The 1153433-nt window shown below is 39.3% G+C and overlaps 12 protein-coding genes, 4 long non-coding RNA genes, 1 other non-coding gene and 2 pseudogenes across 31 annotated transcripts; 12 read left to right on the top strand and 7 right to left on the bottom strand.

The window, feature by feature from the left end:
• Window positions 1-169370: 169370 nt before the first annotated feature.
• CCDC71L (coiled-coil domain containing 71 like) lies at window positions 169371-173631 on the bottom strand. The gene has a single exon (XM_047850588.1). It carries the CDS (start codon window positions 173567-173569, stop codon window positions 172862-172864), a length of 708 nt encoding a protein of 235 aa, XP_047706544.1. The 5' UTR covers window positions 173570-173631; the 3' UTR covers window positions 169371-172861.
• A 118724-nt stretch (window positions 173632-292355) lies between these two features.
• LOC125147859 (uncharacterized) lies at window positions 292356-295365 on the top strand. 3 transcript variants are annotated; one of them, XR_007145331.1, is made up of 2 exons: window positions 292356-292366; window positions 295151-295365. It is a non-coding gene; the product is annotated as an uncharacterized LOC125147859 (long non-coding RNA). The 3 variants fall into 3 exon arrangements; XR_007145329.1 differs by having other exon boundaries at window positions 295130-295365; XR_007145328.1 differs by having other exon boundaries at window positions 295114-295365.
• On the top strand, window positions 294051-295118 carry LOC125147848 (heterogeneous nuclear ribonucleoprotein A1-like). The gene is given in 2 exon segments (XM_047825178.1): window positions 294051-294093; window positions 294096-295118. Coding segments are annotated over 2 exon segments (969 nt in total). The 3' UTR covers window positions 295022-295118.
• A 5027-nt stretch (window positions 295366-300392) lies between the features above and the next one.
• LOC125147858 (60S ribosomal protein L9-like) lies at window positions 300393-300972 on the bottom strand (annotated as a pseudogene).
• Window positions 300973-345825: 44853 nt separating this feature from the next.
• Window positions 345826-378991, top strand: PIK3CG (phosphatidylinositol-4,5-bisphosphate 3-kinase catalytic subunit gamma). Of its 4 annotated transcripts, none has more exons than XM_047849020.1 (11): window positions 345826-345953; window positions 348132-350138; window positions 353784-353849; window positions 353955-354180; window positions 355946-356049; window positions 360132-360278; window positions 361833-361923; window positions 363177-363307; window positions 364301-364412; window positions 365886-366043; window positions 377730-378991. In XM_047849020.1, exons 2-11 carry the CDS (start codon window positions 348144-348146, stop codon window positions 378006-378008), a joined length of 3309 nt encoding a protein of 1102 aa, XP_047704976.1. In that variant the 5' UTR covers window positions 345826-345953; window positions 348132-348143; the 3' UTR covers window positions 378009-378991. The 4 variants fall into 4 exon arrangements, with proteins under 4 accessions (XP_047704976.1, XP_047704974.1, XP_047704977.1 ...); XM_047849018.1 differs by lacking the exon at window positions 345826-345953 and adding an exon at window positions 345995-346148; XM_047849019.1 differs by lacking the exon at window positions 345826-345953 and adding an exon at window positions 346194-346331.
• Window positions 378992-392754: 13763 nt separating this feature from the next.
• Window positions 392755-403000, top strand: LOC125160245 (uncharacterized). The gene is made up of 3 exons (XR_007150181.1): window positions 392755-392833; window positions 397831-397968; window positions 402821-403000. It is a non-coding gene; the product is annotated as an uncharacterized LOC125160245 (long non-coding RNA).
• Window positions 403001-498415: 95415 nt separating this feature from the next.
• Window positions 498416-599638, top strand: PRKAR2B (protein kinase cAMP-dependent type II regulatory subunit beta). Of its 2 annotated transcripts, none has more exons than XM_047841892.1 (11): window positions 498416-498979; window positions 525605-525640; window positions 562475-562527; window positions 570054-570137; window positions 580895-581001; window positions 583993-584146; window positions 588716-588817; window positions 590565-590639; window positions 593989-594054; window positions 594188-594456; window positions 597690-599638. In XM_047841892.1, the coding sequence occupies exons 1-11, from the start codon at window positions 498670-498672 to the stop codon at window positions 597709-597711; spliced, it is 1278 nt and encodes a 425-aa protein (XP_047697848.1). In that variant the 5' UTR covers window positions 498416-498669; the 3' UTR covers window positions 597712-599638. The 2 variants fall into 2 exon arrangements, with proteins under 2 accessions (XP_047697848.1, XP_047697841.1); XM_047841885.1 differs by having other exon boundaries at window positions 498431-498979; window positions 594188-594326.
• LOC125156179 (thioredoxin-related transmembrane protein 2-like) lies at window positions 526254-527301 on the bottom strand (annotated as a pseudogene).
• LOC125156163 (basic proline-rich protein-like) lies at window positions 595932-608511 on the bottom strand. Of its 2 annotated transcripts, none has more exons than XM_047841956.1 (2): window positions 608149-608511; window positions 595932-596351 (listed from the first exon to the last, which is right to left on the bottom strand). In XM_047841956.1, the coding sequence occupies exons 1-2, from the start codon at window positions 608484-608486 to the stop codon at window positions 596294-596296; spliced, it is 396 nt and encodes a 131-aa protein (XP_047697912.1). In that variant the 5' UTR covers window positions 608487-608511; the 3' UTR covers window positions 595932-596293. The 2 variants fall into 2 exon arrangements, with proteins under 2 accessions (XP_047697912.1, XP_047697916.1); XM_047841960.1 differs by lacking the exon at window positions 595932-596351 and adding an exon at window positions 607327-607591.
• Window positions 607749-637687, top strand: HBP1 (HMG-box transcription factor 1). Of its 2 annotated transcripts, none has more exons than XM_047841866.1 (11): window positions 607749-607797; window positions 616235-616418; window positions 618392-618620; window positions 622087-622225; window positions 622593-622704; window positions 622791-622903; window positions 624979-625135; window positions 625805-625949; window positions 632785-633102; window positions 635230-635371; window positions 636589-637687. In XM_047841866.1, exons 1-11 carry the CDS (start codon window positions 607783-607785, stop codon window positions 636604-636606), a joined length of 1572 nt encoding a protein of 523 aa, XP_047697822.1. In that variant the 5' UTR covers window positions 607749-607782; the 3' UTR covers window positions 636607-637687. The 2 variants fall into 2 exon arrangements, with proteins under 2 accessions (XP_047697822.1, XP_047697832.1); XM_047841876.1 differs by lacking the exon at window positions 607749-607797 and adding an exon at window positions 608080-608099.
• COG5 (component of oligomeric golgi complex 5) lies at window positions 628004-951152 on the bottom strand. Of its 3 annotated transcripts, XM_047841851.1 has the most exons (23): window positions 950999-951151; window positions 946093-946232; window positions 941890-941947; window positions 936783-936837; window positions 936612-936681; window positions 913021-913141; window positions 813380-813510; window positions 779141-779306; window positions 770751-770863; window positions 770418-770495; window positions 732552-732633; window positions 716902-717106; window positions 705474-705635; window positions 702941-703040; window positions 679323-679433; window positions 677513-677575; window positions 668230-668333; window positions 663777-664014; window positions 657642-657718; window positions 647672-647798; window positions 646912-646991; window positions 638579-638741; window positions 628004-630324 (listed from the first exon to the last, which is right to left on the bottom strand). In XM_047841851.1, the coding sequence occupies exons 1-22, from the start codon at window positions 951090-951092 to the stop codon at window positions 638624-638626; spliced, it is 2493 nt and encodes an 830-aa protein (XP_047697807.1). In that variant the 5' UTR covers window positions 951093-951151; the 3' UTR covers window positions 628004-630324; window positions 638579-638623. The 3 variants fall into 3 exon arrangements, with proteins under 3 accessions (XP_047697807.1, XP_047697806.1, XP_047697814.1); XM_047841850.1 differs by lacking the exon at window positions 628004-630324 and having other exon boundaries at window positions 636919-638741; XM_047841858.1 differs by lacking the exons at window positions 628004-630324; window positions 638579-638741 and adding an exon at window positions 638750-644693 and having other exon boundaries at window positions 950999-951152.
• On the top strand, window positions 869738-872764 carry GPR22 (G protein-coupled receptor 22). Its single transcript, XM_047841923.1, has 2 exons — window positions 869738-869808; window positions 871438-872764. Exon 2 carries the CDS (start codon window positions 871463-871465, stop codon window positions 872762-872764), a length of 1302 nt encoding a protein of 433 aa, XP_047697879.1. The 5' UTR covers window positions 869738-869808; window positions 871438-871462.
• A 24-nt stretch (window positions 951153-951176) lies between the features above and the next one.
• DUS4L (dihydrouridine synthase 4 like) lies at window positions 951177-967643 on the top strand. Its single transcript, XM_047841907.1, has 7 exons — window positions 951177-951382; window positions 956180-956316; window positions 960772-960893; window positions 964041-964158; window positions 965211-965333; window positions 966086-966312; window positions 967107-967643. Exons 2-7 carry the CDS (start codon window positions 956201-956203, stop codon window positions 967352-967354), a joined length of 954 nt encoding a protein of 317 aa, XP_047697863.1. The 5' UTR covers window positions 951177-951382; window positions 956180-956200; the 3' UTR covers window positions 967355-967643.
• Window positions 967644-970317: 2674 nt separating this feature from the next.
• Window positions 970318-1026313, top strand: LOC125156157 (B-cell receptor-associated protein 29). Of its 2 annotated transcripts, none has more exons than XM_047841933.1 (8): window positions 970318-970428; window positions 970876-970984; window positions 974554-974654; window positions 979079-979229; window positions 980866-981001; window positions 987364-987472; window positions 1018594-1018694; window positions 1025177-1026313. In XM_047841933.1, exons 2-8 carry the CDS (start codon window positions 970893-970895, stop codon window positions 1025210-1025212), a joined length of 726 nt encoding a protein of 241 aa, XP_047697889.1. In that variant the 5' UTR covers window positions 970318-970428; window positions 970876-970892; the 3' UTR covers window positions 1025213-1026313. The 2 variants fall into 2 exon arrangements, with proteins under 2 accessions (XP_047697889.1, XP_047697898.1); XM_047841942.1 differs by lacking the exon at window positions 970318-970428 and adding an exon at window positions 970608-970677.
• Window positions 990851-990982, top strand: LOC125161415 (small nucleolar RNA U109). Its single transcript, XR_007150618.1, has one exon. It is a non-coding gene; the product is annotated as a small nucleolar RNA U109 (small nucleolar RNA).
• A 25645-nt stretch (window positions 1026314-1051958) lies between the features above and the next one.
• On the top strand, window positions 1051959-1103662 carry SLC26A4 (solute carrier family 26 member 4). The gene is made up of 20 exons (XM_047849340.1): window positions 1051959-1052122; window positions 1054091-1054230; window positions 1062762-1062872; window positions 1064481-1064665; window positions 1065681-1065845; window positions 1073845-1073997; window positions 1074908-1074990; window positions 1079547-1079694; window positions 1080637-1080750; window positions 1084583-1084660; window positions 1084802-1084897; window positions 1086292-1086398; window positions 1088822-1088891; window positions 1090890-1090982; window positions 1092143-1092238; window positions 1092850-1093080; window positions 1097198-1097252; window positions 1098347-1098492; window positions 1100938-1101021; window positions 1103240-1103662. Exons 1-20 carry the CDS (start codon window positions 1051959-1051961, stop codon window positions 1103261-1103263), a joined length of 2343 nt encoding a protein of 780 aa, XP_047705296.1. The 3' UTR covers window positions 1103264-1103662.
• LOC125160406 (uncharacterized) lies at window positions 1080295-1082828 on the bottom strand. Its single transcript, XR_007150244.1, has 4 exons — window positions 1082715-1082828; window positions 1082551-1082618; window positions 1080850-1080918; window positions 1080295-1080718 (listed from the first exon to the last, which is right to left on the bottom strand). It is a non-coding gene; the product is annotated as an uncharacterized LOC125160406 (long non-coding RNA).
• Window positions 1103663-1117458: 13796 nt separating the features above from the next.
• Window positions 1117459-1130824, bottom strand: LOC125159570 (uncharacterized). The gene is made up of 2 exons (XR_007149821.1): window positions 1130687-1130824; window positions 1117459-1118425 (listed from the first exon to the last, which is right to left on the bottom strand). It is a non-coding gene; the product is annotated as an uncharacterized LOC125159570 (long non-coding RNA).
• Window positions 1129929-1149240, top strand: CBLL1 (Cbl proto-oncogene like 1). 4 transcript variants are annotated; one of them, XM_047848048.1, is made up of 6 exons: window positions 1129929-1130011; window positions 1136150-1136317; window positions 1139580-1139677; window positions 1140331-1140414; window positions 1143089-1143162; window positions 1145691-1149240. In XM_047848048.1, exons 1-6 carry the CDS (start codon window positions 1129963-1129965, stop codon window positions 1146724-1146726), a joined length of 1509 nt encoding a protein of 502 aa, XP_047704004.1. In that variant the 5' UTR covers window positions 1129929-1129962; the 3' UTR covers window positions 1146727-1149240. The 4 variants fall into 4 exon arrangements, with proteins under 4 accessions (XP_047704004.1, XP_047703997.1, XP_047704011.1 ...); XM_047848041.1 differs by having other exon boundaries at window positions 1139577-1139677; XM_047848055.1 differs by lacking the exon at window positions 1129929-1130011 and adding an exon at window positions 1130747-1131041.
• Window positions 1149241-1153433: the final 4193 nt, after the last annotated feature.

Here is a 1153433-nt window from a genome sequence, read left to right as displayed (position 1 = left end):
CAGTGTGGCTTCTTTTCCCATCAATACCTCCAAAACAGCTCTTTCAAGGTCCACCAATGATGTCCACTTTCATCTATCAGGAAACCCTTTTCATTCCTTATCATCCTTGACCAGACAGCAGTAGTCAACAGTGAGGACTCCTACTTCTTTCTTGAAACTATTCTTTCTTCCCACATCTTCCATGACACCACAATCTCCTGGCTTTTTACACCTCTCTGGTCCCTCTTTTGCAGATGTATCAGGTCATCCTTCTCTACTTGATATAAATAATGAAGATTCCCAAGGATTTGTCCCAGAACCGTGTCTCACTTCACTCTAAATTCTTGTCCTGCCATATTACTTATGCCTGAAGCTTCAGTAACAATTTAGACACTGATGACCTTCATTTGTACCTTCAGTTCAAACTACTCCAGTGAGTTTTTCTGGATGTTTTCTTTCCATTGGCATGCCTAAAATGCTCCATTTTGATATCACAAACTCCACATGTCTAAGAACAGACTCATGATCTTCCCCCCAGTACCTGGTCCTTTCTACTATTTATTTTTTTAATTATTAATATTATTTTATTAGAGAGAGAGAGAGAGCGAGAGCACATATGTATTATTTTATTAGAGAGAGAGAGGGGGGCAGAGAGAGATGGAGAGAGAATCTTAAGCAGGCTCCACACTCATCACAGAGCCCAACGTGGGGTTCAATCCCACAACCTTGGGATCATGACCTGAGCCAAAATCAAGAGTTGGATGCTCAATCGCTCAACCATTTGAGCCACCCAGGCTCTGCATCCACTATTTTTTATTTTAACTATGGTCATAAGCTTATGCATTCATCCAATTGCACAAGCCAGAAGCCCAAGACATGTTCTGTGATGCCCACTACCCACAGCCAATCCATCAACAACCTCCAAACTATCTCTGTTTTCTTCTCATCATTTCCACTTTTCTATCCTAGGCCAAGCAGCCATTAAATCTCATTCACAGCACCGCAAAAACTTCCAAACTTTATCTACGTCTACTCTGGCCACCCTGCAATCCAGTGATTAAACACACACACACACACACACACACACACACACACACACACACTTATGATTTTAAGCTAAAGATCAACATCATTGCACGAGAGTCTGTTGTGATCTTGATTCCTTCCTAGTCTTTTCTGCCATCTGCCACTTCCACTTCTGTGCTCCAGCCACACTGGCCCTCTTCCTGTTTCTCAGCCAGAAAAGCACCTCCTCCTCTTTAGACTTCTGTGCACTCAATCCCCCTCGGCCCCAGACACCTGCCTCAGTCCACCAATCACACATTACCAAGACAACTTTATTCAGATCTCAGTCCAAGTATCACCTCTTCAGGAATATTTCCCCCCACTGCCCACCCCTAACCTTGTGTAACTCAGGTTTCTTTATCATACACTTTTAGGGAATGTTATACTTTTTCTTCTTAGCACTTACCTCAATTTGTGATTATTTATTCATTTAGTGAGGTAATTTGATTAACATCTGCCTCCTCCACTGACTATAAACTTTGAGAGGAATTGTGTCAAACCACGGTGTCCTTCTATTTAAATTAGTGCCTGTCTCAGGGTAGGGTCTCAAGTGATATTTGTTGATAGGAGAAATCAGCACCTCTTGATCCTACTCTAAATAAATCTGCTTTTCATTGTACACCATTCTAGGTATGTTTTGTAAATCTGTTCTAAATATTTTCTCTCAACACAGAGCTTTTATTTTACTATTTTTTCCTCTAAAATCTCTGGTATTTCAGTCCACTGTGGGCTGAACTGCCTTTTTAATATCCTTTTCAATGTGTCTGTATAACGTGGGGATTTTATTTGCAAATGTAGATCCACAGCACCCTGACCCCTACAGAACTTCTGAGCCCATACATCTCTGGGTGGGGTTGAGGAATTTTTTTTTAACAAATACCACTACATAAATCTTCTGCACACTAAAGTTTGAGCACAAATCCTTTTTTTAGTTCAGACTAGCAATCTAGAAGAAAATGTATTCTTATCCCTAAACAACTTCTATATAGACTTGTAGACTAAAGCCTGCTTCTAAGCTCTGTTTTACAAAAAGATCACATTTTTTTTTGCTTCAGTAAATAAGCAGAAACAAAAGTGATGGAACCGAAAATATTGATGGCTTACCATTGGCTTGACCCCAAAACCATATGGAACAGTAAGCCAAAGGAATTCCAACATGACAAATGAGACAGTGAGCAAAGGGTTTGGCCAGAAGTAACTCCTGAATATAAATCTGCATTAAAAATTCAAGCTAATTCCATCTTGTTTTGCAACTTGGTATTTAAAATTTGCTTTTTTGCTAGCTCAAAAAGACTGACAAACAAGTTTGGTTTCCAGCAGTCAGGTAGGTGAGTTTCTATCCATTCTCTTTTGCATCTTTTCAGGCTCTTTGTTAAAAAAAAAAAAGACTCAGATTTTGAACACTGAACACTGTTCCTGGTAGAGCCAGACCTTGTAATGGAATGCAGGTAGCTACACTTTCTAACTGTACAAGCAGAAAGAGAAACCAGAAAAATATTTATTCCCGACTGTCAGCAGTTGGGGGTCTGTCTGCTTGGTGGACCCATGTGACTAAGTGGCAAATATCTGGGAGGATAAACAGGAAGTATCAAACCATTTAGGGCAGGCTTTGAGATGATCTGAAGTGGGTCCTCTTTCTTCATTTTGAAGATACTTATGGGAAACCAAATGGGTCTCAAGAGGGCAGTGATCTGTCAGCATTCCACACCTCTGAACTTCCCTATCTGTTCTGCAGGATCATCAGTCACGTATGAATGTATGTATGGGTGTGTTTATTTAAGTTCATTTATTTATTTTGAGAGAGACAGAGACAGCATGAGTGGGGGAGGGGCAGAGAGAGAGGGAGACAGAGAATCCCAAGCAGGCTCCACACTGTCAGCACAGAACCTGATGTGGGCATCAAACTCACCAAACTGTGACATGATGACCTGAGTCAAAACTAAGAGTCGGATTCTTAAGTGACTGAGCCACATAGGTACCCATCACTTATTTATTTATTTACTTGTTTATCTCTGAACCCAGGCTAGAAACCAAGGCAAGGCCATGGGGAGAAGAATCAAGGGGTTGGGGTCACAGTCAGAATGGATACCAAAAGCTAGAATCAGAGGTAATGATCTGTCAAGTGTGTAGGTTACTAAGTTCTGGCTTGTGATTCACAGCTGAAACATCAGGAATTGTAGGGGAAATGTCCTTGGATAAACATTCAAGGATAGTGAATTATTTTCATTTCATAATCCTTATCTGGGAAAGATTTTTGAGAATTTCCCACAATCTATAATATACTTATTTATAAATTATATGTAGATGCTACCCTAGTTTTACATTATGAGCATTATAAGACAAAAACAGACACTGAATTAGTCTACTAGAATACTGAAATAGTAATTTCAATGTATTTTCCATATCCCTAAATATTGTTTTATTGCACTCAACTTCAGAGACCACTGGTTTAGACACAGTTGCTTCTATATGTATGCAAATGAGCTAGACTGAGAGTAGGTTTTCTTAGTTGTATTTCTCCAGAGTTTTGGCCATTAAGTTTTCATTGCAATGCCACAATGGACTCATTCTTGTTGATATGGGAGGGACTTCATTATGAATCATGAAAAGGTTCACAGCAGCATTAAGTAAATAGGAAAAAAAAAGTCAAATGTTAAACAATAGAGGATTGGCTAAATAAATACTGCTGTGTTTGCATAATGAAATGTTTTATTTCCAATATAAATGAAAGTTTCAAGGATGCTCTCATGCTATATGGGTTGAAGTGTATCCTCCCCAAATTCATATGTTGAAGTCTAAATTGCCAGGATCGCAGAATGTGATATTATTTGGAAGCAGGGTTGTTGCAAATGTTAAGACGGTTAAGATGTCGTTATAGTGGAATAGAGTGGACCCCTAATCCAATGACTGGTGTCCATATAAAAAAAGGAAAATTTGCACAGAGGGAGATCACCATGGGAAGATTGGAGTTATGTTTCCATAAGCTTAGGAACAACAAATATTGCTGGCAAACCACCAAAAGCAGGGAGAGAGGCATGGAACAGATTCTCCCTCACAGCCCTCAGTAAGAGTTAACTCCACTGAAAACTTGATCTTGGACCTCTAGCCTCCACAACAATGAGAAAATAGATTTCTGTTTAAGCCACCCCCAGTCTATGGTATTTTGTTATGGCAGCCCTACCAGAGAAAAACAGGTGCCATACTAGGACACCATGTTAAATTAAAAAGATATGACATAAAATGCCTATGTAATGTGATCCCATTTGTGCACACATACTCACATACATATATGTAGAAAAAACCCTGGAAATGTTATTGTTTCCCTTTGAGTTGTGGGTACCTTTTTCTCCATTTTCCCCCTATATTTTCTAAGTTTTCTGCAAAAGGATTAATGTTTGTGCAGACATCTATACTTTCTAAGTGTTTAATTTTATAATAAAAAAATTTTTTAAGCTTTTAAGCTTTTTGTTATGTAAAAAATGAATTACTCCAAAGAAAGTATTTCTACTGCTTCTAAGGTAGATGATGATGACTACATAATTCAGTATGGAAATCTCCGGGATGTATACTTTTCCCATTGTGTGTGGTCTGAAGTTCTTAATGAACAGACACAATTCAGCCATCATCCCTGATGTTCAGCCCTGCTCAGTCATCGTTGACCCTCTTCGTTCTTCCCTTACTCATGAACACTCTTTACCTAGTAAAGTTACTGGATGTTCATAAGCTTCTGCTTCTTAATCTGTAAACTGAGAGCACAGGTACTCTGCCTCCCTCAGCTCAAACAAGATTAACATATATGAAAGTGTCCTGATGAAAGATATAGCCCAACAACCAAGAGGCGGTGGTTGTGCTAGTAACAATGCTATGGAGGAGTAGCCTAACCCCTGACGTGGCTGTCTGGCCTGATTTAGGAGCAGACAGCTGGGAACTCTACTGTGCAGTGGACGCTCCATCCAGGCAGCAATAGCCACCGCTAGAAGCTCAACACTGCTTCATTGACAAGCCTGGGGGCCACCTGCTTATCACTGACATTCAAAGACTCTTTCATTAATGTGAAATAGACATGGTTCCTGATGTCTTAGCTTTGAAAGACCTGCCCACTTCTCTTGAGAACCTCATTCCTCAGAGTTTAGCTTGCCTGCCAAATCAGATTCTCTGCTTGGCATCAAAACTTTTCTATTCTTTGGTTTTTTGGTTGTTATCTTTTTTTTTTTTTCTAAATTAGGCTTCATGCCCACTGCTGGCCCCAGTGTGGGGCTTGAACTCATGACTGTGAGATCAAGTCGGATGCTTAACTGACTGAGTCACGCAGATGTCCCAGTCCTTTTCTTTCCTTTAATAGGAGTAGCTATAGTAGTAATAGTAGGCACATGGTATAGTTTCATCAATTGACTTCCTCTTGCCAGGATTTACAGTCTTATCCTGTCACTCAGTGGTTTTTACAAGGAGCTCAGGACATATAAGCAGATAGCACATTAATAGCTGTATTTTTTTATTGTTTGTTTATTTTGAGATAGTATGAATGCAAGTGGGGAAGGGGGAGAGAGAGAGAGAGAGAGAGAGAGAGAGAGAGAGAGACAGACAGAGAATCCCAAGTAGACTCTGTGCTGTTAACACAGAGCCCAACTCCAGGCTCAATCCCACCACCTGTGAGATCATGACCTGAGCCAAGATCAAGAGTTGGGAGCTTCACCGACTAAGCCACTCAAGCACCCCGTTTGGCAGTATTTTTTTCTTAAAAAACTAATTTTTCTCCCAAGCCTCTCATATATAACATATCCCAAAGAAAAAGATTTTGAAGGGAAAAATAAAAGATGGAAAAGTATAAAGCTGAGTAAAAATTCTGTTTTCTCAGTTCCCTAAGATCACTGATATCACAAAGAGAATGACTTAACTTTATATAACACACATTAGGAAAACAGAAGACACGTGAGAAACTTTTGCTGCACATCCTAGGGTGTAAAGTTTCTCACATGTCTTCCATTTCCCTGATTCAATTTTGTCTGCTCTGAGGCCCCATTTCATTAGGCTTTTAGGAAATTCCATGTCAGTCATTACTGTGGCTTCCCTCCTCCCTCTAGATTCATGCGAAAGTTTCTGAGTTTACACAGATCAATATGTTTGGGGAAGGCCACTGTGCCATTTCCCAGTATGCTGGGAGGAGTTCAGGATGGAGGTCACTGATGCTACCCAAGGATCACCCCACCCACCCACACAAGACCCTTTCTGGTCTCCTCTAAGCTCTCAACACTGTCCAGGTGTTTTTACTCCCACCTCAGAACTCAAGAAAAGACACTCCTTTCTTCCTAGAGCCAGTTCTTTGAAAACAAAAGCTTCTTAATTTCACCCTGAGGGTAAGGACAGTTTCTGCTCTTCAGGGTTGGAAGTCTGCATTGCCCTTTGGTTTGGTGGTGTAACGGAGAGAGTGAGCTGGGATGAAAAGAGAAGACATTATATTCTTTTCTTCTTCTACACTAGTCAGAACAAAACACAAGCAATATCTCAGTAAATAATCTTCCATTTTTAGAATATTCAAGGATTAAAGGCCCATGTGTTTTTGGAAAGGAAAAGAACTTAATCCTGAGAGCACCCTAGGCAGTTACCAGGCCATGGTTATCAATGTGAAGGCCTGTCTTCACTAAGATTGGCACCAATGTGTACCCTAGTATTAAAATCACATCCTCCTCTTATTGCCTAGTGAGGGTAAGTGGAGGTCCGGGCAGGGCAGACCACCAGAAAAGGAGCATGGTTCAGCTGGTACACAGGCAAATTAGAACCTGGAAGTTCTGGTAGCTCACAATCTCCCGGGCCCCCACAGCCTGTCTCCGTGCTTTGTTTGACTATTTCAATCAAGGGTATTGCCTAGGGAGTTGGCATGGTCAAAGGAACTAAAGGGATTTGGGGACCTTCAAGAGGCCTGTGTTGTAATACAATCACAACTGTAGGACCCTGAAGCCCAGCAGTGAAGGCTTTAGTGGGTGATGCCAAACAAATTAACAAGATACAGGGTTTGTCGATGCAGGTAGGGTGATGTGTGGGGTGGTGCTGTGCAAAACATGACACAGCACCCTGTCATGTGAGTCAACCTAGGAGTTCCCTCAGCAAACACATCTGCCCTAGCAGGCCTCCTCTGTGGCACATGCTTTTCTTAACTCTACTTTCCACGAGAATCCACAACATTTTATTGTGTGATTTTGCCTCCCACAGGAAAATAACTTTGGTTTTGACAGAATATAAAAATTCTACTTGTTTTCTGTAAAGTGTTCAAGCAACATAAAAGAGTAAACAGATGATAAAGGAAACCTTGTCATGATTTCATCCACGCAACACCAGGACATACAAGTGCCCAGGTAGGCCATGATAGGCCTCCTATGTCCTGATAATCCTTAACATATAGTCTCTTTCTTGACAGGAGTGGCTTGGTGAAAGTGAAATCTGTTTATGGTATTCATTGTTTTATTCCCAAGGATACTATTCCAACAGGTAGGATAGAATCAGTCATCATGAGACATCTCTCTACTTAATGAGTTCTGTGTGGAAAATGCAATTAACTGCTGCCATGTTTCTGGTTGATTCCAATGATCTTTTAGGAGCCTTATCTGATTTGATCTTTATTCCAGCTATGACCATAGGCCACAGAAAAATCCATTTTTAAATGTTTGGTATGTATTCTTCCAGATTTTTGTTCTAGGCATGATACATTTACATGCACAAACTACCCACAAAAGGGTAATACTGTATATACTGATCTAACTTTTCTTCTACTCAGCTTCTCTGGGAGACAGGAATACTAACCTGAATGGGCCTAATTCTGTGACACTGATGAGGTCAATGTCAAAGTCAAAGGTCATGCACATGGTTCTCTCTCTCTCTAGACACCCTCTTTGTGCTACTTTTCTTTAGGTGTGGTGACCTTAAGGCTGGACTTTGGAGTGCATCCAAAGTCTTGCTTTCTTTTCTCTTATTTATGTGCTCCAAAGTTTGTCATTTGGATCACAGGTGATAAGATTGAGGCTTCTGAGGAGAGACCCCACCTAATCTTGGATATAAGCCTCATAATCCAGCCCAGTTTACCAGAAAGCTCTTCATTACAAGACTGATCAAGAGTAGTGGTAAAGGAGTGGTATCTTATGCGAGATTTATGTTTGTTCCTTGAGGTTTTCGCTCCTTCGTGAACTTAAAAGTGGGAATAAGTGGCAGGGATAAAACAGGAGGTTAGCCTTCCTGGGTCCCATGCTTGTCACCTCATTGTTTTAAAACCTCACATTCTGGGGCGCCTGGGTGGCGCAGTCGGTTGAGCGTCCGACTTCAGCCAGGTCATGATCTCGCGGTCCGGGAGTTCGAGCCCCGCGTCAGGCTCTGGGCTGATGGCTCAGAGCCTGGAGCCTGTTTCCGATTCTGTGTCTCCCTCTCTCTCTGCCCCTCCCCTGTTCATGCTCTGTCTCTCTCTGTCCCAAAAATAAATAAACGTTGAAAAAAAAAATTTAAAACCTCACATTCTTCACTGTTGTATTTACATCATGTTACGTGTGGACAGTTTCCCACAGCAATACCTAGAGACCTACTTCAGCTTGTAAATCATGACTGCCACAACACCATGATACACTGTCCGGATCCCCCTTCAGGGACAGGTATATTGCCCCAGACCCGGGAATGCTGTCTGCAGACTGCCTCCAGCTGTCAGTTATTTCAGGAAGTGTCAAAGTTGTGGAGCATTGTCTTGCCCAAGGTCACACACTTCCTGGGGTAACCCACATGCAGGGACTGATCAACTGGGAGTATAACAGTCAGGTCATTATGGGCAAATTCAGAGAAATTCTGACAGGGCTCCCCTTGGAGTCCATCAAAGCTGTCACTGAAGATTGGCCACATGCTATAGCTTTGAGCAACAAGTTATCAGCCCAAGTCTGATAGCAACTTCCGGGAATTTTCTGTTTTCTTGACAGAAATATTACCTATTCTAATTGGTTTCTGTGAGTGGCAGAATAATGCCCTCTGACAAGATATCCACATCCTTATCCCTGGAATCTATGACCATGTTACCCTACACAACAAAAGGGATCTTACAGGTGTGATTAAGTTAAGGCTCTTGAGATGGGGAGATTACCCTGGATGATCCAGGAAGGTTCAACATAATCATAAATGTTCTTAGGGAGACAGGAGGCTCAGAGTTAGGGAAGATGTGATAAAAGAAGCAGGGATCAGAGATAAAGTTTTGAAGAGCTAGGCCATTGGCTTGAAGATGAAGGAAGGGGCTATGAGTCAAGGAATATAAAAGCCCCTAGAAACTGGAAAAGGCAAGGAATGGATTCTCCTGAGAGCCTCCAAAAGGAATGCAGCCATGTGAGCACCTTGGTTTTAGCACGCTGTAAGTGATTTCAGGCTTCTGACTTCCAAAAGTGTAAGATTATAAATTTGTGTTTTAAGTCTCTAAGTCTGTGGTAATTTGTTAAAGCAGCAATAAGAAATCAGTATAGTTGGGGCACCTGGGTGGTTCAGTTGGCTAAGTGTACAACTCTTGATTTCAGCTCAGGTCATGGTCTTGCCGTTCGTGGGATCAAGCCCTGAGTCAGGCTCTGCACTGACAGTGCGGAGACAGCTTGGGATTCTCTCTCTCTCCCTCTGCCCCTCCCCTGCTCACACTGTCTCAAAAATAAACAAGGTAAAACTTAAAAAAAAAAAAAAAGAAACCAATATAGTTTCCTTTCCCCTTTTTCCTCCCTCCTGTCTAGGCTGTGTATAAAATGGATGAACTACAGCAGCTACTTTGAGATTATGTGGAGGAAAAGGTCCAAAGACACACAGAGAACTTGCCTTGAAATCTTTCAGCCACTGAACTAATGCCAGTAATTTCCTACCTCTACATTTCCTGGCTTACAAAGAAATAAAGCAAAAACAAAAGAAAAAAAACCCCTCTTTTCATCTTCATATCACTTTAGTTACATGATATGTGTATGTGTGTGTGTGTGTGTGTGTGTGTGTGTGTGTGTTACTTATAAAAAACTATTTCTAAGGTTATATTCCAAAATGTTCACTGAAGTTCGTCACAGTTTTGGGTGTTGTTTAACTTCCCTGCTATATTTTGTTTTTGTAATAAACAACATTGTTTTAAGGAAAAGGAGGTGAGAACAGGAAAGATTCACCAAAAGCAGTTTTGATAAGCACCAATGTCTATCTGTGAGTTGAAGAAAAAAATAGAGAAAGACTGGTCAATAACAAGAAGTTTCGGAATGAGAAGGAGATGTTGCAAAGGCCAGGCAAGGCCAGAGAGGTAAGTGTACCCTCATAAATTTATTGTAGTGGAGTCTCACGAAAGTGAGAACACCACCCAAAGACTCAGAAAAGTGCTTATGTTGGAGTGCCTGGGTGGCTGTTGGTTAAGCATCCGACTTCAGCTCAGGTCATGATCTCACAGTTTGTGAGTCCAAGCCCTACGTTGGGCTCTGTACTGACAGCTCAGAGCCTGGAGCCTGGAGCCTGCTTCAGATTCTGTGTCTCCCTTGCTCTCTGCCCCTCCCCCACTTGTGCTCTGTCTCTCTCTCTCTCTCTCTCTCTCAAAAATAAAATGTAAAAAAAAAAAATTAAAAAAAAGAAAACTGCTTATGTTGTATCAACAAATAATATAAAGCATTTAGTCAAAGCTATATATTGTAATATTTCCTAATTAATGCCATGCTTTCAGGGGCGCCTGGGTGGCTAAGTTGGTTAAGTGTCCAGCTCTTAATTTCGGCTCAGGTCACGATCTCATGGTTTGTGAGGTTGAGCCCTACATTGGGCTCTGCCCTGACACCATGGTGCCTGCTTGGGATTCTCTCTCTCCCTCTCTGCTCCTCCTCTACTCACGTTCTCTCTCTCTCTCTCTCTCTCTCTCTCTCTCTCTCTCTCTCTCTCTCTCAAGTAAACAAACTTTAAAATAAATGAATAACACCATGCTTCCATAATCATGTCATTCTCACCTTCCCTGTTCCCCTCCCCTGTTTTATCGCTCCTGTGGCACTGCTCTGACACTCCCTATTTTGACTTTCATTATCAGTCTCCCTCCCCTAGGATTTAAGCTCCATGAAACAAGGATGTTTGGTCTCTTTTGTTCGCTGTTCCACTTTCGCCTCCAACAGCACTTGGCACACCATAGGTATCAGTAAATATTTACCCAATGAGTGGATGAGCCACACAGCAAGGGCTCGTAAATATCTTCTGTAAGTTCAGATAATAAACACTTTAGGTTTTGCAGGCCAAGAGGCACAATCAAGAATATTATTGAGGTCCGTGTGTGACAACTATTCAAAATGTAAAAACCATCCTAAGCTCACAGTCTTGTGAAAAGAGGCTGCAGGCGGGGTCTGCGCTGAATGCACTAGTTTGTCAGCTCCTGAACTGGAGGATTAATAACTCCACAAAAATGAAAAATGCCCTTCATCTATCTTGAATCTCACACATTTCTGGCACCTTTTGGGAACTCAGCCAATGCCACACCTGTGGAAGCGACATGAGTTACCAATTGTGTCTTTATAGAGTAAGAGCTAGCACTCATTCCGGTCTAAATCTTATGATAATTCAGGGTAGGACCAGCTCACACCAGTGTTTATTACTAACGGCCTGTTCTGTGCAATGCACTATGCCAAGACCTAGTGGTATACTTAATGTTTAAAATCCAGCAGCAGAATTTATTCTTAATGCTTTGACAAAAGTAGGCAATTGGATTCGGTTTACTCAGGCACCTGAATGAATTCCATATTAAAATTGACATACGGGGTACATGTTAAAAAAAAAATGAGTCAGAGTTAGCCTGATTCTACAATAGTGTTGGGCTAAATCATATTCTGTCATATTTTTTCACTTGCCAGGATGTTTTTAAGGTTTATCCATGTTTCTATATATACATTAATCTCCTCGCTTTTAACTACGGCTTAATATTCTCAGGATATATCCACCACGTTTTACGCATCTTGTTGTGCAATGGTGGCCCCTGTGTGGCAACTACTCCCCTGTGACCAAAACCACACTGTAATGAACACCATCTCCTTGGGGACCTGGGTGAGGTTCTATCACGATGTGTTCCTAAGTAGGTGCCCTTTTCATTAAACTTAAATCTTGAATTTTGAAATAGTCGAATTTTGTGCTTTTATTTTTTATTTTTTTTTAATGTTTATTTTGAGAGAGAGACAGAGTACAGGCGGGAGAGGGACAGAGAGGGAGACACAGAATCCAAAGCAGGCTGCAGGCTCTGAGCTGTCAGCACAGAGCCTGACGCAGGGCTCAAACTCACACACCATGAGATCATGACCTGAGCCTAAGTCAGACGCTTAACTGACTGAGCCACCCAGGCACCGGGTTCTTTTAGGTTTTTTGAGAAAAACATCTCTTATTCAGAGGACTTAAAGATTCTATTACATTGTTTTTGTCCTTTATCATTTTCTTCTTTTATATTTAAGTCTTTAATCCACTGAAGATTATTTCTGTACTTGATGTGAGACCCCATACTGTCTCCACTATTTTAGTAAATGTCTACTATTCTATGCCAAGTTTGTATATATTAATATTTATGTGTAATATATGCATATTATAGTGTTTTAGGAGGGAATGGAAGAGAAGGCGAGGGACCTGATAAGGTTTCCAAAATATATAAGGAAGAACAAAGGTCTACAAAGGCAATGCCACGGAAGAAAAACTTACAAGGTTTTACAAAGTCTGCGTGAAAAAAAAAAGTGGTACTTGCAAATAGACTAGAGTAACAAGAGCAGAGAACAAAATCGAACATCCCGATATCTATATATTTCAGCTTTCTACTTTGTTACCTCCAGAAAACCTCTACTGGAATTTTGACTGAAATTTCAATGAAATTATATATTTGGGAGTCAATTGATATCTCTAAAATGTTGAGTTGTTTCACTCATGAAACACAAAGAATTCTTTTATCCTTGTTTTATTCTTTCGGATGCAATCCCAGAACTAGTCTATGAATCAGGGTTCAGTTAAGAAAATGAAAACCACAGGAGACATTTCAAGTAGGTGGGGATTTCATTTAAGAAATTAGAAACCTACACAATTTTTGGAAGGGTAGGAAACATGAAGATCAGGCAAAAACTTCAACTGTCTTTCAGGGAATCCAGAGGAGCAAGAATGTAAGGAATTGCAGGAATCCCTGGAATAGCAGGGAAGCTATTGTCATCTCAGCCACCTGCCGCCCCCAAAGCCTTAGGTAGTTTACCCAGAAGTCTGACAACTTCAGGCCTGCCAACGGTCCCCACTTCTGTCCACTGCCATTACCGGGGGAATTTTGGCTTTTCCTCTTACTTCCCCTTCCAAATGTCAAATTCTTCTGACTGGCAAAATCTAAATCAGAACTCTCCTGGCAAGAGATATGGATAATACTAAGTTGACAAACAACAACCCGGCACAAAAGAAAAAATGCTTAAGAAATGTGATTTGTGACAAGTTAACATTTAGAATGTACAATATCAAAATTATTTTAAGTATGATTCAAAGGAAGCACATTTTAACTGATTCAGTGATGTCGCATATCATTTCACTTGGAAGCAATACAAAGATAACATTTGCAGACTTTTAAAATACAGTGGATTTTTCGCAAGGAGTTACTATCTCTGCAAAGATCACATACGCGATGTGATACAGTGATCCCGCACTGTTCAGCCCTTGCTGTACCTTGATTAAACTGTGTCTAGTTAGAACTCCACAGTTGAAAGGGCATGAAGAATTTGATGACTGCTCAGGCAGTAGCAATAAAAATGATTCATAGTCCTAAAGTATAAGTAGGATTGTTATCCAGCACAGGGGTCTTCAAACTCTTCTGATAACACATCCTAATCAATAAAGATGCCTTGGTACACACAAACACCGAAATTAAAAGAATGAAATAGAATTATACAGGTTCTGACATTTTCTTCAAGCATCCCAATGGATCGTTTTAGGAGGCCCTGGAAGTTCACACACTCCATTGGAGAAAACACTGACTTGTCTGCTCTGTGGGTATTTTCTCTGTATCCCCCATCAAACTCCTCAAAGCCAGAAACTGCAAACATGTTGACCATTACATACAGCACAACACCTGGAGACCCAGTCAATATTTAAATTAAAAGTCAGGTTCACATGAATGACATCATGGCTGCCAGGAGAGGGCAGATGTGAGTAGGGCATAAGGAAATCCCTACCCAGAGATCCATAACATGGAAGAGGACAACAGCTGGAGCAAAGTGGGGTGCAGGTTCTAGAAAGAACATTGAAGAGAGCCAAAGAGCTATGAATGGAAAGAGAAATGAAACATCCATTTACAACCAGGACACAGGAAGCAACTGCCAAAGGCACAGTAAGAAAAATCTTGGGGATTTAGGCATGTGTGGCTCATCTCAGGGATGGAAAAAGGAGAGAGGAGGAGACAGGGAGAGAGGGAGGGAGAGAGACAGACGGATAGAGAGAGAACGAGTGAGCCAGCAAGGGAGCTCTAGTCCTGAAGCCAAAAGGCTCAAAGCCAGAATCAGAGAGAGCTTCAGTGTCTATCCAATCAAATTTCAGGAGCTGGGCAGGCACTGTCAGAGCTTCTAGGACTCAGAAGTTTATAAGGCAATTATCATGAAAATATGCCTGGGAGTGAGACTTTTGAGACAACAAACCATTATTCTCAGTCTTGTGATTTTTGATCTTGAAGATTCTTTTATCCTTTCCAACCTAGGGAAGCACGTGAGGCTCTGGCACACTGTTTGAAGTGTTACAGCTCAAAATACAAGTAGTTCTAGTGCATTGCCTGGCCGAGAGCACTCATTCACAGAAGGTGTTTTGAACACTGATTTATCCTAGATGAAGGGCACTCTACAGAAGGACACCACCTATAAAGTACACCATAGGAATGAGACCCCTCCCCCCCTTCCTCACCCCGTTTTACACAATGTGCAGGCTTGGTGCCCTCCTGGGACAAGGTGCTGTTCCAGGCCCCAGGGACACAGAATTGAATGAAAAAGAAGCCTCATAAGACTTACCTTCTAGTAGGACAATAACCAGGGAGCCAACGAATAGATATTAAGTTCCAGACAGTGATAGTCCAATGAGGAGAACAAAGCAGGAGATGCAAGAGAATGTGCTGATGGAGAAGGCTGACTCTTCTACAGAGTAGCGAGAGACTTGAATAATGTGAGCAACCCCCGTGAATCTCTGAAAAAAAGCATTCCAGGGAGAGTGACTAATGAGTGCAAAATTCTTAAGGAAGAGCTGCTCTTGGTGTGTCTGAGGACACAGCAGAAAGGTCAATGTGGTTGCAGAGGATTAAGCAAAGGGACGAGTGTTGAGGAAGTAAGGTTGGAAAGATAAGAAGAGCTAGACCTTGAAGGGCCTTGAAGGTCATTGGTGAAAAGTTGAAATTTTCATCTTAGTGTAGGTGGGGAGGTGGCGGGGGTTGGGGGGGGGGGGCAATCACTGGCTGTAGGAGCCTGAGACAGGAAGTCATGGTGTGCTGAAGCCAAAGAACTGACTCAAATTTCTAGCAATTTTGTGAACCTCTTGTTAAACACAACCATTATGTAAAAATCAAATGGTATATACTCACAATTAAATAAATTATATTGAAAGCAAAGCTCATAAATAATGAAAAGTCATTGCTTCCTAACTATTTTACTCCATTTAACCATTATCTATGACATTGAAGGGATGTGTATCTTTTTATCTGTAGTGGGGAAATACAGGTGCCACTGTGCCTCTCTTCCCAACTTCACGTTCAGTGGGACTCATGTAGGTAGCTTAAAACTGGCCACAGCGGGAGTATTTACACTGCAGAACAACAAAGGCTACAGAGCAGGGCTTCTCCAGCCTCCAGAGGTGGCTGTTAAACATTCACCAGTACACCAGTGACCACAGAAAAATGACAGAGACCTGGGAGGTGATGGTGGCAGAGCAGGTGGCAGTGGTAGAGTTCCACATGACCCTCAGGTGGAGTCAACAGAACTTGCTGATGTACCAGATGTGGAAGGTGAAGAAAAGAGAGGCATAAATAAGCTAAGACTTTGAATGTGAATTTGGATATGGGTTTCTGAATGTGAGAACAAGATAGAAATCAACTGCTATTGTAATATACTAATTATACAGGTTCTTGAGAAATTCTCCAGGGCTTTCCATCAAGGCTTTTAAGGATAGGTATCCTTTCCACAACAATAATCACACACTTGATGCAGGTGGAAACTGAATTTGGTATCTGCATGGTCAGGCTTGGCCTTTATTTTCCTTGTATTTAGCATAGGCCATGGAACATAAATGTGGTCAGTGTCTGAGGCAGTCACACCCATAGAATAGGATGGACTCCTATGTACTTGGGAATCTACAAGAAAAGCCTTAGTGATTTCATCTGAATCTAGGTATTATTAACTTGAAAGCCATAGCTGAAAAGAACTGAGTCACTTAATGAAACATGGGCTTCTGTATTTCTATGTACCTGCTGGGCTATTTTCATTGGTACTGAAGGCTGTGCTTTTTGGGAGATTACATCATATGGCAAAAACACTTTGTTTTTAAAGAAAATTAGACCAAGATTTGTTTGTGAATTAGCATTTCCATTTTAGTGCCTCATTTGGTGAGAATGGGAACAGCATGTAAAAGTTTAACTTTACATGTCCGCTAGCTGCCTTCTACGACCATCCTTTGTAGTTGATGGTCTCATTGATCACACATAGTAGAATCTCAAAATATATTTGATAAGTTGATGTCTCATCCATCTGCAGTTTTATTCTACTGCATCACTTGGCTTATTTTCTTGAAAGCACTTATCACATTTTTAATCAGCTTCATTACTTACTGGCTTACTTATATTTTAGGGTTTTTTTTATTCATTTAAGTAATCTCTACACCCAACGTGGGGCTTGACCTCATGACCCCAAAATCAAGAGTTACATGCTCCTCTGACTGAGCCAGCCAGTTGCCCCAAGTGGCTCTCTCATTTGATTTTCAACTGTATAAGCACAGAGACCTTGTCTGTATCAGGCACTGCTGTAGTTATAGCACCTATTACAGTGATTAGCACATAGAAGAATCTCAATATATATTTAATAAATGAAAAAATTATTTAAGTGATGAGCACAGAAAGGCACAAAAGTCCTGAAAGATGTAAAAGGCATTTAACTATTTCGTGATTAGCAAAACTTCCACACTATATCAAATAAACAGCTACTCTGCTGAGATCTAGTAAACAGAGCTGCGTGAATGAAACACATAAACCACTCCTATTTGACATGCTGAAGAACATCTTGTTTGAGAGGTAGGGGACAGGGTACCTCTACAATTTTGGAAAGTGTTATTATTTGTTGCAAACAGAATCCACTTGAGTTAGTTTTGCAAAAAGCGAATTTATTAACAGATATTAGATAGCTTGGTATAGTAGAGCTAGAGAATCAGGCTTGGATCCAAGGACAGGTCCCTAAAACTTAGTGTTCCCTGTGGCCAAACACAAAGCAAGCGGTATGCACTGATGACACCGTGCGCTGCATGCTGGATGCTCAGAGGTTACTGCACCCCTAGAATAGAACACAGGTGCAACTACTACCTCCAAAGCATGGATTCTAGGTGGTGACTGATCCTTTACATCATTCCCTTCTATAACAAAGTCTTATTTGAGTATACCTGGTGTCAGAATCTATGCCCACATGTAGATCTCAGGTAGAGAAGGAAGAGATTCTTCCTTGGAGAAGAAGGCGGACTCCTAACGTGGAAATTGCCAAAATAGGAATGACAGGCAAATCACTTGAGACGAAAACATGACACGTACCAAATTACATCCACTCTTTCTTCCATATTCAAACTTGCAGAGTACAACTACACTACCACCATAAACAACAAAATGGGCAAGTCAACATAACCCAACTCTCCATTGTACAAACAAAAGCACATTATCCTCGCCTCAAAAACAATCGCCTCTTATTATCTTATTATCCTCGCCTCTTATCAATTACTGCATCTGCTTCAAGTCCAGGATCTTGGGGTGACAGACCTTTCTCCTCTAATCTGTCATGACTTTGTCTGTAAATTCTGAATCCAGTAAGCTAACCTATAAATTTAACCAATACATTCTATATAATAAAGAATAGGAGAGGGAGAAAATGGACAATTATTTTAAAAATATATGATAAGGAAGAAAATATGAGTAGGCATCATTATCCACACTTTTGAGTTTGTGCACATATCCGTGATTGATCTTTATGCCTTCTACCCTCAGTATTCATTCCATGTTCATTGTACTTAGTAAGCACATCAGGTGGTTGGGGTTCCTCTCTTAGTAGACTGAATCACACCATCCTTCCTAAAGGACTGAGCTCTGGATAGTCCTGCCTATGTTAAAATGCTATCATCTTCTCATAACTTTCATTGCAAGATACCCTGTACCAAAGGGTACCATAGGAGATTCAACATAACATTCCCTGCCCCCACTGTATATCCAGAAAATAGTTTTCTTTCATAATCAAGAGCAATTATTCTAGCCAGTTCCAGTTTATTTTTTGCCTGCTTATCCAATGGCATCTGCCTGCTTATCCAAAACATCTGGGCAGCTGCCTTAGCTCCAATTCAGTGGAGCTATTGTTGGATGTCCTGGTGGAAGCATTCCTTCCTTGGGTACTCAGACCTCTAAACCAACAGAGGCCTGTATCATGGGGCTTGGAAGTAAATACTCTGTGAGTAATCATGAAATGTGCCATTTTCACCTCTATCCTTGATTGCCCACCACATGCCTTGTCTAGGGGAGGAACTGTTTTGAGTATTATAGAAAGGTAGAAGAGGCTCTTGTCTAATTTGTTCTTGTAAAGTCTTACCAACAGCTTATTGTTTATAAAGCCACTGTAAATGTTCAAATATCATTCATTATCAAAGCTAAATTCTTTCCCTCATGCATTCGTGTCTCCTTTGGGATTTTTCAATAAACAGCCCTCGACACTTCCCAGTCATATTTCATTGATATCAAAATTATGAAATCAACAGAGGATGAATCCATGGAAATAATCAAAGAATCCTATAATCCTTATAGAAATCAGGTATCCAAGCAAAGAAATGGCAAGGGAACATTAGAACTTTTATTTCTACCATTTCAGAATATTGGCCTGTATTAGTCAGCTTATCCTAGTTGGTAACAGACAGTCCCCAATCTCAAAGGTTTATAACAAAAAATAATTATTTCTTAGTCACATTACATACTAGCTTCAGTTTGACTGTGTCTCTGCTTCACATCTCAATCAAGTATCAGGTAAGAACAACAGAACTGGCACATCTTAGGACATCCAATTCAGATGGCAGAGAGAAAAAAGAAATGAGAAATAGCAGAATCTCATAAAGGATCTTAATATTTTGCTCAAAATAAACAACAACAAAAAAAGCACAAGTCAGTTTCATTTACATTGGCCAAAGTAAATCAGATGGCCTGATGTTGGGTGGCAACATCTTGAAGTCCGTGGTGGTGGTGAAGTATTTCTCTAACATATAATTGAGAACAGTACAAGGTCCCCTAACACTAGTATTTACTCAATTCAAGGCAGAGTAATGCAATTTAAACTACAATATCTTTTTAAAAGATGTTTTATAGTTTTAACTTGATTGGATTAAAACAGATTTAAAAGATTAAATATTTTCTTGGGGCTGTTTAACTTCTTCATATTTTTCTTCCATAAAAGGCAGCAATCAGTGAGCTGTTTTATCATTTTTTTTTTTTACTGGTATTAGAATTTCAGCACAAAAGTGCTCTCCAGAGCATCAAGATGTTGACTTTTCAGTCTCCATTAATACACCATAAAGAACCCTAAGATTTAGGCCAGAGTATTATTGCCATTTATGTTCAGAGAGGTTAAATAAATCTGAAGTCATGGTCACATTCAACAGTATATGCTGGGTTCAAATGAAAGATTCAGATATTTAACGCACAACTCTTCCCATTTCATAGTGATAAATTCTTGTTATTTCCTTCTTACTGTGTGAATTAAGAACTTCTATGATTTCTCTGTACCTTTGGTGATTTTGAACCTCCTCTGGGATTTACTTAAGGAAAAGCCTATGTCCTTAATTATGTCACTATGAATGCTACCATGGTATATTCGGCTTCATGCTAGTGATTACATGTTTGACCACAAGCTTGGGAGAGAAAGACCTAATATAATGCTTGAACCAGCTGCTGCTAGAGACACCAAAATATGTTATATTGTTTCTATCAGAAATTTTGATATATTTCATTTATTTGCTGTTCTGAATTGATCAAAAAATACTCTAAAATTCTGTAACAGATCTTTATGTGTGGAACGTGTGTGAACGGGATGATTAGCATGGAAAATGCTCAAAGAAATCAAATTGTTCTTCAGTTATCACTATGATTATCTTCCTGTAGAGGATACACATTACAAGGGAATTTTTTCTTTTAAATTTCAGCAGGCAGTTGATAATTTACCTTAACCATATTGCATAAAGCACATTGGGGAATTGTTGCATGAAGGCACTGACTGGAAGCTGCATCTGGAATTAATTTTTATATTTTAAAGTACTCTAAAGGGATATACTTTATAGGCTTTACTGCTCAACATAATCCACCAAAGGAACTTTTTTTTCTGCATGAGGAATGACCAGGAATCCTCATTTAACATACATGGTGAATTTATAAAATTTAATGGAAAAACATTAGCAGTAGATGTCTTGTCATTAGGGCTTAAAGTAGCCTATGCAACCCCAGGTTTTTTTGTTTTGCTTTTAAGGAAACTTGGGAAAGGGTGATGAAGAACTTGAAAAAACCATCCTAAATACCATCTGGAAAATACATACATGGGAATAACCTGGAAAGGTAGAGAGGTAAGAAAAGTAAAAAGGAAAGATTTGCCTACCAACTATTAAAATACACTATAAAGTTATAGAAATTAAAAACTAGTAAGGAAACAGATCAATGGATCAGAATGGAGTACCAAAATAATCCCATTGATATATTAGAATTTAGTATATGAGAAAGATACATTTCAAATCTGTGGGGAACACATGGTCCACTTACTAAATAATATTTTGACAACTTATTAGTATTCTAGGAGAAAACATTTGGATTTCTGTATCACTTTTGAACCACAAAAATTCCATACAGATCAAGGATTTCAATATTAAAATACAGCATTGAAAATAAAAAGTACTAATCATAAGTTAATTTTTTTTTTTGAGAGAGAGAGAGAGAGTGCAAGTAGAGGAGAAGCAGAAAGAGAGGGAGAGAGAGAATCCCAAGCTGCCAGTACAGAGCTTGATGCAGGGCTCAAACTCATGAACCATGAGATCATGACCTGAGCCAAAACCAAGAGTTGGACACTTTACCAACTGAGCCACCCAGGCACCCCGAGTTAATATTCTCATAATATCCTTTGACTTTTCTGTATTTGACATTAAAATATAGATTTTATCAGCAAAAGGACTATATTTACTTCAATACCCATTTTATCCCTAATACCTAGCACAGTATCAAGCACACCCAGAGAATAGTTCTCAAATAAATGAAATTACTGTTTATCACTTAGGATTATTGGACACTAATGTTTTTTTCTTTTCTTTTTTTTTTTAGTTAATATAGAGTGCAATAGTGGTTTCAGAAGTAGAATCCAGTCATTCATCCCTTCTGTACAATACCCAGTACTCATCACAACAAATGCCCTCCTTAATGCCCATCACCCATCTAGCCCATCTCCCACTTACCTCCCTCCATCAAGGCTCAGTTTGTTTTCCATCGTTAAGAGTCTCTTGTGGTTTGTTTCCCTTTGTTTCCCCCTCCCTTCCCATATGTTCATCTGTTTTGTTTCTTAAATTCCACATAGGAGTGAAATCATATAATACTTGTCTTTCTTTGATTACTCATTTTGCTTAGCATAATACATTCTAGTTCCATCCATGTCATTGAAAATGTTAAGATTTCATTTTTTGATGGCTGAGTAATATTCCTGTGTGTGTGTGTGTGTGTGTGTGTGTGTGTGTGTGTGTGTGTACCACATCTTCTTTGTCCATTCGGCAGTCAATGGACATTTGGGCTCTCTCCATAGTTTAGCTATTATTGATAATGCTGCTATAAACATTGGGGTAAATATACCCCTTTGAATCTGTATTTTTGTATCCTTTGGGTAAAGGATCCTTTGTATCCTTTTGTATACCTAATAGTGCAATTGCTAGATCATGCCGTAGTTCTATTTTTAGTTTTTTGAGAAACCTCCATACTGTTCTCCAGGGTGGCTGCACCAGTTTCCATTCTCACCAGCAGTGCAAGAGGGTTCCCCTTTCTCTGCATCCTCACCAACACCTGTTGTTTCTTGTGTTAATTTAGCTATTCTGATAGGTGTGGAGTGGTATCTCTTCATGGTTTTAATTTTAATTTCCCTGATGATGAGTGATGTTGAACATCTTTTCATGTGTATGTTAGCCATCTGTATGTCTTCTTCAGAAAAGTGTCTATTCATGTCTTCTGCCCATTTCTTACCTAGGTTGTTTGTTTTTGGAGTGTTGAGTCTGATAAATTCTTTATAGATTTTTGGATACCTCTTTTTCAGATATGTTGTTTGCAAATATGTTCCCCCATTATACAGGCTGCCTTTTAGTTTTATTGACTGCTTCCTTCACTGTGCAGAAGCTTTTTATCTTGATGAAGTCCCAATTGTTCATGTTTGCTTTCATTTCCCTTGCCTTCAGTAATGTGTCTAATAAGAAGTTGCTCTGGCCAAGGTCAAGGATACCCATTCTCACCATTACTATGTAATATAGTACTGGAAGTCTTAGCCTCAGCAATCATACAATAAAAATAAATAAAGGACATACAAATTAGCAAGAAAGAAGTCAAATTTTCACTATTTGCAGATGACATGATACTCTATGTAGAAAACCTGAAAGACTCCACCAAAAAATTGCTAGAACTAATACATGAATTCAGCAAAGTCGCAGGATATGAAATCAATGTAGAGAAATCTGTTGCATTTCTATACACCAATAATAAAGCAGTAGAAAAAGAAATCAAGTTCAATCCCATTTACAATTGCACCAAAACCAGTAAGATACCTAGGAATAAACCTAACCAAGGAGGTAAAAGATCTGCACTCTGAAAACTATACAATACTTATGAAAGAAATTGAAGAAGACACAAAGAAATGGAAAAGCATTCCATGCTCATGGATTGGAAGAAGAAACATTGTTAAAATGTCTATACTACCCAAAGGAATCTACACATCTAATGCAATCTCTATCAAAATACCACAGTATTCTAGACAGAGCTAGAACAAGCAATCCTAAAATTTGTATGGAACCACACAAAAAAAAAGCTAAATAGCCAAAACAATCCTGAAAATGAAAAACAAAACTGGAAGCATCATGATTCCAGATTTCAAACTATACTACAAAACTGTAGTCATCAAGACACTATGGTACCGGCACAAAAACAGACACATAGATCAATGCAACAGAATAGAAAACCTAGAGATGGACCCATGGCTATATGGTCAACTAATCTTCAACAAAGCGGGAAAGAATATCCAATGGAAAAAAAGACAGTCTCCTCAGCAAATTGTGTTGGGAAAACTGGATGGCGACATGCAGAAGAATGAAACTGGACCACTTTCTTACACCATACACAAACATAAATGCAAAATGGATGAAAGACTTAAATATGAGACAGGAAGCCATCAAAATCCTAGAGGAGAATACAGGCAGCAACTACTGCTTCTTATAGTGGGACTGCATATCCATTAGTCCTGTTTGAGATAGTTATGGCAAGGAAGGAATCTAAGGGCAGCCTCTCATCATTTGTAGGTAAAAGATCAATGAAAAACTCTAAATATGTTCTGAGGTAGATTGTTGGGGCAAATAAGAATTGGGTAGGTTTTGGGGAGCCTGGGTGGCTCAGTCGGTTAAGTGTCTGATTCTTGACTTCAGCTCAGGTCATCAACTCAGGGTTCATCAGTTCGAGCCCCCCACTGGGCTCTGCACTGTCAGTGTGGAGTCTGCTTGGGATCCTCTCTCTTCCTCTCCCTCAGTCCCTCCCCTGCTCACTCTCCCCTGCTCCAAATAAATAAATAAATAAATAAATAAATAAATACTAAAAAAAAAAAAAAAGAATTGGGTAGTTTTCTTATTACCCAGCCAGTTACTCTGCAAGCTTCAACAAGAGTCAGTTCTGCTGAATTACTGAAGTGCTGACACACTGAGAATTTGCTTTTTCTATTGCCATCAGATTAATGGACAGTTTATAAAGCAAACCAGAATAGATGCTGATTGATCTACATCTGAGCATTGTTCTCTTGTTTTAACCACAAACATCAGTCTTTGCAAGGTAGTATGATCTAAAGTTCCTACCACTTTTCATGTCCAAGAAGAGCTATATGTATGTCTTAGAAGACCTACAACAAGAATGTCCAATATGGCATTCTCTTGTTGATGATCAACCACCATGGAGTTCATTCAATATGGTAGAGCAGAACATATTGTTCTTACTGTTGTTATTATTGACTAAAGTTCCTAAAGACTAATCATAATGACAAATGGAGAAAGCAACAGTCCCTTTCACACCATTACTGCTAAAACAGAGTCATCCAGTGTTTTAACACTGTTATTTGTAGTGGGTAGAGCATAAGCATACCCAGTTCCAAACCCTGATTTAGATGCACACTAGGGCCACCAGAGGGTCTTTTTTGTTTTTTTTTCCTATTTGAGAGAGTCAGTTGAAAACTTGTCCCTCCTGGCTTGTTCACTGCTAACTCAGGACACCAGGAACCATAGACACTATAAGATCACCTCCCAGTTTGGTCCCCATCCACTTGTGCATAGCCATTGTCCCTTGATGCCAGCCTCAGGGAGAGAAGAGCAATGTTAAGAGTTGTGAACATAAGGGGCGCCTGGGTGGCTCAGTTGGTTAAGCGGCCGACTTCGGCTCAGGTCATGATCTCGCGGTCAGTGAGTTCAAGCCCCGCATCGGGCTCTGTGCTGACAGCTCAGAGCCTGGAGCCTGTTTCAGATTCTGTGTCTCCCTCTCTCTGATCCTTTCCTGTTCATGCTCTGTCTCTCTCTGTCTCAAAAATAAATAAACGTTAAAAAAAATTAAAAAAAAAAAGAGCTGTGAACATAAAATGATAAACTCTCTCAAGCCCATCAAGAAAAAAAAAAAAAAACCCAGATAATCTAAAGGATTCATACAGGAAACCAGAGTGAAGGGTTGAACTGGAGTTGGTAGAAAAGACAGTTAAGAACATAAGCACAAGCTGATGGCTGAGTAGTCCAAGGCCTAGATCCTTCCATTAGACCTGGAATCAAGTGTAAGAACAAGTAAATCTAAGTCCTTATACTGGAAGACACAAAGGAGGAAATTAGGAGACATAGACATGAAAACTGAAAGGACATTATTGGTGGGCACTTGGGTGGCTCAGTCGGTTGAGCTTCTGACTTTGGCTCAAGTCATGATCTTATGGTTCATGAGTTCAAACTCTGCATTGGGCTTGCTGCTGTCAACATGGAACAAGTATCTGATCCTCTGTCCCCTTCTTTCTCTCTGCCCTCCCCTGCTCATGCTCTCTCTTAAAAAATAAACATTAAAAATAATTAAAATGACAGTATTGGAAAGAACTATCAATCAAATAAGGCACTTGGATTGGTTAAGAGTGTTATGCCCATGCCAATTTTTTCATTTTGATATTTGTACCAAGTTTATGTACAACAAATATTAGGGGACACTAGATGAAGGATATATAGAACTTTACTATTTTACTTTACAGCTTTTCTAAAAGTCTAAAATTATTTCAAAATTAAAAGTTAAAAATTTTTTCTTCAAACACCTTCAAATCATATTAGTGACACATCGTGAACACCATGGGGGCTTTAAAGCCAGACAAATTTGGCTTTGAGTTCAGGCTCTGTCACTTTCTGGCTCCATGAGTTCAACAAGCCATTTGTCTTTCTGAGTCTCAGTTCCCTCATCCACCAAATGGGGAAAATAATCCCCATTCTGTAGAATTGCTATGAGAATTAGGGGTAATGTATATTAACTATGGAGCACAGTGGCCTTTACAGAATTTTTGGTGCTCAGGAAGTGTTAAATTGTTGGTTCTTAATAAATGTCTTTGAATGGCTCCCTAATTCTCCTCAAATTAAGTTCCTATTCCTGAATATGACTTTCTAGCCCCTTCACAGCAAGTCCCAAACTGTCCAAGCCCTGACATCCCAAGGCACCCATGGCCCAGCCATCCTAGCCAACTGCTCATACCTCGACATACCCTGTGTTCATTCCTTTATATACTCATGTCATCCCCTCTGGATGCATTATTTTCCCCCCAAAGGGCTGAAAGTATAAAATAAGCAAATGTGGTCAGCCAATGACCTGGGTTTGAGTCTAGCTTGGTCAAGGATTTAGTGACCTTCAACAAATCCTTACCTTCCTTGTCTCTCTGTCAAAATTGAAGCCTCCATAAAGTAGGATACCAATAATAATACCTTAAAGCACAGGGAGGAATTAATGGATCTTGAGAAAGTACCTTGTAAAATGCAACCTGAACCTAAACACCTAGAGGTTCTCAACCTGAGCTGCCTACGAAAATGACCAAAGGCGTTTTTTTGGTGTCATCTTGACAGTCTTTTTAAAAAAAAATTTAAGCTGCCTGGAGGATTCTAAAGTGAAATCAAACCATGGTGACCTACTGATCTTAATTTAGTGCTTCTTAAAGTGTGTTTTGGACCAGCACCATCAACATCCCTTAGTAAATTGTTAGATCTGCCAACTTTCAAGTCCCACCCCAGACCTACTGAATCAGAATTTCTGTGGGTGGATCCCAGTAGCCCATGTTTCAGCATGTCCCCGGATGGTTCTGAGGTACAGCTAAAGGATGTAAGTGTAAGGTTAATGTGCGCCTTAAACACTTCTCTTCTCTGCCTGAAAAAATATGACTTACACTTCATGGCCCACCCTAAATGTTACTTCCTCTGCAAGCGTTTTCTACTCTTCCAGTTCGGAACTTTTATCAAACCTCGAGGAGCCTGTCTTACTGTGGGACTATTTCTCTTAAAATGCTTATCATAGTGTTACTTCTTGTGTTTATATCACAGCCTTTCCTAAAACCTTGGGAGTTATTTAGGGTAGAGCCCATATTTATATCCTATTCCACAAAGAGTAGGTCATAACCCACTATGTGTGAAAGCTGCTTAACAGATGTTGAATTGAAAAGATCTCTTTAAATCTCATTGAAGAAAGACTTAAGAGTAATCTGAGGATTAGCTGGTATTGAGAAAAAGAAGAAAGCTAAGTATGAAAAAGGGAAAATTTTAATATCTAAAATATTCTTTTTCATATAATAGCTACTATGTAGCACTTGCTATACCCCAACACCTGATCTAAGTGCTTTAAATGGATTATCTCATTTAAGTCATACAACCACCATATGTGGTACCTATTATTACTGTCGTTATCCTTATTATTGACATGGCAACCGAGGCACAAAGTAGTTAAGTAACTTGCTCAAGGTCACACAGCTTATAAGTGGTTGTTGAATTTGAACTCAGGTAATCTGGCTGGCCACCTGGGCTCCTAAATACTTCATGCTACTACCATTGTATGGCAATGTATTATCGATCCATATTATTATCAATAGGCTTGTCTTCTGTTTTACCCACAGAAACTATAGATAATACTCAACTATCAACCTTTCCTTACCCAATTCTCCCTAAGATAATGATGATATGGCAGACATTCATATACTGCTTTCTATGTGCGGGCTGTGTTCTAACTGCTTTATAAATAAATTTATTTAATTCTTCAATGATTCTATGAGGTAGGGTCACCCTACCTCACCCCCCATTTCATATACAAGATGAAGGAGGCACAAAGAGGTTAAATAGCCTGCTTCAGTCATACTAACAGTGAATCATGAAACTGGATCTGAACCCAAGCAATCTGTGTCTGGGTTCATTGCTAAGGAGCCTGCCAAGGAGCCCTTCGTTGGTAAGGGGGTTTGGAAACCATGTTCAAAGAACTAAATTGTATTGTTGTTTTGTCATATTAATGCATAGGGTTGGTATGAGAAATATTTTATCAATAAATAGAAAGCACTCAGAGCCTAACACTGTGCTAACTGATGGTTATTACTGTTTTGAAAGGTTTAGATAGCCCATCTAAACCTATCAGATCACAAGTCTGGACTCCTAAGCTCCATTTGAAAAACAGAATATCATGACCTTTTTCCTGTGGGATCCTAAAGTAACCATGGCTGGCTGTACCTGGGCGAGGGAGGCAAGCCTACTTTTGGTTTTCTTCCTAAATTTCCTGTCAGAAGTAATATGGAGTCACATGTTAAGTAAAGAACCTTGAGCCGAGACTCATCTAATGCCAAAGTATGGTCATGGGAATTACAGTGTGTACCTCTGGCACAATGTAAACAACGATTTGAACTAGTGACATACATCAGGGTATACCAATCCATGTGTGCTCAACTGCCTTTTAAGTGAAATATCCCATTGAAATCCATGACTGTAATGCTCTGCCCCATGGCTGATTAAGGCCAAGAAGTCAAGGCCATCTGAGAATCACTAATGCCAGAATGGGAAATTCTCTACAGAGCATTTATTTGCCTTCAGAGTCCAAGCTTTAGGGAGGCTGGCCTGCCAGATTTTATTCATATGGTATATAACCACCAAACATCAGCACCCAATCCTTTCTTAAATTTGTCAACTTAGTGATGGATCTACTGACCCAATCACCAAATCTCCCTGTCTCTCAATAACCATGCCTCTCAACAAACAATGTTTGATTTTCACTAGCCAAAGAGAAAGACTCCCAACTTCTGTCATTTCACTGGTGCCAACTGAAACTTCCAGCTCCTCAGGCTGGTCCTTAGTCTCTAGGCTGAGAAAAACCTCTCATCTATTTGTTTCATGCCCATCTCTCCATGCTCAGCTATTCTGATTCTGAATCTGTGCACCTACCTGTACAATATTTCACTCAAGGGAATGGGGTCTTGTAAATGGAAGGATGAACCTTCCTTTCTTCAGTCCATTTAAAAGAGTCCTAGGAAACAGGTGGCAGGTTATGGATACTATATGAAAATTTCCACCCCAGATCTTTAAACGAGAATTTACAATAATGATTATCAACCCTGGAAGCAAATTAGAATTATCTGGGAGAAATTTTAAGAATGTGTTCCAGGGTTCCAGTTCAAGATGGCAGCATAACAGGCTCCTCTTCCTACAAATACACCAAGCCTACAGCTATGCATGGAACAAGTCCCTCTGAAATAAACCCAGAAACTAGCTGAGCAACTCCTATATACCATGGATAGGAGGTAAAAACCAACACCAAAATGGGTAGTAGAGATGGAGACACAATCTTGCCATAAGCCCAACCCCCAGCAAAGTGACATATAATCGGGAAAGAACTCACAACTCCCAGCTTCTCCCTGAGAAACGAAGGGTTTGGACTCAGACAACTTTTAGGACTTCCACCCAAGTAATGGCCCCCAAAAACCTAGCTCTGAGGGCAATGGGGCTTGAATCCATGAATCCATAAGATCCACAAGGCTGTAGGAAACAAATGGGCACCTGAGGACTCACAGTGGTTACCCACCCAGGGCTCATCATAGAGGCAGCAGATAGGAATGCCCATCTCTACTCTTTTCCTGAAAAGCAAAACAAAACAAAATAAAACAAAAACAAAAAACAAAAAAACAACTTTTTGCTTACCTTACAGTCACAGACTGAGGGTCAGGCTCCTGATTTAACACAAACCTAGGGACAGACTACAATCCTCTCCAGAAACTGGTGAGACAGCTTGGTATCATCTTTGTGGTCTCCCTCTACCCAGCTTGTGCACACATCTAATCCCCTGGATCTTGCAGTTACTTTCCAGGGGATTCATCCCCTTGATCACCTGGCTTTGTTGGCCAGTGGGCTTGTGTTTGCAGTTTCAACAGGAGTGTAGCAGATAAACAGTACTTAACTGACTATCCCCTCAAGGCTTAGAACAGAGGCAGTAGTTGGAAATGTCAGTTCCCAGTTTTTCTGTGTATGAGACCTATTTTCCCACCTTAAAAGCTCCATCCTGAAGGTCAGCTTTCAAATTTAATATACATCTATGAACCACCTGCTGGCAGTACCACCTTTGGGCTAGGTCTTTACCCTGCACCAGGTTGTTGGTATCTCCCTAAAAGAAACTTTTGCAAATGTCTACAGCTGTCACCCATGGGACACACCTCTTGGTTATCTGGCTCAGCGCAGAGGGAACAGAAAAATACCCATCACCAAGTCTTTCTCTAAAAGAAGTCTATTTGTATACTTTAACACATGCTGCCTGAGGGTTTGGCTTCCAAACAGCCTGCATGTAGGTGCTGACTGAGATCCTCCCATTTGGGATGCTGACAGATCTCGACACAGCTCAACTCCTAGAAGATACCAAGAACAAGGAAAGTTGCTTAGACAGTCACAAAGTTTTGAGGGACAATTACAAAAGTTTGAGAGCTAGGGATAGGCTGATTGATAAGGTTCATTTTTTATGGAAGATCATCTCCTTCAAGAATGGGAGAAGTGGCTATTTTATCTGGTGCACAGAAAACAACACAGAGAGTCAAGTAAAATAAAGGATCAGAGAAATATGTTCCAAGTAGAAGAACAATATAAAACTTCAGAAGCAGACCTTAAAGAGATGAATATAAGTGAGTTACCTGATAAGACAGCCAAATAGTGGTCATGAAGATGCTGACTGAGGTCAGAACAATGTGTGGAAAAAGTGATAATTTCAACAGAGACAGAAAATATAAAAAAGGACAAACAAAAGCTCAAAAAATATAATAACTGAATTAAAAATTCAATAGAGGAGTTCACATTAGAATACATTAAGCAGAGAAAGGGTTAGTGAACTTGAAGGCAGGGCAGTGGAATTCATTCAAGCAGAGGAGAAAAAAAGAATGAAGATAGCTTTAAGAGACTTATGGAATACCATCAAGTAGACCAATATGTGCATTAAAAGGGATTTGAAAAAGAGAAGAGAGGGGAAAAAAAGAGGCAGAAAGTTATTGAAAGAAATAATGGCTGACTGGTTATGTTTTTGGGTATCAAGTTAGATAAGTTCTTTATAGATTTTGGATACTAACCCTATATCTGATATGTCATTTGCAGTTATCTTCTCCCATTCTGTAGGCTATCTTTCAGTTTTGTTGATTGTTTCCTTCACTTTTTATCTTGATGAAGTCCAGATAGGTCATTTTTGCTTTTGTTTGCCTTGTCCCCAGAGATATGTCTAATAAGAAGTTGCTCCAGCCAAGGTCAAGGCCTGTGTTCTTCTATAGGATTTTCATGGTTTCCTGTCTCACATTTAGGTCCTTTATCCATTTTGCATTTGTTTTGCGTATGGTATAAGAAAAATAAGAACAGAGAGGAGGGCAGCCATAAGAGACTCTTAAATACAGAGAACAAACTGAGGGTTGCTGGAGAGTTTGGGGGTGGGGGGATGGGCTAAATGGGTGATGGGCATTAAGGAGGACACTTGTTGGGATGAGCACTGGGTGTTGTATGTAAGTGGTGAATCACTAAATTCTACTCCTAAAACTATTATTACACTATATGTTAATTCTCTTGGATTAAATAAAATTAATAATAATAAAATTAATAATAATAATAAAAGTGGTCTAGTTTCATTCTTCTGCATGTTACTGCCCAGTTTTCACAACATCCTTTATTAAAGAGACTGTCTTTTTTCAATTGGATATTCTTTCCTGCTTTGTCAAAGATTAGTTGACCATGTAGTTAGTTGTGGGTCCAATTCTAGGTTTTCTATTCTGTTCCATTGATCTATGCTACTGTTTTTATGCCAGTACCATACTATCTTGATGACTATAGCTTTGTAGCATAGCTTAAAGTCCATAATTGTGATCCCTCCAAATTTGCTTTTCTTTTTCAGGATTGCTCTGGCTATTTCAGGGTCTTTTGTAGTTCTATTCAAATTTTAGGATTGGTTGTTCTAGGTCTGTGAAAAATGCTGGTGGTATTTTGATCAGGATTGCATTAAATGTGTAGACTGCTTTGGGTAATATAGACATTTTAACAATACTTGTCCTTCCAATTCAGGAGCATGGAATCCTTTTCCATTTCTTTGTGTCTTCTTCAACTTCTTTCATAAGTGCTCTATAGGTTTCAGAATGTAGATCTTTTTCCTCTTTGGTTAGGTTTATTACTAGGTATCTCATTGTTTGGGTATACTTGTAATTGGAATTGATTCCTTGATTTCTTTTTCTGCTGCTTCATTATTGGTATGTAGAAATGCAACAGATTTCTGTATGTTGATTTGTATCCTGTGACTTTCCTGAATTCATGTATTAGTTCTAGCAATTTTAACAAATAATCCAGTTAAGAAATGGACAGAAGACATGAATAGACATTTTTTCCAAAGAAGACATCCATATGGCTAACAGACACATGAAAAGTTGCTCAACATCATTCATTATCAAGGACATACAAATCAAAACCTTGATGAGGTACCACTTCACACCTTTCAGAATGGCTAAAATTAACAACACAGGAAACAACAAGTGTTTGTTTTGTTTCCCCAGAGAAAGGGAACCTTTTTGCACTATTGGTGGGAATGCAAACTGGTGCAGCCACTCTGGAAAACAGTGTGGAAGTTCCATAAAAAGTTAAAAATAGAACTACCCTATGACCCAGCAATTGAACTATTAGGTATTTACCCATAGGACACAAAAATACAGATTAAAAGGGACACATGTACCTGATATTTAAAGTGGCATTATCAACAATAGCCAAAATATGGGAAGAGCCCAAATGTCCATCAACTGATGAATACATAAAGAAAGAAGGAAAAAAAAAATAGGGAAGCAAACCTTAAGAGACTCTGAATTACAGAGAACAAACTCAGGGTTGATGGAGGGAGGTGGGCAGGAGATGTGTTAAATGGGTGATGGGTATTAAGGAGAGCACTCATTATGATGAGCACCAAGTGTTATATGTAAGTGATGAATCACTAAATTCTACTCCTGAAACCAATATTATACTATATGTTAACTAACTAGAATTTAAATAAAAATTTGAAACAAAATTTGATACAATACAATAAACATAAATTCAGCACCTTTAAATAATAATAATAATAATAATAATAATAATAATAATGGCTGAAAACTTCCCCAACCTGAAAAAGAAACAGACATCCAGACCCAGTAAGCACTGAAAGTTTCAAATGAGATGAATCTAAAGAGACACATGCCAAGACAAATTATAATTTAAAAAGTCAGAAGTTAAGGAGAGACTCTTAAAAGTGTCAAGAAAAAAACCCACCTTGCTACATACAAGGAACCCCCCATAAGACTACAGCAGATTTTTTTTTTTTAGCAGAGACTTTGCCAGACAGAAGAGAGTCGCATTATATATTCAAAGTTGTCCTTCAGAATTGAAAAAGGGATAAAGAATTTTCTAGGAAGCAAAATCTGAAGGAGTTCTCACCACAAGACTGGTCTTAAAAGTAATGTTAAAGAGAGTTCTTCAAGTTCAAATGAAAGGATTTTAAGTAGTAACAGGAAAACCGATAAAACTATCAGGGACACCAATAAAGTTAAATACATAGTTAAATTCAGGATACTCTAATGTTGTAATGGTGATAGACAAATCACATATAAAGCTGGTATGACAGTTGTGAGACAAAAGTGTTAAAAATAACTATAACTTGTAATTTGCTAAGGGAAACACAAGATTAAAACATGTAAATTGTGACATCAAAAAGATAAAATGTTGGGAATGAAGTAAAAATAAGAGGTTTTGTATAAGTTCAAACTTATTATTACTAAAAACAGACTATTGTAGAATGTTTTATATAAGCCCCATGGTAACCACAAGCAGAAAATTACAACAGATAAATGAAAGAGAAAGGAATCTAAGCATACTACTACAGGAACTCATCAAATCACAAAGGAAGAGAGTGAGAGAAGAACAAAGGAATTGTAACACATTCAGAAATCAATTAATCAAATGGCAATAGCAAGTCCATACCCGTTAGTAATTATTTTAAATATAAATGAAATAAATTCTCCAATTAAAGACACTGAGTAGCTGAATAGATAAAACAACAACAACAACAAACCCCAGCTATCAGCTGCCCACAACAGAGTCACTTGAACTTTAAAGATTGAAATAGCCTTAAAGTAAAGGATGGAAAAAGACAGTCCATGCAAATGTAAACCACAAGAGAGCAGAGGTAGCTATACTTATATCTGACAAAACAGCATTTAAAACAAAGACTGCAATGAGATAAATAAGGTAATTATATAATGATAAAGGGGTTAATCCAACAAGAGGATATAGTATCTGTAAATATATATGCATCCAACACAGAAGCACAAAAATATATAAAGCAAATATTAAGAGGCTTACAGGGAGAAAGAGACACTGATACAGGAGTAGTGGGGGACTTCAATAACTGCTTTTCAATAATGGATAGATGATTCAGAAAGAAAATCAATAAAGAAACTTTGGGCTTAAACAGCACATTAGACCATATGGTTGTAAGAGACATTTATAGAACATTCCATTTAAAAGCAGAATACATATTCTTCTCAAATGGAACATTGGAACATTCTCCAGGATAGCTCACATATTAGGTCACAAAACCAGTCATAATGAATTTAAGAAAACTGAAATCATATCAACCACATTTTCTGGTTTCTGGTATGAAACTAGAAATCAGTTACAAGAAGAAAACCAGAAAAACAAAACTGTGGAGAATTTATATATATTCCACTCTGGAAAACAGTATGGAGGTTCCTCAAAAAATTAAAAATAGAACCACCCTATGGCCCAGCAATTGCACTACTAGGTATTTATCCAAAGGATACAATAGTGCTGATTCAAAGGGGCACATGCATCCCACTGTTTATAGCAGCACTATTGACAATAGTCAAAGTATGGAAAGAGCCCAAATGTCCATTGATTGAGAAATGGATAAAGAAGATATGATATATATATATATATATATATATATATATATATACACATACATACCATGGAATATTACTTGGTGATCAAATAGAATGAAATCTTGTCATTTTCAGCAACACGGATAGCACTAGAGTGTATTATGCTAAATGAAATAAGTCAGAGAGAGAGAGACAAGTATCATACGATTTCACTCATATGTGGAATTTAAGATACAAAACAGATGAACACAGGGGAAGGGAAGAAAAATAATATAAAAACAGGAAGACAAACGACAAGAAACTCTTAAATACAGAGAACAAACTGAGGGTTGCTGGCAGGGTGTTGGGTGAGGGGGGAAAAGCTAAAGGGGTGAGAGACATTAAGGAGGACATTTGTTGGGATGAGCACTAGGTATTATATGTAAGTGATGCATCACGAAATTCTATTCCTAAAATTATTACATTATATGTTAACTAACTTGGATTTAAATTTTAAAAATAAATAGATAAATAAATAGATAGATGAGAAGAAGAAGAAGAAGAAGAAGAAGAAGAAGAAGAAGAAGAAGAAGAAAGCCCAAAGTTAGTAAAAGAAAGAGAATAATAAATAGTGTCTGAATGTAAATAAAGACTAAAAGAACAATAGAGAAGATCAATGTAACTAAGAGCTTGTTCTTTGAAAAGAAACAATATTGACAATCCTTCAGCTAGACTAACAACAACAAAAAAGAGGATTCACAATCAGAAATGAAACTGAAGTTACAACTGATACGGCAGAAATACAAAAAATCAAGAGACTACTACAACAATTAAATGATTCAAGCTCAACAACTTGGAAGAAATGAGTAAATTCCTGGCAAAACATAATATTCCAAAATTAAATCATGAGGAAATAGAAAATCTGAATAGAGCAATTCTTAGTAAGGAGATTGGATTATTAATCAAAACCCTTCCAACAAACAAAAGTCCAGAAACAGATGGCTGCATTGGTGACTTCTACCAAACACTTAAATAATTAGTAACAATCCTTCTCAAACTCCTCCAAAAACAGAAGAGGAAGGAACGCTTCCAAATTCATTTTACAAGGCCAGCATTACCCTGACACCAAAACAGACAAGGACAGGAAGAGGAGGAGGAGGAGAAGACTAGTAGTTGTAGTACAGACCAGTATCCCTGATGAACGTAGAGGCCAAAATCAACAAATGTTACCAAATTGAATTGAACAATACATTACAAGGATCATACATCATTATCAGGTGAGATTTATTCTAGGCATGCAAGGATAGTGCAACATCTGCACATCAATCAACGTAATATGCCACAGAACAAAACGAAAGATAAAAACTATATGATCACTTCAGTAGATGCAGAAAAAGAATTTGACAAAATCAACATCTATTCAGGATAAAAACTTTCAGCAAAGTGTCATAGAGGAACATAATAAAGGCCATATATGACAAATTTACAGCTAACATTATTCTCAACCCTGAAAAGATTTTCCTCTGTGATCAGGAACAAGACAAGGATGCCATTCTCCCTCACTTTTATTCAACATAATATTGGAAGTTTTGGCCAGAATAATTAGGCAAAAATAAGTAAATAAATAAGTAAATGAATGGATAAATAAAATAAAGTTCATCCAAGGGGTAAAAAGGAAGTAAAACTGCCACTATTTGCAGATGACATATCATATAGAGCAAACTTTAAAGACTCTACAAAAAAAAACCCTGTTATAATAAATTAATTCAGTAAAGTTTCAGGATACAAAAATGAATGTATGAAAATCTGTTGCATTTCTATATGTAATAACAAACAATTGGAAAGAGACATTAAGAACATAATCCCATTGACAAACTGCATCAAAACTAATAAAATACCTAAGAATAAATTAAGAGCTATACACTTAAAACTACAAGATATTGATGAAAGAAATTGAAGATGACAGAAATAAATGGAAAGATTCCATACTCAAGGATTGAAAGAATATTATTAAAATACACGTACTACCCAAAGCAATCTACAGATTCAGTGCAATTCCTAGTGAAATTCCAATGGCATTTTTCATAACAGAAAAAAATCTTAACATTTTATGGAACCACAAAAGACCCCAAATAGCCAAAGCAATCTTAAGAAGAACAAAGCTAGATATATCACATTCCCTGATTTTGAATTATATTACAAAGCCATAGTAATCAAAATAAGATATTGGCATAAAAATAGACATAAATCAATGGAATAGAGAGCCCAGAAACAAACCTATGCTTATATGGTCAATTAATTTAGGACAGAGGGGGCAAGAATATATAATGGGGAAAGGATAGTCTTTTCAATAAATGGTGTTGGAAACCTGGACAGCAACATGCAAAAGAATGAAATTGGACCCCTATCTTACACAATTCACAAAAATCAAACCAAAATGGATTAAAGACATGAATACAAGACCTGAAGCCATAAAATTCCTAGAAAAAAACATTGGGGTTAAGCTCTTTGACACTGGTCTTGGCAATGAGTCTTTTGGAAGTGCTATCAAAAACAAAGGCAACAAAAGCATAAATAAACAAATGGGACTACATCAAACTAAAAAGCTCTGCACAGCAAAGGAAACCATCAACAAAATGAAAAAGTAATCTACAGATTGGGAGAAAACATTTTCAAATCGTATATCTGATAAAGGGTGAATATCTAAAATATAAAGAACTCATAGCAAAAACTTGAAAGCAGTAATAATCTTAAAAATAGGCAGAGAAATTGAGTAGGCATTTTTCCAAAGAAGACATACAAATGGCCAACAGTACTTAAAAAGGTGTTCAACATCACAAATCATCAGGAAAATTCAAACAAAAACTACAATGAGATATCAGCTCTCATCTGTTAGAATGCCTATCATCAAAAACACAAGAGATAACAAGTCTTAGTGAGAATGTGAAGAAAAGAAACCCTTGTGCACTTATGGTGGAAATATAAATTAGTGTAGCCACTGTGGAAAATAGTGTGGAGTTTCCTCAAAGCACTAAAAAGAGATTATCTGATGATCTAGCAATTCCATTTCTGGGTATATAACCAAAGGAAACTAACTATCTCAAAAAGATATCTGCATCCCCATGTTCATTGTAACATTACTTATAGTCAAGACATAGATTCACCCTCAGTGTTCATTAGTGAATAAATGGATAAAGAAAATGCAACACACACACACACACACACACACACACACACGACTATTATTCAGCCATAAAAAGGAAAGAAATCTTGCCATTTTCAGCAACATGGATGGACCTTGAGGGAATTACACTAAGTGAAATAAATCAGAGAGAGAAAGACAAATACTGTATGGTTTTGCTTATATGTGGCAGCTTAAAAATTGAACTCATAGGTAGAAGAGATGGGTGGTTGCCAGAGGTAGGGAGAAGGGAGTGGGGGAAGCGGATAAATGTGGTCAAAAGGTATAAACTTCCAGTTATAAAATAAGTAAATCCTAGGGATATGATGTAGAACATAGTGCCTATAGTTAACAATAATACATTGTACACTGGAAAGGTGCTAAGAAAATAAATCTTGAAAGTTCTCTTCATAAGAAACAATTTGTAACTATGTGAGATGATAGATATTAACTTACATGGTGATCATTTCACAATATATATGTGATCAAATCATTATACCGTACACCATGGACTAACACAATGTTTTATGTCAATTATATCTCAATAAAACTGGGACAAAAATATAGATGTTCCAGTTCCCAAATCACTTAAAACAGATTCTCTGAGATCATAGATTCTTTGGCATAGCCAGGGATAAGAACCACTGATACAGGACCAATGTCGTTTACAGATGGAAGGAACCTTAAAGACCATGAGTCTACAAAGACTTAAAGACTGTAACATAATGCAGGGCTAGTGATCTGCTTAGTCCCTAGAGTTGGAGCAGCTTGTAAGGGACAGGCATCCCTATAGATCGAATACTATGCACTAGACTCCATCTGGCATCTGTGGCCCTACTTACCTAGAACATTTTCTCCCATGACGCTATGGTTAATCAAACAGGACTTGAGGAGCCAAGTCCTGAGGTGTGTCTATTAAAATGTGTTAATTGGTTGGTTTGTGACTGTTCATTTCTTTTAAGGATATAAATACCAGAAAATATTTACAAAAAGAAGGAAAACTGGACAGAGATCCAAAATACCAGTCTCACAGTACCATAACAAACTCAAAATATCAAATAACAATTTTACTCAATTTACTCAATAAAATTAAAGAAAACTTGGATAAATGGAGAAAGTTATTATGCTCCTAGATGGTAAGGCAAAATAGGTAAGAAGGGCAGTTTCCCTAAAATTGGGAAGTTTAAAAATTTCCCAGTCGGGGCGCCTGGGTGGCGCAGTCGGTTAAGCGTCCGACTTCAGCCAGGTCACGATCTCGCGGTCCGTGAGTTCGAGCCCCGCGTCAGGCCCTGCGCTGATGGCTCGGAGCCTGGAGCCTGTTTCCGATTCTGTGTCTCCCTCTCTCTGCCCCTCCCCCGTTCATGCTCTGTCTCTCTCTGTCCCAAAAATAAATAAAAATGTTGAAAAAAAAATTAAAAAAAAAAATTTCCCAGTCAAAATCATAATGAGATATAAAAGCATGTAGCTTCAATAAGTGATTTTCATTTGAAAAAGTGAAAAATAAAATACTGAAAAAGAGAGAACAAGGACAGTGAGTTTGTAGTGCCGACTTTTAATGTGTATTCTATGTCCACAACAATTAAAATTATAACAGTGAAAGAATAAGCATTATAATTGGACAGAAAAAACCTTGTGAAAAAAAGTCCAGTGTGTTCAATAGTATAAGAAAGAGAGCATTTCACATCAGTGGAAATATAAAGGATAATTTTTTCAATATATGGAAAAAAGACAGTCTCTTCAGCAAATGCTGAGAGAACTGGACAGCAACATGCAGAAGAATGAAACTGGACCACTTTCTTACACCACACACAAAAGTAAATTCAAAATGGATAAAAGACCTAAATATAAGACAGGAAACCATCAAAATCTTACAGGAGAAAACAGGTAGTAACCTCTTTGACCTTGGCTGCAGCAACTTCTTAGTAGATATATCTCTGAGGCAAGGGAAGTAAAAGCAGAACTGAACTATTGGGACCTCATCAAGATAAAAAGCTTCTACACAGCAAAGGAAACAATCAACAAAACTAAAAGGCAGCCAATGGAATGGGAGAAGAGATATGCAAACCGCATATCAGATAAAGGGTTAGTATCCAACGTTTATAAAGAACTTATTAAACTCAACACCCAAAAAACAAATAATCCAGTTAAGAAATGGGAGGATGACATGAATAGACACTTTTCTAAAGAAGACATCCACATGGCTAATAGACACATGAAAAGATGGTCAACATCACTCATCACTAGGGAAATACAAATCAAGACCACAGTGATACACCACCTCACACCCTGTCAGAATGGCTAAAATTAACAACTCAGGCAACAATAGATGTTTGCAAGGATGTGGAGAAAGGAGAACTGTTGGTGTACTGTTGTACTGTACTGTTGGTGGGAATGCAAACTGGTGCAGCCACTCTGGAAAACAGTATGGAGGTTCCTCAAAAAATTAAAAATAGAACTATCCTATGATACAGCAACTGCACTACTAGGTATTTATCCAAAGGATACAAAAATGCTGATTCAAAGGGGTACATGCACCCCAATGTTTATAGCAGCACTATAAACAGCCAAATTATGGAAATAGCTCAAATGTCCATTGACTAATGAATGGATAAACAAGATGTGATATGCACACACACACACACACACACACACACACACACACACACACACACACTGGAATATTACTCAGCGATCAAAAAAATGAAATCTTGCCATTTGCAACAACATGGATGGAACTAGAATGTACTATACTAAGTGAAATAAGTCAATCAGAGAAAGACAAATACCATGATTTCACTCATATATGGAATTTAAGAAACACAACAGATGAACAGAAGGGAAGGAAAAATAAGATAAAAACAGAAGGAGACAAGCCATAAGAGACTCTTAAATACAGGGAACAAACTGAGGGTTGCTGGAGAGGTGTTGGGTGGGGGGATGGGCTAAATGGGTGATAGGCATTAAGGAGGGCACTTGTTGGGGTAAGCACTGGGTATTGTACGTAAGTGATGAATCACTAAATTCTACTCCTGAAACCAATGCACTGTATGTTAACTAACTTGAATTTAAATATGTAATATCAATATTAATATATATATGGACACAATTAGTTCAATATGTGTAAACAATTTTTAATTTCTATCTCAAACCATCCACTAAAATAAAAACAAATGAGATACAAAACAGTTAATACTTAAGATTATAAAAAACAGTAAAGATGAGCAAAAGATGTAAATATACATTCATAAAAAAAGAGATATGAAAAAGTGCTAAACATTAGTCATCACTGAAATGCAAACTAAAACCACAGAAGACACCACCCATTAAAATGGATAAAATTAAAAACACTGACAACACCAAGTGTTGGCAGGGATTTAGAGCAACTGGAAGTCTTACATATTGTTGGTGAGAGTGTGAAATAATATAAATTTTCTTTAAGTTCTAGCAGTTTCTTGTAAAACTAAACATACTCTTTCCCAGTGGTTGATCAATTCTACTTCTAGATATTTGCCTAAGGGAAATAAAAACATATGCCCATACAAGGACTTGTGTAAGAATTTATTTGTAAGAGCCAAGAACTGAAATCTGGTATACATCAACTGGGCAATAGTAATATTCAACACAATGGAATATCAACAGTAAAAAGGAATGAACTACTGATACTAAAAAATGAAAATTTTAGAAAGTTGAGTGAAAGAAGACTTACATAAAAGTGCATGCTGAATAATTCCATTTAAATGAAGATCTAGAATAGGTAAAGCTAACCTATAATACAAAACAAAACAGAACAGTGGTTCTGAAGGGGCATGATAGGTGATGTTAAGGTGCCATTTCTTGATAGGATTTTGGGTTACACAAGCGTATGCATTTATTCAATTCAGCAAATGCATATTTTAAATTTGTGCATTTTCTGCAATACTACTTGGCAATGACGATGAATGAGATCTGGCCATTTGCAACAACATGGATGGAACTGGAGGGTATTACGCTAAGTGAAATAAGCCAGGCAGAGAAAGACAGATACCATATGTTTTCAATCATATGTGGATCTTGATAAACATAACAGAAGACCATGGGGGAGGGGAAGGGGAAAAAAAAAGTTACAGAGAGGGAGGGAGGCAAACCATAAGAGACTCTTAAGGACTGAGAACAAACCAAGGGTAGATGGGGAGAGGGGAAAGCAGGTGACAGGCAGGGAGGAGGGCACTTGTTGGGATGAGCACTGGGTGTTGTATAGATACCAATTTGACAATAAATTATATTAAATGAATAAATAAATAGATTTTGTACATTTTCTTGTATGTAAAATTTACAAGATTTTTAAAAACTGAGTATTTGCCTATGATTTTGCTGTAACTTGTTCATCCCAGATTCTAATTCTCTGCTCTTTCTGGAAAACCCAGTTTTGTGGTTAAAAAAATTTTTTTATGCTTATTTATTTATTTTGAGAGAAACAGAGATAGTGTGAGTGGAAGAAGGAGAGGCAGAGAGGGAGGAAGACAGAGAATCCCAAGCAGTTTCTGCACCATATGCACACAACCTAATGTGGTGCTCCAACTCATGAAACCGTGAGATCATGACCTGAGCCAAACAGAGTTGGATGCTTAACCGACTGAGCCACCCAGGCGTCCCCCCAAAAGCATTTTTTTAAGCTGTAAACAAATATTATAATTCAGCTTATGCTGAACTATTTAGGGTGAAGTGTACTGACATCTGCAATTTACTTTTAAATACATCAAAAAATACAGTAAATTGATAGACAAAGATGTATAGAGAGGTAGCTATTTGGTAAATAAAGTATAATAAAGTATTGTAATGAACAGAATACGTCCACATCCTAATTCCCCTGTGAAAATTAAGTTGCAGGTGGAATTAAGTCAGCTAATCAGTTGATCTTGAGATAGGGAGATTATCTTGTATTATCGGGGGCTGGGGGTGGGGGGGGAGGCTAATACAATCACCAGGGTCATTAGGAGTGGAATTGGGGGCAGGAGAGGAGAGTCAGAGAGATATTTAACTATGGAAAAAGGTTCAGAGAGACCCCAGTGGTTGGCTTTGAAACTGGAAAATGGCAGGCATGAGCCAAGGAAAGCAGCAGTCTTTAACTTAGACAGCCATCTCTATAAAAACACATGATTATCAATTAACAGGTTAGTGACCAGAAATTTTTCAAATCAGTTTGGAAAAAAGAAAAACCCTACTACAAAAAAAAGATGTGAAGAACAAGGAAAAATCACCAAAAGATACACAAATAGTCAATAATTTTGTGAAAAAAAATATTTGCCCTTTATCAGTACTCAAATATATTCAAACTGAGATGGGAATTGAACAAGGTCTTGGCAAACCTTCACTTTTTGTTTTGTTTTGTAATGACAATATGAGTAAAGACACAGTAAAGGTATATCCTCGTGTGGTCCTGGTGAGACTGAAAAATATTCAGACTTTCTAAAGTGTAATGTTTTTATCTTAAGTGTCTCAAACATGATCTGTGAGCTGAAAACTCAATCTTCAGAAATTTCACAGGGAGATGTGAAAAAAAAGGGTTTTAAGTCTAAGCCTACTCATTATAGTTCAAAACAGTGTAAGCAATCTGAACATTTTACAAAAGAAAGATGATTAAATTATGTTTGATACATAAAATGGAAAACTATGCCACCATTAACAGTATAATTTTTTTACAAACATTGAATAATAGCAAATGTTACTGCTGGGTTATAAAGCCATAGATAATGTAATCTCAGTTTTTCCTTAAAACTATATGTATACATAATATATATTAGAAGGAAGCCTGGGTGGCTCAATTGGTTGAGTGTCTGACCCTTGCTTTTGGCTCAGGTCATGATCTCAGAGTCGTGGGATCAAGCCCCACATTGGACTCTGCACTGAGCTGAGCGTGAAGCATGCTTCAGATTCTCTCTCTCCCTCTGCCCCCTCACCCATTCTCTAAAAAAAAAAAATAAATAAATAATAGAAAGGTTATACACATAATTGTGAGTGGTGGTTATCTCTCGGTGGTGGGGCTAAGAGGCTCCTTTTATTTTCTTTTTTAATATTTTTTGCAATATTAGTCTACCTAACTGGAATGTAAGCTCCTTGAGGGTAAGAAACAGCTCCTGTTCACCATATCTACAGCTTCTTACCGTGTCTAGCATAGGAAGGATGACCCCACAAACCTTGATGAACTTATAAATTGAATAGTTCTCTATTTCCAAATCTTTTGTCATCAGAACGTTTATAATCAAATTGTCTTAACACAAATATCTTTTTTTAGAGAAAAAACAGTAAGACAAAACACAAGTAGATTTGTGAGTAAAAATTTAGCACAATTCAAATGCCCAGTAGTTATTTAAAAAAAAAAGTGTTTGGTGACCATTAGAAAATGCTTATTATAGGACATTAAGGAAAAATTAGGAAATGGAATTATACATGTAATATGATCTCTATATGTGAACAAAAATCTCATAAATAAAACACTTATAATGTAAGAATAGGAACTGTACTTTTTGGAGGCTAGAAATATTGGAGTTATCTTTTCCTTTTTTATCCTTTATCTCCTTTCCAAACTTTTGACAGGAAGAATGTATTATTCATATAGTCATAAAATGTTTAGGTTAGATTCTTAAAAACTAAAATACCTGAAGGAAAAGATAGCAAAAGGAAATGGTTAAGAAAAGAAGCCAGAACCAAACTGGGTTGGAACCTGGCTGTGACCTTGAGCATTTGGTTCAACTCTGCTTCCTTTTCTGTAAAATGAGGAAAGAAATAGAACCTACCTCACAAAGTATATCATGATAGTTGTTTTTACTTGATTTTAAAAGTTATTACTAACATAGCACTTAAAACAGCATCTATCACTCAATAAACACTATAAAAGTGTTTGTTAAAGTAAGTAATTAATGAACCAATTTCTGGAGAATGGAAAGAGCCACATGATAGCCATATTTATTTTCTTCTTTTGCTCCTTACTTCCCTTCCTTCCCTCTTCCTTTCTTCTGTCCCCCACAAGTTCTTTTCCCTGTGGAGAAGGACATGTATGCATACAAGGTGGAGCAACAGATTATCTAAGACAAGATGATTGAGACAGCATCAAACAAAGCTTAATGATGGGACAGAATATCAGAGATCAGAAATAACGTGCTGATGTTTCTGTGTGTAATGATAAAAAGAATTTGGGGTGGGGGGAGGTAGGAGACTAAAGACAAGATGAGCTAGAAGAAGGTCAGAGACTCAAGGCTTCAAACCTCAATTATATCACATACCCAGTGGTGTATCATATAACCTCAATAATATCACGTACCCAGCCTAGCTTGGATCATTCCAACTGATGCTGTGAGGCAGTTCGTGGGAAAGGGATGTGCCTACTCCTTCCCAGGCAGCCCTTATACCAAAAGAAAGTTGTATGCAGACTGGTGAGGCCCTGTCATCCCTACCCTATTTACCCAGTATCCTCAGACATTTCTCTACTCAATTGCAGCTTCTTGATGTCTAGGTTATACCTGCTCTGAGTCAGTGTGGAGAACCCCAGTGGATTTCTCACTGGGGTGACAGCTCCCTTGTTTTCTCTCCAGAATGGCACCAGCATGTGGAAAAAAGGAAAATATGTATCTCATGTTGGTTCTGCTTCATTTTTAGAGAGCTACCTTTTCCTCTTCCTGTAATAATGTGTAAGCCAGCATTATTCTCTATAGTTGTACTTGCTGTGTCTGTTTTTAACATTCCCTTTTGAAGAGTTAACCACAAATTAATCAAATTCAAGTAAAAGGAAGATGTAAATGAAATCTGCAGTCATACATCTTCTCTAGACAAATCTCAGAAAGTTGAAAATAAACAATTTAACCTGCAAATCAGCTATACAGGGAACACTAAGGCACCCTTTCTTTAATCTTTTCATACTACATCAAAACCCTGGCTTCAGATCAGATCTGCCGAATGCTTGCACGCCAGTGAGCTTGGAACCTATTGCAAGTAAGTCACATTACTCTTCCTTAAATGTCAAAACAGCGGGTGCAGCATCTCCTGAGAACCGTAAACAGCCTGCAGAGACTTAATACCAAGATGAAGGCTTTCCAGATATTGGTTCCAACTAGTCCCCTCTTTTTACCATTTAATTAAGATTATGGTTTGGATATAGCTTGAACACTTGTCAGACCATTTTCACCAGAGTTCTTAAGCCCACCTTCCTCTGGGTCCTTTGAGGAGGACTTTGTGATGCCCCACATTTGGACCAAAAGGGTGGCAGTTGCTGCCCTGCAGTCCCCTAAAGAGAAGCACAAAATCCACCTAAGTGAGCAGAGAGCCAAGAATTAGAAAATACACAGCTTAACTTTAAGCTCAGAGAAATTTCTAAAAAGAGTAGAGTCCAGCACAGTGACTTCCCCAGTGCAGTTCCCAAAGCAACTTTCTGCTATAAAAAGGAAAAGCTGGACCTCATATGTGTTGCATAAGCATAACACAGAGTGGACTGAGGAGGCCCAGCACAGAAATCCGGAGCTGGGGGTGTCGAATGGGATCAGGAGGCATGGAGCTGAGAGCAGTTGGATGTCTATGCCAAGCATGTCACACTCAGCCTGTAGTGAGTGATCATGGCTTTTGGCACATAAATAAACCAATTAAGCTTAATTAGCTAATTAAACTATAATCCAGGCTTCTGATTGTCTAGCAGTGGTTATGGTTCAGGGTATTTAGAGTTTATCTATTTAGGGGAACTTCTTATAAACTGAAGAATAACCTGATTCTTAGCCAGTAGAGAGGGTGTTGGTCTGGGGGAAAAATACATTTTATTTTGTTGGCCTTCTCGACCCATTCCATCTAAGCCAAAGACAGCAATTAATTGCAGAATTTCTTTTGTTGGCTCATGTCATTTACCATGTTTGTGTGAAGGCAGTATTAAGATTGATGACCAGAACTTACACAGAATTTTGTCTGGAATATGGTTCCCAGTTAGTCAGCCCAACATCAAAGCGCGTGATCATAAACAAACACACACACCAAACCACCACCACCTGGATTTTGCATCAAGATCACCCTACAGAGTTGACTAAGTCTTCCCTCGGGTACTTATAATCTCAATCACTCATCTGCTAGATGATACAGTTAATAAAACAAGAATGCCCTAGAGCTCTTCTCTAGAGAGCTCATCAGAAACTGTGTTGTCAACTTACCTACACAAGTAGATTCGGGATTGATTCAACAGAGGCTGATATAAAGTGGCCCATCTTTTATTCCTTTTCAGAGAAAATACAACTTCACAGTGGGCAATATGGCTGGGAGAGCTTATCAAAACTCAAAGTACCTTCCCCACAGAGACATCTATTTGGAGAAAGGATTTACTATCAGAAGGATAACAATTAAGACTAAACAAGAGGGGTTTTCTTGGTGGTATTAATGATAGGTGCCCTCAAGTTTTGCCAGTCAGAATTATGCCACATTTCCCACTATGGGCACATTCCAAAATTATGTGGGTAACCTGGAGAGTTGGGGCTCCTTCTCCTGGCTCAGTATTGAAGGTACTCTGACACATTTGATCTTTTGATCCTCTTTTCAAATTCCATGGGACATCAGCCTTCTGAGATATTCTTGCTCGTGCAATTTGGGCTCAGCTACCTGAATTCCTACATCTTTTCACGAAACAATTTCTCTAGCAGGGGGTGGGGGAGGACTACTGATCATTGATTTCATCTCTTATATGTTGGTTCTTCCAAATTTCAGTCTCTGAGAGTAAGTTTAAGCTCTCATATACAACTTTGCTATCTTTTAATTATCTTCACATCAAAAAATAGATCAAAATTCGCAGTTACAGAATTTGGACCCATCATGCAATTCTCAGTGTTAGTGTACACTGATTAGGTGAGGCTGAGAGGGACTCAATCTTTGGGCCACACAACTGAACATTTTAATTCAGAATTCACCATTCAACCATTTGTCCTTCACCCACCACGAACTTCCTGGGGCTCTTAAGTTTGGTTACATTAATCAGACATCCACTCCAATTATCTTAAATAAAAAAGTGGTGTTTGGGGGGAAGGGCTCTCAAGACTACTCCTCACAGAAACCAAAACAACAGGCCTAAAGTGAATGGAAACTGGAACATGGAATCTGGCCATGAGATTGCTGTTTCTGAGTAGTTTGATAGATTTTCATCTCTTTCTGATGATCAAGGGCTGTGGGGTCACCTCATTCTGCATTTTCACCTCCTCTCACCTTGGTCGATTTCCTTTAGTGTATATGGTTCAACTAGGCCATCAGCTCCAAGGTTATAGGACTTACATAAATCTACAGCTCTGTGTTCCAAAAGTAACTTAAGATGGACATCAAGATGAATACATGAGGGATGAAAAAGGACTAAAAGAAGTATGGTAAGTCTATTCAAGGGACTGAAGTATAAATATGGCTCTGAACTTATAGGGTATTTTTACTGATTTAGATAAGGATTTTTTAAATTTGCTACTTGATTTTTAATACACACACAATATATATTCATTTCGTAGTTCAGCCATAACAAAGTGTCACAAATGGGTGGCCTAAAGCAAAATTCTGTCATCTCACAGTTCTGGAGGATAGCGGTATGAAATCAAGGTGTGTTCGTAGGGTTCTGCTCCTTCTGAAACATACAGGGGGCTATTTGATTGCCTCTCCTTGTGGTTAGTCAGAATCTTGGCATTCCTTGGCTTATAAATGAATCACTCCAATCCTCTCCCTTTACATAGCATTCTCCTTCTGTGTCTTCAGATCATCTTCACCATATGCGTGTCTGTCAAATTTTCTCTTTTTTACAAGGACACCAGTCACATTGAATGAAGGCCCACCCTAATGACTTCATGTGGATTTGATTACCTCTATAAAGACTATTTCCAAATAAAGTCACATTCTAAGGTGCTGGGGTTTAGGGCTTATCTTCTTTTAGGGAAACAATTCAACCCTTAAATCACATAACTTTATACAAAAGTATAAATGTGATCATATGCATAGAGTTTTATTTTTAGTGAAATTTTTTTGCTTCTTTCCCCTTAAACTTGGCTCTGTGCCTCCCTTCTCCCTTTTCCACTTTCATGCACCTTGATCACATGGCCTTCTTCCCCTGACCAAGGTAACCAATTTTTACAACCAAATTTGCTTCCTTCCTTACTGTTTTCTGTACTTATATCATCTCATTCAGGTACACATACACACCTCTGTCAATTCTTATCTCTCAAAAATAGAATCATTCTATGTACTTTTCTCAGTAGTATCTTATGAGGATTTCCTCCAAATCATCTGGTTTAGTCTTAATTCCTTTTTTAAAATTGATTGCAAACATATTCCTTTATGTGAGATGTATCATAAATTATTAAGCTAGTACTCTGGTAACGGGTATGCTCTTTTTCCCTGTTTTTCCCCTCTGACACCATGCTGCAGTAAACCTCCTTAGACATATATCCCTAAATATGCACGAATTTGTATGGGCTATGTTCCTTGGTATGGAATTTCTGGGTCAAGGGGTACATGTACTTTTTATTTTAATAGATGTCAAGTTTCTTTCCCAGAAGATTTTAGCATATCACACTCACCAGCAAAATATGAGTACATCCTCCTACCCCCACCAGCATATGGTATTATGGCTCTTTCTGCCAGTCATAGTGTAAAATGGTGTTTTATCATTAAATTTAATTTACCTTTCTCTGACAACTGGTCAATCTTAGCATTTTATGTTTGTTGGTGTGTTGGCCATTTGATTTTATTCTTCAGTCAACTGTTCATTTGTATATTTTGGGTATCTTTCATCATCTCATTTTTTCCCTCAAATTTAAGAGTTTACATTAGAGATACAAACCTGTTACTCACATTACAAATAATTGTTTTTCTATTGGCTTTAAATTTTTAAAAAGTATAATGATGTTGTCATTTATAGCTTCTAGTTTTGACTCTAAACAGTCTTTCCCACCCTTAGAAAGATCATGTAGCCTACCAATTTTTAAACAATCACTTCTTTGTTATATTTGTTAAATTTAAATACTTAATATATTTGAAGTGGATTTTGCCATGTAGTATAAGGTAGAAGTTCAATTTTATATTCTTCCAAATGGAGAGCCATTACCATCTATATCTTACATCTTTTCTCCATGGTTATATACTAAATCCTTGTCCATATTGGGATTTGGTATCTGGCTCTTTCTAACAGCCAGTTCAAAGAGAAAACAGAAAAGACTGGAAGGGTAACTGATATTTTAGCCATGATACCATTTGGGTTGTGAGATTTTAGTTAACTTATTTATTCTTCATCTTGCACAGCTATGTATTCTGATTTTTCCTAGAATGAGCATGCTTTACTGGTATAACAAAAATAAATGGAGGGGAGAAAACAGTTAACACAACTAGTTTCATCATCCACAATGTCCTAGGACAAAAACAAACTTCAGCTGGGAAGCAACGCTACTATTCCTGGAACAGAGACCTGAGAAGGTTTCCTCCCTGTGGAGGAAGGGGTGAGGGGAGACAGGCAATAGTTTTATTCCCAGAAGACCGTGGAAAATCTCTTTCAAAGCCAGTTTGTCCCAAGGAAGAGACGGATTATGTTTAGGGAGGTCATTTCATTTTGGCAGTTCATTGTGAAATAGGTGGTGAGGTGGTGATTTAAAGCGTGACTGGCAGCCAACTCGTGTTCAAGCGCAATGAGTTTAATTGATTGGAAGAGCAGGTTGTTCTGAGGTGATGTAATAACCACTAGGGCTGAGTGTTCAGTTTCAACGTGTGAAATGATGCAATAATTGCCTGTGTTAAACAGCAGCTAAATTACTAGCAGCAATTTAAATGCTGCAAACAGATCTTTGAATTGGCCATTAGAGAGCACATTCAAATTATGTGAAAGTGACCTTATCACCATAACCCCAGGGTAGAGGATCTGTCCCTAAGGTGTTAAGGGTCAGTTAAAGTTCTGCAGTCTCTGTAAAACAGTCCCATGGTGCCAATAAAACCTCTGCAGTAAATTTGCAGAGTCATGGTTGTGGATTGCCTAAAATAGTAATAACTTGTGGGGTCCCCTTCCAGGGCAAAATAACCACCACCAACACAGCCCAAGTAACCTGAAGAATCTCCCCCAGGCTTCTCCATCTGGTGCATCACCTTAGGGAAGGTCAAAGTGTGAGGGGTGGGCCAAAACCTCCTTGCAAGGCCTGGCACTTGGGGCCTCAGGGACTAGGGGTGGGATGCAAATAAACATGTGTTCTGGAATTCTAGTTAATGCAGGAAGAATCCTAAAACAACCATGAGCAGTTTCTCCTAAACCTTTTTTTTTTTTTAATCTTGAGAGAGAGAGAGAGAGAGAGAATGAACAAACCTGTGCTCCAGGTGGGGAAAGAGGCAGAGGGAGAGGGGGAGATGGGGAGATGGTGAGAGGGGGAGAGGGGGGGGGAGAGAGAGAGAGAGAGAGAGAGAGAGAGAACCTTAAGCAGGCTGCATACTCAGCATGGCTCGATCCTAGGACTCTGGGATCATGACCTAAGCCAAAATCAAGAGTCTGATGTTCAACCTACTGAGCCACCCAGGCGCCCCCAAAACCACTTTAGTAAGGGCAGCATCACATTTCTTGGCACTGCTTCTTATACCACTCCTTAGAGCATGCAAATGGCAGAACGCCAATGCTGGGCTCAATAAAATTAACTAGGTGGGAAGCCACAACTTAGTGGTCCAGGTAGTCTGTTCCCTGAGGGTCTGCTAACCCAAGGATAAATTTTACAGTGTTAGAAATGCATTTCCTTCAGGTAATCCTCCTTAAAATACTACTTCTCACAACTAAGTCCTTGACAATTACTGACCCTCCATAAATTTGAGATATTTCCTGATGTATTTTTGGAATAGGGCTATCCAATGATGGTGGTAAAATGCAAAACTAAATGTTTTGGCAATCAGCTAAGGGAGGGGGGTGGAAATGACACTCTCCTACTGACAGCTGGAGGGTCTGATGAGGTCTGCATGAAAGGCCATTCCAGAGGTGATATAGGGATGGAACAATTTTGGGCTTCTTTATTATGAAACAAAGCTAAGGCTTTAGAGTTTTGCTTTATTATAATCATAATAATTTTCATCTAAAACATTTTAAAGCAGGTGTTCTCATGTATCCACCTGGACCATTAAACAAATAATAAAAATTTCAAAGCTCCTATAGTTGTTTTAGTTTAGAGAAATAAAATAGAGCTTCCTGGTGTACCTTCTAAGACAAATTGGCCAGGAGATAAGTGGCTAGTTAAATATAGGGGGAGGTTTTCCAAATTTTTGGTTTTGGAACTATTTATATTAATGAGGTTTATCTCAGAAATGGATAAAACCAAAAGTTCCCTTCTAGGTAATCCCCTTGAATTATTTTTACTTCCCATCACTTAATGAAGGTGGCCAGGTTTTTAAATTATTATTATTATTTGAATATAGTTGACACACAACGTTACATTGGTATCAGGGTATACAACAAAGTGATTCAGCAATTGTATACAAGATGCTATACTCCACAGTGTAGCTACCATCTATCACCACACCACACTGTTACAATACCACTGACTAGGTTCCCCATGCTGTACCTTTTATTCCCATGACTTATTCATTCCATAACTGGAAGCCTGTACTTCCCACTTCCCTTTACCCATTTTGCCCATCCCTCCATCTTGGCCATGTTTTTTCACTTGAGTTTTTGGTTGCTTTTTGCTCTTTACTACTTTCTCCCCTTCTTTCATAGCTGTTTATTTGCTAGTAGATAGTCTTGAAGCTTCAGTCCCAGATGTGCCAGACCATTATGCAAGTCATACTAGTTTAAGTTATTAACAACACCCTTGATAGCATGTGAGAAGAGAAATTCCCTTCTCAAAAAACAGGAAGTAGACTTGTATAAAGTTCCGATATGCCAGCAGGGCATTGAGTGAGTTTGTGAAGCTCCAGGTCTCTCATGTCCTAGGAGCATGGCCTGTCCTCCAGGATTGGGAATTCATTGTTTTCCTTGGAAGAATCTGATTTTCTTGAAGTGATGGGATAAAATAATCCAGTTGCCAGTGTTTCCAACTTCCCCACACCCACCCCAAACAGTTACTTGTCCTGTCCCTTCCTCAATTCTACCAGTCAGACCGGTTTTCCCATTTTGTGTACAAGAATCAGGTGGAAAAGCTGAGGAGGAGGGGAATCTTTAAGTTGAAGACAATTGTGTTGAGGGCTGCTGTGGTATATGAGAGGGTGGAATTGGATAATTAACAGGGAACTTTAAGAAGAGCTGCCGAAGATTTCTGCATGGCCTTCATGTGGAACAAAACAAAAAACCAAAACAAAACAAAAACAAGTACAGGACTTCATTTATTCTGATCAGTCTTGGAAACACAAACAGTGTCTGCTCTTTTCACCTGTCCTTCACCTACTCCCCCCTTCATTCAGTCTAGCAGCCTCATTTTCTTTTGGTGGGAGGTGGTCACCTTAGCTTCAGACTCTGAAGGTTGGGCAGGAAGCTTCAACCCCCTCTTCCACATCCCTGGTTTTAAGGCCAGCATATGACTCTAGCAGCCAGTCAGCACCCCTTTCCCAAGTCCTTGGAGTGTGCTCAAGCCAGTGAATAGCACTGCTGCTATTGGGTGTGACCTGGGACACCAAGATTCACTTCACCATGTATCTTAGAGCCCTCCTAGTGGGGAGGCCAGTGCAGTACTGGCATAGAAACCAGGGGTGAAGATAGATTTTTAACAACACAATGGGAATCCAGGGGTGACTGAAGTCCCTCCACCCCTGGCTTCCTTAGTCATTATTAAGTTCCCCTTTTGTCTTGATCTTATTTATGTTGGGGTTCTCCCCACCCCCTGTAACAGAGCATTTCCAAGTTCAGTGCTATTTTGGCCACACCCCTTTGGGGAACAAGTCATGTGGGTGTGAATTATACCTCTTATAGCTTTCTCTCATTGGCGTTATTCCCCTGGAACTAATAGAATAAATCTCTTCCTTCAGACAAGTGACTCCTGTCACAATCTCTCTAACACTCTATTCTTCTGGTTAACATTCCCAGTTCTTTTGTATTTTGTGGTATTTACTCAAAGAACATAAAGGTGAAAGATCAGATATCAAGTTCTCTCCTCAAAAGGGTGGGAGGTTCCTCATCTCTGAGTTGCTTTTCTTTGGGAACATGAGGACTAGTTGACGCCCTCAGCATTCACTTCAATAAAGAAGAAAAGGACATTCCAAGTGAGCAGTGTCACTTGAGCCACTAAATTTTAGATTATTACCTGCAAGACATATCAGCATGACCCATATCATTCACTACTTACACATAAGTTAGCAAATAATGTACTTTAAAAATAATTTTCTGTAACTTCAAAAAGATAAAAGTTCTCTCTTGAATAATAGGGCTCTCATTCACTGGCCTTCCATTCTCTCTTAAGAGGGAAAAGAAGAGGAGGGTGCATCCAGGATTATAACCAGCAGACTAACAAATGAGTGAACATCCATCCATCATTTGTGCCATGAGGTAACAATGGTAGGGACCACTATACTGGATCAGGAGCCTTTTAAGGAGGGGGTTGAGTTTTATTTGTCCTTGTGTTTTCAGAGCCTGGTTCAGAGCCTGACAATGGTGTATATGAATAATGAATGAATGATGAACAGATGAATGAACAAGTGTGTGCATTCCTGGGGCAATAAAGAGAATAACTTTGTAAGAGCAAGGTTACCTTCTACCAGATTTCTCACCAGAAACTTTGCAGGCCAAAATGTAGTGGTAGGATATATTTAAAGAATAGTCTTCCAAGCAAGGTTATCACTCAGAGTTAAAGGAGAGATAAAATTTCCCAGACAAGCAAAAACTAAAGGAGTTCATCGTCACTAAACCAGACTTACAAGAAATGTTAAAGGGTCTTCATTAAGCATAAAAGACCATAACATAAAATATACAAAAGAAAATATCACACTGGTAAAACTAAACATGCAATAAAGGCAGTGGATCAGCCACTTAAAAAGTATAAAGGTTGAAAGACAAAAATGGTAAAAATCAACTGTAACCACAGTAAGTAGCTAAGGGAGACACAAATCAAGATGTAAAATATGATGTCAAAACATGAAACATTGAAGGGGTTGGGGAGTAAAAATGTAATGCTTGAGTTGCTCAAGTTCAAATGCATTCTATCAGCTTAAAATAGATATAGATCAATATATATGAACCTCATGGTAACCAAAACCCCAAAAACCTGTGATACACAAAAAAATAAAGAGAAAGGAACCCAAAAATAAACCTAAAGAAAATCATCAAATCACAAGAGAAAAGAGAGAGCGGCCCACAGAAGTACAAAAATAACAATAATTAACAAAATAGCAATAGGTACATATGTATTAATAATTGTTTTAAATGTAAATGTGCTAAATTCTCTAATCAAAAGACATAGGGTGGGTGACTGAATGGATATAAAAAAAACACAAGACTGGGGTGCCTGTGTGGCTCAGCTTGTTAAGTGTCAGACTCTTGATTTCAGCTCAGGTCATGATCTCATGGTGTGGGATCGAGCCCTGCATCTGGCTCTATGCTGACAATCAGCAGTCTGCTTGGGATTCTCTCTCTCTTCCCCTCCCACATGCCTGCTCTCTCCCTCCCTCTCTCTCTCTAAAAATAAGTAAATCAACATTTTTTTTAAAAACCCCACAAGACTCATCTATCTATACGCTGCCCACAAGACACTCACTTCAGATCTAAGGACACATGCAGACTGAAAGTAAAGGGATGGTTTTCCAAGCAAAAGGTAATGAAAAGAAAGCTGGAGTAGCCATAGTCATATCAGACAAAATATATTTTAAAAGAAAGATAACAAGAGACAAAAAGAGTATTACATAATGTTAAAAGGGTCAATCCAAGAAGAGGATGTAACATTTGTAAATATTTATGCACTCAACACAGAACTTAAACATATAAAGCAAATATTAATAGACAAAGGTAGAAAAAGACAGTAACAACAATAGCACAGGGTTTTAATACCTCGCTTATATCAAGAGATAGATTATACAGACAGAAAATCATTACAAAAACAATGGCCTTAAACAATACATTAGAGCAAGTGGACTTAATAGATAAATACAGAGAATTCCATCCAAAACCAACTCAATATACATTATTCTAGAGGGCACATGGAACATTTTCCAGGATAGATCACATGTTAGACCACAAAACAAATCTCAAATTCAAAACAACTGAAATCCCATCAGGCATCTTTTCCAACCACAATGGTATGAAACTAGAATTTAATCAAAAGAAGACAAATGGAAAAAAAAAATACCACCACATGGAGACTAAACAACATGCTACTGAAGAACCTATGGGTCAAAGAAATTAAAAAAAAATGCCTGAGACAGATGAAAATGAAAATAACTTTCCCAAATCTATGCAATGTAGCAAAAGCTGTTCTAAGAGGGAAGTTCACAGCAATACAGGCCAACGTCAAAGACTAGAAAAATCCCAAACAATCTGACTTTACAACTAAAGAAACTAGAAAAAGAGGAAATAAACCTAAAGTTAATAGAAGAAAGGCAACAAGATCAGAGCAGAAATAAAATAGAAACTTAAAAAATAAGAGAGAAGATCAATGGAAATAAAAGCTGGCTCTTTGAAAAGACAGACAAAACTAGGTCAACCTTGGGGTGCCTGGGTGGCTCAGTTGGTAAGCATCTAGCTCTCGGTTTCAGCTCAGGTCATGATCTCACAGTTCATGAGTTCAAGCCCCACATGGGGCTCTGTGGTGACAGTGCAGAGCTTGTTTGGAATCCTCTCTTCCTCCCTCCCTCTCTCTTTCAAAATAAATGAATAAACTTAAAAAATATATAGGTAAACCTCCAGCCACATTCACCAAGAAAAATAGAAGGTCCAAATAAATAAAATTAGAAATTAAAGAGAATTTACAACTGATACCATAGAAATAAAAAGGATCATGAGACTACTATGACAATTACACACCAAACTGGACATCCTAGAAGAAATGGATAAATTCCTAACAACATACAATCTTTTAACACTGAACCATAAAGAAATAGAAAATCTGAATAGACCAATTAGTAGAAGGGAGATTAAAAAAATTCAAAAAACCTCCCAAACAGAAGTCCAGGACCAGAGAGCTTCACTGGTGAATTCTACCAAACATTCAAAGAAGATTTAAAATGTTTTTAATGTTTATTTATTTTTGACAGACAGACAGAGTATGAGTGGGGGAGGAGCAGAGAGAGAGGGGGAGACACAGAATCTGAAGCAGGCTCCAGCAGCCTCTGAGCTGTCAGCACAGAGCCCAACGCAGGGCTCGAACTCACAGACCACGAGATCATGACCTGAGCTGAAGTCAGATGCTCAACCAACTGAGCCACCCAGGTGCCCCCAAAGAAGATTTAATACCCATCTTCCAAAATATTAAAGAGAAAGAACACTTCCTTTTAAACTCATTTAATGAGGCCAGCATTAGCCTGGTACCAAAACTAGATGAAGACACTACCAAAACAAGAAAAGTGCAGGCCAATATGCCTGAGGAAAGTACATGCAAAAATCCTCAACAAAATATCAGCAAACCAAATTCAACAATGCATTAAAAGGATCACATACTATGATCAAGTGGAATTTATTCCAGGTATGAAAGAATATTTCAACATCCTCAAATCAATCAACCCACAAATCAATGTGAGGTACCACATTGAATAAAAATTGTATGACCACTTCAATAGACACAGAAAAAAAATTTGACAAAATTTAACATTCATTGATTATAAAAACTCTCAACAAAGGGGGTATAGAAGAAATGTGTATCAACATAATAAAGGCCATATGTGACAAATCCACACCCATTATCACACTCAACTGTGAAACCTGAAAGTATTTCCTTTAAGATCAGGAACAAGAAAAGCATGCCAACTCTCCCTACTTTTATTCAACATAGTATTGGAAGTCCCAGACACAGCAATTACACAAGAAATAAAAGGTATCCAAATTGGAAAGGAAAAAATAAAATGGTCACCATTTGCCATTGATACTGCATATAGAAAAACCATAAAGACCACCAAAAAGTGTTAGAATAATTCAGTAAACTTGTAGGATACAAATTTAACATACAGAAATTAGTTGCATTTCTATACCCTTATAATGAGCTATCATAAAGAAATTAAGAAAACAATCTCATTTACAACTGCACCCAAAACAATAAAATACCTAGGAATAAACTTAACCAAGAAGGTGAAAGATCTATACACTGAAAACTGTAAGAAACTGATTAAAGAAACAGAAGAAATCGGAAGATATTCCATGTTCATAGACTGGAAGAATATTGTTAAATTTTCCATACTGCCCAAAGCAATCTACAGATTCAATGTAATCCCTATCAAAATTCCAATGGCATTTTTCACAGAACTGGAACAAGCAATTATAGAATTTGTATAGAACGACAATAGATCCTAAGTAGCCAAAGCAATCTGAAAAAGAAGAACAAAACTGGAGGTATTACAATCTCTGATTTCAAGCCATGCTACAAAGCTATAGTAATCAAAACAGTATGCTACCTGCATAAAAACAGAAATACACATATCAATAGAACCAAATAGCCTAGAAATAAACCCACACACATATGGTCAATTAACTTATGACAAATGGGGAAAGGACAGTCTTTTCAGTAAATGGTGTTAGGACGACTGAACAGCAACATGCAAAAGAATGAAACTGGACAACTATTTTATACCATATACAAAAATTAACTGAAACTGGATTAAAAACCTGAATGTTAATGCCTGAAACCATTAAATTCATAGAAGAAAACATTGGTGGTAAGTTTCATGACATTGGTCATAGCAATTTTTTTGTTTTTGATTTGATTCCAAAAGCAAGGGCAACAAAGCAAAGATAAACAAATGGAATTATGTTAAACTAAGAAGATTTTGCTCAGCAAAGGAAACCATCAGCAAAGTAAAAAAATGACTTATTGAATAGGAGAAGGTATCTGCAAATAATACATCCAAAAAGGGGTTCATATCCAAAATATAGAAAGAACTCACATAACCCCATAACAACAAAACTCCCCAAACAATCCAATTAAAAAATGGGCTGAAGGTCTGAATAGACTCTTTCCAAAGAAGATAAAAAGATATTCAACAGGAACATGAAAAGATTCTCTTCACTCATGAGGTAAATGCAAATCAAAACCACAGTAAGAGATCACCTCACATCTGTCAGAATGGCTAGTATAAAAAATATATAAATAAATAACTGTTGGTCAGGATATAGAAAGAAGAGAACCCTCATTCACCATTGGAAGAAATGCAACCCCTATGGAAAACAGTAGGAGGGTTCTCTGTGTATTTCTGTTTTTGTGCAGGTAGCATACTGTTTTGATTACTATAGCTTTGTAGTATGGCTTGAAATCAGGAATACTACTTGGACATTAAAAAATAAAATCTTGTCTTTTGTGACAACATGGGACAACATGTGACAACAGAGACTGCTATGTAAGTGGGAAAAAGTCAGAGAAAGACAAATACTGCATGTTCTCACTTATATGTGTAATCTAAAAGGAAAACAAAGAAATAACACAAAACACACCTAGACTCAGATACAGAGAATAGAGTGGTGGTTGTTGGAAGTAAAGAGGAATGGGGGAGGGAGGGAGTGCAAAATGGGTAAAGGGGATCAAGAGATACAAAAACCACCAGTGATAAAATTATTAAGTCACAGGGATTCAATGTACAGCATAAAAATATAGTAAATCAGATTATATTCATTTTGCATGATGACAGAAACCACACACACATACTGCATTGATCAGTTCACCACGGATACAAATGTGGAATCACTATGTTGTATAACTGAAACTAATAGAATGTTGTCAATTATATTTAAAAAAAACCATATATATATATTATTTTGTGTGGTATATACACACACAATGGATTATTCAGCAATTGAAAAAGGAAATCCTGCCATTTGGATAAGAAATATGTCAGAGAAAGATAAATAGCATATAATGTCACTTATATGTGGAACAACAAAAACCCCAAGTGTATAGATATAGAGAACAGATTGGTGGTTGGCAGAAGCAAGGAGTGGGGGTGGGAGAAATGGGTGAAAGCAATCAAAAGGTACAATTTCCAGTTATAAAATAAGCAAGCCACGGGGATGTAATATATAGTATGGTGAGTGTAGTTAATACTACTGTATTGTTTATTTGAAAGTTGCTAAGAAGGTGTATCTTAAAAGTTGTCATCACCAGAAAAAAAATTTATAACTGTGTATGACAACAGATGTTAACTAGACTTATTGTGGTGATCATTTTGCAATATATACAAATATAGAATCATTTGGTTATGCATCTGAAACTAACAGGTTATGTAGTTACATAAATCATACTCAGATTTTTAAAAACTGCATTCTTCAGTCAATTATTTGGAATTTGAAATGTATTTGTTTTCATAAGATGGTATATCCTATGGTTTGCTTTACAGTCAAGCCCAGATACTATGGTTAAAACAAAACAGGAAAACACGACCACATCAAAACTCTGTTTCTCTTAATCAGATTTTGATGAGGCAGAAAAGAAAAAAAAAAGATAATGTCAGTCCTCTTGTTTGTTTAGTTTTATTTGAGATCTGAAGAAACAGAATGAAATTTTCAAAGGTTTTAGACATTTAAGGAATCTTTTATTATGTCCATTTACACTTCTTTCTTGTTCTTAATGCTATAGTATATCAGCCACAATCAGCCCATGGGGATAAGGCTCAAAACCAGAGGGAAAAGAGTGAGAAATTTTTGAGAAAAAACTTGGCAGGAAATTAAGGATAAATGGGAAAGAGAAAAGGAGTAAAAGGGAGGGGTGTGTTGTGATAAAGAATTACTTGAGGAGTAGTTAACAGAGCTGAGAGAGGAGGAAGATGTACGCAATTACCCTGAAAAGAAGGTAGCACAGAAGTGGGCAGAAATCAAAATACAAATGCCTTTAAGGGCCAGACAGGTAAATAAAAGAATCAGGCTGAGTATGAAAGAATTGAAACAGTATGCAGTTTGGCAAATTGGAGAGTTTCAGAAACTCAGATTTAATTTTTTGTACAAGGAAGTGTGTCCAAACAAATATATCTACAAGCTGAGTTTTGTCTGTGGGTCACCTTTCAGAATCTATGGCAAAGATATTAAAAGCAGAAGATCTGGAGTCAGACTGCCTAGGTTCACATCTCTGTTTTATTACTCAGTGGTTCTGTGATCGTGGTTTTCTTATCTGTGTAAAGATAATCTTCACGTCAATCCTATGAAGAACTGAGTAAGATACTGCAGGTCAGGTGCTTTGCACTGGCCCAGCAGACTCCTGGTAAATGCTTGATAAGCATTCACTAATGTACTAGCCAGTCTGTTTGTTTCTGTATCTCCAGTGCTTACCATAGTGCCTGGCACATAGTAGGTACTCACTAAATGATCGAATAGATGGATGAAGAGAAGAGAAATAACTATAGGGAGGAGATGCATGGTCACCAAGTTCCCCCATATGAACTTTGAGTCAGCTCAGGCTAGTGCTTGCTATGCTCTGTTTCAGACAATATCAGCAGGTCTATTTCATGAACTTGAAACCTTTAGAACTACAATGCAAGGAGTCTTGCTTCTGGTCTGTAATGTTTAATTTTATGTGTCAACTTGACCAGGCCATGGGATGCCTAGATGTCTGATTTAACATTATCTGGATGTCTGTGAGGGTGTTTCTGGAGGGATTAGCATTTGAATTAGTGGGCTGAGTTAAGTAGATGAGACCCCTCCACCTCCAAGGTGGGTGGATATCAGCTAATCTTTTGAGGGCTTGGATAGAACAAAAAGGTTGAGAAAGTCTGAATTTGTTCCCCACTGGACTACACATGCTGGGGCATCAATCTCCTCCTGCCATCAGCATTCCTGTTTCTGAGGCCATCAGACTCAGACTGGAATCTACAGCAATGGCTGTCTGGCTTTCATGCCTTTGAACTATACCACCAGCTTTCCTAGGTTTCCAGTTTGAAGGTGGTACATCATGGGACTTCTCAGCATCCATCACCACATGAGCTGATAACTTATAATACATCTCTAAGTGTGTGTGTACACATACACCTCCATATCCTCCATATCCTATTGGTTCTGTTTCTCTGGAGAACTCAGACTAATTCAGAGTCTAGCCCTTTACTTTTACAAATAAGGAAATCAAGACCCATAGAGCCTAAAGCCAGGGTGTGCAAACCCGAGAGCCATAAATGAAGAAATAATTTTTTATATGTTTGTGTGCTTCAGAATGCAATTATAGGAACTTTGGCCTCTGAACAACATGAGACATAATGGACCATATTTATCCTCCCACCTGAAACTACTAAAAAAGTAGGCAAAATATTGAGGAAAAAAAATGTTTTCCAAGACTTGGACATCAGACAACTAAGGACTAACCAGTGGACGAAAAATAAAGTGAGCTCTTGTAGAACTCCCTTCTTACTGGGTGAGTTTTATACTCAACAATAGGGAACACAGAGTCCAGTAGATTCCCTGAGTTGAGAAGACAGACCTAAATCTGGGGACACAAAGGCAGCTCAAGTTTACAGGACAGAGTACTAGATAGGAGAATGCCGCCAGACAGAGAACTTGGAAGTCTGAAGAGGGTCCTCTTTGAACACTGAGCAGACTACTGACATGTATGTAAGGATACTGCTGGAGGCTAAGGAGGAAAAACCCACCTGAAATAATTAGAGGGACTCATACAAGACCTGAGATAGTGTCTCATCCTATAAGTCAGACTGGAAAATCTCAAAATTCATGGGGAACTAGGTATAGAACTCAAGAAGTCTCACCTCAGTAATGGGAAAGAATCAGCTCTAGACAAAATGCTGCTTTGGTCATGCCTTAAAAAGCTTAAGAGCCATGGACGGAGCTTGAGGGCATTATCCTAAATTAAATAAGCCAGACAGAGAAAGACAAATACTGTATGTATAGTATCACTTTTTAAAAATTCTACATCAAAATCCTAGAAACAGAGCAAAAAAGTGGTTTCCAGGGTGTGGGGTTGGGGGAAGGAGGGAAGGGATGGTGAAAGATGCAAACTTTTAGCTGTAAGATGAATAATTTCTAAAAATCTAATGTAAAACATGTGACTGTTTGGTTGGTAACACTGTGTTACATAATTGAAATTTGCTAAGGAAGTAGAATAGTTCTCACCAAAAGAAAAAAACAAAAATATAAACCGTGAGGTGATGGATGTGTTAATTAACTAGATGGCAAAATCCTTTTACAGTGTACACTATGAATATCAAATCACTACAATGTACACTTTAAATATCTTATAATTTTATTTTTCAATTATAAATTCATAAAGCTGGGGAGAAAAAAAGCTTAAGAGTAAGATCTAAAAGTGTTCCCCAATAACTTTGCATCAGGGAACATCAAGACTATTTATAAAACACAAAGATATCCAGCATCCAAAAAGGGAAAATTCACAATGTTTGCTATCCAACAAAAAATTACCAGGTATGCAAGTGAATAAGAAAATCTGACCCATGAGAAGAACAATCAATCAAAACCAATCCAGAGTTGTCATGTTAGCATTAGCATACCAGAACATTAAAATAGTTATCACTGTGTACCTTATATTCAAAATACTAGAGGAAAGATTCAGTACTTTAAGTGGAGAAATTAATTTGAAAGAAATTAATTTGAAGACATAGCAATAGAAATTAACTAAGATGGGGAGAGGAGTTAAGATGGCAGAGTAGTAGTGAGGAATCTATGCTCACCTTGTCCCTTGAACACGGCTAGATAAATATCAAATGATTCTCAGCACCCAAGAAATCAATCTGAGAACTGAAAGAATAAATTGCACAACTGAGGGAGAAAAGAGGACATATCATAGAAGGTAGGAGGTGCAGAGATATGATTTGGGGGAGAAAAGAATCACAGGTGCTGCAGATTCACAGGTGTGATCAGGGAGGAGCCCTGATCACAGAGAGAGGTGAGGTGATGAGAGAGAGAGAAAGAGTATGAGCAAGTGAGCACAGCACACACAGGATTGCACAAGAAAAACACTTTGCCAAAACCATTAATTGGGAAAACAAGAGGGACTGATTATCTCAAGCTTTTACAAGCAGCAGAGCTCAAAGTCTGAAGTTTTAGAAGGCCATGCCATTGCCAGAGTGGAGCCTGGCAGGCATAGAGGTGCTCCTGTGGAGGATCACAGAGGCCTTGGAGAGGAAAGCATGGACTGAAGATCTCCTGGTTTGTAATGGGAGAGACAGTTCCCCTTCTTGGAGTACATCCAGGAGAGGTGGCTTTGCCTCATAGGGGACAATGAGCCAGCAAAACCATTTTTCTGCCCTGTTCATTAGCATAGGAGTAGAGGCACCTGCAGAAGGCAGCTAACCTGGACACTGGCTTTTTGTTGCACTTTACCATAATCTCCAAGCCCCTGTGCATTCGTGCAACTGCCCCTCTAGGACAAACCAGCACCAGCCTGAGCATGGCAAGACCCTCCTGGAGAAGATCAGGATATGTCAACCCTGTGCTGGGTCCCTAAAATTTGAGTTTTAAAACCTGGTCAGTGCTCCTGAGAAGAAACACAGGAGCACTACACCACCAGTGGGCAGATGGCTCAGACACAGCATGAAGGCAGGGATCTGAAGGATGCCTCAGACACATGAGGAGAGATTGTTTGCTCTTCTATGGGGGATTCCTGAACAGAAGTGGGTGTGAACTCCCATCTCCAGGTATGAGAGTGGGCTGTTGTCATCTTACCCCCTGCCCCCCATCAGTACTGATAGACTTCAGTGAGCAGCACAGTGCCAGTAGTGGAGGGCTTGAAGTACTTACACCATGTGCCACCCCCATCTCCAATGAACCCCACCCTACATTCTGCATGTGCTGTTTTTTTCCCTTGTTTTGAGAGGGAGAGCACATGTGGGAAGGTGTACAAGAGAGTAGGAGTTGGGGAGGGGCAGAGGGAGAGGGAGAGAGACAGAATCATAATCAGGTAGCATACCCAGTGGAGAGCCCAACATAGGGCTTGATCTCATGACTGTGAGATCATGTCCTGAGCTAAAGTCAAGAGTCAGACCCTTAACCAATGGAATCACCCAGGCATCCCACAGGTGCTTTTTATTTTTTTTTTATTTTTATTTTTTTCAAAAAGGCTTTTTGTGTTTTACCATGAAGTATGATGTTTACTGTAAGGTTCTGCAGCTGTGACTTATAAGGTTAAGGAGGTTTTTTTTTTTTTTTCAATTTACAGTTACCAAGGGTTCTTATTGTGAGTGCAAGTTGGGAAATTTTTTTTTTTTAAATTTTTTTTTTCAACGTTTATTTATTTTTGGGAGAGAGACAGAGCATGAACGGGGGAGGGGCAGAGAGAGAGGGAGACACAGAATCGGAAACAGGCTCCAGGCTCCGAGCCATCAGCCCAGAGCCTGACGCGGGGCTCGAACTCACGGACCGCGAGATCGTGACCTGGCTGAAGTCGGACGCTTAACCGACTGCGCCACCCAGGCGCCCCCACAGGTGCTTTTTAACTAGGGCAAGTGTGCCTGAAATCCAGAGCAACAGTGGGCCCTCTCCACCAGAAGACCAGCATAAACCCCTTGCATGTACCAAGTCTACTGACCACAGAGTGCTACAAAGCTTCAGCTCTATGGGAAACAGGATCTGGCTTCTTTTAACAAGCAAACCAAACCTGACTTAGTTAAAAATCGCCACACTGGACAAGGTCCCCAAATGCTTCCCACTGCAGACAGGGAGAAATTCTCCAGAGGACTCACTGGAGGGAAAAAGCAGCCAAAACACAGCAGTGGAATGCACACAGCATGCCCCAGAAAAATTTCCTCAAGCGCCAGGCCCTGGACAGTATAGGACCTCTAAATATAGCCATTACTCTCAGGAGCAGGAAATATAACAGGCTTTCCTAACACAGAGAAGACAGAGACTTAGACAAAATGCCAAGACAGAGGAACTCATCCTCAAAGAAAGAACAAGAAAAGGTCACAGCAAGGAATCAAATCAAAACAGACATAAGTAATATGCTCGAACCATAATTTAAAACAACAATCATAAGGACACTAGCTGGGCTTGAGAAAAGCATAGAAAACACCAGGGAGTCCCTTACTACAGAGGTAAAAGACCTAAAAACTAGTCAGGCCAAAGTAAAAAATGCTACAACCAAGATGTAAAACCAATTGGTATAGTAACTACAAGGATGGAAGAAGCAGAGGAACGGATCAGTGATATAGAAGATAAAATTATGGAAAATAATGATGCTGAAAAGAAGAGGGAAAGAAAAATATTAGATCACAAACATAGACTTAGGGAACACGTGACTCCATAAAGAATAATAACATTCATATCACAGGACTCCCAGAAGAAGAAGAAACGGAAAGGGGGCAAAAGGTTTATTTGAGTGAATTATGGCTGAAAACTTCCCTAAACTGGGAAGGAAACAGACATCCAAATCCAGAAGGCAAAGAGAACTCCCATCAAAATCAATAAAAGCAGGCCAAACTAAGACATATCTTAATAAAATTTGCAAAATACAGAGATTTAAAAAAAATCCTGAAAGCAGCAAGGGAAAAGAAATCTCTAACTTACAAGGGATGACAAATAAAGTTAGCAGCAGACTTTTTCACAGAAACTTGGCAGGTCAGAGGGAGTGGCATGATATATTCAATGTGCTGTATGGGAAAACTATGCAGACAAGAATACTTTATCAGCCAGGCTGTCATTCAGAATAGAAGGAGAGATAAAGAGTTTCCCAAACAAAAACTAAAGAGTTCATGACCACTAAACCAGCCCTGCAAGAAATATTAAAGGGGATGCTTTGAGTGGGAAAAAAAAGACCAAAAGTAATGAAGACTAGAGAGGAACAGAGAAAATCTCCAGAAACAATGATTTTACAGGTAATATAATGGCACTAGATTCATATCTATCAATAATCACTCAGAATATAAATAGACTAAATGCTCTGCCAAAAGACATAGGGCAGCAGAAGTGGTAAGAAAGAAACCCATCTATGTGCTATCTATAAGAGACTCATTTTACACATAACGGCACCTGTAGATTGAAAGTAAGGGGATGGAGAACCATTTATCATGCTGATGGATGTCAAAAGAAAGCTGGAGTAGCCATACTTACATCATACAAACTAGATTTTAAACCAAAGAGACAGAGGAGCCAAGATGGCGGAACAGCATGGAAGCTTTTTGTGTGTCTCATGCCCATGAAATACAGACAGACCAACACTAAACCATCCTACACACCTGAAAAACTGATTGGAAGATTAACACAACAATCTGCACAACCTGAACCACAGAATTCAGCAGGTACACGACACAAAGAGCTGAACTTGGGGAGCAAGAAGCCCCGAAAGGAATTCACCCCAAAGAAAGAACATGAAGAAATGACAGCCAGGGATTTAACCAACACAGACACAAGCAAGATGTCTGAACCAGAATTTAGAATCATGATAATAAGAATACTAGCTGGAGTCGAAAATAGATTAGAATCCCTTTCTGCAGAGATAAAAGAAGTAAAAAATAGCCAGAATGAAATTAAAAATGCTATAACTGAGCTGCAATCATGGATGGATGCAGCAGTGGCAAGAATGGATGAGGCAGAACTGAGAATCAGCAATATAGAGGACAAAGGTATAGAGAATAACAAAGCAGAAAAAAAGAGGGAGATTAAGGCAAAAGAGCATGATTTAAGAATTACAGAAATCAGTGACTCATTAAAAAGGAACAACATCAGAATCATAGGGGTCCCAGAGGAGGAAGAGAGAGAAATAGGGGTAGAAGTGTTATGTGAGCAAATCATAGCGGAAAACTTTCCTAACCTGGGGAAAGACACAGACATCAAAATCCAGGAAGCACAGAGGACCCCCATTAGATTCAACAAAAACCAGCCATCAACAAGGCATATCATAGTCAAATTCACAAAATACTCAGGCAAGGAGAGAATCATGAAATCATGAAAGGGAAAAGAAGTCCCTAACCTACAAGGAAAGACAGATCAGGTTTGCAGCAGACCTATCCACAGAAACTTGGCAGGCCAGAAAGGAGTGGCGGGATATATTCAGTGTGCTGAATCAGAAAAATATGCAGCCAAGAATTCTTTACCCAGCAAGGCTGTCATTCAAAACAGAAAGAGAGATAAAATGTTTCCCAGACAAACAAAAATTAAAGGAGTTTGTGACCACTAAACCAGCCCTGCAAGAAATTTTAAGGGAGACTCTCTGAGGGGAGAAGAGATGAAAATATATATATATATATATATATATATATATATATATATATATATATATATAAATTCTCAAAAGCAACAAAGATTAGAAAGGACCAGAGAACACCACCAGAAACTCCAACTCTACAAGCAACATAATGGCAATAAATTCCTATCTTTCAGTACTCACTCTAAACATCAATGAACTCAATGCTCCAATCAAAAGACATAGGATAACAGAATGGATAAGAAAACAAGATCCATCTATATGCTGTTTACAAGAGACCCACTTTAGACCTAAAGACACCTTCAGGTTGAAAATAAGGGAATGGAGAACCCTCTATCATGCTAATGGTCAACAAAAGACAGCTGGAGTAGCCATACTTATATCAGACAATTTAGACTTTAAAATAAAGACTGTATCAAGAGATGCAGAAGGGCATTATATCATAATCAAGGGGTCTATAGACCAAGAAGACCTAACAATTGTAAATGTTTATGAGCCAAATGTGGGAATACCCAAATATATACATCAATTAATCACAAACATAAAGAAACTCATCGATAGTGATACCATAATAGTAGGAGACTTCAACACCCCACTCACAACAATGGACAGATCATCTAATCAAAAAATCAACAAGGAAACAATGGCTTTGAATGCCACACTGGACCAGATGGACTTAACAGATATATTCAGAACATTTCATCCTAAAGCAGAATATACATACTTCTCCACTGCACATGCAATGTTCTCCAGAATAGACCATATACTGGGACACAAATCAGCCCTAAGTAAGTACAAAAAGATCGAGATCATACCATGCATATTTTCAGACCACAATGCTATGAAACTCGAAATCAACCACAAGAAAAAATTTGGAAAGGTAACAAATATTTGGAGACTGAAGAACATCCTATTAAAGAATGAATGGGCTAACCAAGCAGTTAAATAAGAAATTAAAATGTATATGGAAGTCAATGAAAATGATAGCACCACAACCCAAAACCTCTGGGATGCAGCAAAGGTGGTCATAAGAGGAAAATATATAGCAATCCAGGTCTTCCTAAAGAAGGAAAAAAGATCTCAGATACACAACCTAACCTTACACCTTAAGGAGCTGGAAAAAGAACAGCAAATAAAACCTAAAACCAGCAGAAGACAGGAAATAATAAAGATTAGAGCAGAAATTAATACTATAGAAACCAAAAAAAAAAAAAAAAAGAAAGAAAAAACAAAACCAGTAGAACAGATCAATGAAACCAGAAGCTGGTTCTTTGAAAGAATTAACAAAATTGATAAACCACTAGCCAGTTTGATCAAGAAGAAAAAGGAAAGGACTCAAATAAGTAAAATCAAGAATGAAAGAGGAGAAATCACAACCAACACAACAGAAATAAAAATAACAAGAGAATATTATGAGCAATTATATGCCAATAAAATGGGCAATCTGGAAGAAATGGACAAATTCCTAGAAACATACCCTACCAAAACTGAAACAGGAAGAAATAGAAAATTTGAACAGACCCATAACCAGTAAGGAAATCGAATTAATCAAAAATCTGCCAAAAAACAAGAGTCCAGGGCCAGATGGCTTTCCAGGGGAATTATACCAAACATTTAAGGAAGAGTTAACACCTATTATCTTGAAACTGTTCCAAAAAATAGAAACGGAAAACTTCCAACCTCTTTCTATGAAGCCAACATTACCCTGGTTCCAAAACCAGACAGAGACCTCAGTAAAAAGGGGAACTATAGACCAATTTCCCTGATGAACATGGATGCAAAAATCCTCAACAAGATATTAGCCAACTGGATCCAACAATACATTAAAAAAATTATTCACCATGACCAAGTGGGATTTATACCTGGGATGCAGGGCTGGTTCAATATCCGCAAAACAATTAACGTGATTCATCACATCAATAAAAGAAAGGACAAGAACCATATGATCCTCTCAACAGATGCAGAGAAAGCATTTGACAAAATACAACATCCTTCCTTGAAAGATTTTAAACCAAAGACTATAACAAGAGATGAAGAACTACACTGTATCATAATAAAGGGGCCTATGCAACAAGATCTAACAATTGTAAATATTTATATTCCCAATTTAGTAGCACCCAAATATAGTAATCAATAACTAATATTAAGAAACTCATTGAAAGTAATACAATAATAGTAGGAAACTTCAACACCGCACATATAGCAATGGACAGATCATCTAAGCAGAAAATTGACAAGGAAACAATGGCTTTGAATGACACACTGGATTGGATAGACTTAACAGTTATATTCAGAACATTTCATCCTAAAGTAGAAGAATATATAATCTTTTCGAGTATACACAGAACATTCTCCAGAATAGATCACATACTAGGTCACAAATCAGGCCTCAGCCAATACAAAAATATCAAAATCATACCATGCCTATTTTCTGACCACAACATTATGATACTTGAAGCCAACCACAAGAAAAAATTTGGAAACACCACAAATACATGGAGGTTAAAAAACATCCTACTAAAGAATAAATGTGTAAACCAGGAAATTAAAGAAAAAAATTAAAAACATGGAAGCAAATGAAAATGAAAACAAGACAGTCCAAAACCTTTGTGATCCAGCAAAAGCAGCCATAAGAAGAAAGTATATAACAGTACAGGCCTTCCTCAAGAAGGAAGAAAGGTCTGAAATACACAACCTAACCTACACCTAAAAGAGCTCAGAAAGTAAGAGCAAATAAAGCCAGCAGAAGAGGGAAAATAATAAAGATTAGAGCAGAAATAAGTGATATAGACACAAACAAACAAAAACAGTAGAATGGATCAATGAAACTAAGAGCCAGTTCTTTGGAAGAATTATCAAATTGTTAAAACCCTAGCCAGACTTATCAAAGAGGAAAGATAAAGGACCCCAATAAGTAAAATTATGAATGAAAGAGGAGATATCAAAACCAACATCCAAAGAAATACAATTCTAAAAGAAGACTAGGAAGAATTATATACCAACAAACTGAGCAATCTGGAAGAAATGGAAAAATTCCTACAGACTCACAAATTACCAAAATCAAAACAGAAAGAAGTAGAAAATTTGAACAGACCCATAACCAGCAAAGAAATTGAGAAGCAGTAATCAAAAATCCCCCAACAAACAAGAGTCCAGGGCCAGATGGCTTCCCAGGGGAATTCTACCAGATATTTCAGAAGAGTTAATACCTATTCATCTCAAACTGTTCCAAAAAGTAGAGATGGAAGGAAAACTTCCAAACTCATTCTATGAAGCCAGCATTACCTTGATTCTAAAACCAGACAAAGATCCCAATAAAAAGGAGAATTACAGGCCAATATCCTTGAGGCATGGATGCAAAAATTCTCAATAAAACACTAGCAAATTGAATTCAACAGTAAGAATTATTCTGAAAGAATTATTCACCATGATCAAGTGGGATTACTTCCTGGGCTACAGGGCTGGTTCAATATTCACAAATCAATCAACATGATATACCATGTTAATAAAAGAAAGGATAAAACCATATGATCCTGTCAATAGATGCAGAAAAAAGCATTTGACAAAATGCAGCACCCATTCTTGATAAAAAGTCTCAACAAGGTAGGGACAGATGGAACATACCTGAACATAATAAAGGCCATGTATTCAAGACCTATAGCTAATATCATCCTTAATGGGGAAAAACTGAGAATCTTTCCCCTATGGTAAGGAACATGACAAGGATTTCCACTCTCACCATTACTATTTAACATAGTACTGGAAGTCTTAGCCTCAACAATCAGACAACAACAACAACAAAGGCATCCAAATAGGCAAAGAGGAAGTAAAATTTCACTATTTGCAGACGACATGATACTCTGTAGAAAACCCAAAAGACTCCCCCCCCCAAAAAAAATGCTAGAACTGATACATGAATTCAGCAAAGTTGCAGGATACAAAAATCAATGTACAGAAATCTGTTACATTTCTAAACACTAATAATGAAGCAGCAGAAAGAGAAATCAAGGCATCAATTCCATTTACAATTGCACCAAAAACAGTAAGATGCCTAGGAATAAACCTAACCAAGGAAGTAAAAAATTTGTACTCTGAAAACTATAGAATACTTATAAAAGAAATTGAAGAGGACACAAAGAAATGGGAAGACATTCCATGATCATGGATTAGAATAACAAGTATTGTTAAAATGTCTATGATACCCAAAGCAACATACATATTTAATGCAATACCAATAAAAATACCACCAGTGTTCTTCACAGAGCTGGAACAATCCTATAGAAACTCAAAGGACCCCAAATAGTCAAAGCAATCTTGAAAAAGAAAAGCAAAGCTGCAGGCCTCACAATTCTGGACATCAAGCTACATAAGAAAACTGTAGGAATCAAGAAGGTATGGCCCCAAAACTGACACAATGAAACAGAACATAGAAATGGACCTACAGCTGTATGGCCAACTCATCTTCGACAAAGCAGAAAAGAATATTAAATGGAAAAAAAATCTCATCAACAAATGATGTTGGAAAAACTGGACAGCAACATGCAGAAGAATGAAACTGGACCACTTTGTTATACCATACATAAAAATAAATGCAAAATGGATGAAAGACCTAAATGTGAGACAGCGGAGAATCAAAATCCTAGAGGAGAAAACAGGAAGCAATCTCTTTGACCTTGGCAGGAGCAACTTCTTACTAGACACGTCTCTAGAGACAAGGGAAACAAAAGCAAAAATGAATTAGTGGGACTTCATCAAGATAAAAATTTCTGCAAAGCAAAGGAAACAATCAACAAAACTAAAATGCAGCCTATGGAATGAGGGAAGATATTAGCAAATAACATATCTGATAAAGGGTTAGTATACAAAATCTATGAAGACCCAAAACCAACCAAACTCAACACCCCCAAAACAAATAATCCAGTTAAGAAATGGGCAGAAGACATGAATAGACATTCTTCCAAAGAATAAATACAGATGGCTAACAGACATATGAAAAGATGCTCAACATCACTCATCATCAGAGAAATACAAACCCAAACCACAATGATATATCACTTCACACCTGTCAGAATGGCTAAAATTAACAATGCAAGAAACAACAGAGGTTGGCAACGATGCAGAGAAAGGGAAGCCCTTTTTCACTGTTGCTGGGAATCCAAATTAGTGCGGCCACTCTGGAAAACAGTATGGAGATTCCTCAAAAAGTTAAAAGTGGAACTACCCTATAACCCAGCAATTATAGTACTAGGATTTTACCTAAAGGATACAAAAATACTGATTTGAAGGGGCACATGAACCCCAATGTTTACAGCAGCATTATCAACAAAAGCCAAATTATGGAAAGAGCCCAAATGTCCTTTGACTGATGAATGGATAAAGATGTAGGGTGTGTGTGTGCCTGTGTGTGTGTGTGTGTGTGTGTGTGTGTGTGTGTATACACATTTTTATTTTGGGTTGTGGAATGAATCATCTGAGTTTCTATTATTTCTTATGGGGAAATTCACTTTGATATGTGTTTTAGATTACAAGAATGTTTCTAGAACAAATTATGCTCACAAACCAATGTTTTACTGTACTTAGGTATAAATGTGAAAAATAATATGTACAAGATCTATATGATGAGAACTACAAAACTCTGATGAAAATCAAAGAATTATATAAATGGAGAGATAGCCCATGTTCATGGATAGGAAAACCCAATATTGTCAAAATGTCAGTTCTTCCCAGCTTAATCTACAGGTTCAATGCAATCCCTATCAAAATTCCATCAAGTTATATTGTGAATATCAACAAACTGCTTCTAAAGTTTATATGAAGAGGCAAAAGACCCAGAGTAGCTGAAACAGTATTGAAAAATAAAGTTGGAAGACTGGTACTACCTGACTTCAAGGCTTATGATAAAAGTTACAGTAATTAAGACAGTGGTATTGGCAAAAGAATAGACAAATAGCTCAATGAAACAGAATACAGAGTCCAGAAATAGACCCATATAAATACAGTCAACTGATTTTGACAGGTAGCAGAAGCAATACAAAGAAGCAAAAAGTGTTCTCAACAAATGGTGCTAGAACAACTGGACATCCACAAACAAAATAATGAACCTAGACACAGATATTACATCCTGCACAAGAATTAAACTGGATCGCAGACCCAAATGTAAAATGTAAAACTGTAAAATTCCTAGAGGATAACATAGGAGATCATTCCAAATGGCAAAGATTTTTAAACACAATATATCACCAAAGACACCATCCATGAAAGAAACAAGTGATAATTAATAATTGGTTGTATACAAAGGAATGAAGGGCACCAGAAATGGGTAGAAGTCCTTCTCTGTAACTTGGCTTTGGCAGTTGTGAGTTTGTAGTTTTCGTTATTCCTTATCACAAGGACCAACATCTATGTTTATATAAGTGATACACTGTACAAATATAGGACTCAATCCTACCAATCATTCCAGACTTCAAAGGCTTTCTCTTTTGAGGGTGATCTTAAGGAAACTCACTGCACAATTTCAGCAGTACAGAGGGTGAACTTCTTTGACATTTTGATCTAGTAGAAAATAGTGTAGTGACTGAACCAATTCATAAGCTGAGGTATCCAAAGAGAGGTAGGCTTGAACAGGCTTGGAAAGATTTAGTTCACCTTGGAAAAACATGAGCCTGACCAACCATAGGATCACATCAATCTATTTATTATGTTTTATTACATTCATGGCACCATGCCCAGTATTGTAAGTGTGGTCATCCTTTATCCACACTGTAACACAATGGACAGGTAACCCAAAATCCTTGTATTATAATTTTATTCTCAAATAAGGATAACATTGCCTAGCTTACAAAGCTGTGACCAGAATTAAACAAGGCACAGAAAGTCCTTGGCACAGTTCCTGACAAATACTAGGTATTTCACAAATAAATGCTCTTTCTAATATCAACTCTCTGGTTTTCCATTAAGCTAGACTGTTCTCCAGGGGAATGATGGTTGAAGAGTCTAGAGTCTTGCTGTGCAAAGTGTGGTGTTAAGATCAGCTGCAGCATTGCCTGGGAGACTCTTAGAAATGCAGCAATTGAAGATTCAACCCAGATCTACTGAATCAGAATTAGGTGATTTGTATGCACATTCAAGTTCGAACAGATTCCTAGAAAAAACAAAAACAAAAACTATCTTTCCCAGCACCTACCTTTCCAGCCTACACAATATCTCTAAACTCCAGAGCATTTCTACCTAGATAATCTGCCATCCCCTTTCACCCTGCTTCTAGGTCTCTGTGCTCCTTCCCAGTCATTTTCTCCAGCAGACAAGAAGAGGAAACATTTGTCCAAGCCCACAGCCTCTGTTCCACTGGTTACAAAATGGCTACAATTCTTTAGCCACCCTATATCTATACTTGTTGCAATGTGACTCTGTGGCTCCTTCCATCAAGAGGTAAAGTCTATTTCTCCCAGGCCTTGAATCCACTGGTGCTGTGACTTGCTTGGACACAGAATATGATGGAAGTGATGGTGTGCTGGTTCTGAGCTTAGGTCTCTAGAGACCTTGCACATTTTCACTCTCTCTAGGAATCAGGCCACTACCATGTAAACAAACCCAAGCTAGCCTGCTAGATAATGAAAGACACGTGGCCTGGTCACCCGTTGACTCATCTGACAGCCAGCCAACAGCCAGATGTATGAGGCCATCCTAGACCAGCTGGCCCAGAAATAGCCAACTGATACATGTAGAATGTTTAAAAGCTGATTTTCATTCTGGTCAATAATTCTGCCTTCTATCAGACCAGAGCCTCAGTTACTTTTGTATTTTAAAAGAGTCAAAGCAGAAAATAATAAAGATCTCATATTTTTCTTGACACAGACCTTGAGAAAGAATACAAAAGAATTTATCCACTTGCATAATTGATTTTTTCCAGGCTTACTGCCAATTGGAAGCAATTGGTAAGAACAGTATTAGTGTTATAGTTGCATGCTAATGAAAGACTTCACTAAAAACCTTAGTTATGAAAACCTTACCTATAAACCTGATGCGTTTTATACTAAAGAGAGAATATACATGCCTGGAAGGCTCGTTTACAAAAGAAACTTATTCTAGATACTGAGTTAATACCAAAATGATAGTATCAAGTACGTCACTATGTCTAGGCATATGATAATAAATGTTTTAGTTAGAATTAGGCTGGGTTACAAGTAATACAAAGCCCCCAAGCAACATGGTGCCAGGGCCCCAGGCTTCTTCTATCTGGTTGCACTGCTATTGGTGGACTTGACCTCATGAACCAAGATGGTAGTATGTGCATTCTGAGCAGCAAGATGAAAGAACAAAAAGCAACAAAAGGCCCCCACATCCAAATCCCCCATAACTCATATAGCACATACACACCATCAAGCATCAGTAAAGCCATCATCTTATTAGCCAATCAGTCACCAGCCACATCTAGCTGCAAGGAAGGCTCAGAAAAAGAATCTCTACTTTGAGAGGCCACGTGCCCAGCTAAATATTGCATAGCTACAGAATTTGGAAGACAACTAAGTCTCTGCCACAAAATGCTTAATGTTATCATTTTATAGATTTCTACTATGTGCCACTAAGGGTATCCATTAACTTTGAAAGGAGTTGGATTCCTAATTATTTTGTTTGTAACCTGAAAAGCAATTCCTCACAAAAAGAATGTTATTTCTAGTTGTTGGGTTACCAGACCAATACAAAGTCTATTTCAGTCTACAGTGTCTTTGAAAGATGCGTTTTCATCTATACTCAATAACCCCCTATTCCATCATTTTAAGAAAAAAAAATACATTTTTAGTAACTGCAGATTGTCTGTCCTGGTCTCAGGAGAAGAGCCCCCTGAAACAGCAAAGGCTGAAGGGAAATGTAGATGTCCTACATTTGCATCAGAGAAAATAAATCTCCCTGTCTGGGGCATTAGTTATTCTCCAAGTTGTGACATAGGGAACACAGGACTGCAGTAAAAGATGACCACACTATGTCCCATTTTAACCTATTCATACTTTGATGGTCATTGGAACTATGCTCCCGGAGACCATGCGGCCTAGACATGCTTACACTATCCATGAAGATGGGTGCAGTGCTGAGCTAGGCAGTCCTCTGGCTTCACTCTGCCCTTATTCCAGGTTTCACCAAATTCAGCTGCAGGAACATTCAGCATCTCATGAAGGCCAGTTGTTGGCCAAGTCCACGATTGGCCTCATCTGAGGACTCTCTATGTCTATGTGAAACACATCTGCATCTCCAGAAATACAGAGACCAAGAAATTGAGAACAGAGCAAGACAAAGAGACAGTAAAATTGGAAAACCATGGCAGTTGAATTCTGTCATTTTGTAGACATGTAGGTTGAGTGGGACATAGACCATGAGGCATTTCTAACACATAGATCTTTGGAATGATTTAATCTTGAAGTTTATGTTGTTTCCTGCTACTAAACACTTTGCCATTGGTGACAGATGTCTTTCATGATTATCCCTGAGAGCTTTGCTACTTTGAAAGCTGTTGATTAATGCATCTGTCTTCTCCTCCTTGGAAACCTTTACACTAGGCTGCTTGGGAGAGTTTATTGAAAAGTCTTTGTATTTTTGAGCCCTCTGAAAATTCATGTTCAATTATACAGACTATATGGGGAAGAGAAATAAAGGTTTCCAGGAAAAAGTTTTAAATGGGCATAACTTTTTTGTGGCCTACTCTTTAGAAATTTGCTTTACTAACTGGTCAAAGGACATGCCTAATGTTAACATAGCCTCCTTTTAACTCACTTTCCAACAGAGCAGGGCTGGGTGGCTTAGTTTGTTTATTTAAAAAAAAAAAAAGGACAAAGGTTCTTTTGAGAAATTGTGTTTTGATTTGACTTCAATCCCAAGAAAAGTCCCAGAACTTTCCTTTTAGTGTGTACAGAATTACTTTTTTTATTGCATTTCATTATATTGGTAGTCAGTGGGACAAATCTGTCCATAACTCCTCTTGCTACTTGCTGTGGGGAGGCTGTTGTACTGTAGATACTACCACAAGGTTCTAAGAATGGGAACAATTTAGGGGCACGTGGGTGGTTCAGTCGGTTGAGCATCCAACTTCAGCTCGGGTCATGATCTCTGTTTGTAAGATTGAGCCCCACATGGAGCTTGCTGCTGTCAGCCTGCCAGTGCAGAGCCCACTTCTGATCCTCTGTCCCCTCTCTCTGCCTTTCCCTTCCCCTGCTTGTGCTCTCCCAAGAATATTTTTTTTTAAATGGGAACAATTTACACCAGTCCAAGGTGACACACAGCTGAAAGCAAGTGAGATCGGCATTGTAAGATCCAGGCTATACATGACTTCTCTTTCAATAACCAAATAAGCACTATAATCTTGCCCAAGATATGACTGAACTTCCCTCTTTTTCCCAGGGCATTCAATACCATATCATATCATATATCATATCATATCAATACCAATTGCATATCAAGGATAGCAAGCCCTATCCTTCTGTGGTTATGGTGTCTCAACTTCCTTTCCTCCCAAGGATTTTAGAGATATTAAAAAAAATCTATTTTCCAATAAGTAAGGATTCAGAACATAAGTATCCTTGTATAGCACCTCTCACACACCAATAAAATAGGCTAGTTGGTTTGTCCCTTGGTAAAAAAAAAAAAAAGTAGGAATTATCAAAATATTTGACAATACATGAAACATGGCAGTATGGCGGTCATCAGTCCAAATGGATCTGGCCAGTATGTCAGCTCTGTACCTACCACAGAATGTTGGCCCTGTCACAAGTGGGGAGACTTCCCCCATGACTGATCTCCAGGTTGCAAGATTCTTCCCTTGTTTCCATATTTCTTTAAAAAAAGGGGGGGGGCATAGTTCTTTGTGGCCTGGGGCTCTTTATTTTAGAGGCTTTATTCTTCCCTCTTCTGGAAGTTTGAGTGACAGTCTTTAGTAACTGGTTAAGGCTGAGAATCTATTTGTAAATTCTACACACATTTGTCATTTGTAGAATGCCCCCTACTTCCAAATGAGTCACCAAGCCTTGTCAATTCTACTTTCTAAATAGCCTCAAATCACTCCCTCATTTTGTCTCCCCCACAACTTAGGCCAGATGTGCATTATGTCCTGTCTGGATTTCTCTTAACTAGTCCCCTGGGCATGCCCTTCTAATCCAGCATGCACACACATACAGTGAGGGTCTTCCAAGCACAAATGTGATCGTGTCACATCAGAATGTTGCTCTGAAGGAGGATAAAAGCCTCTAACATTTTCAAGAAGTTTGTGATACACCCCCACACCTCTCCCCCACTCCCCAAAGGCCAATGATGTAAACAAGTGCAACTATGCAAAGCTCCCTGAAGGCACAGTTCTTTCTCTTGTCTGTGAGGGCTTGAACTGCTCTCTCAATAGGGAGTGTGGTCTGGAGGTCTTACCTGATCTCTTTAGGACTTTGTCCTCTACCATCTCAGAGCCTCACCTCGAGACTTCTATTGAGGTGTTCTTTACAACCATTACCCTGCATCTTTGTCCCAACACCTCACCCTGCAAAGTGGTGAGACCCCAAAGGGTGGCAACATTTAGGCACTTGAGAGTAAATTAGACCTTTACTTTCAGATTGAGTGGATTAGTACAAAGAACTTGGATTTAGAGTCTTAGGAGAATACTTATTACCTGGGATAAACTTGGTTAATTCACTTAGTCTCTATGAGGGTTGGAGCATATGACATTGTCATTTTTGTAAGTCAAAAGTGATAAATAATGGAGCGCCTGGGTGGCTCAGTTGGTTGAGCTTCCAACTTCGGCTCAGGTCATGATCTCACGGTTTGTGGGTTTATGCCCCACGTTGGGCTCTGTGCTGACAGCTCAGAGCCTGGAGCTTGCTTCAGATTCTGTGTCTCCCTCTCTGTCTCTCCCTCCCCAACTTGTGCACTGTCTCTCTCTCTCTCTCTCAAAACTAAACATTAAAAAAAATGGGGGGGGGGCGCCTAGGTGGCTCAGTTGGTTAAGCATCTGACTTCAGCTCAGGTCCTGATCTTGTGGTTCACAGGTTCAAGCCCCCCATCAGGCTCTGTGCTGACAGCTCAAAGTCTGGAGCCTGCTTCATGGATTCTGTCTCCCTCTCTCTCCCTGCCTCTCCCCTGCTCGTACCCTGTCTCTCTCTTATAAATAAAACATTTAAAATTAAAAAAAATTTGAAATGATAAATATCAACAGTTTCATATAGTTTAACCTAATATAAACCAAAATTTCCTGCCCTGAAATGCAGCTATCAGTCCCCACCTTCCAGGTCTGCTCTGAAGTAGTTTCATAGAGTGGTTAAAAGCTTGGATGGTAAATTCAGAACAGGGTTAGTGTTCCAGCTCGGACTACCAGCTGAGTGTGACTCTGGACAAGTTATTTGTCCCTGTGGGGCCTCAGTTTTCTCATCTATAAAAATCGGAAAACAGCAATGTCTTCTCCATAGAGAGGTTGTGAAAATAATTTGCATGAAGAGTTGAATTGGCAGCACTTTCTAAATGGCAGTTATTATGAGCAAATACAATATCATATATGGCTCACTTTGTATAGCTTAACAATACAACTCATTTGCAACGACCATTTTGTTGATGAACAAGATCTTTAGATCCAGAATACCTTCCTCACCATTTAAGAGCCTCCATTTCCACTCAGTATTGATCAAGATCCTGGATGGATGCATCTGGATGTTGCTTCCTTCTCTCTCTTTGCCTCCTGAAATGTGCTACCATCAGGACCTCAAGTGGTTGGAAGAGAACTACCAGAGACCCCAGAACCTGCCTCATCCCCTTTCTCAGATTCCCATTAACTTCTGAAAAAGCCAAAGAGGTCATCAAAAAGCAGTACTCGGACAAGTATGTTAAGAGGCTCTTTTATTTGCCTCTTCACCCAAGTTTACCCAAAACAGCAGCTAAACCATAGCTGGTGCCAACAGTAAGTCATAAGATGGTTATGCTACTTTGTGAGGTGTATCCTGACTTGGTCTTCATGTTTACAAGGCCATGTGGAGCCCCCAGCTTGGGTCCCCAAACTGCCTTACCCACCAACTGCACTCAGTACTCCACAGAGAAAGACACCCACAAAGTAATCTCAGCAGCACAGGCTGGGTCCAGCATCTCACCCATCTTTTACTGTTCCTTTTTCCTGACTCTTTAGCAAAGGCCCATTGGAATTGGAACGTGTGGCTCTCCTCTTGTCTACCTCAGAAATGGCCTGGTGATATCTAGGGCTTCTCTGATTTTGAGGAGAAGCTGTTATCTTTCTGAAAGTCTTCACACTGAAGTCAAGTGTGTGGGAAAGAAAGACATACATTCTCTGAGGTGGCCCAAAGTGCAAGTGCAGTGGAACCACAGTACCAGGTGCCTTGAGCTTGTTCTTCTGTCCTGGGCTTCCTCTGACTGGGTCTGGCTTTGTTTGAGCCCCTGTTCTGATAACAGGCCTCTACATGGTTAAGGTAAACAGCGCCACCTATTCCCAATTCCACAAGCACTGGCTGGATCATTTGCCTGATACCTCAGGTCTAAAGGTGAACACCTGCCTAGCTCCCACCAGCCTTCCTAAGGGCCATGGCCTCCATCTTGAATCCCAACCAGAACTGAAAAGAACTGTCTGCTGTATGACATGGTACAGTGTGGGAAATGGCTGGTGTTCACTGCTGGAGACAGGAGAATCAGTGATCCCAAGACAGGGAACAAGAGGTGAGAGAAAAGTTAAGAGGAAAGAGTGGAAAAGAACATCCAGGGGGAAAAAAGAGAGGGGACCTGAGAAGGGGACATCCAGTACTGAGCTCTTCTGCCTCAAATAGTTTTGAGGGATGGAATACAACTTCATTTTACCCATTTAATTATCAGAGGAATCCCAGAGCTTTGAGAGAGTGAGAGACCAAGACAGAAAGTTACACTAAGCATTCCTTCTCGGCTATTAATTTATGTTTAACACAGGGTGTGCACCTGTGAGCCAGCAAAGACACTCCCAATTATTGCTTTTAAAAAAATGTCTAGCTTTTTTCCACATCCTTGCTTCCTTTCTAACTTTGCCAAAATGCATACCTTGAAGGAGAGAGTCTTCAGCCTGGTCACAGCCACTGTGACATCTTGGTCTACAACTGGTGCCCCTAGATTTAGCAAATGGTTAAGATAGCTCTGCACTTGATTCCAGGACTTCTCCCTCTGTATGAGAACGTTCTCTTGATTGGGTCAGTTTTCTGGGTCTATTCAGGAAGCATACAATGCATATCCTCAATCCTTTATCACAAACTTGTTAAAATATAAATTTACCATGTTTTCTCCTGTTTCTATCACTATTTCTCCTGGCAGGATTTGCTTCCTGTAGCATTCCATTTCTAACCTCTGCCACTAATAATCCACTGAGATCTAGGTATGCTAATAATAATGACAATAGTAGCTAATATTTGCTAAGAACTTGTGATCTGACAGTAGTGGTGCTAGGGCTTTATAGATATTATCTCATTCTCACAATCTGTAGGTGCTGCTAACTCTAGACTTCTATTTCTAGCAATATGACAGAACAGAGATCTTGAGAAGCCACTTATTGAAAAATACCTAGAAATGATTTATGAAGTATAACAAGCTGACTTGTGAATATAATCTGAGCTAGAGAGAAAGAAGGATTTCCCGAGGAGTGAAAACAACAAAGAGGCTTAAGGCCATGGTTATCAGCAAGCCCTAACAGCTTCTGGCTGCCCTATGGCATTGGCTGGTCTTCCCAAACAATAAGTTTGGGTTTTAACAGCCATTTGAGAAAGGAAGACTAAGACTTGAGCTCACTCCAGGTAGAAAGTTGGAACTTAAATGCCTACGTTAGAAAAAAGAAAGTTAAAAAAAATCAATCTAAGCACTCATATTGAGAAATTACATAAAGAACTACAAATGAAGTCCAAAGAAAGTAGAATAAAAGAAGTCATGAAAAGCAGAAACTAACAGTACAAAACATACACGTGCCACCTAACATTAGAGCCCTTGAAGATGCAGGTCAGTGGAAAGAGGGGATTCGAAAAAATGCTGTCTGCTGGCAAAGGGAGGCTACAAAGAAATTTGCCTATCTTGGCCTTTTTCTGGATTAAGGGCCAAAAGCTATTGGAATTCATAAACACGAGCCTCCCCTGAATCAGATCAGATCAAGCAAACAAGCGAATAAATAAGCATAAACAATGCATTAAATAAATAAATAAGCATAGACAAAGCCCAACTTGCCTAGAGCAACCGCAACCAGCAAAAGCAAAGGCAAGGCCTCTGACACAGGACATACCTCCAAACATGCTCCATCTACTCAGTCAGGGGAATGGGAGCCCAAAAAGCCATCACATTCGGTGGCTCCTCCAGTCCTTGGGACCCACCACCATCTCATCCTTGAAAACACTAAAAAATGTGGTGCTGGGACCAGCTCCATCAGTATCACCTGGAACTTGTTAGAAATTCAAATCATGGGCTCCAGGTCAGACCCACTGACTCAACAACTCCAGGGATGGAACCCAGAAGTCTGTGTTTAACAAGCTTTCCAGGTGATTTTTATGCACTCAGTTTGAGAAAATTATACCCCTTTTTCTTCCCCAAGCCTGCCACCAAGACAAACATCTTCAATAAGTTCCAGTAAGATTGGGAATTACTGCTCTAGATCTTAAGTGTATCTTGTACCTACCAAACCTTAACAAATACAAGTTTTACAACGCCACAGAATTTTCGGTTTTAATTTTTTTTTAAATGTTTATTTTCGAGAGAAAGAGAGAGAGAGCATGCGCGTGCCTACGCACATGCAGGGGAGGAGCAGAGAAAGAGGGAGACAGGGGACCAGAAGCAGGCTCCAGGCTATGAGCTGTCAGCACAGAGCCCAACGTTGGGCTTGAACTCATGAACCAAAAGATCATGACCTGAGCCAAAGTGAGTGCTTAACCAACTGAGCCACCCAGGCACCTTGTAGAATTTTTAGTTTTAAATCAGTTGAACAAGCAAGTCATTCTTTTCATGCTTTTTGTTCATTTTTTATTTTAAATCCAGCATAGTTAACATACTGTGTTATTCTTCCCATATTTTTTGTACAATAAAACAATAGGCTCTTTAAATATGTAGGGTTTCGGCTTAAAAAATGAAATCTTCTCCAATGATTATTTATAATCTATTTATGTAATAATTAGCATATGACTGAGAGATACTAATTACTTTAACATGAATAGAGCAGACATTTACATATATTATAATGCTAATAATCTTCTATTTTCAGTCCAGAATTTGGGTGTATGTACTGTGTTTTTACTTGAGTAGAAAAAACCACTACCTCTTAAATAGAATGAACATTGATTCTGTTGCTCTGAATACATGAATAATTTTGAAATTAGGGCATTTTGCTTGGGACACAACTAACTCATCTGGTCACCTCTGATTCCTTTCACTCTGAGTTGTTAGTTCTTACTTAGAGTTGTTCATAGTATTTATTTCAACTTCATGCAGGTCTGAAATGGTGACAGTTCTCAGGAAAAATAATAATTTTATTTCATAGAGTCTATGGAATCATGTTTTCTATTCCATATTGTTATTTCATCAGAAAATGTTTTCTGATGAAAAATCTCCTATGTCATATTGTGAAAAAGATGGAGAGGACTTGCTCCTCTGGCGACTGGGGGTCCTATGCATTGGTAGAGTTACTACAAACTAGAGTTGTAGGAATCTAGAATTGAAGTAGATAGTTTATTTAACATTTTTTTTAACATTTATTCATTTTTGAAAGGCAGAGAAAGAGCGCGAGTGGGGGAGGGCAGAGAGAGAGAGGGAGGCACAGAAACAGAAGCAGTCTCCAGGCTCCGAGCTATCGACACAGAGCCCGTCGTGGGGCTCCAACTCATGGACCGCGAGATCATAACCTGAGCTGAAGTCTGCCACTTAACCGACTGAGCCACCCAGGCGCCCCTGGAGTAGATTATTTTAAAATAATAAGGCCCTGGATATCTTGCCTAATTTCAAGATTTCTGATGAATGCAATCAGTGATCAGAAAGGTCTTTTATAACACCTCCTTCCATTCCTTCCACTATGCACAGTGGCAGGGTCTATTGGCACATGTGCAATAGATGTAAGAGTAAAGTTATTCTGAGAACTACCATAGGTGAAGCAAATATTGCTAGGCATGCTTCCTGTTCTGTCCAAGCAGTCCTTGCTGGGGACTGAGTTTCAACCAGAGTATCCTCCCCCAACATCTCCTGTTCCTTAAAACCAGTCCCTTGTTTACCTTAAATATGTTATCTATTCTCCAGACCCAATAGTCTAGCCCTCTTCTCTTCTTGACAGAAGATATTTGGCCCAGGGCATCCAGGCAAATTCTGGCTTCTGCCATTCCATCTCAACTGGCAGAAGGATGAGTCATCACAGAGAAAAACTCCACCTCTACTACCAAAATCATATGCATCCCATATTCCTTACCCTCAGCATCATCAACATCTCTTTCATGTCCCTTACCTCATCTCCAACATTAACACCCTCATCAAAACTCCAATGAGTCATGAACATCAATGCCATCATTGTCATGATCTCCCATGCCATCATTGTTTTCCACATGTTAAGAAGTAGTGTGATATGTTATAAAAAGAAAAGGAGGTCTGAAAGCAAGCTAAAATACTTTCAAATTATGGCTGTAGCTCTTACAATGTGTAAGAGGTTGGGCAAGTTCCTCACCTTGAATGTTTTTCCTTGTCTGTAAATAATGGGGATAATACCTTCCTCACATGATTTTTGCAAAGATTGAATGAGGTAAAGTACATAAAACATCTAACACAGTAAGACTCCTGTAGGTGTTCAACAAAAGTTGGTAATTTTTGTATATTGTTGGAATTCAATAAACACAGAACATGTAACTTAACAAATGAATGGACAAAAGGAATTAATGTTCTTAAGGAACATTTCATCAAGGACAGATGTTGTCAAACAAAACCTTTGTTATTAGCTGCCTCAATTAAAGCAGGAGTGGGGGGTCCTGAGCTTACTCAGACTCCTTTGTCCTCTTCAGTGTTTACCAGGTCAACTTTGCCCTGAGACTTCAAAAAGTACAGTGTGAAAACCACAGACTTAGGCCCTATTCTGCAAACTAAATTTTATTATACCCTTGATCGAGGTTCCATATGTTTTTTATTAGTTCTATTTTCTCTTTGTTACTAATATAAATGAAACCCTCATCATTACATCTTCTAACTTGTATTGTTGTTGATATACAGGAATGTTGCCTTTGTATATAAATAAATTCTCTTGAAAATTCTAAAAAACTGTATTTTCAGTTTATTCTCCTGAGGTTTTCCAAGTACATAATCACATTGCTTACAAATGATGATTTTATCTCCACCTGGCCAATATTTTTATCTCTTGTTTTGCGTTTTAGAGTATGCACCAGAACCTCCAAAATAATGTTATATAAAAATGGTCATGATATGCATCCTGGTTTAGTTCTTGATTTCGCTTTCTTATAGACCAGTTTTTCACTACTTTGTTGCAGGAGTCCCAACCCGTGAGATTTTGATTTTATTGGTCAGGGGTAGGTCTCAAATATCAGAAGGTTTTAAAAGCTCCCTAGGCAATTCTTTTGTTCAGAGAATTGAGATCTTCATCCAGGTAATTTACCATGGAGTATGATGTTGGCTGCTTATTTAATACAGAATATCCTTGTCATGTTTAGGAAGAATTTGCTGTTCCAAAATGTCTAGGGTTTGTCTGTTTGTTTATTTTAGAAATAGTGTTGCAATGATCTATTGAGATAATTACATTATATATATATATATATATATATACACACACACACACACACATACACACACACTCTTATTGGATACATTAAAATGATGTATTCCTAGGTTAAACTCAACTTGGCCATGGTGGATAATTCCATTATTGTTCAGAGTTCAGTTTGCATTTATATTTATAATTTAGAATGATGCCTTTTTTTTCTTTGTGTGAACATATACATTCATTATTTTGGGTAGAGTTCTAGGAGTAGAGTTGCTGGGTCTTACAATAAGTCTGTTTTATTCTTTAAAAAGTTTCCATATTGTTTTCCAAACAATTGTTTTTTTTTGTTTTTTTTTTTTTTTTTTTTTCAACGTTTATTTATTTTTGGGACAGAGAGAGACAGAGCATGAACGGGGAAGGAGCAGAGAGAGAGGGAGACACAGAATCGGAAACAGGCTCCAGGCTCTGAGCCATCAGCCCAGAGCCCGACGCGGGGCTCGAACTCACGGACCGCGAGATCGTGACCTGGCTGAAGTCGGACGCTTAACCGACTGCGCCACCCAGGCGCCCCAAACAATTGTTTTTAATAGATAAAGTCAATTTGTATATCTTACACATGATCATTATTTGTATTTATTTTCTCCAAAATGAAAATCTTTCAGAAATGATTTGATCAAAAAGTTAGGTCTCTTGTTTTTTTCATTAATTTTGAAACTTTAGTCACAAAATTGTTATAGTACTTTAAACCATGATTTTAAAAAACTACCTCAAAAATGTGATTTGATATTAGATAATGTAAAACCCCTTAAATATTGATTTGTATAAAATTGGGATGACAAGTTTTGAAGTCAATATCTATAAAGGTTCTCAAATTCATTCCATCTGAAAATATTGCCAACATTGCCAATTTTTTTTTTAATTTTAATGTCTCAATTTATCTTTTTTTTAAAGTTTATTTATTTTGAGAGAGAGAAAGTGTGCATGCAGAGGAGGGACAGAGAGAGAATCTGAAGCAGGCTCTGCACTGTCAGTACAGAGTCCGATGTGGGTCTCAAACTCATGAACTTTGAGATTATGACCTGAGCCAAAATCAAGAGTTGGCCACTTAGCCGACTGAGGCACCGAGGTGCACCAACATTGCTGAAATTTTCAGCAGCTTTTCTTCATGAATGATTTGTCCATTAGCAACCCTTTCATATTTCAAATACTGCTTAGAACATTGAAAGAAAAGCCAAAGGCTCTACTTACATCAGACAAAATACTTTAAAACAAAGACTATAACAAGAGACAAAGAAAAACACTATATAATAAACACTATATAATAATAGTAATAATAGTCTTTAAAACAAAGACTATAACAAGAGACAAAGAAAAACATTATATAATAATACAATAATTGTAAATGTTTATGTACCAAACATGAAGCACCCAAATACATAAAACAGTGAACAACAAACATAAAGGAACTAATCAATAATAATACAATAATAGTAGGGGACTTTAACATTCCACTTACATCAATGGACAAATCATTTAAACAGAAAATCAACAAGAAAACAATGGCTTTGAATGAAACACTGGACCAGATGGATTTAACAGATATATTCAGAACATTCTATCCTAAAACAGCAGAACACACATTCTTTTAAAGTGCACATGGAACATTCTCCAGAATAGATCACATATTAGCACACAAAATCAGCCTTAACAAACTCAAAAAGATCAAAGTCCTACACAAGAAAAAATATGGAAAGACCACAAATACATGGCAGTTAAAAAACATGCTACTAAACAATGAATGAGTTAACTAGGAAATAAAAGAAGAAATGAAAAAGTACATGGAAAAAATGAAAATGAAAACACAATGGTCCAAACCTTTGGGATACAACAAAAATGGTTCTAAGAAGGAAGTTTATGCAATACAGGTCTACCTCCAGAAGCAATAAAAGTCTCAAACAACCTAACCATACACCCAAAGAGCTAGAAAAAGAACAATAAGTGAAGCCTAAAGCCAGGAGAAGAAATGAAATAATAAAAATTAGAGCAGAAATAAATGATATTGAAACTAAAAAGCAATAGAACAGATCAATGAAACCAGGAGCTGGCTCTTTGAAAAAGTCAATAAAATTGATAAATCTCTAGTCAGACTCATCAGGAAAAAAAGATAAATGACTCAAATAAAATCACAAAATAAAATGAACAAACGAGAGAGGAGAAATAACAATCAACACCACAGAAATGCAAACAATTTTAAGAGAATATTCTGAAAAAACTATATGCCAACAAATTGAACAACTTAGAAGAAATTAATAAATTCCTAGAAATATAAACTACCAAAACTGAAACACAAAGAAATAGAAAATTTGAACAGACTGATATCCAGGAAAAAAAATTGAATTATTAATCCCAAAACTCCCAACAAACAAAAGTCCAGGACCAGATTAATTCTACCAAACATTTAAGGAATAGTCAATACCTATTATTCTCAAACTATTCCAAAAAGTAGAACAGGAAAGAAAACCTCCAAATTCTTTCTATGAGGCCAGCATTACCCTGATATCAAAACCAGAAAAAGACTCCACTAAAAAAAGAGAACTACAGGCCAATATCCCTAATGAACATTAATGCAAAAATACTCAACAAAATACTAGCATACTTAATCCAACAATACATTTAAAAAAGTATTCACAATGATCAAGTGGGATTTATTCCTTGGTTGCAAGTGTACTTCATTATTCAGATCAATTAACATGATACAGCATATCAATAAGTGAAAGGATAAGAACCACATGATCATTTCCATAGATGCAAAAAAAGCATTGAACAAAGTACAACATTGATTTATGATAAAAACCCTCAACAAATTAGATTTAGAGGAAAAATACTGCAACATAATAAAGGGCATCTATGAAAAACCCACAACTAAAGTCATCCTTAATGGGGAAAAACTGAGAGGTTTTCCCCTAAGGTCAGGAACAAGACAAGGATGTCCACTCTCATAGTACTGGAAGTCCTAGCCACAGCATTTAGATAACATAAAGAAATAAAAGGCATCCAGATCAATAAATAAGAAGTAAAATTTTCACTATTTGTAGATGACATGATACTCTATATAGAAAACCCAAAAGATTCCACGAAGAAACTGTTAGAACTAAAGAACACAGGATACAATCAATGAACAGAAATCTATGGCATTTCTATACACTAATAATGAAGCAGCAGAAAGATAAATTAAGAAAACAATCCCATTTATAATTGCACCAAAATAATAAGATATCTAGGGATAAACTTAATCAAAGAGGTGAAAGACCTATACTCTGAAAACTCTAAAACACGGATGAAAGAAACTGAAGACAACACAAAGAAATGGAAAAACATTCCATGCTCATGGATTGAAAGAACAAATAATGTTAAAATGTCTATACTACCCAAAGCAATCTATATATTTAATGTAACCCCAATCAAAATACCAACAGCATTTTTCACAGAACTAGAACAAACAACCCTAAAATTTGTATGGAACCACAAAAGACCCTGAAGAACCAAAGCAATCTTGAAAAAAAAAAACAAAACAAAACTGGAGGCATCACAAATTCTAGATGTCAAGTTATACTACAAAGCTATAGTTATCAAAACTGCATGGTACTGGCACACAGTAGGCACATAGATCAATGGAACAGAATAGAAAACCCAGAAATGAACCCACAACTATCTGGCCAATTAATATTTGACACAGCAGGAAAGAATATCCAATGGGAAAAAGGCATTCTCTTCAACAAATGGTGTTGGGAAAACTGGACAGAAATATCCAAAAGAATGAAACTGGACCACTTTCTTACACAATGCACAAAAATAAATTCAAAATCGATTAGAGATCTAAATATGAAACTTGAAGCCATAAAAATCCTAGAAAAGAACACAGGCAGTAACTTTTTTGACATTGGCCAAAGCAACTTTTTCTAGGTATGTCTCCTGAGACAAGGGAAACAAAAGCAAAAATAAACTACTGGGGCTGCATCAAAATAAAAAGCTTCTGCTCAGCTAAGGAAATAATCAACAAAAATAAAAAGCAATCTACAGAATGGGAGAAGATACCTGCAAATGACATATCCAGTAAAGGATTAGTATCCAATATATAAAGAACTTAGAAAACTCAACACCACAAAACAGAATAATTCAATTAAAAAATGGGCAGAAGAGAGGCACCTGGGTGGTTCACTCCATTACACATCTAACTTTGGCACAGGTCATAATATCATTGTTCGTGAGTTTGAGCCCCACGTTGGGCTCTGTGTTGACAGCTCAGTACCTGAAGCCTGCTTCGGATTCTGTGTCTCCCCATCTCTCTGCCCCTCCCCCGCTTGCACTCTGTCTCTCAAAAATAAACAAACATTAAAAAAAAAGTTTTAATGGGCATAAGACATGAACAGACACTTCAAGAAGACATCCAGATGGCCAAAAGACACATGAAAAGATGTTTATCATCACTTACCATCAAGAAAATGCAAGTCAAAAGTACAATGAGATATCACCTCACACCTGTCAGAATGGCTAAAATCAACAACACAAGAAACAACAGGTGTTGGCAAGGATATGGCAAAAAAGGAACACTCTTGCACTGTGGGTAGGAATGCAAACTGGTACAGCCACTGTGGAAAACATCTGAGGTTCCTCAAAAAGTGAAAAATACAATACCTTAAGATCCAGCCATCACACTACTGGGTATTTACCCAAAGAATACAAAAATAATAATTCAAAGGGATACATGCACCCTGATGTTTATACCAGCATTATCTACAACACCAAGATATGGAAGCAGCCTAAGTGTCCATCAATTGATGAATGGATAAAGAAGATATTGTGTGTGTGTATATATAACGCTAAGCAAAATAAGTCAGAGAAAGACAAATACCATATGAATTCACTCATATGTGGAATTTAAGAAGCAAATGTGAAAAAAAAAGAAAGACAAGTCAAGAAAAGACTCTTTTTTTTTTTCAACATTTATTTATTTTTGGGACAGAGAGAGACAGAGCATGAATGGGGGAGGGGCAGAGAGAGAGGGAGACACAGAATCGGAAACAGGCTCCAGGCTCTGAGCCATCAGCCCAGAGCCTGACGCGGGGCTCGAACTCACGGACCGCGAGATCATGACCTGGCTGAAGTCGGACGCTTAACCAACTGCGCCACACAGGAGCCCCAGAAAAGGACTCTTAATTATAGAGAATAAACTGATGGTGGGGAGAGGAGTAGGGAAGGTGAGTGAAACAGGTGATGGGGATTAAGGAGTGCACTTGTCGCCATGAGCGGTGGCTGTTGTATGGAATGGTTGAATCAATATATTGTACACCTGAAACTAATATAACACTTTACGTAAAAAAAAATTAATTAAAAAATAAATCGGGGCATCTGGGTGGCTCAGTCGGTTAAGCATACAACTTTGGCTCAGGTCATGATTTTGCAGTTTGTGGGTTCAAGCCCCACATGGGGCTCGCTTCTGTCAGCATGGAGCCTGCTTCAGATCCTCTATTCCTCCCTCTCTGCCCCTCCCCTGCATGTGCTCTCTCAAAAATACATAAAACATTTTTAAAAAATAATAAAATACTTAAAAATAAGTTAAATTAAATTTATGAAAAAAGAAAAACCAGACTTTAGAGTACTTAATTAAATTACTGGATTTTCTGATATTTTAGGTACCAGGAAATTAAATTTTGTGCGTATATGTGAATTATGTTTTTTTAATGTATTCTGTGTCCTGTTTTAGTAATAATAGCAATAATAATAGCATTATGTTTAAGGGGTGTTTGCTACATTCCAGATATTGTTCTAAACTCTTTATATGATTATTATATTCATTTATTAGTCTAACATATGAGAACTGAAGCACAAAAGCATTAAAAATTGTGCCTATGGTCATACAACTAGTATATGGTAAGATGGGATGTGAACTTGGGTAAGCTGGAACGGGAGGACACTATTTCATGCCACCTCTCAGTGTCATCACATGCCACCTGTGTGACCTTAGGAGCAGACAAGTTCCTTAACCTCTGAACTTCTTCAATTTGCTGATCTGTAAAAGGAGGATAATGGTAATCCCTCCCTCATAGGGCCCTTAGGAGAATTACGTGGATTACTTGTGAAATGCTCAGAACCACACCTGCAATGAGTAAGAACTAAGTTAAGTGTTAGTTAAAAAGATCCCAGCCAGGGTGGCTGGTCCCCAAGTCTTACCCATTGGCTCTGGTGTCAGGGTTATGGGGTTATGCTAGTTTTAAAAAAATGACTTGAGTAGCTTTCATTCTCTTGCTACTTTTTCTTAAACCAGTTGTAGTCATTTACATTTTCTCCCAAACATTCATTTTCTATTGGCATAGGTACATATGATTTTTTTAAATAACAAAAAGCTCTATACTGTTACCATGTTTTACTTGTCTAATTTTGTGCGCTTGAATTTTCTGTCTACACACACACAAACAAGTTTTATTTTACTGACTTTTGTCTCGGTTATTTTTTTTTTAAGAAAAAGTTCTTGTAGGGGCGCCTGGGTGGCGCAGTCGGTTAAGCGTCCGACTTCAGCCAGGTCATGATCTCGCAGTCCGTGAGTTCGAGCCCCGCGTCGGGCTCTGGGCTGATGGCTCAGAGCCTGGAGCCTGTTTCCGATTCTGTGTCTCCCTCTCTCTCTGCCCCTCCCCCGTTCATGCTCTGTCTCTCTCTGTCCCAAAAATAAATAAACGTTGAAAAAAAAAAAAAATTAAAAAAAAAAAAAAAAAAAAAAAAGAAAAAGTTCTTGTATTTAAGGAAAACATTTAACACTTTAAATTTGCCTGTGTACAGCTTTGATCATATCTGACAATTATTTATTGGTGCTATTCCTAATCAATCTGCTTTTTGGGTGTTACTCCAATCACTTTGTTCGGTGAGCTCCTTTTTGGGTCACATTTGTTTCTTCACCAATGGCTCTCTCAGACTGCTGTCACCTCAGGGGTTTCTCTCCTAAGACAGACAGTCTCTTGACTCAGTTTATCTCCTTCCAACAAATGGCAATTATACGTAACTGCAATGAAGGAAGGGAGATCAGATTTTCATGAGTCTTCCTGATCCAATACATGATCCAGGCTCACAAAGTGACAACTGAGAGTTCTCCCATACAAACAAGAAATAATTAGAAATACAATAAAAGAATTGGTGCCATTTGCCATAACGGAAGAAAAAGGAGCAGGAAGAGGGATGGAGGAAGGAAGGAAGGAAGCAACTTAATAAAAAACAAGCAAGAAATATATAAAGAAGACTTTCAGATAACTTTAAAACTCTTCTGAGATTTTTTTTTTTTTAAAAAGAGCTTAATCGGGGCGCCTGGGTGGCGCAGTCGGTTAAGCGTCCGACTTCAGCCAGGTCACAATCTCGCGGTCCGGGAGTTCGAGCCCCGCGTCGGGCTCTGGGCTGATGGCTCAGAGCCTGGAGCCTGTTTCTGATTCTGTGTCTCCCTCTCTCTCTGCCCCTCCCCCGTTCATGCTCTGTCTCTCTCTGTCCCAAAAATAAATAAACGTTGAAAAAAAAAATTAAAAAAAAAAAAAGAGCTTAAATATAAATATAGAGCTATTCCTTGTGTTGGAATAGGAAAAGTTAATATTGTAAGAATGTCAATTATCTCTAAATTAATATGTTAATTTGTTGCAGGCCCAATAAAATATTGATTTTTTAAATCAGAGCAGCTGGTTCTAAGATTTTTGTATAAATATCAAAATTCAAGCTCAGCCAGAAAAAATTTTCTGAAAGGGAAGCATATGAATTAGGCAAGTTCTACTAGATAATAAATCATGTTATAAAGCAAATGTGGTTAAGCTCAATGAATGAATCACCATAGAGAATCCAGAACTAGACTCCAAAGCATATGCAAATTTAGTATATAACAAAGGTGACATTTTAAAGAAAATGCATTGTTCAAATAATAGTAATAATAATTCTATTCATAAGGTTTTAATACTTTTCTTATAAATGTTTTAATTTTTATTATGCCATATTATTATATGTTATAATATTTGTTACAGATATTATACATTTTCTTATAAAAACGAATCTGTAAAATCCTAGGAGAAAACAGGAAAGTTATTTTTATATTCTGGATTGGGAAAGGCCTTAATATTTACTAAGCATTTGTTGCTAAGGAATTTTTAAGCACTTTACATATTTATTTATTTCATTTCCACACTATGGATAATGTCCATTTGACAGAATAGAAAGCAAAGCACAAAATAGGTAAGAAAACTTGTTTTTTTCCCCATAGCTCAAGACAGAAGTACATAATCAGACAGTTTTACTCTAGAGCTTGTGTTCTCAACCGTGATGATAACAACTGACAAACCCCAGAGAAAAAAGAAACAACGATGGAGCCCAGGGGCAGGTCCTGGGCTCAATCCCTCCTTGGCCTTAAAAGGTAGGCAGTATCTGACTGCATATGTCCACAGATGGGTCATTGTTAGCACCGGCATAAAAGCGTCTTGGCATTATTACCTAACCTGTGAACAGGTGGCAGGATGGTCCTGGTGGCAGAGAAAGGTACTGTGCCCACCACCAGGAAGTGATGTGTGAGAGGCAGTCTTGCAACCTGGTAAATTAGTTATGTTGGACCTGGCAGGACCTTACCCTGGAAATACAAAATGCCATTGTAAACGACCTATGTGTTTCCCTCTAAGAGGAAGAAAAAGCCCAGGAGGCAAGCTTACCCAATATCTGCAAGTGGGATGGCTCCCGGCATGCTTTGTTTAAGATGTATCTATTATGTGGATCAAAGTAAACTACAACTTATGTAGGTAGGATTTTATGTGTCAGAGGGTTCGTTTTTGTCAATGCTCCAACACAGTCATCTGCAGAATCACTGCAAATCTTACCTCACTGTCTACCCAAGTTATATTCCAGATGGAGAAAATACTTTTATGTAAGTCAATCTATAAAGTCCTAGGAGAAAACATGGGAGAATTGTTTTTATAATCCAGAGTGAGAAAAATCTTTCTAAATTAGGGCTGGACATTAAGCTCAGATGTTATAATAGAGAAGGATCATTTTTACTATATTGAAATTTTTTACATTTTGTATAGAAAAAGTAAAGTCAAAAAAAACAAATGAAAATTAGGGAAAATATGTGCACCACCTACAGAAGACAAAAGGCTAATTTCCATAATCCTTGTATTGCTTTTTTTTTTAAAGATATGCTGTAAAACAAAACAAAAATCCAATAGAATGAACAGAGGACACAAAAAGGAAGTTCACCAGGAAACAAGCATAAATGGCTTTTTTAAAAAATGTAAAGATGTACAATGTCAATTTTAGGAAGCAATTTAAAATAAAAATGAAATACTACTATTCATCTGTTGGACAAAAATCTTTGGTAATGCACAGTATCAATAAGGGAAGAGGAAAAAGACATTTCAGAAATGTAATTGGCTAACTGGTACATCTTCTTTGGAGGACAATTAAACATGATAATGGTAATAATAATAATAACATATTTATTGAGTATTTGCTATGTTAGGCAGACACTGGTCTATTTTAGATATTTTAATTTAGTCATTCCTCATAACAACCAAATGAAGTACTTTCTATTATGATTCGTATGAGAAATCAGAGGCAGAAGAAGATTAAGAAATGTGTTATGAACAGAGTAGCTGAAGTTCAAACTCAGCTTGCCAAGCTGGACAATATCCATAAAAATTCAAAATATTTATACCTTTTATCTGTATACATTCATTAGGGTTAGGTTTGGCTGGACAACACAGAAAAGAAAATAACTATGATTTCAACAAGGTTAAAGTGGATTTCTCTCCTGAGTAAATGAAATCTGGAGGTATGCAGTTCAAGACTGATAGGACAGCTATATTCTATGAAGTGCTCAGAAATCTAGTTCCTTCCAGCTCTTGCTGAAACAATCTCAGCTCACTTGCCATCCAAAGGGTGTGGCCCTATAGTTCAGGGTCCAAGGCAGTATGCAAAGCACATCAAAGAATAAAGGACAAAAGGCATGCATCAGCTGTCTCTCAAGTTTCTCAGAAGCTGCCAAATGACATTTCCTCTCACATTGCTTTGGCTGCAAGAGAAGCTGGGAAATGTAGTCCTAATTCTGAGTAGCCATAGGCACAGCTCAGCACTGGTAATAACCATGAAAGGAAGGGGGTGAAGGAATGGATGTGGAGGAGGTTCTTTCTGTCCTACTGATACCACAATTGCAGTTCTAAGAAATTTTCCAACATTTGTACAAAAACATAACAGATCTTCCTCAATTTAGGATAGAGTCCCCTCTAGATAAAACCATTGTAAGTTGAAAATATTCTAAGTTGAAAATGCATTTAATACACCTAACCTACTGAACATCATACCTTAGCCTAGCCCATCTTAAACGTGCTTAGAATACTTGCATTAGCGGACAGTTAAGAAACATCATCTAACACAAAGCCTATGTTATATTAAAGTGTTAACTGTCTCATGCGTTTCACTGAATACTGTGCTGAAAGCACAAACACAATGGTCGTGTGGGTACAGAATAGGGGAAGGGGACTAAGAGGTACAAACTTCCTGTCATAAAATAAATAACTCACAGAGATGAAAAGAACAGCATAGGAAATATAGTCGATATTATAATAACATGATGTGACAAATGGCGATTACACTCATAATGGTGAGCACTAAATAATGTATAGGATTATCAAATCACTTTGTTATACACCTGAAACTAATATAACACTGGATGTCAACTATACTTCAATAATAGAAAATGAAAAATTAAAAAAAGCATCTATTACAATTGTTATTCAGGAAAGAAAAAAAAGATTACGTTAAATGTCTGATTGTTGTTTTAGACTGCATTATGAAATACGTTCAGATTAAGATGCTGCATCAAAACGTTCTTGTACCCGGGGGAGGGGGAAGACATCTAGGTATAAAACAATAGGGCATATTAAGGAAATCGCTGATAGTTGATCATGTGAGAGCCTAGCAGCATGAGCAATTGGCCCAGGACCAATAAGGATGCAAAGGTGGGGGCAGGGGCTGGATGGGAAAGGCCTTTTCTATCATGCTGGAGTGTGGGGGAACCACATCTTGGAAGGCAGTGATGTAATAAATTGTGCATGTTAGAAAGATCACTCTAAGGGGAGTACAGATGTGAGATCTGTCATGAGACTACTGCACTGATGCTAAGCAAAGATAGAGAAGGGTGAGGCATACAGGAAATGCTGAATCAACAGCCATAGAATCAACAGAAGTGAGGTACTAGTTGAATCATGTTAGTGAGGGAATGAAAGGAATTATACTAGGATAAAGAATAAAAAATGGAGAAGGCAATTTGGGGAAAATGTGTTAGTTTGAGGTTATTTGTGTGATGGCCACTTAACAAAGTCTAGGACACAGTCAAGAATCAGAATGATTCAACTTCCTATTTTTATTTATACCCTATATACAGTGTCACCTTCCCTGCCCTTTAATCCATGACCCTTTGTCTCCTTCCCACTCCAACCTTGCCTAATTAACACCCACTCACCCTTTAAGGATTAGCTCAAGACACCACCCCATCTGAAAAGTCCCTCATGACACTTCATCTCCTTCCCCTGAAGGCTGAATTAGGTGGCTCTTCCCCTCACACTCTTATAATCCTCCATGCATATTTTGATCATTACACCATAATATCTGTCTCCCCTATATGATTTTAAGCTCTTTGTGGGTAGCACCTACATTTTCATCTCTAATATCCCCAGCATATAGCACAGTGCTTGTTAGGATGCAGTTGGCTCTCAGTGATTGTTGAATGAATGAATGAATCTAGAGTGGGAATAGGAACGTTTTTGTCTCTCAGACTGGGGTTGAGGTATTGGAGGGTGTTGAATGTTGTAATTATGGGGTCTGAGTGAGAGTTTGAAGATGTCTACAATCTAAGTTCTATCTATGAAATATGAATCATTTCCCAAGAAAAGGTGAAAAAGATAGGTTGAGGGAAATTATGGAGGTTTGGAATAGCTGCTGTGAGGAGTGGAAATGGGAAATGATCAGACCCCTTTAAGATTGGCAAGGAGCCCTAAGGGTCAGCTGACATTGGCAACCATAAAATTACAGTGAATAACCCTAGTTACTGTGATTCCCTGTAGCAGCTCACTAGGTTGAGTGAAACAGAGGAAGGGCTGACAGAGTAGGGGACTCATCCAAGATTCAAGGCCACCAAGGCAGATGCAGCAGAGGGCAAGGAGGCTCCAACACAAAGTGACACACTGTGGGGTATACACTGGATTAGGAAAGGAAATAGAGCCACGAGGGACAATATACAGGGAAACGAAAAGGAGGGGGTAGGGACCGCAAGGCTGAAGAAGAGAAGTTGTGAAGTCAAGGAGTGGAACACCTGGTCAGGGGAGGCTCTTTTGAGAGATCCAGCAGGAGACATGTTAAGTTTGAGATTCCAGCAGGAGACATCTGGGTGATCATAGAGCCCAGAGCACCACAACAGAAGTTAGCTACCGAAGGAAACTGGCAGTTAAGGTTGTGGGAGTCTGAAAATTTAAAGAACACTGAAGCTACATTGCTGGACCAATTATACTAGGATTCTGAAATTGTCCACAACAGAGGCAGGAGCAAGGTGAGAAGAAATAAGAGTAGGAAGGAATTCCAGAGAGTTCCATAAAAAAAAAGGGTGATGCTCTGGGATTAAATAGATGGGCTAAGGAGGATGGAGGCAGGAATTTCAGGGGAGTAGAAAGATCATGGACTGGAGATGGTAACAAGGGGCCTGTACATCACTGGCCAGCCTCTCCCTTAACTCTGAAGGAATTTTCTCTCTGCTGGAGCAAACTCTCCAACCTCTAGAACCTAGACAGCCTTTATCTTTGTTCTCCATTCTGGCATCTTGATTCTGCTTTCTGAGACATCTCTTAATTTGAGTCTCCAGTCTGGTGCTCTTATTTCATTTTTTCATGGGCATCACTATATGTCCCAGAATGTTATGATCATCAAAACTAATCTGGCCTGTTTTTCATTCCTTCGTGTGACCAATAGGACCAACTCTAGTGGACATCAGCTGAGTTTCACTCCAGATGATAATGGACCAACAGGCCACGCTGCCCAAGAAATATACTTGCATCTTAGAAGATCTTCCCAGAAATAACAGAGTTACACAACCCACCTGACAAAGGCAGCAAGTAAGGCAGCCTTCTAGGGACACTTCAAAATGCAACAGCTATGTGTTTTCTAAGACTGCTTCTTTTCACATGTAAGCAGGTAGACCAAAGCCAATGCTGTAAATTATTTTAAGTTAGGGAATGAAAGGAAGATAAACTGTCATAAAGGTATTTTAAACTGTTGGGAACAAGGGGTATAATATGAGTGTTCTAAACTCACAGTCATTTGTGCAGGACATCCTATGTTCCCAGGATTTTAAGGTAAGCAACATGTGGTCTTCATAGTAGAAAAAACTCCATTCTTGACATCCTCTTTATGCTCTGCCAATACATAGTCACCATGAAAGCTGCCTGACATCTACTGAAAAACCCAATTAATAACAGATGATAATTGACTACCCATAAAATACCATGGTAGGCATGTGTGGGCAAAGGCTATGAAGTATAGAATATGGTCCCTGCCCTTAAGAAACTTGAAACGTAAAGGAAAGCGAAGTGAAAACAATAAGAGTCAGAACTGTGTTAAAATAACACTACTTCTAGTCAGCATCAAGAATCAGATATTTTATTGCTTTGGAACTATTAACATTGCCGCTGTGTTAGAAAGTTCTCTTGAGTTTTAGAATGTTGTGGAAGGTTGGCCTTTTCTGAGTACGGGCAATTCCCAAACTTGTGCATTGTGACACCAGCCAGTCAGATCAGCAAGCTCCTTACCCTCTGCTTCCTGCAGAATGAGCTGGCAGTTTTGTCTGTCTACGACACCACCTGGCTTAGCAAAGTAGGTCACATTAGGGCTCTTGGCTCAGAGACAATGAGAGTCAGTGGAACATGCTGTAACTGAAAGAGACTATGATGATATCTTCCAAAGAGACTTTTAAGAGTAGAAAGGCCAACAAAAAGATTATAGCTATAATCATTCTTTTTTATTTTTAACTCATCCTTCTCTTCCTTTGTTATACAGCCTATCCTCTAGCAAAATACATAAATTCAACACATTTCTATTACTTTGGCACAGAGTGTTGTAAGAAACAGTATGTTATGTAGTGCATTTTTACAAAATCCTTCTGCATGTATGAACTCTTTTGATCTTCAAAGCAAACTCTATAGAAGTGAAAATTATTGACACAATTCACATAAGTTCATTTGGGGTTTAGGGCCCATTCACTCCACTGCAGGTGAGTTAGCAGTTACTTTTTCCACCCTCATGGCAGGAGATCCTCTCCTTATAGAGCAGCTGAGTCTGGTTCTAAATGTCACCACTCTTTCTTTTTCTAGACCCTGCCTATCCTACCCGCCAACTCCTTCACTCATTCTCTCCATGGAATTCGATTCAATTCAATTCAATTCAATTCAATTCAATTCAATTCGATAGGCAGTTAACAAAGGCTAACCATAAGCCAAACTGTATACTAAGAATTGCAATGACCAAATTGACACCCTCAAGGAGTAGCCAAATTAATTAGGGAGACAGGGGAGCAAATTATTATAATATGGCAACGATTACAATAGAGGGTTGCATGTGGCACCACAACAGTTCCAAGAAAGGGAGCAATTAACTCTGCCTGGTAGGCTTAAGTAAGTAATGGTTGAGTCAAAAGTTGAAAGATGAGTAAATAGGGTAGAGAGGGCATCACAGACAGATACAACCTTACCTGGGCAAAGGTAAAGGAGTGGGGAACTGCAAGAAGTTCAATCTAACTTCCTATTCATATTAACACCCAATGTAATTGGAGAAAAACACACAAAAGTTACTTGAGGATCACTGACCTCAAGTGAGGTCACAAGACTACTCACCCCTAGACTACTACTTTACAACTTCTTTCTCTGCAAACTTCCACCTGTTCCCAATCCTTTCTTCACTCTGGTCTTATAACTTTGTCTATTACTACACTGAGAAAATCAGATCAGTGAGAAGAGAATTTGCAAAATCACCTATCACATCTATCATTCCATCTACATCTATTCCCGTGTGCTCTGCTTTCACCAACATTAATATGAAGGATCTGTTCATCCCTCTCTGAGTCAATTATGTTTTGAACACTAGACTCAAGGCACTCTTGCTCTCTCAAGAACATTGTTATAAGCAATTCTCCCCCACTCTCCCACATCATCATTTCCATCAGCAATATGGAAAATACAGAACACTTATTTCTTGAATTTTAAAAAGAAAAAAGAAAGTCCTCTCTTGACCCTGCTTCCTTCCCTTCCCACTACTGCCTCATTTTTCTCCCTCACTTTGTTACAAAACTCCTTGAAAGAATTGCCTTATCCATTCTCTACAGTCCTTCTCCAATTCTCTGTTGAACCCACTCCAATTAGGCTTTTCCCCAGTGCTACTGAAATGGCTCTTGTCACATGTCAATGAACGCCACTTCACAAAATCCAGTGATTACTTTTTATAATTTTTGAAGTTTATTTATTTATTTTTAAAGAGAGAGAGAGAGTGAGCAGGGGGGGAGGGCAGAGAGAGAGGGAAAGAGAGAGAATCCCAAGCAGTCTCCACACTGTCAGCATGGAGCCTGACACAGGACTTGAACCCACAAACCATGAGATCATGACCTGAGCTGAAACCAAGAGTCAGAAACTTAACCGACTGAATCACCCAGGTGCCCCTGGTGATCATTTATTTGACTTCTTCCTATTTGACTGCCATCAGCACTTGACCCATTTGATCCCTCCCTCCTCAAAACACATTCTTCACTAGGCTTCCTGGACTTGAGGTCCTCCTCCTGTCTCTCCTCCTTCAGTGGCCATTCCCTCTAGTTTCCTTTGTTGGTTTCTTCACATCTTTCAGAACTTTAAGAGTTCTCTAATTCTAAACCCAGAGCTCAGTCCTTGCACATCTTCTCTCTCTTCCAAGGTGATTTCATGCAATCTCCTAGCTTCAATACTAAGTAATCCAGCCATGAGTCCTGCCTGCACTTCTCAGTTCTAACTCCAGATGCCTATATCTAACTGCATGTTCAACATGCAGCTTGGATATCTGATAAGCATCTCAAAGTCACCATGTTAAAAAAGCAACTCCTTATATTTCCTCTAAAAGCCATGATCTCTAACACACAAATTAAAACTACCTCCATCCTATGGTCCAGGCCAAAAAACCTTGGTGTCATCTTTGATATCTTGTTTTTCTCATACCCTACATTCAATCCACAAGCAATTCTATTATATCTACCTTTATAATATATACATGATCATAATCCTTCTTTGTCCACTTCTTCCACCCTGATTCAAGCTACAGTTACTTCTGGATTACTATAATAACCTCCTGATTTGTTTTACTGCTTGTACACTTGCCTCCCACTCCATCCTACTGCCCAGTAGCCAGAGTGATTTGTTTAAAATGTAAATTAGGGCCACCTGAGTGGCTCAGTTGGTTAACCATCTATCTGACTCTTGATTTGGGCTCAGGTCATGATCTTAGGGTCATGGCATCAAGCCCTGCATTGGCTCTGTGCTAGGCGTGGAGCCTGTTTGAGATTCTCTCTCTGTTTCTCTCTCTCTCTTTCTCCCTCTTCCCCTGCCCCTGCTTGCACTCTCTCTCTCTCAAATAAATAAATAAATAAAATGTAAATTTGATCTGACCACTCAACTGACTTTCAATCTCATCTAAAATAAAAGCCAAAGTCCTTATAATGACCTTTACATCCTTCATGATATGCATCCCCACCCATATCCTCTCTGACTAAATAAATGAATGAGTAAATGAGTGAATGAATTATAGAAAAGAGGAAAATAGGATAAGAGTAACCCTAGAGAGTTAGTCAGATGATGAACAACCTTTTAACCAAGCCAGGAAGTGGCTTCAGATTTATTTGAATATAATGGGTAGTCATCAAAGGTTCAGAATTCTAGTACAATAACTATCTCCTGTAAACTGTTTCTAGGATCCAATTCATATGTCACCTTGTATACCAGTCCTGACTCTCTACCAATTGCCCATTCTCCCCAGAAATCCAGCCACAGGAAACTTTTTGCTACTCCTTTAATGTATCATCTTTTCAAACTTCCATGCCTTTGCCTTGTTTCTTCTGCCTGGAATGCCCTTCCTTACTCTGTCTATTTGAAATCTGTCTACTCTAAAAGATTCACCTCAAGTGAGTCTCATTTTTGTAAATCCTCCCTGGCTGCCCCAGAGAATCATGTGTTTTCTTCTTTGGACTTCCAGAGTACATTTATCCACCTCTATTACAGATGTTATAAACTCACTATAGTTAATTTGTTTACATAGTGGCAAATCCCTAGAGGACAAGGTCCATGATTAGTTCTAGATAAGGCCTCTGCTCTTTGCATACAGTGTCTACAACCTAGTACATGCTCAATACATGTTTGATGAATGAAAATGAGGTAGAAAAACAGAACAAAAATTAGTAGAGGGACTATATAAGAGAAACCAGGAGAGTGAAATGTCATCAAAAACAAAACAAGAGGTATTTTCAAGAGGTAAGGAGAGTTTTGTGTTTTGTTTTGTTTCAGAGTTTTAAATAAGCTGACAGATATCACTGTACTTAACAAGTAGGAAATATGTGGAATAAAATAGTCAAGGTTCAGTAGAATATAACAGAAATTATCTTCTATCTAAGCAGTGATTTAATATGAGGAATTGGGTGTTCAAAACACCATGAGAAGGGTTGGTTTAGTGGGGTAGAGACTGCATTTTCCGAATCCAAGGACGACACTGCAGAATTGTCTTGCCAGAATAACCCCAGCCTCTTCTGTAATGAGAAAGCTAGAAACGGAGGCCACCAGTGGAACTGTTGGCTCCAGAGCCACTACAACTGCTAGGCCTGCACCAGCCAAAGCAAATGTCCTATACACTGTCCCCTGATACCAGTGACTGGCCCCTAAATCTCTGTTAATGCTACCACAGGAAAACACATCTCCATGACTAAGTGCATTAGTTTTTAATTGTCATGTAACAGATTACTACAAATTCTTAAAACAACACTCATTTATTATCCTAATTCTGTAGGTCCAAAGTCCAAGCAGACTCACCTGGGTTCTCTGCTTAGGGTATCTCTATGTAGGAGTCAAGGTGTCAGTAGGTTGGGTTCTTATCTGGAGGCTCCAGGGAGAAATCTACTTCTAAGCTCTTTTGGGTTTGGCAGAATTCAGTTCCTTGCAGTTACAGGACTGAGGTCTTTATTTTATGATTGTGGACCAGGGGTCACTTTAAAATGTAAGAAGGCCATTCACAGTTCCTTCCACAGGCCTTCTTACAGACCCTCCCATAGCATCACAGCTGGGGCAAGACCCTTCTGTGGAATCTCCCTCACACTAACTCTTCTGGCTTCTGTTACTGTCTCCAGCCAGAGAAAACTCTCTGCTTTTACATGAGTTTACATGATGAGATTAGGCCCACCCAGACAATCTCTCTATATAATACAACATGACTAAAGAAATCATATCTCTTCATATTCATGGGTTCCCACGATTAAGGTATGGAACTTTGGGGGCTATTTTTTAGAATTCTGCCTACCACATTGTGTTTGCCAAAAAGTAAAAAAATAAAAAGCTGTAGAACCAATAGATATGTCTTTCACATTCTGAATTAGTCAATATTCTCCAGAGAAACAGAAGCAATAAGATGTATATATATAGAAAGAGATTTATTATAAGAAATTGGCTCACATGAGTGTAGACACTGACAAGTCCCAGGATCTGCAGGGTTAGCAGGCAAGCTGGAGACCCAGGAGGGCTGATTGTATATTTCTGGTCCAAAGGCTGGCAGACCTGAATCTCAGGAAGAGTTGATGTTTCAGTCTGAGTCTGAGGAAGAGACCAATGTCCCAGTTTAAAGGCAGTCAGGCAGGCAGTAGGAATTCCCTATTATCAATGAGAGAGTCATCCTTATTCTATTCAGGACTTCAATTGATTGGATAAGGCCCACTACATTAGGGAAAGTAATCTGCTTTACTCAATTGTACAGATTCAAATATTAACCCCATCTAAAATACCATCGCAGAAGACCCAGAATAATGTTTAAGCAAACATCTGGAACTCTGTGGCCCAGTAAAGTTGACACACAAAATTAACCACCATATCTTCCAAATTTCATGCAAGTACATGAACTGGATGAACCTAAGTCCTATCCAGAACCCCAGCTGCAGAGGCATTAGGCAGCTTGGGAAGGTGCATTAGGACAGTGTCTTTCAAACATTTTATCCCCAATCTACTATAAGGAACACATATTTCACCACAACCCAGTAAAAGCACACACATACACATACATATAAATAAATGAAACAAGGGGCGCCTGGGTGGTGCAGTCGGTTAAGCCTCCGACTTCAGCCAGGTCACGATCTCGCGGTCCGTGAGTTCAAGCCCCGCGTCAGGCTCTGGGCTGATGGCTCGGAGCCTGGAGCCTGTTTCAGATTCTGTGTCTCCCTCTCTCTCTGCCCCTCCCCCATTCATGCTCTGTCTCTCTCTGTCCCAAAAATAAATAAAAATGTTGAAAAAAAATTTTTTTTAAATAAAAATAAAAATAAATAAATAAATGAAACAAAATTTCATGAAATATTGGTTAGCTTTACCACGTGTAATGTACTTTTATATTTTATTTATGGTTCTATTTCATTTTAAACCATGCTGATCTTGATTCACTAACTAATTTCATGACCTTCCAAAAAACAAGGCATCATTAGGAAGGCAGACTGATCTTGAGGGTCAATCTTTGGGAAGTAATATTCCTTCAGTTACATGTTTCATAATGTCTGATATGTAATACTCTATTAAGTTGAATACAATGGGCTTTCAATTCAGTCTCAAGACATACTACGAAAATTCTGAATCCTTTTACAGGGGTAGGTCCACAACTATCCAATAAAATGAAACAACAGATACCAAGGGATGCCCTTTTGCTGTCTCCCACCCTATTCAGGAAGGCCAAATTCACTCTAATACAGGGGACTTATTTTTCAGGGAGCAAATGACCAAGGGAGTGTTCATGCGCAAAGTGCAGACATGATGAATTATTATAAAGAGGTGTTGAAGCATGTAGAAATTGTCCACTTCTGTGCCACTTATAATAAGTGCTTAACTCCCTTGCATTATTATGTCAATGCATAAGGCACAGTTTAGAGAACATTATTACTCAACAACAGCAGCTCTTGGGTTTCATGTTTCTGTTACACACCCCCCTAGAGTGAACTGTGTCTCTGCAATAGTTAAGGTCCTAAAGAAGAATTCACCTACTTTGCACTGCTTGGTCTCCCTAATTATGCTGTTCTCCATGGAAATGACTTACTTATTTAAATGCTTGGCTTTTATTCCTTGGATAAACAGTAGACATATTTCTGAGTGCAGAATTTCTATTTAAGTGTACTTATGCCCTAAGCAGATTATAGGGATCCGCTCAGGGAGTCAACTTGAATTGATCCTCTTCATGTCTATTGCCACATCACTGGCAGAGTTTCACACAGTCAGATTTAATTCTCTCTGACTGAGAAAAAATGAAGAATTTGGCCTTCTTCAACAAAGATCATATTATGGAGTCATCTTCGTTCAGTTGCAAAAGATTGTGAATGAGGAGACAGGGACATTATATGATCCAGGAAGTGAGGTTGTAGGGCTGGCTTGTGGTGGTTGTAACAAAATCTCAACATTGCATAAAAACTAGAAAACCTTGAAACCACTGAAACTGTGATGGTCTGGGGACTCTTACCATATGGATTGTCAAAAATCTGGATATATGCTCTATACAGAAGCAATAAAATTCATTCATTTAATATAAATTTAATGAGCATATATTATATGATATTTAGAGCTCTACTATAAACACAGAAATGATCAAGACAGACCAAATCCCATCTTATATAGTAGAGGGAGGCAGAGGACCACTAACTGGTAGACAAGTTATTAACAAATGGACAAGGTAAATGGAGTACTGGGATTCAGCCAGCTCCAAGTTGCCTAAAGCAAACATATGCTCTGTCACCCATCTCATCTATGGACCATAGTTCTAAGAGTTGTGACACATTTATAATTGCTACACATGACAACTGCCAGGGTATTTCCCTTTTTCCCCAGTAACATTTATTTTTAAGAAGTGAGGTGAGTTATTGAGAGATACTGGGGATTCTGAGAATCAGTGGATGCTGGTGGACCAGGCATGAAATAGCAGTCCTGGAGGTCAAAAGGCACAATATCTAATCATGTTTTCTTTATAAACAGCTTAATTAAGGCATAACTGATATACAATAAACTGTACATATTTCACATACATAATTTGCGGGGCACCTAGGTGGCTCAGTCGGTTGAGCATCAGACTCTTAATTTTGGTTCAGGTCATGATCTCAGGGTGGTGGGATCAAGCCCTCTTTTGGGCTCCACTCTAAGCGTGGAGTCTGCTTAAGATTCCCTCTCTCTCCCTTTGCCCCTCTTCCCCACTTATGAATGCTCCCTCTAAAAAAATCTAATAAATAAATAAATTAATTAATAATAATAATAATAAACTATATAATTTGGTAAGTTTTGATGTACATATACACCCATGTATACATCGCATCAAGGAATATATCTGTCACCTCTAAAAATGTCCTTGTATCCCTTAGGTATCCCTCCACCCCCCCACGCCTCCCCAATTCCCATTCCTAGGCAATCCCTGGTTGTTTCCTGTCACTATACATTATCTTGCATTTTCTAGGGGTGGGGGAGTTGGCTTCTTTCACTTAGCATTTTGAATTTTATCCATACAATTGTGTATGTCAATAGTCCATTACTACTTTGTTTATCCATTAACATGTCAGTGGACATTTGAGTTTTTTCCATGTTTGGCCTATTTATTTCTTTTCACTTGAGAGAGAGAAAGAGAGAGAGAATGAGTGAGAGAGCGCAGAGGGAAAGAGAAAAAAGAATCTTAAGCAGGCTCCATGCTTAGTGTGGAGCCCAATGTGAGGCTCAATCCCACAACCCTGGGATAATGACCTGAGCAGAAATGAAAAGTCAGATGCTCAATGAACTGAGCCACCCAGGTGCTCCTTAACCTATTGTAAACAAAGCATCTATAAACATTCATGTAAAATTTTTTGTATGGACATATACTGTGATCTCTTTAGGGAAAATACTTGAGAGTAGATTTGGCTGAGTCATATGCTAGGTTGCATGTTCAACTTTTTAAGACACTATCAAACTGTTTTCCAGAGTAGTTTTCTCACTTTTACATTCCCATCAGCAGTATATGAGAGTTCCATTTATTCTGTATCCTAGCTAACACTTGGCAGCCCAGTCTTTTGACTTTAGACATTCTAGTGGGTATGAAATGTTATCTCATTGTAGCTTTTATTTGCATTTCCCCTTATGATGCTAAACACCTTTCCATATATTTATCTGCCATATATATATTTTTTGGTAATGTGTCTTTTCAAATCTTTTGCTCATTGTTTTTTGGATTATTTAGCTCCATAATACTGAGTCTTGAGAATTGTCCAAATGTTCTAGATATAAGTCCTGTGTCACATATATAATTTGTAAATATTTTCTCCCAGTCTCTGTCTTGTCATTTCAAATGTTAGTTCTTTGAAAAGAACTCAGTTTGATAAAGCTCAATCATATTTTTTTCTTGTAATGAATCATACTGCTGGTGGGGTAGCTAAGAAATGTTTGCCTAATCTAAGATCGTAACAATTTTATCCTTTAGGTACTTTAAAAATGTTGTCCTACTGTATTCTAGATTACATTGGTTCTGATGAGACATTTGCATTCATTTTTATCTTTTTCCTCTGTATCTCTGGATTGAAGCAATTTGATTATGATGTGCCTTGATGGAGTTTTTCTCATGTTTCCTGTCCTTGAGGTTCATTGACCTTAGTGGATCTATGTGTTTATAGTTTTCATCAACTTTGAAATTTTTTGTCCATTATTTATTCAGTTAGTTTTCTTGTCCATTCTCTTTGGAGATCCAATTACATGTATATTAGACCATCTGAGGTCTTATTTTTCCCATGTGTTTCATTTTAGATGGTTTCCATTGCTATGTCTTTAGGTTCACTTATCTTTTCTTCTGCACTGTCTATATGCCATTAATCCCATTCAGTAATCATAGACCAGATTTCTCATTTTAGTCATTGTTTTCATCATTAGAAGTTTGATTTAGCTCTTATTTATTAGTAGCATGTCTCTATTTAACATGTTCAGTCTGTCCTCTAATTTCTTGGATATATGGAATATAGTTATAATAAGTATTTGAATGTTCTTATCTATTAATTGTATCATTTGCGTAATTTCTGGGTCAGTTTCAATTGATTGATTTCCCCCTTCATTATGGGTTTTATTTTCCTGCTTCTTTGCATGCCCGATAATTTTTTATTGGTTGCCAAACATTGTGAATTTTCCCCTGTCGAATGCTGGATATTTTTAGATTCCTGTAAATATGCTTGGTTTTTGTTTTGGGACATAGTTTAGTTACTTAGAAATTGTTTGATCCTTTCAGGTCTTTCTTTTAAGACATTTTAGGCAAGGCAAGGGCAGCACTCAGTTGAGGGATAATTTTTCCCCAGTACTGACACGAGACTCAAGTATTTTCCAAATGGAATGTAAATTATGAGGTCTTCCACACTGGCTATCAGGAACAGGCATTATTAGTGACCCTGTGTGACAGTGGGTATTGTTCCTTCTAATCCTTTTGAGTTTTTCTGCCCCTGGCCTCAGATAGTTTCCTCATACACAAGAATTGATCAATGCTCAATTTAATACTCAAGGCAGACACCCTGTTGATCTCTGGAGTTCTCTCTGTGAGCAACTTTCTTCTCTTTGATATTCTGCCCTGTGAAATCTAGCAGCCTTCCTGAACTAGTGACTCCTCGTCCACAATTCAGGGAAACTGCTGGGCTTTGCCAGTTTCCTCCTTTCTATACCAGAGCCTCAAAACTCCACCCAGCCAGTAAGTTAGGACACTAGGGATCACTTTGTTTATTCCCCAACATCAGGGATCACTGTACTTCATTGCCTGGTGTCTGATGTCTTGAGAACAGCTTTTTCATATATTTTGTATACTCTTTTAGCTGTTTCCAGAAGGAGTATAAATCCAGTCCCTGTTATTATATTTGGCTGGAAGTAGAAGTGTTAACTCCAAATTACATTTTAATATTGAGTCTTACTTCTCTGGTTTCGTTTTTTATTTTTTTTTCTTCTTCTTAGATGGTAGATTTAATGTGGACATATGGAGAATGACAATTGCTAGACATGGGGAGAAACTAGAAGGGACGAGCTGGCAGATGGGAAGTATAGTTAGAAAAAAAGGAAAAGAATGCGAAAAAGCAGTCAAATCTTAGAAAAGGCATTGATGGAGATTATCAAAGCCATTTGAAATCCCAGCTCTCACCTTTAACACACATAATATGTGGCTGAAGGAGAATTCAAACTACTGTCTTCAACTTGGAAACTTGAATCTGCCAGTGAGATTTACTAATTTTTACTGGTCTTCATAACACAGCAACAAAGGCAGAGCTTGAGAATTTGTCCTCTATTTGTCAGAGAGAAAAACACTAAAGTCACCCAGAGAACAGTGCCTGGGTGAAAACTAGAAGTTTTAAATGTATCTTTTTACTGCTTTGTTCAAATGATTATTTAGCAGTGTTCGCCTTGGGAGAGAGCAACACATAGCACAGAAGAAAACACACTGGATGTGAAGGAGTATAGGGTTATGGCCCAACACAGTCACTAATGAGCTATGGGTACTTGAGGAAGTCATTTTACTTTCCTAGGTCTCAATTTCCTCAACTGGAAACTGGAATAAGGACTCCCACATGAAGGGTCATTGTGAGATTAAATGAGATGATGCATGTCAAGTTTTACAGAGCCTGAAACTTAATATTACATGTAAGGTTCTGTGTATTACCTCTTCTAGAGGGATTTGCATTCTTTTTTTTTTTTTTTTCTGGAAGTAGAGGAATCTGCAATTGCATTGTCAAATAAGAGGTGGTTAGAGGACTGGCTTACTGGTCTACCTCCTTCTACTCATCCAGCCATCCTGGCCTGGGTTCCCTCCAAATTAAAGAATCAATGTCAGAAGACCTGAGATTCACGCCTAGGTATCTGACCCCAGACAGAATATTAGCCTGTCTTAGCTGTTAAAATGGGGATAATGATAGTGTCTTCTGTGGAGCACTTGTTCTGTGTTTTCAGGTTCTGGATTAAGCACTTTGCACATACTATCATTTAATCCTCATGACCCTTTGTTATTATCTCTATTTTGTAGATGAGGCAACTAAGTTTCAGAGATGTTAAGTAACTTGTCCAAGATCACACACAAGTGGCGTGACTGGGATGGGCACGAACTCTGCTCCTATGCCAACATGCATGCTGTCACCCATGTTACACTGCCTTCCCATTAGTGTGTTAAGGATTTGGTGAGTTAAGGGCTACAAGTGTAAGGTAATATGTAGCATGTTGGTGCCCTAGCTAAGATCTTCTTCCCTTCCCTTACCCAGAACATTTTCATATTAACTGAAACACCAGTCCCTACACAACACAACTTCCCTCAAATTTTTCTCAAGGCAAAAGTTGGTCACCCTTGCATAGACCACCCATCTCCTACTTCTTAGAAGGCAAGGTGGGCCTTCACATAGGGTTTTGCTGCCACATCTAGACCGTGGCTCCACCACTTTGAATCACTTTGAAAAACTCCTGGAAGACTCTTGCACCAGCTGACAGTCTTCATGCTCCATCTGCCTATCTTCATCCCTGTCATCTGCTACCCAAGCCACACACATGTACTCATTAAAAATGTTAACACCTTACTCCTGGGCATTCTCTGCCCAGATTCCTGTCATCACCTAGATAATTTCAACATCTTCACTGATGATCTATCTAACACTTAAGTTTCATGGTTCTTAGGTTTACTTCCACTTCAGTGCATTGCCTGCATTGACTGCAATTATATACTGCTCAGAATATAAAAAGCAACTACGTTAGAACTTAAAAGTTAACAATAGGAGGGGCGCCTGAGTGGCTCAGTCCGTTGAGCGACCGACCTCAGCTCAGGTCATGATCTCACGGTTTGTGACTTCGGGCCCCACGTCGGGCTCTGTGCTGACAGCTCAGATCCTGGAGCCTGCTTCAGATTCTGTGTCTCCCTCTCTCTCTGCCCCTCCCCCACTCGCACTCTGTCCCTGTCTCTGTCTCAGAAATAAATAAACATTTAAAAATTTTTTTAAAGTTAACAATAGGAGGTGAATAGGGGAAGGGAATCAAAACTTGAAGAATGACCCTGTAATGGTTATTACATTTCTACTTGAGCGGGCCATGGGGTGCCCAGACTAAACATTATTCCTGGGGGTATCTGTAGAGTGTTTCTGGATGAGTTTAGCATTTGACCTGGTGAACTCAGTAAAGCAGACTGCCCTTCCCAGTGTGTGTGGGCAGCATTCAATCTACTGAGGTCCTGAATAGAACACAGGGCAGAAAAAGGAGGAATCCATGCCCCACCCCTAGTCCCCACCAGTTCCTTCCTCACTGCATAAGCTGGGACATCAGTCTTCTCCTGCTTCCTTGGATTTATGCCATTTTCTCCCCTGTTCTCAGACCTTTGAACTTAGATTGAATCATACCACTGGCTTTTCTGGGTCTCCAGTTTACAGACAGCACATTATGGGACTTCCCAGCCTTCATAATTGTGTGAGTGAATTCCTCATATTAAATCATATACTTATAGTCTCCTATTGGCCCAATTTCTCTGGACACCCCTAACTAATCCAGACTTATATGACAAATTTGTGTTTTCCCTCTTTTGTCTCCAGTGATTGACCTGAGGGCAGCTCTAATGTGAAACTCTGAAGTGGGTAAAGGCAACAATATGTAGAGAAAACCTATCTTCCTGGCCAGAGTCTCATATTAGCCAGAAAATGTAGAGGAAATCTCCTGGGTTTTTTTTTCTCTGTTTTCTTCTCTTTGCCTTGCCTCAAGAATATGTTGCCTCAAGAGCTACAACGTAGTGAAATGGGCACCAAAACCCTAAGAGAAAAACCCCATTTTTCTGACCAGAGATACCAAGAAAAGCAGTCCTACAGCACAGAGGATGAGGGAATCCTATTTATATATTTATTTAGCTATTTCTTTTTGCCACTTCCCCCCCCCCCCAGGGGAAACTGAGTGTAGCAGAAATGTGCAACAGCAGGCTAAATAAAACACCAAAAGAAATCCTCGCTTTCTGGCCAAAGGACCAGATTTGGATTTTCTTACTTTTTGTTTTTCATTTTTTTATTTGAATGCAGTTGAAATACAATGTTATACTAGTTTCAGTGTACAACATAATGATTCAACAAGTTTCTACAGTATACTATGCCCACCACAAATGTACCTACCGTCAATCACCATACAACATTATTACAATATCATTATAATGTGCCTTTTATTCCCATGACTTATTCATTCCCAGACTGGAAGTCTGTATCTCCCTTTACCTATGTTGCTCATTCCTCATTCTCCCTCCCCTTTGGCAACCATCAGGTTGTTCTCTATTTACAGGTTTGATTCTGCTTTTTGTTTCTTTATTCTTTTTTTTTAATTCCACAGATGAGTGAAGTCACATGATATTTGTCTTTCTCAGTCTGACTTACTACACATAGCATAATACCCTCTGGGTCCATTCATATTGTCACAAACGGCAAGATCTCATCATTTTTGGCAAGACTATAATATTCCACCATACACTTATACCACACCTTTATCCATTCATCTATTAGTGGACACTTAGGTTGCTTTCACATCTTCACCACTGTAAATAATGCTGAAGTACACAGAGGGGTGCATATCTTTTCAAATTAGTGTTTTTGTTTGGGTATATACCCAGTAGTGGAATTATTGGATCATATGGTATTCCTATTTTAAAATTTTTGAGGAACTTCCACAGTGGTTTCCACAGTGGCTAGACCAATTTACATTCCCATCAACAGTGTACAAGAGCTCCTTTTTCTCCGCATCTTTGCCAACACTTGTTATTTGTTGTATTTTTGGTTTTAACCATACTGACAGGTGATATGTCATTGTGTTTTTGATTTGGATTTCCTTGATGATTAGTAATGCTGAGCATCTCTTCATGTAGCTATTTGCCATCTGTATGTCTTCTTTGGAAAGAAGGTCCTCTGCCCATTTTTTAATTGGATTGTTTGGTTTTTTGGTATTTGGTTGTATAAAGTCTTTATATATTTTAGATATTAATCCCTTACTGGATATATAATTTGCAAATATTTTCTCTCATTCATTAGGTTGTCTTTTTATTTCGTTAATGGTCTCCTTTGCTGTACAAACCCTTTTTATTTTCCTGTAATCTTTTTTTTTTCTGCTTTGTGAAATAAACGTGATTTATTTGTGACACTAATACCCTCTGACTTCCTCTATGCATTTTAGTAATTGTGATTTGTTCTGTGTTCACAAGTAAATGAAGAAAGTAAACAAGCTGGAGCCCAGAAGCATTCCTGATACAGGTGAGCTGTGTTGGCAGATGAACAGGAATAGATGAACTGAGTGTAGCAGATTGTATTTTCCAAAGACGGCTACCACAGTATCTCCCATCAAATGTGCTCTTCTGCAATGTGATCCTGCCATTTCCCCATCAAGAAGTGAAGTCTCATTACTCTACCTGAGGGTGGCCTTTGTGACCTGCTCTATTTTGCTGTAATCTTAATAGTTCTTTTTTTTTTCTTTCTTTCTTTTTTTTTTTTTTTTGCTTTTGTAACCCTTACCTTAGAAGACATATCTAGAAAATGTTGCTGTAACTGACGTGAGAGAAACTACTGTTGTTTACCCTTCTAGGATTTTTATTATTTAAGGTCTCACATTTAGGTCTTTAATCCATTTTGAGTTTATTTTCGTGTGTGGTGTTATAAAGTGAGCCAGTTTCATTCTTTTGCATGTAGCTGTCCAGGTTTCCCAATACCATTTGTTAAAGAGACTGTCTTTTTCCCATTGTATATTCTTGCCTCCTTTGTTATAGATTAACTTACCACATAATCATCGGTTTATTTCTAGGCTCTCTATTCTGTTTCATTGATCTATGTGTCTATTTTTGTGCCACTACCATACTATTTTGATTACTTACAGCTTTGTAGTACATCTTGAAATCTGGGATTTTGATACCTCCAGCTATGTTTTTGTCTTTCAAGATTATTTTGGCTATTCAGGGTCTTTTGTGGTCCCATACAAATTTTAGCATTATTTGTTCCAGTTCTGTGAAAAATACTTTTGGTATTTTGATAGGGATTGCATTGAAACCGTATATTGTTATGGGTAATATGGACATTTTAACAATATTAATTCTTCCAATCCATGAGCATGGAATATCTTTCCATTTGTTTGTGTGATCTTCAATTTCATGATTGTTTTTATGGTTTTCATAGTACAGGTCTTTCACCTCTTTGGATAAGTTTATTCCTAGCTATTTTACTCTTTTGGTGCAATTATGAATGCTGTTGTTTTCTTAATTTCTCTTTCTATTACTTCATTATTATTATATGGAAACACTACCAATTTCTGGGTATCAATTCTGTATCCTGCAACTTTACTGAATTCATTTATTACTTCTAGTAGTTTTGGGGGTAAGTTTTAGGGTTTTCTATGTATATTCTTATGCCCTCTGCAACTAGTGACAGTTTAGCTTCTTTACCAATATAAATGACTTTAATTTCTCTTTCTTATATGATTGATATGGCTAGCACTTCTAGTGCTACATTAAATAAAAGTGGCAAGAGTAGATATCCTTATCTTGTTCTTGATCTTAGAGGGAAAGCTCTCAGTATTTTACATTAAGATGTTAGGTGTGAGCTTTTTAACATAAAAAAAAGTTTTACAAAATAGTATTTTTGTTATGTTGAGGTATGTCCCCTCTAAGCCTACTTTGTTGAGAATTTTTATCATGAATAGATGTTAAATTTTTTCAGATGCTTTTTCTGCATGTATTGAGATAATCATATGATTTTTACCTTTGTTTTGTTGATGTGGCATATCATGTTGATTGATTTGAGAATATTGAACCATCCTTGATTCCCTGGAATAAATCCCACTTGATCATTTTAGTGTGTTGTTGAGTGGGGTTTGCTAATGCTTTATTGAAGACTTTAAAGTCTATATTGTTTGATATAGGTATTGCTACCCTGGCTCTGGGGTTTTGTTGTTGTTTACTTTCATTTGCATGGTAAATGTATTTCCATCCCTTCACTTTAAGTATGTGTGTGTCTTTAGGTCTGAAGTGATCTCTTGTAGGCAGCATTTAGATGGGTGTTGTTTTTTATCCATCCTGTCACCTTATGTCTTTTGATTGGAGCACTTAGGCCATTTATATGTAAAGTAATTATTGATCTGTATGTACTTATTGCAATTTTGTTCTTTGTTTTCTCATTGTTTTTTGTAGTTTTCAGCTTCTTTCTTCCTTGCTCTCTTTCTTTGTCATAGATGAGTTTCTGTTGTGCTATAATTGGCTTTCTTTCTCTTTATTTTTTGTGTATTTTTGTGTTTTGAGTTTGTTGTTATCGTAAGACTCACATATAACATCCCAAGAATATAACAGTCTGTTAATTTTATGGTCATTTAAGTTCAAACACATTCTAGAAATTTAAAAAGAATAACATTTTTTTACTCCTTCCTCCATATTTTATGTATATGTTGTCATATGTTACATCTTTTTATTCATAATTCTGTAATATCTAATTGCACCTATTTCTTTCCCCTTTAACATTTCTTACATGGCTGATTTAATATTGATAAACTCCTTTATCTTTTGTTTGGGAAACTCTTTATCTCTTTTTCAAATCTTAATGATAATCTTGCCAGGTAGAGTTTTCTTGGTGGTAGGTTTGTCTTTTCAGCACTTTGAAGATATCATGTCACTCTTTCCCACCATGCAAAGTTTCTGCTGAAAATCAGCTGATAGCTTTAGGTGTTTTTTGTTTGTTTGCTTTTGTTTTTAATCATAGGTAAATTTTTGCTTCTTTCTTATCACTTTTAAAATTATTTTTTTATCTTTAAACTTTGACATTTCAATTATTATGTATCATGGTGTGGATCTCCTTGGGCTCATCTTGTTTGGAACTCTGTGCTTCTTGTCCTAGACATCTATTTTTTTTCCCTAGTTAAGGAAAGTTTTCAGTTATTTCTTCAAATAATTTTTCTACCCCTTTCTCCTTCTTTTGGAATCCCTATAATGTGAATTTTTGCTCACTTGATATTTCCAAGGGATCCCTTAACCTATCCTCATTTTTTAAAAAATTATTTTCTTTTTGCTGTTCATCTTGGTGCTTTCCATTAGTCTGTCTTCCAGATCACTGATATGTCCTTCTGCATACCCTAGTGTACTGCTGATTCCCTATAGTGTGTTTTTTTATTTCAGTTATTGTATTCTCCAAGTCTGATTTATTCTTTTTTATATTTTCAGTTTCTTTATTAAAGGTCTCACTTAGTTCTTCCCCTTTTCTCTGCAACCCAGTGAGCATCTGTTTTAGTTCTTTTCTGGGACTTTTTTCTAATTCCGTCTTTTAGAGCATATTTCTCTGCCTCCCATTTTGCTTGGCTTTCTGTATTTGTTTCTATAGATTAGGCAGAGCAGCTACTTCTCCTAAACTTGAAGGAATGGTCTTGTATATGGTTGTCCCCTGTGTAGACTGTGTGTGGCAGTTGGTGACTTTTGCTGGCTGGCTGAAGCCGTGACTGGCCTGGACTGGGGATCCTGGGGCTCTCTACATATCAGGTGCCCTGTCAGGATAGCTAAAGCTGAAGTGAGTGCAGGCTGGGGTGTCCTGGGATTCTGTGTATTGAGGATACCCTGGCAGGACAGCTGAAGCTGAAATGGATGCAAGTTGATATGTCCTGGGGAGCTCTGTACAAGGGGGTGCCCTGGCAGAGTGGCTGGAACTAAAGCAGTCTGTGGGTCAGGAGGTCCTTGGGCTCTCTACACAGAGGGTGCCTGGGCAGGATAGCTGAAACTAAAGTGGGTACCAGCTGAAGGGACTTGGAGCTCTACATGCAGAGGACACCTTGACAAGATATTTGAAGCTGAAGTGGATGTAAAGTGGGGTGTGCCAGGACTCTCCACCCAGACAGTGCCCTGAAGGGGCAGCAGGAGCTGAGGTGGGGTACAGTCCAGAAATGGATCTTTTACATGCTAGTTGCTCTTTGAAACTGCAATTTTTTTAAGAAAAAAGAAAAAAAAGCATGGCTTGTGTGTGTGTGTGTGTTTGTGTGTGTGTGTGTGTCCCAGTGCAATTGGCACTGGTGTGCATTGTGGGCCTGGGCTTACTGAGGCAGCAGGCCAGCTACAGAAACTGGATCCTGCTCTGGTCCTTGCTTTTAAGGCGGATGGAAAATGTGGGGCCTGAGTGGCTCAGTCAATTGAGTGGCTGACTTTGGCTCAGGTCATAATCTCATGATCTCGCAGTTCATGAGTTTGAGACCCACATCAGGCTCACTGCTGTCAGTGTGGAGCCCTCTCTGGATTCTCTGTCCCCCTCTCTCTGCCCCTGCTCTGCTTGTGCCCTCTGTGTCTCAAAAATAAATAAACATTAAAAAAATGGTGGATAAAAAAATGTAAACCTGTCATTCTCCAGTCCCTGTGACCCAGAGAGTGCTCCCATGGCTCCTCTGTTGTTGTTGGCAGAATTCTAGTCCTCTATTTTATATGCCAGTTGCTCTTTTTAAACTGCAGCTTTTTTTTTTTTCTGTGCCCAAGGACAGAGGAGTCTGTTCCTGGTCTCTCAGTACTATCTCTCCCCACTTCCCTTGGCGACATTAGGGGTGAGGGTTCCCTTTGTTACTGTCTGTTTTTCTTGCTGTTGTCTTTTGATATTCTATATTTTGTTGGGCAGAAGCTGTTCAGTCAGTCCTCGGTTCTTCAGGAGGAATTGTTCTATCAATAGGTATAATCCTGAGGGAGCTGGACAAACTGGAAGTACAGCTCCTGGCTGGCTCACCAAATATGTAGCCAGGGAGTTAGGGTGCAAAAGCACCTAGCTCCAGGGGACCCAAAAAGACCAGGTTTGTCTACTCACCACTGACAAAATCCAAAGGCAGAGGAACTAGTGGAGATGAAACAAAGAGGGAATTTATTCAGTGAGGCCAACACCAGGAAGATAGCAGATTAACATCAAAGACTGTCTCTAAAGTACCAAAAATACTTCCAGGAATATGTAAAGAAAATGTGGGACAGGGGCGCCTGGGTGGCGCAGTCGGTTAAGCGTCCGACTTCAGCCAGGTCACGATCTCGCGGTCTGTGAGTTCGAGCCCTGCGTCGGGCTCTGGGCTGATGGCTCAGAGCCTGGAGCCTGTTTCCGATTCTGTGTCTCCCTCTCTCTCTGCCCCTCCCCCGTTCATGCTCTGTCTCTCTCTGTCCCAAAAATAAATAAACATTGAAAAAAAAATTTTTAAAAAGAAAATGTGGGACAAAGGTGGGTGGGTACATGCAGGTGGGCAGTAAAGGTCAGGTTGGTCATTGTCTCAGAGTTGATGGTGGAGTCTTATTGGCTCAGGCCAGTCCTTATTGCTTGAGGGGTAGTTTCAGTTCCCATCAGGCGTTGCTTTGCCCTCAGGGTCTTTGGCCTGAATTAAGAGACAAACTGGAAAGAAGAACTTAATCAACTAGAAAGTTAAGGTCAATATGGAAGTAGTTGAAGTCCTCTTTCACCTAGGAGGAGGTGAGTTCAAGGTCTTCCTATACTACCACCTTGGACTGGAGCTAGAATAGGATCCCTTTGAATGTGGAAAGTTTGGGAGAAATCCAAGAAAGGAGAAAATCAAAGAAGGGAATCTCCCAATTCTGTGTGCAAATCGTCACAAATACCAGTACCTCCCCTGAGCACAAGCATGGCATGGACAGAAAAGGCATAAAAAAAGGCTTTCAGATTGGAAAAAAAAAAAAAAAGAAAGAAAACTATCTCAACTCTTTTATTTTTTTAATTTTTATTTTAGAAAGAAAGAGTGAGCAAAGAGGGTGAGAGAGAGAGAGAAAGAGAGAGAGGGAGAGGGAATCTTAAGCAGGCTCCATGCTTAGCACAGAGCCCAACACGGGACATGATCCCATGACCCTGGGATCATGACCTAAGCTGAAACCAAGAGTCAGACACTCAACTGATTGAGCCATGCAGGCACCCTGAAAACTATGTCAACTCGTAAATGATGTAATTATCAACATCAAAAGAATCCTAAGGAGTATACATCAATTTTCTAGAACTCATAAATAATTTAATAAGCCCCAGAATACTAGGTCAATATATAAAAATCAGTTTTATTTTTATACATTGGCAATGAACAATTAATATGAAAAATTTTTTAAGTACCATTCAAAATCATACCAAAAATTGAAATACTTAGATTTAAATCTAACAAAACATGTACAGGATCTGTATGCTGAAAGCTACAGAAGGCTGATTGGAGAAATAAAGGAAGATATAAATAAATGGAAAGATATGTCATGTCTATCCATGGAAGCCTCAGAATTGTTAAGATGTCAATTCTCAACTTAATCTATAGATTCAACATAATCCCAATCAAAATTCCAGAATTTTTTGTGAATATCAACAAGCTGATTCTAAAATGTGTATGAAAAGACAAAGGAACTAGAACAGCCAAACAGCTTTGAAAAAGAACAAAGTTGGAGAACTCACTTTACCCCATTTTAAGACTTACTATAAACCTACAGTAATCAAGGCAGTGTGGTATTGAAGAAAGATGGACACATAGGTCAAGGAGACATAGCAGAGAATCCAGAAATTGAGGCTATACACGAGCATAGTCAACCAATTTCTGACAATGACACATAGCCAATCTAATGGTAAAGGGGATATAGTCTTTCATCAAATGTTACTGGAACAATTAAATATTCACGGGCAAAATAAATAAATAAGTAAGCATTGACCTAAATTCAAAACTTGTATAAAAATTAACTCAAATAGATTGTGGATGTAAATGTAAAAGTGTAAAACTATAAAGCTTTTATAAGAAAAAAGGAGGAAGTCTTCAGAAAGTAAAGTTAGGCAAACAGTTCTTAGACATGACATGCGAAAGCATGATCCATACATTTTTTTAAAATAGTAGTTTGGGCTTCAACAAAATTAAAAGTCTCTGCCCTGCAAATGACACTGTTAAGAGAATGAAAAGGCAAGGTACAAAATGGTAGAAAATATTCGCAAATCACGTGCGCATCAAGAATATATTAAGAATTCTCGAAATGCTAAAAAACCAAACAATCCAAATAGAAAATGGGCAAGAGCTGAACTGGCCCTTCACCAAAGAAAAGGTACAGATGGTAAGTAAGCATGTGAAAGGTTGCTTAGTAGCATTAGTCATTACGGAAATGCAAGTCAAACTACAACTTTACACCCACAAGGAAGGATATAATAAAGTAAGACAAATAATAACAAGCAAAGAGGTGGAGAATTTAGAACCCTCATGTATTGCTGGTGGAAATACATTGCTGCTTTGGAAAAGTTTGGCAGGTCTTTAAATAGTTTAACATAGAGCTACCCTATGACCCAGCATTTCCACTCCTAGGTATATACCCAAGAAAAACGAAAACATATGTCCACGCAAAAACTTGTACACAAATGTTCATAGCAACATTACTCATAATAGCTAAAAAGTAGAAATAAACCACAAATGTGCGTTGCTGGCGAATAGATAAACAAAATGTAGTATATCCATAAAATGGAACATTAGTTGGCAGCAAAAGGAAATAAAGTACTCATATGTGTTACAACATGGAAGAAGTTTGAAATCATAATACTGAGTGAAGAAACAAGTCACATATTGCATGGTTCTATTGATATGAAACACCTAGAACAGGAAAATCCATAGAAAGAGAAGAAATTAATTGTTTCCAAGGGCTGGGAGGAGGGGTGAATGGGCAGTGACTGCTTAATGGGAACAGGACTACCTCTTAATTGATAAAATATCTTGGAAGTAGACAGAGGTGATGGTTGCACATGACTGTGAATGTACTAAATGCCACTGAATCTGACACTTTAAAATGATTAATGGTTAATTTTATGTTATGTAAATTTTACCTTGATTTAAAAAAAAAAACAAACCTGAAATCTAGGGTCAATCATCTTAACTACACTCTCATGAGCACTCATAGTTCATTTACACTTTTTGTCTTCTGCTCCACTGGCTCTTACAATTTCCTGATCGTGGATTAGCCTATCCACTGATGAAACCCTAGTGGTTCTGTGACTGTCAATCTTTGTGAGACCCTTACCAATACCAGTTGCAGAAGTTGTTTCAAACTTTTACTGCCCTTCTAAGCTGTAACCATACCCCTCCTCCCAAATGGTGTTCATCTTATACATGCAGAGTAAGTAAAACTATCAATCATATGGTACTTAGGGGGAGCTCAATAGTCCACTGAGTAGATGAATGAGCACTCTACTCCTACATGTCACTACCACCACTAGCAATATCTGTATCCTTTGCTCCCTTTCCTCTTGTTCTAAAAAGGAAGTATTTGTCAACACGCCTCCTTCCCAAACTAGCCTGCCTGTCACCTTCCATGCTTCTTAATGCCCCCAGGAGGAGCCCAGATTCCTTATGGGACATTTCCAGCCTCAGTTTCCTTCATCTCCTGTCACAGGGACTGTTCTCCCTACACCCTCACCCATCACTGCCCTTTCTTCTACCTTGACTTGTATACTCAGAGTCAGCCTTTAATACCTACCTCAATGCCCATGAAGTCTTCCCCAATACCTTTAGCTAAATCCCTACCACAGGATTTGACATTGATTGGGAGGTTATTGGTAACAAGCAAAAACCATCAGGAAACTTCAGGAAGACAGACTCAGTGCAATAAGTTACTACATTTTCTCTCTCACTCATGAGTGGATGGTGGAGTCTTCCAGAAGCTACACAGACTGAATGGAGATGCAGATATGAGAATCCAGCTATCTTTTATTAAATCAATCATTAAAGAGATTAGCACAAATGTAAAGCAATGCTCATCTTCTCACTGATTTCTTTTGGAAAATATTGTTATTTTTCATAAAAATATGTTATTTGTATTAACATATATTGATTTTATTGCTATTTTTAAATGATTTAAATATTTTTGAAATTTCTTGATTTTAATTTTAATAAACATCAATATATATGATGCACATAAACAAAAGTTCTTTGGGGTCCTTAATAATTTAGTACAAAGTGGGTTCTGGACCAAAACTATTGAGAACCTCTCTATTCTAGGATTGCTAAGCAGAGCTGTGGGCCTGCATGAAGCTGAGTATTGCATATGTGCAATGGAGCTGGTTACTTGCTTTTCTTCAATAGCGTCTATTGGTTTTGGAACAGGAGGCGGAACAAGGAAAATGTACTTTTGAGTTGATCCACTACTGAGGTTTGGCAGAGTTACTATGGGCAGACTAGGTCAGGCTGTCTTGTTCTTCTAGATAAGATGGATAAATCCTGTCATCTTAATAAACTATTCCTCACATTTTGCAAGAATTGGGAAGATTAAGAGGTTCCTTAACCCCGAATTTCCTTTCCTTCACAAATCCCTTTTGAATCATTTTAATCTGGTTAATTATGTACTCAGAGCAGTTTTTCCAGCTTCTTATGGTCTAGCTGTTATGTTCAGTGACATAAACAAATACCATCTATTCAATTTCATTGTTTGATCCGTCTCTGAGGATATACTCTGAGGGGGTTACTTCAAGTAATGGAGTCTGTTAAATTATGTACCCAGTTTCTCTGACTGGATTATAAATTTCCATACAGCGTGGATATTCAATAAAGGATTCCTGAAGGAGATGGGATGTTGATGATGATTATGACAACAGTGATGTTGATTCATTGATTCATTCAACAAATATGTTTTGAGCATTTAGAATGAGATGACACAGTCTAGACACTGAGGATTCAGCAGCAAACAAAAGGAGTGAAGATCCCTGTGCTCTTAGTGCTTAATAGTCCAGTGGGGGAGACTGACAAAGATAATGGAAATAGAAACTATGGTAGGTAATAACAAATGCTAGAGGGAAAAAGGTAAACAAATCTTGGAGACGATATTATAAGAATTGGGGTTAAGTGTGTGAAATACTAGATAGGGTGACCAGAGAGGGTCTTACTGAAAAGGTGACATTTGAATAAAGACCTCAAGGAAGTGAGGGAACTACATGGTGACAGGAAAGTGATCTAGGCAGAAGGAGCCACAAATTCCCAAAGGCAGGAGAGTAAACTTGTGTACTGATGGGAAGCAAGGAGGCCAGTGTAGCCAGAGAAAAGGAGGAGGAGAAGAAGAAGGAGGAAGAAAAAGGTGGGGGCTAGGGGTTAAGTAGACAAAAGAAGAGGACGAGGGAGAGAAGGATGCCAGCAATAGACAAGGTGCACAAAAATTTGCTCATGCCAGCTCCTCCCCCTCACATTACCTGCTGTAGTTCTTTTTCCTTTTTAATTGAGATACAATTGACAGTCCTTACCCTGTTTTCTACACCTTGCAAAGCTCATTCTTTGCACCTAATGGAAGCAAGAAAATGGAAAACCTTAAATGATCAACAGTAGTGTTTAAATAAGTTATGGCATGCTATGTGACCTTTAAAATTCATAGCCCTGCAGAACATTTATGACTTAGCAAAATGCTTACACAACTAGATGACAAAAGGGATTCAAAGCTATGTAGCTAATTTTGTTTAAATGCATGTACATATACCTCTTCCCAGAGGATTATACCACAGTGTTAGAAGTGCTTACCTCCAAGTGGGGTGGCTCAGTGGGTTAAGCATCTGGCTCTTGATTCTGGCTTAGGTCATGATTTCACAGCTTGTGGGCTCAAGACCCATGTTGGGCTCTGCACTGACAGCATGGAGACTGCTTATGATTCTCTCTCTCTCTCTCTCTCTCTCTCTCTCTCTCTGCCCCTCTCTCGCGCATGTACGCTCTCTCTGTCAAAAATAAATAAACTTTAAAAAAATGTTTAGAAGTGCTTACCTCCAGGTGTTTGAATTATGAGCATTTTTCTTATTTTCTAACTTTTCTGCAATAAACTTATATTACTATCATAATCAGAACATTTCAAAGTAAATTAAATGATTCAGTCCAGTATCAGCTGAATCAATAAAATGTTTCAACTCATAAATTTATTAGGTACCTTCAAGACATCAAGGGTGGTTTAAAATAGTCCAGTGTTAACCCTGCTAAGGTCTATATTACAATGTGAGTCTGGGGGTACCTGGGTAGCTCAGTTGGCTGAGTGTCCAACTTCAGCTCAGGTCATGATCTCATTCATAGTCCATGAGTTCAAGCCCCACACCGGGCTCAGTGCTGTCAGCACAAAGCCCACTTTGGATCCTCTGTCCCCCTCTCTTTGCCCCTTCTCTGCTTGTGTTCCCTCTCTCTCAAAAAATAAACATTAACAAATTTTTAATTTTTATTTATTTTTTATTTTCTTAATGTTTATTTATTTTTAAGAGCGAGGCGCAGAGCACTAGCAGGGGAGGGGCAGAGAGACAGAGACAGAGTTGCAGAATCCGAAGCAGGCTCCAGGCTCTAAGTTGTCAGCACAGAGCCCAACACAGGGCTCAAACTCATGGATTATGAGATCATAACCTGAGCTGAAGTCAGAGGCTTAACCGACTGAGTCACCCAGGTGCCCCTAAAAATTTTAGAAAAGAAAAACCAATGTGAATCTATAAGATATTACATTTGTTTGAAAATCATATAATTGGCTTTATACCATATGCTATTTGCTTTAGAATAGACTTAAATGAACAGATTTCTTAGACCCCCATTTACTGTAATTAATATATTAGCTTCCAAAATATTATCTTAAGTAGGTCTGTCTCCAAGACTGCATCACATTGAAAAAAACAAAACAAAACAAGAACTAGTAGCAAATCAAGACCCATAATGATAAATGACACCGTAAACTTTCATTATTATTATTTTTCACCAAAGAGCTTCTTCCAAAAGATTATATTGTTTGTTAATATAGTTGAATTTCTTTAATTATTTCAGCATATAGATTTGAGGTCATACTGAAATGATAAAGCAAAAACATAATTTTATGTTGTATAACCTTAGGCTTCTAACTTTGCAAAGCTCCAAAAAGAGAACATTACCAACACCATGAATTCTCTCCCTGTCATCACTCCCCATTCCTGCCCCATCTCCCTCCCCAAACGTAATCAATATCCTGACTTTTAACAACATAGATTAAATTTGTCCATGTTTGAATCTTATAAAAATATAATGGAACAATATACATTTATTTAGGTCTGGCTTCTTCCAGTCAACATTATGAGGCTCATCTATGCTGTTTTGCATAGCTATAACTCAGCTATTGGTACTGCCATATTGCATTCTCTTGTGTGAGTATTTAACGATTTAGTTATCCATTTAGTTACTTTTGATCGACATTTGGGTTGTTTCCAGACTGGACCTATTGTAATGAAGGCTGTTATGAACATTTCCACTCCACTGTGCTCAGATTGAAGCACATCTGCTATAGCCTGTTAATGTTTAGTTAGCTTCCTTAGTCTTAAACCCTGGCTGCACATTAGAATCACCCTGGTGCCTGGATGTCAGTTCCACAGAGCATTTTAATTTGAGCTTGGGTTAAGAACCACTAGGGTAGATGTTGAGATCCCCAGACAAAAGGAGGAGAGGAATCCAGTTCAAAGAATTCTGAATGGTTTCCAGAAACAGGACAATAAAATGCAATGTAAAAATTATGTTGTGTCCATATTGATATTGCTTTCCTTTTTTTTTTTTTTTTTTACTTCAAGCTCCTAAACAAAAAGACTACATATACTGGCTTTATGATACTATAAATGGCTTCCAGATTATTTTGAAAATTTCCCAAATTCTCAAAGAAAACAACTTTAGATATGCTTTAAAGATATGTGTGCTATGATATGGCACACTTGGGTTGGGGGTTAGGGTATCAAAAATCTAGACAGACACTAGTTTGGTATCCCAGCTTCATAAATATTGAGACTTGAAAAGGCAAGAGTTAATTTTCCATGGTCCAGATCACAGACCAGAATTAAATGAGATCTGCTTAATAGTTATTGTTACAACTGAAAATTTGGTTGGTGCTATTTAATTCCCTGGTTTCTTGAAACTGTTTTTTGGATCCACGCCCAGAAGCTGTCTTGATGAATATATTTCAGAGAATGAAAAACAAAAACAAACAATGTGACTCTAGAATGTACAGCACAGATAGCATTGAAATATCACAAAGCTCTAAAAAATATGTTCTTCAAGTTCAGTCTCCAATATGCATTGATAGGTAGGAGAAAACAGAGGCCATGACATAACTCTTTTGTGATATGTGCAGATATGTGCAGAAACTTAATATTATTTATGTGCCATCAGGTAGTTGCTTTTAGTTTGTAGTGTAAACATTGTTTTAAGGTTGTACCTGACCCAGAATATCTCTTCAGCAGGCTCCCCTCCCACCTGACTTGACCAAGAAACATTTTTAAATTTTGACCATGTGTGAGGATTTATGAAAGTTTCTGGAAGCATAGAAAGACCTCATCCTTGTCTTCAAGAAACTTACAATGTAAGTGAGTAGAAAAGACCCATACTCATACAAAGAAAACTAAGATTTCAAGGTCAAGTTTGATGTGTCAGAAGAAGTCAACTGAGCTGATTGATCCATAAAGGCTTCTCAGAGGCAGTAGCATAAAGAATCTTAAAGGATGATCAAATTTCTACTTGGCAGGCAGGAAGGAGCAGGGCATTGCAGACAAGAGCAAAGGTGCAGGAAAAAAAAATGGGCAGATGTTCAGAGAACAATGAGAACAGCCCTGTTGGACTTTGACATTCTTTTAAAGCAGTGGTTATTAAAGATTTGCAACGATAACTAAGACTGGGTAGAAGATGATGTACCTAGACAACCCAACAGTTCCATACTCTTATGTCGAAGGTCTTATTGCCAGCAAAGAATTGGAGACCATCAACTAGACAATCAAGATGGTAACAACTAGCAATTTGGTAGAAACAAAACAATGAAAAAAGAAAATCCTAAGCAAAATTCTCTAAGTATATAAATTAATACCCAATTAATAAGCAATTGAAATCCATGACCAACTTAAGACCACTCTTGTGATGCTCTGTTAGTGGGGCACTGTTTTCAGTTACTCAAGCAGGAAAGAGAACTCACTGTCAGTCCTTCCCTCCTCAACCTCTTTCCTGTGATCCAACCAGCAGCAGGTGCTCTCACCTCTGCCTCCAACTTACGCCAAGCCAGTGGTTTCTCACCACCTTCTGCCTAGTCTCCCTGCTTTCTTTCTTAACCTCCACGCTTCCCTTCCCACCCAAATCCCAACTCATTCTTTTCACTGCAGCTAGAATGTCATCTAAAAATCCTGAATCTGAGCAGTTCATTCCTCCACTTAAAATACTTCTATTATCTCCACTGTACACAAAATAACATGTAGACCCTGTAACATGACCACAAGACCTTGGCGGTCCTGCCCTGTCACCCCTCTAATGCCATCTTTCCTCATGCTCCTTTTCATTAGGTGATTGGGACCTTCTCTTCTGGTTTCTCAAAATAGATCCACTTTTCCCAGGCTCCACTTGGAATGCAATTTGTTTTTGTTATTTTCCTGACCAGCTCTTGGTATAGGTCAAAGCTTAAATAAAGGACATTTCTCCCCAAGAAGGCTGCTTTGACCAATCCTCTAAGTTTTGTTCCCTGTGTTATTCCTTCTCATAACCTTTAGTCCTTTATTTCATGGCATTTACCACAATTTGTAATTACACATATAATTTTTGTATTTAAGGTTTGAAACATCATGAAAATATGGAGCATGTATGTTTGGTTATCACTGTGTACTTAAGCCTAACAGCCCCAGACACCTAAGGTGTTCAATATGTATATCCACAATGCATGAAATGGGGGGATTTCAACTACTTCTCTGTGTGCTAGACTACAATATAGATTAAATATAATCTGTATTCAATAATGTATATAATCAATAATCTCTACCACCAAATTTTAGTATTCATATATAAAAAAGGGAAGGGTAACATCCTTCAAGCATAGAAGAAAAATTTTGCATTGGTGATAGCTTATATGGTGAAGCTGACACTTTGACCTACAAAAGGCCCCACCCTTGAGATACAGTACATATGCATGTAGTGGGAAATATGAGGAAATCAAAACAAGGATACAGTGTTTATTGAGTGTAATGTTTCAGGCTGTCTTCCACATGTTTTACAGGCATTACCTATGATCTCACACTATCCTGAACTTAGGTATTATGCTCCCCATTTACAAATTGGAAAAGTAAACTCTGAGAGATTATTTGCCCATAATCTCAGATCTGGTTGGCAGAAGAAATTGGTAGGGCAAGGTCTTTTTAAAAATCCACAATTATGCCCAGTGTAATCTCTATGAAATTAGAAAAATAGTGTGGAATTTCCACCTCTGTAGACATTTCCCCCTTTGTTTCAAATGGCATTTACCAATTCTCATCTTATTTTTCTCAAGAACCATAAATGCATTTTGAATAATAAAAAATACCATTCAGGAATAAACATTTTCTGAACCCAAAGTTTTGGTTGGAGAAACTTTAGGATATTTTTAAAAATCTAATTAAGATAAGTTTATAAATAGTATGTATCTGACCCAAATGATAAAAAATAGCCTTTGACCCACATACTTGGGAAAAGCATGTGGCTCCCTGGTATGTGCCAGCGAGTCTGTGGGCTGGGTGAGCAAACATTTAAGCATGAGTAAGAGCAATAATGGTTCCTTTGGAGCTCCTAAATGCATTAGCATGTGCTAAAACCATAAATATTCAAGGAGATGCAGCGCTGGAAAAGACAGAAACCCAAGGTGACCTGGCACGAAGCAGGAGATGGACCGAAAACTTCGAAACTTCTTCAGACTAGGACATTCTGAGAATCCTGGAAAGGAGATAGTCTGCAAAAAAACCCAGGAGACCTGCCAGGTAATACTGACTTGAGGAATACAATTAAATTCCTTTCTTTACAAGTCTTAAACCAAAGTTGTAAATACCATAGACTATTTTACAGAGAAATGCTACATTCTTGTTAGATGGAAAGGTCTTCCTATAAGAATTAGGAGAAAGAGAACTACTATATGCAGTTTTATATATTTTGTTTATTCCCTATAACTCTCTGAAGGTGGAATTATTTCTCACTTGCAAATGAGGAAGCTGTGGTCTAGACAGTTTAATTAATTAACCCATAACCACACAACTTGTAACAGGACTGGGATTTGAACATAAATTTCTTGACTTCAGATAGATAACTCCTTCTCTGGTAGTCAACTGTTGAGCATGGCTAGAGGAAGATTGGTGGATTTATCATCTAATGGGGAAAACTACAGAATCACAAGATTCTGCATTATATAATTTCATATAATTTCAGCATTGTGTCATATTTACCTTTACATTCCTTACAGTGCTGAATGCCTCTGTACTTAATGTGTTGGTAGGATGATGGATGGATGGATGGATGGATGGATGGATGGATTCCCTTATTCCTGGGCTATTCTGATCCCTGTCTTTTCCATATTGAGAGACTATTTCCCAGAGGACAGCAGGCAAGTACAAATAGTATAATATTGTGTCTCTTCCTCTGGGCAAAAGCACAGAGGTGAAAGAGAAAACAATTTGTCACTAATTTTTTAAACCACTTTTCTGGTAAGTTAAATACTTGTGTAGATTATCATAGTAGTTTCCATCCTGTGAAGAAAAGGAGCATCTCTCCATTTAATTTGAGGAGGTGAACTATACCTTTTTTGCAGCTGCTATGGTCCAGTGAATATAGAGAGTACTGCACCTCTTTATGTTAGGGTGTTCCACTTCCCTTTCTGGTCTCCTTTTTGCAAAGTAGTGCACCTACCATTAGTCCAAAAGAGCTAGTTTTCCTCTCTCTAACTCAATGCCACAGATTTAATTCTTGCTAAAGTCAGTTTCAAGGTGCCCAACCAATTTTTAAGGTATCTAAAGCAGGCTTCACGTCACCGTTGAGGCTAAAGAACACTTCAATGAGATTCAGGCAGTATCATTTTTTCCTAGTCCTGGCATTGTGTAACACAGAGTGGGTACAAACAATGGGGAGAGGAAAGTAACTGAGGCCATGATTAGAAGAGCCCCATCTTCATACTGGTCTTGGCTCCCTTGTGGTAAGTGGGGAAGGCATTCTTGTGAACTCTTGTGAACAGGCTGACATCATTAGGCTTGTGCAAACATGTGTCCCACTCTCTCTCTCCTTCTCTCTTTCAATTTCTCTCTCTGACTTCCACATCTCATTGCCATCCTTATTTCTCCCAGAAGACTTTGTTTCCTTGTTTGATATTTATGTTTGGTTTCTGTAGACTATTCTCCCTTGGCCAAGGAGAGTCTTCTTTTACAATCTTTTCCAGGAGGGAGTTTTAAATTCTGTTCAGGAAGTGCTTGAGAATGGTAATAAATCTCATCTCCCAGTCTTTTTTTTCTTAAAAGTTTCCAAGTATCAATTTGGGATTGTGTAATCAGTCATTCTTGTTAGTTACTAAGTAGAAACTGATATTCACAAGCAATGTCGTAAATTCATCAAATGGCAAAGCCTGTGGGTCAGGAGACATGAAAACTAATCATACCACTCTAAATAGCTCCAGCATCCCAGCTACTGTCTCCTGCTGGCTTCTGAGCAGGAGAAGCATGTGGCCATAGCTAAAGTTGGCAAGAGGGTAGGGGTGGTCAAGGCCTTTTCACCATCACATTCAGGGAAGGAACATGGTGACAAGAGGCAATTCCTTGCCTTAAGAAATATGGGAGAATGTGTGATTTTGAAGAATGTGGGAGACATTCTTTGAAAAGCTAAGTCATTTGTCCAATTCTAGGTGAAGATGGAGAATGGAATGTCTTGTGGAAAACTGAGAGGAATTCACTTTAGACAATGGGAAAATTATTTAAAGTAGAAAATTACAATACAATTGTGTGTGTGGGCATGTTTCAAGGGGGGGGGCGGGGAGAGAGAGAGAGAGAGAGAGACTCTAAATTCTCATTAACAACAAATACTCTTCAGAGCACCAAATATGACCTAACTTTAAAGTCAGAAGGAAGCTATTTCCCAATTTGTTCCAAATAGCCAATTATCAGATAGAGCTTTTTTCTAGGTCACCACCTCGGTGGAACAACTGCTACAGATGTGACCCGCCTGTTGGGCCCCATCATGGGTGCACAGTCACTCCCAAAAGATAGATTTAAGTCCTAACCCCTGTACCTAGAAATGTGACCATATTTGGAAATAGGAATTTTGCAGACATAATTAAGGATTCTGAGCTGAGGTCATCCTGGATTGAGGGCGGGCCCCAAATCCAGTGACTGGTGTCCTTATAAGAGAAAGGAAAATGTTATTTAACACACAGACATGGGTAAGAAGAACTGTGAAGATGGAGACCAACACTGGAGTTAGGCCAGAAGCCAAAGAATGCTGAGGGTTGCTGGGAGCCACCAGAACCTGGAGGAGAGGTGCGGAACAGATACTTCCTCAGAGCCTTCAGAAAGAACGGCCCCTGCTGATCCTTTTGGGGGTCTGGCCTCTAGAACTGTAAGAGAATAAATGTCTATTGTTTTAAGCCACCCAGTTTGTGTTCATTGGTGGCAGCAGCCCCAGGAAACTAACGCAGGCCCCAAACCTCAGGTCTGAGCATAGAACAGAATAAGAAATGATGTATAGAAAATACTATGTTGAGCTACTGCAGGAACCTGTTTTACCAGGATTTATATGATACTTAACTATGAATAACTTCTATATTAGACAGAAGGATAGGTCTAAATTCTAGCAATCTGGTCTGAAATCTCTATAACATTAAAGCAAGAGGCCAGAGGAAAGACCTATGTTCATATCCTTGGTTGAATTCAGAATCCCTGAGTAGGCCCATTGGGGTTTTATCTGCGGGAAAGCCCTATAAGGCTCATGCAGACAGTGGTTGGATCCATGGCACTGGTAGTCATCCTGCAGGGCGAATGCTTCAAGTGGGTGGAGACTGAGGGTCACTCCTTCACTTCCAGGACTATATCCGTGCTGGGGAAAGTACTTACACTAGAAGAGGAGGAGGGAGCAAGGGAGACCAGGCTTAGGCTGCAAAGGGGGACAATGTGGGAATGTAGCCCAGGTTTGCACTTTCTACTTTATTTTCTGGCCCTTCTCCTTGTGTCAGGTAGAGAGGGGCAGAAGTAGACTGAATGCAAGTCAAATGATTGGTTCAGAGCCAGTGCAAGTGAGGCTATGAGTGTAAGGTTCTGTTGGGGACTGATGGGCAGTGGGAGAGGGTGATTACCTCTCATGGCTTGATGGCTATCAGAACAGAGCAAGAAGTAGCCACCCACCAATGATGGCAGGGGTGGCCATTTTGAACATTAGTTCAGCAACAGAGGCATCCACGTCTAGAAGAAATATCACAACAGTGACCAGGAAAAAGCAGGGGCAAGAACAATGGTGTAAGTCACTTCAGAAAACTCTATGGAACCCTCAACTAAAAGAGACATTAGCTGCTTCTAGCTAATGAAAGCTGGAGCAAAAGGCCACAGTGAGCTCTCACCTCATACCCATTAGGATGGCTACTATAAACACACACAGACAGACACACAAAACAAAAAAACAACCCCAAAAAACAAAGTAACAAGTGTTGGTGAGGATGTGGAGAAATTGGAACTCTTGTACAGTATTGGTGACATGTAAAATGATTCAGCCACTGTGGAAAACAGTATAGCACTTCCTCAAAAAATTAAGAATAGAATTACCATATAATCCAGCAACTCTACTTTTGGGTCTACACCCCAAGCAATGGAAAGCAGGGTTTCGAAGAGATATTTGTACACCTATGTTTATAGCAGCATTATTCATGATGACTGAAAGGCAGAAGCAACCCAAGTGTCCATTGCGAGATGTGAATGGATAAACAAATGTGATATATACATACCATGGAATATTATTAAGCCACAAAAAGGAAGGGAATTCTCACATATATTATAATGTGCATCAACCTTGAGGGCATTCTGCTAAGTGAAGCAAGCTAGTCACAAAAAGATAAATATTGTATGGTTCTAGTCATTTGAGGTACATAGAATGGTCAAGTTCATAGAGACAGAAAGCAGAATGGTGCTTGCGAGGACCTGGGAAGAGTACAGAATGAGGAATTATAATTGAATGGGTACAGAGTCAGTTTTACAAGATGGAAAGAGTTCTGGGGATGGATGGTGATGACAGGTGCACAACAATGTAAATATACTTAATACCACTGAACTGCATGTTTAAAATCGCTAAGACAGTAAATACAATATGTTGTCCGTATTTTACTACAATTAAAACAAAAGAAAAACCATTACTTCCTTCCCACTTCTACCCTGAACACCTACACACACTTCACAACCTTATCCCCACATCCCCTAGCCCATGTAAGTCTAGGATGACCTGAAGAAACACAGTTCACATTCCATGCTGCTGAGTGAAGCCTGAGGCTATCTGTTCCTGTATGACTAAATCTATAAAATAAATTGTCCTTTAATGTTAGGGCCAGATGGGTATCATAAGCCATCTGGAAAATAAAAAACCTGGAACTCAATTTGACTCCCTGTCTCCTTTGTACCTATCACCCCTTGGCCAGGTCTTATTCTTTCTGTCTCCCTGGTATGTTTTAGATCTATCCCTTCCTCTCTATTCATGACTCTAGTTCAAGTCTTCCAGTTGTGTTTGCAACAGCCTCCTTATTCATCTCGCTGCCTCTAGTCTCACTCCTCCTAGACTCTTTCCCAGGGTTGCCAGAGGGATCCTACAAAATAGCAAGTCTGAGCATGTCCCCGCTCTGAGAATCTTCTAGCCATTGTCAGATGGATCCAGGATGTGCTTCCCAAGGTTTGAAAGGTTGAGAGGTTCTCCCCACTCAGCCCCATTCTTGGGACCAACCTTGCTTCCTACCTTCTGCCAATTCCCAGTTCCTGACACTATCTTCCAAATGTTGCCCTCCAGCAATATTAATAATCTTCTGACATGCTATCTCATGTCTATGTTTTTTCACATGTTTTCCCTGGGTCTGAAAATACCCCTCTGACTTGCCAACCTGACAGACTCTAGTTAGCTTTCTAAACTGAGCTAAGACCAGAGACTTCTCTTATCTCTCCATTACACCTCCATCCCACCCTGAATAAATTTAACCTCTCCTCCCTCACCAGTACCTCTTTCATTTAAACATAATTCTATCTACATGTCACATGGCTTGAGAATTCTTGCTTTTTTTATATGCTTCACTTCCCTACAGAACTAAGGTTTCCAAAGACTACTGCATACTCAGTACATGATAAATGTTTGCTAAATGAAATCTGTTAACGAGTTCAGCCCATTAAATTATCACAATAAGATTTCAGACATAATTATAAAATTAGATCACAATTTTATTATAATTAGTGACCATAAATATTACTTTATTAAAATTAAGTGACCATTATTATAGAATTTCTTGTCAATCAAGGAATTTTTACATTTTCAAGGAATTCCAGACCCCACCTAATCCTGTTTCTCAGCAAATTATATTGAAATATCAGGATTTGGGGCCTGGGCATCCGTATTTTTTTAAAGCTCTCTAACTGGAGGAAAAGACTTCAAAACCACTGGTAGCCATATTTAAAAAACTCTGACCTGATGTATTCACCTATGAGTGGGCAGTAACTTCCTACATCCATCCCAGGAAGACAGACATCTCATTACTTCTTAGTTTATTTTTTTAACCTCTGGGACACAATGCTAGAATCTCCCTTGCCCTATAAAATAGCATTCCTCTTTAAAATAAATAAATAAAATCAGGAGTTAAAAGAAACTGGTAGCTATCAGACTTTCTCAAATAAGAGATTGTTTTTATAATTTTAAAACAGTTCTGAAGTCCTTTTCTGAGCATCTGATCTTTTTATCCCCCGTGTGGAATGATGTTTTCTTGATTTGCTATCTGTTTGAAAAATAGTTTCAGCATTAGTTTCCTAAGAAGTGTGGGGTCATGACAGAATGAGCTGGCTAGCAGAGTTTATTTTTAGCTTCATGATTCTGATCCAAGCTCAGAAGCTAGTGGTAACACTCAAGTTCTTTTTCCTGACCTGACACTTTCTATGCTTGTGGGCAAATCATCCTTTGCAGGGAACATCCTACCTCTGAAACGTTTGCTTGGCTACAAATATTTCTTAGTTCCCAAGCCAAAGTGAAGCCTTTAACACCCCTAGATACAAAACTCTGAGAGGTCCTTTCAGCACTGTTGTGGTCTGTACAATGAACAAGGGCATCTGTAGGAGGCCATCTGGAAGGAACAATGATTAGGAAGATTCCCTTGGGAATGTTCTGAATCTGAAAAACTGCATGTAAATCCTAAATTCTGTCATTAATTTAAGAAAATATCACCTTTTTCCTACAAACTTAAATCATGTTTATTTAAAATTTCAGGCCCAAACTGGAATTCATCTGTCTTTTACAATCATCTAAAAAACTCGTGCCTGTAACAGAGCAGAAGCAAAGAGTATTCTCTGACTTCCCATTTGCCCTAAGATGCACCCTCACCCATTTCTGGATGATCTTTCTTATATCCATCCTTTCCTCCATTTCTCCATTGCCCCACCCCAACTGCCCCCAAATGTTATCTCCATCTCTCTACTGTTTCCTTCTCTTTGGCATGACCAGGACTCACCCTCCCAGCTATAGTAACAAGCTTAACTAGTTCTCTTTCTTGCTTTCTATGGCTGCTGTGCCAAATTAACCACAAACTTGGTGACTTCAAACCATACAGAGTTATTCTCTTATGGATTTAGGGGGTCAGAAGTCCAAAATGACTTTTTTTGAGTCTAACGTCAAGGTGTGGGTATAGCTGTGTTTCTTCTGGAAGCTCCACAGAGAATCTATTTCTTTTTCACTTCTACCTTCTGAAAGCTGCTAGCATTCTGTGGCTTATTGTCCCTTCTCCTTCTTCAAAGTTCATCATTCCTGTGTCTGCTTCTGTCATTCCACCTTCTTCTGCCTTTGACTCTCCTGTCGCCCTCTTATGAAGACCCTTGTGATTATATTGGGCACACCCAGATAATCAAGCATAATCTCCACATGTCAAAATTCTTAGCCTAATTAGATCAGAAAAGTCCTTTTTGACATATAAAACAAGACATTCACATATTTTAGAGATTAGGATGTGAATGCCTGTGGCAGAAGGAGCATTAATCTGTCTACTTCATGCCCTAAAGCTTTCTAGCCAAGTACCATTTTTGATTACTTTCTCTGTTCACTGCTAAAACGGATGGAGTTGAATTGTACCCCTCACCCCTGCCAAATTCATGTCCACCTATGACCTGAGAATGTGACCTCTTTTGGAAATAGGGTCTTTGCAGATGTAATCAGTTCAAATAAGATGAAATCATACTACATGGGAGTGTGTCCTAAATCCAATATGACTGACATCCTTATAAAAAGAGAAGATTTGGACACAAAGACACAGGTAAGAAGGTAGATAATGTGACAATGAAGGTAGATACAGGAATGATGAAGCTACAAGCCAAGGAATACTGAGGATTACTGGCAACTACCAGAAGCTAGAAAGAGCCAAAATGGGATTCTTTTCTAGAGGCTTCAGAGGAAGCATGGCCCTCCCAACAGCTTGATTTCAGACTTTTGGTCTCCAGAAGTGGGGATGAATAAATTTCTATTGTTTCAAACCTCCAGTTTGTGGTACTTTGTTACAGTGGCTCTAAGAAACTCACACAGATGGGTTGAAAAAGAGGCACCCTATTTTTTTCACGTGCCAAGCTGACATGTCAGCTGACCAATCCTTAAACACTTTCATTGTCCCATTTAAATGTACAAGGACCTTTGTAGATGATTGGCTCTGTGCCAGGGGCCTCTTCACTTGAGGACCACTGACTGTTTTCTAGCACACAGGGAGTTAAGAGCATCTAGGTCAGGGGTCAGCAAAGAATTTCTGTAAAGGGACAGATAGTAAATATTTTAGGCTTTGTGTACCAAGAAGCAAAATCAAGAATGTTACATAGACACTTGTATTTAAGAAAGAAATTCCCACACTTTTTTTTCCGACAAAATTCAAAACATAATCATAATAATTTGGTTCATTTTTTGTAATAAATCTATAATGTAATTTTTTGCATAGGTCTATAACAAGAAGAAAAAAAAATCCTTTTGGGGTGATAACATTTCACTTAATTGGGGCTCAAATGTAATTGGCGCATCATCATTGCTAATGCTCAGCTGTTAATATGGGTCTGTAATGAGATTTTACCTCACTGAGTATTTCAATTCAAAAATGAATATCACATCTTTGGAAATGTCTTTTCACACAGGAAAGTACTGCCAAATACTGATATCAATTCATGAGCATATAATTTTAATTGAGCATATTGATTGCTTGGAAGGCATTTATAGAGTTCTATTAAATTTTTCTATTGATATTTGTCTTTTAGCATATCATTACTTTGCAGATTAATCACTTTCAATTGAAGGTTAGATGGAAACTCCTCTATTGCTCAGTTAAATGGATTTTAAAATATGGAAATCTTTTTTGCACTTGCATTTGGGTCCAAAAACTGCTGCTGGAACCAAAGTTTGAACTCAGAAAACATATCCACTGCAAATTTGCATGGAAATGGAGATCTCACTTCTTGCTTTATCTTTTGACACCACTGTAAGAGTATAAGGCTGAGACTCAATGTAAGTTGTCAAAATGACTTACAGCAGTGTAAGTTTTCTCATATGAGTGTTGTTTAGCCTTATGATGTTAGTTTGAATTCATTAAGAGGCACCAAGAATGTAGCAGAAACCAATTTTCAGAGCCCCTCAGTGTTCCATAGTAGAGGCTAAAGGCAGTTATTATTGCAAAAAATTTCAATCTTAGCCCTGAGCTCAAAAAATCACAATAAAATTTTACCACTGCCATTTAACTGCTGTGTGGCACAAGATGTTCAGTTTCTTTTTCTGGCAAAAATTCATGGACCCAACTATAGTTACATCCATGGGAGCAAATGAGTTCACCAACGGAGCTACTGGATTGAGCTACACATGATAGATTCAGATATTTTTGGCAAAGTACCTGCTAATGAATAACACAATAAATAACCACAGGCTTTAAACACTTTACATTCATTACGTTTCACTGAAAGGCTAAAAGTCTCAACCAGTTTATTTTCTCTGGACACATTTCTTTGTCTGCTGCAATCAATCAGGATTTTGTTAACTCACCATTGGTAAACAGCTTCCCTTGCTTGGCTAACAAGTGGGTCACTCGGGTTCTTTGGGCGCAGGCTCGTTTTATTGTTTTATTTTTGGAAGAAATTCTTCTGCGATGAGACATTGTTTTACATTTTTCTAATTTTTCTAACCATTGCTTTTCTGTGAGCTAGGAATATTGTGATGATTAATATGGCTGACATATATTGTATTCTTTTAGCATAACTACCTCATTGCACAATAAGTAGAATGCTTTGCCATCTAATTCTAACAAAATAATCCACACTCCATCATGTCTTTTACTCATGACCCTGAGATCTAGACCTGAGTTGAGATCAAGAATCAGACACTTAACCAACTGAGCCACCCAGGCATCCCCTCCATTGTGTCTTAAGAGCATGATTCAAAGCCCACTTTTCCTTTCTCGTTTTGACTTAATAGATATTTACTGTAAATGTAAATAAATAAATGAGGGGAAGAGAAAGAAAGAAGGAAGGAAAGGAGGAAAGGAAGGAAGAAACAAACAAAAGAAAAGAAGAACGGAAGGTAGGTGGGAGGGAGGAAGGAAGGGAAAAAGGGAGGGATGTTATCACGTGACATTTGAAATGCTGTTGAATTAAAACTACATCACTGCAATTTGCAGTATCCCAAGCATTAGTCCAAAGTGATGAGAGTGCCATATACAGTCTTACAGGGGAACTACTCAATACTGCCATTTTAAAAACAAATGAGTATGGCTAAGTTCCAAGAAAACATTATTTGTGACAGTGAAATTTGAATTTCATGTAATTTTCATGTGTCATGAAATATTCTTTTTTTTATTTCCCAATCATATAGAAATATAGAAATCATTCAGCCTGTGGACCATGTGAAAACAGATGGTATGCAAGATACGGCAGGTCAGTTATAGTCTGCTGACTCCTCTGTAGGTTCTTAGGTTATTTCCAAAGTTCATCCTGCTCAATGTCATAAGATGCCCTTGAAAGAGTAGTCTTCTTAGTCACTTCCTTTGCGCAGGACACCTGTATACTACTGTTTACTTGAATATTTCCAAGGAAGGGCTATGAAATTTATTTTAAAACTACACTTTGTTTTTTATCATTTTGTCAATTTTTTCTTTTGTGAAATTTATTCTTACTTTATTTTCTTTCTGTTCGCTAATTGTTTACTTTTTTAAAAAAGTGACAGAAAGCACAGAGTTGGAGGCCATAGTGTACTACATTACCTGGGATTCACACAAAGGAGGTTTGCTTTTTGACCTATTCATGTCCTAAAATATATATCCCATGACAGTCCGAGAAGGTTCCCAGTTCCAACATGCAAAGCATTTTGAAGTCATCACTTTCATCCTCACAACAAGATAAAAACTGAACAAACTGAAAATCAATGACTTCTTAGATTCCATCAGAAAACTGAGGTCACAAAGTACCACCCCAATGCTAGAGAGACAGAATAGAGAATCAAGGTTGAGATTAGCGATACTGGGAGCAGAAGCCACTAGTGCTAGTAACTGGTAGGAACCTTTAAACCATAATTGATGTACTCCTGGAGGTGAGTGTGAATTAATTTCAGACATAAAACCCCCAAGGGCTCAGTCTTAGGGAACTTCCCCACTTTTATGGGTTTTACCTCTAGAAGCCCATCACACTTTCAAGGTAAAGATTGGAGAAAATTTTCTCTTATCTATCATTCAGGCTCAGGGAGGGAAAAAGTAAACATTTTGAACTATATCCAGATTTTTTCCATAAGAAAGGCCAGCCATCAAGGAAACTACCAGAGTCTTAGCCAGCCTGGTGGGAGGACAATTAGAAAACTCCAGTCCCCTCTAGCCTTCCTATCTCATATAAGAGGAGAAAAAAGGCTAAGAAATGTTTCAGAAGGTCATAACCTAGAAACTCAAACCACCAAAAATATTGAGATTTAATATAAGATTATAAAGTATTCCTGCTCTCTGACCTACCACCACATCAACTGGGCTCTAGTATAATAAAAGTAGATTACAACTGAGAGAAACATAAGACACGAATTCTCTTTTTTGTGAAAAAATTCTTAGGGAAACCCAAAGACAACAAGGGGAACAAAGAAACAAGCTTCTGGAACCTATAGCTACAGAGAGCTAAACACAGACAGGATCCTAGCCAAATTAACATAAAAACTCATTCTAAAAGCCTGATTATTTCACTTCCTATTAACAGACATACCATGTCTGTTAACATACCAAAATTACAAGGCACACTAAAAGGCCAGAAGAAAACAGTATAGGAAGACAAAATAAGCATCAGAGCCTGAATTAAAGATGACACAGATATTGGAATTTAAAGATAGGGGGTTTAATTATGATTAATATGTCGAGGATTCTAATGGAAAAAGTAGACAACATCCAAGAACAGAGGGGTAATGTAAACAGAGAAATGAAAATTGTAATAAAGTAAAAAAAAAACACCTTATCTATAGAGAAAAAAAGATAAAAATTATATAGGATATCTCTTCAGAAACTATACAAGCAAAGACAGTGTAGTGAAATATTTAATGTTTATTTATTTATTTTTGAGAGAGAGAGAGAAAGAGAGAGAGAGCATGAGAACACAAGTGGTGGAGGGGCAGAGAGAGAGGGAGACACAGTATGCAAACAGGCTCATTCTCTGAGCTGTCAGCATAGAGCCTGACATGGGGCTTAGATTCACAAACCACAAGATCATGACCCCAGTCAGATACTCAACCAGCTGAACCACCCAGGAGCCCGTTTTGTAATGAAATATTTAAAGTGTTGAAAGGACAAAAAGCACAATGGAGAATTCTATATCCAGCAAAATTATATTTCAAAACTGAAGAAAAAATAAAGACTTTCTGGGGTGCCTGGGTGGCTCAGTTGGTTGAGCATCTGACTCTTGATTTCTGTACAAGTCATGATCTCATGGTTCATGAGATTGAGCCCCGCATCAGGCTCCATGCTGACAGCACAGAGTCTGCCTGGGATTTTCTCTCTCTCTCTCTGTCTCTCTCTCCCTCCCCCCTTCAAAATATATAAATAAACATTTAAAAAAAGAGATGTTAGGCATGGAGGTGTTACTCTTCCCAAAGGCATCTGAATTTTACAATACCTCCCATTCTAAAAAAAACAAGAAATACTTTGTCAGACAAAAATGGAGGGACTTTATCACTAGTAGACCTGCCTTGCAAGAAATTTGAAAAGAAGGTCTTTTGAGGGCACCTGGGTGGCTCAGTGGTTAAACATCTGACTTTAGCTCAGGTCATGATCTCACCATTCATGAGTTCAAGTCCCACATCAGGTGAACTCAAGCCCCACTGCAGGTGAGTACAGGCCAAACTTTGGGTGATTCCCCTCCCCCTCTCCCTCTCTCTCTCTACCTTTCATGGGATTCTTTCTTTCCCTCTCCCTCTCTTTGCCCCTTGTTCATTTGCACCCTCTCTGTCTCTCTCAAAAGAAAGTCTTCAGAAAAAAGGAATATGATATAGATTATAGATCAGAATTAAGATCTATATTAAAAAAATAAGAGTATTTGAGTAGGAATAAAGGAAGGTAAAATAAAGTCTTTTATTTTTCTCATTCCTAATCAATCTAATAGATAACCATTTGTTTAAAGTGATAACAGCAGCAATATATTGAGTGATCATAGCACATGGATAAGTGAGGTAGATGACATCAATGTTAGAAGGGATGGGAGGGAGGAATTGGGAACACTGTTATAAGGTACCTGCACTACCTGTGAAGCAGTATAGTGTTATTTGAAAGTGGACTTTGATTAGTTATAAATGTGTAATGCAAACAAAGGGGAAACCACTACAGCTTTTTAAAATAGAAAAGTATAATTAATAAGCTGAGAGAAAGAAGAAAGTAGAATATGCCAACTGCTGAATTAAAATCACAGAAGGCAGAAAAGGGGGGAAGATTGAAAAGAAGCAAAGTATAAGTGCAGTGAATAGAAAAAAGTTACGAACATGGTAGATATTAATCCAACTATATCAATACTCACATCATATGTGAATAGTCTCAATATACCAATTAAAACTCAGAGATTGTCAGAGGAGGTCCCAAAACAAGATCCAACTATATAAGAAATCCACTATATCCAACTACATAAGAAATTCACTTGAAATATAAAGATACAGATAGATTAAAATCAAAAGGATGAAGAAAGATATATCATGCTAATACTAATCAAAAGAAAGCTGGAATAATTATATTAATTTCATACAAAGCAGACTTTTCAAACGGAAAATTCAGAGAGATAAAAGAGGGTCATTATACAATGACAAAGGGGTCAGTTCTGTAAGAAGACATAACAATCACTAACTTGTCTATTCCCAACAACAGAGAATGAAAATACTTGATGGAAAAACTTTTAGAACTTCAAGGAGAAAGAGAAAAATCCATTACTATAGTGGAGACTTCAACACCTGTCAGTGATTGACAGATCCAGGATATATAGTTAAGGATACAGCTGAACTAAACAGTAGCATCAATCAACTAGATCTAACTGAAATGTACGGAGTACTTCATCCAAAAGTAGTTGAATAAACATGTTTCTCAAGTTCACACAGAACATTCACCACCGCAGACCACATTCTGGGCCATAAAACACATCTTAACAAGTTTAGAAGAACAGAAACCATACAAAGTATGCTGTCAGGCCACACTGGAATTGAACTGGAAATCAATAACCAAAAGATAGCTGGAAAAATCCCCAAATATTTGGAGATTAAACAACATACTTCTAAATAACACATCAGAGAAGGAATCTTGAGAGAAATTTAAAAGTAGTTTGGACTAAATGAAAATGAAAATACATCCTATCAAAGTGTGTGGGAGGCAGTGAAAGCATTACTTAGAGTAAAACTTATAGCATTGAATGCATTTATTAGAAAAAGGGGAAAGATCTTGGGGTGTCTGGGTGCTCAGTCGGTTGAGCATCCAACTCTTAGTTTCCACTCAGGTCATGATCTCATGGTCATGAGATCAAGCCCCTGCATTGGGCTCTGTGCTGAGCCTGGAGCCTGCTTCGGATTCTGTGTCTCCCCCTCTCCCTGCCCCTCCCCTGCTCACGTACATGCTCTCTCTCTCAAAATAAATAAACTTAAAAAAAATAGAAAAGGAGAAAGATCTCAAATTAGTAGCCTAAACTTTCACCTTAGGAAAATAGAGGAGGAGGTATAAATGAAGGCTGAAGCAAGCAGAAGAAAAAAAATAACAAAAAATGAGAACAGATATCAATAAAATAAAAGATAGGAAATTATTGGAGGAAATCAACAGAGAGATCAAAAGATGGCTCTTTGAAAAGATCAATAAAGGTAATAGACCCCTAGCTACGCTATCCAAGAAAAAAGAAGGCACAAATGGCTAATATCTTAAATGAAAAAGAGGTAACCGCTACTGATTCCATGATCATCAAAAGGATAATAAAAAATATCATGAATGACTCTATGCCCCCAAATTTCATAACTTAGGTGAAATAGATCAATTCTATAAGACACACACTCTGGGGCCCCTGGGTGGCTCAGTTAGTAAGCGTTTGACTTTGGCTCAGGTCATGATCTCCCGGCCCGTGAGTTCGAGCCCCATGTCAGGCTCTGTGCTGACAGCTCAGAGCCTGGAGCCTGCTTCAGATTCTGTGTCTCCCTCTCTCTCTGCCCCTCCCCTGCTCCCACTCTGTCTCTCTCTCTCTCTCATAAATAAATGAACATTTTAAAAAACTTAAAAAAATAAAACACACACTACTAAAACCCACACAAGGAAAAATAGATTATCTCGACAGGCTTATATTTACTAAATAAATATAATCAAGATTTAATAACCTTCCAAAAAGAAAGCATTAGGCCCAAATGGTTTCACTGATGAATTCTACCAAACATTTAAAGGAAAAAATGATGCTAATGTCCTATAATCTTTTCCTGAAAATAAAAGCAGAGGGAAAACTTCCTCATTCTAGGAGGCCGGCATTGACAAAACAAGAGAAAGACATTATAAGAAAGGAAAACTGGAGACCAGTATCTTCCATTTACATAGACACAAAATCCCCAATAAAATGTTAGCAAATCAAATCCAGCAATGTGTAAAAAGAATTATATACCCATAACCAAGAGGGATTTAGTGCAAGTATGCAAGACTGCTTCAATATTCAAAAATCTATTAGTGTAATCCATCACAACAGGCTAAAGAAGAAAAATCATACGATCTTAACAACAGATGCAGAGAAAGCATTTGGCAAAACCTAACACCCATTCACAAAAAATAAAAAATCCTCTCTGCAAACTATGAATCCAGGGAGACTTCATCAACTTGATAAAGGACATTTGTAAAACAAATGCAAAAAAAAAAAAGCCTACAGCTAATATCATAAAATTTTCACCATTTTTAGTGGTGAAAAAGGGGACACTTTCTGAAATCCTACTGTAGCTTATTATGAAGAGGCCTGATAGGTGAAGACACCAGGCACGATAGCCTTCCCTGGAATACCTTCATGGGCTTACTTACAAAACAAAATACCTTTGTGTATACTATCATTTCCTAGAGTGAGATCAATAGCCCCTCAGTAAATAAGTTCCTACTCTCATCTCTCAAATCATTTCTTTGGACACTCCAAGCAGAGATCCCTTCTTAAATAATCTTCTCACCTACCTATGATATGACACACCCCCTCCTCCCAAAACTTCAGCCTTCAAAGTCCACACTTCCCAAGATGCCCTCTTTACCAGTTTCCCTATTTCACTTACGCTTATTCCCAAGATACAATCTTATTATGTGTCTCCTCTACATAAAAACATAATCTGCCTGATTTTGAACAAAAACAACTCAAAAGCAGGATATTTGCTCTACCTTCCCTATCCTCGCCTCACAATGCAGCATTTTAGAGCCCATAGTAACGATGAAGACAATGATATAGGAGCACACTCAGAACAGGTCTGTTTTGTTGAATTTTTGCTGGTTCTGCTACAACACTAACTGTTGATCAATTAATAGTTTGTGATCCCATCTTTAGCAGGACCAAGTATTTAGAATATAAGCATCTTGTGACACTGAATGGTACATTCATGTTGTCAGAGGGAAGTCATGCACCAGCCCAGAGCTACTCAGAGTTACTAGTGAAATACTTGGAGCCAAAAAAGTCCCTGCAAATGGCATTTCCGTTTTCATATTCTGTTGCTTTTTTTCCTGCTTTTTATATTGTTGCTTTTTTTTTTTTTTTGCAAATCCAGATGATGCTACAAATCTTAAATTTTTAGTCCTTTGTTTAGATGTGATTTTTCAAAACCATGGCTGTCTAGTTAACACTGGCTGGCTGCAGGGAGTTTCCAATTTCCATAAATGCAAATTAATAGAGTCAGCTAAGGAAACAAACTTGAAAGCCTGATGTTGCTGAAACCCCAAGGATAAGCCATCAGCTGGTTGAGAATCAATGAGAACAAATTAACTTTACATGGTTCATAAACAGGAGCTTCTTAAATTTAGCTTCAATATACACTCCACATAATAAATAAATGACAAGAAAAGTAAAACAGAACCACAGCAATGACAGCAATATATGCAGTAGAGAAGACCCTCAAAGAGATAATACATGTTTTTACAAGTTGTACACTTCACAGCTTTGAGGGTTACCATTCACACTATAGTCCACATAAATCATGCCTCCTAGAATTGTGCAGTGTACAACTTGTGCAACCATAAGCAACAACCTGAAAACATTCAGATGCTAGTATAGAATAGCAAATGAATGAATAAAGAGTACAAATTTATGTCTGAAGTTATAAGGTTTATAATTTGGATTTACTTAAAAGAAAAAAAATCAATAAATTGGGCTTCATCAATATCAAAACTTTTGCTGTTAAAAGACACTGTTAAAAGAACAAAAAGACAAGCTGTGGACTGGGAAAAAATATTCCCAACTCATATATCCAGCAAAGGTCTTGTATCCAGAATATCATATATTTAAGTACACGAAAAGATGCTCAACAATGCTAGCCTTTAGGGAAATGCAGATTAAAACGGCAATGAGATACTACTACACATCTAATGAAATGATTTTTTTAATGTTTATTTAATTTTGAGGGAGAGAGAGAGACAGAGTGTGAGCAGGGGAGGGGCAGAGAGAGAGAGAGGGAGACACAGAATCCAAAGCAGGCTCCAGGCTCTGAGCTGTCAGCACAGGGCCCGACATGGGGCTCGAACTCACAAACCATGAAATCATGACCTGAGCCGAAGTCGGACACTCAACTACTGGGCCACCCAAGCACTCCTGAAATATATATTTTTTAAAGACAATACCTAATCCTTGCAAGGACTAAGAGTGACTGCAACGTGCATGCATTGCTGGTGGGAATGCAAAATGTTACATCCACTTTGGAAAATAGTTTGGCAGTTTCCTGTAAAGTTAAAACCAGACGCTTATCATGTGACCCATTAATCCCACTCCTACGTATTTACTCTAGAGAGGTGAAAACTTATGTTTATATAACAACATGCACACAAATGTTTATGGCAGCTCTAGTCATAACTGACAAAAACAAAACAACACAAATGTCCTTCAGGAAATGAATGGTAAACCCTGGTATATCGATGCAGTGAAACACTAAGAAAATGATGTGTTGTAAAGGTATTATGTTGAATGAAAGAAATCAGTCTCAGAAAGTTAACGACAATAAGTGTCCATTTATATGATATTAAAGATGCAGGTAGGTGGTTGTCAGGCCTCAGTGATGGGGAAGGGGGTGACTCAACATGAGGGAATTCTGGGAGGTGATGGAACCGTTCTCTTTTTTTCTAAAGTTTATTTATTTATTTTGGGACAGACAGCGAGTGTGAGTGGGGGTGGGGCAGACAGAGAGGGAGAGAGGGAGAATCCCAAGCAGACTCCAGGAAGTTAGTAGTGCGCAGAGCCCCATGTGGGGCTCAAACTCAGGAACTGTGAGATCATGACCTGGGTCGAAACCAAGAGTGGGATGCTTAACTGACCAAGCCACCCACGTGCCCCAGTGACTGAGCTATTCTGTATTAGGATTGGGGTGGTGCTTACACGAGTCTATACATTCATTAAAACTCACAGCACTATGCACCAAAAAAAGTTATCTTTATAGAATGTTAATTAAACAACAAAAGGCATTTAAAAAAAAATCCTAGATCTGTCCTCATCTCATTTCCCACCTCCACACTAATTTCTGTCATTTTCACATCTCCTGGCCAACTGCAGTGACTCCTTACCAGATTCCCTCCCAATTACAATCTTCAAATTTGTGTTTCTAATTAACTTATTATGAAATATTGCTGTTGTACAAAATGTTATAAAGAAAAAAAAATCAGCCAGATCTAAAAGCTGTACCCTCCTTAGATTACGCATGTACACCACTCCCTATGGTATTGCTAATACTGGGACCCAATGTGAAATTAAAATAAGCAGCCAAGGGGAGCCTGAGTGGCTCAGTTAGCTGAGTGACCAACTCTTAGTTTCAGCTCTGGTCATGATTTTGCCATTTGTGGGTTCAAGCCCCAGGTCGGGCTCTGCACTGCCAGCACAGAGCTTGCTTGGGATTCTCTCTCCCCTCTCTCTCTGCTCCTCCCCCTCCTCACACACACAGACTCTCTCTCTAAATAAACAAATAAACATTAAAAAAATAATAATAAAATAAAATAAGCAGCCGAAATAATATGGGTTTATAGTATGTTACACACTTATCCCATAGTTCAAACAAAAGCAACGAAAACTTGACTGTAGTGCTGGAAATAGGTTTTTTTTTCTCTTATACCCAGCCCATTTTGCTCACTTGTGGTTCATTTCTGTTTCTCCTGCCCTAAACACTGTGCCCACTGCCCCCAGCAGGTGCTAACCTAGTCCTAGTTGAATTGAATTTCTAGCTGTTTCAAGTCAGTACCTTCTTTATCCTGTTGCCTTTGTCATGTGGATCTGGAACAAAAGTCAGTGAAAGAATGAACACCCCAGGCCTGGCATGACAACACTAATGCCTGGAAGAGTGCAACAACCTCCCGGAGACAGCAACTATTAAACAATTAATTGTCTATTTAGGAAACATGAGCCAGAAGATGGAAGAAATAGAACTTCCCAAAGGGATGCTTAAAAAAAAAAAAAGCACTGGCGTTAAAATGTGAACAAAAAGTGAAACAAAAGAATTTTATCTCAATATTATTGCAGGTGTTTCTGGATGGACTAGACGAATCTGAAGCAAATGATTTCCAAATAACAAAACAACGTTTTAAAATATGCATTGGTAGAATTTAGCAGGTAATCAGAGCTGCAGAAAACTACCTTTATGTGGGAATAATTAGGATACCCTAGCTATTCAGAGGAGCCACACTTATTGCTAATAACTGATGCTCAGGTGGTGTGATCATTCTATCACCCAAAACTAATTAAGGGTCTTAAAAAGGAGGAGAGAACCCACACAGGGCAACAGAAATGGCTGAACAGATGGGGTGGCTCAAGGGCTCAGTGAAACAGGAAGCCTTCATCACAATTAGCCTGAAAGGCCGGTGAACAATTAGCCTGAAAAGGCTGGTGATTCAGGCGGGCACACAGGCCTCCAGGCCCCCTGACAGGAGTGCTGAGAATATAAGGAGCCAAGAGATGAACTGACAGCTACTGAGCACTTCCTGTGTTACAAGCACAGTACCTGATAGGAGCCTCCCAATCACCCCTGTGTGCAGAAGAAGGAATTGAGGCTTATAGAGGCTTTGTCATTGCTCAAGGTCACACGGCTCAGAAAGTTATGGAGATGGCCTTTAAATCCAAGCACTCTGACTCCTTAGTCCATCACCTGCTGTCTCCAGTATGCAAAACCAAGCTTCAGTAACTCTTTTACCATCTTTGATAACCAGTTTCACAAACACAAGTCTTGGCCTGTGCTCAGAAAATTTCTTTTTTTGTTTTTTGTTTTTTGAGAGGGCAGAGGGACAGAGAGAATCCCACACAGGCTCCACCCTCAAGCAGAGTCCCATGCAGGGCCCTATCTCACCATCTGAGCTGAAACCAAGAGTCATGAACTGAGCTGAAACCAAGAGTCAGGTGCTTAAATGACTAAGGCGCCCTGGCGCCCCTATGTTCGGAAAATTTCTACTTGCAACCCTCTCTCTCGACCCCAAATCAGAATTTCTTGTTCTCAGAACTCTGGTCTTTGAGCTGGGATAATATGAAAAATAAATTTTAAAATGAATAATTGGTTAACATACTAATATGTTTTCCCTTGATCTTGACAATGTGTTTACAACTATCAGAAAATAGAATGTTATAATAAAGACATAGATAGCTCTAGTTTCACTCATGGAGACCAGACCCTGGAGGAGAAGTTTTGGGCCCAGAACATGATTTTTAGTCATTCATCCCCATAAAGCCAGAAAATAGAAGAAATAGAACTTCCCAATGGGATGCTAATAAAAATGCACTGGAATTAAAGATGAAAAAAAATAATTTTTTTTGGACTGTGTTAGGGTTGCTAGTTTCTTTTAGGTTGCAAGAAGCAGAGACCCAATCAAGTTGTCTTAAGTAATGGGGGTTTATTTTAAGGGTGGATGTGGAAGTAGAAAGCATAGGATTTTCAGCTTTTGGACTAGACCACATGGAAAAAGAGGAACCACAGCAGAGCCAGGCTGTTTTATATTGATATATATTTATATATTATATATACATTTTATTTTATATATATAATAAAAGTATATTAATATATTATATATACATTTTATTTTATATATATAATAAAGGTATATTAATATATTATATATTAATAAAAGATGTATTCAGAAAAACTGAATGCCCATACAGCAAAAAAAAAAAAAAAAAACAACATAAATCTCAACTTCACTTCAGATCATACACAAAAATTAATTGAAAATGTATCACAGAAGCCTAAAAGCTAAATTGTATAGATTTAATCACCTAAATTGTGATTTGGGGGCAAAGACTTCGTAGATAAGCCACAATGATAAACCATATTCACTGGTTGTCACAAATGAACCATATTTACATTAATAAGAAGGAAAGTGGGTTGAGTGTATGTGAACTTTTTGTGTTATTTTCACAATTTCATTTATAAACCTAAAATTATTCCAACTGAGAAGTTTATTACAAAAAAGCATTAACCATAAAATTAAAAATAGCTAAGTTGGTAAATTGAAAACTTTTGCTCATTAAAAGACACCATTAGGAAACTGAAAAGACAGGCTATAAACTGGGTAAATTATTTGCACATCACATATCTGACAAAGGAATTGTATATAGCATATATAAAGAACTCTTCAAAACTCAGTAATACGACAACTCCAATTTTAAAAGATTTAAATAGAGATCTCACTAGAGAAAATGTACAGATGGCTTAGAAGGACATGAAAATATACTTAACATTAATTACTAGGAAAATGAGATACCATTACGCACCTATTAGAATGGCTGAAATTTGAAAACAGGCAATTCTATGAGTATAGAGGATGCAAACCAGTTGGAGTTCTCATTGCTAGTAGGAATGCAAAATGGTACAACACTTTGAAAAAGAGATTAGCAATTTCTTAAACTTACACTCACCATAAGACCCAGTAATCCTCCCACGATGTCTACCCAAGAGAAATAAAAATGTTACATCCTCTACTCAATGGTTCACAATCGTCTGAAACTGGAAACAATTCAAATGCCTATACCAATGTAGCAGTGCTCCACAATAAAAGGAGTGAAATACAGATGCACAAAATACAAATGAATCTCAGAGATGAAGGAAGCCAGATGCAAGGACAACACACTGCACGATTATCTGACATTCTGGAAAATGCAAAACTATAGCTCGCCAAAGACCAAGAGTAGAGGGAAAGTATTGACTACAAAGGGCAAGAGGAACTTTTTGGGGTGGTGGACTCTATGTCTTGGTTGCAGTAGCTATTGAATGACTTTACACATTTGACAAAACTAACCAAAGTGTGTACCTGAACATGGAAAATCTTATTGTATGTAAATCATACCTCAAAGGATTTTTAGCTATTTGATTAAAAGAAAACTAGAAATATATCTTCTATGTTATATATTCCTTCTCTTTTTCATTTAACATCAGAGCACTAAATGAGCTAAAAAACATGACTTTAACAACTACATAAAATTTCATTGTGTGGGTATATTGTAACACAATTATTCTTCCACCACTGGACATTCTTCATTTCCAATTTCCTTATGTATGTTGTTGCATGAACACCTCTGAACACCAGTTTAGTCTTTCATCTCTGATTATCTCTAATACAATATCTCTAATACATCTAATACATCTCTAATACAATATCTGATTATTGTATTAGAACAAAATTCCAAGTGTGAAATTACTGACCCAAAGGGTATGAGCAGATTAAGGTTCTGAGTATTTATTACCAATTTGCTCTCCAGAAAAGGTGGAAACAGCTTACATGCCCATCATGATAAGAATGGATCTATATTAGAAGTCTTAAATGTATCTTTTTAAAAACATGATCATACAAGAAAAGACTTACTGTAAGTATTTGAGGGAGTCAAGTTGGAGTTAGAAAACACCAAACTAAAACATCAGAAAAATATCTATGTGTAGTGAGAAAATGAACAAATCTACAGAAAAGAGGATCTTCTGTGGAATTTCCAGGAGCCCTTTATAAGCAAGGTTTTCTTAAATAACAGTTTTCCTAAGAAGAAAGACTAGTTTTGGGGTGGCTGGGTGGCTCAGTTGGTTAAGCATCTGACTTTGGCTCAGGTCATGATCTCACGGTTCTTGAGTTCCATCCCCATGTCAGACTCTGTGCTGACAGTTCAGAGCCTGGAGCCTGCTTTGGATTCTGTGTCTCCCTCTCTCTCTGCCCTGCCCCCACTTGCACTCTATCTCTCAAAAATGAATAAACCTTCAAAAAAATTTAAGAAGACAGGCTAGTTTTGGGGTGCCTGGGTGGCTTAGTCAGTTAAGATTCTGATTGTTGATTTTGGCTCAGGTCATGATTTCACAGTTCGTGGGATCAAGTCCTGCCTCAGGCTCTGTGCTGACAGTGTGGAGCCTGCTTGGGATCCTCTCTCCTTCTCTCTCTGACCCTCCCCCACTTGCACTCTCTCTCAAAATAAACATTTAAAAGAAAAAATACAGACTAGTTTTTTCCATTTATAATACATTACTTTGTTTAACAAAGATCAGTTAGCAAAGTAATTCGTCAGAATCCTATTTACACTTCTATTTTCAAGAGCAATCATGAATTTCAACCAAAATATCTCTCTCCTTTTAGCCATCAGCACCACTCGATAAGAATGTTGGAATTTTGACAATCATCTTTCACCATAACAAATACCATATTCCACAACAGAATCCTAGGCTCACAATAGTTTTTCCATGTGCTGGTCCCTATCTTCAAATCATAGTTTATGTTAATAGATGACTCTCCTTTATATTAGAAACAGAAAAACCTTATGCATTAATTTTCTAGTGATATCCCTATTCAGACATTAGCCTTGCCATAACTAAGATAAACATTGCTTACCAAACACTTTAACTAAAAAGTGACCAAAACAGAAGAACCAAACCTGGGCAATGTTCAGTTTCAAAATGTCCTCATGGTGAATGAATTGCATTTCTGAACCTCGGCCACATGATCCTGGGGTTCTGATCATCATTGTGCATCACTGACTTAAAAGATAAACAATGTCTGCCCGAATAATTCCATCGGAAGCCCTCTTTTCTCAATGGCTCATGCAGAAAGGATTCTGATTGTATGGAATCCATGTAAAACTTTAACCTGCATCATGAAGTTGTGAAATAGAAAGAATCCTGATTTGCTAACATCCTCACAGTGTGTTGGTAGTTGTGCTATGAACTCAGCTTCCAAACCTTTTACTCTCTGTACTCACCCCATTCTGCCTTGCTCTCTGCTCCACATTGACTAGAAAAATTCATTTGACTGTGCATTTCAGGTTTCTCCTGCCAGAATGCTCAGTCTGTGAAATGAATAAAAAAATCACACCAATAAGGAATGCCTGGGTGTTTCACTTGGTTAAATGCCCAACTCTTGATTTCGGCTCAGGTCATGATCTCATAGTTCATGAGTTCGAGCCCCACATTGGGCTCTGCACTGACAGCACAGTGCCTGCCTGGGATTCTCTCTCTCCTTCTCTCTCCACCCCTCCCCTGCTCACACTCATGGCTCGCTCACTCTGTCTCTCTCTCTTAAATAAATAAACATTTTTAAAAACTCACACCAATAAATACAGAAAACAAAATGGTGGCTGCTAGAGGGGAGGGGGGTGGGAGGATGGGCAAAATGGGTGAAGGGGAGAGGGAGACACAGGCTTCCAGTTGTGGAATGAATAAGTCACCGTGATAAAAAGCACACCATAGGGAACATAGTCAATGGTACTGTAATAGTGTTGTGTAGTGACAGATGGTAAGTATGCTTGTGGTGAGCATAACATAACATATAGAGTTGTCAAATCACTATGTTGTATACCTTAAACTAGTGTAATATCATGTGTCAACTACACTCAAATAAAAAAAAAATCATACCCATGAAGGTGCCATTCCAGACCATCTTTAATACTCCACTACATCTTCCAGAATTCAGAGACCAAAGCCAACTTCTCAAATGAAAGAAACATATTTAGAAAGATTTTTTAAAATAATGGACATCAACTTTTGGATCTGATTTTATTATTAATGTTATTAGTATTAATTTTAGGACCTACTTTTATTTTTAAGGAAAATGCCCCATGATTTGAGTCATTTGAAAATGATTTGAATAGGCAATCAGAATAAATATCACACTCCCTTACTGGGATCCTCTCTTTCTCCCTCTCTCTCTCCCTCTCTGTCACACACACACACACACACACACACACACACACTCACACACGCACACATACCTACTTCCCACGGACTGTCAGGAACCTCTCCAGGGTGCCCCTACCCCTTCATGGCCACTGCCAGTACATGAACTCCAGCAGCACTCAGGACCAGACATCCTTACTAAGGCCTGCAGAGAACAAAATGGAAGGAAACAGAGCATCTCTCAGACCCACTGTCTGCCGCTCCAGTGTACTCCCTCCTGCCAGGTCTCCCTGCCTCCCACCCCACCCTACTGTCACAGCCCCTTCTATAACTGCCTAAGAAACCTACCTTGTGTTTGATTCCTGCAGCAAAACACAATAAAGGTCCAAAAAGGTCTCAGCCCTTCCAGACCAATGAGTCGGCAGAAAAAAACACTAGACCAAGAATCTGACTATGAGAATTCTCATCCCAGCTGTACCGCTTCCTAGCTGAAGACAGACAGTGAGGCTCTCAGCCAACAAGTCTAGCTCCACATTTGGAGGCCTATACCCAACTGCATTTCCTCCCAGGTTTGGGGACTCACCCAATGACTTTGTCTCTTGAGCTCCTTCTGGACTGTTTTTGCTTTGTTTAAAATATCTAGCTCTAGAATCAACTAGCTTTTGAAACACAAATATGCACGATTCACGGAGATAATAGACACATTCAGGAGTCTGTTCACTGCAGTCATCCATATCCCCAAAGCATTGAATTCTACCCTGTACATAATTAGAGAGAAGAAGCAGGCAGACACCTGCCCAATGACAATGAAAAAGAAACAGAAGGTGATGGAGTGACCCACATGATGTAGTAGCTGCAAGCCCAGAAGTCAAGAATCACCCACCAGCATCACCGAAGCAGGGGTTTACCTCTAGAACAGAGTCTGGCACACGGAGGCCCTCAATCATTTTTTGTTGAGTGGGTGAATAAAGCCACAGGTGGATGAATGAACTGAGAAGCAAGCGAGCAAAGCCTGGCAGAGGAAAATCTACCTGTTCTACTGGGTTGTAAAGAAAATAGGTGCTTTTAGCAATACCAGCCAGAGGGTAAACATTATAGGGCAGGAGAATGAGTGAATTCTGTGGATGGAATTTTCTCTCCTGATTGCAGGGAGCAGCTGATCCATCCTCCAGCTGTGAAGCCTATGGCAAGTGGACACCACGTGCTGGGGACAAGAAGTTCAGGCGTAAAGGAATGCAAGTAGCAACTCCCCACCTTTGCTAGAATGTCAGCTTCCATTTACAGACCCTCCAAATGCCCCCTTGCCCTTCCTTACCGCCCCCCGCCCCCGCTTACTCTCACATATTCTGTCCTTACTGCAATCCTGCAATCCCTGGTTCCGTATCCATCATTCCATTTTGTTTTGTTGTGTTTATCAGCTCTGTCGTTTATCTACGTAAAACCTGGGAATTAAAACCTTAAAAGGGGTGGGGGCGCCTGGGTGGTTCAGTCCATTAAGCATCCAACTCTTGGTTTCTGCCCAGGTCATGATCTCACAGTTTGTGAGTTCGAGCCCTGCATCAGGCTCTGTGCTGACAGCGTGGAGCCTGCTTGGGATTCTCTCTCCCCCACCCCACCCCCCCGCCCCTGCCCCTTCCTGGCTCTCTCTCTCTCTCTCTCTCAACAAACAAACAAACAAACAAACAAACATTTAAAGGAAAGACTTTAACAAAGGTGTTTTGGAGGTAAAAGGGAATTGGAATATACTCAGAACCTAGCCTACGCCATCATCCGTAGCAGTCTAGAGAGCTGACACTGTTATATATCAGAAGAGGTGCCTGCCATGGGGCACACAGGATTCTAACACAGAGAGGCTGTAGGATGGCACCTGCGGGGTGGGAAAGAAGGGTTTCAAACTACGTATGACTCCTGCTGCTTACGTTTGTGGGCTGCTTTTGTACTGGCCTACAAGTAATTTGAGACAAATGTTATGTGAAATAACCTTCTCTTTCACCTGCCATGACAGCTCTAAAGGGAAGCACATCCGATGGCTTAAGATGTAAGCCAGACTTCCCCGAGATCCTCAGCCAAACTAAACAGTCTAATCGTAGGAGCATAGGGATTCACACTTCTGTTCATTCATTCATAAACTTACTCATTTCACAAATATTGAACACTCAGGCTATACACTCTGAGAAATACAACAGCAAGCAAAATAATATTCTTAAATTGATTTTTTTCCACCTTGAGATTTCATGGTCCTACAGTATCCAGTTCTATATCATGCAGGGCATGATTAATTTATTTCACTTCTTCCGAAGATGTTTCTAAAGATTAGCAGAGGGAGTGGGATGTGACAGACATGGGTTCAAATCCTAGCTCTGCCACATAGGTGTGATATTTGACAAATTTCTTAACCTTTCTAAGCATTAGTTTAGTTAGCTGTCTGTTAAATGGGAATAATAACATGTATCGCACAGGACTGTTAGTTTTGCTTGAGAGAAAAACAAGTGTGAAGTGCAGAGAATCGTACTGGTGTATGGTAGGAACTAAACCAATGTTAGTTTGTTCCCTCTGATATCCTATGGCTTTCTGGTCATCTTGCTATCAGTTTGTACTGAGGGCAAGTCTTGTGCCTCTCTGTTCACTTGAACACCCTCTTGCACTCAACCACCGTCAGTGATTTTGACCTCATTCTCCCAAGTAAGTCTGACTTTGACATGGTGCTTTATAGAGTACACCTGTTCTTTGCTTTCAACACGGCTAATGTGAACATTTTAAGTAAGCAAGCAGAGACTTTGTAAACTTTTTTACATCACTACTAATAAAAGCTAATGTTTATTTGACTTGCAGCTAAGTGAGTTCCAGGCACTCTTCTAAGCATTTTTACCTGTGTTGCCACACTGAATTCGTGTGAGAGCTCCATGAGGTTGGTGTTATGCTCTGCCTTTTTTTTTTTTACAGCTGAGGAAACTGAGGAACAAAAAGAGGAAGTAGCTTGTCCAAAGGTCTGCTGCTAGAAAGAGAGCAAGGTAGGATTTTGGAACCCAGGCAGCCGGGCTCCAGGGGCCACCCTCTTAATCACTGAGCTGTAGTGCTTCTTGTTAAGGGACTTAGGTAGTGATTTTTAAGTGGTATTGGGGTGCAAATAAGATTGTAAAAGGTGGCAAGATTTCCAGCCAATTCATTTGATCACAAAATGGTAAGAATTAATCGAAAGTTTATTACATAGGTGTTTGTAAAAAGAGAGAGAGAGAGAGAATCTCCAGTAGAGATTTCTTCTATTACGCATAAAACTGAAGTGACATAGGGAGTTCTTCTGTAAAAATTGGCAGCCGAAACTCCATAAACACACTGCATTCATTCAATATGTACTGGGTCCTTTGCACCTGGCTGGCACTATAGTAATGACGCACAGATGAGAAAGATGAGTCCTTCCGTAAGGAATACATGGTCTAGGAGGGGAGCAAGGGCTACCTAAGGGGGTTAATGACAACACAAATAGTGTGAAGAAGAATCATGGACACACAAAGGTGAAGGAGGCACCCCCCAAGACCCTTTCCTTAATAAAAAAAAAAAAGGAACAAGTTCCCTTAGAATTCTAGAGGGATCCTTCCTGTGGGCTCCCATGAGTGTATTTTTCACTAAGTCCATAACAATTGAGAGCTGAGCCCTGCTGAGCCAACCTCTTGCAAGACAGAACCTTCCTCTGCTCAGTTGGCTTCAAGTAAACCTGGGTATTCTGCACTTCTATGGTCTCCCTCTCCCATCATCCAACCTCCGGCCCTCTCAATGCCTAGATTTCGAGAAAAATCAACGTATAAGGTCTAATCAGACAGTTCCTTCCAGAGACAGGGTCTCCACCATGCTATGGATTATTTCAATAAAACCCCGCCCATGGTCTGGACAAGGAACTCCAAGATAAAAATTCAAAGTCTCCTCAAAATGCTTGGTTTTATGAGAAGTTAAATCCACTGAGCTTGGGTTAACAATAGTCAACATTATTCCCAATCTCAAAGCTGGTTTTGTACAAAGGATGAAGAGAAAAAGAATTAATATATAAAAGACTTTTAAAAAGTTCAGCTTTAAAATGGCAAGAAGAAAATATGGGGGGAAAATGTCTTTTCATTTCATATTAAGAGACAAAGAGAAAACCTTCAGCTTTGAATAACAAAGGAATAAGAGCAGTACACAAAGCAAGCTTTAAAGATAAGTTTTATAATCTTATTAGTAGCAACTTTTTGGAACAAAATTTACAGATTATGGTATTTGTCTAACTCCTTGCTGCCCTAGGGAAAAAATACTTAATTGCCTAACTTTTACCTGAGTTCATGGCTATCTTTCCTTTTATTTTTTAAAGCACAGCTTATTTTAATTAATCAGATAAAAAGTTTATCTTTTTTTGATGACAGAAATATGATTTACACTCCTGACCTTCTTATTCCCCCTGGCAGGTACTCAGCATGCTGCCTTGCACATGTATTTACTTATGTGCAAAAAATAAAAAAATAAAAATAACAAAACAAAAAAACATTGGTTTATTCATCTTCCACAGACAGAACCAACTCCTACCGGAAATAATAAAATATTTGGGCACTGAACATGTCAGTGCTCTTAAATGTTCATATATTCAATTTGAGGAAAAGTTTATTTGACAAGTTTGGTCAAATGCCCAATAGAATGATGCAAAAAGTAAAGAGAGCTCTGGAAAAAGAAAAACCAGCATTGAAAGGTAATGAAAACTTGGAGACTAGGATCCAGATCTCAAAATAGCTCTGAATGTGTACTCACAAAGACTTAAAGAGTTTTGATAACCAGGTTAAACACAGTGCTTTGAAAGTCCAAAGAGCTATAACGTTCTAAGGCAGGGTTTCTTAGAGTATGGTCTGATACCTCTCCCCAGTCAACAGAACCATGGACTGCTTAGTTAGTAAAGGTACAGATTCTGAGATCCCACCCTTATCTTTTTAGGTGATTTGACAGTTTTTCAAACTGCAAAGGACACACAAGGCCCACTTTCTTTAGCATAAAGTTTAGGTTATTTTGATAAATGGATGAAAGTGACAAAACACAGCAGTCCGCAGGGAGAAATGGAGCCTTGAAGTGCTTGAAAAGCATACTGTCCCCTTTCTCAGGCAGGGCACAGACACTGCTCAGTGGCCCCAAAACCAGGTGCTTCTGTCTGAACCAGTCCTGCTACCCAGGCCACAGTCAACCATAAAGATTATCCAGAGAAATGACCTCTATCTATATCTGCTAGAGACTCACTGACTAAACAGATTCTCACTGCTGCTGGGGCTGGGGCTGGGGCTGGGGCAGGGGCAGGGGGAGCGGGGAAGAGATAAAGGAGGGGGGTGGGGGGAGCAGGGAGGAGAGAAGCAGACAAACCCAAGTGGCCAAGAACTGGATGGGATCCACCCTAACTGCTACCACAGCCACGTCTGAAGTTTCCAGAACTGATGATGCTACATTCAGGGCCACCATTGTTTTGTGATGGTATTGCAGTGGTTATATGATGGTAAGAATTAAACAAAATGAAACCTGTTAACTTAGTATGCATTGGAAAATGTCAACAAGAAGACAAAGAAAATCCTTGGCTTTCCCTTCACTGGTAATTACTAATAGATATGAAAGCTACAGTGCCTCCTAGGAGGCAAGTTTCTTGCCAACTGAAGTACAACGCTAATACAGGAGCACCTTCCAAGGGTCCATTCTGAGAGTATACTGTACAGCAGGGATCTTTAATGTGATTTGAAAAGTCTGGACTGGTTTCTCCATGACCCACAAGTATCAGATCCCAGAATTCTTAGAAGTTTGCTTGATGCATTGATAAGCCATTTGCTTGATGCGTTGATAAGCCAAGGAGACCTAGTAGGGGTTTTGGCGAAGCCACGTGCCCTAGAAATATGACAGCTAATTTTTGACTTGGAGAAGAAAAGGAATGACTTCAAAAAGACATCAATCATTCCACCTCACAGATGCGCTGTGAGCCTTACATGCTCATACATATCATGCATCTTGAAGAGGGTAAGTGGTAAAAATATTGGTATTATTAGTGTTAATGCCTGCTCACATTTTTTCCAAGATTTTGTAGTAGGACATAAAGAAATTGGCAGCTCTGCTATTCCATTTAGCTTGCTGCCATGACATTGCTGCCTTAATGGAGTGCAGCCTACAGCCTGTTTTGTGAGTAAAACTCTCTTTGTTTATGCCACTGGTGGCAGCCTTTCTGGAACAGCTGAACATGTCCCTAACTGATACTACTTGCATTTACTCAATGCCATTAAAATATAGTCTCACATTTCATTAGCACAAATAACATCAATAACATCACCCTTATTGAAGGTGAAATCATTAGCAATAAAATTGAACCCGATGACATTGGAGAAAAGATGCCAGAAAGGTTTCCTAAATGAAGTAGAGTCTTGGAGAATCCCAGAGTTCTGTGTCATAGGCATACCCCCACAGAGTAAACTGTGGGGCTCTGTTACAACATAACTTGAAGTTTAGGAGTATTGTTTCTCATCAGTCTTTGAAGAAGCCCAGGGTAGAGAAGAGTTTACTTAATCCCAGGGTGTAAAATGAAAGAGGGCTTTGGACCCACAAACTCCTACAATCAGTAAGTAGGCTGAAACAACCATGAGGCTACAGACACAGGCTACCTTTCATGAGAAGGAAAGAATGACTTAGCTCCTAGCAGGAGCTAGAGCCATGGAAAATCATTCCCAGGCCTTGAGACCCAGTGAAGGGACTGCCTACCTGTGCCAGCTGAACTTCAGAATTGCTATGGACCGGTGACTCATGAGAACCTCCTTCGTTCCTTTTCCAACAGCAGCATTTATTCTGGTTATCACGTGCCCGTGTTGGTTGTACGCTTAATTCATAGGTCTTCAGATTGAGAGAAAGTGTAGTCAAAAACCAGTGCACCCAAGGAGACTCATCCACACCTGGACCTAATTTAGATAACAATATTCTGGACTTTGAGCTGATGTTAAAAAGGGTTGGGGCTTTAAGAGGGAGGATTCTTGGGATGGGGTGAGGATATTTTGCATGCAGGATGTAAGTCAACAATTTGAGGCCAGCAGGCAGACTGTGGCAGTCTAAAATATGTTCATAAATTCTCTTTTAAGCCCTTCATAAGGTATACCTTCATTCCCTTTGCCTTAAGCATAGGTTGGGCTTAGAGAATGATTTTGAAAATAGGAGAAGGTGAAAGTGATGGTGAGTCAGAAACACTATAAAAAGTAGATATGGTAGTTCCAATGGTGTTATGGTCGGGGGACAATCTAAGGAAGGGGCATCTGGCCATTACAACCTAGAATTCTACACCTATCAAAATTATCAATTAAATTTGAGAGCAGATTAAAGATATCTTGAGACATGCAAAGCCTCAGAACATTTGACTCTATTCATTCTTTATTAGGAAGTTATCTGAGGGTGGACTCCAGCAAAACAAGGAAAGAAGAAATAAAGAAAAAATATAATTAATAACAGCTAACATTCACAGAGTGCTTATTTTTGTGCCAGGCACCGTTCCCAGTGCTTCTCACATATTATTATATTTAGCCATACAACAATCTTATAAAGTATATACAATTACTATTATTATCTTATAGATGAAGAAATAGACTTATAAAGAAGCCAAATAACTTACCCAAGGTCACACAGTTGGTAAGTGGTGGAAGTAAGAGTCAGGCAGTCTGGCTCAAAAGCCCAGGCTTTTAAATGCTCCCTACCTTCTCAGAGAGTCATATTACCATCAAACCATGGAAACAAACTGGGACAGTAGCAAAGGAAAACCCCAGGATGAAAGCTATGAAGCAGACCTACTGAGTTACCAGGCTAAACTGAGGCAGGAGGAGAGAAGGGTCCAGTAAGACAACTCTGAGGGAGAAACAAGATGATGTCATAAATGGCATGATTTGAAAATGCTGAAAGAGTATAAGAAAACAAATAAGTGCAATCAGAAAATTAAGGAGAACCCAAAAAATATCCATAAGATGGTCTTAGTCTGAATAAGCCAATGGAAATATGGTGTGGTTTAAAGCACTGATGGAGTACAAAGAAAAATAATCCATTTCACCTTGATGCCAGAGCTGTCCTCATTCAAGAGGTCCAAGAATTCCAAGGAAGGAGTAGTAATTCTAAGATTTGCATATTATTTACATAATAACAATAATGTAAACCATTTATTGGTTTTCAAGTTTTAGAATCAACCTATGAACAATCTAAAGAGACTTGATTGCAGAGCAGAATACCAATGTTAACAACAATGACAGAAGTCCAAAGCTGATAGGAGAGAAAACATGCAGAAAGGATAAGGAAGACATTTATCTTACAATGTAAGATGTGAAAAATGATAGAACAAGTAAGAAGTAAGAAGTCTCTAGTTTAAAATTACATCTTGTGGAGTGCCTAAGTGGCTCAGCTGGTTACGCATCCAACTCTTGGTTTTGGCTCAGGTCATGATCTCATGGTTCATGAGATTAAGCTGAGCATCAGGTTCTGCGCTGACAGCATGGACTCTGCTTGGAATTCTCTCTCTCTCTCTCTCTCTCTCTCTCTCAAAATACATACATACATACATACATACATACATAAAATTATATCTTGTGATGGTTAATTTCATGTTTCAACTTGACTAAGCCACAGGGTGCCCAGATATTTGGTTAAACATTATTTCTAGTGAGTCTGTGCTGACATTTCTGGGTACAATTAACATCTGAATCAGTAGACTAAGCAAAACAGATTGTCCTCCCAAACACTGGGGGGCCTCATCTAATCTATTGAAGACCTGAATAGAACAAAAGGCAGCATAAGACAGAATCCACTCTCTCTATCTGACTGTCTTCAAGTTGGGATATTGGTCGTCCCCTGCCTTCAGACTCAGACTTGGAATAGAACATACATCATAAGCTCTCCTGATTCTTAGACTTTTGGACTCTGCCTCGAACTAAACCACTGGGTCTCCTGGATCTGCCCTTCTCAGCCTCCATAATCCTGTAAACCAATTCCTACTGATACTGAGTCTCTGGAGAACCCTAACTAATACACATATGTAACCTCATCATCCATTATGTCTGTTTGCCCTCAGATCCAGTTCCTGGACTGTGTTTCCTGGGTTCCTTGCCAACTGGCTTCCAGAGTGGTTTGACCAATGGAGGCTTGACTGGAGAAAGGGAGGAAGGTATAAGCTCAGATATTTTTCTCTCTCCCACTCCATTTTCTAGCAGTGATTTTATCTCCTCAGAGATTCTAGCTCCTTTCCCAGCAGCCTCTTCTTCCATGTTCTCAGTTCCTGCTAGGCATGGTTCTGAGTTTCTCCAGCCCTGGGGGGTGGAAACAGCTTTCTGATGATACTAATTCCTGATTGCTTCACCATCCTCTGTGTGGCTTCTGGGATGTCCCATCATGTGTGTAACTATTTAAAATACCTATAGTGACTCATTGGCTGGCTGGACCTGACTAAAACAGTATAAAGACAGGAATTCAGTAATATATCGGAAGGTAAGGAGAGAGAAGACAGGTGGCTTAAATGACCTATACATTATCTTCACATAGGAAGTTAGTAGACGGTGTTTAAAATTGATAAATCAATAAGAAGCAGTATAGTATATTATTTATATTTATAAAGACAAACAACAAAAGAATGAAAACCTGGAACAGTTAAAAGTGTCGCCTCAAATAATGGAGACAGTAAAGAGACCTGTGGTTGCCAGGGACTCAGGGGGGAAGAGAGAGATGAATAATAGATGAAGCACAGGGAATTTTTACAGCAGTGAAACTATCTTGTAAGACAGTGAAATGCTTAGAATCATGACATCGTGCATTTGTCAAAACTCACAAAACTGCACAACACACTGAATGCTAAGATAAACTTTGGACTTTAGTTAATAATGGTCTTCATATTGGCTCATCAGTTGTAACAAATGCACTGCTCCACTGCAAGATGTTTACAATAGGGGAAACTATGTGTTGGGGGCGGGGAGGGGGGGCAGGAGGGAGAACAGGGGAACTCTCTGTACTTTCCAGTCCTTTTTTCTGTAAACCTAAAACTGCTTTAAAAAATAAACTCCCTTAATGAAAGGAAGGAAGGAAGGGAGGAGGGGGAGGAGGGAGGGAAAGAGGGAGGAAGGGAGCTATCTAAAAGCTATGGAGGAAACTTATATGTGTATTACTACGTGAAGGAAGCCAATCAGAAAAAGCCATATGCTTTATGATTCCAACTATAATGACATTTGAAAAAAACAAAACTACGGAGATGGTAAAAAGACCAGTGGTTGTCAGGGTTTAGGGGGAGAGAGGAAGTGGTGATAGGTGGAGCACAAGGCATTTTTAGGGTGGTGTAACTATTCTGTATGATATCGTGATGGGAGATCCATGCCGTTATGTATTTGTCAAAACATGTGAAACTATACAACACAAAGAGTAAACCCTAATGTTAATTAATGATAATGTGTCAACCAATAGTGGCTTATCCATCAGTGATAATAAATGTACCCACATTAATGCAATTAGTAATATCTATAGAAACTGGTGGGGGTGGGGAAGCTCTGTATTTTCTGTGCAATTTATCTCTAAACCTAAAACCGTCCTTAAAAAAATAGCCTGTTTTAAAAAAACCCTGACTTAAAAAAAAAAAAGTGTTGCCTCTAGGGGAGAGGTGTTTGTGGGTAAAAGAGAGAGCCTTTTGTTTTTTATTGCAAGTCGTTATCTGCAATTTAGATGTTGTGGGTTTTTTTTTTTTTTAACCATTTGTATACAATACTTGGAGTGAAATTTTTCAATTAAAAAAGAAATCTGTTTACCTGCCAGAATAGCTAAAATGAAAAAGACCAAAAATAGCAAGTGTTGCCAAGCTTATGAAGTACTCAGAACTCGCAGGCACTACTATAGAAAAAAGTTCATGTAAATTGGTATAACCACTTTGGAAAACTGTTTGGAGGTATCTTACCAAAGCTGATCATTTGGATGACATGTGACCCAGCAAATTCACTCCTGGATAAACACTATTTTCAAAAATGTTCACCACAGGACATGTCCTATAATGTTCACGGAAGTTTTATTCATAATTGCCCTAGGCTAGAATCTACCTAAATGCCCATCAAGAGTTGCAGAAACATTGTAAACTATTCACACAATGGAATTCTATACACCAATGAAAATAAAGGATTTGTAACTACATACAATAACATGAATATCACAAACATAATTTTGAGTGAAAGAAGCAAGGTATACGGCACATAATTCCATTTCTATAAAGTCTAAAAACAGGCAAAAGTTATTTATGCTGTAAGAAATCAGAATAATTGCTATCCTGAAGGGGAGATAGACAGTGGCTAAAAGAGGCATATGGGGTCCTCTGGGGTACTGGTAATTTTTTTAATGAGTGCTGATTCCACAAGTATATTGAATTTATGCAATTTCATCAAGCTGTGCTCATAATACTTTTAATAAATATATGTCCTTTTAAATGTATGCTATGCTTCAATAATCTTACTTAATCTGAGTGCAGACCTCTAAATCATACCCTTTCTCCTCTACTCATCCACTAAACATTTAAAGAATACATACTTGAAAAAATCCTAAAAGAGAGAAATGTATATACATTTTACATAGTTAATTTCAGTACTTGGAAGAATCTCAAAGTTAACATTTCTATGAATACCTTCAAAAGCAAGCGAAGTTCAGTTTTGAGACCACTAGAATATTTACTAAAACTTGCTTGGGAGCCATACTGTCTTGTGTTGTTATGAGCACTGCTTTCCAGTTGGGCTCTGGATATGTTCATGTAATAAATTACAGTTTAGGGTGACTTTTACCAAGACAAGTGAGTGCTGACGGTGAGAAGTCATTGCTCTTGCGGAATCTGCAATCAGGCTCAGTTTTGAGCTTCTTACCACTGGATAACTTCCATCTAGGGAAATTCTTTTTGTGTTAATTTCAGCTACTGCAACTTTGGCTTGCTCACCAATTTAGAATAGATTGTTATTCCTCGTGGGGGGCGGGGGAGGGGTGGCATCAAAGCTAAATTACAGGCATTAGACCCAAAATCCAAAGATGAGTGTGTCAATGCTTCAAATGTGAGGATATCTTCTCCTTTTGGTAATAACTTTCTGCTATTTCAAATCTAACTACTGCACTCATTTGTTTCAACACAGGAAGTACAAAGCTCACACAAATTGCTTCTAATTTAGTTTTGTACATGTAAATTCACATGGCTTTGAAGCAAACCTTACTGAATTTACTTGAAGTGAAAACTTAGTGTTGAAATTTGGCAAGTTCTTGATCAGTAACTTTTTTACTTTTATAGATTCTCAGATAGTTTAATATCCCTAACAGCATATTTTAAATGTCTTTCAGAGAAATGATAAAAAGACCCCAAAATTTCTAAGGAAGTCTAGAAAACCTCCAACAGTGAAAACTACCTAATAAATCAACTTAATCTAACCTCCTGCTGTCTTCAATTTAATTCACCCACAAATTACCTTCTCATCATTTGTCTTTTGCCTTTCCCAGACCACACTCTATTTTCAGGATGCTAAACTCCCAAAGGACCACTCAGCATATACACTTATTCTCAGTACATATGCCTCCAATTAATAGCATTTATTAAGCATTTCCTATGTGTTCACCCATTAACGCCCTTTTTAATCCTTTCAATAGCCCAATAGTTTCTTTTACTAACCGCATTTGATGCTTGAGGAAGCTAAAGCACAGAGTTTCTGTAACCTACCTAAAGTTCGGATGGTTCCAAGTGGCAAAGCTTTAATGCCATCCCAGGCAATGTGATCCACAGCTATTACACTGCTGCCTCCAATTCTCAGATACGAAGACATATTCAGGCCACATAATACTATGAGTCCTGCCCTTCCTAGCACTGCACTTCTACCCTCTAGACTGTAATGAAAATTCGGGCTTTACTTCTGTAGAACAGCCTTTACTGCTGCTACTCATATAGAGCACGCTTACTTTCTTTTATAATATAAAAAAACGTGAGTGTGAGACCTTCTATCACCACCCCAAGGAGGTTGGGGTCAGGAGTCAAAGTGAATTCTGATGCATTTTTAAAGTCTTTATTAAGCTGGCAAACTGGGTAATGGTTTGGGCTTGGGCATGAGCACTGTCTCAGAGATTCACTAGATCATCAGAGTTGATACTGATATACTGTTGACTCCCCAAATAGCATAAAACACATATCTCAAGACTTCCTGGATTCTGAAGTTCACAAAAGAAGTCAAAACTTCTCACATCGCCTTCTAATTCACATGCAAACATAAAATCCCATTTCAAAAACTCCCCAACATCATTAGAAAAGCCAGACACTGTATATTCTCTAAAATTTATTTACAGTTAATAAATTAAAAAGAAAAGTACAACCAGATTGTAAATCTTAATCATATGCGCACATCAAACTGTCCAAGAAAACAATTCAGTTCCATTACAAACAATTGCCTTCTAATGCACTTAAGACATAACAGTCTTATCAAAAAATATTTTAAACACAGCAATAAAGTAAATATTATGTATATATGTCCATTAAAAACACCAATTTAAAGAGTGCTGTGGCAATCCTTGAAACAACAAAAAAATTTTGAGTTCAAAATTGCTCACATTTTTTTGTATCCAAATATATTTAATGCATTTTTATTGAATAGTTTTCAGGAAGATAGTACTATTGCTTGCACACAGCAAATCAATACGTGTCAGCCACCAGCTTAAATTACACTTGTCCAATCGGGTACTCAAACTTGGACAAAATAAATACACACCACCACAGCGACACTTTGCACTAACAACAATGAAGTTTGCCCTCAACAATCATAACATTACTGAGTTCCGTAAGGAAAAATAAGTTGCTGGTTGACAAGTTGAAGGGGGATAAAAATGACATCAGGAATTCAAAAGGTTATTTCAGGTGCCGGTCACCACATTTAGGCACTCAAGCATAGCAAGGTGATAAACTTCCTCCTTAACTTCCCCCTTTACTTGTGCCATATGAGATATAAAGGTAAGAGAATGAATAAAGATTATGGGATTTCTTTCAAAAAACTATGTACAAGCTAAGCACAGACTCACTTTAGAAGACAGTAAATGAATGCCTCATCAAAAAGGCCACCGTGCCAAGTTTCTTTTCACATTCTGCCCAAAAGTATCCATAAAATACTTTCATTTTCCTATTAATATACGAATCAACTATATTAGTTGTTTCTTCACATTGTATAAGTTGTAAAACAACCAACTTCAGCAAGGTTTTGCTAAAGACAACTTGGCAAAAATAAAGATTTTTTTACATCTTGTTTTGCAAACTAGAAACGGCAAGATTTTTTAAGAGACCAGGTAAATAATATTAAATTTAGGATGGGCAATCAGATCCAAACTGAAATCAGATAGCCCGGATAACCCAAAGCATTAACGCAAGTTCAAGTGCACTAAAGTAACAAGGCATAGGAAGAAAAAAAAATAAGATTCTCAGTTAAGTTTAAATAAATGCATGGTGTCAATGGTTATGTTTCAATTTTGTGCTGAGCAAAGTTATCCTCCCAGCTACATCTAATTTCAAAATCCTCTGGGAAGCTATCTAGATAAGCTATATGTTGAAATTACATTCTAATATGGCCATTGGATTTATTTTTTAATTAATATAAAATTATATACAATAGTGAAGTGGTACAAATACGTATTTTTTTCTCAGGTGCTAATTAGCTAAAAAAGGTAATGGGGGGGGGGAAGAAAACCCTATGTATTTGAAATACAATTGGCAATGGAAGCTAATAACCAAAAGAATATATATAAGCTTCCTATCACACAAATATAATTTAACACTCTCCATCTTCTAAGTAATTATTCACTTTTATTTACTCATGTGACAGTATTTGTAGCAACACATTATCATTGAGTAGTGAATAAAAGAATATGAGGCTTACTGGGTAACTGGCATAAAGTCATATATATATAGATATATCTTTTTTTTCCTTTTTTTCTTTTTTACAAAACAAGAACACTGAAATTAAAGTCACAAAACTCCTACTATGAACTATTAAACTTGAAAAATTCATTTCAGAAAGCTATGCCATTTGAATTCTAAAAACACAAGAGTCAAAATTGCAACTCTCATTATTCCCCTAAGAAGCTGCCAAGCAGAGAGAAACCTTAATATTGAAGATTTCATAGGTCATGTTCCAGCCTGGTATGGATGGTTCCATGGCAGAATACTCAAATTTGAAATAATAGTGGTACAAAATCACTACTTGACCCTTTAGATATTGCAGTAAAATCTGGCTGCGGCACCACTGGCTAAAAACCATTAAGTCTTGCTGCCACCAATGACCGAAGGCACTTGGATAATCAAGAATTCCACACTGGGCCATAGGATATAAACACTATTATAAAAGTGTAAAAGAAGGGTCAGTACTCTTGTGGCTCGCCTGTTTGATTCCTGTGGTCTTCGGCTGTCAAACAAAAGACCAATAACTGCAAACATAATTATGAATGGAAACGAGATAATAAAGGAAACTCGTGAAGCAAAACAGTTAACTAACTGTCATGATGTTTATAAGAGTGACTGATAGTAATCTGGACATTTCTGTTACCCAACAACAACAACAAAAACAAGGGAGGAAAACCTATTTTGCCCAAAGTTAACTTCAACCAGTTATCTGATACCAAGAAATGCCTCCACCCCTCTAGATCATTAATACTTCTGAGAATTCCAATGGGTATTCTGTTTGGCATTTTGGTCACCGCGCATACGCATACTCATTTTTCCTATGCGATTTCCATTTTAAAATAAATTATCCTTGAGATATTCCCAGATCTGTATGTTAGACTAGTACAAGGAGGCCAAATCATTTCCAATCGGATTCCATCCATCTCTTTAACCAACACCAGTTCTTTGTAATTCACTCATTCTTTTTTATCACAAGCCATGTGGTTTCAATGCACTTTAATTTTATTCACTTAAAAAGAATTTTCACAAGTCAACTTTTCCTAAACAAAACTTCATGAGTTTCTGCCATTTCCTTTAAGAGCTCAGTAAATATAAACATTAAATTTCAATATAAAATCTTTAGAAACACCTTAAAAATGTTTAAACAGTTGAACTTTGCATCTCTTTGTTTGTAATCACTGAGCCCATGAAATTCAAAGCCATACAAATCCCTACATTATTAACAGTCATACGCTTGAATTTCTTAGAAAATATCCTTGGTCAAAGCTTTGGAATCCAGTTAAAATTCGGAAACGAGTGGGATTCAGAATACCCTGAGCACAAACTAGTGCAACACCTTTCAACACATATTCGATCTTTCGTCCAGAACGAGGGGTGGCAGTCAAAAAAGAAAAAGTGGGGCGGGGGGAGCGGGGAGGTGGATGAACAGCAAGTAAATTCTAGCTTTATTACACAAGCACGAAACCAAATTCCTTTGGAAAAAAGAATGACTTCTTCGGAGGGCTTCCAGACCAGTGAGGTAGAGTCCAAAAGGGAGAAAACGGATCTGCCCCTATAGTCCTGGAGACGTCTCAATCTGGGGTTAGGAAGAAAGGGGGCCACCCTTGCGGGTCCAGCTGTCTCCTCCCTCCGCAGACCCGGTACTGGGAGGCAGCAGAGGGCACACCTGCCCCGGAGTCCCAGACGGCGGCGCCGCATCCCGGGGGCGCGGGCCGGGACCATCCGGTGCTTCTTCGCCCGTAAAGTGCACTAGGGAACGCGGTCCCGGCCGGATCTGTAAACACTCGACTGTCACTTGTTCATCCCCCCAGGCGGAAGCCGTCCCGGGGCGGAGGGGGCCGAGTCTCGCGGAGGGGGCCGAGTCTCACGCCCGGGGCACCGGGAAGCGGCGGAGCCTCACCACGGGTTCCAGGTTCACTCGCAGGACTTGGCGCGCCCGGCGCCGCGCCGCCGCCAGGCTGCGCTCGCCCCACACGTCGCCGCCGACGCGGATGGTGGGGAAGGTGGTCAGCGTCGGGGTGGCCGCCCTCCAGATCTCCTCCAGGGTGCGCCCCCCGAAGCAGGGCCCGGGGGCCGCGGGCTTGGGGGAGCGGCTGTCCTCGGGGGCCGGCGGCGGCGGGGGCGGCGGCGGCGGGGGCGGCGGGGGCTTCCTCCGGCGGACGGCGGCCGCCCGGGCTCCGCGGCGCCTCCTCCTGGCCGCCGGCCGGCGCGTCTGGCCGCGGGCGACGGGGGGCGGCGGGGGGTCGGGGACCAGGGCCCGGCAGGAGGAGTAGCCATAGACGTCCTTGCTGCGCAGGATGTGCGGGGAGAACTGGTGCTTGAGGCTGCAGAGGAAGCTCCAGAGCTCCGCGTCCGAGCTCATGAACTCCGTGCTGCGGGGCATGAACAGCTTGAAGGCGTCGCCCAGCGCCTTGGTGCTGTCGGCCAGCGACAGTTGCGACCGCGAGTACACCACCTTCTCCTCCCGCGCCTCCAGCTCGGCCCCTCCTCCGGCCCGAAAGCCGCCGCCCCGGGCGGCCGGGGCCGGGGCCGCCGGGGGCCGGCGCCGCCGCCTCTTCACGCTGCGCCGCATCGGAGGCCGCTCGGGGCCGCCCGCGCTCGCCGGCTCTCGTCGCCGCCGCCGCCGCCGCCGCCGCCCCCGCCCGCGTCCAGGTCCGCGGCGGCGGCCGCTGCTGGCGCCTCCGGGCCGGCGCGTCTCTCGCTACTTTTCTCGCCTCGGCCGCCGCCCCTCCCCCTCCGAGGGCGGAAGACGCGGGTGAATATCCTGCCGCCCGGTACAAGATGGCGGCCGGCGCCCACCCCTGGGCTTTGTCATTGGACGGCGCCTCGCCCCCTGGTTTCTTTCTTCTCCTCTCTAGCCTCCTTTCGCCCTCTGCCTTTCTTTAAATGCGCCCGCCTCAGGCCCCTCCCACCACAGCCCCGACTCCACCCATTGGGTGCTCTCAGAAGAGGGGCGGGGACTAATGGGGGAGAGGCCAGTTCCTGGAAGATGGTGCTGGGGTGGGTGATGGTGGTGGCCCTTGAACGCCAGTCAACAGTTGGGTGGGTATATGGAGAGGCTGCCATGTCTACGGTAAGGGGTGGACTTCATATCCACCTTGGGGAGGGACCCTTTCAGAGTGAGTGGGTGCATTTGTGGATTGAGCTGGGAGATCTAGCAGTCTGCATAACAAAGGGAGACCTGCCCAAAGGCTGCCCCTCCTATCATAGCAAGAGGATTGGGGGGTAAGTCTAGAGGGAATGGACCTTTCAGGCATCCCTTCTAAACCTTCAAAGATCTCTTTTGGCACCTTCATCCAACTCTTCCCTCTTTTGGCCCAAATCCATTTCAACCAACCACTAATAATCCAGAAGCACTCAGGTAATATGGGCAGCATTGGTGGGACTATCTCCTTTTAGACAATGGAACCATCTTCATATTTAAGAGATACTCTGCTTATCAGGAAAGCAAAGGCTATTAAACCTATAAAACTACTCTTTGCTCCAGTTGATCAAAGATCAATTGCAACAAAGCCATTCTCCTTAATGAAAGTCTCTGTGTCTTTAAATAGTAGTCTTTCTAAATGAGTACACTTCACTTTTCATTTAGCTTCAATATGTGCCTTTGCAGCACCATCTTTATCACTTAGAACGTGGCATCACAATCAAAGAGGTTCCGTTGATAGCAACACATTGTTAAGAACACATTCCCTCCTGTATTTGAAGGGAGGACTATAAATGTTTATAGAGTAGTGGTCATTTGCTAATCGTTTTTTCTAGCCTACTTGGCACTCTAGTGGGCCACTCAATGTTTGCTCAGTAAATCAATAAAATACTGCTAATTATTTGCAATGAACTGAGAAAGAACGATATAGTGAAATCGCTTAGAACAGGACAATTTTATGTTTTACATTTATAATGCAATTTTCTCTCAACTCCCTTAAATTTTTAAGGCTAAAAAAAATCTCTTAATACTTAGAACTTTAAGGTATGCATGCAAATTTTACCCTTCAGTGAGCATCTTATTTTGCAGTAGAAAACTGATAAAGCACAGAAGTTTTGTGATTTGCATACAGTTGCTAATGGTTCCCTCCAATATTTGAGCTGAAAGATACCAAGTTCAATCTCCTTATTTCACAGATGAGGAAATCTGGACCCACAGAGGTTCAGTCATACAACTTGTTGACAGCAATAACGGGACTATATAGTTTAGGTTATTGGGTTCCTAACCTAGTGATCTTTACATTTCACTAGAGGCTTTTCAAATGCTGCCATCCAGACTCAGAGGTTCAATAGAAAATGCTTAATGCATGAGTGAAGTCACAAGGGTCAGAGCTGTACCCCTATTTCTACTTCCACTCTACCCAGAATTGAGTTTTTATCAGTTTTATATTGGACTTAACAGATATTTTGTCTGAACCAGATAATACTTTGTTCAGTTTCAGTAAAAACTAAACCAACCAAAACTATTCTGAAAGCTGTTTCTCTAACACCAGAATGCCTTCTCCACACAATGGGCTTATGGCAAAAACAGAACTTCCTATATGGAGACCAGTTCTCTACCTACCAAAATCATGGCAACTTTCTGAAGAGAAAATCATTTTCCTAGAAAAGCACATCTGATCGCAGATCAAGATTAAGGAGCCAATTCCCAACTTCCTAAGTCCTTATAAAGAAATGATATTAAAACTTTTTACATCACAATTAGTTCTCTTGGTAATTCTGGGAACACATAGTAATGTGAAATTTGAATAACTTCCATTGGAATGCCCTTGCAGACTGACATAGAAAATTGTACAGAGTGAGCCAGCTGAATGATAAGGGGACTTCATAATAAAAGAAGAGGGTAAAATAAGGATTTATGTACTCCTGGCTTCTCATCTTGTTATTCCCTTCCTTACAAGTTAACATAAGTACTTTTAGGGTCTTTTGCCAAATAAATACATAACAGGCATCCCTACAAACTTATAGAGTTGATTTTGATTAAGAGGATGAATCTCTTTTTGACATAATTTTGACTTTAAGAAAACATAACATCTCAACAAATTGCATAGTATTAAACAGTTCTTTTTTAATACACACTCATTTAATTTACTTAAAATGAAACTTTTTATGAAATATTTTTAGGAACTAGCATCATGTTAAATAGTTTAAAAAACCACATACTTTTAAATTTGATATTATTTGCTCTATTCTTCTGTTTTTTTTATTTTTATATTTCTTCTTGACCTCTATCTTTTGATTAACTCAAATCCTTATCCATTCTCTATAAGTAAGTAAAGTTTACTCATAAAGATAACAATACATTCCTCCTAATTCCTGGGACTGTCCTGAGACATTATAAAGTTTATGGAAAGTTGTCAAATTAAATTTTTGTTCTTAAAGAATGACTGTCTGAAATCCTGAGTTTATTCCATTACCTCTCAAGGGGAATGATGCTCCCTATAACAGAATACTAAATGGTGGCTGGATAAAGAGAATAAACAGAAAAAAAAACAAAAAACTAGCTGTAGCTGTACATTTTCTGAATATATGTTACACAGTTAAAAAATAAATCCAAGCAGAATAAAGTGATTGGAGAAAACTAAAAGACATCACCTAGCTATCTAGACCTCTCCTTTAAGATTCCATATCTATAAAATAGTTTGCTTATTGAAAAGTGGCCAAAAAATAAAAAGTATATGTAAGAGTACACAGTCAACTAATCTATGATAAAGGAGGCAAGAATGTATTATAATAAGGAAAAGGCAGTCTCTTCAAGATATGGTGTGGGAAAACTGGACCACTTTTTTACTATACCATATACAAAAATAAACTCAATGAGTTAAATACCTAAATGTGAGACCTGAAACCATAAAACTCCTACAAGAAAACATAGGAGCACCTGGGTGGCTCAGTCAGTTGACTGTCCAACTCTGGCTCAGGTCATGATCTCATGGGTTGTGGGTTCGAGCCCTGCATTGGGCTCTGTGCTGACAGCTTAGAGTCTGGAGCCTGCTTCAGATTCTGTGTCTTCCTCTCTCTGCCCCTCCCCTGCTCGCTCGCTCTCTCTTTCTCTCTCTCTCTCTCAAAAATAAATAAACATTTAAAAAATAAACATTTAAAAAATTGTAAGCTATTTTTTAAGAGTATATATAAATAGTTGCAAGCATCAGTTTTGGAATCAAATAGATCTTTATTTAAAAAAAGAAAACTTCAGGAAAAAAATATCCTCAGACATGGTTTTTAACTTTTCCAAGCCTTACTCTCCTTATCAATAAAATGTACATAATCTCTGATTTAATTTACTGTTTTGAGGATTGGATGAGAGAACATTTATAAAACATTTACTATAGTGCCTGGTTCACCGTAAGTATCCAATAAATAATAGCCATCCTTACTTTTCTTGTCTAATCATGAGGATTTCATTTGACTTAACAAACATATTTCAAACCCTGTATTTCAGTGGGAGTCTAGAGATTTTTTTAAAAAGTAATAAGTTGTTGAGGGGTAAGTAAAATGCCAGTGCTAGAAGGAAGTTTAGATATCATCTAATGAGCCCAACACTCTTAATTCAGATGAGAACACTGAGATTGCAGTAAATCTGCTCAAGTTCACATGGCTGGATAGTGGAAGACTATGAACCAGAATGTAGGTTTTTGTTGGTCCAGAGATGTTTCAAACATTCTTGTATTTAGTCTGAAGAGATAGCATTAATTTTTCATTTGAATGAAATTAAATAGAGCATGATTCATCAAAAAAAAAATTTCAGCCTTCTCATTAGAGCCATTCTAAAGTAATTTAGATTTTTCTACAAGTTATTTCAAAGCTCTGTTATGCTCTAATTAATACTGCTAATGTGAAATACACAAAGACCGTATAAACTGAGAGACTAGGACTTCCACTTCCAGGAGGATGAAATACATTTATTTTCCCTATTCCTCCTGCTACTTACAACTTTAAACTCTGGACATAAAATGAACATTAGAAGACTGAAAAATGGAGAGGAGAAAGCAAACAGGCTAGGGACCTCAGAGCCCAAAGAACAACAGAGCAATGAGTTCCCTGGGTTTTCATTTCTTCTCTTTTCTACACACATCTCAGACTGATTGCTGGAGAAGCCAATGACCCAGAAATGCCAACAGATGTAGATACAAAGAGCCCCAACAAAATCTTGTTCTTTCTAACTATAGGATCAGGAAAGAAGTAACCTAGCAAGACTAAAAACTTTTAGAAAATAATAATCTACTATAGCAAAACACCACCCAAAGAAACCTGTGGCTTTTACCCTCCGCAGGCTGTAACACGGCACCCACTACTCATGCTGGATGGTGTCAGAGAAGGCTAAATACTGCCCATCCCTGATGGGCAGTAAAGAGGCAATTCTTTCCCATAGTGTCAGTGGAGACGATTTGGGGAGCAGTAACAAGACACTCTACCCCTTACCAGCCAGGGATCTATCAGCAAAGGTCTGGTGGGGCACTAGCATGCCCACCTCAATGCAGTAGTAATGAGAAGCCTCTTTCCCTGACTTAGGTGTCAGTGGAGCCAGAGTGGGAAACCTGGACTCCTACCTAGCAGTACTGTGGCAGCATCCCTCCCATTCCCGGTTGGTACAGTGTTGGAGAAAATCAGCTAAAACAGTTTAAATAATATCCACAGTCTCCTAACACAATATCCAAAATGTCCAGGTTTCTATTAAAATCATTTATCATACCAAGAGCCAGGAAGATCTCAAATGGAATGTAAAAAGACAATCAATAGATGCCAACACTGAGATGAGAAAGATGTTAGAATTATATAACAAGATTTTTAAATAGTCATCATAAGGACTTTAATAAGCAATTATGAGCATTCTTGAAAGAAGCATAAATAAATAAATAAATAAATAAATAAATAAATAAATAACTGCTGTAAAGAAATAAAACATCATAGCAAAAAACAGGAAATATAAAGAAAAACCAAATGGAAATTTTAGAACTTAAAAATGTAATAATTGAAATAAAGAACTTAGCAAATGGTCTGGTCTCAGCAGCAGAATGGAGAAGACAGAGGAAAAAATTGGCAAACTTGAAGATAGACCAATAAATATTATCCAATACGAACAACAGAGAGAAAACAGAGTAATAAACCAAACAGGACAGAACCTCTGTGTCATCAGAGGCCTAGAAAGAGAGGATAAAGAAGGTGGGGCTAAAGAGCATGTGAAATAATGGCTGAAAATGTTCCAAATTTGGCAAAAGACACAAACCTACAGATTCAAGAAGTTGAACAAACTTAAACAAGATAAATCCAAAGAATCCACATCAAGACACATCACTGTCAAACTTCTGAAAGACAAAGACAATGAAAACCATCTTGAATATAGTCAGATAAAAATGACACCTTAACCGTAAAAGGAGAAACCATTTGAATGACCAGATTTCTCATCAGAAACCATGGAGACCAGAAGGAAGTGGCTCAACATTTTTCAAGTGATGAAGGAAAAGAACTGCCAATCCAGATTCCTATGCACAGTGAAAATATCCTTCTACAATAAATACAAAGGCAAGGCATCCTCACATGAAGCATAACAAAGGGACGTTTTTGCTAGCAGATCTATTCTACAGTAATGGCTAAAGGAAATTCTCTAACAGAAGAGAACCAATAAAGAAGGAACCTTGGAACAACAGGAAGAATCAAAAACTACAATAAGCAAAAATATGTGTAAATATGATAGACTTTCCTTTTCCTATTGAGTTTCCTAAATTATGTTGGATGGTTGGCATGGACTGAATGTGCTCCTCATAAGTTGAAGCCCTAATCCCCAAGGTGGCCCACTCCCCACCCAGGGTCTCTGAGCAGGGTGAGGTCCTATTCCTGTAGGGCTGATATCCTTATAAGAGGAAGAGAAAACAGAGCTCTCTTTCTCTCTACCATGTGAGGACACAGAGAGAAAAAGGTTCTCAGTAAATCAGGAAAAGGCTCTCACTAGGGACTGAATCAGATGGGATCTTGATTTTGGACTTCTCAGGCTCCAGAACTGTGAGAAAATAAATTTCTGTTGTTCAAGCCACTCTGCTGTTAGTATTGTGTTATGGCAGGCCGAGCAGACTCATACAATGGTTGAAGTAAAAATTATAACATTTTTAAATGTGGTTCTAAATGTATGTAAAGGAAATATTTAAAACAAATATATTAGAAACAGGGAGGATAAAGAGACATAAAAGGAGGTTAGGTTTCTATGCTTCACTGGAACTGATGAAACGACCCCAGTAGAGTGGAATAAGTTATATATGTATGGCATCATACCTAGAGAAGCCACTAAAAATTGATAGAAAAAGATCTGCTCAAAAACATAGATAAATTGTGATCACTGCAGCAGCACATATACTAAAATTGGAATGATAGAAGGAAGATTAAGAATGTACAATGGGACCAATTTCTTGCATTATACACAGAAAGAAACTCAAAATGGGTTAAAAACATAAATTTGAGGCCTAAAACCACAAAACTCCTAGAAGAAAACATAGGCAGTAACCTCTTTGACATTAGCCATAGAAACACTTTTCTAGATATGTGTCCTCAGGCAAGGGAAATACAAACAAAATTAAACTATTGGGACTACACCAAAATAAAAAAGCTTTTGTTTTTGCCCAGCAAAGGAAACCATCAACAGAACAAAAACACAACCCACCAAATGGGAAAAATATTTACAAAGCATATAAGGGGTTAATATCTAAAATATACAAAGGATGTACACAACTCAATACCAAAAAGTAATCTAATTTAAAAATGCACAGAAGCCATGAATAGATAATTTTCTAAAGAAGACATACAATGGCAAGGAGACACATAAAATGAGATATTACCTCATACCTGTCAGAATGTCTAGTGTCAAAAAGACAAGAAACAAGTGTTGGTGAAGATGTTGGGGGAAAAAAAGGAACCCTTGTGCACTGTTGGTGGGACTGAAAACTAGTGCAATCACTGTGAAAGACAATATATAGGTTCCTCAAAAAAATGGAAAATAGAAGTATCATACAATCCAGTAATTCCCCTACTAGGTATTTACCCAAAGAAAATAAAACATTAATTTGAAAAGATATATGCACCCCTATGTTTATTTCAGCATTATATACAATAGCCAAGATATGGAAGGAACACAAGTATCTACCTATAGATGAATGGATAAAGAAATGGTATTTATATTATATTATATTACATTTATATTATAATAATTATATTATTTTATTATATATGATATATAATATACTTTTCAAAGATATATTATATATTATATATAATATATACCATTTCTTTATCCATTCATCTATACACACACAATGGAATATTACTCAGCCATAAAAAAAGAATGAGATCTTGCTATTTGCAACATGGATGGATCTAGAAGGTGTAATGCTAACTGAAATAGGTCAGACAGAGACAAATGCCATATGATTTCATTCATACGTGGACTTTAAAAAAACAAAGCAAACAAACAGAAAAAAAGAGATAAACAAAAAACTTAGGCTCTCAAATATAGAGAGCTGGTGGTTACCAAAAGGAAGGCAGGTGGGGGAAAAGTAAAATAGGTGAAGGGGAGTAAGAGTACACTTATACTGAATGAACACTAACATACAGAATTGTTGAATCGTTGTATTGTACAACTGAAACTGATATAACACTGCATGTTCATTATACTTTAATTAAAAAATAAATAAATTTTTAAAATTATAGATGAATCAGAATAGAATTCTAAAAAAAATGTTTAAAGAAGTCAGAGAAAGGCAAGAAAGGCAAATAAAGAAATGAAAAATAGAAAATAGGCAGAAATCAAAATAAGAAGATAAATCTACAACATAGCATTGTATATTAACATTTACTGATGAATGATTGATCAAACCAGAAATTGTCCAACTGGAAAATGGACCAAGAAACTGGTCAGACTTGAAAATAGCCAGGCCTGAAATTAACCAAAATTCTTTGTTCCTCAGGTCTAGTAAAAAGATTTCTCTTATGCTTAATTAAAGTCTACTTTCAATTTCTTTTTACCCATTGTCAGTCTTCTAGAGCTTCATAGAACCTATCTCAAAAAGTAAATTTTAGATTATCAAAACTTCAAATTAAGCAACTTCTTCATACTGTTAACTCATATTAAATTTATTTATTTATTTTTTTTAATGAAATTTATTGACAAATTGGTTTCCATACAACACCCAGTGCTCATCCCAAAAGGTGCCCTCAATACCCATCACCCACCCTCTCCTCCCTCCCACCCCCCATCAACCCTCAGTTTGTTCTCAGTTTTTAACAGTCTCTTATGCTTTGGCTCTCTCCCATTCTAACCTCTTTTTTTTTTTCCTTCCCCTCCCCCATGGGTTCCTGTTAAGTTTCTCAGGATCCACATAAGAGTGAAACCATATGGTATCTGTCTTTCTCTGTATGGCTTATTTCACTTAGCATCACACTCTCCAGTTCCATCCACGTTGCTACAAAAGGCCATATTTCATTTTTTCTCATTGCCACGTAATATTCCATTGTGTATATAAGCCACAATTTCTTTATCCATTCATCAGTTGATGGACATTTAGGCTCTTTCCATAATTTGGCTATTGTTGAGAGTGCTGCTATGAACATTGGGGTACAAGTGGCCCTATGCATCAGTACTCCTGTATCCCTTGGATAAATTCCTAGCAGTGCTATTGCTGGGTCATAGGGTAGGTCTATTTTTAATTTTCTGAGGAACCTCCACACTGCTTTCCAGAGTGGCTGCACCAGTTTGCATTCCCACCAACAGTGCAAGAGGGTTCCCGTTTCTCCACATCCTCTCCAGCATCTCCTGATTTGCTCATTTTGGCCACTCTGACTGGCGTGAGGTGATACCTGAGTGTGGTTTTGATTTGTATTTCCCTGATAAGGAGCGACGCTGAACATCTTTTCATGTGCCTGTTGGCCATCCGGATGTCTTCTTTAGAGAAGTGTCTATTCATGTTTTCTGCCCATTTCTTCACTGGGTTATTTGTTTTTCGGGTGTGGAGTTTGGTGAGCTCTTTATAGATTTTGGATACTAGCCCTTCGTCTGATATGTCATTTGCGAATATCTTTTCCCATTCCGTTGGTTGCCTTTTAGTTTTGTTGGTTGTTTCCTTTGCTGTGCAGAAGCTTTTTATCTTCATAAGGTCCCAGTAATTCACTTTTGCTTTTAATTCCCTTGCCTTTGGGGATGTGTCGAGTAAGAGATTGCTACGGCTGAGGTCAGAGAGGTCTTTTCCTGCTTTCTCCTCTCCTCTAAGGTTTTGATGGTTTCCTGTCTCACATTTAGGTCCTTTATCCATTTTGAGTTTATTTTTGTGAATGGTGTGAGAAAGTGGTCTAGTTTCAACCTTCTGCATGTTGCCGTCCAGTTCTCCCAGCACCATTTGTTAAAGAGGCTGTCTTTTTTCCATTGGATGTTCTTTCCTGCTTTGTCAAAGATGAGTTGGCCATACGTTTGTGGGTCTAGTTCTGGGGTTTCTATTCTATTCCATTGGTCTATGTGTCTGTTTTTGTGCCAATACCATGCTGTGTTGATGATGACAGCTTTGTAGTAGAGGCTAAAGTCTGGGATTGTGAGGCCTCCTGCTTTGGTCTTCTTCTTCAAAATTCCTTTGGCTATTCGGGGCCTTTTGTGGTTCCATATGAATTTTAGGATTGCTTGTTCTAGTTTCGAGAAGAATGCTGGTGCAATTTTGATTGGGATTGCATTGAATGTGTAGATAGCTTTGGGTAGTATTGACATTTTGACAATATTTATTTTTCCAATCCATGAGCAGGGAATGTCTTTCCATTTCTTTTTTTTTTTTCAATGTTTTTTTATTTATTTTTGGGACAGAGAGAGACAGAGCATGAATGGGGGAGGGGCAGAGAGAGAGGGAGACACAGAATCGGAAACAGGCTCCAGGCTCCGAGCCATCCGCCCAGAGCCTGACGCGGGGCTCGAACTCCCGGACCGCGAGATCGTGACCTGGCTGAACTCGGACGCTTAACCAACTGCGCCACCCAGGCGACCCTCTTTCCATTTCTTTAAATCTTCTTCAATTTCCTTCATAAGCTTTCTATACTTTTCAGCATACAGATCCTTTACATCTTTGGTTAGATTTATTCCTAGGTATTTTATGCTTCTTGGTGCAATTGTGAATGGGATCAGTTTCTTTATTTGTCTTTCTGTTGCTTCATTGTTAGTGTATAAGAATGCAACTGATTTGTGTACATTGATTTTGTATCCTGCGACTTTACTGAATTCATGTATCAGTTCTAGCAGACTTTTGGTGGAGTCTATCGGATTTTCCATGTATAATATCATGTCATCTGCAAAAAGCGAAAGCTTGACTTCATCTTTGCCAATTTTGATGCCTTTGATTTCCTTTTGTTGTCTGATTGCTGATGCTAGAAGTTCCAGCACTATGTTAAACAGCAGCGGTGAGAGTGGGCATCCTTGTCGTGTTCCTGATCTCAGGGAAAAAGCTCTCAGTTTTTCCCCATTGAGGATGATGTTAGCTGTGGGCTTTTCATAAATGGCTTTTATGATCTTTAAGTATGTTCCTTCTATCCCGACTTTCTCAAGCGTTTTTATTAAGAAAGGGTGCTGGATTTTGTCGAAGGCCTTTTCTGCATCGATTGACAGGATCATATGGTTCTTCTCTTTTTTTTTGTTAATGTGATGTATCACGTTGATTGATTTGCGAATGTTGAACCAGCCCTGCATCCCAGGAATGAATCCCACTTGATCGTGGTGAATAATTCTTTTTATATGCCGTTGAATTCGATTTGCTAGTATCTTATTGAGAATTTTTGCATCCATATTCATCAGGGATATTGGCCTGTAGTTCTCTTTTTTTACTGGGTCTCTGTCTGGTTTAGGAATCAAAGTGATACTGGCTTCATAGAATGAGTCTGGAAGTTTTCCTTCCCTTTCTATTTCTTGGAATAGCTTGAGAAGGATAGGTATTATCTCTGCTTTAAACGTCTGGTAGAACTCCCCTGGGAAGCCATCTGGTCCTGGACTCTTATTTGTTGGGAGATTTTTGATAACTGATTCAATTTCTTCACTGGTTATGGGTCTGTTCAAGCTTTCTATTTCCTCCTGATTGAGTTTTGGAAGAGTGTGGGTGTTCAGGAATTTGTCCATTTCTTCCAGGTTGTCCAATTTGTTGGCATATAATTTTTCATAGTATTCCCTGATAATTGTTTGTATCTCTGAGGGATTGGTTGTAATAATTCCATTTTCATTCATGATTTTATCTATTTGGGTCATCTCCCTTTTCTTTTTGAGAAGCCTGGCTAGAGGTTTGTCAATTTTGTTTATTTTTTCAAAAAACCAACTCTTGGTTTTGTTGATCTGCTCTACAGTTTTTTTAGATTCTCTATTTTTTATTTCTGCTCTGATCTTTATTATTTCTCTTCTTCTGCTGGGTTTAGGCTGCCTTTGCTGTTCTGCTTCTATTTCCTTTAGGTGTGCTGTTAGATTTTGTATTTGGGATTTTTCTTGTTTCTTGAGATAGGCCTGGATTGCAATGTATTTTCCTCTCAGGACTGCCTTTGCTGCATCCCAAAGCGTTTGGATTGTTGTATTTTCATTTTCGTTTGTTTCCATATATTTTTTAATTTCTTCTCTAATTGCCTGGTTGACCCACTCATTCGTTAGTAGGGTGTTCTTTAACCTCCATGCTTTTGGAGGTTTTCCAGACTTTTTTCTGTGGTTGATTTCAAGCTTCATAGCATTGTGGTCTGAAAGTAAGCATGGTATAATTTCAATTCTTGTAAACTTATGAAGGGCTGTTTTGTGACCCAGTATATGATCTATCTTGGAGAATGTTCCATGTGCACTCGAGAAGAAAGTATATTCTGTTGCTTTGGGATGCAGAGTTCTAAATATATCTGTCAAGTCCATCAGATCCAATGTCTCATTCAGGGCCCTTGTTTCTTTATTGACCGTGTGTCTAGATGATCTATCCATTTCTGTAAGTGGGGTGTTAAAGTCCCCTGCAAGTACCACATTCTTATCAATAAGGTTGCTCATGTTTATGAGTAATTGTTTTATATATTTGGGGGCTCCTGTATTTGGCGCATAGACATTTATAATTGTTAGCTCTTCCTGATGGATAGACCCTGTAACTATTACATAATGTCCTTCTTCATCTTTTGTTACAGCCTTTAATTTAAAGTCTAGTTTGTCTGATATAAGTATGGCTACTCCAGCTCTCTTTTGGCTTCCAGTCGCTTGATAAATAGTTCTCCATCCCCTCACTCTCAATCTAAAGGTGTCCTCAGGTCTAAAATGAGTCTCTTGTAGACAGCAAATAGATGGGTCTTGTTTTTTTATCCATTCTGATACCCTATGTCTTTTGGTTGGCACATTTAATCCATTTACATTCAGTGTTATTATAGAAAGATACGGGTTTAGAGTCATTGTGATGTCTGTATGTTTTATGCTTGTAGTGATGTCTCTGGGACTTTGTCTCACAGGGTCCCCCTTAGGATCTCTTGTAGGGCTGGTTTAGTGGTGACAAATTCCTTCAGTTTTTGTTTGTTTGGGAAGACCTTTATCTCTCCTTGTATTCTAAATGACAGACTTGCTGGATAAAGGATTCTTGGCTGCATATTTTTTCTGTCTAGCACCCTGAAAATCTCGTGCCAATTCTTTCTGGCCTGCCAAGTTTCAAAAGAGAGATCAGTCACGAGTCTTATAGGTCTCCCTTTATATGTGAGGGCACGTTTACCCCTTGCTGCTTTCAGAATTTTCTCTTTATCCTTGTATTTTGCCAGTTTCACTATGATATGTCATGCAGAAGATCGATTCAAGTTACGTCTGAAGGGAGTTCTCTGTGCCTCTTGGATTTCAATGCCTTTTTCCTTCCCCAGTTCAGGGAAGTTCTGAGCTATTATTTCTTCAAGTACCCCTCAGCACCCTTCCCTCTCTCTTCCTCCTCTGGGATACCAATTATGCATATATTATTTCTTTTTAGTGTATCACTTAGTTCTCTAATTTTCCCCTCATACTCCTGGATTTTTTTATCTCTCTTTTTCTCAGCTTCCTCTTTTTCCATAACTTTATCTTCTAGTTCACCTATTCTCTCCTCTGCCTCTTCAAGCCGAGCTGTGGTGGTTTCCATTTTGTTATGCATTTCGTTTAAAGCGTTTTTTAGCTCCTCGTGACTGTTCCTTAGTCCCTTGATCTCTGTAGCAAGAGATTCTCTGCTGTCCTGTATACTGTTTTCAAGCCCAGCGATTAATTTTATGACTATTATTCTAAATTCACTTTCTGTTATATTATTTAAATCCTTTTTGATCAGCTCATTAGCTGTTGTTATTTCCTGGAGATTCTTCTGAGGGGAATTCTTCCGCTTGGTCATTTTGGATAGTCCCTGGAGTGGTGAGGACCTGCAGGGCACTTCCCCTGTGCTGTGGTGTATAACTGGAGTTGGTGGGCGGGGCCGCAGTCAGACCTGATGTCTGCCCCCAGCCCACCGCTGGGGCCACAGTCAGACTGGTGTGTGCCTTCTCTTCCCCTCTCCTAGGGGCGGGATTCACTGTGGGGTGGTGTGGCTCATCTGGGCTACTTGCACCCTGCCAGGCTTGTGATGCTGGGGATCTGGCGTATTAGCTGGGGTGGGTAGGCAAGGTGCACTGGGGCAGGAGGGGCAGGCTTAGATCGCTTCTCCTTAGGTGATCCACTTCAGGAGGGGCCCTGTGGCAGCGGGAGGGAGTCAGATCCGCTGCCAGAGGTTTGGCTCCGCCGAAGCGCAGAGTTGGGTGTTTGCGCGGAGCGAGCAAGTTCCCTGGCAGGAACTGGTTCTCTTTGGGATTTTGGCTGGGGGATGGGCGGGGGAGATGGCGCTGGCGAGCGCCCTTGTTCCCCACCAAACTGAGCTCTGTCGTCAGGGGGCTCAGCAGCTCTCCCTCCCTTTGTCCTCCAGCCTTCCCGCTTTCCGAGCAGAGCTATTAACTTATGACCTCCCAGACGCTAAGTCGCGCTTGTTGTGGGAACACAGTCCGTCAGGCCCCTCCGCTTTTGCAAGCCAGACTCGGGGGCTCTGCTTGGCCGGCGAGCCGCGCCTCCGCCCCGGCTCCCTCCCGCCAGTCCGTGGAGCGCGCACCACCTCGCCGCCCTTCCTACCCTCTTCCGTGGGCCTCTCATCTGCGTTTGGCTCCGGCGACTCAGTTCTGCTAATCCTCTGGCGGTTTTCTGGGTTATTTAGGCAGGTGTAGGTGGAATCTGAGTGATCAGCAGGACGTGCGGTGAGCCCAGCGTCCTCCTAGGCTGCCATCTTGCAAAAACCCCCTCATATTAAATTTAAAGTCAAATAAAAATCTTAAATCTTTGTCCCACATGAACATCTCCAAAATTATATATGCTTTGTACTGTACTGGGAAGACTTTTACACTTATCCTTATTAAATTTCATTTTGTTAGTTTCACTCTAATATTCCTGATTGTGACACTTTGGGATCTGGATTCTGTTATGTCCAATTTTGATTAATCCTTTTAAAAAATTAAACACGCGTCCTTCCACCTTAACAAAGTCATCAATTAGCACAGCTCAATGAGAAAAGCCTATGTCATATAAAAATGACATTTTTACATATAAAAATAATATTTTTACATATAAAATATAAAATTAAAAATTTTAATAAAATTTTTACATATAAAATTTTTACGTGTAAAAATAATCAGCGAGTTAGGGACTATTAGTAACAGATTGGAAAAATATTAACATTTAGAATCATAAATGTGGAAAAAGAGAACTGAGTATTAAAATGAATACTAGGTGAGGGATGCCTGGATGGCTCAGTCAGTTGGGTGTCTGACTCGATTCTTAATTTCAACTCAGATCCCAGGGTTGTGGGATCAAGCCCCATGTCGGTTAAAATCTCGGCATAGAGCCTGCTTAAGATTCTCTCTCTCTCTCTCTCTACCCCTCTTCTCCGCTCATGGTCTATCTCTCTAAAATAAAAAGAATAAAAAAAATTTTTTTAACGAACAGATGAAAAGAGTCAACAAATTAGTCCCATAAATTTAAAAACAATATTGCTTCTTAGACACATAAATAGGTTGCATGAAGCCCAGTAAAGGTAATTGCTCAGTTCAAGGTTAAAATGATAAAGCTGGATCCTGAACCAAAATTTTCTGATTCAAAGACTAGTATTCTTTTCCATACTGTTTCTCCCTGCTCATAGTAAAAACAATCAATTATTTTGAAGCAAATCTTTTAGTATCTAAGATAGAATCTTCTTTGGCTATCTTTATAACTTTTGCCTTCCTGTTCTCATTTGATTCTAATTTTAGCCTTTAGTGACATGAATAAGCTAGATAACCCTTTAAGACAACATCAATGTTCAAAATCTTTGAACAAAAGGGATAGAAAATAAATTACTTTTCAAAGATGAGAACACATAGAAAGTAAAACATTATGGGCCAGTAGTTTCGACTAGTTGGGGCAACAAGCCCATGAAGCTGATGCAGTGGCCCAAGGTCCATGGCCAAGGGCCCCTAACAACTGTATCCAGTGTGGGAGGTGCCAGACTGAGTGAACACAGAATGCTCCTCAACTGGGACAAGAGCTTCCATAGCAATGGCTTCATTCAGCAGTGGCTGCCACATCCAGCCTGTGCACTGGAAAATTCTCAGGGAATAAAATGTTTTTATGACTAGGAAAAAGGAAAGAAAGGGAGAAATTAGACTGATACTAGTTTGTAGGCCTTTGAGAGCTACCAAAGAACCCTAGGCTATAAGCTCAAGCCTGTGCTGCCTTAGACACTATTTGCCTGCCATTCAGTGGTGAATTAAAACAAAACCAAGAATAACCACTTAGCCCTCTCATAGCCTCTCCCCTCCAAACCTACCCCACACAAGAACTAGTCCCTGGCTAGACAAATTCACCTCCTCTGTTGGAGGAGCTTTTTATTAGCCATGCACAGAGGGCAGTCCACACTAGAATTTGCTTAGAAGCTTATTCTTACTACTTCACCATTATAATCATCATTTTACCCAATTCAACCCAACCTCTAAGGATATGACACAATACTTGTTTTTTCTGCTTTGTACTCTAGAGAGGGAAACCAGGATGGTTGAACTTCTTGTAGCCATCTTGCAACTGTGAGACAAAATCATGGGGATGAAATGCAAGCGGAGGATGGTGGGAAGGGCTAGAGTCTAGAGTCTCAAGGGCATTGTTGATAATCAAGTCAACCCTGAGACTGCCCACCTCCAGATATCTAGTTAAATATCAGTAAATGTCCTTGTGACTTCAACTACTATGTGAAGCCAAACACATCCTGATACAGACCACCTGGTTATTGTGACATGCGTTCCATCCCCCACCCCCACAGATGTCAAACTGATAGTAATCAGAGGGGATGTGTGGGGGGGGGGTGAAACAGGTGATAGGGATTAAGGACTGCACTTGTGGCGAGCACTATGTGTTGTATGGAATTGTTGAATCACTATATTGTACACCTGAAACTAATATAACACTGCATGTCAACTAACTGGAATTTAAATTAAAACTTTTCAAAAAAGAGAAACAAAACAAGACGAAATATGTGGAAATTTCCCTGTCAAGAAATTCCCCTACATTAAGGTAGAAACTCATAGTAAATAATCACTGTTTCAAGCAATACATGATTAATCTAGGAAATATGTTAGACAAGAAAATGCCAGAAAGACCACAGAGCTATGTCATGTGTAAAATATTCCATTTAAATTACTTAACTCTGAATTTTAGAGATTTGTAGCAAGATTTACTGGAACAGCTTTCCCCAAATTGTGTCCAGGAAGACACTGTCACCATCCCATCAACCCTTTCCCACTCTTTGTCTAGCAACTAGGCTATAACTCAATGACCCTTCCTTTCTGCACAGGTGAAAGAGATCCAGGGTCCTCCCCTACATGTTTTTTTCTAGATTCTACCACATTGCCCCCACCAATAACTTTTCAAACTACTCAGTAAGATGTATTTTATATGGTAGTGAATTTTAATATAAAATGCATTTATTTTGAAGACAATATTACAGTAACATTGATTTTAACTTTTTAAAAAAATTTACTCAATAATATCAATATTCAATTATCTCTTTTCATGTTTCCTTAGTTCTGCTCCATTTCCTTAGTTCTGCTCATATAGCTTTTCCACTTACCATCCAATTATTTCTCCATAGTTTTACATATTTAATACTTAATGCTTCCAGTTCTTCATCACAATATATTTCTTTCACCAGGATGTTAAAATACAATATTTGTAGGGTATTTAGGACATGAGGATAATGTTTTCAATTTTTTAGGATTATAAAGTATGTTCATATGCACCTCTTCAACATTTTTCTTCTTTCATTACTTCCCTAGGATAAAAATCCTGGGTCAAGAAGTAAGAAAAAATTTCACACTCCTTAATACATATCACTATAGTGATTGCTTTTTTATTTATTTTGAGAGAGAGAGAGACAGGGAGACAGAGAGCGTGAGAGGGGAAAGGGCAGAGAGAAAGGAAGAGAGAGAATCCCAAGCAGGCTCCATGCTGTCAGTGCAGAGCTGACACAGGGCTGTATCTCATGAACCATTAGATTATGACCTGAGCCAAAATCAGGAGTCGGACACTTAACTGACTGAGCCACCCAGGCATCCCATCATATTGATTCCTAAGAAGATCATACCAACTCATAATACTTCAGCAACAGAGGAGTATGGTTTTATCCAGCCTTGGTAGCACTACATGTTTTATATATTTTGAGCATTTTGGCCTATAATTAATTATTAATTATTTAATTTGTATTTCTTTTATTACTAGTAAGAGGAATATTTTATATTTCTTAACTTCTATTTATTGTTATTCTATTTTTCTCTTTGTGATCTTTTACAATTATTTATTTATTGTGGTCTCTTGGTGGTAAACATTTAAAAGAAAATAATTGGTCTATTATGCTGTTAAATATTAACTCTTTTATTACATATCATTGTATGTATTCCCCAGTTTTTAAAATTTTCACTGAAATTTAGAATTAAGGTCTACAGAGGTAATATTTTCTTTAGAGATTAGTTTTTTATTATTACACCTATATAGGCATGTACCTTGCTTTAAAGTTTCTGTTTAGGTAGTGAACAAGCAATTTCCTACACTCTGGCTTTTACTGTTTTCAACATTTTAATCTGTGATTTCAGTAAGATGATAGGTGGCAGGCTTATCAGACAGAGATCCATGAAGTGATAGGACAACTAACACCTCCTTCTGAACTATGTGAAACAATGAACCAGTTCTAAAACATGTAATTTCATAGAAATAAGCATAAAGTTTAAGCCTGGGGTCTAACAACTCAACTTTAGAAATAGAACATAAAGGAACTATTTCTTAACAACAGCACATGTTTAAAGGAACTAAGGGTTCAGTTGGCAGCAAGCTTACTATGAGTCCACAGTAGACATTTACTGCCCAAGACCTTATCTGATCCTACAATTATCCAACAAATAATCACTTTGCTCTGTACTCCTTAGACCATTCCTGGAGTATTGTGTTTGGTTCTGGGACTTTGGTACACTGAGCCTATTTCCCAGAAGAATGATAAAGGAAGATGAAGTGACTCAACACTAGGTCATGGAAAGAATGGGAAGTTGGCTTGGGATATTTTGGCTGATGACTAGAAGTCTCATGTAGGAGGTTATTACTGACCTGCAAATATTTTAATGTTTCCATGTCCTCTGAGGATCTAATTAGGGAAGAAACTAGCCATGGAGCCATCGTCTGATTAGAGAAGAGCATCCCCACTAGACAGATGAATTAGAGAAAAGTGCCCTCTTCTCTGGACAAACATACTGTCACACTTTGGTACAGAGAATGGCGAAGGGAGTGTGGCTACATTTCAGTCCCCATGTGTTACCTTGGTCACTCACTTTTGTGTCCAGATTATTTAATTTTATACAGTGGCCCTAGTGCTAAAGAAGAGTCAGTAAATTATGGTCATGGACCAATTCCAGACTGTTGCCTGTTTTGGTAAATAAAATTTTGTTGAGGGGCGCCTGGGTGGCTCAGTCGGTTGAGCGTCCGACTTCGGCTCAGGTCACGATCTCGCAGTCTGTGAGTTCGAGCCCCGCGTTGGGCTCTGTGCTGACAGCTCAGAGCCTGGAGCCTGCTTGCAATATCTGTGTCTCCCTCTCTCTCTGCCCCTCCTCCGCTCATGCTCTGTTTCTCTCTCTGTCAAAAATAAACATTCAAAAAAAATTTTTGTTGAAGACAGCCACTCTCATGTGTATTGTCTATGTCTGCTTTCCCACTACAATGGCAGAGCTGAGTTGTGGCAAAGCACTATAAGGTCTGCAAAGCCTAAAATATTTACTGTCTAGCTCTTTACAGAAAAAGTTTACCAACTCCTGCTCTATAATGCTTTCTAATTTTCTTCTCTTCACAAATACCAGAATTTGTGGTGGCCACTAGGGACTTTAAGGGTGAGTGCTTATTTTTAAGAAGATTTTGGAAGAAAAATTGTTGAATCTTCCTGATTATTATGCTATTTGATCATCCTTCAATGAAATGTTGTTCTTAAAGTATGTGTGTGTTAGATGCTTCCACTTGTGAATAACTGAAATTCACTTGGCTTTAAGCAGGAAGAGGTTATTGGAAGGGTAGCTTGATATCCATGAGAATCTAATGGCGGAGGTATGGCTGGGTCTCAGATAAGGACCAGAAGCATGGACTGAGCCTTGTAAGTCCTTGATCCCCATTTCCTATATCTCTGCTTCCCTCTGTGTACCCAGTTTCTTTCACTTCTAATAATTTTTTATATGAAATTTATTGTCAAATTAGTTTCCATACAACACCCAGTGCTCATCCCAAAAGATGCCCTCTTCAATGCCCATCACCTACCCTACCCTCCCTCCCACCCCCCATCAACCCTCAGTTTGTTCTCAGTCTTTAAGAGTCTCTTATGCTTTGGCTCTCTCTCCCACTCTAACCTCTTTTTTTTTTTCCTTTTTTTTTCCTTCCCCTCTCCCATGGGTTTCTGTTAAGTTTCTCAGGATCCACATAAGAGTGAAAACTTATGGTATCTGTCTTTCTCTGTACAGCTTATTTCACTTAGCATCACACTCTCCAGTTCCATCCACGTTGCTACAAAGGGCCATATTTAATTCTTTCTCATTGCCACATAGTACTCCATTGTGTATATAAACCACAATTTCTTTATCTATTCATCAGTGGATGGACATTTAGGCTCTTTCCACAATTTAGCTATTGTTGAGAGTGCTGCTATAAACATTGGGGTACAAGTGCCCCTATGCATCAGTACTCCTGTATCCCTGGGGTAAATTCCTACACTTTTAATAATTTTTTAAATGTTTATTTATTTATTTCTGAGAGAGAGCAAGAGCATGAGCAGGGTAGGGGCAGAGAGAGAGAGAGAGAGAGAGAGAGAGAGAGAGAGAATATCCCAATCAGGCTCTGTACTGTTAGGGCAGAGCCCAATGCAGGGCTTGAAGTCACAAACCATGAGATCATGACGTGACCTGAAATCAAGAGTCAGATGCTTAACTGACTGAGCCACTCAGGTGCCCCACTTTTAGTGATTTTTTTAATCAAATGTGTACTTAAAATTTTAAAACTCTTTGTTGTGTAAGACCAATGAAGAGCAGTGCCTGGCCTGCTGTTTCTCACTCCTTGATTGTCATTTCCCAGAAGCAACCCAGAAGGAATGTTTCTGGCATTCCTTCCACCCATGTTTCTAAATAATGTGCCTATACTGCCATTTCTTGATTCTTCGAGTTTTAAATATTATTTATGTACTTCTTACTATGGAAATGAGGATTCTCCTTCCCTCTACCTCCTAAGATATTTATATCACATATTTTTGCTAATCTTTAGGTATCTGATGTTTACATTGCCATGACTATGTGAATAAAGCAAACTTGCTAACAGTAAACCCTTCCAAAAATGGAAGAAATAATCTTGTGAGCTTACTGAGGTCTTAAAAACTGTATCAGGAAGCAGATATTTTCTTATCTTTATATCTCCAGTACCTTCTACAATGCCAGTATATGTGACGTAATCTTTAGATGAGAATGTATATTGTGAAAGAATTTGGCATTTAATATTTCCCAAAAAAGCATCAAAGTAGTTATTGCGGGGATAAAGATCATGTGTTCACTGAATTAGCACTTTCATTTTCCTTCAAGAATTTTTCCTTGCATTCACAGCTTGGCTGCCTGGTGCAAGAGGCCTAGCTATTGACCCATCTTGACATTGGACATGGCTTCCTCACTAAACTTAATCATTTCTAGCTTTTGATTGAAAGTGAAAGACCTGGGACTCTTCCTTTCATGTACTTAGAGGGCACTGCAAGGTTATTAACTGGCTTAATTTCAATACTGTTGTGTCTCAGGGAATGAGGGACCCAAAAAGAGGGAGAGAGACTGGGGAATGGCCCATCAGTGGAGCAGTCAGACACACTCAACATTTATTAAGCTCACCATCTTATATGGGTGCAGATCATGGCACCCCAAGACAATTACAGTAGTAACATCAAAGATCACTGATCACAGACCACCATAACATAATAATGAAAAAGTTTGAAATATTTCCGTAAGTACCAAAATGTGACACAGAGACACCAAGTGAGCAAGTGCTGTTGGAAATATGGCACAGATTGACTTGTTTCACACAAGGTTGCCACAAACCTTCAATTTGTGGGGGAGAAAACCCACAAAAATTAAAAAAAAATGCAATATCTGCAAAGCACAACATAACAAAGCACAGTGAAGCAAAGTATGCCTGAAGAGAGTAGTAGATAAGAGGAAGAGAACCATAACCCTTTCAGTGTTTCCAGCTTCCAAAGGGCATCCTGATGTCCTGAATGTGATGTCCTGAACCTAGCACACACATTTCACAGTGTAAGGATATGTTGGTTCAGTAACAAGGATTGAGATGAAGTCCGGTTTAGATTTAGATATTTTTATTTCTATCTATTGGGATACCATACATCTATTAAAAAATGCATGAATATTTGTTACAAAAAAGCTTACTAATGTTCAGACAGAACTAGGGGCAGAGCAGGAAATGGGTTTCTGTGTTGAACCAGATAAAATTGCATGTAACTGAGAGGCATACAAAAGTCAAGGCCTTTATTTAACTTTCAAGACTATCAACTTGACCTACAGTTGACTTTTATGATCATTATTATTACTGGGATTATATGTTATAATTATTCACTTTATTTTATAATAATGATGAATCTTTCATTCACCTGAAATGACATTGATTTCATGTATCAATTTCTTAGTATAAAGTGGGGGAGGAGGAAAGCGTGCTATCTTTTGTTAAGCAGAGTGCTAGCTTCCGAGTGGGATGCTTTATCATATTGATTTAAGTAAGGGTTCCATAAGAACCAAGAAAAAAAACAATCAGAAACTTTATCTACTTTGAGCTATAGAGTTGGTCTTCAGTGAAAGGACATGGACTTTCCCAAAAAGATTTTCCCAAAGATGAATTCCTGTTTTGATATAGGAATGGTAGCTTTTGGTCAGGGGTTGCAAATCCACAGAAACACTTCATTAAAACTTGCACAGAATTTTAATAAGTATGAACACTTAAAAAAAATTATGGATCTCTGCCTATTCTTGAAAAATTGTTACTTCTGTCATCACTGGATCCTCAATCAACATGGTCACAAGGGCTGGACCTGAACAGGTTTTGTAACCTGTGTGTCCTCAGTAATATTTAAATTTTCAATCCTTGGACTCTGAAATCTCAAGATTATCAAAGCTCCTGCCCTTAATACTGGTAGTATTTCACCGCCCTCCCTTCACTATTTATCATATCTTGGGTAGCATTAGGGGAGTGAAGTTACATCTTGGTGCTTTGAGGAGAGCTTTTACATGGTCCAATGGATATAGCTTTGTCATGATGATGTTTAGCAATTCATATTTTTTATTCTGTCTTCTTGAAACTGGTCTTCTGTTTTTGTTTATTTGCTTATTTGCAAAATTTTTGGACTATATTTATGAAGCCAAAGTTCCTATGGGCCATTGATTCATTAAAAGGTAGGACAGAAAACACGGAAAAAATATTCTTTTGATAGAATACCAATGGGGAAGATATTAAGTAAATGATTGATTAATGTTAGAAAAAGTGGTACCATATTACAGTAGTACCATATTATAAGACACCATTTCCCTGAATTTCTGAGGATCTTTCTAAATCACTAAAGACACCTCACTTTGAAAACCAGAAACTACAATTCAGAGTCACCTCAATAATAGTGTGTCACTGCCTCTTGCCCACCCTGAAGTCAGGATATCTACAGTGAACAATCTGAAGACTAATAGGTAGAAGTTATACTTTAATGTATTTTAAATGCCACAGAGGAAACTAAGAATTAGTTCCATCTGAAATAGGTAGAATTATAGTTTAAAAAAAGAATTTTCTTGTTTTGTTAAGACTATTAGCACTGCTCTTTATGTAACTTTAAAAAAAAATTAACACTTATTTATTTTTGAGAGACAGAGAGACAGAACAGGAGTTGGGAAGGGGCAGAGAGAGAGAGGGACACACAGAATTCAAAGCAGGCTCCAGGCTCTGAGCTGTAAGCACAGAGCCAGATGCAGGGCTTGAACCCACAAACTGTGAGATCATGACCTGAGCTGAAGTCGACACTTAACCAACAGAGCCATCCAGGCGCCCCTCTGTAACTTGTTAATCCATATCTGAATGTTAGTAGTTATTTTATAGTTGCTTACAGTTTCTTTTCTTCAAAAGTCTTGAAGACACAAATTAAGTCCAACTTCCTTTGAACCCCCAGCTTTTAACAGAGCACTTAGGTGTTCAGTAAATATTTGATGAATGGATAAATATATCAATTCACTAATTATACAACAGAAGACTTTTGGGGTAATTACTATTCAAATTTTAAAACTTGGGTTCTAAAACAATTAAATGTTTGGTCTCTTCTTTAGTTTCAAGTCTGTGTGTATGTGTATGTTTTCCTTACTATCTTCCTTTTACTTGTATCTTCTAAAGATGCTTATGTGGCTGATGTCATCCCACAGAAGACTGGATCTTAGGCTTGACAAAATGCCCAGCTAGGCCCATAAGCTTTTAGAAGTTACAGTTCATTTCAGTAAGCATAAAATGTAGATTCTTGGGGCGCCTGGGTTGCTCAGTAGTTTAAGTGTCCGACTTTGGCTCAGGTCATAATCTCACAGTTTGTGGGTTTGAGCCCTGCATGGGGCTCTGTGCTGACAGCTCAGAGCCTGGAGCTTGCTTTGGATCCTCTCCCTCCCTCTCTTTGTCTGCCTCTCCTTCCCTATTGCTCCCTCTCCTCCTCCTTCTCCTCCTTCTCTCTCTCTCCCTTTCTCTCTCTCAAAAATAAACATTTAAAAAATTTACTTTTTATTTTTTTAATATATGAAATTTATTATCAAACTGGTTTCCATACAACACCCAGTGCTCATCCCAAAAGATGCCCTCTTCAATACCCATCACCTACCCTACCCTCCCTCCCACCCCCCATCAATCCTCAGTTTGTTCTCAGTCTTTAAGAGTCTCTTATGCTTTGGCTCTCTCCCACTCTAACCTCTTTTTTTTTTCTTCCCCTCCCCCATGGTCTTCTGTTAAGTTTCTCAGGATCCACATAAGAGTGAAAACTTATGGTATCTGTCTTTCTCTGTACAGCTTATTTCACTTAGCATCACACTCTCCATTTCCATCCACGTTGCTACAAAGGGCCATATGTCATTCTTTTTCATTGCCACATAGTACTCCATTGTGTATATAAACCACAATTTCTTTATCCATTCATCAGTGGATGGACATTTAGGCTCTTTCCGTAATTTGGCTATTGTTGAGAGTGCTGCTATAAACATTGGGGTACAAGTGCCCCTATGCATCAGCACTCCTGTATCCCTTGGGTAAATTCCTAGCAGTGCTACTTCTGGGTCATAGGGTAGGTCTATTTTTCATTTTTTGAGGAACCTCCACACTGTTTTCCAGAGTGACTGCACCAGTTTGCATTCCTACCAACAGTACAAGAGGGTTCCCATTTCTCCACATCCTCTCCAGCATCTATAGTCTCCTGATTTGCTCATTTTGGCCACTCTGACTGGCGTGAGGTGATATCTGAGTGTGGTTTTGATTTGTATTTCCCTGATGAGGAGCGATGTTGAGCATCTTTTCATGTGCCTGTTGGCCATCTGGGTGTCTTCTTTACAGAAGTGTCTATTCATGTTTTCTTCCCATTTCTTCACTGGGTTATTTGTTTTTCAGGTGTGGAGTTTAGTGAGCTCTTTATAGATTTTGGATACTAACCCTTTGTCCAATATGTCATTTGCAAATATCTTTTCCCATTCCGTTGGTTGCCTTTTAGTTTTGTTGATTGTTTCCTTTGCAGTGCAGAAGCTTTTTATCTTCATGAGGTCCCAATAGTTCATTTTTGCTTTTAATTCCCTTGCCTTTGGGGATGTGTCAAGTAAGAAATTGCTGTGGCTGAGGTCAGAGAGGTCTTTTCCTGCTTTCTCCTCTAGGGTTTTGATGGTTTCCTGTCTCACATTCAGGTCCTTTATCCATTTGGAGTTTATTTTTGTGAATGGTGTAAGAAAGTGGTCTAGTTTCATTCTCCTGCATGTTGCTGTCCAGTTCTCCCAGCACCATTTGTTAAAGAGACTGTTATCCATTGGATGTTCTTTCCTGCTTTGTCAAAGATGAGTTGGCCATACGTTTGTGGGTCTAGTTCTGGGGTTTCTATTCTATTCCATTAGCCTATGTGTCTGTTTTTGTGCCAATACCATGCTGCCTTGATGATTACAGCTTTGTAGTAGAGGCTAAAGTCTAGGATTGTGATTCCACCTGCTTTGGTCTTCTTCAAAATTCCTTTGGCTATTCGTGGCCTTTTGTGTTTCCATATGAATTTTAGGATTGCTTGTTCTAGTTTCGAGAAGAATGCTGGTGCCATTTTGATTGGGATTGCATTGAATGTGTCGATTGCTTTGGGTAGTATTGACATTTGAACAATATTTATTCTTCCAACCCATGAGCACGGAATGTTTTTCCATTTCTTTATATCTTCTTCAATTTCCTTCATAAGCTTTCTATAGTTTTCAGCATACAGATCTTTTACATCTTTGGTTAGATTTATCCCTAGGTATTTTATGCTTCTTGGTGCAATTGTGAATGGGATCAGTTTCTTTATTTGTCTTTCTGTTGCTTATTAGTGTATAAGAATGCAACTGATTTCTGTACATTGATTTTGTATCCTGCGACTTTACTGAATTCATGTATCAGTTCTCGCAGACTTTTGGTGGAGTCTATCGGGTTTTCCATGTATAATATCGTGTCATCTGCAGAAAGTGAAAGCTTAACTTCATTTATGCCAATTCTGATGCCTTTGATTTCCTTTTGTTGTCTGATTGCTGATGCTAGAAGCTCCAACACTATGTTAAACAACAGCGGTGAGAGTGGACATCCCTGTTGTGTTCCTCATCTCAGGGGGAAAGTTCTCAGTTTTTCCCCATTGAGGATGATATTAGCTGTGGGCTTTCCATAAATGGCTTTTATGATGTTTAAGTATGTTCCTTCTGTCCCGACTTTCTCGAGGGTTTTTATTAAGAAAGGATGCTGAATTTTGTCAAATGCTTTTTCTGCATCGATTGACAGGATCATATGGTTCTTATCTTTTCTTTTATTAATGTGATGTATCACGTTGATTGATTTGTGAATGTTGAACCAGCCCTGGAGCCCAGGAATGAATCCCACTTGATCATGGTGAATAATTCTTTTTATATGCTGTTGAAGTCGATTTGCTAGTATCTTATTGAGAATTTTTGCATTCATATTCATCAGGGATATTGGCCTAACATTAAAAAAAATTTAAAGAAAGGTAGCTTCTCAGTCAAGAACACCACAATTTCAGTATGGGTTCCTGAGTCTTACAGTGGGAGATTTTGGTTGATGGCAATACCAATTTGCTTGTCTCAGGTAAGGTCCTACCAAGTGCAGGAAACACTGAGTGGAACCTCTTCTACCCTCTAATCATGTCACTCAAAAACTTGAGCATAATTACCTTAAATGATTTGTGTAAATAAAAAGCTGCTTTTCACAAGCCAGATCACCTGGATTTCCCATTCAGATGGCTGACACTGTTTCTTGTGTGCCACCAGCACCTTTCTGCTACATTGTCCACCTGTTAGACAATAGTGACCAGGCATGAAATACTCTAGGTGCATACGTGACAGTGACCACTCTGTGGGCATGCTCCCATAATCAGATTAGTGGTTCCTTCTCTTAGTATTCAATAGAATAACCTGAAGAACTTGCTGGAAATATATTCCCAGACTCCACTCCTATATATTTTAAATCAGTAACACCAAGATGAAGCCAGTTAACCTCTGATTACAACAAGCACCTCAAGTGATTCTGATGAATCAGCATGGAGCCTGATGTAGGGCTCAATCCCATGACCATGGGATTATGACTTGAGGTGAAATCAAGAGTCAGATGCTCAACTGACTGAGCCACCCAGGCATCCCTGTTATGCACCTCTTCAATGGCAGCAATCCACTGGCCATCTTTCACTCCTACCTCCCAGATCTCCATACATCCTTTATGAATCTTTTTCTCATTGTAACTCATTTTTCTATATCAGCACAGACATAGAGCTATTTTCTTACTGTTTTGAAATGTCTTTTATATGCTTTACTCAAGGCCAGCAGTTTTTATGATATGTCCCATGGAAATTCAGCATTGTATGAAGCTTTTCTAAGGGATTTTAAATTATTCATAGGAAAAGAAATGTTTTCCTTTGAAGTATACTTTATTTGGAGACATACAAAATATGCACAATTTCTACCACCTTGAAAAGGGCAAACAGAAAGCTGTTAGACTAGTTGACAACTTTATAATGTATTTATGAATGTCTGCTTAGTTAAAAAAAAATACTTAAAAACCTGTGATCAGGGTTTTCCTATACAAAACTTCCAAGAAAATTCACAGGTGACAAAAGAGCAAGTCAGAATATATTCTAGGTTCACTGCACAGGCTTCCCATAAATCTTCAATTGCTTTGTAGCCATATGCACTCTCCAATCAGAGACAGACTCTAATCTTATTAGAATTAGGGGTTTAGCCCTCATTTGTAATATTTGAAGTATGAGAATTAAAGGTAGAGTAGAGTTTCCATGAGCCTATATTTTCATTAAATCAAATTCTTCCATGCTTCTGTGCTTCCTGTCTTCAAGTGCTTTTCATTCTTTTGTGAGGGTCTGGTCCATTAAGATGTCTGAAATGCGCATCCTTTGGGTGTGCTTAAGTAAAAGCCCTGCATGGCTGGCCTTCCAGAGTCCATCCCCTGTGAATGAAGTTGAATGCACTTGAATGAACAACAATGTATGAATATCTTAAAAAAAAAAAAACAAAACAGTACTGGTGATGGAGTTCAGCTCCATTCCAAGCACTAAACCCTTCCAGATGCAATGGAGCAATCTCCACCAAGTCAATTGGGAAAGCAAATGCAAACCATCCAGCTTTATTTAAACAGCCAGAGAAGGAGAAGAATAAATGCATGCTTATGATGAGGCTTTAGTGGGCCTTTAAGAACAAGTCATGCTAAATCAGCAATTATTTATTGAGCACATTCCATATGCAAGACTATTAATGCAAAATTTATATTACTATAGGACTCAGAAAGCTATTCCATTCACAGACATACCCCAACCCCCAGGCATATCTGTAGAGGGCTTGAAAAGAGATTTGTCTGGTCCAGTGTGAGATGGTCCCATTGGACCCTGCCAAACCCCAAACCACTTTAAGAGTCCTATGAGAACAGTTGGCCAAAGGATAAATACTGGGTGGGAATCAGGAAGTTTTCTGTGAGAGGTGGGGTCCAAAACATCAGATGGTTGAACTAGATTCGTGTTTTTCAAATTGTAGTTTATGAAATTATTAGTGAGTCCTAACCCAACACATTTTTAAGTATAAAATAGAGAAGAAAAAAAAGTTATCACTTTTTCTTTTTTTTAGTTTATTTGTTTGTTTATTATTTTAGTGATCTCTATACTCAACATGGGGCTCAAGCTCACAACCCTGAGAATCAAGAGTTGCATGCTCTTCCAACTGGGACAGCCAGGTACCCCTCCATCCACTCATAAGTCCTGCCAGTACTCCCATTTCAGACACATTAACCTCCTTTTCCAGCCACTCCCTCTTGTTGTCCTCTAGCCTATTACAAATAGTAAGTCTAAGCACTTCCATGAAATATATTAGTTGTGTGGGAGGAGAGGGTAGATGTGTGTGTGTGTGCAAGCCCTAGGTTTTATGCAAATACATTCTGATGGTGGGTAATGGTCCAAAAAGTTTGAAAGCTACTCAACAAATATCTACTAAAACCTTTTCCAACACTGAGATCCTGCAGTTCTCAATTTTTCTAATTTCTACATGATTTTTAAATTACTTTGTATCAGTTATACTTGTATATAGTTTTAAAACTCAAATAATTCTACAAAATTTTTTTAAAAATCCAAACTCGGGGTGACTAGGTGGCTCAGTCAGTCAACCATCCGACTTCGGCTCAGGTCATGATCTCAAAGTTTGTGAGTTCAAGCCCCACATCAGGTTCCATGCTGACAGCTCAGAGCCTGGAGCCTGCTTCAGATTCTGTGTCGCCCTTGCTCTCTGCCCCTCCCCCTGCTCATGCTCTGTCTTTGTCTCTCAATAATAAATAAACATTAAAAAAAAAATCCAAACTCCAAATTTTACCTCTTCCTTTCCCAGTTTCCATTCCCTAAGTAGTAAATGTTTACATTAATTTAGACATGAGAGGTCACTTTTCTATTTATAGTTGTTATTCTGGTTGCTAGCTCCATATTTCTAAATAGTATGCTTATACTGTTTGACTTTTTTTCATCTTAAACACTATCTATTGGTTTTTCCCACTGAAAGATGGGTATTTAGCTTCCTTACACCACACACACGCACATACTTCCTCCCCCAAAATCTAATTCCATTAGTATTATGATTATGTTTAACTCAATTGTCACTATATGACTAAATGACTATTATTTATATTTCTATATGACTATTATTTCTAGCTGAAAATACAGAGTAATGTGGTTATATATCTTTGCTTGCTTACTTTTTGTTGTCCCTGGAGTTATTCATAGTTTCTTTATTTCTTTAGTTTCTATATACATTCTATCTCTTATTCATATACAGACTTTCAACAAAACTATAAATACTCTCTCAAAACTGTTAAACACATCTGGCAAAATGTCAGTTTCATTACTTCTTCGGGACTTCCCTCTTGGTATCCTCAACCCTCATGTGCCATACCGAATCAGTTTTTTTCCTGACCTGCTTGTCTGCTGTCATCCTGGATTCTGTCTTTACTGCCAGCCTGGGAAATCCCTGCATCTCTCTCCTGTGTTGGATCTTTTTGGATTTCTGGATCCTATGTCATCATCTTTCTTGGCTTGCTCCCTCATTTAGTGGAATACCTCCTCTAGTAGCTTCTTGGGGGGGGGGGGGAGGGAAGATGCATGTACATTAATTTTTTTGAGAGCTCTGTACCTCTCATAATGGATGAAAAGTTTGAGAATAGAATCCCGGGTTGGTAAGCACTTTCCCTCAGCATTTTAAGGAGACTATTTTGCTTTCTTCCAGTTTCTAATTTTACTGTGGAGAAACTTGATGCCATTCTCATTCCTGAACCTTTGTATATGACCTGTTTATCCTTTCTCGAAGCATTAGCGTCTTCACTTTGTTCTCAGATGTCTTAAAATTGATGATTATTGTTTTGTTTTGGGTTTTTTTTTGCCTCATGCATCATGCTGGGTACTTAATACGGGAATGTAAACATTTCCCTTCTGGGAATTTTTTGTACTATTTTTTAATTTTCCCTCCTTTGTTTCCCTATTCCTAGAACTCCTTTCCTTTGACTAATTTTCTTATTTCTTTTCTCTTTTCTTTCTGTCTCTATTATTTTTCTGCATATTGAAATCTTTCATCTTTACCTTCTAACTCGTCTATTAAACTTTTTACTTCTGGTATTGTATACTCAATTTTAAGATCCTTGTTGTGTTCTGTGAATGATCTTTTCATGTATTATTTTCTCTTACCTCTCAAATTTTAATTATAATTTTCTAGTGTTTTCTGCCCCTTGCCTTGTCTGTGTACCCTCCATGTTCCTTTTTATTTTTTCTTCCAAGTTTTTATTTAAATTCCAGTTAGTTAATATACAGTGTAATATTAGTTTCAGGTATACAATATAGTGATTCAACAATTCTACACATCACGCGGTGCTCATCAGGACAAGTACACCCCTTTATCCCCATCACCTATTTAACCCATCCCCTGTCCACCTTCCCGCCTGGTCACCATCAGTCTATTTTCTACAGTTAAGAATCTGTTTCTTGGTTTCCCTCCCTTTCCTCCACCCATGTTCATTTGTTTTGTTTCCTAAATTTCACATATGAGTAAAATCATATGGTATTTATCTTTCTCTGACTGGCTTATTTTGCTTAGTGTAATACTCTCTAGCTCCATCCATGACGTTGCAAATGGCAAGATTTCATTCTTTTTAAAAAATGTTTATTTATTTTTGAGAGAGAGACAGAATGTGAGTGGGGAGGGGCAGAAAGAGAGGGAGACACAGAATCTGAAGCAGGCTTCAGGCTCTGAGCTTTCAGCACAAAGACCCATATGGGGCTTGAACTTGTGAACCAGGAGATCATGACCTGAGGCGAAGTCAGATGCTTAATCCACTGAGTCACTCAGGTGCCCCAAGATTCCATTCTTTTTCATTGCTGAGTAGTATTCCATTTTTTTATATATACTGCATCTTCTTTATCCATTCATCAGTCAATGGATATTTGGGTTGTTTCCATAATTTGGCTATTGTAGCTAATTCTGTTATAAACATCAGGGTGCATATATCCCCTTGAATTAGTATTTTTGTATTCTTTGAGTAAATACCTAGTAGTGTAATTGGATCATAGTGTAGTTCTATTTTTAACTTTTTGAGGAATCTCCAGACTGTTTTCCAGAGTAGCTGCAACAGTTTGCATTCCCACCAACACTGAAAGAGGGTTCCTTTTTCTCCACACCCTTGCCAACACCTGTTATTTCCTGTGTTGTTAATTTTAGCCATTCTGACTGGTTCCAAGTTCCTTTTTAATTTTTTTTCCTTCAGTTCTGTACATTCTACTTCATGTTTAAGGAGTTCTTCAATTTTCTGGTGCTCTTTGGATCTCTAATAATTTTTAAAGATGAAGCACTGAAAATTGGACAGTGAGTAGACAGGGCTTTTAAACTTCACTTGGACAGAGGTGCAGCCATTTATGGGAATCCCAAACCAACATTATCTGTTGGTTTTTCTCTTGGGTTGATCAGTCCCCAAAAAGAAATCCTCCAAATTCCTGTCTGGGGTGTGTAAGCCTCTCTTTCAACATCTTCTCTATAGACAGGGCACTCAGAGTGCCTTTTTTTTTTTTAAGTAGGCTCCATGCCCAGTGTGGGGCTTGAACTCATGACCCTGAGATCAAGAGTCACATGCTCTACCAACTGAGCCAGCCAGTCATGCCTCTGTCAACATTTTCTTGGAGCTGTGTAGGCTGCAGGAAGAAAGAATTCAATCTATTTAATGCACAGAATTACCCTGTTTTCAGGACAGTGCTCTGTCCACAGATGTGCCTGCTATCCCTGAGGCCAGAGTTCTTCTGATTCAAAGAGTCACCTTCCATCTTCTTCCAGGATGGGAGAGGAGTAGTGGCCTGGTATTGGGGTAAGGGAAGGAGACCTAGGAGCCTAACTGATTCTCATTTGGAGTTTCAGATTCAATTTCTTGGTCTTTCTAAAGTTCTGCAGCAAAATCTTACCTGATCCTGGGAATTATTCATTATTAAATTAGTCTTTGGCTTTCTGTGGTCTCACATTTGTTTTTGTACTCCCCAAGTTTTGTTGCAATTGCCTTCTTCATTTACCTTGTCTTTTTGGGGTTTGTGCCTTTAAAATTTCATTTTCATAGTTAGCATGGGTTAATAGAAGCCATGTTTTCTTAGCTTTTTAAAAGATGACATATAATACTATGTTTTATATATGATTTTCACAAATCAATTTTCAATCATAAATTACAATGCTACACAAGAAATTCAGGGTGGGTAGGAGGTCAAATTAGCGTATTGTATTTTTAAATGCAGTTTGGTATTGGATTATCAATATAGCATTTCTTATCTAATGTATTAGAGGATTAGTTTAATTTAAACTAAACAATTCTGTTTGCTTCTCAACAGTGGAAAGCAGCATCACATAGAAGGGTACAGTTTTCATTCCCTCCCTCCTCCATTCCCAAGGCATTGAGCCACAGACCCATTACACATACACTTTGTTTCCAAACATAACTTGGGACCTTAAGGAGAATGCAGAAGACAGCAAAGCAGAAAACAAACTGTCTAATGTATTTGTCTGTTAATGCCTGCCTTGTAGTCAATCTGTATGTACTTTTTGTAGCATAAGAGAAATTTTGGTTGCTTTACTGGCTTCCTTTTCTCACTGTACTTATATTTATGTGGCATCAAAAAAAAAAAAAAACCCCTGCTAGTTGCCCTTAGATGCTATGCAAGGAGAGTGAGCAAGCAGGGTGGAAAGGATTTGCCTGATTCAGTGTCTGAATTACCTATTAATTGCACCCTCCTGGAATCATAGAAAAGATTGGGGCAAAACATCAGTGACCAGAGTAGAAAATAATTTTCCATAATGGAGAATGAGATGACAAAACACACCTCTTGTCAAATGGTTCTTTCTCTTTCTTTCCCTCTTTTTAGATTGCAGGTGCCTTGCCTAGACAGAAAAGTTCCTCCTCTGTGCATTCATGAAACAGTATCTTACCCATATCCTTCATTCACTCTTATAAATACTTCAGAGCACCAAGGAGTCAAGAATTTTATGATTCCACTTTTTCATCAAAAGTTACAGAGGTAGTTTAAGTAAACTTGATACACTTTACTATTCATTTATGAGATCCCCTGAAGTTTCTCAACATGCACTCCTTGTTACAGATAAGGTCTGAAATTTGTATAACCAACTTAGCTATTCTGAGAGGCAGCCTTGCTCCCCGGGTTGGAGAAACTGTGACCAGCATGAATGCACCTCTTTCTGTAAGAGGAGGAGGGGGTCTGGAGTACTGGAAGGGGTAGATAAGTTCAAATTCTGACTCTGTCATTTATGAACTGGGTGATTTGGGTTCAGTATGAATTTATGCGTCCTTTCAACAGCAACTGAAAGCTATGTAACTTAATTGCTTCCTTTCTTTGCCTTAGTCTCCAGAAAATTTGGAGCTGAATCCTTCACTTCATTGTACCAGATGACTCATTTCAGGTAGCTGGCAGAGTCTCTTCCCTTTGTTTCCTTAAATGATCTTTACTGTGTTTGATTGCCAGCGTTGTATTTTATATTTCAGTCTATTTTGAGCCAGATAAAGTCATCAGGTAGGAATCTAAAATCATCTTTCTGCCATTGATGTTTCTATAAACTGTCACTAATCTAGGCTGACCTTTCTCTAGGTGGCTTTTTATATTTTACTCTCTGACAATTTTTCCTAGATGAGTATTGTGATGTACCGATTTAATTTAATGTTCTCCTTTTATAGAAAGGCAGATTGGTGCTGATATTTTAAAATCTGATTTTCAAAGTTGTAAAGTTTTCTGAAAACCAATGCGAAAGGGGAAGTACATGGAGCTACACAGTTTTCACTTCCTATCAGAAGAAATTATGCAAGTTCAAAATCTGACTTAGAACTACCACCAAGAGGGGTGCCTGGGTGGCTCAGTCCGTTAAGCAGCCGACTTCGGCTTAGGTCATGATCTTGTGGTCCGTGAGTTCAAGCCCCGCGTCGGGCTCTGTGCTGACAGCTCAGAGCCCGGAGCCTGTTTCGGATTCTGTGTCTCCCTCTCTCTGACCCTCCCCCGTTCATTCTCTGTCTCTCTTTGTCTCAAAAATAAATAAACGTTAAAAAAAATTAAAAAAAAAAAAAAGAACTACCACCAAGAGAAGAGACAGAAACAAACCACAAGAGACTCTTAATGACCGAGAACAAGCTGAAGCTTGATAGGGGGAAGTGGGTGGGAAATGGCTATTAAGGAGGGCACTTGTTGGGATGAGAACTGGCTGTTGTATGTAAGTGATAAATCGCTGACTTCTAGTACTGAAACAAATATTGCACTATATGTTAACTAAAATTTAAATTAAAAATCACTACCAAGAATTAAGTTCTATTTAAGTATACACGTATTCATTCAGCAAGCATTTGTTGAATATCTATTATGTGCCAGACTTGTACTAGTCTCTCACAGTACCGACATGAAGACAGATCTGGTTGCAGAAGTATGTAGCAGTCTAGTGGGAAAAACTAATATGAAAGTAAACAAATACAATAAAGTGAGATGAATACTATAATACAATTCTTTGGGAACATGGAGTTGAAGCCAACTATTTCTAACAGGAATCAGAATTCTGATTCTTGAATGGTTTTGAATACATTTAGCCTTCATAGATACTAGTTTTCCAAAGTTGAAATTAGAAAAAGAAAAAAAGTTGAAATTGAAACAATTTATTATCAGCAATGCACTTGTGTTTTAGTGATTTCACATCTTCAACAACACTATTTTTCACATATGTCATGGTATCTCATTCTGTATTTATTTATTTATTTATTTATTTATTTATTTTTAAGTTTATTTATTTTGAGAAAGAGAGGTGGGGGGAAGGGGCAGAGAAAGAGGGAGAGAGAGAATCCCAAACAGGCTCTGTGCTCTCAGTGTAGATCCTGACCCAGGGCTTGACCCCATGAACCATGATATCATGACCTGAGTGGGAATCAAGAATCAAACATTAAGCAACTGAGCCACCCAGGCGCCCCGCATTCTAGTTTTAATTTGCATTTCCCTGATAAGTAGATGTTGGTAGAGGTCACAGGACGAGAAGGGTGGAGGGAAGAAGAGGCATCAATGACAGAGAAAGCAACATATATACAGGAAGACACAGAGACTAGGGATAATGGTGTGTTTGGCAGGTTCAAAGGATGACAACAGATGAGACAAGAGAAAAGACAAGGAGCAATATAAAAGGTTTTGCATAGCCTGCTTATTTTCATAAAATCACTGGAAATCTGGTCATCAAGATTTTTAAGTAGGAAATAAATATAACCAGACGTATAGTTAAATGATCCCTCTGACAACCATGTGGGAGACAGACTAGAGGAAGAAATACTAGAGGAAATAGCCAGGAAAAGAGACAAATAGGGCCTGAAAGAGACAGTTACATCAAGGACCATGCAAAGAAGGTGGTGTCAAGAGACATTTAGACAATAAAAGCCACAGAATTGAATGGGCAAAGGGGGTAAGGAGAAGTGAGCAGCACTAAATGACACACAGGATTCTGGCCTGGGCAACTGGTTAAATGATGATAATATTTACCAGCTTTGTAAATAAAGAAAATAAGCAGGCACAGGGTAGGATGTGGTGGGAGAAGGTAGGAAAATTCATGTGGGACATGTTATACTGGAAGTAGTGGTAGAACATCCAATTAAAGATTTTTCTCTCCACAGCCTCAAACACTCAGAAATCCAGCAGTATGTGCTGGAGACCTGATATTGCCTTGCCTTAGAAAAAAAGTCTAGGATTTTGTTTTCACAGCTTAATCTATAGGAGGGACAGACCTATATGTCCAAAGGGGAAAGGAGCCATGAGGGTTGAAATAAAAGATGAACACAAAGTGCCATGGCCTTCAAGAGGAGGAAAAGGCAAATTCTGAGAAATGAAGAGGGATGCTGTGAGGGGCACTGCTATATTTCTCTCAGAGTAGCTGGCAGTAGTCAAAACAAGACTTCATAGCAGAAAATAAAGTCTAAGATGCTGATTTCTGTAGATTACATACTATCATCAACATGTGTAAGGTGGTTAAAGCCACGGAAAAGGGTAAGCTTACTCTGGGTTACCTTACTTAGGGTGAGAGGCAAAAAGGGCTAACATAATGGGAAACATAAGTGTTTAAGGAGTTGACAATGGAACAGCAAGAATCTGAAAAAGAATGTCTAGAGAGGCAAGAAGAGAAGCAGCAAAGAGCAATGTCATGGAAGCAAGGTAAAGAGAGTTTCAAGAAGGACATGACCAATATGGTCAAATACTGGAAAACAAGTTAATTAAGGTAAGGATTTTAAAGGATTAGAAAGTCATTAATGACTTTGCCAGAGCCATTTCACTGGATTGATGGCAGATAAGCCTGATTATAGAGAGCCATAACGTGAATGAGCAATGAAGAAGTGCAGGGAATGCACTTTATATTCTTTTATGAGGTTTAATAATAAGTACAAAAAATACAGGGTGATCTCTAACAGAGATTACAAGTTTGGGGAAGAGAGTTTTCCTTTCTAATACAGTTTCTAATACAGTAGAAACTTTGGCATGGTAAAAGGCTATGGATAAGAAACCTATAGTGATAGAGAAATTGAAAAAAAAATGAGAGTAGAGGTTAAGAAGGAATAACTGAAGCATCAGAGGGAAAAACCAACAGAGAAATCTATGATATTGGAAGATTGTAAACCAGTTGCTTTTAAAAACTGATAAAACTTAAGGGCAGAAAATAGTTTGCTGTATTTGTCAACTAAGACACCAATAATGGCTTTTTTTGAGAAAACTTGAGTGTTGGAGGCAGAAGCAAGAGTGCAAGGAACTGAGATCTAAAGGGACTATGGGGAACTGAGAACAGAAACTTCAAGATTATGTTTCAAGACATTTGGCTGTGACTGGAATAGGTAAATGTACTAAACCTGTGTATCATCTCGGCTGTGCTCATGGTCTCCATGAGGTCTCCAACCTTGCTTTGTTTATTGGACTGGGGCAAGTACTATTCAAGGGAAATGAACTTTACAGGCACAGATATCGATCAAGGTGGGGCATCTAAAGTAATACATGTTTTCTTCCTTTTGGTGGAAACCCTTTCTGAGGGAAATTAAAAGTCTATTCATGGTCCCAGTGACACTACTGAAAAAGATCCTTATGTTCTTGGAAAAACACCCCTCTCTTTTTTCCTGAAGATTAATTGATCTCCAAGGTACTTAGCTGTCAAGATAATGTTCAGAAGCACAGTATCTGTTGGATTGCCCTTCAGAGATCACATCTTTCCTTTTCCATATTTCCCATTATTTTAAGCCATGAATACAAAAGTAAAGGACCATCGAGGACCTAGAAATCAAATACTTTTATTTACATTATCATGATCTCCAAATATCTAAGTAATCAGTCAATACACACACACACACACACACACACACACACACACACACACACACCAAGTAAATTAACAATCATTGATGAAGTCTGACTTGTTTTTGTACCAACTTACTCATTCTGTAAGCATGGGTACTTGTAATTATGTCCTTAAAGCTAGCCAGGATTTTCAAAAGTCAAGTATAACCATGGGCTGTGGCTTTTATTAGTCACAGCCTCCAGAAGTGTTGATTCAGCTGAGCAGGAAGCAATAGGAGGACTCACTCATAGTTAGTAGTCATGTGTGGGGGAAGGGTACTAGGCTGGGTAGAAGATAAAAAATAATATAAGCAAATGTTTTTTAAAATTACATTTAAAAACCACCTTCTACTATGATTAAGAAAGTAGCATTTTTTAATGCTTGTAATGTGTTCACCTTCATAATGAAGTTTACTACAACATTTTAATGGTATCTGAGCAGAGGAAGAGCAGGAAGGAAATTACTGAGCATGAGCATAGGCAACTGGTGACAAATACTTTTGCACCATTAAAAATATTTAACACCCTCTGCCTTTATTGTGTAAGGGTATACTACCATTTCATTATCATTTTTTAAATGTTACAACTCAAATAATTGAGCTACCATGTCTAAGCTGTTAGAGATGAAGAAAACAAAACCATCATTAGTGAAAGATTCCCCAACAAATTAATGTTCATCAATCTGGAAACACCTGCCCTTCTGAGTACTTGAGAACATTCTTTAAAAATGTTTAAAGCATTCAAACAAAAGCCAAAGCTAACTCAAGATAAACACTGTGCTTGCAAGAATTGTTTGGGTATGGATAGACTTAATCTTTCTGAGAGAAAAGGTCTTTTTGGCCCACTCTTGAAACCCTGCTTCCACCCCATATCTCCCACTCCACAACCTAATACAGCGCCTGATGCATACTTTTTCAAGAAATATTTACTGAGCATTTTTCGCATGGCAGGCATTTGCTAGGAGATGGGGACATAGGAATAAGTAAGGAAATACCTACTTTGTATTAGTCAGTATATGGCTAATACAAAAAAAAAGGAAAAGAATAGAAAAAACAGCTTCATGATGTATTCTGTACACTAACACCTAAGTTTATAGATGTTGCATCATAAATTGACAGAGGATACACAGAGGGCTACCTATGCAGAAATGTCCAATGGGTCAGGAAAGACTTTATAAGAGGTATAAGCTATATTTGGTTGGAAGATTTCTCTCTGGGGAAAGTGATCAGACCGGGAGAAGAGACATTTAGATAGTGAGATAGTTCAGTCCCATAGTAAAAAGGTCTGGGTCCTGCCTGAGGACCCAAGAGCAAAGCCTTCCATCAAAATGCCCAGCTTCTACACACAGAGCCTTCAGTCAGGTTTTAGTATCTGGTTGCAAATATGGGCAGACATCAAAGATCACCAAACATTTGAGGAAAGCCTCCAATGTGAAAGACAGAATCCAAAACAAACCACAACAGCTCAATAGCAAGTTGAGAAGAAACACAAATTCAGGAGAAATAATTTCTAAATATCATAACTGATGTCCTTAGGAAAGTATCAGAAAAAAATGATGCATTCACAGACAGAGACAGAAAGGTATGGAGAGGGGGCATTTGGAGAACAAAATAAATTTAAAAGCAGTATTAGAAATATAAAACTTATTAGAAGAGGTGAATGACAAAATTGAGGAAATTTCCTAGAAAGTAAAAACAAAAGAGGATGATTATAGATAATCCAACATTCAATCATAAGAGTTCCAGCAAAAAAGAAAAAGGAAGGAAAGTAGCAATGAAATAATTCCCACAATTTAAAAATAAGTTTCCAAATTATAAGTGTCCACAGAGGGCCCAGCAAAACATGACAAAGTTTCAGAATCCAGGAACAAAGAGAAGCTCTAAAGCCTCTGTGGGTACTCAGTGGGGGATGATTACATCCAAGTGATCTAGAATCAAGATGCCATCAGACTTCTATTGCAAAACTAGTAGCAAAAAGACAATGAATGGACAATGCTCCCAAAAACGTGAAGGAAAATTTACTTCAATCTAAGATTCTATACTCAAAGTATCAATCAAGTGGTACCGACTAGAGACATTTTAAGATATCCAAATTCTTGAAATATTTCTTCTCCAGCATCCTTTCTGAGGCTGCTACTGGAAGATGTGCTTCAGTGAAACAAAAAAATAAGCCAAGAAAGAGGAAGGCATGTGACCCACAGGTATCAGAGATCTTACAGAAGAGAGGTGACAGGAAAGCCACAGGGTGACAGCAAATAGAAATCTCAAGATGGCGCTTGATACAGGCCCAGAGAGCACCCAGTCCAGACAGGAACAAGACAAATCATACTGAAAGAAAATAGAGTATCTTAATATCTGAATGTATTGAGAAAAGATACAGATTTTCCAGACAGCTTGAACATGAAATAATGAAAATGAAATAAAAAAATTTGATTCAATTTTCAATAATCAATTTCATTCAATAATGAAAATGAAATCAGAAAATGAAATAAAAACTGAGGTAGATTATTAAAACAAAAAATTGTACAAGAAAGGAAACAAGTTGGTAGTAGTACACGACAGGACTCAGGTAGGAATACTGGCAATATAGCTGTAATATTGTAAATGGTGAACACTGACCTAACTAAAAATGTAACGGTATTAGGAGGAGAAGAAAAGTGGGGAAGATGTGTATGATGCCTTCAGAAGTGAAAGATGGTAAGAGAGCATGAAATACTTATTTTCTATAATCAGAAGTCAATATATAGGTCTAACTGGGGAAAAAATCAGAAGAAAGCAGTATAAGGATACTACTTAGAGAAAAAGAAGCAAATACCAACAGAAACATCTAAAAGATTTGAAAGTAGCTGCCTCCAAGAAGCAGAAATGGAGGTGCATGCCTAGAAGAAAACTGATTTTTATTTTTTAAAAAGCCACAAAACTTTGAGAAGTACACATTTCACTGGATCTCAGTGTACTCAGATGCACTATTTTATGCACCACTAAGAAGAAAGCTGATGGGGCGCCTGGGTGGCTCACTCAGTTAAACGTCCGACTCTTGATTTCAGCTCAGGTCATGATCACACACATGGTCATGGGATCAAGCCCCACATCAGGCTCTGTGCTGATAGCATGGAGCCTGCTTGAGATTCTCTCTCTCCCTCTTTCTCTGCCCCTGCCCATTCCTATTCTCTCTCTCTCAAAACAAATATTAAAAAAAAAAGAAAAAAAGCTGAAAAACTAGGACAAAATGCTCTCCTATAGCTTAGAATTTTTATACTGATTGAAAGGGATATTTGGAGATTTTGTAGATTTTTTTTATCCTATCTCACTCTTATACATATATAAAAAAGAAAATGTAAATAAAATAAATTGGCCATAGAATTTCTAAAACTTCTTCCTATCAGTCCCAAATCTTCTGACCTCTCTTGGATTCAAAGTGGTTGATCGCTGTATTTTTCCAGACAATATTGATCTCTGTGCTATCTAGAGCATTAGCAACATACAGCATCTATTAAAAGAGTGCTTGCTTTGCCTTCCTAAGTAAGCCACTTAATACTTTAATATTGTCTTCAGGTTTTCTTCCAAGCTGCTGAAAACCATTCTGTAGCTTCTGATGCTGTCATGACTTGAGTTTACCAGAAGGTGTCAATAAAAGTTTATCATACAACAAATGGTCCTTCCTCAAATAGTCCTTGAACAACTGTTGAATAAAACACCAGGGGATTGTAGTTGTCCAGTGATATCACCCCAAATAATAATCAAGTTTGTGCAAGCAGATGATGATCATTATGTTGGAACAGCTTCCTGGCTGACCGCAGGTAGAAGATACCAACAACTGTAAGATGTATCCAGTATCAGACATGTTAAAATATAAGAATACACCAAAAACACAATTACCTTCAATACACATCTTAAAGCCTAGAAGAAGAAAAGGAGGGATGTAGAGAAAAAGAGGAAGAAGACAAGATTCTATATTCTATATTCTATATATTCTATATTCTATATATTCTATAGTCTATATTCTATAGATTCTATTTTAAGAATCCAGACAAGAACTAAGGCACAAGCGATGGGGATGAAGAGAAGAGGGTGGATTCAAGACATATTTAGAAATTGGAATCAACGGGTCTTGCTGCTGATGGAAAGTTGAGGAAAGGAGCAACAAAGGAACAGAGAATGACTCCAATGCTTTTAGGATATATACCTGGATAGGAAGCAAAAAAAAAAAAAAAAAAACTTATTGGGGGAAAAAGTAGTTCAATTTTGGATACACTGAATTCAAGGTTTCATTTGACATTCTAGATACACAAATGCAGTAGACAGTTGGGAATATAAATATGGAGCTTAATAGAGTTGCCTGGTCCACAGATATAAAATTAAGAGGAATCAATCTATGGTACTAGATAACATTGTCCATGGATAACCTACTGAATTTAAAACAAAATAAAACACCCAATACTCTATTAGTCGTTATTTACAAAGTATATACAGAACAAAGAATTCACTGTGGCTAGGTTAAGAGGAAAGGAATGTATTACAGAATATTAAGAAGGCCTACTTAAGAAGCCTAATGAAAAAGACTCCATGCAAAGCCATAGTGCAGAACTGAACAGGTGAAGAAGCTGCTGCCTGTAAAATGATCAGGGACCTATAAAATCAGGGAATTGTCTGATACATTAGAACTAGTATTATAGGCACTTGCTCCAAAACCACATTATGACCACTTGAATCTGTACCAGCAAAAAAAAAAAAAACCACTCCCATGCCCTAACTCTGTATTCAGATTAGCTCTAAATCTAAATTTCACACAAATGTTATCTGATTGGCAGAACTTAAATAACATACAGAACTCTAGAGCATACGAAAAATGTTTTGCTTTGTTGATTTGTTTTGTGGGGTGGGGGTTGTTTGGTTAACATTCTGGCTTCCACGTGTTAGAAGGAGGCTGGTCTGAAAAGCACGATGAGCGAGCCAAAGCACATTACCTACCATAAAGATCAAAGACAGAATGCTGGGGAAAATGAACACTAAAAGTGTGAGAAGTCAGTTAAGGAGCCAGAGAAGGCATGGTCAGGATGGTCAGCACCATAATGGGCACACTGCAATGAAAGCCAGGGAATTTTTAGAAGAAGGGAAAAGGGAATTTTTAGAAGAAGAAATGAGTGGTAAACAGTGTCAGAAACTGCTAAGAAGTAAAAACTTTAAACAGCTAGATAAAATCTTCAGTTAAGTATCTGACTTCGGCTTAGGTCATGATCTCGCAGTTGATGAGTTGGAGCCCCACGTCAGGCTCTGTGCTGACAGCTCAGAGCCTGGAGCCTGCTTTGGATTCTGTGCCTCCCTCTCTTTTTCCTCCTGCCCACTCACACTCTGTCTCTCTCTCAAAAATAAATAAACATTAAGGTTTTGTTTGTTTTGTTTTGTTTTTAATTTAAACAGCTAGATAAAATCTAAAGACTGTCTGATGGAGTTAGCAGAAAACAGTATCCTTTGGTGACACAGACAGGAGCAATTTCAGGGATGTGGTTAAGAAGAATATTTGAGATGGGGTAAAAAGTAAATGGAAAGTACAGGCTGTGACTTCATGGAGTTTAGCCTTGTCTTAAATAGGAAGTAACCTCTGGGCGGGGGGGGGGAAAGGAAGTGACCTGTAAGAGCCTGAGGTTCCTCATCTGGTGAAATGGATTTGTAAACACCTTGGTAGGTTTGCTCTAAGTATAACTTAGTGTGGCCAGGCCTTTACCACTATAGTGAAGATAAAAAAAAATAATAACCTCACTTTTGCACCTGGGACTTCCCCATGTACTTTCTATTTGGGGTTTCAGGAAGCTCAATCCTTTACCCCCTTAGCACTTCCAGCTTCTTTCTCCATAGGTCATGAGACCTGTAGGGATCAAAGTATCAACTTTATTAATGGTAAACCTGGAATGAAGAGCACACCTTGGGCTTGGGGCTAAACTGAACTTGCAACCCCATCCAGGGAAAGGAGCTAGACCCTCCCTGGTATGCTTGCCACAGCCCTTATGCATCTTTGAGGCAAGGAGCAGGAGGGCAAGAACCCTGAAGAGCAGTGACTCTGGCAGGAAAACAGGAGGGGGAGCCAAGAAAAGGATGCAGAGAACAATGAACGTTTCCTCCATGGTACAATCCAAAGACGATAAAAGTGTCTGTAGAAACCATAGAGGAGAAGAGAAAGGTTCTGTCCACCTGAACACTGGGGGCATTTCCCACTGCCCATGAACAAGACGGCTTCCATATCATCACCCATGCATGGTAAAGGGGAGGCCTGGCCAAGGTGGAAGATGGCTCTCCTCCAGTTGGTTCTTCATTTGCCACAAAAGCTCACAAGGAAATGAACAGGAGGCAGCCTGACCAACAGCCTTCACCATGCCAGACATTCCAGACTAATAAGTAGGTAAATTCAATTCATTAAATAGAACAGTTAGGAAACATAAAGCAATACCAACATACCCAAATTCCCCTTCCTGACCAATGGCCAAGAGTACAAACAGCAGACAGCCTCCAGCTGACATAGTCTTCATAGTCTGAGTCACCTCAGAGAGCTTCCTCACCTGACCTCACACCATTCCCAAGCAGCCTGCATCCAGTGACCAATTAAAGCAGGGGTATAAAATCCTGGCTTTTTTGGTCTGATGTGAGACAACTCTGATGTGCAATATTTGGTCCAGGGCTTCCACGCAGCTTCCCTGAGGCTTTCCTAGGCCTGTACTGCAGTTCACTTTTGGCTCGTCTTGCTTTGTCTCCCTTTCTTTCACAGATGTTGATCTTTAATAAGTGTTTTGCATCCAAAACTCCACCCCTCTATCAGCTTCTAGACAACCCCACCCTCATCAACAGTGTAGGGAAATTCAAAATTAAATTAATGGCAAACATGGCTATTCCCTTTCACTTCCCCAGAGAAGAAACCTTCCAGACCAGCTTCCACAAAGAGGCTGCTCCTCTCTGCTTGCTAACCTGCACCCCAACCTTTCTGCCTCACTTCAATTTCCCATCCCCCCATGACCCAGTCTCCCCTTCACAATTCTCAGTGTGGTGACTCAACTCATCTCCCTGACATAAATCCATCTCATCACTCAGGAGGCTGTGCCACTCCTGCTCACATTCCATATCTGCTGTCGTATGCAAAGCCTCAGGACTTCAGTAAGAAGTTTGTGGAAGCTTTCCTCCGTTACCACTGATCTCTGAAGGTGCAAAACAGAAGGGCTTGGTTTCAAGCTGGGAGCAAGGGGGATGGATATGAGTGCTTTAAGCCCAACTCAGGGTTTCTACTGGAAAGAACTTTGACTCACATATATATAGTAAAGGATTTGTATCTGGATATATAAAGAACTCTTGCAACTCAATGTTAGATAACTTATTTTTCTTTAGAGAGAGAGAGATAGAGAGAGAGAGAGAGAGAGAGAGAGAGAGAGAGAGCGCTTGCACCAGTGGGAGTGGGAGGAGGGGCAGAGGGAGAGAGAGAATCTCAATTTTTTTTTAACGTTTATTTATTTTTGAGACAGAGAGAGACAGAGCATGAACGGGGGAGGGGCAGAGAGAGAGGGAGGCACAGAATCGGAAGCAGGCTCCAGGCTCTGAGCCATCAGCCCAGAGCCCGATGTGGGGCTCGAACTCACTGACCGTGAGATCGTGACCTGAGCTGAAGTCGGAGGCTTAACCGACTGAGCCACCCAGGCGCCCCGGAGAGAGAGAATCTTAAGCACTTAAGCACCCGACTTGGGGCTCAGTCCCACGATTCTGAGATCATGACCTGAACCGAAATCAAGTCAGTTGCTTAACTGACTGAGCCACCCAGGCACCCCCAGATAACCCAATTTTTAAAAGGGCAAAGGATCTGAATATATATTTCTCAAAAAAAAGATGTACAAATGACCAATATGTACATGAAAAAATGCTCAACATCATTACCCATCAGAGAAAAACCATAGAGAAAAAGACAGTTTTCAAGTACACTATGATTGGCCTAAGCATTACAGACATAATAATTTCATACCCATTATAATGTCTATAATCAAAAAGTCAGAGAATAACAAGTGTTGACAAGGATGTGAAGAACCTGGAAACTTCATACACTGCTGGTGAAAATGTAAAATAGTGCAGCCACTTTCTCAAATAGTTAGAGTTATCATATGACCCAGAAATTCCACTCTTCAGTACATATACCCAAGGAAAGTAAAAACATATGTAGACACAAAACCTTGTACATGAATGTCTATAGCAGCATTGTTCACGATAAGGTGGATGCAATCCAAATGGCCATTAAGTGATTAACAGACAAAAAAATGAGATATATTCATATACTGAAATACTATTCAACCATTAAAAATGCATAAAGTACTGATACATGTTAAGATGTGGATGACCCTTGAAAACATTAAGCTAAGTGAAAGAAGCCAGTCACGCTGGGCCACATACTACATGATCCTATTTATATGAAATGGCCAGGACAGGCAAATGTATAGAAAAATAAAGTAAATTAGTGGTTTCCCAGGGTTGGAAAAGGGGAGAATTGGCGGGGGGGAGCAGTGACAGCTAAGGAGTTTCTCTTTGTGGTGATGAAAATTTCTGAAAACATGGTGGTGGCATTTGCACAACTCTGTGCATATATTAAAAACCACAGAATTGTACACTTTAAGTGGCTGAATCATATGGTATGCGAATTCTATGTCAATAGTGAACTTCTGAAACTAAATAAAAGAAGTGAAAGAGGTTGCAAGTATAGATAAGTTCACTGGTTGGGGTCAAAAAATTGAAATTCCTCACTGAAAACCTCAAGGTTTTTGTTGAAATGGAAGGTAAAGCCACATTCTAAGGAGTGGAGAATGTGTCCAAGGCCAACACTACAGAGGTGGTCCAGTTCCTTGAAATCAAGTTCCAACATGCATCATAAGAGTGAGTGGCCCAGGTGGAGTGGAGAGACAGGTGTGAAGACCCAGAGGAGACCTGAGGCTTAATGCACCTGGAAATTATTCATTTAATCAAATCAAAACCACTTCCCCTGCTAGCCCTGTATGAGACAGCATTAAGGTGTCATTGTCACCTTAAAAATATTAGAAATTGTCACTACCTTTGCCCTAGGAAAATCTCATTTTCATTCTACAAAATTCAGGGATGGTTGTATGAGTTTGGTTGGAGACCATACTCAGGTTATCTTTCTTCTGTGGAGGAGAAAAAGAAAAGGTTTTTCAAGTACACTATGGTTGCACGAAGAATTCAAAAACTATTCAGGAGAATAAGCTTCCCGCTATTTAGAGGCAAAACAACACATACAACAGTAAATAAAATATAAACACCTTCATCTACTGAAGGAAGAAAGTCATCTGAGACCCTCTTCCTTTAGCTCTCCAAGGTAAACAGAGTTAGAGGGAGGTATCTGGGAGCCCTAAAGCCTTTTCCCCCTCACCTTACCCCTAATTGAGAACACCTTCTTGGGTCCCATCTGATTTTCAGATCCCTGGGATCAGCCAAGTTTCTTTCCATAGAGACCACCATTCTCTCTCACTTGTGGGGTCCCTACACTCCCCCATCTCAAAATAAGGCTTGGAGTTGATATAACGTCCACACTTCCCTTGCCCCCAAACCAACATTCTCCCCTTATTAACATAAACACACAATAACAGTACGGGGTCAGGGTTTCAAGAGGGACCAATCTAGTTATATTAAGCACAAAGGAATTTAATCAAAGGAATTGAATGTTTACAAGTTAACTAGAATGGCTGGAGGAGCAGCCTCTAGGCTGAGGCTTCCAGAACAATGCAGAACTGATCAGCCAGGCAAACTACTAGCTCTGCACCAATCTGGACGGTGAGCAATCAGTAAGCAGATACTGGAACGATTGATTTCATGAACCATGTGGCTCACAACCATAGCTGTGATGCAGGGATCAGAAAGGAAGAATTTCAGGAAGCTACTGCCAACACACCACAATGGCCTCTTAACACCCATGAAGTTAGTGGCTGCGCATTAGAATACCACTTCAGAAAAACCTCCAACCTCTTGTTCACCAGCAGAGAAGTAGCCAAAAACTAGAAGAGTTTGTGCTTTAATTTTGCTTTCTATGGGTAAACCAAAATGTATAGGAAAAAATTCACCCCAGAAGAGTCCAAGCAAATGTGGTTTCCTGCTTTCCAGCCTCTGCAGTACAGAAAGACACCAAAATGAGATAGAAATGGATCCTGATTGCCAATCAGCACTATACATCTGTCTCTCTCCCTCTCTCTCTCTCCCTCTCTCTCTCTCTCTCTCTCTCTCTCTCTCTCTCTCACACACACACACACACACACACACACACACACACACACTACTCATGATGGTGAGATTACTGGCCTTTTTTGTTAGGCGAATTTTTCTGATAACCCTCACAGGAAAAATACCAGAAATATAAATGAAAAACATGGAAAATTTTAAAAGTTCCAACATTTCACATGAGCTTGAGCTATATAGTCCTGGCCTATGAAGTCCCTGTGACTGATCTCTTCTAAGGGATTAAGGATATGTCTGATGAACAGTCTTGTGCTTTTAGTACCCTCAAGGTCCAGGCTCACCAGGGCTCTCTGGTACCCTGTAATAGGGAGTCTGGTGCCATTTTTAATATTTGATGGCTGACAACATTCAAGCCCTGCTATTCCCCCTTCCCCTTTTGCCCCACATCTGGGAAGTTGATAAGAAAACCCATGTGCTCCCTCCTTTGGCGCTGGGAAAAAATTTTGATCATGCAAATCTTGGCCAGTGTGAGGCAAAGGACCCCTCACCCCAGCCTTATCTTCTAACCATTATAAACCTAAGTCAGTCACCCCTCTCTGCTCTCTCAAGCCCTTTTCAAACCTACTTGGGAACTTGCCCTGCTGTCCCAAAAAAAGCCACATCATGTGAATAATAAAACTTTCATGCCCTCTTGGTCTGCATCATCCATCTTGACATCAGAAACAATTTCATGTGGGAGGTCCATCTTGCTCCTCATCCTCCTCCACAAAATACTCCACCACATACTACACCATACATACTACAACTCTCCCACACCATACATTTCTGACCCCATCTTTGCTTCCCAATGGTCCCTATTTCCATCAAGGCAGAATGATGTCTCTTTGCCTTAAGTGGGGAGTCTTATCTGCAGGACAAGATTGCATGAGTCCCAATTAACTAGGGCTCTGCTTTGCCCGGGAATATTCTTTCCAGAGCACATCCTCCCAGGGACCACATTACCTTTTGACCCATTGCCAAATCCAGATTAATGCCCCTTGCCCACATGAAACGCTCTTATTTCATAATTTCATTCACAGTCACTTGCTGCTGTCATCTATGTCTATTGTTCAGTCTGCTATGTCCCTCGGGAGCCTGATACCCAGTTTAGCACCTTCACCACCTCAAGACTCTTTGAAGCTTAGGGGCGCCTGGGTGGCGCAGTCGGTTAAGCGTCCGACTTCAGCCAGGTCATGATCTCGCGGTCCGTGAGTTCGAGCCCCGCGTCAGGCTCTGGGCTGATGGCTCAGAGCCTGGAGCCTGTTTCCGATTCTGTGTCTCCCTCTCTCTCTGCCCCTCCCCTGTTCATGCTCTGTCTCTCTCTGTCCCAAAAATAAAAATTAAAAAAAAAAAAAAAAAAAAAAACGTTGAAAAGACTCTTTGAAGCTTAGAGCATGTGTGACACTACCCTCAAAGTTCAGACATATTTAATTCCAATGACATTTACCTACAACAACTAATACCAACATCCTGCCTTTCATCATGGTTATCCCTCACTGCCAGCCCAAATTCAGACCTCTCTAGCCTCCTGTCTTCTGCCATAGTTACTTCTTAATACTACTCACTTTGCCTTGAATAAAGTGCTTTTACACCTTCATCTGGATAACTCCCTTTCATCCTGCTTGACTCTGTTCAGAACTCTCTCTTTTTTGCCAGCTAAGGCTGCCCTTCCACTGTCCCCACTATGAAGGTAAAATAAATAAAAGATAACAGGGATTGCAAGCTGGCAACTTACAGTCTGATGCTGGCAAGAAGCAATATTTTATTTGGCCTACAGAGGTTTGAAAAAAACAACAATACTTTATTCCAAAAGAACTCAAAGCAGGATCACAAAGAGATATTTGCACACTCATGCTCACTGCAGCATTATTCACAATAGCCAAGAGGTGGAAGAAGCCCAAATGTCCATCAACAGATGAATGGATAAAGAAAGTATGACATATAATAGAATATGGCATAAAATAAAATATTATTTATCCTTTAAAAAGCAGGATATCCAGGGGTGCCTGGGTGGCTCAGTCAGTTGAGTGTCCAACTTTGGCTCAGGTCACGATCTCGCAGTTCATGGGTTCGAGCCCAGTGTCAGGCTCTGAGTCAGCTCAGAGCCAAGAGCCTGCTTCATTCAGATTCTGTGTCTCTCTCTCTGCCCCTCCCCTGCTCACAGTCTGTCTCTCTCTCTCTCAAAAATAAACATGTTTTTTTTAAGTGGGAAATCATGTCACATAAACTTTGAAGACATTGTTAATACTCAACCATATTTAAATTGTTTGAATAAAACTTATTTGTTTTGTGGATATGGTTTCTTTAATATTTTGTTATTTTCTCTTTTCTAATTTTTATTTGTATATATTATGTATATAATTTCATTAAAAATTGGCATGTAGTTTTTGTCTTGATGGTATTTTCTCAAATTTTAGAATAAATTTCATGATGTCTCCTTTCTCTCTTAAAGAGCTTAAAAATTTTTTTAAATCACTTTGTGAACATGTAGAACAACTTACCTATAAAAACTTCTGAACATGGAGGCATTTTTTTGGATAAAGCTTTAAATTTTTCCAATTTCTTTTCTAACGTATTCACATTTTACACTTCTTTTGTAGTAAAATTTGGAACTTTTTATTTTCAAATTTATCAACAAAGAATTTTATCTACTATTGTCTCACTTTAAATATTGTCTTTTTCATGAGGATGCAAACAGCCAAATTAAGAATGTGAAAAATGGGGTTCCTGAGTGGCTCAGCTGGTTGGACAGCCGATTTCAGCTCAGGGCAGTTCATGAGTTCAAGCCCCACGTTGGGCTCTGTGCTCACAGTTCAGAGCCTGGAGCCTGTTTCAGATTCTGTGTGTCCATCTCTCTCTGCCCCTCCCCTGCTTTCTCTCTCTCTCTCTCCCTCAAAAATTAAAATAACAAAATAAAATAAAATAAAGAATGTGAAAATTTTAGGGGACACAGCACCTTGTTTCTTTAACAAATAAACAACATGTGGGGGGAAAGGAGTGGATAGCTATCACAGATTGAGCAACATATTAACCAAATGCAGTATATGAACCTTGTTTAGATACTGACTGGAATAAAACAATTGTTAAAAAAAAGTTTGAGACCATTAGAGAAAGTTGAATACAAACTGGGTATTAGATGATATTAAAAACTATTAATTTGTTCAATGTAATGATGTCATGGTTAAAGTATACATTTTCAAAGTCCTAATTTGTTAATGATATATACTGAAGTACATGTAGGTAAGATGGTATGTTGCATGGATTTTCCTAAAATACTTCAAGGGAAAAAGAAGTGGGGAGAGAGAAAGAAAGAGAGGCATAAATAACAAAAATGACGATGTTGATAATTGTTTACACTGACTGATAGGTACATGGGGGTTCACTGTACTATTTTAAATATGTGAAATGTCTAAAATTTCCCTCTGTATTTATAGGTTATCCCTGTATGTATTTGTTATTTGTATTGTATATGTTATTTACATTTTCTCTATTTCTTCCAGATTAATCTTCTGGAGATATTTTCATTTTGTTGTGCTTCTAGAGAACAAGATTTTATATTTTTTTACTCATTATTCTGCTTTAAAAGTAATTTAAGTTTTAATCCAAAAAATTAATTCATTCTATTTTTAAAGTTATTTTTGTTCATTGTACAGCTTCTTGAGGTGAATACAGTAGTTAGTTTATTTTCTTTTTCTGGTAAGTAGCTAAGGCTATGATTTTCCCCATGAGTACAGTTTTAGGGTATCCCATAAGTTTTGACAGGCACTATTTTTGTGTGTGTGTAAGAAGATAATGTGCATATGATAGATTAGGTCTCAGTGTTCATGCTACTGTTTTTGCTTTTGTTTTTGTTTTTAATTCAAGTTAGTTAACATACAATGTAGTCTTGGCTTCAGAACCCAGTAATTCATCTCTTACACCTGATAGCCAGTGCTTATCCTGAAAAGTGCCCTCCTTGAACAAACCCTCAGTTTGTTCTCTATACTTAAGAGTCTCTTATGGTTTGCCCCCCTTTCTGTTTTTATCTTATTTTTCCTTCCCTTCTCCTATGTTCATCTGTTGAGTTTCTCAAATTCCAAATATGAGTGAATCATATATCTGTCTTTCTCTGACTTATTTCTCTTAGCATAATACCATCCACATTGTTGCAAATGGCAAGGTTTCATTCCTTTTCATTGCCAAGTAGTATTCCATTTTTCCATATATATTCCATTCCATATATAGATATGTATACACACACACACACACACCTTCTTAATCCATTCATCGGTTGGTGGATCTTTGGCCACTTTCCATAATTTGGCTATTGTTGACAGTCCTGCTATAAACACTAGGGTACATGTGCCCCTTCAAATCAGCACTTTTGTGTCTTTTGGATAAATATCTAGTGCAATTACTGTATCTAGGGTAGTTTTGTTTTTAATTTTTTTGAAGAACCTCCATAATACTGTGCTTCTGATGTGCCTTCCTGAACTGCAGAACCCGGAAAGGGTTCTACATTTCCCAGATTCCCTAGAAGGTAGGGTTTTGAATGGGATTTATTTTGGCCAATTAGATGCATCCACGCAAGTTTGGGAAGACAGAAGAAAGGCAGAGGCTGCTTCTGCTGTTGAGCATAGTTGGAAGTGATTAATTTTTCTGCAGCTGAATTAGCAGAGGCTCCAGGGCTGAGCACTAATTTTATGAATATCACATGGCAGGCACAGGGCATCATTTTGCTGGTGCAGAACACAGCAGAAGCTATGTGGTTCTAGAGCCTGTGGTAGTTATGACAGTTTCCTGTTTGTGGTAGCATCCTCCTCAGGACAGTACGTTTCTGTAGCAGTGGCTTTATGATGTCGAAGATACATAAGCTGCTTTGGTGACACCATCTGCAGTGTGGTTTTCAAAGTCATTTCTGAAAGCTCAACCTAGCATCTGGTCTTTAGCACTCAACATTTCTACAAGCCACTTAATCTCCTTTAATAATTCCCTTCCTAAACTGGCCAGAATGAATTCTATTCCCTGTATCTGAACCTTGGCTAGTATAATAAATGAAATTAGCAGTGTGGCTTTATACTATTTATGATATAAGAAGAGTTGCACTTGACAGACCCAAAGTAGCAGTGACTTTTAAAAATTAACACTGTATTTCTCTCTAATATAAATGTCTGAGCTGTTATGGCTGTTGTGCTCTGCAAAGTTTAGGCCTTTTTGTATCTTTTTGCTCTAATATCCCTCTGCTGTTGCCCTTGTCCACGTGGTCCGAAACAGCTCACCACTATGTGTGTCCAGCCAGAGAGAAGAGAAGAAAGAACCGGAGGGACCATCCTTCCTTTTAAATGTGTAATCCAAAAGATCCTCACATCCCATTGGCCAGAACTATATCACATGGCCACACTCGGTTGCTAGGGACAGTGACCTTTTTAAACTGGTCTCTCTGCCTCTTGATATCTTGAAATATCTTATCATGATTACAAAAGTCAAAAAAATTGGCATGGCCTACAAAAAGGAAGCATCCTTAATTGTGTCATATCCTTTCCTGCTTATAATTTTATAAATATGCTGAGGTACTAGTTTCCATCTCTTTTTTCATCCAAGAGTTGTTTAATACCTTGCTATTCGAAGGGTGCTCTATGGGGGTCATCAGCAGGAACGTCACTTGGGAGCTTACTGAAATGCAGGACCTCAGGCCTGACCTCAGACCTGACCTCAGACCTACTGAAACAGAATCCACATTTTAACAAGAACTATTGGTTTCAGAGTCAGTGATCTACTGCCAGACCTTGAGGTAGTTGAAGCAGCAACCCCCCCCCCCCCCACCCTCCTACCCTTTTCCCCACCAACTCAACCCATCCTACTCTGGAAGAAGGCTTCAGGGAAACTGTGTTTGATGCAAAGTCAATTTACCAGGAGCCCCACCTTGTGGTGAAAATAGCAATAGAAGACAATGAGGTGTCACTGGAATTTGCTAGGGTTCAATTCCAGCCCTTCTCTGCACTCACTCCACCAGCCTTTTCTATAATTTTTATCAACTAGCCTTTTTTTCCTTCCTCCCTTACCATTCCCTCACCCTTCCTCACCTGCTCTCTTCTCTCTCTCCTCCTCACCTCTTTATTTTAGGGGCTGTGACTAGTTGGCCCAGAGCCTGGGTTCACATTGTTTTGATTAGATGTCGTATTATTTTAAGAAAATATGAATTTGAATGACTCTTGATAAGCATGTACTCAGGATCACACCACATTCCCCACCAATCCCTACAATCCTGCACGCTGCCCACCCAATTCAGTAATTTACATTACTTCCCTGACCCCTAGGAACATTCCTTTTTATTGGTGAATTGACCAATGGTCTTTTTTCATATGCCTCTTGGAATCTCTCCAGGGTTGAAGAGTTTACCATCCCCCACTGTAAAAGGATCAAAGCACTGTTGGTGACCAGTTCCTTTCAATTTATTTCCCTCGTTTTTTGTTTTTGTTTTTTTTTTTTAGTTTTACATTTGGGAGGTTTTTTTAATTAAGGTTTTTATTTTAATTCCAGTATAGCATTACTCAGTGCCCATCATAAGTATACTCTTATTTCCCTCGTTTTTATTCTGAAATTCCCCACATCGGTTATTTCCTTTCTCTCTCTGAACTTCTCATATTACATCATTTCTAGCTTAGTCTCTCTATACTGTATCATGTCCTAGGAATGTGAACCTGATAAGCTAGTATTACTGGATGTGAACTTTAAAATAGTCTGTAACTAATAGTTTGTAACCTTACTCAATTTTAATCATCACTGACCTTATGAGACCCACGGGAGTATCATTTCCTTCACCATACTTTAGCAGTAGGTTGTTCCTCATTCTTTTAGAAATCAGTTCTTTTTAATATTTGAAATCCATTTAAGAAGCATAGAGTTACCCTATGACTCAGTAATTCCAGTCCTAGTTATACACCCAAGAGGAATGAAAAAATGTGTTCATACACAAACTTGCATACAAATGTTTATAGCAGTATTATTGATGATAGCCAAAAGGTGGAGACAACCCAAATTGTCCTTCAACGGATGAATGAATAAATAAAATGTGGTATATCCATGTAAGGAATATTATTCAGGTATAAAAAAGGAATGAAGTATTAATATGTGCTATAATGTGGATGACATTTGAAAACATTATGGTAAGTGAAAGAAGACAGTCACAAAGGGCCACATGTTACATGATTCCGTTTACAGGAAATGCCAAGAATAGGTAAATCTATGGTGACAAAGGGTTTATTAATGGTTGCCTAGGGCTGAGGGTAGTTTGAAGGTGGAAGGTAACAACCAAGGTGTCTGGGGTTTCTTTTTTTGAGGGGATAATATATTTTAATCTTTTCTTTTAAGTTTTATTTATTTAAGTGATCTCTACATCCAACATGGGGCTCAAACTCATGACCCTGAGATCAAGAGTTGGATGCTCTAGGGGCACCCAGGTGGCTCAGTCAGTTAAGCATCCAACTTTGGCTCAGGTCATGATCTCATGGTTGGTGGGTTTGAACCCGGCGTTGGGCTCTGTGATGATAGCTCAGAGCCTGGAGCCTGTTTTAGATTCTGTGCCTCCCTCCCTCTCTCTCTCTCTCTCTCTCTCTCTCTCTCTCTGGTCTTCTCCAAATCACTCTCTCTCATAAATAAACATTAATTAAAAAAAAAAAAAGAGTTGGATGTACTACCAGCTGAGCCAGCTAGGTGCCCCAAGATGATAAAATATTTTAAAACTCATTGTGGTGATGGGTGCACAACTCCAGTACTTAATGAATATACTAAAAAGCCATTGAATTATACACTTAGAGTGGGTGAATTATAGGGTGTTTGGGTTATATCTCAATAAAGCTATTTTTTAAATCCATATATGAAATATTACAGATATAGTCGAATGATTTTTAACGAGGGGGCCAAGCCCATTCAGTGGGGGTAAAGGATAGTCTTTACAATAAATGTTGTTGGGGAAACTGGGTATCCGTATGCAAAAGAATAAACTTGGATCCTTACCTTATACCACATATAAAAATTAACTCAAATGAACCAAAGATCTGCAACTATAAAACTCTTAGAAAAAAACGTCGGGTAAAAACTTTATTGCACTGGATATGGCAATGATCTCTTGGATACCACACAAAAAGAATAGGCAACAAAAATTAAAACAAATTGCACTACATCAAAATTTAAAACTTCCATACTTCAAAGGACACAATCAACAGATTGACAAGGCAACCTTCAGAATAGAAGAAAATACTTGTAAATCACACATTTGATAAGGGGTTAATATCCAGAATATATAAAGAACTCCTATAACTCAAAACAAAACACAACAAAAAACCAACCCGATTAAAAAATGGGCAAATGACCTGAATATATATTTCTCATAAGAAGATACACAAATGACCAACAAGTATATAAAGACATGTTCAACATCATTAATCATGAGGGAAATGCAAATCAAAACCACAATGAGATACCACCACATACCCATTAGGAGAGATGCAATCAGGAAAAAAAAAAAAGCAGAAAGTAACAGCTGTCAGTGAGGTTGATGTTTATTTATTATTTTTGAGAGAGAGAGATACAGAGTGCAAGTGGGGAGGACAAAGAGAGGAGACACAGAATCCTAAGCAAGCTCCAGGCTCTGAGCTGTCAGCACAGAGGGGCTCAAATGCATGAACTGTGAGATCATGATCTGAGCCGAAGTTGGATGCTTAACCGACTGAGCCACCCAGGCACCCCACAACTGTCAGTGAGGTTGTAGATAAAATGGAATTCTTGTCCCACTGCTGGTGGGAATATAAAATCATACAGCTGTTGTGGAAACCAGTGTGACAGTTCCTCAAAAAATTAAAAATAGAATTACCATATGATCCAGCAATAGTACCTCTGGGTATATATCCGAAAGAATCAAAAGAAAAGGCTTGAACACCCATGTTCAGGGCAGCATTATTCACAATAGCCAGAAGTGGAAGCAACCCAAAGGCCAATCAATGGATGAATCAATAAACAAAATGCAATATGCAATATTATTCAGTCTTCAAAAGGAAGGAGAATCTGACACATGCTATAATATAAATGAACTTTGAGGACACCATATTAAGTTAAATAAGCCACTCACAAAAAGACAAATACTGTACTCTACTTTCATAATGTATCTAGAGCCAGCAAATCATACAGACAAAAAGCAAAATGGTATTTTCCAGGGGTTGAAAGGAGGAAACAATGAAGAGCATTCAATGGATACAGAGTTTTAGTTTTGCAAAATAAAAAAGTTCTAGATATTTGTTGTACAACAATATGAATATATTTAACACTACTGAATTGTATGTTTAAAAATGGTTAAAATTAGGGTGCCTGGGTGGCTCAGATGGCTGCGGGCCCGACTTTGGCTCAGGTCATGATCTCACAGTTCACAAGTTTGAGCCCCATGTCGGGCTCTGCGCTGACAGCTCAGAGCCTGGGGCCTGATTCAGATTTTGTATCTCCCTCTCTCTCTCTGTCCCTCCCCAACTCGTGCTCTGTCTTTCTCAAAAATAAACAAAAACATTAAAAAATAAAATAATAAATTTTGAATAATAAATTTTATATTTTACTACAATCAAAAATAAAATAAATAACAAATCTATATACATTGACATGAGTTTAGGTAAGTGATCTCTCATTCACTAGCTTGACTGTTACTTTAAAAACGGAAAGAAGTTAGTTGCCTCACACAGAGCAGGTGCTTCCACTGGTTCAAGGTAGTTTTGTGTTTATTTTTAAAATCAGGGCACCTGGGGTGGCTCAGTCAGTTCAGCCTCTGACTTCAGCTCAAGTCATGATCTCATGGTTCGTGGGTTCAAGCCCTGCATCAGGCTCTGTGCTGACAAGTCAGAGCCTGGAGACTGCTTCAGATTCTATGTCTTCCTCTCTCTCTGCCTCTCCCCCACTCATGCTCACTCGCTCACTCTTGCTCTCTCTCTCTCTCTCTCAAAAATAATCATTAAAAAAAGGTTTAAATAAAAAAATCAGAATATGCAGCATGCACTATCTGCTAAATTTAATGTTTTCTTGGGGAGGTTTCTTCTTAATTAAAAATAGTTGCAATACCATTAGTATTCAGGAAGTATCAACAAAGGTACTCAAAATGAGTACTTTGATTCTGGGGCATAGATAGAAGGTAGGAAGTACAGTACTTGGTCCTCTCAATCAAACATAGGTTTTTTTGGCTCCAGAATCCCTGTAGCCTGAAAAGATTCCTTCTACCTGTCAACCTATCCAAATTTAGCTTAGCTTCCTATCTCCCCATTTCCTTGTCCCAACTGCCCCTTTCCCTCTGGTCTCGGACAGCACACCAGGTATAGGCTAGTAGAGTAATTCTGTAGCCTGATGTCCACATCTCTCAGAAGTGAGAAGTTGTTGACTAAAATCTCCTAGAACTCATCCCTGATTATGCAGAAATTTACTAGAATCTTCCTCGTTGGTGGCAGAAGGTCAACAAAGAATCAAGAGCTCCTGGTTCCAGATTCTCTACCTCCATTCTTTCAGTGCTCTTGCTTGCCAATTTCTCTGCACACTCTATGTTCTCATGACTTTCCTGGCACCTGCTCCCTTGCTCTGGCTTATTTCCTGTTCGTTTTCCCCTTGGCCTCCTGATCCTTTGTTTGGGGTTATCTGCACATTCTGCTATGAGCAGTGGTGATAGGTGAACCCCAACTCCAGATTATGTACCTGATTCTAGATGCTTCTAGCTCTTCTCCCAGGCCACCTCTTTATGAATGGTTGGAGGCCACAGGTGTTTCCTAACCCATGGCTGCCAGTCATTGGTACACATCAGAATCACCAGTGTGAATATTGGGAGTTAAAAATATATATATATATATATGGATGCCTTCTGAATTAGTAGTTCCAGGTGTGGGGCTCAGGATTGTGTCTTGTTGAAAAGACCCCAGAGATTTCTGATGGCAGGTATAGAGCTGGAAATCAGTTTCCAACTCCATCTTTTTCTGATTGGCCTTCAATTTTCTGATTGGCTCCATTGACTCCCATCCCTTTAAGCCCCTGAAATTAGTCTTCCTTTATACGGGAGCAGGTATAATAAAATAATATTTAGTTTAAAATTAGGGTAATTGCTTTTTACCCCATGGCTTTTCCACCATTAAAACTAGATTATGGGGCTGAGTGATGCTTAGAAAGGCAGATCATGGAGAACAAAAGACAGATTTGGCCTCTCAGTTTCTAAAATAGGCTCTTGAATAGACTGGAAAGCCAAGGAATTCAATAGCAAGAGTCTGTTCTTTTAGGGGTCTATTCATATCTGAAACGGAAAGGACTCAGTGCACAAGGTTTATGCCATAAGCAAAATAGCTGGGGAGATTCCTCGATTGAGGAAGAGCCAGTGTTCCTGCTTCAAAAGAATTAAAGTTAGTCTCACATAAGGGATTTAGTTACTGGGACGTTGTGCTGTACCTCCACTCAGCATAACCACAGGAGGGGACCCAAGGGAAACCCTATAGGTTTGAGTCATATCCCAGTGATTGCGGGGAGGCAGCAGACTTCCCAGAGCCGTCCTTAGTGTCAGCAAGGAGCAGCAACCATGTGACAGATATGGCACCAACTACGTCAGCTAATCTTCTAAGTCTTCCTTAGATCCAGAGGGACAAGGCTTCCCAAGGTTTCCCTTGCTCTAGGAGGGTTGCAAAAGTGGCAGAAAGAGGAGTGATGGATGTGAAGGGGCTCTGAGGGTGTCAGGAGAGGATGCCATTGGGAGGAGCGGCCTGGATGACAAAGGCTGGCATCCACAGCCAGACCCCTGGTTTCTGCAGAACAGAGGCTGCTGACCAATGACCAGAGAAACAAGTTACATCTCAGGATAAAGTGGAGAGGACAGAGAAGCATTCAGGATCTGACACTCCTCCCCATGGGTGCCTTAGGCTCCTTCCCTCAGCTGCCCCTCTCCCCTATAGACACAACTCAAGGGAGACCAGGAGAGATGGTTCTCTGAATTAACTGGGAAATCTCTGAGGTGACTGAATCTGACTAGAAAGGACTGGGTTACATTTTTCTGTCAACAGAAATGGGGGCTTGAGGTAAGATTAAATTTAGTAATGGGGTAGGGGGGGAGTTATATGCCTGAGGTTGGCTGATTGAAATCATTCTTGGTTGATACACAGGAACCTAAAAACAGCACTGAGCTGCATACATTCAGTAATAATAATGTGATAATTCTTAATTGTACATTTTGTTGGACACTTTGGAAGATTCAGTTGGCAAATATGCTGACAAGGTTCTTTGGGCAAGTCTCAGTCCCAAAGGAAAGGGAGTGCTGTTAGGAATTTATAGAAGCTTTCAGAAAACTGTCCTAGCAACTGAGAGAGCAGTATGTTCTGGGATCCTGTGGTTTATTTTTATCTGAAACCAAAATCTGTAGAGAGATGTCATTAGTGCTGATTAATGATTTTCAAATGATTATTCCAGGCTCTGATTTATCAGACAGTGTGGCAGTGATTGTTAAATTTCCAAAAATTAAATTTTCAAGTGTGGCTTTTAAAGCCAGTACGGCAGATCATATAGGATCTAGAGCTGTGGTCTTCAGACTTCTCTAGGAGTAAAATAAGTAAATAGCTAAATAACTCTGAGCATGCAGCCCCAAATCCAGCCCCACAGCTCCTAACTTTAGGGGAGGTGGGGCTTTGGTAACATCTGCCAATCCTACCACATATCCTCGGTTTATTCACTTTCACTATCCTAGGAGATTATTGTCACCCCTTCTTCACAGTCCTTAAACCTTTACTTCTCCCCAAGCTCACTCAGCTGTTGACCTTGCTTTTTACCCTATTGAAAAAAACTTAGCAGTCTAAAGAACACTTCCACTTCCTCCATCCCCACATCTACCAAGACACCCACTCTATGCCATAAATTCTTGCCCTCCAGTTACTAGGAATGAACTGTGTGCTCAGATAAGCCAACTGGTCCCTTCTCACCTCCTCCATGACATGTCTCCAAGTGAGTGTGCCTCCTGAAATTCTCCACCCATGCTGCCTTGCTTGCCTCACCAAGTCCTGGCTCTCTACCTATTGGCACCACCTTAAATAATATATGTGGCATTGACTGCTTCTTACCATCTCTACTGCCACTGGCCTTGGCCTCATTTAAACCATGACAACAGCTCCTGTAGCTAGTGAACTAGCTCGTCTCTCCACATTGCCACCCGTGCTGCCTGTTCTCAACCAGGTAGGCCCAGTTCTTTTAAATGTAAGTCACATGAGGTCACTCTTCTCTCAAGGCCCCCACTGCCTTTCCCTCTACTCAAAGCAAAAGTCAAAGTCCCAGCAGTGGCCTGAAGGCTGATGTGAAGACATCACCTGGAGCTAGCTACGTCTCTGACCTCAGCTCCCATCACACGGCACTCTACGCCTCCACCCTGCGCCCAGCCACCCCGGCCTTCCCTTGCCTAGAGTGCTCTTTCCCCACATATCTTCATGGTTTGGGCCCCTTTATTGACATCTCTGTTCAAATTCATTCCATTATCAGAAAGACTTTCCCTTGACCATTCTACCTAGAAGAATGATCCCCTTTATCCTGATGGATTGTCCTCCATCATCTTATCAACATCTGACAAATTTCATTCTCTCTCTTTCCTCCCATTTCCACCCAAGTAGAAGGTAAACTATATGGCACCTCGTCAGCCATTTTGTCCACTGATGCACATAGTAGGCCCTCAATAAATAGGTCTTAAATTAATATATGCATACTTATTTATACTTATTTTCATGCAGATCAACTCTTATAAGCAGAATTAATAAATATTTCTTCATTTTAGGATAAAATTAAGTTCTAATATTCCCCTTTCTCTTCACCCCATCTTATTCTATTAAGCTTCCTTAGCAGGACCACTATGCCCATCCCCACACCACTCCCTGAGAGTCCTTTGTCATGGTCACCCATTATTCTGCAATGACTGGTGTCATACTTTCCGGCATGCTTGGGAGAAAAGTAGGATGAGAACTACTGGTTCAGAGTTTACTCTCTTATTTTTACCATAACATTTCAGAAATGGTCTACTGCTTCTATCAAGGAAATACAGCTGTTCTCTAGAATTCCATTTTTAAGCCACAAAAACATCTTGACTTCCCCCAGCCCAATCACTCAGTGATGATGAATTTATTCAAATCTAAATTAAAAATTAGGAAAAAAAGTCACATTTATATATAAACGTATTCATATTGGTATATAATGCATGTGTAGACAAAAATTTTCTACTTCTGTAAATGCAGATACATGTTTACCAAACTATCAACTATGCATATATGCTTCCCTTAAAAAATAAAGCTGTTATTAAAAATTTACTGTAAAAAGCTATAAAAATTAACACCATTATTGACCCAAATAAAGTGTTGTTAACTTTTTTTTTAAATTGAGAGACAGAGCATGAGCATGAGCATGGGAGGGGCAGAGAGAGGGAGAGACAGAATCTTAGGCAGGCTCTAGGTTCTGAGTTGTCAGCACAGAGCCTGACATGGAGCTCGAACTCATGGAGCACAGGATCATGACCTGAAGGCAGACGCTTAACCGACTGAGCCACCCAGGCGCCCCCCAAATGAAGTGTTTGGAAATGTAATCTGGGTGTTCCAAAATGCAAAGCTTCAAGGGTGGTGTTCATCTTAGTCTAGAGCCATAACTCCCCTGAAGTTGACCAAAGACACTTTTTTCTCTTGTGGTTTCCTTAAGTGGAAATAATCAGAGTCCTGGCTATCCTTTCCCCACCTCTGCTTTGTGACTGGGGACCTTTTTATCTCCCCGTTTTGGGCTACATGGACAATGCAAGGAACAGTGAGGACACTGACCAGGAGGAGCAAGTGCACTGGGTTCCACTCAGGGAGGGAATCCAGGTAGATGGAGGGGGGTGAGGGCAGCGTAGGGCTTGATTTGCGCAGAAAAAAAGAGATGATGCTTATGCTTCTCCATGGAGAGGTTGTCCCGAGAGGTGCAAAGTCAGTGCAAATGGATATTTCCACAGGGGGAGTGGGTGGCAATAAATAGGCATGCAGGGAGAGGAAAATTGCCTCTAATTTTTCTCCTGCTTTAAATTGCGTCCAAGGGCACAGACGACCTGATTTTAGCCTGTTTTCCTTTGCTTCCTAAAGGTAGCACCAAAGGTTAAGCACAGCCAGAGCACAGTCATGTGCACTGGAACACTTACATAATAATAAAAGAGGAGCTATTGAGACATCGATTCTGAGCAGACAGACTTTACTGGAATTGAGTACAGGTGGTCTTGGTGTTGACTTTAATTCATTTCATCAGACTGCACCTCAAATATGCATCTCTGCTTCCTAACTTCCTGTACCCAACTGTGTGGGCAACAGGCCCTCAAGGTGCTAAAGCTTAGGGGCAAGTGAAGGGGGTGGAAATCGCTCTAACTGTTCCATTTTTTAAAAACCAAAATGGAGGCTCCTATCTGCAATAAGCCCGTGGATAACACTCCCCACCCTACCCCTCTGGCGGGCAGCGAGGCAGTGCAGCCGCCTTCTCGGTGCTTCCACACTTACCTGGCCACTGCCCCCTCCACCTTCGCCTCTTCAGGCCTGCTTGCCAAGTGACCGAGGAGAAGGGACAAGAGAGGAAAGTCAAGCCAGACGATCTGAGTCAAAAATCCCAGCTCACCAGTCTCTCACCCTCAGTAGTGCATTGGAGGTGGCTAGTAGTCCCAGGTGAGAGCTTCTCACGCCCACCTGTCCCTGCTCAGCAGGGTAATCACTAGCATCTGGTGCATTGGGAGTGTTTATACCAAGATCCACAAACGTGACAAATCAGGGTGCTTGTTCTGGTGTGGGGGTGAGGGTGGGGGTGGGGCATTGTTAAACACTTAATCAGCACTTAATTGTCCTCAAACCTAACATCTGATCTAGTGGTCAAATTTAAACGCCCTAATAGGGGCGCCTGGGTGGCGCAGTCAGTTAAGCGTCCGACTTCAGCCAGGTCACGATCTCGCGGTCCGTGAGTTCGAGCCCCGCGTCGGGCTCTGGGCTGATGGCTCAGAGCCTGGAGCCTGTTTCAGATTCTGTGTCTCCCTCTCTCTGCCCCTCCCCCGTTCATGCTCTGTCTCTCTCTGTCCCAAAAATAAATAAACGTTGAAAAAAAAAATTTAAACGCCCTAATATCTAATTCTGAAGGCACGATCCCACATTCAAGGTTAGGGCTTTCAGACACCTAATGACTCTTTAGTATTTCTGTCTAATATCGAAAAAGTAGCAAAAGACACTCAACTTTTAACAAGTTTTGTATTTTTGTGCGGAGGGGGGGGCACCTGGGTGGCTCAGTCCACTGAGCATCTGACTCTTGGTTTCACCTCAGGTCATGATCTCCTGGTTAGGGAGTCTGAGCACTGGTTGGGCTCTGCGCTGACCATGCTGAGCCTTCTTGGGATTCTCTCTCTCCATCTGTCTCTGTGTCCCTCCCATGCTCATATCTCTTTCTTTCTCTCTTGAAATAAATGAATGAACTTTAAAAAAAAAATTTTTAAGCTTTTTTTTAAATGTTTATTTTTGAGAGAGAGACAGACAGTGTGAGCAGGGGAGGGGCAGAGAGAGAGAGGGACACAGAATCTGAACTAGGCTCCAGGCTCTGAGCTGTCAGCACAGAGCCCAGCTTGGGGCTGGAACTCACGAATTGCAAGATCATGACCTGAGCTGAAGTCAGACACTTAACTGACTGAGCCATCCAGGTGCCCCAAAGTTTTGTTTTTTAATTGAAATAGTTTTTATTGATCTGATTATGATCAGATCGATAATCACTGGGAAGATATTAGATAACACAGAACAGGATAAAGAATGTACAAATCTTTAAGCTTACTGCCTTAGAAATAAACACTGCTGATATTTTTTTATGTGGACTTTTCCAGGCAAGTGTGTGTGTGTGTGTAGGTGTATATGTGTGTGTTGTAACTATCTTTTCCTACTGTAATTATTTTTACAAAATGATACTTGTAAAATAGTACTTTTTTACTTATTTGTGAATACTTATTTACAAAACAGTATTTGCTCTTCAACACAGATTTCAAACACTATCAGTAAGGTCAAAAGACCCACCCTCAACTCCTCCCTCTGCCCCTTCAAACTCCTATTCCCTAGTATAATCACTGTCCACAGTTTATCGAATATTTTTCTAGAACCTTCCCGGAGAGGGGGTTAGACTTCTTAACTAAAGACAGCATCACATATACTCTTTCACAAACTGGTCTTCACTCAATAAAATAGTACAGATAGATTTCCATGTCAGTTTCATAATAAGAGCATACGGTAGCTTATCCAAGCATTCCCCTATTGGTGCAAATCGTCTATCTCCCAACCTTCCTTCATCTGTTTATTCATTTTCCCTGTTACAAACAACACTGCAGTGACCATCACTGCACCCATACTTCCAGCACCTGCGTGAGAGCTCCCCTTTGTTGCTGTTGATGAGTGAAGAGACAGGGGGATTCATACTAACCAGTGGTCTGGGTTTCCCCTGAGTCTGGCAGTCCCGGTTCCCCTACAGGAGGACGGATGGCAGGCTCCCAGTTAGTGGACAGGTACTTCATCAGGCTGATTCCTCTAAGTTTCATGGTGACAACAGACAAGGTTGGCAGAACGTTGACCAAAGTTCTCCTGCATTTGATTGTTTTTTCCTTAGCCTCTGCTGTGGACACCTGGTAGCCGCTCAGCTCAGGTCTGTTTATTCATCAGGCCCAACAACTATCCAGGGAGCCCTCTCCTCTCCAAACAAGTCCCTCTTTTCTTTTTCTTTTCTTTTATTTTATTTCTTTCTTTTTTTTTTTTTCAGCTGTGAGTACCTGCAGTTTGGCCACAGTGCTAGCCATTCCGGACGCACTGTTTGAGGAAGGTCTGGAATCTGTTTGATACTGTGTTCCTAATGTGGAAAGAGTACCAGTTAATCGCCCTGTTCATTAACTTTACAAGCCATCCCTGCCTTTCATATTCACTGATTCTGACCTTGGAGCTTCCTGGCGTTCCTTGGAAAGAATGTACCTTTGACGTTTTGGTTCTAAGGTTGTTGTTCTAGTTTCTCTGTTGATTTATATATTGGCTCTATCTAATTTTTATCTTCTAGGAGTTTCCCAATTTTTCTGTTCTGCCAATGGCACATTCTCTTCTTTTGCAATGCTATTATGATCTCATACCTTTTAAAATAATGAGTTTTTCGGGGCACCTGAGTGGCTCAGTCGGTTGAGCGTCCGACTTCGGCTCAGGTCACAATCTCACAATCTGTGAGTTAGAGCCCCACGTCAGGCTCTGTGCTGACAGCTCAGAGCCTGGAGCCTGCTTCAGATTCTGTGTGTCCCTCTCTCTCTGCCCCTCCTCTGCTCGTGCTCTGTCTCAAAAATAAATAAAAACATTAAAAAAAATTTTTTTAATTTAAAAAATGAATTTTCTATAGTTTGAACAGGGCCTAGAGAGAAAACTGTAGTTGATGAATATTCTCAGTCTGCCATCTTGAATTTGATGCCCTAAAACCTATTCATTTTTTTAAAAAAATTATCTTACAAATACATAAATTGTATATGAATGCTCTCATTGTGAAAGTTTTAAATAAGTAGTTATGTAGACTAAAAGATGTACTTATCCCTTTTGCCACCATCCTCACTCCCAAATCTGTCTTAGGAAAGTACTACTTTTCTTTATTTGTTTGTTTGATTTTTGTTTATTTATAAGAGAGAGAGAGCATATGTGAGGCAGAGGAGGGGCAGAGAGAGGGAGACAGAGGATCTGAATCAGGCTCTGAACTGACAACAGAGAACCTGATGCAGGGCTCAAGCTCATGAATCCTGAGATCATGGCCTGAGCTGAAGTCAGACACTTAACCCGCTGAAGCAGGTGCCCCAGAAGAGTAGTACTTTCAAAGTTCTGGGCCACCTGAGGAGCTCAGTGGGTTAAGCGTCTGACTTAGCTCAGGTCATGATCTCATAGTTTGTGAGTTCGAGTCCCCCATCAGGCTCTATACTGATGGCTCAGGGCCTGGAGCCTGCTTCAGATTCTGTGTCTCCCCCTCTTTCTGCCCCTCCCATGCTCATGCTCTGTGTCTCTCTGTCTCTCAATAATAAATAAATGTTAAAATATTTTTTTAAAGTTCAGTGGGCAGCCTTTTAGTTTTTCTCTGCACATAGATATAATGCATTTATATGTAGTAAAGGGGAACATACCAGAAGTACTATTCTGTGACAAATTTTTTTCACTGACAGTACTTCCTGCAGGTATTTTCATTCAATGCATTAAGTTTAGCTCATTCTTTTCAACAGTTGCATGGTATTCCATGGGATAAATTTCCCACAATTTGTTAAGCCATGCCTGTATTAATTGGTTATTTTCATTTTGTTACTGAATTAAAACAATGTTACAATGTGCATCCTTACACGTACATCTTTGTGCACATGTAAGTATTCCCACAGGATAAATTTCTAGACAGGTGATGCTGCCTTGGAATTATTCACATTTAAAAAAAGTTTTTAATGTTTATTTTTGAGAGAGAGAGAGAAAGAGAATAAGCAGGGGAGGGTCAGAGAGAGAGGGAGACACAGAATCTGAAGCAGGCTCCAGGCTCTGAGCTGTCAGCACAGAGTCCAACCGGGGGCTCGAACTCGTGAACCATGAGATTGTGACCTGAGCCGAAGTCAGATGCTTAACCAACTGAGCCACCCAGGCACACCTAACGTTTAAAATTTTAATGGATCTTACTAAACTGCCTTCCAAAAAGGTCTCACTAACATATACCCCTCCAATAACATGAACATTCACTTCCCTATATCTTGATCATACCCATATTTAAAATTTTTGCCATTCTGAGAGGTAAAATGATCTTTTACAGTTGCATTGCCTGGTTGCTAATGAAATTCATGTCTTATGTTCATTTGCCATTTATAGCTCTTCTTCCTTGAATTGTTTTGTTTACGTTCTTTGCTGGTTTTACTACTAATCTTGTCCTTATTCCTTATTGATTATGGGAGCTATTTATATAACCTGGGTAAAATGTGTTTTTGTATAAAATGCATGTTAACTACTTTTTCACAGCTTTACTCTTTAAATTTGTCTTAACAGATTATTATTTTTTTGTGGGGTTTTGTTTGTTTTTACTACAGTGAACCCATATATGTCAATATGTTGCTTTAAAGCTTTAGTACCTTGCTTGGAAAGTAAGCTGATTAAAAATATCCTCCTATATTTATTTCAAATAAATGTGTATGTATTTTTTAAGCTCCTTTTCTGAAATTTACTTAGGGGTATGGTATGCAGTATGAGTCTAATGTGATCCTTTTTCAAAATGGATAGTGAATTTCATATCACAGTGTAGTGAATTGTCAGTTCTCCTCGCTGATTTAAATTTACCCTTTTAAGATAAGCTGAATTCCCATATATACCCAGGTCAGTTTCTGAATCTCTGTGCTTTTCTTTTGGTCTATTTGTCTCTTCCAGTACCAATACCACACTTGTATATAACTATCATGTGGTGGGCAGCTGCCAAGGTGCTCCCAATGATTCCTGCCTCCTGGTATTCACAGTCTTGTATAGTCCCCTCTTCTCTTATACCAAGGCTGGTCTGTGCAGTCAATAGCATATGACAGAGGAGATTGTATGTCACTTCCGTTTTGGATTTCCCTCTCTCCCATCACTTGCACTGGGAAAAACCAGATGCCCTGTCCTATAAGCAGCCTGTAGAGAGGCTGTTATGGCAAAGAACAGAAGCCTCCCACCAACAGGCACATGTGTGAGCTTGGAAATAGATTTTCAGCCCCTTCAGATAACTGCAGTGCTGACCGACATCTTGATTGCAACTTCAAGAGAGAGCCTCAGCCAGCTAAGTCATTCCAGATTACTGATCCTCAGAAACTGCGTGACACAATAAATACCTGTTATTTCATTTTATTTTTTAATGTTTTATTTATTTTTGAGAGAGAGAGAAAGAGAGAGAGAGAATCCAAAACAGGCTCCAGGCTCTGAACTATCAGCACAGAGCCCAACATGGGGCTCGAACTCGGGAACGGTGAGATCATGATCTAAGCCAAAGTCTGATACCCAACAGAGCTACCCAGGCACCCCTCTGTTGTTTTAAAATGCCAGATTTGGAGGCACTTTGTTACGCAGCAATAGATAACTAGTACATATTGCTTTATAACACATCTTGGTATTCAATAGAGCAAGTCTTCCACTAAAGCTCATTTTCCCCCAACAGTTTCTTAGCATTATCTTCTCATTTTATGAACTTCAAAATTCACTTTTCAAGTTCCATAAAGAATCCTCTTGGGATTGGGACTGAGACTACATTGATTTTAAGAGATTAAATTTAAGACATCAGACAACTGTAAACATTGAGTCTTCCCATCTAGGAAAATGCATATGCCTCTCCATTTATTCAGGTTTTTTTCATATATTCCAGAAAAGTTTTATATTTCTCTTCATAAAAGTATTTAATATTTACTTAATTTATTTCTAGGTCTTTTATCTTAATTCCATTGAGATATATTCTTTTCCCATCACTTTTTTAAATTGTTGTTATTGTTGCTTTTTTTTTAATGATTACAGGAATAGAATTTAGTGATTCATCATTTACATATAACACCCAGTGCTCATCCCAACAAGCACCTTTCTGAATACCTATCAACCATTTAGCCCTTCCCCCCCCCCCACCCAACTCCCCTCTAGCAACCCTCAGTTTGTTCTCTGTATTTAAGAATCTCTTGTGGCTTTTCTCCCTCTCTGTTTTTACTTTATTTTTGCTTCCCTTTCCTTATGTTCATCTGTTTTGTATCTTAAATTCCATATATGAATGAAATCATATATCTGTCTTTCTCTGACTTATTTTGCTTAGCATAATACATTCTAGTTCCATCCATGTTGTTGGAAATGGCAAGATTTCATTCCTTTTGATTGCCAGGTAATATTCCATTATGTATATATACCACATCTTCTTTATCCATTCATCAGTTAATGGACATTTGGGCTCTTTCCATATTTCGGCTATTGTCAATAGTGCTGCTATAAACACTGGGGTACATGTGTCCCTTTGAATCAGCATCCTTTGGATACTGTATCCTTTGGATAAATACCTAGTAGTGCAATTGCTCAGTTGTAGGGTAGTTCTATTTTTAATTTTTTGAGGAACCTCCATACTGTTTTCCAGAGTGGCTACACCAGTTTCCATTCCCACCAGCAATACATCCTTGCCATCATCTGTTGTTGCCTGAGTTGTTAATGTTAGCCATTCTGACAGGTGTGAGGTGGTATCTCATTGTGGTTTTGATTTGTATTTCCCTGACAATGGGTGATATTGAGCATTTTTTTCATGTGTCTGTTAGCCATCTGGATGTCTTCTTTGGAAAAGTGTCTATTCATGTTTTTGCCCATTTCTTCACTGGGTTATTTGTTTTTGGGTTATTTATTATGATAAGTTCTTTATGTTGGATACTAACCCTTTATCTGATATGTCACTTGCAAATATCTTCCCCCATTCTGTTGGTTGCCTTTTGGTTTTGCTGATTGTGCCCTTGGCTGTGCAGAAGCTTCTTATCTTCATGAGGTCCTCATAGTTCATTTTTGTTTTTGTTTCCCTTGTCTCCAGAGACATGTCAAGTAAGAAGGTGCTGCAGCCAAGGTCAGAGAGGTTGTTGCCTGTTTTCTCCTCTAGGATTTTGATGGCCTCCTGTCTTATGTTTAGGTCTTTCATCCATTTTGAGTTTATTTTTGTTTATGGTGTAAGAAAGTGGCCCAGATTCATTCTTCTGCATGTCCCTGTCCAGTTTTCCCAACACCATTTGTTTTTATTCCATTGGATATTCTTTCCTGCTTAGTCAAAAATTAGTTGGCCATATGTTTGTGGGTCCATTTCTGGGTTCTCCATTCTGTTCCATTGATCTATGTGTCTGTTTTTCTGCCAGTACCATACTGTTTTGATGATTACAGCTTTGTAATACAGCTTGAAGTCTGGAATTGTGATGCCTCCAGCTCTGCTTTTCTTTTTCAAATTGCTTTAGTTATTTGGGGTCTTTTCTGGTTCCATGCAAATTTAAGGATTGTTCTATCTCTGTGAAGAATTCTGGTGTTATTTTGATAGGGATTGCATTGAATATGTAGATTGATTTGGGTAGTATCGACATTTTACCAATATTGTTCTTCTAATCCATGAGCATGGAAAGTTTTTCCATTTTTTTGCATCTTCTTCAATTCCTTTCATAAGCTTTCTATAGTTGTCAGTGTACAGATTTTTCATCTCTTTGGTTAGGTTTATTCCTAGGTGTTTTATGATTTTTGGTACAATTGTAAATGGAATCAATTTCTTGATTTCTCTTTCTGGTGCTTCATTATTGGCATATAGAAATGCAACTGATTTCTGTATATTGATTCACATCCTGCAACTTTGCTGAATTCGTGAGTCAGTTCTAACAGTTTTTTGGTGGAGTCTTTTGGGTTTTCCAGATAGAGTATCATGTTGTCTGTGAAGAGTGAGAGTTTGACTTCCTCCTTGCCCATTTGGATGCCTTTTATTTCTTTGTGTTGTCTGATTGCAGAGGCTAAGACTTCCAATACTATGTTGAATAACAGTGGCGAGAGTGGACATCCCTGTGTTGTTCCTGACCTTAGGGGGAAAGCTCTCAGTTTCCCCATTGAGGATGATATTGGCATTGGTTGTTCATATATGGCTTTTATGATCTCGAGGTATGATCCTTCTATCCCTACTTTCTTGAGGGTTTTTATCAAGAAGGGATGCTGTATTTTGTCAAATGCTTTCTCTGCATCTATTGAGAGGATCATATAGTTCTTATCCTTTCTTTTTTTGATGTGATGAATCACATTAATTGTTTTGCAGATATTGAACCAGCCCTGCATCCCAGGAATAAATCCCACTTGGTCGTGGTGAATGATTCTTTTAATGTATTGTTGGATTCGGTTTGCTAGTATCTTGTTGAGAATTTTTGCACTCATGTTCATCAGGGAAATTGGTTTCTGTTCAGTGGGCTCTTTGTCTGATATTGTAATCAAGGTAATGTTGGCTTCATAGAATGAGTTTGGAAATTTTCCTTCCATTTCTATTTTTTGGAACAGCTTCAAGAGAATAGGTGTTAACTCTTCATTAAATGTTTGGTAGAACTCCCCTGCAAAGCCATCAAACCCTGGACTCTTGTTTGTTGGGAGATTTTTGATTACTGATTCAATTTCTTTACTGGCTATGGGTCTGTTCAAATTTTCTGTTTCTTCCTGTTTCAGTCTTGGTAGTTTATATGTTTCTAGGAATTTGTCCATTTCTTCCAGATTGCCCATTTGTGGGCATATGATTGCTCATAATATTCCTTTATTATTGTTTGTATTTCTGCGGTATTGGTTGCGATCTCTCCTCTTTCATTAGTGATTTTATTTATTTGGGTCCTCTCCTTTTTCTTTTTGATCAGTCTGGCTAGAGGTTTATCAATTTTATTAACTCTTTCAAAGAACAAGCTCCTGGTTTCATCGATCTGTTCTATTTTTTTTTTATTTTGATATCATTTCTTCTGCTCTGATATTTATTATTTCCCTTCTTCTGCTGGTTTTGGGCTTTATTTGCTGTTCTTTTTACAGCTCTTTTATGTATAAGGTTAGGTTGCATATTTGAGACTTTTCTTCCTTCTTTAGGAAGGCCTGGATTGCTATGTAATTCCTTCTTATGATGACCTTTGCTGCCTCCTAGAGATTTTGGGCTCTCATGTTTCATTTTCATTGGCTTCCACGTACTTTTTAATTTCCTCTTTCATTTCTTGGCTAACCCATTCATTCTTTAGTAGAATGTTATTTAATCTCCAAGTATTCATTATCTTTCCAAATTTTTTCTTGTGGTTGATTTAGAGTTTTATAGCATTATGGTCTGAAAATATGCAAGGTATGATCTCAATCTTTTTGTCCTTGTTGAGAGCTGATTTGTGACCCGTATGTGATCTATTCTGGAGAATGTTCCATGTGCACTCAAGAAGAATGTGTATTCTGCTGCTTTAGGATGATGTGTTCTGAATATATCTGTTAAGTCCATCCAGTCCAGTGTGTCATTCAAAGCCATCGTTTCCTTGTTGGTTTTCTATTTAGATGAACTGTCCATTGCTGTAAGTGGGGTTTTGAAGTCTCCTACTATTACGATATTATTATCAATTAGTTTCTTTATGTTTGTGATTAATTGATTCATATATCTGGGTGATTCCACGTTGGGGGAATAAATATTTACAATTGTTAGATCTTCCTGGTGGATGGACCCCTTGATTATTATATAATGCCCCTTTTCATCTCTTATTGCAGGCCTTTCTTTAAAATCTAGTTTGTCTGATATAAGTATGGCTACTGCAGCTTTCTTTTGATGACCATTAGAATTCTAGATGGTTCTCCATCCACTTACTTTCAATCTGCAGGTGTCTTTAGGTATAAAATGAGTCTCTTGAAAACAGCATACATATGGGTCTTATTTTATTATCCATTTTGACACCCTATGTCTTTTGATTGGAGCATTTAGTCCATTGACATTTAGAGTGAGTACTGAAAGATATGAACTTATTGCCATTATGATGCTTGTAGACTTGGAGTTTCTGGTGGTGTTCTCTGGTCCTTTCCAGTCTTTATTGTTTTTGGTCTTTTTTGTTTTGTTTTGTCTTTTCTCTACTCAAAGGGCCCCACTTAAAATTTCTTGCAGGGTGGGTTTAGTGGTCACAAACTCTTTTAGTTTTTGTTTTTCTGGGAAACCCTTTATCTTTCCTATTTTGATTGACAGGCTTGCTGGATAAAGAATTCTTGGCTGCATATTTTTCTGATTCAGCATATTGAAATATATCCTGCCAATCCTTTCTGACCTGCCAAGTTTCTTTGGATAGGTCTGCAGCAAACCTTATTTGTCTTCACTTAAAGGTTAAGGACTTTTTTTTCCCTTGCTGTTCTCATAATTCTATCCTTATCTGTGTATTTGTGAATTTGACTATGATATGCCTTGGTGATGGTCGGTTTTTATTGAATATAATGGGAGTTTGTGCTTCTTAGATTTTGATGTCTGTGTCCTTCCTCAGATTAGGAAAGTTTTCCACTATAATTTGCTCACACAAATCTTCTGTCCTTTTTTCTCTCTCTTCATCTTCCAGGACTCCTATAATTGGATATTAATCCATTTTAATAAGTCACTGAGTTCTCTAAGTCTTTTATTGTGATCTATTTCCTTTGTTTCCCTTCTTTTTTTCTGCTTCTTTATTCTCCATAATTGTATATTTTATATCGCTGATTTGCTGCTCTGCTTCATCCATCCTTGCTGTCATGGCATCCATTCAAGATTGCATCTTAGTTATAGCATTTTTAATTTTGCCCTGACTAGGTTTTACTTCTTTTATCTCCACAAAAAGGGATTCTATGCTTTTTCCAACTCTAGCTAGTATTCTTATTATTGTGATTCTAAATTCTAATTCTGATATCTTGCTTATATTTGTGTTGATTAATCCCCTGGATGTCATTTCTTTCTGTTCTTTCTTTTGGGGTGAATCCCTTCATTTTGTCATTTTGGAGGAAGAAAAAATTAATAAAATTACAAATTAAAATTAAAACTTTCAAAACAAAACAAAAAAGCCAAATAGGGGAAGCTAGATCCTACTGTGTGTTTTGATCTAATTGTTGAAAGAAGCTTGATTAGAATAGAGAAAAAAAGGGGGGAAAAAAGGAAAAAAGGTAAGAAAAAAATTTAAATTAAAAAATTATATAATAAAACAGAATAAAGTTAAATAGAATAAAAATTTTTAAAAATAAAATGAAAAAAATAAAAGAAAAATATTTTTTCTTTCTGAATCCAAGAAAGGGAAAAAAAGAAAGAAAAAAGAAAACAATTTAAGCAAAAAAAGAAGCAAATAAAATGAACAAATAAATGAACCACCAAACGGAATGAAACCTGAATGAAGTTACGTCCAGCCTCCCCTAGAACTGAAACTATGAAGCCCTTTATAGTCCATACACTAAGCAGGTGGAGTGACTTGTGCTGGTCTTCTAGGGGATGTGCTTGGAGGGCACAGCTGGGTGAGACTTGGTGTAAGCCCACTAGTTGCCACTGCGTAGCTTACTATGGTGGATCTGAGTGGCGTGCATGCATATCCTTGCACATGTGCGTGTGCAGGAGAGGTGGAAATGGCTTCACCCAGCTCCCTCATCTCTGTCACGGGAACTTTAAGCTCTCACTTACCTGTGATCAAGGACCCCCCCTTTGTCTCAGGCTTCTGTCTACTCCGCCCCTGTGCCCTGTCCATGTCCAAGCTCTCTGCCTGCCAGGTGGCAACCCCCCTCCAGAGTTTTATCTCAGATGGAGTTATGTTTCAAAATTCCACACTTCAGAGACCCCTGTGGCTTGGACCCATTCTGACTCTCTGGGGGAGGGTCTCACTGAGCAATGGCTGGGTGCTGGCTTGTGCCAGAAAATGTCTGTATGATTGTGCAGTGACAGAGGTTCACAGATTATGGCGAACCACAACACATAGCCAGCACCAGGTTTCACTGCCCTCTGGTATCTTTGTCCCAATTCCAGCAAATGTGGCTGCTTTCTGGGGTACACTGGGACCTTTGCCTAAGAGAAGGCCATATGGCCTCTACCAAATGCACTCCAAGCAGGGGGAACTGCTATTCTCCATGTGACACACAGACCCCTCAGACCTCACTGCCTACTCCTGAGGATTTGTCCTACTTCCTCACCAGAGCACCACCAGGCACTGAGCTATGAAACTTCAGACTGTGTTCCACTGTTTATAGAATCCTGATGGTATTAAAACCCTCTCCTTTCTTCCCATCAATGGTTTTAAGGAACAGATTTCTTGTTCAGTCCTTTGCGAGTGTTACTCTCCAGCTACTTTTGGGGGAGTGCTTTTCTTCCGTGATCCCAATGCACTCTCCCCCTTTCTCTTTCTCTGTCCTGTCTCCACAAAAACAGCTCCCTACCCTCTGCAGCTTTTCTTTACCCCAGTTCACCTCTCCACACCACGTACCAGCCGAGTTCTGTGGCTCAAGTTATGCAGATTATTGTGTTAATTTTCAGATCAATTTCCTAAGTATACAAAATGGTTTGGTGCTCATCTACCTGTATTTCTGGGACAAGAGAAGCTCAGGTCTCCATGCTGCTCTGCCATCTTAACTCCTTTCCCCATTTTCAAATTGCTTATTGATAATACATAGGAAAATTATTGACTTTTGTACCTTGATTTTGAATCTTCCTCTTTTACTTTGAACTCTCAGTTCAAGTAGTTCTACTATTGATTCTCTTGAATTTTCTAGGGAGGAAAATATGACCTGCAAGTACTGACCATTTGATATGACTCTTCCTTTCCAAGATTTATTCCTCTTCTATTTGTGTCTTATGACACTAAGAGCCCCAAAATAATGTTAATTTGAAGCAGAGACAGTAAACTTGTTGGACTCTAGCAGAAATGGGTAAGGACTTTGTGATTAAGATTGATTCACTGGGGCATTCACTTTCACATGTCCCCCTTTCTGCAAAGAAAGCTTTCATACTCCTCTTATTTTCTAATCTTATAATCTAATAAACTTTTGCCTGCTGCTTATTAAAAAAAAAAAGATTGATTCACGGCACTTTCCTAGTAGATATCGTTGATCAGGTTGGGGAATTTCCTTATATTCCTGGCTTACAAATGGTTATTTTTGTTGCTGTTTTTACTACAATTTCATGATTTTTTTCCAAATTTTTTTTGGCATCTATTCAGATAGTTGTATTATTTTTCCTTTATTATAGTCATAAACTGATAGTGAATCTTCCATGTATAATGGGTTAGTCCTATTACATCATGATTTATTGTTCTTTTAATATTCTGCTAGATTCTCTTTTCTGAAATTTTATTTAGGATTTTTTATTTCATAAGTGATAATAGACTACAGTCTTCTGTGTTATTTATTGCATGGTTTTGCTATTGAGACTACTGTAGTGTGGAATGAGTTAGAAAACTTCTCTACACTTTGTAAAATCTGGAAGAGTTTCCACAGTATAAAAATTTTTTTCTTATAGGTATGGGGAATTAAACTATCTGTAAGTATATTTTCAATATTTTTATTTTTATTTTTTAGTTTAGAGAGAAAGTGAGAGCATGTGAGTGGGGGAAAGGAGGAGAAGGGGAAAGAGAATCTTAAGCAGGCTCCACTCTCAGTGCAAAACCCTACACAAGACTCATTCCCATGACCCTGGGATGATGACTGAGCTGAAATCAAGAGTTGGTTGCTCAACCTACTAAGCCACCAGGAGCCCCTCAATTTCTTTCATACTTCTTGAGCTATTCCACTTTTTAGTTCTTCTTCAGTTGATTTCGATTATTCATATTTCTGCTACAAAAGCATTTCATTTTATTTAAATATTCATATAGGTTGCCATACAATGTATTAGATGATCTCTTACAATTTTAGAAATTCCTCTACCCTATAGTTATCTTTTGTCATTCCTAATAATTTATCAGTTATTCCTCTCTTCCTTTTCTTCATCAGACTTGTTGCTGGTTTGTCTATTTTACTGGTCTTTTACAGAACCATACTTGGGTACTGATCAGGATTGCAGTCATGGAAGGGTTTTGCTTGTTACTTATTCTTTAAATTATTATTTTCTGCTTTTCTTTTTATTGCTTCCTTCCTGATATGTACTTTGGATTTATTTTTTTTTCCCCCCTTAGCCCTGGAGCTGTGTCCTTAATCATTTACTTTCTATCTCTCTTGTTTTTCTAATAATGTATTTCAACTATAAACTTTCCTCTGGGTTGTACTTTGGCTGTATTCCACAGGAAATATTCCACATTCTTGTTTTTGTTCACTTCTAAATAGTTTATAATTTCATTTTTTATTTTCTTTCTTCCAAACATGATTTAATTTTTAATTTCCAGGTCTGTAGTTTGCTTTTAGTTCTGTTTTGTTGTTGTTGTTTGCCTATCCTTTTGTTGTTGTTGTTGTTAATTTCTAATTGCATTACAATGTCATACGTGATTGTGGCCTATGTGACTTCCTATGTGCGGTTGGACACAGTTCTTCATGTATCTATTAGATTAAGTTTATAAATTATGTTATTCAAAATTTACCTGTTGTGACTTACTTTTGTCTACTTAGCCTGCTAATGTCTAAGGAACATGTTCCATATGAAGTTTCATGATTTATTTAAGAAATAAATGGGTTTGCTGGTTTGAACTTTTTTTTTTAACTTTTTTTAATGTTTATTTTTGAGAGAGATAGAGACAGTGTGTGAGCAGGGGAGGGACAGAGAGAGGAAGACACAGAATCCAAAGCAGGCTCCAGGCTCTGAGCTGTCAGCATAGAGGCCGACACGGGGCTCAAACTCATGAACCGTGAGATCATGTCCTGAGCTGAAGTTGGTCGCCCAACCAACTGAGCCACCCAGGCGCCCCCAGTGTTTGAACTTTTTATCAGTATGAAATAACCATTTTATTCTGTAATGCTTTTGCCTTTATTTCTATTTGGTCTTGAATTAGTATTGCCATATATCCTTTTTCAAATTTTTATTTGCCTCATACTTTTTTCTTCTTTATTTTCAAACTGTTCATTTATTTTTAAGTCAAGTCTTAGATTGACAACATGAAAGTATTTAACAAGAGAACCTTTGTTTTTTATAGGTGTATTTAGGCTTTATTTATATGTGAAACTATTAATATTTTTAGGCTTATTTCCACGATATTATTTTATTTTATATTTCATATTCACCATGGTTTCTTGTTTGTTTTGTTTTGTTTTATTCTTCCCTGACATTTTTTTACTTGGTTGCATTTTCTTTCCAACACATTTTTTCCTCTTAATGATTTGAAAGTTGTATATTCTATTTCTGTTCTCCTAAAATCTAAAGCTATGGTTCTAAACTTTACTGTGCATCAGAATCATTGGAAGAGACTTTTAAAACACAGATTGCTAAACCTCACAGCCAGATTCACTAATTCAGGAATTCTAAGGTTAGATTCAAGAATTTACATTTCTAACACCTTCTCAGATGATGTGGTGCTCCTGGTCTGGGGAACTGCACTTTGGTTCTGGAAGTTTCTCTAACTTTGTTAAATTTAACATTGAATTTTTCTTTTTTTTTTAATGTTTTTATTTATTTTTGAGACCAAGAGAGACAGAGCATGAGCAGGGGAGGGGCAGAGAGTGAGGTAGACACAGAATCCAAAGCAGGCTCCAGGCTCTGAGCTGTCAGCACAGGGCCTGACGTGGGGCTCGAACTCACAAACCATGAGATCATGACCTGAGCTGAAGTCCAAGTCAGACGCTCAACCGACTGAGCCACCCAGGCGCCCCAACATTGAATTTTTCTATAAATATTTATATTTTGTCTATTTAATTTTTTGTTTTATTTAACAATACATTATTTATTTTTTTAATGTTTATTTATTTTTGAAAGAGATAGAGCACAAGCAGGGGAGAGAAAGGAGACACAGAATCTGAGGCAGGCCTCAAGCTCTGAGCCATCAGCACATTGCCCAACGCAGGGCTCAAACTCAAGAACTGTGAGATCATGACCTGAGCTGAAGTTAGATGCTTAGCCCACTGAGCCACCCAGGTGCCCCAACAATAAATTATTTAAATTGCTACAATGTATTCCCTTACATTGTTTGAACCTATCACAAGTAGTGAACCTATCATAGATTCACTAATCTTTTACTGGTAAATATTTAGGTTATTTCTAAATTCTTACCATGATAAACAATACTTCAACCAACATTCTAAAACATTCATCTTTGCATATTTGTCCAATTATTTCCTCAGAAAAAATACTTATAAGTAGAGCAAATGGGTCAAAGGTATGCACATTTCATATGAATTAATAGGTATTGTGAAATTTCCCACCAAATATATTTGATAAAAGTTGTCAAATTTCCCTCCAAAAAGATTATACCAAATACTTGAGAAAAGAGTGGAGGACATCAGTGAAACCCTTAACAAAGAGATAAAAAACAAATAATCAGAGATTAAAAACACAATAAATGAAATTAAAAATATGCTAGATGGAATAAATAGACTAAAGGAGCAGAAGAATAAATCAGTGACTTGGAGAACAGAGTAATGGAAAGTAATCAAGCTGGGCAGGTGATAGAAAAAAATTATGCAAAAGAGAATAGACTTAGAAAACTTACTGACACCATCAAGCTTAATAACATTTGCATTGGGAGGAGCCAAGATAGTGGAACAGCACAGAAGCTTTTGTGTGTCTTGCATCCATGAAATACAGCCAGGCCAACACTAAACCTTCCTATACACCTAGAAAACTGATTGGAGGATTAACACAACAATCTGCACAACCTGAACCACAGATTTCAGCAGGTACGTGGCACAGAGAGCTGAACTTGGGGAGTGAGAAGCCATGAAAGGTAGGGAACCACTTTTGCAGGCTAAGAGAGGATGGAGACTGGGGAGGGGGGAGCATACAGGAACAGCACCCCTCCCCAAAAACAGCTGGAGAGAAAGAGGAAAATTGGAAACAGCCACAGGGACTAAACTAAAAGGGAGAAAGGAGAAAGGAGAGGGTTTAAATTCCATTAAGACTGTAAACAAGGGGAGCGCAAAGGCTGCACCTCTGGAGCTCAATACCTGGCGGTGCTCTGGTGGGAAAGGCAAATCCCCAGGAACAGAGTGGGGTCCGGGAGGCTCTCGGGCCACACGGGGAAAAGCGGTTCCACTGCTGGAAGGATATTTGGTAGAGACTGTTGAAGCCACCTGGTCCCAGCAGACACTGGAAGGCTGCCACATTCACTGGTGCTAGGGCAAGGTCGTTGAGGGTGAGGCCTGGTCCCAGATGTGTGTTGGGATTTTCCATAATCCCTGAAATGCTGCTGCTACACTGTCTCATGAACTTTTTGGGGGGCGGGCTGGCACCTGCCCACAGTCTCAGGGTGCCGGCAACAGCAGGGTGTTCCTGGGTGCAGCCAACATTCAGCCATTGCTCATTCGGCCATTGCTCGGTGAGACCCTCCTGCAGAGGGGTGGAACAGGTCAAAGCCACAGTCCTTCAGAAGTAAGGGGCCGGGGAAAACAGCCGCATCTGAGACAAAACTTGGGAGAGAGGTACTGCCTGGGGCCTCGTCAAGGAGAGTGAAAAAGCAGGAGTGGACAAGAGCTGAAGACAGAGGACCAGTGCCCGATTGCTGATCTGGGAGAAAAGACTGGGTAGCTAGGTGGTGCCATTTTCACTGCTCCCGCGCATGCGCATACGCACCTATGAGCACCACAACAATCCACCCCAGTAGGCTAGCAGCAAAATCTAGTGGAGAGTGGAGCTGTTACACCGAGCCCTGCCCAACTGGGCCAACTACGCTCTTCAAGAACACAAGTCTCAGCTTAATTTATAGACTATAAAGAGCTACATAGACTGACCTCTAGGGGAAAATGAAGCAATTTCAGTCCTACTTCAATCTGTTAGCAGGTTCATCTATTCAATTTTTTTTTCCTTTTTCCTTTTTCTCTTTTATAATTCTTTCCTTTTTCTTGAATACAGAAAGAAAAGCTTCATTTTTATTTTCAATTTTTATTAAAAATATCTGTCTTTAATTTTTATTACTATATTTTTTACTTTTGTGTAAATTTTTTCAAATTCTACTTTACTTCCATCATTTCATTTTAGTCTACTTCAGTGTACTCACGTTTTCAAATTTTCAAACAATTTCCTTTTTTTCTTTTTCTTTTTTTCTCTTTTTCAATCCTTTTCTTTTTCTTGAATGCAGAAAGAGAAAAACATCATTTTTACCTTTCAATTTCTTTTAAAAATATTTGTATTTAATTTTTATTACTATAGTTTTTGGTTTTATGTAAATTTTTCAAATTCTATCTTACTCCCATCATTTTATTTTAGTCTACTACAGTGTATTCACCTTTTCAAATTTTCAAATGATTTCTCTTTTTTCTTTTCTTTTTTCTCTTTTTTGTTTCTTTTCTTTTTTCTTTTTTTTTTTTTAAATTTTTTTTTTCAACGTTTATTTATTTTTGGGACAGAGAGAGACAGAGCATGAACGGGGGAGGGGCAGAGAGAGAGGGAGACACAGAATCGGAAACAGGCTCCAGGCTCCGAGCCATCAGCCCAGAGCCCGACGCGGGGCTCGAACTCCCGGACCGCGAGATCGTGACCTGGCTGAAGTCGGACGCTTAACCGACTGCGCCACCCAGGCGCCCCTCTTTTCTTTTTTCTTAAATACATAAAATGAAAAAATTCATATTTATTTTTAATTTTTATTAAAAATATTTTTCTTTAATGTTTTTCTACTATATTCTTTACTTTTCTGTTTATTTTTTTAAATTCTATTTTACCCCCATCATCTCATTTTAGTCTACTTCAGTGTATTCATTTTTTCAAATTCTCAAACAATTTTCTTTTTTCTTCCCCCCTTTTTTCCTCTAATGTCACATCATCTATTCGATTTGTGTGTGTGTGTTTAATTTTTAATTTTAATATTTTTTAATTTTAATTTTTTTTAATTTGATTTTTCTACATTATTAATTCCTTTTCTCCCTTCAAAATGACAAAACGAAGGAATTCACCCCAAAATAAAGATCACGAAGAAATGACAGCCAGGGATTTAACCAACACAGACACAAGCAAGATGTCTGAACCAGAATTTAGAATCACGATAATAAGGATACTAACTGGAGTCAAAAATAGATTAGAATCTCTTTCTGCAGAGACAAAAGAAGTAAAAAATAGCCAGAATGAAATTAAAAATGCTATAACTGAGCTGCAATCATGGATGGATGAGGCAGAACAGAGAATCAGTGATATAGAGGACAAACTTATAGGGAATAACGAAGCAGAAAAAAAGAGGGAGGTTAAGGCAAAAGAGCACGATTTAAGAATTAGAGAAATCAGTGACTCATTAAAAAGGAACGACATCAGAATCATAGGGGTCCCAGAGGAGGAAGAGAGAGAAATAGGGGTAGAAGGGTTATGTGAGCAAATCATAGTGGAAAACTTTCCTAACCCGGGGAAAGACACAGACATCAAAATCCAGGAAGCACAGAGGACCCCCATTAGATTCAACAAAAACCGACCATCATCAAGGCATATTATAGTCAAATTCACAAAATACTCAGGCAAGGAGAGAATCATGAAAGCAGCAAGGGAAAAGAAGTCCCTAACCTACAAGGGAAGACAGATCAGGTTTGCAGCAGACCTATCCACAGAAACTTGGCAGGCCAGAAAGGAGTGGTGGGATATATTCAGTGTGCTGAATCAGAAAAATATGCAGCCAAGAATTCTTTATCCAGCAAGGCTATCATTCAAAATAGAAGGAGAGATAAAAAGTTTCCCAGACAAACAAACATTAAAGGAGTTTGTGACCACTAAACCAGCCCTGCAAGAAATTTTAAGGGGGACTCTCTGAGGGGAGAAAAGATGAAAAAAATATATATATATATGTAGAAATAATACAATAATACAATATATACACATATATATATATATAATTTATATATATAAGTAAATACCAAAAGCAACAAAATATTAGAAAGGACCAGAGAACATCACCAGAAACTCCAACTCTATAAGCATCATAATGGCAATAAATTCATATCTTTCAGTATTCACTCTAAACGTCAATGGACTCAATGCTCCAATCAAAAGACATAGGATAACAGAATGGATAAGAAAACAAGATCCATCTATATGCCGTTTACAAGAGACCCACTTTAGACCTAAAGACACCTTCAGGTTGAAAATAAGGGGATGGAGAACAATCTATCATGCTAATGGTCAACAAAAGAAAGCTGGAGTAGCCATACTTATATCAGACAATTTAGACTTTAAAATAAAGACTGTATCAAGAGATGCAGAAGGGCATTATATCATAATCAAGGGGTCTATAGACCAAGAAGACCTAACAATTGTAAACATTTATGAGCCAAATGTGGGAATACCCAAATATATACATCAATTAATCACAAACATAAAGAAACTCATCGATAGTAATACCATAATAGTAGGAGACTTCAACACCCCACTCACAGCAATGGATAGATCATCTAATCAAAAAATCAACAAGGAAATAATGGCTTTGAATGCCACACTGGACCAGATGGACTTAACAGATATATTCAGAACATTTCATCCTAAAGCAGCAGAACATATATTCTTCTCCAGTGCACATGGAATGTTCTCCAGAATAGACCATATACTGGGACATAAATCAGCCCTAAGTAAGTACAAAAAGATCGAGATCATACCATGCATATTTTCAGACCACAATGCTATGAAACTTGAAATCAACCACAAGAAAAAATTTGGAAAGGTAACAAATACTTGGAGACTAAAGAACATCCTACTAAAGAATGAATGGACTAGCCAAGCAGTTAGAGAGGAATTAAAAAGTATATGGAAGTCAATGAAAACGATAGCACCACAACCCAAAACCTCTGGGATGCAGCAAAGGTGGTCATAAGAGGAAAGTATATAGCAATCCAGGTCTTCCTAAAGAAGGAAGAAAGATCTCAGATACACAACCTAACCTTATGCCTTAAGGAGCTGGAAAAGGAACAGCAAATAAAACCCAAAACCAGCAGAAGACAGGAAATAATAAAGATTAGAGCAGAAATTAATGCTATTGAAACCAAAAAAAACAGTAGAACAGATCAATGAAATCAGGAGCTGGTTCTTTGAAAGAATTAACAAAATTGATAAACCACTAGCCAGTTTGATCAAGAAGAAAAAGGAAAGGACCCAAATAAGTAAAATCAAGAATGAAAGAGGAGATATCACAACCAGCACAACAGAAATAAAAACAATAATAAGAGAATATTATCAGCAATTATATGCCAATAAAATGGGCAATCTGGAAGAAATGGACAAATTCCTAGAAACATATACCCTACCAAAACTGAAATAGGAAAAAATAGAAAATTTGAACAGACCCATAACCAGTAAGGAAATAAAATTAGTAATAAAAAATCTGCCAAAAAACAAGCATCCAGGACCAAATGGCTTTCCAGGGGAATTCTACCAAACATTTAAGGAAGAGTTAACACCTATTATCTTGAAACTGTTCCAAGAAATAGAAATGGAAGGAAAACTTCCAAACTCTTTCTTTGAAGCCAACATTACTCTGATTCCAAAACCAGAGAGAGACCCCAGTAAAAAGGAGAACTATAGATCAATTTCCCTGATGAACATGGATGCAAAAATCCTCAAGATATTAGCCAACCAGATCCAACAATACATAAAAAGAATTATTCACCACAACCAAGTGGGATTTATACCTGGGATGCAGGGTTGGTTCAATATCCTCAAAACAATTAATGTGATTCATCACATCAAAAAAAGAAAGGACAAGAACTATATGATCCTCTCAATAGATGCAGAGAAAGCATTTGACAAAATACAGCATCCCTTCTTGATAAAAACCCTCAAGAAAGTAGGGATGGAAGGATCATACCTCGAGATCATAAAAGCCATATATGAACAACCCAATGCCAATATCATCCTCAATGGGGAAACTGAGAGCTTTCCCCCTAAGGTCAGGAACAACACAGGGATGTCCACTCTCGCCACTGTTATTCAACATAGTATTGGAAGTCTTAGCCTCTGCAATCAGACAACACAAAGAAATAAAAGGCATCCAAATCATCCAGGAGGAGATCAAACTTGCACTCTTCGCAGATGACATGATACTCCATATGGAAAACCCAAAAGATTCCACCAAAAACTGCTAGAACTGATTCATGAATTCAGCAAAGTTGCAGGATATAAAAAATCAATGCACAGAAATCAGTTGCATTCCTATACACCAACAATGAAGCAACAGAAAGAGAAATCAAGGAATCGATCCCATTGACAGTTGCACAAAAAAACATAAAATACCTAGGAATAAATCTAACCAAAGAGGCGAAAATCTATACAGTGAAAACTATAGAAAGCTTATGAAAGAAATTGAAGAAGACACAAAAAAATGGAAAAAGATTCCATGCTCCTGGATAGGAAGAACAAATATTGCTAAAATGTCAATACTACCCAAAGCAATCTACATATTCAATGCAATCCCTATCAAAGTAACACCAGCATTCTTCACAGAGTTAGAACAAATAATCCTAAAATTTGTACAGAACCATAAAAGACCCCGAACAGCCAAAGCGATCTTGAAAAAGAAAACCAAAGCAGAAGGCATCACAATCCCAGACTTGAAGCTATACTACAAAGCTGTAATCATCAAGACAGTATGGTACTGGCACAAGAACAGACACTCAGATCAATGGAACAGAATAGAGAACCCAGAAATGGACTCACAAACGTATGGCCAACTAATCTTTGACAAAGCAGGAAAGAATATCCAATGGAATAAAGACAGTGTGTTCAGCAAGTGGTGCTGGGAAAACTGGACAGAGACATGCAGAAGAATGAACCTGGGCCACTTTCTTACACCACACACAAAAATAAACTCAAAATGGATAAAAAACCTCAAAGTAAGACAGGAAGCCATCAAAATCCTCAAGGAGAAAGCAGGCAAAAACCTCTTTGATCTTGCCGGCAGCAACTGCTTACTTAACACGTCTCTGGAGGCAAGGGAAACAAACGCAAAAATGAACTACTGGGACCTCATCAAAATAAAAAGCTTCTGCACAGTGAAGGAAACAATCAACAAAACTAAAAAGCAACTGACAGAATGGGAGAAGATATTTGCAAATGACATATCAGATAAAGGGTTAGTATCCAAAATCTATAAAGAACTTATTAAACTCAACACCCAAAAAACAAATAATCCAGTGAAGAAATGGGTGAAAGACATGAATAGACACTTCTCCAAGGAAGACATCCAGATGGCCAACCAACAGATGAAAAAACGCTCAACATCACTCATCGTCAGGGAAATACAAATCAAAACCACAATGAGATACCACCTTACACCTGTCAGAATGGCTAACATTAACAACTCAGGCAACAACAGATGTTGGCGAGGATGTAGAAAAAGAGGATCTCTTTTGCACTGTTGGTGGCAATGCAAGCTGGTGCAGCCACTCTGGAAAACAGTATGGAGGTTCCTCAAAAAACTAAAAATAGAACTACCCTACAACCCAGCAATTGCACTACTAGGCATTTATCCAAGGGATACAGATGTGCTGTTGTGAAGGGACACATGCACCCCCATATTTATAGCAGCACTATCAACAGTAGCCAAAGTATGGAAAGAGCTCAAAGGTCCATCGATGGATGAATGGATAAAGAAAATGTGGTACATATATAAAATGGAGTATTACTTGGCAATCAAAAAGAATGAAATCTTGCCATTTGCAACTACATGGGTGGATGGAACTGGAGGGTATTATGCTAAGTGAAATTAGTCAGAGAAAGACAAAAATCATATGACTTCACTCATGTGAGGATTTTAAGAGACAAAATAGATGAACATAAGGGAAGGGAAACAAAAATAAATAAAAACAGGGGGACAAAACAGAAGAGACTCATAAATATGGAGAACAAACTGAGGGTGGCTGGAGGGGTTGTGGGAGGGGGGATGGGCTAAATGTGTAAGGGGCATTAAGGAATCTACTCCTGAAGTCATTGTTTCACTATCTGCTAACTAATTTGGATGTAAATTTTAAAAAATAAAAAATAAAAATAAAAAAAATAACATTTGCATTATAGGATCCTAGAAGAAGAGAGACAAAGGGTGCACAAAATTTATTTGAAAAAATAATGGTTGAAATCTTCCTGAATTTGGAGAAGAAAACAGAAATTCAGGAGGCACAGAGATCCCCCCCAAAAATCAACCCAAGTTGTCCATTCCATGATACATATTAATTAAATGGCAAAAGGTACTGATAAAGAGAGAAATATAAAAGCATCAAGAGAAAAGAAAACTCCATAAGACTATTAGCATGTTTTTTAGCAGAAACTTCATAGGCCAGCAGGGAGTGGCATGGTATATTCAAAGTGCTGAAGTGAAAAAATCTGCAGCTAAGAATATTCTATCTAGTAAGGCTTTCGTTCAGAATTGATGGAGAGATACAGAATTTTTCAGACAAACAAAAGTTAAAGGAATTCATCACTACTAAATCAGACCTACAAAAATGTTAAAGGCGACTTTTTGAGTAAAAAGGGAAGAAAATAAGTAATACTAAGAAAAGTAGGAAGCACAAAATCAGCAAACACAAATATATCTATAAAAATGAGTCAAGGGATTCACAAAATAAAAGGATGTAACATATGACACCATATACCTAAAACATGGGAGTGGGGGAGAGGAGTAAAGCATAGGTTGAAACTTAAGCACCCATCAACATGATACAGACTACAATATGCAGAAGATCTTATATACAAACCTAATGGTAACCATAAATCAAAACCAGTAATAGATATGCAAAAAATAAGAAATAAACGCAAGTGTACCACTAAACAAAGTCAACTTATTGTGAGAGAAGAGAGCAAGGGAAGAAAGGAACAGAGAAGAACTACAAAAACAGCCATAAAACAAGTAATAAAATGGCAATAAATACATATCTTTCAAAAATTACTTTGAATGTAAATGGACTAAATGCTCTCATGAAAAGACAGTAATGCAATAGTTTAAAAACAAGACCCATTTATATGCTGCCTACAAGAGACCCATTTTAGTCCTAAAAACACATGCAGATTGAAAATAAAGGGATGAAGAAGTGTTTATCATGCAAATGGGTGTGAAAAGTAAGCTGGGGTAGTAATATTTATGTCAGACAAAATAAACTTTAAAACAAAGACTGTAACAAGAGACAAAGAAGAACACTGTATAATCATAAAGGGGGCTATCCAACAAGAAGATATAACCATTATAAGTATTTATGCACCTAATATGTGAGCACCCACATACATAAAACAGTTAATAACAAACATAAAGGAACTAACTGATAGTAATACAATAACAGTAAGGGATTTTAACCTCCCACTTACACCAATGGACAGATTACCAAACAGAAAATCAACAAGGATAGTGGCTTTGAATGACACATTGGACCAGATGGATTTAACAAATATATTCAGAATATTTCATCCTAAAACAGCAGAATAGACCTTCTTTTCAAGTGCATATGGGACATTCTCCAGAGTATAGATCACATATTAGGCCACAAAACAAGTCTCAACAAATTCAAAAAGATCAAAGTCATACCATGCATTTTTTTCTGACAACAACACTATGAAACTAGACATCAACCACAAGAAAAAATCTGGAAAGTGCACAAATAACATGGAGGTTGAAAAAATGCTATTGAACAATGAATGGGTCAACCATGAGATCAAAGAGGAAATAAAAAAGTAAAAACAAAGGAAAATGAAAACACAATGGTCCAACATATTTGGGATGCAGCAAAAGCTATTCTAAGAGGGAAATTTATAGCAACACAGTCCTATCTCAAGAAGCAAGAAAAATCTCAAAAAAAAAAAACAAAAACAAAACCAGACTAACCTTACACCTAAAGGAGATAGAACAAGAAGAATAAACAAAACCCTACAACAGTAGAAGGAAGGAAATAATAAAGATTAGAGTTGAAATAAACAAAATAGAAACTAAAAAAAAGAACAGACCAAGAAAAAGGAATAAAAGGCATTTCAAGTTGGTAAAGAAGTAATACTTTCACTTTTTGCAGATGACATGAAAATATATGTAGAAAACCCAAAAGACTCCAACAAAAAACTACTAGAACTGATAAATGAATTCAATAATGTCACAGGATACAAAATTAATGTACAGAAATCTGTTGCATTTATATACTCTAACAGTGAAGCAGCAGAAAAAGAAATTAAGAAAACAATCCCATTTACAATTGCACTAAAAATAATAAAATATCTAGGAATAAACTTAACCAAGCAGGTGAAAGATGTGTACTCTAAAACTATAAAATATTGATGAAAGAAATTGAAGAAATTGACACAAATGGAAAGTATTCCATGCTCATGGATTGAAAGAAAAAATATTGTTAAAATGTCCATACTACCCAAAGCAATCTACAGATTTAATACAATTCCTATCAAAAAATACCAACAGTGTTTTTTCACAGAAACTAGAACAAATAATCCTAAAATTTGTATGCAACCCAAAAGACCCCAAAAAAGCAATCTTGCAGAAGAAAAACAAAAATTGAGGCATCACATTCCAGATTTCAAGTTGTACTGCAAAGCTGTAGTAATGAAAACAGTATGATATTGTCATAAAAATAGATACATAGATCAATAGAACAGAATAGAGACCAGAAATAAACCTGCAATTATATAGTTAATTAATTTTCAACAAAGGAGGCAAGAATATACAACAGGAAAAGTTCTCTTTAACAAATGGTACTGGGAAAACTAGACAGATACATAGAAAAGGATGAAACTGGACCACTTTCTCACAACATACACAAAAATAAACTGAAAATGGATTAAGGACCTAACCATGAGACCTGAAACCATAAAAATCCTAGAAGAGAGCACAGGCAGTAATTTCTCTGACATTGGCCATAACATCTTTCTAGATATATCTCCTGAGCCAAGGAAAACAAAAGCAAAAGTAAACTACTCAGACTACATCTAAGTAAAAGACTTCTGCACAGCAAAGGAAATAATCAACAAAACTAAAAGGCAGCCTACTTAATGGGAGAAGATATTTGCAAATGACATATCCAATAAAGAGTTAGTATCCCTGATACAACTCAACACCCCAAAACCAAATAATCCAATTAAACTGGCAGAAAACATGAACAGCTATTTCTCCAAAGAATACATACATATGGCCAACAGACAGGTGAAAAGTTGCTCAACATCACTCATCATCAGGGAAATGCAAATCAAAACTATAATGTGAATCATCTCATACCTGTCAAATGGCGATTATCAAAAACACAAGAAACAAGTGTTGGCGAGGATGTGAGGGGAAAAAACCCTTTGTGCAAAGGATGTGGGAATACAAACTGGTGCAGCCAATGTGGAAAACAGTATGGAAGTTCCTCAAAAAATAAAAAATAGAACTACCTACTATCCAGTAATTGCACTACTGGGTATTTACCCAAAGAATACAAAAACACTAATTTGAAAGGACTTATGCAGCCCTCTGTTTATTTCAGCATTTTTTACAAGTTTTTACAATTATGGAAGCAACCCAGGTGTCCATCAGTAGACGATTGGGTAAAGAAGAGGTTGTATATATACACAAGGGAATGTTATTCAGTCATAAAAAAGAATGAAATCTTGCCATTTGCAAGGACATAGATAGAGTTAGATGCTAAGCAAAATAAGTCAGAGAGAGACAAATACCATATGATTTCACTCATATGTGAAACAATGCTCATATGATTTCACTCATATGTGAAAACACATGAACAAAGGTTAAGAGAGAGAGAGAGATCAAGAAACAGACTCTTAAATATAGAGAATAAACTGATAGTTACCAGAGGAGAGGTGAGTGGGGGATGGGTGAAATAGGTGATGGAGATTAAGGAGTGCACTTGTCATGATGAGCACCAGGTGATGTATGGAATTGTTTAATCACGATATTGTACAGATGAAACTAATATAACACTGTATGTTAACTGAATTAAAATAAATTTTAAAAGTATAATAAAATAAAATTTAATTTAATTTAAAGAGTAAACTAATTTATTCAACTAACAGTGTATGAAAGTGCCAGAGTATCCATTTTTATAAACATTAAAGACTTTAATGAATGTATGTTTTCTCTTAGATTTTTTTATTGCTTTGTTTTTGCATTTCAACCCTTAAATTTATTTGAAATTTACTTTGGTATCATATGTGAGGAAGATGCTTAACTTTGTTTTTATTGAAATAGCTATCCAGTTATCCCAGCATCAATTACTAAATAATCTACATTGAGCAGTCTTACCCCAGACATGGTATTTATAACACAATATTTATATTCCTGTCAGTTACCATGGTTGACCAAATCACAGTTATCAAGAGCAGGGTCTCATAGAAAACAGGGAATTTCTTGGGAGAACATGGCATAGAAATAAAAATTACAATAAATATATATTCTAGGAAACAGAATCTAATTTTAAACCAAATCAGTTTGGGTTGGTAAAGTATCACCGTTTAACAATATAGGAAGTTGTTCCATAACACATACTGAGTGCCAGGCATTATTCTAATAATTTTTCATGTATTAAATGCCTCATAATAGGCCTATGAGGTAGGCATGGTAGTTATCCCTGTTTTATAGCTGATGAAAATTAAGACGCACAGAGGTTATGTAATGGAAATACACTGATCCATTTGGGGACTATCTGTTTAATTTTATTAATATCTTTCAGGCTCTATAGCTCAGTTGTCATTTCCAAAGCTCTAAAATAAACTTAATACCTGGTAGGGTTAGTTTCCTCTCATAACTCTTCTTCAAAAATTCCTAACTAATCTTATATGCATGTTCTTCTAGGTAGATTTTTAAAATAATTTTTAAATGTTTATTTATTTATTTTGAGAGAGAGAGAGCACACCCACTCAGGCACAGAATCAGGGGAGGGGCAGAGAGAGAGGGAGAGAGAATCTCAAGCAGGCGCCACACTGTCAGGGCAGAGCCCTACATGGGGCTGGATCTCACCAACCGTGAGATTATGACCTGGGCCAAAACCAAAAGTTGGACACTTAACCAACTGAGCCACCCAGGCACCCTTAAATAATTTTTTTCAAGTCACAAAAAATCCATTAGAATTATTATGAGATTGGATGAAATTATTATGCCAATTTCCACTAAATTAATCCATTGACACAATGGAAACTTCCTGTCCAGGTATTATTTTTTCCCTTTGATTAGGTCTTTCTTTATTTCCCTCAGTAGAATTTATAGTTTTGTCACATAAGCCCTGCACAATCCTTATTAAGATTGTTCCTAAGTATTTATATACATTTTTTATTCTCTGGCTTATTTCTCATTATACTGTTTAATTAGTTAATGTTAATAGAGAAAAATTATTTTTTTAGTATTTATAGTTTATCTGACCTCTACTGATGCTTTTATTAGTTTGTGTGTTCTTCTCATTTCCTAGACAATCATATACTCTGTAGATAATTTTATCTTTCCAATAATTATATGTTGTTATTTCTATTTTGCGTTGTATTGGTTAGAGCTTCAAGAACAATTAAAGTGCTTTTATAAATGGTATGTGGTTCAACCATATTATCCCCAAAAGCCTTCATATACTCAAGAAGGCAAATTCAACTGTTAGTTAAATATTTAACGCGTGACTACTTTTGCTGGTTTACATTATCTCCAAGGTATAACACCTGTATTATTATATATTGATCATTACGTTTCTGCACCTTCATTAGGTGTGATCATTTTATGTACATGGTATAAAACTTGTAACGTAAATTTCATATTCCAAATAATCATAGCACTTCTAATGTTTGCATCCTTGTTTTCATGGTAAATTATTAACTGAACTTAAATGTATCTGATGTCAAATGCTGGCTCATAAACATAATTTTCATATATAGTGTTTCTATGGAAAATAACAGTCTGCTTTTTGACCATCCACTTTATTTTGGTTTCCAAGATCATATTCCAAGCAAAAAGCAGGAGCTATGCACATAAAGTTAGCTCTAGATATTAAAAGGCTTCTATAAACTGTTGGATTTGCAGAGTATGTTGGTATTGGAATAGTGAACTAGGGGCCAAGTTGAAGGATCTTACAAGTAGGAGAGTCACAAATATTTCAAACCATGAAGGCCAAACACAATAATATAGCTAACAAAGAAACTCTCCCAGGACCTATAATGACCATTGTATACATTAAATGTGAACTCAAAAGAGAGTTTACCAAACTGTTCAGACCGTGGTTAGGCAGTTTCTGCAGGTTGCTTAATCAAGGCCATGCAGAGTAAATGGTGTACAAATTGACACTTCCTGATCCCTGGTTTTGTGAGGGTGATTCCTCACCCCCAAATCCTGGAACATATTTTAATTTAATAATCAAATTCTATTAAGGTGGCTTCAACTTAACTCCTTTGTTCTTCGCCTTGAGCAATTAGTGTCCCATGTGGCATCCCAAAACCCTCACCTCTCCTTTTGTGCTCTTTTGTGACAGAAACACAAGCAGCTCCTGGTGTAGGAGGTGGAGCTGGAAGCTGGTTTGGAGGGCAGTGTTCCAGGTCAGCTGGAGCTGGCAATCCCCTGCCCAGGCAAAGTGAGTTCTGCCATGGATCCTGATGGACCTCTGAGCTGTGGGCTGTATCATCTCTCTGAAGCACTGATGGACATACACTCTTTGGTTGCCCTCAGCTCTCCCAGACACAAAATAGCAAATAGTATTTACCTCCTAAGAAGGTAGAAAGGATGGCTGCCTATAGCTATGCAGTAAGAGATGCAAGAAAAGCCCCTCTAAATGCCTAAGACTGGCCAATCTCCATGCTGACCTGTTTTCAGTTGTTACTTATACTCTCCACATACAAGGGGTTTACAGAAACTTTAGCAGTGAATTTTGGCCAAAGGGACTATGGTCAAGGGGATCAAAGTTCCTTATTTTATTTCTCTGGTAACCAAGAATGTGTTTCATTCTATGAGCACAGCCATTTACCCTTGGAAAGTGATTCGTTAATGGCAAATGGTCGATGTGCCAAGATCTGTGAAAAGTCTGAAATTATTTCATGGATGCTGGAAGAAGGCACCCGACTTCTAGGCCAGTGACAAAGGACTTTACCACTCAGAGCACAGAAGGCAGCATGAACTTCAGGCGCATGTCAGTTTCCCTGCTCCCCAGCCCTGCAGAGCATCCTGGAGGGATGCTGAACATGCAGATTTGCATTACAGCTGAGAATTCCAAGTTTAACGAACGCTATCTTTTATAATAGGCTGCAAGCAAACCTGTCCAAGTTTTGTCTTCAAGGAGAAATTTTTATATCGGGCAGTAAACAAATCTGCCCCCCACTCTGTAGGGAGACAATATCTTATTCTTCTAATACCGTTCACTACACAAAAATCCTTGAAAAGATAATTCACAATAATCATTATGTTATATACCTAAAACTAATACCACATGATAGGTCAGCTATACCACAATTTGAAAGAAAGAAAGAAAGAAAGAAAGAAAGAAAGAAAGAAAGAAAGAAAGAAAGAAAAGAAGAGACATAAATACAAATCCTTGGGGGAAAAAAAAGATAATCCAGAACAAAGACAATCAGTGCCTCTACATGCAAAATGTGCAGAAATGTTAGAGACCTGTCTTAGTCTATTCAAGCTACTATAACAAAAATACCATACTGGTTGACTTAAACAACAAACATTTATTTCTCATAGTTCTGGAGGCTGGAAAGTTTAAGATCAAGGTGCCAGCAGATTCAGTGTCTGGTAAAGGCCCACTTCCTGGTTCACTGATGGCCATCTTTTCACTGCATTCTTATATGGTGGAAGGGGTGAGGGAGGTCTCTGGGGTCTCATGTATAATTTACTAATTCCATTCATAATGGCTCCATCCTCCTGAATAATCACCTCCTAAAAGCCCACCTCCGAATATCATTACATTAGGAATTAAGGTTTAAACATGAATTTGGGCGAGGGTGGCACAAGGCTTCAGGCTATAGCAAAACCTAGGAAGAATTGTCTCTGCATGCAACTCTATTTATCAAGCCTTCAGAGAAAATACAAGGAACCTTGATCTTTTATAATGGGCTGAGTCTATCTATATACTCACTGCTGATATCTTATCTCACATTGAATGGTATAAGGAAAAGGAGTGTTTTCTCTCTCTTCATAAGAGAGTTTTCAAAAGAGAACCATAGTTTGATTTGGGAGGGAATAAGATACATGATGCCAGCAATGTACTGTTCTCCTTTTTGCCATTCTCCATCTCAGGGCCTTGCAGCATTATAAGCCCAGCTGTTAACCACATGCAATCACTTGAGCCACAAAGAGTGTGAGAATAAAAATATTAGCATTATTTCCATGGCACTGGAGTCACATGGTTATTATAGAAATAACCAACTTCAGCATATTACAATATTTATTTTGTTCTTGAATGCTGTAACACCCTAGGGGGGAAATTATCTTTATTTGAAAAGGGTTTAAAATGAAAGTAACCATTATATATATATATATATAATGATTTCATATCATTTCATATATATATATATATATATATGGGAAATGGTAAAAAATGAATTTGTTGAAATCATGTGGAAGGGAAGAAGGAATCAATTAAAAACAGAAATCTAAAAACAAGGAGAGAGAGAACCACAGTATGGTGATCATACTATGAAAATGGGTATCAGGGATCCACATAAAAAATGTTTCTAGGGGCGCCTGGGTGGCTCAGGTCATGACTTCATGGTCCGTGAATTGGAGCCCTGCGTCGCCTCTGTGCTGACAGCTCAGAGCCTGGAACCTGCTTCAGATTCTGTGTCTCCCTCTCTCTCTGCCCCTCCCCTGCTTGCACTCTGTCTCTCTCTGTGTGTCTCTCTCTCAAAAGTAAATAAACATTAAGAAAAAAATGTTTCTAAAGTTCAAGATATAGTATGTCATCAGCTAATTCCACTTTTGACTGAGGAAATACGGTTCTGAACAATTGTCTTCAATTTTTAACAATTTTGAATTATTATTTGCCTTTGTGATGAAATGGAAATAATAATCAGACTGGGAAGTCAGGGCACATTATTGGATGTCTTCCCAGAATGACTTGGGGCCTTAGTTTCCTCATCAATAAAATGAAAGACCACACAACCTGTGTCAAGTTTTCCTGCTCTCAAATGCTAGTGTACTTGTCAGAGAAGGGAATTTATTTTAAGTTTATTTATTTATTTTGAGAGACAGGAGGCGGGGCAGAGAGAGAGAGAGGGAGAGAGAAAATCCCAAGCAGGCTCTGTGCTGACAAACCATGAATTCATGACCTGAGCCAAAATCAAGGGTCGGATGCTCAACTGACTGAGCCACCCAGGCACCCCTCAGAGAAAGGAATTTCATTCATTTTAATATATTCCCATTATTAATTGCTACATACTCATATGCCTAAATGAACTATGCATGCCTGAAAAAATATTATGAAGAAAATCACAACCTAAGTTGGTAAAATCCAGATAAGGTGAATGAATTCACACGAATTCTTAGAGCTTAGGTACTTCCTTATGTACTTCCCATTTAATGCTGCATGTGCATGTCTTTTTTCATCAGTATACCTTTAGAGGACTCTCCACCCTGTCCCCAGAACAAAAATCATCCCTTGAGAATCCAATGATTAAGAAAACACAGAACACAAAAGAACCAGTATGAATTCCATAATGCTTTTAAAATTAAAACCTATTTCATTTATTGCATATACTTTAAAAATAGTAAATAATTCACATTATTAATGTGAACACAGTGTGTGAGGTGTATATGATCTCAAAGAATCACTGCAGTAACCATTGCCTTTTTCTTCTCACCAACCCCACCACTAAGGGTCTTCAGTCTATATGCCAGGACCTACTCCTCCACAACATGCCATCATAGACTAATTTTAGAGATAAAGAGACTTCAAGAAATACTTTTATTTTACAGACTGTTAGAAATAGAGTATCAGAAAATTATCAGTAGCAAAACCAAAGGTAGAAGGCTGGTGTCTTGATTCCTTATCTCATTCCTATTCTGGAACATGACCAGTCGTCTCTGGGTAGTAAGTGCTGTTGGTACCCTACCCAGATCCCATTTACCTGGACAATTCTTTCATCTTTCAACTGCTGTTGAGTATTAGCTGCAAACAGACTGCAGATATATCCCTGGCCCGAGAATTACCTCCAATTGACCACAGATGTACCCCTGGCCTGAGAATTGCCTCCAATTGCCTTGCATGGAAATGTCTATCAGAGCTATGCTTCACCACCTCACACACACACACACACACACACACACACACACACACCTATGGACACCCCACAGGCAATAATGGAATGATATAGGGGCACAAAAGACCCATCTCCCTTGTCTCCAGGCAGGACAACTCTGTGATACCAGTCATGCTCCAGAATTCAGTGGGGTCAGGTTGAGGTTAAACTTTAGCTGAACCTTCATCTTTGCCTAGCTTCTTCCCCTCCCCTATCCTGCTTCCCTTACTTCTCTACAGGCTTCTTCTGAGAGTACTCTGTCAGGTGATTCATTAATCACCTACACAAAATACCCATTTCAGGCTCTGCTTCTAGAGAACATGACCTAAGACACTCTTCTTCAACTTTTCCAGAAATAGAGCTGACAACCCTGCAAAGCGTGCCATTCTGTTTTGGGACAGTTCTGATCATTAGAAAGTTTTTTGATTATGATTATGATTCTGGTGATTATCTTATCACATCTGCCTCCATAATTTCCACCAATGAATCTATAGAGGATGAGTCTCATTCCTGTTCCACATGACAAGTCCTCATATTTGAAAGGGGAAAAAACATTATGTTCTGCTCAAATCCTGTTTTCTAGGCTGTGAGAAAAAAAGAGTCATTTATTTTTTTTTATATCACCAAATGATATTTTAACTCAGGGTAATGTCTCTCTGACAACAAAATCACATGAATCAGAATAATGGAAAATCTACCAGAATAAAATTTGAAGAAGGCTATGTTCATATCCACTGGTTGGTGGGGTTGGAAGGAGTTTGGAGAGACCAACTCAGTACAAGAATGAGGAGAAGATCAAATCTCAGGAAACAAACCAAATCAGATATAAACCACTTCAAATCAGACACTGTGTGAGACTGCAGAGATCCCATGGAAGAGAAACCTTCTCAAGAGGACATCTCATAGAAGTAGGTCAGGAAGAAAGTCTAGGACTCAAATGTGTATATGTCAATGCACACAGCACATATATATTTAAGATTTTTAGATAAGGAAAGGTAAATTGTGTCTCAGAGTAAATCTCAAGATTTATTGATGAGATGCCTGCCTGAAATACAACAATAGAAGACCATAGTATGTCTTGTTCAAAGGGAAAATGTTTCATCGAAAGGATAGTATAGGAAAACTGTATCGAGAATGTATATTGGGATACCTGGGTAGCTCAGTCAGTTGAGTATCTGACTCCTGACTTTGGTCATGGTCCCAGGGTCGTGAGATTGAGCACCGCATCAGGCTCCATACTGAGCATGGAGCCTGCTTAAGACTCTGTCCTCCTCTCCTGCTCATTCTCTCTCACACACAAAAAAGAGAATGTGTACAGTTTTCCTATCCTATCCTTTCAACGAAACATTTCCTTTTGAACAAGACATACTATATTATTGCTATACTCTAGACATGCATCTCATAAAAGAAAAGAATGCATACATTCCTATGAAAAAGTATACTTGAAGCTTTTGCTTGAACTGGGAAGAGAAATCACTAGGTGGCTTCTCAGAGTCTTCTGAACCCAAGATTCAATAAAGGTTAAATGGTGTGAAAGGGATTCCTGAGAATCATTGAGTCTTAAAGCTACAGGAAACTTGAAGCCATCAACATTTGAGTTTAAAAAGTTGTAGTCTAAAACCTAATTCACCTATTTTAATTCTATTAGAAACGTATGAAACCTTTGGAGCACTTCCCTTCTTTTCTTTGATTTATTCTTAGAGTGTTTTCTTGGAGGTAGAGCAGGCATCAACATCCCTGTTTTATTGACCAGAAAATGGAAATGATTCCAAAGCGAACGCAAGGCCAGGCAGGATGGAAAGTCCGTTCCTGCAGGCATCTGATAATCTTTCTATAACATCACTGTTTATCGCAATGGATCTTGCCAAGATTTTCTAAAATCGAATAAACAAAACAAAAATTAATTTTGATTCTCTTTAAAGCATATATATATATGATATAAGATATATATGATATAAAACAGATATATATATATATATATGATATATCATATATATATGATCTGTATAAGAAACACATTCAAGAAAAAAACTGATAGGGAGTTACAACTCCAAAAAGACGTCAATATTACAACTCCAAAAAGAAGTCAATATTTATTTAAGGCTTTCAGTTATTCAATACCATCTTGTCAGACATTTAATCATGTGACTTGGATCTCCATCCACATGGTTCTGTGCAAATTCATTAGCAGCAAGTAAATAAGAGCTGTGTTTAAATGTGATTTTGAAAAGGCAGTCCTGGCAAGCCAGACCAGCACCAAAATTCCAGGACTGCCTTTGCATAAGAGCTCTGTACTGGAAATCCAGGATCATATTCTAGCCTGGCTCTGCCACTGAGACATGGGACCTTGGGCAAATCAAGTAAACACCTTGAACCTCAACTTCTTGGTTTCCAAAATTAAAAAGGTTTTCAACTAACTGATCTCTAATGGTTCTTCCAACTTGCAACACCTCTAAGTCATTGCCTGTCAGGAACCTTGACTTACTTGTGATGGCCCTTCCCTCTTCCACAGCCCATGGCCTGGTTTAGTTTATAATCCTCTTGATTTGTGGTGTTTTATAGCCAGGTCACATCAGCAGGAACTTCACATGTATGTTTAGCCTGATTTCAGCAACATTTTTAATCTAATAAGCTTAACCAAGCAATTATTTTTTGATTAGCACAATTTGGGATAAAATTTTTAAAAAGAATATAACTTTATAACTTTTTGACTATACTACTATTTTAGTTTAGCATTATGCTCCTTCTTCCCTCCTCCCCCCTTCACCCATATTCAGCAATGTTAAAATATGCTGTCACACTCATGGGTATTTAATGCCAGGTTTCATATTCTGGCACCCATAAATAGCCACGGTTCCAATCTGAGAAATACATAGATGTATCTCAAGTCTATCTACTGGTTCTTGACTGGTAGCTTCTCAAATATCTCTATTTCCTCCAACCCTTGACACTCACTACCAAGCAATGGGTAGGTTTCTAGTGAGATTAACTGCTGGTTAATGATATGTTGTGTGCTTGGCTGAAATAAAATAACCTAGATGAAAATAAAGCCCCTTACGATTCTCCACCCCATCCCCTGGTTGCTCCACCACCTGGCTCAGTGGGCCTCAGCTGACAGCCCTCACTGGCCTCTTACAGAGGACCCAGCTGAGTCTCAGCTCCTCACTCTCCTGGGGGCTCCCATTCCCCCCAGTAGTTTCCTGATGATGTCTCTGACACCCAGGCCACCGTGGTGGCTGGAGCTGTTCTCACTGCACTGACCTAACTCCCCCAAAGACCCCACACACCCATTGTCCACAGTCCCTCTGGGAGCAGAGTGGGTCCCTGATCCACTGGGATCTGTTGACAAAAAACAAAAACAAAAAAAAAAACCAAAACGAGTATTGGTTTACAAAAAAAAAAAATCTCTGTAATTAAATACATGTTACTAACCTTGAACTTTTAGTTTCTTAAAAGAAAAACAAACCAAAAATAGAGAAAGTATATTCATTTCATTCATTACATCCAGTTCTCCACAAACAAGAATATTCAATTTTTACTACCCAATTGGATGCTCAAATTAGGACATCTTTCTATGGAAAATTTTCATAATGTCATGACCTAGTATAGTTATTTTTTTTCACATTTTGATTTGCTACCATAAACACAAATAAAAATTAAGTAGTCAGAAATCTTATCACCTCATAATAATTTAAGCAGCCAATTACTGTATAACTTGCTTATTTTTATATTTGATATAAGGCTTTCTAAGTATGTAGTAATCTATCATTGTGGTTTTTTGGGGGTGGATTTAACAAGTCTCAGTGACAAATTTTTGGCAGGGAGGGACTTCAGATGGGAGGGAAGCCCAAGAATGCTTACTTTGCTGCCTTTCTTTATTCACTGTAAATATTTCAGTTAAAAGAAAGTCATATAAGAGCAGGTGGTTGGATCTTTCAGTTTCAAAGAAGAAAGCAGTTTTGCTTTTATCACCCATCCTATCAGTGGCTACCGAACCTTGCTTTCTGATGTTGTGCAGGGAAGGGATAGTTTTAGATACCAAGTTCTTACACATGCTCACTGTTTTCATCCTTTGATCCCTCACCTCTCTGCTGCTTTGTGATGTCAATACACCTCAAAGCCTTGACTCAAATGGTGTCAAAACATAAAGACACACACAGTGTTGAATCAGTTCATGAATCCTCAAAATGAAAGTTATTCTATCCCAGCCATGTGTCCACCAGCCATTTGTGACAGAGTAGTGAATAACAGGGCAGGGAGGTGAATCATGGCCACACTGAGAGTTCCCTTGTCTATTCTATTAGCTATTTCTTTTTTTTTCTTTTAAGTTTATTTATTAACAGAAAGAGAGAGAGAGAGAGAGAGAGAGAGAGAGAGAGAGAGCGAGCAGGGGAGGAGCAGAGAAAGAGGGAGGGAGAGAATCCCAAGCAAGCCCTGTGCTGCCAGCACAGAGTCCCAAAACTGTGAGATCATGACCTGAGCCAAAATCAAGAGTCAGACACTTAACTGACTGAGCCACCCAGGTACTCCTTACCTGTTTCTGAAGAATTGTAGTGATATGAGTTGAAAGTGTGACCAGAAAGTATTCAGATGGACTTTTTCTCACCTACAACATAACAGACTATACAGTCAACCACCTTCAAAGTAGTCTGTTTATTTAACAGAGTAAGTACATTTTTAAAATTTATTTCCAACAGTTACAGAAAAAAATTAACTTTATTATAGTCACTGCCCATGTTGCCTGTGTCTGATCCTTTTTTCCTTATTTCCTCTTCTCTCATCCTTTGTTGCACTAAATTGACCCTATCACTCCCTTTGTCCTGCCTTGTCCTCCCTCCCCTACTGCGCATCCCTAAGGGTTTGTCCCAGGGCTGAGTAATAATCCAAGCAAGTTCCTGGGATTCCAAATTTAGGGAGGGGTCAGGAAAGCCTTACACAAAGAACCCAGAAAGATTAAGTGGTTCCTTTAAATTCATCCATATAGTCCAGGTGGATGAAGTAATTGACAGACAAGCATAAACATAAAATGTTAAAGTTCAAATCTCTATGAAACTGTCACTTCTGTAAAAAAAGTACCTTCTTTTCAACAATTTGTTCACTATGCATTTATTCTGCCAATCTTTCCATTTTTCATGATTTCGCCTTTCCATTGTTTTCCCGAGCTTAGCTAAACCTCATCACTTAACATATACAATAAATTAAAGTAAGTTCAATTGTCCATCTTTGTATTGGCTGAGGAAATCCAAGATAAAAGAAGAAGTTCACTAACACCAGAAACCAAACTAAGGAAGTGTACTACTAATTAGACTGAAAACCAAAGTGACCTTCTACAAGTTAGATGCAACAATTAGAAAGCCAGACACAGGGATACAAACCGCACAGTTTGATGGCTACACTCCTCTTTCGTGCTAATTCTCTGTCCATGTTTTAGATGCTGACTGGGACCAATGTGGGCTTTTACGAAACTTCAAATATTATTCATGTATGTAAATAACGTTCTGTAAATATAAAAATCAGCAATACTTTTTTGCTAATACCTCACTCTTCCCAAGTAGTGTTCCTATAACAAATAGATGATCCGAGAAGTTTTTATTTTCCTCTCACCCTAAATTGTGGCCTATTATTCTGTGGGACAGTGATCAGTTACTAAGCCAGCAGGGACACTAGACTGTCATAGATGAAACCTGTCACCACTGCAACTTCAGACTATAGCAACTCTATCAAGGGACAAGGACAATATGTTTGTAAAGGTATTTTTAAAATATTTTTCTTTTTTACATTTATTGATTTATTTTGAGAGAGACAGTGCAGAGCCTGATGCAGGGCTGGAACTCATGAAACCCCTAGATCATGATCTGAGCTGAAACCAAGTGTCAGAAGCTTAACCACCTGCGTTACCCAGGTACACCTGTAAAGGTATTTTTTAAAAGCATCTTTTGACATGGACAGACCTCAACTTGCACAGAATCTGATGGGGCTTGTCGAATGAAAACCAGGTCTCCCTGCCCTGCAGCCTCTTCACATTAATGCCCCCCAATTCCTTTCCATAATGGGCTTTCATGGAGGAGGAGGTAGCACCTATCAGTTAGTACTTTCTAAAAGCAGCAAAGGAGTACTCACTGAATTGTTTAGGAATGAACCATGCTTAGCTCACTTAACAAACAAATCACACACCAATCTTCATACCATTGCTTTCAAGTGGCATCCAGGTAAAATTGCAGAGTGATTCTGGTGTTAATTAGCTAAGTCCTAGCCAAGTCCACCATCCCCTTTTGCCAGTCCATTCTCTTTTGTTGCCTAGTTCTGAGTAACCTACCATTCATTCATTCACCAAATATTTGCTGAGCACATATTAGGTGTTGACAGTGTTCTAGACTCAGGGAAGAAAAGAAGCACCAATAAACATCACGGAGCTTGCATTCTACTGGGTGACACACAGAATGATCAAAAAACATAATACAAAAGTACATCACATAGTATATGAGAATGTAAAACATGCCATAGAAAGAAACACAGCAGGGTGAAGGAGAGCTGGGATGCTGGGCAGGGTCTCCAACTTTAAACAAGGAGGCCAGGGAGGCCTCACCAAGAAGTTGACATCTGAGCAAAGATTGAAGGCATAATGTTACTTAAAGGAAGGGCAGTTCAGGCAGAGGGAACACCCAGGGCTGAGGCTAAGAGGCAGGGTGCGTTCTTGGTGTGTTCGAGGAAGAGGAGAGAGAAAAGCCTGGGAGAAGAAGGAACACCAGGGAAGAGGAGGATGGATGGTCAGGAAAGTCATGGTGGTGGTTCCCAGATCTGGTAGGGCCTCGTAAGGACTTGGACTTTTGCTCCAAATGGAGCAGAGAGCCATTGTAGGGTTTCAGGAGAGGGGGCACTAACATGGCTGAAGTGTCACACAAATCCTTCTGGCCACTGCCTTGGAAATAGACTGCAGGGATGGAGGCTAGGCAGAGACTGAGGCCATCATCGGGGCGATGGTGGTGGGTGCCAGGTGGTCATGGTGGGTACAGTGAGAAGGCAACAAACTCCAGACACACTCTGAAGGGAGGCTCGGCACAAGTCCCTGTTAGCTGTGCGGGGAAGGAGACTGAGTCTGGGGTGGCCTGACCCAATGAAGGATGGAGCAGTAGGAGAGAGGGTGAGATCAGGGCTGCAGTTTTGGATATGGTGAGTTGGGACATATTAGATATCCAAGTGGGGAAGCTGAGGAAGTCAATGCATATCAGCCTATAGTCCAAAGGAAAGATTCAGGCTGGAGACATAAACTTGATTTGGGTCGTACCTAAATCCACGACACTGGCTGAGATCAGCCGAAGTAAGTGTAGATGGAGAAGACAAGAGGCCCAAAGTCAAAGCCCTGGGCATTGCAGAAGCTGAGAGAAGAAGAGGTGCCAGCAAAGGACACTGAGAAAAGTGGGCCAATGAGACAAGCAGAAAACAGCAGAGCATCCTGGAAGCCAAGGGAAGAAAGTTGTTTCCAAAAGGAGAGAGTGATCAACTGTGTCAATTGTCACTAATAAATCATATAATATGAAGACTAAAATGGGCCATTAGACATCACAACTTGAAGGTCTTTGGTAATCTTGACATGAGAACTTTGGGGAGGGGTACATAAACTCAATGGGATAGAACTTAAGAGAATGGAAAGAGAGGAACTGGAGAAAGTAGGTATAGACAATTCTAGAACCATGCTATGAAAAGCAGCAGAGATAGTAGAGCTTGGGAGAGAGCTCCTGGCAGATGTGGGGTCAAGAAAGTTTTTTAAAATACAATTAATATGAGAGAAATGCGAATATGTTTGTGTGGTGAGAGCAACGACCCAATAGAGAGGAGGAAGTTGATGATATAGGAGAGAGTATGCTTGCCAAACAGCAATTAAGAGCCAACTTAGGGTTTATACTCATGAATTTAAAATGAGAAGAGTCAGCATGGTTATTTTTCTCCAGCCACATTCGGCTTCATGGGATCAAACACTAAGTAGGTGGAGAGCTCGATTTTACCAGGGTTGTGGTTTAACCAAGAAAGTCAACAAAGTGAGAGCTACGAGGAAGCAAGCAAAGGAGCAGTCTTAATGATATATTGGGGTATTGGCACTAGATATGGAGGGAGGGGAAGGCATTAGGGAAGCATACAAGATAAGATTACAGGTCCTAGTGGTGTTGAAAGGTTGCTGGAGATGGAGTATGTTATGGGTTTAATTTGTGTCCTTTCAAAATCTATATATTTTTTTAATGTTTATTTTTGAGAGAGAGAGCATAAGTGAGGGAGAGGCAAAGAGAGACGGAGACACAGAATCCGAAGAAGGCTCTGGCTCAGAGCCAGATGCAAGGGCTCAAATCCATGCACCATGAGATCATGAGCTGAGCCAAAGTCGGGCGCTTAACTGACTGAGCCACCCAGGAGCCCCTCAAAATCTATATGTTGAAGTCCTAGTACCTCCACACATGACTTTACTTGTAAATACAGCTACTACAGATATAATTAGTTACATTAAGATGAGGTCATATTGGAGTATGGTGAGTCCCTAAAATCCAGTATGACCGATGTCTTTATAGAAATGGGAGATTTGGACACAGATACACACATAGGGAGAAGGCCAGGTAAAGGTGAAGGCAGAGATTGGAGTGATGTGTCTATAAGCCAAGGAACACCAAAGATGCCAACGAACCACAAGAAGAAGACAGGGAAGAGGCATGGAACAGATTCTCCCTTGCAGCCCTCAGAAGAACTCACCGACCCAACACCTTGATCTTGGACTTCTAGCCTCCAGCACCATATGAGAATACATGCCTCTTGCTTAAGTCACCCAGTCTATGGTACCCTGTTACATAGTCCTAGCAAACAGGATGCTACAGGGAATGCACTGGGTAGGAGGGAGAGTCAGAGAATGGGACCAGCGCTTTGCAATCACAGATGGAATACAGGATAGGCAATGACAGGGTCTGGTGTGACCTTGGGAGTGACAATTCAGCCCACCCAGCCTCCAGACCCACCCCATCCCTAGAGGAGAGGATTGCAGATGGGCTTCCAAATCCTGTCCCAGAGCATCCCCCTGATTTGTTCCCTCACTGGGCTACACAATGAGGCCAATCCAGAGGTCACATTTCTTTTTCCTTCTCATCGATTTTTCCTTCCCCAAGGCTTGGCTTGAAGGACTGTTTCTTGATCAGAAGGAATCAATTCTAAGACATTAATAATTTGAATGCATAGATCAGGTCTAACCCCAAACATCTGTGGAAACTGAGGGAAGAATACCACAAAGGCCCAGAAACCATATGTCTACATATTTAGAAGTTATAAATCAAAGCTAAAGAGCTGCTGAATAAGACATGTTCTGTTCTCCTACCTCATAAATATGCCTTCAGAAGCACCTGGAACACCAGATGTCAAGAATGCTGGGGTACATGGCCCAAAGACTACACTCCGGGTCTGCCCACAGCCTGGCCTCTGCTTGAGGCTTCTTCTGACTACTAGTAGACACTTCAGTTCACACAGCGGTGCTCCATTCACATCCCCTCAAACAGCTGCCCCCTAGCCTCCACTGAGGCCTAAGGCTGTCCACAGCTGGGTACCCATTCTAGAGGTCAAACCTGGGGAAAAACCCATACAAAACCTAGGCATCAGCTCAGTGCCATTTGAGTGGAACATTCCAGGGGCCCATGGTCTAGAAGGCTGGTCCTAGGCTGCAGGCTGGCATATTCCCTTGAGCCCACAGACTCCCCATCCCCCCTAAACCACAGACCTCATACTAGACCCTCTGGCCTGGATAGAAAAATGGTACTGCCACTAATTATTTAATTTTTATCTCAGCCACTTCAATGAGTATAATCTCAAAACATGGTCCAGAATAAGCCTGTGAAAATATAAATTCCTGAATCCCAACCCAGACGTATAATCCAGATTGAGTTTTCAAACAGCTCAGGGTTGAAGCAAAGGATCCTGCTTTTCATACTGAGCCCATCAACTCCATCCTACAAAAGTTGGGCTCCTGAATGAACTGATAAACTGCTCTCTGTTCTAGAGACATTACTATCTCAATAACCCTGTTGGCCCTCCAGAAGCTGAGGCCAGACGCTTTAGGACAGTGTTAGATAAATACTGCATGCATCGTACTCTCCAATTCCAGGAAACCATTACTTAATTTCTGGAAAGTTGCAATGTAATTTGAGTGGGTTGCAGCTTCTTTATACCAGTTTCAATTAGCCAACATCCTGGGAACACCATGGTCTCTTGATGAAGATCCTTGAAATATGCATGGTTTCCCAATGGTAGTGGGGCAACTCTGTACTTTTAAATTCCTGCTACCTTTTCCTTTCACCTACTATTCAGCAGCCAGTGGGTACCTTCTGTACTTACCACCCTCAGGATAGGATCATCCAGGCAGAACATAAACGGTGGATTATGATCTAACTCTATAGCAGAGACCCTGTTCTGCAGGCCATGGCTTTCTATTGTGAGTGGCAGGTGTTTGAAAGAAAAGATTTCTCCTTTTTTTTTTCTTCTAAATACCAAAGGCTTAACTTTAAATCTCAAGGTCCAAACCCCAAGGATTCAGAGAACCTTATACCATAAACCATTTTTGGAAGAAAAATGTAAACATAGATTAAAATTAGTTAAAAATTTAATAAATGGGGGGAAATCACAGAGGATATGACTAGAATTCATGTGTAAGACGCTGAGACGGTCCCCAGCTCTCCATTCCCAATACCCTAAATGGGATGTGGGGGATAGCAAGTTTGATATTCAAATAGAAACCCCAGATCTGTTCATGGAGGGGTCTAAAAGAAAAGGGCCAGAGCCTAGCATCCTAGTGAGATGCAAGCTTCCTAGGGAAACCCTAAGCCCAACATGGCACATGAGTGATAGATGAGCAATGGCAGAAGCAAACAGCCAAGTAGATGGGCCTCAGAGAGCCCGCATACCCCAGCAGGGCACAAGAAATGGAACGAAAAGGAACTACATGCTGGGAGAGGGTACTTGGACCAGAAGGGGTCCCTGACAGAGGAGAACACAGAGTATATGAATGTCACAACTGAAGGTACGATGGGGCCAGTGATACCACTGTCCATGGAGCAAGAGGAGACAAGATGCCCAAGACTGGAGGGGATGAATCACACCTCAGCAGAGGCCAGCAGAGACAGAAGGTACCTTAGCCTGAATTTACCTTATTCCACTCCACCACCATGAAGAACAAGGAGGAAGGGAGTCTGAGTTCAACCTTGGAGCAACTGTCTCCTTTCTAAGTTTCCATGATCTACCACTGGGAGATTAGAACCAGAAAGCAAAGTTAAATTTCATGACAGAGCAATGATATTACATTTTTGCACATTGGGGTTACACAGTCTGACACCATAACATATGTAAAATACCAAGCCTGCCACAGTACCAACAAATGTCTTGGACCTAGTCTGTTCTGTGTATGCCTGTTTCTAGATAAGTGTGTGACAATTTTTGCCAGCTTCCTTTTGACAGGTCTCTTTCTTGACTCTCAGATTCTTGAATTCAGACTCTGGGGATACACCCCATTTGAAGCCCCATAGGAGGCGCATCATACCTTACACATCCTCACACATGGTCCTCAAACATTCTCGAGCAAGTTGTGTCATTGTCTTGTCAGGTCTAAGATTAGATTTTAAACTGGATTTTAATTAGTACAAACTGATCAGTTACTCAGATACTATTTCATGGATGCTGGCAGAAGACACAAAGCTCGTAGGTCAAAGACAAAGGACTTGATCACTTACAGCACAGTAAGAAGCATGAGTTTATATTTATGAGTATATATTTGAGTTTCTTTGTCGGTACACTTGCCTAGGTTACAATTGGCCTCAAAACCCATAGGGCAACATGATGGGCTCAGATGAATAATAGTATGCAGTGGGCTTCTATCGTAACTGAGTTTGAAAAAAATATACTTTTATAGCAAACAGTAAGCTTAGCTTATACCTCGGGGTGCTTGTTACCTGATCTCTGCAGGTTACCAGCTACATAAACAACCCTGAGAAACAGCCCAGGTAAAAGAGCATTCAGGGCCTTGTAGACTTGGTACAATAGCATGATGTGTCAGAACAGATGAGGCCCAAAGGGGACTGTCTTTTCCAATGTGCAGAAGAAGAAACTCAGTGACTCAGGCTACAAAGTGCCAAAAACTTCTACGAGCCTAAAGTGCCTGAGTTCCATCCTATTCTGTCATTTAAAATTTTTTAAATGTTTATTTATATTTTAGAGAGAGAGAGAGGGATGGTGCATGAGCAGGGGAGGGACAGAGAGAGAGAGAGAGAGAGAGAGAGAGAGAGAGAGAGAGACAGAATCTGAAGCAGGCTGCAGGCTCTGAGCGGTCAGCACAGAGCCCAATGCAGGGCTCAAACTCACAGAACTGTGAGATCATGACCTGAGCTGAAGTCAGACTCAACTGATTGAGCCACATAGGCACCCCCTATTTTGCCATTTAGTAGCCACACAATGTGATGTGGTCAAAACTTAATCCTTCTAAGCCATAGTGTTCTGATCTCTAAAGTGAGAGTAAGAGGCACCTGGGTGGCTCAATCGGTTAAGTGTCTCTGCCCTTCCCCAACTTGTGCTTTTTTTCTCTCTCTCTCTTTCTCAATATTAAACATTAAAAATAAATAAAGTGAGAGTAATAACACAGGTCTTGTCTGCCACAAAAGGTTGTTGTTAACATCAAGTAAGCTATCTTATGTGAAATCACCTTATAAATACTATAAAACACTACACACATATAAGAAGTTGTTATAATTATCACAAATCCATCACCATCTTCTTTAAACAACTCATACAACACCCACTTCAAATATTTTGTATGGAGAAACATGGGATATAAATGAAAAGCACTCAAAGCACATATTCAGTGACTTCCAACTTCAATTAATTTCCAGTTTTCTTCTATGCTGAACACGCCTTGAGAGATCTTCTTTTCATGTTCATCTTTGTGTCTCTGGCACTTAACACAGTCCCAGGCACATAGTAATCATGGGTATGATAATGGAGAACTGGTCTCCAACCTAATTAAATCCCTCAGAAAAGAGAACCAATTTCAACATAAATCCCCTTTGCAAAATCTCATCAATAATAGATGAGATCATGTCTCAGAAATTCAGAACTTTGGGAACTGGGTGCGTTTTTTTTTTGGTAACTATTTCTCCAGCTCTACTTTTCTGTCACTACAGCTCATGTCAACAGCACACCTAGGTCTGCTTTTCTCTATGCTCTAAATATTTCTGTCCACTTCTTCCCCATGAAGTCCATCATCATCGATTGTTAAAATTGTAAAGACTTGACACATTAAATTAGTGGTCCTCCAATTTTTTTCTCTCGTACCTCCTAAAAGAATTTTGAAAAGTTATGAATCCCCTTGCACATTTTCAGATAGACATCTAAATTTTTTCATCACAAATTTGAATAGCTTCAAAATAGTATTTTCTAGCATGCCACAGATATTGATTTTTTTCATTTTTTTAATGTTTATTTATTTTTGAGAGAGAGAGACAGAACATGAGTGGGGGAGGAGCAGAGAGTGAGGGAGACACAGAATCCAAAGCAGGCTCCAGGCTCTGAGCGCTCAGTACAGAGCCTGATGTTGGGCTCGAACTCGTGAACCATGAGATCATGACGTGAGCCGCAGCCAGATGCTTAACCAACTGAGCCAACGCAGGCACCCCTGATTTTTAAATAAAACTTACATCATAGTTTGCATCCAATAAACTCTAAATGCCAAAGTAATTTGATACCCATCCTTACTCATTTAAAAATCCACAGACAAGCTCTTTTTTGACTATTAGAGAATGTATGTCATTCCTTTTTCTCCTTGATCTCATATTTCCCAAAAAAGAAATGTAATGTAATGCAATAGATTTTTGTATTTGAAAGATTTTATCTGATCACTCTATTAACTTCACTACAATAAAAAAAATAATTGTCTTTGGGCTGAAATGTAAACACTGCAATTTTGCATGACCACAAAGTTCTAAGTTTTTTAAAGGTTTCTGGGTTGACTTATCTCAACAATGATTTTGAGTACACAATGGACCAAAGCAACATAAATATGTAATGTATTTTGAGAAATAATTATCAAACATAGCACGTAAAGTTTTATTTGAAAATCAATAAAAATTAATAAATGAATCTTTTTAAATAAGTTCATGTATCTTTGGCTGTTAGTTATTGTTGAAATGAGACAGGATTCAGCAGCCATTCTTTTCCTATTTTTCACTTTTATAGACATAAGCCCCAAGAAAACTTGTTCTATTAAATCAGTAATGAGGATGTTAGGCATTTTCTCATGGAAATGTCACTCTTTCACTTGGACACCTTCTTAATTATAAGTCAAAAAGTGCATAGTGATCTATTATCAAAAAAATATTTTCATTATCTGTTGACAACTTGGTTAGATCCTCTATTTTCTTGAAAAGGGAGAATTGGAAACTGCCTACCCAAAAAAACAAGCCAAACCAAACCACTATTACCCAGTCTCTAGAGTTCTGCATTTTCTCAGTTTCTAGGAAGTACGAAAAAAAAATTTTACTCAAGACTTATTACGTGACTATTGATTATACTGTTCATCTTTTACTTAGAGGCATCTTGCTTATGGAGCGAAAATATATAAAAGTAGAGTTAAAAACAAAATTGTAAATTGTGCATTTTAGGACTTTTCTCCTTGACTGTGAACAAACACTTACATGCTAATGTCACATTTCATTTTTTTTAGGTCATCTCAAAGTGTGTAGTAAAGATATGACAAAAAGTCAGACACAAATGAACATAGGGGAAGGGAAGGAAAAATAAGATAAAAACAGAGAAGGAGACAAACCATAGGAGACTCTTAAATACAGGGAACAAACCGAGGGTCACTGGTGAGGAGGTAGGTGGGGGGACGGGCTAAATAGGTGAGGGGCATTAAGTAGGGCATTTGTTGGGATGAGCACTGGGTGTTATATGTAAGTGATGAATCACTAAATTCTACTCCTGAAACCAATACTACACTGTATGTTAACGAACGTGAATTTAAACAAATTTTTTAAAAAAGAGAAAGTCAAATAAGCTAGCTGATTGGGGAGATCATTCATTCACATATTTGTTAATCAGTCATTCATCAATCATCAAAGATGTATTTGCACTTCTAGGCATCAAGCATGAAAAAATGAATTAGATACTTCTGTATATTTGAAAATTTTTATCTAACTGTTGCAATTAATGGGAAGAAATGACACAGACACTGGAGGGTATTTTATATTTGTACATTAATGATTTCTTCCCAACGTTGGTGGAAGTCAATGATGTTTATATAATTAAAGGCAGAATTTCACAGTATATCAACATCTGAAAGGGAGACATTAATACTAATTAAATCAAACTGGTTTTCTAAATCTTGGGTCATTTTATACTAGATTTGCATCTGGGGAAAAGTTTGACTTGCCTTTGAACCTAAATAGGTGGTCTACTTTTAAGAGTACAGTTTAAATATTTTATGTAAATTGACAGGAAGGGAAAAGACCCAGTCACTAATAAATACAAGCTTACAAAAGTACACTAAGGATTGTTGAGTACATTATTTAGACTATAATCTGCAACATATTATATTATATTATATTATATATATATATTATATTATATTATATTATATTATATTATATTATATTATATTATATTCCTGTTACGTTACCCTCTCTCTGCCTCTCCCCCACTCGCACTCTGTGTCTCTCAAAAATAAATAAACATTTTAAAACAATTTTTTTTTAAAGGAGGCACCTGGCCAACCCCTGATCTAAAATATTTTTGGTTGGGGACACCTGGGTGTCTCAGCCGGTTAAGCCTCCGACTCTTGGTTTCACCTCAGGTCATGCTGTCACAGTTTGTGAGTTAAAGCCCCACGTTGGGCTCTGCACTGATGGTGCACAGCCCGCTTGGGCATCTTTCTCCCTCTCTCTCTCTGCCCCGCCCCCTCTCATGCTGTTTCTGTCTCTCTCAAAATAAATAAATAAATTTAAATTTAAAAAAATATATTTCTGGGGGCGCCTGGGTAGCTCAGTCTGTTAAGCGTCCGACATTGGCTCAGGTCATGATCTCACGGTTCGTGAGTTCGAGCCCCACATCAGGCTCCATGCCAACAGCTCAGTCTGTTAAGCGTCCGACATTGGCTCAGGTCATGATCTCACGGTTCGTGAGTTCGAGCCCCACATCAGGCTCCATGCCAACAGCTCGGAGCCTGGAGCCTGGAGCCTGCTTCCGATTCTGTGTCTCCCTCTCTCTCTGCCCCTCCCCTGCTTGCATTCTGTCTCTCTCAATCTCTCTCTCTCTCAAAAATAAAATAAAACATTTAAAAAATATTTTTAACATTTCTGGTTATCACACCAGCAAGAAGAGAGCCTTGGTGAGTCTTGCATAGGGAAATAAATAAATAAATAAACAAACAAACAAATAAATAAATAAATAAATAAAAGGAGGCACCTGGGTGGTTCAGTCCGTTGAGCATCCAACTTCAGTTCAGGTCATGATCTCACAGTTCGTGGGTTCGAGCCCTGCATCAGGATCTGTGCTGACAGCTCAGAGCTCAGAGCCTGGAGTCTGCTTTGGATTCTGTCTCCCTCTCTCTGCCCCTCTCCTGTTCTCACTCCGTCTCCCTCTTTCAAAAATAAATAAACATTAAAAAAATTATATTCCTGTTAAGTTAAACCTAATGTTATGGATTGAATTGTGTACATACCCCTCCCCATCACCCCCATCCCTGTATTCCTGTATTTAAGCCCTAACCTCCAATGTATCTGAAGACAGGGCCTGTGAGGAGGTGATAAAGGCTAAATGAGGTCATAAGGGTGGTGCACTAATCCAATGTGTGTCTTTATAAGAAAAGGAAAAGACACCAGAGTTTTCTGTCTTCACCATGTGAGGACACTCTGAAAAAACAAACTTCTGTTGGTTAAGCCATCCTGTCTGTGGCATTTTGTTATGGCAGTCAGAGCTAACTAATATTCCTAATAAGTACATGGTAGGATTTAATAAATAAGCAGAAAAGTTGTTGATGAGTGACAGCGAGCAGGAGACTGGTAACTGCATAAAAATGATTATGGAGTTCATATTTTGTTAACTTTTGGCAAAAATCAATGAAAATGTTTTTCCTATTAATTTGAATAAATATTCAAGAAAATACAAAACACTAACTTGCCTCTAATACACGTTTCTCAATATAAAAGACAACATTCGTATGTTGGAAGAAATTGTGGGTCTTTTCATCTTGTAATCATGCAAATCATACTATTGAGATGAGACTAATATGCAGATAAATCAGAGTATTCACTGAACCCATCCTCATTACTGAGATGTTAAAATTGCAGAGAGTACAGCTCATAGCAGATTGGCATTTCCCAGGATGCTTTTTATAAATCTTGAACATTTCAAGATAGATAGATAGCTGAAGTACAGAAACCTACCATGAGTTTGTCACTTGAGTGAATAACATGCTGCCATCGTCAATATTTCCAAGAGATGTTCTTTTTGCTCCATTCTCAAGGGAGTCTTTCCTCAAGAACAGTATCTTCTTTGCCAGTAGTGAAGACCAAAAAAAAGCCATTATCCACCCAGCCCTCACCTAATCCATAATATACTTGAAAGCAACACATCTAAATATATGTCAGCAGCCAGCACACCTGTTTATGGTATCGTTTTAGCCAGTTGAGGATGCTCTGCCAAATTACCATAGACTGTGTGGCTTATACAAGAAGCATTAATTTCTCACAGTCCTGAAGGCCAGGAAGGCCAGATCATGGAAGATCTGGTGTCTGAGCTGGGCCCTCTTCCCTGTTTGCAGATGCCCATCCTTTCCTTGTCAGAGAGCAAAGAGGGAGCCTGCATATCCCTTCTTACAAAGGTACTTATCCCATTCACGAAGGCTCCATCCTCATGACCTAATTATCTGCCGAATTCCTTGTCTCCTAATACCATCATATTGGGGGTTAAAATGTTAACATATGAATTTTGGGGGGGAGGGGGACACAAACATTCACTCCATAACAGTTACGCTTGGCCTTTAACAGAGATAAGCATAAGCATAGGACAGGGAAAGACATGGTGCCCTATTATGTTTGGATCATGGTTCCATTTTGATTAATGGAAGCTCTCAAATACCTATAGACTAAGTTGCCTTTGCTTGGCATCCCAGAGCTTTCTTCACCCGTGGCAATGTACCATTGTATGATATGAAAAATATGCCTCTTTCTTAAAAGGCAGAATAAGGGAAATTGTAAAAGGAAACATGGAAAAGGAGAAGCAACCTGAGGCAGGTGTATTTGCAAGCAGATGAGTACAGAAAAAGTGTTTATGTACAGAAACGTAGAATCTGGAAATTGACTCCCTTAAAATTATCTAAATCTGTATACCTCTTTAATGTCTTCATGTACCCCCAAAGCTAAGCAAGCCCCAGTCTGAACTAAATATTCTAAATTGCTGCTATTACTAATAATTATCATTGCCATGCACTAAGAGCCTAGTTTAAACTAAGATTGTATTGGATTCTTCAAATATATCAGCTCGTTAAAATTGGGTCTTTCATTTTTATTAACCCCACTTTATAGGTGAAGAAATTGGAACTCGGGGAAGGTAAGTATAGTTTTCCCAGAATCTCACAGCTAGTAAGTGCCAAAGCCAAATTAAATCCTAGCTCCATCTGAATTTAGACCCTATGTTTCGTGATGATCCTATGTGGCTTGTACATGTGTTCTTGATTGACAGCAGCTTTTTATTTTTTTTAATGTTTATTTATTTTTGAGAGGAACAGAGACAGCATGCGAGTGGGTTAGGGGCAGAGAGAGAGAGGGAGGCACAGAATCCGAAGCAGGCTCCAGGCTCGGAGCTGTCAGAACAGAGCCTGATGCGGGGCTCGAACTCACAAGCTGTGAGATCATGACCTGAGCCAAAGTTGGATGCTCAACCAACTGAGCCACCCAGGGGCCCCTTGATTGACAGCACCTTAATATGTCTCCCTCCTGGAGAGCTGGTACTCCCCCAAGAATAGTTCTCTAATGGTAGATTTCTAATGATACAAGACAGTCTTCCTAGTGCTTCCTCAAATCATGAAAAAAATAACATATATATATTTCTCTTCTGATACACACATGACTCTATTTCTTAAACTTGATGAGGTTGCAATGGGGAATAAAATATGAATAACAAGTAAATATTTAAATTAAGAAAACTTGAGATTATTCCAAGGTCTTTATATGGCCCACTATTAGAAATTTTCTCCCATGTTTTCATACTTAATTTAGGGACTTTGTGGTCACTAGATTTTTCCCTCCAAAATATCTCCCAAAGGACTAATTCTTTAACTTTCCATTTTTGGTGTAAAACTGTGAATGTATCTAAAAATACTTCCATTGATTACACACATAGTTAAAAATTGAAGGCAATGATGATCATAACCCCCATAATAGTAAGCCCTAAAAAATACTCTCCTGTTTTCTGCAAAAATAGACAAATTTACAGTACTTAAAAAAAAAACTGTCTTCTCTTCAAACTATTCCACATGTGCACATGCACAGTTTTCACTAGAACTGTGAGTAATGTGAATCTACATTTGTATTTCATAATGTTGGTTAAACTAATATTCATATATCTATTCTTTAAGACAAATTCAAGCTTGTTTCCTTGGGTGGACTTAGGGCCTGTGTTTTTTCAGGCACAAAGACACCTGAGAAGTAGCAAGGCATAGGGTGAATAATCTGGGTCGGTTTCCTACATTACAGAGTTAGGAGAGGAGAATGAGCTTAATGATCTAACTAGAAACATGGTGTAGCAGTTACTAACACAAAAGAGCATCTCTGGTAAAGCCAGCCACAGCACACTGCTGAGACACTGCTAGAGTAGGAGGACTGCTAGAGTGAGAAGGGAACCAAAAAAATCTAAGACCGAGAGAGCAGGAGAGGGAGACTCCAGAACAAGAATGAACAAAAATATATGTCTATTTGGTCCACAATGAAATAAAACAATGTCATATATTTATGTTTTGCTTAAAGAACTTTCATGTAAATGGATAACAGCCCATGAAGTGTGTGGGGTAGACACTCTTTTCATGATGAGGCAGAAAAGGAAACCCAGGCACAGAGACAGTGGGTGAATTGCCCAGTGCCCCTCAGCTGCTTCCTGGCAAAGTAATGACCAGTCCAAGGAAAGACCACCTCTTTCTAGTAATCTCAGGAGCTCTTCACTTCCTCTGTCCTCTCTCTTTTAATGCCTAATATTTGTAATAGCTTCTTCCTCTCACTTCCAGGAACCTCTTTCTCCACCTAGTCAACCCTCCAACATCAACATCTCTCTCATTTCCTCATTTTCAGTGAAGATAGAGACCATAAGAAAGATCCATGCCCCAACAGCATTCTGTTAGTGGTACCAAGGGCTGGGGCCCAGAAGTCCCCACTATGAGAGGCTGAGAATCTACATGACCCCCATATCAGGCTATAACTATGAACTCTGGTGATGCCCTTTTACCCTACTGCTGGGCTATTTTACTTTCATGGAAATCATGACCATTTTCGCATAGTTGATAATCTAAAACAGTGACTTTGCTTTGTAAAATGTCAACAAGAATATGAAAAAAAAATGCATTTGAGAATCTATACAGTTGTAAACAAGGGACTCTTGTTTTCACTGAATGGATTTAAATTCCTTGTTATTTTGATCCTGTGCAAACCTTGCTATTTCAGGATGAAGACATATGTTTATAAGCATATATCAATGAACAAAAATTGTACAAATATTTAAGTTAAACATTGCAAGTAAGTTAAGTTAACCTCTCCACTTTTTTGTCTATACATTTTTTTTTCACATGTGCTCCCTACTTGGACCTGTCTTCCCTGTAACTACCCAAATTTTGCATAATAGGCAGCATTTCTTGGAGTATAGTTCTAAGTGTTCTGCGTGTATTATCCCAGTAAGTTCTCAAAACAACCATCTAAGGCAAATACTCTCATTAATCCCATTCTGCAGATGCAGAAACTAAGACAGAGTTTACCATAGTTCCCTAGGGCTCCCAGGTAGGGAAGGCATTTAAAACCAAGCAGCTTGGCTCTAGAACCCACATTCTCAACCATCACACTAAACTCTGATATGGCATGCTTATAAATTTTATCTTGGGGGCTTGTATCACCTGCATACCTACCATATTTTCAACCTCTTTGACTTTAAAAGTTGAATGTATTTGGGCACCTGGGTGGCTTAGTCAGCTGAGCATCCGACTTTGGCTCAGGTCATGATCTCACTGCTTGTGTGTTTGAGCCCCACATCAGGCTCTGTGCTGACAGCTCAGAGCCTGGAGCCTGCTTTGAATTCTGTGTCTTCCTCTCTCTCTGCCCTCCCCCCCACTACTCTCTCTCTCTCTCTCTCTCTCTCTCTCTCTCTCAAAAATAAATATTACAAAAAAATTTTAAGTTGAACATATTAACCTATAGTGGGTTATGGACAGCGATGTAAAACATAAAATGATAAAACTTTTACAAATTAAATGGGAGAACATCTTCATGATTAGGTGAAGAAATTTTAGATTTGACACCAAAAGCATGATCCACTAAAGGAAAACTTGATAAATTGCACCTCATCAAAATGTAAAACTTCTGCTCTGTAAACGACACTGTTAAGAGGATTACAAAGATCAATTATACACTGGGAGAAAATATTTGCAAATCAGGTGTCTGATAAAGGACTTGTTTCTAGAATATATAAAGAAGTCTCGAGATTACTCCTTTCCACCCGTGGATGTCGCTGAGTAAGCATCGTGAAAGTCTCCCCTCCCACTGCCGTCATGTCTAAGTCAGAGTCTCCCAAAGAGCCTGAAGAGCTGCGGAAGCTTTCATCGGAGGTTTGAGCTTTGAAACAACCGATGAGAGTCTGAGGAGCCATTTTGAGCTTCCCCGTAAGTGGGGAACGCTTACGGACTGTGTGGTAATGAGAGATCCAAACACCAAGCACTCCAGAGGCTTTGGGTTTGTCACCTATGCCACTGTGGAAGAGGTGGATGCAGCCATGAATGCAAGGCCACACAAGGAGGATGGAAGAGTTGTAGAACCAAAGAGGGCTGTCTCGAGAGAAGATTCTCAAAGACCTGGTGCCCACTTAACTGTGAAAAAGATTTTTGTCGGTGGCATTAAAGAAGACACTGAAGAACATCATCTAAGAGATTATTTTGAACAATATGGGGAAACTGAAGTGATTGAAATCATGACAGACCGAGGCAATGGCAAAAAGAGAGGCTTTGCCTTTGTAACATTTGACGACCATGACTCTATAGACAAGATTGTCATTCAAAAATACCACACTGTGAATGGCCACAACTGTGAAGTAAGGAAAGCTTTATCTAAGCAAGAGATGGCTAGTGCTTCTTCCAGCCAAAGAGGTCGAAGTGGTTCTGGGAACTTCGGTGGTGGTCATGGAGGTGGTTTTGGTGGGAATGACAACTTTGGCTGTGGAGGAAACTTCAGTGGGCGAGGTGGCTTTGGTGGCAGTCGAGGTGGTGGTGGATACAGTGGCAGTGGGGATGGCTATAACGGATTTGGTAATGATGGAAGCAACTTTAGAGGTGGTGGAAGCTATAATGATTTTGGCAATTACAACAATCAATCTTCAAATTTTGGACCCGTGAAAGGAGGAAGTTTTGGAGGCAGAAGCTCTGGCCCCTATGGTGGTGGAGGCCAATACTTTGTCAAACCACGAAACCAAGGCGGCTATGGCGGTTCCAGCAGCAGCAGTAGCTATGGCGGTGGCAGAAGGTTTTAATTACTGCCAGGAAACAAAGCTTAGCAGGAGAGGAGAGCCAGAGAAGTGACAGGAAAGCTACAGGTTACAACAGATTTGTGAACTCAGCCAAGCACAGTGGCTTTGAAGCAGGGCCTAGCTGCTACAAAGAAGACATGTGTTAGACAATACTCATGTGTATGGGCAAAAAACTCGAGGACTGTATTTATGACTAATTGTATAACAGGTTATTTTAGTTTCTGTTCTGTGCAAAGTGTAAAGCATTCCAACAAAGGGTTTTAATGTAGATTTTTTTTTTTGCACCCATGCTGTTGATTGCTAAATGTAATAGTCTGATCATGATGCTGAATAAATGTGTCTTTTTTAAAATGTGCTGTGTAAAGTTAGTCTACTCTGAAGCCATCTTGGTAAACTACCCCAACAGTGTGAAGTTAGAATTCCATCAGGGTGATGCCAGGTTCCATTTGAAATTTATTTGCAACCTGCTTGGGCACAGAAGCCATTGTCTCCACAAACGTTGGTGTGGTTGAACTGATAGTTAATGTGTTGTGACCTGGAGTTCAGCATTAAAAGGGTCACCCAAGCAAAGTCCTGGAGTTTATTTGGTTATTAATATGATTGTTGGCACATCCTATGCAATATATCTAAATTGAATTATGGTATCAGATAAAATTATAGATGGGATCAAAGCTTGTGTATTGTCCATTATCATGTGTAATCAATAAATGATTTAATATTCTCTTGAAAAAAAAAGAAGTCCCAAAATTCAACAATAAGAAACAAATAATCCAATTCGATCCAATTAGAAAATGCACAAAGACATGAACAAAAATCTAACTGAAAAGTATATACAGAGAGGAAGTAAATACACATGTGAAAAGATGTTCAACATCTTAGCCATTAGGAAAATGCAAATTAAGGGGCGCCTGGGTGGCTCAGTCGGTTGAGCGACCGACTTGGGCTCAGGTCGTGATCTCGCGGTTTGTGAGTTCGAGCCCCACATCCCCCACATCCGGCTTGCAGTTGCTGTCAGCCTATCAGCACGGAGCCTGCTTCGGATCCTCCGTCCCCTTCTCTCTCTGCCCCTCCCCTGCTCATGCTGGCGCTCGCGCGCGCGCTCTCTCTCTCTCAAAAAAAAATAAAAATAAAAATAAAAAATAAAAAATAAAAAATAAAGGAAAACGCAAATTAAAACCTCAGCAAAAAAAAAAAAAAAAACCCTCAGCGAGGTATTATTATACACATATCAGAATGGCTAAAATTAAAAATAGTAATAATACTAAATCCTGCATTGCTGATGGGAATGTAAAATGGTACAGCTACTTTGGATAGTAATTTGTTAAATTGCTTTTTTTATTATAGTTATTTTAGAGAGAGAGCTCATGTGAGCAGGGGAGGGGCTAAGGGAGAAAGAGAGAGAACCCCAAGCAGGCTCCCTACTCAGCATGGATCCCAACATGAGGCTTGATCCCACAACCATGAGATCATGACCCAAACCAAAATCAAGAGTTGGACACTCAACTGACTGAACCACTCAGGTTCCCCATAATTTGCTAAATTGTTAAAACTAAACATATAATTATCCTATAGCCTAACAGGTGCATCCTTGGGCATATATCCCATAGAAATTAAAACTTATGCTCAAAAACCTGTATGAAAATGTTATACATTTAACTTATACATGTAATTATACATGTAATAAAGTTGCACAGTCTACACATACACACAGACACACACACAAAGACACTCACATGTAACACTGGGTAAAATATGAATAAACTCTGTGGATTGTACCAACACCAATTTTCTGGTTGTGATACCATACTATAGCTATACAAAATGTTATCAATGAAAGAAACAGAATGAAACATACATGCTTCTATACATTTTTTATAACTTCTTGTGAATTTATAATTATTTCAAAATAAATCATTAAAAAAAAAAGTTGAATAGTCAGGCCCAACTTGATACCTCATTCCAGGAAGAAAAATGGCATAATCAACACTATTTGAATAAAGTTATTTCTACCAGCTGAAATTAACCTAACAGTATGATCGAGTCTGCATTTCACCATCTCAAGCAATACAAACAAACAAACAAGGGGGACTTTAATTGATTTTTTCTGAAATTGACATAGATTCTGTCCACAGCCATCCTCCAACCTACAAGTCTGAAGACCTACCAGTGAGATTACTGGCAAGACCAGTCCTTGGTGAAGCTATGTTGGGTCCTGGGGATAACTCCTTTTCTAAATTCTCATAAACCACATTTAGTCAAGTTTTCTGATTTCCCCATTTTCTCTTACCTATTGGTTGGTCTTAACTTGCTTTCATTCTTTCATTTATTTCTTCATTAATCACACACGTCCTAAATGTTCATCTTATATGCACTGCCACTCTTCTGTGGGGTCATTTTCCTTTCTGCTATCCCTTGGCTCCAACTTGTTCCTTACTTTTCTGTGAAAACAGAGGAGAGAGCATCTAATTCAATGTAGAGGGACTAGGCATCTTCCCAATGGGGGCATTTAAGTTGGTTTCCCAGGATTTTTCTCTCCCTCCTCCAGAAAACTGAGTGGAAAAGCTTTCTTCATCAAGGCAGCAATTCTGCCAAACAAATTTTTCTCACTCTTTGAAAGATCCACTCTGTTATGTTTGGCTAAGATCCAAGAAATGTAATCTACCTCTAAAGCAAAAACAAAAGCCAACTCTTCCTTTCCTGAGGCCCTTTCTTCCAAAATCAACTGAAAAGAAAAAATAAATGAAAACTCTTATCTATGCCCTAAAGCCCTCTATTTTCTACTGAAAACTCCAACAACAGAGATAAAATTCCAACTTCTTCTTACAGTCATGGAATTCTGTATTGGTAATGGATGTTAGAGGCCAGCCTCCTCATTATAGAGAAGAAAAAAAAGAAACAGATTTGGAGGGGTAGTGCAGCAGCCCAAGAGTCAGGCAGCCTAGAGGAGAACACAGATTCTCTCCCAGCCAATGCCCCCTCCACTCTGCCATGTTTGCTAAATATTTTCTTACCAATATTTCTTGGTTTCATACCTTAGGATAGCTGCTCTAGGAAGAGGACTAGGAAGTCATCCTCTGAAGGACTATAACAGATTCTCTACTAATCTCTTGTGTTCCAAAGGAACAGGATAGGCTCCTTGAAGGTAACATCTGAGGTTCCTTCTGCTTCTCTTCTCTCTCTCTCCCTCTCCCTCTCTCTTCAAATGCTTGTCAGTGACTGAGTCCCAAGAAGTCAATCAACATTTACAAAATCCCCACTGCCTGACAGAGGGAATCAAAAGGGAAGCCCACCAACTGGTTCCAAGCTCCAGATAAGATCAAGAAAGTTCTCCCCACATTCTCTTCCACATTGCCTTTGGCAGGAACCAAGAGGGGACTGTTAATACTTCTGGCAAGAGCCCAACACACCAACTCCCCAACCCTCCCATTTCACACCATTATCTTCCTCGAGACAATCAAGACCAACCCCAGAATACTTATAACTCTTTTTTTTCTGTCAGCACAAGAAGCCCAGAGCTCCTTGTCCCCCATATAGTTCTATGAGCAATGAAAACCCATCTCGCCCAACACACACACACACACACACACACACACACAAGTCCCTATCTCTTTTCTTGCCCTTTTTTTTTTTTTACTTAGCAATTTTTGATCACCTGACAACTCATATGCTCTACTTGCCTTTCCATCCTCCTCTCCTGGAGTAAAAGCTCTATAAGGACAAGAATTTTCATGTTTTACTCACTGCTCTACCCCTAGTGCTGGCACATTGTAGGAGCCCCCAAAATATTTGTTAAACAAATAAATCCGAGACCATTTTTTAAAGTCTGAAGCAAACAATGTGAGGGCCAAAGGGTGTCTGAGAAGTTTGAGAGAAAGACAGAGATCATTTGTGACAACCAGAAAACATGAACAGAGGAAGGCTTGAGCCCTAAGGATTTCCAGAAATGGCATCTATCACATGAAAGAAGTGTTACTAAGAGGATATTCAGACTGTATACAGGGCCAGAGCAAATGGTGTGCTTTTTGAAACAAAGTAGAAACAATTTGGCACCTACTGTGTGGCAAGCACTGTGTTATTAATTTATCACAAGAACTATACAAAGTGGTATTGCTATCCCCATGTACAGATGAAGAAACTGAAGCAAAGAGAAGCAACGTAACTGCCCAAGATCCACAGTTAAGAAGGGGGAGGAGCCTCCAAATCTGTCTCTCAGGGCCACAAATCCATTCCCTCTCCTCTCTCTGAACTTGTATGTCCCCTCTGCTCCAGGCACCTTCCAAGTATACCTGGTGTCAATCTCTCAAGGGCTCCTCTAAACCCCAGATGATACCAGGATCTATTTGTTCCCAGACATGTGTTAATGAATGCTATCAGGCTTAGAACCTGGATGCTGTCTTCCTCTCTTCACCTTTTCAGCTCTACTGAAGTATAATATATATATATATATATATATATATATATATATATATAGTGTACAACATGATGATCTGATACATGTACACGTTGTGAAATGTTTGCCACAGTCAAGCTAATTAACACAACCATCCCTCACATAGTTATACTTTGTATGTGTGTGTGTTTAGAGCACTTAAGATCTACTCTCTTAGCAAATCTTAGCAAATTTCAAGTATACAATGCAGCATTATTAACTACAGTCACTATACTATACAGTAGATCCTCAGAAGTCATTCATCTTATAACTGAAAGTTGGTAACCTTTGACCAATATCTCATTTCCCCAGTCTCCAAGCTTCTGGAAACCATTATTCTATTCTCTGCTTCCATGAGTCTAACTTCTTTGTCTTTTTTTTGAAATCCCATATATAAGTGATACCATGCAGTATTTGTCTTTTTCTGACTGGCTTATTTCATTTGGCATCATACCCTCCAGGTTTATCCATGTTGTCATCAAAAATGGCAGAAGTTCCTTAATTTTTAAGTCTGAATAATAGTCTGTTACATGTATAAATGCACATATATTTACACACATACATACATATACATACACACACACGTATACATACAACACGAGAAAAACTACAGAACTCACTAGAAAGTACTTTTAATGATTATATTATTTTCCCCCAAACTAATACAGCTTTTATTGTATCTTTTTTTAAGTTTATCTATTTTGGGGGGGGGGGGGCAGAGAGACAGGGAAAGAGAGAATCCCAAGCAAGCTCCATGCTGTCAATGTAGAACGCAATGGGCTCAGACTTACCAACCGTGAGACCAAGACCTGAGCCAAAATTAAGAGTCGGTCACTTCACCGACTGAGCCACCCAGGCACTCCTTATTGCATCTTCAAAATATCACAAGTAAGTCTGAAAAATCATCTGCCTTCTTGCTGTTTCTGTAGCTGGACAACTTAGATCTTATTCATCAGTCTGCTGAACTGTTCCTTTTTCAGAAACACAGATACCATCCCCAAATTTTCTGATATCCTTCTTTTTAACTGTTGTGGCATGCCTGAATCAAGCAACTGGGTTTCATTCAAGTTCAATGCCATTCCCTTCAAGCATTAACTCATCTTTCTGGGCTCAAGATACTGAACAAGCAACACCTGGCCTCATCTGAACCCTATGAATATATTTTTCACCGAAGGAATTTCAGATTTCAACAAGAGAACAATTCCTGAAGAACAACACTGATGGGGGAGTGAGCAGCATACACAGACCCCATCTTGTACTGGAAGCCCAGGGTAACAGCCTTCATCATGCTCTGTACGTGACTATGGATGGTGCACACAGTAGCCAGTTCTTTTCTATTTCCCCACCATTTGTCAGCGCAGAGCCTCTTCTTTTTCTCTCCAGGCAGACTGAGTTCTACATTGAGGTGACTGAGGTTCCTTCACAGGGTTCCTCTGGGGCCCTTCACAGTAACAGTGCATCCCTTTAGAGTGATGTCAACATTTTCTGCAATGTCGACAGTCTGATTGCCGAGAATAGTCTTCATTCTCGCAGTAGATGCGGCAAAGTGATTACATTATCAACAAAAGAAAAAGTACAGTGAAAAAGGTTTGGGGGTGGCTCAGTCAGGACAGCACGTGACTCTTGATCTTAGGGTCATGAGTTCAAGTCCCACACTGGGCATAGAGCCTAGTTAAAAATATGTATATATTTTTGGGGTGCCTGAAGTCGGTTAAGCGTCCGACTTCAGCTCAGGTCATGATATCATGGTTCGTTGGGCTCTGCGCTGACAGCTTGAAACCTGGAGCCTGCTTCAGATTCTGTGTCTCCCTCTCTCTCTGCCCCTCCCCTGCTCGTGCTTTGTCTCTCTCTGTCTCAAAAATAAACATTAAAAAAATTAATATATATTTTTAAATATTTTATATCATATATTTGTGTGTGTGTGTGTGTGTGTGTGTGTGTGTGTGTGTGTGTGTGTATAACACCACAGCCTGATTCTAAAGCTCTTTACTACTTTGTCATACCACATTTGATACCAGTTAAGTGCTCACTCTGTACCAACAAAGGGGTTGGTAAGGAGATAATTATGAGAATATAACCTACTGGTATATTCTGTAAAGCGTTTATGAGTAGAATTTGATTAATCATTTGCAAACCTTAGAAGAACAAACAAAAGAAACTTTTAGATAAAAGCAGGAGAGAGGTGGTTTTGTAACATGAGGATGATGAAACACTTGGATGAATTTTTACTGGGGTCCTGATCCCTGGAGAAACCTTGAAGGAAAGAATTTACCACATTCATCGTGGATGGTTCTTACCGCCATCGTGGAGCACTTTTGTTTTTGTTTGTTTATTTTTTTAAATTTTATTTAAATCTAAATTAGTTAACATATAGTCTAATAATGGTTTCAAGAGTAGAATTTAGTGATTCGTCACTTACATATAACACCCAGTGTTCATCCCAACAAGTGCCCTCCTTAATGCCCATCACCCATTTAGCCCATCCCCCCCCCACCCAACACCCCGCCAGCAACCCTGAGTTTGTTCTCTGTATTTAAGAGTCTTATCATTTGCCTCCCTCTCTGTTTTTATCTTATTTTTCCTTCCCTTCCCCTATATTCATCTGTTGTGTACCTTAAATGTGGAGTGTTTTGATCCAGATTAGAGGGTGCCTCACTGCTGCCACCAATGGGGAATCTGGGAGGAAAAATGTCCATACTCTGCATTGGTCCCACTTGACATCAGCTTTTCACAGCTGCAATGCTTGCAACATTAAGGTCACATCTAATGAGTGTGATTATTGTTCATCATGAAATGGTAAATATATCTATGGAATGACATTGATTAAAGGTATTTTTGGGCTTTTAACATTTTAACTGGATGAAATCATCATAACCTAAGAAACTTAAAATCTAATATGGACCTTTACATTTAGTAGGAGAAGTGGGAAATGGAAGCTCAAAACTAGGATAGTTGTAAGAAAGATGCGTCTTAAAGATCGATGCAATGAGGAAAACAAAATTTCAGTTTCTAGACACCAGAGCTGCAGTTACCCGTTATTTCCCACCTGCCCAGTAGGCGTCAGTGTAAGACAATGTTCCTACAACTGAACAAGCTTTAAAGCAGAAACAAAAGAGTATCAAGTTGTAAAACAGAGAAGATGCAATAAAGATGGGGCTACCCAAATTTCACATGAGCCTTAAAATGTCATCATTTAAAGAGAGATGATCTAAACAAAGTTCCCTCATGACTAAGAGGAGGGACCACAGCACCTCAGAAGACCCCATCTGGCTCTTATATTCCTTGTCAATTCAGCAGGAACTCCTGGAGCATCTCACAAGGCTTCAAGGAGGACTCAGCATTGCTGTAAGAGTCAATCACTATGAACTGGTGTAGTAACCAGAACACTCCCAGGGAACTAAGCAGCATTCGGCACAGTGCACTCCCTTTGAAAAACAGATATCATCCCCACTTCAGAGACAATATTAACATAATATATCACAATAAGGAATATATCATAATAAGGATTACAAAAGTGGAAAGAAGAAGGGAGTTAAAGTTTGTATGTGGGCTTTGCAGAATGTGTTGAGTCAGTCAGGGTGAGCTTCCTGGAAGAGTTGGCCTTTGAACTGTGATGGAAGAGAAGAGAGACACAAAACCAGGGCTGCCCTAGCCTCACCTTTCTGCTTTGCATTCAGTTTTCCTCCTCCAAATACAACCACCCTATACTCTGATAAAGGGTAACCAATAAAGGGAAAGAAAATAAACATGAATTATTTTTAAAATTCACTATATAAAGGTACTTTTGATATTTTAAAGGGAAAATGATAGGAGGTTGGGGGAGGGTGGCATCTGTTGAGTACCTAATACACACACACACGTTGTGACATACATTCCTTACCAAAATCCTGAGTGTAAGTGGTATTACTCTCATTTTTAGATAAAGGATCTAAGACTCATAGACGTTATATATCTCACCCAAGATTATGACATCTAATATTTATGAGTAATTACTCTGCACCATATTAAATTAAGTGAATTCACAATGATCCAATGAAGAAATGATTCATTATTCCCATTTTTCAGAAATGGAAGTTAAGTCTAACAGAAAATAAGTTATTGTTTCCTCAAGATTACAGCGCTCCTAATTAGTTGAAATTCAAATTCATGCCTTGGAAGTAGGGTTCTCTGGGAAGTGGACTGCGAAATGGATTAAGGTTGTGGCTGTTTATTAGGGAATACCTTTAGGATTAGCATCTGTGGAAGGAAGGGACCAGAAGTAGGACTGGGAAACACATCTGTGTTGTCCAGCACTGGGCCAAATGGCCAAGCTTGTATACACCTGCCTTGGTCAGTCATTAGATGTGGACATGGCCCTGGGGGAGACCCCAAAGGGCTGATGACTGACAACTGTCTGTGGACACTACTCCCAGGGCTGGGACCACAAGTCCTTCCTGGGAGGGACATCTTGGCAGCACATCTCCCTGCCTGTTGCGCTGTGTCCATATGGTACTCCCAGCTCATCATGTTTTTCTGCTATACCACAATGGTGGGGGGCCAGAAAGGAGGCAGGGCTGTAGTGGTGAGGTTGCAGAATGGTGAGCCTGGGCCCCAGGCTTCATGGGGAGATGAGCACCAAGGTCTCATCCCTTATAACCCTCAAATAGCATCAGCTAGGAATCAAGAAAGGGGTGGAGGCACGGAATGCTGAGTCAACAGCAGGATCAGTCATTAAATGCTTGTTGTTCAGTTGATTGACAACTTCCAGGGGGTCAAGTTAGGGAGGTACCAACCCACGTGCAGACTCAACAGTTGGTGGAGGCATTTATGCTATTTAGTAACAACTCATCTCCTGCTGCTTGCCACACTCATCCACCCCAGAGGCTGCCCAAGATGGCAAACCCATCTGGGCATGCCAAAGTGCTGGCCTGGTTTCAGTGCACTGTCCTAACCTACCCTAGGTGACAGTAGCATTGAGTGCACTGTCTTCCATGTGGAAATATAGCCAGCTCACAGTATCTCAAGTGGTAAGGATGGCAACATTCCAGCCTGAGTGGCAACAAATTCTCATACTTCTGCTTGAATTCAGAGAACAGCTGACTTGACAGAAGGCAGAAAGCCGGTGAGCTTACTTCACTCAGTGACAAGTGGGCACAAAGCAAAACCAGCTTTCCATGGTGAAATTCTTCTCAAACGTCATCCTGGTTGTGCATGGAAGAGAAAGCCTGAGAGAAGGCAGGACAGCCGTGTACAAGGAAAACACATCACCTGGTTGGTCTGCAAGTGAGTCTGCCTGAAGCCTCAGAACTGCCAGTTCTTCTCTGGGCTACAGTCACTGCCCCCCCCCCCCCCCCCCGCCCCATGCACTTCAGTGCCTTGGACCAAGCCAGTCATTGCTCTTGGAACACTGCCTCCCCTTTGCCACAGGTAGCAAAATCCAGCCAAAGCCCTGGTTCAAAATTTCCTCCATGAAACTATCTATCCCCACCCTCCAGCCAAAAGCAATTTCTCTTATAATTCATTTGTTACCTACTACAAAGCAGTGGGAGTTCTAACATTTTAAATTGTGCATAAGAATCACTCAAAGTGCTTGATTAAAAGCCAGGGCCTTTGGCCCTGGGCCCCAGACACTCTGATTCATCAGGAATAGAGAGGTCTGGGAATCTGCCATTTTCCTAGTCAGCTCTGATATTCCTGATTTGCTTGGTCAGCAGAGGATACTTTGAAGAGTACTGGCATCGTACTTGTAAGATTCTGTCCCTGGGGGTGACACAATTGCTACAGAGTTGGTGTCCTCTGAAGGGCATGTTTTAATGCAATTGGAGGACAGAGACCCTGTCTTGTTCATAGCTCTCTCTCCTACAATATCCAGCATAGTGATTCACATATAGTAGGTGCTCAAACATTGTTTAGTGATCAGCTAAGAGTTTTTCTGGTCTCCTGGTCGTCTTTTTACTCTTCCAAATGGCTTCAGGTTTGGAGGGAAGCCTGCCTCTCATTCCCATTTCTCATGTATTCCTTCTCGTGCTCCCTCGTGCTTCAAGATCTATCCTGCACCCCTTTGATCTGCCCTGCTGTGTCCTCCTTTAGTTGATCTTTTAGCTGTTTAACAAAATTTTAACATGATTTTTTATTCTCTCTTTTATCAAAGACCATATTTACTCAAAATTTTAAAACATCCATGTTCACTGGGCATGTTTTAGAAAATACAGTTCACCATTGAACAACGTGGGCTAGAACTGTGTGGGTCCACTTACACAGGAATTTTTTCAATAAATACAGTACAATACTGTAAATGTATTGTGGCTCCCTTATAATTTTCTTCACATTTTCTTTTCTCTTGCTTATTTTATTGTGAGAGTACAGTAATAATACATAGAATATACAAAGTATGTATTAATAGACTTTCTATTATAAGTAAGGCTTCTGGCCAATAGTAGGCTATTAACAGTTAGGTTCTTGGGGAGTCAAAAGTTATATGCACATTTTCAACTGCATGGGGGTTGGCACCCCTAACCTCTGCACTGTTCAAGGATCAACTGTAAAAGTATTAAGAAGAAAACTTACCTGTAATCTCCATTTCCTATTGAATGCACATTTTCACACATCCTGAAAAGGTTCATTTTTCTGGGGTCTAGGTCAACAGTCTTCTTTATCTTTGGACGTCTCCCTCATTTCTGAGAAAGCTGGGATATTATTACAGATTAAGAAGGGGAGGGGTGACTGGATGGTTCAGTCGGTAGAGCATGCAACTCTTGATCTTGGGGTTGTAGAATCAAGCCCCATGTGAATGTAGAGATTACTTAGAAATAAAATTTTAAAAAAAGGAAGAAGGGGATTTAGGAGAAGAGAGAACCTAAAGTCTATTTTAAGAGAACAAAAGTTGTTCTATGATTAGCCCCCACCTATCAAAAGTTAAACACATATGAAGCTAATAGGCCAACTTTGACCAAGCACACTGCATAGAGGACCGATATTTGGGCAATAGTATTTTAAGGAACACAGTCTTTTCCTGGCTTTCAGAATGTACAACAGGTAGATAATTAACTCAGCACAATGGGTAGAAAGGGTAGATAGAATATACACAATAATGACAACAAAATAGCAAACATATGTTACTCCCTATGTGTTGGGCATTGATATAAGTGCTTCTATGCATTAACTTATCTAACTTCACAATAACCCTTTGAGGTAGGAATTATTATTGCCAACTTTTTACAAATGAGGAAATGAGTCACAAAGAGTTAGTAACTTGCCCAAGTTCACACAGCTAGTAAGTGGCAGAGTTAGAATTCAAACCTAATCAGGCTCCAGGGTCCATGTTCTTAACTACTAACTGCAAGTCAACTAGTGTTGCCCAACAGTTACAACACGTTAGTCATTGAAAGACCTTACGTAACACTGGACTTGAACTTTTGTCCGAGACCCCAAATATTTCAGAGTGTTTACTTGGGAAATAAGTCCACAGTTAAGCCTCAGTTAGACAATTATTCCACTCATAATTACCGTCATCCAGTCTTATCTGACAGATCTTGCATATAGTCTGGTTGAACAGCCACACTTTAAAAAGATGCTTCTTTTATTCCTGGACTTGGTTGCTATTCTGAATTCCTTTATTCTACAAATTTACCAAGCAACTGCTATGTGCCAGGCATTATTCTAGGTTCCTGGCCCAGAAGATAAATGAGCTGTGCTGTTTACCCCCCAGTAGAGGACTCAGCTTCTAATGGATCCATAGTCATGGATAGACAAAGAGTTAGGGATGGGTGGCATATTTGTACATAAGAAAAACTGCTTAGTAACAGGTGAGCATGGCTCTAAAACTCACACCTTCTTCAACCATGGCATGTCTGAAGTATAAGAAATGCAAGTAATCTGAGAGCAGAGCAAGCATTTTGGTTTATGAGAAGAGCCATAGGCATAACCATGGCCAGAGCCAATTATTCACTCAGTGCCACTGTCTCCTGGTCTTCTGAACTGGGTGTGGATGGGGCCCTGGTTCCCCGTGTTGATTTGCAAAGCCATCTTCTCTTCCTAGCATCACCTTCTTCCAGCTTCCCTGTCTTCTACAGTGAATAAATATTTTCTCTAATTCACCCAAGTACTAAAGACTTCATGTGCTGTCACTGAAATAGCCAAGCAGTATAGCCACTAAACAAAATAAAGATCTCTGCCCATGTGGAACTCACATTCAAATGGGGGAGGCAGGCTGCAAGCAAGAAACACTAAATATGAGGTAAAAAGTAAATGATAGAGTATGTTGAAAGGTGACAGGTGCTATGTGGAAAACAGGTAGAGCAGGGTAAGGGGGATCAAAGGTGCTGAGGTGGGAGGGGAAAGGGTACAACTGTCAAGAGAGGGGTCAGGGTAGGCCTCCCTGAGAGGGTGGTATCTGAGCAAAAATTTGGAGGCAAGGAGGTTTGATATGAGGCCCTCTGGAGAAGAGCCTGACCGACAGAGAGAAGAGCTCCAAGAGAAGCCCCAAGCTGAGAAGGGGGCTATTGAGTTGAGGAACAGTGAGGAGGTGAGTGGGGTTAGAACACACTGAACAAGGGGGAGAATGGTGGCAGGTGAGGAGAGAGGTAATGGCACCAGTCACGTGGGCCTCTTCATCCTTGCAAGGACTGGCTCATGAAACTAGGAGCTATAACAGAATTTTTTGAACAGAGACTTGAAACAGGTTTTAATAGGATCTCTCTGGCTGCTTTAGTGAGAACTGACCATGGGAGGCAGAAGAAAGAAGCAGGGAGACCAGTTAAGAAGCTACTATAGGAACCCAGGCATGAGAAGACAATGGCTCAAACCAGGGTAGTAGTAGAAGTGAGCAGATTCTGTACACTTTTTAAAGGGAGCATGTACTGGTCCAAAGAGATAGTTATGTTGCAGTAACAAGAGACCCCCCCAAACCAACAGCTTACAACACTTCATGTCTAGTGTGAGGTGTGAATCAGCTGTGGCTCTGCTCCTTTTGACTTGGCTTTGGGTCCGGGTCCAGGCTGGCAGAGCAGCCTCTGTCTGGAACATTGTGGATCATTGTGGTAGTGGGAGAAAGTAGATGTGCATACCATACATGGTGGCTCTTAGAGCAACCACTGGAAATGGTATCCATCAATTCTGCCCACATTTATCTAGTTAAAGCAAGTCATATGATCACTCCTAAACTCAACAAAGTGGGGATATTTAATCCTGCAAGAAGGGGCATAACAGGAAAGGAAACTGGATTATTTGATGACAAGTAATACCATCAGCAACACAGAACCAACACCTTCCCAACAGATTGGAGGTGGAGCATGAGTGAAAGAAAAGTGTCAAGAGTGACTTGAAGATCTTGGTCTGATCAGCCAGCCACAAGGATGGATTGCCATCAACCCAAATGGCAAAGCTACAGGTGAAGTTGTTTATAGAATATTAGGACTGCAGTTTGGGGCACATTCAGGTTAAGTCGTCTATCAGATATCCAAGTAGAGATGCCCAGTGAGAAGCTGGATAATATAAGTGTGGATTTAAGATCAGACATCTGGGCTGGAGAAACAAATTTGGAAAACAGTGCCATGAGGTTGGTATTTAAAGCCATGAGCCCAATGCAATTATAAAGGACATGTAGACAGAGAGAGGTAGGAGACCAAGGGGCACAGCAACATGGAAGGTTCTGGAAGAAGACCAGGAGACAGGAGGGGAAATTCTGAGAAGAATGGAGCAGTGAGAAAACCTATGAGAGTGTTGTAAGCATTGTCTCCTTTGATAAAAGGAGACAAGAGGGGCTGATTCTGTCAAATCCTGTCAAACATTACAAATTTTACTATTGGGTTTAGTGACATGGAGATCATTTGGTGACCTGGAGAAGAGCAGTTTCTGTGGGATGGCAGGAATAAAGCCTGAATAGAAAGGATTTGAGAGAGAATAGGGAAGAAGAATTTAAGTCAGAGAATATGAACTGCACCTTGAGTTTTGCTACGATGAGGAGCAAAGAAATGGGGACTAATGGGAATGGTGGGGTTGAGGGGAATTGTTTCTCTTTTCAGATGGAATCTGTAATAGCACAGAAATAAATGCTGATGAGCATGGGTCCAGTAGTGTGTGGAAAATTATACAAAAGAAAGAGGAAAGAATTGCTGGAGTGCTCTTCTTGCCACAGGAGAGGGGATGATTGGGCTTAGCTTCAGACAGGAGCCCAGATACTCCCTCTGGAAGATAGCAGGTTGCAAGTGCTGGTAGATGGGAAGGGGCAGGGGGAGCATATGAAAGTTCTCTTCTTGTGGCTTTTATTTTCTCCACGAAGCCAGAAACAAGCTCATCAGCTGAGAGCGAGGATGGGGAAGAGGAGTTGGAGATTTGAGGAGAAAGGAAAAGGGGTGAGATTATCCCTCCAGATAGAAATCAGAACAGTGGTTGCCGCTGGGGGTGCTGGTGCGGGAATCAGCTGGGAGGCACTTAGGAAACTTTCCGTGGGGGGTGGGGATCTATAGTATTCTGTATTCGATAGGGGTGTCGGTTACACAATGTGTGCATTTGTCAATGTCATCACACATCATCTGTGCATTTCAGTGAGCATAAATTATACCTCAATTTAACAAGAAGGAGGAAGAGGAGGAGGAGGAGAAGAGGGAGCCAGGAGAGGAGAAAAGTCACCCAGAAGGTGAAAGAGTAAACGGAGGAGAAAAGTATGGCATTAAAGGCTCATTTGAGGTTTATGGTCATTAATTCAATGAATACCATGGTGGTGGTGGTGTATATTCACCTGCCACAATCCACTGCACAGGTGCTGGGCAGGTTTGGATTGACCCAGGGCTGTGGTTTTGCCAAGCAGGTGGTGTAATGTGAAAGAGATATGTAAAGGGTTGTTTGTAGCAATTGACCACAGTGATTATAGTTTTCAAAATAGGATTTTATAGCAAATCCATTAGCAGACTGAAATAGACACCGTGGCTATCAAGGTAGAAACATCCAGGTATTTTAGTGAAAATACTTTCTTGTTGATCTGTCTTGTAATCAGCATCACCTATGCTTTAATCATCTCTGATTGCATCTCATTCTGTTAAATGTATTCATGTGCTCTTTGAAGAGATACTATTCCAGGGAAGAGGGCCTCCTTTGGGAGGACAGGCAGAAATACATTATTCACCACGTGCACATTTTATGGCTCTCCATCATGTGGGCCAATGACTCAGCAATCTTTGCTTTTCTGGGTTATGAGTAGAACACTCCACCATTGCCATCCACCAGGGCTGGCCATGTGGTGGATCAATGAGTAATGGCCCAGAAGCAATGATTACAGAAGTGCAACCAAGTTTTTTACTCCCGAAAACATTTCTTGCCTCATGTCTTGGGCAATGTCTAAATGTCACCAGAATTATAGTCTTCCAGTTTAAGGCTTTGATCATAAATTACAATTCCAGTGATCTTGTTATGAGTAAGTTATACTTTACACTTGAAATTTCCCCATCCTCTCTTCTGCACTTCCACAATGTTTTGACAGAAGGGTGAAGGGTTGAGAAGTTCCCAACACAAAGAGTTCTGTCTTAGGGCTGACAGCCAGTGTGTGCCCCTCTCTCTGCTGAGGACCCCATTCATGGTCCTGCTGCTCCCATTCAGGGTCTGCAGACATAGCATGGGCCCTCTCTTGTGCTGCCTTGACCTTGCAATCCAGCACCCTCAATTCCCCTATACCAGCCTATTTGAGACAACTTTACTGAAGGGTCAAGGTAATTTTAAAGGGATTGATGGAACGAAAAGTTGAGCTGAATGCTAGGTTTGGTTTTCTTCAGAATCCAAAGGCAACAGGAGCCTAAGATGTTAACTCTTCACAACAAGGTTCTTGCTCAGGCTCAGAACCAACCTGTTCACATCCTGAATCCGGAGCCCTCATATCTAAATGTCTCCCTCAAAGAGATTCTTGCCTCTAGTTTTTGGAAGGAAAATCTCCACACCTTCTGGAAAATTGTGCCCCTCACCCAGAGGGATCAATTCTCATCCTAGAATCCATAACCTCTCCCTATTAGAGCACACCCCACATCTGGGCCTTTCAGCAGGGGCTCCAGTAAGACCAGCCACAATGTCTATTGATGCCCCCACGTGCCTCGACAACCAGTAATTGGGAGGGAAGGGGCTGTCCAGGGTGGGTTCTTCACATGGGTGAGCTGAGGGTACTCACCTGTTTACTTAACACCTATTGATTCAAAGGTGGACCCATTACACCATCTCCATCCACACATTTCCCCAGGGACAAACATTAGTGTTCCTGGATGGTCTAAAGCCATACTTACTGCAAAGTAGTATTTCATAGAATCAGGAAGTCACATTATTATACAGAAGAGGATCCAGTTTTTTTCTTGCTCCCACATTCTTGCTTGGTGGACACATCCTGGGTTAAAAACAGAAGCCCTGATGTAAGTATCTGTGGAGGAGGGTGTGCCCTTATCCTACTCAGCTCCCATCTTGTGTAAAGCGAGGCAGTGGTCTGTTTGACTTGTCGCCACACTGATGATTGCCCAGGTCCTCCCCCACTCCCTCCTCACACTGGCTCCCCTCCCCCACCACACTTAAAAGATCCGGGGTGGGGGGGGCCCGGAAAGGGTTCACAGCACAGCCACACAGAGGAGGCATGAACTTTGGCTGCAGAATCGAGATGGGGACATGAAGCTGGGGAAAAGCATGTAGTGAGGTGACAGGCACAAGCTTTAATGGCACACAGAGTTAGGCCACAAACAGACTTACAGACCATGCTGTTCCTAGTCCTTTGACAATCTAAGGAAGGAATTCTGAGGCCTGACTTCGTCCGACTGCTAGCTCATCGGTGATCCAGAGGCTTTCACAGAAATAAAACTTTGAGATCTTCGGATTTCCCAATGTTTTTGGGTTTTCTTTGTTTCTGAGTAAGAAAAAAAACAAAACAAAGGAAAATTTTAACAACTATTTGTCCAACATACATAGAGAATAACAATGGCAATTTTCCAGAAATGTTGAGAAGATGGCTGAATAAAATTGAGAAGCAATTGGCAGGAAGTAATTTGGTGGCTAAGCATTAGTACACCATATAGTAAGCTACAGATGAAATAACACACCCAGTAATAAAAATATGAAGAGCTACTATAAAGCACCAGGACTTTGACACCAATATCCTGATTCTATTAAAGTTTATTCACAACTATTTTTTCTAAATCCTAGTTATTAATAATACTCCCTAACATTCGACCAGAAAAATGCTCTCACCTACCTTACTTCACAAAAAGCCTGTAAGCAGAGTGTTATCACCATTTCTATCTGTGAGAGAAGAGCTCAAAGAATTCAGTGGCTTGCCCAAAGTTACACAGTGAAAATGAGATGACAGCCCGCATCAAGGGGACCCAGCCTGTTCCTGCCACAGGACTTTTTACCTAGCCATTTCCTTTGCCTGGAATGCTCTTCCCCATGCTTCACGTGGCTGGCCACCCATCGTTCGACTTGTGCTCCAAATGTTGCCTCCTCAGAGGAGTCTTCTCTAACAGCAGGGTCTAAGGTCACCATCCCCCATGCCAGTGGCACTGTATGCCAGGAGGCATCAAACTATATTTGCAGGCCAAATCTGGCCCACCTGTTGGTGGTTTGGGGTTGTTTGTTTATCTTTGTAAATCAAGTTTTATTGGAACACGGCCATGCCCACTCATTCAAATATTGGCTATGACTGCTTTCCCACTGCAGCTGCAGACTGGAGTCGTTGAGACCAATCATACAACCTGCAAGCCTAAAACATTTGCCATCTGGCCCTTCGCAGAAGAAGTTTGCCAACCTTTGTTCTGTCCTGTCGTTCCACTTATTTTCTTCACAACATTAATCATAACCTGTGTGTCTATATCCTGCATCTAGAATGTCAATTCCATGCCTGTGGTCTTCACCATTATGTCTCTAGCACCTACATCAGTAGATGATCAATATATCATCCTTTGTTGAGGGACAAGTGGGTTTTGGTGTGTTCTAATTTCACGGTCTCCAGGTGTTTTCTCTTTTAAGTTAGGCTGACCAAAGGAGAAAAATATCTGCTCCCCTTTGTTGTTACATATTTCATTGTCAATCAATAGTGCTCGTTTTGCTTTTAAAATAGGTGTGTGGGGTGCCTGGGTGGCTCAGTTGGCTGGGTGTCCAACTTCGGCTCAGGTCATGATCTCATGGTTCATGGGTTCGAGCCCCAAATCGGGCTCTGCACTGACAGTGCGGAACCTGCTTGGGATTCTCTCTCTCTCCCTCTCTCTCTGCCCCTCTCCCACTTGTGCACACACACTTTCTCTCTCACTCCTTCATTCAAAAATAAATAATAAAATAAAACTTAAAAAAATAAAATAGGTGTCTGAAAGGCATTGCCACATAATTCATTTCAACATTATATTAACTTATTTAAATTAATTGTTACTGCTTAATTTTTTTAACTTTTTTTTGATGTTTATTTTATTTTTGAGAGACAGAGAGAGAGAGCACGAGCAGGGGAGGAGCAGAGAGACAGAGGGAGACACAGCATCTGAAACAGGCTCCAGGCTCTGAGCTGTGAGCACAGAGCCCGACACAGGGCTTGAACTCATAAACCATGAAATCGTGACCTGAGCCGAAGTCAGCGCTTAACCAACTGAGCCACCCAGGCACCCCAGTTACTGCTTAATTTTTAAATTATAATGAATACTGGCATTTTGATCATGATATTAATGCTCATTAATGAAGTTTCAAAATCCACAATCCATTTAATTTCTTAACATAATACATCTTTTTCTAATAAAACAAAAGTAGGAATCATTAACTACTAAAAATTGCACACTGTAACCATTAGAATCTATGTCCTATCTTCTCTCTTCCCTACTAGAAAAGCCCTGAAAGATTTATCATGGAGAATATGAAAGAAAACTATTTTAGTCCTCTGACAAATTCTTATCTGGCTCCTTCCACCATCACCTTTTGACCTCTCTGGCCCAAAAAAACAAAGGGCAATTAGGGGTGGTGAGACAGTAGGTAAATGAGATTTACCAAAAATTTCTTCAGATGAAATACTCAGGAGAAAGATTTTTTTTCTTAAGGTGGGGGTGGGGTGGGGAGAGACTAAGAATTTCTAACCCAACATTCTCCGGTAAGATCCCCCACCAACACGATCCCAGACATTAATAGATTGGCAACCATGCGTTTTAGCTTGAATCCATGACAGGAGTCCAGTTGCCTCTGAAAACAAAAGAAGATCCAGTACTTGACCTTTAATATCCACTCTGCAACACTGACCTCATCACATACTTTTCTTCCAAATGTCTACTGTGTCATTTAAAAAAAATTTTTTAATGTTTATTTATTTTTTGAGAGAGCACAAGCAGGAAAGGGGCAGAGAGAGAGGGAGACACAGAATCTGAAGCAGGCTCCAGGCTGTCAGCACAGAGCCCGACTCGAGGTTTGAACCCACGAACCATGAAATCATGACCTGAACTGAAGTCAGACACTTAACTGACTGAGCCACCCAGATGCACCGCCCCTCCCCACACTGTGTAATTTAGATTCTCCAGGATCTTTACTTTTAAACATCAAGGATATCTTCACATTCTAAGCCAGGTGACTGTGCTTTCCTCCTTTTCTACTCATTATCCCCCAAATAACTTAGATTTTTTGTTCTAAGTTCTCCATCAGAATTGTGATGCTTCCCAACGTACATGATCAAAATTCTTAACTTCCAAAACCAATTTTCTCTTTCCTTTGCTGCCCCAAATGTTTCCCTTCAGAACATTTAAAAATAAATGCAGAGGGGAAACATTTTTTGAGGCATTTTATTTTATGTTTGTTGTTCCTATGTCAAGAATACCCATTGTGATGGGTTTATTCAAATAGAAGACTGACTTCCCTTCTAGGAGCTCCTTGTGAAAGAAGTTCCCAGGGTTAGGGAGAAACAATACACAATGCCAGTACTTCCCAAAAGATAGCCCCTGGAAATGCAAATACATCTCTTACATAATTTGCTAATTTAACCTACCCTGACTACCCTATCTCATCTAGTACCCACAATCATTGTCTATTCCTTTGACCTGCTTTATATTCTTCTAGACACGTATCACCAAGTTCTTACCTAACTCACGGATTGCCTCACATTATTTGTTTCCCTCACCAGCCTAGAAGCCCCAGTCTTCTATTCCACTCACTTCTCAAGTTTTGAACGGTATCTACCAAATAATAGGTGCTCAATAAATATTTGTTGAGTGCAGCAGACGCTTTGGGTTCTCCATCCTAATCACATCCTTTTTATTCTTGTAGTGTTTCTTTGCACCCCTTTAAGTGCTTTTGATTCCAATGATCCCCCTCCCTCCAATTCATCTTCAGAGCAGTGCTCCCCGGCTACCAGAGCTGTTTGCCACCGCAGGTAGAGGACCTGAGTCCCTGGCAATTACTCCTCCCCTGGGCAGCCCACAGCCAAGGGCTGACTGATAAGCAAAGAGAGCACAGCTCCCCTGCCCAAGGGGCTAGGAGGTGGGGTAGGAGTGGTGGGGGAGAGGTGGTGCGTTGGGGAAGGGAGCCAGTGGTCCTTAGCTCAGTATCTGTTTCTTATTTTTTTTTTTTATTGTTTATTTTTGAGAGAGACCAAGAGACAGAGCATGAGCAGGGGAGGGGCAGAGAGAGAGGGAGACACAGAATCCCAAGCAGGCTCCAGGCTCTGAGCTGTCAGCACAGAGCCTGACGTGGGCTCAAATCCACCAGCCGTGAGATCATGACCCAAGCCAAAGCTGGACACCTAACCTAATGAGCCACCCAGGTGCCCCGCTCAAGTATCTGTTTCTAAGGAGCCTAACCTAAGACACTGAATGAATGAGTGTGCTAACATTTTACACAAACTCAAATCATTCCTTGAAAATTTCACAGTAAAAACAAAAATATCAACCACATTTCTCTTAATTCTACTCAAAACAGTAATGGATTGATATTTACCACCTGAATCTATGGTAAAAGTAATTACCTGGGGCCTTTAGGAAGGGCTCAGCTTTAAAAATAATTTCCCCGAACAGTAACTCTAAACCATTGGCAAAAAAGAAATGACTGAGTCAGCCCCCATTAACCATACAGAATTACACTTGTTTGTTAATGCTATCATTTGAAAAGCATTGCTCTTAAAAAACAACAGAGCTGTAACAAAGAAAAATTTCAAATGCATTTGCTTTGAATGCTGCCTGGTTCTCCTAACTCCCCACCAGTATCTCTATTTCTCAGTCCAAACGTAGGTTAAGTTTATTTTGCATCTTCAAAATGTCATTCGCAAAAATGAGAGCCTCTCTGCCTGATTAATTTTGATCAAACTGTGCTTCATCTAAATATCTAAAATGCCAGGTTTGCTTTTCAAACGTCCTCTACTGGGCTTCAACTGCCTCCCACAATTCATTTTCCTCTCCTCTCAGGTGGTAAAAGGACACCATGTCAAAGGCCAAATCTGAGCCATTACTGGCAGATCTGGAAGTAGAGAATAGCAGCATTTTTGAGTGCAGGTAAAGATAATTTCCTGAAATCAATCCTAACAAGAAAGACAACCACCTATATTTCCATTTCCCTGGCCTGTGGATCTTGCAGTGAGCAGGTCTTTTCCAGTAATGCTTTTAGGATCATGACTAACATTTAAAGAAATAAAGGATGTCAGTTTTTATAAGCAGTAGCTAGAATTACATGAATACCTCCATTTTTACACATTCTGTTCTCATATGTTTTGTTTCTGTCACCTTGTTACTTTAGCAAAGTCTTTCTCTGTATCCTTCCTGACACCAAAAGTATACTAAGTCAGAGTTATTCTCAACAAAAATCCACAGTGTCTCATTTGATTGTGTACACATTTCTCCTTACGTCCTGGCTGTAACAATAACACCGTGCACTTTCACAGGATCGCTCTCTGGGGTCAGCTCTGATGAACGGATATTAGACCGTAAGTCTCAAGAGACTTTGTTCACTTAATGGTATTTGCTTACATGGACTTAGTGTGTATGCACGTTCACAATAGGCACTTTTGGTGCCAACACCCAAGACAATAGGGTGTTTCCACAAAAGCCTTGGGCCCACCCATGGTCTCACAAGGGCTCTTCCTCCGCACTTGAGGGGCCCCAACTGGACCTCCAGGGCATTACAGCTGAGCATCTAATCCCAACCACCCCATGAAAATTTCTATGGAGGAAAATATCTATGGAGATAAATAAACTCTAGGAATTTAATGTAGTCACAGAAAGTGCATCTTCTATTTCATGCCAACAACCATGTGCCATGTGCAGTAAACTATGATAACTGTGTGTATGTGAACTCAGTTTAGTGTTATCAAAACTGTGCCGAAAAGCTCATTCAGCACCTTCACGGATGCGCCTAACATTTTGCTGCATAGTAATTATGCATAAATGGCAAGCAGTTCTCCTAAGTTGCTGAGATTACTTTGGCCAAACCAAGTTTTATAGTGTATGTTTTGGTAAGTTTGTCTGTTTGTTGCTATGCATGTGTGGTTTAATAATGTTTCTAGGGGCACCTGGGTGGCTCAGTCGGTTAAGCGTCTGACTTCAGCTCAGGTCATGATTTCACCGTCCATGAGTTCGAGCCCCGTGTCAGGCTCTGTGCTGACAGCTCAGAGCCTGGAGCCTGCTTTGGGTTCTGTGTCTCCCTCTCTCTCTGCCCCTCCCCTGCTCGTGCTGTTTCTCTCTCTCAAAAATATATAAACATTAAAAAAATTTTTTTTTAATATTTCTAAATGTCAATTATCGGCAAATTTCCCTAACATCATATAAATCCAAACAATACAAGACATCAGTCCAAAGACTGAACCTCCAGTGGCTGGCGCTCCACGGGCAGTAGAGCTCACCCGCTGGTCCTAAAACCAGACATTGTGTTCTTATCTTCAGTGTGCCCCTTATCCTCCAGTTTGGTCACCTCCCAGCCATCTTCCTTCCAAAAAGCTGGGCCCCCTACTCTAAAGTCTCCACATGTTGCAAAAGCTCAAAAACAACGTAGCAGAGAACCTAAGGTCACCACTGTCCCTCAGAGTCTAGTGTTCAGAACTGACACATTATAAACCATACTCCTAAACATCCATGCCCACAGCTAACACCATTCATATTCCAGGGCAATACTTCTTCACATGTCTTGTCCTATGCCCTATGATCTCAGAATGAAAGCTGATTGTAGCTGAGTGACATGACAGTTTATGGGAGGTGTCTTTGCTGACTTTGGAGATATGGTTTTGACTTTGAAACACTTAAGAGAAACACAAGTTAATTTCTCATATCGTTTCTCTCAAAGTGAATTCAATAGATCCTTGTATTCACCAAGTAGCATTTCCCAGTGGTGTCAAAGCTTCTCTTTATGTTCCAACCCAGAAGGTTTGGTTCCGGGGGACACACAGCTTGCCACTGTATTTTCAACAGTTGTATACTGGCCCTTAGGAATATATATATAGAAATATTAACAAGTTCATGTTACTCTTAAATTATATACATGTAAGTTTGGATGTGACCTTCATGAAACATGACACCATTTTTAAATATTGCTGCATGACTCTAGACATTGCTTTGAGATGAATAAATCACAATTATATGTGATAGTAATTTATATGACACAGAATGTGACATCGTGTGAACTTTTGGCCCACAAGTCAAAAAGTGTTTCTAAAGCGTAGACTCTGACTGTAAAGAACTTTTAACAATTCTTTTGACAATTTACTTCATTCTTATTTTTCTTGTATGTGTACCATCGAATGGCGCTCTCATAGTGTGCCTGTGACCTCTTCAGAGTTCCAAAACCCTTTGTGGAGACCCACAACATCCAATTTATTTTCATAATATATTAAAATATTGTCCTAATTACTATACTAATATTTGCACAGATGATGCAAGAACAGTGATGGATAAAACTGCTGGTGCTTTAGCACAAATCAACCAATGGCATGAAATCTAGTAGTAATCACTGTTCGTCACTACTGTCCACTCACAGTAAAAAAAAGAGAGAGAGAGAGAGAGAGGCGCCTGGCTGACTCAGTCGGTGCAGCATGTGATTCTTGATCTCGGGGTTATGAGTTCGAGTCCCACATTGGGTGTAAAGATTACTTAAAAATAAAATCTTTAAAGAAAGGGCATACCTCAGACCACCACAATAAAGGGAATATCATAATAAAGTGAGTCAAATGAATTTTTTGGTTTGCTAGTGCATATAAAAGTTATGTTTATGCTATATGATAGCCTATTAAGTGTGCAATAGTATTATGTCTAAAAAAACAATGTATACACTATAATATAAAAATTCTTTATCACTAAGAAATGCTATACATCATCTGAGCTTTCAACAAGTCATAATGTTTTTGCTGGTGGAGGGTCTTGCCTCAATGTCTTTGGCTGCTGACCGAGCAGGGTGGCAGTTGCTGAGGTGGGGTGGCTGTGGCAATTTCTTAAAATAAGACAACAATGAAGTTTGCCACATGGATCAACTCTTCCTTTCATGAACAATTTCTCTGTAGCACGCGATGCTGTTTGATAGGATTTTACCCACAATAGAACTGCTTTCAAAATTGGCGTCAGTCCTCTCAAACCCTGGTGTTGCCTTTTCCACTAAGTTTATGTAATATTATAACTCCTTTGTGGTCATTTCAACAATCTTCACGGCATCTTCCTCAGGAGTAGATTCCATCTCAAGAAACCACTTTTCTCTGCTCATGCATCAGAAGCAACTCCTCATCCGCTAAAGTTCCGTCATGAGATTGCGGCCATGCAGCCCCATCCTCAGGCTCCATCTTCTCATCCTAGTTCTCCTGCTGTTTCCACCCCATCTTCAGGTCCTTCCTCCACTAAAGTCTCCAACCCCTCAAAGTCATCCATGAGGTTTGGAATCAGCTTCTTCCAAACACCCGTGAATGTTGTGGATGGAGCTACAGTGTATTATGCTAAGAGAAATAAGTCAGTCAGAGAAAGACAAATACCACATGATTTCACTCATATGTGGAATAAGAAACAAAAGAGATGAATATATGGGAGGGGGTGTAAAAAGAGAAGAGAGGGAAACAAAAGTCTCATTACGAAAGTCCTAGATGATATCTTCCAATAGAAACCTGTTTCATCTACACTGAAAATCTGTTGTTTAGCCATCTTCATTAATGATCTCAGCTAGATCTTCCGGAGAGTTACTCCAGCTTCTACATCAGCACCTTCTGTTTCACCCTCCACTTTTATGTTATGGAGGTTCCTTAAATCTCATGAACCAACCTCTGCTAGCTTCAAACGTTTCTTCTGTAGCTTCCTCACCTCTCTCAGCCTTCACAGAATTGAAGAGAATTAAGGTCTTGCCTTGGCTTTGGCTCAAGGAAATGCTGTGGCTGGTGTGCTCTTCTACCCAGACCACTCAAACTTTCCCCATGTCAGCAATAAGGCTCTTTCTCTTTTTTATTATCCATGTACTCACAGGAGTAGTACTGTTAATGCCCTTCAAGAACTTTTCCTTTGCGTTCACAATTTGACTAACTCTTTGGAGCGAGACACCTAGCTTTTGGCCTATCTTGGCTTTCTAGCTTCCCGACTGGGCTTAATTATTTCTGGCTTTTGATTTAAAGCAAGAGATGTGCAACCCTTTCTTTCACTTGAGCACTTAGAGTCCATTGCAGGGTTATTAACTGACCTAAATTCAGTATTGTTGTGTCTCAGGGAATAGGGAGACCCAAGGAGAGGAAAAGAGATGAAGAACAGTCAGTGGAGAAGTCAGAACACGTACATTTATCAGTTAAGATCTCCATCTCATGTGGGCGCAATCCGTGGCACCCCAAAACAATTCCAATGGGCGCAATCCATGGCACCCCCAAACAATTACAATAGTAACATCAAATATCGCGGATCATGGATCATCACAGCAAATATAATATTAATGAAGACGTTTGAAATATTATGAGAATTACCAAAATGTAATACAGAGACGCAAAGTAAGCAAATGCTGTTGGAAAAATGGCGCCAATAGACTTGCTCCATGCAGGGTTGCCACACTTATCACAACGAATTTTACCTCAGCTCTATTAAAGAATATCAAGAACTGTGTCTGTTCTGAAATGGTAGTGAAAATATTAAGCCCTGGCACCATTAAAAAAATTTTTAATATCGGATTATTCCTCAATTCTCTATAAGTAGAAAAGAAACAAACAGTAACAATTCCTAATTCTTTTTTCTAACACACTGCAGAGAAAAGAAGTCCCATGCTGTGGAACTGCACCAAACCTTACCTGCCCATGCTGACAGCAAAGATGGCCTAGCTTATAAACAGATACAGCGGTCTTCGAAGACCCAGGAGGGCCATTTTAGCCCTGTTTCCCTTGCCACACTGTCAGGCCTAAAATTCCAAGACTAGAGACTGATTGGCTTAACATTAAAATAAAAATCTCCCTGAGAGGGATGAAACATTTGAGGTCTTCTGCCATTTATAACTAGTGGAATTGAGTTTATCAGCTGCTCCCCAAAGATGTGGACTCAGGAACCTTCAAGAGAGTGCTTTTGCTCCCTCTGTCTGGATATCCTAAGAAATTTCACTTGGGGGTCCTCTTGCCTCCCTGGGCACTTCCAGGAAGCTGAGTCTAGGCCCCGTACTCTGTGCACCCACCTCTCTCTTCCCATCAAGCACTGATGCTGGGGAAGAAATGGGAGCCTGTATGTTTAGTATAGGGTAAAATCTTTTCTGCAATTATTTCTGACCTGGACAAGTTGTCTTTTTCACAATGCACTTCATAATCTATTCATTAAGTTATAGGAACAAAATGAATTTTTGTTCTCTTGTCATCTATATCCCTTCCCTGAAGCAATGAGCACAAAACAAAAATCCATGATAACATTCTCTCCAATATCATAATTCACCCATAACATGACTACCATGAACTCCAGTCCTCCATTCAGCCTGCATTCTCAAACAAGGATAGGTTAATTATGGTAACTTCCTAGGAGGAGTGGAGGAATGACATGGAAGGAGGAGCAAGGCTGAACGGGAAGATGGTAGGCAACCCCAGATGAGAAAGCAGGAAGGAAGGTAGATTTCCACCAACAAATCTGGAAATTTCTGCAATCACCATTATAGTCCTGGAAGTCCTAGCCAGGCACAGGACTCATGATGGCCCCCCACTGATATGTCAGCTGTAGTGAACCAATATTATCAGGATGGTACTCACAGACCCATGGAATTCTTGGTCAGCTAACCAGGCACTCTCACCCCAGGCATTTCACTGCTCATGAAATAACCCAACCATGGTTTGTTACTAATGTTTTTTAGATCATGCTCTTCCTATTCTTTGTGGTAGATATCCACTGTAGATATTACTCATCATGCTTAACTGGAGAAAAGAGAAAGGAAAGATATAGGAATAAAATACATATATGCCTTTATCTCAAATAATTTCCTACTACAGAGGACATAGGAGGTCAGGTAGCATTAGGTCACCGAGATTTCACACTGGACACCTTGGACTATGGTTGTGGCAGTGTCCAGGAGACAGAACCTGAGGTTGGTTGGATACAGTTTATGAGAAGCAGGAAGGGTCAAAGAGAACCCCCAGGTTGCTGATTTGTGCATCTGGGCAGATGGTGGTGTCATTTAGTAAAACAGGGAGCACAGGAAAAGAGGGGGTTTCAGCTGGGAGAATGATGTATTCAGCTCTGGACCATTGGTTTTGAGATGCCTGTGGGACATCTTAGCAGATTTTGAGGACACAGCTGCGAATCAGAAGCAGCAGCAGCCACCAGCTGTGCCAGGAGTGGCAAAAACGGCCATTCTTTGTTCTCCGCAGCCAGGGGAAGGCCTGTTCAAGATGGGCCGGCTGATTGGTAATTAAGTACAGCAGAGTGGAGGCATACATCTCCATTTGAGCGGCTGCAGGCCATTAACACACTGTGCAATTCTCTTTACTTAACACTGCACTCAAACAAATAGTACATCTGGAAAGTTAATGCCCATTCCAGAGCCATTAGGGTCTGCAAATCAAAACTTGTCTTTCAGTAACATGCAGAGTGAAACAAAATGGTGTTCAAAGGGGCTAAGTGATTATTCTATGCTACGTGATGCTATTCATGAAACTCATAAGGTGTCTGCTTGTCATTGTTCATTAACCAACCCTCTTTGCTCAATCCATAATCCTAAACCCAGGGTGAGGTTGTGCCAGCATCACCTTTCAGGGGAAATCACAGAGGCAATTTAGCATGATGCTGATTAATAAACTCATAGCAATATAGTGTCTATCACATCATCAACAGCAATTGCCCCCATGTGACACATTGCCTGACAAAAAGGATCTCCTTTTTCCAGAAACTAAAACCCAATGTCAGCTGGAAAATATTTTTGTCCCCTTGATAAGACAGGGATACCCGTATTTCTGTGTTGCAAACCAAACCTAAGCTAATTTACTCAATCAACAAATTGTCAGATTAGAAGTAAGTCAGGCTATCACTCTACAAACTTGTATCATCATGCATGATGCAGTAGAAATCTCAAACTAAATGTTGCCATATATACACATTTATTAGTAATCAGGAATGAAACCTGGTTACCCTAAGAGTAGTCCCTGCTCTCTGTCCTAGGCAATATAGTCCAACAGAAACCTTGCAAAAAGAGTTCCCTCTGAGGCAGATGCATTGATGTTCTGACAGCAGAATCAGCAAACCTTCTAGCTGGCATGCTCCTTCACTAAGCAGGGAATGCAGGACCACATGGATTTCTAGACCTTGGGTCCTAACACCAAATATGTGTTGTTGTTGGGCCTGCTACTCATGATGGTTTATTTATCCAAGGGCCCATAGAATCTAACCACATATTTTTTAGACTATTAATTTTACCAAGGAAATTATTCCTAACATCTCTTATGCTAATTAACAAGACCTGTGGTGTAGACTTAGATGTATGTATGTATGTATGTATGTATGTATGTATTTTTTAATATGAAATTTATTGTCAAATTGTTTCCATACAACACCCAGTGCTCATCCCAGCAGGTGCTCTCCTCAATGCCCATCACCCACTTTCCCCCCCCTCCCCACCCCCCACCAACCCTCAGTTTATTTTCAGTATTTAAGAGTCTCTTATGGTTTTCCTCCTTCCCTCTCTGTAACTAGATGCCTATATTTAAAACACTAGTGCTAGCCTCCTTAGAATGTGGATTCCCAGGTAGAGGGCTCCAAGTACTAATTAAGCAATCTTGCCTAAAAGGTATATTCTTGATTAAAGCCTCTCCAAATGTTAGTTTAAGGCCCTAGGATTTAATGTTAACTTATACCCATATATATCACACACTGAGATATTTTAGAGTAAAAATCACACAGAGACAGTATGACATTCGGGTTTTTATTTTTGTCCTTGCTCTGATGTTAAAAATAAAACCAAAATTCATAGCATGGGCTATGTTCCAATATCTTTTACCATATAACAAACTATCTCAAAATGTAGTAGCATCTAATGTACAGTGTGGTGATTATGGTTAATAATACCATATTACATACTTGAAAGTTGCCAAGGGAGTAGATCTTAAGTGTTCTCACCACAAGAAAAGGAATGGTAATTATGCGGTGTGATAGATGTGTTAGCTAACAGCTCTGGTGGTAATCATTTAGCAGCACATAAGTGTACCAAATCGACAGGCTGTACACCTTAGACCTACACCATATTATATGTCAATTATATCTCAGGAAATTATATCTCAAGGGGAAAAAAAACCTTAATGGAGTAAAACAACACTAATTACCATTTATTTTGTTCACAAATCTACAATTTTGTCATGGCTAATTGGGAGTAACTTCACTCTGTTCCACAGTATCTGAGGCCTCAGCTGAAGGACTTGGGAGAACAGCATGAGGAGTCAGGGCTGGAATCACAGGAAGGCTTTCTGGCTCACCTATCTGGTACCTGGACTGGGAAGATTTGGATACAGGCTCAGCTGGCACTGTCGATGTGAGCATCTGTAAGTGGCCTCTCCACTTATAGATGTTGTGGGCTTCTCACAAAAAGGTGGCTGGGTTCCCAGAGGGTGCTCCCCAGAGCGAGTGTCACAAGAGAACCAGAGCGTGGCCTTCGCAGGTCTCAGTGCAGAAATCACACAGCCTCACTTCCACGATGTTCTATGGTAACAAACCACCCCAGACTCAAGGGAGTGGAATTAGACCCTGCCTCTAGAAGGGCAGTGGTTGATTGCTGCACAAGATTGTGGGGGATGGGAGGTGTTGGTGTGGTCAACCATTCGAAAAGACAATCTGCTAAAGGCTAGGACTAAAAATGAATAATACATGGTCACTGGTCCTTTATCCTAAAAAAAAAACCCTCATAACTTAATTGTGGAAACAGAAAAATAAACTAATAATTCTAATATAAGACGGTGATAGATCAGAAATCAGCAAACTGTGACTTGCCTCCTGTTTTGTAAATAAATTTACTGGAACATAACCATGCTTATTCATTTACATATGGTCTCTGGCTGCTTTCATGCTACAATGGCGGAGCTGAGTAGTTACAACAGAGGACATATGGCCCACAAAGCCTAAAATATATACTTTCTGGTCCATTAGAGAAAAATCTTGCTAACCCCTGCAGTAGATTCTAGTAAAAAAAAAAGCTTTGGCAGTGTTGAGGAAGGGAAAATTAAATTTTTATAGGAATTTCAAAGATGTAAAAAAGGTAAAATTTGGGCTAAATTTTATTCAATGATTTATCCCTATTTGCCTTGTCTGAGAACAGATTTAGGGAAGTTTAGAAGGATGTGGAAAGAATAACTAAGGGTTCATCCACTAGTGGTGCTTGGGAAGGGACATTCCAGGCAAAAGGAGCGACATGTATATAACATGTCTAAGGAAATGAAAGGGTGGTATATGTTCAGAGAACTATAAAGAATTCAGTGTACTGGGCCATGTAGTGGACACTCCAGGGCCAGCAAGGAACGAGAAGTCATATGAGACCAAGAAATATGAAATCTGAAGCATGGAGCCTGAAAACTCTCAGGAGAACAGTGATGAAGACTGGATCCAGGCAGAGCAAGTAAGAATGCAGAAACAGGGTTGTGTCATCATTCCCTCACTTACTCAGCCGTCTCTTCATTTGTGACCTCATTAGAGATGTCTTCTCTAATCAGTGCATCTAAAATGGCAAATCCCTTCTATTACTCTGTGTTCCCTTACCTTGCTTTATTTTTTTCCCTAGCAATTACTACCAGTTACCATTATGTATTTATTTCTCTATGGCCTATTTCCCCCATTAGATATAAGTTCCAGGAGGATGGACTTTATCTGTTTTGTTTGTTGCCATTACCTCAGTGCCCAGCACTTGTACGATAGACTCATCTGTTGAATGAATGAGTGAATGAATGAACAGGGAAATGTCAAAGAGCAGAGTGTCCATAATTCAGGAACACCCTGGATGTGGGAGGTAGGAAGGGGAAAGCATGAGGGTCGCTCCAAGATTCCTAGTTCAGGGGCTCCTGGGTGGCTCAGTCAGCTGAGCACCTGCCTCTTGATTTTGGCTCAGGTCATGATCCCAGTGTCGTGGGATTGAGCCACATGTGGGGCTCTGTGCTAAGAGTGGAGCATGCTTAAGATTCTCTCTCTCTCCCTCTGCCCCTCTCCCCTTCCTTTTCTCTCTCTCTCTCTCTCTCTCTCTCTCACACACACACACACACACACACACACGTGCGCGCGCACACACAATTTTAAACAAGATTTCTGGTTTAGTTAGATGGGTAGATGTTGATGTCATCAGGTAAGGAAGTAGAGCAGGTGTGGTGGAGACTGAGGCATTGGGTAAGGAGACTGCAAGTTTGGTGTTTAGACTTTTGAGTTCAAGGTGCCTCATAAAACCTTTCAGAGTAGCTATTCAGTAGGGATCTAGGAATATGGATATTAAAGGAACTGAGTTTGAAGATTTGAGATCACCTCAGTTTAAATGACAGGTGATACCATGGCAGGATATGAGATTTTGAATAGAAAAACAAAAGGCATAAAGGAAGAAGAGAGCTGATGACTGTATCTGGGAAGAGAAAACATCCTTTAAGAGGCTGGCACAGAAAAGGGAACCAAGGAGACTTAGGGGACAGTCAGAGAAGAAGAAAACCAGAGAAGAGCTAGTGCTAGGTGAGCCAGGAGAGCACATTTTCAAGAGAGACAATGGCCAACCAATTCAGATGCAGCAGAAGGTTTGTGATAGAAGGACTGGTGAGGCATTCCCAAGGAGATCTAGAATGTTCCCATGTGACTCTCACTGTTGAGCATTGTTTATCTCTTAGAGAATTTGCTGTAACTTTTATGACTTGTTTCTTTTTAAAAGATTTTTTCTGGGATCCCTGGGTGGCTCAGTTGGTTGAGCATCTGACTTCAACTCAGAGTCATGAGTTCGAGCACTGCATCAGGCTCTGTGCTGATAGCTCAGAGCCTGGATCCTGCTTCAGATTCTGTGTGTGTGTCTCTCTCTCTGCCCCTCCCCTGTTCATTCTCTGTCCCTCTCTCTCAAAAATAAATAAACCTTTAAAATTTTTTTAAGAAAAGATTTTTTCTGCCAGCCTCAGCGAAATAAGATTCATAAATCTAAAGACCAAAATGCTACTTTCTGCAGCTGACAGCCTATGTTGTCTCTGTGACTAGGCAAATCCATGGTAAAGAGAATGTTAATCCAAATGATGTTAATAATATGACAACTGCAAGTACGTGGGCTAATCATTAGGGTGTCCACTCAATGACTAATGAACTCCCTGTCTTGGGTAATTAATGAAAACAATATGGAGTCATCGTTTTGAGTATGAATCACAGCCACGAATAGATTTGCTTCAGTCGTTAATTGAAGTAAACAAGGCATTTCAAGGGAGCCAGCACTGAACTCTTGGCTAAAGGTGGTAAATTTTTCTCTGAATCTCAGCCTATGTTTTTATTCCCTCTCTTTTGTTCTCTCAATATCCACTCTCACCTCGATATGACATCTATTCTCTTCACCCGCTGAAACTATTCTCTCCACGTCATGACCAAACACTACCTGATGGAATCCAATGATCTGTCCAGCATCTTTATCTGCTGTTTCTTACCTGGTTGGTCATTAGTCACCTTCACCCTCTCTGGGAAGGCTCTTTTCCTTTGGTTTCTCTGATATCAGGTTCTCCTATTTCTCTGTGTATTTCCTCTTATTTCTTTGAATGGCTGGATTTCCTTCTTCCACCCCTAAACCATAGTCGTCTCCTAAAATCCAGTTGTCATTCTTCCAGCTTTCTACTACACTCATCCTTGTCTCTTCCACTTCTCTGCCCTCCTACTGTGTTCTAGCTGGTCTTATAGTTTATATTTCCTGTGAATGTCATCGTTATATGTTGATACATATATCAACAGGTGTAGTTATATACAGAATATTACCTACAATGTATTGGTAAGGATGCTGCCTATTTAAGGCAGTGGCCAGTTTAGATCATCTTTTTATATTAAAGTGAAAGATGATATTCTGACTTATTATATACACAAAGCATTTTGAGATAGAATATCTGATAATATCCTCTCATCTAAGGATGAGATTGGGCAGAATTTAATTCAGACTGGGGACTAGACTAGTTCAATTGAGAAAACACTAACTCAGAGGGAAAATTCTATTAAAATCAAATAACTTTAGGGCACAATCTAGGTGCTAATTTACATATATTAGAAAGGCAATTGTATGAAGCCAGTTAAAGCTGCTTCTACAATAGAATTCACTACAGAGGTTAAAAGTTCATTACTGCACACATTTTCTTTAAGAAGAATTTAATTCATTAAATACTACATAAGTTTATTTTGTTACATATTTAAAGTTTATCTTTTGTCTGTACCCTTTAAGACTCTAAACTTTTTAAAATAAGTCTTTTCAATTTTTTTTTCAACGTTTATTTATTTTTGGGACAGAGAGAGACAGAGCATGAACGGAGGAGGGGCAGAGAGAGAGGGAGACACAGAATCGGAAACAGGCTCCAGGCTCTGAGCCATCAGCCCAGAGCCTGACGCGGGGCTCGAACTCCCGGACCGGGAGATCGTGACCTGGCTGAAGTCGGACGCTTAACCGACTGCGCCACCCAGGCGCCCCAAAATAAGTCTTTTCAAATCTCATGTGTAAATTATACATTTATAGCATCACCAAACCCTCAGTCATTCCTATCAGACACTAGGTTTATCCTGGCAAATCCTCGAGCCAAAGTAAAACATGTAATTGTTTAAAGAAATAGAAGGAAGGGTGAAGTCAGTCAATCCCAGTTTAAAATACAATAAGCCCCAAATACAATAAGTGATGTTCAAGATGTTAGCCCTTCAAATGAGATCTTTTTCTAGCTTTCCCATTTCTGTCAAAAGTAACATTATTCCCCTTGTGCACAGGCTCCACATCTTAGGGATTCCTTTGCCTCTACCCACTCCTTTCTTACTTATCTCCAGTTTGTCTGCAACTATTACTCATTCTTCTTATCTCAGGGCTACTATGTGGTCTAGGCCATGAATCCTTCAACAAAGGGAGTGAAATGCCTTCTCAATGGTCCTCCTGATCCCAACCCCTCACTAGTTTGGTTATTTCTTGTCAGGTAACTCTTTCATATGATTCCATGACAGCCCAAGTTTAAGAGAGCTCAAAGAATTGTTTTAAATAATTTTGAGATGGACTTTTTAAATAATCTGAGACACAACTTTTATGCCTTTATATATGTGCAAGTAAATATACGTCAATGTTGTATTCTTTTGATCAGTTATATATAATTGGAGATAAAATTTGTTTCCATTTTTGCCTGCATCTTTGTGACATCTGGATTTTTAATTTCTGAATACTTCTATTATTGTATTGAAAATTCAATCTTAAGTTGAAGATGGAAAGCAGGTGATATCAGCCACAGAATGAACTATTCGATATACTTCTAGTAATAGAGGCATGAAGATAATTGTCTGGAGAGGTGGAAAAGTAAAAAATATAAGTAGACTCAAGAAGGAGTTAGATACATTTGAGAATTAGGGATCAGTAATGAGTTATCAACACATATTCAGAATTTTATCTGCTCTCACCTCATATTATTATGAGGATATTATAGGATATTATCATATGCAGCATAACAAAAGATGCCATAAAAGTTTGCTTTCATGAACTACTGATTGTTTCCTGGACAGTGTGTTTCAAAGTGTCTCTACTGCCTGTCATATAAAAACCAAACTAAGAATCTGGGCTTCAGTTTCTTCAATTATGAAATGGCCATGCTGGTCTTGAAGAGTGGTCTTCAAAATTTTAAGCAGCCCAAATCATAAACCAGATTAAAGTAGAACCATCAGATGAAAGCATTCTACCACTTCTTCTATGCCAGAACCAGATTCTACCACTTCTTCTATGCCCAGAACCCCTGCCCAGTAGCCTCCACAGATAAATAATTGACCTAGAAGGTCTCTAAGTTTCTTCCTTGTTGCTAGGATTCACTCCCGAACTTAGATTTCAACGTCTTCCATCAAATGGTCTTGCCTTCCTTTACCAGACTCAGATTTCCCCATTCCCCCTCAGGGTTCAAGATACAAGTTCAAATGGCCATGGACAAGATAGAAATTGAGGCAATCCAGAAACCCATCCCTCATCTAAAGGGCTTACATCCAGACTTGCCAGATCTTTCCATTTTTCCAAAGAATCTAGAAATCTGGCTCTTCCTTTTAAAATCTAGAGATTTTGGGGGTGCCTGGGTAGCTCAGTCAGTTGGGCATCTGACTTCCGCTCAGGTCATGATCTCACAGTTTGTGATTTTAAGCCCCACATCAGGCTCTGTGCTGGCAGCTCAGAGCCTGGAGCCTGCTTCAAATTCTGTGTCTCTGTCTCTCTCTGCCCCCCCCCTTCTCAAGAATAAATAGACATTAAGAAAATAAAAAAGTAAAATCTAGAGTTTCTTTTTAATGTTGGTAACTATGATGGTTAGTTTATGTGTCAATTTGCTAGGCTGTGGTGCCCTGTTGTTTAGTCAAACACTAGTGTAGGTATTGCTGTGAAGGTATTTTGTAGTCAACAATCTATTGACTTTAAGCAAAAGAGAATACCCTTGATAATATGAAAGGGACTCAATCAATCAGTTGAAGACCTTACGAGCAAAAAACTGAAGTTTCCTGGAGAAGAAAGAGTAAGGAATTCTGTCTCAAAAATGTAACATGGCAATTTTACCTGAATTTCCAGTCAGCCAGCCTGCCACACAGATTTTGGGCTTGTCACACACACACACACACACACACACACACACGCACATACACGCACACACACGCATACATTCTTGGTTCTGGTTTTGTGAAGAACCCTGACAGCCAACTCAAACTTTTGTGAAACTGAGGCAAAACAAAAGACATGCATGAACCCAGACTATATTTGCAATTCACCAGTATGTGACCCAGTGCCCTACAATCCAGCCCATCTTTTGGGAGCCCTTGTTTTACCCACTCCTGGTCATGGTTACCACCATGTCCTTTCCCCACCAAGAAAGCCTTTCCCATTTTATATTCCCAGCCAAATCCAGTGTTGCCCAAAGGCACTAGGCTCAAGGCTCTTCTCTTTCAGGAAGCTTCCATGATGATCTCTGTGAATTAGTTTTAATTCCATCTACATTTAATGTTCATAGATAGAATGTGCTATGCAATGCCATATTTATGATTTTTTAAATTGTTCTCAAAACATTATTCACCTTGTCTCTCAAATACTAATAAAGATCTCATCTTTAAAGATTGTCTGCCATTATTCACCAACTTGTACCAAAACCAAATTGCTCTAGAAATTAGGAGACATGATGAGTTCCAGTCTCAGATCTGTCCCAAGTTAAGGGCATTACCTTGGAAATGTCTCCAAGCATCTCTGTAAAACAGGATAAAGCTAATTAATGGTTAACATTTACCTACTGCTCACCATGATCCAAGTGCTATGATCTTCACATATTTTCATTAATTTAATCTTTAAAATTTTATGAGGTAGGTACTATTGTGTAGGTTAAACTAAGACATAGAAATATAAAGTAAGTTGCCCAGGGCCAGCTTACAGGCGATGGAACCAGGATTTGGATCCAAGCAGCCTGATTTCTCAGCCCACATTCCCAACCACTACACTAAGGAGACTCAAAATACGTATTGCATAATTCCCAGCAGCTCTAAAATTCTATGATTTTACTTCTTTTTTTAAGTGTTTATTTATTTTTGAGAGAGAGAGAGAGAGTGTGTGTGAGCTGGGGAGGTACAGAGAGGAGGCAGGGGATAGAGGATCCAAAGCAGGCTTCGCATTGACAGAAGAGAGCCTGATGTGGGCCTCAAACCGATTAACTGTAAGATCATGACCCGAGCTGAAGTTGGATGCTCAGCTGACTGAGCTATCCAGGCGCCCCTCTATGATTTTACTTCTAAAATCACCTTCACTCAGTATGTCTTTGTTATAAGACACAGTTAGGACTCACTAAATGTTTGTTAAAATGAGTCAACTACTTTTCAGTTAATTTCAGTTTCATTACCCTGATGGTGGGTCAGTTGATATGAGTGTGGTGGACTAGGTTTGACTGAGCTCACAAGTCACTAGTGATAGGTTCTGTTCACAAGGACTGACTTAGCCATCAAATGCCCTGTCTCTACTTCATCCTATTCTTAGACTTACAAGTCCCATTAGGTTCAATTATACTGACTATTATTTATTTCCTGCAAAGTAAGATGAACAAATATCTCCAGACTTTAACTGAAGAAAATGAAAACACTAATTCAAAAAGATACATGCACTTCTATGTTCATTGCAGCATTATTGACAATAGACAAGATATGGAAACAACCTAAGTGTCCACCAATAGATAAATGGACAAAGAAGATGTGGTATATTGGCACATTACTCAGCCATAAAAAAGGATGAGATCTTGCCATCTGCAATAATATGGATGGACCTATAGGGTATAATGCTAAGGGAAATAAGTCAGACAAAGACAAATACAATATGATTTCACTCATATGTGTAATTTAAGAAACAAAGCAAACAAAGAAACAAAAAAGAGACCAAAAAACAGACTTTTAAATACAGAGAACAAACTGGTGGTTGCCAGAGGGGATGTGGGTGAGCAGTTGGGTGAAACAGATAAGGGAGATTAAGAGTATACTTATGCTGAGCATTGAGTAATATATATAATTACTGAATCATTATATTGTACACCCGAAACTAATATAACATTGCTTGTTAGTTATACTTCAATTTTTAAAAATAAATAAAAAATTTTAAATCCTTAATCAGCAAAAACAAACAAACAAACAAACAATATATCACATACTACGAATGACTGATCATATGGTTGAGGTCAAAATAGGCAGTTCCAGCTGGTGGTAAAACCACAGAACAAGAGGTGACTGTTTGCCAACAGGAGCAGAAACAATGACCTTGTAAGGTAGAAGTCAACCTAGTCATAGCAGATGCTGTCAATAACCCACTGGTATCCACTTGGCGCACCCCCAAAGTCTTCAGGAAATGCTTCTCACAATACCAACATCTTTCAGCCTCAGGTACCTGTGTCTCTCTGCCAAAGGGCATGCTCAGCCCAAGCATAACACAGTCCAGAAGTGCCAAAGGATTTATGTGGCCAGGAGCAACCCCCAACCAATGAGGGATAAATAATCAATTTCTGGGGCGCCTGGGTGGCGCAGTCGGTTAAGCGTCCAACTTCAGCCAGGTCACGATCTCGCGGTCCGTGAGTTCGAGCCCCGCGTCGGGCTCTGGGCTGATGGCTCAGAGCCTGAAGCCTGTTTCCGATTCTGTGTCTCCCTCTCTCTCTGCCCCTCCCCCGTTCAAGCTCTGTCTCTCTCTGTCCCAAAAATAAATAAACGTTGAAAAAAAAATTTTTTTTTTAAATTAAAAAAAAAAAAATCAATTTCTTCCCCTATCAGTAGGATGTTTCCAGGGCATGTTTCCTATTTTTTGGTAGGGGGAGCATCCCAAGTGACTGAGCCCTTGTGCCCAGAGGGGTCAGGAAAACATCCATTTTTTTCAAGTTTATTTATTTATTTTTGAGAGGGAGAAAGAGAGAGGGAGAGAGGGAGAGAGAGAGAGAGAGAGAGAGAGAGAGCAGATGGAGCGGCAGAGAGAGAGGAGAGAGGGAATCCCAAGCAGGCTCTGCACCATCAGTGTGAGCCTGACACAGGGCTCAGTCTCACAAACCATGAGATCCACGAGATCATGACCTGAGCCAAAATCAAGAGTCAGCCACTTAACTGACTGCGCCACCAAGGTGCCCCGAAATAGCCTTTACTGACATTTCCCCACTCTCTGTCTCTCCATCTAATTCTATCACTATGCTTATGGGGATCATTTCCCAAACAAACTTCTGGCACCCAAATCCTGGTCTCAGTCTGGAGGCTTTTGTTCAAATCAACATGGTATCACACCCCCCATAGCAGCCATATAATAGTGCTTTGAGTTTGCCATTTGGGAAATCCACCAAAATGTGCAAGGCAATGCTTTGTAAGATTGTGTAAGTACACATGTATACACATGCAGACACGGAAGAAGCAAAATAATGTGGGTCAACATTTCCCAAAATATATTCCAGGGGATAGTATTTTAATAAATTTTGCTTAAAAAATCATGTAATGTCAAATAAATTTTGCACTGGGTTGCTTAAAGGGTAGAGGAGTATATTGTCCATACCATGATTCTGTTGTGCAAAGACAAAAATGTATCTATTTGCTATAACTGACTTCTCTTGTTCTTGAGCCTCCGCTGTCAGTAACAGGGAAGAATTAACTTGCCAATTAAAAGTCCTCCAGTCATGTCAATTTCAAAAAAAAAAGTCTCTTGGGTAAATATTTAGTTAACTCAAAGTTCAATCTTTCTATCAGAAGTTTCTTCCCTTCAAAGGATCTCACCAGCTCATGTCCCAAGGTGGTTCAGGGGCATGGAGGCAAGTGCACATTTCCTCATGGCCAAGAAAGTATGGGGACAGCATGCTGCCCTGTGTTCTGCCCTCTGGAGGGTCCCCTATGGCCACGGCTGAGGTGGACACAGCTGTCCAGCAGACCCAACTGGAGAGATTGTGAAAAATGCAGATTCCCAGGTCCTTTCTCTGGATGTTTTGATTCAGGGAGAATGGAATAAAACCAGGAGCCTATACATTTAACAAGTTTTCCAGAGTGTTCTGATGTAGCCAGAGCAATGTCTGGCATTTGGGAAACACTAGGGTAGCCTGTTCTGTTGCCTACCAAGTTTTGAGCTTCCCGCCATACTGTAAGATAGGGGACTCACAACTTATTGTCTCATACTGAGGCATATGATTTAGCACTGTCATCATCTTTACTCATCACGAGGCATACTGGGGCAGAGGATATAAGGTTTCCAAGTAAATGTTGGCACTGGTGGTAACTATACTGATACTGTAGTTTACGTACAGTAATCAGAATTTTTAAAGCAGAACTGAGGAAATAAAAGGAGAAAAAGATCCTCTGATATTAATTCCTGTTATTTCAATACCAATAAGGAGAGAGTGCTAAGAAAAGCCACACAAAATCCCTGAGAGGAAAGAGGAACAGCTGTATAAAGAAAAACCAAAAAATTACATTATCATTTACTTAATAAAATCTACATCTAAAACTCTGAAAATTATATCTCATTTAAAGACTGCCAGGAAAAGAGATTAGATGTTATTTTTTCTTTAATTTTGTACTTTAAAAAGAGATAAAATGTTATTTCTGTGGTATTTTTATAAGAAGGACATTTATAGCATCACTTTTGAAGTATATTTAAGTTGAATGTTGTAACTTAATGAATACATAGGATTGGTTTATACCACTTAAAGTTGATAACAACAAAATCTTCCACCCAAAGCAGCTTTACATTTCAAACTCCCTAGAATGAAATTTAACCTTTTAAAATATGTTCCAGAATATTATGTCAGCTTGTTTTTTCAGAGGGGAGCCTTCACCTGGTGTAGCAGTCAGAACATGTTTGGTTGGATTTTAGTTACAAGCAACTATGAGATTTCAGTAGCTTGACACACCCATGGTACATTCCTTCCTTCCTTCCTTCCTTCCTTCCTTCCTTCCTTCCTCCCTCCCTCCCTTCCTTCCTTCCTTTCTTTCTTTTTTAAGTTTATTTATTTATTTTGAGAGAGAAAGAGCACATAAGTGTATTCAGGAGGGGCGGAGAGAGAGGGACAGAGAGAGGATCTCAAGCAGGCTCCACACTGTCAGCACAGAGCCTGATGTGGGGATTGAAACAAACCCTGAGATCATGACCTGAGCCAAGACCAATTGGCGGACGCATAGCCAACTGAGCCACCCAGGCACCACCCCCCAACAGTACATTTCTTGCCCATATAAACGCTCAACATGAGTGAATTGGGGAGCATTGCTGATCCCAGCCTTTCAGGGGCCAGGTTGCCAACGTTGCATCTCAACATGTGTACATGTGCTTCCAAGTTCTCCACAGCAGAGAGAAGGAAACACCACAATTTGTGACATACTTGTGCTCACATTTCATTGGTCAAGCAAACCAGTGATCATCGTAACTTCAAAGGGGATGGGAGAATATTGTCTTACCACTTGTCTCCTAGGAGAACTAGAAAATTTGTCACCAGCTCTACTGACTATCATTTCTGCTTTGCTTCTTACCTCCCCTGGACGTTGGCATCAGATAACAGCCCACACTGTCTACCCCTCTGTTTGGGACTCATACTATCAATCCAACAAACTTACATTAGCAATCCAACAGCAACAGAATATTTCACTCTTTTACATCCCTAGTGTATCACATTAGGGTAAAGCCAGAGTATGTATGTAAGTTTTTTTAAAAAAATAGTTGGTAGCCCCGTTGTGGCAGACATGACTAGCGATTCACCAAAGACAGATGCCCTTCCCCATCATTTCCCCTGGGTAGAGTCATTGCTGAGTTGCAACTAGGCAACACAGGCTATAGTTCTCAGACCCTTGCAATAGGTGACTGAGTTCTGGCTGATGAAATGCAGATGGAAATGTCATTTTCCACTTTCAGGCCCAGCCCATAAGTCTCCTGTGCCATATGCCACTCTTACCTTTTGGCTGGACGTTGATGCCTGCAGCAATCTAGAAAATGACACGTTGAAGATGCCAGAGCCTCTGTCAACCTGGTCTCCAAATGACTACATGACCCAGACCTTCCATCAATCCCCTACCTTGCTGATGATACATATAAACGTTTTACTAAAAATTGTTTTATTTTTAAAGCTTATAAAAATAAATGTGGATTATGATAGAGAAACTTTAATTCTGATGGGGCGGGATAATACTTGACAGAATACTCTAGAAGTGTGAATTTTAAAAAATGTTTTGGTTGGCCTTGATGATGACAAGATCAACTAATGTAATTCCTTGGCTATTTACCAATCTCTCTCCATTCTCTGACGTGTATTCTCTGGATCACTGCACCACCTGATTAGAAGAGAATTCTCCAGTAAGTGCAGAAAGAACTGCATTATTCTAGAGGGTCTGGAGAAGGCACAGGGAAGACTGCCAGGTTCTGGTTTTGTAAAGACCTTTACTTATCACTGACCACTCAACATAGGCGATATAATCACATCATCAATGGCTGCCTAACGCTTATGGGCCACATTCTAGGTGTCTCACTACAGAAATAATTCATAACACGTGAACTTAGATATTTGATACTACTTAAATTTATCATGCTCATCAAAGCCCTGTCACCTCCACTATGTTGCGGCAAACCTAACCGCTATGTTTTGTTTTCACTGGCGCACAAAGATAGACTGCAGTCTCCAGCCAGCCACCCTTGGTGGCAACGTGGGTCACGTAACAGAGTTCTGACCAATGATATGATGGCACAAGAAATGGGAGCAGTTCTCAGACCCAGTGGAGGCCTCATAGCCCAAAGGGAGGGCAGAACCACTAGCTGCAGGGGGCTGGTCCCTGAATGAATGCTTAGACAGCGCCCTACCCACCCAACCAGCTTGGGACTCTGAGGAGAGAAAGCAATAAACCCGCCGAGATTTTGTTATGCGATTAGCACAGTTAGCGTACCCTAATGAATACATTAAGACTGTTGCATTTGCCTCAGAGAACCGCGTGAAAGGTTAAAACTAAAGGGAATGGTATGTAAAGTATACACCGGTAAAGCTGTTAATTGAAAAAAGCAAGTCCAGGGGTCCCTAGAGATGCATTCCAATCTCGCTCCCTACTCCCAACCCCAAACTGTTCAGTTTCGTCCTTCTTGCTTGTTTCACAGCTTCTACAGAATGCTGCTTGCTGGGGTGGGGGCTGGGGGGTGCTGTCGGGAATGCCATGACTTGGCCCCGCAGACCACCCTCTCTTGGCCTCTTCGTGCATTCCAGGCTACTTAAGGAAATGTCAGCCTTCTGAACTTTGACCGCCTATACCGTGCCCTCTGCCAGAATGCTCTTCCCCCTCACCTCTACCTGCCCAGTGCTACCTGTTCTCCCTGCCACTGTTACTGAGACCTTCCTTCTGGAAGGCTCAGGTGGGACAGACAGCATCCCGCTCTGGAACTCCTACAACCCTTCCTCTGGACAGCTCTGAGGGTTCATCTATGTCCCCCACTGTGTGATGACAATAGGTGGACATCTCTGCCTTGCTAGAAGTTGCAAGCTGGCTGCAGACAGGGACTCTCGTCTGCCAGCACACAGATGATATTCAATAATAAATGTTGGATGAATGCATGCCCTGTGAGAGGCAGACATGATGGGCCAGCACTGGCCTCCACCTGGAACACCAAGATTCACATGGAGGCAAGGAGTCTGCCAAGAAAGTGGAGAAAAAAGAAGAGAAATCCAGTTAATTAAGAAAGCATGAGAAGTAGCTCGAATTTTAGACACTTTTTAAGTAAAAATAACTTTAGGTAAATACTACTTTTGAACTATATTGATATATAACACACAGAAAAGTGACCGTCGAGAACATGGTTTGATGAATATTCAACAAACTAGTCAGCACGTAATCAAGAAACAGAATGTTATCGGCCATCCAAAAGCCCTCCCCGTCAAGTCAGTAAATACTATTTTAAAAGAAAAGGAAGGAAGAGAGAGGGAGGCGTGCCCAGGCATCCACTTAAAAAGAAAAAGAGAAACCCTGAGACAGTCAGCAGATGGGAGGAGGGGCAGGGTAACTCACGCCCTCATTGAGCCACACCCATCGAGGCTTTTCGAGACCCATAGAAAATTCTCCTGGGATTAAACGGACGCACAAAATGGGTAACTGTAGAGCAAGAGGGCCGAGCTTTGGAGGCGAAGAACATTCCTCCTAGGCACCCACACGGCGCGATGCCGTCCGGTTCGCCCACCCTGGGCGCCCGGCAGGGATCGCAGCGCTGGGCCCCGGGTAGCCGGGCAGGTGGCGCCGCGCGGAGACGTCCCCTCCGCCTCCTGGGCGACGCAGGGCGGTGGCCTCGCTGCGTCCCCAGCCAGGAAAGGGCCCGGCTTGGGGGTCAGCGCCCTCGCCCCTCTTCCCATTCGCAGTCCGCATTCCTGCGCCCTTTTACTGAACCTGGAGAGGCAGCGCATTCCCCAGGCTGCCTTCCAACGGGATGTGCCTCCGCCAGACCCTAAGCCTAGAACTCAGAGCTTTAGAAGGAACAAAGTCCCATATCAAGGCCAGAGAAGCAGCTTCCAGTAAAATGTCACTCCAGGCCACAGGACCATTGCTCTGAGAGCTGGCTCCACTCAAGCCGGTCTACTAAGTCTCTGCTAGGCCCTTGAAAAGGAAAAATCTTAGGAAGGAAGGAACCATCTTTAGTTTGGAAGCTTCACTCCTTACTGCAGTTTTGCCTCTGTCAGGATCGGTTTGTGTGGAAGAGGTAGAAAGAGACAGGCATGTGATTGGGTAACAGGTGTGTAGGCAGTTAGATAAAAATTCTAGACAGTCTGCAAGTAATTCTAAAGGTAGGGTCCCAGGGATGGGTCTGGGCATCCATTATATGGGAGGATTTCTTGCTCACAAGGATGTGTGGTACAGGCAGTTTGGGGGGGGGGGGCGTCTTATATTTCAAGTTCTTTTTATTAAGAGAACAACAAAGAGAACTAATAAGCTGGATCAGGCAGAGGGACTATAAAGGGAATGTTTCTAAAGCATTATGGTTCCTTATAATGTTAAACTGGACTTCATCTCCACTCCACACGCTGCACACCATCTTCCTCCCAAATTTCCTGTTCCGAGGTTTCCAGAAGAGGCCATTGTAGGGTGTTGGGTTAGGTGGTTAGATGGGAGGGAGGGGATGCCTGGGTCTTGGTTGATCTGGGAGGCTTCAGGAGTATCACCCAATATTCCTGTTGCTAACTGTAAATGCAAGGGAATCCACTGATTTTGAAAAAAGAACTATTCCATACAAACCATCCATTCTATAAATATTTATCAAGGCCCTTGCTTATATGTGCCAAGCACTGTGTTGGGCCCTGGGGAATCTGATGAAGAGCAGAGCAGTCACTGTCCCCAAGAACTCACAGTCTGGTGGAGGAGGCAGCCTAGTAAAACAGGTATCCTCTCCTGGGAGAAGCACTATGACAGCTGCTGCTGCCCAGCTGTGGGACCTGGGGCAAGGCACTTAACTTCTCTGTGCATTATTTTCATGATCTGTGAATGAGGATAATAGTAGTGCCCCTCCTTGGGATGTTGTGAGGATTAAGTGAATTATACACTATTCACTAATTAAAGTGCTTGTGGGGGGGGGGGGGTGGCGCCTGGGTGGCTCAGTCTGTTGAGCATCCGACTTAGGCTCAGGTCATGATCTTACTGTTTGTGTGTTTGAGCCCCATGTCAGGCTCTGTGCTGACAGCTCAGAGCCTGGAGCCTGCTTCAGATTCTGTGTCTCCCTCTCTCTCTGTCCCTGCCCTGCTCATACTCTCTCTCTCTCTCTCTCTCTCTCTCTCTCTCTCTCTCTCTCTCTGTCTCTCTCTCTCAAAAATGAAGAAACATTAAAAAAAATTAAAGTGCTTGGGAACGTTTAAGTCACATAGAAAGTGCTATGGAAAGATTTGTTCTTGGTGGTGACAGTATTGTTATTCTTGGGGTGGTTACTGATAGAGAGAAAAGCTTCCCTCACCATGTGCTCTCCTAAAACCAGAAAGCCTTCCCTAAGGAGGTTAGGCAAATGGAGTATTAAAAAAGAGGAGTTGGTCAAATGGCTCAGGGGACGAGGGAATGGGGGAAGGAGAGGGGAGGAAAGACTAAGCAGAGGAGACTGAGCAGAGGGAGCAGCATGGGGAAGCACAGAGGCGGGGAGACAGCACCGCAAATGTGAGAGCAGAAAGCAGTTTAATTCAAATGGAGAGGTGATTCGGAAGATAAGGCATCCTGTTAAAGTTAGACCACAAGGAGTAGATCACAAAGGATCATGCTTAGCATTATGCTAAGGAGTTGGGATTGTTAAAAATTAATTTACAAAAAAAATCTTCTCTAGAAATTTGTGTAGTCCTTCCTAAGCTGTATCAGCAAAAAAGCACCCTCGATGGCCAATTTCTGATAATAAGAATGGAAAATGTGTGGAATGTCCCACGGGCACATGGCTCTGCCTGTCGGGTAGACGTTGACTGTGATGATTTCCCATAGCTTCTTTTCTCTAAACCTGGAGTGGCTCCCCTCTACCCACATGGCATGATAATACCCTACCTCCCTAATGGCAGTCAAGGTTCTGACAAACTCTCCTGGTGTCCTCCCCAGCGACCCTTTGTCTTTACTGTCAGAGCCCTGACATTCTGTTTGGGTAGCCACAGTTCTCTGCCATCCAGGAACTCAGCAGAGAAAATCCTGATTAGTTTAATCCACTCGTGTAATTCTATCCCCTTTCTTAGTGATTGGCTGAGGGACAGGTAAGCATTTGCCATAATTCCGACCAGAGATAAGAGAGAACCCAGGAGGCTTCTGGGAACGTTCTCTCTCTGAAATAGAAACACACAAGCGGCATGCCTCTTCTTCCTCTGTGTGTCGTGTTGGTTGAGTGATACCAAGAATTGTATGTCCTCTAGAACATCCAACACAATGTCTTGCATAGTATAGTTAGATAAGTTTACGTTCCGTTGAAACATGAAGGTTTACAACAACTTCCTCTGAGATAATTAGGGTGGTTGCTTTCCCTTTGGTAGATTAGAGAGCCGAGAGAGATGAATTAGCATATATTAGGCCCAGAGAATAAGCAGAAATAAACCTAGGTCTCACGATTGCTAGTGTTTCTACAATACCAGGATACTTCTCTTTCAGCTTACCAGATATGGACCAAAAGCTTCACAAAGGTTGGTATTTGTGCCCAGACAACAAATCAAGGTATGAAAGTAAATTGTTAGACTAAAATGATTTTTTGCATTTTTTTTCACATTGTATAAGCCCTCTGAGGCTGAACTAAAACATATGAAAAGATGGATTCTAGTGCTTTTCGAAGCCAAGAGATACCCACAGGTCTGCATCAGATAGCTGCCCCACCTAGGAGCAATAACCCAAACCAAGCTTCTCAAACAGTGTGCCCCAAAAGCGTTGGGGAGGCAGGGATTATCTCATCCTTTGAGGAGCCTTTTTGCTTGACCTCAGTGTCAGTCTGTTGGAGCTGCTGTAACAAAGAACTATAGACTGGGTGGCTTATAAACAACCAAAAAGTATTTCTCACTATTCTGAAGGCTAGAAGTCCAAGATCAGTGTAACCCCATGGTCAGGTTCTAGTGAAGGCCCCCTTCCAGGTTGCCATATTCTCACTGTATCCTCACATGGCAGAAACAGGGCAAGAGAGCTCTCTGGGATTCCTTTTACAAAGGCACAAATCCCCAAAGGCCCACCTAATACCACTACATTGGGGGGTAGGATTTCAGTATTTGAATTTGCAGGGGGACACAAACATTCAGCCCATTGCACCCAGTGTGCCATACAAATGTTGTTACTATTGACATGTGCCAAGACATGAAATGAATTTGGAAGGCACATGCCAGTCTTCCCATGTCTTTCCCGTATCTCCGTATTTCCCACGGCTGTTTTCAATAACCCTCTATTTCAGCAAAATGATCTGTTCACTGTCCCCCAAATACTTTCAGGCTTGGGAAATTTCCCTTATGATTCCTCTTACCTTAAATCCTAGGCATCCCTCTGCATGTTGAACGGTTTTTTTTTTTTTAAGTCCCACCCAAAGTGACCTCCTCCATCAAAATATTATATTTTATAATGAACATTACATAATCTGTTTATTGACTATTGACAGATATTACTGTGTTCTTCTTTTTTCATCTGTTCTATCTTACTCCTGTCATGGTCAGAGTGATATAGAAGGTCAACCTGTTTGATTTTTTTTTTTTCCCCAGTCAAAATGCAATGTATGTCTACCATATGTAAAACACGTGCTAGATGCATGGAGATTCACAGAAGGGGAGAAAAAAGAAGAAAAAAGAAACATATCAATAAAGCAGGTGAATGATGAAGCCTACAAGTCTCCTAACCTAAAAAATCTGGGGATGAAAGAGGCCCCAACAAGAGGACTCCTCTGCAAGGAGGAAGTATCCACTGAAAGGGTGATATTGGCCACGACTTCTGTCTTGGAACGCTTATGACATATAGTCAAATTTTAGTGGCTATATTAGGATTTGGGGAAGGGCAGGGTATTTTTAATCTCAAACCACCAATAAAGCCTGAACCATTTGCAAGTTTAGTCATAGAACAGAAAATATTTGCATAATTGGACTTAGCTGAGTAGTTCCTTCAGCAGCAAGGAGACCCAAGAGTCAGCTGGAATAACTAGTGTGTGTATATGGGAAGTGGTTGGGGAGGTGGGTAATCGGGTTGGGATTTGGCCCCCTGGGTGTGACTGAGTCAGGGTGAGGAAGGTATCTGTTGCATGGTCTAGGGAACAAGGCTGGCCAAGCTTGTGGTCAATCTGCGGTCAGCCCACCTACCCCCATAACAGCTTGGCAAACTCCTTTAGCATGGCTCCTTGGTCCCTCATTCAGAATCAACAAAGAGGGCCAGCTCTTAGGCTTCTAAATCTGCCTAAGGGAGATGTACATCAAGGGAGTATTCCTCCCAAGGGAGTATTCCTAAGTAGAAATATACTTTGGAAAGCTGATAAGCTCCCTCCAAATATTTGGGAGGCAGTCTTTGAATTAAATGGTTTTCCTGCTTGATGTCAACTATTATAGGTACTCTTTGACTATGTGTAGAAACTGTTTGCAGAAAGCTAAGACCTCAAGGGGTCTGTGTGAAAGGAGACAGATTGGATCAACAATAATTTATTCTGATGTCAAAGGAACTCGGAGAACCTCTCAATTATATACCTCCAAGAAAGCACCATCCTACTGGCTGTTCCTGGGACTCAGCTGGAGTCCATGAGAACACAGACTAGAAGATGAACTCAAGTATAGAAAACCCTGGGAGAGAGGAGACGGAACACTGGTTCAGGATCTGAGTGGGCTTGGGGGTTCTAGAGGAAATTGAGGTCACCTGAAAATACAGAGCTGCTCTAAAAATGATTTAAGATGATTTTTTCTTTTCTTTTTCTTTTTTGAGTTTTGTTTTTTTTTAATGTTTGTTTATTTTGAGAGGCAGGGAGAGGGGACAGAGGATCTGATGCAGACTCTGTGCTGACTGCAGGGAGCCCAACATGGGCTGAAACTCACGAACCATGAAATAATGAGCTGAGCTGAAGTCAAACACTTAACCTACTAGACCATACAGGTGCCCCTAGTATGGCTTTTCTGTGTATTCTGTACTCCCATGGGACTCAGGAGCCATCTCCTAGTGACTGTCTATCTGATGGGATGACAGTGCTCAACTCCCCAATTTTCCCATGACACCAAAAAACCTTTTATTTTGTCTGCAGCCAATCATGGCTCATAGTAAGTCTCCCTCTACAACACACATGGACACATGCATGCACACGCGCACACACACAACAGTGATATTTTGGACCCTGAATGCTCTGAAAATATACAGAAATGTCTCACCAAGGTAAGGAGGCAAGCTCCCAGACCTTGTCTTTGAAAATATTCAGCTTGTGTAACTCAGGCCCCTGGATCACTAGGTTTCTCTCCCCCATTCCTCAGTTACAGCATATGAACAAGAGTTCATTTGAGTTCCTGCAAAGAAAACTTAATTAAGTGAGCTTTGCAGGACTAATGAGTTTAATTTAACTCTTAAAAATCTGCCTACCAGGCTGTTTCTCTAATATTGTGGCTGTTAGGCCTTTTCTTCTAAGAACTATCTAGAAAGAGTATTTATGTCTCGTGTGTTTATGTCTTGTGAATGTGTATTTTAATTTGTTTCAGTCTCTCCTATTTAAAAAAAATTAGTTCAAAGAATAGAATATATATGTGTGTGTGTGTGTGTGTGTGTGTGTGTGTGTATATATATATGGTAAACATTTTTCACTCCTGTGTTTCACTCTGTGCTAGAACAGGAAATGCATTTCTGACACTTTTAAAATGAGCAATCACACGTATAATCAACTTGGTTAAAACTTCCTTCCTGGTAACTGCAACACTTCCTCTGCATCTGGATACGAAGGGAGACCCAGAAAAGCGGAAGAGTTTAGAGGCACACTGGGTAGATTCGAAATTGTTTTGTTTTCAAAAATTAAACAAATGATCCTTCAGCATCATCACCTCCGCTGCTTTATCAGGTATTACTTCCTTCTATTTTTTTGCCCTTTGTTGGGTCTGACCCGGAATAGTGACACTTCCGTCTGGGGTAGAATATTTTTATCTGGAACAGTTGTCGGTTCTTGAGATGATACTACCACTGAATGCCTCCGTTTCATTGTCTGGCCAGACCTATACGTGTGGATATCCATAAGGTTCCGGCCATAGCTTTGCAGGTGCATCTGTCCTTTTTGTTTGTTTGTTTTTGTTTGGGAGGAAGAGGGAGGGCACAGGAGCTTGTGCCAGCCGGGTTTTACGTTCTCACAAGTGCATGCTTAGCGATTATTGTGCTTAACAGTGTTTCTGATGTCTTCTTATAAGAGGAGAAAGCTTCATAGCCTCAGCCATGAAGGAAAGCAGTGAGTATTTAGCCAGCCTTTTTTTTTCCTCTGTGTCTTGTATCTTGTAAGACTGTTTGGTAGCACTGAGGCAGAAGTTATTGCTATGTATTTGTATTTTGCCTCAATATGGAACTATTTTGTTTCAGTTTGTTGTCAATATAAATACATCTTGTGGTTCTCTTCTTTGGTAGTTATTCTACAATGTAGCAACAGACCAAACAGTGAATTAAAAGCTACAAGAGATAGTCCTCTGGAACAGTTGCTTTCTGTATTTGCTGAAGATAACTTCATAATATTTTAAGAGAGGGACTATTGACTTTATAAGTCAGCTTAAAAGTCAAGATTTGAAACTTGTCTTTCTTATCTTTGAATCAAACTCTCCTTTTTGGTATATATCAAATGGTCCACTATGAAAGAGATAAGTAATTATGAGTCTCACAAACATTAGTCATTTAAGAGAGTAAATGACAATTTTGGAAACAATTTTTGTTTCAGTATTTGATTCTTATGTGGAACATATCTTACAACCTAGGGATACTAGATATTAAAATCAAAACACCTTGTTTGTATTTCAATTTTAATATTTTTAATATTTCAATCATTATTTGAAGTGTTTCCTATTGCATTCTGTCACACTTATACTGAAATGCTTTGTGCGGAGTAGGTACTTACTAAAGACTTGAGGAAAGTGAATTGATGAGAATCAGTTTGTGAATTCTCATTATACAGATGAAAATAGGAGAGCAAAAAGGAAGTTAAGTGATCGATTGGGGTCGAAATAGCAGGTCACTGGAGTCCAGAAATCCACCCTCCCATCTGGTGGCTTCTCCACTATCTAATGCAGGGGCAGATGGAATGAATTGGTACAAAGTTAAAAATATCTGATTGTTCATGCTAGAAGAGTACAGCCTTGGGTGACTCCCCTAAGATACTGCTTTAATGTAATGATGACAGCCAGAATGACTACCCATTTCGTGATTCAAAAATTCAAGTATCTGCAAAAGTTCTTGCTTGCAACTTCACCAATTCTGATGTTTTTGAATATTATCAATGAAATTACTACCTTTCCTAACTAGAAAGAAAAAAAAAAAAAAAAAAAAAGAAAGAAAGAAAAGAAAAAGACAGACAGGAAGTTGACTAGGGAGGAGATACCTGATCCAGACAGTTTGAAAGTCGAGAATGTGAAGCGTGGTTGGGTGAGGTATCTCGGTCCCAGAGAGAAGTGTAAGAATGAACAAAGATGAAACAGGTTGAGGGCGTGTTGTCACAGTGTGGGGTTTCAGCATCTCATGCTGCACCTTGAAAATTAGAACTTGATCATTTAACTGGATGATTTTATTCATCTATCCATTTCAGTATGCTTAAGAACAACGCTTACCACCTTGAGCCATTATAAAGTGTCAGGGACCGTGATGGATGAGTGCTTCACATCTCTCTCTCTCTCTCTCTCTCTCTCTCTCTCTCTCTCTCTCTCCTTAATTAAAGTTTCAAACATAAGGTACCTGATTGATGAACCCCCATGTACCTATCGCCCATGCCGAACAAGCATATTACCTTTTTTAATCCTCACCTCCACCCTCTGAGGTATCACTAAACCCATCTTACAGGTGGGAAACAGGCGCAGAGATTCTCTAACTAGCTCAAGTCACCCTGATACTAAGTGGTGGGACCAGCATTCCTGGGCCCCACTTCCAAAACCCCTGTATCTTCGGGCGCACATCACTGCCTTCCTCTACCTTCTCCTTCTGCCACCTCGTCGAAGAGTGTTAACAGAAAGTGCCTGTCCCGTGACCAAGCCCTCTGTGTCTCCACTCCCAGGTCGCGCAGGGCATGGAGCTGGACAACTATGAACAGCCCGTGGTTCTGAGAGAGGACAACCGCCGCCGGCGCCGGAGGATGAAGCCGCGCAGCACCACGGCCAGCCTGTCCTCCATGGAGCTCATCCCCATCGAGTTCGTGCTGCCCACCAGCCAGCGCAACAGCAAGACCCCCGAGACGGCGCTGCTGCACGTGGCCGGCCACGGCAACGTGGAGCAGATGAAGGCCCAGGTGTGGCTGCGCGCGCTGGAGACTAGTGTGGCGACCGACTTCTACCGCCGGCTCGGCCCGGACCACTTCCTCCTGCTCTACCAGAAGAAGGGCCAGTGGTACGAGATCTACGACAAGTACCAGGTGGTGCAGACCCTGGACTGCCTGCGCTACTGGCAGGTGCTGCACAGGAGCCCGGGCCAGATCCACGTGGTGCAGCGGCGCGCGCCCTCGGACGAGACGCTGGCCTTCCAGCGGCAGCTCACCGCCCTGATCGGCTACGACGTCACCGACGTCAGCAACGTGCACGATAACGAGCTCGAGTTCACGCGCCGCCGCCTGGTCACCCCGCGCATGGTCGAGGTGGCCGGCCGCGACCCTAAGCTCTACGCCATGCACCCGTGGGTGACATCGAAGCCCCTCCCGGAGTATCTGTTGAAGAAGATCACCAACAACTGCATCTTCATCGTCATTCACCGCAGCACCACCAGCCAGACCATCAAGGTCTCGGCCGATGACACCCCAGGCGCCATCCTCCAGAGCTTCTTCACCAAGATGGCCAAGAAGAAGTCTCTGATGGATATCCCCGAAAGCCAGAGCGAACAGGATTTTGTGCTGCGCGTCTGCGGCCGGGATGAGTACCTAGTGGGTGAAACGCCCATCAAAAACTTTCAGTGGGTGAGGCAATGCCTCAAGAATGGAGAAGAGATTCACCTGGTGCTTGACACGCCTCCAGACCCAGCCCTGGACGAGGTGAGGAAAGAAGAGTGGCCACTGGTGGATGACTGCACGGGAGTCACTGGCTACCATGAGCAGCTGACCATCCACGGGAAGGACCACGAGAGTGTGTTCACCGTGTCCCTGTGGGACTGTGACCGGAAGTTCAGGGTCAAAATCAGAGGCATTGATATCCCCGTCCTGCCCCGGAATGCTGACCTCACGGTTTTTGTGGAGGCAAACATCCAGCATGGGCAGCAAGTCCTTTGCCAAAGGAGAACCAGCCCCAAACCCTTCACAGAGGAGGTGCTCTGGAATGTGTGGCTCGAGTTCAGTATCAAAATAAAAGACTTACCCAGAGGGGCTCTACTCAACCTCCAGATCTACTGCAGCAAAGCTCCGGTGCTGGCTGGCAAGACCTCTGCAGAGACTCCCAGTTCCGAGTCTAAAGGCAAAACTCAGCTCCTCTATTACGTGAACCTGCTGCTGATAGACCACCGATTCCTCCTGCGCCACGGGGAGTATGTGCTCCACATGTGGCAGATATCTGGAAAGGGAGAAGACCAAGGGAGCTTCAATGCTGACAAGCTCACGTCTGCGACAAACCCAGACAAGGAGAACTCAATGTCCATCTCCATTCTCCTGGACAATTACTGTCACCCAATAGCCTTGCCTAAGCATCGCCCCACCCCTGACCCCGAAGGGGACCGGGTTCGAGCAGAAATGCCCAACCAGCTTCGGAAGCAACTGGAAGCAATCATAGCCACTGATCCACTTAACCCTCTCACAGCAGAGGACAAAGAATTGCTCTGGCATTTTAGATATGAAAGCCTTAAGCATCCAAAGGCATATCCTAAGCTGTTTAGCTCCGTAAAATGGGGACAGCAAGAAATTGTAGCCAAAACGTACCAATTGTTAGCCAGACGGGAGGTCTGGGATCAAAGTGCTTTGGATGTGGGGTTAACAATGCAACTCCTGGACTGCAACTTTTCAGATGAAAATGTAAGAGCCATTGCAGTGCAGAAACTGGAGAGCTTGGAGGACGATGATGTTCTGCATTACCTCCTACAGCTGGTCCAGGTAGGGATTCTGGTGTTCTCAAGGCAGCACTCTTCTCAAAGAGTTTATTTTCATGTGCACAGGCACCCCATTCAGTTGTCCCCAAATGCCCTTTGCCCATATAGCGTCACAGTCAGTCAATGGAGATCTGATGAAGCCACTTCAAACAGTAGTAAACTGTTCCATTTACTTTTTTTACTGTCTTTGAAGGGTTGCCAACAATCATTTTGAGGACATAGTATTTTGCTTTTTAGGAAAACTGGCCCTATAGGAGTAGCTTCTTCTCATTTACTATATTAGTGACAGATGCGATTAGTGGAATGCTCCCTTGTACCAAGGCTCTGAGGCTGCAAGTGATTTGCATGTGTTTCGTGTATTATCACACTGAACTCTCCAAACAACTATGATGGAGGTCAAATTAACATTTGCATTATATATATATGGAAACTGAGGCTTAGAGAGTCTAAGTAATGTGCTCAAGGTCACATACTTTTAAAAAATCAGACCAGAAATCAAACCCAGGCAGATTGCCTCCAGGCCCTGCTCTTTTCTCTGCCTCCAATTTCCTGCATCAATCCAGGGTGAGGGGGGTACCTGGGTGTATCAGTTGGTTAAGCGTCCGAATTTGGCTCAGGTCATGATCTCGGGGTTCGTGAGTTTAAGCCCTGTGTCCGGCTCTCTGCTGACAGCTCGGAGCCAGGAGCCTGCTTCGGATTCTGTGTCTCCCTCTCTCTCTGTTCCTCCTCTGCTCTCTCACACACACTCTCTGTCTCTCTCTCAAAAATAAATAAACATTAAAAATTAAAGAAAAAAATCTGGGGTCAGGATAGTGTGTCCCAGAGAGAAAAGCTCACCCTCTTTGATCACATTTATCATAATTCATAGAATAACATCTCCTATCTGGGTGGGACCTCAAAAGCCCCTCTCTTCAGACAGGTCTGGTATAGGATTTCCACTCCTGTTCTCACACCTTTCCAAGTAGTCCAGAAGGACGAAGTGATTTGCCTCAGGTTTACCTAGTAAGTTGAAGAAAAAAGGAGGCACAGTTCTGCACACCAGAGCACTTCTGAGACCGTATTGTGCTGTTTAACAAGGAAGAGGAAGTAAAGGAATTGGAACAGAATGCTATTTTAGAGTGCAGACATGTCCCTCCATTAATTCAACAACATGTACTGTGCACTTCTGGATGCTAGAGAGATCAGTGATCACAACAGAGCCTGTCTCTGTCCCCCTATAGCTTGTGATGTCGTGGGGAAGACTGACATTAAATGCATTAAATGCATACACATACAAACAGATATTTCATAACAAATTGTGCAAGTGCTCTGGGGGAGATCTGCAGGGTATTATGACAAAATAGGCAGGGGTCCTGGAGATACTTAATTTAGATTGAGGAAACCAGGGACAGTTCTGAGTAAGTGATGTTTGACCTGATCTCTTTATTTATTTTTTAATTTTTTTAAATGCTTATTTATTTTTGAGTGGGAGACAGACAGAGCATGAGCATGGGAGGGACAGAGACACACACACAGAATCAGAAGCAGGCTCCAGGCTCCGAGCTGTCAGCACAGAGCCTGCTGCGGGGCTCAAACTCACGAACCATGAGGTCATGACCTGAGCCAAAGTCGGATGCTTAACTCACTGGGCCACCTAGGCACCCCTGACCTGAGCTCTTGAGGATTAGCCACTCTTAGTGTTAGACACTAAACTCTGTAATCATTATTTGTAGTTAGAGGAAGGCCCTGGAGTTTTCTGAGCATTTTCAGTATTCTCAACTTCAACTCTGAATTTTTGCCTTCTCATTAAGCAGATACTTGAAACATTACACTTGACCTTTGCCTTCATCTGTTAAATGTATCTAATAGTTTTCTCTGCCCACTAGTTCAGATAGTGACATAAGACAAATGAAAATGAATGAAAATTAATTCACTAATGAATTATTTTTCATTGTCATTTTCACAAGTAAATTTTGCAGAATTGGAAAATGAATCGTGTTCTTCTTGGAAATGTTTTAAATGAAAGAGGTCAATAAGTAATATTAACATTGAATTTGTGGTCATAAATTTGAAAAAGAGTAGTCATTTGTAAAACTATTTGAGACATTTTCAGATATGGCTGAATGACTCATTCCTGATTAAAATGGTCTCCTAGTTGAGATCTGCATTGTGTTTACAGAAGTGAAACACGAATAAGGTTGAAACGACTCACGTTTGAACTGGAAACTTAGAAAAACAATTCTGAAGTCTGTACCAGTGGCCAAATAAACCACATTCTCAGAATTCAGACCTTAACGGCAGCTACAGGCACCTACCGGCCCACAGCCATGAAAAGTATCTTTGAGGAGCGCCTGGGTGGCTCAGTCAGTTGAGCGTCCAACTTTGGCTCAGGTCATGATCTCATAATCGTGGGTTCAAGCCCCACATTGGGCTCTGTGCCGACAGCTCAGAACCTGGAGCCTGCTTCAGATTCTGTGTCTGCCTCTCTCTCTCTGCCCCTCTCCTGCTCACACTCTGTCTCTCTCTCTCTCTCCCCCAAGAATGAATAAACATTAAAAAAAATTTTTTTTAGAAGAAAAGAAAAGCATCTTTGGAAGCATGTCAATATGGATTATTTCCAAACTGGAAAACCAGAGTAAGAACTGGAAATTGTACCAAGAACCACACAGGCCCTAAAAGATAAAGTGGAATGGGAATTTCTCTTGTTCCTTGGGGAAAAAACAAAGGTAGACCATTTCTATCTGTAAAGAAAATACTGAGATATTTCATTTTAAGCCTCTCTTTATGCACACACACGATATCAGCCTATAAATCTACCTACACATCTGTTAACAATTTAAACTATATTTGTTAGTCTTGCCATAAAATTGCGAACCATTGCAGACCTACTGTAAATACTAAGAATGGTATAACAAATGTTCCTATACCCACCATTCTAAATTATTTTTTTATGTTTTATTGGTGATTTTCTTCAGTCATAGAGCTGTCTGCCATGCAGGTCAATACCTCTATAACAGCCAAGTGATACAAAAACTACAAACCCTAGGAAGCACATAAAATCAGAGACTTTTCAGAAAAAAACTCTCTGTATACACCGCCGCATGGCAGAGGGTAGTGATCACTCTGTGTGGGTGGATCCAGGCCTGCTGTTTACTTGGAGTAAGAGCCCATGAGGTAGCGTGGTGACCTGCCAGCGAGATGCGAAACACACACCTTGAGCTGAAGGGAAGCTATAGAATTTTTACGATCTTCACCTCTAACATATTTTTCTTGTTATATGTTGCGTCTCCACTGTGCGTTTTCTTTCCAACAGCCTCTTTTACATTCCTCTTTTAAGGATGTGTTACAGTCATCCCCATATTTCCCCTCTATCCTTCCAGTAAGTCAAGTAAGCCCTTAATGGGAGCCAAAGCCTAACCTTTGACGGTAGCAAAAGAACATAACTGGAGTCAAGAGTTCTGGTTTCTAATCCCAGTCCCTAAGCAAGTGGCTCACTCTGACCCAAAGTGTCCTCAAAAAGAAAGGGTTGAGTGAAGTGACTGGTAAGATTGTCATCAGCCTAGCCAGAAAAGACCCAGTAAGGCAGAGCGCTTTTTCTCCATTTCCTTTTTCCCCTGATTAACCAACACAGAAATGCAGTCCTACAAATGCCCCTGTGTTCTTCCTTTAGGCTGTGAAATTTGAACCCTATCATGACAGCGCCCTCGCCAGATTTCTGCTGAAGCGTGGCTTACGAGTAAGTACTTCCACTTTGAGAATAGTGTGACCTTTTAAAAGTTAGCGAGAACTGACTGATAGAGCATTAGTCACAACTGTTCACCCTTCTTGTTCCCACCTTCAGAACAAAAGAATTGGTCACTTCTTGTTTTGGTTCTTGAGAAGCGAGATAGCACAGTCCAGACACTACCAGCAGAGGTTTGCAGTGATCCTAGAAGCCTACCTGAGGGGCTGTGGCACAGCCATGCTGCATGACTTCACCGACCAAGTGCAAGTGATCGAGATGCTACAGAAGGTCACCCTTGATATTAAATCGCTCTCTGCTGAAAAGTATGATGTCAGTTCCCAAGGTATGGTGCCTCTATTTCCAATGCCATCATCCCTGCGATTCTCCTTCCTTCGGGGAGGCGGGCTGTACCTTCCTAAAGGAAGCCAAGAACACATTTTTCAATCTTCCATCTTTGTGGAGTAAGCAAATTTAAAGTCCTCCTTTTACAAGTTCGTATTTTTTAAAACTATGGATATATGCTAATGATGAATTTATAATAGATGTTGAACTCTTTGAAAAATTTAAAAAGCATGCAGATGTAAGGTGTATATTTAAGAACAGTTGCAGGCCTGAAACTAATATTACACTGTATGCTAACTCACTGAATCTCAATTAAAAACTTGAAACTAAAAAAACAAAAACAAAAACAAAAACAAAACAGAACAGTTGCACGCACACGAAGATTAGTTATTTGCAAATATTTACTTTTTTCCTTCCTTTCAATATATGTGTATAATTTTCAAATTTTCAGTCTTTTAAAGAAATGAATTGGGGTGCCAGGGTGGCTCAGTTGGTTAAGTGTCCAACTTCAGCTCAGGTCATGATCTCACATCACAGTTCGTGAGTTTGAGGCCCATGTCGGGCTCTGTGCCGACAGCTCAGAGCCTGGAGCCTGCTTCAGATTCTGTGTCTCCCTCTCTCTCTGCCCCTCCCCCACTCATACTCTGTCTCACTCTCTCTCAGAAAATAAGTAAACATTAAAAAAATTTTTTAAAAAGAAATGAATTATTGAGAAGCTATTTAAATTTGTGTATATATATTTATATATGTCAGTGTACTTCTATTTTTATATATATTTATATAGAGATCAGCATAATTATACACAGATATATATACCTCCTCTCTGATGTCATTTCCAATATGATCTTATCCCTAATAAATCCTGTCCCTGCCCCTAGGAAAATTAATCACTCTTTCTCTATATTCCCCTAGGCTTGGGTTGATACTATATTAAAATATAGTCATTGACACATCTTTCTGGTCTGGTAAACTGCATGAGCCTTGCAACTAGGGGATATTTTTTATTTATTTTTATATACACAGACCCAGCACTATGGCTCATAATGGACACATATACTAACATAGTCAGCTAGTATTTTGAATATTCTGAATTTCCACTTTTCCCCTTGAATTCTTTTCCAATACACCAATAATGTTCTCTCCAAAAAAATAATCGTGGTCATAATCATCTTACTTTTATTTTCATTGTAAGTAAGAAAGGGAAACACTTGTACCAGCCTCTAGTATGTTATCCAGGAAGAAATTTTTAACCTATATATTTTGTCTTAGAATTTAGAATTCTAAAGAACTCTTGAGTTTGAGGCTATCACACTGTCTCCACATAACCTGACTTCTTCTTTTGAAAAGAATTTATAGAACCCTAACTGAATTGCATTTGATATGGTCTTTGAATGTCTGTTCCCCAAACCAAATGGCAGTTCAAAGTTTCACATCTTGGGAAGAGAACAACAGTATATATTCCTTAGCATTACCTTCAAAATATCCTTCCCTACCTGATTGTCTTGGCCTCCCATATCTTTACTCGCATGCTTCTATCCACTGCTGTAGTATTGTGTACATGGTTGTATTGCTCTCAGTAAACCTGACTTATCTCGCCACGTCTTATGGTTAGTTCCTCAAAGACAGAAACCTACACCCTTTGCTCCCACTCCACACCAGACCAAATGTATAGAATGTTATGAATAGACGTGGCCTCAGGAAATGCTATAGATAATGTCGGTGATTATTTGAACTCATGTAACTTTGTGCACTTCTGACAATTACAGTTATTTCACAACTTAAGCAAAAACTTGAAAACCTGCAGAATTCGAATCTCCCAAAAAGCTTTAGAGTCCCATATGATCCTGGACTGAAGGCCGGAGCACTAGTGGTAGGTATCACCTCGATGTCCCCAAGTGGTCTTTATGTCTTGTAACTGTCTGTGCACGCTTCACAGGGCCTCGTGGGTAAAAGCTAATGTTTCTGTAGAGACAGAGAAGCTGGAAAGTCCCTGGACGGGCTTCTGTCAGGCCTTTCTCTAACCACTAGCTCCTCAAAGCCTCAAAACCAGGCAGTCTCCCATCCATTTTGTTTTAAATCAGCTTTCTTAAGGAATCTTTTACATATAATAAATTTTGTTTGTTTTAAGTGGGCAGTGCAATGAGTTTTGACAAACGTATGCAATCACATAACCACTGCCATTGTAACCAGGATACAGAACACTTCCATAGAGACGTTATAGGGAAGGTTCTTTCATGTTCCCTTGCAGAGGTAGTCCTTTCCTCCTTCCATCCCCTGTCCTGAACAACTGATCTGCTTCTGTCATGTCATTTTCTAGAATTTCATCAAGTGGAATCATACAGTATGTAGTTTTTGTATCTGGATCCTTTTACTTAGCACGGTGCTTTTAAGATCCATCCACATTGCTGTGTGTGCCATCTGTTCCTTTTTATGACTGAGTAGTAGTCCCCTGTGTGGATATACTATGCTTTATTTTCCATTCACCTTTTGAGTAAATATTTAACAGTGAGATAGTTGAGTCATGGTACATGTGTGTTTAATTTTATAAGATACTGCTGAACTGTTTTTCCAAAGCGTGTAACATTGTATATTCCCACCATCAATGTACATGAGTTCCCACTGTTCCACATCTTTGCCAATACTAATTATCACCAATCTTTTTACTTTTAGCCATTCCAATGGTGAAGTGGCATCTCAATGTTGCATTTCTGTAATGATGTTGAGTATCTTCTCATGTGCTTATTTTCCATCTTCTATTGAGAAGTTTCTGTTACATCTTTCATTCATGTTTAATATGGGTTGCCTTCTTGTTTTTGAGTTGTTTATATATTCTAGATACAAATCCTTTATCAGGTATACATTTTACAAATTCCAGTCTGTGGCTTACCTTTTCATTTTCTTAGTAGTATATTTCAGAGAGCAGAAGGGTTTTTAAATTTTTATTAAGTCCAATTCATCACCTTTTGTATAGTTTGCTTTTGTGTATCCTAAGAAACATTTGTGGGGCGCCTAGGTGGCTCAGTCGGTTGGGCATCCAACTTTGCTCAGATGATCTCACAGCTCATGGGTTCAAGCCCCATGTTGGGCTCTGTGCTGACAGCTCAGAGCCTGGAGCCTGCTTCAGATTCTGTGTCTCCCTCTCTCTCTGCCCTTCCCCCACTCAGACTCTGTCTCTCTTTCTCTGTCTCAAAAATAAATAAACATTAAAAAATTTTTTTAAATAAACATTTGCCTAATCCAATAATACTCAACCTGGAGAGACACCCCCAACACACACACACACACGCAGACACAGACACACACACACACACACACACACACACACACACACACACACCAGGGAACATTTGGTAATGTCTAGAGGTATTTTTTACTGTTACAACTGGAAAAATTCTACTGGCATCTGGTGAGTAGAGACCAGGGATGCTGCTAAACATCCTACATTGCACAGGACAGCCCCCCAACAACAATGAATAATCTAGCCCAAAATGTCAACAGTGCCAATGTTGAGAAAGACTGCCTAATTCAATGTGACAAATATTTTTTCCTGGAAGTTTCATAGTTTTCACTCTTATATTTCAGTCTTTGATCCAGCTTGGAGTTAATTTTTGGGTATGATGGAAAGTAAAGATCAGGTGTGGTTTTTTTGGTATTGAATATCCAACTTTCCTGGCACCATCTGTTGAAATACCTCAGCGCTTTTGTCAAATATCAACTGCCCGTATATGTGTGGGTCCATATCTAGATTCTCTAGTTCATTTCATTGATCTAAATATCTATTACCTAGTGCTCGCTTCGGCAGCACATATACTAAATATGTTACCTCATGCTCTTGGTTACACTCAGATAATACACCACTTCATGTGTGCGTAAGAATCTTACAACAGTATACTTCCATTAACTTCTTCCCGACCTTTATGCTATTTTTGTCATGCTTTTACCTCCTACATATGTCATAAACCCAATAATAATTATTATTATTGCCTTAAATAGTTAAAAATAGATTTAGCAGACTTAATAGATTAAACTTACATATGTAAATGTATATATATTATATATATAAATATAAATATATATCTATATAAATATGTCATGTATATATATGTGTGTGTGTGTGTATATATATACATATATATATGTATATATATATATATATATATATATATATATATATATTTACCCACACATTTACCACATTTTGGGACTCTTTATTTCTTTGTAAAGGTTTGTGTTTCCATCTGGCATCATTTTCCTTCAGCCTTAAAAATTTCTTATAGTGCAAGTCTTCTGGCAAGAAATTCTTCCAGCTTTTGTTTGTCTGAAAACCTCTTTATTCCACCTTCGTTTTTGAAAGATGTTTTCCCTGAATATACAATTCTAGGTTGGCTTTTTTTCCTCCCTTTCAGCAGCTTTTTCTTTGGGCTTGCATATTTTCTGTAAGTTTCCTGTCATTCTTACCTCTGATTTCTGTATGTGTCTTTCTTCCCCAGGCTACTTTTAAGATTTTCTTTTTGGTACCATGGTCTTCAGCAATTTGATTAGGATCAGCCTTGGTATAGTTTTCTTTATGTTTCATTTCCTAGGGTATGTTGAGCTTAGATAAACAGCATAGTTGCTCTGTAGTAATGGGCACATGGGAGTACCAGAGCCCTGTAGGAGTGAGGCATGCAGAGGACAGGATCTGTCATTGCCTCTTGAACACCTCCACAGACTCATAGGGTTCCTCGGAATACAGTTTGAGAATCCTTGCTTTTAAGTGTTATAACTTGCTCTCCTATAACATTTGCAGATTTGGTAAGAACGCTTTCTGTATTTTTATCCAAATCATTGAACATCATCTTCCAACTAGGACTTTGTTTTTTGTTTTTTCAATTTAAATCCAAGTTAATTAACATATGTGTAATAATGGTTTCAGGAATAGAATTTAGTGATTCATCACTTACATATAACACCCGTGCTCATCCCAACAAGTGCCCTCCTTAATGCCCATCACCCATTTAGCCCATCCCCCCACCCACCTCCCCTCCAGCAACCCTGTTTATTCTCTGTATTTAAGAGTCTCTTGCGGTTTCCCTCCCTCTCTGTTTTTATCTTATTTTTCCTTCCCTTCTCCTATGTTCATCCGTTGTGTTTCTTAAATTCCACATATGAGTGAAATCATATGATATTTGTCTTTCTCTGACTTCTTTCCCTTAGCATAATGCATTCTAGTTCCATCCACATTGTGGCAAATGGCAAGATTTCATTCTTTTTGATTACCAAGTAATATTACATTATATATAAATCCCACATCTTCTTTATCCATTCAAAAGTCAATGGCTCTATCCATACTGTGGCTATTGTTAACAGTGCTGCTACAAACATTGGGGTGCATGTGCCCCTACAAATCAGCAATTTTTTATCCCTTGGATAAATACCTAATAGTGTAATTGCTGGGTCATAGGGTAGCTCTATTTTTAGTTTTTTGAGGAAACTTCATCCTATTTTCCAGAGTGGCTATACCAGTTTCCATTCCTATCAACAATGCAAAGTGTTTCCCTTTCTCCACATCCTTGCCAACATCTGTTGTTTCTTGAGTTGTTCATTTTAGCCATTCTGACAGGGGTGTGAGGTGGTATCTCATTGTGGTTTTGATTTGCATTTCCCTAATGATGAGTGGTGTTGAGCATCTTTTCATGTGTCTGTTAGCCATCTGGATGTCTTCTTTGGTAAAGTGTCTGTTCATGTCTTCTGCACATTTCTTCACTGGATTCCTTGTTTTGGGGATGTTGAGTTTGATAAATTCTTTATAGATTTTAGATACTAATCCTTTATCTGATAGGTATTTGCAAATATCTTCTCTTCCAACTAGGACTTTGTACTGGTTGTTTATAATAATATTTTGTAAGAGGATTTACACGTCCACAATATGTGTTCATTATATGTAGGAAACATGTGACTATTTCCTTACAGATTGAAAAATGTAAAGTGATGGCCTCCAAGAAAAAGCCCCTATGGCTTGAGTTTAAATGTGCTGACCCTACAGCCCTATCAAATGAAACGATTGGCATTATCTTTAAACATGGTGATGATCTGCGCCAAGACATGCTGATTTTACAGGTATGCTACCATTAAGGGATTTTTTTTGTTCAATTACCTGAAAAAAGAATTCTGTATTTGATCTAAAAAGTGCCTGCTACTGATTTTATTCCCATTCTCCTATTTTGTCCATGTACAATGATCGAAGATTTTGTAACAGAGAGTTGGCACTGGGGGAACATGGCTGTGGGCCATTAGATATGTGATCTAGTGAGCATCCCAATGCTGTCTATTCCTGAGAAGAAGCATATCCAACTTTCCCATATAGCCAGATATGTCTCCCTCACCTAACCTCTCTTTTATACATCCCATTCCTAGTGTAGTAACATAAAATATAGACGTATGTACCCCCCTGGCATCGACTTTATTCATATTTATAGACATATCTGTGCACCCACAAGTGCTCTCTTTATATACTTCACTTTGATCTACATCCACATCCACAAACTCAAGTGAATGATTTGATAGGAAGGAGACAGAAGAATGACACATAAGTGACTGAATAAATCATGCAGTTAAGTAACAAGCACGAGTAAGTTACTAGACCAGAAGGTGGACAGTAATCAATGTTAATCATTTTGCATATTTTCTAACATTTCTGGATCAACTTTAGCTTTGCAAACCTGGAAAGTAATCTTCTCCACAGTCCACCGTTGTAGAAGTAACACAATTCCTAATATTTAATGTGGTTTATTTAAAATAGGCAAACCTCAATGATTTAAATGTAGCCTATTAAAAAATTGGTCATGTTTTCAATTCTCTCTGTGTGTTTCTGCTTGTACTTGTTTCTAATATGGAAACAATAATACCTCTTGCTCTCTTTTCAAGAATACTACGTGTATTGTCCCGGAAGTATTAAAAGAAAGAAAGAAAAAGAAATCCTTCAAACCTTTTGAAGGTTTGCTGCCTTTCAAATAAATCCATAGAATCTTCTGATTCTCGGCAGACAAACTCTTCAGAAACACAAAGCATCACTGTGTCCCTCTCCTTTTGAGGGGAACTTTGCACTTGCCCTTTATGTACTTGTTTCCCTGCTGAGGCACACTGCTTGGCAGGTGAGGGCAAGTTAGGTGAGGTCTTGAAGCCTTAGTCTCTTCATGTGCAGAATGGGAATATTAATCATATTCATGTTATAGGGTAAATGCAAAAGATTAACACAAAACAGCACTTGGTAAATTAGCAAGCATTCTCATCAGTGCTAGTGTTGCCTTGGTTTAGCCCCAGAGTGCCTTATGGATAAAAATTTCTAAGAATGGTAGGGGAGAACACTTTGTTGTGATGGTAAAATATACATAAGTGGAGTGGAACATTTGAATGCTGAAACACCACTGCAACCTCTCCCCACACGAACTCCAGGTATCCTCTTCCCCAGGGTCCATCTCAGGGACCAAAATTAACAGGCTCCCAGGGAAGGGGAACTTTAGAGCACCAGGTTGATAAATATAGTTGTGACTTACAGATTTTATGCTGACATATATTTTGTGTTACCAGACACAAAATACATGTTGTTTTTTTAAGGGAGAAGAAAAATTATTAAACCAATGTAATGGAAACGTTTTTGTGTTTGATGTCTAGATTCTACGAATCATGGAATCCATTTGGGAGACTGAATCTCTGGATCTGTGCCTCCTGCCATATGGTTGCATTTCAACTGGTGACAAAATAGGTATGTGATTACCTCAGGAGATGAATATACCACTCAGCTCGTTCTAAAAGATCGTAAGTCCTTTTTTTAAAATGTCTAGTTATTTTTGAGAGAGACAGAAACAGAGAGAGACAGAGAATAAGCAGGGGGGGGGGGGGTGGGTAGAGAGAATGGGAGACACAGAATCCAAAGCAGGCTCCAGGCTCTGAGCTGTCAGCACAGAGCCCAACGCAGGGCTCAAACCCACAAACCGCAAGATCATGACCTGAGCTGAAGTTGGATGCTCAACTGACTGAGCCACCCAGGCACCCCCCCTAAGCTGAGCATCTGACTTTTGATTTCAGCCAGGTCATGATCCCAGGATCATGGGATCGAGCCCCACATGGGGGCTCTGAGCTGAGTGTGGAGCCTGCTTAAGATTCTCTCCCTCTCTCTCTCTCTTCCCCACCCCCCCCGTCCCTACCCTGCTTGTGCACACACACTCTCCCTCTCTCTCAAATAAAAAAATATTGAAAAATAAAATAAGGGATCATAAGTCCTTTAGCATAGGCATTTAATAAGTGAAAAATTACAATCATAATCCAAATAGAAAAGGAAGAAAATGTTCCAAGGTTGGTGAATGTGACTCTTGATTTAATATGGATCTGTTGAAAATACATGAATGTGTGATTTAAATCCCTGTGACTATACATGGAAATGATTTTCATAAGAACTTGTTCCCTCCTCTTTACTTCTCCACCTCTAAACTGTAACTCGTTTCACTGCACATAAAACCTCTCTCTCACAAATAACGTTTAAAAATAGACGCAAAGATCTGTCACTTATTTTAATATCTTAGAATTCACATTATTGAAACTATTACATACTCTACTCTTAGGTGCTTTTACAGACATTTAACATTTTTGTTTCAAGCAGACATATTTTTATTCAAGTTTCCAATCCGAGAACTGTACAAAACCACTTCCATTTGACCCTGTGATTAAAAAAGGAAAAGGCACCGTTTGCCAAGCACATATGCTCAGCACATAAGTGCTTTTACTTATTGCCTTTGAAAGCCAACCTTTCCTCTTTTCATTCAGGGACTGAAAGCATGTCCCACAAAACTTCTGCATCCTCCTCCTTTTCTTTCTCTCTCTCCTAAGAAAACCAAACCAGGGAAATAGCCGCCTGGTTGAAAAGCCCTCTGCCCTCCTGTCAACAGAGACCCAGCCATTCCTCCTCTGGGTCAGGCCCCAGGCCCCAGTGTCCATCAGCCTCTGTGCATCTTCTCATAGGAATGATCGAGATCGTGAAAGAGGCCACGACAATTGCCAAAATTCAGCAAAGCACCGTGGGCAACACGGGCGCGTTTAAAGATGAAGTCCTGAATCACTGGCTCAAAGAGAAATGCCCTATTGAAGAAAAGGTGAGCTCCAGTTTTTCCCGCACTCTGAAGGCTCCTTATGAGCTGTCATTCATGTAGCAATAATGGGTTTGCATTTTCAAAGGATCTACCGATGTCGTGCCTCCTGAGGTTTGGCAAAATACTTTCTTTACTTGAGAGGCCGTGGGGGTTTTAAGTGCCTTCCCGTGTGACACAGCATATCTGTGTAAGACGGAAGCTCTCAGTTCAGAATGCCAGTGAGCATTTGTTTGTCCTTTGACTATCAGGCATGCTTTGCATAAAATTTGGTTCTATGAAATAACTTGGTGGGCATTTTTACGACCACCTCCTTTTGATGTTCGGCAGAAAAATCTAGTTACCGTGGATAGGTCCTTTCCTACCTGGGAGATGCCACATATCCTCCAAAGTAATTTCTGATGTATCTCTGCACTCTAAGTGGTAAATTAGAGATCCTGAAAACATCAGTTTCACCATCCTTGCGAAGTACACATGCTGAATCCTTCACAAGCCGCGTGGTTAGGCTGGCTGTTTGGCTGCTGTTTCAAGTTCTGCGGTACAGGATTACCACTTCTCATTTGCATGGTTAGCAGCCCTTTGGGTAGGAAATATAATTAGCAGCATTTATTAGTCTGTTATATGTGTGGATTTGTGAACCCATGCATACGTGAAGTGGTCACAAGCAAAACATATGTTCTCCACTGAAGGAGAAATTATTATAGGTTCTGTAGCATTGGCAAACGATGGCATGGAGAGGAAATGAACCCTTTGATTAAATTACCATTGCTCTTTGACTCTCGTTTCCTCCATGTGCTATTGTGAGTCACTGAATCTTCGCCTAGAATGTAAGGAGAGCAAGGAGAAAGTTGGCATGTAGCAGATAGGATGTTAATGAAATCAGGTGCCATGAACTTGAAACTGGTTCCCAGAATAGTACCTTTTTGGAAGTCGTTTATAACAGATCCACACTGCTCTTTGTATCTCGAACACAACTAATGTTCAGATGTGTCTAATTAGTTTCAGGCAGCAGTGGAGAGATTTGTTTATTCCTGTGCTGGCTACTGTGTGGCTACCTTTGTTCTCGGAATAGGCGACAGGCACAACGACAATATTATGATCACAGAGACAGGTGAGTTTATTTATTATAATTTGTTTTTACAGTGGTAAAACATACAGGACATAAAATTTACCAACCATATCAACCAGTTTTAAGTGTGTAGTTAAGTAGCATTAAACACACTCACCCTGTGGGGCCCCTGGGTGGCTCAGTCTGTTAAATGACAGGTGTCGGCTCATGATCTCACAGTTGTGTGGATTCAAGCCCCACACTGGGCTCTCAGCCTGGAGCCTGCTTTGAATCCTCTGTCTCCCTCTCTCTGCCCTTTCCCCACTCATGCATGTGTGTGTGTGTGTGTGTGTGTGTGTTCTCTCTCTCTTTCAAAAATAAACATTAAAAAAAAATTTTAATACATTCACATTACTGTGCAACCATCACCATCATCCCCCAGAACTTTCTCATCTTCCCCAACTTAAACACTGGCCCCACTGAACTGGTACTAACTCCCCATTTCCCCTGTCCCTCAGCAGAGAGTAATATTTAAAGAGTTTAAGGTTGGAGTACACATCTAGAAGTCATTACCATGTAGGAATATAGATGTTGCGATCACCCCAGAGAGGAAGAAGATACCAGAAATGAGACCTAAGAAGGAAAAGCGATTAGCTAGAAAGATAAGTAGGGGCATATCCCAGAAGCTGGTGAAGGAGGGTGTGATCGATAGTGTCAGATGTTACATGGAAGCAACAAAAAGAACTCCAAGACATCCTTAAATCTGAGATGCTCTGCCTTCCTAACCTACCTCGTGTCACGAGTTCACTGACCACTCTGACCATGGTCAGTATTGGCTGCCGTGCCATGAAAAGTATCTCTAAGAAATTTGGACCAGTTTAAAAGTAGGACCCAGAAAAAGCACCACATTGAGGTAAACTGCTTACTCTCTGTGAGAATCAAAAGACATCACGTATTTATGGACCATACGTATGATACAGGCTATCTAAACAAGAAGAGATGATGGTAATCATGGTAGCAACAGCGACAGTGGTAGAAACTGACTCAAAGGAGATTCACAGTGATGTATTTCTATGGTGCTACTCAAAAGGAAAAGGTGAATGCCTTCCCCTACCCCCCATCCCCCACCCCCACCAAGCAGAGCAAACCATCAGTCTATCCTGAGTCATATAAAGGGCATAAGAGAGTCTCGGGCAAGATGATGACAGATTAGCCAGAGAGTTCTGACTTCTATTTCTAAGAATAATTCTCAGACGAGACGAGAATTTTTTTTAATGGCATTTGGCTGTCATCTGAAGAACACCAGAAGGATATCAAAAACACACTTGGTTCAAAGAGTGCTTTGTGGTTACTACCATACACACCTGCTAAGCCGAAAAATATCACAAGCTGATAAAACAGTGTAAAAATAGCTCTCTCGCCCAAGATAGCTCATTTTCAGGCAACTTAAAAAATATCTCAGGAAATAAACAAACCAGAGTGTTGTTACAAGTGCTTATGCCTGCGTAATGATGTCAGACATTTTCTTCTCTTAAGGAAATCTATTTCATATTGACTTTGGACACATTCTTGGGAATTACAAAAGTTTTCTGGGCATCAATAAAGAGAGAGTGCCATTTGTGCTAACCCCAGACTTCCTGTTTGTGATGGGAACTTCTGGAAAGAAGACAAGCCTGCACTTCCAGAAATTTCAGGTAACTGGCCTCCCTCTTCATTGCCTCTGCCTCCTCCCAGAGTACCAGTCAGATAGTGCCTTCAGAGCACAGCAGCCTTCCCCCTCACTCCACGTTAAGGCTTCTCTGCTTCTGACTACCCTCCCTCCCCTCTGTTCTCTCCATTCCATCCCTGAGTACAAAACGTGGTTTCCCATCTAAAACCAACCAGGAAGCGAGAGAGAGCATTCCGTAATTAAATAGAGAGCAAATAGAGAATGCCAGGATGGCACTGTGCCCAAAAGGGGCTTTCAGGAGGAGCGTCTGGTAAGCAGGTTTAGCCTTTGAATATTTATCAATTCAAGACTGTCTGGAAGATCCAAATTCCACATGTATTTTTTCAGGACTCTCAAACAATTGTGAGCTTCTGATTTTTGCTGCAGGTGTGCGTTTATCAGGTTACTACAGAGGGAATTCTGGCCGCACCACTGGATGTAGTCCCCTTTCGGTGAAGGACAGTCTCTTCCCTCACTTGATCCTGTCAACTCCACTGCGGGTTGTACAGAAAAGCTCAGGCCTGTCCTGCTCACCTGTAAACAAGCTCCTGCATGGGTCACCCCATCTCCCTGGAAGTGTTCACATCCTGCTTTCTTTGTCACTCCTTCCTGGTCTCCATCCACTTTTGACTATCAAATATTTCAAAAACGCAAGGAGTAAAATTTTCACGCTTGCAAATTCAATAACTGTGAAGGAACAGACCTCGAAATTACTACGTAATGACTACATAAAATACCTATTTATAGCCCACACAGACACAAAACAGATCAGTAGAGGCAAAGAGGGATTCCTTTATATGCACAGGCGCCTTGGGTCACCTTTAAAGAGTGCCCCCGCCCCCCGCCCTCCCCACTTTTGGCCTGTCTTAAGCCCAGTGTGGCTTGCAATTAGGTCAGGAACAAGCCTTTTTTCAGAGTCTCTTCTTGAGTTCCCTGTTATCCTTGGGACATGGCCTGGGCCTTGAAATTGCGTGGCACAGGAACTAGGATGTACGTATTGTTTTGAAACCTGCCTGTTCTTGTTTGTTCTCCCGGCTGATTTCGATTTGATTACAGGACTTACCCATCCCCCAGCCCCCACAGTTCTAGGAGCCTGGTCAGAGAAACTGAGATCTTTGGGGCCAGATGGTCTTAGGATTTTTTAGTGTGTGTTTCTGGGTAAACTCAACTGGGTTTCAGACTATTTCCAGGGATTTGACACATTTCAGTCCTGTTTTTCTTTAAAGTTAAAAATCACATATGTTGACAACTTCCTGGAACAGAAAAATGGTTCCAAAAATAATAATAATAACCTGGAAGAATTTTACCATTTAAAGAAGTGGGGGACACTCAATTCTCCTGCAGAGGAGGGGGTTCATCTACCTAGCTTCAAGCACAGCGGCAATCCTGCCACCAGGAGAGGCAGGCGCAAAGGCATCCGCCCTCGCTGGCAGGCTCTCCTGCTTTCTGTGCCTTCTCTTCCTTTTTGTCAGCATCGCTCCCCAGAATGACCACCCAGAGCGCCCGTGCCACCCCTAAAATCCCAGCAGCACTTCTTCCTGTAATCTTCTTTGTTGTTAAGTTTCAAAATATTCTTTAATGAAAAGATTTGGGATATGGGAGGCCAAGGAGAGGTTGCTCCCGGCCCCAGGCAGCTTCCACTCCAAGCATGAAACCTTTGCAAGGCGCCTTTGTGCCAACCTCTTGGTCTGGGACCAGTTCTCCGTCCCTGTGACCAAAGCTGCTTTCTTAAAATCACTAAAACCTCTTTTTTTTTTTTTAAGGGATTTTTAAAGGGATTATTTGAATGAAATGTGTAGAATGCTTCCCCCAGTGCCTAGACCACAGCAAGGGTCTTCCAACTTTGAAAACTTTTAAGTTGAGAAGCCCTCTTAGAAATGAGATCTCAAGTCCAACGGCAACATATGAAACACAAGAAAGTAGTAGCATTGTTCTGGTTAAAGAGCACGCGGGGGTCCAAGCTCTGCCTGCTTGCCCCCACCCCCCAACCTGCGCCCTTGTCTGCCCCCACCCCCCCACCGGACAACAGGAAAAACAGTGGACATATATACATCTATGTGTACAATTATACAGACACAGGCTTTCTAAAGTTTCCAGCTTGATAAAGATGAGCAGCAGGTTTTTCGTCATTTGACTCAGACCTTGTGACAATTTTTTTTTTTTTAAACACACTACTAAGCCTTCCGGATGTTTTTCTGTTTTTTAGTTTTATGTTCCCTTTTTGAGATGACATCCTTCAGGCTCTGGGAGTACATCTCTAAACCCTCTAAATAGCAATGCAGGATCTTGTATACTAAAACTGCCACTTTTAGGTAGGCTGGGAAATGTTGTATATATTTACATTTTGAATCAAAGGTGTCCTCATTTCCAGTGAACCGCTAATTTTGAATGGGAAGGTTATTTAATGCATGCAGCACATTTAAATAACCTGTTAGGGAGGGTGGATAAAAGCTGACCCACTTTTTGTTAAGGGTGAGGTGAGCCTTCCCCACAAAGATTTAAAAATATATCTAGCTCTTGGCTGGTGGATAGAAGGCCAGAAAATGAAAGAGGAAGGCACTGTTTTATCCCACCCCTTTCTTTTTTCCAAACTACTCAGTTTAGCCCCGGACCATATTAATAAATTGTTTCTAGAATAGGGCAGACTTCGGGAGCAAGCTGTAATCGGACAAAAAGACATAAAACCAAGGCGTACTTACTACTTGAGTCCAGGAATATCTGTTAGCCTGCGGAGCACGGTCCTATACACCAGGTGCTAAACATGTACATTTCAGTGGTGACGATGTTGATAAATACATTCTCTTTTGAAAACTCTCTCCCTTACTGAAGAGTGAAAAGAGAAAACAATATTTTACCCCAATAATTTATTTTAGAACCACTTTGCTTTAAATGTCACTAAATGGTTTTAGAACATAGATTACATGCAAATACATTTATATCATTAGCAAGTGAAATTTGCCTTCCCCTTTATTTTTATATAGGAATGTGGGGGCTTCGTTTCTAATTTTAAAAGTAGTAAGTGTTTCTTTTTAAAAAGCCAACAAAATATTTAAAATATCAGAAGGATATTAAGAACCCATTATCCCGCCTTCCAGAAATAACACTGTCAACATTTTAGTGTTTTTCCTTCATTCTATTATTTGGTATTATACAAGGTTATAAATTAACCAGAATTTGGTTAAAGACGGAACTTTACAGATACAGTGTGACTCCCCATAAACTGTTCAGTGGCTTCTCACCTCACTTTGAATAAAATCTAACTAAGCTTTCCCTACAAGGCTCTCCCCACAGTCTCTCATTTGGTCAAGGTCACAGTGGCTTTTCTCCACATCCTCCCCATTCCTGCCTTCTCCCTGGAACACCCTCAGATCTCAGCCTCAATGTCATTCCTCAGAGCAGACCCCCAATGAGGTCCCTCGAGTTATCCTTTGCCTCAGCCCCTGCATGTTGCCTTCACAGCACCTATGACAGCATATCATTATATGTATGAGTCTGTGCAGCAGGACCACCCCTGACCTGACTCCCTCATCAGGGACCTGAGACCTAGTGAGCGCTCAGTGGTTATTTGCTGAGTGGAGGAGAGAAGGTTGGGGGGGGGGAGGGGGACAGTCTGGAATTGGTTAGTGGCTGGATGAGGCCAGGCGACCTCCTTGGATTTCCTCCTTCTCCATAATACATTGTATTCTGTGAGTTTATGAAATATCAACTCAGGCATAGATTGACAAGCTCCTGCCACACATATGTTAATAAGCCTTCAAGATACAGGTTAAATATCTACACATCAGAAGAGGAAGTAATCCTAGTTATGAAATCTGATGTGTTTTTTAAAATGTTTATTTGTTTTGAGAGAGAGAATGTGTGCTAGCTGGAGAGAGGCAGAGAGAAAGAGAGAGAGAAACTTAAGCAGGCTCCACACAGTGCAGAGCCTGACATGGGGCTCAATCTCACAATGATGAGATCACTACCTGAGCCAAAATCAAGGAGTCAGACTCTTAACCAAATGAGTCACCCAGGCGCCCATGAAATCTAACATTTTATTAAATTATACAAAAATGTGGGGCGCCTAGGTGGGTGGCTCAGTTGGCTGGGCATCCAACTTTGGCTCAGGTCATGATCTCACAGCTTGTGGGTTTGAACCCTGCGTCAGGCTCTGTGCTGACGGCTCAGAGCCTGGAACCTGCTTCAGATTCTGTGTCTCCCTCTCTCTCTGCCCTTCCCCCACTCACGCTCTGTCTCTCTCTGTCTCAAAAATAAGTAAGTGTTACAAAAAAATTTTTTTAATTATACAAAAATGTAAGTGTCACATGGTGCCTGTTTACATTTTTGTGGAGAGTTCCTTACCAATATAAATATACATATTTTTCCCCGATTGGATCAGTAGCTCATGCCAAGAGAACAGGACACACAGTATATACCTATAGTGTACTTTCAATATGGAACAGTTTCCAAGGAGTGTGAACAACTTGGCCTAGTATATAAACAACTATTTTGAAGATGTTCTTTGGACACAGGCACTAAGCAAATGTATGTTCAATACAGCTGAAGAGGAGCCCAATAACACCTTCACAGGTGCATCGACATAAAGCAGGTGGCTTGATGAGCATACTTAAAAGGAAGGCATTTGCCCCTAGATGTCCCTCTTAAGAAACATTTTATGGGAGAGTAGTCTGGGACCTATTCGTTGTGTTATTTTAGTCTCGGGTGCAGCTTTATCAGGCCCTGCCTGGTGCCCACCGCTGGTGGAGCTGTCCCCACCCCAGGGCATACCCCGGAGCCTTCACCTGCAGGCTCAGCCCTGTGCCCAGTCTCCATGCAGTGTCCTGACCTGGGCTGTTAGGAAACCTTTATTCAAAGTCTATCTCTGCTGCCATCTTGCTCTCATCTTGGATCCCAGAGTCTTTTAACTACTTCTGCCTCAGTTAATCCACCTCTAGGACTGGGGTCCTGCTCCCTCCTGCCACTTGCCTTGTTGGAAATGCAAGTACTCTCCTTCACCCCAGCCACAGGGACCTCCCGGGCCACAGGGACCTGACCATCTGACCACTTCTGAGGACTGTGGTCCCCTCCCCATTATTTCCCATCCCTATTTTCTGACTGCCCTTGTGTGGTAACCCTGCACTGGTCTACACCAGTAGCTATCTATACTTGTAACCTTCCAGGCTGGGCTTTCTCAGCCTCCTGCTCCATCCTGTTATAGTCCCCAGTCCCTGTTCTTCCATATCCAAGATAGCATACCATTTCAACACACACTTCTTAACTACCCGCTACATTTCAGGCCTGTACCAGGCCCAGAGAAGGCCCAAGTCCTGCTGTAGCAAGGCAAGATGTCTTTACAGTTGAATAGCCTTCCAATATGACTTGTTCACAGATTCATCCTGATTTTAAAGCATTGAATCTTAGCATTCCTTCATAGTGTGTTTGCAGATGCCCAACAGTGTTCCAGACTCTGTTCTGGGCACAGGTGGCCAGGAGCACAGCCCTGACACACTGCAGAAAACACACACACACACACACACACACACACACACAGCTTTGTTCTAAGGACTGCAAAAGTGGTTTGCAGGGGGAGCAATCCTGCCCTGGGGGATGGAAAGGGACTGCCAGTGAAGGGTTCTCATCAGCCCTTGATAAGATCAGTTCCATTTGTTAGGCAGATACAGGGAGGGGAGGAACACCCAAGCAGAAAGAATAACATTAGCAAGGGCATGAAGTGCGTATTTAGTATCAGTATTTAAGAACAAAAAGTACAGTTGTTTGGTATGGTTGGAACACAGGTATTGACGTGAATGTGTCCTGGAGTTTGGGTCAAGAAAGGAGATCTGCATTCCATTTGAAGCAGTGCAAGGGCTGGATTAGGGGGGTTAGAGAGCAAAGCAAAGAAGTCATTTAGAGCTCAATTGGTTAACCACAAATGACTGTAATAGAGGCCTACTATAGGTCAACAGGGAGATGACAAGTTTATCTGTCAAAATGCCCACAATACACTGAATTGATAAAGGATTCACTCTCAGGACCTACACCCAGGACCACTAACAAGGTCAAGCTCAGCCTTCTAGCCAGGCCTGAAGATGCTCAGTACTGTACTATCCATTGGAAGATACTGTCAGAGAAGGGTCCAGCATCAGCCATTTGTAGGCGTTTGAATCCCCTGGTGAGGTACCTGCCCCAGACGCAGACTTGAAAGATGGCCTTGAATTGGACTGATGTGTTAATCTACTAGCATGCGGGGTCACTCAGTGTCTAAGATATTAGACCCCTGTGACTTTTAAACATTTATGGAGAATAAGCTTCCAACTGGTATCTTCTTTCAGTGTTTAGTTTCTTTTAGAGAAGTGTTTTGTCTACCTGAAGAATATTACCGAGGGCGTTACTCACCATGTTACCAAAAGTGTACTCTTTATAGAGATCCTCTTGTGAAATCTCTATCAGGTCATAATCTCTAGAAAAGCTGTGTTTCTCCCAACATTTTTAAAAAACTCTTCTGAGCATTGGTTAAATAATGGATTTGATTTTCCTTTTGGCTACAGATATATTTGAAGACCACCCATAGCAAGTAAATAGCATTTGTGATGTATAGCGTTAAACTGGTCTCTGTTCGAAATCCACTGTGATCTTTTCCTTTGTCATTCCTTTCCTTTTTCTACCCAATTCTAATTAATGTTATTTTGACTTTTGTGTATCCAGGTAATCCACCCTCAATCTTTTTCAGAACAGGCTAGTGCGTGCACGCGCATACACACACACACACACACACACACACACACCCCTACATACAATCCATTTAGAATATGTGACTAAAGCAGAACGACCTAATTGTAACCTTTAGGTTTCTAATGAGCTTCCAAGTATCTGAGAAGAGGGCAATACCGCCCTTTCCCCGCTAGACAGAACTAGTCTGAGAATCATTCTTAAGAGGTCCTTAGGGATAAGAATCCTAATTCAAACTCAGCAAACACACAGCCAAGCGTCAGACACACTCTTCTTTCAGATTTCTCGGAAAGTGCTTCCTCCTGCCTTATGAGCTCGGCTAATCGGTGACTCTCTGTTTTGCCAAAATAACTTCTAAAGGCATTGCTTGGCCAATTCATTAATTTTTATACAAAACAAAAATAAAATCCTCTTTGACAGAAATACCATTTCTCTCCACCATCTCCTTCCTCCAGCAGACAGCGGCAGCATTAATATTTAGGAAAAGTCAGTGGGTGAGGACGTTGCTTTTCATTGACGGCTATTTGTGAGTTTTCTTCTCTCTCTTCTCTGGGCCCCGGAGTTCCTGTTTTGTAGTCCTGGGGCTACTTCCTCATTTGTGTCAAGATGGACAGTAATATTTCACTTCCACTTTGTTCTCTAGATGAAAATAGAGGAGTTTGTTTTAAGAAAAAGTAGGCCCATTCCGTATGACCCTGCATAGTCTGAGGCAGCCAGAACTCACTGGCAGTTAAGAAGAAATTAGGAGACTGTGTATAGAAAGTTTTCAGTTTAGTGAACTACGTTGGGCCGGTTAACAAATCAACTCCAAGTTTGGACCCCTAAATGATCATGAAGTCCTTTGTTCCCAACACTTATGGGAGTGGTAGCTTTGTAAAAACAATCCTCTCTTTTGGTACTAGATGCTCTAATCAAGGCATTTGAATCAACTATGAAATTAAGAGCTGATATACTATCTAGGCTCAATCACTTGATCAGCTACTCATGTATACCATTCCGGCTAACAACGTTTCAGTGTTCCCCACATTCACATCCATTAACAAGTACATTACACCAAATCCCTGAAATCAGGTTCTTCCTTTGCCCCTTCTTCTCCACTCAGTATTATAAAGCCTTCCCCAGGCAGCTGAGAAGGACAGAATGAGGATGTCTGAGGTCAGTGCCTCAGAAGGGAAAAACTCTGCTTCCCCAGCCAGTCACTTCTGTGTTCTGTGCTTCCACACACCCCCCCACCCCAGGTCCCCAGGCCACATCCTCAGTCCCCCAAACCACAGGCCTCCAGCCCCAAGGCAGCATGGCCAGGGTTCTTTCAGACACCCTGTGGCTGAGCACAAAGGGCAGAAATGAAACTTCTGGGGCTTGAGGGGGTGGAGCAAGCACCCAGCTGTGCCCCTGGGGCAAGAGAACCATCTGCACACACAGCCAGGGTGCTGGCTTCCTACTTCCCTCCCACCTCCGCATTGAGAAGTGCGCGTTCAATAATGCAACTTCTCATACTATTAATAATAATTGCCGACCACATACATAGCACTGAAATCTCACCACAACCATATGAAACGGGTATTGTTATTATTCTTCTTATTCTACAGATGAGGAAACTGGGGTCCAGAGAGGTTAAGTGATTTTTCCAATGACAAACAGCTTGTCGGTAATAAAGCCAACATTTGAACCCAGGCAGCAAGGTGTGAACCTGCACTTCTTACCATGGCTCTGTACTATCTCTAAGAAAAAGAGAATAAATCTCTAATTAAATCTCTAAGCCTGCACTGCCAGTCAGAATTTACACATTGTGTCTGACCAGCATAGGGCATGAAAATCTGGGGGGAGGAAAGTTCTTTCTCACAGAAGTGACCCTTGTGTGTAAAAATCAGAACTGAATAAATTCGAACCAGCAGAAATGCTTTATATAGAGGAGATGGCCTTCGAGACTGACACAAGACATTTGTCTTCCTTTACCATGTCCCTGTGTGCTACAGTGACGAGTGAATCCGTGGGTTGCTGCTGAACAAATATGCACCGGAGCACCTACGGATTGGTGTTAGAATAGCTTGGCCCCAGGTCAATTTCCCTTCTCAAAAATTTTCTGTTAAGGAGTTTGACCACACAGTGAGCTCAGAAAGCAAGGGTTGTGCCTGAAGCCCCCAGTGTACAGAAGGATAGAAAATAATTAAAAATCAGAATGTACTCTAATTCAAAATCAAAAGGCATCCCCATCTCTGCCCTTGTGAAAATTGTGTGAGCTAACAAATTAATAAGCCAGTTGCCCGCGGTGAGGTCTGCCCTTTGCCTGTGTAATCACCAAGAAATGAGAGTGACTTTGGTCCGTCCAATGGAGGAGCAAAAGATAACGATTTCTGGACATAAGTGAAGTCATTAAGGATGCAAGAACACTAATGCACTGGGTCCACAGTAGGAAGAGCCCAGTCTTTTGAGTCTGGGAGTGTCCAGCTCCCTGACAAGTAAGCAGAAAGCAGGTAAAAGTGATCTACCCTCCAGGCAGGGAAAGGAGAGGACTAACACTTATTGAACACTTGCTATGTGCCAGTCTCTGTGCCAGGCATTTTTTAATATATATGGTCTCATTTAATGCCAGATCAGTCCATGGGTTTTTCTACTTAGACAGGGTGATGCGTTCATGGTCCAGCCTTGACACACAGAATGATATAGGCATGACCACCATGACCATCGCCGTTATCCTGCCACGTGCAAATGACACACACAAGATAGTGTAAAAGCAAAAAGGAGGAGCGCCTGGGTGGCTCAGTCGGTTAAGCATCTGACTCTTGGTTTCTGCTCAAGCCATGGTCTCACGGTTCATGAGTTCGAGCCCTGCAATGGGCTCTGCACTGACAGTGAGGAGCCTGCTTGGGACTCTCTCTCTCTCTGCCCCTCCCTTACTCTCTCTCTCTTTCTCTCTCAACACGTAAATTTAAAAACTTAAAAAAAACTCACTATCTTAACATTTTGGCTTGTAGACTTCCAATCTTTTTTCCATATAAATATTTTGTGTTCATTTGCCAACATGGGCTGATGCCACCTATGTTGTTGTTTTATGCCTGCTTTTTAACTCGGACATTTTCACATGCTCATTCAATATTCTTTCACGGTATCATTCTAGCAGTTACAGAGCAGGCAGTTGTAGGTACTTTCATCAGTACCCAACTGTAGGATATTTAGGTTACCTTCAAGTTCTCACATTTTTAAACATTCTGACAAATATTCTTATGTATTGGTCACTGCAAAATTATCCAAGTTTTTAAAGGTAAATTTCTAGCATGAAAATTGCTGGGTACAAGGACATAGGCATTTTTTTAAAGTCCAGTTTATTGAGGCATTATTCACCTACAGCAGAACTGGGCCTTTTTGTGGGTACAGTTCTTTGAATTTTGACAAATGCATCAGTCACGTAACCATCACCGCAATGAACTTCTCTAACATTTATTAGCATTCTAAAGCTTTTGATGCATGTTATCAAATTGTCTGCTAGTAAAATTATACCTCTTCCCACCTACCATCAGCCTATGAAAGGTGAACATTGGGTATTATTCTTCAAAAAAAAATTTTTTTTAAGATTTTCCAGTTTGATAGGTGAATGTTTCCATCTCATTCCCTTACATTTCTTTGATTACAAATGAGGTTGCATATTTTTTCACATTTATGCTCTGTTTTTATGCCTTATGGTGTGACATCACATTTATATCCTTATATCCAGATTTTTTTGAAGTATTTATATCTGTAATCATTAACTTCAGTTTTCTTCAACACACCATCTTTGCCAAGTTACAACATTAAGGTTGGGCTGTCCTAGTGTTGTAAAATTGAGAACCTTGCACTTTCTTCTTTACTTTGGCACAATATGATTGAAATAAGCATGCCTTGCTTAATAAGTGGACTTAACTCACCTGTGGCACCTTGCTCAAAGGCTTTTGGAGAATGTGCCAGGCAAAGCATTTTTTTTTAATTTTTTTAACTTTTATTTATTTTTGAGAGACAGAGCATGAATGGGGGAGGAGCAGAGAGAGAGGGAGACACAGAATCCAAAGCAGGCTCCAGGTTCTGCGTGGTCAGCACAGAGCCCAATGCGGGACTCAAACCCATGAACCACGAGATCATGACCTGAGACGAAGTAGGACGCTTAACCGACTGCGCCACCCAGGCGCCCCACGCCAAAGCATTTTTAAAGCCCTCTCGCTCAGTATTCAGAATGTGTGTAGGAGCTCCTGGGTGGTGTAGTCAGTTAAGCATCTGACTTTTGATCTCGGCTCAGGTCAAGATCTCACAGTTTTTAAGTTCAAGCCCTGCATCAGGCTGTGTGCTGATGGCACAGAGCCTGCTTAGGATTGTGTCTCTCCTTCCCTCTGCCCCTACCCTGCTTTTATTTAAGTTTTTAAATAAACTTAAAAAAAAGAATTTGTATTAAAATTCCCAAGTTTTTTCAACAGTTTGGAGCATCAGTGAAACGCTAATACATTGGTTTTCTTAGAATAGGCCAAATTGTAAAATAAAGATGAAAACAAAACCTCAAACGCCACATTTCCATCATTTCTCTGGATTCCATTAGCCCTTGGCAAACACGTATGCTTACGTGAAGCTCAGTGATCCCAGTATGGTGTTCAAAAACTGACTCATTTCTTTAAAGAGAGTACAGAAATTTCTACCTTCAGTTTCCTAGGAGAGAAACTGATGTGAAAGGTAGAGTAAGAAAAAAGATGAAATGTACCGTATCAACCAGTTTTCCCCGAGCACACCCTGGACATGGGCGATTACACTAATGTGCTTCCTAGGGTATGGAAATAGCATATGTTCTCATCAAACCCTCCATCTGAGAAAGAGGATCTGCCCTGTTGGTGATAGCTTCCTCTCATGGACAGGATAATGCTATGTAAATTCCAGGATCCCTGGGCAGTCATCACCCTACTTAGTTACCGCATCAACATAACTGTACTTTCTTTCCCTTTATCCAGGACGTCTGCGTTAAGGCTTACCTCGCCCTTCGTCATCACACAAACCTGCTGATCATCCTCTTCTCCATGATGCTTATGACAGGAATGCCCCAGTTAACAAGCAAAGAAGATATTGAATATATTCGGGATGCCCTAACAGTGGGGAAAAGTGAGGAGGATGCTAAGAAGTATTTTCTTGATCAGATCGAAGTGTGTAGAGACAAAGGATGGACCGTGCAGTTTAACTGGTTCCTGCATCTTGTTCTGGGCATCAAACAAGGGGAGAAACATTCAGCCTAATTCTTTGGGCTAGAATTAAAAACAAGTTAGTGTTCTAAAGTTTTAAGTCAGCATGTCCATCATTGAACTTGGACTGATGGACAGGACATTATGAAAGCTGGCACTTCAGAAATGCAGCTCTGTTGCTGGCTGAACCCTTTACTGGAGAAAAATACTGGCATGTCGGTTTGTTTAAATAATGTTCAGTTTTAGGCTTGTATGCAGGTTTGTTTTTCCTCATTTGCTTCAGTGATGTTGGAGAACATTCTAAGTTTAAACAAACTATTTCTTCATTGTGCCTGCTGGTTTGACTGTCTTATTATCGAGTGCCTCTGGAAATTGGGAATAATTGGTGACATCTCTTTTCATCTGCGTATACTCTCAATTTGGGTCATTCTTGTGCTCCTCAACCTCTTTAGAGAAAAAGACATAATCATTGTAACCTCTGTCTCATTCCCTAAAGGACACTTCCAAACATCCCCCTCCATGTCTGTAGATGATAGCAATTTGCTAAAAGCAAAGGAAGGCGAGTTGGTCTTTTCAGTGTCTTTTGTAATTAGGTTCTTGTACAGTGTACAGCTGAGATGCACAAACATACAATGGAAAATCTGAACCTTTGTGCCCTGGCACTTCTCTGCTGGTCTGCTTCAGGGTTACGAAGAGGAAGAACAGAGAGGAGACCATTCATCTCAACTCTGCCCAAGAGCAGATTGCCAATTCCAGCTACTACAGCCTTCTCCAGCATGGAAACAGGAAGAAACTAAAGGGACTCATTTTTCACCTTTACATCCTCCTCCCTGCCTCACTTCTTCCTTAACTGTTACCCTCCCACAACTCTTTACCCAAGTTGTGAAGTCCTCAAGAATGCATCTACCCTAGAATTCAAAACTTAGTTGAAAAGCAATTTCTCCCCTAGGGTTACTGGAATTTTATGTACTTATTTGTAAAAATGTTTGGTGGAGGTTTTTTTTTAAGTATATTATTAAAGAGGACATTCTAGGAAATATGGATTTGTTTTCACACGCCTTAATTTTACATTTTGGTCTAAGAATTTTTATTCTTTTTTTTAATGGAAGAAGGTATTTGGTATCTGAACAGTATTTCATATTAGCAAGAACACTACTTGCCCTGTTCATCTCTCAGTTTAAAGGACTTTTAAACTCTGACACATTCTTCAGATTTCCTAAAAATTGAAATGGTTTCTTTAAAAACCATGTTCATCTCCTAAATAGCTTGCTATTTATTGGAAGTGTTGTTTAACCTTAGAGAAAGATCGTTAAATTATTTATAAAATATTTCTAAATTACCTATAGTTAATACTTTACCTAGAAATAACTGTCAACCATGTCTATGTTTAAACACAATCAGATATAAATAGGTATTTAAGTTAAAATTTTTCTAAATAGATACCTTTGGTGTAGTCTGAACATTTTTTTTTTTGTATATGCAAAAAGCCTTTGAAGGTATGGGTAACACTGCTTCCTTGCCGGCTGAGCCTTTCCCCTGCTTCATAAGGTGTCTAGAAAGAACTCTTCCTTGACAGCTCGTTCTTTCAAAACTACCCCATCCCCCGGTACAGAAGACCATGCCCTGCAACGCATTAATGAATGCATTGATGGAAGGTAGATGTTGTATGACATTTTTACAACTATTCCCCACCATTCTTCTGAACAAGAACAGGAAGGATGATGCTTTCTAATTGAGAAGATGTAGTCATTATTCTTATAAAAAATAGCTGAGCTGGCCCTTGCACAGATTCTGCTTTTTATTTGAATTGCTGAAATAATCATCTTGATAGAAGAGTTAGAGGAATGTATTTATATTTAGCTTGCTGGCACATGGGCATACCTATTTTCAGATGGACAAGTTCTTTTGTTATGCTGACACACATCACATTGGGCCTGATTCTTCTGTATTTCAGTGAAGGTAGAACTTTAACTCTTTAGACTTACAGACAAAAATTACTTTTGTGTGCCTCTTCCATTCATTATTTACAGTGAATCACATGACCCACAGCTTTTAGACCTTTGAAAACGTTCTAGAGTTCAGGTCATCTCCTCCTGGGAGGAGATTTGGGGGAACTACCCACAACTCTGTCTTCACTGCCAGATGAAAACAGAGATTACAGGTCAGATGATTTGGGTAAAAGCAGCTTTCATGTATGTCCAGGACTGGATACATGATTTGCAGAGCCCAGTACAAAATGAAAATGTGGGGCCTGCCATTCAAAAATTATTAAGAAGTTCAAGAGAGCAACAGCAGAGCATGAAACCAAGCACAGGAACTTCTGACCATGAGTCACTGCACAGGTCACAAGCCTGTGAAGCTGGTGCTGTACAGATCTGAATAATGGCTTTGATGCTCAATTTTGCATTTGGACTCCATCTGTATGAGTTCAGATAAAGTGCCCAGATCGAAATGCTGTTTATGTTCTAATTAAAATATCTCATTTCTGTGGCTGTACATTTGGACGTAAAACACTGGCCCATTGATTTAGGACTGGAACAATGGCCACTAAAAGGAGAGCAAAGCAGATGTTCGAGACCTAGCCCCATATGACCCCATTTAACTACCTTTAGTGAAAGTATGAGGGAGTGGAGACCTCGTAGATAAAATATAGAAATTCTGGGGCGCCTGGGTGGCGCAGTCGGTTAAGCGTCCGACTTCAGCCAGGTCACGATCTTGCGGTCCGTGAGTTCGAGCCCCGCGTCGGGCTCTGGGCTGATGGCTCGGAGCCTGGAGCCTGCTTCCGATTCTGTGTCTCCCTCTCTCTCTGCCACTCCCCCGTTCATGCTCTGTCTCTCTCTGTCCCAAAAATAAATAAACGTTAAAAAAAAAAAAAAAATTCCTAGAGAAGACTCTTGACTTTTAAAAAGGTAACTTTATTAACTATATATATTTATAGGAGATGAATCATTTTTTAAAGAAAGACCAGAAGGGCGCCTGGGTGGCTCAGTCAGTTGGGCATCCAACTTCGGCCCAATTCATGATCTTGCGGTTTGTGAGTTTGAGCCCCGCGTTGGGCTCTGTGCTGACAGCTCAGAGCTTGGAGCCTGCTTCAGATTCTGTGTCTTTCTCTCTCTGCCCCTCCCCCACTTGTGCTCTGTCTCCCTCTGTCCCTCAAAAATAAATAAACGTAAAAAAAAATTAAAGAAAGGTTAGATATGGGAATTCTGTGGGATAATTTGGAGTCTGGGAATCCTAGGTAAATGGAAATTATTTTTTTGATATGGGCCAAAAAATAATTTAGAAAGTATATTTCTGGAGCAAGTTCTGGCGTTTGGCAAACCAGGCTCTATTTGCCATGGCTATGAAATAAATTGTCAGTTATATTTTACAACATGAAGAAAAAAGTTTTTGGATTTTTAAGGACTCTGCCATCTTATATCTGTTTTACCCAACCTAATAATTCTGGTCAATTAATCTGGTTCTTATCTGTGTGCTTGTCTGCATATTTGCAAGGACTCATATTTAGGACAGATGCCAGGGGAGCCTAAAGCACACACCTTGGCAAAGGCGCTCATTCAGAAAGTCAAGAGATATTTCCTCTTCTGGACAGTCCAGCTCTCCCCACTTGTATCTGCATTTCAATTACAATCATTGAATGTAAATTCAAATTAAAGAATCCACGCCTTGTATTCTCTGTACGAGTCTTTTAATGTCTGAAAGTCCAGATATTCCTGAAAGTCAGATTCCTCAACAAATCTTTATGGAGTATGGTGCCTGGCTGGGCTCAGTCAGTCTGACTCCTGACACGGGCTCAGGTCATGATCTCACAGTTCGAGTTCAAGCCCCGCATTGGGCTCTGTGCAGATAGCATGGAGCCTGCTTGGGATTTTCTCTCTGCCCTTCTCCCCCTTGCTGGCTGTCTCTCTCTCTCTCTCTCTCTCTCTCTCTCTCTCTCTCTCTCTCTCTCAGAATAAATAAATAAACATTAAAAAAAGAAGAAAGAAAAAAAAATCTTTATGGAGTGCCCCCTGCCCTACTAGACTGTGTGCTGAGGACTGGGGATTAGAATGTGGAACAAAATCGACCCAGCCTCAGTCCTTAAAGGGTTTATAGTTTGCTGGCAATAGCAGACACCTCATAATGGTTGTGTCTTGTGGGTCAAATTGTGTCCTCCCAAAAAGATGAAGTCCTCACCCTTGGTCCCTGTAAATGTAATTTTATTTGAATTAGGTTCTATAGATGTAATAGAGTTAAGGTGAGGTCATGATGGTGAGCCCTGATTCAATATGTCTGGCATACTCAAAAGGAAAAAGAATGTGATAGAGGTAGAGATTATAGTGTCTACCAGCCAACGGACACCTGGGGTACCAGATGCCGGAAGAAGCAAGGAAGGGTCCCACCCTAGAAGCTTGTAAGGGAGCATGGCCCTGCCAACACTTGCAGATGTCTAGCCTCTAGAACTGTGAAAGAATAAATTTCTACTGTTTTGAGTCCCCCAGTGTGTGATATTTTGTTATGACATCCCTAGGAAATTAATAGAGTGTCGACCATTATCAGTTTTGTGGGGGTTTCTTTTTGGAGGAGCAGACAGAGTTTATGTAAGTAAACCTGTTTGATGCTTTCTACTGTTACCAAAAAGACTTAACTGAGTGCAAAATATGTGACAAAGTGCTAATATACTTAATATATAAAAAGCTGTAATAATTCAATAAGTAAAAAATGAATACCTTATCAAAAAATGTTGAATTCACCAAAAAAATACATGTGGCCAATAACCATATCACAAGAACCCCAAATCACTGCTGATGAAGCAAATGCAAATTAAGATAATTTAAGTGTCTTTTCACCATCAGATTAGGAAAGATTGGTAATACTGAGAGTTGGTGATAATTTGGAAGAAAGAATACTCTAGCACACTGTTGAAAACAGAGCAAGTTGATAAAATTTATGCATGGCATTTTGTCACATTTTATCAAAATTAAGAAGATATTGGGGTGGCTCAGTCTGTTGAGCATCTGACTTTTTTTTTCTTTTTTTTTTGGAGACAGAGAGAGAGCACACAAACGGGATAGGGTCAGAGAGAAGTAGAGACAGAATTCCAAGCAGGCTCTGCAACATCAGTGAGAGCCCGCTGCAGGGCTTGAACTCACAAACTGTGAGATCATGACCTGAGCCCAGATCAAGAGTTGGACGCTTAACCGACTGCACCACCCAGGCACCCCAAGCATCTGACTCTTGATATCAGCTCACGTCGTGATCTTTCAATCCATGCCGAGTGTGGAGCCTGCTTGGGATTTTCTCTCTCTCTCTCTCTCTCTCTCTCGCTCATCTCCTCCCCGACTCACACACAGGAGAGTGAGCTGGGTATGGGCAAAGACAGCGGGGAGCCCGAAGTGGGGCCTGATCTCAGGAACTATGAGATCACGACCTAAGCTGAAATCAAGAGTAAGAGGGTTAACTGACTGAGCCACCCAGGAGCCCCAATAAATCAACTTAAAAAAACAACAGAAAAGGAGGATATCTATTCTCCTACCCAGCAAGTTCACATCCAAGAATTTATCCTTTAGAAACTATCGGACAAGTGTGCAAAGACTTACAGACAAAACCAGTTACCAATATTCTTTATAATACAACCCAAAATTGGAAATGGCCTAACAGTCCCTCAATAGGGGATTGGTTAATTAAATCACATTCATACAATGGAGTACAATGAAACCCCTGAAAAGATAAGGTAGATGAAAATGTATTAACATCCACGTAGATCTATGACATAATTGAGTGAAACAAGGTGGTTACCAGGTCACTGTTGCAGTACAGTCATATTCAAGTAAAAATGTAAGCTTATAGCAACATTAAAAGGCTGGGAGAATATATTCACACCAAACTGTCAATTGTGATTTTTTTTACCCTACATTTATTTTTTTTTTTTCTCTCGGGTTTTGGGAAACTTGATGTTATATTTTTGAATTTTTTAAAAAGGGAAAAATAGTATTTTAATTTTGTGAAAACAATACAGTCTACACGATAATCATATCCTTTAGCTTACATCAAGCCTCACTAAAAGCTCAGAATATTTTGTTTCTCTAAGGGAAAAAAATCCCATGAAGTCAGCAGTTGTCAAGGAGTGACGGCCAAGCTGTTGTCAGAACTTTCTGGCATACAAATGACCGTGTCAAAGTTTCCTGTCTTACTCAACCCTACCTGATTGTGATCTTTGGTACACTAATGCCAGCCTGATCCATCCCCTAAAATGATAATGCTTTTAGAGAAGAGAGGCCTCCAAGGATGCTGTCTGTTTAGTCAGTAAGGGATGCCTTGCCCGGGCCAGCTCTTGTCAGCTCTGCAAATCTTCTACACTGAGCTCTCTAGCTCACACATGACGTCCCCCTTGGAGGTGCAAAGCACCTCATTTTCACTTCTCGGGGAGTGCCAGAATTTTTTCTATGCATTCACTCATTAGTACAAATTAAATCTCACTGCCTGTGGCTTTGGTATGATGTTTTCCTTCTGGGAGCTGGGCTCTGAGTCTGGGTTTATAATGCACCAGTCATTCCATTTGGAGGATGTGATGGAGACAGGGACGTAAAAAGGAACATAGAATTTACCAGCAGCCCCTCTGTATCTCGTAGTGGGTGGCCAGTCCTCTGACAAGTTTTATACGCAGAGAATCAAACTCAGAATTCTTCTGATTACACTTAAGTGTTAAAATGGGTCCCTATTCTCTTCAGAGATGTGCCCACCATGACCCCCACCATTTCCAGCCACATGCAGGGTTGTGGCTGAACAGAACCTCCCATTACCAGATGTATATGGCAGCCAAAGCCATACTGGTCCCTAGCACCCCCACCCCATGCCTTTCTTTGTATCATCGCCAAACACCTGTTCTACAAAATTACCAGGGCCTCCACTGGGAAAATCCTGTGGCCACAAACCACTGCCAAATCCCTGAGTTCTCCCTGGCTCTCTTTCCCCAATCCATGGCTCTAGAAACCAGAAGAGACAATTTCTCCGTATTTTTAATTTTTTTTAATGTTTATTTATTTATTTAGAGAGAGGGGAGGAGAGAGAGGCAGGGAAGGGCAGGGGTGGGGAGGGAGAGGGAGAAGAAGAGGGAGAGGGGGTGGGAGAGAGAATCCAAGCAGGCTCCACACTGTCAGCATGGAGCCTGATGCAGGGCTCAAACTCATGAACTGTGAGATCATGACCTGAGCTGAAATCAAGAGTCAGCCGCTTAACTGACTGAGCCACCCCAGTGCCCCACTAATTTCTCAATTTTGAAGCAACCCCTTGCTTAGGCAGTAATTGTTTATCATGGCAAAGCACATTCTGTAGGTTTTCAACTGGTAGATGAGTTTGACTCCTTTAACCTATACAGATTTAAAGGAGTCTGAGACTTGAGATACCCTAGTGGAAAGCCAGGGTGAGTGTGTGTGGCTGTGGATGCAGAGTGGACCATAAGCCAGTAACTGGGGGATAATCCACTTTAAAGTCAGCCAGATGCCACAGTAGCAGTTCAGAGTAGGTGAGGCAGGAAAGAGGGTAGATCAGTGGCTCTGGCATTTGATCATTCCAAATTCACTACAAACTGTCCACCTGAAAGAGTTGTCTAATCTTGCTAAGCTTCAGCTCTCTCCTCCATAAACTGGGTAGAGAGTGGTACCTCTTTCACAGAACTGCTGTGCAGATTAAATGAAATCGTGAAAGTGAGGGGTGTCTGGGCGGCTCAATCAGTCAAGTGACTGACTTTGGCTCAGGTCATGATCTCGCAGTTCATGAGTTAGAGCCCACATCAGGCTCTGTGCTGACAGCTCAGAGCCTGGAGCCTGCTTCAGATTCTGTGTCTCCCTCTCTCTTTGTCCCTCCCCTGTTCTCGCTCTGTTTGTCTCTCTCTCTCTCTCTCTCTCAAAAATAAACAAACATTAAAAAAATGTTTTTAAATAAATAATGAAAGTGAAGCATTAACTGGAATGTCTGGAGTCTTTGCTCAATAAACAAAAGCCATCGTTTCCGTGCTCCTTTTCAAGAAAGGCTGAAGAATCTCAAGAAATCAAAAGTTCTAAGGCATCATCCTTGGAATGACTTCTAGAAGTAAATGATGGAAATCTTAATGACTTTATAAATATGACATCCTCCCAGTATGACTTCAAAGGAGAAATAATTTCCACTCTATGTCAACATCAGATACCAAGGAAATCTTTTAAACATCCTTCTCTGACCAGTTAATCTAATCAGTGTACATTATCCGTGGGTTCTGTCTGGGCCTAAAGAAAGTTAGAGGGCCTGGAACCAATTGACAAGGCCATTAACTCCTATTCACTTTCCCCCTCCCCGTGAACTTTATGGAAAGTTAATTTATATAAAATACAATTCAGCCATTTAAATGTATCGTGTGATAAGTTTGACACACGTCACACCCATATATCCATCTGTCACCACAGCCAAGATCCAGCACGGCCCCATCACCAAAAAGCTCCCTCAGGCCTGCATGTAGTAAATTTCTTCCCATGTCTTCACTGAAATGCTGTGACTATAGTTTTGCCTTTTCTAGAACTGCATATAAATGGAATCATGCAATATGTGGTCTTTTGTTCATATAGTATGATATTTTGGAGATTCATCTAGATTGCCTAAATAAAATATAATTTAGGGAGGTTCATTTGCTGGACAGGTTTGCTATGGTTCACTGTAGAGTCAAATGCCAACTTTCACTTTTGTCTGCTGTCTGTGACAATGCATGCCCATGGCTCCTGTTCTGTCTTAGATTATTGAGAAAGACCCATTATTACTCTTACCTTGTTGTTTATATAAGATAATAGATGACAAGGAGCTTTCATTTCCTCTGGTTTTGAAATAGTGCAGAGGTAGATTGTAATACTCCCCACTGCTGCCGAAGGGCAAGCAACTAGCAGTGCCAACAGACAGACAAACACAGGAACCCCTGAAGTCATCAGAGAATCTAGAAAAGAGACCTTCTAGAGCAGCGTGTCTCCTAACATGCACATAAATCACTAGGGATACATATTCTGATTCCATAGTGTAGGACAGGGCCTGGGGTTCTGTCTCTCCAACAAGCTTCCAGGGGAAGCCGATACTTCTGGTCCCCAAACCACACTTTGCATAACAAGGTTCTATAAGACACAGAGGCAGATTCTGTGGGTTGGTAGGGAATGTCAAAGCAATAAGAAGGCTGAAAATATGTACCAATCTGCACCTGAGAAATACTACCCAAAGACATGAATTTTCATCAATCCATATATGTGTATGTATATATCATCTTTGTTTTTTCTAATGGCATCTCAATGTTCTCATCTGTAAAATGGGAATTAAACTATCTGTGGTAGGTAGACCTCCGGTATGGTCCCCTATGATCTCTGACTCCTGATGTTACACCCCTGTGGGATTCTTTCCCCATGAGTATGAACTGGGTCTAGTGAGTTGCTTCTAACAAATAAAATATAGCAAAGATGATGCAACATCACTTTCAAGATTGGGTTCTAAAAGCCTATGAGTTTCATCATACTGGCATTTCTAGCTTGCTCTTTCCCACCTTTTCAGTTTGATGAAGCCACCCACCATGTTGTGAGCCATTCTCTGGAGAGATCTACATGGCAAGGAATCCAGGGAGGCCTCTGGCCCACGGTAAGAAACGGAGTGAATTCTGCCACCAACCACATAAATGAGCTGGGAAAAGTGTCTTTTCAAGTCAAGTCTTGTGAGAGATCCAGAGCCAGAGGACTCAGCTAAGCCATGCCTGGATTCCTGATACGGAGGCCATGAGATAATAAATGTTTCGGTTTTAAGCCACAAAGTTTTAGAGTAATTTATTGTGTAGCAATAGATAACTAATAGATTTCAGAGTTGTTTTAAGGATTAAAAAAGACAAAAGAATTAATATATGTGAATGAACTTAGCACAGTGCCTGGCACAGAGTAGCTGCTTGGCAATGCTAGTTGAATCTAAAAACAGCAGAGTCATAAACATCACCAGGATTTGTAAACAGCAGCTGCATCCACTAATCCAAGAAAAATCCATGTGTATAAAGTCTGTTACTTTCAGCCTTGTTGGGGAACCTGTAGACCAAAAAGTTTGACATATACATATAAATACAAAGACATAACTAATACCCATGCATGTTTTACATACATATGTAGATATCTCACTTTTTAAACATAAGCTTGTTTTTTCATGGATCTTAGAGCTGTGCTCAAGTACCCTAGCAAGGAGGAAGAAGAGGAAGAGGAGGAGGAGGAGGAGGAAGAGGGGGAGAGGGAGAAGGAGGAAGAGGGGGAGGAGGAGGGGGGAAGAGGGAAGGGAGGGAGCAGAGGGGGAGGGGAAGGAGGAGGGGGAAGGAGGAGCAGAGGGGGAGGGGAGAGGAGGAGGGAAGAGGAGGAGGAAAGAAGGGGAGCTCCCACTGAACTATGTTTTATAAAGTGGCATTCCCACATTTTTCTTCTCATTCTCTCCCTCCTACCTTCCAGTTTATTCAAAGATACAAGTTCAACAGCAATCATCAAACCAAATGGAAACTCTAAGAAGGGAAGTCAGTCCAGGCTGGGAGCTGCCACTCTCTTACCAGCCATTATGGCCCTTCACTGAAACTGCACTTTCAAATTGGTTCAGTATCACCAAAATCTACATGAAAATCACTGATAAACATATAAGAGCATTTCAAAGTGAGACCAAGTCCATCATATCTATCAGACCTTTATTCAGCATCCGCTGTGTGCCTGGCATTCCGCCCTCCTGGGATCACCCAGGAAACAAAAATAAGTCAAGCACCATCTGGTGGATGGAGCAGGCACAGTCACACTTGACTGTCAGGAAAACCCGTGAGGGAGCATCATAACCAATGGCCACCTGCTCTGTTATAGGCTTGGGAGCAAAGACGAGGATGCAAAGATGACCTCTTAACTAGAGAGGCAAGGCAGGCTGTGACGTGTTGTATTAGGGGTAAATGTAAAGAGTGGAGAAAATAGAAAGGCACTAAAAATTAATTCTGACTAAGGGACCAGAAAAGGCTTTCTAATGAAGGGAACATTTGAGTGTGGTTTTGAGGAATAAATAGGATCTCACCATGTGGGTAAAAGCATTCCAGATGGGGTGAGGGTAGGAGCAGCAGAGACAAAAAGTGAGGTGTAAAAATGTAAGGTACGTCAAGAAATGCTAGCTACAGCACCACAACGGAAGTGTCAGCTGGATGGCAAGAGACTGGGAAGCAAAGGCTAAAATGGGGGAAGATCATAAAAAGCCTTGAAACCAAAAAGAGGTTGGATTTATGACATACATTCTGCATGTAATAGGAAAGCATGATTACCTTTTAAGGACAAGAGCAATCCGGCCCTTCATTAGCCAGCACGCTTTAGGTTGCTAGTGACTGAAACCCAATTCAAATTGGCTTCAGTGAAACAGAATGTATTGGTTCACTCAACTGGAAAGAAAAGAGGTACATCTGGCTTCAGGCTCAGCTGGTGCCAAAGAATAAATGATATCATCTCTCAGCACTACCTTCCCCTTCTTGACTCCTTTCTCAAGGGGATTCTCTCCACGCTGTAGCAAAGTTACTCATCAACAGCTTATGATTTACATCCCAGCGGCTTAGGGCCTTCTGTGAGACAAGAGGGTTTCTCTTCAAGAGTCTGGTGGCTGAAACTTACTGGATAATCTAGATCACCCATTACCATCATAAATGCCGGGGCCAGGGCAATGTAGTGCCCATGCATCAGCCCAACCCAAACTCTATTCACTGAAGGGGGAGTGAGTCCTCAACAGAAAATCCAAGTGCTGTTTTCAAAAGAAACAGAAATGGGTGCAAATCTGGGGAAAAAAAAACTGTGCAAAATAAAAAAAGGAATTCTAGAGACAGTCTTTGGGGGCCAATGAGGTAGAGGTGTTCCCCCAGAAGCCAGAAAGGCCCTGCAGTAGGCTAGTCAAGAGATCAAATGGTGTGAACCAGGACAGGCATCACAGGCATGACATGAACACAGCAGTTGTTCATAACCTCACAAGGAATATTTAAGGGTCAAGGGAGAAAAGTTTTAAGAAGTGTGGAAATCTTAGGTGTCATCAATGGGGTCCTGTGACACAAAGACAAAACTTAGATTTCATCATGTTTCTACCCATGTGAAATAAGTTCAGGTGACCCTGGCATGTTACATGGTTTATGTGCTGTGAGCACAAACACAGGCTAAGACAGCTTGGGTTGAAGTTAGACAAACGGCATACATACAAATCTACTGGAAAAAAAAAACTCATTCTCATTACCTAGGGACTCATATTTTTCTTCAGTTTGCCTTAAAAATAAAATAAATATCTAATTTCATTACAAGGGCCATAAAAATCCTTAGGCATATATGTCATATTAGTACTTTCTTATGTATATTCCAAATACAATGCATAAGAGAAGAGCCCAGGGAAGGAGTTCAGAACATGCCACTCCAAAGATACCACTTTGGCTTATTGTTTATTTGGAACTGAAAGCACTTAAGAAACAGCAGATGCATGAATGCTCTGGCCTCCCCTTTTCTATACAAGCTTCCATGAGAGAGGTGCCCTCTTTATATCAGGAAGAGAAGCACATCCTTATCACCAGAGACTTGGAATCATCACCGAAATGGACCTCTACAAATATACTAAAATAACTCATCTTCCACTAGCCTCCCTCACCGATATATATCTTAGGAACTGCCCTACAATTTACTGCCCCCAACCCAAACCCCTTTGCCTTGTCATTTGTTCCCAAATGTATCATCATTTCCCTTTAAAAAAAATTTTTTTTAATGTTTTATTTATTTTAAGAGAGAGAGAGAGAGTAGAACATGAGCAAGGGAGGGGCAGAGATAGAGGGGGAGAGAGATAATTGCAAGCAGGCTCTGCGCCATCAGAGAAGAGCCCAATGTGGGGCTCGAAATCACAAACCATGAGATCACGACCTGAGCCAAAATCAAGAGTCAGATGCTTAACTGACTGAGCCACCCCGGTGCCCCTGATCTCCTTATCTAAAAGGTATAAAAGCTTTCTGTTCTGGTCACTTCTTTGGGTCCTCATTCTCTTGTGAAGCCCTCCATGTACATGAAAAAAATTTAATAAAATGTGTATGCATTTCACCTGTTAATCTGCTTATATCATTTTAATTCCAGGCCCAGCTGGAGACACTCAGAGGACAGAGAATTTTTTTCCTCCCTTACACAGGAATCTAAATACTCTTTTCATTAAGAAAGTGCTAGTGGCAGAATGGGGATGGGGAAAGAACACTGTGCTGGAGGTGGGGAGTCCAGGCTCCACTCCAGGGCAAACCAATCAGCCTCCCTGGGCAACAAGATTCTCATCTAGACAAAGAGGTAGAGCTGGACTCTGCATAGGGTTCCTTCCATATCTACTATTTGGTATTTTTGTACCAAAAAGTCCCTCTCTGCCCAGAGCTCTCCCTCCCAGGGACAATCCTGAATCTCCTCAATTCTAGTCCCTGTCTGGTCAGCCTGCTCGGTGTCAGTTCTATAAAAAGCCTCCCCGACACTCCCACCAGAACCCATCACATGAGTGTGAAGCAGCATTTCTGTGCAGATCACCCAACCACACCCAGTGTGAAGAGTGTGACTAAAGCCACACACCCACCTCTTAAATGGCCAGTGTGGGAGGTCAGCATCCTTGTGATACTGCCAAAAGGACATCTACCACAGCACCCAGGCAGTCAGAAATGACAAGACCAAAAACCCGCACCCCCAGACCATGGAAAGAAATGTGGTAAATGCTGATTCTAGCAAAGCTGGGTGTTCTATGACAGGCCTTTTAATTGGAAGTAACAGAAAACCACTCTAACTTAGGAACGAGGTGGGGTTTATTTTAAGGATATAAATCTGTCTCATAAAACCTTGGATCAAGAAGTATATCCAAGCTTCCCAAAGAAACAGGAACTGAAAAACATCAAAAGTCTTTCCAATCTCCCTCCTTCCCTCCCTCCCTCTGCCTTACCTTTCTCCTCTGTGTGCTTGACTGTCTCTCTCTCCCTGCGTATCCCCCTCTCCTCGCCGGGGTGGAGCAGGTCGCTAAATGGCCACGTCTCATCCCCCCTCTCGTAGGAACATCTAATTTAAACCTCCAGCATCTTCATGTTCCAATTAAACCACACTGAAGGTTATGATTGGCTCAGCTTGTCCACCTCTAGGCCAATCAGTTGTGATCAGGGAGGCGGGGCCACTTGGTGAAAACATGGCTGCCAGGACCCACGCCCCCCACCCCCCACCCCCCCCCCCCACCACGCTGGAAACAGGGGCAGGGTAACACACAAATGTCTGAAGGTCTTTGGCCATGAAAGGTAATATGTAGGTGTAGAAACACTTCGGCCAAGTTTTCTGTGATTTTTCTTGCTTGAATATTTCTTTACATATTAAACAATATACAGAAAGACATTCTATGGTATTAACATTTTCTACATGGTCTAATGTACATAAGATCTAACTGGTAAGACACAGCTGCTGAATCTGAACATTACTATCATTTATTAGTAACCATCATAATAACAGGGAAGAAAAGCAATTCAAGCAACTGGAGTTAATCTTCCCTATCTTTCACCCCACAGATGAACCCAGGTCACTTAATTCTCCCCAGCTGAGTATGCAGCTGACATTTAGTGAAGGAAGCATAAAAATGATTTCTGGCTATGTAGGTGTGTTTCATGAAAACACTCTTCTTCAGCAGCTCCTGACTTCAAATGAGAACTCCAAGCATTCGCAGGCACGTTTAGTGCTTAATACATTTAAGAAAACAGAATAGAAGTTATATGGTTTCCCTGGAAACCTTTTTCTAAAGAACCTTGCACATGCACCTTCTCAAGAAGCAGGTGCTGCTGCCTGGGGATTCTTTCCTGCCGGCTGCCCCCTGCTATTCATTAAAAGGTCAAGGTGAGGGCTCTTCAGCTCTATGAGCAATGGTTGGGCTTATTTTGCTTACAGTTATTTAGTATCAAGTCTCTCTTTACTACCTGGTTCTATTAGAAAAATATGCCCAGGTGGCTTTTGGCATATTTTTAAAGCATTTGCAAGCATTAGCTTATCAAAGGGAAATGGAGAAAGTCCCATAGTGTGTATCAGAATGAGTGATGTATCAGTCCCAGGGCCTTTATCAATAGCTGTGACCTTTTAGAGTTTTGGGGTAAGGTTACCAAAAAAAAAGAACAATCAGGCTTGAAGAATTTTAGGAAATTACTAATACCTCGATTCCCAAAGAGCCATGGGAGCTAGGTTGAGCATGATTCCTGCCTAGCTTAAAGGGATATATTATAAGCCACCAGCTTATATAAGTAACCCTTTCTTCCACTGCAACATTTCACCATCCTCCTGTTTCCTCCCCCTCCCATCTCCATAACAACCAGGGCTGTTATCAGAAAGAAATCAGCCTGCCTCTTTGACTTTTGTCTCTAATTTAGGGATGCTTATCTTGGGAGGTCTACTTTATTTCTTCCTTGGAAACCCTTAACATTTTAAGGCATCAGTTCAATATCTGGGTTTCAAGATCCTCCCCCATGTCCAACATCAATAGAGCAGATGAAAATCAAACAAATCACACCAGGAAAGGGGTATCATTCTAAGATATGGAAGAGACTGCATGAATCTATTTAATAGATCAGGACAGGCAGTGCAATTATAACATTGGCCAGTCTTGTATAGGCAAGAGGAAAAAATATTAGCTAGAACAGCACCTACTCTGGACTCCCTGGCAAGGCCTCCAAAACAGCGCCATTTCCACTTGAAGTCATCCTCAGCACTTAAGATGCCGTGAGGTCACGGCCAGAAGTACCCAATCTACTTTCAAGATAATGTACTTTCTCTTTCAATATGACTATCATTTATGTGCCAGACACCTTGTGAAATCTTTGGAATTCAGAATTAATAACACAAGATTCCTTCAGAGAAAGGGTAATTAAGTCTCCCACCTGTATTTTCTTCTGGCTCACATTTAGGGCAATATCATGTTCCCTAATTAATCTGAATAAAATATTAGATGTGAGAAATTTTCTTGAATCGCCTGGCCTTCTAAATGTTTTATACCACAAGAGCTCAAGTTCTTCAAATGTTGATCACTGATGAATGATTCTTATCCTTCCTGGCCTTCGCTCTTCTTAGAAGGAAAAAGGAGCTAGAAATCCAAATTGACATAGGCTTTGTGTGAACAAGAACTACCATCAGCTCACCTGCAAAACTCAATAAAGGCTTATTTTGTTAGTGGGCCTGCCATTTAAATTCAACCCTCTATTTCTGCAAATAACAAGTGAAATACACTGTTGATTGGTAACTAACAAAGCATTTCCTTTTCCTCAAGTTTCCTGGAACTCTCTAAAAATGTTATATTTATCTTGGTGAAATATGTAGGGCATATTTTGAATGCTTATAATACTTTGTCTTCACCAAGTACATCAATTGACTTGAGAATATTTTGAAGTTACACAAATCTGGATATAGAAACTGCAGAATAGAATTAAAGATTTCAGGATGCCTAACTAATTGGACTAAATAATCACATGAATTATATTGGGACAACTAGAATTACTAGAATCTAAATGTACTCAGGTTAAAAGAAAATCCTCCCACGAACTTTCCTGAGACAGCCATATAATATGTCATGGACACATGCAGATCTAACATCCAAGAGCCCAACTATTGAAGGGCAACTCTGAAGGTCCATCGTAGGTACTAACTGATCATTTTTTGTAGAAAGGCCAACTTTGAACCCAGCTTTGAGGCTCATGTGAGGACCTGAGGCACTTAGCTAATGAGTCTTCTGACCCATCTTATTCATATCTCTACAGTTCTTCCGGGTGTACATCAAAAGCATACACAACTGCAATGTCAGTGCCACTTGTTTATCGCTTTGCATGTTTAGTAGTTATCTGTGCTATGCTTTTGTAGTTAGAAATACGTTTATTCCCATGTGCACCAAAAATTAGTGTGTGTTAGTCATTAGAAATTCTTCAGTGATGGGGCACCTGGGTGGCTCAGTTGATTAAGTGTCCGACTTCGGCTCAGGTCATGATATCACGGTTCATGGGTTTGAGCCCTGCGTCAGGCTCTGTGCTGGCAGCTCAGAGCCTGGAGCCTGCTTTGGATTCTGGGTCTCCCTCTTTCTCTGCCCCTCCCTTGCTCTCTCTCTCTCTCTCTCTCTCTCTCTCCCTCTCTCTCTTCTAAAATAAATAATTTAAAAACATTCTTTCATGAGGAAATACAGGGAAAATCCCTTTTCTCATGGACTTACACTGCATAGTGAGAGCAGACAATAAACAAATGAGATAATTACAGACTGTAATAAGTGTGATTAAAAAAATAAACTAGGTGATGTGTTAGCAGTATTTGCAGGAGGACAACCACACATAGATGGGTCAGGAAAGACCTCCTGAGGAACTGACATCTGAGTCAAAACTAGAAGGAAGAGAATTAGGGTGCTGGTACTTAGTTAATTATTAGCTGTTGCCAGAGAAAATTAAGTACATATAGAAATAGACAATGCTATTGGTATAGACAATACCTGTTCTGGGAGGTATACTTAAGCACCAAAAGCCATCTATGGGATAGATAGGATATGCTTAAATGCCTTTGCATTATGCAAATGCTTTTTGATGAGATATTTCAGTCCTCAGGATGAAACAGAGACACTTCTTGGGCTATAATGTGCTATTTCATTAGCACAATCTATTTAGAACAAACAGTATTTTTTATAACTGTTTTCTGTTGCCAGTATAAGTGTTACTTTAGATCAAAAGTGAATCAAATGTACAAAATCCAGTTGTATTTCTATACACTTGCAAGGAACAGTCTGAAAATGAAATAAAGAAAAAATTCCATTTACAATAACACACAAAAGAATAAAATACTTAGGAATAAATTTAACTAAGAAGGGCAAACTTATACTCTGAAAACTACAAAACATTGTTGAAAGAAATTAAAGGAGATCTAGATAAATATAGACGCATCCATATACATGGACCAGAAGACAGTATTGTTAAGATGGCGATACCCCCCAAACTGATCACAGAATCAACACAATCTTCATCAAAATCCCAGCTGGCTTTGTTGTAGAAATTGACAGGCTGATCCTAATATGGACATGCAAAGGACCCAGAATAACTGAAACAATTTCAAAAAGGAAGAACATGGTTGGAGGATTTCCTGATTTCTAAACTTACCACAAATGTACAGTTAATGAAGACCATGTGTTACTGGCATAAGGACAGACATATAGATCAACGGACTAGCATTGAGAATCCAGTCTGTGAATGGACAAAGGATCTGAATAGACATTTCTCCAGGGAAAATTTTAAACAGTCAATAAGCACACAAAAAGATGCTTAATAACATTAGCCATCAGGAAATGTAAATCAAACCCACAATGAAAGACCACTTCCCACCCAGTAGGATGGCAACAATCAAAAAGAGAATAATGAGGCTGGTGAGGATGTGGAGAAATTGGAACCCTCATACACTGCTGGTGGGAATGGAAAATGGCTCAGCTGCTTTGGAAAAGTCTGGTGGTTCCTCCAAAGACTGAACATCAAGTTACCATTTGACCCAGCAATTCCACTCAGGTATATACCAAGAGAAATGAAAACCTATATCCATATAAAAACTAGTACCAAATGTTCATAGTAGCATTACTCATAATAAGCAAAAATTAGCAACAACCCACGACTCACCAATTGATGAATGAATGAATTAAAATGTACAATGGAATATTATTCAGCAACAAAAAACAACGAAGTACTGGTATATGCTACAACATGGATGAACATTGCAAACACTATGCTAAGTTTATGTCAAAGAAGCCAGTTACAAAAGACCATTTATATTAAATATCCAGATTTGGTAAATCTATAGAGACAGAAAGAAGATCAACGGTTAGAAGCCCTGGGGGTTAGGCTGGAGGCTGGGGAGGGGGGGCAGGGGGGAGGGAACTAGGGGGGAGGTTAACTGTTAATGGTCATGGGGTTTCTTTCTGAGGTGATGAAAATGTCCTAAGATTGCTTGTGATAATGGTTACACAACGCTGTGAATATACTAAATTGTACACTTTAATGGGTGAATTGTATGGTATGTGAATTATATCTCAATAAAATGTGTATATTAAAAAAAAGTCAAAAGAAAAAAAAAAAAGAAAAGTAAACCAGAGACAATACCAGGAAACCTCGGTGCTCCTATCAGAAGATCAGAAGAGTCAACAAGAATTTATTAAGGCAACTTACCTACCTTGTTTTTAGGTACAACCTCTGTGTAATAACACTTGATGAAAATCTGTTGTTTTTAAGCCCTCATGTAAAGGAGCATCCATCAGGCACTTCAATAAACCTTTCCAGTTGCAACATCAACTCTAGGAATCAACAGTCTTTTCTAAGACCAACCCCATGTTAGATTGTAGGCCAAGATTAATCTCCCTTGAGGAAAAAAGGTTAATATAATAATTACTGTGTTTCCTATTTTTCTGGGTGTTTCTTTCTATTCTAGAACCAAAACCCTGGTGCTAATATACTATGCCTCTGCTTTACTGGTCCCATCTCAGGCTTGGTTCCTTACTGCAAAGACTGAGTGGAAGTCTCACATCTTAGTTTAGGACAAGAGTGGTGCTGTATAAATGAGTTACTTTCTCCCTGCTTTCATTTCTCCCTGTTGTTATTTCTAAAATGAGATAATCTGATCCTATCAATTTCATAGGATAGTGTGTGATAAATGAGCTTAAATACAAAAGGAAAAGTATAACCCAATAACAATAGCATCATTTAAAAAAAAAGTGGTAAGATATTGATTATTCTTTTACAGTTTTGCCAAACCAAAAGGTCCTTTTCTTTTTTCCGAGGGTGCTTTTAAACACCTTAAAGTTCTTAAATACTCTTTGCCTGATGCCTTATGTACTTCAGTATCAGCAGATTTTTAAACACACCACAACCTTATGAAAATCTGAAACACAGTGGCTGAAGACTGTGAGAAAAAGAGCTACAAAGACAATTACAAAGAGCTCTCCAAGAAGGCGGAAAGGAGGAAGCAAAGTGGGACAGGTAAGAAGTAATGAGGCTTTTAATTTGGAGCTCTGCCAGTTTTTCTCTCTTCTACCCAACATATTTAGACTAGGCTGGGACAAAGGTGGGGGTTGCGCCTCGGTGGCACAGTCGGTTGATCATCCAACTCTTGATTTCAGCTCAGGTCATAATCTCATGGTCGTGAGATCGAGTCTAGTGTCAGGCTCTGTGTTGGGCGTGGAGTCTGCTTAGGATTCTCTCTCTCCCTCTGCCCTGCTCATGTGCTCATGCTCTTTCTCTCAAAACAACACCACCACCACCACCAACAACAACAACAACAAAACCCCAACATATTACTATTAGATTGTCTTCAAAGCTGTCCTAGAGAGTTCTGGCTGGGCTATCTTTCATCTTGAAAGTTCAATAATGAGGGGTGCCTGGGTGGCTCAGTTGGTTGAGCATCCGACTTCAGCTCAGGTCATGACCTCACAGTTTGCGAGTTCCGGCTCCACGTAGGGCTCTGTGCTGACAGCTGGGACCCTGGAGCCTGCTTCAGATTCTGTGTCTCCCTCTCTCTCTCTGCCCCTCCCCTGCTTGTGCTCCTTCTCTGTCTTTCAAAAATAAATAAATGTTAAAAAAAATTTTTTTAAAGAAAGTTCAATAATGAAATAATTATGTATTACTTTAATATATATTATTTTAATGCAATAAGAGATTGTCACACTAAGATAGCCTTTTTCCCAGATTATGTTGTGTTTACTATGTGCTTATTTCAGAGTTTTTTGCTGATAAGATCCTAATTTTTCCAAGATAGGGAAATTTTTATCTATTGAAAATTTTGTCAAGTGAAAGCTTGTTTTGGCACAATGATTATTAAATACTATATGAAGCACCATGGGGGTTAAGAATATAACTTAGACACAACTCTCAAGGACCTTAGAGTCTAATGCGGTGAAAAAGGGCACAAATAACTTTGACACAAGACAGAGCAGGACAAGTGTCATCCATCTGCATTGGTATTTAGCTGGTGATTTCCAAAGCTTTCCTTCTGTCTTTAATTCTCAAGGACTCCTAAGAATATGAATAAAATGCAAATAATAAACAATCATCTAAATATGAGGTCTTCTAGGGGCACCTGGCTGGCTCAGTTGGTGAAGCGTGGACCCTTGATCTCAAGGTCGTGAGTTCCAGCCCCATCAAGTAGAGATGACTTAAAAATAAAATCTTTATAAAAATAAATAAATACATCAATACATAAACAAATATGAGGTCTTCTGCTCACAGTTCTATATCATTTCATCCAGTGTGATTTCCTGTTAAAAACAACACTCAAGTCTTCTAATGCTCTAGCATTTAGATCTCTTTTCAGTGGGAGATTTACATCCTATAACAGAAAAAACAATGATAAGCTGGAAAAGCAAAGGAAGCTTGCAAAAGTAAGCCAGAGAACCTGATGGAAAACTATTTAATTCTTTATGATTTAAAAGACCCAGGTGTTTCTAGATTCCCCCAACAGTTGAATTTCCCTGCAGACAGCTTTCATAAAAATACAAGTAACACTAACACCTTAAAATTCACTGACGTTATGCATAAATATTTGAGACATTCAGAGGCAAATGCAAAACTCCAATTCCCTTTCTACACCACAGAATTAATGGAGTGTTCTCTTAAAACAAACAATGAGAGTTACAGAAAAACATTTCCTTTTAGGAGATGGTTAAGTGGGGGAGGGGAGAAAAGATCATTTTAAGAACTCAGTCCTCTGGGCGTGAATGCCATCTATTTTCAGCATATGTCATATCCATTATATTTTTCTCTTCTTCCTCTAATGCTTCAACTACTTAATCCTAGTATCATACCCACTATTAAACCTGAAAGTTTAGTCTTTGATTAGGCCAACCAGATAAGCTTGCTGGTGAGCCAAGCAAATCTAGTGAACCTCTTAAATATTTTTTAGGTGCCCTGGTATGGCAAAAATCCCTGATCCCATATGAATCCACGTGTCTTTTATGGCGGGTTGATTCTGCCCCCAAGAAGTTTTGTTTAAGTTCATTTGCTCATATTCAGAACCCCAAAGAAGACATGGGTTTATGGTCCAGGATCAAACATCAAAGGAAACAGAGAAAGCACTGTACACATGATATCGTTTGGAGGATGTACCAAACCTAGCAGCCATGGTGCCTGCCCCACCACAGTCCAGCCTAGGGAGCTCTGCTTTGTTCTAAGAGACTGTGACCTCACCGGACTATAGCTGAATATGAGCCAGTTCATAGCTTGGCCGGTGACCCTTGACGGATCCTGGTATGGAAAGTTGATGAGTCCTTCTCTTGAAAATGTAAACTAAGAAATGTTGAGAACATACGAGAATAAGCACCTTACTTTCTCAGTTTCTCATGTCCATAATGGGCATGGTAATAAAAGCATTTATAATATAGCAGAAATTGATCAGTAATAAAGCACTTAGGATAGGATCCGGCACTTAATAAGCATGCCATAAACACATCATCATCATCATCATCATCATCAACAGTTGTCTTCTACTCAAAAACCTTCCATGAGAATGTGTGTGCAATAATATGTGTGTAATAACCTGAAAAATAAAAGTAATGAGGGATGACTAGCATTACCAGATATGAAAATTAAAAATAAAGCCACTTTAAGGGCGCCTGCATGGCCCAGTCAGTTAAGTGTCCGACTTCAGCTCAGGTCATGATCATGCAGGTCATGGGTTCCAGCCCCCCATCAGGCTCTCTCACAGAGCCCACTTCGGAGCCTCTGTTCCTCTCCCTCAAAAATAAACATTAAAAAAATATATTTAAAAAATAAAGCCACAATAATAAGGGATTCATGCAGAAAGAGGCAGATATAAATTGTTCCTGAAACTGACCCAAATACATATGGGGATTTAGTGTATGATAAATGTGGCATTTCAAGTTAGCAAAGAAAATATATATTACTCAATTATTAATAAGTGTTTTTGGCACAAGAAGGCAGCTATTTGGAAAAATAAAATAAAATCTCTAACTCACATCTTATATCAAAATAAATTCAAGGTAGGTCAAAGATTTAAATCTAAAAATTGAAAGTAACAGTAGAAAAAATATGGGTGAGTATTTTTATAACATTAAGGGATGTCTTTCTAGGATAAAAAAAAAAGATTCTGCAGCATTGCTAACTGTAATTAAAAGCAAACATTTAGGGGGGAAGTTGAAAGCAAATGTTTAGGGCAAAAATATTATGAGGTCAAAAGCCAAATAGCAAATAGAAATATCTACAACACAAATGAAAGTGTAAGGACTAATTTCCAGAAAATACAAAGAGTTCTTCAAAATCAGTAAGAAAAGAGCTACACTTCCAACAGAAAACTAGACAAAGAATCTACAAATGATTAATAAATATAGGGAAAATATTCAATTTCTTTATAATTAAATAAATGTACATTTCAAACAATTAAATATCAATTTACAACTATCAGATTAGCTACTTCATTTATAAAAATCAGTGCTGTTGAGGATATGGGAAAAACAATTTAATTTACTGCTAGTTGGAGCGTAGATTGTGCAGTGGTTTTAAAGGCAATTTGATTATATATTTTCAATTAGAAATGTACATTCCTTTTTACTCAGAAATTCTATTTCTAGATACTTGGACAAAAATACAAGAGTATGTATAAATATGTTACTGCAGTAATGTTCATAAGAACAAAATACTGGAAAAAATCTAAACAGCTATTAATAAGGTACTGGTTAAATAAATCCTGTACACTAGAATACTATACAGCCATTAATAAAACCACGGATAGATGTGTATATTACATGCACTATCATGAAAAATGTCCAAGATGTATTTTTAGTGGTAAAAAAAAAAATGACAGAAAAGACTGTTTAATATGAATCCATTTATGTGTTTTAATATCAATATAAATATACATCATATGCCCCATTTATGTGTTCACATGTACATAATATACATACATATTAAAATACATAATGGGGCATACTGTACACATATAAATAATAAATTAGTTATATTATGCATATATCTGTAAGTAGTAGTGTGTGTGTAAAAGTGGTGGTGGTGGTGATGTTTGTATACACTTGAAGAGTGTGTGCCATACCCCAAACTGGTAATGTCTGGAGTATGGAATGGGAAGGGAGGCAATCAGGAAGGAAATAGAGACTCTTTTCTCTTTTCTAATGTTTATTTATTTATTTTGAGAAAGTGAGAGAGAGTTGGGGGGGGGGTGCAGAGAGAGGGAGAGAGAATCCCAAGCAGGCTCCATGCTGTCAGCACAGAGCTGGACTTGGGCTCGAGCCCATCAACTGTGAGGTGATGACCTGAGCCAAAATCAAGAGCTTGTTGCCCAGCCAACAGAGCCGCCCAGATGCCCCAGGAAAGAAATAAAGAATCTTTTCTTTTTATTCCTATATTACATGTTTCTGTGCTGTTAAAGTATTTTTATAATGTGTGCATTACTTTTATAATTTTTAAAACTCATAGAAATTAACTTCTTTTTTAAAAAGTCATGCTATGGCTCTCTGTAGCCAAAAACAAAGCACAAGTCCTTAGCACACCAAAGGCGGCCATGGTTTATTTCTAACATACCTTTCTTTTCAGCCTCATCTCCTATAATCAGAATTGCCTTGCCTCCCTCTTTTGCCACCCCCCCCATGCCCCCTTTGTTGGTAATTTGTCTGTCTGCTCTTAGATCCACTCTCTGCCCTTCTCCCTTCCCTCTACATCACAAGAAACTACATTTCCCAAGCAACTTGAGTGGAGTTGATCAGAGGGAGCCCTGGCAGGATGTGGAAGGCAGGAGTTGGGAAGAAGTCAGAGTATTTCTCCTTTCTCTGCTTCAGATCACCATCTCTAACACTGACTGTGTCCCCAGGTGCCATGGGACATATTCTTCTTTCATGGACATATTGTGATTCCAGTTCCCACAAGATGGTCCCAGGTCCCAGGCTCTGGTAACAGCACTCTTTGTCCCACCAGCCCTAGGAGAGGGAGCAGTTCCTGCTGGTGCTAAACTCTGAGCTGCCTCATCACCTCTGCTGGAACGTCCTAACTCTACTATCATCTATGAAACCAGTTCTCTGCATTAAATTTGCTTTTGAAATACCTAAAGGGCTTTGCGTTTTTCTGGATATACAGAGAATGGTGCCCTATGCCCTCTTCCCACAGTAATAAAAAACCACACCGTCTGCCCTACCTTTCTTGCACTAAACATACTAAGTACTGCTATGCCTCTGGGCTTTCATTCACATAGCTCCCTCAGCCTGGAATGTCATCCTTTCCCCTGTCTTTCAGCCAGACCTCACTCATCCCCTAAGGCTCAGCCCAAAGTCTGTCTTCTCCAGGAGCTTTCCTCTAATTCTCACACATATTCACCCCCAGTCTGTATTCCAATCTCATCTAGACAGAAAATGGGTAGCCCAATGCCCTTTGTGTCAAGTATTGAATAAAACACCCTAGGGAAACGCTCATCTTAAGTCCATCAACCAACACCTTACTGGTCATTGGGTTATCTTTGTTTCCTACTTTGAAAGGCTGAGAGGTAGTCACCTAATCATAGAGCCTTTTCTGACCACCCTGTATCAATACTTTCCCTTCTTTTCCCAATTCCCATCCTACCTCTACCTCTTTCCAACCACTTAGTGAACTTTCACTTTAGATTCTTACTAGAATGTAAAAGTCATGTGAGTAGGAATTTTGTCTGTTTTGTTACCTGCAACATTCTGATCACCTGGAATAGTACCTATATATTGAATGAACAAATAAATGAATGACCATGATCTTTGCTTTGGGTGATGGAAGGCAGGGGAAGGGATGAAAATCATTGGGAGGAAGACACCAATTTTGTCTCCTAGACTCATATGACTTTTTATCTCTAGCTTAGAAAGCTCTGGCCTCACTGGCATTTCTCAGATTCTTGGACCCACTACAATTCACTAAACTGAAGCTCCTTTTCATCTTTAGATCTTAGTTTGAATGTTTCCCATTTTCTCTCCTCCTTGTATGTTTCCTTCCTAATGTTTGATTCTTGATTTCAGCTCAGGTCATGATCTCATGGTCATAGGATCTAGCCCTGCACTGGGCTCTGCTCTAGGTGTGGAGCCTGCTTAAGATTCTTTCTCCCTTCTTTTCTCCCTCTGCTCTCCCTGGCTCACACATGCACATGCACACACTGTCTCTCAAAAAAGATTTTTTTTGTCATGTATTGATTCTCTCTTTAGACTATTAGATCCATTTGGGTTAGGGCCATGTATCCCTAAAATCTATGCCTGGCACATAACAGGTACTCAGTGGAAAAAAATGCAAAGAATGTTGTTGAGTGCACCAGGAACAAACCTTGCTTCAGTTTTGATCAAGGTCTACTAGGTTGAGCACCATTTAATTACTGGGGCCAAACCACAAAATAGAAAATTCCCTAGCAGTCATACTAGGAGGTTTCTACTTACCGCAGTTGTATTCACACTAGAAAGTCCCACCCCCACCCCCACTATTCTATTTGCACAAGTGAGACCCTATTCATCAAATGCCCCTATTTAGGAAGAGTTGTATACTACAGCTGGGATCGTTCTGTCAACCATTGGCTGAATATACACAAATAATGGGGAAAGTACTCTGAAGATACTTAGAAGATGCCCTTGGGCTTCTCCCATGTGATCTGCATTTGCATTGATTGCCAAAGACAATTTCAAGCTAATTTTATTAATTTCAAATAAAGACTTGTAATTTTATGTGGGGGACATGGCATTAGCAGGAATTCAACTCCCATTCTTTCACGAAGCCAAAGATTTAGCTTCTATCACTTCTTGGCTTTTTGGCTAAGACTGAGTGTAAAGATGTAGCTTCTGAGACCATACGTATATCCCATTATCAGGTTTTAAGAGAAATGAGAAACACACTGAATTTTTTGCAGCTTAGCCCCATATTCTGAATCTGTTTTTCATTCCCACTTAGCTTGCCTTGTTAAAAAAAATTATGTTGGGGCGCCTGGGTGGCGCAGTCGGTTAAGCGTCCGACTTCAGCCAGGTCACGATCTCGCGGTCCGTGAGTTCGAGCCCCGCGTCAGGCTCTGGGCTGATGGCTCAGAGCCTGGAGCCTGCTTCCGATTCTGTGTCTCCCTCTCTCTCTGCCCCTCCCCCATTCATGCTCTGTCTCTCTCTGTCCCAAAATAAATAAACATTGAAAAAAAAAAAATTTAAAAAAAAAAAAAATTATGTTAAGATTTCTATGTTTACTAATTTCATCTATTACCGGTACAATCTCCAGAGCTAATAGTGCTGTTCTTCTTCCCCATATTACATGAGCTCAGTAACAATTTATTTGAATATACATGGCAGACATTCCATGCTTAATAAATCTTTAACAAAGTACTGTTATTTGCCAGTCATTTTGTTTTTATGAAGAAAATTGACAAACAATGACATTTTCATGATTTTGTAAATAATGCATTCTTTGCTGGGTAATCAGAATGCCAATAAATTCCCTTTGGATTTTTTAAACTTTTTAATGAGTTCACTTTTGCATTCAGGTGCCTTTTAATATCTCCTTTCTCTTCAGTTTGGTAACAAATGGCTGCACATTCTTGCTCCAGTTCAGCAACCGTTCTTTTTAAAGGCAGGGCAAGTCAAAGTTGAGTCCTGTGTGTCCTGCCCCAGCGTGCAGGTGCATTTGCAGAAACCAACCCCCAGGGGTCAGAATTCACAAACTAGAAGTGGCCTCAGGCTTCATTATTAGCTCAAGAACCCTCAGCGCTTTTAATCTGGAGAGTAACCTCTTCTCTGTTGTGAGAGAATTGGGATTTTCCCCAGAGGATCTTTGGCTTCTCTTCACCTCCTGATAGAGGAGTCAGTCCAGATGACAAAGACAGAAGACATGTCAAAATCATCATGAGTAGGCTAATGAACCTTTTGTAAATTGCACAAAAATGCTCCTGACTTGACAATTTTGGTAGCTACTTTAAGTCTTTCCTAATCCTTTAACAAGGAAGAACGTTCTTTGCTGATGTACCAACTTGGAGCAAATAGACCCTATGTTCACACTGACAGAATTCTTCCTCCTTGTTATGAGACTACTGTATGTATCTTCTTAGAAAAAAACATGTTTTTAAAATTATATTTTAAAATTATATATATTTAAAAACATATTTTTTAAAATTATAATTGATAAACACTTCAGAAAACCATCACAGGAGTACTCACAGGAGTACATTTGTATGTGACATCAGTTACAGAGTGCAGCAAAGGCAAACAGTTGAGAAGGGCTTAATGCTTTAAATGTTCATGGTATCAAAATTTCTCATTATCACTTACTACCTCTTGCTGGGTATTCCTGTTAGAAGGTGAGTTTCTTCTTTATTTAATTTTATTTACTTATTTTGAGAGAGAGAGAGAGAGAGAGAGAGAACATGCCAGCAAGCAGGGGAGGGGAAGAGAGAGAGGGAGAAAGAGAAACCCAAGCAGGTTCTGTGCTGTCAGACGCAGGGCTGGATCCCACAAACCATGAGACCATGACCTGAGGGGAAATCAAGAGTTGGACGCTCAACCAACTGAGCCACCCAAGGACCCTGAGAGTTGCTTCTTTAGACTGGAGTAGGAAACCACTCCATTGGGAGGAAACACAAGTCCCAGAGTGTCCCACATCCCAGGTGACTTCACTTTTGCTCATGGAAGGACAAAAAGTAGGCTGCCACGGGTGGATAACCACCAGGCCAAGGCACCAATGTGAACCCAGGTTTCCTTCCAGTACCCTCTCTGGACATTATCAACACTGCAGACCCCTCTGATTGTCTATCCCCTTCCCCATACTGCTCCTCAAATCCTATTTCCCACCATTCTCCTCCTTCTTACAGTTACCTATCATGCCTCAGTTGATGGTAAAACAAAACAAAAACAAAACAAAACAAAACAAAACAAAAACCACCTTTATTATTCTCAATCTAATCAAAGAGGTTCCCTGTCTTCTGTATCCTCTACCTTCCTTGCATGAAGGGAAACTCTGCTCTCCCAGAGACTACTACTTGTCTGCAGTCACCTGGAATAGAGGCTGCTGTGTATTTTCAAGCTCTGCATATGTGCAGAATTCTCCCGTTTGCACTTCCGGGTCATGAATACTTCCCTCAGTCCCTCACTGTCATTCTCACCTCTGACCTCACTACCCATTCACCTCAAACTCAGGCATGTGTGGCATCACTTTCTTCCAGAGGACTTTCATCTCTGTGCAAAAGACCATCCATAAACCACCTTAGTTTCATAGTACCTTTACCTCTCAAGACATCGCCTTAAGTTTAATTGCTCCCTAGAATTGCTCCACCTCTGAAATCTTAGACTCAAATACCCACCCCCTGACCTCATCCTGTTCTTCCCGAGCATCACAATACTGCCACACCAGTCAAGCAAACTGGCACCTCTAGTCCTGAATCCCACCCACTCTCTCTATCCTGTCAAAACCCTCTTTTCTCCACCCCAGACCCCATGCTCAATCTCTTCACTCTTTTACCCCTTGACCTTCTACTACTATTTCTAATGCCTCACCGGTGTGGGCTGCTTACCTTCCCCCAGCTCTTCCTTCTTCTATTTTCAGGTTACCTACTCTTTTAACTGCTACTGATAAGCTGATGCTTCCCAAATATCTATCTCCAGCTGGATATTTTTCCTAAATTCAGGAGGAGGCACATAGCTGCCTGTCTCTTGGATGTTTCCACAAATACTTGCAAACTCAGTTTGTCAAAACTGAGCTAACCATCCTTCCCCAATGGTTGGGATGGAAAAAGTGATCCTCCTCTTATATCCCCATCTTCATGAATGAAGCATCATGTACCTGGTCTCTCAAATCTAAACTTTTCTTTTTTTTTTTTTTAATTTTTTTAATGTTTATTTTTGAAAGAGAGAGAGAGCAGGGAAGGGGCGGAGAGAGAGAGGGAGACACAGAATCCAAAACAGGCTCCAGGCTCTGAGCTGTCAGCACAGAGCCCGATGCAGGGCTCGAACTCATGAACTGTGAGATCATGACCTGAGCTGAAGTTGGATGCTTAACCAACTGAAATACGCAGGTGCCCCCCTAGTCTCTCAAATCTAAAAACCAAGTCACTCTGGACTTCTCTCTCTTCCTTAGCCACATGCATCCTTTTAATCACAACATTCAATCAGTTGTACTTATTCCCGAGTGTCTGTGGAATCCCTCTATCCCAGATCATATGAACCCTATTCATTTCCTACTGGAGTCTGGCATCACGATTCTTTACCACGTAAGGTGTACCATTAGCTGATGCAGCTCTATTCATCTTGTGTCTCCATGAACTTCTCACTAACCTCCCTGCCTTAACCCCTCCCATACTACCTTGACAATCCAGGCTACACACTGCAGTCAGTAAACTTTCTTTATAAAACAGAAATCTAATCAAATCTCTCATTCTTTTTTTTTTTAATTTTTTTTTCAACGTTTATTTATTTTTGGGACAGAGAGAGACAGAGCATGAACGGGGGAGGGGCAGAGAGAGAGGGAGACACAGAATCTGAAACAGGCTCCAGGCTCCGAGCCATCAGCCCAGAGCCTGACGCGGGGCTCGAACTCACGGACCGCGAGATCGTGACCTGGCTGAAGTCGGACGCTTAACCGACTGTGCCACCCAGGCGCCCCAAGTCTCTCATTCTTAAAATCTTTCATTGGCTAATCTGAGCTTTCAGAATAAAATCCCTATATCCTAAGCATTCATGAATTGGATTCTCTTGGCCCCATCCCTACCATTCCTCTCCCTTCTTTCTACCTCACACCCTATTCTTAGGTCCTCCTGGGCTACATTCAGTTTCCTGCATGTGCCAAACTCTCTCATGTTCTGGTGCCTGTATCAGTAATGATGATGCTGGCAGAAACAGAACTCACCTGGGATGGTTCAAATGAAGGCTCCTGAATGAAAGAACCAACTTCAAAGGTATGGGAAGGGTTAAGTGAATCAAGAAAGGAAATTGGATTGCCCATAGACTAGCAATGGTGGGAAGCCATTACCACCCTGGGGCTGAAAAGACAAAGGGAAGAAACAGACATCAGAGCTCAGGGAGAGCTGAAGCCAGTGGGGAGAGGATTATCCCTTTGGAAGTATAGTTGTTGGGAGATGCAGTGATCCTCTGGTACGGTGTGTAACACTTAGCACAGTACTGTTCACACACCATTGTGGCAGCTCTTTCCCCTGTCTGGCTTCTACATTTTCAGAGGACATAGACTTTCCTTGCCTCAGCATGTCCCAAACATACAGAGCACAGTATCTGGCATATACAGAGGGTTCAACAAATGTTTGCTGAATTAATGAGCAAATAAACTGATCCAACTAGTTTCACATTTTTCAAAGTGGAATCTGAAATCAGTGGGTTTACAGGCAATAGTAGAATGGAAGGAAAGTGAGAATTCAAGGCAGAGTCTGGGGAATATGTTTCTTAAGATAAGAAAAGCACCACTGTGTTAGGCTCCTTCTGTCTCCAGGATTAGGTTACCCTGGGGTGCACTTTTCTCTTAGGTCCCCCAAAAAGTGATACTAAATTAAAATGAAAATAACAATTTGCTGAGCCAGCTATTTAATGGCAATAATGAGCAAGAACCCTCTGGGGTGCCTGGCTGGCTCAGTCAATGGAGATTTTTACTCTTGATCTCGGGGTTGTTAGTTCAAGCCTCACGTTGGGTGTAGAGATTATATAAAAATAAAATATTTTTTAAAACCTATAATGCAGAAAGTGAGATATGGCATCTTTCTTCTCTAATGCAAGAAATGAAGCATCCATGGGTATCAATGAGATTCTCAAAAACAGTAAGACAACTGGAGCCAAGAGAGGGGAAATCAAGTTTAACAAAGAGTGAACAAACCTGTCTTTTCCATACAGGTGATGCATGGAAATGACAGTGGGTTGTCCCATAAGAAACAGAAATAAGTTGGCTCTCTGAGAGTAAATATAAACTAACACTCAATGGAAGAGACTGGAGATAAAGCTGCTACCTCTTAGGACTACAATATTTGACTGTAATGCAATTAGTTTATCTTAATCAATGTGTGACTTTGAAGCTTGGGAAAGGTGTGCTAGCAACCAATGTCTAGAGCACAGACAAGCAGGGCTGAGCTTGGGAACCTTGAGAAACTCCCAGTTCTGAGAACCTGAGGACCCAAGGACTTTGGACCAAAGTGAATTCGCTAAGATGTGACGGCTATTAGAAGTCAGGCTGATCTCTCCTAGACACATCTGCTATGGGCTGAATCGTGTGCTCCCCAAATTCATATGTTGAAGCTCTAAACCACTTGTGTATCTGAAAATGGAATCTTTAGGGGGTAATTAAGGTTAAATGAGGTCATGGCAGGCCCTAATTCCAATAGAACTGTGGCCTTAAAAGAGGAAAAGAGAGAAAGAGTGCGATTTCATGTGAGACACCAGGACAGGACACAGAGAGAAGGCAGCTGTCTGCAAGACAGGAAGACAGCTTTGCCAGGAACCAAATCAGCTGGCAAATCTTGATCTTGGACTTCCCAGTCTCTAGAACCATGAGAAATAGATTTCTCTTACTTAAACCACCTAAGCTGTGATATTTTGTTGTGGAAGCCGGAGCAAAAAGAGATAGCACCTGGTATCAACTTGAGCTCTATATATTGAGGTTTTTTTACTCTCAAACAAAGGGCTTTCTCATGCAAAATTCGGAGTTTAAGGCCAAAACTTAAAGTCAGGGGACCCTTGATGGACCACCCTCTGTGATCCTCTATTTTGTCCTCTGTAAAATGGGATTGACAATCCCTGCTCTGCCAGCCTCACATCACTACTGTGATAATCAGGGACATCAGAGCACTCTGCAAACCCAGACGTGCCTTGGGACACTCCAGGATCCCACGATTGACCCTGCCCACCTCCCTGCCCAGAAGGGAGCCACACATTATGAGTATTCGCTCCTGGTTTTCTTGTTTAACCAGAACAAAAGGTTGTTGTAATTCCTGCTTGGAATAATTAAATGGGGAAGCACTGAGAAGCCGCAGGAAAATTTCAGGCAACTTATGCAGGGAAAGTCTCAGGTCAACCCAGGAGGGAACCTTGGAAAAACTGAGACAGGGAAAGGAAGAGTAAAACAAATGTGCAGCTTAAAGAAGAAAAAGAGCCAAAAAGCTAAGAGAACTCTGGCTTCTTATCCCAAGGCAACCGTCTGTCCCATGAGCAAATGTCTGTTCCAAAGGGAAGAGGGAGACTTTTTCAGAGGATGGCATCTTCTCTGACTGGGGGAGCAGGGGGAGGGGAGGGAACCTGCATTTTGAGGTGTAAGTAGGACAAATCACTTGTACTGAGTGTGAGTAAAAGCGAAAGCAACCATGAGAGGAGGAAGGCTCACAGCCTGAATTTGAGCTAAAGTAAATTCTGTCAAACATGATTAAATGCACACAACACTCAGAGCAAAAGCAGAGGTTCCCACGTGGGCCAAAACTCCAGTCTCTCACCAGAGGAGCCAAGACACAAGAGTGCTCCCATCACGCACCTGCCCAGGGGCCCTGGATGAAGCAAAGCCGGATGGAGGGTCTGGTGACACGGCAGACTGGGTAACGCCAGAGAAGGTGAAACCAGTGGGGGCATAGGTCAGGGCCCTATGGAGGTCCATGGGAGGCCAGGGACTGGGGAGGAACATGAGCAAACAGGAAAGTAAAAGTCATCACACATGTGTTCCACACCCCCCACCAGTTCCACTGCTTACAAGTCAGGCTCTCCAATAATGCACTTCACCTTTGGGGACCCCAGTTTGCTCCTCTATAAGATGGGGTCGATACAGCCGGCCCGGCTTGCCTTCCGGGGTTGTTGGAAGAATCAAAAGAGTTGTAAGAGAAAATATTTCATAAACAGAAGCAAAGCATCCACCTAAGCAGGGTTCAGTACAGGTACATCCCCAGAGCCCCTGTCTCCTCCAACAGAAGCACGCTTCCACATTAGGTCAGAGCCCCCCCTGGGACCTCAGAACTGTGCTTGATGGAGCACATGGCTTTCTTCCCAGCGAGCTTGAGCTGAGGCACAGCGTGGCACGTGGCAGCCTGTGGTGCACTTTTCTCTCCATCTTCTCTTTTCTCGGAGCCCTGCCCAGCGAGAGCAAAATATAAAACCTCTAGAGTCCTGCTCTCCCCACCCACTTCCTCCTGCTCAACTCTCTCATCTTCCTGCCTCCCCATCAACGGCGGCTCTCATGGAAAGTGGGCCTGCCAGAGGGTGTGCCGCACACCCCGCTGCCTCTACCTTTGAGTGCAACAATACGTTGCTCCTGTCTCCTGCCAGTGTGGGGAACGTGCCTGCCTCAGCCAGGATGGGGCAGGGAGAGCACTGGGGATCATCCTGTCATAGTCCAGTGAGGCACCCCAGGCCCACAGGAACTTTCAGGGGCCCTCTCTGAGCTCCCTTAGGGGCGTGTAGGCAGCTGGGTTGTTACACAGGGTTGCAGAGGAGGCTGTAGTGCCGCCTGGCATCTCCTCTGCACCCACCTACATTGTGGCCCCTTGGCATCCCACCCTGGGAAGGCTCTCCCCAGTCCCTGATCCCTATGGGTCCCAATGCCCTGACCTGTGCCTCTCTCAGCCTCACCTTCTCGTGGCCTCTTGCTCTCCCACCTTGAAAACCCAAATATGGGATGCCTGGGTGGTTCAGTTGGTTAAGTATCGGACTTTGGCTCAGGTCATGATCTCACAGTTTGTGAGTTCAAGCCCCATGTGGGGCTCTGTGCTAACAGCTCAGAGCCTGGAGCCTGCTTTGGATTCTCTGTGTCCCTCCCTCTGTCTCTGCTCTTCCCCTGCTCATGCTCTCTCTCTCTCTCTCTGTCTCAAAATAAACATTAAAAAAAAAAAACTAAAAAAAATAAAGGAAACCCAAATAGGAGCCCAGGCCTTAGATGAATTCAGTCACATAGGGCTCACTTGGTTTTCTTTCTCCCCCCCCCCCCCTTCTTGGGAATAAAAACTTCCCTCTGTGTTCACCATCCAGTTTGGCAGCACTGTGTTCATAAGAGTTGACTCACCAACAAGTTTGCTCCTGATGTCCTGGTCTTAAGCCCCGTCCCCAGGGCAGGAGATGAGTTCCCATCTACTGGTGAGATGGTTGTGTGCTGGAGAGGAAAAGGGGGCCTGAAGGCCACTCCATAGTAATAGAATGAATGTTCTATTTGAGCTTCACAATCAACAATGCCCTTTCATGCCTACATTATTTTATTGGAACCTGACAACAACCGTATTAGGGGGGCTGTTCAGACTGGAATTATGGAACTCACAAAGGTCAGATAACTTGCCCATCAAACATCCAAGCTGGTTAGAGATGGTCCTGGAGCCTAAGCCCACTTCCTCTGACTACGCCGCTCAGCAGAGTGCCTCTCTGTGGTGTCTGCTGCCTTCCGACCTCCCTCCTACACAAGTACTAGAACACAGGTTACTGCGGGGGGTGCAGGCCCTGCTTGCTCCAGGAGTGGCTGCCTGCCCGCAGCCACAAAGCCAAGTGGGCAGGAGGAAAGACAAGAGAGCAAGAATGAAGCCTCAGGATGAATACCCGTGGGGGCAGAGATCTCTCTACTTTAAGAGTTGGCTGTCCCCCAAATGCACCACAGACTGCATCTTGCTGGCTGTCACAGAGCAGCCTACAGGAAATTTCCTCCCAGGTGAGTGAGAGGAGACTCCAGCTAAGCGCTCGACTTTGTGCACATTGGCACCACCTGGAGAGCTTATTAGAAATACTGATTGCCCGGATGCCCCTAGAGCAATTGAATCAGATATGGCTGAGACAGGGGCCTCGGGATCCGTGTACTTTTACATGTCCCCGCATGGTTCTGCTGCTCAAGATGATTTAGAACTGTTGGTGTAAGTTCTCAAATGAGCGAGACACAGACCTGGGATGATAAGAAAGGTGCATCACGGAATGGGGGTATGCCAAAATTGAACCAGTATCCTGTCATCGCTCTTCCTTTTTCTCCTCAAAACATTTATCCCCTTTTTAAAAAAATGTCTGGATCCTGCTTGGATGTCTCTAAACGTCATGAGAGAGTGCTGGTCTGTTCAAGGCTCTAACTTTCTGCAAACCCACTGCCCTGCCTGGAGTCCCAGTGCCCAAGAAGCACAACACCCGTCACTGTAGAGCCTACAGGTTGCCCAAAGCTACTTGCAACGCATTCCTCCTATTCCAAAGGGCCCCTCGATGATGGAGAGGAGTGGCAAGAAGCGGTGGCTGGCCAGGCCAGAGAACCATGGCGACATGAGGCACTGTCTGTACTGAGGCTCCAGCTATAGCTCAGCACTTGGCTCAGCTCTGAGCCAAGCTTCTCTCAGACCCATACTGCTTACTGTCTCCCTGAGGCTAAAGCAAGTAGCCCCTGTATCCAACACTATAGTCGGAAACACCCCCAGAACCTGGGATCCAGCTTAATCATGACTCTTACCACCCCAGGGAGCCCCATGCCCAGACCACATCCAGGAGCCAGGACTAGTAATGGTCTTCCTGCGTGGATGGGGAGTAAGGTATTTAACGCAGGAATATGCACAGTTTTCTCATAGCATATATGATACAAAGGGAGAGGATAAATGCTCTTATACCTGTTTCAATAGTCTTCACAACATCCTGTGAGATAATAATTATTATCTGTTTTACAGCTCAGGTAGCCCAAGAAGGACACATACCCAGGACCTAGGAGGCAATAAATGCAAAAGCAATTTTTAAAGTTTATTTATTTATTTTGAGAGAGAGAGAGAGAAACTGGGAGAGGGAGGGAGAGAGAGAATCCCACACAGGCTCCATGCTATCCGCGCAGAGCCCGATGTGGGGCTCGATCTCACAAACCATGAGATCGTGACCTGGGCTAAAATCAAGAGCTGGGTGATTAGCCAACTGAGCCAGTCAGGAGCCCCTAAATGCAAAAGCATCTGTATCATGGCCTCAAGCTTGGGGGATGAGGTTGTTGACTGCTCATCAATGGCAAATCCTTACAGAGAAGTAGGTGCTACAGAAATTCCCTGAGGCCTGCTGCTAATTAAGTCCAAGGGGGACCACTATTCAGCTGTGAAAAGAATAAAGTACTGATCAGTGCTAGAACACAGATGACCTTTGAGAACATTATGTTAAGTGAAAAAAGCCAGTCACGAAAGGTCACATATTGTATGATTCCATTTATACAAGATGTCTGGGATAGGCAAATCCATAGAGACAGAATGTATGCTTCTGGTTGCTGGGGCTGAGGCCAGGGGTGAATGCTGAGTAAGTGTGAATGGGTATGGGTCTCTTTCTGGGTGAGAAAAACGTTCCAGAAATTAGATAGTGGTGATGATTGAACAGCTTTGGGAATATACGAAAAGCCACCGAATTGTACACTTTTTACAGTATGTGAATTGTATCTCAAAAAAAAAAAAAAAATCCAAGGGTGAATATCTTCAAAATCTGGAAGCTTCCCAGGATTCTCTGAAGCTCCTAGAATAAGTTTCACAAGGTGCCTTAACTAGTAAGGGGCGAAGGCAAAATGTAAGCCAAAACCTGTCTGGTTCTGCATAGCCTGGTTCTCATCAGTCCAAGGTCAGGTTCAGTCAGCCCCTTAACTCATCAGCATTGTTTGTTAGTGCAGGCCGCCAGCTCCTTCCCTCCTGACATCTCCCTCAGGTCCCCTGCCCTGAGGAATCGGGGCTGGGGTCTGCACAAGATGGGACCAGAAGTGCGTACAGGCAACGTGGACCCAAAAGCCCTGTGGGTGGTTGTGAGCCGGGCCGGTGCCACCCTGGAGGGCTTAGGGAAACCTAGAGGCCCAGGGAGAGAGGCAGACAAGGCTTCTGCATGATCCCAGTACCCCGCACAGTGTCCCACCCACACTTCCTGAGCCTCAGCTCATAAACGCTATGAGACACCAGGTCTGGCGTCTGCAGTGGCACCTGCAGCTGAACACCAGAACAATCTGCCTTAGGAACGGCAGCTCCACTCTCCCCTCAGAAACCATCCAGCCTCACCTCCCTGCTTAGCTCAGTCACCTCCAGAGACCCCGGTGCCCAGACACCCATCATTACCCAGAGGCTCATGTTCCTACATTTGGGCCTTCATACTGCCTGTTCAGTCTGTGTGGGCCCCTCTTCCCCAGTCATCCTTGAATCTGACCTCTGAATGAAGCCTATGGTGATCACTCTATTTTAAATCACACACACACACACACACACACACACACACACACACACACACAGAGGCATGTGCTCCTCAACCTCCGTACTTCTCACTCCCAGCTCATCCTTCTCTACCTACCTTGGACATCATTTACTTGGGTATGACTTTTGTCAATTATTTTCCATTTCTCCCAGCTAGAACATAAGCTCCACCAAGTGGAAATCTTTGTTTCATGGGCTGATGTAGCCCAACTGCCCAGAACAGTGCCTGACATGTTGTAATGCTCCATAGCACATGCGGAGTGACAGAATTAGTAAATCTGCATTTTGTTCTGTATGTCCCTGATCTACCAGGCACCCAGTGAACCACCACATGCACCTAATTCCCTGAGCACCCTGGGACGCCGGCTCTGATTTCAGCACCGGTGCCATAATGTCAGACTTTTCCAAAGTCTTTTTTACCTCTTCCTCTCAACCCAAGCCTGGCTCTCTACAGAGAACATCAGCATCACCTAAGAACATCGCTTCCCCTGCTGTCCTCTTACAAAGACGTGATTTTTTTCTCAGCTTAAATGCACCACCCCAGCATCTCCTTCCCTTTCTAAAGGAGCACGCTGACTCTGTTCCACTGTTTTCCTGCAGCTCCTTCTTTCCTTTCTTTGAAGTGCTTGTTATAAAACAATGAAATTATTGTTTTGTCCTTTGCCTGTTTGTGGACTTTCTCCCTCTCGAATATGAGCTCCACCAGGACTGGAGCACATGTGTCTTCTTCACTGCCTTGTCACTAGCACTTAGCACACACGATAGCAAAGTAGTGAACGTCTGAGGAAGGGAGAGAGAGATGAAGAAGTAAGGGGACGGCAGATATCAATATTTCTCGATATTCAAAGGGCAAGGTACAAGATCTGCTAAAGAGGCTCTGATAATGGAACCTTGGTGTGGAGAAAAGGGGGGTCCTGGTCAGCAGGAAACAGGAATGGCTAGAGCCAAAACCAAGCCTGTAGGCATGCTCTCTCTCACTTGCTTGATTAAGGGAGTCACAGTGGCTAACCCCAGGATCCACCCTGTGAACACAAGGTGGCAGCCAGAGAGCCAACTCTTCCAATCCGAACGGTGATCACGTGGTTTCCCTGATCTTCCAAATAAACCCAAGCAAGTCCATGGAGTGATTTTTGATGCAGCAGCCTTTTCTCCACGTTTAGAATCGCGAATTTGTACTGGGCCCTTGCTAAGCACCAGCCCTCCACTAAAGGCTTAACATGCGTTCCTAGTCTCAGGCTCACCATAACACTGTGAGGTAGCTCTCAGTGGTCCCATTTTACAGACAGGGAGCCTGGCGCGTATGTAGGGAGTGTGCCTTAGTGCCCAGGCAGCCTGGTTCCGAAGCTTCCAGGCTTAACCACTACTTTTTACGGATTCCCTCCACTGCCACTTTCTTAGTAAAACTACTCCCTGTAGTTCAATGGACAAGGATAATACCCCAGCATCTCTGTGCTCAGACCTAAACTGTGACTTTATAAACATAAAGCTGGCCCTTGCACTTGTTGGTGCAAGAGAGGTTCTAACTCACAACAGTTAAAGTAGAGATTTTAAAAAAAAAATTTTTTTTAACGTTTATTTATTTGACAGAGAGAGAGAGTGAGAGAGAGAGAAAGAGAGAGAGAACATGAGTGAGGGAGGGGCAGAGAAAGAGGGAAACACAGAATCCAAAGCAGGCTCCAGGCTCTGAGCTGTCAGCCCAGAGCCCGACCTGGGGCTCAAGCTCATGAACTGTGAAACCATGACCTCAGCCGAAGTCAGACACTCAACTGACTGAGCCACCCAGGCACCCCAGTAGAGATTTTTAAAAAGGAAAACAAAGGTATTGTCAACAATTGCCTCTACATTATTTCATTTTTAATTTTCATCATTGGAAACCTGTCCTTTTGCTCCCATTTTGAGAAGAAGGGAAAAGCCACAAAGTGTCAGCAACACAGCGGTCACCAGCTCCTCTCGTGTTCTGGGCCTCTCCTCGGCCACCTGCTGAAGGTGATGAGGATGAGGCATCAGGAAGGAGTTTTTACATTGCCCATATCTCCCAGTGCATCACTCACTTCTCCTTTCCAAAAATAGGACTTTTATTCGGATCTACTTTGTTCTCCTTCAAAGAGAAACTGCATTTGAATAAAAGCATAAGTACCACCTGCGGTGCTTTGGCACATGCACACTGAAGTTATTTCTGAACCAGAGGACTGTGGGTTGGGGCAGGGGGAACAGCCTCCTGCAAAGTTTTACCTAGGATGTTCTGAATTTCCACCTGAGCCACTGTGTGTGACTCCTGTCTACCTTCATTGCAGGCCCTGAGGGAAGGTTTCTGGGATGTGCCAAACTCTTTTCCACGGCTGTTGGAGGCAGGTGCTTATGGGGATTCTGCATCCATTTAACAAACAGAATATGGTTAAAAGAAGCATCTAGAGCAACCCAGAAATGGGGAAAAAAAGGAGCAGGGAGAGACTAACTTAGCACATCTAAGACTTAAGAGCCTGGACAAACTGGTTGATGGAAGAGGTTGCTACAAAACTTCTCCAAGGTATGGGAGCCTCGCATCAGCAAGAACAGGAAATTAAAGGGACATCTTCCCCCTTCCTAAAGCTGAAGCTCTCACTGACCCTTAGGACAAAGGCAGAAGGTGATTAGAACCTGATCTCCTTGCCTTGAACTTGGAAGTCACAGCATCCCCTGCCTGCTCTCTGAAACCTGCCAGGTGCTGCAGGAGAGGGAGTGGTTCCTTGTCTTCTCTCTAGATGACACAGCAGGAGCTGGATGCCACTCTGAGCGAGCCCAGCAACAGAATTATAATGAACCAAGAACCCCAAAGCAAGCAGTCTAAAGCCCAGGCCTATCCTAAAATCACTCTGCCACCTGGATATATTCAAAGTAGATTCCTTGTGGAGGAAATCCTCTGACACTCAACCCTTTAAAATCTTGATCTTCCATGAAGGAGTGAGCGTCCTCAAATATCCAAAACAAGGCTTCTCAGTGTGGTCTCGGGACCATCTGTATCTGAATCAGCTGGGGTACCTATTAAAAATTCAGTCTTGGGCCCAATCTCAGACCCAAAAACTCAGATTCCCTGAGGGTGGGATTTGCATTTTGCAGGTTTTAGGGAGTCTGAGGCATACTGGGGTTTGGGTATCACTAGATTAGAGAATTCAAGACTCAAACTCTTTCTCAGAAAAATTTGGCCCACGTGAGATCCCATTTTTAGACCGGTATTTTTTTCCAGCTCCCTCCGTTGTGCTAACAGCAAGACACTTAGGAAGTTGCAGATTCATGACAAACAAAAGATCTGTACAGAGAACGCAGAATGGTGGCTTCCAGTTCACTTCAATGCCTCTGCCTTGCTAATATCGCCATTCGGAGCTTATTGGTAGTTTGCTCTGAACAAAAGGAGCAGAGAGATAGGGTATGCAGGTGAATTTGAGTTGTGCTTGCAATTGCCATGGAAACAGCAGCCATTATCACTAGATAGGATCCCCTCCCAGGCAATCCTGCCAGTCCATTTTAAACGCCCCTACTTCTGCTTGCTTCATATTGGAAATCCTGCCTTCTTGGGACATCGTTCTAAGGGTTTATAAATGTGTATCCAAAACAGAAGCAAATAGGCAATTGTGCTTTCCTACCACTCCGTTTTCTCCTTAACAGTCTTCCAAAAGCATCTCTGCATAATCCAAACAGGATGGAAATTCTTCTCCTTTCTTGGCACAAATCTCATCTTGCCTCTTGCTTGGAGGGGAACAGGAGGGGCTGAGTTTGGGGCTGCAATAATCCCTTTGCCTTCCTCCCTTCCCTTCCTGGTTAATGGGCCTAATAATAAATGCATCAACACCAGGATTTTAATTAAGTTGAAATTTTAAGATCTTGTTTATTTTGTACCGAATGGAGGAGAACTTTTAAAAGGATGAATATGAGGGAAACAATGCCACGTTTTTGTTCTAGAAGCTTAAATGTTAATGTTGAACAGACCACGCACAGTAAGCACTGTATCTTACATTACGAATCAAGCATTTTATCTTTGCCTAAAAATGGTAAAATAACAGCAGCTAGAAGCATATGTGCTTATCACATAGGAAACAAGGCTCAGTGGCTGTGTCCTTTAGCAAGGGGAACTTTCCACAATCCAGAGGCAGGCAGGCCTTCCCCTTTCCAGGCTCAGAAACCTAGTGCTCCCTGAGTATGTTAATCTCCTCAGGGACAGACTCACATCCACTAAATCCCCCAAAACTAAGGGCCAGCTTGTTCATTTGCAACAAGAAGTACCTCTCACAGGAACAGGAGCACATATATTACATAACCGGGCCTTTCTTCCCCAGTTGCCAAACTACAGGGGAAGCCAAATAATATAATGGTCAAAATACCATTTGTTCATTTATAATCAGAAAAACAAATTTTTTTAAACCATTATACGGAACGAATACTAAAAGCCCTTGTAGCAGATCCATTTCCAACGGCAGAACTATAGAGGAAGTCAGATAATAATCAGAGATTGCCTGAAGAGCAGAAAGTCAGAACAAAGAGAGTTGTTCAGATAAATCCAATGCTTAATGGCATCAGGCTAGATAGCCTGACGCTTCCACCTACATGACAGGATGGGTCCAGCCAATGGAAGGGATTAGCCTCTTTGCCCTGGACAATGCTTTGAAGAACCCTGCCAGCTGTCCGCGGTGACTCAATTTTCTAAGCTAATAACCATGCTCCTGATTTCCACATGACTTCTTTAGCTCTGATTAACATCAGTCAGGTTGCTGTCTTGCAAGCTGGGGGGGGCAATTGTCTTTTAAATGTATATTCAATGTTCCGTATTCTGTGCCATGTTGTACTGCTGTCATTGTTTAACTCCGTGCCAGCTACCTTATTTCAATTTCTTGAGGGCAACCTCTCTGAAGCTCCCGATAGGTGGGCAACATTTCTGGCTACAACATTGTATTTCTTCTGATTTGCAAGTGACTCCAACTTGCATTTAGAAGACAGTAATAAGTTTACAATCCATCTCTTCCTTAGCATGGATTTGGTTCAGACTGTGAGCTGAGCTGAGCCACCTCCAAATGCTATTGCAGGGGCACCAGTAGTTGCTTTAGAGATGCTCTCTTCCTTATTGTACTTGTTTGGCTTCTCCCCACCCCTCCCCCATCACCATTAGTCCAGCACCAGCTACTCATTAGGTGAATGCCTGTGTCTTAAACCGAAAGGGCAGAGTGGGGGTGCAGGGGTGGGGGGGGGCGGGTGGCACGGGTGGGTAGGATAAAGCAGAGGGAGTGCAGACGGGGACATAGGTCCCCTGGGGCCCATCTGAAGGCACAGTAAAGAATCTTTTAAATTCAATTTGTTCTATTAATTTTTGTGTAATTTGTTGGACTGAACATCAATTGCATGAATGTAAGTAATTTTGCACAGAATTTATTCATGTTCAGGTAAATTCTACTAAGCAAAAAGAAAGGGGGAAGGAGCAATTTATATAACCGCTCAGGGCCATTTGCTCTTTTTAGCTACTGGAGGAAAGGGGCCAGGGACTCAAGTTCTTCTAAAGCATTAGCCTGGAATGAAGCTACCACTCCAAAATGAAGGATTAGGTCAGGTCAAATGGAATGTAAAAAACAAACAAACAAACAAACAACGCTCAGTTCATGGATTCCAAAGAGATGTGTTGGGCGGGGCATTAAGGAATGGTAACCCATTTGAGGGGACCAGGGTCTACCTTCCCCTGCCCTTTGACCCTTTACTTTAAGCACGTGGGTCTCACATTGTACAGCAGAGACCACTGACCTTGGCTGCAAGGAGGACACCATTAGGGTTTCCGTATGGAAAGTGTGCACACAGTGTTCATCATTCACTTTATAGAGTTGGCGGACCCCTGGAGTGGCCTTTGCCTTCTCCCTGGGGTACCCGTCGGTGCCTGCAGCAATAAAAAAGGCATGCAGAATTCCAGCCTAGGCTGCTGCAGCCCCCATAAAATTGGGGATCCAACCTGAATGAGGAGAAAAAAGTCTCAACATTTTGTCAAAGAGGAGTCTTAAGATTCTACTGAAAAGGTTGGGGATTGTTGGACATGATCCACTCTCTGTATTGTGAGTGGGTGATGAGCAAGGACGTGACCCCAGGGACCTCTACAGAGCAGGCAGGACAGCTTATCCAGCTCCAGAGTAAACTAGAGAAAGAGAAGATGTGATATGCCTCAGGATCCACCAAAGTTAAAGCCTCAGAATTAAGTAGAGGCAGCCCAGATAAGCAAAAGGGTAATTTACCAATTGTAGACACAAAACATAAAGATCCTAGAATCTTCAACTTTGCCATCCAGAAACACAGTGATGCCGGATTGGATTCAGAATTCCTGCAACGGATGTTAAAAAGAACTGAATTAAATAGATATTTCTGAACCATTACTAAACTTCTATGGAGGGAGGAAGGAGAAAGTGAGTTCAAGTGCAGAGACTAGGAAATTTTTATCATTTGGATGTACCAGAGTTTTATTTCTTTTTAAAGCATACTGTTGGAACTACCCAAGATATATATAAATGAACACACACAGCAGAAGAAAGATACACTAGCTACTCAGTCTTTCCTTCTTACATATGAAAAGACAGTTTAGGATTGCCAGGCATAGGAAGAAAACCAGCAACAAGAAAGAGAGACCAAGATAACTAACTGGAAAAACAGAATTTAGGAAAGAAAGCAATGAAAATCCTCGGAGCAATTAGCTATTCATAAGCCAAGATTAAGGTACTATACACAAGGAGAAATCAGAAAACAGAAAGAATAATTAGAAATTATTAGCTGATGGGGTGCCTGGGTGGCTCAGTCGGTTAGGCGTCCAACTTCAGCTCAGGTCATGATCTCGCTGTTCCTGAGTTTGAGTGCCACGTTGGGCTCTGTGCTGACAGCTCAGAGCCTGGAGCCTGCTTCAGATTCTGTGTCTCCCTCTCTCTCTGTCCCTCCCCCACTCACACTCTGTCTCTCTCTCTCTCTTTCTCAAAAATAAATACTAAAAATTTTTTTAAAGAAATTATTAGTTGATGATATAAAAAATGCAATGGAAGAATGGAAAATTTCAGACAATCTCTCTTTAGACCATAGAACAACAACAACAACAACAACAACAACAACAACACAGAGATACAGAAAAAGTAAAGGTTAAGAGACAATATTGTTTCATGTATTTTCCCACAATTAAAAACAAAAACAAAAAAAAAAGATGAGACAAGACTAATTCAGCAAGCCAGCATGCAAACAAATCACATTCCAAGAGAAAACAGAGACCGTGCAGAAGAGGAAACTTGCAAAAAAAATAACGAAAAATTTTTAAAGCCAAGAGGTCACAAGTCTACAAGTTGAAAGGAGCTATTAAATGCTCAGTTCAATAATTTAAAAATATCTGTTCCTACACACATTACTATGAAATTTTAGAACACCAAACATAAAGAGAACATCTTAAAACCTTCCAGAAAGGAAAACCAAATCAGCCACAAAGGAACAAGCCAAACTAGCTTCTGATTTCTCATTAGTAACAGCAGGTGCAGGAGAGCAATGGCACTATGCTTTCGAAGGTTGAAGGGAAAATAATTTTTGACCTGTTGTGGTAAGATGATATCTTGAGGTATTAATCTGTATGTTTCCTGTGTGTTTCCTTCCCTCTTTACTTACTTGAACCCCTGGGGCCTTTTTTTCTTCCACTCAGTCCTACTCAGATAGCCATGAGTCACCCACTTTGGAATAGGCAACAAAGAGTATAAAATTAAAAGGAAAAAGCCTTTAGACAAAGGATCGGACAGAAAGATGTATCAGCATGCTTGCAGAGCTAGGATTTCTACCTCCAAGATGAGGTAGAGTATTAACTGGAGAAGGAAGAAAAAGGCAGAGGGACCACCTTAGAAAGGAACGAAGATAACTCCAAATTTAGGAGGGGAATGGGGAAGGTGGGGAAAGCTTCTCATCACAGGTATCAGTTGGTTGCCTGGAAACTGATCTGGTGCTGAGCTGTCCACACCAGTTGCCGACTCTGGTGAGGAGCTCCATGCTTCCGGTCTAATGGCTGGTCATCACCCCCTGAGTGCCCAGTTTGATGGGACAATCATTAGTATGAGTGGACTATGCACTGTCTGACAGTGTATACCTAAGTCGTTTTGTGGGGATTTGGTGGCATGAATAGAAAGCACTTTCCTCTGGCCAAGACTGTGCAAAACTAATTGAAAATTGCCCTCTTCCAGTTGTACTTGAACACTATACCCAACCAAACTATCAAATGCACTGACAGAACTGAGATATTTTGAGACATTTCTCTCAGTTTAACACCATTTTTAGGAAATTTCTTGATCTATTTTAGCACAACAGGGAGGGAACCAAGAAAGAAGAAGATATGGTATTCAGGAAACAGTAGATGCCATAGAAAACAGCAATGAAGGAAAGTTCCAGAATTCCAGAATGATAACTGCAGTGCAGGGCTAGAAAATAAGCCATTCTTTTTTATTTTTTTTTAATGTTTATTTAGTTGTGTGTGTGGGGGGGGGGGTGTGTGGGTGTGTGTGTGTGTGTGTGTGTGTGTGTGTGTGTGTGTGAGAGAGAGAGAGAGAGAGAGAGAGAGAATAAGTGGGGGAGGGGCAGAGAGAGAGGGAGACACAGAATCAGAAGCAGGCTCCAGGCTCTGAGCTGTCGGCACAGAGCCTGACATGGGACTCAACCTCACAAACCGTGAGATCATGACCTGGGCCGAAGTCGGACACTCAACCAACTGAGCCACCCAGGTACCTCAAAGTAAGCCATTCTTAAAGGAGCAGAAAGATGGAGCTCTCTGGAACAGAGGCAGATCTTTGAGAGGATGGTCTCTGTTAAAAAGGTCTTCTTGATGAAAAAGATGGTGGATGGACTAGTGGTTTATATCCCCCCGAAAATTCATATGTTGAAATCCAATCCCCCAATGTGATGGTATTAGGAGTTGGAACCTTTGGGAGGTAATCAGGGTTAGATAAGGTCATGAGGATGAAGCCCTCATGGATAGGGTTGGTGCCCTTATGAGAGTCATGAGAGCTTGCTTCCTCTCTCTCTGTCCTCACCATGTGAGGACACAAGAAGTTGCATTCTGCAACCCAGGAGAGGGTCTTCACCAGAATCCATCCATTTGGCACCTTCATCCTGGATTTCTAGCCTCCAGCTCTGTGGGAACTAAATTTGTATTGTTTGAACACCTAGTGTATAGTGTGCTGTTACAGCAGCCTGGATTGCAGACAGATGGTATGATGGGGTAGATGGTATAATAGAAAGGATCAGCCAAAGCAAGTGCTTTAAGAGGAGAGAGCAATAGAGAGTCGGGGGGGGGGGGGGAGGCATTTAGAAACTTAAAAATAAAACTCTATAAGAAAAAGGTATCTAAATATATAGCAAACTCAAATGCATAATGGTTTTAAGAAATTTTAAATTTTAAGAAAAGAAATTCCATTTGACTTTGAGGAAAAGAAATCCTCCTACCAATCCTGAGTTTATATCATTTGGCCCAGTAAAAAACTGAAAGTATTTCAGGCACATAAGCTGGGCCAGCGTTTGCATGGGCCGACTAACACAAAAGCTGCTTTTTTGGCTTCTAAGGAAGACTTGACTGTGATGGCAGAACAGAATGCAAATTGGTAATCGTGATCAAGGAAAAGGATAGCTGACAGAAGGGAGGCCGTGGCAAGAGGGGAAAGCCAGAGAAAAGAATGGGGCACCGATATATTCTATTAAGCAGGGAGGCAATAGATAAATGGTAAAGTTGATGACACAGGAAACACAGGTAGAGGTAAATTACCTTCAGTTACAAAGGAAACCAATGGGGGAAAAATACAGTTGAGTCATCCAGCACTGGAAGGACTGAAGGAGCATGTCATTGCAATATGAGAACTAAAACAAATATTTTTACAATGTTGACTGTCTTAGTCAGTGTGAATGGCTATGACAGACTATTGTACGTTGGGGTGGCCTCACAGTTCTGGAGGCTGGGAGATACGAGATTAAGACATTGGGAGGTCCAGTATTTAGTGAGAGTATTCTTCCTGGGTTACAGAGGGTCATGTTTGTGTTGTATCCTTCTGGTGTAGAGAGGGAGAGAAAGAGAGAGGAAGGGAAGAGGGAGAGGAGATGAGAGAGAGAAAGAGAGAAAAAGTTCTCTTGTGTCTCTTCTTATAAGAGCACTAATCTCATCACGAGAGCCCCACTCTTATGACCTAGTCATCTCCCTAAAGGCCCCACCTCCTAAAACTATCACACTTGGGATTAGGGTTTCAACATATGGATTTGGAGGGACATAAATACTTATTCCATAGCACTGACTCCTGAGGCTGGAGAGAAGTGGGGAGACCATTGTGTTTTACTCTAAACTACTCTATGCTCTTTGATTTGTTATTTCAAACACATATTTTTTTACTTAAATGTTTTGGATGCATTTCAGGAATCACCTCTTCCATGAAGCCTTCTCTGACCTTCCCCTACCATAGAATCACTTTCAGTTATGCCCTAGTTGTACTTATACCAGGTGTTATGGCCTGAATTGCATCCCCCAAATGCACATGGGTGGCTGTAGCCATTCATGTGACTGTATTTGGTGAAAGGATCTTTAAGGGGGTGATTAAGATTAAATAAAGTTTTAAGGGTACAATACTGATCCAACAGAAATGTTGTCCTTATAAGAAGAGGAAGATACACCAGAGCTCTATCACATGAGCACACAGCAAAAAGAAAGCCAGTGCTCACCAGAACCCAACCACATTGGTACACTGGTCTCAACTTACAGCTTCCAAAACTGTAAGAAAACTAATTTGTGTTCTTTAAGCCACCCAGTTTACAGTCTTTTGTCATGGCTGCCCAAGGTGACTAGTACACCAGGTTCTACTGCAATTGATTCAATACGTGTCTATCTCCTCTTTTAGATTCTAGACTTCCTGAAAGCAAAGACCCATATTCACATAACTGCCATATATTGAGGGCTAAGTGCCAATCACTGTAAGAGATACAATCTCATTTAATCCTTACAATTTCTCAAGGTTGGAACTATTATCCTCATCTTATAGATTAAGAAACTAAGGTTTGGAGACATAATATGGTTTGTCTAAATTCATTAGAACCCATTTCCACCAGGCTCCACATCACCATACTGCTTTCCTTGTCATCTGTGTTTCCTTGCCTCCTAGTGGTTCCCCACACACAGCTGACTTTAAGAGCATGTTAGTTTCCTGAATAAATGCACTCCAATCACATTAAGAGAAAAGGATGCTTTCTCTTTACAACAATGAAATTCCTTTAAAAATTTTTCTTTAATGTTTACTTATTTTTGAGAGAGAGAGAGAAAGAGCAGGGGAGGGGCAGAGAGAAAGGGAGAGAATTCAAAGCAGGCTCCACAATACAAGCACAAAGCCCAGCGTGGAGCTCGAATTCACAAACCATGAGATCATGACCTGAGCCGAAGTCAGATGTTCAACCAACTGAGCCACCTGAGGGCTCCTACAATAATGAAATTCCTAAACTTGATGTTCTTGAACATTCCCACATCCTGCAAAAATCAAATCAAATCAAATCAACTGAAAAACTCCTCCTCCATACAGATTTATCTACCTAATTTGCAGAGCTTGGTGCAAAATGAAATTGCAGGGCCTCTCGGTCAAAAGTCATTAAGAATATCAAGAGCTTCCAGGTTGGTGAACACATGGGGGTTCAGGGAGAGCAGCTCAGCCAGAGAGCATGGCTGGCAGCTGCGTGCTCCGCCCCTTCCCACATACCTGGCCCTACGCATCTCTTCCATCTGGTTATTCCTCAGTTAAACTCTTTTATAATAAACTGGTAAACATTTGCCTATCCTGGACACCCACTTGGCTTTATTCACAGAACAACCCACCCCAGGGATCTCTTTGCAGTACTGTGTTGAGCTATTCTTTGTTCCTTTTGCAGCTTCAGGGTCCTCCATTGTGTGGCTTATTCAACCAGTTGCTGCTGATGGACATTTGCCCTGTTTCCAGTGTTTTTGCTACTCTGAAAGAGTTATAATGGATTATACTAAAAAAAAAACAAAAAACCTTTCAAGATGGCAAGAGTGGAGCATTAAAAGAAGGGCAGGGCCCTTCTACACACAAGGCCTTTGGTAACTGTGCAGTCGTACGCTCACGCATCCAGCCCCACCCCATGGCATTTCCTTCTACCTTTCTTTTGAGATCAGTCATAGAACCAGTTTCTAGCCACCCCATATGAAATTGGTATTCCCACAACGACATAGGTTCATATGGGGTAAGAGTAATTTGGGTGGGAGTTCATCACACACCCATTTCTCCTTTGTTTTTTTGTTTCCTGAAATGTTTCATTTGCCTCCCAAGAACCACCACTTGAGAAAACAAGAATTCTGAACAGACAATGCAGAATTGCATCAGTCAACAACAACAAATATTGGTCGAATGTGATAAACTGGTGATGCATCTTGAGTACGTAGGATCCACATTTTAGAAATTTTCTCCTTTTGAAAGGGCAAATACCTGAAACTCCACGTAAATCTATCACAAAATTATGAAGACATTAATCACAGGAGATTAAAACGTTTGGTCCATTGCCTTACAATCCACTTAATCTTTAAATATATTCAAGAGTTGGCATCAAAGTTGCCAACTCTAACAGAAATATTCCATATGGAATATTCCATTTTTATCTAGTGGTTGTGGAGCATTAAATCAAGAATTGCAAATCCAATGTGTGTAGGAGCCAGACAAGATCTGTGGGTAAGTGAGATCGGCCAACTGCAGACTCAGGCGGCTAGAGAGCACATCTGGGTCTCTGTTGCAGCTGTCCCCCTAATACAGCTGGTCCTAACTTCATATTAATAAGGGCTAATGGGGTCAAATCTTCTGAATTTTCAAGCACAGTTAGAAATGAGTATATCCCAAATTGCATGTGCTAGCAACTAATTTTAATAATTAAAAAAAAAATCTTTCCTAGTCAAATGAAGATGTCTGGGAACTAGAAATGGTCATGGCTCCTTAGTTTGAGCCCTACATGACAAAAGACTTATTTTATCACACAGAATCCTAAGTTTGGGACTAGAAAACTAAGTTTGGGACTAGAGTTCCATAAACAAATCTGTCATTTATAAGAATGGGTAGCTAGGCTGTTTGAATTATGAATAATAAAATTCCAAAGGTATTGGTTCACAAATTCACAACTCCAGGGGACATTTGGCAATGTCTGGAGACATTTTTGGTTGTCATAACCAAGAAGAGAGTGGGGATGCTACTGTCATCTCATGAGTAGAGGCTAGGGATGCTGTTAAACATCCCACAACACAGAAAACAGCACACAACAAATACTCATCCAGCCAAACAGCAATAGTGCTGAGGTTGAGAGACCTGCTCTACTGCAATGATTTACCCTCAGAGTGTGGGTCTCAGTCCACAGCTTTACAATGCAGATCCTCGAGGGGAAAGACCTATGCTCTGAAAACTAAAACAACACTGATGAAAGAAATTGAAGATGATACAAAAGGAAAGGTATTCCATGCTCATGGATCAGAAGAACAAATGTTGTCAAAATGCCCATACTACCTAAAGCAATCTTCAGATTCAATACAATCCCTATCAAAATACCAATGCCTTGGGCCTCTGCATGGCTCAGGCAGGTAAGTATCCCCCTCTTGACCTCATCTTGGGTCATGATCTCACAACTGGTGAGATTGAGTCCCACATTGGGCTCTGTACTGGCAGCATGGATCCTGCTTGGGATTCTCTCCCTCCCTCGCTGTCTCTGCTCCCCCATCTCAAAATACATAAATAAACTTTTAAAAATGTTAAAACAAACCACCAAAATACCAATAGCATTTTTATTTATTTTTTTTTCCCAACGTTTATTTATTTTTGGGACAGAGAGAGACAGAGCATGAACGGGGGAGGGGCAGAGAGAGGGAGACACAGAATCGGAAACAGGCTCCAGGCTCTGAGCCATCAGCCCAGAGCCCGACGCGGGGCTCGAACTCACGGACCGCGAGATCGTGACCTGGCTGAAGTCGGACGCTTAACTGACTGCGCCACCCAGTCGCCCCTACCAATAGCATTTTTAACAGAACGAGAAAAAAACAATCCTAAATTTTATATAAAAACAAAAAAGATCCTGAATAGCCAAAGCAATCTTGAAAAAGAAGAACAAAGTTGGAGGTATCATAATCCCTGATTTCAAGGTATACTACAAAGCTGTAGTAATCAAAACTGTATGGTACTAGTACAAAAATAGATACAAAGAGCAATAGAACAGAATAGAGAGCCCAGAAATAAACCCACAATTCTACGGTCAATTAATCTTTGACAAAAGAGGTGAGAATGTGCAACGGGAAAAAGACAGTCTCTTCAATAAATGGTTTTGGGAAAGCTGAACAGCTACATACAAAAGAATGAAACTGGACTGCTTACTTACACCATACACAAAAACAAAACAAAATGGATTAAGGACCTAAATGTGAGACATGAAACTGTGAAAATCCTAGAAGAGAGCACAGGCAGTAATTTCTCTGACATTGGCCATAGAAACATTTGTCTAGATATGTCTCCTAAGGTAAGGGAAACAAAAGCAAAAATAAACTATTGCAACTACATCAAAATAAAAAGTTTCTGCACAGCAAAGGAAACAATCAGCAAAATTAAAATACAACCTACTGAATGAGAGAAGATATTTGCAAATGACATATCCAATAAAGGGTTAGTATCCAAAATATATAAAAATCTTATACAACTCAACACCCAAAAAACAAATAATCCACTTAAAAAATGGGCAGAAGATATGAACAGACATTTCTCCAAAGAAGACATACAGATGGCCAACAGACACATGAAAAGATACTCAACATCACTCGTCATCAGGACAATGGAAATCAAAACCACAATGAGATATCACCTCATCCCTGGCAGAATGGTTAAAAGCAAAAACATAAGAAACAACAAGTGTTAGTGAGGATGTAGAGAAAAAGGAACTGTTGTGTACTGTTGGTGGGGATGCAAACTGGGGCAGCCACAGTGGAAAACAGTATGGAGGTTCTTCAAAAATTTAAAAATAGAATTACCATATGATCCAGTAATTCCACTACTGGGTATTTACCAAAAAATATGAAAACACTAATTCAAAGGGATACATGTACCCATTTATTGCAGCAGTATTTATAATAGCCAAGATATGGAAACAGCCAAAGTGTCTGAACATTGATAGATGAATGGATAAAGAGATGATTTATACATACACACACACATACACACACACACACACACACACACACACAGGAATATTACTCTGCCTTAAAAATGAATGAAATCTTGCCATTTGCAACAACATGGGTGGATCTAAAGGGTATAAGCGAAATAAGTCAGTTGGAGAAAGACAAATACCATATGATTTCACTTATATGTGGAATTTAAGAAACAAAACACCAAACAAAGAAAAAAAAGAGACAAGCCAAAAAAACAGACTCTTAAATATAGAGAACAAACGTGGGGTGGGGAAAATGGGTGAAATAGGTGGCAGGGATTAAAAAATACATTTATCCTGGTGAGCACTAAGTAACGCATAGAATTTTTGAATCACTATATTGTACACCTGAAACTCCTATAACACTGTATGTTAATTATACTGGAATTAAAATTTAAAAAAACATAATATAGATGCAGATCCTTGGACCCCAACCCACACTACTCAATTATAAGCTTTGTGAGTAACACCCAAATATGTGCATTTCAGAAATCTTCCCAGGTGATGTTAATACATGCTAAAATTTGAGAGCCACTGAACTGAAATAACAGATTTTAAAGAACTCATTTGTATCTAGAGAGCTACCATTGTATGCTTAGCAAAGATGCATGTTCAGTGATAACAGAGAAAACTTTCACTTTTAAGTTGCAAAATACTGCACAGCCAAAGCAATAGTATCAGAATAATCCTCCCACAATCACAACCTGTTCCAAAAAGATAGGAGTTTATAAAGAAGAACAACTGTCATCACATCCTTACCCTCCAAGTATAGAAGGTAATTTCTTAGATTGCCAAAAGTATTTTTAAAAGTTCATCAAGAAAAACAAAAATTATAAAAATTACAATTTTAAAAGCAGTCTAAAGTCCTTAAGCGTTGCAAATTCAAGCATTTGAAATCAGAGTACATGACGTTAAAGAGAATACATTACAGATATCCCAACTACCACCTTCAATATGCATCATAGCAGCTGGAAACTAGTTTAAACTTTATAAAGCAAAACTTATATTGTAAGTTTGTTTGCCATTTTCCATTAACACTAGAATTATATATTAAAAAAATTTTTTAACATTTATTTATTTTTGAGAGAGAGACAGAGAGAGACAGACTGCAAGTGGGGGAAGGGCAGAGAGAGGGAGACACAGAATCAAACAGGCTCCAGGCTCTAAGCTGTCAGCACAGAGCCCCAACGTGGGACTCAAACTCGGGAATGACGAGATCATGACCTGAGCTATAGTTGGACACTTAACCAAATGAGCCACCCAGGTGCCCCAAAAGTATACATTTTAAAGGAAACACTGCCTGGAGCCCTCTCTCTCTCTCTCTCTCTCTCTCTCTCTCTCTCTCTCTCGTAGGATATATTAGAAGCTTCCCTGCTCCAGAAAGGCCAATAGCTACTCTTCTCTTCTCTGACCAGCTAAGTTCCCACTGGTATGAGGTACTGTTATTCACAGAAGTGTGTCCCACCCCTGGAATATGGAGCATACGTAGTTGCCATCATCTCTAGTAGATATAAATGGAAAACTCAGCCCAGAAGCATAAGCACAGATAAGGGGAAATTTGTCCCAGGGCTGATGCAACAAGAATTTCAAGGCTGTAAACTCAGACAGAAGGTCTGAGAGATGTAGCTTCCTGTGCAGTAAAATCATCGCCTCATGTGCTAGTGTAAATTTTTTTCTTATTTGGAGCATAAAAAGCATCTTTGCAGGCTGGCAAGATCATCAAACTCTAGAAAAGTCTCTATAAGATAAAGAGAGACTGGGGCGCCTGGGTGGCGCAGTTGGTTAAGCGTCCGACTTCAGCCAGGTCACGATCTCATGGCTCGGAGCCTGGAGCCTGTTTCCGATTCTGTGTCTCCCTCTCTCTCTGCCCCTCCCCCGTTCATGCTCTGTCTCTCTCTGTCCCAAAAATAAATAAAAAAAAATTAAAAAAAAAAAGATAAAGAGAGACAATGGGGAGCCATTCCACACTCCAGCAAACTTAACCTTGTTTATATCCTTTGTGGTGGCTCTTTTTCATTGCTTTTGAAGAAAACCAAAGTAAAATCGGTCATACCTATAACAAATTGTCATTCCTGCCTATCTGTAAACGCAGATGAGTTTCTGTGGTCTGGCCTAACTCAGAGTGGGGAAAAAGGCTGAGAGACACTGCTTACCCTGGGGAAGTGGGTCAATAGGGGCTTGTTTCCAGAAGCAGCACTATTACCAGAAGTCTCCAGAGGAAGTAGAATCGTCAATTTCTTTTGAACAGTGAAGAACCCTCAGGAGCCTCTATCTCTTCTCCTAGCCTCACCCTTAATGACATCCTGGTAATCACAAAGGGCCACCCAGCCCTTTATTGGTGTTGGGGACTCTCATGTCCCCTTTCAACACCTGCCTTGCATATCTTTCAAGGCTTTCTGCTTCCCTCTCCAAAAGATATTCAGAGCTCATTCTACCCAGTTCTTTCAAGTAGAGGAGATTGATGTGATAAACTCCCTAATGTATAAAGAAAGTAATAGGTTACCTCTGTAAGGGCTCAGCATATGTTACCCCCAAATATGCCACTTTGGCTACTGATTATTTTGAATTAAAGGTATTTGAGAAATAGCGGGTATAAGGACACTCTGACCCTCTCTGTGTCCCTGAAAGCAGGAGATAAATCTCCCATGTGAAAATATCCTCCCTGTACCAGGAGGCTAATAGGCATCCTTATCACCAGAAATAGGGAATTTAGGGCCAAGAACACTGTGTAAATAACCTTGTTATATCTTTGCCATTTTACCACACGTAGTCCAAACCTCTTTCTCTTATCGATTCTTCACAAATTTGTTTGTCTAAAAGGCATAAAATCTTTCTGGTTTGGTTACTTCTTTAGTGGGCTCTCACCACATATGTACTTGATTAAATTTGTTTTTCACACAAGAACCTAGAAAAGTAGAGGGACAATTATTTTTCCTTCCCTACTCCTCCTTCCAGAAATTATTTACATTGTAGATGTTAAGAAAGGTAACACTTAATCCAAAATATTTGATCTCTAAAGGTAAAATTTCCAGGAATAAATCTCCCAAATGGAGGTAATCTTATACCCCTCTCATCATCTTGGAAGTCAGAAAATGTGACCCATGGAGAGAGGGAAGGAGAGGCTTGTAGGGAGATCTTGTAAAGATAGGTCAGCTGGTGAGTAAACAGTTCTCCCTCTTTCAAATCCATCAAGAAATGGAGATGTCTTTTCCCAAACTTGTGCTTGAAAACAGAAAAGTTAGTTTTCTATTGTTATAGAGAGCAAGATGGAGTCACTCATGTCAAGCAGAGACTCATGTCAAGCATTGACATGAGCAGCCAGGGGTGTTGCAGCTGAGACTAGATATTGCCAAAACCAGCACAGGCTGATGATACCCAGAAATGATAACCAAAACCAGAGGATGTCGGCAAAGGCCCGAGACTAATTAAACTTCTTTAAAAAGGCGGGATTTTTGCAGCAAACTCTCAGACTGTCCAGATGTTGACCCTTTCATGCCTCAACATATCAAAAACGTGACTGCCACCAGATTGATCTCTAACCACAGGAGAGATTCTCCATAATAAGCAGCATGTGCTGAGAGCTGGCTTGGACCAGAATGATGCCTCATCTCATCTGAGTGCTCACGGACTGACCTCATGTGCAGTTTGTTAACTACTCTTTATTGTATCTTGCTTGTGTTGTGAGTTCGTATTGTGTTTTGCTTTGTATGACCTGCATGAAGCCAAGTTACATGTGTCATGAAATGTCACTGAGTTTGGAATCCTGAATCTGCTTTACAATTATGTTAGCCTTGCTTTAGGATTGAATGGAGCCAACACCGTGGAAAGACACAACTTGCTTGTGTGCCTTCAGAGCGAGCTGGCAACGACAGCACAAATTCCTTTATCTTCAAAAACAACAATGGCAAATTCCCAAAGAGAGTGCGCCCCCAAACTGTAAAAGCACTCAGTCATACTCGGGTATCTGAGGGGAATGAGGGGAAATAAGAAAGTCTGCACATCACGTGGCCTCTTTCTGAATCAGCTTGTGCATCTACAATGCTGAACTGCTCCTGTGCAGACTCCACAGAGATTGGTGGTCCCATTCACTAACCTCAACTAATAATAAAGATGGTTTATTATGTAACAGCTGTTACATAAGGAAGAGTTTCTGTTGCTGCTGTTATAATAAACATTAAGTTACAGATCTGAGAATGGGGCACTCTTTTGCAAAACCACAAAGAGAATGATCAATGGAAAAGAGCTGTAGCTGAGAGTGAAAGTCTGGTGGAGAACCTGGCTTTCCTGCCCTCCAGGTGGTGGGATCCCAGCTAAGACACGGAAAGCTAGGTCCAAAATTCTTGAGTATTTACAACTGAAGACCACTCAGGTAGCCAAGTGTTCCCTCAACAGAGAAGGAGAGGAGCCCTGGGTGGTGGCGCGGGGGGAGGGACAGTGAGTCAGAGATGGACTTTAATCTTAACCCAGAGACAAATAAGAAAGCTGCCCCATGAGGTGTAAGAATGAATGCTATATGCCCACCGTTCAGGAAACAGGTGGAGTGAAAAGAAGAATACAGTGAGAAAAGAACTATTTTAGAAAGAAAGAGAGGTACAGCATTTAGGTCACACTTCCTTTTTTTAATGTTTATTTAGTTTTGAGAGAGAGCGAGAGAGAGAGAGAGTATGAATGGGGGACAGGCAAAGAGAGAGAGGGGCAGAAAGAATCCTAAGCAGGTTCTGTGCTCTGTGCACAGAGCCTGACACAGGGCTCGAACCCACTAACTGACAGATCACGACCTGAGCTGAAATCAAGAGTCAGATGCTTAACCGACTAAGCTACCAGATGCCCCTTTAGATCACTATCTATCACTAATTTGCCAGTTACTGGGATGTAAGCTGTATGTAGGCGGGGGCTTTTTTGTTGGTCTTATTCATGGCAATATACCCAACACCTAGAATGAAGTGTCTCGCATATTGGGCAGTCAATAACTACCAAATGAATAAATAAGGGATTATAGTCTTCAAGAAGGCAAACAGCCCTTAGGGACTACTTCATCACTGATTCTTCCCCTACTTGCCTCACAGTGTTGTTGTCCAAGTCAAAGGACCCTGATGAGAGTGGGAAAGACCCCAATCAAGTGGCGGTGATGAGGCACAGGAAGAAAGGCAGGTGCCACCAATGTGCAGATGGGGAACTCAGGAGGCAGGTGGACTGGCCAGAAGGTGAAGCAGAACCTGGGCGAACATGCTGGAGGAGGAAAGAAGAGTTGGTTCCAAGGGCAACAGCAGCAGCAGCAGCCTGAGAAGGGGCGGATTTGTTTAAGCAGAGCAGAGCAGTGGTGTAAGCAGCTTAGTTTTCTTCTGGCTTCCGCCAAGGGGCTTGTGAGGGAGAGCTATGAGCCACAAATGGAAACATGAGGAGAGAGGTGGCCGAGGGAAGTTGTAGAGTTAGCAAGGACTAGTCAAAAAAGAAAGAAAGCTGATGCTGGACTAGCTGTCTGGGCTTCCATAAAAAAAAAAAGAGGAGGAAAGAGGGCCATAGAGCACAGAACAGAAGAGAACCTCATCCCCAGACCAGACCTCCTGGATTTTTCCATGACGGTCTCAACTTTCAATCATTTTATTGTTTTCACCAAAGATTATCTTAGCCTCGGTTCTCTGCAAAATAGAGCCTTTGGGATTTGTAAGTTGTTTATTTGAGAATGTGATTCCTGGAGCACTAGGGCAGGACAGGTGAAGGAAACAGGGAGGGAGGGAGAAACAATGTAAGGAAGTGAGACTGGGCCAGCCCTTGCTAAGGGCAAAACTGGTGCTCCATAATGCCAGGACACCCTGAGGAGCCGATGAAAGACACCCCTAAACTGTCTCCCGACAAGATAACATAAGGAACTGTCATTAACTCACCCACGCTTCTGGGCTGTGCATGGATAAGCACGGGGTGGTTTCCTACAGGTGTCTCTTACCTAGGCATCAGCAACACCCCAGACCAAAAGTGAGAGGTTCACTGCATAGGCTCAAGTGATCTGCACAAGGCCCATCAAAGCCCACAGGAAACCAGTCAGCGCAGCAGTGCCTGGAGTAGGACATGGGGCCAGGAGATGTGGATGTGGGGCACAGTCCCCACCTGGATCCTCTCTGATCTGCAGGTGTCCCACCTCTCAGAAGTCCAGTCCTTCAAGAGTCCTAGTCAAGGTCATGGCTGGCTGCAATCTTTGCAAGGACTTACTACACAAAGGAGAGTGGAATAGCTGCAGCTGGTCCCCAAGCCATTACTAATATTTAAGACTTCCCTCCTTTACCATATAGTTAGATCAGTGGTTTTCAAATTTTGCACATTAGAAACACTGGAGCTGCTTTTAAAAAAAATTTTTTTTTGAGAGAGAGAGTGCATGTGCAGGAGGGGCAGAGAGAGGAGACAGAGAGAGACAGAGAATCCAAAGCGGGCTCTGAGCTGATAGCAGAGAGCCCAATGTGGGGCTTGAACCCACACAAAATGACACCATGACTCAAGGTGAAGTCAGACACCTAGCGGAACAAGCCACCCAGGTGCCCCATTGGAGCTGCTTTTTAAAAAAAATTTTTTTTAACGTTTATTTATTTTTGAGAGAGAGACAGAGACAGAGCATGAGTGGGGGAGGGGTGGAGGGAGACAAAGGATTTGAGGCAGGCTCCAGGCTCTGAGCTGTCAGCACAGAGCCCAATGTGGGGCTCAAACCCACAAACCATGAGATCATGACCTGAGCCAAAGTTGGATGCTTAACCAACTGAGCCACCCAGGTGCCTCTGGAGCTGCTTTTTAAAAATCCTGATGCCTGGACTATAACCCAGACAGTGAATCAGTAATTGTCTAAATTAGAAAATTAACATAGTGACTATAGTTAACAATACTGCATTACATATTTGAAAGTTGCTAAGAGAATAGATCTTAAAAGTTCTTATCACAAGAAGAAAATTTTACAACTATGTGTTGTGATGGATGTTCACAAGATTTATTGTGGTGATCATTTGGGGACGTACACAGATATCAAATGATTATGTTATATGCCTGAAACTAATATAATACGTCAATTATATCTCAACTTTTTAAAAACCACAGTTAGAAAAAAGAAAACTAACATCAATAATAACATTACTTAATCTGCAGGTGTTACTCAAATTTCACCAGTTGCCTGCTGCTGTCCTTTTTTTGTTCAGGATCCAATCCAGGGTCAAGCGCATTCAGTTGTCCAGTGTCCCTAGTCTCCTCCAATCTGTAACATTTCCTCAGTCTTTCCTTATCATGACCTTGACGCTTTTACCTTGTGAGTAAATCATTTATTTGGGAATGTGATTCCAGGAATACTGGTTAGTTATTCTACATAATGTTCCTTGATTTGGATTTTTCTGATATCTCATGATTACACTGAGGTTATACATTTTTTGGCGAGAATGCCTTAGAAGGAATATTGTTTACATGTCTCGTGCATCACCTTGGTTAAGGTGATGTCTTCTAGGTTTCTCTAATGTAAATTTATTATTTTCCCCCTCACAATCAATATGTTTCTTGTGGGGAGATGCTTTGAGACTACACAAATATCCTGTTTCTCCTTATACTTTGCCCACTGATTTCAGCATCCATCGATTGTTCTTACCAACACTTATTTAACTGTGGTGTATGTCACATTCTTCATTCCTTCAACATTTATCAATTGGACTTATAATCTAAGCAAGTGCTATGTGATTTGCCTTTAAATAACTACAAAGGTTTAACAGCCCTGGAGAAAGGCGCTGGTTTGAGGCTTAATGAAAGGAATAAGTGAGAAACAGGGGTGCCTGGGTGGTTCAGTCGGCTGAACGTCCGACTCACCTCAGGTCGTGATCTCACGGTTTGTGGATTTGAGCCCCACGTTGGGCTTTGTGCTGACAGCTCGGAGCCTGGAGCCTGCTTCAGATTCTGTGTCTCCCTCTCTCTCTGCCCCTCCCTCATTCATGCTGTGTCTCTTTCTCTCTCTCTCTTTCTCTCTGTCAAAAATAAATAAACATAAAACAAATTTTTTTAAGGGATAAGTAATAAACAGAACTGCTGGCATGAGGAGAATGAAACTTGCCAGTGATGTTCATTTAGGACTAATCATTTCACTTGGTATGAGGAGCAGCCAGAGATAAGGCATAAATAAACCATCAGAGTGGAGTGCCTGCTGGCTCATTCAGTTAAGCGTCCAACTCTTGATTTCGGCTCAGGTAATGATCTCACAGTTTGTGAGTTCAAGCCCTGCATCAGGCTCCACACTGACAGCACAGAGCCTGCTTAGCATTTCCTATCTCCCTCTCTCTCTGCCCCTCCCCTGCTCATGCTCTCTCTCTTTCTCTCAAAATAAACAAAACTTAAAAAAAACAAAAACATCAGAGTGAAATGTGTAGTCTGGAAGCACTTTAGGTATGAAACATAACAGAGCAGTGTCTAATATAGTAACAAAACAAAAACAGGTTGGCAAGCGGCCGGTGTGTGATATCTGTGTCAAAAAGGGACATATTTATACAAATGTCCCAAGATGAAGATCAGAAGAGAAGAAAGACATAGGGTTACCAGCTGCAAAGACACAGAACGAAAGCAAAAGAGAGAAAACTGAGCCTGATACACCTCCTCAAACGAAAACAGAGAAGCCATCTGAGGTGATGAAAGAAAGAAATGAAAGAAAGAAAGAAAGCAAGAAAGCAAGAAAGCAAGAAAGCAAGAAAGCAAGAAAGCAAAAAAGGTGAGGCTAGGCAGTAAGGACTCAGGAAGAAATGAAGAAATAAGAATTCCAGCTTGCAGTTGGAGATCCCCGCAAAGGAAACTAGGAAAATTAGCGAGAGGTGGAAAACTCCTGAACCAGGAAAAGGAGAGAGGTAGGTCCTGCAATGCCAACTCCCTCAGGGGGTCTAGAAAGAAAGGGGTCAATGTCAGGGAAGGAATCGAAGAAGGACAAACTCCCTGTAAAGAGCATCTTAGCCCAGAGTCTTTTAGCTACAATGACAACTCCGTTCAAACTACCTGGAGCAACAACAGAGACTGTTTGGGCTCCCTTGCCTGGGAAGGTCAGGGGTGGCCAGCCCCCACGACTCCTCGTTCCAAGCCTTTATCTTTGTTTCTCCTCCCCAGCCTGGGATCTCTCAGTTCTTTCTTCTGTGGGTTGGCCGTACTGACTCCTGGCTCAGGTGGGCCCCCTCAGTGCAGGCAGGAAAGATGGCTGCATGTATCTCAAAGCTTTCATTGAGCTTTTCAAAGCTTTCAAAGGCAATGCCTATAAAAAGCTTTTGAGGCATTTACAGTAGTGGAGACAGGCCAAGCATTACTGCTCTCCTAGAAAAATCAGTTACTTAAAGACTGCTTCAGAAAGCGTGCTTCAGAAGAGACAGTGGAAGCCTTCCGCCTGGGTGGCAGGGGCCCTGGAAGGGTCAGAGCCAGCTGCCATTCCCTGGACGCTGCCCTTCATCCCTGCCACCAGTGGCTTAGAGCCCTGTTACTCTTGGCCCCGAGCAATGTGTTGCAAGAGAACACAGATGTTCATGTGCCCTCTCTCTCTCCACGGTATTTCCACAGCTTTGAACTTGCACCCAATTTGCCCTTGTATTTGTCATCTGTAAATTTCTCTTGGTATTTTCTCTGTCTCCTCCAGGGCGGATGCCTCTCTGACCTCCTTAGGGGCCACTGCATTTTCTACAATGGCCCAGAGGAGCATTTGGACAGGCACGCTGCCTTCCGCCAAGCATCCAACTCTAGCTGTAGCAATCTGCCCTGAGAAAGACCTTTAAACTTTCATTCAGTGCTGTTTTGTACCCTTTGTCATTTCTGAATATAGACATTAGGCTGAGGCTGAGCATGAGCCGTCCCTTTCCTCAACCTATTTCATTACAAATCACAACCGTCCGACATCTGGAAGCATTTCTCACATTCTAAAGTAACTGTGCTCAGCAACCCTCGAAAATTCTTCTGTATTCTCATCTAATCCCATGTGTTAAAGTTTCAACCTGCTAATTCTCTGTCCTAGCAGAGATTGCTTCCACATTGGTTGTTCTCTAGTTATCTTTTCTCCTCTTTCTCTGTAGTGATAGAACCCTTGACTGGTAGAGGTTCAAATGAACGTTCAACATAAAGACTGCATTGTTCATCTTCCCTTACGGTCCAGTGTGGTCACGAGCAGACCAACTGCATGTGAAGGGAAATGATAGATTCAGCTCCGGAATGTGTTGTAATGGAAGGGGCACACCTGTCATTCCTCCTCCTTTTGCTTGCACTGTGGGCGTGGACGTGACGGTGTGCCCTATGGACCATGTCGGCAAGGGCAATATCCTAAGTATCACGGAACAATAACATGGAAGAAACTCAGATCCCTGAATGACTTCATGGAGCAAAACCTCCACACCATCTACTTCTTGACTGTAACATGAGAAACAAATTTCTACCTTGTTTATGTCACAGTTAGTTTGGGTCTCTGATGAAAGCCGCAGAACCTATATAACAATAAATACATGTGTTCTCTGTCCCTGAACCTTTAAAAATTTTTTTTTCATTTATCTATTTTTGAGAGACAGAGACAGAGCACAAGTGGGGGAGGGGCAGAGAGAGAAGGAGACAGAATCCAAAGCAGGCTCCAGGCTCTGAGCTGTCAGCACAGAGCCTGACGCTGGGCTTGAACTCACAAACCATGAGATCATGACCCGAGCCGAAGCTAGACGCTCAACCAACTGAGCCACCCAGGCGCCCCTATCCCTGAACCTTTTTAAGGCCAAATCACACTCATTGTTTTGACCCTCTCAAAATAAATCTCTATTTTCCCCTGTCCTTGTGACCTCCCTGTATACTTTCTCCAGGTACCCTCTGTTCTTCATTTCGTGTGACCACCTCCCCCCAACCCAACCTCTGAAAGTTATAAACAATAAAAGAATTAGCTTCCAAACTATATACCTTATTCTTTTTTTTCTCCCTCCTTCCCTTCCTTTCCCTTTCTTTCCTTTCCTCCCTCCTTCCATCTTTATTTCTCTACTTCCTTTCCTCCTTCTTGTCAACCTACATAACAAATAGTTACAGTTCTTATACTGTATATCAGGCACTAGGTTGGGCACCATAAGAGGATATTAAAGTGCCAATATGTAACAGAGTTCTTAGCTGCCAGCAATGGAAATCTATACTACTTCATTTCAACTTTTTTTTAAGTTTATTTATTTTGAGAGAGAGTGTGGAGGGGGGGGAGGGACAGAGAGAGAGAAAGAGAGAGAATCCTAAGCAGGCTCCACATACTGTCAGCACAGAGCCTGACCCAGGGCTCAGACTCACGAACTATGAGATCATGACCTGCGCCGAAATCAAGAGTCAGAGGCTTAACCAACTGAACCACCCAGGGGCTCCTATACTAGTTCATTACAGAGAAAAAGACTACTTACTAAAGAAAATATTGGGTATCACAAAGTCACCAAGACGACTGGACATCCAGGATCTTGGTTATGAGGCCAGGAAAACCACCCCGAATCACCCTGCGGAACTGGTCTTGAGAGGTACTTCTTGACCAGCACCCAACCCTGGACACCTGTAGGGCTAACGCCACTGGCCCTCAGCACCCGCAGTGGTCACCAGCACCACTGCCTCTATTGCCTCACTACCAGAGAGACTTCCTCACCATCCCCTCCTCTGTGTCTCCAGTTTCCAGTTCAAGGTCTGGAGCAGACCACCTGGGGGTGGTTGGTGCCTGCATCACATGCCCAAGACTTGGCAGCAGGGAAAGTAAAATGGGAATCATCTCAAATTTTCAGCTTGTCAAGTGCTAGCAGGCTGTACATCACAGTAAAGCACAAAATGAAGAATCCCAACATAGGAAAAAGGTTCCAAAGCTTGGCCACCAAAACTAACAGAAATATGCATGATATCTATCATGGAGGAATTTAATCCAGTCTCCCTATACCTATGGACTGTTGATTTTGAATGAATCAAGAATCTTGTGTTTTTCAGTTCTGTACCTTTTGAGGAGGTAAAACACTAAAGAGAGAAATCCGCCTCACTTCTAGAAGAATATAAGGAAATTATATTAGAAATACTAATATTAGAAAAATTATATTAGAAATACTAATATACTAGAAAGAAATTACCCTTTTTTTCCCTGCCTCTGGACTGATAGAGATGATCCTCAGTATGCTAGATGTAGTGAAAATTTGTAGGGACTCTGAAGGAGTCCTTGCCTGTGTTTGGGGGATTTTCCCCATTACATAGGTCTGAGTGGATGGGTCTGATCTTTAATTTTACCATGGCTGAAAGACAGAGCTCAGATATGTAAACCAGTCTTAGCCAATCAGATGCTCCTGCCTGAGACTTTAAATCTGGAAAGAGTGAAGCAAAGAAGCTGGAAGAGTTGACAATTTATCTGTGCCCTAGGGGGACCATGGGACCTCTAGCATTTAGTGAGAACAGCAGACATGTCCTGATCATGTGTCCTCTGGCATGATTCAGGCTCTGAATCTCACCTGGGTCTTAAGCTTGGCCTTCTTGGAGATTCTGTGACTTAGCCCAAGACCCTCTCAACAAACTGCTTTTTGGCTTAAATCAGTCAGAATTTCTCTTGCTTGCAATCAAGAATGCTAACCCACACACCCACTACATTTTTATTAGTACATTTTTTCCTTTACAACTGCTTTACTTTAATAAGAGAGTCACATATAAAGCACTAAAAACCCCTAGGTATTTTTCAGCTTTGACTATCATATTCTTAAAGTTTTTCTTCATCTTCATACTACCTAAAGACTAAAACTGGAAGAAACCCTGGGGTCTGTCTGATCCACTTCCTCCACTGAGGGAATCTGAGACTCCAAGAGGCTCTTTCTCATTTCAGTGGATGAGTCTTATTTCTATGGACAGTCTCTGATAACTTCTCCAACTAAATCAAAACCATTCCAAATTAAGGGCCTCTCTCTTCTCATACTGAAAATTTATTTTGGAAATATAATGAGCTACTTCTCTATTATACAAACCACCAAAGGAAATAAGAATACTGGGCTCAGAACCAATCCTGAGGAAACATCCCCAGTCTTGTTTGCTAGTCACCCCAGGTTTGCCACCTGTTTATCAATTTACTTGGTCAAAACCACATTTTCTGAATTTGTTAATGAGCATATTGATGGGAAGGCTAAGGAGGCAGCTGGTAGGGGAGCAGGAGGTAGCTCACACTTCCTTAACAAGCTGGTGCTAAAAATGTGAAAAAGGATATTATAAACCAACGTTAAGAATCCCTGACGGAGAATGGCAGCACCACCAGATAAAGGAACCTGAGTCCCCTCTCTCCCGACCCTCAAAGACTTAGCTCGGGCTGTGATAGGAGCCTAACGTGAACTTTTATTGTGTTAAGTCACTGAGATTTTGGAGGTACATGATCTAGCCTGCTCTTCTTAGTATACTGCCTAATTATAGAAGAATACATTTATATCCATCAAAGAAAGCCTAACAGAAGGAAAGACTCTGACAAGGACAGAAAAGTGTAGCCAGGCTAATATAGAAAAACAAGAGAGCCTCAGAAGATGGTAACCTATCTCCTGGGTGATCCCAGCCTGTCGCCTTGCTGCTCTGGAGGCCCTCCCTGCCAGGCTCCACCATCTTCCCTGAGGAAGACTCTTGGGTTCCAGATCTTTTCCTTGAGGCCGACCCTTTACCTCCTCTAGGCTTTTTCCAGGTTCTTTTGAGGGCTGGCTATTGCTCAGTGTTGACCCCCTGCTGCCTTCAAGTACCAGCCCTTGCTTCTCTTTGGCTCAGGTTCGTCTCCTTGGCTTCACCCCGGGCCTCATTCTTGGCAGTGGCCTTAGGGCTCCTGGCCTGGCTCCCACCCAACACCCAGAATGCTCCATGCCCCACCTGGCCTGATGCTACAGTTACCCCAGTCACCCTTGGTTAAGTGACCTTCAGTTAGTCCAACATATCTGAATTATTTTCTCTTTTCCATAATTTATTTGAACGGATTAAGTTAGAAGAACACCCATATTTTTGCTCTTAGCTGTTCATGTTATCTATATTACATGAAAGAAAAAAAAAGCCCTATATCTCAAGCACCTTACTGTCATCCAACGTGCTAAACATTTGTGTGTTTCATTTTAATCGTTGCCAAAATACCCCTTTGAAGGGAGGTATTGTAGCTGCATGTTTCCAGAAGAAAAAGAAAAAGAGGCTCTCTAAAATCAGGGTATTGCTGAAGGTCCCACAGCTAGTAAGAAGTAGGGTTGGGAGTCTGAACTAGGTTTATTTCATCTCAAAGACCATTCATGCCCTTTCCACTCCACAGTGTGGACTCTGACCACCCCATGCTGGGCTATGATGACTCAAACAGGCATACAGAGTTCAAGGTGAGCCTGGGGAAACAAAGTACAAATGTACGAAATCTTTCCTGAGCATCAGAATATTTCATATTTCTCTCTGCATCGAGAATAATAGAACAGACAAGTGCCCATCATTTGCCAGTGATATTAAGGTGATTAGCTGAGCAGCAGCCAAAAATAATCATGGTAAGATTTAACAAGGACAAAACTTCTAAAGGTAAAATATAAATGCACACTTTAAAAATAAACTTACTGGGGCACCCGGGTGGCTCAGTCGGTTGAGCATCTGACTTCGGCTCAGGTCATGATCTCACAGTTTGTGAGTTCAAGCCCTGTGTCGGGCTCTGTGCTGACAGCTAACGGCCTGGGGCCTGCTTCGGATTCTATGTCTCCCTCTCTCTCTGCCCCTCCCTTGCTCACACTCTGTGTGTGTGTCTCTCTCTCTCGAAAATAAACATTAAAAAATAATAATAAAATAAAATAAGCTTACTTAAAAGTATTCTCAGGTTCATAGTGATCTAGCAGAACAACCCTAACGTTACATCTTGATGTTGATGATAGTGTTGAATATTGTATTATTATTTTTTAAAGTACAACTCCAGGAGTTTTTATCAAACACCTGGCATGGAGAAACCATGATGGAATCTTTCCAGTCTGTTCAGTCTTGGTCGGGCCTTTGTTGGATTAATGGCCAATTTTTGGAGCCTCTCATCACAAGTAATATGTGAAGATCTTGGGCATATTCCAGGGGGCAAAGCAATGAAAATGATTAGCTTGGGGTAAACAGCCATATTAACAAAGCCCAGGCAACCAAATTTATCAGGAAGCAGAAGAGATCAGTGATTAGGATGAAAAAATCAGGAATTTAGGCCACTTTAATAGTATTTTTCAAAGTGTACACCAGAGACATAATGCATTAGCATCACTGAAATGCATGTAAAAAGTACAGATCCTGGGAAAATACCAAACCTATTAAACCAAATTTCTTTTGGAGGAGGGGGAGGCCTTCCACCAAGGTTATTCACATTAAAATTGAGAATCTTTGTGCCAGTGATTCTCAGCCTTGGCTGAAGGTTGAAATCACCTGTAGACCCACCCCAGAGATTCTGATTAATCGGTCTGGGTTGGGCCCAGGGCAACAGACTTTTAACAGTGCCTGCAGGTGATTCTAAAATGCTGCCAAAGTTGAGAACCTCCCTCCGTGCCAAGATACGAGGTATGAATACCAAGAAGCAACTGCTCGACTTCCATTGGGCAATGGGCTTAGGAAGTTTGTGGAACACTTTAATTAGATAATGCCTTAACATTCATGATGACTCACCTTTCCAAGACAAATGCATTTTATTTTTTTAATCTTTATTTATTTTTTAGAGAGAAAGACAGCATGTGAGCAGGGGAGGAGCAGAGAGAGAGGAAGACACAGAATCTGAAGCAGGCTCCAGGCTCTGAGCGGTCAGCGCAGAGCCTGACACGGGGCTCAAACTCACTAACCATGAGATCATGACCTGAACTGAAGTCGGACACTCAACTGACTGAGCCACCCAGGCACCCCAATGCATTTTATTTTTGTAGCAGTGATTTCCCTGCTCTGGTAACCAGGACCTGGGACTCAAAGTCAATGTGAACAAAAGGTACGATTTTCTCTGGCTTTTGTGATTTTCACTGTCCCTTTCATTCTTGTTTCTCTCATGAGTGGCTGTCAGCCATGACAAATAAAAATATTACAGAGTGCTTTTGAACAATGATGTATGTCAGAGAATGACCAGGGCCCCTTGGTGCTCAGTGAGGTCTTCCTCTTCTCTGTGGTCGCGCATCATCTTCAACTGCAGGTATTAAATCTGGTGATCAGAATTGAAGATAATGAGGCATGCCTGGGTGGCACAGTCGGTCAAGCCTCCGACTTCGTCTCAGGTCATGATCTCACAGTCTGTAGTTCAAGCCCGCATAGGGCTCTGTGCTGACAGCTTAGAGCCTGGAGCCTGCTTTGGATTCTGTGTCACCCTCTCTCTGCCCCTCCCCTGCTCACACTCAGTCTCTCTCTCAAAAATAAATAAACATTATGGGCATTGAGGAGGGCACCTACTGGGATGAGCACTGGGTGTTGTATGGAAACTAATTTCACAATAAATTGTATTTAATAAAAATAAATAAATAAACATTAAAAATTTTTTTAAAAAATTGAAGACAATGGATGGAAGATTATTTGCAGATACACTTGATTAGGCCCCAGAGAACAGGTGCTTTTCCAGTTGGGGAAATGTCCTGGTAGTCATCAGGTACAGCAGGCAGCCACTTCGTGGCAGAATAGGGGTGATTACAGCTACAGATATTAATGACTTGTGCCTTAGATTAAATTTCAGTCTGTTCCCAGGGATCTTTGCATTCTGGACCTTATCTGATTGTGTAACAACATTAATTGGCCCCTGAAGGGATTCAACTGAATTTCTGGTACAGGCTCTTCACTTACACTCTTGAAGTTATGTTGTCGATAACTGGCCTCTTTCTCTATACAGCATAACTTTGCACATTATCTTTTTTTTTAATTGCGGTGAAATACACATAATGCAAGAGGTACTATCTCAATCATTTTTAAGTGCACTGTTCAGTGTTGTTAAGTACATTCACATCATGCAATTAATCTCCGGAATTCTTTTCAAAACTGAAAATTCTTGCAAAACTGAAACCTTACCCATTAAACAACTTCCCATTCTCCCCTCTCCCTTTGCTGTATACTGTCTTTTGAAGATGAGAGTCATCAATTTAATCTACTCTTTAAAAAGTTTCCTAAAATTCACTGGCCTATAAAGTGTTACTCAGTGTTAGCCACATTTGCCAATCCAATCTTATTAAACTAAACTATTTCCTTTCTCCTTTGTAAGTCCAGGTATCACTGGGCTAAGACATCATATACTCCAAAACCAAGTGCATTCTGGGTTTTTTTTCCATTTTTTTTTTTTAAGTAGGCTTCATGCCCAGCATGGAGCCCAACATGGGGCTTGAACTCATGACTCCAAGATCAAGACCTGAGCTGAGATCAAAAGTCATCAAAAGTTGGACACCTAACTAACTGAACCACCCAGGTGCCCCCATTCTGGTTTTTCTTTAGGTAAAATGTCCACTTAACAAAGAATAAAAGTAGAATACTATAAACTGAATTTCTCTTGAGTGAAAATTTTAAATTCTGATAATACCCGTGTCAGATAAATAGTTAACTCTCAAATGTTGAGGGGGGAAAACTGATTCAACAAATTAGATAGTATCTATCAAAATAAAAAATGGGGGTGCCTGTGTGGCTCAGTCAGTTGAGCATCTAACTTCAGCTCAGGTCATGATCTCACAGTTCGTGGGTTCGAGCCCCACATTGATTGGGCTCTGTGCTAACAGCTCAGAGCCCGGAGCCGGCCTAGGATTCTGTGTCTTCCTCTCTGCCCCTCCCCTGCTCACACTCTGTCTGTCTCTGTCTCTCAAAAAAATAAAATAAAATGTTAAAAATTAATAAAAAATAAAAAAAAAATGTAGACATCTCTTCACCAGCTATTTAACCGTCATTACATATATATTCACAAAAATAAAAAATAACTTAAATATTAATAGGGGACAGGTTAAATACTTACAGTACACTATATAAAAAACAATTATACAACCATTAAAAAAGAATGTGATAGTTCCATGTGTGCTGATATGAGAAGATCTTAAAATATATTATTAAATGAAAAATTCAAGATATATGGAAGGGTATAAACTTTTTGTGAAAAAATCTTACACACACACACACATATCTATTGATGTCTGAAGATATATTCCTTTTCTGGAAGGATTAACAAACAATTATTAACAATTGCAGTTTGGTGGAAAAAGGCTGGTGGTTATGGAGGGATATGGGAGGGGAGGAACACATCTGTGTTTCATTTACACCTCTCAGTACTATTTGAATTTTTAAAAACAAGTGCTTGTATTACTTTAAAATTCTTTAGTGGCCTGGATGGCTCAGTCAGTTGAGCATCCAACTCTTGATCTTGGCTCAGGTCATGATCTCATTGTGAGTCAAGCCCCACATCAGGCTCTATCTGGGTGGCTCAGGCAGTTAGGCTTCTGACTTTGGCTCAGATCATGATCTGATGGTTCCTGAGTTTGAGCCCAGCATTGGGCTTTATGCTGACAGCTAAGAGCCTGGAGCCTGCTTCAAATTCTGTGTGTGTGTGTGTGTGTGTGTGTGTGTGTGTGTCCCTCCCCCACTCACTCTCTGTCTCTCTCAAAAATAAAATAAATATTAAAAAAAATTTTTTAATAAAAAAAATTGTCTTTAAATGTCAACAGTGTTATCTAGCCAATGGAATTACAGGCCATTTAAATTTTACTCTTCATCATTTTCTATGTATACGAAGTACATTTTAAAAATCTCTATCCAGATCGAGAGGAAGATGGCGGCATAGGAGGATGCTGGGCTCACAGCATCCTGCTGATCACTTAGATTCCACCCACATCTGCCTAATTTACCCCGCTAACCACCAGAAGACTAGCAGAACAGACTCTCCGGAGCCAAGCTTAGACGAGAGGCCCAGGGAAGAGGGTAGGAAGGGTGGAGAGGCAGTGTGAGCTACACGCACTGGCGGGAGGGAGCCAGTGCGGTGGAGGGGCAGCCAGCCCATCCGGCAAGGCAGAGCCGCCGAGTCTGGCTTGCAAAAGTGGAGGGGCCGGACAGAGTGTGTTCTGACAGCCAGTGGGACTTAACATCTGGAATGTTATAAGTCAACAGCTCTGCTCAGAGAGCGGGAGGAAGAGTTGTTGAGCCCCGGAGGACAGAGCTCAGCTTGGTGGAGACCAAAGAAGCTGGGAAGCACCTTCTCCCTTGCCCATCCACTAGACAAAATCCCAAAGGGAACCAGTTCCCGTTACAGAACTTGGTTGCACCGCACACCCAACGCTGTGCTTCTGTGGATCCAACCCTCTGACAGGTCTGCCTCCCTCTCGGTGCCACAAAGCCCCTCCCGAAGCGGACCACCAAAGGCAAAGCGAGCTGAGCCTGCCCGTCCAGCCCCTGTGCACCTTGCGGATCCACCCCTGCCAATACGCCAGATCCCATCGAAGCACCACCACCAGCCTGGCAGTGTGCAAGTAGCCCAGACAGAGGCCACACCGCTCCAAGGTGAGTCCTGCCCCTGGGAGAGGGGAAGATAAGGTACACACCAGTTGGACTGTGGCCCCAGTGGTGGGCTGGGGGCAGACATCAGGTCTGACTGCGCCCCGCCCACCAACGCAAATTACTCCAGAGAGCACAGAGGAAGAGCCCTGCAGTTCCCAGCCACTACAGGGACTATCCAAAATGACAAAATGGAGGAATTCTCCTCAAAAGAAACTCCAGGAAGTAGCAACAGCTAACAAACTGATCAAAAACCATTTAAGCAATATAGCAGAAAATGAATTTAAAATAATAGTCATAAAATTAATCGCTGGGCTTGAAAAAAGTATAGAGGACAGCAGAGAATCTATTACTACAGAGATCAAGGGACTAAGAAACAGTCAGGAGGAGCTAAAAATGCTATAAATGAGCTGCAAAATAAAATGGAGGCAACCACAGCTCCGATCGAAGAGGCAGAGGAGAGAATAGGTGAATTAGAAGAAGAAATGATGGAAAAAGAAGCTGAGGAAAAGAAATATAAAAAAATCCAGGAGTATGAGGGGAGACTCAGAGAACTAAGTGACATAATTAAGCGAAATAATGTGTGCATAATTGGGAATCCAGAGGAGGAAGAGAGAGGGAAAGGTGCTGAAGGTGTACTTGAAAAAAATCATAGCTGAGAACTTCCCTGAATTGGGGAAGGAAAAAGGCATTGAAATCCAAGAGGCACAGAGAACTCCCTTCAGACATAACTTGAATTGATCTTCTGCACAACATATCATAGTGAAACTGGAAAAATACAAGGATAAAGAGAATTCTGAAAGCAGCTAGGGATAAACATGCTCTAACATATAAAGGGAGACTGATAAGACTCGTGACGGATCTGTCTACTGAAACTTGACAGGCCAGAAGGAATGGCAGGAAATCTTCAATGTGATGAACAGAAAAAATATGCAGCCAAGAGTCCTTTATCCAGCAAGTCTGTCATTTAGAATACAAGGAGAGATAAAGGTCTTCCCAAACAAACAAAAACTGAAGGAATTCATCACCACTAAACCAGCCCTACAAGAGATCCTAAGGGGGATCCTGTGAGACAAAGTGCCAGAGACATCACTGCAAGCATGAAACCTACAGACATCACAATGACTCTAAACCCATATTTTTCAATAATAACAGAGAATGTAAATGGACTAAATGTTCCAACCAAAAGACACAGGGTATCAGAATGGATAAAAAAACAAGACCCATCTATTTGCTGTCTACAAGAGACTGATTTTAGACCAGAGGACACCTTCAGATTGAAAGTGAGGAGATGGAGAACTATCTATCATGCTACTGGAAGTTAAAAGAGAGCTGGAGTAGCCATACTTACATCAGACAAACTAGACTTTAAAGTCTGTAACAAGAGATGAAGAAGAGCAGTATATAATAATTACAGGGTCTATCCATCAGGAAGAGCTAACAATTATAAATGTCTATGCGCCGAATACGGGAGCCCCCAAATATATAAAACAATCACAAACATAAGCAACCTTATTGATAAGAATGTGGTAATTGCAGGGGAATTTAATACTCCACTTACAACATTGGATAGATCACCTACACACAGGATCAATAAAGAAACAAAGGCTCTGAATGATACACTGGATCAGATGGACTTGACACATAAACTTAGAACTCTGCATCCCAAAACAACAGAATATACTTTCTTCTTGAGTGCGCATGGAACCTTCTCCAAGATAGATCACATGCTGGGTGACAAAACAGCCCTTCATAAGGATACAAGAATTGAAATCATACCATGCATACTTTCAGACCACAATGCGATGAAGCTTGAAATCAACCACAAGAAAAAGTCTGGAAAACTTCCAAAAGCAGGGAGGTTAAAGAACACCCTACGAGAGAATGAATGGGTCAACCAGGCAATTAGAGAATAAATTTTAAAAAATATGGAAACAAATGAAAATGAAAATACAACAATCCAAACGCTTTGGGATGCAAAAAAGGCAGTCCTCAGAGGAAAATACATTGCAATCCAGGCCTATCTCAAGAAACAAGAAAAATCCCAAATACAAAATCTAACAACACACCTAAAGGAAACAGAAGCAGTGCAGCAAAGACACTCCAAACCCAGCAGAAGAAGAGAAATAATAAAGATCAGAGCAGAAATAAACAATAGAGAATCTAAAAAAACTGTAGAGCAGATCAATGAAACCAAGAGTTGGTTTCTTGAAAAAATAAACAAAATTGATAAACCACTAGCCAGGCTTCTCATAAAGAAAAGGAAGATGACCCAAATAGATAAAATCATGAATGAAAATGGAATTATTACAACCAATCCCTCAGAAATACAAGCAATTATCAGGGAATACTATGAAAAATTATATGCCAACAAACTGGACAACCTGGAAGAAATGGACAAATTCCTAAACACCCACACACTTCCAAAACTCAAACAGAAAGAAATAGAAAGCTTGAACAGACCCATAACCAGCAAAGAAATTGAATCAGTTATCAAAAATCTCCCAACAAATAAGAGTCCAGGACCAGATGGCTTCCCTGGGGAATTCTACCAGACATTTAAAGCAGAGATAATACCTATCCTTCTCAAGCTATTCCAAAAAATAGAAAGAGAAGGAAAACTTCCAGACTCATTCTATGAAGCCAGCATTACTTTGATTCCTAAACCAGACAGAGACCCAGTAAAAAAAGAGAACTACAGGCCAATATCCCTGATGAGTATGGATGCAAAAATTCTCAATAAGATACTAGCAAATCGAATTCAACAGCATATAAAAAGAATTATTCACCATGATCAAGTGGGATTCATTCCTGGGCTGGTTCAACATTCGCAAATCAATCAACGTGATACATCACATTAATAAAAGAAAAGATAAGAACCATATGATCCTGTCAATCGATGCAGAAAAAGCATTTGACAAAATTCAGCATCCTTTCTTAATAAAAACCCTCGAGAAAGTTGGGATAGAAGGAACATACAAAAACATCATAAAAGCCATTTATGAAAAGCCCACAGCTAATAATCATCCTCAATGGGGAAAAACTGAGAGCTTTCCCCCTGAGATCAGGAACACAACAGGGATGTCCACTCTCACCGCTGTTGTTTAACATACTTTTGGAGCTTCTAGCATCAGCAATCAGACAACAAAAGGAAATCAAAGGCATCAAAATTGGCATAGATGAAGTTAAGCTTTCACATTTTGCAGATGACATGATATTATACATGGAAAACCCGACAGACTCCACCAAAAGTCTGCTAGAACTGATACATGAATTCAGCAAAGTGGCAGGATACAAAATCAATGTACAGAAATCAGTTGCATTCTTAAACACTAATAACGAAGCAACAGAAAGACAAATAAAGAAACGGATCCCATTCACAATTGCACCAAGAAGCATAAAATACCTAGGAATAAACCTGACCAAAGATGTAAAAGATCTGTATGCTGAAAACTATAGAAAGCTTATGAAGGAAATTGAAGAAGATATAAAGAAATGGGAAAACATTCCGTGCTCATTGGTTGGAAGAATAAATATTGTTCAAATGTCAATACTACCCAATACTACTACACATTCAATGCAATCCCAATCAAAATGGCACCAGCATTCTTCTCGAAGCTAGAACAAGCAATCCTAAAATTCATATGGAACCACAAAAGGCCCCGAATAGCCAAAGGAATTTTGAAGAAGAAGACCAAAGCGGGAGGCATCACAATCCCAGACTTTCACCTCTACTACAAAGCTGTAATCATCAAGACAGCATGGTACTGGCACCAAAACAGACACATAGGCCAATGGAATAGAACAGAAACCCCAGACCTAGACCCACAAAAGTATGGCCAACTCATCTTTGACAAAGCAGGAAAGAACATCCAAAGGAAAACAGACAGTCTCTTTAACAAATGGTGCTGGGAGAACTGGACAGCAACATTCAGAAGAATGAAACTAGACCACTTTCTTACACCATTCACAAAAACAAACTCAAAATGGATAAAGACCTAAATGTGAGACAGGAAACCATCAAAACACTAGAGGAGAAAGCAGGAAAAGACCTCTCTGACCTCAGCCGTAACAATTTCTTACTTGACACATCTCCAAAGGCAAGGGAATTAAAAGCAAAAATGAACTATTGGGACCTCATGAAGATAAAAAGCTTCTGCACAGCAAAGGAAACAATCAACAAAACTAAAAGGCAGCCAACGGAATGGGAAAAGATATTTGCAAATGACATATCAGACAAAGGGCTAGTATCCAAAATCTATAAAGAGCTCACCAAACTCCACACCCGAAAAACAAATAATCCAGTGAAGAAATGGGCAGAAAACATGAATAGACACTTCTGTAAAGAAGACATCCAGATGGCCAACAGGCACATGAAAAGATGCTCAACATCGCTCCTCATCAGGGAAATACAAATCAAAACCACACTCAGATATCACTTCACGCCAGTCAGAGTGGCCAAAATGAACAATTCAGGAGACTATAGATGCTGGAGAGGATGTGGAGAAACGGGAACCCTCTTTCACTGTTGGTGGGAATGCAAACTGATGCAGCCGCTCTGGAAGACAGTGTGGAGGTTCCTCAAAAAATGAAAAATAGACCTACCCTATGACCCAGCAGTAGCACTGCTAGGAATTTACCCAAGGGATACAGGAGTGCTGATGCATAGGGGCACTTGTACCCCAATGTTTATAGCAGCACTCTCAACAATAGCCAAATTGTGGAAAAAGCCTAAATGTCCATCAACCGATGAATGGATAAAGAAATTGTGGTTTACATACACAATGGAATACTACGTGACAATGAGAAAGAATGAAATATGGCCTTTTGTAGCAACATGGATGGAACTGGAGAGTGTGATGCTAAGTGAAATAAGTCATACAGAGAAGGACAGACTCCATATGTTTTCACTCCTATTTGGGTCCTGAGAAACTTAACAGAAGACCATGGGGGAGGGGAAGAAAAAAATGGTTAGAGAGGGAGGGAGCCACAACATAAGAGACTCCTAAAAACTGAGAACAAACTGAGGGTTTATGGGGGGGTGGGAGCGAGGGGTGAGTGGGTGATGGGTATTGAGGGCACCTGTTGGGAAAAGCACTGAGTGTTGTATGGAAACCAATTTGACAATAAATTTCATAATAAAAAAATTTTTTTAAATAATAAAAATAATAAAAAAATCTCTATCCATTTGAAAGGCAAAACAAAATATAAAATTTTACTTCATGTCTTAGATATTTGGGCATATAATTACTTGCACAACTACTTTAAGTTATATAATCTTCCATGGTTTATGTTCCTACAAAAAAAAACACCAAACCAAACCAAACCAATCAAACAAACAAAAGAAATTGCTTTAGTTTGTTTTCTGACATGAGAATAAATGATATTTACTAAAAGTCCCCTCAGTTTTCTCCTCGGTGCTCTGAAAGTGGTCTTTGTAGAAGCTTTGTAGTTCTATGATTTCTTTAAGCCTTAGTGCAGGATTCATCATTTTCTAGAGATTTTGCTTACACAGTTTTGTTCACAGATTGTGTTATTGCATTGAATAAAATATAACATCTACACACCCTTCAGGGTCTAAGACACTTGAAGGTCCTATCTTCTAATAAGATTGCCTCTTTTGCTTCTTGCAGTCCTGGGAGTTCAGCTTTGTTACAAGTGAAAATATTCTGCTTTCCTCAGATCAAAGAGATATAGTCTTATTATCCATACCCTGACACTTTAGAGCAATAGAACAAGACTGTCTTCCCACGTCTGAAAACAAGCTCAAGATTTCTGTATATATCATACACCAAATTAGGTAAGAAAATGTTTCCTTTTTTCTTTTGTGAAAGGACATGTGATATTAATTTTCTGATTATTAGAAATATTATAATATTTATCTCTGTGCATGAATAAACACATTGCGAAATTATACAAATCAATGCTATAAGTCAACAAAAAAGCTACATCGCTATAAAATCAATTCTTAATGACTTTTTTAAAAAGAAGATGTTTTTGTTTAATATGGATCACTTTGAATTTGTTTTTTAATGTTTACTTATTGTTGAGGGGGGGAGGCAGAGAGTGAGGGAGATACAGAATCTGAAGCAGGCTCCAGGCTCTGAGATGTCAGCACAGGGCCCCACGCAGGGCTCAAACTCACCAACCACGAGATCATGACTTAAGCGGAAGTCAGATGCTTAACCAACTGAGCCACCCAGGTGCCCCAAAATGGATCACTTTGAAAGACAGTAAACAAACCCCAAACTCACTTTTGGTTACCAGAATATTAGAGTTACCAAAAAAGTCCAGGCTGCATTATACAATTTTAAATGGCATTCCTGATAGAACTCACCCCTACTATGTCTCAGCATAAAAATGTACTTATTTAGAATTGGGTAATACTCATTGGAAAATAAATTTCTGGCAAAAGTACAAACTATGTGTGGTTCCCATAGAATTAAACAAAAATAGATCTTGTTCAAAATAACAATAAAAAACCCATGGGACTGACTAATAAATATGGCTGGCACAATCTGAATTCCATTGCAAGAGCTAAAGAGAACTTTAAAAATTGGTGACACAGTAGAATCATTTATCATTCTTTATAACTATGGCAGCCATCTTGGAACAATTCTGTTAACCGTGCCTTCAATAAGAATTCAGGCTACTGACCACACTGGAAAAAGCAAAGGTTGCTTCTTCTGTACTTTGGGGTTTCAATAAACCAACAGTGAGCTATCCAGACACCACATCTGTTAGGCATTGTGCTGATCACAGAAGGATCATATCTCAGATACAACTTCTTGTTTAATTTGAGGTAATATTTCTAAAATTTCATTCCATGGATCTGTCATTTTTCTTGCTATCTGATTCTCAAATAAGAATATAATCAGAATATATTGTTCTTTAGGCTTTTTCACATCAGGATGAGAATGTTGTTAAATGCCATGTGATTTCATTCATATGTGGAATTTAAGAAACAAAGCAAATTTACAAAGTAAAGAAGAGACAAACCAAAAAACAGGCTTTTAAATTAGAGAACAAACTGGTGATTGCCAGAGTGAAGGAGGGGGGATGGGTGAAATAGGTGAAGGGGATTATAAGTACATTTATTGTGATGAGCACTAAGTAATGTATAGAATTGTTGAATCACTATATTTCACACCTGAAACTAATATAACACTACACATTAATTACAGCAGAGTTTAAAAAATAAAATAAGGGGCGCCTGGGTGGTGCAGTCGGTTAAGCGTCCGACTTCAGCCAGGTCACGATCTCGCGGTCCGTGAGTTCGAGCCCCGCGTCAGGCTCTGGGCTGATGGCTCGGAGCCTGGAGCCTGTTTCCGATTCTGTGTCTCCCTCTCTCTCTGCCCCTCCCCCGTTCATGCTCTGTCTCTTTCTGTCCCAAAAATAAATAAACGTTGAAAAAAAAATAAAATAAATAAAATAAATAAAATAAATAACAATTAAAAAACAAAGAAATTATTATATCAGATTTTCAGTGCACTTTGCATACTATAAATAAATATAGCATAGTCCCAAACCCCTTCTAGTGTCATGTAATTTTTACTACATTCCATTAAAGCAACTAATTAAAAAAAATAGCCAAATGGTTATGTCATCTTTTTTTAAGTAAACTCTACAACCAAAATGGAGCTTGAACTCATGACTCTGAGGTGAAGAGTCACATACTCTACTGACTGAACCAGGCATGTGCCCCTCGAATTTTTATACCTTTGTAAGAATTTTTATACTTTTATAAGAATTTTTATATAATAAATTTAGTGATCAGGAAAAATCCTTTATTTAGAATATGTATCTTAGAAAATATAATCATTTAAAATATAGTGAAGATTCCTGTGTGCCTACTTATTTTCTGGGAAGAGTTTCCTAAGAGATGTTAGAAGGAAAAGGTTCCAGTAAGGAAAGCATGAAATGCAAGCCATTTGCATGTATAGAACTGTTAGTTAGCTGGCTTGCCCTTGAAAATGGCTGAATGGGATTATTCCCCACTCTCCAGTCCTTTCAAAAGAAAAGAAAAAAAAATCCCTGCAGTTTGTTGTTACTAGATCAAGTGACCAGGTGCACACAAGCCCTAGCAGATTAGGGAGGAATTCTCTACATGGACCTCAGACCTGCTGGTGTGCAGGGCTCCCACCTCCTGACCTTGATGGTCTTGAATGGCCATGGACAAATCACAGAGCCATGGCTGCTATCAGGGAAACAGCCTCCTAAAAGACTCAAAATTGCTTGGACATCACCGTAATATGTTTGTAGAATGACACTGTTACCAAGGTGCGTGGTGGCAGAGTAGAAAGAACATGGGTTTGGAACTCAAAATCTTGGCTCCACCTTTCCAGCCATGCCATCTTGCACAAGTCATTTTATCTGTCTAAGCCTCAGTTTCTGCATCTATAAAATAAGGATAATAATTATTTCATTTTTTGGACGGGAATAAATGCGGTAACATGTTTTAGTGGGTCTTGGATGTAAAAGGCTCTTTTGCAATTATTAGTTATTAATATTTGTATTGTTGTGACTGTTGGTATAATTTCCTTCTCTAATTGTCACACTTAAAATTTATACTCCCTCTGTGTCGATCCAATATTTTTATTCTTAAGTCTCCCATGGTGCTGAAATGTTGGTTAAGCAACTGTCTCCCCTACCAGGTTGGAAGGGCCTTGACGGCAGAGATCTGGTCAACTTTGTTTTTGTATCTCTCCCTCTCGCCTGGCATTCCCAACACTAGCTGGGAACTAGTTGAACATGCTGAACGTGGCTGAATATACCAGAGCCTACTTAATTAGGCTTACTTGAACCCTTCTTATTTGAAATTACTAAAAATATTCCAGTATTTCAAAAAGCCTAAGTTCACCTCCCAAAATGCTTATGAAATGTATTTCCACATACGCAATCAATGCCAAGACATAATGGCAATGTCGAAGCACACAGCAACACCTTACTGCTGCTTATGGCTGTTTATCAGGAAAGTAGCTTGGTGCATCTATGCACTTGTTCTCATTTGAAGTCTTCCTATGAAATATGTCATATACAAGTATTATCAGCCTCATTATGTATAGGTGAAGAAGCTGACACAAATAAGATTAGTAAATACCTTAGTGGAAGTCTGCTATTTAATCAAGGGTGACACTGGCACAGAACTATCATCTCCTATAATTCACCCCCTTTGAAACAGAACATTTACGTCTCAAGATTAAGCCCTGGTATACAGTTGGGGCCTAACTGGAGAGTTGAATAAATACCTGCCATAATTATTGCTATTGTCCATATAATTTCCTTCCCTGGCTGGAATTTATTTTTTCTTCTTTCTATTCCAAAAACGTGTGTTGATATGTTTCTAATGGCACTTATTGTAGACCACATTCCACCAAAACCAATATGACTTTTAATTTTTCAACATAAAGTACCCAAAGTGTCCTTTACAGAGTAGGGTTGGTATTGTTACAAAGATTGGGTGTCCTGATTGGTACATTTTTCAGGGAAACAGAGAAAAAGCTGTGCAGATTATGCCATGGTTTTGGTAGAGCTCCCTCTGACATTAATCCACAAGCTTGACAAGGACGCACAGTAAGACAAATAAGTCCATGACATAGAAGGAGGGAATGTTACTAAATAAGAGAGTCTTGTGTTTTCTGGATAAAAGGAAGGAGGAGGGCAGTTTCATACTTAATGTTGCTCTGGTATTTCTTACCATAATCTATTGTAACAGTGTAATAAAAATTTCTCCTGGCTTTCTTTATAAAAATCATCTTGAGAAAAAACAGTGACCCTTCTCAGCGACTGGCTCCTATTCTGGGTATGATGTCTCCACCCTCACTAAAATGGGCTTCAGCTTGGAAACTTGTATAACTGTTATAAAGCCACATTAGGCCCAACCCTTGAGGCCAGCAGCGCCAGACAGGACAAGAGGAAATGCCTCCTCCACTCAGCCATTTTCCCTGACACACACAGAGACAAGATTTCTGAAGGGGTGTAAGGGGGACATCTACCATGTTAGTGGAAACCCATCGGGGCTTGCCTTGCTAAAGGCAGAGAGACAACGAGGTAGGGTTGACAACATTCTCCTTGCCACTTCAAATTCCTTCCCACTAGGCTAGCTGAGTTTTGAAATTCTACCAACAGAGTTTCATCCCTTAGTTCCCTAATGAGGGTACTCCTGAGAAAGAGAACACATCAAACCTTTGTTTATTTTCTCTTTCTGTCTCTTCAGAGAAAGGAGTTGATCAAATTCTTTCTTAAAAGCAATCTAATAGAGAATAGGGCTACTAGGTAAGGAGAAAACATAAGAGGGAAAAAATCTCTAGCCAGCTTCTCTTGGGTCATGCAGAAATGCTAGGTCCCTTTGTCCTGGGAACATCCTCACCATTAGTGGGACAGTATAGAATCCCAGACCTAGACATTTAAAAGAATTAGTGTATTAGCTAGACTTAGAGATGAAATGTCATTTTCTGCAAGTCCTCCACAACTAAGTTGTCTTTTGCTCAAGATTCTGATGTAACGACTCATATCCTACAGGCTTTGGGAAGATATCCCTATGAGATATTCAAAATTCTGAGGGTGGTCATTATATCTAAAACAGGAGTGCAAGCCTTCTTGCCAGAAACACTGTAAAACAGACACTGGTTCATCTTCCATAGCACTGTTCAACTCTTCTTGAGAAACTGGATGCTGATAAATTCTTCAGCACTATTTTTCTCTTCCTGGTAGATCAAGGGCTTCAAGGTCAAAGATCTTGGGCTGCCTTACTTCCTCCTGTCTTTATCAGGGTGACCACAGCAGCAGCTATGGTGGTGGTAGCTTTGATAGCCCTCCCTATCTCTGCTCCTCTTTCCCAAATTCTAAACTTGAATGTGGTCACCCTTGTCCTTTGAGAGACATCCACGGGAACATTATAGCTCAGGCTGTTGCTTTGCTGTAATGCAAAACTGCATTTTAAGCACTGTAGTAATTTCATAGTGTTTGAAATCAGCACTCAGATGTGTGAGAAAGTTCACAAAAATGAAGGTGAAACCTGCTTTAAAAAAATCTCTATTAACTGTATATACAATACATGCATATATATGACATATAAAACAATATATACTGTATAGTATACTTGAAAGTTGCTAAAGAGTAGATCTTGAACATTCTCACCATACATACACACACAAAATGGTCAGCTGGGCAAGGGGAATGGATGAAGGTGGTCGATAGGTACAAAGTTCCAGTTGTAAGATAAGTAAGTAGAGACGAGGTAATTATACTATAGTTGTACAGTGGCTACAGTCAATGCTGCTGTATGGTATATTTGAAAGTTGCTAAGAAAGTAGATTCTAAAAGTTCTCATCACAAGGCAAAAAAAAATTTTGTAATGATATGAAGAGATGTTAACTAAACTTATTGTGGTGATCATTTCACAATGTATGTATATTGAGTCCTTATGTGGACCACCTTTAAACGTACACACTGCTTCCTGAGAGGAAAATACATTGCAATCCAGGCCTATCTCAAGAAACAAGAAAAATCCCAAATATAAAATCTAACAGCACACCTAAAGGAAACAGAAGCAGAGCAGCAAAGACACCCCAAACCCAGCAGAAGAAGAGAAATAATAAAGATCAGAGCAGAAATAAACAATAGAGAATCTAAAAAAACTGTAGAGCAGATCAATGAAACCAAGAGTTGGTTTCTTGAAAAAATAAACAAAATTGATAAACCTCTAGCCAGGCTTCTCAAAAAGAAAAGGGAGATGACCCAAATAGATAAAATCATGAATGAAAATGGAATTATTACAACCAATCCCTCAGAAATACAAGCAATTATCAGGGAATACTATGAAAAATTATATGCCAACAAACTGGACAACCTGGAAGAAATGGACAAATTCCTAAACACCCACACACTTCCAAAACTCAAACAGAAAGAAATAGAAAGCTTGAACAGACCCATAACCAGCGAAGAAATTGAATCAGTTATCAAAAATCTCCCAACAAATAAGAGTCCAGGACCAGATGGCTTCCCTGGGGAATTCTACCAGACATTTAAAGCAGAGATAATACCTATCCTTCTCAAGCTATTCCAAAAAATAGAAAGAGAAGGAAAACTTCCAGACTCATTCTATGAAGCCAGCATTACTTTGATTCCTAAACCAGACAGAGACCCAGTAAAAAAAGAGAACTACAGGCCAATATCCCTGATGAGTATGGATGCAAAAATTCTCAATAAGATACTAGCAAATCGAATTCAACAGCATATAAAAAGAATTATTCACCATGATCAAGTGGGATTCATTCCTGGGCTGGTTCAACATTCGCAAATCAATCAACGTGATACATCACATTAATAAAAGAAAAGATAAGAACCATATGATCCTGTCAATCGATGCAGAAAAAGCATTTGACAAAATTCAGCATCCTTTCTTAATAAAAACCCTCGAGAAAGTTGGGATAGAAGGAACATACAAAAACATCATAAAAGCCATTTATGAAAAGCCCACAGCTAATATCATCCTCAATGGGGAAAAACTGAGAGCTTTCCCCCTGAGATCAGGAACACAACAGGGATGTCCACTCTCACCGCTGTTGTTTAACATACTTTTGGAGCTTCTAGCATCAGCAATCAGACAACAAAAGGAAATCAAAGGCATCAAAATTGGCATAGATGAAGTTAAGCTTTCACATTTTGCAGATGACATGATATTATACATGGAAAACCCGACAGACTCCACCAAAAGTCTGCTAGAACTGATACATGAATTCAGCAAAGTGGCAGGATACAAAATCAATGTACAGAAATCAGTTGCATTCTTAAACACTAATAACGAAGCAACAGAAAGACAAATAAAGAAACGGATCCCATTCACAATTGCACCAAGAAGCATAAAATACCTAGGAATAAACCTGACCAAAGATGTAAAAGATCTGTATGCTGAAAACTATAGAAAGCTTATGAAGGAAATTGAAGAAGATATAAAGAAATGGAAAAACATTCCGTGCTCATGGGTTGGAAGAATAAATATTGTTCAAATGTCAATACTACCCAATACTACTACACATTCAATGCAATCCCAATCAAAATGGCACCAGCATTCTTCTCGAAGCTAGAACAAGCAATCCTAAAATTCATATGGAACCACAAAAGGCCCCGAATAGCCAAAGGAATTTTGAAGAAGAAGACCAAAGCGGGAGGCATCACAATCCCAGACTTTCGCCTCTACTACAAAGCTGTAATCATCAAGACAGCATGGTACTGGCACCAAAACAGACACATAGGCCAATGGAATAGAACAGAAACCCCAGACCTAGACCCACAAAAGTATGGCCAACTCATCTTTGACAAAGCAGGAAAGAACATCCAAAGGAAAACAGACAGTCTCTTTAACAAATGGTGCTGGGAGAACTGGACAGCAACATTCAGAAGAATGAAACTAGACCACTTTCTTACACCATTCACAAAAACAAACTCAAAATGGATAAAGACCTAAATGTGAGACAGGAAACCATCAAAACACTAGAGGAGAAAGCAGGAAAAGACCTCTCTGACCTCAGCCGTAACAATTTCTTACTTGACACATCTCCAAAGGCAAGGGAATTAAAAGCAAAAATGAACTATTGGGACCTCATGAAGATAAAAAGCTTCTGCACAGCAAAGGAAACAATCAACAAAACTAAAAGGCAGCCAACGGAATGGGAAAAGATATTTGCAAATGACATATCAGACAAAGGGCTAGTATCCAAAATCTATAAAGAGCTCACCAAACTCCACACCCGAAAAACAAATAATCCAGTGAAGAAATGGGCAGAAAACATGAATAGACACTTCTGTAAAGAAGACATCCAGATGGCCAACAGGCACATGAAAAGATGCTCAACATCGCTCCTCATCAGGGAAATACAAATCAAAACCACACTCAGATATCACTTCACGCCAGTCAGAGTGGCCAAAATGAACAATTCAGGAGACTATAGATGCTGGAGAGGATGTGGAGAAACGGGAACCCTCTTTCACTGTTGGTGGGAATGCAAACTGATGCAGCCGCTCTGGAAGACAGTGTGGAGGTTCCTCAAAAAATGAAAAATAGACCTACCCTATGACCCAGCAGTAGCACTGCTAGGAATTTACCCAAGGGATACAGGAGTGCTGATGCATAGGGGCACTTGTACCCCAATGTTTATAGCAGCACTCTCAACAATAGCCAAATTGTGGAAAAAGCCTAAATGTCCATCAACCGATGAATGGATAAAGAAATTGTGGTTTACATACACAATGGAATACTACGTGACAATGAGAAAGAATGAAATATGGCCTTTTGTAGCAACATGGATGGAACTGGAGAGTGTGATGCTAAGTGAAATAAGTCATACAGAGAAGGACAGACTCCATATGTTTTCACTCTTATGTGGATCCTGAGAAACTTAACAGAAACCAATGGGGGAGGGGAAGGAAATTAAAAAAAAGAGGTTAGAGTGGGAGAGAGCCAAAGCATAAGAGACTCTTCTTTTTTTTTTTTTAAGTTTATTTAGTTTTGAGACAGAGAGAGACAGAGCATGAACGGGGGAGGGGCAGAGAGAGACGGAGACACAGAATCGGATGCAGGCTCCAGGCTCTGGGCCATCAGCCCAGAGCCCGACCGGGGCTTGAACTCACAGACCACGCGATCGTGACTTGAGCTAAAGTCGGATGCTTAACCGACTGAGCCACCCAGGCGCCCCCAGAAGAGACTCTTAAAAACTGAGAACAAACTGAGGGTTGATGGGGGGTGGGAGGGGGGGAGGGTAGGTGATGGGCATTGAAGAGGGCATCTTTTGGGATGAGCACTGGGTGTTGTATGGAAACCAATTTGACAATAAATTTCATATATTAAAAAAAAAACGTACACACTGCTGTGTGTCAGTTATACCTCAATAAAACCAGAGGAAAATAAGGGTAACTATGTAAGATGATGGATATATTAACCAACTTTATTACAGTAATCATTTTGCAATTCATACATACATCAAATCATCATGTCATACACCTTAAACATATAACGGTACATGTCAATTTTATCTTAATAAAGCTGGGGGAAAAAATCCTTCGTTCTTTATATATAGTCAGGAGTGAAAATAATAATAATGATAATCCAACTGATGCTTGGATAGTAGTCTATGTGAGATGTTTTTGGCTAAAATATTTTGGCCAATACTTACATATAAACTAAGTTGACATGGTTCCCAGGAAGCTGGAGCTTTTTGTCCAGTGTTCAGCCATCAGCTTAAGAATATAGCTCCATTGTCCATGGAACCCCAAAACTGGATGATGCTATGTAGCCTAGTAGTTCAGTAACCATGGCAGATGGAGAAACTTCTGCAACCCCAGGGCAGGTTTCCTCAGAGCTCCTTCTTCCAAGGTCCTCCACCTATATTCCTACTGAACCCTCTCCCTCAGTCACTCAGTTTATCTTACCCTGGTTCTCTAGAAGTAAAGTCACTTTAATTTATTTCCAGCTATCTCAGGAAACTCTAAGTGCTTTGCACACACTTTCTTAGGCAACCAGCAACACCTCTAATAGACCCATTTGGTATGGGTCTATTAGACCCAATGGAAACACAGTTCCATTACTGCACCAAAGAAAATTTGGTGCATATAGTCTAAAATGTTTGCATACGAGGAGCTGATGAACCTGTGGTCACAAGAATTCAAAGCCTAATCCATTCAAATACGATTGCCTCATTTCCTTAGAAGCCAAGAGTTTTTGGTGTGCCAGTGTGGTGGGAGTATGTAGAAATGTTACTTAGTAAATGGAAAAAAGTACTTTAACCTTTCTGACAAAATTCAGCAAGTGTGAGATTGTCACAATTAGAATTGGTTGTCTTTTCCAAATTTAGGTGACCTTTTTTAAGTGCAGCAATTGAAGTCTAATTAAACACAAAGAAGTTAAGATTTCACTCAAGAACCAATTTCTAAATTCAAAAATCCATTCCGTGCCAAGGTTCTGCTTACTTTAAACTGAAAATTAATTAATAGAGGATTTTTAAAACACTGGACATGCACACTGAACTATGTGCTATATTCTCACAATGACTATATTCCGTGATGTTATCAGCTACTTTCAGATGTCAAAGAAGTAGAAAAGACTTGAAAAATAAAGTCATTGGTAATGAAGGGTGCAACCATTTTTGCAGTGACAGAACAAGTGATTATTTAGGGACATAAAAATATTCAGTGCCAGACCATACCTTCTTTTGTGACTTAAGGGAGGATTGGGGGAATCAACAAGTGGCTGGTTAGCCAATATTAAATTAACAACTTCAGGAACTCCATAGACAGGAGGATTAGCATAACAAGATCTGGGAAGGATCTGGCAAGTTCTTTCCCTCACCTGCTAGAAGCAAATGAAAGAACCCCCTCAGGCCTGGTGTCTCTCTTCACCACAGCTCCTCATACTAGGCTGGTTTCTCAGTTTACTGGTTTAAGAGCAATAATAACAATTCTTGCACCTTTTTTTTTTCCTTTTTTTTTTTTTTAAGTACGCTTCATGCCCCATGTGGGGGCCCAATGCAGGGCTTGAACTCATGACCCTGAGATCAAGACCCTGAGATCAAGCCCTGAGCTGAGATCAAGAGTCAGACACTCAACCGACGGAGCCACACGGGCGCCCCTGACAATGGTTGCACTTAAAGTATTTTCAAAACACTTTCCTATCCTTTCTCACTTTTGTCCTCACCCAGCCCATTATCTCCATTTGCCAAATGCAGACGCAACTCAAGCTCTCTGAAATCCGGGCTGCAACCACTGTTCAACAACAGGAGATGCTACGTTGAGACACAATCCAGAATTGGGGGCAGATCAGAGGAAAACATCTGGGCGCCACCCCAAACATGGCCATCAAAGCAACCGCCAGATCAGTGAGTGGTTCTCCTGGGGGCTGGACAATCCACTGGACCTCTGGGTGGGGGTAAAGGACAGAGGGTTCTGTGCCATCCTGCCCCTCGAATCTCACCTTCCCAGGCTGAGTCACTGTGTCAGTTGAAACGGAATGTCTACTGCTGTAAACCAGCCCTGGGAGTTATCCCCACATTTCAGCTGCACAGGGTACCTGCAAGCAAGTCCACTGCCAAATATGTATATTACAATCAGTCTAGCTCATACTGGATCTGTTGCAGTACACAGAACCCATTATGAGGTCTGCCATGAGAAACTTACATTCTGGCTTTATTATTTTTTTTCTTTAATTTTTTTTTAATTACATCCAAATTATTTAGCATATAGTGCAACAGTGATTTCAGGAGTAGATTCCTTAATGCCCCTTACCCATTTAGCCCATCCCTCCTCCCACACCCCCTCCAGTAACCCTCTGTTTGTTCTCCATATATTCTGGCTTTAAAATGTCCAATAGGGATTAGTTCTACCCTTGACCTAAGCTAAAACAAAACACATGAGCACATTTTCTAGATCAAAGAAGCCAAGATAACTATGCAATGGGTTTCAGAGAAATAGATCCCCACTTTGAAATTGAGCCAGAATTCATATCTTACCCTCCCGAAAAAAAATGTTTCCTTACCAAAACTACATAAGACACTTTAAAATTTTCTTTTGAAAATTCCTAGGTTTTGGGGCGCCTGGGTGGCGCAGTCATTAAGCGTCTGACTTCAGCCAGGTCACGATCTCGCGGTCCGTGAGTTCGAGCCCCGCGTCAGGCTCTGGGCTGATGGCTCAGAGCCTGGAGCCTGTTTCCGATTCTGTGTCTCCCTCTCTCTCTGCCCCTCCCCCGTTCATGCTCTGTCTCTCTCTGTCCCAAAAATAAATAAACGTTGAAAAAAAATTAAAAAAAAAAATTCCTAGGTTTTGGTTGCCGTGGTGGAATGTGAAACCTACATACCTATTGGAAATATCTATTGCTTTAGTAACCATGTTACTTTGGATAGCTACATATCTCCCAAATGAGAGAACAGTTTTCCTATTTTATGAACAGGTGTAGATTTCTGCCTGTCGCTGTAGCAGTTTTCACATTATAATTTCAGAACACTTTGAAATGCTGTTATTACCCCCATATTTTTACAAAAAGGAAACCGAAGCATAAAAAGGCTGTCCAGCACTTACAGTCAGTGGTTCCTAACGTGTAGGCTGAGAGAGGATCACTGTAAGCCCAGAGATCTTGCAGAGGGCCAGCCAGGTCCTTCCTTTTCCAACCATGTATCTGTGTGAGGCAGGGTTTTCTCCGTACATGAACTTCAACAAAAACAACACATGGCAATGGTGTCAATGCAGAAGCAGATTGTTGAATCCAACTGCCTTTTGTCAGGCTAGACATTTAAAGAGATTTGCAAAATGTAAAACAATACCATTCTTCTCACTGGATTTCGCTTGGCAAAATACAGTTATCTGTCATAAAATATGCATTTATGTTAACACGTTATAGGCTTCTATCATTACTTTAAAATGAAATATGAACGTATTTCTTAAATTTCTCAGTTTTAATTTCTAATATGGCAAACAGCAATAGATATAACTTACATAACCAAAAGCTCTTTGGGGTCCTCAATGAATTTGTAAAGGAATCTTGATACTAAAAAGTTTGAGATCTGGGTGAAAGAATAAAACCTTCGTGGGAAAAGCAAGTCAAATAATATTATCAAAAGAGAATAATGACAAATTTGAAATTAAAATGAAGATCACTATTGTAGTTCACCATTGTAGAATTAAGAAAGAAAAAAAGATATTTTCAATAAAATTAAGAAAAAAGATCATGTTTTAGGCAAAAGATCCACATGCAAGGTCCAAAGAATATGGAAAAATAAAAATTTCACAGAATTTCACAGAAATTTGTTTTTGAAGGGGAATTTGGGTGTATTTGCACTATGGGCTAATAGCAAAAGCATTGGGAAGGAAGAGGGTGTTGTTAGCAATGGAAATATTATGGATGGATCAAAATATTTGTAGGTCTAAATCTGTCAGCTAAATTAATGCGAGATCTCAGGCTGAATATGAATCAAGTTTAATTAAAAGACAAGTCAGGATACAACCTAAATGTTAACCAATTGTGAATTGTGATACATCCTTATGGTGCATTTCCAGCCAATTATGTTCTGAAAAGAATATTTAATAACTTGGACACATGTTCACAAATATAAGAAGCAGGCTACCAAACAATATTTGTAAAAATATAAAGAAAGGTAGGAAGGCTACAAACGAAAATGTTAATGGTTATCTCTGAGGATGAGGGATTATTATTACATTTTTGTTTGTGTTTTATTGTACATTTAAAATTTCCCCAATAATAATAACAACACTAATAATATTATAATACTTTTTTTTTTTGTAGAGCTATAGCTATCATTCTTGTTTTCTTTATGCAGCCCCAAGCTGGAGCTATCTCTCCCCGAGAAGCCACACCCACTGATTCCTCCCAGGTTTTAATAAATAGCCCCAGGAAGTCAGTCTCTTCCTTCCCTTCACAGGGGCCACGGGAGGACTCTGTTCTGCTTTTGAATTCAGCAGCTCCAGCCTGTGCTAATTGATTTGATTCTGGGAGTTTAGAATTTGGTAGTTGGGAGCAGAGTGAACTCTTCCTGAAATAATGAATGCAAATTAATGTGAAAGTATATCCCCAGGATTTCCTGTAAGAATCTTTTATTACAGTGACAGTTCGGAGTTTTTACAAGTGCTTATCATAAATAATTTATTGCCTCTGGTGGCAGGCTAGATACCTTACGTGACTGTTACTATGGGAACATCAATGTCCATATACAGTTTAATTCTATTCCCAGAAGCTGAAATGAGAGTCGGCATTATCTTAATGTTACAGATGTGAGAATTTAAGCATTCAAAAGCTAAGTAACTGGCCCAGATTCAACAAGATGAAGCAGAGGAAGAAGAGCTGAAACTGGACTGTTAACACCCAACCCAGGACACTTGTGCCTACAGCTGGAAGCTTCCACATCATGTGCCCTGTGAGCTTGGTTTGTCATGGGCTCTTCTATATGAGGGTTGACACCAGGGGTGCCTACACAAGCTTTGGGTGGGCACCGACAGTCTTGTTACCTGGAAGTATTTTACAGGAGGAAGAAGAGGGTGCCACTCCCAGGCTCTGAATTACCCTTCGAGATGAAAGTCAACAGAAAGTCAATGCTAAGAGTGCACTAGCCAGTGACTCTCACTTTGCCCAGGTAGGAGAAGCCAGGGCAAGCAGCAAGGGAAGGGAAAATATGTGAGCATTAAAGAGAAAGTCTTAAGAAACATCTAGACAAGTACAAGGAAGGCTGTTCCATTTTAAATAAATGTGGCACAGGCAAGAAATGCAGGGCATACTTAAATGGAAAGGTGAAGATTTTTCAATTGTCAAAGGGCTGGAGTGACAATGAAGTAACTTTTCTCCTTCCTTCCCCATTGTCACAGGGGAATGATGACCCTTCCCCACATCATCTTCTCAACTTCTGTTTTTGGTACAGGGAAAAAACATTGGAAAACCCCAGGAAAGCTGTATAGGGAAGGTCCACCTTTTATGTGGAGGTTATAGTCTAGGAAAACAAAGTGATAGTCAAATGACCTAACAAAAGAGAATTACAGGAAAACCTTTGGCTGCAAGTAACTTGTTCTGTGAGTATTCCACAAGATGAGCAAACATTTCTAATAAATTTTAATTCAATAAACGAGCGATGTCTTGCAATACGAGTAGTACATGATGCTGAATGTTACATGATCACAACAGAGCCAATGGTTCCTGAAACTTGCTTTGCTATAACAAGTGCTTTGCATTACAAGCATGTTTCTGAAATGGATTATGCTCACAAACCAAGATTTTACTGTACTTTCTTGCAAAATTGATATAAAAATCTACCTTCTCACTACCCATCGCTTTCTATCCTTTAATACTGTTTAACAATCAAGGGCGCCTGAGTGGTTCAGTTGGTTAAGCATCTGACTTCGGCTCAGGTCATGATCTTATGGCTGTGCTGACAGCTTGGAGCCTGCAGCCTGCTTTCGATGCTGTGTCTCCCTCTGCCCCTCTCCGAATCACACTCCTCTCTCTCTCAAAAATAAACAATATTTAAAAAATACTGTTTAACAATCATAATAAATAATTCTTTTAATTTTTTTTTAACATTTATTTATTTTTGAGACAGGGAGAGACAGAGCATGAACGGGGGAGGGTCAGAGAGAGGGAGACACAGAATCTGAAACAGGCTCCAGGCTCTGAGCCATCAGTACAGAGCCCGACACAGGGCTCGAACTCACGGACCGCGAGATCATGACCTGAGCTGAAGTTGGGTGCTTAACTGACTGAGCCACCCAGGAGCCCCCATAATAAATAATTCTTAATAATGCTTTATATAATAACAAATTATTAAAAAATAGTCTAGTAATTATACCATGAAACTCTTTATTCTGATCTTGATGGAAGAATTATAAAGTGACTCTAAACCAGGAGTCAGCAAATATTTTCTTTGAAGGGCCAGATGGCAAACATTTTAGGCTTTGCAGGCTATACAAGATCTCTTTAAAAATGTAAAAATTATTCTTAGCTCAGCTGTACAAAAATACAATTTGCTGCTCCCATCCTAAGCTATTGCAGCAAATATAAGGGCCTTGAAGGGCAGGAGGGCAGAGCAGACAGGCCATCCATATCCACTTCTGTCATTTTCACAGACTAGTCTGTCTTGTTTCCATTACAATGGGCTCCAGCCCCTCAAACAGTGCCTAGTGGTCATTAGGCCTAAATATGTGATCGCTGATTCAGTAAATGATAGCTGGGCTCTGACAGCTGGAGAGAAGTTGCAATTTGTTGAAAGTCTGCCATTTGGTGTTGATTCTTTCCTCCCAGAATCTTGGTGTTGCAAATTCATAGTAACAGGCCTTTGCTCTCTCCTGGCCAACAAGGGTGTTATCGACAATGAAATGACTAAATATTATGACTTATAGTACAATATGTCCTACATGCATGAGCATCTCAATGGAAAACGGTACAAAAAGGGAGTTACACAACACAGGCCTCTTTTACGTGCAAATCATCCTGGATGGAGGAACACCCGTATTTCCTGGTGGGGTGGAAGGAAACTAACAGTTCCTGAGCCAATTTCATGCTAATATGTTTCACACATTATTTAATACAATCCACATATGTCATTAGAAGGTAGAGGATATTACATCTCATGGGTAGAGAACAGAGGCTCAGGGAGCTTGAATAATTTGCTCAAGTTCCAAAAATAAGTATGTCACAAACCAGGATTCAACTCCAAGTCTGTCTGTTCCCCAACTTCAGGCTCCTTCTATTATACCTGCCTACGGTTAGTGGTTGTACTATTTCTAGCTCTACCAACAATTTGCCCTGTGTCCTTTTGAGATGATCAGTTCACCTCATTCATTAAACACAAATGTAAATAGCTACCCATCCCTCAGGGCGTTGAAAGAATTCGTGAATGTTACAAAACACCGCACACAGCACTACCTTGCACTCACTAAATATTTGCTGAATTGGAATTTTGTTGAACATCTGAATTGGCTGTTACCCAGGAGAAAGGAGAGAAGAGTATGTGGAGGAAATGCCTGATTGATCACTACTGAGATGGGGAGGGACAAAAAGCATGACACACAACTCAGTGATTGTGTAGACGGGGCGGGGGGGGGGGGGGGGGGGTAATAAGTTCAGCCAAAGCAGGGTGCAAAGCAGGATCCAGAGAATAGGAGAACTTGGGTTTCTAGGAGAACTAACATAAACAGTACATCAATTTTCAAAGGATTTTTGTTTTTGCTTTTGTTAGCAACAGAGCTGTTCTTCAGAAACCTTATTTTGAAGCCCAATATATAAAACAAATACAGAGCTATTCTTAGCCCTGCTTTCTGGTTTCCATGGTGTCCCCTAAGGAACTTTTACAGAACCCCTAAGGCCCACTCAGGGCAAGGTTTGAAACTTCCTGCTCTTATAGCTGCCTCCTCCCTCAACACCCAGTCAAACATAGTATTTACAATTAATGAAGGGTAGGTGTTCCCTTTATCCTAATAATAGTATAGAGATACTCTATAGAGGGTTTTCCTGCTGATGGTTATCATGTTCAGAGGTGGAGGTGACTTTAGGCCTGGTTTGATTCAGGCTTTCAACTATGGGGTCAGGAATATGCACCTCTTCGTTTTCTGATACTGTATTCTCCTTTTTTTTTCCTTTTTTTTTTTTTTTCCTGAGAGAGAGAGACAGAGACAGCATGAATGGGGTAGGGCAGAGTGATATGGAGAGAGAATTCCAAGCAGCTCTGCACTGCCAGCACAGAGCCCAGTGCGGGGCTCAAAACCATGAAGCCGTGAGATCATGACTTGAGCCGAAACCAAGAGTCAGACGCTTACCAACTGAGCCACCCAGGCACCCCTGAAGATGCCATTCTTAAGCATGCTCTTTCTACACATGACAGAAATGGCCACCAGCGGTTTCAGGCTTCTATCATCCCTAGTATCTACAATCTCGGGAGAGAATGACTCTTGATCAATAGTCCAAGACCTCTTGAAGGATTCAACACCATCAGTCATGTGCTCATCCTGGTGCAATTACTATGGTTGGAGTAATTTAGAATTGATTGGCCAGGCCTGGTTCATGCACTCAGCCCTAGAGCCAGGAGGAAGGCCAGTACCACCAGAACATACAGATCAAGAGGGATGGGTGTGAAGGGTGATGCCCCAAAGCGATACTGAGCACAGAAAAATATATGCCCCCTCCAGTGATCACAGACATGACTATGATGGTAAGCAAGCCAAGGAAGGGGAGATTTGAAGCCCATGTTGACTGAAGTGATGATATAAGAAAAAGGCTAAAGTAAAATTCAGGAACAAGCAAAGAGAAAAGACAAGAGAAGTGTCCTGTTAGTGTGGGCCTGCACTTCCGCAGGAGAAGAAAGACTTCTTCGGTTCCTGAAGGAAAGGCAAGTCGATTGTTGAAGCCATCCAGAGGATGATTTGTCATCAGCATCAGATGAAAAGTGGTCAACAAGTGTCTGCATGAGGATGTTGTGTGGGAATTCAGATTAGGAAGTCACTGGGGAAGACTTCAAGAGGCATGTCTGCAGTGATTCAGTTGCCAAGGGTGAGAGGGCAGAAAAGAGCAAGAATCAAGCTTTAGGAGCAGAGCGATTTCTTATTTATTTTGGACACAGTATCCACAGAGAAAGATTTAGTGTTGACTGGACACAAATAGCACTAAGCCAACCAAAGATAAAGACGCAGCCATGGTAGTGTGGCACAGCAGTTAGATGCTCAAGTTCTGGAATCCAGGTTTAAGTACAGACTCCTCCCCTCATTGGTGGTATGACCTTGACATATTCCATATTCTCTCTGGACCAAGGCCTCCTCATCTGGTAATTAAGGATGATAACAGTTTCTAGTTCAGGGGCTCTTGTGATTCAGGACTGACAAAGATAACATTTGCAGAGAACTTTGTACAGTGCCCAGCACATAAGTGTACATAAATGTTGGCATTCATATTATTTAGAAGGAGAACGGCTGATAGATACAATGCACATATTGTAGAAATGTAGGAAGTGGCATCAAAACACGTAGCCTAAATCAACTGAATGAAAAACTGCATTGTCTCAGAGAAAAAAAGCTGGAAACAGAAGAAGGGAGAGCAGACCACTGCCCAGAAGTGACCAGGATACCTGAATATTTTATTTGAAATAGGTGAGTCATTGCAATATATTTTTTCATTCATTCTTTCCAGAACTTTTTTTAATTAAAAAAATTAATGTTTATTTTTGAGAGAGACAGTGTGCAAGCAGGGAAGGGCAGAAAGAGAGGGAGACACAGAATCTGAAGCAGGCTCTGAGCTGTCAGCACAGAGCCTGATGCGCCGTTTGAACACATGAATTGTGAGATTGTAACCTGAGCCCAAGTCGACACTCAAGCTAATGAGCCGCCCAGGTGCCCCCAGAACTTCAAGTTAAGAGCCACTAAGTGTCAGGCATTATGTGCCAGGTGCCGGGAGATAAGGAAGAGGATGAAACTCCCAGCCTTAAAGAGCTCACAGTGTAGGAGAGGGGAGAGAGAAGGCCACAAATGGTATCAACAGCACACTGAGAACTACCTAGGTTTGTTCAGAGCATGTGAGGGCAAGCAGGGCAGTGAGCATTGAGCTCCACTGGACATTCTGTGGCTCCAGAGGGCATCCAAACATATCTGTATCGTGCGTGCCTGCTGGAGGTAGAGCTTGGTCATATATAATCCTAGAAAGTCACATCTAGAAACAAAACTGGCAAATGTCAGTAATTGTTGAAGCTAGGTGATAGGGATTCTATTATTCTCCCTACTTTTAGGTGTCCTTGAAAATTTGCAGTATAGAACGTTTTTCTCTTTTTTTATTGAAATGTAGTAGACACATACAGTGTTACATAGTTTCAGGTGTACAACAGAACGCCTCAACAAGTCTACACCTTATGTTACGCTATGCTTTGCTCTTATGCTATGCTCACAAGCCTAGCTACCATCTGTCACCATACAACCCTATCACCGTATCACTGACTATATTCCCTGTGCTGTACGTTTCATCCTCATGACTTACTCATTTCATAATTGGAAGCCTGTACCTCCTGCTTCCTTTCACCCATTTTGCCCATCCCCCCACTTCCCTAGAACTTTTTAAAAATGGCATATGAGATTGGAACCACCATGTGGACCTAAAAAAAACCCCACCCCTCCCACCAAAAAAAAAAAAAAAACCAACTGGCATATGAGATATAATGTATCAGAGCCAGAAAAGAGCAGTTAGGCAAAGGAGCACTTGGCAACAGCCATAACCAGAAACTTACAGACTGTGAGACACAAGAGGAAAATTGTGCTTCACTTGATGCGGATGCAGGAGTAAACAGAACAAGGCAAGGGGTGGGAGTATGGGAAAGACAACTTAAGGCAGTGATATTAAGGGGGAAGGAACAGAAATGGAAAGACAAATGGAAGCAAAGAGGAAAAACTAATAAAAAACAGGAATTTTGAACTCCCACTTACCAAAAAAAAAAACAACAAAACAAAAAAACAAAAAATGGAAAGTGGGGCACCTGGGTGGCTCAGTTGGTTAAGCCTTAGACTTTGGCTCAGGTCATGATCTCATGGTTCATGAATTCGAGCCTCGTTTCAGCCTCTGTGCTGACAGCTCAGCGCCTAGAGCCTGCTTCAGATTCAGTGTCTCCGTCTTCCTCTACCCCTCCCTCACTTGCACTCTGTCTCTATCTCTCTCTCAAAAATAAACACTAAAAATTTTTTTTTCTTTTGTCCATTGATGGATGAATGGATAAAGAAGATGTGGTATATATATACAATGGAGTATTACTCGGCAATCAAAAAGAATGAAATCTTGCCATTTGCAACTACATGGATAGAACTAGAGGGTATTATGCTAAGTGAAATTTGTCAGTCAGTGAAAGACAAATATCATATGACTTCACTCATATGAAGACTTTAAGATACAAAACAGATGAACATAAAGGAAGGGAAGCAAAAATAATATAAAAACAGGGAGGGGGACAAAACAGAAGAGACTCTTAAATATGGAGAACAAACTGAGGGTTACTGGAGGGGGTGTGTGGGGGGGATTGGCTAAATGGATAGGAGGCATTAAGGAATCTACTCCTAAAATCATTGTTGCACTACATGTTAACTAATTTGGATGTAAAAAACAAAAAACAAAAACCAAAACAACTCTTAAAAATTTTTTTTCTTTTAAAAGAGGAAAGAAAAAAGAAAATATGATGAAAGCAGGTTGGTGTGAAAGCAGTATGGTGAAGCTGAATAACAAAGGTTAATGCACAAGTTGAAAAAAAATATATATATATAGAGAGAGAGAGAGAAAGGGAGAGAGAGAGGGAAAGAGAAAGAGAGAGAGAGAGAGAGAGAGAGAGAGAGAGAGAGAGAGAGTCAGAGATGAAAAGGGATTAGGATTCTGCTCCAAATGAGGAATCATGAAAGATGAAAGAAGGATGCTCAATGAGGAAACCAAGAATCGAGGGAGAGTCAGAGTTCCAGATAAGCTACACAATTTAAGGTGCTGAAGTTTAAAGAAAATTTTCAGTTAGGTGACTTTGGGAAAGATCCATATACTTAAGTTCATTCTTGACAAGTTCATTCATTCATTCATTTCCATAAATAGCTATTAATCTTGTTTTCTGGCAATAAATCAGAAAACAAGATCGACCTTGCTTAGAGCCCAGCAACAAACAATGAAACAAGCAATTATAAATTACAATAAACTGAGATAGATGCCAACATGGGTAAGTGCACATGGCAGGCCTTCCCAGGGTGCCTTCATTTTCATGCAGGGTGTTTCCCCAATCTCTGGGCTTTGTAGGTACAGAAACATGATCTGCTCCAATGCCTAATTCCATCTCTTGGGGATGGACACTCCCTAGCCAGGCTGACTGAAGTGATGACATAGGAAAAAATATAAGCACCAGAAGGTCAATTTATTGACTTACAGTAATAAAAATAAGTAGAAATTATTTGAATATTTGTACTCTCTGAAATGTATATTCTTTCATAATAGACAGATTACCATCACAAGATTACTCGAAGAGAATGGATCACAGCAAAGGGGGGGGTGGTGGTGGTGGTAAGCTGGATGATCTTAATGCCCAGTGTCACCAGGCAGTGGTTACCCCATGTGGTCACCTACACTCTTCAGTCAAGACCTGCCTCACAGTAGATATTGGTGTTCATGGGTCAGGGCACCATCCCTCTGGCCACTGCTAGAGGATCTGCCCTATTCTATCTTTCTCAATATCCCTTTTATAGACTCCCTTACTTTTATGTACACGTTCATTCTCCAGACATGGGATAATATAATTAACTAACTGTAATCTTTCTTACATATAATCAACAATCAAGTCTTGCCCCCACTCCCATGGTGATATGCAGATTATCCAGATTAATATCTGGGCATTAAAATCTGTTGGGATTTTCCTATGTAGGTCTGATTTTACCAACAATGTTTTAATTATTCCTATTTTCATGTTCAAAGTGTAATTTTAACTTTCTTTTGGGAATGTTCTGCCTATTTTCCATTTGTTAGATCTACTCTTAGCCAGTTAAGGTTGGGTTTGGCCAATGAATGGGACATCAGAGATCAGAGGGGAGGAGGAAAATGAGGGTCAGGTATTTGATCCCCCAGCTCTCTCCTTATGGGGTCACTGCAAATAGGCTACTTCTCTAGACCAATGATCACAGGTCTTGTTAGGAAGCTCTTCTCCATTCCTGAGTTTTGGTAATAGCTCTCATCCTTTTCCCCTTTTGGGCCTTGGGATGGAAACAGTTCCCCAACATTGCTAGTCCCAAGATAATTCACTGTGCCTTGTTGGTCTCCCTAAATCCTGCCCACACCATTGTAACAATCTCTTTATTAAACTTTCCTAATTTTCTCCTTTGGACATGCCATCTCTTTCCTGTTGGGACCCTGATATATATTGGGGTTGACTGGAAACCCATATATTACCAATGGGAGTTAAAGGCTGGAGCATAAATATGTAGCCAACTAATTACATAGTGATAGAGACCCAAAGAACTACAAATTTAATCTTTGGGGTTGTGAAAGAAGAAATGTTAGGTATTACTTTCCTGAAAAATAAATGAATGAAGTAAATGAGCTTAAAAGAATGAACTTAAATGAGCTTAAAAAGAACCTTAAAGAGTGTCAACCTTCTAAACAATGCATAAAATTGAGGCAAGTAAGGTTCAGTGGCTCATCCATAATCAAAGTCCCTTACCTACAGAATTGAGAGTAAATTTGGCTTTCTGGTTCCCAGTCCTCCGCTATTCGGTTTCCCCTGGGGATATTATTTCGATTCCTTGAAGAAGAAAGCAACATGGATGTCCTACAGTTTTATTTAATCAAACAAAAATTCCAAAGAAGAGAGAAAGAAGGAGGTAGGTGTGGTGATTTCAAAATATGTCCACAATCTCTTTGATAATTCTCCATTCAAGAGGTAAAACTAGATTCCTCTCCTCTTGAGTACACATTGGATTTACTGACTCGCTTCTAACCAACAAACTACGATGGAAGAGATGGTGTATCATTTCCAAGACTAGGTCATAAAAGGAAATGTGACCTCCTCCTTGCTCTCTCCCTTGGACACTTGCTCTGGGGGAAGCCAGCTGCCATGTTGTGTAGCAACTCAAGCAATCCTATGGAGAGGAACTAAGACCAACTGTCAATAGCCCTTCAAGTACACCACCTTGGAAGCAGATTGTCCAGCCCCGGCCCAGCCTTAACATGATTATAGCCCCTAGATAACAGCTTGACTTCAATCCAGATGCAGAACCACCCCTCTAAGCTTCTCCTGAATTCCTAACCTAGAGAAACTATGAAATAATAAATGTTCGTTGTTTTAAACTGCTAAGCTTGAAGGTAATTTGTTATACAGCAATAGTTTACTAATAAAAAAGGAAGAGGAAGGAAGGCAGAAAAAGAGAAAGAAGGGAGAAAGAATAGGCAGAAAAAAACACTGCTTGTAAAATATTCTCACGTACCACAGCCAAAAATTGTTCAGAGAACAACTACATAAAACATAGAAGGCTGATGAGTTGGGGAGTTGCCAAATCAACATATTTGAAGCATAGCATAGCATGGTTTCTAAATGAATACAAAAAAATTTCATAGTTTAAAATCTTATAACGTGCCACTCAGGTCAGATCATGGTCTGCATAAGCCCAATATACTATTTACGATGGTGGAACAAGATTTTGTGGGAGAATATGAGTACTTTTTATGGCATTGATCTCTGAAACCAAGAGAGTGTATCCAACTAATATCAAATAAACATATATGTATGTATATAGAAAGACCTTTTCTTCATTATTGTTTTCTATCATCTTCTTTTTCCTCTAAAACTGCCTCCAAGCACTGAGAGTTGATCCTTCTATCTAAAATTCTTGTGACAGTCTTTGTAGGAAGATCTGGGAGCCTGGAGGCCAACAGAAATTCTGCTAGTTCAATTTTAATATTTGGGGAGGGAATGGCTATCAGAGACTAGTAAGGCCCCATAAAATAACCAAAGTTACAGTCATAACCCATCTCAACAAGCTTTAATCTCATTGAAGATTGGTTGTCTATCTTGTCAATTCTATGGTTTGGGCCTTCACAAAAGACACAAGTTAGGTAGTTATTTAAGTAACCTCTACACCCAACCTGGGGCTCATACTCCTGACCCGTGAGATCAAGAATCTCATGCTCTTCCGACGGAGCCAGCCAGGTGCCCCCTACACAAGCTCTCCTTGCTATGCATAAGTGCTTCCCTGTGAACCTCTGTTTCGGTGGCTTTATGTTACATCTAATATAGAATGAGCGGTTTTCTAAACCTTCTGCTGAAAGGCCCCTAACTGCTGCTTCTGATACATGGTGGATGTCATTCATCCTAAATGTGGATTATTTCTTTTGTAATCCTTGATTCCTTTTCCATTCAGCTTTCATCTTCTCAGGTTCAACAACAAACATTAAAGGAGGAAAGCAAAACTAAAGACGCATGGATATCATGAAAAGTAAAACTGAACACTGCAGTGAGCATAGCACAAGGCCGAGGTGTCCATCACCATCAATGAACGTAACATTGTGTGCCATCTCTACTTTGATAAAAGAAAAAAAAAGAAGTTGAATTTTTTTGAATGGTGTAGTATAAAAGGGAATAATTTGCTTCCAAAAAACAAGGATGTATGGTAAGAGAGTAGCTGTGCTTCATGCTTGGAATCAGAAGAGCAGGGGAGTGAAATGCCTGAACCAGCATATGTAAGATTGAGGAACGACATCAGATCTTGATACAGAGTGGCAAGGAGGAGGCCGGCAGACTGGGGCCGGGCAGGGTTGTGGGGGGGAATCTGTGTGTGACACCAAGGAGGCAGCCAACAGAGTGGGAATCAATCGAGGAGGAGAAGAAATCACCGAAATTAAAGACATGTTGGGGCACCTGGTGGCTCAGTCGGTTAAGCAACCAAGTCTGATTTCGGCTCAGGTCATGATCTTGAGGTTTGTGAGCTCAAGCCCCTCCTTGGAATCTGCACTGACGGTGTGGAGCCTGCTTGGGATTCTGTGTCTCCCTTTCTCTCTGCCCCTCCCCCCCCCAAATAAATAAACATTAAAAAGTCTTTAATAAAAAAAAAAAAGACACGAGCAAGCAAGTGGATGAAAGGTGAAGGAGGCACTGACTCAGGCAAGTTTCATGGTGAGACATTCTAACCCACATAAGTCAGATAAGGAGAAAAGGGTCCATGGTTGGATAGACAGCTGCATAGCTAGCTAGCAAAGTGAGAAAGTAAATAAGCAAGTAAGCAAATAAACAAGTGTCTGTAAAAAGAAAAGAGGAAACGAGTAGCAGAGTTTACCTCATGCTGTTTGTTTTCCCCAGAGAAGGAAGTCTGCAATATCTTGTGAGTGACACTGAGACTCCTAGGGGTGACCATCCACACAATCCAGCTCTGAAAAGAGAGCCTCTTATGATTATGCAAGTCTTAGGGGGTGAAACAGGACTCTGTCTAATGCTCTGGGATTGCACGGTTTATTTTCCTAATGGGAGACTGGATTTTACGTGGCACAGGCAACCGTCTGAGAGCTGGAAAGCATAATAAAGTTCAGGAGGGAAAAGAGAGTTCCTGGAACAGATTGGCTTACCATTACATTTGCAAATAATTCCCCTACTGTCAAAATCAGCCTTTGGCAGATATATTTGGTTTGATTCTGGAGAAAAGGGAAATAATAAAATCCCTGACACCAGTGCTTTTGACTATCTCATTTAAGGAAGCTAGCAAAAGAATAGCAGTAATTGGAGGTCCTCAACACTTTTGGATTCAGATTAAAATTTTTTCATAATTTCATTGCAAAGGCTATAGTGGTAGCAAGTGACAGAATCATAACTCTGGTCTAAAATTATGCTACAAATAAGAAGATGATAGACTTGACTTTCCAGTATGTTCAAACCAGTAACAGGGTGACCAAAAAGGGCCTGAAGAGCTGCCTTTGTCTCAGGAGACAGTCGTCAATACAATGAGGCATAAATCGCTTAAAAATAGAGCCAGCATATGGGTTGCCTTCTAACCGTGTGAAATATATAAAAACGCTAGGAAAATGTGATTAGAATTCCAATACATTATGGATAAAGCTTGAAATAAGGCAAGAATATTCATGCAACCCTCTGCAATATGCATAACAATAGAAACTGAAAATACACCGCATGGTAAAATGCCAATGAAACATTAATAAGCAAAAATTTCTGTGCATAATCAGTGAAAGTAGAGGGTTACTAAAGATTGGAAATCTACTGTTTAGGGAAAAGTAAAGCTGTATAAATAAAGAGGGCAGAATTAGAAATGGCGGAGGCAATCTGTTTTGTGCATCGAAGGATCAAGAGAAAATAATATATAAAATGTGATGCCAAATTTCTTCAAAAAAATAATAGCTGCTATCTCTGAATATTGGGAGTGTGGGGCAATTCTAATTTTTTCTTTATGTGTTCTTGTTTTCCAAATAATCTCGTGTATTATTATTTAAAATATTATTTTTAAAAACTGTGCAGCAGATTTAAGTCCACATATTATTGTAATGATGACAAGACCAGATGGATTCTGTTTTCATTTTGTAACAAACATGCAGGTCTAGATTCAGGGTAAACAACTACAGAGCAATGGAGACAGAGAAGAAGAAAAAATACAAAAAGAATGACAAAGGAAGAAGTATCTTCATTAGGATTTTAAGAGTTATGTGTTTAAAAGGAGGAGAAAGGACAAAAGACAATAACTGGAAGAGATATTAAATAAAAAGAATATTAGACAGAGTTGCTTTCCTATAGAGTTTAAAACTTTAACAAGTATGTACAGCGTATAGCATGTGAAGTGTTTCTATGGAGAAATCTATAGAATCACAGAACTCTAGACTTAAAGAGAACCTTAGACATTATCTAGTATCAATTCCATCATTTTATAGAAAAAGCTGGGATCCACAAAGGCAAAGTGACTCAAACCTAGTTAGAGAGAGTTTGGGATTTGAACACAGGATTAAGCATTTGGGGTTCCTTTTGTCTGGTTTTATTGTAGTTCATGCTGCATGTGAACACTGTAATCTTCCTCCTACAACTTCCAAAAAAGAGAAGGAACATTCATTAGGGGTAGGACATGAAATGATAAATGCATATTTTAAAGGGATATGTTCAACTTTTCTGCAACTGAAAAGGATTGGGTAACTAACCAGTTACTGGAAGAAAGAGAAATTGCTTCTAGACGGACTGGAGAAAATGGGGGTGGGGGCAAAAAGGGATGTCCGTGAACTCAAACTTAGAAAGTATGAGGAAAAGATGGGGCACCTGGCTGGCTTGGTCAGTAGAGCATGCAACTCTTGATCTCAGGGTTGTGAGTTCAAGTCCCATGCTCGGCATGGAGACTACTTAAAAAAAAAAAAAAAGACAAGACAAGACAGTATGAGTGAAAGAGACTAACCAATCAAGTGAGACTGGCCTTGAATCAAAGGAATATGGGGTAGCTCTCTATAGAAATTTGATGGCTGATGAAAATAATGATGAAATCCTAGGTGCTTGGGGGTCTATATGACTGTAGACAGATGGATAATCAGAAATAATTTTTTATGAAGAGCCGAAGAACAAAGTTTTCTGAAAGTCATAAGTGGAGAACAGAAGGTTAACAGAATTCTTTTGTTCAGAGAAATATTGCTTAAATACAAAGTAGGAAGTAGAAAGCAGGTAGAGCAATCAGGAGGTTATGACCGAGGATACTGAACACAAGACACATAAATAAGTTCGATTTTCAAGGAATGATTTGACATAAAATAGTGAGTCCAAGGGGCAACTGGGTGGCTCAGTCAGTTGAGCATCCGACTTTGGCTTAGGTCATGATCTCACGGTTCGTGGGTTCGAGCCCCACATCAGGCTCTGTGCTGACAGCTCAGAGCCTGGAGCCTGCTTTGGATTCTGTGTCTCCCTCTCTCTCTCTGCCCCTCCCTGCTCACGCTTTCTCTCTCTCTCTCTCTCTCTCTCTCTTTCTCTCCTTCAAAAAGAAATAAACATTAAAAAAAGAAATAGTACATCCAAGCCTTGGGAAAAAAGTCCTCTCTAAATGAGTAGAAATAAAAATGCACAACAACAACAAAAATGCATGAAGAGTTGAGGATATTTAAATTCAGGTTTCTGTTATATTAACAATAAATCTGAACCATACAAATGAATAGAAATTCATTAACATATAAATATAAAATGTAAATCATGAAAGGAGAAAAGATTGTCTTTCGATAAATGTTATTATGATTGTGAATGTTTCAAGTTTTCTCTCTTTTTATATCAGCTGGAAAAATTGTTTTCAGTTAAAAATATTTATGAAGTTTTATGACTAAATCATTGGCAGCTTCAAAGTTAAAAAAAAAAAAAAAGAAAAAATAGATTGTCAAGTGTTTTTATTATGACTAGCGCTAACCTGTCTGTCCCACTTTCCATGAGAATCAAAGGCTCTGGCAGTTAGATAGTAAAGCTGGCTGGGGAGGACCCCGCACTGCACACTGTGGAGAGACTGTGTTTTAAAGGAGGTAGTCCTATGGAAAATGGCTACATTTTGCCAACTGCTGTCTCTGGAGCTTTGGCTCTGAGCCAGGGATCTGCATAATGGTATCAGCTGCTCTTGCTCTGGCAGCCCAGCAGCTAACATTCTCTAGCTCTATTTAGTAGCAAAAGATGGGGTGTCTATACCCAATATAAGTAACCCGCAGTAAACAAAGAAGATGCATTTCCATTCACCTTCAATTTAATTAGGTCTCCTAGTTTATACTTTCTCTGACCATCCTATATTTCTTCACAATTGTGTAATTTGTTTTCTATTTTTTTGTTTAACGTCGGTCTCCCCAACCAGAATATAAAGACGGGAACATTTTACTTCTATCCTAATTGTCCCTTTGTGTAACTGTGACTCCAAGCACGGTGCCTTTGCCCAGAATAGGTGCTATAAATAATGTCGACTCCATGGGAGAATTTACTCTCAGATAGCCACCCCCAGTAACTAAAGGAAATATGTTCCTTAATCTACGGCAAACAGGTAACTTTCCATATTTTTTAATCCTGGAAGATGGTTGCATTTCAAATATCTTTCAAGGCTTATTCTTATTCATTTTGCTTAGTGCAACTCTCAGCATTAATATTTTTGATTCATTGGGATGTGCTCCAAAAATAGGAAATCAAATCTAAACACATAAATTGGCTCAGGAAGTAGCATCCGGAACATATTATTATTCTTATTGATGATGAACTCTCTTGCCAATAGTTTTCCATCCTCCCTGGATTATCGCATGCCAAAAAAGGCATGCTTCACAGAGCCCTTAGTTCTTTAAGTGGCAGGTTCTATTTAAATACATAGATAAGACTTGTCAGTCTGTGCTGCTATTAAGCTGTAAAGTCACATTGCAGTAAAAACAATACTTTTGGTAGCTTTCCATGTTCCTTTTAATCCTTTCCCATTTTTTGGAAAGCTTGTGAATTTAGGGCCTGGTTTAAAAGAAATGTCAATGAAAAAATCAAGAACTAAGGAATAGCTAGAAATGACATTACAACATTTACATTATCATACATGCAAGCCTAGAGAAGCAGTGCATTTGATATTCTAATGATGGCATGATCTACTTATACATAGTCCCTGAGAAATCATGGGGAATACCATATGCCCAAATCTTTGCTTAATACTTACATTTTGTAGAGTTTATGTGATTTGTAGCTTGTGTCCAACTTTTTAAGACAACTGGTTTATTCTACTAGCTCCATGGTGAACAACACATTTCCTGAGAAGACAAAATCTTTCATAGTCTTGAAGTACCAGACAGTGCCTGGAAGAAGTGATTTTACAAGATTTAACCTTAAGTGCCCTCACTGAGTTACTGTGATTCATTTCAGATGTTATCTTGATTTTCCCATCAGCAGGGTAATGTCTTAAAAGACTAGGTCGCTAAGCTGCTCTACAAATACATCTTTCCAACTGATACAGTTTATATATATCTTGCTGACTCTGTTTCTGCTACTAAATAGTTGGGAAACCTTGGGAATGTCATTTTTTTAAATCTCCATCTGGCCTCATTTTTCTCATTTACAAAATGAAGGAGTTGAATAAGATCAATGGTTTAAAGTATTTGGCAACAAAACCCTTTCTTCAAATAAAAATATTTTGTCAAAGCCTGAGGTATGGAATAGAATATGGCTCCATTTAGCATAGCTTGAAAATCACTCATCTAAATACTATCTCATGTCAATTTGACTACGAAATATTAGAATTCCCTATAATAGATTCACGGTTCATATTAAAAAATATTCGCTGAATGTCTGCAGGTGTTAGTTTCGGCCAGCATTCTGCTGTACTCTATGCAAGCCAGGCCCTTACCCATTTTTTCCAGCAGGTTATTTTCCAGAGGGGGAACCACAAAATTCCACAAATAAAATAAAAAAGTTATAAGTACAAAATGACGCACAAAATAGGGAGTGATTACTTCTGGCCAAGGGATCAAAGAAGTGTTCATTAGAAGGTGGCAGCATTTGACCAAGAGTAGGATTTTTGACTGGGGAAAATGAGTGTTTCCAAGTGGGGCAAACATAGTAAGCGAAGGTTTGGGAGCAGGGAATTGAAATACATGCTAATAGAAAGGCAAAGTGTGGGGCACCTGGGTGGCTCAGTCGGTTAAGTGTCCAACTTTGGCTCAGGTCATGGTATCACATTTGTGAGTTCGAGCCCCACATCAGGCTCTCTGTCAGCACAGAGCCTGCTTCAGATCCTCTAACCACCCCCTCTGCCCCTGACCCACTCATACTCTCTCTGTCTCTTAAAAATAAATAAGTAAATAAAAAAACAAATAAACACAAAGGCAAAGGGTTTCAGCTTGGTTGTGGTATTAATGGTAAGATGGGGACTTTGAATTAGAGCTTGGAAATTCAGCTGGAATTAGATTATCAACATCCTTGAATTTCATAATAATGAGGTTTGTCTTTATTCTTTAGGAAACAAAAGCTATTGGAAGTTTTTTTGTTTTGTTTTATTTGGGGTTTTCATTTGTTTGTTCATTTTTAGCAGAAACTGACATACAGTTAAGCATCTGACTTGCACTCAGGTCATAATCTCAAAGTGCTCAGGTTCGAGCCCTGCTTCAGGCTCTGCGCTGACAGCTTGGACCCTGGAGCCTGCTTTGAATTCTGTGCCTCCCTCTCTCTCTGCCCCTCCCCTGCTCACTTTCTCTCTCTCTCTCCCTTAAAAAAACTGAATAAACATTTTTAAAAATTTTTAAAAAGAAAGTGACATAAACAGCAATGTACCTAGAAAAGATTTCTCAAAATAATGTGTTAACTACAAGTGGGAAAGATTGGAGACAAGGGGGTTAATTAGAAGAGAAAAGTCCAGCAAGAAGTGATGAAAACCCAGCCTCATACAGTGTTATGGACTGAAATGTCTCACCCCAAAATTTGTATGTTGAAGCCCAAATACCCGGTGTGACTGCACTTGGAGATAGAGTTTTGGGTAGGATACTAAGGTTAGATGAGGTCATAAGGGTGGGGTCCTAATCCAATAGGATTGGTGGTCTTATAAGAAAAAGGAGAGGGGCACCTGGGTGGCTCAGTTGGTTAAGCATCCGACTTCAGGTCCTGATCTTACAGTTCATGAATTTGAGCCCCATATTGGGCTCTCTGCTATCAGCACAGAGCTCACTTCAGATCCTCTTTCCCTCTCTCTGCCCCTCCCTCATTGGTTCTCTCTCTCTAAATAAGTAAATAAACTTGAAAGAAAGAAAGAAAGAAAGAAAGAAAGAAAGAAAGAAAGAAAGAAAGAAAGAAAGAAAAAGGAGAGGCATCAGTCTTTCCAAGTGTACAGGTTGAGGAAAGGCCAGCCACATGAGACTTGGTGAGAAGGGAGCCGTCTACAAGCCAGGAAGAGAGCCCTCAGCAGAACTGGAACATGCTGGTATCCTGATCTGACTTCCAGCCTTCAGAACTGTGAGGAGCTAGACTTCTATTGTTCAAGCCACGCAGTCCATGCTATTTTGTTATGGTGGCCTGAGCAGACTAAGACAGACAGTGACATTAGGAATGGCAGGGAGAGGACAAATGTCAGCAAGTCACCATGGAAATAGAATCAACAGGATTTGACAAGAATCCACTTGGGAATGTGAGAGGCAGAGGTCAGCAGTGGCTCTGCGTCTAAGTCAGTGACTAGAAGGTGTTATGATGCCATTTGCAGAACCCGAGAACAGAGTGGGAAGAACAACACTGAGGGGAAAGAGCTTAATTTCTGTTTCTGAGAAGTTTGGTGATTGAATTTGAGGTGTTGGCAACATCACCAGGCAGAATCTTTGAGCAGCAGGCAAATGGAGCTGTGGGTTTGGCGGTGAAGAGAGATGACTGAACTGAAAATATAAATCATTTTGGAGTCATCTGCAGGGGGACAACACCAAGGGCTGGTCATGAACAAAAACATTTGTGCACAACAAGATCTACATGACCCCGAGTCTACTAAGAATGATGCCTATCTCTATGTTTGCTACCTGGGCCTGACTTACATGTGATTTTTACAAACTCTAGAACCTGTGCTGTAAAAGAGAGTTGGAAATGTAGACGCTCTACCTTTAAAATGGTAAATAAAATGTAGTGTAAACACCCCAATACCCCCTTCTGCTTTGATACATGTGCAATTTATTTCTGTTGGCAAGAAGTCCAAACAGAATTTACTCAGCCATATAGTTCAACAAACATGATACAATGACCCTGACGCAGGGTAAAGGGTAAACTGTTCTTCAAAGAAAGCACCCATTAGCTCTATTAGCTCTAAAAGGATTGAAGGCAAAAATGGGACATTCTATTCCATTGGGATGAAGATTAGCAAGGGAATTCTACACCTGGGAACCTTGGTTCTTGAATTTCACAAGTGACAATGGAGTAACTACATTGGACAGAGACAACAAGGAGAAGTGGAAAATAACTGAAGGAGAACAAGATTATTATAAAAGAAAGTTTCATAAACATCCCACTAAGTGGGACAACAAATAGGATATTTAGCAAACGAATACTGTGAGGGTCCTTCCTGTAAAAAGTGGCCAACTGTCATAAGCGCAACTGATTTCTAAAATTCATAGAACTTGAAGATGCAGGCTTGGGACTCCCCACTAGACAGCCATTAAAAAAGGACTAGAAAATCTTAGCCATGGGTTTATTTCTGAAGCCAGAAATAAAGGAAGAGTTGCATGAAACACGGGGACTCTGATAACTTAATACCTGTTGTAGAAATTCAGAGTCTTTAACAAATATGTGTATATATCATTTCCATTAACTGGAAGCAATGACTTTCGATTATTTAAGCGATTTCTTTCGCTATTTAGTAACATATTTCTAAGTTTTATATATACGTTACTATTTCTGGATTCTCTGATTTTGACATTTCTGTTGATTTCCTGTTATGGAATGTCAGGATTTAGTCCATGCTCCCACAACACAGATACAGACACAGACACACATTGTTCCCTTGCTCTTTTTCTGCCCAATTTGTTCAGGCCACACTTTATGGTTGTATCAGTTCTCATTGTTTTCATTGTTATGACTACATAAATCCTGCTCATGGCTGAGCCACTTGGTGTTCTTTAATTTTATTTCCTTTCTTGTTCAACCTTCTGTTATCCCTGGAGTGATTTGTGCTGTTTTCTTTGTCTGGTTTTCTCTGAAACTATCGTGTATTCATTTCCCAAACTCTCTGCCAGAGGTGGTGTTTTCCTCAATATAATCAAACACATGAGATAATTGATCAGTGCCTTTCTCTTACCTTGGGGACTTCCTTCTGCATGTCTTTGATTTCCTGCTTCATTTGGACCCAGCTCATCTCCAGACCTGCTGGATAGCTGCTCCCCCAGGTCCTTGTTCACGACAATCCTAAGAATTCCCTTAGTCTTTCCTCCGCATGCATTGCTCTCCCGCCACAACTTCTTTCTTTTCCCCCTCCTTCCTTCTTTTGACTCCATAAATACTGACTGCCCACTATGTTCTAGGCATTGTTCTTGGTGCTGTTGACAGAGCAGAACTAGTAATAAGGATGTCAGCATTGGATATGCTGAGCTGGGGTACCTTTCCTTTATTTTTATTTTTTCAAGTTTATTTATTTTGAGAGAGAGAGAGCGAGTGCAGGGGAGGGGCAGAAAGAGAGAGAGAGAGAATCCCAAGCAGCCTCCACACTGTCAGCGCAGAGCCTGACACAGGGCTCAAGCTCACAAACCAGTGAGTTCATGACCTGAGCTGGAATCCAAACCCAGAGTTGGACGCTTACCCAGCTGAGCCACTCAGACACCCCAGGTATCTTTTAAACCCCTCAAGGCAGTTGGACATAGAAGTATTGAGTTCAGAGACAGGTTAGGCTAGAAGCATACATTTGAGAATCATGCACATATAAATGGTATTTAAAGCCAATGGGCTTGATGAGGTCACCTGTGGAGTCAGGGTGGAGAAGGAAGATATTGGGAGGTTTCAACATTTAGAAACAGGAGGGATGAGGCATATCCAGTAAAAAAGAATGAGTAGATGTGGTCAGGGAGGTAAGAGAAGCAGCAGGAAACAATGGTAAACTAAAGAAAACATCTCCCATGGGCTTCCTCAGCATGGCTGTTTACTTCCTGAACTTCCTCAAGCCAGCAAGGAAACACTCTGCCCTCAGGGAGGCCCCACTCTCTCTCACTCTCTACAGGGTCTTTGGCTGATTACATCAAGCCCTGGATAAACTTCTTGACTAACTCAAAATCAACTGCTTTGGGACCTTAATTCATCTGCAAAATCCCTTCACTCTTGCCATATTTTATTGGCTAGAAGGAACAAGGAACAAGGACCACTCACACTCAAGGGAGGGGATTCTACAGGGCTTGACTAACAGGGGTGGGGAGAGTCAGGGGTCTCCTAGAGTCTGTTTGCCACTAAGAGGCTCAGTTGAAAGGGAAACACTGATGACTCAGGAGAGTGGTGGCAATTGTAGAAGCAATTTCCTTGCGTTGGTCACAGGGAACAGGATGGAGCACAGGTAAACAGAGCGTGGACGTCTGAGTCAATAGGCAGAAGGTAGAGTATGTGAGTATAGGTGCAAGCAGGCTGGCTGATGTGGAGTTGGGGGCTTATGTTGGTTCCCTTCCCCTTACTGGATCCTCTATATCCCTATTCATCAGGCTATTTCCTTGTTTTCATAAAACTTATTTGAATTCTTGATCAAGGGTAATGGGAGTCTGTATTACATAAAACTTGACATGTCTGAAAATATCCTTATTCTATCTTTAATTTGCTGGATACAGAATTCTGGGTTGGAAATAACTCCTTCAGCACTTGGAAGGTATTGTTCCATTGTGTTCTAGCCTTCAGTGTTGCTGTTAAGAAGTTGGATGATATTCTGAGCTTTTATACTCTTCTGTTTATGTATAACTGTTCTGAAATACCTAAATTTCAGTACTATAGGCCTGGTGAGAGTGTTTTTATTTATTGTCCTATGGGCCTGCTCATGGGCCCCTCCGGTCTAGAAATTCACATCCTTCAATTCTGGGAAAAATTCCTGTATGATTTAACGATTTTCTCCATTTATCATTGATTTCTTTCTTGAACTATTATTGGATGTTGAACTTTCTGAGTCAATTCTCTAATTTTCTTATTTTTCTCTTTCATCTTCTAGATTTTTCTTTTATTTTCTGATAAATCCCCTCACTTTAATTTTGAACGTATTATCTTGATTGCATTTTTGGTCTCACGGTTTTAATTCCTAGGAGTTCTTATTCCTTTCAAATATAGAATATTGGCTATGGAGCCCGACTGCCTGGGGTCCTATCCCAATACCATCTGTAAGTTGTGTGATCTTGAACAAATTACTTAGTCTCTCTGTGTCTTGGCTTATTCATCTGCAATGTAATAATATACATACATTATAGGGTTCTCCTGAACATTGAATGAGTTGACAGATACAAAGTGTTCTGAATAGTATATGACAAATAAATGTTAACAATTATTATTGTTTTTACTGTATATCTGAGGATATTACAATGGTTTTAGGATTTTTCTTCTGTTTACCACAGTCTTTACTTCTCTGAGTTTATTTTTTAGTTCATTTATTTTGGTTATAGTCTTTCATACTTAAAAGTTTTTTTTTGGAAACCTGATGATCCCTACCTGAATTCACGTTTATGAGGTATGGGGGGTGGTGGTGGGTATTGACTGGTAAACCTCAAAATGGGGTGAAAAGACAGAGAGTTGGGCCCACAAATGTCAGCATCTGTAGGTCTTGCTTCCTGAGCTGGCCAGTCGCCTAAAGAGGAATCCTCCGATTTCCTGCCTGTTAGCAGGTACATTTAGTTCTCAGAATTTTGGGAGTCCAGTGGGGGAAAGAGGCCACTGATCAAAATCAGAATCACCAAATTAGAATCAGTCCCCTTCTGGGGCGCCTGGGTGGCGCAGTCGGTTGAGCATCCGACTTCAGCCAGGTCACGATCTCGCGGTCCGGGAGTTCGAGCCCCGCGTCGGGCTCTGGGCTGATGGCTCGGAGCCTGGAGCCTGTTTCCGATTCTGTGTCTCCCTCTCTGTCTGCCCCTCCCCCGTTCATGCTCTGTCTCTCTCTGTCCCAAAAATAAATTAAAAAAAGAGTTGGAAAAAAAAAAAAAAGAATCAGTCCCCTTCTCGGTACAGCATCTTATCCCCACAGTCAGCTGTGCAGACCTCAAGTCACGCCCTCTACCTCCTGCTGGAATGAAGGAGCACAGTTGATGGTCTACATAGGGCAGGGGAGGGCCAGAGGGTGGACAGTGTTATCAGCTCCTTCTACAAACATTTCATGAGTCCTCACTCCTTATTCCCTTTCAAAGGCACCCAGTGTCTCCAGCTTCTGTGCTCTGTGATACGAATGTTGTCTCGCTTCTCACTGGCTTCCTCTCCCTGAGCCCTCGCCCAAGCTTGTGTTCCAGTATTCTCCAGTTTGCTAAGTTAGTTCCAAAATTTCAGTAGACAACTCTCATCTGCTCTTGTTTCTTTTCCCATTCCTTTCTTAAAAATTAAACAATTAAAACAATTTTAATTTCTAAAATGCATGTAACCAAGTTTCCCATCTTAACCATTTTTTAGTCTATAGTTCAGTAGTGTGACGTCTACTCACATTCTTGTGCAACCAACCTCAGACGTTTTTCATCTTGCAAAACTGAAACTCTTCACCCATTAAACAGCTTCCCACTTCCCCCTCCCCTCAGCTCCCAGCAGCCACCATTCCACTTTCTGTTTCTATGGATCTGACTACACTAGGGACTTAGCATCTAAGTGGATTTATACAGGTTTTGTCTTTTTTGACTGGTTTAATTCACTTAGCACATGGTCCTCAAGGTTCATCTATGTGATAGTATAGGTCAAATCCCTAACTTTTTAAGTCTACATAATTTAAAATTGTTTAGTATTATTTTTAATTTTTATTATATTTCTCTTGTTCTTTTGTCCTTATGAGTTTATAATTTTGTTTTTATCTTCCCCATTCCTTTGGCCATGGTTTCAGTGGGGCTTCAGGAAGCAGAGATAAACTTGTGAGCCTGACCTAGCCCTTAATAGGAAATCCATATTCTATTTATGACATGTAACATTTAAGGACATATTCTCTGTTGCTTTTGAGAATCTCTTTAACTGTATAAGACTCCTTCAAGGAGAGCACAATAATAAAGTTGCATTAAGTCCTCATTTAACCAAAGAAAAACTTATGCTTTGATGTTAAGCAAAAAAGTTTCTCCAGGGAATTGTCTTCTCAGTATGAGCATAAACTCTCTGCTGGGGAATCTAGCATAGTGGATCTCCAAGTGTGGTCCCCAGACCTGCAGCATATGCATCACCTGGGACTTTGACAGAAATACAAACTCTCAGGCCCCACTTCAGACCTACTGAATCTGACAATCTGGGAGTACAAAGCTGCATGTAGAGATCAATCCTTTTATTTAGCCTTATAAGATTTCCAGGCTATGAGGTGGCCATCTGGTAGTAGGTAGATTGTGATGGTTGCCTATCGTACTGTCAGTGCCTATGTTTGGGACTTTTTGTTTCTGAAGAGTCAGGTCTCACCATGTATTTATACTCCCCGACCCCTTTCTTATACTGCACCCCACTGGCCATACTGACTGAATCAGGAGAGAACCTCTCACTCAAGGCCAGCCAATCCACTGGATGGTCAAGACCAAACCAACTGGATTCCCTCTCTTCAGAATATGAATTGGAAACACCAAAACCGTAGCCAGTGCTGAACTGCTAAAGGTATACAAAACTGAGAGTGATGGCTACTGCGAGCTCTGTGTAAGCACAGCCCCTGTGTCCCCCAGTTGGTCTTTTTGTCTTGAGTGGGTATATATTTCTTGCACCAATGAGCATGATCAGAGACATATTAACTGTGGGTAAGAAATGCTGTCTGATTGGTCATAGTTATGATTATCCATTGCAAAGCTTGCCCAAACTATGGCTTGTCTAGGCTGTTGTCTTGTGTTGGCAGCTCCACATAAAAAAATTGATGTCTCTGTCCGGTATCTATTTAATTTTCCATGTGTGAAAACAAATTTGGTAGCATTCTCATTTCATTTCGATGCTGAACTCTCAGAGTTCTTTGGCAATTGCTTTTGCTGCTCTTAGAAACTAGTGAAAATTGCTTTGTAAATCAACCACCAAAGAATCAATTTCAGTGATGTTCTTTTAAAGAATTCAAAGATAAATAGTTCCCATAAGCCACCATCACTGCACTCCAAGGTTCAGAAGGAAATATTCTGAAAATGAAAGCAAAGGAAATCACAGAATATTACCCGAACGGTTATGTGGTAGGGAATAAAAGCCAGAATAAGAGTTTAGAAGTGAACGTTTGTTCTGAGAACAAAATTAACATAATAGGACTACCAGGATCAAGCTTTAATTTTTCAGGTCATGGTTTCTGGTTTAAAAATTGATGCAAATAAAAATGATCAGAGAGCTGTTTGCAAAGACGTTTTAAATCCAACATGTCTTCTTTTAATATTATACTATTGTAGAACATCCCAGAATGGGAGAGACCATATAGGTCATCTAATCCAATTATGCGTTTCATGCCTGGATCATTTCTATACCCCTAAAGAAATGACAGCCACATGACCCTGGCATTGTGGTTGATGACACAGGCATCTACCAAGCCTCATATAGTAAATCTACAAAAACCAAACCAAAACCAACATAACAAAAACTACTTTGAAACACAAAATGTAGGATGCTACTTTGAAATAGGGTTCTTGTAAATGGATAAGGAGTGCTCTTTCCTTCTGTCATTCCTGGGGGAAAGAGTGTTATCCACAGTGGCAGCCGCTGGTTATTGTCCCCAGAACTGGTTCTCAGTTTCCGAATGTTTGCTTGGCACATGACTGCTCAAAATAAAGCTCACATTCCCAAGCTTTCCATATAGCTACGTGTTTCAGTCCTATTACTGTGCTACAAATTCTCCCAAAACTTAGAGGTTTAAGCCTTTTTATAATAACAACCTTTTTATTCTACTCCCAGATTCTGTGGCTCAGGAATTTGGGCAGGGCGTCTGTCTACTTCTGGCTACTTCTGTTATGCTGGGATGACTTCTTTCAAAGCAGTAAAAACCCCATCCAGATTCAAGAAGAGTCAAATTAAGACTTCAACTCTTGATGGGGCAGTGGCAAGGTCACACTGTAGAAGAGCACAGGGACTGGAGATATTTTTGGAGTCACCTTTGGAAAATGCATTCCATCATGCCATGGGTGTAGACATCTTGACTAAGCTCTGGCCAAGAGGGTATAAGAGGATGGGTGTATTCAACTTACTGGAAGCGTTCGTAGAGGGGTATGCGTGTATCTGTGTGTGTGAGTGTGTGTGTGTGTGTGTGTGTGTGTGTGTGTGTGTGTGTAGGTGGGGGAGGGAGTGAAATGCCTTTTCTTTCAAATATGAATGAGATGACTGGAGATACAGCATTAATTTTAGACCAGAAACTGAGGATTACAGAGCAATGAGCTAGAAGGAGCCTGGGTACCTGAAGTTCATGGAACCACCATACCAGCCCTGAACTGCTTACATTTACATTATAGAGAAATAAGCTTCTATATTGCTTAAGCTACTGTATTTTGCATTTTCTGCCACTTGCAAGCAATGCTAATCTTAATAAAAACATCATAAATGAAGGCAGATGATGCAAATTCATCTTAATTACTGGATCTAGGAAGATAATGCATATATGGCTTATATAATGCTTACATGGTTAAGAGTTTGAGTAATATTGTCTTCTATGAGGATCATGGTATTTTATAAAAGCTTACCACTTAAAATGCTCAACACAATTAGAAGTACTTTACTATGTTTAAAAACAACATGCTATTATGAGGTAGATAAGGAACAGAAAGAGAGAAATACATTCACTCATGAATGCTTACAAGTTGGTTTATAAACAAAGGGTTCATATCAAGGTGAATTTTTGTAAAAGGAACTAGTTTGCTATATCTTGATTTCTAGACTTCAAGTTTTCTGAGTCATGTATTTACTCTTTTTTTGTGAGTGGAAAGATAAATCAGAATAACTGAACTTGCCCTTGAAATATTTTATTTACAATATGATGGCCATTGTAGAAAATGAAGTATGCTTTTTAAAAAACCATTTAATTGGCAAAAAGCATTTTTATAATTCAAAATTGTAAACATTTGCAGAATTAAGCCTCATTTCAGAGTCAAGGACTTCTACTTTAAATGTACACGCTTCTAGTTCTATTTCTCTTTATATCAAGTAGCCTATTTTGGAGATATAATTAAAATCACTCAAAGTTAAGGGAAAGGTTTAAAATAAACAATAGGAGCCTCATCAAGCAAAGCTTTTTTTTTTTTTTTCTTTAGGACTATCTGCCCTGACCATAACATTTTACTCATAATGTTTCACTATCCTGTTTGAAGGGCATCGACTAACTTTCACAAAGGCCTCATAATGAATGGTGCATTTGTCTTCATAAATAGTAGTAAATGCATGGAGTGGACAATTTACTACTGTCAGTAAAACAAAACATAAACAGGATGTATGGAGGAAGGCTGGATAAAATGCAGCAAAAGAGAAAGAAAGGTGTCACAAGGATGGGGTATTATTTCTTCGTCCAAAAGACAACCAGTAGCACATATGACTTTAAAGCAAAAGACACTGCCAACACTTATTAATGCAACTAGATTCCCGGAGGAAAATAAAATGCCGCTACCGAGGTGGAGGCTGAAGTTTCGGGGCAATTCGCGTGGCAGCAGCTCTGCGCAGTTCCTGGTGCTGAAGGACTTGTGGAATTCGGCCGAGAGGCCCGTCCGCACCGGAGCGAGGACAGGTGGACGGCTAGGTGCACCCCGGGGGCCACCTGCGGCCGTGCCGACAGGAGTCCGCGCCCAGCGCGCGCCCAGCAGCGGCGCCCCACCAACCCGCCGCCGCCAGCCGGCGTCTTCCGCACCGCAACCTTCCCAGCGGCGGTGCGCGGCGCCCACCGGCGGAGGTTGCCATGGTTTCCGGGGGTCACGTGGGCGCTCCCCGACGCCCCCTCCCGCGCGGCGCGGCGCGGCGCGGGCGCGGCCGCGGGCGCGGGCGCGGGCGCGGGCGCGGGCGCGGGCGCGGGCGCGGGCGCGGGCGCGGGCGCGGGCGCGGGCGCGGGCGCGGGCGCGGGCGCGGGCGCGGGCGCGGCGGGGGCGGGGCGGCCCGGGTGGGGGGGAGAGGAGCAGCGGCGGCGGGAGCGGGAGGAGCCGGAGATGCTGCCAGCCCTCCCGGGGCCGCGCTCGCTCAGCCGCCGCCGCCGGACGGAGCAACCGCGCGCCGGGAGCCGCGGGCCGGGCCAGCCGGGCCGCCGGGGCCCAGAGCGCCGCGCTCGCAGCGGGTAGCGCCGCTAGTGCCGTCCGCGCTCTCTCGGCGGCCGCGGGGCCGCAGGCCGGTCCGGGGAGGCGGCGAGGGCGGCGCCCAGGCGCCCGCCGCCCGGCAGGCAGGATGAGCATCGAGATCCCCGCGGGACTGACGGAGCTGCTGCAGGGCTTCACGGTGGAGGTGCTGAGGCACCAGCCCGCGGACCTGCTGGAGTTCGCGCTGCAGCACTTCACGCGCCTGCAGCAGGAGAACGAGCGCAAAGGCGCCGCGCGCTTCGGCCATGAGGGCAGGACCTGGGGGGACGCGGGCGCCGCCGCCGGGGGCGGTACCCCCAGCAAGGGGGTCAACTTCGCGGAGGAGCCCATGCACACCGACTCCGAGAACGGGGAGGAGGAGGAGGAGGAGGAGGCCGCGGACACCGGGGCGTTCAACGGTGAGGACCCGACCCCCTGCGCGCCCCCGCTCGCCCGCGCTGTTCCCCGACTCTGCTCTATAATCCCGCAGCTCTGCCCACCCGCCTCTCCCCGCGTTCTCCACCTAACCTACCTTCCATTTCGCCCACCCCCTCAGCATCCATTTCTGTCTCTCCCACTCGCCCACCTTCCTACTCTGCTTTCGTGTCGTGCCCTCCCCCTCGTGGGGAGGGTGGGGAGGTGGGGAGCTGAAAGGTGACGGCTCTCTGCCCAGCTGCCCCCTCTCGTCCTGGGCTCTCTGGCACTGGACGGCCGGTGTGGGGTGGGCATCTGAAAGACAACTTTCACTGTGGTTGGAGAGATTTCGCTGTACGGATACCATTGTGCGTAGAGGAAACCGGCCCACTTGGCATCCTCTTGCAGCCCTTATATTAATGGGGTGTCCAAAGAGAAAAGGCGAGGGGTATTCAATTGGATTGGCTTTGCTGCTGAAAGGAGCATGGAATTGGACTCACTGGGGCAGATCGAAATTTATGGTAATAACTTTGACACTCTTGGAAACGGAGTGATCTGTTGTTTCCCAATTTACCAATACCGCGTTGTGTTATTTTTGGACACACAACAAAGGATCCTGTTTAGCCGGCAACTCATGGGGTCTTTGGAATGAGGAACAGGGCTAATGGTTTACTTTTTATTTAAAACAGATATTCAATGATTTGGTGCCTTTTAAAAAAACAAAGTATGTGAAAAACACTGTAGGAAGTTCTGAAAGCTTGTTGGTTGTCTTTAGAATGAAAAGCCAGTGAGTAATTGTAAGGACTGTGCCAGACACAAGCTGGAAAGAATGAATGGGAAAGAAAAAGGAATTTTCTCAAATAGCTGCTCCTGACAAGTCCCACCCCTTCTGCTTACAACCCTCTTTCCCTAACACACACAGACACACACACACACATTTACAGCCTCCTGTATTTACACTACATGCCTAAATCCTGTCTTTATGGCATCCCAAGCTGAAACACCGTGGTGTGGAAGGGTTTTCTCTTTGTGGTGTAAGACAGATGTGCATTTCAGCATTGCACCAGTGTGTATTTATTTACACTGCTTGTGGTTTGTGTGTCTGCAGTGTATTCTGTAGAATGAAAACCTTTTAAAGTGTTATTTCCTGGAGTATGTTCCTAGGAAGGTGTTTCTTTCCTTTGCAAATTTGTCCAAATGTGTTATAAAATTAATGTATTTTTAGCTGGCCTGAAACAATCACAAATACCCTGGAAATTTGTGTCCTATGAAGAGAAGAAGAAAAATTGTTACCTTAACAATTTTAATTTTGGACTTTGTAGTATTGCTAGGGATAAGATGATCATAGTCTTTATTGTTCTTTTTGCATAAGAATTTAATCAAGTGCTTTTCTTGCTAGAAACAAGAGAAAGGTAAAAGAAAGCATATTTTAAATTGAGAAGAAGCCAATAATGGATGACACAGAAAGGGCAGAAGCATTTTGTTTTATTCTCCTGACACATGCATGCAAACACACATACATAACACATGCACACACACAAAGGAAAAAAAAAAGACTCGTTTCCCAGATTGGAGGAAACTAGGAATTAAGGAGGTGCTAAGAAAAAAACCTGCATATGTTTGAGATGATATGTTAATATAACTAAAATATTTTCTAGTATGATACTTTTGAAATACTTTGCATTGATGATTCCATTTTCTCCTTATAACAGTGTATATGGTACACAAAACTGATTTTATTACCATTTTGTAATGAATAAGCCATTAACTTCTAAGCAGCAGGGATCATTTTATATGATTTTTTATGTTCTCCAAGGCACCTTTATTGTAAAAATTACTCTGAGTTTTAATGAATGCTCGTTAGCCGATTGCACTATTTATTTCCCACCCCTGCCCTCAAGGACTTTAAAATTACTTTTGACTACAGCCAAATTCAATTTGATCATTATCTGATAAACACACACGCATACGTGTATAACAAAAACTTTGGCAGTGGTACTTGCCTCTATTAGGTGCACTAGAATATATCTACTAGAATATCTTCTATTTTAATTAATTCTCCCTTATTGTTACTATTTTTTAAGCATGTAAATTGTGTGAGATCTGCAGTTAAAAAAAAAAATATATAGACTACCAGGGGTTGACAAACCTTTTTGTAAAGGGCTAGACGGTAAATATTTTAGACGCTCTGAGCAACACAATGTCTCCATTGAATATGTTTTTCTTTCTTTCTTTCTTTCTTTCTTTCTTTCTTTCTTTCTTTCTTTCTTTCAACAACATTTTAAACACACATCTGCTCTGGTTGTTGGGGTTGTAGAAAATTGGCCACAGACCAAGACCATAGTTTGCCTTCCCCTGGCTGGAGTGGGGGAAAAAGTCAAAATAGTACCATTGGGGGGAAGAAAAAATAACAGGAGTGAGCCTATCAGTTTAATGTTTAGTTCCAAAGAATTTCCAAAATATAAAACATCAGGTACCGGGCAATTCTCCTAGCATAGTAAAGAATAAGTACTAGCTGGTGAGTCTTAATTTACTGTGACCCAGCACAAGACCAACTGGGTCGCTCATTCTTAAATTTTAGTATACATCTCAAGCAAGTTTGATTCAGAAATGAATATTACCTGGCACTACTCTAGGAGAGCTTTTGAATAGGTTGGGATCTTTTTTTTTTTTTTTTTTTTTTAAACAGACCGTCTGGGTCATTCTTATATCCATAGTTCCCTGACCACACTGTGAGAAACACTGATCAACAGATAGCGATGATAATAATGTCTTTGTCTTACTAACATTTACAGAAGTAGCTACCGCTTATTGGCATTTGCTGTATGCCAGGCATTATCTGAATACTTTGATTCATTATCCCAGCTTTATGAGAAAGATGAGGCCGCCACTTGCCCAGTGTTTCACAGCTAATGTGTTGCAGAACCAGGATTGAAACACTGGTGGACCTGGCTCCATCCTTCTCTTAACTCCCAGGTTAAAAGTTAAGAGGAGCTGGGGCCAACATCACGTGAACATCCCTTTTGTGTCAGATTCTACTTGAGACCCTTGATGTGTTTTATCTATAAGGCTCTGATAAATGAACGTGTCCAAGATTACACATGGAACTAGTTAAGTGGCAGAGCCTGGTTTCTTACTCAACATCTATCTGCCCCAAGACCATCAGAGAGTTCTTCCTAAATCAAATTTGTACAATGGACTGACTCATGGATCAGGTTTTCCTGGTTATTTTTCCAGTAATGGTGATGAATTTGCATGGATTGGTTCATACCCACTCTCATGAATCCCTTTAGGACAAGTGATGATATTTATGAGAGGTTGGACACATTTTTGACAGTGAGGTGGCTTCCCATTTGGCTCAGGTAGGGATCAAACATATGACTTTGACCTCAGTGTGGTGGTTGAAACAAAGAAGTGAGTCAGAGTCTGGTAGCCTGGTCGTTGATAGCAGTAGGCCAAATGGTCAGATGGGTGAAGGTGGTCTTCTTTCCTGGGGATCTGAAGGATCCCTTTCTCTGCTGGTAGCTCTCCCATTCCCATCCTGTTTTTTTAATTTTATTACTTGTGTTGCTTTCATTTTGCTTTCAATTCTGGATAAAAGGGCAACCTTCAGGTGTTAGAATGATAATGGCATATGGCAATAACCCTTCCAGGGAAGTCTTAAGTCCTTAAAGAAGCTATGATGGAGACTGCTTCCCTCTTCCCCATGCTACAGAAAGCACCTCAAGCATGACATGTTGCTTCTGAAAGGGTAGTATCCCCAGGCTTAGAATATATTAAAAGGGTTTACAGTAGGCCAAAGAGTTGGATCAGTACCAGCTTGGAGTAGAATCTATGATAATCAATGGTTTCACGTAGGCATCACTGTGAGGTCTTATGTTGCTCAATAATTTCTTTAGTGAAGTTGCTGAAATTATAAAATGAAGTAAATAAAATTCCACATTATCCCTATAAATTGACAAGTGGTCAGAAGAAAATTAAATTACTTATGGGTACATGAAGATCAAGCTGGAAAAAAAATAAACTGTATACAAAATATAGAGGACTAATTTTCCATATTTTAGAAGAAAAATCTAGAGTTCAAAGTGGGTACACAAGCCAAAAATATAGAATATCTTATAAAGCAAGCATGTCAAGATATATATATATAGAAATTCACCATGTAAAAACTATGACTTAATCCTCTTAACTCTGGCCTATGTCAAATCTTTATTGGAGAATCGTATCTACCTATGATTTTTTTTTACAATTTAAGGGGAATATGGGGAATTTATTAGAGATCCTTAAAATCACAGAAAATATTGGAGATTGTAGTGGTGGGATGAGATTAAGAGAACAAATTTATACATACATGTATGGGCTTCCTAAGAACCTTCTGTGAAAGTGTTCTTCACCATGCTCATCCTGGGAGTAAAAAAAACACTTCCACCTATTGACTTCTTGGCCTAATTGACAGTGGGAACATGTAGAGAGTAATCATAGGTTTAATGAATTGTTGCTTTGGCTGATGTATTAGGCTCACTTTTATCTCTGTGTCCTTATTAAGAGCTTGCTCTCTGTGGCCGCTAGAGATGATTATGAGACAAAGCAGCCAATTGTTAGTTCTTCGTCAACCTCTTCAATACATTTAATTCGTTTGAAAATGTTCATGAAAGTCAGACAACACTTACTTTCTTTCACATCTGAAGCCCTGTGCTAAGCATACTGACATATAATCACAGTAGTAGTACTCACCTCATAAGGTTGTTAGAGGATAAATGGATTAATATTTATAAGGGTCCCTCAGGACAGTGCACATAGCAAGCATTGTTTTCCATGTAAGACAAATGACCTCATTAACATGAAATCTTACAGGAGTGTAAACTTCTTGCAGAATAGCAATTTCATTGTATTTTGTGGAAATGAATCTAGTGTTTACACTTTTTAGAGAAATGAAGTAGGAAATGAGCTTACGTGGCAGTTCCACTTGGGATTTAATGTGAAGTTATGTTGCGCAGTAATAAAACCCACATCCTTTCAACTCATCATTTGTAGCTAAGAGCTCCAGACTTTTAAATTAATGAGACTTTATTGCCTTTGGCTATTAGAAATTTACATGGTAAGTTTTAAATTTATATGGTAGCTTTAAATCCTCCTGAAATGGAAATTACATCATTCATGACAATGGCTAAAATATTTATGCCATTATTTTAGTTATGAGCATAAAACAATAATAGAGAAGATTTAAAATTAAAAAAATATTTTGAGTTTAGATGGTGATTTTTAGAGTAGAACAGGTAAAACATTATTCATTTTAATAGTAGTAATAAGTGAACGCTTTGGGGATTGAAATTGGGAAATCAAAGTACTTGAAATAGTGTCTTTTCTCAAACTCTTACCCATCTGTTACTTTAGGCTCAGGGAAAAGGGAGGGTGGGTGGGAGAAAGAGCAGAGTAAAATCAGTTGGGATTTGTGTAAGGTTCTTTGACTAATTTGTACTTTGTCTGAAGAGAGCACAAAAGGAAAACACCAGAACAAAAACTGAAGAATACTTTAATGTGTCTGCATGTCTTAAAAATCCAACTGGTCAACCATTATTTAACATAAGAGAGTTCTAAGCTTTCCATTTGAGGTTGCACATAGGGATGTGCTGGGTCTTGGTAGGATGGAGTAAATAGTAAATGTTTATTATTATTGAAATATAGTTTCAAATCCCTTGAAACGTAGTTGCAAATCCCAGCCCTGTGGGTTCCAGTAAATTTCCAGCTGTCAAGATTTTGTTCCTGGCTGCCTCAAGAAAACCAAATGTGTTTCTTTTTCAACTGTGTAAATACTGACAAGAGACCTTTGAATTCCTCAGTGGGAGGCTTCTTTGTGATCCATTTAGAAAGTCAAGTAATGGGAGTACTAGCAGTTAAAGAAGGCCTTTGGTAGAGGTTGGGGTTCAGTGAAGGAGATTGAGTGACTGACCACAGAGCCTGAGTGGTGTCCACAGTCATTTGATACCAGAAAGGGGCTGGAACCTGGGGTGACCTGTTAGAAGGAACGTATGCAAATTGGAAGGTAGGATGCTGTACTCATTCTCTCATTTACTCACTGTAGAAATATCGAGTGCCAACTCCTTCCTTTTTCTTTTTTTTTTGTCTTAAAAAAAGAAATGATTATTCTCTTAAGTTGATCATCTCTGGACTTCTGAAGAAACAATCCGTTTGTGGGGGCTCATGAGTGGCTCAGTCAGTTAAGCATCCTACTTTGGCTCAGGTCATCAAGTCACAGTTCAGGAGTTTGAGCCCCGCGTCAGGCTCTGCACTGACAGCGTTAATAATTTCCTTAACCCCAGTTTGATTGATTTTGGTCTTCTTTTTCATAGAACTATTCCTTACATTTTATGTGCTGTTTATATTAACTTACATATTATAAATTCTTTCTTCCATCAAGGTGATAGATAAGGTTTAAGAGGCAAGGCTAAAGAGAAGTATTTTTGTACTTTTGTCTTCAGAATTACCAAATTTTTTGTTCTTTGATTTTTTTTTTCACTGCAGCGAAATTACTTTTAGACTTTATTTTTATGTCAATTGCTTAAGGATAGGCAATGGGAAATAAAAAAGAGTGCAGTGATTTTTCTCAGTTGGATGGATTCTAATCACCATGTTCTTATAGTCCTTCCAGTCTTATCAATGCCTTTTAGTTATGGTAGAGTTAGTCATAAAAACCCCACTATGATACTCATCACTGTCTTTATCTTATGGGAGCGAGTTTTGTGTTTCGGAAATTCAAAGTGACTCAGACTGTTCCATTATGTAATTATTTTGTGGAAAGAATTTGAGCTAAATTTTTCAGGTCATGGCTTATATGAAAACAAAACAATCTAAAAAAAATCGGAACTGTAAACACAGTTGGTGTAACATTTATAAATGTTTCAGCAATAGGCATTGCCATGTGTAACTTAATATGTTTGGAAACTTAAAAAAAAAAATCATTCCAGTTGCTGATGTTTAAAAACGGTTCTGCCTTAAAAAAAAAAAAAAGACAAAAGGTCAAAATATAAACACATGTTCCACATAAAAATGAAGCCAAGAAGATATACTGTATACAGTTATTCCCATATCTGTTTGGCTAGGGACTGACATTGTTTAACTTATATTAGCTGTTCCAAGACAAAATAGCTCATGGGAGTGATATTGAGGTTTTTTGTTTTTGTTTTTGTTTTTGTTTTTTGATAAAAAAGAAGGCAAAAGCTTCCATTTGTTTAGATACATTTCAGTTGAGCCCAAAAAACATCTTTCCAAAAAGTTATGCTGAATTAAAAAGTGACTCAGCTGTTTCATTTCAATTACTAAAGCTAATGTTTGTTAAATGATGCTCTTTTTATTTAATTATAATTGTTAACATTTTTGGCTGCTGAAGTGCCAGACAGCAAGACCATTATCCATGTGCCATTTAGGCCTCTCCAAAGTAAGTGATGGAGTCAAGATTTGAACTTGACATTGTGAGTTCAGAGCCCATCTCCTTAACCATGGTACACCTAATTTTCAATAACTCTGATAGCAGGAATATGGTTGAAAAGAACCACATACCAAAAAATAAGCTATCTACTTTTAACTCTAGAAATATATAGTCTGGCCAAGTGTTGATCTGTCCCTTTTACAGTTGTTTTCTCTGTGTATCCCATTAAAATTAGCACTTCATATACTTTTACAAACTTGACAAAATATTTACTTTTAGAAATGAACACCTAATATACTGAGCTATTTAATTCTCAAAACTTTTTATTTATTTTTTTATTAATGTTTTTTATTCATTTTTGAGAGAGCAAGAGACAGAGTGCAAGCAGGGGAGGAGCAGAGAGAGAGGGGACACAGGATCTGAAGCAGGCTCCAGGCTTCGAGCTGTCAGCACAGAGCCCAATGTGGGTCTCCAACCCAAGAACCGTGAGATCATGACCTGAGCCCAAGTTGGACACCCAACCGACTAAGCCCCCTAGTTGGGCACCTAACCCAGGTGCCCCCTAATTCTTAAAACTTCTTTATTATATACCATCACTAGGAGAATGTATTTGAGTATGAACTCCCAACATATGCCTTTATAAATGCTATGCAGATACCAACATATTAACTTATTTTATACATGACAAATCACCCTACGATATAAACTTTGAAAGGGAGAAGTAAAAAGTAATTTTAAACAAGTCCTAATTTGTTTTCTTTAAGCTGAAGGATTGCCTTATGTTCTTCTTGGTGTGCGTGAACCATTTTGGAGACCAAAACTTAACTTGATATAGTCTATTAATGTATAAGGTGGCTGTGATGAACTTTGCTTTCCTGATTTAAGCTCCTACATTATAAAGGACCTGTAGGTAGTAGGGGCTTGTGTGTGTTTGTGTGTGTGTGTGTGTGTGTGTGTGTGTGTGTGTGTGTGTGTGTGTGTATTTTAATAGACATTCATTAGATAAGTTAATTGTTTGACTCAATGGAAGTGTGGTAAAATAGAGAAGAAAATCCTATCTTATGAGAAGGAAATAAGATCCAGGCTTTTTTTTTTCTTTTTTTTTTCTAACTTGTAGTCCTGTCTGCCTCTTGAAGTCCAACATAGATTGTAGAGTACTTGCATTCTTTGTGCAAATTTTGGGGATGTGACAAAGAGAAGCATTCTATTGTAGGTCTTTAGTTCAGCATCACTAAATCATGGACGTGTCAGAACTAAAAGAAAATCAAAGTTTAAACAGTTTAAAGAAATGCAGTTTCAAAGAGTATCTCAGGAGGGAAATCTCTGGAGATGACAGTTGGTCAGGAGAGAGACTTTTCAATATCTCCTTTTTTGTAACTGAAAAAATGTTTATGATATACTTATATTACCTATTAAATAAATTTTAACTGTAAAAAGACATGAAAGAAAGGAAATTCTTTTGTGTCTATCCAGTAAGTAGTAAATAAAACACAGCCTTTAAAAGCAAAACACCAGGGTGCCTAGGTGGCTGTCTGTCATTAAGCATCTGACTTTGGCTCAGGTCATGATCTCATGGTTTGGGAGTTCAAGCCCCGCTTCAGATAAAAAGAAAAAAAAAAAAAACGTGAGCCCTGCTTCAGGTGAAGCCTGCTTCTCTCTCTCTCTCTCTCTCTCTCTCTCTCTCTCTGCCCCTTGTGAGATTCTCTTTCTCTCTGCCCCCCGCTCACTTGCACCTCCACTCCCAAAATAAATAAAGAAAAGAAAAACACCGCCACAACCTTTAGAGGCATACGATACAGCACAAAACTGATATAGCCAAGTATTCTATGAGTTATTTTCTTGGTTCTTAGTGCCCAGTCCTCTTTCCTTAACTTTCTGCCAAATCCCACCCTTTCTCCAGAGGTTAACTTACATTTCACCCCACAAATAATCTTTGCAAGTGTAAGATTCTCTGGTTGACATTATTGCTATTGGAATGGCAGGTGAATATGCCTTGCATCTCAGTAAGCTTTGCAGTTGTGAGCTGCCCTTGCCACAGGCAGGCAGGAATATGTAGAAATATGCTCTCTCTCCCCAAAGCTTTCCTGCCCATAGTAGGTGCTCCAGTGTATCTTAAATTAACCTCACTTGAATAGTAAATGTCCATAAATGTGTACTTCTTATGTGATTGAAACTTTCTTAAGGCATGTAAACATTTAAAATCGTCTTCTTTTGGAGCACCTGGGTGGCTCTGTTGGTTGGTTAAGCGTCCGACTTTAGCTCAGGTCATGATCTTGCGGTCCGTGAGTTCCAGCCCCATGCCCGGCTCTGTGCTGACAGCTTAGAGCCTGGAGCCTGTTTCGGATTCTTTGTCTCCTTCTCTCTGCACCTCCCCCACTCGCTCTCTCTCTCTCTCTCTCTCTCTCAAAAGTAAATAAACATTAAAAAAATATTTTTTAAAATAGCCTTCTTTATTTTTTTTTTTAAGTTTATTTGGGGGAGGGGGGAGGGCAGAGAGAGAGGGAAAGAGGCTCCCAACTCAAGCAGGCCCAATGTAAGGCTCAAACTCAGTAATTGTGAGATCATGACCTGAACCAAAACTAAGAGTTGGAGGCTTAACAGACTAAACCACTCAGGCACCCCTAAGATAGTCTCCTAATAATCCTTTACATTAATGCACTTTAAAATGTTTTCATTTCATAGCCTGTCTTCAGCTATGAAGGTTTCGACTTCATTTAAAGATGAGGCCATATTCTTTCAGGCTGATATTTGGTCACTCTGCAAAATGCAGAGAGCACACGCGTACAGGCTTTTCTTGCCGGTAAGGACTTCTAATAGCTTTCTAATTGAGGACACATTCGGACCCACCCAGACTTCTGTGTCACTGCTTCTGCTTACAGGAGCTCCATGCCAAATCCGAAACTAGTCTGTGGCCCTGAACCTGCTTTGTCCTTTTCTTATCTCTCCCCACTTCCTCGTCATTCCTCCTTCAAGCCTGAATCTTGCCTACCCCCAAAGCTCCTTTGCCCTCCAGCTTTTCCTCAGGCACCAGCACACCCATTCCCTTTCTTTGAGATTCAGATTGACGTGTCTGCCAGCCTGCTTACCAGCCACCTCCACTTACTTGTTCTTTAGGCGCTTCCAAATAATTTTGTCTTAAAATGTTTATTTTCTGCCTCAGTTATTGCCTGCACTACCTTGTCACTTTTCCCCCTCCACTAATGTAATAAACATGGTCAGGAGAGCCCCCTTTGCTTTGCCCCACATTTCTTTTCTTTTTTTTTTTAATGTTTATTTTTGAAGGAGAAACACAGAGACCGAGCACCAGTGGAGGAGAGGCAGAGAGAGAGGGAGACACAGAATCCAAAGCAGGCTCCAGGCTCTGAGCTGTCAGCACAGAGCCCGACGCAGGGCTCGAACCCATGAAACTGCGAGATCATGACTTGAGCCTGAGCTGTCAGATACTTAACCAACTGAGCCACCCAGGCACCTCTCACATTTCTTAAATCCAGTAGTTTATGGAAACAGATTGCTTTTAGTTGCTGAAAACTTAGTGACATGAAAAATCAGAAACAACGGAAATTAAACAAAAAACATGACTTACTTTGTCATGGGGTTTGGATTTGAATCCAAATGGCTGGCTCTGCTATTAATAACTTTTGGCACCTTGAGCAAGTTCCTTTGCCATCTGTGACTCAGTTTTCTCATCTATGAAATGGGAGTAACGATAGTACTCACCAGAGAGGGTTGTTGTAAGAACCGAATGAGAGTTAACAGTGTTTGGCATACAGTAAAGTATTGCATGCACGTTTGTTGGAGGGAGAGTGACAGAAAGAACAGGCGGCATTTAGAAGTCAGTGAGAACAGGACAGTTTTAAAAATGAAGTTTGACTGGAAATGTGAGAAACTAGAGATTGCTTTCAAAGCAGTATAGTAATAGTACTTTTAGAAAAAAGTTATTAGTGAAAAATATAAAAGTAAAGGCTTTAGATCGTTTAGCAAAGTGTTTCAGACTTTAAAAACCCCATGCTCCTTTAAATCTCAAGCACTTTAATTCTATTTGACATGTAAGGTAAATAGTCCAATCTAAAAAAAAAAAAAAAAAAAAGCAATGGCATAAAGCTTTGCTTTATTTTCACACCATCTCCTCCCTTGAGAATCCGTGTTTAACTGGTAGAATAAATAAATTTGTGTAAACTTCTCCCAAGTTTATAGTTTCATTTAAGTTTTCACAAGTCATTTTAAAACATCTTAGGAAAATGTAGGTAAAAGTATTGAAAATAGTCACTTGATTTAAATGAGGCAGATGCCTGTAGTAAAAATATGAATATGTGCCTAAAATATAAATTGGGAAAAAATAGTTACATTAAATTGACAGCTTGTTGCCATTTCCTCATGTCATAATATTTATGAAAGTAAGCTCACGGTGGGACAAATTTCTGCCTTCCTAAGTTTTCCATTAAAATGCGGTTTTATTCTGAAAACCCATAATTCTATACTTGCTCCATTGCACATTGCTAGCTTAATATATTTTTAGGAGAAAAAAAAAAGACCGTCTTTTTGGATACGTGGCATTGTTCACAGGTCTTTGATTTCCTATTAGACTATCACTAATGACAGTTTATCGATAAGGCAGTATTAGGACTTTTGATTCATAATAAGTCCTTAAAATAATTTCCTTGTAATCCCTTACAAAGAATCCCAAAGGCATTTCAGTGTTTGAATTCTAACAAAAACTCATTTGTAAAAAGGGGATTTTGTGTAAAATATTTTAAGAGAATGTTTAGCATTAAAAGGGTATGAAGTTTCAGTTAATGAAAGATGAATGAGTTCTGGAGATCAGCTGTGCAGCAGTGATGATAAATACTGTACCGTATTGTATGCTTGAAATTTGCTGAGAGTATAGATGTTAGGTTAAATTTTGACACACACACGGTGGTAAGTAACTATGTAGAGGTGATTGAGAAGTTATTTAGCTTGATTGTGGTGATCTTTTCACAATGTATACATACATCAAAACATCAAGTTTTTGTAAGTCAGAGATAATAACGTTAAAAAAAATACAACATGAACTAATCTGGTTGCTCTGATAATGTCAGAACATATTTGAGAGATTTTTTTCTGCCAAAATTAAGTAGAGCGAACATTTTTTCCTTTTTTCAAATTGTGAGAGATTTCCAATGTACCGAAAAGAACAGAGACTAAGTAAGGAACACTCACCTAAGTCATCTTCTAGCTTCAACAAATTTTAACAATTATACACGTGAGGCTTTTTTTTTTTCCCTGAGGCTTTTTCTTTTAAGAAAACACGTGTGATAGAAGTCCCTTGTGTACTCCTTTCTTATCCCGTTTTCTTAACTATAGATCCCCATAGATCTCCACCACTGTGATAAATTTAGAATTTATATTTTCTATGCATGTTTTTGCACTGTTACTACATAGGCATTTATTCATAGCTTAGAAATAGTGCTATTTTGCATATTTTCAAAGTCTGTATAAATTGCGCCACTTATAAAAGTTTCATCTATGTAAATTATAATTTTCCACTGTACTTTTGAGAATAATTTTTGAGATGATGTTATATTGATTTATGTAGCTTTAGTTCATTTTTTAAAAAAAAATTCTTTTTAACATTTATTTTTGAGAGACAAAGAGGCAGAGCATGAGCGGGGAAGGTGCAGAGAGAGAGGGACACACAGAATCCGCAACAGGCTCTGAGCTGCCAGCACAGAGCCCAACTCTGGGTTCCAACTCAAGAATGATGAGATCATGACCTGAGGCCAAAGTCAGATGCTTAACGACTGAGTCACCCAGGTGCCCCAAGTTCATTATTTTTTAAATTTTACTTTTACTTTTACCTTTTATTTAGACTGCTATGTAGTATACCTTTGTGTAAATAGATGCTTTATCTAGTCTTTGATAAATAACTTTGGGTGTTTCTAATTTGTTGTCATTACAGTGCTGTAGTGAACATTGTGTGTATGTATGTGTGTTATGCACATATACTAGAGTTTTTAAAGGTGGTTTTCAAAGTGTGTTCTGGGACCCTTTGAAGAATCATTCCCCTCCCAATTCTAGACCTTTTCAGGGAGTCTGTGGGGTGAAAACTATAATAATGACAGTGTTCTTTGCTTTTTACCCCCCCCTCATTCTGTCGTAAGTGTATAGTAGAGTTTTTCAAAGGGTACATGATGTGTGATATTATAAAACATCTGAAGGTAGAAGCTGATATGAGAACCTAATTGTCCTCTGTTAGATTTGCAAAATTGTAAAACAGAGTCATTCTTTTTACTGAATTTTGTTTTGTTTTGGAAGATAGTTATTTTCCATAAAAATACGTTATTTATAATAACATGTAATTGTTTTGTTGTTGGTAGTTTTAAATATTTTTTAAATTTATCAACTTTAATTTCTAATACAACAATTATCAGTGGATATAACCTATTAAAGCAAATAATTTTTAAGAGTGGAAAGAGGTTTTGAGACCAAAAGGTTTGAGGACTGCTGCTGTAGGTAGATACTTACGTGTGGAAAGGCTGGTTGTACGGGGTGCACAGCTTTAACCACACCTCAGACTGTTGTGTTTACACCACTTTATTTTTCAGTAGAGGGGAAGAGTTCCTGGTCCTCCACATTCAAGGTAACATATGTTATCAGATTTGAACAAGCTTTGCCAGCAGGATGGATGTTAAAATCTCATTGTGAATTAAATTTGCTTTTTCCTGATTACTAGTAACACTGGGCATCTTTTTATTATGTTCATGGACCATGTTTGTAGTTTCTCTTCTGTGGAAAATTTTTTTATTCTGTGCCATTTTTCTCATCCTGCTAATTGTATTTTTCTTCCTGATTTATAGGAAGATTTCTTTCCTTCTTCCTTCTTTTCCTTCCATTCTTCCTCTTCCTCTTCTCCCTCCTCCTCCTCCTCCTCCTCCTCCTCCTCCTCCTCCTCTTCCCTGTCCTCATCCTCCTCTTTCTCCTCGTTCTGGTTACTAATCCTTTGTTGGGTAACATGCATTAGAAAAATCTCACAGTCTTGAGCCTGTCTTTTCATGTTGTTTATGGTAATTTTGGTTGAGCACTTTCTTGATTTTAAGCTTCTTAATTCCTAAATTTTAAGTTGAGTTTCATACCTAAGGATTTAATACAGTGATAATTTATTTCTCTGTATGGTTTGAGATGGGAATTTCATTGCATTTTTAAAAATACACATCATAGGGGCGCCTGGGTGGCGCAGTCGGTTAAGCGTCCGACTTCAGCCAGGTCACGATCTCGCGGTCCGTGAGTTTGAGCCCCGCGTCAGGCTCTGGGCTGATGGCTCAGAGCCTGGAGCCTGTTTCTGATTCTGTGTCTCCCTCTCTCTCTGCCCCTCCCCCGTTCATGCTCTGTCTCTCTGTGTCCCAAAAATAAATAAACGTTGAAAAAAAAAATAAAATAAAAAATAAAATAAAAAATAAAATAAAATAAAATACACATCATAGGGGCACCTACCTGGCTTGGTCAGAGCGACATGTGGCTCTTAATCTTGGGGTTGTGGGTTCAAGCCCCATATTGGGTGTAGACATTACCTAAAAATAAAATAAAATAAAAAAATATGCATCATTTATTGACTTTTTTCCCCACTGATTTTTGAATATCAATTTTCTATATATGTGTGAATGGGGGCTCCTGGGTGGCTCAGTAGGTTAAGTATCTGACTTCGGCTTAGGTCATGATCTCATGGGTCATGAGTTCAAGTTCCACATCAGGTGAATTCGAGCTCCGCTTTGGGTGAGCTTGAGCCCCGCATAGTGTGAGCACAAGCCCCACATCTAGTGAACACCCTTGCTTAGGGTAAGCATGAGCCCTGCTTCGGGTGAGCCCCACTTCTCTCCCTCTCCCTCCCCCTTCCCCATGTGGGATTCTCTCTCTCTCTCTCTCTCTCTCTCTCTCTCTCTCCCTTTCTCTCTCTCTGCCCCTCACTCACTTGCACCCTCTCTCTCTCTTAAAAAAATAATAAAAGAAACATATAAACGTGAATGTACTTAGCATCTTTATTCTTTTCTGATGGTTTTTCTATTTGTTCATCAATATCTCTGCAGAGTTAATATGACTTTCCATGGTCTTGATGTATGGTAAGTAACTTCCACCTTATCTTTCTTCAGAATTGTTTATTCATAGGTTTTTATTATTCCATATGTCTTTTAGGAGAAGCTTTTTAAATTTTGTGAAAAACTTCATTTGGGAGTTTTATTGGAATTGTACTTGATTTATAAAAAATTTTGGAGAGAAAAGACATTTTAATGATACTGAGTCTTACTCTACACGAACATGATACATCTCCATTTATTCAGTTTTCTCCAAAAAGGATTTTCCTATCTCTTCTTAGTTTTATTTCTAAGTAACTTATCAGTTTTGTTCTTATAACTAGGAATTTTTGTCTAGTACATATTCTGTCATTACTGAAAAAATATAAAAGGAACTGTAAAACTCAATAATGAGAAGCCCCTAATCAAACCGAGTTAAAAGACTTGGCCAGTTTAATAAAGAAGACATCGGGATGACCAATAAGCACATAGGATGGTGCTTGGGATTTTTAGTTATTAAGGATATGAAAGTTAAAACCACAACACAACGCTGGGGCACCTGCGTGGCTAGGCATCCAACTCTTGGTTTCAGCTCAGGTCATGATCTTGCAGTTTGTGGGTTTGAGCTCCATGTTGGCTCTGTCCTGGCTGCACGGAGCCTGCTTGAGATTCTCTCTCCCTTTCTCTCTCCCTCTCTCTCTCTCTCTCTCTCTCTCTCTCTCTCTCTCTCTGCTCCTGCCCATGTGCTCACATTCGCACACACTCTCAAAATAAATAAACATTAAAAAAAAGCCACAATACACAGAAGAATGGCTAAAATAAGTAGACATACCCTACATTGGTAAAGATGTGGAGTAACTACAAGAACTCTCTTATATTGCCTGTGAGAATGTAAAATGGTACACCTAGGAAAAATGTGGGTTTTTATAAAGTTAAACATTTCCCACCTATAACCCAGCAATCCACACTAGGCATTTACTCAAGAGAAATAAACACATATGTTCACAAAAAGGATTGTATATAAATATTTATAGACACTATTCAGAATAACCCAAACTGGAAACAACCCAAATGCCCATCAACAAGAGAATGGGTAAACAAATTATGATGTATTTATACAGTGGAATACCATCAGCAATAAAAAAAAGAACAAACTATTGACCCTTTCAACAGCTAGAATGACTCTCAGGTTTTTGGGTTTTTTTGTTTTGTTGTGTGTGTTTTTGTTTTTTTGTTTTTGTTTGTTTTGTTTTTAGAGAGACTGTGTGTGCAAGCAGGGGAGAGGGAGAGAGAGAATCTCAAGCAGGCTCCACCCATGCTTCGCATGAGCCTACCACAGGGCTCCATCTGACAACAGAGATCACGACCTGAGCCCAAATCAAGAGTCAGCCGCTAGGGGCGCCTGGGTGGCTCAGTCGGTTAAGCATCCGACTTCGGCTTGGGTCATGATCTCACAGTTCGTGAGTTCGAGCCCCGTGTCAGGCTCTGTGCTGACAGCTCAGAGCCTGGAGCCTGTTTTGGATTCTGTGTCTCCCTCTCTCTCTGCTCCTCCCCCGCTCATGCTCTGTCTCTCTCTCTCTCTCCTTCAATAATAAATACAAAACATTAAAAAAATTAAAGAAAAAAAAGTCAGCCGCTTAACTGACTGAGCCACCCAGGCGCCCCCTGAACCTCACGTTTATATGAAACAGATGAAATTCAAAGCCAGGCAAAGCTAAACTGTGGTGATAGAAATTCTAATAGTAGCTCCCTATGGGATAGTGAGGATTGACTGTGTAAAGGGGCTCATGGTGCCTGGAAATGTTTATCTTTTTTTTTTTTTTAAGATTTTATTTTTAAGTACTCTCTACACCCAGTGTGTGGCTCAAACTTACAGTTCCGAGTTAAAGAATTGCACATTATCGACTGAACCAGCTAGGCGAAATGTTTGTACCTTGATTGGAGTATTGGGTACATACACGTATACATTTGTCAAAATCCATCAAATTGTGCATTTCACCGTATGTCAGTTTCATCTTGATTTTTTTTTTTAATTGGAAACATGGATGCTCTTGAAGTCGTTTTCCACATTTTAATTAAAAAGTGCCAGTGTTTTCTACACTGATTATCTTGTGAATTTTTTCATTATTGCTGTCGGACACTAACATCTGGGTTATGTTTTCATAATTATGAGGCATAAATGGGATTGCTTTTTGCTCCTTGTACAAAAAGCCAAAGGTTAGTTAAGCTCTATTGTTTTTAAGTCTATTTTGTATTTTCAGCCAATCCTGTATTTTAACTTACAGGTTTCACAATTTTTTTTCAGTTTATTTTTTTATTTTTGAGAAACAGAGAGAGCAGAGGAGGGGCAGAGAAAGAGGAAGACTAGAGAATCCCAAGCAGGCTCAGCACTGTCAGCACAGAGCCCAATGTGGGGCTCGAACTCATGAACTGTGAGATGATATCCTGAGACAAAATGAAGAGTCAGACACCTAACCAACTGAGCCACCCAGGCGCCCACAGGTTTTACACGTTTAATACTTATATGAATATCACTTAAATTTGTCCATATAATGGTTAGGTGTCAGGAAGCCCACCTGTTATGTTAACTTCCATTGTCACTATTCATTTGGTATTTGTTGAACCTAATTTATTTCCAATGGTGTTTTAGACATTGGGGATACAGTAGTGAAGCAGACACACAAGGAAGGACCCTCTGCTCACAGAGCTTGCAGACTACTGGGGGAGGAAGCTGACAATAAACACAATACACTCGATGCCTTGAGATAGCACTTTGAGCGCTGGGAGGAGCTCTAGAAAGGAACTGGAGGGGCCGCTTTCCGCTGGGTGTTCACCGAGAGGCTTCGGAGGTGACCTCTGAGCCAAATACAGGAATAGCAGGGCCATGTTCACTCTGTGAAGTCATGGGGGAGGGTTTGAATGTAGCTTTTTGTACCTTTATTATTAGCCTTGATCATAATCCCTGATTATTTTCTCGGTTGGTCTTCATTGTATTTTTCTTAATCACCCTTTTCTGAGTCTGGTTTGTGTGTGTGTGTGTGTGTGTGTGTGTGTGTGTGTGACTTTATGGTTGTGTGACACTTTGAACTCTTGTAGCTTTGGGTTTTTCCTGGTAACTAGTCTGGATTGTTCACTTTTTTAAAAAATTTTTTTAAAAAGTTTATTTATTTTTAGAGAGAGAGCAAGAGAGAGAAAGAGCATGCATGAGCAAGGGAGGAGCAGAGAGAGAGAGGGAGAGAGAGAATCCCAAGCAGGCTCTCCACTCTCAGTGAAGAGCCCAACACAAGGCTCAAACTCATGAACTGTGAGATCATGACCTGAGCTGACACCAAGAGCTGGGTGCTTAACCGACTAAGCTACCCTGGTGCCCCTAGATTGTTCAGTCTTACCAACAGACCATTAGTCTCCACAAAGATCCCCTTTGCATGTATTTAATCAAGTACATTTAGAAGAGACAGTTTCAGTACACACAGAAGTGGAGATTAAATTTATGTAGTTTTGACAATGGCCTTTCCCTATATCTTCTCTTCTGAGCCCACATTTTAGAATCCTAAAGGTGTTTGGGAACCTTTCTCTCGGCATTGTCAGTGCCTCAGTTCTGTGTGTAAATTTATGAGCTTAGCAGCCTTAGGACTCTCCTAAGGTTATTTTCTGCTCCTAAGAGGACATTTTGGGTAAAGTTGTCATGAATTAAAAAGTTGAGAATCAAGTTCATTCATAAGCAAAAGTAAGTAGGAGTGGTTTCTTTTCCTGGTGTAATAGTTATAGTTTATCATCTTGGTGTTTAAAAATATCAGTTATATTTTGAGGAGTTTGGTGTATGAATAGAAAGAACAAAAATGTACATCTTTTTAGTGGTCCTTCAAGCTGGCACTTTCTAAAAGCTCAAGTGTCTGTCTTTCATCCTCCTCTGCCCTGCCTCCAGCCAAGCTCCATATGTCCAGGTGAGTTGGACACCTGATCTCACGTGTAATCAGAAAGGAAGAAGAAAATTGGTTCCCCAAATGCCTGCCCCTCCAACAGTTCCCATCATGTCTGATCACAAGTACTTGGAGGGCACATGGCTCATAATCTGTGTCTCCTGGAGACCCAAGACTGGGAAGCTTTGGAGAGTACCCTCCAAGTGTACCCAGGAGCCCCTCTAAAGGCCTAATCCCAGTGGGTTCGTGGGCACCGGTGTGCTTGGAAACCAACTCAGAGGCTCACAGGACAGCAGCAAGTAAGAGTATCTCTGAGGATTTGCAAATGTGACCGGGGGCTCATCTCATCATCCTTTGACAAAATATAGAAAATAAGTGGTCCTTCTCAGTGTCCGGAATTAAACATGTGTAAGAAAGTTTGAAATTGTGTCTGTTAGGTTAATTCGCAAAATATTCAGGTTTTGTTGTTTATTTGCTTTTTTGCTGTCAGTCTTTCTTAAAAAAGTTAATTCTTGCTCGGTTCAAGGGTAAGGCTGACTTCACTTTTAATTTTTGAAACACAAGCATAAGATAAATTAATTCATTTTGAGCTAAGTGTTTACTGTGTCAAAAATAATTAGCTAACATGGTCTCAATTTACATAATTTCCAGAATCTTTTATTTAGACAGTTAACAGATTCAGAAAGTGTGTATTGCTAGAAAAGGCAGCTAATAGGAGAATAGGGATGCTAATTATTTGGTTGATTCCGAGACTACTGTGTATATCTCATTTCAGGGTATATGAACACTTTTCTGCAAAAGCTCCATTTTGCTAATGTGGCTCCAATATAGGCAGTGTGATTTTGGTGTGTGTGTGTGTGTGTGTGTGTGTGTGTGTGTGTGTGTTTAATGACCAAAGACACAACTCAGGGCTCTTTCTTCTTCTTCTTCTTTTTTTAATGTTTATTTTCGTGTGAGAGAGAGAGAACATGCTGGTGCCCGAGTTGGGGAGGGGCAGAGAGAAAGGGAGACACAGAATCCGAAGCAGGCTCCAGGCTCCGTGCTGTCATCACAGAGCCCGACACGGGGCTTGAACCCACAAACTGTGAAATCATGACCTGAGCCAAAGTCGGATGTTTAACCTACTGAGCCACCCAGGTGCCCCAACAATAAATTATTTAAATTGCTACAATGTGTTCCATTACATTGTTTGAACCCATCACCATTAGTGAACCACCCAGGCGCCCCAGAGCTCTTATTTCTTTAACTTGGCGCCTCCTTCACAGTAGTATGCTCAGAGATGTAAACTATGCACTTCTGTCAATCTGGCTTTCTGTTTTTGAAGACCAAACTCATTGGATCATACTTAAAAACTTAAAGAATTTAAGTTTATTTAAACATCTTCTGTGGAATTTACCTGAATTTTTTGGTTGGGTAGCTGCTTGGCATGGTGTAAATCCTTCAGTCATTTTATTTGAAAATACGACTGGACTTGGTCAAGCTCTTCAGGGACAGGGGCTTTTGTATGTCCAGTGCCCTGCATCCACATTCCGTAAAGCAGTACAATGAGTGGGACAAGGAGACTTGTTCTGTTTACTTCACAGAGTTTATTGATTCCTGCCCTGTGGGCGTTTACTTAGCGCCTTTTGTCTCAAAGCTTTGGCTTTGACCAAGGGCCTTGAAGAGGTGAGGAGATAAGCAGCTGCTGCTGGCACCAGTTGAGCTTGAGTCACAGGTGTGGGAAGCTGTTTTCACTGCCAGGAATAGAGAGACTCATTCAGGTTACCTCAAATAATAGAGCAATTTTCTTGTAAGGACACTCTGAGATTAAAGAAGGCTCGAATCAGTTATACTTCTGGGTCTTCTGAGAGCAGAGGAATTAAGACTAATCCAATGGAATATATAGTCTGGGAATGGAGGAGATCACTGGTTAGACAAGCTTGTAGATACAGGAACATAGGACTCTTCAGTATTCCACTGGAATGGCAGTTGGGAGAAAGTCAAACCTATATGAATATTGCCATATTTTTCCTTGAGCATTCACTAAGATCGTAGAGAATATCCCTTAGAAGTGTTAGGAGTTGGTGATGCATGGGTAGCTCAGTTGGTTGAGTATCTGACTCTTGATTTTGGCTCAGGTCATGATCCGGCAGTCATGGGATCGAGCCCTGTGTCAGACTGTGCGCTGAGCCTGTTTGGGATTCTCTCTTTATGGGATTCTCCCCCATTCACATGCACTTGCTCTCTCCCCAAAAAAAAAATGCTAGGAGTTTTGTAAATCATATTTGGTTGCTTTTTCAGACAGATGATACATTTCCTATTTTTTTCTTTTTGTATTCTTCTAGTCTGCAGTATTGTGTGTGTGTGTGTGTGTGTGTGTGTGTGTGTGTGTGTGTGTAAGTAAATGCACACAGAGCATCCACAGAAAGGAAAATCTGAAGATGGAAACCAGGAGTCTGGGAAAACTTAATTTGACTTGTCATATTTGAAAACATCATCTGTTAACCTTTTCTTTTGTGAGTTTATACTGCTGTCTACTTACTATGTTTTGAAAAATGGTAATATTAAAATTGGTCATAGTAACTCACAGTAAATAAACATCAGTTTCTTATATTTGAATAGGAATTTAGAATTTACAGGCATTTTCAAAGATGTTTTCTTTAAGTTCTTTAGTTTGTTTTAGTTTTTTTGAATTCTTTTCTGAAGTTCTTAAAAAATTTTTTTTTAGTGTTTATTCATTTTTGAGAGAGACAGAGTGCGAGTGGGGAAGGGGCAGACAGAGAAGGAGACACAGAATCTGAAGCAGGCTCCAGGCCCTGAGCTGTCAGCACAGTGCCCAATATGGGGCTTGAACCCACAAACCATGAGATCATGGCCTGAACCGAAGTCGGGTGCTTATCCGACTGAGCCACCCAGGCACCCCTCTGAAATTCTTTTAAAATTCTTTCTTAAAACCCCCTGTGAAAGGAAGCAGGCAGGTCTTATTTTTCATATTTTAGAAGTTGAGAATTGAAGTCAAAGTTACACTATCCATCCCAGGTGTCACGGAATGTGTTGGAGCGTGGCCCCAGTTAGGGCAGACCTCCTGACATCCAGTTGGTTACCCTGCCCTTGTGTGGCAGCCCTCGTGGACAGAGTTAACTGGATATTGGCAGTGTCCTTCCTCACCTCCCTCCTACTCCCCTTCTCTGTACCTAGTTCCTGAGAGAGAACACAGGCACACTGGGCCCAGATGTACATTGCTTTCTTCACAGCAAGACTCCCATCCTGAATCACAACCTTCTTCCTCATTTTGGTAGCTAGACTAAAAAATCTAGAGAGATTGTGGAGATTATTATTAGTTTTTTTTTCTTAATGTTTATTTTTGAGAGAGCACGCATGAGTGGGGAAGGGGCAGACAAAGAGGGGGACAGAGGATCCAGAGTCTGATGTGGAGCTTCAACTCACAAACCACAAGATCATGACCTGAGCTCCTGAAGTTGGATGCTCAACCCACGGAGCTACCCAGGCGCCATGAGGTTGCGATCACTTGTGCTTCGTCCCTGCAAACGGGTATGGAAGGATATGGATATAAGGGATTGAGTTCTTGGTAATTGTTGTCAGAACCCAGTGTTTACCTTGACTACTACATATCACTTGCCTGGTGCTCTCATCTCCTTAATTGTCCCTATACCATGTCCCATTCACTATTGGGAGGTAGAAATGATAGTCATATAACTTGTCTACTCACAATTTAAAAATTGATAGAATATCTAGCAAAAATATAAAGGAGAAATAAAGGAAAGTAATCCATAGTAAGTAAAATGTATACCAGCAGGTATGGACTTCAGTATGTACGTGGTCATTTAGTACTGGTGACTCAGATACCTGAAGTGGCATTGCTGCAATGACATGATTTTTTTTTAAATGTTTATTTCTTTATCTTGAGAGAGAGAGTGTGTGTGAGCAGGGGAAAGGAAAAGAGAGAGAGAGAGAGAGAGAGAGAGAGAGAGAGAGAGAGAATCCCAAGCAGGCTCCATGCAGTCCGTGTAGAGCCCGATGCAGGGCTGAATCTCACAAACTGTGAGTTCATGACCTGAGCCAAAATCAAGAGTCTGATGATGCTTAACAGACTGAGCCACCCAGGCATCCCAATGACATGATTTTTTTGAAATGATGAATGTCTATTAGTAAAATTCCAAAAAAAAAAAAACCAAAATGCAAAAAAATCCTACAAAATCTTTTTGATTTATGGGGTAGTTGTGGCAAATGCAATGTATATTAAAACTGTGTAAAATAATGGTGTTTATATATAAACATTGGAATGATCGAGGTTCTGATGGTTATAAGTTGACTTTTTTTGCCAATCTGAATGTCCAGTGGGATACTTGAAAGCAGTGCAGGACAGAGTGGTGAGATTCAGGACAGTTTTTGGTTGTGCATTGTCCACCAGATGCCAAGGACGTCCTCTGAATTACTTTGACAATTGGAAAAAAATGCCTCCACAAAATTAGAATACACTTTCTAGATGGTGATGGCACTTGCGTTGCAAATCTCTGCCTTAAACACTTCAGAAAGATGTAGAAACCTAAGGGATCCCAAGAGAACAAAGACTTCCCAACATTTCAGATCAGAAACTACTAGTGCTGTGATTTCATTGTCTCAAGAGCCTGGAGAGAGCAAGAGGGGAATGTCTACTCTATTTTTGCTGCAAGGCTGAGATAGGTTTTTTTCTTTGTTTGCCTGCACTATCTCTTCTCAGCATTCCTGGGGTGGAAATGTTTTGCACTCTCTCTGTTCTCTGTCCTTGGAGTTTGCCGGGGAGGCTTTCGAAATCTAGACTAGGTTCTGAAAGTGATGTGAAAAAGGGGTTTGAAAGTGTCTAAGAAAACTTTTTCCTTTATGTGGTAAATATACATAACATTCAGTTTACCCAATGAAAGGTTTTTTAATAGAAGTAATTTGTCACTTTGCAAATATATGGTTAAATTATTGTGGTATATACGTAATGGTAACTATCTCCCTTGATCAGCTGGAAAGATAGAATTTTCTGTTAACTGTAGTATTTTAATCATAGGGCTTGTGAATTGTTTCACAGAATTAATCCTGGGGCACCTGGGTGGCTCAGTCAGTTAAGCGCCCGACTTCGGCTCAGGTTATGATCTCATGGTTTGTGGGTTCAAGACCTGTGTCGGGCTCTGTGCTGACAGCTCAGAGCCTGGAGCCTGTTTCCAATTCTGTATCTCCTTGTCTCTCTGTCTGTCCCTCCCCTGCTCATGCTCGGTCTCTCCCTCTCAAAAATAAATAAACATTTAAAAAATTTAAACTTTGAAAAAAAATTAATCCTTGGTAACAGTGGGAATCCACATGGAAGGAAATTTTTACCTATTATTGTGTGATTTCAGGAGTTAGCAATTTTGCTTTCTCTTTTCTCTGAGGCAGCATTTTGGTGCTAGATGTGCCTCGGTTCACATTCTCCAGCTCTGCCACAGAGTGGCTTTGTGATCTAAAGCAAATGAGTATCTCTGAGCTTTACTGTAAAAATGTCCTCATCAGTAATATGGCCACGCTGATATTTAATACAGTTGTTGCAAAGGTTCCTGTAAAACATTTGACACAGTTTTGTTCTAGTACAAGTTCCTATGTATCCACATTTTTCATGGAGTATAACCATGGTGCAGATAAAATTTTTGTCCTTTTAACGAATTTTTTTTGAGTTTATTTATTTATTTTGAGAGAGAGCACGAGTGAGTGGGGGAGGGGCAGGGAGAGAGAGAATGGGTGCTGCAGCCCAGAGAGATCATGACCTGAGCTGAAACCAGGGGTCAGACTCTTAACTGAGCCCCTCTGGGTACCCCTTTCTTTGTCTTCTTTTTTAACCTGACCTATTTCCATAGTGTAAACAATTTTTATAATTACTGTTTTGAAGTATTAAAAAGTATTATAGCATACATATAATGACATTTTGCCACGAAATATACTGTGGACATGATGTCCTTTCTGTGTATAATATGAACCTTAACCTTACCTGCTTATCTCAAGAAATAAAGCTCTTGAAAACCTCACTTCTTGACATAACTGTTAGCAAAAGCAGGAGGAAACAACAGGCCTGAGTTGAGTCTGGGCAGTGGGCCCATCGTAGGCTTCCCAGGTGAGAGATGCACGTCCACAGACCACCCTTTAGTATGCCGTTTTGGAGGCCTTGACCTCCGGGCTGCACAGAAATGATCAGAACTATAAATATTAAATCTGAGAATACCAAAGATATACTGTGCTTCACTTCATAATGATTTCAGTGTAAATGAGCATTTTTCATTTTGTCTTCTCTTTTTTTTTTTTCATTGTGAAAGTGATGCTGCTACATAGAAGTCTCCTGTCGACCAAGAAAGAATCCACTGAAGGTTTAAGCAGACAGATATTTATTTGGGCTAATTAGAATTGCAATTCAGGAAGCACAGATTCAGGGAGAAACCCAAATCCTAGGTTGTTGCTGGATCCAAGGAGGTCAAAGGACAGGGTAGAGTTATCAGTCAGAGGGCCAAGGGTATAGTTCTCGTTCAGGTCCTCTGTGCAGCACAGGGATTGAAACTAAATTACCTGGGATTGGTTGGGTTAATATGCAGATAAGGGGTTGAGCTTGTTCAACTGCATTGGCTCCTTTTGAAGTGCAGAGTGAGGTGAATTCTGGTGTTGCGATGAGGAGGAAGTTCACAAGGAGGAAGTTCACGCCCAGCTGAGGGCTTGCAGCTGGCTGAAAGGGTTTTTTTCCTTAAAGGTCATGGTTTTTCTGATGAGGTCGTGCATAGATTCCTCCTCCTCTGTGGCCCCCCAGCTCTGTTTTAAAAAGAGACTCTGTTAGCTAGGCTTGTTTCCTGTATTTTGAAATCTCCTTTTATAAGACATTGATTTTTCTTTCCCTAGTAGTATTTCTGTTAGATCGATCTCTAAAAGTGGAGACACACACAAACCCTGCATGGTCCTTGATGTGATTGCCAAGTTGTTTCCAAAGATATTATGTAGATTTACATAGAGATCCCTAGTCAAGTAGTTTTAGCCATCCAAAACTTGGGATTTTTTAAAGTTTAAAGTGTTTTGTGGGAGACTAATTTAACACGTGAAATTTTAATTTTAATTTCTTGGCTACTAGTGAATTTAAACATTTAATTTTCATATATTTGTGACACTTCCTTTTGCATTATTTATTCTTATTTTTCCTCTATTAACTTATGTAATAATATGTATAATAATATGTAATCATATTGTTTTGTTTTTTTCTTTTAGCTCCGGTAATAAACCGATTCACAAGGCGCGCCTCAGGTAAGCCAGCCTGTATTGTGATTTTACTTATTAATGGTGACATTTCTTAACTAATAATAGTGGTATTGGACAAGAAGTTATGGTGAGAATAATTACTGTGGAGTAATGATTTATTTGTCGGTCATTTTCCCTGAAAACAACCATGTGATGTAATCAAGAACTAGGAAATAATTGGAAATGGCCTCTCAGTGTTTAAACTTATAATCAGACGGTGCATTGGAGCTAATGCACATTTTTTTTTTAAAGGAAATCCCAGTTTCTTTATTATTGAAAACCATCAACTGGTTGTTGGAAGTAGGAGACTAAGTGAAACCTCATACCTGCCCAAGGGCTTTCTCCTGAGCCCCACCATACAAAGGAATGTCTCAAACCTATGCCCTTTCCTCCCAAACTCCAAAAATTAGGGGGATTATTCAAAACTATCTCCAATGAGTAAACTCAGTGGTTAAATAAAGGTTTCTTCTGGGGACCAGTGACAAAGTTAGCCTTATTAATGAAGGCCACAGACCAAGCCAGAAATGCCTAAAGAAGTAAGGGTCCTGAGGGAAAAATCCTAGTACAGACTCCATACCTAGGCATTTTCTGTTAGGTTTAATATAATCTAGGCAGACTGTGCAGGTCCACTAAGAGGAAGGATGAAAACACTGCCCGGTGGAGACATGTGAGTGGTGGACAGCAGCTGATACTCTGACCCAAGCTTGGAAGGCAAGCATTTCCTCCTCCATCATCAGAGATCTCTCCCTTCTTCCAGTGAAAGTTGGCCACAGCAGTGGAGGCCTTCTCAGAGGGTTCCTGTCAATTCCCTGAAAGCCTCCTTAAAATCAGAAGCAGCACCCTGCCTAACTGAGGCAGAGCCAAAGGGAAAACATAAATAAAAGGCCCAGGCCTCAGGCAGGGCCTGTGGTTAAGGAAGGGGCAGGACCTCAAAGGTGAGGAAGCACTGACAAGGCAGGGATTCTGTTTGTCCTTCTTGCTTTCCTGTCTGGCGCTTTGGTGGTGTTTGGGGCCACAGGCTGCTCCTCAGGGATGTGATCTCCAGCCTTTGATAGCTTCTTGGCCCTTTGATACAGCTCATTCAAGTTGAATTCTCAGATCACATTCTCCTCAGAAGGTGCAAGAGACAGCTCATCCTTTTTTGTCAATCTGTGGCCGCCGCATGACCTCCTTGCCACCTTGGAACAGGATCAGAGTAGGGAGCTGCTTGGCGAGGGGCGACATGCTCACTTTGTACCATGTACTAACATCAGTGTAGCGTCCAATGTCCACCTTCCCCAAATTTAGCCCTGTACAGTTGTACTTGAGGGAGAGGTAAGCATAGATAGGAGCAAACGACTGGCAGTCATTAGACCAATTGGCAAAGAACTCCACAATCTAGGTGACCCTCCTTTTCCACTCCAGCTCTTCATCAATGGTTTTGTCATTGAAGTACTTGATATACTCAGGGCCCATATCCGGCTGGGGGGGGGGGTCTTGCATGTCATCAGGAACACTATGCAAAGTGTGATGTAAAGCAGGCCCATACGAAAATCCAGATGGAAGAAAAGAATTGCATTGGCCACTTTTCTAAACATGAAGTTGTTGCCTGTATGTTGCTCCACAACGATAGATCTGTGGTTCTTCATCATCCTGGTGGCACTGAGGAACATCAGGATCTCTCCTTCTTTCCAGAGTCACACAGGTTGCCGTCTTCGCGTTGCGTGGGGAGACTCCCAGTGCACCTTTTTAAATGGAGACCCTCACCCCAGTTTTATTCCTGCTCTTGATCAGTTATTGTCTACATGGTTAGCTGATGTACCAGCCACAGTTCAGAAGCAGTGATTTAGAAGATGGGTAAAGGACACCCTAGAAACAGTGGTGGATGAGAGTTTTTAAGAAGGGACAGGATAACTGAAAATATGGGTGGGAGAACTTGTCATCCTGAGCCATTTGGAATAGGAGCTAATTGCTTTACATTTGTTAATGCCCCTGAGGCTCTTGCTGTCTTAGAGATATCATAGGAACCGAATGCCTAGTCACTCACAGTGATAGACCTTCGCCACTGACGAGTGCTTGGATTAGATTCTTGGTACGGTGCACTACCTGCATTGGTAGGGAATACTGGACACAGTTGAGAACATTTCTGTCCAAAATGGTTTAAGTAAAGTGAGTTTGGGCATTGAAGCGGATCAACTATTTGGAAAAGTTACTTCCGTGGAGTGCCTTCTTCTCTGAAGACAAATGACACTGCTAGGTTTGATTTGAGAAAATTACTCTTTCTTTTAAATATGACTAGAATTTTTTTGTTGTTGTTGAAAAACATAAGGTAGATGTTTCAGACACATCATTTTTGACATTTACATAACACAGATGAGTAATTTATTTCATAAAATCACTTCATTTCCATCTGTGCTGTATCATTAAAGGTGTTTTAAGGTTAAGTTTTATTTTTTATCTGCTGGCAATTACTGGTACAATTTATTCTTTTTTTTTTTAATTTTTTTTTAACGTTTATTTATTTTTGAGACAGAGAGAGACAGAGCATGAACGGGGGAGGGTCAGAGAGAGGGAGACACAAAATCTGAAACAGGCTCCAGGCTCTGAGCTGTCAGCACAGAGCCCGACGTGGGGTTCGAACTCACGGACCGCGAGATCATGACCTGAGCCGAAGTCGGCCGCCTAACCGACTGAGCCACCCAGGTGCCCCTGGTACAATTTATTCTTATTCTGTAGTGACCAAATCTGTGAGGAAAGAGGCAGGGATTAAGTAGATGTGCTGTGTGGGGATAGTATCTACTTCATCCTCCTGAGCTTTTTGTATGCTGAAGACATACTTATTTTAAATGTTGCAAACAAGGAGCGGATTGTAATGGCTTTTGTGGAATGAGGAATTATGCTTTATGTCAGCAAGGCATCGGACGTTATCCCAGAGTAGAGCCATCAAATGTTAAGGTGCTCCAGTGCAGGGATGTTGTCTTTTATGAGCAGTGGTGGCAAAAGAGAGGAGCAATAAGATGGAATCTGTAGTGTGGTACCTTGTCTTCTTGTAAAATTCTTTCCACAGCCACATAGTTTAGGAATTTTAGATTAAATTGTCTCCTTTTCTGTCTCAAACTGTGTGATATGAGACATTTATATCTGGGCAAGTTGCGTTAGTGTTTGTTGTACAGCATACTTATCATCAACTGATAAATCAGGGGCTCCAGCATGTAGGTAAATTTTGAAGCACCATTATTTTCGTATCTCTACCACCACTAAGTCTGTGTCCGGTGTATCTTGGGAAGACTTGGTTGGAAATGTAGAGAAGGTGAAATGCCAGCAAAGAAACACTCATTGAAGTCAAATGTTGTGCTTATTCCAAGAATCACGGGCAATGGGAAATGTCAGGAAACAATCTGACTTAAAGAAAAACAAACAGGATGATGTCAAGCTTAAGGGTTGTACTATGTACAGCAATAAGCCAATAAGTACAATGCATACATTGTACTATGTAAGCAATAAGGAGTAAAAGTTGTTACCCTAGTAATGTAACATGCTGAAACTCATTATGAGAATGGATCTTGACATGGAAGGAAAAGAGGACCAGGTTTTGGAGACCCCCTGTGCTAAGCATTTTATGTACATCTTCAATCTTTCAGGCAAGGAAAATAAAATTCTATTTACTACCTTAGATAAAAAGAGCAGTGCTATAAGAAGGAAAAAAAGGAATGGGACCTGTTAATCATCTACATGTCTGTAATTTATATGACTTTCTAATTTTTTTATAGAAGTTTGTCTAAAACTATTCCAGGAAAGAAGAATATTCGAACAGTCGTAAGCCATCCCGAGGAGGAAATTCTGTAGTTCTCTTTGTTAATTTAGTGGCTCAAAGTAACTTAATTTAGTAGTAGAGATATATGTCAGTTTCTTTTAAAGTATCATTTCCTGAAAATAATAAATGTCTATTTAAAATGTAGAACTTCATACTTGGTCATTAACAATAATTCTTAGGATATCTTTTTCTGATGGAGTTTTATTTCAGAAATAAATTTTCTTTTCAGAAATAAACTATAAAACTTATGTAAGACCTTTAATTTTGAAAAAAAAAATAAGTCAGGTAAAATCAACCAGAAACTTACGCGATATGAGTTTTTTTCTTATTCACTATTTTAAAATAATCATTACAACAGTAACTCCTGTGTAACATGATATAACATGCTATGGGTATTGCTAGGTAATCAGTTGCTGTTGATTGAGTGAAAACAGAGAATATGTTACAATATATTTCTCAACTTGTGGCTGAGTTCTATAAATCTTTGAGGTTTTGGCTTTTGCTATTCATACTCCATCTTTCAAAAATGAATATTTCAACCTGAGTAATTGGAATAGAACATTTCTCCTTTTTGTGTCTTTTTCATTTATTATAGTTCATGAGGATGAGGCGATGTTTACGTTAAAAAAGTATTTAACAAATACATCATTTAGGATCATTTTGGGGCCTGGGTGGCTCAGTCAGTTGAGTGTCCAGCTTCAGCTCAGGTCATGATCTCGTGGTTCATGAGTATTGAGCTCTGCGTTGGGCTCTGTGCTGACAGCTCAGAGCCTGGAGCCTGCTTCGGATTCTGTGTCTCCCTCTCTCTCTGCTCCTCCCCCGCTCGTGCTCTGTCTGTCTGTCTGTCTGTCTCTCTCTCTCAAAAATAAACATTAAAAAAATTATTTAGGATCGTTTTTGCACCTTAAACAACACTGTTTCTGTTCAACTCTCTTCATGTGTTTTTAGTGCCTGCCTACAAACCTGTCAGTTTTTATTTCTATACGTAGAAGGAATCTGTATCACCTAGCAATTTTCTAACAAAATTCCTAGAGTCTTAAGAGTGTGTAGAGGTTTCACGGCTTCATAAGCTGGTTTTCCACTAGGTGCGGGAATGAAAGGAGAACAGTATGGGATGATTAATGGGAACCCAGATGGGTGTTCGATTGGTTCAGTTCTGCAAAACGTGACTGGAACTGTCAGGTATCTTCCAAAATCCAAATGAAACATATCTTTGATATCTTCCTGACAAGCACCCCATAACCTTAATTTTATCATTTAAAAAAATTTTTGTTTTTATTGAGATACAGTCGACATATGACGTGTGTGTATTTAAGGTGTACAGTGTGTTGTGGCACATGGGTGGCTCAGTTGGTTGAGTGTCTGGCTCTTGATTTTGGCTCAGGTCATGATCTCAGGAATTGAGTCCACGTCAGGCTGTGCACTGACAGTGTGGAGCTTGCTTGGGATTCTCTCTCGCTGTCTCTCTGCTCCTCCCCCACTTGTACTTGTGCTCTCTCTCAAAATAAACCAAAACAAAAAAATTAAGGTGTAAGATGTGTTGATTTGATATATTTGTATGATGTAACATGATTACCCATAGCCTTATTTTTAAGCAGTACCCTGTGATCCTAGTTTCGAGCAAAAGAAATCCTACTTTTGTTCTTTTTTTTAACCCATTTCTGCTCTTCATCATCACTTCTTATCGGGACATCTTTTTTTAAGTACACAGAAGTCATACATAATCTATTTTATAGTAACATGAGCTATTACGTGATTATATGTAACATACATAAAATTAACATAAAATACACATAATCTATTTTAGAATTTTGATGGCATTAACATTGTTTGGAGTATTTTGGAAGATTTTTCTTCTTGGTGGAAAAATGGCAATATACCGTTTATTCTCATTATTAAAAATTAATGGTAGCAGTAGACACAGTCATTTGAAGAGTAAAACTTTACACAGACAGCAGTCCTGTTGCATTGTTGTTCATCTAGTATATTATATGAGAAAGACTCTAGAGTGTGGGATTTCACAGACTTGAATTCAGATCACCTGTTTACTGTTTGAATTTGCATGTAAATTATTTACCACCTTGAGTTTTACTTTCTTCTTTTCATTTTCTTTCAGTTTGGGATCATAACAGCTATAGTCAGGCTTGTTACGATGGTTAAGCTAGATGGTTTTTATAAAGCGGAGTGTCTAGGCTGTCAAAAATGTTAGCGGTCAACTGTCTTTTCTGCACATAGTTTAAAACAAAACAAAACAATAAAACCCTCGGTGCTGTGCCCTAGCCTATCATAAATAAGCCTTGGGGCATCACAGCACTATTGGATATCATTCCTTAATATGGGTCATCTCTTTTTACTGTTTTCACATTATGGCTTTTAAAAAGATTATAATGGTTTTCCTCTGTGGGTTTGTCTCTGAATTGAAGAAAAAAGAAAAAAAAAGAAATTTCTCTTTACTCTTGAGATAGTGCCTTGCAGTATGAAGTCAGACCTCTCTCTGATTTTGTTTAACCCCAGGATTTTACTTTGAAAAAAGTCAAGCCTATAGAAGAGTTTGAAGAATAGTTCAGTGAACACTTTTCTCTAGATTTCCCACTTGTTCCTATTTGACCCTTCTCCTTGCTTTGGCACACACGCTCATACCCACACTTTGTTTTTTTACTGAACCTTTTAGGAATTATGAATACTTCATGTGTATCTGCTAAGAACAAGGTCATTGTTCTGCATAATACTACACTCAAGGAATTTAACCTTGGTACAATGCTGTTATCTAATATATACAGTCCAGTGTCCTCAGTTGTCTTGGTATTTCCTCTCTTCCTGTATAAAGGATAGCCAGGCTTATTCAAGGATTTTATGTTGCTTTTAACTGTCATGACTCCGTTTTTCTGATCTTTTACAAACTGACTCCCTGAAATTTTTGAAAGCTGCTTTCTTGCTTGCTTGCTTTCTTTCTTTCTTTCTTTCTTTCTTTCTTTTTTCTTTCTTTTTGCAGTTCTGGACGTTATCCATATCAATGAAACTGTTCCCTGTATCACCAGTTGTGAAGTCTTAGCTCACATGGGCATGTCCACTGTCTGGTCACAGTGCCCCGTTGGTGACCGTGAAGCATTTGCATCGAGTACTGCTTTATTTAGTACCGCTTTCACGGATACTGTTGAGCATTACTTGCTCTAATACATAATTATTTCTTATAAGAGAAGTGAAAATGGAACTCCAAATTATGAATTTGGTAATTTTCTTTTCTCATGTAGATAATTAGCCACTTTTCAATTTTTAACCATCATAAGAGCATCGAATTTTGTAGTGTATTTTTAACAGAGCTAAAGTTTTATAATTTTCTCTATGTTGGCATTTAGAGTAATTCAGAGGTGAAATTAAAGTCTTTAAATTTCACACACCCTACTGTGTAAAATGATATATTAAAAACTCAGTAAAATCACCAAAAACAGAAAATGATTAGTCCTCAGGGAAGTAGTGAAATAGCTAAAGTTCAAATCTTTTATTGAATCCAATTCAGGGGACATATGTTTCCTTGATTTAGGGAACATATGCTTCCCTTTGTTTTGTTGTAGAAATACTGTGTGGCTTTGGTGTTCATTGTTTTCTTTCTTTCAAGTTCTGTGATGAGAGCTTTTAACCCCCGTATTTTTTGTTCAAGAGGTCATTCTCATGTTGTCCAACTAATTTGCTGGAGTGGATATATCTACATTAATGCTTTATTTTTGAACTGAATTTTGGAAGCTCATTTCAAGCTTGCTAATCACGAACACTACATAATGCATACAAGGAGGATGCTGCTTTAATTAATTCACTAACTCATTCTGCAGACATCTACTGCATCCCTCCTGTGTGCCAGGCATAGTGGTAGGAGATGCCAGAAGATATGATGCGGCCCTTCGGAAGTTCACAGCCTAGCAGGGAAGCTGGCTGTGACTGTGGGTGGTGAATACCGTAATAGCCACAAAGGGAAAGGGAGAAAATATACAGTTCTTCCAGCACAGCTCACAGAAAGGATGCTGGTCGCTAGAGCTTATAACATGAGTTTCAACAGGAGAACAAGGGGAGTATCTGTGCATTGTCACTAAGAGCTACCTGTTTTTATCATAAAGTCCTTTCTCCTCGGATGGTGCTCTCTTCTTACCCCGGCAGCAAGTACCTTGTGGCGTGGAGTAAACAGCTGCCTAAGGCTGTGGACAGCAGGGGCTTAAGGCCAGGATTTATTTCTGTGTTTAACTCACCATTCCTTCAAAATTTAGTGTTTCTCTTATCAGAAGAGACAGTATAGGCTCTGGATTCAGGGGGACCTGGGTTGAAATACCAGCTTTGCTACTCACATATCCATTTATTAAAAGTGTGTGTGTGGTGGTGGGGGTGGGGGGTGCCTGGGTAGCTCAGTCGGTTAATCATCCAACTTCTACTCAGGTCATGATATCACGGTTTGTGGGTTCCAGCCCCGCATCGGGCTCTGTGCTGACAGCTCGGAGCCTGGTGCCTGCTTTGAATTCTGTGTCTCCTTCTCTCTCTAACCCTCCCCTACTTGCGCTCTGTCTTTCTCTCAAAAATAAATAATAAACATTTTTTTGAAAAGTGTGGCAGGGGGAGGAGGGGCGGGGGGCTTCATCCCCTTATTAAGGCTCAGTTTCTCCAGGTATAAAATGGGATAATACACATCTCATAAGATTATCTTAGTGATGAAACAGTAGATAATCCGTGAAAAACACAACACAGTATTCTCTCCAGTTTGGTTTCACAGTATGAGCCTATGGTCCAGATGTGTCTTCTGGATAGACAGGGCTTCCCGGAGTCTGGACTGGATGTGAAGGTAGGTCAGAATAGCTTGTGGACTGCAAAGCTTGACATGGAGAATTCGTTGGAAAGATGACATCTAGGGACAAGGCTGAAATCAAGAGGCAGACGGTTTAACTGAGGCAGCAGGATGAAACCAGGGGGGCCAGCAGTGGGCAAGGGGGAGTGAAACGAGGGGGTGGAAAGTGGACCTAGAGAGTTCTCTGAGATGCCAGAGCACAGCACCCCCCGACCTCCCCCCGCCCCCCCCCACACACACCTGGGCTCTTTGTCTAGGCTTCTCCCTCCGGTGGGGTGGAGGTGGTTTTAAGCCACTTTATGCCCCTGTTACCTTCCTGTGCCCAGACCAATGTTGAAATAGATTCTCGCCTGTGATGCGTTACGAATAAAACCAAGTGAGCAGTGGAAGTACTGCTCCTGTCTCTTCACGGCCTCTCCCCTGTCCTCCTCCCTGCTCCAGCAGTACTGATTTACTGACACTTCTTAAGCATGCCATGTGCTCGCATACCTTAGCATGCTGTGGTAAAGAGAGCCCGGTGGGATCCATGGGCAGTGTTGAGTCTCTGGTTCTTTTTGGTTAGGCCCAGGCATGCCGATAGACATCTCAAGGCCAGTGAGAAAGTCTGTATCTCTTGAACTTAATTGCATTTTCTTCAAAATCCTTGCACCCTCCAGGGAAGGGAGAACATGCTGATAGACATCTCAAGGCCAATGAGAAAGTCTGTATCTCTTGAACTTAATTGCATTTTCTTCAAAATCCTCCTTGCACCCTCCAGGGAAGGGAGAAAGGAAGGCAGTAGTAAGAAACATGATCTGCAGTTCTGAGGGTGGGGGGGGCAGGGCAGGGCAGGGTTTCTTTCTGCTCCCAGGGTGGTCTGTCTTCACACCAGCAGATACAGAGGGACTTGGCAGATGGCTTGGGAAGCCTTTGTAGCCCATTGGGTCTCTCGTGTGTCCTGGTTCACTGCCAGCTGCCTTGTATACCAGACATGAGTAGCTAGAATGCAAAGCATTCTCTGATTGTGATCAGAGGTTAGGTCACTGCTCCCCAAACTCTGTGTGTGGAGGGAGGATGAGTCTCCCTGCCCCCAGTCCATTGCAGGCCAGTACTTTTGTAAAAAAGGGTAAACTTGCCACTGCAGCATCAAATGCCATAATAGACCCTAAACACCCCACTCTGTGTTCCCTTCCCTGTGGACTGCTGGCTTCGGGGGCCATGACCTCAGTGAGCTCTGTAGGAGATTGGCGTGTTCTCCCAAAATGTTTTTATGAAGGAAAAGTGCACATTTACTCAAAAATCACTGATTATCAAAACCAAAAACCTTTTTTTTTACTCCTTTGGCATTTTGTGAGAACTGCCTGAGTGTGAACGGTGCTCTTTGGAGTGGTAGAATGGTGGGGCCCTGCCCCAGGCCACGGGGACACATGTCGCTGCCTGTACCCAGCACCCGCCTGTTCACCTGTTCATCTGAAACTCCAGAGGCTCCTCTTCTCTGGCTTTCCTATAACTCCTCCCCCAACTATGTCCCCTACCCCTCAGCATTATTTCTTTCTTTCTGGATGTCACCTGTAGGTAGGGTAGGTACTCAATGCTCCTGTTACACGTGTTTACACACGTCATTTGTGTTTACACATCATTTGATGCTGTGGTTTGTTGTTCACAGTTAATGAATTGAGAGGAGAGGGCATTTGTAGATGAAGTCAAAGAAAAAGCAGGGTGAGATGTGAGGAAGCAGGAGCCATATGTAGCAGGATGGAAAGATTTGGCCAGACGTGCACAATGAAGTTTAAGATTCCTAAGGGAAGGACCAATATAGGTGTGGTTATAGTTGAGACTGAAGCTCAAAACACTTGAGGATGGGCAAAACTCGAGTAGAAAAAGCACGGAGCCAGATACCAATCAGGAGGGGCGCCTGAACCCGTGCATCTCAGAAGAGCCCCCCACGTTGGCCTGGGAGTACCAGTTAGCCGTGTGGATGCCCACTTGGCGGGGGGGCATGAGAGTCCCTTACTGTCTGTTGGGGTTCTGCTGTGTGCAGGGAGTGGGGCTTTCTAAGTGAGGTGGTGTTCTTGGGGGAAGAGCCTGGTTTTAGCTGAGGGGGATATGTTGGGAATGCTTTGTAAAAGCACTTGAGGGTGTGAGGACAGTGTTGGAAAGGAGGGTGGGAATGGATGGGAGAAATCCCCAGGTCAGCAGTTACTATTGCCAGGCACTGTACAGTTACCATTGCTAGACATCGGGTACAGCAGCAAATGCTCCCGGACCTGAAGATGGTACAGTCCAATGGGGGAGGCTTAAAGGAGTAGAGATGAAACTGGGGAGAAGGTGGTTGTCTGGAGTCTTGCACATTGTGGGTGACCAAGGTAACAGAGCAAAGAGGGCGTGGTTGGATCAAGGATCTTCAGGTCGTAATTTATTCGTTATGGATGCTTGTTTAACTATCTTTAAGGCTGTCTCCATCAGGTTCCCAATGAGAGCACTTTCATTGTCTGATATTTACCTTAATTACAACAGGTAATATAGGTATAGAAGTGAAGAGCTTGGATTTGAGGTCATTCTGTCATTTCTCTCTCTCTCTCTCTCTTTTTTAAGTAGGCTTCATGCCTAGCACAGAGCCCAACATGGGTATTGAACTCACAACCCTGAGATCAAGACCTGAGCTGAGATCAAGAGTCAGACGCTTAACAGATTGAGCCATCCAGGTGCCCCCGTTCTGTCATTTCTTGGTCAGATATTCAATCAAAGAGGGCCTAGGATGTGTTTGCCACTGGGCCTGAGATAGACAGACATGGTTTAGGACCTTAGTTGCACCACTTACTAGCAGTGTGACCTTGGGCAACGTAAAACACCTTCGTTAAAACTGGGTTGTAATACATGAAGAGAATGCAGGCAAAGCTCTTTCATTTTTTTTTTTTTTTTAAAGCACAATGCCTGACTCCTAGTGAGTGCTAAATAAACCTTTAGGTATCATTAGGCTCAATTTATCAAATTTTACTCTAGCAAAAATACTGTAATACTAGTATCCCTGTTGTTTTCTCCTATAATTTATCCCACTTCATTTTAATTGGCCAGAGTACATAATTCTGTGACTCTTCTACAGCCAAATCTCCTACTGCAACCTTAGATTGACATAACATTGTATCAATATTTGGGGGAGATGGGAAAGATTTCTCTCAGATGCAACATTCTTTAGCTTTTTAGTTAAAATCAGAAAAACAACTTTAGTCACCCCTAGATTCTAAGCTGTATTCTTAGACTGTTACTTTGAAAATAAATTGATCTGCCTTTTGAATTTTAACTTTTAATTTTAATCAGCTGTATATAAATGCAGGTTCCCCCACCCCATCATCAGAAGGGACCAGCTGATTTGAGGAGCTGATTGCTAGAAAGTATTACTGTGAAGTGTGGAGACTGACACTCTCGGTGCCAGCCGTGTATTTTATATTAGCTAATCATTTGATCATGTTTTCTGATATTTCAAAAATTAATGACACAACCTAAAACCGGAAAGTGAATCCGGATCTTCTCTTTCTTTTATCATCTTTGGCCTTGAATTGCTAAAACCAGAGAACATTGATTTCATAGTTGTTGTTTTACTAAGACAATATAGCTAAACTGCCAAAAGATTAAAATACAGATTGAAGACACATTGTTTTTAGAATGGTAGAAAAGAGGGGCGCCTGCATGTCTCAGTCGGTTAAGCATCCAACTTTGGCTCAGGTCATGATCTCATGATTGGTTTGTTCAAGCCCTGCATCAGGCTCTGTGCTGACCTGGAGCCTGCTTCGGATTCTGTGCCTCCCTCTCTCTCTCTGTCTCAAAAATAAACATTAAAAATTTAAAAAAAATTGGGGCACCTGGGTGACACAGTCGGTTAAGCGTCCGACTTCAGCCAGGTCACGATCTCGCGGTCTGCGAGTTCGAGCCCCGCGTCGGGCTCTGGGCTGATGGCTCAGAGCCTGGAGCCTGTTTCCGATTCTGTGTCTCCCTCCCTCTCTCTCTGCCCCTCCCCCGTTCATGCTCTGTCTCTCTCTGTCCCCAAAATAAATAAACGTTGAAAAAAAAATTTTAAAAAAATTTTTTAAAAATGATACAAAGGAGGAGCCTTCCGTATGAACAACCAAATAGTTTAAATAACTGTTGTTAGACCTGTTTCAAGGAATTGCCAATATTATCTTTATTGACCTCCATCAGAAAAGGTAGAATTGTCCCTCTCCTTAGGTGTTTTAAAACAGAATTCCAAGTTGTAGATCCCATTCGAAAACAGATGTAGATAGGGGTGCCCGGGTGGTTCAATCTGTTAAGTGCCAACTTTGGCTTAGGTCGTGATCTCGCAGTTTGTGGGTTCGAGCCCCATGTCAGGCTCTCTCTCTCAAAAATAAAATAAACATTAAAAAAATTTAAAAACAGATGTAGATAGTTTAATATGCTTATTGCATAACATAAAGTAACAGGGTACAGTCGCAAGGTTTTCCAGAAAAGGCATATGGCTTTATGCTGCGAGGTCTTTTTCAGAGCTGAGTTTCCATCAGCTGCTGGGTGGTGATCTACAGTAAGTACTCTGATGGCTTTCTAAAAATCACCTGCTACTTTTGGGGCACCTACCTGGCTCAGTCAGAGGAGCATGCTGAGGGTCGTGAGTTTGAACCCCATGTTGGGGGTAAAGATTACTAAGGAAAATAAACTTTAAAAAAAGTAAATAGGGACGCCTGGGTGGCTCAGTCAGTTGAGCGTCCAACTTCGGCTCAGGTCATGATCTTGCGGTTTGTGAATTTGGGCCCTATGTTGGGCTCTGTGCTGACAGCTCAGAGCCTGGAGCCTGCTTCAGATTCCGTGTCTCCGTTTCTCTCTGTCCCTCCCCCACTCATGCTGTCTCTCTCTTTCTCTCTCTCTCTCTCTCTCTCTCAAAAATAAACATAAAAAAAATTTAAAGCGGCGCCTGGGTGGCTCAGTCGGTTAAGCGTCCGACTTTGGCTCAGGTCATGATCTCACAGTCTGTGAGTTCAAGCCCCACATCGGGTCCTGTACTGACAACTCAGAGCCTGGAGCTGCTTTGGATTCTGTGTCTCCCTCTCTCTCTGCCCCTCCCCTGCTCATGCTCTGTCTCTCTCACTCTCAAAAATGAATAAATGTTAAAAATTTTTTTAAAGACTAAAAACTAAATAAATAAATAAAAATAAACTGCTACTTTCACATTACCTTTTTATGTGATCATTTCACTTTATTCAAATTTTTTGGCCCTTTTAGAGTGTTGATTTTCTTTCTTCAGTACATTTACATGAAAGGGGCAGTTTATATTTCTTAGACTGGTGGGTATTCTTGGAATTTGAGTGATGGGAATGCTTACAATCCAGAATTACATTTTTACTGATTAAAAAGTAAACCTTAGTATTGTATCACATAGGCAATTAAGTTCAAAGTTAAATGAAAGTAAAATTTTTCTGTAGTAAAATCATCTCTTTAGAAGGGAGTCTGGTTGGTGGGACTAAAGTCTCTTGGATGGTTGTTACATAGCTGTAGGAGAGGCACACTGTCTGTCCCACCCTGGACAGGGTCACATCTACCACATCCCACCCTGGATGGAGTCACACACTGTACAACGTCCCACCCTGGACAGAGTCACAATGTATGTCCCATTCTGGACAGATTCTGAGGCAACGATCCTTATATGTTTTTTGTTTTTTTTCTAATGTTTATTTTTGAGAGAGAGAGAGAGACACAGAGCAAGAGCGGGGGAGGGGCAGAGAGAGAGGGAGACACAGAATCTGAAGCAGGCTCCAGGCTCTGAGCTGTCAGCACAGAGCCCGACGCAGGGCTCGAACCCACGAACCACAAGATCATGACCTCAGCTGAAGTCGGACGCTCAACCGACTGAGCCACCCAGGCGCGCGAATGATCATTATATGTTTTGAAGGCAGCCTGTGAGTCCTGTTAAAAGCTAAACTGAGGCATATTAAAAATTTTAAGAATTTATTTGAGCAAAAATCGGTTCAAATTGGGCAGCATCCAGTCTAGCAGATAGAAAGGAGCTCTGAGGAGCTGTACAAAATTAAATACTTATAGGCAGAAGTGGAAAAAGGAAGTTATGTGAGGCAAAAAAGTGGTTATTCCAAGATTACTTTCTTTTAGGGAATGGTGGGGTTTGCCTCACTAGTGCTGATTACAGGTGACTTCTGATTGGTTTAAGACTCATTTCTGGGAGAGCTTGGAACTGAATCAAGTCTCAGTTTGGTGACATGGGGCTTAGCATATGTGACTCCATTCTGGGCCTGTTGTCTTGTTTTTCACAGTCCCAAATGTTTTTCATGAAGTTTCATAATTCCCAGAGCTTTCTTCCCCTCATTTTTGTCCAGGAGTGAATTCCTCTAACAAGGCAAGTGGCTCAAAAGTGTGAATAAGGATCAGTGATTCTGGTTATGAACCTTGGTGGTCTCCTTTGTGAAAGTAGAGGATAATGGTGATGCCAAAAATGTGCGCAGGGTCTGCGTGTACCAGTCTCTGTTGCTCAACGTGGCTTTCCCTGCGGTAACCTACGAGAATCACTACCACCAGCTTCAAAAAGTTTTCTTACTGTTTCCTTTTTACACGTGTGGAAACTGAGTCACAAAGCGTTCAACATGCCCAAGGTCATGCTCTTTTTTTTTTTTTTAAATGATACTACTTTATTGTTTAAATAAAGTAGGGGGCACCTGGGTGGCACCTGGGTGGCTCAGTCAGTTGAGTGTCTGACTTCGGCTCAGGTCATGATCTAGCGGTTCTTGGGTTCCAGAGCTGCCATTGGGCTCTGTGCTGATAGCTCAGAGCCTGGAGCCTGCTTCGGATTCTGTGTCTCCCTCTCTCACTGCCCCTCTCCCACTCACACTCTGTCTCTCTTTCTCTCTCTCAAAAATAAACATTAAAAAACTTAAAAAAATTTTTAAAAAGCGGAATCACCTCGTTTTTAATTCTTTTGTTAAATGGGAGTTCTAGCTATGTTTTCCTGGTCTAATTTTCATCCTGAATTTTGAAATTGTATTAAATATTTTATACGCTAATTCCAACAAAGTAGAGAAAAAGTAATTTTTTAGAGCACCTTCTTTTTTAAAAAAATTTATTTATTTACTTAGAGCCACACATGTACATGAGCAGGGCAATAACTGAGAGAGAGAGGGAGAGAGAGAATTCCAAGCAGGATCCACACTGTCAGCACAAACCTGAGCCAAAAATCAAGAGATGCTTAACCGACTGAGCCACCCAGGTGCTCCTGTTAATTTCTAGTGCCAGCATTGTTTTTCTACGCATACTCTTACAGATGAAACATTTAAATCATTATTGTTTAGTATCCCAGATAGTCCTACATTTTAATCAGTTCATCATTCAAATTTCCTGTGACTAAAATTACAAAATAATTTACATTCTCATGCTTGTAGCTGTCAATTTGAGCGATTGAGATTTCTTTTCTTTTTTTTAAGTATCGGCAAAGTTTTATTAGAAAATTCTCACCCTGAACCAGTGTGGCATGTGATGTGGTAGTACCTACCATTTATTAAAACCGACTGCAGGAAATAACACTCTTTTCTGAAGGGATCCTTGTGCAAAATGTATAATAAGCAATTTCTGGTATGACTTGTGCTCTGCCTCTGCCCCCTGACATTCCAATTCAGATTAATTCTGATCTAAATCTATTATCCCTTTTCCGTTTCTAGTGGAAATCCGAAAATACTCCGTTGCCACCCAAATTAATGGATAAGTACCTAAAAATATTGTAAGCCATAATACTATTTGTGTATATGTGGAGCTAAGTGCATTTCTACAAGTGACTTGCTTGCCATTTAGTCATGTTTATTATTTGCTTTGTTTCTTCCTGGAGAAAGGGAGAAAACCTTTACTATTGGGAAAAATCATTTAATTTATACTGTAATGACTACCATCTACATATCTTTCAGATGACCAGGAATCAGACAAAAGGGCAAGGAAGGAAGGTGTTTCCCTAAGGAAGATGTTATGAACTGAATAAGTCATGTTTGCTTGGTTTGCAGAATTGTGTTACATACGATGCTCCTTTGCAATTATGGATCCTATCAACAATAAAAAGATCTAGTTATATCTTTTTGTACACGCTGGAAACCTGTGAGACCAGTGCACCATAAAAGCAGAATGTGAGATGTGGTGATTTGTGAGATGTGACTTCGAAGGGAGAAGGTAGACACGGATGGAGGGTCGGGGCAAGAGGTCCTGTTTTGCTAATTTTCTCCATTTTTGTTGGAAATAATTTCTAGCTCTCCTGTATCTTTAGCAACAAGAAGTCAGGATCTTTTTTTTTTTTTTTTTTGGCCTTTATTAATGATAAGGTTATATTTCCTAGTATATGTTGATAAGTTCAACTATTAAAATTTTTCTAAAACACACTCTTTGTGAATCAGTATCTGCGTTTTTATAGCCATGATCAGTGTGTACATATACTTCTTACATCATTTAAAGATTTTTTTACGATAAAATGGTTGCATGCTCATGGTAGAAGTCAAATAGTTACAAAAGGGTATAAAATGAAAGTATTTTGTGCTTTTTTTCTCCCATTTTTCCAATCCTCACCCTGGTCATCACCATAGTTAAGAGTTTTACTTTCCTGGATGTTTTTATGCACAAGCATATTTAGTTGGAATTACAATGACATCCAACTTTCCATGTGGTCTTTTTCACCCAACAGTATATTTTGGACTACTTTTCATGTCCTTACATCTAGAGGTGCCTCATTCTTCTTTTTTTTTTAAACGTTTATTTATTATTGAGAGGCAGTGAGAGACAGAGCATGAGCATGGGAGGGGCAGAGAGAGGAGACACAGAATCTGAAGCAGGCTCCAGGCTCTAGGCTCCGAGCTGTCAGCACAGAGCCCGACATGGGGCTGGAACCCACGAACTGCTAGACCATGACCTGAGCTGAAGTCAAGTCGGATGCTTAACCGAGACACCCAGGCGCCCCGCCTCATTCTTATTTTAATGCATGAATGGTATTCCATTATATGGATGCATTATAAGGCATATAACAAGGGAGTTTAAATTTCAGGTACTTGTAGTTTTGTATAATTGTGCCAGTAAATCTATAGGATGTCTTTCTTTTTTTATGTTTATTTTTGAGAGAGCGCGCGCGCGCGCGCGCACACACACGTGGGCCCGCACACGTGTGCCAGTGGGGGAGGGGCAGAGAGAGAAGGAGACAGAAACCCAAGCGGATTGCGTACCGTTCTCGCAGAACCCAACACGGAGAGCCTGACCTAGAGATACCGACACAGGGCTCGAGCCCCTGAACCATGAAATCCTGACCTGAGCCGAAACCAAGAGTCCGTCACTCAACCGAGCCACCCAGGTGCTCCCATAGGAGGTATTTCTAAAAGTGAAATTGCTTAGTCAACAGTATGAGCATGTGAAATTTGTAGAGGCATTGTCAAATTGTGCTCTGAAATAGCATACTAATTTATACTCTCATCTTAGGTTTAACATAGAGTGAGAACACTTAGTATTACAGAGTTTTTCAATGTTTATCAACTTCATAGGTCAGTTACGTTTTAGTTGGCAATTTTTTAAATTTATGAGTGAGGCTTAGCATCTTTTCATTACTGTTGACCATTTGTATTTTTTTGTAGTGAAGTGCCTGTTCACTTTTTTTCCCCTTACTGATTTGAGAAGTGTTTGAGCTCAGAGGTCAGATGGCTTTGTGTTCAAATTTGGTCTTTGCCACTCACTAGTTGTTTAACCTTGAGAGGGTTATTTCATGTCTTCTAACTTCATTATCTGTAAAATGTGCTGGTAAGTGTACTTAACTCATAGGGTATTGTTAAGTGATTAATGAAATAGATTATCAGTGTAAAATGCTTAACACATTTCCCTAAAGTATAGTAAGAACATAGTATGTTTGCTAGCAGCATTATTGCCAAATGCCTTCATAGCACTCCTATAATTATTTGGTTTTTCTCTTTTAACATAATGATATGCTGGTATGTTAATAGATTGTCTGATATTGACTTATTCGTATATTCCTAGGATGAACTCTGCTTCATCCTAACATTATTTTGTTCTTGAGATACAATTAACACATACCAACTATTATTTTAGTACAAGTCACAACATATTTTGTGACACAGAATCAAACTCTGAATTTTAGGTGTATTTCAGAGAACATTGTTGAAAGTGCTTTTCCTGATTTTGGTGAATAATTAGGAATCAGATCTAGGAATGGTCTACTTAGGAACTGTTGGTTAAAGCGGCTGCTAATCCCAACCAGAGACGTTTACCATGATTCAGATGTATCTTCCTTGTCTTGGCTCTGATGTCACCTGGGAGAGGCCTTCTTCCCCAGGTAAACAGGTCTCATGTGTCTGCTCATGGGAGAACCAAGTCATGTGATAGATTCTCATTCAGGATGACACCCCATTCGTGGAGCATTAACCCCTAAGAGAGTCTGTGCTGAAAAGCATGCAGCCAGAGGGAAACTTGCCGGGTTCACACTTTGACTGCACTCCAGAGGGGCTGAGGGATCTTGGTTTCCTTGTATGTAAAATGGGTAATAACAGTACCTTACTCAAAAAGTTGGTGAGAGGATTACATGACATATTTTAAATCAGAGAATGTTAAGTATACAGTAGGCAGCCACAGTTTGGTTGAATGGGAAGGTTTGTCTGAGGGCTAGTAGAAAATAGTTACAGACCTAGGAAGAACAGGGTGGCAGGGCTTAGAGGGGGATCTGTGTGCAGAGACCTGGAGCTTATTCTCATTCATAGGCAAGCTTGAATGTTTATTTTACTTCATCCTGATGTTCTTTTGATAGCCTAAGCCAAATATATCAATGTATCGTTCAAGGTTTTCTCTTCTTGTAACTCCTATACAGGTGGCTTTTATTTATTTAATCACAGCAATTCTATGAGGTAGGACCTAACAGACACATTTTACAGATGAGAAAAATTGCATTGAATAATACTTAGTGATGTACAGGGGCCAAGCAGTTAATAAGTGGCAGGAAAAAAATGGTAGAGCTGGGATGTGCTTTGGTGTGTCTGAATCCTGTGCTCTTTCCCCACCCTGTAAATCAGTTACTTATGCATAATCACACATAATAATTTGTATTTCTGCCTAAAGAGATGAATTAATCTCCCTAACCAGGCTATAGAGTGCAGGGACCCTACTTCATGCTTACAGCATCATGAATACCATGCACAGCTTTACAAATGAATAGTCAATAAGTAAGAATGATGTTGTGTGTATTAGTTTTGCTCAAGCTGAAGGCATCTTGTATATGCTAAAACAAAAGTTTAATAGTTAAAAAATGGGCTCTTTGTAGGGTGCATATATCATTTTCATAAAAACGCTAAAGCCATTTAAAAAAATACCAACCTGTGCTTCTGAAATCCATGCAACTTACAACTAAATTAAAGACCTAAGGCCAGCTTTGTTCTGCCATGACAGCAAAATTTGGTGGAAGACAATAATTTCAGTTTTGCAGACTGCCTTTATTATTTATATTCTCTGATTAGTATCCTAGATCAACAAGCATGGGTCTTTCTGTTAGAGCCACATATGGTCCCTCCCTGACTTAGATTATCATTTCCTTTTGTGAGAATTTCATTGAATAGTCTCTAGAATTTGAACTTGGTATTTTGCAAAAGCTACTTTCTTTTCAATGACTGCTCTATGGTATTACTCTTAGTTTTGGCAATTGGTTGGACCTTTGTTATCTTGTTTTCTTTGTCCTGATCTTTTTAAACTGGGCTTCTTAATTTCTGATGTTTCCTTGCTTGTCAGCAACTGAAAAGCACATGGAATTCAACCGAGTGAAAATGGAAAGTTTACTGAAATAGCAGTGGGGGTGGGGTGCTCACAAAATCATTAAGCCTCCAGGGAGGGCAAGAAGGTAGCTGGGCCTTAAGGGGAGCTAGAACTGTTAGGAATCTGTCCATCTGTATGCTGTGATTCTCTCTTGCTGTAGGCCACTTTCTCCATGTGGTGGGGACAGGAAACACAGCTCCACACTTTACAGCAACAGTCACCAGGAAAGAGACTGACCTGGCATTCTTTGTGATTCAACCCCACATCCTAGGAGAAGGTTCTAATTAATTAGCCCACCCATCTTGGCTTGATCTAGAAGTTGTCCCATTTGCCCCACTGGGATCTGCTATGACACAGGGCTAAGAAGACCTGACCTCACTTGGGACTAATTTCAGCTGACCCATTTTGGATTATTAGAATCCTGTCTGGTAGCTGATTATTAGGTCAGACCGGCTGCCCTGAAGAAGCTGGTGTCTTTCTTGGTCCAAGGCAGCTTCTCTGTTGGCCCCCTGAGCTTCCCCTCCAGCCTGAGGGGACATCTGCAGCAGAACTCTGCATATTTGCAAATCAGAGGTAGTTGCCAATCCCTGAGCCCTGTGTGAGGGAAGCTCAAGTGACTTGTTTCACCACCTGCCTGTGAGACTGCAGGTGACCCACTTGGATGTGTCTTTTTCTGTTGAAAAACATTACCATTTTACCATAGCATGATACTTTACACGTAGAATGACAATGACTAACAATACCAGACAAACGTCGCTTCTTTTCAAAAGAATGGAACTATTATCTTGCATATCAGTTCATCTAGCTACTAAAGGAAAAAAGCCCCGAAGAAGAAATAATACCCTACATTTATGCCACAAGTTTTTCAAAGAGATAATGTGGGAGGCTAAAGGTCACTGTAATTTTCTTCTTACAAATGCTTTTTGATGTTATTTTTCTTCAGAACAGTAGAATAGCCAACCACCTGGTTCCCTCCAATTATGCAAAATTACTGAATTTAAAAATCAGGGTTTTTTTTTCTCCTAGACCTACAAGGGTTTTTAATTTGTGAGGGGACAGCTTTTTTTGTGCAAAAACATTTGTTTTTGAAATGTTTACACTCTGGTAACTTTGGAAGGGATTGGCTTTGTATCTCGTTAGTTGTGCTGTCACTTTGCTTAAATTAAAATGCATTTATTGTTCACTGTTTGCAAGGCAGTGTTCTGTGCATACTGTGAGGTTGCTAGAGGTGAAGATTTACTTTTGTAAACCTAGCCCCTGGAGGACCTGGCCACATACCCATGACCTTGGACCCATTGATGTGGGGTCCAGAGCCAATGATCAAGAAAGAATTCCTGAGACCTTTTCAAAAGCAAACAGGTGCTTTCATTATACTACGGAGACAGGGCCTGTGGCCAGAAAGAACTTCCCTTTTGCTGCTGTATGAAGCTAGTAGTTATATGTTTAGTGCTCAAGGGGGTATGGGAGTATCAGATCATAAATGTTTCTTTGAATTTATACTCATAAAACTACTTTGGCGAGATTTCTCTGGTGGTTACCACTCAGCTTCATATTAAGTATCGGCTGAGATGTACAGGCAATCATACGACGACCCTTTAAGAATGTAGCAACCAGTATGTATTTGAACCTTATCAGTACTATGCAGGCTGTAGGTCTGCCTTACTAGGCTAAAGGTGAACATTTTTCTGCTTCTGTCCCTCATCGCAATGAGCCAGTTGGAGGCCAGCACAGCGGAGTTGGGTCATGGTGAATTCCACTCTGATTCCACTATACACATTCTGCAGAGCATGAGCTCAAAGGAGCATGTAGACATTCCACTGGAGTTTGTGCCATCAGTGGGTGAGGGGGAGATGTGAATCTCAGTTTCTGCATGCCTCTGGGTATAAGCATTTCTAGGGTTTAAAGGTATCAATTTTCCATACAACGGCTTCTGAATGTCAGCCAGCAACAACTTGCAGTGCTCAGCAGAAGAAAAAGCAGTCAGTTTTAATGCTAGAGGGAAAGCCCACTGTTGTGGACTTACTGTGGGACAGTATGACCGTCTTCAGCAGTGGCCTCATGTCGGATTTTCAAGAATAATATTGACTGTTGGGAGATTTTTGTGTCTTACGTTGTATTTAGAATTTAGCCCTGATGAGATTTTGGGGTGATGATGGGGTTCATGGGGTTTGGAGCTGACGGCCAAGAAAGAATTCTTTTTTTTTAATTTTTTTTAACTTTTATTTACTTTTGAGACAGAGAGAGAGAGAGCATGAACGGGGTGGGTCAGAGAGAGAGGGAGACACAGAATCTGAAACAGGCTCCAGGCTCTGAGCTGTCAGCACAGAGCCTGACGCGGGGCTCGAACCCATGAACTGCGAGATCGTGACCTGAGCTGAAGTCGGACGCTTAGCCGACTGAGCCACCCAGGCGCCCCAAGAATTCTTGAAGACCTCTTCAGTTCAAAAAAGTGATTTTATTAAAGCATGGGCACAGGACCTGTGGGTAGGAAGAGCTACACCAGCTTTGTGAAGAATGACTGGTTATTCCGTGGAACTGGGGAGGTAAAGTCAAATGGGAGGACTTTGATATGCTAAAGAGGACTCCTAAGGCACCTGAGACCTTGCTATTATCATTTTAAGATAGTTTTTCCCTCTGGAAAAGCATTAACATTAAGACAGTAGGGAGTTCCTGGAGAAATGTTTTACTTTGCCTGCCTCAAGCATCTGTCAGTGGGCTGCAGGTTATAAGGAAATTTAATTTTACCTGCCTTTTCCTTCTTGCTTTTGTTCCCCATATCTCAGTGGAAGGATGATGTTGGGGCTCCAGGAAACTGAGTCTATAGGTTTCTGGAGATTAGGCTATTGATAAGATTGCCTGTTTCTTGTAATTCACTAAGATATTTGTAAACTGATAGAAACTCATGTCCTGCATGACTGTGAGTTCTATCAGTTAACCATTTGTTTTGTTTACTTTGGTTTGGGGGAGCCAGGAGTGTCTAAGAAATGTAACACATATCCCACCTGGGGGGAGGGAGTGTGCTAGCTTGTACTTTGCTCCTAGCCTGTCTTATGCTCCCTCATCAGCCCCCACACAATGTGTGATTCCACTGAAATTAAGACATAAATAAAGGTGTGTTCCATTTTCTTATACAGAAGGGAGCATTTAATCCTAACTTGTGTGTTTAGGGAAAGTGGCAGGGAGGAGGTGGCATTTGTGGAGAGTTTTGAGGGAAGAGTAGGCTTATGAGAGGTGGGCATGGAAGAAATGAATTTCTAGTTGAGCAAACCACATGAAATGATAGTAGGTTGAAATAATAGTGAATATTCTAATAAGGTTAGAATTTATGGGCTTTGGTAAGAGTTTGGGCTTTATATGTTGTGGAAAACAGATACATCATGCCCAGGAATGGTCAGGTTGGGATCCTGAAGTTTCAAAATGGCTCTATATTATCCTCTTTACCTCTTTCACCTTGGTCATTACCCAGGAACATACTGAGAAGAGGTGGTCTCTTTCTGGGGATAGCCACATGTAATCATCAGATGGCCTTACCAAGATACATGAACTAGGAGGAAGTAGTTAGACCATCAGCCCATTGTGCTGTTTTTTTTTTTTTCCTACTGATTGATTGATTGATACTTTAACTTAAATACAAGTTAACATATAGTGTAATAATGGTTTCAGGAGTAGAATTTAGGGATTCATCACTTACATATAACACCCAGTGCTCATGCCAACAAGTGCCCTCCTTAATGCCCATCACCCACTTAGCCCATCCCCCACCCAACACCCTCCAGCAACCCTCAGTTTGTTCTCTGTATTTAAGAGTCTCTTACGGTTTGCCACTATTGTACTATTATTGACATATGCGTTGTGTATGTTAGAAATCTAGTAATGCAGTTTTATAGTTATTGGTTTATGCCATCTTGTCTTTTAAAGTAAAAATTAAGAGAAAAAACAGCAAAAGTGTGTTTATACAGTCTTGTATATTTACTCACATATTAACCATTTCCAACCCTCTTCATTTCTTCCTGCCAATTTGAGTTAGCATCTGATGATGTATCCTTTTAGCCTGAAGGACTTCCTTTAGTATTTCTTATAGGGCACATCTGCTAGCAACAAATATTCTCAGTCTTTGTTTACCTGAGAATGAATTCATGTTATCTTCATTTTTAAAGGATAGTTTTGCTGGGTATGGAATTCTTCGTGAAACAATTTCTTTTGGCAGTTTGAATATGGCATCAATGCCTTCTGATCTTTATTGTTTCTGATGAGAGGTTAACTATTATTTTATTATTCACTGGTATATGATAAATTTTTTTTGCAGTTTTGAGGATTTTCTTTGTTTTTGATTTTTAAACACTTTATTAAAATGTGTCTAGCTATAGATTTTTTGGAGTGTGTTTATTCTAGGCTAAGTTTCATTGAGATTCTTGGGTAGTTAATGTTTTTCATAAAATTTAGGAATTGGGGGGCTATTATTTCTTCCTATTTTTTTCTGCCCCTTTTTCTCTTATTTTGGACCTGCCATTATGTGTAGGTTAGCATGCTTGATGTTGTCTCATAGGTCCCTGAGGCTGTCTTTTATTTATTCATTTTTTAAGTCTATTTTACAGATTGAGTAATTTCTGTTGCTCTGTCTTCCAAGTTTCTTGGTTCTTTCTCTTGCCAAGTCAAACTTGGTGAGCCCATCTAGTGAATTTTCTGTCTCAGTTATTAGGTTTTTCAACTCGAGAATTTCATTTGGTTCTTTTTTTTTTTTTAATGTTTATTTATTTTTGAGAGACAGAGCACAAGTCAGGGAGGGGCAGAGGGAGAGGGAGACACAGAATCCGAAGCAGGCTCCACATTCCTATCTGTCAGCACAAAGCCCCACGCAGGGCTTGAAGTCACAAACTGAGAGATCATGCCTGAGCCAAAGTTGACCGCTTAACCAACGGAACCACCCAATGCCCCAAACTGTGTACCCGTCTTGAAGCTTACTTAAAAAAATTTTTTTTTACATTTATTCATTTTTTGATAGAGAGCACAAGCGGAGGAGGGGTAGAGAGAGAGAGAGGGAGACACAAAATCTGAAGCAGGCTCCAGGCTCCAAGCTATCAGCACAGAGCCCGATGCGGGGCTCAAACTCACAAACCGCGAGATCATGACCTGAGCCGATTGCTCAACCTACGCCAGATGCTTAACCGACTGACCTAAGCCGGACGCTTAACCGACTAAGCCACTCAGGCGCCCCTTGAAGCTTACTTTCAAAATAAATAAATAAATACAACTACTAAGATTTAGTGACCATTTCTTGTATCATTATATACTCCTATAAAATTTAAATTTTTTTTTTTTTTTAAATTTTTTTTTCAACGTTTATTTATTTTTGGGACAGAGAGAGACAGAGCATGAACGGGGGAGGGGCAGAGAGAGAGGGAGACACAGAATCGGAAACAGGCTCCAGTCTCCGAGCCATCAGCCCAGAGCCTGACGCGGGGCTCGAACTCCCGGACCGCGAGATCGTGACCTGGCTGAAGTCGGACGCTTAACCGACTGCGCCACCAAAATTTAATTTTTAAATGGACTCGTAGTATATCAGTAGTATATATATATATATATAGATAGATAGATAGATATCATTAATTTATTGTTTATTGTTGAATTTCAGATTTCTTCTATTTTGATCTGTCATCTCTTCAGATTACTTGAAGAGCACTTGTTGAAGTCGATATGAGCATTTTCAAGACCTACTATTTTCAAACTGACTCTTCCATCCAGCCCTACCCCCAGTTTAGAGTTTCACCAGCAGTATATAAAAGAGCTCATTCTAAAATAGGCATCGTCTCTAAAACTGGATTTTATTAAAAAAAAAAAAACAAGTAACTTTGCTAATTTTAGATTTTAAATGTGTAATTGCTATTTTATCTTATTTTTGTATTTCTCATTTTGTCTTTGTATAATTTTTCTTTTCAATTAAAAATTAATTTAAATTCATTGTCATTTATCACCTCACAGATCTTGACAGTTTTTTAAAGCTTCCCTTAATAAAATAGAAATGGAAATTTTCTTTTCTTCAGGAGGAAAGTTCTATTAAGCTATTGTAAGGATTTATTTCTTTTGGCTTTAAATAATGAATAAGCTAGACTGAATTGCATTTACTTGTGAATATATATCATAATATATTTTAAGTCTTTGGATATTGATATGTACTGTTTTGTTACAATTTGGTCATATTTTTCTAAAATAACGTTGAAATTCTTATTATACTTCTGATAATCACATAGGCTTGAATTGAAGGGTGTTCCCCTAATGCTTACATTTGGTAGTTTTATTACTAAACCTGGAAGCTGGAAATTGACCAAACTCTTTTCCCATAATTCTGGCCATATTTAATCCCAAATTCACATCCTAGAGCCATCTGATCAAATGATTCTGGTCCTGAAAATTTATTAATTATGAGAAGAATCCCTGTAGTGTTTCTATTCCTATAATTTTTTCATAGGTACATGTTAAGCAGCATTAGTCTCAAAAACAGTAAACAAATTAAATTATTCAGAAGCTTTAAGTTGCCCCAGCTCTACTACATCTGAAGGACAGAATTGTGTTTTGGTAAATAGGAGTATATCATTCATTATCAGCTAGCATTTATATTCATGTTACTTTACTGTGATCCAAGGTCTCAGACCAAAACAAAATTCTAAGAACTGAGCTTTTGTGCTCTTGGGAAGCTGTTTGTTGACTTTTAATCAAAGTATGAAAATTCTTTTTTGATTTCTCCTTGGCTGTTAACTTCTGAAAACCCATAATATTTATCAAATGTAATGCTCAAATCCTCCTTAGACTATTTCAGCAAAACACAAATATAATTTCTATTATAGTACTCTCCTCTACAACAAATGGACCTACTTGTCTGCTACTCGGTAGTTCTGGAGCATATCATTGAAGAATTATGGTGATTAACAGTAAACACACTCAGGGGCGCCTGGCTGGCTCAGTTGGTTAAGCATCTGACTCTTGATTTCAGCTTAGGTCACGATCTCATGGTTTGTGGGTTCGAGCCCTGCGTCTGGCTCTGTGCTGACCGTGTGGAGCCTGCTTGGGATTCTCTCTCTCCCTCTCTCTCTGCTCTCCCCCGCTTGTGCATGTATGCTCTCTCTCAAAAAACAAACAAAAAAACCAAAAAACTAACTTAAAAATAGTAAACACATACATGGGCTTTAAAATGTTGATGGATATCAAAATATTCTCAAAATTATTCTTCAGGCCCTTTTTGTGGTATCTCTTCACCTTATTCTTTTTTTTTTCAACGTTTATTTATTTTTGGGACAGAGAGAGGCAGAGCATGAACGGGGGAGGGGCAGAGAGAGAGGGAGACACAGAATCGGAAACAGGCTCCAGTCTCCGAGCCATCAGCCCAGAGCCTGACGCGGGGCTCAAACTCACGGACCGCGAGATCGTGACCTGGCTGAAGTCGGACGCTTAACCGACTGCGCCACCCAGGCACCCCTACTTATTTTTGAGAGAGAGAGAGAGAGAGCGCGAGAGAGAGCGAGCATGCAAACGGGAGGAGCAGACAGAGAGGGAGACACAGAATCTGAAGCAGGCTCCAGGCCCTGAGCTGTCAGCACAGAGCCCATCGCAGGGCTGAACTCAAAAACCCAGAGATCATGATCTGAGCCAAAGTCAGTCTATTAACTGACTGAGCCACCCTGGTGTCCCAACAAGGGTTGTTTATACAGCCTTCTTGGCCCTAACTTCCTTGTCTTTCATAAGGATGGGTGTCTCCCTTCCTCCTGGTACAGGAAAGGTATTTTTCACCTGGGAGATTTCAGGGGAAAAGGGCGATGTGGGGGAGGTCAGAGTGACCTTCTTGCTCATGCCGTTTTGTCAGACTTCTTCGGCTTAACGCAGTCCAAATAAGGTGCCATGTTTTGGGGTGCTGGGTCTTGAACCAGGAGCCAGTGAGCAGTTTGCCACTGCCTTGGGGACCGGTGACATTCCAAATGGTGGAGGCTCTGTCAGCCTACAGCCTTCAACAAAGATGACAGGGAGCAAAGTACCCACGGGACGTGGATATGGCCATATCCATGGACATATCCTGTGAGCAAGAAGGAAACTCTTGTTTTCAGTCACTCCGTTTTGGGAATGCTTGTTACTGTAGTATAAGCCAGCCTACCCTGGCAGATGCAGTTTCACTAGGTCTAAGATCAAAAGAAAATCATACTTTTCTCACCACTAAAATGCCTATTCATTTCCTCACTCATCTTTGTTCCCATTGACTGTGTGCCAGCTACTGTTTTAAGTGCTAGAAATGCCACACCGAACCAAACAGTTTCCTCTTTTCTCCCACTTCTTCCCACTGCCTGTTGACTGCCAGGGGGCTTCTTTCTCTGTGAAACCTCCTCTGTCCTCCAAGCAGCTGCTCACTCGTTTTCCCCTGTGCTTCTACAGCATTCTTTTCCTCTGCATCATCTCTCAAATTTTTTTTAATTTTTTAAAATGTTTATTTATTTTTGAGGCAGAGACAGAGCATGAGCAGGGGAGGGGCAGAGAGAGAGGGAGACACAATTCGAAGCAGGCTCCAGGCTCTGAGCTGTCAGTGCAGAGCCCGATGCAGGGCTTGAACTCACAAGCTGGGAGATCATGACCTGAGCTGAAGTCCGACGCTTAACCAATGGAGCCACCCAGGCGCCCCCAAAATATTTTTTTAATGATAAATAAGTATTCCAATGGAGGGGCGCCTGGGTGGCTCAAGTTGGTTAAGCATCCGACTCATGAGCTCACGGTTCATGGGTTTGAGCCCTGCATCCAGCTCTGTGCTGACAGTGTGGAGCTGGCTTGGAATTCTCTCTCTGTCCTTCTCTCTCTGCCCCTCCCATGTGCTCACTTGCTCACTCTCTTGCTCTCTCTCAAAATAAGTAAAAAATGAACTTAAAAAATTAAAAAAAAAAATTCCGATGGGTTCTTTTGCTTGAACGTGATTTGGGATCAAAATGTGAGCTTCTCCATTGTTAGATGTGTCCAAATGCCTTTGCTCCGTGAATTCAAAGTTAGGATCTTCACTGATGTGTCAGAGCAGATGGACACCACCCCTACCAGGGCAGAAATGTGGGTGGGGGAGGGGGAGAGTCCGTTGACTGTCACTGTGCCTTTATTTGGCTGGAAGTAGTGCATCTTATCCAGGTGCTTTTTTATTATTTTTGTCTCTCCCCCAAAGTCTTTTTAGGCTCCTTTCCCTCATCCCTCCCACCTCCATAATGAAATTTTAATACCACTCATGTACTGTATATCTGTTTGTGTATTGTGTATATATATGTGCTTTACCCCCCCCCCCCACACACACACACAAAAGTAGTTTTTTTGTGTTCTCCCCCAACTAATCTTGCTTTTTACTAGTATTTGTAAGGGTAATTTTTTTCCCTTTGTAGGAGGGCATTTCCACTTCAATAAGCTAAGTTTAACCGTATTGCAGCAGAACTCTTGTCTAATGCACCTGTGCTTTTTATCAGAGCTTTGTTTTAAGCTGATTATCATTTAAATACATATGCTAAAATCTTACTGTACTGAGAACACTGGAAAAGTGAACGTTAATGTATTTTACAGGAATCGATTTTTTTCTAGGTTAAATGCCTTTAAACCATGCAGTTTCTCTGTACAGGCCACATTTGCTTTTTCCTCCTTTGACAAATATCTATTGAGGGTGTACTGTGCGCAGGGCTCTGTGCCAGGTGCTGAGGCCCAGTGTAGTGGCTCACGGAGTTCAGGCTGGCTCCTATATGCTTTGTTAGGCAGCAAGCTAGCACGGGTTATATAAACTAGTCCGATGCAGAGCTGTTTGAACAAATTTTTATACGTTTCCAACAAAGTACAGTGGACACTGGGTGAAAACCCCTGGGAGGTGCTGTAATCCCTTGTGCAGTAGAATAAGAAGGGTACTTGGTCTTTGTCCTGAGTCCCTGGCACAGAGCTCCTCAAACCCTTAGAATCTCCTGAGTGATAGGAATTTATTTGCTACGCAGTGACTCTTGGCTGAGGGGCTTCTCGATAGCTTGAGAATGGGGGCTGGTTGCCAGAAAGAACAAACTTTGATTAGAAGTTTGGAACTTTTCTGCCCTAACCCCAACCTTTGGGAAGGGGAAGGAGACTGGAGATGGAGTTAATCACCGGCGGCCAGTGATTTAATTAATTGTGCCTGTGTAGTAAAACCCTAGATGACAAGGAGCACCTGGGTGGCTTCGTTGGTTAAGCATCCAACTCTTGGTTTTGGCTCAGGTCATGATCTCACAGTTTGTGGGATCAAGCCCCACGTTGGGCTCTGTGCTTACAGTAGGGAGCCTGCTTGGGATTCTCTCTCTCTCTCTCTCTCTCTCTCTCTCTCTCTCTCTCTCTCTCTCTCAAAATAAACATTAAAGTGGGGCGCCTGGGTGGTGCAGTCGGTTAAGCGTCCGACTTCAGCCAGGTCACGATCTCGCGGTCCGGGAGTTTGAGCCCCGCGTCGGGCTCTGGGCTGATGGCTCAGAGCCTGGAGCCTGTTTCCGATTCTGTGTCTCCCTCTCTCTCTGCCCCTCCCCCGTTCATGCTCTGTCTCTCTCTGTCCCAAAAATAAAATAAACGTTGAAAAAAAAAATTCAAAATAAGCATTAAAGGGAAAAAAAAAAAAAAGAAGAAACTGTAGATGACAGGGTTGAGAGCTTCCAGATTGGTGAACACATCAGAGTGCTGGGAGGGTGGCATACCCAGAGAGCACTTGGAGATTCTGCCCCTCCCCCATACCTTGCCCTGTGAATCTCTTCCATTGGCTGTTCTTGAGTTGTTCCCTTTATAATAAACCAGTAAGAGTAAGGAAGGCACTTTCCTGAGTTCTGTGATTCATTCTAGTGAATTATGGAACCAGAGTGGTCATGAGAACCCTCAATTTATAACTGGTTAGTGGCCTGGGAATCGAGATCAGCATCTGAAGTGGGGTTGGTCCTGCAAGACTGAGCCCTTTGACTTGTGGCATCTGACACTAACTTCAGGTAGATAGTATCAATTAAATTGGATTGGTAGACAATCCAGTTGGTATCAGAGAGTCGGAGGAGTGCTGTTGGGAGAAACAACATGTATTTGGTGTCATGATGGGAAAAAAAATCCCTTAACCTTGGCTGTCACTGCAGTTGATCCTTGAATAACACAGGTGTGAACTGTTCAGATCCACTTATACATGGATTTTTTTCAGTAAGCCTGGTACAGCATCACAGTACTGTAAATGTATTATCTGTTCCTTAAGATGTTCTTAATAACATTTTCTTCTGTCTAGCCTTCTTTGTTATAAGAATACAGTTTCTAACACATATAACATACAAATGTGGGTTAATCAACTGTGTATGTTATCAGTAAGGCTTCCAATCAACTGTAGGCTTCTTGTAAAGTTTTCAGAGTCAAAGTTATATGGTGGATTTTTTAGGGGCGCTTGGGTGGCTCAGTTGGTTGAGCATCCAACTCTTGATCTTGGTCTCAGGGTTGTGAGTTCAAGTCCTATGTTGGGCTCCGTGCTGGGCATGAAGTCTACTTTAAAAAAAGGTTATATGTGGATTTTCAACAGCATGGGGGTTGTCTTCCCTAACCCCTTCATTGTTCACGGGTTAACTGTGTGCAGGAGTGTGTGTGTGTGTGTGTGTGTGTGTGTGTGTGTCTTACATGAGAAGATTGAGGGCCAAGCTCCAGAAGGTACAGAGTCAATATAGTTCCCACTTTCCTATTCTGTCCTGCAAACTATGACAGGTGACTGGCTATGTAATACATGTATATCACAGTACAATGTGGGAATCAACTTAAATTCTTAGACCATTCTAGATGTCCAAATAGATAATGTGAATATAGCAGGAAAGCCTCAATATAGGGTTCACTTAAAGAATAAGGCTCTGGCCCTTCCTACTATGTAATTGCCACACAAAGAAGAGAATATATAGTTTCAGGCTCAATTTCAGATTTCCCAGGAGGGATAAGGTAAATACATTTTCCAAAGAATACAAAACAGCTCATAGTAGCTGGAGGCTTTGGTTTGAGGGTCCTTCAGGTACAGAGCCTTCATCCATTCATTCCTTGTACATATATTTCCTGAGCTTCTAATCTCTGTGCCAGGCCCCTTGGTGAACAGATGAAAGTTCTCATTTCTTTCTGTTTCCATTTCTTGGACAAATGGTGTTAGACATTTTAGCAAAGAAGGACAACTTTTTTTAAACATTTATTGTTGAGACACAGAGAAAGACAGAGTGTGAGCAGGGGAGGGGCAGAGAGAGAGGGAGACACAGAATCCAAAGCAAGTTCCAGGCTCTGAGCTGTCAGCACAGAGCTCAACGGGGGGCTTGAACTCACAAACTGTGAGGTCATGACCTGAACTGAAGTCAGATGCTTAACCAACTGAGCCACCCAGGCGCCCCATGAAGGACAACTTTTTATTCATTCATTTATTCTACTTGTGTTGGAGAGTCTATAATGTAGGTAGAATATTAGGAGATCCTTAAACAAGGTATCATCTCTGCCCTCAAAGACCTTGCAAGCTTGTTTGTTCATTAATCAGTCATTCATTCAAAAAAGTATGCCTTGAGCCAGGTGGCATGCCAGGTCCATGCTAGGGAACTAGAGAGGGAACAGGAGCGCACAGTTAGCTCCTGATGGGCTGTAAGTCCCAGCCTCAAGGGGGAGCAGATAGTAACACCTTTGGGAGAGTACAGAGTGTTAAGTGAAAACTGTGATCTCTGCCCATGGTATTGGGTCAGGGCAAAGGGAGTGCACAATGGGTTTTCCTAAACTAGCTCTAAGGAGGGTGCCTCTTGTCTAACTTTTTAGTTGGGGCTGGAGAGAAAGGATGGCTTGGAAAGGAGTTCCAGTCCCAGGAAACAGCATAAGTAAAGATTTGGGGGATGGAAAACACCATGGCAGCGTACAAGACTGCATGTGCTGTGTTTTGATTTGGCTGTAGGAGGAGGGAGATGAACTGTAATGTAGTGAAACAGTTGCACATAAATGCCAAGAACTAAATCCTTGTAATATTGGCACAGTAAATAGTTCAAGGAAATGGGCAGCCAAGAAACAAATAAGCAATGCTGTAGATTCACAAATTAGAAGGGTGTTAAATAACAATACTGGGACAGTTAATAAGCTATTTAGAAATATAGTAGATTCTTACTCATAATTTTTGTCAGAGGTTAGGGGATTGGAATTTAGAGATTTTAGAGAATTAAGATTGCCCTCTATGCATTAAAATTTAAGATCAACACTAAAGGATTTACCTACTATACCAGCTCATTGAATATGTGATCCCATTAGCAGTGCTGACCACATGGGCCCCATATTTACAAGGGCCCCGAGTTTGGTCTAATGTTCTGTTGTTGCCCTCCTGAAATTCTTAATTTTGGAAAACAGGTCTGTGTTTTCATTTTGCACTGAGTCCTGCTTATTATGTAGCAGTCCTGCTTGTGAGATTGGTCATCTATAAAAACAAGTTTACAGCGCCAAGCTTTAGAAGTAGTTGTCCTCATGCTTCTGGAAGAGTTGCAGCCAACAGGATTAAAGTGTGTAGGCCACAAGAGCAGGACCATCTGTATGGTGTCTGTGGAAGCCTCAAGCTGTCCCAGACTGATGCTACTAAACATTCATTTTATTAGACACACTCTCTGCCTCTAGCTCTTTCTCATTGAGCAGCCTTTTAATTGTGATTTGGCTTCTTCCATGGTCTTCCTGCAGGGAGAGAGCTGGTCATGCTGACTCCATACTTGATTCAGGGGTGAGTTACTAAATTGGTGTTCTGGCGATATGCATCAGTGAGGTGTTTTAATGGGAGCTTGCCCCTGAGAGACAGGCCCCCGCTTCTGTTCAGTTTCTGAGATAGAAGGTTGAAGTCCATGCATTAGGCTGGTGAGTTCACCAGAGTCAAGTGCAGAGCAGAACATTAGTTAAGAACAAGGGCTCTGGGGTCAGCCAGACAATGAATGCTGTGATCAGGTATTGGTCCTGTTGAACTAAAATGTGTGATCTGGGCCAAGATACATAAACTCTTAGTGCCCTAGCCTTTCATCTGTCGATTGGTGATAGAAAACCTACCTTAGGGTTGTTGTGAGATTGAATGAGAAAATATACACTAAGTCAGGGTTCCTCACCCACAGCTTGTTGACAGCTTGAGCCAGGTGATTGTGGGTTGTGGGGAAGGGGAGCTGCCCCATGCGTTGTGGCTTGTTTATTGGTATCTTTGGCATCCCTCAGTAGCCTGCAGCTTCCCCCTAAGCACCCCCCAGTTGTGACAATCAGAGTATCTCCAGACATTGCCACATGTCCTCTGGGGACAGAATTGGTCCTGGTTACAAATCACTCACTGGCCAAGGTGTATATAGAGTAATGCCTGGAGAAAAGAAAGCACATGTTAGGTTTTATAATAATAAGGGCGGTTGGGGTGTCTGGGTGGCTCAGTCGGTTAAGCATCAGACTTAGGCTCAGGTTATGCTCTCACAGTTAGTGGATTCGAGCCCTGCATCGGGCTCTGTGCTGACAGCTCGGAGCCTGGAGCCTGCTTCGGATTCTGTGTCTCCCTCTCTGTCAGTCCTTCCCCTACTGTCTCTCTCTCTCTCTCTCTCAAAAATAAATAAACATTGGGAAAAAAATTTTTTTAATAATAAGGGCAGTAGTAGTACTAATGATGATAGACTCCTGAGGCCTCTGGAAAGACATTTGTCAGCTGCTCACTGAACCTCTGTTCTTTAAATTTCTCCCGTCTACAGCAGAATAAAGGTCCACATGAATTAAAGGGCAAATGTAAAAAGATCTACTTTTAAAAAAGTGCAAGAGAGGTAAATCTTTAGATTTGTAAATAAAGAAGGAGTTTCTAAGCTCAAAACCAGTGGTATTTTGGGGATGTTTAATGTTGAGTTTAAATTGTATAGAGGAATTTTCTTCCTTGATCTCACTACATTAAAAATAAATAAATATGCCTAGCTTGTGAAAACTTCGTAATTGTAGGTAAAAAAGCACACTGGATAAAATGACTGTGAGAAATAGGCCAGTGGTGTTAAGAAACTGGTGTAAATCAAAAAGAAAACCAAATGCATACAGAAATTCCTCATATATAAAGACAAAGGTAGAAATATAGTCAGCTTATAAACATTTGAACATAGTTTAAAATGCAAAATAATATTTGTTTATTTACTTATAAATTTTTATTTATTTATTTTGAGAGAGGAGGAGGGGGCCGAGGGAGAGGAGAGAGAGAATCCCAAGCAGGCTCCATGCTGTCGGTGCAGAGCCCAACACGGTGCTGTATCTCACAAACTGAGATCATGACCTGAGCCAAAATCCAGAGTCAGATGCTTAACTGACTGAGCCACACAGGTGCTCCTAAAATTCAAAATAATTTTTAAAATTTTAAATAAATTTTTCATAGGCAGGATTTTAAGCAGTAACGTCCAATTCTGTTGTATAGTTTAGAGAAGTCTTATACCTTCTTTGTGGGACAGCAGATGGGTACAGTCCCTCTGGAAGGAAGCTTGGTAATAAGTATGCCTTAAAAAATTGTCATACCTGTTAGTCCCCAAAAATTACGTTTGGGAATAATTCCCATAGCATAATCTGAAATGTAGACAAATATTTATGCGTGAAGAGGTTTATTGCAAGCTTCTTTTAATAGAAGCTAGCTAAGTGTCTAGCATTATGGGAGTGGTTAATGTTAGTTTATGATAATCAGCAGTCTTTAAAACAATTTTTGCAAAATGTTCCTAATGGCATATGCAATTCTTACAGTGTTAAATGAAAAAAGCAAGCTATTAACTGAATATACAGTATGAACTCAACTCAGAATAAAAACTAGAAAGGAATATGAGCACATTAATCATATTTGCCCTTGGAAGACTGGGTTATGAGTAATTTAGGGTAGGTACTCGTAACTGTACAATTAAGTTAATCATCTCATAGCAGACTTAGACTTTTTTTGGTGTCTCTTTGAGGAATTTTTAAATCTTGTGCATTTCTAGAGCTTGGAAATGAAGGTGGAACAGATGAAGCTATGTTTCTTTGAGTAACAGAAAGTAGAAAGCAATTGTCATTGTCTTACAGTACTGTTTTATTGGTTCGTGGGTTCGAGCTCCACGTCGGGCTCTGTGCTGACAGTGCTGAGCCTGGAGTCTGCTTCAGAGTCTGTGTCTCCCTCTCTCTCTGCCCCTCCCCTGCTCACGCTCTGTCTCTCTCTCAAAAAATAAATAAATAAATAAATAAATAAACATTTAAAAAATTAAAAAATTAAAAAAAATAAAGTACTGTTTTATATTTTAATCAATTTTTTATAAATTGAAATAAGAAATTGGTTTTGGGGTGTAGACTGCTTGCCCTGGCTGAAATGAATTAATGTTGTTTTATACCATGGTTCTCTTTTTGTTCATTTATTTTTTTAAGGTATATTTATTGTAGTATGTTTCTTGATAAAAACATCAAATGTCCATTTTTATTTTTATAGTATGTGCCGAAGCTTATAATCCTGATGAAGAAGAAGATGATGCAGAGTCCAGGGTATGTAATTAATAAGTTAATTTTAAATTATACTCCTGTATTGGATCAGGAATATAATAATAAAAGATGTTAACAGGCATATAGATCAACAGAAGGCATAATGGAAGTATTTTGACTGTTTCTTTTTCCTAGTTTTCTTTTGGATGCAGTACTTCTACTTCAAGTTCTATAGAATTCCTTTTTTCCAAAAAGAGTCTTTTTGTTTGGGTAAAAGGAAAGATGAACATAAACACCAGTTGTGGTTTCATTTCTTTTTGCACAAATACGGCCTGGTGATGAAAAGAAAAATGTTTTTTAGCTATCTTTCTCATAGTGTTAATGCTATTTTTTCTGATAGTATTTCTAGTAAAGAAAAATACCGGGGAAAGCCTTTTTGTTCCTACTAGTTTATAACAACAGAAGCTTATTCTGAAACAAACAAAATCACAGTAAAATTACGTCTAATGTGTCAGTTTAAAAGTTCTTACTTTTAAAAATCTATTATGAGTCTTAATAGATTGCTCAGAAACTGATTTCTTGAAGGCTGTAATGTTATTTGTAAGAATTTGTCCAGTTTTGTTTGAAGCAGTTTTTAAGCTATGTCCCTTCGCTCCCTTCACCTTTTATTTATTTAGTAAAAAGTAAGCTAAATATAAGAGATTGCTCTGCCTGAAAAATGGAAAATAATGATTTTCTTTTTTTTCTTTCCTTCCTTCCTTCCTTCCTTCTTTCCTTCCTTCCTTCCTTCCTTCCTTCCTTCCTTCCTTCCTTCCTGTCTGTCTTTGTTTCATACTTACTTGGCAAAAGCTCCATTTGTTGTTTGGCCTCAAAAAATAAAAATTTATTTCTATAGCTCTGACAATACTTAAATAAGATTGAGTTTTAATATGGAAAAGCAAATAGTATATCCCTAAGTCATTACATCATTAAGCTCCCTGAAATATATGTAAAATCCAGGGGTAGAAAGATCAAGGAGCCTCTGTTACACAGAAGGTCTTGAAGAAAATCCCATCTCATTCTTGTACCTGTGGGGATTCCCAGCACCAGCATGGGGGGAGCTCACGGTTTGCTACCAGAACTCAAATTAATTTGATAATGTCTATAAATTCTGGCCTGAAATTATGTTTTCTTAGGATTAAGGTATCATTACTAATGTGTGGCATATTGTTAGCACTTCATGTAGGTGGAAAAACCAGGCCTTCCCCGTCGTGTACTTGATTTATGTATCTAGCAGAAACAATAACGGGTGACTTTGAAGAGGACACACATCTTTACACTTGTTCATAGCTACCATTTGATCCGTGATAGGTAAAGTGGTTGGCTGGGTCACACTCCACTTAATTCCTAACAGTCTTATTTGGGAAGGGTGGTACCAGTTAAGACTCATTTAGCTACATTAAAAAACCCAATCACATTGAGATAAAAATTTAAAAAATATATATATATTGGGGAAATTTATTGGATATATTCTTGGAAATCTCATAGAATTCCAGAAAGAATTAAAAAACCCAAAAAACCGAAGCCGTAGCTGGTAGACAGGAGCCAGGCCACCTCTGGGGTCTCTCCATAGCAGTGATTCAGGACTTAAGACTACTGCTCTGGAAAGGGACTTGGCTACCAATTGCTTTTATGCTGTGTCTCTCAGTTTAAAGACCCAGTTTCCCTGGGAGAGTTTCTCACGGACCCAGCTAGGGGGCCAGGGACAAGAGGTGCAGACTTTAGCTACTGGCCACCACTTTTAAGTGAAGGCAGTTCCTAGAGAAGGAGGAATCTCGATGGGTGGGGATTTACCGCTAGAGTTATCCCCTGTAACACCCTTCATATTACTTTTAACAGTGTATTTGTAATTAACTTGTTATAATTATAAGGCGCTTCAGATTCTCTCCATTAGGAGAGAATGACTGTTCTTTAAACATGTTACTAAAAACTGCACTGTTTTTCCAGTCTTAGATACTACAAGGCAAACTGCACCATAGCACTTGGAAATGATTATGACAGATTTCAAAATTAATTGGCTCTAAGCAGGTATTGGAAAATGTAAAGAAAATATATAGTATATTTTGATAAGGTACCATTTCATTTGAACGTTTTGTATTATTTCACAGACTATGCAGCAGATCCTTAAATCTCAGATTAGTATAAATGAGTATTTATTCTGATATGAATTCAAAGAAAATTTAAACACTTAAGATTGATGTTGCAAAATCACAAATTAGATTTTACCTTTAATGAATGAAAACACAGGGGTGCCTGGCTGGCTGAGTAAGTAGAGTGTGTGGCTCTTGGTCTTGGTTGTGAGTTTGAGCCCCACATTGGATATAGAGATTACTTTAAAAAAATGAAAATATCGGGGTGCCTGGGTGGCTCAGTTGGTTAAGCTTCCAATTTCGGCTCAGGTCACGATCTCAGAGTTCGTGGGTTTGAGCCCCGCGTCGGGCTTTGTGCTGACACCTCAGAACCTGGAGCCTGCCTCAGATTCTGTGTCTCCCTCTCTCTCTCTTCTCTTCCCCTCCCCTGCTTGCACTCTGTCTGTCTCTGTCTCTCTGTCTCTCTCTCTCAAAATAAATAAACATTAAAACAATTTTTTTTAAATACTTAAAAAAAATGAAAATATACAAGTTTTATTTACATCTAACATGTAGCCCTTCTGGTAGAGAAGAGCTGGTAAGTTTAAGAGTAGGTCATTTCTAGCAGAGCATGCAACTCTTGATTTTGGGGTCACAAGTTCAAACTCCACATTGGGTACAGAGATTACTTAAATAACAATTTTTAAAAAACAGTGGAACATTTCTTTGTTGTGTTACTCCACAGAATTTGGAGGGTGGGGGGTGCCTTCTGTATATCTGGTGGGGTGCTAGGATGTTCCTTGCTGAGCACCATGGACAAATCCCTGCCATCTTGGGGCTTAGAGTCTCCTAGCAGAATTAGACAACAATCCAGTAAATTAATGAACAGTTGCAAAGTGTGAGCACTAAAAGGATAGTGAAGCAGGGTCTAGTAATGAAAACAAAACCAACCCCACATGACAAGGTCCCTAATTAAATGGAGTGGTTGCAGAAGGCCTCCTTGATGTGAGACTGGGGAGAGTCTTGCTCCAAAGCCCTGAAGCCCCTTTTGGGTTGATCTCAGAGTCTCAGCAGGGAGCAGGTGATAGTTCCCAGCCAAGGCAGGTGTGGCCACAGTGGTTCAGGTGAGGCTGGGGGAGGAGGGAGGGAGATTTAATACCCAGTAAATGTGATGGAATCCATCTAGGTGTTCAGATTTAAATTTTTTAAATGTTACCTTCAGCTCTGTGTGGAGAATGGACTGGACAAATAGAAAAATATCTTGTACAGATATCTCTTGCTTTACCAAAATAGATTTGTAGTGTTTTCTTTAAAGAAAACATCTACATAATTTTTTTTATGAATTGTTTTTCTGATTATTTAGTTGAAAGACACCCAAGATTTAGTTAAGTTGACAAACTTTTTCTGTAAACCTTTTTTTTTCCTGAAAAATTTACTGTTTTCAGATAATAAATATTTTAGGCTTTGGGGGCCATACAGTTTCTGTCAAAGCTACTTGCTCTGCTCTTGTAGCTTGAAAACAGCCATAGACACTACATAAATGGATGAATGTGGCTGTGTTCCGTTAAAACTTTATCTATGGGGGTGCCTGCCTGGCTCAGTCAGTAGAGCACGTGACTCTTGATCTTGGGGTCAAGTTTGAGCCCCATGTTAGGTGTAGAGCTTATTTAAAGAAAAAAACCAAAAAAACGTATTTATGAACACTTGAATTTGAATTGTATCTAATTTTGATGTATCAGGAAGTATGAATTCTTTTGATTTTTATTAATCCCAATCATTCTTAGCTTAGGGGCCATGCAAAACGAATTTGGCCTTCAGGCCATAGTTTGCTGACCCTGGTTTCGAGAATAAATTTTGTAGCCAGCCTCCCTGGGATGAATCATAGCTCTGCAGCTCTGAACTTTCTGACATTGAAGAAATTACTTGGGACAAGTTCATTTTAATATAGGAGATCATACAGTAGTTTTCTTCTTCTGTCGGCTTATTTTACCTAACATGAATTGCTACCTGCTTCATGGGATCAGTTACTAGGATAAAATGAGTTATTATTTTTAAAGCCCTGAAACCAGTGCCTGGCACATAATAAATGCTATATAATTATTTGGGTTTTTGTTTTATAATTATTTGTTTAAAAAATAAGATTTTTATCCGAAATCAGAAATAAATTTTAATTAAAAAAAAAAGTGGCTGCTAGTAAGAAGAAGTCACAGTTGGGTGTATTGCTGAAGCCTTAGTTTTCCATATGCAGATCTTACATGTAGGATCACATCAAACCCAACAGAAAAAGAGTCTTTAGAAGCGGGAGAGCATCTTTTGAGCAGTTGGTTACAGGGTGGAGGCACCCAAAGTCTCAAAGATTCACCAGATTTCTGACTGATTTCCAGAGCATAGAGCAGGATTTTAATATAGGGTCTGTTGTAAAAGATAAAAAAGACTCCGGGTACAGAGGAGTGATGGTGGGGAGAGGGGACAGAGGGAGAAAGGAAAGCAGTAGACAGTAGCTGTGGTGGCAGGATTAAGAACCAAGATTTAAGGGGCGCCTGGGTGGCGCAGTCGGTTAAGCGTCCGACTTCAGCCAGGTCACGATCTCCCGGTCCGTGAGTTCGAGCCCCGCGTCGGGCTCTGGGCTAATGGCTCAGAGCCTGGAGCCTGTTTCCGATTCTGTTCTCTCTCTCCCTCTCTCTCTGCCCCTCCCCCGTTCATGCTGTGTCTCTCTCTGTCCCAAAAATAAATAAAAAACGTTGAAAAAAAATTAAAAAAAAAAAAGAACCAAGATTTAAAAGTGTTAGTTCTTGGGGCATCTGGGTGGCTCAATCTGGTAAGCATCTGACTTTGGCTTAGGTCACGATCTTGTAGTTCGTGGGTTCGAGCCCCACATAGGGCTCTGTGCTAACAGCTCAGAGCCTGGAGTCTGCTTCGAATTCTGTGTCTCCCTCTCTCTCTGCCCCTCCCCTGCTCTCTCTCTCTCTCTCTCTCTCTCTCTCTCAATATAAATAAACATTAAAAAAAATTAGAAGTGTTAATTCATAAGAATGGAGGTAGTAGGAGAGAGAGAAAAGGAAACTGCTGTTGTGTGAGGGGTTCCGTACAGAGTGAATGGTTGGGGCAAAAGACTTAAATTCATTACAAGAGTAAATCAAGTGCAAGGTGGTGCTAAGAAAGTTTAAAGAAGACAATTTGGGTAATACAGTCACACCTCAGCACTTCATGAAGGAGGTGGTCTCCGTTCCCAAGGGTCCAGGGAACTTCAAGATGGGGTGGAAGGCAGGAAGCTTTTGTAGGGCAAGGAATAAGGAACAAGGAAACAAGTATAGAGCCCGGGGTGGCATGGCTTTGGGGGTTGGCTGCTGGCCATGCTATGTTTCTGGTGCAGCAGAGTATTTACGGGAACACGAAAGCTATTTAAATTGTGGTTTGCTGACGTTGCTCCCTGGGCAGGAATCCCTCCATCTTGGGCCTAGAAAGTTATTTCAGCAAGGGTGCCATGGTATCCCTGACTTTTTCTGAGGACAGAGCTTCTCAGCAGGCAGACATTTTATGATTGTTTAAGTGTTGAAGATCTAGTTGGATTTTGTGAAGTGAGAGGTGACTGTTTTATTGTGTTAGCCTTCCTTATTTGAAGTAGGGAGATAGGAATTTTGGTTGGCATGAATTTTTTTAATGTCCAGATTTAAAAAATTTCTTGTGTTGTAAGTAGTGAGTTAGTTGGCACCAGGGTCTGCTTTTTCTGTGTCCATATGTCATCTTAGAATCTAGTTTGAGGTGAAGTTTGCTTATATCTTACCCATATGGGGAAAAAATGCAATGACTTCCTCTCCCACTGGCTAATACTCTTTTGAGGAGTATATAAATGCTACACAGACAGGCATACCTTGGAGGTACTGTGAGTTCAGTTTCAGACTACTGAAATAAAGCGTGTATTACAGAAAGCCACTCAAATGAACTTTTTGGTTTCCCAGCGCAGAAAGAAGTTATGTTTACACTCTGTTGCAGTCTGTTAAATGTACAGTAGCATTATGTCTAAAACAACAACATCCATGTCTTATTTAATTATGTACTTTCTTGCAAAAAAATGCTAGCCATCATCTGAGCTTTCAGCACATCCTAATAACTGATCTCAGATCACCGCAACAAATACAGTAATAATGAAAAGGTTTGAAGTATTCTAAGAATTACCAAAATGTAATCCAAAGAGACAAAGTGAGCAAATGCTGTTGGAAAAATGGTGCCAACAGACTTGCTCAACACAGGGTCACCACACACCTTCAATTTGTAAACACACCTGTGAAGCGCAGTAAGGTGAAAATAAAACGAGGAAGGCCTGAATAACTGTAAATATCCTTTATTCCTCTTGGGCCTATGATTTTCATCAATTTTTAGCCACCTGAGATTGGCCTGAAGCACTGATTCTGATTTCCCATTGTGAGTTTTGGTATATTCATGGGCACAGAACTCACCCCTGCCTGGTTATGGCTGTGCTGATGGCAGGGCCAGTGGCAGAAGGGCTGGGATACCTGCTCATCAGCTGCCATAGCCACTCTTTGAGCATTAGAATAGGAAAAGGTGGTGTGTCGGGGTCCAGGATGACGCCATGCCTGCTGTGTTTAGGACTGTCTCTTGCCTCTCTACTCATTTTATAGTTACAAACTACCGGTGTTCACAGAAGAGTGGGCCTTTTGGTTCAAGTTGGTTGAGGCTTCTGCTACTCAAAAGGGACTCTGGAGAGTTGACAGGCCACACTTCCAGAGGGCATTCTGTTGGTCTTCCCCCTTCTGGAATGACAGTTTAAGAAGAATATACCTCACTTGTTTTCTTTGAGCTCATTCTAAACTGAGCACACCAGGACTGTTGGATTCATTTTTCCTCAAATCCACACTCCCTGGGCATGGTGGCATGCATTGACTTGGTCCCTTGGGAAAATTACTCTTTGGTCTGGGTAGTTAGGTACATTGTGCATAAAAATGTATATAACATCTAATGCAATATACTTGTAAGAATTAATTAGCTTCTAGAGGCAATCAAGTTTCAAAGGGAAGATCAACATCCTGAAAGACTATTGCACTCAGTGGTAGAGTGTGAAACAGTATTGAAGGCTATTGAGAGAATATTAAAACAGAACGAAGGCAGCCTGCAGATCTTCAGCGTAGCTGTTTTGACCTGCTGCCCTTTTGTGTATTCCTACTGGCTGGGAGCTTTGGAGTCTTTAGTGATGAGCCAATCACAGACTTTTACCAAATGAATATGCTAATCTGGGGGAAACACTCTTGAAAACCATTCCAGTGCTGAATTGATGAATGTGCACCACTTCCCAGATATCAGCTCTGTTACTTGACCTTTCTTAGTGAGCTGCTAGCTGAGGTCTGGCCACCTAAAGTGAACCTCAGCACTGACCATTCTTCCCTCCAACATCCTGCTAGGAAATTTCACCCCTTACGAGTAAGATGAGTAGACTAATTGTTTGTTAATTTGGTATCCTTTTAGATTATACATCCCAAAACTGATGATCAAAGGAATCGATTGCAAGAGGCTTGCAAAGACATTCTGCTGTTTAAGAACCTGGATCCGGTAAGACAAATCTCACTAACCAGAAATGTTTTTTTTTTTTTTCCCAGTGTCAGAGTGAAGAACTGGGTAGGGTCTTAGATTTTACCCTCTTTACAAGCTAACATCACCCAGGATGATGTAAAGGCCCCACCGTGGATGCCTGAGTGTATAGTGGGGTGTGTTCTAGGAGAGCAACCCCAGGCTTCAGAGGTGCTCTGTTGTCACAGCTAGGAGTTCACAGGCCTGCCTGCACCTTGTCTGGGGAAGACATTATGTCATCCCTCGAAGTTACTTGTTACAAACATTGCCCTGAGAAATGGCCCAGATGAAGAGAAGGTAGGACCTTGCATTCTTTGTACAGCCAGTAGGAACGTGCAGGATGGTGCAGAGCCCGTGGTGGATTGCCTCTCTTACCAGCTAGTAATAGTAATTACATTTTAATGTGTGACTTGTCTGTTATACGTATTTTAAAGGTAACATTTTACTTGGCCTCAAAGGAGGGGGATTTCTTTCTTTCTTCCTTTCTTTTTTTTTGGTAAGGTTTTCGAAATCTCTGGTCTTTGGTTCTGGGTGATTTTCTAGAATACCCTCTTTCAGTGTTTTGCCCTGAATTCTGACTTAATTGTTCTTTTCCTTCATCACAGATTATGCCTCTTCACTGCTCTGTGGTCCTTTGGGTTGCCATGATCCTGCTGCCATGATCCAAATGTGGGAAATGAGTCAACTCTTGTAGCTTACCTCAACTTTTCTTTGTTGGCCAAATGCAGCATTTTATAGTTTTCAGATTGATGTCCTGGAGAATAAAGCATTAAATTAACACCTATTCTTTTAAAGATAAGGTCTTCTAAAGGCCATTTTTATAAAGAGGAAGGGACTGCATTATACCAAATCTTCTATACTGGGTCATATGACACCTGCCACATTTTTAAAAAATCCTTTGTTTTGCGGTACCTGGGTGGCTAGGTCGCTTATATGTCTGCCTTCAGCTCAAGTCATGATCTCATGGTTCGTGGGTTTGAGCCCCACATCGGGCTCTGTGCTGTCAGCACGGAGCCCACTTCAGATCCTCTGTCTCCCTCTTTCTCTGCCCCTCCTCCACTTGCACTTGCTGTGTCTCTCTCTCTCTGTCTCTCTCTCTCTCTCTCTCAAAAATAAATAAACATTTAAAAAAAAGATTCTTTTTTTCTAGTACCACATATGTGTCTTCACATCCTCTAGGAACACAGATTATACTTTGTGACTTTGGAGATATTGTTTTAGGACCACACATTACATACAAGTTCTTGTCCAGTTTGACTCAGGTCCTCTAGAATTCTGAGTTTGCAAAACTGTGAGCTCTAAAGAATGGGGGTGTTGGTTGTTTAATAATGAAAAATTAAGAAATGAAATTAAGATAGAAAAATATAGGAATTCAGTTTAGAAATGGAAACATTTTCTTGTAGTATTAAATTACAGATAGAATAAGTGACTAATGGGAATTTGTGAAATTTTGATGGGCTTCCAAATAATCACATATTTCATTTATCTAGAATGATAATGATTCTGTGAAATAAAAGATACTTAAACTATGTAATTTCTTTCTTTATTTTTTTTAATGTTTAATTTTGAGAGAAAGAGTGCAAGCGGGGGAGAGGCAGAGAGAGGGAGACACAGAATCTGAAACAGGCTCCAGGCTCTGAGCTGTCAGCACATCGCCTGACATGGGGCTCGAACCCACAAACCATGAGATAGGTTATGACCTGAGCCGAAGTTGGATGCTCAACCGACTGAGCCACCCAGTCACCCCTAAACTATGTGATTTCTATTGATCGTCCACCAGTGCGAGTCCAAATAATTACCAGTGGAAAGATACAACTTTGTGTGTGTATGGGGGTGGGCATTGGAATTAAACTAATTTAGTATTTAACTCTTGCCCTTCAGGTACATGTGGAAGACAGCTGTAAAATTAATCCTCAGCTGAAGTTTTTCCCTTCAGCTAAACAGATTCTTTATTTTTCAACTAGAACTTTACATGGTAGGATTTCAGAGCTCACTGAAAACAGTGCTTCTCACGCTCTGCTGCGCCTGTAAATCATCAGAGGATCTGGTGAAAAATGCAGGGTCTCGTTCAGTAGGTCTGTCATGGAGCCTGAGAGACTGCATTTCTCACCAGCTCCCAGGTGAGGCTGATGGTCCTGGCCCACAGCCATGCTTCCAGGAGCAGGCACTAGGGCCAGATGTAAAAATGCTCTAGTTCAGGTTTTTGGCACTCCCGCCTGTTATTTTGTTTGCATACTTTCCTATTGAATTGAACCCACATTTTAATGCATCAGCAATGACTAGACATTGCTATTCAGGTGCCTGTACACGAAGTGATAAACAGATGGGAGTGAAATAGCTGTTAGGCATGTTTTCTGGGAATGCTTCCTATTCTGTTCTCTAAATTGATTTTTCTTGCCATTTCAGCTTTAACTCTTTTAAAGCCCTGTAAAAAGTGCATTTAAAATAATTAAATTTGGGGTACCTGGGTGGCTCAGTCGGTTAAGCGTCTGACTTCAGCTCAGGTCATGATCCCATGGTTTGTGGGTTCGAGCCCCATGTCGGGCTCTGTGCTGACAGCTCAGAGCCTAGAGCCCACTTCAGATTCTGTGTCTCCCTCTCTCTCTGCTCCTCCCCCGCTCATGCTCTGTCTCTCGTTCTCTCCCCAAAATAAATAAACATTAAAAAAAATTTTAAATACGGGCGCCTGGGTGGCTCGGTCGGTTAAGCGTCCAACTTTGGCCTAGGTCATGATCTTGCGATTCGTGAGTTCGAGCCCCGTGTCGGGCTTGGTGCTGACAGCTCGGAGCCTGAAGCCTGCTTCCATATTCTGTGTCTCGCTCTCTCTCTGCCCCTCCCCTGCTCATACTCTGTCTCTCAAGAATAAATAAATGTTTAAAAAAAAATCTAAAAAAAATTTTTTAATAAATAAAATAATTAAATTGCATTTAAAATAATTTTTTAAAAGCTATTACTAGTAGATTCTGGCAAGGAGCATCTTTATTTAATTAAAGTGATTATTTTTATAAACAGTAATTTTTTGTAGCCTTCTTTTGCTTCTTTGATGAAGGTCTTCAATATGCATATATTTTTCAAAGGTCAGCTCATAGGGGAGGGAAAAAAACAAGAAAAAGCCGCTTCACAAAATTAGCAAATTCATGAATTACCATTATTGAATATTTTATAGGGAAGAAGCAAATGTATTTACATAGTTGCTTCCAAAAGATTTTTTTTTTAATTTGAGCCTGAACTGTCTTGATTTATTTCCCTACTATCTCAGATCTTTCTGGGAATGATGCAAAATATAGATGAGTAAAAATGTATGTTTTTCAACAAATTACCACCTGGAATTAAAAAAACCTCCCCAAACATGACAGTTTGAAGATTTTAGGTTAAGCTTATGGTCTTGAACAGTGTTCTGGTTTCTCATGATACACATTTTTTTTACAGTAACCCAAATGCATTTACATTGAATGACATATTTGGCTCCTATAACCTGCTTATAAAACAGTGCCCTTCAGTTTGATGCCGTGCCCGCATACTGTGCTCCAAAACCTGTATAAAGTGTTGGATGCCACAGAAATGCATGGTTCTTGTCCTCTTGGAACTTACGATTTGATGGGGGATCCAAATACCCACACCAAGCAATTTGGTAAAACATGGGAAATGCTGTAATGTAGTCAGGACACTGTGAGAGGGTGAGGGTCTCTCAGCCCCCTGAGGTTTCAGGAAGCTGGGGAGGCCACCTGAGCTGAGCCTCAGAAAATGAGTAGAATAGGAACTTGGCAGGGGAAGAAAAGGGAGTGTTCTCACTGGAGCCTGGAGCAGAGGACACCCAGTGGAGGGAGCATAGGGTGTGTGTGTGTGTGTGCGCATGCACGGTGTGTCATAAAGGACTGTTCTTGACCTCCACCCTGCAGCGTTGGCTGCCTATTGAAGGCAGTGGGAAGTCACACTTGAAATACTTTCAGCAAAAGTAGTAATCGAATGTGTGTGACGTCACTGTGGTGGCAGGGTAGAGGGTAGAAAAGTGGGAAAAAGGACTTAGGGAAGAGGGGTGGTTTCATAAAATATTCAGGATTAGCAGAAGCTGGAACTTTTTAGGGACTGGATGATTTGTGACCTGATGCACAGGGTCTAGGACGTCTTCCTCCCAGTGTCTCCGCTGGAATGACCATGAGCTGGTACCTTTTTCTGAAATGGGAAAATTTGGAGGAGGAAAGGGGGGGCAGTAATTACTCACTTATAAGAAGAATGATCTAGGCTTTGTATCTAGCATCTCATCTCAATTCCCTGAAGTCATTGTGTAGCTTGGAAATCTGGCACCTTCTTGGCCTCCGAACGTTTTTTTCCTGGGAGTGCTGTGTATGCATACATTGAGCACAGCATTTGTAATTATGAATCTCTTTGAAGATATCCTTTTCATGAATATTTCAATGCTCGACTCAGTAGGCCATTTTTCTTCTGCAATATTTCTAATTTGAGACAAACTGAAATAATTTTCCTAGGCTCTCTGATAGGTTCTTTCATTAATGGAGAGTAAATTGTTATTTTTGAAATGAGTCAGAGACCTTTCACCAAGCACAGTCATGGGTCTGCGTTCCAAAGAATAAGCTGTAGATTTCCTACTGTGGTTGTCAGTCACTGGGAAAACCTCTGCATATTAAATATTTCCTAAGTTCTTTTCACTCTGTGCATAATGATGGGGAAAGTGCATTTTGATTGATTAGAACAGACACCTGTCACATTGAGAAGTTCTAGAAGAAATGATTGTTCTGTATTTTACCAGGAATTACTTTTCTATCGGTATGTGAATTCCTAAGCTTTATAATGTTCCAACATGCAGCTCATTCCAAGATGACCAAAAAAAAAATAATGTATTTCATCTTTCTCTCCCATTTGACATTTAGAGAAAGAGCTAATCAATAAGGCTGATATTCCCTCTCCATCGGGCCTAAAAGACTTGGAATATAAATAGTAAGCAAAACAAAATATTAGTAAACCATTTACTCAAACTTCGTAACTTTGATAGGTGACCATATGTTGCCTGGTTGATGAACTCATTTGGATAAAATGGTCCCTGTGAAGCCAATTAGCACCACATCAAGACAGCACTGTTTTACTGCCACATTGGCTTCATCTTCCACAGGGGCTGCTCTTTTCCACGTAGGTGCCAGCGCTCACACAGGAACTGGGGGGTGGGGAGATGAAAACCATTTCCTGCAGACCACCTCTATCATTCCTCCAGAAGCTTTTCTTAGCCCACGTGAAGATGCAGTAGTATGTTCTCTGTTTCAATGGAGAATTTGGCTTTTTTTATTAATTAAATTTTTTAGGCGCACCTGGGTGGCTTAGTCTGTTGAGCTTCTGACTTGGGCTCAGGCCATGATCTCACAGTCTGTGGGTTTGAGCCCCGTGCCAGGCTCTGTGCTGACAGCTCAGAGCCTGGAGCCTACTTCAGATTCTGTGTCTCCCTCTCTCCACCCTTCCCCTGCTCTCTCTCTGTCTCTCAAAAGTAAACATTAAAAAAATTAAAAAAAATTTTTAAGTCCACATGCATATTCAATTTATAAAAATTCAAAAAGAACGAAAGAGGAGGGGTGCCTGCATGGCTCAGTCAGTTGGAGCTTCTGGGTCTTGGTTTCAGCTCAGGTCTGGATCTTGCGGTTCCTGAGATCGAACTGCACAATGGTTTCTGCACTGACAGAACGGAGTCTGCTTGGGGTTCTCTCTCTCTGCCCCTCCCTCACACACTTGCACATATGTACCTCTCTTCCTCTCTCTCTCTCTCTCTCAAAATAAATAATAACGTTTATTTAAAAAAAGAATAAAAGAATAGTCAAGGGAAGGAAATCCCCCTTCCACCCCTGCCTTCCAGCAGCCCAGCTTCTCAGGAGCCATGTTCTTTTAGTGTTCTCATGGTATTTCTTTAGGGTTATACTATGTATAGATCAGTACATTGTTTTGTTTTTGTATTTTTCAAGTTTTAATTTAAATTCTAGTTAGTTAATATGGTAAAATTGGTTTCAGGAATAGAATTTAGTAATTCATTACTTACATATGACACTCAGTGCTCATCACAAGTGCCTTCCTTAATGCCCATCAACCATTTAGCCCATCCCCCCCCAACCCCCGCCAACTTCCCTCCAGCAACCCTTAGTTTGTTCCCTATATTTAAGAGTCTCTTATGGTTTGTTTCCCCGCTCCCCACTCTTTTTTTCCTTCTGTTATTATTATTATAAGTTTATTTATTTTGAGAGAGAGAGAGTAGAAGAGGGACAGAGAGAGAGGGAGACAGAAAATCCCAAGCAGGCTCTACACTGTCAGCACAGAGCCCAGTGTGGTGCTTGAACTCATGAGCTATGAGATCATGACTGAGCCAAAACCAAGAGTTGGATGCTTAACTGACTGAGCCACCCAGGCGCCCCTGTTTTGTTTCTTAAATTCCACATGTGAGTGAAATCATATGGTATTTGTCTTTCTCTGACTGACTTATTTCACTTAGCATAATAGTAGCTCCATCCACATCATTGCAAATGGTATGATTTCATTCTTTTTGATGGTGAAGTAATATTCCATTGTGTGTGTGTGTGTCACACACACACACACACACACACACACACACATACGTACTTACCACATCTTCTTTATCCATTCATTAGTTGATGGACACTTGGGTTCCTTCCATAATTTAGCTATTGTTGATAATGCTGCTGCTATAAACATTGGGTTGCATGTGCTCCTTCAAATTTGTATTTTTGTATCCTTTGGGTAATACCTAGTAGTGCAATTACTGGGTCTTAGGGTAGTTCTATCTTTAACTTTTTGAGGAACCTCCATACTGTTTTCCACAATGGCTGCACCAGTTTGCATTCCCACCAACAGTGTAAGAAGGTTCCTCTTTCTCCACATCCTTGGCGACATTTGTTAATTTTAGCCTTTCTGACAGGTGTCAGGTGGTATCTCAGTGTGTTTTGATTTTGTATTTCCCTGATGATGAGTGATGTTGAACATCTTTCTTTGTGTCTGTTAGCCATCTGGATGTCTTCTTTGAAAAACTGTCAGTTCATACCTTATGCCCATTTTTTAACCGTATTATTTGTTTTTTGGGTGTTGAGTTTAATAAGTTCTTTATAGATTTTAGATACTAACTCTTTATCTGATATGCCATTTGCAAATATCTTCTCCCATTCCATAGGCTGCCTTTTAGTTTTGTTGATTGCTTCCTTTGCTGTGCAGAAGCTTTTTATATTGATGAAGTCCCAGTAGATAATTTTTGCTTTTGTTTTCTTTGCCTCTGGCAATGTGTCTAGAAAGAAGTTGCTATGGCCAAGGTCAAAGAGGTTGCTGCCTGTGTTCTCTAGGATTTTGATGCAAATATTAAAGACCCACAGCTAATATCATCCTCAATGGGGAAAACCTGAGAGCTTTTCCTCTGTGGTCAAGAACAAGACAGGAATGTTCACTCTCACCATTGTTATTTAACAATGGAAGTCCTAGCCTTGGCATTCAAACAACAAAAAGAAATAAAAGGCATTTAAATCAGCAAGAAAGAGGTCAAACTTTGACTACTCTCAGACACCATGATCCTTTAGGTAGAAAACCCCGAAGACTCCACCAAAAATTACTATAACTGATACATGAATTCATCAAAGTTGTAGGATATAAAATCAATGTACAGAAATATGTTGCATTTCATTATGCCAATACTGAAGCAGCAGAAAGAGAAATCAAGGAATTGATCCCATTTATAGTTGCACCAAAATCCGTAAGATACCTAGGAATAAACCTAAGCAAAGAGGTAAAAGATCAGTGTATTATTTTTAAATTTTGTTGGCAGCAAACTTCCCACAGCGTTCTGCCCAGTTCTTTTTTTTTACTGAACAATAATCTGTATTTATGGAAGTTCCATATTCTTTTAAAAAATTATTTGTATCACTATTTATAAAAGTTTAAATTGGTGGGGCGCCTGGGTGGCGCAGTCGGTTAAGCGTCCGACTTCAGCCAGGTCACGATCTCGCGGTCTGTGAGTTCGAGCCCCGCGTCGGGCTCTGGGCTGATGGCTCAGAGCCTGGAGCCTGGAGCCTGTTTCCCATTCTGTGTCTCCCTCTCTCTCTGCCCCTCCCCCGTTCATGCTCTGTCTCTCTCTGTCCCAAAAATAAATAAACGTTGAAAAAAAAAAAAAATATTTAAAAAAAAAAAAAAAGTTTAAATTGGTAACATTTATATATTATAAAGCCATATCAAGAAAACACATTAACATTTTGCTGTTGTCTGATTTATTAAAATTGTATAACAAAGGAGGACCCGCATCATCAAAATAACATTGAAAAAGAAGAACAAAGTTCAGGACTCACACTTGCCAGTTTCAAAAATTTTACTACAGAGCTCCAATAATAAAAATAATGTGCTACTGGCGTGGGCAGACACATAGAACCAAGGAGTAGAATTGAGAGTCTACAAACAAACCCTATAGTTTTGATTGATACATTTGATCTGATGTCCATTTGATTTTGACAAGAGTGCCAAGACCATTCAATGGGGAAAAGAACAGTCTCTTCAGCAAATGGTGCTGAGGCAACTGGACATCCACACACAGAAGAACCAGGTTGGACCCCTCCTTTACACTGTACACAAAGATTAACTCAAAGTGGATCCAAGACCTTAAATGTAAGCTCCCAAACTATAAAAACTCTTCGAAGAAAACACAAGGGTAAGTGTTCATGACCTTGGATTTAGGGAGACACCAAAAACAGGAATATGAAAAGAAAGAAATTGGACTTCATAAAAAATAAAAATTTTGTGCATCAAAGGACATTATGAAAAAAAATGAAAGACATTTTGCTAAATAGAAAATATTTGCAAATCATATATATAAGGGCATGATCTCCAAAATCTATAAAAAACTCTTACAATCCAACAACCAAACAACAACCTAACTTAAAACTGGGCAAAATACTTGAATAGACATTTCTCCAAAAAAGATTTACAAGTGACCAATAAGCACGTGAAAAAATCCTCAACATGGCCAGTCATTGGGGAAATGTCAGTCAAAACCTCAATGAAATACCAGTGCAGCCTCACTAGGGTGGGTAATTTTTTTTTTTTTAAAGGAAAATAACAAGTGTTGGTGAGGATATGGAGAAACAGAAACCCTAGTACATTGCTGGTGGGAAAGAAACTGGTTTAGGCACTGTGGAAAACAGCTTGGCAGTTTCTTAAAAAGTTAAACACAGAATTACCATAGAATTCAGCAGCTCCACTCCTGGGTATAACCCAGAAGAATCAACATAGATATTCAAACAAATACTTGAATATGAATGTTCAATATTCATGCCCAACATGTCAACAATCCAAGTGTTCATTGATGGATGAGTGGATAAACATTATGATATATTTACAGTGGAGTATCATCCCTCCATAAGGAGGAATGAAGTATGATAGACCTAGAACAAGGACAGACCTTGAAAACCTTACTTACGTTCACTAAGTGAAATAGTCGATGGGTAAGGTCATACGTTGTATGATTGCATTATATGAAATATCCAGATTAGGTGAATCCATGGAGACAGAAAACAAGTAGGTGTTGCCAGGAGCTAGTGGGAGGGGAGAATAGCAAGTGACTGCTTGGTGGGCACAGGGTTTTGGGGCGCAGTGAAAATGTTTTGGAACTAAGAAGTGACGGTTGCACAACTTTTTGTGGCCACTGAATTGTTCACTTAACCATGGATACTTTTATGGGAAATGTTACCTCATGAAAACATTTTGTATATATAATTCATCTGAACATTTTGATTGCCATTAGTTTTAATATTTAATGGCTAAAATACACTTTAAGGATGCAATTAAATCAACTCTTTACAGACTCAATCACTGAAGTGCCTCCACTAAATCCCTGGGTACCACAGAACATAGTTTGAGAAACACTGAGCTCTTTTGTGTATTCTAGGGTCTTCAAATTATTCCTGTATTCTGAGGAAAGGTTTCTTCACCTAGTTTATTCTCACTAGCTGAAGTTTATCCTTAAGCCTTGTCAACCATGCTTTAGCAGAATAAAAATTTTATATAGTTTTAATAGTTGTTGGAGAATAGTTTGAGGTTTCTGGCTTCCGTTTTAATAAATCTGTCCTAGCGAGGCGAAAGGTTGCTTCTTGAGGAGAACCTTAGTGACAAAGAAGAGTGATAAAAAATTTGCCACAGTCATTTTTGGTTTTGCTTTTGTTGTTTTTCTGTTCCGTTCTATTTTGGTTTTGGTGCTAAACCAAAAAGGATTGGAGTTAGAATTTGAATTCAGTAAGTTATTTAGGTAATCTCTATATAAATTCTAGTGATGACTAATATAGGGAAGTTTTAAAAACAAGGATCTTGGAAAGACATTTGCAATAGTTCTTTACTAACCTAGGTATTTTAATTGCCCAGATTATATTTCACATTTAACGTATATGGTGGTTTGGTGTTTCATTTTTCAGTATATTAGTGATCTTTGCACTGAAGTATTCTGAGGTAGCCAATTATAATTACTTTCATTCAGGCACTGAATATAAGAGGAAATATATAATCTTCTTATTTGTATGTGGTAAGGAGGACTCTGTGTGTGTGTGTGTGTGTGTGTGTGTGTGTGTTTTGTAACACTTAGTGGCAGTGATGGCATTTCGATTTCTTTGAGCTTGTTCACAGAAATATGAAGCTGATTATGGTTAGCCAAGAGAACATATTACAGATAAACATAAGGATTGTATCTTTTCTTTAAAAAAAAATAGGAGCAGATGTCTCAAGTGTTAGATGCCATGTTTGAAAAATTGGTCAAAGAAGGGGAGCATGTAATTGATCAAGGCGATGATGGTGACAACTTCTACGTGATCGATCGGTAAGTCTCGCGTAACTTCACTGATGCAATGTAATGAACGTCTCGTGTAAAATCTCAGCGGTTCTCCTAATGACTGGCAAATTAATATTTGATCGTTGCTGTTACCTCTTTATTTTTAGTACTACATAACAGGCACCAGAAACCTGCTGTGAATATGTGTGGTGAAATCACCTTAGAGCACGGAAGAAGGCATAGTTTATAGAAGAACTGATGATATTGGTTTGTGAAATCTATAAATCCCAGTCATTTCCTGCGAGCTACCTCATTTATTAACTTCTGCTGGAGAGGACGCCTGTTATAGTTAGGACGGAAGCAGAGCACGGCCTTGGGGGTGTCGAATCCTATAACTCAACCTCTGTTATGTTTTTTAAAAGGTTCTTTTTTTTTTTAATGAACTCTAAAGTAAAATACGCCCATGGTAGGAGAGAGTAGTTTATGCTCTTTCCAGAAATTGTTCTGCATTCTTGTGCATTAAAAGCATTATAGAGAAGTGATTTTAAAGCACTGTAGAGAAATTATTTTATTTCAGTGAGAAGGCATGTGTTCGTACTGAAAATGTAATTTCAGAAAACTTAAGTGGTGCTTTACTTGATCAGCGAACCATGTGCTTTAAGTGACAATTAGGTAAGAGCCCTAAACTGTTAATGGCAGAGCAGTCTGAACTGAGTCTTTAGGTCTTCGCTTTTGGAAAGCGATGATAAAGTGTTTATGAGACCATTGGCATCCTCTGCCCTTCCCATTCCAGGTGCAACACAGGACTCCTCCCTGCCGGTTCATTGGGTTATATTTGTTGCTCTGAGTAGAGTTGTGTTCAACTCAGCACCTTGCAGAAAATCGCAGCCATGTGTCTGCACAGGCCTCGTTTCTTGACTCGGCCCTCCTACATCAGTGATCAAGCATGCTCTCCGCATCGAGGGTGCTCGCTGACTCCTACATTCCCTCATCCCTAATGCCTCAGTGACCTGTAGAGCTGTTGGCAAGATGGTAGCCAGGGCTAGGGTGAGCTCTCCGATTTTAGAACAGACCCATTTATCCCATACGTAAATTAAAGTCTTGATCTTCGTGTCATTAACAGCTGTCATCAGTGAAACACCTCAGAAATTCCCTCAGCTTTTAAAGTGTATTTAACTGTAGGGGTATATGAGAAACCCAAATGTGGTTAAAAACTCCCTTACATTTCCCTTTTCTTTTAGCTCCTCATCACCCATTTGTCAGGTGAAAACTCCCAGGCACAGGGAAGTGACAGTAGTCAGTTAAAGTCAGCCAGCCCAGCATACACGTCTCTTGGCCACTGTTTGTGGTCTTTCCACGGCTTCACACTGCCTGACCCCTCATGTTATCAGGGAAGAAATCTATATGAAAAGGCAGTACAGATTATAGACTGACGTGATCACAGGTGACTGATAGTTATTTTACTTCTCATCAGCACATTTGTTGTGTATTTTATTCTGTTCAAAGGAGGAAATGTAGAGAACGTGTTTAGTGCAAGTGTAGATAGTGCCAAGAGAAGAAGTAATCTGTACTTGAAAAACAGTCATGAAACAAATTTTAGAAGGTATCCTTGAAAAGCCATTCTGTCCATGAATATACAAGCCAGTTATTCTCTTATTAGTATCTTTGTCTAGTTTCTAACGTTTTTTTGTTTTTGCTTTTGTTGTATCCTTATCATTCATAATCCTTTTCTAATCTTCAAAGCTCTCTCTGTTTTTGTTAAGGGTTTAACCAACACGATAAAGGCAAAGAACTTCTGCCAGCTGCCCTCCTGGTGTTTCGGCCAGCCTTGAAGCCATGTTCTCTGATAAAATACAGTGTGTGGAAAGACAGTCCTCCGCAAGAAGAATGCAGTTATATAGAGAGAGGATCTGTCAAATATGTAGCACAGTGCCATGCAGACTGAGTGTTACTTGCCTAGAATAAGAACCCAAATAAAAGATAAGCACAGAATAAAAAGACCTACAGAAAGACCAGAATCAGATAGTCTGAATTTCTACCACTTTTTGCTTTAGATTGGGGTGTCAGTCTACAATAAAGGGCCAAGTGATGTAAAGAGCTCTAGTAAATTTTTTAGGCTTTGTAGGCCTTGTGGTCTCCGTCACAACTACTCAGCTCTGTTGTGGCAGTACATATCAGTGATCAGTAAGCCGTAAACAAACCCGTGCGTCTGTGTTCCAGTAAAACTTGATTCATGAAAGCAGGCAGCCAGTCTGTGGGCCATGCTTTGCTGGCCCCCCCTTAGATTATAAAGGACCCTTGTAAGTGTTGTACAATGGTGCTGACCAAATTGTTAGAGCTGTATGTTTTTTTTTAAAGTTATTTTCTTCTGGGCCGCATGGGTGGCTCAGTTGGTTGAGTGTCTGATTCTTGATTTCAGCTCAGGTCACGATCTCACGGTTTGTGAGTTCGAGCCCGGCGTCGGGCTCCATGCTGACAGTGCAGAGCCTGCTTGGGAGTTTCTCTCTGCCCACCACCCCCTGCCTGCCCCCCTCAAAATAAATCAACATTTTAAAAAAGAAAAGTATTTTCCTCTCATTTCAGAAGTAATACATGTTCATGTGGGAGACAGAACCTCTTTAATTAGGTAGTGAACATTCTAGAATCTTTCACTATTCTTAATGCTCAGAGATAAATACAGACAGCTTTGTTTCATATACATTCCTTCAGAAGGATGCCTACACATACACTATTTGGTTGTAGTCTTCTATTTCCATCATTTATTTTATTGTAAACTTTTATTGTTTAGTCTCTTTTTCCACCACAGACCCATGTATGGTCCTTACCCTCATCTAGGTGATGGTGTCTTCCTGCTTGTCTGGCACAGATGTTGTCTCTGGCACATACTGATGCCCTTTTATTCCTTGTCAACCAACAGAGGAGAAAGGGAAGCTGGAAATGGGATTTTTCTTGCACAGGGCTCTTCTCTGAAATTATGTTTGATAGTGATGAGATTTTGCTTGAATTATTTTTACCTCTTACTTTTCATATGTCCAACAGAGGAACGTTTGATATTTATGTGAAATGCGATGGTGTTGGAAGGTGTGTTGGTAACTACGACAATCGTGGGAGTTTCGGTGAACTGGCCTTAATGTACAATACGCCCAGAGCAGCTACGATCACTGCTACCTCTCCGGGTGCTCTGTGGGGTTTGGTGAGTGAAATATTTACGTGACCACGATGTTATTTGTCAATGTTGTTATGATGGAAGCCAGGTAGATGGAATTATTTTAGTTCTAATAGCTGGATTTCTTTGCCATCCTCATCAGCCATCAGGGTATTTGTTATATAGTGGATGCTGAACTGTTGGGTCTGTGCTGAGACTGTGCTGAATTAAATCTTCACGTTTTTTCCCTGATCAAGTCAGGAGCGTAGCCTCCTGGCCCTGGGAAGGATACTCAGATCCAAAATGCTCTTAAAAACTAGCCACCCAGGCAAATGCACAGAGCCTTCAGTGTTGTGTTCTCAGATAGCTTTCCATGGTGTTATATTATCTGTGCTTCCCAAAGTGTGTCCCCCCCCCCCAGTAGCATCTGTATCACTTGGGTACTTGCTAGAAATGCAAATTCTGGGGGGGGTCCCACTTACCAATTCGGGCCCACTGACTCAGAAGCTCTGGAGATGGGGCCCAGTGATCTGTGCTTGAGCAAACCCACCATGTGACTCTGGTGCCTGAGAGCATTTGAGAATCCTCCATAAACAGATTCTCTTGGTGTGCTATAAATTGGTAACAACTTGGCATTGAAAAGCAGCTGGGTAGAGAGAGAGTACTTGATGTCAGTGCTTCTCACACACATGAGAATTACTTTGCAGGAGGCGGGGGGCGGGGGGTGGTTAAAACAAATCCTTGCTGAGGCCCCACCATAGACTAATTTAATCAGACTCTGTAGAGTTGGGTCCTGGGCTTTTAAAATGAATTTGTTAATAGTGATATTTGTATAAGGCTTAAAAGTCAGTTTAAAGACACTTGGGTGAGGTGGGAAGGGAGGATCTTTTCATACGTGGTATCAGGGTGCAGAGTAGCCGATTCTAGAAGACTGTTTAAGATGGTGCTTCTCAGACTCCGGTGTGCTTACCTGGGAACACAGGTAAAATGTAGATTCTGGTTCACTAGGTCTGGAATGAGGCCTGTGATTGTGTGTTACTCATAAGCTCCCAGGACACCCCAGTGCTGCTGTGCCCAGAACACACTATTTAAGTAGCGCTGATTTAAGGGCATGTTTGTGATACTTGTATTTTCTTTTTAAATTGTTGAAAACAGCCCACCCTGTAGTTTCAACACAGATATATTCGCTCAGGAATTCTTTTGTGGAAGGAAGACAGGTTGAGAAATTGGAAGTCTGTTAGAATCTGGTTCCCAAGGACTATAGTTTTACAGAAGTAGCACATTACTCGGTGACGTCTCAGCATTTAACTGTGAAGCAAATTCAGCTGATAAAAATCTCTTGCTCAAAGAAACAATACATACTGTATTTCCTCTTATGAGAATCAGGCAGTTATTATTTACATAGTAAAGATGTGATGGGTCTCATTTTCAGATGTACAAGAAAAATGGGAATTGTTTCACACGGGAGGAAACTCATTGTCATCTGAAGTGTTTCAGGGACTATTAAAGATTTGAACACCCAAAGCCAGCTAAGTAGAAACTCCTTACCAGACCAGGCTAGGTCCATAGGAAGTGTTTGCCTGTCATCAGAATGGTGGGCCCAGTCTGCTGTGAGCTGTTTCATTAAGGAAGGCACCAGTTAAAAATGTATTTATTCCAGGGGCACCTGAGAGGCTCCATCGGTTAAGTGTCCTGGTCCACCTTAAACTACGTATGGAGGTCCAGCATTTCCCAGTGTGTGATACTCAGGCCATCAAGAAGGATCAAGCATTTTCAGAGATTTTTACTCATCTATAGATGTTATTAAAGTGGGCAGTTTGTGATGGTCACCTTTGGGTATGTGCATGACCACAGTGACTTTTTAAAGATTAGGATAGTGAACATATCACTTAATATTTCAAACCTGGTTTTTGAAGAGCAACTTACAAACTAGCCCCTTTTCAGAGAAAGTTGAGTAGAAAAGATACTTTTCTTTTAAGGCCAACGGATTGGAGCTCTGCCATATATGTGCAGGTATAAAGATAAGCACATCCCAAGAGAAAAGTCCTTTGTGGACTTGTCTGACTTTGTAAATAGGACTCTTCGCCTTAGGGGATTAACTGATGTGCATGACCCTGCCCATGTTTCGGGAGGCCATGATTGATGTGGCTAGGGTGAAAACTTTTGAAGTGGGCATTTCTGGATTTTAATTATATGTCACAGTGGGTGTGAAGAGGTGGGCCACTAATAAAATTTTTCCCAAGATGTACACTACTTTGTGGTTCGTCTCTAAATCACTAAACTATTTCTAGTCTTCTCTGTTTTGCAATTAACTCTGTCCATTAAACAGTGTTGCAGTCGGTTCCCAAACTGATTATGTATCAGAATCACTTGGGAAGCTTTTATGAACTATAGATTATTGAGCCCTACATGCAGACACTGTTTGAGTCATTCAAGTCTGGGATCTGAGAAACCTTTGTTGTTGTTGTTGTTGTTGTTGTTGTTGTTGTTAATGCTAGAGCTGATTCTCATGCAGACCCAAGCTTGGAAATTATTTTAGTAAATTTACTAATTACCTTGCAAATTTTTCTCTTTTAAAAAAAGTTATTAGGATTGCAGCTCCAAATTATAGCTCTTGTAAAATTGTAATAAACTAAATGGGGGAACAGGATGTTTGCTTTGCTTTCCTAGAGACTTATGCCCTCCACACTCGCATTTTTTCCCGTCCTACCAGTTCAATTAAATTCAGCCTTACTATGTCAGTGCAGTAATTTAATAATTAATGAACATAACTCCATTTTATTTTATATTAAAATGGTGTAATTGATTATCAGTGAATGACTAATTATGGGGACTCTTTACTATGAACTATTATGAATAATGTTTTGTAGAAATTTTTCAAAGTAGTTTGTAGGAAAACCATTTTTTGAGCTGTTTATCATCTTTAAAATTTTCCCTAGTTCCTTAATTGAGTTCTGTATCTTTGAGGTTAAGTAGTGTAAACAGAGGAACGTTTCAGGGCCCTGAGAATGATAAACACTGGCATTCAGCTCTGACAGTCAAGAAAGTCATAGTTTCTCTGTGCACATTTTTTTAAAAAAGAAAAACTCTGACACACTGTGGATATGGCAACCTAGCATACATGATTTTTTAAGGTCTCATAGTTGCCTTATGATTAAAAAAATTTTGGGGGTGCCTGGATGGCTCAGTTGGTTAAGTATCTGACTCTCATGATCTCACAGGTCATGATCTCACAGTTTGTTGGTTTCAGGCCTGTGTCGGGCTCTGTGCTGACAGCTCAGAGCCTGGATCCTGCTTCAGATTCTGTGTCTCCCTCTCTCTCTGCCCCTCTTCCAGTCTCTCTCTCTCTCTCTCTCTCTCTCTCTCTCAAAAATAAACAAACATTAAAAAAAAATTTCTAATAGTGTTTTTCATGTATTTTTTTTTCTGCAGCCCACATCAAGAAACACATTAGGAAATCTCACAACCAGTGCATGTGTATGTGTGTCTTTGTGTATAACTGAAATAAATCCCTAAATAACACTTTACTAAAAGATGTGCATGCTGAGATTTTCTGTTCTTTATTTTTTATAAAAATGCTGGTCATGGATGAAGGGGGTCAAAAGGTACAACTTCCAGTTATAGAATTCATACAACCTGGGATGTCCTGTACACCATGGCCACTGTAGTTCATAATACTGCATTGTATATTTGAAAGTTGCTAAGAGGGTAGATCTTAAAAGTTCTCTACTGGAAAAAAAGAATTTGTAACTATGTATGGTGATGAAAGTTAACTAGACTTACTGTGATCATTTCTCAATATATATGAATACCAATCATTGTATTGTACTCCCTAAACAAATTCAGTTTTATAGGTCACTTATACCTCAATTTAAAAAAATGCTGGTATGTTCCACTGAAACGATTTTGTGACACTCTTGGGCTGTCATCCACAGTAAAAGAACTTGTGCTATCCTGAACTCAGAGACACACAGTGGTGGCTTCTAGAGATGGGGTGGGGTGGGGGGGGTGTGTTGATCAAAGGGTACAGATTTGCAGTTACAAGGTGAATGAGTTCTGGGGATTGAATGAACAGCATAATTATGGTTAACAACATTGTATTGTTGCTAAGAGAAGTCTTAAATGTGCTCCTTACAAAAAAGAAAAGGGTAATTACTATGTGAGGTGGTATTAACTAACTCTCTGTGGTAATCATTTCACAAGGTATATAAGTGTATCAAATCAACAAGTTATATACCTTAAACTTATGCAGTATTATAGATCGTTTGGATCTCAATAAAGCTTGGAGGAAAACCAAGATGGGCCTATTGCCTTTTTTTAAATGGTGCAATAGTGCCACCTTGTGGGTTGTCCCAATTACACGTTGACCAGATCTGTTCTGAATTAAAGGAAACTCATGTTTCCTTTAAAAAAATGAAAGTAATATTTTATATGGGTGTATATTTTATGGTTGAAGAAATAAAAAATCTGCAAAGGATAATAATGGTAACCTTTTATTTCAAAGTCTTCAGTTATTGTTTGTTCCTTATACGGAATAGAATGAAACTACCTCTTCAAACTTTTTTCCTAATAAAATCTGTCTTGTAACTGTATTTGTATCTGCTGTTCTGCCTTTAGGACAGGGTAACCTTCAGGAGAATAATTGTAAAAAATAATGCCAAAAAGAGAAAAATGTATGAAAGCTTTATCGAGTCACTGCCATTCCTTAAATCTTTGGAAGTAAGTATATGTATATGCTTTTGTTTTATTTTGCTTTAAAATGTTTGGAATATTTTGTTCCATAGAAAAGGTTCTTTGAATAAAAATGTATCCACATTTTTAGTTGAAAGAATTAAATTGTGGTGTTTGTATAACTTGGTATTTCTTTTACTACCTATGACTGCATTTGTTTTATTTTGCTTAGTTTTACAAGTAATAGACTTCTGTGAGTATCTATAACATATTTATATGTGGGTTTTATCTAAAAGCAGACCTAATAAGTATTTACCCAAAGAAAACAAAAATACTTATTCAAAGGGTTACATACATCCCAGTGTTTAAAGCAGCTTTATCTACAATAACCAAATTATGGAAACAGCCCATGTATCCATCCACTGATGAATGGATATAGAAGATGTGGGACATACACAATGGAATATTATTCAGCCACAAAAAAGAATGAAATCTTGCCATTTGCAACGATGTGGATGGAGCTAGAGAGAGTATAATGCTAAGTGAAATAAATCAGAGAAAGACAAATAGCATATGATTTCTCTCATGTGGAATTTAAGAAACAAAACAAATGAGCAGTGGGGGGAAGTAAAGAGAGAGAGAAACCAAGAAACATACTCTTAACTATATAGTTGAGAACAAGCCGATAGTTACCAGAGGGTGGGGGTATGGGTAAAAATAGGTGACAGGGGTTAAGGAGGACACTTGTGATGAGCACCGAGTATTGTCTGGAAGTGTTGAATCACTGTATTGTGCACCTGAAACAAATATTACGCTACATGTTAACTAACTGGAATTTCAATAAAAACTAAAAAAAATAAAAGCAGACTGAAAATAATATATAAATGTAGGCAGTAGCACTAGTTGTGCCTTTACAGGGACAGCTTGTCAAAACGGTGTGTGTTCCCTGGCCTCTCCTTCCCAGTCAACTCTGCTGTTTACTCCTCTTCTCCTTCCTCTTCACATTGGCATTCCAGAGTCTCTTCTGTTTTCCGGCTACACTTACGCACTTAGCTTGTCGTATCCCCTGGCTGTAAATACTGCCTATATGTTGATGCCTCCTGAAATTGACATCACTAGGCAAGGTCCCTCCCTCAAATGGCCGATATTTAACCTATGCCCTAAGGTGTCTAATAGATATCTCAAACCTAGTGCGCCCTCGACCTCCTCCCCCATGCCTTCCCCATCTTACTGCACCTTGGCCAGAAGCCTTGGGATTCATACTGACTCTTGTACTGAAATCTCCTTCGGCTGGGTTGTCAATACATGCCTGGTAGAGGTTCTGGCCGCATGACAGAATGCATATGAGGCAGCTGTTAATATGTAGCAGCATCTCTTTTAAATGAAAGGAGATCAGGGGCTGGAAATCCAGATGCCTTCAGATTTGGGCAAGTAACATAAAGGAGAAAACAAAGCCAGGATGGGATTTGGGTCAAGCTGGATGACAAGTGCTCCAGCTAAAGATCAGCAGCTAGTCTCCCACAGCTTGTAGCTGGTGCCATGTGCAAATGTGGGCCGGGTGTTGTGAGTCTCCTTCCTGATTTTTCAAGAGAAGCTGAAAATTAAGATTTTTATGAGAAATCTATTTTAAAATGCTGGCAGTTCATTAATCCAACACACACACACACACACACACACACACACACACACACACACACTGCTGGGTTTATTTGGCTTAAAGGCTACCAGTTTTTAACTTCTGAAATAGGATTACCCAGATCATCTGTGTGATATTATCTTCTTTTTTTTTTTGAAGGTTTCTGAACGCCTGAAAGTGGTAGATGTCATAGGCACCAAAGTATACAACGATGGAGAACAAATCATTGCTCAGGTATAGTCCTTTTTAGGTAATTCACCTTAGGGTTATATTCCGAAAGGTTCTTAACATGTGGCAGATCTTGACCAATTTTTCATATGTGTCTATAATTAGTATGCAGTGATGGATTAAATGATTATTAGTTCCACCAAATGACCTGTTAAAAGTGGTTTAATTTATAGCCATTAAGCTATCTGAATATTTTTATTTATATAATTAAGTCCCGATGAACATGTATTAAATCATCACATGGATTTCTGGATAATTTTATTTTGTACGTGACATGAAATTCAAATATATCTAAACAATAAGATGTTGTTAAAGATCAGAAAAAACAGGTGGGTATTCCTCAAGATAGTAAGGACCCAGTAGGTGCACTGGGAGTTATTGCAGAGTTTTGCACGATGAGTTCATGATGAGACCTCCTGGGGCTCCTCCCTGATAAAATTAATCAAGAAGGGAACACACTGCACCCTGTACTTTTTAGGTTTCCAGGCACTAAATGGGGGCCAACGTGCTGTTTAACCCCTAAAGCTTTTCTAAGATCCCAGTTGTAACCTTGGTTACAATAGAGCTGCGGAGAAGTAGGATTTATGAAAACAGTTGAAGTTCACAGACACAGCCACAGATCTTGTATTAACTTGTATTTCCTAGTTATAGTTTTGAAATATTGAGTGAATGATTTAAACAGATTTTAAAAGATTCTGTAATATTTGTATCCAGATATTGATACCATATTATAATCTTTATCTAAAATATTGTCTCTTCTGGGGTGCCTGGCTGGCTCAGTAGAGCATGGGACCCTTGATCTCAGGGTCGTGAATTTGGGCCCCACGTTGGGCACGGGGTCTACTTTAAAAAAATAAAAGATAAAGAATACTGTCTCTTGATATATGTGAAACAAGATTCAAGGTCTGTGAGACTTGAGGAAAGAATAATTTTTTAGAAGGAAAATAAGTAAATCGCTCTCTCCTATCACACATATGCATGTATACACAGATTAGTCAGGGATTGGAGAGAAGTGGAGTCAAATTAGAGAACAAGGCTAAGGTTCTACAGAAGCTGAAAAATAACAAAGTACAGAGCACTTTTTTTTTTTTTAAATTTTTTTTTTTTCAACGTTTATTTATTTTTGGGACAGAGAGAGACAGAGCATGAACAGGCAAGGGGCAGAGAGAGAGGGAGACACAGAATCGGAAACAGGCTCCAGGCTCTGAGCCATCAGCCCAGAGCCTGACGCGGGGCTCGAACTCACAGACCTGCGAGATCGTGACCTGGCTGAAGTCGGACGCTCAACCGACTGCGCCACCCAGGCGCCCCCAGAGCACTTTTGAAATGACTTTTTTAGCCTTTTATTTTGTAATAATTACAGATTTGTGGTAAGTTGCAAAAGTCAGAGAGGTCTCATGCCCTTCTGCCCCACTTTCTGACGGTGCGTCTTGCATCACTACAGTTCAATGTCACACCTAAGGAACTGACAGTGGTATGATCCATAGACCCTGTTTCACCACTTTTACATCATTTTGAGCACAGTTTTTTCTTTTCTTTTCTCTTTTCTTTTCTTTTCTTTTCTTTTCTTTTTTATTTTAGAGAGAGTGCACACAAGTTGGGGAGTGGCTCAGAGGGGGAGAGAGAGAGAGAGAGAGAGAGAGAGAGAGAGAGAGAGAGAGAAAATCCCAAGCAGGCCCAATGTGGGGCTCGATCCCACCCCTGAGATCATGAACTGAGCCGAAATCAAGAGTTGGAGGCTCAACCAAAAGAACCACCCAGGTGCCCCTAGAGCACGTTTTTTTTTAAAAAATACCTAGGGGCACTTGGGTGGCTCCATCAGTTGAGCGTCTGACTTCGGCTCAGGTCATGATCTCACGGTTTGTAGGTTCGAGCCCTGCGTTGGGTTCTGTGCTGACGGCTTGGGGCCTGGAGCCTGCTTTGGAGGCTGCTGTGTCTCCCTCTCTCTCTGCCCCTCCCTCGCTCACACTCTGTCTCTCAAAAGATGAATAAACTTTAAAAAAATTAAAAAAAAAAAATGCCTGGCTGGCTCAGTCGGTAGAGTGTGCGATTCTTGATCTTGGAGGTTGTGAGTTCGAGTCCCATACTGAGTGTAGAGATTAGTTAAAAATAAAATGTTAAAAAAAAAGTAACACAGTAGTCTATAGACCTATTTTTATTTAAAATACTTGAAAATTTAACATGAAGCCTGATGAGAGATTATATATTATACTTAGGGTTTACTAAAGATCTTTGTAGATATTAGTTGTCTTTTAAGTGTTTATAAAACATTCATGTCTATATTACATAAACCTAGACAAAAATGTGTAAGCTGATATTGTATTTCTTACATTTTATATACTAAGGAGTTTTGAAAAACCAAAGTTTCTCTAGAATCACTTTGAGAGGCTCAGAAAAGTCAGGATCTATTATTTTCTGTATTACACTATTTAAATAGGAAGGCATCATCAGAAATCAACACCGAGTTCACTCAAAAACCAAAAGCAGGAAAAAGCAGGTGTGTAGTTAGAAATGGCAACACTTTCAGAAGCCTTTTTTAGGCCCCCCCGAGGTGGTGTGGAATGTGGCTAAAGACGACAGGGCCCACAAGGATTCCCGATGAGCCTGGGCCCTGATGAGCCCACGTGGATTCCTGATGAGCTTCCTGATGAGCCTGGTTGCTTTCTCCTCTTTGAGAGTTTCTCCCCTTTGGGCCACTGGTGCTAATTGCTTGTTACCAGAGGGTGATGCAGGGTGTGCATCTGAGCGCTTCTCCAGGAGCGGTAGGAGCGGCCGGCAGAGTGGGAGGTGCTACTAGGAAACGGTGCTGCCATTTCTTTCTCTCTCTCTCTCTTTTTTTTTATGTTTATTTATTTATTTTGAGAGGGTGGGGGAGGGGCATAGAGGGAGGGAGAGAATCCCAAGCAGGATCCACATGGTCAGCACAGAGCCTCACAGGAGACTCGATCCCACAAACTGTGAGATTATGATCTGAGCCAGAACCAAGTCGGGCGCACGCTTAAGTGACTGAGCCACCCAGGTGCCCCCAGCGCTGCCATTTCTGACTGTGGACGTGGTCATCCAGGCTGGAGTTGGGGCCAAATTCTAACTTCAGTATTTGCCATTTTTGTTTTGTTTTGTTTTGTTTTTTGGCTAGTTTTAGCAAGAAAGGCTGTGGTAGGAAGTTTGTTAATTTTACAAATGAGCTCATTACTTGTGATTGTCGAGCACAGCCTTTCAATTTAGACAGAGTCTGTTCCTATGGAGCTTCACTTGTCCGGCACAATCATCTTTGCTTTTCAGGGCTTGAGAGGCAAGGGGATTGTTGTCACCCGAATTTACATTTTCACCCTCGGTGCTTGTTTCCTTTTTACAGGGAGATCTGGCAGATTCTTTTTTCATTGTAGAATCTGGTGAAGTGAAAATCACTATGAAAAGGAAGGTAAGTGTTGGCAAGTCCCAAACACCCATGGGGAGCAAGGAACACCATAGGTTTCCTTTCTGATGCTTTAGACTAAGGTTAGCTCGGTTTTCATAAGCTGAGTCAAAGCGCATGCTCTTACTTCCCTTGTCAGGGCAAATCCGAGGTGGAAGAGAATGGCGCAGTAGAAATTGCTCGGTGTTCCCGGGGACAGTACTTTGGAGAACTTGCTCTGGTCACTAACAAACCCCGAGCAGCTTCGGCGCACGCCATCGGGACCGTCAAATGTTTAGGTAGGAGTCACAGCACTGTACGTGCTCCTCCGGGTGGAAGCTGTTCGGTCTGCCTTTTATGTATTCGTGTTGCTGTACTGATGGTCTTACTGGGTTCACACGTTTCACAGTCCCCACTAGAGAGAACAAGGTAAGGACTCATTGCATTATGAAATCGATTTGTGGGAAGCCCTTGGTTTTTTTTTTTTTTAATTAAAATATTAAATTTTTTTGATGTTTATTTTTGAGAGAGAGAGAGAGAGAGAGAGAGAGTGGGGGAGGGATAGAGAGAGAGGAGACACAGAATCTGAAGCAGGCTCCAGGGGCCTCAAACCCACGAACCGTAAGATCATGACCTGAGCTGAGGTTTGGTGCTGAGCCACTCAGGCACCCCTAAAATATTCTTTTTAAAAAAATGGTTTAATTTTGAGAGAGAGAGAGCATGCACCCACGGGGTGGGGGAAATGGGGGAGAGGGAGGGGAGAGAGAATCCCAAGCAGGTTTCACACTGTCAACTCAGAGCCTGTTGGGGGGCTCGATCTCACAAACTGAGATCATGACCTGAGCCGAAGTCACGAGTCAGATGCTTAACTGACTGAGCCACCCAGGCACCCCGCCCTTAGTTTTTTCTTTAAAATTTTTCACATGCCTATTTTCTCCTGTTTTCTTCTTTCATATAGGCGTGAAATGGCATCTTGTTTTAGTAAAGAATTCTGAGTATGGAGTTTTATGTCTAGTTTTTCAAATAAAGTTTGTGTTCCTCAAAAAAAAGCCAGAATAGTATTTTTATAGCATACATTAAGGTCTCTGGGCAAAGCTGGAAGCTCTTTGGGAGTACTTCCTCGTCCTGGTCCCAGGAAACCATGGTTTCAGGTTTGTCAGAATGCAGCAAAATCTCTATTGTTCAACTTCTTATTTCCTAGCAGCAGAGATGCTGTCCTCAAATGGAAGACATCTGTCTGTATCTGAGATCCATATATGAGAAAGCGCTTACTTTAATGGTGAAAAATGGAATTCAGAAGGAGTCCATGTAGTTGACATTTTAAGAAAAATTGATTCAACAGTAATTAGCCACTCTGTGTTCTTATTCACGGTTCAGTAGAATAAACTTGGCTTCAGTGTTCTTTTTTTTATGTTTATTTTGAGAGAGAGAGACAGAGACAGAGACAGAGTGTGAGCTGGGGGAGGGGCAGAGAGAGAGGGAGACACAGGATCTGAAGCAGGGTCCAGGCTCTGAGCTGTCAGCACAGAGCCCAACGCAGGGCTCGAACTTAACAAACCACGAGTTCATGACCTCAGCCGAAGTCAGATGCTTAACCGACTGAGCCACCCAGGCACCCCAGCTTTAGTGTTCTTAAGATCTGAGGGTCCCTTCAGAATCAACTTCCTAGAGGAGCCCCTTTTTAAAGGGCTCAAGTGTTACACCTGGATGAAAAAGAAGGTAGTGAGAAACTGACAGGTAATTTTCCTGAGTATAGACATTAGTGAGAAAGAGTAAAGGTGAAGTGAAGTGAGTGAAATCCCATTATTTTTTTCCTATAACAGATTTATTCACATTAAGGAAAATTTGAGAAATACAGAGAAGGTAGGAAAATTCCTTACCACCACTACCAACCCCCAGTGATTTCCACATCCTCTTATAATTCCTCATCTTTTTTATTTGCATGGGTTTTCTGTTTTTAAAGTGTTGTAAACCGCTGTTTTTCATTTACTGTACCTTAGGCTCTTATTTTATTTCTCATTTTATCAAATTGTAACATTCTGTTAGGTAAACATCCACATTATGAGTTAATTGGTCTCCACTGGCGATTTTGGGGGTTTGGGCTCCATATTTTTTCGGTGGGGGGGGAGCAGGTTTTGTGTCTGTGCGCACAGACTACTTTTCCATGTATAGGATTTTTCCTTAGAAATGGTTCTCGGGAGTAGCCTTTCTTTTTACGGAGTTCACTGTATACTCCCAACCCTCTTGACCTGTGCTGATGTACGTGCTACTGGCAGTGCAAGAGTGTCCACTCCCTCCGCTCTTGTGAACAATGTCCCTTGTACCTTTGCAAATTTGAAAGGCAAAAAAAAAAAAAAAAAAAAAAGTTTTAATAAAAATTTGCACTTCTACAGTAGAGAGTGTGATCATAGTTTCTACGAGTATATTATAAATTGAGTTTTTAAAAATGCATGAGACAGACCAGGAAAGTGACATACAGCATATACTTACAAGTGGAGAAGAGCATTCTGGCTGCTGTTTTGAATTGGCTAGGCGATAGTATAAGAGAGTAAACGTTACACAAGGTAACATCAGGTCTTTACAGCATAGCGTCGTAAGTAAGCCCCGAGAAGGAAGAACAGTAGAGGATAAAAAGGCCTTGCCACCTTTGAGGAGAGTTCATGTTACTGAGGTGGTGAACTATTTTTTAGGGGGGCCTGGGTGGCTCAGTCGGTTAAGTGTCTGACTCTTAATTTCGGCTCAGGTCAAGATCTCACAGTTTGTGAGTGTGAGCCCCACATCGGGCTCTGCACTGACAGCATGGAGCCTTTTGGGATTCTCTGTCTGCCTCTCTCTCTGCGCCTTGCTCTCACTCACTGTCTCAAAAATAAACTTTAACGTTTATTTATTTTTGGGACAGAGAGAGACAGAGCATGAACGGGGGAAGGGCAGAGAGAGAGGGAGACACAGAATCGGAAACAGGCTCCAGGCTCTGAGCCATCAGCCCAGAGCCCGACGCGGGGCTCGAACTCACGGACCGCGAGATCGTGACCTGGCTGAAGTCGGACGCTTAACCGACTGCGCCACCCAGGCGCCCCTCAAAAATAAACTTTAAAAAACAACAACAGGTTTTTAGAATTATCAGGCTTTGCCATTATAGTCCCTTGTTTTTTTCTTACCCGAGACCAGGAGCCTCCCAGCAACCTAGCATTGCACAATCCCATTGTCAAGGGAACACTGGCTGTTTATTTTCTGAAGTGGAACATTTTTATCCTTGTGCCCTTTTCTTATATTTGATATTTATCTAAAAATACCATTGCAGCGTTACCTGGGTGGCTAAGTCGGTTAAGAGTCTGACTTTGACTTGGGTCATATCTTACAGTTCATGGGTTCAAGCCCTGCTGACAGCTCAGAGCCTGGAGCCTGCTTCGGATTCTGTGTCTCCCTCCCTCTGCCCTTCCCCTGCTCATGCTCCATCTCTCTCCCTCCCTCTTTCTCTCTCCCTCTCCCTCTCTCTCTCTCTCTCAAAATAAAACATTAAAAAAAATAAAAATAACCATTGCATTCCTGACACATGCAGAATGGGTATCCTAAATGACTTTGCAATTTTTCAGATTTGCAAAGAATGTTGCATTTCTTTTTCTTCTCTCCTTCTCTCCTTACATTTCTTTTCCTTCTCTTAGCCATGGATGTGCAAGCATTTGAAAGGCTTTTGGGACCTTGCATGGAAATTATGAAAAGGAACATTGCCACTTATGAAGAACAATTAGTTGCCCTGTTTGGAACTAACATGGATATTGTTGAACCCACTGCATGAAGCAAAAGTATGGAACAAGACCTATAGTGACAAAATTACACAGTAGTGGTTAGTCCACTGAGAATGTGTTTGTGTAGATGCCAAGCATTTTCTGTGATTTCAGGTTTTTTCCTTTTTTTACATTTACGACGTATCAGTAAGCGGAGTAGTGATTTAATACTCTATAGGCTTTAACATCACTTTCTAAAGAATAGATCAAAACAATATTGACATACTGATGAAATGACTTTGTACTCCACAAAATTATGATATCAGTGAGAGGTTTATTCAAATGATTGTAATATATTGAAAGTATCTGTGTGCAAGAAGATAATTGAAGGGTGTTACCATGGGCAACATGTGTTCATGTGGACTCCCTCGGATTGCTGTGTTAGTGACTCTGCCCATGTAAAAGGGAACTTGGCAGTGAACCATGCTCTACAGCATGGCATCACATTCTTTTTACAACTCGCTATATATATAGTCAGTACAATTTTAATCATTTTTGTTTTCAAGTTTTTCTGGCTTGATAAGTTATGTGCTGGCCTTGGACTATGGCATAAAACATCATATGCAATTTTAAAACCTTTTATATTTTTGCAATAAAGTATGTTTTGACTTCTTTGGCCTAACGTCAGTAACCTACATGTTCCAGTGGTTTTAAGGATGGGCAATGTAGTCATTATGATAATACGGAAGAGTCTTTTTTAGAGGAGAGATCATTAACACAGTTTCCTCATAAAACATATATCTACTTCCTTTTTTCATTGTATAGTTCTCTGTACTCTTAAAAAATTTGAGTTCGACATTTAATGTCACAGTTTTTTTTAATGCTATTTAAACTTGTCTTATAGAAGCTGAAGATACTACATATTCTAAGGGGGGGAAAAACTGTCCTATACCAAAAATATTTTGGAGTCCTTATCTACATGCCCACAGGATATTTCTCGGTTCTTCACTAGGCATACATAACACAGTCCTCTGCAGACATCTGTTCCCTTGGTTTTCCTTTATGGTGGTAGAAATAAATTTTTATAAACCATACATAAAGATAAAAGGAATTTCTGCCCAGTCCAGATGTACCATTAGACCTTGCCATTTGCATTAACATATACTCAAATGTGCAGGATGAACTCAGTTATAAATTTTTATTGATAATTGATATGCTTATTATTCTGCTATATAAGATTAATTAAATTCCACTCAACCAAAGCAGTATTATTCTTAACGTTATTTCTAGGCCCACGTGACCACAGTGTTTGGAGAGGTTAATTCTAACCAGTTGTTCACTTTTAAATGAGCAATTTCATTTTGGGGAAACAGGTTTTAAAAAAACATATACCTGGGTAAAAATATTCTGTGGCTGTTATAGTGTGGTGTTATTAGAGAATGTTTATGGTCTGAGTATAATGAAAATATGGCTAAAATAGGTTCATCAGGTCATGTATATGTAAACAATATGTAAAGTATAACTTCAACCCCATTTTAGAACACTGTTTAATGATTTTGCAAACCTTCATGTAGGAAGAGAGCTTACTACATGAAGATGACTTCTTTTCTACTTCAGATTTTATTTTAAAAGTCATGTCTGTTAGACAAGAAAAAAAAAACCACAAAGAACCCGCCCAAATTCCTGGTTCATCATTCTGTATTCTTTATCCACTTTTTCAAGATACCTTGTTGCATAAGCTGATTGTTAACTGTTCATGGAATAGCAAACAAATGCCTGTTTAATAGAGAATTCTGACCAAGGCTGTAAATGCCAGTTACATTATTTTCAGTATTGTTGGTTATATTTAAATTTACCTTATAATAAAGCACACTTTTATAATAAAATGTTTTTAATGAAGTTTTTTTTTTTGTTTTGTTTGTTTGTTTTTCGCTAATTTCTTTACTGGTACTTCCGTCGTGCATACTGCACTATGTGAAAGCCTAACTGAGATGTGGCCAATGGGAAAACCGCCCCCCCTCCCCCCGCCCCGGGCGTAATGCAACCAGGAAACATGGCTCTTTATAGCAATAGGTTTTTCACAAATTTTAACTATCAGTCATATGCGATATAAACATATAAACAATTATGGTCTGCTGCAGACTCATTGGGCCATTTTGGTTAACGAAATAAACCTGGCTAATAGGGAATTTATATGTCAAAGTGTCTAAAATACCTTAAGTTTCACTTGTGGATGTGGATGTCATTATTCAGTCACCAGCCAAGATATTTTACTACTTGGAAATTCTCTGTTGAAGTTTCATTCAAGGATCCAGCATGTGCAGCTAAGAAATACTCTGGAAGAACATTCTGTTAACACAAGTGCTTCTCCCTGTTTGTTTTATAGTGTGTGTTTTCTGCATGTCATGATGAACTAGGGCTTGGTGCATATATTTTCGCAAACACTACCTGTGATACACGTTGGGTGAATGTATTTGGCTTACTGTTAGAAAGGAGTGGACCATTTAAGGTGTGTAGAAATGAGCAGGGGAGCCATAGGACACGAAGTGAAGGACTCTGGACTTTATTGAAATATGTAAGATTAAGTGCTGAGTCCTTTCTAAAGCATCTTGAAGATACTGATCTAGTTTTCCTAATTTTCTCAAGAAATGTTATATTTTCTTTTAATTTTTTTTAATGTTTATTTATTTTTGAGAGAGAGACAGAGAGAGACAGAGCACTAGGGAGACACACAATCCGAAGCAGGCTCCAGGCTCTGAGCTGTCAGCACAGAGCCATACTCGGGGCTCGAACTCACCAGCTGTGAGATCATGACCTGAGTCCACCCACGTCGTACACTTAACCGGCTGAGCCACCCAGGCACCCCAAGAAATGTTATACTTGTAACAAGGACTAGATGACCTTTGGCACTTAAAGTTAATCATGTGTAATCCCAGAGGGGTAAGTAATACATCTAGATAAGCCATGGCTTTGTTAAATGACTGAAGGAGGAATTCTGAAATCTAAATAAAATGTTAGTACCTAAGGGAGAAATGGAATTCTTAACACATAAGGGAGAAATAGAATAATCAAGAATGCTGGCTTCTGAAATTAAGAGAGTATGAATTACATACAGCCTGATGTTGAATATCAGAAAGAATTTTGACCCAAACAGATTGGAATAGGAGACCACCTTACCTCTTCCAGGATGTTTTTAAAGGCAGAAAAACTGGTTGGGCAACTGAAACTCTATGGTTGTTAGTCTTAACAGGTACTTTAAAAAAAAAAAAAAACCTTAAAAGTATAACGAGTTATGGAAGCATAAACAGTAAAGTATACCAGGTATTTGCAGAAATCTTGTGTGCCCAACAATAACTATGGGAGCTTAGATCAATTCAGTCTGTGTAAGTGAGGAGAATCAGTGACTTTGCCCAAATCAGTTACCTGGTGAGTCCATAGCGGAACTCCCAGACAGCTGACATCTCTTGGTTTCCTGTGCAACTCTTGGTCTCCTAGGCTTTCCTATATTGAACCTATGGAGAAATTTGCATCCAATTTGCAGCACAGGTGTAGTACGATGCTTGAGAGGAAAACTTTATTTGACCAACAGATCTGGGTTTTTCTGTTCTTTTTTTATGCTGTAAATATATAAAGCCTAAAATTTCTAGGAAATCCTGAAGATGCATGTAACATTTACATTTAGGAAAACATGATGTATGCTGTGGAAGGAACTGTCTGCACCATCAAAAATTATCCAAAAAAGGACACTTACTAGGTAGGTGGCTTCTCTACATTGTGGTTTAACCACAACCTGAGCATTGCCATCACAACCCCCTCCCCAAACCCCCCAAGACGTACTGCAAAATGTATATACATGAAATGTGTTAGTATCAATTAGAACTGAGTTGTTATAGTAAGTAAATGAAATTTTACTCTTAACTGCAAAAACGGAAGAGTTTTTTTTTTCCAGAGGCCAGCAAAAGTTTAAAGTGTGAGCTGGAAATGGACTCAGATGACAAAAGCAATAACCTAGAAGTGAAACTCTTTAAGTGTTTTCTGTTCAACATCCAAAAAAAAAAAGTTCAAGTAGAACCCTGAGTTTATGAGCAGTAACTATGGTCAAAAATCTTGGATAAAGTTGCTTCTGATTGCTGGTTTTCCGTCTTTGTCCTAATTGGAAACCCACCTAGATCCCGCTGAGGAGCGAGAGGAGAAACATGTCTCCCCAGAACGCCACAGCCTCTGTTAGGCCTCTCCTTTCCAGATGCTCTATTCTTGAAATGTATACAAATGTCATGTTTTAAAGCCAAGCAATTATTTTAGGAGAGATGCTCACTACAGAGACCTCTTTGGCAAATCTTTTTCTTGTAATTGCTCCTTAAATTAGCTGAACTTAAATAGCTTCCACATGTTTATTACTACAGCATGTTGTGATAGGCTGCGTAACTTGAAGGAACGGAAGTAGATAAGACAAATTTTGTATACCTACGTGTGACTGGCACGGAGGGAGACGGAATGACTGGGAATTGCACTTATCTTGTAAGCAAATGAGACCTGCCCTCTTATAATAACGATGCATGTGTAGGGCAAGGACACAGCACATGGAAGCTTGTTCAGTCAGTGTTCAAAACCACCCAGGGCATACAGTGTAACACATAATCTGCTATACTAAGATTTGTGCTACTTGTTTCCTCCTAACTTCTCGTTCCCTGGTTCAGCAGGCATCTACTGATTGAGAGCTCAGACAGCAAGATGCATATGAGATAGTGGCGGGGGAAGGAGGAGGTGATGTACATGTTGGAGGGTGACCAATGGAAGCAAAAATATGAAGTGTGGCACAGTGTGATAAGACTTGTGGTTTTAATCGCTTCTTATCAGGCTTGCCTCTAAAACGAGGTTCTTACGACTGGCAACAAAAAGAAAACACATAGATGAGGGCCTAGGGTAACAAACAGACATGAGGAGAAAATACATGGGAGTTTTGTGTTAGTTCAGATAACAAGAATGATCTCAAACACATGAGAAGTCATTTGAAAGACAAAAACCTTCATATTTCTGCTTCTAAATTTTATAAATAGGAAGTAGGATTAAGTTGAAATTGTTGTTGCCTTCTCTAAATGTTCACATTCTCATTAAAACCAAATTGGACAATTTAACAAGACCTGAGGGCAACTGAGGCCACAAAGGGTAGTCTCCTGTGTCCTGAAGACACTCAAGTTTATTTTTCTTGACTTAGATCTCCTAAACCCCACACAGGTTCAGCAGTTTTACCTAAATTTCTTGTCTGTACGGCAGCTCATTATCTAAAGTTGAATCCATTCTTTTCTCCTCCCAGTTCCCAAGTCCATTCTTTCCAACATTCCCCACCTCAGCAATAGCACTGACATACCATCAATACTCACCCACAAGTCCTATCCAGCCTAGAAACCCAACAATCATTTTTTTAAGAAGATTTTAGGTAATCTCTACACCCAACCTGGGGCTTAAACCCACAATGCTGAGATCAAGAATCGCATGCTCTACCGACTGAGCCATGTTGTCTCCTCCCAACCAACCTCCCCCCACCCCCCCCAGTCCCAGCCAACAATCATTCTTTAGTTCTCCTTTTCTCCTTAGTTCTTCCTCCTAAAGGCGATAGTGTTAAGACACTCACTTACACTGAAGAAAGGTCTTGCTTTATGGTCATCTGAGTATAATTTAAACTCATAGTTGAATCAAGAATTACAAGCACAACAGACATACTACTACTTTCTAAAATGGCACTCATAGGCTCCCAGGCATTTCCTTACAATTTGAGTGTACCTGAGTACTTGGAATTATAAAATTATTATTATTTTTTTTTGAGAGAAAGAAAGCTCACACATTGGGGGAGGAGGAAAGAATCTTAAGCAGGCTCCACGCTCAGCATAGAGCCCAATGTGGAACTTGATCCCATGACCCTGGGATCATGACATGAGCCGAAATCAAGAGTTAGATGCTCAACCAACTGAGCTACCCAGGCACCCCTAAAATTAATTTGTTTTAGTGTATAGTGGATATGGAAGGCTATTTCTAAGAGTTTAAATAATCTACCAAGAGAGAAACTATCTGAAAATTTGGGGCACTATTTTAGATTATACATGTGTTCCACTTCCTAGTTTTAGTACAGATGGTCCCATGTGGTTTGACTCACAATTTTTTGACTATATGATGGTGCAAAAGCAATGTGCACTCAGTAGAAACTGTACTTTGAATTCTGATCTTTTCGCAGGCTAGCAGTGTGCAGGGAGATCCTCTCATGACCCTGGGTAGGGCAGCCAGCCACAGCTCCCAGTCACCCACATCTGGTTATGAGGGTCCACAAACCATACAGTAACAGCCATTCTATTTCTCACTTTCAGGACAGTATTCAATAAAATGCATGAGATAGTCAACACTTGATTATAAAATAGCCTTGGTGGGAGGTGATTTTGCTCAACTGTCGATTCATGTAAGTGTTTTGAGCCTTCTAAATGTTCATTTCCTTTTTAACAATTTGAACAGCGATATTCTCAATATGTAAACAATGCCCTGTACTTGAACGTAATCTTTCTTAGTCCAGCAAAGTAGTCATTGGTGTGCCAAATGTAGTGGAATTGAGGCAAATACGTTGTTAAATTCTTAAATTAGGTAGTAAAGTAGTACTACTACCTTACAATACTACTTTAGGTAGTAAAGTTATGGTTAAAGGTAGTAAAAAAAAAAAAGATAAATCTTCTTAACAAATCAGCACTTCATGTTTTTTTTATGAAAACAAGTATTTTACAAACTGCTGGAAAGACATTTTGATTTTAAATGACAACTTCTTGGCATAGTTTATTATGTGTTCTTTAATTGTATCTGTTTTAGTGAAAGAGTAGAATTTACATATATTTTCAAGATCTTACTAGTTTTTTTACTTTGATCTTTGTTCTGGGTTATGAGTTGGTTGGTTTTATTAGTCACCAAGAATTAATGATGATGTTCCTGTTAAATATATATGAGGTACTACTGTGGTCATTTAGCTTCCCAGGAAAGTCAAAAGACAGAACTAATTATTCACCTTAAAGGTGTAGAGATTTTTTTTTAAGTAGGCTTCATGCTCAGTGGAGAGCCCAACACTGGGCTTGAACTCATGACCCTGAGATCAAGACCTGAGCTGAGAGATCCAGAGTTGGACATTTAACTGACTGAGCCCTGCAGGTGCCCCAGAGGTGTAGAGATTCTAATACTGATGTTTAATCAGTTGTGACTGAAATGTCAGAATTTTAGTCCCCAGTGACTTAGACAAAAATGAAAGTATGTGAAAATATTTCCTATCTTTGTAGGCTCATCAATTGGCAAAGTGGTCAGCAAATAATAGGAACTAAATATTTCTGAATGAGTGAATGAAAAAAAAAACTTTACAGGACTATTCAAAGGTAATTATTTATAATAATGTAAAAAATCTTGATCTGAAGTTGAAATTATTCTTCCCATCACTGTGTTCACCGATAAAAACATCTCCAGTAAAGCTTTTGGTAAGAACTTTCAGATAGAAAACCATTTATTTATTTAATTTATTTTGAGAGAGAGACAGCATGAGCAGGGGAGGGGCAGAGAGAATCCCAAGCAAGCTCAGTTCTGAGCACTGAGCAAAATGCTAGGCTCAGTCTCACAAACCACAAGATCATGACCTGAGCTGAAATCAACAGTCTTAACCAACTGAGCCACTTAACCAACTGAGCCACCCGGGTGCCCCATTGGATAGAAAACCTTTTAAAATAAGGTAAGGTTCAGCTAAAAACAGACCTCATGGTTTATGCAACGAATAGGGGTAAGGAGTGGCTCAGGCTTTTCAAAGCTCGTTTTTGGGGGAAGGAAAGCTGATTTTCAGTTTCCTTGTGGGAGTAAGACATAAATACTTCAAATTTTAATTTTAAACGATTAAGTAAATTCTACGATTTCTCTTTTTGTCAAAAAATGAAACACTGCAGCAACCCTCCACTGCAAGGAGAAAAAAAGGAAGAAAAAAGAAAATGGCAGGGTCACAGTCTAGTTCTTTTTTGGATCCCTCTATTATCTCTGAAAGATAATAAGTTCAAACCCTGTCCTTTCTTCTCTGAAAAATTTAGGTGTTTTGCTGGCCCTCAATTATTTTTAGGAAAAAAAGTTACTATTTGTGAATACAAGAACATAAATCTTTGATCATAGGGTAGACAGAACTATTTTAAAATAATTTCATTTCAAGGCTTCCAACAGGGAACCCCTAAAAGAACTGTAAAACTTTTTTCACCATGAGAGTTATTTGGGATTTCTTTATTCATTGTGGCTTTCAGGCAGATTTAAAAATTCGAGAAATGCAGGGTGCCTGGGTGGCTCAGTTGGTTAAACTTCTGACTTCAGATCAGGTCATGATCTTGTGGTTTGTGACTTTGAGCCCCATATTGGGCTTTGTGCTGAGAGCTCTGAGTCTGGAGCCTGCTTTGGACTGTGTCTCCCTCTCTCTGCCCCACCCCCTCCCCTCTTCTTTCTCTCAAGAATAAACATTAAAAAATTAAAGAAAAAAAAAAACTTCAAGAAATGTAGGGGGGGTAGTGTTTAAAGGAATAATCAGTTACAGTTAAGGGCTCTTTTCAGTGGTTTGACTTTATAGATTTCTAACTAATGTCAGTTTTCCTCTTAATTCTAAGCATGCATACAGTGATCTAAAGATACAAAACCTGAAGCATAGCTTAAATGATTAAACACTAAAAGTTCAAAGAAAAAAAACCTTAATAATGCCTTTTGAATGTTAATGATAAAAACAATTATAGACTCCGTGGACTGTGATGGCCAGCCATGTTTAAAGTGAAGTTAACTATAAAGCCAGGGAAGCTATCCTCCTCTGGTGAGTCAGAGTATTAGTAACTTAAGGAGGAACTCCTAGTGGCAACGAAGTGGAAAGACATTTTTCTTTCATCAATGGGAAGTCGTCTGGAGGAAAACACTGGTTAACAAAAACTTACCAGGGAAACTTGGATGATTCACAGATTCAGTTTAGGTCACACGTTACGCCTCTATTACCTTAACGAGCAAGCTGGTCAACATGGAAAATACCGCTTTGGGTTGCCTCAATTTCTAAGTCAATAGTAATCATCCATCCCCTTACAGCTTTATAAATTCTCCAGACCCTGAACTTTTCTCTGTTAGTCCCCAAGCCTTTCAGTGCCTGGCATACAGCCAGCATTCAACAAATCTTGGGTGAACTGATCAGAGCTGGCAAAGAAACCCTCTCAAGTTGCTGTCCGGGGGGTGGCCAGGAAAGGGTCGTGATAAAGAAATTCTAGTTCTTCCCACTGGAGCCCGATACTACCTTTATTATCCCCATAATGCCTGGGGCTGTGATTTGTGGGTGGCTTGGTCCCTCGCGAGGCTGCACTGCTTCCGCCTGTGCAGTCATCTCCTTCCCCTCGCACTAAAACAATACCTTGGCCTCCTGCCAAACTTTGAGCAGCGAGCGACTCTGCCTGTTTATGGCCCGAAATGGGTGCTGCGAGAGACTGGGGCTCTCCGAGTGCTAGGAGAGGCCCAGAGGAAGAGTAGAGGCCAAAGCTTTAAAACACTCGCTTCCTCCGCCCCCTCCCTTTTGTCCCAGACACCAAAACAAACGAGCTGATACACGTGTCCCTATGACTCTTGTTTACTATCAAGACAGCGCTGTGCACGACCTTCTGGGATACGTAGTCCAACTAGTTTCTCTCGCCTGCAGTTTCCCAGAAGAACAGAGCAAGGCTGAGACTACGAATCCCACAATCCATTTCGGGGGCAAAGTTTGGCTTAGGTCCCCGAAGTCTCGGCAGCAATCCAATCCGAAGCGTTCACCCTAGTGATTGACACGCCGTCTTCTCCAGTAAAGACAACACAAAAGTCAATACAAGCCCGCCTCCCGAGACCGACCACGGTATCACCCAATGGGAAAGGGGAATGATCGAATGGCAGTTCCGTGGACCAATAAGAGGGCGAAAGAGCGGGGCGAAGGCTCAGCCCCCGGGGGGTTGAGGGAGGGGGAAGACGAAGCTTGAAAGACTTGGTAATGGCGACGGGTTTGGTAAGTAGGAAAGTTTCGGTGGAGGAATGAGAGAGGCGACGGGAGTACTAAGGCGCGCCAGGGAGACCGGCGTCAGTCGGAGAGGGGATATACAAGCGGCTGGTGGTGTTGTCGTGTCCAGGGCGGCCCGCGCCGGGGCTGCCCTCACTCCGCGGCTGGTTTGTTGTCTTTCAGTTCGGGAAGGGGTGGGGGTGGGGAAGGGAGGGGCAGGATCCCGAGGGGACCGGGCGGCCGGGCGAGCTCTGGTCCGCGCTCCTCTTGTGCGAAGGGCTGCCTCCACAGTGGAAGCAATCAACCGTCCGGTAACTGCCCGCGGCGAACCCACCGGACCGGCACCTCCCGCGAGCTCACCTGGGCTTCGCGGCGGCGCGGCCCGAGGGGGGTCTCTGGGGCGGGGGCTGGGAGGAGTCGGCGAGGTCGGCGCTTTGGGCCGGGTTGCGCGGTGGGTGGCCCGGCCGGGTGCGGAGATGGGGCGGGCCTGGGCGGGGGAAGGGGCCGACGCGGCGCCGGGGCTGCCCAGGAAAGTTTGACTTCAACTCCGCGAGTGTGGGAGGAGGGTCGGAGGTTGGTCCCGAGTGGGTGGCCGGCCGGGGGTGGGGGACCCCAATGAGGCGCCGCCTCCACTGGGGGCCGAGAGGGGCTCGGGCCGAGCTGGGAAGCTCGCGGAGCCGCTGGGCCCCGGGGCTCATTGTTACGCATTTCGAATGAATGGGCTCCGAGGCGCCTGCGCGGTGCGGCTGAGCTGAGGGGAAAAACAAGCCTGGAGTCCAGGCTGCGGTCACATGATGGGGGGAGGGGAGGGGAAGGCCATGAATGGCGAAAGAAGGTGGGGGATGGACTTGGCGTGAACCGGGAGGCGCTGCCTCTGTGACCGAGAGCCCAGGCTTGGCAGGCGATTCCAGTCTCCGCCTTCCAACCTATGCTGCTGCCCCAGGCAGATTAAAACAAAACAAAAAAGAATCCGGGCGAAATCGACAGTGGGGGGCCCGGTTTTTGTAGCTTCCTTAAGCCCTGCACTCTGTCTAGGGGATTTCACTCAAGCTGTGCGTTCTACACTCCCTAAGAGTTCGTTCTTCAGGAGTTTTCACCTAGAATCGTTTTTAAAAGCAGCACTGACGACAAGGCAGTGCTCCAGTCTTTAGCTCAGGCTGCCACTTAGGCTAAGACGGGAGGAGGGTGGTAGGGAGTTGGGTCTGCTAGGAAGTGTTGGGAGTCAATTCCCGACAATTCCCGACGAAGTGCCGTAGATTTATTTCCCACTAACGAGCAGTAACGGATGACTCCCAACAGTGGTTTTGAATTAAAATTGCCTTTTAAGAATTAGAATAATTTTAACATTTGTAAATACTTTTCTGTTGTTTAACTATTCATAATGATCTACAGTTGTAATGTATTCCTAGTACTTTCATTCCCCCTCCCGTTTTTTTTTTGGTTTTTTTTTGTTTTGTTTTGTTTTGGTTTTTTTTTTTGCTATTGTCTTTTGTTTTAGCTTGCTAACAAGGATGTTGGGGTAGTCTGTTCGGTGTCCTAGACTAAGCTACAGTAGCTTATCCCTTGGTACTTGTGGGAGGGTATGTTCCGAGACCCACTGTGGATGCCTGAAACTACGGATAGCACTGAACCCTATACATGCTGTTTTTTCTAATGAGGGCTTATAAATTAGGTATTAATACTAGCTAATAAGAGAACAAATATAAGAATACACTGTAATAAAAGTTGTGTGAATGTGGTCTTTCTCAAAATACCTTATTGTCCTGTACTCACTCTTCTTGTGATGATGTGAGCTGATAAAATGCCTGTGTGGTGAGATGATGTGAGGTGCATGACCTAGGCATTGTGACTTAGTTTGGCTGCTATTGACCTTCTGACTGTAGGTCAGAAGGAAGATTATTTGTTTCCAGACTCGGTTGACCTTGGGTAACTGAAATCACAAGAGTGAAACCTCGAATAGGAGGAAACTACTGTAATCCATTTTAAATACCTCAGTTCTTCACTTTAGAGATATAAGTTAATTGCAATTACCTTCTCTTCATCCCCGCCCACCTTAGAATTTGAGCTTGGTATGGAAGTCCTTTCCGATTAGGGAAAGACATACAAACGCATTCTGCGATATCCTTGCTTGCGGGTGGAAAGGATAAAGATTCAGGGAAGAATAGGCAGTTGAAAGTAGGAGTCTGATCTCTGTTGGGTCAGTGCCTTTTCTCTCTTTTCTCAGTTCTTTTCAAAAAGAAGGTAGTCATATTCAGTCATCAGAGTGCTGTTTTCCTCATCCATAAGGATAACTTTGTTCACAGAGCTGTTTTGAGGTTTTTATGAAGTCAGAGGAAGTATGTCAAATGCTCTGTACATAGTAGATTGGCATTTGTAAAACCTAATTTCCTTCTTGTCCATTCACCGAGATTTAGCTATTTCTGGTCCTTTCCACCTGTCCTGTTTCTAAGATTTTGTGGATATTTATTTACCAAAGGTTACAAAACAAAGGCAATGAGACCCTTCCCATCCCCACCCGATAAAAATTTGTAACATTGGACATGACATTTCAAAGCACAGCTGCTGGAGAATTTTACTCTTCCCTTTTGAGAATCTCTGGTCTAGTTGCCGAGTTAAGTCAAAATACAAGGCAAGCTATGTCAAATCCTATAATACCAGAGCAGTATGCAAAAGCATGAATGAACAATAGGGTTAGCTCTACCAGGAGATATTTGAAAGAGGAGCTTGTTTATCAAAATGAATGTCTAATTGGTGTAATTTATGTGGGGGAGAATTTTTGAGTATGGAGTCTTCTGGTATTCTTTTACTGTATCAGGGGCCTTGCTTCCCCCAAATAGTTTGACGGAGAAAAGTCTGAGACAAAAATTTACATTGGTATAGGGATTTGAATTTTGTTTTCATGTATTTTATTCTTAAAGTTTATTTATTTTTTGAGAGAGCGCATGTGTGTTCAACCAGGAGAGGGAGCAGAGAGAGAATCCCAAGCAGGCACCCTACTGTTGGCACAGAGCCTGATGTGGGGCTCAATCCCATGAACCATGAGGTTATGACCTGAGCTGAAACCAGGAGTCTGACGCTTAACTGACTTAGCCACCCAGGCACCTGTTTTCATGTACATTGTTTAATTCTCCCAGTAGCCCAATGAGATCAGTGTAGGGGCTGGGAGGCCACATTTAAGCAGCCAGCCTCACAGTACATGGCAAGCAAGAGGGAACCTGCAGTTTGTTGACTTAGCTCTAGACTCCCATTTACCATGCAGTAGACTTGCAGAAGCACCACTTCCATTATCTCAAGACCAAACTTTCTCTTTTTTAATGTTTATTTTAGAGAGGGGGGAGTGGGGAGGGGCAGAGAGAAAGAGGATCGGAAACAGGCTCTGAGCTGACAGCAGACAGCCTGATGTGGGACTGGAACTCAGGAACCCTGACATGACCTGACCGAAGTCAGTTGACTGAACTTTTGATAGCCTTGAGTCATGAAAGGTGCAAACACAGGGAATGCAAATTCAGTAATTAATTGGTCCCTTTTGTTATTGATGAGTAGCTCTGTTTTGAAATTGAAATATCCTTTCCCAGCTTCCTGTAAGGAATATTGTGAGGGGATGTTGTTAGAGAGCTAGGACTAGCAGCTGGAGAAATGGTAGAGGTTGCAGAAGGTGTTAGTGTGCTGCACACGGTGAGTGGGGACAGTGCAGGGCCCGCTGATGGGGAGGAGAAAATCTATCCTGGAAGGAGGAGAAAGCCAGAAAGCTGTGCAAAGGGAAGGGGAGCACAAGACGGATGCTCCCTGGGGCCCAGAGCAGCTCTGCTGCACACACTGGAGATGGCTCTGAGGAGATACACGTGTATAGTGTGACCTCTGAACTTCCTGATCAAGGTAAAATGAGAAAATGTTCAAATCGAAGACTGCAGCTGGGGCTGGCCTGCAGATCACATCCTCATGTGAAGCATAGTACAGCAGCTGTTCTTAAGGAGTTTGAGTCATCATAAGACAGGTTTAGTTGTGCCATGTACACTTAGGAAGTTGGAAAAGTTTCTATGAGAAGACTTCAGATCTGCCATCCAAACTTAATATTCGCTGTCCAGAGAACTCAGAATGACTAGTTCCTCTCATGTCTTGGGCATTACTCAGTAAGGAATCTGCACGGATACTACCAGTTTTCTGAGAACTCTTGCAAAGGAAGCTGGGAGCAGGTGGCTGACAGACAAATTAAAAATGTGAATACACTGTTTTTAATACATTTTCCTTTCAGTATTTGTTATGGATGTTTCTGCATACTTGTATCATGTTTAAGTATCATTTTTTTTTTATTACTTAAAAAATTTTTTATTTCTGTGAGAGGGAGAGAGAGACAGCGAATGGGAGAGGGGCAGAGAGAGAGGGAGACAGAGAATCCCACGCAGGCTCTGTGCTGCCAGCGCAGAGCCCGACATAGGGCTGGAACCCACGGAACCATGAGATTGTGACCTGAACTGAAACCAGGAGTCAGACACTTAACCGACTGAGCCACCCAGGCACCCCCAGAATGATTTTTTTTCACAGACTCAGTTTATAGTTCTGATCATGTCAGATCTCTGTTCAAAAATCTTTAGTGGTTCTCCAGTGTCTGATAATCGCTTATAATAATTACTAGGCACTGTGCATTGAGAGTTTGCTCTGTGTTAGGAACTTCTGTAAGCTTTTTACATTTGTTAGCTCACTGAGTTTTTAACAGTAACCTATGTAGGTGTTCTTATTTCCATTTTACAAATAGGGCATAAAGATTTTAAATAGATTGCCCAGGACACATTGCCAATAAATAGTAAATTTGATACATAAACTCAGGTAGCCTAATTTCAGAGCCCTTATTACTCTGATGTACAAAAACCAAAGAAACTAATTTTCCTAAACTAGGATTGAAGATTCTGACTCAGTCTACCTTTGCAGCCTTAGTATCCATGACCACAAGACACACAAGGCCGTCCTACCTTCTGGTGATCCTGGATTCTGTGTTGTTTTGATTTCATCCATTACTTGCACCTTCTGCAAGTTTGCTCATGTGAGTTTCTCTCATTGGAAGATTTTCCTTCTTTCCATTTTACCCATTCATAGCCAAGCCCTGCTCTGTAGAACTGTGGTCATTTGCTTATTTTTTTCCACTAAAGCACAGATTATTGAGATTCAAGATAAATTATTCATCATTGAGGTCCAACATTGCAACTCGTATAGTGCCTTGTACATAGTGTGTATTAAATGAATAAATATGTATATTTAAATAAAAAGGAATTTGGTAATCATTTTTAGTCCACTGGTTTTCACAGTGCACCCGATGTTGTTTGGAAAGAAAACAAAAAGCAGCACACAGGGTTACCCCAGACCAAATAAATCATATTCTCTGGAGGTGGATCCTGGTCATCATTTTGTTTGAAGGACACATAATCACGTGATTGAGAAATCACTGATCAAGCTTAAAGTGTGCTTGATTTTTTCAGTGAGAAGTGGAGGTTCAGAATAATGATTTGGCCAGTTATGCCTGAGAAATCAATTGGTGTTACTAACTGCATCTCTTGTGTAGCCACTAATTTTGTAGGAGATTTTTTGTTGTACCTCAGCAGTTTTGCTGTTAACTATATAATAAGACTGATTAATTAGTACATAATAGATTATACTGAGCTGAAAAAGTGTTCATTTCTTGCAAATGTTTTGGGCATCTTATGTTTTTTTAATTTAAAAAAATTTTTTGATGTTTATTCATTTCTGAGAGGAAGAGACACAGAGTGCGAGCAGGGGAGGGGCAGAGAGAGAGGGAGACATAGAATTGGAAGCAGGCTCCAGACTTGCTGAAGCTGAATAACTAGCTGTCTAGTCTCATGTCGTTATACCGTTTTCAGTAACTGTTCTTTTTTTTCTTTCTTTTTTTTTAAACTTTTTAATGTTTATTTTTGAGAGAGAGAGAGAGACTGTGTGAGTGGGGGAGGGGCAGAGAAAGAGGGAGACCGGGAATCCTAAGCAGGCTCCAGGCTCTGAGCTGTCTGCATAGAGCCTGATGCGAGGCTTGAACCCATAAACCGTGAGTTCATGACCTGAGCCGAAGTGAGATGTTTAACTGACTGAGCCACCCAGGCATCCCAGTAACTGTTCTGTTTAAGACATAAGTGCCCGGAGTATGTATAGTGTTGCCTGTGTCGGTCTAGGGATAAAACATTTTGTGAAGAAGTCATTTTACATTTCTTCTACTCACTTTGTTTTAGCTCATCCTCACAATTGCTCTAGCAGGAAGGTTGAGCAGCTAGCATTAGTTCTGTTTTACAGATGAAGATACCAAACTAGTGAGAAGCTCAGTCACTCGGGTCATGTATTTAGTAAGGGCTCAAACTGGAATCTAAACCCATGATTCTTTACATCTAACCCAGTGCCCTTTTCACTACTCTGTAGAACATCTTAGTGTTGAGTAAGGCTCTAGAGCAGTGCCCAGGATCTGGGTCATCTTTGAGGAGTTCAGGCGGAAAGCACCTGAAGTAGAATGTTAGAAATAAAGTACAGCAACAGGCAGTTTGGCTGCGTGTCAGGAACCTTAAGATGTTTAATTGCCATTCACCTACTAATGTGTCTCTGGAAATCTAAAGTAATCTGATACAAGCAGATATTTTTTTAAAAAAAGAATGTAAACTGTTACTTAAGAATGAAGAAACTGGGAACAGCATGTTCAGCAGTAGGAGGGATAAGGAAATTTTGGTGTATCTTTGTGATGTATATTGTATAACTATTTAAAATAGATGTGTAAGAAAAATTAGTGACACAAGAAAATGCTTATAAACTTATGCTAAAGGAAAAGGCGTCAATTATAAATAATACAGAGTATGAAGGAAAATAAAATCTATGATGATAGGTATATGCATGAAAAATATTAGCAGTATCTAAATCTGGTTGGTGGGATTAGAAGTCACTGTTCCTTTTTTTTTTAATGCCTTGTTTCATTTCTCCCTCTCCCCGCACCCCCCCCCCCCATTAGTGTATTTTATAGTTAGGAAAATTTACTTTGTAGTAAAAAGATTATGAAAAAGCCTTTGTAGAAAAAAATTTGCCAGTGTTACTAGTGTTTCTTGGTGAGTATGTTATGGTTTAGAAAGCTCTGGTATAAATACTAAGCAGTTAACATGTTTTCACAGCATTTTTGATCAGCCTAGGCTGGGGTACCAGATTTTTAGTGACTTTAAATTGCAGTATATTTTATTGTCTTATTGTGAGGAAAAACTTACATCCTGTTAGATTTTTGTGTGTGTGTATTTCGTCTTAGCACAGTAGAGCTTTTTTTTTTTTTTTTTTAATGAGATTTGGAGTAAATCTTTGAAAAATCGGGAAATCTTCCTGCTGCTGTCACCCCTGTTAAATAACGAATTTGATCACTGTCCAAATGCAGAGTGTCAAAGGTATAACACATTTTACTTTCATAACAAAATTTAGTTGGTGGAAATTATTTAGGTATATTAGCCTGTGTTGTTTTCTTCCTTGTGATCACTTTGTGGGCTTAAGATGTAGATTTACTATTTGCTTAAACTTACCATGATTATTATTCATCTTTCTAGAAATAAGTGATTCGGAAGGATAGGTATCTTTATTATGACTAGGTACCACATTTTCATAAAGAAAACATAGTATTTTGGGGTGCCTGGGTGGCTCAGTTGGTTAAGCGTCTGACTCTTGATTCTGGTTTAGGCCATCCATGATCTCACCGTTTCATGAGTTCGAGCCCCACATTGGGGTCTGTGCACTGACTGTGTGGAGGCTGCTTGGGATTCTTCTTCTCCCTCCCTTCTTCTGCCCCTCCCCCGCTTGCATGCTCTCTGGCTCTCTCAAACAAACAAAAGAAAACAAAACATAGCATTTTCATTTTTTTGAGAAGTATAACATACGGGCATTTTAAGAAATTGTTTCTTAAAGGTCCTTTAGAGAATGCCATTTTAAGTGTATTAAACCTGTTTATTTTCAGAGATGAGGAAACCACACAGTTGGCAAATAGAAAAATTGAAATAGAATTTTCAGAAAATGAAAAGGAAATAGAATATTTCTTCAGTCTTTTTTAATTTAATTGAGGAAAGTGTGTTAATTTTCTTTTAAATTTGAAGATACAAGTTGAAAAAGTGGTTTTGTTGGTCTCTCTTTGGGTCTCAGAGTTACCAGATTAAACAAGTAAAAGTATGTATAATGGTGCTAGTATTCTTTTTTAAAGAAAAGACTTTTATAAATTCAGATCCTTTGGGATCTGGGTGTAATTTAGTGCTGACTACATGGTCGTAGCCCAAGAAATCCGGGAGTCTGCCTGGTGTGAGGGACTTGAGGGGGATACAGAATGCAATGTATGATTAAGTGAAAGATGCAACATTAGGCGTCTCTGATGGATTTTATCCTTCCGCAATCTCCAGATCACACGACGTGACATTTTTTTCTATGTTATTTTTATTTGAAGTCGGAGCACCATAACATGGTGTGGGAAGTGAAGACAAATCAGATGCCTAATGCAGTACAGAAACTCCTGCTGGTGATGGACAAGAGACCTTCAGGAATGAATGACTCACTGGAGTTGCTTCAGTGTACTGAGAACTTGCCATCCTCGCCTGGATACAACTCCTGTGATGAGCACATGGAGCTTGGTAAACAAAATTCAAAGCATTGTAGGAATCTGAGATTCATACTTTTATGGTTAGCCAGCTTCTCCACCTGCCTTCAACTGCTTACAAGTCCCTGAAGTTTTTGTACCTTAGGAGTTTTCAGTGTACTCTTGTTATTGCTCGTAAGATATTATTTAAGACCAACGTAACTTTGGGCTGTTTATGGTTATCATAGAGCCTCACTTACAGATTACCAAACGAAACTGCTTTGGTGGGTAAAAGTTGGGCAGATCTGCTGCGGTGGGTAAAAGATGGGTGTTAAACACCTCCGGGAAATCCTGCATGTGGCTCATGTTCCTTTTGAAACGTCCCTGTGAGCTGGTTGGTTTGTTGCTCCGGTGGGGACATCACGGCAGACCCTTGGAACTCGAAGGTCTGACCCTCGAGCTTATCACTGCTGCCAAGCTACACCCTCGAGGTGCGGCCTGCAGAAGTGCACGGGTTTGATGAGGTAGGATTGTGGTGGTGCTGTGAGGCTGGTGTTGACGAGTAAACAGCTAGTGAGTGACCTGGGCCTGCTGCCCTGTCGTCGTTCTGCGTGGCTTCGGCTGCATTCAATACGCGGTTTTCTTCTGTGTTCACAAAACCCTTGAGAAACTGTAACTGTGTCACGTGCTGAGCCAGAGGAGATGCTCTTTGGGAATTGGGAGATCCTCAAGGTCTTGGGACATAAACTGCTTGAACGCCAAGGGGTTGCCGGTGCTGGTGAGCGAGGAACACCCGTTTATTCAGCGGTTGATGCTTCACTGTTACAGTTTAGTGTCGGGAGGAAGTCAGAAGTCAGGGCCCAGGGTTGTCAAAAACTCTTACCACTCCTCGTTACTTCAGTTTGAAAGTAGTTAATTTCCTGAACTGGAAAGACAGATGAGCTCGTGACACACCACAAATAAAGAAGTGATGGTCAAGAACGTTGTCGGCTGCAAGGGAAGGGACATCGCTACATCACTGAGAGACTTACAGGGGGGTTTCTTAAGTTGCTGCGATCTTTTCTGGCTGCTCAGTGAAAGGGGGAGGGCTTCGAGTCGGTTTTCTGAGTGGATATCCTGAATCAGTACTTCTAAGTAAGACATCTCAGCTTTAGTAGGCTGTTCTGAGTCGTCTGCCTGAATAGGAATTGTATGCACATATGTTCTTCGTAACAGTTTAGAAGGACTCCCAAGACTAGAAGAGTTTCCTGACTGATATATTGAAGGGACCCTGGGACCTGTAGTTTGTTGTAGGTGTGTGTTTCATAAAGAATTTTTTGAGGCCTGCAAGATGCTTTTTCTCCCCTCCTTTTTCTTTTTTTTTAATACAGTTTTTTTAGAATTCAGTCTTGGTGTTCACAGCTGTGGCATGTACATGGGCGTGTACGTGGGCCTTGGGAACACACTTTTAGGAAAAAATAACAGATATTATTGAGTTTAGAACTCCTCAGTCAAAACAAATAATTTAGCATAAAGTTGAATGAGTAGTACCTAAACCTTATAATATGATGTTAATCTCATCTCTGAAAATTGTTCTCAATATTGCAGTAATTTTCTATAACTGGGTAATGAAGTATATGAATAAGTATATATATGTACACATAAAATGCCTTTTTCCTCCTTAAACATGTTAACATAAAAATGTCTTGGGGGTATATGGATTAATTCCAGGTAAGTTGTAAAAAAAAAATCAAAACACATACCTTGTTTTTACGGTCTGTGAACAGTTGTGGTAATTACAAGTCATTAATACATTTATATTCATTAAGTCTATTTTTCCATCAGGCTGTGTTGACCCTTGAAGGTATAAGGTGTCATTTTTCAGTGACATTTTTTAATGAAACTTGTTTCATTCAAGAAAACATTTCAAATTTATACTTCTCACGAAATTTATTAGCCACATTTAAGGACTTCTTCTAGCTGTAGTTACAATATTGTTCCCTGTGTTAGTAATGTCTTTTTTATAACTTTGAGTGTGTTTATTTGCAGATGACCTTCCTGAACTTCAGGCAGTTCAAAGTGATCCTACCCAATCTGCCATATACCAGCTAAGTTCAGATGTTTCACATCAAGAGTATCCAAGACCATCTTGGAACCAGAATACCTCAGACATATCAGAAAATACTTACGGTGAAAATGAGGTGGATTGGCTAACAGAATTAGCAAATATCGCCACCAGTCCGCAAAGTCCACTTATGCAGTGCTCATTCTACAACAGGTGGGAGTGCTGGCTATATTTTTATCGAAAACTTGTATCATTGCAAAGAGTTACTTATTTTTTTTCTAGTTTTAAAAGTAATAATGTTATTAACCATCTGATGAATGGTTTACTGAAAGTAGAATTTAAGTAAAGTCCTTAGAATTGAGCTCATTGTTTTATAATGATTGCAGAGATATTTCACCTAATATCATGGTTTCATATTTTGAGAAGTAGATAAAAGTACTATGAGAAGCACCTGGGTGGCTCAGTCAGTTCAGCACCTGACTTCTGTTCAGGTCATGATCAGGCTCATGAGTTCACGCCCCTTGTTGGGCTCTGCACTGACAGTGTGCAGCCTGCTTTGTATCCTCTCTCTCCCTTTCTTTCTGTCTCTCGTTCTCTGTCTCTCAAAAATAAATAAACATTAAAAAAAAAGTGATAATGAGTTAAAAAGTTTTAGTAAATGTTTTAAAGTCCTCAAAAAGTAAACTACACCAAGAAATACTTTTATTATATATTTATGCTTAGAGAAATGAAAATTATACTTGTCTAAAGGACCATAACTATAATAAACATTAAAAACAATTTTTTTTTATGTTTGTTTATTTTTAAGAGAGAGAGACAGAGCACAAGCAGGGAAGGAGCAGAGAGAGAGACGGGGAGTGGGGGAATCCGTAAGCAGGCTTCAGGCTCTGAGCTGTCAGCATAGAGCCTGACGTGGGGCTCGAACTCAGGAACAGTAAGATCATGACCTGAGCCAAAGTTGGACACTTAACTGAGTTGACCCACCCAGGCGCCCCTATAATAAACATTCTATTTAAAAATTTTATCAACCTTGAATTTGGTTCCATTTGATCTAGGTTTATTTTCTTCCACAGTATATGTGAGCTTACGTTATTTACCAGTTTGTGGAAGCTAAAATTGCTAATATTAAAATCTTGAATTTAATAAAAGTGGACTCCCATTGGTAAAAACCACTGTTTCGTATACCCAGACCAGAGGACTAGAGTTTCCAGAAATGAGTTGCTGTGCTATGAAATTATGGAAGCTTTGAACTAAAATTCCTAGAGAGACCTAAGTGGATAATATTTCACTAATTATCGCTAAAGTTATAAAGTTATCTATGTAAAATGACCTAGATAAACACAATAGTTTGTAGGGGAGAGAAGTGCCCAGATTTGTACTCACATGGGTAGACAGACCATAGTCTATACAAGATGATGTAGGAATAACTGAATTTTGGTAATGCTTCTAACTTACTGTAATTCTTTGCTAAGACATAAACTTTTCATGTGTGAAATTCTGGCTTTCTTGTAACCCATTAAATTTTGCTGTGTTTTCTTTTCCCCCCTGTTTGGCAGGATATTGGTCTTGATTAGGGCAAATTCAATGTAGTTAACTAAATTTTTCAGTTTAATTCCATGAAAATTTCCTAGAAAGAAAAAAAATAGTCAAAAAGCTAAAAATTTGTTGGCAGTTATAAAAACAGACCCTGATCTTCCCATTGGGCTTTTTCTAGTTTAGAGATAACACTTCTTTTTTTAATAGCAAACTTAGAATTAATATAGTTCATGGAAAGTTGAGCAAACCCTTAAGGTAGGTAATCGATAAAAACATAAGTAAAGAAGGAATATTTTCCTTAAGATATAAATTTATTCTCTGTAGCACTTTCTTTCTTTCCCTTTCTTTCTTCCTTTCTCTTTCTTTCTTTCTTTCTTTCTTTTTCAATGTTTATTTATTTTTGAGAGAGAGAAAGAGAGAGAGACAGAGACAAACAGGGTAGAGCAGGGGAGGGGCAGAGAGAGAGGGAGACACAGAATCCGAAGCAGGCTCCAGGCTCCGAGCTGTCAGCACAGAGCCTGATGCAGGGCTCAAATCCATGAACTGTGAGATCATGACCTGAGCTGAAGTCGGACGTTTAACTGAGCCACCCAGGCACTCCTCTCTGCAGCATTTTCTATGCTTCCCTGCCTCCTAGGGAACAAGACCAAGAGGCTCTCACTGCTGTCTCTCCTGCCTTCTAACACTGTCAGTGGCTGTTCATGCTCCTTGTAGCGTGTTAAACCATGTTAGTTGTTGAGCTTTGGATGTCTGAAGTTGTCACTGTACAGTACCAAGGGGTTGAGGACAGGTAAAGTTTACATTACTCCTGCATAGATAGAGGGATGGAGAGATGCTGTTGGTATTTTAGACACGTGTGGCATGTTAATATTTACAGAACATTTAGGCCATATACATTTCAGAACATTGCATTGTTACTTCTCTTTAAATGGTTCAACAGAAGGACTGATAAACCCATTTTCTTTTATTAGTCATGAAGGCAGGATATACTTAAGGAATTTTTAGCAGTTTGGCCATTCTTTAATATTCCATGAAGATATAAATGTTTTAATAAAAGGAAGAACTGGAGCAAAGATGAATCATTAAGTATTTGTCGTTTGAAATCCAAAATTGACTGGAGAATGTGCCAAAACACTTAGAAATTTGAGGGGTTTTTAAGAAGTGATAGGAACGTGAAGGCAAAGTATAGTTTTACGGACTCTTATTCCAGAGTAACTTCTGCAAAGATCTAATGAAAAAGTGTTAATAAGGGTAAAATAAAAATTGAGGGGCTAACACAGTTTCTCAGGGAGTAAGGGAAGAATCGGAAAGGAAGATATTTCTCCCCCTTTTTAAAAGAGGGTTAGTCCAGACATGCGTATACTTTTTTCTGTTAAGCACCAGATTCCTATTTTGCATCTCTGAGAACTGTCCTGATTGGGGACCATTGGGCTGGTTGGTCTCCTAGACCTGCAGTCTTCCTCTCTGCTGCTTTCCAGAGCGCAGTGCACATGCTGGGCGCCCTGACTGGGAGTGCTGCTTTTAGTGTTACCCCTCCTGGGAACAGTTGACTCTTAATCAAAGGTGATCCTGTGGGAAGATAACTAGCTTTATGAGTAGATGGTTTTTGACAAGCCTGTATCAGGAAATAGGAAGTAGTGTCCAGTTACAGGAAGTTCCATTTAGGCTGCTTCCTGCTAGAATAAGTTTAAGCATTGTAGCTTCAGGTAGTTCATTGTATCTGCACAGTGACAGGTGGTTGGTAGACGGAGGCTTCGGTGTTGGTCACGTTAGGTTGAGATGCCGTGTTCATACTGACTGCAGCAAAGTAGAAGAGAGAAGTGGACAGGGAGCCTGCACATTATTCGTTACGTTTGTATGTACTTGCTGATACAAAAATGGGTGAATAAGTGAAAGTAACTTGGAATTTAAAATACATGGATAAATATGAAAAAAAGAACAGTATTTGAAATGTGTGAAGAGGGCTTGGGTAAGAAGCTAAGGAACTGCAGACTACAAATGAAATCTTGATGTCTTTAGTGTTTTCCGTAGGTGTCTTCTATGTGATAACATTGGTATTATGAATATGAAGTTCTTTTCATCAAAAGGAAAGATCTGCTTTAAGGACCTATGCTTTATGGTTAAAACTGCTTCCTTATTTTAGATCATCTCCTGTACACATCATAGCTACTAGCAAAAGTTTACATTCCTATGCGCGCCCTCCACCGGTGTCCTCTTCTAAGAGTGAGCCAGCCTTCCCTCATCATCACTGGAAGGAGGAAACCCCAGTCAGACATGAAAGGGTGAGTTAATTCATGAGATGAAACTGTTACGAAGTTTGCACAGCACTGAAATATGTTAACTTTCCTTTTCTGTGAAGTCCTTTTGAAGCACGTGCAGATGGCAAATTGTCTCATTGCTCTGCTGGTGATCTGGATTAGATTTTACATACAGCTCTGTTCACTGTTAGCAAAGTTTGTTACCAGTGGGAACATGCATTTAACTAAAACTTCCAGAAACTTCAGTTTTCAGAGGCATATTTTTTCCTAAGTTTACAGGTGTTTTAAGTTATCCACTAATGAGGAGAGAGAGCCTGAAGCCTTGGGATAAAGACAGATATTAACAAAATATGTTACAAAATAAAAAAGTTTCTGATATTTTTCTCCATAGGCAAATAGTGAGTCAGAATCTGGCATTTTCTGCATGTCCTCCCTCTCAGATGATGATGATTTGGGATGGTGCAATTCCTGGCCTTCAACTGCTTGGCACTGTTTTTTGAAAGGTAAAAAAACAACTTGAATTTTTGCAGCTTACTTATGTAGCATGCTAGTCAGATAGCTAATATTTGCTTTTCTGCTCAAACTTTAGGCACACGACTGTGCTTTCATAAGGGAAGCAAAAAGGAATGGCAGGATGTTGAAGATTTTGCTAGAACTGAAGGCTGCGTTAATGAGGAAGATCTCCAAGTGGGCACTCACAAGGTTGATTTAAAATTTGTAAAACTTTTCCCAAGTCTTTCGTGAGAAAACATAGGCTTATTATTAATCTTTAGGAGTATCCCCCATTTATTTTCGTATTTAAGTGACACCTTACATTTTAGGTGGAAGTTTTGTGACTGTGTTATTGCTTAGCTGGATGGAGGGCAGCAGTGTCTTTAGGTTCACCTTTGTAATTATGCTTTCTGAGATGGGAAAATGATGTATTCCTTAGTTCTTTTTATACATTTTACGTTGGGAGAAAGAAATGAACAGGGGTGCCTGGGTGGCTCAGTCAGTTAAGTGTCCAATTTCAGCTCAGGTCATGATCTCACAGTTTGTGGGTTCGAGTCCTGTGTCAGGCTCTGTGCTGATAGCTTGCTCAGAGCCTGGAGCCTGCTTTAGATTCTGTGACTCCCTCTCTTTCTGCCCCTCTCCCCTGTCACACTGTACTCTGTCTCTCTCTCTCTCTCATAAATAAACATTAAAAAAAAATACAATGAACAAATGAACCAAGGCTTTTATCTTATGTAATGTACAAAGTGGTTAATTCCCAAATGGATAATTGAGAGTTGATTATATGAAGTTACTTTTTAAATGATCCCATAAAACATTGGCATTTTTAAGTTGATAAGCAGAAGCAGTAGTTAGGATAAATGTCCGTTAGTGCCTTTAAAATCTTAATCTTTGCAATCTTTTAATTTCTCCATCTCCACTGTAGGCAGAGGAATTGGGCATGTGAAGTGTGCTTGTTTAAAATTCCTGTTTTGATCCTGCTGTTGTTACTAACTGTTGAGTCTCTGGTCTTGGAGTCAGGAAACCTGGATTGTCTTTCTGGTTCTTCTAGCAATTGTCTGTGTGACTGATGTTGGGCAGATTGTTGACCCCACTGTGTGTGGGCTCCCTGATCTGAAAATAGATTGGATCAGTTTTGACACCTTGTAGCTCTAGGAATGAGAAGATCCCATAATGTAGTTACAGATAACATGGCTGTGGCCTCCACCTGCATGTTGGACACCTGCATGAGTCACAGTCAGTTCTTCCTACTCAGCTTATTAGTATAACCAAGCCTGGACTCACCTTTTCTTCCCCTTCCTGGCCTACTTCTTCTCCCTTCTTTTAAAGGTATTGTTAGCCTTCTTGATTGACAGATTGAAAACCAAGAAGTTGAGTGTTCCCCTCCCCGCCTTCATACTCAGTGGATCACTTCTCTTTCCTTAGAGGTGTTGTGCAGTCCTTCTCTCTCACTACCTCTTTCATGCACTAGTGTCATAAGGATCGGACACAATAGCTAGCTGGTGGCGTGTCGGTCTCCTTGTTTTTTCTGTGACTTTAAGGGTAGGGATCATGGTTGTTAATGTGTTTTCAGAACCTAGCACCTGGTGTGTGCCAACTGCTCAATAAATCAGTTGGATTAAAATTTAGCCCTTTTCTACCACCATGGCACTTGTCCGTTTAAGACTGTGATGGGTTTCTCTCATCATATCTTCAAATACATTGAATACTAGAGGCACCTTTTATTCTGCAGACTTTAATCATCTTAAAATTGACAGTGGTTAGTGAAAATACTTGCATTGACTTCCAGTGCCCTCTCAAAGGAAAGTTTAAGCACTTCACCTGTCCTTTAGACTCCTTTGCTTACTAACTGGCCCTCCTTTTCAGTCTTCTTTGCCGCACCCCTGAACCCCCTGGTATTTTTAGCAAATACTCAGCACTCTCCAGAGAAGGCTGGTTTCGCCTGTTCCTGGCATGAGGCATGTTCTTCTACCTTCTGGGTTTCATTCTTTTAAATCCCCGTTCCAGTGGGAACTGAACCCTGCCTCCTCTCTCTGAGTTAACACCTCCCTGTATCAAGTGCATTAGCATTGTTACATTTCAGTGAAAGTGCTTGTGCCAGTCTGTTTGGCATTGCAGTGATTTATATACGTGCCTTTCTTCACTACTGGGTGGAAAGCAAGGACCCTAAAGACAGGGATCCTGTCTTGTTTATTTTACTTTTTCTACAGACTCTTACACATAATAGGAACTTCATTATGTGTTGAATTAAATATTGTTTGTTCATTCTGTGCATGTATTTTCAGGGCTATGGTTCTGATGGTCTAAAGTTGTTATCACATGAAGAAAGTGTATCATTTGGCGAGTCTGTACTGAAGTTGACTTTTGATCCTGGTACAGTAGAAGATGGCTTACTTACTGTAGAGTGTAAGCTGGACCACCCTTTCTATGTTAAAAATAAAGGTAGGGTGTCAATTTGAATTTATAGTAACTTTTTAAAGAAAACTTCTTAAATCTGGAAAGATGTGGTATAATTCTTTGATGATTAAGAAAAAAACTTGAAGGGCAAACTTCTTTCAAACTACACAGAACTACCATAGAAAGGGTTTATAATAACACCTAATGGTGCTTTAGGGTCTTAGCAGTCATTAGGCGGGGCTGCACTTCTCTGGGTATGAACTCGTACATTCAGGTAGCTTACTATATAAGCAGCTCTCTGTTATCTTGGTATCATTTGGGGGAATGTGATATTCTGGTAATTGCACTGAAATCACTTTTCAGAGATTTATTACACTAACACCATGTTAAAAATAATTCAGAGGCTGTTTTGTGGTCTTGGTCATTGTCACCTATTATTACTATCTTGTAAATTGATGGAAGTGTTGATTGATAGAATCTGTGTATTAATAAAACGCCGAATCCAACAAGTTTTGGAGAGCTTCGCACTGCTTAAAGGAAATACTTGGGACTTATTTTGTGGCAAAGATACAGGACATGTTAAAAATCTGCTGAGACTTAAGTAGTAACCTATTTTCAAGGTTCAGAAGTGAAAGGCCTATTGTAGAATAAATAATTAGGGTCCCTTCTGTCAATCCCTATCCTTTATGTAACTGCTGTTTGATTTGATTTTAGGTTGGTCATCGTTTTATCCAAGCCTGACTGTGGTACAGCATGGCATTCCATGTTGTGAGATCCATATTGGTGATGTATGTCTACCTCCCGGACACCCCGATGCCATTAATTTTGATGATTCAGGTGTTTTTGATACATTTAAAAGGTATTATTGGATTCTTTTCCTGTTGTTAACATTTACCTTTAACCTCTCTAATGGTTGCGAAGTCAGATATTTAGGAGGCTAAATCTCAAAGGTTTGAAGATTATAAAAGGACTACTTAGAGCAATATGATTAAATGAAAACATATTCGGTAATTGAACTAGCAAAGTAATAGTTCCAGGGGAGCTTTACACATAGTCATCACGCAGGAAAACCATGAGTTCATAAACATTTGGTATTAGATTAGGAAAAATACCACATGTTACGTGACCAGGAACTAAACGGATCAACTTTGATAGTTATTCTATATATATAGAAAACTGCTGTATCTGGCCAGCTGTTTTAACTAGTCCTTAAGTCTCTTAGTAGTGTTTTTTTGTACTTACCTGTCCTTTTCTTTCCATAACTGTATCTTTAATAATTCATTTCGACCAAGGGCATTAGTAGCATGAATTAACAAATAGTAAAAATAGCAAAAACACTTGACATTTGGAAAATCTTAAAGAGGGAAGTGAGTTTTTTGGACATCCTCTTGCTAGTACGTGGCAGAACAGAACAAGTACCCCTGTGTCCTGATGCTCGAGGGGGTTGATGAGCTGTCTCAGTTTGTTCTGGTCTCAGCACTGAGAGGCCCGCATTCCTGGAAACCCCGCAGGCCTGGCTCAACCAGGGCAGTTATTCCCCTACTCCCAGAAGGTATCCAGAGAAAGTCTGTTTATAGGTGTTTGGAATTTTAAAACTCATTTTTTCTTTAAGATAATTGCTAGTGTTTATTTTTAAGAGAGAGAGAGAGAGCAAGTGGGGCAGGGGCAGAGAGAGACAGAGACACAGAATCCGAAGCAGGCTCCAAGCTCACGAGCTGTCAGCACAGAGCCTGACTTGGGTCTCTTAACTCACCAGCTGTGAGGTCATGACCTGAGCCGAAGTCAGATGCCCAACCCACTGAGCCACCCCAGAGTCCCTCTTTAAGATAATTATTAGGTTCATAGGCATTAAGAGAATCCAGAATACCTGCTGGCCTATAGGTTTTATTTATTTCATTAATTTAATGTAATAAAACGTAAGGTTAATATATTTTTATTTTGAAAGGATAGGTGAGGCTGTTATTTTAAAGTTTTTTTTTTTTTTTCAACGTTTTTTATTTTATTTTTGGGACAGAGAGAGACAGAGCATGAACAGGGGAGGGGCAGAGAGAGAGGGAGACACAGAATCGGAAACAGGCTCCAGGCTCTGAGCCATCAGCCCAGAGCCCGACGCGGGGCTCGAACTCACGGACCGGGAGATCGTGACCTGGCTGAAGTTGGACGCTTAACCGACTGCACCACCCAGGCGCCCCGAGGCTGTTATTTTAAAAAAGCACCTAGCACAGGCCCTGGCACAGGCTTTATGCTCAGTAAACGCCTGCAGATTGCAATCTAAATGCTATTTGGTTACATCCCTCACACACTCTGTTCTTTTTACAAATTCAAGAGAAATGAGGTGGTTTTGAGGTCTGATACTCTTAAGTATTCTTAGGATGTAGGTCAGTGATACCTCGTATGTTTTGGTGAGAATATTCTAAAGATAGAAAAACTTTGGAAGATAATTTGATCTTTTTTTTTTTTTTTTTCTTATTGAGAGAGAGAGAGGAACAGAGAGAATCCCAAGCAGGCTCTGCTGTCAGTTCAGAGACTGACCAAGAGCTCAATCCCATGAACTGTGAGATCATGACCTGAGCTGATACCAAGACATCAAGGGTCAGACACCTGACCGACCAAGCAACCCAGGCGCCCCTAATATGGCTTTATCTTAGAACACTGAGTATCAACAATTCCATTCCTGTGTGTGGTGCCCTAGAGAAGTAAATCCTTACAGACACGCAGAAGGAGATGTGTAAGTTAGGTCATCGTGGCTGTGTTGCTCAGGATCGCACAACGTGGAAACAATACAACATGCAGTGGAAAATGAATGAGCCATAGCCATATATTTTGAAACATGGATCAATTTTAGAAATAACGTTAAGTAAAATTAGTCTCAGAAATACATGGTAGAATTCCATTTTTTATGTGTGGAATCAGATATTGTTTGGAAATAGATCTAATAAAATTACAAATCTAATTACATTTATATAATTTTTACTTAATGTATATAACATACATTACACAGTTATGCTGGGGATCCCCAAGACAACCCCTGGGTTCAGTGACATACCAGGAGGACTCATAGGATTCAGTATGTAGTCACACTCCTGCCTAGGATTTCTTCTAGTGAAAGGATATGAAGCAAAATCCTGAAAAGGAAAGGCACGTGGGGTGAAGTGTGGAGGAAGCTGGGCCTCCAGGACTCCTCCCAGCGCAATCTCACAGCACCCTTATTTCTCTCAGCAGTGAGTTGTAACAATAGGGATGAACTGGCATCTGCTGGGGAAGCTGTTAACACACTCAGCACTAGGGTTTTTACTGGGAGCTGGTCGCACAGGCTGCCTCTGCCTTGCGTGTACTCAAATTCCAGACTTCCAAAAGGAAAGCAGGTGTTTAGGGCTAACCATGTTGTTTGTACACACAGTTGAGGCACAGTGAGCTACTCTTACCAGGGTGGGAATAAAAAACCTTCCTAAAATCGCAATTCCAGATGCTAGTCCAGGGCCAGCCTTTTAAGGATACCCTCAGGATAGCAGTCCGGCCCGCTGTGTTACAGGTGCCACATAACAAAATGTTTACATATTACATGTTGATACAATGGATATATTAACCTAATTAATGCTACTATAGATTAATAGAATGCTATTATATTAACACTATAGTGTTTATATGTTCTCTTTATGAATAATGCATTATTTTTATAATAAAATATTGAAAAAAGTAAGGGGATGATAAACCATTCAGGAGAGTGGTTATCTCTGGGGGTGGCAAATGTGGAACTATTTAGTGAGAGTAGAAATAGTCTATTTCTTAATTAGGTTGTGGGTTCACTCCTTTGTATACTTTATAACATAAAAGTTAAATACATTTTTTACATACTAAGTTTTGCGTAGTGAAAAACCTTTTTTAAGCAAAAACAACACTAACCTACCTAATTTTTTTTCCAAGACGGTAGGTTCTCATCAGTTGGTCATACTGAATAGCAGTCACCCCTAAGATGACCTTGGATATTGGTCTCATTTTCCTGTGGAGTGACTTTCTGCTCCCCATTAAGGAGTGGAAAATGGGCAGTTTCATCCAGGAGAAAAGAGCATGACAGAGTTGAGAAGCATGAAATTGACTGAATTTTCATTGTGGATTAGATTGTGACTTGGCAGGTTAAGGGAAGTGCTGTCTGTTATAAGGAGGGCCAGAAAGGGAAGGAAGGCAGGAAGAAACACTTGTCCAAAAGGGAACCCCAGAATCGGTTCCCAGGGACAGTCTGGGGATTTGGGGGCAGCTCCTGGGTCCTGCTGTACAGGGAAGGACATCTGATTAGATTTTACCTTGGTAAGGACCAGAAGTCAGCCATAGATGAGCTTTTAAACACAATTTATAGTTCGTTGGTAGAAAGGAAGCTTTTAAGTGAGAGTATAATTTGAAGAAGCCCATTCCAGACACAATTGAGGCCAGTCTTCTGGGCATCAGGCAGGTTTCAGACTGTCACTTCTGACTTTGTGAATTTAGCATTTCTGTTCAAGTGATAGAATTTAACTCCTGAGTGTCCAGTGTGTACCAGGTGCTGTACATGTGTTAACGTACTTAATCTTCACAATCCTATGAGATTATAGCCTCACTTTACCGGCAGTGGGGGAGGGGACGGTGCTTAAGGAACCAGAAACAGCCATTTGTATCAGAACCAAGATTCAAGTCTGTATCCTTTCGAGACTCCAAATTTTGTGTTCTATCAATCAATCTCGGCTATTTCTACAGTAATAATAATATATACCCCAATGAATACTTGCTATGTGCCAGCCTCTGGCCTGAGTTTTGTAGACACTGTTCTGTCAGCTCAGCCACACTACATGGCATGTGTTCAGTTCATTTTAGAAATAATTATACTGAGGCTAGATGTTTATTTACTTTGTCCAAGTCATACTACTAGTAGGTAGAAGAGGTGGAGTCTGAACCCAATTAAAATTTTACATTATTATGTTCTGCAGAACTTTTTTCACCTCTTCATTAGTCATCAGATATTTGAATTTGAGAGCCTAGTGTATGTGTTGGGCGTGGGGATTTAGAATCTGTTAAGACATGGGCCTGCTTCTTTGCTTCCAGTCTAGAGAAGGAAATGGATTAGTAAATGTGTACGGTGTGGTGTGTGCTGATTGAGAGATGTGGCCTGGTAGGTGCTCTGGAGCTAGGATGCGGGGATTCAGATCCTAGCTTTGCCGATTTGTTGTGGAAGCTGGGATAAATCAATGAACTTTTCCATGGCTCTGTAAAAAAAAAAAAAATAAATAAAATATCTGTACAAGGATAATGTTGAAGGGAGGATTAAAGTGAGTGTCTGTGACTATGGTTAATAGACACAACACTATTGTGGAGGTTTTCTTTTAAGAATAGAAATTAGGGGGTGCCTGGGTGGCTTGGTCGGTTAAGCGTCCGACTTCAGCTAAGATCATGATCTCACGGTCTGTGAGTTTGAGCCCCGCGTCGGGCTCTGTGCTGACAGCTCAGAGCCTGGAGCCTGTTTCAGATTCTGTGTCTCCCTCTCTCTCTGCTCCTCCCTGTTCATGCTCTGTCTCTGTCTCAAAAATAAATAACGTTAAAAAAAAATTAAAAAAAAAAATAGAAATTAGGGGGGCACCTGGATGGCTTGGTCGGTTAAGCCTCCAACTCTTGATCTTGACTCAGGTCATGATCTCAGTTTGTGGGATCGAGCCCTGCACGGGGCTCTGCACTGACATCTCAGAGCCTGCTTGGGATTCTCTGTCTCTTTTCTCTCTGCCCCTCCCCTGTTTGAGCCCACTCCCTCCCTTCCTCTCCACCCCCCCCCCTTCAAAAATAAATATACTTTAAAAAAATAGAAAAAAGAATAAACATTAGTGAATGTGGGAAAGGGTATTTGAGCTTAAGGAATGGCAGGGAGAAAAAGTGGAGGCATGAAACAAGGCACGTTTCAGGAACTACTGGTAGAGAACTTTAAAACATTTTTTTAAAGTGTATTATTTTGAGAGAGAGAGAGAGGCAGAGAGAGGGAGAAAGAGGATCTCAAACAGGCTCTGTGTTGTCAGCATGGAACCTGACATAGGGCTTGAACTTAGCCAAAACCAAAAGTCAGATGCTCAACTAAGTCACTTGGGCACCCCAAGGAGAAAGAATTGAGTGTGGCAAAGGTAAAGCTTTGTTTTAGACATTCTGTGTAATATTTTAATGCTATAGTCATATCAAAATCTGAATTCTGTGATTATTTCAAACTACTTTTACGTTGTATCCATAATGGAAGTAGAAGAGTTACATTTGTACCACTAGATGGTAGAGTTTTCAAATTTCAGTAATTAGCTTGCTTCTATTTAAATCTTTTGGTATTTCAAGTTGTAAATACTTCAGTGGAGATTAATAATTTTGTGTCAGTTTCATTTATAATGTTTTAGTTTTGTTTTTCTAAATTATATATGGGAGGGGATCGAGATAGCAAAAATTGTTTCTTTGACATAATCCTGACTGCTGAGTATTGATTAGATGATTTTGGCATATTTATTTCATGTAATACCTTTAAAAAAAAACCCACATGTTGTGTGGTTGATAATTGGTAGAAGTCATTTTTATTGTGTGTGGTGACTGGCATGGGCTTCATGCACTTAGTTCTCTCCATCTGTTTCTGGAATAATTCATAATCTCCTATTGCTTTACCTTTAGGTAGATACTGTTTCTGTAGTTAGTATCAACCTGTTTTCATGTATTATCAGAAGTTCTGTTTCAGGGAGAGAAGTAGGGGTTGGATTTAGAATAAAAGGCTTTCTGTTAAGATAAAAAGTAGAAGCAGTAGGCATGAACACAGTTGGAACAAAAGAAATCTTTTGACCAGTGTAATCTTTAGGCTGTTGTCTACACCAGCTCTACTTCTCAGGTAATATTTTCAGTTAATCTATTGTGTGTTCACCCTGACGTTAGCCAGTGGCAAGGAGGACCATGGTTTTGGTGAGGAAACCTAGGGCTTTGGAGGTGGACAAATCTGGGTCTGGATCTAGTAGCTGCATGGCCTTGGCTGAATAATACTTTTTCTTTCTTAGCTTGTTTCTTTATACAAAGAGAGGATAATAAAGCTTGTTGGGAAGATAAGGTAATATGGATAGCTTATTTCCGTGCCTGTGTAAACTGAACATATACTGAATAGGGCTTTGCCTGATCAATGTGAGGTTTTACTCTTAAGTTACTAAGCTGTGTTATAATAGATGGATGGCCTTCAGGGGAGATTGATGTATGTTTGACTGTTTTGACCTAAACAAACAAATTTAAGTTCTTTTAGTTGTATTCAGTCATTCTGGACTGTCCTTCCCCAACACTCGGTCTTGCATAGCAACTAGTCCTAGGCCTTGTTTACGCCTGCCACTCCAATTTAGTTTTCTAGCTTTAGGCTTCTGTAGGCCAAGAAATCAGATTATCAAATTTTTCAAAAAGTGAATCTGAAGTAGTAATTAAGTGGGTTGTGGGGGATCTGGAGGAGGTACTTGCTATAAAGTGCGTGGATTTTCTTTTGGGGGGCTTGAAATCTTTAACTTTTACACTCTGTGCAGATTAAAAAAAAATTTAGTGCATATATAAGCTTTCCTCTTATAAGCAACTGTCAGTGGTGAAGGTGGTTAAACATAGTACAGGGGGAAAAAAAAGTGTTTTCAGTTTTTATAAATCAGATAAATCGAATTAAAACCATGTTAATTTTTTTTTTTTTTAAGCTATGACTTCACACCTATGGATTCTTCTGCAGTCTACGTGTTAAGCAGTATGGCTCGTCAGCGTCGTGCATCTTTGTCTTGTGGGGGGCCTGGAGGCCAGGACTTTGCAAGATCTGGACTTAGTAAGACCTGTGGCTCATCGGGGTCATCACAGCTCTCTCCCAGTTCTTTGTACGCTAAAGCCGACAAAAACCACAGCTCAGGGACTGCAAGTGCCACTTCTCCTAACAAGTGCAAAAGACCAATGAATGCCTTCATGCTTTTTGCCAAAAAATACAGAGTTGAATATACTCAGATGTATCCAGGGAAAGATAACAGGTAAAAATTCTATTTGTGAATCTAATAGTGAACTCTTCTGTGCAGTTCACAGGAACTGGGAGTTAAGTAGACTCGCTTAGTAGCTTTTTTGATCGAATTCTTGTTTTCTTAGGTTGACTTTCAAAAGTTAGCTTCATGGGTAACTATTTTATGATACCTAGAGGGATAATTCAGTCACCTGGGTGGGTAAGGGTCTGCCTTCTAAAATAACATTGTCATTTGCCTGTTGGAAGACACGGTTCTGACTGTCCTATCTTTATAGAAAAAGTTTCTTGTGTCAGACTTGTGTCAGATCGCAAGTGTCCCTCCTCTACGCCTGTGTCATACTGTGGAAGATGCAGGCATTGGCGGTTTGTAGTCTTTTTGACACTCATAGTAGTTACTACAAACTGCCAGAGACTAAACATACAGGTGGCATCAGTGATAGCCCACGGATGAAATCCACACTGGTCCTTTCTGCCCTGCTTGTTTGTACTCCTCACTCATCTGAGTCCTTTAGCGCTCACTTCCTCTCAAAGCATTGAAATGACTTCTTCCAATCTCCTTAGTTTCCTGACCATCAAAACTGCTGTCTCCCATTACCCTTGATAGCATGAGCAAAGTCATGTGATTATCCACATAAAATAATTGAGTTTTTGAATTCGAGTCTGAATGTCTCATGAGCGCAAGATAGAGGGAGACAGAATTGACAGTTTCAGGTCAACATAATGTGATATTTGTAGATTCTGTAAAATCCCCTCCACACAACATCTACTTAACATCTATCACCACACCATTACAGATTTTTCACATAAAGAGAACTTTTAAGAGCTACTCTTCACAACTTTCGAAAGTACCATACAGTACACCTGTGCACTTTACCTCGTCCCCAGGGCCTTCCTTGTTTTATAACCGGAAGTTTGTACCTTTTGACTCCCTTCTCCCATTTCGTCCAGCCCCCACCCCTAGCCTCTGGCAACCACTAAACTGTTCCTATGAGCTTATTCATTTTTAAGTATTTACATTTTAACAACAGAAACTTCTCCAACCAAATGCACTTGTGATTTGGGAATTGATACCTAAATATTTTTTTACCAGTTTAACTGGTAAATGTGTTGACCATTATGTGGTACCTTTAACCCAAAGACTGTAAAAACTGGTTTTTATTCTAAAGGAAGATAATAGTATTTAATTGCATCGACTTACTGGAAAATGTACATACGTATCTAGTACATATTTAATTTCTTGTTAAGTAGTGGAGCTGTGGTTACTATTCTTCTGAGGTTCAGATGCCTGCCTCTACTTCCCCATCAGTCACTAAAATCCCTCGTATATACTTCACACAGCATGTACCGCCTTTTGTTTTGTGTCATGAAATTAATGGTTAAAAGCTCTTCACAGAAGGAAAATGGTTTCTGTCTGCATGTCTGGATGAGACTATTTTCTGCTAGGTTTGGGAGCAGATTAACAAATATAAATAGAAAACAGCTTCAGATTTGTCATGGTGTGTTTTATCCAGTTTGACTTCTTTCCCTTTGAGTTAATCCAATTTTCTCAAGTACGAGTATCACCTAGGATTTATGTGGTGTTGTCTTAGGAGGGTAAATGGTAAGCTGTGCAGAGTTAATGCCCACCACATTTTTACTATGGTTGCATGAACGAATGGGACTTTGGTCATAACTATTTGATGGGTTATGGGTACAAACAGAAAGCAAGAAGAGCTTATAATACTTCATGCTGCTGATACTGAACACTGCCTTAATACCTTAGCATCTTTAAGGAACCAATATACTAGGATAGTTCCAGTGGTAATTTAAACCATTTCTTTGAAATATTTAACTTTCTCTTTAAGCTCTGTAGGACACTGAATATTTAGCCATTTTAGATGCCTCTGGACAATTGGAAAATACTGGCAGTATTCCAGGAGGCTTTGTAACTGCCAAGATTATGATGAATGGGCCCATAGGACTTGAGATTTTACTGGAAATGACTACCGTAGTCTTGGCCTTTTCCCTTCTCTCTGTTGGACAAGATTTTTGCCTTCTTTTCTTTTAACTTTCTATATCTTCCTGAAGTAGCAGCACTTGACATACATGCGTCTTACGAGAAATTCTTGCCTTTAGCATTGTGTCAATATTTATTTTACAGAGCCATAAGTGTGATCCTTGGTGATAGGTGGAAGAAAATGAAGAATGAAGAGAGAAGGATGTATACATTAGAAGCAAAGGCTTTGGCTGAAGAACAAAAACGTTTAAATCCTGACTGTTGGAAAAGGAAAAGAACCAATTCAGTATGTTTCAACAACTAGTTGCTCAAAAAGATCTTGACTTCTCCCCATAACTATACTGGCATGTTGCAGCAGTTGTTATAACCTTTAAAAGGTGGTGTTGAGGCTTTTTTTCAGCCTTTTTACACTTCACAACCTAATAATGTGTTTATACCAGCATGTAAGGCAGGCTGCTTTTTTTTTTAATCACTAAGTGCCATCTACTCTTTTAGTATGGAAAGTAGAACTCTCAGACATGCTTAAGTGTGTTTAGGCAGAAATATTAAGGTGGAAAAATAATTTTGGAATGGTAGTATTTCTAGTTGGGTTGAAAGATGGGTGTTACTAACTCAGTATCACACTATTAGAAATCTCTCTGATCTTAGGGTGGCATGTCTCCACAGCCTTTCTTGATTGGGCAGGGGCTAAGGAGCGTGGGGCACATTAACCTTCATGGGGCCTTCTGACGTTTGCACAGAATTTCTAGATTAAAAACCTCAGGAAGGAGAAGAAATAGAAAAGCCTAGGAAGACTCTTGTAAATGAGTTCATACCATAATCAATCTCGGATGGACTTGATTCTTAGAACATTTCCTTGACTAGACTAGCATCTTTTAAGTTGTATTTTTAGATCAGTGGTTAAGCGCCCGACTGTTGATTTCGGCACAGGTCATGATCTCACAATGTGTGAGATCGAGCCCCACGTCGGGCTCCATGCTGTCAGTGCATACTCTGCCTCTCCCCTGCTCGTACTCTCGCTCTCAAATAAAGTTTAAAAAATAACAAAAACAAAGGGAAGATAGTCCTTTGCAGCAGGAGGGCTGGTCGAGGAGGTCTTCAGTTCATTCTGCCTAGGTCTTTTAATAGTAACATGTAGTTCACACTCACACATTTTTCAAGAATCTCTTGTAAACAAGTAGATCGTAGTCAGACTCCAGCACAAGAGGGTGGCTGAACTGGGTTTGTGAAGTTCTTCATTACCTTAGACTTCCGTGTGGTAGGACTTAGCCTGGATCCCCTTTCTTTTCTGCTCCTCCTAATCTGTCTCTTCTTGCTGTTGTCATACATTTTCTAGATGCTTAGTCATCGGGTATTAGCAAACTTAAAAAAATCATCCCCTTTGAGAAAGTGATCTTTTTTAAACAGGAAGCTTATAAACATTCTGTTCTCTTAGTTCTCATTTGTAGAATTACTAGATATCGATTTATACACATTCACCGAGTTCTCATTTTCTCTCCACAGGGCTCACAACAGCATTAAGCCACGACGCTCGTTCTGAAGTCTGTAGTTACATATACACTGACTGTCCATGGAAGGGCTTAAGAAGATCAAGGTGTCACCATTCGTCCTGAATTCGTGTGACCATAAGATACCGATAGCAATGAGTCTTGAAATGATTTAATAATATGAGTGAGGATTTGCTTTCTCCATTAGAGCATTAAGTAAGCTAAAACTATCAACATTGTAAACCAAATTGCCTTATTTTTCTTCCAAACTTCGTATATGTCTATCAGGTAATATAGGCTTGAAAATTGATATCCTGTGGTGCTAAAGTACAGTAGAAAGAGAGGAGAGTGTATACATGTTTTATTTTAAATTGTACAAAAGGGGAATTTAAAAATATGTAACTGCTGTTTATACATTGGCTCTTACTGCTTATTAATCTGTATTGTATACATAACGGGATGAAACAGAGCTGGGAACAGGCCTCTCCCTGAGCAGCCACCACATGCTGGGCCGTGCCAAACACGGGAGCTCTAGTCCGGCCAGTGCCAAGCGGCTGCCGGCACGTGTGGTGGGTGGATGGCGTCGGTGTCCCAACATGAGAGCCGCCTGCTGCCGCTATCCCGGGCGTGCGGAGTCTTGCACCAGGTGGCAGCACCCATCCATCATTTCCAGCGGAGGCCAAGCCCGGGCCAAGGTCAAGTTAGTTAATAGCATTGGGATATAGTCACTGTAATGGTGCTATTAACAGTTGACATCGTTGTATTTTTTAACTTTGTGTTCTGTATCTCCTCAGCCACGTATCTTAAATATCTTCTTTGTCATCGTATCTTTATGGTGGGGGCAGACTTTGCACTTACTGCAGTGCAACACATGCACTTTACTTTTCCTCCAGCTGTCTGAGGTGAGAGCAAGTCCCTGGGCGAGACGCTGCTTTTGCTCTGAGCTACAATCATGGCTTTTCACGTTACTTACCAAGTGGTGTTTCTGGTTAGGAATCACAGCTGTAAAATCGATTTCAGTTCATTACACTTCTTCATGATGTTGCCCCTAAATTTTGCACACTATATTCTTGTATATTATTTCAAATAAAATGGAAAAAATTGTTTATCTCTGACTTCTGCTGATTGAACTTGACTGAATTTGAGTGGTCACAATAACAGGTTCAGGGCATGGAAAATATATTCAGAAGTTGCTGATGGGGTTTTTAAGCATTAAAAACAAAATGTTAGTAATAGAGCAAGGACAATAGAAAAACAAGGACCTACATGACCTATTTGTAAGAATCTTTGTAGACTAAAGATTATTTTTAACTCAACATCTTACAAAGTGAAATAGGCCCCACAGTCTTTTAATAAAATAACACACGGAGTATAAAGACAGCATGGGTCTGTCTTTATTAAAGATACACTAGAACATACCTAAACAACAGTTAACCCTACATCTTCGCTTTGGGGTATGCCTGTGGTTCCCAGACTTCGTTGCATGTTGGAAACCAATGGGCATGTTTTTAAAAAATACTCATGCCTGGCTCCTACCCTCAGATGTGTTCCATCTGGGGTACAAATCGGACATCAGGATTTTCTAAAGCTTCCACCATGATTCTAGGGCCACACATTGATCTAGTGAGGACGAAGGTAAGTGGGGAGTGGCAGGGTACTTATGTAACTTGATCAGAGCCCTTAAAAAGCAGTGGGGACTTAGGATGTGTATACACATGCAGGGGGAATCTTATGTAATGGGAAAGAAATTTCAGCTGGTCTCATAGAAAAAGCCTGGAAGGAGGGGAGTGGAAAAAAGAGTTGGATGTCTTTCTGGAAAAATCAAGCCCATGGAGTTCGAAGGTTGGTGATGACAAAGCTATTTTGACATTTTATGCTACTTAAGGTAGAAGGGCTAACGAGGTAAGGCAGAAGATCAATAGGAAATATGGAGAGGTCAATTACATTCTTAAAACAGTGGATGGGAGCTGTTCTCTAGAACATGTTACTTAGGGTTAGCTGCCAACCTTGAATCGGGTCAGCGCACGACGAAGAGTAAGAAATACTTCAAGTTATTCATGAAGAGCAGACATAGCTTTTTGAAGCAGCTGAACCATTATGGGATAAACTGGTGCAAATTCTTTGCCTTCTCTACTTCTTACTGACTGAACGTAGGCTTCCAAAGCTCCCCTGAAAACAAAAATGAAAACAATGTCAAAAAATGATATAAAAGATAAAACCACTTAGGGGGTACCGATATTTAAAACAAGCCCTTTTCTGGAATTGCTATGCCCAGCTCCACAGGCTACGTGGCCAACAGCCTTCAAAAATTTACTATGGTGAATGTGGAAATCTAGGAACATTTCTGGGTCCGCATTGTGCTCAGTGGTCACGGGCTCTCTGGTCGCCAATGTTCTCAGTTTCCCTTCCCTTCCCTGTTGGACTTGGGAAGAGCCTCCTGCAGCTTGCTTGCGCTTGTTCACGGAGCTCACAAGGGGGAGCCCCACACCGTGGAAAGGCCCACGGGATCGCTGGGGTCCGGGGCTCTTCCCCACACAGGGAACCCCGGAAGGCACGTTATATTCCTGTATTTGAGGAGAGTATGAACCCACGGGTTGTATAGCTCTTGGGCTCGGATTTTTTGGCAAATTGGGTGATGAGGAGTATGTGGTCCCGGCCGGTTAAAATTTATGATGTTCTCCTGAATTCGATCTGGGAGTCCACAATTGGATCTGGGAGTCCAGAGGCCAAGTGCAGTGCTCTGCTTGCTCATCTACTCTCTGGTGGCTTTCACGCCACAATGGCTGACAGGACTTGTCAAGGCAGAGGCCATATGGCCTGCAAAGCCTAAAATATCTACTATCTGGACCTTTATGGAGAAAGTTTTCCAATCTCTGAGCCAGATGGTTTAAGTGTTGGATGTTTAATTGGAGCTAAAGAAAATGGTTAAAAATTTTTTCATTATTAGTCTATTTACAAGTATAATAATTTTGTCATAATCGTACTGTTTTCTTGAAGTTTCACATGGAGATTAGAGTGTTTCTATGAAGACATAAGTTAATAATAATACCATTACTCAGCCCACATACTCAGTCTCAAGTCCCACCTACTCTGTGATTCTTAACTGGTTTTTTTGCTCCCAAACACTGAGCAGACTGCCTCTTGCTCAGATGTGTTGATTAGCGCTGGTTCTATAGCGCCCTCCACCCCGCCAGCCACGTCACAGCCCTTGCCGCAATGCATAACTGAGTACCCAGTCTCTTATTTCCACCGTGACCTCCCTCCTGACTTGTTTCCATCTGTGTTTTGGGCAGCATGATCTGCTTTCTTTCAGGTACGCTTCAAACTTGCCTATCACACAGGCAGTCCCCCAGAATGTACAATGCCGAGAGAGAACCCTAATGGAAACTAGGGGCTCTGGGTGACGATGATGTGTTAAGGTGGGTTCATCGACTAGAACAACGGACCACCCATGGGGGACGATGTTAACGGGGGAGGCTGAGGGTGGATGGGAACTCTCTGAACCCCCTCTACTGTTGCTGGGAGCCTAAACCTGCTATCAAAAACGAAGTCTACCAAAAAAGAAAAGAGACTTGAGTGATAAAACTCCCTTAGGGTAGTGTTGTGCTCACCTTCCCCTATTTCAACAAAGGGCCCCATCATCTCCAAAGGTCTCTATCTAGAGTCCTCCTTTAATCCACCTTACAGATTTCCACACCCAAGTCCCTCCTCTCCCCTTTGCTTCTGTTTTGAATCCTGCCAGGTGGGCACCAATTACTGCTGTCGCCTCAGAGGCGGGGTCTCAGCCCCTGCTGGTGGCTCTGATGCACGGTGCCTGTCACGCGATGAATTCACAACCCACCGAGCACCAGCTTCATCATCCACCTCCCCCGACCCTGCCTGTGCTACTAACTGGGTTCTAGATAGTTTGCTGTGGCCTAAAAAGACCTTCAAATCATCAGTTTCCATTGTTTGTGTTACCTACACACGTACAGAGCAGTTTCACCCCATTCATGACTCTCACCCCAACCCTGATGCCAACCCGGAGAGAGCCGGGACGTCTGTGCGAGTATCACTGAAAAAAACGGTCTCTGCCTAACAAGGCAAGGTTGCAAAAGGGCTGGTTTCTCTCCAACCACGCTGACTCTCTCCTTCCTGAGACACCTTTCTCCGTCATCTTCTGAATGCTTGGAATGTCCTTCTGTGCTGTCCCTGCAGAGCCCTTTCCTAGAGGCCAGTACTCAGGCAGCACAGAAGAAACCACTTGGGAGTCACGAGAATTTGTAGAAAGGTTCAGGACTTCTGCATCAACGGTTGTGGCTTCGTGGGAGCCCGCATCGCAGGCTCTGTTCGGGGTGTGGCCACTGTAGATCAGCTATGCGGAGGGAGCGGCAGGCCCTTCCTTAGGAAGCACAGCTGGTTTATCAGGCTCGGCCCCACTGCCTCACCGTGTGATCTGGGCCACCTTTCGAGCCTGTCTGCTCGTCTGCCAACTGGGAAGGACACCTACACCATGCAGCTATGGGAATGGGAAGACAGTGCTGGGAAGCACCTGGCGCTCTTCCAGGAACACGGAGGGACCTTTCTAACAGTGCTCACTGTTCTCCCCGCCAGGCTTCCAGACAGCCTGAGGGTTTCCACGTAACCCAGCAGGTTCACACTTCTGTCAGGGCGTCATCACTTTGTACTTGAGTATCTATTATGCTGCAAGTATCTGTTCCGTGGTGAGTTTCCCTCTAAAGAACGTAACTTAGTTTGGAGGGTTGGGGCTGTTTTGTTCCTTTGTGCAGCCCCAGGACCTAGTGCTTGACAAATGCATGATCAATGAATTTTAAAAAAATGAATTAGAAATACAGGAAGATAATCCGTAATGAAAGGTAATGACAAGTGTGCAGAAGAAAGTGAATAAAGGAGAAACGTGATTGTAAGATCCTCAAAAGCAGCACAGACATGAAAAATGGAATTTAATGCTCTTAGAAAATAATGTTTTGTGAGATGCCTTAGTTCATGTCAGAGCTGAACCTTAATGAAACTATTTCCTTATGAAAAAACTTACTGCTTTTAGTAATACTTTTCAAGTTGCTATGGCATCCTGGGCAATCACCCCACTCCCAAAATGTAGCCCCTGCAGATTCATACATAGAAGAGAAATCCCCCAAGGGCTCCAACTGTCTTTGAGACGTGGTGTATAAATATCAGTCTAACAAATTAATGCACTGAAATGTGCAGAGACTGCAATCAGTCTGTAATGAATGAATTAGATCCATTTTATCTAATAAATGAACCAAAAATCCACTTAGCAGTTCCATTTGCATCAAAAGGATAAGACATTATGTAAACTACACAATATGTAGGAGAAAGTTCAGAAATGAGTTTGTTTTTTTGGTATTCATGAAAAACACCATCAGAACTACGGGGAGAAAAACAGATTCAAGCTACCCTCCCACGTAAAATCAGCACAAGATTTTCAAGCAATTATTAAATAACTTCATTCGCTTGAGCACAACCTCAGCTTTCTTGGAAGTCAGGCCAGGCATTATGTAAGAGTTAGTCTCAACTCGCGTTTGTAATCAAAATAAGCAGATGGTTAAAGTTACCCTTATTGAAAGAAAAAAGTCGTTCAGGAATTGCACAATTAGTAGAGGAATGGTTTGTGGTAACATGGCAACACTGCTCAAGTAGAGGTCTTTATGGAACACAAAATTCGTTTCTGTCAGGCATGAATTATCAGTGTGCTTCATACTGAAATACATACATGGCTCCCAGATTTACCATGTGCCTTCCCAGGCAGGGAAGTCCCTGCCTCCCCTGGGCTCCATCCTCCCTCTTGGTCCCATCTCGGGCACCCAATCCCCAGAAATGAAGGTGCCTAGAGCCGCAGGGATACCGGGAGGAGAGACTGAATGTAACTCTCATCAACAGGGACCCCGCCGTTCTGCAGAAGCACACAGGAGTCAGAACGGTTCTCAGCCTGCAGGCCCTGAGAGGCAGGCGGGCAAAGGGTTCAGGACGCATCTGGCACCGACAACTGTGTCATAGATGCACAGATAAAAGGTCTGACAGGCAAATAGGGCTCGTAAATGTTTCCGACACTGTAAAACAGGTGTTCAACGCAGACAGACAGAGGAAGAGGAGAGGAGGGCAGGGCTACGAGCGGAAGAGGTGCTGCTGGGCTACAGGAATCCAGAGTTCTGCAGCACTGAGGAGCCGGTCCTCACTCAACACCCATAGAGCCACAGGCGCTCCCCTGCGGCTGTCACCTATGTCCCTGGGGGCACACATGTCCGCGGCACCTGCCTGGTGGGGGCAGAGGACGAACAGTTTTCTCCCGCTTACACCGCTTGGCCCCAGGAGTCAGTGATTAGTCTGATTTTAAAATGAATGTGACCAATATCCACTCATGCTCTAGAGAAAGCTCTGGTGTCAAAAGGAAGCAGAAAGGAAGGCGGAAGAGAGTTCATTATTTGCCACTTACTGAGCAGCAGTAACTCTCCTCGACTTGGCCTATTTATGACAACTTAACACAGTGTGCCAGGGGGAGTGCAGGGGCACGCGGCAAGGTCTGCCCCAAAAGTCAGAACGAATCTACTGACACTTAAAGAGCAATACTCACCCTGGGTTTATCCAAAGGGGAAAGGAGTTCACCCAGTGGTGCTTCAGTATGCAGGCACAAAATTAGTTTTGCAGTGACAGATAAGAGAGAACATTCTCTAGGACAAAGCTTCCCTCCTTGCCAGCAGCCTGGACTGTAGCAGGAGCATGGTGTTTTGGAATCCCCCAAGGAGGGCTCGGTTTTCTGCCTGGGGCTTGAAGGTTCTGATATCAGACATGTGCAGAGTGATGGATGGGCCTTATTTAAAAAGCATGACAGTATTTCTGAGCATGATTTTCAGTTGCTAAATATAGGCTTAGCAACAGCACTACCGATGAAATCACTCAGGAGACATTTTAAAGAGAAGCAAAACAAAACAGATTTGTGATGTACCCACAGCAGGACAACTGTCATGGATGAACTCATTCCAACTTGCTAAGAAGACAAAAATGGGCCCTGTTCAATTAACTGAATCCTGGATCCTCTGTTACCCTGTGTGCCATGGCTGAGCGAGTCTTTGAGACTCGGGGGTTAAAATCCACAAAGATGCATCAAATCTGAGTTAGGCCCAGGCCAAGTCTCCTCCACTCTAGAGTCCTGACCGAGGGCAGCTCTGACGGGCCACAGGAACCCAGGGGAGACTCATGTGGCATCCTCACGGGTGAGGAGAGTCACAGACGAGCAAGGAAGAAGAGCGGGGGCCCAGGATAATCTGCTCCTTATTCACATAGGCTCTAGAGGGTGAGGGGCTCCCCGCCCCTGGTTCTGAGCCCCCAATGCCCCTCCCAGAATCCAAGGGGCTCATGTTTCTCATCAGCCCCTCACAGTTGCCTGCTTGGCAGGGTCTCTCACCAGGACGGTGGGTCCCAGCGTCAGCTGTGCTGTGGAACTGCCTTTCCCAGGTCCCAGCCCTGCAGATTTGGAGGTAGCTGAGGGTGTGGCCTGGTCACCAGGCTTTTCCAGTACTCTGTAAAGGGATCTGCCACGAGAGTGTGGTTGAGAACCACCTGACCGCATTAGCCCCACTCTGGCTCTGGGGAACCCAGCTCCTTACTCTGCACTGAGGCTCAAGCTTGCTCTGTGTGGTGGTCCCCAGACTGACAGTGTTAGGACGCCCCAGGAGAGAGGAGAATGTTTCCAGAGCTATTTAAAAAGTACGACTGACTGAGATTTGGAAAATGAGGGTGACAGAGGAGCTGAATGATGTTGCAAAGGTTTTCTAGAGTGGCCAGTAGGTAATGGTGACACCCCAACCGAGACGGAGAGTCTGGGAGAAATGAGCAGATTTGAGAAGAGGATTTATTTTTAACACTTTGGGCTTGAGAACTGTGTGGGACTGTGAGTGACATGATGGCCAGGCTGCTGGCCTGAGGTCCCAGACAATCAAGGTGAGTCACAGGCCTGGGAGCCATGAGGACAGAGGAGATCACTAGACTCGGGGTCTAGGTGAGCTCACCTGGGGACCAAAGCACACACGGAATGTGAAAGAAAAAGAGCCAGGCACAAGTTGGGGGAGATGATGCCATTTGAAGAGCAGACAGAAGACAATTCTGCAAATGAAACTGAGGGAGAAAAAAAAACAAAAACGACCAGACAGATTAGAACGGAAGCAGATGACAGAGGTGTCACAGAAACTCTGGAGGGAAGGGCTTCTCTTGGTCTGCTTTGTGTCCTCAGGGCCTGGCACATAGTGAACTGTTCAGTCAGTGTGGCATTTCCAGAAGGAAGTGGCGTTGACTCAACTCTAAAGCTACAGAGCGAGAAGGCAAGCGCAGCACCGTTTGGACTTGGTGACTGGAAGGCCTGTGACTTGGGAGAGAGCACTTTCAGGGGAGAACGCTGAGGGAGAGCCGCCTGATGTGTGCGGTTCCTGCGGCCGCTCCGCACCCGGGCGTCTGGGCCGAGGCTGACCGGAGGGCCGCTGGGTTTGTCCTTGTTTTCTGCTAATAACTGGATCGCGTTCGGTTACTTTTAAAAGTTTACTCCTTGGCACAAAAACAGACACATAGACCAATGGAATAGAATAGAAACCCCAGAACTAGACCCACAAACGTATGGCCAACTCATCTTTGACAAAGCAGGAAAGAACATCCAATGGAAAAAAGACAGTCTCTTTAACAAATGGTGCTGGGAGAACTGGACAGCAACATGAAGAAGGTTGAAACTAGACCACTTTCTCACACCATTCACAAAAATAAACTCAAAATGGATAAAGGACCTAAATGTGAGACAGGAAACCATCAAAACCTTAGAGGAGAAAGCAGGAAAAGACCTCTCTGACCTCAGCCGTAGCAATCTCTTACTCGACACATCCCCAAAGGCAAGGGAATTAAAAGCAAAAGTGAATTACTGGGACCTTATGAAGATAAAAAGCTTCTGCACAGCAAAGGAAACAACCAACAAAACTAAAAGGCAACCAACGGAATGGGAAAAGATATTCGCAAATGACATATCGGACAAAGGGCTAGTATCCAAAATCTATAAAGAGCTCACCAAACTCCACACCCGAAAAACAAATAACCCAGTGAAGAAATGGGCAGAAAACATGAATAGACACTTCTCTAAAGAAGACATCCGGATGGCCAACAGGCACATGAAAAGATGTTCAGCGTCGCTCCTTATCAGGGAAATACAAATCAAAACCACACTCAGGTATCACCTCACGCCAGTCAGAGTGGCCAAAATGAACAAATCAGGAGACTATAGATGCTGGCGAGGATGTGGAGAAACAGGAACCCTCTTGCACTGTTGGTGGGAATGCAAACTGGTGCAGCCGCTCTGGAAAGCAGTGTGGAGGTTCCTCAGAAAATTAAAAATAGACCTACCCTATGACCCAGCAATAGCACTGCTAGGAATTTATCCAAGGGATACAGGAGTACTGATGCATAGGGCCACTTGTACCCCAATGTTCATAGCAGCACTCTCAACAATAGCCAAATTATGGAAAGAGCCTAAATGTCCATCAACTGATGAATGGATAAAGAAATTGTGGTTTATATACACAATGGAGTACTACGTGGCAATGAGAAAGAATGAAATATGGCCCTTTGTCGCAACGTGGATGGAACTGGAGAGTGTGATGCTAAGTGAAATAAGCCATACAGAGAAAGACAGATACCATATGGTTTCACTCTTATGTGGATCCTGAGAAACTTAACAGGAACCCATGGGGGAGGGGAAGGAAAAAAAAAAAAAAGAGGTTAGAGTGGGAGAGAGCCAAAGCATAAGAGACTGTTAAAAACTGAGAACAAACTGAGGGTTGATGGGGGGTGGGAGGGAGGAGAGGGTGGGTGATGGGTATTGAGGAGGGCACCTTTTTGGGATGAGCACTGGGTGTTGTATGGAAACCAATTTGACAATAAATTTCATATATATAAAAAAAAAAAGTTTACTCCTATCTCTGCTCCACCGATTCAGTGACCGCAACACATGACAATGAAGCAGAAAATGGGGCTCTAGGGCTTTTCACTGGGGACACGGGTTTTCAAAACCAGGGCGACAGCTTTTAGGGCTATACCGGTCAGGGGACAGCACAACAGGCGACGTGAAGATGTGGAAGTGAAAGACACAGACAGCAAAGCACGTTGTGCCCAACAGCTGCAACCGCAGGGTGTCCCACACACAAGTGCCTATGCTCGCAGGCGGCCTGCCGCAAGGCGGTGCCACTGAGTGCCCCAAGCACTGCCTGGCCTCCTTCCCCTCTGCAACCCTGCCCTCCCCCTCCACCGTGCTGGAACAGGCAGGTGTCCCAGGGGTGCATGGCCTTACCTGATAAGGAGGAGCCTGTCCTTTTCAGATGGATGGTCATCCAGCCACTGGGAGAAGCGTGCATGGGACCATTCTGCCCTCTGTAGGGTGGGAACACAGGCAGAGACAGGGTCAGGGTGTTCACACAGTGTCCGTCAAGGACAGTAAGTGCTGCTCAAGGATTCCCAATGTGAAATTACCCGAACACCTGCCCGCAGGAAGGCGGCAAGCCTTTGGTGCACCTTCCTGACCTCCAAGGAACCTTTCCGATTTGTCAGTTGAAGGTGGGTCAGCAGAGGAAATGGTGCCTCCATCAAAAAAGCTTTATGGGGGCGCCTGGGTGGCGCAGTCGGTTAAGCATCCGACTTCAGCCAGGTCACGATCTCGCGGACCGTGAGTTCGAGCCCCGAGTCAGGCTCTGGGCTGATGGCTCAGAGCCTGGAGCCTGTTTCCGATTCTGTGTCTCCCTCTCTCTCTGCCCCTCCCCCGTTCATGCTCTGTCTCTCTCTGTCCCAAAAATAAATAAAAACGTGGAAAAAAAAAGCTTTATGAATCAATTACTTGTGTCATTATATTTAAAGGGTGAACTCTGGCTTCCCCAGGGTAATTTCTCCATTGCTGAGAGTGGGCGCTGAGCAGTGGGCAATCTGTCACTGCAAAGGCAGAGATCCATGACCGAGGAATGCAAGAGAAGGCCAGGAACCCATTCAGTGACTGGGGCTCTGTATTTATAGACTTAGGAGGGAGAACTCACAAGAGAGTTCTGGCTTTACTTTATTACCTGAAAAGGGGATTTCAGCTCAGGGGGTGCTCTGGTGAACAAAAACTGAATAATGATGCTGAATGGAATAACATCCCCCAATGCAGGACTAGTGGCCACATGTTCATTCTTCTGGAAGATCAGGGGTCTAAGAGAAGAAAAAGCAAAAGTTATTTCACCTTGTTCAATACTGAAAGAGGTGATTTGGTAGAAGAATCTTAATAGCACATTAGTAGAATAGCATAGTAGTTATAATAGCTAAGAGCGGGAGAATGAATAATAGCATTCGTCCTAAACTGGCTAATTCTTAGCCATTTCTTAACCACTACCCCCAATTCAGCCTGAAGAGAGAGAGAGAGAGAGAGAGAGAGAGAGAGAGAGAGAGAGACACACACACACACACACACACACACACACACACACACACACAGACACACACACACCCAACCTACACTCTGGCAGGCTGGCCTCCCCTGGCCTATGGGTATAACTTGACTTCAAGGTGGCTCAGCAAATTCCCCTTTTAGAGCTCATCTGATTAACAGTCTGAAATCAAAGCAGCAGTAAAGCCTTCAAACAGTTATAACCAACAGATACTTATCTTGATCAAAACTTCCAGCTTTCACTTTAAATAAAAATCCCTCTTTGGGCTATAACCTAGCATGGGTAAATGCAAACATGGTCTACACAGCTCTCAAAGGGCAATGATACCCCACATGTACTAAATTATTACCTTCTGAACATCCCATCAAGATTTATGCCAGCTCCCTTCCAAAACACCACACGAATGCACAGGCAAATCTACCCCACCACCAATCACCACCAATCAAAAGGCTGGCAAGAGTAATCAGAAACTTTTATTGACCTCTCCTTGGCTGTGGGCTCTGACGGACAGGAGGTGGACACGCCCCTCTGTGGGGGCTGAATCTCAAGAGGGAAGAGGACAGTGGCACCTCCCGGCAGAGCAGAAATGATTCCAAAGTGTGTGAAACAGCTCTGTGTCCTGGGCTCTTGCCTCACCCCATCCTAATTACCCCCAATCCACACGGGAGGCCTGCAGGACCCAGAAGACCGGCTTCTTCCTCACATCCATGTCCAGGTTTGATGTCAGAGTCACGAGTGCTCTCAACAGGCAGCCGGTTCTCAATGGATCCAGATTATTATCAGAATGTCTTTGTATTAACTATTCTGAAAATGAAATCTATCTTGGGTAGGGAGTTTTCTAATTTCAAGCATTTTATCAAGTAACATTCTCCTATAATTTCTTTTCCATAGTCATTGTGGAAACGTTTCAGTCCGCTTGTGCTGACCATCACCAACAATCCATAAAGTTCCAGCCCAGGCCCTCTGGGGGCCACACTGAGCCCACAGCACACCTGCCGTGAACATCCTCCAGGCCCAAATGCTCTCACAGGGCCCCACGCCGCAGAACTGCACGCAGAGCCAAGCTCCTGAGAAGGTATGAAACGGTCACCGAGGAAGTTTGGTTTTGTCTGTAGGCATCCCGGTAAGTCCTTGTGTGAATGTCTCCATCTGGGAGGGAGCTCCCAGGTTTGAACACTACCACAGCAACACCTACCACACGCGGCGTTCACAGTGTGCCAGGCTTCAATATTCCAGCACTTCAAACATTCCGGCAAACAACCCTATGAGGGAGGTACTGCTCTACCCCCATTCTACAGGTAGGGAAAACTGAGGGATGGAGAGACCATGTAAAAGCTAGAAAAGGGAAGACTAAGGATTCAAATACAGATATCCTGGCTCTTAGTTTTGCCATACAGACTCTTTTAGGATATCAACTACAGCAACTACTCAACATGTTTTTAGAGCAGGCAGACTTAGCGGGGAACAGAGAGCCCTGGTAAAAGCACAATTTCAATTGTCAACAACTTCTACAGAAAACCCTGAGAAAACCAATGTTTACAGGACACCATTTGAAGGACACACCATTATTTCTTAAGGGCCCCCACGTTCTCTCTGGGTCAAAGCGGACCTCCAGTCACCTGTGTACTTCAGCCGTATCACACAGTCTCTCACAGCAATATTTTCACCCGGCTTGACCTTATGTTGCTGCAGGGCAATGAGGGGACACTGACTCTGGGCCGGCACGGGGATGAGGCTGTGCCCAGTCCCGCTTCCCGCAGGCTGGAGCCCTACTGTCCCAGCAGCAAAGACAGCTCCCAGCCAAAGTCCCCAGGAGTGGCCGACATTCCCAGAAAGCTCTCTGCAACTCCAAAACCAGCTGGTGGCCACGCGGTCTGCTTTGCTGTGCCAGTGGCAAGGCCGCTCCTGTGAGCTGTGGGGAGGGGTCCTTGCACTGGGTCATAGGCTCATCCTGCAGGTCTGGCATGCCTGACAGCTGCTGTGAGGGACGCAGGGAGACAGGAGAACGCACGCCTTCCCCTCACTCCCTGCCTCTCTGGTCCTATGAGGCTCTCCCCTTGCCCCGGGAAAGCTCACTCTGCCCGTGCCATCTGATTTTGGCAGGATTCACCTTGAACCCAGGTTCGTGACAGAAGGAGACCCTGGGGGACCAGTTCTGTGTGACAGGCCTTGACATAGGGAAGAACAGCCATACAGAATCCTTTCTGCCTCTATTACAGGACGACGACCGAGAATTTTGGTCCCTGCGTCTCTCAGTGCTCCATATATGATGTCCCAGGTATAGGTGATTTACAATTCTGTACCAATGAGCACAGAGAATTCTCTTAAAATTCATGTATTTCCTTCCTCCTGAAAATGACAATTACATAGCTGAATGGGATTCTCTTTTACCCCAGGGGGTTTAAAGTCAAATATGAAACATAGCTACAGCAATTAAATTGCTTTCATGGTTTGAATACTGTTTTTTAATTTCTTCCATCTATTTTTTATTTTTTTTATTTAAAAAAAATTTTTTTTTCAACGTTTTTTATTTATTTTTGGGACAGAGCGAGACAGAGCATGAACGGGGGAGGGGCAGAGAGAGAGGGAGACACAGAATCGGAAGCAGGCTCCAGGCTCTGAGCCATCAGCCCAGAGCCCGACACGGGGCTCGAACCCACAGACCGTGAGATCGTGACCTGGCTGAAGTCCAACACTTAACCGACTGCGCCACCCAGGCGCCCCTTTTTATTTTTTTTTAAACGTTTATTTATTTTTGAGAGACAGAGAGACAGAGTTGGGTGGGGGAGGGGCAGAGAGAGAGAGGGAGACACAGAATCTGAAGCAGGCTCCAGGCTCTGAGCTGTCAGCACAGAGGCCGACGCGGGGCTTGAACCCAGGAACTGTGAGATCATGACCTGAGCTGAAGTCGGACATGCAACCGACTGAGCCGCCCAGGTGCCCCCCCTTCAATCTGTTCTTGATGCACACTGAGGACGATACCGGGGTGGAAGGGCATGAGGACAGCACGGAGGGAGGCTTGCAGGTGACCCACTCGGTGGTTGCTGGCTGATGTACCTTTGTAACCAGGCATGGTGAGAACCGGCTCGCACGAGCCCGTCTGTTCATCACCTGTCCCTCTGTGGCTGTGAGTCTCAGCAGTTATTTTTCTGCCAAGACCCAATCTCCCACTCTAGCCACTACAAGGACTGCCACACTGGATCTGATTCCACACTATGCATCACTGACATAATTACCTGTACACATCAAAGGCAGACATTTTACTCATGGTGCTTGTTTTAAGAGTCTGAAAGAACACAGCATGAAAACTTCCCTTCTCCCTGACTCCAGGTGGAATCTGAAACACTGGCAAGTTAAAAAATAAATCACCATCTGAGGTGACATGAGGAACAAAAGGAAATTAATTAAGGTGTTATAAAACGCAGTTACCCCAAATGCCACAGCATCATTCTTCGAGAACACGCTAAACAGAGCAGCACTTTCAAGGTTAAACTTTACAGACAGCAGGCAGTCCTCATTAATCAGAAGTATTAGGTCCCATTAGAAGAAGCACTCTTGGGGCGCCTGGGTGGCGCAGTCGGTTAAGCGTCCGACTTCAGCCAGGTCACGATCTCGCAGTTCGTGAGTTCGAGCCCCGCGTCAGGCTCTGGGCTGATGGCTCGGAGCCTGGAGCCCGTTTCTGATTCTGTGTCTCCCTCTCTCTCTGCCCCTCCCCCGTTCATGCTCTGTCTCTCTCTGTCCCAAAAATAAATAAAAAAAAAAAAAAAAAAGAAGAAGCACTCTTTCCAGTAGGGGGTCTCCACGCCGAAAGGACTTCCAGCTGGGGGGCTGCTGGTCGTCCGTGGAGGCCAGTGATGAAGTGAAGGGACACTGCTGTTCCCGCATCCACATGCAACATCGGCAGCAGCCCATGCCACCTGCCACTCCTCACTGCAAACTTCCTTTTGCTCAGGGGCCTGGGAAGGTGGCAAGACCACCGAGAACACGCAATGACATCTGGAAACAGCAGAGAAATGAGAGTGGAGGGGAGGGAACACTCTTGCCCCTGCACAGGGCACACGAGGGTCTGGCCTTCTGGAGAGGGGAAGAGAACGGTGGAAGCCTGCAGGAGGGGTCAGGGTGCTGTGGCAGAAGGGGCCATGGGGGTCCCAGGAGAGAACAAAGCAGGAGGCTGAGGGTTGCAGGTGGGTCAAGACTCAGAGTAAAGAGGTTAGAGAACTCTTAGCTTCCTTTCTTAGGATCTAGATGTCATGAACCCCAGCAGCCCAGGCAGGAAAGGAGGCAGGGTTTCAGGAAGACACCCTCCAGAAATAAAAGTGTACATTTGGCTCAACGTTCTTCGGGCATGTCCTAGAAGCCTGTACACAGCAGACGACAGTGAGATGCAGCATTCATAACAAGAGGTCACCACTAAAGCGAGGAGTTTAGATTCACCTGAAACTGACATTTTCCTGGATGATTTGTATATGCATTCGGATGCTATTCTAGAATCAGAGTGAAAACAAATGGGAACTTCTGGAATAAGCTCTGGGGTGTAGCGGTTACAAGCACAGTTGGGGATCAGGCAGCCCTGGGTCTGGAAGGCAGATCTGGAATTCCCACAGGACTTTCAGACAAGCAGCCCCAGCATCAAGGCGTCCTGGGAGTCACTCCTGACTTGTGTCTTTGTGAAGGTCAAATGGTGGAGTATCAGTGAAACACTTAGCACACAGCTTGAACATGCAGTCAGTGGTCAAATACGGACTGCAATAAAAACGATAATCAGCGAAATACCCATCCCTCCACATTTAGCAGCGTGCTCCCAGCACTGCCAAAGTATTGGCAAACAGCAAACCAAATCCAGCCCAGGATGTGGCTGCCTTCTGGCTACAATGTGGAAATCTGAAACTCGGAGTAAAGAATCCAGAAACCCTGGGGAAGTAGTTACTTCATGGGATGGATTAAGAACCCCAGATTCACAAGTGAAAAGAAAAGAACACACTTGGGGGTCCTAGTGCTAAAAATGGAAGCTTTCATTCTACAAACATGCAGGCGTGGAGGGGAGAATTCCAAGCAGAAGGATAAACTGTAGACACAGCAAACTCTCACCACGCCTACAGGTGAAACCACCTGACGGGAATTCTATACTCCAAGGTTACTGATGGTTTCCTTCTCCAGCCCCTCAGGCCAATAGGTCCCTCATGGCAGCCTGTCTCCTGGTGGCTTCTGGCAGAGCACGCCGTGGACACAATCCAGGGGCGACACTGTGCCCTCCAAAGCAAAGGTGTTGGGGCCTGGGTCTGTGTCCCTGAGCTGGTAATAGCACGAGGTCCCTGTTCCATCCCTTGCCTCACTAAGGTCTGCACTGAGAGTGCTTCCAGGCCCCTGGCCAAGTGGAGCTAGGGTAACCACCCTTGTAAACCCCACTTAGGGGACAATGCCCTGCTGCAGAGGGATGGACAAGGATGTGTCTCGAGTGGAAACACAAATCACCCAAGGGCAAATCCCTAATGTCAGCAGCTTCCTGAGGCCTCATTCTGTCCTGGGGAAGAAAAAATTCCCGCTGCCTGGAAAACTCTAAAGGAGACAGTAAAATGTAAATGTATGCAAGAAGTTTGCTGGCTTAATTCAACAGTCCACTACTATTACTGTCAAGAAGCAAGCACCCCGCAGCAGATGGCATCCATCACAGGGGAAAAATCCATAAGGGTGCGCGCATGTGTGTGCGGGTGTGTGTGTGTGTTGGGTGAGGGGTGCTGCACTGGGGGTCTGGCTGGCACTGTCACTCTCCCTCGCAAAAAGGCCATTGCACGGGGCCTGCCGCCCTCTCCTGTAGCCACCACCTCTGATTCAGATGTAGGCCAACCTGGCTTTTCGTTGCAAGGCCGCCTATTTTTCTCACCCCGCTCTCCTCCTTACATGATGTTTTACAGTATTTTATATCATTTTTTAGCTTCTTTGTTATTTTTAAGTGGGAATAACACTACAAGAGGGACTTTAAAATATATTTACTGGCTTTTCTAACTACAAATATAGAACCACCAAGGCAAAAACCATGAAAAATATAGAAAACCTCTAAAGGGAAACTCACCAGTGACAATCCATCAAAAAAATGTTGTTTATCCTTCTTGACTTTTCCTCTCCATACATACACTTATTATTTTAAAAATAGCAGGGATTATATCATATATACTGTTTACTAGCCTGTTTTTTTTCATTTTGTGATGCATTACAAAGTTTTTTCTCATATTATTAGCTACTAACCAACACTATGAATTGTTAATGGCGGCATATATTTGATCCTATTAGTGTGGCAGATTATTTGGCCAAGCTCCACTGACTGCCACTGAACTGGTTCTGACTGAACTGGTGACTCATGGGAGGAGACCCATGAATGAGAGTCAAGGTCAGTCATGTGCATGGCCCCTCATCACAACTCCCAGCACAGATGACAGAATTAACAAGAGCGGGCCCTTCCATTCCAATTGCTCAGGACTAATTGTGGAGAAAAGACAGACATCTAACACATGTTTTCAGAGAGGCAAGTAGAGGGCTGACATTAGGGATACTGGAACAAAGATTACTCAGTACTGAGTCTCTCCTCTCTAGGGAAAGACTGTGTAGGACCCTCCACACAGGTAAGCTTTACTTAAGTCAGTCTCTTCCTATGACAACAGTAAAGAAACCAGGGCTTTCCCAACAATGTTTACAGACAGAGGTAAATGGCATGTAGTGGTGTCTCTCTTCCCAAAGGATGGGCCCTAAAACATTCTTTGCAGACTAGAGCTAGATTTGAACCCCAGAATATACCATGCTTTCATTTTTATTTCCTGATCCAGTTTATCCTAAAATCTTTCTCAAATGGTCATCCAAGTCCTATCAAACAACTGAGAAAGTGCTAAATTCAAGTCAACAGATTTCATAGATTCAATGTAACTGCAGGAATAAATTGGTATATAAAAATCTGTGTTAGAAGTTTTCACTAAATTCAAGTTACAGAGCATGCTCCATAGGCAATGGATATATATGTGTGTGTGTATATATACATACACTAATTGTTCTCTTAACATTATGTGCCAAGGCTTTGGTGCTAAGGAGTCCTCTGCAAGAGGAAGCTCAGGGGCAGGAGAACTCCAGGAGAGAAGGACATAGATCTTCCCAAGTGCAGAGAGGAACAATTCTGCCCCTGCCACTAGCAGCTAAAATTCAAGAGTTGAGGCCCTGTGAGGAAGGTGAGAGACTGCTGATGCAAACTATTAGCAGGTCACGAAGCCAATGTAGTGGGATAAAATAACCAAACTAGAAATGTCAGAGAATGAGAAGAGTAATTATTGTTTCACCACACCTATGTGGGTGTGCATGTGTGTGTATGGGTCTGAGTGTGTTTGCGTGCAAGTGTATGGCAGATTGCAATATAAAATACCTCTTACTATGAGTCATGGTCAAAGTTTGATGCCCATCCCGACTGACCATTGCCCCATCAGAGAAGCTAGCTATAAAAAACATTTTTTTAAATTATACGTTGATCAATATCAATTTTTTAATCCATAAATTGGTACTAGACGGTGTCACCACTCTAACTTTAAATGCTCCTTTACAGGTTCGTTTTCTCGTGAGAGAATTGGGAGAGTTGCCAGAAAAGTCCCATCTTACATGACTGACAACAGAATTGGTTTCATGCGAAACCCTCAGAACTTGTATCCCACACTGTGATACAACTTAAAAGCACATGGGTAAAAGCTATCTTGCCTCAGCCCATAGAAAGATAAACACTATTTTAATTCATACACATGCAATAAACATGCGGCCAGGACTACCAAAAATAATAGCCTCATCTTAATATGGCAAATCCCAAATGACAGCTTTCCCACACTTTTGTCAATAGCTAGGTGGTTAATGACCTCCCGCATACTAGTTGATTCTGTAACTTGGGGCAGTGTCTTATCACCCCTGGAATTGCTGGGTTACCATATAACTCAGTGACTTCACAGGAGTCTTCACAGATTATTTTTATGATACAGGCAGATGACTGGTGGATCAGTGACCTCAGGACCCCTTCATCTTTCGACCTGTCCATGTTTGGTAATGTCAAACCCTAAGACTTCAACAAAATATTTAAATACTTTTTAAAAGGTCTGAGCAGATCCAAAGAAGGTATCTGAAAACACCTGTGATCCCACTTTAAGATTTTTTAAAACCCAACACTGTAAAAAGGCACATTTGAGGAAAATAACTCAGGTTCTTGTTTTGGCATTAAAAAGAAATCTTGGCCAATTACAAATAGGCAAGAAAAAGCACAGGGCTCTCAATCAACAACCTTGGATTCTTACGTTTCAAGTGACATCACGCCTGAATTTTCTAACTATCAAAAGTGTGGATGGCATAAGACAGTGAAGAAATCATTTAAAGGCCATACGTCTTATTGATTACCCTGGTTTCTACTTCTGAGTCAGTTTTTAGCAAACTGCATGCCTGGAATCTCTTCACTTACTTTTTTTTTTTTTTTTTTAATTTTTAACGTTTATTTATTTTTGAGACAGAGAGAGACAGAGCATGAATGGGGGAGGGTCAGAAAGAGGGAGACACAGAATCTGAAACAGGCTCCAGGCTCTGAGCTGTCAGCACAGAGCCCGACGAGGGACTCGAACTCACAGACCGCGAGATCATGACCTGAGCCTAAGTCGGTTGCTTAACCGACTGAGCCACCCAGGCGCCCCTCTTCACTTACCTTTATAAAGAAACGTTCAAAGACCATTATGGTCTTGGATATTCCAGACAGTTTTATCAGGTTTCCCCTCTAGAATGCTGTGGTCACAAAATGGGTATTTATGTTTGGTCCCCTCGGCCCACAGGGTTGGTCATCTTTTTGAACGTATACATTTTCTATGTGTGCTACGATGTTATTCAGCTTATTGAATAAACAGCCATAGCTGTTAAGCTATTCGGTGCTCCTTACAGTCTGAAGTGGTGGAAGGCCTAGCTCAGCATCCAGCACTGCAAAGGATTTTCCCATAAGTTAGTATATTCTTAGGTGGTGGATTCGAAGTAACTGTTTTTCTTTTTGAACTGGTCTCTAGGAAGTTCAATCATAAATTTGTGCTCAACTGCATTAGCCCATCTTTCTAGTTACTCCCTACATCTTACCACTAAACTCTTTTAATATTCTATTTAATAGTTTTGCTATGGAGTCTAACCTCTGACCTTTTCAGAGGTAGGTTAGATTGAAAATGATATATGAACAAATGAAAACTTCAGAAAAAGATGCCTATATAATTATTAACCGCCTGGTATTACTACTCAATCTATTTCTGTAAGAATGAGGAGTAAAAAAAAAAAAAAAATCCTCCCTAGAAAGAACATAATAAAATGTATCAGCTCGGTCTTATGAATTTTAACTAAAAAGTCACACACATGCATGCACACACACACAATCACTGCACATAATTCTCTATGGGTTTCTGGTTTGAATAATAACTTTTAAGATAAACCATATGAAATTGCCATTGCCGTAGGTCATAAAATGGCTGAATATTGGCAATTCCGTATTTTTCAACATGAACAGCGGGAAAGGATTTATCTGTTAATAGAATCTGGATATATCAACAGCAATAAAAGAACTAGGTCTCACCTGAATGACCTCAGCATCCGATAGGACTTTCCTAAATCAGATACTCTTCTGCAGAATGGACTCACAGCCAACTCCATCTGAAACATTAAAAGATACTCCATAGTTTTGTCAGAATATGTCAGAATCCTATCTTGAACTGGGGACACACACACCTGGATAACAGAAAGTTGTAGTTTGCAGTAAACTTAATTTTACCTGGACTGTGAGGAAAAATTTGAAATTCAATAAAATTTAATAAAAGGCAAGAACTTAGATAACTTTTGCATTTACTAAAGGAATGTAACATGACACAATTCCTTCAAGAAAATAGAAGAACATTTTTTTGGTTATGTAAAAGGAGGAGGTTTAGATCTTTTCTCCACTGAAAAATTGGAGAAGGGAAGGTTTTTAGGACTGCATGCCTTACTTTAAGTAGGCATCACAAGCGTTTCTGTATTAAGTATAAATAATGACACTTCTCACCAAGCTGGCCCACGTGATTAAAAGCCCTAACTCTGGAGGAAGCACAACTACGACAAATTCCAAATCTACAATGACTACCGTGTGGCCCCGGACTTCACTTCTTTTTCCAGGTTCCCATCTGTCAAATGGAGACAGCACTAATGCACAGAAGTATACAAATAAAATAGAGAATTCCACAAAGCAATATGAGTGATCATGCAGTAGGTGCTTGTTCAATGGCAGCAATTATTACCGGCATTTTTTTAAACTTTCCCCCTTTTACATTATTAGCAAGTTAATTTGCTTCCTGACTCAAGAACTACTGGTTTCACTTTATTTTCCTCCTTTGACAAGACATTTTACTTGTCACTAAAGGGAGATGTAGGCTATTTGTTCTTTATCTAGCAAGTGCAAAGTTTTCGCATATGCGGATCTCAGATAGTAAACCGTTTTTCCTCTCTAGCTATCAACAGAACCCTGGTAAAGAACAGTTTAGAAAATGTCTGAAAAAAATTATGGAGCATCTTCCTTCAAGAAAAACACAGGAATGGAAAGTAGAGCTTCTGTCCTGCTGGTCATCCTTCTAAAATATTGCTCAAATCTTCCCTACTGCAAGACCATGGAGACCTAAACAATCACTCATCTGAGAAACATTTTTGATTCCCTATTAATTGCCAGGCACCAAGTTAGACATTGGAATGAGAAGATAAATTAGACTATCTTGCCTTCAGGGACCTCTTTCAAATTTAGTGAAGATTATCTATCTATCATAAAGGACTGGTGTATACTTTTATTTTAAGAGAGACAAAGTGAATGAGTGGAGGAGGGGCAGAGAGAGAAGAAGAGAGAGAACCCCAAGCAGGCTCTGCACAGTGAGAGTGGAGCCTAACAAGGGGCTCGATCTCACAAACTGTGAGATCATGACCTTAGCTGAAGTCAAGAGTCAGATGCTTAACCAATTGAGCCACCTAAGCGCCCCATCTTTAAACAATTATTACTCATCAAAATCATAAAAAGCTGTGTGCGCATATACATACACATACATATACTGCATATACATATATACATACACATGATTATTACTAAGAAAATAACAAGTGTGATACCAAATGTATGAACTGACTGTCATGGGGGAAGTGGAGGGCAGCTTCCTGGAGATGGTTCTGAGGGGAACTAGAATTTCTAGGTGGAGCAGGTGAAATTTCTCTCCTAAGATATAGAAGACACAGAATATGCCCCCTATGTCCTAGAGGGAAACCTTAACATGGTTAGAAAACTCTCTAAAATACAGAAAATTAAGTAAATGAAAAGGGAGAAGCTCATGGTTTAAGAAAGTCAGGATTCTTGCCAACAAAGCAAAACAGAGCAGGTTGAAGCCAGTGTTCTCAAACAAGACAGTGGGTCCTTGGGACCTGTTTAGTCTCTTCACTTGATGGAATTACTGGTTTCCTTCAGGATGTGGCATTTATTTTACACTGAGCACAAAGTAAAAGTGCTATTATCATGGATCTCTGACTTGGTAATTCCAATCATATACGTGTGTGTGTGTGTGTGTGTGTGTGAGATGGTTTTTACACACTGAGATTACATGAAGTATTTTTCATGAAACATTTTTGTCATTTTTTTCAATTACCCTACTGGGCTTCACCATCTTCAAAGATTAAACCAAAAAACCTTTGCCTTAGCACTTGAGCAGGATGGAATGTTAAAGCAAATTTAAGTAGCTAGGGAAAAATTACAATATAAGAGAATAAAACCTTGAGTTGCTGTGTAATCTATGATGATACAGGAGATTTCTATGCCATGGGACAATTTCAAAATGTTAAATGTTTAAAATAAACAAAGGACCTCTAGGCTACTGAAAACCATTTTCTTCGGCCAGAATTCCATTAAACAATAAAGGCCATGTTTCTAAAGGGCAGGAGTGTTCCTTTTAGAGGAGGTGACTCTGCAATTAGCTGTGGATGCACAAATGGCATGTTCAAACGCCTCTCTCTCCCCCCTCCCTGGTTCAGAGGAGGCGAGCGGTCAGCTGCAGGCACGGTGAACTAATTACAGGGCCGCTCCATACCCACTGCAGACATTTGGTTAACCACAGGGCATCTGTGGATATTCCTACCGCTTTCCTGCCTGACACTGCTCAGGGGAAAAGGCAACTGGAATGGAAATCTTGATAATTTTGTTTTCTTTTCTAAATTTATATTTTCAGGCCAAAAAACTATACACACACACACACACACACACACACACACACATATGTATATATGTATACATATACATGTGTACATATACATATACACATACATATACATATATACATGTGTATACACATATATATACATATATACATGTGTATATGTATATGTGTATGTGTATGTATATGTATATGTATATTTAAAAGGCACCAGAAGACCTATAAATAGAAACTGCTAGGAGGACCACTGAGTAAATAATTTAATGCCAATTCCACTAGCCATCCCCTCCCTCAGGGTAGAAAGGATATTGAGGGGCAGAGGGAAGTGTGTGTTTCAAAGGGCAGTGTAGACAAATCCCTGGAGAGATTCTGAGTCAGCAGACCCCAATGGCCTTGAACAAGCTTAGTGTTTTAGAACTGCTGTGTGATTACTGTAGACACAGAGAGCATGTGGTCACAGCAGGGAATTAATTACCTGTAGGAAACCACCTCATGCCCGTGACCTGATTCCTAAGGAGGCTGCATGTCGGGTACTTCCCTCACCACGAACCCTCCAGATGGCACTGGGCAACTACTCCCCCTCTCACCTGTGCAACGGTGCCAGAGGGACAGGTTAGGATTCCTAAAGAAATCTTTAAGACATACCATCATCTGTCTTTGCAAGCAGACTGAATGACAGCTAGGCAGCAGTCCCTAACCTACTCCTATGGGTCTCTTCCTGAGCTTCTTCTCTGTTTTTTTTTTTTTTTTTAATGCCAGAAGAGTGGGCACTTTTATCACAAGAACACTTTTAAAACCCAGAGAGGATTTGTGCGTTCTTGATTCCAGTGGCCTCAATGGCTTTGTTTCATTTTGAATACAAACTGATAGAACTTTCAATAACGAGGCAGTCAAAAGGCTTTCCAGTCCCGAGCTGATGCCAGTCATGAATACAAATGTCAGGGTAATGCCTTCTAAGTGTTTTGACTCTCTGAGGAAGACACGTCCGATCAAATACGATCCAGAAAGCTGAGGCGCAGCACCGTACAACTGCAGGTGTGGCAAGAAACCAGGTCAAATTAAACCCCCCAACTCGCTGTAATTTTTGTAAATGGGGGTGTAGCTGGATATCACTAGCCAAAGCTACTAGGCACAACGTGATTAACTCTGATAGGGCTTCCTCCCGTCTCTCCTGTGCCCACAGCCCACAGGGTGGGGACTGTATGCAAGCTGGGTGGCAGGATGATCTGAAGTGGGGACACATGCACAGTCCGGGAGGGAACAAAGGAGTCAGGGAAACAGACCTCACGCTGAGTAGATGCTGCTGCTTCTATATTTAAGAAATGGAAAAGAGAGGCTGTCCTGGAGCCTTAGTTAGTAATGAGGACTAATGAGTTTTACTGATCTTAAGGGAAGGGAGCTGAGAAAAGGTTTGGTTTACTGGGCGACATGTCTTAAGGAAGAAGAAATGCCAAATAAAATTGTGAATGATGTGGTTTCTGGAAGGTGGGAGTCAACCCACCCTCGGCTGCCTTGCATTTGGAGCAGGTGCTGGGTGTGGCAGCAAGGGTCACAGGACAATGCTCTCCATCTTTCAAGACTCATAAGGGAACATCACATAAAAATCAGCAACGAAAAGCCTGCGGCGCAGCAGGCAGCGCCCTCATCCTGGCTGTCTCTGCTGTCTCTCTCTGCTCCTGGCCACTCTGATTGCAGTGCTGCCTCCAGGAAAGTGACTCAAGGACCAGCTGGAGCAGAATGCAAATAAACCGGTGGGGGAGGGAGCCCCAGGGAGCCAAGAGGACAGGAACAGAAAAAACAAAATTCTGGAGGAAAGGGGGAAAGAGAACAGACACCCGTTTGAGTAGAGCTCAGGGTGTTTCTAACAAGAGCAGGACTTGGTGCACGGCTGTGCCCTCAGTCCAGCCAGCGGCCTGGAGCCAGTAAGGGACAAGTAACACACTGCTTATGTACGATCCTTAAGACGGAGTGTTAACCTGTAACAACAAAACAAAGTGTGCAAGGGCATGAGAACGAAGCTGATGAAAGTGGAAAAAGGTCAAAGGAGCAACACGAATGGTAACATTTAACTTCTGTTTCTATGCCTACGCCACTAAAGGCCTATTCCCCAAAGAAGGTTCTTTACTATGGTCTGGTGGTCTCCAAATCATGTGGAGATGAAAATGACTAATCCTGGCCCAATTCGTATGCAAAGAGTCTGGCTCTTGAAATGTGAGATAATGTACCTGGTCCCTTTTGTGCCTCTATCAGGTACAAGGGAGTGTCTGACAATCACCCCCGTACAAGTAGTGCACATCTTCTCAGCAAGGGAATAGTGAACCCAGACTTGTCCCCAGATACACACAGGGATAAATAAGGACATTAAAATTTGACTATCTTTATAAGCAGGGGGGATCTGGCAAACTATGAACAATCCATCTGAATAACTATCTAGACTAGTAAAGTTAACAGCTTGGAGAGGCTTGAAAAATGAGTTTGCCTTTGGGGCGCCTGGGTGGCTCAGTCGGTGGGGCGTCCATCTTCAGCTCAGGTCATGATCTCACGGTTCGTGGGTTCGAGCCCCGTGTTGGGCTCTGTGCTGACAGCTCAGAGCCTGGAGCCTGCTTCGGATTCTGTGTCTCCCTCTCTCTGTGCCCCATCCCCGCTCATGCTCTGTCTCTCTCTCCCTCAAGAATAAATAAAACATTAAAAAAAAATTAAAAAAAAAAAAAGAAAAAAAATGAGTTCACCTTTGACATACTATGTAAATATGAATGATCTGTTTCTGAATCTTTTAACTCAACTATATGTTTGAGGGGTTTCTTCTCTGCCTCTGATATTGTTGAAAGGCTTCCAAAAAAATCTGTCTAAAGGAAAAAGGAAAAAACCCTTTCTATAAGAGGTGATCATGGTTCGAGAGCCCGGAATGATTTCAAACCTGGCCATACACAAGAAAGGTACTCTGTTCAACAGAAAGAGACCAAATAATCAGACCCTTTATCTAGATGGTCCAGTGTGCATCTAAGTGAATTAGAACATTGTCTTGGAATACTGAGCTGGCCACTAGAGGATTACAGACATGCTGGGAGCTTTTTCTCTTTACGTGCCAACAGGCAGCACCTTTACAGTTCATTGCCTATATTATTTTCCAGCAAAATTAATTAATTACTCTTATCAACATTGATCTCATGGGATAATAATAAGAAAGACCTACATTACAGAAAAATGGGACATGTTTCTGTAATGTGGAACGAACCACTTCACCTTAACTTTGAAATCTCAAATACGAGTGATGACTCTTTTATTAAATAGAGAAAAAATATCTGGCATGAAAGTATGTCTAAACTCTTCTCTCTCTCTTTTTTTTTTTTTTTTTTACCAATTCAGTTTAAATGAATTTATTTTTCTTTATTAAAGCTTCAACTCTTTAAAGCAGTAAAAGAACACATACTCAGTCTTTCAATAAATAGGTAATATAGAGGCTGAAACATTTCCCCCTTTGTAGCTATGCATCAATTTACCTGAGCAAAATCAGCCGCAAGTCGTACCTTCCCACCTTCGCCAAGAAGTCTTATGAGACTGGCATTGCGAATAAAAAGTTCAATTGCTCTTTGTGCAATAGCTTCCGTGTTGTCAAAGACAAAATCCAAGCATTCAAAGTGGTTAAAGTAGTCACTCATAACTCTAGCAATGAAACCTTGAAGCTCCTTCATGTACAGAGAACAAGGAACATCAGGCTTTCCTGAGCTGGATAATGACCTGCAAAAGGGAGAAAACAGGCAATGCACTAACAGTCAGTATTTAACTTTTGCCTGCCGCTCCCCACCCCTGCCCCGCCAACCCATCACCTGCTATTTCAGTCCTATGGAATTTTTTCCCTCAATGGTAAAAAAAGTATTGTTTATTTTTCCTAAGAGTTAAAGAGCATAAAACAACGTTTAAATTATAAAAGCCATTTTGAGATGCTAGGAAGATTACTGAAGAAATCTTAGAATCCATTTACCTAGAGATTATTAAGAATGAAACGGACAACCATCTGTCTTGGATGATTCACACAGTGCCTTATGCACTCTCTGACCTCTCAAGGTCCTTCGCAGCTTTACAAATCTCCATCCACTCATAGTTTTGCCTGGTTAGTGAATAAATCAATAATGAAGCCTGAAATAGCATTTTACACTTTGTAAGGGCAGAAAACACTGCCTGCCCCAAACAAACTCTTGGCAAAGATATTTCTGCTCCTGTGCTATTTAGTCTGATCAGCCGAATAGTAGATTTCTGACTGTGAAGCTGGTTATGTAACAATACACATGGTATGCAATTTTTTCCTCCCAGATGATGAGGTTTGCAAAGGCTTTAATTTGGATCAACAGATGATGCCAGCTGATGCTCCATGAAATACTATTTATAATTTATAAATGTTTATAATTGCTCTTTAAGGAATATATTAAAAGAATGTGAAATATTTATAGGAAAGAAATTATACCCAAATTAGAAATCACCTGATATTAATTAGCTAACCAATGAGATCATTGGCTACAAAGTGCTGAATCTTCTTCAAAAAATGAGTGTTTCCATATTCTGAGAATGACGTAGAAAGAGTGGCAACGGTCTAGAGAACAACAGATATGACTCAAGTGCCCAGAGCAAGAGAATAAGGTGAACTTCATTATCTTCAAAGACAGCAATGAATGGTTATTATCAGAGGATACTAACCAAAGGTCTTCTATTTCTAGAAGTAGACAGAAATAGAGAAACCAGTCTTAAGTTCTGGCAGGAAGAGATTTTGTTTGGTTATAAGACAGAACGTCCTGAGGCGAGGCCACTGGGGGGCACGGTGGAATGCTGCCGCGTGCAGTGTCACACGGTGGAGGGCTGCTTGGGTACGAGTGCAGAGACGGCCTCAGTAAGTGAGGGCAATCTTCACGTGGGGTATGGGTTTGCCAGATTCAGACACTGCATGGCCTATCTGCATTCAGTTCAAAAGTCAAGGTTGGAAAAAAACAAGGACACCAATCTCTTTCATAGTTTCTTGTGCTTTATCAAAAGCACTGTTGTTATCTTAGTACTCCTCCAGAGGAGTATTTCAAGAATTTTAATCTGGTTAATTGAAATTATTTCCATGAGGATTAGAAAATAAAATACTAAAACAAGTTCCTTAAGCATGTGTCAATGTAAGTAAAATGATCCAGTGGACAAAATTTTGAAATAGGTATTATCAGTTCTCAGTGTGGATTAGAAGCCTGACTGAAATTTACTAGAATGCAAAACTGGCTTGGCCATCGCTAAAGCTCAGTTTTCCCAATTACCCCAAAGCTTTTGGTAAGAGATTTTCAACTGATAGAGTGCAGAAGTTGAAGGGCCTTCACAGTGAGAGCTGCACGCACGAGTCGAGGGTAGACCGAATGCACGCCTGAGAAGTGGCAGACGTTCATCCTCATGTCACCAAGACTTTTGGTGTGTGTGTGTGCTCTGCGCCCATCAGAGGTGCACATCCATCACTTCAGGATCGAGAGTCTTACTACTTTTACTGCCTTCCTTCCCCATGCAAAGCTATAACTGGACAGGAGCCATTTTACACTAAATAAAAGAATTACGGTCAATGTACTATGTCAATCAGACATTTATGTTTCAAGCTTTATCTAATTTGGAAAGAAAGACACTGGTCCTATTAAATACATTTCAAATACCAGGAAACCAGGTTGAGCATTACTTTTTAAATAGCAGAGGGATTCTGTAACCCACCACACTCCACATAAGGCTGGCTGACAAGGTTAACCTGCTTTATTCCTTGTACCTAAAATAGGTATAGAGGGCTTCAAAGGGCAGATGGTCACTATTATTTTTCCAACTGTGACTCCTGGGGGCTGGCCCTACAATAAAAGTGAATTTTCCTTCTTGAACAATTTAATCTAACCTTACCTTATGTTTCATATAAGCCAAACATTTCATATATGGAATGACATGACAGAATTACTAATAACAAAGTTCTAGAAAGTGAGAAAATTACTGTCATGGCACAACACTTTTAAACGCACCATGAAACAGTGTTCCACACTCCTACAAGGACACATGTGGAAAACGACTATCAGTGGACTCTCAAATGTCTGCCATATATAGAGAGAGGGCTTAAATGGAACCATCAAAAGCCATTTGAGAAAACAAATTAAGGACAGTGTCATACACATTAAAATAATGCTTCGTACTCATGGCAACCTATCAGTGGTAATCTGGCTCCCTAGCATTTAAGCAAACTAGTAAGGATGTAGCTATTGGGAGAGCCAGCTTTTAATGTCTAATCCGTTATCTACAGGCACTAGCTGTGGCTCGCCAACACAGCTGCTGAAGTATTATCTGATTGCTCTTACAGAATGAGCCTTCATTTTTGTTTCCTTTTCAGAGGCATTGATAATCAGTCTAACTGGAACATTTCAGATCACCTTTGAACAAAATTCATTTCTTTCCAAATACTGCTAAATCAACAGTTTTGTGCTATCTCCAAATATTATAGTCTTTTGCCTATAATCCACTTCACCCTTCTGTGCTTCATGTCATTATTAAAAACAGAGATTGACCTTTTCATCCTTCAAAAGATACTGTGTAGGGGCACCTGGGTGGCTTGGTCACTTCAGCGTCTGACTTCAGCTCAGGTCATGATCTCATGGTTTGTGAGTTCAAGCCCCGCATCAGGCTGTGTGCTGACAGCTTAGAGCCTGGAGCCTGCTTTCGATTCTGTGTCTCCCTCCCTCCCTCTCTTTCTCTCTCTGCCCCTTCCCTGCTCACTCTCTGTGTCTCTCAAAAATTAATAAACATTTAAAAAATTTTTTAAAAATACTCTGCAAATGAAAGAAGTGATTTGAAAAATTAAAGGACAGTGTAGAACTCATGCAATTTTCTATAAACAGCTAGACTAGTGGCTGAACATTTTAATAAAGTAGATATTTAAACAACATGAATATAAATAGAAATAGGAAAATTCAAAAATAGTAACTATGAACTAGGAATATAAAACACATATCTACATATTAATATTTGAATATTTAGGTCTAGAGCGGTTAAGTTAAAAAAAAAAAAAAAATCACGGGGCACCTGGGTGGCTCAGTCGGCTAAACGTCCCACTTCGGCTCAGGTCATGATCTCACAGTTTGTGAGTTCGAGCTCCGTGTCGGGCTCTGTGGTGTCAGTTCAGAGCCTGGAGCTGCTTCGGATTCTGTGCCTCTTTCTCTCTCCGCCCCTCCCCCACTCATGCTCTCGCTGTCTCTCAAAAAATGAATAAATGTTAAAAAATCACTCTAAGCATGTGCAAATAACTATTCCAAACTCTCTATAAATAATGTCCTGGCCATTTTACTCTCCTTAAAACAATTTCAGTGAACACTGGGTTAGGACCTATGATTCTTATTCTCAAGACAACTATGACATAGATAAGAAGTACTCTTATGAAACAGCTGTGGAATACTACCCAAGCGTTGATGGCCAGGTGTGACGTGACCAGATTGAATTGCCACAAAACTCTGAGAAAGGAAAATCATTCTTGCAGGGAGCTGAGTTGCAGCGTGCCTTCAAAGCCAGAGCAGGACTCAGACCAGCGTAGCGGCAGAGGAGGGACATTTTATACAAGAAATAACATGCCTATGCCACAGTTCAAGTACAGGGTGCTTGCGAGAAGTAAGGATAAAGATGAACTTGGAAAGAGAAGATGTACCAACTGCCAGAAGTCCTGAATCATGCTGAGTCCCATAGATGTTAATGATTCTATGTTTCAAAGGCAGGAGAGCAATGATGCAAACAAGAATTGAAAAATTTTAATCAGCTAATGGCACTCACAATGGATAAAACAGTATGAGGTTGAAGGCCACGCCCGCCATGAGAGGAACAAGCCCTGTGTGGAAAGAGACTTCGGGAAGAAGGGTGGAGGTGGGTCAATGAAAGACAAATGTAGCAAAGGTTACTGAAATTGTGGTTGGAAGTGCTTACCCAGAAAAATCTTCCTGATGCATGGTGATGATTATGGCCTCTATAGCATCTCCCACGGAAGTCAGTAAGGGGTGCACAGCACTTCCCATAAGAACATGGATCGTCTAAAAAGAAAAAGGAAGGACAGGCAAAATTAAAGACCAACACACAGAAATCTGAGATGGGAGAAGCACTTTGACTCAAAGGTTTTATATCGAATTCCGACTATATACAGTTTAACTGCAATAACTCAGCAGAAGTCTGTTCCTCTCCCAACTGCTGTTGCGAATGATCTTTAAAGCTGAAAATATGTGGAACGTGGCACCGAACATTTCAACTCCCCAACTCCTCTCAAATGTTCAAGAAGTTTCATGGTCACATGAGCCCTGAGGAGTGGCCCTTATAAAGATCAAACAAACACACTGTGCCAAGTTTCTGAAAAGAGTGAGGTAAGACCCAGAGGGACTCTTGTCAGTGCAGACACAACAAGAACAACATGGCATGCTCTCCAGCAGAGTGAGCATAATAAATATGTGGTATTTCTTGTAGGGCAGGACAGTTAGGCCTTTCTGGGGCTAGGTTCCTGTTTGGCAGGAGTGCTTTTGGTACTGGGTATCATCTCCCTTCCCAATCTTTATCCTTACTTCTCACAAACATCCTGTACTTGAGCCTCTGGCCTGGGCATGTTACTTCTTATTTCTGTTGTCACAACTGGGCCGGGCAAGGTGTTTGCCACTGGTATTTAGTGGGTGGAAGACAGAGACACTGCTCAACAGCCTCCACTGCACAGGACAATCTCCCACAACAAAGAACTACCTGGTGTAAAATGTCAATAATGCTCACATTGAAAACTGTTCTACACTGAGGTATAATCACTGGTTACATTATGGAAGACTCTTGGCCTTAGTTATGGGTTTTTAGTGTGAAAATATTAACTGGGCCTTAGTACACACTTAAAATCTAAAATGTAAGTATATTATGTATGCCTCACTGGTGACTACACACAATGAAGACAGATGGCTTTGGCTCATACAAACAATAGAAATAAATCGGAAAAGGTTAATAAACAGGACCTGTATCCATTAAATTCCTAAATATCATCTCTAGCCCTTAATCTCTGGTAAAAGTAAACATACAGTACATGGGGATTGAGAGAGACAGGGAGGCAAGGAGAGACAGAGCAAATGCCTGAGCAAGAGCATACAGCTTGCCCTCAAGGAGTTCACAATCTAGTGACAGCAGATAATTTCTAGCCATAGTAATGCTCTATAGGGTGCTATGGGATCATGGGAGAAACCTCACTTAAGCTGACATGATCTGAAAGACAGAAGGTACTGCCTACACCAAATTTCAGAGGTGGGCTGAGAGAGTACACGTTAAAGGTATAGTTGCCTGGGAAAGATGATGCACTCAACTGCACAGCGTTCAATACAGACAGGGTGTGAGGTGCCTGCCTGTGTGGAAATAGACTCAGCAGATATACTCGGTAGGCTGCTAAGGAGTTGGGAATTTGCCCTGAAGGGAATGGGAGACCAATGATGGGTTTTAAGCAATGAGAAAATGTGGTTTAAAGATCTGAATGTGGGAAAAATCACATTGGATGGCAGACTGGGTAAATAGACTAAAGGCAGTAGTAGTCTCGATGCAAAATGGTGAGTGTCCAAACAAAATCAGAGGCAACAGGAATACATATGAGGAGACAGGCTGGAGATACTGTGATTAATGATTTGGTGATATTATTAACTGAATGTGTGAGTGCAGAAGCAGCAGGTTGATTTGGGGATGGAGAGAAGAAATGATGAGTTCAGATTTGGACATGAGTTTGAAGGACTTATAGGAAATTCACATGGGCTATCCAGAAAGAACTGAAATATTTACATTTGTAGTTCTTGACACATTTGACTAGATTTGGTAGTCTTTGGCTTCTAAGAGGGAAGATGAAGCCAAAAGAGTCAATGAGATACCAGAGGATGGTTTGTAGAGTAAGGCTAAATGCCATTTTGAGGTCTTTCAGAAGAAGAGGAGTCCTTGAAGGACTAAAAGGGGTAAGATTATTTATTTAGTATATATTATGTGCGGAGAACTATGGTATATGCCTCACATATTACAGTTCTACTTTAAATTCAATTATTCCTTCCTTTAAGAATATTAAAATCTCTAACTCATAGGTGATGAATCTAAAGTAATTTATAGATGGGGAAACTAAAGTGAAGTTAAGGAGACTGTCCTTAAGTGAGCAAGTAGAAGAGCTGGGATTTCCTACACACAGGTGACTCCACTGAGCTTTTGGTTATGCTTTGCCCACTTAGGGCAGAGAAGTAAGAAGAGATTTTAGAGAATGGTAGAAATGACTGAACAAGAGTTCAAGAAAGAAGACTCTGGTGTGAGAGAGTGAAGTGTCTAACTACAGATCCTCCTACAAACAATTATGGAAAACAAACCAACAAAAAACCTACTGTAGAGTCGTAGAGATGGGAAAAAAGCAGGCATTTTTAGAAGGGTGTGGAAATCTAGAGCAAGCAATCAGAGGAGAGTGAGTTTTCCATTTTCTGTGACTTGGCTCAAAGAGTGTCTATCGTCATGACAGTGGCAAGGCTGGGTCGCTAAAACTCTGAAAGTAAAAAAAAAAAAGAAAACAAATCCTGCAGTCTTTTAGGCCAAAAGAGCAATGGAAAGGGGCCCTGGTTCAACCAGGGCGATTAGAAAGTGAGAGAGGAACCTCAGATGGGAGAGAGCCAGAGAAGAATGGCTAATTCTATATTTAAACTCAGCACTAGTCTTCAGCTGACTCATCAATCGTGCCTGTGCAAAGCAAACAAAAAATGGCTGCCAACAAGGCTTCACTGGACTGAGGTCTAAGGCATGGCCAGCTGCAGGTACAACAGTGTACAGTTAGAGCCCAGCCAAGCTGATTAATCGCTAAAGTAACATCAACACTCAGGAGCAATGTAAAAAAAATACTGAGTCTACACAACATTAACATTCACAATATCCAGGATATATTAAAAAATCACTACATATACAAAAAGCTAGAAAATGTTATCAATTTTCAAGGTAAAAGATAATTCACAGCTGCCATCCCTGAGATGATCCAGATTCTACAATTATTAGGCAGGAACCTCGGTGAGGTAAAGAAAGAAATGCTCACAATAAATATTAGGAAACCTCAGCAGAGTGACTGAATGTGTAAAAAAAGAACCAAATGGATATTTTATTATTTATTTTTAAAAAATGTTTATTTATTTATTTTGAGAGATAGAGAAAGTGCAAGCAGCAGAGGGGCAGAGAGAGAGGGAGACAGTCTCAAGCAGGCTCCATGCTCAGCATGGAGCCCAATGTGGGGCTCAATCCCATGACCTGAGATCATGACCTGAGCCAAAATCAAGAGTTGGACACTTAACAATAGAGTCATCCAGGCGCCCCACAAAAATGGATATTGTAAACTAAAAACAAATTGCACTACATGCATGTAGATGTAAATGTACTTCCATAAATAAGAGGTTTCTATATTTTACATAACATGGTGCAAAATTACCTCTATGAAGACTATGAAAACTTAAGGATTTATAGGGTAATCCCCAGAAGAACCACTAAAAAAAAAATCACATGAAGAGGTATATATAAAAATCTAATAAATTAATTAAAATGGAATTCAAAAAATTTTTCAAAGAATCCAAAAGAAAAAACAATAGGAGGAAAAGAAAAAAGCAAAAAAAAGCCAAACAAATGGGATAAAAAACATAACTATATATATCAAAATAAAAACTTGTTAATGATTATATAATGTTAATGGACTACACACTCCCATTAAAAGACAGAGATTACCAGAACAGACAAAAAGATAACTATATACTGTTTATAGGAGATGTACTTTAAAAATAAAGACACACAGGAATTGAAAATAAGTGGACAGAAGATATACCATGTAAACATTAAGCACAAAAAGGCTGGAGTAGCCAAATTAATATCACATAAAACTGCATGACAGTAAGTATTAACAAAGCTAAAGAGGGCTATTTCACAATGACGAAAACATCAGTTCATCAGGAAGGCATAACAATTGTAAATATGCATGAGACACAGCTTCAGCAGAAGTAGTAAATATCTTCAAAACTGAGGTGTCAAGAATTGACAGAATTAAAAGGTCCACAATCATAGTAGAAAACTAACTTCTGCCTTTCAGCAGTTGATAGAACCATTATATAAAATATCAGTAGAGACACAGAATATCTGAACACATCACTAAATATATTCCCACTACCTTGACTTAAGTGATATTTATAGAACAATACAGTCAACAACTGCAGAGTAGACTTTTTTGTCAAACCACATGGTTCATTTACCAAGACGGACCACAACACATGCTAGGCCATAAAACAAGACTCAAACCTTTGAAGAACTGGAATCATACAGAGTATGGTTTCTGATGATAACAGAACTGTATGAAAAAATGAGATATCTAGGAAAACCAAAAATAATTGGAATTTTAAAAAAACCCCACTTTTAAATAACTCATGAATCAAAGAAGAAACTGCAAAGGAAATCTGAAAATATTTCAAACTTAATGAGGATAAAAGCACAACATGTCAAAACCAAAGTTACTTAGAGGGAAATTTACAACTTGTTAAACTTATTTGGGAAGGGAAAAGGTCTAAAAATCAATGGTATAAGGCATATTTTTTTTAAAAAGGCAAAGAAAATCCCAAGTGGAAGTAAATAAAAAAGGCAAAAGCAGAAATCAATGAAAAAGAAAGAGAGAAAATCAAGAAAGTCAACAGTTGGCTCCCTGAAAAGATCAATAAAACTGACAAACCCATAGCTAAACTGAAGAAGAAAAGAGAACACAAATATTAATAAAAAAATTTTTAAAAAAGGCTATCACTAGAGGCCCCAAAGACATTAAAAGGACAGTAAGAGAATATCATGTACAGCATTATTCTGACAAATCAGGTAACTTAGATGAATAGACAAATACCTTGAAAGTCACAAAGTATCAAAGCTCATTCAAGAAGAAAAGGGTAACTCAAATAGCCTTTTCCCTACTAAACAAATCAAATGTGTAGTTCTAAACTTCCTACAAAGAAAACTACAGGCCCAGATGGCTTCACTGGTGAATTCTATTAAGCATGTGAGAAGAAAATAACACAAATTCTTTCAGGTGACAGAATAGGAGGAAATAGTTCCAAACCTAATTAATGAGGCCAATTTTGATACCAAAATCAAAGAATTACAAGAAAACTATATACCAATATCTCTTATGATTATAGATGCAAACATTGTTAACAAAAATTAAGCATATCAAATTCCGGAATATATAAAAAGGGTAATAACATCATAACTAAGGTGGGGTTGACATTTGAAAATCAACTTCTGTATTTTATTAACAGAATAAAGGTGTAAAACAATATGATTATTTCAACAGATAGAGAAAAAACTATTTGATGAAATGCCATTATATTTTTTAAAAGTTTCAGTAAACTAGGAATAGAAAGGAACTTGCTTAACCTGATAAAGGCCATCTAACACCATACTTAAAACACTAGAATACAGATGGAGTGCTTTCCTCCAAGTCAGGAAAATGCTCACCAAGGTCCACTCTCACCAGTTGTAGTCAACCCTGTACCAGAGTTCCTAGCCAGTGAAACAAGGCATGGAAAACAGGCATCTACCTGTATATGATATGATGGTTTACAAAGAAAATGTTCATTCTAGCTACATGAGGCTTCCCACTTATGGGAAATACAAAACAGGAACAGTAGAGGATTAACGGCTATCAGAGCAAATGGAGAAAGGAGAATAGATTATATCTCACAAATTCTTTACAAAGCAGGTAAGTGTGTCATACATTTTTCAAAGATTTACCTAAAATAGCTAAGATTACAAAAATATAGAAGTCTCAGCAATCTGGATTATTCTCTCATACAGAACATAAACCCACACAATAAGGGAGAAATGAAAAACTACTATGTTTAAACTTAGCAATACAATCACTCTCTATATGAAACAATCCCAGTAATAAATGGATCAGAATTATTGAGCCAAGGTATTTAAAAACTTAACAGCTGAGGTGAGTATAATAAAATGACTCTCATTAATTTTAATTATGCCATCCATGACAAAGTAGATAATTATCAGATGTTAAACCTCAAGCCTAAAATAACATTTAATTTCAGATAAAATCTCAACAAGGTAGAGAAGAAAAAACTGTTATGTACCCTTCTGTGTAATTTTAGCAAGTGAAACATATATTTAGTATTTTCTCTATAAAATAATAAAAGCATATAGGTTTTTGGTTCTTGGGATACAATTATTTATACCTCCTACCATTCTACCCCTAACTCAAAGTAAATTTGTACTAAATCTCCTACAATTTTAGGAAATTCAAGGTTCTCTTTTTTTTTTCCTTAAGTGAGAGGGTTTTGTTTTTTACTTAATATGTCATAACAGTTTTTATAATTTAATTTAAAAAGCAACGTCAAAATGGTTTCATTGAGTTCTGTTAACATATGCAATTAAGTCTTTAATTGGCAGGGCCACTTGAACCACCTGCCAGTCTTCTTACCCAATTCTCAAGGACCACACTGGTGAGCCGTCACCAAACTGCCCAACTACGTGAGCTGTTGGCTCTGGTGAGCAAGCCTCAGAGCAAGGGCTGTAGCCGGAGGTCAGGGCAATCTTGCCTGCACTGGCCTCAACTCTCAGCCTACAGTGACTAACAACAGGAACTACCTTTGTTATATGTTAAAAATGCAGATTCAGAATACATCCGACACTGAATTACAATCTGAAGAGTTTCTAGTTTGAATCTGTCGGGAGACTTTTATGATCAGGCAAAGTGTAGGCACTCTGTCTTAACCTACAGAGTGGACTTTCTCTAACCATGAGATGTGATCATTAGGGGTCAAAAAATCACTATCAGAATGTTTTAAAAAGTAATAGATGAGGGGTGCCTGGGTGGCTCAGCTGGTTAAGTGTCTAACTCTTGATATCAGCTCGGGTTGTGAGATCAAGCCCTGCATCAGGCTCCACACTGAGCGTGGAGCCTGCTTGGGATTGTCTATCTCTCTCTCTTTCTCCCTCCCTCCCTCCCTCCCTCTCTCTCTCTCCATTCCCTTCCCCTACTTGTGCTTTCTCTCTCTCAAAATAAATAAATAAACATTAAAAAAAAAGTAATAGAGGAGCATAGAAAACAAAAGCATGTATCACCCAAAATAAGGAAAATATTGTTCTGTGAAACTTTTGTTTCAATTACAGAAATATAGATGTATATCTTACATACATGCAATTATATAGGTATGTACATATTTATAAATGCTTATATATTGTGTATGGGGTCACAAATTAAAATCGATTTCCTATCTTGGGTAGCAATCAAAATATGTTTGATAGCTACTTCTAGAAGACAAAGAAAAAATGTGGAACCACAGAAAAGGAGACTGTGAATTCCCTGCCTGGAAGCAAGAATGTTAAGACCTTTTGGGTTTTCCCATTGGTTTGATTTTATGGTATTTTTATGACCATCAGTAACTTGGACAATTCTTTTCTTGGACAACTCTTTTTTTTTTTTTCTTTTTACATTTTTTTAAGTTTTATTTATTTTGAGTGTGTGTGAGAGAGAGAGTGGGGGAGGGGCAGAGACAGAGAGTGGGAGAGAGAGAGAATCCCAAGTAGACTCTGCACTGTTAGCACAGAACCCGATGTGGGACTCAAACTCACAAACTGTAAGATCATGACCTGAGCCGAAATCAGAAGCTTAACTGACTGACCCATCCAGGTGCCCCTTTTTGGACAACTCTTAATAAAAACAATTATTTTAGGATGGTGGCTCTAATAATACATCATAATGAGATGGGCACATTGGGGGAACAGAAAGAATACAGAGAAACACCCAAGTGTGCTTTCACTGTGCTGGGGGAAAAGACTGTCTTCTCCTACCCACATATATGAATTTAGTGTCCTCAAGTTTTGGGGCCTGTAAAATCCCCATCCATGTCACCTGTGGACAGCATTTTGACCTCAGAAATTACCTTCTCCCTTAGGATTTGTGACAACATCCTCTAAATCTCTTCCTCAGCAAACTGAAGTTTGCTGTTGAACTGTTGTTCAATAGTGTTTCTTTGTAGCTTCTTACTCCCTAAATAAAAGCATTTGTCCTTGGAATTCACTGGTAGTGCCTGTCTCTGTCTCTGTCTCTCTCTTATCTCTATCTAAGCAACCTAAATCTAACCTGACAGTTGACATCTATTACCTTTGTGCAGTTATATTGTACACCTTACAGATGCAGAAACTAAGGCAAGAGTAAACTTATTAACTTGTCTGAGGTCATACAGCTAGTTAAACAGCTGAGATAGGATTCATATACTAGTAGTTTGGCTCCTGAGTCTTTGCTACACAGTGTTACTTAGTAAATACCAAAAACATATTTAGTAAACAAATGAATGATGATGGCAAGCAAACACAACTCTCTGGGTCAGTGAGGTCTGGATTTACCAGCATTAGGACTTTGAGCAAGCTATTCCAAGTTGTATAAAATAGGGACAATAATATATAACTTGAACAGTTGTGATCATATTTCAATATATTGCATGTGACTGGCAAGGAGCAGGTACTAAATACAGGGTATATATTACTATCATAAAAATGAATGATTTCTTTGTTTAAAGAGTTACCTAGTGTCGGCTACATATGGCTCTGAATCTTGTACGACCATTATTTTTTATTAAACTTCCTGGGTATATTTATGTTAGTATGTTAAAAATGGGAATTTACCCTGATTTCACACCTTTCACATACACATTAGAGTCTCTCAACCTTGGCACTATTGACATTTTGGGCCCAGTTATTCCTTGTTGTCAGGGCTCTCTTATGCACTGCAAGATGTTGAATAGCATCCCTGGCACTAGATGCCAAGAGCACTCCACTCCCAGTCATGACAATCAAAAATGTCTCTAAACATGGTTAAATGTTCCCTAGAGGACAAAATCACCCTAGTAGGGACTCTGCTTTACTGGGCTAATACTAGGCTGTACTGCCCTGAGATATAGTGAGTACTTGAAGACTCTTGCTTCTCTTGCTTATGATAAAATTATCATAAGTAGAACACAATCTGTAGACACCAACAGGGTCTATTTTTAAAATCTAGAAAATATAAACACACATGTATGCCTTCTCTTTAGGATAATTATCAGCAGCTACTTTTGGTAGAGAATTCTGAATTATTTTTAAAATGTGACAATCTCCCACTCATCCAAACAAATCCTAAAACCCACTGTGATCTGTAGAGTCAAAGATTAAATTCTTTTACCTTTAGGGCTGAGATTATAGTTTGTTCGGCTGCTGGTGGGAATGAGCTCTGACTGGAAACCACCTAGAACAAGGTTTTGATCCAGTTATAGTTGTGCTTAAGTCATTTATTTTTATAAATATTAATTTTGATCATTAACATAATAAAGCTGTTTCTACAGACACATAAAACAGTATCATAACTTCACATTATATCTCCTACATGTTTTAAAAACTTCTTAGTATTTACTAGTTAAGGCAGACTGAACAATACTTTCCTGTATAAAGCAAACGTACTGTATACTTCAAATAATCAAAAGATTAAGAATGTTAAGAGTTGGCTTTCCTTTATTCACTTTAGACAGGCTTTAGTTATAAAACTGTAACTTGAAAAGGTCAGTCTAAAGCCGTATTTACATACTTGTTTAAAAAAATCACTTTTCTCCAGGCTAACTATAATTTTCAACAAGTCTTTCAAATACAAACGTCAGGGGCGCCTGGGTGGCTCAGTTGGTTAAGCGTCCTACTTCAGCTCAGGTCATGATCTCACAGTTCGTGAGTTCAAGCCCCGTGTCTGGCTCTGTGCTGACAGCACGGAGCCTGGAGCCCATCGAGTTCTGTGTGTCTCCCTCCCTCTCTGCCCCTCCCCTGCCCCTGCTCACACTCTGTCTTTCTTCCTCTCAAAAATAAATAAGCATTAAAAAAATAAAAATAAAATAAAATACAAATATCAAACAATTTCTTTTTAGAAATCAATACAAATATTATGAACATTCTGAAAGTATCAAGAAAGGCATTTACATCAGCCTAAATAAATAACATTCTTTCATTGATTGCAGTCTAATTAGAGTAATAATAAAGGGAATGGAAAATACATGATTTATATTTTTTATTTCCTTTTGTTTTTTACTTACTCTTCTGAGGTTTGTTAATAAACCTTTAAAATACATTCTGCTTAATGTGTGACATACACTTTTTTGTAAACTCCTAATTGATAAAAGGACTTGTTAAAATTCTAAGTAACTGAACAGTCACTGATAATTATTCTAAAATACAATTTAGCATATTAAAGCTCAAATTAAAGGTCATGTTTTCAAGAATGTCATCTAATCTTTAGCCTTCTTCAGGTCCTCTAATTATTTCTCTACTTGCTAAATATTTTGGAAATGGTTTATAGAGAATAAACACAAGCTACTCAAAAGTCAAAGATTGGGTTGAAATTGTAGCTTTCCTGGTAATTATAAATACAGTTCATCTTAGAAATAATATATGGTCACCAACAAATTAAAGTTCATCATTAAAAATTACATCAGCAACACAACAGCAAAAAAAAAAAAATCCATCTTCTATTTTCAAGTAGCCATCAGTTATTATACCATAAAAATGCACTGTTTAGGCAGCTCCTTCCCCCTATTTTGGGGCAAAGATAGAACCTTTCCAACATGTTGGAGGGATTAAGAGTTCTCATTCTGTCATTAGCTTTGCTATAATTTACTACCACCCACATGATATCAAATTATGCTTTTTAATAGGTATGAAATAGTATGATTTACCCTTAAGTCATTTGCTCAATAAACTTGATTATACCAACCAAGCCTGATGATATAGAGTTCTTATGCTTTAAACCAAGTATATAAACAAAAAGTCACACAAATGATAAAGGCCAGAGTCAATAACTGTTTAAAAAGAGTTCATTCCACAGCTTATTTCACACTCACCACGTTTTCATTGCTTTCTTTTGCAAAAAATTAAATAATAATTCGTTGTCTATTTGAGGCAAACAGAAAGAAGTTGAAATCAAAAGAACTTAATTAAAATAAAATAAAGGTTACCTTTGTTACTGATTGGTGTAACTTATACAGTGAATTCACTACTGCCACATTTCTTCTCTGCCCTTCTGTAAGAGGCCCAATCACCTGACTTGCATCTCCTTGTGTGGACAGCTGTAAGAATTCAACACAAATAGAAATTACCAAAATGGCAGTTCATTTATAACTGGGAAGAAGCTCATGTCCCCTGACCAAAACAAAAAACAAAAAAATGTTAACTGGTAACTTCAGATCGAACATTGGAGACTTTAGGCACAACCAGGAACCTCTATAGAGAGGAAACCCAATCATCGTGCCCAAGAAGAACACCCTCCATCACTTCAGAGCTGATGGACCCCGGAGGCACATGTGACCAAAAAGCCCAGTGTGTGCTGTTATTTTCATACATCAGCATAGCACTCCTAGGACATACCTTCTGGCAGCTGCCAATAGTCTTTCCACTCAAAAACTCAGAAATAAGCCATCAAAAGGGAAAAAAAAAAAAGTAAATGAAGGGAGGGAAGGAGGAACTAATAAAAATAAACCTACATCCTATGTACATCTGGCAGCCATCATAATATGCTCTGAAATGGGTGGTGAAGAGAGGGTTTTACTTTAATTTTTATAGATTAAATTCTTTCAAAAAAAAGAAAGATAGTTAAGATTATACTATATATGGACAGTCAGTACAAGTGGTATTAAGAACTTTTTACTCCTCACCTTTTAAAAATAATTTTTTAATGTTTATATTTATTTTTGAGAGAGAGAGATAGAGCATGAGCAGGGGAGGGGCTGAGAGAGAGGGAGACACAGAATCTAAAGGAGGCTCCATGCTTGGAGCTATCAGCACAGAGCCCTACACGGGGCTCAAACCCATGAGCCATGAGGTCATCAACTGAGCCAAAGTCAGATACTCAACAGACTGAGCCACTCAGGCGCCCCTTCACTCCTCTCCCCTTTAATTTACTTCTGAATATATGAGTTTTAGGACATGTAATGCTTTACAGAGTTAATCTAGAATTCTTACAGCTTGATCTAAGAAAATAATCTACATATAAACTATTTTCATATTGATCAGATTTTAATCCAGTCCTCTGTAATGATGGTTTCTTAAAGGTGAATTAAATCTGAGTAGGACAAATAAAAAATGATCTAAATAAACTCTGTAAATGTGTATGCAGATCTCAACATACGAAAAACTGGCCTTTTAGGAGAGCTGAAACTAAGAGTATCTTCTGTTAGAGTGAGCCAAATAAAATCTGGGAGAAAGAAATACTATTTTGCTTTCTACTTTCCTATGACGAACACACACACACAAACATTTAAAAAAATTAAACTCAATGCCCATTTTATCAATTCCTACTTATGATAATAAAATATTTAAAAATATGAAAATTTGCAATTAAAATGAAGGGAATATTCCTTTGTTAATGTTACAACCCATGACAATGGCTACTAAGTCAACGTGGGGCTTTTTGACATCAAGTTAAAGAGCTCCAATTTCTTTTGCCTTTCCTCATGGACCTGGTCACCAACTTGCAATCAAGTTGAACTCTAAAATTGGACAATAAAGTGGCAGTGGTTAGTGGCATCAGTGGTTATGACAGACTCAGGGTGTCAGATGCTAAATATATATCCATCTGCAAAGGGCATTTAAAAGTTATGAGTTCCAGCTATACAATTTTTTTTAAAGATTTTATCTTTAAGCAATCTCTAAACCCAACATGGGGCTCAAACTCACATCCCAGAGATCCAGAGTTACGTGCTCTTCCGACTGAGCTATCCAAGAGCCCCTAGCTATACAATTTTTAAAAATCCAATCTTGGGGTGCCTTGGTGGCTCAGTCAGTTGGGCGTCCAAAACAAAAACACATGTTCATATAAAAACATGTATACAAATGTTCATAGCAACATTGTTCCATAGTGTAATAGACCAAAAATGAAAACAACCCAAACGTCAACTAATAAATGGATAAATAAGATGTAGTATATTCATACAAGGAACATTACTAAGCAAAAAAAAAAAAAAAAGAATGAAGCTCTGATACCTGCTAAAACGTGGATGAACTGCAAACATTTGAACTAAAAGAAGCCAGTCACAAAAGGCCACATATGGAATCATTACATTTACATGAAATACCCAGAGATAAAAAGTAGATTAGTAATAAGGGGATGAGGAAAGAAGGGTAAACATGAAATGACTGCTGATGGGTAGGAGGTTTCTTGTTGGGGTAAGAAAATGTTCTAAATTTGATTGTGAATATACTAAAAACCACTGAATTGTACACTTTAAATGGGTGAATTATATTGTAATAAAACCTTTTAAAAAAGTATAGAAAGAAAAATCCCCAACTTTAAGAGTTATCTGCTAGATGCCCTGAGCCTTGTAAAAATGAAGACTAAGATAAGACAGCTAAGTTAGAGACCTACAAAGTTCTGCAAAGAAAACATTATATTTGGAAGAGCAAAACACTAATGATATAAAAGAACTAAAGATGAAATATCACTGTGCCAAAAACAAGGAACAAAATTCAAATATCAAAGTGAAAATAGAACACTAGAAGATTGGAACTTTAAGATAATCCACTGCTTATCTTGGTCTCACAGCACAAAATACAGTGAGCCCAACATCTGAGCTTGGTAGATCACTTCGTCCCTCTCGAACACCACTCCTGTCATAATTGTTTTGGGGAAATAATTTCAAATTTACAAAATGTTACAAATATAAGGAGTACTCTTAGACACTTTACCCAGATTTACTTATTAACATTTCATCCCATTTGATTTACTGTTTGTATTTTCTCTCTCTTACATACAACATATAATTCTTTTCCTGAATCATACATACACTATATTATAGCCCTTTGCCCCTAAATATTTCAGTGGGTACTTCATAAGAAGATGGCCACTTCACTACAAAATCTGAGTTATCAACTTCATAAATTTATGTCAATCCAATACTTTTATGTGGAATGTGCTATGTCTCCAAGGAGATGTGGTTCATTTTAGTGAAGGTGGTGTTAGAGACCAAGATCTGGGTAGTAGGGGTACTTATTCCTGTAGTAACTCTTGATTAATCCAATATTTATACAGATGATCCTTCCAATACGCTGGGTTCTTAGCTCCTTCTCTTCCATTTAAGGTTAAAGGAACTATACAGTGAACACTCATATACAGATCACCTATTAACATTCTTTAATTTGCTTTATATATCACATATCTATCCTTCAACACATTTGATATTTTTCATTCATTTCAAATAATTTTCAGACATCAACACTCAAGCATGTGGATAATTAGCTAGAATTCAGTATTCACTTACAGCTTTTTTTTTTCCTCTTGAGGAAAAACTTATGTATAATGAAATGCGGACCTTAAGTGCACAATTCAATGAGATGTGGTAAATGGTTTTACTTGTGTGATACTATCACTCTAGAAGTTTCCTTCATTCCACTTCCCAGTCAACTCCCACCCTACCCTGGAGAGGCGTCCACTATTGTGATTCAATTAGCCTTGGCTTTAAGGAGGACTGCATTCAGAGACCATACGGGAAGGTATTTTTAATGAGCTCCAAAGACAATGTTTCACAGATTATTCAGTCTTTTATGAGCCCCTGCTGCCACTGTGCTGTTCTTCTTGGGATAAAGAATGTACTTTTGCTTACACATACTGTTTTCAAAAATGCTAAAAGTCATACACAGTTAAATTTTCCTGACATTTTATTATGGACACTTGAAAGACTTGTACACTGAATACCCATATACTGCCTAGATTCTATAATTAACATTTTACAATACTTGCTTATGCTATCCATACATAGATCCATTTTGTATTTTTTTAAGTTTATTTATTTAGAGAGACACACACACAGTGGGAGTGGGGGAGGGACCGAGACACTTCCAAGCAGGCTCTGCAGCGTAGGGCCTGATCCCACAAACCATGAGATCGTGACCTGAGCCAAAATCAAGAGTTGGATGTTTAATAGTTTTGTATCTTTGATGTATCTCAAAATAACTTGTAGACATTAGTATACTTATTACCCCTGACTTTACTGCACTGATTAGTTTTGCCTATTCTGTATCTTTATATAAAGTTTTTTGTGCATGTATGTGTGTGCAAAGTTTCTTTCACTCAGCATAATGTTTCTGGTTTTCACTTGTGTTTGTTCCTTTTTATTGTTGTATAGTATTCCACTGCATGAACTGATCAGAGTTTGTTTTATCCATTCTCTTATTGCTCTCAGAATGTCTGGAACAATATAATCCTTGACTCAAATCTAAACAGACTTGCCTCGAAACACTTGCTAGCTGAGTAACTAACTTGTGCCTTTAGCTTCTCCATATGTAACACAGAACAGATACTACAGCTGACAGTAAAGTATGCTCCATTTTTATCTCCAATTTTATGTCTTGTTCTAATTTTCTTCTCACATGTCTTTGCTTGGTCCTTTCTTCTGCCATCAAGCCTCCAAGCTCTACCCTATGTCTGCACTGGCTAGGGAGGAAAGGCACAGATTAGGACTGAGGAATCCAAACGAAAAGCCAATGAAGCTGCCTGGAGTTACAGAGTAAATATTGGCTCCTTTTGGTTTGTGGAAAACATGCATTTTACATAGAGAAGGCATTCTCTATTTCTAAATTTTCTTTTTTTTTTTTAAATTTTTTTTTTCAACGTTTATTTATTTTTGGGACAGAGAGAGACAGAGCATGAACGGGGGAGGGGCAGAGAGAGAGGGAGACACAGAATCGGAAGCAGGCTCCAGGCTCTGAGCCATCAGCCCAGAGCCTGACGCGGGGCTCGAACTCCCGGACCGCGAGATCGTGACCTGGCTGAAGTCGGACGCTTAACCGACTGCGCCACCCAGGCGCCCCCTCTATTTCTAAATTTTCTACCCATCTTGAGCCATTTGACTTTCGCTGTTTTAAGCTACTTCCTTCACTTCAACTCCTTAAAACTGACTTTTCACTAATTCAAGTACATGTTCAGCAAGGCCTCTTAATGCAGAAGGTGTTCATTAGGTCTCTGTTGAATGACTGAAGGGCCAGAGTAATGGTTTCTTGTTGCCTTTTCAAAGTCTACCTTATTTGAGATGAATACAACTTGTATGGAGGTGCAGAAACACAGTTTTTGGCTGTAAAGCATAAGGAACTAGGGGACCAGAAAGGTGAGAACCACATTCTTAACTATGAGAAGCATACATACTGGTGAATCATGTTACACTATCTAATATAGTCTGGAAAGATGTCAGAAATCAAGAGTTGCATTTGAGTTTTAAAAATCTCTCTCTCACACACACATGCACGCACACATGGAATCCAAAGGCTAAACAAATCCTTAATAACCAAATAGTTCCTATGCACAAATGAGAGGATATATTATTCATTTTTAATTATCTGAAGAAAAAAATTTTCAGAAATTATAATTCGTACATCTGCTCACCAGGAACATTGTGTGAATTCAGTGCACAAGACACAATGATAAACTATACAGTTAACATGAAGACTGTTTCTACGTATTTCTTAGCTTACAGAAAAAATGACCAAGATTTCCCTAACATCACAGCTGAGGGGTAGAAGTAAAAGAAGTAAAACTGATACTTCATGAGGTGAACTGGGTAACAGCTTTAAATTTCTATTCATTGAATCTACTGAAAATTACTCTTGGGGAATTATCAAGTTGGTGACTCAGAAGAATGTCTAAAAAGAATAATAAGATACATTAATGATTTGTTATGAATTATGAAAGGTAAAGTTACTTTCCAGATGTTATGGAAATACCACTTGTACTTTATTTATCTATAATTTCCATTACTGCTAAAGTAATGTCAAGACTACAGGATAACTCCTTTTTACGTATATTTGTTCATAATTCTTCTAAATATTTCTTGGCAAGCATACATAAAACAAATGAGAAAAAGGTATGTATTAGAATTCTGTAAGTTTAGAGAACAGTGTAAAACGTGTGTACTAATCTAAAATGCTTCCCCAAATGAAAATAAGTCAAAACATTTTTATACTTATATATATACTTATGTACTTATGGCAGATATTTTTAACAAAACCTTTGAAAGGTTCTGGGGCACCTGGGTGGCTCAGTCGGCTGAACGTCTGACTCTTGGTTTTGGCTCAGGTCATGATCTCCTGATTCATGGGATTGAGCCTTGCATCAGGCTCTGTGCTAACAGCATGGAGCCTGCTTTGGATTCTCTCTGTCCCTTTTTCTGCCCCTGCCCTGCTTGCACTTGCATGTGCATGCTCTTGCTCTCAAAATAAATAAATACACTTAGAAAAAAAAAAGCTTTGACAGGTTCTGATAAACTATATTTAGAGAATGACGTCTATACAGTAAAACCTTGGTTTGCAAACATAATTCATTCTGGAAACATGCTTGTAATCCAAAGCACTCATATATCAAACTGCATTTCAAGCAAGAACCATTGGCTCAGGTGTGATCATGTGACATTCAGCATCATATACTATTCATACTGCAAGACATCGCTCATTTTTCAAGTTAAAACTTATTAGAAATGTTTGCCTGTCTTGCAGAACACTTGCAGAACAAGTTACTTGCAATCCAAGGTTTTAACTGTACTTATTTTTCTGAAAGTGGTGACCATGACTGCATTATAATTACCAAATTAATTTTTAATGAGAAGTCTATATTAACTTAAGATCTTCTGATCTAATACATGCTTTCTATCCAATTTGGGGGTACACAGCAAAGAGTACATACAAAAAGGCAAAGTATTATCACTGTTATTATTTTAATGAAAAGTATAAAGAGCAAATATCTGGCTCTCAAACTGTCTCCTCCCCTCCCACACATATAGAAGACATCAGTAATCAAGGGGCCCTGTTATGGTCTAACAACACAGTGCTCCAGGCAGCAACTACCAATCTCTTTAGACCTGGGGAGAAACTGATTTGCAATCCCTGATCTATGTAACAGTAGTTGTTTTGGACATATGGTCCAATGATTCTAAGTGTATTCAAATGTTTTCTAGGTCAAGAGATGCTAATGAGCAATATATTCCAACAGCCTTAAAGCTGCTATATCCTTACTTATCCCACTATCAGAAATGTATCTTAAGAAAATAATAAAATTATATGCACAAAGATAATGTTATTTATTAGTCCGAAGCTGTGTTGTAAGGTGTATCATAATTCTTATACCTTCCGGGTAAATTGTTCTTTTTCTCATTTTATGACACGCCCCCCCCCCAATCCCTAATAATGGTGTTTTGCTTCGGAATATATTTTGTCTGATGTGGTTACAGTTATTTTCATCAGTTTTTATCTAATTAGTATTGGCCTGAAATATTTTTTCTCCATTCCTTTACTTTCATCCTTTACATGTTCTTATCGATGAGGGATAGAAATAGGAAAATGTTCACCTTTAGCCCAGAAGGCTGACCTATGGCCTGCATAGTACTGATAAGGATCAAACATGTACTAGTTGCTACATTCTTTTCATTTTATTTTTTTAACATTTAATTATTTTTGAGAAAGAGAGGGAGAGAAAGAGCACAAGCAGGGAAATGGCAGAGAGAGGAGGAGGAGACACAGAATCCGAAGCAGCTCCAGGCTCTGAGCTGTCAGCACACAGCCCGACACAGGGCTGGAACTCACAGACCAAGAGATCATGACCTGAGTTGAAGTAGGATGCTCAACCAACTGAGCCACCCAGGTGCCCCTGGTTGCTACATTCTTTTTTGCTGTGTGTGTGTGTGTGTGTGTGTGTGTGTGTGTGTATACACACACACACACACACACACACACACACACACACACACGTGCACGCGCGTGCGCGCACACGAGCAGGGGAGGAGCAGAGAGATGGAGACAGAATCTGGCAGGCTCCAGGCTCCAAGCTGTTGGCACAGAGCCCGACACGGGGCTCAAACTCATGAACCATGAGATCATGACCTGAGCCAAAGTCGGACACCTGACCAACTGAGCCACCCAGGCATCCCTGGTTGCTACATTCTTAAAAGATCTCATGACTGCCTATACATCCTACTGAGAGTTAGTATTGAGCTGAATGATAAGCACCAGAGAAATCTTGCTAAAGTAGTTTTATCAGTAAAAATTCAAAAACAACATTTATGATCTAATACTGTACATCCCCTCCCCCTTGAGCACTAAGCATATAAGCACAGCTTCATACAGCACTCCTAGGTCCTGTCCCGGTGCTATAATAAAAGCACCTTTTTCCACCACAAACGTCTTAAGAATTCTTTCTTGACAATTCACTCCTTGGACCCACATTGTGTATGTTTTTACATGGGTCACACAAAAGCTAAATTTAGTTATCGATTCCACCCAAATTGAGAAATGTCAGTGGCCAGTTTAGTTACATTTATTGTGATCAATGATTGAAATTCATCTTACTATGTACTTCTCATAGGATTTTTTGCTTCCTTTTATTCTGTTCATTTCTGAGCCTTTTATTGAACTAACACTTTTCTCTTTTATCAATTTTTCCATCAGTTCACTTAGAAGTTATATATTCTATTTCTACTTTTTCAGTGGTCATAATTAAATTGTTAAAATTCATATTCAATGTAACTCAAAATATCTCCAGTTTTATAATCTTCCTGAATAATAAAAGCATTTTAGAATGCTTTAAAATTCATTACCCCCTTCTCATTTCAAACTTTAATGTGGACTAATATTTTCATTCTATCTAGTTATATATGTCCCAAATTAGTCACTATTACTTCTTGTTTTATGCAATTAAGGCTTGAGTTTACCTACACGTTTACCAATTGCTCCTGCTATTACTTCTTGCATTTCAATCCTTCCTTTTGAGTTAGATTTCCTCCTTTTGTGTACAACCATGAAATGGCTGGCTTCTGTCTCACTCACAGTGAAGGCCAAACTTCCTACTATATTCTTCAAGGGCTGGCGTCATCTAGAGTTAAGGTCACAGACTTTCAAGGATATTAGATTGGGTCACAGGAATTCCAGGAGAGTAAGTCTCTAGGTCTCTCAGTATTCTGGAATACTGGCACAGAAGCCAGGCTGAAGAAGCAGGGTCCTTTAGAACTAGAGGCTCTGGGTTGAAGGTGCCACTTTATGTAGAACAGAGTCCAGAACACAGACTCCTTCAACAGCTACAAGACTTCTGTTGGCTTTTAAGCCACTTGTACCTGCCTCCTCAAACCCACTCAGTGTGATCAGTCCCTCTGGGTGCTAATTAAATGATTTCTACAAGTTAAAAACCTGCATATGGTAAAAACTGAAACAGAACTAACTTAGAAATATAAACTGAAGACCAAATGTTCTCTCTCCACATCTTTAGTCCCACTCTTCAGAGTTATACACTAACAGTTTCTTGTGGTGACCTTCCAGGAAAGAAAGAAAAGAGAGAAAGAGAGAAAGAGAGAAAGAAAAAAGAAAAAGCTTAAAACAACATTTATTTTTATTATCTGTTTTACTTACAGGTGGGAATACTAAATGTTCTATTTTCACCCTCTTTTTCCAGCCTAATATCATGTCTTAGGGAGTTTTACAAATTAGCACATAGAAGTCTTCAAAGCACTACCAATTATTTCCCTCATTACTTTCCTCACTAATTTGGAACCAACCTCTCAAACTATCAATATTTTCTTGAAGCGTTTTCTATAGATTCTTGAGAGAAAAAGGAAAGGGGTTTGAATTCCCCAGAGCTCAATATTCCTTGTCATTACTGTCAATCTTTGAAGGCTATCAGAATGATTACAGTTAGAAATTCAATTTCCCAACTAAACAGGGTTCTCAGCAAAGAGAGTAGTCACATATGTTTTCTTTTACAAAAGTAAAAATACGACATCTACACCCAAGATGTCTTTTACACACACACACACGCGCGCGTGCGCACACACACACACACACCCTTTATTTTCTCCAAACTTCCAATGTACAGCATATTATATTTAGTTTTGGTTAGTTTATTTTAGGAAGTTCTTAAATGTTTAAACTGGGGAGAGGTGGGTGGTTGGTGAACTAGGGAAGAAAAACAAGCACTTCTACTTTTCCTGATCTCAGTCCTTTTTCACTTTTTTCCTAAGATTCATTTATTAAATATTTAGAGGTTCACTATAACTTATAAAAGCCTCCATATTCTTTCAAGTCCTAGACTGAACGATTAATCTCTTATAAAGCTAGGATACACCCATGTGCCACCTATACACCTATCTTTACAGTACTTTATAAGTATTTTTAATTGAAATATAAAATCAAGATAGAAATGTTTAAAAACAATCAGTATTCATTTTTGCTTTTAATTCCTTTGCCTTTGGAAATGTGTCAAGGAAAACATTGCTGCGGCTGAGGTCAAAGAGGTTTTTTCCTGCTTTCTTCTCTAGGATTTTGGTGGTTTCCTGTCTCACATTCAGGTCCTTTATCCATTTTGAGTTTATTTTTGTGAATAGTGTAAGAAAGTGGTCTAGTTTCATTCTTCTGGATGTTGCTGTCCAGTTCTTCCAGCACCATTTGTTAAATAGACTGTCTTTTTTCCATTGGATATTCTTTCCTGCTTTGTCAAAGATTAGTTGGCCATACTTTTGTGGGTCCAATTCTGGAGCCTCTATTCTATTCCATTGGTCTATGTGTCTTTTTGTGCCAATACCATGCTGTCTTGGTGATTACAGCTTTGTAGTAGAGGCTAAAGTCTGGGATTGTGATGCCTCCCGCTTTGGTCTTCTCCTTCAATATTACTTTGGCTGTTTGGGGTCTTTTGTGGTTCCATACAAATTTTAGGATTGCTTGTTCTAGCTTCGAGAAGAATGCTGGTGCAATTTTGATTGGGATTGCACTGCATGTGTCGATTGCTTTGGGTAGTATTGATATTTTAACACTATTTATTCTTCCAATCCATGAGCACAGAATGTTTTTCCATTTCTTTGTATCTTCTTCAATTTCCTTCATAAGCTTTCTATAGTTTTCAGCCTACAGATCTTTTACATCTTTGGTTAGATTTATTCCTAGGTATTTTATGATTCTTGGTGCAGTTGTGAATGGAATCAGTTTCTTTGTCTTTCTGTTGCATCATTGTTAGTGTATAAGAATGCAACTGATTTCTGTACATTGATTTTGTATCCTGCGATCTCATGAAGATAAAAAGCTTCTACACTGCAAAGGAAACAATCAACAAAACTAAAAGGCAACCAATGGAATGGGCAAAGATATTTGCAAATGACATATCGGACAAAGGGCTAGTATCCAAAATGTATAAAGAACTCACCAAACTCCACACCCGAAAAACAAATAATCCAGTGAAGAAATGGGCAGTAAACATGAATAGACACTTCTCTGAAGAAGACATCCAGATGGCCAACAGGCAGATGAAAAGATGCTCAACGTCGCTCCTCATCAGGGAAATACAAATCAAAACTACACTGAGATACCACCTCATGCCAGTCAGAGTGGCTAAAATGAACAAGTCAGGAGACTATAGATGCTGGAGAGGATGTGGAGAAACGGGAACCCTCTTGCACTGTTGGTGGGAATGCAAACTGGTGCAGCCACTCTGGAAAACAGTGTGGAGGTTCCTCAAAAAATTAGAAATAGATCTACCTATGACCCAGCAATAGCACTGCTAGGAATTTATCCAAGGGATACAGGAGTGCTGATGCAGAGGGGCACTTGTACCCCAATGTTTATAGCAGCACCGTCAACAATAGCCAAATTATGGAGAGCCTAAATGTCCATCAACTGATGAATGGATAAAGAAATTGTGGTTTATATACACAATAGAATGCTATGTGGCAATGAGAAAGAATGAAATATGGCCTTTTGTAGCAACTTGGATGGAACTGGAGAGTGTGATGCTAAGTGAAATAAGTCACACAGAGAAACACAGATACCATATGTTTTCACTCTTATGTGGATCCTGAGAAACTTAACAGAAGACCATGGGGGAGGAGAAGGAAAAAAAAAAAAAGTTAGACAGGGAGGGAGCCAAACCATAAGAGGCTCTTGAAAATGAGAACAACCTGAGGGTTGATGGGGCGTGCAAGGGAGGGGAGGGTGGGTGATAGGTATTGAGGAGGGCACCTGTTGGGATGAGCACTGAGTGTTGTATGGAAACCAATTTGACAATAAATTTCATATTAAATAAATAAGTAGGTAAATAAATAAATAAAACCAGTGTACAGATAAATGAATGATTACAAATCAAAAACTCTCGTAAACACAGACAAAAAGTTTAAACATTATCAGCACTCCAAAAACTCAATCATCTCCTTCCTCCTATAAAGTGACTTCTTTATATAATCATTTGGGACATATTATTTCATATATAATAAATATATATATATATTTATATTTTGTTCAACATTACGTTTGTGAGATTCATCCACGTAGGACTGTATGTAAGCTGTAGTCTCCTTCTTTTTCAATATTGTACAGCATCCCACTGATGAATATCTCAGAATTTATGTAGCTGTTCTCTTGATGGGCATTTGGGTTGTTTCCATTTTGAGGCTCTTACAAAAAATGCTGCTAAACACATCTCATGGTGTACATGTGTAGGTATTTCTATTAGGTTTCCCTTTCATATTTAGATCTAAATTCTACCTAAAATTGATTTTTGTCTTTGGTGAGGGCCAACTTTCTTTTTTTTCCACAAGACTATCAAAATAACTCATCATCACTTACCAAAAAGACCACCCTTTCCCCACTGCTGTCCACTGTCATCTCTGTTGCACAAGAAGTGACAGTATACTTGTGGGGCTGTTTCTCTAACCTTGTGCTAATACATCATCATCACCATTACTGCAGGTTTCTAATGGATCTTGCTATCAGTAGAACAAATATGTCTGCATTGGTAAAAAGCATATTGTTACACTGAACCTACAGATCAATTTTGGAAGAACTGACATGTTTACGACACTGAGTCGTCCAATCTATGAATAGAGTATGTGCCGTCATTTATTTCTTTAATTTCTCTCAATATGACTTACAGTTTTCAGTGTAGTCTTGCCCATGTTTTCTCAAACTATTCATAGAAACATGTTATTTTCTGATGCCATTATAAATAGTGTTTTTAAAAAATTCTATTTTCTGTTTGTAGCTGGCAAACATAAATAGTTGATTTTTGTATAACTTGAGTATGAAGGAGTTTGGGACATGCCACTCCAAAATATGCTGCTCTTGTATATTATTTCAGGTTGAAGTCACTGAAAAATAGCAAATACAAGCAGACTCGCTTTCTCTGAACTCGCTGTCATCTGCCCAAAAGCACGTCCTCCAAAAGGAACTCAACCATCATAAAGTCCTCTGCCTAAAAGTTTTATCAACCAGGGAAGATTGACTCTTATCACAAACAGGAAGTAGCCATCACACCTACACAAATTTTGTCATAAACTATCATTTCTGCTGCCTATTCTTGTAAGGTCCTCATCATCTTTTCTAGAAATCATTCATTCTACCCTAAGTAGCCTATATCCATCCCTCTTTCTTTCCCCCTATTAAGACATTATATAGTTTGTGACAAACAAATACTTGGGAGATTTTCTAGATACTTTTCAGTTATTTCAGAAGGAGGGATTATAGACTTTTTTGAAATATGTGAAATTTTCCCCGAAAAAATTCACACGTCATAATAATATTTGATAATTTCCTGAGATTCACAGATGTCCTGTAATTTCTTCACAGACCTCCTAGATTAACAATTCCTATCCTAAGATACCGAAAAGTGATATAAAGATAAGTGTCCAAGAAGGACAAAAAAGATTTTCTTAATTTCTAACACAGAACGCTTTCCAAATACACCTTTTTATGTATGTCTTAGAAAATATTCTAAACTGGCACAACTTCCTACTAACGAGTTGAGTAAAAAGTTGCCCAAAAGTGTGCTATGTGCTTGATAAATTAAAGGATAATTTAAAAAAACATCCATTTTTCTAAGATGTAAATGAGTTCTTTTGTATTCAAATGCAGCAAACTTCAGTTTGCATCCTAATTTTTAAAGGGAGTGTTTATGTGTCTTTTCCCCTTCCTCTCTCTGATTGTCCCAAGTGTTTGGGGTTTAGAGTTGTCCTTTCAACCATGCCTCCCTCTCCGCCATAGTCACCACAGCTCTCCATTTCACAATCAGATCTGGGCTCGTGGCTCAGAAATCCCATCACATTGGAATACTGCAGATCCCATTCCTGTGTTTTGACCTTAGTTCCATTTACCAGTCAATCTTGCCTCGTATCCCCCTAGCTGGTACCTATAGCAGCCTTAAGAGGTTAATGTAGGTTTTCTTTGTATCTTATTTGTGAGTAAGGCTATCTTTACTCTATGTGTATCTGTATGTCTGAGTGTGCTGGGTAGGAAGGAGGGTGCACTGAGTGAATGAATCAAAGCCTTACCTTGACTAAATGCTGACAACTTTCTCTCCCAGAAACATATTTTCAAAAAGAATAATTTTGAAGTATACATTAGGGAATTAAAATACATTCAAATACCCTGGAACAGGGATAAGAATAAAAGCTCTTTTTGATCATTAATATGCTTGAAAAGATGTAAAAGCTCTACAGTGCTAAAACTTCTAATTTGAGTAAAAATGGACCGGGTAATTCAGACTAATCCTGTCAGCAAGAACACCTTGAAAAAGTGAATAATATGTTTTAAAAATCTTCATGGTATCAAAGTGCTAACAGGGCAGTGAAAAATTATGAAGCAAGATTCAATTGCCTAATTTCTTTTCAAGTCTCTACTACTTCTATTTCCTGTAGTATGGAAAAGTCTATTGTTCAGAGCCTGAAGACACACCACATTTTGAAATTAAGGAAAAAATAAATATATTTTGTAACAAAAGAAAGAAAAAACACAAGAGGAAAAATATTTATTTGGATATTATATACTGTAGTAATGAAAAAACGTTTAGGGCAATAAAGACTAGAAAATTTGATAAGGGGTCAAAATATATATCATCAAATGAAGTACACAGAGAAAGGCTCATGAGTTTTTAAAGTAATAGTAACATTAGTTAAAATCATTAAGTTAATTATGATAGTGATAAATTTCTATTTTCTGGCTAAGAAACTGATATTGGATGCCATAAAAATTTAATATACACATAGGAGAAAATATTTGCCAATCATGTATCATAAGAGGTTATTATCCTAAATATATAAAGAATTCATACAACCCAACAGCAAAAAAGAAAAAAATCTGATTAGAGATTAGATCTGAAGAGACATTTTTCTGAGGACGGCACTTAGATGGTCAACAGGACATTAAAAGGTGCTCAACATCACTAACCATCATAGAAATACACATCAAAACCACAATGAGATATCATACCTCATACCTGTTAGAGTGGCTGGTATCAAAAAGACAAAGAATAACAAGTGTTGGTGAGGATGTGGAAGAAAAGGCAACCTTTGGGCACTGTTGTGGCAATATAAATTATGGAAAACTTTCTGGAAGTTTCTCAAAAAATTAAAAATAGAACTATCGTATGGATCCTGCAATTCTACTTCTTGGAGTATTTACTCCAAGAAAATAAAATCATTACTTGAAAAGATATCTGCATTCCTATGTTCATCGTAGCATGATTTACACTAGCCAAGACATAGAAACAACCTAAGTATCCATTCATGAATGGATAAAGAACATGAGAGAGAGAGAGAGAGAGAGAGAGAGAGAGAGAAAGAGATCACATATATATGCAATGCAATACTATTCAGCCATTAAAAAGGAAGGAAATCCTGTCATTTGTGACAACATGGATAGACCTTATGAGCATTATGCTAAGTAAAATAAACAAGACAGAGAATCAATACTGTGTTATCATAGATACAAAGAACAGATTGGTGATTACTAGAGGCAGGGATGGGGACAAAATGGGTGAAAATAGTCCAAAGAATACAAAATTCCTATTATAAGATAAATAAGTCCTAGAAATATAACATAAAGTAGGGGGACTATAGTTAACAATACTGTATTGTACATTTGAAAGTTGCTAAGAGAATAAATCTTAAAAGTTCTAACCACAGGAGAGGCAAGTGACTGTGCACCTAAAACTGATATAGTTTACCCTAGAATGGTATGGGTTTGAACTGTGCGGGTCCACTTACACATATATTTTTTTTTCTGATAAATACAGTACTGTAAGTGTATCTTCTCTTCCTTATGATTTTCTTAACATTTCATTTTCTCTAGTTTACTTTATTCTTAAAGAATATAGTATATGTATATATGACATTCAAAATGCGTTAACTATGTCATTTATATGTTTATGTTTAACATAACATAAACATTGACTTATGCTGTATGACTAAGGATCTGGTCAACAGTAGGTTATTAGTAGTTAAGTTTTTTAAGTTTTTAGGGAGTGAAAAGTTATATGCAGATTTTCAACTCCATTTTTTATAGCTCAAAATAAATACATATGTAAATAAATACTTGTATATTCTGCTTTAAACATTTTTTTAATGTTTATTTATTTTTGAGAGACAGTGAGAGAGACAGAACATGAGCAGTGGAGGGGCAGAGAGAGAGGGAGACACAGAATCCCAAGCAGGCTCCAGGCTGTGAGCTGTCAGCACAGAGCCAAAGTGGGGCTCAGACACAAGAACCGTGAGATCATGACCTGAGCTGAAGTCAGACACTTAACTGATTGAGCCTCCCAGGTGCCCCTATTTTCTGCTTTTTTTTTTTAAAGTTTATATTTATTTTGAGAGAGAGAGACAGCATGAGTGGGGAGGGCAGAGAAAGAGGTAGAGAGAATCCAAAGCCGTGCAGAGCCCAATGCAGGGCTCGATCTCATGATTCATGAGACCGTGACCTGAACCAAGATCATGACCTGAGCTGAGATCAAGAGTCGGACCCTTTAACCGACTGAGCCACCCAGGTACCCCTAGATATTTTTAAAAATTTAAAACACACTGACAAGATTCAAAAAGAAAATTTCATGAGCTTTTTTGTTGTTGTTGCTATTGCCAGGTTCCTAATTTGACTTTGTGACAGATGTCATGATTAGTCTCAATCCTTCATCCCTCTTTCCATCCACATCCTTTGCAATTTCATATTGCACTGTGGTTGGGTGGTTTTGGTAAGCCAGACCTTGGGGAATAATTTCTCTCTTGTACTTCTACCTTCCTCATGGGATCAAGCCCAGGAGAGCCTGCTGCAGGCACAGAGACATGCAGAACAGAGTATTTAACTATAGTTGAAGGCAGCCTCGATCAGCTGCCAGCCGGATGTGAGCAAACCCAACCAAGGTCAAGTCACCTAGCTGCCCCTCAAGTATGAGCAATAAATGCTTACTGAATGCCATTCAGGTGTTGTGGTTGTCTATTATGCAATGTTCTCATTACAACAGATAATTAAGACTTTGCAGACTTTAACCAACAGATTTGCACTTCTCACTTTCTTCTGAAAATACTTCCTAACGATAATAACCATTTCTGACCTTTTCCTAAGTCTTCACTATGGCCTACTGAATCTTTTTTTTAATTAATTAATTTTTAAATTTACATCCAAGTTAGTTAGCACATGGTGCAACGATTTCAGGAGTAGATTCCTAAATGCCCCTTACCCATTTAGCCCATCCCCCTCCCACAACCCCTCCCTCCAGCAACCCTGTGTTTGTTCTCTATATTTAAGATTCTCTTATGTTTTGTCCCCCTCCCTGTTTTTATATTATTTTTGCTTCCCTTCCCTTAGGTTCATCCGTTTTGTGTCTCAAAGTCCTCAGATGAGTGAAGTCATATGATATTTGTCTTTCTCTGAGTAATTTCATTTAGCATAATACCCTCTGGTTTCATCCATGTAATTGCAAATGGCAAGATTTCATTCTTTTTGATTGCTGAGTAATACTCCATTGTGTGTGTGTGTGTGTGTGTACACACGCACACACACACACACATACATACACACGCCACATCTTAATCCATTCAGCCATTGGTGGATATTTGGGCTCTTTCCCTACTTTGGCTATTGTCGATAGTGCTGCTATAAACATTGGGGTGCATGTGCCCCTTCGAAACAGCACACCTGTATCCCTTGGATAAATACCTAGTAGTGCAATTGCTTGGTTGTGCCTACTGAATTTTTTTTTTATTTTTTTTAACATTTATTTATTTTTGAGAGACAGAGCACAAGCGGGGGAGGGGCAGAGAGAGAAGGAGACACAGGATGAAGCAGGCTCCAGGCTCTGAGCAAGCTGTCAGCACACCACCTGACACATGGCTCAAACCCACGAACTGTGAGATCATGACCTGAGCCGAAGTCAGACACTTAACTGAGTCACCCAGGTGTCCCCCTGAATTCTAAACCAGCATGACCATTTACTATGGACCTGGCACAGCCTGCAGAAAATCAAGCTCTCACAAGTCTGGGAAGCAAGTCAGAAAGTGATCTCAAGGGAAAGAAGGAGTGATCCTAAAATAGTTAAATGCAAGAATGGAGGTAAGAAAGAGTAGAAGGCTGTCTATGAATCAAGAGGGTAGGTAACCTAAAGGGCTCAGTGTGTTCATATTATAGCTAAAGTGCATTTGGGCCAAAAGAATCTACTGATATGTTTTGTCTATTTGTACATAATATAAAAATTCTCCCAAGTGATTACATATTTTTAAAACTTTTTATTATTTTAATGTTAATAATATAGAATATTATCATATGATATTATATGGAGCAGTATCCAGGTAGACGACATTTAAATCTGCATTAAATAATCCTTTTAAAACTAAAAAAGTTGAACTCATGTTTCTGTATCATCGTTTAAATATCACACATGTAGGTTTTCTTCCACTATAGGAATGTCAAGTCTCCAAATTGCTTATGAAATCACATAAAAAGGGTATATTTACAAAGCGTTTAAAAAAAAAAAACAACAAAAAAAAACAAAACCCTACTTGCCATCTAAAACTACTGACCTCATACACAGCTACTGACCTGCATTAAAGTTGAAACCTCCCCTTAAATGTCATTCCTATTACTGTTTCCATTTAAATGGTCTGCAACCTAATTAAATGCCAATCTACTTTCTCACAGTTTACAACACTTGACATTTACCCCAAGATTCTAGATGTCATTCCCTGAAACCATCAGATAATGGTTACTGTTGGAAAATGTCCTTACAGCTTACCTTTTAAAAGGACTACATTTTAGTATATCTGCCTCTAATTTTGACATCACAAGTTTACAAGCCTATAAAGGTTTATAAAGGCACAATAACTTCTTTATAGTAATATTTTAATTTCATTTTAATATATAGAGGACAAAGAAAACATTGATTCAAACTTGAGAGGTCTAATGACATTTTCTTCTAAAGGTCACATTTCAGAACCATATAAATTACCAATACATAACCATTAAATAATCAATTTGTTCAGTTCAATCCTAAAATGTGATATATACATCTATAGGTATGTATTTTGAACATAAATTCTACTCAGTAATTTTTTTTCTGCTTAGTAAATTACTTATAACTTTACAACTACTGTCAGTCAAGACAAATGAATAAGAACTTTTAAATAAAGACAGTCTAAAAAACCAGTGATCTCCGTTTTACAAAAGGGTACCCATGAAGCTGATATTCACATTACATACTAAATTAAATACATACTAGAGGAAGTAAACCCTTCTTGGTTATAACTCACATGTGAGAATTCAAGGTTAAATCCCTGTTTTTTCTAAACCATCTAAATATCTGCTATGCTCTGAATGTTTGTATCCTTCCCACTCACCCCATTCCTGACTTATATGTTGAAATCTAACACGCAAGCAAGGGGGGCCTTTGGGAGGTGATTATGTCACAAGAGGGATTAGTGCCCTTATAAAAAAGGCTTTAAAAAGCCCCATGCCCTCTTCCCTGTGAGGTTACAATGAAAAGACAGCCATCAGTGAGCTAGCAAAGGTGTCTCACCAGACACCAAATCGGCTAGTGCCTTGATCGTGGACTTTCCAGGCCTCAGAATTGTGAGAAATAAATGAATGTTGTTTGTAATTGACATTATTTAAAAAAAAATTTTTTTTTAAGTTTATTTATTTTTGACAGCACGTGCGTGCACACTAGCAGGGGAGGGGCACAGAGAAGGAGAGAGAGACACAGATTCTGAAGCAGGCTCCAGGCTCTGAGCTGTCAGCATAGAGCCCGATGCAGGGCTTGAACTCACGAGCTGTGAGATCATGACCTGAGCCAAAGTCAGACGCTTAACAGACTGAGCCACTCAGGGGCCTCTTCAATTGACATTATTTATGTTGGTTATAAGTCACCCAGTTTGTATCATTTTGTTAGGGATCAAAACACTATCCACTAAGAACACAAGTTAAATAAACTATAGTATATAAATAATATATATCATGCATATATTAGATTTAGATCTCTATGTCATATTGTAAAGTAATTAAGTGAATAAGTAAATAAGTAAATCACAAAAACAATTTCACATTTCTTAAATAAAAAAGAAAGATGTATTTGTGTTGAGATACAATGCAGTTTGAAAGCTTGGTCTAGAGTCAAATCTGAGTTTAAATGCTAGTTTCAACACTTGTTGGCCAGCATTCTACTTTTACCAGTCTGTATCAGGCATGCTATTAACTTTTCTCAGCCTTAATTTCCACATTTTGTAGTGGCAGGTATCGCTACTTCCATTACATAGAATTACTGTGAAGTAAATAAGATAATACATATAAATGGCTTGGCATAATCCAAGCCACTATAAATGTTTAGTAACTGTAGTTATTTTTATGGCCTTTCTCTAACCTCAAGAAATGAATTTTCTGGTACCATGTAAGAGTCATAAAAACGAATCTAAGAATTAGTCCCTACAGAGGTTTAGGTTTATAGGACACATAACATTGGTGATTAATAACAGAAAACCTTAGAAAAAATAACACATGTGTAATGATAAAACAATTCCAGGTTATTATATGCACATATATGTACCATATATGTAGTATATACATACAATTTATTATGTTATACTCTACTGTGTCCTAGAATATTAAAATAAAGAGGTTGAAAACAACATAGCTGTTAAGCATGTGGAAGAATTTATCTAACTACACAGAATGACTGAGATGACCACAAAGATGGTCCACATTAAGGATCAACTTGAGAAATCCTTTTATGAGCTTTCCTCCTGATAGGAATTCAAGCTGTAGTTAAGTATACTAAAACATTCTGATAGCCAACAAACTTGCACAACTGACCTTTAGGGAAATAAATTTAGGATTCAGGAAAGCAGCTCAATCTACATTTTAAGTTGTATATTTTCAAGTCCCCCTTTTTGAAAGCATGTTTGTCTCAAAAATTCTAGCTTTCCTTCATCTCACTACTTGAACATTCCATTAAGGATCTGATTTCTGTCACTTTTCAACCTTGTGGACTTAAATTTTTCATCTATAAAAAGAATCCTCCATTTACAGAAATATCATGCCATATTTCAAGCCAACATTTCCATTTACAGATAAAGTAGATATTCTAATTCAAATTCTAAGTCTTTCTCCCACTGAAGACTTAATACTGGCTATTTTCCTCTAAATGTTTTCAGAGAAATAATTCTAAAAGAATAGGAATATGGCAAGATCAAAGAATAAAAAACATCAAACTTAAGATAAAGAAGTAACAGAAATAGTACTACTAGCCTAAAATAAGAGATATATACTAAAATGTTACCTAAGTCCTTAATTAATATTTTAAAAATAAAGCATATGATGCTTCTTGTACTCTTATTAACATTTAGGTTTTCTTTCTGCACTAAAATCAAAGTTGAAAAGGACTTTCTGGTTAGCCTTCAGCATTGTAGGTTTGGTAGGCCTGAGTAATCAGGGTCACAGACTATCTGACCAACAGTATCACAGTCAAATGTCTGTTGATGTATTTTAATTTTGTCAAAGCCTTTACCGTTATCACCTTAACTGAAGTCACATGTTACAATACCACTGCCCCCTGCTGCAGCAGAAATGAAAAGTATTTTCTATACATATGCTGGCTCTTCCTTATGCTGTCCTCAGGTGGGACCATCGAATGATTTTTTTTCCTGACATTTTCAGTAACTATAATGAACTCTATTGGATGTAATACTGAATTTCATTTATAGCAACAAATGTTTTTTAAAGCAATGAATATCATAATAAGGCTTCTATTTAAAAAGTTTGAGAGAAAAATTAGTCAACTAATTACCTATAAAGAGCTTCCATGGTCTCTGTAGGACCAGTTTTCAATAAAGTTTTAAAAAGATGTTTCTAAATTGCTTATCAAGGCTATAAGAACAACTGAATGGAAAACAGCACATTAATATGCAAACAAAATCTGGCCATCCGTTGGAACTGAAAGAAGCCTTATGATCGTTACCACCAACGATCATTTTATGCAAATTCTTTCAGTTCAATTTGCTACCAATGTACCCGAAATATCATTCCAGAACCAACTAGAACTACAAGCATATAGGTAAAATCAGATTACTTCATTTTATGATGTTTGATTTGGGAGCAATCAGAGGCTAAACTGAAAACATGGTTGGTCACCTCTGTAAAGATCGTAGAGATTCTGGCACATTCTTTAAAATTAATCAACACAGATGAAAATATATTAAAGCCTTAATATTTGGATTTCAGTTAGCATACATATGTACTAGTTAAATATGTGTACTTAACTTTAACACATTAATGCACAGAATCAGGATCATGATTCAGTTATTTAGCTATTATTTTAAATACAAATAAAATAATCTTTAAAACAAAATTATTTTAGGGTTAAACTTCCGCGCTCTATGGTTAAAACTTTTCAAAAGTAAATCAACATTTTTTATTACAGTTTTAAGCAGTTCACTTCCTCTAATCATTTTTTTTTTTTACCAGTTCAAGTCACTTTCACAATAGTTAACTGAAAGAATGGTATCTGGGTGAGCAGTCACACCAGAGGGGAATTTTGATCAATCTGAGATAATTATATTAAATATATATATATTGGGGCGCCTGGGTGGCGCAGTCGGTTAGGCGTCCGACTTCAGCCAGGTCACGATCTCGCGGTCCGTGAGTTCGAGCCCCGCGTCAGGCTCTGGGCTGATGGCTCGGAGCCTGGAGCCTGCTTCCGATTCTGTGTCTCCCTCTCTCTCTGCCCCTCCCCCGTTCATGCTCTGTCTCTCTCTGTCCCAAAAATAAATAAACGTTGAAAAATAAATAAATAAATACACACACACACACACACACACACACACACACATATAAAATTAGACTATAAGGTAGTACAGGCATTTTTAAAAAATGTTTCAGAGAAAGACCAAGAGACAGTGTGAGTGGGGGAGGGGGCAGAGAGAGAGAGAATCCCAAGCAGGCTCCATGCTGTCAGCACAGAGCCCAACGCGGGGCTCAATCCCACAGACTGTGAGATCATGACCTGGGCTGAAACCAAGACTCTGATGCTTAACTGACTGAGCCACCCAGGCACCCCAGTACAGGCATTTGTTTTGTTTCGTTTTGTTTTTAAAACCTTATAAAACTTTCTTGCATTGTAAAAGTATAACAATGGTAGGAGGATCACTTTTTATTAGATCCAACTTTTTTTTGGTTCAAATTCATCAGAAAGTTTCAAAATTTCACTAAAGTAAAAACACCAGTAAATTAATATTCAGCCAATTCAGTATTTATACTTAGGCAAGTATAATTAGCAATTTTAAGCAAAATCATTAAAGTTTCCAGAAGGGATATCACTTACAAGCTGCTCCGATTTTACACCGTATAACTGGATGGTCTTTGCCACGTTTTTAGACACAGCTATTGTGAGGTCTGCGTCTACAGCAGCTACATTTAGTTCACTGGAGAAAACAAAAACAGACTTTAATTATTAGCAACATAGTTCATCAACAAAGTAAAGGACAACATATAAACTTAAACCCAATAAGCAATGTGGTGATTCTTTTTATAGACTTCACTCACTGCTTCCAAGAATTGGTTGCATTGTTTCATTTTTCTTCCTAAATTCAGCATTAAGAAAAAGTGCTTTGAGATGGCTTGGTTAATGACCAGTTTCTCATTAATAAAAGCACATCATGTGTGGGTTCAGGCTGTGATTAAAAGAGTAAATTGTGTACAGATTTTTAAAGTAGCACTCTTGTTAATACTGATAAGTGCAATTAGAGACACTGCATATCACAGACATCTGCAAGGAAATGACAGCTTTTGAATGGAAATGATGACCTTGGAAGGACAAAGGCTAAAAATATAAATTACACATGATACATAAAGATGCTCAGTTTCTGTAGAAATTATGCCAATTCATGCTATTTTGTAGAGTAGCTTTTTAAATATATTAAAAGCATAACAAAGATAGAATGTAAAATTGTATTTTATTTATTTATCTTTTATTTGAGAGAGAGAGAGAGAGAGAGAGCGAGAGTGAGTCCTGGGGAAAGGGGAAGGAGGGAGAGAGAAAGAGAATCCTAAACAGGCTCCATGCTCAGTGTGGAGCCCAATGCAGGACTCAACCCCACAACCCTGGGATTTTGAGCCAAAATCAAGAGTCACACACTCAATTGACTTAGTCACCCAGGCACCCCCTAATTTGAAAATTTAAAATTTGGATTCTTGAAGTGTTTCCTTGTCATACTTATTTTCAACTTTAACAATGGATTGAGGGGCGCCTGGGTGGCGCAGTCGGTTAAGCGTCCGACTTCAGCCAGGTCACGATCTCGCGGTCCGTGAGTTCGAGCCCCGCGTCAGGCTCTGGGCTGATGGCCCAGAGCCTGGAGCCTGTTTCCGATTCTGTGTCTCCCTCTCTCTCTGCCCCTCCCCCGTTCATGCTCTGTCTCTCTCTGTCCCAAAAATAAATAAACGTTGAAAAAAAAAACAAATTAAAAAAAAACAAAAAAACAAAAAAACAAACAATGGATTGAGATGTTTGAGCTGAATGCCAAAAAAAAAAAAAAGTATTTACCAAGACCATGGAAAAATACTAGGAGTTCAAAACTGCACAAAACCCCATATATAGGTAGAAAGCAGGAAAAGATAATTATTGTGTCTGAAGTAGCAAAAAATCTTGGCACTTAACAGATTCTCTTTATGAAGAAAGTGAAAGACTTTGAAGCAACACTAGTGTATATTGTGTGCCATAAAAATGTAGTTTCATAAATAGGGAGACATAACTTTATTAATGGTGACTTTTAAGTTCTACTGAATACTGGGCATAACCATGCTTCTTCGAGCTCCATGTTGTATTTGATTACAGCATTGCCAAACTGTCCAGAGGAATGGGAGAGATGCCCCTTTAATATTTTCATAAATAGGTCAAAAGATCAGGTTGAGTCCAAGACTACTGTTGTCACTACCAAACCAAACAGATTAACAGAGACCTAACAGAGACCTGAGGGTAAAAACAATCTAGAATTAGGACTTTGGAAAAGTCATGATAATTGTGAAAAGATTTAAGATCAAGATGCAGAGCAATTTAGATACTGTGTAGGTAAGGTACACTTGCAGCTGGATACATGCTTGTGGACATTATACCTGTGGCTTCTTAGTCTTCCTCCCACATGCCTCAGAATCGCCACCTTCAAATGTGTAGTCTAAAACCATCTAGACAGTTCTATACTTTGATCCTATATTGCCTGAACTACTATTTTATTTCTCAAAATGTTCATCTACAAATGTACAGACCTCCTGTTAGGACAACTTGTTAGCTATGATAGGAGCTGAGACAGTCTTAACTGCAGATGAATCTGGGTAACTGTAAATGTCTAAGGCACCAGTACAATTATATCGTCTGCAAGCATTCAGGTAGCACCTCTACCAGGATACCTCACCTTTTGAGCATTTTAAAAGCTGTCATGTTTACTTAGGAAGCTCAAAATAGCCACACACACAGGTAGGCTAATCAAGATTGTAATATCCTGTGCATGAAGTACTTTACGGACTTAAGATAAAAAACATTAAGCTCTATACTTTAGTTTCTCAATTTGTAAAATTATTTTTATGCTATTTTACTGTGTAACACTGGATATTTACTATGGCATAAAAATTAGGTTTACTTTTCATCCTTGACAAGATACAGAATAATTATAAGCTATTTTTAGACTGTATTTAAAGGGTTTTATTAATTGGAATCTTAAGTACTTTCTGTATATGCACTGATTCACTGCAAACCCCTTGATTTAATTGCAGGACTAATTACTTGAATAATTTGAAGTAAATTAAAGCATCACTAACAAATGTGGCAGGCATTTTATAGCATGTCATTACATAAAAATCCGTACCTTGCTATAGTTTTAATGATACCTTCAAGTTCATCTGCAGAAGGAGGATTGCGACCACCAGGGGGAAAAACCAAGTTGATAGGATCAAAGAGTCGAGATAAAGATTTTGATAAATAAGCAGCTTCATAGGGTTGCAGTGAGTCTTTCAAAGCCTTTTCGGGGCTGTGGGAACAAAATGTATTAAAAATGAATTCAGATTATATAAAACTAAATGCTACTGTATTGGAGTGTGAATGCCTTTCTTAAAAATCTATCCTCTCTATAAAATGTAACTATGAACAAAAAGGAAAAAATTTGTTTAAAAATTTATATATTTACAAATACATTTCATGACTAAACATGTATTAAGAACTAAACATCTTAACCTATACATAAGTCCTACATATAAATGTAATACAATTTATATTGGTATCTACTGTAGTAAGTCTGTCCTTTGAAACTAAGAGAATAACAATGTAAAATCTTTTTAATTCTAATGGGGCTATGCCTTTGTGGAGGAAATCCAGATTCTAGAGAGTCTGAAAGCCTCACGAGAGAGCCAGGTGTGTAGAAACCTGCTCCACTCACTTGACCCTTTGTGCCACAGCTGCCATTTCCCAGGGAGCTCACTGAGAGGGAAGTTCACAGGGTCTAGGCTTTTATCAGCCTTCCCATGCCAAACTAACAGAACGAGGACAAAATAAAAAGTGTTTGTCAAAGTCCTACAGTCACATAAATACTCCCAATTGGGGTTCTAAGCTAATTTGTTTTATAATATTTCTCACAAACCAGAATGTCCTTCTTTCCTCTTTCATCTTCCCATGTCTTAAATTATTTGCATTTTCATTTAGCAGTCCAACTATTGGGTCTTATATTTTTCCTTCGACAATTATTATCAAATGTCTATAACCATTATTTCCATTTGCTTTCTTATTCCTATAACTAACTCTGCATCTCCTTACATGGCCCTTGTTTATAATCCTTCTACCAGTCCTTCCATTGTCTTTATTTATTTTTTTAAACAAATCTCCCTTCATTCTAAGTGTTAACTTTGAAAACATCTGACCTGCTCCTTCATGTAATTTAGGAAAACTGGCTTTCTCCCTTCCCACCGTTTCTGGCCAACTAACAAGCCCTAGAGGTCACAATGCTCTTGGCTCGTACATCATAATTCCATAGTTATCTCTTAACATTTCTCATTCAACAAGTATTTCCCTCAGCACATATTTGCTGAGAATACCATGTCCCAGGCCCTTGTTAAGTGCTGGGAAGATGTAGATTAAAAGCACTTTACAAGGCAGTGAAGAAATGTGCTTCAGGTAGAGTGCTAACTATAGTGTTTTCTATAATAGGTGAAGATAGAACACAATGGAACAGGGAGGAACTAGTGTCTAAATCTGCCAGAGGCAATCCTCTATTGAAGTCCACACCATCTACCTAAATGTGTTGTTTTTGCTCCTGTCATTTACTGACCTTAAGAAGCCTCTTTCCTCTTCTGCAGACATTTCAGTTCTGAATTATAAGTACTAACACTCTTCCTGGTCCCCGAATTGCAGTGAAGATCCTTAGTGACTACAATGTCGAAACTGATAACTTTCCTGAAACCTATCTTGTATTAGAAGTCTACTTTTATTTTAGCTTTACTATGAAGCTTCCATAGTTATTATTTTGAACTGCTCTACTTCTTGCTCTCCAACCTTGAAGACAACTTTTCACACCCTCAACTTACCCCATCTCCTTCCCTCTATACTATTAAGTCTCGCTGATTTGCCAGATACTTCCTAGATGTGGGAAATATAGTAGTAAAGTCAATTAAAATTCCCTGTCCTCTTACCGCTCACTAAATGAGAAGCTTAACGTTGCTAATAAGATACTCAGAAAAATAAATACAAATTTTCAAATGATTTAAATATGGAATATGAGTCATAAGTTTTAAGAGAAAAATGAAGTAAGCCAGAAACAATGTGTTTAGATGACTTTCTCATTTTTTTTTCATCCTATATTGTACAGGACAAGGCAAAAGAAGGTTTGCTGAGCACATCTGAAGGAAAAGAGCGAGCAAAGCGATGGAGATTTCCATTCAAAGAAAACAGGAAGTGCAAAGGCCCTGAGGAGGGGCCACACCTGGCTTTGTTGGCTAAAAACTTAGAGAAGCAAGCACCTCAGTGATAGGAGAGTGGTACAAGATGAAGTCAAACAGAAAATAGATGGAAAATATCATGCCAGGCTTTTTATGTCAATAAAGGAGATTTTACTCAAAAGAACTTGCTCTTAGACCTTACTGCGATCAATGCTATGGAACCTTTTCTGATTCTCCTACTCCATCATGATATTCACCAGTCTATCCTCTATCCGCAGCCAACCATTTCAAGGTACTCTCATTAGCATCTTGATTTTTCTAATTCATCTTCCTTTTAAAGCTCTAAGAATATCTTATTTAGATGATTTCTGTACCTGCTGCTATGCTACCCACATTTTGCAGAGAAAAAGAAAATTGTATCTATTATACATTTATGCTAACCCCTTACTTTCAAGAGACCTAAAGCGCAAGGTATTAACTCGAAATTCCGCACTAGCAGCCCCTGCTCTCTATCGGTGACCCTTTGCTGCTACTTTACTCTAAGACCAAACCACTGGCAATAGCTTTCATCACCTTGGACTTCCCTAGCTTTTTTCTTTCTTTGTAACTGTATCTATCCTCTGTGATTTTCCTATTATGTCAAAGAAAAAAGTAGCTTTACTCCTTTTTCTATCTAAACTTCTTTGAAGAACTGCATCTACTTCCTCCTTTCCCATTCTTTAAAAAGCTGCTTTTTAAAAAACTGAAAGATAATTCACATTTGGAATTCATATTCAACCGTTTTTAAAAAATTTTTTTAAATGTTTATTTATTCTTTTTTTTTTTTTTAATTTTTTTTAATGTTTATTTATTTTGGGGACAGAGAGAGACAGAGCATGAATGGGGGAGGGGCAGAGAGAGAGGGAGACACAGAATCGGAAGCAGGCTCCAGGCTCCGAGCCATCAGCCCAGAGCCCGACGCGGGGCTCGAACTCACGGACCGCGAGATCGTGACCTGAGCTGAAGTTGGACGCTCAACCGACTGAGCCACCCAGGCGCCCCTAAATGTTTATTTATTCTTGAGCGAGAAAGAGAGCACAAGCAGGGGAAGGGCAGAGAGAGAGGGAGACACAGAATCTGAAGCAGGCTCCAGGCTCTGAGGTGTTGGCACAGAGCCCGACACGGGGCTTGAACTCACAAACCGTGAGGTCATGACCTGAGCCAAAGTCAGACGCCCAACTGACTGAGCCACACGGGTGCCCCCACATTCAACCATTTTTAAAGTGTACAATTCAAACCAATTTTCAAGTGTACAGTTTTTCGGATAGCCACAGATAGGCGCAACCATTACCATACTCAGTTTTAGAACATTTTCATCACCTCAAAAAGAAACTATACTCTTCAATTATAACCCCTTTAACCCCTTACTCCAACCCCAATCCTAACCAACTACTAATACTAGTTTTTATCTCCATAATTTGCTATTCTAGACTTTCATATGAATGGGATCATACAGTATATGATTTTTGTGACTGGCTTCTTTCACTCAGCAGAATGTCTTCGAGTTTAATCCATGTTGTAGCAGGTATTGGTACTTCGTTCCTTTTTATGGCTGAATAGTATTCCATTATATGGATATACCACTGTTTGTTTACCCACTACTCTGCTGAAGGACACTTGGGCTGTTTCTACCTTTTGGCTATTATGAATAATACTGCTATAAACATTTATTACAAATCTGTGTAAACATTTAAAAAAACTGCTTAGGGGCACCTGGGTGGCGCAGTCGGTTAAGCGTCCGACTTCAGCCAGGTCACGATCTCGCGGTCCGTGAGTTCGAGCCCCGCGTCGGGCTCTGGGCTGATGGCTCAGAGCCTGGAGCCTGTTTCCGATTCTGTGTCTCCCTCTCTCTCTGCCCCTCCCCCGTTCATGCTCTGTCTCTCTCTGTCCCCCCAAAAAAATAAATAAACGTTGAAAAAAAAAATTAAAAAAAATAAAAATAAAAATAAAAAAAAAATTAAAAAACTGCTTAATGTTCCATTTTGTGGTAAAATATACATAACAAAGTTTACCATTGTAGCCATTTTTAAGTGTACACTTCAGTGGCATTAAGTACATTCCTACTTGGTCGTGCAACCATCACCACCATCCATTCTGGAACTTTTTCATGATCCCATACAGAAACTATACCCATTAAACAATAATTCCTCATTCCACCCTCCCCCAAACATGTTTTTATTTGTCTTAGGTACATATCTAGGAGTAGAATTGCTGGTATCTGTGTTTAGTAACTACCAAACTGCTTTCCAAAGCCCTGTGCCATTTTAGATTTCCACCAGCAACCTCTGAGGGTTCTAATTTTTTCACATCCTTGCCAACACTTGTTAATACCTTTTTGATAAAGGCATATTGGTGGTGTAAAGTGCTAACTCACTGTGGTTCTGATTTGTATTTTCCTGATGTTAAGCATATTTTCATGTGTTTTTGGGCCACTTGTCTACTTTGGGGCCATTTGTCATACTTCTTTGGAAGTATGTCTACTCAGATCCTTGCCCATTTTTTAATTGGGGAAGTTGTCTTTTATTGTTGAATTCAAAGGTCTCTTACATATTCTACATACAAGTCCATTGACAGATATTTGAGTTGCAAATATTTTCTCCCACTCTTGATGGTGTCCTTTGAAGTACAAATAGTCCAATATATGTATTTTCTCTTTTGTTGCTCATGCCTTTGGTGTCATAGCTAAGAATTCTTTGTCAAACCCTAAGTCATGAAGACTTACTTTTATATTTTCTTCTGTTTTATATTTTTGACCTTACATTTCATTTTTTGATCCATTCTGAGTTAATTTTTGTATATGGTGTGAGGTAAGGTTCCTTTTGAATGAAGCCATCCAGTTGTCTTACCACTAATCATCATTCTTTCTCCACTGAATGATCTTGACAAGCTTTTGAAAATCAGCTGACCATGGATGCATGGTTATTTATTTTTTTTTCTGGATTCTCAATTCTATTCCATTGATCATTATGTCTCTCCTTGTGCCAGTACCATATCATCTTGATTACCATTACTTTGTAGTAAGTTTTGCAACTGGGAAGCATGACTTCTACTTCACTCTTTTTTTTTTTTTTCAATATTGATTTGGTCATTCCAGGTACCCTGCAATTTCACAGCATGACTCCTACTTTACTCTTTTTTTTCAATATTGATTTGATCATTCCAGGTACCCTGCAATTTCATATGAACTTTAGAATCAGCTTGTTTCTTTCTACAAATACTTTCTACAGATTCTGATAGCAACTGAGGTGAATCTGTAGATCCATTTGGGAAGTACTGCTATCTTAATGCTGTTAGGTCTTGTGATTCATGAACATGAAATGTTTCTCATTTCTTTAGATCTTTCTTTCAGCAATATTTTGTCGTTCCCAGAGCGTAACCTTTATACTTCTTTTGTTACATTTCTTCCTAAGTATTTTATCTTTGTGGTAATACTACTATACATATTATGTGTACTAATGTTACAAATCCAGCAATAAGTTGTTATGATTATCACGCTACCATCTGTCATCGTTTCCATAGTACATTATGGCTCTGCTCCCACCTACCTCCTTTATGTTATTGGCAAATGTATACACATGTATTACATTTCTATATGTTGTAAGCCCAACAACACATTCTATATGTATTTTATACAGCTGCATTTTAAATCACTTAAGAAATGAGAAAATATGCATTTATAGTATCTTTTATAATTTCATAACTATCATTATTAGGGGCTCTTCATTTGTGTGTACTTGAATTACCAAGAGGTAACCTGGCATTGGGCCTGAAGAACTTCCTTTAGTATTTCTTGTAAGTTAGGTCAGCTAGGAAGAAAGTCTCTCAGTTTTTGTTTGTCTAGGTAAGTTTTCTCTTCTTTATGAACAACAGCTTTACTGGATATAGGATTGTTGGTTCAGTTTCTTCCTTTGAGCATGTTGAGCCCACTACCTTCTGGCCTCCTTTGTTTCTTCTAAGAAGTCAGCTCTCAATCTTTTGGGGTTCCCTTATAAGTGACAAGTAGGTTTTCTTTGCCTGCTATCAAGATTTTCTACTTGTCTTTAACTTTCAACACTTTTACTATGATGTGCCTGTTTTGGTCTGTATGAGTTAATCCTATTAGCTTCCTGAGTATGTATGTTGTTTTTCAATAAATTTGGGAAGTTTTCAGCCATTAGTTCTTTGAGTATTTTTTCTTCTCCTTTCTCTCTCTCCTCATATTGTGGTACTACTGCATATATATTGGTGTGTTTACACGTTTCTTTGAGGCTCTATTCATTTTTCTTCATTTTTTCCTATCTGTTCCTAGGCTTACATAAATCTAGTTTCCAATTTTGCTCATTTTTAAAATATCTATGTATGGATTGTATTGTATTGTATTGTATTGTATTGTATTGATGTCTCCCTCCCTCCCTCCTCCTTCCTCCCTCCCTCCCTCCCTTTCTTCCCTCTCTTTCCTTCCTTCCTTCCTTCCTTCCTTCCTTCTTTCTTTTTCTTTCTTTCTTTCTTTCAAGAGGGGGAGGGGCCAAGAGAGAAAGGGAGAGAGAGAGAATACCAAGCAGTGCAGAACCCCACATGGGGCTTGATCTCATGACTGTGAGATCATGACATGAGCTGAAGTCAAGAGTCAGATGCTTACCCAACTGAGCCACCCAGTCACCCCCTGGTTAGTTCTTTTTTTTTTTAATTTTTTTTTTTCAACGTTTATTTATTTTTGGGACAGAGAGAGACAGAGCATGAACGGGGGAGGGGCAGAGAGAGAGGGAGACACAGAATCGGAAACAGGTTCCAGGCTCTGAGCCATCAGCCCAGAGCCCGACGCGGGGCTCGAACTCACAGACCGCGAGATCGTGACCTGGCTGATGTTGGACGCTTAACCGACTGCGCCACCCAGGCGCCCCTGGCTAGTTCTTTTTAATGTCAATTCAAATCTATTGTTGAATCCCTCTAGTGATTTTTTAAATTTCAATTACCAAACTATTCAATTCCAGCCCTTCTTGATTTTTTTCATAATTTTCATCTTTTTATGGATATTCTCTATTTTCTATGGCAACATTGCCATCATATAGTCCTTTACTTAATCATATTTTCCTTTAGTTCTGTCAACAATTTTCTATGGCTAATGTGAAGTCTTATTATATTAAATCTAATGTTTGGTCACTCTCACAGCCAGTCTCTGGGTCACGCTGTTATGTTCCTTTGTATGCCTCATAATTTTTGTTACAAACTGCACATTTCTGATAATATATTATTGCAACTCTGGGTACTAGATCGCTACACCTCTGAGGCTTGTTAGATCGCTACACCTCTGAGGCTTGTTATTTGCATGTTTAGTGACTGGCTGGATTATTTTTGTGAAGTCTCTTTCTCCCTTACAGTGCAAAACCTTTGATGTTGCACCACAGAGGGGCAGAGCTTTGAGGATGCGCATAGTCACCCAGGGGTAACAGTGGTCTTAACAGGGTTCTGTTTCCTCTCTTTCCCTGACCACACTCAGTGGCCACAGATTGCTCTACTGTTTTTAACAATGCTGTGGACCATAAATTCCTTTCCAAACGCATCCCATCTAATCGTAGCTCCTTTGATAGAATAATTTCTGAGGTCATGTTTGATAATCTGACCTCCAAGAGCTCTTCCCAGTTTTCTGATTCCACAGATCTCTCTTATGAGCTAGCTGGCCTATAGTATAATCTGCATCTTCATTAGAGCCATGAATATCCTCCCCCTGCCCCTCACCACAACCTCCACTGTTTTTGAAAATGTCAAGTTGCAAATAATGTCAGTTACTTTGGAAGGAGATTAGGAGCTAGCTTTTTAGCTGCTTGTTTCTTCCCCCAGGAGAATTTTTGTGCCAGAGTTCTGGAGCTAGAGATGGAGAAAATGGTGAGCTTCTAAGTGACACCTCACTGGAGGAGCTTGGCAGGGGTTAGGGGTAAGTGGGCAGCAGCCTGAGGGCCTCTCAGTTTGCCTTTCCTGACATGGAACCACTATTTTAAAAGCCAGGGGAAGATTTATTGGGGCCCTAGTATTTTCAGCGAGTCCAACAAGATAGAGACTGCACTCCTTCAGTGAGGGTAGTTCACTATATGGAAGCACCCACCTACTCATCTCATCTGTTTGAGACTTAGCCTCAGCTACAGAGAGCTGAGGGAAGAATGAGAAACACTGAGGTTCTGCTCCTCCCAGGAATAAAGCTCTCCTGTTGGAAGCTGTGGGGAGAGGGAGCCCTTTGCTCTTGGCTGCTGCAGTCTGGAGAGGAGTCTATGCCTTGCTGAGCAGGGAGGAGGGAGGATGAAGGGAGGAAACATTCTTGGTTCAAACATCACACGCTCTTACAAAATTCTCACTGAATGTTCACGGAATTTTGGGGGGGGGGGAGGCAGAGAGGGAGACAGAGAGAATCATAAGCAGGCTCTGCACTGAGAACAGAGCCCAACCTGGGGCTCAAACCTGCAAATGTGAGATTGCAACCTGAGCCAAAATCAAGACTGGGACACTTAACCAACTAAGCCACCCAGGTACTCCCATAGATTTTCTTGAGTAGTTGATTTTTCTTTAGTACCCTTTCCAGAGAATTAAAACAAACAAACAAACAAAAAAACTGTGTGCAGTTTTCACCAGTTTCACTGGGGGTAGGTCGGTGGAGTAGATGGTGCTGTCGCCCCAGAAGTCAATCTTCTCCCATTTTGTCTTTCATCAATTCTAACAATACTTTTGTACCCACCATTCCATACCTAGACCTCAAACAGCCTTACTTTGCCATATCAAGAGGTCAACTTCTCAATAGCGTGTGACACAGTGAACTAGTCCTCCTCCAACTTAAATGAACTCATTCCTTGGGGTTCCTGTCATCTCACCATTTTTCTCTTAGTGTCCCCTTTGCAGGTTGCCACTCTTCTGCTCAACTCTGGAGTGCCTATCTTGGGCCAGGGTTCTTTTTTCTCTTTATATACATCTTTTCCTATAGAATCTCCTCCAATCCCTTGATCTTAAAAATCTACAAAATGATGACTCCCAAATATGATTCACATTCAGCTACCTTTTTAACAACTCCTAACAACTTTATCACTTCAGACTTACTTATCCAAGTATCCTTGATTCTTCTTTTCTTCTCAGATCCAATCTACCAGCAAGTTCTATTGGCCTGCCCTCGAATATCTTGAATCAATCTGACCAATTCTCCCCATCTCTTCCTCTCATCCTAATCCAAGCCATTATCATTCCTTGTCCAGTCCAACAAAATAGCTCCCATTTTCTACTTTTCCTTCTCTGTGGTAACACCTCCCCTCCAAGCTGTCCACATAGGAGCCAGAGTGGTAATTTTAAAAGGTTTATCAATTCACATTATTCCTCTTTTAAAAGCAATGATTTCCACTGTATTTGAATCCATACCATAGCCTATGGTCCTACATGGTCTCACACTTCCCTTCCTCTCTAACCCCATGTTGTACCCCTCTCCTTCTTGCTCACTGTGTTCTAGCTTTCTACTCCTCAATCTCTCCACCTTGATAATCAAGGACTCTAAATTTGCTGTTTTCTCTGCCTGCAAATATCTTACTCCAAATCTTCCATGGCTGATTCCTTCACATTATGCAGATCTCAGGTCAAATGTCACCTACTCATAGAGCTCGTCCCTGATCACCCTATATATGGCACTCTATCGCATCATCTTATTCTATTTTCTTCACAGCAAATTACCACTACCCAAAATTGAGCATGAATAGTGAATGATAAAAATGCTAACCTGGCTATTTGTGTCCTTAACTCTAATTTCTTAGGCCCCTGTCCCATTCATTACCTCTCTCCATTCTTGCATCTCCTATCTCTTTCCCTCTCCACTGGCTACTTCTATTTAGAAACACTGTCAACACTCCCTCTATCATTATTAAAAACAAAACACAAGAACTTTCCTTTAGCTCAGTTAACATGGTCAAATTCATGTTTTATTTTCTACCTTACTTCTCAAAAGAATATTTATAACCCAATGTATCTGTTTCCTTATTACCCTCATGATTTTTTGGCTTTTTAGTATATGGATCATACCTCCTCCCCCACACCAACTACTTTATTGAATTTGACCTCCAAAGGGTGACAGTGCGACCCCATTAGTCAAAACACAGAATGTTTTTCCTCTCTGATTTTTTTCTCTCCTTTGAATTTACAGCCTTACTTCCATCCCTTTTTAATTTTAAAGAAAAGCACAAAATACAAAACAAAAATTCTACCTCCTGGAGATAAACCACTATCACCATTTGTTGTATATACTTTCAGGTCTTTTTTGGTACACGAATAAAGACTTAAAAAAAAAACTAAGACAAAAATAGCATAATACTATATATTCTATTTTTTATACTCAAAAAAACTTATTTTATATCTTTGTAGATCAACAGATATGAGGTCAGTTTTCTTGTCTCCTCTTCCTTTAGTTCTTAACTAGTCTCCATGTTTAGCATAAATGAATTACTGAAGAAAAGAGTAGTCTCATACTATCTTTCCAGCCTAGAGTCCTGCCATTTGTCTTGCTAATGAAAACTTCTACATCCTATATTTCCTCAGTCAGAACTTCTTACTACAGTGGACACAATTTAAGTATTTAGAAAAATAAAAATTGAAAGAGAAACATTTAAATCTACCCAACTTTTTTTTTTTACAAGGTGGGTGATAAGAATTTGCTGTTACCTGAGTCAGCCTTGTCAAAATAAATGATCCTAGTGTTTGAAGAAAATGTACAAGCCAGTTTGCTGTTCAAATAGAAATCTGAAAATAATATTCTAATTCAATTTAGGAGAAAATCTGGCTGGTTTAAACTTACTGAGATGGTATACTGTTTTCCAAAGTGGTGCCTAAATATGATGCCTAAATATGGTGCCTAAATATACTGTACTTTATGAGTGGAGCTAAGAGATTTCAAGTGTAAATGTGACTATACTCAGTTTTTTCCTACCAGACTGAGAAGCTATCTCAGCATACGATTTATTTCCCTCCTGAACATACCAGTTCCTTTTAGATCATGTTGATGCCACTGGTGCACCAATAATGATACTATCTGATGCAGTTAGAGGTATATTATCATTTAAAAGACAGTGACCACATCTGCTCGTCTCCTAGCTTCTACCCACCCTACTGGGTGCTATACTTTACATCAGATTCCAGTTAGGAACCAGGCTGCTCAATTAAGGATGAAGCCTGACTTCTCACTGAAGAGTTGCAAAGTCTTCTAAGGTATACATATAAATAATGATCATTACAAATATTTAGAAGATTAGCACATCCTCAATTTCCAGTTTATAATAAAAACAGTAGATAAAATCCTTATCATGACAACAAACAGGTTTGATCAAATAAACGTACTCATAATTTGGCTTCTTTGCTATGAATATGTCTTGTGCATCATCTCCAATGTGTTGTAGGTCAACGCAGACATCTGCAGTTCCACCTGCATTAAACTTTCCTTGAATATTTTGGCTGTATTGTTGGAGACGCTTCCATAAGTCATTATAAAGACGTAACAATTTAGGGTATTCTCCTTCAAATGCCTGTTTCAAAAACATAGACGCTGCCAAGCAAAACAAGAACATGGATAAGATAAACAATAAAATGTAGCAAATAAATTTTCTTTTGTATATAGTAATGCTACAAACAGCCTATACCATAGGACAAACCAAAGATATATTCTAATGAGGCTTTTCAAAATAAGGCTAGTAAAATTTACTTAACAAGTAATTTTAATTAATGCTAGTAAAAATTATTTAAAGAATAATTTTCCTCCTAAACTGTTCACTGCATTTGATATATGAAGCATATATTTTGAAATCTAATCTATAAGAAAACAGACCAATCAACAATTATAATTGAAGATTTCAATTTGTTCTCTCTGAAGAATTGAAAAAACCAAGTACCCAGAAAATCAATAAGCATACAGAAAACTCAAACATCCAAAGTTTACTTAGTTGACACTTACAGAATACCTCACCCAAAAGAGCAAAGCACACATTATGCCGTGCACATCAGTCATTTACCAAGTCAACAATATCTGATGCCATAAAAGAGTCTGAATAAATGTAAAAAGTTTCCAGTTATACAAAGTATGTTCTAGATTAGAAATTAGTAACCAAAAGATATCTTTAAAAATCCTAGATAAATACCCAGAAGTAGAATTGCCGGATCATATGACAGTTCTATTTTTAGTTTTTTTGAGGAACCTCCCTAAGATTTTCCACAGTGGCTGCACCAATTTACATTCCCAACAGTGTTACAAAGGTTCCTTTTTCTCCACATCCTAATCACTTGTTATTTCTTGCCTTTTTGATTCTAGCCATTCTGACAGATGTGAGGTGATAGCTCACTGTGGAAATGCATCAGTGCATTTCCCTGATGATTAGTGATGCTGAGCATCTTTTCATGTACCTGTTGGTATGCCTTCTATGGAAAAATGTCTATCCAGGTCCTCTGCCCATGTTTAATCAGATTATTTGTTTTTGGTTTGGGTTTTTTTGTTTGTTTGTTTTTTGGTGCTGAGTTGTATGAGTTCTTTTTAAATATTGGATAGTAACCCCTTACTAGATATATCATTTGTAAATATTCTCTTCTATTCAGACTTTTATAAAACTCAGAGAAACTCTCTTTGAGATAAACAGATATTAAAATGCAAGCTTGGGATGGGAAATCTGACCAAAGCCTAAAACATTAAGTTTTGGAGAATCAGACTTAAACAAAAACAACCACCTGAGGTTATCCTCTTGTGCAAACTATATATCCATATAATTAGGGTAGAATAATTGTCTGGCTATATCTGGCTATGGTCCCTAGGAGGTTTCTTAGTTGTTTGCTTTTGTTTTTTTTTGTTTTTTTTTTGTTTTGTTTTTACATAATAACAGCAACACAAAGTTATAGAATCTATCAACGGGGTATGCGTTCTATCCCCCAACCATCCCTTTTAGCAGTATGAATATAAAGCATACATATTCTCCTCCAACCTAACTAGCTCATCTTGAATCCACTTACAATATGAAGATGACTGCCCCCATTATCTCACAGAAAAAAATAAAGGTCACCAAAAAAAAAAACCAACAAAAAAACTCCTTTCAACTTCTTATCCTCCATTTCCCTATAAACGTTTCCAGTTTTCAGCTTTCTTCACAGCAACCAAGTATCCATTCCACTGAGCACACAGAACAGTCTGAGAATAATGGTAATAATACCATCAGTAACCATGATTAATAATTAATCATTAATAATCTATCAGTAACATGATTACTGAAAAGAGTTCATGGGTTTTGGGGGGACGTTCTTGCTGTCCTTTAAATATATCCCAATAAGGCTAAAAAGCAAATTACTACAAAGCTGTCAAAAGAGTAAAGTAAAAAGTCAAATGAAAGAGTGCCTCTCCATGTCCTGGACAAACATTTGCATTAAGATTTTCCATTTTACTTTTGATTTTTAGTAATTCCTCCTTTCACTTTCATTCCATTTTAGAACTACATAAAATATTCATATGACTTCAAAGTTAAATCTACACAACCAAGTATATTCAAAGAAGTCTACTTTTATCCTTGGTCTCTCCAATGCATTCTTCACACATCACCTCCCCTACTACTGGTAATCATTTTTCTGGATTTTATGACTTATCCTTCCATTTCTTAAAAAATAAGCAAAACAGTATATTTACACCACTCCCTTTCTTAGGTAAACAATAGCACACTGCACATGTATCTTTTCACTTTTTTTAACTTAATGTATCTTGGAGATATTCTTTAGTCTTTTTTTTTTTTTTTTTTTTTTTTGCCTCTTCCTCTTCCTTTTTCAAAAGCTACATGGCATTCCAATCTATGGATGCACCACACTTTGTTTAATCCCCTTGTGAGGAACATTTGGGCTATTCCAGTTTTTTTCTATTCCAAATAATGATTCAATGAACAGTCTTGTGAACATCTTTTCATAGTTCTGCTAGTGCATCTATGGAATAGGTCCTCAGAAGTAGAACTGCGGGGTAAAAAAGCAAAGGTTTATCTGTTGTTAGTCACTCACGAACTCTCCTCCATAAGGTTTGTATTTGAAGTCACACTGTGTGAGGAGTGACTGTTGCCCCACAGTCTTGTCAACAGAATGCGGTTTTAAACTTTTTTGACTTTTTGCTAACTTGACAGATGAGAAATGGCATCTCTATGTACTTTCACTTTGCATTTCTCAATTCATGGGGGACACTGAGCATCTTTTCCAAACAAGAGGTATCTACGTTTTTTTTTTCTTGAGGGTTGTTGGCCTCTGACTTCTCATTTTAGCAGCTTTTTATATTACTATATATTATACATATATTATTTTATATTATTATATTTTCTTTTTGTAAGTTATAAAATGTTTCTTAAGTTTGTCATCTGTCTTTTTATTTTGTGTAAGGTTTTTTCCATCATGTAAAAACTTTAATATAATCAAACTTTCAATCATTTCATAATTGCTTCTGAATGTTCAATCAGTTAGAAGCTTTCCCTATTCCTAGCTTACTCACTTATGTTTTCTTCCATCCCTTGAGTGATTTCACATTTTATATTTAATTCTTTGATCCATTTGGAATTTACCTAGATATGTGAGGTAAACTGGGGATTTTTTTTCTCTGAGCTCCTTTTATCTCATTCTACCCTTCAATTCTGAGCACTTGATTCATTTCGGTAACTAGTGGGTCACATTTATCCAACCAACAAATCCTTATGGAGGATTTAATTAAATATCTTAGTCTCATGTTTTTTTCCTCCTCTTACCTCAATGAAAACTGCTTCCTATTTTATAACTGATGACACGCTCGTTGCAAAGGACCAAATATATAAGGTATAAGGAAAAAAGTAAAAGTTAATTTGATATTCTATGATAATCATCCCAACATTTTTATGTCATCCTCTCAGGTCCCTGTTTCTCATACATACATATTGTTGTTTGTTTTCTAAAAGTACTTGATATTTGGATCTCATTTAACTTTTAAGCACTTACTGTTTTTTTTAATAAAAGGTACTTTTATTTTTAGTTTTTGTCTTCACATTTCCTCCTATCTCTCAACGCATTTAAATATTAATTTAACACTTTGGGCATCCATTTCAACAGAATGTCAGTTATGTAATGAGCACTGTGCTCTGTGACAGGAATGTAATATGGAACAGAGGTACACAGATAAGCTTTTTCTAGAGCCTGGTGGAAGATACTGACAAACAAGGAGGTGAGCCATTATAATACAGCGGGATAAGTACTAAAGGGGACCTAAAAAGTGCTTTACAGAAGCAGACAGAGGGTGTCATACTCATATCTGAACAAGTGTATGGGGAGGGAGACATCAAGGAACACTTCACCTCTAAACTGAGATTGGAACGATGAATGTGAGTTATCCAGGTGAAGGGAAGGATATAGACATGTGTTTCAGGTATTTGTAAATACTGAGAAGAAAGAGGGCGATTCCTTCACAAATTAAAGCTCCAGTACAGAGATAAAATATTAGAAAGGAAAAAAAAAATGAGTGAAGAGCTAAGAAGGGACCAGAAAAGTCATGTTGGGAATGTACCCTGGGAGTGAAGGGGAAAGAAGAGTGGAGGCAGACCAAGGTTCCATTAAAGACGCCATATATATTTTAATAAACTCAAGCCTGGCCCAAGCAGAGAAGCTCTGCTGGAGAACAAACTAGCAGAGTTTTTAGTGGTTCATGGGACTGGAGTAAAAATTTTGAAACTTAAGGACCCTCAATCCTAGTGTCCCACAGAAAATTTACTGAGTTATGGAGTTGCAAGGGGAGCTGAGGAACTAGGTCTAAAACTTCAGAGAGTAGGGGTAGAATATCCTTCATATTTGTGGAAACATACCGTAGGAAACCAAGACCAGCTGAGGGGAGAGAACATGCCACAGAGGTAGTTCTTCCTTCCCAGGAAGACATTCACCAGATTCTGAAGTTTCATGAGGTGAAAGCTCAGAGATTTGTCTGGAAACATCCAAATGGCAGTGCTAGATCAGACTCAATATTTCAGGGCTGAGGAGACAAAGAGCCTCTAACCTCTCAATTAAAAGCCTGGGAGAAGCAAGCTCAAGAAAAAGGAAGAATTAGGGACAGACTGAGTATTATTAAAACTGCAATTACCCCAATCCAACCCAGTCCTAGAATGAATTGAAATGATTAGCCTACATATGTGCAACTAGACTGCCAAAGGGGCAGAAAAGAAACTAATAAAAATAATTCAGAATATGTAAATAAAATCTTGTGAATCAGTATGAAAGAATTCTATAGAAATGAATAGGAGCTTTGCAAAAGAGCATATCTACATAGCATATAAATACATGGAAAAAATGAATATCATTTATCACTAAAGAAATAAAATTAAAACTGCAACATTATTTGACTAAATGTCCACCAGAATGGTTCAAGGGGAAAAAAAAAACCCAGACAATTCAAATGTCAAGGATATGGGGAAAAGCAGAAGCACGGAAGTGTTGCCAGTGAGAGGTTAACTTGGTACAACATTTGCAAACTCTTTGGCAGTAACTCTTAAAGCTGACCATGTGTAAATTCTATTATGTCCCGTATTCGTTTCCATAGCTGTTGTAACATATTAACACAAATTTGGGGTTTTAAAACAACATAAATGTATTATCCTGCAGACCTGGAGGTCAGAAGTACAAATTTGGTCTAAGCCAAAATCAAGTTCTCTAGCACCTTCTGACTGTTCCTTCTGACTATGTTCCTTCTGACTGTTCTAAAGTTGTTTTTCCCGGACTTTCCCACCTGCCTGTACTGCTTGACCTGAGGTACCCAGTTTTGTCACTTTGACTTCTGTTTCAATGATCACACCTCCTCCTCTGACTCTCCTGCCCGCCTCCACCCCCTGCCCCCCGCCCTTACCCTTTTGAGCCTCTGTGAATATTGTGGGCCCACCTGGATGATCCAGGACAGTCTTTCCAACTCAAGATTCTTAAATCACATCTGCAAAATCTCTTTTGCCATGTAAGATAAAACATGCAAATCTCTATGAGGCCTGTTATTCTGTCTACTCCACCTATTTTCCGTTCCCAGGTTTATTCCCAATAAAAAAAAGGACAGCATTGTAATAGTAGCATTACTTAAAATAGCTCAAAAATGGGAAACCACCCAAATGCCCACCAATAATATGGTGGATAAATATTTTATAATATATTCACAGAATGGAACATTTGACGACATTGAGAACAACCTACAGGTGCATGCAACAAGATAGAGGACCTTAGCAACATGCTGAGCAAGAGACATCAGACAGCAAACACTAGAATACAAACCAGCTAATTTTATCTGTATAAAATAATAATTTTAAAAAAAATCTATGTCATTAGAAATGAATACTGTTAGGAGAAGGGCAGGCAGAAACTAGGAGATGTTGAGGGGACCTTCTGGTTTAGGTAATACCCTGTTTCTTGATCTGGATGCTGTTCTTGGTTACATAGCTATATTAAGATATGAAAAATTCATTTAGGTGTACAATTATGATACTCACACTTTTTCTTTATGAGTGTTATATGATAAACGATTTTTTAAAAAAATAACGGGAACCAATGAAAATTTTTTAATCTTCTTAAATTTATTTTTTTTCAGTTTGAGATGTAACTGACTTACAACATTGTGTTAGTTCAAGGTATAGAATATAATGATTTGATATATACATACCAACAAAAGATTTTTATTAGAGAATTACATGATCAAACTTGTCCTTACAAAGGAAGTCTCCAAAAACTTATTTGATGGCTAAGATTCATCTCCCTCCAGGTTATATAAACTTTTAGAACTTCCTCCTCTCAAACTCTCAACAACGAACTATTCCTCTTTTGGGGCAAACTCCAAGTTTTCGTCTTTATGTACTAAACACAGGGTGTTTAGGATGGTCCCTTGTATTAGCTCATTAGAACTCTACAGTGAAAGCATGCTTCAGTCGTAGGGCTCAAAATTTTACAAGGTACTGGGGCACCTGGGTGGCTCAGTTGGATATATGTCCAACTTCGGCCCAGGTCATCATCTCACATTTCATGGGTTCAAGCCCTGTGTCGGGCTCTGTACTGACAGCTCAGAGACTGGGTCCTGCTTCTGATTCTGTGTATCTCTCTCTCTCTCTTTCTGCCCCTCTCCCACTCATTCTCTCTCAAAAATAAATAAACATTAAAAAAAAAATTTTTTTTTATTCTACAAGGTACTTTACATGAGGGTGTGAGATGTATCTCCTCAGTGTGTGTGTGTGTGTATAAAGTTATACATTAACTTTTAAGAAATCTATCACAATAAAGATCTCATTTAATATTCACATCATTCTAACATTTAAAAAATCTACAATAAAGAAAAGTACTCATAATTCATACAGGTTGCTTATCTCCCTATTTCTCAGGACACCTAGATTCCTGATTTATCACTGTATTTTTAAAAAGGTGAAGAAAATGAATTTTAGCATACATTTCAAGTATTCAAGCTTCTAAATCTTAAAATATAGATATCTCCTCAGTGTTACTCTTACTCACACTTTGTTTTCCAAAGCACTACAGATATATACCATGTAGCTCCCTTAATTGTATGAATCATCTCCCGGAGTTGCTTAAGAGTTTTGAGGGAATAATACTGCACAAAGGGTTTAAATGTTTTTAAAAAGTCACTTCCCAGAATATTTCAAACATATTTCAAAAAATAGTTTTTGTTACGTTCTTAAGCTTTTTAAAGAGGACACTGGCATTTATTCTTCCTTGATTCCTTCCTCTTTTCCTGTCTTCCTTCCAGTCAACAAGGATTTACTGATGTCCTACTGTGTGCCAGGTACTTTTTTGGCCATTGAAAATACTGCCATGATCAAAACAGTATTTTGCGTCTTATGGAGATTACATTCTAATGGGGGGAAGGAGATCCAGACATGATAAATAAATAGTATGTGTATATTAGCAAGGGATAAGAACTATGAAGAAAAATAAAGCAAAGGGAAATGAGACATTCTGGGAAAATCATCAGATAACAAAGAATTATGTTTTAATTTCAAAGAGTTTAAAATGGTAATGTTTATTTTGCTTGTTTCTACTGAGACTTAAAAAAACCATATATATCATAACCCAACAGGTTGGTGAACAACTATTACCTAGAAACTACAACGGAAAAGTAACAGACATAAAGTTTAGAAGTTATTTTGGAAATAACCTTCACCCATAGATAATTAAAGCAGATTTCCTACAGAAGCTATTTTGAATTTTCAAGGTGATAAGTTCAAGCCCCTTTCCTTTTTAATAAAGTAAATTCACTGTCTTGGATTATATTTTATTATACCTATAACTTCTTCTTACTAAGCATGAACAACATTTATAAATCAGAAAGAACATGTTGCTAACTAGGAAAATTTCCCTTTAGATATTTTCTGCCAAAATATTACTTACTTAGACAATCTGTTACATTGTGTATAAGCTTCAACTCTGCAGATGGTTGCATTCCTTAATACTGCCTGTCTGTAATGTTAAGAAGTACTACAGTGCACTTTAGGGACTGTATGTGCGATATAAATGGAAGGTGCTTTACAAACAACTTTTGAGTTCTCCCAAAGGAAGTTATTAAAGGAATAATGCTATCAGAAGTAACAAACTATTCTGAATGTGAAGTATTAATGGACTTTTCTGCCTAAAAATATTATACTTCCTTTCAGTAGCTCCTTCGACTGCACAAGCTAGATAGGTCCCATAATGTAAGAACTGAAAACACGTCTCCTGGATTTGGTAATTAAGGGGGTAGATCACTGCTTACTTTAATGAGAACAATTTCAATAGGATGGTGGAGGACAGCCATAGTACACCTAGTTGAGAAGTCAACGGTATGAAAATGAAAACAATGCAAACTACTCTTTTGAGAAGTCTGAATAAAAAAGAGGAGAAATGAAATAGTAACTAAGGAGGAACTCTCTACTTTTGTTTTCATTTATACTAAATTAGAGCAACTTAGATAGGTTTCCCATCTGTGGGGTAGAAGTCAAAAGAAGGGGAGAAATGGAAGACAGAACCAAGACACCTATGAATGGTGTTGCTGAGAGGAAAGGGTAAACGGAGCAGGCAGGTGGCCATCAGTAAACAGGACAGTTTCCTCACACTCAGAGACCCCCAAGGAGAAAATAAGGTTTTTCTTTGGAGAGAAGGTACAGGATATTAAAAGAGTTTCCTAATGACATGAGATGTTTTGATGACCCAGGAGACAAGGCCAGTCACTGAGAGGGAGCAGCATGGGAAAAAGGAGAGCGCGTAAAGAACACCAGGGGCTTATTTTAAAAAATAAAAGAGGAAAAAAAAAAAAAAGAACACCAGGGGCTTGTAATGCTTAGTTAAGGGCAATGAGAAAGCAGATGACCAAAGAGAAGTAAATGACAGAACCATTAAACACACACATAACATATAATATTTTGAAATCTACTTTTAATCACTGCTCTCAGAACTAGATGAGGTACTTCTATTTCTGGTCAAGGTAGAGTAACCGTGACCAGAATTAACTTCCTGTCTGAAACCACCAAGAAAACAACAGACAAAATATATGAAATAGTGGTTTTTAAAACACCATGCGTTAAAAGACATCATGCAATAAAATACAGCAATCCTTGAGAGACAGGAAATAAAAGAGGTGAACTCTGTGACCATCCCGGTCATCCCCATTACTGGGCACTCGCTAACAAGTCACAGTAACTCAGTTTTCTAGCCCTGCTCACAGGTGCTGCTTGCCACCAGAAGCTAAGGCCAAATGCCAGAAGCCACAAGCTCCAAACAAGCCCTTGAGGGGCTTGTTTTCTTTTTTTTTTATTGATTTTTTTTTATTATATGACATTTTTGTCAAATTAGTTTCCATACAACACCCAGTGCTCATCCCAAAAGATGCCCTCTTCAATACCCATCACCCACCCTCCCCTCCCTCCCACCCCCCATCAACCCTCTGTTCTCAGTTTTTAAGAGTCTCTCATGCTTTGGCTCTCTCCCACTCTAACCTTTTTTTTTTTTTCTTCCCCTCCCCCATGGGTTTCTGTTAAGTTTCTCAGGATCCACATAAGAGTGAAAACATATGATATCTGTCTTTCTCTGTATGGCTTATTTCACTTAGCATAACACTCTCCAGTTCCATCCACATTGCTACAAAGGGCCATATGTCATTCTTTCTCATTGCCACGTAGTACTCCATTGTGTATATAAACCACAATTTCTTTATCCATTCATCGGTTGATGGATATTTAGGCTTTTTCCACAATTTGGCTATTGTTGAGAGTGCTGCTATAAACATTGGGGTACAAGTGCCCCTATGCATCAGTACTCCTGTATCCCTTGGGTAAATTCCTAGCAGTGCTACTGCTGGGTCATAGGGTAGCATGTCAAAAAATTTTTAATTTTTTTGAGGAACCTCCACAGTTTTCCAGAGCAGCTGCACCAGTTTGCATTCCCACCAACAGTGCAAGAGGGTTCCCATTTCTCCATCCTCGCCAGCATCTATAGTCTCCTGATGTGTTCATTTTGGCCACTCTGACTGGCGTGAGGTGATGTCTGAGTGTGGCTTTGATTTATATTTCCCTGATGAGGAGAGATGTTGAGCATCTTTTCATGTGCCTGTTGGCCATCTGGATGTCTTCTTTAGAGAAGTGTCTATTCATGTGTTCTGCCCATTTCTTCACTGGATTATTTGTTTTTTGGGTGTGGAGTTTGGTGAGCTCTTTATAGATTTTGGATACTAGACCTTTGTCTGATATGTCATTTGCAAACATCTTTTCCCATTCCACTGGTTGCCTTTTAGTTTTGTTGATTGTTTCCTTTGCAGTGCAGAATTTTATGTTCATGAGGTCCCAACAGTTCATTTTTGCTTTTAATTCCCTTGTCAAGGCCAGTTTTCAACTGGTCTGATGTGCTAGCTAACCCTCCAGATGATCTCGGGATCATCATCATAGAACCGTAATAACAAAAACACACCTAACAGCCCATCACAGATCCGACTGTGTCCAGTTAGGGGAAGAAAAGAGGTGGTACTCTTGATTCCGAAGGCTCCTCTCCCTTCCCAGGAAAAACCCCTCTGTCAACTTTACCAGCCCCTTAATTACTCTAACTCCATAAAACCCTGACCTTGAGACCAAACTTGGGAAAAGGTGCCTTTAGAGCATGAGCCCCCCTTCTCCATTCTCTGGCCACTGAATAAATTATGTGCTTGCCATCAAATACTGTTTTGTTATTTGGCTATTTGGCAAAAGGTACTGAGTAGGGAAAGAACCTATCACTTTGGCAACAATAGCTTATTTCCTACCAGGGGCTTCTAGACTATGGCACCAGAAAGGGAAAGAGACTCCTCTACCCCTGCCTTCCCCAAGACTAGGAAAACTAAAGCAACTAGAATTCATGGGACAGAATACCAGAGAGAAGACAGGTGCACAAAAAGATTAACTACAGAGATCTGCAAATGGTCCATGCTGAGTACTCAGCAAAACACTACTCAGCATATGTGTGTGAGAAAAGTTCCAGAGTCTGGGGGGAAGAAACCATGCAGGATTAGAAAGAATGTACCTGTTACTCACACAAGACTGGGAAGAATGCTTGTTCTTGACAGCCAGTCTGGAAAACCTTGTAATTCAGAGTACTAGGTAGAGTACTAAGAAAAGTATTACCTCAGTAGTGGAAAATAATTAGGTCTAGATTAAACACTGCTCAGGTATTTTTTAATAAATCTTAAAAGCAAGATTCAAAAAAACCAAATTGTTTCTAAGCAACTTGACGGTATCTAAGAACAAGAATATTTAAGGAAGACAAAGTATCCAGTACCAAACAATGTAAAATTCGTATCTGGAACCCAATCAAATACTACGTAATATGCAGAAAAGTAGGAAAAAACTATCCACATGAAAATTCAATCAGATCCAGAAGCAAAAGAGATGGATGAATTAACAGATAAGAACATTTCCTTTGTAGCTCAACCTCTACTCTTAATATCTAATGTGATTTATTGGAATAAAGTTTACCTTATACCATTTCTACCAAAAATACGCTAAATCAACCAATAATAAACAATATTGGAAGGTGCAATTGGTTGAAGGTTTGAAATCTGTCAAGTATGCTAAAGGCTATTTTCTTTGATAAATTCCAGTCACTGAGAGAAGAAATATTCAAAATAGAAACTGAATTTATGCACTACAGAAATAAAATACTGACTATAACAACTCTAAGACTTCAAAACATTTTTAGTTGACTAAGTACACTTTTAATAAATGCCAAAAAACATACCTTGCAACAGCTTTTTACATTTTTTTCTTTGATTTTACCTAAAAACTGAGGTTTTCATGAATTTTGTAATTATGCTTACCTATTTTGTAGGTATATTTATACCTTTGCATTTTCTTACTGCTATATTAGTAAAAGTATTCCATTAAACATAAGCAGCTTATAATGTAAAAAGTTAAACATTAAAGAAAACTTCATGGTGATAATTGTTTTCATAAAAACCCACTACTTTCATACATGGTATGAGAAACTATTGAAAGGCTACATTTAGATAATAATACATCTGATTATTTGAAAAAACCACCTCCTAAAATAATTCATAAATTTTAAAATTCAAACAAACATGTCAGCCTCAAAATGCTCATTTAGTGGGTAAACTGTTAACAATTACTGAATCAAAGGTATAGATATATAGATGCTTCTTCACTACTCTTAACTTTTCTGTGTTTGGAAAGATAATAAGGTGGCAGGCAGCTAAAATACTGCTTATGGAGAAATATGCAGCATAAACACTCAAATTAGAAAAGGAAGGTTTGAATCAATAATCTAAACTTAACCTTAGTAAACAAGAAAATGAGAAAATCAAATCCAAAGCAAATCAAAGCAAATATAAATAGTAAAAACAAGAGCAGAAATCAGTGAGTGAAAATAGAAAACAGAAAAATCAATGAAACTGAATGTTGGTTTCTGAGAAGATAAATAAAATCAATAAACCTCTAGATGTAATTATTAGGAAAAAAAGAAGAAACTAATGGTATCAGGGATGAGGTACTGAACATCACATCACACTGCACATACATTCAAAGGGTAATAAAGAAGCATTATATGCAACTTTATGCCAATAAATTAGAAAACTTCAATGAACTGGAAAAGTTCTCTGAAAAGACATAAACTACCAAAGCTTACCCAAGAAGAAATAAATGGAATAATCCCTTATCTAAGAAAGAAGTTGAATTTGTACCTAAAACCTTCCTACAAAGAAAATTCCAGTCCCAGATGACTTCCTTGGTAAATTCTACCAAACATTTAAAGAAGAAATAATGCCAATTTTACATAAACTGCTTGAGAAAACTGAAGAGGATGAAATACTTCTTAACTTATTCTCTGAGGTTAGCATTACCCTGATACCCACACTAGAAAAAGACATTAAGAAAACTAAGGATCAATATTAAACACACCCAAATACTTACACTTATTTTTATCAAATTGTATTTCTATATTCTAGTAACGAACAGTTGAAAGTAAGCTTTTAAAAACACAATTTACAATAGCATCAAAATGTATGAAATAGTAATACGTTTAAGAAAAGATGTGCTAAACAAGCACACTAAAAACTATATAGCATTGATAAAGAGAAAATATAAAAGACCTAGATCAATGGGAAGATATATCACACTCATGGATCAAAAGACATGAATTCATCACAAAATGATCTGTAGATTCATTATGTAATCCTACTCAAAATCTCAGGAAACATTTTTAGAGGAACAACAGCTTGATTCTGAAATATATATAAAAATGCAAAGGGCCTAGAGTAACAAAAATTACTTTGATAAATTAGATAAAATAGAAAAAATTACACATTAGTGATTACAAACACAGATATACCAAAAAAAAAAAAAAAAAAAAGGAAAAACTAGACTCCAGAAATAATCTTACACATATATAACCACGTGATTTTTCTGCAAGAGTGCCAGGTCAGTCAGTAGGCAGAATATGATCTTCCCGATCTATATTCAAAGAAATACCCTTTACCTTATCTCATACCATATGCAAAAAATTAACTTCAAAAGAACTTAGTAAACCTTCCAGACAAAAATACAGGGGCAAGTACTTCTGGTCTTGGGTTAGACAAAGATTTCTTAAGTCAAGAAATAAAACAAAACAAAACAAAAACCCCAGAAATTATAAAAGAAAAATGGATAACTTGGACTTTATCAAAATTAACTTTTATCATGTGGAAGACACTGTTAAGAAAATGAAAAGGCAAATCACAAAGGAAATATATTTGCAAAACATACATCTGAGAAAGGACTTTGAATCTAGAATATATAAAGCTCTCTTAACACTTAATAAGAGAATAAGCAATAATTAAAAAATAAAAATCCAACAATTTTTTTAAAAGCCAATAATTTTGACAAACACGTGAGCAAAGAAGCTATACAGATACCTAATGAGCATGTGAAAATATGGCCATCATTAAGTCTTTAAGCTAGTGGAAGTTAAAACCACAATGAAAATCCACTATGCATTCACAAGGATGACCAATATAAAAAATGACTGATAATATCATGGATTGATAAGGATATAGAGCAACTGGAATTACCAAACATTGTTGATGGGAATGTAAAATGGTACATCCATACTGGAAAATAGCTTAGCAGTCATTTACAAAGTTAAACATATACTTATAAAATGATCAGACAATTACACTCATATATTTACCCAAAATGAAGACATAGGTCTACAAAAACCTTCTACGTGAACAATAGCAGTAGCTTTATTCATAATAACTCCAAACTGCTACAATCTAGTTGTCTCCCAATTGGGGAATGGATAAACAAATAGTTCTATAATATATATACTGTAATATTAATTAGCAATAAAAGGGACTATTGATGTGTGCAACAACATGGATGAATCTTACAATAACTATGCTGATATGAAAGAACATAGCCTATATGATACTAGTTTTACAAAAGTCTAGGAAAAGCTTTTACTGACAGACAGCTGATCATCAGTTGCCAGGAGCCAAGAGGTGGGAGTTAGGTGATTACAAAAGTACATGAGGGAAACTTGGGGGGTGATGGAAGTGTTTCGTATCTTAATTGTCATGGTGGGTAAAAGGATAGAAACGACTGTCAAAATGCATAGAATTTTCTTACAATTGGTGACTTTTACTGTATATAAGTTATATCTCAAAAAAGTTGACCAAAATAGATACCTAACACAGGGAGACACACAGCATTCTCTGAATAGTGTAATTTGTAAAAGTAAATGGAGTCAATCAGTCCTAAATACACGCTTTGCGTAAGTTCTATTTGGGCACACACGAATGAAGACCTCCCCTGTGGTGACTGCCTTGCCGCATAGTTCCTCAGAAACAGAAGTAGAGAAGCAAAGTAGTGTGATTTATTCAACTCTGGCTTGCCGGTGACTAAACAATGTTAACATCTACTAGGTACTTTCATAACATTTGTAAATAAAAATTTACACAGAAACTCCAAAACCCTTTTTACATTCAGTGATTAGGCAGTGCCATTATTTCATGATCAAAAAATATAAATAAATAAATAATAAACAAATTTTGGCGATGTTTGAATAACCAACTTTAAATTCATGATGAAGGTATTTCATCTGTTCACTCATCAAATCCTCATTTTTAATAATAAAATAACTATGAAGTCTTAGCATTTTGGTATCTTTTAGTTAGAAAATAATTCTATAAGCATCAAATAAATTCTTCAACATTAACTGCTTTATATCCTTTATACAGGAAAACTTCAGAGTTCCTCTTTGTTTGAATTATGGAGAATTCACTCATTCTTCTGGAGAATTTTAATCCACATACTAATTATAAAAATATTAAGAAATTAACTTATTGCTTATAAATCTGAATATATGGCTAGCATAAGAAATGACAATTAGTCAATGAGTTTTACAAACATGTGTTTTATAAACCAATAAAGCAAAACTTCTAGACATTAAATTTTGAAGTGGAAAATGCTGAAATGAAATTGTACAATAAATAGCATACTTACAATCTGTTGCCACGCGAAACTGAGAAGAAAGTGCTTGAGTAACTGAATTCCAAAAAGTGTACAAAATTTCAGATTGTCCATCCTATGACCCAAAAAAAGGGATGTATTCATTAATTTATTAAAAATTATAATGGAGCGGGGCCTGGGTGGTTCAGTCAGTTAAGCATTTGACTCTTGGTTTCACTCAGGTCATGATCTCACGGTCCATGAGTTCGAGCCCCACATGGGGCTCTGTGCTGACAGCATGGAGCCTGCCTGGGATTCTCTCTCTCCCTCTCTCTCTGCCCCTCCTCTGCTCTCTCTGTCTCTCAAAATAAATAAACTTAAAAAATATTGTAATGGATAAGAAGATATGACATTAAACATTTATTCCAAATGTATTTTTTATTCCAAATGTATTTAAGTGGAATTTTCTAAACCATCTAACTATCAAACAATGGCATTAGTAGGTAACTAAACAGGAACATATATCTGACTCAAATCATGTCTCATGTTCAAGTAGTGAGCCATCATCCTTCTCTGCTACTTACCGGCTATATGAGCCTGGGCAAGTTTCATCATTCTGAGCCTCCTTCTATCTGCTGCCAAACGGTGATGACAACAGTACCTACATTTCATTGCAGTATTATTATAATAAGGGTTAAAAAAGTTTATAAAAGTAAAGTGTTGGGACAGTCCCTGACATATAATAAGCCCACAATGAATTTAGTTATTTATTATTACAATTATATTACCATCTTCCTTATAGATGTAGAAGATAACTGTGTGACCATAACAAAATGATGAAGAAAGCAAGCTTAGACCAGGAATGACCCCCCCCCCCGAAAAGGATTCACCAATTACAAGAGAGTACTGCCTAAAGTATAGATAGATAGTTAAAAAAGTTTTTTTAAGTCACAGGAATTACTACTACTCAGCACAATACTTCACTCAACTTTGAATAAATGTTTTAGAAAGTAATTGCTAAAAAGAGAAACATTAGTTCAAGTATAATTTGTTAAAATGAGACAAAGTACTTTAATACTCTTAAAACAGATCACACTTCTAGAAATTTCGCCAAGTACTTTTAAGGTATTTCTATAGGTGTGGTGTATATCAAGTTGCCGATGTTCTAATTCCGAAGTACAAAAATGCAATTCATATGGTTAGCCCTAATAACAAAAATAAAATATACCTAATATTCAAATATGTCCTACAAAATGAGAAAACTCTTTAATTCTATTTTAGTTTTGTACTTGCAACAAATAAAATTCCAGTTTGCAAAGATATAAACTTAAAAAAAGTTACCAAATGAAAAGTACTGATTTCTCACTTTTGTACCTACATACATGTCGGTGTTCAATATTGGTTTCTTTTTTAATGTGAATTTGCTTTGAATTCAACTGTGTACTGTGTATCATAAAAAAAGCAAATCAACTAATTGTTCACTTCTTACATAATGATCAGAAAATATATTCAGATTCCCAAGATTTTATGTAATATGTATATTATGTAGTATGTGTATTGCATATTATGCACTTTAAAGTAAATGTTTTTATATGAAAAAAACTTTTATAACACAAGACATAAACAGAATGAAGGACATAGGCATGTGATCATCTCAACTGATGCACACTAAAACATGTGACAAAATTCAATAGTCTTTCATGATAAAAATCACTAAAAAACCTAGGAACAGAAAATTACCTCAACATAATAAAGGCCATATATGAAAAGCCCAGACAGAATAGCAAAATGGTGAAAAACTGAAAGCTTTTCCTCTAAAGAAAATCTGATGATTATAGATCTACTTCTACACACATATACGTACCCCCAGGAAAGAAAATTTAGGTCAATCTTACTTAAGAATACAAATACAAGGGGTGCCTGGGTGGGTCAGTCAGTTAAGTATCCGACTTCGGCTCAGGTCATGATCTCACAGTTTATGAGTTCAAGCCCCGTTTTGGGCTCTGTGCTGACAGCTCAGAGCCAGGATCCTCCTTTGGATTCTGTGTCTCCCTCTCTCTGCGCTCCTCCCTTACTCATACTCTGCCTCTCTCTCAAATAAACATTAAAAAAATTTCTTTTAAATACAAATATGAAATTCTCAGATATGAAAGCAAATTGATTTCAATAGATTATTAAAACAATTATTTGAATTATCTAAGTAAGTGGATTGAGGTCTGCATCATTTAATATTAGGAAGTCTATTAATAGCTCAATGTCTCTAATAAGGAAATCTACAGAATAATTTAGCTAAGTGAATTCAAGGCAATTAATACCCTTTAATTTGTTAAAATACTTAATACCCAGTCCTCATTTTTTAAAAATTCATAGAAAATAATACATAAAATTGTGGTAAAAAACAGATTTACTCTTAACTATTTTTTAAGTGTAGAGCAGTAATAACTGCATCTAGAACTTTTTCATCTTGCCAAACTGAAATGCTATACCGATTGAATTCCCCTTTCCTCTCTACCCCCAGCCCCTAGCAACCAACAATCGACTTTAATTTTCTAAGCATAGAACTACTTTAGTATACCTCATATTAAGGGGAATCATGGGTCTTTTATGATTGTTTTATTTACATAATGTCCTCAAGTTTTATCCATGTTGTAGCATGTGACAGGGCTTCCTTCTTTTTTAAGGCTGAATAATATTCGTGTGAGTGTGTGTGTGTGTGTGAGACAGAGATTCTCTTTATTCATCCGTGGATGGACACTAAGATTGCTTCTATGACTTGGCTATTATGAATAAGGCTGCAATGAACACAGGTGAGCAGATAACCTCTTCAAGATCCTGTTTTCAGTTTTTCTGGATATACATTTTTTAGAAGTCAGATTGCTAGATCATATGGTAATTCTATTTTTAAATTTCTGAGGAACTTTCCGTACTATTTTTCTCAGCAGCTGTACCATTTTACATTTCCATCAATGGTGCACAGGGGTTCCAATTTCTCCACATCCTCATTAATACTGTTTTCTAATGAGTACAATATGATATCTCATTATTTTGATTTGCATTTCCTGATGATCAGTGATGCAGAACATCTTTTTATATGCTTGTTGGCTATTTGTATGCAATCTTTGGAGAATGTCTATTCAAGTCCTTTACACATTTTTTAAACAGAGTTTTGTTGTTGTGCAGTTGTGGGAATTCTTTATATATTCTGAACATCAATCCCTTATCTGATATATGGCTTACAAGTATTTTCTCCTATTCTGGATGTTGCATTTTCACTCTGTTGATTGTTTCCTTTGTCACACAAGTTCTGAAGTGTGATATAGTCCCACTGGTCTATTTTTGCTTTTGCTGCCTGTGATTTGGGTGTCTTATGCACAAAATCACTGCCAAATCCAATTTTACGAAGCTTCCCCCCTATGTTTTATTTCAGGGGTTTTATTTAGGTTTTACATTTAGGACTTTAATTCATTTTGAATTAATTTTTGTATATGGTCAAAGGTCAAGGTCCCATTTTTTTTCTTTTGCACATGGATATCCAGTTTTTCTCCGCATGGTTTGTTGAAGAGACTAGTGATGGAAAATTTGTGTGACCCTTTTATTCTGTATTCCACTGTTTGTTTTGTTTTACCTGAAGTTAATACTGTCACTATTGCTTTCACTTGAGAAATGTTTCTCAATTTGTTTTTATTCTATGCTGTTAGCTTTTGATGTGGCTCTTATAAATAACATGTATTTTATTGTTAAATATAATTTTTGTTTTTTAGTAAGAAAATATAAACCAAGTATGTTTACCTAATAGGTTGTTCTTGCTTTTATCATTTCATTTTATGCTTTCTTTGTATTTCCTTTGTTTTCTGTATTTGTTCTGTGGATTATTTTTGCTTGCTTTTATCTCCCCTAGACTTCTCTTGTATTTCTTTCAGATATGTTGTCATTGCTACAATTAACCATAAATTCCTTTAAGGGAAGTAATCTTAGAATTATTGAAACCGATTTCTAGAAAGAGCAGAACATTTTCAAGGCCTTAGAGAATTTAAAATAAACAAGAAAATTCTAACTCCTTGACACAGCCTTTTTGTCTGTTTTACCATTGCAATTTCGGCACTGAGAATGTCACCCAGACATAAAAGACACACAATAAATATTTACTGAAAGAGTGATATTGAAATATTTATTGAAAGTCTCATAAGAAGGCTATCTTGGTCCCTTTCCAGAGAGAAAACAAAAGCTCAAAAAGATATGGTGACCTGCTTACAATGAAACAGAAAGTAGCAGAACTGAGATTTGATCTAATGTCTGTTTGATACATTGAAAGTATTATTCTCCCTTAACTTGACTTACAAAGCCATTATGACTTGGGTTTTCTCAGCCTATTTCTTGTTTCACACCACTGAGGTCAAAGATTCAACCATACTCAAATTCTTTCAGGTTCTTGAAGGCTCTTTTTCAGTCTCTCTTAGTTATCACCTTTTAAAACCTGCACCTTCTTCAGAGTTCAGTTTAGGTATCTCATCTCTTGGTTCCCCTAGGTTTGACACACTCTGTTATAAACTTCTATAGCATCCCATATTCCCCATCATAAGAGATTTCACTATGTGAGTAAAGGAACAGAGTAGTGATTAAGAAGAGGAACTCTGGAGCCAGAATAATGAGGTTAAAATCGTGACTCTAACACTGACTGTGACTGTGGATAAGTTACTTAATTTCTCTATACGTCAGTATCCTCATCTACAAAATGGAAACCCATTTCATACATTTATCATGAAGATTAAATGGGTTAATTATGATGAAGTGCTTAAAATAGTCCCTGGCATAGTAGGCATTATATGAATACCTGTAAATATTGCTAACTCTATTTGTAACACATAATCAAAATAACTAATATGTCTCTTTAGTATCTCCAGTGACTGCCACATAATAGTATCTACTATTGTTGTGGTGGTTAGTTTTATGAGTCACCTTGACTGGCTACTGGGTACCCTAGGTATTTGGTCAACATAACTCTGGTTGTCTTTCAGGGTGTTTCTGGATGAATTTAACAGTTGAATGCGTAGACTCAGTGAATGCCCTCTCTAATGTGGGTGGGCCTCATCCAAACAGTTGGAAGGCCTGAGGAGATGAGAAAAGGCTAAGACAGAATTCCTTCTGTCTTTCTTCAAGGTGGAATATCAGGGTTTTTTTTTCTTTTTTCTTTTTTCCTGCTTTATGACTCAAACTGAAAGAGTGGCTCTTCCTGTTTCTTGAGCCTGCAGACCTTTGGGCCAGAACTATACTATTGGCTCTCCTCAGTCTTAAGCCTTTGGATTCAGAGTGGACCTACACCATCAGTTCTCCTGGGTCTTCAGCTTACTGACTGAGATGTTAGGACTTACCAGCCTCCCAAATGGTGTTAGTCATGTCTTTATAATGAATCTTTCTCTTTCTGTGTGTGTTTGAGTGTGTCAGTGTGAGTGAGTGTGTGTGTGTGTGTGTGTGTGTGTGTGTGTGTGTGTATCTCTTATTGATTCTGTTTCCCTGGACAACATTTATACGACTGTTGGGGAAAAAAAAATCAATCAATTAATCAGTTAATTCTTAGGACTTGTCATACTAAAAACTAGAGTCAGTTACCAAAGATGTATACTAAAAAGCATTAGCAATTGTTGGAACAATAAAGGACAAGAAAAGTTCTTAAAAAAGATGAAAGAAGATGAGGTGGATTCAGAAGGATGGGAAAATTGTAGAAGATAATAATGAAAATGTAGGTTTGAGGATAGGATATTACAACAAAGAGATTTGTATTTATGTGTATATATACTTCTGTATATGTATATGATGTACATATATACACATATATTATACAATTCTGCCAAAACATAAAGAGATGTTAATTTTATTTATCAAAGAATTATCAACAATTTTATTGTCAAAGCCACAATATATTAAAAATATAACTACCTGCAAAAAATAGGAAAATATAAAGATACATAAAAAATCATTTTATTGGGGAGTCTGGGTGGCTCAGTCAGTTAAACATCTGACTTGGGCTCAGGTCATGATCTCACGGTTCGTGGGTTCAAGCCCTGTTCTGGGCTCTGTGCTGACAGCTCAGAGACTGGAACCTGCTTCCAATTCTGTCTCTCCCTCTCTCTCTGCCCCTCCCCCACTTGTAGTCTGCCTCTCTCTCTTTCAAAAATAAACATTAAAAAAAATTAAATCATTTTATTTACACTTTCAAATCGAATTAGCATGTTACATAATTGCTCCTAAGTATGTTGAAACAAAATTAATTCTACTAGATTGCAATAATTCAACTAGACTGCCACTGAAAGGTATTTGATATTAATCTATTTACAACCTACATCCAATACCATCTTACTTTTTTCATCCATTTGGGCTGCTGTAACAAAAATATCATAAATGGGGTGACTTACAAACACCACAAATGTTTTTCTCACAGTTCTAGAGGCGGGAAGTCCAAGACCAAAGTCCTGGCAGATTTGGTGTCAAAGTGAAGACCTTGTTCCTTACAAATGGCTATGTTTTCACTGTAACCTGACATGGTAGAAGAGAGGAGCTAACTCTCTGGGGTTTCTTTTACTATGAAGGCTCTATCTACCCTCATGACCTAATCACCCCCTAAAGGTACCCCCTGCTAAGAGAATCACCAGAGGGGTAGGATTTCAAATATGACTTTTAGGGGTACACAAACATTCAGACCATAGCACTTTCATTAATTTTAATGCAATCATGTTATCAGATCAATTTTGGGAAATGTTTGCAACTTAAAACTCTTGGCCTATTTCTTAGTTATAAATAGAAATAATATTACAATTCTCAAATTTCAAAAAGAATGACAGATCTTTGGCTGAGACCAATAAGCTGAAAATAAAACAAAATTCAGATGTATTTTAAAAACATAAATAATAAAAGGGTGCCTGGCCATCTCAGTCAATGATGCATGCGACTGTTAATCTCAGGTTCATGAGTTCAAGCCCCATGATGGGCATGGAACCTACTTTAAAAAAAATTAAATATATATATATATTTATATACATACACACACATACACACACACATATATATATATATATATACACACACACACACATATAATATACAGGAATTCTAAAATATTTATGCTTGGATGAATCTGTTATTTATAATTACAGCTTGGTCTTTGACTGCTTTTGTCATTAATTTTGACCTCATTAAATAAATATACAGAGAGAAACTTAGAATGACAATACTGAACAAAACTGATTTCAAAGCAGATATTATTCACTTTATCTTTATAACATGGAACCTACCATGGATTTTCTTGCTAAAATGTATTTGATAGAATCTTATTGCACACAGTTATAAGGTCTAATCCTTCAAACAAATGTTCGCGCATTAGTTGTAGTAAAAGGGTATGGGCTCTGAAATAAGATAACCTTGATTTATACCAAGGTATGCCATTTATTGGCTCTGTAACCTTGGGCAGGTCCTTCATCTTTCTGAGCTTATAAGCTATGTAAGCAACAGGCAAAATAACAATTTATAGAATTTACTTTAATGAAGAGTCAGGATATCTTGGACTAGACTCCAAGGAAGATTGGAATTCACTATACAGATGGCAAGAAGAGATGAGAAGAGAGCATTCCAGAAAGAAGGATGCACAGAGCATAAAGATGTGAAAAGAATTTTTTTTGAAGATTTAAAAATTTTTAAGTAATCTCTATACCCAGGATGGGGCTCAAACTCACAACCGCGAGATCAAGAGTCCCATGCTCTTCCAACTGAGCCAGTCAGGCACCCCATGAAAAGCATTCTCTATTCTCTGAATGCATTTTGAGCATTCAGGGTAAATGGAAGTGGTAAGGATAGAAAGTAAGATAAGAATCAGATCAAGAAGTGTCTTAATTTATCATATAGATACCAGTGATATTTAAGGATTTTAATGAGAGCATACCATGATTAAACTTGTGTTTTAGGTAAATCACTCTGATAATAATGAACAGTATGTGGGATGGTGGCAAGCCTGCAGGGAAGATCAGTTATGAATTTGCTGAAAAAATACGGGTGAAAGGGAGTTTACCATGGCAGCAGGAAAAGTGATGGGGCTTGATGAGCAACCAAATATATTTATGAAGGACTAGAACTAGATATATTTCTAGAGGACTAGGAAGATGGGAGATTGATCAAACAAAATGGAATTTTAGAAGGGGCAGCAGGTGGGCAAAGATTAGCTCATTTAGATTTCTGCTTCTAGAACCTGTGGAGCATCCAAGTGAAGACTATGTAAGCTAGTAAAGAATCTCTTGCTTAAGAACAAGATCTAAGCTGAGGAAATAGATTTAGGTGTTATCAGCATTTGGAGGTTGTAGAAACTGTTAGCATGTGTGAGCTTTTCTACTGATTGCAGGTAGCATAGAAGGAAAAAATGTTGAGGACAGGACCCAGAAGAACAGTATTATTTGAAGGCTGTCAGAACAAATAATCCAGAATGGAGAGAAAAAAGTAGGTGCATACAGTTACCAAAAAAAAAAAAAAAAAAAAAAAAAAAAAAAAAAAATGGTCACAAGTTAGTAATTGCTGAAGCTGGATGATTTGCCAGTCACTGTCCTGTACTTTGGTCTCTACTTTGGTGTATGCTTGAAATTTTACAAATAAAACATTTCAAAAGGAGGGGTAGGTGCAGGAAGGAGAGTCAGTGAAGGATTCTGAAGAGATACAGTATCTGTGAAGGAGGAAAGCATTAAGCAGAAGAAGCAGTTATTACCTTGGAGGAGTGAACTGAGAAGAAGGATTTGTAGTTGGGTCACCAGAATGAATTTAGGAAAACTGTTTGAATGCAGAAGCTTGATTTCAGTGTTTGTTTGTTTTATTTTTATTAAAAAAATTTTTTTATGTTTATTTATTTTTGGGAGAGAACAGAGCAGGGGGAGGGGCAGAGAAAGAGGGAGACAGAGAATCAGAAATAGGTTCCAGGCTCTGAGCTGGTAGCACAGAGCCCAATGAGGGGCTCGAACTCACGAACCGGAAGATCATGACCTGAGCTGAAGTCGAAAGCTTAACCAACTGAGCCACCCAGGTGCCCATTGATTTCAGTGGGTTTGAGCGAAACAGAAATAAGAAAGTAGACACACAAAGTAGCTTACTAAACCCAGGCACGAAAGGAAAAAAAAATACTTAGATGGAGATACAGAACGAAGGATTTCATTTTAATTTTGGTTTTAAATGATAGGGCCTTGAAGAAGTAGCCAAGAAAGGCTGCCACGGGAGAAGTCAGAGAATGTTCTAGAAGAGGGTAAGATGTAGAATATAAAACAAAAGTTGAGAGATAAGTCTGAGGAAAAAAAAAGATACAATCCAACTCAATCTTTGAGACAAAAACAGAGTGATGATCAGTGCACATGCAGAGTTCACAAGTTGGTGTGCTTACTGAGAGAAGGTCAGAAGGAAGCAGAGGGCATTAAGATCAAAAAAGAAGAGAAAGTCAAAGATTTAGCAAAAATTCTGAGCCAGAGATCTCTGTAGAGTGATCATGTTGTGAATAAGAAAACCTACAGACTTGATCAAAGAAACTAAATATATATGAAGTTTAAATTAGTTCTTAATCATCTTCTGGATTAAAGCAGAGGGATTGTGGTGAAGCAAATACAAGGCAAAGAAAAAAAAATTCTTCTACTGGAAAATAGCCTTCAGGGAGAAATATTTACTGCGTCGATTACGAAAGACAGACACAAATTCAACAGGGACTTCAAGATGAACACCACACAGCAAAATGAGAAAGCCTACACAAACAAAACAATTTCAGTTGAAGTCAAAATGTTGGCTTTTATATGCACATTGTTCAGAGAAAAAGAACAATATTCTTGGTACAATCTTTTTGTTTTTACAAATAGGGGATTAGACTATAGTAGTGGGAGACAGTGAAAAGTAGTCAGATTTCAGATACCTTTTGAAGATGAACAGATAGGACCTGACATAAAATATACAGTTAAACAGAAAGACTATATACAAAACGTTAACAGAGATGATCTCTGGGTGAAAGGATCAAATATGGTGACTTCTTCATTCTTTTTAATGTTTTGGAGGGGTAATTAGATAATCTGACTCATTCTCAACAGAAGAATAAATTCTTGGTGTACAATATTCAATACTGAAATACATACAGCAAAAAATTGCAAGTTCCTCTTCAAACTCAAATCCCACACTCTGCCCTAGAGAGTATCACCAAACTACAGTGAAAAAGGGTTTTAAAAGCCCTTTCTATACAGTTTATTGCAGTGTTTCTCAACTTTTTTTCTTTATCATCCTCCAAGGAGAAAGCGAAATAACTGTATACAAATATATAATGCATATATTATGCTTATATAAGTATAATGTACTTATTAAATTAAATTTAATTTAGTTACTCACTAATAAGAGAAATTAAATACTAAGGAATAAGATTTTGTAGGGCAGGGTTGAACTCTAGAGGCCACAAGCCATTATAGTATCTAAGGTTTTTTTGTGCCTCCCCATTCTCCATAAAACAAAACAAAACAAAACAGAACTATTTCTTCCTCTTGGGATCAATATTGCCCTCATTGAGAATGCATAGTTTACTGGCATTTAAAATTTCAAATATATCTACTATGAATTGTCCTTTCCTTAAAACTGGTCCCTTGGTTTCTGCTGCCATATTCTCTTTGGTTTCATCTAAGATACTCCTTATTGCCTCCTCTGTTACTGTGTTTCCCAAATTCACTGAATGGAAAATATTTTTTGATACGCGCTGGAAAATATGTTTCCTTATTTAAAATTACACCAGTACTACAGTATTAAGATATACATGATATAAAATATATGAAACCGTTTAAAGGATAAGATCTTTTAAACGCATGGGTAGAAATTATAACTATCTTTTTCCATGTTGCACTGCTTATACCACTTAGGAAAATAGGGTTCTATATGAATTTTATAAGGTGAATTTTCTTTGGCCTCTGGTCTAGGTACAGGTCTTTTCTCTCTGTAGCCATTTTCATCCATTACCATGGCTTTGATTACCATGTACGAGCTGATGTCTCTCAAATTTATGTCTCTAGCCCAGGTCTCTCTTCTGAGCTTCAGTTCCACATATAAATTGCCTACCTGACATCTTCATTTGGATATCACATGAACACCTGAATACAGAGCTCATCATCTTTCCTCTTAAATATGCTTCTCAGTTTATGCTCCTAAATGAAATCACTCCTATCTCTCAGAACCCTTGTCAAACCAGAACGTTTGGTGTCATCTTACCATTTCTAATCTATTACTAAGATATACCAGTTTTATCACCTAAATAATTCTCAAGTCAGCCCATTTCTCTCCATCTTCACCACCATCAACGTTAATCATTGTTACAGGCTGAATTATTTCTCCATAAAATTCTTATGCTGGAGTCCTAAGCATCCCATACCTCAGAATGTGACCATACTGGGAGATAATGCATTTAAAGAATTAAGTTAAATGGGGTCATTAGGATGGACCCTCATCCAATACAACTGGTATCTTTATAAGAAGAGGATATCTGAACACAGGAAGACACAGAAGGAAGATGATCTGAAGACACAGGAAGAGGACAGCCATTTATATGCCAAAATGAGAGGCCTGGAACAAAAAGAGGTCCTTCCCCAATGGCTCTCAGATGGAACCAACTCTGCCAAACATCACGATACCAGACTTCTAGCCCCCAGGTGTGAGAAAACCAATTTTTGTTGTTGTTGTTGTTAAGCCATTCAGTTTGTGGAACTTTATTACAGCGGTCCTAGGAAACTAATACAACCCTCATTATATCCTTCTGAATTTGGGCAACAGGCCACCTTTCACTAGAGTTGGCTCCCTCTAATCTATACCCCACGGTGCAATTAAGATCAAAATTAAAAACCATATATGAGGGGCACCTGGGTGACCCAGTTGGATAAGCATCCGATTTTGGCTCAAGTTATGACCTCATGGTTCATGAGTTTGAGGCCCATGTCAGGCTCTGCACTGACCCTGCATAACCTGCTTGGGATTCCCTCCCCCTCCTTCCCTCCCTCTCTCTCCCTCCCTTCCCCCCTCCCCCCGCCATTCCCTGCTCGCACTCTTTCAAAATAAATAAATTTCTAAAAATCTGTAAAAAAATTTAAAAACCTACAAGTATGAATCATGTCACTTGGGCTTCAAATAAAAGTTTAAAATCTGTAAAATAGCACATAAATCTCTTCTAGGCACTCTAACCACATTATGAAATACTCTTCCCCCTCCAGCTATACTGGACTTCTTTCGATTCCTGAAAACTATGTTTCATTCTTTTTGCATACTTCTCCCTTTCACTGAGCCAAATTACCAGTAACACCTAAGCTTTTTAAAATTCATTTAATGAGACCACATTACGTATTTTCATAGACCCTGAAAGTCTTTTTGTAAGCTATCACAAAACCATAAATGATCATTTATACAATTGTTTGCTTAATGTGTCTTTCGCTAACTAGTACCTGATTCTGTTCTGTTCATTCTAATAAACAGAATCCTATCCGATCCCTAACACAGTACCTGGAATATGGAATATGGCAGGTATTCAGTAACAATTTAATAAAGAACTTAGACATACTCCATTTTCCTAATATTCTGAAATATTTTACTATAATCTTAACAAAAAGTAATTGTTTGCTAACAAATGTATGCTGTGCTGACACAACTATTTAAAGAGCTACTAAAAGCTTCCATTTCATTTCTTCTTCACTTTGAGGAAATAATGAGATTCCATAAAAGATATATATGTTCCTATAGTTAAAGGGCTCCTCTCAATGCAAAAATTTGTTTTCACAGAAATATAATCTAAAATAAATAACTGAAAACTTTTCAGATTCTACCAAAAAACAATTTCATTAGATCTTTTAAAATCAGGTCTCTTTAAAAGTTTTATTATAAAGTTTATTATGTCTTAGATAAATTATACTGCAAGAAAATACATATTTTACTATGGACTTCAGTTGTGGTGTTATTTATGTATCCTTCCCTCCCCCAAAATGTAAACAAATGCCTACATTCTTTTATAGTCACTTAAATTAGTACCAATATGACTATGAATATCCAAACATTCACATTCATTATTCATTTTTTTCTCACAGACATGTACATATACACAAAAGCATGCATCTTAACAATATACTTAAACACCGATTAATACTGAAATTCAGATCCTTAAAGATCTTTAGTGTCTGTTGTTAAATAAAAGAGAGAAATATAAATTAAAGTGAAAAAATATAATGCTTGCCTTAAAATATCAGATTAACATGCCATGGTTAAATCCTCTCTAGTCAACAGAAATAGTAAATTAAGTAATGTACTATATGAAATTACTTTTCAAGTATCTAGCTCTTATTTTCTATTTCTTTCCCATATTTGTATCTACTAAAGATTAAGGCAAATATTTGCCTATTTCCTTCTTCCAAAAGCAGAAAAGCAAGAATAGAAAAACTCATGCCAGTGTTATTTTTAAAAACCAAGAGATTCAGTGACATCAGATGGTAGAATAGGAAGACTCATCTCTTCCTCACCCGCAAAAACACTGACTTAATAGCAATATATGGTCCAAAAGTCCTCTACTGGTTAAGAAGTACAGTACCAGAAACCAGTTAAGAAGTCACAGTACCACACATGAGATCAAAGCCAAGAACAGAAGCCTTGAAATGACACAAAAAGTCATTTCGTTTCAATCATGCCAGTTCTTCTCTGAAGCTAACACAGCTCGGAACTGGGAGGAAAATTCCAACTTGCAGCTTCTCCCTTGAGAGGCAAGAGAAAAGTGGAATGTACATGACCCTGTATGTATAACACCTTGAAGAGTCCATTAAAAAAAAAAAACCCAACTATTAATGGTTCAATATCCATAAATCAATCATAATGATACATTACAATAATAAAAGAAAGGATAAGAACCACATGATCCTCTCAGTAGATGCAAAGAAAGCATCTGACAAAATACAGCATCCTTTCTTGATGAAAACCCTCAAGAAAGTAGGGATAGAAGGATCATACCTCAAGATCATAAAAGCCATATATGAAAGACCCACTGCCAAGATCATCCTCAATGGGGAAAATCTGAGAGCTTTCCCCCTAAGGTCAAGAACAAAACAAGGATGTCCACTCTCACCACTATTATTTAACACAGTGTTGGAAGTCCTAACCTCAGCAACCAGACAACACAAAGAAATAAAACACATGCAAATTGGCATGGAAGTCAAACTCTCACTCTTCACAGATGACATGATACTCTATGTGGAAAACCCAAAAAAATGCCACCAAAAAACTACTAGAACTGATACATGAATTCAGCAAAGTTGCAGGATATAAAATCAATGTACAGAAATTGGTTACATTTCTTTACACCAGTAATGAAGCAGCAGAAAGAGAAATCAAAGAACTGATCCCATTTACAGCTGCACCCAAAACTATAAAATACCTAGGAATAAACCTAACCAAAGAAGTGAAAAATCTATATACTGAAAACTATAGAAAGCTTATGAAAGACATTGAAGAAGACACAGAAAAGAAGGAAAAACATTCCATGCTCATGGATTGGAAGAATATTGTTAAAACGTCAATACTGCCCAAAGCAATCTACATATTCAATGCAATCCTTATCAAAAAACACCAGCATTCTTCACAGAGCTAGAATAAACATTCCTAAAATGTGAATGAAACCAGAAAAGACCCTGAACAGTCAAAGCAATCCTGAAAAAGAAAACCAAAGCTGGAGGCATCACAATTCTGGACGTCAAGCTGTATTACAAAGCCGTAATCAAGACAGTATGGTACTGGCACAAGAACAGTCACATAGATAAATGGGACAGAACAGAGAACCCAGAAATGGACCCACAAACATATGGTCAACTAATCTTTGACAAAGCAGGAAAGAATATCTAACAGAAAAAAGTCTCTTCAGCAAATGGTGCTGGGAAAACTGGACAGTGACATGCAGAAAAGTGAAACTGGACCACTTTCTTAGACCATACACAAAAATACACTAAAAATGGATGAAAGACCTAAATGTGAGAAAGGAAGCCATCAAAATCCTAGAGGAGAAAACAGGCAACAACCTCTTTAACCTGGGCCAGGTCAAAGAGGCAAGGGAAACAAAAGTAAAAATCAACTACTGGGACCTCATCAAGATAAAAAGCTTCTGCACTGCAAAGGAATCACCAACAAAACTAAAAGGCAACCGACAGAATAAGAGAAGATACTTGCAAGTGACATACGGGATAAAGGGTTAGTATCCAAAATCTATAAAGAACTTATCAAATTAAACACCCAAAAAACAAATAATCCACTGAAGAAATGGGCAAAAGACATGAAAAGGCACTTTTCCAAAGAAGACATCCACATGGCTAACAGACACCATGGAAAGATGCTCAACATCACCCATCATCAGGGAAATACAAATCAAAACTACAATGAGAGACCACCTCACACCTGTCAGAATGGCTAAAATTAACAGCTCGGGCAACAACAGATATTGGCGAGGATATGGAGAAAGAGGAACTCTTTTGCACTGCTGGTGGGAATGCAAACTGGTGCAGGCCCTACAGAAAACAGTATGGAGATTCCTCAAAAAATTAAAAATAGAACTACCCTATGACCCAGCAACTGTACTAGTAGGTATTTATCCAAAAGATAAATATTGAAGGGTCACAGGCATCATAATGTTTATACCAGCGCTTTAACAATAGCCCAAGTATGGAAAGAGCCCAAATGTCCATTGACTGATGAATGGATAAAGATGTGGTGTGTGTGTGTGTACACACACACACACACACACACACCGGAATATTACTTGGCAATGAAAAAAATGAAATTTTGCCATTTGCAACAACATGGATAGAACTAACGTCTATTACACTAAGCGAAATAAGTCAGTCAGAGAAAGACAAGTACCATATGACCTCACTCATACGTGGAATTTAAGATACAAAACAGATGAACATAAAGCAAGGGAAGCAAAAATAATATAAAAAGAGGGAGGGAGACAAACCATAAGAAACTCTTAAATACAGAGAACAAACTGAGGGTTGCTGGAGGGGTTCTGGGTGGGGGGAAGGGCTAAATGGGCAAGGAGCATCAAGGAGGCCACTTGCTGGGATGAGCACTGGGTGTTATATGTAAGTCATAAATCACTAAATTCTATTCCTGAAATCATTATTACCCTATATGTTAACTTAGATATAAATTAAATATATATATATATATATATATATATATATATATAGTAATTTTTTTAAAAAGGTAATAACAAAACCTGCCAAAAGAAATCATCAAAGTTGCAGAATACAGAACCAACACACAAATACCAGGTACATTTCTACACACTAACAATAAACAACCTGAAGAGGAGATCATGATGATAATCCCACTTAAAATAGCACCAAAAAAAGAGTAAAATACTTAGGACAAACTTAACCATGGAGGGGAAACAGTGCTGAAAGAAATTAAAGATGACACAAATAAGCAGAAAGTTATCTGGTGTTCCTGGATTAGAAGACTTAATACTGTTAAAATGTCCATACTACCCAAGCAACCTACAGCTTCAATGCAATCACTATCAAAATCCCAAATAAATTTTTTGCAGAAATGGAAAAAAAAAAAAACATTTAAAATTCATAAGGAATCTCAAGGGATCCCAAATAGCCCAAACAATCTTTAGAAAGAAAAACAGAACTGGAGGTCTCAGACTTCTTGACTTCAAAACATATTACAAAGCTAGAGCAATCAAAACCAATATGGTACTAGCACAAAGACAAACATAGAAATAAGTGGAACAGAATAGACAGCCCAGAAATAAATCTTCATCTACACAGTTGTATGATCTCTGACAAGGGAGATCAATGGGGAAAGGATGGTTTCTTAAACCAATGATGTTGAAAAAACTGGATATCCATATGCAAAAGAAAGAAACTGGACCGTTTCTTTACACCATATATAAAAATTCAAAACGAAGTAAAGCCCTAAATATAAGACCTAAAGTTACAAAACTTGTAAAAGAAAACATAGGGGGAAGGCTTCATATTATTGGATTTGGTAGACATAACATCAAAATTACAGTCATCAGCAGCAAAACTACGCAGATGGAACTATGTTAAACTTCCAAACTTCTGTGTGACAAAGCAAATAATCAACAGAAAGAAAAGGCAACATACAGAATGGAGAAAATACTTTCTAGCCATATTATCTAATAAGAGATTAAAAACCAACTGGTTCAGTTGGTAAAGCAAGCAACCCTAGATCTTGGGGTTGAGATGTGAAGCTCCACATTAGGCACAGTTTACTTAAAAAAACCAAAACGCTCCTACAACAACAAAAAACAAATAACTCTATTAAAACAAAATGTGTAAAGAACTTGACTAGACATTTCTACAAAGAAGATAATACAGTCAACAAGCATATGAAAAGATCAATATCACTAATCATTAGGAAATGGGAAGTGCAAATCAAACATAATGAGTTATTACCTCATACCTGTTAGGATGGCCATGATCAAAACAAAGAAAATAGGGGCACTTGGGTGGCTCAGTTGGTTAAGTGTCCAACTTCAGCTCAAGTCATGACCTTGAGTTTGTGAGTTCAAGCCCTGCATGGAGTTTGTGCTGACAGCTCAGAGCCTGAAGCCTGCTTTGGATTCTGTGTCTCCCTCTCTCTCTGCCTCTCCCCCACTCTCATTCTATCTCAAAAATAAATTAAATAATAAATAAAAATAAATAAAAGACCAAAGAAGATAATAACTGTTGATGAGGGTGTGGAGGAACTGGAGCCCTCATGCACTATTGATGGGAATGTACGATGGACCAGTCACTATGAAAAATACTATGGACTTTCCTTAAAAAATTAAAAATTATTGTATGTCACATCTTAACTAATTGGATTGCTAAAAAGAAAATAACTACATTTCATTTCAGCATCAGACTGCTATTTGAACAAGGTGCCTGATACATTCAGGCATTTAGCATTTCTTTTTGTAAAAGAATACAGGAGTATACATTATGCATAACTAAAGTAGTCCTGCATAGTTACTTGAGAGAACTGTTAATGTCTTTCATTTGTACTTAAGTAGTTTTAGTACCTAAAAATCCCTAATGCAAACTAATATTGCTGCACAGAGTTGTGAGGAAGTAAGAGGAAAAAATGAATTGGTTGCTGGTTAGTGAAGCCTATTACTCTGACAGAAAGTTCAGTTCTTCTATAGGAATCTCAATATCAATTTTGCTCACCAAAAACAAAACTATTATGGATGTCTTTCCTTGGATTGGAAGAATCAATACTGTCAAAATGTCAATACTACCCAAAGCAATCTACACATTCAGTGCAATCCCAATCAAAATTGCACCAGCATTCTTCTCAAAGTTAGAACAAACAATCCTAAAATTTCTACGGAATTACAAAAGACCCTGAATAGCTCAAGTAATATTGAAAAAGAAAACCAAAGTGGGAAGCATCACAATCCCAGACTTTAGCTTCCATTACAAAGCTGTAGTCATCAAGACAGTATAATATTGGCACAAAAACAGACACATGAACCAATGGAATAGAATACAGAACCCAGAATTGGACCCACAAACGTATGGCCAACTAATCTCTGACAAAGCAGGAAAAAGCATCCAATGGAAAAAAGACAGTCTCTATAAGCAAATGGTGCTGGGACAGCAACATGCAGAAGTTTGAAACTAGACCACTTTCTTATACCATACACAAAAATAAACTCAAAATGAATGAAAGACCTAAATATGAGACAGGAAACCATCAAAACCCTAGAGGAGAAAACCGACAACAACCTCTTTGACCTCAGCCACAGCAATTTCTTCCTTGACACATCTCCAAAGGCAAGGGAATTAAAAGCAAAAAATGAACTATTGGGACCTCATCAAGATAAAAAGCTTCTGCACTGCAAAGGAAACAATCAACAAAACTAAAAGGCAACTGATGGAATGGGCAAAGATATTTGCAAATGACATATTGGATAAAGGGCTAGTATCCAAAATCGATAAAGAACTTAACCAAACTCAACACCCCAAAAACAAATAATCCACTGAAGCAATGGGCAGAAGACATGAATAGATACTTTTCCAAAGAAGACGCCCACATGGCTAACAGACACATGAAAAGATGCTCAAGGTCACTCATCATCAGGGAAATACAAATCAAAACCACACTGAGATATCACCTCATGCCAGTCAGAGTGGCTACAATGAACAACTCAGGAAACTACGGATGCTGGTGAGGATGTGGAGAAACGGAAACCCTCTTGCACTGCTGATGGGAATGCAAACTGGTGCAACTGCTCTGGAAAACAGTATGGAGGTTCCTCAAAAATTTAAAAATAGAACTACCCTACAACCCAGTAATAACACTACTAGGAATTTATCTAAGGGATACAGGAGTGCTGATGCATAGGGGCACATGCACCCTAATGTTTATAGCAGTGCTTTCAACAATAGCCAAATTATAGAAAGAGCTTAAATGTCCATCAATTGATGAATAAAGAAGACGTGGTTTATATATACAATGGAATACTACTTGGCAATGAGAAAGAATGAAATCATGCCATTTGCAGCAATGTGAATGGAACTGGAAGGTATTATGCTGAATGAAGTAAGTTGGTCAGAGAAGGACAGATATCATATGTTTTCACTCATATGTGGATCTTGAGAAACTTAACAGAAGACCAGGGAGGAAGGGAAGGGGAAAAAATAGTTACAAACAAAGAGGGAGGAAGGCAAACCGTAAGAGACTCTTAAATACAAACTGAGGGTGGATGGGGGGGTGGGGGGGGAGAAGGGAAAATAGGTGATGGGCATTGAGATGGGTACTTGTTGGGATGAGGACTGGGTGTTGTATGTAACGATGAACCACGAGAATCTACCCCAAAACCAAGAGCACACTTTACACACTGTATGTTAGCCAATTTGACCATAAATTAAAAAAAAAAAAAAAAGAATTCTTCTTTAGGTCTTCCTACAATAAGCTTTCCTTCTTCAGATACTTTAAGACTGTACCACTATAAACTATTAAAGGATATTTTCTGTTAGTGTTTCCACAGAATATCATAACAAATAAGTCCCTTGAACAGAACAACTATGACTAGAAAGCAAAACCAGTGAGGAAAGAAGTCATCTAAAGGCAAGGACTATGTTACTTTACTGAACTTTTTATCCCAGTGCCCAGCAAAGCATTCAGTTACATTTTGTAAATATGCTCATTTCAGTATCAGATAGTATCTCCTTTCATAGGTCAAACGTGAATTAGAAATTTTATTTAAGCATTCCACAGGAAATGGAGAGCAAAATTTAAAAGAAAAGAGCTAGAGTGACTTTAAGGGTATTTAAGCACTTTCAAAGCATTCGCATTTTTACTTGACTTCTGCTCACATATATCTATTCACTACAGCTTCTATCAACTGCACGAACAGGATTCTAACCCATCTGCATGAAAGGTGAACATAATTTAAATACTCAGCAATGTTCTAATTGTTTAACATAGAAAAAGGGTCTAGCATTACCACTTTGGCCAAAAATGATTAGTGTGTCGCACAGAACTTACACATTTTGGGTATTTTAACATTTATTATTATACAAACAAGTAATAATTACATCAGAGAGAGGATAGAAATATAAAGAGTTTATTCACTCAAATTAGGAAAAAAGTTTGGAGAGAACTCCCCCCCCACCCCGACATTGTTAAATGTGGTTGACAAGAGGTATTACAGATGACCCTAATCAGTACAAAATACAGAGTTGTGTTCATGTCCAGGAATCTCGAAGGCAAGCATTTGATACACAGTACGAAAAAGTTTATAAGGAAATAGTACAGAGAGAAAGACAAAAGAAGAGAGAGAGGGAAAGAACAGCCTAAAAGTTGGAACCACAATGAAGGTATCAGTCTTAAACTATAGGCAGTCATAGACTAGTTCAATTCTCCAGAGATAGTCATGCAGCTTTCTGATGATTCGGATAGGTCTAATATTTGTTTAAATGTGCAGAAAAGCAATAGGAATGAATCCCTCTGGTATATTTGAACTCTTTCTTTCTTTCTTTCTTTCTTTTCTTTTCTTTCCTTCCTTCCTTCCTTTTCTTTCTCCCCCTCCCCCCATCTCTCTCTCTTCTTCCTTCCTTTCTTTCTCTTTTCTTTTTCTTTCTTTTCTCTTATTATGTTAGGTCGGCCCCTCCAGGACAATGTTGAGGAGAAGCAAGGATAGTGGGCATCTGGCCTTTTCCATGACTGTAAAGGTAATGCTTTTCACATTTTATCAATGAGAACGGTGACTGTTAACAGTTTTATTAGATATCCTTTATCAATTTAAGAAACTTCCTTTCTCTTAGTTGGCTGGCACTTTTTATCATCATTAATTCTTTCTGTACTTCTGAGATAGTTGTATCTTTTTTACTTACTGCTGTGCTTGGTGTGCTAATATTTTAAGATTCTTTAATATTACATGCCTCAGCATGATTGGACTGTAATTTTCCTTTCCTGTAATCCTGAACTGGTATAAAGGTCATTTTAGTCTCATAATGAGTGAGGGAGTTTTCTTCGTCTCTAAGAAAACAACAACAGCAAAACGATCTGTTCCTTGAACTTTTGGTAGAAGTTGCTTGACAAACCATGAGACTACTGGTTTCTTGGTAGAAAGACTTTGAACTAGCAATTCAATTTCTTTGAAGGTTAAAGGACTATGCATAGTGTCTAATCGTACTTTAACAATTTTGGAAAAGTTCTATTTTTCTAGAAATGTGTCCGTTTCACCTGCCTTTTAAAATTAGTTGGCATATAATTTTTCATGGTATCTTTTTTCCCTTAAACTTTAATTATGAACGTATAGAAAAATTTTACACTTAGAGGAAAAGTTGCAGGAATAACCCCCGCCCCCATTTCTACAGTTCACTCCAATTCACCACTTGATTACCAACATTGAGCCACATTTGCTTTATCACCATCACTCTCTCTCTCTCCTTTCCTCCTTCTCTCTCTCAAACATCTGAGAGTAAGTTGTACACATCAGAGCTCTGTACAACTAAATAATTAAGTGACTTCCTGATATAAAAACATTCTTCTAGATAACAATACAGTTATCAAACCTGGGATTTTTAACCTTGTCACATATATATCTAATATACCTTTCATATTCCAATTTCATGAACTGTCCAATGTTTTTTATAGCACTGTTTTTTTTCTGGAACAGGAATTAGACCAGCATCATATATTTTACAGTTAGCTGTCATATGTCTTTACATAAAGTCTTTCATACTATGGAACTACTCTTTAATCTTTGTCTTTTATATCACTGATATTTTTAAGCAATGAAGACTAGTTATCTTACAGAATGTCCCAAATTTGGATTTATCTTGTTTCCACATAATTAGACTCAGGTTAGGCATTTTTGTCTTGAATACAACATCAATAATCTGTTCTCAGCATATCATGTATATCTGCAAGGTAATGGGGGTTTTAATTTTGATTATGCAGTTAAAGTGCTGTTTGATTCTTCTACTGTATAGTTACTACCTTTCCTTTTGGAATTAGTAATTACTGGGAAACAGTTTAACATCATGTAAATATATTGCTCCTTATCAAAGTCCCCTTCTCCTAGATTTAGCATCCACTGATAATTATTGTCTGAATCAAATTTGACTATAATAGCTGCAAAACAGTTATCTTTTGGGGACACCTGGGTGGCTCAGTTGGCTAAGCATCTGACTTTGGCTCAGGTCATAATTGGTTTGTGAGGTTGAGCCCCACTGCACTGGTGGTATGGAACCTGCTTGGGATTCTCTCTCTCTCTCTCTCTCTCTCTCTCTCTCTCTCTCTCTCTCTCTCTTTCTCTCTTTCCCCCTTCCCCACTTGCTCTCTCACTCTCTCTCTCTCTCTCAAAATAAGTAAAAAAAATACCAGTTACCTTTTAAATTTCATTGTTCTATCTTCCTTAACTGGCAGTCCATCATAAGGAAGAGCTTTCCCTTTTCATTTGTCAGTCCATCATCTGTCTGTCTAGCCTGATATATGGACCTCTGAATTTTTATTTTACTCAATAGGTTAAAATCCACTACTGACCTTACTTGTTTTGATGATCAGTTTTGGAGCATTTCTTTACTTTCTAGCACAAGATATTCCATGTTCACCTTCAATTTTCTTAGTGCTAGGCCCAGAACCAGCAATTTCTTCAAATAACCCTGATGTTATTTTGTTACCTTGTTCTGAGTTGGTGCAATACAAAACACATATTGTATCCTATACAATGTATATATTCTGAATACCAGCCCTTAATCAGATACATGACTTTCAGTGAATTTACAGTTGTGAACCATCAACACAATTCAGTTTTAGAAGAATCCTGTCATCACAGAAGCTCCCTCTTTATCATGCACACACCAAACCCTGCTCTAGCACCCAGTGACTATCATTTATCTGCCTTCTATCTATAGTTTTGCTTTTACAGAAATTTCATATAAACAAAATCCCACATTTTGAGTTTGACCACTTTCACTTATGTTTTGAAGGCTTATCCACATAGTTTGATATATAAGTATTTTGTTTCCTCTTATTGTGGGATAGTTCTGCATTGTATAAATATACTACATTTTGTTCATCCATTGACCAGGTGATGGACATTTAGATTTTTTCCAGTATTTGGTTACTGTGAATAAGGCTGCCAGAAACATTTGTGTATAGACCCTCTTTGTGGACACAGGTTTTCATTTCTCTTGGTAAGTATCTAGGAATGGAACTGTTGAATCATATGGTGAGTGTATACTGAGGAATGGACAAAATGTTTTCCAAAGGCACAACACTATTTGACATTTCCACCAGCAATACATGAGTGTTACAGTTTCTCCACATCTTCACCAACACTTGTTAATGATAGTCATTTTGATTCCACTGGTTGTGCAGTGGAATCTCACTGTAGTTTGGATTTGCATTTTCCTTATGACTTATCTTGAGGTTTTATGTACATCATTATTATCCACTTGCATATCTTCTTAGTTAACAGTCTATTAATAACTTTTGCCCCCTTATAATTTCTCCCTTTTGTGGCTCCCCAACCTCCTCCACCGTACCTCTTCCTTATATAACCACCGATGGGTTTCCATCACAATAGAATAGTTGTATTTTCCAGAATTTTATATTCCAAGAAGTCCTTGTTTTGCATGGTACAGTGTTAACAAAAACTCATGCACATACAAAGCAAGGACATAGGTCGAACCTGCATGCATTTTAGTAAATATAATCCCATGTAAAGCAAAGACTGCCTTTACACAGAATTGTAGAATATATCCTTTTCTCTTTGGGGTCGTCCATTCAACATAAATTTGAGATTAATTCATGTTTTCACATGTATCAGTAGTTCATTTCTTTTTGTTGCTGATTATATTCCGTTATGTGGCTTTACCATGGTTTATCCATTAACATGTTATGGATACTTGGGTTATTCAAGGTTATCAGCTATTAAATAAAAAGCTGCTAGCAAACATTGGTATGCAAGTCTTTCGTGGATATACTCTTTCATGTCTCTAGGATTAATACATGGGGGTACACTGAGAAGTCACGTACCAAGTGTATGTTTAACTTTTCAAGAATCTGCCAAACTGCCTTCCAAAGTGGTTGTACAAGTTTACGTTTCCCATCAGCAGCATATAAGAATTCCAGTCAATCTATAGCCTCACCAGCACCAACACTTGGCACTGCCAGCCTTTAAAATTTTAGGTATGTGCTTATTTGACATCTATCTACCAAGTGTCTGTTTGAACCTTTTGTCCCAGTCTAAAAACTGACAAGTTGCTTTGTGAGTTCTGAGAGTTCTTTTTAGACATAAATCCTTTATTCGATATATGATTTGCAAATATTTTCTCCCAGTCTATACCTTGTCTTGTATTCTCTTAACGAAGTCATTTGCAGAGCAGGAATTCTTCATCTTGATTAAGTCTCAAATACCAGGGTTGGAAAAAATAAACAAAAATAAAAATGAAATAAAATATCAGGGTTGCGGGGTTTTTTTTTTCTTTTATGGATCAAGCTTGTGGTGTTGCATTGAAGAAATCTTGGCCAATCCCAAGGTCACAAAGTTTTATTTTCTTCCTCCAATCAGTTTTAGAATTTTAAGTCTTACATTTGGGCACCCAAATGTTCCAGTGTTATTTGTTAAAAAAACTACTGTGTCACCACTGAATTGTCTCTGAAACTTGTTTTGAAAATCAGTTCTGCATATACACGTGAGTGTATTTTTGGACTTTCTATTCTGCATCGGTGATCTAGGGTCTCTGACTTTACAACAACACCACACTTTCTTGAATAAGGTAGTTTTCTAAGTCCTGAAATCAGATAATGCTAAGCCTTTCAATTTGGCTTTTCGTTTTCAAAGCTGTGTTGGGTATCCCATGGCCTTTGTACTTCTATTTGAATTTTAGATTCAGCCTGTCAATTTTTCCAAAACATCTGTTGGGATTATAGATCTATTTGGCAAGAATGGACATCTTAACAACAGTGAATCTACCAACCCATAAATAAGGTATCTCTCTTCATTTAATTAGGTTTTCTTTAATTTCAGCAATTTTCACAGTTTTCAGTATACAGATGATATTCATCTTTTAACAGATTTATTCCGAAGTATTTCATATTCTTTGATGCAACTACATATGGAATTATTTTCAGTTCTCAATTGTACATTGCCAATATATAGAAATGCAATTGACTTTTTTGTATTGATCTATATTCTGTAATCTTGTACTAAGTGACTTACTAGTTCTGGTAGCTTTTTATTATTTATTTAAAGATCCCATCAAATTTTCTACATAGATGATTATGTCATCTGTAAACAGAGACCATTTTACTTTTTCCTTTCCAAACTGGAAATCTTTTATTTCTTCTTCTATTCCACTAGCTAGGACAACATTAAATAGAAGCAGTGAGAACAGAAAGAAAACCTTGCCTTCTCCCTGATTTTAGGAGAGAAGCATTCAGTCCTCATGATTAAGTACGATTTTACCTGTTCCTTGTTCCTAAATGCCTTTTTTCAGGTTGAGAAAGCTCTTTTCTATTCCTAGTTTGCTAAGAGTTCTTATCAGGAACAGATGTTGGATTCTGTCAAATGCTTTTCCTTCATGTACTGAGATAATCATATGGTTCTTCTTTTTTAGTTTGCCAGCTTTCCCTTTTCCAATTACAACCTTATATTAAAACCTCATTTAATCCTCCATAATTTTTAACCTCTCACATTTCCCGTATTTTTAATTTATGCTGCATTCTGGATAAATTCATCAATTCTGTCATCCTCCAATTTATTCTTTGACTTTATGCAATATCTGTTTAATCTATCTGCATTTTTATTTCAATGATTTTATTTTAAATTCCTAAATGTTCTGTTTGGTTCTTTTTAAAGAACTGGTCATTTTTTAAGAGTCTTTTGTTTCTCATTTTTTATTCCACTCTGTATTCTTTAAATATATCATAAACAGGTATTTTAGATTCTTTTTCAGATAATTCTAACTTATGAAGTGCATAGTGTCCTTCAGAAGTCTGATAGGAGTCTAAGATCTGTTTTTCACTGCCTTCATTTTTTCCTACTGACTGACTGTCTTTCAATCATAGATTCTTGTTTATTTATACGGTTGGTGCCTTTTTTACTATGAGCTCTTACTTGGCTCATGTTATTATGTGCTCAATTCTGATGGCTAAAACGAAAAATGCTCTTCTCTACAGAGGATGTGCATTTGTTTCTTGTGGGAGTGAGATACTGTTACCAACAGAGAACCATGTTAGTCACCCACACAGGTCTTAGATTAATGCAACTCTGATAGGTTCATTTTAGAGCCCCAGAGCCTACTGGACTGATCCCGTCACTGACATGGGCATCTGACTTGAGGTCAACTCTGGCTTTTCCAATGACTTATAGCTCACAAATCCCCATTAAGTTTCAACTATTTTATCTGCTTCTGTATATGCATAAGTATATCTGTATATGCATCTTTGCCCCTCAGAGATTCTCTTATCTTTTGCAGGCCCAAAAGTGCATTGCATGGTATACCTCTCCAATTTACCTAGAATTTATTTCTATTGTAGTGAGAGGACTCTTCAGAAAATTTGGTCCCCAAAATAGTAAAAGCAAAAACCTTCTACCCTTTATGGATGAGAGTATTTACTGATGATATCTGACTTAGACTCTGGCTTATTGCTACTTACTTTTTAAATCAAATTAAGATGTCACAGACAGATGAGTTAAGTAAACATTTTTCTCAAAATATTAAAATATTTCATGTTTGCATGTCCTAAAATTTTTGAATCTTTAATCTTATCACCAAATCATTTGATATTTCTAAAAGAATAAAACACATTCTTTTTCACAGTTAAAATTCTCATTAGTACTATAGCTGCTCAAAGCTCTGAACACATTCCAAATTTAGCCTAATACATCCTACACACATGATTACAAGACTTTGTTCGATGATAAAAATTCCTGGCTTAGAAAATGAAAGTATCCTATCTACATACAAATAAACTGGCTTCATTCTGCAGATGAGAATCTACAACCTGTTTTCCACTGTGTGGATTCTGAATAATCTGTCAATAATTTGCTACACTCACTTTATCAGAATGTTATATACAGTGTTGATGATTATATAGTGACACTAGAACTCTTCACTGGTGTTAAAAGATACCAAAATTGATAGGTATGAATATGCCTTTCAAATTGTACAATAGACTGAAAATAAGTTTGTCTTAATAAATTAAGCAGCAGCAGAATTAGTTATCTTATCAAGGAATAGCTTTCAAAAAGCCTCTACATTTAAATTATATTCCTAAGATTGTTATACCTAATATAATTGGTCCAGTTTTATTTTAAACTCATGATATAAAAATACATCAAAAAGATGTAAAGGTGATATAAGTGGGCTGAGTATAGTATGAACTATTCCATATTATAAACCAAAGAGAAACTATCAATTTAACCTTCAATAAACTTCAAAATATAGACTATTACTTATAAATATTTGAACACAAAAATTTTTAAAAAGTGTTCTAGGTAGATTCCAACTTAACTTTGCTAGAAATAATCTTCCTGAGGAAAAAAGCATTAATTTCCAAACAGATACTGTAGAATGCATATGGCATAATTCTAATACTGTTTCACCTTGAATTATTTACAAATTTTGTTTTTAGTACATATATTCACAGGTTAGAAAGGCTAAAACCATTAAATTAGAAAGAACTTTCAATACCAAGACACATTCTTCTTAAAAATCTTGGAATTGCAAAAACTAGTAGTGTTAAAAAGAACTGTCTGTTCATAACCTTGTCCTCAAAAAGAGATTACACAAAGGTTTAGAGATTTGGGTCCAGATATCATTCTTCAATGACCCAAAACACCAGATATATATCATTACCTACTCAAAAGTTTAAACTTCTCTGAAGATTTAAAGGGTCATTATTTGGGGACTCCAATTATCCTAGAAATCCTACACTTTCTACAAAGATTCTGTTGCCATCAATAATTATTTTCATTAGAATAATTATGTCCTTACGTGGTATTATGTAATTAGCAAAAATATTTGTCCATAGCTTTGCAATAAAGAAAAAGACTAAACAAACTATGGTAAATATAGTGATAGTTATGTGCTTTATCTGCAATATGTGATGGATATTTTTGAGGGTTTTGTTCTGTTTTGTTACTTTTCTCTGGCTCTGGAAATCCCAAGTATTTAAGATCAAGTTATTTTGGGCTTTGCACAAAAGACTGATCTGTTTTGAATATACATGAGTACACTGAATTCCAAGAAGGACTTAAATTTTTTTTCATAAACATTGCTATAAAAGAACAAAGATCAACTAAACTGGAAATTTACATCAAAATTTATATATAAATATGTGTGTTGTATAGGACTACATTTTTAAATAGCCTAAGAAAGAAAGATCAATCTTTACTGGTTTTTATTTTTAATTCAGTGAAAAATTTCATGAGTTAATATAATGATTGAATAAGATGAATGGTAACACTGCATGTGCATTTGCTTGCCTGTAAACATTAAGGCCTGATATTAGTTATCCATTCCACCAGTAAATGTAAAGACTTAATAGCTATACAAGAGAGGGGAAGCTGGTGACAGAGTAGGACGACCCTAGGCTCTCCTAGTCCCATGAATACAAATAGATAAGTATCAAATCATCCTAAATATCTGAGAAATTGACCTGTAGACTGGCAAAACAAACTCTACAACTAAAGAAGAGAAGAGGCCACTTGAAGAAAGTAGGAAGTGTGGAGACACAGTTTGGGAGAAAAACCAATCGTGGCCACTAAGGTGGAAATGGAGCCACCACTGTAGAGAAGGGTGAGAGACACTAGCACACAGGAGGAGCGTAGAGGGAAAATGAATCCCCAATAACAATTGGTTTGGAAAGTGAGAGGGGCTGAATTTCATGAGTTTTGCGACCAGCAGGACTTAACCTGGAGTACTAAAGATCAGCAGGTATGGCTTGGGGACAGCACAGAGGCACTGGGGCTGCTCTTGGAAAGAAGGCAGGCAAACAACTTGTGAACATACAGCATGGAAACAGTGATCTGAAGAGCACCAGGGGTACAGAGTAGGGAGATTATCTGTTCATCTCAAAGCATGTCCTAGAAAGGCAGCATTCATCTCAAAGCATGTCCTAGAAAGGCAGCATTCAGGGAGAGAACCCATCAGGAACAAAGACAACAGCTGGGACCATTTCCCTCCAGCAACCTCAGCATAAGCACAGAGCCACCTAGGGGAAGCAGCACAATACCCACACTCCCTACCTAACTTGCTTGCACCAAGCCCTGCCCCCATCATGCACTAGTGGAACTGCTCCTCCCAGTCACACTTGCCTCAGTCCCAGCAGGCCCTCTCCCCCAGAAGACCAGTCCAAACCCCTTAAACACCATGTCTCCCAACCTGGGAATTTTCCAGGGCCTTGCTTCCAGCAGCAGTGCCAACAGGTCTCATTTCAAAAGCAGACCAGAACACAGTTAAAATGCGCCACATTCAGGCCAGGGGCCAAACACAGCCCATAACACACAAAGACAGCCTCTGCAGATGACTGGCCTGAAAGAAAAGGCAGCTAGGACACAATAGCTGATCACACAGAGTACACATTGGACACACTCCCAGAAGTACCAAGCCCTAGGGAACAAGAACGCTACACAGCAGGGCACTGTTGGACTTCTTCATGAGGCCATTACCTTCAAGGACAGGAGACATAAGTGACTTTCCTAACACAGAGAAATAGGCACAGAGACTTAAGACAAAAGGAGAAGACAGGGAAATTGAACCCAAATGAAAAATCCAGGACAAGACAATGGCCAGAGATCTAGGAAAAACAGATATAAGTAACATGCCTGATAGAGAATTTAAAGTAAATATCATAAGGATACTTACTAGACTTGAGATAAGAGTGGAAGACATAAGTGAGACCCTGAACACAGAGATACGGAATACCATAGCAAAGATAAAGGGCTCAATAAATGCAGTGAGAAACACACATGATGGAATGAACAGCATGCTAGAAGAAGCAGAGGAACAAATCAATGACCTAGAAGACAGAGTAATGGAAAGTAATCAAGCTGAACACAGAAAAAAGAATAATGGAAAATAAGAGTAGACTTAGGGAACTCAGTGACTCCAAGATAGTAACATTCACATTATAAGGAGTCCTAGAAGACAACAACAAAGAAAACGAGGCATTAAGTTTATATTAAGAGACAATAGCTGAAAACTATCCTAATCTAGGGAAGCAAACAAATATCCAGAACCAGTAGGCATAGAGAACCTCCAACAAAGTCAACAAAAAGATTCACACCAAGACATATTACAGTTAAAATGGCAAAATATAGTAAAGAAAAAAATTTTAAACGAAAAGAACAGTTACATAAAAGGGAAACTCCCTGAAGTTACCAGGGGCTTTTCAGCACAAACTTTCCAAGCCAGAAGGGAATGGTGTGATATAGTCAATGTACTGAATGGATAAAACCTGCAGCCAAGAATGTTCTATCCAGCAAGGCTATCATTCAGAATACAAAGAGAGATAAAGATTTTGTCAGACAAACAAAAACTCACAGAGTCCATGACTGCTAAACCAGCAAAGCAAAGCAGAAATATTAAAAGGGACTCTAGGGGCACCTGAGTGGCTCAGTTGGTTAGGTATCTGACTATTGATTTTGGCTCAGGTCATGATCTCATGGTTCATGGGATCAAGCTCTGTGCTGGGCTCTGCCCTGACAGAGTGGAGCCTGCTTGGAATTCTCTCTCTCCCTCTCTGCCCCTACTCTACTTCAGTGCTCTCTCTCTCTCTCAAATAAAAAAAAAATGCAAAAAATAATAAAGGAGGTTCTATCAGTAAAAAGGAGAGACCAAAGTGACAGTATGAAGATAGAAAACACAAAAATAAAAATAAATAAATAAACACAAAAGTAAAAATAAATTTGTCAAGTATCAGTCAAGGAGCTCACAAAATACAAGAATGTGAAATACGACAACATATACCTAAAATGTGGGGAGAAGTAAAAGATGGGTTCAAACTTAAATAACCATCAACTTAATATAGACTGCTATATACAGAATATGTTACATACAAACCCAATGGTAACCACAAATCAAAAAACCACAAATAAATATGCAAAGACTAAAGAGAAAGAAATCCAAAAAATCACTAAAGAAAACAATCAAATTATGAAAGACAAGAAAGGATCAGAGGAAAGTCTCCACAAACAACCACAAAACAGGTAAAAAAACGTAATACATACATATGTATCAATAATTACTTTGAATGTAAATGGACTGAATGCTCTCATCAAGACAGAGTGACAGAATGGATAAAAAAAACAAGACTCATCTATATGCTACCTACAAGAAACTCCTTTAGACAGAAAGACGCCTGCAGATTTAAAGGGAGAGGATGGATAAACATCAAGCATGCAAAAGGATGCCAAAAAAAAGATGGAGTAGCAATACCTATGTCAGACAACATAGACTTTAAAATGAAGACTGTAACAAGAGACAAAGACAGTAGATAATCATAAAGCAGGCAATCCCACAAGAAGATAAAACACTGTACATATTTATGCATCCAAATACATAAAACAGTTAATAACATAATTTATAATAATATAATAATAGTAGGGGACTTAAAATTTTTTGTTAATGTTTATTTTTGAGGGAGAGAGAAAGAGACAGAATGCAAGCAGGGGAGGGGCAGAGAGAGGGGGAGACACAGAATCCGAAGCAGGCTCCAGGTGCTGAGCTTTTGGCACAGAGCCCATCACGGGGCTTGAACTCACAAACTGTGAGGTCATGACCTGAGCTAAAGTCAGACGCTCATCTGACTGAGCCACCCAGCTGCCCCATAAGAGTAGGGGACTTTAACACTCCCCTTACATCAACAGATTACTTAAACAAAATCAACAAATAAACAAGGGCTTTAAATGACAAACTGGACCAGATGGATTTAACAGACATATTCAGAGCATTCCATCCTCAAGCAGAATACAGATTCTTTTCAAGAGCCCATGGAACCTTCTCCAGAATTGATCACCTATCAGCCCACAAAACTAGCCTCAACAAATTCACAGTCAAGTCATACGAGGCAACTTTTCTGACCACAAAAATAGGAAACTAGAAATCAACCACAAGAAAAAATCTGGAAAGTACACAAATACATTGAGGTTAAATAACAGATTACTACAGAATAAATGGGTCAGCCAGAAAATAAAAGAATAAAAAGGTACATGGAAACAAATGAAAAAGAAAATACAATGATACAAAACCTCTGAGATGTAGCAAAAGCAGTTCTAAGAGCTAAGTATAAAGCAATGCAGGCCTAACTAAGAAGCAAGAAAAATCTCAAATAAACAGTCTGACCTTACACCTAAAGGAGCTAGGAAAAGAACAAAAAACAAAATCTAACACCAGTGAAAGGAAGGAAATAATAAAGATTAGAGCAGAAATAAATGATATAGAAACTAAAAAAACAAAAAAACAAAAAAACAAAAAAAAAAAACCAGATCAATGAAAGCAGGAGCTGGTTCTTTGAAAAATATCAGTAAAATTGATAAACCTCTAGTCAAACTTATCAAGAAAAAAAGATAAATAATTCAAATTTTAAAAATCGTAAATGAGATGGGAGCCTGGGTGGCTCAGTGTGGTAAGCGTCCAACTTCTCTAGATTTCGGCTCAGGTCATGATCTCACAGTATGTGGGATCGAGCCATGCATTGGGCTATGTGCTGACAGCGCGGAGCCTGCTTGGAATTCTCTCTCTCCCGCACTCTGCCCCTCTCCCATTCACACTCTTTCTCAAAATTAATAAATAAACTTAAAAAAAAATCACAAATGAAGGAGGAGAAATAACAACCAACACCATAGAAATATAAACAATTAGAAGAAAATATTATGAAAAACTATATGCCACCAAGGTGGGCAACCTAGAAGAAATGGATAAATTCCTAGAAACATATAAACTACCAAAACTGAAACTGGAAGAAATAGAAAACTTGAACAGACCAATAACCTGCAAAGAAACTGACTCAATAATCCAAAAATTCCCAACAAACAAAGTCCAGGAACAGATGGCTTCACAGGCAAATTCTACCACGTATTTAAAGAAAAGTTAATACTTATTTTTCTCAAAGTACTCGAAAAAAACAGGAAGGAAGGGGGCACCTGGCTGGCTCAGTTGGTGAAGTGTCGAACTCTTGGTTTCGGCTCAGGTCACGATCTCAGTTTCAGGAGTTGGAGCCCCACATTGGAATTGGCGCTGGCAGTGTGAAGCCTGCTTGGGATTTTCTCTCTCTCTCTCTCTCTCTCTCTCTCTCTCTCTCTCTCTCTCTCTCCCCCCCCCCCCCCTTGCTCTCTGCCCCTCCCCTACTCATGCTGTCTCTCTCTCTCTCTCTCTCTCTCTCTCAAAATAAATAAATAAACTTTAAAAATATATATGGTTTAAAAAAATAGAACAAAAGGAAAACTTCCAAATTCATTCTGAGGCCAACATTACCGTGATCTCAGAACCAGATAAAGACACCACTAAAAAAGAAAACTATAGGCCAATATCTCTGATGAACATAGATGCAAAAATCCTCAGCAAAATACTAACACACTGAATCCAACAATACATTAAAAAAATCATTCACCACAATCAAGTGTGATTTATTCCTGGGTTGCCAGGATGGTTCAATATTCATAAATCAATGTGACACATCACATCAATAAAAGAAAGTATAAGAAGGATATTATCATTTAAATAGATGCAGAAAAAGCACTTGACAAAGTACAACATCCATTCATGATAAAAACCCTTAACAAAGTAGGTTTAGAAGGAACACACCTCAACATAATAAAGGCCACCTATGAAAAACCCACTGCTAACATCGTCCTCAATGGTAAAAAACTGAGAGCCTTTCCCTGAAGGTCAGGAATATGACAAGGATGTCCACTCTTGTCACTTTTATTCAACACAGTACTGGAAGTCCTACCCATAGTAATCAGACAACGAAAAGATATAAATGGCATCCAAATTGGTAAGGAAGAAGTCAAACTTTCACTATTTTCAGACAACATGATACTATATATATAGGTAACGTAAATACTACCCCACAAAACTGCTAGAACTGATAAATAAACTCTGTAAATTTGAAGGATACAAAATCAATGTACATAAATTTATTGCATTTCTATATGCCAATAATGAATCAGCAGAAAGAGAAATTAAGAAAACAATCCCACTTACAATTGCGCCCAAAAGCATAAGAAACCTAGGAATAAATCTAACCAAAGAAGTGAAAGACCTATACTCTGAAAACTATAAAACACTGATGAAAGGAACTGAAGAGGACACAAAGAAATGGAAAGATATTCCATGCTCATGGAAGAACAGATATTGTTAAAATACCTATACTACCACAACAATCTACACATTTAATGCAATCCCTATCAAAATACCAACAGCATTTTTCACAGAACGAGAACATTCCTAAAATTTGTATAGAACCATAGAAGACCCCAAATAGTCAAAGCAATCTTGAAAAAGACAAAGCTGGAAGCATCACAATTTTGGACTTCAGGTTATATAACAAAGCTGCAGCAATCAAAACAGTATGGTAGTGGCACAAAAACAGATACACAGATCAATAGAAAACAATACAAAACCCAGAAATAAACACACAATTATACGGTCAATCTTCAACAAAGTAGGAAAGAAAATGCAGAGAGAAAAAATAGTCTCTTCAACAAATCTTGCTGGGAAAACTAGACAGCTACATGTAAAAGAATGAAAGCAGACAACTTTCTTACCCCATACGCAAAAATAAATTCAAAATGGATTAAAGACCTAAATGTGAGACCTGAAACCACAAAAATCCTACAAGAGACAGAAACAATAACTTCTCTGACATTGGCTGTAGCAACTTTTTCTAGATAGGTTCCCTGAGGCCAGGGAAACAAAAGCAAAAATAAACTATTGGGGACTACATCAAAATAAAAAGCTTCTACACAGGGAAGGAAATATTAAAACTAAAAGGCAACCTAAGAAAGGGAAAAGATATTTGCAAATGACACATCTGGTTGGTATCCAAAATTTACAAAGAACTTATAAAACTCAATACCCAAAAATCAAATAATCCAATTTAAAAATGGGCAGAAGATATGAACAGACATTTCTCTAAAGAAGTCATACAAATGGCGAACAGACACATCAAAAGATGCTCATCGTCCTTTACCATCAGGGAAATGCAAATCAAAACTACAATGCACTATCACCTCACACCTGTCAGAAGGGCTAAAACCAACAATGAGAAATATCAGGTGTTGGTGAGGATATGGACAAAAAGGAAGCTTGTGCCCTGTTAAAGGGAATACAAACTGATGCAGCCACTCGGGAAAATGTATGGAGGTTCCTCAAAAAGTTAAAAATTGAATTATCCTACAATCCGGCAATCACACTACTGGGTATTTACCCAAGAAAACAAAAAAACACTAATTCAAAGGGATACATGCACCCATCTGTTTACAGCAACATTATTTACAATAGCCAAATTATGGAAGCAGCCCAAGTGTCCACTGAGTGATGAATGGATAAACAAAATGTGGAGTGTATGGATACACATATAATATATATACATATATGTGTGTGTATACATATATGTGTATATACATACACATATAATGAAATATTATTCAGCCATAAAAAAGAATGAAATCTTGCCATTTGCAATGACATGAATGGACCTAGGGAGTATAATGGTAAGCAAAATAACACAGTGAAAGACAAATACCACATGGTTTCATTCACGTGTTTAAAAAACAAAAGAAGCAAAGGGGAAAGAGAGAGAAAGAGAGAGAGAGAGAGAAAGAGAGAGAGAGAGAGAGAAACCAAGAAACAGACTCTTAACTCTAGAGAGCAAATTGATGGTTACTACAGATGAGGCAGGTGGGAGGAGGGGATGGGTTAAATAGGTGAAGGGGATTAAGGAGTGTACTTGTTGATGAGCACCACATGATGTATGGAATTGCTGACACACTGTATGTTCACTAAGTGGAATTTTAAAAATTGTAAAAAATTAATTACTACGCAAATTGACAAAAGCATCTTATTATTTCTTTCATACAATTAAAAGCCAAATATGAAGCAGAATAATGCAAGTAGGTATATACCAACATAAGTATACATATACACAAAAATGAGTTTATACAGCGGGTCTGAGATTGCTATAGTTAAAAATGCCTTAATTGCAAGGCTGGTCCTTGGCTGGTACTTGGGACTTGGATTTTAAGAGGGTCCTCATGGTTGTCAGTTAAGAATGCTCGCTATACCTAAACTGTACCAATAATGTGGTCTACACCAAACAGCTGCTTTTCTTTCAGGAGTCTGGAATTTTGGTACACGCTAGGCTAACTGACTCTTGACGAGAACCCTGAACTCCTACGCGCAAGATGAACTTCCCCAGAGGACATTTTATGCATGCTGTTGCTAGATGAATTAAAGGTGTCCTTTCTCTCCTATAAAAGAAGACCCTTGGAAGCTTTCAGTTGGTTACCTCTGGACTTCATCCTATATGCCTTTTTCCTATTGCTGATTTTCCTTTCTTGAAGTTGATTTTGGTTCCTATCCTTTTGCTGTAATAAATCATAGCCAGAAGCACAACTATATGCTGAATGCTGTGAATTCTCTAACAAATAACCAAACTTGGGGGTGGTCTTAGAGATCCATAACATAATATATAAATGCCTAAATTTTGAACTTACAAAGGACACTATACCGTAACACTGGAAATTTAGAGAATTTTTTTCTTTGGAACACTTATGTGTCAAGATTAAATGATAAATAGAATTATCCCTCTGTATTATTCCTTATCAAAAACATATCAAGATGAATAAATAAAATGTAGAGTCAGAGATTTCTATGCATGGAAGGAATTCTTATAGCCCATGAGGCCAGTGTATTGGTGGATAACAGAAGGGAGAATTTCAGAATATGAAAAATGAATACAGCAATGTGCTTTATAGGAAAAATTAACAACCGAATGGATCTTACCATTCCATTTTCAGTAAAGACTATAAGACATTATAATAACCACCAGTTAAACCTCTTATTTACCCAAAATTTTCATCTTATTCTCTAGTGGAACTTTTAAAAACATTTACAATAAATCATTTATATGATGGAAAATTAGAAATTAGTTTATGCATTTCAGAAATTAGCCTATAAAATGCATTACTGGTAGTATTTACTCAATAAACAAATGTGCTTATACATATACTAAAAAGAAAGTTTGTTGTTGTTGAGAAATCAATTCCTATGGCTATTTGACATGTAGCCAGTCTGTAAGGTAGGAACACAAACAATGCTGGCTCATTTCTCCCTGCACTCTTCAATAAAGAGATTAAAAAATATTTTCATCTAAACATACCTTAACTACTTCTTCAATGAACCAAATATGAGAAACAGGATCTCTCTTCTTGGCTAATATTTTTTGTAGATGTTGTACCTAAAAAAGGCAGAGAGGGGGAGATTGTATACAATTGGGTATTTTCAAATGAAACAAATGTAAAGCTTAGGTACTAGAAATAGCAAGGGAAAGAAAGAGGCATTTTGCTAGAGTTATTCTATCAATATTATAATCAGCTAATGTAGGTATTTTGAATGCTCAGGGATTTTAAGATAGCTGACCAACGTCACACAACTTGGCGCAACAAGGCATTAATCCATAATTAATGTTCTTTCCACTCTCTAAAATTCTTACCTGTCCACAAACAGTACAAATATGATCCACAAGTTTCTCCATATTAGTCCAGAGAGAAGCACGAAAAGCTGCAGTGTTTCCTGGGGTTGGCATAGTTGAGCGTCCCGGTCCCCCTGTTTATGAGTGACAAAGAAGTATGAAAAATAAAACTTTTCAAATAAAAGAAAATATGTTAATACAAAAAGCATATCCAAGCTTAAAAAAAAGTAAGAAGCTCCTACTTTAAGAAATAATTTCTTATGAGGAATATAAAAAAGCATCCTAACCTTTAATGTTTAAGAAAGGAAGGAAAATAAGATCACACACTCGGGCACACCACACACACACACACACACACACACACACACACACACACACACGAGATAAAACACAAAACAGAAAATAGTTTTCTACAAGTGGTGGTGGGAGTGGTAGGAGACAAGGTGAAAGAAACAGGGATAGAAGTAGGGAGTCTTTATGAGGCATATAAATGTTTTACCTATTTCAAAATAAATTTAAGTTTAAATAGAAAGAAAAAAGCAAACTTTAAAACAAAATGCAAATAAATACAGAAACAAATGAAACCAACTATACATCAAACTCATAATACAACCACAGAGGGGAAAACAATTAATTCAAGTAATGTTTAATTATGGAACCCTAACTTTAGTGAGAGTGATTTTAGAGGCAAAAAGAATTGTAAAGAATTTATAGTACTTAGTCAATTTGTTGCTGGATGTGATACTGGTGTAGCCATCCTGAAATTACTGTAGGTTCATTTTGCAAAGTGTAAATGAAGGTTCTCCCCATAAACAGCATAAAGATACAAATATGTAATGAGGATTAGAGGTATTTCTTGACTCTGTCCACTGAAAGGGCAAGGAGACAGTGATTCCTAAACAGAAATGAGTATACCAAGTGCCCAAATTATGACTTGTAGGCACCATTCCCCTTCCCCAGTAAAAGAAACCAGGGCTCACTGAAGAAAAGGGTGATTCCACATTTGGAGCAGTGAAAACAGAAGATATGTGTGGTACAACTGTGCCAGAGAGCAAAGAAGTGTTCAAAGTCAAATGGAGATTTGTCAAAGGACATAGGACCTTGACTGGAAGGGGTTTCCCCAAAATGAATTAGGGAACTTTTGACCATCCAAAATAATAGGGATGAAAATGGATCATAAAATACTGATTGAAAACAATTTGTGAATTCATAGTGAAAACTGAAATGTTTAAAAAGGACGCACTTACTGTGATGAGCACCAGGTACCGTATGGCAGTCCATTATGAAACTAATATTACATTCTATGTTAACTAAATGGAATTTAAATAAAAACTTAAAAAAAAAACAAAAAGGATGGAAATTTCTCTTTACAGAAGAATGTCACTTAATAAATGCAGTGGAGTAATAGAAAAAAATCATCATTTGGCAACTACTAGTAAAATAATTAATTGAGGGAAAGATAATCATTGGATACTAAAACCCTGCAGGAAATGTTAATGAAAAACAGGATATTCACATGGTCTCAAAGTATGCACCACAAATTACTAGTCACAAAGAAAAGAAAGCAATCTTATAAGGAGCTATCTGGCATACACCACAGTAATGAGATGATTTCATTTAGCATCAGCAGTAATGAGACAGACATAATTTTGGTGGTTACAGATACGATGTTCATGGTAAATACACAACATTACCTTACTAGATTGTTTATTCTGAATATACCCATAAAGAGACAATCAGATAAATCCAGATAAATTCAAATTATGGGGATCTCCAAACATGTTAATACCATAAAAGACAAAAAAGGCAATGGGGTTGTTTGATTAAAGGAGAGTAAAGACATAAGATAACTAACAGAAAAGCATAATCCCTGATTGGTTCAAGCTGGGGGAAAAACTATTATAAAGAATATTTTGGGGAACAAGTGAAAAATGTTGAATATGGATTAAACATTAAATAATATTAATGTATCAATGTTAAATTTCTTGAAAGTGATGTCTAAGAATGTTCTTGTATGTAATACATATACATAGCTATTTGTGCAGATTTAAAACGTTTCAACATAAAAAAAAAAGGAATCTTAGTCTCAAATTGAAAAGTATAAATTCCAATCCAAATTAAGCTTGAAAGCTATGCAGAAGAGCCCATGAGTGAATAGTTTATCCTGTTTTAAAGAGGGCAAGATGGACGCCTGGGTGGCTCAGTCAGTTAAGCATGGACTCCTCATTTAAACTCCGGTCATGATCTCAAGATTGGGTCATAATTTCACTGTTGAGTCACAATCATCACAGTTGTGTGAGTGAGCCCTACTGTCAGGGTTGGTGCTGGGTGTGGAGTCTGCTTCGGATTCTCTCTCTCCTGCTCTCTCTGCCCCTCCCCAACACATGCTCTCTCTCCTCTCTTTCTCTCTCTCTCTCTCTCAAAAAAAAAAAGGGGGGGGGCAAGAAATCAAGAAAACCAGAGGCTATGTTTATAAGCTGCTTCCTTATAGTTTTTCAACAATTCTAGGTTTTTGGGTTTTTTTTTAATTTTTTAAGGTTGGTTTATTTTTGAGAGACAGAGGGCAAGTAGGGGAGGGGCAGAGAGAGAGAGGGAGACACAGAATCCGAAGCAGGCTCCAGGCTCTGAGCTGTCAGCACAGAGCCTGATGCAGGGCTCGAACTCACTAACTGTGAGATCACAACCCTCTGAGCCCAAGTTGGTTGCTTAACTGACTGAGCCACCCAGGTGCCCCAATAATTCTAAGTTTAGAAAAGAGTTACATGTACCCTTAGCAAAGAGATGCTATTACTTTTAGTGTGAGAATATTAGGAAGCAATAAAAGAGAAAAATACCTATGACAGAGATACTGGCTTTAAAAATATGAGTAATTCCTGCTTGAAATCTAAGTCTAACTAATTTTTAAAATTATTTGCAGTGTTGTCCTCACTAATAAGGAGAAGTGTACAGAGAATAGAGAGGAAAAAAGTTAATAATGTGCAAGTATCTCACAAGTCATATAAAGAACAAACTCCTCACAATGAAGAAAGGGTATAGAGTACCTTTGTGAACACTGGAAAATACTGATCGAATTCCTGGAATATGCATAGTTCAGTTTTGTTATAATGAATTATGGGACACATCAACCCACTACTTTCTTAAAGTAAATATAGCCAGATATTGGTTCAACTAGTTCCAGAAGCCTCATGTTCCTTACTTACTTAAGGGTAAATAAGGTAGAGAATGACTTATTTAAAATTTTTATCCTCATAAGCTAAATACATCCTATTGAAGACATCAAAGTGATAAAAATAATCAACTGAACATAGAAAAGCTATATAAAGAGGAGAAAGAATAATTAAAACAGAAAAATTGATGCCTTATCAGTTAGCTTTAGGAGAATCAAGAATAAAAACAGTGTCATAAACTAGGTTTTATTAAAGTGATAGAAAAAACCAAGAGTTACTTAAAAATACTTGGGGCGCCTGGGTGGCACAGTCGGTTAAGCGTCCGACTTCAGCCAGGTCACGATCTCGCGGTCCGTGAGTTCGAGCCCCGCGTCAGGCTATGGGCTGATGGCTCGGAGCCTGGAGCCTGTTTCCGATTCTGTGTCTCCCTCTCTCTCTGCCCCTCCCCCGTTCATGCTCTGTCTCCCTCTGTCCCAAAAATAAATAAATGTTGAAAAAAAAATTAAAAAAAAAAATACTTAAGAGTGATTTCTAGTTATTGATGGCAGAGTAAAATCATTTTCCTACTCTTTTTCCTGGAAAGCCAATGAAAATAAGAACAAAAAAAAAAATACACTTAAACAACAACAATACCACCACCACCAACAAAAACCCACCCCAAACAAGGAATCAACTAAAACTTCAAACTTGAGATTATGTATGCCACAGGATGTGGATAAATCAAAATGAAAAAGGAACCAGATAGCTCTCATCTTGGACCATTCGCAAAAACCAAACTGCCCTTAAAATCAATTATAAAAATTTAGACGGACTATTCAATGATTCTTAGCTTAGAGCTGCAATGGAGAGACATGAATGAGCCAGGGAAGAAGCTAATAAAATGTTTAATGTTGCAGAATGGCAACAAAGAAAAATGGAAGAAGAAACCATAATAAAATGATATTTACACTTTATAATAGTTAGTCCTCTAGTTGGGGGAGATTATCAAAGGTAACATGAGGTGAAAGAGGAAAGAAAAGCAGAGAATATGAGGTTTCCACACAAAAATTGCTTAAATGGCTTTACCACGATTCACACTAAGCTCTCTAGAATGATTCAAAATTTGAGAAAAATGTATCCCAAAGATAGAAAAAGTAACAAATTGGTGAATACTTACTCTAGACAACAAACTTCATCCAAGTTGTAGACTGTCCTAGTTTCTCCCTACAACCACCCCTATACTATTCTTCAACAAACAGCTGGTATCTTTCAAAGATGAGTAAGAATGAGAAACAGACAATATAGGACCTAACACAAATTGAGAGGGAGGGAAGATGGGGAAAGGAAAGGAACACATGTTGCCAAAGAAATTCCCAAAGGAAACAACAGGAAGGGTTACTTGATCTTCTACTGTCTCAAAGCAATTATAGGGAACATTCTCATTGTAAATATATAACAGACATTAAGACCACATTAGAAATAACAATATAATGATCAAGGGTGAAAACACAATCAGAAATGGGAAAATGAACAAATGGACATGATACAAAATGGAATAAAGTACAAAGATATAAAATATAATAATTATGGACAATATATTAGAAATGGAAAACAAAGAAGATGTGATATGTATATAAAGTTCCTGAAAAGAACAAATGGAAAAGAAAAATATTCAAATGTACAATTAAAGTAAACCTATAAAAGAAAACATATTCTAACTCAAAAAAAAAAAAAGATACAGAGCATTCAATGCCAAGATACACCCTAAAGAAATTACTAAACTTCAAAGATAAATAAAGACCCATATGGACATTGTTAAAAAATAAAATTCAACTGAGTAAAATTTAAAGATCTTACTGGCTTTATTCAACAATTCATCAATCAGGCAGCAGGCAATCTAGCAGATAGAAAGGAACTCTGAGGAGCTATTCAAAATGAGAGACTTTTATAGGCAGAAGGGAACAGGAACAAAGAAGTTATACTAAATAAAAAAGGCAAACTGGTTATGGCAAGGTCACTTTCCTTTAGAGGACAGGACAGATTACCTCACTAGTACTGATTAGGTGATTCCTGACTGACTGACTGACTGACTGACTGACTGACTGACTTACTTAGGATTCAATTTCCGGGAAGGGCTGAAAGGCTGAAACTGTAATTAAGTTACGTCTCAGTTTGGTGGCATGGGGTTTAGCATAAGTGACTCCATTTTGGGCCAGCTGTCTTACTTTTAACAACATCAAACTAAAAACAAGTAAGTTACAGGGGGTAAAAATCTGAGTTAACAACTTCCATTTCTTGGTTCAACTGTAAGCAGCTTGTACGTTGCCACTCTGTCCTAACAACAAATGAAAAGCCTAAAAGAATGAAAAATTCTTCTTGGACCTGTAAGAGAGGGGAGGACACATGGCAAACCACTTGCCCCCAAGATCAGAGAGACAGGCGAATACGGGAAGTCTCCATGTATCAGAACAGAGCCTTGCTAGCAGAAAACAGTGGGAGCCAGTGCTAGGGAAGGAAAACGTGAAGTGTAACTGATGAATTGCTACAGACTCAAAGTGGTCAATTGTGAAAATTAAAAGCTCCAGGGGTAGTCAGTCAGGGCGGCCCACAATATTGTGAGATTTGCATCCAGGAACCCAAATAGTTTCCCACAGTAAATGTGGGAGAAAAATCACCCAGTGCCTCCAGCAGGAGGAGGAAAAAGGAAACCATCTTGAAATACACCAGAGGACTGTATTCTTAACAAGGCCTGCCCTGAGGGGAAGCTGGTTAACCAGAACCTAAACTTCTGGAGTGTTATCAGAACCTAACTGACCAGGGAAGGGAAATATCCAACTCCAGTCCCTCTGTGGTCATTCTCTCCCACCCAAGGGAGGAGAAAAAAAAAATTAGTACGCTTGTACAGTTCAAGGTACAAAGGCACAGGCTCACTAAAAAACAGAGACCCAATGATAGCCCTTTATTTCCACTGAAGGAAAGACTTTTCACTTTTTCACTACTACAAGTAATAGCACAATAAAAAATTCTTATATCCACGTGACAGGTTCTCTAGGGTATATTCTTATAAGAGAAATTATAAGATCACAAGGTACATACAGTTTTAAACTCAGAGAACAATTTGATAAAACTGAGTTGAGTGGCTGAACCATTTCATTCTCCTACAATCAGTGTTAACGAGAGTTTCTGCACTTGCCCAACACTTAATTCTTGGGTTTTACCAGTCTCATGGTTGAGAAACAGTATCCTTGTTTTATTTGTACTTCCCTAATAATTAGTTCGGTCACCCTCTAGAAAGACGCTTAACATATTTTCCCGTTTATTAGATGTGTTCTATGAACTGCCTAATCATATTTTTTAAGTTCTCTTTTTCTTATTGAATTGTAAACCTTTCCAACACATAATAGGTAACATTTTCCTTAAGATTATTGAACTTTATATATTTGAGAGGAAAAATCTTAAACATATAGAAAATTTGAAAGCATACTAAAAAAAAATTTCCCTGAATTGTTTGTTAATAAGTTATTAACATGATGCCCTATCACCCTTGAATGCTTTAATGTGTACTTCCAAAAAATAAGGACATTCTACTCCAGAATCTTAATATGACCAACAAGATCAGCAAATTAATATGAATATTGTCAATGTCACATTTAAAAAACTAAAAATAATAGTGATTATTCTTTAAAAAAAATTAATAAAGAATTGATGCTTAAGGTTTCTACGTTAAACCACTGTATCTACTTCTCAACAGATTATAATAAGGCTTTAAAACTCTTTATTCTTTCAACAAAAAGGGTGTACATTAGGAATGACAGCATGTGAATAATTGCTTTATTTTTTTTTTTTTTCTTTCTCTGGACAACACAAGAGGGAATGAGATTAAACTGCTCCTGTATATTTAAACATGAGATCAAACTTTCTGAGAATAATTGCTGGGAAAAGCTGAGAGTGAAATCTCCTTCGGCAATTTCTCTTCAAAGCTCCCCTTCTGGGATAGTTTTAATACAGGCCTATTCAGAGGCTAGGGCTAACCTTTAAAAATCCCTTTAAGATCCAAGATTCTTTTATCTCTTTTTATCTAGTGCAACTTATTTATGAGTGACATATATTGTGCGTTATTTAAGGCTATGTTTATACAGCAAATATAAAAACCATAATTACTGACTGTAAATATTTTAGTATTAGCCTTGTATGAGGAACTCTGTTATTAGTTCTATATGCATTATTCCATTTATTCTTTAGGACAACTCTGTGATGGTAGAATAGCTTCTCCGATAGAAAAATGGAAAGAGAGAAGCTGGAGACAGTAAGTCTGACAACAACTTTGGGGGATTTTCTGTAGTCTGAAGAATTAAAATGAGGGAAGAAAAAAGAAATGCAGTCAAGATAGAGGTGTCTGTCTTTAAGCAGAAGGTACACTAGCATGACTGTGCATGACAGGAAAGAGACTTAAAGAAGGAAAAGTAACTGCATGGCAGACAGAGGGGATCTGCTAAAGCAATGCCCTTGGGAGATGGGATCTAACGCAAAAGCGGAGTACTCGGTTTCTGCCAGGAGCAAGGACGGCTCCTCCTTATTAACAGGAGAGAAGAAAGAAGGAAAGAAATGCAGACATGTGTTGGTTAGGTAAGTGAAAGCCACACACAATGTGTACTCTTCCCTATCCCACCTTTGAGGGGTGTGTTAGATCTGAATGCCATCAGCAGGTACATCTTGGCAGGAAAAAGGTCACAAACTGCTATTGTAGGGCTACTCCTCTCTCATTCCTTTGTTTAGTAGTTTCCTTTACATTTTGCTGTCATTGTAATGTTCCCAAAGGTTTTATCAGTTTCTACCTCCACAGTTAACCCTTTTGGCTCCTGAATACCAGAATTATTAAAAGGAAAAGCCCAAAAAGCTAAGGAAGAAATTGCATTTCCTTAAAAAATATTTTCTGTCTCAAGAAGTACATGTGAGGATAAGGATTTCAGAAAGAAAAATGTTCCTTTTTTTTTTTCTTGCATCTGTTTCCTCTGAACTAAGTGAAGCCACAGTTTATAGATTTTTTTTTTCTAGAAGTTCTGAATATACCAATTGGCCAATTCAACTCACTGATTAGACAAAAAAAGTTATAAATAAATTCTGAAACATAATTTCTTCTCTCATTTTCTGTCTACTAAAATATGAGTCATTAGACTGCTTTGAAACTTAAGTGTTTCACATACTATTCAAAGGACTTCTTGGTTATAAATAAATAAAGCAGCTAAATATAAACCATAGCCATACCTCTCACAGCTGACTGCGAAGGCTGAGTCAGAACTTTGATGTCTAATGCACTGTTGATATGTTCTTCTAAAGAAGCACAATATCCATCCACAACGCTGGTAATAGTTTCCTTCAAAGTTCCAAGATTATGGAAAACCTGAAGAGCTGTTCCAACTTGAGTTGGATTCTTTAAAAATGTGGGCATGGGGGTGGGAATAGGTATAAAAGGAAAACAAACAAAATCAATATAAATCTACAACTTTAAGTGGTACTTGAGTAGTTACTATTATATTTTTAAATTATCACAGGCAGGAACAAAGGGAGTCCATTTAGAACAAATATTATTTTTAGTCATGATTTCTTCCATAAAAGACAAAATTAAATACTATGTATATTATTTTCCCCTTTTCCCTTTTTCTCATCCTTTAAAGGATAATAACAAGATCAAAAATCTGTTATATTATTAGAGCTTATTTAAAATTTACCACCAATCCCTATCAAGAGAGCCATGCTGGAAATAACAACAACCCTGCATCTGTTTGAAGAATATCTGCAGAGTTAACTGAGGGCAGATCCATGCAGACTGACACTATTCATTATATTTCATTCATTCAATTCATTCTAACCAGAAATATTTATACAGTGCTTACTATGTAGGTCTTGATTCCAGGTGCTAGAAATATAGTTGTAAACAAAACCAATTAAGTCCCTACCATCATGGAACTTCTATTTACTAAGAAATATATATTTTTTTAATTTGTAAAAAATGTTTATTTTTTTTAATTTTTTTTTTAACGTTTATTTATTTTTGAGACAGAGAGAGACAGAGCATGAATGGGGGAGGGGCAGAGAGAGAGGGAGACACAGGATCGGAAGCAGGATCCAGGCTCCGAGCTGTCAGCACAGAGCCCGACGTGGGGCTCGAACTCATGGACTGTGAGATCATGACCTGAGCCGAAGTCGGCCGCTCAACCGACTGAGACACCCAGGCGCCCCCAAAAATGTTTATTTTTGAAAGAGAGAGAGAGAGAGAGAGAACATGCACGCACAAAAGGGGGGTAGGGGTTATATATGCAAAGAAATATATATTTAAAAAATTTTTTTAAATGTTTCTTTTTGAGAGAGAGACACACACACACACACACACACACACACACACACACACACACAGAATCCAAAGCAGGATCCAGGCTCTGAGCTCTCAGCACAGACCGAACCACAAGATCATGACCTGAGCCGAAGTTGGAAGTTGGAAGCTTAACCGAATGAGCCACCCAGGAGCCCCTTTACCAAGAAATATATTAATAATATATCTGTAACAGAGTATCAAGTAGTGATAACTGCTACAAAAAAAAAAATCAATCAGGGAATAAGAATAGAGAATGATGGGGAAATTATAGACAGAAGAAGTCAGAGAAGCCAGTTATAAGTCAGAGGAGTCAATTTTCACTACCTGATACTCTGTTACATGCATCTCTGAGGTGATTTTCAAACTGAGACCTGAATATGATGAGGGAGGGAGTCTGAGGAGGATATGGGGTAAAACAGATCTGAACAGGTATCAACGAAAGCACTGAGCTAAAATATGCTTGGCAGCTAATCAATCAAACAGCAAGAAGGCCCTGACAGTGGCTAGAGCAGGGTGACTATAGCAGAGAGGAGTAGGCAGTCAAAATACTGTGAGCAGATTGAGTCCATAGTATTATTAACAGGTTGTTGGCTTTGTCACTAAGTACATGAATCATCAAGCCAGAATATGGTTCACATCAACATATATCTCCAGATCCAAATAGCTGAAAGTCCACTTTCATTTATGATTCAGTGCCTGTTATTAGAGGCACTTATTTTAAGAGTTAAATTATTTAATTAACTTAATTTCTAAACTGTTAAGTTTAGAAATAAGACAAAAGGTTACTCCTGAAATACACCAGTGTTAATAATAGAACATGCTGTAATAACACACGCACAAACGGAGGCAAAGTAGAATCAGCTTAAAGAAAGTAGCAAGAAACAAGGCTGGTGAATAGCAATACCCATTGTAGACTCCCCCCACCCCAAGAAAAAGAAGCAAATGGACATCATTTCAAATATTTTAGTGGAAAAAGCTTAATTTAATCTGTTCATATAGTTATAATAGAATTTAATTCTTTTATACACTGTCAATTCTCTATCAGTGAACTACCAAAGAAAATGGGAGAAAATAAGCTATTCACATAAAATTATTAAGTGAAAACATGAGGTATAGCTATGTTTTGGTTATTGTTAGTTCCATTTATTCCATTCTCCCCAGAGTGGTAATATTTTTTTTTTTTTTTTTTTTTTTTTAGTAGAGATCAAGATCAAGGGGCACCTGGCTGGCTCAGTCAGTTAAGCATCCAGCTCTTGATTTCGGCTCAGGTCATGATCTCATGCTTTGTGAGTTCAAGCCCTGCATTGGCTCTGCATTGACAGCATGGAGCCTGCTTGGAATTCTTTTTCTCCCTCTCTCTCTGCCCGTCTCCTGCTTGTGCTACCGCTCTCTCTCTCTCATCACATAAACAAATGTTTTTTAAAAAGATCAAAATTATGCAGCTGCAAAGAAATTTCCTCTAGCATTATACGAGTGTCTGTATAATACAAAAACAAGCATTACCTGAGCAACCTCTAAGGAAATTTTCACTTTATAAAGGTAGAATATATATTGTAAAATCGTATTTATTGCCTTTATTATCCTCAAAGAGTCTGAAGAGCATAGCTTCTCAATATATGGTAGGGTTTCAGTGTTATCAGCTGAATGTACATTTTAAGATACACTGTATACCAACTGAAACACATTTAAAGTTATATTTCACTTGAGCGATCTGGCTAATAACATGGACCAGTCTTCATCATTTCCCACTCCAAAAATTATTAACCCCCCAAAACTTTTCAAAACAGAAACATATATAGCTCACTATTAAAGAAGCATCTGATGTGGTATTATTTGTAATAATTATAATTTATACTACTTACAATCATTCTAGTTGTAATTTTAAGCCTTCCAATTAATGTGACCACTTTTTCAATTAATGCCAGTTATTCACATTCATAGCTTAATGTAAACATACTGTTTGTTAGTTGGGGCACTACAAAATAATAATTAAAATTCTTTAACATATATACAAAGGAGTGTGCAAATTATATAAACACAGCTCTAAGAATTATCACAAAGTGAACACATCTTTGTAACTACCACCTGGACCATAAAACCAAGTATCAGCACTTCTGAATCTTTTGTACTGTTCCAAATGCACATCTCCAAATATCATCACTATCATAACTTCTAACACTATTGATTAGTTTTGCCTATTTCTGAATTTTACATAAATGGAACCATAAAAAAGCTATTATTTTGTGTCTGCCTTTTGGTCAAAATTTTACTTGTAAAATGCATCCATGTGGTTGCATGTAGCAGTAGTTACCTTATTTTCACTGCTGTTGATTAGAAATTTACCTTTCTCTATCCAACTAATATCCAACTGGATTACATTTGAGTTATTCCATTTTTTAGGTATTTTAAACAATGCTGCCATCAAACATTCTGGTGCACAGCTTTTAGTGAACATACATGCATATGCATTTCTGCTGGGTAAGAGTAGAAATGCTGAATCACTAGGTATTTGTATGCTTAGCATTTGCAGATTCTGCCTATTTCCCAAAGTCATTGTACCAATTTACATTCCAGCAGCAATAAATGAGTTGTGGGTGCTTCACCATCTTACCAAAATTTAGAATTATCATCTTTTTTTTTTTTTTCAACGTTTATTTATTTTTGGGACAGAGAGAGACAGAGCATGAACGGGGGAGGGGCAGAGAGAGAGGGAGACACAGAATCAGAAACAGGCTCCAGGCTCTGAGCCATCAGCCCAGAGCCCGACGCGGGGCTCGAACTCACGGAGTGCGAGATCCTGACCTGGCTGAAGTCGGACGCTTAACCGACTGCGCCACCGAGGCGCCCCGAATTATCATCTTTTAAAGCTATTCTCTGGAATGTTCATGGTGGTTTTAATTTACATTTCTGTGATGACTAAGAAGTTATCCTTTCTTGCATGTAAATTATCCATTTGGACAGCTGCTTTTGTGAAGTACATATTCATCTCTTTTGCCCATTTTTCTCACTGGTTATTTTCATCTTTTACATATTTGTAAAAGTTGTTTACATATTTGGATGTAATCACTTTCATGATTATATGTATTGCAAAGATGTTCTCCCACTCTTAAGAAGTCTTATAAGGAAAAGAAGTTCCTCATTTAAATACAGTCCATTTTATCAACCTATAGTTAGCACTTTTAGTATCCTAAAAATTTTCCATCCCACATTTATGAAGATGTCTTTCATTCATGATTTATCCTCCAGAAACCCTACTGCTTTACCTTTAATATTTAGATATATAATCCACCTGGAATTACTTCCTGTATAAGAGCCAAGATTAATATTTTTCTATATGAATACCCAACTGACCCAGCACAATTTGTTTTTAAATGTTTATTTTTGAGAGAGAAAGAGAGGAGAAGAGAGAGAGGGAGACACAGAATACAAAGCAGGCTCCAGGCTTTGAGCTGTCAGTACAGAGCCTGATGCAGGGCTCGAACTCATGATCCCCAAGATCATGACCTGAGCAGAAGTCGGACGCCCAACTGACTGAGCCACTCAGGCGTCCCTGACCCAGCACAATTTATTTGAAAGAACAAACAAGGATAAGACAATCTTTGCCTCCTTGCTCTCAAAGCCTACCTTTGCAGTAAATCAACTTTCCATCTATGTGTGTTTGTTTCTGGACCTTCAATTCTGTGCCATTTGTCTATCTGTATGTCAGTTCACCTATGGAAATTATCGTAGCTCTAGAATAAGTCTGGTAGTCCTCCGTCCCTGTTCTTCAGTTTGGTGTACGGGCTATTCTTGCTTCAGGATGCTTCCGCATAAATCTTATAATGGCACATCGTTTCCATCAAAGAGAAAAACTCCTGAAATTTTGAGACTACAATAAATCTATACGTAAAATCAGAAAGAATGGAAATCTTTATAAGTATGAACTCTCCAATCCATGAATAAGGGTAGTTCTCTTCATTTACTCAGGTTTTCTTTAATTTCTCTTAATAATGTTACAGTTTCTTGAAGAGCTATTATATATCTTTCATTTGAATCATTCCTACACGTTTAATATTTTTTGGATACTTAAGTGGTAATTTAAAAATCTTTTTGTTTCTCTGTTGCTGGTATACTGAAAATACAGCAGGTTTTTATACATTGAAATTTACCAAAGTTCAGTTATTAATTCTAATAGTTTTTCTGGAGATTGTTTTCAATTTTCTACATACATAATCATCTCTGAGTATTTTTTATTTCTTCATTTTCTAATCCTTCTACATTTTATTGTTCTCTCTCATTACCCTGGTTAGGATCTTCAGTATGTTACTACATACAAGTGGTACGAGTAATATCTTTGTATCATTCCTAATCTCAAGCAGAAAGCCTTAAATATTTCAATACTGTGATTTTTGCAGGTATCATTTACTAAAAAAAATTCTTTGCTAGGTCTGCTAGGAGTTTTTAAGTCATAGATTGATGTTGAGTTTTATTAAATTCTTGTTCTGCATATATTGAGATGATCAATTTTTCCCTTTATTGATAACATTACACTGCACTTCTAGACTAAAGTCATCGTGGTAATAATAAATTATCCTTTTTACCTGTCTCTGAATTACATTTGCTAATACTTTCTTAAGTATTTTTGCACTGATTGTCAAGACAGTTAATATCCTTCCTCATAATATCCTTGTTTTGATATCAAGTTTATACTGGCCTCATGAAATAAGTAAGTGTTCCTTCTTTCCTTTTTTCTCAATTCTTAGAGTTTGTGCAACACTGGTTGATTTATAAAATGTTTGGATGAATTAACTAGTGAACCTATCTGTGGGGTTTTCTTTGAGGGAAGGTGTATAATGATAAATTCAATCTTGTCAATAGAACTATTCAGATTCTAATTTTCCTAGTGTTATTTTCAATAAGTTGTTTCTCCAGAAATTTCTCCATTTTATCTAAATTTTCAAATCTACTATTATAAAGTTATATTTAGTGTCCTCTTACAAACATGTTAGTTTCTGTTAAGTGTATAATTAGGTCAACTTTTTTTATTCTTAATACTGGTAATGTGTCTTTAAATTCCCCCCCCCATCAGTCTTTTTCAGTATTTACCAATTTAAAGTATTAATCTTGTCAAATAACCAACTATTGGATTTGTTGATTCTATTCTGAGATTCTGTTATTCCTGTTTCACAGGTCTTTGGAGTCAGACCTAGATCAGAAGCCACACATGTGCAGTTAGTAGACAAAACCTTAGCAAATTACTTTTCTGAGACTTAGCTTACTCATCTGCACCACCTGCGCCAACCTTACAGGTAAATGAAATTATCCTTGTAACCCATCTAGCACTAAAGATAGAATAAAGAGCTCAACAAGAATTAGTTGCCTTTACCTTGATCTGTTGGAATCACAGTTAATGTGGAAAGAACGTGGGCTGTTATATGCAGATAGTCTTGGGATAAAAACCCAACGTTGCTATATATGTAACTGTGTGACACTGGGTAAATTATCACTCATCAAACCTTATTTTACTTATATAATTAATATTTCCTTCCTCATCAGATTTTAAGATCTCTAAGGGAACACACCAAGTTTGTTTTATTCACTGCAACACTCGTTACATCTACCACAGGTGTTAGGTGTTTAAGAATTATCAGTTGAGGGGCGCCTGGGTGGCGCAGTCGGTTAAGCGTCCGACTTCAGCCAGGTCACGATCTCGCGGTCCGTGAGTTCGAGCCCCGCGTTGGGCTCTGGGCTGATGGCTCAGAGCCTGGAGCCTGTTTCCGTTTCTGTGTCTCCCTCTCTCTCTGCCCCTCGCCCGTTCATGCTCTGTCTCTCTCTGTCCCAAAAATAAATAAACATTGAAAAAAAAAATTAAAAAAAAAAAAAAAGAATTATCAGTTGAATAAATAAAATTTTTATCATTTGGGGGCACTTGGGCAGCTCAGTCAGTTGAGTGTCCAACTTCGACTCAGGTCACGATCTCACGGTTCGTGGGTTTGAGCCCCGTGTCGGGCTCTGTGCTGACAGCTCAGAGCCTGGAGCTTGCTTCAGATTCTGTGTCTCCCTCTCTCTCTGCCCTCCCCTACTCGAGCTCTGTCTCTCAAAAAGTAAATTAAAAACATTAAAAATTTTTTTTTTATCATTTGGCTTGCTAATCTTTGTATGACAAATGAAAAGACTACTGAAATAACACATTTAAAATACCTAGGACTCAGTGTATGACTAGTACAAAATGCTGGTTCTCAGATCATTCAATATTCCAAAAGTTAAAAGAATGCTAACAATAGTCTTTGTTTCAGTTCCCAAGAAATTCTTACTGCTCCATATTTAGTCATCATTTAAATGAGTAGTTACCCAATAAATATGAGTAATCCTGAGGAACTCCTTTCTCTCCTGTGTATCTCAACTTCTAAATTTAAAAATTATGAGGATAGATGAATAGGAATTCCCAAAATTATCTGAAGATCTTTTTTGTAAAAATGTAGCCAACAAGACCTTAACTCCAAAAACTGTGGTTCAATTGGATCAGAATGACACCTGGTTATTGTATTTTTCAAAGCTCTTTAGATTGTTCTGATATAGTTAGCCTGGCAGCCATCTAGGAACCAACATCTGAGAACCACTGGAATAGATGACTGCCAGACTTCAAAGGATGAGAACCATATATTCATTTGAAGATAGTTGTTTTTTTTAACTTTATTTTTAAGAACAACATAATACACAAAGAAATGACAGAGGAAAACTACAGACTATGTTCAAGGAGCAGTACACAGATTCTACTACCGTGAATGTGATGTACATAAAAAAAGACAGTAAAAGATAATGTTGAGCTGACAAAAAAGGATCTGGTCACTAGCAACACTGAGTGGCATTCTGTAAAAAATTTATCTTACTTTGATTGTAGTAAAAAAATTATTGATGTCTTCTAGATAATCACAATCTAAGTTGTTTGAGGAAATGAAATAATCAGCTTTGATGATAGTTGAAAAAAGAGCTTGAACTAGAGAGGTGCAGTGAGAATATAAAGAACAAGACAGATACAAGAGATTCTGAAACACTGGAAACAAACTGGATGCTGACTGACTACAATGGACAAGAGTTAGGGAAGAGCCTAGTCTCTTCAAAGGCTCAAGTTTGGAAGACTGAGAAGATGGGAAAAGAAAAAAAGGACAATCAGGAGACCATTTGGGTGAGCGGATGAGCAGGAGAGAGGTGGGCATGGGAGGATCAGAGGCTGTTGCTAAAAAAGCACTTAGCTGTTAGTCATGCTGAGTCTAAAGTGCCAAACATCTTTGGTGGGAAATGAGAACATTTTTGAAATGGATCATCTCAGCAACCTTGTCTGAGTGGCAAACTAACCTGAATAAAAAATGAAAACAGTAGTGTTGGAAACTATAAATCACAAAGGAAGTAAATCAAGAATAGAATCAGTGAGAGTGAGAGAACAGACATGGAATGATACAATACTCCAGCCAGGAATGAAATTGGAACACTAGGAAAATTGAAAATGCAATCATTTTGTGTAGCTATGATTCAAGTGAAGAACACTTCCTAAAGATATTGAACATTAATGTCCTTTCTCTACCATCTGCTCTCGTCACAGACAAATACTATGTATTTTGACCACAGGCTTTTTCCAAGCCCTTACTAACAATATATTTCAGGCTTGTAGTTCCCTCATCTGTCAAATGAGGGGGCCGGACTAGATGAACTGTTAGAACACTTTGCACTACTAAAACATAGTAATTTTGTTATCATTCAATGTGTATCATCCACTATACACCGACCATGTGCAAGATACAGGGGATAAAAAAAAATGAAGCAAGTACTGCACTCTGACTTTTCGTTATTTACGGTCTGATGGGAGACAGAGACAAGTAAAGCAGCAATTAGAATGCACTATGATAAGTGAGAGGGGAAATGGAAAGTTTAATGAAAACACATAAGAGGGGTGATTAACTCAACTGGGGAGGGAAGAAGAATGGAGGAGTCAGAAATGATCCTGAAAGGAAGGAGTCTCAGCTAAGACCTGAAATGAAGCTGTCATGGGAAGGTGTCCAGCGGCATGGAGGTAAGGACGTGTGAAAAGATTTCCAGGAGGAGGGGGAAAGCAAAAAGAAAACTCCTCCAAGCAAAGTAACAGCACATACAAAAGCCTGTGAATAAGAGCATATGATGGAAACTAAGTCCACTAACATGACATCTGATAGGTAAGAGATCTACATAAACACCTGCTACAAATCCAGGTGCCTACAGAAACAGCTCTCAAATTTTAGGGAGATATAAAAGAATTACCTGGGGGAATTTATCAGCCAAATAAGGGGCATATGGGAAGTTTGTGGAATGCTGGTAATGGTTTTAGCTTTTTTTAATTTTAATCCCAATGTTTAGTTATATGTTTGTTCACTTTGTGAAAAAATCACTGAGCTGCACTCTTATAATTTATGCACTTTGCTGTTAGTTGTATTTTAATTTAAAAGTCTATGGTAAATAATAGGAAATGAAAATGATAACAAATTAGGAGAAAAAATGTAAATCAGATACCTTACATACCTAAAACAGTTTATTTGGGGGCAAAGATATTAAATTGAATAATACACGAATGTTCATATTATTAAATAAACACGAATCTTGTTTAATTTTTTCCCAAGACAATAAAAGCAAGTTTTATGTCTGAATATAAACAATCACAATTGGCTTTTAAAAATAATTAGCTTCCAAGATATTGGCTAATATAAAATACATATTTCAGTTTTGCATGTTGCCATGGACTGGAACGCCTGTGTCCCCTCGCCCAAATTCAGATGAAGCCCTAACACCCAAGGTGGTGGTATTCAGAGATGGGGCTATTGGGTGCTAATTAGAGTTAGATGAGGTCCTGGGGGTAGGACCCTGGTCTGATGGCATTAGTGCTCTTATAAAAGATACCAGAGAGCTTGTACGCTCTGTCTCTGTGCCATGTGAGAGGATTCAGGAAGAAGGCAGCTGTCTGCAAGCCAGGAAGAGACTCCTCACCAGAAACTGAACCCTGCTCAACCCTGATCTTGGACCTTCCAACATCCAGAACTGTGAGAAAATAAATTTCTGTTATTTAAGCTACCTACCCAGCCTATGGCTTTTGTTGTGGCAGCTTGAGCAGCCAAATGTTTATGTTTTACAAATAGATTAAATTTTAGACAGTGTCATGTCTAAAATTAGTGCCCCTTTGCCCCCAACGAATTCAGGTCCCCCTGAAACGTCAGACTGTGACCTTATCTGGAGACAGGATCTTTGCTGATGTAATTAGTTACACTGAGATGAAGTCATACTAGATGGCAGTGGGCTCTGAATCCAATGACTGATGTCACACAGAGACACATACAGTGAAAGAGGCCTTGTGACAACAGAGGCAGAGATCAGAGTGATGCCATTACAAGCCACGGAAATTCAGGGATGGACTAGAGCCAGGAGAAGTTAAGAATAGGCAGGGAAGGATTCTTCCCCAGAGCCTCCAGAGGGAGCATGGCCCTGCCAACACCTTGATTTGGATTCGTAACCATCAGAATTATGAGAAAATAAATTTCTGTTGCTTTAAGCTATGTAGTACGTGGTAATTTGTTACAGCAGCCTTAGGAAATCAATACAAACAGTTAAGGGCAACAGAAAACCATGCAAATGCACAAAAGATATTCCATGCTCATGGAGTGAGAGAAGACTGTTCAACTGTCCATACTATCCAAAGCAATCTAAACATTCAGTACAATCCCTATCAAAATGCCAAACAGCATTTTTCACAGAACTGGAATAAACAATACTAAAATTTGTACAGAACCACAAAAGACCCTGAATAGCCAAAACAATCTTGAAAAAGAAGATCACAATCTCAGATTTCAAGCTATACCACAAAGCTGTAGTAACCAAAACAGTATGGTACTGGCACAAAAATAGACACAAAGATCAACAGAACAGAGAACCCTGAAATAAACCCACGATTATTCAGTCAATTCACCTATGATGAAGGAGCCAAAAATATGCAATGGAAAAAAAAAACAGTCTTTTCAAGAAACAGTGCTGGGAATACTATACAGCAACATGAAAGAAAATGAAATTGGATCACTTTCTTACACCATACACAAAAATAAGCTCAAAATGGATTTTTAAATGTGAGACCCGAAACCATAAAAATCCTCTAAGAGAGCGCACACAGTAATTTCTTTGACATTCGCTATAACAACATTTTTCCAGATCCTCTCCTAAGGCAACAGAAACAAAAGCAAAAATAAAGTACTGGGACTATATCAAAATAAAAAGATTCTGGGGGCACCTGGGTGGCTCAATTAAGCGTCTGACTTCAGTTCAGGTCATGATCTCAGGGTTTGTGAGTTCAAGCCCCGCATCAGGCTCTGTGCTGACAGCTCAAAGCCTAGAGCCTGTCTTCGGATTCTGTGTCTCCCTCTCTCTCTGCCCCTCCCCTGTTTGTGCTGTCTCCCTTCCCCTCCTCCCTCCCTCCCTCCCTCTCTCTCTCAAAAATAAATAAAACGTTAAAAAAGTTAAAAAAAAAAAACCTTCTGCACAGGGAAGGAAACAATCAACAAAACCAAAAGACAGCCTACTAAATGGGAGAATATATTTGCAAATGATACATCCAATAAGGGGCTAGTATCCAAAATACATAAAGATCTTATACTCAATATACACATACAAAAACAAATAATCCAATTAAACAATGGGCAGAAGACATGAACACATTTCTCCAAAATTGACATACAGATGGCAACAGATACATGAAAGGATACTCAACACCACTCATCTTCAGGGAAACACAAATCAAAACTACAATGAGATATCAACTCACACCTGTCAGAATGGCTAAAAGCAAAAATACAAGCAACAAAAAGTGTTGGTAAGGATGTGGGGATAAAGGGAACCCTTGTGCACTGTTGGTGGGACTGCAACTGCAAACTGGTGCAGTCTTGGGTTGCTTCCATATATTATCTATTGTAAATAATGTTGCAATAGACAGAGGGGTGCATTTATCTTTCAAATTATGTTAAGTAAATACCCAGTAATAGAATTACTGGGTCATATGGTTATACCATTTTAATTTTTTTTATTTTATATATATACATAGTGTGTGTGTGTGTGTGTGTGTGTGTGTGTGTGTGGTGAGTGGGGAAGGAGGAAGAGGAAGACAGAGAAAGAGAGACAGAGAGACAGAGAGAGAGACAGAGAGAGAGACAGAGAGAGAGAGAGAGAGAGAGAGAGAGAGAGAGAGAATCTTAAGCAGGCTCCACGCTGTGCATGGTGCCCAACTCAGGGCTTGATCCCAAGACCCAGGGATCATGGCCTAAACCAAAATCAAAAGTCAGACACTCAACTAAGACACCCAGGCGCCCCTGTATTTTTAATTTTTTGAGGAATCTCCATACTATTTTCCACATTTACAAGAGCCTTCACATTCACTAATTTTATTTTGTCATCAAAACATAGGTAGAACAGGGGTGCTTGGGTGGCTCAGTTGGTTAAGTGTCCAACTTCGGCTCAAGTCGTGATCTCACAGTTTGTGGGTTCGAGCCCCGCGTCGGGCTCTGTGCTGACAGCTCAGAGCCTGGAGCCTGCTTCGGATTCTGTGTCTCTGTTTCTCTCTGTACCACTCCCGCTCATGCTGTGTCTGTCTCTCAATAATAAATAAATGTTAAAAAAAAATTAAAAAATCTTTTGCATTGTTGGTGGAAATGCAAGCTGGTGCAGCTACTCTGGAAAACAGTATGGAGGTTTCTCAAAAAACTAAAAATAGAACTACCCTATGACCAAGCAATCGCACTACTAGGCATTTATCCAAGGCATACAGGTGTGGTGTTTCAAAGGGACACATGCACCCCCATGTTTATAGAAGCACTATCAACAACAGCCAAAGTATGGAAAGAGCCCAGAGGTCCATCGATGGATGAATGGATAAATGAAATGTGGTATGTGTGTACACACACACACACACACACACACACACACACACACACACACACAATGGAGTATTACTTGGCAATCAAAAAGAATGAAATCTTGCCATTTGCAACTACGTGGATGGAACTGGAGGGTATGATGCTAAGTGAAATTAGAGAAAGACAAAAATCATATGATTTCACTCATATGAGGACTTTAAGAGACAAAACAGATGAACACAAGGGAAGGGAAACAAAAATAATATAAAAACAGGGAGGGGGACAAAACAAAAGAGACTCACAAATATGGAGAACAAACTGAGGGTTGCTGGAGGGGTTGTGGGGGGGAGGTTGGGCTAAATAGGTAAGGGGCATTAAGGAATCTACTCCTGAAATCATTGCTTCACTATATACTAACTAATTTGGATGTAATTTTAAAAAATAAAAAATAAAGTTAAATTAAAAAATTAAAATTAAAAAAAAACAGAGGTAGAACAAATATTAATATCTTCATTTTATAGGTAAAGAAATGGAGGCACCAAAGAGGGCAAGCCCACAGTGGGCCAGTTTTAGGTCTCGGGCTCTTTCATGCCTATTCTAAACTCTGCCATGGGTCATCCTGTCGCCCCTTGACTTCAGAAGGTCTCCAGATATAGCAATTTTGCAGGTGAGAAATACTCTCTGGTAAATTTTAAGAGCTCTCAAAACATACAGACTTAATTTAAGCACATTTGAAAAATACCATGCTAGTAAGAGATAAGCTTCTGCTGAAAAGGTAGCAACGTCTTCTAGACAGTATCTTTTCTCTAAATGAGACAGTCAATTCTAAGAATAATTTTTCTACAAACTGTCACTGTGACCTTCAAGAAATCACTTAACCCTATATAAAATTTCCCCAACTTCATAGACTGTGGTGTAAAATCAGATGAAAGACCATGTAATAGAGAAGAAAGGATAATTTCACAAATAGATCAAGATGAATTTCTACCTCTTCAAAAGCACTTAAGAAGATGGCACAACCATTTCCTTTATTAAACTAAAATTATTTCTCCTACTTTAGAAACAAATAAACACGATGTGACTTTTTCTTTCTTTTCCAACACCTCAGTAGCATTATATGGGAGGAAAATAAAATCTCACAAGAACAGTCAGAAAAGAAGCATAGTTGTTTAAGATCCCTGAAAAACTTGCCCAAACAGGAACACTGTAACCAAAGCAACAGCTGGCACTGAGCTAACGGAAGGGAGATACAGCAGGACTGCTGTAAAGAATGTTCCATGAAGGAGCAAGAAGTATTTCAGCACTCACTAAGCTATAAGCTAATATGAGATGATCTTTGTCAGCACAAATACAGCACTAAGTCAAAAGTTTAACATGACTTTAAAAGCTTAGTATAACTGGAATCAGAAAAGAGTGACAGAATTTAACTGGAAACAAAATGTAAAAATGACATACATGCACAAAGACCAGAATTCCACTGTGGATGATGGCCTTATATAAAGTCTGAAAGGATCAAATAATCCTTGCATCACAAAGCCAATCACATTTCACTCTTTCCCCTAATAAAGTAACTCTTCAGCAGGTAAATTTTTCTTTAGATTTGATGTAAGCAATGAGCTGAGAAAAGAAAAGGACAAATAGAGAATACAAATTCCGTACACCATTCCACAAAGTGACTCTGTTCATAAGGCCTCAAGTTCTATGATAAAGTCTTAGTTGTTTCCAACTGATTTTAACTAGAAAGACAAGCATGAGATCCAGAAATTATACTTTTACTTAGTGAAGAGGTTTAGGATTATACGGTTTCCTCAAAGTTTAACTAGGAAGCCATTTCATACACAAAACAAAAACTAAGGAATCCCAGAAACACATTCAAAGACGTGGGGAGGGAAAGGGAGATATGAACTTGGCTTCCTCAAAGACACGGAAATTACAGTGAGTAAGATGCAAAGTCGGTTCAAGCAGAACTTCAAAGAACGAGTTTTTCACTGTGCAGCTAGTCCTTACTGCTGAATAAAAACAGAAATAGAAATGAAAATAAAAAGCTTTCTGGAGTTTTATTTTACAGCATAGAAAGGATACAGATTTAAGAATCTTTACCATAAAGCAGGTAATTCTTTAAACCACTCCCTCAGTAGAAGATATATTTATTAAAATAGGGCCGACTTTCAGGTAAATTTAAGACAAACTCAGTACCTTAATCATACATGGTAACTTAGGATTTAAAAAATCCAAATACCTTGTTTTTCAAGAAAAGTATTGATAAACTCACAAACACCCTATACATAACAAGTATGTATTGCCAAAATACTGAAGGCAATTTATAATCTGTGTCCATACGCCCAATGGGATATATACACTGACACTTTTTCTGGAGCTACAACATGCCTAAAACGCTGAAAGCTTAATGGAGCTCCATGGGAGATTACATGTACTAAAGGAAGAGAGAATCACATTAAATACGTAATTTAAGGGCAAGAATTATATTAGCTACCTTGGTTGTGATTTAGAGCCTACCAGTGGCTTTTCTGATTCAGTAACATGCAGCCCATTAATGCTGGTTATGTACTTCTTGGATAAGCTAATATGATTATTTCAGAACCTGTTAACAATCAACAGTCAACAGTGCATAACCTAAATGAAATTAAAAAACTAAGAAGGACATTTAATACCACAATATGATCTTACCAACCAGAAATCAACTTTATTCTACCCTCTTCTGAAGAAAAGCAGAAAATAAAAGAGCTGTAGAAAGATAAGGAAAAAGGAGAGAAAAAAAAAGAAGAATGAAAGTGAACATAGGTTGGAAGAGCAAGGTTCTTAACAAAATGAAGTGATAACACAGAGACAACGGAGAAATGCCAAAGGATAACTGATATAGAGTAAAAAGGTTATTTAACTTCCAAATTTCGTTACAGAACAAGTCTAAAGAATACATGAATTCATACTTTGGCATTAAAAATTTAAAAATTATTTAAATGATGTCAGCATTTAGAATAACATTCTCTTTATTTAAGTAATCTCTACCCACAACATGGGGCTCAAACTCATGACCCTGAAATCAAGAGGTGCGTGCTCCACTGAATGAGCCAGCAGGGTGCCCCAGAATAACATTCTCATTGTATTAAATAACAGTAGGTAATATGTCAAGGACACTAAAACATGTTCAATAATAAAATGAAATTTATAAGACAATGAAAGGAATCATGAGACATTAATATGGCAAGCCCAAATGTTATTCTTTTAATTACATTTTTAAGTTAAATGTATAAATATGGCTTATTTTTTAGAGTAATACAACATAATAATTCTAGTCATTCTGTGCTTTATCAAGGATTTTATGGTAGGCATTACTAGCTATTCCCCCTAATTCCTTCCCTTTTTCTTTAACGTAATGTCTCCGATGTTTCTAATGTAAAAACCTAATTTTCTCCCGGGTTGGCAACGTGCACTGCCCCAGGCAATGGCTCATGAGCAGCCGAAGCCAATGTTGACAGTTCTGTTTATCTGCCAGATACTTGCTTTCATAGTCCTCTTGACAGCTGGAGTGACCATGCGACCCAGATCTGGCCAATGAGTCACAAAGACAGGTCTACAGGGGCAATTCTGACAAGGATTTGTACTGCTTTTTGGCTGGCAGCTGACAGTGCCCCATATCCACACGTTAAACATGGGCATAATGCTGAGGGGTGGGAGACCATCATGTGACAAGCAAGAGGACACAAGGATGACAGAATGGGTGAGCTGAATCCTTACTGAACAGCTGAAACAATGTTAGTACCACCCACATCCAGACAAATCCCTATTTTTAAGCCACTGTTAGTCTGGCTTGGTGTCACAGCTCTAGCGGTCTCACTCAGCAGCACAATTTATAAAAATACATGAGTCCGTAAGAGTACTTTAAAAAAAATGAAGGAGAACAAACTCATGCCATATTTGCTACCATTGGAGGTGGCTATTATAGCAACTCATTACTTTGTAAATTGATAACGAAAGCATAAAATTTAAATATTTATCCATCATTATAAAAAGAAACTGCAGTTAAGGGTAACCAAATATCCTTAGTTGATGAGTGCAAGTTCTTCTTTACAAATGAATCACAGCTAATAGATACAGAGGAATAACAAAATAGAAAATCACTCTTTCACAATCTCCAATGAAAAATATAAAATCATGTAGACAAAAATCATCAAGAGATGTTAAAACCATTAGGACAAAGATTGACAGGGAACTAAATATTCTCAAGGTGCCAAAATATCTACAAATTTACCATGAAGTAATTCAATCAAGGGAGAAAATAGATCTCTTTCAACAAAAGGTGCTCAAACAACTGAATATCTCTATGGAAAAAAATGAACCTTATACTATATGTAAAACAAAGATAAAATCATAAACTCCTAAAAAAAAACACAGGAAGAAAGCTTTCCAACTCTAGGGTAGATAGAAATTTCTTATATAATACGCAAACAAAAATATGGATAAACCGGTCTTCATCAAAATTTTAAAAATTGTGCTGTTCAAAAGATGATATCAATGGGGGACAAAGGCAGCATGAATCTTAATAGCTAAAACACATAACCACTCCAACCTACAGATAGGTTAACAGAGACCACCATATCCACAGAATGGAATACTACTCAGCATTTAAAGGGCCACTCATGCATGCAAGAACAAAGATGAACCTAAAAATAACACTAAGCTAGATGAAAGAAGGTACTGCATGAGATTTCATGCTGTATTGTTCCATTTGTATGAAATCTTAGAAAAAGTGAAATCTGTAGACACAGAAAGAAGATCAGGGATTGTCTGGATTTGGGGAGGGGGAAGAAGGAACTGACTGCAAACAGGTATGAGGGAACGGTTTGTGGTGGTAACAGTTTGCTAAAAAACTGAGTTATGAGATGGTTGCATAACTGTATACAATTTACTGAAACCCATCAAACTGTAGGCTTAAATGCATGAATGTTATAGTATGTTAACTTACACGTCAGTAACAATGCTAAAAGAAAAAAGGAAAGCCTTAGAATGGGAGAAAATATTTACAATACACATATACAGCAAAAGACTTGTATCCAGAATACATTAAGAATTCTCATAGGGGCGCCTGGGTGGCGCAGTCGGTTAAGCGTCCGGCTTCAGCCAGGTCACGATCTCGCGGTCCGTGAGTTCGAGCCCCGCGTCAGGCTCTGGGCTGATGGCTCAGAGCCTGGAGCCTGTTTCCAATTCTGTGTCTCCCGCTCTCTCTGCCCCTCCCCCATTCATGCTCTGTCTCTCTCTGTCCCAAAAATAAATAAACGTTAAAAAAAAAAAAAAAAAAGAATTCTCACACAACAGTGAGAAGAAGAAAGTAAACTTTAAATACCAAGCCAAGACCCTATGTATTAGGTATTTGAAAAGCAGGTCACATCAGCAATTAGGAAAAGGCAAAACAAAACTACAATGAGAATGCTACCCCCACCTATTGAAATGGCTAAAATTAAAAAGACTGCCAACATCGAATTTTGGTGAGGACCTGGAAGAATTCTAAGCTAATATGGGAAGGTAAAACGATGAACCACTTTGGAAACTCACTAGTCTCTTTAAAAAGTAAACATTATTCTTTCCAAAACCCCAAAATTCTTTGCATTTGGTATTCACCCAAGAGAAATGAAAACCTACACTGACACAAAGACTTGTACTTGACCCACGGCAGCTTTATTAACCCTAACCTGAAAATGGAAATAACCCAAATGCTCATCAATAAGTGAACAAATAAATGTCCTTCAATAAACTGGACTACTAATCAGCAAAAAAAAAAGGACCAAACCATCAATGCATATAACATGGATCAATCTCAAAATAATTATGGTGAACAACAGAACCAGACATGAGAAAGCACAGGTATGACTTCAAACTAGAAGTTTAGAAGATGCAAACTAATCTTATAGTGACCCAAAGTGGTTGCCTGGGTCTTTTCTTCTGAATTACAAAATAAAAATTTCAGTGTTTACTACTATAATAAAAAGGCAGTATTAAATTGTTTAAATTAGATAAAGCCATACAAAGAAGAATTGCCCAAATAAAAAGTTCTGTGTTTTTGAGAAACATAAAACAATTACACAAATTTTAACCAAAGAACAGTGACAGATTCTGTATGAAGAACAATGAAAATTTAGTCAGATGCTAAATCACAGGGGAGAATGAAAATGAAATGCCATTCAGTGAACTGGAAAACTATGGAAAGCTATAATGCCAAAGACCCTAAGGCTGGAAGCAGACAGTTAATTAGACTGAATTAGAGTGAATCTACACTACAAGAGAGCAATAGAATTAAATTTCAAAACAAAGCAACCAATGCTACCGTAGGTTGTTCATGACAAGAGAATATATGAAAGGATAAGAAAATACCATCACTGTATAATATAGAAACAAAAAGAACAATGTTAACATAAAACAAGAACATAGAGCAGTACCATATAACGTTGAAATACTGCAAAAGAGAAAAGGGTGGTGCGTGGAAGGGAGATATTAATGCATCCACCGTAAAGAAATTAAAACTAAAGCAGCAATCAGCATACTTTTTCTTTAAAGGGCTCAACAGTAAATATTTCAGGTTTTCCAGGCCATATAAGGTCTCAACTGTATGTTCTTCTTTGTTTTTTTCCAACCATATAAAAATAATTCTTAGCACCTGAGCCATACAAAAAACATACCACCATACTACCAACCCCTGATTTAGAGTGTTTAATTAAGAGCTCAAATTAATTTTCATTCAAATTTAAGGATAAAACAGTAAGCACAAGCTAAATAAGACTAAGCTTTGGGAAAACATTTAGTTGATCAGTTTAAAATATCTTTTTAAGTTCTAAAACACCACATCAGTCCAAATTAATAACATTGCTATTATTAACAGTATATCTTTAAAGAGAAACTGTAAGAGTAACTTTTGAAATTATTATTTATACATGTCATTAGCTTATTTAATTAAGTGTAAATATACCCATGCCAGGTTTCCACTAAATTTAAGGAAAGCTAACAGTGATAGGAGCAAACAAACAAATATTTGGAGGGGATATATGGCAAATTATTTATCGAGGCCACCAGTAAAGGAAATACCTGAAACCTTTAGCTCTGTGTAACCTGAAGAGCTTATATTATAATCATCCCTTCAAATCGTTTCTTTCCTAATTGAGGTATCATTGACTTGTTTTTTTTTTTTTAACATTTATTTATTTTCTGAGACAGAGGGAGACGGAGTGTAAGCAGGGGAGGGGCAGAGAGAGAGAGGGAGTCAGAGAATCAAAAGCCGCTCCAGGCTCTGAGCTGTCAGCACAGAACCTGACATGATGCTTGAACTCACAAACCACGAGATCATGACCTGAGCTGAAGCCGGATGCTTAACCAACTGAGCTACCGAGGCGCCCCAAGGTATCATTGACTTATTATATTAATTTCACGTGTACAACATAATGATTGATATTTGTGTACACTGCAGAATGATCACAACAGTAAGTCTTAACACCATCACCACAGTTGGGAGAATTTTTTCTTGTGATAAGCGCTATTAAGATCTACTTACTCTCTCAGCAACTTTCAAACACACAATACAGTGATATTAACTGTAGTTACCATGCTGTACATTACATATGCAAGGCTCATTTATTTTATTTTATTTTTTTAAATATGAAATTTATTTTCAAATTGGTTTCCATACAACACCCAGTGCTCATCCCAAAAGGTGCCCTCCTCAACACCCATCACCCACCCTCTCCTCCCTCCCACCCTCCATCAACCCTCAGTTTGTTCTCAGTTTTAAGAGTCTCTTATGCTTGGCTCTCTCCCTCTCTAACCTTTTTTTTTTTTTTAAGACTCATTTATTTTATAAATTGAAGTTTAAACCTTTGATTCCCTTCACTCATATCACCTACCTCCCTGAAGTTGTTTATTTTGTGTCAAGAAAAATGGTTTGGGAGTACAGTAAGGAAGTTCCTCAACAAGTTAAAAATAGAACTACTATATGATCTAGCAGTTCTACTTCTGGGTATTTATCCGAAGAAAATAAAAACACTAATTTGTCTTTTTTTAAGCTTTTGATTTTATTTTTTGGTTGCTGTGATTGGTTTCTTTTTCTTATATTCAGTTTTTTAATATAGAATCCAGTGATTCACTACTTACATACAACACCCAGTGCTCATCACAACAAGTGCACTCCTTAATTCCCATCACCATCTATTCCAGCTGCCACCCACCTCCCTCTGTCACTAAGAGTCTCTTGTGGTTTTTTTTCCTCTCTCCTTTTTCCCCTCTTCTTCCCATATGTTCATCTGTTTTGCTTCAATTCCACATGTGTGAAACAAAATGGTACTTGTCTTTCTCCAATTGACTTATTTCACTTAGCATAATACACTCTAGTTCCATCCACATCATTGCAAATGACAAGATTGCATTCTTTTTGATGGCTGAATAATATTCCATCGTGCGCGCGCGCGCACACACACATACACACATTTTCTTTATCCATTTATCAGTCAATGGACATTTGGGTTCTCTCCACAGTGTGGCTACTGTTGATAGTGCTGCTATAAACATTGGGGTGCATGTACCCCTTTTATTCTGCATTTTTATATCCTTTGGGTAAATACCTAAGAGTGCAATTGCTGGATCACAGCATAGTTCTATTTTTAGTTTCTTGAGGAACCTCCATACTGTTCTCCATAGTAGCTGCACCAGTTTGCATTCCCACCAAAAGTAAGAAAGAGGGTTCCCCTTTCCTGGTATCCTTACCAACACCTGTTGTTTCTTGTGTTGTTGTTAATTTTAGCCATTCTGACAGGTGTCAGGTGGTATCTCAGTGTGGTTTTGATTTGTATTTTCCTGATGATGACTGATGTTGAACATCTTTCCATGTTTATGTTAGCCAACTGGATGTCTTCTTTGGAAAACGGTCTATTCGTGTTTTCTTCCCATTTTTTAACTGGGCTATTTGTTTTTTGGCTGTTGAGTTTGATAAGTTATTTATAGATTTTGATACTAACCCTTTATCTGTCATTTGCAAATGTCTTTGCCCATTCCGTCGGTTGCCTTTTAGTTTTGCTGATTGTTTCCTTTGCTGTGCAGAAGCTTTTTACCTTGATGAAGTCCCAAGAGTTCATTTTTTATTTTGTTTCCCTGGCTTCTGGAGACATGTCAGGTAAGAAGTTGCTGCCGCCAAGGTCAAAGAGGTTGTTGCCTGTTTTCTCCTCTAGGATTTTGATGGCTTCCTATTTACATTTAAGTCTTTCATCCATTTTGAGTTTATTTTTGTGTATGGTGTAACAAGTAGTCCAGGTTCATTCTTCTGCATGTCACCATCCAATTTTCCCAGCACCATTTGTTGAAGAGACTGCCCTTTTTCTTTTTTTTTTTTTTAATTTTTTTTTCAACATTTATTTATTTTTGGGACAGAGAGAGACAGAGAGAGACAGAGCATGAACGGCGGAGGGGCAGAGAGAGAGGGAGACACAGAATCGGAAACAGGCTCCAGGCTCCGAGCCATCAGCCCAGAGCCCGACGCGGGGCCCGAACTCACGGACTGTGAGATCGTGACCTGGCTGAAGTCGGACGCTTAACCGACTGCGCCACCCAGGCGCCCCGAGACTGCCCTTTTTCTATGGGATGTCCTTTTCTGCTTTGTCAAAGATGAGCAGACCATACAGTTGTGGGTCTATTTCTGGGTTTTCTGTTATGTCCACCCATCTATGTGTCTGTTTTGTGCCAGAACCATATTGTCATGATAACTACAGCTTTGTAATATAGCTTGAAATGCAGAATAGTCAGGACTTCAGTTTTTTCTTTTGCAGGATTGCTTTGGCTATTTGGGGTCTTTTGTGTTTCCATACAAATTTTAGGATTGTTTGTGCTAGCTCTGTGAAAAAGGTGGTGGTATTTTGATAGGGATTACACTAAATGTGTAGATTACTTTGGACAGTATAGACATTTTAATAATATTTGTTCATCCAATCCATAAGCATGGAATACTTTTCCATTTCTTTGTGTCCTCTTCCATTTCTTTCATAAGTGTTCTATAGTTCATAGTTTTCTATAGTTTCAGTTTATAGATCTTCAATTAGCTTTATTCCTAGGTATCTTACTGGGTTTTTTTGGGGGTTTTTTTGTTTTTTTTTAAATGTTTTTATTTATTTTTGAGACACAGAGAGACAGAGCATGAACGGGGGAGGGGCAGAGAGAGAGGGAGACACAGAATCGGAAACAGGCTCCAGGCTCTGAGCTGTCATCCCAGAACCTGACGCGGGACTCGAACTCACAGACCGTGAGATCATGACCTGAGCCGAAGTCGGACGCTTAACCGACTGAGCCACCCAGGGGCCCCTCTTACTGTTTTTAATGCAATTGCAAATGGGACTGATTCCTTCATTTCTTTTTCTGCTGCTGTATTAGTGTATAGAAATGCAACAGATTTCTGCATGTTGATTTTATATGCTGTGACTTGCTGAACTCATGTATTAGTTCTATCAATTTTTTTGGTGGAGTCTTTCAGGTTTTCTACCTAAAGTATCATGTCATCTGCAAATAGTGAAAGTTTGACTTCTTCCTTGACAATATGGATGCCTTTTATTTCTTTTTGTTGCCTAATGTCTGAGTCTAAAGACTTCTAGTACTATGCTAAATAGTAACGGTGAGAGAGGACGTCCTTGTCTTGTTCCTGACCATAGGGAAAGGCTCTCAGATTTTCCTCATTGAAGATATTAGCTGTGGCTCTTTTGTATATGGTCTTTATGATGTTGAGGTATGTTCAATCCATGCCTACTTTATTGAGAGTTTTTATCAAGAATGGATGCTGTATTTTGTCGAATGTTTTTTCTGCATCTATGGAAAGTATCATATGGTTCTTATCTTTTATTAATGTAGTGTATTCATCTTGATTGATTTGTGAATATTGAACCAGTTCTGCAGCCCAGGAATAAATCCCACTTGATCGTGGTGAATAATTCTTTTAATGTACTGTTGAATTTGATTTGCTAATATCTTGAGAATTTCTGCATCCATGTTCATCAGGGACACTGGCTTGTAATTTTGTTTACTAGGCTCTCTGGTTTTGGAATCAAGGTAATGCTGGCTTCATAGAATGAGTTAGGAAGTCTTCCTTCTACTCCTATTTTTTGGAACAGCTTGAGAAGAATAGGTATTAACTCTTCTTTAAATGTCTGAGGAAATTCCCTTGGGAAGCCATCCAGCCCAGGACTCTTGTTTGTTGGGAGATTTTTAATTACTGATTCAATTTCGTTGCTGGTTATTGGTCTGTTCGAATATTCTATTTCTTCCCATTTGAGTTTTGGTAGTACGGAAGTATCTAGGAATTTGTCCATTTCTTCCAGATTGCCCAGTTTGTTGGCATATAATTCTTCACAGTATTCTCTTATAATTGTCTGTTTTTGTGGTACTGGTTATAATGTCTCCTTTATCATTCATGATTTTTGTCTATTTAGGTCCTTCCTCTTTTCTTTTTGGTAAGTCTGGCTAGGGATTCATCCATTTTGCTAATTCTTTCAAAGAATCAGCTCTTAGTTTCGTTGATCTGTTCTACTGGGTTTTGTTTGTTTCTATATCATTTTTGCTCTTATCTTTATTGTTTCCCTTCTTCTGCTGGCTTTAGGGTGTATTTGCTATTCCTTTCCTAGCTCCTTTAGGTGTAAGGTTAGGCTGTGTATTGGGAACCTTTCTTAGTTCTTTATATCAGCCTAAATTGCAATATACTTCCCTCTTAGGACTAACCTTGCTGCATCCCAAAAGGTTTGGACTGTCATGTTTTCATTTTCATTTGCTTCTGTATATTTTTTTATTTCTTCTTTAATTTCCTGGCTAACCCATTAATTCTTTAGTACAATATTCTTTTACCTCCATGTATTTGAGGGCTTTCCAATTTTTTTTTTCTTGCAGTTGACTTCAACTGTTGTGATGTGAAAATATGTACGGCATGATCTTGATCTTTTTGTACCACCTGAGCGATGATTTGTGACCTAGTAATATGATCTATTCTGGAGAATGTTCCATGTGCACCTGAGAAGAATGTGTATTCTGCTTTAGGATGAAATGTTCTGAAAATAACTGTTAAGTCCATTTGGTCTAGTGTGTCATTCAAAAGTGTTGTTTCCTTGTTGATTTTCAGCTTAAGGGATCTGTCCATTGTTTTAAGTGAGGTGTTAAATCCCCTACTATTATTGTATTATTATCAATGAGTTTCCTTACATTTGTTATTAATTGATATATATATTTGGGTACTTCTAAGTTGGAGCATAAACATTTACAATTTTTAGATCTTCTTGATGGAGAGAACCCTCAATTATGATATAATGCCCTTCTTCATCTCTTATTACAGATTCTGTTTTCAAATCTAGTTTGTCTGATATAAGTATGGCTGGCTACTCCAGCTTTCCTTTGATGTCCCTGAGCATGATAAATGGTTCTCCATCCCCTCAATTTTAATCTGTAGGTGTCTTGAGGTCAAAAATGAGTCTCTTTTAGGCAGCATATAGGTAGATCTTGTTTTTTTCATCCATTCTGATACCCCATGTCTTTTGATTGGAGCATTTAGTCCATTCACATTCAGAGTGATTACTGAAAGATACGAATTTAGTGCCACTGTTACCTGTAGAGTTGGTGTTTCTGGTTATGGTCTCTTGTCCTTTCTAGTCTTTGTTGCTTGTGGGTTTTTTTTTCCCTCCTCTCAAAGAATACCCCTTAAAATTTCTTGTAGGGCTGGTTTAGTGGCCAGAAACTTCTTTAGTTTTTGTTTGCCTGGGAAGCTCTTTCTCTCTCCTTCTATTTCGAATGACAGCCTTGCTGGATACAGTAATCTTGGCTGCATATTTTTCCCATTCAGCACAATGAATATATCTCGGTACTCCTTTCTGGTCTGCCAAGTTTCTGTGAACAAATCGGGTGCAAACTTGATGTGTCTTCCCTTGTAGAAAACAACTTTTTCCCTTGCTTTCAGGACTTTTTCCTTGCCTGTGTATTTTGTGAGTTTGACTATGATATGTCTTGGTGATGGCTAGCTTTTGTTGAATTTAATGGGAGTTCTCTGTGCTTTCCAGATTTTGATGTCTATGTCTTCCCCATATTAAGGAAGTTTTCAGCTATAATTTGCTCACATAAACCTTCTGCCCCTTTTTCTCTATCTTCATCTTCTGGGACTCCTATGATACAAATGTTATTATGTTTTAATAAATCTCTGACTTTCCTAAGTCTGCCTTCCTGATCCCTGAATTTTGCTTCCCTCCTTTTCAGCTTCATTATTCTCCATAATTGTATCTTCTATATTGCTAATTTCTTCCTCTGCCTCATCCATCCTTGTGTTTATGGCCTCCATTTGGGTTTGAATTTCAATTAGAGCATTTTTAATTTCAGCCTGACTAGATTTTTGTCCTTTTATCTCTACAGAAAGGGATTCTCTGGTGTCTTCTAAGCTTTTTTCAAGCCCAGCTGGTATTCTTATAATCACTGTTTTCAATTCTAGTTCAGACATCTCACTTATATCTGCACTGATTAAATCCTTGGTCATCATTTGTTCCTCTTCTTTCCTTTGAGGTGAATTCCTCCATCTTGTCATTTTAAGTGAAAAAGAAAAAGCAGTAACAATAATAATAGAATGAAATAAAAATTAAAATTAAAAAAAAAAAAAAACTGAGGCACCTGGGTGGCTCAGTGGGGTAAGCATCTGACTTCAGCTCATGTCATGATTTCATGGTTCATCAGTTCAAGCCCTGCATCAGGCTCTCTGCTGTCAGCACCAAAGACTGCCTTGGATTCTCTGTCCCCATCTCTCTCTGCTCCTCCCCTACTGTGCTCTCTCTCAAAATAAATAAACTTAAAAAAAATATGTTTTTATTCAATTAAAGGAAGGTGGATCCTAGGTGTGTTTTGGTCTGCTTGTCAAGAGAAGCTTGATAGAAAAAAGCGAAAAGAGAAAAAGAAGAGAGAAAAAAAAATTTTTTAAATAAAATAATTTGCTTTTTCTGTATCCAAGAACAAAAGAAAGAACAACAACAAAAACAGAAGCCAACACCAAAAATGAACAAATGAACAACAACAACAACAAAAAAAAACCCAAATGAAGTTAGATCCAGTTTCCCCTGGAGCTGAAAGTTTGCAGCAGTCTGTGGCCAGTGGACTAAACTCCTGGAAGTGATTCCGGCTGGTCTTCTGGGGGAGGGGCCTGCTGCTCTGATTCTAAGGCAGACTTGCCCTAGTGGAGATGTGCCTGGAGGGCATGGAGTTGGGGGGAGGGCCTGGTGTAACAGCTCCATTCTCCACTTGGTGGTGCTGTTTAGCCTAGTGGGGGTCAATCAGTGTTGGTGGGCTAATGGTGAAATGGCTTCACCCTGCTCTCGTCTCCAGAGCAGGAAGTTCACGCCCTCACAGACATGCAATAAGTCACCCCTCCAGTGTCTCCTGTTTCTGACAGCTCCCTGCCTTCTCTGTCTGTGTCTGAGCTGTCTGTCTACCAGGCGGCACCTCTCTCTGGGGTTTTATCTCAGGTCCGGCTATGTTTCAAAACCCCATACTTCAGACCCCTGCAGTTCAGACCCACAGTGATCTTCTGGGCATCTATATAGACCCACAGTCTCGCAGCACTGTGGCCAGGGCCTGCTTGTCCCAGGAAACACTCATGCTGCCAGCAAAGCAGCAGCGGTTCAGAGTTTATGGTGAATTGCAACACACAACCAACACCAGGGTTTGCTGTACTTAGCAGATGTCTTTGTTCCCATACTGGTGAATGTGGTAGCTTGATGGTGCTCACCAGGTCTTTTGCCCACAGAGAGCTGTACCACCTCTACCAAATGCACTCCAAGCAGGGGAAATGCTTCTCCTGTGCAACCCAAGGGATCCTCAGGCCTCAAGGTCCACTCCCAGGTCTCTGCCCTACTTACTTGCAGGAGGACCACCACGTGCTGACCTCAAACTTCAGACTCCGTTCTCCACTGTAAAAATACTTTGAAGAGAAATACGCACCCTTACGTTCACTGTAGCATTATTTGCAACAGCCAAGATATGACAGCAATCTAAGTGTCCACTGAGAGGAACACATTAAAAAGATGTGGTATATATATACGATGGAATGGCCATAAAAAAGAATGAAATCTGAGGTGCCTGACTGGCTTAGTCAGAACAGCACTTTGGGGTCAGGAGTTCCACCTCCACATTGGGCATAGAGCTTACTTTAACAAAATAAATAAAATAAAAAGCTAAAAAAAAAATTCTTGCCATTTTTTACAACATGGATGGATCTTATGTGAAATGTCAGAAACAGAAAAACAAATACCACATGGTTTCACTTATATGTGGAACCTAAAAAAACAAAACAAAACAGAAACAGTTTTACAGATGCAGGAAACAAACTGTTGGTTACCAGATGAGAGAGGGATTGAGGGGCAGGTAAAGTAGGTGAAGGAGATCAAGAAGTATAAACTCCCAGTTATAAAATAATGAAGTCATGGGGATGTAATGTACAGCATAGGAAATATAGTCAATAACACTGTAATAACTTTGTATGGTCAGTTACTACACTTACGGTGACCATTTCATAACATTTAAAAATACTGAATCACTATCATGTACAGATGAAATTAATAGGATATGGTATGTCAATTCAATTTTAAACATAAATAAAAAGAAAAATGCTTCAACAAGAGTTGAAAAATTATTGACATTCTATACTTAGCAAATGGAAAAATAACAAAAACTACATTGGGACGAAACATGCAAAAGGTGAGATCTGTCCTACAATTCATGGGACCAGCCAGGAAAACTTCCAGCAGCCAAGGAAAGAAAAGTAGACCTCTGAAAGCAGATATCAGCTTGACAAATTAACTGACACTGAGTCTACTATTGGTGTTTGCCAGGCTCATAAAGAAGAAAAATATCACAAAAGAAGTGTTGCATACTAAACTACCATAATTAGCTACAAAAAGAGTCACGTTTTCATTGTTCAACTTTGCCAGTGTTTTTGAAGCTTAGGAAATGTTTAACTTCTATAGATCTTGAACACAATGCACTTGAATTGGTACCCTCTCTATGCTAGAAGCACGGAGAATTTTACAAAATTCTTTTTACAAAAGCACAAAGTTCACAATATAAGCACTTACTGTGTGCTATGTAGACATTTATCTACTCAACTTTAATTCTACACTGTCATCTTAGAAAATCTGTCAAGATCATGCTGTTGTGATCTACTTTTAGCTGTCAACTGGTAAGCACCAGAATCCTGGGCTTGATCAAGGATCAAGGAGGTTTTCTGCCCCAGGGAAAAGGCAGGTTCACAGACATTTTCTTCCTAGCACTGACAACAATTACATAGGGAGATTATAGCCGAGTACTGAGCTGTGAAAGAACAGATCACAGAGACCCTCTCCCTGATGACTTTTAAAGACAAGTACAACATCTTCCCCCATCCTAGACCCTCAGAAAGTCCTGCACTTGTTTACTGAGAAAGCTTCTAATTCACAAGTTAAAGCCGTCTTTCTAATTAAAATGTCATCATTTCACTGTGGAGGGCTGGTATCTATGGTGATGCAGGAACTCGTCCAGATCAAAATCTCTGTCACCTATTTTTGAAAGCTAGTTACAGCTTGAGGTAATGAATCTGTTGCAATCCTGAAAATATCATAAGGTTCTCTTTCTTTGTCTGGCTTCTGTCAGTGAAAGATTCTAAGGATCAGTAGCAAAGAGAGAGAAATAGGAGTCAACGAAGAGCTGTAGATGGAGGCCATGTGTAGCCCCACGCTTGTGACAAAGACGGCCACTTGAAGTAAAGAATATTTTTTTGTATTGTGCTGATATGGTATGCTTCACCAGAGGATGCACTCCAAGTCATCAATCCTTCCAAACCTTTAGTGAAGAAAATGGTAGTGATACCACTATGCATCTTTTCCATATAGAAATAATACGGCTTTCGTGAGAGCAGTCTACTTCCGTATTTTTCATGTAGGAAGACACAACAGTTTCTCAGTATTATCTAAGTAGCCATTTAGTTTAAGCTTCAAAAACAAACTTTTTGGGGCGCCTGGGTGGCTCAGTCGGTTAAGCGTCCGACTTCAGCTCAGGTCACAATCTCACGGTCCGTGAGTTCGAGCCCCGCATCGGGCTCTGGGCTGATGGCTCAGAGCCTGGAGCCTGCTTCCGATTCTGTGTCTCCCTCTCTCTCTGCCCCTCCCCCGTTCATGCTCTGTCTCTCTCTGTCTCAAAAATAAATAAAGGTTAAAAAAAGAAAATTAAAAAAAAAAAAAAAACCAGAAACTTTTAACTACTATAGTAGAGACTTTATGATACTACAAAGCTATTTAAAATCGACAAATGAAAACAGCACATTTAAGCAATTAACTAGAAAAAACAGTAATGATCAAAGCAAAATTATCTATCTTTATGAACATTTTGGTTTTGGAAAAGAAAATGCACTAACTTTCTTTTAATAAAGTTAAGTTTTACAATTAACTGAGACTGAAAATGGTAGCCATCAACTACATACTCAAAAAAATGTCGCCAACGTTTTTGAGAAACCCAATGTCAGAAGTTGATTATTAAATGCGATTGATGACATGTAATTTTTCAAGTTCCTTATTTATTGAAAATCTCTGTTTATGTTATAAGCTTATAAACCAGTAAGTGAGCAATATTTCATGAATGCAATAGTACTTCAAATTAAAATGCTGCCATTCTTTTAGTCTTTATTTACAATAAATATTAATGGTATGTTTAACTATTTCAATGATGTCTGACAAATGGGAGAATAAGATTTGAGAATAAAATAGATATAAGCTGCCGCATCTTTTTTAATGGGAAGTGGACGGAGTATTCCAGGCATAAAAGGAACATGAAAGCCCTAAAGAAGGCAGGCAGGCAGGCAAGCACGTGAAGGACTAAAAGCAAGTGTGTGACCCTCAAGAGCAGAGAACACAGGGGACACTGGCAGCAAGCATTCGTGTTGAAATGCTGATGACAAGGAAAAGAGCACAAGGGAGAGGATAAAAACAGAAAGGAGAGCTGGAAATATGAGGAGATAAGGTTCCTAAGAAACAGTACCCACACCACAGGTGGTGCAAAAGGTGCCTGTACAAAGTAGAAATTAAGGGCATCTGCTTAAGGTAAACTGTAGAATGGGGTGAGGTGGGGAAGACTGATGGCCTGAAACACTAACGTCAGATAATAGGAAAATAAAGTTGTACAGAGAAACATAAAAATTCTGAAGAATACAGAAGAACTGGTTTAATTAGTCATCACATGGAGACTTCCCAAAGAAATTTTTAGGCTATAAAAATTCCTTTTTCAATGTAAACTGCTTCACAAATTGTCAAATATTTTAAAATACGATTATTTAACAAAATTAGAATAAACTGCTTGCTCTTAATAAAGCAAGGTGGAAAGCAGGCATTCCAGACTATGTCTCTATCACTTGCTAGCTGTGTAATCTTCAGCTAATTTCCTAACCTTTCCAGGGCTTTGTTTCCTTAACTATCAAAAGTGGATAATTGTATCTTCCTCACATATTTGTTACCGTGACCGAAATAACAAATGTAAAGTGACTAACACAAATCCCGGCAAAGAATATGCATTCAATAAAGGTTAGTTTCTTTCTGAATTCCTGAACTGCCTGCTGACACAGCTGGATGATACCTCTGTCTTGTTGCTTTCTAAAAGGAAAGGAGGGGGGGGCTCCAAACAGACTCCTTCCACTGAGACACCCTGCTTCCCAAGAAACATTATCTCAGTAGCATCATTATTGATGAGGGTTTAATCTTCTGAGCTCTGCCAAGCCAGAAAGCTAACACTGTAAAAATAACCCAGAGGACTCAGGTCTGAGAGAGACACACACACACATGACTGAATTCAAAAATAAATGAGGTTATAAAAACCAGTGTCAATTTACACATGAGAAATATTGTATAAATTGCAAAATGAACCAGAATGTTACTACTGGCAGATCAGTACATTTTCTCCCTTTATGAAAATTATGTACGAAGCCCAATTATATTCAGGTTAGTTACTTTATACTTATGGAATCTAAACAAGACAAACAAGTTGGATGATACCAGCAAACAACAAACTCTGCTAACATAATCCATACAGCCTAACAGGGAGATGATATTCCCATCCATTGAGCAGAATCTGCCCCCCTCCAAACCACACTGAGACATACAAAATTATAGCCCCCGGTCCCTGTTCTCCTCAGATCCACGCAGATCGTTCCACATCTACTTGTGTAGACACACAGTATTTTTATGTATTTTTTTCTTCCTTATCTTTCTAACTTAATCTTATTGATTAGACATAGGCCATTAGCTAAATAACAAGTTATCTATTTACTTTAATCATCTTTTGACTAACTGTATACAATCCAAATACATGACACTGTTAACATTTAAGGATATTAATTTCCTAAAATCTTATCACTTCTACTTTAATTTTAATATGATTTAAAAACTGATGGAAAGTCAAATTCAACAACTGCACAATGTACACAAAATAACATATCTAAAATCGAGTTTAATTAGGAACAATTATCCTAGAAAAGACTTTCCTGCCTTTAAAATATATGAGCCTATGGTAAAAAATAAACCTTTAAAAGTAGCCATTCCTTTGTTTAATTTTGTTTGTTTGTTTTTTAAGTAGCCATTCCTTTGTAACATGTTAAAATCACCCACCCCTACTGCAAAATATTTTTGTTCAACAAACTTTAGTAATGCTTCTTTTCAACCATTTTTGCTTTCATTCCCACAACTCTGAAATATAATAAAATATTAAGGGTTGCATAAATTAAAGATATAAGCATATACACACACATACATATATAGCAATAGAACTTCACAGGAAAAATTTTAAACAGTAGTTATATATAAAATTTGAAATCTCTGAGGTAGTGACAATATGGACATTAGATGAATACAAAAGGCTTGTGATACTGCACTTTCTGAAAAGTTAATTGTTACCTTTCTCACAACTAAATGAGCCAGGCGACATCAATTTTCTATACAAATAGTCACCTTAAATCAAAGTTGACTTGGAATTCCCTGAATATTTCTTTGAAAAGGTATCTTCTCTAATTTGATGTACACAAGTACCTTATTTTTTAACAGTAGAACTGTGTTATCTTCATAGATCTGAAGTTAAAACAACTGACAGGAGGTAAAACCAAGCTCCAGTATTAGAAGCTGCAATCATGGTGGCTTCTGGGAAAGGAGAGCAGTGACCAGGAGCACAGGGAACTTCCTATTTCTTGCCCTGGGTCTGTATTGCATAGATGTGTTCACACTGTGCTACTTCACTCCTTATGTGTATGTGGCATTTCATTCTGTATGTACAGATCATTTGTTCACTCTTCATTATGCAGATAATAAAAAATTTATTTAAAACGGTAATAGACATTCAGTTACGCTTTTTGAATTATAAATGAAGAATCAGAAGTCAAATAAGTACCTTTCTGACTTAGAGACTACTTAAAGAATCTTTATAAGATTATTTTTGTACAATATAAATGCACAAAACGAATTCCTGGTTTAAAAGATGTGAATAAAAAATAGACACTAATAATTGTATTTGGATCCAATACAAATGGAGAAAACGTGTGGGTGCAATGCAATACAAATGTAGAAGGAATGAGATTTACATCTAATTTGCTGATTCAACTACATCAACACCTTTGGGTTTCAGAACATTAAGCATCAGGAAAATGACACCTTCGGAGAAATCTCAAATCAAAGTACTTTTTTTTTTTCTTAACTATAGCACATTGATTATTAATGGTGCAAGGTTCTGGGGTTAGAGTGGTCTATGTTCCAAACAATACCATGTGTTAGCTGTGTGATCTTGAACAAATTATTTAAGCTCTCAGTTTCCGCATTTGTAAAATGGAAATAATAATACCTACCTTACTGGGTTGCTGAAAGGCTTAATTAAGTAACAGTTCCTCAGACAAAATAAGCATATTCAACAGGTATTAACTCTCTATCTACATATATACATTACAGAAACTATATCTCATATATATTACATACCAGAAATCTTAGTCTATTTTTAGAATGAAATAAATAGGTATTAATAAATGCATTTTCCCTGTACTTACTTTAGACCCTATTCTCCAATGCAAACTGTACACACAGTTCCTCAGAGATGAGGACACAGATTAGTTTTTTAACCTCAAAATAAAATCTTCATCAATTCTATGACATATTTTTCACATTAAAAAAGTGGTATTACTTTTATTACCTGGGTCTCCACACCCTGTTCCAGTAGGCGCTTAGCTTGATTTTCCACTTCAAGTCGAGCTCTTGCAATAAAAAGTAGATCATTTTCTATTACTTCTATTCCAGAAAGATCGATTCCTTGAGAAAGGTAATCTATTAAAAACACACACACACACACCTAAGTATTTCAATATTGAATATCAAGGTATTGAAATATCATGTCTCACTTCTTCAAAATATTATAGATTTGCTGAACACTATTCACTTTCAAAATCTCTATTTAAAAAGAAATACAGTTACCCAAACATTTTCTATTTTTTAAATAAAAAAACTTTACTCTGAAGCAAAATGTTCTAAGAATGAGTTGGTAAAGCAAGATTAGAAATTATGATTATAGTAAATTCTAAATAATGTCAACACATTACATAAAAATTAGTGTCAAATTTAATTATAAAGAAACATCCTGATAATCTTAGAAATTTCTCAAGCTGTAAGACAGCTTTAAAAGTTTTTCTATAGTAACAAAATATTTGAAACAAATATCCACCATTTGAAAAATTAATAAATCATAAAAATAATTTAGCAAACCAGCATTTACAATGCTGCAGGTTTATATGATTACGCAGACCTAATAGCAACTTACATTGAAGTATTTTCCTATCACTGAATAAAAAAATTTACACAATTAACTCTATAGAATCAGACATATTGTATTTATAAAATTATATTCTACTTATAGAATTACATATACAGAGCAAGAAGCATGAAAAGATCTCTACCAAGATGTTAATAATAGTTGTCTCTGCATACTTAGAATTTGAGAAAATTATTTATATATTTTTTAAATTTTTTTAATGTTTATTTATTTTTGAGAGACAGCGTGAGCACGAGTGGGGGAGGGGCAGAGAGAGAGGGGGGCCAAAGAATCTGAAGCAGGCTCCAGGCTCCAAGCTGTCAGCACAGTGCCCGACTTGGGGTTCAAACTCGTAAACCACGAGATCATGACCTGTGCCGAAGTCAGACGCTTAACCGACTGAGCCACCCAGGCGCCCTTTATTTTTTGACTCAATCTTGGACATATCTAAGGTAACTAAAGTGCTAAAATTTAAGGTCAAGATTTCATTAAGGAGCTTAGACACAGTTCTAAAACTCTATTTTCAATTTTTTAAAGTTTATTTTTGAGAGTGTGCACATGTGTGTGCATGGGGGAGGGGAAGAGAGAGGGGGAGAGAATCTCAAGCAGGCTGTGCACTATCAGCGTGGAGGCAGATGTGCCGCTCAGTCTCAAGAACAGTGAGATCATGACCTGAGCTGACATCAAGAGTTGGACACTTAACTGACTGAGCCACCCAGGCACCCCATAAAACTCTATTTTCTATTTTAACAAAATAAATTATTTCTAAAAAATTGAATTGCTTTAGATAGAGTATTACTTTGTTTTCTAGTTACTCAACAGAATATCAAATGTGTTTTTCACTAAATACTTTTAATTGGAACTGAATTTTAAAGTCTTATTAAAATATATTCCTAGCACCTACAAACTATCATTTTTCACTTAGAGTCATATACTACCTAGGACAAATTACATTAAAGCATCCAGTACAATGCTAACTAACCACTTAGCAGCACTCAAATATCTACTGATTGAACACGGTATATATAGTTAGTTCTACACAAGATGACAAAAGGTAATGAAATAAAAGGACAGCTGAATAGTGGTTATTGCTAATCAGACCTCAACCATGAGCATTTTTTTAATGTGTATATCTAAAGAAACTTTGGCTTACCAGAGTGTATAGGGTCTTAAAAACCTTTAAACATTTATGGGCTTAGGAATCTGCCTCCTAATTTACTCACTAGGTGATCACAGTCACACGACATAGCTTCATTGAGCCTCAATTTTTTCATCTGTAAAATGCCAACAATATACAAGTCATGCCCTACATAACTTTTAAGACTATCATCAGAATCAAAATAAGCTAATAAATGCCAAAGTACTTTATATATCAATCTAAAGCCTAAATGTAGGGTGGATTATAATTATAAAATGTTTCTACTCCGATTTTTTATTTTTAAAAATTTTCAGAGAATTTTGAGGAAACTCTATTTGACCCCAGTCATGATAATGATCAACGAGGAAATGCTATGTTTACCCTAAAGATTCTTACTAGACAATACACAATCAAACTACAGACACAGAGGGGCTCCTAAGTGGCTCAGTCTGTTTAATGTCTAACTCAAGGTCATGAGTTTGGCTCAGGTCATGATCTCACTCAGGTCATGATCTTACAGTTGATAGGATCAAGCCTCACGTCTGTGTTTTAAGCACAGAGCCTACTTGGGATTCTCTCTCTCCCTCTCTCTGCCCCTCCCCACTCATGCTTGCTGTCTCATATTCTCTCTCTCTCTCTCTCAAAAATAAACATTAAAAACATTAAAAAATCAATTAAAAATCTACAGACATACAAACAATAGAAAATAAGTATTATTTTCTTTTCAAGCTGGTTATCAGTGTGCTTCTTTTTTTCTGTTATCTAGGGAAGAAAAATATCATAATTAAGTTAAAAAAAAAAAAAAAGGAAAGGACACTATGAGTAAGAGATATAGCTGGATTGGTTTTGAATCTAAGTCTTGCAATCTTTGGTACCAGTTACTTTATTTGAAAAATGAAAAGCTAGACTACATAAACCCTAAGGTTCCTTCCAGTTACATGTCTCTAGAGACAAAACCAAACGGTGCTTTATTCTTGTGAATGCTGATCTGTCACTCTGGAGACAATTCAAATCATTCATTCAAACCATTTATTTGGGTATCAAACATTTATTAGTCACAAACACCACAGAAATGAATCAGACCTAAATTCTGACCCAAAGTATCAAACTCTATGACAGGAAGAAAAAGCACAAAGTTATAACCACTGAAAGATAAAGATAAAATGTATTATGCCAGGTGTTGTGGGAACAAAAAGAAAAAGTAAATACACTGTATATCTTTGCAAAGTCTACCACCTAGTAGGGGATAAAGAATATAAATTATTAATTCCAACACCTTTTTAAGGTAAACAACACATTATCTAACCACCTCCCTCTCCCACTGCCCCATCCCCTGCTTATCCACACTACATTTAGAGCTGTTCTAAAAAGTAACCAAAATACATGCTACATTTGTAATACAAAGGATTCTATTGGCTGGGAGGGAGCAAAAGCCCTATTATTTTCCTGACCGATTACTCCACAAAAGAGGTAAGTGTACAAATGGCGGGGGTTGGGGTGATGGGGGAGGGGTGGAGACAACAGGTTAAAAAATGTAGCAACACCCCCCACCCACCTACCCAGGAGAATAGAGAGATTACACTAAATTCTCCCCTCCTGATTAACTGTTGCACACAATCACTATCAGTGTTTCAAATCTTTTTACATCTGCTCTTTGTAAAACACATCTAGGGACTGGAGCCAAGGACAAAAAGATGAAGATGATTCCAATAAAAATAACTATAATTTTTGAACACATAATATGTAGGGGGCATTAAATTGGACACAAAATGTCTTTTTATTATTTTAATGTATGCATACATTTTTTGTGACATTCTAAACAACCTTGCTAGAATTATTAAATTATTAAGAAATTCAGCTGGCTACTAGGCAGCAAAGAACAATTCAAATCTAGGTGTGACTTGAATCTTTTCACTAGATCAATCCAGGACAATCCCAGAAGCCTCAGAATGAAAACCTTACATTCAAAGGATATATAGTATTCCTCCTACAGTCTTCGAATTTGCTCATTGAAAGGATAAAGATGTAAAAATCACATCAGAATTAACTGTTCATGGAATTAAATTAAGCCAGATTAAAACAATGACAGCACTGAAAAAAAAAAAACCCTCATATTCTGGTTTAATAAAAAGAGGAAAATTTTAAAAATATATAAAAGGTGCTAAAATGCCAAATTTTGAAATATGCCAGCATTAAACACAGTTTAACAAGTGAACCTTAATAAATGTGGACTACACAGCCAGAATTCTCTTTCTAGCCACTTAATACTGATACCTATTGGAATTCACACATGAAAATACGTATGAGGAAACTAAAGTGATCATTTGGATTTAACATATTTATCATCCCTTCACATGTGAGGAAACAATGAGACTAATTTTGACAGAAAAGAAATGATAATGCTCATCCTTTGTTTAATCAAACTGAGATAAATTTAGCCTAATATTAGAGAAAAGGGAATTCAACCAAAACACCAGACACATAGCAAGAGGATGGGTAATATAAACATAAACAATTTTTTGTCAAATGTACACAACTCTTTGATATTTAAAAAATAAATTCTAGTTTCCCCTACTATCACTGTCCTGGTCTAAAATACTAAAACTTTAGAACAACCTTCATATGCTTTGACCCCAGGCAGTCACTTGATTTCAGCGATTGATTCGTATATTATTTCCTGGGACTGCCCATTTCTTTTTATTTCTTTGGTTTTAAGATTAACCCAATATCTCAGTGGCATAAAAATTATTTGTTACTAAGTTATATGCTTGTCATTTTAACAGGCTTTCAGTGTTCTAATCGGTACTACACATGGCTGGCAGAATAAATGTTCTCATGTTCCTCTCCCACTCACGGAATCTATGGCTTCCTGTTAGCTAACAATTTCTCTTTCTATTTTGCAACACAAATCCTCCTTATTGATTCCAAAATCCTTACTGCCTCTTCCTCTACCATCATCCTCCTTTGTTTAAAAGAAACAAAAAGAAGGGTAATTATAGTTTGGTACATGATTCGGTTCTGCATTTACTATTCATAACAATGTTAGCACTAAATTATTGATTTGGAAAAAAAGAGATGAGGGAAGAGTTCATGTGTAAAGCTGGGATGGTGCTCAAAATCAGGAGAAATGAAAGAGGCTAAATCTTCATGCTTCTTTGTAGGAAGCCAAAGAAGCTTTTAACAAATTAACCAGTAGAAATATGGGCAGATTAGTTAGAGATATGGATGTAAATACCAAAGGAATCAGCAAAAATGTTAGAATGACTGCCTCTGGCGTAAAGTAAATGGGGCAGAGGATTGCTGCATTTTAATAACAAATCTTGTACAACTATTTGAGTATGTTATGCACGTATAATTTTCATAACAAATAAAACTAAATTAAAGAGTAAATGGGAAATAAAGAAAAATAATTTAAAGAATTAAAATAAGGTGGCTAGCCTAAGAGAATAACAGAATTCTTATCCTTTAAATCAATGATTCTGCTTATGGGATAATCTAATAAGATTCCATACAAATACTGTATGACCAAAATATATAGTTTATAGGCACATAACCCAGAGAAATTCTTATGTACAAATGGAAGACCTGTACAACGTTCCTAACAGCATTGTTAAAAAGAAAACAAAGATGACAACAACCAAAATGACCATCAACGGGAGAAGAGATAAGTATAACATAGCATTCACTCAAAATACTACTGTAGAGGAGTAAAAATAAATAATGATGGGTATACACATCAATATTGATGTGTACATCAGTACATATTATTAAGGAAGAAGAAGTTTTAGAAAAATACACACAGCAAGAGGTGATTTATATGAAGACATGCAAGATTATGCAATATATGATTTAGGAACACATACAAACATTAACAATATTTAGAAAAGTTAGGAGAGACAGGGAATACAACATGCTTATAATATTCTAATTCTTAAACTTGGTGGGAAGTATTGGTAGCCTACACAGATTAAAAATGTGGTTTTGCCTTTTGTATTTTTCCATCAAATATTAAATAAGTATGAAGCACTGGCACAGATTACGGTATTTAAAACAAGGACATTACAACAGTTATAACTGTATTTCATATGTTCAAAAGGAGAAAAGAATGAACACGTTAGTAAAGACATGGATCAGGTAATAAAAAACCTGAAGTTCTAGAGATAAAAAGGACAAAGTCTGGATGGGATTAACAGAAGATGCGACACTGTGAGGAAAACAAAAGATACTGTATGTGAAGAGTTTAATGCTTGGATTAGTAACTGGTAACTGGATAAAGTCTTGTATTTTCCTTTTAAAAATATGCTCATGAAAGATTTTTTGGAAACTGGAAAAACATTTCAAAAGGTGGGTAATTATATAACCTCACAACATAGAGGCCACAAGAGCCAAGTGGATCATTGGAATATACGTGATCATGTATGAGAAATTTAAGAATCTTCAAATTCTCAAGTAGCACCAAAATAGCATACATCCTCCCCCTGGATGTTTATCTGAGAAACAGCAAAAAAAGCAAAAACTGACATACAGGAACTGGGCAGCTGGCTATAGTCACTTACCAATGAAAGTGACTCCCTCCTACACACCAACTTTGCAAAGAGCACAATTCAGATATGTGCCTCCGAGAAATTTCAAGCAACCTTCAGATGTTCCTAAAATACTTAAAATCCTGGTTGGGCTTAAAATTGAAAATTAAAGTCTACTATATTCCTTTAAAATCTTATCCTCCTTTTTAATATACCCATGAGTTGTTTCGTTCTTATTTTTATTTGTAATTAACACTTGTTTACCATGTGTTCTTTATTAACTTAATGTTATAAGCATTCACCCCATCCTATTACGGTCCTTATAAATAGCAATTTTTGATACCTGACCAATATTTCACCAAATAAATGAACCAAAAATTATTTAACCATTTACCTGGGATGGGGTAATTATTTATCATAAATACATATAAAATATGTAATATCTAGAATTATTCCCTTGGGAAATAAAGAAAGAATTGACTCAAAGTTATACTTTTAAGATTATTGATACAAATTATCAAACTAGTTTACAAAATGACTCTACCACTTTGTACTTTTTTTTTTTTCAGTAACCTATAAGAGTCACTTAACCATAGATAGCACTGGATATTATCTCTGTTTTGAACATTTTATATTCTGCTAGAAGAAGTATGTTCTTATGGATGGTTTGATAGGATTTTTAAATGATGAAGCTAAATAACTATTTTTTTACTAGCTGTATTTCTTTTGAGAATCTCTAAATAATTTTACTCCCTTATCTTTTTCTTATATTGCCCTGTATTAATTATATATTAGTATTCACTGTTTATCCATCATATTTGCTATGAGTATCTTCCCGGTTTAATTATTTCATTTTTAGTTATTTATATATTACTTCTTAAGGCTATTTTCAGAATACAATCATACAATTATACAATCTAAAAAGTTCTACTTTTGAATAGCCCTGATTATTTATAAACTTCAGACTAAAGTGTGTCTTTTACAAAAAGCAAAGCAGTGATATATAAAGGATTATCTGGCAAACTGGTAATAATCTGAAGAGGAAAGCTGTCATTTTAAAATCCGTTGTATAAAAACTGTATCTTTAAATCAAATTAAGTCATATTTTATTTTTAAATCAAGGTAAGGTTTTATCACAAAGGCTCACTTTCATTCATTATGGAACATCAATCTTCTTTGCTACCATATTTTATGTTACATAAAGAACACCATTACTAGAGAATACTGAGCTAAACAAACAAATTTAAATTAAAACCATGCAAACAACAGCCATAAAACACCACCAAACAACATGGATGCAGCAGGGTTACAGTACTCATAGAATTAATTTACCCAATCAACAATTAGATCTGGACTTCTAATTACTGAAGGTACTCAAATCAATAATGATAATAATAATATTATCACAGGATCTTTATTTGCTATTTGCAACCAATCTGAGATAGTCCAGACACACAGACTCTGTCACCCCTATCTCTGTTCATTTTGTTTGGTTGACTGGTTTTTTTTTTTTTTTTTTTTTTCCTTTTTTCTTTTTTGGTGGTGGTTTTTTTCTAAGTAAGTTCTATGTAGAACATGGGGCTTGAACTAACAACCCTGAGATCAAGAGTTACATGCTCTAGGGGGCGCCTGGGTTGGCTCAGTCGGTTAAGTGTCAGGCTTTGGCTCAGGCCATGATCTCACGGTTTGTGGGTTCCAGCCCTGTGTCAGGCTCTGTGCTGACAGCTCGGAGCCTGGAGCCTGCTTGGGATTCTGTGTCTCACTTTCTTTCTGCCCCTCTCTCACTCGAGCGCGTGTGCACACACTCTTTCTCTCTCTCTCTCACTCAAAAATAAATAAAACATTAAAAAAAAAAAGTCACATGCTCTATAGACTGAGCCAGCCAGGTGCCTCCTCTCTGTTCATTTAAAAAAATTTTTTTTTCACTAAAGAAACATTACCAAACACAAAAAGCTAGAGAGAAAGTAGAAATCAAAAATTCCAACAAAACTCAAGCAAAGACAACTACATACAAATTTCGATTTTCATGTTCATACTCTACACATAAAAAGTGTTTTATTTTTCTATACAACAGATTTTAATCATATTTAAGTAGCTATGTTGAATCTGAGGGCAAAACATGCCTTTAGGAAAAATATTTTAAAGAAAAATGTTTTTGTATAATTGCAGAGTAATTTTGGTAATGTATAATATAAATGAAAACATAATAAAATTATAAAGCAAAATTAGAACAAAGTAATGTGTATTTGTACAAAAGTAGAAATGATGACATAAGGAATAAAGGGGCTCCTGGGTGGCTCAGTCTGTTAAGCATCCAGCTCTTGATTTCAGCTCAGGTCATGATCTCACAGTTCATGAGTTCATGTCCCAAATTAGGCTCTGCACTGACAGAGCAGAATCTGCTTGGGATTCTCTTGCTCCTTCTCACTCTGCCCCTCCCCCACTAATTCTCTCCCTCTCTCTCTCTCTCTCTCTCTCTCAAAATAAATAAATAAATAAATAAATAAATAAATAAATAAATAAATAAATAAATAAAAACTTTAAAAAAAGAACACAGAAATAACATGGGTAAAATGTAAAAAAATTTAGTGTATGACAACTGTAACATAATAGGAAAAACTAATAAAATCTTCTCAAATATTATAAACTCATCATAGAAAAAAAATTTTAAACGAAATATAATACTTATTTCAACAATGGGGGAAATTAGCCAAATGAATCACTAAAGAAATTTCACAACTATTAATATATACAATTTCCAATTTTTCTAATAAAAAACAATAAAATCAAAAGAAAAGGAGAATGGAGAAAAATTTGAAATCAAACACATAAAAGTTACCATTAAAAATATAAAGAATTTAGGGGCGCCTGGGTGGCTCAGTTGCTTAAGCGTCCGACTTCAGCTCAGGTCACGATCTCACGGTCCGTGAGTTCGAGCCCCGTGTCGGGCTCTGGGCTGATGGCTCAGAGCCTGGAGCCTGCTTCCGATTCTGTGTCTCCCTCTCTCTCCGCCCCTCCCCCGTTCATGCTCTGTCTCTCTCTGTCTCAAAAATAAATAAATGTTAAAAAAAAAAAAAGAAAAATATAAAGAATTTATAGTTCTCAATTGGTAAATAATCAAAGGATATTAAAAGACAAGTTTATATGAGAATATTAATAATTACGCCATTGTTTGAAAATTAGACCCTGTTATATTTTAAATTTATCTTTATGTAAAATGAAATAATCCATGATCATGGGAACACTTATAAAGTCAAATAAAAATCTTTTAATTAAAGTCAATATTCTACTAGTATTAGAGATAGCAGGCACATCCTTTCAATTTTTCTTTTTAATCTTTATTTATTTTTGAGAGAGAGACAGAGTGTGAGCAGGGGAGGAGCAGAGAGAGAGGGAGACACAGAATCCAAAGCAGGCTCCAGGCCCCGAGCCATCAGCACAGAGCCTGACACAGGGCTCAAACTCAAGAACCATGAAATCGTGACCTGAGCCAAAGTCGGACACTCAACTGACTGAGCCACCCAGGCACCCCAGCAGGCACATCCTTTCAAAGGAAGAGTATGATAGGAAACAATCAACTAGGAATGAGAACACCTGAAATTTATTCAATTCTATGACCTGAGAAAAATCACTTAACCTCTCTAAGACTCCTAGAGTAAAGATGAAAAATCCTGTGTTACAAATCTTGCAGGCTTGTATGGATCAAATGAGATAATATGCATGAACAATATTTTGTAAAAAATCAAGAACTACATGCAACTAAGTTACTATTTTTATAAATGGGGTATTAACTGCTAACCTTTTTTTTTCCCATGGAGGGAGAGAGAAGGGCCTTAAAAAACAAATACTCTTAAGTTCAGTATTACAAATAATAAAAATAATGTTAAAATTTGTACTTTTCTAACCAAGCCTTAATTGATCTTATTGCTAATATTATGCACAGACTATCATCAGGTTTAAGTGAGCTCTTTGGGCTGAATCTTTGTATTTCCAGTCCAAAGCAGTTCTCAGGGTATGTTGATCTTTCTTGTTCCTCGAAGATTTATGAAAATTTAGCATCATAGTTTTCCTTTTCCCTCCCCCGCCCCCAGCTCTCATTGTAAGATTGGGAAAAACCTCATTTTAAAAAAAAGATTAGTTTTTCTTCCTAAGGGTTACTCATCTGTTTCAGCTAGCACAAAAACTTGCCTAGTGCCAAAAAAAACCCCAACAGTGTATTTTCTATCTTTCCTCTGGGCACAGTTGTTGTTTCTCCCCCTCCTCCCCCCAAATTTCTCAAACATGGATTTATACAAAACCTCCTTTGTTGCCCTCCAGGAAGATAGGTCATGTGTTTTAGTTAGTGACTACCTTCCATTAGGTACCTAAGCAAAAGTGTCACTATCCCTCCCTTAACAAATGAAGAAGCACTAAATAAAATAAGCAAGGATATTAAAAACAAACCAAAAACAACAACAACAAAACAACCACCACCAAAAACCAAGGGGATCTAATTGACATCTACAGAGCACTCTTCACAACAAAAAGAGAACACATATTCTATTCAAATACATGTGGAGTGTTAACTAAGAGCATGTCCTGGGTCATAAAACAAACTGAAATCACACAAAGTATGCTCTTTGATCATAATGGTATCAAACTAAGAATAATAGAAAAACAACTGTAAATTTTCCAAACATTTGTAAATTAACACATTTCTAAAGGTTGTTTTTTTTTTTTTTAAGTTATCTCCACACCCTACATGGGGCTTGAATTCACAACCCCAAGAACAAGAGTCACATGGTCTACCGACTAAGCCAGCCAAGTGCCCCTAAAGAACACATTTCTAAATGATAACTAGCTCTAAGGATCTCAAAGGAGGTTTTTTTCACAATATATTGAAATGAATGATAATGAAAATACAACAGCAAAATCTTTGGGATTCAACTAAGGCAGCAGTTAATAACACTAAACGTGTGGGTTTAAAAAAAATTTTTTTTAAATATGAAATTTATTGTCAAATTGGTTTCCATACAACACCCAGTGCTCATCCCAACAGGTGCCCTCCTCAATGCCCATCACTCACCCTCCCCTCCCTCGCACGCCCCATCAACCCTCAGGTTGTTCTCAGTTTTCAAGAGTCTCTTATGATTTGGCTCCCTCCCTAACTTTTTTCTTTTCCCTTTCCCCTCCTCCATGGTATTCTGTTAAGTTTCTCAGGATCCACATAGAGTGAAAACATATGGTATCTGTCTTTCTCTATATGACTTATTTCACTTAGCATCACACTCTCCAGTTCCATTCAAGTTGCTACAAAAGGCCATATTTCATTCTTTCTCATTGCCAAGTAGTATTCCACTGTGTATATAAACCACAATTCCTTTATCCATTCATCAGTTGATGGACATTTAGGCTCTTTCCATAATTTGGCTATTGTTGAGAGTGCTGCTATAAACATTGGGGTACAAGTGCCCCTATGCATCAGCACTCCTGTATCCCTTGGGTAAATTCCTAGCAGTGCTATTGCTGGGTCATAGGGTAGGTCTATTTTTAATTTTTTGGAACCTCCACACTGTTTTCCAGAGTGGCTGCACCAGTTTGCATTCCCACCAACAGTGCAAGAGGGTTTCCGTTTCTCCACATCCTCACCAGCACCTATAGTCTCATGGAGGGAGAGAGAAGGGCCTTAAAAAACAAATACTCTTAAGTTCAACGTGCTGTATGCTGTATGCTGATTTGTTTATTCCAGCCACTCTGACCAGCGTGAGGTGGTATCAGTGTGGTTTTGATTTGTATTTCCCTGATGAGGAGTGACATTGAGCATCTTTTCATGTGCCTGTTGGCCATCCAGATGTCTTCTTTAGAGAAGTGTCTATTCATGTTTTCTGCCCATTTCTTCACTGTTTTCACTTCATTTGTTTTTCAGGTGTGGAGTTTGATGAGTTTTTTATACATTTTGGATACTAGCCCTTTGTCTGATATGTCATTTGCAATATCTTTTCCCATTCCTTCAGTTGCCTTTTAGTTTTGCTGATTGTTTCCTTTGCTGTGCAGAAGCTTATTTTCTTCATGAGGTCCCAATAGTTCATTTTTGCTTCTAATTCCCTTGCCTTTGGGGATGTGTCAAGTAAGAAATTGCTGTGGCTGAGATCAGAGGGGTTTTTTCCTGCTTTCTCTTCTAGGGTTTTGACGCAACCAATCCCTCAGAAATACAAGCAATTAACAGGGAATACTATAAAAAAAATTATATGCCAACAAACTGGACAACCTGGAAGAAATGGACAAATTCCTAAGCACCCACACACTTCCAAAACTCTAACAGAAAGAAACAGAAAACTTGAACAGACCCATAACCAGTGAAGAAATTGAATCAGTTATCAAAAATCTCCCAACAAATAAGAGTCCAGGACCAGATGGGTTCCCTGGGGAATTCTACCAGACATTTAAAGCATAATACCTATGCTTCTCAAGCTGTTCCAAAAATTAGAAAGGGAAGGAAAACTTCCAGACTCATTCTATGAAGCCAGCATTACTTTGATTCCCAAACCAGACATAGACCCAGCAAAAAAAGAGAACTACAGGCCAATATCCCTGATGAATATGGATGCAGAAATTCTCAACAAGATACTAGCAAATCAAATTCAACAGCATATAAAAAGAATTATTCACCATGATCAAGTGGGATTCATTCCTGGGCTCCAGGTCTGGTTCAACATTCACAAATATATGTGATACATCACATTAATAAAAGAAAAGATAAGAACCATATGATCCTGTCGATCGGTGCAGAAAAGGCATTTGACAAAATTCAGCATCCTTTCTTAATAAAAACCCTCGAGAAAGTCGGGATAGAAGGAACATACTTAAACATCATAAAAGCCATTTATGAAAAGCCCACAGCTAATATCATCCTCAATGGGGAAAAACTGAGAGCTTTCTCCCTGAGATCAGGAACACAACAGGGATGTCCACTCTCACCACTGTTGTTTAACATAGTGTTGGAAGTTCTAGCATCAGCAATCAGACAACAAAAGGAAATCAAAGGCATCAAAATTGGCAAAGATGAAGTCAAGCTTTCGCTTTTTGCAGATGACATGATATTATACATGGAAAACCCGATAGACTCCACCAAAAGTCTGCGAGAACTGATACATGAATTCAGCAAAGTCGCAGAATACAAAATCAATGTACAGAAATCAGTTGCATTCTTATACACTAATAATGAAGCAAAAGAAAGACAAATAAAGAAATGGATCCCATTCATAATTGCACCAAGAAGCATAAAATACCTAGGAATAAATCTAACCGAAGATGTAAAAGATCTGTATGCTTAAAACTATAGAAAGCTTATGAAGGAAATTGAAGAAGATACAAAGAAATGGAAAAACATTCTGTGTTCATGGATTGGAAGAACAGTGTTAAAATATCAATACTACCCAAAGCAATTGACACATTCAATGCAATCCCAATCAAAATTGCACCAGCATTCTTCTCGAAGCTAGAACAAGCAATCCTAAAATTTGTATGGAGCCACAAAAGACCTCGAATACCCAAAGTAATATTGAAGAAGACCAAAACGGGAGGCATCACAATCCCAGACTTTAGCCTCTACTACAAAGCTGTAATCACCAAGACAGCATGGTATTGGCACAAAAACAGACACATAGACCAACAGAATAGAATAGAGGCTCCAGAATTGGACCCACAAAAGTATGGTCAACTAATCTTTGACAAAGCAGGAAAGAATAACCAATGGAAAAAAGACAGTCTCTTTAACAAATGGTGCTGGGAGAACTGGACAGCAACATGCAGAAGATTGAAACTAGACCACTTTCTTACACCATTCACAAAAATAAATTCAAAATGTTTTTTTTAATGTGTAATTAGAAAAAAAGAAAGGTCTCAAATCAGTAATGCAAGCTATTGCCACAAGAAACCAGGAAAAAAAGCAAAATAAACAAAAAAGGAGAACAGAATAAACAAGAGAAAATCAATGAAATTGAAAACAAAAATAACAGAATTCAATCAAACCAAAAGTTAATTCTTTTCAAGTGTCAATAAAATTAACAAAGCCCTAGTAAGACCAACAAAGAAAAAAGGAGAACAAATTACCAGTAATGGGAGTGAAAAAGAAGAACCCACTACAGACCTCACAGCATTGAAAGGGTACTGGAATACTATGAGTAACACTACAACTTAGAACAAACTATCAGAACTCTTAGAAGATGATGTGAACAGATCTCTGCTTAAAAAACTGAATTTGGGTGCGCCTAGGTGGCTCAGTTGGTTAAGTGTCTGACTCTTGATTTTGGCTCAGGTCACAATCTCATGGTTTGTGGGATCGACCCCCGCACTGGGCTCTGCACTGACAATGCAAACTTGATTGGGATTCTCTCTCTCTCCCGCTCTCTGCCCCTTCCCCGTGCTTGCATTTTCTCTCTCTCTAGAAATAAATGAATAAACTTAAAAAAAACTGAATTTGTATTCAGCACATTTTAAATTAGACATCTATAAGCCCAAGTGTTTCACTGTCATTGGAAAAAGAAATAATCCAATTCTACACAAGAATACTTTCTAAAAGAAGACAAAAAAAAAAAAAAAGAACAGTAAGTACTTCTCCCCTAAGAGCACAGACACAAAAATTCTCAAAATATTAGCAAATCTGATTACCCTGATACAAAAGTCAACGACATTTTAAAAATCATAAAACCGCAGAACAATCTATCTCAAAAGCATAGATGCAAAATCTTTACAATATTAGCAAACAGAATATATGAATACATAAAAAGAAGAACACATCATGATCAAGCAGTTTCTTCTTAGAATACAAGGAAAATAAATTTTGATAATTTAAAGTTGCTTACTAGAAAACCTAAAGCAACAAATAAAATAACACACAGACTTTATAGCAAATAAGCCAACAAAATAAAATGTCTCATAAAAAAATACTCCAAAACAAAGCAGAAAAAAAAGGGAAGCAATGCAATGAACAGATGATACATAAACAAAACTGATACAAAACAGATGATACAAAACTGAAAACAATTAGCAAGATGGTAGCATTAAACCGAATCACACCAATAATGAAATGAAATCTAAATTGTGTAAACATTCCAATTATAATGCAGAAATGATAAAACTACATTAAAAAAAATATCAAACTATATACAGCCTAAAAAAAACCCCACTGAAAACATGAAGACACAGTAAGTTCAAAGTAATGACAGAAAAAGATATGTAAAGCTAATACTAATCAAAAACTCCTCGATTGATTACAATAATTTTTAAAGGAGATTTCAAAGCAAAAAAAAAAAAAAGAAGGTATCGTTTTATTCTCATTTCATGGTAGTAAAAAGGCTACATCATCAAAATCATCATATTCCTAAACATTTATGCCCCTAATAAAAGAGATTCAAAATACACAGTGAAGAAACTGATAGAATTGCAAGGAGAAATGATCCATTTGGAAAATACAGTGAGAGATTATACCATTTCTCATTCAAGAGTTGATAGAACAAGAATGATGGATAAATCAAAGCCCTGAAAGACCTGAACAAGATTATCAGCCAACTTGACCCAACTGATATTTAGAGAACATTCCACACAACATCAGAAAACACATTCCTTTCAAGTGTACAAGGATTATTTACCAAATAATACAACATTCTGGGCCTAAATCAAGTTTCAATAAATTTTAAAAGGACTCAGTTCATACTGCGTATGTGTCTTGAACAGAATGAAATAGTTAGAAGTCAATAACAATAATGATGCCTAAAAATTCTAAATATTCAAACTCTAAATTCTAAATATTCAAAACAAAGTAACTTCTTTAAAAAAAATCATCAAAGATGAAATTAAAAAGAGAAAACATTTTATACTAAATAAAAATGAAAACACCAGCACAGCATTGCAGGATACAGCCAAAGCAATACTTAGATGGAAATTTATGACACTAATGACCTATATCAGAAAAAAAGAAAGTTTTCAAATAGATAAACTTTGCTTCCACCTTAAAAAACTAGGAAAGAACCAACAAAACCCAAAACAAGCAGAATAAGTGAAATAATGAACAAAGCAGAAATCTAAAACTGTAGAGAATATCTAGGAAACCAAAAGCAGATTCTTTTAGAAGATATTAAATAAGATTGAAAACCTTTAGCTGTATTGAGTAAGAAAAACAGAAAAGAACACACACAAATTACCAATATCAGGACTGCGAGATGATATCACTAAAGAAACCAAAGATATTAAAAGGTTTAAAAGGAATCTGATGAGTAACTTTACACCACAAACAATATAGATGACTTTTAAATATTCATGCTGTCTGAAAGAAGCCAGACCAAAAAAAACAAAAAAAAAAACAAGAGCACATATTGTAGGATTCTATTTATAAAATTTTAGAAAGTACAAACTAGAATGGAGGTCAGTAGTTCCCTGGGGATGAGAGGGCATTTCAGGGAGAGTAGGAGGGAGTCCTGACATGGGAACTTTTGGAGATGAAGAATATGTTTGTTATCTTGATTGTGTTGATGGTTTCTCAGCATATAAACATGTCAAAATTTATCAAAATGTACATTTTTTAATTTCTATTTATTTATTTTAAAAGAGAGAGAGGGAAAGCATGAGCCGAGGAGAGGGGTGGAGGGAGAGAGAGAGAGAGAGAGAAAGAATCTCAAGCAGGCTCTATGCTCAGCGCAGAGCCCAATGGGGGGCTCAATCCCACAATGCTGGGATCATGACCTGAACCGAAATCTAGTGTCAGAAGCTCACTCTGGAAAACAGTACGGAGGTTCCTCAAAAAATTAAAAATAGAACTACTCTATGACCCAGCAATTGTACTACTAAGTAGTCATCCAAAGGATACTGTTTCGAAGGGGCACATGCACCCCAATGTTTACAGCAGTGCTACTGACAACAGCCAAAGTATGGAAAGAGCCCAAATGTCCAATAACAGATAAATTAATAAAGATGTGGTATACACACACACACACACACACACACACACACACACACACAATGAAGTATTACTCACCAATAAAAAAGACTGAAATCTTGCCATATGCAACAACGTGGATGGAACTAGAGTTTATTATGCTAGGCAAAATTAGTCTGAGAAAAACAAGTATCATATGACTTCACTCACATGTAGAATTTAAGATACAAAACAAATGAACGTAAGTGAAGGGAAGCAAAAATAATATAAAAAGAGGGAGGAAGATAAAACTTAAGAGACTCTTAAATACAGAGAACAGAGGGTTGCTGGAGGAGTTTTTTTTGGGGGGGGAGGGCTAAATGGGCAAGGGGCATTAAGGAAGACACTTGCTGGGATGAGCACGGGTGTTATGCATAGGGGATGAATCCCTGGATTCTACTCCTGAAATCATTATTGTACTATATGCTAACTTCGATGTAAATTTTAAAAAGTAAATTAAAAAAAAAAAAAAGAGTCGGGTGCTCAATTGACTGAGCCGCTGAGACACCCCATCAAATTGCACAATTTAAACATGTGCATGTTACTGTATAGCAGTTAGACCTCAATAAAGCTGTGGGTTTTTTTTCATGAAGAAAGATTACAATAGAAATGCATCAAACAGAACTACAGAGCCTATTCAACAACATAATCATTGTCCCTCTTCATATTACTTACGAAATATGTTAAGAAGGATCTGTAATTTTGATTTTCTCTTTCAGCCACTTAAATGCCTCCTATGTGCTAGTACTGTCCATTTATAGACAACAGACAACAATCCCACATTCAAAAACAATTACATTGACAAACTAGAAAACAACTATAATCCAGACAGTCCCTGAACCAAAAGGTTCAACAATAACCTTATACATTACAAGATTTTATTCTCAGATACCTAAAAACAATTAAATAATTCCTAGTTATACATACTAGAGAGACTGTTTCTCTCAAAAAGATTAAATGTGTAGTAAATATTAACTGCACTATTTTAACAGGCGTTGTGATACACAAATTTAGGAAATGCCAAGTTGAACACAAAATAAAATAGGTTTCTTTACTATAGTACTCCTCAAAACCACAAATAGGCAGTAGAAAAATCCAAAAGAGGCATATAATACGTAATACTTCCCAAATCTCTTTATCCCCTGTTTTTGTTCCCTCAAATTGCATAAAATATAGTAAGAACCAGCACTCATGGAACACACTTAAGAAAATACAGTAATTACACCATACTGTTTAGATGCAGTACTTAAAAGAAACAAAATCCATGTAAATCCACTGACAGAGGTCCTTTGTTTACCCCTCTAAATATCTGTTCAATAAAGAATCTTACTTTTATAGTATAAAGCACTAAGATGTAGTAATATACAAGATGAGGAAGCTCCAGAGCCATGTATCTTGCTCTTGTATGAACAGTATCTAGAGTAGGTAAACATCTGTGATCACAGAATCAATCTCTCTCTCCTCTCCAATCTATGAGATATAGTAACTTTTTGCCATTATTAATTTTTATTCTCTATCTGAATTCTACTAACACAAAAAATACATGGCTATAGGAAAATCATACACCCACAGGATAAAGAGTCCTTACTGTGAAAAAACAACATGGAGGTTATTAATGGTAATTACTAAGGTTTACAAAATTAAAGTTAACTCTAATAATATTTATTCTGTAATCCATACAGATACAACACACTGAAGAAAAAAGATTACAATCATAATACAACTAGTTATCAGAATAACAACAATTAACATCCATCTCCCTCTCTCTCTTCCCCTCCCCCTCTTGCGCTCTCTTTCTCTCTCAAAAATAAAAACATTAAAAAACCAGCAAGCAAACAAACATCCATATAGCACTTACAATGTGTTATGGGTTGAAATGTGTCCCCCCCCCGCCCCCGCCTCCAAATTCATATGTTGAAGCCTTAACTCCCAGCACCTCAGAATGTGGCCTTACGGAGAAATAGAGTAGTTTCATATGTAATTATTTAAAATGGGGCCCCTAATCCAATATGACTGGTGTCCTTATGAAAAGGGGAAATTTGGACACAGTCACCCACCCACACAGAGAGAACGCCATGTGAGGATAGAGAGATTGGGGTGATGCTTCTACAAGCCAAGGAACCACAAAGATTACCAGCAAAACACCAGAACTTAGTAAAGGAGGCGTAAAGAACAGATTCTTCCCTCACAGCCCTAAGAAGAAATCAACCTCACTGGCATCTTGGACTTCCAGGCCCCATTACTGTGATAATAAATTTCTATTGTTTAAACCACCCCGTTTGTAGTGCTTTGTTACAGCAAATCAATACACTATGTGTCCAGTGTTACTAAAAACCTGTACATTAATCATTTTTAATGGATATTAATGTTTATTTATTTTTGACAGGGAGACAGACAAAGCATGAGACGGGGAGGGACAGAGAGAAAGAGACGGAGACACAGAATCAGAAGCAGGCTCCAGGCTCTGAGCTGTCAGCACAGAGCCCGACACAGGGCTCGAACTCACGAGCTGTGAGATCATGACCTGAGGCGAAGTCAAGACGCTTAACTGACTGAGCCACCCAGGTGCCCCAGAAACCTGTGCATTAATCATTTAATACAACAAACCTTTAGTCATCCATTCTACTTTACAGACAACAAAACTGATACACAGAGCAGTTAATTATCTTATCCAATTTCACAATTAAGTTGTAAAGACAGGATTTGGGAAATGACACAAACAAGGTTAACAGAACAGTCCTATAAGTGTGGCTGAATATTTCAACTGTCTGGAGGTTCAACATCAAAGTTTGATTCTCTGGCCTTCTAAAGCTTTGTTCTTCTAATGCACTCTCTAAAATCTCATTATTCTTTTCTGCTTGAACTAGCTAAAGTAGATTTAGTTGGCCTCAACTAGGAACCCTGACTGACAGATAAGGAGAGCTCCAGTTAGGAACTGGAGAGCTGGGGAAAGCTGAAGGACTTAGAGAATCTGACAGTGGTCAGAACCCAGAAAAATATCCCAACCATCTCTAACTATTACTTGGTAAATGGGTGTTGAGTTTTGTACTGAGGTAGTGAAGGGCCTACCTGACAAGCCAGGTCATAAAAGGTAATTCCTCTCATCTCAAAGTAACTTCATCCATTCTGACCATCAACACCTTAAAACCTCTCTTCAAAAGCAAGACTATATGTACATAGATCACACTGGAGTCGAACTGCAGGGCTGAGGGTAGAGAGCTCAGAGAATAGTGGAGGGGTCCAAGTTAACAGGGAATTCGAGATCAGAGACTATAAATCAAAGTTGACAATGGCCCAAGCTTGATAATTCCTGCCCCTTCTTAGTTTTTATTGCTCCTAATTCACTGCATGTTAACTCTCTGTGAAAACACAGCACTCACAAATTATTTCACAACTTGATAGTTAAATATACTTTGAAACAACACATATATGGATTGATGTGTGTCCCATAAAACAATATAGTAAAGCCTTAACCCCTAGTGCCTGTAAATGTTACCTTATTTGGAAAAAGGTTCTTTGCAGACGTAATCAAGTTAAAAACAAGTTGTATTAAGTTAAGGTGGGCCTTAATCCAATGACTGGGGTCCTTATGAAATGAAGGAAACTGGGACACACAGAAAGGAGAATGTCATATAGAGACACAGAGACCCACAGGGAAGAGGCCATATAAAGAAAGAGGCAAAGATGCATCCATAAACCAAGGAACACCAAAGATTTCCAGCAACCACCAAAAGCTGGAAGAGGCAAGGAAAGATTCTTTCCCCTGGAGCCTTCAGAGACAGCACTGGCCTGCCAATACCTTGATTTCAGACGTCTGGCCTCAGAACTGTGAGAGAACAAATCTCTGTTGTTTTAAACCACTCAGTTTGTGGTAATTTGTTACAGTAGCCCTAGGAAACTGATACGTCCTCTCTCTGATACAGTCATTTTTCCCTATCTTCAATCAACCCCTGATTTAGGCCTGAAGCTGTAGACCAAATGAGTTAATTGGGAATTAAAGTCAATCAAGGTTGCACATGCACAGCAGCTGCAGGATGAGCCATTTAGTCCATACAACATGTGCTGGCCCATTACCAGCAAGTTCTGTATTCTTTTTGCTTAAGAGCTCTTGAGCTACTGAATACAATCTTCACCAGGAAGGAATTATACTTGTAAAGAGGAGTCAGGAAAGCGGAACCAAAAACTATTTGAGCTTAAAGCAGAGGAATCAGATATTTTGCTAATAAAATTAAAATCATGATGTTGATTCCACATTAGCATTTCTTGCCTACCTGCTCTGTATTACAAAAAAAATATGCAAGAATTATGCATAACAAACCAATTGTACAATGAAAGATACTAAGTACTAGAATACTCCTAAAGGTACTATTCAAAATTTTAACCTAAATTTATTGACTATATATATAGAAACATAAATAAAAATTACACAATACAGAATCCTTATGGAACAATCATATTTTAGTTAAACTTTCAGTTCCTCAAAGTGTTAAAGTTACCACACACCCCATCAATTCCACCCTCAATACCAAAGAGGAATGAAAACATAGTCCACACAAAAACTTATGCATGAGGGTTCGTAGCTGCATTCTCAGAGCCCAAAAGTAGAAACAACCTACATGTCCATCGACTGATGAGTGGATAAATAAACACAGTACATCTATAGATGGAATATTATTTGGCAATAAAAAGGAATGAAGTATTGACATGTGATGCATCAGGGATGAACTCTGAAAACATTATGCTAAGTGAAAGAAGCAAGTCACAAACTGTGTTGTGCTATTTATATTAAATATCCAGAATAGGTACGTCCTTAGAGACAAAAAGTACATTAATGGCTGCCTGGGGCTGGGGCCCAGCGGGTTTGTGGGGGAGAAGCAGACATAGGAAGTGACTGTTAATGGGCACGGAGTTCTTTCTGAAGTAGTGGTAAGGTCCAAATGGTGTCAAGTGGCATTTTGTTGTAGCTCTGATCTGCATTTCTCTAACGACTGATATTGTTGATCATCTTTTCGTATGCTTATTGACCACTTGTGTATCTTCCTTCGAAAAATGAAGGAATGAAATTTGAAAAATTTGAAACCTTCCTTTGAATTCAAGCTATTTGTCCATTTTTAGTTGGGTTGTCTTTTTTTTTTTTTTTAATGGTAGGCATTCTTTATAGATTCTGTATACAAGCATCTTGTCAAATACATGACTTACAAATATTATCTCCCATTCTATGGATTATCTTTTTACTTTCTCGATGATGTCTTAGCTTTTCACTTTCCTAAAGGTGCCCTTTGATAGACAAAAGTTTTTAATTTTCATGAAATACAACTTATTTTTTCTTTTGCCACTTATCCTCCTGGTGCCCTAAGAAATCAAAGTTACAAAAATTTACTCCTATGTTTTCTTCTAGGAGTTTTTGGGTTAGCTCTTATATTTAGGTCTATGATACATTTTGAGTGCCTTTTTTGCATGGTTTAAGGAAGAGATGCAAATTCATTTGTTTGCATATGGATATCCACTTGTCCCAGCACCATTTGTTAAAAAAGACTATTCATTCCCCATTGAATGGTCTTCACACCTTAGTAAAAAGTCAATTCACTGTGAGTATGAAAGCTTATTTCTGGACTTTAAATTGTACTCCATTGATCTATATGCCTTATGCCACTAACAGACTATCTTAATTACTGTAACCCTGTAGTAGGTTTTGAAATCAGGAAGTTTCCCCAATTTTGTCCTTTTTCAAGTTTATTTTGATTGTCCTTTTTCAAACTTATTTCAGTTATTCTGGGTTACTTGATTTCAAAATGAATTTTAGGATCTTGTCAACTTCTGCAAAAATACCAGTTGGGATTTTGAAAGGATAGCACTGAATCCTTAGATTAGTTTGGGGAGTTTTGTCATCTACAATGCTCCAAAGATATCCATATCCTGATCTTCAATCTGTAAATATGGTACTTTGCATGGTAAAAGGGGCTGTGCAAATGTGTTAAATTAAGCATCTTAAAATGGGGAGATTACCCTGGATTATCTGGATGAGCCCAATGTAATCACAAATGCCTTTAAAGGAGGGAGCCAGAGGTAGTCAGATGCCACATCTACAGGAGAAGGCAATGTGAGAATGGTACCACCAGGAGGAATGGTGATGGGCTGCACCGCCATGACCCAAGGAATAAGGAGAGCCTCTAGAAACTGTAAAAGGCAAGGAAACGGAATCTCCTTTTTAGCTTGCAGAAGGAACTAGTCCTGCTAACACTTTGATTTTAGTTCCATAACAGGCATTTCAGACTTCTCACCTCCAGAATTGTAAAATAAATTGGTGTTAGGCCGCCAAATTTGTGGGAATTTGTTATAACAGCCATAGTAAACCAACACACCTAATACATCCTAAGTGGGTTTGCACATAGTAACAGAGCTCAATACTTGTGTAGCAAAGACTAATAAAAATGAAAGAAACAGGAAAATCCGTAGTTATAGTTAGATATTTCTATGTCTTTTTCTCAATAATTGATAGACCAGGCAGACAGAAAATCAGTAAGAGCATCCATACAAAAAACACAAACATAGCCAAATTTTCCAACTGATAAATGTAGGTTATACATAAAAGGGTATTCACTTCACTATTCTTTCCAGTTTTCCCTAGTTTGAAACTTTTCAAAATAATAAAGTAGAAAAATTTACTTAAGTACAGAGTATATAGTATATGAAAGACTATTTTTATTTGAGGCATTATCAAATCTGATGATCTTACCATCAAGGTACTGTTAATTATAAGTAATGTCCTCCCATTATGCCATATTTTAAATAAATGTCGGCCTCCAAACAAAGCCTGAAAATTTATTATTTTGGACAGTAATTTTATGTGGTTTTTTTTAAACATTTTATTACAAAAATGTCATTAGAAAACAGAGAATGGTATAATGGGCCCCCTGACTCCTCTGAGTTTCAACAACTCTCTTTACTTTACTAATCTAATTTTGTCTATACCCCCACTCCACTGTTTGCTTGTTTTGCTGAAGCACTTCACAGCGAGACTCAGAAATCAAGTTATTTCTCCCATAATATACTTCAGCCTAAGCATTAGATTTTAAGTACAAAAAGAATCATCAAGGAAATATGTCAAGTGAAGAGACCAAAATGTGCTATGAAAATAGCTGCTTTTTAGTTAACTGCAGTTGAAAAATTAAGCCCAAGGAGATTAGACAAAGCACAGCTAGGATAAAATAAAATGCAAGCTGATAAAACATGCCAAGCTGTAAAACATTTTGGCAATTCAAAAGTAAATGATATAACGAACACACAATACACACACACACACACACACACACACACACAGAATTAACAAATTGGAAGTACCTAATCTACTAAGGATACAATCTTAGGGCACTGAAATAAGAATATGAGTACAGTCCAGAAGGAGAGTACTTTAATACATTTACTAAAAGGCAATAGTTTCATTTTAACCGAGGATTAACTTCAAAAAAGGTATCAAAACAGCCTTGTAAGAAAGCCACCTCTTGGAAATAAGTCTTTTCTCCTTAAGTAACAATTCAAACAAATCAAAAGAAAAGTAAGGATTTCTAAAGTCCAATTACATTTATATTACATATACTCTGCCTTGTACTATAAAAAGACATAAGGATGCATCATTTTTTTTGCAGTGAAAAAATTCTGCAAAAAAAAAAAAAAAAACTTTCTATTTTTTTCTATTCCACATAGTACTGGCAGTCCTAGCTAAGACAATTAGGCAAGAAAAAAGAATAAAAGGCATCTAAATTAGAAAGGAAGAAGTAAAATTATCTCTGCTCACAAACAATATGATCTTATATGTAAAAAAACTAAAGATTACACACACACACACACACACACACACACACACACACACTGTAGAATAAACTAATTCAGCCAAGTTGCAAGGATTACAAAACTAACACCAAAAAATCACTGCACTTCTGCACATTAACAATGAACAATCTGAAAATAATTTTTTAAATCCCACTTCTAATAGCTTCAAACAAGAATAAAATATTTAGAAATTAGCTTAACCAAGGATATGAAAGACTTATATTCTGAAAACAACAAAACACTGATGAAAGAAATTAAAAATGACATAAATAAATGGAAAAACATCCAGTGTTCATTGATTGGAAGAATTAGTATTGCGAAGATATAAATACTACTCTCAGGAAATTACAAATTTAATGCAATCTCTTTCAAAATCCCAATGTCACATTTGCAGAAATAAAAAAAGTCATCCTAAAATTCATAGGGAATCTTAAGGGACCCTGAATAGCTAAAGCAATCTTGAAAAAGAACAGAGTTGGAGGTCTCACACTTCCTAATTTCAAAACTTATTACAGGGGCACCTGAATGGCTCAGTCAGTTAAGCGTCCAACTTCGGCTCAAGTCATGATCTCACGGTCTGTGAGTTCAAGCCCTGCGTCAGACTCTGTGCTGACAACTCAGAGCCTGGAGCCCACTTTGGATTCTGTGTCTCCCTCTCACTTCTCTCCCCCACTCATTCTCTGTCTCTGCCTCTCTCTCTCTCTCAAAAATAAATAAACATTAAAAAAAAAAGCTTATTACAAAGTTATGCTATTCAAAACAGTGTACTACTGGCATAAAGACAGACATACAGGCCAGTGGAATAAAACGGAGAGCCCAAAATAAATCTTTGCATATATCGTCAGATGTTTTTTTGACAAGGGTGGAGTGCCAAGAGCATTTAATGGAGAAAGAATATGTCTTTTCAATAAATGGAACTTGAAACACCGAATAGCTACATGCAGGAGAATGAAGCTGAGCTCTTACCTTATACCATATACAAAAAAGTTATCTCAAAATGTATTAAAAACCTAAGTGTAACTCTTGGAAGAAAACTAAGAACAAAGCTTCTTGACATTGGATGTGACAATGATTTCTTGGACATGGCACCAGAAGTAAAAATAGGTAAAACTGGACTACCTCAAAATTAAAAACTTCTGTGCAACAAAGGACACAGTCAACAAACTGAAAAGGCAATCTACAGAATGGGAGAAGGTATTTGCAAATCATATAGCTGAAAACGGGTCACTCTTCAAAATATATAAAGAACTCCTATACCTCAACAACAAAAAAAACACAAATAACTCAATCTAAAAATAAGCAAAAGACGAGTAGACATTTCTCCAAAGACAGTATACAAATGGCCAGCTAGCATATGAAACAATGTTAAACATTATTAATCATTAGAGAAGTGCAATGAGATTATTACCTCACTCACACCTGTCTGGATGGCCACTATCAAAAAATAGTACTATATATTTATTTCATTTATCGAACTGTTCCATAAAATATTCTCATTATCTCCATGAAAGCAGAAATTTGGTTGTTGAATCCCTTGTGCTTAGGGCACTATCTAGGACATAGAGAAACTTCAATAAATACTTTCTTTTTTTTAATTAAAAAAAATTTTTTTAACATTTATTTTTGAGAGACAGAGAGAGACAGAGCATGAGCAGGGGAGGGACAGAGAGAGAGGGAGACACAGAATCCGAAGTAGGCTCCAGGCTCCAAGCTATCAGCACAGAGCCTGATGTGAGGCTCAAACTCACAAACCACAAAATCATGACCTCAGCCGAAGTCAGATGCTTAACTGACTGAGCCACCCAGGCGTCCCAGTAAATACTTTCTTGAATGAATTAATTACCAGAAGTATTCTGATAGGTCTTAATTGTGACCTCTTTGCAGAAATCAGTAAAAGAGTTAAAATTTCCAGCAGCTATAAGAAAAGTAGGAGTATGCATGTATGCATATACTCAGTATGGAACAGAGAGGAAAATATGGTAGAAAAGTAGAAAGAGAAGAGTAATTTCCCTTATTAATTAGATACACACACACATAATCATACACACACAAAAAGTGAACAAAATATATCTGAGGCCATTAGGATGGATGATCCTAGAACTGCCTTAACAAGTGCACAGTCTCACAACACACAATTAGAGACTAGACTCACCATGCAAATACTTCATTCAAAGCAGATTTGGACAAGCAAAAGAGAAAACCCAGAGCTAAAATTGAGAAGGCTTTGCCACTAAGGAGGAGAAAAGATTCTACCCACAGGGAACAGAGGAGTATGAAAATGCTACCTTATTTTCTATCTTTCCCAGACTTAGTGAAACCACCTATTTCACAATCTTCCCTGCTCTGTCCTGTTAACCTTCAACTGACCAACTGAATGGATCTTAAGAGGTGTTTTATACTTAATAAACAGAGTACTGCCAGTCAACACTCCTATTTTCCAAACAAAACTGCTTTCCTCAGAGTTCTAAGTGATAGCTTATAAGAAATTCAACATTATCTCCTTCCTTTTAGTTCTATTCCCTACCCCATCTTCAAGAGCCTATAATGCTTCTAATTCCGAGGCCTTCCAGAATTCCGTGGGGTGACATGCTTCTTCTTGGCTTCCCCTCTGCAGGTCTTTATGTCTCCACTTTCTACACTTTAATAAATCAATCATCTTAGGGCACCTGGGTGACTCAGTTGGTTAAATGTCCAACTTCAGCTCAGATCATGATCTCGCAGTTCTTGAGTTCAAGCCCTTCATGGGTATCTCAGCTGTCAGTGTGGAGCCCGCTTCAGATCCTTTCTCCACCACCAACCCCCGCACCCCCCCCCCCCGCACCCCGGCCCTTTCCCTGCTCACATGTTCTCTCTCTCAAAAATAAACATTAAAAAATATCAATAGCCTTTCATCTATTTGCTTTCCATATGCAAAATTCTGTAATTTCTCTCATCTGCTGTATCTCTTTTTGCACTCTTTGTCCTTGTCAGTTTATATCTTTTTAGCCCTTTATTGTCATTTTAATTAATTTTAAAGAAGAAGTATAAATAAAAGCATGCATTCAACTACTGTATTTAACCAGTAATCCAAAGCTTACCTTTTGGTCAAACTAAAATACTAAATATCCCCCTCTAACCCTAAATTTTTGCACCTTCCCAATTTCTAAACTTCCCAAACAAATCCTATCTCTAATGCTAACTACACATAATATTTTATCTACTCTCCTAAACTGTAAATAATTTATCTATCTTGCGAATTTTCACAGCATATTACTTGTATTTCTTCTGGCATTTACTTAGACCATATGTGCTAAATTTTAATGACTAATGCTCAAAAATCTCTCCCACTGCCCAAAGTTATTCACTTAACTAAAACACTTTAAATTCCATCAATCAGGGATTTATTTAGTAAACTAAGTGAACTTTTACAATATAAAATATTCCTCAAAATAAGCTCATATTATATGTTAGTTAAATAAAATCTTTTCTCCTATACCGAACTATGACCCATGAGCTAAGTAAATGTGGTATCTGATAAATAAGGAAAGGAAATCTTGCACAATTTCAAGGACTAGGTATCAGGCCTCCAGAAAAGGAGTAAGTAGAAAGGATATGGATCGAAGTGCTATGAATAACCCTCAGGTAACCACCCCCCCAAAATCCTAAGTTTCTAATACTTTTATACATGGACTCAAGATAAACATCAGGCCAAAAGCACATCAACAGTGCTCTCCCCTTCCTTTAACATGTATGCCTCAGACTGAATGATACCTTCACAAATATGGTCTCACTTATTTAAATTAAATTCACTGGCCCCCACCCTGCAAATGGCAATAAGGAAAGAGAAAACTATAACATATAATCCATCATCAAGACAGAGATGATTTAGAATTACAGACCATTTGGGTAGATGGGAAGCCCAATAATATGCTCTAACAAAGGTGCTTCAGGGAACACAAATATAGTGAGATTTTGAAAGCTGGAGAAAGGAAAACCAGAAACAGAGAAGACGATCCAAACACAAGGTTTGGAGAACGTAATAAAATTGCTGACCTTACAATTACACCTTTTCAGTTCCTCAATTCATACTTTCTAATCTCTCTCCAATTTTGAGAGTAGTTCTAGTATCTTTAAAAGATGCAATATCAACAGTTTTCCTTTGTTGCAAGTCCATGAAAAGGGGTTAAGTTATATTTCTCATATTGTACTATATTTCTCATATTGTACTATCTTTAAATTAAAACAAAAACAAAAAATCTCAGACAACCAACACAATAAGAGAAAATATTTGCCCAAATAATTCCAATGTCCATCAGATGATGAATAAATTAAATTTGGTATTCATACATGAAATATTACTGGGCAATAATAAAGAATGAAATATTGGTGCACCTGGGTGACTTAGCCAGTTAAGCCTCCAACTCTTGACTTCAGCTCAGGTCATGCATGATCTCATGGTTTGTAAGTTCAAGCCCCACATCAGGCTCTGCACTGACCATGTGGAGACTGCCTGGGATTCTCTCTCTCTCCCTTTCTGCCCCTCCCCTGCTCGCTCGCTCTCTCTCAAATAAACATTAAAAAAAAAAAAAGAATGAAATACCGATACATGTTACCATATTGCTGAACCCTGAAAGAATACAGTAAGTGAAAGAGTCAGTCACAAAAGATCACATACTGTATTATTCTACTTATGTGAAAAAGAAAGAATAGTGGTTGCATAGGGTGGCATGGTTGGGGTGGGGAAATGGGGAGTGACTGCTAATGGGTACAGAGTTCTAAAATTAAACTGTGGCTACAACTGCACAACTCTGAACATAAATGAGAAATAGTGAACTGTGCCCTTTAAATGGGCAAATTACATGGTATGTTAATTATAGCTTAATAAAGCTGTTAAAAAAATTACCTCTGGACAAAATGGTATCTCTAATAAAATAAAGTGCTACCAGAAAGGAGAGGTCTAAAATGTATCTTGCTAGTAAAAACTGAAAATGTGATTGCCTTTGCTGATAGTTCAAAATTAATTTTTTTGTTAAAGAGACTAGTCTTAGATTCAAGATGGTTTAGAATTTCCTGTCATGTCCATTGGACTTGAAGAACTTTTACCAGTTGGCATAATTATGTTCCTATCCATCCCATTCACTATCTGACATTATGTGTCTCATGCGTGCTTTGCCATCTTCTATCTGTGAACTATAAAAGAGATCTCTGAGGGAGGCAGGAAGCAGGGGGAATATTAGACTGATAGGTCTGTAAGAGTCTGCAGATTACATACAAATTAAATATTTCAGATTCAGTAACCTTAACAAAAATGAATTAGGGGACTGCTTCAAATAGTCCTAATGGACTAAATATTACAAGACATGGCTCTATAGAGTACCAACTCCATCACTGTAAATGTAGAAAAACAGGCAATTCATTTATCTCTCTGCTCTTGGTTCTTACTCTTGAAAATGAAGATGACTGATCTTCATTGCCCCTTCCAGTTCTATAAGTCTGTAAATTCTATGCCACCCTTAGTCCGGCCAATGCTACCACAGTCCTCCTATTCTCGGTAAACTGGCTGGTTGCATGCTAGTACAGTTAAATTAATCGTAACTTTTGTATTTAAAATAGAGTCTAAATTATTCAGGTTTATTTTTAATAGAACTTAAATTATTCCAGCCCATCTTATCACCACTTTCAGTGATAATAATTAAAAGTAAAAAGTCAGTATGTAAAGCAGGACGGGACAAATAGTTCAGGATTTTAAAGTTACAAGCTCAAAAATAAAATCCGTTAGATACCTGGATTTTCACCACTCACTCCAACTCTACTGTTCAGAATTATTCATACAGCTCCACCCTATTTCATGAAACCTGTTCAGATTCTTCAAACCAGATGGTTTCTTTTTAACCTTCATAGCACATTATTAATACCTTTTTTAGAATCATCAGCATATTAAAGTTATTTTTATACTTTTTTTTTAGATTCACTCACCCCAAATATTCAAATATTCCTCCCCTGTAATATTGGAGTTAGCAGCTTCACTTAATAGAACTGAATAGAATTGAACAACTAAAAGTAAATTAAAAATAATAAGAATCAGCAAAAGTACTTCTTTTCAGCTTGTGACATTCATACCCTAAAAATTACTTACAAATCTTACACTAATAACTAGAAATACAGCTAATAAATATTTGTGGATGAAAAATAAACAGCTAGTAGATCTGCAATTGTTATCTTTGTGCTCAAAACCATATATAGTATATTTCCAAAAATTTAACTGAGACAATAGCATGACACCCCAAGATCCAGTTTTACATGGTAACCATAAAATACCCAGGATTATTAAACTTTTTATACTTAGGGTGAGATTACATAAATTGTATGCAACTCTCCAGGGCACAACTGCTGTTTGCAAATAGGTTTACTAATACTTCCATATGGATTTAGCTGTTCAAACATGAGTTGAAAAACCACCTTAATAAATCAGAGATCAGCCAGCCAGTAATTATACCTTCACTTATTCCATTATTTTAAAATTGCTCTAGTTCACTCTTTAGTACAAACAGAAGCTTCTTGGTATCACAAAATAAGTACTAAATCAACATTAATTATGAAGACTAAAAAGAATGATATGCAGCAGAAGAGTATTTAAATATTTGAATAATGGTCATATTGCCACAACAATCACTGACTCCTTCATCCATTCAATAAATATTTATTGAGTAATTATGTGCTAGGCACCATGCTACGAGACACATCAATAGACAAAAGAGACTTACCTGTGGAAATGAGTCCTAAAACTCTCAAGAATAAAAAACAGAGCCACTGTGTATAGCTACACCAACCGCACACTGTATAACAATTGCCACTCATCACACTAGACAAAGAACGGTGCCCATTGAAGCTGTGGCACCACTTACTCTCACCAACCCTTCTAGGAACCTTCCCTCACGTCCATGTAATTGGCAGAGGGAGACGTCATGTTCCTATGATGTGGCCAAATTTGACTCGTTCAAGAACTGTCTTCTAAACCAAGATACACCAGTCATTGTCTCTACCTTCAACCATTCTTGAATTTCTCAAAAACTACCTTAGCGGGGCACCTGGGTGGCTCAGTCAGTTAAGCGGCCGACTTCGGCTCAGGTCATGATCTCGCGGTCCGTGAGTTCGAGCCCCGCGTCGGGCTCTGTGCTGACAGCTCAGAGCCTGGGGCCTGCTTCAGGTTCTGTGTCTCCCCCTCTCTCTGACCCTCCCCCGTTCATGCTCTGTCTCTGTCTCAAAAATAAGTGAACGTTAGAGGCGCCTGGGTGGCGCAGTCGGTTAAGCGTCCGACTTCAGCCAGGTCACGATCTCGCGGTCCGTGAGTTCGAGCCCCGCGTCGGCCTCTGGGCTGATGGCTCAGAGCCTGGAGCCTGTTTCCGATTCTGTGTCTCCCTCTCTCTCTGCCCCTCCCCCGTTCATGCTCTGTCTCTCTCTGTCCCAAAAATAAATAAACGTTGAAAAAAAAAATTAAAAAAAAAAAAAGTGAACGTTAAAAAAAATTAAAAAAAAAATACCTTAGCATCCTTAATCTTAAAACAGCACATTCTAAAATATAAAGTGCCAGGACTTTTAAGAAATACCTCGTTTGCCTAAGCTAGCTTAAGCTGATTTCTAGTACTGACATATGAAATCAATTTCAACTAATTTCAATTCTGAAGGAATAACCTCAGTTTTAGAGAGGCTAAATAACCTGTATAAAGTTACACTGCAGGGACACCTGGGTGGCTCCGTGGGTTAAACGCCCACTTCGGCTCAGGTCATGATCTCATGGTCCATGAGTTCAAGCCCCACATGGGGCTCTGTGCTGACAGCTCAGAGCCTGCAGCCTGCTTTGGATTCTGTCTCCTTCTCTCTCTCTGCCCCACCCCTGCTCATGCTCTCTCAAAAATAAATAAATAAATAAACATTAAAAAGATAATAATAATAAAACTACCCTGCAGACCTGGGACTATATATGCCTAATGAGGTCATCTAGAACTGGAAGTTGGTCATCTTGGGCACATAAGTACTATGATAGTCCACCTCCCCTAATGATCTCTGTCTGCCAACTGATAATCACACTCTTCTGCAGTGTAATTTACTATTATATCAAGATTTGTCTGTTTGAACAACAGAATATGGCAGACACGATGATATGCACATCTAAGACTTGATTTTTAAAAGACACTGGCTTCTACTTTGCATATTGCATGCTCTCATATTTGTTCATTCTCTCCCTCTTACCAATTACTCTGGAAGAAGTCACCTGTCATGTTGTAAGCAGCCCTATGAAGAAGCTCTCATGGTGAGGAACTGAAGCCAACCGCTTGAGTGAGCTCTGAAGTATCCTTCAGCCCCAGTCAAGCCTCCAGATGACTACAGTTTCTGGACAGCTTCTCTGTAATCTCATGAGAGACCCTGAATCAAAATCTCCCCAGCTAACCTGCCTCTAGTTCTGTAATCTTTACAATAGTTTACTATTGCTACCATAAATTACAAAATTAGTGGCTCTATATAATAAAACTTACTATCTCACAATTCTGTAGGTGAGAAATACATTGGATGCAGCTGGTATTTTCTGCTCTGGGTGTCACAAGTTTGAAATTGAGGTGTTGGCTACCTGCATTACTTTGGAGGCTCTGGGAAATAATCTGCTTCCAGAGTCATTCAGGTCTCTGGAAAAACTCAGTTCCCTGCAGTTGTAGGATTAAGGTCCGTTTCCTTGCTGGCTGTCAGATACCAGAGGCTGCCCACATTCCTTGGCTCATAGCCCCTACCTCCATCTCACACTCTGAACCTCTGTGAACCCCTGACTGCCGCATTTCCAACACATCTCCTCTGATTTCAGCTGGGAGATGCTCTCCACTTTTGAGGGCTCATTTACTAGGCTGAGCCTAGCCAGATAATCCAGGATAATCTCCTATCTCATGGTTCACAATCTTAATCATATTTTATGCCAAGTTTCTTGTGCTACATAATGTAATATATTCACAGGTTTTGGGAAATAGAACATGAACAACTTTATGGACTATTATTCTTCCTATCATACTGTCAGAAACAGTGTGATTTAATAAATGTCTATTGTTTTAAACTTTTACCTTCCAAGTGTAATTTATTACACAACAGGTAACAAAGATACCAAAAGAAAAGCTACTCTGAAATTATTAACCAGTATAATTATATATAAGGCGTTCAACATTTTATATACACACATGCACACCTGTAAGGCATTATGCTAAACATTTTTTCATATATTATCTCATTAAATTCTGTCAATAACCATTTATCATTATCTACAAAATGGAAGTCCTAATAATTAGTAGAGTTTAGATTAAATGCCAGTTATTTCAAATCCAAGCCATACTTATGAAACCTATTTCCCTTACTCCTTTGTAATCTAAAGTTTCAAGTTATAAAATTTCAAATATCAGATTATTCTAATCATAGTCTTTTTAATTTTTAAACATTTATTTGTTTTTGAGAGACAGAGAGAGAGACAGCATGCGAGCATGGGAGGTGCAGAGAGAGAAGGAGACACAGAATCCGAAGCAGGGTCCAGGCTCTAGCTGTCAGCACAGAGCCTGACATGGGGCTCAAACTCATGAACCGTGAGATCATGACCTGAACCGAAGTCAGAGGCTTAACCAGCTGAGCCACCTAGGTGCCGCTCTAATCATAGTCTTTAAAAATTGGGGCGCCTGGGTGGCTCAGTCGGTTAAGCGTCCGACTTTGGCTCAGGTCATGATCTCGCGCTCCGTGAGTTCGAACCCCACATTGGGCTCTGTGCTGACAGCTCAGAGCCTGGAGCCTGCTTCAGATTCTGTGTTTCCCTCTCTCTGGCCCTCCCCCGGTTCATGCTCTGTCTCTCTCTGTCTCAAAAATAAATAAACATTAAAAAAAATTTTCACAAAACATGAAATGCTTTATAACTGTACTTGACACTTGAAATTGCTTCGTGAAGTAAATGTGCTTACACTGGTGTTCGCTTAATCTCAGTGCCTGTGCTTGCTGAGGTCACCACCTACTTTTCTGGGGGGGAAAGGGGAGCATATCCTAAGACCACTTTTCAATCTTATCTTACCTAACGTCTCAGCAGCATGTAAAACCGCTGACTACTCCAGCCCTGACACACTCTCTTTTCCCTGCTACCATCACACCCTCCCACCTCTCTAGTCATTGCCTCTCAGTCATGTCTGTGCTCTTCTCTTCCTATGTCCATCCCTGACATATCACAGTTTCTCAGGGGTCCATCTGATTTCCACTCCCTTTGGGGGACCCAAATCCACAGCTCTCCATATTCAATTGCCAAGGCAACTTTCAGATCTGCATCTTCGCCCCTTTTTTCTCCTCAATTTCAAACACACATACACAGTTTTGCATACCTACACTTGTGTCCAATAAGTATCTCTAATTCAACATGTCCCCCCACATACTTACAATCATCCTTCATAGTTCCTAAGAGCTATAACTCAGGGAGCATCCCTACTATCCACTTGTCAAGATAGCCCTGCTCCTCTCACCAAATCTCACTGTTTATATCTCCCCTTCATAATGATCCTATGACTTTGTTCTAATCCTCAATACCCCAATAATTCTAAACCACCATCAACTCTTGTCTAACAAACTAAGTTTCCCTGCATCTCATTAAACTCCCAACTTTCCAGCTCATATGACATTGTAGTTAGTATGATCTTTCCAAAATGTAAGTTTGATCATGTTACTTACAGGCCTTTTTGGAGTCATCATGGACCTCCTGTAAAACCTAATCATCTAACATGGCTTGCATCACCATTTACTATCTGGCTCCATCAGCCAACACTTCTCTGTCCTCCTCTTTTGTCTTCCCTACCTCAAACTTCTAGGAAAAGCTGTCTCTTTTATCTGGTACTCTGGCACCGATCTGAACAAACACCACCCATCCTAATCAATCTGGCTAATACCTAAATATCATTTACATCTCAGTTCATTTACTTCCTCTAGAAAGTGTTCCCTGATCATCTCCATCCAGATTACTGCCCTTCTTAGTACCTCATACTCAACCCTTAGTACTATACTTTGTCTATACCACCATGGGGTATTGTCTGTTTTCCTTACCAAACTACAAACTCGTTATTTATCATCGTTTCCCTAGCACCTTATGTACCATCAGACACATAGAATGTACTATGACTAACCAAGTGATGAGGCTTTCTCTATGGTGATTTTGATTTTACTTAAAATAATCTCTTGAACAGGGGCACCTGGGTGGCTCAGTTGGTTAAATGTACGACTCTTCATTTCGCCTCAGGTCATGATCTCTGGGTTTGTGGGTTTGAGCTGGTGCAGGGCTCCAACACTGGTAGTGAGGAACTTGCTTGGAATTCTCTCTCTCACTTCCTCTCTCTCTCTCTGCCCCTCCCCTGCTCTCGCTCATGCACTCTCTCCCTCTCTCAAAAAAATAAATAAATAAATAAACTTAAAAAAAAAAACTTAAAAAAATCTCCTTGGGGCGCCTGGGTGGCGCAGTCGGTTAAAGCGTCCAACTTCAGCCAGGTCACGATCTCGCGGTCCGTGAATTCGAGCCCCGCGTCGGGCTCTGGGCTGATGGCTCAGAGCCTGGAGCCTGTTTCCGATTCTGTGTCTCCCTCTCTCTCTGCCCCTCCCTCTTTCATGCTCTGTCTCTCTCTGTCCCAAAAATAAATAAACGTTGAAAAAATAAATTAATTAATTAATTAAAAAAATAAAAAAAATCTCCTGAACAACAGTCATGTCTCCACAACATAAAAGTAAGAATTATAGCTGAAAATATAAGAGTCTAATCTCTCATACTAATGTGGTATATTCAAAAAATATAAATAAGGAATTTTAAGAATTTCCTGGTTTTTAAAATGACTCTTATGAGTTATTCTACATGGTACCATTAATGAACATCTGGAAAATATAGAGAACTAATCAAGATAAGGCTGGGAAAGTGGGCAGGGCCAGGCTCACACATAGCTAACTGACTCCCTGAACATCAGCAACGCCAACATGTGTTTATACTGTTGTCCCTGCAAATGAACAAATCACTACAAATCAAGTTATTTTTTATTAAAAAAATTTTTTTAATGTTTGTTTATTTTTGAAAGAGAGAGCATGAGCAGGGGAGGGACAGAGAGAGAAGAATACACAGAATCCGAAGCAGGCTCTAGGCTCTGAGCATGCTTAACAGACTCAGTCACCCAGGTGCCCCTTTAATTTTTTTTTTTTTTAATGTTTATTTTTGAGAGAGAGAGAGAGAAACAGAGTGTGAGCAAGGGAGGGGCAGAGAGAGAGGGAAACACAGAATCCAAAGCAGGCTCCAGGATCTGAGCTATCAGCACAGAGCCCGATGAGGGCTCAAACCCACCAACCGCAAGATCATGACCTGCACCAAAGTCGGATGCTGAACTGACTGAGCCACCCAGGTGCCCCATCAAGTTATCTTCTAAGACAAATAAAAAACAGTCAAAACCGAAAATGTTAAATCATCTCATGTTTTCAGGGAGCAATTTCCCCAGGTAATGCAAATTACTGTGAAAACACTTTTACTGGTCTCCTTTCCAAAGCTAGTGAAAACAAATGTATTTTTAACTTAATTGAAATATCTTCATTATATCCCATGTTTAAAAAAAGAGAATAGCACAGCACAATTTTGATTCTACTAGTATAAGAAGAGTTCATCTACGATGCAATGGATTTAAATGTTTGACAGTTATTATGATACCAATAAAGTTCTTTTATCATAGGCTCAAATACCCTCAAATGTAAGCATAAAGTCAAACATGCATTTAAGAACATTAAATTATTATATGAAAATTCCCAGGTCATTCAGAGCACCTTTCTTCAACTTTGAATAATTGTGAGTTATATTTACATATCTAAAACATCCAATTCAAAACTAATTTTAGAGATTTACTTAAATAGATAAAACACTCATTAATGATGCCATTGTATGTCCAACAAGAAGAGGGAGGGAGAAGAAAATTCAAGAGTAAAAGACCATTACAAAACTAATCAAATAAGACAAAAGCAGGCAATTGAAATTCAAGACACAAAGCACTGCCAAATTGTAGTATATACAACTGCAAAAGAATAATCAAAGGGTAACCACCTAACAAAATATCTACTTAACACAGAGCATCAATAACTGCTCTATGATGTAGCCACTTCTCTTATAAGAGAACAATCTAACATAAATACAGTCCTTGAAAGCTTAAAATGATTTCAAATTTTAATTTAACTCAAAAAATACATAAAATCTAAAAAGTAAAATCTACAGATGGAAGTCTAGTACTGTGTGTTTTACCTCTGGGAATTGCAGGCTGCACCATGATTCTATTCTTACATTACAAATCTGTTGTGTGGGGAGCGGGGGAGGAATAGCTATGTTACAAAAAAAAAAAAAAAAAAAAGAATAGAACAAGTTGTTGTAAGAACATGTAGTTTTTTTAATGTGTCTTTACTCTTTACAAGTAACCTTATTCCTTAAAGTCCATTTTTTATATAAATGGGTTCATCTATATTTAAAACACCTAATGCCCTTCATATTTCTTAGTATGAGAATGATCTAGAAGTCACTGATACTTATATTACTGTTTTTAAAACCCATAATATCATAAGAAAAATGAGGAAGGGATTCTTTTGTATTTTTTCCTTCCCCATCATAAACCAAAACACTAATGCAAACCACTATCAAAGAGAAGAAAGACTGGTTGGGACAGCAGCTGTGTTGAAGCTCAGAAAGGACATGCGTTGGCAGATTTGTGAGGTGATGCCTGCAACACAATGTGCCTAGATTTAGTCTGATTCCTGAAAGAAGAAAAAAAAAAACAAAAACCTTGTACTTGATGTTTTGCCTTTTAGAGAACTGTTATCACTCCCCAACACAGAACATTTTTCCTTGAGATGTTCAAATTCATTAGTCTTATTATGTTGTCACTGGGGGGAAATGAAGGAAAAAAACATGGCCAAGATCAACTAACTCTTAAGTATGTATCACAAAAACACCTTTACCTATATATTTTTACTATAGCTTAAAAAAGCAATCTTCTTCCAATTCCAATTGAAACGCAACTGAAAGTACTTAAGATCAACTGTTGTGGTGATTTGATTTTTCCTTTCCTTAAAAATCAACATTTTGAGAGGTCATAAGCCAAACTTAAAATGGCAGAACAGCAAATAAGCACACACTGGTATAGTACAGTTGAAAGAATGAAGAAAAATAATACAGCAAAATGGAAAAAGTTGTAAATGAACTTGGAAGAGGACAAAAACAGGAATCCACATAGTAGGCTTAGGCTTAAAATAAAGGCGATGTATATATATACATATATGTACATATATCCTCTCTTGACACACAGTGAAAGGAAGACAAATAATGGAAAGTCTAGACAGGCTTTTAGAAGGACCACATAGGAAGCAAGAAGATGATAAAAGTTCTAAACTCCATTTCATCAGTAAAGTAAAAATTAAGGTCTTCTGGTATAAACTGGAGAGAAGGGAAGGCTGCTTGAACAAAGTTGTGGTGTCCTATGTCAAGGGTGATTAAACTAAGGCCTATAGACCAAAGATGAAAGCTAAGACTGGTTTTTACATTTTTAGAGTCAGAAAAGAAGACAAAGAAGAATATGCAATACGGACTCTATGTGGCACACACAAAGCCCAAAATACTGACTCCCTAGCTCCTTACAGAAAATGTTTCCCACTCCCTGGTCAATACAACAACACCTGTGACAGAAGGGAAATGACTAGAGATTAGAAGACATAAATTTGCAAAGGCATTAATCTGCATAGCTGTGTGATCTTTCTTCCAGCACTGTTATCTTTTTCTCCAACAGGGCAAAAAAAAAGTAATAGAGGTACTTATGAAAGAAAATTGTCCAGGGAAAATATTTTAAATGCAAAGAATGTGAATTCCAGGACACAAAATATCACTAGCCTATTATTAGACTGTAACATAATAAGGCATAAAAAGTAAAACAAAGATTTTAATCACTTTAAAACAGCAGTAAAAAGAACACCAAGATTTAGTGCATAATTAATTACTACAAGAAATTATAGGATAATTAGTTTTTAAAACAAATTTGGAACTTCTGCTTCCAAATTACTCTAGGGTGCAGGACTTACCCTAGCAACTAGAAAAGTGGACAAAACTTATAATACTATTTTCAGATCCTGGACAGCAGGAGAGCAAGGCTGTGACTCCCTAGAAAACAAACGAAGTGAGCTCTAGGATTATTGAGGCTCTCTGCCTAAATACGTGTTCCCTGACAACATAAGGGAAAACCCTAGCAAGTCATAAATAATGGTCTAGATGAGGTTAAAGGACAAATCTGAGTTAAAGAAGGCTGAGTAAATGGAAGGGAAGGTAGGTCAAAATAACATTAAAAAACAACCTAAGAACAGAAACACTTCCAAAATTTGTATTTAGGGTTTCTCGAATCTTCAAAAAAATACTGTTATGAAAGCATATGAAACTCAAAGAGGCCAAGCAAAGAACAACCAGAAAGCCTGCAAATTGATCAATTCTGAGTTCACAATGAGAGCACCGCAAGGTGCTCCAGCTTGAAGACCAACATGAAGAGACACCATTGAGCACAGGAGCACTTGGTACATACCCATGAAGGATCATGCCTTAATGGTAGGGCTGAACTAATCTTACAGTAAGTTTCCTCTGAAGATGCCCCTGTATAGCTTAAAAACAAACCTCAAAGGGATCAAGTTGATCCGCAAGTAACTTGACTGCCTGACAGAACAAAGTGCAACATTCTTTAAAGGACGACAACAATATCCAATACAATGGCTGGTATCCAGTCAAAAATTATTAGAGTGGCACCTGGCTGGCTCAGTCAGTGAAGCATGCGACTCTTGATCTCGGGGTTGTAAATTCCAGTACCATGTTGGGTGTAGGAATTACTTAAAAAAAAATCTTCAAAAAAATTATTAGAACTACCAAGATGCAAAAAGATAATGGAATTAAGAGACAAAGACCTTAAAATATCTATTATAACTATGAGCACAGACTTAAAGAAAACATGAACACAATGAGAAGAGAAATGAAACTCTAAAAATTGATCATATAAAATGTTTAGAGGTGAAAAACAAAATATTTGAACTGACAAATTCAGTGGAAGGGCTCCAGGTAGATCAGACACCACAAAAGAAAAGATTGCAGAACCTGGAACCAGAGCAAACCAAAACTACTCAAGCTATAACTACAAAAATAAATGAACTGAGCATCAGTGGTATGTGTGTCAATACGAGGAGTCTAAAATGTATGTTATCGGAGTCCCAGGAGGAGAGGAAAGATGTGAGAAAGAAGAAATATTTGAAGAATGAATTTTTTTTTCAAATTTGATAAGAAAACCAAACCAACAAATAACAGCAGCAGCACAGCAGCAACAAAGATCCAAGAATATCTGTGAACCCCAAGCAAAGAAGGAAGGGAAACAACACAAAGAAAACACACCAAAGCACATCATAATGAAACTATGGATAGAATAAATAAAAAGAATATCCTAAAAAGGGACAGAGAAAAAAGACACATTACATAGCAAAGAACAAAGAATGATCCAGACTTCTCACCAGAAAATACACATGCCAGAAAACAACAAAATAGCTTCTAAATGATAGCATAATTATAAACAAAGCATAATTTGTTGCCAGACAGGCTAAACTACAAAAAAAGTCAGAGTTCTTCAAACTGAAGGAAAATACCAGAATCTCCAATGTAAATACGTAAATAAGTAAAATAAGTTAAAAAAATAAGTAAATAAATAAATAAATAAATAAATTTAAAGTGTGAGACACTGTAAATACAGTTGATCCTTGAACAACACAGGTTTGAACTGGGTTGGGTCCACTTCTTCCAGATTTTTTTTTAAATACAGGACAGTACTACAAATGTATTTTCTCTCCCTTACAATTTCCTTAATTTTCTCTTGCTTACTTTAAGAGTACAGTATATATTGGGACATCTGGCTGGCTCAGTTGGTAGAGCTTGCAACTCTTAAATCCGAGGGTTGTGAGTTCAAGCCCCACACTGGGCATGGAGCCTACATAAAAAGAAATAAAAATTTAAGAATACAGTGTATAACATATAGCATCCAAAATATATGTCAATTGACTGTGTATGTTATCACTAAGGCTTCCAGTCAACAATAGGCTATTAGTAGTTAGGTTTTGGGGGGAGTTAAAAGTTATACACAGATTTTCAATTGCATGGGGTCAGCACTGTGAACTACTGTTCACAGTCAACTGTAAATGCATAAATTATTATTCTTAAATTTTTATTTAAAAGATGATTGGCTGCTTAAAACAAAAAGTAACACTCTATTATGAGGTTTATAAAGCAGAACTAAACTTTAAAAAAGAAACAGTACAGAAGATGGAAAAAGGACAAAGGAAGTGATAGGATAATAAGGATCTACCATCATAAATGATGTGATCAGGGCACTTGGGTGGCTCAGTTGGTGAAGCGTTCAACTCCTAATTTAGGCTCAGGTCATGATCTCACAGTTTGTGAGACAGAGCCCCAAGTTGTTCTCTGCGCTGATAGCGTGGAGCCTGCTTTGGATTCTCTCTCTACCCACCCCCCGTCTCTGCTCTCTCCCGCTCGTGCACATGCTTTCTCTCTCTCAAAAGAAATATTTTTAAAACTATTTTTTAAAATAAATGATGTGATCTATAATTTATAAATAGACTATGTAGGTTAAACGTGTATATCATAAAACCTAAAACCATCAATAAAATAAGAAACCTAAAAAATAGAGGTAATCAGTCAGTAGACTACGTACTACTCCGTTTTGTTATTATTCTATTTTATCTATTCATTAATTACTAAAAATCCAAACAAAATGGAACAGTAAAAATCCCAAACAAGTTAGAAAAGGAAGAAAAATGAGCTCATAATACATGGAGCAAACAAAACAAATGCCAAGTGGAGGGTGTAAGCCTAATGATATGGAAAACTATATTGAATGGAAATGCTCTGTACTCCAAATAAAAGACTGATATCAGAATGGAAAAAAAGCAAAACCAAATTATCACAATCTACAGAAACCAAACCTCTAAAACAAAGATATAGAAGAGTTAAAAATAAAAGATTAAGAAAGTATGTATGATATAAGCCACAAAACAAACCTGTAGTAGCTACACTGAAATCAGACAATGGAGACATCAAAACAAGATTATCAGGAATAAAGACATACATAATACTCTTAAATGTGCATATATCCAATAAATATACATGATGTAAAAACTGGAAAAAAAAAATCAAAGAAGAAACAGACCAATCCAGAATTATATCTGGGAACTTTACAAGTCCTCTTTCAATAAAAAGTTACTTTCAGTACAAAGCTAATAGAACAAACATAAAATCAGGATGGCGAGAGAAAACGTGACCAATATTATCAGTCAACTTGACCTGTTTGAAATTTATAAAACGCTATGCCCAATAATGGGAAAAAACACATTATTTTCAAAGGTACACAGAACATTCACCAAGATAGACTGTATTTTGTGCCATTAAAGATACCTAAACAAATTTTTTAAACTGTAATTTTACAATGTATATTCTCTTAATGAAATTAAATGTGAATGAAATCAGTAACAAAAAAAATGAGAAAACTTACCAAATATTTAGAAATTGAAAAAAATAATTTTAAATTTTTAAATGTTTTTATTTACTTTTGTGTGTGTGTGTGTGTGTGTGTGTGTGTGTGTGAGAGAGAGAGAGAGAGAGAGAGAGAGAGAGACCGCGCCAACAGGGGAGGGGCAGAGAAAGAGGAAGAGAGAGAACCCCAAGCAGGCTCCACACTGTCAGTGCAGAGCCCGATGCAGGACTCGAACCCACGAACCGTAAGATCATGACCTGAGCTGAAACTGAGTCAGTGGCTTCACCGACTGAGCTACCCAAGTGCTCCAAAAAAAATTTTTAATGACCCATATTTCAGCAAAGAAATACAAGGGAAATTAAAGAACATACTAAACTGAGTGATATAAAACATAATCATATTTGTGGGATTCAAGTAAAACTGTACTGAGCCCATATTAGATATAAAGGCATTTAAATACATTAAAGATACTTTCAACAAAGTAGTAGATGGAAGGAAATACTAAAGGTAAAAGCAGACATCAGTAAAATAGAAATAATAAGAACATTGTTCAAGAACAATGAAACCAAATACTGGTTATCTGAAGATTAATAAAATTAATATACTTTTAGGCAAACTGATCAAGAAAAAAAGATATAAATATCCAACATCAGTAATGAAAGGGAGATACAGTATCAATCCTACATATATTAAAATATAATGAGAAAATGTTAAAAACAAATCAAAGCTAATAAATGTGTCAAATTAAATGATATAAACAAATTATTCAAGCTATACTTATCATCAAAACAGACACGATAAAATAGAAAATCTGAAGCTATCATCTATTAAGTTATTTGAATTTACAAATAAAAGGTTTAAATAACATAAAACCTCCTGGGCTCAAATATTTTCTCTTTGGAATTTACCAAACATTTGAGGAAAGACTAGTCTTGATCTTACACAAATTTGTTTTTAACCAAAAAAAGAGAAAACATTTTTCAATTCACTTTACAAATCCGACACTGTCATGATTCCAAAACCAGACAAAAACATTACAATAAAACAAAATGGCAGATCAATATCTCTCATGAACATGCAAAGACTTTACCAAAATACTTGCAAATAAAATCAAGCAACAGTTTACAGGGTATTCTACCATAACCAACTAGGGTCATGAAATTAAGCTATTATCATGGTAAATAGCGGTCAGGAGAGCTGAGGTTATAGGCAACCAACCAACTCAAGCTCTAAGGAAAAACAGGTGCCTTGAAGGACACACGGGACACGAGCTCCCTGGGAAAACAATACTAGACACTAATAAAAATAATTCAGCTAAAATTGTTAATGAAGTAATAGAGGCTGAGTGTGTGCTAGCCAGAGACACAGAACCACAAACAAAAAAAGGGAAGGCATACCTATCCACTGGTTCTTCACAAATCTGAGCAGGTATGCACACAGAAAAAGGAGTAGGTGCAGAGTAAGAGGCCCAGAAAAGCACCCCTCTTGGTCCAAGTATGGCAAGAGGAACAGCCACTGACAGCAAGACATAAAGCCCAACCTGGATCCTTTCGACCCTCTCTCATACAAGGAAGGAGAAAAGGCCTAAAACCATTCATGGCAGTGCAACAAACCCTATCACCGTCTGGTCACTGTTGAAAACCCATTAGAGATAGGGGAAGGAAACAGCAAAAAAAACACAAAAAACAAAAACAAAGCTTTACCCCTGGGGGAAGAAAAAGAATTAGTCCTACAGTTGCTGGGTTGTAGGGTAGTTCTACTTTTAATTTTTTGAGGAGGCTCCACACTGTTTTCCAGAGCGGCTGCACCACAGTTTGCATTCCTATCAGCAGTGCAACAGGGTTCCCTTTTCTCCACACCATTACCGACATCTGTTGTTTCCTGAGTTCTTAATTTTAGCCATTCTGACCAGTGTCCGGTCGTATCTCATTGTGGTTTTGATTTGTATTTCCCTGATGATGAGTGATGTTAAGCATCTTTTCATGTGTCTGTTTGCCATCTGGATGTCTTCTTTGGAAACTACTAGGAATTTATCCAAAGGATACAAAAATGCTGATTCGAAGGGGCACAGGCACCCCAATGTTTATAGGAGCAGTATCAACAATAGCCAAAGTATGGAAAGAGCCCAAATGCCCAAATTCTATCAACTGATGAATGGATAAAGAAGATGTAGGGTGTGTACGTATATATGTATACACATACACATATACACATACGATGGAATATTACTCAGTGACGAAAAAGAATGAAATCTTGCCATTCACAACAACGTGGAGGATGTTATGCTAAGTGAAATAAGTCAGAGAAAGACATTATCATATGATTTCACTCATATGTGTAATCTGAGAAACTTAACAGATGAACATAAGAAAAAGGAAGGAAAAATAAGATAAAAACAGAAAGGGAGGCAAACCATAATAGACTCTTAAACACAGAGAACAAACCCAGGGGGTGAGGGGGGTTGGGTTAAATGGGTGATGGGCATTAAGGAGGGCACTCTTCCAGATGAGCACTGGGTGTTATACGTAAGTGATGAATCACTGGGTCCTACTCCTGAAGCCAAAACTACACTACATGTTAACTAACTTGAGAATAAAAAATAAATAAAAAAAGAATTAGTCCTACAAGTGGAAGTGGGGCAAGGAACACTGAGAAATCCCCTTTCCCCAAACCCAGGACACAGTGGTTGTCCAGTCTATTATGATGGATATGCTGCTACATTCAAAACAACTTTGAATGCAGAATGCCATTTCTGAGTAAAAATGGCAGCAATCCAGGAGGTACAGGCTTGAGTAACCCAAACTGACTGGCAACCACAATTTGTTTCCATAGTTTGCAGCTGCAGAGAGAGATGTTTTTGATCTGCTGATCTCTCAAGTGGCACGTCTGGAGGCTGGGCTACCAGTAAGAGCCCAAGAAACCCAAGATTTAGTAAAAACACTCAAACGTTCATCAAGTGGTGTACTGGTCAGAGCTCTGAGAATGGAGTCGAGCGATCACATCCACTCTCAGTGTTCTGTAGCTGGCACTGGTTGAAAAGCTGCAGCAGTACAATGGATACCATCAGCTGGTATCTGGGCTGAACCATCAGTGAACCAGGCCAACCTATTTATAGGAACTTCTGTGAATCACGGGTCCCACTGAGGCCAGGAACTTTGCTTCAAGTAGTGAGAGATATTTCAGGAGTAACATGAAAGTTTTTCCCAAAAGGGGTCACTTCCACCCCTTCATTCAAAACCAAGACGACACAAAGGCCAGGCTGCCTGCATCTCTAAACAATCCATTTTCATTTGCTCAATTCAGTCTCTTGGGTCCTTCCCTTGTTAACCATCAAGTCTGAAATAACATACCCCCAAGACAGCAATATCATGCCAGAGAGTCACAAGGAGTGCACGGGTCAGGTGTTTAGTTTTAAGAAGACCTCAGCAGTAGGCCCTTCCAAAAGAGGTGCACTTGGTAGTTGGGTCAGGCAGGTGGCACTGCTGTACTAAGAAAAGGCCTGCATACCTTAGACACAAAGTCTTCAACCAAAGCTGTGATTTTCTTTTCTTTCCTCTAGGGATAATCCATTGTTTGTGCTGGATCAATCAGGGAGGGGACATGCAGCAGCCCACAAATGGGAAAATCTCCTGTGAACTTACAAGCATTCACAGTGTAAGCATGTAGAAGTAAAAACGGCAATACCAAATATACATTGGCAGAGGAAGCCAGAACAAGAGTATATTGAACAGGCCCAGAGACTGCACCCACACTCTAGCTTTTCTTGAATTTGACTGCTTTCCCCCCTGTAAGAACATAGACCAAGGGATCTGACATACACACAAAAGGGATTACAGCCATAGCTGCCAGGAGAAGACATTATTTTCTGACCAGGAGCAGGGGCAGGAGAGGGCAGTGGGGTAGTGGGGGAGGCTAGCCTGCAGAGGAGGGCTGATGTGGTAGGAGGCTCTTTTGTTTGGGTCCTCACTCCAGGGTCAGTGCCACTTCCTCCCTCATCCCTCCCAGCTCCTGCAAGAGCCTGGGTGTCCTTATTGTGCCCTGTGCACCCTGCCATTCCCCCTACCCCCGCCCCTCGCCAGCTAGCGTGCTTTCTCCCCACAAAACCAGGTAGGATGGTGCGTGGGCACTCTATCCAACACAGCTATTAAAGTTTGAATTTCCCCCATCCTTGAGGTTCCCAACCACACCAAGCTTTGATCTGAAGCAGCTGAGATTAAAGGGTAAGAGATGAATCAGAGGGCAGAAAACAAGAGGAACTCTGCACCAATAAGCGAGACTTGCATTTATGTTCAAGCTGCCTACTTGGCCTCAACCAATAAAGTTAGAATGTATTCAGTCTACCCATGCTCAGTGCTGACACCTTTCATTTTCGTTCTGAGGACCCCCTGATTCAGCAGCTACTGCCTTTTGCCTTGGGCCTAGCGGTGTACTGCCTTACTGACGTAATAACAATCGTTCCTCCTCCAGCCTAGAGAGTGAGCACCAACCAAAGCACCATTCAGGCAGCTCCATTCAACTTCTCACTACTTAGCCTCTAAATATTCATTAACAGGTAGGTCAGCAGAGGACCTACTAGTTTACTGTTTCAACAGGAGCATTTGCTGCTGGATCTCCTATCACCTAAACCGGCCCACAGGGACACTTGTCTCTTCCTGCAGGAAGCCACGTTTCTGTCAACATCACATCCTTGTTGCCAAAATTGTCAAAAATCGTGAAGGGTTTAGGATTTTACTCTACTTGCAAGCTATATAGTTAGTCTGCTCTTGTCATGGATGCTGGCAAAAGACATTAGATGCCTGGGTTACCAGCTAAGGACTTTATCACATATGACCTAAGTATGAGGATGGTGTCAGTGACAGTTCACCGTCCCATCCAAGTCCCTTGGCAGAGGGGCCTAGTTGAGTACTCTGTACACAGTGGGTTTGCATCACAGCCAAACAACACTGAGTGTAAAAATTGACCGTTTTTATAACAAGCAGAAGCAAGTCTGCTCTTTGCCTAGGGACTTATTACTGCATCCTTCAAGGTTGCTAGCTTCAAACACAAACGGACCCGATAAAGAAGAGTCAGGTCTTTGCATTCTTGGTAGAGCCAGCAATGCCCAGCATATCCTAGGACCTTCAGCAATGCCAAAGTCCTTGGCAGAGTGCCTTTCCCAACACATTCATATCAAATCTAATACCAGAAGTTCTAAGCAGTAAGGCAAGAAGTAAAAGTCATACATGGTTCAAAAATAAGTAAATTGTCTCTATTTGTAGATGATATTAATTGCCTGCACAGAAAACACCATCAACTTCATTAAAAAAGTCCCCAACAGAAGTTTAGTAAAGTTGCAGGATACACATTCAATATCCAAAAAAAATCCTATTTCTATATACCAAATTTAAAAATTGGAATTTTGTTTCAAAAAGTTAGGTGCTACTTCAATAGCACTAAGAAAGTGAAATAATTAGTGACAAATCTAAGAAAATATGTGTAAGATCTATAAACTAAATACGATAAAACACTGATAAATTAAATCAAAGATGAATCTAAAAACAGACACCATATCCATAAATTGGAAGACTCAACATTATTAAGATGTCAATTCTCCCCCAGATTGACCCATATATCCTCTGAAGTTTCAATCAAAACCACAGCAGAACTTTTTATAGATAGTATATCCCTAAATGAGAACTACAAGTAGGAGTAACTGAAGATATATTGCTTTATTTTAATAGCACAAAGTCACCAGTGAGCATAGCCTTTACCTATTATTAGTAAACTCTGAAAATGCATTCATTTTCCCAAATGGATACCCCAAGCAGTACCATTGAAATTACTGAATCTATAGTGGAACTCTACCATTCTCTGGCTTTACGCATAAACAAAACCATTATGTGTCTAACCAATTCAAGAACAGACCACCAGTTCATAGATGATCATTCCACATCTCCCACTAGATCACAGGACTAATTAACAGCACAGACAAGGGGACTTGCCATAACTTTGTTAAATATATAATCTAGTTCATCACCTGACTTGGTTTCAGGACACAGAAATGAATATACTGCATAACCAACTACAAAGGAGAATTATACAAAGAAAATGAAACAACAGAAGAGAAGCCAATGAGGAAAAAAAAGCACAAACATGACTGTATAATTCTTTGATGTAAATATAAGAGAAAAACATCAACAAAAATTATCCATAACATTTAAGAATGTAAAGTGGAATATAAGGCAGTGAAAACAGAAAGTCAAAAAACTGAGGGCAGGAGTGGTAATAACTTGGACCAGGCCCCCAAAACAACAAGCCAACATTAGGACAACAAACACAGATCAAAAAGTAGTAATAGGGGCACCTGGGTGGCTCAGTTGGTTGAGCATCCAACTTTTGATTTCAGCTCAGGTCATGATCCCAGGGTCGTGGGATGGAGCCCTGCATCAGGCTCCGCACTGAGTGTGGAGCCTAGTTGGGATTCTCTCTCTCTCTCCCTCTCCCTGTGACCTTCCCCCTCTTGTCCACGTGTGCACGTATGCTCTCTCAAAAAAATAAGAAAATTAAGTCCATTAAAATATTTTTTAAGAAGGGTAGTTAATGGTCACAGGATCCAAAATCTAGGTTTGGATGATAAAATGGAAACAAAAACCATGTATTTATTTTGATAATATATGTGATGCTGACAGTTGACTTACAAAATACATAGTGTAAAAAATAAAAATGAAAAAGTTTAAATGTCCAACTTAGGTGAAGTAGGGAAGGTTGGGGAAGAACATTTCATGGAGTTTTTCTGTTAGAGTATACAATTCTGATGCATGTACTTCATCTAATCATTACCATCAGTTTTCAATTATTCTCATACCAATAATGAATCACCAATGTTTTTGACTCTCTACTACCTTGGCTACTCCCCACTTGATGGAGGTTTCAGCAGATGGTCCATTTCTATTTTTCTGGTAAAACATTTGTTGTGAAAGAAATTTAAAGTTGAGGAGCCAAATGAAATTTCTGAATTGGCTTTAAACTGAAATAATTAATCCTTTCTTCATTGGGCTTTAGTTTCAGAGCGAGCTGAGAGCTCTGTTAAGTATTCATTGAAAAAATACTCTTGAAGCAATACAATTTAAAATGTGATTTTCCAGCCATTAGATACTGCTTTTGTATATACACTTTGCAAACAAGTTTCAAAGCGCTTTTCAGTTGTGGTTAATTTCAATATTTCACCCAGTTATTTTTTTTATTTATTTTTTTATTTTTATTTATTTATTTATTTTTTTACTTACAAACTCAGAATCATCGAAAATGTAGCATGAGAACCGGACACAAGCTGGGTAAGAGTGAGCGGACATGAATAGTGCAGTGTAAATGTGGATAACAAACTACTCTCTCACATTCACAGTTGTTCAAACTTAAGGGAACAAATGTATACAATTAAAAATCAAAGATTCCCATATCGAAAATTTTAGGAATTAAAATTCCTAGGCAATCAAAATACTTATAACAAAAAACAAAAACAGAACTTGGGGAAAGAATTTTAATGGAGACATTTGGGGGTTTGATGCATATATATTGCTTAGTTATCATTTGCAAGGTAAAACTGTTTTTCCAGGTTATTAGCTAATAATTAATCTATGAAATTATTTTATAATATAAAATCTGGTTTTAAATCACCAATTTTTCAAAATTAGTATCCAATATAAATACAAAATGTACAAGTATAAAATGTACAAGTATAAAAATTTGTTACTATGTAAATAAGAATCTTTATAAATTCTGACATGTAATTTGACACTAATTTTTTCATGAAAATAACATAATCTAATTCTGAATCCAATGGTTTAGATATTTTCATCTTTGTTAAAAACAAAACAAAGGGGGGCGCTTGGGTGGCGCAGTCGGTTAAGCATCCGACTTCAGCCAGGTCACGATCTCGCGGTCCGTGATTTCGAGCCCCGCGTCGGGCTCTGGGCTGATGGCTCAGAGCCTGGAGCCTGTTTCCGATTCTGTGTCTCCCTCTCTCTCTGCCCCTCCCCCGTTCATGCTCTGTCTCTCTCTGTCCCAAAAATAAATAAAAACGTTGAAAAAAAATTAAAAAAAAAAAAAAAAGGAAGTGAAGATTATCCAGCTAACAAATCAGAGAACCTTGTAATCACCAATTTGTGGTTTTTAAAAGAAAAACTATACTAAGCATTGTGTGCAATAAAAGTAATTGTTGTGATATCTTGGGTATCCTTATTCACAAGTCACTTGCACAGGGAATAAAGAGCAATGTCCAAATCTGAGCTTTTTTGCTGCCATTATTTCTTACAGAGATACCAGAATTTCTTCTACAAAATAGTTTGAGTATAACATGGAAATACTATATTACAGAGAATTACACAAAACACAGATATAAACTTCAACAGAAAGAATCAAAGCTATATTGTGTCCCAAAGAATGCTTGACTTGCCAAAAGTCATACAGCTAATAAGCAATGACTGAACCCAGATCATCCAATTCTAAGTCCCAAGTATCTTCAGAATTTTCCAGAGAGAGGGCCAACTATTTGGAGGGGGGGGGGGGGGGGAACAGAGGTAGCAGAGTTCTAACACTGGCACTGCTACTACCTTACCTAGACTTTTTCAAGTCATTAAACTTCTTTGTGCCTTGGTTTCCTCTACTCCATAGGGATATCTTGATGATAAACACAAGCATACTTGAACTCTTTGGCAGAAAAGCACTCTGTGTATTTCACTACGTTAATGATTTCTTTGCCCCACCGCAAGTTTCAATTGATGCTAATATCTTTTCTCTGATGCTAGTTTGAAGCTGTGATATTTGACGCTTGAAGTAGTATTGTGTGCGTGTGTGCACGTGCGTGTGCACACATGTGCATGCTATCTTTGAACATGGCTGGCATTCTAGTGACATCGTTTTTGGCAACTTTTAAAAGGCATGAAAAGTTAAGTAGCACAACATTTTAATACTTCGCATTACCAAAGCCTTGTCTCCCCAAATTGTGCATAAAATTTTAGGAATTCACAACAAAATTTTCCACTCTCAACTTCTATACAAATACAATTAAAATTCATATACCACTCAGCCAGCCCCCCGTGAAAATTAAACAGTACAAGAAGATTACAAAAATGTGTAATGCTTTTTAAATAAGGGAATAATTCCAGTTACAAATTAGAAATTTGGCATACGTTTTAAAAAGTGAACATAACTAATATTCCTAAAATAATGGAAATAAGTGATTATCAATATTCTAATAATTCAGTCATTTGCAAGCTCTTCTATTTTGTCAACAGATATAGAATCCACTCACTTTATATATTCAAATCTAAAAAAAAAACCAAACATTTTTCTCAATATTGAGAATAGGTAACCAAAAATAAGAGAAATCTAATTTTAAAGTAATATTTTAAGTTAATTACTTACACCAATGTTTTTATTCTTTTGACAACATATCCATTTTAAAATAATTTAGTTTTTCAACTTATGAAGACATAAGACAAGGAAGACAAGTTAGGAAGACAAACTAACTTCCTTTTTCCTTTACTGAAATGTTTACCCAGTAACACTAGCATATGGCTACATGTAATATTTAAGGAATAGCAATCCATTAAAAGTGCCCAGGTTAAAAACAGAAATAGCCAGTTGAACTAAAATATTGCAGCGAATGATTATTATGTATCTACTAAATAAAAGGGTTACCGATGGTAAAGACTGAGTAGTAATCTGAAAAGAACCTCACGTCACTAAGTCTTTATACAATGAGACTATGGTAATATCAATAGAATTTTTAAAAAATAATTTAAAGTAGAACCACCTTGGACTAATCTCGTTAATATTTTGAATGAATGAATGAATGAATGAATACCTGAATGAATACTGCAGTCGTAACAATGTTTATTTAACACCTTGAGATGTTCACAACAATTCGAAATACAGAGAAGATGGACTTGAATACAAACAAACTAGTTGAAATTCAATGTGGTTCACAGTAAAGATGCAGTGGCTTTCTATTTGTAGAACAAAGAATCTCAACCAAAAACATATATACGACTCAAATATTCTCCAGAGCAATCATTTAGGTTTCAAAAAGAATATACCCTAAAACCACTTTTTCTCCCCCCTCCACCTCCCTGCATTTTTTTTAATGTTTGGCATAAGTGAACAACAAACCAGAATAGAATACACATTTTTAAAAGACTAATTTACTCATAGTCTATTTAAGATCAGCATACAACCACTTATAAATATAGCCTTTTAAAAAAGCATCCTTATATAAAATGGGGGGGGGGGGGGGGGGGAGAAATCCCTGCTATCCATATGAAGCACAGTTTAAGCCCAATACAACTGACCAATCAAAATTAGTGAATGCACTGCATCTCTCTGCAGTGGAGAGAGGCGACAAGGTAGGCTGTCACTCTGCAAAAGCTGCCCCGAACAGGCTTTCCTCTGAAAAGCAGTGCCATTCCTTTTTAAAAGACTGAATCCAAATGTTGTCTCTGGAGACAAGAAGCCTTCAGTATGTTCAATTACTTCATTACGTTTTTCAGATGCTTATTGATTCCACAGTAGGAAGAGTGAGAGACTGCAGCAGCCTCTAGGCAGCACTCCACGTTCCATACATTAGCAGGACTGCTGAGACAATGGCACAGTACAGACACATATTTTCATTAAGGTCTTTTCTGAAGAGATGTTTATGACCCTCTTCCCCAAGTCCTCTGCTAACAAGTGAACAAAATGAATCAATCAAAACTGGAAACGCTTCAACTCCATCAGGAATTTATCAAACCTTTAGCGGAGGTAAGATGTGTTCCCTTATTACAGTATACAGCTGCTTTTGAACTGGCATAGTGGGGTAAAATTACTTTGAAAATTGTCAACCTAAATTTTAAGAGTTTATTTGCTTAATTCTATTTATTGCTAAACATGTCTTTTCTAGGTCTTTTTCTTTTAGGACACAACATTTTAAATGTAATTTTTTTAGGATGCAATGTTAAATACCAAAAATATTCTTTGTTGATTCACTATGAAGACATCAGCTTTTAAGTCACTTCAGACCTACTAAAATATTCTTAATGTCATCGGTACAGTTTTTGCCAAGTGTTCAAAAATGCTTCTATTTCTTAAAAGAACCAGGTTTACTACTTAGCTATTACTTATTGTTCAGTTTTAGGTTAAGATTATTGAACATGTTCATTGAAAATTATTTGATTTGCAGTTACATTTTGCATTACCTTTTACATTACAACTACATGGACAATTCATCAGTGGAAATGTCTACTATCTTATCATGGAATCTGTTTTAATCAGTTAAAATTCAAACCAGGTGCTAATAATTAAACAAGCTATAATGTTTTCCAGTAGGAAATAGTGTTGAATTTATTGTAAAGACATGAGAGAATGACAGTATGTTTAGTGTATGCTAATTGCTCATAATCTCCTAAAACACAGGTTAGCTTCTAAAATGAGGGCAGAAATTAGTTTTAAAAATGCAGCTTTTCTTTCATGGTTGTATTTATAATGTTACCTCTGTTATCAAATAACGTAGTATTTGCAATCTCTGTTAGGAAATGAAAAAATTTCGTTTAAAGAAACCCTTAAATTTATTTATGAGTTGTGGCTCTAATAATACAGTTTGCTTACTTTGATAACAAATACTGGGTACAGTGCTAAAGTAAACAAAACTAAAGTAACTTTGAGTTAATTGGAAATTATCAGGAACCCTATTTCTTAACCACTTTCTTTTTCTTTTTCACAAGGGCCCACGGCAGCTAATTCAGTATTTACAAGTGACAATATGAAGAATGCATCTGATCAAGCACCTCCCTAGCCGACTGAACCATAAACTGCAGGATATTCTTCTAACATATGCATTTAAGACAGTAAGGAGTTAAAACCAGAAAAGACAGGTCCACATTACTGCCGGGATACAAGACATCGACAGTAATCATCCTAAGAAGAAGCTCTATAAAATAGACATAAAAAGAAAAACAATTTGACTGCAAAAGCCTAAAAACAAAATGGTGAGCTTTTTTAAAGGGGGAGTTTATACTTTAACATACCAGGATTGTGGAGCTGATTCCTGAAGAAACAATGAGACACGGATTGCCAAAAAGAGAATGCCACACATTAGCAGCAAGCTAAATGAAGCTTTATCCAAGTCTTTTCTGCACTAAATATTCAGATATTCACAGCAGCTGATATTACTACTAAAGGATTTTCCCATCTAAGTTTTATGATTATGTATCCTCTTCTAATGAAAGCAAATCAAATTAAATAGCAGATGGTTTTTATCAAAAGAACATGGACTGGATTTAGAATATAAAGCAAGTTATGTGATCAAGAAATCATTTCAAAATAATGAGGACTGCTATAGAAACAGATTCACATTTATAACAAAAGGATGTCTAAATACATTTTAGAAGCTAGAAACCGTATGTTTCCTTTTTTGTTTTCACATATTCCGGAAAATAAAGAGACACTATCACATATTCCCTCAAAGGGAAATATAATTCCTACCATTTGAGGAAGTTTCTCTTGGTCGTGACTTTCTAAGGCAAAACAAATACAAATGTTTGTACTGGTCTTTAGAAATCCATCAGCCAACTAAATGTCACAATTCATGCAGTTTGAAGTATTGGAGAGAAAATGAAAGAATTTCTACAAGACATGAAATAAAACACAGCTACTTCACTGTTGTCAGGTAAAAATTCATGTCAAAATCTGTCAATGACATCATGTATCACTTTGTGAAAACCTGCCGTGGTGAGCCAAAGGGCCCATACGGCCACAGCAAACAGGTAGGTCAGAAGATGCATGCACCACGCTGTTTACCGTTTACCAAAGACAACAACCTCGCTCTAGAGGAGATGCACCATAGCTAATTACCGTCTAACTTGGCATGTCTGCTTTATTTAATTCTAAATGTCACTGAGGTGACAAAGATGTTTCATCTGTCAGTTCCAAAAATTTGGCACACTTAGAAGTCTCCATTTTTATAGGATTTCAGTGCTGGAGTATATGCCTCTAAGTAATACTTCATACCAAGTTCAAGACTAATTAATAATGTTATCATTCGTGATTCTGACACATCACCCCTAAAATAATATGCATAAATAAAACTGTATTCTAAAACTTGTCAGAGGTTACATCACATGAAAGGTTAACATGAATGTGGAAAATTATTATATAGCCTTTATAATTTATGTCCAATTATGATTTTGTAGTCAAAATGCTGTACTTGAAATGTGAAATATAGTTGGTTGATTTTATATTTTAACTGAATATACTCACTCCTGACCTATTAGCCCAGAAAATCAGATATTATTTTTATAAATTACTCTAAACCTCTATACATTAAAATACAGATTTAAATGAATTAGCAAAAGAGTTGTTTTTCTAATTTTCCTCAAGATTATACACACTGGGTGATTTATACAAAAGGTTTCACAGGGATGTGTGACTTTAAAAGATTCCTCAGAAAATGGGCTTCAGATACTCCCTTTTCCCTAAAATTTCATATTTTACTTTAAAAATCCTGTTTGAACAAATAAAATCAAGAGATATATTCTTTTAAACCACTCCAAAAATGGTTATTTCTTATTAAGATATTAAATTTCAATTCCTCCTTCCACAACACGAGAGGGTGTGGTCACAAAATAAATCATTCAGTGGAGTGATTTACAGCTCTTTTACCAAGTTTTGTGGTGTTATATTTTAACATAATGTCCTTTTTCATCCAATTTGTATAACATTAGGTTTGTCCATTATAAAGTTTGGTGAGCATTTTCACTACGAAATATGTAATATTTATCATTTGCCTGCTTCTGTGGGAAATAACCCCAAATATCCCCAAGCACACTGTTGACTCATGAATATGAATTTCAACCAAGAACATGGACAAAATCGTTTTAAACAACTAGTGCTCTGTGCCATTAATCATTTTAAATGAACACTCGTCCTGTTCATTTGAAACCTCACGAGAATAATTACACCTACACTAATTATGCCAGAACATATTAAAATAGCGTTTATTACCCACCTACTCACAACATTTTAAGATGAAATCTAAAAACACCGGGCTAAAATTAGTTTTGCATAGTGGGTAGCTTTATTGTACAAAAATATACTGTATCTCAATAAGCTTGAAAAACCCAAATGAGGGCTATCTTTTTAGAATATTAAGAAATTCTGAACAATATAGGAGTATTCCCCACACAGTCATCTTCAAAGGGAGAAGCCAACTTCCTATTACATCAAAACAATGCAACCTTGATGTCTCCTAACTCTACCTTTGCCGTTAACAGTTTAGAAACTTTAAAGTTAAACCAAGTACACAATAAAAAGATTTTTTTTTAACAAGGAACACATGTTTTATACGTCATTTAAATTGCCAAATATCAAAGAGTTTATTCTATTTCACTTTCTAGGGAAAACACCAACTGCTCCAAAAGAATGTGTTTTTCTCCCGTTCTGGAAATCAACATGCAGTCTGAATCTAACATTACAGTGCGAGATGACACTGATGACGTCAACACCAATATGTACCAACCACTTTCCTATCCATTAAGCTTTCAAGTGTCTCTCACCGGATTTCTTATGTTAGAAATTGTGTTGGGACTTGGCAGCAACCTCACCGTGTTGGTCCTTTACTGCATGAAATCCAACTTAATCAACTCGGTCAGTAACATTATTACAATGAATCTTCATGTACTTGATGTCATCATTTGTGTGGGATGTATCCCTCTAACTATAGTCATCCTTCTGCTTTCACTGGAGAGTAACACTGCTCTCATCTGCTGTTTCCATGAGGCCTGCGTATCTTTTGCAAGTGTCTCAACAGCAATCAACGTTTTTGCTATCACTCTGGACAGGTATGACATCTCTGTAAAACCTGCAAACCGGATTCTGACAATGGGCAGAGCTGCAATGCTGATGATATCCATTTGGATTTTTTCATTTTTCTCTTTCCTGATTCCCTTTATTGAGGTAAATTTTTTCAGTCTTCAAAGTGGAAATACGTGGGAAAACAAGACACTTTTGTGTGTCAGTACAAATGAATACTACACTGAACTGGGAATGTATTATCACCTGCTAGTACAGATCCCAATATTCTTTTTCACTGTCATAGTGATGTTAATCACATACACCAAAATCCTTCAGGCTCTTAACATTCGAATAGGCACAAGATTTTCAACGGGGCAGAAGAAGAAAACAAGAAAGAAAAAGACAATTTCTCTAACCACGCAACACGAGACTACAGACATGTCACAAAGCAGTGGTGGGAGAAACATAGTCTTTGGTGTAAGAACTTCGGTCTCTGTAATAATTGCCCTCCGGCGAGCTGTGAAACGACACCGCGAACGACGAGAAAGGCAAAAAAGAGTCTTCAGGATGTCTTTATTGATTATTTCTACATTTCTTCTCTGCTGGACACCAATTTCTGTCTTAAATACCACCATTTTATGTTTAGGCCCAAGTGACCTTTTAGTAAAATTAAGGTTATGTTTTCTAGTCATGGCTTATGGAACAACTATATTTCACCCATTATTATATGCATTCACTAGGCAAAAATTTCAAAAGGTCTTGAAAAGTAAAATGAAAAAGAGAGTTGTTTCCATAGTGGAAGCTGATCCTATGCCTAACAATGCTGTAATACACAATTCTTGGATAGATCCTAAGAGAAACAAAAAACTTACCTTTGAAGATAGTGAAATAAGAGAAAAATGTTTAGTACCTCAGGTTGTCACAGACTAGGGAAACATCTAAGTTTCACTAAGCCCACATTCAGAAGTTTTAAATTTAAATTGTAAAAAAATGAAATTACTGCCAAATATAAGAAAAAAACATTTTAAGTATTGGTTATGTTGTAAATTTTCAATGTAAATGTCAAGATTAGATTAGGTCATATATATTCAATTTCTTCATTACAATGTATTTGTTGCATGGCAGTTTGTTAAAGTAATATCATGTGTATATTTTGTCAATATTATGTCCATCAGAAGATATTCATGTAAGTCATATTTTCTAAATAATAAATACATAGCCTTAAAACAGTGTATAACTTTAAAACATAACTGACACAGGTATCTTTGCTTTTCTTTTCTTTTATAAAGTGTATTTGTTTCTAAGCCACAAACTATAGATAGATTTATATAATGACGAGTGAAATAGCACTTTAACATAAGAACAAAAATTATGGGCTCCAAGCAATCAAAATAATTCAGGATTTTCTGTATCACTCTATTAAGTTTTCTGCTATAGTCTACTGGTGTAATATTTGATGAATCAAAAATAATGAACTGTATGTGAAACTTCATCCTTTTTCTTGCTTTTTGAATGCAGGAAATTGTAGGATTTATCAGGATTTTAAAATCTGACAACCAAGAAACAACCCTGTACATACACTCTGAGATAGAGAAACTTATTTTCTAAGATCAAGGGCACGATGCCTATAATATACAAATAAAGGGACAATAAAGGGAAGGAAGAAAACTAAAGCACCAGCCTCTTTCTTCCTTCCTCACTTTGCTGGAGTCTAAGCCAAACGGTCTGGATTCATACAACAGTAAACAGAACTATTAAAATCTGAATAAAAGGGGGAAAAAAACTTTGTATCATTGTAGAGAAGATTCAAAGAGCCAACTATTTTTAACTGTAGATACATGGCAACTTTAGAGTAATATGATTTACACAACATTCCTATACTAGTTCCTATACTATATATAGTAGCTTCCAAATGTTTCAAAATACAATAGTTCTATTTCCACCCTTAAAATCATTAAAGCGACAATAAACCTTGTCAATTTTTTACTCTACACCACTTAATTTAACTTTAATCTTTATTCTGCCCTCTTCAATTCATGCTGGAAAATATAAAATTACTAAAACAGGTTTGGGAATCTCATATCAAATAAATATCTTCCAACTGTTATAATCCAATCATCTGTCAATGAGTGCTAATCATCACTGACTCTATCAGGAAAATAGCAATAAATTATTTAAAAATAGGCTAATATAGTAGTTGCTACCTTATAAGTAATTAACTGGACAGTTTTTTATTCTATTTTTTTAACACTGTATCCATTAAATCAAGCAGCACTTCATTTTTAAATAAAATTTTACATCAAACAATTCAATAATATATAACTTTTATGTAATTAAATGAGATTGAGATTGATCCAATGAAGTTTATGGAATACTTTAACCCTTGGGAAGTGAGCACCATGCAATAGCTTGAATTCAATGAGGTTACATGGGAAATTTAATAAGAGATTTATTTCTGATAATAATGTTAACATGTCAAATCATGGCAAAGGTACAGTGTCCTTCTGCCTTGTTTTCTACTTTTATGAAATTAAAGAAATGGTTCAATTTAACAAAATGTACCATAAGAAAGTAAGACATTTTGGGGACCCTAGAGAAATTCTTCATTGTTAAGATATTAAAAAATTTTTCATTCAGTAAACGTATTTGACACAGAATATCTCCTAATATAGCCATTAAAAATTTTTAAACTAATTTTATACTTAAACTTCCAAGCATAAATTATAATTGTTTTCAATTTTATAATCTTAATAAAAATTAGACTATTTTTAGAGTTTTCATATTAAGAGAAACCCTTTGTGTTTTAAATATTTTTAATCTTCAAGTCTATAAGCATGCCAAAGAACGCGGTTAAAAGATATTTTTAAATATATTTGTCTAAACTGCTTTCATGCCCTCTTGTTGTCTGTAATAAGAAACCTAACAAAATAAGTAATAAATGGCAAATATTATAATGTTGCCTTCTAAACTGTTATTATTTCTACACTTGACACTAGAGCAGACAATTAACAAGCATTTTTTGTCCTCCTGTAATGAACTTCCAGGTATATGAAAGTACATCCACTGATTTACAACAAATAAAATTCAGACTTACCAAACAACTTCTAAAAGCTTTCTAATGTTAAATAGTATGTAGTATGTAAACCAAAAAAATATTTATGTTAAAGGTTCAGCTTTTGAAAACAAGTCGTAAATACGCTTACAACTACTGACCTTAGCTTAAATGAGAAAATGAGAAGCTTAGACAATTTTTTTCATCAGGTGTTTGTTCTATGAAGAGGTAAAATACTTTTATTTTCCTCATGATGGACCTCATCAAAACGTGTATGTTTTTCACTGTGTTTCTAATAATTTTATGGAAAAAAGCATTAATGCCAATTTTTCATGTTAGAATGAAAATTGTAAATGCCAAAGCAATAGAGGTAACAGTGGACTCAACATGGGACCCTTCATAAAATATTTTTCAACCCATATGCCAAAAATCACAGACACTGGCATCAATTTATATATAGTTAACTGGGTTAATTCTTCAAAACTATCTAAATAAAAACTATTCTTTTAAAAACTAACCAACTATGAGCTCAGTAAGAAATGGAACTCTTTTGCTTGCTAGTTTCAGGAGGTTATTATTCTAGCATTAGTCCCAAAAGATGTTCAAACCTATTGTGAAAATTTAAGAATTTACTATTATGTTTTTTAAAAAATGCCATTCATAGTATTTCTGTACTTTTCACCATGGTAAGTCAAATTTTAGGTACATGGTCTATTTTTGAAGCCCTCCCCACCCCACCCCCCCCACCCCCCACCGTGAAATGATAGCAAAATCTAAGTTCCCTGGGCATTAAAAACCAAACTCCTCATTTACCTAAGGTTAGACTGAAAAGTGAAAACCTAAAAGATAAGAAAAAAAGGTGTTTTTCAGTCTTTATTCAACACAGTAATTTGAAAACTATTTTCCAAAGTCAATAAAATGTTGAGTTTCATTACATTTTGATGATACATTTAAGTAAGCTTTGTAATTTTGTAATTCAATTAAACTTGGATCCTTACAATGTAGAGGGCATTAGAACAGATACACATACTCATATAAAATAAAGCTATTACCCTAGAAGTTTAATACAGAATCAAGGTAGTTAAAAGTCTGGCAATACCTACAAAAAGGCAGAATGCAGTAAATGTTATTTAGAAACAAGTAAAGTTCTTAACAGACTTAACAAGAAAGGAAATGTGTGGGATTTAAGAACAATACAAATAAAAGCACTGTTGAGGAAAGCTATTGAAGCATATCTGGAAAGACTAAATTGTTCTCTTTACAAGAAAAGTCATACAGTAGTGAGAAGTTAATCTGATAAGTTAAACTGGAGCCAAAAGCCAGAAAGAGGGCTTTAAATGCCAGCAGAGATATCTGAGCAGGGGAATAATACAATGATAAATGGGCTACAAATCAATCAATCAATCAATCAGCAATATGTAGATATGGTTGATTGGTAAGACACAAAATAGGAAGCTAAGAAAACAAACTGTTGGCTGGAAAAGACACAGAAGATGGGAAGCCACGGCCATCGCAGGGGCAGGTAACAAAAGGCCTGGCAAAAAGTGCTGGCAGTGGCTGTGGAAAGAAAGGAGCACGCAGATGTGACAGGCAATTTCACATTTCACAGAATCAATAGGGTATGGTATGTCACTGGTTAATAAAACAACTGGTGTAAGAAACTAAAGAATTAAAAATGAAAGCCAAAAAAGGACCATAAGAAACTAGACTCTCCTCAATGATCTAAGAACTTTTAAATTATGTTATGCATAAAGTACATGGATAATGAGGAAAAAACAAAAACATTTCTGGCAGGACAAAAAAATTCAATTAAGTAAACTAAGTAACATTCAAGAATGTTCTAGTTATGGGGCTCCTGGGTGGCTCAATAAGTTAAGCACCCGACTCGATTTTGGCTCACGTCATGATCTCACGTTTGTGGGATCAAGCCCTGCACTGGGCTCTGTGCTAGGCGTGGAGACTGCTTGAGAGTCTCTCTCCCCCTCTGCCCCTCCCCCACCCACATGTGTACATGTGCTCTCTCAAATAAATAAATAAATAAATAAATAAATAAATAAAGGCTTTTTTAAAAAGTTCTGGTTATAACTATTCAAAATAAAAATTTCTAACTAATGTTTTAAAATATCCACTTTATATTTTGCATATTGGTTTATTCATTTTTCCAATGAATGCATAATTTCTTCTTCAGTAACTTTTTATTTATAAAAAGTTATAAACAATGGGACAATGCCAAGGTACATAAAGTAGAAAATACAAAAATCATCCTTTGCTCTTTTATTCCTAATTATGAATATCTATCGAAGTCATTATATACATGTCTCCTTCATTCTTTGTTAATGGGTGCACAAAAATAATTTTTTTAATTAAAAAAACATTTAGCAGTATTTCTAAAATGTGACAATGATAAATATCAAATACATAAACCCTTTTCTATAATAATTTCAAGTACATTTTTCAAGATTATCTTGAAAAAGGAAGGAAAGGTAACCTGTCAAATTTTGAGACACGTTTTCTAAATGGAGAGAAGAAGCAAGAAAAAAACATAAAATAATGTATTTTTTCTCCCTTTTCACTAAGTAAGAGGAGAAATAAAAAAAAAACCTAAAGAAAACTTCTGGAACTTATTTTCTTTACATCTCAGGAAAGTGTCCTTGTACATACTCCCATAAGCCTCCTATGGGACAGCAGTGAACTCAAGAAAGCTGAGCGTGAGATGACTAATAATAAATGTTAGGGGAAAATGGAGCTCAGACCATATTATAAAAGGTGGGGGGGGGGGAAGGAGATAATTAAACCTAGACAAGGCAGGAAAAAGATCTAAAATACTCGGAGATGCTCAGCTCTTCGAGAAGTGAAATGTGAATACACAATTGTGGGTTAGAGTTCACAGAAGAAAACTAATTTGAAGACTGACCTTTTGTAAAAAGCATTCAGAACAATGAAAGGAATTTTTTTTTAAAAAGAAACCCTAGTTAACAGACTAGACAGATTAGTAACATAACAACATATTGCATGAGAAAAAGTAGAATATCAGGACATTACAACTCACAAGTGTTTGGAAAAGAGTGGTACTAAGATGGAGAAATAAATGGAAAACTGGGTTCATCTTAATTTAAAAGCTACCACCTCTTGGGGCGCCTGGGTGGCGCAGTCGGTTAAGCGTCCGTCTTCAGCCAGGTCACGATCTCGCGGTCTGTGAGTTCGAGCCCCGCGTCGGGCTCTGGGCTGCTGGCTCAGAGCCTGGAGCCTGTTTCCGATTCTGTGTCTCCCTCTCTCTCTGCCCCTCCCCCGTTCATGCTCTGTCTCTCTCTGTCCCAAAAATAAATAAATGTTGAAAAAAAAATTAAAAAAAAAAAAAAAAGCTATCACCTCTTATTAAAGAATATTTACTTTTTGCAGGAGAAAAAGAGCTGAGCAAACTTAAAACACAATTATTTCTCCCCCTGCTCATGATAAAATAATGTGTGGCAATAATCCTAAGTATCCCTACCCTTCTATTCACACTTTTTTTTTTTAAACAGACCTCTATAAGCTGTATCCATGGCTTTCAAGCATGACAGCTTTGTACTTCCACCAGCAGGTGGTAAAAAGTGCTGTCATTCCTGTCACTGCCACCAATATCAACTCCTACCACTATCAAACCCTGAAGCATCAGGTAAGATAAAGGAGGAGAGCAGAGTGTAGCTGGAATTGAGGTCATTTTCCTCACCCTGCTTACATGAAAGCAGTATGTCATGTATTTCTGAGAGGCATTAAGCAAGGTAGACTACCAAAGCACATCCAGCAATTTTTCACGGTGGAAAGTAAAAGGGACAAGGGAACCTTGTTAAGCTTATTGTTAAGATTACAGATAATTGCTTTCCACTCAGACAACTATGGACATACTAGTAATAGATGCAAAACGAACATTTTTTAATTTAACATAAAATTTTTAAAATGTTAATGCTAACAAATGAGAGTCTTGTCCACATTAGACACAGACTGTAAGAGTAAGAAATACTAAGATTTATATATACGGGAGCCATTAATATAGTATTACATACAATCCCATTGTCATATGCTGTATATTGCACCTATTGTATATTGATTGGGTAAAGAAGAACCAATGATACATGTTTCACCCCAATATTGTTAATATCTTAAAACAGGTTAAAATGTAACAAATCAAATTTACATAGTGTACACTTTAACCGTTTTCCCAATTCTGGAGTCTTTCTTTTGCTATTACATTTTTTCCAACTATCACTTCTTACAAGCAACAAAATGCTAGCAAACTGTAGCTACCTAACAGTATAAAACTGTCTTGGGACGCCTGGGTGGCTCAGTCAGTTCAATGTCCAACTTTGCCTCAGGTCATGATCTCATGGTTCGTGAGTTCGAGCCCCACATCGGGCTCTCTGCTATCAGCACAGAGCCTACTTGGGATCCTCTCTCTCCTTCTCTCTCTCTCCCTTCCCCACTCACACGTGTGCACTCTTTCCCTCAAAAATAAACATTAAAAAACTTATTTTAAAAAAACCTGTCTTTAATCCACATGATACATGTGGATACATGATATAATAATGGTCTATAAACTACTGTAACCTTTAATAATACTTCCCCAATAAGTGCCTGATACATACTAACTGATCAGTAAATATTAGTGAAACTGAAATTAACAATTTTTAAATTTCTGACCCCATGTATCTTGTTTAGGAGAGTATTTTTCAAAATGTATCCCACCTATATCAGAATCTTTTACAGTGTTTGTTTGAAATTCCAATTTCTGGGCTCCACCTTAGACTTTATGAATCAGAATATCTGTGGTTGCAGTTCTCACTGTAAATTTTAATAGGTACTCTCAGGTGATTTGTGTGCTAAAACTTAAGAATGACTACTTTACACACTTGAAGATGGACTATGTATCAAAGTGACAGATAGTCAAGTCACTGATCAATGAAAATATAGAAGCAGCTCAGAACTCAGACCATAATGCCTTCCTGAAGTAAAAAATTTTAAGCTTACTTCATTTAATAATAAAATTATATTTGAATTCTATATATTATAATCTAGCAGGACATTCACTTCCTAAGAAATAAAATTTTATTGATTGATTGATTGATTCATTCATTCATTCATTCACTCACTCATTCCAGGAGTATTTATTGAGCATTTACTATGTACTAGCTGTAGGGATAAGAACCGATGGAGCTGGGCTTTCAGTGAACTTACAGATGATGGTAAGTGCTAAGGGAAAGTCAAGCATGGTAAGGGAGTGAGAGATGAGGGTTTATTTGTGCAGCATGGTCAAGAAAGTGCACTGTTGGCACTCAGTAAATGCTGTTGCTTAAGTGAATGAGCACGGCTGTCCACAATCCTACATTCATTCAGTTAGCTGGCCCTTCAAGAATTGATGACCTGATGACTTAACTGGTCTCCCCTTCCCCAGGCATTTCATTTTTACTGTATTTAGTTGTTAATCACCCCTATACTATTTTCATGTTAGGAGCAAATTAATTATGGAAATATGAATATCAATGGCTTAGAAAAGTGTCTAGCACAATTTTGGCATATACTAGGTATATTGTTACAAGGCTTGCTGACCTATAGCACTGAAAACCGAAACAGGACTGAATTTTTATTCTCCCTCCAGAAGTCCACATACTATCCAGTCCTCAGTGTTCAGTTTTCTCTGAGAAACCTTTCAGTAATAATCATAATCATAACCAAACTTACTGAATGCTTAATGTGTTAAATAAATGAGCTGCTGTGTTAATTCTTTAGATTCTCCTCTTATAAATCCTCACACCAATACAATGAGGGAAGTCCTGCTGACACTTTTGCTAGGGATAAGAAAACATGCTCAGAGAAGTTAGGTGGCCTGCTCTCCTCCACACTGCTTGTAGGAGGTAAGACAGGGTTGGAGCCAAGGCTATCTTCCTTATGTTTTACTTCCTTAAAAGAACTTATCTAGGGAAAACATTTCCTTTAAAAATCATCCACTCAGGGGGCGCCTGGGTGGCGTAGTCGGTTAAGCGTCCGACTTCAGCCAGGTCACGATCTCGCGGTCCGGGAGTTCGAGCCCCGCGTCAGGCTCTGGGCTGATGGCTCGGAGCCTGGAGCCTGTTTCCGATTCTGTGTCTCCCTCTCTCTCTGCCCCTCCCCCGTTCATGCTCTGTCTCTCTCTGTCCCAAAAATAAATAAACGTTGAAAAAAAAAATTTAAAAAAAAAAAAAAAAAATCATCCACTCAGAAGATAAAATGGTACCAAATATGAAACAGGACACTATAAAGTGCTACTTACTTTTACTTCATTCATACAAAATACCCAGTTAAGTATAAAACTACACAGCTACTGTCTGTTATAACGTTACCTTATTTTGACCTAAAGGCAAATACTATACTTGCATATTTTTCTCATTTCAAAATAAAACTTCTATTAAAATGTAACACTATACATACAGGATTAAGAATTACTTTTAAGGGGCACATGGCTGGCTCAGTTGATAAAGCATGAAACCCCTGACCTAAGGGTCATGAGTTCAAGCCCCATATTGGGCATGAAGCCTACTTTTTAAAAAATGGCTGCACCTCTTATGTGGATCCTGAGAAACTTAACGGGAACCCATGGGGGAGGGGAAGGAAAAAAAAAAAAAAAGAGGTTAGAGTGGGAGAGAGCCAAAGCATAAGAGACTCTTAAAAACTGAGAACAAACTGAGGGTTGATGGGGGGTGGGAGGGAGAGGAGGGTGGGTGATGGGCATTGAGGAGGGCACCTTTTGGGATGAGCACTGGGTGTTGTATGGAAACCAATTTGACAATAAATTTCATATATTAAAAAAATAAAAAAAATTAAAAAAAATTAAAAATGGCAATAAGTTAATTAATTAATTAAAATTTAAATTACTTTTAAAACAATTGCAGTGAAAATACTAAAAACTATATTTGGTGCATCTTTTGAACAGATGTCACTCAAGTTAGATGGTTTCAGGCAAACATTTTCCTTTGTTATTATAATTTCCTTTGTGCCATCAACACAATTTAGGGAACATTCAGCTATTGTTTGATAATTTATGACAACTTTAATTTCCTATTCTGTTTTATAACAGTTAAGTGACATTGATAATAAATACTTCAAATGGTATTGCAAGAAATTCAACCCTAGGAACATTTCTTATTAACCTTTTCACTAAGAATTCTTTCCAACAACATTGATATTATCTTCTGTTATCACTCTTCCTTTCAGCATTTTCACTGACTCACAGAACTAATCATAACATGTTATTGTTAATGAAAATGGACTGTTATGAATACAATTTAAATATATAAAGACAACAGTACAGGTGATCAGATATAGCCACCTTACAGAAAAACATTTGCCAAATAATATATTCCAGATAAACAATGACTGCAGTTTAGAAAATTAATGAATATATGAAATTCACAGGTATATTCATGGGTACAAGAATGTGTGTTTTTTCATTGGAGCAAAGAGCTACAAATTCATTAAGATCCTCAAAAAAGTATATAACCCAAAACTAAAAATCTACTAAGAAGGTAGGAAAGCAAAATTGGTAAATGCTACCTTACATCCTGCCTTATTTGAGGAAGACTGTAAGACAACTTTTAAAAACATACAATTTTAGACACAATTAAATGAAAAAATAATAAAATCAGAGCAATATAGATTAAAAGAATGGGAAAAAATTAAATTAGCTCTGGTATGAAACATACAATGCAAAATGCTTATCATTTAGTCCTGCATTCTTGCAAGAGATGAGTCAAAAACTGTCCCTATATTTTCTCTAAGATTGTATAAAGAGAGAAAAGGAATTGATTACATGACTCTTAGCATCAATTAAATAAAAATCCTCTTGCTGTTCAGTGGAAGTGATAAGTATTCCTAATATTGAGACCAAATTGCATTGCCTTTCGTGGATCTTCTCAGAAAGTACCTAATGTTTAAACAATATTTTTACAACTTTTTTTTAAGGTTATCTATTTTTTAGTAACCTCTACACCCAACGTGGGGCTCAAATCCACCACGTTGAGATCAAGAGTCACACGCTCCTCCAACTGAGCCAGCCAGGCACCCCTTTACAACTTTAAAGACAACTGAAGTGGGGCGCCTGGGGGTCTCAGCCGGTTAAACCTCTAACTCTTGGTTTCGGCTCAAGTCACAATTTCACCGTTCGTGAGTTCGAGCTCCGCATCGGACTCTGTCCTAACAGTGCAGAGCTTGCTTTGGGATTTTTCTCTGCCCCTCCCGCGCTCACTCAGTGTCTCCCTCTCTCTCTCAAAAATAAATAAAACTTAAAAAAAAAAAAAACAAAAAAAACCTCATTTAAAAAAAAAAAAAGACAACCAAAGTCTCATACAGTCATTGATGTCCTTCCATGCACAATAATGGCCACAATGATCTTATGGAAAACGCAAGAAGTCTAATAAGGCTGATTATAATTTTCCTCATAGTACAATAAAGGCATCAAACTACAAGGAAATTCTGTAAAAAGAACTATATAGGAAACAATAATATAATGCAGTAATTTAATTCTGGCTTAATCTAAGGATGGATTCTAGAAAATTCAAGCAGTGAATATCAAGCACTTCGCACACATCTAAGGGGTCAAGCAGACTGGCTGGAAGAAAGAGGTGGCACTTCCAAATGAAAATAAGACAGATGTTCTTAAAAACCAAAAAAGGTTTCCTCTCCTCCCCCAATCCCCAACTTTCAGAGATTCTCTAATCAAGAGAAATGGATAGACTAATTAGCCTTCAGAGAACTGTCTTGAAATATTCTTTCATCAAATTTCTAGAAAAAAAAATAACTGGCAGAAAAAAGGTTAAGTGCAAAGACATAAACATGAATAACCATCTGGGCTGAGGGAAAGACCAACATGACAACACTCCACTCTTGCACAGAGGTGGCTGTTGACAAATTCTGAAAAGATAAGTTAAAGAACTGAATTTTCATCAACTGAAGATAAACCTACTTTGCCTGAAATACCTCGTCCTCATTAAAACATCTTCTTCCTACCCATGATTCAAAGGTACAGTAAGAACAGATACAATAAAAGCCACAAGAGCTGAGTTTTCAGCTACATGATAAAAGACATCATATAAATATTTCGTCACTATTATTAAATACAAAAAATAAGGTATGAGTAGCTTCTACTTTTAAATACAGTATTCTTCTATCAATACCATTCATATGAAATCCAACTAACTTCTGCACGTACATAAATGTTTCTAAAAACTTGGTAACATATGTCACAGGATCTAGGAAGCAGATTCACAAAGTGCCTGAACGAAATCGCCAAGCAGCAAGAACTATAAAATCCTAATTACTATCATAAGCAAGTCTGTTATCTTGGAAGCATTAAAAAAATCATTAAAGCACTTTTAAATGGCCCATTATAATAGCACTTAACCCTCATCTGCCCAAATTTGAACATTTCATAAAAGGTTTGGGTTGTATAAACTTACAAAAGTGGTGGCGATAAGACAAGTTTGTCAACATCAATATCACAAGCAAAATTTAAGTACAATTAAGAGTACAAAGAGCAATGGGGCGCAAAGGAAAGGGAGCACATGTAGAGTAATACCCCCTTATCTGTAGTTTTGCTTTCCGTGTTTTCAGTCGCTAGTCAACTGTAGTCCAGAAGCAGATGATCCTCATTTTCCCCTACTGCCAGAAGGCCAGTAGTAGCCTAACACCACATCACAATGCCCATGTCGTTCACCTCACCACGTAGGCATTTTTATCATCTCTCATCATCACAGGAAGAAGACTGGGTACAGGACAACAAAGTATTTTGAGAGAGACCACATTCACATGATTTTTATTACCATATGTTGTTACAACTGTTCCCTTTTCAAATTATTGTTGTTAACCTCTTACTGTGCCTAATTTATAAATTAAACTTTATCATAGGTATGTATGTAGAGGAAAAGGCACAGTGCATATAGGGTTCAGTACTATCTGTGGTGTCGGGCATCCACTGGGGGTCTTGGAATGTATCCCCCTACAGAAAAGGGAGGGGGAGACTACTGTACCTGGAAAAACTACAGAAAGGAAACAGCAATTGAAATGAACTTTGACAGCCTCTGGGCAACAACAGTATATCAGTATAACAGTATATCAGATGCAAGCATGAGCAATTACAGAGAAACAAGAAAACAGAGTCTCCAGACCAGGGAACAATTCAATTTGGCTGGCGCACAGACTATGAATATGTAAGCAGGGAGAGATAAAGCTGGAAAAAAAGGCTATAATCATGTTTTATCAGGCAAAAAAAAATTTTAATTTAAACCCAAAGCTCAGTGAAAATCTTCCTAGATTTGACAGTGTGTGATGGCATCTAAATATACACATACTTACACTTTTGAATCATCAAAGTGTAAGCCCTCAATACTCAGACCACCATGTCAGCCTCTGACCTGGTCTCTCTACCTCAAGCTCTCACAATTTCCATTTTCCACTTCCTAAAACACAATTCTGTTCATTTTCATCCCCTGATCACAGAATATCTTCCATCAGATACCAGATACTCTTCACGGAGACTTACAATACAACATAGTATTTAAAAGAAAATAACTAGGGGCGCCTGGGTGGCGCAGTCGGTTAAGCGTCCGACTTCAGCCAGGTCACGATCTCGCAGTCCGGGAGTTCGAGCCCCGCGTCAGGCTCTGGGCTGATGGCTCAGAGCCTGGAGCCTGTTTCCGATTCTGTGTCTCCCTCTCTCTCTGCCCCTCCCCCGTTCATGCTCTGTCTCTCTCTGTCCCAAAAATAAATAAACGTTGAAAAAAAAATTTTTTTTTTAAAAAATAAAAATAAAAAATAAAAGAAAATAACTAAAACCCAGAGGAGAGATGGGGGTGATGGGTAAAACAGGAGATGGGGATTAAGGAGTGCACATGTGATGAGCACTGGGTATTGTATGGAAGTGTTGAGTTACTGTATTATATACCTGAAACTAATATAATACTGTATGTTAACTAGCTAGAATTAAAATAACTTAAAAAAATTTTTAAAAATGTTTGAAGAAAATAACTAAAATCCAAATAGTAGTAGTAACCACTCAGTATTGTTAAATGTAGAATTAGAGATATCCCACAAAGTTATATAAACACACAGCCTTGAAAAATGTCAGCAGAAAATGCAATATGCCCAATTCAATTTTTTTTAATTTGAGAGAGAGACAGAACGAGCACAGAGGAGAGGGGCAGAGGGAAGGAGGGGGGGGGGGGGGGTGGGGGGTGGGTAGAGAGAATCTTAAGCAGACTCTGTGCTCAGCATGGAGCCCAAGGCAGGGCTCAGTCCCACAACCCTGGGATCATGACCTGAACCAAAATCAAGAGTCAGATGCTCAACCTACTGAGCTACCCAGGCACCCATTCTTAAATGTTTTTTATTCTCCTCCAGTACTCATCTCTAAATTGAAAACTTTTACAGTAATATTTAAATATCTTGTTATCAGAAAAAAATGCACAATAAATGTACATTGTATGATGTGATTTTTGAAAAGAAAAAAGAGTGTTTTTGTATGTTACAACATAACACAACCACAAATGAAGATGTGTACCCAATGTGACCTTTAAAACACCATGCAAATTTGCTCTTTACTTCCATTTCTAAAGAAAGAAAAATAAGAAGAAAGCAATATTTGGGGATCTATTATATGCTAAGCAAGGTGAAAGGCAATCTAAAAACTCTGACTCATTAAATCTACCCTACAGTCCTTTGAAACCTAACAGTGAAGTTCACTTGTTGAAATTCACACAGTTATCATGACAGATAGAAATGGGATTTAAACCAATGTCTAGATGGTTTCAAAGCCTAAGTTCTTTTAATTTTATAGCAGGAACAGTTAAGATATTTTATGGTATAATTTTATGAGGTTTTAAAATCTCTCAAGTGTTAGTAAAGTGAGTATTACTTTGATGAAGGAAAACTTGATGAATATTTTGTTATTCTGGTTATTACATTACATTACGTAGCCTCTGTATACCCATTTAACAAGATTTATTCATAAGTCATTTACCCTCAGTAGAAATCTTCTAAACTAATCCTTTTAGTTTTTATTTTTGGTGAACAATTAGCTCACTCTAAAATATCAACTGCATTATTTAGTTGTAGGTGGAAAGTCTCTATTAGGTGACTATTCTTAAGTATCCGCAAACCTGTTAAAGAAAGCAACAAGGGACGCCTGGGTGACTCAGTCAATTAAGCATCTGACTCTTGATTTAGGCTCAGATCATGATCTCACAGATCAGTGAGATTGAGCCCTGCGCTGACAGCACAGAGCCTACTTGGGATATTCATTCATTCATATTCTCTCTCTCTCTCTCTCTCTCTCCCTCCCTCCCTCCCTCCCTCCCTCTCCCTCCCTCCCTCTCAAAATAAATAAACAAACATTAACAACAAAAGAAACAAGCAAAATACATTCTCTCAATCCTTAACCCTCTGTCAAGCAATTATCACAGCTGGAGAAAACCCAGAGAGGTTACTTCTCTCCTCTATCTTCCAAGGAAGAGATCATCATCGTAGATAGCCGTCCATCCCCAAAAAGTAACTGGATCAAGCTGGAAGATGCAGGTTATCATACAGCACATCCCAATAAAACACCATTTTATTACTCTTGAAACTGTAGGTATGTGTTTTAACCATTTATGCTCTCCACTCCGTCCCAAGATATAACTCTTCCTCAAGTCTCTGCCCAGCAAAGATCTGGATTCTGTAGATCACTCAATCAATGATCTAATACATCTCCCAAGAAATAGCATGACTTCAATTTTCAAACTTCTTTTAGCAATTTAACTTTTTCAAACAAATTATTTTACCAAACCCAAATTTATAAATAAGATAAAAGCAGATTACTCTCAATAAAGTTAAATTAAGGGATCAGTCAAGAAACTCAACAATCCCTACATCCAAATACCTAGGACTCCTCAGAACATAGTTTAAAATAAACATGATTTGGAACCACTAACCATAATAGGACACTTTATAGAAAACACTCTGCTCATGCGTTGAGATCCTATTATTCTTACATCTGTTAGAAATTAAGATGACTGGTTACCCATGACTCATAACCAGACTCCACCACACATCTGTAATCAGATCTGGGAAAAACAACCTATGTATGTCCCAAAGACCAAGAATGGACTTTATCAATCTGCATAACTCTAAAACAGTCTTAAAGATAAGCACAAAGTAGGGTTTAAAACATATGCACCAGCATAGAGCTAAATATATAAATCTAGTTAGAATAAAAAGTTTTCTTTAATTCCCAAATTATCTGACTGTAAGAATCTTTAATAGGACTTGAGGCCATTACTTGTTTTTTAAGAGCAATAGGGGGACAAAATGTATCACTAGCCATGATATCAGGAGTAGGCGGCATATTTTACAAGCAGGATCCCACTGCAGCTGCCTACTTTAAAACCACCAGTTAACATTGTGTACCTGCATGTAAGAAAGTTGTCTGTTCCCTACCAATAAAAAAAAATCATATAACTCTGGCACTTTCTTCTTCCATGAGGAAAGACATGATTCATTATAACACTACGGGTGGGTGGGTGAGTGAGTGGGGGCATATTTTACTTTGTTTTGACTCTAATGTCTTTCTAGAGCAGACTTTTAAAGATCAGTCATTCTCTTTCCTACAGAACAAGTAACTTTCCTTTCAGATAATTGATTTGGTACAGATGCTATATGTATTAATTTCTTATTTGCTGCATAACAATTACTACAAACTTAGAGGCTTGAAAACTACTAATTTAATATCTTACAGTTCTGGAGGTTAGAAATCCAAAGTGGAGGACACCTGGGTGGCTCAGTTGGTTAAGCATCTGACTTTTTTTTTTTTTTAATGTTTATTTTCAAGAGAGAGAGTGTGTGTGGAAGGGGCAGAGAGAAAGGGAGACAGAGGATCCAAAGTGGGCTCTGCAATGACAGTGGAGAGCCCAATGTGGGGCTCGAACCCACAAACCACAAAATCATGACCTGAGATGAAGTCAGACGCTTAACCAACTGAGCCACCCAGGCGCCCCAAGCATCTGATGCTTGACTTCAGCTCAGGTCATGATCTCATGGTTCATGGGATCAAGACCCACGCTAGGCTCTGTGCTGACTAACATGAAGACTGCTTGAGATTCTCTCTCCCTCTCTCTCTACCTCTCCCCCCACTTGCACACTTACTCTCTCTTTCTCTCTCTCCCAAAATAAATAAATATTAGAAGAAAACAAACAAACAAACAAAAAAGAAATCCAAAGTGGGTCCCAGTGGGCTAATAAAATCAAGGTGTTGGCATAGCTGCATCCCTTTCTTGAGGCTCTAGGGGACAATGTGTTTCTTTGCTCATTCAAGTTGTTGGCAGAATTTAGTTCCTTCTGGTTGTAGGACTGAGGTCGTCCTCACTTCCTTGTTGGCTGTCAACTAAGGACAGTTCCTAGCTTCTAGAAGACATTTCCATGTCTTGCCACATGGCCCCCTTCCTTTATTTTCAAAGCCATCGACTCTGGTTAAGTACTTGCATACTTCAAATCTCTGCTGCCTCTTCTGCCATTACTGCATTATTCTGACCACTCTTAGGCCTTCCTGTTCTACTTTTAAGAACTCATGTATTTAGAATGGACCCACCTGGATAATCCAGAATAATCTTCCAATCTCAAGGTCCATAACCTTAATCACATTTGCAAAGTCCCTTTGCCATGTAAAGTAATACATTCATAGGCTCCAGGGACTAGGAAGTGAACGTCTTTGGAAGCCCATTAAATCTGTGCCTACCACATCATACTTATTAAGCTACTCTGACTTGAAGTCAGGAACCAAACCACAGAGTGTGTCACTATCCTTTGACTAAACTGTGTAAGTTATTAGGCTCAAACACATTAGAATTCCAAATGCTGAGCAACCTTCATTAAACATGACGACTATCAGGGAATCCATCTATTTAAATAGTTATTATCACTAAATCCTTACTTATTTTTAAATGGATAAATATCTAAATATCTGGACAGAACTTAATCAAGGCTGAATAAACTAAATTTCTCACTGTAAAATAGCACTTATTTCAACCTTTGGGCTCTCCTCTTTGTTCACTTCCTCAATGTCCCACAAATCCTTATCTAGAAGTAAGCCCCTTCTTCTAGAAGACACATAGACTTAGATGAGATTTTCTAGAAAGCATGATGCTTTTTTATATCACAGAAACAAGAACAAATTTGTCAAAATAGTATTAAGACCCATGAGTGCAAGGCACAACATCCAGGATCTTGGAATCCCCATATCAAATATATTCAAAGACTAAAGAAATGGTATTGCTACTTTAAACTAGTTTAGGCAAAGACAAAGAATAATTTCTATCTGCTCTTTTTTTTTTTTTTTTGAGAGTGCGAATGAGTATGAGCAGGGGGAGGGGCAGAAGAAGAGAGAGACTCTTAAGCAGGATCCACGCCAAGCACAGAGCCCAACGCAGGTCTCGATCTCATGACCTGTGCCAAAATCAAGAGTCGGATGCTTAACTGACTGAGCCACCCAGACATCCTTCTACGTGCTCTTCTAAGTAAACATTTACCTTAGAAAACAAATTGGTAGAATAATGAGCCTATGAACCTGACTTCAGGCTTTAAGTAAAGATTTCCACAATACAGGTCATCTTTTCAAAACAAAGTAGTAACTTTTAATAATACTCCAAAAGGCAAAGTAATGATAAAATGACTGGCCAAAATTTATTGTTCTAAGTTTGGGGGTTATTTAGACTCTCTTAAACATTCTTGCATCCATTCATTATTTGGAATACCCAAGATTTCATATACATAATATTTAGGTCCTGCATTTATCATTACCCCTAATTATACCTAAAAACTAAAAGCAACTAAAAGAATTCTCAACCTACACAGTTTTCTCAAGGTAATTCAAATTTAAAATGCTTGTTCAATTTTATGGACTTTGCATATGAGACACAGGCAAATACTTATTAGTCTAGCTTCCATTAACGGCAGAATGAGTTGGTCAGGCATGGTTTCCTGAAGATAATTTCTAAATCTAGATAAACTAGATTTCAAAACACACTATCTGAGGGTAATGAAAAGTGACCATAGACAGGAACAGACTAGAGAAGGTTTACCTTTGAAATACAGAAATGCAATGGTTAAGAATTACAACTTTGGGCTTTTTTGCCTCAGGGCACTCAGCACCATTACTCCCACCAACACCCCTAATTCCTGTATCCACAGCTCCTGGGGCAGAAAAATACAGGCTTACAGTCTGGAGGTTGCAGAGGACAGGAATCAGGGCAGACATTTTCACCACAAGTTTCAGGAGAGACATTCTAAAAGCAACAGAGCCACAGAAGGAGCAAGACCCACATCCCTGGCGCACCACTGAAATACATATGCAGAGGCAAGATCCAAAGGGATGCCGAGTAAGACACGCAAATATCAGAGGGGAGTCTGCCCTAAAAGACTGGTAAGATATGTACGTTTACTGCCCTTTTTGGCACCCCCCAAATAGCACACAGCTCAAGCAGCAGAAAGCTGTGGCCTTATTAGATTGAAGTGTCAGTGGACAGAGCTTACAGCTGAGAGAGCAGCTGTAAATTTAGGGAAAAAACTCTGAAAGAAAAAAAAAATGCATAGAGGTGAGGCCCACAGTCTTAATATCAACTCTGCCAAAATTCTTCATAACAGCTAACTACAGAGGTACAGGGGATATCCATCAAGCACCAGCATACAAACACAAGAGCCATAAGCTAAAAGACTAAGTAGAGACAAAGACAACCGAGTATGAGGGGAAAGAATCTATAGCTTGAGACAAGTTATCTGCCAGCTAAAACAACAAAAAAGCAAACCTCAAAGAACATAACAAAATCTAGAATGACTATAATGTATTATCCACAATATCCACTTTTTCAAGAATTAGTTCAGATGCAAAGAAATGAGTGTATGACCCATACTCATGGGAGAAAAGAAGGCAGTCAATAAAAGTGGACTCAATGAGTGAGCTCATATGTGGGATTTAGCAGTGACTTCAAAGAAGCTAATATTTCACCCGAAATAATTTAACGCATGGTAGACTGTGCTTAGTTCAAGAGGCATGTTGTAATCCCTAGTGGAAGTCCTACAAAAATAATGTAAAACATCCACAGACAAAATAAAATGGAATACAGCCAAGTATTTGATTAACACAAAATAAAGTAGTAAATTACAATAAAGAAAAGCCCAGGATGAAATGGCTTCAGTGGTGAATTCTAGCAACTATTAAAGAATACCAAAACTTCTCAAACTCTTCCAAAACACTGAGGAAGAAGGAACACTGCCTAACTCATTCTATATGTTAGCATTACCCTGATGCCAAAGCCAGACAAAGACAGTACAAGAAAACTATAGGCCGACATCCCTTATAAATATAGATGCAAAAAATCTTCAACAATATACTAGCAAACCAGATTCAGCAGCACATTAAAAGGATTATATACTATGACTAGTGGGATTTAACTTTGTAATGCAAAGATAGTTCAACATACAAAAATCAATCAATATTTGACAAAATACAGCAATCAGTCTTGATAAAAACCTTAAACAAGGTAGGGGTAAACAGAACATACCTCAACATCATAAAGGTCATATACGAAAGACCCACAGCTAATACCATCCTCAATGGGGAAAAACTGAGAGCCTTTCCCCTATGTTCAGGAACAAGACAAGGATGTCCACTCTCACCATTACTATTTAACGTAGTACTGGAAGTCTTAGCCTCAGCCTCAGCAATCAGACAACAAATAAAAGGCATCTAATTTGGCAAGGAAGAAGTCAAACTTTCACTATTTGCAGACGACATGATTCTCTATGTAGAAAACCCGATAGACTCCACCAAAAAATTGCTAGAATTAATACATGAATTCAGCAAAGTCATTGGATATAAAATCAACATGCAGAGGCTCCAGGGTGGCTCAGTCAGTTAAGCATGTGACTTTGTTTCAGGTCATGATCTTGCAATTCGTGGGTTCGAGCCCCACATCAGGCTCTGTGCTGACAGCTCAGAGCCTGGAGCCTGCCTTGGATTCTGTGTCTCCCGCTCTCTCTTCCCCTCCCTGCTCACACTTTTTCTCTCTGTATCTCAAAAATAAATAAACATTAAAAAAATTTTTTTAATTAACATGCAGAAATCTGCTGCATTTCTATACACTAATGAAGTCTCAGAAAAAGAGATCAAGGAATCAATCCCACTTGCAACTACACCGAAAACAGTAAGATACCTAGGAATGAAGCTAACTAAAGAGGTAAAGATCTATACTCTGAAAACTATAGAACACTTATAAAAGAAAATCAAGTGGATACAAAGAAATGGAAAAACATTCCATGCTCATGGATCGGAAGAACAAACATTATTTTAAAATGTCTATATTACCCAAAGCAATCTACACATTTAATGCAATCCCTACCAAAACACCACCAGCATTTTTCACAGAGCTACAACAAACAATCCTAAAATTTGTGGAGAACCACAAAAGACCATGAATAGCCAAAGCAATCCTGAAAAATAAAAAACTGAAAGCACCACAATTCCAGAATTCAAGCTTATATTACAAAGTTCTAGTCATCAAGACAGTCTGGTAATGGCACAAAAACAGACACACAGAACAATGGAACAGAAGAGAAAACCCAGAAATGTACCCACAGCTATATGGTTAACTCATCTTCAAAAAAGCAGGAAAGAATATCCAATGGAAAAAAAGACAAGTCTCTTCAACAAATAGTGCTGGGATAACTGGATGGTGACATGCAGGAGAATAAAACTGGACCACTTTCCACACCATACACAAAATAAATTCAAAATGGAGGAAACACCTGAATGTTAAACAGGAAACCATCAAAATCCTAGAGGAGAACACAGGCAGGAACCTCTTTGATCTTGGCCAAGGCAACTTCTTACCAGACATGTCGCCAAAGGCACGGGAAACAAAAGCAACATGAACTCTTGGGACTTCATCAAGATAAAAAGCTTCTGCACAGCAAGGGAAACAATCAACGAAACTAAAATCTTTAAATCAAACTCAACACTCAAAAAACAAATAATCCAGTTAAGAAATGGGAAGAAGAGGGGCACCTGGGTGGCTCAGCTGGTTAAGTGTCTAACTTTGGTTCAGATCATAATCTCACGGTTTAGTTCATGGATTTGAGCCCCATGTTGGGCTCTGCACTCACAGCTCTGAGCCTGAAGCCTGCTTTGGCTTCTCTGTATCCCTGTCTCTTTGCCCCTTCCCCACTGGCATGCACGCATGCTCTCTCTCTCTCAAAAATAAACACTTAAAAAATATACATATGGGAAGAAGGCATGAATAGACACTTTTCCGAAGAAGACATCCAGATGGCTAACGGACACGTGAAAAGATGCTCAATATCACTCATCCTCAGGGAAATACAAATCAAAAGCATGATGAGATACCACCTCACACCTATTAGAATGACTAAAATTAACTACACATGAAACGATAGGTGTTGGCAAGGATGCTAAGAAAAGGGAACCCTCTTGTACTACTCATGGGAATGCCATCTGGTGCAGCCACTCTGGAGAATAGTATAGAGATTCCTCAAGAAAGTAAAAACAGAACTACCCTAAGATCCAGAAATTGCACTATTATTTACCCAAAGGATACAAAAATACAGATTCAAAGGCGTACATGCACCCTAATGTTTATAGCAGCATTATCAACAATAGCCAAACTATTGAGAGCGCCCAAATGTCCCTCAAATGATGAATGTATAAAGAAGATATGGTATATACATGTACAATGGAATATTAGCCATCAAAAAGAATGAAATCTTGCCACTTGCAAGGATGTGGATGGAGCTAGAATGTATTACGCTAGGTGAAATAAGTCAATCAGAGAAAGACAAATATGTGATTTCATTCATATGTGGAATTCAAGAAACAAAACAGATAATCATAAGGGAAGGCGGCGAGGGGGGTGGGTGGTAAAAGAAAGACAGTGAAACAAACCACAAGAGACACTTAATGACAGAGAACAAACTATGGGTTAACAGAGGAAGGTGGGTGGAAGATGAGGTGGATGGTTCATGGGTACTAATGAGGGTACTGGTTGTGATGAGTGCTGAGTGTTGTATGTAAGTGATGAATCAATGAATTCTATTCCTGAAACCAATATTGCACATCATGTTAACTAAAATTTAAATTAAATTTAAATTTAAAAATAAACATTTAAAATAATAAATTTATAAGTAAAAATTTAAAAATTAAAAAATCAAAAATAAATTAATATAATACACTATATTAACATAATGGAGGAAAGAAATCACATTATCATCTCAGTTTGCATAAAAAAGTATTTGACAAAATTCAACATCTTTTTGTGATAAAAACACTTAATTAAGAAGAAATTTTTAAAAATCCTTAGCATATTAAAGGCCACATAAGAAAAACCCACAGCCGGGGCGCCTGGGTGGCGCAGTCGGTTAAGCGTCCGACTTCAGCCAGGTCACGATCTCGCGGTCCGTGAGTTCGAGCCCCGCGTCGGGCTCTGGGCTGATGGCTCAGAGCCTGGAGCCTGTTTCCGATTCTGTGTCTCCCTCTCTCTCTGCCCCTCCCCCGTTCATGCTCTGTCTCTCTCTGTCCCAAAAATAAAAAACGTTGAAAAAAAAATTAAAAAAAAAAAAGAAAAACCCACAGCCAACATCATACTCAATGATGAAAGACTGACCATTTTTCCCTTAGATCCAGAAAAAAAAAAAAAAAATGTCTGCTTTCCTCCACTTCTAGTCAACATTGTACAGGAAGTTCTGGCCTGTGCAATTAGACAAGAAAAAGAAATAAAAGGAATTCAAACCGGAAAGGAAGATGTAATATCATTTCTGTTCTTTTATACAGAAAATCCTGAAGAAGACACATGCAGAGAGCTAAAAAATGAACTCAGGTTGCATGACACAAAATCAGCACACAAAAAGCAGCTGTATTTCTATATACTAGCAATGAACCAAAAGAAAATTAGAAAATAATTCCATTTATATTGTATCGAAATGAATAAAATACTTAGAAACAAATTTAATTAAGGAGGTTAAAAGCTTCATACACAGAAAACTACAAAAGATTTCCAACAGAAATTAAAAGCCTAAATAAATGGAAAGAGTTTTGTCTTCATAAATCAGAAAACTTAGTGTTTTAATATGACAACACTACCCAAAGTAATCTAAAGATCTAATGTCATCCCCATCAAAATCCCAATAGTACCTTTTTACAGAAATAGAAAAAACAGTCCTAAAATTCACACAGAATTTCAAGGGATCGTGAATAACCAAAACAATTTTCAAAAATAACAAACCGAATTCAATCTTCTCATTCAAAACTTTCTACAAGGCTAAAGTAATCAAAATAATATGGTATTAGCAAAATGACAGACATATACACCAGTGGAATAGAAAAGACGGCCCAGAAATAAACCTTCACATAAGTGGCTGATTAAGTTTCAACAAGGATGCCAAGTCCATCCAAAGGAGAAAGTAGAGTCTTTTGGACAAGGGGTGCAGGAAAACTGAACATCACATACAAAAGCATGAAACTAGATCCTACCTTGCACAACATATAAAAATTAACTCAAAATGGATCAAAGATCTAAACTGAAGAATCTAAACATTAAACTCAGAATTTTTAGGGTGAAATCACGTCCTAGATTTGGCAATGATTCTTCTTTTTAATTCAAGTATAATTGACATATAACATTACATTAGTTTCATGTAGTAATTTGACAATCGTGTATGTTACAGAATGCTTATCACAACTATAGTTATTATAATATTGTTGACTATATTCCCTATGCTGTACTTTTCATCCCTGTGAATTATTTATTTTTTAACTGGAATTTTGTACCTCTTAAACCTCTTCACTTATTTTGCCTATCCCTTCATCCTTCTCCCTCTGGTAACTACTTGTTTGTTCAGTCTCTCTTCTTGTTTTTTTGTTGTTGTTTTTTTTTTAATTTTTTTTTTTCAACGTTTTTTATTTATTTTTGGGACAGAGAGAGACAGAGCATGAACGGGGGAGGGGCAGAGAGAGAGGGAGACACAGAATCGGAAACAGGCTCCAGGCTCTGAGCCATCAACCCAGAGCCCGACGCAGGGCTCGAACTCACGGACCGCGAGATCGTGACCTGGCTGAAGTTGGACGCTTAACCGACTGCGCCACCCAGGCGCCCCCTCTCTTCTTGTTTTTGTTTGTTGGTTTGTTTTGGTTTGTTGGTTTGTTTTGTTTTTTAGATTCCACGTGTAAGTGATATCATACCACAGCAACAGTTTCTTAAGTATTACATCAAAAGCACAGGGAACAAAAGAAAAAAAGATAAGTTGGACTTCATCAAAACAAAACCCTCTGCATCAAATGATACTATCAACAGAGTGGAAAGACATCCCATAGAATGGGACAAAATATTTGTTAACCAACTATCTAATAAAAGACTAGTTTCCAAAATATATTTAGAATTCAAGAACACACAAAAAAACCACCCAATCTAAAAACTGGGCAAAGACTTGAAAAGACATTTTTCCGAATACGATACACAAATGGCCAATAAGCACATAAAAACATGCTCAACACCATTAGTCATTAGAGAAATACAAATCAAAACCATGAGATACTACTTCACACCCACTAGGGTGACAATTATTAAGAAAGAAAGAAAGAAAGAAAGAAAGAAAGAAAGAAAGAAAGAAAGAAAGAAAGAAAAGAAAGGAAAGAAAGAAAGGAAAGAAAGGAAAAAGAAAGGAAAAAGAAAGAAAGAAAGAAAGAAAGAAAGAAAGAAAGAAAGAAAGAAAGAAAAAAGGGGAGGGAGGAACAAAGAAAGGAAGTAATAATAATAAGTGTTACATGATTTCCGAGGTTAGGTCCTGAGAGGCAACTTTTGGCCCCACTCTTTTCCTTGTGATACCTGCACAGGCCAGATGGTGAGGTCCTTGTGGAGAGGACCCTAGGTTACTGGGCCTCAGCCCTGGCTAAATTCACAGCTGGTCACCAGCATCAGCCTTGTGAGTGAGCCATCTGAAGAAGCACATCTTCCTGCCCCATCCAAGCTACCCCCGCTGATGTTCCTGCAGCAGAGATAAGACCTCCCCAAGTCCCCCTCCCAGCCTTGCCCAGATTGCAGACATGTGACTGAAGTAAATGTTCTTTACTGTTTCCAAAAAATAAAGAAAAAAAAAAGAAAATAATAGGTGCTGGTAAGTATGTGAAGAAATTGTAACCCTAGTACACTGTTGGTGAGAATGGAAAGTGGACAGCCATTGTAGAATATAGTTGACAGATCCTCAAAATGTTAAACAGAGAATTAGCATATGACCCAGCAATTCAACACCTAGGTATATACCCAAAAAAAACCACAAACAGGGACTCAAATAGACACTGGTATACCAATGTTCACAGCGGCATTATTTACAACATTATTTCCACAAAGGTGGAAACAACCCAAGTATCCATCAACAGATGAATAAACAAAACATGGAAAATACATAAAATGCAACATTATTCAACCATAAAGATGAAATGAAGCTCTGATATGTGCTAGAACATAGATGACCCTTGAAAACATTGTGTTACATCAAGTAAGCCAGACTCCAAAGGACAAATATTGTATGGTTCCATCTATATAAACTATCTAGACTATGTAGACTCATAGAAACAGAAAATAGAAAAGAGGTTACTAAGAAGTAGAGGAAAAGAAAAGTGGGGAGTTATTGCTTTGATGACTATAGAGTTTTTAAGATGATGAAAAGGCTCTAGAAATAGTGCTGAAGGTGACACAACACTGTGAATGTACTTAACTCTAAATTGTACACGTGAGAATGGCTTTTTTAAAAAGGACAAAAAGCATGAAAGAAAAACAGGAACAAAAGAAAGATGAAAAATGGAATACATTAGCAATATGGCAAACTTAATCCAACCATATCAACAATTAATGAAAATATAAATGAACTAAACACCCCAAACAAAAGGAGACTGGAATTATGAGAATTCAAAAAACCAAGACCCAACAATATTCCTTTATATGAAATACACTTTAAATACAAATTCAAAAATAGCTATAGTAATCAAAATATATGTGGCATAAAGAAATACACAAAGATGGATGGAACAGAATAGAATCTAAAATGCACCTACATATATGGGGTCAACTGATCTTCTACACAAGCCCCAAAGTAATTTAGTAGAAACAGGAAGGTCTTTTCAATAAATGGTACTGGAACAGCTATTTATCTTTAGGGGAAAAAATGAGCTTCAACGTTTTTCTTAAATCATATCAAAATTATCTTGACATGGATCACAGACATTAATGCAAAAACTAAAACTATAAAACTTCCAGAAGAAAATGTAGGCAAAACTCTTTGCCATCATAGGATAAGAAAAGACCGTCTTAGATAGGGCTCCAAAAAGTACAAACTACAAAACAAGATACACTGGGCTTCATCAAGATTAAAATTTTCTGCTAAAATACCACCAGGATTTTAAGAATATTTAAAGCAAACCATATATTGGAAGAAAACACACATTATGTGTGTGTGTGTGTGTGTGTGTGTGTATACACACACACACACATATATATATGTATGTATATATCTGACATAAGACTTGTACCCAAAATATATAAAGACTTCTTACAACTCATTAAGACAACAGATACCCACTCTAAAACAAAGGTGACAAATGTCCATCAACTGACAAACAAATAAAGAAGATGTGGTGTAAATACACACAATAGAATATTACTCAGCCATCAAAAAGAATGAAATCTTGCCATTTGCAATGACAAGGATGGAGCTAGAGTGTATTATGCTAAGTGAAATAGTCAGAGAAAGACAAATACCACATGATTTTACTCATGTAGAATTCAAGAAACAAAACAGATGAACATATGGGGGGCGGGAAAGAAAGGGAAACAAACCACGAGAGACTCTTAGAGAACTGAGGGTTGATGAAGGGAGGTGGGTGGGTGATGGGTATTAAGGAGGCACTTGTTATGATGAGCACTGAGCGTTGAATGTTAAGTGATGAATCACTGAATTCTACTCCTGAAATCAATATTGCACTGTGTATTAACTAGAATTTAAATAAAAATTTGAAAAAGAAAAAAAATACAAATAAAACAAGGGCAAGAGATCTAGACAGACACTTCAAAGATAAGGTAGGGGCACCTGGGTGGCTCAGTTGGTGGAACATCAGACTTCATCTCAGGTCATGATCTCATGCTTCACAAGTTCAAGTGCCACATCGGGCTTGCTGCTGTCCGCACAGAGCCCGCTTGGGATCCTCTGTCTCCCTCTCTCTGTCCCTCCCCCACTTGCACACATGCACTCTCTCTCTCAAAAATAAATAAAACATTAAAAATTCTAAAAATTAAGGTAAACAAAATGGGAAATAAACACAAAAATACTCAAAATCATTAGTAATCACATAAATGCAAATTCAAATCACAAAGAAATACCGCTACAAATCTATTGGACTGTCTAAAATTAAAATGATTCATAATGACATCCATTCAAGGATGTAAAGCAAATGGGACTCTCATGCACTGCTAGTGAAAATGCACACTGTACAACCATTCTGGAAAATAGTGTAGCAAATCTTAAGAAGTTAATCATAATACTGATAAGTCAGGAATTCCACTCAAGTATGTACCCAAGAGCCTTGAAAATAAACTTCATAAGAACTTTATTCACAATAGTCAAAAGACGAAAACCAGCCAAATATGCATCAAAAGGTGAATGGATAAACATATTGTGGCATATCCATGAAGTGGAATACTGCTCATCAAAGGAGTATATATATGACTACAAGTATATGAAATTCAAGAAAGGGCAAAATGAAATCTCTAGTAACCAAAAGTTGTGTTGGAAGTGGGCAGACTGACTTAAAGAGGCACCAGACAACTTTTCAGGGTGATGAAAATGTTGTGTATCTTGACTGCAGTGGTGATGGTACCATACACATGTCACACCCCATCATAGTGTACAGTTCAAATGGGTGCATTTTATTGCAAATAAATCATATATAAAGAGTTGATTTTTTATAAATGAATTTAAATCCATCCATTTCTTGATATTTCCCAAATTAGGAATACCCACCCCACTCTCAATTTAATAACTCTGGTGCCCAAGTTCTTCTAGTTCTTCAATTCAAATCCATCATTAGTCCAGCTCCACTTGGAAAGTAAGGGATTATGCTTAAGGCACAACCAAAATGTACTTTAAAAAAAAAAAAAGGAGGAAGAGGACGGAAGGGGTTGCGAAGATTAGAAAGAGGGAAAAATGGAAAATGGAGGACAGTAAGGGAGAAATAATGAGAGAAGCAGAGAAATGAAAAAAAGGAGATAATCTGATGAGATTATATGATGACCATACAGGTTATAAAAACCATACCAATATAAAGTGTATTAAAATCCAGGAAAGTTAAAAAAAAAAAAAAAAGAAAGAAAGAAAGAAGTGTGTGAAATGAGAGAACTAGATGAAATGGTAAAGAGATCAGTGTCTGTTTATTTGTTGCAAATAGGCAAGTAGTAGGTCTCAAAGTCAAAGTTTAGATAAAGGGATAGTATCTAGTCACCACCTATTCTTTTTGTCAGCATTTATTTGCAAAGAAAACCTTTTCAAAGAGTTTGGAACTTCCCAGTTCACTTCCCTCAAATCTCCTTAGCCCAGGGGAGATCATATGTCTAAACAATTACAGGAAAGAATGAAACTACCATGACCAACTTCCCTGAACCCAGGGTTACTAACATGAAAACACAAAACTTGGAATCTGCCAGGAAGGAAGAAGAGGGGGAGAAAGGATTTGGGAAGACAATCAATAATGAGTAGACACTCATTACACTGAGTACAGATCCATATGTTTTGGAAACCAAATTAAAATGTAAGAGTTAGCATACTGTTTTGAAAAATAAAGATCCTATCCAATCATTCTTTCCTGAAACAGATGAAGGAGGTGTTCAGGAATAGTTGTTGACAAATTCAGCATTTTCCTCAAACAGCAGTTCTGGATAAACCTGAGAAGTTAAAAAACCAGATCTCCAGATACGTAAGACCATATAATTTAGACATGGAGATTTTTCAAAACAGATGTTACCAATCCCTCTAAGTGCTACAGAAAAACTTCATGAATCTCCATGTACAACCTCATTCTGAGGATCATGTCATTGTACCTACCAGAATAAATTAGCCATAAGATATATCCCTAGCTAACTAACTCTGCCATTGTGAGTTATTATATGGAATAAACAAACTGGATTTTAGAGAATGGTTTGCCAGATAGAACGATATCAGGATTTTTTCCCAAAGTGGAATTATTTTAATATATTGATACATTAATTTTAAGTATTAATATGTAAATGCAGATCACCACTGACCACTGAACATACTCCTACTTGTGATAATAAAACTGTATTATCAGCATTATCTTCCATTTAGATATGGTAGAAAACCTATTTCTGATTCACTGCAACAGATTTTGAGTCTGTAACACAGAAACTATAACAAATGAATGAAACTGCATCCTGTTTTACTGAACAGGTCTTTCAGAGTATCATTCCTGCCTCCCTGCCCTGTTGTTTACATAGTATTAAAATGCAAAACTCTGGAAGTATACCTACAATGAAATTTACATCAAACCCTTTTAACTTAGCCTACAGATAATTTTAATTTACCAAACCAAACACTGATAAAAAGATGTTTCATACAGCTCTAGGATTTTTTCTAGATAAAAGTAATGAAATACAATGGTGATAAAAAGAAGAACATCCCACCTAATCTTCCCATCAAATATCAGACTTTAAGGCTCAAATACAATTCACTAGGAAGTAGGCTAATACCATTTTTAAGAAACAGTCAATAAAATAATCAGTAAAAAAAAGTTAATAAAATAATAAACTTGTATTTCTGAGGCACTATTCATATTCATTTAAAATCTATTTTGATTTTTAAAACAAAATTATTAATGATATAAATACTGGAACAGAAAAGAGGTTGAGAACTATTGGGCTAAGCATCCAAATGGAAAAAAAACAAAAAACAAAAAACCTTAGAACCAAGAAATTCAAAAATTTGACACATTACCAGTCCGAACCATCTTACACTAAATAAATCATTCTCAAACACTCATAAATGTTACAGCAAGAGATGACAAATAGTAAGGTATAATACAGAGCTTCCATAAGCATTAACTGACCATATAGAATAAAACATACACCTAGAAATGCTACTGTAACTTTGAAATGTATGAAAATACTCTGAAGTTTACAAAAAGTTGCTTATTTTGTCTGTATATAATCCAACTTCCTTGATACTGTGTGATAAAAGATAAAACCAATAAAATAGGATCACAGATGCTGTGTGGTATCATCTGTCAAATATAAACTTTGGTAACATTAAATTCCATTAGTTAACAAAAAGAGGGATTATGTATAATTTTAAGATGCTTATCTCTTCAACAGGCAAACCCATACCTAAGCAGAAGTCCATTATTCTGAACATTTGGATTTGAGCACAGCATCACCCCGACCTGGTGGTAGCTGAATCCAGCCAGTCATGTATGTAAGTAATTTAGAGACCATCTAAATCTAACTTCTGAAAATGTTTATCATCACAGGTGATGACAATGTAAGGTGAAGAATGTATACTGAATTCTCCATGTTGAAGTTGTCACAAAAAGCCTATACATGTATGAAATGCATTTAAGGAGTCACCTGAGACCTAATTTAATAGTTAAGTTATATGGCAGATGTACAAATTTTCCTACCAGAAGATAATTTTAATAAGCTTGAAATAATAAAATTTTCCAAAGTTGTCACCAACTACATCATCTTGTAGACACCTCAAGAAACATTCACCAGTTCAGTATTTATTGGTCACCTATTATGTGGCAAAGGTTATATAAATCATACTTGTCTCACCTGTGCATAAATCAGAAATGTGTACCTGTAAGTACAGTCTTACTAGATTGGGAAAATATCACAGTTACAATAAGAAGAGTACTGGATGAAACAAACTTCTATAATCTTTTCCTTCTACATTAAATATTTCACAAAATGGGGGCGCCTGGGCAGCTCAGTCAGTTGGGCATCCGACTTCGGCTCAGATCACCTCACAGCCTGAGGGTTCGAACCCCATGTCGGGCTCTGTGCTGACAGCTTGGAGCCTGGAGCCTACTTTGGATTCTGTGTCTCCCTCTCTCTCTGCCCCTGCCCAACTCATGCTCTGTCTCTCTCTGTCTCAAAAATAAACATTAAAAAAAAATTTTTTTGGTATTAATGTTTCACAGCTTGTGTAGTATTAATGTACAACACAATGTGGTATTAATGTATCACAGCTTAGCCACAAAATTATAAAACTCAGAAAACAGACCATAAGCAATAAAAATTAATTTCTACCATATCCAACTGTTTAATTACAACTTAATGCTTTCTTATACTTTTTTAAAAATCTTTAAAAGGTAACTCAATAAAGCTTTAATACAGATGTCACTAACATGAGTTAACCAACAATCACAACATAAAATACATTCATTATATAAACACGGCATTTATTTATTTATTTATTTTTTATCTTTTAGAGATTGAGAGAGTGAGCATGCAATAGAGAGGAGCAGGAGGAAGACAGAATCTTACACAGGCTCCACACTCAGGGCATGGAGCCCTAAGCAGGACCAGATCCCACAACCTTGGAATCATGACTTGAGCCATAATCAAGAGTTGGACACTCAACCCACTGAGCCACCCAGACGCCCTAAACACGGTGTATCTTAAATATGTTGTATCCTTTTTTTTTCTTTTTAAAGGACCCTGAGAGACCTACCAATGGCAGCAATGCCTTTCGTAAAGTAGTTAAATGCTACTATAGAGTTTGAGGAAAGGAGTAGAGCACTAATGAGTAAGGCTTTGGAATCAGATTTTTACAGATATAACAAGTGTGGGACCTTAGGAACCACTAAAATATAAATTCTTATAAAAGGCAGAGGAGTTTATGTTTTGTTCATTGATGTATGTTTAATATCAAGAATAACACATGGTACACTTAGTAGGCATTCAATAAATACTGGCTTAATGAATTAATGAACTGATCTAAGTCTTATATTGAGAGATTAACTGGAGCTTTTATCTTATTATTTCATGGAAGATGCAGATGAGCCAAAATGAGAAGGCTGTAAAGAGAAAAGACTGGTTTCTTCCATGGATGATGATAACAATAATAACAATATCATCATCATCATAATCATCATGTTTTATGCTTAGTTTCATATAAGTGCATAAATTAAACTGCCCAAACAGAAAAACTATATTTACTCATTTTTTTTTACCAGGTTCCTAACAAGCTACAGGGTTTATGTGTATTGAAACCTAATTGATAAATAAATAAATTATAAGCCATGATTTCACAAAAAAGACTAGAGAGGATCCATGAAATTCTAGTCTGGTTTTTTCGTTTGTTTTTTGAGAGAGACAGAGACAGAGAGTAGGGAAGGGGCAGAGAGAGAGGGAGAGAAAGAGAATCCCAATCAGGCTCCTCATTGGCAGCGCAGAGCCTGACACAGGGCTTGAACTCACGAACCACGAGATCATGACCTAAGCCGAAATCAAGAGTTGGACACTGAATTGAATGAGCCACCCAGGAGCCCCTGCTTATACTTTTTTATGTAAAATTTTTCCCCTTCAATCCCTTTATGTAGGATAAGTAAAAAACAATTAGGTAGTAAAAAAAATATAACTACCTAGAAAGAGTTATCATAAGACACAATATATAGGGTGTACATATATCATTTTTAAAACTAAAAAACTTTGAAAATATAGTCTGGAACAAATGAGGAGACATTATATTTCTGTTTAGAGAGCATTGATACTATAAAAAGATACAAAGTTTATATTAACCTATAAATCTGAAGTATCTCAATACTAACAAGTTCATTTTAGTAAGTGGGATTAGTACAAAATCATTCTAAAATTCAAGAGACCAAATGCATGACTGAATTTTAGGCAACACTCAAACTCCCAATTCTTATCTGGAATATAACTGTACTCAGCATTGAGACAGAGTTTTAATTGGAAACAAAAACCTAATCAATTTTATGGTGTCCTACTTGGATAAAACTGTATAAAATAAATAGGGAAAGTCAACATCATGAAGCATAAAAGAAGAAATAAAAACAAGAGTCAAGAGATTGGCAGTGACCAAAGAGAGGGTTCCCCATGACCCAAGACTTATTCAGCACTCCAGGTAAAGTAAAGCACATTATTAATGTGAAGATGTAATAAGCATCAGGCTTATCACACTTTGTGATAAATATCTTAATATCTTAACCATACAACCAGCTTCCCTTGACCTAACTCCAATTCTACCAACAAGTTTGTCCAGAGAGAAAATTATATGTGTTCAGCCCAAAGAATAGCACATATCTCATTGTTAATTAATGAAGAGTGTTCTGGATTATAAACCAGTGTATTGTGAACTTGGTTACTTTGAAGGGAAAGATGAGTTTTAACTGGGATTTGCAGAATCAAGAACATTTTAAAAAGACAAGTTTTCTTTACAGTTTGTGAGAGCTCCAATCACCCCTACCCGTGTATGAATCCCATGTTCCATTTCTTCCCAAAAGCTGTGAAAAGAATGCCTATCGATGGGAGGAGGAGCAGGAGAAATCATGAATCGTCTCTGCCTGAAACAAAGACTCACAAAAACTGGGCTATTATAGGAACCCCTAAGGACCATCCCTTTTTATTGTTTCTGATCTGTTGTTTGTTCTTCTTATGTATTTTTGTAAGTCAAATTAATACCTTCTTTAAAACAAGTCAGACAATAAAATATCCGTAACAATCATTAATTCAACTCTCACTGTTGGCAAAATAAAGTTTCTAAGCCAGAAAAAGTGAGAAAGAAATAAACCCTGAATGGTGGTAACTTCACAAGGTAAATATTGGCTCTTGGTAGTCATGACTCTCAAAAACATGCAGTAAATCTTAAGATAATAAAGAGATTCATTTTTTTTTAACTTTCAAAAGCAAGGATCGAATACAAATGAGAAATAAAATGTAAGGAATCAAAATGAAAACACAAGTAGAGAGGAACTAGGTTCAAACTTTCTCAACAAGTCCAAGTAAACTAGTATACAAGAAAAGAACCATTTACCTAAATTCAAAATAATATAGATTACATCTTCCATGTTCTCTCTACATTTAAATATTCTAATCCAATAGTATCCAGCAGAATTTTAACATTTGATAACACTAAAGGGAAGAGTACACTAGATTCCTGACCAATGACCTTAAAATTGATAGGTCAAGATGTCTATATCATGGGTAGATGACCTCATTAATATTCCCAAGGAGAAACTAGAAAGTGTTGACCACTTTCCGGTTTCACCGCTATAGCTTCAATTCAACATTGAAAAAGTACAAATGCATTCCACAGAATAAGGAAACCTGTTATTCAACCTGATCTCACTGTACTGATATTACAAGAACCTTTTCTTTTTTTAAAAAAATTTTTTTTTCAACGTTTATTTATTTTTTTGGGGACAGAGAGAGACAGAGCATGAACGGGGGAGGGGCAGAGAGAGAGGGAGACACAGAATCGGAAACAGGCTCCAGGCTCTGAGCCATCAGCCCAGAGCCTGACGCGGGGCTCGAACTCACGGACCGCGAGATCGTGACCTGGCTGAAGTCGGACGCTTAACCGACTGCGCCACCCAGGCGCCCCGTACAAGAACCTTTTCAATAGTTCTAAACTTAAGTGATTTCAAACACTATTTTTTAAAAAGGTGCCTTCCTCTGCCTCACAATGATAGCTTCCCAAACTGCTCAAAAAATTCTGAAAAGGGCTGCTTGGGTGGCTCAGTCAGTTAGGCCTATGACTTCAGCTCAGGTCATGATCTCAAGATCATGGGATCAAGCTCCACATCAGGCTCTGTGCTGGCAGTGCAGAGCCTGCTTGGGATTCTCTCTCTCCCTCTCTGTCTCTCCCCTGCTAGCTCACTCTCTCAAAATAAACACTTTTTTTAAATTCTGAAAAGATATCAAGCTTATGAATTATGTAGAGACCCTGCTTTGATGGGCTAACAACAATTTTAAAAAAGTTGGTAACAGTATCAAAAATATGCTTAAAAGTATCTTATTTCACTCATGTTCCAAAAAATGTTACGAATTTGTAGTAAGGCCCATCTAAATCTGCATCTAGTCCAAAGACTCTTCTTGAAGAGAAGCCATAATTCAATATGATACAATTTAATCCTGAAACCTATATTAAGTAGTTTTTTAAACCATTAGATAATAGTCTGCATGAAAAGTTACAAGTATATCTGCACTAAAATCATTCTGCTTATTCTCTGTCAGCAAGACACTAACATAATTTTAATTTCCCTAATGCCTAATGATAATGAGAACCTTATATGCCTAGCTGCCATCCACGTATCTTTTTTGGTGAAGTGTCTGTACAAATCTTTTGCCTATTTTTTAATCACATTGTCTGTGTTCCTACCATCGTTCAAGAGTCTGCTATATATTCTGGACATGAGCCCTTGATCAAGTACATATTTTGCATGTATTTTCTCCTTGTCAATGGCTTGCCTTTCCATTTTTCAAACAGTATCCTTCAAAGAACAAAAGTTGTAAATTTTGATAAAATCTAATTTATCAGTTTTTGTGTGTGTGAATTGTGCTTTGAGTGATATATCTAAGAAATCATTTTCTAATTCAAACTCACAAAAATGTTCTCTTGTGTTTCCTTCTAAATTTTCTATAGCTTTGTGTTTTACATTTAGGGCTGTGATCCATCTTCAGTTAATTTGTTTTATATGAAGTGAGGTAGGAATAGAAGTTCACTGTTTTGCATACGAATATCCAATCGTGCCAACACCATCTATTGAAAAGATTACCTCTTCTGTTGTTCATAGGAGTTTGGGTCTATTTCTGGCTCAACTATTTTGTTCCACTGATCTATTTGTCTATTGTTTTGTCTTGTTTACTATAAATTTTTGTAAGAAGTATTCAAATCAGGTAGGATTTATTCTCCAACTTTGTCGTCTTTTAAAAACTTTGTCGATCTGGATCCTTTGCATTTCCATATGATTTTTAAAATCGGCTTGTCAATTTCTAAATAAAAGCTTGCTGGAATTCAGATGATAATCATACTGGATTCATGTAGATCAATTTAGGGAAAATGGACATCTTAATAAACAGTATTAAGTCTTTCATTGCATGGACAAGGTTACTTTATTAATTATGTCTTCTTTTAATGTTCACAACATTTTCTAGTTCTCAGTCTATATAGGTCATAGGAATCTTTTGTCAAATTCAACCTAAATGTTTCATACTTTTGATGCTATTATAAGTGCCATTTTTTGAATTTCAATTTCTAACTGCTTGTTAACAGTAAATCATATGGAAATAAAACTAATTTTTATAATTATCTTGTACCCTGAGATCTTGCTAAGCTCCTTTAACAGTTCTAGCAAACTTTTTGTAAACTCAAAACAAGGTACCACTACATACCAATCAGAATGGCTAAAAATAAGACTTAACTGTAACAAGTGTTGGCATGTGGAGGAAGCAGAATTTTCACACACTACTTGTAGGAATATAAAATTTTACAACTACTTTGAAAAATTTCTTAAACAGTTAAACACATGTCTACCATATGATCTAGCCATTCTGCTCCTACGTATTTATCAAAGAGAACTGAAAGCATATGTCCATACAACGATTTCTATATACGAATGTTTATGGCAGCTTGATTTCTAACAGCCAAAAACTAGAAACAACCCAAATTTCCCATCACCAGGTGAATGGATAAACCAACTGTGGGATAGCCATACGATGTAATTCTACTCAGAAATAAAAAGGAATGAGCTATTGATATATACAACAACATACATAAATCTCAAAGTTAAGCTCACTAAAAGAAGCCACAAAAACACAAGCTATGATTTCATTTATATAAAATTCTCTGAAGTGCCAAGTAATCTATAGTGACAGAAAGAAGTTCAATAAATGCCTGAGGAACAACTGCCAAGGGGCATGAGGAAACTTTTGACAGTGATAGTTATGTTCATTACCTTGATCCTGGTGATGTTTCCTGTCAAAACTTACCAAATTGCACATTTTCAATGCATGCAGTTGATTGTATGGCACTTAGACTTCAATTTAGAAAAAGAAGAGGTACTAGTATAACTGTCCCCAGGTTCCAGAATATACTTTTTAAATTGATACGTAATTCACAAACCATAAAAATCCAGCCTTTTAAAGTCCACAATTCAGAGGCTTTTCTGCATATTGATGAGGTTGTGCAACAACCACTGTTTAATTCCAGGACACTTTCATCACCACAAAGAGAAATCTGTATCCATTAGCAGTCACTCCACATTCCCTCTAGTCCCTCAAAATACAAAGAATTTCCAGATGACAGTGAATTTCATCTGGTCTCTGCAATTCAACCCCCAAGACCTTTTAAGAGATTAGTTTTAAGTTAATTTCAATGGCCTGTAAACACTGCTACTCTTCATCATTTTATTCTTTCTAATGAGAATCAGAACCATACTGATACAGACAATAATTTCAGAGATGTTCCAATCATAAAATATCACTTAGTATATATGCGTAATTGTAATACTGATTGCCAAGTTATTACTTTCATTAAAATACTAATTCCAAATGTAGAAACTTTATCTTCCTCTTGGCTTCTCCTTATTATCAATGCCAGGGTTGGCCAAGACTGAGCTACAGTGGTGAATGATGAAAAGATGATGCCTTTGCAAATTCTGAATGGTACATAATCAGCAAAGCTTTAAAAAAATTTTAAATTAACACAACCCATTTTGAGAGAATTCCACCATGAACAATACTTTCTCAACAAATGCTCATCATTTAATATTTATAAAACTTTGGGTAAAGCCAATGCCTCATTGGAAAGATAATGGGTTTATGCTCTACATCGAACCAATTCAGAACATTATGATTGATACTTATGTCTATTTTTTTAAAAAGAATCCATCACCATTTGTATTATAGCATCTGTTGTCTCTAGAAAAAATGATAATCATAATCAAAATCTAGCAATTTTTTATAATGGAACAGTGTCAGTGATGACAAATATACATAATAAACCTTGAACTAATTTGTGCCTGTTTTTAATGATTCTATTATCCTACAGATTATTTTTGGAACAAAAAAATTAAATGTGATAAAGCAAAAATAAAAGCTGATACTAGAATTTTTACACTCCTACATTTAGCACATACTGTGGAAAAAAAATACCCAAGCGTTACTAATTGCTTAAAAATTAACTTTTTAATAGGCTCTTAACTATTGAGAACAAACTGATGGTTATCAGAGGAGAAGTGGGGGAGGCAGGAAGAGGTAATAGGTGATGGGGATTAAGGAGCACTTATCATGATGACCACCAAGTGATATATGGATGTTAAATCACTGTACCATATACCCGAAACTAATTTAACACTATGTTAACTGGAATTTAAAAACTTGAAAAAAAAAATTTAATTTTAATAAACATTAACTTTTTAAACAATGTATTCCAAGCATATTAAATCATAAGTTAACTATATTTCTAATGATGTGCCTAAACAATGTATTCAGGCATTGAAAATTGAAATGTTGAAGTATGAAGAATGTTATATTTCTTTTGTAAAAAATATGGAATAAGCATTACAACATGACTATGCAATTGAAATATCAAAGATAGAAGATTTCAAAAATAACATGTAATGCCTATCTTTCTGATATTATTTTCAAAGCATACCACCAACAGTAAGTAGACTCTTGATATCTGAATTGGATATCATCAAAGACCTCTGAACCTACAAAGGTACAAAATCACTAAACACATCCACTTCAGAAAAATTACTGGGTGCCCAATGAAAAGAAGAAAATGACAAAGCCTCATTAAAATGCAGGTGTGAGTTCTACATATACTCAGTACCTATTCAAAAATTTGCCTAAAATATTATGAACTATATCATCATGGACCTTGCAGCTTGTTAACAGTCCAAACCATGAATGTTAAACCCTTGAATGTCAAGAGTCTGTTCTAAATGCCTGAGAAAAGAATGAGCATATGAAGAAATGAATTCAATAAATTTTCTAGGCATAATGCCAACACAGGATCTGTCACCTAAAAAACAGCATTTATTCTACAGAAATGAAAATTAAGTTCACATGAAAACCTGTACACAAATGTTTATAGTAGCTTTATTCATCATTACCAAAACCTAGAAACAACATAAATTTCCTTCAATCTGTCAATCAACCAACTGTGGTACAACCACACAGTGATATTCCAACAAACACCAAGTTACAAACTATGGTATATACAAAAACTTGGATGAATCTCAGGGGTATTATGCTGAGTACAAAACACTAGCCTCAAAATGTCACATACTTTACTGTTTTTTTTTAATTTTTTTTTAATATTTATTCATTTTTTGTGCTCGCTTCGGCAGCACATATACTAAAATATTTATTCATTTTTTGACAGAAAGTGAGTGGGAGAGGGGCAGAGACAGAGGGAGACACAGAATGTGAAGCAGGCTCCAGGCTCTCAACTGACAGCACAGAGCTCGATGCAGGGCTTGAACTCACGGACCATGAGATCATGACATGAGCCGAAGTAGGACGCCCAACCGACTGAGCCACCCAGGCACCCCTAAAATGTCACATACTTTATAATCCCATTTATTTAACATTCTCCTAAAAAGAAAACTAAACTGATGGAAAACTAATCAATGGTTGCCAAAGGGAGAGGGGGCAGGTGTGACTGTAAAGGGATAGCATGAGGGAATTTTGGGGGTGATGGAATTTATTCTATATCATGACTGTGCTGGCGGTTACATGAATCTATACATGTATTAAAATTCACATGCCTGTATACCAAAAAAAAAAAAAAAGGCCAATTTTACAAGAATTAAAAAACTAAGACGCATTTCTAAGAAATCAACTAATTTTACTCACTCATTTTGAAAAGTGTGACAAAGTTGTATATGGTTAATTATTAAATAAATTTGTTCAATAATATTTGTTATGGGTGATAACAATAGTCAACAAATCAAGTGACTGAAAAATCTTAAAAACTCTAACTTTTTAATCAAAAAAGAACTTACCAAGTTCATTAAGACTCTGAGCAGCTTTTGTTATCTCTCTGCTTCCCCCTTGCAGTTGTCCTTGGAGTCTCTTAGTGAGATACAGGATGCGAACTATTCTCCGAAGCAAATCACAAGCAACCTGCACAAATATCACAGTGTTGAGTAAGTATAGTCAATCCATTACGTTTTATTACTATTATCATGTGAATCTCTCCATTCTTTCCATATGCTAAAGATTCATTCATGTCTTTTGTTTCCTATCCATCAGAAACCTAAAAACTCACAAGGCTTAGAAAGCATCATTTTAAAATAAAACTCCCAATTTACCCCATAAGAAGAAAATGGGGAATGAGGTGCTATAAAACTCGGGAACTCTTTTCTGGATCCTTGAGCAGTTTTAGTCTCCAGGCCAGTGGTTCTCAGTCTTCATATTAAATTCAAATTCAAAAAATTCCAAAGCCAAGGCCATAGCCCTGGCCAATTAAATCAGAATCTCTAGAGGTGCATACTGAGCACCTGTATTTTTTTTTAATCTTTTTTTTTAATGTTTATTTTTGAGAGAAGGAGAGACAGACCATGAGCTGGGGGAGAAACGGGGGGGGGGGGGGGGCGGGGAGACACAGAATTTGAAGCAGGCTCCAGGCTCCAAGCTGTCAGCACAGAGCCCAACGCGGGGCTCGAACTCAGGAACTGTGAGATCATGACCTGAGCTGAAGTCAGACGCTTAACCAACTGAGCCACTCAGTGCACCACCTGTATTTTTTTTAATGTTTATTTATTTTGAGAGAGTGAGTGAGCATGAGTGGGTAAGGGGCAGAGAGAGAGAATCCAAGCAGGCTCATGCTGTCAGCGAGGACGTGGGGCTCCATTCCAAGAACCATGAAATCAGGACCCCAGCCTAAATCAAAAGTCAGACACCTAACAGACTGAGCTACCCAGGCACCCCTCAGTATTTTTTTTAATATCCAATGTGCAACCAAGGTTGATAGCCACCGTGCTAGGACTGCTTAGCTTCCTACTACTGCCTCTTATTGTTTTCATCCTGGATTCTCTTTTCTAGGTCCATAGGGGAACAAACATAACTTTTCCCAATTTCACCAGATCTTAAAGAATAAATATGTCCTACTTGAATTTTCTAACGTTTTTTAAATCACTAATAACAAATTATAAAAGAGAGTTATTAAAACAAAACAAAACAAAAAACTATCATATACATATACATTCACTTACTATTTCTTCTTCATTACCAGACCTAATGCTGGGTCTTTACATAACCAAGACTAAGACATGAAATGAAGACCCAAGTATTTCAGGACACTTTATTACAGAAGCTGGCTCCAGAGCAATTGCCCGAGGGAGAGACAGGAGAGGGAAGACTGATGGAATAGTAGATATGTAGTGATCAGTAGCGATAATGAAGAGAGACAGTCGATGCTGCCGCATCACCACCATCTTTATGACCCTCAAGCTGGTTGAGAAGAACATCTCCCATCTAAGGAGGAAAATCTTAACTGGAGGCAATAAGAATTAAAAGCACTAGGAAAACAGCTGAGACTGCAGCTATAAACACTGTTTTCTGAATGAAACATACACACCCCAGAACCACACACATACCCACACAACATACAAAGACACACAAACATATAATCAAAAGCATAATGCTTACAAACATGTAAGTCAAAGGCAACCAATTATTAAACCTGTTTACCTGAATGCTTTTCTCAGTAACTTTAGTCTAAAGTAATTATAATGATAAAAGAATGCCAAATAAGAATGTCCCTGGGGGCCCCTGGGTAGCTCAGTAAGCCTCCAACATCAGGTCAGGTCATGATCTCACCTTTCCTGAGTTCGAGCCCTGTGTTGGACTCTGTGCTGACAGCACAGAGCCTGCTTGGAATCCTCTGTGCCCACATCTCTCTCAGCCCCTCCCGCACTCACTTCTGTGCATGCATACAGGCACACCTTCTCTCTCAAAGATAAACATTAAAAAAATAAAATGTGTCCCTAGAAACTGGAAGATTTGCGCATCTTTATCTTTTAATTAAATTTTATTTATATTCTGAATAAGTAATATAAGCACATAATTCAAGATGCAAAAGAAAATTTAAAAAGTCACCGTCTTATCTCTATGTCCCAAATATGCACTTACCAAAACCAACCACTTATCAGTTTTTTCTTGCTTGTCAGAAGAGCATTTTTAAATGAACCATCTGGAATGCAGTATCCCTAATAATCATTCCTCTGGGATTCCAAATACTTCATGAGGAGAAATACCAGATCTTACTTTAGTCTAATCACCTAGAATCCCCCAGTACCTATCCCATAAAGGATATGCCCTCACACATGAAATCTTTGAGCTTATTTCTAATGCTTTTATTTTTAACTATACTTAATCTGTCACCAACTCTTATTGACCATTCTTCTGTTGCATAACCCAAAAGTTACATTACCTCTGGTCCTACAAGCATCACCTAATCCAAATCTTTACCACCTTCACCTTCACAATGTGGTCTACCAACTAGCTTTCCAGTCTCTTAACTGAAATCCATCCTGCTAGATTTAGCTTCTTAGAAACAGTTTTCAGCACTCCAGTCCCCTTTTTAATAAACTTCAATGGCTCTCTACTAACAGATTATGTTGAATCTTCTCACAACAGCATTTAATAAAATCCTCAGTCAAGAAGTCTTAGATAATCTATAAGGCATCAACTGTCAGCATTTCCTAATATAGTTGCCTCCACTCCAGACAATTTCCCTTCCTTATTTTTTATGTGGGACTTTTATAATCAAATACAATACCAACATATTATCAGCACTAAAAAGAACTGAGATATCAAGCCATGAAAAGACATAGAGTAATGTCATATCAGTTAAGTGAAAGAAGCTAATCTAAAAAGGCTATAAGTATTAGTATCATTTCAAGACAAAACTATGGAGAAAAGAAAAAGATCAGTGGCTGCCAAAGTTTAGAAGACTGACTACACAGAGTACACAAGATTTTTAGGGCACTGAAAATGCTCTGTATAAACACTATAATGATGGATATATGTCACTATACATTTATTCAAACCCACTGAATATACACCAAGAGTGAACCCAGATGTAAATTATGGACTCTGGGAGATAATGATATGTCACTATAGGTTCAACAATTTTAACAAATGTACCACTCTGGTGGGGGATGGTGATTAAGGGGGAGGCATGCATGTTTAGGGGCAGGGGATATAGGAGATACCTCTATCTTCCTCTTTTTTTTTTTTTTTAACTGTATTTATTTGAGAGAGTGAGAAAGTGTACCCAAGCAGAGGAGGGGCAGTGAGAGAGGGAAACCAAGCAGATTCCGGGCTGTCAGCACAGAGAATGACACGGGGCTCGATCTCACCAACTGTGAGATCACGACCTGAGCTGAAATCAAGAGTCGGACACTTAACCAAATGAGCCACCCAGGAGCCCTGTTCCTCTTGCTTTTGCTGTGAACCTGCAACTGCTCTATAAAATAGTCCTTAAAATAAATACAGATACTACAAACACAGAAAACCATACACAGAAATTACAGCTAAATGAACCTGGAACCACCATGCAGATCAGAAGACAGAACCATGGAAACGACTACAGAAGCCCTCTAGGTACCCTATCTCAATCATGACGCCTTCCATCCATTGCCCTCTACTCTCCCATCCCAGCCAAGAGAAATCACTACTCTGGCATTTGGGATAATCACTTCCTTGCTTTTCTTTGTGCTTTTAATACTGAAGTACATTTATCTATACACTAGTTTATATGCTATAGTTTAAACTTGCCCTTTTTTAAAATCTATATAGGTTCCCTCACCATCTTATTTTTTTCTTTGCAATCTGCTAAATATATTCAATCATCTGTCCTATACATTTTCCCACAGACTGGGTTTTGTTGAGAGCATTCCCACAGTGCAGTTTAACACGTTCTTCTGTCTTCCATATTTCCCGTACATCAGTAGTTGGATGTAGGCAGCTTCATCAAACTCAACCGTAATATCTTAGGCAAAATCATCCCTTACGTAGTGGTGCATGTGCAACACGTGTATGATTTTTCTCTGTGTTGTTAGCAGTCAGTGATATTCAAGTGAAAATCCATTAAAACATAGAGATTATCCCAAATCCATCATTTTGCCTTTATTTATTAGCATACAAAATTTCTAACTTTACCCCACCTACTATTTGTTTACCTGGTGGTACTGTTCATACAAAAAAATAAAAATAAATACTTGATTCTTTCTCATGCTTTGTCAGTTTTCAAAATTAGACTGTTTCCCTGCTCTTTGAGGAGGACAGGGTCACAACTCCAGCAGCGCTCTGGAGGCCCCACTCCTGCTCCTGCCTCACTGCTGTTCATTCTCGCCAAGGAACAAGTAGGTCAGGAAGCCACGCCACAGCCATGACTTTTAAAGACACCAGGAAGACACCCGGGGAACCAGAGGTGGCAAGTTGCCCAATTAGAATTACACTAGGGGTACCTGAGTGGCTCAGTCAGTTGAGAGTCAGACTTCAGCTCAGGTCATGATCTTGCAGTTTGTGAGTTCGAGCCCCTCATCAGGCTCCGTGCTGACAGCTTGGAGCCTGGAGCCTGCTAACCAGGCACAACGTGCAATCTTTGGAGAAGTTATGTGCTGACTTCGTCAGAGGCACAAAGGAAAAGAATCTCAAAGTGAAAGGACAGTTTGGATACCTACCAAGACTCAAAATCACTGCAAGAAAAACTCCCTGTGGTAAAGATTCTAAGACTTGGGATCATTTTCAGATGACGATCATTGAAATAATGAGGCAAGTCATTGATTTGCACAGTCCTTCTGAGATTGTTAAACAGATTACTTCCATCAGTATTGAGCCAGGAGTTGAGACTGAAGTCACTATTGCAGATGCTTAAATCAACTTTTTAATAAACTGATTATCAATTGTTTAAAAAAAAAAGATTACTTTCCCTATACCCACCAAAGATGAACAATTAGTGGGGTGTTTGTTTGTTTGTTTCAGCTATCAATATGAACACAGAGATTTAACCACAATAAAGGATACCAATCCACTGTAGCTTCTATCCTTGCAGAGGCTCGCTTTGTCCTTCTGTGGCCACTGCGAGACTCTCAGGCTGACCAATTGTACCAATTTGCCTGAGACAGAAGTTTCCCAGAACCCTGGATTTTCTGTGCTAAACCTAGTATAGTTGGTCACCCCAGAGGCTTTGCAAAATCCTTTTGTTATGATTCATGTTAGCAGTGGTTGACAGTTTTCAAAATTTTTTCTAATGCTTATTTTTGAGAGGGAGACAGAGTGTGAGTGGAGGAGGAGCAGAGAGACAGGGAGACACAGAATCTGAAGCAGGCTCCAGGCTCTGAGCTGTCAGCACAGAGCCTGATGTGGGGCTCGAACTCACGAACCATGAGATCATGACCTGAGCGGAAGTCGGACGCTTACCAACTGAGCCACCCAGGAGCCCTGGTTGATAGCTTCTTTGATATACAGTACAAAAATGTTCCAGCATCATTTTATGTATTTCAACCCCACCTGGAATCAAAGATTTATCAAGGAAGCCCTGGTTTTCTTTAGAGGTCAACAGCTTTTCAAGAACACATTCTGGAAACTAAACTTGCTCATTTCTGTGACTTTTCAGCAGACATAGATAGGAAATGTCACAATCAAAACATCACATATTCATTGCTTTATTCCATAATATACATAAAACATTCTCAGATTAATATTATACGTATCTATGTACAAAAATATGTACATACATAATGTATATATAAAAATAAAATTAAAATCCCTCATGAATTTATACTGATAATTCCAATTAATGGGGCGCCTGGGTGGTGCAGTCAGTTAAACGTCTGACTTCGGCTCAGGTCATGATCTCAGTTTGTGGGTTTGAGCCCTGCATCAGGCTCTGTGCTGACAGCTCAGAACCTGGAGCCTGCTTCAGATTCTGTGTCTCCCTCTCTCTCTGCCCCTCCCCTGCTCGTGCTCTCTCAAAAAAATAAACAGTAAAAAAAAATTTTTTTTTAAATCAGGAGCACAGGGCATTTGCTTAATCTTCTAACTTACATCTGTACATTATTTCTTCCACACGGATACTTCTAGCTCTCAAAGATGTAAGACATAACAGAATTAGAATAATTTAACATTATCCATTTGCTTTGCTGCACAACATACAGAAAACATTATCTCAATACACAACCAACGATACAAATATGATAGCTGAAGACAGTTCTTAAAACCTGTTTTGCACATGCGCTCCCTTTTTTTACAATTTTTATTTATCAAAACATACAGCCATGACATACTATACTCCCATTAATAGCCTTCATTTAATATTAGCTCCTATGCTCATCACCTGTCTTACGTTGGTATTTCTCTAGTCATTCTGATTGTCTCAAACACACTATCAGATTCCTAAGGAAAGAGGGGAACAATCTTCCCTGCATTCGTATGTGGATGGCTATCTCTATACTTGAAAATCAGTTTGGCAGGTCTACCAATTACCTATCACTGCACCAAAACCAGTTCAAAACTTAGTGGTTTAAAATGATTTCTTATGTCTCACAATTCTGTGGGTCAGGAATTTAGGCAGGGTTCAAATGCTGCATGTGGTATCAGCTGGGATTACTCAGTCGCTGCACCCAGCTAGCAATGAGGCTGGTTTGGAGAGTACTAGAAGGCTTCACTCAAATGTCTGACGTCTTAGGCTTCTGAACCTATCGTCTCTGCATGTTTGCCTCCAGCTGCCTCTCAGCACAGTGGTGTCCTGTAGTGGGATGTCTTACTGGCTTTCCCCAAGCAGAAACAGAAGCTGCTCCGCCCCCTGGAGGCTAGATCCAGAACTAACACAAAAACACTCCCACAGCACACGTTTTTTAGTTTTGCTCTAGTAGCTGCTGTTTTTACAGTATTTGGGGACACTGGCATTTTATGTTGCTGTTATCTTCCCTCTTCCTTCCTTCCTGGCATATTCACTTTTTTGGCAGATGATTACACAGCCAGTTAAACAAGTCATCATCTACACAAGTAGATCAAATTTTTAACAGGACCCTACTGAAGTATATGAAAACCATGTACCAATAAAACATAAGCACACAGAGAAAATGTTTGTCAGATGATTTCTTCCTTCTTAGTTTGAACATTTTCTTAAGCTTTCTTACTTATATAATTTCAAAGTTAAAAATTTTAATTAAAAACTTTCCAGTGAAAAGCTAATATATGCGTATGACTTAAAAAATTAAAAAGTAAAACGATAAAAAGTTAAAAAAATAAATTGAAAAGATAAAAATGTTATATAATAGGTATGTGAATTATATCTCAACAAAGCTGTCATACTGAAAGTTAAAAAAACTCATTTTCTTATATAATTTAAAAATTTTTTAAATTTAAATACTCTATGTAAGAGATAATAAGCTCTTCAAAATTTCTTTCTGAAAAACTCTGAAGCAGTTCATAAGCTAACAATGTTACTAAAATGAGCTAAGATGGATGATTCTTGGGGTGATAATTAAATTCAACTCATGTATTCATGTATACAGATGAAGTCAGAAGGCTCTGTTTGGAGAAAGAAAAGGCTTCTGTAAAGAGTGAAATGGGGATAAAAAGCAAAGGGAATTAAATGTAAGTAAAAGTACTTTCTCCTAATTGACAGAACAATCATAGTGATTTTATGTTCAAGGCAGAAACAACTTTGTAGCTCTTTCTTTGTTGCTTTCTTATACCACATGCATTTAAATGAATTAGGAGCTCAAGGAATAAAAAGATTAAACAGGAACATTAAAGTTTCCCCAATGTTCAAAACAGAAATGACCAAAGTGAACAGAAAATGGTTAAAACATAATAAGCTTCCAAAGAGGGCTTACATTTCAAAACAGTTTTTATTTATTTATTTTTTATTTTAGAGAGAGAGTGCACAAGGTAGGGGAAGGGGAGAGAAAGATGGGAGGGGGAGACAGAGAGAGAGAGAGAGAGAGAGAGGGAGGGAGGGAGGGAGAATCCCAAGCAGGCTCCATGTCCAGTGCAGAGCCTGACCTGGGCCCAATCCTATGACCCTGGGATCATGACCAGAGCCAAATTTAAGAGTCATATGCTCAACTGAGCCACCCAGGCGCCCCAGACTTCAAAATAGTTCTAAAGACAACAAATTTCTAAGATGAATTTCCTTCCTAAGGTAAGCCTGCATATGAGTTAATCCCAGAAAAATTAAATACTGGAAATAAAGATACCAAAATGTACATAGCGTATTTTTCTTTACTTTCCCTTCCTTTCTTCCTTTGTAATATTTTGGCCAAAGGTATTCAACTTAGTTGTCCCTCTTGTATAGTATTTTTTACAGTAAGGGTGCAGAAAATTAGGGCTAATATTTAATAACAATAATAAAAATAAAGTGTTTATCTTATTTTTTTTAATTTTTTATGTTTATTTTTGAGAGAGACAGAGGGCGAGTGGAGGAGGGGCAGAGAGAGAGAGGAGACACAGGATCAGAAGCAGGCTCCAGGCTCTGAGCTGTCTGCACAGAGCCGACGCAGGGCTCGAACTCACGAACTGTTCAGATCATGACTTGAGCCCAAGTCAGCACTTAACCGAATGAGCCACCCAGGCACCCCTAAAGTGTTTATCTCAAACACAAAAATCCTGACCTCTCATGCTTCTGTAACCATAAAAAATAAAAACATTCAGGGTGCCTGGGTGGCTCAGTCGGTTAAGGATCCAACTTTGGCTCAGGTCATGATCTCACAGTTCGTGGGTTTGAGGCCTGCATCCGGCTCTGTGCTGACAGCTCAGAGCCAGGAGCCTGCTTCAGATTCTGTGTCTCCCTCTCTCTCTCTGCCCTTCCCCTGCTCACACTCTGTCTCTCTCTCAAAATATAAACATTAAAAAAAAAATCTAGATTAAAAGAAATAAAATAAAAAATAAAAACATTATGAAAGAGTTCTGTATTTTAGAGCTGGAAGAGAATGTACAGATCCACTCTAACCTTTCATCATAAAAAAAATGCACCACCATTACCACCACAACAAAAATGGTAATCACCTGAGGTAAAGGATGGGTTAGCCAAGCTTATTGTGGTAATCATCTCACAACATATGCATGTTATCAAATCATCACGTTATACACTTTAAACTTACACAGTGTTATATGTCAATTATATCTCAATAAAACGGGGGTCAAAAGACACTAAAGTTCACTTACTATCATGTGGCTGGGTGATGTAGACTAGCAGTCAGGCCTCCTAACTCCTAGTCCACTACACTTCATCTGTACTTACAAAGCCGAGTTTGTTCTTGATTTTTACCTCCAGCTAGCTTCTGGAACACAGGACTAGATTATCTAGCTTTTTTATATATTCTACAGAATCAAAAGCAAAGAATACTAAATTTAGAGAAAGAAATCTTCTTTCACAGTCTTAACACTGCTGCACACTGGCTCCAGCAAGTAACTTTCAGAACCTCGGTTTATTTGTCCATAAAATGATGAGATATACAACTTTTTTTTTTAATTTTTTAATGTTTATTTATCTTTGAGAGAGAGACAGAGGGAGACAGAGAGAGAGCAAGGGACAGACAGAGACAAAGGGAGACACAGAATCTGAAGCAGGCTCCAGGCTCTGAACTATCAGCACAGAGCCCAACGCAGGCCCCTAACTCACCGACCGTGAGATTATGACCTGAGCAGAAGTCGGGCATTTAACCGACTGAGCCACCCATGCACCCTGAGATATGTAACTTCTAAACACAATTATTGTAACAAATGATTCAGAATACTTTAAAGTTTTCATTAATTATAAAATCCTGCATAAACATGAAATTTTCTTTATCACTTATAGCTAGCTAAGAGGCAAACATAAATAGGTTCTTAAAACTTACTGCCCAAAGAGTGTATTAACCACAGGGGAAAAAAAGAAATGCATGATTCTGACAGGTTTAAGATCTGGAGTCAAAAGCAAGGATTTTAATAGAAAAATTAAATTTTAATTCATTGCCTAAAATTACACATAAATCTACCATCCTTACATGTTAGTCTTTTCCTTCATAAGAAAAAAAATTTCCCTAAACATGCCATGATTTTGAGTCCAAAATGAGAAAGTTATCCTAAAAAGTGATATTTAAATTCCAACTTAAGGGGCGCCTGGGTGGCTCAGTCGGTTAAGCGTCCGACTTCAGCTCAGGTCATGATCTCGCGGTCTGTGAGTTCGAGCCCCGCGTTGGGCTCTGGGCTGATGGCTCAGAGCCTGGAGCCTGCTTCTGATTCTGTGTCTCCCTCTCTCTCTGCCCCTCCCCCGTTCATGCTCTGTCTCTCTCTGTCCCAAAAATAAAATAAAACGTTAAAAAAAATTTAAAAAAAAAATTCCAACTTAACTATGAGGAAGTATTGTTCTAACGTATATTTTAACATTCAAGTAAAACATGAACTCACAGGAGAGAACTCCTAAGAGTGCTCGGGGTACTGGTAGTACCCCTACTCCTTCAGAAAAGTAGCTTGGGCAGGTCCTTATACAACATTCACCAAATTTCAGGTCACATGACCTTGTGACTTTAGCCGTAACTGATTAGATTCAGGGAAACAGTGTTAGGTCAATAGAAACCACATCAGGTCTGTCACTAGTGGCATTGTTGTGAACGAGAACTGCCCAAAATTATTATTGGCAGTCACCGTTCACTTTAGGAAAGTGGCAATAAGCAGAAACCCTGAGACAAAAGCAGCTAGAGTGAGAAGAAACAATGAGCCAGTGAAAAGGAGGATGAGAGTTAACCCACAGTGGCAGCAAGAAAAAAGTAGCAGAGAGCTGCAAACGCACAGAGCCTGAGTCACAGAAATGTGTAAATGTTAGCATGCTATTATAGGCGAAGCCATATCTCACTGTGCACGCAGGCCCCACCATGCCAGGATTCCTCTTTGGCTGTTAGGACAGGTTCCCATGCATCCTCACTGCCCCACATGCTCTAAGTAGCTATCACTGAAATAACCTTAAAGTATCTCTTCTCTATATGAAAAAGACTAACACATCCACACTCTTCTCACATGCTCTATTTTTCAAGTTGTTACAGGACAGATGTAGCAGTACATTAAAAAGAATTTTTTTAGTACCATACATGTTTTGTTCAGTAACATATGCTATGTACTCAGAAAAAATATTACAGCTGGAACACAGACTAAGGAAAAAATCATTTTACTCATTTCTTAAATATTTAAATGTCTGGTATATAAATAACACTATGCTAAGGCTAGAGATTCAAATATTAACACATATATCACAGCCCTTAAGGAGCTCAGTCTTACAGAAGAGTATGAGGAAAGTAAAAGGTATGCAGAAAAAAACTATAATGGAAGTATGCATAGGATACTAAAGGAACAAAAAAATGAGAAATATTCTGCCTTGCCAGAAGAAAGGCAGGAGAGGTCCTCACAAAAGAATGACACATCAGTGAGAATGTAGTGAATGACAAGAATACTCTGAGTTAGAGAAGAAAGAAAATGTGCAAAGGAATGAATGAGAAAAATTCTAGCAAAAGGCAAAATTGACGAAGGCAAGCATGAAGGGGCTTACATGCCATATTAAGGATTCACACTTCATTCTATTTCTTGTTAAGAAACCAGTGAATAATTTTATCAGGAGAATAAAATAATCTGATATTTGTTTGTTTCTTAAAGTTTACTTACTTATTTTTAAAGAATGTGAGCAGGGGGGTGTGGGGGGGGCGCGGGGGGGGCACGGGGGGGGCGGGGGGGGCGCGGGGGGGGGGCGCTGGGGGGGGGCGCTGGGGGGGGGCGCTGGGGGGGGGGGCGCGGTGGGGCGCACCGACTGAGCCACCCAGGTGCCCCTGATGTTTGCTTTATTAAAAAAGATGAGGAGCACCTGGGGGGCTCAGTGGGTTAAACATCCAACTTCAGCTCAGGTCATGATCTCATGGTTCATGAATTCAAGCCTCACATCGGGCTCTGTGCTGAAAGTGCAGAGCCTGCTTGGGATTCACGCATGCGTGCTCTCTCTCCCTCTCTCTCTCTCTCTCTCTCTGCCCCTTCCCTGCTCTTTCTCTCTCTCAAAATAAATTAAAAAAAAAAAAAAAAGATGAAACATGGGAGTTTTCTATTTTCAGTATGGCAGACCAAGTTGTTAGCTTACCACTGAAAACAACTAAAAATGTTATATGCCATGTAAAAATGTCTGAAAAGCATCTTAAAATGAGACTACAAATAGGAATACCAAGTTAAAGTGAAGCACAGGAGAATCCAGAGAGAAAAGAAGCAAATCTGCTTTTAATCTGAGAACATTTGCTAATCTTAGAAAACTACAACCTACAAGTGGTAGAGGGGCAGAGAGAGAGGGAGACAGAGACAGAATGTGAAGCAGGCTCCAGGCCCTGAGCTGTCATCACAGAGCCCGACGCAGGGCTCCAACTCACAAATTATGAGATCATGACCTGAGCCAAAGTCGGATGCTTAACCAACTGAGCCACCCAGGCACCCCCATATCTCCTTTATATATTCACCAATTGATGGACATTTTCAGGATACAGACAGCCATACCCTGGCTATCGCAAATAATGTTACTAAAAACACAGGAGTGCAGGTATCCCTCTGAATTAACATTTTTGTATTCTTTGGGTAAATACCCAGTAGTGCAATTGCTGAATTATAGGGTTAATTCTATTTTAATTTCTTAAGAACTCTCCATACTGTTTTCAACAGTGGCTGTACCCGTTTGCATTCCCACCAACACTGATGGTTACCAGAGGGGGTGGAGGTGGGAGGTGGGGTTAAACAGGCCATGGGGATTAAGGAGTGCACTTGTTGTGATGAGCACCAGTTAATGTTTGGAGTTGTTCAATCACTATAATGTGTACCTGAAACTAATATAACACTGTATAAAAATGAGTAAGATGATTTAAAAAATGGCCAATAGGCACAATAAAAGATGCTCAATATCTTTAGTCAGTAGGGAAATTCAAATCAAAACAACAAGGTACCACTCCATACCCAATCAGATGGCTATATTAAAAAGAAAAGAAGTATTGGCAAGAAATAAAGAAATTGAAACTTTCATACATTGCTGGTAAGAATGGAAAATGGTACAGCTGCTTTGGAAAACAGTCTGGCATTCTTCAAAAAAAGTTTCTTTTTCCAGAGACTGAGATATAATTGACATATATTACTGTATAAGTTTGAGTTTGTACCATATTAATTTCATACATCAAAATGTTAAACAGAATTAGCATATGACCTTAACATAAATATTCTCAAGTAAACACCCAAGATAATTGAAAAATTTCCACACAAAAACTTGTACAAAAATATTCATAACAGCTGTTACTCATCATAGTCAAAAAGTGGAAATAACCCAAATATTCATCAAGCAACAGGAAAACAAAATGAATGGATAAACAAAAATGCAGTATATCCATACAATGTAGTATTATTTGGTCATAAAAAGGAAAGAAGTATTGAAACATACTACAAGAGGAACCTTGAAAGCATTATGCTGAATGAAAGAAGCCAGACAAAAAAAAATGCCACACAATGTATGATACATTTGTATGAAATGTCCACCACAGGCAACTCCATAGAGACATGCGGCATATTAGAAAGTTGGTGGGGGAATAAGTAAGAGGGAGTGACTACTAATGGGCATCAAGTTTTTCTTTGGGGTAATGAAAATCTTTTGACGTTACATGTGCTGGTTGCACAACCCTGTGACTACAGTAAAAACTACTCATTTTACACTTAAAAATACAGTTTAAAATGGTAAATTTTATAGCATATGACCTACAACTCAGTTTTTAAAACTGAAAGTAACTTCTAACATGATGGGATGACAGGCTGGATTTACACTCCCATGGTGAACAACTAGAAAGCTGAACAAAATGCATGAAATCAGGGGCGCCTGGGTGGCGCAGTCGGTTAAGCGTCCGACTTCAGCCAGGTCACGATCTCGCGGTCCGGGAGTTCGAGCCCCGCGTCGGGCTCTGGGTTGATGGCTCAGAGTCTGGAGCCTGTTTCCGATTCTGTGTCTCCCTCTCTCTCTGCCCCTCCCCTGTTCATGCTCTGTCTCTCTCTGTCCCAAAAATAAAATAAACGTTGAAAAAAAAAAATGCATGAAATCATTTTCAGACGCTGAACAGACAGCACAGAACTATCATCCCCAGGATTAACAAAATGCTTGGGACACTTGGCTGGCTCAGTCGGTGCAGCATGTGACTCTTGATCCAGAGGTTGTAGGTTTGAACCCCACGTTGGATACAGAAATTACTTAAAAATAAAATCTTTTAGGGGTACCTTGGTGGTTCAGTCAGTTGAGTGTCTGACTTCAGGTCATGATCTCATGGTTCATGAGTTGGAGCCCCACATCGGGAATGCTGCTGTCAGCCTGTCAGTACAGAGCCCACTTTGGAGCCTCTGTCCTCCTCCCCACCCCACCCCCACCGCCCTTTCCCTGCTCATTCTCTCTCTCAAAAAAAGAAAAAAGAAAATGGTTTAGAAAAAGAAAAAAAGAAGAAAATGAACTTAACTACCCTAGTTTACTGCTGGGAGACAATTTTCAGGCCCCAGCAAAGGGAAAGGAAAGAGAAACAGAACATGATGGTCTCTCTACAATGAGAAAACAGAGATGTGACTTCAAGAGAACCCAAAAGGCTAGAGTTTATGGACAGAAACTGGACAGGAAGGAGAGGTTGTGGATATCTGCAGAAGGACGGACTCAAGCACCAACATGTACATATGTAGGAGGAAACTCAGGGAAAGAATTACTGAAACACTTCACAGAGCCCACAGCATTAAGACCTAGCAGTGAATAATTAGGGCTAACATATAAACTAGTCCTGGACTAAAGGCTGCTCTGGACCTGCTCTAACAAAGAATTAAAACCAGTTCTCACTTACCAGGCACGTGAATAAGTGAAAAAATAAAACCCATAACAAGAAGAAAGGTCAATCAATAATGATTGATGAAGAAATAATGAAGACTGAAATACTAAAATACCTATTCTAAATATACCTATATGTTCAGGGCACCTTGGTGGCTGAGTCCTGATTTCAGCTCAGGTCATGATTTCATGGTCGTGAGATCAAGCCCCATGTCAGGCTCTGCGCTGGGTGAGAAGCCTGCTTAAGATTCTCTCTCCCCCACTCTCTCTCAGAATGAATAAACATTAAAAAAAATATTTTAATATACTCTGTAAGTTCAAAAGAAAACAAACTTCATTATAGAAAGGAAAGATATAAAAAGACAAAAACATTAGAGATTAAAAAATACATTATGTAAAATAGAAAACACAGGATGGAAGTAACAACAGATTAGACATTTCAGAAAAACGTAAACTTTGAAATAATTTCAGGTATATTAAATACCAAAACATATCACACAGAGCAATATAGAAGATCTTCATGACCCCAGGGTAGGGAATGTTCTCTTAATCAAGACAGAAAAACACTAACCCTAAAAGAAAAAAATGGTAAATTTTACTTCTATCCATCCAGATATTATCAATAAAGAAAAAAAAAAACACAAAGGGATATTTGAAACATACAATAGAGGACACATCTCAGGTATTCAGCCTCTTTAGTAATTAATTCCCTGAAAAATGCACCGAAATATTGGCAAAAATTAGCAAGTCTGACAACAATAAATGTTGGCAATGATACAAACTAATACCAACTCTATACTGTCAGTGTGCAGGACAGAATTATGTGGGAAAATAGTTGGACTTTACATAATAAAGCTAAAGATTAAAAATCCTATAACCCTAGCAATCCCATTCCTAGGATATACCTAGGCCAACAAGCATATGGAAAGATGCTCAACATCACTCATCACGGGAGAAATACAAATCAAAACCACTAAGAGATATCACCTCTTACCCACTAGCATGGCTGATATCAAAAGAACAGAAAATAACAAGCGCTGACAAAGATGCAGAAAAGTTGGAAACCTTGGGCACTACTGGTGGGAATGCAGAATGGTTTCAGCCACTAATGAAAACAGTATGGAGGATCCACAAAAATTTAAAAATAGAATTACCCATATGATCTGGTATCTCCCAAGCAACTCAAAGCAGGATGGATCTCAAGAGATATTTGCACACCCATGTTCACTGCAGCATTCTTCATAACAGCCAAGCAACCCTAATGTTGCTTCAATGGATTCATGAAAAAAGAAAATGTGGTATATCCATACAATAGAATATTATGCAGTCTTAAAGAAGGAAATCCTTCTTTAGTACGTGTACTCAAATACAGGTGAACCTCAAGGATATTATGCTAAATGAAATAAACCAAAAGGACAAATACTATATGCTCTGTTTATATGAAATAGCTAAATAGTCAAAATCATAGAGACAGAAAGCAGAAAGGTAGGTGCCAATGAGGAAGACAGGAGGGAGAAAGAGAAATTCACACTTAGGGCATAAAGAGTTTCAGTTTTGTAAGATGAGAAAGTTCTGGAGGTCTGTTACACAACAATATGAATATGGTTAGCAGTACACTTAAAAATGATTAAGATGGGGTGCCTGGGTGGCTTGGCCAATTAAGCGTCCAACTCTTGATTTCGGCTCAGGTCATGATCACCCGGTCGTGAGATGGGGTCCCGTGTCGGGCTCTGTGCTGACAGCATGGAGCCTGCTTGGCATTCTTTCTCTCCCCCTCTCTCTGCCCCTCCCCTGCTCGCACTTTCTCTATCAAAATAAATGAACTTAAAGAAAAAATGTTTCCTGGACAGCAACTCTAACTTACCTGCAAAAGTTAAAGAAATTTCAGACAAAAAAAAAAAAAAAAAGTAACTATAGTTTATATATAGCTTAATGAAAAGCTTGAGTAAGAGTTAGATAGAAAGAAACAATATTAGGAAGACAAAGAAATGTACAGTTACACATCAAATTTGGAGAGTTAGGGGGTAGGAAGTGGAGAAAATTTAGTTCCACACTTAGGTGAATTATAGCTCAATAAAGCTATAAAAAACTATGAGTCTGGGGTAAGGTACTGAGAAAGCTGGAAAATCAGGGGAGGTGTAAAACATAAAATGGAATTTAAGAGTTGTTTTTTTTTTTTTTTTTAATTTTTTTTTTTTTCAACGTTTATTTATTTTTGGGACAGAGAGAGACAGAGCATGAACGGGGGAGGGGCAGAGAGAGAGGGAGACACAGAGTCGGAAACAGGCTCCAGGCTCTGAGCCATCAGCCCAGAGCCCGACGCGGGGCTCGAACTCACAGACCGCGAGATCACGACCTGGCTGAAGTCGGACGCTTAACCGACTGCGCCACCCAGGCGCCCCGGAATTTAAGAGTTTAAGATTTCAGAGGTCAACTGTACAGTCACGGGAGTCGATGAAGATCATAACTGGAGTTAAGAAAGTCAAAGAAGAGTGAGGACAGGATGATGGATGGATGGGTGGATTACTATGGGTACTAAAGCCAGAAACTATCATGTAAAGGCTTTCACTGAAAAGCTAACTGAGCCAGGTCTGTCTTTAGTGAAGGAGGCTGACAGATATAAGTAATATGTAACAAGGACAAGGGGAAATGCCTTGAGTTAATCCTTTTAATGCACACTTTCATTGCCATTCTCTGGATATGCCCTGCATGCCTCCACCTCCCATGCATTTGTTATATTCTTCTTTCTGACTATAATTCCTTACTCTCATCTTAGCCTACTCAAATCCTATCCTTTAAAACTCTTATCAATCCATTCATTCTTAAAGATTTACTTCAAATATGTCAACAACCTACTGCTCCTAAGCCCATCTCAAATACCATTTCTTAAGCATTAAACACATCATAAAGCAATCCAGCTGCATATAATTTCTTTGCACTCTAAATACTTGTTTCTTTATTTCGGCATTTATGTAATTAGTATTTTATTAGGTCATTGTGTAGAGTTATCTTATTTCCTTTAACCATGATGTAAACTTTTTGAAAAGTACTTCCTCACCCTTTTTTGTATTCTCTGCCATAACTAACACAGTATCTCTCACATGAGATGTTCCCATGGCTTACTAGAAGATCAGGGCTCCTCAGTTATCAATCCCTCATTATCTTATCTATGTTCTTTCAAACAATATTGCCATTAAGTCATATTATGTCTACTAACAATATAAAAAGAACATATTTTTTTAAAAAAAACCTTCTTTATGCAATTTTCAACCAGTTCTATATAAAATGGCAATGAACAGAAAAATAGAATTTATAAAAAATATCATTTCGTATAGTAACAAAACCAAACATTTTTTTAATGTTTGTTTTTGAGAGAGACAGAGAGGCAGAGACAGAGCATGAGTGGGGGAGGGGCAGAGAGCGAGGGAGACACAGACTCCAAAGCAGGCTCCAGGCTGTGACCTGCCAGCACAAAACCCAATACAGGGCTCAAACCTATGAACTGTGACATCATGACCTGAGCCAAAGTCGAACACTTAACTGACTGAGCCACACAGGTGCCCCTATTTTTCTTTTTTTATGTCTGTCTATTTTTGAGAACAAGAAAGAGAGTGCAGGGGGAAGGGCAGAGAGAGGAGACACAGGATCTGAAGCAGGCTCTACACCGACAGCAGACAGCCCGATGTGGGGCTTGAACTCATGGAAACACGACATCATGACCTGAGCCAAACCCAGATGCTTAACCGACTGAGCCACCCAGGCTCCCCACAAAAACAAATATTTAAAGATAAGTTTAACAAAACTGAAACCAAAATGTGAGGCTGAAATTAAACAAGACCTACATACATGTAGATATACCATATTCATGACATGGAAGATGCAATATTGTTAATACATCAATTCTCCCCAAACTGACCTACAGATGTAATACATTTCCAGTCAAAATCCTAACCATCTTTTTAGGGGCACTTGGGTGGTTCAGTTGGTTAAGTGTCAGAGTCTTGACATCAGCTCAAGTCATGATCTCATAGTTCATGAGATGAGCCCCATATTGGGGACTCGCTGACAGCATGGAGCTTGCTTGGGATTCTGTGTCTCCCTTTCTCTCTGCCCTTCCCCTGTTCTTGCTCTGTCTCTCTCTCTCTCTCTCTCAAAAATAAATAAACTTAAAAAAATATATTTAAAAATATCCTAAACAGGGGCACCTGGGCGGCTCAGTTGGTTAAGCATTCGACTTCGGCTCAGGTCATGATCTCATAGTCTGCAGGTTCGAGCCTGCTTCAAACTCTGTGTCTCCCTCTCTCTCTCTGCCCCTCCTCCACTCTCACTCTGTCTCTCAAAAATAAACATTAAAAAGAACTTAAAAATTTTAAAAATCATTAACAGCTTTTTAGTAGAAATCGATGAGCTGATTCTAAAGTTCAGATGGGATTGCAGATACTAAAATGGTATCCTTTTTTCAAGATCATTTGGCTGATAGAAGACTTACTAAAAAGCTTCAGTGATTAAGATAGTGTACAATTAATATAAAGGCAAAAAACTAGTTCAACTGAGGAGAGTAAAGAGTCCAGAAATAATCCCACACATACAAAGTCAATTAAGTATTATGAAGGCAACAAAAAAACTGAACAGGGAAAGACAAGCTGTTTTCAAGAAATGGTGCCAGCAATCCATAAAAGAAAATTTGATAATTTGGACCTGATCAAAATTTATAATTTTCTGTTTCAAAAGACAACACTTAAAAATAAAAGTCAAGTCATAGACTGGTAGAAATATTTCTAAGTCATACACTGGGAAAAAAAAAATATTGGCAAATCACGTATTGTATCATAATATACAAAAGAAAAGCTCCTAACTGGGTATTTTTCCGAAGAAAACAAAACACTACTTCAAATATATTCACCCCATGTTCACTGGAGCATCATTTTCAATAGCCAACTGTCCATTGACAGATGAATAAAGAAGAGGTAGTGTGCATACATACACACACAGATATTACGCAGCCATAAAAAGGAATGAGATCCTGACATTGGTAACAAGTTGGATAGACCTAGAGGGTAGTATGTTAAGTGAAATAATTCAAACAGAGAAAGACAAGTATCATATGATTTCAATTATATGTGGAATCTAAAAAACCAAATGAAGAAACAGAAAAATCAGAAAGACACCCATAAATACAGAGAAAAAACTGATGGTTGCCAGAGAAGAGAGGGCTGGGGGTATGGGCAAAATGGGTACACGCGAGTGGGAGGTACAGGCTTCCTGTAATGGACTAAGTCACAGGGATGAAAGGTACAGCATAGAGAATATAGTTAGTGGTACTGTAATAGCATTGTATTGTGACAGATGGCAGCTGCCCTTGTAGTGAGCACAGCATAATGTATATAGTTGTTGAATCACTATGTTGTACACCTGAAAGTAATGAACCAGTGTGTATCAACTATTCTTCAACAACAAAAAAAGCTATAACTTAACAATAAGATAAACAATCCAATTTTAAAATGCCTAAAAGATATTATAGACTGAATAAATTAAAGATATACTAATGACTAATAAGCACATGAAAAGATACCCATATCGTCATTTAAGAAACGTAAACTAAAATTATAATGAAATACCACTGTATTCGTGGGCTACTAGAATGCCCATAATCAAAGAAGAGAAAATAACAAGTGTTGGTAAGGATGTGTAGACACTGGAGGATGCCTGGGTGGCTCAGTTACTTAAGCGCCTGACTTGGACTCAAGTCATGATCTTATGGTTCCTAAGTTCGATCCCCGCATGGGACTCACTGCTGTCAGCACAGAGCCTACTTTGGATCCTCTGTCCCCTTGTCTCTCTGCTCCTCACCCACTCACACGTGCTCTCACTCTCCAAAAAGAAACAAACAGTAAAAAAATAATTTTAAAAAAGGATGTGTTGACACTGGAACCCTCATATATTACTGATGGGAATATAAAATAGTATAGGCACTTTGGAAAACAACATGGCAGTTCTTTAAAAAATTAAACTTACCATACAACCCATCAATTCCATTTTTAGAAATCTACCTAAGAGAAATGAAAGCACAGGTCCACACAAATACATGTAAGCAAATGTTCATAGTAGCATTATTCAAAAGCCAGTAATGAGAAACAATCCAAATATCCATCAACTGGTGAGTGGATAAACAAAATGTGCTAGCTCCATAAAATAGAACAGAATTCGGCAATTAAAAAAAAAGAAAAGGAGGGGCGCCTGGGTGGCTCAGTCGGTTAAGCGGCCGACTTCAGCTCAGGTCATCATCTTGCTGTCCGTGAGTTCGAGCCCCACGTCGGGCACTGTGCTGACAGCTCAGAGCCTGGAGCCTGTTTCAGATTCTGTGTCTCCCTCTCTCTGACCCTCCCCTGTTCATGCTCTGTCTCTCCCTGTCTCAAAAATAAATAAAACGTTAAAAAAAAAAAAAAAGAATGGGGACACCTGAGTGGCTCAGTCGGTGGGGCATCCGACTTTGGCTCAGGTCATGATCTCAGGTTCATGAGTTTGAGCCCCGCATTGGGCTCTGTGCTAACAGCTTGGAGCCTAGAGCCTACTTCGGATTGTCTCTCTCTCTCTCTCTCTCTCTCTCTCTCTCTCTCTCTCTCTCTCTGCCCCTCCCAGCTTATGCTCTCTCTCTGAAAAATAAACATTAAAAAAAATTAAAAAAAAAAAAAAGAATGAACTACTAATGACATTCTATGACACAGACGTACCTCAAAGGCATTATGCAAAATGAATGAAGCCAGACACAAAAGACTATATCTTGTATAATTCCATTTAGATGAAATGACCAGAAAAGGCAAATCAATAGAGACAGAAAATAGATTAGCAACACCGTAGAACTGGGGGGTGGGAATAAGTACTGACAGCTGCAATAGACTTAAAATCTCGTCTTTTACAACAACATGGATGGAGCTAGAATGTTTAGAGAACTAAGTCAGAGAAAGACAAATGCCATGTGATTTCACTCATATGTGGAATATAAGAAACAAACAAGCAAAGGGAAAAAAAGAGAGAGAGGAAAACCAAGAACTAACTATAACTGTTAACTATAGAGAACAAACTGATGGCTACCAGAGGGGAGGTGGGTGGGGGGATGGGAGAAATAGGTGATGGGGATTAAAGAGTACACTTAACATGATGGGAGGGAAAAAAAAACAAAATGATAAAAAAAAAAAATTCATGTGTTGAAATCCTAACCCCTCGGTGTGATAATATTAGCAAGTGAGGCCTTTGAGAGGTGATTAGGTCATGAAAGTGAACCCCTCATGAATGGGATTAGTGTCCTTATAAAAGGGACCCCAGAGATCTCTCTAGCCTTGTCTGCCATTTGAGGATACAATAGAAAATGACTATGTAATCATGAAGAGTAACATATTTAATTGTTGAATCACTCAACTGTACACCTGAAACAATAGAACACTGTATGTTAGCTATACTAAAATTAAAATTAAAGACTTAATTTAAAAAATTGAAAAAGAAAAGAAAAGGACTATCTGCAGCCCAAAAGAGGGCCCTGTCCAGGACATGAGCAGCCTGGTACCCTGAGTCAGACGTCCAGCCTCTAGAACTGTGAGAAAGAAATTTCTATAGTTCATAAACCACCCAGTCTATGATATTCCATTACAGTAGTCCAAATGAAAGAAGACAATGGCAAACAGGAGGGATCTTTCTGTGGTGGTAGAAATTTTCTAAAACTGCACTGTGGTATGACTGGCACATTCTATAAATTAGCAGACATTAAAACAGTTATTTTAACAGTATTCCATATGTCCAAAAGGTTAAGCAGATTAATGGAAAGTATAGAAAAGATCCAAATCAAACTTCTTGAGATTAAAACAAAAATGTCTGAAATCAAAAATACACTGAATGAGATTAGGGGTCGATCAAACAGTACAGAAGAAACAATCAGTGAATGTGAAGACAAAGCAATAGAAATTATCCAAAACAAAACACATGGGGTAAACATGACTGGAAAAAAATGAACAGAGAATCCAGTTGTCTGTGAGACATCCCAAAGATACCTAATACATTCGTAATTGTAATCCCAGAAGGAAAGGGGAGGAATAGAAAAAATATCTGGGGGGGGGGGGGGGGGGGGGGCGCCTGGGTGGCTCAGTCAATTAAGCGGCCGACTTCGGCTCAGGTCATGATCTCGTGGTCCGTGAGTTCGAGCCCCGCGTCAGGCTCTGTGCTGACAGCTCAGAGCCTGGAGCCTGTTTCAGATTCTGTGTCTCCCTCTCTCTGACCCTCCCCTGTTCATGCTCTGTCTCTCCCTGTCTCAAAAATAAATAAATGTTAAAAAAACATTAAAAAAAAAAAGAAAAAATATCTGGAAAAATAATGGCCATAAAAATAACAAAATTCTGGTCCAAAACTGAATTTCTCCTATAATACATAAGCACTCCTATTAGAACAACTTATAGGTATGGGTTCCTTCATTTGGCATAAATGCTGGGTTTCTTTCTGCTCTCTACTGAAAAAATAGTTGTGAATATTAATAAATTAGTAAATGATTATACACTGTAGTATTAAGAATGAAAATAATTCACTTGAATAGTTTTTTATTTTTTTAATTGCCTATCTTATTTTAAAGCTCTTTAGTATTCCTCCTTTTCTCTCATATTCCCCTATTTCCTCAGAATTCGTTCTCTTGAAATGTGTTCACTTATAAAAACAAAATGAATAACACAGAGTATTAAAAACTGAAAAGTGACAACCCACCTGAAGTCTTGCAAGTTGTGCAGTACGGGCTACTATTTTATTGTACGGCTCCACAATTTTTGCTTTCATCCTAAAGGAAAAATAAAGAGAGGAGTAACAATAAAATCATCTTCAAATATCAATGGTTAAACTTCTTTCCCTTCCACTTATTTACAAAATGAGCAACAGTACCTATCAACAGCTCCCTGTAAAGCGCCAATTCTTGTCTGCATCATCTGAAGAACGCCTAGGAAAACACAATAATTTCCATTACTTTACAAAGTTCCAAGGGCTCCAATAGGGCAAAAGAATTATATTAAAAGAAAAAAATTCATACATACATACAGAAAAATTTCAATTTTTCCTGCCACCATCATAACCTAAGCAACCAATCAATATCTTTTACCTGTACTATTGTTAAAGCCTCTAACTATTCCCCCCTTCCAATCCTTGTTCCACTAAATAAGTGTGACAAGGAATGCAGAGTGACTGTTTAGGAGCATAGGGTTTTCCACTTGGGGTGATGAAAAAGTTCTGAAACTACACAGTAATGGCTGCACAACATCGTAAATGTAATTAATGCTGCTAAATTACATACTTTAAAATGGTGAAGTTTTGTGTTAATGTGCATTTTATCTATAACTACAAAAGAAGAAGACTAAGTGATCTTTAAAGGTACAAATTGTATACAATATTCCCTGTTAAAACTCTTCCTTGGTCTCCCCTTTTCTCCCACGTCAAAACTGAAGTCCACAGCTTGGTTTACAAAGCCCTGTACTATCTGGAAATGGTGTACTTTCTCTCCAACATCCAACCCCACCCTCAAGTTCCTACTGGATAAACACCTACTGTTTGTCGTCAAACCTCGCCCTAACAGGCACAAGTACTAAAAGATCCCCCATCTAACTTAGATTCTCTCGCTATTTTCTTCTACAGCATACATTTCCTTCATGGCACTAATCACATTAGGTAATTATATATCTGGCTGTATATCTGTTTAATGTTTTACTCTCTAACTATAAATTCCTGGGCATTAGGGAAAGTATACTTTTCATTCAGTACTGCATGACCTGAGCCTAATGCAGACTACTTCCAATGGCAATATTTGTTAAATTAATTACAAACTAGATAAATAATACACATGGACAGCAAGGACAGCATTGCCTTTAACTCTCAATATACACAAAGTAATAAAGAACTTTTTAACATAACTGTAGAAATATTTTCATGAAGAAGGATTTTAAATTTTACTACTTTATGGACCTAAAAATAAGCTTTTCAATATTACAGTTTTAATTATTTTGAACTCCATTCTTTAAAACTCAGTGTCTACGTTTAGTTTTAAAACATAATATTCTAAATAAACTTAGGTACAGAATGCTGTCATGTATTAGATGAAGTAATACTAGAATAAGCATTACCAGCATACAAATATGCTTTAATATGGCTCGGTCCAACAGAATCCCCTCTGGACCCAAGGATTCTCATTTTTCTGCTGGTTTTATGTCTTACTGATCCTAAACCTCCAGGAATAAGCTGCCCTTGTTATCAACACTTCCTTATTCTCTCCACCACCCACTCTCCAACAGACTTTCATAATACTCGACCAAAACACATCTTCTCAAGGTCACCAGAAATCTCCAACATGCCAAATTCTATTGTCAGTTCTGTCTTTATCTTGTTCCAATTCTCAGAAATTCACAACAGTTTTTTTTTTTAATGTTTTATTTATTGTAGAGAGAGAGCATGAGCAAGGGAGGGGCAGTGAGAGAGCGGGACACAGAATCCGAAGCAGGTTCCAGGCTCTGAGCTGTCAGCACAGAGCCCAACGCGGGGCTCGAACTCACAAGCAGTGAGATCATGACCTGAGCCAAAGTCGGATGCTTAACCGACTGAGCCACCCAGGTGCCCCAGAAATTCACAACACAGTTAAACCACTCCCTCCCTAAAACATTTCTTTTCTCTAGGCTTCCAAGTCATCACACTCCCTAGGTTTCTTCTTATTACATTAGCTGCTCCTACTCCTCCTCTGTTTGAGTTCTACTCCAAGATTTAATCCTCATTTTCTCTTCTCTATCTACGTATCTCTTAGGGAATTCACCCAACCCCAATGTTTTAAATACTATCTATTCAATAAAATACCGATTTTATACACACATATGCATACATATGTACAAATGTCTACAGAGATTTTCTATCTGCGTGTGTGTGCACACATATATATGTATAGATATATACATGCATATACATACACACATACACAAATATATACATGCAAATATACACACACACACATATATATACATAGATGTGTATATATACACACACACACACACCTGGCCCCTCAACTTTCTTATGTCAAATTTAAGACGCCCAAGATAACTTCTGCCCTCCCCACCCTATCAAAGTCACAATCTTCTCCATTCTAACCCAGCTCAGTTACCCATACCATCATCTATCCAATTTTTCAGACTAAAAAATAAGGAATCAAACTTGGTGACTTCTTTCCCTCAGCCCTTTCATCTCCCATCAATAAATTCTATCAGCTCTGCCCCCATTTTATCCCACCCACTTCCCTGTCTTTCCATCTACCACTCTAATCCAATGTGCCATCAACTCTACTCTTCTAGCATCTTCTAAATTGGTACCCCTGATTTTACTGTTACTTTCCTATAGAACCACCAGAGAAAACTTTTATAGCATTAATCTCATTACATCATGTCCCTAATAAAAACCCTCCAATGGTTTACTACTGCACTTAAAACGAAAATCAAAATTCCTTTCTAAGAACCTCATGTACGATTCTCTTCCCCACTCATTAAACTCCACTCATACGGGCCTTCTCTCTGCCCCTCGTACATCCCAAGCTCATTCCTACCTTCCCATTTATTCCTCTCTCAACTTTCAACACTCTTCTCCCCAGATTTTTATATGGTGATTGTTTCTACCATTCAATGCTCGGTTCAAACATCATCTTCTCAAAAGGGCCTTCCCTGACCATCCTAATAAGGGACTCCCCTTCCTCCATACCGTCATCCATTTATTTTCTTTGTAGGACTTACAATTATCTGAATTTGTCTATTTTCTTTGTCTGCTTCTCCACATTAGAACATAAGTCCCATAAGAACAGTGACTTTGTCTGTTGTTCACAGGTGCCTGGTACCTAAACAAGTTCTAAATTACTGTTTGAGTGGACAAATGAATGAGGGAATGAGGATATCTCTTTTTAATAAAATAAGGTTAATTAAATATACTTCTAAATTCCATAAGAACAAAGACTCTGTCAGAGCTGTCTGGAACCTAGCAAATTCTCAACTAATATTTCAATGAATAAATGAGGGGCACCTGGGTGGCTCAGCTGGTTAAGCAGCCAACTTCAGCTCAGGTCATCATCTCATGGTTTGTGAGTTCAAGCCCCGCATCAGGTTCTGAGCTGTCAAGCTCAGAGCCTAGTGCCTGCTTCAGATTCTATGTCTCCCTCTCTCTCTGCTCCTCCCCTGCTCGTGCTTTGTCTTGGTCTCTCAAAAAAATGAATAAATGTTAAAAACAAAAAAAAGTTTAATATAAAAATATATGATTAAATGAATGAAAAATGAATAAGAGGGGACATTTAATAAAATAGGTTCAATAAATGTAATTCCAAACTACTTAGGTGGCAAAAATCTTCAATATTTGGGGGAATAATTAGATGAAGTAGAAGTTGGTATAACACTTGTTTTCCAAAACATATCACACTTTTCAGCATCTCAACATTCTAATAAGTGTTTAGAAATACACATCATGCCAAAATGAACACTAATTCAGACTTTGACGTTTTATGTTCAAATAATCTGGAGAAGATTCTTAGATTATCACAGGAACTCCGAGAAGGCTGCCTTTGTACTTCAAACACTCATCTAATGGACAGTCATTCTAACTCAGTCTAACAGTATATTTTAAATGCTATAATCACTGAAAAGCTTTTTGGGGAAAACAAGCACATTATGGACCAAAATGCATATAAGAATATAAGAAAAAGAAGTATTTCTGCTGCGAGGATTCATCTACACCTATATAGACTCACAATCAATGTACTACCATGCCATCCTTACGGGTTTTACAAATGAAAAAAATCATTTACCACTTATTTTTAAAAAATCACCATTAATACAAGATATTATTTACTTGCTTCCAGAAACACCTAAAATGAGATTAAAAATAATTTCTAATAGTAAGTGGTCAGTACTTAGAGCTTCTTAGCTTTCCCAAGAACATAGTCTGATATCTATCTTAAATATTCAAACAACAAACTATTATTCCCCCAAATACTAAGTTCTTCATCATGACGTCTGGGAAACAACGTACCTGCTGACAGTAAGTAATACCTCTGAGTTCATAAGCAGCACTGGGGGAAGCATTAAATATTGTATCACAAAAAAAAATCCTTCCTCCTCAAGAGTTCAATCAACATAGGGAAAATCACCTAGTTTTCTTTTGACGTGCAATGATTAATAATACTAATCACAAGTGACAATGTAAAACGTGATTATTAACATTCCATACTTTGTGCGCCTGGGACTCTTGATCTTGGGATCGTGAGTTTGAGTTTTATGCTAAATGTGGAGATTACTTAAATAAACAAATTTAAGGAAAATTCCATTTTTATAAGATGTAGTTTAATTCAATCAAGAGAGGAGGAAAATTCACAAAAGACTTAGCCAATCAAAAATAGTAAGACTTACAAAAATAAAAATTCCCTGTTATTATTATTGTATTATGCTTGCAGTGAAAAGAGTTTCAAAGAAAGCCAAATATAAGGAAAGCATTCAAGCCTACTTCTACTATTACTTACTCTGGTGGTATTGATGTTTTTGTTAATTAACAATTTTCTAACTGTTAATTTTATGAGAGGCACTAAATATGTGCCAGGAATTGTTCTAAGCATTTTTCTAACTCACTTCACCCTCAAAATAACACCATGTAGGTACATATTAATACTCCTCCTTTATGGATAAAAGTGAAGCACACAAAGGTGAAATAACTTGTCCACGGTCACACATTTATTAAGTGCCAAAGCAAGGTTTTGAACTCAGTTTAGCTCCAAGGTCAGCAAAGTTTTATTAAAGTTTTGTTGGAACACGCCACATTCATTTTCATATTATCTGGCTGCTCTCACTCCGGAAGAGCAGAGTTCAGTAGCTGCAACAGAGGTGGTATGGCCTGCAAAGTCTCAAACATTTACTATCCGACCCTTAACAATAAAAGTTTGCTAACCCCTGGTCTAGCTCAATCTAATTTATAGTACTTGATGGAAACATACCTTCCAAAGACTCAATCCCAGTTGCTTGTGCTAATAAATCTTCATGTCTTGCAACAACCTGAAAATCAAGAATTTGCTCTAAGTATTAGGTATTTTTCTTTGTAACCACAATATAGAATTAAAGGTCTCCCTTCATATAGGAAGGCCCAAACACTAACACAAAAGAATAAAATACAGATTAAAAGGAGTGTCTGAAAGGAGTTATTAGCAGACACACAAACATGCTTACAGTTTGATATAAAGCCAAAAAGACACAACCTTTTCACCAGTCCTTTTCTTTCCTAATGGGAAGTACAAATAGAGCTGTGCCAAAATTGAAAAACAAAACAAAACAAAACCTATTCTTGCCATGCTTTTATATGCTTTCCCTGTAAAGAATGTTTGTAAACATTAGGTTCTCTTAGTTTCAGTTGTTTTTTTTAAGGTTCTCTTAATTCTTGAACTTAATTCAGCATCAAGACCACATTCTTTTTTTAATTTAAAAAAAAAGTTTTTTTAATGTTTATTCACTTTTCAAGAAACAGAGAAAGACATAGTGCGAGCCAGGAAGGGGCAGAGAGAGAGAGGGAGACACAGAATCTGAATCTGAGCTGTCAGCACAGAGCCTGACACAGGGCTTGAACTCACAGACCGCAAGATCATGACCTGAGCTAAAGTCGGACGCTTAACCGACTGAGCCACCCAGGTGCCCCAAGACCACACTCTAATCGGAAAAGATAACGTGGAGTCACTACCCACCTATCCCTGAACATCTCTCTGCTTTCAGTTTCCGAAGGTCACAGAAAATCCTCTTCCTTGCACATGACTGATATTTTTATGAAATTTAAGGCAGTGTGAACCATCACATGAAAAAACCAAAAAGGTTAAGAGTTAAAAGCCACATGCAAGAGATTCCTAGAAACATGAAGAAATCCTTCATCTCTAGAATAATGCAAGAATCCTTACCATTTTGTACCTTTTCAATTCCAATGAATAAGAAGTTCCATAAGAAGGCCGTAAACTGAAGCTCCTAGTCAGCACAAATTCATTCACTGGAACCCCTATATTGTCCTCCATTTTGTCCTGCTTCAGTTATCACTGTTTTCTATCATGTCCCTTCCTATCACATGCCTCTGAAATTACTTTCGGTCTCCTACATCTCTTAAGATTGCCAGAATATGTCTGAATTTTCCCCAGTCCACTAATAGGGCCATCAATGTGTCGTCCATCCTAACAAGACTAATTTTAATTCTCCGCTCTTCTTTTTCCTGTGTGAAAAATACTATACTTTCAGAAACTCCTCTGCCGCCAGCTGGATGAATTTCCAAGAGAGCTGGGAGACAGAAAAGAAAGGAAAGCTACTTTCCTGTTACTGTTTCAGCTAGTAATAAGCAAGGTCCTGAGACCTGAGAATTTAGAGACATTTGGAATAGCCATATCAATCATTCCAAAATTTCATCACCAGGTATCTACAGGTGGAATTTTAGCACTGGCATGGGAGTGCCAGGCCTTTGCATTGCATCTATGAAGGTAGATCCTTCAACTCAGTCCACCGGCTGATTTCATAATCATCTAATTCTCCGTATTAAACATTTTCCTGCTTTACATAACTAGAGTGGTTTCTGTGTCCTATCCTAAGCCCCAACGAGTACATACTTCACCACATCTACTGTTAGTTTAATCATCTCAGTGGTATTTTAAATTTTTTTATGGGTTTAGTTAGAATTATCCCAATTTTGCTTCTGCAGAAAAACAATTACAGCAGGTTCAGATGTCATACTAGTATTCTACTTCATATCCCAAACTACTATCAGTGTAACCTGCCCCCTCTAAGAGATGTTAAATACATTTTTAGTTTTTTGTTGATTCCTGCAGAGAAGGTACTACATGCAAGGAACAAAGAAAATACCAACCATATTACTCAGCCACAAGAAGAATGAAATCTTGCCATTTGCAACTATGTGGATGGAGCCAGAGAGTATTATGCCAAGCGAACCAAGTCAGTCAGAGAAAGACAAATACCATATGATGTCCCTCATATGTGGAATTTAAGGAACAAAACAGATGAACATGGGGGGAGGGGGGGAAGAGAGGCAAACCAGGAAACAGACTCTTAACTAGAAAGAAAAAACTGAGCCTTCCTGGAAGGGAAGAGGGTGGGGGAATGGGCTAAACAGGTGATGGGTATTAATGAGTGTACCTGTGATGAGCACTGGGTGTTGTATGTAACTGATGAATCACTAAATTCTACACCTGAAACTAATTTTACACTGTATGTTAACTAATTGGAGTTTAAATAAAAATTTGGGAAAAAAAGAAAGTACCAACCACAAAAAAGAAGAATTTCAGGCGCTCTTACAAAAAGCCATCCCTGAGAACTCTAGGCGGAGTTAAGTGCATTCTCCCCTGCTTTTATGAAAGCTTTGTACTACTCGAAACAAAACAGGCATCATTTGCCTGTTATTGTTTCTGTCTGTATCTGCTACTGGTCTGTGAGTCTTTGGAGAGCTGAAAAATATGTTCACTTTTCTGTCTCCACAGCCTAATGCAAATCCTGACAATTTAAAGTGTTTTATAGGGGCGCCCGGGTGGCTCAGTTGGTTAGGTGGCCGACTTTGGCTCAGGTCATGATCTCGCGGTCTGTGAGTTTGAGCCCCGAATCAGGCTCTGTGCTGATAGCTCAGAGCCTGGAGCCTGCTTCTGTTTCTGTGTCTCCCTCTCTCTCTCTCTCTCTCTCTCTCTCTCTCTGCCCCTCCCCCATTTGCACTCTGTCTCTCTCTGCCTTTCAAAAATGAATGTTTAAAAAAAGTGTTTTATAAATATTTGTCAATAAATTTTGAACTCCAATTATATAATCAAAGTTAAAATGACCTTAAAAGTCATCTCAGTCCTGAGTAGTCCTAACTACTCTTAATTGATGAAGTACAACACAAAAAATTTAAGTGAACGTGTTTCATGCTACACGAGATCTAAGTTTCCTGGTAAACAGTCCATTTATTCATGTACTTGTTCATTCATTTAAATATTTATTAAGAGCCTACTCAACAAACAAAAACCAACAACTAGGCAGTATATCATAAACCCCCTATAAAAATTACAGAATTATAAAAGAGAAAGGAACCTTCAAGATCTACTAGAATCTCTTCCTCCTTATTCATTCCAACCCATTTAATAGATTTTCTTTTTAAAAGCAAAACTCATGGGGCACCTTGGAAGCTCAGTCGGCTGAGCATCTGACTCCAGCTCAGGTCATGATCTCTCATGGGGTTAGAGCCCTGTGTCAGGCTCTGTGCTGAGAGTTCAGAGCCTAGAGCCTGCTTCAGATTCTGCGTCTCTCTCTCTCTCTCTGCGCCCCTCCCCAACTCACGCTCTGTGTCTCTCTCTCAAAAATAAACAAACATTTAAAAAAAATTTTTTTAAAGCAAAACTCAAAGACATTAAGTGATCTAAAAGGGAACCTATATGGGGCGCCTGGGTGGCGCAGTCGGTTAAGCGTCCGTCTTCAGCCAGGTCACGATCTCGCGGTCCGTGAGTTCGAGCCCCACGTCGGGCTCTGGGCTGATGGCTCAGAGCCTGAGGCCTGTTTCCGATTCTGTGTCTCCCTCTCTCTCTGCCCCTCCCTCGTTCATGCTCTGTCTCTCTCTGTCCCAAAAATAAATAAATGTTGAAAAAAAAAATTAAAAAAAAAAAATAAAAGGGAACCTATCAAAAAAAAATAAAAAAATAAAAAAATAATAAAATAAAAGGGAACCTATCTCCTGAGATTAGAACCTATCTCCTAATTCCCCATTTTGTGTTTTATCTACCAGAAATTTATCACCTTTCTGTAATTTCAGCATAATGGTACACTTTGTGTTCATAAAGTGGGAACTGTCAATGTGAACACCCAATTTTTCCTACTCACACTGTTCTACTCCCATAATTCCATTTTCTATTATTTTTATCAAATGCTTCCTATTTTTGCCCACCTATATTCATTGCACATCAGTTAAGGTGGTGAAAACAAAGTAGGAACAAAAGCTTTTGCAGAGGGGGATATGTTGGTTTTTCAACTAACAAAAAGTAGTTTACAGAAAACTTTTCAAACACATGCTTCAAAAAAGAAGCCACACTGGTTACGTTATACATCTGTTCATTTAAATATGCAGTTAGGTTAAATAATAAAAAGATTACAAAATGGTAAATTATCACTTTTGGCTGAATGATCCAGAAGATTGGAAATACCTGTAAGTGTAGTTCTTTATCCAACTGACTGATTCCTTGGGCAAGTTTTGCTAGTTGTTCAGCAATTACAGCTTGATGAATAGACTGGGAAGTATAAGTCTTCACATCAAAGTCTTCATTTAAAAAATCACTGTAACACTCTAGGGGAAAAAATAAGGAAAAGTCTTTATTAATTATACCGCACTAAAGCACAGATATTAGACAACAGAACAATTACACCCACAGATAACATACACCAAGAACTGGTGTAAACGCTTCTGTTGTAAATGAGGAGGGGGAAGCAACAACAGAAGAGAGTGGAAATACTGGTGGAGAGCATACTGTGCCATACAATGACCTCAGCACTTTAAACATGTTAACTCATTCAATCCTCACACAACCCTGTTGGAACCATCATTTCCCTCATTTCACAGACGAAGAGACAGGTAAAGAAGGGGCATGCAACTTGTCCAACTTGTCTCTGATTTGTATCCGGGCAGTCTAGTTGCACAGCCCACACTCTGAACCACTACGTTACACTGCTAAAAGTTAACTTTTATCAGGGAGTTGGAAGGAAAATATGAAGTAGAAGATTAAAAATTAACTACTAACTACAGCCTTTAATGCAAGAAAACAAGGTCACCAACAACGACAACAGCAAAATTTACCGCATTTGATATTTATGGCCTCCGATATCTCTAAGTCGATGCACAAATATTATCATAATAAAGTGGATCTGGAATTTTAATAGAAATTGGCAAATACAAACTTACAGGTATCACCGAAATTAAGGATTTATGAGCAAAATAAGTAAATGGAAAAAGAGACTATATTCAAAACAAACCATCAACAGGAAAAAGAAGTGATACTAGATGTTAAGAAGATATCTTTTTGTAGTGAAACTCAAAAATGGAAATAATTAGAAGTTAAAAATAATTATGTAGAAGTAAGCTCAGTGTAGATATAAAACTGCTGTCTTCCACTCATATAGTGGATATAAGACTACCCTGACAGAGATTATAAAATTAGCCAAAAGAACAGAGTCCATACAAGAAAGCTTCAATTGTCTATTTCCACTCTAACGTATGCTCCATGAGGGCAAGGGCTTTGTTTTGTTTACTACCGCATCCTTAGAGTCTGAACAATGCGTGATACGTGGTTGGATTCTGGTAGAAGGAATGACTTTATATTTCAGTTGGAAGTATTATTCTGCAAAAAGCAAAGACTCTTTCTTGACTACTCTCAAAGAAAACCTGATACTTTTGCCTTAATTCTGGGAACCCCATTTCCTTCCAGTTTGCCAAGTAGTTTTCAGAATTAAGGATCCTGCTAGGCAGCAAAGTGGAGAAAGCTACTCCGATAAAGAGTGACGGTTTAGAGTCAGCAAATGCCACAGCGTATTTTGAGAAATAAGGGGAATGCTGACTTCAGTGTGTCTCGAGCACATGGTGGGAAAGAATGAGAGAGTCTCGGGTTCCAAAGGAAGGTTGGGGGCAGTTAAAAAAGACCGGTAACATCTCTAAAATGTTCAGACTATATCCCATTGAGGTAAAAGATAAGAAAGAGCACTGTCAGCTCTGTTTTAGTTTCCAGCAGCAATATGGAGGGTGATTGAAAAGGGATTAGTCACACAGCAGTGTACTGGAGCTGACTCAGACTGGCTCCTTTAAGAGCCAATTATTAAATTTTCAGGAATTGTGTGAGCCAGCAGACATCACAGGTATCTGAAAACTGACCATGGTGAGAGTATTTATACCATGGAAATTGGCATACACTACAAAACCAGGGCTTCCCCTCTTTTACCAGAAAGCTGGTTTACCAGCTCACTCATGTATTAATTACATGAGTAACACATGCTCTATTAGAGTTACAGAGGCCAGTAAGATGCTGTGTTAACAGCCCAAGAGACATGATGAAGGCCTAAGACAATGGCAATAAAAACATCAATAAAGTGACTAATTTGACAAATATTCAGACACTATAATGTGTGAGACTTAGTGACAAGCTGAAGACGGGTGATTAGGTAGAGCAAGAAGTAAAAGGATGATTCCCAAGATTCTCGGCCAAGTGACTGACATACGGAATTCAGCTGTGCATTAAGCTGGACCACTAGCCATCTCTGTGTAAAGATAAAAATGAACATATTACTGCCTTCAAGGAACTCACAATCTATATGGGAAACAAGCACAAATCTAACTAACCACATACAATTAATGTGAAGATTAAAGGGGTAAAAAAAAAAAAAAAGTACTTTCACTTTTTCACATATAGCACCTGAACTATTTGTTCATATTTAACTTTTTGTATGTAAAACTAGTCATGCCTGTTCACCATCAAGATAGAAATGTCCAGTAGACAATAAGCTATAGCTGAGAAATAAGAATCATGTGTATTTGTATGCGTCCATATTAATTCTGAAACCATGAAAAAAAAAAAAACCCAGATGGTTTAGAATAAATTTTAGAATGCACAAAAAAAGGGAAATGGAGAAGACTGAGTTAGAAGCCAGGAAAACACCAAAAATTTGGAAATAGATGGAGAAAATGAAAGCAATCAAAGGGACTACGGAGCAAAGAGAAAGAAAAACAAGGAAGAATGGCAAAGGATGGTTTAGAGAGAGTGGAAAGTAGTGTCAAAGACCTCAAAAAGATAAAATACAGCAAAAGCTGAGTAGTGGCTACTGGACTTGTCCTTCAGGAGAAAAGTCATATAATGCTTCTCTTTTATACCTATCTCATTCCTACAGGAGGCACATCAGAAACACCCCAGAAATTACTCGAACTATGCATCTGCTCACCAATCCTATCAATCTTATCCTCTACCACTGGCAGATTCTTTACATAATGAAGCACTGTTATGGACAGAAAATGTTTAATTTTTTAGTAATGTTGAAGAGAATGGGTGGAGTGAACCACTGAATTAGGAGCACATTGAAGAAGACAAGCAACTACATGAACCTGGAAAAAAGAACCCTTAAAGAATTAGGAATTTTTTTTAAAGCATAGAACTCACAAGTCACATGACAAGTATTTAAAGAAAAGAGTCAAACCCTTTTTAAAAGTTTAAGTAAGATAGGACCAAAGTGTCCATTTAATTTATTCACAAGGAGGTAATCAGAGACCTTGGCAAAGAGATTTCAATGGCATAGAATGAGGGTGACTGGGTCTTTGAAGAGACAGGAAAAAAAATCCAGGGCACAGGAGGAAGGACTGTCCTCAGAAGCAGAAATTCCACTTGTACTGTAATTGGAAATACAAGGGGAAAAGAAAGGACAGTTACAAGGTTAGGTTTAATGGCAAGAAATGGAGGAAGCTCACAACTGATGGATGATCTTTCGTTCAGGGAAGTTTAAAGACATTTGTTGAACTTGAAAGAAGAGGTTTGAAAGGGTAAGATTTAAAATAATCACTGTGGAAGATGGAAAAAAACTAAATAGGACAATACAGAAGGCAAAATTAAGGACTATTTACCCTTTAAAAACGGATTACAATTCCAGAATGCATCCTACTGAAATATATACCTATGCCTGATATGTGTTGTTTCTTCCACTTCTTCACCTGGGGAAGTTCTATTTACACTTCACAACCAATTCCATCTAGAAAGCCTTTCCTGACACTCCCCTAACCACTCCCAGTTATCCTCCTCTTCTGCATTGTTTGACTTTATACACAATTCTGCTACCCTAAAAACACTACATTATAATGCTTAACTTTATAGCTTTACAAGACTATTTCCCCTACTAAAATGGTAAGCTGCTTGAGGGGGGGAATTGCACATATGTTAGAAGTTCAAAACATGGTTGAACGGAATTTAAGATACAATGATGTATTGGACAGAGATCCTAACCTAGAGAATCTAACACATCCTAATTCAGAAAACCACCTCCTTAGTAAGTTTTGACAAAAGTATATAAATTTTCAGAAGACAAGTAATTAAGGACAATAATAAAATATACAACACGCAGAGAAAATAATTTAGGCTGTTCATTCGTTTATAACCTACTTTAGCTTATTGTGATGTTCAATTAAAAATACTTAATTTGCACCTACTGTATGAAAGGTACTGTTTCTAACACCGTGGAATATAAAAAGTGGTTCTACAATGCTGTAGAAGAAGATAAGTATACAAATTATTTTAATACAGGGTAGAACGTGAAGGCCATTAGGGAAGAAAATTAAGAACAGATGAGAAGGGTCTTAGACATTTGAATTTTATTCTAAAGAATAAGAAACTTGCGGCGTGTTAACTGAATTAAAACAATTTAATGTGCCTCTCAAACGCACTATATTTATTTCCCGGGGTTTTCTTCTGTCCAAAACTATCAATGAATTTCTATATTCTATACATATGGTTAATCCCAGCCTTAACTAATGCTCTGAACTCTCCCCCGTGTATGGTTATGGACAAATGCCTTGTAAAAAACAAACAAGCCTGCAAGTGAGCCACCTGTGTCATCCAAGAATTTGTTAAAGGATGCTTCCGACACTACTTAAAAAGGAGGCCCTCTTACATTAAAAGCTGTCCTCTATCTGTTCTAGGTCTTTCACTTTTCCTGGGATCCAACGCTTCCTCCTTTATCCAGAATTGCGGCAGCAGCCAGTAGCTATCAACCTGGGTCACCGGAGTACGGCAGGGTCCCAGGACTTCAGGGAAACCTCGGGCTCATGAAGGGTAGAGTTGAAATGAGAAGCAACCACAAACCAGGAGTCCCCTGGACACCCGGAAAGGAAGGGGACAGCAAGTCTGTGGAAACACAGGTTTGCGAGGCTATACCACCCAGACGCCAGGGGGGCCGGGCGGGGGGGAGTGGTCACGTCGAGACCGGAAAACTTTCTGCAAAGCGACGGGTTGAGTCCACCACCCGGGCCCAGGTGCAGAGCAGGACAGTCCCCTAGCCCCACCACCCAGCGAGACCCAGACTCCTTACCGTCCTGCAAAAGCTCCCGGACTGTCGCTGCCGCCGCCCCAGAGCTCAGAACCCCTTGGCCAGCCACAGCGACGCCGCCGTCACCACCTTCCATGTTGGCAGGTGCCGGGGTGATGGCGTCAGCTGCCGGCCGCCCAGCCCAGGTGATGACGCACAACGTCTGCGCCGCCCGCTCCGCCCGGCCCGCGCGGCTCTTGGCTGGCTTGGAGAATCAGCTAAGCGGCCGCAGCTGGACGAACACCGGCTTGGGAGCAGCGTGGGTCCCAGAGCTGGCGGGCACCCAAGGCCCGGCGCGCGAGGGAAGCCGAGGCCGCGGGGTTGGCGCCGCGCGCCTTCTCTCGTCGCACTCCTGGGGCTGGCATCGTTCCCCCGGTTGAAGAAAAGGTGGGCTCCGGAACCTTGCTGTAGCGTATGCAAGTATTTAACCTAACAACCGGGGCCTCTCGGTGGAGGCTGGACAGAAGAGCGGAGGTTTCTGGGAGTTTCTCTTGCACTCCACAAGCACAGCTGGGGGAGTTAGTAACTCCCAGCCTTATGTGTCACACGGCTTGGCGCGCTGTCCTGGGGTAAAGGCTGGAGGGAAAGCTTAGGAAGGAAGCTTGCCTGAAATGAGTAGTGAGGAGTTAGGAAGAGCCAAAGGTCGGTGAAGAAGGAAGACTGAACCAAGAAAAGACAGAATCCGTTTCTGCCCTCCCGTGAACTTAAGCTTTTTCTTCCTCTTCCTCTCCGTTTCAGCCACATGCTATGAGTGATACCAAACTTTTTCCTGTTGCAGACTGATGGATTTTCCAAATCTTAACTATCAGTATTGAAGTTAGATTAATTCCCGTTATCTTCTCTGCTAATATATCTGCAATATTCATTTAGATTTCTCCCAAGATGAATACTGATAATAGGCTAACCACACTTGTGCAAGAAGGTTATGCATTTCTACATAAAAAGACTAATATAACTTTCTCTGTACATAGGGAACCAGTTTTTCCTTATTCCAGAGCTACATGATTCTCTCGATTCTAACAGTATTTCAAAAAGGTGCTATAACAATACTTTGTGCATTTAATACTCATAACCACTCAGGTGAGCAAGCCTCTTAATATACTGCCTTATGTTTTCTCTTTGTCTCAGGTTTTTCCCTGATTTTTTCGTCTCAGTCACGGTCTGACTAGAATTGTTGGTTCTGAATGGAGGTCACATGAATTGTCAAGGGCGGGGTGCTCAGACTCACATTAAATTTCATTATCCATAATACACAAAATTTTTAAGTATTCTTTAATGTTGATGAATAAGTATTCTTTTTGAATTATGAGTTCTTTTTCTTTCCTTGGCTTTTACTTTGGAAGATTCTAGAAAAGTTACATAATACTCGTTCATTAAGGGAAGAGTTTTGAGTCCCACCTATACACACCTGCATGAGTTTACAAAGAAGACCCAATTCCTATCCTGTCCCAAAGGAGCTCATAAGTAAAGCAGAAACCCCTGTGAACAATTGTACCGGGTGCTTTGTAGTTTATGGATTTGTTTATTGAGCTAACTACACATTGAAATCACCTGGAGAGCTTTAAAAACCCACTTATACCTGCATCCTAAGCCCAGAGGTTCACATCTAATTGATCTGGGGTATGGTATGAGCATCCTGATTCTTAAAAGCTCCCCAGATAGGAGCATCTGGGTGGCTCACTTGGTTAAGCTTCTGACTTCAGGTCTGGTCATGACCTTACAGTTCATGAGTTCAAGCCCTACTCGGGCTCTGTGCTGACAGCTCAGTGCCTGGAGCCTGCTTCGGATTCTGTGTCTCTCCCTCTGCCCCTCCCCTGCTTGTGCCCTCTCTCTCTCTCTTTCTCAAAAATAAATAAACATTAAAGAAGTTTTTTAAAAACCTCCCCAGATTACTCTAATGTACAACCAAGGTTGAAAACTACTGGTTTATTCATTCAGCAAGTAGTGAAGGAGGTCTTTGTGCCATGTGCTAGAACTACCAAGTATGAGTGAGAATGAAATTGTTCTTGCTAAAGTCACTAATGACTTTAGCTCCTATTAGATGGTTTTTAGGCTTTACTTTTCTGTGATGTTTAAGATGCTTATCCCCACCCTCCTTAATACTCTCCCCTCTCTTCAGTTTTTGAATATCACTCTTCGGGTTTATTCTTGCCAGCTCCAGAATTCATCTCTCTGTCTCCTTTTGCATTATTCTTTTTCTCTTTTACTTAAATGTTGGTGCTTCTAAGGATTTCTTGCAAGATACGACACCCTCAAGTATTTTGTCTATGTTTTTAGTTTTAACTTATCACCTAAAGGTTTATGACCCTCAGTCTATATCCCTAGCTTTTTCCTGAGCTATATCTGTATAAAGTTTTGAGGCATCACCATCTGGAAATCCCATGAGCACCTCAAGTTCAGTGTGCCCAAATATGAACTCGTGTTTCCCTGCTAAAACCTATTCCTCCTTCTGGTTTTCTGTCTCATTAATTGGAAATGCCATCCATGTAGCCTCAAAAGCCAAATTGTACACATCATCCTAGAATTCTCTCATACTATGTAACATTCACTGTCCTGAAGTGATTTCCACCTCCTAACTATCTTGCCAGTTTATTTTTATTTCTAAATAGCTCCTGAGTGTGTTCTCTTTTCTTATTCCTAGAGTCCCAGGTCAGACATTCATTATGCATTTGGCCTGGCTTACTACGATAGCCTCCTTTCTCATATTTTGCCAAAAGCCCTACCCCATCCAGTGAAATCTTTCTAAATCAGAAACCATGTCATTTTCCTGTTAAAATGTTTCATTGACAAATAATACAAGGAGAGACGTACAGCCTGTAAAAAAATAATTGCTGTGTATGGAAGTATCTCATGCGCATATTAACATGTTGAGCACATACGAAAAATCACCCGTGGAGGTGGAAAAATGGTTTAGAAACAAGACCCTACAGTATAAAAAAATATTAATATAAGGGAATATAAGGCCCATGATTTTCTAAACCTCACTTCCTCTCTAGTCTGATGAAATAACATGACTACTAATGGTTCACTGAAAACATCAAGCATTTTCAAGCCTCTGTGGTTCTATGTGTGTTGCTCTCTATAACAGGACAATCCCCCATCTCCCACATATGTCAGCTCAAGTTTTCCCTCTGCCACTGTTGGTGACTCCCCTGCTTTCTCTAGACAATTATTCCCACAACAGTTAAATTGTGTCTAAGTGTATGTATCAGAACTGTTATTTTGTGTAAGTATGTCATACATTTTTAAGGACACAGGAAATGTATTTTCATTTATTTTCCCAGCACGTAGCAGGAGCTTAATATTTGTTAAATGAATCAATACATGTCCATGCCCTCAAAAACTGGAGAAGAAACTGACATGTTAATACTATGCTCTATAAAAGTAATTACAAGTGCTGGGGCCCCTGGGTGGCTCAGCTGGTTAAGGATCCAACTCTTGATTTTGGCTCAGGTCATGGTCTCACAGTTCACGAAATAAATCTCCAGGTCATACTCTGCACTGACAGCATAGTGCCTGCTTGAGATTCTCTCCATCTCACTCTGCCCCTCGCTCACGCTCTCTCTCTCTCTCTCTCTCTCTCTCTTTCAAAATAAATAAAAAGTAATTACAAGTGCCTATGATAACAGGAGACCCTAGGGTGCAGTGGGTAAGTAAGATCAACTCTATCTGGGATTCAGAGGAGATTATCAGAGTTATCAAGATGGGAGACTATAAGTACACAGACTGGGCAGTGAAGATACGCTCAAGATTTAATTGAAAGTACTACTTGGTTGACACACTTGTGGGAGATGAAGAAGCAAAGGATGATAAGCCCCAGGTTTCTGACTTGAATGAGCAGGGGTGGCATAACCTGGATATGAAATGCGAGAGAGAAGATGTTCATAAAAAGGAACTGCCTTTTTGTTGCTTATGTTTTACCTGTGTGTGGGGGCCTACATTGTTCTAATCATAATTTTTATTTTTAAAAAAGAGATAAGCTAGTAACTTTGTTAAGTCAGACTGAGCAGTGATCAGTAAAAGTAGTTTATTTTAACTATACATTCTACCTCAAGAAATTGAGGGGCACCTGGGTGGCTCAGTCGGTTGAGCATCTGACTTTGGTTCAGGTCATGATCTCGCAGTTTGTGGGTTCAAGCCCTGCATTGGACTCTGCTGACAGCTCAGAGCCTGGAGCCTGCTTCAGATTCAGTGTCTCCCTTGCTCTCTGCCCTTCCCCCCCACCTCCTGCTCTCTCTCTCTTTTTCTCTCTCACAAAAATAAATACACATTTAAAAAAACTGAAATTATTTAGATTATAAAAATACTTTCTGGATTAGCTATATTTTCTGGTTGAGCAATTAGACCTTCCTAAAGTTTGCCCATATCTGTTGCTAAGTAATTAAGGCCAGAAACTGAAATATGGAAAGCAGCCAACACTATATAATGATAGGATTTTAGATATAACAACTTTAGAAACACTTATGAACTACCTAATTTAATCACTTGTACCTCTTTGGGTATAAAAGTGATTTACTATGGAATTATCTGATTATAATTGAAATTTTGGCTAGATGATACCACATTTAATTTTTTTTTTAGTAAAGGTTGGTTTGCCTTCTGATTCAGAATAGGATTTGTGAATAAGAATAAACCTCAAACAGACCAGTAAATCTTTTGAAACACTACTTAAAGTTGTTCAGTTAATGCCATTTAGCTTTCCCGTATAAAACAAGGTATTTCAAAGTGCCAGGCATATACATATGAAATTATTCAAATTAAATTTTTTTCTGGTTTGTAATACCAAACAAAGCAACATGGGAAATTTAAAATGTTACACGAAAAACCATGGTATCCTAAGAAAAACCCTTGTATTTTTCCACATCTTGAGCATTTATTAATTTGAGCAGAAAATGTTACTTTAGTGTGTTAAGTATAGAACTTGAAATTGTTAGTGTTTGACACGAACGAGCATAATTTGTACTGAATATATAAACGTGATGATTTCATAGTGTACTAAAAACTGTCAGTGACTTACAGAGACAGGATTCTGTAGTATCCTATTTGATAGTGTGAAAAGAAGCTAAAAAGATTCCTGAGCCCACAAGCCTGACGAAAAATATATATTCTTGGCAATTGAAATTGTTAAAATGATGGGAATTCATCTAATGAAAGTAATTTTTCTCTATGCAAACTGTCTTTCAGATTTGAGACAAATCTATATTCATGAAGAGTGACTGCATACGAAACACAATATGTCAAGAAAGAAAAAGAGATCCAATAGAAATGTTTCATTCTGGGCAGCTGGTGAAAGTCTGTGCTCCAATGGTTCGGTATTCAAAGTAAGTATTATTAAATGGTTGAAGAACTAAGATTTGATTTCCTTCTTATGCTCTGATTTTTAAAGTTAAGACCACCCCACCACATTAGGATCATCAAACACCTAGCTTTGAAATCATGATCTAGGCTTGGGTGCTGATGTTATCGTTTACCTGTTATGTGTGGGGCCCCAAGTAAACAATTAACCCCTTCAAACCTCACTTTTTATATCTATAGATAAAGATAGTGCTTGTAACTCCCAGCTATAAACATATAGTGAATATTAGATAAAAGAATATTAAGTAAATATAAACATTCATACAGAGGTTTTTGTTTGAATATAAGACTTTATGTCTGAGACAAATCCCTGCAACTACATTGCTGGGGGTCATGGGGTAACTATATGTTTAGTTTTTTAAGAAACTGCCAAATTTTCCAGAGTGTCTATCCTGTTTCACACTTCCATCAACAGCGTATGAGGGATCTAGTTTTTCCTCATCCTCACCAACTTTTAATAATCCTCACCATACTTTTTATTTTAGCCATATGATAGGTGTGTAGTGATATCTCACTATGGTTTTAATATCCATTTCCCTTACAGGTAGTGATGTTGAAAATGTTTTCCTGTGTTGACTTACCATCTGTATATTGCTAAAGAAATGTTTCTTTATGTCTTTGGCCAATAGTCTAATAGGATTGTTTGCTTTTTTACTACTGAGTCAGTCTTTAAAATTTTTTTCAATTGTGGTAAATTCAACTTAAAATTTACCATTTTAAACATTTATAAGTTTACAATTCAGTGATATTAAATGCATACACATTGTCATAAAACTCTTCATTTAAAAAAACTGAAACTCTACATCCAGTAAACAATAGCTCTTTATTTCCCCCACCCGCCCCCCCCCCCCATCCCCTGGCAACCATCATTCTACTTTATCTCTCTTTGAATTTGACTACTCTAGGTACCTCATATAAGTGGAATCATACAATAGTTCTTTTTCTGAGACTGGCTTATCTCACTTAGCATAATATCCTAAAGGTTCATCCATGTTGGCATATATCAGAATTTCGTTCTTTTTTTAAGGATGAATGCAATTCCATTGTATGCATATACTACATTTTATATATGCATTGATGCATGCTTGGGTTGCTTCCATCTTTTGGCTATTGCAAATAATATTGCTGTGAACATGGATGTATAAATATGTCTTTCAGTTCTTTTGGGTATATGCCCAGAAGAGAGTGCTGGATCATATGACAATTCTATTTTCAGTTTTTTAAGGAACTGCTGTATTGTTTTTCATTTTTACATTCCCACCAGCAGTATATAAGAATTCTGATTCCTCAACATCCTCACCAATTCTTATATCGTTTATTTATTTTTACTGTAGCCATCCTAATGGATGTGAAGTATCCTACCGTAGTTTTATATTTCCCTAATGATGTTTAGCACTTTTTCATGTGATAATTGGCCATATATATATATATATATATATATATATATATATATATCTTCTTCGGAGAAATGTCTACTCAAGCCTTTTGTCCATTTTTATATCAGGTTTTTGTTGTTGAGTTTTTGTTTACTACTGAGGTTTGAGAGTTATCTGTATATTCTAGATACTGTTACTGTGTCAGATATGTGATTTGCAAATATTTTCTTCCAGTATGTAGCTTGTCTTTTCATCCTCTTAACAGAGTCTTTTGCAGAGCAAAAATTTTTTTTTTTAATTTTTTTTTTTTTCAACGTTTATTTATTTTTGGGACAGAGAGAGACAGAGCATGAACGGGGGAGGGGCAGAGAGAGAGGGAGACACAGAATCGGAAACAGGCTCCAGGCTCTGAGCCATCAGCCCAGAGCCTGACGCAGGGCTCGAACTCACGGACCGTGAGATCGTGACCAGGCTGAAGTCGGACGCTTAACCGACTGCGCCACCCAGGCGCCCCGCAAAATTTTTTTTTTAATAATTTAGTCTAATTTATCAGTTTTTCCTTTTGAAAATTGTGCTTTTGATGTCAAATGTAAGAAAACTTTGTGTAGCTCTTGATCCTAAAGATTTTCTCCTAGTTTTTTTCCCCAGAGTCTTTGTTTTTTTGTTTTACATTTAAGTCCATAATCGATTTTTACTTAATTTTTTATAAGTGTGAGGCTTAGGTTTAGGGTTGTTTTGTTGAGTTTTTTGGGGTATTTTTTGTTTTGTTTCTTTACCTGTGGATGTCTAATTGCTTCAGCAACATTTGGTGAAAGGCTTTCTTTCCAGTATTAAATTTTTTTTGCATCTTTGTCAAAAATCATTCGGGCAGGAGCATCTGGATGGCTCAGTCATTTGAGCCTCCTTCTCTTGATTTTGGCTCAGATCATCATCCCAGGGTTGTGAAATCAAGCCCCGTGTCCGCTTCCATGCTGAGCATGAGATAGAGCCTGCTTAGGATTCTCTCTCTCTCTCCTCTCTTGCTCTCTCAAATTTGAAAAAAAAAAAAAAAAGTCATGTGTTTTTTATCTGCATTCCCTATTCTATTCTATGATCTATGTGTCTGTTTCTCCACCAATACTACACAATCTTGATTACTGTAGCCATTTAATTAATAAAAGTTGGGTAGACTGATTCCTCCCATTTATATGTCTTCCTCAATATTGTTTTAGCTATTCTAGTTCCTTTGCCTTTCCAAATAAATTTCAATATGATCTTGTCTTTATCTACAAAATATCTTGCTGGAATTCCCGGAAGAATTTTTTTAAATTTTTTTTCTTGTTTATTTATTTTTGAGAGAAAGACCGAGCATGAGCAGGGGAGGGGCAGAGAGAGAGAGAGAGAGGGAGACACAGAATCCAAAGCAGGCTCCAGGCTCTGAGCTGTCAGCATAGAGCCCAATACGGGACTTGAACTCACAAACTGCGAAATTACGACCTGAGCCAAAGTCAGATGCTTAATCGAATGAGCCACCCAGGTGCCCCTGCCTTGTTCTTGATCAAGAGGATATTCTATTTTTCACCTTTAAGTATGCTAGCAGTAGGAGGTTTTGTGGATGCTCTTTATCAAGTTGAGAAAGTGCCTTTCTATTCCTGTTTTCCTGAAGGTTTTTTTTAATCATGAATATTATTTTGTCAAATGCTTTTTCTGCATTGATTGATATAATCATGTGATTTTTCTTTTAGCCTTTTAATGTGGTAGATTATATAGATTGATTCTCAATATTGAACCTTCTGTTTTAACTTTTTTTTTCCCCGACATCACTATAGCAGGAAAGGAATAAGAAAGCACTACCTCATTACTGTGGTATGAAAGTAGAAGTCCAGATTCCCTATTTGGTCTCCTTTGACACTCTGGGGACAAAGTGTCATTATTGCTGAGGTTGAGGGCTGGTGTCAGAGTTCCAGCTCACCGTGGAGAGGGGAGCTTGATAACTGCTCTGCTACGTTGAAAGGCATAGCCCCTTCACTAAGCATCCTTTGATACTACTTGAGACTGGGAAGGGAGAAAGTTAAAGTTACCTGCCAGAAAGTATTAAAGTCCAGCTCCCTACCTGGCCTTCTCTGACACACTATGGAAGGAGGGGTGTTGGAGCATCTTACTGCACAGCCTTGGAGAGGTAAAAGTCTAAGCTCTCCGCTCAACCTTTGCTTCTAGAGGTGGGGCCACGGCTTTCTCTCTGGTGTTTGGCTGGAGTAGAGCCATCATTCTCTAAAATTGTTCTGTCTTGCTAGGCTTCCCCATTTCCTAGTCCTTTGGTTAGAGAGAGCTGACTTTTGTGGGGCTCTTTTTGTCTGCACTCATTGGTATTTCCAGGTTGCCAGCTTCTTCAAGTCCAAATCTGGGATATTTGAGGCCAAAAGGAAACCCAGAGAACTTACCACTGTTTTTCCTCAGGTCCCATGGTTATTAGCCTGTCTGCTGTCTTCTCTCCACCTTTCGGAGTTTTCTAATATTTGTTTTATATATAATATACTGAGCAGTGTTAAACAAATTTCAACTGAGTAAATTTGAAGCTCTCACTGGCTTTATTAAGCAGTTCATGAATCAGACAGCATCCCGCTTAACAAGTAGGAGGTGCTCCGTGGAGTTGTACTAAATGGGAGGTTTTTACGGGAAGGAGGGTAGAACAAGAAGTTATTAGCAAAAGAAGAGAAAGGATTGGTTCAGGCCAATCTTTGGGGAAGGGAACAACAGCATTGTTTGTTTGTTTGTTTATCATAGAGATTACCTTACTATTGCTGATCAAGCAATTTCAGGTTAACTTTTAAAAGGTCACATTCCTGGGATAGGTTGAAACTGTAAGTTTTGGTTTGCTGTCATGGGGGGCAAATGACTCCAACTTCGGCTTTCTTTTTCACAGCAAGAATGGGGAAAAGTATATCTATTCTATCCTTTAAAGGCAGAACTTTCTTCTAATAAATATTTAATAATTAAATTAAATTTGGGCGTACATATGATTATGGTGTTTTCAAAATGCCTAATTATAGTCTTGTATGCTCACAGGTTGGCTTTTAGAACACTAGTAAGAAGATACAGTTGTGATCTGTGTTATACACCAATGATAGTTGCTGCTGATTTTGTCAAATCTATAAAAGCCAGAGACAGCGAATTTACTACAAACCAAGGTATGTGGGGGCGCCTGGGTGGTTCAGTCGGTTAAGCGTCCGACTTGAGCTCAGGTCACGATCTCGCGGTCCGTGAGTTTGAGCCCCGCGTCGGGCTCTGGGCTGATGGCTCAGAGCCTGGAGCCTGCTTCTGGTTCTGTGTCTCCCTCTCTCTCTGCCCCTCCCCCATTCATACTCTGTCTCTCTTTGTCTCAAAAATAAATAAAACGTTAAAAAAAAAAACATTTAAAAAAAAAAAAACAAGGTATGTGAAACCCAGAGTTTGCTGACTTTATAAGACTTAAAAAGTAAAAAATCTTGTCTAATCAGAAACAACACAATTCAGAGATTTTATTTTTAAATCTTTTAGTTTTTTAAGTATGTTTTTATTCAGTGTCTTGTAAACTATGGACAATATATCTAAGTGTGAGGTCAGCCTTCCTTAGGGCCCCATTCTCTCAGTTGAGCTATTAGGTTCCTATTTCACTGCCTCCAGTCTTGCCCCATTCCAAACCAACCTCCAAATAGCCCAAAGTGACCTTTGTAGAATGTAAATTTGATCACATCTCTATCCTGCTTAAAATCCTTCTTAGACCTCTCAGTGGCCTAAAGCAGTGGTTCTCAAAGGGTAATGGCCCACACCAGCAGCATCAGCATCATTTGGAAACTTGTTAGAAATAGAAATTTCCGGGGTACCTGGGTGGTTCAGTCTACTGAGCTTTCAGCTCTTGGTGTCAGCTCAGGTCTTGATCTCAGGGTCATGAGTTCAAGCTCCAGCATGGACCCTACTTAAAGAAAGAGAGAGAGAAGAAAAGAAAAAAGAAAAGAAAAGAAAAGGAAGGAAAGAAAGAAGAATAAAGAAAGAAAGAAAGAAAAGAAAAGCCCCAGGCCCACTGAATCAGAAATTCTGGGTATGTGGTCCAGCAATCTTTTTTAAAAAGCCCTCCAGGTGATCCTGAGTAAAGATTAACAACCAGTGGCCTAAAGAGTAAAATTCCAGTGCCTGTCAGGGTGTTTGGCTGGCCCTATTGGTAGAGTATGGACTCCTGATCTCAGGGTGGTGAGTATGAGCCCCAGGTTAGGTAGGTAGAGATTACTTTAAAAAAAAATCCTGACACCTGTGAATAATGTATAACGTTCCACATGATCCAGCCTCTGAATACACCTTTGCAGCTTTATGTTCCATTAGTTTCTCTCCACATCCCACCAACTTTATTCTTTAAAAATACTAACTTAAGTCCCTGAATATGCCCCATCCTCTCATACTTCTCTACCTAGAATAAATATCCTTTTCTCAGCCATGCCTGTCCCCCAGATCCAGAGCTGTCTGGCAAACGACACTACATGCTTCTTAATCCAGCTCTCAAAGTTTTTGGCCAAGCAGCTTGCCTGATCACCCTCCACTCTTGTCCTCTGTTAAATACAGACTTTGTGTTGTACTTAATCCTACTGTATTACAATTTCCTCTTTGTAGGCCTGTATCTCATCCACTAGACTATGGGCTCCATGAAGTCTGAAATTATCTCTCATTGATTTGTATCCTTAGCTTCTAGCCCTGTGTTGAAAATATATTAGACCAATAAACAATTATTAAATTGAAATTCTATAACTCTGAGTTATAAAAAGAAAAATATCCTATATCCTCAGGGAAAAGCAAATTCTCCTATCTTGTAATAGTCCTGTAAATCAGTGAATTGCCATAGAAATTCCAAATCAGTGGGCGGCGCCTGCGTGGATCAGTCAGTTAGGTCCCCACTCATGCTCTGTCTCTCTCTGTATCTCAAAAATAAATGTTAAAAAAAAAAAAAAATCCAAATCAGTGGAACAAGGGTGACACTCAGAAATCTGCATTTTGTCAAACACTCAGTGAATCTCATATAGGTAGTCCTCAAAAGAACTTTAGAAAAATTAAAATACATTTATGCAGAGTTTATAACACTAACCCAAAAAAAGATGATAAAAATATGTCCTGTAAAACCTAGGAAAAGATCTAACACATTTGCTATATTAAAACGTAAACTTTTATACGTAAGAAAGGAGCATGCACGTACTCAGACAAACCAAAACCTGGGGAAGATATTTATAATTTTTACAATAGATACTCATAATTTTAGAGCTGATTTCTTTTGTTTTATAAAAGAATAATTGAAAAATGAGGAACAAAAGGGGCACCTTGGTGGCTCAGTCAGTTCAGTTAAGCATCCAACTTCAGCTCAGGTCATGATCTCATGGTTTGTGAGTTCGAGCCCTGCATTGGACTTGTGCTGACAGCTCAGAGCCTGGAGCATCCTTTGGATTCTGTGTCTCCCTCTCTCTGTGCCCCTCCCCCACTCATGATGTCTCTCTCTCATAAATAAATAAACCAAAAAAAAAAAAAATTTTTAAAGAAAATGAGGAACAATGAAAAGAAAAATTATGCGTAGAAAAATAGACAAAGACTATGTAGAAAGAGCCTACAAATAAAAATACACACTGTTGTTTATACAATGTAGACTATGTTTGTAAGGAAACAAGAACTTTCATCCATAGCATTGTGCATCTATATTGTTAAACTCTTTTGAAAGAAAACTTTGTAATGTCTATCAAAATATTAGATGCCTATCCAGCAGTTACATTCATGGGAATTTACCTGATGAATATACTCAGAGTAGCATGTATGTAATAGGTTCTCATCATAGCATTGTTTGCAAAAGCCACAAATGAAAAACAATATAGAAGAACACTGTATGGTTCATCCATACAGAAGAATATGCTACTAAAAAGAAAATAGGTCTAAGTACAGCTCCCAGACACATTAGGGGATTAAAAAAAAGTAGGCATAGAAATGTGTATAGCATGTTCACGTTTGTTTAAATTTTACAGGTATAAGTAAAATTGTTCTGGAATACAATTAACTAATTCCCACCTTTGGAAATGGGATGTTTGTCAAGAGTGTTATAGTTTTCATTTTATCAAATTTTATACTGTTTGAATTTGTACTAAATGTAAATTACTTTTAATTTAAAATGTTTAAAATTAGTTTAATGCTATCTTGTTTCAACAAATGCTTTTTAGGCTAAATGTAGTTACGTTATTCCGTACAAACATGAAGAGTTTGGTGGTGTGTGTGTGTGTGCGTGCGCGTGCACATTTCTGTGAATTTTGATGTTGAGCTATTTGTTTTATCAGGTGATTGCCCATTGATTGTTCAGTTTGCTGCTAATGATGCAAGACTTTTATCTGATGCTGCTCGTATAGTCTGCCCTTACGCGAATGGAATAGACATTAACTGTGGTTGCCCTCAGAGGTAAAGCTCAAAGAAGTTGGAAGAATTTTCAAAAAAAATTAGAAAAAAACTATGTGAACATGGTAAACTATGTCTCCAATTTTCCAAGAATTAGAAAGTAAAGAAAATAGAGTTAAAGCACTTGAGCTCCAAATAAGAAGAAAAAATAAAGGAAGATAATTTAGGAACATATATATGCAAAGGTATTTTCTGATGCCTTAAACAATATATAGACCTTTGATAAGTTTTGTGTCACCTCACACTAGAATTTTTTCTATGTGTAGGTCTGCCTCGAACATCATCCATAAGTAGTTATATAAGACTTGAACATTTATGGTCCTCCCTAACATGAATTTTTACTGCCATGTCAAACAAGAAACTATGATTCTATGATTTGAGAGATGGCCACTTGTTTTCTCCTAATTAATTTGCTCTATAAGAATACCTTCTTATAATTACCTTTCCTTTCTATACCATAGTTATTTGGTTGAGTCTAACTGGGTATTGATGCAATGCTTAATTTGACAACAATATCCCTGTGTTCTTGGCACTGTATTAGACTATCTGTCAATAATTCAAAATATGTCCAAAGAATAAAATCAAGGTTTTAGGTACATCATAATCCAAACCAGATTAGACATATTTGTATACTCATTAGGAGAGTTAAATAAGCTGTTTAGTGGTACTGGAATGCTGTCAGCCAAAAATATCTTTCTATTATTAAGATTAATAAAATGTCTTGTTATGTATAATAAACATCAAATTTGGAATTTTAAAAATCTGAAGTAATTGCAATTAATTACAAATACCTAAGTCTGTTTTGGTTGAATGAATTTTAATTTAATTTTCTCACTTGCCAATGAAAACCATTTTTCCTAAGTACTTTTTGATCTGGGAACATGCTTTCCTTATCTCATATTGATCCACTTTAAAATGTTGGATCTATGAATTATAAAAATCTGATTCCATTCCAGGTTGCTAAGGTAGATAAATAGATGCATTTACAGTGCTTTTAGAATTCTGTCTTCTCTTCCAGCTATTTACAGTTCATTTGATATGTCTGCTTTATAAAGGTGGGCAATGGCAGAAGGTTATGGAGCTTGCTTAATAAACAAGCCAGAGGTTGTTCGAGATATGGTGAAACAAGTGAGAAATCAAGTGGAAAATCCCAGATTTTCAGTATCTATTAAAATAAGGTAAAGACAATATTTCAAACTATTAACAAGATAGTCCATTACTTAGAAAAGAAAAATATATTCCTTTTGTCTAAGAGTATAGGGGTATCCATCCTTAATAAATTGGTAGTTTATGTATGGAAGTGTTGAAACAGGACATTTAGTAAATGAATGTGTACCATAATTTTTATTTATAAAGAGAACAACTTCCTTTTTGTATTTTTTAATAGAAAATAAAACTTCCCTTTATTATTAAAAACTTTCCCTTTCACATACTGCTTAATTAATAATGCTAAGAAACATTCCTGGTACCAAGAATAGAAAAAACAGTAATAATATTTGCACGAAAATTTCACAATGAAAAGACAATAAGGCAGGAATCAGTCTTTTGGTGAAAAGTTAACATTTCATAATAATGTATTCTATTCTCCCACTTGTGGTTTGGAGCATACACAGCAGATATTAGGGTACCATCTTCCAATTCCTCCATGACAGTCTTGGATGACCTTTTCAGTTATCAAAGCTAAAAGGGGGAAGGAGTAGGTAAGGTAAAATTTATTTGTCATCCTATTGTTGCCAATAGTGAAATAGCTAAATTTGAGGTCTAAAGTGGGAACTGATCTCTGAACAAAGCCTTTCTAATAGTAGCAGGTAGTGATAATATAACAAAGCTAACTAAATAATGTATCAGATGAAATCTTTTATCTAGCGTATTAGTTTTAGCATTAAGATTTGTGTGCTGTGAATAGACTGATTTAATTTTGAAATTATAGGATCCATGATGACCTTACAAGAACTGTAGATCTTTGTCGAAAGGCTGAGGCAACAGGAGTTTCTTGGATTACAGTCCATGGAAGAACTGTTGAAGAAAGACATCAGCCAGTTCACTATGAGGCCATTAAAATAATTAAGGAAAATATGTCTATACCTGTAATTGCTAATGGAGATATCAGAAGCTTAAAAGAAGCAGAAAATGTGTGGCATATTACTGGGACAGATGGTAAGAAATAAGTACCTGAGCTTTTTGTCTTTTAATTACCAAAAAAAAAAAAAAAAGTAGGCGTAGGAGAGTAACGTTAATGTGAGTTTTCATTATTTGTCTTTAAAATGGAGCCGTAATAGCAGAATCTCACAGCAGAAGCATGCTGGGCCCATAAAATGGAGCCATATTTTCCTGTTGTACTGATTTAAGCTAAATCATTTATTAACTCTTCTACTTAGAAACAGTAGGTTGTTTTAACTGGGGTAAATTAAGTCAGTTACTTTTCTGCCACCATCGTATCCAATGAGTGACCAGTTAAGGCTATCTGGAAGATAGCCTATTAATAAAATAGAACATCTGGAATCGAAATGAGAATTAGTGAACACCAAGTTGTTATAGGAGCCAAAGGCACATACAACGACATAGTTTTATTACCCCCTTAAATTATTGGCATACCAAGGCCTGTGATAACTATTGCTAAATGGGAGAATGCAGATAAACCTAACTCTAAGCATACCCAATTTATGACAATCCGGATTAACCACCCCCCCCCCAAAAAAAACCCTAGAGACTAATCGTTTAATATAAAAGTCTTAAAAAAGATTTTTTTTATTTCTTACAAGCACGTTCAAACGTTCTTGACTTACAAACATATAAAATTGTTTTATAATTTAATTAGACTAATATACGGGTATTGAGAAACCTTGTAATAATACTTTATTTTTCAGTATTCTCAGTTTGTTTCATTAGGTTTGACCTCATAACCATGAGTTCTTCATGTGTGGACAAATGTGATGTGCTTTAATTCATAGGTGTGATGGTTGCAAGAGGACTCTTAGCAAACCCCGCCATGTTTGCTGGATATGAAGAAACCCCACTGAAATGCATCTGGGACTGGGTTGACATTGCTCTTGAACTTGGAACTCCTTATATGTGTTTCCATCAACATTTAATGTACATGATGGAAAAGATAACCTCAAGGCAGGAAAAAAGAGTATTTAACGCTTTGTCAAGCACATCAGCAGTCTTAGATTACCTTACAGACCATTATGGGATTTGATTGGACTTCCTAAATTGAAATAATTTGTATATATTAAAATAATATATACTAAGTCAGTCTTAGACCCCATCCTATGAGAGTGTGATTCGATAGATCTATAGGGTGGAACCAAAACTTAATTTTAAAGAAGACCCCAGGTTCAGACATCCTAGTCACCCTTTCAACCACTGACAAATAATTGCTCTGAATCCTATCATGAATTAAAAAAAAAACTCAGAATTTTTTTTCCTACAGGAATTGTGTTTTTAACATTTTTAAATAAATAAAACTTTTTATTTTAATACTAAAAGTATGACTCCTATAGTGTCTATAAATTAACATGAAGTATATTTTAGTGGAAATAATAAGTGCAAAGAAGTGACAGAACAAATACCAACTTCTATATAAAATGAAAAGAAGTAATAAATTCAGCATAGAATTACTTTCAAATTGGAGGGGCATCTGGGTGGCTCAGTCGATCAAGCGTCCAGCTTCGGCTCAGGTCATGATCTCACAGCTCTTGAGTTTGAGCCCTGCGTAGGGCTCTGTGTTGACAGCTCAGAGCCTGGAGCCTGCTTGGGATTCTGTGTCTCTCTCTCTCTGTCCTTCCTCACTCATGCTCTCTCTCTTTCTCAATAAATAAATATGAAAAAACAATTCAAATTGGAAAATCAAACTGGAACTTCCTAATTCATGAATGACACACTGGTATTGTTTTTAAATTGTGTAATTGAGTTTAATTACATGTGATGTTTTCTATAATTTAAAACTAAGATCCATGAAACTCTTTAAATGACATTAACTTTGTTACATTTCAAGTCTTCTAGATCCTTAGAAGATAGAGAGCTTGGTAAATACACCTGCACTTAACATGATAAAATTAGTTTTAGTCCCCCACATCTTATGTATAAAAAATTTGGTAACCAATCTGGAAATGATTATATATTTGAAATATTTCTTAGAGAATTTAAAAGTTTTTTTAAGTTTATTTGAGAGCATGTGTATGCACACCCATGGGGGAGGACAGAGAGAAGGAGGGAGAAAATCCCAAGCAGGCTCCTTGCTCTCAGCACAGAGCCCCACACGGGACTCAGTCTCACCAACCCTGACACCAAGACCTGAGCTGAAATCAAGAGTCAACTCTTAACCAACTGAGCCAACCAGATGCCCCAAGAATTTAATTTTTAGTTTAAAAACCTAATTTTCATACAGTTTGGGGGGGGGTACTTATTTCTTTATGATGTTATTTTTATACCCCCAGCAGATGATAATAATTTTTATTTTTTTTGTAATAATTTAAAATTTTTTAATGTTTATTTATTGGGGACTGGGGGGGGCAGAGAGAGGGAGACACAGAATCCAAAGTAGGTTCCAGGCTCTGTCAGCACAGAGCCCATACCCGGCTGGAACCCACTAACTGGGAGATTATGACCTGAGCCGACGTTTTAGGATTAACCAACTGAGCCACCCAGGCACCCCTGTAATAGTTTTAATTTTTAAGTTCCATTGTGTGGTAGTGTTACTAATAGAATTTTGTTATTGGTGAATGTGCTACTGTAAGAATTAAGTATCTCAGGTTAAAATAAAATAGTTCCATAATTCAGATATTGGTCTATACAAAAACATGAAAATTTGGTAACTGTGTCTATCTAAGACTGCTTAGTTCAAGACTTTGAGAATATTAAATGAATCCATTTTAAAATAAGCACTGTGTTGCCATATTTTGGGGGGCACATTCTATGCTTTCCTTTTTTCAGTTAACATCTTTTTTAAGATAATTGCCTTTTTTATTTGATGTAAGTAGCATATAAGGAAATAGGGAGCTATAGTCTAAGTTAATAATTTTTATGTTTACAAATTAAAGTTAGTTATACTAGTGGTGTGAGCACAGGAGCATAGAATAAGGTGCACAGGCTTTCAAAGGAACCAGTGTGGAAGAGCATCGAGTTCTAAACACGATTGATGTAAAAAAACAAAACAAAACCCTTCCCTATAGTTAATTTACTGTTCAGGCTTTTTCTTTTCCGTGTGATCAGGTATATTTGTGATAAGAAAAAGCACCCACTTAAATGTATTTTTAGGGGCGCCTGGGTGGCCCAGTCGTTGGCTTCCAAGGACTCTCACCAAGGTGTGGGCAGTGTGGAGCCTGCTTGAGATTCTCTCTTTGCCCCTCCTCCACTAGTGTGTGCAGCCCTCCCTCAAAATAAATAAACATTTAAAAATTTTAAAAAGTGTATTTTTATATTCTGTAATTATCTATTTACATCATTTAATAGTCCCAAAATAATTCTGTCCGGAAGGATACTACTGTCAATTCCTGATGTCAATAATGAAAACGGTTAATAACTGTTATTCACGGAATTTGGAAACCTGGAAAATAGTAACTGAAGGAATGCACCCACACACTATCAGTCCCAAATATCTCCCTAGAGTCTCTTCCCAGCCTATGGACAAGAGCAGGAAAATATGTTTCGAAGCTGCATTTTCTTCCACGTTCTCAGAAAAAAATACTGCACAACCACCCAATCCTGGCCCTCCCATTTAACTAGAGCTTAATTCCGGACAATAAAACTGTTTCTACCCCAAAAGAGACAGAACAGGAAAGGAATGCCTTTCAAACACGTTCACTGAATTGCATCACTCCGTCAAACCCTGCCGCCCCGGAGCCATTCCTTCGTGGACCCCACGAAGCCCTTTAAGAAAACGTCGATTAACCTTAACCGCAACCCCTCCCAACCAAACCACACTTTATTAGAAATTTAAGGTCGGCTCTCAAGAAGTTGACTCGGGAACCCCAAGCATGCGCCCGAAAAGTGTGAGTCACCCTCCAACTCCATCATCAATTACAAAACAATTATTGCTAATCGTCGTCCTCGCGCCGCCGGCGACGCCGGGGGGTGCGGGCCCCCAGGTTCGGGGCTGGGGGGCTGGGCTCCGGAGCCGGCCGAGCGGGGGCGGGGGCAGACGAGGAGGGGGTGGGGCGCTCTCCCCGGCCCCGCTCCCCTCCCCCCCAACCTCCGCCCCGCCGCGGCGTCTGACGTCCCGCGCGTCGGTGGCGCGGAGCAGCGCGGGGAGCCAGGCGGGCCGCAGGCGGGGTAAGGCCGGACGGGCTCCCGGGGGGCCGCGGTCCCCGCGGCGGGGAGGAGCGCCAGGCCGCGCGGGGTCGCGCAGCTCCCTCCGCGGTTGGACCACGGGAGCAGGCCGTGCCCGCGGCGCGTTCGCGGAGAAGGAGGGCGCCTAGGCGCGGGCGTTAGTGGAGGGTGGCGTTAGGCTTCTGTCTCTGCGAGGGTGGCGGGCCAGCACGTCCTCTGTGCCGTGCAGGCCGGTTCCGCACAGCTCGCAGGGGAAGTGGAGACGCGGACCTCTGGGCCCACCCTTGACCCCTGCCCTGCCCCTCCCACTGGGGGGTTAAGGCCAGGTGCCACGGGTTAGAGGAGGGACCGGCCCCGTCTGACCCCCTGGACGAAAACATTACGCCCCAGGGCTTTAATCAAGTTTTTCTCTAAAAGGCAGTAAAGTAAAATAAGTGTTTCTCTATTTAGGTGTGAAGAGGAAAAAAATGACACTCCAGTGGGTGGCAGTTGCAACCTTTCTTTATGCTGAAATAGGACTTATTTTAATCTTCTGTCTTCCTTTTATTCCTCCTCAGAGGTAGGAAACCTGCAAATTGTTGCGATAAGTTACAATAAGTACAATAAGCATATGATTAGCTACTTGAGACTGTTACGAGTGATATGAGAAAAGTTTCCTAAGGATTACAAAGTTTTGAACGCTGATTATATTCAAGGTGCTCTTTAAACTCACAAATTTTAGGTAATATCTAATGATGTTAAAATATCACGTTATACAAATATTATTATGTGTACAAACGAATTAACTTTGTCTCCCCTTGCTTCTAAAAGGAAAAGGGCCCAGTCCTCTTGACTCTCTTGGTTACAGATATAATATAGCAGTGGTTGTGCTTTTAATACCTGTCATCAGACTTAACCTGACTTGGAACAATGAACTCAAAAAAGGGAAGTGGATAAATGTTTACAGCACCAAATGGGTGCAGAAATGTTTCATTCGGGCAGTGGAACGAACAACAATGTAGAGACTTATGCCAGTAAATGATTCTTCGTTTTCGCCTTATGCAACCCCAAAATAGTTTCATTAATGTTTTACTGCTTTTTTCCGTACACAGAATATATATTTAAAGTGCTGAATATGGAACGTACCATAACCATACATACATTAGCCTTAATTCGTTAGTAAGGAACTTTGAAAGGTCTGTAAGTAGAGTAAAAGTATTTCAGTTGAAGCATTGGCTGACTTTTCCCCTGCAGTCATCCTCCTATTTATTGGGGGGAGGGGGGGAGGTTGGAAAGTTGACACACAATGTTACATTAGTTTCAGGTGTACAGAGTAGTGATTTGACTTCTCTATGACTATGCTGTGCTCACAAGTGTAGCTACCATATGCGTTCAGTTTTAGATCCAGAAAGTTGATTAGTATAGATGGTGAAATACACTTGTAATAAAAATGTTGCAACACCTTTGTTCATGCTCCTGGCATAAAAGAAAATCTTTCATAAATGAGATCCTAGAGAGAAGTTTAGTGAGAACCCATGACTGGAAGAGACTTAACGTAAGTTTTTACTTTGGCTCAGGGTCCAGGTAGTCTTTACAACTCTTAACTTGCTTCTTACCTACCTAGATTTCTACTCATGTTCTTGCCTATGAGCTATGCCATCACTTTTTTCTTCCTTACTAAAGAAAAAAAATTGAATCACGCTGTAGGAAGGAGCATTAGAGATCATTTTATCCAACCCAAATATTCCTATATAGGGAAAGTAGTCTAAGGTCATCTAGCTGATCTGTGGCTGACTCTAGACAAGATTCTGGCTTTCAGCCTAGTGCTTGTTCTACTCTACTGCTTATCCTGTTGGTTTGAAATCTCTATGACACCCTGTTAGCCTTTTGGTGGTAGGTCCAACAAGAGAGTCCTGTATTCAAAAGAAAGAAAGATGTTATTTATAAATAAGGCTTAAGCATTTCCAAAAATATGTATATTTTTTTTGTCCATTAATGTTTTTTCCATGAAAATGATCCATAGTGGGGCGCCTGGGTGGCTCAGTCAGTTAAGAGTCCGACTTCAGTTCAGGTCATGATCTCAGGGTTTGTGAGTTCCAGCCGCGAGTCAGGCTCTGTGCTGACAGCTCAGAGCCTGAAGCCTGCTTTGGATTCTGTGTCTCATTCTCTCTCTGCACCTTCCCCACTTCCCCCCCACTTGTGCTCTCTCAAAAATAAATAAATGTAAAAAAAAAAATCCATAGAATATGAATATTTTTCTTCCTGCCAAATATAATTTTTTTCCTGTCTTTTTCAAGTAGCTCTTGGATAGATGTGTATGTAAGTACACAGATTATATACTCATGTACAAATATACATAAGAAAATATATGTGTACACAACTCATTTACAATATACACACAGTCCTTACTGTGTGTATCCACATCTTTTATGCATGTATCACCATAGTTGTCAAAGAGAAGGATTCAATTTTATTTAATTTAGGCTATCATTTTCTCACTGAACCCACTGGTTAAAAACAAATGCTTAGAAGTCAGACTGCCTGAGTGTATATTTCAGCTCTGCATGTTACTGTATGACCCTATGCAAATTATTTACCATCTCTGGCCAGTTTCTCCATCTGTCAAATAGAGGTAATACTGGTATCCACCTCATATAGTGGTTGTGGTGATAAAATGAGCTAAAATACATACAAGTGCTCAGAACCATAGTATAGTAAGGACTCAAAATATAATACCTATTATCAGTTTTCCTTGAAGTGAGTCTCAGTAGAAACTGCTAGTTGCTTCCTGTAGGAGTTCTATTTTGTGTTCCTTTCTATACTGGCCCCTAAAATGTGAATTTACAGTGGGTCTTAGATGAAGGTATTGCCACTTAGGTTCTTTTTCTAAAAATATAAAATTTTTTGTAATGAAAAATTTGAATAGCGTCTCTGGCATTGGAAGCATAGAGACAGAAGGACCTCCTTCACCTATGTCAGTCTCCCTCTCCTTGCAACTTCGAGTTACTACTTAGGGTTGTTCTCGAAAGTTATTAGCCAATAATTTGTCATAATCTTGAAGTAAAACTTTTTTTTAGGTTGTTAGTGTTTGAACCTTATTTAGGTGCTTATTACTTTCATATGTCTCCTTTGGACTTCATTCATCTGTTATTCATTTAAAATGCCCTTGTACAGGGACACCTGGGGGGCTCAGTCAGCTAAGCATCTGACTCTTGGTTTCAGGAGTTCGAGCCCCACGTCAGGCTCTGTGCTGACAGTATGGAATCTGTTAGGGATTCTCTCTCTCTTTCCCTCTCTTTCTGTGCCCCTCCCCTGCTCGAGCTCCCTCCCTGCCTCTCAAAATGAATAAACTTTAAAAAATAAAATAAATAAAATAAAATGCCCTGTACAAAGTTTGTTACCTTCCCAATTGTGTGGTGGATTGGTTTCATCTTTGTCATTTATAATCCATATTTTCTTACCTCTGTGTCTTTGTGCCATTCAGTCCATCTAGACTTTTTTCCCACCATTTTGTTTCCCATGTTCACATCTTGATCTGAGTGGTAATCATGAGTATATACATATGTAAAACTTCATTAATCTATTAATCTATTTCAACTTCTTTGCACTTTATGTATGTAACATCTCAATGACATTTTTAATTCCCTTGTAAAAATAGAGAATTCTTTTACTTGGAGTAGATGTTAAAGTATATTATGTAAAAATAAATAATGCAGAGTTGGACCCCTTCCTCCTGAAATTCTGCTGATTATTAGACCAATAGGCCTTTGTTATTTCTGAGTTATTATCCTGATTAGCGAAAAGATACAAAGTGATAACTTCTATCAGCAATATAGCATATTACTATAAGAATTCCTTTTTAAGGTTTTGATCATGTATCTTTACTTTAAAAGCTAGCTATTTTCGCTTCAGAAGATTTAAGCCACCAGACAGAAGATAATGTCAGATTATCATTAAACTTGAGTTGTTTCACGAGACACTTATGTCATATGAGAGAATTGGTAAATCTCTGATATGACATGAAAAATTAAATTTCTGTAATTCTTTTCACTCACTATACAGTTACCAAAATGTTAATTGAATATTTGCAAAACATTTCAGAATCTTTTGATTTTTTTTTATACCTAATGTAATTGTATTACTTTACAGATGGCAGAAAATTTTTTCATTTAATGTCTGGGGTAAAATTGCAACTTTCTGGAACAAGGCTTTCCTTACTATTATAGTCCTATTGATTGTTCTATTTCTAGGTAAGTATTGAATTCCTCTTTTGACTAAGCTTAACTCTAAGGGTTTTTTTAGTTAATGAATTCACTGGGTTTTTAATTAACTAAGTTAATGTTGCTATTGATACATAGTGGGTTGTACAGGGGCCATCCTGGGTTAACTGCCATATATGTCACTGTTTTATGAAGAAATGTTTCCCATGTTCCATACCACCAACCTCTGAAATGAATTCCTTCTTATAAAATGAGGAACAGCTGGTGTGAGAAGGTATGAGTAGATGACTGTATCAGGATGTGAATGGGTTCATGCATTATTTCAAAATGTCAGCATTTGTTCCATGGTATGCTATTGTTATCAAGAAAATCTCCAGTCAGGGGCTCCTGGGTGGCTCAGTTGGTTGAGCGTCCAACTTCAGCTCAGGTCATGATCTCATAGTCTGTGAGTTCAAGCCCTGCGTCGGGCTCTGTGCTGACAGCTTGGAGCCTGGAGCCTGCTTCGGATTCTTTGTCTCTCTCTCTCTGCCCCTTCCCCACTCGTGCTCTGTCTCTGTCTCTCAAATATAAATAAACGTTAAAAAAAAAAAAAAAAAAAAAGAAAATCTCCAGCCACATAAGAAGTAACATTAAACAAGTAAAGGACAGGGCCGCATGGGTGGCTCAGTCGGCTTAGTGTCTGATTTCAGCTCAGGTCATGATCTCACAGTTCCTGAGTTCAAGCCCTGCATCAACCTCTCGGCTCTCAGCACAGAGCCTGCTTCAGATCCTCTGTCTCCCTCTCTGTGCCTCTCTATTTCTCAAAAATAAACATTAAAAAAATTAATAAAAAAAAAAGCAACAACAAAAAACAAGCAAAGGAAAGTAAGGAAAACAGGTCCCAACTCTGCCACCAGCTAACTGTTTGCCTTTTGGCACGTCATCTCTCTGAGTCTCGTTTATCCATTTGTAGAACAGAGAGAGAAAAGGCAACTATTTCTGCAGCTCCTACTGGCTCTGGTATCGTGATCTTTTAACTGTAAAGTTATCACAAGAATTTCTACTAAAAGCTGCCACATATCCATATAAGGAAGGAGAATGGTACTCTAAGGTTCTTTTGGTTACATATATCAGAAATGAGCAGACCTCACTTGAGCAAGAAAGGGGAACTTAGAATAAAATGCAGGGTTGTTTTAGAGCAGCTCAGGGAAGGAAGGAAGCCAAATTCCAGGGAGGGATTAGACCTAGGAACTCAAGTGTCTCTTTCGTGCCCTGCATTATTCTGTGGGTCTACTTCATTCTTCCTTATCTCCATGGACTCTGATGCTCTCTTCCCAAGGCAGAAAGTGGGCACCACATAGCTGCCAAATGTCATCACTCCAGCCATATGCAAGGATTAATTAGCCACTTCTGAGTCTGAATTTCAGTTATAAGGAATAAGGGTAGGAGTCACAAAGCACAGAACCATGACCACTGACTAGACCCTACATCCATGGGTAGGATGGGTAATTAATTTTCAGAGAATAGAGACATCAAGGATGGTCAATGCAGGATCTTTGACCATAGATGGTAAAGGCAGGTAGATCAGGACTTACCCTTTAAACCTCAGTGTTTCCATCTCAGAATAGGGTAATCACACCTGCTTCACTGAGGTGTTTAAAGGTTTAAATGTATTAGCGTATGTTAAGTACATAGTCCAGTGTTCTTAGCCACTAGAATGACAAAAGTATAATGCAAAATCAGTAGATTGCTCAAGTATAATTTATTACTTTACTTTCAATTTTATCTCACTTTTCCTGTTGGTTGTTTCTCTAATAAGGTAATCATTACCAGGTTTCATGTTCCTAGAGCCTGTATTAACTGAATGTGTTTATGTGTGTTTTAAGGGGTGGGAATAGGCAGAAAGGAAGCAGGAAACCCTGGAATATGTTTAGTGTCAGCAGAAATGCATCCCAGGTTTTGAAAGTTTCCACAAGTGATCCAAACAAGGCTATCTCCACGTGGTTTATAGAAAATTGACTACATATTACACCCTGCCCCTATCGTTGCCCTTACTTCATTTTTCACACACAGTCTCCTTTTCTACAGGTGATTTTATTCTACAGGTGGGTTTGTAGGACCATTTGTATTTATAAACTTCTTTGATATTATTAATTTTCAGCATTTCTGCATAATAGATCCAGAAATATTATTTTCACTTAAAAGCCAAAGAAGCTTTGAGGCGCCTGGGCGGCTCAATCGGTTGAGCATCTGATTCTTGATTTCAGCTCAGGTCATGACCTCATGGTTTGTGGGTTCAAGACCCACGTTGGGCTCCACACTGGCAGGGCAGAGCCTGCTTAGGATTCTCCCTATCTTGCTCGTTCTCTTCCCCTCTGCTGCTTGCTCTTTCTTTTTTAAAATAAATAAATAAACTTTAAAAAAAAGCCAAAGGGGGTGCCTGGGTGGCTCAGTCGGTTAAGCGTCCGACTTAGGCTCAGGTCATGATCTCACAGTTCATGAGTTCGAGCCCCACATCCGGCTCTGTGCTGACAGCTCAAACCCTGGAGCCTGCTTCAGAGACTATATCTCCCTCTCTCTCTGCCCCTCCCCTGCTCACACTCTGTCTCTCTCGCTTTCACTTACAAAAATGAATAAACATTAAAAAAATGTTTTTTAATAAAACTATTTTTTATTTAATAAAATACTATTTGTTTGGCGGGTTTTTTAGTTATTTTGTAGTGGTGGTTGGTATGCTCTTTGTATATTATTGTGACAGTCTGAGGAATGAAAAGGGGAAATAGCCATTAAGACCAAGAAAAAAATTGTTTTAAGTTTATTTATTTTGAGAGAGGGAACACACATGGGGAAGGAGCAAAGAGAGAGGGAGAGAGAGAATCCCAAACAGGTTCCATGCCCAGCACAGAACCTGACATAGGGCTCAGTCTCACAAACCATGAGATCATGATCTAAGCCAAAATCAAGAGTCAGATGCTTAACTGACCTAGCCATCCAGGCACCCTGTCTAAGAAAATTTCTTAAGGATAATTTAAGAGACTATTTTGTACACCTCTATGCAAATAAATCTGAAAGCCTACACGAAGTGGGTAATTTTGTAGAGAAATATAACTTGTCAGATGAATGCTAGGAGATACAGAAAATTTAAGCAGACCAATTTTCCATAGAAGAATTATAGAAAGTTATAAAAAAGCTACCTCCTTCAGAGAATAATAAAACCAGATAATTTTGTAAGAAATTCTACCACTTTGAAAAAGCAGATGTTATTAACACTGCTTAAACTGTTCCAGAATTTGAAGGAAAAAACTTTAAATTTTATGAAGCTAGAGAAAGGCAAACTCTATAATTGAAAATAAACTAAAACAAAAGTATATATACGGGTATATATATGTATATATGGGTATATATATGTATATATACATATATATATATGTATGTATATATATATATGTATATATATACCCATATATATAATGTCAGTATAGCCAAATATTTCTAAAATCTCAGTGAAGTCATATTAATATTACTAGTATTAATAAGTTATAATATATATTTTTTAAGTTTATCTGAGAGAGAGAGTGCAGGGGAGGGGCAGAGAAAGAGGGAGACAGAGGATCCCAAGTGGGCTCCATGCTGACAGTGGAGAGCCTGATGCGGGGCTCGAACTCTCAACCTGTGAGGTCATGACCTGAGCCAAAGTCAGACACTTAACCTCCTGAGACACCCAGGTACCTTGATGAGTAATAATATATTAATAATATCAATGTTACTTTAATAATATTAATTTAAGTGACTTAATATAATAATTACTATAATGATTTGATGATATTAAAGAAATAATAGATATAATAAAATGCTAATACAGAATGGAAAATAGGATAGTCTCTTGCCATTGATTGCAATGGAAGATGACCTATATACTATCGTCAACAGGTTGAATTTTATTCAGCCTATTAGGGATAGAAAGAGTGAAGGATAACAGTTTGCAGTGTAGCTGGAGATGAGAGACAGTACAATGATAATAAGTCCCAGATGAATAGTAAAAACAAAAACAAAAAAACCTGTTACAAAGTTTGCCACTAGCATCCATTTACAGAACATCTCTTTTGAGCATGTGTCCTCCCAGGTGTTGTAGAGGAAAAGACAAAAAGAGAACCTGTCCAAAAAGTCCATTATTTAAAAGTTCAGTTATTTTCAAACTTGTTTCCTTCTTTTTTTTTTTTTTTTAATTTTATTTTAGAAAGAGAGAGAAGGGAGCACGGGCAGAGAGAGAGGGAGAGATAGAATCTTAAGCAAGCTCCACGCTCAGCTTGGAGCCCAGCATGGGGCTAGACCATATAGTCCTGCGATCATGACCTGAGCCGAAATCACAGGTCAAATGAGCCACCCAGGCACCCCAAAACTGCTTTCCATTTTAATAACAATTTTATATTATTAAAAACTAAAAGTAATGGTTTTTTTTTCTTTTTCTCTAATAGATGCTGTGAGAGAAGTAAGGAAATACTCCTCTATACCTGCCATTGAAAAAGGCTTAAGCAGTAAACCTGGTGCCTATGAACATGCACAAATGAAACTTTTTAGGTCTCAAAGGAATCTTTACATTTCTGGATTTTCATTATTTTTCTGGCTGTAAGTTTTTAAGCACAATTTTATTTTATTTTTTTTAATTTTTTTTCAACGTTTTATTTATTTTTTGGGGACAGAGAGAGACAGAGCATGAACGGGGGAGGGGCAGAGAGAGAGGGAGACACAGAATCGGAAACAGGCTCCAGGCTCTGAGCCATCAGCCCAGAGCCTGACGCGGGGCTCGAACTCACGGACCGCGAGATCGTGACCTGGCTGAAGTCGGACGCTTAACCGACTGCGCCACCCAGGCGCCCCTTAAGCACAATTTTAGAACATGATTTATGTTTCTCTAACTCATTTTTCCTACTCACAGATCTTTTTTTCTACACTGTTTAGTATACTGACATCACCATAAAAGAAAGCCAATGATATACCCAAATAACCAATAGCCATTATGACTTGTAGGCTAGATGGGTGCAGAAGGCCCTTCATGATCTGGCCCCTTGTCTCATACTGTTCTCTGACATTTACATCACTTCCACCCACACTGCCCTTCACTGTTCTTTCATTCATTCTTGCAACAAATATTTATTGAGTACCTAACTTCTTCCTGCTTCAAGGTCTTCACACCTGCTTTTCCTTCTCCCAGAACTCCCTGCTCTTCCCTGGCTAATTTCTATTCATCCTTCAGCCCCTTTCACAGAGAAGCCGTTTGTGTGACCATCATTGCCCCCAAAGCAGGTAGTTTCTGCTGTGTGCTCTTTTGAGTATCATTCATGTTTGCAATTAAATACTGTTGTAACTCTTGCCTCACCAACTAGAACCCAAACTCCTTGAAAGACTGTGTCTCATTTGCTGCTATGTCCCCAGTGCATAGCATAGTGTTTAACACTTAGCAGTTCCTAATACCTACTAGCAAAGGAAATACCTGTTGAATGAATATTTGAAGATATTAATTTCTAACAATGGAAGTTACCCATAAACAAATGTGAATGACCAGTTTTCAGGCTTGGCCAACCTCACACAATGCTCTTTAAATAGCAGATTTTGAGGTGGTAGGGGAAAAAAAGAACCAAAAGAGCAAAAACGACTTCACTTACTGACCTGCCACACTATCTAAAATTCTGTTTTGGGACTTACTGACCTGCCACACTGTCTAAAATTCTGTTTCGGGACGTCTGGGTGGCTCAGTCAGTTAAGTGTCCCGACTTCGGCTCAGGTCATGATCTCAAAGTTTGTGAGTTCGAGCCCCACATCAGGCTCTGTGCTAACAGCTCGGAGCCTGGAGCCTGCTTCAGATTCTGTGTCTCATTCTCTCTCTGCCCCTCCACCACTTGTGCTCTGTCTCTCTAAAATAAATAAAAATGTAAAATAAAATTCTGTTTCTACTCCTCATGGCCTCTAAAAAGAGGATAATGAACAAGTACTGCTGAACTGATCTTCCAAGTGCTAGTCTTGTAACAGACTACAAAGGAATGAGACACAGCCTTGTTCTGACAGAAAGACTTGGATTTACAAAGAGAGAGAGAAAGGAAAGAAGGAAGGAAGGAAAAGAAAGAAACATGTCCTCCTTAAACATCTCCCTCCACCATATCCATACCTAAAGGAGAATCATTTGACAATGACTTTTTATCTTAGATCGCAATTCCTAAAGACTAGTCTAGTTATACATTAATCTGATCTTTTTTGTTTTGTTTAGTGTGTTGAGACGTCTGGTTACCCTTATTACTCAGCTGGCTATAGAACTGTCAAACAAAGGAGTACTTAAAACTCAAGCAGAAAATACTAATGAGGCTGCCAAAAAATTCATGGAAGAGAATGAAAGACTAAAACAGGTATTTATTTAAGTTTGCTTTTTTAAAACGTGTGTAAACGGGGACACCTGGGTGGCTCAGTCAGTTGAGCATACTTTGGACGTAATGATCTCACGTTATGTGAGCTTGAGCCCCGCGTCAGGCTCTGTGCTGACAGCTCAGAGCTTGGGGCCTGCTTTGGATTCTGTGTCTCCCCCTCTCTCTGCCCCTCCCTTGCTCGCACTCTGTCTCTGTCACTCTTAAAAATAAATAAACATAAAAAAATTTTAATATGTGTAAATGTTGTTGGTTTTCCCAAGGTATATTATTTTTCAGTATCAAAAAGAGCATTTTTAGGGGCGCCTGGGTGGCGCAGTTGGTTAAGCATCCGACTTCAGCCAGGTCACGATCTCGCGGTCCGTGAGTTCGAGCCCCGCGTCAGGCTCTGGGCTGATGGCTCAGAGCCTGGAGCCTGTTTCCGATTCTGTGTCTCCCTCTCTCTCTGCCCCTCCCCCGTTCATGCTCTGTCTCTCTCTGTCCCAAAAATAAACAAACGTTGAAAAATAAAAAATAAAAAAAAAGAACATTTTTATAATTTGTAAGCAAAAATGACCATAAATAGCAATACTGTTCTATAAAATGATTGTTTCAAAAGTGTCTTATTATCCTTTAGATTTGTTTGTTCTCAGTTTCCCTCTATAGTAGATTAACACCATTGAACCTGTTTCCTATAATCGAAAAAAAAATATTCTGGGAATATGGTTTTTAATTCCTTTATTACCATTAATTTTAGTTTATAACCTAAAGCAAATCTTTATAAGTCTCTATGTTGCCATTTCCTTTTCAGTTAAATTATTTTTTAAGTCATTTTTAAAAGTTGTTTTGTTTTAAATGTTCATTACGTAGGAAGCAGAGGAAAGTAGTTTATGCTAAGATTGATAACTGCATATAGTATTTTTTTTTAACGTTTACTTATTTTTTGAGAGACAGAGACAGAGCATGAGCTGGGGAGGGGACAGAGAGAGGGAGTCACAGATTCCGAAACGGGTCCAGGCTCCGAGCTGTCAGCATAGAGCCCGACGTGGGGCTCAAACTCATGAACCACAATATCATGACCTGAGCTGAAGTCAGACACCTAACTGACTGAGCCACCCAGGTGCCCCTGCATATAGTATTTAAAATCTTTAATTTGGCCATGCTGCTGATACTACTACTTTGAGAACCCTATGCTGTAATTGCCCTGCCATTCAGGGAGAGTGTATATTAGGTACTAATATTTTCGCTATTAAATAAAATAAACGAATAAATAAATGATAGCTACAAAATTATTTGAGGTATTTTTTTTCTTAAGTGTAAAATTTAGGAGTCAGATCTCATAGCTTGAATGTTTGTAGTTCATCTTAAGCTCTGTAAGTTTTGTTAATTGTATTTCTTAGAAAAAAGTGCCAATGGAACCATTCAGAAGTGAAACAAATTTTCTTGAAAAAAAAGCATTCCTAAAATAATCCAACAAGATGATTTTCCTACTGTAAATTAATGAAATGCAAATAGTCAATTATGTATTATACCAAGTTATATTTATGTAAAAAGTGTTGATTTAACAGTAGAGAATTAAAATACTTAATCTTAAGGCCTAGCCTCCTATAGAAAGAACTATAAGAACCACCTTGTATCTATTCTAAACGAACAAGCCAATACATAATACGACACAAGGCTTTCCAGAACCTATTAGGTAAGGCAGAACTCACTGCAAAAAAAACTGTGTTTGATGCTACAGTATAATGATCACCTATTTAGAACCCATGTTTTATTTCTAGTGATGTCTGCCTTATTTTCCACTACAGACAAAAGGTAAAGAAAGACCTTTTTTCATATAAAACAGCACTGAAGGAGGTTTCTTTGGGGCAGGGGGTTGAAACCAGCATCTTTTAAGGAAACTTTTAGAGAATGAGCACCAGGTTTTTTTACTTTGTTTTATTCTGTTTTGAAAAGGCATTGGTCCATAGATGTCTTGTAAATTTCCCTTTGTAGTAAATATAGTTCTGGGAAATCAAGCTCTTGGTGTTTCTGTATTCAAAAGCAAACAATAAGTCATTTTTGCTTTTTTAGAATGTTTCAGTAGCAAAATCAGCCTCATTTTGTATCTCAGTATCACTTGCTTCATTTTCCATCCTTTGATCTCACTTCACAGTGGCAAAAATAAAAACAAAACCCTCAAAGCTTTGATTAATACATGATGGCTAAACTCAAAAGCACACAGCCTTGTATTTGTAAACTTACTGTGTACCTATCTTGATTTAAAATTGTGCCCATCATGTTAGAGTTATGAGTTCTAACTACCAACAGAACACTGCCTTTTTCCTCTCACTCTTTAGTTGTTTTCCTTTTACTCTTCAGCTCTAAGAAAATGGAAAGCGTTTTTGTGTTTGGGTTCTAGTATGTTGAAATACACCATAATTAACATCCTTAAAGTAGTCTTGTCCTTCAAAAAAAAGTAACCTTTCTCAAACCATTTTTGGAACTCTTGTTTTGGAATTGTTTTCACAATGAGTTACCTTTGCAAGGAAATTTACTTAATGACTACAGATTCTTTGATTCTCCCACAATTTCTCCCTTTTCTTTTTTTTTTTTGTTTTTTTTGTTTGTTTGTTTATTTGTTTTTTGTTTTCCTCTCCTTTGATTCCATGCTGTCCTGGTTTCCTGCTTCCTGTGTATCTTGACCCAGTCAATGGCCCTAGATCATCTGAGATGTACAGATTTGCTGAGCTAAACCTAGTACATGTGAGGGAGAAAATTTGTGAGTTGTACATCAATACTGTCAGTGCCCAGAGTGTAACTAATTGACCAAGAAAAGCCAGAGGTCAAAATATGAAAGATAACTTCTGTTTTAAGATACTTTGTGTAGATTTTGAAATACTAGCTCAGAAAAGATAAAATTAGTGAAACAATTCTTTATTCCGTGTCAGAGACACCTTATTGAATGGAAGGCACTTTATCCTGAGATCCAAGACACTTAGGTACCAGTCCTAACTCTATCAATAATTAGCATTGTGTTCTGGGGCAAGCCACCTTGTATGTTCTGAGCTTCAGGGTTATAAATAGCGGCTAGCATTCTGCTGGGTACTGCTTCATATGCTTCACAGGAACGTGTCAATTCTCGCAACAACCCCACGAGGTTGGTGCTGTTATTATCTGCATTTTATACACGAGGAAGCGGAAGCATAGTGTTAAATGACTTGCACAAAACCGTTCAGCTAATAAACCACAAAAGCAAGATTTGAATCCAGGCAGAGTGGCTCTAGAATCCACACCCTTAACCACATTATTTTGTGACTTTTTGTTACTCTTATAAAATAACTTGCAGATGGTGCCTGAGACCCCTTTCTGTTCTGACATTCAGTTCATTAAGTGAAACAGTTATGAAAGACCAATGAACTTTTAATTTCACTGCTTTAAAATGACAACAGTGATGGAGCTTTATTTCTTACTAGTTTTTTGTCCAGCCCTTGCCAAGGTGGTATAAGGTAGGTGGACAGTGAGCACGTGCAGGATTGTAGCCAGTGGCTAGCTATTGAATTTCAGTTCCAGGGCTCTTGGTCTTTCTCCAGCATCAAGTCACACATAATAAATTTAGACAAGTTTGCAGGTGCAATAATGAAAGCTTATTTACAAGACCAACACAAATCCACCTTTTCCAAGTCAATGGCATAATAATTCAAGCAGTCAGTGTAAACATTCCTGCAACTCAGTGGTTCTCTTCCAATTTGGGTAATCACTGAAGACTGTGTGAACTGAAATCAGTGAAATAACAGCTAGGATTATTTTGAACTTGAAGTGGCAACAAATTTATAGAGATTTGAAAAAATTCTTGTTTCTGCTCTTTAAAAAAAATTTTTTTTTTAAATTTTGAAGATAGGCAGTTCCTTAAGTATATACTTCAGTTTTTTTGTCTCCTAACAATATTAGAGCTTTTGTTCTTTCTTCTGAGCTGCCTAATATCTGTTATAACACATGGATACTGTATTTGATCTTGTGCTACCATTTTTATGTTCTTGTCTCATCCTCTCCATTAGATTGAAGTTAGGTGAGAGCAGAGTCAATGTTTTTCTTACATTTTTATCCCTTATATCATCTAGTTGTAAAAATTGTAATGTATTTGCATGTGGCCCATGCTCAGTAGAACTTGGTGAGTTTCGTTTATTGCTTACATGAGAAAAGGAATCACCTTGCAGTAGAAATTCTTTTCTGTCACTTTGTCTAAAATTGTCCTAAGCTGGGGCGCCGGGGTGGTGCAGTCAGTTAAACGTCCGACTCTTGATCTCAACTCAGGTTGTGATCTCTAGTTTTGTGAGTTCGAGCCCCGCATTGGGCTTTGTGTTGACAGCTCGGAGCCCGAAGCCTCCTTTGGATTCTGTGTCTCCCTCCCTTTCTGCCCCTCCCTTTCTCACACTCTCTCTCTCTCAAAAAAAAAAAAAAAAAAAAAAATACTACCGCTAATGTCATCCTCAATGGATAAAAACTGAGAGCTTTCCTGACCTTAGGGATGTCCACTCTCACTTCTGTTATTCAACATAGCATTGGAAGCCTTAGCCTCGGCAATCAGACAACATAAAAGAAATAAAAGGCATCCAAACTTTTGCACTCCTGGTGGGAATGCAAACTGGTGCAGCCATTCTGGAAGACAGTATGGAGGTTCCTCAAAAAATTAAAAATAGAACTACCCTATGACCCAGCAATTGCACTACTAGGTATTTATCCACGGGATACAGGTATGCTGTTTCGAAGGGGCACATGCACCCCAGTGTTTATAGCAGCACTGTCAACAATAGCCACACTGTAGAGAGAACCCAAATGTCCAGATGAATGGATAAAGAAGATGTGGTATATATTTACAATGGAGTATTTCTCAGCAATCAGAAAGAATGCAATCTTGCTATTTGCACCTATGTGGGTGGAACTAGAGGGTATTATGCTAAGCGAAATTAGTCAGAGAAAGACAGATATCATATGACTTCACTCATATGAGGACTTTAAGACACAGAACAGATGAACATAAGGGAAGGGAAGCAAAAATAATATAAAAACAGGGAGGGGGACAAAACATAAGAGACTCTTAAATATATAGAACAAACAGGGTTGCTGGAAGGAGGGGTTGTGGGATGGGCTAAATGGGTAAGGGGCATTAAGGAATCTACTCCTGAAATCATTGTTGTACCATATGCTAACTAACTTGAAAGTAAATTAAAAAATAAATAAATTATTAAAAAATAAACATTAAAAAAAAATTGTCCTAAGCTGCTTTTTTACCTGACTGTGGAAGCTGTCAGTATCAAGTTACTGCCACTTTAAATAACCCATGCCAATGTGTAAGTATTTTATTTTTCAACCATTAACCTAATTTACCTTTCGTGATAACTTAATTTTTTTTTAATTTCTTTAAGATAATTCAGCTTCTTAATTCTTTTTTTTTTTTTCCAACATTTATTTATTTTTGGGACAGAGAGAGACAGAGCATGAACGGGGGAGGGGCAGAGAGAGAGGGAGACACAGAATCGGAAACAGGCGCCAGGCTCTGAGCCAGCAGCCCAGAGCCCGACGCGGGGCTCGAACTCACGGACTGCGAGATCGTGACCTGGCTGAAGTCGGACGCTTAACCGACTGCGCCACCCAGGCGCCCCACAGCTTCTTAATTCTATTGACAATGATGGTTTCCTTCTGATATACAGAATTCTGAAATATTTTAATATTCAGATCTTAATTTTTCTTGCCTAAAAAAGAAAATCTACAACCAGATAATAAACATTTTAAAAACCAGCATAGATTTCAAAATAGAGCATTGTAAAAGATTAATAAAAGTAATTTGGGGACTGTTCAATGACTATTCAAAATTTGGTAAAATTTTCCAGGCATAGAGCTGGCCTTGTCATTTTACGCTTATCCATCCTGACATTATACTCTTTTTTCTTTTTTTTTTTTTTACAGATGGGTCTACATAAAAACAGTCTTGAGTAGACAGCTCTGTAACTGGAGCATAATGGTTTACCAATTAATATACTCAGAACTGTTTTTTTTCCCTTAGATTTACATCACACACATAATGGAAGAAAAGGCATCACATTATTTACCTAAGTACTTTTTGAAAATATAATTTAATTATAGCCCAACCAGAAATCCTTATTTTCATTTCAGAGATTCAACCTTAGTAAGAAGAAATTTTTTTTTGTTTTTTTGCCAAATATCAAGTTTCCGCAAAGGTATATCATAGAAAATTATAAAATACTTAAAGGATAAAGAATAAAATAAAGCCCAATAATTTTAAATACGTTATTCAGCCTATGTCCTGAAATAATACCTCATTGTTGCCATATAAGCTTACTTCTTTCTATAACTCTCTTTTCTGATAGCTCTTGAAAAACTATGTCAATGAAGAGGAACATATTTTGGAAGCAGAAAATAAAACACTAATAGAAGACCAGGAAAAACTGAAAACTGAATTAAAGAAGACTTCAGATGGTAACTTTGTGCGCATGTGTAAAAGTGGAAAGAGTAGCATGATATCTTATGCTGTTAAACTTCACTGTTTTTCCTAAAACAAAACTAATGGCTCAGTGTTCTTCTGAAGAAAAGACTAAAAGTGACCTATTTATAAGTTCCTGCTCAAATGTGAAGATAAAACATGGTTTCAGCCAAGAGAAACATACACTGTTATACAGAAAAACATGTAGGTGTTTCAGATCTGTGTTGTAAATACAGATGTTCCTGCCTTAGTGAAAGAGCTCTGTTCTGGAAAAGTTGCTTGTCAATACATTTTTGGAAAATGAGTCACATTTTTCCATTATAGTATGTTGCTCCTTTGAAAGAAGCAATCGCAAGAGGACAGTTTTGGTTACAGGAAAATCTATTGCTTATCTCATACCCTGATATTTCCTACCTGCCAGATGTAAGGAAAGCATTCCTTGAAAAGAGATGGATAGTATAGAGTCAACAGCAATCTGGGATGCCAGCTGCCAGTTTGAATGGCTTATTCCAAAATACATTGCAGTCAGGACTTGGGAAGGCAGCTGTTTCTGCTGTTTTTTGGTCTTTGAAAAATAATTTTGACAGCATTTTCTTTTTCTTTGTCAAAGAAAAAATTGTTATTTCTTGTAGCCACATAACATAGAGAAGTAGGTACCCCAAGTCCAATGTCATCCCAGGAAACTCTGAATAAAAATTTGTGGCTTGACCCCTGGGCAGCATGCTTGCATATAACAGATATTCGTTGATGTTGTCCAGACAATGGGGGACCTCTCAGCCAGCCAGAGTTAAAATAATGATCAGTGCATAGACCTTCTCTGATCTCAAATCTCTTCCACTACTTTATGTGGGAGGTAAATTAAAAAAATGTTCAGTGACTGAATGAAGGACCTGCTTTATACCATTTGTAAGTTTATATTTTTTTAAGAAGATCTTGGCTTAGTAAAAGTTTTTTTATTTATTTTTGGGACAGAGAGAGACAAAGCATGAACGGGGGAGGGGCAGAGAGAGAGGGGGAGACACAGAATCGGAAACAGGCTCCAGGCTCCGAGCCATCAGCCCAGAGCCTGACGCGGGGCTCGAACTCACGGACCGTGAGATCGTGACCTGGCTGAAGTCGGACGCTTAACCGACTGTGCCACCCAGGCGCCCCAAAGTTTTTTTTTATAATATAACTTGCTTTTATTGATTATACGTTTACAATATTTGGATAGGATAGAGTTTACTTTATCAAGATGTATTTGAATTTGATATGAAAAGCCCAGAGATAAAAGCTTATTCTGTAAAACAAAACAAAACCAAAATCCATAGGATATTTCATATGATATAAAATTCTTTAATCACTTTCCTACTTCTTATTTAACGTGAAAAGATTTCTTTAGAGGCAGTAAGTTAAAAAATCAGTTACTCTTCTAGACAAAGGTAATATATTATGTGGTTGGTATAGTATAGCCCCAAATTCCTTGTTGGTGTTGTTCTCTCTTCTGTCATTACAAAAGATTTGGAACATGATCAAGAAGTTTTAACATTTATATGAATATAAATATAGTAATCACCTACCGTCTGTATTAGACATTTAAGAAGAGAAGCAGTATTCTTTTTTTTTTTTTTTTTTTACCCAGCATAAAATATTGCTGCTGCTAATCCTTTTGAAGAATGCAAGGAACTATTTCCAAAATACCTTTAATTAGAGTAAAAAAAAAATTGTTGCAAAATCGTACTTTTTTTCATACCTGCCCTGGCATAATGTAAAAAGGGTGGTACAAAAGTAAAAGACAGACAATCGGGTATTTGCTCTGCTAAACCTCTCTTTGGCGAGTTTAGTTTCTTTTTCCTTTTCTTTTGAAAATCCCAACTCTGAGATATTTTGAACTTTGCGTAAGTCTGCATAAGTCTGAGTTATAACTCTACACCTAATATTATTTTAAAGTAATGTGAAGAAATTCAGGACTTCTTCAACAGACAGTTCAGATGTTTGAAGCAGCTGAACTCTGATAATATAGGCGTTGTGTTTATAATCTGATAGCAAGAGATACCAGCAGAATTCTGTGTTTAAAGTGTAGACTGCAAACCTACTTTCAAAGTAATCGGAGTCGAGGTCAAAGCAGATTTTACCTGCTTGAGCACGTCCTGTTAGGTTTCTGCAAGATGTGTAATATTTTATGAACACATTTTATCTACCCAAAATTATTATTTTACACACAGTGTTAATGACCTTGAGAAGATCAAAGTTCCATTTCTGAAAGAGATATATCTTTGGCTATGGTCTCTTGACGTATTCCAGTCGAATTCATTAAAGCAAGAGCTAAGAAATTACATAAATTAATAGTGCAAGATTCAGATGAATTCACTAGCACAATGCTTTGTACCAGGTACCATTCAAACATAGCCATTGATTTCTCACATTGAGGGTATTAAGGCTGACGGTGCTTAAGAAATGTTTCAGAGAGTTCTTTTTTATATTTGAAAATTGAGTAGAAAAGCAATGTGGTTTGTCTTTTGATGAAGGCAAATAGAGTATTTTCAATGTGAATTTTCTTACCCTTGGTGTTTGTTTAATCCAAGTGAAACATTTTCTCCAAAGTATACTAGTGGAGATAAAGTGTAAATATAAGTGTTTATTTAAACTGGTTAGCCTCAAGTTGGAAAAGTGGTGTTCCAAAAGCAGTGGTAAGAATATTCTATTAGTAGTGCCAAACACTCCATCAGTTTTTAATCACCAGCTCAGATTTGGGCTGGAGTTAGTAAATTGTCTGTGCTTCAGTGCAGTAACATGGCCCTAGTCATCCAAAAGAGAGCATGCATGTCCCAAAGCACCTAATTTATATTCAGGACTAACTTAGTCAGGTGTAAGGACCTGATCTGTCATTTTTAATGATCTGTTTAACAATAACTCTGATATCCCAGTATGTGGAGTAATTGGGAAAGGGCACTGCCATGAAAAATGAGAACTTAAGCTTTGAAGAATTTACAAAGCTCTCAAAATTAGAAAGAAAAAAAAAAGCTCTCATAATAAAAATAGATCTTGTATGTGATGGAAAACTTTATGATGTCTGAGGAGATTGACTTCAAAAGAGTTTCCCAAGATAGCTACTGGTTTTTATTCTTACAAATAAATACCTTCTTGGCATTTATTCTTATTAATAAATACCTTGTCGGTATGTATTCTTATAACAAGATGAAACATGCTGTTCAATCATTGCATACATTCAGGCAATGGTAAATGTTAGATATGATTTTAAAAGCGGTTGAGTTTTGGGGCACCTGGCTGGCTCAGTCAGTAAAGCATGTGACTCTTGACAGCAAGGTCATGAGTTCAAGCCCACATTGGGCTTAGAGCTTACTTTAAAAAAAGAAAGTGATTTTCCACAAAAGTTTCATGTGGAAATGTCTCCTCATTCCTTTATGAGCAGGACTGTATTCATAGCATGCTGCATTTTAAAAGGAGTGCTCAGAGCCATCGATCTTACAGTAGAGATTGAATAGTAGCCTGTATCTCCTGCATAAAGGGGAAAAAAGAAGAAAAGACAAAAAAGTGATTAGAGCAAATTTCTTGACCCTGGCTTTATCCTCCCTCCCTCCTCTTTCCTTCCCTCCTTCTTTTCTTCCTTCCTCTTTCATTCCATCAACAATTTTTTTAAAGAACTTTTCAATTATTTATTGTGAGATCTTTTAACATAAAATAAGACATAAGCTTTTTTTTTTCAACTTTTTTTTTTTTTTAACATTCATTTTTGAGAGACAGAGCATGACAGGGAAGGGGCAGAGAGAGGGAGACACAGAATCTGAAGCAGGCTCCAGGCTCCGAGTTGTCGGCACAGAGCCCAAGGCGGGGCTCGAACTCACGAACTGTGGGATCATGACCTGAGCCAAAGTCGGACGCTCAACCGACTCAGCCACCCAGATGCCCCAATACGTAAGCTTTTTATACAGATTTAAAACTGAGGGCTTTCCACTTCCTTACAGATGAATTATTTGAGCCATCTATCTATCTAAAAATAAGTTGTCAAAGTCCAACATAAGCATGTTTTACAGTTGAAAATTTTTGTGAGCATCAACTGTCTTTAATTTGCAGCTATATCAGAGGCACCATCTAATTTTAAAGTTAATACTTTAAAAAATTGTTAGTTTTGGTCATATTTTTTGCTTTATTTTAATGAGTTTTTATGATTTGAATGAGAAATTCAAACTTTTCTCCTCTCCTTACACATCTGGAAGTTTCTGCCTCTTTGCCATCGCCTTCCCTTCTCTTAATAACTGAAGAAAAGTCCATATTAAAAAATAATGGTACAGTTTGTATGATGGGTGTGACAATAGGCAATATGTAACTTATAGTACATTAAGTAAGCAAAAAAAAAAAAAAAAAAAGTGCACCAAACTATTAATAGCAGTTATCTTTGGCATATACAAAGAATTTTTTTTTCTGCAGTTGAAATTATTTTCTGTAATGAATTTCTTTTACTTGTATAGTGGAAAGGGTCAAAAAAACACCCAAAACTGTTTTTCCCAAATATCCAGGTAATCTAAGGCATTCAGTTTTTAGCTTAAATTATCTAATCGATTGACTCTATTCTCTACTTGGGGAATAGATACTACGTATTAGGAGTTGTGTAACCTTTACTAAGTGACCTGGGTCACAGTACAATACCTGAAAATACATGAGATCATTCTGGTCAAGTCACTGACCCTTTTTAGGCCACAGTTTTCTCTTCTGTTAGGGAACAGGCTTGTTAACCTTTAATGTCTGTGTTATCTCCAAATAATGTAATTAAGCAAAAGTGACCATCAAGAACTGTTTTCATTGTGGCTTTTTGACCCTTCAAATTGTATTTATTTTTCATTCGAGAAAGCTTTTCACCGTAAGTTACCTTTCTCCCAAACTGAAGTTCAGCAGGTGGTTAATTAAGCCATATTCCTCACAGGAGAAAAATGCTTCGTGTAGGCTTAGAATCATTAGGACAGGGCCTGGCATGTTTTATACACCCATTAGCTCATAGCCCAAGTGTGTTGTATGGAAAGGAGCTACGAATCGTAACCCTCTTGGGTGGGACATAACTATTTCTCACTAGGTTATAGTGTGGCTGTTTGTTTAGAACATCTCCTAGAACACAGATATGGAATAATCAAACTGCTGGAAAGGAGAAATGATTTAAGTAAAGAAAGCATTACATTCTTTTCATTATAAATATTAAGGAAATAAAAAATGAGAGTAGATCTTTAGAGCTTTTCTCTCCGAGCGTCTTTCCTTAGGGAATTATAACACAAAGTAGTCTCTGTAAGGCTTAAACGGGGTACTGAATTTTTTTTCTTTTTTTCTTTTATCAGAATGTCCATATACATAAATCCTAAAAGTCAAAAGTACTACAAGCCTTACAATGAAAAACAGCACTTCCCTGAGACCCATCTCCAGAAACAGCTACATTCAACTCATTTAGCTATTTCTTCTGATATTCACCTCCAGATTTCTAAATGCAATGTTTAGGTAGCTATTTTTTGATCTTTCGGTGTGTGGGATTTTATCTTTGACTCTCTTACGCGGAAGAGAAGCACTCAGCCCTTACATCTTTCCCAATTCCTTAGACACACTTCCATCCCCCTATCACTCCCATATAAGCATATCATAATTTTTATTACATTATTATGATTATATATCTATCATTCATCATCGTCATGAGGACCCCTTTGCCTTTTTCCTGTGTTGATACCCTCTTTCCTGGATTCCATGCCTTCCATTTTTTATGTATTCTCTCCTTTTGGTAGAACATATCATCTAGTAGAGTACATGAAAGATAAACAATTTGAAGCCATGAATGTCTGAAAATAATTATTTTCTGAAATAACTATCATTATTTTAGCCTCACCCTTGGTTGAAAAATGTTGAACCTCAGAAATTTGAATGCAGTGCTCCATTACCTTCTTGATTCTGTTGTTTCTGTTGACATGGCCAGAGTCATTCCAGTCTTTTTATATATGGCCTGTTTCATTGTGTTCTGCCTTCTGGAAACTTGTGGAATCTTTCTCTCCCCAGGGTTATAAAATTTCATCATGAGAGAGATTTTAGGAGACAGAACCAACAAGATTTGGGGAATGAGAGAAACTAGGAATTTAAGACAACCCCTCGTTTCTAATTTGGTTGACTAGGTAGGTAATACTATTAACCTAGATCAAAACCAAAAGAGTTGTGGGGTGCTTTCTTTTATTTGGAGAGAGGGAAAGCAGATAAGTTTGATTATAAATGGGTATCCTAGTGAATATGCCCAAAGAACAGTTGGAAATACAAATTGGAAGCTTGGAGGAAAGGTCCTCTCAAGCTAGAATCTAAGCCATCATACATATGGATAACTCTGATAGTTAAATCAAGGAGTTAACGGGAATGTCAAGGAAGACTGTATTGAGTGAGAAGGAAGAGGTCTGAACACAGAATGCTGGTACATCCAACTTTTGAGGATTAAGCTGAGAACAGTCATCAGAGGAATCATCAGAGGTTCTACCTGATAACGATTCACTTCCGACCATTTAATTCTCAGTCATTTAACTAGTAGTAAAGATTCCCTGGATTCCAGTCAGATACCTCTGCTTTGCAGTGTGTGTTAATAATATTAAGCCTACTGATGGCCACGAAGATATTACTAATACAAATTCTAAGTGTATTATTCTAAAATTTTTAAATATCTTTGAAAGATATTTTGAAATTGCAAGAAGGAACAGAGTGTATGAGAAGTGTATGGCTAATCTGAGTTGGCAGAAGTTAAGATATATGAGGAATCTGAAGCTTGGGAAGCAGAGGCTGTTGTTCAGCCATGCTCCCTCCTCTCTCCCAGGACTACCGCATGGATTTCCACAGTTTCATCTTTTCTTCCAAATTTGAAAACTGCTTCTCAATTATTGACAAGAGATTGCTGTTGAGGTCAATTTTATATTCCCAAGACTTCTGAAGGTTTGTATTTCAGAATGTATATGTAATCCTAAGGGTTACATATTAAGAGGATTTTAGCAAGATGCAGTTTTTGCTTAGTTTCATCTACGAACTTTTACTCATACCTGCCGCCTACAAAGTATTGTGCTCCATGCTGTGAGGGACACCAAGGTGGATACATTGTTATCCCAGTCTTCAAGGATATCTAGTGAGAAAGGTAGATAACTGGTAACAAGAAGGTGAGGCAAGGGGATAACCAAACTGAGGGTAGTTTAACACAAAAGGCTGTTGTAGCACAGAGGAGAGAGTGCTTCATTCTCACTGGCAGAGGTGAGGAAAAATGCATGGGGGAGTATGTCATTTGAGCTTGGTCTCAAAGATGAGTGGGATTTCAGAAGCAGAGATGAGCTGTGTCTTCCCCTAGCCTCAGGAATGCACACAATCCAAGGATGAGAGGCCACTGTGCCTGAGCAGATGGTTTATGGCCAGGCTTGTGGCAGGAGTAATGAGGCTGGCAAGGAATCTGAGATAAGGTCTGGGGGCCGTGAGTACCATGCTTACAGATCCAGCATTTGTTCTCAAGTAGGCATAGAGGCAGCAGCAGTGTTTTAGCAAGACAATGTAGAGCCAGCAATAGTCTTGTACCAAATACTTTGTAGACAAAGATTTAGATAGGGAAGAAAGAATAAAATAACTCTTAAATGTGTAAGTGTTTTTTTTTAAAGAATTCTCTTGCACAGTTTGTTTAAAGATGCCGAAAGTATGTAATGTTTGGAAGTGCGGAGTTTAAAGTTACTCAGGCTTTGTTTGAGACCAGCTTTTGTGTATTAGCCTCTCTGTGACCTTCGGGAAGGTACTTACGCTAAGCTGTAGTTCTTCATGGAGTCACTGCATATAAAGCACACAGCCCAGTGCCTGGTCTGTGTTCAAATCACTAGGCTTTACCATTATTACTGTTGTTTTTGTTATTATTTCTGTCAGAAGAGTTTCCAAGTGAAATAGGGAATGACTGAAGCGAAAAAGAAAAGTTTATTCCTTAATTTTCAACCTAAAAAATTTTGTGAAACCTAATTTAAAGCATTTTACTCAAGTTAAGGGATAATTTTTCTGACTCTTACTTTCCAAATCCATGTAATATTGCCTTTCTGATATATCATAATGAAAAGGCAATCAAATTGAAGATAAAATCTTTTACGAGCTTCTAAACTGAAAAGGAGTAAAAGACCTTTCAGGGCCTGATCAGTGCTATAACATGCGATGGTAGATGTTTGAGCTGTTCATTTACTACTCAGATCTGAGGTTGGTTTACAAAACCAAAGTAAATTAATAGCACCGTTCTTTTCTGTGGGTATCTTGGAAAGATATCAGTTGGGCCCAGGTATTTTAAAAACCCAGTGTTTCTGAGTGATGAACACCAAGGAGATGGATTTCTTTTTGCTTTTGAAGCTGGAGCAAGAGTTTTCCATTAGAGGGTAGCCTGATGAGGGCATCTCCATGTGAAAATCCACCCGGAGTCTCAGATCAACCTCCAAAATTAAATTTGTCATCTTCTCCAAATTATCCCCTCTTCAGGTTCCTGGATCAGAGCAATCAGGAAGGAAAATAATCTGGAAAATGAAAGGAAGAAAAAAACCTTTTCTTCCTAAAATTAAATCTCCTTGAAACACCCCTTGTCTGGAAAGGATAGCCTTTGTTCTTCCTATAAGGAAAATTGATAGAGTTAAAATGGGAAACTTTTTAGGAGACTTCTTAAAATTTTCGGTATGATTTGGGCCCTCCTCTCATGTTCTGAAACTTTATTTTATAGTTCTTCTGAGTAAATTTATGTTTTAAGAGAAACTGATAAAACTTACAAGTATTGTTTTAGGACAAGGGCTGGCAAACTATGGGCCAAATCCTGCCTGCTGCCTTGCTTTTATAAATTAAATTGTACTGGAACAAAGCCACGCTTATTCATACACATATTTTCTATGACTACAGAGTTGAGTAGACTAGACAGAGTCTACATGGCACAGAAAAAAATATTTACTATCTGGCCCTTTATAGAAATAGTTTGGCAACCTGTCCTTAAGGTCTTCAAATAAAGAAGAGTACCTTTTCCAGTGTAAATGAGACAAAAAACTGATGCAGAAAAAAAATTGTTTCTGCTGTCAATGTTGTTATAAAATTTGGTGTGCATCTCAATGCTAGTTGAATATTGACCAGATAATTTAAGAAAGTACAGATACATATGTATAGTAAAGCTAGTTCTCTGTTTATAGTCAAAGCAAATTGTTGACTCCTTCAACTCTCCTATATGATGGGTTGACATTTCTTCTAGATTTCATGCATTGCTTCTGCTTACACATGAAATTGCTTTATAAAGTGTACCCTTTCCATAGCAGTGTGTATAATCTCTATTTACATAGTGCCTTGCCTACAATGTACATCCTGCTTTTTAAGTGGAAAGCCAGCATATTAATATTGTTTATAATTATCCTTTGCTAACAGATCCATAATTGTTTTCTTAAACATATTAGCACCTAACTAAGATTAATGGAGGAAGTCTTTGTGCACGTACTGATGTTCCTTTTGCCAACAGCACATGCAGTGGGGCTGATTTGATTTATGAAATTAGAAAGTCTATTTATCAGTTCCCTGGTCCAGAGGACCAGTAATCTTCATAAGTATTAACATGCCCTAAGTCCACGTGTTTTCTAAAACATGAAAACACTTTTCCATGAACCTCATTAATATTCCCAGTAGCCCAGAATGTATGGGCAGGCAGTAGTATATGCAAAGTAATCATTCATTTCCTCTTTGTTCTTTGCAGGAGAAAAATGGATCTATATTTGGCTTTATTTATTAATGTTTACTGTATGATATAATTAGTTGTGCAGCTTTGTTTCCATTCCAAAAATGTCTTAATCCTCCTCTTGCAGAGTGAGCAGTCTTTTAAATCATGTCCCCATGTAGTCTTTATGCCTTTAGTGTGGCTTCATCATATTGCCACCAGAGTAGTTTTTTGGCACCGGAGATCGGATTTTATGCCTCTGAACTATTAAAACTCTTTCTTGGTTCCTACCACCTTTATAGCTCTCCAGGATGGCACACATAATCTTCTGTGATCTGGCCCCCACCATCATCTCCAGCGTTGTCCCCCCGGGCTTGTCCAATCTAAATTTTATACTCCTACTTCATTAAATATCGTAGTTGATAGATCTCCTTACAGTGGTGTGTCATTACTTTTCACCTTTGCCCAAGCCTGCGGGTCTCCTTCCTTCTTCCTTCATTCCCACTGGTAGCTGTGCTCATCCTTCAGCTCCAACGTTGCCATGTCTAAGAAGCCTCCCTGAGATGCCTTTCCAGCTGGATCGAGTGGCCACCTTGTGGGCTTCCGTATTGCTGTATAGTTGCTTATTTAACAGCATGCTCTGTAGAAATTATATTTTTATTCGTTTACCTTTCTTACTAGATTCTGAGTGCTGTGAAGAAACAGGGTACGTCTAAATCAACTCTGTCCGCAGCATGCATCATGTGTTCCAAACACTGACTTTGGTGCCCTCTCTTCCCCCCTTATCCAGTTTAGCTTATCCTAATTCTGTTCTTGCTAACTACTCATCTCCTTCATCTCCTTACTCCTTCACTGCTCTCTGCTCCCTGGTCCCTCGAGGACCTAGCCCTGGTAATAAGCAAATATCCACCTGTTTGGCACCTGCACCCAAACATATCAGCATTGCTGAAGGGACCGACTTCTTGCTTTAAATAAATGGTCACTAAATTCTAAGGGGCCCTCGACACTACTTGGCAGTCCTATTACATTTATATAAAATCTCCTTTCCACTCTCCCAAAACTATCAGATCTCCTCTCACTTTGAAATTCTAAGTTCACCCCATTTCATAAGCACAAAGAATTAACCAGACAAAAACTTCATCTTCTCACCATCAAACTGCTATCCTCCTGCAGCTGGGCTCAAGCTTTATGCCTGTCCTTGGGTTCTAGTACATTCAGTTTCCATCCCTCATGTAGTGCTAGGGATCCCAATCTCAAGGGTTTTGTTTCTGCTGTTATTCAGGCACCCATTCGTGTCATCCTACAAGCATCCTCTGGGATCTCCTACCCAAAAAAATAAAAACAGAAACTTCCCTTCATCTCATATTCCTCCAGTTTTACTGCCCCATTTTTCTTGCTCTGCTCATAACTCAATTTCTTATTTTCCTTTTAACTTTTTATTCAGGCATAATTTCAAACTCACAGGGAAGATGCAAGAATAGATGGACACATTCCTCTATACCCCACACTCAGTTACCCAATGGCAACACTTTACATTTGCATCATCCTTTCCTCTCACTCTCTTTGTAGCATTCTCTCACTTGTTTGGATATTTTCCAAACGTTGATTTTCTAATTCCCTTATTCCTTCTACATTTGTGAGATGCCACCCTGTTATAAGGAGGAATCTTCCTTTATCCTCTAGGTATTTGTTTAATACATTTGGTGGGTCACAACCCATTATGAGCATTATGCTTTTTGTTCAGATTGTCTCTGATTTTGGCAGACTGTCTCAAGTTGGGCCTCGTGTCATCTTGTCATGTCCCCATGACGTAAGCACTTTCTTTCTGATATTAAAAGAAATATTCCAAGCTCACCTTATACTTTTCCTCCTCCAGCCCTTGAATCAATCATTTCTCCAATGAGCCTTGGTTCCTCTAAGTGGAGAATGGTATTTGGAAAATAAGATCTGGATCATGGATGTGCCCATTACTACTGGGGTGTCATTACTTAGAGGTTCTCTCAGGGAGACAGAATTGATAGAAGCTTAAATTCCACCTCTTTAAGAAGGGACTCTTCTGACTGCCCAGTCTAATGTGACTGTACAAGCAGTCACTGTGCCATCCCTCTGTCTTAACTTCTGCATGACACTTAGCGCTTCATCGATCTGTGTATTGTGTGTCTTCCTCCCAGATTAGAAAATGGGTTTTGTGAGAACAGAGACCCTAGCTATCTTTTCCCTGTATCCTCAGCATTCACAAAAATGCCTCATGCCTAGTGAGTTTTTGAAGGAACAGATGCGTGGATAACTCCCTTGTCTTGGGACAGTTTCATCTCTGTAACAACTTCATCTTTTATGTCACAAACAACCGGAATCTCAGCAGTTAGAGACAAAAAGAAACATCGTCTTTGTTCCTCCTATTCTTTTTTTTTTTTAACATTTATTTATTATTGAGAGACAGAGAGAGACAGAGCATGAGCATGGGAGGGGCAGAGAGAGAGGGAGACACAGAATCCAAAGCAAGCTCCAGGCTCCAAGCTGTCAGCACAGAGCCCGAAACAGGGCTTGAACCCATAAATCACGAGATCATGACCTGAGAAGAAGTCAGACGCTTAACCGACTGAGCCACCCAGGTACCCCATTTATTCCTCCTATTCTTGATGAAACAGGAAAGATTGCCATCACTGTTAAGGAGCTTAATGCTCACTGCCCTTCTATATTTATTGTACATAATGACCCTGATACATGATTGCATAGCAACTCTTCTTATGAACCCAAATTCTAAATATTTAATGTATTATGCCCATGTTTCTTTACTAGAATATCTGTTTTTCCATTATTCACCTTCTCCATGCTCACTAAGTTTTTAAAATATCATCACTTGGTACTTGCCATTTGTTTTTTTAATACATACTATAATACATAATACATAATTGAAAAACATCAAAAGATTTGATAATGAATAATGAATGTTCTATCTGATCCTGTATGCATTGTGTTTTGTTGTGTTGTATTCCCATTGTAATTTTTTTAAATATATTTTTTAAATTTTATTCATTTTTGAGAGGCAGGGAGCGGAGAGAAAGAATCTAGAACAGGGTCTGCACCATCAGCCTGGAGCCCAACACAGGGCTCAAATCCACAATCTGTGAGATCACGACCTGAACTGAAATCAAGAGTTGGACGTTTAACCAACTGAGCCACCCAGATGCCCCCTAAATAAATTTTTTATGTTAAAACAATTTAGATTTGGAGTACCTGGGTGGCTCAATCAACTGAGTGTCAGACTCTTGGTTTCGGCTCACAGTTTGTGGGTTTGAACCCCACGTCGGGCTCTGCGCTGACAATGCAGAACTTGCTTGGGATTCTCTCTCCCTCCCTCTCTCTCTGCACCCCCCCCTCCAAAATAAGTAAATAAACTTTTAAAAACAATAGTTTATATTTAAAAAAAAAAGTGTAGAGAATTCCCATAAACCCCACGCTCAGTTTCCTCTATTATTGATGGTATATGTTAATGTGGTACATACATAGAATTAATGAACCAGTACTGATACAATGTTTCTCTGTTGGCATTTATCTGATGTTTTTCTCATGATTAGACTAGGGTTATGGGATTTGAAGTGGAAGTCACAGAAGTAAAGTGCCATTTTCATCACATTACATTAAGAATACATGCCAACATGATTTATCACTGTTGGTGTTGACCTTGATCACCTGGCTTTGGTGTTATTTGTCAGGGTTCTCTACTGTAAAGTCACCCTTTTTATTCCCTTTATCTATAGTGTATTTTTTGGAAAGAAGTCTCTGTTCACAGCCCACCCTTAAGAAATGGCTACCTTCCTTGAGGGTGGAGTATCTACATATATTTGGAATTCTTCTGCACAGATTTGTGTTTACCCTTATTTGTTAATTTCTTCTTTTATTTATGCCAGTATGGAGTTAGGGGTATTCATTTTATACTTTGGAATGTAATTTAACACTGCTTTATTATTTATTTTTATTGCTCAAGTTGTTCTAGCTCTCTGGCCATTGAGAGCTCTTTTATTTGGCTTCCGCATCCCTTTGACATATCCCCATCCATTATTGTGGATTGGTTTTGTCTTGGGTTTGTTTTTTGAGTGCTTCCTTGTTATTGGACACTACAAGATGCTCCAGGCTGATCTTGCAATATCCAGCCTCATTTTTAGAGTCAGTGTTTTAGGTTGTTTGTTTCTTTTAATTGAACTGGATTCTGTAATACTGTTTGGTTTTTGTTTTTAATTTTCAGTTAGCATGAGATATTTGTAACATGATTATATTTTTATCAAAATATTTTTAAATGGTCTGTTTGCTTTGTGACTCCAGCTCTCTTGAAGATTTTTTTTAATTGTCATATTGGTTTCACGTGTACAACATAGTGATTCGACAACTCTGTACCTTATGCTGTGTTACCACAAGTGTAGCTACCACTGATCGGTTCACCATACGGTACTATTACAGTACCAGTGATTATATTTCTTATGCCGTGTTTTTCATCCCCGTGACTTATTCATTCCATCATTGGAATGAATGTTTTGTTTTGTTTTATTAAAGATAGAATTGTTTTTAGTTGGAACCAAGATTCCGGTCAGGTGAATAAAGTGGCACCTCATTGTTTACCTGACATTTATCACAATCTCAGGAAATGAACTGGTTCCACACAAGTGAATTTTTCAGATGCTTAAAGCTTAGACTTCCTTCAAGGAACATATTTTAAGCACCTTCCATGTGCTAAGCACTGTGCTAGGTGCTCAGAACAGAGATAAGACACTGCTCTGTTTCTTGAGCAGGCCACACTCTAGGGGAAATAGCTGCACCCCAGCATGGTGGGTGCTATGCTGAAGGTGAGCTCAGGGTGAAGTAGAGCCAACAGTGGAGATTAAGGACAGTTTCTTTTCTTTTCTTTTTTTAACGTTTATTTATTTTTGAGAGAAAGAGAGTGTACAAGCAGGGGAAGGGCAGAAAGAGAAGGGAACAGAGCATCTGAAGCAGCTTCTGTGCTGACAGCAGACAGCCCGATGTGGGGCTCAAACTCACGAACCTCTAAATCCTGACCTGAGCCAAAGTCAGATGCTTAACCAACTAAGGACAATTTCTTGACATTTTGAAGGATACATGTTAGTGAGCCAGAGGAAATGGGAGCAAATGAGTGAGGCAGGGAGGTGAAGGGAGATGAGCACGGATGTTTGAACAAAATGAGCAGCATGTAACTAAAAGACTATGGCACTTTTGAAATACAAGTTGCCCAGTGTGACTGGAGCATAAAATAAGATGTCAGCAGTGGTGAGGGGAACAGTAGGCCTAGGATCCATCATGAAGGCCCTCATGTTTATGTGTTTACAACCGGGGGGCACTGTTGGAGGGTTCTTAGGCAGAGGAGCAATCACTTTGACAATACTGTGGCCAGTGAATGAGAGTAGCCAGGAAACTAAATGAGGAATCCATTTCAGGAATCTAAACTAGAGATGAGGGGGGCACCTGGGTGGCACAGTCTGTTAAGCATCCGACTCTTGGTTTCCCCATGTGCTGACAGCTCAGGGTCTGCCTGGGGTTCTTTCCCTGTCCCTCTCTCTGCACCTCCCCTGCTCACGTGCTCTTCTCAAAGAAATAAATATTAGAAGAAATAATACACCAAAGATGAGGGCAGTGGTAATGGAGATAGAGTGGATGGACTGATGAGCTGTAAAGAAAGTAGAATCAAAAAGCTTAGCAGATGTAAGTAAGCTTAAAAGAGAGTGGGTGACAATTGAAGTGATGAATAAAACAGACCTGACCTACATATATCTGACAATGTAGGCATGTACGGAAAAAAAAAAAGTAACTGTAATAAAATTTAAACCACTGGAGCGCCTGGGTGGCTCAGTCGGTTAAGCATCTAATTCTTGGTTTCAGCTCAGGTCATCATCTCATGATTCGTGAGATCAAGCCCCCCATCAGGCTGTGTGCTGAGGGCACAGAGCCTACTTGGGATTGTCTCTGTCTTTCTCCCTCTGCCCATCCCTCACACACTTGTGCGCGCTCTCTCTCTCTCTCTCTCTCTCTCTCTCTCTCTCAGAATAAATAAACTTAAAAACACACACACACACAGTTTCTGTTTCTTGCTGAACCAAAGTTTGTGTGTCTGGTTTCCTAGTATCTTGGAAGCATTATAGATTAACGGTCCGGTCATTGATCACTGGTAAAAGAATAGTACCTGTGAAAATTAAGTATTAAATAACTCTAATATATCACACTCTCAAGGTCTCAGAAATAAAACCAAGTATACTGAAAAGAAACCAACACTGAATGTGTGGAAAATTTTCAAATTAAAAATGGTTTCCTCTGGTGCAATCCTTGTTACTGTTGTACAACAGCCAACTTTAGCTGTCCTGTTAATGCCTCTAAAATTTTTTTTCGATTTCCTGGCAGAGCTTAGCTAGTAGTTCCTGTTAATCTCAGGTAGAAATCATAGTGATACATCTACACACTGTATTTGTCTCACCAGCTTCTCCCACTCTGCAAATAGCTCCATAAATGTAAGTTTAGCATTTTGTAAAACCACAAATATTTTTGGCCTACTTACTGGTCCTTTTACACAAATGGTTTACACAAGCATTTTGGCTTACTACATGTCACTATAACATTAATTGGGGTTATTCTCTATATTAATAACCAATGCATATGCCTCAGAAAGTTCCTAGTGACTAGGACACAACCACGTTTCTAACTGAATCTGGCCAGTATTCTCATGAAATATCTCCACATTTCCAGAAAGCCACCAGCAAGTGATAGCAACTCATTTTTGCAGATGAGAAAATTGAAATAGTGACTTAGCTGTATCACCTCAAGCTTCCTTGTTTAATAATGTCTTTCCTATAAATGCTGCTTCCAGAATAAAATAGTTCAAGATGAAATAAGCAAATGCAAATGTCAGATAACAAGTTTATATAATCCCTTAGTCACGAAGGCAGTTCCAGAAGGAGGTAGAAGGCATCCAAAACAGAATATTGTAATTTTTATAAAACAAGAGATAGAGAAAGGACTGGGAAACAGTCCAGAAGGATCCTAGACAATAACAGCCTCTCTTAATTGGAGTGAATTAAATAAGACAGTTTATTAATATTAATAAGACAGCTTATTAACATCTACTGAAATACAAAACAACATAGGAAACACAGTTCATGCCTTGGCTTGATAAGTGCCAAAAAAAAACAGGATTTGCCTGCATTTGATTTGTCATACCTTCATCCCTGTAGTGATCAGGAGAAACTTCTAGATAGGCTGCAAAGTGGTTCTTCAACTTCTTTTACAGATGTGTAGGACCACCTGATTCATTCTGTCTCCTAAAAATTCATGAGAAAAATGATCTCTTTAGGTAACTAATGAGTTGATGTCTAAGATCTATTGAATTTCCTGAGTAATTTACTCACGTAAGAAATTTAAGTACAAATCATTTTTTTTCAATATATGAAGTTTATTGTCATATTGGTTTCCATACAACACCCAGTGCTCATCCCCAAAGGTGCCCTCCTCAATACCCATCACCCACCCTCCCCTCCCTCCCACCCCCCATCAACCCTCAGTTTGTTTTCAGTTTTTAAGAGTCTCTTATGCTTTGGCTCTCTTCCACTCTAACCTCTTTTTTTTTTTTCCTTCCCCTCCCCCATGGGTTTCTGTTAAGTTTCTCAGGATCCACATAAGAGTGAAACCATATGGTATCCGTCTTTCTCTCTATGGCTTATTTCACTTAGCATAACACTCTCCAGTTCCATCCACGTTGCTACAAAGGGCCATATTTCATTCTTTCTCATTGCCACATAGTACTCCGTTGTGTAAACCACAATGAATTTATCCATTCATCAGTGGATGGACATTTAGGCTCTTTCCATAATTTGGCTATTGTTGAGAGTGCTGCTATAAACATTGGGGTACAAGTGCCCCTATGCATCAGAAGTACAAATCATTTTTAACATTAAGACTAACTCCTATTCAATACAAGTTCCTGGCCAACATTCTTGGTTTTTAAGAATAATTGACAGACAGTACTGTATTAGTTTCAGATGTATAATACAATAAACTGATACTTATATGCATTATAAAATGTCACCACAATAAGTCTAGTTACCATCTACCACCATACAAAGTTGTTACAGTATTATTGACTGTATTCCCTATGCTGTACATTAATCCCCATGTCTTCTTGGGGCGCCTGGGTGGCGCAGTCGGTTAAGCGTCCGACTTCAGCCAGGTCACGATCTTGCGGTCCGTGAGTTCGAGCCCTGCGCCGGGCTCTGGGCTGATGGCTCAGAGCCTGGAGCCTGTTTCTGATTCTGTGTCTCCCTCTCTCTCTGCCCCTCCCCCGTTCCTGCTCTGTCTCTCTCTGTCCCAAAAATAAATAAAAAACGTTTGAAAAAAAAATTAAAAAAAAAAATCCCCATGTCTTCTTTATAACTGGAAGATTGTACCTCTTAATCCCCTTCAATTATTTTGTCCATCTCCCCCACATCCCCATCCCTCTGGCAACCCTCAATTTGTTCTCTGTATCTGTTTTTGTTTTGTTTGTTCATTTGCTTTTTAGATTCCACCTGTAAATGAAATTATATGGTATTTTTCTTTTTATGTCTAATTTGTTTTACTTAGCATAATACCCTCTAGATCCATCTGTGTTATCACACATGGCTACATTTCATTCTTATAACTGTGTAATGTTCCATTGTGTGTATGTGTGTGTCTGTGTGTGTATACATACCACATTGTCTTTATCCATTAGTCTATTGATGGACATTAGGTTGCTTCCAAATTTGGGCTATTATAAATAATGCTGCCATGAACATAAGGGTGCATATGTCTTTTCAAAATAGTGTTTTCATTTTCTTTGGCTAAATACCTAAAAGTGGAATTACTAGATCATATGGTAGTTCTATGTATAGTTTTTTCTTGGAGGCTTTAATGTTTTCTATATATAGTATCATATCATCTGCAAATAGTGACAGTTTTACTTTTCATTTCCAATTTGAATGCCATTTCTTGGGGCACCTGGGCGGCTCAGTCATTTGAGTGACTCTTGATTTCAGCTCAGGTCACAATCCCAGGGTGGTGGGATTGAGCCCTGCATCAGGCTCCTCACTGAGCGTGGAGCCTGCTTAAGATCTCTCTCTTCCCCTCTGTCACTCTCCCCCAATCGTGTTTCTCTCTCTCTAAGAAAGAAAGAAAGAGAGAGAAGGAAAGAAAGAAAAGAACAAGAAGGAAAGGAAGGGAGAGAGAGAGAGAGTGGGAGTGAGAAAGGAAGGAAGGAAGGAGGGAAGAGAGAGGACAAAAGGAGGGAAGGGAAGGAGGAAAAAAGAGAGGAAGGGAGAAAGAAATGGGTTTCTGCTTAATTGTTGTGGCCAGGATTTCCAATATTATGCTGAATAAAAGTGGTGAGAGTGGGCATCCTTGTCATGTTCCTGATCTTAGAAGGAAACAGCTTTTCACTGTTGAGTGTGATGTTAGCTCTGGGTTTGTCATGTATGATCTTTATTATGTTGAGATACATTTTCTTTGTATCCACTTTGTTGAAAGTTTTATAAATGGATGCTGAATTTTGTCAAATGCTTTTTTCCCATATTTTGAGATGATAATATGATTTTTAGCCTTCATTTTGTTAATGTGGTATATCACATTGATTGATTTCAGGTATTGAACCATCCTTGCATCCCTAGAATAAATCCTACTGGATCATGGTGTATGATCTTTTAAAGTATTGTTGATGCAGTTTGCTAATATTTTGTTGAGTATTTTTCCACCTGTACTTACTAAGAATATTAGCCTATAGTTTTCTTTTTTTTGTAGTCTCTTTGATTTTGGTATCAGGGTAATACTAGCCTCATAGGATGAATTTGGTAGTTTTCTGTCCTCTTCATTTTTATGTTATGTTATGTTATTTTGGAATAGTTTGAGGAGGATTAGGGATTAACTCTCCTTTAAATGTTTGATGGAAATCACGTGTGAGGCTGTCTGGTCCTGGATTTTAGTTTGTTGGGAGTTTTATTACTCTAATTTTACTACAGTAATTGGTCTATTCAGATTTTCTATTTGTTTCTGATTCAGTCATGGAAGATTATATGTTTATAAAAATGTATGCATTTCTTCCAGGCTGGCCAATTTGTTGGCACATAATTTTTAATAGTATTCTTTTATAATCCTTGGTATTTCTGTAGTATTGATTGTAACTTTGCTTTCATTTCTGGTTTTATTTTAATCTTCTCTCACTTTTTCTTGATGAATCTGGGTACAGGTTATTAATTCTGTTTATCTTTTCAAAGAACCAGCTCCTAGCTTCGTAGATGTTTTCTATTGTTTATTGAGTCTCTCTTTCACAAATTGCACTCTAATATTTATTATTTCCTTCCTTCTACTAATTTTGGGCAGTGTTTGTTCTGCTTTTTCTAGTTCTCTTAGGTGTAAGATTCAATTGTTTATTTGAGATTTTTCTTTTTTTTTTTTTTTTTTGAGGTAGGCCTGTATCACTATAAACTTCCCTGTTAGAATTGCTTTTGCTGCATCCTGTAGATCTTAGAACACTGTATTTCCCTTTTTATTTGTCTCAACGTATTTTTTTTATTTCCTCTTTGATTTTTTTCATTGACCTGTTAGTAGTTTAGTAGCATGTTATTTAACTTCCATTTGTTTGTGTTTTTTCCAGGTTTTTTTCTTGTAATGGAGTTCTACTTTCATACCATTGTGGTCAGAAAAGTTTCTTTTTTTTGTTGTTGTTAATGTTTATTTATTTTTGAGACAGTGAGCCAGCAGGGGAGGAGCAGAGAGAAAGGGAGACACAGAATGCAAAGCAAGCTCCAGGCTCTGAGATGTCAGCACAGAGTCCAATGTGGGGCTCAAACTCACAGACCATGATCATGACCTGAGCCAAAGTCAGACACCCAACCGACTGAGTCACCCAGGCACCCAAGAAAAGATTCTTGATACGATTTCAGTCTTTTTTTTAGTATATGAAATTTATTGTCAGATTGGTTTCCATACATCACCCAGTGCTCATCCCAAAAGATGCCCTCTTCAATACCCATCACCTCCCCTCCCCTCCCCGCCCCTCCCCTCCCTCCCACCCCCCATCAACCCTCAGTTTGTTTTCAGTTTTTAAGAGTCTCTTATGCTTTGGCTCTCTCCCACTCTAACCTCTTTGTTGTTGTTTTTTTTCCCCTTCCCCTCCCCCATGGGTTTCTGTTAAGTTTCTCAGGATCCACATAAGAGTGAAACCATATGGTATCTGTCTTTCTCTCTATGGCTTATTTCACTTAGCATAACACTCTCCAGTTCCATCCACATTGCTACAAAGGGCCATATTTCATTCTTTCTCATTGCCATGTAGTACTCCATTGTGTATATAAACCACAGTTTCTTTATCCATTCATCATTGATGGACATTTAGGCTCTTTCCATAATTTGGCTATTGTTGAGAGTGCTGCTATAAACATTGGGGTACAAGTGCCCCTATGCATCAGTACTCCTGTATCCCTTGGGTAAATTCCTAGCAGTGCTACTGCTGGGTCATAGGGTAGGTCTATTTTTAATTTTTTGAGGAAGCTCCACACTGTTTTCCAGAGTGGCTGCACCAGTTTGCATTCCCACCAACAGTGCAAGAGGGTTCCCGTTTCTCCACATCCTCTCCAGCATCTATAGTCTCCTGATTTGTTCATTTTGGCCACTCTGACTGGCATGAGGTGATGTCTGAGTGTGGCTTTGATTTGTATTTCCCTGATGAGGAGTGCTGTTGAGCATCTTTTCATGTGCCTGTTGGCCATCTGGATGTCTTCTTTAGAGAAGTGTCTATTCATGTGTTCTGCCCATTTCTTCACTGGATTATTTGTTTTTTGGGTGTGGAGTTTGGTGAGCTCTTTATAGATTTTGGATACTAGCCCTTTGTCCGATATGTCATTTGCAAATATCTTTTCCCATTCCATTGGTTGCTTTTAGTTTTGTTGATTGTTTCCTTTGCTGTGCAGAAGCTTTTTATCTTCCAATAGTTCATTTTTGCTTTTAATTCCCTTGCCTTTGGAGATGTGTCAAATAAGAAATTGCTGCGGCTGAGGTCAGAGAGGTCTTTTCCTGCTTTCTCCTCTAGGGTTTTGATGGTTTCCTGTCTCACATTCAGGTCGTTTATCCATTTTGAGTTTATTTTTGTGAATGGTGTAAGAAAGTGGTCTAGTTTCACTCTTCTGCATGTTGCTGTCCAGTTCTCCCAGCACCATTTGTTAAAGAGGCTGTCTTTTTTCCATTGGATGTTCTTTCCTGCTTTGTCAAAGATGAGTTGGCCACCATACTTTTGTGGGTCTAGGTCTGGGGTTTCTATTCTATTCCATTGGTCTATGTGTCTGTTTTTGTGGCAATATCATGCTGTCTTGATGATGACAGCTTTGTAGTAGAGGCTAAAGTCTGGGATTGTGATGCCTCCTTATTTGGTCTTCTTCAAAATTACCTTGGCTATTCGGGGCCTTTTGTAGTTTCATATGAATTTTAGGATTGCTTGTTCTAGCTTCGAGAAGAATGCTGGTGCAATTTTGATTGGGATTGCATTGAATGTGTAGATAGCTTTGGGTAATATTGACATTTTAACAATATTTATTCTTCCAACCCATGAGCATGGAATGTTTTTCCATTTCTTTATATCTTCTTCAATTTCCTTCATAAGCTTTCTATAGTTTTCAACATACAGATCTTTTACATTTTTGGTTAGGTTTATTCCTAGGTATTTTGTGATTCTTGGTGCTATTGTGAATGGGATCAGTTTCTTTTTTTGTCTTTCTGTTGCTTCATTATTAGTGTATAAGAATGCAACTGATTTCTGTACATTGATTTTGTATCCTGCAACTTTGCTGAATTCATGTATCAGTTCTCGCAGACTTTTGGTGGAGTCTGTCGGGTTTTCCATGTATAATATCATGTCATCTGCAAAAAGCGAAAGCTTGAGTTCATCTTTGCCAATTTTGATGCCTTTGATTTCCTTTTGTTGTCTGATTGCTGATGCTAGAACTTCCAACACTATGTGAAACAACAGCGGTGAGAGTGGACATCCCTGTCGTGTTCCTGATCTCAGGAGGAAAGCTCTCAGTTTTTCCCCATCGAGGATGATGTTAGCTGTGGGCTTTTCATAAATGGCTTTTATGTTGTTTAAGTATGTTCCTTCATCCCGACTTTCTCGAGGGTTTTTATTAAGAAAGGATGCTGAATTTTGTCAAATGCTTTTTCTGCATTGATTAACAGGATCATATGGTTCTTATCTTTTCTTTTATTAATGTGATGTATCACATTGATTGATTTGCAAATGTTGAACCAGCCCTGCATCCCAGGAATGAATCCCACTTGATCATGGTGAATAATTCTTTTTATAAGCTGTTGAATTCGATTTGCTAGTATCTTATTGAGAATTTTTGCATCCATATTCATCAGGGATATTGGCCTGTAGTTCTCTTTTTTTACTGGGTCTCTGTCTGGTTTAGGAATCAAAGTAATGCTGGCTTCATAGAATGAGTCTGGAAGTTTTCCTTCCCTTTCTATTTTTTGGAATAGCTTGAGAAGGATAGGTATTATCTCTGCTTTAAATGTCTGGTAGAATTCCCCAGGGAAGCCATCTGGTCCTGGACTCTTATTTGTTGGGAGATTTTTGATAACTGATTCAATTTCTTCGCTGGTTATGGGTCTGTTCAAGCTTTCTATTTCCTCCAGTTTGAGTTTGGGGAGTGTGTGGGTGTTTAGGAATTTGTCCATTTCTTCCAGGTTGTCCAGTTTGTTGGCATATAATTTTTCATAGTATTCCCTGATAATTGCTTGTATTTCTGAGGGATTGGTTGTAATAATTCCATTTTCATTCATGATTTTATCTACTTGGGTCATCTCCCTTTTCTTTTTGAGAAGCCTGGCTAGAGGTTTATCAATTTTCTTTATTTTTTCAAAAAACCAACTCTTGGTTTCATTGATCTGCTCTACAGTTTTTTTAGATTCTATATTGTTTATTTCTGCTCTGATCTTTATTATGTCTCTTCTTCTGCTGGGTTTGGGGTGTCTTTGCTGCTCTGCTTCTATTTCCTTTAGGTGTGCTGTTAGATTTTATATTTGGGATTTTTCTTGTTTCTTGAGATAGGTCTGGATTGCAATATATTTTCCTCTCAGGACTGCCTTTGCGGCATCCCAAAGCGTTTGGATTGTTGTATTTTCATTTCTGTTTGTTTCCATATATTTTTTAATTTCTTCTCGAATTGCCTGGTTGACCCATTCATTCTTTAGTAGGGTGTTCTTTAACCTCCACGCTTTTGGAGGTTTTCCAGACTTTTTCCTGTGGTTGATTTCAAGCTTCATAGCATTGTGGTCCAAAGGTATGCATGGTATGATCTCAATTCTTCTATACTTATGAAGGGATGTTTTGTGACCCAGAATGTGATCTATCTTGGAGAATGGTCCATGTGCACTCGAGAAGCAAGTATATTCTGTTGCTTTGGGATGCAGAGTTCTAAATATATCTGTCAAGTCCATCTGATCCAATGTATCATTCAGGGCCCTTGTTTCTTTATTGACCATGTGTCTAGATGATCTATCCATTTTTGTAAGTGAGGTATTAAAGTCCCCCTGCAATTACCACATTCTTGTCAATAAGGTTGCTTATGTTTGTGAGTAATTGTTTTATATATTTGGGGGCTCCCGTATTCGGCGCATAGACATTTATAATTGTTAGTTCTTCTTGATGGATAGACCCTGTAATTATTATATAATGCCCTTCTTCATCTCTTGTTAAATACGATTTCAGTCTTGTTTAATTTATTGAGACTTATTTTGTGGCCTAACATGTGATCTGTCCTGGAGGGTGTTTTGTGTATACTTGAAAATAATGTGTATTCTGCTGTTTTTAGATGGAATGCTCTGTATATATTAAGTTCATCTGATTTAATGTGTTATTTAAAGCCAATATTTCCTTATTAACTTTCTGTCTGGGTGATCTATCCATTGATGTAAGTGGATGCTGAAGTCCCCTACTAGTGTTAGTTTCAGTTTCTCTCTTTGCATTTGTTAATATTTGCTTTACATATCTTGGTGCTTCTATGTTAGGTGCATACATATTTAGAAATGTTATAATTCCTTCTCTAATTGATCCCTTTATCTTTATGTAATACTCTCTCTTATTACAGCCTTTGTTTTAAGTCTAGTTTGTCTGATAGAAGTATTGCTTAGCCCAGCTTTCTTTTCAAAAATAAACATTAAAAATAATTTTAAGTAATTATTGTTTTCATTTTTTTTTTGAAAGAGACAGAGACAGAGAGCGTGAAGAGGGCAGGAGCAGAGAGATAGGGAGACACAGGAATCAGAAGCAGGCTCCAGGCTCTGAGCTGTCAGCACAGAGCCCGAGACGAGGCTAGAACTCACAAACTGCGAGATCATGACCTGAGCCAAAGTCAGACGCTCAACCGACTAAGCCACCCAGGAGCCCCAGCTTACTTACTGCCATTTTAAAAATTGTTTAACGGTTGTTTTGTAGTTCTCTATTCCTTTCTTCTTGCTCTTTTCCCTTGTGATATGGTAACTTTTTTAGTGTTATGTTTGGATTCCTTTCTCTTTATTTTTTGTGTATCTAATAAAGGTTTTTGATTTGTGGTTACCATGAGATTCATATATAACAACCTGTGTATATAGCAGTTTATTTTAAATTGATGAGCACTTAAGCTTGAACAAATTCTAAAAACACTACATTTTTACTGTCCCCACTCCTGACGTTTTATGTTTTTTACATCATGTTGTACATCTTTTTTGTTTTGTGTATCCTTAACTAATTATAGATATAGCTTATTTACTACTTTTGTCTTTTAACCTTCATACCAGCTTTATACATGGCTGAACCTTCACCATATGTTTGCCTTTACCAGGGAGTTTTTTTTCTTTCGTATATATTTTTTTATTTCTAGTTATGGCCTTTTCTTTTCCTCTTAAAGAAGACCTTTTGATATTTTTTTGTAAAGGCTGGTTTAGTAGTGGTAAACCTTTAACTTTTGTTTGGTTGGAAAACTTTTAACTCGCCTTCAATTCTGAATGATAACATTGCCGGTTAGAGTATTCTTGGTTATAAGTTTTTTCCTTTCAGCACTGTGAATATATTGTGCCACTCCCTGCCAACCTGTAAAGTTTCTGTTGAAAAATTAGCTCATTGCCCTCCCTCGCTCTCTCTGCCCTTTCCCCCACTCAAGCTCTGTCTCTATCTCTCTCAAAAATAAATAAACATTAAAAAAAAAAATTTTTTTAAAGTGGCGGGGGGGTGCTCCTGGGTGGCTCAGTCAGGCATCCGACTTCATCTCAGGTCATGATCTCGTGGTCTGTGAGTTTGAGCCCCGTGTCGTGTCGGGCTCTGTGCTGACATCTCAGAGCCTGGATTCTGCTTCAGATTCTGTGTCTCCCTCTCTCTCTGCCCCTCTCCCGCTCAAGCTCTGTCTCTGTCTCTCTCAAAAATAAATAAACATTAAAAAAAATCTAAAAAAAAATTAGCTCATTGCCTCATGGGGATTCCCTTATATGCAACTAATTGCTTTTCTCTTGTTACTTTTAAGATTTTTTAGTTTTTGACATTGTAATTATAATTTGTCTTGGTGTAGATCTCTTCTGAGTTCATCTGTTTAGGAGCCTTGCTTTTTAGACCTGGGCATGTATTTCCTTCCTTAGCTTAGGGAATTTTTCAGCAGTGATTTCTTTAAATGTGTTTTATGCCCCTTTCTCTTTCCCTTCTCCTTCTAGAACCCCTATAATGTAAATGTTAGTACTCGATGTTGTCCCATTGGTCCCTTAAAGTGCCTTTATTTTTAAATTCCTTTTTTTTTTTTCTTTTTCTTCCTTCCTTCCTTCCTTCCTTCCTTCCTTCCTTCCTTCCTTTCTTTCTTTTTCTGTTCAGTTTGGGTGACTTTCACTACCCAGATCACTGATCTGTTCTTCTGTATCATCAAATCTTCAGTTTATCCCCTCTAGTGTATTTTTTTCTTTCTGTTATTGTATTCTTTATATTTGATTGCTACTTTCTTTATATTTTCTCTTTGTTGAAGGTCTTACTGTGTGTTCATCTAGTCTTCTCCCAAATTTGATAATCATCTTTGTGGCCATTATTTTGAACTCTTTATCACTTTTATTGCTTAATTCCCTTTCATTTAGTTCTTTCTCTGAGGTTTGCCTTGCTCTTTTGTTTGGAACACATTTCTGTGTCTTTTCATTTGGCCTAGCTCTGTATTTGTTTTTAGGTGTTCAGTAGTTCAGCTACGGTTCCCAATCTTTTTTTTTCTTTTTCTTTTTTGTTTTTATTTAAATTCTAGTCAGTTAGCATACAGTGAAATATAAGTTTCAGGTATAGAATCCAGCGATTCAACACTTACAATACCCAGTGCCCATCACGACACACATTTCCCACATTTCTTATTGTTAAAGGAGTGGCCTTATGTAGGAGATATCCTGTGGAGCCATGAAGCATAATCTCCTCTGGTCACCAGAAGCAGGTCTCCCGTGTGGGCTGCATGTGCCCTCCTGATGTGACAGGGCAGAACGGTTGTGGGCACACTAGTAAGTGGGTCTGGCTCCCAGTCCAGCTGCTGTACACCTGGTCTTGACTACTACAAATGTGCTGGTAGTCAAGACACCAGCGGTAGGCACCCTCTGGCATTTGCAGTATACAAGGATGATTCCCAAATGGCATCCGCTGGGGCCGGAATCAGCACAGCAGAACAAGACAGCAAAAATGGCTGCCACCAGTGTCTTAAGTCCCCAAGCAGACGCCTAGCTGCCTTTTGTCTCTCCAGCAGGCGCTCCAAGATTAGTAAGTGGGTCACCTTCACCTGTAGTCTATGTAATTTTGATCCAGTGTTCTTGTGTTTATTTTGGGGTCAAGTAAGTCTACATGTGAACTCTAAGAGTGGGGTTTTTTTTTCCCCTGCAATTCTAGTTTTCCTAGACGTATTCCTTATTGCTTTTCAAAGCCAGGTGTTTTGGAGGCCCATCTCTTCTGTGCAGGATCTAAGGGTTTCGGTACCTGATGTGGAACTCAAATCTCTTGCCCCTCACGGAAAAGTTCAATGCTTTTGTGATCCTTCCGTATCATAGAATGCCATTCCTAGAATGTGGTTTTCAGGGTGCCTGAGTAGCTCAGTCTTTTGAGCTTCCGACTTCGCTCAGGTCATGATCTCACGGTTGGTGAGTTTAAGCCCCATCTCGGGCTCTCTGCTGTTATCCCCGAAGCTGTCAGTGCAGAGCCCGCTTCGGATCCTCTGGCCCCCTCTCTCTCTGTCCCTCCCTGCTCGCATGTGTTCTCTCTCCCTCTCTTTCTGTCTCAAAAATAAATAAAATATTAAAAATATATATATTAAAAGAATATGGTTCTTTCCTTAGTGAGACTGTATCTCTGCTTCTTCTGCCCTTCTCAGTACTGTCCCCTGTTGTAGAGGCTCTGTTCATCCTGTTCATCCAAGGTCCCCTTCAGAGGGTATTATTCCACATGTGGCTATAGATTTACTGTCTACGGGAGAAGGTAAGCTCAGGGTCTTCCTTTCCTACCATCTTGGACCCTCTTGGACCCGTCTTGGACCATCACTGTAGGCTAGTAAGACATTATTAAGTTGTAGAATCTTCTTTGCTTTTTATACACCAGAAATCCAGGCTTTTAAACATTTATGGTAAGGTCTTGAAGTTAACACTGTGTTTCATATTTTCAAGTAGGTTCTAGGAAATGCCTTATAGAACCCAAATTAAAGACTAATATGAAAACCTTCATGTTGTGACTGTGGTTCCAGTGAAATCTAACCACTATCAAAGATCTCTCTTCCATACCTAACCTATACCCTTACCAAGTGACAACATTAAATTTGTTAAATTTAGCCTTTAATGCCTAACTTAGTTATGGATCTATAAAAATAACATGAAAGAAATTATAATGTAGAGCTATCCCATATGGCTACCCACTAGCTACACATGGCTGTTTAAATCAAAATTTAATTAAAATTAAGTATAATTTAAAATTAAATTCTTCAGTTGCACTAGCCACATTTAAAGTGCTTAATAGCCACATATAGCTAGTGGCTGCCATATTAGCACAGATGTTCTACATCTGTATTGTCCACTAAATGTTCTACAACACAGGAAGTTTAATTTGACAACGTTGTCTTAGAAAGTGCCAATACAAAAGCCACTTTAGTTGAAAGTGACTTATATACTTATATATAAAAATGCCCATATGATGGCTTTTCAAGAGGAAGAGGAAACAGATTGTTTATAAATAGAACCTATAATTTCATTCAACTGTGCCAGAAAAGTGACTCTTACATTTATAAATCCCACTTTCTTTTACTTAAACTTCTACCCTAAAATATTTACAAATTCAGAACTTCTAAAGACTACATATGCAGAATTGTATGTAGAGTAGAGTTAGTTCAGGATTCCCAGAATTTATCCAGTCCATCTTGTGCTACTCTTCCTTTCTACACATTTACTCATTATCTTCTCTACAATGTGCTAAGTTAATGTGTGTGTGTGTGTGTGTGTGTGTGTGTGTGTGTGTGTGTGTGTGTAACTTCTATCTTAGAAGTTAACTGCTTATTTTTAACTTATTTTTAACTGCTGTCTTACACTATACCTCCTTGGTAGACAGAGGCTAATATAGATCCATTTTTGTGTATCATCTTGAGGTAAAGCCTTTAAGTGTCCCACACCCCTAAATCTTTCAATTTTATATAAGAAAGTGATTGTCTTTGCTTTTAAGGAAAATGGGCTGTTCATCCCTTAGTAGGTATAATAAAATACCCCCTCTCAGTTTTTTCAAAAGCAGACCATTCTAATAAATTCTGTACTATAATGCTTGAGTCTAGGATGAATCAGGAAACAGGATAAGACTGGAACATCTTATGCAAGAAACTAGGGTACTCAAAAAATGATAGGGACATAGTGAGAGGACATAAGAGCCAGCTTGACAGCCTTCCCACTAGCCATATCTGGCTAGTGCAGTTATGAATTATAAACTGTTGAAAACATAACCTATGTGTTCATACTTAGAATGGATGGATGGATGGATGGATGGGTGGATGGATGGGTGGATGGATAATGGAAGGCCCTTCTTTAGAGTAGAATGCTGACTGGTAAATGTGGATGAGATGGTGAAGTTGGAAAATCACCAGTGTGCTACAAAGGTTGGTTTAGGCAAGAATTTTCAATGGGTGCTAACTATGAGGGGATAGTTTTCATAAGGAGCAAGATACTTACATAGTCTTTTCTTCCCACACACTGCTTCTTAGTTTACAAAGAAGAAAATAAGTATAAATAGAAAAACCAGTGAGAGGCAGATGGGTCTCTGGATGTGGTACCTTGAGAGACAAGTCAGCATCATTTGTATGTAAGTTAAGATGCATAACCTGAATTTAATCATGAGGAAACATCAGACAAAACCAAAATGAAAAACATTCCATTTAAGAAAAAAGTGGCCTGAGGGTGTCTTGGTGGCTCAGTCAGTCAAGCATCTAACTTCAGCTCAAGTCATGATCTCATGGTTTGTGAGTTTGAGCCCCGTGTCAGGGTCTCTGCTGTCAACACAGAGCCCACTTCAGATCCTCTGTCTCCCCTCTCCCTTTGTCCCTCCCCAATGCGCTCTGTCTCTTTCAAAAAAAAAAGTGGCCTTTATTTAAAATGTCAGTGTTACGGAAGGGGAGAAGAATGCAGGGGGAAGGCTGAGGAACTATTCTAGATTAAAGGAAACCAAAGAAACGTGACAACTTAATGCTAATCTTTGATCTAGGGCTGGATCTAGACTCAAAAAAAAGTGGTAAAAAACCCATAATTGGGACAGTAGCCAAGATTGGAATATGAATGGCAGATTAGATAAAAAGTACTGATGTTAAATTTCCTAATTTGCTAACTATGCTCTGATTATGTTACAGAATAGCTTTGTTCTTAAGAAATACACAATGAAGTATATTTTTTTATTTTTTTTATTTTTATTTTTAAAATCTTTTTAATGTTTATTTATTTTTGAAGGAGAGAGAGACAGAGCATGAGCGGGGGAGGAGCAGAGAGAGAGGGAAACACAGAATCTGAAGCAGGTTCCAGGCTCCAAGCTGTTAGCACAGAGCCTGATGCAGGGCTCAAACTCACAAACTGAGATCATGACCTGAGCCAAAGTCAGACACTTAACCGACTGAGCCACCCAGGTGCCCCAAGAAATACACAATGAAGTATTAAGGAGTAAAGCGGCATGATGTCTATAACTTACTCTTAAATGATTCAAGAAAACAGTTGTGCATGTGTGGTGAGAGAATACAGTAACAAATATATTGCATCTTAACAGTTGGTGAACTTGAGTAAGAGCTACAAAGGAGTTTTCTATTTAAGTCTTGCAACTTTTCTGTAAACTTAAAAATATTTCAAAGTAAAAATTTTTAAATTCTATTCCATGTTTTCTAGCCCTTTCTAAGGCACAGAATGATGTGATGACAATGAAAATGCAATCAGAGCGACTTTCAAAAGAATACGATCGACTTCTGAAAGAACACTCAGAACTTCAGGTGGGTGACATCTACTTTATGGACCTAAGTTTTTTGAAATAGTAATCACTAAATCAACCATTTGGGTCATCTGTCCTTCCCAAATCAAGAGGATGTATTCAATCCTGGCTTTAAAAAAAATTTTTTTAAACATTTATTCATTTTTGAGAGATGGCCAAGAGACAGAGCATATAAGTAGGGGAGGGGCAGAGAGAGAGTGGGAGACACAGAATCCAAAGCAGGTTCCAGGCTCCAAGCTGTCAGCACAGAGCCTGATGCGGGGCTTGAACCCATGAACCATGAGATCATGACCTGAGCCAAAGTTGGACACTCAACTGACTGAGCCACCCAGGTGCCCCTGTCCTGCCTTTTTAAAAATGATGAAGGAAACCAGATTTTTACCAAGGGGGTGAAGATGAGGATATCGCCTGAAAACACAGGATAGTCATCACATAGAGAATTACTGACATGCTAACTGATTGCGTTCTAGTTTTAGTGGGATTGTAAGCACAAGAACTGAGCCACAAAAATGGCAGCATCAAAAAACAAGCTGGTTCTATAAACATTCAGTTTTGCTGTTGGCAATGTTTGCTCTATTCGTGCCAAAATAAGGTAAAAAATTGAAGGCTCATCTTCACGACTACTCGCTACTCCTTCTATCCCAGTGTTTTGTTTAAACATCTGAGGTCAAAACCTATGGCATTCAAATCCGTGATTTACCTCCAATGTGGATTTAAAAGATAGAAATGGAAAAAACCTTTTTATTGTTAAAGTCACAGAGTCCAGGGCAATAGTTCTTTTTCTCTTCCCCTCCAGTCCAGCAAGAGTCTGTGCCCTGCACTCATCCAGGCTAAGCTTGCCTGTCCCTTCCCTCTTGGTTTGCCAGGCCCTACTCTGAACTGATTTCCCAGCCACTCTCTGACTACATGTCAGAGAGTTCAGGGGAGACGCCATTCCCAAGGCAGCCCTGGTCCTTCCTGTCCCTCCTGCTTTCAGGATGGGCTTATCCTAAGAATTTGGCAGCTTTTTGTACCTTTCAATCAGGTCTTTTTTTTTTTTTTTGAGAGATAGAGAGCACAAGCAGGGGAGGGGCAGAGAGAGAAGGAGAGACAGAATCCCAACCAGGCTCCACACCCTCAGCACAGAGCCCGATATGGGCGCTCAAACTCACGAACCATGAGATCCTGACCTGAGCCGAGATCAAGAGTCGGACACTTAACCACCTGCACCACCCAGGTGCCCCTCAATCGTGGCTTTTTAGCAATTACAGCTGTGCAGTTACTTCATTGTAGAAGAACCCCTGGTCCCAGGACTCACTTCACTGCCTCTTCATGGTCATTGAATCTCCAGGGTCCATCACTCCGCCTGGCAAAAGGCAAGCAGGTGCTATACCCATAGGCCTTAGAGTCAGACAGACCTGGAATGACTCTAACTCTCATACTATATGATCCCAAGCATGTTAGGATACACCTCTGCAGCTTACTTTTCTTCACTTGTGAAACCAGGATAATAGTAACACCTGGCCCACTGGGTTGTGGCAAGAATTAAATAGAATGTGTAGGGTACTTAGCACTGTGCCTGGCTGATAGGAGACACTCAAGAAATGATACCTATTATAAGTATCATCATCAGTATACATTACTCTGTAGAAGTTTTGCTGAAACTGACTTATTCTCAACCAGCCACTTTGGCCTTGATTTAGAGCCAATCAAGAAGGAAACCAGAGCACATTTACCATCTGGTATCCCTAGTTGAGTTGCATGTTTGATTTAACTAACTTTTGACATTAGAGTATTCCAGAGAAGGGTATCCCCTGTGTGCTTCACACCCAGGATACGGAGAGCCCAGCTCACATGGCCTAAAGTAGATGGTTAGATTCTCAACAAGACCACCTTTTCCCCATCTCTAAAACACGGGTCCTGAAAATTGCTGACTTCACCATGGCATGATGAGTATTTCTCCAGGGCATCCTTCAAGATCTGCCATGGAAAATGAAAGAACACTTCAGAAGCCTTTTGCCTAGAAATGGAACTTTTTTTCCCCCTCCCATTTGTAAGGTCAAAAGTATGCATATCCCCACCAGTGGACTTTGCCAGAATTTCAGAAACGTTTAGATCCCTGAATGGAGAAAAGAGAAGTAGGAATATTCTCTCATTTTGTTATGGCCGGTGGTGATTGCTGAATGTCCCCATCGTGGTAACAGCTCATGCTTCTCTTAATCCCTGAAGAGTATATGTGACAACCCATTTTCTTTCCCCTCCCCAAATTCCTTCTTCTTGGAGCTGATGCATTCTTGTTAACAGATGTTAAATAGTTTCTCTGACTAATTCCTTCCCAAGAAAGTAGTTTTTATTCCTATTTCTTTGAAAAATGACCCATCCTGCATATGCCAGGTGCCATGCTGAGAGTTGGGCCTTGTGCACTAGTGCATTTAAGGTCTTGATCCAGTTTCTTCTTTTATTTTTGAAATATTTAATGAATGACATTTACTGAGGATATGCTCTAGACCAAGCACTTAGTTAATGGGTTCATATATTATTCTGTTTACTTTAATCACAGCCCACTAAATTAAAATATTTTAATACCCTATCTTGTGGGTGAGGAAAACCAGTCCCAGAGATGTTATATAATGTACCTAAAGTCACTGAACTAGAAATTGATAGGATTCAAAGTTGAATTCAAAATCATGAAACCTTGGGGCATCGGGGTGGCTGTCAGTTCAGCATCCAGCTCTTGGTTTTGGCTCAGGTCATGGCCTCATGGTTCATGTCAGGCTCTGTGCTGACAGCATAGAGCCTGCTTGGGATTCCCTTTCTCTCCCTCTCTCTCTCTCTGCCCCTACCCTGCTTGCACTCTCTCTCTCTCAAAATAAATAAACTTAAAAAAAATAAAATCCAGGGGCGCCTGGGTGGCGCAGTCGGTTAAGCGTCCGACTTCAGCCAGGTCACGATCTCGCGGTCCGGGAGTTCGAGCCCCGCGTCAGGCTCTGGGCTGATGGCTCAGAGCCTGGAGCCTGTTTCCGATTCTGTGTCTCCCTCTGTCTCTGCCCCTCCCCCGTTCATGCTCTGTCTCTCTCTGTCCCAAAAATAAAATAAAACGTTGAAAAAAAAAATTTTTTTTAAATAAAAAATTAAAAAAATAAAATAAAATCCAAAACCCAGTAATTTTTCTCCAGTTGCCCCATCATTAAGAACTCCCTGTGTTGGTCACTAGACTCTGCTCTTGGATCTGTTGTCTTCCCACTTCCACTCTACTCAATCTCAGAGAGCCACATTTCCCAAGCTCCCATGCTGTCTTCTGGGCAGGTTCAGCAGTGGGAGGCACTAGCAGGGGACTGAAGGCAGGAGGGGCAGTGCCGGGGACTTCCCACCGCTCTGTTTCAGTAGCATCTGCAGCAGCAGCACCATCTTTTCCCATGGTCCTGGTACCCACTGGGCAGCTGCCACATGGTGGTCCTAGCTCCTGGGATCCAGAACCGGGTCTCCCCCCTTGTCCCTCTAGCCCAAAGAATGGTGGTTTTGTGCTAATCCCTGAGGTGTCTTACCACACTGTTCCAATGCATCTACTCTTTCACCACCTGTAAAACCAGCTTCCCATAATAAATACCTGTTTGAATTTAAAAAAGAAAGAACACTCTCAGCCCCATACTTTGGCAGTTCTGTAAACCCTGGGGGGATGACTTGGCATCCAGCACCTTGACTTCTTCGTTTCTTAAATGAGGGTTATAATACTTGAGCATTAAACCAGACCCTGTCTAAGGCACTTTAAATGTTTTTAAACAAGAAAAGCTCTATAGCCCTACAAGACACTAGTAGTTACCTCTTGATTGGACACGTTTTTTTTTTCCCACTCACCCTCCATTGTCCAGTATGAGAACTTGTAGAAGATTCTGAGATTTAAGTGTCATTAAATGACTCCCATTTTCTTTAAAGTGACTCTTACACTTTTATATTTACCTTCTTAATGCTACTTGAGAAGCAAAATGATTGCTGTAGGCCATCTATAGTAAAAAGCTGTATCAAATTGTCGTTTGTGAATTATACTTCTGTTGTCAAACCAACCTTAATAATTGAATTATATCTTCAAGTTCTTGGGAAATTTACCCTTCTCAGTATTACACAGTTGATTTACTTTAAATAAAATAATCATAAAATGACTTAAACTATTATGGAAATAAAAGCGGAAGGGGGAAAGCTGGTTTCCTTACCATAAACAGATTCCACTTTGCATAATTTAAATCCATTTTAAATCTGGTCTCCTCCCTGATACAAATACTAAATAAATATTAGAAAACAATCTCGTCAATACAAAGTCTTTGCCTTTCCTTGTTTGCCGTGTCTCTCTTCTAGAAAAGGGAAAGCAAAACTAACTAAGGATTATGGGCAGCACAAACCCATCAGCATCTGGCAGTTTTCAAATTTCATTTTGGAGTCACCCTCACTTAAGGAACTTGTCCTGAATAACAGCTCCATTAAAGCTGTGACTTTTATCTTTATGTCCACTTTAATTTTGGATAAACACAAGACTATCTCCTTTTTTTAAATTGAAGTATAATTAGCATACAGTGTTATATTCGTCTTAGATATATAATGATTCAACAGTCTGTACAGTTTTCAGTGCTCATCACAGGTGTACTCTTAATCCCTTCACCTCTTTCACCCATCCCTCACCCGCTTCCCCTCTGGCAATTGTTCTCTGTATTTAAGACTCTGTATTTTTGTTTGTCTCTTTTTTACTTTGTTCATTTGTTTTGTTTCTCAAATTCCACATATGAGTGAAATCATATGGTATTTGTCTTTCCCTGTCTGTCTTATTTTGCTTAGTATTACACTCTCTAGATCTACCCATGTTGTAGGAAATGGCAAGATTCCCTTCTTTTTTATGGCTGAGTAATACACACACACACACACACACACACACACACACACACACATCCACACACATCCACACACATCCACACACATCACATCTTCTTTATCCTTTCATCTGTGGATGGACATTTGGGTTGTTTATGTATCTTAGCTATTGTAAATAATACAGTAAACATGGGGGTGCATATATCTTTCTGAATTAGTGTTTTTGTTCTTTGGGTAAATACCCACTAATGGAATACTAGGTCATAAAGTACTTCTATTTTTAGTTTTTTTGAGGAGCCTCCGTACTGTTTTCAGAGTGGCTGTACCAGTTTATTTTTCTACCAACAGTGCATGGGGTCTCTTTTAACTCTACTTCCTTGACAACACTTGTTATTTATTGTAGTTTTTATTTTAATCATTCTGACAGGTGTAAAGTGATATCTCATAGTGGTTTTGATTTGCATTTCCCTAATAATGAGTGATGTTGAGCATCTTTTCATGTGTCTGTTGGCCATTTGTAGGTCTTCTTTGGAAAAATGTGTGTTCAGGTTCTCCACCCATTTTTAATCAGGTTATTTAGTTTTTTTGGTATTGAGTTTAGTTTTATTGGTGTTGAAGTTTGGTGTTATTTTTGAGAGAGAGACAGCCCATGAGTAGGGGAGGGGCAGAGAGAGAGGGGAACAGAGGATCTGAAGCTGGCTCTGGGCTGATAGCAGAGAGCCCAACGCGGGGCTCAAACTCACAAACCATGAGATCATGACCTGAGCCAAAGTCTGACACTAAACCGACTGAGCCACCCAGGTGCCCCGCATAAGTTCTTTATATATTTTAGTTATTAACCTCTTATTAGATACATCATTTGCAAATATCTTCTCCCATTCAGTAGTTAAAGCTGTGATATTTATCTGAAGTGGTAAGATATAAACATGTGAAAGTGGTACCTTATCATTCAAAATACTTCCTCTAATCCTGATTTGGTTGCGTAATGTTAATGTTACTAAAGTTGCTCTGAAAGCATTAATACTCAGCCTGAACAAGAGCTAGATGAACTTCTCATGTATGAGCAATAATGCTACAACTCCATTTGATGAGGTTTTTTTTCCTCAGTGTAGACTTTGCTTTCTTTAGTGCAAATGATTTCTAAAGGTTAATTTCGATCCCATTTTCTTCCAGTTTTAAATGATATTTTATAGTTATCTCTGATCAGCAAAGAGTATAATTTGAGAACTCAATTCTGTGGGCAAATATCTGCATAACAAACACACACACACACAAAAGGCGATCCCATCTGGGGTTTTTGTTTCCCCTCATTCTTTCCTTGCCAAAAATCTTAATTGAGTTGGTAAGAGGGGAATTTTAGAAATTTTGTTTTCCTGGTATAACCTGTGAAACAAAAGCAAAGTAGATTAAGGCAAGGAAACAAATGAATTGATCAAGAATGTTATTTTTCCCCCTTTTTCAAGTAAAACCCACAAACTTTGTAGTTTAAGTTTGAAATGTTCTCAATCCCTATTTTCATATTTGATTATTCTCATAATTAATAACCATACACAGAAAAGAGAATTTTTTTTAAAAACTCCTTGTCATATCAATGAACCTGTTTTTCACTCTTGGCTGTAGCTACTTGAGTCCTTTTTTTTCTTGCAGAATCGCTTGGGGAAAGACAGTAAGAAAGGCCTGTGAACTTTGAAAGACGATGGCGACACACCATGTGAAGATGACAAATTTGTTATCGTGTTGGCCTGTAGAACAATTTAAAATTCAGTTCAGTAAAAGGTACCATTTATGACCAGCCAATAATTTTTTTAATGCCACATATAGCCTATTATCCTAACGGTGTTGTCACAATAGTTGATGATGTTTCAGATATATCGTCAAGTCTATATTCCAGCTCTTCTGTAAAATATAAGCATGGTTAGCACCCTAGTAAGATATTGAGAGGAACACTGGTTATATGGTGACTGTTTACTAATAAAAAGAAAAATTTATAGCCAGTTACTTCCCAAATTGATTTTTAAGTTGATGAAAGCATTAATAGCCTTAAAAGCTGTGATGTGTTTTCAGTAATAATAATCTATTTAATCAGATGTTCCAAATACTGCTGATGTATTTGAAAATAGTATTCAGTATCAGCAGATTTGTTCATAGATTAAATAAGGACAAATGATCAGAATTAGCCATTATATATATGGGGAAGAGTCATGAAGAGCAAAAAATAAAAACAATGACCTTAGTTGTTCTTTTTTATAAGTCTGATGATACTATAGTTTACTCTTGTAAAACAGCTATATTGATAATTATATTTTTGTTACTGTGCTTCTATATCTGTTGGACTGTTTCCGTTGACATTTGTGTTAATACCACATAATAAGTAGGCATTATACCTTTTTAAAATTTATCTGATAATGAAGTTTACATCTATTTGCATAACTGCCATACACTGAAGTTAAAATTATTTTATGACAATGTGGAATTCTTGACTTAGAAAGCTAATGTAGAGCATATCCAAAGAGCAATGTTTCCCATCGCTGTGAGAGTTACTAAGTATACAAATATTACCTCAAATATACATATACTGGGGTCACAGTTTCTCTGAGATGTATCTGTATTCTGAAAGCTAAATATTAAGTACTTTTTTTTCCATTCATATTCCTTTAGAATCTCCTTTAGAACATGATAACGACTGTAGTTATATTAAAATGATTTAGGTTGTTCCAGTGTTTAGACATGAAAATCATCTTCCTTGTCTCATAAAGACCTAAATATAAATAATGGAATGCAAAATAATGACTGGAGTTTTTACTTTCCTGATACTTATTTCATCCTTTGTTGTTTATTATCATTTTAGCACCAACTTCATGCATACTTAATTGTTTTCATTGTAACATAGGTGAAATTTTTTTCATTGTAACATAGGTGTAACATAGGTGAAATGAGCCAATACATTACAATTTTATTTCAGATAGAAGTCAGGAGCTACTGCTAGAACACAGACATGTAGGAGACATTTACCAGGAGTGAGCGATGGACTTAGACCAGATGGTCTGACAGCACCATGAGTAACAGAGAAGGGGATGCTTCAGTGGGAGGGAGCTGAATAAATGACAGTTCAGAGTATCGCCTTGGAAATGGCAGAGTGGGTAAATATGAAGGTACTGAGCATTTGTGACCTGGCTTCCACACAGGAATCAAGGCAAATGACAAAATAACAGAGAAGTAGGAAATACACAGCTGTAGAATTGGCAAAACTGAAATCGAATCCCAACCTTACCACTAATTTAGCTGTGTGATTTTAAACAAATTATTCAAACTCGCTAGACTTCCATTTCCTCAATTCCACAATGGGAATAATAATGTTTTAGGTCAGGATTACATAGTAATTTTTCAGGCTTTAAAGCAAGAAAAGCCTGGGCACCCTTTGAAGAGCATGAGGATTTGGAAGATTGCCAGAAAGCACTTCAAGTGTACATTTCAGTAATCTTACAACCGTCTCAATTTTAGAAACCTGCACCCTGAGGCCTTAAAAGTTTGAGCAGTTTCCCCAAAGTAGCATGGATAGTTAGATTCAGGGCCAGGATCTGAGTCTATTCCAGTTCCCCAAATACTATTCTAGTGTTTATACACAAATTGATTAAAATTTGCTAAACAAAATATTGCCGTTAGTATTAGCCAGGATTTGAACCAGGAAGTTTGGCTCCAGAGTCACCATAATGAACTGCCTCTCAAGCTATGCTTGTTAGTTCCTATTACTCTGCTTACCACCCATGGAGCTTAACAAATTCTATTGTTATAAACAAACAGTATGCTGTGGAAGTTCTGGACTGCAGAAGTAGTGCTTAAGAAGTTCTAAGCAAGCACTCTAGACTTTGGCATGAGTCATCCTGGTTGCTTGCCTGGCTCTATCTTGGGCTTAGTACTAGTAACTGCGTTACCCTGAACACCAGTCTAGAGCCTAGAGTTTAACTATCTGATGCCACCAGCCTGCCTGGACCTCTAAAGACCCATGCTTCCGATTCCAGTGCTGGTCTCTGCTTGCTTAAAGTGACACTCCCTCTTCCTCCTGGGACCTCCCACCCACAACCGATTGCACGCATCTGCCCCCGTTGTCGTGCTCTCTGTGCGTTGGTCTGGTTCTGCATTCCCATTCCATTGTCCACCGTCTTCTGGCCGTGCCCCCCACCCCAGCTATGCCCCACCACAGCTGGACAGCCTGTGCCCAGCACTACTAACAAGGCCCCCGGGATGCACCTTGCATTCAGACACCCACTTTCTACTGTATAAATATAACAGTCCTCATAAACGCTGAGTTTAATATCTAGAATGAATATGTCTAAAGTCCAGGAAGCTCTTCTGAACTTTTATATCCTTCGGCCTACCTTTTCTAGAATTCTTGAAACTCCACTTAGAAAAATTCAATTTTCTTTTTTTTTGTTTGTTTGTTTGTTTGTTTGGCATTTCTTTCTCTAATCAATTTACTAAACATTTTATTATATCACATCGGTGCTTTCTATCTTAGTTGCTAAACAAATATGACCTTATTAGTGTTCCTCCCTATAGCCAAAGTGATTTCTAGCACTGCAGAACTGAAAAACAGCCCCCCAGAAATTATCCATGTCTAACCCCTGGAAGCTGGAAAGACTCTCTTCTATGGCAAAAGTGAGTATTACTTACATGGTGAACAATGTGATTAAAGATCTTGAGGTGGAGAGATTGTCCTGAATATCTGGGTGGGCCCTAAATACAGCCACAGATATCCTTACAAGAAAGAGACAAGGAAACTATTACCACACAGAGGAGAAGTCACTGCCACCACACAGGCAGAGTTTGGAGTGCTACAGCCACCAGAGCTGGAAGAGGCAAGGAACACATGTTCCCCAGAGCCTCCTGAAGGAACATGACCCTGCAGACACCAGTGATTTTGGACTTCTGGTTTCCAGAACTATGAGACAATAAAATTTGTGTTCAGCCACCAAGTTTGTGGTAACTTGTTACAACAGCCGTAGGAAACTAATGCAGGAACAGACAGCACAAATCTGTCCTGTGCTGGACTGAATTTCACAACGTGTGGGAAATAAGACACCCTTTTACACCACTTGGTTTCCCCAGTAGCTATTTGGGTCAATCAAAGATTGCCATGGCCACCCGCTCTTTCTGTTCTTCTTCTCCGACAGTTTTATTTCCTGTGGTTTCCACTACCACACCAAGCCCCTCTTTCCTCCCCGGACTACTCTGGCAGATCCTACTGGCCTCCCTGCATTCTCTTACTGCTCTCCTACTGCGTGCTCTTGTAAATCATGTCCTTCCCTGCTTAAAGTCTTCCAGTCCCTTCCCATCACATGAAGACTGGACTCGTGAGACTCGCCAGGCTCCCCATTCCCTTCCAACCACACCTGCGTTCTGATTCTTCTTATGACAAGCTGAGTTCTGTTCTTTCAGGGCTTTTGCATACACCGTACATCCTGCATTCCAACCCTATCTGTCTCGGCCTGATTTTATTTTCATCATAGCTCTTATCACCGTCTGAAATTATTTCACTTTCGGTTTGGTTTTGTCTCCTGCACAGTGACAAACATAGTTCCTGTGCACCACGGAACAGTGTTTCTCAACAGGGAGCAGGAAAGATGTTACCAGGGACATTTAGCAGTTTCAAGATATTGGTTGTCACAACTCGGGGAATGCTTCTGGCAAGTAGAGGCCTGGGATGCTGCTGAGCCCACTCCACAGTGCACAGGATAGCCAACATGCATACACAAAAGTACCTGACCCAAAGTGTCATGTTACCAAGGCTGAGATGCCCGCCAATAGATGCTTGTGGCAGAGAGCATTGCTTGTACCCCAGTGTCCATTCTTTCATCCCGATATTTTTACACACAGCCACCAAGCATGGACGATATTTTCCAGCCTCCTTATAGGTAGAAATAGGAATGTCACGTGATAGCAATCTCTTCTTTTTTTTTCCTTCCTCTTCCCTGCTACATGAAACACAGCTGTCGCCATCTTAGAGCATGAGCTTGAGGCCACACAAGCTAAAGTGACAAGGGAGAAGGATGTTGTGTCCCTGACATGTGTCCCTGAGCACCACACCTCCCCTGAGTTGCGGCTCAATAAATAGTGGGATAAATGAATAACATCAGGTATTTTCAACGTGTTGTCCTCTCTTGAAGGCCTAGTCATGGATAAAAAGCCAAAATTTGGGGCGCCTGGATGGCTGTTGGTTAAGCGTCTGACTTCGGCTCCCATCTTGGTCTCATGGCTTGTGAGTTGAAGCCCCACATCGGGCTCTGTGCTGACAGCTCAACCTGTTTCAGACTTTGTGTCTCCCTCTCTCTCTGCCCCTCCCCTTCTCGTACTTTGTCTCTCAAAAATAAGTAAACATTAAAAAACAAATTAAAAAAAAAAAGTCAAAAGTTGTTTGTCATATACAGCACAAAACCATGAGCTTTTTTCTTTCTCTTTCCTACTTGCCTTTTAGGTTAGCATCATGATGTTAAATCATATTCTCTACTTTCTCCGCATGTTCAGCTTTTTATATTTACCTTAATCATCATCACCAGCAACATGCAGTGTGTCCCCCACAACATGTGTGTGTCCCACTCCACAACAGTTTACCAGAGAAGCAGACCTCCGGCCTCTTCTCTCTTGTCTCTGCTGTGACTCTTGCCACAAGGTGAACAAGCAGCACATAAACACAAGAGCATTCTGTTACATCATGTACACACATGCAGTGCCCAAGAGCTTGGACTATAATTATGGAAACTGGGAAGGGTCTAAGTTCCTACAGAACTTGAGTGTGAGTGCTCCTTTTCCTACATTTGAGCAAAGAGCCTAGCTGAAGTTTGGGCTTTGCACCACCAGCCCCCTGCCCCCAAACTAGATGCCTTCCTGGTTAGCCAGGTTGCTCCAGAAAGTGTATTGCTTCTCCAGAAATCTTTGTTCTCCCTGAAGCACCACCTGTGGTAAAGAATTTCCCTCTCACTTCTTCCGAGGGTTGCCGATTTCCTGGAACACGAAGAACTTCAACCGCCAGTTCTTAGTCAATGACTTTCTGAAATAACCCTCCACAGGGGGTTTGTTCACTTCCTGAAAAAGTGTTTGCATTTAAGTTTGCTTATTTTCTCTTGAAACCAGATAGATGGCAAATAGAGAAAGCATAAGCATTCCAGTTAGCAGTTTGGTTAATGGTCTTAACAAACGCGTATAAATGTTGACAAAAATGAAATTATACCATACATACTATTCTGTGACCTGCTTTAATCCCCTCTCCCCCACGTCAGCAAGTATTCTTCTACAACAGGATTCTCCAATCGGACCTTTAGTAGGTCTCATAAACAACACCAGAGGAGGCAGGGATTTTTCAAGCCACATAAAGTCATCCTCAGATGCCCATTCCACCACTTCTACCACTGCAGATCGCTGACTTGGGGCACCTGGCTGGCTCAGTTGGTAGAGCACACGATTCTTGAACTCGAGGTCCTGAGTTTGAGCCCCACGGTGGGGGTAGAGTTCACTTAAAAAGAGAGAATTACTGACCCAGGCAACGAGTGTCAGTGGTGGGACCATGCCCTAAGCACCCACTGTGAGGGCCTGACATGGGGATGACACCCACCATCCATGACACAGAGCATTTAACTTACCACTGTTGTTGGTCACTTCATGAGCATGTATACTGGTGGAAGATTAGAGCATCATGACTGCGTGCATGGACTACCTGGGATCAAATTCATCTCCTTTGTTCCCACTTGGACTCTCAATCTCTCCACCTTTAAAGTGACAACAAGACTCTACCTCCTGGACTTGCTGAGAGAACTAAGGGAGGTGATGCACAGAAAGAACTTTTTCTGGCAATAAGCTTCTCTGAACATCATACAAAAACTGGTACCCAGAGGTAAATTGCCTGGCTGGTTCAGTCGGTTGACCGTCCGACTTTGGCTCAGGTCATGATCGCATGATCCATGAGTTTGAGCCCTGAGTCAGGCTCTACACTGACAGTGCAGAGCCTGCTTGGGATTCTCTCTCTCCCCCTCTCTCTGCCTCTTGCCCACTTGTGCTCTCCCTCTCTCCCTCTCAAAATAAATAAAGCATTAAAAAAAAAAAAAAAGCAAATGCCCTTGCTCTACGTATGACAATGTGCCATGGGGCAGTGTAGAATGATGCCTTGTCCTAAAAACTGTAGGCAGCCATCCTCCTGCTGCCCCAGACAAAGCATGCTGCCCGTCTGCTGAGGAATGCAATAAATGTTTGTTTATTTGGATTGAATTCCTTTCAGTTCTAATGCTTCAGATTCTCTCCAGATGACTCTTCCCATTCCTTCTCTTTAGAGTGTGCCCTGTTATCTTAAGATCATGACAGAACCAGCTACAGTTTTGACCAACTCTCTTAAAACATTAGTAAGCCCCTATTCCTGGGCACTAACATATTTCCCTTCAGATCCCATTGGCGGATTTGATGTGGAAGGCCCTAGTGTGGGGGCTTTATTAGCCACCTGAACCTTAACTGCAGTTCTTTCTTTTCCCAGTAATTAAAGTGTGTGTGTGTGTGTGTGTGTGTGTGTGTGTGTGTGTGTGTGAGAGAGAGAGAGAGAGAGAGAGAGAGAGAGAGAGAGAGAGAGAGAGATGTTTTTGAGTCTTCTTAAAAAGAAAAAGACCTGGGCACCTTTGTGCCTTAGTTCGTGAAGTGTCTGACTCTTGATTTCAGTTCAGGTCATGATCTTGCAGTTCATGAGTTCGAGTCCTGCATCAGGCTCCACACTGATGGTGTGGAGCCTGTTTGGGATTCTCCCTGTCTCTCTCGCTCTCTGCCCCTCCCCCCACTCTCTCTCAAAATAAACTTTTTTTTTTTAACGTTTATTTATTTTTGAGACAGAGACAGAGCATGAACAGGGGAGGGGCAGAGAGAGAGGGAGACACAAAATCTGAAACAGGCTCCAGGCTCTGAGCTGTCAGCACAGAGCCCCATGCGGGGCTCGAACTCACGGACCGTGAGATCATGACCTGAGCCGAAGTCGGACGCTTAACCGACCAAGCCACCCAGGCGCTCCAAAATAAACTCTTTTTTTAATGTTTGTTTATTTATTTTTGAAAGAAAAGAAGGGGGGGGGGGGTAGGGACAGAAAATCCCAAGCAGGCTCCGTATTGTCAGCACAGAGCCCAACATGGGGCTTGAACTTACGAACCTTGAGATCATGACCTGAGCTGAAATCAAGAGTCGGGCGCTTAACCAGCTAAGCCACCCAGGCGCCCCATAAATAAACTTTTTAAAATAAGTAATAAAAAGACAAAGACACAGGTAAATCTAGGATTTGAGGGGGGTGCCTGGAGCTGATACAATTTGGGATATTCTCTGTAAGAAAAAGAATATAAAATCAGAGAAATTAGGTTGAACATGAGAATTTATTCAGATGGAAAACAGAAATCACAACAAATTGCTTGAACCTTGGAAATTCAGACCCCCCTTCTTCTAAGGTCTCTGGGTGATTTATCCAGAATGCTTCCTGGATGCACCCCAGCTCCTACCTAGAAACATTATGTAATGTGAGCATTCCGAGGACTCCTTTGTACCTTAAAAGACCCAGAAGTTAAACTTCATTAACTCCGTATAAATCTACCTCTAGGTAAGAAGTGGGAGGGCAAAATTAATGTAATCAGTTTACTGAAAACTTCAAAGAGAAATATGAAGACTTCATAAAGGAATGTAAATCACAATCACTTATTTTATAGTAGGCATGTTAGTTTCCTGTTACCGCTGTAACACATCACCACAAATTAAGTGACTTACAGCCACACAAATGTACTATCTACAATTTGGGGGGTTAGAAGTCTGAGATGAGTGTGATGGGACTAAACTCAGCATCAGCAAGGCTGCTCCCTTCTTGGGGGAGTCTACAGGAGAATCTGTTTCCTTGCCTTCTCCAAATTTGCATGGCTTTGTTGCCTGTATCCTTAGCTCATGGTCCCCTTCCTCCACTTTCAAAGCCAGCAATGTCTTTGAGACTTTCAGTCAGTCTCTCCCATACCACATTACTCTGACATTGACCTTCTGCCTCCTTCTTTCTATTTAAGAACCTTTGTGACTAGAGGTGCCTGGCTGGCCCAGTCTGTAGAATGTGCGACTCTTGATCTCTGGGTTGTGAGTTCAAGCCCCGCATTGGGTGTGGAGCCTACTTAAGAAAAAAAAAGAGAGAGAGGAGAGCCCTTGTATTGTGTCCACCCAGGTAATCCAGGATAATTCCTTCATCATAAAGTCAATTGATTTGCTAATTTAATTTCATCTGCTACCTTAATTCCTCTTTGCCACATGACTTTACATATTTACTGTTTCTGGGGATTAGAATATAGGAAATTATTTGAGTGCCTAGTCCTTTTTTTGTTTAAAGTTATCTCTGTGTCCAACATGGGGCTCAAACTCATGACCCCAATATCAAGAGTTGTATGCTCTACCGACTGAGCCAGTCAGGTGCCCCGTGAGTGACAAGTACTTTTGCAAATATTTTTTGCAATCAGATTCTCATAACTTTTTATTGGTTCTCACTTTGGAGAATTTTTTTTTCTTTTTTTTTTTTCAAAGTCCATTTATTTACTTTGAGAGCACAGGAGCTGGGGAGGGGAAGAGAGAGAGAGACAGAGAAAACCCAGAACAGGACCTGCACTGTCAACGTGGAGCCCCACACAGGGCTTGAACCCACGAACATCAAGATCATGACCTGAGCTGAAACCAAGAGTCAGACACTTAACCGACTGAGCCACTCAAGTGCCCTAAGAATTTTTATTTTTAGTTAGATGATCCATGAGGGAAGCCAAAACACAATTGTACATTTCAGAATTGAAAGGAAGCTGGAACTCTAAGCTCGGCATGCCCAAATGCTGCCTTTGGTTTTCCTCCAATTGAAGGCAACTGCAAAGTTCTCCAAACACTAGAAAATATCAGATGTAGGATTTTCACCTAAAGAAAGCAGAATTGCAAAAAGATAGCTAATCGAACACATGCTTTTACTCTCTCTTCAACTGCACTGAAACTGTAGTAGAGGGGGGCTTTTTTTTTTAATTTTTTTTAATGTTTATTTATTTTTGAGACAGAGAGAGACAGAGCATGAACGGGGGAGGGGCAGAGAGAGAGGGAGACACAGAATCGGAAACAGGCTCCAGGCTCTGAGCCATCAGCCCAGGGCCCGATGCGGGGCTCGAACTCACGGACCGCGAGATCGTGACCTGAGGGGGGCTTTTTAAGGCATAAACCTACAGGGATAAAGTGGGCACTCGAAGAAACTTTTTAAAAGCTACAGAACCGATGAGCAAGTAAGGCTGCCTTACCGGAACTGATGAAGAGTGGTTTCCTCAGAGGGAAGAGCTAAGAACAGATTCTACCTAAACTGCAGAATAATCAAGGCTCAGGAAATTGGCCAGCTCCTTCTGACAAAGGACGACAGGTCTCTAGATGCCCCCCTCTTCTTGCACACTCCTTGGTGATTACCCTCCCTCGCCCCAGCAGAACACAGTTTTCATCTTTAAAGAGGGGCCAGCAGAATGTCTTTGTAATACACAGACAACAGAGGAGTTAGTAAATGATGTATGCATGCTAACTTGCAGAACTTGCTCGACCCAGATTGATAGCAGCCAATGTCTTCCAGGCAGAAGACCAAGTCTTTCTCTAGATGGGAATCTATCCGGCCCAAGATAAAGACCTAATGATGCTGAGAAGGGTGACAACATTAGGGGTTCCCCACCAAACAGCCAGCCAGCTCGCCCTACAGGATATCACACACACTCAGAGCTCCCAGGGTGTTCTGGAGACCCCAACTTTTAAGTAAGGGCAGGCAATCAAGCACAAGAAGATCTGAGCCCCTAATATGAAAACATAGAGACCAAAAAACAGAAAAAAAAAAAACAACAAAAAACCTATGTTGAAAATAGAAACTGTGCAGGAAGAAGAAATGTACATTTAAAAAATAACAGGGGTGCCAGGGTGACTTGGTTAAGTGCCCAACTTCAGCTCAGGTCATGATCTCACAGCTTGTGAGTTCAAGGCCCACATCGGGCCTCTGTGCTCAGAGCCTGGAGCCTGCTTCAGATTCTGTGTCTCTCTCTCTCTGCCCCTCCCCCATTCACACTCTGTCTGTCTCTCAAAAAATTAATAAACATTAAAAAAAATTTAAATAACAACTAAACCCTTAATGTCTTCAGAGGAAAGCCATGGGTTCTTATTTCAGTACACCTGTGAAATCAGAATTGGAAGCTATCAAAAATTTCTTTGAGAAAGTAAATAAAAGCCCTTAGGGAAAAGTAGAAAGAGGGCCCACCAAATTCCTAGCACAGTGCCCAAAAATAGACCCACACCACAGAACTTAGTTCAAAGAGAAGATTCTACAAATTTCCAGCAAAAAAGCACAACACACCACTTACAAGAAAACCATAGGTCCAAAATGATGTCATTTAGGTTAAGTCCCAAGTCTGTAAACTAAGACTTAATACCTAGCCTAACTACGGTTTCAAATCCCAGAAATGTAACCTTTAACCAGTTAACATGGGAATTGCACATCAGCACGAGGAAATTTACTGATAGACCCCCTCATGTCCCCTTAGGAGGGCAACCTTGCTTAAAACAATGGATTCTTTGCTAATTTCCTTTTATCTGCTCCCTCTCTAACTTTGAAAACCTTTCCTTTCCTGTAGCCCCTTGGATCTCCCTTCTACTTGCTAAGATGGGATACTGCCCAAATCATGAATCAATAAAGTCAACTAGATCTTCAGAATTTACTGTTTAATTTTTGTTATTTAACAGCATAAAGGTTAAGCGATTTCAGATTTCTCCAAAGGAACTCTGGGAGACGGAAGACAATGAAGCAATGCTTTCAAAATTGTGAGGGAAAATCATTTCCAACCCAGAATCCTGAACTCAATCATGTTATAAATCAAGTATGAGCAAAGAATAAAGACATTTTCGGGCTTGCAAGTTCTCAAAAATTTTCCCTCCCACACACCCTTCGTCAGGAAGCTGGTGGATAGAGGATGTGCTCCATCTAAAGGATGAATAAACCAACAGAGAGGAAGTTAGGAGGCAGGAAAAGATGTGCGCAGGGGACAGGCAGAGGGAATGCACAGGATGATGGGGAAGGCAGATTTCTGACTGTGAAGCAGTTCAGATGACCGTGGGAGAGGCTTTTTCAAGATGAAGTTAATCAAATACTTGACATGATGTGCATATTGAAAGAAGACTTCCATTATGCTGGAGGAGGGTTGGGGTTACACAGTGATGTGCATTAGTGGTCATAGCAAACCAAACAAATAACGCAAGATAAAGAAACAAACAAAAAACCAAGACAACTGAAACTAAGGGAACGCTGGGGTAGGGAGGGGGGGGAAGTCCCAGGAAATAAAAAGCTTACCACATAGCTCCTTTGTGAATAGAAAATAGAATTCTAATAATGTGAATATCGCTATGATTCAAACCAAAAGTATGACCCCGTCTCAGGAGGTGGAGAAACGTAGTATGCAGGGGTTTGGCAGTAGTGGGAACACAGGAAAGAGCTAACTCCTCCTCCCATCTGGTAAGAAAACTGAAAAAAATAAATGGAAATGCATGCATATGATGTAGAGATGTGGACATACACATCAAAGAATCAGTTACGGGATCTGAAAAGTGGTCGCCTTTGGGAAAGGGAACCTGGCAGAAAGGACTGAGGATTTCTATTTATCTTATTCCCCCTGTAAACTATGTGATTCCTCCCATTGTAACACAGATACAATTAAAAACACTTTTTTAAAAGAAAGCCATATTACTGAATGCACAATCCTATTCTACTTTTATGGAAATACTTAGATTCAGATTAGTGACATTGTTTGTAATACATTACGAGCTCTTTAGAAGAAAAAAAGCTTTTATTTAGATTTCTTTATAGTGGTCCTCAGCCCGTATTAGCATTTCCATTTGTCCCCAACGTAATTATATTAACATTACATTAGCATATGACTTTGCTTTTTCCAGAACTCTAATTAAGATTTTAAATAAGATGTATACCAGTGGGAATCTCTCATTCACCCACGTTGAACACCTTTCCTATTTGATTATAATTCCACTTACTAATTCCTTCTGGCTTTTGTCTTCCAAACGATTTTTGATTTTTATGACCTGAATGCAATTTGAACTGGTCCCCCAAATGGTTTACAAGGCCCAGGTGTAAGATAAATTGGCAAACTAAATAGAAAAGTAGACAACCATTGGGTAGCGATGAAGGTTACCCCAGCTGATCTGTTTGTTAAAAGGACTGTGCTATGAAATTGTTTCCAATTCATCCTAAGTATTTTTTAGGCGCCTACTCTACACTGAGCATTGTGCTAATAATAACAGCCAACATTTGCTGAGTACTCACCATGTGCTAGGTTCTAATTGCTTTACCTACTCCTCATTTAATTATTGCAGGAACCCTATGAAGCAAATACCATTGTTATCCCCAATTTGCCAGCAAGGAAAATGACACATGAAGAGATGAAGTATGTTTCCAGAATTCCCTAACAAATGGGACTCAAACCCAGAATCCAGTGCTGAGTCAGTGCTGTGTATCCTTTCCCATTGGACAGCAATGGTCACCATGGAGGAGACCACAAAACCAAAGAAGAAAAACAAAGAAACTAACCATTGAATACTTTAGTGTGGTCTAGAAACTTCTCTCACTGTACTTAATTATCACAACAATGTGATAAATGATTATTACTTCCTTATACTTGTGCAATTGGTTAGGAAACTTGCCCAGAATCTTGGAGATAAGCTTCAGCCCACAAGAAACTTATTTCTACTGGGAGTGCAACACACACACACACACACACACACACACACACACACACACACATACACACACAGAAGGAATTGGCACGACTACAAGATGATGTCAAATATTGCTCAGAATAAAAGTATAGTGAGATCTCCAAGGAAGAAGGAGCATTCAACCCAAGGCAGATGCTGGTGAGGCTTCCTAGAGAAGGCTTGATGTGTTGATTTGGGGGAGACACAGAGGAGGAGTGAACCGCATTGCCCCTGATTTTTGTTCTTTGCTGTAGCTGCAGTTTTCCTCTTTTTGTAAATGTTTATTACTTTACAATATATTGGCTTTTGTGTTGACAAAAAGTCATTTCCAGATTGCCCTCCTTTTATGGGAGTTTCAAAGCAGAAACAAATGCCTAGGTTTAGGCAACAGTAAGAATGGTGGAAAGAGTCAAATATGGGAACTCTAGAGGAGGGAGGTTGTTGTCTGCCAGTTAGAGAAAGGGAAGGAGGGGAGATATTGGGAAGCAAAGAGATGAAAGGAAGGAAACATGTAATTTAGGAAGGAGAGTGCTTTTCTCTAAGGGAAGTCTATTTTGAGATAGGACCTGGATTCAAGCCTTTGTGGGCCAGACCACTGACCAGTATGCTCTTAGAGAGGCTTTCATAAATAAGATGCTGCTACTTGCCTTTTTTTTTCTTGTTTTTTTTTTCTTGGTTGTTGTTGTTGTTGTTGTTTTAAAGAATGTCAGAGGGGTAGGTGAGAAGAAAGAAGAATAGTCCCTTAGCCAAGACTTTTGCCAGTTGCCTCAGATCAGCAACACACCGTCTCAATCCAGGAAAGTCTTGTTACTACTTAGCATTTGGGACAGAGCCAGTGGGGACGCTCACAAATATGGGTTCCATCTACTTGAAAATAATTGCCTTTACATCTTGTGACATCTTCCATGGACTCTGTGGTGAAAATCAATTATAATCCCTTTTGGTGGGAGAAACTAAATTAGAAAGAAAAATGATTAGAAACAGAAGGCAGCTTGATGCTTGTGATGCCAGATTTGTTCAACATGTGATTCAAAAGCTGAGGAGAAGTTTTTCTGGCCGTTCTCCCAATTAGCAACCTTTAGCTTACTTAAAAGCCAAAATCCATGACTCAAAAGAGCGTGCTAGGAAGAAATTTTTGACGGATAAAATTAGCTATTCCTGGCAACATCAAATAACATATATACATACATTCACGTACCTTTTTTTGAAATGAAGCTTAAAATATACCAAGACCTAACAAACTACTCCCCAGACTCCAAAACTCAATCATAATAGCTAACGTTTATCAAGGGCTTACTATGTGCCAGGAATTGCATTTAATTCTCACATCAACATTATGAGTTAGGTACTATTCACATATAATCCTAAAGATCATATGGAATCTGAATAGCAGATTGAGACAAGCACCCTTCAGTGTGGTAAGTGCATGCATATTAAGAGTGCTAAAACCTGGGTAGGAAAAACACTGACCCTGGCCTTCGGCTACTAGGGAAGCCTCCACAAAGGGGGCAAGGAAACCAAGACAGAAGCTAGGGATGGTGAAGAGGGGAAGGAGTCCCAAGCCGAGGAAGAAACAAGCCTCCAAGGCAGAGAGAGCTCAATCAGTACCATGGGTGCATAGAAGAAGGCAATGGAGAGTCATTTGGAGAAATTTTAAGCTAAGGATGAACCTGACCAGGTTTACATTTTTACAACTGTTTTTGGTTAGTTTGAAGAATAACTTTTGAATAGAGCAAGAAGAGAAACAGGGAGAACCATTAGGGGGCTATTGCCCTGGGGATAATCCTGGCCTAAACCCAGGCAATAGCAGTGGAGATAGAGAGAAGTGGAGGAACTGGAGAGTTATTTAAAAAGTAGGCTTGAGTGGCTCCTGGGTGGCACAGTCAGTTAAGCGTCCAACTCTTGACTCCAATTCAGGTCATGATTTCACAGTTCATGAGTTCGAGCCCCACATTAGGCTCCATGCTGACAGCACAGAGCCTGCTTGGGATTCTATCTCTCTCTCTCTCTTCCCGTCCCCTGATGACTTTCTGTCTCTCTCTCAAAATAAATAAATAAATAAACTTTAAAAATGTTTAAAAAGTAGACTTGACAATAGGGTGACATCAGAGGCAACAAAGAAGACAGAATCAAGGAAGTCTCCTAAGTTCCTGCCTTGAGCAACTAGATGGATGGGATGCCATTTACCAAGATGGAAAATTCAGGAAGAGCAGCGTATTCAAGAATGGCATTGAAAGGTAATTAGTTCCATTTTGACTGTGTCGAAGTACTCATGCAACATACAAATTCATAGGGAGATCATTTTTTATGAAAGAATAACTCACATGAATTATTTTAATCACCCAGTTCCCCTAATATGTTTTTCCCTAATATATTTTTAAAAGATTGATTCACAAAATTTTTATATATATGCACCTTTTCAATAGAACTTATTCATCTGGTAATCCACAACTAATAAGGTTTTATATATATATATATATATATATATATATATATATATATATATATATGTGTGTGTGTGTGTGTATACACACACACACACACACACACACACACACAATTTATCTTACCACTAGGACATTTCAAACAGCATATTATTTCTTTTTAAAATGATTGACAAACTACCATGTTGATACAATTTTTAAAAACCTCAAAAAGTTCAAAATAGTGTACAATCAAAAGTCTCTTCATTAATATGAACTTATGTTTAACTAAACAGAGATACAGATGGTTACATATAAAAGTACTCTAGATATGTTTATATAAATAATATTTTTTATAATATAAAAATGTTACATATTACTTCATCATACATATATATATTTCTTTGCTCCATCAGCAATGACATCCCAGCAGCAATGAGCACACCTATCGCTTACATCTTGGTTTCTAATAGTGTTCCCCAATAAAAGGAACTGGGCAAGTTTCCTTAGAGAAATGGCAGATTTAAGGACTGGTACAGGAAATATACAAGATCAGCCTAGACAGGCACCTGACTGGCTCAATCGATAAAGTATGTGACTCTTGATCTTGGGGTTGTGAATTTGAACCCCATGTTGGATGTACAGATTACTTAAAAATAAAATCTTAAAAAAAAAGCCTGGAGCATCTTGCAATTCCAGAAAGCAAGGAAGTGCTCCAAAAACATAAAACCACCCTGCATCAGTGGGGACATGTCAGAGGGGCACAAGGAGCCAAATGAAAGAGCTTTCAAGGCCAAAGCTGGAGTAATTTGATCAACAAAATAAAGTAGTATTAGATTCTAATACAAAGTATAAAATAGTCATGATCCCATACAGACATAAATAAATAACTGAATACATGAATAAATGAGGGGGTGACACAAATCTCTCTTACAAAAGAATTCCAAGTAATCTATCTATGTAGATACTCCACCCTCAAGGAGATGGGGGGTTAACTCCCTAAGTGTGGGCTACATATAGTGACTTCTTTCCAAAGAGTGCAGTGATAGAAAGGGGGTAGGGTGAGACAGAGTCACTTGAAAGTGGAGAAACCTAACAAACACTAACTTATCCAGCTGATCAAGGTCAACACTGTATCAACAATGATAAGTTATATTGATACTGTCTATCCTTGATGTGATATGATAAAAATGGCTCCTGGCCTGCATGGTTTTCCTCCCAAAAAATCGTAACACCAGTCTAAGTATGAGAAAAATCAGATAAATTCCAGTTCAGAAGCATCCTACAAAATACTTAGGCCGTACTTCTCAAAACTGTCAAGGTCATCAAAAACAAAGGAAGTCTGAGAAACTGTCAAAGCCAAGAGGAGCCCAAGAAGATAAGAAGACTAAAGGTAATGTGGTATCCTGGAACAGAAAATGAATGTTTGGTAAAAACCAAGGAAATCTGAACCAACTATTGACTTTAGTTAAATAATGTATCAATATTGGCTTTTTAATTGCAGCAGATATACTCTACAAATTTAGGGTGCTAATAGGAAAAACTGGCCAGGGGAAATATGAGAACTTCCCATACTATCCTTTCCATTTTTTTGTAAATCAAAAACTTTTCTAAAAATAAAATGTATTTTTAAAAAGTCTCTTGCTTCCATCAGAACCTAGTTTCTAATGAATCTCTCTAGACATTCTCTATGCTTATATGCAGAGATATTGTCAATTCACCCCTCACTATTCTTTCTCCACTTTGCTCTGTGCCCAGAGGACTGACCTTGTGAGCAACGAACAAGCCGTCTGGCTCCTTAGCTGTCTGGCTTCTTCCAGTAGGCTTTGGACAACAGAAAAACAGAGGGGTGGGGAAGATCCAACCAGCAGAAGATGAGAGGTAGGAAAGGGAGAAGTCCGGATATTTACTCCCCCTGCTCCTTCCCTGTTGGGCCTGGAATTAGCAGTGCTTCCATGCCTCTATCAAGGGCCCCAGTTCTTATTGGGCAGGCCCTCTCCAGGCTCTGGGTTGTGCTCGAAGCTCCCGCCCCCTCTTCCCTCGGGCTGGGATTGCTGACAGTTGTCTTCTCAGAGAGTAGACAGCTGACAGGTCCCCAGGCTAGCCCTGAAATGTTTCACCACTGCCTGGTTGGTTTCCCTGACCTGCCTACACTTTTATATATAGTCTCTTTATTAACTCTATCATAGTGTCTTATCTCTTTCTTGCTAAGGCTCTGATTAATATCCTATGCAAATGTATATTCCATTCCTTTATACAACCATGAGCATGCTATACGCACTTTTTGAACTTTGTCTTTTTTACATCTATAGTACATCTTGGGTTTCCTTCCATGTCCATGTATATTGACCCACTTTGTTACTATCCCATAGTATTTTATTGTCTGTGTTTATCATGCTTTAAAATATTATATCAAAAGAGTTAAAAGCTGAAACTTAGCACAGGAACCATGAAGCCTGGGACGGGGGAAGAAGATAAGACTAGAAATTCTATATATAGGGATGAGGAGAGCTGACGTTGCCAAAGCCCTGGAGAGCTTAATTTAAGAAGGTGGAAGTTAGGGGGGCACCTGAGTGACTCAGTCGGTTAAGCGTCTGACTCTTGATTTTGGCTCAGGTCATGATCTCATGATTCGTGGGATCGAGCCCTGCAGAGGACTCTGTGCAGACATCTCGGAGCCTGCTTGGAATTCTCTCTCTCCCTCTCTCTTGGCCCCCTTCCGCTACCAGCCCTCTTGTGCTCTCTCTCAAAATAAATGAATAAACACACACAAAAAAAATTTTTTTAAAGGGTGGAATTAAGGAGCCAAATTGCTTAGGTTTATATATTCCAGTTCAGCCAAACTGGGTGACCTTGGACAAATCACTTAACCTTTCTGTGTGTAATTATCTATGAAATGGGAATGATAATATCCACCTCAAGGTAATCCTTACGTTCAAAAGCAGTTACTTGTCAAGTCAGCTTTCAAGTCAGAACACACTGGGTAATTTTGTGCAACCAGTGGAAATGTCGCCATGATTTTCCATCCTGGTCTCTCTTGCTGGTCCAGTCCTCTGTTTCTTTCTCTTCACCCTCCCTCAGCTTCCTCTCCTGCGCATTGCACCAATCTGTCCCTTTAGGGGTGATAGGCTTTCTCTCCCCGTTGACATTTAAGATTTGCTTTTTTTTTCTAATGTTTATTTATTTTTGAAAGAGAGACAGAGTGTAAGTGGGGGAGGGGCAGAGAGGAGAGGGAGACACAGAATCCGAAGCAGCTCCAGCCTCTGAGCTGTCAGCACAGAGCCCAATATGGGACTCAAACCCACAAACCGTGAGATCATCTGAGCTGAAGTCGGACGCTTACCGACTGAGCCACCCAGGCGCCCCTAAGATTTGCTTTTAAATGAAGAATTCATAGATTCTAGGATGGTGGTGTCACTAATTTAGAATTCAATAGAGGAGGGATAAATAATTTTAAAAAGCACCTTCTTAATAAAGCAGAGTAGCTATCAGCCAGCCAAAAAGAAAAAAGGAAAAAAGAAAGAGAAAGATAAACTGTCTCGGATGATAGGCTGTTGTTTTCCACCAAAAGCAATTGGTGTCATTGTCCAGATCAATTTCTGCTCAGCTCTGTACGAGTTACCTTAACGACTGAGGAAAACTTACTGAGCGTGAGGCACCACCAGTCCCCCAAAAATTAAGTTATTAATCGTATGTGCAATGACTAGAAACAATTGAATAAATTCTAAATATTAACTTTTCCCCCTCTATACATGTCATTTAAAAACACAGCTACCAAAGAAATAGAAGTACAAACATAGCTACCAACAAAACTTTATTCAGAAAATAGTTCTCCAAAGACTACCCCCCAACCCTCACCTCCGCCTGAGTTCAAGGATTATCTGCATTTTACAGAAGAAAAGAGGCCTTTCATTCTCCTTTATGACCTCTCAAGGGTTTGGTGCTGGCCTTTTTATCTGTCCACCTCCCACCCCCTCCCTAAACGCCTGGTTTTAATTGCTCCATACCTACGGAGGGTTCCCAGTTTGCTATCTCTAGATCTGCCTTATCTCGACTTCAGCCACACTGCCTTCCTTTTCGTTTCTCAAGCACAGCGTGCTCTTTCCTGACTCAGGGTTTTTGCATTTGTGGTTCCCTTTTCCAGGAAGGCTGTCTCCTCACAATTCAGATCTCTCCACCCCATTCAAAGCAATCCTCCTGCTCTTGGTTCATTGCATTTTCCCCACCAGGAATTCCACGTGACATCATTCTGTTTATTACTCCCATAGATTTCATCATAACGGAAGATTACCTGATTTACTGATTCGCTTACAGTCACTGTCCCCCACGGGAGTCTTAAGTCCTTTGAGGGCAGGAACTTTGTCAAACCTGCTCACTGCTGTTTCCCTAACACTTCAGATGGGGTCTAATACAAGTAGGGGGTTCAATAAATACTCACTGAATGAATAAATAAGTGTATGGATGGATGGATGAATGAATGAATGAATGAATGAATGAATGAATGAAGTACCTAAACATCCAACTCATGACAACAGTGCACATCACCATTTACTTGAAACATTCCTCAAGTTTCCCTTTTCTCCCTCCACTGACAAACCACAGATGTGCAAGGTTAACTTTAAAAGCTAAATACATTTAGGAGCACCTGGGTGGCTCAGTTGGTTAAGCGTCTGTCTTCGGCTCAGGTCATGGTCTCACCGTTCGTGGGTTCAAGCCCCATGTCAGGCTCTGTGCTGACAGCTCGGATCCTGGAGCCTGCTTCAGATTCTGTGTCTCCTGCTCATTCTGCCCCTCCCCTGCTTGTGCTCTTTCTCTCTCAAAAATAAATAAACAAACAAACAAAAATTAAAAGCTAAATACATTTAAATAAAAAGAAACTCAAGTTGTTTTGGCTTAGAAAACTATGCTATTATTTCATGCTAGTGAGAGACAAATTTCCAAACCACATGCCAAATTTGGAATCATATTCAAGAATGTGGTGCTTCCTCTACTGAGGTATTATTGAACTATATACAAATGAATTTTTATTAACATTGAGAGTTGTTTTAAATTGGAATGCACAGCCACACAGTTTTAGAAAGAATGCTTTTTTAGCGATTTTTTTTAAAGGATGGATTCTCAGTTTTTTAAGTTATTTTCATTCCTACCTGACAATTTCTCAGTATTCCACCATTAAAGATCAAGCAATCAATAACTTAACAAGTATTTCTTCAGTAACTATTACATTGCCATGATTTGCCAAGGTATTGTGTAGCGATACAAAAGAAGACTGGTATTATAATCTTACTTACAGATGGGGGAAAAAAAAGATAAGCAGGAAATAATCAGAAAGCTTGACAGTGATTATCTAGGTAATGAGATAAGAAGTGATCGCTATTTGCTAATTTAATGTATTTTTTAACTTGTCCACTTACAGGCATGTCTTATTTTTTAATACCACAGAAGACATATAAGATATTTTTTCTGTCTTCAAAGAGCGTATCTTATATCTGGAGAGGGAAAAAAGTAACATACAGGAAACAGAGAACAATTGAATATGACATTATATGGTTACTGAAAAAGAAGCCCAATCAGTTGTTCAGAAAAGGTGAGAGAAAGTTGAAGTTCTTTTTGTGTATAAAAATGGCAGAAATTTAGCGTCTATTGTCTTGAGAAAGTTAGCAAGTAAAAGGAAAATAAAAGCTCAGGATTAGAGTTGATTTTCCCAGCCAAAAAATGACCACTCTCCCAAGGGAGCTGATTTTTCAGAGTTTCTACTGATCATCAACACCAGCCTAAAACGTGAACAATGTTTCTGTTTGAAATATAGACAACAGTGGTTTCCAAATGCTGCCTCCAAACAGAAGTGACTCCATTCAGTTCTACCGAAAAAAATAATGAATAGGCTACACACATTACAATTCAAAGGTAGACGATGATAAACATCGGAATCTAGGTTGCTTTTGAAAACAGATTTTTTGGGCATTGTTTGCACATTTCCATTAGTTTGTAGTTCTTCTATTAGGGAACTTTTAAGTTGTCTGCAAAGAAGGAAGTAAAAATTTATACCACAAATCTGCCCTCTAGACCAGAGAAGAGTAAAAAAAAAAAAAAAAAAAGGCAAAAAAAGCCCCCCCCCCCAAAAAAATGCTGTTAATTGAAATCTAGCATACCATTAGTTGGAAGATGAGTCCTGATAACATGTGGAAAATGTGCATTTTAGAATCAGTGAAATAGTGTATACATTTTGTGACCATATGATATCTGCTGCATGCCACAGATAGGAGACCCGTGTCCATGCTTCTTTATCATTATGGCCATGGCCCGCACTAATAAATGCTGAATAAATCCTTGAATGAATGCATGTGTAGATTCAATAATGGGGTTTGTCTTACACTCCAAATGCCTAAATGATAAATAAGAAATGCATTAAATTTTTTTTTGATGCCTATTTAGTTTTGAGAGAGAGAGAGAGAGAGAGTGAGAGAGAGAGAGAGAGAGAGTCATCAGGGGAGGGGCAGAGAGAGGAATCTGAAGCAGGCTCCAGGCTATGAGCTGACAGCACAGAGCCCAACGCAGGGTTCGAACTCATGAACTGCAAGATCGTGACCTGAGCTGCAGTCGGCCGCTCGACCGACTGAGCCACCCAGGCACCCTGAAATGCGTTTTAAATCAGCATTAACGGCTAAATAAGTGCTGGAAAGTAACAGTAACATTGACATTTATTTTGAAGTGACACATTATCTCTTTGGAAAGAAGTTCTAGAAATGATTAAATTCTGATAAATAAGAACCACCCACCTCTATGTGAACCAGGTGAAACTTGATTTGTAAAGCCTACATGAGTAATTTGAGGTGCTTAATGTAACAAGTAAATTGGACAGGGAGAGCAAGCTGTTATCACATCCTACTCTTCTCTGTTTTTAAAAGACAGCCAAATTCAGACCTATGAGAAATGCAATTCTCTACTTTTATAGAAATCTGTAAAGGAGAGGCTATTCTGTCCATGCACCATTTGTTTCTTCCTTAGAAAAGGGATTTAACAGAAGAAAGTAATATCTTTATCCAGGTATATGCAACACTTATTATGGTGTGATGATTATGTTTAATTTATTTTTGTTTTGTTTTTTATTTAATAATTTTTGTTTTGTTTTTTATTTATTTATAGGGGGAGGGTGGTGTAGAGGGACAGAGACAATCTTAAGCAGGCTCCACACCCAGTGCAGAGCCTGACACGGGGCTCTTGATCTCATGACCCTGGCATCATGACCTGAGCCCAAATCAAGAGTCAGACGCTTAACCTACTGAGCCACCCAGGTGCCCCTGTGTGATTATTAAACCAAATTCTTACATAGAAAGATGCAGTTCAAAGAATAAATCTCTTCTCTAAAGAAGGTTACTAAACCCTTGTCTTCTAGTGTTACTTGATAGTCTATTTTCTCCTCTGTCCTTCTGAAACCTCTACCCCACTTTGTTGTTCCTTTGAATCACTACCACCACTGCCAAAACCACCACTAAGCTCTGATGCAAGTGGTCCACAGAGCTGACTGTCCCAGACTAAAAGTGTTCAAAATAGCAAGTAACTGGGAGCAGAAATTCTGGGATGCGATATGGGCTATATTTATATTTGTGTAAAATCTCCAAATTAATTCAATTAAGAATTGTGAGTCATCTAGGTGAGTTACTGTGGAAACAATGATATGAGTTGATGCTTTGAAATTCTAGGCACCCTAGAAGATATTGGTGACATAGACTTAAGTCTTTAAAGAAGTTGTAGACCAGGGACGCCAGAGTGTTTCAGTGGGTTAAGCGTCTGACTTTGGTTCAGCTCATGATCTCACAGTTCATGGGTTCAAGCCCGCATCTAGCTCTGTGCTGACAGCTCAGAGCCTGGAGCTTTCTTCGGATTCTGTGTCTCCCTTGCTCTCTGCCCCTTCCCTGCTCACGCTCTCTCTCTCTCTCCCTCAGAATAAACATTAAAAAAAAATAATAAATAAAAGAAATGTGTTTGGGTTCTAAGTATATCTGTTTAGAAAACATTATAAAAGGTAATAATGTTGAGGGAGGCATAGTGCTTGCCTTCAAGAAGTTTTGGCCTGAAAAAAAAAAAAAAGTTTTGGTCTAGTGAGGGAGATAAGACTTGTATGAAAACAGAATTATGATACTATACTAAGGTAGATAGTGAAAGGCATCTTAAGAGAAAATCAGATAAGGGGCCAAGAGAATTCAGAAAAGGGACTGGATTAATTCTGACTGAAAGCATCAAGGAATGTTCATGCAGAAGACAGTGTTTTACTTGGTGCTTAAAGCTATGTGTGAGGGTGTATAGAATGGAAACAGTCAGAATCTACTTGAAGATAAATACTTGCCTCTGTGTCAGTGTAGTTGAGTTACACATCCAATAATATGTTACTTACAGAAAATGCCTTCGCACTCTCTCTCTCTGTATATACACACGTATATACATATATACGGAGAGAGATTTTTAGTACATGTTTAGTATGTGTGGCAAGTTATTAATAGATGTATATTTTGAATATCATACAGAACCTAAGAGGGACAGCAAACCCTATCATAGGATGTTTAATAGCATCCCTGGCCTCCATCCACTAGATCTCAGTAGCATACCCCCAGGCGTGACAACAAAAATGTCTCCAGACATTGCCAAATGTTCCCTGAGGGGTAAAATAGCCCTTAGTTAAGAACCACTGTTATATACAGTTGATCCTTGAACAACATGAGTGTTAAGGGTTTCCAGCCGCGTGGAATCAAAAATCCTCCAGTAACTTTTGATTTCTCAGAAACCTAACTGCTACCAGCCTACTCCTGATTGGAAGCCTTACCTACGGGCAACGTGAATGTCTATGGACACATATTTTGTGTGATTTATGTAGTATATACTGCATTCTTACAATAAAGTAAGGTAGAGAAAAGAAAATGTTATTAGGAAAATCATAAAGAAGAGATAACACATTTACAGTACAGTACTGTACTTACGAGGAAAAAATCCACTTATAGGTAGGTGGTCCTGCGCAGTTCAAACCTCTGTTGTTCAAGGATCAACTAAGCAAAACCTCCCTTGCGAATGGATAGAATTCTCAAGTTCACGACCTGGATTTTTATTTTTGGTTCCCTTCTGCAATGGTTCTTACCTTTATTTTATTTTATTTTATTTTAAGTAAGTAATCTTAAGTAATCTTAAATAAATCTATTTATTTTTGGTAATCTCTACACCCAGGGTGGGACTTGAACTCAGGACCCTGAGATTCAGAGTTGCATGTTCTTCTGACTGAGCCAGCCAGGTGTCCTTTAACCTTATTTAAGGGTCAAGTAAGTTTCTGAAATCTGTTGAAAGCTGTTGACTCATTCATTTATTAGGAAAAATGCACATGCTCAGACCTCGTAGGATACAATTACAGGGAATTTACACTAGGGTTCTCCCAAGAGGAGTTCTGTTTCCTGGAGCTTAAAGAACTGTCATGGTCTGTATTTTCCAGCTAGGTAGGTAACTGCAGGCTGGTGTCCAGAAGGTCCATAGTTTTGGAGTCTCTTCTGCATTTACTCCAGAATACTGATGATAGGGCGAGAATCCACCTGTTTGCTAAACTCTCCCATCTTTCATCTACACCTGCATGAGTCAGTTTTAGCAAGATTCATTCCAGCAGAAGACAGAAGCCTGCTGAGGTAGGGTAGATCCTATTCCCCTCACTTCTTTCTAGTCTCCATTCCTGTCTAGTCCAGCTGATTCCTTCCCTGATTGCCCAAATGACTGAGAAGAAAGATAGAACCGAACAGTTGACAGGGTAAGAAAGTGAGCCACCTGGACACCTGATTTTGATTGTGAAATGTAACACACACGGGCACACACAGAGAGAAAAGAGTGTACACAATGTATCTAAAATGTATGATTAAGTTGTGAACCCTCTACAACCATCAGCCACTCACTACTTCTGAAGAAACACTTTCTAGAAATACAGAGCATTTATTAAATACAAAACTGGCCACTGCTCCTTTCCTCCTCTCCACCCCAGGGCAGTAGGAGAGCTGTGTGCCAGACTGTGGTGCTTCTTGATTCACACAAGGTAGGAGTCAAGGTCAAGGCTCCCAGCAGTCCTGTTTTCCACCCAGGGCTCTGCTCTCCTGTAACAAGTTTCCCTATCCCCCCCCCACCCCCGACCTCGCAGCCCGCGTTAGTAATTGGGAGGTGAGTGAGGATCCTGGTGACAACCAGTAAGATTCTTGGCCTCCCACTTCGGGAAAGGGAAAGAACAGGGCAGGAGGAGTAGCATTTCTTTCCCGGTAGGATAGATAGGTGGGGAAAGACCGCTGCCTTTGTGTTCCTCTTTTCGACTAAGGTGTCTCTGTTGCTCCATAAATAAAAAACGTCTCCCTGCCTTCTGTGAGCGCTATAAAGCCACCGGAGCGGCCGTCCCGGGGGCATTGCGGGCGGGGCACCAGCCGAAACAGGTGAGCTGGCCTGACTCGGCTCTGGCTCCACTCCCGGGAGGCAGCGCTAGCTGCGGAAGGGACTAGCGTGGGGGCACGGAGCGGGCGGGCAGGGGGCAGTACAGCCTTCTTTCTGAGAAGCTGAGAGCGAGAAGGGAGCTAGGAAAACAGGCAAGAGGTCTGCCCCACCTCCCTAAAGTTCTGCCCCCGGGAGAACGGCGACCCGCTGCTGGAATTTGCCTGCAGTGCACGCAGCCTCGGGACCCGGGGAACGTGGCCTAGGGTTTCCACGCCCGGCCCGGGGGCCAGTGCTTCTCTCCAGGTGCGCGCCTGGGGACGTGCCCTGGGTCGGGTGCGACCAGAGAGGAGCGCTCACAGAGTCCCCTTCCAGCCCCGCACACGCTTCGGATCCAGCCCGGGTTTGGGGAGATTTCAGGACGCGGACAGCGCCCTGGCCGCCCGCGGGTGGGGACTGGGTCGGGCTCCGGAAGACCCCAAGGCCGGCCTCACTTCCTTCAGAGTCTGCGAGCCCCGGGCGGCAGGTGCAAGCGACGGGACCCGAAGGTCCTCACGTGCCCCCCTGCAGGCGGGTGGTGAGCGCCCGGGGGTGGCGGCCCGGAGCGCCCAGGACGGCAGAGCGCGGACCAGGCGCTCCGGCATCGGCTGCAACAGGTGGGGCCGGGTGACAGCTAACGGGCGGTCGCCTTTTCCAGTCCCTTCCTCTTCGCCTCCTCTCCCTCCTTCCCCGCTCCATCTCGTCCCTCCTCTTCGCCCTCCGCCTCGCAGGTCATGGAAGCGCCCAGCAGCAGATTGGAGCCGCCACCGCTCCCCGAGTACAGCTGCAGCTACGTGGTGTCGCGGCCGGTCTACAGCGAGCTCGCCTTCCAGCAGCAGTACGAGCGGCGCCTGCAGGAGCGCAAGACGCTGCGGGAGAGTCTGGCCAAGGGCTGCAGGTAGCGGCCGCGGCGGGCCGGGCGTGTGCGCGCGCGGACCGGGCGTGGGATGTCGCGCAGCCCTGCCGGATTGCCCCGGCTTCTACCGTCCGCATTGCTGTCCTTCCTGGTCGCAGGGTGGCTCCATCATTCTCGGCCCGAATGGACCCTAGTCCCGGAAACTCCTCTCTGGGGAGAGTGTGTTCCGAGAGCTCCATCTCTCTCTTTCTCTCTCTCTCTCTCTCTCTCTCTCTCTCTCTCCCTCCCTCCTCTCATGGAGACGCCTGAAGTGCGCTTGGGGGTACACAGGGTTCCTATGGTCTTCTTGTGAAGGCCAGGCTGAGAACAGTGAAGAAAGGGGCTCGATTAAAAAGAGATGATGGGTAAAGCCATCACCTGACCAGGAGTCCTTGAAAGCCCCAAGCTCCTCTAGGCAGGATGCCACTCGGAGACACGGAAGGAACCCAGGAGAGCACAGCGTGTTCCAAGTTCTTTCCTGTCAGGCAGTGGGACCCCCAGGGAGACCTCCATCACTTTCTAAACCCAAACAGGCCATCCATAATTAGATATCACCAACAAAAACTAGAACTGTCAGCTGCTGCCAGATTCTCTTTCTTTTTAAAAATCTTTTATTACAGGGGTGCCTGGGTGTCTCAGTCCATCGAGCATCCGACTTCCGCTCAGGTCATGAGCTTACAGTTTGTTGGTTCGAGCCCCACATCAGGCTCTGTGCTGACAGCTTGCTCAGAGCCTGCAGCCTGCTTCAGATTCTGGGTCTCCTTCTCTCTCTGCCCCTCCCCCGCTCCTGCTCTGTCTCTCTCTGTCTCTCAAAAATAAATGTTAAAAAAATTAAAAAAATTCTTTTATTACAGAACATAAGCACATATAAAAGTAGACAAAGTAGTATAATGAAGCCCCCCCTTCCTTTTTTTACCCACCACCCAGCTTCAACAACCAAGCTCTATTTCCACCCACTTGCCTCCACTCCATTTTTTTTGAAGCTGATCCCACAGAGTGTATCTTTTTATCTGTATATATTTCAGTATATATCTCTAAAGACTCTTTAGAAAAAATAACCACAATTCCCTTATCACACCTAAAAAATGATTGCTTAATATGGAGAACATCAAAATTTCCAATTGTCTCATAAATATAATTGAAATAATTTAGTTGAATGAAGAGTCTAATAATGTCCATACACTCTTTTGTTTTTTTTTTTTGATATATGAAATTTATTTCAAAAGGTTTCCATACAACACCCAGTGCTCATCCCAGCAGGTGCCCTCCTCAATGCCCATCACCCACCCTCCCCTCCCTGCCACCCCCCCATCAGCTCTCAGTTTGTTCTCAGTTTTTAAGAGTCTCTTATGCTTTGGCTCTCTCCCACTCTAATCTCTCTCTCTTTTTTTTTCCTTCCCCTCCCCCATGGGTTCCTGTTAAGTTTCCATACACTCTTAATATTTGTTTTCTTTTGTCTATGGCATGCTGAATTAAAAAAAAATACTAAGTAGCGAGGTACAACAAAATATATACATTTATCATGTTAAGATTTTTGTATACACTGGCTCCGAGCTTGCATCGCCAAAATAAACAGAGCATGTTTGTTTTTCTTTAAAGACAAACAAGTAGTAGAAGGCGACTGGGTTAGAAGTCTGAAAATTAATCTCCACGTAGAGACTCCACATTGATCGATCTGTGGCTGGTCTAGAAAATGGGCCCTTGTGTAGGGATATTTTCTCAGAGGATTACAAAGGTGGGAGAGGGGAGGGGACACTTAATCCTGTGTTTTCTAGCACAGTGCATTTAAAAGAGTAGATAGAGTTCTTGGCAAAAGCATGGTAAGCGCTTGAGGCTTAGTATTTTCCATGCAAGTCTTACTCTTTTTCTAAACGGTTGTAAAGATCAGCGGGGTCCAGCTCAAACGTTGTGCTTTGCTGTTGGTAATGGCAGAGATGGGACTAGAAACTCCATTTTCTTGCCCTTTGACAGTTGTTCGAGAAAGAGAGGCCTGGCTGTGTTGAAGACTCTCTTGCCCATCCTCGACTGGCTCCCCAAGTACCGAATCAAGGAATGGCTGCTTAGTGACATCATCTCGGGAGTTAGTACTGGCCTGGTGGGCACCCTGCAAGGTAAGTGTTGGTGAATTGGCTCCCACGTGATCGAGAGTTACAGTCTCCAGCAGCAGTTCGTAACTCCCTCCTGACTCCCAGGGGTCTGTACCCAATGTTTGCTTACCCTTCAAGATCTTCGTCTTTCCTCTAGAGCCCCTTAGTGGATAGATTCGCCTCTTTTCTCCTCTTCCTTAGAGTTCCCTTCCTGGGAAACCCTGCTGCTTCTCTAGCCGCATGGCTTCAACTAGAGTCCTAGCATCTAAGCAGTAGCTTCCCAATCTCTATTGACCACAACTCACAGTAAGAAATATACATTACATCGTGCTCTGCACACACACATATCTCAAGTTTCGTGAAATAGTTATTTACTCCCACCACAAGTGATGTGCTCTGATAGTTTTTATTCTGTCCTGTTCTATTCTGCTTATATTTTTTGAATGATGATTACAGTCCATTAAATTATTTTGCATCCCACACATGGGCCTTGACCTGCAATTTGAAAGTGGCTTAAGGGGGGGCACCTGGGTGGCTCAGTCTGTTAAGCGTCCGGCTTCAGCTCAGCATCTCACGGTTTGTGGGTTCAACCCCTGCGTCAGGCTCTGTGCTAACAGCTCAGAGCCTGGAGTCTGCATCGGATTCTATGTCTCCCTCTCTCTCTGGCCCTCCCCCCACTTGTGCTCTGTCTCTCTTTCTCTCAAAAATAAGTAAAACATTAAAAAAATTTTTTTAATGGCTTAAGGGAAAGTGAAGGAAGTGTTTTAGCCTGGAGTGTTATATATAAACATTCTTTCTGTCCTCCTTCCTTTTTTTAATCCATCACCTTATTTTAATCTCTGGCAAAATGTCTCAACAGAGGTGTTTTGTTTTGTTTTTAAACTGGCTTCATACTATATTTCCATGAACATCTTGGAAATCTGTTGCATAGTTGGTGAATAGCAGTATGGGCATTCTTCTCGGCCCCCATCCCTGTTGCCTTGCTTCTGCTATCCCCCCAACTCTACAAAGTCCTGGACCATGGAAACAGAAGTATCATTTATTTATTATAATTTTATGGGGCACCTCATATGCTCCAGGTCCTAGGTATGCTGACATGAATGAGGTGTACCACATGCTTTCAAGGAGCTCATGGTCCAATAGGAAAGTGGATAATAACCATTCAACAAGAGCTGTGACAAGGGCAACAAGGCCTAAGAAGTGACCATGCACAGAGGCTCACAACCCAGCCTTAGGGGATTGGGAATGGCTTCCTAGAGGTTGAGCTGTCAGAGTAGAACTTCTGGGAAGGTTAAGTCTGAGATTGCCAAATAATGGGAAGTAGAATGGGATAGGGATGTGTGTAGAAAGATGGCTTGAAAATGGACTATTTCAGAAGTTAGTAATAGTCGTTGAGCAATGTCATGAACCAACCTTTGCCCATAAGGCTCTCAAGATTACTCAGAGCAGGACAGGTAGATTTCCACAGAGGAGAATGTTCTGTGCCCGTCATGTGGAGCCCCGTCCTGACCAACCATGTTTTCAGTCACAAAGGAGGATGGGAGAGGAGGTAGGGCTGGGCAGTACATAGTTAGGTGATGCCACGTGAGCATGTGCACTGTGGACTCTTAACAGCTGTGACGGAGCAATTCTGTGTGACTCCTGGGGGACAGGGACCATCAAGTTAATGTTTGTGTAGCTGGTGCCTGGCACGGAGGCTGGCACAAAATAGATGGCAACATTTGGTAAAGGAGGACTGAATTGCATTTCTGATAATGAATCATCTTTATATACAAAAAAATGATATTTCAACTTCCATATCTCCCAAATTTTCATAGATAAGTATCTTGTAAGAATTAACCCTACTTTTAATTTTGTCTATCAAGTACCAGACACTAGGCTGGCTTTGGCCAATTATCTTATTTAATCCTCACAAAAACTATTATTAACTCCTTTTCCATAGGTGAGAAATCCATTAAATCTTTTTTATTTTTATAAAATTATCATTGTAAGGCGAGATTTTTGGGAGGCTAACCTGGTTCATTCATGCATTCATTCATCCTTCACTGAATGACATTTAAAAACCAATTCCGGATGCCAGGTGTTCAGCCATGAGGATTAAATGGTTTATTGACAGGCACAGATACTGACTTCATGGAGGTCCTTTTGAATGTAGACAGAGGGATTAATTAAATAAATAAAAAGATAAAAAGAAAAGTAATTACAGATTGTGATAGATTTAATCCATTGTGTTGGACTAAATACTCTGTAATATGGATTACTTTGAAGAGGGAGTGTTTATTTCTTTATTTTGAGAGAGAGAGAGAACAAGTGGAGAAGAGGGACAGAGGGAGAGAGAGAATCTTAAGCATGCTCCCCACTCAGACGCGGGGCCCGATCCCATGACCCTGAGATTCTGACCTGAGCTGAAATCAAGAGTTGGACACTCTACCAACTCAGCCACCCAGGCGCCGCTGGAGTGTTTATTTTAGATAGAATGGTCAAGGAAGTCCTTACTGATTAGGTGAAATTCAGTCAGAGACCCAGAGGATGAAGAGACTGCCATGACAAAAGCAGAAGGGGGAGTTTACCAAACAAAGGCCCAAGGCCAAAAGGAGTTCAGTATTTTCAAGAATTCTAGTGTGGGTGGGTGCCGTGAGGGGTGGCGGCTGGTGAACTGAATGAGATAAGGTTGGGCAGGGCTGGGAGTAGGATGAGACAGTGAGGCACTGACTCTCAGAAGGCTTCCTTAAGTATTGTGCCTCAGGCACCTGGCTTGCCTCACCCCTCCCAGCCTGGAGGATAGGTGTGTCAGCTGGAACCAGATCGGCAGGAGATGGAGAGATCCACACAGATTTGAAATATATTTTGGAGCAGCAGTCGCTGATGTCTACTGATGGATTTAGTGTGATGAAAATCACAGGTGGCTCCAAGGTTGCTGGCTTGAGCAACTGGGTAGATGGTTATGTCACTTATTACAATGGCAAAGGCTGGCTGAGGAGCAGTTTGGGATGGAAAGTGAAGAGTGTCCTTTTGGACATGCTAAGTTTGAGATGTAGGTGAGATCTCTAAATGGAAATGCTAAATATTGAGTTGGAGCTACTTCAAGTGTGAAGAGCAGAGGAGACGTCTGAGCTAGACAGAGAAATCAGGAAAGCATCGCTGTAGAGGTGATCTTTTTTTTTTTTTTTAATTTTTTTTTCAATGTTTTTTATTTATTTTTGGGACAGAGAGAGACAGAGCATGAACGGGGGAGGGGCAGAGAGAGAGGGAGACACAGAATCGGAAACAGGCTCCAGGCTCTGAGCCATCAGCCCAGAGCCTGATGCGGGGCTCGAACTCACGGACCGCGAGATCGTGACCTGGCTGAAGTCGGACGCTTAACCGACTGCGCCACCCAGGCGCCCCTGTAGAGGTGATCTTTAAAATAGAGGTGGGGCACCTGGGTGGCTCAGTGGGTTTAACCTCCATCCCTTAATTTCTTGATTTCAGCTTGGGTCATGGTCTCACGGTTAGTGGGGTTCAGGCTCTGTGCTGACTGCTGCGGGGGTGGGGAGCCTGCTTGGGATTCTCTCTCTCTCTTCCTCTCTCTCTCTCTCTCAAAATAAATAGATAAATCAACTTTAAAAAAATATAAAAGAGTGGGAATGCCTGAGACTACCCAGGGAGAAGGGGCAGATGGAAGAGAAGATGGCTGGACCACCCAGAGGTCAGAAAGATAAGGGGGGTGGGGCCACAAGGAAACATAAGGAGGCTCAGGAGGTTGGAGAGAAAGAATTGGAGAGATGTGGGGTCAGAAGCCAAGAGGGGAGGTTGTTTTTAAAAGGACAGAGGGGCAGGGGCACCTGGGTGGCTCAGTCAGTTGAGCGTCCGACTTCGGCTCAGGTCATGATCTCATGATTCGTGGGTTCGAGCCCCACATCGGGCTCTGTGCTGACAGCCCGGAGCCTGGAGCCTGCTTCAGATTCTGTGTCTCCCTCTCTCTCTGCCCTTCCCCCACTTGTGCTCTGCCTTTCTCTGTCTCTCAAAAATGAATAAACGTTAAAAAAAAAAAAAAAGGACAGAGGGGCAATAGTGTCAAATACTCTTCAGGGGAGAGCTTAAAGGTGGGACACAGGCAATGCTTTTAAGAAGGTTTGCTGTGACCCAGAGTAGAAAAATAACTGTATTAGAGAGGTAAAGAGATGGAGGTAGAATGAGGGAAGATTTCATTTTCTTTTCCTAGAAGAGATACTAGAACATACTTGGGAACTAGTGGGGATATCCTTGTAGAGAAAGGCATTGATGGCCCAACAGGTGGAGGAGAAACTAAAAGTGGTGAGAAGGGGTGAATGTGAATGGGGCTCAAGGACAGAAGTAGGAGGGTTGCTCCTTAAAGACAAGGGGGAGATCTCCTCCATTTTTAAAGGAAGAAAGAAAAAAATGGTGCAAGTATAGAGGGGTTTGAAATTATGGTGAAAAGCAAATTCACAGCATCTCTTTATGGATTCTGTGTCTTGGGTGGAGTCTGAGATTCATGTCTGAACCATGTCTGTGTGCAGAAGGGGGAGGGCAGCAGTTTGAGGAAACTTTGGGAGGTTTGAGTCTTGCTCAGAACAAGGATGTGGAGTTGGGCTGCCAGGCAGGCCGGAGTCCCCACGTGGGGCTCCTGTTCACATATCTCCCTTGAGATGGGTCAGCCCAAGTGCAAATTATCTGGTCTCTGGTCCAGCTTCTCTAGCCACTCAAATGCTCAAATGTCACCCAAAAGGTGGATGTTTGGATTCAACCAGACTGGGGTTTTACGAGACAAGAAAAGGGAAGGTGAGAGAGAGAAGCAAGGGAGTTCGGAGTGTTTGCAAAATTACGTGGACAGGAGGCAAGAGAAGACAGGAGGGCACCAAAGAGAGGGAGAGAGTGGATTTTGAAGCCTCATGAGGACACAGATGAGGACACAGAAATGTTGCAACAACGATTCTGGAGTAGGTGAGCTGAAAGCCTAGGATGTTTTTTGGGAGAGAGAACTCAAAACAGATTTCAGAGGGGGTGCCATTGTGTCTAGTGGTGGCTCGATCTGTGACACATCACTGGCTGGATGGCCGAGGAGTGGGAGAGTAACTCATCAGAGAGGTCAGGCTCAACTTACTGAGAAACCGCTTGTTGAGAAGGATAATGGGATCTTTTTGACTTTTGTTATAAAAAAAATTCTCACCAGCCAGCAAAAGATCAATGCAGGCATTTTAGGGCTATCTTCATTCCCAACTATGGGGAGACTGCTCTCCAGTTTCTACTTTGCCTTCTAGATGCTTGCAAACATTTGTTAGTACCACCATTGTCGGCATAGGCCACCATCCTGTACATGAGGGCCGCCAGCACAGAGATTCCACAGCTTAAACCGATGGCTTCGATTTCTTTACAAATGGTGTGATTTCAAAATTGTTGCACCAAATTCCTTTGTAATAAAGCTGATTACAATATATTTGGGTAGCGGTTGTCCCTAAGTAGGACACTGTATGAAAACAGAAAAAGTCCCTATTTTGTCAGGCCTGTAAACACTGCAGAGCCCAGTGCAGGGAAGTGAAGCTTGAGAAAGACTTGGAAAAAGTCATAGAAAGTAGGTTGTTTTTATCTCTTGCTCCTTCTTCCCTTTGTGGAGCCACCATTCTACTCCATTTTCTTGGGATGAGTGATTATTGCCATTTCTTGCTGTAATTCATGTATTAAAATGATTGCATACAGATTATTCTAGAATGCAAATTCTGTAAGGGCAGAGACTTTCTTTTGTCCACTCCCAGACCTAGAATAGTGCTGGCACATGGTAGGTACATAATCAATAGTTGTTGAATGAATGTGTGAATGTTTATTGTAGGAAACTAGAAAATACATATAAAGAACATGAAAAAAATACCTCTTCCACAAACTATAAGTCTCCTTTGATCCTACCATGTAGAAAACCCATTAATATTTTAGTAAATGTCCTACTAGACACACAAATGCATATCTTTGTAAAAGAATAAAGAAATGCCAGAATGATAAGCACTACATTCTGGATAGTGGTTGCCTTCAAGGGATAGAGGGAGGAAGGAGGATGTGATGGAGGAAAAGTATATAGAGTTGTAACTTTACTGGCGATTTCTCCCTCCCTCCCTCCCTCCCTCCCTCCCTCCCTCCCTCCCTCTCTCTCTTTCTTTCTTTCTTTCTTTCTTTCTTTCTTTCTTTCTTTCTCTCAAGATTTTAAGTAATCTCTGCACCCAAGGTGGGGCTCAAACCCGCAACCCTGAGATCAAGAGTCATTCCCTGTACCAGCTGAGCCAGCCAGGTGCCCTACTGGCAATTTATTTCTTAAGCCAGATGGTGAATACATGGGTATTTATTATATTATATAGTCTTTGAATATCGAAATGACTTAGTATATTATTTAAAATCTTTTGAGAATTTTTTTTTTAATTTTTTTTCTTTTTTTTTTCAACGTTTTTTTAATTTATTTTTGGGACAGAGAGAGACAGAGCATGAACGGGGGAGGGGCAGAGAGAGAGGGAGACACAGAATCGGAAACAGGCTCCAGGCTCCGAGCCATCAGCCCAGAGCCTGACACAGGGCTCAAACTCATGGACTGCGAGATCGTGACCTGGCTGAAGTCGGACGCTTTAACCCACTGCGCCACCCAGGCGCCCCTTTTGAGAATTTTTTTGTGCATGCAACATGCATGTTTACTTTTATAAAAGGGGGAGCAGGCATGCTTACCACGATTTTGAATCCTGCTTTTTCTTCGCTTTTTCTTTGTTCTTTACATATCTCCATGTTAGGAAATGTATTTCTACATATCACATCAATTTCATGTGATAGAATTACAGTATGCAAAGTATAATTTAGTTAACTTTTCCATTTTGAGACATTCATTCAGTAGCTAATGTGGGGCAGTTGTGAGCCAGGATATTTAGGTTGTTTTCGCTTTTTGGTTTTTTAACTGCTCTAAATGTAATCTTTTGTTAAGGGCCCAGTGATCAAAGGGCTTGATTTTCTCTCACTGTAAGTGAGTGAAATGTGAGAAAGTAATTTAAGTAAGATGTGCTGACTACCTAAGAAGTACTTAACCAGGGAAAAGAACTCATCATCATGGTCTTCCAATTCCCATGTACACAGAAAAGTTGAGATTTCTCCATACCGCAATACATGGGCTTCTTGGGACAGACAGCTTAGCGGAGGAAACCTCGCAGAGTTTTCTTGCCTGCTGCTGTGTATAATTGCCATATTTTTCTTTGTTTGGACCTAACTTCTGTTAACAAGAAAGGTGGAAAGGGCAGTGCAACAATGCTTATGTCCCTCTGAACACAGAGAAACACTGCATTCACACAAAATATCTATGTGCAAAACTGCTCTGAGCCTTTGGACCGAATTGATGAAATTACAAAATTTTTTTATTTTAGTTAAATCCAAGTTAGTTAACATATAGTGTAATAATGTCTCAGGAGTAGAATTCACTGATTCATCACTTACATACAATACCCAGGGCTCATCCCAACAAATGCCCTTATTAAGGCCCATCACCCATTTAGCCCTTCCCCCCCCCCCCCAACAACCCTCCGGCAACCCTCTGTTTGTTCTCTAAATTAAAGAGTCTCTTATGGCTTGTTTCCCTCTCTGTTTTTATCTTATTTTTCCTTCCCTTCCCCAATGTTCATCTGTTTTGTAAATTACACATATGAGTAAAAAAATAAATTACACATATGAGTAAAATCATATGATATTTGTCTTTCTCTGACTGACTTATTTCGCTTAGCCTAATACATTCTAGTTCCCTCCATGCTGTTGCAAATGGTAAGATTTCATTCTTTTTGATTGCCAAGTAATACTCTCTCTCTCTCTCCCCCTCTCTCTCTCTATATATATATACACACACCACATCTTCTTTATCCATTCATCAGTCAAGGGACCTTTGGGCTCTTTCTATAAGTTGGCTCTTGTTGATAGTGCTGATATAAACATTGGGGTGCACGTGCCCCTTTGAATCAGCACTTTTGTGTCTTTTGGATAAACACCTAGTAGTAGTGCAATTGCTGGACCGTTGGGTAGTTCTATTTTTCATATTTTGAGGAACCTCCATGCTGTTTTCCAGAGGGCCTGCACCGGTTGGCATTCCCACCAGCTGCGCAAAAGGGGACCAACAGCGCTAAAGGGTTCCCCTTTCTCCGCATCCTCACCAACATCTGTTGTTTCCCGATTTGTTCATTGTAGCCACCCTGACTGGCGTGAGGTGGTATCTCAGTGTGGTTTTGATTTGTATTTCCCCAACTGAATTGATAACAATGTTAACCAACTGCTTTGACTTCTTTTTTCCACTCGTCTGATCACGGGGTAATTTGGATTACCTGTCAATTCAATTTATTTACACAGGCGATGTGTGGACACCATCATTATTTCAGCTGATTTAGACCGTGTTCTGCATCCTTGCATAGCCTCAGACTGTAGGAAACATAAGGAGACCACTCTGGGCAAGCTGCAAAGTGGGGCTATCTTTGAAAAGGTCTTTCTTTGCACAGTAGAAATAATACCATAACTTTTGTTGGTGAATTTAATCATTTTGGATGTACTTTCAGGCATGGCGTATGCTCTCCTGGCTGCCGTTCCTGTTGGATATGGTCTCTACTCTGCTTTTTTCCCTATCCTAACATATTTTATCTTTGGAACATCAAGACACATCTCAGTTGGTAATTATAAGCATATACTACAATTATATTTATTCACGTTTAACGTGTTTCGGCTCTAGTATGTGTATTATGCTTCCATATCTTTGTTAATAATGTTTTCCGGGAAAATAGGCCTTCAGTGCCTTGCCTGCTTTTCCTATTCAATGTCGCAGTGGTTCTTAGCTTTCAAAGTACCATCTCTTCAGTACTAAGTTTATACTTAACTTTTTTTTTTTTATAAAGAGGAGAAAATTGAGAGATTGGTCAAAATGGCAGCCTCCCTTCAAATTCTAGCATATTTTCATTTTCTTAATGTAACCAATTTGACTCCATATTTAGAAAGTGTTCTCTTCCAACATAGAAAATGACAAGGACAAAATATCTTCAAGAGGTCTTCAAACCTCCTGTTTTACTAGACTAACTTATCATTTACTAAATAATGTGCATCAAATCCATATTCATCATTTCATTAAAAACTATACTCATTTTAAGTCACTAATACTGGAAGACCAGCAAACCTGTGCCAAAACTATTTAGAAACTAAGCTTGGCTTTCCTTCTTGGTATGGCTCAAAATAGGCTTATTTTCTGCTGTTCCTAAAATTTGAATTCTCTTTTGCTAGAATGTTCTAGTAAATGAATGTCTTAATGCTATTTTGTGACTTTGACATTTATACTTGAGATAATTTTGCGCCTACATCCATCTGCTGGCTAGACATGTCTACCTGGACAGTCCTCTTGAAACATATACAACCATCTACTGTATCTCCAACCCATATCCTTGTCCTTAGTTGTATTGTCCCCAGTGTCTAGCATATTGCCTTGTCTATGGAAGGAGATCAGGAAGAGGTTATTGATTGAGAACACTTCCTCACCTGGGAGAATCTATCAGTATCAAATGCTTGACAGTGTGAGGAACGTAGAAGCTGGTTTTTTTCTCTTTGGTTTTCTATCCATTTAGACACTCCAGGTTACTGGATTTTGATACTGAGCCCTCCCAACTGTTAAAGCCTTCCATGATGAAAGGATAGGATCATCATCATGGATAAAAACATCAGGAGTGAATGGCAGAAAAGGAATACTTTTAAAACATAGAATCTTCTAGACTGGCATTTGATATGAAAAAATAATTTGTTTTGAAAAGAGAAAAAGAGAAACAGTGTACTCTCTTTGCAGTTTCTTTACCCTAATTGGGACCCTGTGATATGGATCAAGGTACTCAGCTCCACAGGGATCAGGACACCGGATGCTCTAGGGAATGAGCTTATATGGAATAAGTAAGATGAAACAAATAAGGATCCAGCTTGTTGGCCACCTCTGCCAGGAAACTCTCCCACCCCTACCCCAGTTCACACGAAGACCGCACAAAGACTGGTTAGACAACCCCCCTGAGTATTCACAAAGCATCCGGAATGCTATTTTACAATTGCCTATCTACATGTCTCTCTTGCTCATTTCTGGGTCACGAACGCCTTGAAGCGTGTGTTTTGGGGCTTCTTTTGTGAAGAAGCAATATTTTCCCAACCACAGCTAATAATTTCACACATCTTTCTAATCCTATGTAGACATGTTGTTGAACCTAAACATGTATGATGAATAATTACTAACTGATGGAGCCTTTCTTCCCCAGGGCCTTTCCCTGTGGTCAGTTTAATGGTGGGATCTGTTGTTCTGAGCATGGCCCCCGACGAACACTTTCGCATATCCAGCAGTAATGGCACTGCATTCAATGCCACCCTGATAGACTCTGAGGCTAGAGACGCAACAAGAGTATTGATTGCAAGCACCCTTACTCTTCTGGTTGGCATCATACAGGTAATGGGATGACAAGTAAAATGTAAATTGGCATGATATTTATTTGAAATAACTGAGTGTAAAGCATGTGGACTTAAAGATTCATTTAAAAGCACAACAGAGCAATTTATTGGACCCCCAAAGTTATTTTTTAACTTCTACTGTTTTAGGTCAGATGCTGAAATAGTCAGCAAGACCCCCTGATTAGGGCTCAGGTATTATCAAAGTTAGAGACAGAAAAAAAAATCAGAACATGTGTGATTATTTTTTTTAATTAAAAATTTTTTTTAACATTTATTTTTGAGAGAGAGAGAGAGAGGCAAAGAGAGGGGGACAGAGAATCCAAAGCGGGTTCTGAGCTGTCAGCACAGAGCCCGACATGGTGCTCAAGCTCATGAACCACGAGATCATGACCTGAGCCCAAGTCAGAAGCTCAACTGCCTGAACCACCCAGGTGCCCCATGTGTGATTATAATGAGAATGAGGGAAGGGAAGTATACAGAATGCACAAAGGAGCAAAAAGTGTCCCAGTGAGCAGAGCCATGGGATCTGAAAGTCAGAGGAATAAGTCCCATGATTTTTGCTTTTACACATTACATATCCAGAAACACTTCAAGGTTCATGTTACCACAGTTTTCAAATTTTAGGGTGGAGGAAGGGCATTGGGAAATCCAGATTTGCTTCCTACAAGTATTTGTGTGTTATCAGCAGGTTACCAGAGTTTTAACTGGTGTTAAGTTTATTTTTATTTTTTTTAATGTTTATTTATTTGTGTGAGAGAAACAGAGCATGAGTGGGGAGGGGCAGAGAGAGACACACAGAATTGGAAGCAGGCTCCAGGCTCTGAGATGTCAGCTCAGAGCCTAACGTGGGGCTCGAACTCATGACCGTGAGATCATGACCTAAGTGGATGTCGGATGCTCAACCAACTGAGCCACCCAGACACCCCAAATGGTGTTGGGTTTAATTTGTTAATAGTTCAAGAGAATTGGTCCTTCTTCCAGGCAAACTTTAACTTCTTTCCTTCTCATACTAGTTGATATTTGGAGCTTTGCAGATCGGATTCATAGTGAGGTACTTGGCAGATCCTTTGGTTGGCGGATTCACAACAGCTGCTGCCTTCCAAGTGCTCGTCTCACAGCTGAAGATCGTTCTCAACGTTTCGACCAAAAACTATAATGGCGTTCTCTCCATTATCTATGTAAGTGTGGCTTGTTACTCCGGAGATGGCTCACGGAGAAAAATCTGTTCTTTTCCTCTGTACCCTGAGTCTGGAGAGCATATGTTCCTCCATGCCATACTTTGGGAAGCCATTGAAAACATTCTTCTCTGAAAGAAAGCAATAGAATCAGGAGTAACATTGAAGACGGCAGATTTTACAAAGCATCGTTCTCAACTGGTCAAAATGGTTCCACAAGGGTCACTGCACTTAAAAATATGAAGGAAAACAAAGTGGTATAGTGAAGTCTGGTGTGGGATGCCACAGACTTGAGTTCCAGTTTCCAAGTGGTCTCTGATAAGTTGAGTGGCCATAGACACATCATGGGGGATAGTGGCTGAAAGCTCAGGTTTAGAGCTGGATCCTGGATTAATATCCTGACTCTTGTATATATTAGTTATATGAGCAAATCACCATACCTCAGTTTCCTTCTCTGCCAAATAGAATTAGTAACAATATCTGTATTCATAATTAAGTTAAATAAGGGTGTAAGAGAAGCACTTTGCCCAGAGGCTGAAGCATTAACAAGTACTCAAAAAAAGTAGTTAGGTTGAAATTATTATTTCATATTTCAAGGCTTCTTTTTTTATTTGTAAAACGAAATGACTGGAGCTGTAGCTCTAAAGCCCTTTTTAACTGTGAGAGTCCATAAAATGCATAATGTAAATGTCTCAGCAATTATAGATGAAAAGGAACATCAGAATCGGAGGTGATCAACATGCAAAAGAGATGCAAAAGAAGGATGTAGATCACACTAATTAGATTTGAAAAAGTTCTTGGATCTAAATCTGTGTTCTATATAAAGCATGCTATTGATGCTTGAAAAATGATAATGATAGTAACATGATGTCATTCTAGCTTGGGGAGGATGATACTATGCCAAATAAATGTGCTAGCCTTGAGAATGGGGTTTCAGTCCTTTACTGACCCACGTATTAGCTTCTAAAGCAATGTAAGGCCATATGTTCATATGCAAAAAATTAGTGATGTGGTCAGGAATTTGCTCAATTTCACAACAGTGTCATAATCCCACGTTCTCTATACATTCAACCAATACTGCCGAGTGCCTATTATAAGCCGGGTACTGTGCTAAGCAGTGGGAGTAGGTAGAGGAGATAGTATAACCCAGTGATTAATCAGGGACTATTGGGGGTGCCTGGGTGGCTCAGTCGGTTGGGCGGCTGACTTCGGCTCAGGTCATGATCTCACAGCTCTTGAGCTCAAGCCCCGCGTCGGGCTCTGTGCTGACAGCTCAGAGCCCAGAGCCTGCTTCAGATTCTGTGTCTCCCTCTCTCTCTACCCCTCCCATGCTCACTCTCTCTCTTTCCCTCTCTTTCAAAAATAAATAAACATTAAACAAATTTTAAAAAAATCAGGGACTTTGAACTTCAGTAGACTTGAGCTGGAATCTTGGTTCCACTGCCTACTTACTACCCATGTGATTTGGGGCATGTTAAATTTAACATCCTATACACCTCAGTGTCCTTAGTTGTAAAATAATAATAGTAGCTGCCTCTTAGCATTGTGAGGAATAAAGGAAAATCTGTGTAAAGCACTTAGCACAATACCTGGCTCTTAGGAAGAGTTCAGTAAATTATTATTATTATTATTATTATTATTACCATTATTGTTGTTGCTATTACTGTTATCATTATTTTTATGGTGATTAGACCTCCTGGAGCTTAGTGTTTGCTTCTCAAGGACCCAGACTGTTAACACAGGCTGTTTTTTGTCACACAGGATTATTTTTGTCATTGTTGCTTTTTTTGCAACCAGGTCCTTGGTTCATTTGAAAGCTTCTGAGTCCCTTTCTCTGACAGGCTCCTTCGCATTTGCAGTCCCTGGCACATCTTGCTTTTCCTTGCGTTCCCACATTTCCTGCCTGTTGTTCATTCATTTATTCCTTCATTGTCATTCATACAGTTCATCTATTCAATAAATATTTATTGACCACCTCCTATGTGCTAGGAACTAGTTTCTCCCTATATGAATCCACTGACCCCTGAATCCACCAAGAGACCCCTTACTGAGTGTACTCACCTCTTCGTGAACATTGCTTGGGCTGCCTCCACACAGATCACAGGAGGCTCAGGCCGACGGTTAACCTGGTTCCCTGGCCACTGGAGGACCTTGCCAACAGGAGAATGAAATAGTTCTTCCTGTCTCCTAGGACTATGTTTTACGTTTTATTTTTTAAGTTTTTATTTTAATTCCAGTGTAGTTAACAGTGTTATATTAGTTTCAGGTGTACAATGTAGTGATTCAATAATTCTATACATCGCCCCGTGCTCATCATGACAAGTGCACTCCTTAATCCCCAGCTCCTATTTTACCCATCCCCCCACCCGCATCCCCTCTTGTAACCGTAAGTTTGTTCTATACAGTTAAGAATGTGTTTCTTGGTTTGTCTCTCTCTTTTTTGACCTTTGCTCATCTGTTTTGTTTCTTAAATTCCACATATGAGGGAAATCATGGATTTGTCTTTCTCTAACATATTTTGCTTAGCATTATTCTCTCTAGCTCCATTCATGTCATTGCAAATGGCAAGATTTCATTCTTTTTTATGGCTGAGTAACATTCCGTTGTATGTATATGTACCATCTCTTCTTTATCCATTCATCAGTCCATGGACACTTGGGCTGCTTCCATAATTTGGCTGTTGTAAATAATGTGACTATAAACACAGGGGTGCATGTATCCCTTTGAATTAGTGTTTTTGTGGGGGTTTTTGGGTAAATACCCAGTAGTGTGATTACTGTATCATAGGGTAATACTATTTTTAACTTTCAGGGGAAACTCCATATTGTTTTCCACAGTGGCTGCACCAGTTTGCATTACAACCAACAGCGCATGAGAGTTCCTTTTTCTCCACATCCTTGCCAACATTTGTTGTTTCTTCTTTGATCTTAGTCATTCTAACAGGTGTGACATGATATCTCACTGTGGTTTTGATTTGCATTTCCCTGATGATGAGTGATATTGAGCATCTTATCATGTATCTTCTTTGGAGAAATGTCTGTCTGTTCATGTCTTCTGCCCATTTTTAAATTAAAATTTTAAATTCTGCTCATATTTTAAATTTATATATTTTGGGTACTAATGCTTTATTGGATATGTCATTTGCAAATATCTTCTCATTTAGTAGGTTGTCTTTCATTTCTGTTGATTGTTTCATTTGCTGTACAGAAACTTTTTTTTTTTTTTGTAGTCCCAATACTTTATTTTTGCTTTTATTTCCCTCACCTCAGGAGACATTTAGAAAAATGTGGCTATGGCTGATGTCAGAAATTACTGCCTGTGTTCTCTTCTAGTACTTTTATGGTTTCAAGTCTCCCATTTAGGTCTTTCATCCATTTTGAATTTATTTTTGTATATGGTATAAGAAAGAGGCCCAGTTTCATTTTTTGCACATTGCTGTCCAGTTTTCCAAACACATTTGTTGAAGAGACTGTTTTTTCTCATTGTAGATTCCTTTCTACTTAGACAAAGATTAATTGATCGTTTAATTGTGGGTTTATTTCTGGGTTTCTATTCTGTTCCACTGCTCTATGTGTCTGTTTTTATTCCAGTACCATGCTGGTACTTGAACCCACGACCCTGAGATCAAGACCTGAGCTGAGATCAAAAGTCAGACGTTTCACTGAGCCACCCAGGTGCCCCAGTACCATGTTGTTTTGATTACTATAGTTTTGTAGTATAAAGTCCCGGTATTGTGATACCTATAGTTTTTTCTTCCTTTTTCAAGATTGCCTTGGCTATTCAGGGTCTTTTGTGGTTCCATACAAATTTTAGGGTTGTTTTGTTCCAGTTCTGTGAAAAATACTGTTGGTATTTTGTTAGGGATTGCATTAAATGTATATATATGGCTTTGGGTAGTACAGACATTTTAACAGTATTCGTTCTTCCAACCCACAAACATGGTATGTCTTTCCATTTCTTTGTGTCTTTCCTAGGACTACGTTTAAGATGAAGCTTGTTGCAAATGACCCCACTTTGAGACATGGACAAAAGTACCAAGACATACTAGAATAAGGTCAAAAATTGTTTTAAACCAGACAGACATGATTAATATGTGACTTCTGTTCTGTTGAACATTATTCTTGAAGTCTCAGGTTAGAGTATATCATAGAATTTTGAGAGAATTCCTCCAGGCCACTCAGGTTGGATGAATATATCTCAATCTTCCCTGTGTGATCATGTCTCTAAGCTTGCTCTTCTGAAAAGAAAGGATCAGCAGATTTGGAAAGGGTTGCATAAGAGTTGAATGAACCACTCAGTACCTGAACAGACAATTTCACTTATGACATTACTGGCAGCAATCATTTGTGAAAGAACCCTTCAACAAATGCAGAGTAGTCATGGATTCCGTCCAGGAAATTTGGAAGATTGTTGTAAGATAATTTCCTTGGCATGTAGTAACTTAATATCCCTTTTGTTATAAGGTTGTACTTTGGATTGTTTCCCTTCCCCAACTCCTCCCAAGAAATAAGATGATTAATTCAAAGAATTGGAGGAGGAAATATTGGGACAGTATGAAAAACTAAAACTTTAGTTAGCAAATGCTAGAGACGCTGAATATAGGATGCAGAAGGGGGAATGAAAGGATGCTGGTGGAATTCAGAATTAATAATACTTCTCATCCCACTATGTAGCTACTCAAAAATGTAGCTATGTGTAAGCAAATCACATAGCACATTTAAGAGTAAGTATATTGGGGCTCCTGGGTGGCTCAGTCAGTTGAGCAGCTGAATCTTGATTTCAGCTTAGGTCAGGATCTCACAGTTCATGGGATGGAGCCCTGCCTCAGGCTCTGCACTAACAGCATGGAGCCTGCACAGAGCCTACTTAGGATTCTCTTTCTCCCTCTCTTTCTGCCCCTCCCCTGCTTGCATACATTCTCTCTCTCTCTCTTTCTCTCTCAAAATAAATAAACTTTGAACAACTCTATATAAAAAAAAAAAAGAGTATGTTTTCCTACTATTCACTTTGAATGGCTTGTCTCAACAGACAAAGGAAGAGTTTCTGCTTGCTTACTAAAGTGATACCTACCTCCTCCTTTATTCCTCTAATGAGGAGAAAGACCACACGGAAAAGTTCTGCCCAGATGATGAGGGTGTTGAAAGCCACCATTAAGCTTGAGCAGATTCACTATTCTGAATCTGTTCTGTTTTATAAAAATCAAGCCATTATAATAAGGAAAGAACACTTGAAGCTCTAAGGGTTGATCTACATATGAGCAAAAGTTGTTTCTGGTAGGAGTAAATACCTGACTACAAGGGGGTGATTATGACGGGTTTGTTATATTTATAAAGATGAATTAAAAATAAATTTGGCACCAGAAGTTAACTGACAAACTTCTTCATATGTAATATCAGGTATATATTTTTTTCTTCTGGCTTCATACCCCAAGGTAATGCTAGGCAAAGAATGAAGAAATTATCTAAGTGAAATGGTCCTAAAATTCTCTGAGCATGGTAGGAAAATAGTATAATATTTTCCATCATGGAAATGATTATTTTTATGATTTGAACTATTCAGAATATTAGGTTGAAAGATTTATATGGGTATCCACCTTTTAAACAAATTTAATAAGTATTTCCATAGTAATCTAAATTAGAATTAATTTTTAGTACTTTCTTAGAGTCTCATTTCTATTGTCTTTGAATACAATCTGACTACTTCAGTTTATTTGGGTGAATTTTATTTCCATGTAGACTAAACTTTTTATTGAAGAATTTTTTTGGAAGAAATAACTCATATATATGCAACTCATATATTTATATGCTTGTTTAACGCAATTGTATAATATAAACTGATTTTGTTTTTTGTGACTCATATTACATTTTTAATACACTAGAAGTGCTTTTTAATCAAAGATCTAAGTGACTCTCATAGATTAAATGGGAATCCAAGAGTGATAAATTTTTGTAAGGTGAAAATGTTTCTATGACTGGGGTAGTTATCTGATTGTTTTTAAGTTTGAATTTTCCCCTCTTGAGTTGAAAGTAAACCTTTATTGTGTAGACAGTTAAGTGAAATATTGTATCTAGCTTATGAATTAATGAGGCTTGTCATCAGAAAATTGATGATGTGGAATTCGAGAAACTTAACAGGTGATCATAGGGGAAGGGAAGGAAAAATAAGATATAAACAGAGAAAAAGGGAAACCATAGGAGACTCGTAAACACAGAGAACAAACAGAGGGTTGCTGGAGGGGAGATAGGTGGAGGGGATGGGCTGAATGGGTGATGGGCATTAAGGCGGGCACTTGTTGGGGTGAGCACTGGGTGTTATACGTCAGTGATGAATCACTGGGTTCTACTCCTGAAGCCAAGACTACACTGTATGTTAGCTAACTTGAGAATAAAAAAAGAAGAAGAAAGAAAGTTGATGATGTGAAGGGCCAGACGCAATACCATCATGACTCTGAGGCATGTAGGACTGTTAGCTCCTAGGACAGATGCCCTAAATTCCTGAGTTATTGTGTCTGCTTGTGGTACTCCTCCATTTTCTCTTTTTCACAGGGCTATCACTGGCTTCATCGTTTGCTATCAGTGTATCTGCCTCTAGCAATTTTCACTGACTTTGGAAGGCAATGTAAATTTGTTGGTATTGGGTTTAAAGCAAGAGCAAAAATACTCTGAGTGAAAGTCCAAGGGGCTTCCTGCTTGAACTCTCGTTCAAGGACTTGGTGGACGTATTTTGCCGGCATGAAAGCGTCTCCCCTCATTTCCTTACCCTTGAATGTTCTCCAGAGAGTTGGAGTTGCTAGCAACATGACTGTTAGATCACTTAGTGTTTATTATACATAATTGTTACTGGATTGTCATTATAATTACTTTAAATATAGCTTACCTATAAAATTAAGTAACAAATACGTTATAAATGATCAGATGCTCCATTCCTTTATTTTCATATAAAATATACCTATAAAAGGACCATTTGAAAAAAGTAACCTTCACTGAGAGATTATTTGTCTCAAAGAATTAAAGAATACCTTCCTAAGTCATGCCTTCTATAAAACTCAAGCTGCCGGAACAAAGGTATTAGTGTTCTTCCCTGGGATTCTCCCTTGCTAATCTTCCTTGATTCCCAGAAACCTCCTATTTACAAAACAAAACTAGCTTTTTCTTGGAGTTAACTAGCTTTTTCTTGAGGTGGCTTATCTGTGCACTTGGAAAGAGTTGTGTTTTTAAAGTCATTTCAGTTCAAGTTTCAACTAAGTACCAAATTAATTTCCAAAAAAATTATATTTGAACTATATATCAATTCAGTAGCTTTTCTCTGCCATGAAGAATGGATCAATCCCTATGTATCTACATATGAAGTATTCAGGTATTTTTATTACCACCCATATAATTCAGGTTTGGGAAGAGTTTTAGCTAAAATACTGGCTAATTGGGACTTTTGGGTTTATCAGTTTTTAGTCTCAATAATACCACATCAACATTGTGAAATTAGGTCACTTAATAGCCCCTGTAAAACCACTTTAAGATATAAACTTTAAAAACTTTTCTGCAAGTGGGGCACCTGGGTGGCTCAGTCAGTTAAGCGTCTGACTCTGGATTTTGGCTCAGGTCATGATCTCACAGTTTGTAAGTTCGAGCCCTGCATGGAGCCTGTTTGGGATTCTCTCTCTTTCTCTCTCTCTCTCTCTCTCTCTCTCTCTCAAAATAAGTCAATAAACATTAAAACTTTTATGCAAATAAAATTCAACATATAATGATTTTTTTCTTTTAAAACATCTGACTTTATTGTAAAAAATGCAGATAAAAATTAAAAGGTAGACATCACCCATGGTTTTACCACCCCAATTAACCATCACTAATAACTTGGTACATATATATCAAATACTGGCTGTTTTTAATGGTCTCTGTGTTAGCCAACACATTTTTATGATTTTATGTGAAATTCTTAAGTGCTTTCGATGATGATATGATTTTTCACATGGGAAGAATATAAAATTATTTTCTTTTCACAGACTCTGATTGAGATGTTTCAAAATATTGGCCACACCAATCTTGCTGATTTTATTGCTGGATTACTCACCATTATCATCTGTATGGCAGTTAAGGAAGTAAATGATCGATTTAAGCACAAAATTCCAGTCCCTATTCCTATAGAAGTAATTGTGGTAAGTAAAACATGTAATTAGAAAATTCAGCATTAATTGGTTTGACGAGAAAGAAGTTGTAATATATATATGATATTGTAGTATGTATATCTATATATCTACATATCAATATATGTATATATGACAATGGAATATTACTGAGCCATAAAAAAGAATGAGATCCTGCCATTTGCAACAACATGGATGGAGCTAGAGAGTATAAGCTAAGTGAAATAAGTCAGTCAGAGAAAGACAAATACTACGTGGAATTTAAGAAACAAAACAAATGAACAAACAAAGAAAAATACAAACCAAAAAAAAAAACCCCTGGAATCTTAAATACAGAGAACAAACTGGTGGTTGCCAGAAGGGAGGTGGGGGGGGGGGGAATGGGTAAAATCGATAAAGGGGAAAATAAGAGCACTCTTATCTTTTTTTTTTTTTTAATTTTTTAACGTTTATTTATTTTTGAGACAGAGAGAGACAGAGCATGAACGGGGGAGGGTCAGAGAGAGAGGGAGACACAGAATCGGAAGCAGGCTCCAGGCTCTGAGCTGTCAGCACAGAGCCCGACGCGGGGCTCGAACTCACAAACTGCGAGATCATGACCTGAGCCGAAGTCGGCCGCTTAACCGACTGAGCCACCCAGGCGCCCCAAGAGCACTCTTATCTTGACCAGCACGATGTAAAGTATAGAAAAGTTGAACCGTGATATTGTACACCTGAAACTAATATAACACCATATGTTAATTATACTTGGATGAAAGAAAGAAAGAAAGAAAGAAAGAAAGAAAGAAAAAAAGAAAGAAAGAAGGAAAGAAAGAAAGAAGCCAACAGGGAAGACTTCCCAATGAGGAGACAAAAAATAAAAATAAAAAAGGAGTTGTTAAAACATGGAGGTTTTTTTTAACCTCTTTTGTTTTATTTTCAGACAATAATTGCTACAGCCATTTCATATGGAGCCAACCTGGAAAAAAATTACAATGCTGGCATTGTTAAATCCATCCCACGGGGGTGAGTGCGGACTTCCTCTTAGGCAATACTAATATATTAAGTCAGAATTTTCTATTTAAAGGAAACCTTTTATTATAAGCCTCATTTCATTGGTGCTCCCTCAATAGTCTTCTTTGTGTGTGATCTTAAAGAAACACCCAGTTGTGCAAACTGTCAGTGTGTGTGTCGATAAAGTTTAAGCCATTTGTTTCAAAGCAGCTCCCATACCCTCTGTCCTTTTTTTCATTTTCTTAAAATATGGCAGGACATGTACAGTTACCACCAGACTCCTGATTTAAGCTCATATGTAGAATTGCAATATGATATAAATAGAATCATGGTTAGTAACGTTTATTACACTGAGAACAATCTGTTTAAGGAATAAGGGACATCTGGCTTAACTTCTCTACCATTTAGTTTAATCAATCTTAAATAATAATTATGTCACTTGTTCCCATGAATAAAACTCATTATTTTCAAGGGAAGGTTTATATATGTTTGGTAGTTCGGTGAGTTAGAAGAGTAAAGAGCAGAGTTCCTTTGTCCACTTCTGTCACCGTCTAGATGGGTGACAGAGGGCAGGGGGCGGGGGCTCCTATGAAAAAAAGGGCAATGACCACTGCTGAATTCTTAACTCGAACTTATTCTGCTATGCCAACGAGATCTCTCAGAAGATGCACTGAATGGCCCAGTATACTTTGCTGTAATTTTATCATATGGCATTAAAAAGGAGGCCCAAAGGTTTATTAGATTGGAAACACTAACTTCTAGCAATTATGACCAGTCTTACTGTTAGATAGGCAACAAGTACTAGTTTCCCTTTCTTATTATTTATTTTGAGAGAGAGAGTGAGCGAGAGAGAGAGAGAATGAGAACGAGTGGGGAAGGGGCAGAGAAAGGGGGGGGACAGAGGATCCGTGGGGCTCGAACTCACAAACCTCGAGATCAGGACCTGAGCCGAAATCAAGAGTTGGACACTTGGGGCTCCTGGGTGGCTCAGTCGGTTAAGCATCCGACCTCGGCTCAGGTCATGATCTTGCGGTCCGTGAGTTGGAGCCCCGCGTCGGGCTCTGTGCTGACAGCTCAGAGCCTGGAGCCTGTTTCAGATTCTGTGTCTCCCTCTCTCTCTGACCCTCCCCCATTCATGCTCTGTCTCTCTCTGTCTCAAAAATAAATAAAAACGTTAAAAAAAAATTAAAAAAAAAAAGAGTTGGACGCTTAATCGACTGAGCCACCCAGGTGCTCCCCACCACCCATTTTTTTTTTTAATTACTTTCCAAAGGTGTTTCATCAAGTGATTCTTATGACCAATGTTTTGGTAATGAATCCTAATGCTGGAAGACATTTTGTGATAAAAGATGTAATGTGGCTATTTGCGATCTTACAGTATTTTCATGATTTGAGTGGTTATGAAACAACTACATAAGACATATATTTTATGGATCCTTTTTGTCAGGCTTCCTAAGATGTAACACTTAGAGGCGGTCCACAGCAAATGCCCTGTGCCATAAATGCATGTTCCATGAATAGGTTTGAGGAACTCATTTTTGCTGCCCTCAGTCCTCCTTTCTGGCCCTGTCCAGGGCTTTCCTGACTGCTGTCCTCCTGAAGTGGATCTCTCTAGCCCCCTTGACCCTTGGGTTGAGTCATGTTGACTCCTCTGACAGACCACCTGGTGTAGTTTGCTGCAGCCGCACAGGGCCACTGAAGGGGGCAGGAGCTAGGGGAAAGACTACTCAAGAAGTCAGTAGAAGATGTCCAGCCAGGGCCCCAAGTGAGTGACTTGGGGCAGAAAATTGCCACTGCTAAGATCCTGCAAGGCACTACAAAAGCATGGCAGGTTCATGGCAGATTTAGGGTCTCCCCACATTTACTGAGTACCCACTATGTGCGTAGGTAGTAATTACTTACACATACCATACTTTCTTTACTCCTTCCAGTAACCTTATGAGAAGAGTATATAGTTCCCATTTGATAGCTAAAGAAACTGGGACTTTGTAAGTTTAAATAATATGCCCAAAGTCAGAGAGTTACTTACAGAGTGATGGAGCCAGCATTCGGGTTCTTTGATTTCAAGTCCCTGAACATTGTGACCTTGGGGAATCAAGGACCTGGTAGAAGGATCTGGAATTGGAGAAGTAGGCAGCCAGGCAGGCAGTGGGCATCAGGTTGGAATCAAAACAGAACTCTTTGCAGGACTGGAAAGTTATCCCAACAGACCTAATTACCTGAAGGAGGGTTGGTTGGGTCTCAGGAACGAGTCAGAAGCCTGGTTTTAAAAAGTAAGGTCCAAGCTTATGTCTAGACAAGTGGAGGTGTGATGCCGGGTCATTCAAGGGCTGGATCAGGGTTTCGAACATCCCATATTTCTACATATAATATCCATTCCCAAGCCTACATGTGGGTCAGGATGGGATGTGGGAGGAAAGGAGTCTGGAAGTGACCTCACCTGTAGGGAGAAAAAAAGCCTACAGAGGCAGAGAACCAGACAGATCTTGGTACAAAGGAAATCAACATTACCTGGACCCTTCTAAATGACCTTGAGCAAGTCATCTCACTTTTCTGAGCCTCAGTTCCCTTATCAACAAAAGGAGAGAAGTAGATTCAAAAATTTCTAGGATATCAGATTAGGATATTAATTTGGATAATATTAGGATATTAGCAGCTCTAAATTTCTATGGTTTTCTATAACAATCTTATTTCTGTTTTAGCATTTCCCTCTAATTAGAGGGGGGGAAATGTAGTTCCCTATTAAAGGAAACTCAGGGGGCATCTGGGTGGCTCAGTCAGTTAAGTGTCCAACTTCGGCTCAGGTCATGATCTCACAGGAAACTCAGACATAAGTGAGCTAGGTGAGGGAGATTGTTTTAGTGGGTTTTGTTTGTTTGTTTGTTTTGAAGGTTTTTGGCTTAGGGACTTCTGGATATATACTCTATGGATAGTCATCAAGATATAGGTATATGAAAGTCATTCTCCCAATATTCATATTTGGGGACAACTGTAGCATTATAAACTTATAGCTTTCTTTCTTTGTTTTTTCTTTCCTTCCTGCCTTCCTGCCTTCCTGCCTTCCTGCCTTCCTGCCTTCCTGCCTTCCTGCCTTCCTACCTTCCTTCTTTTCAAATAGGCTTTTATGCCCAACATGGGGCTTGAACTCATGATCCTAAGATTAAGAGTCACATGCTCTATGGATTGAGCCAGCCAGGCATCCCTAAGTTTATTTCTTTACATGGTTTGTAGAATAGCTCTAGTTTGTCAAACAGTAGTCATTCAACCCCACAGTCATTGAGAAGTCTTAGTCATTGTGATGATGAATCATTCTGATAACTACATAAATTTAATCTTTTCTGGACTCAGGAATATTTTAAATATCACAGCTCTTAAGATATGGAAAATCTTTTTTTTTCTTTTTAATTTTTTAAATTAAAAAAATTTTTAATGTTTATTTATTTTTTTTTTTTTTTAAATTTTTTTTTCAACATTTATTTATTTTTGGGACGGAGAGAGACAGAGCATGAGCGGGGGAGGGGCAGAGGGAGAGGGAGACACAGAATCGGAAACAGGCTCCAGGCTCTGAGCCATCAGCGCAGAGCCTGACGCGGGGCTCGAACTCACGGACCGCGAGATTGTGACCTGGCTGAAGTCGGACGCCTAACCGACTGCGCCACCCAGGCGCCCCTTAATGTTTATTTTTGAGAGAGAGAGACAGTATGAACAGGGAAGGGCAAAGAGAAAGAGGGAGACAGAATCTGAAACAAGCTCCCGGCTCTGAGCTGTCACCACAGAGCCTGGTGTAGGGCTTGAGCCCATGAACTGTGAGATCATGACCTGAGCCAAAGTTGGATCCTCAACTGACTGAGCTACCCAAGTGCCCCTTTAATTTTTTTTTTTTTAAGAGAGCAGGGGGGAAGGGTAGAGGGAGAGAGAGAGAGAGAAAGAGAGAGAGAGGGACGGAGGGAGGGAGAGAATCTTAAACAGGCTTCATGCTCAGTGCAGAGCCCTATCTATGTGGGGCTCAATCCCATAACCCTGGGATCATTCCCTGAGCCGAAATCAAGAGTCAGACACTTAACTGACTGAGACACCCAGGCATCCCAAGATACGGATTTTCTACGTAGGTCTTTATTTCTGCATCTTATATTGTTTGTCTCTTTAATAGACCTGACATCTCTTCATATGCGGAAAATCTTATTTTATGGCCAGACTATCTTTTAAATTCAAAGACCTTTAAGATAAAAGTGTGTAAGGGGAAACACTAATGTGTGAAATGGCATGGCATGGGATTGTGTGATATTATAGGATCCATAACGACAGGCTTATTCATGTCAGAGGTCTGGATAAGGCAGCGTTTGTAAGCTCTCAAAGAGGGGCAGAGAAGTCAGCCAGTGAGACAGCACCAGCTTCTAACTAAAAATTGTAAAAGCAATGCCACCACTTACTTGTCTCCTGCTTTTTGCCCTTAGGATCCAGCCCTTTCGCGTCTGACTCGGGGGTTGGGTGGATATAGCATCTGGCGAGTTAGGAGCAGAGAATTATGGTCAAATGCTCACTGCAGTTTTCGTTTAAAAACTCTCTAGGTTTTTGCCTCCTGTACTTCCACCTGTGAGCTTGTTTTCCGAGATGTTGGCTGCATCGTTTTCCATCGCCGTGGTGGCCTATGCTATTGCAGTGTCTGTAGGAAAAGTATATGCCATCAAGTATGATTACACCATCGACGGGAACCAGGTATGGTCCCCCGTGTGCTGAATCACTTTTGTAGAGCTGAAGACAAGAAAAAAGCATAAACAGGGTAGATTCTGTTGTCTGCTAAGGAAGGGATTGGTCCCTCTCGCTAGCCCTTATCAAGCTAGGGTTTCCCTCTTAAGCATGCGAATTCGAAATTAATTGGAAACAGGCATGTTGTATCTCTTTCCTTTTTAAGAAGTTGAAGTAACCCGAACTTTAAGAGTTAATTTAGTCAGGTCATAAATAACATTCAAAGCTAACGTGTTGGGTCAGCCTAAGATTCCTTCATGCAGTCTGGGCTCCCCTGGTATATTTTATTTAATGGCACCTATAGTATGGCAAAACAATGCAACAAACCCCATCGATGGGAGTTGTGACCACCTTAAATTGAGGTGGCTCATTGCAATTAATACACACAAACCTTTTTTATAGGCATATGCTATGTTCCTTGCAAAATGAGCCGGTTTTAGATTGCTCACAAATCTGTCAGTGTGGTTTGTTTTTGAAAACACAGCATAGCAGTCACAGCAGCTCAATGATTAGTGGTCAGGCAGAATCATGGCTGTCCTAGTCATAATATGCTTCCCAGCAAACATCCAACCACAGAAGAAACGCTTTATGTGCGAACAGAACAATGCTTTCTGCGAGAGCTACAGATACACCACTCGCCGGGAAGGGAAGTCAGCATTTTAACCAGTGACTATTCCTTAGCAACCTTAAAAATGATTGAGAGCCGTGAGGCCTCTCTTAGACTCTGTGGAGCCCCAAGTCCTGAATGCCTTTCAAGACCTCCAAGCACCTTTAACGGTAAAGATTAAATTGGGGCTACCAGACAGGGTGGTCTGGGGAGTTTGCTTTCTTATTATTCTTCCTTACACGGTTGGCGAGGGTCTCGCAAAGATTGTATGTGCTCGCATCACTGCCACCCGGTCTCTGCCTTAGGAATTCATTGCCTTTGGGATCAGCAACATCTTCTCGGGATTCTTTTCTTGTTTTGTGGCCACCACCGCCTTGTCCCGCACCGCTGTCCAGGAGAGCACAGGGGGAAAGACACAGGTATGGAACAGCGGCGTGGTGGCTTGTGTCTCCTGCAAGGGATGAGCCGGGGAAGTGGCTCTCAGGAAGGCTGGCAGGAGAAGTCAGCAAGGGGATTACCTTGGATACATAGGTTTGTGCCTCCTTCATCCGGCTCCCCGCCCAAATCTTCTTCACATTTATGGTTCCCTAAAGCACAAATTCTCAAATTAATCTCTTTGTGTCACTGCTCAGCTGGCAGAGAGCTATACTTACCTGCTTGTCCAGGGACAAAAACAACTGACAAGGAATCAGTAATGAAAAATACTGATTTTTATCTATTTGTTATCTGGGGATAAAGAAGGCCTAGTGAAAGCACGTCATGGCTTAGGAGGTATTATATTTTCAGGAAAATCAAAAGCGTCTGTCTACATTTCCTTTACAAGGATCAGGAACTTCCTCCAGAGGCCTTTGGGCCCACAGAACAAGTTTGTTGGCCAAGAGTATTGTTGTCGTAACATTTCGGCATTTCTTCTGGAGTACAACTTGTGTTCCTGAAGTTCGGAACGTGGGTTTAAGTTGTCGCCTTCACAAAGTGACCCCAAATCCCTGAATAACCCTGCCTTCCATAGGCCAGAAAGCTCAGGAGCCGTTCTCAAAGGCTCTCTTTTCTAGCAGGAAATGAGGTCAGAGAGGCCCAAATAGGTGGATGGGGGCATGGGACAGGCTCAGGGGTGGTGTTTCTGCCATGCCTGGAGGGCTTTCCCCTCCCCACACACAGCTATTATTTAAGAGTAAAAAGTGTAATGAGGCTATAAAGGAGAACAACAAATCCAAAGGCAGTACCCTTAACACACACGGTCTTCAGACAGGGTTTTATAAAAGAGATGGGCTGAGAAAACTAGTGACTCCCTGCGGTGGCCCAGGGGGAGCTTTGTCTCCCCCCCCCCCCCCCCCAGGCACACATGATGCTCCCTTTCCATTTATAATGGATCTCTGCGCCGGATTTGGAAGAATGAGCCTCTACCAGTTTCTTGGCTCCAGCGGAACAAAATTTAATTTTAATTTTCAGAATTTTGCTTTTTTTAAAAAAAAATGTTTATTTATATTTGAGAGAGTGTAAGCGGGGGAGGGCAAAGAGAGGATCTGAAGTGGGCTCTGTGCTGACAGTAGTGAGCTGGAGGTGGGGCTCGAACTCATGAGCTGTGAGGTCAACCTGAGTCGAAGTCGGATGCTCAACCGACTTAGCCACCTGGGTGCCCCTAAAATTTTGCTTTTAATAATTGAATTTCCTTTTTCGGGGGCTTGGGGATGCGAACACTTCTCGCTCTGAGGGAGCAGGTAAGACAGCGCAGCCCTTGCCAAGAGGCAGAGCCGTGCTCTGAGGTCCCCGGGGAAGAGGCCAGAGGGGACTCCAGAGCTGCCCCCGTGTTCAGGCGGCTGTCAGCACGCGGGTCCCTGCAGCTTTCACCTGAGCCGGGGCATTGACAGACTCCCGTGGCAGCATGCGGGTGCGGGCAGGTCCCCAAGTGGTGAGGTCCACTCTCCTGCTGTTGCCCTCCAGCCTCCGAGGAGGCACGGGCCAGCCGCCCCAGGAAGAATGCCCGTGTAAAGTGATGCCTTGGCAGAGATCTGGGGGTAATGGTGTTCTGGTAAGCTGACACCTGCCGTCACACACTGGCAGGTATTATATTTAGGAATGAAGGATGCCAGGATTTCAGTAGTGAAGAACGAAGCAAGCACAGACGTGACTTGCTCTTTAATTACTGAAATGTATACTAAGTTCAGGGTTAAAAGTCTAATAGCCTGGACTACAATCCAGGGACTCACAAACACACACACTTGCAGCTCTTCCCTCGTTGTGTGGCTTCTCATGTTTTCTCTGATGTTGGGACCTCAGTTTTCAGCATCTATAAAATGGGAGGATTAATCGTATCCCCCTCATAGGGATGTTGTGAGGATTTAAAAACAAACACACACCACGTTTGTAAGGTGCTGGCACATACCTGTAAACGCTGTGTTCCCGTCATTAACTCCTCACGATAGGAAAAGCATCGTGGTACCTGTGATGCATATACTGTGCCCTGACACAAAAGAAACACCCCGGCGAATACTTCCTGAATGAAGGAATGGAATAATGAGGGTTAGTGACCGTTAACTGTCTGCAGCACATCCTCAGATTGTAGAAGAGCTGAACATTGCAACCTGTTGTTTCTTTCACCCCCATCGGACTCCTGCTGACTCACTAAAAAGTAATTCTGATTGCAAACTTCCCTCGGCTCCGATTACCTTCTCACTTGTAACAGAATAATTAATTTTCTAGAGACTGAATGTGCTCATAGATATAAAATGTGCAGCACCTCCCACAAACCAGCCTGATAGAGTGAGTGCATGTAATGGACCCCTCGCAGATTTTAATATAGCGACCAAAATTCGTCCCGGTCCCCATAATTGGTGGCTTAGTGTTGCATATATTTGGCGAGTAGGTGGCCATTCCCCTCGACATGGGCTGTCATCTCTGTCCACAGATCTCCCTTTCCTTTAGCAATTCACAGAGCCCTACATCCACGGCAAGGTGCAAGTGGCTTATGATAGACAACAATGTTGGCTAAGCGATTGTATGGAAGAAAGGAAGGAAGGGAGGGAAAAAAGGAGGACATCAGCTGCTCCGCTTAGAGAGGTGAGGGAAAACCACCAAGGCATGGGCATCCTGGAGCCGTGGTGCTAACGGGCAGCAAAGAGCCTAACAGAGGGCTCTGAATGTACAAAGCATCCAGATGTGCACAGCCCACCATTTGCATGATGTTGCCTCAGGCTGAGGTAACCACGGTGGCAACCTGAATGATCAGTCTGCCAGGTGGAAAGACAGTGGCTATGAAATTTCCTGTGGTTTTCAGATCTCCTACGTATGTTGGCTTTATCTGTCTCTTTCAGCTCACACCTCCAGTACCAGGCGGCCCCCTGCGCCCAGTACAATCTTCCCTGTTGCTTCTTCTCTCGTGGCTTTGCTTCTGGTGCCCTGTCTCCTTTTCTCCTTTGTTTCAGAGCTTCTGGTCTTCACCTCGGCCAGGTGCCAGCTGTCTCAGCAGAGAGTTCATTGGTCAGCTAACCAAACCAGAGAATAGCCCCACCCCCTCAGCCTCTCTCCTAACTATTTATGGATCTTAGGAGAGCTTTGTTTTGCCAGCGAAGGTAACGTTTCTGAAGGTCCTTTAACCCCTGCTGTTGTCCCGTCATCACTCGGGCTGCTGGGGGGCAAAACTCTTGAGCCTGCGCCCAGGGACTGTTGGAGGAGGCAGGGGGTATGGTCCCACTTCTCATTATGCTCCTGTAGCATTTTGAATTTGCAGAAGGGCCGGTACACTTATTTTCTCTGAGACTTCTGTGCAAATCGGTGCCGTCCGTACGATGTGTTATCAGAATAACTGCTATTATGACTACTGCTTCAGTAATGCGGAGGAATTAGACGTGTGCCTTGGGAATTTATTGCCCAAGAACATTCACGATCTGTTGTTGCAGCAGGGGAGAGGTCCATGTTTCCCGCTATGGCAAATAATTACAAGTGTGTCCTCCCCACCTGACACCAAGGCTATAGGTCTGTAATACATCCAGGCCCAGCCGGCTTTCCCTTAGCAAGCTCAGGCTTCACGTTTTCTTTAATTTCCCTGCCATAGCTACCATATATACGTTTCCCGTTTTTCCTTCAGTTGTGTAGAGTTGTAAGAAATAATTCTCATTTGTCTCAACAGTACTGAGCAGAAGGGGGGAGGCAGGGAGGTGTACCCACGGCCAGGCTCTCCTGCACACATCCAGCAAGCTGGAAGACACGAGGGAGAGGGATGGACCCCGTTCATGGGAGGTGTGTGTCTTTCAGATTGCCGGCATCATCTCGGCTGGGATTGTGATGGTCGCCATTGTTGCCCTGGGGAAGCTGCTGGAACCCTTGCAGAAGGTACAACCCTGCTTCCCAACAGCCCGGTTGCATAATTTCTCTTCACTGCTCTGTCACCAGAGAAATAACAGGAGATTTACAAATCCTCGCATGGAAGACCATTCCCCTGAATAACACAGCCTTCCCTGTCCCTCTTGACAGTCGGTCTTGGCAGCTGTTGTAATCGCCAACCTGAAAGGGATGTTTATGCAGGTGTGTGACATTCCTCGTCTGTGGAGACAGAATAAGATCGATGCCGTAAGTCATTGGCTGCCCATTTTTGTCTGAAATGTTTGTTTCTTATGTGCTTCCTGCCGCATCACTATGTCCCCTTCTCTCCTCAATCTCACCTGCGCTGTGGGACTCCCAGAGCGGAAATTAGAATCAGATGGATAAGCCAAAGCCTGCCAGGTGAATCAAGCTTTGGGAAGGTCCTGTATCCCTGGGAAGATGTATTTCCATCTAGGAAGAATCCCACATAAACACATTAAACACCAGTGTAAATGTGTAAACACATTACAAAAAATAATAAAAAGAAATGAGCTTTCTAAAAAAAAATAATAAAAATGAAAAAATAAAAATAAATAAAAAAAATAAAAATAAACCCCTCTGTAATATAGAAGGACAAACGAAACTCAAACAAAGCAAAACCAAAATACAAAACCCTTACTGAGTTTAACTCTGACCAAAGTAACCTTCAGAACTGTTCTGAAGAACCATAAAAGCCAGAAACTAACTGGGTGCCTGGGTGGCTCAGTAGGTTGAAACTCCAACTCTTTTTTTTAATGTTTATTTATTTTTTAGAGAGAGAGAGAGAGCACAAGTGGGGTTGGGGCAGAGAGAGAGAAAAAGAGAGAGGGAGAGGGAGACACAGAACCTGACAGGCTCCAGGCTCTGAGCTGTTAGCACAGAGCCTGACATAGAACTTGAACTCCCAGACCGTGAGATCATGACCTGAGCCGAAGATGGATGCTTAACCAACTGAGCCACCCAGGCACCCTGAGCCTCCAACTCTTGGTTTCGGCTCAGATCATGATCTCAACGGTTTGTGGGATATAGCCCCACGCTGGGCTCTGCCTTGACAGCACTGAGCCTGCTTGGGGTTCTCTCCCTCTCTCTCTGCCCCTACCCTGTTTGTGCTCTCTCTCTCTCTCTCTCAAAATAAATAAACATTTTCTAAAAATTAAAAAAATAAATAAAATCTTTAAGAAATGTGGGAACATAAAATAATGCTATGCAGTCATATTTGCTTGTACTTGCAAAAGCTACTGGTGAAAAGTGTGCACATGTACATGCACAGAGACACATATGGAAATGTGAACACAAGTGAGGGTGTTGGACGGGTGAAGAGGGGAGAGAGTCGGAAGCAAGGTTTTCTACTGTACGCCTTTTTAATATTACTTCCATTTTGAACCACGTTAATATATTCCCTATTCAAAACTTAAATTAAAAACAAAACATTGAAATGGGACAATTGGTCTTTGTTGGAAACATCAGTTTCTACTTCCATTGAAACATGAAATGAAGTAAGAATATTTTTAAAAAGCGGAATTTGTTCATGGACAATTGATCTTCTTGTTTTTACAGGTAGTGTCTCACCTGATGGTCCCTGACAGATTAACGAGGTTCTTTCCATTTCTGTTTTGTCCTAGGTTATCTGGGTGTTTACGTGCATAGCGTCCATCATTCTGGGGCTGGACCTCGGTTTACTAGCTGGGCTCATGTTTGGATTACTGACTGTGGTCCTGAGAGTTCAATTGTGAGTAATGTAAGACCCAGATTTCCCAAAAAGAAGACAACATGCCCTGAGATTTCTTTTTTTTTTTTTTAAGTTTATTTATTTGAGAAAGAGTACAAGCAGGGGAGGGCCAGAGAGAGAGGGAGAGAGAGGCTCCCAGGCTCCGATCCGATGGCTCAAAGTCACGAACCGTGAGATCATGACCTGAGCAGAAACCAAGAGTCGGATGCTTAACCGACTGAGCCACCCTGGCTCCCTACACCCTGAGATTTCTTATACCATTTTAATAAAATATAGGGAAACCACTCCCTTTCATAATAGTTACTATGTATTGAGGGCTTCTATGAATTAAGCCTATAGTGCTTGGCACACATTATCATATTTAGTCTTTGAATAGGTTTTTTAATTCTCATTCTACAGAAAAGAAAATCAAAGCTCCAAAAGGTTAAGAACCTTCCCCAAGATCACACAGCTAGTAAGTTGCAGAGTTAGGGCTTGAACCCAGATGTATCTCACCCCAAAATCTGTGCATTTAGTCACATGCTCTACTGCTGCCCTCTCCTTCCGGTCACAGTAAGAATAAAAGATGCGTGACTCAGTAAGGACTGACGTGGCTCTGTGGTTCCTTCTGCAAATGAGATGCAGTCTGTGGGGCACATACTGGCTTGGGACAAGATAGCCACTAAGTGTATTACAGCTCATTTTCTCCTGAAGCTAACAACTCAGAACAGGAGATTTTAAAAGCATTGACTGTAGCCCGAATTCATTCAGATCTGCCAAAGATAACGTACCCAAGAAATCACATGATTATATGAAATAGACGTAATTAGGTCATATACAGAGTGAAAAGAGCAAAGACATGGCTTGATGTCATGGAAAACAATCTGTGAGAGAGCCGGAAGGTGTATGGTTTTTTGAGAGAGAGAGAGAGAGAAAACGCACAAGTTGGGAGGGGCAAAGAGAGAAAGAGGGAGACAGAGAATCCAAAGCAGGCTCCAGGCTCTGAGCTGTCAGCATAGGGTTCGATGTGGGGCTCAAACTCTCGAGCCATGAGATCATGACCTGAGCCGAAGTTGGACACTTAACCGACTGAGCCACCCAGGCACCCTTTGTTTTGACTCTTAAGAGGCTTTTGGTATGTGGTCTCCTGTGTTTATGAAATTGTCTGAACAGAGAGGCAAACAGAGCCTGGTTTCCTCCTCAAAACTTCTGTGATCTTTCCAGAGTTCTGGCCTCTTCTCTGCCTGTGCTTGGGCCATGAAGGTTAAAAGAATCTGGAAAAACATCAGCTGAGACACCGTCAGCTTAGCATAAGCCCACCCTTGTTGTTCCACTGGCCAATTCTCCTTCTCTTCTTCCCTACCCTGGCACGTTGGAGTCTTCCCCAAAGCTTATGTTCACTGCCTCAGCCCTCTTAACTGGTTCCCCAAGGGCCAGGAGAGTTCACGAGCTCCCAAAGTACCCAATTTGCTGCTGGAAAGTAACTCAGAACCTGTCCTTGGAAGATGTTTCTTCTCATGGTCTGTATGCCACAGTGTGTGCTTTGCCTTGTGTGGGTGTGGTTGGGAGAGAAAGGTTTGTAGAGAGAGGCTCTATAGCTTATGAACACTCTGTGAAAATTTGGCACAGCCCAGCAAGCTGAGGAGAAAGCAGTGGTACGTTTTGGCCACTGATTTGGTAACTAGGCTTTTCGCCAACCAAAAATTGTATCCTCCGCAATATTTCATTTCCAGTAATTATATGGCTGATCCAGAGGGCACACAAACAGACACTCTTTCTTTGGGAATTATGTTTAGCATCTTGTCCCTAGTCATACCTGAAGAATCACGGAAGTTTTTGATGGTACCAGGAACAGGAAGTGAACAGTCTGGTTGATGGGAAGGATGTACTGCTGGCTCTCCCAGGCTCCCATTTCTAGAAATTGAGACTAATCTGATCACCGCAGATTCACCATATTTCATCAGACAGTTGTTCTAACTCCCGAGTAAGTTCCAGGCACTGTGCCAGGCACTGAGGACCCCTGGGTTAAAGATAACCTAACCTAACCTTACCTCCGGGGCCTTTTTGGCCTTATCTGAACCTCAGCTTACTCAACCATAAAAATGAGGACAGTACTGCTGACCTTCCAGAACTTTGGTGGCTCCTACACAAAACTTAACATGTGTGAAAGCTCTTTGCTTGGCCTCTAAAGTGTTGTACACAGGGGAGTGGGATGTTCATGACTTCTCTCAGCCCTCAGGAAAATCCTCCTTCTCCAAGGGCCCACACAAACACCAGCTGTTCATTTCAGAATTAGCTGCAGGAAGATGTGATCTGTAACAAGGACACACGATGCAATAAAGAGCCGAGAATGATGGGCTCTTTCGTATCTGTGATGTCTTGTCATTTTTTATTCCAAAGTATGCCTGTTCCACAAAATCCTGACCTAATTTTTCTTCTTTTAGTCCCTCATGGAACAGCCTTGGAAGCATTCCTAGCACAGACATTTACAAAAGTACCAAGAATTACAAAAATGTAAGTGCCTTTGTGAGACAGTTGCTGCCCTTGGGTTGCTAGCCTGGATTTTCAGGGGGTAGCGTATTTCTCTTTCAGTGTGTTAGGTACAAGGTAGCTAAAGGGGGAGGCTTCTTCCAGGAAAGTTTAGAAGTTCACTGGGGGTGTCATGAAAACTTTGACCTAATGTGCTCTCTGATATCCATGGCTTGTATGAATTGTGTCCATGCTAGTTTGAATGTTTGTTTGTTTGTTTGTTTTTTATTTAAAAAAAAAAAATTTTTTTTAACGTTTATTTATTTTTGGGACAGAGAGAGACAGCATGAACGAGGGAGGGTCAGAGAGAGGGAGACACAGAATCCGAAACAGGCTCCAGGCTCTGAGCTGTCAGCCCAGAGCCCGACGCGGGGCTCGAACTCACGGACCGCGAGATCGTGACCTGAGCCGAAGTCGGTCGCCCAACCGACTGAGCCACCCAGGCGCCCCTGTTTGTTTGTTTTTTAATGTTTATTTATTTTTGAGAGAGAGCATGGGAAGGGGTGGGGGATGGGGACAGGGGGACAGAGGATCTGAAGCCAGCTTTGTGCTGACAGCAGAAAGCCCAATGTGGGACTCAAACTCACGAACCCATGAGATCATGCCTGAGCTGAAGTTGGACACTTAACTGACTGAGCCACCCAGGCACCCCTGAATGTCCTTTTAATGTAAAACCATTGTAAAAGGAATTTTAAAAAATAAGCAGTTTGATTATTTCCAGAAGTTGCATCAAAATTCTATTTCTCTGCTATGTAATCCTTACCCCCCATGAAATTATCTGAAATCCCTGTAAGATTATCTTCATTTAATGCTAACACAAGACTTTTAAGCTCTCTGATTAGACATTTTGCTCCAATCTTGGAATTGGAAGAAATGACATATAATATTGGAAGTGAAAACATAAAGAAAAGACACATCCCACTTATAGGCTTGTGTTCCTTGAAGTAGCTTAGTGGTCACCAGGGGAAACGGCGATGAAAAAGCAGAGAAAGAAAATCAAGAAAAAAACCAATTTAGCGTAAAAAAATGTTGGACACAGAATCTGGAATTCCATTAGCTGCTACTTAATTTATTTCCACATCTTTCTCGGCACTGCCAAGAGCTAAACAATGATGGTAGAGAATCTTTTGGCTCAGGGACTCATGGGCTGAGTTTGGGGGTTTGCAGGTCCAGGCTCCACTTTGGGGAGACTCTGTCCACATCACTCAGCCTCCCAACACCTGTTTTCTCACCTCAGGGGCTCGGACTGAAATCGCTATGATTCCTAAAGACTAGGAAAGTCTAGGATTTTGCAAGCTCTACTTTTGGTCCGGCCACCATGTGTCAGGGTGAGAACAAGCAACCGACATTGTTGGCCTCCATTCTTGCACATCCCCTCAGTTTACTACCTTTTTTCTTGTTCCTTCTTTTTTTCTAAGTTTATATATTTATTTTGAGAGAGAGAGCGAGAGGGGGAGGGGCAAAAAGAGAGGGAAAGAGAGAGAGAGAGTCCCAAGCAGGCTCCCTGGCACAGAGCCTGATGCAGGGCTCGAACTCACAAACAATGAGATCATGACCTAAGCCGAAATCAAGAGTTGGATGCTTAACCCACTGAGCCACCTTGGTGCCCCAACACTCCTTTTTTTTTTTTTTTTTTTAAGAATTTTAAGCCAAAGAATAAATTGGGGTTCCGTGGTATGAACCTGAGGCAAATCACGTCCTCATTCTCAGCCTCAGTTTCTCCATCTGGAAATCAGAGTGTTGAATAATTGCTTACGAAGGCCTTTCCTAACTTGATCTTCTATGGGACTGTAAAGTTCCAGTAGTTTGAATAACCTATTGCCTCCTAAGTGGAGACAGCCCCTGTTCAGGGAGAAGTGAGTGCTGTCGTCCAGCCCCTCTGAGTAATTGTAACTTGGCTCCTAGCCGAAAAGCCAGAAATTTAATTAAATATTTGAAGGCTGAAATTATTTATCTTCACACATTTTGTTTTCTTAATGCCAGATTGAAGAACCTGAAGGAGTGAAGATTCTTAGATTTTCCAGTCCTATTTTTTACGGCAACGTTGATGGTTTTAAAAAATGTATCAAGTCCACAGTGAGTATTTTATCCCTAGAAATTTGGTTTCTAACCTCCTTTGAGACTTCATTCATTCTACGGTATTTATTGCCTCAAACTGGACAAGACCCTACACCCTATTCCGTTTGTATGGGGCTTTAAGAATTATAACATCCAAGTAACTTACAATCTGTTTGGCAATAGGAAAGAACCCAGAAATACCATACGTTAAAATCCAGGTAGCAATAACTATGGAAGACCAAAACAGTAGTTTAGACAGTAAATGTGAAGAGTTCAGAGAAGGGAGAAATCCATGTGGGTTGGGCTAATCACATAAGAAAGATTATGTCAGGTGTTTGGAAACTATGTGAGCTGAGAGTCAGAGGTAAGTACGTGTATTTGGGCAGGGAGGGTGTTTGCCCAGTTGGAGTAAAGGGTAGAAAGTATAAGTGGAATATGTAAGCCGGAAATTCTGGCCTAGAATGGCATGCCAAGCTTTGAAGCTGAGGTATGCCCCTACATCAGTGTTTTTCTTAAGTGAGTTCCAGAGCAAACTGGTTCAAGGGAATGGTCATAGATTTTGCAATAGCAAAAGGGCTCTGTGATGTCAAGGAAATTTGTTAACACAGACTTAAAGCTAAAGAGGTTATTCTGTGTGGGGTTTTTTTTTTTTTTTTTTTTTTTTTTTTTGCTTTGTTTGTTTGTTTGTACTTTACTCTTTTAGAGCCTTTAATATGAGACTGTCTTCCCTGAGTCTCTGGCTAGGTGGGGTAGGGGTGATACTGGAGACCTCCACCAGACCTCAGAATTTCTTTTTTGGCAGGATGTCTCAAGGAATAATACCACTTGGGAAATCGCTTTTCCAGATAACAATTACCATTAATGAGCATTAGGAACCAGATGTTTGTTTTTTTTTTTTTTTTTTTAATTTTTTTTTTTTTACATTTTTTTTTCAACGTTTTTTATTTATTTTTGGGACAGAGAGAGACAGAGCATGAACGGGGGAGGGGCAGAGAGAGAGGGAGACAGAATCGGAAACAGGCTCCAGGCTCCGAGCCATCAGCCCAGAGCCTGACGCGGGGCTCGAACTCACCGACCGCGAGATCGTGACCTGGCTGAAGTCAGACGCCTAACCGACTGTGCCACCCAGGCGCCCCAGGAACCAGATGTTTTAAGTAACTTGACATTTCTTTCCAAAGGTTGGATTTGATGCCATTAGAGTGTATAATAAGAGACTGAAAGCACTGAGGACAATACAGAAACTCATCAAAAAAGGACAATTAAGGGCAACAAAGGTGAGGCGACATCTTTCTTTTTCTTGTTAAATCCCTTTCCTTCTCATGTGAAAATGAAAGCAGTTAGACAGTTGAAAATTAGATTTATTCGCTTTGGTACCCAGATGTGTTCAGGCAGTTGACAATGTATGTTGGACGACAGTTATTCTTGTAGGCAAGAGGGAATGGGAGAGAATTAAAAAATCAGCAGAACTCTCTGGAAACACAGAGTGTGATACTTTTTCCCATCAAGAAATAAACCTTATTTTTACTGAAGGGAACAAAATAAATGCTAATTCAATGCCAGAAAAATGCTCACAACAGAAGGCAGCTAAGTTCATAAACTTTTAGATCTATTACCTTTTATTCAGACTCTCCTGCCTATGTATCTCTTGACCAAGTTCCACAATCTTCCAGAAATCAAGAGTTTCCTGGCTCCTCTGCTCTTCCATTTTTCTTCTTAGGGAACATCACAGTTTGGACTGAGGTAAATCTCATTCCTTAAGAGTTCATCCCTTTGATGTTTTGCTCGCCAAGGAAAAGTGTATAGGACTTTTAAGTAATTTGAGATGCATTATTGCAAGGTGTCCCTGGTCATTGGCAACTAAGTTGGCAGTGTTTTCTTTGTTTAGAATGGCATTATAAGGGATGCTGGTTCATCAAATGATGCTTTTGAGCCTGATGAAGATGTTGAAGACCCAGAAGACCTTGATATCCCAACCAAGGAAATAGAGATTCAAGTGGATTGGAACTCTGAGCTTCCGGTTAAAGTGAATGTTCCCAAAGTGCCAATCCACAGCCTCGTGCTTGATTGTGGAGCTGTGTCTTTCTTGGATGTTGTTGGAGTGAGATCATTGCGAATGGTAAGGTTTTGGTGCTTTGAATGACAGATTTGGAGCTTTGGCCACAGTACCATGATACGGGGTACCTGCTCTTGCAAAAGGGTGATTGTCGGATCTGTAATTTTTCTAGAGGAATGCTTTTGCAACAGAGTGTAGTATTTTAAAGCATAGACTGCAAGGCCAGACATGTGGTTGAATCCCGGCTCTCCCACTTACTCACAGTGTGTCCATGGACAAGTTGCTTAATCTGTCTGTACTTCAATTTCTTAATCTGCAATATGGGGGTAATGATGGTACCTACTTCATGGGGTTGTTATGAAGATTAAATAGGTTTATATATATGGACATATTATATATGTAGCTAATAAAAAAGCTAATATATAATATATATATATACTATGTATATATAAAGAAAGAATGTTTAGAAGTATCTCAGCAAATATTAATATTTATTAGGTTTATTTTTTTGAGTATAGAAAATGGAATATTTAAAAGAAGAAAAAATGGGGGCTCCTGGGTCATGGGACCAACTTCAGCTCAGGTCATGATCTCACAGTTCATGAGTTTGAGCCCCGCGTCAGCCTCTGTGCTGACAGCTCAGAGCCTAGAGCCTGCCTCTGATTCCATGTCTCCCTCTCTCTCTGCCCTTCCCCTGCTCACACTCTGTCTCTCTCTCAAAAAGAAATAAACATTAAAAAATAAAATAAAATAAAGACAACCATGTGAAGTGCTCCAAAACAGACTAATTAGGGTCAACTTGACTGCAAGTGTCAAGTTTAGGTGAAGCTGCAGGTTGTAGTAAGAGGGTCGGAGAGAAAAGCAGGGTCAAAGTACTGACAATCAGATGTAATAACATGGAAATGACCCCAATAGGTGAAGGGGATTAAGAGTACACTCCTCTTGGGGCGCCTGGGTGGCGCAGTCGGTTGAGCGTCCGACTTCAGCCAGGTCACGATCTCGCGGTCCGTGAGTTCGAGCCCCGCGTCAGGCTCTGGGCTGATGGCTCGGAGCCTGGAGCCTGTTTCCGATTCTGTGTCTCCCTCTCTCTCTGCCCCTCCCCCGTTCATGCTCTGTCTCTCTCTGTCCCAAAAATAAATAAATGTTGAAAAAAAATTAAAAAAAAAAAAAGAGTACACTTCTCTTGATGAGCACTGAGGCATATATGGAACTGCTGAATCCCTATTTTGTACACCTGGAACTGATATGTTAACTACACTGGAATTAAAATTTAAAAATGTTTAAAGTCTATTTAAAAACTTTGGAAATGAAACCCTAACTGAGGTTTAGCCTAGTTGGGGCTTCCTGGCTGCCTCTGCAAGGGCAGGAAATGATTCCACGGGGTGGATAGTAGGCAGGTTAGGCAGAAAAAGTGATTATACTTGACAGAAGAGTTCAAGAATATGCTGACAGTTGCAGGGCTCCTGGTGGCCTAGTTGAGCATCTGACTCTTGATTTTGGCTCAGGTTGTGATTCCCAGGGTCGTGGGATCAAGCTCCACATTGGGCTCCATGCTGAGTGTGGAGCCTACTTGGGATTCTCTTTCTGTCCCCACTGTCCCTCTTCCTTGCTTGTGCTCTCTCTAAACACACACACACACACACACACACACACACACACCACACACACACACACACACACTGACAGGTTCTATTCCAGTTCTTTTAGAAAACCTGGCTATTATAATGCTCATTTGAGAACATAAATGAAAACATAAATCTTATTCTTTACTGTGCACTTTACTCTCGTCTTTGGTTCAGATCCATTGTAGACTGTATTGGGCAAAGGGTTTAATGAATTACTTTTGGGGAGATTACTAACTTATCTAATGCCAGGATATTTCCCACACCCACACCTATTTATTTATATCTCCAAACAGAGGTCTTGATTTTTTTTTCCCTTAAAATGTGAAGTTCTCTTTTATTATTGCCCATAGTTCTCATGTCTTGATTTTTTTTTAATTTTTACATTTTTACTGAAATATAATTAACATACAGTATAACATTAGTTTCAGATGAATAATATAATGATTCAACAAATTCTATACATTATTCAGTGCTCACTACAATAACGGTACTCTTAATTTCCTTTATTCACCCTTCTCCCCTCTGGCAACCCACCAGTTTGTTCTCTGTATTTAAGACTCTGGGGTTTTTTTGTTTGTTGGCTCATTTGCTTTGTTTCTTAAATTCCACGTATGAGTGAAACCGTATGGTATTTGTCTTTCTCTGACTTATTTCACTTAGCATTATGAGTGATGTTGAGCATCTTTTCACGTGTCTCTTTGTCCATCTATGTTGTTGCAAATGGCAAGATCTCATTTTTTTTTATGGCTGAGTAATATTCTTGTGTGTGTCTGTGTGTGTGTGTGTGTGTGTGTGTGTGTACACCACTTCTTTACCCATTCATCAATTGATGGACCCTTGGGTTGCTTCCGTATCTTGGCTATTGTAAATAATGTTCAATAAACAGAGGGGTGCATATATCTTTTTGAACTCGTGTTTTCATTTTCTTTGGGTAAATACCCAGTAGTGGAATTATCAGATCATTTGTTGTTTCTATTTTTCATTTTTTTAAGAACCTCTATACTGTTTTTCACAGTAGCTGCCTGCACCAATTTATATCACCGTCAACAGTACACAAGGGTTCCTTTTCCTCCACAGTTTTTTCAATGCTTGTTAATTTTTGTCTTTTTGATATTAACCATTCTGACAGGTGGAAGGTGATATCTCATTGTGGTTTTGATTTGCATTTCCCATGATGAGTGATGTTGAGCATCTTTTCATGTGTCTGTTGGCCATTTGTAGGTTTTCTTTGGAAAAACATCTATTCCGGTCCTCTGCCCATTTTTAATCAGATTATTTGGGGGTTTGGGTATTGAGTTGTATAAGTTCTTTCTCTATTTTGGATATTAACCCTTTATTGGGTGTATTATTTATGAATATCTTCTCCCATTGAGTAGGTTGCTGGGTTTTGAGTTTTTCTGTGTGTATGGTGTAAGGTAGGAGTCCAGTTTCATTCTTTTGCATGTAGCTGTCCAGTTTTCCCAACAACATTTGTTGAAGAGACTGTCTGTTCCCCATTGTACATTCTTGCCTCTTTTGCCATAGGTTAACTGACCACATAAGTGTGTGGGTAACCTGGGTGGTTGAGTTGGTTAAGGGTCCGACTTCAGCTCAGGTCACGATCTCACAGTCTGTGGGTTCGAGCCCCGCGTCGGGCTCTGTGCTGACAGCTCAGAGCCTGGAGCCTGTTTCAGATTCTGTGTCTCCCTCTTCTCTCTGCCCCTCCCCCACTTGCGCTCTGTCTCTCTCTCTCTCTCAAAAATAAACAAACATTAAAAAAATGACCATTTAAGTGTGGGGTTATTTCTGGGCTCTCTATCTTGTTCCATTCATCTATATGCCTATTTTTGTGCCTGTACCATACTGTTTTGATTACTAGAGATTGGTAGCATATCTCAAAATCCTGGATTATGATACCTCCAGCTTTGTTCTTATTTCTCAATATTGCCTTTGGCTGTATCTTGAGTTTTTTAATTAAATTTTTTATTTTGAGATAATTGTGGATTCCAATGGAGTTTTAAGAAATAATGCAGAGAGATCCTATGAAACCCTTATCCAGTTTCTCCCCCTGGGAACATCTTGCAATGCCATAGAACAGAAATCACAATCAGGATATTCACATTGATACAGTCAAAATACAGAGACCTTTTTAGGTCAGTTTTACACTTGGAATCCGATGGCCACATATCCATACGCCTGTATCTTCCATTGCAAGATACAAATGTATGCTCTTGTCTCTAATCAGCAGGGACTATGTTAGGAAGCCTCCTGTATGCCCCTCTTTCCTTTCTTCCGCAAACATTCTTTAATCGCCTCTGTGCTGTTGAGCCCTGTGCTGTTGTGCACTGGATTTACCACCTCTTGAGATGGTCTTTTCATCCCTAATCATACCATCACTGTAGGTTGAAAACTTCTGTGGTTTTCCAATAATGAACTTTCCTCCAGTAATCAACTTTCCTTAAAGTCCTGATTAACCATGAAAGTGTTCAAGTTTCTCCTGAGCGAGTAATTGAATGCTACTGAATTATGGGCAGATGAAGTCACTAATTGTTACAAATTCTTTTTTAAATTTTTAGATTGTCAAAGAATTTCAAAGAATTGATGTAAATGTGTACTTTGCATCGCTTCAAGGTAAATGCATGCACAAACATATCTACCTATAAGACTTTCTGCTAGCCCTTTCTTCTACCTTGGGAGTGTGGGTACATGATGTCCAAAGAGCCTTTTTTTCAAACTATTTTTTATTGTGGTAAAAGATGTATAGCATAAAATTTGCCATTTTTGTCATGCTCATGTGGACAATTAAGTCAGTGGCACTAAGTACAGTCACAATGTCGCACAGCCATTACAGCTATCAGTTTCCAAAATTTTTCAGTGCCACAAACAAAAACTCTACCCATTATGCAATCACTCGGAGGGCCTTTTTGAAACCTGGAAAAATATTACTTCCAATCTGTGCAGTAGAGCTGGTAATCCGTGGAAATGTATGTCCTGATAACAGTACAGGGCCAATGGAGAAAATTTACCATGGGGATGACTTAGGTTCTTTAGAAGCAGAGGCTCCTCTAGGGTCTGAGTCTGTGTCTCTCTATGTACGAGTGTATGTGTATAGGAAAATGCTAGTGCTCAGACTGAGTTCTCTAGAAATAGGCCCTGAGATAAAGATTCTTGGGCAAGTGACTTATTGAGAGTATACATGAGAAATTCATGCAGGACTGCTGGAGGCAGCATAGGGCAGGGGAAGAGACTGGACAAAGACATTGTTTTAGAAGTCTACCTTAGCCTGAGTTTGAAAGGAACACAAAGCAGGAAAAGCATCAGAAGTTTACCCTTCCTTGAGGTAAGGAGGCCAGCCTTTTTACCCTCATATCAGTCAGTAAAAGGCTGTAGGCCACCCAAGGTTGGGGTGTAAACCAGTGACCAAGGAAAGTTCTTCAGAGAAAGGCACAGCTGTGAGTCATTAATAGCCAGGCTCATCATGGCAGCCTGAGGACGGGTACCCTGGCAAAACCACGTGCTTGTGAGCCGAGGCTGTCTACCACAACCAGTTATGGCATAACCATTCCCTGTGCTTCTGGAAAAGAAACTCAGTCAGTTTAGAGCAGGGTCACATTTTGAAAATGAGGGGAACAAAATGACAAGGAGGGGCTGACAAAATTTAGTATTGGTTGATGTTACAAACATGTGTTTTGCTAGAGACTGAACATCATCTCTTTCTTTTGAAGATCATGTGATAGAAAAACTGGAGAAATGTGATTTCTTTAATGATAACATTAGAAAGGACATATTCTTTTTGACGGTCCATGATGCTGTCCTCCATCTACAGAACCAGGTTAAATCCCAAGAGGTTCAAGATTCCATTTTAGAAACGGTAAACATTTAAGCTTTCTACATAAGTATCTTTCTAAGCTACGATGATTTCTGTAAAGAGCAAAAGATTTTCACAAATCTACACTTGAATCACAGTCTAGTAGGATTTGGGGCCATCTGCCTGATTTCTCAGGGCCTCAGTTTTTTCATCAGTAAAATGGGAGTAAAAACATTTACCTCACGGGGTTAATAGGATGACTAAATAAGATAGTTTATAGGAAAGCACCTGGTAGTACCTGGTGCCTACTTATTTTACAACGTGTGAGCTTACTAATAAAAGTAGGCATTCACTGTAATAATGCCTTTTTAGAATACAGATGGCGAATCTTGGATTTTCTGTGATATGGGTATACAAATGCACCATTGTATATATAATTTAAATTTTCAGCCATCTGGAAAACCTCAGTGATAAATGTCTTTAAATAGAATCCTTTAGGTCATAAGTGATCTTTGGAGAAGAAAAAAAGAAAAGTCATGAGTCAGCCCAGAGTTAATAATTTCCCAGAAAATAGAATAGACCCTGGTTTCCCATGAGCTTCCTTATTTTGTCAACTATCCTGACACATACCCCGGACAGCCAAGCATTCCGGGCTGGGTCACTGGGCCTGGCCCAAGAACCTCTTCTCTCATGGACCCTCTGACAGTGAATTTGAAAAATTAAAACAAACACTTATAAAATAACAACAATAGTAATTATTCCAGTGACACAATGTACTATATTTTTAATTGCTTCCTTCTTTTCTAAAATTCAGATGAGCAAGTTTTTATTGTATATTGGAAGTTAATGTTTGAAGTAAAACTAGCTTAGAAAACAATAGTGCATTATTCTTTTTAGCTCTTGTTAGTGGAGAGGCCTCTTAATGCTGGGGAGTGGGGGGTGGATATTAGCACTAAATACCAAGGTATGGATCTTACATACAAAAAAAAAAAAAAAAGGTAGTAAAATCACAAATCTCAAAAAAAAAACAAAAAAAAAAAAAAAAGAAGAAAGGGAAAGCAAGCTACGTGAAAGATGCTCATCTTAGAAAACTCATAAACTTTCCTCTACTTTCTAACTTAAAATCCTCTAACTCACAGGTAACAAAACCAAAGCAGGATCATCCAAAACATCTAAAAAACAAACAAACAAAACAAAACAAAAAAAAACCTCACTTAAAAGTATCTAGACCTGAGGTGTCAAATTCTTTCTCAACCTGAAAATGGTTATTTTGTTATTTGTTTATACCCTACTTCTGATTCAAGCTCTCAGGCCAGGAGTATCACAGAAACCACTAACCAAGCATGCCCCTCCCAGGGCTAGACTCCATCTTGTCTGCCATCAGTGAGGCATTGAGAGTGGCTGAGATGGATTTTTTGACCCTGAACAAATGTTAGACTGCATATAAACGAGTGCTTCTATCATACACCTACCAGGTCACTGGATAGGAGGATGAGCGCTACTGGTGACCCATTATACCAGGAACCTTCTACTTCTATGTGACTTCAGTGTCTAGCACAAAGTCCCAAATGTGGTAGATGTCTAGCAAATGATGATAACTCTTGCCTGTGGTACTTTCCTTTCCTTCAGGAAGTGTAACTTGCGTATTATGGAGATTGCGGATGCAGTGATATGACCCTCTCCCTGTCCCTTTATTTGACCATCACAGGGATTATCCCAGGATAGCCTCAACTTGTGGTTACACCCAGCCTCTAACTTTCCCATTATGTCATGACCATCCGCAACAGGGGACAACAAGTCCCTGATGCATTTCTGCACGAGCAAAGAGAATTGGGTTATTTATGTCTGAGGTGGAAAGTAGCTGAAAAGCACTTTGAAACATCACTCTTGTCTGGGTACGCATTTGGAGTTGCTTTAGAAATATCCTTCTTCACACATAAAACAAAGCCCAAATTGCTATTGGTTTCCTCTGTGTGGAAGGTTAAATTGCACGTTACTGCTAAAAAGCAGAACTTTCCCCCAAAACCAACTGGGTCCATACACTCTGGTCTTCCACCTCCAGTAAAATCTCCATCCAGTTCAGCGGGGGACTGTTCATTGTCATCAGTCACAAGCCCTCCGCTGGGCATTCGCTGTATACTCGAGGGTGTACTAAGTGCTCTCAGCTCAGCCATTGAAAGAAAAACACAACTGAGTCCTGAGTCATTTAGGCAGACAGGGTGACTCTTAAGAGGTACACACTTCAGAGGTTGGAGAAGAGAGCTGAAAAGGAGGTGAGACAGTGGAGAACGGTGCCAGTTCACACTTGAATGTGAAAAAATAGTATGGGGAAAAATTCTAAGGTGGGAAATGCAGAAGAACAAGAAAGCTGTGAAGGATTTTGCAGTATGTAGATCATAGATGAGAAACACCAGCAAAGCCTCAGATAATTTTCTGTGGGGTATCAGGTGGGCTGATGGGCTGATGTCATTATCGTTCCAATAAATATTCTGTGTTCTCTTGGTCAAGATTACGCTCATCCAAGACTGTAAAGATCCTCTTGAATTAATGGAAGCAGAGCTGATTGAAGAAGAACTTGATGTCCAGGATGAGGTATGGTCATTAGTTTCTTTCAAAGAAAATAATTTGGATTAAATCTTGAATCAAGAGAATAACACAAATAGTTGACTATGTCTGATTAAAACAATTCAGGGGAAATAATTAAGAAAAAATACCAGAAGGATGGCTTCATAGAGAGGGGAAAATGGTGGAAAACAAGAATTATCCCTTGGGGGCATTAAGTACTTAGGGACCCTTTGCCCCAGGTATGTAGGCATGATCAGTGACTAGAAGCAGCCAGCACACTGGTCCTGATTTTCTACCTAAGCCTCCCCATACATCCTCTTCCTTCCCTACCTAAGGCCAGGGAGTTTCATAAGCTTCAAGAGAAGTATGTGAGGCACAGGACCATTTCTTTATCTGACTGATAATGGTAAACAGGACACTCCATTCAAGACTGATGCCATGTATTTCTCATGCTCTTGGGACATCAGACTCTTCCTAAGAACCTTGTCCGAAGCGTAGTATCTGACCAAACTCTATGGTTCCACCATCAAGTAAGATGGGGCCCACAAAGGAAGAGCATAGAAACTTTAAGGTTTAAAGATGTCTTGGAATATCAAGACATCCACATACTAGCCCTGTGCAGAGATCTCTCCTAGTCTATCCCCAAGGATGTTGACTTAGCTTTTGTGTGCACATTTCCAGATATTGGCAACTGGTAGCTTTTCAAGGGAGTTTGTTACATGGTTGGATATCTCCAAGTGTTAGTTTTGCTTACAAAACTAGATGCAGCCTTTCTTTAGTAACTACCCAGTGGACTGAGATCTGCCTTCTGTAGCAACACAAACCCTCCCACTGAACAGCCCTTACATATTTGATGGTAGCTCTCATGTTCCATCAGACTCTACTTCAGGCTAGATTCCTCCAGTTCCCTTTATTCCTCAGACACAAAATTTGTCAATGCTTCTCTAGTCAAAAAGGGGACATAAGATCCCAGATGGAGTCAGGTCAGCATGGAGATTATGCAACCACAATCTACCTTGATCTTGTCAAGATATGTCTATTACTGTGACTTTAAAATGTGTTTATTTTCATTGCAGCCACATCAAAATCTTGGCTACTATCGAGCAAGGGGTCAACAACAAACTTGGGCATTTTGCACAAACTATGGCCCAGCTAGGCTCCCCATTTATATTTGTATAATTGAGTTTTGACCCTAAAGCAGGGTTACACATATTTTTGCCAGACTACATCTTGTTGGTTCTAGTTTGTGGATACAGTTTCGAATTCTGAACTCCTCACCTGCATACGATCTCTCCATCCTACTGGCATCATATGCAAATATGATCAGCTTGCCTTCTCTGCCTTATTCCAGATCTTGATAAACATGTTGTTCTCAACATTCGAACCCCTATGGTAAAATCAGGTAGTGTGGAGGACAGGCGGAGATTTTTGTGGAGAAAATACATTGCTAGGGTGAAAATCAGAGGTCCTACCTCCTTAGTCCATCAGCTTAGCGAGTCTAAGAATGTCATTCTTAGCCCAACATGGGGCTTGAACTCATGACCCTGAGATCAAGACCTTGGCTGAAATCAAGTCAGATGCTTAACTGACTGAGCCACCCAGGTGCCTGGGGATGTCATTCTTGAGCTTAGAAGTACTTCCGGCTTTAGCAGTTTGTGATTATGGTTATAAGGCTGACTTAGTGGAGTAAAAACTCATCAAAATTGGGAGTTAGGAAGTTGCCACATTACAGAGGTATTTTTGGATTGCCCTATAAACAAACGGCATCTTTATTCAGGTAATGGATTAGAGAATCATTCAGGTAGGGTACCTGTAGCTAGCAAAGGAGTACAGTGGAGTGGTTTTAAAAGTATGAGCTTTAGAACGAGACAGATTTGTGTGCTAGTCCCAAATCTGCTACTCACCGGCTGTGTAGCCCAGGGAAAATTACTTGCCGTGTCTTCATTTTAGTTCCTTCATGTGAAATAGAAACAGTACAACAGAGTTGTACAAATTAAAGGACGCAAGCAAAGGAATACTAGTCTCTTGTACATAGTAAGTGCTCAATAAACAGTACTTACTGTTTCTAAAGAAATCCAAGTGGAGAGTAACGAGGTACAAAATTAAGTTTTTACCCCATGCACACCTAGGATGAGTAGACGTGAGTAATCCAAACTATGAAATCCTGTTTGTAAAACACATAGATAATGTAGACCAAAGGAGAATTCATTCGTATGAATGTTTCATTTCCCCTTTGTTTCCACAGGCTATGCGTAGCCTTGCTTCCTGAAAGTGGGCTCAGGAGGTTGCTATAAGCCGGGACTGCAAGGCAGAATTTACCCACCAACGTAATTCTATGCAAACATTTTCTGCATGGACTATTTCTTTGGACTTGAGACACTCATTCTCTTTCCATTCGATTTTTTTTGAAAAATCTTTTTTCTTTTTTAACTTCTTAGCCAATGAAAGAGAACGACTAAGATTTATTTTTAAGGCTTGATTTATAAAGTAAATAGCTTACCTCTACAATGCGCAAAACGGTCAAGATTATCCAGATGATTTAGCAATGTCCAGGATCTGCTGATGTTATGCTGCTGTTCCTTCATATCAGATTTGCTAACAGTGCTCTAGTGGGGACTGGTGTACCCCTGTTTAGTCGGGGTAAGTGTGCCCCAACAGTCTCTGTGGGCAGGTGAGTTGGGAAGGATTATCGTAAGAAAAAATCAATTTCTGACTGACCTCGATTCCCATGAGCTGCATCGATCACAGTGTATGGTGACACTGAATAAATGAAGAAGTTTAATCATTAATGCATTCGTCAATAAAGGTCTTCAAAAACCACTTTTAGTGAATACATCAACAAAGTTTTTAAAGCGCAAATTTAGTACTCAATAATCAGTGTTATTATATGTGACCAGATTAAAAAAAAAAAAGGGTCACTTAAAAGGTTCAGAAACAGGCTGATCTATTTTAGGGGTGCCTGGGTGGCTCAGTCGGCTAAGCAACTGACTTCGGCTCAGGTCATGATCTCACGGTTCATGGGTTCGAGCCCTGTGTCGGGCTCTGTGCTGACAGCTCAGAGCCTGGAGCCTGCTTCGGATTCTGTGTCTCCCTCTCTCTCTGCCCCTCCCCCGCTCACGCTCTGTCTCTGTCTCAAGAATAAATAAACATTAAAAAAAAATAATACTAAAAGTTTCAGAAACAGGCTGATCTATTTTAGAAACACTGATTCAGAGGAGTGAAGCAATGAGATTATTGTGGCTTGTAGAAATTATATTTGATATGATAATAATCATGGATCACAGTTAAGATCAAATACAATGTATGACAGATTATCTCTAGCTTAAACATGCAGCTTTAATTTACCTGAGTTTATAGAAATGATCACTGTGTACAGGTCTATAGAGGTATGTTCTACTTAAAATCTAATGCAAAAATTGTGTTATTTTGAACAAAAAAACCTAATTTTGATACATTTATAAGGCTGAGTTGATATTTTTCTCTAAAATTTTAGCAAGATGTAAAGCAAGTGATCTTTAACAGAATTCTGACCACTTTTCCAAACACAAACAAAAATAAATAAATAAAAAGTGAACAGCCTGATTATAAATCTATGTTTAAAATGAGTTTTTAAAAGGGTGCCTGGGTGGCTCAGTCAGTTGAGCGTTCCAACTTCAGCTCAGGTCATGATCTCACAGTCTGTGGGTTCGAGCCCTGCGTCAGGCTCTGTGCTGACAGCTCAGAGCCTGGAGCCTGTTTCCAATCCTGTGTCTCCCTCTCTCTCCGCCCCTCCCTCAGTCTCACTTTGTCTCACTCTGTCTCTCAAAAATAAATAAATATAAAAAAATTTTTTAAATGAGTTTTTAAAGATGGAGCATTCTAAATGAGCTCAATATCAAAAGAAAAAAAAACTTGTTTAGACTATATACATAGAAAATATATAGTTTTTTAAAAAGTTTATATATTTATTTTTGAGAGAGAGGGAGAGAGAGTGTGTGAGAGCGAGTGAGGGAGGGGCAAAGAGAGAGGGAGAGAGAGAATCCCAAGCAGGCTCTGCTCTGTCAGCACAAAGCCGTATGTGGGGCTCGAACTCACGAAACCCTGAGATCATGACCTGAGCCGAAACCAAGAGTCAGACACTTAACTGACTGAGCCACCCAGACATCCAGAAAATACATAGGTTCGTAAAAATCCGTATTTTAAACCAGAACATTTTGCGTCTTTTATTTTTAATCTTTTCTGAGTGCCAACAATTTTCTAGGTATTATATATAATACATAGGCTTTAGTCCCAAGGACTATTACCATACATTTCACACTGGAATGAATGAAGTTGTACTTAAATTTGAGGGGAAAAGAAATACTCAGGTCCCCAACTGAGACGCTGTTTTGCCTGGTTGAGAGTTACATTGTACCTCTGGCACAAAACGTGTGAAATTCTCAAATGTGTTTGGCTATTCAAAGGCAGTATGTCTTCTCCCCATTTTTCTTCTTAAATACTATCAGAAACAAGTTATCTACTTTGGAAGAATTATTTTCAGTGATTACACCACACTGGTTACCTAAAGGTGGCCCCATCATCTCCCCTAACTCCCACACGTTCTGCTTCTGCATATTAGAATTCAAGTGAGTTGCAGTGGATTGGGATGTTGCAATATTCTTTCACGCTCATGGGTTGTACTGTCCTCCGCTGATTTAGAACGATGTCTCTTTTGGGAATAGCCTAAACAGGGTTATAATATTATCTCATTTCCACATCAATACCTGCCTATAAAAGCGACAAATCTTATAAGATTGAATATAACAGTTTTGCAAAAAATGGATGAATGTCTCTGTTCGATTGAGGAAATATGCACTGCCCTTTTGCTCATTAGTTGAAGGACATACCAAACTTAAATTTTACAATAAGGCTAGAGTTTTGTAAAATCTTGGGTCCCACTCGTAAGACCACAGTCTAGCTGACTTGTTTCCCAAGGACACTCTAGGGATGCTGTCTTTTCTGTGCATGTTGTGAATAGTAACCATACTTTTAAATCTGTGTTGTCAATGACAATTTTACTTGAAATTAAGGTTGTCTTTTGTTATGTTTTTTTTTAACCTATAGGATAAGATTCCAGTGTTGTATGTGAATGTCTATAACAAATAAAAAAAATCAAATTGTGTACATTTGGAAATATTTGCACATATTTTTTATTAAATGTAAAGTTGCCTTTGAAACTACTCCGATGTGTCCTTTCTGAACAAAACTATTATATCTTATAAAAATGCTACCTTTTAAGTTTGCCATTACTTTTATCACCCCTCATTTTGATGTATTCTTTATATCTCCAGTTCTATTTGTTTATGTACAGTGTCTTTTAGTAAAGACTTAACAATGCAATAAAAAATGTTATAAATAACCTCAGTTAATTCTTGTAATTCTTACCCAAGTGATTCTTATTTTGTGCAGTGTTGACTATTTTAAGCAAAATTTTCACGTTTCTACAACATATGTATCAAAAGGATACAAAGTATAATGTACCCCTTGGAATTTTCACAAAGCAAGGACACGGGTATAATCACCATCTAGGTCCATAACCAGCAGCCCAGAAACCCTCTCATGCCCCTTCCCAGTAACTGCCCTAAGGGCTAACTACTAACACTTGTGTCGTGTCTGTCCGATTGGATGGGGTCCCGCAAATGTCAGGTGACAATCAGGTAGGAGCCTGCGGCCTGAGCACTGAGCACTTGGGATTCACCCAAGGCAGCCCAAAGGAAATAGAAGTTTATGGAATACACCACAAGGGAGTGGTGGGCAGGACAGCAGGGGGGAGGCTGTCTGCAAGGAGGCAGTGGGTGGGGGGTGTTTTGAAAGGGGGAAGATGACAAAGTATGCTGACTTATTGAACTTTCCCTTTTTTGGTACCTGTGCCTGGTTGTAAGTAGCCCACTGGTCAGTTAGGAATTAAGGGTATTTCCGGGTGGGTCACCCGATTGTCCTATCTGTTCAGCCAGGTAGTCGCTGTGGCCCTCTCTGCATTCTATCACTGCTCAAACCTGTTTGCCTAAAAGCGGCCTCTACAACTTGTTTTTTGAACTTCAAGCAAATCAAACAAGGAATCAAACAAGCTGATTTCTTTTTTTCCCCTTCTCTTTTGTGTCTCCCCCTATTCGACATTATGAGCCATTCATCCATGTCACTGCATATAGCAATCATTCATTCTCACTGCTGTGTTCTGTTGTCTGAATTTACTACCACTTATTTATCCATTCTACTGTTTGTGGACATGTGTGTCATCATTTTTTGGCTCTCATAGATATTCTCGTTCATTTTTGTGTATGTGTTGAACATGCACACACAATTCAGTGAAGTATATGCCGGGGGATGGGGTGGTGGGGCCGTGTATGCATGTTTTGCTTCAGTAGATACTGCAGTGGACTCATCTAACATCTACAGCAGACTGTTTCCCATCAGCATGCTGGGAAAAAGCATGAGGATCCCAAAGCCTTGCTTGCCACGTGCTTTTGTCAACACTTGGTTTGTGTGTCTTCTCCACATTTTCATGTTGCTGATGACTAAAGAAGTTGAATGCCTTCTCAGATGTTTATTATTATTTAAATATCCCCTTTTGTGAATCATCAGCCCAAGCCCTTTGCCAATTTCTCTTTTCAATCATTTGCCTTTTTCGAATAGCCTTGTAAGAGTTTACATAGGGAGGATACAAATCCTTTCTTTTTTTAAAATTTTATTTACTTATTTATTTTTTAATTTACATCCAAGTTAGTTAGCATATAGTGCAATAATGATTTCAGGAGAAGATTCCAGTGATTCATCCCCTATGTATAACACCCAGTGCTCATCCCAACAAATATCTTTCTTAATGCCCCTTGCCCATTTAGCCCAGCCCCCCAGCCACAACCCCTCCAGCAACCCTGTTTGTTCTCTGTATTTAAGAGTCTCTTATGCTTTGTCCCCCTTTGTTTATATATATATATTTGCTTCCCTTCCCTATGTTCATCTGTTTTGTATCTTAAATTCCACATATGAGTGAAGTCATACGATGTTTGTCTTTCTCTGAATAATTTCGTGTAGCATAATACCCTCAAGTTCCATCCATGCTGTTGCAAATGGCAAGATTTCATTCTTTTTGGTTGCCGAGTAATATTCCATTGTGTGTGTGTGTGTGTGTGTGTGTGTGTGTGTGTATACCACACCTTTTTTATCCATTCATCTGTCAATGGACATTGGGCTCTTTCCCTACTTTGGCTATTGTCGCTAGAGCTGCTGTAAACATTGGGGTGCATGTGCCCCTTTGAAACAGCACACCTAGAACACAAACTCTTTGTTGTGTAGGGGCCAAGGGCAGGCCACTTCAGAATGGGCCACTTTGGCATGAAGATTATCTTTGAGTTAAAAGCAATCAAAACCCAGAAGATTCAGGAGAAGCTCCTTTACCTGCCCCACAACAGCCCAAAAAGAATTGAGATAGAAGACCTACTCTAGGAAGAGAGGTATCACCAGGGATAATTGTATTATGATATGAACTAGGTAGGGTAGACAGTGAGAAACTTAGCAACTGTTTGATCAACTGTATGTCCCATTGTTTCTGAGTGGCCCCGCAAACACTTCACAAACATTTACTCTTTTTCATCTTCCTGTGAATTGTATTCTGTCCCCTTGAAGCACCAGACCCCCTACCCAGTTCTCCTTAGTTCGGAATGTCATAGGTACCTCTTTTTGCCTCTCCGTGTCTGTGTGGACTCCCTGTATGTACGAAGTTAATTTTTATTTTCTCCTGTTGATTTGTCTTGCATCGATTCGATTCTTAGCCCAGCTGGAAGGATCTGGAAGGGCGGAGGAAATTCTTTCTTCCTAGCAGGCAGAAATATGTAGTGCATATATCTTATTCCATTTGATGGGAGAATAAAGGACAAAGCTGGACTTTGCTGTGGCTCATAGTCTCCAGGCAGGATTCCTGAAGCATGCAGATTCGAGTATCCCTACAGCTCCCTCAAGGACTTCCTTTAATGTTTTACCACTCTAGCTTTGCTTTGGTGTGACTTCCCTCTGATAATTGTAAACCCTCCCCCCACCAAGATATGTTAGCAATCATCCTTCAAATATATGGCCCACTGGTACACATTTGAAGGGTCTCATGACTAGTGACTTACTAGGCAGTAGTAAATAACCTTATCTTAACAGCAGCTAGCCCCTTAAGGTCCTGGAAGCCTTGCTTCCAAATTCCTTAGTGGCTTACACTATCCCTAACCCCCACTAACTAAGGTATATAATCAGTCACTCCTCACAATCCCAGTGCAGCTCTTTCTGCCCACAGGCCCTGTCCCTGTGCTACGATAAAAACACCTTTTTGCACTGAAAACACCTCAAGAATTCCTTCTCGACAATTCGCTTGCAGCCCCACAATGTATTCTGTGGATCGGCTTTTCATTCTTAATCGTGCCTTTTAATTAAAAAGAATTTTTTTTTACATGTTTATTTTTGAGAGAGACAGAGACAGAGCACAAGCAGGGGAGGGGCAGAGAGAGAGAGAGGGAGGCACAGAATCTGAAGCAGGCTCCAGGCTCTGAGCTGTCAGCACAGAGTCGGATGTGGGGTTTGAACTCATGAACTGTGAGATCATGACCTGAGCTGAAGTCGCACAGTTAACCGACTGAGCCACCGAGATGCCCCAAAATGCCTTTTTAATTTTAATGTAGTTCGACTTATCATTTTTCCCCCTTAATAGTTAGCTTTTTTTTTTTTTTTTTTGAATATAGCTTAGGAACTCTGTGCCTAAGATAATGAAGATATTTTCCTATATTTTCTTTTTTAAAAATTTTTTTTCCACGTTTTTTTATTTATTTTGGGGACAGAGAGAGACAGAGCATGAACGGGGGAGGGGCAGAGAGAGAGGGAGACACAGAATCGGAAACAGGCTCCAGGGTCCGAGCCATCAGCCCAGAGCCTGACGCGGGGCTCGAACTCACGGACCGCGAGATCGTGACCTGGCTGAAGTCGGACGCTTAACCGACTGCGCCACCCAGGCGCCCCTATTTTCCTATATTTTCTAATAAAAACTTTGACTTCTTACATTTAGATGGACACTATATCTGGAGTTGGATTTTTGTATATGGCGTGAGGCAAGGAGTGAAGAGTGCCAGGTGCACAGCAGGTGCCTGATCGACACTGTTGGAAGGCTGAATTCAGCTGCGGTGGTGCTGAACAAGGTCAGTATGGTTTGCGACGGGCAGTCGGATTAGTGTGCAGCTGTTCAGAGTTTCCTGGGCTTGCAGGCCTATTTCTGGGGCCCACCACAGCTCCCCTCCCCATTTGCCTGCTCACCCTCCAGGTCCCCAGAAAAGGGGCTGGGTATTCACGTGGACTCACTCAGAGGTTCCGGGAGCGGAAGGCCCTCCTAGACTCCATACTCATTTTGAATCTGCCCACTTCATCCTTTTCTTCAGGGACACCTTTGGGCCTGGACACACAGGAACTGCCTCTGCATCGGATCTAGCTTAAAGGGCATCCGCAATGCACTGTTTTAGATCAAGTGCTCCAGTGTTCTGAGTACCCCCTGCCCAACTCAAACAAACAAACAAAAAACCAAAAAAAAAAACCAAAAACAAAAAACAAAAAAACCAAACCCAAACAAAACACTTTTTGAAATAATTATAGATTCACAGGAATTTACAAGTAAATGTGTGGCCAGGTTCCCGTGTACCCTTCACCCAGCCTCCCCCAGTGTTAACATCTTGCCTAAATATAGTAAGTATAATATAAAACTCATGACATTGACACTGGGACAAACCATAGAGTTTATTCACATTCCACCAGTTATACATACTCATTTGTGTGTGTGTGTGTGTGTGTGTGTGTGTGTACCTCTATGCAACTTTATCCCCTGTATAGCTTCATGTAACCACCATCACTATTGAGACGTTTAACTGTATCTTCAGGACAAGACCCCTTCTGAGGGCTATTTTAGAAAGCACTCCGATCGCAGATACACCTCTTCACGTTACACCACCCTCAGACTTAAGGCTGAACAAGAGCATCCTGAGTCATTGTTTTTTTTTATTTTATTATTTTTTATTTTATTTATTTTTTAATGTTCATTTTTGAGAGAGTGAGAGACAAAACCTGAGTGGGGGAGGGGCAGAGAGAGAGAGAGAGGGAGACACAGAATCCAAAGCAGGCTCCAGGCTCCGAGCTGTCAGCACAGAGCCTCACCCGGGGCTCAACCCATGAACGGTGAGATCTCGACCTGAGCTGAAGTCAGACACTTAACCGACTGAGCCACCCAGGCGCCCCCTGAATCCTTGTTTAGAAGGGGTATCTCTGATAATTGCACTTCCCACAGCCCAGAGAAGTTGGCCCCCTCATATTCTATTTTAGAATTTGTTTGCATTTTTTTTTTTTTTCATTTTTACTCATTACCACCCCCAGTCATGGAAGTCTACACCTCACAGCAGGAGCATCTGCAGGTCAGCTTTACATGTCAAAGAATGGTACAAATCCCTGACCAACCAGTGCGACAAGTTGGTGGAGACTGACTCTTCGGGAGGGAGACCAGGTATGGCTTGTCTTCGTGCAGGCTGCCATACGCTGGGTGGCTTAAACAACAAACATGGATTTCTCAGAGTTCTGGAAGCTGGAAGTCTGAGATCAGCGAGCCAGCATGGGCAGGTTCTCGGTGAGAGCCCTCTTCCTGGTTTACAGAGGGTTGCCATCTTGCTCACCCGGCTAGCTCTCTGGCCTCTTCCTGTAAGGACGCTGATCCCATGGTGAGACCTCCACTCTCCTGGCTTAATTATCTCCCAAAGGCCCCACTTCCAAATACCATCACTTTGGGATTATGGTTTCAACACATGAATCTGTGGGAGACGCGCTGGGTTCGCTGCAGCTCTCTTCAGAACGCCTGTGAACTAGGTGGCACTGTCACATAGCTGAAGACGGGTTCTGAGCCCTGCGTGTTGATCAAAGCAGCCAACCCCATCCATTCCAGGTGAATTCACTTCCTCGCTCATCAGTCAATGGGTGGTGAGTCTCGAGCAGCAGAATCCTGGAACGCATTCCCTTGACTCTGTGCCATACATAAAAGGAGGCCTGAGCGTTCCTCTATACCCCGGCACAGAAGTGTTCAGGTGCACACGAGACATCTGCACCATCAGAACATGCCCGTGAGCCTGTGACCTTTCTCCACTAAACGTAAGGGAAGGAAGCGGTGGGCAGTGAGGCTGGGGTGGGGGCGGGGAACTGGGCCCGCTTATGAGGGGCCTTGGATAGCACATTAAGGAGCTTGGATTTTTATCCTCTGCTCTGGTAAGAGATAAAGGCCAAATGGCTGGGTCACATTACCTAGCTAATCCAATCAGCTGACCTGGACACCTAGAGATAAATTCCGAAGGTGAAATTAAAGTAGAGGTGAATGCAGCTTTGTTGTTTAGTTTCCAAGGAGAGAGTAACAGATGAAAGCAGACGCATTAATTAGCTTTTGTGACTTAAAAAGCTTGTTCAGGGATGTGATTTTTATTTCTCTCGTTTATCCTGAAGGCAACTCGAGCGTTCTGTTATCAATAATGACTAAATGTAATCATAAAAGTCATGCCTCATTACTTTTATGATTAGGAAAACATGTGCCATATCAAAATGTTTAAGGCAGAAGCGGATACTGATTGGAGACTGTGGAGTCAACGTTCCTTACAAACGTGTTGCCATTTCTGTGTGGGAGTCACTGTCTTTTCTGGTGTTGCTCGCTTGTTAAAAAGGAAAAAAAAAAAAAAGAACTTCTGGTCTCTAAAACAAAGGGAGAAGTGTTGGCTTCATATTTCTGTTTAAACCACTTATTAAACGTCCCTGACAAAATACAAGGTCTGGCAAAGCGCTCTGTGCCTGCTGCCACTTCTTCCCAGAAAGCTCGAGGCTCTGACCCTTTGGGAGTGATGTTTTTTTGCTCTTCTCTCCCTTACCTTCTCTTTTCTGTATTGGGAGGCTGGCCTAACCAGCGACACGGCCAACCGCACAGTGAGGAAGCTCAGGATAAAAATCTAAAGTCTATAGTCGGGGAAGAAACAAGACGGAGAGCAAATCTGCCTACTTAAGTAGTTGAGGGTAGTTTCTTTTTTTGGTTTCATTTGCCTTTTTATCAGGACACTAGTCTTCCCATTAGTTCCTTATTCATCCATTCACGCATTCATTCATGCATGCATCAAGTGTTTATTGTGCACCTATGTTGTGACGTCCACAGAACCAGAAGCTGGGTAGATAGTGATGGTGAACCAAACAGAACAGACACAATTTCTCCCCTCACGGAACTTAGACTCTAAATTGAGAGAGGGTCAATACACAAGTAAACATATGGTGTCAAATATATGGTGACTACTTGTGGTAGAAGCTTGGAGGCAACAAATGGAGGGACTTCTGCGATGAAGAACAGGGGTGGGAAGGCTGTGCACTCTCTGAGGAGTAACGTGTAAGGAAAGAATGAGCGTGTGCGGATCTGTGGGGAAACCGTCCCAGCAGAGGGAACAGCCTAAGAGCCCAGAGGCGGGAATGATTTCAACCGAGAAGATGGTTGTCTGGAATTGAGAGGAGGTCAGCAGGACTGAGGGGACTGCTAATGTAGGGTCCTAAGCCTTCAAGAAGCTGTAATGGGAAAGCACTTAAAGGTTTTAAACTGGGGGATGGTCAGTTTTGTGTTTCCGGAAGATTACTCTGAGAGATAAATTGACTTGTTTCTATGTGCAGCTGTATCTGAAGGGATCCACAAGGATCTGGTCATTCGGGTTACCGATAGGCAGAGAAACTAGGTGGCTGAGGGACAAGGGTGTGAGGCAGTTTTACTGCGGACCTTTTATTAACTTCTGAGTTTGACAGTATCACATATATCCCAAGACCGGGAGCAGGAACAGGAAGGCTACTCCAGATGTCCAGAACAAATTTCAGACACACTTCAAGAAACTCGGTGATCGGACTGTGGGAGTGAAGAAGGGGGAGGCATTAAGATAATCCCTGCAACTAAGTGGATGGTGATGATAAATGATGTTGGAGAGAGGTGAAGAGGGACAGTTTGGGGGCACGGACAGTTGCAGAATTTCTATTAGGAGAGGCTTAGGGGTGGTTAGCGAATTGGAAGCAGGGGCTGGAAGAGATTTGTCTGCAACATGCATTTGCATAGCCTTTATATCATCAGGATAGGTTCGATTACCCAGCCATAACCTAAACAACACACACAACATGCACACACCTCAGAACTAAAAATAGCAAAAAACTCGGTGACTTATATAACAGAGATTTTTTTGTTTTCGTTTTTGTTTTTTTCCTTGCTCAAAGTTTGCTACAGGTCCAAATGAGTCTCTGGGCAATTTTCCTGCACGTGATGGCTCAGCATTCCAGGCTGCTTTGATCTTAGGGATCTGTATCTCAACACATGATAACTTTGGGACAAAGAAAGGGGGAAAAAAAAAAGAAAAAGAGAAAGAAAAACAGCAAAGAGAAATTGTGCACCTGTCCCTAAATATTCCCACCCACATGCGAGATGTGTAATTTCCCCTCATATTCCAGTGGCCAGAGTAACTGCCATCACCCAGCCTCCCTTCAAAGAGATGGATAAATATAATTCTCCCAAATGTCTAGGAAAGCAAGGAGAGCTAGAAATACACTTATTAGTAAAGCACTAGTGCTGTCACTATGATACTTTACATAAGAATGAAAAACTTCTGGGGCACCTGGGTGGCTCAGTTGGTTGAGCGGCTGACCTCAGCTCAGGTCATGATCTTGCACTCTGTGAGTTTGAGCCCCGTGCCGGGCTCTGTGCTGACAGCTCAGAGCCTGGAGCCTGTTTCAGATTCTGCATCTCCCTCTCTCTCTCTGCCCCTCCCCCGCTCATGCTCTGTCTCTCTCTGTCTCTCTCTGTCAAAAATAAACATTAAAAAATTTAAAAAAAGAATGAAAAAACTTCCAAAGTTTGTATCAAAGAATGGGGTACATAAAAAAAGGGGGCTCCTGGCTGGCTCAGTTGGTAGAGCATGTGAGTCTTGATCTCGGGGTCATGAGTTTGAGCCCTATCGTGGGTGTAGACATTACTTAAAAAAAAAAGGAATGGGAGGGGCGCCTGGGTGGTGCAGTCGGTTAAGCGTCTGACTTCAGCCAGGTCACGATCTCGCGGTCCGTGAGTTCGAGCCCCGCGTCGGGCTCTGGGCTGATGGCTCAGAGCCTGGAGCCTGTTTCCGATTCTGTGTCTCCCTCTCTCTCTGCCCCTCTCCCGTTCATGCTCTGTCTCTCTCTGTCCCCCAAAAAATAAATAAACGTTGAAAAAAAAAAAGGAATGGGGTACAGGTTATGAAGAGAGTTGAAACATGGCCCATCAATGAACACATTCCCCCTCCCTCCCTGTCAGTGCTGTGTTTTGTGTGTGTGTGTGTGTGTGTGTGTGTGTAGGGATGACTGAAAAATTCCAATATTGGACATTAAATTCAAGATGCCTCTATCCAAGTGGGTGTCAAATAAGCAGCTAAAAGAAAATGTCAGAGGACAGATCTGGGCTAGGGATGGAATTTGGGGAGATTTTGGGGTGCCTGGGTGGCTCACTCAGTGGGATGTCTGGCTCTTGATTCCTGCTCAGGTCATGATCTCATGGTTCATGAGTTTGAGCCCCGCATCGGCTCTGTGCTAATGGGGCAGAGCCTGCTTGGGATTCTGTCTCCCTCTCTCTCTGCCCCTCCCTGCTTGCTCTGTATCTCCCTCTCAAAAGAAACAAAAATAAACAAACGAAAAAGAGTTTGGGAGATTTAAAAAATATCTATGTATATATTTGGGTCTGAGAGTGGGAAGTCCAGGACAGGGGTCTAGGCTGGTGTGGTTGGGGAGAAGATGATCTAAGGAGGATGCAGAGGACAATTCAGACAGTTGTGGACAGAACCCTGCCGCCGACCAAAATTAAAGAGGGGTCTGAAAAGGAGACAAGACACAACCGTAGAAGAAGGGAAGAATCAAGAGTGACGTTCTTACACCTAAGGGGAAGAGCTTGAAAGGGTACGTGTCCTTCTTCTGAACTTGTCAGAGCAAACTCCTCCGACCGGGGGGATGGATCCCTGCCCCTTCCGTATCTCCACTCCTGTCTGTTGAATTAGAGCCGTTAGCACTTAACGTGGTCTAGTGGCTTTTCATTGTGTGTTTACATGGTGGACAGGGGCAAGGGATCTTTGTGGGATCTTGTACTAAGAGCACTATTCCTATTCGTGAGGGTTCTGCCCTCAGACCTTGTCGCCTCCCAAAGGTCCCATCTCCTAACACCATCACCTTGGGGGTTAGGATTTCAACATATGAATTTGGGGGGGGACATGAACATTCAGATTATAGCAACGCTTCACGTCACACTGCCCTGCTGTTTCCTTCGCAGCATTTACAATTCAACACTTGATCTTACAAAAGGCCAAGCAATGCGACAGCATTTACAATTCTAATTATTAATTAGATGTATAATGTATACTGTGAGTCCCCAGCCCCAACACAAAGCAAGCTACTGGAAGATATAGGAAAGCTTAGCTGGGGGAAGGGATGTGGATTGGCAAGCATAAGTGGTGGTTATTTCCTTCCAAAGTATCACATTTTCACCAATTGTATGATAGTGTGTTGATAAGAGAGTTGTCGATATGATGAAAATAACATTTGAGCAAGCAGTCTGAAATTCAGATTGTGAAGCAAGCAGAGGAGTTAGTCAAAGTTTGGCACCTCAAAGTCATGGGCTCACCATCTCCCTCGACATGGCCCCGGGACAGACAACTATGATGTTACAACCTGGGTACCCCCTTGAGACAGGACCTCGTCTATCTATACATCACAGGGCCTAGAATGGTGCCAAACACATAGTAGGTGCTCAATAATTACTGAAGTTGTATTTACACAATCTTACATAAATTATTTTATTTATGCTATAATATGTATAATTATATAACATACATTATTTCATTATTTATACAATAAATAAACAAAGTTGCAAGTATTGTGGATAGCTTAGTTAGATCAGGCTGAAAACTCCCCGGTGATTTTGACATGAAGTTCACCGGTAATCTCAGAGGGAGCATTTGCAGTCAGGTGTTGGCAAAATGGCCACAGTGCAGGGAAGGAACAGTTAAGTGGAACCGGGGAGACTGCTCTTTCTAGAGGCTGGCAGCAAAGGGAAGAAAACAAGACAGTAAACTAGGAGGTGCAAAATGACAAGAGTTTTTGCTTTGTTTTAAAAGGTAGAGACTTTAATGGGGCGCCTGGGTGGCTCAGTCAGTTGGGTGTCCGACTTCGGCTCAGGTCATGATCTCGTGGTCCGTGGCTTCGAGCCCCGTGTCAGGCTCTGTGCTGACAGTTCAGAGCCTGAAGCCTGTTTCGGATCCTGTCTCCCTCTCTCTCTGACCCTCCCCATTCATGCTCTGTCTCTCTCTGTCTCAAAAAATAAACGTTAAAAAAATTTTTTTAAAAAGGTAGAGACTTTAACATCTTTTGTATGTGTAGAGAACAGAGCCAGCAAAGAAAGAACTGAGGGGGCTTAGAAATGATAGCTGATGGTGTGTGGACAAGAGGAGATCTGGCATGTATAGAACCAGGAATTCCCTTTCCCCTGGGACAGAAACGAAGGACGGGTTGGGGGCCCGCCAGTGGCCTCTATCATCTTTCCAAACGCAAAGAGCTGAAGCGCGACCTTTCCAAACTGCTCTTTTCAACTTGCCCTCTTCCCCAATTTAATTTGGTTCCACATTTGTTTACAGACCCTCTTCACTTCTGCCCACTTATGCGTCATCTGTCAACTCCTCCCTGTTCTGGATTCACCTGCAGCCCTGAGGTTTTCCACCGGCCTAGTGTATTACCATGGCCAGTTGTCTGGGATTGTGCTGCTCTTTGATACCCAAATGACAAACTCTTGCATCCCGTGGAACTGTAGGGATTCCAGGCTTTTATCTGCTGTCTCTGAGTACAGGTGAGGATCCTCATGGAGTGCCCTCACATCTCACAAACTCTTAGCACCCTACTTCTGTAGCTCAGTTCCAACTGGTCTAAAAATTCCAAAGATGGACACAAACCTCTCCCTTTTTTCCCCAAAATATAACTAAGAAATCTGAAACATTTTATTTGAAGGCTTAGGGATAACAGAAAAGAATGACAAGAAAGTAAAAAAAGTGTTGTAACTCAAATGTCCAGGCCATTTTGTTCTTGCTGTACCTTGAGGTCATTTTCTCAGATGTCAGAAAAGCAGATCTCATTGCAAAAGCACTACTGATATTCCCTATCACATGGAAAAATCTGCTAAAACCCCATTTGAACACTTCCGTACTTCCAACCAAGTTTCTGTCCCCATGTCACTTCTGTCGTTTCCCTTCTCTGTCCTTGCAGAAGGTCCCTCCCACAGAGCAAAGTCTCTGGCCTTCCGCAGGGTCCTCCGATCATGTCACCTCAGCAGAACAAGAGCTGGAGAAACAGAGGTCTGCAAAACAAAAGCCCCAGTTGTTACCTAAACCTGACCAAGCGTCACTCCGCTGTACCTGGAAACAGAATAGGAGGGTTTTTCAAAGTTTCTCTGCTGATCCCCAGCATCAGAATCTCCTGCGGTCAGGGAATCAAACCAAAACGATTTGACTTGTACTGGTTTTAGACAATTGCTTCAGGACATTATTATGAGTCAAACACTTAGTTTGGGGGGCAAACTGCATTTACATCTATATATGTACATCGCCTTATCACCACTACAGTTTTATTGGTCTCCTCACGGGACTTCCGAACTTACTTATGAAATAGTGTTATGTGGGAGATTTTATTTACCTGTGGTTGGTGCCACCTAGTGGACATCATCTCCTAAACAGCTTAGAGTCTAGGATTTTTATCTACCTGGCAAAGGTAGTGATGAAGATGAAGGGGGCTAACACCAAGTTTTGTTTTGTTTTTGTCTTTTGTGTTTTGAATGTAGGGCTCCACATCCGGTGCAGAGCCCAATGCAGGCTTGAACTCACAATCCTGAGATCAAGACCTGGGCTGAGATCAAGAGTCAGACGCTTAACTGAGCCACCCAGGAGGCCCAAACACTCGGTAAGCTTTCTATTATTTGTTAGGCATGGTGTTAGAGGTGATGCCAATCTATTTAAATTCATTGGCTCATTTAATCTCCAAAACAAAACTAAGAGGAGGGAACAACTATTCCCATTTTGCAAAATACAGAGACTGAGACAAGGAAAACTTGAGAGTTGCCTCTCAGGAAGTAAATGGCAGAGCTACAATTCCCGAGTCCAAGCCCTTAACAACTGAGCCAAAACACCGAGTAAATTCTATTAATGAGAGATTTCAGTACAATGTGTGTATATATTGGGAGGTGATGTTGATGGTGTGGGGTAGCACCTAGGAGGTGGCTGAAGACTTAGGTACGTAGTACTTCGTTAGGTACTAACACATTCCAAGGAAGTAGCTCCGTTGTCCCTTGAGGCATTAAGAAGGGGCCAAAGAAACGTCCCGCATGGGCCACTGGGCAGACAGGATTCATTCTTCTGGGTCCTAAATTCCTCTGGTGTCCACGATGCAGGCAGACCAAGCCATCATTTTTATTGCCTTTCATCATGAGAGAGAAGCAAATATTCACAGCAAGTGGGACAACTAAAGTAGGGTGAAGAAGGATGGATAGTCTCCCTCCCCACACATCAAATCAGAAAGCTCAGACGCTGACAACCTGGCGTCTTTATTCCTGACAAGGGAAGAGTGTATCACTCTCTAGCATCTCAGTGAGAAGTCCGATGCACTCATGAGGACTTTTTCTGTGGAGCGGACCTTATGGTGCCGTCAGGGCTTTTCTGTGTAACTCGGAAAAGTTAGGTCATTCCCAGATGTCTTCGTCAGCTGGGGCTGCCATGATAAAACACTATGGCTTACACAGCAGAATTCATTTCCTCACAGTTCTGGACGCTAGAGGTCCGAGAACTGGGTGCAGGTTGGTTGGGTTCCGGTGAGAGCTCTCTTTCCGGCTCACAGAGCCTTTCCTGAGTGCGTGTACCAGGAGAGAAAGAGAGCAAGTTCTCTGCTGTCTCTTCATATAAGGTTACTAATCCCATCACCAGGGCCCTACCCTCAGGACCTCAATCTAATCCTAACTACCCTTCAAAGGCCCCACTCCAAACACCATCGCACTGGAGGATAGGAGTTCAGTATGACTTTGGAGAGGGCACAGATATTCAGTCCATAACATTCTGCCACTGGACCACCAAAATCCACATCCCTGTCGCATGCAAAATACATTTATTCCATCCCAACAACTCTCAAGTCCTGCCTCATTCTGTCAGCTCTGAAGTCTAAAGCCCAGAGTTGCATCCAAATATCATCTAGATCAGGTAGGCGTGAGCCTCTAGATAGGATTCATCCTGAGGTGATTTTCCCCTCTGGCTGTGAACACGGGAAACCAGACGAGTCACACGCTTTCAAAACACAATGGGGGACGGGCAGAGGACAGACATTCCCATTTCCAGAGGGAGAAACAGGAAAGAAGGAAGGGGTGATGGGTCTCAAGCAAGCCCAAAACTTAGCCAGGCAAACTCCATTAGATCTTAAAGCTGGAGAATAATCGACTTTGGCTCAATGCTCTGCCCGCCCTCCAGGTCCACTGAGGTGGCAGTGTCACCGTATCACCGCCCCCTCTCCCCCTCCCCGCCACGGAGCAGCCCTGCCCACGTGGCTCTCCGTGACGGCACTGTCTAGGCAGCACTGCTGAGCGGTCCCGCCCTTTGAAAACGAGGCCTCGCCTGTGGAGTAGCAGCCTTAATGATCTCTGAAATCCCCTGTGCGGTCCTTCTTCCCTGTTCTTGAAGGACCGCACACACATCCACGGCCAAATGGCTCCATGGTCTCGTGCTGTAAATCCAAGAAGCCCGACAGCCACCCCTCATTCCATCTTGTCTTCTCCCTTCCCTTCCGCTCACGCCAGCAGAGCCTCGGCTGGTACGATCCCATCTCTACGTGAGGCTTCGTTGAGATGGCTAAGTCCATAAACTGTTGTACCGATGATCTGTATCTAACGGCTGTTCAGCCGCACCTTTAGTGATCACTTCAAAACCAGTTCTCATTTTACGCAACACGGACAGGCTGAGAGCTTCCCAAATCTTCCTTTTCCGGTTCCCTTTTGCCTAACGACTCCATCTCTCTCATTTTGCACGTCACTAGGAGCAGTCAGGAAGAAGCGAGCTGCTCCTTTCATAGCTGCTTGGGGATCTCCTGAGCTAACTACCCGGTCTCATCACTTGCAAGTTCTACCTTCTACAAAACACCCAACCACAGTGTAGCCAAACTGTCACTTTACAAAGGATTGCCTTGTCTCCTGTAAACATATTCCTCCAATAACACGTTCATTTGTCTGCGACCTCACCAGAACTGCCCTTAGCGTCCATGTGTCTACTGTGCACTTCAAAGTTCTTCTAAAGCTGCCAAAGCCACTTCCACACGTTTAGGTATCTGTTATAGCAGCACCCACGTCCTGATACCTAAATCTACACTCGTCAGCTGGGGCTGCCGTAACAAAACACGGCAGACTGGCTGGCTTAAACAACAGAAATTTATTTCCTCACTGTTCTGGAAGTCTGAGATCAGCATGCCAGCATGGTCAGGCCCTGGTGAGAGCCCTCTTCCTGGCTTCCCTCTCACTGTGGGCTCACGTTGCCTTTCACTGGTGTATGTGTGTGACGAGGGAAGGAACACACTCTCTGGGGATTCTTCTTGTAAAGATACTGATCCCATCGTAAGGGCCCCACTCTCATGACCTCATCTAATCCTGATTACCTCCCAAAGGCTTTACCTCCAAACACCAACACACTGGGGGGTTAGAGCTTCAACATTTGAATCTGGGGTGGGGAATACAAACATTCAGTCCCTAACACCAGACATTATTTTAATTGCTTTTATTGCTTACATTTGTTTTTATTGCAAATGAGTCTGTCTCATTTTTTTTCTAACTTTTCATTATATAGTATTTTAAACACCAGAAAAGTTGAAAGAACACAACAGTATATCACTTAGACTCATTAATTACCACATTTGCCATATCTATACGTCTACATGCCTACCTAGCTACATACTTCTTTTCAAAGTAACTTGTGGACATCATGGTATCCTGTCCCTGTCAGCATACATCTCCTAACCAAAACATCATTATTACACTTAAGAAAATAATTCCCTTATGTCATCTTTCAGCCAAGTCATATTGAAATTTCCCCAATATCTTTTATACCTGTTCCCCTCTGAATTTGGATCAAATGAAGATTTTTAAAAAATATTTTTTTAAATTTAAATCCCAGTTAGTTAACATACAGTGTAATAATGGCTTCAGGAGTAGAATTAGTGATTCATCACTTACATAGAACACCCAGTGCTCATCACAAGTGTCTTCCTTAATGCCCATCACCTATTTAATCGCTCCACCCATCTCCCCTCTAGCAACCCTCAGTTGGTTCTCTGTATTAAGAGTTTTATGGTTTGCTTCCCTCTCTGTTTTTGTCTTATTTTTCCTTCTCTTCCCCTTGTTCATCTGTTTTTTTTTTCTTAAATTCCACATATGATTGAAATCATATGATATGTCTTTCTCTGACTTATTTTGCTTAGCATAATACATTCTAGTTCCACTGGATCAAATGAAGCTTTAAGCATTGCATTTAGTTGGTTCAGCTCTTTAGTCTTATTAATCTGAAAAGCCCTCCTACACATTTTCCCCCAATGACACTGACTTTTTGAAGAGACAATGTGATAATGGCATTGTGACCATGTTAACTCTTTGGGATATACAAAAATATTTGCCAGTGAAATGGGGGAAATGCTGTTACAAAAATACAATGCATACTTAACTGGCCTCAGATTTAATTTAGGCTTCTCACCTGAGTAGAATCTGAAAGCTTATCAGTTGAGATGCTTGGGTGGCTCAGTCAAGTCTCTGACTCTTGGTTTCAGCTCAGCTCATGATCTCGTGGTTCATGGATTCGAGCCCTGCTTGGGGCTCTGTGCTGGCAGTGCAGAGCCTGCTTGAGATTCTCTCTCTCCTCCTCTCTCTCTCTGCCCCTCCTCTGCTCGTGCACACACTCTCTCTCCCACTCTAAATAAATAAATAAACATTTAAAAAAAAAGCTTATCAGTTGCAGAAACTGACATATTATTACATGGTGAGAATACTGGAAAGCACATAATTCTAGAACTCTGCCTAAATTTACCATAGTTTTAAACCGATGTTCATTGATGGTTCAGCTCATCAAAATGTGGATGAAAATTTTTAAAAATCCAACCTAAAAAAATTCTCAGTGCAGAAAAATATGAAGTTGCCAGAATCACTCAAAATCAGTCTATCCATAAATAACTGTTATTGCTACTAGGTAAACAGCACATGTAGCTATCTATACATCTCTACGGGGAGATAGGTAGCAATGCTTTTATAAAAATAAATGGTACTCTATATTCAATGCAGGGCCTGTGTGACCGTTCCTTGCCCTCTCTATCAGCACAGGGGTTTTGACCCTACCAGGCTGCATATCCCGGGCTCCTATGTTGGCTAACATCTGGCTGGGGTCAATTAATGAAAGACTGTTGGGAGACTAGAGGGCACAAGAAAGAGGGAAGTGAGGGCTCTATTCTTGACAGCGGCTGTGTTTTTTCTAGCTCCCTATGATTCAGGTAACGCTGCTTTCTCCCCTTGTCCCCTCAGCCTACCCTCAGTGGCTTCTGGCTCTTGTACTAATCACTGGATTATCTCATTTAGCTTCTTAGATTTTCCTTTACCTGTATAATCAATTCCTTGCGCTAAATTCCCTCACTGAAAATACTTGAAGCAGTTTCTGGTTTGACCCTGACTGCTCTATGATAGATGCCATTTTTAATGAAAATATTCTAATTTTAATGAATTTTACTTGAATTTGATGCAACAAAAGAACATGAAGTAGAAAACTTTTTCCTTTAACGTGAAGGGTGTTGTGTTCTAAAAGCTTTTTCTAGGTTAAGAAAGGAAATTCTCAAAAGCTGTCAGAAGTTGGAGTTGTTAGGCTTAATATTTTTAACTACTTTTCAATTTTAGACAAAGTAGACAATTCATGAAAACTAGTATTCACATGCTTTCTGTGACCTCTTCACAATTTTTCAGTTATGTTTATTTTGCTCAGGTTTATAACATTCGTATTCTATTCTGTAACCATAATTTCCATAGTTGCTCAGTACTGGTGAAGATACATGTTCAAATCATTAATTCCTATTTCACTTGGAATTGGGTTTCACACAGGCAAGTAGGCTTACTTACTTTGTTCACTGATAGATTCCTTTTTTTTAATTAAAGAGTTTACTTTTAAGTCCTCTCGACATCCAGTGTGGGGCTCAAATCCCCAACCTCAAGATCAAGCGTCACACGCTCCGCTGACTGAGCCAGCCAGGTGCCCCACGTTCACTGATACATTCAAAGCAACTAGAAGAGCGTCTGACCCAAATAAATACTTGTTGAATAAATTATTTACCAAAATTATTCACTTTCTTAGTTTTAAATTTAATTTCCCTCCTAATTGGCCGGACTTCGTGGTTGTATATGTTGATACGTATAAACACACACTTACACGTAGTTTGTCACTCAGGAAAAACTCAGGCATGTAGTGCTGTTTGAGTTTCTTCATGTTTGAAGACCTGGGCTGTTGTCTTCTGGCATTAGTGTTCTCTGCTCATTTTATTGAATGAACTCTGAATACGGTCATAATAAGCTGTCACAAATTCTTTACAATCCTACTGGTCAGTGCCCTCCTATCATAATTATTTTATACTGTAAGCTTTTATCTAGTTGTTTGCCACATTTGTGTGCAGAACTTCTAAATGTTTGGTGTTCTTTTTTTTTTTTTTTTGACAGGGCCACACTATCTTTGATGATATTCTTTGGTAAGTCAAAAAATATTTCGTAAGTGCCTTCTGCTAAATACTGTGTATTATGTGCAGATATAGATAACCGATGGACCCTATCCTCAAGGAGCCTGTCCCTGGAGGGTAGATAAAATATGCCTGCTGCTATAGTATGAAGCAGAGTGAGGTCTTAGGAGAAACACAGTTCCTGGATGTTTTGAAGAGACGGTAATTACCAAGAGGAATGAAGGAAATGAACACTTAGAGAAGGCCTGTTGTCTGGCGAGTAAAGGCAACATAAAGAGCCTTCATAGATGTTATCTCCTTTGATCTTCAAAACAATTCTGCAAGAAAAATGATCATTATCCCCATTTCGGTGACACCAATATTGAGCTTAAGTAGTTGTCCAGTATCACACAGGGAGAGTTGAGACTTGGACCCAATTCTGCCTGATTCCAAAGCTCATTCACTTTCTCTACTATATATATTACCTGTGGCAAGAATGTCAGAGAAGGCTTGATGAAGAAACTGGCATACGAGCAAGAACCTTGATGGGTAGATAGGTTTTAATGTAGGAGTAAGAATTCTAAATCTACGCCCGGCGTTTTCCTCAACTGAGGTATAAGTGGGTGTTAAATCTACTGTCATGAAATTGTTTTTGTTCACGGGGAAGCCCAGTTCTGAGGAGGTAGCTATTACCAGTTACAGGAAAGAAATTCCCAATAGCCTTGTTCTTGAGCTTCCTGGCATTCTTTGGTCTTGGATATCTATCTTCTTCCTCCTCACCCCTCTGCACAGCCACACAAGAATTAAGTCCTCCTGGGGTTAAGATTTATCCTTCCTCTCAGACGTTTCTAGAATAGCATAAATTCTTCAAAACACCATGGGAGCTATAAAGCAGTGGTTTCCAACTTAAATTCCAAGTCATTAGTGCACTTTTAGACATTTTAGTGAGTCATAACCAGCATTTTTTTTTTAAAGGGACAGAAGAGAAAACAAACAGCACAGGGAACTGCATATAGTTACTTATAACGTTTACATGTGTGATATGCAGGTGAGCTTGTTTATGTACTGTGCTATGATGTAAAGTACATTTCTGATAGCGACAGACTCTTGTTTAAACAGTAACAGGGCCTATTTACAAACCATGTATACCAGGGAAACCTGAAATCCTTTTCTAACTGGGATGGAGTGGCAGCTGGGCTTAGGGTCAGGGAACCCTGAGATGACAGCTTTCTCAAGTCTAGGAAACAGTTATCACAGACTGCTTGCTTAAAAACATGGCACAGCTATCAAGCAGTGTTAATATCCTAAGCATTCTTTCAAGAGTAAGTTGAACAGAAATGTAGAGGACAAAAGGCAATTATCTCTTAGCAGAGGCTCTGGAGGGAGGAGTAGGTCCATCTAGCTCAAAGGTTACCGAGTACAAAATGTGCCTTCTCAGAAGAGAGAGAGGCTACAGGACTTCTTTAGATTAAAGTACTCCTCTCTGAATGGGTATATATATTTCCAGAATGACAGTGGAGAAATGCCTTCAATCAGCAATATTTAGTCCTTGTTAAGTCTTTACTTCCTTCTTATTCCCTGAATCTGTCTCTTGCTCAGTTTTTGATGGTGTTTGGAAAGCCAGCTGCCATATTTGATAAGGCTTGCCTGGGGTAATATGGTAATTAGGGTTCAGTTCCAAGAGCCCACAGGGAGAGGAGGAAGCTGGGACTGTGTGGGGCTAGAATTAAGGTTACTAACCCGATTTAATTAAACTGCTTCCAATATAGAGAAGTCAGAGTCTTAGCTAAACATCAGTTTTGCTTTGTGTGTGTATCAGTATGCTGATAGGTGCAAATTTGCCCTAGGAACTCTATCTTCGAAACCTATCGCCAACCATTTTAATAGGTAATAATAAAATTGTAGCTAACATTTAATATTCATTTAATAATGTGTCAACTGCTATGCTAAGTATTGTCTCATTTAATCTTTACTATCACCTCAAGAAGCAATGACTCTAGCTAACTACCCCGGTAATAAGAACTACTATTTCGTGACGGCCTATTGTGTGCCAGGGGGTACTAAGTGCTCCAGATAGGTCAAAACGTTTAGTTCATTTAGTTCTCACAACTCGAAAGATAGGTGCTATCATCGTCCCCATTCCACAAAGGAAGGAAATCAGCCACAAAGATTAGGTAATCTGCGTGAAGTCTCACAGCTGGGAAATGGCGGCTCTGGACTTAGAACCCCTGGCTGTTAACGCTCAAGTTCATCCAGCCAATCACTATATTCTACTGCCTTTCCCGTCTACTTCTGCTGATCCACCTTGTTGATGTACAGTGGACACTATCCTGATCAATTCTTCTCTTACTAACAGTCCATTCATACTTACTAGCAATTTGGACATCATAGGAGTCTCTGGCTGGCGACTTGGTCAACTGTTCTCTCTCTTTAAGATTTTGTTTTTAAGGAATCTCTATGCCCAGTATGGGTCTCAAACCTACAACTTTGAGATCAAGAGCTGCATGCTCCACCGAGCAAGCCAGCCAGGTGCCCTAGTGAACTGTTCTCTTACAGGCAATAGTACTGATTCACTCCCCTGCCCACCCCGCCCCCCCAAAAAATTTAAGTTCTGATCATTGTTTTCAAATGTATCTTGCTGAACTATGTTGCTTATATGAATGATATACCATGTTAGGTTTTGTTTATGTGCCTTTTTTTATTAAAAAAAATTAAGTAAACGCCACACCACAAGTGGGACTTGAACTCATGACCCCAAGATCAAGAGTCACACGCTCCACCAACTGAGCCAGCCAGCCTAGGTGTGCTTTCTTAACTGTTACTCTGGAATCATCTCAAGGTTCTGCGTAAGCACACCTAATTTTCTTTTTCAGTACTCTCAAACGAGGACCAACAACACAAGTCAAGCTGAACGCTGTCCTCCACAGAAGTTACAATAATTCTCTATCTGTGCCCTCGCTCTCACCTGTTTCATATGCCTTATTGCTGTCCTACTCTCCAAATCCTCCTCATTCATCAAGGCTCAGCTTAAATCCCTCCAGAGTCTACCTAACTACCCTTGGTCCTACTGCTCATTATTTTCTCTGTATGCAGCACTGCATTCCCTCAAAACACTTAAATTATATGTGTTTTTAATTATTTCTATAAATGCTAGCCAGTGTAGTCATTGTAGGGACCATTATTTAATACAGTTCTTGCCCTTTGCAGTGTTAGGCACAACAGGAGATATTACTGAAGGAGCATTAAGGAGACATCCTGACCTGGTATTGAGGAGTCTCAGACAAGCTCCTGGGAAACAAGCTCTCTGCTACCCACTGTACTCTTCTCTTAGCATAAACTAAGTGCTATATAAATGACAGGCTATTAAAACATCTTAAAAACATCAGCTTATAAATGATGGGCTGGCAGACAGTTTGTCCGTAAGATGAATATCCGCACCTCAGTGCTTTAGATCACCCATTACTATGATGTTTTGTTTTCATAAACCTTAGGGCAACACCATGCTACAAAATGAATATGAATGTCGGCTTTTTTTGTTGTTTCAAATCATGCTAATTTTATTTTTATTTAATGTTCTCCATTATATAAAAGTTGATTAAGTAACAATCAACATAATGATAGATTATTACATAGAAGGCACATGGAGGGGATACTAATAAGAATGTCGACTTTTAGGGGCGTCTGGGTGGCTCAGTTGAGCCTCTTGGTTTCGGCTCAGGTCACGAACTTGCGGTTTTGTGGGTTCAAGCCCTGCGGTTGGGCTCTCAGCTGGGAGCACGAAGCCTACTTGGGATTCTCTCTCTCTTCCTCCCCCACTCATGCTGTCTCTCTCAAAATAAATAAATAAGTAAACTTATATAAAAAAAAAAGAATGTCAGCTTTTAAAGAAATTGTGACTGGTTATAGCACAGAGATCACCAACAATGGATACCAGAGGGCAGTAATAAAAGTGTAAGTACAGTTTCACTTATCAGTTTATGTGAAGAGATAAATTTGTCACACTGCTACTGCCCTGGTAAAATGAGGCAGCTACAGCTAAGGGGGTAATGAATATAGAACACAGATGCTGCAAGCAATGCATGAAAGCAACACATGTCAAATAATTTGACAGATCTTTACCTAACATTTTATCAACAGGAAATCTAATAAAAGAGTGTCCTGTCAGTAAATTTTCATAACTTCATGCACCATAAGAATGAAGACACAACTTCTGATTTACAGACTAAACTATGTAAAATATACTTTGGAGCCTCTTTTTTGCTCTAATTCTTAAATATGCTTTTTTGCTCTAATTCTTTAAACATGAGCATCAGCAGACACCAATAATATCATTATGAACCTGGATTTGCATTAATCTGAAGTATGGCTGACAGGCTAAATATGGAGAAAAAAAACATAAAAAGAGCACTTCCTAGGTGAAAACTACCTTCTTCTATACCTCAAATAGGTGAGAAATGACCCATCGTATCAGCACTGTATTTAGAGAAGTGGGAAGGTATGGTTAAGCTTCCTTCCTCCAAACCTCCAAAACAAAAAATAAGCCCAGCAATTGAAAGCATCTTGGAAACCACTTACTAATACAGAAATCTACATGTCAACAAAAGCAGGGGTGATTCTGATTCACAATGGTCCTTGGTTGTAATTGTACCTAAAAACTTGTTCATAAAGCTTCAGGTGTAGCGGGGCAGTCTTTTTAAAGACCCCAGTACAACACTCCCCAGATCAGCACAGAGCACTCATAGTGCTGATCTTTATGACTCCAAGCTGTTACTGCCTAACTACAGATACAACGCATCGCTGCACATACTTAATCCAGAATTCGGCACCGTGACAACATCTCTGTCAGAGGGCAATATAGTAATCTCCTATTGATCCAGGAACTCTGGCACCGAAAGCGTGAACAACCCAAGGTACCGATGTCGTCACCAGGGGACGACAGGAATAGAACCCAAATCCCTAGGCTCCCAAGCTCGTGTTTTCTACTAATTGTGCTCCTTTCTACTCATCCGAGAGCATCAAGTGTAGAGGGCTGGAGAAGGGAGTGGACACAAATGAGCCAAGTCGGCGAGGTGGAGACCGCACTGAAGGTCCCCAGGAACCACTCTGTGGCACTTTCCTTTGTTTTGGTTGAGGACGATGAAGGCAGCCGCAGCCACAACCCCCGGGGACCAAGAACTGGAACTAGGTACTGCCTGTTGTGCTAACTCTCTCTTCCTCGTTTTAGGCCTTTCCTTTTCAACCTCTCCCTTCCGGCCAGCCCTGCCGCTCCCTCCACCTCACGCCGCGTCCGTCCCGTCCCCCGGCTCCGCGTCGCACTTTACAGCTTCCCCCAGGGAAGCGGCAGCTGCGGGGCACTCGCCCGCCACCCGGCCCTAAGCCCAGTCCTTAGGTGGTCGGGGGGGGGGGGGGGGGCTCCCAGCGCCACAACCGTTTGCTCTAAAACAAAACAAAACAAAAAACACACAAACGAGTGCTAGTCAAGCATTTTGTGTTTCAACGATCAGAAACTTAATTGGTGGGAACGGGGGTATATACCAAGTTGGCTCTGCGTAGCTGGTCAGGACAAAGCAAAATTTAGACAATACGCAGAGAGCCTTTCTCTTCTCTCGTAGCTCGACCATGCCCTGGGCAACCTCCCACTGGAGGACGCCTTCGGAGCGCGCGTGTTTACACTTTCCCTACCCCGGGTGCAGGAGACCAACACTCGCGCACTCCGGGGGATTCCAAACCGTTACTCCGCCCGCCGGGGTGGGGCCAGCCCAACGGCCGAGCCTGCGCAGTGAGCCTGGCCGGCCCCGGGGCCCCAGCGCACTACAAGTCCCAGAAGGCAGCGCTCCCCGGGGGCGGGCGGCCGCCTTACCTGCCGCGAGCTTGTGCCTCCGGCTGCTACCGCTCTCCCCCTCCCCCGTTCCCGTCGGTCGCCTTTCCACAGTTAAAGGCTACTTTCTCGTGAAGCACGTGGGGAAGAGTCTTAGTAACCTCGACCTGGAAGCTCTTCGCGTGTCCTTTCTCTCCCCGAACTATGCCTGACTCCCTCACCGGAGTTGGGTAGTAGACAAGAGAGAAGGAAGCTTTCGGAGGCCAAAGCCGAGGCAACTTGGTCGCACTTCCGCCTCCTGGGCTCCGGAAGGTAGCGCGCACGCGCTCTCTGCGACTCTGGCGCGGTTGACTTCCGCTCCCACTGTGCCCTGCGAGCCGAATCATGGATCACACTGGTAAGGAGGCGGAGGCAGTGGGGGTCCCGGTTCCATGCCCCCTTGGCCGGCCTGGGACTTGCTGCCCAGCGGGCAGAGAGGGGATACGCTCGCCCTACGGCACTGGGGTCTGGCGGTGAGAAGGAAATCTCACAGACCCCTCCCTGTGCCCGGCAAGGGCCTGCTGCGTCCCGGCCTACCCTCCGGTGCGGTACCTACCGCCTCGGTGCCGGCAACAGCCACTTCTCTGGTTCTGCTGAGCTCTCAGCCCAGACGGTGGGAGGCGGGGGCCTCGTGGGGAGGAGAGAGCTCCGCTCCTTTTTTCCTCGTCCCGGGTGCTCTGCTCTCAGTTTGGGGGACTGGCGGGTAGATTCCAGTTTTGGAGTCGGGGAAGCCTTGTTACGCTGGGTGTCGATGCGCGGGAGTGGGTTAGAGACTTCCTGCTGTCTCAGTCAGTCTTGGGCGGGTGCTGCGGTGGTCACTGCCGGTCGTTATTGTCTCTCCGGTCCTTCACGGGTTAGAGGTGGGAGAAGGGAGTCGGATATGGTTTTCGGAATCATACTCGGAGCGGCTTTTCTGCCTGAGCCCAAAGCATGCCCCGCGCTACGGCTGTGGTCCTTATCCATCATTTGGGGGCGTTTACAAAGGAGAGCTTAAAATCAAGATATTCTCGTCTCTATGTCCAAGTAAGAATGACTCCGCTCTTCGTTACGTCTTGTTTGGCTTTTTCTTCTTTGTGGTTTTTGGATATTGAATGAGAGTGCACTTGGAGTTAGTTAGTGTTCCGTATAGTTATGCCAGCCATATCATAAGTAGGAAAAAAAGGATATTTCTTGTATTAAGCATTGGTTAGGGTGTTCTCAGTCATCAAATACCTACTTAGTTTTCTACATATAGATGTAAAATTATATCTATATGATTTTAGTGAGTGTTAGTTAATGTAATATATGCCAGATACCTGTAGGTCTGGAGATGGAATGGTGCAATGGTAAGCAAGACGGTCTGAATCCCTGACCTCATGGAGATTACATTCTGTTAGGGAAGACACCATAAACAGGGCTTTTGTTTTTGTTTGTTTGGTTTTTAAAACCTAAAATTACAGATCATGATGAGTGCTTTGAAGAAAATAAACGGGTTCTGTGGTAAAGACTAATAGGAGGAGGCTTCAGAGAGAGTGGTCAGGGAAGGTCTTTCTGTAAAAGTAGAATTTATAAGTTGAGATCTGATGCATGAGAAGAATCCAGTCATGGAACTGATCAGGAGGAAAGCATGTCTAGCAAATACAAAGACTCTGAGGAAGGAAAACTTAAAGAAGATCAGTTGGCTGCAGCTTAGTTAGCAAGAGGGAAGGAACCCTGAGATTGAAAAGGAAGGCAGGAGTCAGGTCCTACAAGACTTTGAAGTCCATGATAAAGATTTGATTCTAAGTGCTGTGCGAAGCCATTGAACAGAAGTGGAGGAGGAACATGATTTCTTTTAAAAATACAATAGCTTGTTCATGGAGATGGTGTAAAAGAGGGAGACAAAAATAATAGAAAATAGACGATTTAGGAGGTGATCGCAGTAGACCAGAAGAGAGACTCGACTTAGTTAAGTTGGCTTGGTTTAGTAGAAGGGGAGTGGACAAATTCAGTATTTTGGTGGTAGAACTCAAATATGAGCTTTGTGAGAGAAAGGAGAGATGCCTAGGTTTCTGGTTTGATCACCTAGGTAGTGCCCATTACTGATTTGGGGAAAACACACTTTTTAAAAAAGGGGTAGAGGTGAGACCTGGGAATTTGGGAACAAAATTTTGGGCTGCCAAGTATGAGCTGTGTATTGGGACATACAAGGGAAGTTGTCAGGTGGAAATCAGAGGAAAGATGTGGACTGAAAAATACATACTTGAGATTTAGTACCAGAGAGTTAATATTTTAAGGATGGATGAGATCACTCAAGGAATGAGAATACAGAGGGCCTAGAATCAGGCTGTAAGAATCTCTAATATTTGGAAATTTTGTAGAATCGAAACTCTGGGACCTTGGTGTTAGAGTAACAAATGTGCAACTTTAGCAAAATACTTCTCATTAGAACCTATTACTAGAATTGGTAGTTAAGCCTGTTCCACAGTTTACAGGATGTTATGTTAAGAAGTTGTAGTATCGCTGGGTGTGTGTCTTGAGTATTTATTATCCTAGTTCTCTAAGTTAAAATATTGCCTGAGAAAGTAAGAGTCATCCTGACATGAAAATATTCACAAATGAGCTGACCATTTAAAAAATTAGTTCCTACTCAGATATCCCTGCTAGATATTTTCTATTCTTTTTTTTTTTTTTTTTTAAGATTTTGTCTCTGAGTAATCTCTACACCCAACATGGGGCTCAAGCTTACAATGTAGATCAAGAGTCACATGCTGTACCAACTGACAGCCCTTTCTCTCTTCATTTAATTTCTTTATAAGTCATTATCTTTGCTTCATATCAGGAAACAGTGTCAAATACTGTATATTGATTGTGATTACAAACCTTGCAAAAGATTCAGGTTTTTTTTGGAATTCATAAACATGAATTTGATAACTATTTGAATCACAAATAAAATCCTTGGCCAATGAGGAAATTCCAGTCAGCCAGTTGATTGAGGATGTTATGACAGGGTAGGTATTTTAAGAGAAAGATTTTAATGTCAAAGGATTAAGAGAGGCTCTTGGGGAAATTGATAAAACCCTTGAATATTATGCAAAAGTAACTGATTTTATGATCATGCTGAAAAGTCAGACATAAAATGAAGGCTATCCTCTAGGGTTCTAATAGAATTTTGCCAGAAAAACTACTCCAGGAAACGCCCAGTTAGCACTCGATTCATTCTTTGGTCATTTTAAGAATTAGCACTTAGTTGTAACTGCAATCTAAATTTTATAAAATATTTCTTGGTTCTTTAATTCAGGATAAAATTCTAAATAAATCTTTAAAAAACTATAATATAAAAGTGTTAATCCTTTTTAAAGTGGATTCACCTTAAATGGCCAGTTATAGGGGCTCCTGGCTGGCCCAGTTGGTAGAGCATGTGACTCAGTCTTGGGGTTGTAAGTTTGAGCCCCATGTTGGATATAGATTACTTAAAAAAAAGTCTTTAAAAAATAAAAATAAATGACTAGTTATGTCTTCAGTTCTCTTTTTTCATGTAACAATATCCGTGGACTTTTATGGTTATGGGCTTTATGTTTTTAGTTGACATATTCAAAAAGAAATTGTGCTGTATTTTCTGATTTTTAAAATAATAATAATAAAAAAAAAGACAAACCCAGAATGATATCACTGTTGAATGCTGTACTTTGTTTATGGACTTGCAATCTGAGAGGTAGGTGGCAAGGTGTTAAAGGGCAGAGGACTCCTGAAAGTCGTGGTAGGCTAAGCAAGCAACTGTTGTGATCTCAACTGCTCAAGGTGGAGGGAAAAGGATTTGCAGTGATGAAGTGTTGGTATTTTGGTCATTCGCCTAGTTGTAAAACCATTGAGTCCTAATATCAGAAGGAAAGCATTGAACTGTCAACTATCTGTGTACATCAGCTTGCTTTGTTCATTTATTGAAAAATCAGGAATACATTTTGAGCAAAAAAAAAGATTCTGTCATATCCATCCTTTGGCTATTACATTGCTTGTAGGTACTTTTACCTAAGTAACTAGAAGAAAGCAGATGAAATACATTACTCAGCTTGGTTTAATACATTTGGTGAAGTGCTGAAAGTTGATCCAGTTGGGTTTATCCTAACTCAAGATTTTAGCTACCCATATACTTCCTTTCCATGAATTTTTTCTTTGAGGATTAGCTATTGTAAAAGTAATAGTAGAAAGTAGACTGAAAGATATTTAAATTAATCATTAAGAATTAAATTATTATTTTGAATTAAAATTATTTTGAATTAAAAAAATAATTGTTCAGGAAGAGTGCAAACTGATGTGAATTTAACATGTGTCTGTAAACCTAGTAGCATTGGAGAGGAGGTCATTAGTACTAGGTTACTGCTTTCAGATTTGGCTTTACTGAATGTAATGTGGACAGTGGGCCTATCAATCTTGGTTGCACTATCTCCTGCAGGGACAGTTCATTCAGTATGTCATATTTAAAATGTTTCTATTTTTAAAAATTATTTTATTTGCATTTCCTATTTTGGGACATTTCCCTTTGTGTCTTTGGTGGGTAAAAGTGAATATTTTCTGTATTACAATATTTTGTCATAGACTTGAAAAAAAAAGGAGACTATTAACCTTCAAATGGAGTCAGTTCTATGAAATAATCCTCCTGTTACTCATGGGAAATGAGTTAATAGCTAATAACAAGGAGGGCCTTAGAAAGTGTCCCTTGTTTAGATCTAGTTGAATTACAGAAACCTTGCATCCTTCTAAACTCTATTTTTCCATTACGATGCAGCTTAGAATAACACACTCACATGTATATATCTATAAAGGTTGTAGCCCAAATACATCATTGTGTGCTACTAAATAGTGTAATAATCTTTAAATAGTGTAATAATCTTTACTAGTAAATATCTTTACTATTCCTGAATACTTTTTAGAAAAGCTATTTTACACTTAGGGAATAATCACTTTCCTTAAAACTAATTTCATTTTCAATGCATTACTTTTTTAATTTTGTTATTGTCACTGTTAGTCTTTTGTTTGTTTTATTGATTGTCCTGATGTAGATTCACTTTTCTAACTTAACAAGTGTTTTGTGTGCTTGTTGGAGATGTGGATGGTTTTCTTTCTTTTCCTCCTCCTTCCTTTTATTTATTTATTTTTTAAAAAAATCTCTTATAGTTCAAGACAGAAGTTCTTGGGCTTATAAAGGTTTTATGTTTTTGTAAACTCTTTTGGAATCGTGGAAATTTTTATTGTCTACTTTTAGAGAGAGGTTCTGTAGTTTTTGCCAACTCTTTAAAGGGTTCCATCTCAAAAAACATTGCTTAAAGGTTTTATCTAGTATAGAGAAAATTAATGCTTAAACATATATAATATAATATTTAAAATCAGAGCCCAGATATTCAGCCCTTGATAATGTTGGATATGTTACTTTAATACCTGTAGCAGAATAATCTTCAAAAAGGAAAACTGAAAGAAATTACAACTTTTTTTTTTTTTTTTCTGATGTAGACAATGAGTTACAAGGCACTAATAGTTCTGGATCATTGGGTGGTCTTGATGTTCGAAGACGAATTCCTATAAAGCTTATCTCCAAACAAGGGAACAAAGCCAAAACTGCACCTCGAACTCCAAGGACTATAAACAGGATGCCTGCAAAGGCTCCACCTGGTGATGAAGGTAATTTGTTTAAACTGACAGATCCAAAAGTCTATTGTATCTGATTCCACCAAATATTCCATGTGGTCTTATTTATTTAAGATCTTTTTATCTTACTGTTTCATTTTTCATGCAATTTTCTCTTGCTGTATAATATTTTTGGTTTTTCTTTCGTTATTGAAAGTAACACTGCCTATCATTAAAAAAAAAAACAAAAACCTAAATAACATTTCAGAGAGCAAAATATTAAAAGTGAAATTTGTCTCCCTACCTTGACAATACTGTACCAAAATAATTTCTTTTACAACTTTTATATAGTAACTTTTTAATATATAACTGCCCTTTTTTCATGTAAGATGCAATTAAAATTTTGCCTTATCAGGGTGTACAGTTGTAGTCATTTAAGAAAATAGGCTTAGGTATTTCATTTATAGATATACTGTAATGTATCGAGAATTTTTCTGATTTTTTTTTGCTGTTAAAAACAATGCTGCAGGAAATATCCTTGTACATATAGCTTAGCATGTACGCTTGGTGTCGAATTTAAACTTTGCATGAATTTGGGTATTTTACAGCTTGATGGTATCCATCTGTACATCTTAGAATTTAACAGATATTGTCAAATGGCTCTGAAAAAAAACATCCATTTATATTCCCACACACTAATATTGGGACTATTAACCTTTAAAAATTTTCGTTTTGATACACATTTCTTTAATTATGAATGGAGTTATGTGGATATCTTTACATAGTATCGGTTATTTCTTTTGCCTAGGGTCTACCTGTTCGTATCTTTTAACCATTTTTTTCTGTATTGTAGTCTTTCTCTTGATTTTTCTGAGTTCTTTACAAATTATTAAATTGGCTCTTTGTCACATATTGTGTACATTCACCATTTGTCTTTTGCACTTTATATATCCAATTTTTATTGTGGTGAAGTTTGAAGATTTTGTGTCATCAGATATCCAATCCAGTCTTCTGTTATGACTTCTGGGTTTTATAAAATTCTTAGAAGGGCCTTTTTTCTATTTCATGAACAGAAAATAATTTTCCCATTTTACCCGTTAGTATAGGGTCAGCAAACTATGGCCTGTGGACCAAATCCAGCCCTGTTTTTGTAAAGATTTTTTGGAACACAGCCATGCCCATTCATTTAAGTACTGTTTATGACTGCTTTCACACTATAATGACATAGTTGAGTAATTGCAAGAGACCATATGGCCTACACAGCCTAAAATATTTACTAATCTAGCTTTCTACAGAAAAAGTTAGCTGATCCCTGCGGTGGGACATTTATGGACGTGTATTTGGTTATTTTAAAAAAAAAAAAAAGTGGAGTCTGGCTCTATTTATTTTTTCTCTAAAACAGCTAGCTATTTGTCTTAACCATTGAATAATCTGTCTTTTCTGTGCTGAATAAGAATCCTACTATTATCCTACATTAAAGGCCTAAAAGTATTTATGTCAATTTCTAGATTTTCCCTTCTATTCCAGCAATCTATCTATTTTTCTTTTTGGAATCAAAATGTTTTTATTATACCTCATTTTATGGTTCCTTTTATTGTAGGGTATCTCTCCAAGTTCATTTGAAGTCACATGTTCTAAATCGTGGTGGTAGTAACTTAGGGCGATTGCTGCACTCTTCATAACGTAGGGTGCCCTTTCTTTGATCTTTTTGTTTCTTTTAATAATTTTTAAAAAGTACACAGTAATGTGCAAGTACATTCTTGTTATCATAATCCAAACAAGGCAAAAAAGCTAAAATCCCCCTTCTTTCTTTTTCCTCTCAGGTATCCCCTCATTCCCTCCCTTCTCATCCCCCAAGCTTACACCCCTTTCTAGAGGGAACTACTATTACCAATTTCTCTTTTAAGAGAACAAACTGAGGCTGGAGATAACTTTTGATTACTTTTGATTCAACTAATTCGGGTAAAAAATAATAAGTGATTGGTGTTTTTTCTAGGCAGATCAAAATAGGGAGATGTGGGTACTAATATGGTATCATACAATTATACATGTATACTTTAATGGTGGGAGTGCAGGTTGAACAACTTTGAAAAATGATTACTGAGCTCCTCATTTTGTTGGCTGTTGTTCAACACAATAACTCAGCATTTTAGATAAGAAGAACTGATCTTCCTTATTTTGAATTTTAGATGACAGAAGCTTTTTATAAGGTATAAATGGGCCATACAAGAGGCGAGGGTCACTCATTTGTAACTTTTAAGAATACTCCTTGAACTGTATACTTTGTATTGGAGACGATTAGTGCACTGGGAAAGTCTTGCTTCCCTGTATTTGTGTGTGTGTCCATATGTACATCCATACACAGGTACTGTAATTTAGCCACGTGGGTAAAGTTAAAACTTGTGCGCTTGGTCTACACTGTTTACCAGTTCTAGGGCCTAAAGAGTCATGAGAAGCCTGGCATTTTGGAGGGATAGATTTGCCTTCTCACCTTTACTTTAGGTAATTGGATTCTACCAAGAATTACCATTGGACTGTCCATTGGTTTTCTCTTCTTTTGTATGAGATGAGATGCTTACCATCAAGGTTAGAGAAATTGAGCCCATATGATCTTCATAATTTTATTGATACATATAGTGGAGAGGAGGATACTTGTGCCTAGATATGATATGGCTTCTGCTGTTTGGGTGATCAACCAGAGAGAGGTTTTAATTGAAAAGATGAAGTATGAATATGTTCTTATTTCTAAAATCAGTTTCAGTTTTAAGACTGAAGGAGAGGATACCTAATTTGCTTAGTTGTAAGAAGAAAAACCTGCAGAATTCTTTATATTTTCATCATATGCTTTTGGCAATAAAATCAGCCTGTTGCAGCGTGATACCACTTTTGTAGGTAGATTACAGTAGGTGATCAGTATCTTAAAAGTTTGTGCCGCAAGTGTGACGATGGTAATTAGTAAAGGTTTATACTAGAGAGAGTTTGGTGAATTAATAAGAGCACTTGAATGGGAGTGAAGTGTTCTGAAGTCTGTTCCTGGCTCTCCCACAATCTATGTATTGAGTTACTATAGGTCTCCATACTGCAGTATTCCCAACTATAAAATAAGAGGGTTGGAGTAGATGGTTGCCAAGATCATTTCTAGCTGATGTTATAATGACTTAAACTAGTCTTGATTATCTTGTCCTTAGAAGAGCTTTGAAAGGCATCAGATGGGCTTTTGGGTGAACAGGTCTGTGGTGCCATGTACATGTACTTCCAAAATGAAATTTAGGATTTGAAAAGTTTCTTTTCTCAGAACACTTTCTTTTCTCAGAAGGATTTGATTATAATGAAGAAGAACGGTATGACTGTAAAGGGGGCGAACTGTTTGGAAATCAGCGAAGATTTCCTGGACACCTTTTTTGGGACTTCCAGGTAAAACTAAAAATAAAAAAAATTATTAGAACAGCAAAATACTTTATTTTATTATATAAAAAAATATTTTCTTTAATGTTTATTTTTGAGAGAGAGACAGAGACAGAGAGTGGAGGGATGGGGGCAGAGAGAGAAAGAGACACAGAATCTGAAGGAGGCTCCAGGCTCCGAGCTGTCAGTACAAAGCCCGACACGGGGCTCGACTCACAGACCGCGAGATCACGACCTGAGCCAAAGTCAGGTGCTCAACTGACCGAGCCACCCAGGCGCCCCAGAACAGCAAAATACTTTAAATATTTTATTAGAATAATCAGAATACTTAAAGAATGGTATGAACTTTTATTACAGCTATTATGCTTTTTTTAAGCACACTCAAATCATCTGTTTATTAATGCCCTATTTCCACTATTTTCAAAAATAATTTGAAATAATTTTCAGTACAGTCAAGTAAAATCAATAACCGTAAACATTAGAAAAAAGAAACTAATGGGGGCACAGCTAATCATGTGGAATATGTGGGAATTATGCCAAGAAACCTTTATTTCTAATTGTATTAACAACTTTTATAAAATACTAACCAATTCATTGCAAAAATTATAAGTACAATTTTTAGAGATGCTTAAAAAGAAAATTTTAATTATATCATTCAACAGATAAACATCTTAGGTGAAAAGGATGATACGCCAGTTCATTTCTGTGACAAGTGTGGATTGCCTATTAAAATCTATGGGCGAATGGTAAGTATAACTAAATTAAATGTTTTAGTAAATGTAAACTTTTGTGTAGAGATGAGATTCTGAAATTTAAGTAGGTGGGTTTATCACTGTTTAATGACTAAGTTTGTGACATTTTAATTAAGTATGGAATAGCCAAGGGAAATTTGGGGATACCATGCATTTAATATAATTATCTTGACAAACTCTTGAATTGCTTGAAAATTAACTAACTTCTGAAAATGAATTTCTTTGGACTGTTTGATACATGTTAGTGGATATTTATTCTGGTTTATTAAGGAAAAATTGTTTTCTTGTTAAACAACAAAGTCAGTTACTTGTTTCCGAAGGCTGTAATTTTTAATGTAAAACTAATAATACTAATAATTCAAATAGAATTGAATTCTAATCATTAAAAACAATTATAACTCTAGTTGTAATTTTATAGTAATGTTGACATATCCTCCTTTAAAAGATAGTTTTGTATTTGTATTTGAAAAAAATTGAATTCAGTAACGTCTGCCTGGTAGAGGGCATGGATCGGGGCCTCTCGCTTTGCTGTGTAGCGTAGCTAAATAAGAGTAATGGACTGTGAGTTTTAAAATGGTCTAACATGATTTTACTGTGTTCTTCTGATTTATTTTTAGATTTTTATAAGTTCATTAACTGCCAGGGAAGAATGCTACTTACATTAAATGTAGGAGGTGTTTGTTATTTCACTGCTTTGACACAGTTTCAGGAGGAACAGGATAAGATAGAACATGGTTATGGTATTCTTCTTTGGGAGTTTTCTTTTAATTTTTATTTTACTTTTTACTTTATAAATTTTTTTGAAGTATGATTGACCTATAATATTAAATTAGTTTTGGGTGTACAACATAGTGATACAACAATTATGTACATTACACTGCGCTCACCGTGATAAGTGTGGTTGCCGTCTTTCGGCACACCAAGTTACTACAATGTAATCGACTGTATTTTCTATGCTGTACTTTTCATTCCTGTGACTTCCCTGTTTTATAACTGGAAGTTTGTACCTCTTAATCACCTTCACTTTTGCCTCCCGCCCTAGTATGTTCTCTGTATTTATGACTGTTTCTCTTTTTGTTGTTGTTGTTGTGTTTGTTTTGTTTCTTGGGTTCCACATATAAGTGAAATCATATGGTATTTGTCTTTCTCTGCCTGACTGACTTTACTTAGCATAACACCCTCTATGTTCATCCATGTCATAAATGGCAAGATTTCATTCTTTTTTATGGCTAATATTCCATCGTGTATTTGTACCGCATCTTTTTTTTCTTGGCTATTATAATATGCTGCAATAATGGTGCATATACTTTTTTTGAATTAGTGTTTTTGTTTTCCTCAGGTAAATTCCCAGAAGTGGAATTACTGAATTGTATGGTACTTCAATTTTTAGTTTTTTTGAGGAACTTCCATACTGTTTTCCATAGTGGCTGCAGCAGTTTACATTCCAACCAACAGTGCGTGAGGGTTCTTTTTTCCCCCCACATCTTGGCCAACATGTTTCTCTTGTCTTTTTGATACTAACCATTCAGACGGATGTGAGGTGATACTTCATTGTGGTTTTGATTTGCTTTTCTCTGATTAGTGATACTGAGCGTCTTTTCATGTACCTGTTGGCCATCTGTATGTCTTCTTTGGAAAAATGTTTATTCAGGTCCTCTGCCCATTTTTTAATCTGATTATTTGGGCATGGGGGGTTTGGTGTTGAATTGTATGAGTTCTTTATATATCTTAGGTATTAAGCCCTAATTGAATATATCATTTGCAAATATCTTCTCCCATTCAGTAGGTTGTCTTTTCATTTTGTTAATGGTTTCCATTGCTTTTGTTTTCCTTGCCTGAGGAGACATCTGGAAAAATGTTATTAAGTTTACTAAGAGATTGCTGCGTATGTTTTCTTTTAGGAATTTTATGGTTTCAAGTCATACACGTAGGTCCTTAATCCATTTTGAGTTTATTTTGTGTATGGTGTGAGAAAGTGGTCCAGTTTCATTCTTTTGCATGTAGCTCTTCAGTTTTCTCAACACCATTTACTGAAGAGACTGCCTTTTCCGTATTGTTTATTCTTACCTCCTTTGTCGTAGATTAATTGACTGTATACGCATGGGTTTATTTCTGGGCTCTCAATTCGGTTTGATTAATCTGTGTCTGTTTTTGTGCCAGTACCATACTGTTTTGATCACTATAGCTTTATAGTATAGTTTGAAAGCTGGGATTGTGGTACCTCTAGCTTTGTTCTTTCTTAAGATTGCTTTGACTATTTGGGGTCTTTTGTGGTTCCATATAAACGTTAGGATTTTGTGTTCTACTTCTGTGAAAAACTGCAATGAATCTGTAGATTGCTTTGGATAGTGTGGGCTTCTTCAGGAGCTTTACCTCTATAGGAACCACAGATGAAATTCATAGCATTTATACTTCGAGAAATGTAAGCAGATGCATACATATATATTTATTGGGGGAAAGGCCAAATATTTCATTATATCTCAAAGGGCTCTGTTACTGAAAAAAGGTTAATTGTTGCTTTTCTGTAATTAGTACTTAATAAATGTTTATCATAGTGAGCAATTCTCAGGTGCCTTTTATGTCCAGGTTACTGTGCTTACAGTTATTTTTTATGGAAATAGTTTAAGTTGTTCTAGTATGCTTAACTGTAATATGTCTCTGTTCACAGATTCCGTGCAAGCATGTGTTTTGCTATGACTGTGCAATTTTACATGAAAAAAAAGGAGATAAGATGTGTCCAGGGTAAGGTTATTAGTAGATTTATTTTCATTTTTATTAACATTTTTATTTATTTTTGAGAGACAGAGCACGAGTACGAGCGGGAGAGGGGCAGAGAGAGAAGGAGACACAGAATCCGAAGCAGGCTCGAGGTTCCGAGCTGTCAGCACAGAGCCTGAAGCGGGGCTCGAACCCACAAACTGCGAGATCATGACCTGAGCTGAAGTCGGACACTCAACCGACTGAGCCACCGAGGCGCCCCATTAGTAGATTTTTAAATAATAAAAGTTTGTGATGTAATGAATTGGTAAAGATCAGAGTATGATGTAAGTCAGCAGCAGGATATCAAATATGTAGACATGGCTAACCTTTCTTTGTGAGCCTAGAGTTGGCCTTAGCCTTCTCCTTAGGATAGGGCTAGGTAGCTATTATCTGAGTGTTCACATTAGCCCAAACAAATACATGTGTCATCACAAAATTAGTGTGATAAACCAAAACAGTTGTTTTGTTTTGTTTGAGAGGTAGTATCTCTGCCTCTCAGTTTGTTTTGTTTGAGAGGTAGTATCAAGCAGCGATTGGAATTACAATTCCTGGCTTCAGATCCCTAGTCTGCCGCTTATTAGCTGTGTGACAGATTGTTTCTTCATCTGTAAAATGGAGTTAATAAATAGCATCTACGTCTCTGTGTTGTTAGAGCTAAACTAGTAGGTCCATACATCTATATTTATAGTACCTAGCATATAATAAGTACTAGGTAAGTATAAGCTCTTATGTACTACCTGCAAATCTTATTATTTATGTCTTGAGTATGTCTTAGGACACCATCATGGTATTGGCTCAGACAAGTTATAAAGATCTAGAGGTATTGGTTGATACTGATCCAGTTCGGTATGGTCTTGAAAGATCCAGGGTAACTTTTTATACCAGTTTAGAACCCCTGATAGAAGACTTGAGAAAGCTTTGAGACCAACTTCCTTGGAACAGTTGTAGACTTCTGAGATTCCTTATGACCTGTGTCAGAAGCTATCCCAAGATTTGTAGTATGGGTTGATAACACAATTATGGACACTTACAAGGGATGATTTCTTTTTATGGTGTAGGAAGATTGGCGTCACAGAGAGAGAGGATGATTCAATAAGTGTTCTAATGGTGATATGGAAAAGGGAATTTAGTTTTCAAGATATTGAAAGTAACTCCAGTAAGCACCTCACTGGTCGGCACTTAGCTATTTGAGAACATAAGCCTGTCTGGCTCAACCGACTCAGATCAGGAAGTGAAGAAATGGCAACCCAAGTTGATATAAATATTATATACTGTTGCTTTTAAACACCACCCAAAAGGAAGTGTCTTCCATTCCTGTTACCGTGGAGACCTTTCTGAGTTTACAGCATATTAGAAGCAAACAAATGAGAACTGTGCCAAATGGCCACTAAAGGGAAGCCTGCTAGTCTCAAGGAGTGCCAGCCTTACAGCAAGGGTGAAAATAGAGACACAGCTCAAACTCAGGAATATAGAGCCATTTAACGTAGTCTCAGATGACCTGATACACATATTCCGTGATAATAGCCTATATCCATGCATATGTAGTGATTCCATGCTTAACTAGTGATTCGGTTCTGCCACTTTCATTGTTTTCAGTTATCCCAAGGATATTCTTTTAAGTAGGGCAAAGTAGATAAAAAACAAAAACAAAAAAACATTGTTAGAGTACATATTTTAACCCATATTGCAGATGAAGAAATAAACAGATTAAATGACTTCTCCAAGATTACAGAGCCAGCACTTGGTCCCCATTCTTCTGATTCCTGGTTCAGTCCTCTTTCCACTATTTCAAAAGACTCTAAAGGCAAGTGTGGATTAAATATAGTGAGAAAGAGTTATAATTTTGACCCTGAGTCATTAAGAAAATGCTGAGTTAAATTTAGTGCTTACAGTTTAGAAGGGAGGGGGTCATACTTTTTTGTAGTAAAATTGTCTGATAATTCTTCCCTAAGGGACTCCTGATAGTCAGGGTTTGAATTTAAATAGTTTACGTTGCTTAATGTCAAGAACCCTGTCAATGAGGATGATCTTACACATTTTTGCAGTCCTTGCAGCGTCTTTTACTTCGTATTGTTCGCTCAGCAAATCCTTGTTGCTCCGTAAATACTGTACAAGTTTGAATTCCATGACTATGACAGACCTTTGGTTCGTCCTTTCTGGCTGTTTTTGCAAATGGATGCAAAGCATGGAGTTTGTTTGAGACAATCAGATAATTCTGTGTCTTAGGAACAATAGGTCTTTTCTTAAAACATACTCTTGTTTGATAAACAACTTTTAATTTTTACTTGTATGGAGAGTTCCAAGGTCGGTAGAAGGGTGGATGCTTAATGTGAAGCCAACAGACCACAGAGTGGCAGTGATTAAAGGTTCACTTACGGTCCCTGCAACTTGTAATTGTGAACTTTTGCAGTTCCCACAACAGATTTCAAGAACAGGCATATCTGTGAGAGTTTGTGCAGTATTTTGCTGGTCTGCTTTTAGTAAATCCGTTTTTTCCCCTTCTCGTTCAGCTGTAGTGATCCCGTTCAGCGGATCGAGCAGTGTACGCGAGGTTCTCTCTTCATGTGTAGCATTGTTCAAGGGTGCAAGAGAACCTACCTGTCTCAGAGAGACTTACAGGCGCATATCAACCACCGCCACATGAGAGCTGGAAAACCTGTTCCCCGTGCTTCACTTGAAAACGTCCATCCTCCTATCGCCCCACCACCAGCTGAAATCCCTGATCGTTTTATAATGCCGCCAGACAAGCACCACATGAGCCATATTCCGCCAAAGCAGCACATCATGATGCCGCCACCTCCGTTGCAGCACGTGCCACACGAGCACTATAACCAGCCACACGAGGATATCCGTGCTCCGCCAGCAGAATTGGCCATGGCTCCACCTCCTCCTCGTTCGGTCAGTCAGGAAACCTTTCGTATTTCAACAAGAAAACACAGCAATTTAATAACTGTCCCTATTCAGGATGACTCCAATTCAGGTGCTAGAGAACCACCACCTCCTGCCCCAGCACCTGCTCACCACCATCCTGAATATCAGGGCCAACCAGTGGTCTCGCACCCTCATCATATTATGCCTCCACAGCAACATTACGCACCCCCCCCACCTCCTCCACCACCAATAAGCCATCCAATGCCACATCCTCCCCAGGCCACAGGGACTCCTCACTTGGTTTATAGCCAAGCTCCACCTCCACCAATGACCTCTGCTCCACCACCAATAACCCCTCCCCCCGGACATATTATTGCCCAGATGCCACCTTATATGAATCATCCTCCTCCAGGACCTCCCCCGCCTCAGCACGGCGGCCCACCTGTAACTGCACCCCCTCCTCACCATTATAATCCTAACTCTCTACCCCAGTTCACTGAAGATCAAGGAACTCTGAGCCCTCCATTTACACAACCAGGAGGAATGAGTCCTGGTATATGGCCTGCACCAAGAGGGCCACCTCCTCCTCCACGAATGCAGGGTCCGCCTTCTCAAACCCCACTTCCTGGACCACATCATCCAGATCAGACAAGATACAGACCGTATTACCAATGATTAATAGTGCTTTGAACTGAAGATATGATGAGGAGGAAAAAAAACAACAAAAACTTATGTATAGTCAATCTTTTAATTAAGCTTTGACTGTTCTGGGAAGGAGAAGCACCTCTTCCTGAGGTGACCGTAAAACACGTAGGGTCTTGTCTCTTAAAAATGGTTTTAAATCTTGACCTTAGGATCGATTTCAAGTACTATACTGTAGCGCAGATAAGTGGCTCAGTTGAGCACAGCTATATTTTAACAACTTTGTTCCCCTAGTGTGGTAAATTGACCCAGAGGTGACCATTTGTAAAGAATTTGGGAAGACTTTTTCATTGTTCCACTTTCAAAAATAGTGCTTTTGTTCAATCCAGTGTTCAGTTTTTCTTGTGATACATTTTGTTAACCTGTGTAAAAGGATTAAATTTCAAAATGGTTGTAAAAATGCTATTTTTATGTGAATTTAAGTGCAGCCACATACTGTTTTTTAAAAACCATATGTTTTACCACTAATTTCCCAAAGTTACAATAAAATCCTAAAAGTAAAAATCTAGAATTTACTGTAAGGCAGACTGTTAAGTGGTAGAGAATTATTTCACATTTTAGGCACTGAAAGTTTGAGGTATATTAAGTATATAATGCACTTCACTTGGATGCCTTTTCATTTTTAGGCAGCCTCAGGAGCACCAAAATACATTGGAATTCCAGTACTAAGATATTTTGATGTTCATAACATTAAAAGGCATTAGGAATTCTTTGGGAAGATCTGGCCAAAGTAATTGACTCTACAGGCTCCAAGCTATTGGGGGATACTGTTACTCATTAACGTTTTTTCCTGAATGGTTGGAATCACATGATGCACCACATTTACTAATCTTACGTAACATTATTTTATAGAACTGTTTAAATTGTGTTCTCTAGATAAAGTGTTCTACTCTGCTCATTGTCTCAAACTAAGTATTTAGGGCTGAATAGACTTTATGTAATTCCTCATTTCGTGGTGGAGTTGGATCCTGTGCTCTAGGTGGGTTCTTGTTTATTGGGTTTTTAAAGTACAATTTGAACGCCGTAGAGGAATATTGTATTAATGAGGGACATTCTTGTAATCACAGACTTGCATTGCTCAGGTTTCATTACCGTGTGATAAGGTTTTTTTTCTCTAACTTGAAATTTTAAGACTATAATTTCCTGTTCCTTTTATGGGTTAAGCAGTATGAAACTGGGAACATTTTAAAATGGAGTCACCAGTGAAGACTACCAGATGATTTTGTTTGTATTGGAGAAAAGTAACGACTAAATTGTGATTTTCAGAGCTTTATAACGTGCCTTTAGAGTCAGCATTTGCATTATAGGGGCTTGCTACAGTCCAGCTAAGATGACCACTTACATTTTATATGGAACTCATGTGTATAAATCAACATTCTTAGGGTATGGTCCTATATCCTTTGAGTAAACCCCTGTGAAGTATTTCCTCCCCCCTAAAATGGTGCATAATATAAAAATGAAAAACGTAGTATGCAGATGTCATTTATTAAATAGTTTGTAGTGCGTACATTTAGAACATTTCTTTTTGACAAAGGGTGAGCTGATGGCTAATTTACCATTGGATTCTGTCAGACACAGGCAAAACAGTTTCTCGTCTTGGATAATGAGATGCAGAGTCGTCTCTGAACTTAGAGCTGAAGTTAGAGATAGGCGAAATGATTATTTCAACCTTGACCGGCCGGAAATAACTAAGACGCTTTTTTTTTTCTTTTTTTTAAGTTGAGTGATTTTTCACATCTAGCAATTTGAGAGTCCAGTGTTAATGCAATATATCTAGTGAGAAATTCTTGTTATTAGGAGCATGGGAGTGAAATAAGAAATAGTATGAACTGGTGGTGGTGAGTGCTTCTATCATTACTGTAGGTACTTGGACTGGTGCAAACTTGATTCCTTTTCATGCCCCTGTTTAGGAGCTGTTAAAATATTACTGTTAAAAATCCAATACCATTCTTTGTTTCTTGTGATAAGAAAATAGCCAAATTCCTTTTAGGGCTTCTCAACTGTTTATGAGGAGCGCTCCTGTTTTTATTGAAATTCACTAGAGTCGAATGTGGTATGAAACCACTTAGCCTATGTATTGGACAAAATAATTAGTATCATGATAAACTTCCACATGTTTAAGAGAATTCTTGTAGACTTTTTAAAAAATGATTTATTTTCAGTTAGGTTTAAAAAATACGTGTTATGCAGGGAGGCAGATCAGATGAATGTGTTGTAGCAGACAAAATTTTTAAATGGCGTTAGACTTGAATTCATCCAGTTATTGTTTGAATGAGGGTTGGTGGGTAGAAGGATAACAAAATTACTGTTAGTGTTTATTTCCTCAAGGAAAAAGATGTGAATCCCAGCCTTATTTCAGGGAAGCCTTTGAAGCTATGATGGACATAAGTCTAAATTAAATGTATGTATGTTTCATTATATTGCTCTTAAGACTACTGAGGTGGCAGTTTAATTCTTAAAAACAATAAAATGGAAGCATAAATACTATTTTGCCTAGGTGGATTTTTACCTACTGATGACACATTTGGGAGAATGCAAAATTTTCTGTGTGTCTGTTGGTACAACTTTTACAGTAAAATTAGCTTCACTTTTGTTGAGATTGAAACCAGCAAGTTGAATGTTAGTGTTTCTTCAGTGGCGTGCCCATTCACAATATAACCTAGTATTTGGGAAATATCAGTTGCAAAAACCATAAGAAACTATATCTGTTTTGCCCTGTAAAAATCATTTGCTCAAAATCATTGTGTAAATACTAACTAGATACCACTGACGTAAATGGAAAAGACATTTGAACGTATTTTTAAACTCACAATTAAGTGACTTTATGAGGTATACAGAGCTGCTGACTTCTGTTCTAACATACTGGAAGGGTATCATACCTCTTTTTTTGAAAAGTCCTATAGTCCTTCCTATGTCATGAAAATTTTGGAAAGGTCCTATGTTATAAGTACAGTTGACCCTGAACAACGTGAGAATTCGGGGTGCTGGCCCCTGCACAGATGAAAATCCATGTATAACTTTTGACTCACTGAAAACTTTAATAATAGCCTGATAACGTAGTTGATTAGTACATCTTATATATATTTATATGTATCCTACGCTGTATTCTCACCATGAAGCTAGAAAAGGTGTTACTAAAAGTTCTAATGAAGAGAAAATACAGTTCTGTGTAGAAAAACACTCCGTGTATAAGTAAGTGGACCCGTGCAATTCAAACCCCTGTTGTTCAAGGGTCAGCTGTACATGGAAAAAAATCACAAGTACCAAGAACAAAAAATATATTTTTCTAATTATTAGATTAGCCACCAAATATTGATGTCAATTGAGGAAGTTTTACATAATCATACTCTATTTTGACCAAAGTAGATTTGTGTTTCTTCACTGGTTTGTAACTAATCTGTTAAATTTTGGCCTAGACACTAAGTAGCATTTGCTTATTACAATATATGCACAGTCTAATAAAGCAATATTGGATATACTTCACTTCAAGGGGACAGAGAGAGAAGCCAGTGAAAATACTTGATAGTGATACTAATAAAAACATTTGGATTTTCAAACATTTTCTGTTTTGATTCATGCCCCTTCAGTTTTCTACCATTGAGGGGAAACGTGCTAAGACAATTCCGAGGGCAAGATTTTAGTGTTAAAAGCTTAATTTTCCCATCTCCCTATCTTTAAGAATTAAGACTTTTTAGGCAGTACAGAATCCCACAACTGAAATGAACAATGCTAGGTCATGGGTTTAGGTCTCACACTTGGGCAGGACCATGTCTTAAAAAATTTGGTATTTTGAAATGTTAATCGATTCCGGTACTCCGAATACTCCGTTTCTATTCCAAGTAGTTGTAAGCACCAACTTCATGTTGCATTAAGCCCATTTCTATTAATCTTCCTTTAAAATTGTTCTCCTTTTGCCTTCAGAGTGAAAGATTCTGCTCCCTTTTACTTTTCTTCCCAAGTGTAACTTTGAAAACTTAAAATCTTTTGTTTTAAAATTGGCACTTGAGTTACGTAAGTAATAAATCTCTTGGGGGAAGCGTAATACGTTAATGCTACGAATAAAGCTGTAGATCCCCTTGCAATGAATATTTCCCTTCCAGAAATAAGTAGTTATAATTTTGGTGTATGTTATCAGTAATCAGTTACAGAGCTGATAACTAAGTAGGCTCCATGCTCTGGTTTAGCATCCTAATTCATGGGAAATGGGAGTACTTCATGACCGATACCTCATAAACATATGAGCACATACCATGTGGGATACAAATCATTCACTCATGCACTCTTTCGTTCAGGTATGTGCCAGCATTCTAAGCACCTGGGGTTCACAAGTCTTTAGAGATAGACGATCAACAAATTTCATTAAGTTACCTAACATGTTAGGAGTACGATAAAATTTTATGGCATGAAGGAAAAATAAGGATGATGGGGTGGAAGGAGGTTCGCAGTTTTAATTAGTGAGGTCTGGGTAGAATCCACTGAAGAGATGACATTTGACCCACGATTTGAAGTGGGTGAGAGCCATGTAGGTAACCGGGGGCAGACTTTTCTAAGCAGACATAGTCTGTAAAAGTCTTAAAATGGGGGCTGCACCTGGCATATTTGGGGACCAGCAAGGAAATGGGAATGGAATGAGTGAGATGAGCAGGAAGAGGAGGTCAGAGGTAATAACAGAGGGAATGAGATCACAGGCTTTCTGGGCCATCGTAAACTTGGATCTTACTCTGATCTGGGAAGCCATCCTGGGATTCTGAGCAAAGGTGTGGAATGATCTGGCTCTTTTTAGGAGGATTATTCTGGCTGTGTGTTTGGAACAGATGAAGAAGGTAAAGATAGACCAGTCAGAGGGCTTTAATAATTTACACAAGAGATGATGGTGGTACTTGTGGAAGGATAAATATGTAAGATAATAAATATATATTATAATGTAATAAATTTATGTATATCAATTAGGCACTTACTATATGTGAGATACGGGTATCCACTGATGAACAAAATAGATATGGTCACTGACCTATAGAAGCTTACATTTTAACGCTTCTAGGAATTGTTCTTGGTAGTCATTCCTAAATTTTCCTCAAAAAACTTCTTAAATTCTTTTCCAAAGGATAGTGGCCAGAAAAAAAGGGAATTACATTGGAAAATGGATTACAAAAGTACACATACATGTACAGCCATAATGCGAGCGAAATATTAAGTTTATTTGATTCTGGACATTCCTGTTTCCTAAAAGCTCTTCTGGGTACATTTTCAACGTGCAGTACTGAATTACCGACTTTGAAACAAATCTGTAGAACACAGCTATATTGTTCCTGAGTTTAGTCCTGCCTTAGGCTAGATCGGTGTTTAGACAGGTGTTCATTTATTTTGTGAGGTAATATTTCCTAATGATTAAGAGCTTGGCTCTGGAGTTGGACCGTCTAGACTGAATTTGGGCTCTCCCACCTGCAACTACATGACGGACTAATAACTTACCCTCCTTGGACCTTGATTTATTTTGTTTTTCCCCAAAATGGGGTTAAACCTAGTACCTACCTTATGCGGTCTATTTGGAGAATTAAAGGAATTGATTCTAGATATATTTTAAGGGTAGAGACAGTAGAATATCCTGACAGATTTTTCAACCTGAGCAGCTAGAAGGATGGAGTTGGCGTTAGCCGGGGTGGAAAAGATGCTGGGAAAGCAGATTAGGGGGAGAAGGTCAGTAGATCAGTTTTGAATGTAGACGTCCAGGTGAAGATGGCAGAAAATGAATTAAAGGTTCCTGTTGTCTGTCGTTTATGCAGTGTAAAGCCAAGCTTGCATTTAAAACCTCTCATTTGCATCTCTAAGTGGTAAGCTACTGCATTTAGATAAGAATGTGTATCATTCTTAAATAATTATTGTAAAAATTTTAAGGATAAACTGGCACGTTATTAGCTTCAAGCTTTCTTAATTTCAGTAATGTATCTGTCTCTTCCCAAGCTGTTCTGTCTCCTGGTTGCAGTACTGGGTATCTTCTCCCCTTCAGTCTTGCTCTGATTTATGTCGCTTTTATTTTTATCTTCCAACATGATCTCTTGGCCTCTTCCTAAATCAGGGATCAGATTTTTGTACCAATTTCCAATAATTGCTTTTAGGCAGGCAAGTAGAGGCCGAGTGCCACGTATACCCAGAACATATCCACCTTAGAAGCCTAGGGAGAAAAAAACATTTAAGGGTGGGGATAAGGGAACCTCTAAGATGTTAAGGTTGAATAGGCTGAAATGGGGGCACCATGCTTGGAGTGCTCCATGGCTCTTTGGTTAGCGAGAAGGGTGTAAAGAGTACCTTTACTTGGGAAGACGCAGACATCAGCCACGATCCCGTGTGGGGCTTTGGCCCCACCCCCAAATGATGGATGAAATGGGCTTGTGTTTCCAATTCCTATTCCCTGACCTCTACAGAGAAAGAGCTCTTAATCTGACATTCATGGAGTATCCTATACAAACACATCATATATAAATCATGTCTAAAATGTGTGTGTGTTTCCCTAAAGTCTGCAGGGCGCAGGAAGCTCTATAAGGTATGCATGACTCAGAAATTTAAGAAACGTGCCTTCAAAGAGTGCTTACGTTCCAGTTTTTAAGACTAGCTGTGTAAATAAATTTTGTTTTACCTTACTGTAATTGGTTTAAGTCTAATAGACAAGCCCTTTCAGTAAA

The sequence above is a fragment of the Prionailurus viverrinus genome, chromosome A2 (genome assembly GCF_022837055.1).
Source record: "Prionailurus viverrinus isolate Anna chromosome A2, UM_Priviv_1.0, whole genome shotgun sequence".
NCBI lineage: Eukaryota > Metazoa > Chordata > Mammalia > Carnivora > Felidae > Prionailurus > Prionailurus viverrinus.
This window is presented reverse-complemented; position numbering and strand designations above follow the sequence as displayed.

Excerpts from the sequence above, each read along its gene's own strand:
- CCDC71L (XM_047850588.1), bottom strand. The coding sequence starts at position 173,569 with ATGCGGCGCAGCGTGAAGAGGCGGCGGCGCCGGCCCCCGGCGGCCCCG.
- PIK3CG (XM_047849018.1), top strand. The coding sequence starts at position 346,077 with ATGCCTCCGTTTCATTGTCTGGCCAGACCTATACGTGTGGATATCCAT. Across the intron at positions 350,139-353,783 it reads ACCTCCTACAGCTGGTCCAG|GCTGTGAAATTTGAACCCTA; the intron begins GTAGGGATTCTG and ends TTCTTCCTTTAG. Across the intron at positions 366,044-377,729 it reads TGCACTTCCAGAAATTTCAG|GACGTCTGCGTTAAGGCTTA; the intron begins GTAACTGGCCTC and ends CCCTTTATCCAG.
- PRKAR2B (XM_047841892.1), top strand. The coding sequence starts at position 498,670 with ATGAGCATCGAGATCCCCGCGGGACTGACGGAGCTGCTGCAGGGCTTC. Across the intron at positions 570,138-580,894 it reads TGTTTAAGAACCTGGATCCG|GAGCAGATGTCTCAAGTGTT; the intron begins GTAAGACAAATC and ends AAAAAAAAATAG. Across the intron at positions 588,818-590,564 it reads CATTCCTTAAATCTTTGGAA|GTTTCTGAACGCCTGAAAGT; the intron begins GTAAGTATATGT and ends TTTTTTTTGAAG.
- HBP1 (XM_047841866.1), top strand. Across the intron at positions 622,904-624,978 it reads TCCAAGTGGGCACTCACAAG|GGCTATGGTTCTGATGGTCT; the intron begins GTTGATTTAAAA and ends ATGTATTTTCAG. Across the intron at positions 625,950-632,784 it reads GTTTTTGATACATTTAAAAG|CTATGACTTCACACCTATGG; the intron begins GTATTATTGGAT and ends TTTTTTTTTAAG.
- LOC125156163 (XM_047841956.1), bottom strand. The coding sequence starts at position 608,486 with ATGAGCCCCGGGGCCCAGCGGCTCCGCGAGCTTCCCAGCTCGGCCCGA. Across the intron at positions 596,352-608,148 it reads CGCGCCGCCGCGAAGCCCAG|GTACAAGGGACATTGTTCAC; the intron begins GTGAGCTCGCGG and ends AAATTTGCAAAG.
- GPR22 (XM_047841923.1), top strand. The coding sequence starts at position 871,463 with ATGTGTTTTTCTCCCGTTCTGGAAATCAACATGCAGTCTGAATCTAAC.
- COG5 (XM_047841858.1), bottom strand. The coding sequence starts at position 951,092 with ATGGAAGGTGGTGACGGCGGCGTCGCTGTGGCTGGCCAAGGGGTTCTG. Across the intron at positions 941,948-946,092 it reads ATAAAGAACTACACTTACAG|GTTGTTGCAAGACATGAAGA; the intron begins GTATTTCCAATC and ends CTTGATTTTCAG. Across the intron at positions 770,864-779,140 it reads TTCGCAGTCAGCTGTGAGAG|GGGGACCGGGACGCTCAACT; the intron begins GTATGGCTATGG and ends ACTCATAAACAG.
- DUS4L (XM_047841907.1), top strand. The coding sequence starts at position 956,201 with ATGAAGAGTGACTGCATACGAAACACAATATGTCAAGAAAGAAAAAGA. Across the intron at positions 960,894-964,040 it reads CGAATTTACTACAAACCAAG|GTGATTGCCCATTGATTGTT; the intron begins GTATGTGGGGGC and ends TTGTTTTATCAG. Across the intron at positions 966,313-967,106 it reads GCATATTACTGGGACAGATG|GTGTGATGGTTGCAAGAGGA; the intron begins GTAAGAAATAAG and ends TTTAATTCATAG.
- LOC125156157 (XM_047841933.1), top strand. The coding sequence starts at position 970,893 with ATGACACTCCAGTGGGTGGCAGTTGCAACCTTTCTTTATGCTGAAATA. Across the intron at positions 974,655-979,078 it reads ATTGATTGTTCTATTTCTAG|ATGCTGTGAGAGAAGTAAGG; the intron begins GTAAGTATTGAA and ends TTTCTCTAATAG. Across the intron at positions 979,230-980,865 it reads TTTTCATTATTTTTCTGGCT|TGTGTTGAGACGTCTGGTTA; the intron begins GTAAGTTTTTAA and ends TGTTTTGTTTAG.
- SLC26A4 (XM_047849340.1), top strand. The coding sequence starts at position 1,051,959 with ATGGAAGCGCCCAGCAGCAGATTGGAGCCGCCACCGCTCCCCGAGTAC. Across the intron at positions 1,052,123-1,054,090 it reads AGTCTGGCCAAGGGCTGCAG|TTGTTCGAGAAAGAGAGGCC; the intron begins GTAGCGGCCGCG and ends GCCCTTTGACAG. Across the intron at positions 1,084,661-1,084,801 it reads TGCTGGAACCCTTGCAGAAG|TCGGTCTTGGCAGCTGTTGT; the intron begins GTACAACCCTGC and ends CCCTCTTGACAG.
- CBLL1 (XM_047848041.1), top strand. The coding sequence starts at position 1,129,963 with ATGAAGGCAGCCGCAGCCACAACCCCCGGGGACCAAGAACTGGAACTA. Across the intron at positions 1,140,415-1,143,088 it reads TTAAAATCTATGGGCGAATG|ATTCCGTGCAAGCATGTGTT; the intron begins GTAAGTATAACT and ends CTCTGTTCACAG. Across the intron at positions 1,143,163-1,145,690 it reads GGAGATAAGATGTGTCCAGG|CTGTAGTGATCCCGTTCAGC; the intron begins GTAAGGTTATTA and ends CTTCTCGTTCAG.